General features: G+C 35.4%; 1 protein-coding gene across 4 annotated transcripts; it reads right to left on the bottom strand.

The window, feature by feature from the left end:
• Positions 1-158,344: 158,344 nt before the first annotated feature.
• Positions 158,345-961,721, bottom strand: ZMAT4 (zinc finger matrin-type 4). Of its 4 annotated transcripts, XM_051975571.1 has the most exons (11): positions 961,601-961,721; positions 920,502-920,590; positions 915,592-915,741; positions 842,451-842,556; positions 726,152-726,241; positions 628,069-628,225; positions 592,784-592,846; positions 581,469-581,702; positions 471,756-471,852; positions 159,820-159,910; positions 158,345-159,359 (listed from the first exon to the last, which is right to left on the bottom strand). In XM_051975571.1, the coding sequence occupies exons 3-10, from the start codon at positions 915,642-915,644 to the stop codon at positions 159,847-159,849; spliced, it is 864 nt and encodes a 287-aa protein (XP_051831531.1). In that variant the 5' UTR covers positions 915,645-915,741; positions 920,502-920,590; positions 961,601-961,721; the 3' UTR covers positions 158,345-159,359; positions 159,820-159,846. The 4 variants fall into 4 exon arrangements, with proteins under 4 accessions (XP_051831531.1, XP_051831530.1, XP_051831533.1 ...); XM_051975570.1 differs by lacking the exon at positions 920,502-920,590; XM_051975573.1 differs by lacking the exons at positions 915,592-915,741; positions 920,502-920,590.
• Positions 961,722-1,153,433: the final 191,712 nt, after the last annotated feature.

Raw genomic sequence — 1,153,433 nt, forward strand, 5'->3', positions numbered from 1 at the left:
TTCAGCTGAGCTAGCATGGCAGCTCTGCTTATAAGCGGTTAGTTGGACATGTCATGGCACCTCAGATGGTTCCTGAGCTGAGAAGCAGATCAATTGATTGTTAAGCCTCCCACTTAAAAGCCTTGTCTGCTATTAAGATGGACTAATCATAAAAACAAACAAAACAACAAAACAACAAAGACAGACAAATATTTATCACTCAAACCCAATTCAAGCAAAAGTGAAGACATCTATTGTGATATCATTGGTTTTCTTCCAAAATAAAGATATCATGAACATTAAAAAAAAAGATGAACTAATCATTTGCCCACTTTTCAATATCTCTAGACCTTGCAGTTCTCAAAAGGTCATTGCCTGGTTATTTTCTGACCCCTGGTTCCAGGGCTCTTTGTTTAGTGACTCCAGTTTCCATGTAGGTCTTTGGCTCTCCAAAAGTCACTAGATTGCTGATTGGACATATCTATTTTGGAATACATGTTGATCTTCTATAAGGAAAGAATATAGAGATCGAGGAGGTCATGTGTGCTTGCAGTCACAGCGATTGAGTACAAGATAGTTTTGAGGATCTTCTCCTACCTGATTCTCAGTACTAGCTTAAAGCAATCTTAACTTTACAAATTCTCACAAGAAAAAGAGTGTGAGAGATGAACGAGTTGTCTTTTTTTGTGTGTTTTCTCTAAGGTCTGGATCAGTGAATGACTATTTCTTCTGGCTTTGTAGCCAATTAAAAGACTTTTCATCATTACATGCTACCAGCCCCTGAATCACCCATGTTCAAAAAATGATTCCCCAAAGTTTCCATATGGTTTTATTGAAAACAGGCAGAGAATATCTATGTATGCTTCCAGGACTGGCCCTCACTGGCCATTCTATTATTATTAAAGTGATGAAAAAACAAAATGCAGTAAATAAAATATAATTATTTTTTTTAAAGTACAGGATTGGTGCACATACAGATATGCCACTAATTTTTTTCTAGCCAGTAACAGAAGTTAGCTCCTTGTACTTAGCCATCATTTATCTTAAATAGTACAACCTAATTTGTGGTCAAAATAACTGGATTGATTTTCTTTCCAAAATAAATACCTAAAAGATAATTTGTACAGGCTAGACTGGTGATCAGTGCCAATGATTCATTTGGAATGAGTTTTTGAAGAGTATGGACTTGAGGGACTAATGCTCTGTGGATACCCAAGTGGGTGTGTTGACATTTTTCTAAAATAATCATTAGATCTCATTAAACACTGGCATAGTATTAAACATCTAGCCTCAATCTATGAAAATATTTATCAAAACATTCACTTAATTATTTGACAATCTCTTTCTTTCCAGAGTAGAAAATCCTAACTCCTGCCTTATGGCATTTTTATATTCTTGATGGGTTTCTGTCCCAGGTCCTTGCACACAGTAGGTACGTAACAAATGTTTTCTAAAATTTTCATTTGGATCTTTGCTGAAAAATAATCTCTGTTACTTTTGTGTAATTAAAATAGAACTGAATTTGAAATCAAAAGGCTTTCTCTCAAACTTTGGTGTTACCACTTATCATCTAAGTGACCTTGCACAAAATCACTTTTTATGGCCTCAGTCTCGATGTCTAATAAAGTTCTAAATCTTATCGTCCTATTTTTCACAATTAAAAATAAGAATCTTTCTGTCTAATTTAAAAATTATATTTATCTTCCCTTCTCATCTAACATTAGATTCTGAAAATTCTCATTTAAATGATAGCTGTCATCTAAAATGGGGGAATGGGCAAAGGTAACAACAAAGAACCAGAATATTTATCTATAAGTCTTAACAACTGACCTAAAATAGTATCTATTTAGAATATAACCATTTAGATGTCCTTAAAGCTTAGTTGTGTAGAGACCTTAAAACATACAACAAACCTCTGTAGCTCTGGTGCCCTCTACTGGCTGCAAAACCAAAATGCCCAGTGGGGATCCCCAAGATTTATAAAGTCTGGGAGGGGAAGACCCTCAGGATTTCTGGTGGCTGGTTCCAGTCAATCTGAGTCAATCAGGACTCAAACAAGGACCAACTGGGGCGGGGCCTAGGACCTGTTGGTGTTCAACTAGAATCAGATTGGTGTTGTTTAAGACCTAGTCCTGAAGAAAGAAATCTAGCCTGAAACCCCCAAGATACCTTGGGAGGGTTCTGGGTGCAAAAGCGCGTTTATTTATTTAGAAGGTTTTTTGGGCCTAGGTGAAAGAGGAGATTTTTTGCCCCAGTGGTTACCTAGTCTTAATCACTGAATGGGTGCCCTCAGTCAGACTGAGATTTATTGAAGACTTTCACTGAAAAAGGCCGGGGTCTCCCACTGAATCCAGGCCATCTCCAAGTCGTCCTGATTTAGGTCTGAACTCAGGTGGCTCTGGAGGGGAAGTAAGGCAGGTGACCTTGTCCAGCCTCCCTTCCTTAAATCCAATTCCCCTGCATGTCACGGCATCTCAAGAACAAAGGACAAAAAAATAAGGTAAGGTGCTTAATCTAGTTTATGTAGATGAAGTAAAAACTTAAAATGAAGGTTTTGGGAGCGAGCCAGAGAAATGAGCAGAAGGGCCCCTCTTCATGCCATCTCCCCAAACAGTTGTGCTAAATTTCCAATTTTCATCCTGATAGCCATTAAGTAGCACAATGGATATATTTCCAGGCCTAGACTCAGGAAAACTTCCCTTTCTAGTTCAAATCTGGCTACAGACATTTACTTTTTAGCTGTATGATCCTGGGCAAGTCACTTAATCCATTTTGCCTTAGTTTTCTCATCTCTAAAATGAGTCGGAAAAGTAATTGACAAACCATTCCAGGATTTTTACCAAGAAAGCCATAAATGAAGTTATAAAGGGTCTGATCTGTCTGAAGAATAGTGATATAGCTATTTGGTAGGGTCGGGACAGAGCCTTCTCTGATCACCTATACTCTAGGACAGAATAAACCACACTTACTATGTATAAAGTCATCAACATTTAGTAAGAACCAATATTATGGGGTTCTTTTCTAGTCCCCATAGAGGTGCCCTCAAAAGAGCTCAATAATTCCTTTCTTGCAGAATTTTTAGTCTCCAAAATAGTAAAAAGAGCCATAGAAGCATTCCTCTGAGGTATCACTTGTATATACTATGTTGGACCCATCATCCATCTTGTAAGTTTGTTCTCCAATGACTATAGAGTGAAAGCAATTCACAACTTTTAGCCTATTTTTAATTTTTGTTTCAGCCTTTAAGATTACAGGACTAGATCTAAATTTAAGAGACCATTCAGGGATCCTCAAACTTTTTAAATAGGGGGCCAGTTTACTATCCCTCAGACTGTTGGAGTGCAGGACTATAGTAAAAACAAAAACTTTGTTTTGTGGGCCTTTAAATAAAAAAACTTCATAGCCCTGGGTGAGGGGGATAATCGTCCTCAGTTGCCGCATCTGGCCCGTGGGCTGTAGTTTGAGGACCCCTGATTGAACACTCTCACTTTATGATGAAAAAAGAATTGAAGCTCATGAAGGTTAAACATATTACCCAGCTTAAACTAGTATATGACCCCATGTGGAATCTTGTAACTGAATGTGGGGGATGAGAAATTGTGATTTGTTATCAGCAAATGTTTGATTTGCATACATATTTTATATACTTGTATACTTGAGGTCACATAAACATTTTTTGGGTAAAAAGGAGTAGGGAATGGGAAAAGTTTAAGTTCTGATATAGATAGTCAGATTAGAGGTAGGATTTGAACTGAGTAATTTGACTGCACTGCTTATGTCCTTTCCATTTTATCTTCTCATAGCAGTGAAATTTCCTTAGAACATAAATTAAATTTGCTTTTTTTTAAATTAAATTAATGTTTTGGTTAGATTGTTAGTTTTGAACTGCCTTCCCTTCTTCCTCCCCTATACTAAAGAAGGCCATGATTTGAATATGTATAGGTATTATATGTGTATACGATGTGTGAATATATGTACATATATCTATATCTATAATCATATAAGGTCTCCTTCAATTTATCAATCCTTTCTTGAGTCTGCTCATTTTACTTGTCAATATTTCATGCAAGTCTCTCGATGTTTCTTCCAAAATCAACTTGCTCATCATTTCTTACTGCACAGCAGTATTCCATCACAATCATATACCACAATTTGTTTAACCATTCCCCAATTGAATTATATCCTCTCACTTTCCAGTTCTTTGCCACCACAAAAAGAGCTCCTATCAATATTGAGAATATAGAGGTTCTTTTCCTTTTTTCCTGGTCAGCTTGGGAACCAGACCTAAAAGTGAATTTCTGGGGCAAAGGTTACCTGCAGTTTTATATTTATTTGGGCATAATTCCAGATTACTCCCCAAAATAGCTGGATCAATTCTACCAACAATCTATTAATGTACCAATTTTTCTACATCCCCTCCAACATTTTTTCATTTATCTTATCATTTTAGTCTATCTGATAAGTGAGATATCTCAAAGTTGTTTTAATTTGCACTTAATTTGCATCTAAATCAATAATGATTTAGTACTTTTTCATATGACTTTATATAGCTTTGATTTCATCAAAAAACACCTGTTTTTTTGTCATATTTTTTGACCATTTATCAATTGGTGATTAACTCACACTCTTATAAATTTGATCAAGTACTCTATATGTTTCAGATGAGACCTTTATCTGAGAAACTGTTTATAAAATTTTGCTCTCAACTTTCTGCTTTCCTTTTAACCTAGGCTATATTGTTTATTTGTACAAAACATTATAATTTAATGTAATAAAATTATCCATTTTACATCTTACAGTGCTGTCTCTTTTTTTTATTCATAAATTCTTTTCCTAGAAAGAGGATTCTGGGAAAATGGTATAGGAGGTCAGAAAATTCCAAGCCCTCCAGATTTCCCCCACAAGATAAAAGTTGCGCCTTAAGGAGAAGATAGAGTAGTAAAAATAAATGGGAGTTGGGGTAGGGACAATCAGAAAAGATCTGAAGAAAGACACCAAGATGAAGTTTTGGTCTCTGTGAAGTATAAATATTTCAAGTGAGTTCCACTGAAACAGCAAATGAGTGAGCCCTGAGGCTGGCTGGAGTAGGAGATAGCCTTTAGCCACAGGAACTTTCACTTCGCAGACATGAGATGTTGGGAGTCTGGGAAGATTGAAAGAAACTCTGCTGATAAAGAATAACCAGGCCCAGATGTGTTGTTGAGATGTAGCAATGGGAAAGAAGGAATCAGAACATGCCTGGTGGTTGCAGAAGTAGTAGGGATGCTGCTATATTTGTGGGGACTTAGCAGAGGGTGGAATTCTTGGTTTCAGGATTTGGAATAGAAGAAAGAACTGAAAGAGAACCTCAGGTTAGAGTTACCATTCCTATCACCCCAGGGGTGATTATATTAACAAATTCTTATTTTTAAAAAAATGAGCAGGCAAAGGAGAAAGAATCCAACCACAGAGAATTACAAATAATAGGCCAAGGTTCATATTCAGAGGAGGATATGGAATATAAAAATGCTTCTTATACTCCAAAGAGCAATATCAAATGGTCACTTGACCAAAAAGTTCATAAAATAACTTTTAATAGACTTTAAAAATCTAATCAGAAAGAATGAGGAAAAACTAGAAAAAAAAAACAAAACAATCCAAGAAAAACAAGATTATGAAAATAAAATCAACCAACTAGAAAAGGAAATCCAGAGTCCAAAGGAAGAAAATGACTTTTTGAAAACTAAAATTTTGCAAGGGGAAAGTAGCCCCATTATAAGAGATTAAGAAATAATAAAACAAAATGTAAAGGATTAAAAAAAATAGACGATGATGTGAGATAACCTCATAAGAAAAACATCAGATATGGAGAACAGATCAAGAAAAGAAAGCTTAAGAATAATTGAATAATTGAAAGATACAATAAAAAAGAATATTGATAAAATAAAACAAAAATAATTAAGAAAATAGTTCTGAAGAGTTAAAAAAAAAAAAAAGAGGGGAAATTTGAAGTAGAAAAAAATCCACTAATCACTACTTTAAAATTTTTCTCTGAGGAAAACCTACAAGGACATCATTGCCAAATTCTAAAACTCTCAGATCAAAGAGAAAATTTTACAAGCAACAAGAAAAAAAAAATCAATGAGCTACAATTAGAATTACATAAGACCTACTAGAGGCTACAGGTCACAGGACTTGGAATGCTATATATTGAAGAGTAAAAGAACTAGGGTTGTGGCCAATAATATCCTCCCTAGCGAAGTTGAGCATAATCCTGAATTAAAAAAAAAAAAAGTATATTCAATAAATTGCCAGACTTTTATGATTTTGTTACAAAAAGACCTGAACTTAAGAGATAATATAATAAAAAGATCCAAGACAAATATATGGTAAATATCAAAGACTAACTTTATATAAACCATATGTCTAAGATTGTCATTAATAATTGGGAAGTGGAAAAGAAAGATTGGGGTAGAGCTGAATATGATGTAATCCCAAAGAGCAAAACCATATAGGAAAAGGTAAAAGAGTAATTATGTTATATGAATGAGAGATGAGAGCAAGAACTGACACAGAGGAGTCAGATGAGGGAAGAGGGCTGGTAGTTGTGGAATCCTACTCACATCTGGACTGGGTTAAAGAGGGAACAATACATTCTAAATTTATAAAAAAGAACAAGAGGGGGAGGTAATAAGAGGGGTATAGATGGGTATGTAGATTAAAAGGAATGGGATAAAGTTTTACTTTAACTGGAATGGGATAAAAAGGTAAGGAAGGGTGAAAAGATGGAAGAAGATAAGAGAGGGATCTATTAAGGGTGTGTGTTTGATTACATGATAACAAGGCAAGGGAGAGAGAAGTAAAGCAGAGGAATCAGTAGGAAATAAGAGATAGGCACAAATATAGTAACAATGATCAAGGGTAGAAATTAGAAGGAAAAAATAGGACTGTTAATCAGTGATTTCAGACAAAGTTAAAGTTAAAATAGATTTAATCAAAAAAGAAAAAGAGGGAAACTATACTACATACCAGCCACATCAATCAATATGGTTTTAGACTATTTAAGAGAACTAGATAGTATAAGGTTGAAATATTGCTGAAGCATAGGAAGTGATGAGGTGATGGTTTTAGAAAAATATGGAAAGCCTTGCATTTATGAAGGATAATGTTACTTCAGAGAATCAGGACAAACAAGCACAATATGGTCCTACAAAAATGTCTATGAATGTTCATGTGTATATTATATATATATATATAATATATATTATAATTAATATATAATAATTAATATAAATTATAATATTTAATATATTTTTATTATATTATCATATAATAGATATATGTATGTGTGTGTATATATGTATCCATGTGCATGTGTATGTATATATGAATATATCTTTACTTAAAGGGAGAGATGGGGAGGGAAAAAGGGGTCGAGAGATTGAGCTTTGGATTTAGAAGGAGAAATCCCAGTCCTCCTGCAGACAACCTACATTGTCTTATAGAAGTCCTGAAGGAACAGTGTAAAGTTGTACTAATGCTTAAGGATTGATGTGACCTTGAATGCCATATAACCTGCTTGGGTTTCAGTTTCCTAACCTGTAAAAATAATGTAATGCCGGAGAAACTGAGGCAGGAGAGAGATTAGAGAGTTTTTAATATTTTATTAATGGGAGAGTAAGATTGACTGGACAGGACTCTCATCTCAGATTATCCAGTCAGACAGAGATAAGTATACTGGGACCAAGAAATCCATATTGGTCCCAGGGCTGGAGGACCCAAAGAATCCAGCGTCCAGCATACAGCTGCCAGATGCCATTCTCCAGCCATGAATGGAGGAAACCCAACTTCTTAAATACCTTTTTGGAGACAAAGAAGAGAAAGGGAGGGAAAGTTTTTATCAGGGAGGGGAAGCCATAAAACCTAAAAATTCCAGAGACAAAGAAGTAAAGATATCATGGGTTGATCTTGGAATATTCTAAAGGAATATTGCAAATCCCTAAAAGAGTCAGGAGATCTACTCTTTTATCTTGCTAATTTATAACCCGAGAGCGAATAATCCTTAGTTTTACTGGGTCAGAGACAGAACAGTTAAGGAAACTGAGACAGGGAAACTGAGTCAGGACAGTTAAAGAAAACTGTGGCATAACAATAAGGGGTTAAACTTGTTGCTTCCCAACCCTGTCCTATAGTTCTAGTAAATCTATGTCGTTTAAGAAATCAAGGAGACTCAGAGCTGCCTCTCAAATATGTCATCCTCCCAAGAGGCCAGGCATTTCTCAGAATCCCTTAATTTCATGCCATTTTCCTAAACCAAATATTAAATTTCCTCTCGAAGTGCAGATGATAAATCACCATGGAATGATCTGGCAGCTCTACAGGAAACACCTGAGGGAAAAAAATAAGATAAGTAGCTCCCTTTCCTCCTTTCATTTCAGCCCTGCATAGAGTTATAGTGCTCCAGCTCACAGCTGTCCTTGACATTGGCCTGTCCCTCAGAGTCTATGTTCACTGGGGGTGGTTTTTCTCTAGAACAGGTGTGGGGCGGTTCATCTATTTATTTGTTATTTTCCTCTTTCAGAATCTTTTTTGTCTAAGTCAGTAAAGAAAGCAACGTTTCCAAATGAGTAGCAAACAAATCTGTTTGATGGAAAACAAACAGGCATATATTTTAAGTCTATCATTCTGACAGAGTTTGTTTGTTTGTTTTCCCACACCAACTTCCCCCACCTGTCAGGGTCTGTTGTTATATATGATTGTTATAGATTATCCTCCATGATTTTCTACTATGGTTGAAAAGCCTGCTGTTTTATACAAAACTACCCCGGGTGAAATGTTCCAGCTGGCTGCTAATACAGCCTAGTGAAACTACCATGTGGTAGCCCCTGCCAACAATCGAATGAAATAAGATAAGATAACATAATATGTGAATATATGCAGATGAGAGCCAGCTGGGAGTTAGCAGAAAGAGCTTTATAATGGGGAATCAGGAGTTCATGGTTCAAATTCTCTGCTACTTCCTATGGAGGTGACTTTAAACAAATGTCACCTTGCTAAGCCCCCTTTTTCTCAACTGCAAAATTATAGGATTAAGCAAGCTGATCTCAAAGGCACCTCCTAATTCTATGAGTTCATGACATGGAGACTATAAACTCCACGAGGGGTGGGAACTATGTCTGCTCTAAACCTTTTGTTTCTTCTCATGTTTGACATTTTCTGTTTCTAGAATGATTCTGGATTGTCTTGTTATGCCACAGTTTTCTTTAACTGTCCTGACTCAGTTTCCCTGTCTCAGTTTCCTTAACTGTTCTGTCTCTGACCCAGTAAAACTAAGGATTATTTGCTCTCGGGTTGTAAATTAGCAAGATAAAAGAGTAGCTCTCCTGACTCTTTTATGGATTTACAATATTCCTTTAGAATATTCCAAGACCAACCCATGATATCTTTACTTCTTTGTCTCTGGAATTTTTAGGTTTTATGGCTTCCCCTCCCTGATAAAAAAAACTTTCCCTCCCTTTCTCTTCTTTGTCTCCAAAAAGGTATTTAAGAAGTTGTTGTTCTTCCATTCATGGCTGGAGAATGGCATCTGGCAGCTGTATGCTGGACGCTGGATTCTTTGGGTCCTCCAGCCCTGGGACCAATATGGATTCCTTGGTCCCAGTATACTTATCTCTGTCTGACTGGATAATCTGAGACGAGAGTCCTGTCCAGTCAATCTTACTCTCCCATTAATAAAAATATTAAAACTCTCTAATCTCTCTCCTGCCTCAGTTTCTCCGGCATTACAGTCTGATGTCAGCAATGTTCCCAAATTGTAGAAGTTTTAATAAAAATATAGGGAATGAGTAACTGATGAATGACTGATTCTGTGGCTTTTTCTGAATTTAGTGGTAAATGGAGGAATCACCAGTATCATTCGAGAAAGAAAAAGGAGAACCTGACCCTCTATTTACTTAGAGGATTCTGAGTAGAGCTGCCTTTTTCTGTAGTGTTTTGTTTTGTTTTGTTTACTAATACTTTAAAACTTGAATTCAATCATTCATTACCCCACCCTGGGGTAATTTGGGAAGAGATATGAAAACTATGTTTCTACAGTAGAATGAAGGTCAGGATATCTAGATTCTAGTTTCAGCTCTGCAGTTCACTTTTTGTGTGATTTGAGGCAAACCATCCCCTTCTGTAGGTCTTTTTCTCAATTTACAAAATGAGAGGATTGGATGATGATATTTTTCTTTGATTCCTTTGATCAGTAAAATGGAAACATAAAAATAAATCTTAAGTGAGGTAATTTATTTCCTTTCAGGTCTTATTTGTCTATATTTTTTGACTAAACTTATACTGGTTAGACAAAGGAAAACCATAGCATTAACTTCTAATTTCATACAGTTTTAATGACAAATACAATTTGTGCTATTGCTTTTAGTTAACCAGTTTTATATAAAGCCTCAATCTGAGCTCAGGAAAGAAGGGCCTTGTGCCTCAGCTAGTGGTCTCTGAGCTAGAACTGTGCAAAACCCTTAATTTTTAATCTATTCACAACTATAGGTAGAATGTAAAAGGAGAAATTCTATAACAAAAAATGCTTATTCAACTGAATTTGTTGTATTTGGGCTAGAAATGACAGAGTATGGATGCCAGAGACCATGTCCTTGAACACTCCCATGCCAGAGACCATGTCCTTGGACGCAGGAAACAAAGAGCTAAGAAGATTAGGTGTTTGCTAATCACCCTAAATTCCTGAAGATTAGATAATGTGTGTCCCAAGAAATCGGTCATCTCCGCCCAAGATCTAGATAACAGTATACTCTAGGATTTCCGCCACACCTATGGTCCGACATTCTTCTCATTGTAACCCCCCACTCAGAAATCCTATTTAATTAAACTCTCTTCATTCATTAAACAGAGACATTCACCATCTTAAATCTTGAGTTGCCTCTCTGTCTCTCCGATTCCGTTCCCAAGCCGTAGGCTTTACAGACCGCTGTCTTACAGAGCTTTTGCTCCTCCTCGGCCCTGGTTCCCTTCGATGACCCACTGTGGATGTCCTGCCGGACAGGACATATGGAGGTCAGCTAGTGAAAGGTTGCAATTCCCTAGAATGATATTTCCTGCTTTACCCATTATAAGAAGGGTTTCTGAGGAAAAAAATTTTCATGCTGGTGAGAATTTTGTGCTCTCAAGTATTAAATATAGAATTGTATGTAAAAAACCTATAGGTAGCATTTAGAATTAAAGTAAACTTGATTTTTTTCTACTTGGCTCCAAAAGTTCCCAATTTGTTTATTGGCTAGATCATACTTTCCCAGTACCCTCTATACATATTGATTTCATTAACATGTGTTAGACTCTGGATTCAAATTGTAGATTTATTACTTATTTCCTATGTAGTCTTAGACAATAATATAAATATAATATAAATGTCAAGAATTACTGTTTTAGGAATAGACTGAGGGAAAAGAATCTTTTTTTTTCTTCTTTTGATTTTCAAGAGGTTGAGAGGGAGAAGACAATTAGTCAAGGGCTATATAAGGATTTAGAGAATTAAAAAAAGAATAATACGACATTTCATTTATTTGCTTTTTATTTTTATACTTATTTATTTAAAATATATTAATGGATTTTGCTTTTGCACCATTCATTTGCTCTTTGATATTTCCATACCATTGAATTCTCCCTCCTTCCTTTCTTTCCTTCTTTCCTTTCTCTCTCCCTCCCTGCCTTTTTCTTACTTCTTCAAAATCTCCTTTCCGTCCTTCTTTCTTTTCCCTTCTTCCTTCCCTCTTTCTTTCCCCTTCATCCTTCCTTTCCTCTTTCCCTTTCCCTCTTCCTTTTTCCTCATTCCTTCCTCTCTCTACTTCCTTCCCTTCCTCCTTTTTTCCTTCTCTTTTCTACCCTCTCTCCCTCCCTTCCTTATTTCCTCTTGACCTAAGAAATCTTAAGAAAGACTGTATGGGAAACAATACTTCATAAAATATAGTTTATTTTAAACAGATTTGAGAATATATACACACATATAAGATAGATAGAAATATAGATAATAGATTTTTATCATAGGTTTTTATAATTGGAAGAGGACCTTGGAAATCATCAAGTCAGTTGCTTCTTTATAGTCAGACCATTGATGCTTTAGAGCAAAACTCAACTCATAGTAGGAGAGCCAATATTCTAGCCCTGATCTTCTGACTACAAAGTCACTTAAATTTCATATTATTCTGCTGTACTATCTTTTCTATATACCATATTACAAAATGTATATATTAACAGATGAAAGGATCTCTTGTTCAGAGGCTCTTAATCTGGAGTCCATCAACTTGTTTTTTGTTTGTTTTTGTTTTTGTTTGTTTTTAATTATATCTGGATTTTAAAACAATTGGTTTCTTTTTAATCCTATAAATCTAATGCATTTAAAACATTGTTCTGAGAGGGTTCACAGATTTTATCAGACTGACTGCCAGGGAGGTCCTGACATAAAAAGATTAAGAAGCTCCCCTTTGGATAGGGATTTCTTCCAATTCATTTTAAATGTGATTCATTTTTAATAAATTCTACACTTATACAATTTCACACACCTCATATGTAAAATGACATATATAACTGAAGAGACCATTGTTGGAAATACAATAATAAAAACAATAACTTTTATGAATATACTTTATTTTATGGACTACAAAATGCTTTGCTTCTACTAACCAATTTGAGACCTATCACAATCCTGTGAAATAGAGAATGCCAACATTATTCTGATCCCCATATCAAGAAATCTGATTAAAAAGTAGAATAACTAATATTTGAATCTAAATCTTTTGACTTTAACCCTAGTCACAGTACAGTTATCTCTCTCATGATCACAGGATTTATTACTGGAATTTTTATCTGGAAAGGCTTCTAGTCTTATTTCTTCATTTTATGAAAGAGGAAGTGGAAGCTCCAAGATGTTAAAGCCTTTGACTAAGCCCATAACGACAGTCATGAACAGAGTTATAACATGAAGCCAGGTCTTCTGACTTAAAATCAAATATTCTGGCAAAGCTCCAAGGCTGTTTGTTGTTGAGTTGATTTAAAGGAAAGAAACTGAGACCTAGATTTCCATTTTCCACTCAGTGGAACATTAGTAGATATTTAATAAATACATGTTGACTCTACTTGTTGAATCCAAAGAAATGATTCACAATGATGTGGTTATAAAAGAGAAGATTTGTTCTTTTTCCATGTCAGAAACCAACAAAATAGCTAGAGCTAACACTGCAAAGAAGGCAGCCTATCTTTATTTCAGTCAGATGACAATATTGAGCAATCCTGTATAGCCTGGAGACTCTTCGGAGAAACTACATATGTATGTTTGTGCTTGTGTGTGTGTGTAAGTGTACAGTATATTTTGTGTCAAGTTACTTGACAGATGATGGCAAGAGGCATATTAACATTTGTAAAACACTTTATATATGTTTTCTCATTGAGCCTAATAATAACCTTGCAAAGTAGATTTTATTATTATTATTATAATTATTATCCTAATTTTGCAGATGAGGAGACTGAGGCTGAGAGAGATTAAATCACTTGGCTAGGATCACATAACTATTCAGTATCTGAGATAGATCTGAATCTAGCTGCTCTGTGAAAGATATGTTAGAGACACCATAGAATATTAGATAGAGAGCTGGCTTTGGAATTAGGAGCCTATGGATTTAAGTTTCACTTCAGACACATAATGATTGTATGATTCTGGACAAGTCACTTAGTCTTTTAGAATTTCTCTCTAAGGAAAATTGCTAATTAGCATTGATAGAGCATCTTCCTCCCCAGGAGCATCTTTTACTGATGAAATCAGAAGTCTGATCCAAAAAGAAAATGGGAATAATCATGCATATGATACTTATCCCCCAGGGATATTGGGGGAATCAGATGAGATAATCTATGTAAAGAGCTTTGCAAACTTTAAAGTTTATTGTAAATGTCTCCTCTCATTATAACATAAAATGATGCATTCAAACTATTTCCCTTTCAAACCCTGATTTTGTATGATCTCTTCCTTTTCAGTGATTAGTAATGAAGGTCTCATTATCAGACCTCCTAAGAAATTTACCAGAAAAAAGTATTTTTTCAAGGTTTTTTTTTTTTTTTTTTTTTTTTCTGGCATCAAAAGAGCCTGCCAAGATATTACAACACTCAACAAACCATTGGCTATAACAAAACTGTTAAAGATAAGCATCAATATTGGCTGTGCTCCCCAAATCAGCATCATGAAGGGAAAGAGGAAAAATGGTTATGTGCTCTAATCTTGATATTCTTACTGGTTGTTCCTCTCACTAAAGTAATTCCCTGTGGACTTTCTTTTTCTGAGATAGGTGATGTGGTAGATAGACTTAGAGCAGAAAGAAATCAGAGTTAAAATATTACAGAAGATTCTAACTAGATATGTGACACTGAATAAGACCCTTTGCCTCTCTCTGCCTCAGTTCCCTCACCTGAAAATGGGGTTAATGATAGCTTCTACTTCATAGGATTGTTGTGAAGAACAAAGGCTTCTGAGGCACATGATCAACAAGATAGAAGTAGACATTTTCTTTTCTCACAGCCTGTGAAAACTCTGCAAAATAGAAATTATGTTAAAGAGATAGAATAATTCCAGCTATCTCCACAGTCTAGGGCACTGTAGAAAAGGCTAATTCCTGACCTCTAACAGGTTCACTAAAGCACCATTCCCCAGTCTCCAACAAGTGTGCTCTAGTCAACTTACAGACTTGCAACACAGATCAATTCTATCCTCCTGTCTCTTTTTCGTGGTATCTAGCACAGTGGGAAATGATGTGGCAGCAGTCTGTAATAAAATGGAATATATAGTCAGGGAGCAGAGGGAATAGGGAGGACATGTGTTTGGTCATGGAACACTCCATGGTAAAATAGACAGGAATTTGATGCCTAGAGAGATCATTCCCCCTGCTTCACAAAAATGGAAATTCTAGGGGCAAATAGCATCCAGAACAACAAGAGTCCATGGAATCAGGGAGGAGATTTAACTGCAATTAATAAAGAAAGGAGAGCCTACATCTGCCTCGTTCTTTCTCCTCAGCAGTCACTCATGGCAGAGACAGAAACTGGTGAAGTTTCAATTGCCCAGCATAGGAAGGGGCTTAGATGATTTTGAATTTTAGTCCTCAGAAGAACACTACTCAAAAGGGAGTGTCAAAAAATGAGGTAGGGGAATATAAGACTGACACTCAAGATTCCAAGAGAAAGAAAACTAATTTGAAGGCCATAAGCATGATCATATTAACCAAGAAGAAAGATATTCCAATGCCCAGTTAGCAACTAGTTGGCAGTGGGTACAGTACTGGGTTTAGTGTTAGAAAATTACCCCTTCCTGAGTCAAATCCAGACTAATATTTACCTGTTATGGGATCCTGGGCAAGTTACTTAACCCTGTTTGCCTCAGTTTCCTCATCTGGAAAATTATCTGGCAAACCACTTCAGTATCTTTGCCAAGAAGACCCTCAAAGGGACTACAAAGAATAAGACATAACTAGAAAATGACTAAATAATAGCAACAAAATTGACTACATGGCCACCAGATCAGGTAAACTAAACCAAACTTCCATGAATAAATATTGCAAATCCAAGAAAAATAAATCAACACTTGATGAGGTAGAGGAATCTGTGGATTTTCAAAAGAGCAGAGAACCCCAGCAGGATATTTCTAAATGATTTAAAAGAGAAGTAAGAATAGTGAAAGCAGATTTATGGCCTGAATAGCAGAAATAATTGACATAACTGGGGGAAAAACAACCATGAAGTCAGTCTTATCAATAAAACAAAGGTGCAGATAACTGATTGGGGATGCAAATCAGTATGTTCCCAGAAGGAAAAGGCAATCTGGAAGGAGAGAAACAAAAGGCAACAATAACATCACACACGTAAAAGCAAAACATATTTGATTGCAAAGATAGGCTGCATAGATACAACTTTAGACTTATATGCTTCCCAGATGAACAAAATTTTTTAAAAAGAACAAGAAAAAGCAAATATGAATATCATAATGTAAAAATTAACAAAGTACAATTGCTTAGAACTTCTAGGCACAGAAGATAAAATACTAATCAAAAGGATTCACAGATTACTTGTAAGGGAAAAATACTCAACAATTGCGCTATAAACTTTAATTCACATAGTGGTTAAAATGAACAATTTCTGTGACAAATAAATTCTGTTACTAAAAAGACCAGCAAATATAAAGGAGAGGAAAATAATAATTAAAAAAAAAAAACCAAACACAAGACTATTATGCACCCATCAGAAATCACGGGAAAAAAAATAGAATAATGTGTTCTGAAGATCAAAGAAGCTCAAGATAACCTACTCTGAAAACCTGAGTATAAAAATTAATGGAAAAGGATGAATGTTCAATGAAAACGAGGAAAATGAAATGTTCCTAAAAAATAAAAAAAGACTGGAACAAATTATTTCCTTTGCAAACATTGGAGGCAACATAACTACACAAAAGATAAATATTTACAGCAGCCAAAAATAACAAGAATGAAATAATAATAGACAAGTCAGTACCGGATTTCTTTCTAAAAGTACACAGAAGGACAAGCATGAAAGCAGAAAGTAATAGGAGAGATAGTAGAGAAACTGGCCTCATATATCATTCATTAATTCTCACCATATACATTAATCAATTTTTAGTAGGATTAAATAACAGAATGGGAAGACATATAAAAAGGAAGTTGAGAGAAAGAAGTTAGAGGGGAAATAAGTGATGTATCTTAATCATGACAAGAGTTAATAAAGAAGGGAAAATAACTCTTATACTCTTTCATCTAGAAGAGAACTTACAGAAGAATGCATAAAGAGATATATGGAGGGATTGAAGTGCAGGGAAAGAAAGGAGAAAAATCTTATTTCTTTAGTAGGAAGAAGTATTATTAATAAATGTTCCTATAGTAGGAGAGAATTATCCGATAAAGGGAAATGATGACCTTACCATGGTTAAATAGACAGGAATTTGATGCCTAGAGAGATCACTCCCCCTGCTTCACAAAAATGGAAATTCTAGGGGCAAATAGCATCCAGAACAACAAGAGTAAGGACAACAAGAGGAGATTTAACTGCAAATAAGAGGAAATCACCATGTGAAGGGCAAAATTTAATGAGTCCTGAACAATCAGGGACTTAGGAACATTCCTACCACAGAGCAATATCCTTTCTATAACTTACAAGAAATAATATTTCAAAGAGTGAGGCATAATGGAAAAAAGGGACTTGGGCAAGACTTACAAGTCAATAACATAGAAATCCTTATAAGAGCAACACAAAATAGGTCCCTTAGAGCCTTAATTTCATGAAGAATATAGAGGCCAAACAAGTACTAAATAACTGTAATTGTCATCAATCAAAGAATAAATTCACAATACAGAGCAAATAAAGACTGTAGAGTAAATAAACAGATGTCTAGAATGCAGAAAGGGAAGATAAAAGAATAAGAGAATGGGATTAAAAAATCTTTTTATTTTATTTATTTATTTTTAGAAAAAGTATAGAAAATAAAATTTAAAAAACTCCACACGTAACAAAATAAGTTAATTGGGGAAAGAAGGAAAGGAAATTTTACATCAATACCTTTTTAAGAAGGAAAAAACTGAAGATGAGTAAAATATCTAAATAAAAAAGAAAAGAAAAATTCTGAAACTAATGAAAAACAATGTTGCAGGTGGGATTTGAGGTTGAAAATAGAGGGAAGAGTGCCAATAAAAACAGAACTGACTTAAAGTAGATTAAGATAAAATAACTGAAAAGTCAAAGCACTGTGTTTATAGAGAAAGAGATCAATAAATCTCAATTTGGAAATAAAAACCTCCAATATTAAATGCAAATGCTGGAAAATATAAACCTAACTCTCATAACTTAAAATATGAATAGATAAAAAATCTAATAAAGCAAAATAAACTGACAGATAGAAGAAAATAAAAGCCCTATATTTATTGCTTATAAGAAACATATTTTAAAAAACCCCAAACAAAGACAATATATTCACTAACAGGGCCTGGAAAAAATTTACTGTGAATCAGATTAATTCAAAAAGTTAGAAGTTATGATCATGCTAAAAGATGAGAGAAAAACAAACATTTATAACATGAAAATAGATAAACAAGAAAACTATAATTGATCAATTCTATAAAGAGCTACAATGTTTTCTAGAAAAAAACACCAAAAAAATGATGTTGAATTCATCATAGAGGATTGAAATGAAAAGATAATTGTAACAGTAAAGAAGTTTGGCTTTGGAGTACAAAATGAAGTAGGGCAGAAAATAATAGAGTTTTGTCAAGATAACTCGTTGATCATAGCAAATACTCATTTTGAACAAACTAAAAGGTGACTCTACACATGGATTTCACTAGAAGATCAACATAAAAATCACATTTATTATATACTTTGCAGTTAAAGGTGAAGAAGCACTAAACAGTTAAATCAAATTCTAGACTGAATGTAGCTCAGATCATGAACTTCCTATGGCAAAATTCAGAGAAATTAAAGAAAGCTGGGAAAGCCATCAGATTATATACTCATGACCTAAATAAAATCTCTTATAAGTATGAAGTGGAAATGATAAATATGTTTTAGGGATTCAATCTAGTACATAAGAGTTTATAAAGAACTATGGATAGAGATTTGCAATATTGTACAAAAGACAGCAACAAAAAACCATTCCAAAGGGGGTGGGGGGAAGAGTAAGAAAGCAAAATAGCTATGGGATAGGGCTTTATAACAGCTAAGAAAAAAAGTATGTAATGTAATGTAAATGGTAAATGTAAAAGGTAAAGGACTGGTAGAATATACTCATGCAGAATCCAGAGAAAGAAGAAAATATTATTAAATGAGCAAGACAAGAAATAGAAGAAAATAAAAGAATGGGAAAGACAGGAGATTGTTTGAAGAAATTTAGAGACAATTTTTTGAGAACAATCTGTCTTGTCTTGGAACCATTTTTTACAAGTTTGAAAAAATTATTCTATGACTCTATAAAGGCATAGAGGGTCTTTTAATTTTATTTTACTAGTAAGTTTGAAGCTATTTTTTGCATGACATGTTTCCTTGATGTCTCTATTTTTTGTAAGAGATCTCTTGTCTTTTCCATTCTTTTGTTTTGTTTTAAAGTCTACAACTTTTGACCTTGGGAAGTCAAACTTTACAACAGAAATAATATCTTTGAAAATTCCCTGAGATTTTTAAAGTGAACCATCATATCATCAGGAAAAAGCAATATTTTTATATCTTCTTTACTTATCATTAAGCTTATAATTTCTTTGTCTTGTATAATTGCTATTGCTACCATTCCCAGAACTACATAAATTTTTAGAAAAATATTTATTTTGATTGATTTTCTAATGTTGAACCATCCTTGCATTTTTAAAATATAAATCCAACTTAGATTGATGAATATAATGAATTTTTTTGATGAATAACATAGTCTATTTGACAGGATTTTCCTGATAACTAAACAAAAGAAGGAAAAAGTAGAGAATTATAAGCCAGTATCATTAATAAATATAGTTTCAAAAATTTTAAATAAAATTTAGAGATAGCAAGGGAACATTTAATGCAAAAATAGACCCAATAAAAGACAAAATGGCAAGACTTGACAGAAGCAGAAGCAGAAGAGATTAACAAAAGGTGTCAAGAAAATACAGAAGAACTATACAAGAAAGATCTTAAATCACTGATAACCATGATAGTGTGGTTAGTTTTTTAGTATCAGACATCCTGGAGAATGAAATCAAATGGGTCTTAAGATGCATTGTTAACAGTAGGACTAGTGAAGGTGATGAAATTCTTACTAAGACTTTAAAATTCTAAAATATATTCTTGTTAAAATATGTACTTAGTATGCTAGCAAATTTGGAAAATTCCACAGTGACCACTGGATTGGAAAATGTCAGTTTATACTCCAATCCTAAAGAAGGACTATGCCAAAGAACATTCAAATTACTGAACAATTGCTCTCATTTCACATCCAGCAAGATTATGTTTAAGATTCTGAAAACTAGGCTTTAGGAATATGTGAACCCAGAATTACCCAATGAGCAGTTTGGTTTTCAAAGAGACAGAGAAACCAGAGATCAAGTTACCAATATTCACTGAATTATGGAAAAAGCAAGGGATTTCCAGGAAAAAAAAATCCAAGCCAACCAACAATAACAATAACAAAAACCTCATCTACTTCTGCTTCATTGATTGCACTAAAACCTTTGACTGTGTGTGAATCATAGCAAAATATGGCAAGTCCTCAAAGACATGGAAGTATGAGATCATCTTACTTATCTCCTGAGGAAAATGCACACAAGTCAAGAAGCAACAGTCAGAAATGAACCTGGAACAACTGATTGATTTAAGATTGGGAAAGGAATACAACAAGGCTATATATTGTCACCTTATTTACTTACATCATGGGTAAATGTCAGGATGGCCATTGTTGGAATTAAGGTTGCTAGGAGAAATACCAATTATCCCACATATGCCAATGATACTACTGTGATGGCAGAAAGTGAAGAAGAATTCAGATTATTTGTTGAAATACTGAAGCAGAAGTTTAAATAACTTTGGCCATATAATCAGAAGACAGGGCTCATTGGAAAATATCTTGATCCTGGAAAAGACTGAAAACAAAAGGAGAAGTTGACAGCAGAGAATGAGATGGATAGAAAGTGTTATGAAAACGATAATCATGGATTTGGGAGCACTTCAAGAGACAGTGGAGGTCGGAAGGGTCTGGCATACTATGATCCATGGGGTCATCAAGAGTAAGACATGATTGAATGAACAATAAAAATACCATTTGCTCAAACTATAGTCAGCAAACTAGTATTAATATTTAACTTATATCCTCCAAATACTTTAATGTCTAAATTCATAAGGGAAAAATGAATTAAACCACAGGAAGACATAGACAGTAATACAGCAGTGGCAGAATATTTGTTTGTTTCTCAATTTTTGCATAACTATTATAGAAAGATAACCAGGGGAAATATAGAAAGGATAAATTGTTGTAAAAAGTAGAGATAAAGGACTTATGGCAAACATTAAATAAGACTGCCAAAGAATATACATATTTCTCAGTTCCACCTACAACTCTTACAAAAATGGACTCAATATTAGGGCACAGAGATGTTGCAAAAAAGAAAAAGAAAGAAAATGTAAAAAGCAATAAATAGTAAACATGTCCTTTACAAGCCACAGCACAATAAAAATAGTAATCAATTCAGAGTACAAATAAAAAAATATAGACCCAAAGGAAGACTCAATAATAAAATACTAAATAACAATTGAGTAAAAGAACAAATCTTAGGAAAAATTAATAATTAAATTTTTAAAAAATGATATAAAGGAAAAAATATCACAATCCTTGAAGGAAAAATCATATCTATATAAATATACATTAATAAAATAGAAAAATGAAGGGATTAAAAAACTGATTATACAGTTAAAATTAGAATTCCAATAGATAATTGCAAAAAAGGAGATATGAAAATTAGAAGATTAAATATATAATGTGAAGACACATAATCCCATAGAAATGATAAATAATGGTAAAAAACTGGTACTGTAATACTTCAGTTTCCCTGAATTATACTACTTCAATTTCTTTGTATTAATTTCCCTGAATTATAATATCTCAGTTGCCCTGAGTTAGTATGCTATGTCCAAACCCCCCTTTTTGGTCATTAGGACTGAAGGAGAATTAGGGCCTCAGAGCTCTGTCCATTCTCACAATTTTAAAGAGTCATAAAACTCCAGAATCTGGATCAGGGGTCCTCAAACTTTTTAAATAGGGGGCCAGTTCACTGTCCCTCAGACTGTTGGAGGGCCAGACTATAGTAAAAACAAAAACTTTGTTTTGTGGGCCTTTAAATAAAGAAACTCCATAGCCCTGGGTGAGGGGGATAAATGTCCTCAGCTGCCGCATCTGGCCTGCAGGCTGTAGTTTGAGGACCCCTGCTCCAGATGGCTTATCTCAAATACCTGGATGGCATCCACTATCTTTTCTGGCTCAGACTTCCTGTCTCCTGCTCAACAAACTTCTTGACTCCCAACTTATCAGAATTTACGGTTCTTCCTGAAATTATAATATAGTAAATGTTTCTCCCCCCACCTTTGCCTTTGTTTCCCTGATAGTTGGATTCCTATCAAAGTCTCTGCAAGAGTCCCATCCAGCCAATTAATCCAAACTCTCCCCTATTAAAATATTAAAAATCTAATCTCTGTCTTGCCTTGGTTTCTCTGGCATTACAGTACTTTAAAAAGGCTAATAAACATGATAAACCAACAATTTATGATTAAAAAGAAGGCATAAAATCAAAATAATAAAATGGCAAATGAACAAGTTGAAATCACAATATGATCAGAAGGAATAAAAATAATTACCTACTATGCACACTTATATCCTAACCAAACTTAGAACACAAAAGAAAGAAAAAAATGCATAAAAATATAAAAAAAAAAACCATCTTAACCAACAGCAGATAAATAGGGATTTAAAATAATCCATTCCCAGAAAAGGAAATAAAATTAGATTTAAAAATACTACTAAAAGAGAAAGTGTCCTCATGTCTTGATGGATTCACTGGTAATTTAATCAAACTTTTAAAGAACTATTGCTATCAATACAACACAAATTATTCTCAAAAATTATAAAGGATGGCATTAAACTAGAGTTCTTTTTTTAGACAAATATTGTCCTAACACCTAGACAAGAAGAAGAAAAAGTATGGAATTCTATGTCAATGTCATTAATGAATGCAGTTTCAAATTTTAAAAATAAAATCCTGTTAAACAGACTATAGTAACTCATCAAAAATATTCATCAATCCACTTCAGATTTACACACAAAAATTGCAAGAATGGTCCAATAGGAAACCAATAAAAATAAATATTTAATTAAAAATTATTTCTACCATCACTTGATATAGCTCTGGAAGTTCTAGTAATTGCAATTATACAAGAGAAAGAAATTATAGGCTTGAAAATAGGTAAAGGAGCTATAAGAAAAATCACTTTTTTTCTGATATGATCATTTATTTAGAAAACCCAAGGAATTTGCAAAGATATTATTTGAGATAATAATTTCAGTAAAATTGGAGACTAAAACCAAACCAAACAAAACAAAACCCTGGGAATTAAATAGCATCTTTACATAACAATAACAAAATATAAGGGGGAATAATATAAAATTATATTCCAAATAAGTGTAAAATGCATAAAATATTTGGTGATTAATCTAACAAAGCACACAAAATATATAGATTCAATTGCAAAATGACCCATAAAGAACAACTTAAATAGATGATGGAATTTTCAGTGCTTTTGACTGGACCATTGTAATATAATAAAAGTGACAAGAGTATAAAAATTAATTTATAATTTAAATGTTTTGCCAAAGAAATTACTGGAGGGATATTTTATAGAACTCAATAAAATAGTTACAAGATTCATTTGGAAATATAAAAGATCTAATTTGTCAGGGGGTTTAATGAAAAGAGGTAGAGATAAAGAAGGAATAGAACTTTCAGATGTCAGTCCACATTGCAAGGCAGTAGACATCAAAGCTATCTGCTTTGGATTAAAAATAAAGATGGAATAGATGAGACAAAGCAGAATAAAAACAACAAAACTCAATAATCCAATGTTCAATGAATCAGAAAACAAATTACCTATTAAATAACTCTTTATTTGATAAAAACTTTTGGGAAAAGTAGAAAGCAGTCTGGTAGAAATTAGACTTAGACTACCATCTTACATCATATTCCACAATAAATTTTAAATGAACATATGACAATATTAAAGATTAGAAGAGAAGTAGATCATGTACTTTCACAAGTGAAAGTAAAAGAAGCATTTTTTGTTGTGTTCAAACCATGGATAGACATTTGAAGAAAATAAAATTAATAATTTTTTATTTCTTGTCATTTTCATTTATGTCCAACTGTTCATGATCTCATTTGTGGCTTTCTTGACAAGATTACTGGAGTGGTTTGTCATTTACTTCTCTAGCTCGTTTTATAGATGAGGAAACTGAGGCAAACAGGGTTAAGTGATGTACTTAGTCAGAAATCTGAGGCCATATTTGAACTTGGTGAGATGAGTTTTCCTGATTCCAGGCCCAGAACTCATATCTGTCCAAATTTTTATTACAATGAAATTAAAACAAACAAACAAACAAACAATCTTCTACAGAGATTGTGGGGAGATGGGTACATTCATGCATTTTTGGGTGGAATTGTGAATTTATATCAACATTTTGGACATTTGGAATAACGTAAATAAAGTGACAAATATTTATACCTATCTTGCTCAGGATCACAAAACAAGCAAGTGACTAGGGCAGGATTTGAATTCTGGTTTTCTTGATTTGATGTCAGGCACTCTACTCACTCTATCACCAAGCTACCTTTTGCAATGTATTTTAGAATAAGTGTAGCCCATGTTTGGGGGGGATTTACAAATCTACTTTTAACTAAAGTGATCCTCACAAAATGGCAAGTGATTTAAAAGTTTCTTACAAGTCAAAAACAGTAATGGCAGAACGGAAGCTACTCCCACTCCTTATATAAAAGCTTTATCAGCCAGATTTAATCTGATTTTCTGTCCTGTCCGGCAGGACATCCACAGTGGGTCATCGAAGGGAACCAGGGCCGAGGAGGAGCAAAAGCTCTGTAAGACAACCAGTCTGTAAAGCCTACGGCTTGGGAACGGAATCGGAGAGACAGAGAGGCAACTCAAGATTTAAGATGGTGAATGTCTCTGTTTAATGAATGAAGAGAGTTTAATTAAATAGGATTTCAGAGTGGGGGGTTACAATGAGAAGAATGTCGGACCATAGGTGTGGCGGAAATCCTAGAGTATACTGTTATCTAGATTTTGGGCGGAGATGACCGATTTCTTGGGACACACATTATCTAATCTTCAGGAATTTAGGGTGTATGCTAATCTTAGCTCTTTGTCTCCTGCGTCCAAGGACATGGCAATGTTCAAGGACATGGTCTCTTGGCATATCCTCAAGAGTGGTCTCTGGCAATTTTCCAAGAAGAAAATCTTCAAAGGGAAATTCTCAAGAAAATTATAAGAAAAATATATTTCTATCCTTTGTATTGATGATGCCCCTTACCTTTGGGCTGTCAGCTTATTATTCTATAAAACCATAAAAATTAGCAAGACTTAAAAATAAGCTTTCTGTTGCTCTCAAGATAGTATGTCATTATAAAAATTCTCATTTATGCACATTTGAAAAAATTGCAAAATATTGTTAAACTTTTAAATTTTTTCATCAAAGAGCTTCATTTGGTTTTGAACCCATTTGTTAAAAAATATAAAAAAAACATCCTAATATGTTTTGATTAATTTGTGAAGACTAATTAATATCGAGGAAGAGAAATTTATTACCCAAATTTCTACAGAAATTTTTTGCATAATTGGATGATGGGACTGAAAAATGAGTATTATAATTTGTAAAGTACAGTCATTGATGCTCTTCCTCCATTTAGGTCAATGCTTCTATGAGATGTATTTTTCATTTGTGACAGATATTTAAACTAAATATTAATATAAACCTAACTTTGAATCAGGCATTCAAATCTCTATTATAAAATGTTAAACGAAGATGTAGAAAAAACAAAAAGAAGGAACATATGCAATCATATTGCTCTCACTAAAATATTATTGGTATTTTATCTTATTTAATATTATCAATTATATTTAATGTGTTATATAATATTATTAATAGTATTTAGGGGGACTGATTTGATTGTAATAATAGTTTAATGAGAACACTGTGATTGAGTACTGAATGTAATTAGTAGCATAGCAAAAATCTTTTGTAGAACTAATTAATGAAATAAAACAATTTTAAATGTTTATTTTATCTTTATTATCTCTTTTAATTTTGATTTTTATACATATTGTTATATACAAATATTGCTATTTTAGTACAAGTACAAAATTTCTAAATATATTTACATATATTTGGAGTACATGCTCAGTTTTTTTTTTTTTTTTCTGATGGGAGTATGTAATCAAAAAATTACCACTCTGCAACATGCCAAACTACCTCTTATAAATATTAGAGACAGTTAATGTACTGGATGGAGCAGTGGTCCTGGAGTTTGGAAGACCATAGTTCAAATTCAGTAATAGACACTTAAGAATTGTGTTCCTCTGGGTAAGTCACTTAAGCCACTGTTTACTTCAGGTTCTTCTCTGTAAGATGAGACAGAGTAAGGAAATATCATATCAGTTCCAATACCTTTGCCAAAAATCAAGCCAAGACAAAATCCAAATGGGGGTCATATAGAGATGAACAAAACTGAAAATGACTGAAAAAAAAAAAAAGATGGATCATTGACAACCAGTCATTTCAAGAAAAGCTTTCTATAAGAGGTGTCACCTGAATTTAAGCAAGGAAAGGTTCCTAAAGGGTAGATCTGTGCACACACACAAACACATACATACATATACATGCTGCATATAACCAAGAGACAAAAACACATAGACACAGTCATACACAGACACAAATACAAACACACATACAGACACATATACATACACATATATGGTTTATAGATGGAATGTGAGTAAGGAAATGACATAGCTAGAGTTGTATTTTAGGAAAATTATTTTGGCAGCTGTATGTAAGATGGATTCAAGAGGAAGTCAGTAATGAAAATTACAGATAAGTGCTTTTGCTAGAGAAGACAGAGGTATGACAGAATCAACTCTCATATCTGGTGTCTGTAAAAGAAAGCAAAAAAAGCTACCAAATTATTATCAAGGTAAAGGGGCAAGCAGAAAAGAGCATGTGAAAAGCAGATTCCAGAGGCTGTACTGGGATGGAATTGTAGTCCGTTTCTCTTCTGGTCTAATTAGATGTTAATGTCTTTACACCTTGTCAGTTAGTGGAGGAAATAATATTCAGAAGCATCATGTGTCTCTCTCTTAAATAATTATCTTAATTTGTTTTGCTCACTCTGTGCAATAATGCAGCACAAGGTGGGAAGCCAACGGGCCAGCCAGGCAGCTGGCATTTCCTCCCCTGCTCTGTACACATTTGTAGATCATAAACATGCTTCATTAGTTTCCCAAAGACAAGCAAGTTTTCTTGCTGGGTACATTGCTGAAAGCAATAAAAAATTATGCAATCATTCTTGAAGAACGGATAACTTTTATGACCATAATAAATTGCCCATACACATGTGTCCCATCAACAATGCATAGATCGGAAGTTAAAAACTCGCTTTAACCACTTATGGCTGCATGTCAAAGCTTTTTTTAATTGTGATAAATTCTGCTCTCTCTTCTGAGAAGGTGACATTTCATGGCAAATAACCCTGAGAAATCGACCGAAACAAGAAAAGACTTCCTGTTTTGTAAGCTATTTCTGATAATGACCAGAAAACTGTGGGCAAATGGTTAGACTTGCTGGTCTGGTTGGTATGTGCTTTGTTACCTACAATCAGGAAAACCATAACTCTGTCTGAGCAGCTACTCAGGGACCCTGAAGTTCCTCATGGATATGGAACCATCTTAAGGAGAGGGAAAATTGGGGCAATTGTCATGAGCCCCCAACTGCTGCAGGGCTGGAGCTCCATAGTAACTCAAAGAAGCATAAGGAAAGAGAAAAAGGAATGGTATTTGCCAGCTGGCATTCACTTATATATCACTCCTCCCCTCCAGTCAGCCTAGATCACATCACCAAGGCAACATGGGCAGGACTAGGGTTGGTTGCCTGGCAACGATGCCCCTTCCTCCTCTCCTGCATCCTCTTGCCCTTTTGTGGCATCTCCTCCCCTTCTTTTCTCCTTTAAGGCTGCTCATGATATTCCTTTTATCCACAATTCACCTGTATAGAACTGTTTCAAGGAAAGAGTCAGCACTATGATTCAACTTGAGTCCTGATGTCTCTGTCTTTGTAGGAGAAGAAACAAATGGATTCCTTTTCTTCAGTAGATTTTTCTAGCAATGCAAAGGTGTTGTTCTTATCTTTAATATTGCCCTTTCTCCCTTCTCCATGTGCACACCAATGTACTTTATTTTCAGGAACTATATTGACTGGATTGAAACACTGTGTCTTCTAGTCACTCTGTTTCCAGCTCAGATTTGTGATTAGGGAGGTAATAGGCTTCAAAGCTAAGAGGGATCCATGAAATTATCTAATCTTGTTTTTATATCATAGATAAGGAAATGGAAATCCAGTGAGTTGGAATGAATTGCTCACTGAGTTTTAGAGGAGTGCATACTAATAGTAACAAAACTAGAGCTAGAACTCAAGTCCTCTAACTCCTAATCAAATGCTTTTTCACCAGTATCATCTAATAACAGGGTGCTGTCCAATGCTGAAGTTTATAGTTGAAAAAAAGGAGAGGGTTTTCCATTCAAATATAGTAGCTAAAAGAGTGACAACAGGTTTAATGAACCAAATAACTTTTGGATAAGTTCAATTCCAATTTCAGGAATCCAGTTTCCTCGACATTAGTCTGACACTCCATCGTGTCTTTGTGTTCTACCTCTTTGATTTCCTTATACCAGATTGGAAGCATGTATTTCTGAATTTTGGACATGTTTCCTTCCTTTCTCCTGGTGATATTTAGCCCTCTTCCTCTTGTGACTCTTTCTTGCTTTTGACTCTGCAAAAAAAGCTTGCTATTAACACCCTGTCCTCAACACTGTCATAGCCCCTAGATAGGGCCTGTTCCTGACTTACTCTTGCAGAACAGTACAGTCAAAATGAACAATTGCTGCTATACACGTAAATAAATAGCTTAGTCCTAAACCAAAATAGTCTTAAAACTTAGCCACTATAAACCAATACTCTGTTTGAGCAGATTTTAAAAATGATTTACTTTGCCCTACAACATTGATACAACAAACTAAAGTAGACTGTCCTTGTTAACATTTGGCTTTTGAAGCCTTTGTACAAACAGAACGAATGCAAACAAGATTAGTAGGGAAGCAACAAACTGGGAAAACATCTTTACAATTAAAGGTTCTGATAAAGGCCTCATTTCCAAAATATATAGAGAACTGACTCAAATTTATAAAAAATCAAGCCATTCTCCAATTGATAAATGATCAAAGGATATGAACAGACAATTTTCAGATGAAGAAATTGAAACTACTATCACTCACATGAAAGAGTGTTCCAAATCATTATTGATCAGAGAAATGCAAATTAAGACAACTCTGAGATATCACTACACACCTGTCAGATTGGCTAAGATGACAGGAAAAAATAATGATGAATGTTGGAGGGGATGCGGGAAAACGGGGACACTGATGCATTGTTGGTGGAGTTGTGAACGAATCCAGCCATTCTGGAGAGCAATCTGGAATTATGCCTAAAAAGTTATCAAACTGTGCATACCCTTTGAACCAGCAGTGTTACTTCTGGGCTTATATCCCAAGGAAATACTAAAGAAGGGAAAGGGACCTTTATGTGCCAAAATGTTTGTGGCAGCCCTGTTTATAGTGGCTAGAAACTGGAAATTGAATGGATGCCCATCAATTGGTGAATGGCTTGGTAAATTGTGGTATATGAATGTTATGGAATATTATTGTTCTGTAAGAAATGACCAGCAGGATGAATACAGAGAGGACTGGAGAGACTTACATGAATTGATGCTAAGTGAAATGAGCAGAACCAGGAGATCATTATATACTTCGACAACGATATTGTATGAGGTTGTATTCTGATGGAAGTGGATCTCTATGACAAAGAGACCTAACTGAGTTTCAATGGATAAATGAGGGACAGAAACAGCTACACCCAAAGAAGGAACACTGGGAAATGAATGTGAACTATTTGCATTTTTGATTTTCTTCCCAAGTTATTTTTACCTTCTGAATCCAATTCTCCCTGTGCAACAGGAGAACTGTTTGGTTCTGCAAATATGTATTGTATCTAGGATATACTGCAACATATTTAACATATATAGGACTGCTTGCATCTTGGGGGGGAGGTGGAGGGAGGGAGGGGAAAAAAACGAAACATAAGCGAGTGCAAGGGATAATGTTGTAAAAAAATTACCCTGGCATGGATTCTGTCAATACAAAGTTATTATTAAATAAAATAAAATTTAAATTAAAAAAAACCATTTGGCTTTTGAGAACTCTTTTATAGTGAAAAACTAGAGTTGTAACTTCAGGGCATAGTAGAAAGATTACTAGATTTGAAACCATGGGAGATTAGAGTTCTATTCTTGAATTTGATACCCATTAGAGATTTGATTGTGGTTAAGTCCTATTACTTCTCTGTATTTCAGATGCTTCTGTAAATGAGAATAGTAGTACACTAATTTCCTCACTGTAATTTGGAAAACACATTGCAGAGCACAATAGCCTTATATATAAATCTATGTTGTTATAATTCTCATGGTTGTATGTGCAGTGAATTAGTATACAAACAAAGAAGCATTATCATGGGGTGGTGAAAAAGGAACTGGAATGAGAACCAGAAAACCTATGCTATTGGCTGCAGCACTCACAAATCATGTTATCTTAAGCAAGTCACTACTTTGGGATCTGTTTCCTCACAGTTGTCCTTAGTGTTGATAAAATGAACAATGATTTCCGAGGTTTCCTTAAGTGGGAACATTCTGGGTTTCCTTATTTTCTTTTTTATGAGACATCAGGGAACCCTGAAATTCAATAAACATCAATTAATTGGCTTCTATGCCTAAGAGATAGAGCTAATCCTCATGGCCAAAACAGATAATCTGATACTCCACTTTACATAGTAAAATGAGGGAGTATAGCAGAATATATAAATAAAGTTGCAGAAGGCTATGTTCTGTAAAGAACAAATTAGAATGTGTTTCTGCTTTAGCAAATAAATAATAGAGAATTGCCTAGTAGTTTGCTTGGTTGAGAATTATTTCATGGTATAGCTAGTTACCACGTTGTATCTTATCAATGGTAAGCATTTGCAAAAAGGTAAAGGTGATATAATCATTGTTTATGAACTAACAAAAAATAAACAGATAAACTCAATGAATAATTTGATAAGACCTTCCAAATTAGATCCGAATTTATTCAGTTATTTTATAACTTCCATGCTTGGATAGAGCTGAGTGAGGAGAGAAATATATGGAAAAACCTGGTTCAAGGCAAAGAAAGAAGAGAGGTCAAAGACTACAAAAATCCCAGTATCTTTAAAGCATGAAGATTTTCTTTGAGGAAAAAAAAATTGTTGGAAACTGGATATAGTAAGAACTAAGTAATGTTACATAAATTAAACAGATTTACATTTTAACAAGCAGCATAAGACTAGTTATAAATATAGGAGTTATCTTTCATTCAGTTGTCTATGTACAGACAAATTATTGACATCAGGATAAAAATCAGATTTAGTGGTTATGTAAAAAAGACTAATAATCTGTGGCATAAAATAGAAACAATTTAATCTTGACCTATTGAAACAGTCAATATATTTTCAGAATTGAGGGAGACAGAAATATTTATAGGCAATAAGTAATGAGCACTAGAAAGAAATATATTGAAAATAAATAATAGAGTATGGATGACAGATGGGATAATCTGCTGGTAGAGATATGATGGAATGGGATTACTTGAGAAGGCAGCAGGGCTAACATGACTTTCTTCACTTTTATTTAGCAGCATATGTGTTGGATTGAAAATAGCTTCTGACTATTGGTGAGGGTGATCTTAGCCAAAGATTTGCCAAGGTTCAATCACTGAAATGATAAAAACACTAGGGATTCAAGAGAGAAGGTCAGAATACAATTTAATTGCTTCACCAAAGGTTCAATGTGGGCAAAAGCAATCAGCAATGAGAAATAGGAAATTGATATTAGAAGTGTTATTGTTAATAATTACATAAGCATTTAATTGCTATAATTCTCTTTGTAGAATAAGATATCTAAAAGAACCCAGGAAGCACCATAATCAGTCAGCAAACTTATTTGGTAACCAAAAAGAATTGGTGGTCAAAGGCAGTATCAATTGAGAATATTAACTTTTTTTTGGTGAAATTATGCAAAGAAATGTGATGGATGGTTATGAGTTTTGCTGCATAAAGCAGAAAGAATTAATGGAGGATAAACTAATTTAAAGAAATCATGTTTTTAAAAATCTATATAAATAAAATAATCCAAAAAACAATTAAGAAATAAGAAGTAGAAGAAAAGTGAAAAGATTTATTAAAATTACTGTATTAACTATTTTCACCATTAAGGACAGCAGAAGCATAATATGTGGATACTTACATCACTACTGTAATAACTATTTTCACCATTAAGGACAGCAGAAGCATAATATGTCGATACTTACATCACTACTCTGGAAATACTTTAAGAGGAGATAAAAAAATACTATAGAAAATAGGTAAGAGAAGCAGATAAAATGGGACAAATTTATATGGAGGAAATATATTCCAGATAAGACATAATTGGGAAAGCACTGAGAAACTGAATATGAAAGAGAAAAACTCCAAAGATATTGAAAAAATCCCAGAACAAATTAATAAAAAAATAATCAATTGCTACCTATCTATATATCTAGTCTCCTACCTTTATAAAAACTTTATACAAATTATACAAATTGAGTTTTCTGTAGGGAAATTGAGTGTATTTGTGACAAAGCTATTAGAATGAGCAGCTGTTATAGGCAGTATTCAATAATAAACCACTTCTTTACCATTTATGAGTTAACTGAAAGATGTACACAATGGAAAAATATTAAAATTCAACAGAGAAAGCTAACATCTTAAAGTTGTTTTTCCACCAAAGCATACTGTCTACACTGTCTACACATCTGTCTACACATCAAAGCCATCATGCAGATGACAAAATGATCCCCATTCTCCCATGTGTAATAACACTGTGCTGATCAAATCAAGTCTTGAAACATATTACAGTATTCTGGAAGAGATTTATAGTCACTCAAAAGTGTGGCTTTGCTATCCACAGAGAAAAGACCAAGTGGATGAAGAATTTCTATTGCTCAGATCAAAATCAAAATGCACTCAGATGGAAACTCTGTAGATCTTATCTCTCTCTCTTATGTATTTCTTATTTTAAAAATTTTTTAAAAATTTTATTTTTAATTTATAGAACAAAACAAGAATTTCCATAATATAGTACAATGACAAAATGATTCCATTGAAATTATTTTAAGCAAATTTACCATGTAAAATGATTGTTTTATTCAGTTTTGCCTGAATTTTTTGATATAAATAATCTTTATATCTTTCTGTAAATATACAGAATTGATGTGATTGTTTTTGCAAATTGTTAGCATAATTGAATGATTTTAGCAATCTAGATATTGATATTATGTAGTCATAACTATTATTTTAAAATTTGTTGTGTCAGTTAGTTTCCTAATATTTTATTTTATTATTCCATTGGTTTTATTTATTTTTTTAGACAATAGCTTTTTATTTTCAAACTAAATGCAAAGAGAATTTTGAACACTCACCCTTATAAAACCTTGTGTTCCAAATTCTTCTCCCTCCTTTCCCCCACTCTTTGCCCATAGACAGCAAGTAATCTAATATGTTAAACACATGCAATTTTTCTACATATATATCCACATTTATCATGCTGCACAGCTTTTATATATTTCTGGACAAACAGTAGAGACAGACAATGCATCAAGCATAGAGTTGAATAGGACAAAAGCATGCTAGGTTATCTTTGGGAAACTTCATAGTTCCTTTAGTTATGCAAAGCTTTTCATAGAAAGTTTGAGATGTGAATATGACATCTGGTTCATACTTGACTAAGTCAGGTCAGAACAGTGCTAGGAAACAGCAGTGTCATGGAAGCCAAAATAGGAAATAGTTTCAAAGAAAGAGGATATTAATTAGTCAAATTTTATAGAAATATCAAGAAGGATGAGGACTAATAAGAACCATTAGATTTTGGGTTTTAAAAGTCATTAATACCTTTTGAAGAATAGTTTTCTTGGTATATTGGGAATAGACAAAAATCATAATTTTTTCCTTCTAAAATATTTTTACATTTATCATGCTGCTTAAGAAAAATCAGATCAAAAGGGAAAAATGAGAAAAAACAAGCAAGTAAGCAATACTAACAATAAAAAGGTGAAAATATTTTATTATCCACATTCAGTCCCCATCATCCTCTCTCAGGATGCAGATGACTCTCTCTATCACAAGTCTATTAGAATTGGCCTGAATCACCTCATTGTTGAAAAGAGTAAACTTTGTCACAGTTGATCAGCACATAATTGTGTTGCTATGTACAATGCTCTTTTGATTCTATTCACTTCACTTAGCATCAGTTCATGTAAGTCTTTCCAGGCCTTTATGAAATCACTGTGCTGATTATTTCTTATAAAACAATTCCAAAAATAACGGTTTGGACTTGTATACTTATTTTGTATTTAATTTATACTTTAACATATTTAACATGTATTGGTCATCCTGCCATCTAGGGGAGGGAGTGGGGAGAAGGAGGGGAAAAATTGGAACAAAAGGTTTGGCAATTGTCAATGCTGTAAAATTACCCATGCATATAACTTGTAAATAAAAAGCTATTAAAAATAAAAAAAATAAAACAATTTCCATTGCATTCATATACCATACCTTATTCAGCCATTCCCAAACTGATGGGCATCACTCAGTTTCTAGTTCCTTGACACTACAAAAAGGGCTGCTACAAACATTTTTGCACATGTGGGTCCTTTTCCCTTTTTTATGATTTCTTTGGGATACAGACCCAGTAGAGACACTCCTGGCTCAAAGGGTAAGCAAAATTTGATAACTCTTTGGGCATAGTTTCAAATTACTCTCCAGAATATTTGGATTAGTTTACAACTCCACCAGCAATGTATTAGTGTTCCAGTTTTCCCACATCCCCTCCAACATTCATCATTATCTTCTCCTGTCATCTTAGCCAATCTGAGAGGAGTGTAATAGTGCCTCAAAGTTGTCTTAATTTGCATTTCTCTAATCAATGGTGATTTAGAGCACCTTTTCATATAACTAGAAATGGTTTCAATTTCTGCAATTGAAAATTGTCTGTTTATGTCCTTTGGCCATTTATCAGTTGGAGAATGGCTTGAATTCTTATAAATTTGAGTCAATTCTCCATGTTTTAGAAACAAGGTCTTTATCAGAACCCTTGAATATAAAAATTTCTCCCTGTTTAATTACTTCCATTTTAACTTTGTCTTCATTGGTTTTGTTTGTACAAAACCTCTTTTAACTTAATATAATCAAAATTATCCATTTTGCATTCAGTAATGTACTCCAGTTCTTCTTTGGTCACAAATTCCACAGATCTGAGAGGTCAATTAATTTTTTTTGTTCTTCTAATTTGTTTATAATATTACAATGTCTAAATCATGATCCCATTTCAACCTTATCTTGATATAAGGTGTTAGATGTAGGTCAATGTCTAGTTTCTGCCATACTGATTTCCAGTTTTCCCAGCAATTTTTGTCAAATAGTGAGTTCTTATCCCCAAAGCTGAAATCTTTGGTTTGTCAAACACTAGATTACTATAGTCATTGACTATTGTTTCTTGTGAAACTAATCTATTCTATTCATCAATTACTCTATTTCTTAGACAGTAACAAATGCTTTTGATGATCCCTGCTTTATAATATAGTTTTAGTTCTGGTACAGCTAGACAGCCTTCATTTGCATTTTTTTCCATTAATTTCCTTGAAATTCTTCTCCTTTTGTTCTTGCAGATGAACTTGGTTATTCTTTTTTCTAGCTCTGTAAAATAATTTCTGGACAGTTTGATGTGTATGGCACTGAATAAGTAAGATTAATTTACGTACTATTGTCATTTTTATTATATTTGCTCAGCCTACCCATGAGCACCTTATATTTTCCCAGTTGATTAGATCTGACTTTATTTGTGTGGAAAGTGTTTTATAATTGTGTTCATGTCATTCCTGACTTTGTCTTGGCAGGTAGACTACAAAATATTTTATATTATCTATAGTTATTTTAATTGGAATTTTTCTCTTTGTATCTCTTGCTGCTGGACTTTATATAATATATAAAAATGCTGGTGAGTGATGTGGATTTTTTTTAAATATCCTACAACTTTGCTAAAGTTGTGAATTATTTCTAGTAGTTTTTAGTTGATTCTCTAAGATTCTTTAAGTACACCATCATATCATCTGCAAAGAATGATAATTTGATTTCCTCATTATCTACTCTAATTCCTTTAATTTATTTTTCTTCTCTTATTACTAAAGCTAACATTTCTAAGACAATACTAAATAATAATGGTGATAATGGGCAAACTTGTTTCACCCCTAATTTTACTGAGAGTGATTTTAGTTTATCCCCATTACATATGATGCTTGCTGATGGTTTTAGATAGATGCTACTGATAATTTAAAGAAAGACTCCATTTATTTCTATACTTTCTAGTGTTTTTAATAGGAATGGTGTTGGATGTTGTCAAATGCTTTTTCTGCATCTGTTGAGAAATTATATGGTTTTTGGTGGTTTGGTTATTGATATAACAATTATGCCAATAGTTTTCCTAATATTGAACCAGCCCTGTATTCTTGGTGTATAATCCTACTTGGCCATGATATATTATCCTAAAAATAACTTGCTGTAATCTCTTTGCTAATATTTGACTTAAGATTTTTGCATCCATGTTCTTTAGGAAAATTGGAGTATAATTTTCTTTTTCTATTTTGGTCCTACCTTGTTTAGGTATCAGTATCACATCTGTGTCATAAAACTTTCTGTTTTTTTTAAGGAAAGAGGAGGCTGCAATTGGTTCCTAGGTAGGAAGAAGGAAGCAATAGAGTGTAAGAAACTAAAACCCCATAAAACAGACAGTGAAGAAATTCAGGGGGCAACAGAAAAGGGAAAAAATAGAAAAACCATTGTGGCTCATTGCTAAATTTTCTTCAGAGCACCAAAATCCAAGATATTGAGACACAAATGAAAGAATGATGGGAGAATTAGAGATATGGTCCATGAAATAAAAACTGGAACCAAAAGAATGCTGTATGCAGTAATAGCTATATTGTTTTAAGAACAATTTTGAGCAAATAAATCATTTGGACTATTATAAATACCCAAATTAACAACAAAGGACATATGAAGGAAAATGTTATCTGCATCCAAGGTAGGAGGAAGAAATATATTTAGGATGATTTTACACATACACATAGACAGATACACACACACACACACACACACACACACACCCTGAGAGTGAGAAGAAAAAAGAAATGTATATAACTTTATTATAAATTTAAAAGGAGCAGTAAAATATCCAAAATATATTTGCAGTTTCATATGCAATCTTTAAAAATTATATTATCAAAATGTTTATTTTGTCCCACAAATTAAACATGAAATAAAATTTAATAATAAAGGGAAAAAGAAATACACACTGGATCAAAATGTAAAATGTAGGGAATAAAGGAAAGCTGATTAATTACCTCAACTGATTTGCCACTCCAAAACTCGAGTCTCTTTTGGTAGCTGTAATTTAAGAGAGAAATTTCAAAGTTATGAAACTTGAGATATATTAAGTCTAGGGTTGTGTTGATTTCTAATGTATGCCTGTGGATAGCATGAGGTTAGAAGTCATAAGAAGCTGATGAACTGGGAGGTTGGGATATTTGAAGACATATTAACATGCATATTGAAATTGTATGGAGTGACAGAATGGTTGAGATAGACAGGAAGATTGTAATAAAGAAATTGGAGAAATTGAAAAAGAAAAAGCAGAGAAGGAGCTGCTCTGACTTCATAGGAATTTCCTTTCTCAAGATTTCTCTATTACAATGGACTAATGTATATAATCCTTATTTTATATCTTATATACTTTAAATTAGGAAAGGTTAATGAATAATGGAGATAGAACAAGAGTCTGAAAATATAAATAAGGAATAAATAGCATACTATTTTCTGCTTTTGGCTCTGTAAATTCAGGATCCCTGAGAGAAGGAGCCTCCAAAATTGTGGTGAGTAGAGAAGAATGGGTATCCTCAGAGGAAGGGTAGTTTCTAGTTTGTATTAGGAGGTAGAATTAAGAAAAAATTTAATTACAAGAAGTCTTTTAACAATAGAATAGAGATTATAAGGGACACTGAAAAAAGAGAGAAAAGAGAAAGATAAGGATAAGTATATGGAGAGAGATTACAGAAGAAATATTTTCAGGTAGACAGATAGTACTTCTGGATAATGGGAGTTAGGGAAGCAGGAATTTAGGATTTGCCAGTCATATGGAAAGGAAAGTAGCAAAACCTTATATAATAAATGAACTCTAAGTTTCTAATTGGAATTTTGGTATGCTGTAACCTTCATATACAGTACTTGCCCTGTGGGTTGCAATAAGGAAGAGTGAAAGTTTATGATGATGGGAGTGTATTGGCAGAGGAAATTTGGTAGATTATTGGTTTGATGTTAATGGATCATATATTCCCATCAAATCAGGTATTTATGTAGGAGAATTTGACAAACCCAGAGAGAGGGATGGATGTTTTTCATCTCTATCTTCTCCACTACCTTCTGAGAATAGCAGAATGTTATTAGAGAGGAATGGGATTTCATCAAGTTTCACAATGCCAATTTTCTGAAAATACTCATCAGACAGAGCTGTAAACAGTGAGATGTCAAATCTACTCAAAGCCAGTAAATCTTCCCCAGGAGCCTTTGGGATTTCTCTCATAGAAGTATTTTCATTCTAGCTAAAACTTCCCAGAATTGAAGTGCTTTCAAATGAGGGTTCTTGAATGGGATTCAGCGTATAGGAGGGACAGTGAGAGAAAGAGAAAAAAAATGAACTTTGTAGAGAATTGTGCCTCCCCAAAAAGGGAGCATAGCCAAAGACTGGCATGATCTCCAAACTAGTGACAGCCAGTACTTTGATGTTCTCAATGATGCTATTTTAAGAATAGGCTCCCTACTGTCCATGTCACTTTTCAGCACTCCAGGTGATCCTGAATTGTTAGCTAGTATGTGTCATGGGAGCATAGGAATCCCAGCATGCACTGGGCAATCAGCATCTGTTGGAATAACTTGCATTTAAAAGATGAAAGTGGAGTTCCTCATTGTAAAGTTTTTTTTCTTTTTCACTCTTTTCCTGAGTTATCTTTTGAAAGAAAGGGAAATTGTATATCATTTCCACTGTCAAAACCATTAATAGGTTTTGATATCAGAAAAGGCTAATCAAGACAGAGATGCACACACACAAACCCCTAGTAAATGAAGGTTACCTTGCTATTTAAAAACAAAAACATGGAATCAAGAGTCCACATACCCTAAAGATTCATGTACTTTAATATATTATTTGTTGCTACATTGTGATTAGTAAGGCATCTATTCAGTCATTAAAAAAGATTGAGTTTGAATTACAGTATTGATCAGGAATGATAGGAACCACTAAGTATCACTATGCTAAATCAACAGAAATTCATTGAGTATTAGGTACCAGATATTAAGGATACAATGAGAATATACCAAATGTGTACAAAAAGGTATATGGTGATTGAGGGAGGGAAGAAATTAGGAAGTAATTGTAATGGTCCACAGAGGAGGAGATGAGGGTCTGAATGATGATGGTGAGTATGTGAGAAGAGAGGATTTAGGTGAGCTGTTATGGATGGAGCAATGACAAATTTAGGTAAATTTGTGAAATGTGAGCAGTGATTAAAAGTAAAGAGTGTGGGATGGTACCAAGGTTGTAAATTTGGGAGAACAGTAGAATGGTAGCATCCTCAACAGAAATATGGAAGCTCAGATGAGGGATGAGTTTTAGGGAAAGATAAGTTTATTTTCAGAGATGTTAAATTTGAATTTGTCTATAAGACCACATAAAATGTCTAGTGAGTAGTTGATAATATAGGGCTGAAGATCAGGAAAGTGACTAAGACTAAAAGTAGATTTAGAAATCATCCACATACAGATGATAATTAAGCTTCTCAGAGCTTATGAGGCTTCTGATTTATGCATGAATGAAAAAGCACCAGTTAAGCTTTTAGTAAAGACAAAGCACTCTGCTAAGAGCAAGGGAAATAAGTAGAAAAGCAGAGCCAAAACCTGATCCCACTAAGGCAGAGGATGTAGAGAGAGAAGTAGGCAGAGACTTGGGGTATTTCCAGTTGTGTTGCTGTTGTTTGTTCTTCATTTTTGAAGAGGATCAGTGACAACATGGGAGAATATCTTGAGCTGATTGTGAATTAGGTTCGAGTCAGTCAGAATTGCACAGAGTTATCAGCCTCCCTTTCTTTTTCAGAGTCATCAAAGTTTAGTGGGAAGACAAAAGTCAGGGCAATTGGCAGTGACTCCTGATACAGTGGATGGCCTTGGTGTCTTTGATGTCTCTAAGTGCTCCACGGTGCCAGTGCGGTGGTAGATCTTTACCCAACAACTTTGGGGCAAGCTGTGAATGATGAATCAGCAAAGAAGACCAAGAAAGATCAGTGAGACAAATAGGACAACCAAAGGGAGAAAAGCTAATTAAAAACCCTAAATTAAAAAAAAAAAAGAGTAGAGAGTAGAGAGGAAAAAGATAGTTAAGAGTGTCTAATTCTATAGAGCTATCCAGAAAGGTGAAGATTTAGAAAGGGTCAGAAGATTTATGAATTAAGAACACAATAATAACTTTGTTAGGTACTGAGGCCAGAAGTCTTATAATAGAGGATTTAGGAGGGAATTGAGAAGAGAGGAAATAAAGGCAATGTGTACTGATAGCTTTTTTCAAGGAATTTGGCTGTGAAAAGGAGAAAGGTCATAGAATGATTTTTAGAGGTGGTTGAGTATAATGCAGGAACTTTTAACCATTTTTGTGTTGAGAATGTTTTTAAATACATAAAATAATACACATGAGAGTACAACAGAAAGCGTTTATATTGAAATATAGCTATCTGTATGTCTTTGTCTATATACTTATAGATGTATCTATAAACTCAAAGATTTATGTCTATCTTATATATCCAATGAATATCCATAAACATGTAGATTTATAAATTTGAGTTTATATCTCTGTAGATATCTCTAAGGTGTATGTAGAGATAAAGATATATAAATTCTTCTATCTATATCCATCCATCCATCCATCTATCTATCTATCCATTTGTCTGTTTGTCTGCCATGAATCCCAGATTAAGAATTTGTGTATGTGTATTTGTTTTAAGAATTAGGGAGATGGATGTGTTTTTATGCAGCTTAAAAAGATCTGATGCTCTGTCACTGTCTGTCTGTCTTTACACACAGAAACACACACACACCTCTTCATTGGCTCCCCATTGCCTATTAAAGCTTGAAGTCTTGATAATCATTATCAAGGCTTTCTACCATCTGGTGCCAACCTGCCTGTCAAGAATTATTTTATATCACTCCTTCAGAAATTTCTATCCTCAACCCAAATAGGAATACTCTTATTCCCTACCCCCTGTTTTCCTTCTGATTTTCTTCTTTCTTTCTTCCAAATCTGAATTTACTACTCCATGGAGGCTCACTTTAGATACTATCTCCTCCTTTGCTGAACCTGCAGGTGAAAATGATGTTTATCTCTTTCAGTTTCTCAGAACATTTTCCTTGGCTCTCCTCTATCCATATCACATTGTTGTTTGTGTGCTAACTAAATGTGTTGTAAGTTTCTGGAGAGAAGGATCTCCCTTACTTTTTATGTTTATCTCCCCAGTACCTAACACAGTATCTGGCATAAATGAACGTTTGACAAAAATTTTAAATTCATCATCTATTCTCATTGTTCTAATATTTAAACCATCTCATTTTGCCAAAGATTAATATGAAAAGTCTTAAATTTACATCAATGTAGATGAAATAGACAACTCCAAGTGACAGCTCTACTTATCCTCCTACCCTTCCCAGTTTTAAAAAAGGCAAATAGAAAAATTAATCAGCTTATTGTCTAAGGAAATTTGTCTTCTTAAAAGCTATTAAGAAGTTTTGTTTATAAAACTATCCCTGTTGCTTTTAATTAGATTCAGCAAGCCAGAGGGCGTTCCTCTCCAAGAATGATACAGAAGCATATTTTCACTGCAGACATGGGCATCCTGGTTTGTCAGATCCACTAGGACTTCAGAAAAGAGCAAACACGCTGCCCCAATTATGCTTTTGCACGTGGCTGACATTTTCATTATCCTTGACGCAGTGCCTATCGAATATTATCTTGTTGGAAACGCCACTGCTGTCAAATTAACTTAGAATTGGTGGAGGACAAAAAAGCTCCTCATCTACTTGTGCCACCTGGAAAAACCAGGCAAAGAAATGTAATTTTGTCATTTTTCAAATTAAATCAGATTTTTGTGCTTGCTGTTTCTGTGATAATCCTGTGTCAAATAAAAGGGTTTCATTCATCTTTGAATCCTTGGGAACATTCATGGAAAAGTAATTCCAATTCTAAGAGATAGGGCTTCTGATTATACTGCATCTGAATTTCTTTAATTTGAGAATAGCTATTGACTGTTACCGATTAGGAAACTATCACTAGGCGGGGGAGGATGTATGGCATTAAGTCAGAACAGCTAGACTTCAGTCCCAGTTTGACAATTATACTGGGCAAGAAGGGTGGGATTTGGAGACAGGGACCTTGGTTTTGAGCCCTGGCAATTTGTGGGTAACTTTAGACAACTAATTTAACCTCTGTAGGCCTTAGCTTAATCATCTATAAAATGAAGGATTGAATCAGGGGTTCATAAGCTGGAATCTATAAACTCAGTTTTTTTTTTAATGTGTTTCAATGTAGTTGATTTACTTTGTAATCCTATGTATTTAACACATTTAACAATGTTATGAGGCAGCTAGATGATAGTGTATAGAATATTGGACTTGGAAACAGGAAGAGTAGGGTTCAAATTCTACCTTAGATACCCACTAGCTATATGATTTTGGATATTACTTAATCTCTCTCAATTCTCAGTTTCCAAATCTGTAAAGTATTATAACAGTAACACTTATTGTGAGGCTCAAACATAACAAAATATACACAGTGCTTTGCAAATTTAACATTTTGGGGGTGTGATCTCTAATTGGGTATCATTTTTTCCTTTAGCTAGCAATGATCTAATGACATAATATTTAGAAAGCATTTAATGCTTTAAACTATCTATCTATATTTAACACAATGTCTGACACTTAGTAGGCACTGTGTAAATGCTTATTCTCTTTCCCTTTTCTTCCTTTGATATAGTGAAATAAGGTTTGCAAAGTGTTTTTCATGTTATCTCTTTTAATCCTTATAACCTTGTGAAATAGGTGCTATTTTACTTACTGAAGATCACACTTGCTTACTTTACTCATTTTACTTGCTGAAGATCACACAGTCAGCAAATGTCTGAGTGGGGCAAGACTCAAATCCAGTTTTTATTCTAGAAGATCAATATATTATCCACTATAGCACCTTACTATCCCAAGAAAAGGAAACTTTAATTTTTAATTACATTTTGGTTAATACGAAGAAACTTCTAGTTTCTTTGGGAATTGGCCAGGGGATTCAAGTATTTGCAACTACTTAAACTATGGTCTCTTCTTTTCTTCCCCCATTTTTCTCATACTACTTAAACTATGGTTTCCTTTTCCTCCCCCATTTTTTCTCATACTCCTTAAACTATGGTCTCCTCCTTTTCCTCTCCCATTTTTTCTCATAATCCTTAAACTATGTTCTCCTCCTTTTCCTCCCCCATTTTTTTCTCATAATCCTTAAACTATGGTCTTCTCCTTTTCCTCCCCCATTTTTCTCATACTCCTTAAACTATGGTCTCCTCCTTTTCCTCTCCCATTTTTTTCTCATAATCCTTAAACTATGTTCTCCTCCTTTTCCTCTCCCATTTTTTCTCATAATCCTTAAACTATGGTCTTCTCCTTTTCCTCCCCCATTTTTCTCATACTCCTTAAACTATGGTCTCCTCCTTTTCCTCTCCCATTTTTTCTCATAATCCTTAAACTATGTTCTCCTCCTTTTCCTCCCCCATTTTTCTCATACTCCTTAAACTATGTTCTCCTCCTTTTCCTCCCCCATTTTTCTCATACTCCTTAAACTATGGTCTTCTCCTTTTCTTCCCCCATTTTTTCTTCTACTTCTGTTTGATACATAGCCACAAAAGTTAATGAAAGATTTTATTGTAAAAGATCAGATGTTCAGGGAATTTCCGTGTCCAAAGACAAAGTAAAGCGTGAATTTACAGCAACCCCAAGCCAATCTGTAGGGATCTAATGGGAAACCAAGTTTTTAAAACCAGTCATTGGGTATTTATAGTCTGCAGGATTAATCCAAAAGGACCAGCAGAGGGCAGCAGAATCCCAGCCAATCTGGGGCAGCAATCTACCCATGGAAAGGGAATTCTGGTTTCCAGAAATGGTGAATAGGATTCTACATGGTGTGAGGGAAGAGCTGGATTCTAGAAGGTCAGGTAGGATATGAGGTTCGAAGATCAAATAAAAGAGGTCCAACAACTGAAGTTCACATAGTCAAGCCAGGCGCTTCAAATAACTTTTGAAAATAAGTTGGTATTTTGCCTACTGTAAGGTCAGAACCATCCCCTGTGCTGGTTCTATAAAAAGCTCATTTGCAAAGTTAAGCCCATTTCCCCTTAGGTTTTATATCCCAAACCCACAGGTGTCTGGGCACAAGTGAGGGATGCTCAGGAAGGAGAAGGCTGACTAGCAGAGTTCCAAACATTCAGCCAGAGATTTTTTGGGAGCTTAATTCTCCAGCATCCTGTAGTACTTCTTTGGAATAGTTTCTTGATTTACATTGGGTTGTCCCCTTCCCAGTTTCAAATCACTACTCTGGCCTTTGTTTCATGATTTTGGTTTTTCCTGGGTAAGATGTTCTTTATGCCCTTTCAGCTTAGTTCATAATCTTTCAACATCTCCTCAATTTCAAGCAGATTCTCGTCCTTATATAACACTAATTCCAGTTAATCAGCAGCAAAAGGCAACTGGGACTAGAGCAATAATAATTGCTCAAATGATTTAGTCTCTGCTGGACTTAATGACATTAGCTTTTAAAAAGCCAACATTTCCTGAACCTTGAATCTGGGAGACTTACTTTCTTGAAAGACTTCAGTTGAATCTACTAGATGTGAAAAGCAATTGAGTAAAAGAGAAAAGGCAAAATTAATGTTGAAAGTCCAAATAAGATAGAAAAGGTTTATGGGGGAGGTGGAAAATTTGATGGTAGAAATTAGAAATGACCTGAATTCCTACTAAAACCTCATATTTCAGCAATGCTATAAGTTTTACCAAGTGGATTTCTTCACAACAAATGTAAGGTGGGTAACACAGGTATTATTATTCTTATTTTACAGATGAGGAAACTGAGGTACAGAGATGTTAAGTGATCTGCCTACACAGACATACATATACATACACACGTACATGTATGTATATGTATATGTACGAATACCTAGACAAAATTTGAAATCATATATCATGCTTTTCACTATGCCAGAGAGACCCACAGCATTGTAGGGAATTAATCTAGGGAGTTCTCTGATCAACTTGATGATGTACAGAGTAGTGAGCCTCTATTTGAGACTTATTTCTTCCTATGTGCCTGTGGATATATCTGCTGACAATTTGAAAAGGGTGCTATCTGTTGGGACATTCCCAATATAGCTCATTAGAGATGATAACGTCTTCTTAGTATCCTTTTTTCAAGATAAATTGGTTACTTTGTTGGCTGTGAAGGTCAGAACCATCCCCTTGTTCTGTTTCTATAAAAAACTCATTTGCAATGTGAAGACCATTTTCTGTTTTTGAAGGAAGCAAAGTTAAAGGCAAACTTGCATGGGGATGAAAAGCCTGTGCATGAAAGTGTTTTTTCCTTTGTCTAAGGAAATTCCAGGGGCTACCCTGGGGCAGAGATATAGGACAGATGCCTATATTCTTAACCATATGATCCACAAAGAGAGTTTATGACTACTTAAGCTTCCCAGAGAGAGTTTGGAGAAATTTTATGGACATTTTTGAGTTTTTGAAAAGTTTGAGGATTGTTGTCATAAAGCATAAATGAAAAGTTAAATATTAATCAGACACAGAATTGCATCTCTAATACCCCTTTTATGTTCATTCCCCTACTGACACTGGCAGGTTGGTTCCCAGAGGGGCTACTATTTCTCTAAGGTGTCTGGGAGTTAATCCTATGGGTGGCTAGCCTCCCAATACTGTAACTCATGAGCCCCAACCAATGTGTTTCCCTTTACCAGTCATAGATAGGCTCAGTTAGTTCTTTAGTAAAGATGTTTGCTTAAATGGCATAGCCAAAACATCGGTTATATATCATCCTCCCCCCCAATTCTGAATTGCACTTTTCCATAAATAGACACAGAGTTAACTGGGGAAAGAATGAGTATAGAATGTAGTAGCACAGGTTAGTTAAGGCAGCTAACAACTCCAGAACTGTTAAGTCTTCAGTGTCCTTTCCTTCTCTGTTATGTCTTCACAAAGCATTCTACATGGTGTGGAGTTGGTTGCAGACAAATCATGTTATTGCTAAATGGAGCTGGCTCTTCACAGGTCATAGAATTGTCTCAGGAGAGACCAGGTCACTTGGCTTCTGAGTTTGCTCTTTATCAGGCTTTCCTATGATTGGAACGGACTGAGCAAGACACTTAACTTCAAGACTGTTGCTGGATTTGGCCAAGGAAGGCTCTCATCTTCTGGGATCCTGCTCCAAGATTGAGTCAAGCAGGTCACTCTGCCAAAGGGCAATTGTACTGGACTAGGCTAGTTGCTGTAATGTTTCATTGCTACTGCCAGGCTGGGTTGGGCTAAATGCTTGGCCTTTGAGCCCTTCTCAGAGCATTATATATCTGCTAGATGGTGCAAGCTACTTACCTGCCTAGGAAAGCTCTTCAATTCCAGAGGATGATTTTTGTTGAATAAAATCAGCATTGATAAAGGCTTCATTTCCAAAATATATAGAGAATTGACTCTAATTTATAAGAAATCAAGCCATTCTCCAATTGATAAATGGTCAAAGGATATGAATAGACAATTTTCAGATGATGAAATAGAAACTATTTTTACTCATATGAAAAGGTGCTACAAATCACTATTGATCAGAGAAATTTCAAAGAAACTCTGAGATCCCACTACACACCTGTCAGATTGGCTAGAGTGACAGGAAAAGATAATGAAGAATGTTGGAGGGGATGAGGGAAAACTGGGACACTGATGCATTGTTGGTGGAGTTGTGAACTGATCCAGCCATTCTGGAGAGCAATTTGGAACTATGCCCAAAAAGTTATCAAACTGTGCATACCCTTTGATCCAGCAGTATTACTTCTGGGCTTATGCCCCAAAGAGATATTAAAGAAAGGAAAGGGACCTGTATGGGCCAAAATGTTTGTGGCAGCCCTGTTTGTAGTGGCTAGAAACTGGAAAATGAATGGATGCCCATCAACTGGAGAATGGCTTAAAATAAGTTATGATACATGAATGTTACAGAATATTATTGTTCTGTAAGAAATGACCAGCAGGATGAATACAGAGAGGCTTGGAGCGACTTACATGAACTGATGCTAAGTGAAATGAGAGAGATCATTATACATGGCAACAACAATACTACATGAGGATGTATTCTGATGGAAGTGGATATCTTCGACAATGAGAAAATCCAATTCAGTTCTAATTGATCAATGATGGACAGAATCATCTATACCTAGAGAAAAAACAGTGGGAAAGGAATGTGGACTACTACTTGCATTTTTGTTTTTCTTCTCAGATTATTTTTACCTTCTGAATCCGATTTTTCTTGTGAAACAAGAGAACTGTACAGATCTGCACACATATATTGTATTTGAGATAAACTTTAACATGTTTAACATGTATGAGACTGCTTGCCATCTAAGGGAGGGGGTGAAGAGAGGGAAGGGAAAAGTTGGAACGGAAGTGAGTGCAAGGGACAATGTTGTAAAAATTACCCATACATATGTTCTGTTCAATAAAAAGCTATAATAAAAAAAAAAGAATACAAGCATCATTATAATGTCATATAGTGACTAATTAAATATTTTCTCAAATGTAGCAAAAAAATGACCAAATTCTTCTTCCATTTAAAAGCATTTTTCAATTTTTGTCTTTAGTATCCTTTAGCTGAACTTATTCACATATATGTGAATCTGGAAGGTCATGGACAAAATTGCAAAATAGGGAAAGCTGGTTTGTATAGTCTCCCATTTCTTTTTGTGCCATGTATCATAACTCCCATAACTTTCTTTATACTTCCTATCTCTGTCCATGCTACCCTCTTTCTATCTACAAAGAAAAAATGTTGTGGCATATTAGAAAAAGTAGAGTTAAGTTCTGAGGTTTTGAAGGTTTTCTTTTGGATTCTACATCTACCCAGCTGTATCAATTTGGACAGTCATTTCTCTTCATTGGGTTTTAATTTGTTCCTGTGGAAAATGAGAGGCATGATCATGTAATGGATAGAGAACAAAACTCAGAGTCAGAAAATCTTAGGTACAAGAACTGCCTCTGGCATATATTACCTTTGTGACCATAGAAAATTACTTACCTTCTTCAAGCCTCAGGCTTACTGCCTAAGGATAATTTTCAGACTCATTTTGCCTAGATATTTGTGGAGAAATCTTACATTGGAAATGTTCTATGTTAAAAAATTCATAGGTCTGAAAAAATGATGAAGATGATGATGATGAAGGTATGAGATTAAATGATATCTAAAGTCTGTTTTAATTTTAATAGATTATATTCTATGATCAATCCCACGAAGCACTGCCATTTGTTGTTCCCAGATCTGATGTTCCTTTCTAGCTCTAACAAGCTATTTCCCTTATTCTAAGTCATTTCTAGCCTCATCATCTTATTTTCCAAATGCTCACTCAGCTTTGGCATTTTACATTTTCTGATCCTTCTTTGGCACCCTATCTCCTTGTTCCAAAATTGTTCCTCTAATCCTTCCCCATAAATAATATACTTTTGGACAGAAGCTCTCGAGTATGCCTCCTTAAGTTAAGCTATATGGAAGTATGACTATTAATACTGAATTTTCCCTCCTAGAAGACTATGCATTTCAAAAGATGGACTATTAACTCAAGTTCATGAGTCCCTAATATTAGAATTTCACAGATATGCTTTAGGTGAATGGCAGATTGACAATTAATTCCACATATAGGCAATTATATACCATCAGATATAAATACACCATTTTAAGTAGAATTTTGACATTTCATGCTTAGACTCTTGTGTATCTCATTAGAAGTGGTTTAATTTAAGCAAAGATCACATAAAGGTACACCTATCTAAAATAAGGATTTTCAAAATTCACAATTAGAGAATGTGGTTTATGGGCTCAGGGGAGTCTTCATATACTTTTTAATCAAGGGATCTTGTTATGGTTTCTTACATTCAACATTCCATCTACCAATTTCATACTTTTCCCTTGACTATCTTCCATTCCTGGAATGCATTCAGAGGATCATAGATTTAGAGATAAAAGGAATTTTAACAAGTTCACATCATCATTTTAGAGATAGTAGTCTAAGAAACTGAAAGGGGAACTTACTGAAAGGGGAACTTGCCAAAAGTCACATATATAGTAACTAGGAAGAATGGGATTTGAATCCAATCTTCTAATTCCAAATGCAACACATTTTCCACTGGACCACATTGTTGCTTTCCTCCTTTACTTCTAACTCTTCAAAATTCTCAATTCCTGATGGTCAAGATGCTCTCAGAAAAAACTTGGAAAGTCCTCCAAGACCTCAAGCAAAGTTGAAATGTATTGTATACAAAGTAATAAAAATGTTGTGAGATGATCACATGTGAATGACTTTGCTTTTCTCAGCAATACAATGATCCAAGACTACTCTAAGGGACTTATGATGAAAAATCCTATTCGTACCCAGAGAAGAAACTGATTGTGTCTGAATACAGATTGAAGTGAGTCCACTTGATGGACTTAGGACTGTTTCATAGCTTTCATTGAATTGATGACCTTTATAACAAGTAACATAAAACAAAAGATGGAAGGAGAGTAGAAGATCACTCATGGCTTAATTCATGTGCCCGTGTTGCAGAGAGATGACAAATGAATGCAATGATGATTAATGGTGCTGAGAGAAGAAAAATTTTACACATTTCTAAACATACTATTAGTACACCAGCCTATTTTGTTTTAGAGCTCCAGAGAAGCTTTCTATCTGCTACTTGCTATTCTTAATCATCATGAATTCCCACTGACAAGATATGGGATCCATCATAGTCTCCAAGCAGGTTATTGTGAAAAGGTTGAATTTCACAAGACCCCATCTCAGATCAATCTCTCAGCGATGTTTCATTACTCACATTTAATACCAGTTGCAAATTACAAGGTATTTCATTGGGAGCTGTTTCACCTATGACTGTGTGGCTTCAGAGTTTTAATTTGTTTCTTCTAAAGAGACTGAGGAGTATTATAAAGGCACTTTCAATGATTCTGCAGAGATGGTAGCATTTGGGCTCTGCTTGGGGGCAATGTATATAAGTATTGGTTTGGAAGAAACCTGTAATCTAGTGATTCAGGGTGACTGAAAAGAGCAATTATGAGAAGGCCCAGAATCATTTTATGAAATAACCATTATTATTCACAGTCAGTTGTATAGACCCGTGGAAGGAAGCAGTTGATTGTAATTCTATGGACTTTATCAAAAAGACCCCACAAAGGGATGTGACACATTTATGAAGTTTGTTGTATCATGACTACAATCATGTCATACATTAATCTGATAAGACACTAGTTGCAGAAAGACTTATTTCTTAATGGTCTGAGTACTTTCTGTTATGCATATATTATGTACAGGAGAAAGGAAATATCATCTCAGAGAACTTCACAATAGAAAGAGCATTGAATTTGGAATTAGAGTCTTTGGGCTCAAATTATGGCATTCTGTGGCCTTGACCTCTACTGAAAGGGAACTAGATGATCTCTAAGATTTTTCCTAGCTCTATTGACTACCGTATGAATTGATGATTTTTGTCATCCATCAATGGTGATGACATGTGCTTATGACTGATTTGGTAGGTAAGTCCAGGAGGGTTGCATCTTGCCTAGGTCCACACAGTCATTAAACATCAGCAATAATATTTGACCTCAGTTCATCCTCACTCCAGGTTTAGCTTTCTCTCCATTTGCCACTGGCATTTGTGTTTCATGATGCCATTACAAGGGACATTACAGTTCCAAGTTCACAACGTGCTGAGATTCTGAAAGCTTATAATTTTTTCTAATGCATGGGGTGAGGATGGAGGGCTTAGAGAAAGAACTCTCCTGATTCTCTAGAACCATACATCATAGGATCATAGATATAGAAGTAGAAAGGACCACAGAGAAAAATCATTTTACAGATAACAACTGAGGTTCATTCAAGTAAGGTAAGTGATATGGCCAAGGTCACAGTAAATATCAGAGCTAGCATTTGACCACAGGACCTCTGTCTTCATAGCTAGTGCTCTTTCCACGAGAGAACACTGTCTACTATACACTTCTTGAAGTAAATGCTTTAAAAATGCCAATGCATATTTCTTGGTTTGATTAGACTCTGGGCTTTCCTCTAAAATTGCAAGATGGTCTAATTTAAAGGGAATTATAATTATAATACTATTTAAAATGAATTATAGATTTTTCTAACAATCTTCATAATATTCTCATTAGGTATAGGGTATCATTTTTTTTTTTTTTTACTAATGTCTTTTTTTTTTTTTGGTATCCCATCACAACAAGAGCCAGGATTTCTACAGCACTTTAGGGCTTGCAAAGTATTTTACATATATTATCTCAGTTGATCTTTCCTATAATGCTGTGAAGTGGGTACTATTATTCTTCCCACTTTACTGATGATGAAAATGAGACAGGAAAATTAAGTGATTTGCCCAGTGTCACATTGCTAGGATTAAAATTCTGGTCTTCCCATCCCAGATTTATCAGTCTCTCCACAATACCATGTATGGATTTTCCCAATTTGGTGTAGTGCATCCGGGATATGCTAGAACCAACCTGAACTAGCATGTGAGAGCCAGTTGTCAAATTTTCAGTATGAACTTTTTTACTTCAAAAAAATGATGAATAGTGTAAACCAGGGCTTGATTTATTGCTTTGTTGAATTCCAGACTTAAAGTGATGGAGAAATATTAATAATGAAAATTAAACTTAAAAATATATGTCACACATACATTCCCCCTCCCCTTCCCAGAGAGCTGGTTGTTAAACACATACTAGCATCATTCTGTGTATCATTCTTTTCAGCTAAAACCCTCCTTATACTGGATCATGAAAGAGAGACATTCTTTTTTTTTTATTAAGGTTGGGCTGATTAATGAAGAAGAAGCTCTGGTAAATTCCAATGAATGGGGAGCTTTTGAGTATAGATTTAGCAACCCAATTGGGAGTTATTGTCCAAAAACTAGCTCAGTTTATTCTTGTTTAACATAAAGAGATTGACCAATTTCAATGATGAAGAGAGTCATCTGAATATGGAGAGAGGTCTGTGGAGACTGAGTGTGGATCACAATATAGTATTTTCACTTTTTTTGTCACTGTTTGCTTGTATTTTATTTTCTTTCTCATTTTTTCCTTTTTGATCTGATTTTTCTTGTGTAGCATGATTATTGTAGAAATATATATAGAAAAGTTGCACATTTAATATATATTGGATTACTTGCCTTCTGGGATCGGGGTGGGAGGGAAGGAGAAAAAAATTGGAATACAAGATTTTGTTGAAAATTATTTATGCATATATTTTGAAAATGAAAAGCTTTAAAAAATTAAAAAAATTAAAAATTGGTCATCAAGTAACCTTTTTTTTTTCTATTGGAGAGAAACATAGCAACAAATGATTACCACTAATAAATCATGGAGACATCATAGCTTTAGAATTGGAATTATCTAGACCTCAGTTTCTTAAACTCTAGTTTGCGACCCCTCTATCTGATATGGTAACTTGAATGTGGGAGCTACAAACTTTTAATTTGTTATCAGTAAATGTTTGATGTGTATATTTATTTTATATATCTATATGCCCAGGGTCACCTAAAAATTTGTTGGGCAAAAAGGAGTTAGAATTGGAAAAAGTTTTAAGAAGCCCTGATCTAGACCACTCACAGGTAAATGACTTACCCAGAATGACATAGTATTAGTGGTCAGGCTTAAATCCAGGTTTTCTTGGTTCCAAGGCCATTTCTATAATCAGTACACAAAGCTGCTGCTTTCTCCCTATTTTATAGATAGAGGAACTGCAAGTCAGAGCTAAGGTGCCCAAGTTAGTCTGTGAATAATGGACGTCATATAGGAATTCAGGTTCTCTGAATCCTTATCCTAGTGCTTTTCTCCTTCCACCGAGGTCTGCCTCTGCAGAGAAAGTATATATGCTAATGCAACCAGGGCTCTTTGAAGTATGTTCAGCCCTCCTTTCAAATGTAACTTCTGTGCCTTTCTTCGCCGTTAATTTGCTCCTTTGATTTGCATAAACCACTTCACCAGTTTATAAGTAAAACCTCATCCTCTAAATTATTCTCTTTAAGAGCTGTTGCTGCCCCTATTTCTGGGGTTCTTCTGATTCTGTGAAGCTCTCTTTGCTCTAGCTTGACCCTAATCTTTTTTGTTCTCTGCACTCAAGACCATTTTATTTATCCATTGCAGGAGCTTTTCTGCTAGATTATCCCTTAAAAAATAATGAAGGTCAGACTTCTTTTTCCCTCTATAAGGCTCATTCTAAAGCTTCCAGAAAATTTTGACTAAGTGTATTTATGGCTTTGCTGCTAATTTGAGAAGGGTATGCAAGGAAGTGTCAAGAAAATTTTTCACAAAGATAGTTCTTTTTCATAAATCCAGCGAGCATTATTTTTTAAATAAGGCTGTCTCAGATTTGTGCCTTAGAATTGGATTTTCAGTTGATGTTTTTCTTCTATTCCTTATCCACTACAATTTCTCTGCCTCTAAAGGGGTCTACCAAACTCAAGATTTGCTTTGGGGCTTGTACCACTTACATATTACCGAACAAAGAATAGAGTCCTTTAAAAAATGATTTACAAAGAAGAACAATCAGGATAAAAACACAAAAATCTTTATATTAATATCACATTAGGAAAGCTCTTTTAAAAATTAATTCTTTTGTCTTTTTAATCATTTCCTTGTGGTTCCCTCCCCACTCCCCAACTTCTGCCTGAACAAAGTAAAATGGTTGTCAATAGATGAACTTAGTATATCAGCTGGCATTTGCAACATTCTATGTTTACAACTCTTAGCATCTCTGTCAAGGCAGCTAGGTGGCAGAATGGATAACATGTTGGACCTGAGTTCCAACCTGACTTCAAATATTAGCTGTGTGATCCTGGGAAGGTCACTTAACCTCTATCTGCCTCAGTTTCATCAATTCTAAAATGGGGATAATAATACCACTTTACTTACTTTACAGGGTTGTCATAAAGTGAAAATGAAATAATTGTAAAATCCTTACTATATTGCTTGTCAAATGGTAGGCACATAATAAATGCTTTATTTTTTTCTCCTATCATAAAGAGTAAGATGTTTCCTTAACAATTCTTCCATTATCATTATTATTAATAGGACTTTGTCTTTTAAGTGTTGGTTTTGTTTTTATTACTGAAGTCATATTCTTATTCTTATTCTGCTTAATTAGAAGTATCCATTCTCACTTAAAATGCAGTAATGGTATGAATCAAGAAAACAGGGGTTTAAATCCTGCTTATGATACTTAGTAGTTGTGTTACTTGGGAAAGTCACTGAACCATCCCTGCACCTTGGTTTCCTGATTTATAAAATGAAGGGAGAAAAAGAGAGACAGATGACACAGAAAGACACAAAGAAGAACAGAGACAAAAGGAAGAAAATATATAGAGAGAGAGAGCGAGAGAGAGAGAAATAGACAGAGAGAGAGAGAGACAGAGACAGAGACAGAGACAGAGACAGATGGGCGAAAGAAGGGAGAAAGAGACTTTTTTTTCTCGTCAAAATGTAGTTTCAAAATAACATCTGGGACTTGGCTGTTGACAAATATACACAATTAAGGCAGGACTATGTAATTGTTGAACAATGATTACCTTGCCTTCTAAGCTTTTTGCTCTTACTCAAATTTATTTGCATGCTAAGTTACAGAAGTTCTTGGGGGTGATTAGTCCTAAGAGAGATATTTTTCTGGAATAGAGCTGTGATAGGGCTTAATTTTTAAAGGACTCTGTTCTTTGTTTGGCAATATGTAAGTGGTACAAGCCCCAAAGCAAATCTTGAGTTTGGTAGACCCCTTTAGAGGAAGAGAAATTGTAGTGGATAAGGAATAGAAGAAAAACATCAACTGAAAATCCAATTCTAAGGCACAAATCTGAGACAGCCTTACTTAAAAAATAATGCTCTCTGGATTTATGAAAAAGAACTATCTTTGGGAAAAATTTTCTTGACACTTCCTTGCATACCCTTCTCACTCCATGTGATTTTGATACTTTGGTTGAAAACTATGACAGAAAGTCTGTGAGTTAATCATCCTCAGGGAAAGGTTGTAGTATGCAGGAGCTGATTTGGCAGAAAGGTATCACGAAAAGATGGAGCCTAAAAGCTGGTAGTAAGGAGCAATTCTGCAGTAGATACTATATATAAGAAGCTACCACAAAATCATTTGAGACCAACAGAAGAGAGTCCAGAGGAAATTACATGCAGGTAGTTGCTATCAGTCCATAGAGAGAAAGGAAAACATTAAGTATTTATAAAGTACCATACATATAAAGTATGTGCCAGGTACTGTGTTTTGTACTTTACAATTATTCTCTCATTTGGTTCTTACAACAACCTTGGAAGGTAGATGCTATTATTATTCCTATTTTATAGATGAGGAAACTGAGGCACACTATGATTTTTTTTAAGTGACTTTTCCAGAGTCACATAACTAGGAAATATACATCTAAATTTGAACTGAGGCTACTTAAGTACCTGAGTTACCAGAAGAGGAATCCACCGAGGGTAAATGCTACTTCTAGCAAGGAGGAAGCTCAGGAAGAGCAGTGTGATGATAACACAAGAAGACCAGTGTTAAAGACATGAGTTTTCTCTGTGCACATGTCTTGACCAAACATTTTCCTTAAATATGTGTCTCTAAGGCATAATCCTTATGTCTGTTCATACTTCACACTGATGGTGTATGCATTTGTGGTAGGTTATGTCTCAGATTTACAGAGATAATATTCTTATTATTGTGTTCACTAGATGACTAACTTTAAATGAATTTTGTTCTCTGACTAATTAGAGAATGAAGTAAATCCACTCAGAGGGAGTTTGGATTCAAGATGGATTTAGTTCTGAATATCATGGACTTAGAATCTACACTTCTGGTGACTCAGCTATGAGCAGGCTGGCCTCAGGTATGGGTGCTATCCTCCTTTCCTATTTTTTCACAATTGTCTTTTCGGTTATGATCATATACTACATTTTGTATAGTCATTCACCAAAATTTTAAAATAGCTAACATTTTATATTACATAAACTAGCTAATATTTTATATATTTATATAAATATATTTATATATATATATAATAATTTATATTTTATATACTATGTGCCATCACTGCATTACAATGACTACTATGATAATTTTCTGTTTCAGAATTTCTTTAATGGGATCTGAGTTTGGGGAGCAGTCCACTGTGTTTTTGAGGAGAGTAGAAATACCTAAAATGTTACCTAATTGTCTGTCTATATGTGAGTAGTAAAAAGGCACTAGAAAGTTAGTTTTTCTTTACAAGACTAAGTGAAGGAATTGTTGATGAAATGAGAATTGGCCCATACTAGACTAATTCTCACTTACCAGTTCTAAATCATGCTATCTCTACCACCAAACCATACTGCCATCATCTCTATCTTCTAACTACTTTTCACTTGGACTCAATCCTTGAAATTACTTAGTGCTGTGATAAATGAGCACTAGCAGAAGATGGTAAAGTCAGGGAGCTGCTCCAGGTCTCCTAATTTCCCTCATAATCCACATGACACCAAGCTTCTGAACAGAGTCTGACAGAATGAAACCCCTCTCCAGTTCAAGATAGACTGAAAAAACTCCAAGAGAGGTCAATTCATTGGGGAGAAAAGGGTGTTCAGCCCAGGTCAGATAAGACTTTGTCCTGACTCAGTGGAGGAGCTAATCAGGGGGGTAGTTTTCAGTGCTAGCCCAGCAGGCAAACCAGCAAACCAAGCTGTTACCTGTAAAGATCAGGCAAGGTTCTCCCTGAGAATACAAGGGACCCCTATTCTCAAAGCCAAGGCTCAGAGCTACACAGGAAGCTTGGGATAGCCCCACCTTTACCCCAGGAGCAGAGCTCCACATTAAAAGTAAAAAAGGAAATATAAAAAGAAAAGAAAATGAACAAGAAACAGAAAAGAACCTTTCCCATTGAAAACTACTATAGTGACAGGGCAGACTAAAACACAAATTCAGAGGACAGAATGTCCACAGAAAGAGGGAGATAAAGTGGTCTCAAGCCCAAAGAGACTTCTTGGAAATGTTCATAAGAGATTTCAAAAGGCAAATAAGGGAGATAGAAGAAAAAATGAGAAAAGAAATGAGAGGTATGCATGAGAGAGTCAAAGTTTGGAAAAGGAAGGAAAAAAATTGTCAGAAGAAAACAAATCCTTAAACAGTAGGATAAACCAAATGGAAAAAAGAGATACAAAAGATAACTGAATCAAATTACACATTAAAAACTAGAACAGGGCAAATGGAAGCTAATGGCTTTGTGAGAGAGCAAAAATAGTCAAACAAAATATAAAGAAAGAAAAAAATGGGAGAAAATTCTAAAGTACTTCATTGGCAAAACAGCCAACCTTGAAAATAGATCCCAAGGAGACAATTTAAAAATTATTGGCCTACCTGAAGGCCATGACCAAAAAAAGAACCTGGATAGCATCAGGTTCTTTAAGTAGTCATCGAGGAAAATTGCCCAATATTCTAGAAACGGATAAATATTCATTGAAAACATCCATTGATCACCTCTGGAAAGAGATCCCACAAGGAAAACCTCAAGGAACATTGTTGTGAAACTACAAAACTATAATCTCAAGGAAAAAAAATACTGCAAGTTGCCAGATAAAAACAATTCAAATATCAAGGAGCAACAGTCGGGATTACTCAGGATCTAGTAACTTCTACATAAAGGATTGGAGGGCCTAGAATACCATATTACAGAAGACAAAGGACTGGAATTACAAACAAGAATTAACTACCCAACCGGATTCAGCATCTTTTAGGGGAGAAGATGGAGCTTCAATGAAGTAAAAGACTTTAAATCACTCTATTGAAAAAACCAGAACTAAACAGAAAATTTGATCTATAAACACAGGGCTCAAAAGAACCATAGAAAGGTAAACAGGGGGAATATATGTATTTAAAGGTTAAACTGTTTACATTTCTAGATGGGAAAACAATATCTGTAACCCTAAAGAACTGTATCTGTCACTGGGGCAGACAAAGAGGGGTATGACATGGACTGAAGTGTGGTTATGAATGATTCTTGATGTGATAACATCAAAGAAAGTGACATTAAGGGGTGGGAAAGGTTTATACTGGAAAAAGACAAAAGGGGAGGTATAATGGTACAAATTAGTTCACACCAAGGGGCTCAAAAGACCTATTACAATTGTGGGGGGAAAGAGAAGGGGGATAAGCATCGTCTGAAGGTTGATCTCATCAGTTTGGGCTCTAAGAGGGAATAACTTAATCATTTAATTGGGAATAGAAATGTATCTAATCCAACAAAGAAGTAGAAAGAGAGAGAGGAAAAGAAAAGGGAGAGACAGAATAAAAGCAAGGGCAGAAACATTAGGGGAAAAAATTAATAACCAAAGAAGAACTAGAGAACATTATGAAAAGCAAATTGGACAACTTTGATTATATTAAGTTAAAAAGTTTTTGCACAAATAAAACCAAAAAATGGAAGTACAAAGCTGGGGAAAAAAATTATAGCCAGTATTTCTCATAAAGGTCTTATTTCTAAAATATATAAAGAACCATGTCAAATATATGGGAATATAAGTCATTCTCCAATTAATAAATGGTCAAAAGATATGAGCACTCAATTTTCAGATGATCTAAATTAAAGCAATTTATAATTATATGAAAAAATGCTCTAAATCACTGTTGATTAGAGAAATACAAATTAAAGCAACTCTTGAGTATTACCTCACATCTCTCATATTGGCTAAGATGACAGGAAAAGATAATGATAAATGTTGGAGGGGATGTGGGAAAACTGGGACACTAATGCATTGTTGGAGGAGTTGTGAAATGATCCAACCATTCTGGAGAGCACTATGGAAATATGCCCCAAGGGCCATAAAACTGTGCATTTCCTTTTATCCAACGGTGCCTTTACTGAGTTTATATTCCAAGGAAATCATAAAGGAGGGAAAAAAACCCACATGTGCAAAAATGCTTATTGCACTTTTTTTGTGATAGCAAAGAATTGGAAAAGAAGTGGATCCCCATCATTTGGGGAATGGCTGAACAGGTCGTGGTATGTGAAGGTAATGGAATATTATTTTTCTATGAAAAATGAGGAAGAAGCTGATTATAGAAAGGCCTGGAAACAAGCAGAACCAAGAATACATTGTACACAATAATAGCAAGAATGTTTAATGATCAACTATGAAAAGCTTGATTCTTCTCAGTGGCTCAGTGATCCAAAGTAATCCCAATAGACTTTGAACAGAAAATACCATCTGCAACCCAGAAAAAGAACTAAGGAGACTTATTGTAAATCAACGCTTGCTATCTTCACTTCTTTTTTTTTTATCTCTCCCATGATTTTTCCCTTTTGCTCTGATTTTTCTTTCCCAACACAATTCATAAAGCAATGTGTATTAAAATAAATAAACTTACTACAATAAAAAAAATTGATCAGTAGCATCCTGTTGCTCAGAACTGAGCCTTCACCTTACCTCTTGGTCATTAACTCCAAAGCACATTCTCTATCACTGGTAACCTCAACCTTTCACAGATAATCTTTATCTTTCCCTATTAGAATGTAAACTTCTTGATAGTAGACATGGCTTTACTTGCTTTTATCTGGGTTATGGAGACAGCTAGATGGTATAGTGGACTAAATGCTGGTCTTTGAAAAAGGAAGGCTTGAGTTCAAGTTCTGCCTCAGATATTTAATAGCTGTGTGATGCAGGGAAAATCACTTAACTTTTTGCCAAACTAACTGTTGTTCTTTGTCTCTCTTCCTATCTTTTCCTAATTTCTTTCCTTTCCTCCTCTGCTCACCTCTTATTTTTATTTCAGGTATCTTTATTCTTTCAATATCATACCCAGGGGGACATTAATACTCTCCTAAGAAGAAAGCAAATTTGAGGTCATAGCTATAAACATTCACCCTTTTCTATAACATATAACATTCCCTATTTTATAAGCCCAAAGAGTACTTACTATCTTTCCACAATCATGAATCCATAAATCAGCAAGTATTTCTAGATTTCCTTCTCCCATATTCCTTTGCATGTCATCTCCCCCATTAGAATGTGAGTTCTTTTTATTTTCAAAACATATGCATAGATAATTTTTCAACATTAACCCTTGCATAGCCTTGTGTTCCAAATTTTCCCCTCCTTCCCCCCCATTCATCTCTTAGATGGCTATCAATTCAATATATATTATTCATCTTAAAATATATGTTAAATCCAATATATATAAACATATTTATACAGTGATCTTGCTGCATAAGAAAAATCAGATCAAAAATGAAAGAAAATGAGTTAGAAAACAAAATGCAAGAGAACAACAAAAAGAATGAAAATTTGATGCTGGACCACAACAGTCCTCTCTCTGGGTGCAGATGGCTCTCTCATTTAGCATCAGTTCATGTAAGTCTCTTTAGACCTCTCTAAAATCATCCCGCTGATCGTTTCTTACAGAACAATAATATTCCATAATATTTATATACCATAATTTATTCAGCCATTCTCCAACTGTTGGGCATCCATTCAGTTTCCAGTTTCTTGCCATTACAAAAACGGCTGCCACAAACATTTTTGCACAGAATGTGAGTTCCTTGAGAGCAGGGACTCCCCTCCCCTACTTTCTTTGTATCTTAAGTTTAGCACAGTGCCAAGCACACAATAGGCATTTAACAAATACTCTTTGATTTAGCACAATGTCTAACCCTTAGAAAAACAAGTCAAGTCTTGGGAGGCAGTAGGTGGCTGTAATGGAGCAGCATACTACCCCCAGCACCTGCTGGCATAATGGATAGTGGACTTTAATAGTCAGACGCTTAATCAATATCTCTAAATCTCAGTTTCCATATCCACAAAATAAAAATAATAATAATAGTACTTTCCTCAAAGGAGATCATGTATGTAAAGTGCTTTACAAACATTAAAATGCCATACAAATGCTAGTTATTACTTAAAAAAAAACCTGGGAGTTCACAAGTATAGAGGTGTCTCTAGGGGAAATCTCCCACAATTAATTGGGAGTAGCACCTGCTTTGCAACTTCTAATCTTGGATCATTACCCAAGTTACTACGAGGTTAAATTATTTACCCAGGGTCACACAGCTCCTTTGTGTGACAGGCAGGACTAAATGGTCTCCTCCTTCTACTACAAGGCAACTGTTCAGAGGTATACTGGAGTCAGGCCATAGAGAATCCATTTTACAATTTTCTTAATAATATTTCATTTTTCCAATTACTTGTAATGATAGTGTTCAGCATTAACTTTTGTAAGATTTTGAGTTCCACATTTTTTTCCCTCCCTCCCTTAAATTTGCCTTCCCCAAGTCAGCAAGCAATCAATATAGGTTATACATGCACAATCATACTTTAAAATTTTCAAGGTGAGCCTTTATTCCTTAGAAATAGGCAAATGTTACATATCAGGGATTGATTTATTACTTTGTTGATCAGATAAACTTAAGAAAGTCATGGAGGAAATGTAATAATGGAGATATTAAACTTTAAAGTATATTTTTCATACATTTTCTTGGAGAAGTAGTTTTAAATATTTACATACCTCTGTTACCACTTTAGCTTTCTATTATGTTTCAAGCTTCCAAAAGTACTTTCTTTCAAACAACCCTATGAGGTATGTAGCTTTGGTATTATTATTATCCCCAGTTGACAGCAAAGGAATATGAGGTATGTTCTTCGTCCTCGTAGAGTTTAGAGTTTTGGGGGGAAGGAGGGATGGAGAAAGCCAAAACAAGGTAGGAATGGTGTTGAGAAGGTGTAAGATATTAGGAAGAGGGAAGAGTCATTTACGATCCTGAATGTTAGAGACAGTTCTATTTCTTTTAGGACATAGAACAAGACTGGACAGAGGGTCCTTTGATAGGAGGATAAAAAAGAAAAATTCACCTTCCTTTGTCCTGTTCTCCCTACCCCAAGTGATTTTTTTCTTGTAGAATTAGTAGGGCCCTTTTTAGACAGCGACAGATTATGGCTTAAGGGGAGGGCTAATAAAAGGGAGCTATCTTCAGAAATAGCCCCAACGAATGCAACTTTTCTAAGTTGACAATAGCTATGGGTTGATGCCACAGGGCCAAAAATAGCAGCTTAATAAGAAAGCCTCCCAGTGCTTTAGTTTCAGGTAGTAGGCTGATTGAAAGTTCAACCTAAACCCCAGTAGATAACTTTCCAATCTAAGTACTTGCAGTTCCCAATCCACAGAAGGTTAATAATAAAACACAGAGGAAACAAATGCACCTCTCTACCCAAACTTCTATATACAGAGCAAGGGGAAAACACACTCCAAACATCTATTCAAAATTTTGCCAGTTTTTAATCAGGAACCTGTCACTGTGCCTGGAAAAGAAGTTGCCCTGTGGTCTCCTGTCTCTCTAAACCATCACAAATCTGCCTGCCCATGTCATCTCCTTTATTTCCCTGATGACTCTGCCTTCCCTAAGCTCATCTGCAATAGAACTGAGTCATCTCTTAATGCAGGAATCCTAATTGCAAAGTGGTTTTTCCATATTGGTCATACTGTAGCAGGCAGATTTCCTCCCCTGGAAGGAATAATTCGTTCTGTATCTAGACACCAAGATGTGACCTTCAGCCAGGCACTCATTCACGCTTTCAGTAATATCAAACTCATCTGTCTTTGATTTCACACTCCTGTGTTTTAATGGCCTCTCTGACTTCTTGCTACTTCCATACCCAAAGAATTTCTTTGATGTCATCTGTTTTTAGTGCTGCCTTATTTCATTGGCTTCCTTAGCCTAATCATTTTTGAGAAACCCTTCCATTTGTGTTTCTATCTCTTTTCATCATTTCCCTTTCCTGATATTTTATTTTCCCAATAAACTAAGTAATTTAATGGCCCTAATCCCAAGGCTCCTGTTAAAAGCTCAGAGGTGGAGGTTGCTTTTTTTAAAAAAGAAGTAGGCTCAATTTAAAACTGTCAGTCAAACACAATTTAATCTACTTTTCCCTGCATGCTTGAAATAGTTTTATGAGGGACAAAGTTTCCCATTAGCAACCGAGTTAGGGTTTCTTACTTGAAAACAATCAGAAACCTTCTAGACCTTTCATGAGTGAACTTCCTCCACCAGATGCAGACTTTAACCTGACTACTTAGAGTCTGCTGGTCTGCATTCATAAGATTGTAAGATCTACATTATACACTTCGACAACGATATTGTATGAGGACATATTTTGATGGAAGTGGATTTCTTTGACAAAGAGACCTGAGTTTCAATTGATAAATGACGGACAAAAGCAGCTACACCCAAAGAAAGAACACTGGGAAACGAATGTGAACTATCTGCATTTTTGTTTTTCTTCCCGGATTATTTATACCTTCTGAATCCAATTCTCCCTACGCAACAAGAGAACTGTTCGGTTCTGCAAACATATATTGTATCTAGGATATACTGCAACATATCCAACATATAAAGGACTGCTTGCCATCTAGGGGAGGGGGTGGAGGGAGGGAGGGGAAAAAAAAATCGGAACAGAAATGAGTGTCAATATAATGTAATTATTAAAAGATTGTAAGATCTAAAATTAAAAAGGACCTTCAGAGCTCATTTCCCTCCGAACCAATATTTGATAGATGAAGCCTCAGAAACCCAGGGAGCTTAAGTAAATTGTCTAAGATCATACAGGTTTTATGTAATTAAGCCAGAATTTTAAGCAGGTTCCTATGGACTTCAAATATAATGTTCTTTCTGCAGTATCACATTCAAAGCAAATCAACAAATATTATAAGTCTCCAAAATGTGTCCAAAACTATATTCAGCACAGGGGATGGAGAACTAAAGAAGATGATTTTTTTTGCTCTTAAATAATGAACATTTACATGAAGCAACCAGAAGAAAATACAAGTAAAAAACTTGTTAATACTATGCAGTTGGCACTTAACTATCTCAGATCCCTATTTATAGTATCAATCAACCAAGAAATCATTGTTGTACCAGGTGAGGAATGCATAGAAGGAAGGTGCTCACATGGTGGTGGAAGAAGCATTACAAGGACACTCTCCATGTTTCTCTGAAGAATTTAAGAATCCTTGGCACACTGGAGACACTGGCACAGGACCATTTCAGCATGAGATATCAGCATCAAAGAAGATGTTGTAGTCTATGAACAAAGCAGAGTTGCAGTGGCCCAAAAGAAATGGGAGATTCACAAATTTAGAGACATCTCTATCCCAAATATTCATATGGACTATTTGGGCCCAACCTGTGGCAGAGGATCCTGAGCTCATATTACTTTGATCAGCAACAGTGGGACACACTATAACTTGACTCCAATATAGTCATGCCATTTTGTTCTTTTAGACAACATACGTTGCCTTCTCTTATTAGAACCTAAGTTCCTCCAGAGTAGGGATTGTCTTCCTTTTTGCTTATCTTTATATCTCCATCTTAACACAATGCCTGGAACATATAAGTGCTTAAAAATTGCTCATCATCTGTCAGTATTAAATTCTGGGGTTAGATAGAAAGACAAAAATGAAACAGACATTTGGAAGAAGAAAAGAACTTAATGATTACACAGAGTTGGCAGGGAGACTCAGAGGTCACTGGGTTTGATCCAAACAGAGGCATCCCTATCACAATGTGCTTGAAAAATTGTCCTTTATTAAGAATCTCCAGGGATAGGGAATTCACCACTTATTATTGCAGATCCAATGGTTAGGAAATTTTTTTATGGCCTCACATTCCTTCCAACTCAAAATCTGTCATTCTATGGAACTAGACTCTTTGTCTCTACAACTTCCATGCTATTTCTGATCTGTCTCTTGGATAAAATGGCTTTCTAGATACAGGAAGACAGTCCTCACTTCCCAGACAAACTTTCTCTTTTCCATGCTTGAACATCCAAATTCCTTAAACTGCTAAAGCCAACTGGAATTAGCTCATGAGAGACTAAATTGTTAATGTTTCAGAGTGAATATTAATGCCTCAGAAATCAACAAGCAGTACAAACTAGGACTTGATGTATTATTTTGTTGATTGTGTAGACTTGAGAAAGTGATGGGAAATAGGTTAATGATGAAGATTAATCTTAAAAGTGTGTTCTGTGTCCATTCTCCCCTATTCCCACCAGTGGTTTTCTAAACTAAAGCATCTATAACAGAATATCTAGAAAGGCCACAGAGGTCCACAGTGGGTAACATGGTAGACAGTACCTGGATTTAAATCCTCTCCCTTATATCATGGCTCTGATTCTCATTTTCTTCATCTACTAAAATAAGACAGTTGTTATTGTTCAGTTGTGTCTAATTCTTCATGACTCTATAAGAGGTTTTCTTGACAAAGAAAGTGGGAAGATTTGTCATTTCCTTCTGCAGCTTATTTTTCATATAAGGAACTGAGGCAAACAGGATTATAGGACTTGCCCAGGGTCTAACAACTAGTAACAGAGTCTGAGGAGAGATTTGAATTTAGAAAGATGGATCTTTTTGACTTTAGGTCAGGCACTCTATCTACTCTATTACCTAATTGCTCCAATTGAGACACAACCAGCTAGCCTTTATATAGGATTTTAAGGCTTACAAAAAGCACTAAAGGAATATGAAAACTCTATAAGGCAGGTGCTATTGTCATTCCTATTTTACAGATAGGAGAACTGAGGCTTAGAGGAAAAGTTGCTTGCTCAGAGCCCTATAGCCAGTGAGTATAGGTATGCCTTGGATATTCTGTGGGTTTGGCTCCAGATCACTGAAATAAAGTGAATATTGCAATAAAACTAGTCACATGAATTTTTTGGTTTCCCTGTATATATAAAAGTTATATTTACACTATACTGTAGTCTAAGTACACACTATTATTATGGCTAATTTCCCCCCTAATAATATTCTTAATTAAAAAACTCAACTTTTATTGATAAAAAATGCTAACCATAATCTGACCCCTCAATAAGTCATAATCTTTCTGCTTGCCTTGATGTTGATGGCTACTAACTGATCAGAGTGGTTGTTCGTGAAGGTTGGGGTATCTGTGGAAATTTCTTTTCTTTTTCTTTTTTTGCTGAGGCAATTGGGGTTAAGTGACTTGCCCAGAGTTACACAGCTAGGAAGTATTAGGTGTCTGGGGTCAGATTTGAACTTAGGTCCTCCTAATTTCAGGGCTGGTGTTCTATCCACTATGTAGCAATTTCTTAACTAAGATAACAAGGAAGTTTGCCACATTGATTGACTCTTTTTTTTTTATTTGAACATTTAGAAGCCATTGTAGAGTTATTAATTAGCTGTATTAGAAAATAGAAAGGCCAGAGGGGAGAGAGATATGGGGAATGGCTCATTGGTGGAACAATCAGAACATACATAATATTTAGTGATTAAGTTCACAGTCTTACATGGGCATTGTTCATGGGCTCCAAAATAATTAGAATTGTAAGCATCAAATATCACTGATAACAGATCACCATAATACATACAATACAAACAGAAGTTTTTTAGAATTACTAAAATGTGACAGAGAAATACGATATGAGCACATGCTGTTGGAAATCGATGCAGAGGTGCCATAAACCTTCAGCTTGTAGAAAAATACAACATTTATAAAATAAACTGCAATAAAACAAGGTCTGCATCTGGATCAGGATTGGAGGTAACCCAGCTGTCTCTGAAATTTACTGTCTATATATGTGACCTAGCCAGTCATGTCACTTCTCTGAGGCTCATTTTCATCATCTTTAATGTTGGGACAATAACACATGTAATATCTGCTTCACTGAGTTGTTGTAAAGTCCCAATTTTTTTTCCCCAAAAAACACTTTGTAAATGCCATATCCTATATAGGTATCAGTAATTATTAGTAATTAAAATATGAAAAGTATTAGAGAACTTGCAATTAGTTAGAAGCCATCTACTCCAATTCCCTCATTTTATGGAATTGTTCATGGGCTCCAAAATAATTAGAATTGTAAGCATCAAATATCACTGATAACAGATCACCATAATACATACAATACAAACAGAAGTTTTTTAGAATTACTAAAATGTGACAGAGAAACACGATATGAGCACATGCTGTTGGAAATGCAGCACTAATGCTCTCCCTCCCAATTCTATACCACAATTTTAGCATCAATATCCACTTTTCTCTCCTCTCTAATCAAAAAGTATGCATTTTCCTGTGAAGGTTAATCTCCCTATCTATACCTTAGATCAGATTCCATTCCCCACCTCAAGGTTCTTGTTCCAGAAATCATTATCTCCTTTCTCATGCATCTTTCCCTATTTCCAGCCTCCTTTCCAAAAAAAAAAAAATTAGGTTTCTATAACTCTAAAAAGTCTTTCCCTTGACCATTCTACTGCATCTAGCTACTGAGACTAGTGAAGAATAAGGCAAATGGGAGGACAGAAAGATTGTAGCCAGGAAACTGAGCAATTATCTGGATGTGAGAGGATGAGTGTCTGTCTTGATTGGGGGGGGGGGGGGAGGGATAGCAGTAGGAATGGACCAGAAGTTTCATTTTTAAGAAATAATGAAAGGAGATTTAAAAGAACTTGATAAGTAGAACAAAAGGAGACAAAGCAAAAATAAATCATGTTTTGCTTTAGACAACAGTCTGACATTGGGAAGATGGTAGAATCAGATGATTATGACATATTAGATATGAAACAGTGGTTTAAGTAACTATGGAGAGCTCAACTAAATTTAATCAAACTTAAGAATCACTTGAGTATTATATGCAAGACATTATGTTGAATTATGTGAATACAAAGACAATAGCAAACCAATTCCTACTTTCAAGGAGCTTACATTTTGCTAAAAGACTGTGGAAAAAAGAGAAGGGAAGAGGACTAAAGGAAGGTCTTTGGAAAACATCTACATTTTGAGATCAGGAACAAATGTGAACAATTCAGGGGGAACATTTCATATAAATTGCTGCAAAGTATAGTAAACTTAACCAAGAAAACAATATATAAAAAAAGCAAAATAAAGTAAAATAATTAAACATTAAAAGACAGTATAATTTTGAACCATGCAATGACCAATCATATCAGAAGATGGGTGGAGGAGCATTGATACATGGAGATTATAAATCCAGAATTAGGCATATTGTGTTAGACAAGGCCATATAGTAGTTTGTGTATTTATTGTTTCAAGAGAGGATTCTTTGGAAGGAAATGTAATGTAAAAGAAATCAATAAAATATTTATTTTTAAGGTATTAATAATATATCCACTTAAAAAAAAAAGATGTCATGAAAATTCAATGAGTGAAAGTTGTAAACAGAGATTTGCTGTTGTTTGTCCTTCATTCTTAAATCAGGACCAATGACATCAGGAGGGGAATGTCATCACTAATAAAGGAATTGGATTTAAGTGAGGCAGGCCTATACAAAAGCATCAGCTTCTCTTCCTCCTCGAGCTTTATTGGACTTTAGAGACAAGACATAGGTAAGGATAAATGAAGATGGTTCCAGATGTAGTGGAAGACCTTGGCCTTTTTAAGTTAAGGCCTTTCTCAGGTTTCAGTTTGTCTAAGGCCATTAGAGACAGGAAGAGACTTCAGGAAGTATGGTTGAAGTCAATGAATGAATGAATGAATCTATTACAAAAGCAGAATGTAGATCAATTAGGATAAAGATTAAGATTGAAGAAGCCATTGGATTTGGCAATGGATGATTTTCATCAACTGTTGACTTTTTGAGAGAGATTTTAGTAGAGCAGTGGCAATGAAAGCATGGGAAAAAATGGCTTTGGAGTTAGAAAAGTACTGTATTTGAATTCCCTTTTTGACATACAATAGTGTTGAGCTAACTCCTGTAAGCATCCCTAAGCCTAAGTTTTATCATATGTAAAATGGGAAAAATAAAAAAAAAAAGCTCTTCAATTTGAAACTATGCCCAAAGGGCTATAAAACTGTATATCCTTTGATCCAGCAATGTCTCTACTGGGTCTGTATCCCAAAGAGATCATAAAAGAGGGGAAAGTACCCACATGTGCAAAAATGTTTATGGCAGCCCTTTTTGTAGTGGCAAGGAACTAAGAGGATGTCCATTAAGTTGGAGAATGACTGAATTAGTTGTGGTATATGAATTTATGGAATATTATTGTTCTGTAAAAAATGATCAGCAGGATAATTTCAGAGAGGCCTGGAGAGGCTTACATGAACTGATGCTAAGTGAAGTGAGCAGAACCAGGAGATCATTATACACGGCAACATCAAGATTATGCTATGATCAACTGAGATGGATGTGGTTCTTTTCAACAATGAGGTGATTCAGACCAATCCAATAGACTTGTGATGGGGAGAGTCTTTTGCACTCAGAGAGAGGACTGTGGGAACTGAAAATAGATCACAAAATAGTATTTCCACCTTTTTTGTTGTTGTTCTTGCTTGCTTGCTTGCTTTTGTTTTCATCTCATTTTTTTCCTTTTTGATCTGATTTTTCTTGTGTAGCTGATAAATGTGGAAATATGTTTAGAAGAATTGCACATTTCACCTATATTGGATTTCTAGTGGCCTAGTGGAGGGGTGAGGTAGGGAGAAAAATGTGGAACACAAGATTTTGCAAGGTTGAATACTGAAAACCATCTTTGCATATATTTTAAAAAATAAAAAGCTATTATAAAAATAAAATAGCTCTTGTACTTAGCCTCTGTCACTGTAAGGATCAAGTGACACTATTTATATTGAGGCATGGATTTTAACTTTATTTATTTATTTTTAAATAGCTTTTTATTTACAAGTTATATGCATGGGTGATTTTACAGCATTGACAATTGCCAAAGCTTTTGTTCCAATTTTTCCCCTCCTTCCCCCCACCCTCTCACCTAGATGGCAGGATGACCAGTAGATGTTAAGTATATTAAAGTATAAATTAGATACACGATAAGTATACATGACCAAACCGTTATTTTGCTGTACAAAAAGAATTGGACTCTGAGATATTGTACAATTAGCCTGTGAAGGAAATCCAAAATGCAGGCAGGCAAAAATATAGGAACTGGGAAATCAATGTAATGGTTCTTAATCATCTTCCAGAGTTATTTCTCTGGGAGTAGCTGGTTCAGTTCATTACTGCTCCATTGGAACTGATTTGGTTCATCTCATTGCTGAAGATGGCTAGGTCCATCAGAATTGATCATCATATAGTATTGTTATTGAAGTATATAATGATCTCCTGGTCCTGCTCATTTCACTCAGCATCAGTTCGTGTAAGTCTCTCCAGGCCTTTCTGAAATCATCCTGTTGGTCATTTCTTACCAAACAATAATATTCCATAATATTCATACAACACAATTTATCCAGCCATTCTCCAATTGATGGGCAGCTACTCAGTTTCCAGTTTCTGGCCACTACAAACAGAACTGCCACAAACATTCTTGCACATAGAGGTCCCTTTCCCTCCTTTAAGATCTCTTTGGGATGTAAGCCCAGCAGTAACACTGCTGGATCAAAGGGTATGCACAGTTTGATTACTTTTTGAGCATAGTTTTAAATTGCTCTCCAGAGTGGCTGGATGTATTCACAATTCCACCAACAATGTATTAATGTCCCTGTTTTCCCACTGGATTTTAACTTTATTATTAATCACAGAAATCAGATTGACAAGAATTGGGGAGATAATATACATTGGAAAAGTGGGGAACATCAAATAATGCATCTTATTCAAAAAGTTTAGAAGGAGAAGGAGAAAGATAAGACAGTAGCTAGATGCAGTAGAATGGTCAAGGGAAAGACTTTTTAGAGTTATAGAAACCTAATTTTTTTTTTTTTTTTGGAAAGGAGGCTGGAAATAGGGAAAGATGCATGAGAAAGGAGATAATGATTTCTGGAACAAGAACCTTGAGGTGGGGAATGGAATCTGATCTAAGGTATAGATAGGGAGATTAACCTTCACAGGAAAATGCATACTTTTTGATTAGAGAGGAGAGAAAAGTGGGTATTGATGCTAAAATTATGGTATAGAATTGGGAGGGAGAGGCTTTCAATAGGAAGTCAGGCTATTATCATTGTGGGGTTGAAAGAATAGGATAGTGGGGAGAAAGGAGAGAAGAGATACTATTCAAGAGATCCATAATGAGATAGTAATTAAAGATAAAATAGAATAATTGACAATGAGAAAAACAAAAACACCAATCTATGTATTAAAAGAGAGCTCAGAAATCACCTATTTCAACACATCCCTAAATAGGAATGCCATCCACATTCCTAATGAAGATAAAGTCACTGACCTTCTGACCATCTACTTCTCAACAGAAAACTTTCCATTCTATTGAACCTAAATCTGTCCTCTAGGAAAACCTCCATATATTGTCCCTGTTCTCTTCCTTGGTACTAAGTAAAACAACTCACATTCCTCTGTCATATGAGAGTTCTCAAATACTTAAAAATGGCTATCATTCTCCCCCTAATTTTTACCTCCTCAAAGCACTCCAATTGCTTTAGCTTGTTCTTTTATTGTTTGCCAAAAGCACTGCCAATTGTTCATGCCCTTCCTGAAATGTAGTACCCTAAACTGAATATAGCATTTGATTGTCCTCTGATGAATTCCAGATAAAGTTGTTCTATCTTCTGCCTTTTTATAGATATTATTCGTGCATCTCTGAATGCAGCTTAAGATCAGGTCTTTCTGTCTCTATCTCTGTCTCTGTCTTTTTCTTTCTCTCTGTCTCTTTCTGTCTCTCTGTCTCTGTCTCCCTCTCTCCCTCCCTCCCCTCTTTCAAGGGCACAGATGAGGGTTATGTAACATAAATTTATAATGGGTGAAGTCAGATCAGTTTCATGATTTTCTCCATCAATGCTCAGCAGCCCTGGAGCAGGACTAGAGAAATTGCATGGTGAGTGTTTCCTAAGGATGAGAATTTGAAGGCTGGGGATAATGAAAACAGAAGGACTGGAGCTAATGGATGTAGGAGAGTGGACTTTGGGGGTAGGGAGCATAGCATTGTAGTCTTTTGATTTCATCTGTGTGAGGAACTCTTGGTACAGAAATATACCAGTACATATCAGCAACTTGTCCATAACGAACATATTTAAAGATTGCCTGTGATAAGGAGACTTATGAGATGACTTGTCTGTAGTGACACAACTAATATATGTTGGGGAGAGGACTGAACTTTGTCTTATTCCAAGGGCAGCCCTCTATCCTCCACACGATGTCTTACTTCCCTTGGACAATGCATAGCACACAGTAGTAGTTTAATATGATTATCAAGTGGCAAACCATATGGTAAAAGTTGGGTGTGGGGCAAGTAAAACGACTAAGAATGGCTCAACGGGTGAAATGTAAAGGTGTGTGTGTGTGTGTGTGTGTGTGTGTGTGTGTGTGGTGAGAGAGACACTGAGAGAGAGACAGAGAGACAAAGAGGGATGGAGGGAGAGAGACAGAGAGACAAAGAGGGATGGAGGGAGAGAGAAAGAGGAAAGGAAGGAGGGAGAGAGAGGAAAATAGAAAGTGGTGGCTAGAGAGGAAAAATTCAAAGCTCTAGATATATGGAGTTATTCCATTTCATAGGTTGGTGAAATATAATGTGTATTCATGCTGGAGTATACCTGAAACAGGGTGGACAATATAGTATGTGGAGTTAAGGAGAGTAAACATTGAGAAGTCACGTTATTGGATGTATTGTAAATATGAATATATCCTCCCAAGGTAATGTGATGTCACGAGTAGGGAAGAGTAAGAATGTTGAACAAAATACCTAAAGTACTGAGGAAGTGCAGAGACTGAATTATAGGTCAAGATCATATAAGGAGTAAGTGACAGAGTCAAAACTAGAGTTGTTTGACTATAGCTCCAATGCTCTGTCTACTATAATATGCAACAATTAAACTCAACAATTAAAATGTTCTAGGTAATAGTTATACAAAGACAAAAAAATTTCTTGCCCTTCAAGAACATATTTTACTGGGTTTCTTTTACTCTGCACTGATTTCACTTGAATAAAAGATTAATTGTAGCAAAATAAAGTGGGAAATATATATTCTTTTTTCTCAAGGAAAGTTGTCTTATCTAACTTACTGAATCAATGACCATGGACTTTATTTATTTTCAATTAAAGGCAATTTAAGAGGATTTTTTTTTCTGATTCAAAAATTTCTGAAAGCAACAAGGATAGACTATAGAATTATAAATCTTGAGCTTAAAATTATCTTGGAGACCACTTGATCCTCTTATTTTACAGATGAGAAAACTGAAGCCCAGGGAAGTTATTATTCTTTAAGATTACACTGGGAGTGTTAGAGAAGTGATTCATATCCACATTCTTGGATTCCAGAGTCAGGAAAAATTCTATAATATTATGTTTTCCCCTTATTCTGTACACATAATATTTTTCATGTAGTAGTTGCTCAATAAATGTTCAGTGCAATAGTAAAATGGCGAAAGTAATATGCATAGATTGAATGGTACTGAAGGTTGAAAAGTCATAAGACCATTGATTTAGAGATGAAATGGATCTTAGAGTTTACCTAAGTTCACCTCTTCATTCTTTAGATCAGGAAACAAGGCATGGACTTGCTCATGTACATATAACTAGTAAGGGTTTGAGGCAGTATTGGAAAACTGGCTTCCCCCTGCCCTCTATAGTGATAATAGGGTAAAAAGAGCATTGGTAAATAAGCTATTACTATTCCTGATACTCTAATTAGGGAGAGTGGGAAAAGTGGCTTCAAGTAGAAAGGGTTGAAAAAGATATGATGCCTTCAGGGAAGAGCCAGATTTTTATTAAAGCAAAGAAAGTAGAAAAATTATTGCTGAAGAAAATATTCAAGGACATTGTATATCCTTGTTGATTTTGTGAATCAAACAATATGAGTTCCAGAGGGCCTAGAAGAATGTTCTAGAACATTGAGAAGGATGGACAAACTGGATAAGTGTGGGCCCATTTTGGAAAAGTAAGGCTGATTTTAATAGGGATGCACATTCAAAATTAATGAACTTTTTATACCTAAGGTAGAGAGACTGGATGATAGGGATTAGGATACCTATACAAGAGAACAGGGCAGTTGGGGTAATATGTTTTATATGAAGAACTTAAACAATAGAACTCTGGCAAGTTAGTCTACTTCAGAATTCACCTTTTAATTTGTAGTGTTGGTGTTAATTAGAGTGTTTTTCTGGAATTATGATAACTAAAAGATTACACTGACTAGAAGGTCCAGACTTAGTAGATAAGTATGGATAAGAAATGGTTTAGGTGTAAATACTTGCTTGTTGATTGACCTGAGTTATTATCCTTAAGATAAATAAAATAAATAAATGAATAAACTTAAATAAGATTGAAGGAAGGAAAAATAGATCGGGCCACAGCAGGTCCCTGTACTACTCTAAAACAAAACAAAACAAAACAAAATGTCTTTGATATAAAGGTACCTAAAATATTTGCTCATTATGGTGGGGAAAGAGCATTCCCGCAGAAGGTTTGAAGTTTATATCCCACACTTTACTCAGGTTTTGCATATAATGCACAAAGGGCAGTTCTGGAATGTAGCAGAAAACAAATATGCTTTGTACTCTCTGTTAATGAGTCTCTCTTCTTAGAATGAAGCTGGGGGAGAGAAGTAAAATGTTTTATTAGAGTGTCCATTTTAGGGACTAGCTATGCCTTGCTTAAAATCACTTCTATATTCTCTTAAATAGCTTTATTCCTCCTCCATTAGTGTTTCTTAATAGTGAATTAGGAGGATATTATAGGTAGATTTCTTTGTATTGGAATTCTTCCTGGAAGCAGTAATAACATTCATGATGGTGAGATGACAAATGGCACAAGATATTAGAACTTGAAGGAACCTTAAAGAGTATTAAGTCTTAGCCTCTCATTTTAGGAAAGAAAGGTTTGGAAAAGAAAAATGACTTATCCCACTCACTATGCTAATGACTAGTGATTGGGAGAGACCCTCATGCAGGGCTATTCCAGGGATGGTATTAGGTTACAAAGATGGGGTGGGGTGAGGTGATACCTAGATTATTCATGTCAACACTGGTTCTTAAATCAATTCAAGGAAGAATAGTTAACTACTTAATAAAATTGCTTTTAGGCTTTTTAATCCAAACTTCATAAATCCCTTGTGATTATTGATGGGTCTGCCTCTTGATCAGATAAAAATTCCAACAGGATGATGACTCTGGCATAATTAAGAAAATCTATTCTAGGATGCAAAAAGTCAAAAGTAGCATCCACTGCCAAATCCTATGTATAAAAATAAACACAAAGCGATGGCTGCAAATGGACTTTGGTTATGCTGTTTTTCTCCTCCTTTCCTATTGCTTCTAATTTTTAAACCACAGAAAGAAAGGTAGTGAAAGTCACTATAATGTAACAGAGTGTTGGAGATCTAGGTTCAAGTTGAGACTTTGATGCTTATAACAGGAGTTATGTGGGAACATAGAAACCGGTCCTGAACTAGAGAGCCTCGTCCTACTTGAAAATGTACTCCTTACTGGAGTAAGATCAGAAGCAGAGATGACCTAACAGGGGATTGGAGGTTGAGTAATAATAACACTCACATTTCCATAACACTCCAAGATTTATTGTTTTTTACTTGATTTTCACCACAATCTATGAGGTAGATATTATTATTATTATTACTTCCATTTTGTAGATGAGAAAAATGAGGTTGAGAATTTCAATGATTTGCCCGCTAGTAAGTAACTGAGGTCACATTTGAATTCATTTCTTCTTGTCTCCAATCCAACACTATCCAAAAATAACATTAGCTCCTCAATAATAACCAATTCTTGCCTTGAACTTAAGGCAGGACTAGGGACTTGCCATCTGTCATGCAGCCCCTTCCCTTGACAATTTGTTGACTCATTTTTTCAGTTGTGTTCAATTCTTGACAACTCCATTTGGGATTTTCTTGACAAAGATACTGGAGTAGATTGACATTTCCTTCTCCAGTTCAGTTGAAAGAAGAGGAAACTGAGGCAAATAGAGTTAAATGACTTATCCAGGGACACACAAATAGTAAGTATATGAGACCAAATTTTTGACTTAGGAAGATGAATCTTCCTGCTTTTAGGTCCAGCACTCTATTCACTGTGCTATTAATCTACAATTTGATCCAGTATCAAATATCGTCTGAAATATTCCAGCACACATTATCTAAGTAACATTGGTAGGAAACCTGGAACAGAACTGACCAGATAATCTGATGGGACCCTTCCTGGAGGGCATTCTACATTCAAGGCAAACTGGTCAGTTTTATATTCCTTGGTACATAACATACCCTTTCCTTTTTCTGTTTGTTGGCACAATTTTTTCTTCCTATATGAAGCAGATTTCTTTCTATATCTCTGAGAATTCCCAGATTCCTTTGAAGCTCAGGATCATGTGCCATATCTTACAGGGAGCCCCTTCTGATTTTTTTTGGGCTAATTTCGGCCCTCCTAAAATTATTCCACATACAGTAGTTATATGTTTTGATGTACTATATAAATGTTATTTCTCCTATACCCCAGCAGAATGTAAGCTCCATGAAGTTAGAGAAAGTTTTATTTTATTTTATCTTTGGCTCCCCAACACCAAGCACAGCAACCAGTACTTGGTAGCCACTTCTTAAGTGTATGAATGCATGAAATCATTTCCTTGAGGTAATTGACAGTTTCACTTTTGTCTTGGTTTTTCAGCACTTTGGACAATTCCTGGCACTGGATAGGTGCTTTAAAAATGCTTGTTGATTAATTAGTCTCATCAGTACAATGAAGGAATTCATCTAGATGATCTCTATCATATTATGATTCTGCTAGCATATATAACTTCAGGTGATCAACAGGTAAGTTCATGAAATGACAAATTTGCAGCTGGAATACATTTAAATGTGATCTAGTTCAAACCTTTTATTTGAAGATCATAGGAATGGAAAGCCCAGAGAGGTGACCCCCAAGGTTACATAGGGAGTAAGGGGTTGTGTTTTGATTTGAACCCATCCTATTTGACTCCCAAACCAGCATTCTGTTGACTGATTATGTTTCAACTCAATTCAAGCTATATTTAGTATTGCAATTATAGTGTACAAAGTTATATCCTAGGCATTGAGGATAAGAACACAAAAAAATTTTCCTACTCTCAAAGAGCTTATTGGATTTATTTGGTTTTTCATTGATTTCATTTTACTATAAAAATTGGTTATTGTGAAATAAAATAAGGATTAATTTCTTTCTCAAGGTTATGTAACCTGTTGAAGACATAGCCATCTATTCAATTTATTTTCAATTGTAGGCAAATGGAGAGGTTTTTTTCCAATGATTCAAAAAATATGAGAGTTTCCAAGTAGCAGAAGTCAAGAAATTGCTATTAGAGAAGCAAAATGCCCAGCATGCATCTTCAGTCAGTTAAGTTGATAGCAGGGTGGGGATGTTCCTTTATATTATTAAAGGATGCATGAGGTGTGAAATTACTACAAATATTTAGTATTAATTATTGTGCCTGATCCAAGATATAAATGGTGTGAGTGATCTGTCTGTCACTCATACATAATTGAGTTACTTTTCATTAAAAATTTACAAAGAATTGAATAGAGGGGAAAAAAGGCTGGAACATCATCACCTTTAGTAATACTGGCATAAAGAAAAGAATGTTTATCACTGACACCAGAGACACCAAAGAAATCGACATCAAAAGGTCTTGATTCCTGAAGAAATTTTGGTAACCTACTATTTAGTATCCAATTCACCATACTTACTGCTTTTAGTCTTTTCACAATTGAGTGCTCAACATGCATTGTTGCTTTTTATGGATTTATTTATAGATACATTAAGCCTTGCTGTCATCTCAGTTAAGTAGTTTCTATAAAAACTAAGGTTGCTTTGAATTGCTTCAGTAAACCTCAGTTATCTTGGAATGTGAAGAACTTTTGAGCATCATTGGTTGGCCAAATTAGTTGCTTTCATAAAACTACTATTTAAAGATGCCTAATACCCCCAAATGTTCTATCTCCTAAATCATAATCTCTAGGATGGTGAGCTGAGAAAAACTGGAGTTAGATTAAGCAGTGATAGATAACAGTTAAAGTTTCATCAGGAAAGCACTTAATTTGGGTCAGTATATTTTCATTACCTTAAATATCACTAAAAAAGTATCACTTTTTAAGGTTTTATAAGTGAAGATTGAATACTTACTTATGCTTGTCACTTTAATAGTTTTTTTGACTGAATTATATGCTTAACTATGTTCTAAGTCAGCTAGACCTTACTGGACTTCAAAATCATGACCTGAGCTCCCCTTTTTTCCTTCCCCTATTTTCAGCTCCCTTTTGTATGTTGTCTTCCTTCATTAGAAGGTAAGGCAGAAACTATTTTTCTATTTATTTATATTGATTTTCCCAGAATTTAGTAGTAGACCTGTCACAAAGTAAATGCTTTATAAATGCCTGTTTTCTTCCTTCCTTTCTATTCCTGGGTAAAGCCTTACAAGATCATCCATGCAACCTCAAACTAAGGTATCACCATTAACCCTGTTACAACTGCATGAATAATAAATATGAAGCCTAAGGAAAAAAATAGTCTCTAAAATATTAGTTTTGCAAAAATCAAACCCAGTCACTTAATATTTCCAACTAACCCCCTAGAGGTAGTTCACTCAAGTTCAATTCTACTGAGTTAAAATTTTGTAAAATAAAAATTGCATACCAACTGCTATATGTGAGCCCATCTGAATGAACAAGTGAATGTTGGAAACTTTCTCGCCTCTGCATAATACTATCTCCCCCTTTCCAATTCTAATGTGACAGCTACCTCAAACATAACATAGGGTTTATTTTTATTTGTGTATAAGTTTTATGTGATAATCTTTTGTGTACATCTCCCTTACTAGATTTTAAGCTCTTGGAGATGGAGCTATGTCTTTGTCTTCTCTGCATACATAATAATTTGCCACAGAAGGTAAATATTTAATAAATATCTGTGGAATAGATGAGAAAGAATTTTTAGGAGATAATCAACTTCAAGTCACCTTGCATTAGAGGGTCAAATACAGCACTTAATGAAGTGTCTGCGGTAAAGCCAGGATAGCATCTACAAGATGTAGAAGAGGGCCTTGACCCACCAAAGTGTCTAACCTTGGCCAGCACAAAGCACATTTGGTTTAACGAAACCTCTCTTTGTCCAATAGCAATTGCTGCTTCAAAGTAGAAAACACAATATATGGGGAGAAGCATTCTATAGGAAAATATTTTCCTTCCAATTCTTACTTTTAATAGTAGATAAAATGGGAGGTCACATGAGTGCATATAGCATGCAATGAATTTCATATGAACTCCACATTTGACCTAAAGAAATGTTCTACAGAATATTTGTTTTTAGAGCTAAAAGGGGACTTAGGAATTATCTATTCTAAATGAATTTTATTAAAAGATGAAGTATCTGAGATCAAAAGGGATGAAATATTTTTTCTGAGATCATAACTGATTTTAACAAAATTTCAAAAAAAAATCCAGTCTTCTGACTCTAAGCTCAATAATTTCCCTAACACAGGAGGTCGGGGGAAAGGGTTCCAAGAAATTAAATGCTAATACTAAAAGTACCAAGCTTGGAGTGTTGCTTTTGGAGTGTAGCAACTTAGATGAGTTGGGACCTGAGTTTAAATCCCTAACATGAGTTCAAATCCCTACTCTGACATTTATTCTCTATGATATTCTGGGCAAATCATTTCTCCTGTTTAGATCTCAATTTCCCTTATCCATAGTCCAGGATAGTTGGATTAGTTGATTGTGTAAATTCCCTTCTACCTGTTGAACTAGAACTAGAACTGAGCAACCAGTATTCATTAAATCTTAAGACAAGAAAGGAAGGAATCAAACCTCCAAAACCCCATAACCATTATGACTTTCTCAAAAAGATATTAGTAACAACCATTACATAACTTTGCCAAATATCACAGAGAATCTACAGTGATTCTAAAAATGTGGTGCCAACTAAGAAGCAAGATAATATAGAGGAAAAAACACTGGATTTGTAATTCTAATACCTAGGTTCATAGCTTGTTCTAGCACCCATGGACACATGGCTTCACCTCTCCCAGCCTCATTTTCTTTATCAGATAAATAAAAACATGGGAGATTGGTCCACATGAACTCCAAGTTCATTTTTAATTCTAAAAACCTTTGGCCCAAGTTGTCCTGTGTTTAAGCAGAAGAATGACAAATCAATAGAACTAAGACTAGCTAGGTGGCACAGTGGATAGACTACTTGACCTGGATGCAGGAAAATTTGAGTAGAAATCTGGTCTCAGAAATTAACAAACTGTGTGATCTTGAGAAAAGCACATTTTTCCTTTTTCTGCTTTAATTTCTTCATTTGCAAAATGAGGACAATAATAGCACTTACTTCCTGGGAATATTGGGAGGGTAGAAAGAAATAACTTTGTAATACATTTTGCAAACGTTAAGGTTCTACATAAATGCTAGTTATTGTTGTTGTTATTATTGATATTATTACCAATGACATAGCAAGGACCAAAACATGGGTCTCCTGGCTTAAATTACTATATGTTTTTTTCAAGGTGCCATACCGTCTGTCTATGTTTCCCCTGGGTCAAGATCAATATTAGGGGTGAGCAATCAAATGTTACTGCTATACTGAGTCTAGAGTGCTACTAAAAATAAATTACCAAACATACTGCTTTTGGCTGCTGGAAGAATCAGAGTAAGGAGAATACAGCCTTTTTTCATTTGTGACCTTGAGTTATGATTAATTTTAGATAAGTAGTGGATAATCCATTTAAAGGAAATCACCTTTGCTCCACCTTGAAAGAAAAACATAAATTTAACTTGTGTTCCAGTTCCTTGTAAGAACAGTTTTCCCATAAAATGTCTCCTAAATAGCCCCACGCTAGGAAGGATGGCTAATAAAAACATTTTGTGTACTTATTAGAGAAGTGCAGAATGCCACAGTACTGAACAATCATCTGCAAATAATCTCCCCAGACTGGCTACAAGTAAAAAAAAAGGCCTCTTCCCCAGGCAAAAATCCATAACAGAGTGGGCAGTTGTAATCCCTTTCACTCATGATGTGCTTATGAGAGCTGTCAGGGAAATCAAAAGAGTAGATGTATCCAAGAGAGCATCCAAAAGTCAGAAGGTCAGTGGTGGATGAGAGCAGTCAATCATTTAAACTCATACAGGGGTGAAATATAGGAGAACTAGACTTCTCCTGGGCATCAGAGACATTTTAGAGAGGTGGAAAACAATAGCATTAGCTGAAATGAATTTGTGCCATTTGCATGGTATCTTTTTGAAAGAACTTATATTTCTAAAACATTTTTAGGTTTCCTAAACTTCTTGAAAATGATCCTGAGGGGAGGAGGAGGGTTCGGGGAAGATGTTGGAATAAGTAAACTTCAAGCCCTCCAGATTTCTCCCCACAAACAGAACAAATTTGTGCCTCGGGATGACATAGACTGGTGAAAAATCAAGAAGACTTGGGGCAGAACAGGGATCCTCCTGTACAACCCAAGAAGATCTGAAGAAAGCCCTCAGGCCTGGCATGAACACCAAGTGGGGAGTCCTGGGTGATCTGGGTTTGGCTGCAGCCTCAGCAGGAACCACAGAAACATTCCCTCCAGGACTGGGTGCGGAGTCAGGGTTCTGAGTCTGGGAAAACCAAGAGAACTTCAGCTGATAAGGAATGGCCATCCCAGCTGTGCTGCGGGCACTCAGTCCTGGGCGAGAAGGAACCAGCACCCCTGAGTGCAGAAGCAGTGGGGCAGGAATGCTGCTGGCTGAGGGGCCTTGCTGGAGAGGGGGGTTTTGGGTTTGGGGTTCCTGGTCAGAGGGAAGAACTGAAGGGAAGCCAGAAGCACCATCCCCTCACTGCATGATTAGAGATGTTTACACTAATACCTCTCATTAAAAAAAATAAATTGGCAAAGAAGAAAGAACCCAAATATAGAAACTTACTATGGGAACAGGGAAGTGTTCATCTTCAGAGGAGAACACTGAAATAAAAAAAGTCACTTCTGCCCCATAGAGTGACATTAAATGGCTCCCTGCCTAGAAAGAATTTATAGAACTCTAAAAGAATTTCAAAATCCAATGAGAGACAATGAGGAAAAACTAAACTAAAATAATAAAAATCATCCAAGAAAAACAAAATGATTGTAAGTTAACCAACTAGAAAGGGAAAGACAGTCTTAAAGATGAAAATAACTCTTTGAAAATTTAAATTGGGCAAGAGGAAGCCAATGAAGTTATAAGAAATCAAGAAATAACAAAACAAAATATAAAGAATGGAAAGATAGAATAGAATGTGAGACTTAAGAAAAACAACAGATCTGGAGAACAAATCATGAAGAGAAAATATAAAAACGAGTGCCTGAAAGCTGTGACCTCAAAAAGAACTTCAACACAATGATGCAAGAAATAATCCAATAAAATTCTCCTGGAGTAATAGAATATGAGAGGAAAATATAAATACAAAAAAGTACATGAATCATCTCTTCAAAGAGATCCTTTGGGAAAACACATAGGAATATTATTGACAATTCTGAAACCTCCAGAAAGTTTTGCAAGAAACAAGAAATATGAATTGTTTTTCAATTCAAATATGATGGAACTACAATTAGAATTGAACTTAATAGTAGCTACAATAAAAGATTGTAGATCCTAGAATCATATATACCAGTAATCAAAAGAACTAGACATATGGCTAAAAATATCATAGCCAGCAAAATTATCAATAATATTCAATGAAAAAAAGGATATTCAGTGAACTTGCAGAGTTTCAGGATTTTCCTTCAGCCAAACCTGAACTCAATAGGAAATTTAACATTTAAGAGCCAATAGCAAAGATCAGTTTAGAGGAACTTAACATGGACAAGTTGTTTTTGTTTTTGTTTTTTTAACATGGAAACATACATCTTATGTTTAAGATTGACATCAGCAATTGGGTATCTGAAAAGAAAGACTGAGGCAGAGGTGACTATGATCTGATTTCTGACTCTAAAAAGCAAAACCACCTAGGAAAAGGTAAAAATAGTAATTATGTTATACAAATGATGCATAGAGGAAGAATAGACAGACATTAGAGAGGGAAGAAAGCTCATAATTCTGAAAATTTACTCTTTTGGGGAATGTGTTAAATTGGAAGAATTTCATATATACCAGGAAGGGTATAGCACCCTCCAAAATCTATACAGAAATAAGGATGGAGGGATCAGTGGAGAGGGAAGCAAAGGACAGAGGAAGAAGACAAAGGAGGGATCTTTGGGTAGGGGAAGATCAAAAAAATAGCAAGGCAAGTTAAGGAGTGGAATTAAAGTAGAAGAGTTAGTAGGGATAGGAGAGAAGGGGTGTGTGTGTGGGGGGTGGCAAAGGTTTTTCTGTGTGTGTGTGTGTGTATACCTATGCATATGTATATTTGTATGCATATATAAATATATTTATGATTAACTATAACTTGTTTTGGGGAGGGCAAGTGAAAGGGGAGGAAGAATAAAGTCAGAAGTGTGCAACAGGGAACAAAAGAACAGCCTGCAAGGAAGCAAAGAATAAGTGAACACTCATGAATATAATTTCTTCTACTATTATTTAATACAAAGGATAATATATCTCCTTTCTTGAACTGCTGATTTATTGTTATATATTTTGAATACCCCCTGATATTCTGCTGACCACAAGACAACGTTCCATTTTGTTGTTTCATTTCATTTTCTTTTTCGGTTTTTCTTTTTTTTTAATTATTTTTTTTTAAAAAGAAAGTAATCCTGAAAGGAATTAACATGTCATAATTGGCATTTTAAAGATAAGTTAATGGAAATTGATAGAAATTAAATGATTGGACTACGGATAAATAGATGGTATCAGATTTAAGCTCAAGTCTTCTGATTCCAAATCAATTGTATTTTCAGCTTTTGGGGACAGAATCACAGGATTTGGGAACTGGCAGGGTCTGTAAGAGTGATATAGCTGAACTCTATTCTTCTACACAGGAGGAAACTGAGGCCCAGAGAGTCTTGCTCAAATTCACATGGTCAATTCACATCTTTGGAATCTTTTGATTCCCATTTCAGATTATCTCTTTATTATCTTGGGCTTGGAATCAGGAAAAAGTGGAATCAGATACAGCCTCTAACACTATGCAACCTGCTGGCAAGTTGTTTAACATCCCTTACTCTCAGTTTTCTCATCTGTAAAATGGATTAAGTAGCCATGGTATTTCTCTTTTAGGGTCGGTGTGGGGACCAAATGAGAAAATGTTACTAAAACATTTTATATATTAAGAGCACCATACAAATAAAGTTCTTCAAACTCCATCAGTCAGTTAATCAATAAATATATATTTAGTATCTTCTATGGGCTAAGCACTGGATTAGTTGGTTATTGTTCTTTTTGCTCAAAGAATAGCAAAATTATATCAACTATGTTGGGGTCTAGGTATGTTGTGTCCAATGTGGCTGAATGGATGAATATGAGCTTGGAAGGCTCTACCACAGGTGGGTTCACATGAACATTTGGAATGGAGATGGCTCTAAATGTGCACTTCCCATGTTTCTTTTGAGCTACTTCAATTCTCCTTTGCTCCGACAGCACAGTGCCTTCTTTAAGTCAGGTACAGCGTACGGAGCAGTCCTGTGTCTGTATCCCGCATGTCTCACAACTGATTCCAAAGTTCAGAGTGACCCTGAGCGTCCTGTATAGCTTCCACTGGCCTCCATGCGAGAGCTTGCCATTTTTGAGTTCTCAGTAAAATAGTCTTTTAGACAGACAGACACTTGACATTTAAGAGTTTGACCAGCCTGTTAGAGTTGTGTTCTCTGCACTAGTTTGAACGCTTAGCAGTTCAGCTTGTGAAAGGACCCCAGTGTCCAATGCCTCATCTTGCCTGGTAATCTTCAGAATCTTCCTAACTCAATCCACATGGAAGTGATTTAGCATCCTGTCGTAGAGCTGATGTATTATCCAGATTTCACAGGCATTTGAGAACAATCCGATGACTCTGGAGACTTCAGCCTTCTTTCTCTTATTTTTCTTTGGAGCCTCCAAAACCTTGAGGCAGCTTTGGCAATGCATGTGCTAACTTTGTGATCTGTGTAGACATCAGGGAAAGTATACTGTGAACTTATCCATGGCATCCAAAATCACTCCATTTACAGTAACTAATGGTTCCACATATGGATGGCGCGGTACTGGTTGGTGAAGCATCTGTATTTTCTTGGTGCTAATTGTTAGGCTAAAAGTAGCATAAGTGGGAGAGAATCATCCATCTTCTTGTACATCAGCCTCAGAAGCTTATTTGTGGGTGCAATTGTCTTTGAACAAGAAGTCACACACCAATTCTCCCTCCATTTTAACTTAGCTTGTAACTTTTTCGAATTAAATAATTTACCATCAGTATGGCAGCAGACCTTGATGCCATTTCACCTTCATTTTTGAAAGCATCATGATAGAAACCACGAGAATCAGCACACAGCCTTGCTTCCCTCCATTGGTGATGGGGAAATCACGAGAGCATCATCCATTATCCAGAATCTGTACAGGTGCTTTACAAGTTGTAGAACTGGCACATAATACTGATGAATTTCTTTGGGCAACCAATTTTGTCGTGGTCTTTTACAGGCCTTCATTACATCAAAGTTATCGGTCAGATCAATGAATAGTGGGTACAGACTTCTCTTCTGCTCCTGTCATTTCTTCTGTAGTTGTCAGACACTAAGTACCATGTTGACCATTTCTTTCTGAAGCTACACGGGCTCTCAGATAGATGGCCATCTCCCAGGGAAGACTCAGTCTATCAAGGAGAACTCTGGTAGGAATACTTCTGGCAATGACTAGGAGAGAGACCTCTCCTCCCCACCCAGCCCCCGGGATCACCACAAAGCAAACTAATTCCTTTTCTTTCATAGAGATAGACAATGGAGGCATCCTTGAACTCCTGGAAGGGGAAGAGGCAACTTCTTCTTGCCATATAATCCAAAAGATTTCAATCAGCATTTATATAAGCAGTGTCCCCCATCTGGTAAGTCTCAGCTGGAATAGAATCAACACTAGGCAGTAAAATCAGGAGCATATGGGACAGAGAGCAAAAATTCCCTCAAGTCAGGAGGTGGAGTGTATTTTTCCAGGAACATCAATGAAGTCAGTGTCCCTGAATCACAGCACATATGGTAGTAGGGAGGGAGGAAAAGTGTAAGGTATAGAAAGACTGGAAATATAGGGGTGAGGTCAGGGTCGGGAGGACTTTTAATATCAGAGAATTTTATATTTGATCCTGTAAGTGATAGGGAGCCACATTTCTATGGCACTTCTTTCATGGATTCTATCACCATTATCCACACATGATAGAAGTGATCTGTCCCTTAAGTAATACTTTGTATTCCTCTACTACATTTAGTATTTGAATCACATCCTTCTATATTTAGTATTTGTATCACATTTATCTGTGCACATATTCTATCATCCCTACTAAGCTGTTGAGATAAGTGGTTAAATCTTAGTTATTTCTGAATCTCTCCCAGGGTCTTGTACATACTTATTAGATGTTTGTTGAATGAATGAAAGAACAGATCTGTACCAAAGTAAATACTCTAGTTATTCATCATATTCTCTCACTGTGCTATGCCCTTTCCCTCTGTAATCACTCATTTTAACATTTTTTGTCTTACTTTGCTATTTGCATTCTCAGCTTTTACCATGGCGCTCTGAACATAGTGAAAACTTAACAAATTTTAATAATTCCTTCAGATATTCAGTTATTTACTTATTAAAATAGGGAAAGAGTGACCAAAGAAGGAACTTCCTGCTCAGTCATTAGTTGTAGTTAGCATGAAGTCTGGAATCAATAATGTCAAACTAAATCACCAAAGAAATAGGAACTTAGACTATTCTTGAATCTGAAGTAGATTGAGCACAGTGCTCTAATTCTTGCTATACAACTTCTACGGGAAATTCCCCAGACTCAGATATTGATTTATCCTCTTTGTCTCTGTGTTTATCTCTTTCTTTGTCTGTCTCTTTACCTCCTCTTCCTTTTTTCAATTATTAGATTCTTAATGACTTAATTGAATTGTACATGGGGGTTGGGAAACAAAAATATCTAGAAGTAGATTGATACCTGAATGTTTATTTGAATCTATTGTCTCATTGTACTTGGTTTTTTTTTTCCCTTGCTTGTTTGTTGTTATTTATTCATAACATACAGTCAGGATAAATGTGTGCCTGTATAAGAGAGAGAGGGAGAGAGAAAAAAGAGAGATACAGAGAGAGAGAAAGGGAGACAGAGAGAGAGAGACAGAAACAGAGAGAGAGAGACAGAGAGACAGAGAGAGAGAGAGAGACAGAGAGAGACAGAGAGAGAGAGAGACAGAGAAAGAGAGAGAAAGAGAGAGAGAGAGAGAGAGAGAGAGAAAGAGAGACAGAGACAGAGAGACAGAGAGAGAGAGAGAGAAAAGAGAGAGAGAGAGAGACAAAGAGAGACAGAGACAGAGAGACAGAGAGAGAGAGAGAAAAAGAGAGAGAGAGAGAACAAGAAGAGAGAAAAAGAAGGAGAAAAGAGGGAAATGGAGAGAAAGGGAGGAAACAAGAGAAAATAAAACACTAAAACATACGCTCAATTTCTTACCCTTCTGGGATTTTTGTCTTTGAAATGAGAATCACATTGAAGAGCAATACTTGATGCGAAGGCCTGAATCTTTAATGTTTTAAGCCCTAGTTGATTAGAGGAGATCAGAATCAAGTGGCTGGACTAAGGACAAGTACACACCAGACCTGAAATGCAGGATTTATTTCTACTCTAGGAGAAACACTTTTAGGAAGTGACAAGTCAGTAGTTACCTATCAGAAAGGTTTTTACAAACATATAAGGAAATAAAAGAGAAGATTGATTCTTTATGTAGTAGAAAGACCATTATACTTGGGACAGAAGATTTGAGTTTGAATCTTAGTACTCTAATAAAGTTATATAACGTCGGGGAACTAAATTAACTTGGCGAAGTCTGAGTCTCAGTTTCCTTGTCTAAAACTGAAGACTTCAAACATACCATCGACCTCACAAGTTGTTTTTATAAGAATAAAATGAGATAATACAAGTAAGACTGAGATGATAAATGTAACTTATTATTAAATCTGTGAATAATTTCAGGTAATTATGCTTAGTGTACCTTAGCTAAAAATTTAATAAAGCTTCACACTAAAATTAATAGAATCAGATTCAGAAAATACAAATTTGTTCTAATTAATGGATTTTGGTTTTGGAAAAAAATTAACACTCAGGGTGGGGTGACAGTGACCCTGAAGTTGGAAACCAGAGGTAAATTTGATAAGGCATACTGGACCTGGGTCAGTTTTAAAATTGAATTGTTACTATAGAGATCTTTTTTTTAAAAAGATGCAAGAACCAAAGTAGGATGGCCAATAAAGTCTTCTGGAGTCTGCAACTTGGAAGCATCAGAGCTATAAACATCAGAACTGGTCCTAGGGAAAGTAGTCTTTGAATTTCTATTGTGGGTGGTGGAAGAGAGAAGTTGTACAGGTCACCATGATGGAACACTGTATGTGGGGACTTGTGTAGCACTCCATCAAGCCTGAGAGAAGGGACCAGTTCTGACCACCAAAAAGTCATCTGGAGCAGAGACCTACCTGACAAACTGTGAATTGCTTATTGTGGGAACAAGTTGAGGTGCTTTGAGATCTAGAACCTAAGGAACCCACAATCAGAGAGAAGAAATATGCATTATGGAAAATAAGGGAGGGGAGAGAAAAAGACTAAGTAAAAGATTTCTCAAAAGAAATTTCAAAGACTTTGAATATAAATAGATAAATAATTATAGCCTCTGGATCAAATAAGTGAGTTTAGGGACCTATGAATGAATACTGCAAAATGAAGGAAAATGATACACCATTTGTTAAGATAAATGATCCTGTGGAATTTGAGAAAAGCATAAATCTACAACATGCTGGTCCTGAGTGGGTTAAAAAAACAAACAACCCAAGCAAATAAACCAGAAGGAGTTTCAAGCCAGACAGGGAGGAATCAGCAAATGGAAACAGGAGGCAGGAGAAACTTGGCCTGTGGAAATTGTTTACTTGCTTTGTTACTATTTTTGAGAACTGTTTTTATATGTATACTTTGACTATGTCTCTTGGACTTCTGGAAAAGTCTCATTGATCTGGTAATTTTAGGGCTTGTCCAATCCTACCTTGACCAGCCTCTTGGTCCTGAGTGTTAGGACTTTGGGGATTATCACATATGGATGGCAAGATCATTCTTGGTGGATATCTATCTACATGTGCTTATGTAGCCCACCATTTTTCCTAATCCATTAGGCACTGAATACTAGAGAGTAGATACTGATAGCCATAAATATAAGGCAATGAATGAAATATTTCACCGAACATACCTTCCTCCTGATCATCTCTCACAGTTGGAAGCAAAAATTAGACTAAATGATGGAATTTGGGTCCATACTGTTATTTTAAAACAACTGACCAATAGAAAATTACCTGGCCCTACATGGAATTGGGAACTTTAACTAGAAGTTTATAGGTCTCACAATTTATGTTATTGGAAATGAAAGAAGAAAAGAATAAGCACTTATTAAATGTCAACTATATATCAGGCATTCATTTGACCACTTTTGACTCATTTGATAACTTTGTGAAGTGCTGTTATTAATCCATTTCAAAATTGAGGAAACTGAGGCAGACAGAGGTTAAGTGACTTGTTCAGAGTCACACAGCCGACTCTAAGCCCCACATTTCATTTATTATACCACTTCACTGCCTCTAAAAAAGGTCTTTTTGTCTTCTAGTTTCCATCCATTAGTAGAAACTAGAAGACTGCTAGACTTGAGAAACCATTTCCCAATTGCCAATAGTGGATTAGTCTGTTATATCTACTGAAGTGCTAGGATGAGAAGTAGGGCAATGAAGAATCACAGACTTAGAGACAAGAGCTAAGTTAGAATCCTGCTTCAGATATCTATTAGCAACACTTCAGATACTTACTAATTATAGAACCCTATTGAGTTATTTAAAACATCTGGGCCTCAATTTCCACATCTGTAAAATGAGAGTTAATAATAAACCCTACCTCACAGGATTGGGGGATCAAATGAAATAACACATACAAGCCACTCTGTAAACTTTAAAGTGCTATGTAAATGCAAGCTATTATTTTTTAGTCTTGGTCTTATACTAGCACTGTTAACCGCCCCCCCCCCCAAATCACTATAGTTTTCCTTTTTTTTTTTTTAAAGAAATAATTAAAGAAATCATCAGAATATAAACCATTAGAAGAATCTTTTAACTCAGTAATGAACATGGTCATCTAGTATCAATTGAACTACCAATCTCATGATCCATAAATCATTAAGGGAATTCTTAATACTACAACATGAATATCTTTTCATGTAGTTCTAGCTTTTTAATTTTTTTATTTTTTATTAAAGCTTTTTATTTATAAAACATATGCATAGATAATTTTTTAATATTGACCCTTGCAAAACCTTGTGTTCCAAGCTTTCCCCTCCTTTCCCCCCTTTCCCCTGATGGCAGGTAATCTAATACATGCAAAATATGTTAAAATATATGTTAGATACAATATATATGTACATATTTATACAGTAATCTTGTACAAGAAAAATCAGATCAAGAAGGAAAAAAAAATGAGAAGGAAAACAAAATACAAGCAAACAACAGAGAGAGTGAGAATGCTATGTTGTGGTCCACACTCAGTTCTCACAGTCCTCTTTCTGGGTGTTGATGGCTTTCTTCACAAAATTATAGGAACTGATCTGAATCATTTCATTATTGGAAAGAGTCATGTCCATCAGACATGCAGTTCTATCTAAGAAAACAGGTGTGGTAATTCTAGCAATAGAAAACATTCAATTACTTCTATAAAGAAGATTACAGTGTCGCTAATGACAGAGGTCTCCCAACACAGGAAGGAAAAGGAGGAGAGACAGGGAGGCAAGGAAAGGAAAAGGAGCATAACTGGCCTCTCCCGCTTGACTAACCTTTATTAATTGGTTTTTGGAGCATCTAAGTGGCACAGTGGTTAGAATGCCAGGTCTGGAATCAGGAAGATCTGAGTTTAAATCTGGCCTCAGTCACATACTAGCTGTGTGACCCTGACCATGTCTCAATCCTATTTGCCTCAATTTCCTCATCTGTCAAATGATCCAGAGAAGGAAATGGCAAATGACTCCAGTGTCTTTGCCAAGTAAACCTTAAATAGGGTCATGAAGAGTCAGACATGACAGAAATGGCTAAACATTTGATGACCCTCCAATTAGAGCAGACTAAGCTAGCAAAACAGAAAACCAGGCTAGAAGGGAGATTGAGTATTTCTGGGCCATGAGAAGGAAAAAAGAAAAAAAAAAGTTGAAATGTAATTGTCAGGATCCTGTACCTCCCTGCCCATTCACCCACTCTTTTCCCAAAGGTTGACAGATAGGAAAATGACTGGACTTCTTATCAAACTAGATTATAGCTCCTTTCTCAGTTCTTCCTTCTTACAGGGGATGCATACAATATCTCTTCATATGGAAAGTTTTGTCAGGAGATGTCATTTAAAAAAGAGAACTCCCTTCCCACTCTGGTCCAAAGTATCAAATCTAGAAGCTTATTTGTAAAATCAACAATGTAATAGCAGAGATGATACCCGAGGTGACCTGAGGAGACCTTCCATGTCTCCAATAAGAAACTATCATGTCTATCCCTGATGCAATGGAGAATATTCTTATACTATCTAGAATAATGAAAGGCAGAGTCAGGGCCTACTATCTTCATCCCTATTCAACAGGCAGGAGATTTCATTTATTAACTCCAAACAATCAGAATGTATCGGATATTAATTATGAGATTATAGAGGATCTGAAATGGGAACATCTTGTTTTTGACCTAGTACATTAGGATGGGTGGATGGAAACCATGATCATGCTTGCCACATCTCCAAAAATAAGAGGAGCTAGGGCGATGATCATAAGGCAACAATAGCTATAATACTATCAAAGAAGGTAGGATGCTGAGAATACTTCATTCACAAAGGTTTACCTAGAACTGAGATTATAAGCACCCAGTCTTTGTTCTGAAGGGATGTGGTAGACATAAGTAACCAAATGTGCCTCATCTTAGCATAGAAATTTTCAGATCATTGCCAAATAGTATGAAAGCCTAAATGTAGGGTACAAAACTTTCTAATTAGAAATGCAGAGTAAGATTTTTTTTTTTTGGACATGGACATTGTGGGAATTTGTTTTGCATGACTATGCATGTTTGTTACAAGGGTATTGTTTGTCTTTTTCTTTTCCACTAGGGAGGAAGGAGAAGAAATAAGTACTTATTAATTTAAAAAAAGAAAAATAATTTTTAAAAGAAGGCTAGCCTTCCATTTCAATGTGGCAGCAATAATGTTGATGATTTGCTATTTCAGTCACAGTTTTTGCCTGGATCAGATCTCCCAAATTATTTCTGAGTTCTAAGATGAAATTGAATTGCGAAGTCACAGACCCAACCTTTACCTAGTAAAGTCATGGGGCTGGAGTTTGAGAAATGATTGCATCTGATTACTTCTCTCCCTTTTTCCCCAGATCTGGCAACTTGTCTACTCAGCTGAAAAATTTCTTTGGCAGGCTTCTCAAACTGGCTGGGGGCTAGAAAGCACATCCTAGCCACTATCTAAGTCAGTTCCTTTCATCTTTTATTGTGGATCACCTGGCCTTGGGGGCTAGAGTTGTGAATTTGGAGGCATTCCAGCTGGATCTGGAGAGCAGTGCCCACTTGTAGGGGTGCTCGTTCTATCTCCAGCATCATATTGGGGGACGGTGTCTTAAGTCTTGGCTAACAGCACAGTCTCTGGCACACATTGGGTGCATAAAATGTGCTTGCTTTCTGTTTGGCTTTTAAAACAACCAGAGTTGTTGGTATTATAGTGAGGAAGACATACAAGATGCTTTGTGCCAGCCACCTTAGGCAGGAGCCATAGCTAGGGTTCACAGGATGTACTGTCAGTTTCAAGATGAGAGCTAAGTGGTTGCCATGGAGATTTATCCAAGGGGTGCAAGGATGGAATTGGGGGCAGGTTAACAAGGGGAATTTTGTCACCAGAGAAGTCTAGCTAGGGTCCAAGCCATGGAGGACTTAGAGACAATTGGGGAAAGAACAGGAGGGGCTCTTATCAAGGTAGATATTGAGTCATTGTTTACTTTTTGGCTCACATGTTACCCACAGCTTGTAATTCTGGAAATGCCCCCTGTCTGTGGCAGTTGAAATACAAAGTATAGATACTTGTCTTTAAAATACTGCACACTGTAAGTCAGTGAGCACCCTCCTGAGTGACGCAGAGGATTTTAAAGATCATTTATTCTTCCTATTGAATTTGAAACTTATGTTCATTTTTATCCCTGACACTTCCATTTGAAATGGATTGTCGTGACACATTGCTAGATCTCACCAAAATGTTCTTCCCTGGTGCAAAGAAGCCTGGCCATGGATTATAAAAAGCAAGTCCAGGTGACAGTTATACATTCTTCTTTCCAAAATCAAATTTAGAAAATGCACTTATGGGTATGGGGGCAAAAACACAGACTAGTTCATTTTTTTTTTTTTTTGGCAGAGGCTAGCTGCAATATGTTGTGGTTTTTTTTTTTTTTTTCCAGGAAGTAAGGGATTAATGATCCTAGGATCTTAGCGATCTTAGATTTAGAGCTTGAGGAAACTTTAGAGATTCTGTAGTTCATTTGCCACCTCCACTACTTTTTTTCAAATTATATTTTTATCTGTATGAAGATCTTCCAGTGTGGAAGATTCCTCTACTGATATAGATTGGCAACTTCTCTCTTATAGGGACAGATGAAAAAGATTATAGAATTAGAACTTGAAGGGACCTTAAAAGCCATTTATCACCTTAGAGATAATTTGTCCAACCATCCATCTTTAAGATGAGGACACCAAAACCCAGAAAGGTTAAGAAATCTGTCCAAACTTACACAGGTAATGATAGAAATGAGATTTAAACCCAGGTCCTCAGATTCCAAAGCCAATGTTCTTTCCACTGCACTGCATATCTTTAGAGAATTGCTTGGGAAATTGAAAGATTAAGTGACTTCCCCAGAGTCACACAACTGACTCACTTCAGAAATAGGAGTTGAACCTAGTCTTCCATACACTGATACTATCTATCTATCTATATTATTCCTTGCTGCCTTTTCCCTTGCAGATTTTTCTTCCAAAAGAAGACCAAGGTATTTCATATAAATTGACTCTCAATGATCCATTGACTATTGCAAACTATTGTCTATTACTGAGATTAACCACTTTCCACTGGCCAAACAATTCTCAGTCAGACCATATATACTATATCAAAATCTGGAGGTCAGGATAATGTCCAAAAAGCATTGGGAAGAGAAAAGAATTTTGAACTTAAACACTGACTTTTCTGACTTTGACTGTTTCCCAAATTCTTAAAAATGGGGAGTGGGAGTGGTATAAATGATCTTTAAAGTCTCCTTCAATTCTATATCTATGATTTTACAGAAAGAAAGTGCATTTGTGAGAAATGATTCTCCAAGGACCTTTCCTTGAAGGTCCCCTGAAATTTATAAAATGATTTTGCTGATGATCTTTATTTTCTGCTATTCCCTTCAGCAGTCTCCTTGAGGAGGGAATGGGAATTCTGTTGATGCTAGAGAAACCAAAGTTCTGCACAGCGGTCAATAGAAAATAATGGATATCAATTACACAGCTGGGAACTGCTGACTTGATCAGATTTTATAACACTTTCCTCTAGGGGTCTTTTAAAAAAATCCATGGAGAAAAGTGTCATGCGTTTTATAGGAATGTTCCAAAGTGAACCAAGATAGAATCATGCCATAGAAAAGCAATAGATTTTCGAGTTAGAAAACTTGGTTTCAGTTCTTGGCAATAGCACTAAATATCTATGTGGACTTGTATCTCTTTCTTGGCTTCTCAACCTGTTTCCTTATCTATAAAATGTGGGTATTGTATTAGATGCTCTTTAAGGTCCTTTCCAGTTTTCCGAGTCTAAGCTAGTATCCTTCATTCCTGTCTTTGTACTTCTTTCTCCATATTGTCTTCTCACCAAAGAAGATCCCTCTGCCCCTGAGGCTCCTTTGATTGTTAATTCCTCCTAGCATTTTTTTTAAGGAAATGTACTCTACCATATGGGTTCATTCCCTGCTCTACTCGCTCATTCCCTAGCCCCCAGATTCCTTGTTATATATCGTATTTCCTTAGAATGTAACCTCCTTGAAACAGAGCCAAGATGCTGGAGTAGTAGGGAGAGATAATCAAGTTTCGCCCCACAACACCTCCAAACTATGTAAAGTACCAAACTGAGTGCTGATGAAGAAATCTAAGAAAAAAAATCATAGCCACTGTGCCTTCAGACCCCTTTATCTGTCTCCCTTTGTCAACTTAGGCTGGAAAAGTAGCTATGTTTTTTTTTTTTTTTTGGTTAGATTTCTTCATACATATTTCTTCAACACATAATAAGGAAGCTGGGGGCTAGGGAGTGAGGGAGTAGAACAGAGAATGAACCCATATGGTAGTGGGAGAAACTGCACTAGAGCAAGAAGAGGTTCCAATTTGGGCACAAAGGGAACTAAATTTGCACAAGATACAAGAATAGTGCCATCTGATAGCTCTGTTGCTCACTGTCTCCTCTGTTTTTCTGGATCACAGAGTCAGGGTTGAGTGAAGAGCCTATATACAAGAGACATATTCTAAGCTGAGGGGTGATCACAGGTCCTGGGTTATGTACTAATCAATGAACAAGCCCAAAGAAAAGCAACAGCTTTGTGACTTTGACCCCAGGATTAGAATAAAACCCAGTTTCAACTTCTAGCCCAGTCTAAAGCCTGTATATAATAGCCAGACCAGGAATATCAGATGAAAGGGAACCTATGTTTCTATTGCACTGAAACTGCAGGTAACTGATATTAACTCTCCAGCAATGGTCTACTGGTCTCCTAGCAGGTGCAAATCAACATTATGCTGCTCAGAACAAAACCCAGATAAGGGATTTGTAGTGACCCATAAGGGTTTTCTTCTCAAAGATACTGGCGGGGTTTGACATTTACGTCTTTCATTCTTACGGATGATAAATGGAGGCAAACTGGAATGAATGACTTGCCGAAGGTCACACAGCTATCAAATGTATAAGGCCAGTGTCTATGAGAGCAGATTCGAACTCAGAAAGATGAGTTCCTAACTCCAGGCTCCATGCACCGTGCCGCCTGTGTGCCCTGATCAACACTCTAATCAACTACAATTCTAGAGAGTCATGATGAAATATGGTACCACCTCCAGAGAGAAAGGTGATGGATTCGGTGCAGATTGAAGCATTTGTTTGAACGTGTTTGCCAACTCAAGAATATGGGTTTTTTTTTGGACTGCATATGTTTGTACCAGAGGATTTAATTTTCTTTCTTTCTTAATGGAATGGGATGGAAAGGAGGGAAAGAAGGCAATTTTTAGTTGCTTGAAAAGCAACAAAAACAACACCAAAAATAATATAAGTCCATCTAGGGACTGGCTTTCTTTTTAGCTTGTGACTTGTATTCCTTGAAATTGGCCCATTGAATGGCACATAATAAACACTTTAGACATGATTACTAACTTCACTTAACAATGTTCAGGATATAGTAAGGGGTGGTGGAAAAGAAAAGTGAATTGAGAGTCCCAAATCCTTCAGATCACCTCCTTTCTCTGCTACTACCTGAGTGACTTAGGGTAATGGTGACAGTGATGATGATGATGATGATGATGACTCACATTATTTAGCATTTTAAGTTTTGCAAAGTGCTTTACAAATATTTTCTCATTTTGATCCTCACAACAACCCTGGAGGTTAGGTGCTATTTTTATCCCATTTTGTAGATGAGGAAAGAAAGAAATTAAGTAATTTGCTCAGGGATAATAGCTAGTAAATGTCTAAGGCTATATTTGAAGTCAGAGCTTCCTGATTCCAGTCTAATGTCCTATTCACTGTGCTCCTTACAATTACCCAGTGACTTCCATTTTCCTGGCTTTAGTTTCTTCATCTATAAAGGAGGAGATTAAACTAGTTGATCTCCTAAGGTTACTTCAAGGACATTATATTATTCAAGTCTTATACAACTGCCAAAATGGGTGGGGAGATGACCCTGAACTATTGACTCGTATTATAGCAGTGTTGTTAGCCCCAAATGTAATAATGGATATCATTTTTTGCATTTTGCAAACCTTAAAATACTAAATATTAAATATTTATTATTATTTTTGTTATTATTAACCTATGAGCACTTTACCTGTATCTGTGATGATTTCATTTCCGGAGTCTTCTATTCACTTCTGCTGAGCTTAAGCAATATTTTGAGTTGGATGTTTAATGGGTGGTGTCCAGAGGAAAAATCATATGCACACTTCTAGGTTTAATCTGCATTATTAATACTTTCTGAGGTCTAAACAATCAACCAAACAATAAATCAAGGCTTGACACTGAAAATTTAACAATTGGCTCACAAACTGATTAGAGCTGGCTCCAGCAAACTCCTGTATATATGCCAAAGAAAAAAAGATTTCATTGTTTCAAGTGTTTTCATAGTGAAGTAAAAAACAAATTCCTCTTTTCTTGTAAATTTCCAGGGGGACTATCTTTGAGTCATTACACCAGGGGCAAGCCTTTAGCAAATTGTGGTTCATGACTCAAGCTCTCCTCATGGTGGGCTCCTTTTTATTTGTCTATGCATTTGCATTTGACTTCCCTTCCCTTTATGTTCTGCTGAGGATATAACATTTACATAATTAAATAAATATAATATTATTCAAGGAGAGTGACTAGCTAGCACAGTGTGTAAGGTGACAAGTCTGAAGTCAGAAAGACTCATCTTTTAACTCACCCTGAGTTAAAAAAACTGGTCTCAGACTCTTACTAGTTGTGTGACCCTGGGCAAGTCACTTAAACCTGTTTGTCTCAGTTTTCTCATCTATAAAATGAACTGGAGAAGGAAACATCAGAGCATTACACTGCCTTTGCCAAGAAAACCCCAAATGGGGTCACAAAAGAAGGACATAATTGAAAATGAATGAAAAGCAACAACAACAAATTATCTAAGGACCAAGAAATTACTATTACAGGGATCTGAAAAAATTTTCTATAGGCAATGGCAAATTAAGAGAACATTGACTAATGGTAGGGATTGTAAAGAAAAAAATCACAGATCCTGTGAAGGAAGGGACGTGGGTTATAAAATGCTGAGTCTGGTTTATGGAATTAGAGCACATGATGGAGACTAATTTGAATTTACCCTGGAAAGATAGGCTGGAGCAGGCTTGTGAACAATTTTAGTGACAAAGTGAGAAATGTGTAAGGCTATGCATGAAACAAAAGGGAAACAATAAAGGGTTCTTGAACTCTGAACTGTATTTTAGGAAGATTATTTTGTCAGCTGAGTGAAGGATAGAGAAAAGAGAATAGAAATTTGGAGTCCAGTTAGAAATCTATTTCAATAGTCTAGGCAAAACTAATGTCTTTAGTGGAGTGGTAGCCATGTTAACGAAAGAGTCATATGGTAAGGTATGACTCCTCTTGGGAGAACCCATTCAATTTAAAACATGTTCACTTTTATCCATTTCTATGAAAATGCAATCATTTGGGAGAACAATCTTACTAAGAGAAAACACTGTACCATATCCAAAAGTTAACTGTGATCTCCACGATTAAGTTCAAACTTTTCAAGTTATTACTTTATCCTAGCATAGTCTGTCTATATCATTGAGCTCCGTCAAAACTCCAAGGAGTCTATTTTATGTGTAGACAATAACAAATTCCCACAAGAACTCTATTTGAGGGAAAAAATTATATCCAGATCATTTGTATTCCTTAGAAATTGTTAGAAGGAATCAGCAACTCTGCTTTGAGTTCTGGTGGCAGATTTTTGTTAGCTTTTGGGATTTGGAGTATTGAGGGCAGTTCCACGTATGCATGATTATGTGGGGCATAGATTATAAAAGAGTAGCATCATAGGCATATTATGCTAACTAGTATTTATTAAGAATCTATTTATTAAATAAAAGTTCTGATTCCCGGTCCCCTGATCAATAGCTGAGTGATGTGAAAAATAAAATTTACATCCAATTGTTTTCATATGCTCTCTAATATTCGAAAGAAATGGACTCATTATGCAGAACAAGACACAAATTTTCAGACATGGACAGTGTAGGAATCTGTTTTGCTTGACTATACATATTTGTCATGAGGATGTTTTTTGTTTATTTTTCTTCTTTTTTTTTTCTTTTGAGGGAGAAGGAAGAGAGTGAAAGAAGAACAAAGGAAGGGAGAGAGACAGAAATATTGAGAGAGAGAGAGAGAGAGAGAGAGAGAGAGAGAGAGAGAGAGAGAGAGAGGAGGGAGTTGGGGGAGGGAAAGAGATGGAGTAGGAAGGGAGGGAGAGACAGAGAGAGAGAGGGAGAGAGAGACAGAGACAGAGAAACACAGAGAGAGAGAGACAGAGAGACAGAGAGACAGAGAGACACACAGAGAGAGACAGAGAGAGAGGGAGAGACAGAGAGAGAAAAAGAGAGAAGAAGAGAGAGAGAGAGAGGGAGAGAGGGAGAGAGAGAGAGAGAGAGAGAGAGAGAGAGAGAGAGAGAGAGGAGGGGGTTGGGGGAGAGAAAGAGAGGGAGTAGGAAGGGAGGGAGAGGGAGAGACAGAGAGAGAGAGACAGACAGAGAGACAGACAGAGAGACAGAGAGAGAGAGAGAGAAAGAAACACACAGAGAGACAGACACACGCACAAAGACACAGAGAGAGAGAGACAGAGAGAGAAAGAGAGAGGGAAAGAGAGAGAGGGAGAGAGAGAGAGAGAGACAGAGAGAGAGAGACAAAGACAGAGAAGGAGGGAGGAGAGGGAGAAAAGAGGAAGGGAAGATGTTATAAGGGATTTTCAAAGATAATTTTATGTGATTTTCCTTTTTCTCTGCTAATATTACAATTTAACACCAAGTGAAGTTTGGCTCTATTTCATTCTGGACATTTTCTTCACACTCTGCTCTGCATGGTTCTATACAAGTTTCCACAGAGTAACAGGAAATCATTTGGGTCTAGGTTACTACTAAAAGAGCTCCAGAAGACATTTCTTTCATGATATCTTTGAACTTCTAAGGCCTTTAGAATTTGTCTAATTCAACTCCTGGGGCAGCAAGGTGGCACAGTGAAAAGATCACCAAGTCTGGAATCAGGAGCACATGAGTTCAAGTTTGGCCTCAGACAATTACTTGCTGTGTGATCTTAAGCAAGCCATTTATTCTTGTTTGCCTCAGTTTTCTCATCTGTAAAATGAGCTGGAGAAGGAAATGGCAAACCACTTCAGTATCTCTGAAGAATAGAACATACCTGAATAATAAATCCATTCTGAAATAAATTGAATTGAAATAAATTCCAAAAGAATCTTTCTTTATTATTCCTGACCAGTGGTTTGTCAGCCTCTTATTTGAGATCCCCAATGACAAGGAACTTCCTCCCTTCTTCCTGAGACATCCCTTATCCAGAAAACTCTAATTATTACGAATATTCTTCTATCGGATTAAAATCTGCTACCTCGTAATGTCTACCCACTAGTCTTAGTTGTCTCCTGAAGAGCCAAGCACAAGCATAAGCCTAGCTCCAAATGACAATATATTTGAAAATAAATAAAATAAAATAAAATAAAGATTTCATTCCCCTCATGTCTTCTTATCATCAGATTAATTCCCCAGTTACTTCAAATTGCCACCATATGGTATATTTATAAATCTCTTCATTAAGCAGTATAATAATGATGATGATGATGATAGTTAAATATTTATATAGCTCTTACTATGTAAAAGGCACTTTGCTAAATGCTTTACAAAGATGATTTAATTTCATCTTTACAATAATCTTGGGAGATAGGTCCTATTATTCTTCCCATTTTACAGATGAGGAAACTGAGACAAATGGAGATTAAGTGACATGGTCAGGGTCACATAGTTAGGAAGTATCTGAAGGTGGATTTGAACTCAGCTCTTCTCTCCTCCAGGGCCAGCCCTCTATCCTCTATGCCACCTAGTAATAATAAAAAAGAATAATAATAACTAATACTTATGTAGTGCTTTAGGGTTTACAATGTACCTACCAAATATCTCATTTGATTCTCACAAAACTCTGGGAGGTAGGTGATATTATCTCAGTTTTGCAGATGAGGTAACTGAGACAGACAGAGATCAAGTGATTTGTCCAAAGTCTCACAGCTAGTAACCATCTGATGCCAAATTGAACTCAGGTTTCCTTACTCTAAGCGCAGTGTTCTTCCTCTGGGTCTCACTGATGCGATTCACAGAATGGGGGGGAAATCCTCAGGGTAGGATCTAATCCATGGGTTTATCACCTTCCTTGCTCTGTACCTTATTCCCCTGCCCTTGTTTTCAAATGTAACTTTTATTTCATTTTCCCCTGAATTCCTTTCCCTTATTTTGAAGGAATTTCTTATCTTTTCTTTTCCCCCCAAACCCAAAAATAGACACATCTGTATAGTTTTCTTAGTTTCAGAGGAGCATGGTATGGGATCAGAGTAGTAGACTTGGAGTCAAGGCTATGTTGTTTTTTAGTCATTTTTAGTCATTTAATCATATCTGACTTTTGGTGACTCCATCTGATTTTTTTTTTTTGACAAAAAACTAACGTGCTTTGCCATTTCCCTTTCCAGATGAGGAAACCGAGGTAAACAGGGTTAAGTGACTTGCCCAGGGTCATACAGCTAATAAGTGTCTGAGGCCAGATTTGAATTCAGGAAGATGAATCTTCCTGATTACAAGCCAGGTGCTCTATCCACTGTATCTCTGAGCTGGGATGACCTGAAGAATTCAAATCCCTTCTCAGACATTAATTATATGCCCTCGAGTAGGTGACTTAATTTTTCTGTATTTCAGTTTCTTCAACTATAAAATGGGACTAGTAACAGTACCTATCTCTGAGGAATGATGTGAAGCTCAAACTGGATAAGGGCTTTGCAAATCTTAAAGAGCTATTATACAAATTTCATCTTTGGCAATTGTTCTATCTTGACCCTGTTCCCAGCAGGGAAGCCCAAAATGTGGCAGCTTGAAGAACATTGTACTCTCATCTGTCTTAGCATGAATCTTTCCCTTTCTCTGTATTTCTGGGGAACTTTCTAAATTCCTTTTCCCCTCCAACAGAGACAAAGCTCCCTTTCTTTCCCATTTGACACACTAGAGGCAATTAAAAATGATTCTTAGAGATTCGCTGCCTACTCATAAAACATAAAATATGGCACATATAATCCTCCTCTCCATATGCACAATCGAGTCCCATAAGGACCCATGCACTTAGATGCTTACACCGCAGGAGAACAATGTTATATGTATTTAAACGGCAAGGAGGGGAGGAAAACAAATAGCCACTGGGGCTTCCACAGAGTGTTTGCAGTGTTTTATTTTGGGGCATTTTGATTTATTCATGTCATCATCCAGTTTTCTAAAAACAGACATGCAGTATCTGCGGCGTGACATCTCCCCCATGGTAAATCTAATTAAACTGCCATTAAAGTGTATGTTAGTGTAATTGTTGCAAGGTGACCGCAGCGGCTACTAAATGTTCACAACCATATCTTTCTTTTCTCACTGGCAGACAGTGAAGGGCACAAGACTCAGATTTTTATAGAAACTACTGGAATAGAAGGATGCTTACCCAGAGTTTAGAGTTTGATGGCCAGGCTAAATAAATTAATGCCTATTTTTTCCCCAAGCTCCCCTGCTCCAAACCTTTTCATTGTTCCCATAGTAAACAGAATAAGTCTCAAACTCCTTTATCTGACATGCAAGACCACTTGCAGTCTTGACCTCATTTTACTTTCCAGCCCTATTGTGAACCCTTCACTCCAACCTCCCTTGTCTACCCTTTCCCTCCCCTCCCCATCTCCCTGCCAAATACATCCAGTGCCCTCCCCATTTGCTTATATTCTTTCTTTTTATCCACATCTTTCCCATCCTCCTAGGTATAATTCAACTAGCACCTCATAAAAGAATGGGATTTCTAGTTGGAAGGCACTTTGAAAATAATTTAGTCAAACGCCTTCATTTTATGGGTTGAAAAACTGAGGCTGAGAGAGATTAAAAATGTCTTTCCCAAGGTCACACAGGTAGTAAATAGTACAATCAGTATTGAAACCCAGAACATGGTGATATCTAATGCTTCTTCTACTAGTATATGCTGTTGGGTCTAGCAAATTCAATTAAAAAACATTTTTTGAGTTTCTATTCTGTGTGAAACCTTGTGCTAGTTATAGCATGGGTGATGGGGAGGAGAGAGAAGCTTGTCTGGTATGAATATATATATATATATACACACACACACACACACACATTCACATATACATATATACACATACCTACATATGTATATATATATATATATATAATATATATGTGTATATATATATATACACACACACACATACATACCTACATACCCTTCCCCATACTAGAACTCTAAGAAAGAGAAGTTCAGAAGTGACTCCAAAAAGATATTGGAACAATTTCTACAGCTTTTTTCCATTGAACCTGTTATATATATATATATCTGTACATATGAATCTGTACATATATATATATGTAGGTATGTGTATATATGTATATATATATATGTAGGTATGTATATATATAGAAATAGCCTCTTTACTGGCATGAGAATGAAACTTCTGATTAGTTCCCAGTGACTAGGGGGGATTGTGTTAAATATGATTGGTAATTGTCAGGTAGGGGAGTTCTACTGTGGAGGAACTACTCCTGTTCCTCCTTCCTCTCACCAGGCATTTAGATCAAAATCTGGCCTGTGGAAGATGCTTAATATTGTTGTTGTTTGTTGTTCATCCTTGGTTCTGGAAGACCAATGAGTACTTGCTGTGAATTGAAGTGAGATGGAGTTGCACAAAGTTGACAGCCTCATTCTCACCTTCAGAGTCATTTTTATTGACTAAATGAAGACTTCTGAAGGGATGTCCTTGCCACCATTTTATCTAAATCTTTAACTTTTAGGAATTTTTGGCATGTTTTCTCCCTTGGATTTCTATCAAGGTGGAGAGTGGATTTTTCTCCCTCTTCCTTTAATATGAAAGGTGACTTGCAGAAGAAGCACATGGAAATAGCAACATGTATTTACCTAGTGATTCCTAAAATGGCCTCCATCTTCCACCTTTCTGTTTCACTTTTCAACTATAACTCAGCAACTAATCATTTCTTTGGAGAAATGGGAAGTTACAGAAATCTCCCTCTGGAAGATTGATGGGCAAATTTTTCACTTAAGAACCCTCTAACAACTAAATTGAAAAATCTATTTCTTATGATCACCAGATGTTGAACCATGAAGGCAGTAAAAAGTTTTGTTTTAGACTTGCCTGGGAAAACACAAGTTCCTTGCCCTTGTGGGCTTGCATGGTAATTCTCCATTGCCAATGGGGAGGAGGAAGAGAGTAATCCCCTCCCCACACTAGAACTCCAAGAGAGAGAAGTGCAGAAGTGACTCCAAAGAGATACTGGAATTATTTCCACAGCTTTTTTTCATTGAATCTATTAGCCCCATATTCAATCCAATAATCTAAAATCTTCAATTTGTCTTCTCAATCACTGAAAAATCAATAAAAAGTTGTTACTTTGGGGGCAGTTGGATGGAGCAGTGCAGAGAACACCAGCCATGGAATCAGAAGGACATGGAAATTTGCCCCTGCATTCAGAATAACATCTGCCACGTAGTAGGCACTTCAAAAATACCTAGAGGTTGATTAGCTAATGTAAATACAACATCAAGACTAGGAGCTCCTTGAAACTAAGGAACCATAGCTGATATTTCTTCTTCTCATAATTTCTAGTACAATGCATGTCCCACAGTAGGCATTGAAAAGATGCTTATGAATTGTTCTGATGTTTCTTCCAACTAGAAATCCCATTCTCCTATGAGGTTCTGATTGAGCTAGACCTGAGAGGATGGGAAAGATTTGGATAAAAAGAGAGAATACGTGCATTGAGAAAATAAGGAATGTAGTGGATAGAAAGGCTAAGGAACTTGGTATGCAACCAAAAATAACTTACCCAGCGAGAATGAGCATCTTTTTCCAGGGAAGAAGATGGACATTCAACGAAGTAAGCGAATTTCATCTATTTCTGATGAAAAAACCAGAACTTAACAAAAAGTTTGATCTACAAATATAGAACTCAAGAGAAATCTAAAAAGGTAAAGATTAATCTTGGGAACTATATTTTGACTATATAGATGTATAAAGAATACATGTATACCTTGTTCTAGAAATTGATGTGGAAAGGACATTGTACCAGAAAAAGGGTAAAGTGGGGGTAGTACATCTCATGAAGAGGCATAGGAAACCTATTATATCTGAGAGAAAGAATGGAGGGGGATGAATATAGTGGGTATCTTACTGCCTTCAGAATTGGCTTTAAGTGAAAAATCTTAAGACATATTCAATCTAAGGTGAAACTTCTCCCATCTCATTGAAAAGTGAGAAGGGAAAAGTGGAAAGGGAAGGAATAAGCTAAGCGGAAGGGAATACGGGAACTGGGAGGGAAAGGGGTAAGATAGGGGGAGGAACTCTAAGGCGGGGGGAGGGACACTAAAAAGGGAGGGCTGTGAGAAGCAAGGGGTGCTCACAAGCTTAATACTTGGAAGGGGGGGAAAGGGGAAAGAAGGGAGGAAAGCATAAACCGGGGTTAACAAGATGGCAAGTAATACAGAATTGGTCATTCTAACCATAAATGTGAACGGGGTAAACTCCCCCATAAAGAGGAAGCGGTTAGCAGAATGGATTAAAAGCCAGAATCCTACAATATGTTGTTTACAGGAAACACACCTGAAGCGGGGAGATACATGCAGGTTAAAGGTAAAAGGTTGGAGCAAAATCTACTATGCTTCAGGTGAAGTCAAAAAAGCAGGGGTAGCCATCCTGATCTCAGATCAAGCTAAAGCAAAAATTGACCTAATTAAAAGAGATAAGGAAGGACACTATATCTTGCTAAAGGGTAGCATGGATAATGAAGCACTATCTATATTAAACATATATGCACCAAGTGGGGTAGCATCTAAATTCTTAAAAGAGAAACTAAGAGAGCTGCAAGAAGAAATAGACAGTAAAACTATAATAGTGGGAGATCTTAACCTTGCACTCTCAGAATTAGATAAATCAAACCAGAAAATAAATAAGAAAGAAGTCAAAGAGGTAAACAGAATACTAGAAAAGCTAGATATGATAGATCTCTGGAGAAAATGTAATGGAGACAGAAAGGAATACACTTTCTTTTCAGCAGTTCATGGAACCTATACAAAAATTGACCATATATTAGGACATAAAAACCTCAAACTCAAATGTAGTAAGGCAGAAATAGTAAATGCATCCTTTTCAGACCACGATGCAATGAAAATTACATTCAACAAAAAAGCAGGGGGAAGTAGACCAAAAAATAATTGGAAACTAAATAATCTCATACTAAAGAATGATTGGGTAAAACAGCAAATCATAGACATAATTAATAACTTCACCCAAGAAAACGATAATAATGAGACATCATACCAAAATGTATGGGATGCAGCCAAAGCGGTAATAAGGGGAAATTTCATATCTCTAGAGGCCTATTTGTATAAAATAGAGAAAGAGAAGGTCAATGAATTGGGTTTGCAATTAAAAATGCTAGAAAAGGAACAAATTAAAAACCCCCAGTCAAACACTAAACTTGAAATTCTAAAAGTAAAAGGTGAGATCAATAAAATTGAAAGTAAAAAAACTATTGAATTGATTAATAAAACTAAGAGTTGGTTCTATGAAAAAACCAACAAAATAGACAAACCCTTAGTAAATCTGATTAAAAAAAGGAAAGAGGAAAATCAAATTGTTAGTCTTAAAAATGAAAAGGGAGAACTCACCACTAACGAAGAGGAAATTAGAGCAATAATTAGGAGTTACTTTGCCCAACTTTATGCCAATAAATTCGACAACTTAAATGAAATAGAAAAATACCTCCAAAAATACAGCTTGCCCAAACTAACAGAGGAAGAAGTAAATATCCTAAACAGTCCCATCTCAGAAAAAGAAATAGAACAAACTATCAATCAACTCCCTAAGAAAAAATCCCCAGGACCAGATGGATTTACATGTGAATTCTACCAAACATTTAAAGAACAATTAACTCCAATGTTATATAAACTATTTGAAAAAATAGGGATTGAAGGAGTCCTACCAAACTCCTTTTATGACACAGATATGGTACTGATACCTAAACCAGGTAGGCTGAAAACAGAGAAAGAAAATTATAGACCAATCTCCCTAATGAATATTGATGCTAAAATCTTAAATAAAATATTAGCAAAAAGATTACAGAAAATTGTCACCAGGATAATACACTATGACCAAGTAGGATTTATACCAGGAATGCAGGGCTGGTTCAATATTAGGAAAACTATTAGCATAATTGACTATATCAATAACCAAACAAACAAAAACCACATGATCATCTCAATAGATGCAGAAAAAGCATTTGATAAAATCCAACATCCATTCCTAATAAAAACACTTGAGAGCATAGGAATAAATGGACTTTTCCTTAAAATAGTCAGGAGCATATATTTAAAACCATCAGTAAGCATCATATGCAATGGGGAAAAACTGGAACCTTTCCCAGTAAGATCTGGAGTGAAGCAAGGTTGCCCACTATCACCATTATTATTTAATATCGTATTAGAAACACTAGCCTCGGCAATAAGAGTCGAGAAAGATATAAAAGGAATTAGAGTAGGCAATGAGGAAACCAAACTATCACTTTTTGCAGATGATATGATGGTATACCTAGAGAACCCCAGAGATTCTACCAAAAAGCTATTGGAAATAATTCATAATTTTAGCAAAGTAGCTGGCTACAAAATAAATCCCCATAAATCCTCAGCATTTTTATACATCACCAACAAAACCCAACAGCAAGAGATACAAAGAGAAATTCCATTCAGAATAACTGTTGATACCATAAAATATTTGGGAATCTATCTACCAAAGGAAAGTCAGGAATTATATGAGCAAAATTATAAAAAAGTCTCCACACAAATAAAGTCAGACTTAAATAATTGGAAAAATATTAAGTGCTCTTGGATCGGCCGAGCGAACATAATAAAGATGACAATACTCCCTAAACTAATCTATTTATTTAGTGCTATACCAATCAGACTTCCAAGAAAATATTTTATTGATCTAGAAAAAATAACAACAAAATTCATATGGAACAATAAAAAGTCGAGAATCTCAAGGGAATTAATGAAAAAAAAAATCAAATGAAGGTGGCCTAGCTGTACCTGATCTAAAATTATATTATAAAGCAGCAGTCACCAAAACCATTTGGTATTGGCTAAGAAATAGATTAGTGGATCAGTGGAAAAGGCTAGGCTCACAAGACAGAATAGTCAATTATAGCAATCTAGTGTTTGACAAACCCAAAGCCCCTAACTTCTGGGAAAAGAATTCATTATTTGATAAAAACTGCTGGGATAATTGGAAATTAGTATGGCAGAAATTAGGCATGGACCCACACTTAACACCATATACCAAGATAAGATCAAAATGGGTCTATGACCTAGGCATAAAGAACGAGATTATAAATAAATTAGAGGAACATAGAATAGTTTATCTCTCAGACTTGTGGAGGAGAAAGAAATTTGTGACCAAAGATGAACTAGAGACCATTACTGATCACAGAATAGAAAATTTCGATTACATCAAATTAAAAAGCCTTTGTACAAATAAAACTAATGCAAACAAGATTAGAAGGGAAGCAACAAACTGGGAAAACATTTTCACAGTTAAAGGTTCTGATAAAGGCCTCATTTCCAAAATATATAGAGAACTGACTCAAATTTATAAGAAATCAAGCCATTCTCCAATTGATAAATGGTCAAAGGATATGAACAGACAATTTTCAGAGGATGAGATTGAAACTATTACCACTCATATGAAAGAGTGTTCCAAATCATTATTGATCAGAGAAATGCAAATTAAGACAACTCTGAGATACCACTACACACCTGTCAGATTGGCTAAGATGACAGGAAAAAATAATGATGAATGTTGGAGGGGATGCGGGAAAACTGGGACACTAATGCATTGTTGGTGGAGTTGTGAACGAATCCAACCATTCTGGAGAGCAATCTGGAATTATGCCCAAAAAATTATCAAAATGTGCATATCCTTTGATCCAGCAGTGTTTCTATTGGGCTTATATCCCAAAGAAATACTAAAGAAGGGAAAGGGACCTGTATGTGCCAAAATGTTTGTAGCAGCCCTGTTTGTAGTGGCTAGAAACTGGAAAATGAATGGATGCCCATCAATTGGAGAATGGCTGGGTAAATTGTGGTATATGAATGTTATGGAATATTATTGTTCTGTAAGAAATGACCAGCAGGATGAATACAGAGAGGCTTGGAGAGACCTACATGAACTGATGCTAAGTGAAATGAGCAGAACCAGGAGATCATTATACACTTCGACAACGATATTGTATGAGGACATATTTTGATGGAAGTGGATTTCTTTGACAAAGAGACCTGAGTTTCAATTGATAAATGACGGACAAAAGCAGCTACACCCAAAGAAAGAACACTGGGAAACGAATGTGAACTATCTGCATTTTTGTTTTTCTTCCCGGATTATTTATACCTTCTGAATCCAATTCTCCCTACGCAACAAGAGAACTGTTCGGTTCTGCAAACATATATTGTATCTAGGATATACTGCAACATATCCAACATATAAAGGACTGCTTGCCATCTAGGGGAGGGGGTGGAGGGAGGGAGGGGAAAAAAAAATCGGAACAGAAATGAGTGTCAATATAATGTAATTATTAAATAAAAAAAAAAAAGATAAATGGTCAAAGGATATGAACAGACAATTTTCAGAGGATGAGATTGAAACTATTACCACTCATATGAAAGAGTGTTCCAAATCATTATTGATCAGAGAAATGCAAATTAAGACAACTCTGAGATACCACTACACACCTGTCAGATTGGCTAAGATGACAGGAAAAAATAATGATGAATGTTGGAGGGGATGCGGGAAAACTGGGACACTAATGCATTGTTGGTGGAGTTGTGAACGAATCCAACCATTCTGGAGAGCAATCTGGAATTATGCCCAAAAAATTATCAAAATGTGCATATCCTTTGATCCAGCAGTGTTTCTATTGGGCTTATATCCCAAAGAAATACTAAAGAAGGGAAAGGGACCTGTATGTGCCAAAATGTTTGTAGCAGCCCTGTTTGTAGTGGCTAGAAACTGGAAAATGAATGGATGCCCATCAATTGGAGAATGGCTGGGTAAATTGTGGTATATGAATGTTATGGAATATTATTGTTCTGTAAGAAATGACCAGCAGGATGAATACAGAGAGGCTTGGAGAGACCTACATGAACTGATGCTAAGTGAAATGAGCAGAACCAGGAGATCATTATACACTTCGACAACGATACTGTATGAGGACATATTTTGATGGAAGTGGATTTCTTTGACAAAGAGACCTGAGTTTCAATTGATAAATGACGGACAAAAGCAGCTACACCCAAAGAAAGAACACTGGGAAACGAATGTGAACTATCTGCATTTTTGTTTTTCTTCCGGATTATTTATACCTTCTGAATCCAATTCTCCCTATGCAACAAGAGAACTGTTCGGTTCTGCAAACATATATTGTATCTAGGATATACTGCAACATATCCAACATATAAAGGACTGCTTGCCATCTAGGGGAGGGGGTGGAGGGAGGGAGGGGAAAAAAAAATCGGAACAGAAATGAGTGTCAATATAATGTAATTATTAAATAAAAAATTTAAAAAAAAAAAAAAGGAATGTAGTGGATATTATTTAGGGGTGGAGAATAGTAGACTAGCAGTCTGGACTTTGTCTCAAAATCTTTGTTACCTCCTGACATCAATGAATACTGCAACCCTTGGGCCAAAAATATTTATGACCAAAGTTTACAATAGTATTCTCAACTCAATTTTAAAAATCATTAACTGCCTACTATGTGACATGCTGAGTAATGGGAATAGCAAAGTGAAAAACAGGACATTTTCTGACTCCACAGAGTTTATAGTTAATGGAAAAAAATAACAACAATAATTTACATATTATTTAAGGCTGGCAAAGTATTTTCCCTCCAATAACCCAGTGCAAAAATTATTAGTTTCATTTTGAAAAGAAAAAATTATTATTCCCACTTTACAGTTGGGAAATAGAGATAGATTACTTGCCATGGTAATGGACAAGTGCCCTGACTCTTTGCTGAGAAGTTTTGAGAAGTTTAGCAACTTGTTTATAATGACATGAGGGAAAAGTTTGGACAAATGCAAATCTAAGTTTCCTATCTTTGTATCCAGCATCTTTCTACTAAATTATATACACATATAGATGCTACACAAGGTAGAATATTGTAAGGACCAAGAAAAATTAGATGAAGTATTCTAGGAATATGAAGAATCTCTGTTAGAGTAGAAACACTGCTAGATTAAGGTCAGAGCACCTGGATATGTGCACACATACTTAGATATGTGTGTAAACAAATGAATAATTTCTGGAATGTATTTGATCCAATTTTAGCTCTGAAATTTACTGTCTGTGTAGCTTTGGACATATGTCTTTTCTATTGTGAATCTTAATTTCTTCTGTAAAATGAGGGGTTTGAATTAAAGAATGACTGAGTCTTTTCTAGTTCTAAACTATACTATTCTCCAAATTTCTCTCTCCTTTTGATTAGCCCAGTGGATGACACAGATTTCTCTCACATGTGTTTTAGGGAAAATGCTGGCCTGAAGTTACCTGTTTGTTTCTCTTGTTTCTCTTCTTTTTCTTCCTTTCTCTTCCTCTTCTTCATAATCTGAGAGGTTATTTCTTCTTACTTAGGTAGCACGAATGAATTAACTCATGAACCCAATTTCCTTTTCTGGTAATTTCAAGAAACCATGTGGAAAGTATAGGAAAACTTGTTTCTAATTGCCTCTGAGAATCAGGTGGGGGAGGCTTGAGTATTTGGTCTCTCTCACTTGACCATGATAGCTGTTAGTCCACAGATTTCTTTGTCTTTCTATGCTACATCTTTCCTGATGCTAAGAGATTGAATATTCTAAGACAGAGGTATCAAGGTGACCTTGTAAGGTTGAACAGTCTGGGGTCTCATCAGAAATCTCAAAGGGACTGAATGACAGCAGAAGCAATAGTCATAGGAGTAGTATTAGTTTGCAGCAATGAAAATTTGTTTTAAAAAAACATACTAAATGATTGCTGAATATAATGGTTATAGGATCATTAGTCTTTCTTATTTCTTTCTTTCTTTTCTTCACTGAGGCAATTGGGGTTAAGTAACTTACCCAGCGTCACACAGCTAAGAAGTGTTAAGTGTCTGAGAATCAAATTTGAACTCAGGTCCTCCTGACTTCAGGGTTGGTACTCTATCCACTGAGCCACCTAATTGCCCCTCATCATTACCTTTCAATGTGGCTATAATCTATTTATGAAAGATAGATTTCTTTTTTTTACTCTGTTGGGAAGGAGAAGGAGGGGGAGTTATATAAAAAAATTGAGTCACATCTTTGAGCTTGTAAATACAGCAGCCCCTCTGAATCTTCTACCTCAATTGGACATGGACTCTCATAGGCTGGAGTCTCCAAAGGACAACTTATTACTATTACTTACTACTAACAGGGACAGAAAGGAAAGACAATTTCAGGGACCTTTTACCAGAAAAAAAAAAAAAAAACTTGCTAAGGACTCATCAGAAGCATGGGCTTTTGAAGCCCAGCCAGATTTCTTCCCCAACAGGGAGGCATATCTAAAGGGAAGTTGTGTAAGGATTCAATGACTGAGAAATGGTCTCCCCATTATAGGAGCCATAGGGTAACCTACTCTGAAATGTTCTATGCACATATCCATCATTATCTTTGTACTTTAAGTGGACTCCATTCTTCAGTAACTTTGTTCATACAATGATAGTGTACCTTCAGTAATTTCCTACCACCATGAGAGTGATGGTATTACTGTTACTGAATGTTCATGCTGCACCTTCTCAGCAAGTCCTAACTGGTTTATTGTTAGTGGAGAACACATTCATAAGAGCTCAGAATTAAGAGTATTAGAAACCTGAGTCTTTCAGGTTACTCTTAGAAACCTGAAAATAATAGTAGTAAGTTGTCTTTTGGAGACTCCAGCCTAGGAGAATTAATGTCCAGTTGAAGTAGTAGATCCAGAGGCTGCTATATTTACAACCTCAAAGATTTGACTCAATCTTTTATAACTCTCCCTCTCCCCCTCCCAATAGAGTAAAAAAAAAGGTACCTATTTTTCATAAATAGATTGTATTCACATTGAAAGGTATTGATAGCAAAAGGCTGATGATCATGTAACAATTATATTCAGCAACCATTTAGTATTTTTTTTTAAACCAAACTTCCCTAAGAAGTATTAGGCTGTAATTATGTGCCAGAAAACTGGCAACATGTACTATATCAAAGTCAGGAAAATCTTCCTTCTTAGCAAGGATTTTTTGGCCCATTCTCTGTTTTTCTCTATTTGATTTTACAGGTTTCATAAATCATTTGGTAACTCTAATTGTTGCCAAATGCTTCCCATTTCAAATGTAAATATTTAGAACCATTGTCTTATTTGTTAAAGAAAAGATTAAGCTTTTTTTTCTTTTTTTGAGAAGAACCAATGAGTACCCAGGAAATCTTTGAACTTGGCCAGAGGTCAGAAGATGTAGAAAAGGGAACCACAGAACAATGGAGAGACCTTTATAAAATTGTCTCAAGAGCTTCCCAGCTCCATCCCCTTCCCAGAGTTCAGAGCCAGACCCTCACAAGGATTTATTTCTTCAAAAAATGTGTAGTGTCTTGCAGGCACAATGTCAGCTAAGCCAGTGGGGTCATCAAGCTCATCTGCTCAGTTTGGCAACAGGGATTTCTTACCTAGGGTAAAGCTAGGTCTAAAGGATTTTGTGTTGAATCAAGTCCAACTCAAAGTGAAAATTCAGCTCTTTTCAAGTCATTTGAGTTTTAAAGATTCTCAGAAGCCCCAAGGACATTTTATACACTCTAGGTTTTTTTTTTTAGAGAGCACATAATTCATCTGGGAAGGATATTTTCTTATAGCAAGGATTCCTCATATTTGATTCATCTGTCCCATTGTTCTTAATATTCTTCCCAAAAGAAGGATGATAGGGTTAGTTATGGAACCAAAAGGTGCTTTAGACATCATCTAGTCCAACCACTTGATTTTTGTATTTCTTCATGAAGAAACTGAGTTCTAGAGGCATCTCTAATTAGAGTGTGAACTTTTTTGACAGCAGGGACTGTTTTTTGTTTTTCTTTGTATTTCCAGGACTTATCATAATGTACAGTAGATGTTTAATAATGTTTATTGACTGACTGACTGACTTATATAGGAAGCAATAAATAGCAAAACTAGGATTTGAACCCAGTCTTTAATGATAAATCTTGCACTCTTTTCACTATATTATTCTATTTGTCCATAGGTCCCAGAAAATGTCCTTGTCAATTAGATACTGAAATAAGTTTTTTTTTTCATTTAAAGAGAGGGCTACAATGCAAATCAATGAAGAAAACAACAATCAGAGGACGAACAGTTTTTCTATTCAGCTAAGAAGCAACTTTTACTATTTCTGTAAAGGATTTTTCTTCCATGTAGTAGGATCTATTACATGAGGAGAACAGGACTAACTTTACAAATGTAATGCCTGAGAAACTGAGGCAAGATAGAGATAAGAGAATTTTTAATATTTTATTTGAAAGGGAGAGATTTACTGGGACCAAATGGAGCCATGGTTTGATCCCAGGGCAGAATGAGACTATCATCTCCAAGAATCCAGCATCCAGCAACCAATGTGAGTTCTCAATGACATATTTATACACAGTAGCTAAACAAAGATAGGGAGGTGGAATCCAAACTCTGGTGAGCAGAAATCTCCAGGCAGGAACCATCAATTCGGTTCTAACAGATTGGAAGGTAGGACCATAAATTCTTACTAACTGGGAAGTAAGAAAGTGTCTGGCTAGAGACAGAAAGTCTGGACTCCCCCTTTTTGAGTTTACACATTGACAATTTATAACCTCTGAGTTTTACCAGTCTTAATGAACCAGAGGGAGATTTTGCAACTAAGGGGATTGAGGCAGAACAATTAGGGAAACTGAGGCAGAACCAATTTAGGGAAACTGAGTCAGGACAATTAGGGAAACTGAGTCATGACAATAAACGAGAACTGTGGCACAACACAAGTAGGTGGAATAGGCAGATGAAATGATACTGCCCTCCCCCCTTTTTTACCTTCCTGTAATTTCTATCAATCTATTTTTTAAATGAAAAGTTTCTTCATTTATGAAGTATTGGAAAAAAAACCTAACTTAATATTAACTTATTTATTGTATTTATATAACATGTTTTAATGTTAGGAAACCGACTCAAGGCACTGACTTATCTAAACTGATGAAATAATAATGAAACTTTTCCTTTGCTGTTTGCCACCCTTGCATGAAGTTCTAAAATCCTTTGTCCAACTCCCAAGAAAAAGTAATTGTATAGATAACAGCCTTTTGTGCCAAGAGGTTGTCCCTTAACTTTAAAAATGTGCAGGTAAAAATGTCTTTTTGCCCACAGTCCAAGGTCTTGAGTAAGGTAACAGTCAATCATTCTAAAACTGAGGTCAGCATTTTAGCCAACCACTGCCTCAGGACCAAAGAGTTGTAGATTTAGAAATACAGGCAATAGATAACACCTAGTCTCCCCACAATTAAAATGCTGTAGGGTCCAAAGCGAACTATTAGAAAAATATAGCCTATGATAGGAGATGATGTTTCTCTTGTATATAAAGAATATTCAGAGCTTCCATTTTGGTGCTGCTACTTTTTCTTTTCCTGAGGCAATTGGGGTTAAATGACTTGGCCAGGGTCACACAGCTAGGAAGTGTTAAGTGTCTGAGGCCAAATTTGAACTCAAGTCCTCCTGACTTTAGGGCTAGTGCTCTATCCACTGCACCATCCAACTGTACCTGCTGCTTCTTTCTTTATGCATCTGCATACCAGCTGAAATCTGAATCAGAGACTTTAATGGCCTGATAGAACATACTCACGATTTATTTGGGCAGCCTTTTTTCTTAGATGTGGAATTTCCTAAACGTTCTTCCCTTTGTCAATTTAGGAGCCTTTATCTGAAACTTTATCCTTTACCTTATGTGTGTGGGGTAGGGTGGGGAATGTTCCCCTTCCCTTCCCCTTCCCCCTTCCCTTCCCCCTTCCCTTCCCCCCCTTCCCTCCCCCCTCCCTTCCCCTTCCCCCCCCTTCCCTTCCCTTCCCCCTTCCCTTCCCCCCCTTCCCCCCCCCCCCCCCCTTCCCCCTTCCCCCCCCCCTTCCCTTCCCTTCCCCTTCCCTTCCCTTCCCTCCCCTTCCCTTCCTTTCCCTTCTCCCTCCCTTCTCCCTTCCCTTCCCCTTCCCCCTTCCCTTCCCTCCTTCCCTTCCCCTTCCTTCCCCTTCCCTTCTCCCTTCCCTCCCCCCTCCCTTCCCTTCTCCTCTCCCTTCAAGGGAAGGATCCCTTCCCTTCCCTTCTCCCTTCCCTTCCCTCCCCCCTCCCTTCCCTTCCCTTCCCTCCCTCCCCTCCCTTCCCCCTTCCCCCCCCCCCCCCCCTTCCCTTCCCTTCCCTTCTCCCCCTTCCCTTCCCTTCCCTTCCCTTCCCTTCCCCTTCCTTCCCTTCCCCCCTTTCCCTTCCCTTCCCTTCCCTTCCCTTCCCTTCTCTTCCCTTCCCTTCCCTTCCCTCCTTCCCCTTCCCTTCCCTTCCTTCCCCCCTTCCCCCTTCCCTCCCTTCCCCTTCCTTCCCTTCCTCTTCCCTTCCCCTTCCCCCTTCCCTTCCCTCCCTTCCCTTCCCTCCCTTCCCCTTCCCTTCCCCTTCCCTTCCCTTCCCTTCCCTTCCTTCTCCCTTCCCTTCCCTTCCCTTCTCCTTCCCTTCCCTTCCCTTCCCTTCCCCTTCCCTTCCCCCTTCCCTTCCCTCCCTTCCCTTCCCTTCCCCCTTCCCTTCCTTCCCTTCCCTTTTCCTTCCCTTCCCTTCCCTTCCCTCCTCCCTTCCCTTCCTCTTCCTTCCTTCCTTTCTCTTCCCTTCCCTTCCCTCCCTCTTCCCTTCCTCTTCCCTTCTCTTCCCTTCCCTTCCCTCCCTTCCCTTCCCCTTCCCTTCCCTTCTCTTCCCTTCCCTTCCCTTCCCTTCCCTTCTCTTCCCTTCCTTCCCTTCCTCTTCCCTTCCCTTCCCTTCCCTTCCCTTCCCTTCCCTTCCCTTCTCTTCCCTTCCTTTCTCTTCCTTCCCTCTTCCTTCCCTCTTCCCTTCCTCTTCCTTTCCCTCTTCCCTTCCCTTCCCTTCCCTTTTCTCTTCCCTCCCTTCCCTTCCTCTTCCCTTCCCCTTCCTTCCCTTCCTTCCCTCTTCCCTTCCCTTCCCTTCCCTTCCCTTCCCTTCCCTTCCCTTCCCTTCCCTTCCTCTTCCCTTCCTCTTCCCTTCCCTCCCTCTTCCCTTCCCTTCCCTTCCCTTCCTCTTCCCTTCCTTCCCTCTTCCCTTCCCTTCCCTTCCCTCTCCCTTCCCTCCCTCTTCCCTTCCCTTCCCTTCCCTTTTCCCTTCCTTCCCTTCCCTTTTTCCTTCCCTTCCCTTCCTTGTTTTCTTTCTTTCTGTCTTTGTTTCTCTCTTTCTTTCTTTCTTTTTCTTTATTTTTCTCTCTCTCCCATTTTCCACTCTCCTCTCATCTTTCCTTCTTCACTCTCTTTCTCTCTCTCTTTCTACCTCCCTTCCTCCTTCCCTCCCCTCCCCTCCCCTCCCCTCCCCTCCCTTCCTTCCTTCCTTCCTTCCTTCCTTCCTTCCTTCCTTCCTTCCTTCCTTCCTTCCTTCCTTCCCTCTTTCCTCCCTTCTTCCTTCCTGTAGCAAGGAGAAATACCAGGAACTAAATGCCTGTCCACTAACACTTTTCAATGCATCAGATTTCCTGGTAAGGCTAAACATCCTATCATAGAATAGTGAGTTTTTAAAAATAGAACAAAAAAACCCAGACTCTTAGATGATCAGAACAGGAAGAGCCCTCAGAGGCCATCAGGTACTACCTATCCTGGAATAAGTATCTCCAGTTTAATCACTAGAGCAATCCCTAGAAAATGCCAAGTTTGGATACTTATTTCTAGCTTTGAACTCTGGGGGACTGAGGATGGTGGAAAATTTATTTCTAGACAATGGTACTGTCTCATGAGAAGGAGACTGCTTTGTCAACTAGTATCAAGAAAAACCAAAAACACAGATCAAGCAAACTGCCCAAGAAAAGCAAGGTTAATAGGTAACTATTTAAAGAAAATTCATAGGGTCATAGGCTTTGAGTTGAAAGGAGGCTTCAAGGATTGGGTATAAATCTCTCTTTATAACCTGACCGCATTCCATCTTTCCAGTTTCCTCACACTTTACTCCCGTCTATGCATCCTACCATCTGGCTATGTTGGCCTACTGGCTGTGATCTGATTGCCCAAAATATCTTCCTCCCTCACTTTCAGCCCTTAGAGTCTCTGTCATCCTTCAAGACTCATCTTAAATTCTACCTTCTATATGTATCTATTTTATATGTGTTGTTTACTGCTTTGGAAGTTAAGTCTTTGAGGTCAGAGATTAATTCTGTTTTCCTTGGTATCTTCAATATATAGCATAGTGCCTCGTACATAGGAAACACTTAAAGTAAATAAATGATTATTGATTGATTTAATTCAATTTTCTTGCTTTATTTTTAGATGCAGAAAACCAAAGATAAGAAGAATTGTTCAAAGTTATGAAGACAGTAAGTGGCAAAGAATAGAATTTTTTTTAGAATTGGAATCAGAGAATCTTTGAGTTTAAAAGGACCTCAGTCACCATCTAATCCAAAGCATGCATATAACAAAGAATCCTCTTTAAATATACTTAACCAACCTTCAAGAAATCTTCATGAACACAGGGAATTCTGAATAGTTAGATGGGGCAAGAAGGCCCTGAAACCTACATTTTAGAAGGGAGATAAATGACACAATGGAGGAGAGAGTTAAAAAAATGGAGCATTGTGAAAACAAATAAAAATCACTCTTTTAAGCACTTCAACTTTAATAAAGTAGCTCTTGGGGAGCCAAAATGGAAGATTAGAGCAAACCCATTTGAACTCTCCCCAAATTTTTCATTAAGATAATGCCTCAAATCAAATTTTGGAGCAGCAGAGAAAACAAAAGGTCAGGATGAGACAATTTTGTGGCCTAAAAATACTTAGAAGGTTGGCAGGAAAGGTCTATGACACTGAGATAGAGGTCTCTGGAGCACAAGTGACTATTGTAGACATAGCACTAGCAACAGCTCAGCTCAGAGATGGGAAGATGGTCTGGCAATTGAAAAAGATAATTCACAGGACCTGTTGCTGACACTGTGTACAACTTTCACTGATTGGAAACTCCATTGCTCATAAGCAGAGAGGAACATTTCTAGTCAGTCATTAGCAGCAAGGGCTGGTCCTAGTTTCAAGGTAGAGAGGAGCACTAGTAAGCCAGCTACAGGTAAAAAAGGACCTGATCACAATTTCAGGCCCAAGAGAAGTACAACTCTTGGTAGCTACAGGGGACTAGGAATCATTTCTGGATATACATCAGGAGAAAAGTGACTATACCTTTCCTCAAGTCACAGCACCTTGGAAATATAAAAAATTTGCAATCCCCCCAAACTAACTCTGAAAACAGCAGTATGAAAAAGCCTGATGCTTCCCCTCCCTGAGGTGAACAGAATCCAACTTTCATACAGAATTCAAAATCAAGAAATGGTCTAGAAAAATAGCAAAAAAAAAAAAGAACTTGACTATAAAAATCTGCTAGAGTGGCAGGGATGATCAAGACACAAACTCAGAAGACAATAATGCAAAAATTACCATGAAAAAAGCCTCAAAGAAAAATACTAATTGACCCTATATCCAAGAGAATTTCTTAAAGAATTAAAGAAAGAAATGACTAATATAAGAACAATTGGGAAAAGAAATGAGTGATGCAAAAATTATGAAAACAAAATTAAGTTTTGTGCAAGAGGCACAAAAATACTGAAGAAAAAAGACCTTTAAGACAGAATTGAACTAATGGTAAAAAGAGGCATAAAAATTCACTGAAGAAAACAACTCCTTAAGAAGGAAAATAGATCAAAAGGAAAGGACACAAAAATTCTTTGAAGAAAATAATTCTTTAAAAATTAGAATTGGGAGGAATAAAAGCTAAGACATTAAGAAATAGTAAAATAAAGTTAAAAGAATGAAAAAAATGAAAGAAAATGTGAAATCATTGGAAAAAGCAACTGACCCAGAAAACAGATCAAATAAAGGTAAATTAAAAAATTGGTGGACTTTTTGGAAGCTATGATCAAGAAAAGAGCATAAACATCATATTTCTTTTTTTCCTTGAAAAATTTTTATTAATTGTTTTATTTTTTCTGGTTATACATATATATTAGCTTTTAAAATACACATTTCTTCATGAATCATGTTTGAAGAGAAAAATCAGAATAAAAGGTAAAAACCACAAGAAAGACAAAATAAACAGAAAAAAAGTGAACATAGCTCAATTTCCATAGTTTTTTTTTTTTTTTTTTTGGATGCAGATAGAGTTTTCTTTCCCAAGCCTATTGGGATTGCCTTGGATCACTGAACTACTGAGAAGAACCAAGTCTTTCATAGTTGATCATCGCACAATCTTACTGTTGCTGTACATTTATGCCTGGTTCTGCTTGTTTTGCTCAGCATCAGTTCATGTAAATCTTTGTAGGTCTTTCCAAAATCAGCTTGTTCATCATTTTTTTTGGTAGAATAATAACATTCCATTAGTTTCATATACCATAACTTACTTAGCAATTGATGGGCATCTATATTCATTTTCCAATTCTTTGCTACCACAAAAAGCTGCTACAAACATTTTTGCACACTTGGGTCCTTTCTCTTCTTTTATGACTTCCTTGAGTTACAAGATAACTTGAGATACAAGTTATGGCACTACTGGCTCAAAGGATATGCAGTTTTATAGCCTTTGGGGAATAGTTCCAGAATGCTCCCCAGAATCATTGACTCATTTCAGAACTCCACCAACAATGCATTAGTGTCCCAGTTTTCCCACATCCCCTCCAACATTTTTCATTATCTTTTCTTGTCACTTTAGCCAATCTGAGAGGTATGAGGTGGTGCCTCAGAGTTGTTTTAATTTGCATTTTTCTAATAAATAGTGATTTAAAGCATTCTTCATATGCTTTAATTTCATTATCTGAAAATTGCCTTTTCATAGTTTTGCCCATTTATCAATTATGATAGGAATATAATATTCTTATATTCTTATAAATTTGACACAGTTCTTTATATATTTTTGACAAATAGACTTTTAGACCCATATGTGTACAAATATTAGTAGTAGTCCTTTTTGTAGTAGAAAGGAACTAGAAACTGAATTAATGCTCATCAGTTGGAGAATAACTGAATAAGTTGATATGTGAATGTTATAGAATATTATTGTTCTAAAAGAAACGATCAGCAGGATGATTTCAGAAAAGCCTGGAGAGACAAATATGAACTGTTACTAAGTGAAATGAGTAGAACCAAGAGAACATTGTATACAGCAACAAGAAGATTATATTATAATCAGATCTGATGGATGTGGCTCTTTTAAACAACGAGGTGATTCAGGCCAGTTCCAATGAACTTGTGATAGAGAGAGCCATCTGCACCCAGAAAGAGGATTGTAGGGACTGAGTGTAGATTACAATATAGTATCTCCACATTTTTGCTTTTGTTTGCTTGCTTTTTGTTTTCTTCCTCTTTTTTTCCCCTTTTGATCTGATTTTTCTTGTGCAGCATAATTGTGGAAATATATACAGAAGAATTACATGTTTTAACATATATTGGATTACTTCCTATCTAAAGGAGGGGGTGAAGAGAAGGGAGGGAGAAAAACATTTGGAACACAAGGTTTTGTAAGGGTGAATGCTGAAAACTACCAATGCATATATTTTGAAAATAAAAAGCTTTGAAGAAAAAAATAATAGCTGACCAAAAATACATAATCTCTTAAAAAAAAGAAATGAGACCTTTATCAGAAACACTGGCTGTAAAATATTTTCCTCAGCTTTGTACATCCATTTTAATTTTGTTTGTGTTGGTTTTGTGTGTGCAGAAATTGTTTAATTTAATGTAATCAAAGTTGTCCATTTTACATTCTATAATGTTCTCTAGTTCTTCTTTGGTTATAAATATCTCCCTTCTCCAAAAATCTGATATGCAAAATCTTACTCTCCTAATTTGCTTATAGTATCACCCTTTATGCCCAAATCATGTACTCATTTTGATCTAATTTTGATATGGGGAATGAAATGCAGGTGTATGCTGAGTTTCTGACATATTATTTTCTAGTATTCCTAGCAATTTTGGTGAATTAGTGAGAAGCTGAAATTTGTAGTCTGCACATCATTATTTCAAGTAATTATTAAGGAAAACCACCCCAATATTTTAGGTCTAGAGGATAAAATTTAAATTAAAAAAACTACCAATCAATTTTTTGAAAGAGATCTCAAAATTAAACCTCCTATAAATATTATACTCAAATTCCAGATTTCCTATGTCAAGAAGAAAATATGGCAAGCAACTAGGAAAAAAAAATCACAATTCAAATATTGTGGAGCTACAGTCCAGATCACACATGGTTTAGCAGCTTCTGCATTAAAAAAAATACAGGATTTAAAATATTTCTAAAGGCAAAAGAGCTAGGGTTACAACCAAGAATCACCTATCCAGCAAAACTAAGTATAATTCTTTAGGGGAAAAATGGATATTTAATGAAATTGAGGACTTTCAATCATTCCTGATGAAAAGACCAGAACTACATAGAAAATTTATATTCAGACATAAGGCTCAAGAGAACCATAAAAACATAAGCATGAAAGAGAAATTATAAGGCACTTAATAAGAAGAGACTTATTTATATTCCTATAAGGAAAGATGATACATATTAATCCCTAATAACATTAACATTTATTAAGGCAGTTAGAAGAAATTTACATAGACAGAAATCTGGGTATGAGTAAATTATGTTGGATGATGTAAAAAAAAAAATAAAGAGGAGTGAGAAAGAGGGATGAATTGACAAAATGGGGGAAAGGAGAGATAGAACAGAGAAAATTTAGAGGCTTGAAAGAAAAAGCTTTTACAGTGAAAGTGGAAATGGAGGAGAGTTCAAACTACTTTTTTGTGGTGACAAAGAATTGGAAATTGGGGGGAATCTCATTTGTGGAATGATTTAGGATGTGTGTATGATTGTGATGGAGTACTACTGTGCTATACAAAATGAAGATGTGGATTGTTTTAGAAATCCTGGGAAGACCCATACTGATGCAAAGCAAAGTGAGAAGAAACAGGAGATCATTGTGCAAATAACAAAGCTGTCATGATGATCAACTGACTACTCTGACCAATATGATAATCCAAGACAATTCCAAAGAACTCATGATGGAAAATGATATTCATTTCTACAGAGAGAACTGATGGATTTTGAGTGGAAACTGAAGTATAATTTTCTTACTTTTTTTTTGCTTTTTTATAATTTTGATAATATGGAAGTATGCTTTTCATGACTTCACAAATAAAATTGAAATCATATTACTTATTTTCATAATAGGTGGGTGAAGTGATGGAGAGGAGGGGAGAATTTGGAATTCAAAATTAAAAAAAGAAAAGAATGTTAAAAGTAAATAAATTTTAAAATAAAGAGAAAAAATAAAGCAGTCCACATTTCTGTAGAATTTTCCTTAAAATAGCACATGAGATATGATAGTGTTAATTCTTCCACACTATCATGACAACTACTATGGTGTCTGAAAAGCTTTAGTGCTGTTTTAAGCTATTAAAACTTAATAACATTTAATTTTTTTTCTAGGGTACTGATAGAACATGCATTCCATCAGATCATCATCATCATCATCATCATCATCATCATCATTTTTAATAGGTTAGATTTCCACAAAGATTTTTGCAGATACCCTGTATAATGTTTTGAACTTTCCAAAGCACATTATACAAGCTAGACCATTTAATCCTCCAAACAACCCTGTGGAGTATGTGTTATTATTATGTTCATTTTATAGATGAAGAAACTGAGGTTCAGAAGCATTAAATGAATTTACCAGCATCATCTAGCTATTACATGTCTGATTCTCTGATTCAAATCTAGTCATTTTAACTCTAAATTCAATGTTCTTTTTACTTTCTGTTGGAGACTTAAGTCATGAAGGTGGAGAATGTTAGACATGGATGGAAGAATTATCAATATACTTCTCTCTCTCTTTTGCTCACTTACTATTTCTTTGCAAAGCAACTGTGCTCTAGATCAGGGTTTCTTAAACTTTTTCCATTTGTGACCCCTCTTTTGCCTGAGAAATGTTTATGTATTAGATAGAAATATGCCATATATAGATATATGAGACATATATATGTATGTATATATATGTGTGTGTGTGTGTGTGTATGTATATATATCTATAGCTATATAGATATATATAGGTCTATAGCTATATAAGAGGTATGCAAATAAAGATTTACTGACAATATAGTGGTTTCTATATGACAGTACCATATAAGGGTCATAAATTTTGTGACCCCTACATTTAGATGAAACATCTTATATGGGGCTGTATGTATCATGTTTCCATATAAGAATATAAACAGCCACTTATTATTAAGTGTCTTATAATTTCTCTTTCATTTTTATGTTTTTATGATTCTCTTGAGTCTTATGCTTGAATATCAATTTTCTATTTAGTTTTGATCTTTTCATCAGGAATGCTTGAAAGTTCTCTATTTCATTAAATATCCATTCCCCCCCTGGAGTTGGGCTTTAGATAAAATATTTTTTAAAAATCCAAGCCAAGTGATTAAGGTTGCTCTCTTTGTAATGCTTTTTTAACCTGTTTCCCATTTTTTTTTTCTTTTACGAAATGGACTGGTAAATGCAGCCCTAATTTGAAATGTTTCCTATAACTTAATAGAGTTTTTTTTCATCTCTACCCCAAATCTCATTCTTTATAATCATAAAAAAGTCAGATTACTACAGAGAGAATTTCTTAGTTTTGTGAGGTGGAAGGGTAAATTCTATCAATTAAATGGACAAAAGAAAGTAGAGTGGTTTGTATATGACAATACCATATAGAACCCCCCCTACAAAGTTTTGGGGAGTTATTTTCCTCTTATGAATTTCAGTTTCCTGATTTTTAAAAACAGAATAATAAAATCACCATAGAATTCAAATCTGAAAGGTAAACTAGAGGAGCAGCTGGAAGTGTGGTGGATAAAACACTGGCTCTGGAATCAGAGAACTTGAGTTTAAATTTGGCCTTAGACATGGCACTTAGCTGTGTGACTCTGGGCTAGTCATTTGATCCCAACTACCTCAGAACCCCCCCACCCCCAAATCAAAAGCCAAAACAAAGTAACCCAGAGATCCTCTGGACATTGTCAGAATTTGAATTTAGCTGAAGTGATGTCAAATCTCCATCTCTGCTGTTTAGGGGTTATGTGACCTTGACTTTATTTGTCCAAGGCTCAATTCCTCCCTCCTCCATACAATGATAGGTTTGCCATCTGGATGATCTCTAAACTCTTCTTCCTCCTGCCTCCAAAAATCCCTATGGTGCTGTAATATATGTAATAAAGCACTCCATAACTATAATGTGTTATATAGCTCTATGCTACTGTTATTAATAAGAGAATACTGTTTCTTTGTTCACGCAGTTTTTCATTCCAAGCAACAAATAGCCTCTACCCAGGGTCGAACCTCTGAAGGAAGCACTTAAACCCTTAGATTAAATATTGCTTGGCAGAGGCAATAAAGGGGATTGTCTTTTTTTTTTTTTTTCTTACCGTTTCTATTTTAAAAGAGGGAAGAATTATTTGCATAATGAGGTCAACCATCATCCATGCTGACAGCTTCTGAGACAGGGAAATCAGTTAGAGTGTGGTGTGAAAACCACGGGAATCATGTTAATGAAAATGCCAGTTTGGAGACCTTACAGTGTTTAACTACAACACATATAAATGGAGAGAAGTGAAGCCCTAGGAGATGTCCAGTCTGCTTCCCTGTCCCTGTATTGATGGATAGGGTGGGGGAACTTTGCCGCAGGAAAATGAGGGACAATCTATGTTGGCCCTATGTGTTCTGGAGTGGTTTCTTGGAATAAGAACAACATTTCTAAGCTTTAAGTGACTTCCTGGCTGAGTTTATTTTTATTACCTTCTTTGCTTCCTCAGGAGGTATGCACTTTTCACTGATGTTTTATATCATAAGGAACTATTTAAAAAACAAGGTGGATTTTGTTCTGGCCAAGCCACCAGTGTCACTTTATTCTCTTCTCTTCATAACCTTGGCAGTTCCAGCTCCACAGAGGCCTTGGGCTGTTGGAAAAGTGAACTCTCTCCTGTTCTCTTCCCTTCATTTCTCCAGCCTGTCCTTTTTGTTTCCCTTTAATCCTCAACCTTGGCTCAGGAGATGAGTGGAAATATTCAAAATTCCAGAAATCTATGTAGGTCCAGACCATGCTTCTCCAGGATTAGTTATGTATTAAAAATTCCCCTTCTTTTTTTTTTTTTTCTTTTTTTTGTATCCTGGACAATTTTGTTAGTCTGCTAAAAACCTAAAAATCCTTCACATCATTCTTTGAGTAATATTTGTTAGCTACATTCATAATTGAATGAAATGATAAATTTCAGTTAGAGATTGATGAAAAAAATACATCTTTATATTTTAATCCAAGTTCACAAATTCACTGAAACCCATCCTTATACTCCTTGAAAGTCCATGGAGCACAGTCAAAGAATTTGAGCAGCACCTTTAAGTGTCTAGTAGTAGCTAACGTCAGGGCATGTTATTAACCCAAAATAAAAGAAAAATTGTTTTGGAAAGAATTTTGAAGGTTATCCTGTCTAACCTATACAGAAGAGGAGAATCTATGCTTCAATAATTCTGATAAGCCAAGAAACATGGAATGAATGCCTATCTCACCGGAGAAAAAGTCAACAACAATGGCTTTTTGAAATTCAGTCTTCCCCTTGGGCAGAGACATAAGGCAGGTCCAATCAGCAATGATTATTTTTCGGGGGGTGGGGGGTGGGCAGGATGGTTGGCACGGAAATTTCTTGGATGTTGAGGAAACTTGCACTTCAGCAATATAGAAAGAATTGATCTTAAGATCTTAGTTAACAAGGATAATTATTTAAAATAGGATCCAAGCATATGACTGTTTCTGTTCCTCAGAGGCTTTACCCCTCAGAAACTCTAGAGTTCTCTTCTCCTCTCCCTCCCCACTTCTTCCATTCTGTGACCTCCTTTGTAGAAGTGACACACAGTTTTGCATAGTCTCTATCACCACTCCTATTCAGGTATGTTCTGGTAAATATTTAACAACTAGCTTTCCCAGAGAACATTTAAATAGGTTCTACTATGTGGCAGGCACCGTGCTTTTTACAAAAATTATCAGATCCTTACAACAACCCTGCAAAGTAATTGCTAATATTACTGTCATCATTTTTCTGTTGAGAAAATTGAGGTAATCTGAAAATAAGGGACTCCCCCAAAATAGCTATTAAATCTCTGAAATCAGATTTGAATTCAGGTCTTCCTAATTCCATGCTCAGCACTCTATGCAGCATGCGATCATGTTTGCAGATAATCTGCATTGTAAAATACACACATTGTAAAACACTCATGCATCTCTTCTGAATTAATAGAACTGGCTCTAACCACCACCTCTGGGTCCCATCCCTAACAGACCATGTCCTGGGGGCTAACACAAGGGTATCTTCTATGTTTTTTTCCCTCAGCATCAAAATTGCTAATAATGGCTGACCATGATTATAACTGTGGAAGGATTGTGGATCCACCAGATTACAGAAGACTACTGGAACAAGTGTCAGTTTCCTTGTCTCAGAAGTCCTTCTTCAGTTCCAGTCTTAGTGCATGAAAATAGGGCTTAGCCATGTGATGACAATTTCCACTTGTACACCTTTCCTGAGAGGAATGCTGCAGCAGCTGCCTTCTCATCTCCATTCCAGACATGCCCCAGGACCAGAAGACCTGCTTTCTTCTCGCCTCCCATCCCTGGTTGGATGGTGATGGCATATGCACAGCTTCTAAGCCCCTTAATGAGGAGAGTGCTATTGCGGGGCTGCTGTTATTGTGAACATCTGTGAACTGTAGAGTTTAATTGAGCTGCAGCTAATGTTTATTGTGTGTGGAAAGAGTAGGGGATTAATGGTTGTTTGATTGTCATTAGATTGTTTTTGATTATCTTTCCCTTCTAGTTCTCATGCTTCCCAAGAGATAATAAAAAGAATACTGAAGGCCTTCATCAATTCAATTCAATTCAGTTCAGTTCAGCACAAAAAGAATGTTTATTAAAACTTTTGTTTGTAACAAGCTCTTAGCTCCTGAGTAGGAGGGCAAAGATGACTTATAGTATAAGCTTATCATCTAATATTTAAAAAAATGTGGACTAAGAATTCAAAAATCAGGGAGAGTCAAAATAAAAGATGTCACCAAAAATATGAGTGAAAAAGAAGATGGGCAGGCTCCATTCCTGGAGCAAAGATTTGGCTAGTTCATGGATAATGCATGTATCCCACAGCCATCCTTGTCACATTGGAAAAAAGGAAAGAAGCCCTTCTGCCCACTTTCTTACATCAGGTGAATTCCCCCTATTGTGAACTTATAGGAAAACATGAATTAGAGTCCACAAATTAGGAAGACATGGATGGATTGTGCACTACATCATTTGAGGGAACTCTTGAGCTGATGAAGACACTACCCTTACATTTATCTGACTTTGCTAGTTGGGGTATGGGATATGGCATAAGGGCAAATGAAAGATCTATGTAAAATACTAGGAGAAATTTGGGGAGGCAAATTTTACATTTACCCTTAGTAGGGAGTTACTATTGGATAAGGGAAGGCTACATTGGTCTTTGAACGAAAGAGGAAATGAAATGGATAGAAATGACTGGGGAGAGGGTGGGTGGAGAAAGAATAGAGAACAATGTGAGCAAATACATAGAAGAAAAACTAGAATAGGAATCATACACATGTATGTGTTGGGTCCTCCAATGGGATATAAATTCCTTCAGAAAAGAAACTTATTTTTCATATCTATCTCCAATACCCAAAAGGCAGCTAGATGGCTCAGTGGAGAGAGCACTGGGCTCAGATAAGGTACATTTGAGTTCAAATCTGGCCTCAGACAATCATTAGCTGTGTGACATCAGGTAAGTCACTTAATCACTATGCACCAAGGAGATAGATAAATGGCTCAGTGGAGAGAATGCTAGGTCTGAAGTCAGGAATACCAGTTTTCAAAATCATTCTTGGATACTTATTATCTGCAAAATCCTACACAAGTCATTTAACTACTGTTTGCCTTAATCCACTGAGAAAGAAATGGCAAACCATTCCACATCTTTTTCAAGAAAATTCTATGGACAATATGATCCATAAGGTCATGAAAAATCAGATATGTGAACCACTAAGCAACAACAAATCCTTAGCAAGTGCTTCAGCATTTAAAAAAAAAAAAGCTTGTTAATTGGCTGATTGATAGAATGGAGGTTCAATGCAAGATAATGAAAAGAACTGTTGGAATCAGATTGAATCCTGGGATCTTGGAATCTGGGAAATAGAATATATCTATCAGGCAATAAAATCCCTTGAAGCTTTTTAAGTAGAAGAAGATGAGAGTCAGCATGGTATAGCAGACAGAGCCCTGAACCTGAAATCAGATATACCTGGATTCTAATGAGGTCTCAGAAATTTTTCTTCTGTGTGACCATGCAACCTAATCTCTTAGAGCATCACAATATCTATGTTTTTCTCCTTTAAATAGTATTTTATTTTTTCCAATTACATGTAAAGACAATTTTTACCATTCACTTTTTAATGAAATTTTGAGTTCCAAATTTTCTTCCTCCCTCCTTTCCCTTCCCCAAAGATTGTAAGCAATTTGATACAGATTATATATATGGTTATATAATCATGCAAAACATATTTCCATATTAGTCATGTTGTGAAAGAAAAAACAGATAAAAGGGGAAAAAGCTGTGGGGAAAAAAGCAAATGAAAATAAAATGCTTCAATCTGCATTCAGCCCATCAGTTTTTTTCTTTGGAAGTGGTCATCATTTTCCATCATGAGTCCTTTGGTATTGTTTTGGAACTTTGTAGTGCTGAGAAGAGCTAAGTCAAACACAGTTGATCATCACGCCATTTTGCTGTTACATAGTTCTTATCTTACAGGGTTATTTGGAAGAAATACTTTGCTATTCTTAAGCCACTCCAGAAATGAGAATTGTTACTATCAATAGAGAAGGCATCAGATCAATTTACCAGGCAGAGATGTGTATACTGTAGCACTTTCTATTTTTATTTAAAAACCCTGTTGGGGGTAGAGGATGTAGGGAGAGATATAGAATTTAAAGGCAGGTGGTTTATAGGTGAATTAGCCAGGGAGAACACAGAGACCCATTAATTGAGGTAGAGTCTAGAGAAAATTCATTGTTATTTCCCAAGAAACATCACTTTACATTGTCATTTGGAAATTCATTTGCCAAAAATAAATGAGCAAGCAATTCAGCAAGGGAAATTCAGGCAAGTCAAACCTTCTTTGTACTGCATTGGAAGGGTTCAGTTCAGGAAGGAGTGCCAGAGAGTAGATTAAAGGAAAAAGAAATACCTGTTTCTTCTAACCTCTTTCTCCTTTTTTCTTTTCTAGGGTTTTGGCCTAGGCCCTCTGTTATCTTTCCTGCCTTGTCAGTCCTCTCAAGGTTAAATCAATAAGAAATTTTTTTCCAGTTTTAAACTAGTCTGTTGACTGATAACAATAATTTTGATGTTTCTATTCAATAAGAACAGTATATGTGTCTAGAATTATAACCTTATCTATAGTAATTTCAAAAGAACTTTGGGGTTTTGATGTAAGTGTGCCTTAGGTTTTAGAATTTCAACAGAAGTTATGAAAACACTAATGGAGTAGAATCTTAGGAATCATTGAATGTTAAAGCTGGAGAGGATCTTCAAGGTCATCATATCAGAAGAATTGTATTTGAGTTCAAGCTGAAATTAGCTGTGGGTCTTTAGGGAAGTCACTTTAAATCTCTCTAAGGTTCACTTTCATCATATGTAAAATGGGGGTACAGATATTTGCATAATCTACCTCATAGGAATATTATAAGGAAAAGTCCTCTGCAAAATATTACTAAAATGAGTTATTACTGTTTTGTGTTAGTTCTGAGAGTTATATATCTATGCATATTTCTTTCAATTCTAGAAAAAGATCACTTAAATGTTAGCTATCTGTAAGACTTTAAGTGCCTAGTTGTCCAGAATTCAAATCCAGTCTCACCATGCTTACTAGGGTGACCCTGGGAAAGTCATTGAATTTTTGTTTGCCTCAGTTTTTTCACCTGTAAAATAGAACTAATAGTTGCACTTGACTCTTAGGATTATTGTGAGGATCAAATGAGATAACATTTATAAAGCAGTTCAAATCTTATGTAAATGCTATAATAATGATGATGATGGCAGTGGTGGTGGTGGTGGTAGTGGTAATGATGATAATGGTAATGATGTGTATAAAGATACAGAACACATATTTTTATTTTTTATATGTGAGAACTGCCAAGAAATCTGCCAAAGCAAATAGATCCACAGAGTGTATGAACAGCTTAAGTAGCTTCAATTTCTAACTCTCATCAGTGGTCATGAGTCACATTTCCCCATCCACGTGTGACTCACAGCAGCTGGAACAGTACTTTCAAAGCCATAATTGGAAGTTCTTCCTCTACTGTTGCTGAATTAAATAAATGTACATGAATAGGCACTTGTCCTTTACTGATGAGGGTTATCTTATAGACCTGTCCCTGTCTTTAGTGCCCCTCTATATAGCCAACATGTTTAAGGCTTTAAGTTAAAGAGTCTTTTATTTGTGGATCATAGATGTGGATCATAGAACAACATGGAAGGTTAGAGGCAGAAGTGATCTTAAAATATAAAATGACAGAACAAAGAAATCTTGGCTTTACAAAAATGCATAGAAAATCAGACCTGGAAAAGGCTCATTAGAAAATAGAATATTATATATGGGAATGATCTTAGGCTGGAAGGGCACTTCAAAGGCAGAATGTCAAAAGTTGGAGACACTATATATAAAATCAGAGCTAGACATGACAATTGGACTTAGAAAGTCAGGGGTAAGAGATGTTAGGATACAAAATGTTGAAGTTCAGAGCTGGAAGGGATCTTAGAACATAGCATGTGACAACATAGAATATTAATGGAGAAAGGGACCATGGAAATTGTAAAGAACTTGAAACATAGTATCAAAGCATTCAGGGCTGGAAGGGATCTTAGAGACTGTATAGTTTAAACCAATCATTTTACATAGAAGGAACTCAAGGTTATGTAGTATGAGTGGTAGAAGCAAAATTAGAAGCCATATCTCCAGACTCTTGGTCAATTAATTTAGTGCCTAATATGAAACAAAGTACCAGGTGCTGGGGATTCAGTACCTATGTGGATGTTTATGCATATGCACAAAATACAAACATGCAAAGACATAAATGCATAATCTATACACAGGAAGGTATGTGGAAGCTTTTTTTCTAAGTAAATACATATTGCTGGTAAATTGTTTAACTTCCAGAAGGAAAAAAAAAAAAACAAACAAACAACTTTTTAACATAATGACTATTAGGATAGCTAAGTACCATTGGCTACTAGAAACTGAAGATCACAATAACCTTAGGGCACCCAAAACAGTGTTCTTGAGGAATCTAATAGGAAAAGTTGTCCAAAATAGCATATGTGATTGAAATTAACCATTACCTTCAGTATGCCACTGGATGTCACATGGGATAATGAATGAAATGAAGTAGAAACCATGGCACGGACTGGAAATGTGCTTTGTGCTTAATGTAATTAATCTCTATTGAATCTGCTAAGCCTTTTAATTTGTGCTGCTTGAGTGACAAAATGAAAAGTAGGCACGTATGAATTAACTTTTTAACCAGCTGAGAAGATGCAACCTCCAGGGCTTAAAATTGACTGGGCTTTTCCTCAGAACTCTTCTGGTCAACGTTTATTTAGCTTGTCTTGCTCTTCTCATTTTCTTTATATCTGGATTTTTCCTCCCAAAGTTATGCTAGTGGGATATAGTTTTCGATTTTATGGATAATGTGCATGTTCTTACACATATTAACATACAGATATACATATAGGGGGATACACACAGAAAAATACATAGGCTCCTTTCCATATATTCAGGGACTTCAAAGTGCATGATGGTGTAGCCTTCCAGGTCTTTAATTCCCTCACCTCCTACAATCTGTTCCTCCAGTCACATTTGTTACACAAGCATTTGATTACATCTGTACCAACAAGGGTTGAAATTCACGATCAAAAAGTCTGAAATCACCTGACATCATGATCTATCAACCCATTTTTTCCTATACCTCACTTTTACTAAATTTATTTTTGTTCTCCTTGTGATTTGCAATCTTTCTAATCCATTGGCTTCCCAAGATTGTAATCAGTGTTGAGCTTCAACATTTGCTTCCTCAATGAAAACCACTTCATGAACTCATTCTTGACTGATTTCATAACCAGTTCATCAGAATCTGCTCCAACTCTTAACTTTTTTCCTCACCTCAAACTTTATCTCTTCTCTTGGATTCTTTTATACTTTTCAATCCTACTGTCAGCTGAGAACTTAGACTCATACTTTATAGAGGAAAATACTTTTCAATCCTACTGTCAGCTGAGAACTTAGACTCATACTTTATAGAGGAAAATCTAGGTCATTTGCCATGAACTCCTTCTCCTCTTCTCATAACTCTTTGCCTTAATCACCACTATTTCCTCTGCTCCAGTTTCTGAAGAAGAGGTGACCCTTTTCCTTATTAGGGCTAACTCTTGTGCATGTAACCTTAATTCCTTCCTCTCAGATCTTTTCCATCATATTGCCAACCCTATCAGCTCTATCCTCTCTCTAATCTTTAATCTATCCTCTATTAAGTGGTTAATTCTCTGCTGACTATAAATATACCCAAAGACTTCTCCAGTTCTCTGAACTCTTAATCACTATCATCTCTAACTATACTCATATATTTTTTATTCTTAGCCAATCAATTAAAAAAAATCCATCTCTACTCTCTTCCCCTCTTTTCACTCTTTCATATTCTCTAAGGACTGGCTTTCAAAATCACTCATGTAACTAAAACTGCTCTCTCCAAAATAACCAGTGATCTCTTAATTACCAATTCCCATAGTTTTTTTTTTTTTCTTTATTTTTGATTTTTCTCCTAAGGGCTCAACCTTTATGACCTTTCTGGATTATCCAATCTTATTAATCTTTCTCTCTTCCTAGATACTTCCTCCTTCTCCTTCTTCTTCTCCTCCTTCTCCTCTTCCTTCTTTTCCTCCTCCTCTTCCTCCTCCTCCTTCTTTTCTTCTTCTTCCTCCTCCTCCTCCTCCTTCTGCTTTTCTTCCTTCTCTTCCTTCTCCCCCTTCTCCTAACAAACATTACTTGTTTTCCACACACTCTATAATTCAGCCACAATAGAGTTGTAGTTCTTTCTCACACATTGCACTCACGTCTCATCTTTATGAAGGCATAAATTCATACTATGTGTTATTTGTCTCTGAAATACTCTCCCTCTTCAACTCTTTCTCTTGGGAACCTGGATTTCCTTGAAGCCTCAGCTAAAGTGCTACATTCTGCATGCATTCTTTCCAAGGCTCCCATCCCACTTTGCCACCCTGCCAAGATTACCTTGTGCTCAGAATCAGATTAGTCTTTTCATATTTTATGTCCAATATTGTAATGAAATGAGATACCCAGAGGTTAATCAGCAATTTAACTAAAGGATATTTACTTACCCATAGCAGGAAAAAGAGTTTATAAGGATATGAATTAAGGATACTGTGAGGTGATTCAGCTGAAAAAACTTCTTTGCCTCCAAGTTGCCCATGACCATTTGCCAGCCACACATCAGAGAGCATTTGAAACTCTTGGCTGTGTTATATTCAGGTGATCGAAAAGTGATACTAACAATCTGATTCTTTAAACTTTTGAGCCAATCGAATCTCAAGAAAAAATTTTAATATGCTTTAAGGTAAAACAAACACAAAACTAAAATATATATATATATATATTATAAATTAGGCTAACTTGGAAGAGGAAGTGGAGGAAAAGTATGATGTTGCTTTTACCATCTTTGTATCTACTTGATATGTGTTTTGTATATTCCTAGTCAACTATTTAAGAATATATGTTGTTGAGAGGCTTCTAATCTCTACTGAGAGAGAAAAATCATTATCTGGGAATTCCCTATATCAACAAAATCATATATTATATCCTATCTCTATTCATTATGCACATTATGCATTATCTTCCCCCACCTCCATACCTGCACTCAGAAAATAAACTTCTTGTCTTTCCATCCTGCATACATAGCACAGTACTATATATGAGATGGTTAATACTATATATGAGATGGTTAATAAATATTGATATATTGATTTGAGAGGAAGGTGAGTAAAGAATACATTCAAGATATGTGGGTGAATGTGGTATGCAGTCACATAAAGAAGTAGAGGTAAGAAATGAGATGTCACATAAATAGAACATTTAAAATCACTTCATCTCATCAAATCATAAGATGTAATTCAAGATCTGGATCTGGAAGCAGAAGCAACTCTTGATATCACCTAGTCCAGTCTTCTCATTTCATAAAGAATAAAATGGAAGCCAGAGGAGGTGAAATAATTTGTTCAAAGTCAGAGAGGCAGTAAGAGGCAAAATCAGAATTTAAACCCTTTTTTTTTGAACTACAAATCCAGCAGTCTTTCCACTTTTCTGCCAGTTTACTTATCTATAAGATGATAGGACTAGAGTACATGATCTCTGAACTTTAAGCCTAGTATTTTAATTAAGGTGGAGATCACAGTCCAGTTTTCTGTGTAAAGAAGGTGGTTTTGTAAAAGAAATGTCATTTTCTCTACTGTAAAGACACTTTTGGCTTTTTCCCAGGTACCTTCTCTTTCATTATCTTTCTCTTCTCTTAGGTCTTCCTTCTCTCACCCCTATTTGCCTTGATCATTTCAGTAGGACTCTCTTTTTTTATAGTCTGCTAGTGGAGAAGGAAAGATGGGGCACAGAAAAAGGGCAGAGGCCAGACACATAAAAAAAAAAAAATAAAGACAGAGTTGGACAGGAGAAAGATAGAGGTTAAGGACTTTATAAATCCTAATAAAAGTGCTGTCAATTAGAGTTTAATAGTAGAAACCATAGAATAGAATTCATTAAATAGGAAAAAAACAGCTTTGAAGTTGGGGTAGTCACCATCTCAGTTAGGAATCTGCATTGCAGCCCAAGCAATGCCTCCAGGCTAACGGATGAGGAAATAGTTTATTTGAATGCAGCAGTCTCTCTGGACTAGAGTCAGAGAATCTTTGTAAAGCCCTCCTGTCTTCTTTGACCTGAATTCCATACGACAACCTCAACGTCAAAGGCTTATGATTTTTATAGTTCTTTAATGTGTTAAAAATATGATGCTCACAATAACTCTAGAAGGTAGGCAGGGTGAACATGATTGTGTCCATTGAACAGATGAAGTGAAGTGATCTGCCAAAGAACCTTGATCAGGGTTACAAAACAAACTTCCAGTTTCCAAGATCCCAGTTCTTACATTCCACTCTGGCTTTCTTTCTTGTTACCCACTGCCATCTCTCTACAAGGTCAGAAGCAACATTCACAGTGTGGTAAAATGGACAATTACTCCACTTTATTACTTTGCTTAGTTTCAACTCTGAGGAATAGGATGTCACCCCAGGTTAAGCTCATCACCTCTAATCTCATCATCATGCAGCTAACACAAACCTTAATTGATAAAAAATTTTTTAGCTTCCTCTCCCTTCTGAGTGGAGGTCTAGAGAATGAAGTTCTAAGCTCCTCCTAATGTTTTTCTTAAAGAAGGCAGAAACAGCATTTTTTTTTTTTTTTGGCTCATTCCATTCTGAATTTGCTGCTCTGCCTGATTTGAACTTCAAGAAACAAATACCCCCGGTTGTCCCTCTTCTCACTTTGTTGTAAACATAGTAAAGACTATGTTTCTTTTTTAAAATTATTATTATTAATTATATCCTCCGCACTTAACATAGTGCTTGGCATATACCAGGCACTTTAAGAAATGTTTGTTGGAAAATAATATAATATAGCCCAGAAAGTGCCCCTGGGTTCTCAGTGAACCACATTTAATCCTTTACCAAGTCCATCTTCCCATTCAGGTTACTTGTTTTATAATCAAATCTCATCTGATTGTTAATTTGAAAGGATGTGAATGAATTCAACTGATTATACTGGAAGACTAATTCAGTTGGAAAATTTACTGTTTTCAAAAATTCTGTGCTAGGTGGGTATTGGAGAAGATATGCAGTTTGGTTAAGAGATAGCTTCTACATTTTGGGAACTTACAGAATGTATTAATTGACATTAATTGATAACTGACACAAAAATATCGATATGATGAATGCAGTGAAGAGGTAAAGAAAAAGAACTAAAGGAAGTCTGAAGTAGAAGATGTAACCAATTAGGGAAAAGGAAAGACTACCAGTAAAAAGGGGTATCCTAGTTGGACTTTACAGGAATGATAGGGAATTCACCAGGTTTTTCTACTATGCCTACTAAATCATTTTAATGTTCATCTTTGAGATTAATGGATTTTATGTAGCAATTTAAATGCTAATGTATCTTGTATAAAATTATTCTACTGAAAACAGACTCAAGACAAAGAAAGGAATTCCAATTCAATCACAAGTCAGGCTAGACCTAGATATGTGAAACATTTGCATAGGAATGGAAATTGAAGCATGGTATTCTACAAGATTTCTGAGGCAGAGATTTTAGAGGAAAGAGAAGAAAGATAGGGACAGAATCTCCAGAATCACTTTTTTTGGAGTTGATAATAGGGCAAGGAACCACTGACAGAGAGAGAAGTAAAAAGGCACAGAGAATCAGGAGATGTGAAGTCTGTACAGCCATTGAAAGAGAGTATTTAATAGGAGATAATATAAAAATGGTTCAAACGTAGCAGAAATGTCAAAGTAGAGAACTAAAAATGCCATTGATTTGGCAGTATGAGGTCATTGACTTAGAAGAAAATTAAAGATACAGAGAAGTTTTTAAGGAAATGATATGAGAGGAGACAGTTAGATGGTCTCCAGCTTCTTGCTGGAGAAGGAATGTTACCTACTTAATGTTGGGGATTGGAGAAACAACCCAGGGTTTGATGTTAGAAGACATGGTTTGGATTGATTACTTTGGGGAATGAAATATAGATCTACTAAATAGAATAAAAGGATTGTTGAATAGTACAAAGACTCAACGAATTGAGTGAAAGCTTCTTACATCAGTTTCTCTAGGGAAGTTTGAAAGTCTGTGATAAAATCTGGGAAATGTGATTATGGAAATTACTTAGAGAGAGGAACATTTGTTCAAGAATGGCTAAAGACTGGATGGATATGGAAGAGTAGTTGCAATTTGAAATGATATATTTAGTGAAATCAAAGTGGTAGTTCATACATTTAAGGCTAGTTATAAAGGTGAATGAAGCTGGAATGTGAAAGATAGTTTGAGGAAATTAACATAGATCAAAGAATTGGAAGTCACATTGAGGATTAAGAGTATAATTATTGCTAGCAGGAGGGGGCAAAGATGGGAGATTATGGTCAGAGAATAATATTTCTGTGGTATAATTATAAGAATTTATTAGGTTGGACATGTGATCATACTTCTATGTAGTTGAAGGAGTATGGAGTAGGATATTACTGGGAAATATGAGGAATTTTAAATTCAAAGTCTCAACCAACATTATTTATATGTCTACTTTATAAAAGGCACTCTTATTGTGTTTAAGTGTCAGGCTATTTGGTTCTATCGATGTAAATTTATCTAGTGAATGATACAGTATCATTCAAGCTAAGATAGAATGGAAGATGATGACCTGGAGAATGAAGTAATTGAAGAAGTTGGGAGAAGGAATTGGAGGTCAGTGTATGACAGCAATAAGAATGAGAAGAGAGTGACATAATTAAATTGTATATACATCAGAAGAAGAAAGGTCTTTGAGGGATGATGTAAAAGAAGGGATTAAAAATGACAATGGATGTAACATGTCTCTCTTTTCTCTCCTATCCCTGTTACTTGAAGGTAGTGGGAAGAGTGGCTAATAATAGAAAGGATTAGCATGGATAGGTTGTCTACAGGGAAGAAACAGATTTTGCCAAAGAATAGAGACTCTTATCACTTGGCTTTCCATTGCTTCCAATGTGGCATTCTTCCTAAATCTGTTCTTCATTCTTATTATATTCTCTGTTCCTTTTTTTTTTTTTCCAACTCATCATATATACCCTGTTTGGACCTCTCTTTGCTGTTTACAATCTTAACTCTAGAGTTAGCCTGTGTAAGAAATCATTGTTTTCTCTCTTTAAATCATTGGCTCAATGATTTTCCACCCCATACTGTGTAAGCCTTAACCCTGGGTAACTTTTGTCATCTGTTTTCTTCACTTTTACTACAATCATCACTTCTGGAGGGAATCATGAAGCTACTTCTTGAGTCCATTACAAATTAGTATTATCTAATATGATCAAAGCAAGGTTTTACTGTTGAAAGGATGAGCACTTTGGAATGAGAGGACCTGAGAGTGTGGTCCAATCCCACTCTCTTCTTCCCCATGTGACATTTGACTTCTCAATCTTAATTTCCTTATATATAAAATGAAGAGTTTAAGATTAGACATCTAATCTGTCTTCCAACTCTTATTCTATGATTCTCCGATGAATGTTCAGTGTGACTCCATTTGCATAGCTGTCCTTTTAAAGTTTTCTTTTCTTTTCTTCTTTAAAAAAAAAAATCAACAGATTCTTCATCACATTTCCCATAGAGGCTCTTTGAAATCTTCAACTCAAGTGCCACTTGTACTTCCTCCTGATCACTTAGGTTTAAAACCTTGGAGTCACTTTTCACTTTTTCCTTTAACTTATTTCTTATTGCTCTCAAGCCTTGTTAATTCTGCCTCATTGACATCTTTCTCATATATCTCCTTCTCACCATTCACAATGCTATGACCTTAATTCAGATCTTTAGGTCTTCAGATCTTTGCTCACCTAAAACTGTATTGGCTTTACAACTGGGCTTCCTGCTTCCAATTGTTGTGTTCTCTTACTAGCGCTGTTTATCTCAGTTTCCTTAACTGTAAAATGAGAATAATAATAGCACTTACCTCACAGAGCTGTTGTGAAGATCAAAATGAGATATTTATAAAGTGTTTAGTGCAGATAGTAGGTATGCTTATCCCTATCACTCTCCTTTCTTCTTCCCATAATTCTTGCCTTGTATTATAGTTGTATAAATTGCATTATAATTGTATAAATCCCAATCAATTGGGAACATCTTGAATGTAGAGGAGTTATCATTTTTTTTTTAATTCCAGGACATTGCATAATGTCTAGTATAGTTTAGGCACCAAATAAATATTTATTAAATTAATGAATGCATGTTGGCTGAAATAATCACAGCTACAGAGGAATGTGTTGCTGATTCCAAAGGGCTCAGGGACATGTTGGATTTGGGTAAATTGGATTGAAATGAGCCTTGGGAAAGTAATACAGGTACTCAGCTATTATCTAGTATGATGATTCTGGGTGACCAGGAGTGGGAAGTAAGTTTGATAGAAGAAAAATTGGTGCAGGATTCTCTATCAGAATTTTAAAAAGAAAGGACTTTGAGATTACATCTACCCCAAAAAACTCAGGATTGAATTTGAAATTCTGCTTTTTGGCATGTTGCCTGCATGAGGTCTTCAGATCCATGATAATGTGCCACCCTTCCCAAAGGTAGATGGAGAGTGAGGATTTGACAAAGTGGAAAGAAAACTGTTCTTAAAATCAAAATACTTGGGAAATTCAGCTCTTGGTTCTGCCTCTTATTAGGCAAATAGTAATAGAAATTGTGTGAACCACATTGACTCCATCTTGTGACTTATCTGCCACATAATCTGTGACCTTAGACAAATCACATATATTTTATATATATTCATTTCCCTTATCTATAAAGTGGTATTCATAATAGTGACCACAATTTCTATGTGGCAGTATTTACCACCCCCAACATTGTTGTGATGACTAAGTAACATGGTGCATATAAAGTACTTTGTCAACCTTAAAATGTTATATGACTGTAAGTGATTAAAATGGATCTGTGATTAACTCAAATGGCTCTGGAATGATGAGATTTAAGACACTTAGACTGTCTAGTGGAGAAGATACTTTTATTTATTTTTATTTTCAAGTTATAAATTGTCTTTTATTTTTACATCATAATAATTTTTTGATATTCCTTCCTCTTAACCCATATGTGGGCATTGAATCATCATTTATAAAAAATAAAAAAATTAAGTAAAAGCTCTTCATAACTGCATAATCTTGTTGGTAAGAAAGAATGTAAACCCCAGTAGCCTCTCTATCCCACTAACAAAGAAGCCCTGGGAAAATTAAAAACCAATGAGAAACCAATAAACTTGGAGTAAAACTAGTGGTAATGGACCAAATCCCCCTGGCAGTTTGAATATCACTGGCTATCAGTTTCTTTTTATTCCTTTCCAACTCTGCTCCTGATGTTTTGGACTTCCAAAGCACATCTTAGGTATTGCCTCATCCTGGCATTTTCCTTAGCATCTGGAACCTCTTCAGCAGGGAACATCCAAGTATCCCTGTAGCCTTTTCATCCTGGAATATCCTCCCACTAGACAAGCCCCATCTTCCATTTGTGAGTTGTTTTGGGGTCCTTCATTTTCAAAGATGCCCAGACTGGCCAGCCTCTATCTCCCTCTCAGGTCTGTGTCTGATTTTCTATATTCCAAAACCATGCATTAGTTTGGATACATTCAACCCATGTTGTAAGCCATCACTCTAAAGCCACAGTTCAGGTTCCATATTAGGACAAAATGAGGCACTTGCAAATTACTGGAAAAAAAAAAGAAAAAGCTTACTTTGATCCATCACAAAAAGAATATATTATAAGAATATGGCAGATATAATGAATACAGTGTTGCCCTTAATCTCTATCCCTATCCACCATGGTTTCTGTCTCTAAACCATGTCTAGTCTGGTTAACAAGTCAAATCATCAGGGTAGAATGATTTGTAATCTCAGTCATCCACCAAGACTCTTATTACTCAAGCTGGGACTTTTTATGTTCCCAGACCAGGAAATTGAATCAAGGGACTGGGGATAATCAGGGTGAGTGTGGGGCAGAAGCTGTCACAGAAGTCAGAGAAGTTTCATCAGGAAACCCATGATATTATCACATCCCTACTTCCCCTCAGCAATCCAGCTTCCTTTTAGGTATTTTCTTCTCCTAGCTAGAATGTAAGCTTGTTGAATGCAGGAGTTATCTTTCTTTTTGCTTGAATTTGTATCCTCAAAGTACTTACTAGATGTTTCTTGCCTTGCCTTGTCTTGATGCATCCTTGCCACTGAGAAATTCAGATTGCCATTGGCTAACATTCACTCTAGAGCAGCTAGGTGGCACAATAGAGAAAGCATTGAACCTGAAGTGAGTTCATCTTCTTAAGTTCAAATCTGGCCTCAGACACTTACTAGCTGTGTGACCCTGAGCAAGTCACTTAACCCTATTTGCCTGTTTTCTCATCTGTAAAATGAGTTGGAAATGGCAAACCACTCCAATAGCTCTGCCAAGAAAATACTAAATGTGGTAACAAAGAGTTGGACACAACTAACATGATTGAATAAAACAACAATAATTCACTCTGAATTCTTGCCCCACCTATTTCTGACTCAGTTTGTTTTCTTGAATTGTGAATCTTGTCTGTAATTTTTGTCCAGACTTCTACTACATCCCCTAGGATACCAATGCACATATTGCTCTATATCAGGGCTTCTTAAACTCATTACCCCTTTTCTCCAGAGAATTTCTTAATATGACCCCATAATAAGTAATAATTTTGCCACCTCCACATTTAATTACAAGACCCCATATTGGGTCATGATCCACAGTTAAGAAGGATTCAGAAGTTCCAGTTCTTCCTTTTAGATATTGTTTCTCTGCCTGCTTACTTATCTGGCAGTGATCCCTGACTGTGGTTTATACCACATCATTTGGGCACATCATTGGGCACAATAATAACTCTAGAGAATTCCTAGGCGGTTAATCCTTGTCACCCCCTTCCAGGCTAAAGAGAGCAAAAAGATACCATATTGTATCTTAGAATAGAAAAGGACTTTAGAGATCATCTTATGTAGCTTCTCACATCTTATAGATGAGAAAAGAGTATCAAAGGGATCCTACATGTTTTAATTGGAAGTCCTGATGAAATCAGGTCTTTTGATTCTAAATTCAGTGTTCTTTTTATTTCAGTATACATTTTAAAGCTTCTTTTCTATTCCAAGCTCTAGGTGAGAGCAATCAAGAATGAGATCATAGATCTTTTGTTGTATTGCTCTAGAGTCAAAATAGTAATGGGAATCTGGGTGGTATAGTGGGTAAAGCACAGGGTTTGGAATTAGGGAGACTCCTCTTCCTGAGTTCAAATTCTGCCTCAGATACTTCCCAACGGGGTAAGTAGGTGCTCTGGGCAAGTTACTTAACCCAGTTTGTCTCAGTTTCCTCATCTATAAAATGAACTAGAGAAGGAAATGCCAAACCATTCCAGTATCTCTGCCAAGATTCAACAAAGAACAGTTAGATATGTTTTTATCATTGTTTTTTAATAATAACAGTAATTAATGGATTTTCCTCTTCATTCTTTTCAGGCTTTTATATCTCTAATCAATAGCTAGGAATCTTAGAGCTGAGAAAGTACATCAAGAGTTATCTAATCCTAGTGCTCACTTCTAAGTGTTGGCAAACTCCCAACATCACAAGACTTCCCATATCCCATGGGATAGTTTTAATGGTAGGAAGAGTATCCATATGTTAACTCAAAATCTCTTTTACTGGACAAAGTAGAACAAATATAAGCTTTTTTTACATTAAAATCTTTCAGACATTTAAAAATTAGTGACCATGTGCTTTTTGAGACTGACTATCCCAGGTACCTCAGTTAATCCTCAAATGGCATGGTTTTTCAACCTCCACATTGTCTTGCTCACTTCTTTTTATGATTAAATTCATCTTGTTAGCATCCCTTTTAAAAATCTCATGTCTGGCATAGACCACAATAATCCAGATGTGACAGGACCTGGACTGAGTACAAAAGTTACATCACTTTCCTTGTTCTGGACTACAGTTCTCTCTGTCCTGATATTTCTTGACTATTGTGACATGTTGTTTACTTATGGTGAGCTTGTAGTTGCTGTTTACCAAGGTGAGCATGTAAGGTTGCTGTAGTTGTTCAATCATTTTCAGTTGTGTCTTACTCTTTGTGACTCCATTTGGAATTTTCTTGGCAAAGGTATTGAAGTGGTTTGCCATTTCCTTCTCTAGTTCATTTTACAGATTAGGAAACTGAGGCAAACAATTTAAATGACTTGGTCAGGGTCATATAATAAGTATCTGAAGTTGATTTGAACTCAGGAAGATGAATCTTCCTGATTACAGTCTTGGCATTCTATCCATTGAGCTACCTAGCTGCCCTATAGAAGGGGCCTTAGGAACATCTAACCAACACTCTGGAAATTGAGGTCCAGAAAAATCAAGGTGACTTTAATTAGATCACATAGCTAACAAGTTCTTGATTAATACAATCAATGTGTTTCTGAAAAGTAAGGTGTGTGTAATTTATCTCAATATACATATCTATATAGAATTATCTATATCTATAATTTTGGTAAATTGAATCATCTTTAAAAATGTACTAGGGAATTGCTTATTTACAGGAATAGTACAAAAACTCTTTCTGTGAAAAAAAATGCTACCTTTCTAGGTCAATGAAAAAATCAAAAAAGGCTATCATTTTGTCTGTATCCTAAAGCTGCACATAACATCTAGCACATAACAGACATTTATTAAATACTTTTTAAATTCAGTTGAATCATAGATAAAAGGTTAGGTTTAGGGTTTGGAAGCCCTGGGTCCAAACCTTGCCTGTGGTATCTAATAGCTTCTGTGACCATGGACAAATCATTTACCTTTGTCAGAGCCTCTCTTTTCTTATTTAAAAATGGGGGTAATAATAACTCACATGGTTGTGGTGAGGCTCAAGTGACATAATAGATGTAAGATCATTTTGTAAAGTTTTAATTGGTATATAAATAACACTATCATTCTTATTAAATATTGTTATTATATCATTATCAAAGATAGAAGTGAAAAGGGAAGAAGCAAAGACTCAAAGACAAAAACAGCTTATTTCTTTTTTGGATCCATCCTCAGTATTTTCAAGGTTAACTTCCACATTATGTGACACCACTTCTGTTGTGTTAATGGGCCTCATTCATAATCTAATAATCACTTTTGTTGCCAATGGCATAAAGAGGTCTTTAAATTCATATAAAAGCTAGGTGCAAGTGATAATTTATTGTATTTTATCAGTCATAGAAGGCTATACCCTCCCTATAAATTTAATTATGACTACATTGCTTCTGCAGGTGATTAGAGACCACACTATTAGTCTTACATTGAGTACAATATGCATTCCATGTTCTGTCATCTTTATTTTAACTGTTTGGAAAGAGTAAATTAAATTTACAATAGGATCCTTATCAAGATATTCACTGACTGTGACAAGCTGAGACAGAATTCAATGAAGAACAGACAAGGGAGATTTAGAGTTCGTAGGGTTCATTAGATTCAAAGACTATAAGAATTGGAAAAGGACCTCAGAGGGCATTTAATCCAACCCTTTCATTTTATCGAGGAGAAGCCTGGAGGTTACAATAAGGAAGAAGTTTGCCAAAGATCCCATAGCCAGTTAGTAGTGAAGCTAGATCCAGAATGTTGTCTCCCAGGATGCCGCTTGAGTTTTTGTATTGATCTGCAGTACTTTAAAGATGAAAAGAAAATTATGAAATCAGTTTCTTCATCAGCTTTTCCCCTGTCTTATTTTCTTTATACATACATACATACATATATATATATATATATAATTTTAATTTTTATTCATCAATGTACACATTCAAATATATACATAAATATTTGTGGGCATGGGAAACAAATTCCTCTGATTTAATTGGTTAGAACAGGAAGTGTGTGTGTGTGTGTGTGTGTGTGTGTGTGTGTGTGAGAGAGAGAGAGACAGAGAGACAGAGAGACAAAGAGACAGAAAGAGAGGGAGGGAGGGAGGGAGGAAAGGACAAAGGGGGGACAGAAAGAGAGAGAGAGAGAGAGAGAGAGAGAGAGAGAGAGAGAGAGAGAGAGAGAGAGAGAAAGTCTAATGAAACCTATGAACCTTTCTCAAAATGACAGTCTCTCTGTTTATATTTGTATTCCCAGGTTTTGCATGGAGTCCATCACATGGTATGAGCTTAAAAAATCTTTATGTACTTGACTAATGTTTTTTTTAAATGCATAAAGTAAAATACATGATTATGGAGGAAACCAAATGCATTAAAATCATTACTTTTTAAAGTTCACAGATGCTAGATTAATTCCCCCCCTAGGAATTACTGGTATGGAAACTCTACTGAAAGAATTTTTTCCTGTAAAGTATGATCTTAGAGAGCTTCCTTGAAATAGGAAGTGCCTTCCCCATGAATATAAAATTAGTATGTGGCAGAAACAGGACCTAGGTTTTCCTGACTTCAAGCGTAGCCTTTTAGGCACTATAGCACTGGAAAAAGTCTGAAAAGCAAAGAAGAACCAACAAAATGATACCCAAATTGATTATTTAAGGACTTCTAATTTTATCTACTTATTGTTATTTCTTATTTCTTACTTTTCAGTCATGTGTAACTCTTGGCAAATATACTGAAGTGGTTTACCCTTTCTTTTTCCAGCTTATTTTATAGATAAAGCAATGGAGGCAAACAGGATTAAGTGGCTTGCCCAGGGTCACACAGATAGTTTTTATTTATTTAAGAAGGGATTTGAATTCAGATGTTCCTGATTCCTGACCCAGCACTCTGTCCACTTCAGCATCTAACAAGTTAGTGCTAACTTCAACTAAATATTGACATTAAAACAGTGGTATTCATATTGTTGTTTTTCTTCTTTCCTTTTCTCACTTTCTTTAATGTGTTCTGGACAAGATTATATCATTGTCTTTAACCTATGTCTAGTGTGCCTAGTCTAGTCTACATCTAGTGTGTCTAGTGTACATATATATATATATATTGTCTTTTGGTTCTATTTTATATTTCCTTCTATATTACTTCATGTGCCATTTGTTTTTCTCATATATCATTTCTTATGAAAAAAATATTCTTTAATTCCAGCATATCAGTGTGTCACAATTTGTTCAGCTATTCCTTAATTATTACATCAATCAGTTTGCTTCTTTTTCTATTACAAATTGTGCTACTACAGGACTTTTTTTTTCTCCTATCCCTAATATCTTCAGGATATTGAAATAAAAATAGAAAATGAGTCAAAGAATTTTCACTTTTTTCTAATTCTTTATTGGATTCTATACAGCTGTCAAAAAAACTTAGATCAATGTCAGTGTCCCCTAGGAACAATATGGTAAATAATAGCTTGACTTGGTAGAAAACTTTAAGGTTTGAAAAATGCTTTACAACTATTATCTCATTTCATTTTCACAAGAGCATCGAGAAGTAGTTACTATTATTGTTCCCACTTTACAGGAAAAAACAACTGGGAGAGAGAGAAGGTACGTGACTTGTCCAGGATCACATAGTTCAGATAGATTTGAACTCAGGTCTTCCTGACTCTAAGTCCTAAACTCTATCCACGCCATCTAAAAGAAATGTATATCTCCTTTATCTCAGCTGCATCACTGTTGAATTTTGTTATCTTTTTTTATTATATTTACTAATTTGATGATTTTCAGATGGAATCAAAAATTGTTTTATTTTTCTTTGATTATTAAAGGTTCTGAATCTGTGTGTGTGAGTGGGGAGACTTCTTTAGGAACTGCTAACTCACATCTTTTAATCTATTAGAGCATATTTTACTAAAAATTTTATATATAAAATTATGTATAAATTCTGTATGTTAGATTTTTATCAAAATATTCGATTCAAAATTATAAAGAATAAGCATGACTTTTTTTTTTTTAAAAAGAGATTTTAGGAATGCAGGGCTGGTTCAATATTAGGAAAACTATTAACATAATTGACTATATCAATAACCAACCAAACAAAAACCATATGATCATCTCAATAGATGCAGAAAAAGCATTTGATAAAATCCAACAGCCATTCCCAATAAAAACACTTGAGAGCATAGGAATAAAAGGACTTTTCCTTAAAATAGTCAGGAGCATATATTTAAAACCTTCAGTAAGCATCATATGCAATGGGGAAAAACTGGAACCTTTCCCAGTAAGATCTGGAGTGAAGCAAGGTTGACCACTATCACCATTATTATTCAATATTGTATTAGAAACACTAGCCTCGGCAATAAGAGTTGAGAAAGATATTAAAGGAATTAGAGTAGGCAATGAGGAAACCAAACTATCACTCTTTGCAGATGATATGATGGTATACCTAGAGAACCCCAGAGATTCTGCTAAAAAGCTATTAGAAATAATTCATAATTTTAGCAAAGTAGCTGGCTACAAAATAAATCCCCATAAATCCTCAGCATTTTTATACACCACCAACAAAACCCAACAGCAAGAGATACAAAGAGAAATTCCATTCAAAATAACTATTGATAGCATAAAATATTTGGGAATCTATCTACCAAAGGAAAGTCAGGAATTATTTGAGCAAAATTACAAAAAAGTTTCCACACAAATAAAGTCAGACTTAAATAATTGGAAAAATATTAAGTGCTCTTGGATAGGCCGAGCAAATATAATAAAGATGACAATACTCCCTAAACTAATCTATTTATTTAGTGCTATACCAATTAGACTTCCAAGAAAATATTTTAATGATTTAGAAAAAATAACAACAAAATTCATATGGAACAATAAAAAGTCGAGAATCTCAAGGGAATTAATGAAAAAAAAAATCAAATGAAGGTGGCCTAGCTGTACCTGATCTAAAATTATATTATAAAGCAGCAGTCACCAAAACCATTTGGTATTGGCTAAGAAATAGATTAGTTGATCAGTGGAAAAGGTTAGGTTCACAAGACAGAATAGTCAACTATAGCAATCTAGTGTTTGACAAACCCAAAGATTCTAACTTTTGGGATAAGATTTCATTATTTGATAAAAACTGCTGGGATAACTGGAAATTAGTATGGCAGAAATTAGACAAGGACCCACACTTACCACCATATACCAAGATAAGATCAAAATGGGTCCATGATCTAGGCATAAAGAACGAGATTATAAATAAATTAGAGGAACATAGGATAGTTTATCTCTCAGACTTGTGGAGGAGAAACAAATTTGTGACCAAAGATGAACTAGAGACCATTACTGATCACAAAATAGAAAATTTTGATTATATCAAATTAAAAAGCCTTTGTACAAACAGAACGAATGCAAACAAAGTAGGGAAGCAACAAACTGGGAAAACATCTTTACAATTAAAGGTTCTGATAAAGGCCTCATTTCCAAAATATACAGAGAACTGACTCAAATTTATAAAAAATCAAGCCATTCTCCAATTGATAAATGGTCAAAGGATATGAACAGACAATTTTCAGATGATGAAATTGAAACTATTACCACTCACATGAAAGAGTGTTCCAAATCACTATTGATCAGAGAAATGCAAATTAAGACAACTCTGAGATATCACTACACACCTGTCAGATTGGCTAAGATGACAGGAAAAAATAATGATGAATGTTGGAGGGGATGTGGGAAAAGGGGGACACTGATGCATTGTTGGTGGAGTTGTGAACGAATCCAACCATTCTGGAGAGCAATCTGGAATTATGCCCAAAAAGTTATCAAACTGTGCATATCCTTTGATCCAGCAGTGTTTCTATTGGGCTTATACCCCAAAGAGATACTAAAAAAAGGAAAGGGACCTGTATGTGCCAAAATGTTTGTAGCAGCCCTGTTTGTAGTGGCTAGAAACTGGAAAATGAATGGATGCCCATCAATGGGAGAATGGCTGGATAAATTGTGGTATATGAATGTTATGGAATATTATTGTTCTGTAAGAAATGACCAACAGGATGAATACAGAGAGGCTTGGAGAGACCTACATGGACTGATGCTAAGTGAGATGAGCAGAACCAGGAGATCATTATATACTTCGACAACAATATTGTATGAGGATGTATTCTGATGGAAGTGGATTTCTATGACAAAGAGACCTAACTGAGTTTCAATGGATAAATGATGGACAGAAACAGCTACACCCAAAGAAGGAACACTGGGAAACGAATGTGAACTATTTGCATTTTTGATTTTCTTCCTGAGTTATTTTTACCTTCTGAATCCAATTCTCCCTGTGCAACAGGAGAACTGTTTGGTTCTGCAAATATGTATTATATCTAGGATATACTGCATTATATTTAACATATATAGGACTGCTTGCCATCTTGGGGGGGTGGTGGAGGGAGAGAGGGGAAAAAAGGAAACATAAGCGAGTGCAAGGGATAATGTTGTAAAAAATTACCCTGGCATGGATTCTGTCAATACAAAGTTATTATTAAATAAAATAAAATTTAAAAAAAAGAGAGATTTTAGAGATATCCATTATCAGCTCTTGGCAGAAGTGAGAGGTCCATGACTTTTGTACATTGACGTAGTTTTACATTTTTTGATGTATTATGCTTTTTTACCTTCTCTTTATCTTTTTTGTCTTTAAAAAGATATCACTTGTGATATGGGATAGCTCTCTGGGAGAAGAAAATAGAGGGTTATTAGGGAAAATTGTGATGATTTTATAAAAAAAGGCTTCAATAAAAGTTTATAAAAATATTTGATATAATTCATCCAATCATTACAAAAAGCAATTTGGAATTATCATTACAACAACAACAAAGTAACCAAAATATTCATATTCTTTGACTCAGAGATCTATCCTACTGCTAGGATTATACTTCAAGGAAAGTAAAGAAACCAGATAGCTCCATATACATCAAATATTTACAGTAACACTTTTAGTGGTCTGATATTGGCTAAGATGACAGGAAAAGATAATGATAAATGTTGGAAAGGATGTGGAAAAAGTGGGACATTAATATATTGGTGGAGTTGTGAACTAATCCAATCATTCTGGAGAGCAATATGGAACTATGCCCAAAAGGCTATCAAACTCTGCAAATCCTTTTATCCAACAATATTTCTACTGGGCCTATACCTGAAAGAGATCATAAGAAAGGAAAAAAGAACCCACGTGCGCAAAAATATTTATAGCATTTTTTGTAGTGGCAAGAAACTGGAAACTGAGGTCAAGTTGTTTCTCCCTCAATTGGGCAGCCTGTTCACCTGAAAGTGCCCTGGCAGGCACAGCAAGGGGGAGAGACACCACTGCTCAGGAGCATCTGTCAAACCAGCTGTTTGGGGATCACAAACAACATGGGCAACGACCTCATTAGACAGAGCTTCCTGGGTATCACCATCATTTGCCTTCCTCTGTTCAACAAGACTATTATGTGCTGTTCTGCTCTACTTAACAGTTGCTTCAATTTCTCCTCAATAGCCACTATGTGCTTTGGTGGTAGGTACCTGTCTCTAAGTAAATGGCTGGGCAGCCTCCCGGTGGAGGCAAACTGTTTAGAGCTTGACTCTATCCCCTTAGCCAGGTGATTCTCTTCAGAGAGCTCTTCAGAATTCAGCAACATTCTTCACCCTCAGAGCTATGAGGAAGAGCCCTGGGATGGCAGAGGGAGGGATGCAGGGAGAAGCCAAAAAAGAAAGGGAAGGAAAGATGGAGGATAAAAAGGAAAATGGGAAAAGAGAGAAAGAAAAGAAAGAGGTACGGATATAGTGGGGAAAGCATCTGTATTCTTTGGTAGCATTAAAATAATAATAAATAATAATAACAACAAAAATAAATTTATATCTTTATAGCCCCTCAACAATGCTGGGAGATAGATAATGGAAAATTATTATCCCTTCTTTCAAAAGAGGCAGCATGTATACATTTGAAAGAACCTCACATTTGGATTTAAAAAATTCAAATTCACATCAGTTGTTTTGAATCTTTAGCTATTTGATAATTTCTAGCTATGTGATACTGGGCAAGTCACTCAACCATAATGAGCCTCGGTGCCCTCATCTATAAAATAAGAGCTATAGTACTTCAGAAAATCCTTTAGAAGAGCACCTTAATGTGCCTTAAAAATGCAACTTAATACCTTTGTGATTCTGGGCAAGTCATGTGTCTTTTCTGAGCCAAACACTTTTAATCTACATGTGAGGATGAATTGATTAGGAGTTTCTTTCTGATCAAATGAATCAGCATATTCTTCCTCCTATAGAATATGGATATGGGTGACAACTCTTCTCCTACTGAATGTGAGCATGTCCTGTGTCATCTTGTTAAAATCCTGGCTTTATGTTTTTCAGTTACTGGGATTATCTTCAAGATGACTGGCTGACTGGCATTCAAGAGGATGGAGTCTTGTTAGGAAAGGGTGGGGAAGGCTACCCTTTCTGATAGCATCTAAAGCAGAGCTTCTTAAACTTTTCCAGTGGTGATCCCTTTTCAATGAGGAATCTTTATGTGTCCCTTAAATCTTTCCCATAGATTCCTAAGGTAGGAATAGTGGGGAGGATTTTGGAGAGAGTTCTTCCTCTATCCCACCTAAAAACAATTGATGGTGACTTTCAGCTGAAGTACATGGAAAAGATAGATGAATGATTGCCTATACTGTCTAAAAGGAGAAGTCCTGAGTATCAACTTTCCCAGGCAAAGAATTGTCAGAAGTTAGAGTACTGGAAGAGCTCTTGCTGAAGCATGTATACATGTCTGCAGAAACATGGCAGGAGCAGACAAGGGTTTCCTTTCATAAGTAAGATACTAGAAAGAAAAAAACTCATGGTAAGTGTTCCTGACTTCAAACCCCTATGTTTTAGTAGAGGTAGGGATTTTATTCTTATGATTCCAGAATTTAGCTTTCTATCCAGAAAAGGGGGATTTCTTGGGCAATATTAGTCATGCAATAGACTTATAAATAATCCATAGTTTGAGAGTTCTGGGATTCAACATTCTTGGATGAAAGGAGATTAATTCCCCACCTTTTAGGCAAAGAAAAGGATTACAAGCACTGCTCCTTCAATCGGAGAACAAATCTCTATATACTAGGACCTTGCCACCTCCTGAATTATTCCTATAGGAAAGGGTATTGAGTAATCCCAAACATATTTGTCTTCTGATGTATAAACAATAGGGGGAAGATAGGTCAGTGTGCTTTGTTCTATTAGGCATCTTCTTGCCATTTAGAGTTGAGATGATGTTAAAATTCAACAGAAAAAGCATCATATTTAGGAGATCTATCTCATTTTTGTCAAAAGAGAATCTTACCTTTGACATATTCACTAAACAATTCTGAGCTTCAGTTTCCTTATGTATATAATAAATACATTGGTACTAAATAGAGACCTTGTTAGGAGGTTTATAAAAGCTTTTTAAACATTAATCTGCAATAGAAATGTGACAATCCCTGTGTGACCTTGGACAAGTAACTTCACTTATCTGGGTCTCATTTGACTCATCTGCAGTATAAGGGGTTAGATTGAATGACCTCCAATTTTAGAGTTATAATTCTGCAAAAAGACTGAGAATTCACATCATTATTTTTGTGCTGTGAACCAGACTCCCTTGACTCTTCTTCTCATCTGTCTGAGGGAGGCACATCTTGGTAGGCAGCAGGTGCATTCATAATTGAATTAGTCAGTGTGGTGTCAGTGTGCAAATGCAAAATAATGACAATAACTAGTATGGCACATCAATACTCAAAGGATGTGAACATTTTTGATATAAATATTCGTATTTACCTCGCCAGTTTGGATATTTGGCAAGGGGAAATGTACAAGGAAAATTAGGAAAGAGCTGTGGGGAGATTTAGGGGTTGGTGTAGCAGAGGTGCATGGGATGGGAAATGTTCCAATGGAAGGGATAGTTAGCCTGCTGGATGATAGGCCCAGAATTCCTTTTTTTGTGAGATTCCCATAGGAATGAAAACATGACTTGAAGCTATTATAGTTAAAAATTAAAAAGGACAAATAATCAAATTCAGTATTTGAGTTCATAAAATCAGTTGCACTAGTATAGAATGAGGGAGATATATTATTTACCCATATTAAAAAATATTCAAGGATTTTATACAAATTAGTAGCATGATATAACATCCCCTAAATGCTAAGGTAATTGCAGTCTGAATTAACTAAATTATTATGTCCAGAATAAGATAGGCTAAGGCCCCCTTGTCCTCTGCTCTTGTCAACCACATTTGGAATTTTGGGCATGGGTAAACCTTAGGGGAGGACACCATGAAAGTGATAGAACTTGAAAACAATTCAATTCAATTTAAAAATATATTAAGTATTTTTTATGCATAAGACAGAAATAATAGAATACCACTAGACTTATTACCTAATGGGGCAGATATAATGTACACCAAAGGTGTCAAATTCAAACAGAAAAAGGATCTATTAAATTACACATAAGGACCTCTGCAGCAACATATTAACTAGAAAACTATATATTAGCACTACTTGTGTTCTATATATCTTTACTTACTTTATTCAGTATTTACCAGTTACATTTTAATTTGGTTTGATCAAGGTAGTATATTGGATTGCATGCTGTGCATTTGGCATTTCTGATGTAACAAATAATATTTAAAAAGAATTATGATAAAAAAAGGAATGATTCAGTCAAAAATATTTTAGGAAAATTTGAGAAAGTAAAGATGAATTTTAACATTAATGGAATAAGTAAAAATTGCATTAATTAGATGACATCTATATTGAACCTTAAAATAAAAGGATTTTGATAGACATAGATGTAGAAAAATACTTTTTAGATGTGTGGGGGGTGTACTCAACAAAGTCAATATAGTATGAAATGAGGAAGATAAACAAGTGCAAGTGAGTGAATGGGAAGAATAGAATAGAATACATATAAAGGAATTAATCTGAAATAAGGCTGTAAATAAAAGTTGGTTAGCCAGCATGATGAGAGTTCTAGAGATAATAGAGAGCAATTGACAATTTTTGAATAGGGGACTATCATAGTCAGACCCATACAGTAGGAAGACTATAATTTAGAAACTATCTAAGGGATTAGAGGCAGGAAAAGTAGTGATTAGGAAGCTATTGTAATGGTGGCAAGGAATTGAACCAGGATTATGGTTGTTGAGAATGGAGGGAAGGAAAAAATGTCAAAAAATATAATGGAGGTAGAATTGATAGGTCTTGGTAATCAATTGTATAGGGAGAGACAGGCTGAAGGAACAGGAAGAATAAAACACTCAAAGCATATTCCATATATAACAGTGATAACATCCTTGTAATACTATGTGATACTGAATGACAGCATATGTGAATGACTTAAGAAAAGTGATTAACTGTCACTTCAATAAAAGAGTACATGGGGGCAGTACATTACAACATAATGCCTTTTGGATATAATCTAATTTAACCTTAATATTTAAAAGCTAAGAAACTGAGGCTCAGAGAAAATGACTTGTCCAATGTCATAACCAATGGTCACGATGGGCTGAGAACTTTCAGTGCTCTTTCTATGATACAAATTGTATTTTCCCCACATTTTCAGTATGCTCAGGAAGATGTTGCTGTAGCACATAACACAAGATCATTAGTCCTAGTACTTATTGAGTATCTCACCATCTCAAATTTGTGAAACTGGTAGCTTGTTTCATTAGGGAATTTCTGACCTCAAAATCCTTCAGTTAAAACAATTAAGACTCAAAGGAAATTTAAGGAAAACAATCCTACTAAAACAACAGGATGTTGAGGGGCCCAAAATGGCACGTTCAGCCACTGTTATCTCAAAGTTCTCCTGTGTGTTATTTTCACTAATGGTTTTAAGCAGCCAACCATCTCTGAAAGTCTATTTGAGAAAAAAAAATCTGTAAGAGGCCCCATGAGCTAGTTTTAGAAGGAAAGTGGCTTATTGTGTATGGGAGACTCTGATTGGTGACAGACCAGGTCTAGTTTAGAGGGACTAGGATAAGCCATATGGCAGAAGCAGTATTTTCAGTTAAGATATAAAGGTATAATGAGGTCAGCCGACTCAAAATCAATCAAGCCATCAACAAACATTTATTGAGCACTTATTATATACCAAGAACTATGCTAAGCACTGGGGATACAAAGAAAATGCAAACAGAAGTTCCTGCCCACATGGAGCTTATATTCTAATTGGAAAAACACATATAAATAAGTGCACACAAGTTACATACAGAATAGTCGGACCACAGGAACCCTTAGAAGGAAAAAACCTAAAAGCTAGAAGAGGGATAGAACCCGGACTGGTTTCCTGCAGCATTTGAGTAAAAGTCTAAGAACAGAGGCAAGAGGGGAGATCATCCCCAGCAAAGCAAACAGCCAGAGCAAAGGCACAGGAGATGTGGGAGGGACAGCAAGAAGGTCAGTTTACCTTCACTACAGGATGGATATAGGGAAACATCCTATAAGAAGAATGAAAAGGAAGGAAAGGTCCAAGGGTAATGACCTTCAAATGACAGTTTACATTTGACAATAAAAGAAATAGAGAATTGCTGGAGTTTTTGAATGGGGACATTAGATCAGAATTGTGTTTTAGGGAGTGAAATCACTTTGGCAGATATTTGGAGGATGGATAGGAGGGAAGGGGAAACTTGAAGCAGGGGGACCAATTAGGAGGTCATTGAGATAGTTTACAAGAAGAGAGGATCTGAATTAGAGCCAGGGCTATATGAGTAAAGAGAAGAGAATGCATTCAAGAGATGTGGAGGTAGAAAGGACATAATTTGGCATCTGACCGAAGATTTGAGGTTAGTGAGAATAAAGAACAGAGGATGACACTGAAGTTATAAATCTGCTTGATTGGAAGAAGTAATAGGAGAATTAAGAAGAGGGGTGGGTTTGGCAGGGGAATCCTAATGCATGGTAGACATGTTGAGTTAGAGATACCTGTAGGACATCCAATTTGAAATGTCCACTAGTCAACTTGGTGATATGGGACAAGAGTTTAAGAGACAGACGGCAGTTAGACATATAGATCTGAGAATCATCAGCTTGAGGGAGATCCAGCATTAGTGGGCATAATATTAATGAAGCTCCAATGAAAGAGACAGCCACGAGAACTAAGAGACAGCTGTGTCAGAAAATTGGAAATATTCTGAGAAGTAGAAGGTGACCAACAATTTCAAATATTTCAGAAGGGTAAAATAAATGAGTATTGAGATAAGGACATTAGATTTAACAATTAAAAGGGTACTGGTAAATTTAGGAATAGGAGACTTAGGTGAGTGATGATCCAAAAGCCAGATTGCAGAGAGTTTAGAAGAAAAATAATTGAAGGAAGCATTGAGGATAGATTTCTTTTTATTTCAAGAAGTTTAACTGAAAAGGGGAAGAGAAAAGGGGAAGAGTAGTGATGTTTTGAGAGTTTTCTTTAAGGGGAGAGTTCTGAGGCTGCTTATAGACAACTGAGAAATTATCAGTAGATCAAAGGAGACATTGGAGGAAGAAGAGAAAGAGATAAACACATAGAGAGACAGAGAGACAAAAGAGAAAGACAGAGAGAGAGAGAGAGAGAGAGAGAGAGAGAGAGAGAGAGAGAGAGAGAGAGAGAAAGAGAGAGAGAGAGAGAGAGAAAGGGAAGGGAGAGAGGTGGAGTACAATCTACTAGAGAAGACAAAAAATGAATAGGATTTAGTAGTGCATAAAGTGGCGATCATCTGGACGCTGGACCATTTGAGACTGAAGTGAAGCGGGAAATAATGGGGGCAGTGCCAGAGGGATTAGAGATAAAGAAAAGGAGAGGATAATGAATTCTCAGCAATTGAAAACTATTTAAAATTTGAAAATTTTGTTTCAAATTCTAACCTCATTTTTTTAGTATAAAGCACAAAGCAAAATCTTCAGCTGAGGAGAAGGAAGGAAGTGATCATGAAAGATTCAGGGGGAAAAAAAGGTTTGAAACAGGATCTCATAGGCTTTCTAATTATAAGAGACTTTAGAGAGGTCGAAACCTGGCTCAAACTACTCATTTTACAGATGAAGAAATTGACTACAAGATAGTAACACAGGTCCCAAACCTGAATTCAAACCTAGAATTTCTGATTCCAGATAACAGTGTTCTTCTCACTACACCTTTGGTTTCTAAACTATTGGAAGATGAGACCCCTTGTAATATAAAAAAATAATTCAGAGAACATATCTCAGATGATAGAAATTGTGCCATTACCATATCATTGAAAAAGCACATTACAAAAACCTGCTATGAATGTATTAATGATTTTAAATGACTTTGTTTTTATTTATCATAATAACATATACATATATTTGAAAAATAGCAACACATATGTTTGCAATACATTTAAAATTCAGTCTATACAATATACATTTGCTAGTTTATATTAGTGAACCTATTTTGTTGTAGCTAAATAAAGACCAATGTTAGGTGCATGTATGAATTCATGGACCCCTTGCTATAACTCTGTGTCTCGTCTCCTAAAAGGTTTGCAGCCAATGCATTTGGAACCATTGCACCAAACCATGCTAGAAGGATTTCAGAAGATTCCACAGGCTGGTCAGCAGGCAAAAGGACAAGCCCAGAGAAGTCATCCAGAAGAGGAAAGGTCAGGAATGTACTGTAGCTTTAGGCAGGCAAGCTCGCAAATCTAGGAGATCAGAGAGAGTGACAGGAGTGAGCAGGATAATACCAAGGCAAGATTAGATCTCTTCCTTTGATACTCCCATCTGGTCTCAGGTCATAATGTGAAGGTTAACCCAGTTCTGATTTGGACAAAGGCAGAAATGACATGAAACACAATACAGTCTCTCAAATTTTAGAAGGCACACATTTTACTTTAATTCTAAGTAGAGAATTTTCTATTCAGAACAGACTTTTTGAAGTGCATGGGATTACATCATGTCAATGCCCTAGAGTTTGTGAGTCTAAACCTTCCACAACCTATTAACTTTAGTATTGGAATTACAGGAAACTAATAAAGAAACCACTCAAACTTCTCAGCCCATGAAGAGTCAGGAATTAAGAAAACAAATTGTCCATTTATTCTTTCAATCTAAATTTTAGCCCCTAGATTTTCTGATGGAAATGAAGATGTCTTTTCTACTTACTTCTTACTTCAAGCACCGATAATTTCTTCAATGCAGGTCATCCCTCCAATGACGTCGATTGTATCCCCTCCATGACTTATGTAGTCTTCCACTAAATTTTGTAAAATTAAAAATTAGTAATGATATCCTTGATCATCAATCATTTTTTTCATAGTAATTCACTAGGTAAATCCAAATTGACAATGAACTGAAGAACAAATTTTTGTCTTTTGGTTCTAGATATGATAAGAAGGTGAAATTATTATGCTTCTCTGTGTGGAAGATTTTTTTTTAATATTTATTTAAAATAAGAAAAAACAAAATATAAAAATAAAAACAGAAAAGAAAAACAAACAAACAAAACAAAACATTGTCACATGCCTAGAAGAACATCAGGGAGGATTCAAAATATGTACAAATAAATTTCCATTTCAAAAAAGCATATATAATAATAGAAGAGATCATACTCATGATTTGTCCATCTTTTATCTGCTTCCTTGTAGGTTATTCTTTTGTTCTCTTTGTGTACTTTTTACTAGAAGAGGTTTTTTTTTTTTTTAAATAAACAGGGTGCCCCCAAAGATCCAAATCTGGCTGAAATTTTTCAATCCACCAGGTATCCATGCATTTCCAAGTAAAGTTAATACTATTTGGAATGAAGGCAGTTTATTTTTCATGGAATTAGTTCAATTAACAAGAATGTATCAATATTAAAATTGTGAAAACATCTAGGCATCTCCTTGGATACAACTCCTTTTCAGTCATATTTTGAGTAAGTTCAACAAATGCTATTCTTAAAAGGACCTGTCACTTCAGTCAGTCACATTGGGCCATTCAGTTTTATTTGAGTGAGGGGTGTACTAGAGCCAACTCTAAATGGCTTGAGAGAACCCATTATTAAATTTTCACAATCATTGATTACTACAAATCAGGGCTAGATTTTTTGTTTTGTTAATTGTTTAGATTTTTAAAAATATTACTAATACAGATTAAACCTAAAGGTGTATATGTTTCCCTCCCCCCCCCCCCCTTGGAAGGTCTGTTTGTTAAATATTTACTAGCATACCCTTTTACTGCGCCATAAAAATATTAGAGGCTCAGTAGAGGTACAGTAGAAGGCTCAGAAGATGAATTCATCATTAGTTATAGATTAATAAAAATAATGATAGATTAATATTATATGTTACTAACAACGATAATTTGCAATTATACAGAATGTTAAGGTTTGTGAAGTCCTTTATATCCTTTATCTCTTTTGAGCCACATGCTACCCTAAATTTGAGCAAACCTCACTAATTTTCATATTAATTCCTTCCTCTGCATGCAGAGGACTTCCCCTGAATTCAGTAAACATTTATCAAGTACCTAATATACTAGACATTACAAAGGAGAGAATTTAGATGGTGTCCTGTCCTTACTCTTATGTATATATAAATACATAACATATATACAGAGAATTATAATATTTAATATGACATGAAAAGTGCAATAGAGGTCCAACTAAAGTGCTTTGTGAGAGTTGCTGTTATAGTGGAGATCAGAGAAGGAGGAGGCATTTGTGTTGGTCTGGGTAATTGTTCATGTCATTCCCTCTGGTCACAAAGCTCTTCACTGTGATCTTTGTTTTCCTAACTCCCGTCCATCCTTCAAAGCCTAGCCGAAGTCACATTTATTCCATAATTCTTCCTTGAATGCTACAATCTACAAAGATCTGATCTTTCCCTTCTTTTATATTCTACAATATTTACCATCTTCATGATTTACTTGTTACTGATCTGGGAATATTATATTGCTAACATGATTATTAATTCAAATGGGATGCTACCTGAATTAGTGGATAGATTTCTAGATTTGGAATTTAGAAAAGGAGAAATTGAAACCTGTCCTGAAGTTTTAACTATATGACTTAGGTTAGTCATTTAACTCCTCTATTCTTCAAACAACTTTCTAAGACTTATGTGGTTGGTCACATACTTAGAGTTCATTATTTTAGTAGTTTTTTCATTCATATCTGATTCTTTGTAACCATTTTTGGGGTTTTCTTGACAAAAATACTGGAGTGTCTTGCCATTAACTTCTCCAGCTCATTTTACAGATGAGGAAACTGAGGCAAACAAATTAAGTTAAGTGACTTGTTCAGGGTTTCACACTTCAGGAAGAAGAGTCTTTTTGACTCCAGGTCCAGCACTCTATCCACTGAATCATCTGGCTGTCCCCGAGTTTCCTACACTGACCAAATGATAAATTAGTCTATGTTCCTGCACTGTAACTTTAATCTTATTTTGTTATTTAAGTGACATTACTGGCATATCTATTTTACTTATACTATTCCTAGTACTAGATTTTGTACACACTAGGCTGTTCTAATCTAATTCAAAAAGAATTTATTAGTCCTGATTGTATGCAAGACACTGTATTAGGTGTTAAGGATACATAGATAAAATGGAAAACTGTTCCTGCCATCAAAGAGCCTAGACTGTACTGGGAATTAACAATTTGTTAATAGATATATATTTCCATTTCTGTTGTCCTGCATCAAGCAATAATGAACTCTCTTAAGACTTTGTTTAAGGAAACATAACACTGTTCTGTATATAACTTGAAGTTTGGAATGCCCACACACAATAGCAAATTAAGCTTCTTAGAGGGTTTAACCATTACTCTATATATTTTACTGTGATAGATGGTTGATACTATGTGGGAGAATAAACTGGAGAAGAAAGATAAGGACTCCAACAATTCACACTTATGTAGAACTTTATGGCTGACAAAGCACTCTACATGTCTTATTTCATTTGATCCTCACAATAACCGTGTGGCAGATAGTGCAATAATATCATCCCCCATTTTCCAGTAAGGAAATTGTAACTCAAAAAGATGACTTGATTTGCCCACATGGTAAGTGGAAGGCTTTAACTTGAGTGCTAATTTTCTGAATCTAAGTTCAGGGGAAAAATCATAAATTCCAGAAATTATCCTTTGCAAATCTCTGAGTCCTTCATTAATTTTCTTTCCTAAGTTATTCATTTATGTTGTCATATCACCTGACTATCCTTAGAATACAAAAATGATATTGTCTTATGAGATCAAAGGAGATAACACTTATAAATTGCTTATTTAGCACATGTTTGTCACATAATAAGTATTTATTAAATGCTTGTTCTCTTTCTCTTTAGAAAATATTTTATGAGTTTCCTGTTAGTTCTCAGTTCCTATCAATCTACCTTATCCCTCATGTAATGTGTGTGGCCTGTACCAGGATTTGAGTTCAATTGATACTGATATATAGACTTACATATAGAAGGAATATAAATTATACCCACTTGGCCCCATGTTTTAAACCTCTTCTAGCTTCTGGTAACTGTTAATCAACCTCATAAATGTCTGACAACCAAATAAATAAAATATCATCACACTTTTATAGATAATATATTTCAAGCCCAGAAATGGCTTTGCAGAATTTATTCATGTCAGAAATTAAGACCATGAACATACTTTATGGCATATTTCTTTATTTGCTAAACTTATATTCCCTGAACAAATTTCCAAAGAACTAGAGTTGTCTGAGTAGAAGAATGAACAAACTCTTGGATTATGGGAAATGAGCAAATCAATTTTTTTTTCAGTATTCAACTAAGAAAAGAGGGACAGTAAATTTTAAAGTCATCTATGAGGTAAATTCAATTCTTTTCACCTTCTTTCATCCCCTAGTCAAGCAAATATTCAAAGACATCAAAGTGTAAGTCTTGAAGTGGAGACACTGCCTCCCCAACAATCTTTTCTCTAGGCTCTGTAGAAATTGAGGAACATTTATGAAGCACCACTGATACATGTCAGAGTTGATATCTATCATGTAATAAAGGGGAAAAAGGGAAACCACTTTTAGTGTTGTCATGCTCATAAACTTGATTTGGTAAGACAGATGCTTCCTAGATACCTAGTGGAGAGAGGACACCAGAATGACGCTGAAACACTTTCTTTCTCTGGAATCAGGGTAGTTTTTTTTGACTGTAATGAAAAGCTCTTGGTAAATCTCAATAAGATATCTAAGCAAATGAGTTGTCTTTTTCCTCTGTGATGGTGGTTGGCTTACCACAACAAAACTCATGTAGAGAGCATTTACTGATGAATGGGGGACAAGAGAGCTTGATCAATATGGAACCAAAAAATGAGTAAAAACAACAATGAATTCATTATGGGGGACCTGATCTCCAAAATTTATGTAAAACTGAGCTAAAAATAAATAGCAACTGTCCTAGGTTCAGTTTTCCAATGCTGTTCACCACATAGGCTCAATGATTGCTGACCAATGAGTTTCACCTACTGCTTTACTTTTACCTCATCCTTTTCAAGCACATACTTTGCTTGCCCATAATTCTGATGCTTATTAGATCCTCCTGGTCATGACCTTTTCTTAGCAGTTTAATTGTTTTCCATTCTCTTGGTATAATGTACCAAAGTTCTCCAAAGCAGTGACAAAATTCTCTAGGGAAAATTGCTGGTAGCTATAATATGGGCCACAGAAAATAATCCTTACATTTTTGTTAAAAAGTTTTTTAATAACACATTAGAGTGACTTTTAAATGTCTTCACCAGAAAGGACCTTAAACAAAGAATTGGAAAGATAAAAGGATCTTTCTAGATTTAGAAGTAAGAAAGATCTGGTAGTAGCTTTATGTTGGAGCTGACTTGGACCAGATCTTGAAAGCCAATTATTAAATTTTCAGTGTGAACATTTATACTTGGAAATCAGCAAATGCTATAAATCAGGGCTTGATTTATTATTTTGTTATTTGTATACATTTAATAAAATGGTAGAGAAAATGTTAGTAATGCAGATTAAACTTGAATGTGCTGTGCACATATTTTTCTCTCTTGATTGGATTTTTAAGTGTGACTTTGACTGAAATCAATGATTAATATCCCTACTTTTTTTTTCTAAATAAATTCTACTTCTGATCCTTGTTATTGTGTTGGTGTATATCTCTTATTTCATATTCCTGCTAATTCTTCTATTTTTTTCTACCTCTTCTACTTTTGTTGTACTGCATACTTGTTGTAATGGGCTGAAGCTTGAATTGATGTGCTGAGGTCCCAAGCATGTGAGGCTAAATAGTAATTGGACCATTCTCTATTAATATATATGCTTGGAGAAAGAATGGCCCCTGCCCAGTCTTTGTTCAAGTCCTGATGTGTTGTATAGGAAATGACGATTTTGGTGGATGGAGGCAGAGGGGCAGGAAGAGTCAGGGAGAGACTATTGGCTGGCTTCTTGTCGCAGCTACTCACATTGCTATCACAATCCCCCTTCACCTCTGATCCCACTTTATCTTCTATCCTTCTTCACCTCCACAAAGAATAAAGATCGAAGATTTTCCCCTAACCTGAATTCCTGATTCCGGCTGATTTTAAATACACGGTCACCACAACTTGTCTCACTAACATTTAACCTCCCCCACCTATGAATCTTATTATTCCTAATAATAATAATAATAATATATATAACTATATATAATATTCTAGGACCTGTATTTTTTTTTTATTGTTGCTGCTGATAAATCCTGTAAGCATTCTAATGGTAGCTCCACAGTAATTTAATTTTTTGTTTGTTTGTTTCTTGTAAATTTTCTCTTTGAGTTGGCGTTTTTCAAAATTTAACAATAACATTCCTATGTGTTTTCCTTGTAGCATCTCACTGAGGTAGCGATTTTTACTTTTCTCTCTTGTTCTATCACTTTAGGACAATTTTATTAGATTATTTCTTGTATCCTTATGCCAAGATTCTTTTTTTTTTGTCAGTCTTCTGGTAGTCCAATTATCCTTTTGTTTTCTCTTCTTGATCTGTTTTTAAAAATTTCTTGTTTTTCTAATTTTTTTCCTTTTTATATTTTGTATTTGTTATTTCTTGGTCTCTTATAGCTTCACTGGCTTCCCCTTGAGAAATTCTAATTTTTGAGGAATAATTATCTTTTTTAAGACTCTGGATCTCCTTTTCTAGTTGGTTGACTTTCTTTTCATTTCTTTTTACTTCTTATTTTTCTTGGATTTTCAAAAGTTTTTCCTCAGTTTCTCTCATTTGATTTTTAAAGTATTTTTGACTTCTTTTTGGACAGGTGGCCATTTAATGTTACTTTTGGGGGTAGGAGAGCCTTTTTTTTTTTTTTTTTTACTTCAGTGTCTTCCTCTTTAGATGAATCCTGGTATTCTCTATTCCCATAGTAACTTTTTATGGTTTTATTGTTACTCTCTGTTGTCTGCTTATTTATTTAGTTGTTTTTGTTAATGAGAACTTATTAGTGTAATCATTTTTAGTCCCAGGCTGAAGGGAATGGTGCCTCTTGCTTCACTTTAGTTCATCCCTCTGGCCTGGAACCCCCAAACCAAGAACTCTCCCCTCCTGCAAGTGCCAGTAGTCAGCAACTTCCCTGCCCCACAGTTTCTGCACTTACCTAATATGCTGATTCTCCACCTGATTCCTTATCAGCTGATACTCCCTCAGTCTTCCCAGAGTCAAACCCTTGAGCCATGCTTTCCAGAGAGTGAGAGCTCCTGTGGTTCAGGCTGACCTCAGCTAGCCCAAGGGTTCCCTGCTTGCTATTTCTGGGAGCTAGCCTGGAAATGTTAACATTTCACACAGGTTAAATCTAGTCCTAGAGTCTTTCTTACAGATCTTCTCCTTTTGTTCCAGAAGAACCAAGATTCTGCCTCAAGCTCAAGTCTTATTTGTTTTTCACAGGACTATGTTTCTCCTGAGGCAACATTTTGTTTTATTTCTGGGAGAAAGCTGGAGAGCTTGGAATTGTCTGCCATCTTCCAAACTTTCTTTATGTTGCATAATACAGGAAGATAGGTTCTTCCTGATTCTTAGTTCTAGAGACCAAGGGAATTCTCTACTATCTTTGTCAGTTGAGATTTTCATAGAATTTTCTGAGATTGATGGGAAAGTCACTGAAGTGATGAAATATTGATCCTTAATTTAACTGATCAATAAATTGATAATAGAAGAGAATACTGCTGGAAGGTAGCGACATCTACCAAAAGCAACAAATTTTCTGGTAGCTAATTTCTACTTAATCAGAAAGAATGAACTCTTCCTCCCAACTTCTATTTCTTTAATTCCAGGGACCTGTTGAACTATTGGGAAACTAGAGGTTGAAGGACTTTGGTTTACAGATGCTCTTTGTGTATGACTCTTTCAGATTTATAGCATATAAGCATATATTTATGGTTTATTAGAGTTGGAAAGGATTTTATGGATGCTCTAATCCAAATATCTCACTTTTCAGAGGATGAAACTGAGACCCTGATTTAGGAATAAAGAAGAAACATATCCGGAGATGGGTAAGAAGTTGAGATCTAAAAAGCCATAAAATGTAATTAAGAGATACTACACTGGAAGCCTGTTAATTGTTTGATTGAGTCAGGGGCCAAGATGTTAGTTTTAACTTTGACATTAACTTGCATTGTGACTTGAGACAATTCCTTCCCCTTATTTGCCATGGTATAATCACTTCCAAAATGAAAGCCTTCATTGAGTACTTCTGACTCTCCACTGTGGATATAAGGATACTTGTACTATGCATGATTTGATTAATGTAGTAGCCTCCTGGAGGGGGACTCCTTCCAACAATGTAGAGTAGTACCCTTTTGATTGCTGTAGTTTATCAGGATATATAATTTCTCCCTTAGGATTATTCAACATCCCCAGGGTTTATAAAATGTCATTTCATTCTTGGTGGTTTTCTCCCTTCACTCTGAAGCTTTCCAATGCAAAAGAAAATTCTGCCCAGCACTTTTGAGTGTGCGCGCGCGTGTGTGTGTGTGTGTATGTGTGTGTGTGTGTGTATAGATAAAAGCAAGAATTGATTTGTTACTATATTAGTCTATCAATAAAATTATTCTTCAAAATATCTTATCATTTCCCTATGGAGAAGCTTACAGATCACATTCTTGTTTGTCCCTGCAATTTTCCCTTCTCTCTAATCTTCACTCTATCCCCTGCCCTCTTAACAGCTCTCTACAAACATGCACAATTTTTCCTCACTTTTAAAAGCAACAGTTAACAAGCAAAAAAAATTCTCATTATTTCCTAACATCATCTCAAACTATATTTTTATATTTCTTCTTCTTTTCCTCTCAATACTCTCACTAGCTTTTCAATGCTTTGAAATCTGGCTTCCAACTTCATAATGGCTAAAACTGTTCCCCCAAGTTATAAATTAGCTCTTAATTGACACATATGATGACCTTTTCTCACTTCTAATCTTTCTTGATGGTTTTTTTAATATTTGATATTCTTGGATAGTCTCTTTTTTGTGAGTTTTAGTAACACTTCAGTTCCTTGACTCTCTTTTTACATGTTTGACCTTTCCCATTTTCTTTTTTGGATTATGTCATAGATCCTAATTTTGTGTGTACCTTGAGGCTCTGTCCTAAGCCTTCTTCTTTTCTCTCTCTACACTCTCTCAGCAACCTCAACTCTTATGAGTTTTTTGATCATCTCTATACAGATGACTCATTGATCTATATTATATATTTCTATAGCTTCTGATCTTCAGACCCACATCACTGACTGATAATTGGATATTTTCAATTCAATATCTTATAGGCATCTCAATCTTAATATGCACCAAAGAAAATTTGTTAACTTTTTCTCTAAATCTATTCCCTTCTATACTTTTCTAGTTTAATTGAAGTCTGTAATTTTTCTAGTATCCAAGTTTCAAAACCTCAGTTATCATCCTTGATTCTTTATTCTCTTTCACCCCACATATCCACTTGTCATGTCTTATTTAATTCTACTTCCACAGGATCTCTCCAATCCATCTTCTTCTCTCTACTCAAAAAACAATTGCCTAATTCACACTCTGGCACCTCTTATCTGGATTATTTTAGTTGTTTCCTCATTAGTCTGATAATCTGAAGTTTCTCCTCTCTGCAATTCAAATTTCATACAACTAATTTTTTTTTCCCTTAAATACTTTCTTTCTTTGTCAATAAACTCGGAAATATGACCTCAGACACTTATTGTGTGACCTCAGACAAATCAGTTATGCCTGTTTGTCTCAGTTTCCTTATGTGTAAAAAGAACTGGAGAGAGAAATGGCAAAGTATTCCAACAAAGCCCCAAGTGAGGTTATGAAGAGTTGGACATGACTGAAATAACTGGACAATATAGTCCCTTTATTGTTCCTTTAGCTCCCTTTAGCCTCAAAAATCAAATACGAACTCCTCTGTTTGATATTCGAAGCCCTCCACAATCTGGTACAAACTTATCTTTCTAGCTTTATTATATAATACCTCCATTCTCACACCATATAGTACAGCCAACATGCCTTTTTATCATTCCTTACAAAGGACACTTTAAGTCCATCTCTATATTTTTCGACAAGCTGTCCTCTATTCCTGGAATTGTTTCTTTTACTTGTATTTGTGTTTTGAATACAGAATACAGTCCCTGACACTGAGTAAGTGCTTAATGAAAGCTTGTTGATTGATTAGAATACACTTCCTCCTCAATTACTCCTCTTAGAATATTTAATTTCCTTTAAAGCTCAATTCAATCCCTGCCTCCTGAATGAAGTCTTCCATGATTCTGGCGCCTCCCTCAATTACTTTGCATTCGTTTTGTACATATTTTCTCCTTCCTTTCCCTCCCTCCAATTTCCTCCTTCTCTCCCTCCTTCTCTGTCTCTCTCTCTATGACTCTGTGTGTGTGTGTGTGTGTGTGTGTGTGTGTGTGTGTGTGTTTGTCTCTGTCTCTGTGTCTCTCTCTTTATCTTCCTCCTTTCCCTCTCCCCTTCCTCCCCTCTCTCTTTCAACTCACTGAATGCTCTCAATCCAAACTGACTTATTTACATTCATAATACTATTCTCTCTCATCATGTTAATTCTCTCAAACTATATTGATTCACATCTCTCAAGTATATAATACAAATCTTTTTTTTTTTTATTAATGCTACTCCTTTTATCACAACTCAATCATCTTTAGATCTCTACAAAATGACCAACATCAGCCCTGAGACCATTTCTTGGCATCCTTAAATAAATCTTAGTCATTCCTGGCAGTTATGTCTCCTTATAGCTTGAGGCTCACATCTGCTCTTTCTTTCCTAAATGACTTCATAGCATTTTGCTCCTCTGACACTTGGAATTCCCTGCTGAAGTTTCTGGCTCCCATTGCCTAAAGGCTGACCTCCTAATAAACTTTGAGAATCTTTAAAGTAATTGTGTAAAGGTCTCTGCAGTGGGTAAAATTATCTGTTTACAGATGCATTCCCACACAGAGAACAGAAGAGCACCTGGATGAAAGTGTAGCAAACACTTCATTCACATTCCAATAAAGTCAATCCAACCAGACAAACATTCATTAAGATGTAGGATTCTTTATTGGCTCCTACTATGTCTAGAACTCTGTGCTGAGAATTGTAGACATAAAGATGAAAAATAATATAGTCCTCGTCCTTATGGAGCTTACTATTACTGGAGGGAGGAAGGTATATTGCAAAAAAAAATAAGCACAAGTTTATGTTAGGTTATTACTAAATACACAAGATATGTTAAAGCAGCATGAAAAATTCTTGGAAAAATACATCACATTCAGCAGACAAAACCAAAAAAGGTTTCATGAAGGAGATGGCAAGTAACAAGAATAAAAACATCCAGCATTAATATAGTATCTACTATGTGCCCGGTACCATACTAAACAATTTACAAATAGTAATTCAACTGATCCTTGACATCAACCCAGGGAAATAGGTACTATTATTATTTTCCTTTTATAGATGAGGAAAATGATCTGGATCTTGAAATAAAAGGGATGATTTCAACAAGTTTTTTTTTTTCAGTCCCTAGACTCTATAATCTACTTTAAAATTGTTTTAATAATAGGTTTTATTTTCAAAATTCATGGAAAGAGTTTTCCAGCCTTGAAAAACTTTGTGTCCAGATTTTTTTCTCTTCTTTCCCTCCATTCCTGTCTTCTAGACAGCAAGTAATTCAATGTGCAATTCTTCTAAACATATTTGTACATTTTCTTTGAACTACTTTTAATGTTATAATGCTATAATCTAATCTTTAATGTTATAGACCACTACTACTTTCTGGGTGCCCTTTCTTCTCTTGTCTTCTGTGTCACCTAACAGTGATTGTTCTTTATAACTACTATATTTCTGTCTTTTTGGGAAAATTCTTATACTATTCCAAGAGACTGTCGTTGACTCTCAGTTCATGTCATAATTCATTCCAATTATTACCCCATGGATCCTCTATCTTTGTATCTCTCCATCTGGATAGTCCACCAACATGTCAAATGTTTTTGAAATTTCTTATAAAACCTTAACTTTATAATTTGCAGTTCTGCCTCCAAAGTCACTAAACTATGCACATCCTTTGACTCAGTGATATGACTGGTAGATCTTTACCTAAAGAGATCAAGGAAAGAAAGGAAAGAACCATATACAAAATAATATTGATGGTGGTACTTTTTGTTATAGCAATAAACTGGAAACAAGGACAGAGTGTCTATCAATTGGTCAATAATGGCTGGACAAATTATGGCATATGAATGTATTGCAATATTAACGAAATGGTCACATTAGAGGAAAACCTGGGAAGAACTTGTTTAAACCAATATGGAATGAAGGGAAAACTAAGAGAACAATTTATTCAGTGACCATAATAGCATAAAGAAATTATCTTTGAAAGATGATCAATATGATGTCCAGCCATGACTTTAGAGCAAAGTTTCTTAAACTGTGGTATTACAATCTGGTATGGGCTCATGTAACTGAATATGAGGGTCACAAAATCATGATATTATCAGTAAATGCTTGATTGTATATCTATTTTATATACTTATATAACCAGGTTTGTGTAAAAATTTCTCAGATGAAAAGGGATTGTGAATGGAAAAAAAAACTAAAAAGTCCTGCTCCCTAGAACTAAGGATGAAATGTGCTACCCACATTATGAAAAAGGGTTGATGGATTCAAGATACATAACAAAAGAGACTTTAGGACAAAGCAAAATGTATATATTATTTTTTCCTTGACCATGTTCATTTGTTTCAGGGATCATGTTTTTCTGATTTTAATTTCTATTTTGGGAGTATGTGTGTTGGAAGAGAGAGAAAAGAAAGCCAGCAACAGAGTTGGCCAAAAAAAGAGAAAAAATAGGGGCTTTAAAACATTTTAATGCATAGAAGAGAACAGAGGAAAGACAAGAAACAATCACAAACAAAACAATTTTGAGTTACATGTTGAATTTATATATCTATAAAGCACAGCAAGATGTAAATAATGCAGTTTCAATTTCATGTACAATCTTCTTTTTCTGTTCTATTATAGACAAAAGCTCATTTTATTTGGTGTTTATTATATTCAAAATAAACCATAATTCTAAAATATAATAATAAATTACCTGACTTTCCCCCTAACTTTTCTATGTCTGTTAACTATATTAAGATGTTCTTCATCATTTACATTCATGGTTTTGAAGATATTCTTTTTGACTTTTCCCTCTATTTTATCTTACAATTCAACCAGCTGACATATTCTTTTGATTTTGTCTCAAATATATTTTTCGTTTCTATGCCATCATTTCATTTCCTACTTCAACCACCACCCTAGTTCATTTACTTATCTTTTCATATCTAGGCTATAATAGCCGAGACAGTAATAGCCTGACAACCTAATCAATGGAATTCAAATCCCCAGTGCTTGCATTAAAGACCCCTAACAATCTGGATCCAGCTTATGTTTTGAACTTTATTTTGTTAACTTCAGCATTTCACTTCACTTACTTTACATTTTGGCCAAATAGGACTATTCTCCATACTTTGTACTACTTTTGTCTTTTTTAAAATACCAGCTCCAGTTCTTGAAATTAATTCCTTCCTAAACACCATCTCTGTCTGGGGATGTAACTCCTTCCACTAAGGGCTAAAACCAACTTGTGATGTTCTCCAAATTGCCTTCTCTGAATCTCCTTCCCCCAAAGAAAGAAATTTCTTTACTCCATTCAAACTTTTCTTGACATTATTACAAGTTTCATCCCAGAGCAGTCTTTCCTACACTAATTCACTAAAGCGATTTTTCTGAAAACACAGGTCTGATCATGCTGCTTTTAAAGTCAATAAATTCCAGTGCCTCTCCATTAGTTCCAAGATAAAATATAGAATTTCTAGTTGGGTATTCATGTCCTCTCCTCATTTGTCTCCAATTCCTTCCTTCCTTCCCTGGCTTCCTTCAAGTTCTAACTAAAATCCTACATTCTTTGAAAAACATTTAATTCTATTTTCTTCCCTCTGTTGATTATTTTTCATTTATCCTTATAGCTTATTTATACATAGTTGTTTGAATGTTTTCCCCCATCCTCTTAAACTGTGAACTTCTAGAGGGCAGGACCTGGGCCTAATATGTAGTACATACCTAGAAAATGTTTACTCACTGACTGTTATTATCTAAATCTTTTAGGAGGATAGGTAGGTTACTATAGACTAAAGTTCCAGAGAGAAAGTCAGTTTTGGGGAACAGAAAACTTTCAAGTTTTCTGGCGGCACCAAGGAAAAATAGCCTGATGATGAGGAGAAAAATAGTTATCTGAAAAGATTGATATAGACATATAGAAAACTCAGCAAGAAACTTAGTTTTTTAAAAGACACACGCAGAAGTCAGAAATAATGATGCATAATATAGGATGTATATAAAACCATTGTGTGAAACCATGAAAATCGTGTTAAAAATACAACATTTCAGATTGAGTTGAAATTGATAAGAAAAGCTTGTCAAAGGAAATAATTTTTACAAAAAAAAACAAAACTGGGGGAAAGAGAAGGATGAAAGGGTGAGATTGTTGCTCAAGGTAGATGAGATTATCAACAATAAGGAGAAGGTACAGAGGCTCACTTTTTACTTAGTTTCTATTTTTCTTGACAAGGAGCATTAAGGACCTTTGGACTGGAAAGAATACAACAAATGTGGCTGAGAGTTGGTACTCCAAATGAGTAAAAAACATACTGATGAGCACTGAGCTATTCTTAATGAGTTCAAGCCAGTTGGCTCAGGAAATTGATATCTTTGGGCTGTGAAAGAACCAGCAGATAGGATAGAACAAGGAGAAAATCATTGTATCAAAGAAGAGTAAATATAGTTTCAGTTTTGTAAATAAAATGACAAGAAAATGAAATTTGCAAACTATTGAATAGTGAGCTTGATTTCCATTTGTGCTATATTTCTAATCTGTATTATTAAAGAAGGCATAGAAAAGGAATGAGAGAGCACAAAGCATCAGCATGATTGTATGAAGGGAAGATCTTGCCAAACTAATTTCCTTCTCTAACAAAGTTCCTAGGCTGTTACATCAGGGAAATACTGTTAACATAATATACAAAGATCTTATCCAAAATTTGATCTAGTCACTCATGCTATTCCTTTAGGGAAAAATGGAGAGAGATGACAGATTAGAAGTACAGAATGTAAGATATATTTTCAGATACATCAATATGTGATTCCCCACATCCTTTTTTGGTTTGGCCAAATGGAGTTTTGCCAGAAAGAAACATTTTGGGGGAGTGTGAGTATGTGGTGAACATGATAAAAATAAGAAAAAGGGTATTAATGAAATATTTTAAAAATACATAACAGGGAGCAACTAGGTAGAAGCAGGACTGTTTGAATAGTCAAAGTCCAATATGTATATATTAATGGTTGTCATATTAAAAATGGAAGATCTTCTGAACAGTAGCTTAGGGGGCTGGGCTTGAAACTTTACTATGTTTAATGTGATAGAAAGCAAAATTTCAATTTTCCAATGACATAATGTAACTGGACAATAGCATTAATATTAAAAAAAATCTTGATAAGCTAAAATACAGGGCTGAATGTTAGAAGATGTATGGCAATAGGGATGTGATAAGACAAAGTTGTTTCCAGGACATAATAAGTTTCATCTTCCCTGTAATGGTTTCTAGGTCCTCTACGAATACAAAATTGGTCACAGCCAATCATGTGGAATGTCTGACTTGTTGAGTACCAAAGATCACAGAAGTTGCCAAACCTTGATGACTGACATATTGACTAGACATATTTCCACATGGAGATGAGGAGGGCTGTATTCAAAGAAGATAATTGCCACTATACCTTGTTTCATACTCCTGTATTAGAACAAAGTAACCCTCATTTATTAAAACAAAGTAACCCTCATTTATTAAATGTTCAATGACTCATGAGTTGTGAACAGATTCAATCATTCTGGAGAGCAATTTGGAACTATGCCCAAAGGACTATAAAACTGTGCATACTTTTGATCCAATAGTCTTACTATTAGATCTGTATCCCAAAGAAATTATAAAAAAGGGAAAAGGACTCATATGTGCAAAAATGTTTGTAGCAGCTATTTTTGTAGTGGCAAGGAACTGAAATGGCTGATTACGTTATAGTATATAAAGGTAATGGATTATTATTGTTCTATTAGAAATGATGAGAAGGCTTATTTCAGAAAAACCTGGAAAGACACAAACTGATGCTGAGTGAAGTGAGCAGAACCAGGAGAAAACTATACACAGTAACAAGATTATGTAATGATCAATTGTGATGGACATTATATATATATAAATTCTCTGCCTCCCTCTTTCTCTCTCTCCTTCTCTCCCTCCCTCCCCTCCTCTACGTGTGTGTGTATTTACATTTATTTAAGCCAAATTAAAAAGCTGATTGGTCTTTTTGCTTATTTGTTTTTACCCTTCAACATAGAACTTGGGTCAGGAAATAGAAGATGTAAAGAGGCAAATTTGGTTTTGATGCATGGAAACATCCTAACAATTAGAACTATGTAAATGTAAAAGATCTTTTCTTGGGAGGTGATGTTTTAAGCTTCATTGTAGGTCTTTAAGTCAAGGTTGAATAAATATATTTTGGACATATTGTACTCATTTTAGAGTGTTGATTAGATACAATTTTCTAGATTGGGATAGTTCCTTAGGCCTCCTAAAATTTTGTGGTTCTATGATTTAATGGCCTTTCTCTTTTTTTGTTCTTATCAAAGCAAATGAATGCCAAAGTGTATCCATCACTGGAGCTGCAATCAATAAGATCTGAATTCAAATTTGCCTCCAGATACTAACTAGTTGTGAAGCCTTGGGCAATCCACTTAACTTCTATTTTTAGTTTCCTCATCTGTAAAATGAGTCTAATAATAGCACTTACCTCCCAATGCTATTGTGAGGAAGCAATGAGAGAACATTTGTGAGGTGCTTTGCATTCTTCAAAGTGTTTGATAAATTCTAGCTATTAGTATTATTACTTACACATAAAAAATCTCTCTCTTTACTAGACTGTAAGATACTTTAGAGAAGAACTCATGCTTTTACTTTTCACTTAGCATAATATTTTTCACAGTAGGTACTTAATAAATGTAGCATTTACATAGAGATAATGATGCAAATGTGTATGCACATACACAGAAATATATTATGCAGATGAATTGGAAACAGCTATTGTCAGGTTGGAGAATAGAATGAAAAAAGGGAAGTACTATGAAACATGGATGGTATATTAGACCAAGGATAATGGAGAGAATCTTGAATGCCATTACAAGGAGGTAAAGAAACATTCTGAATAGAGTAGTGTGATCATAGTTCTCATATAAATAAGAGAAATTTCAGAGGCATTGATGGAAAGGACGGTTACAGGATTGAAGAGATTTGAGACAGGAAAAACATTTAGTAGGTTATTAAAACAGACTTGGAAGAAGGTAACAAGCTGAAGTAGTGTGATGGCAGTGGGATTTATGAGGAAGTAAAATGAACAACCCTTGAAAATAGTAAAGATCCTCTCATACCATACATATTTTATCACATATATATTTATCACATATATTTGTGAAACACTGGGTCAGGACTATGAATGAGATGCAAGAATTAAAGAAAGTTTTGAGTGTTGATATATGAGAGGAAAGTCCAGAACAGAAGAAAGAAAAAGAGAATTAGAGTAAGTTACACTTAAGGTAAAAAGTAATCCAAAAAATGACACCGTATTTTTCTTCTCCATTACAGTCTAATAGGTTCTCCTTAACTCTTAGGCACAATCTCTTTTATCTCTGCAAAAGGCTTCTAGTGCTCTTTAACCCAAATCAAATTCTCCTGAGCTCCTTGTATAGTCTTCTCACTTCAACTAAAGAATATGCCTTAAATAGGAAGAACAAAGTTAAGTAGATTTGTTGATGATTGAATAGAAAGAACTTTACAAGTAACAAGACTGATCCCATATCATCTGGTTTCTCATTAACTCACATCCATTCACTATCCAGACCCTGAAATATCACCTGAAGGTCTCCAGTGACCACTCAGCATCAAACAAAATGTACCTTTCTCAGTCTTTTCTCTTTCACCTCCCTGCGGCATTGGATTTTTAAGTTCTTTAATGTGTACTCTGTGAAATCCAAATCCCTCTGCCTGGCTTTCAAAGCTCCCTCTTAAGAATTCCATTGCATTCCCTCATAAGTACCTTTGTGATCTGAAACAAGTCATTTCAAATCTCTGGACCTTGGACTTTCTGCTCTTTATCCCTAAATTGGATTACAGCCCATTTTAATACTATCCTAGGAATTATTTTATAAATTGAAAAAACACACTTTATCTGTTCTGTCAAAGTGATTTTTTTTGTGTTTTTTTTTTTTTTTGTTGTTGTTGTTAAATGGAAGCACTATAGTTATTTTTTTCTGGAGTGTGGATAATGAACAGGATTTTATGTCACGAACATGATTTTTCCTCTTTTATATATATATATATTTTTTTTTTTTGGGGGGGGGGCATTTAGGATTAAGTGACTTTTCCAGAGTCACACAGCTAGTAAATATCTAAGATTTGAACTCAGGTCCCTTAACTCCAAGGCCAATGCCCTGCCACCTAGCTGCCCTTAAGATTTTTTTAAAGGATACATTTTACAGCTTTTCCTCTCTCCCTCTCCCTCCCACCTTTTGTTGTTTCTCCCTCTCCCTTCCTCTTCTTCTCTCTCTTTCTTCCAGTTTCTATCTCTCTCTGTCTCTCTCTGTGTCTTTCTCCCTTTCTCTGTCTTTGCCTCTGTCTCTCTCTTGCTCTCTTCCGTACCCTTTCTGTCTCCTCTCTTCTTCTCTTCTCTTCTCTTCTCTTCTCTTCTCTTCTCTTCTCTTCTCTTCTCTTCTCTTCTCTTCTCTTCTCTTCTCTTCTCTTCTCTTCTCTTCTCTTCTCTTCTCTTCTCTTCTCTCTCTCTCCCTATATTTCTGTTTCTATCTGTTTCTCTTTCTGTCTCTGTCTCTTTCTCTCACTGTCTATCTCTGTATTTCTGTCTCTCTCTGTCTCTGTTTTTGTTTCTCTCTCCTTTCATTCTAACCTTTGACTTGCTGTTTCTTTTGTTTTTTTTTTCCTTTCATTCTTTGCAATCCATGGGAAACAAATATTTCAGCAAGAAGGAAAAAGGATTTGAAACAATCTCTGATCAGCATTTGGTTGAGACATAAAGGAAAAAGTTTCCAGAGGATAACTGGAAACAGTTTCCTACCATTCAATACAGCAAGATCGATAAGCAATTACAAAACTGAACAAGTAAGACATAGGCAGACTAAGGTGGAAGGTATTTGAGAATACAAAACCAGGTTCCTGCCGGCTTATCCCTATTCAAAACAGTGATTACTTTCCATCTTATTCCCCAAAAGTTTAGTCCTCAGGATCCTTTGGTTTCCTAGGGTTAAAAAAAACACTCTCCATGGTCATGGAAATCTTCTACTCTCCATGGTCATGGAAATGTTCCCATCATCTTCTACTCTAAATGATACATGATTTCATCACATCCTGAGCTAACTTCTCTCTCCTCCTCCACATCTCAAGATTGCTCTCTACCTCTAGTCACAAAGTATGAGTTAATCCTTCTTGTCATGGATAACTGCTTCCCTTGAGCCCTTTTTTACATCCCCCTGTACTTTACTGCATCTTTCATTCCTGTTCTTTTCTTATACTTTGAATCTCTCTCTAATTCAGGGGTGAGAAACATCTGGTTCACAGGCCACATAAGGCTCAGGAAATCATTTGCTAAGGCAACCACAGGTGATGATGAACTGAAAGCTAGGTTCAGCAACCTCCCACTGCATGCATTCTATAAGTTGATAATTTTGTATCACCTGTGAATGCTGTTATAAATATCCAAATGGCCCTTGGCAGAAAAAGGTTCCCCAGTAAGCCTAATTATTTCTTACTTTTTAAAAAATGTTTTTTCCTGGTTATACATGTATATTAACTTTTAAAATATACATTGCTTTATGAATCATGTTATGAGAAAAAAATCAGACCAAAAGGGAAAACTACAACAGAGGGGAAAAAAAAACCCAGAAAAAAGAAATGAACATAGCATGTGTTGATTTACATTCAATCTCCATAATTCTTTCTCAGGATGCAGATGGAATTTTCTAGCCAAAGTACATTGGGATTGCTTGGGATCACTGAAGCACTGAGAAGAATCAAATTTTTCATAGTTGATAATTGCACATTTTTTTCTGTTATTATGTACACTGTATTCCTGGTTCTTCTAGTCATTTCATTCAGGATCAGGTTATATAAATCTTTCCAGCTTGTTCATCATTTTTTTGTAAAGCAATATTCCATTACCTTCATATGCTACAACTTATTCAGCCATTCCCCAACTGATGGCCATCTGCTCATTTTCCAGTTCTTTGCTACAACAAAAAGAGCTGCTGCAAACATTTTTGCACATATGGGTCCATTTCTCTTCTTTATATTTCCTTGGGATACATAGATCCAGTAGTGGCAATGCTAGGTCAAAAGGATGCCCAGTTTTATAGCTCTTTGGGCATAGTTCTATATTGCTCTCCAGAATGGTTGAATTATTTTACAACTCTACCAACAATGCATTAGTGTCCTGGTTTTCTTATACCCCTCCAACATTTATGATACTCTTTTCCTGTCATCTTAGTCAATCTGAGAGGTATGAGATGGTACTTCAGGTGGTATTTCTCTAATCAGTAGTGATTTTGAGCATTTTTTCATATGACTATAGATGGCTTTAATTTCATCATTTGAAAATTATCTGCTCATATCCTTCGACCATTTTCCAGTTATGGAATGACTTGTATTCTTATAAATTTTAGAAATGAGACATTTATCAGAAACGCTGGCTATAAATTTTTCCCCACCTATGTTACCATTATTTTAATCTTGTTTCTGTTGGTTTTGTGCACAAAAACTTTTTAATTTAATGTAATCAAAGCTGTCCATTTTGTATTTCATAATGTTTTCTAGTTCTTCTTTGGTCATAAATTCTTCCCTCCTTCAAAAATATGATAGGTAAACTATTCCTTGCTTTCCTAATTGGTCTAAAATATCACCCTTTATGACCAAATTATGCACCAATTTTGAACTTATTTTGCTATGGGGTGTGAGATGTAGGTCAATGCCCAGTTTCTGACATTTTATTTTCCATTTTTCCCAGCAATTTTTGTGAAATAGTGAGTTCTTTTCCCAAAAGCTGGAGTTTGGGGATTTATCAAATACTAACTAGATTACCATAATCATTGATGATTATGTCATGTGTATCTAACCTATTCCACTAATCTAATCTATTTTTAAGCCAGTACCAAATAGTTTTGATGGCTGCTGTTTTATAATATAGTTCTGATCTGATACTGCTAGGCCACCATCCTTTTTATTTTTTTGTCAAATGACACTTCTTACTTTCATGTTCAGATCTATCCTGTCCTTTAAAAATGACCCCCATCCTTTGAAAGAATAACCATTCCTCAGAATCTCAATTTATCATTATATATCTTCTTTTTCTGACAAACTTCTTCAAAAATACTTTTATTCTTACTATTTTTACTTATTTATTACATGTTTACACTTTAAATCCTTGCAATACAATTCAATTCCATTCAGTTCCAAGTAAAGAATATCATCAACTGGCTACTGGAAAGAAATCTGGTAAAGTTTGTCAGGTCGAGCAACTCTTTTTGGTTCTTTTCTTCTTTTCCTCAAGTTGATTTGCATAGATTCAAGGCATGATGACCTGGAAAGAGTCCTTTGTCATAATTCTACTAAGATCATTTGGAATTTCCATAAGTGGAATCCTTAGAATGATTTTAGGATACCCAAGCTTTGAAACCAAAGACAAAGTAAGAGTTAAAAAAATCATAATTCAGATTAGATTTGGATTGAGTACAAGTAGCTAAAGTAGGAAGAAAGATGATTTTTAAAAAGTTAGTGCCAAAGTGTATCACAAGCAAAGTGGTTGGTTATAGAAGCTAGAGTCTACATCACAAATGAGATAGCCACGTAGTCTATGATCAGAAAACACTGTCTTGATTTTTATCACTTTCTTCAGTTATCTTTTTTAGCTCCTTTTGGCCAATTTAATTGTTCTGTTCATTGTGGTTTTTTTTTTTTTCCATTTCACAAATTCTGTTTTTCAACAAATTGATATCTTTTTCATATCTTTTTTTGTAAGGAGTTACATGCCTTTCCCATTTCATCAAATCTGTTTTTAAAGGAGTTTTCTTCAGATAATTTCTGTTTTTCCTTTTCCATACCCTCTTACAAAGATCTCATTTCCTTTCCCTGTTTTTCTTCTCTCTTTTAAGATCCTTTTTGAAATCTTCCAAGAAAGCTTTGTGAAATGGAAACCAGCTCATATCATCTCCCTTTGGGGCTTCTTTTGGAGTTGATTTGCCTTTAGGAATTTCAGGATTTGAAGTCTGTTCTTCTCTCACTCCATAAAAGCTGTCTATGGTGAGATTCTTTTTGCTTTTTTGCTCATTTTAAAGGGTTGAGGTACAAAGGAGAGACAACTGCTTTAGTTTGCCTTGGAACAATTCTGCAGACTGACTTCTGGTACTAGTTAATCATGGCCAGGACCCACATTTTTCTGGGGCTCAGTGGCTTACAATTTGCCTTTTGTATTTACTTTTGGATTTTTTACAGCAATTTTGCTAAACCACCAACTTTGCAAGGTTCGAGTAGCCTAAGAGCCTCACAGAAGATTCCCTGGTGGGGACATACCTAATCTGGTTCCCTGCCCCAGCTCCTTGTCCCAGGATACCTGCATTGTTATCTGGGCTCAGCAGACTGTCCTCCTGCTCAATTGAAACAGACCTGCTCTGAAGTACTTCCAAAGTATCTTCTTCTGGAAATGTGTTGTACCCCAAATATCTGTGGGTTCTGTCACTTCAAAACCAGTTCAGCAGCTTGATCTGATATTGGTTTGAGAGAAGGTCAGGGGAGATCATAGGAAGTTGTGTCTGCTCTCTGCCATCTTGACTCTGCCCCCGCCTTTTTATCATTATAGGACAAGAAACAATAATAGTAAGTCCCAGCAGATGGCAAAATCAGGAACTCAGTAGAGATCCTCATTTCAGAGGAGAGAAGAGTTCATTAGAGGATCCTAGTTTAGAAAAGACTAATTCAAAGCCCAATGATGTTAGGAGAGACATCTGCTTGGAGTAGATAGCAACAGCAGAGACAGAGACAGATTCTAGTATAGATATTGCTCTGATACTTGTATCAAAAAATGTATCAAAAAAGAGCTTGCTCTTTCCTCTTGCCACAAGTATTCCCTGGACATACATGATCACTGCATAATTACCCCTTGAAATTTGTGTCCTGTACATACACATATATTTCTTGCATAATCCTCACCACTTGCTTGTGACAGAGCAGCCATAGCTTTTTTCCTTTTTTTTTTTTTTTTTTTTTGGTATGTTTCTAGGTATTGGCAGGAAGCTAATGTTTCTTGTCACTTATTTTGCTAGGCTTTTAATAAAAGAAATGCATTAGTAGAGGAACATGAGCTGAAGTTTTGAGTGGCTGACCCATAATGGGCCTCAAACTTTCTGGAGTTATTTTATATTTGAGACTCATTGTGAGTCAGCCACTTAAAACTTTGGATGCTATCTCAAGGAACATGTATTAAGCACTTATTGTGTACAAGCATATATACTAGATGCCAGTGACACATAAACAAAAAGGGTTTCTGCCCTTAAGGAATTTATAACATAGACAAACATAAATATAAGCAATTACATTTTTATTCCTGCCATTGTATTGAATCTGGTCCCTCCCAGGTCCAGGTGACCTATTTATGTTCACATACTATGAATTTTTTTCAGTTCTCATCCACCTTGTCCTTTCTATAGCTTTTAACATATTTAACCACATTGTCTACCTTGATAGACTTATTCAATTTCCTGATAATACTTTTAATTGTCCTCAATCTAATGCCTTCTCCCAATGTTCTTGGCTCATTTTCCCATCTTCTAAGTGTAGCTGTCCCTTGATTTTTTTTTTTCAGCAGACACCAATTCTTTTGGAAATCTCATCTACTCTGATAATTTCATTATTCCTTCTAATTTCATTATTCCTTCTATTCAGATAATGTTCATATTTTAACACTCTAAGTAAAGGATAATAGAATTTGAGAGTCAGAAAGGATTTCAGTATGGTGCCTGGAACATAGTAGGCACTTATTAAATATATATTAATTGACTAATGGGAGATTGCTCTCAATCAAGACTGACCCTGTCTTCGTCACTTACTAATAATCTTTTAATTGACAAATTTAATGTTTTTTCTCAATAATTATCCTTCTAAATTATCTGCAGCTTTAAAACTGTCCACCAGTCTTTTCTTCTTGATACTAACTTCTTTATAGGTTTTCATGACATTGTTCTTTTTTTGGTTCTTCTCCTATCTCTCTGACTAAACCTTCTCCATTTCCTTTGCTAGCTTTTCATAATATCTGCTTAACCATAGTGGAATCCCTCAAAGCTTTTTTCTTTCTTTCTAGGACTTCTTCTTCGTTCTTCTGTACTATTTCATTTTGTCATCTCATCAGCTTCCATGGTTTCAATTGTCATCTTTATGCAGATGACTCTCAGATCTATTTATTGAGTTCCTAACCTCTCTCCTAATTTCCAGCTAATGACTTATTAGGCATCTAAACCTAAAAGTCTTGTAGATATTTCAAATTCAAATTTTTGAATCCATTATCTTTTCCTACAAACTCTCTTTTCTTCCTTTCTTATTATTGTCAAAAGAATTACTAGTCTTCTAGTCATCCATGCTCACAATCCAGGTGTCATCCTTGACACCTCAGTCTCTTTTCCTGCCCAAATCCAACCAGTTTTTAAATCTTGACATTTTTATCTTTGAAGTATCTCATATATGTCTCATTCTCTTGTTCAACACTCCAATAGATCTCAGGATCAAATATAAAATCTGGTTTTATTTTTAAAACCTTTCAAAACTTTTGCACTTTCTACTGTTCCATCTTCTCAAACTTTACTGCCCTCCCTGTACTTTGGGATTTTATGACTGACTCCTTGCTGTTTTTCAAATATGTCATTTACTAACTCTTGAGTGTTTTTACTGTTTTTCCCCCATGCCTGGGATGCTGTTCTCCTTCATCTCTGCCTCTTAGATTTCCTGGCTTCTGTTAAGTCTCAACTAAAGTATAATCTCTGCATGAAGCCTTTCCCAGTTCTCTTTATAATCTTGTGTCTTTCATCTAAAACTATCTTTGATTTATATTTATACCTTTTGTATATAATTTGTTTGCATATAATTTGTTTATTCATAATTGTATATAATTATTTGTATATAATTGTTAGCATTTTCTCTCCCATTAAACTTAAAGTTCCTTGAAGAGAAAAATTTATAAACAAACAAAAGGTAGAGAATATGATGAAATGTAAAATGGATAATTTTGATTGCATAAAATTAAAAAGTTTTTGCATAAAATCAATGTAACTTTGATTAGAAGGAAAACAAAAATCTGGGGGGAAATTTCTGATAAAAGCTTCATTTTTCAAATATATAGAGAACTGAGTCAAATTTATAACAATTAAAATCATTTCCCAATTGATAGATGGTCAAAGGATAAGAACAGTTTTCAGAAGAATAAATCAAAGCTATTTATAGGAGCATGAAAAATGGTCTAATTCATTATTGATTGGAAAAATGAAAATTGAAACAACTCTGAGTTATCACCTTACAATTATTGGTTAATTGGTTAATATAACAGATAAGGAAAATGATAAATATTGGAGATGTGGTAAACTTGGAACACTAATGCATTGTTGATAGAGTTGTGAACTGATCCAATCATTCTAGAGAACAATTTGGAACTATGCCCAAAAAACTATAAAACTGTACACAACCTTTGATACAGCAATACCACTAGGTCTATATTCCAAAGAGAGCATTAAAAATGACCCACATATAAAAATATTCATAGCAGTTCTTTTTGTGATGGCAAAAAATTGGATATTGAGAGAATGGCCATCAGTCAGGGAATGGCTAAACAAATTGTGACATAAGAATGTAATAACATACTATTTGTACTATAAGAAATGATGAGCAGGCAGATTTCAGAAAAATCTGGACTTACATGAACTGATCCTGAGTGAAGTAAGCAGAACCAGGAAAACATTATACACAGTAATAGCCAATATTTTGTGATGATCAGTTTGAGGAATTTGGCTTTTTTTTTTTTTTTAGCAATACTATGATCTAAGATGATTCCAAAAGATATGTTATGGAAAATGATGAGGAAATGAGGAAGAACTATGGCGTCTGAATGCAGATTGAAGCATACTAATTTCACATTTTTGTTGTTTTTTTCTTTTTTGTAGTTTTTCTTTTTTTGTTCTGATTCTAATTTCACAATATGAATAATGTAAAAATATGTTTAGTATGACTGTACATGTATAACCTATTATCAGATTGCTTACTGTCTTAGGGAGGGAGAGGAGAGCGAGGGAGAAAAAAAATTGGAACTCAAAATAAGTGACTGTTGAAAACTCATTATGTGTAATTGGAAAAATAAAGTGGGAAAATAAAATACTAAATGGAACAAATCTTTACAATATTTTTTATTAAAGCTTTTTATTTTCAAAACACATGCATGGATAATTGTTCAACATTAACGCTTGCAAAACCTTGTGTTTTAATTCCCCCCCTTCCACCATTCCTCCCCTAGATGGCAAGTAATCTAACATATGTTAAACATGGTAAAAATATATGTTAAATTCAATACATGTTTATACAATTATCTGCTGCACAAAAATCAAATTAAAAATGAGAAAGAAAATAAAATGCAAGCAAACAACAACAAAAAGTGAAAATGCTATGTTGTGATCCACACTCAGTTCCCACAGTCCTTTCTCTGGGTGTAAATGGTTTTCTTCATCACAAGATCATTGGAACTGGCCTGAATCATCTCATTGTTGAGAAGAGCCACATCCATCAAAATTCATTATCATATAATCTTGTACTTGCCATATACAATGATCTCCTGGTTCTGCTCATTTCACTTAGCGTCAGTTCATGTAAGTCTATCCAGGCCTTTCTGAAATCAATCTGCTGATTGTTTCTTATAGAACAATAATATTCCATAACATTCATATACCATAACATTTAACCATTCTCCAAATGATGGGCATCCACTCAGTTTCCAGTTTCTTGCCACTACAAAAAGGTCTGCCACAAACATTTTTCTGCATGTGGGTCTCTTTCCCTCCTTTAAGATCTCTTTGGGATATATAGAAAAACTCTTGGATCAAAGGGTATACACATTTTGATTGCCCTTGGGCATAATTCCAAGTTAGAATGACTGGGTCACTTCACAACTCCACCAACAATATATTAGTGACCCACTTTTCCCCACAACCCCTCTAGCATTTCTCATTATCTTTTCCTGTCATTTTAGCTAATCTGAGAGGTGTGTAATTATACCTCAGAATTGTCTTAATTTGCATTTTCTGATCAATAGTGATTTAGAGCACCTTTTTATATGACTAGAAATGGTTTTAAATTCTTCATCTGAAAATTGTCTGTTCTTATTTTTTGACCATTTATCAAATAGAGAACGGTATGAATTCTTATAAATTTGAGTCAATTTTCTCTATATTTTAAAAATAAGATCTTTATCAGAACCCTTAATGTAAAAATATTTTCCCAGTTTATTGCTTTCTTTCTAATCTTGTCTGCATTCATTTGTTTGTATAAAATCTTTTTAATTTAATATAATCAAAATTATATATTTTGTATTCAATAATGAACTCCAGTTCTTCTTCAGGCATAAATTTTTTCTTCTCCATAGATCTGAGAGGTAAACTATCCTTTGTTTGCTTATGTCTTTATGTCTAAATCATGAACTCATTTTGCTTGGTATAGGGTGTTAGGTGTGGGTCAATGACTAGTTTCTAAATTTCCAAGCAGTTTTTGTTAAATAGTGAGTTTTTATCCCCAAAGCTGGGGTCTTTGGGTTTGTCAAACACTAGATTACTATAGTCATTGACTATTTTGTCCTATGAACCTAACCTCTTCCATCGATTAACTACTCTATTTCTTAGCTAGTGTCAAATAGTTTTGATGACTACTGCTTTATAATGTAGTTTTAGGTCTGGCACAGCTAGGCCACATAGGCTTTTTTCATCATTAATTCCCTTCAAATTCTTGACTTTTTGTTTTCTCAGAAAAATCTTTAAAATTCTTAAGAATGGAGGCCATGTTTTGTGATTCGTCTGGGTTTTGTTTTGTTTTTTTCTTTGTATTCCTAGCACTTACCACTGTGACTGGCATATAGCACGTACTTAATAAATGCTAGTTGACGCTAATGAGGTTGAACTCTATGATTCTATAGGCCTCCTGTTCCATTTTGGGTAAATCTAATTTTTATTACATTTTCCCTCTTGCATCAAACATAAATTTGCCTCTTTACAACATTTTTTCTAGTTCTGTCCTCTACAGAACAAAACTAATCCATCTTCCATATTATGATGCCCATTAGCCTTGTCTTCTCTAAGCTAAATATCCCCATATCTTTCAGGCAATACTCATATGACTTAACCTTGAGTCCTTTCACCATCCTAGCTGCTCTCCTTTGGATCTTTTCCATCTTATCAATATTCTTATGATATATGACATCCAGTTTGATCATAGTATTTCATCTCTCTACTGAGCTCTAGTAAAACATTTCTAAATGAATATTGGGCATTTTCATTTATATTCCCTTTAGAAACTGAAATTTAACTTATCCAATATTGAATTCCTCTTCTTGCAACAAACTTTACTCTCTTTCTGATTTTCCTATTTCTTTTCTTTCAATTACCATTCTATTTTGAGAGTTGAATCCTCAAGATCATCTTTAACTCTTTCCTCTGATTCATCTCTCATATTTAGTTAATTGCTAAGGCTTACCAATTGTACTGCCAAAAAATATATTTTAAATCTATCTTCTAGTTTCACAATTCAAATACTTGCCACCTCTCACCTGAGAGTTTTTATATTTATTTTAAATTTGTTTTTAATGTTTTCTTTTTTCTAATTACATATAAAATGTTTTACTTTTTTCTAATTATATATAAAATTTTACCTTCATTTTATTATTTTTATTCTTTTATTATATATATATGTGTGCGTGCGTGTGTGTGTGTGTGTGTGTGTGTGTGTGTGTATTTTGCTGAGTTAATTGGAGTTAAGTAACTTGCCTAGAGTCACATAGGTAAGAAGTATTGTGTCTGAGGACAGATTTGAACTTAGGTCCTAACTTCAGGGCTGGTGCACTATTCACTATGCCATCTAGTTGCTCCATTTATCTTCATTAAAAAAAAAAATTGAATTCCTTGTTCTTTCCCTTCTCCTCTCATTGAGAAGGTAAGCAATTTGAAACAAGTTATATATGCACAGTCATGCAATATTTCCATATTAGTAATGTTGTAAAAGAAAATACGGACAAAAACAAAGAAAAAAAGTTTAAGAAAGCATTTGAATTTAAACTTAATCAGTTCTTTCTCTGGAAGTTCACCTGAAAATTTTAATAACTTCATAGATGGCTTTAGAAATGTCATTAAAATTTTTTGTGTCTGATACAAATATAAAAAACCATGATTATGCCAAGTGCTGTGAAGTGACTCTTCAATTAAGATGGAACAAGAATACTGACCTGTTATAATGATTAGAGATAAAAGCCATTGCATTACTTGAAAGGTTATGGGGCTGAAGAGGGGAAAAGAGTGAAGGGTGATATTGGATCTCATCTTGGTACATTACCTCCTAGCACCCTATTATATCAAATTGTTTTAGCTAATTGTATGCTAGACCTTCTTGTTTTTATTTGCTGAGGCACTGAAAGTACCACACTCTAATTTTAGGTCATTTTTAATTTATTGCACTATTAAAGGTTAAGCCACCTGGAAATTTGGCATAGCTCTAATTGATCTTCTTGTTTCCTGCCTGTTTATTATGTCTGGAATATATATATATATATGTATGTATATATCATATAATATATATTATATTTATTATAATTTATAATAATATATAACTTTTTCACATATGCCAAATTTCAGGTGATCTATATTTATTGGAACATAAAATTTTCCTGAAAATTAAAAAAAAAAAACTTTCAGGGGCTCGCTATTGCTTAGAAGCAAAACTAAACTCCCTAGACTCAAAAATGATAGCATCCACAATTCAACAACAACATTTCTTTCTAGACTTTTTTCACTCTATTTTCCTTCACATACTACATTTCATTCAAAGTGAATTATCAGTTCTTTCACTTTTAAAAATTAATAATAACTTTTTATTTTCTAATAATTTTATTAATCCCCCTTTTATTTTCAGAATTTCAAATTTAATATTTAATTGACAAATTTTAATTTGTTCTTTTCTAGCTTTTTAAATTGTATGTCCAATTTATTGATCTTCTCTTTATTTTATTCAAGTAAGTATGTGGAAATGTAAAATTTCCCCTAAGAACTGCTTTGGTTTCATTTATGGTTACTCATATATTTTGGTATATTGTCTCATTATTGTCATTCTCTCAAATGATATTATTGATTGTTTCTTTCACTTGTAGTTTCACCTACTTGTTCTTTAAGATTAGATTATTTAATTTTCAATTAATTTTTGGCCCATTTTTCACTAGCCCTTTATTAACATGTAATTTTTATTGCATCATGATCTAAAAAAGATATGTTTACTATCTCTGCCTTTCTGCATTTGATTTTGAAGTTTTATGCCTTACTACACAGTCAATTTTTGTGTAGGTTCCATGTACTGCTAAGAAAAAAGTGCATTCCTAATAAACTGGGAAAACATTTTTACAGTTAAAGGTTCTGATAAAGGCCTCATTTCTAAAATATATAGAGAATTGACTCTAATTTATAAGAAATCAAGCCATACTCCAATTGATAAATGGTCAAAAGATACGAACAGACAATTCTCAGACGAAGAAATTGAAACTATTTCTAGCCATATGAAAAGATGCTCCACGTCATTATTAATCAGAGAAATGCAAATTAAGACAACTCTGAGATACCACTATACACCTTCCAGATTGGCTAGAATGATAGGGAAAGATAATGCAGAATGTTGGAAGGGATGTAGGAAAACAGGGAAACTAATACATTGTTGGTGGAATTGTGAATACATCCAACCATTCTGGAGAGCAATCTGGAACTATGCTCAAAAAGTTATCAAACTGTGCATACCCTTTGATCCAGTAGTGCTGTTACTGGGCTTATACTAAAGAAGGGAAAGGGACCTATATGTGCCAAAATATTTGTGGCAGCCCTGTTTGTAGTGGCTAGAAACTGGAAAATGAGTAGATGCCCATCAATTGATAATGATTGGGTAAACTGTGGTATATGAATGTTATGGAATATTATTGTTCTGTAAGAAATGACCAGCAGGATGAATACAGAGAGGCCTGGAAAGACTTACATGGACTGATGCTAAGTGAAATGAGCAGAACCAGATCATTATATATTTCAACAACTATACTATATGAGGATGTATTTTGATGGAAATGTATTTCTTTGACAAAGAAAAGATCTTTTTTTTTTTTGTGGATCATTTATTAATTTTATTTAATAATAACTTTATATTGACAGAATCCATGCCAGGGTAATTTTTTTTAACAACATTATCCCTTGCACTCTCTTCTGTTCTGATTTTTCCCCTTCCTCCCTCTGCCCCCTTCCCTAGATGGCAAGCAGTCCTATATTTGTTAGATATGTCGCAGTATATCCTAGATACAATATATGTTTGCAGAACCGAACAGTTCTCTTGTTGCACAGGGAGAATTGGATTCAGAAGGTAAAAATAACCCGGGAAGAAAAACAAAAATGCAAATAGTTCACATTCATTTCCCAGTGTTCCTTCTTTGGGTGTAACTGCTTCTGTACATCATTGATCAATTGAAACTGAGTTAGGTCTCTTTGTCAAAGAAATCCAAATGCACTGAGTTTCAATTCATCAATGATGGACAAAAGCAGCTACACCCAAAGAAAGAACACAAGGAAATGAATGTGAACTATTTGCATTTTTGTTTTCTTCCCGGGTTATTTTTACCTTCTGAATCCAATTCTCCCTGTGCAACAAGAAAACTGTTCGGTTCTGTACACATATATTGTATCTAGGATACAACTGTGACATATTTAACATGTATAGGACTGCTTGCCATCTGGGGGAGGAGGTGGAGGGAGGGAGGAGAAAAGTCGGAACAGAAGTGAGTGCAAGGGATAATGTAAAAAATTACCCAGGCATGGGTTCTGTCAATAAAAAGTTATAATTATGAAAAAAAAGTGCATTTCTTTCTGTCGCCCTTCAATTTTCTCCAAAGGTCTATCATAACTAACTTTTTACAAATTCTATTTATCTCCTTAACTTCTTTCTTGCTTGTTTTGTGGTTTGATTTATTTGGTTCTGATAGAGTAAGGTTTAGATCCCCCCACAAGTATAGTTTTGTTGTTTATTTCTTCTTGCAGCTCTCAACTTTTCCTCTAGAAACTTGGATGCTACACCACTTGGTGCAGATATGTTAAGTACTCATATTGCTTCATTATCTATGCTACCTTTTAGCAAGATATAGTTTTCTCCCTTGTTTCTTTTAATTACATCTATTTTTGTTTTTGCTTTACCCAAGATCAGGATCTTTGCCTCTGCATTTTTTCCCCTCACTTCACTTGAAGCATATTAGATTCTGTTCCGACCTTTTATCTTTACTCTATGTATCATTCTGCATTAAATGTATTTCTTGTGAACAACATATTATAATAGTCTAACTTTTAATCCAGTGTGTTATTCACTTCTGTTTTATGGAAGAGCTCATCCCATTCATATTCACAGTTAAAATTACTAATTCCATATTTCCAGCCATCTTATTTTTCCAAAGTTATGATCTTCCCTTTTCTTTTCCTCTTTTTCTCTTCACCAGTGTTTTGTTTCTGATCACCATCTCTCTCAATCTGCCCTCCCCTTTTGCAGCCCCTATCCCCTTTCTCATCCCTTTACCCAACTACTTCTGTTCTCCCTTCTATTATCTTGCCCTTCCTTTTCCTCTTTCTCCTTCTACTTCCCTTTAGGTTGAGACAAGTTTCAACAAAAAACTAAAGTCATCTGATATTCTCCTTTTAAGCCAAATCTAATGAGATTAAGATTCACATAATACTCATCCCTCTCCTTTCTTTCTCCCAACTGTAATAGGTCTCTTTGCCTTTTCAAGTGATATAATTTATCTCATTTTACTTTCTACTACCTCTTCTTCCACTACAATCCTTTTTCTACCCTTCTTTTTATCAAAATAAATTTAAATTATACCCACATACTCTAAATATACCCCTAACAAAGATAGAGTTCTCAAGAGTTAAACATATCATCTTCCCATGTAGGGATGTAAATCTTTTAACCTTTGAAAATATTTTTTATTCCCTTTTTACCTTTTTATGCTTCTCATGAGTTCTATATTTGAAAATCAAATTTTCTTGTTCTGCTCTGTCTTTTCATCAAAAATAAATGAAAATCCACTATTTCCTTGAGTGCCCATCTTTTTTTATCCTGGAAAGATAATGCTAAGTTTTTCTGGTTGTTGATTCTTGGCTGCAGTCCAAGCTCCTTTGCCCTACGGAATATTATATTCAGGGTCCTTTGATCCTTTAAAGTGGAATCTGCTAGGCCCTGGACAATCCTTCTTGATATTTGAATTGTTTCTTTATGGCTACTTGCAATATTTTCTTCTTGATTTGATAATGCTGCAATTTAGCTACAATATTCCTTGGAGTTTTTATTTTATTTCAAGAGGTGATCACTGGATTCTTTCTAACTATTTTACCCTCTGGTTCTAGGACATCAGGGCAGTTTTCCTTGATGATTTTTTAGAAAAACATTGTCTAGGCTCTTTTTTCATTGTGCTTTCTAGCCAGTCCAATAATTTTTAGATTGTTTCTCCTGGGTCTATTTTTCAGGTCAGTTGTTTTGCTGATAAAATATTTTACATTTTTTTCTATTGTTTTTTTTTTTTTTCAGTTTTGGAGTTTGATTGATTCTTGATGTCTTATTGAGTCATTTGCTTCCATTTTTTCAATTTTAATTTTTAGTGAATCATTTTCTTCATTTAGCTTTTTTTAAATCTCCTTTTGCATTTCCTAATTTTATGTTGCCTTCTTTTAGGCATTTGTGGAGGCTATCTTACATGCATGAACCACACTCACTTTATTTTTCCACTTGGTTAAACTTTTCCATTTTTCAAGATTCCTCTCAGATGCTATCTAGTCCACAAATCTTCTATGATGCCTTCTCATTTGAAAGTGATCATTTCTTCTTAAATTATTTTCTTATTTTACTTTGGACTCTTTCTTTTATCCATATCACTTTCCTCTTGTGCCACAATAATTGACGTACTTGTCATATGTCTCTTGTTGGGTAAGCATCGTGATGGAAAGAACTATGGCTTTTTTTCTCTTTGTATCTTCAATAAATAGCACAATAGAAAGATGATGGCCTAATATGTAAAATGTCACACATATTTTTGGACATGGCCAATTTAGCAATTGATTCTGCTTCATGACATATTTATTACAAGGATTTCTGCCTTTTCTTCAGGAGTGATAGGCAGAAGATAAAATAAATTCTTAATAGTTGGAAAAAAGAAAAGTAATTAAACACACATAATAGAGTGTCTTTCATAATATAAATATAAGTGTGTTGAATTAAACTGAAATTTCTTTAAAATCTCCTTACCATTTTCATGTTTTAATTGATCATAAAAATAGTCAACTTTTGTCAAGCTATTGATAATGAGACTTTGTGAACTAATCTGGACTGGTCCTTGGACAATAGAAATATGTCTCGTACTTGAAGCTTTAACCACTTGGAGATTCCTTGTTTTAACTTTTGTTCCTTGGTAGAGTCTTTGAGAAATTGGGCTTCAGATGAAAACTTTCCTGGGATTTTCTTAGCATGAAATTCCTAAAACTTCTTAGAATATTATAGGTTATAGATAAGAATCAAAGTGGTGAGGAGTGGTGATAAAATATACTACCCTTCCTTTTTTTTGTCAAATAGGCTATAGAGACCATTGCATTTAACATCAGATTTGGTTGACCCCCTCTTCCCCATTTAAATTCTTAGTTAAAAATGATAGCTGCAATGGTGGGAGCAAAAGAAGACTATGAAATAAAAGTGATGTAAAAGCAAAATCAATATTTTTTTAAACATCAAGGAACTAGAATGAACCTAAAAGGTGACTTTGTTTTGGAATTACTTGGGTAGAATAGAAGTATGAAGTGAGTTTTCACATATGAACTGGCAAGGATAGCCAGGGGTGTCCTTATAGGTTCACAAATTCGCAGAATCTCAGAACTGGAAAGGATCTCAGTGGCTACTTAGAATAATACATATTTTATCTATATTCCCCTCTACAGTACTCAGGACAAATTGTCATCCATCTTTTCTATAAAGGCTTATAATAAAGAGAAACCAACTACCTCTTAAGGCAACTGATTCTATTTTATATTGTCCTGATGAAAGTCAAAGTTTGCCTCTTTGCAACTCATTGCTCCTAATTCAAACTTATTAACTAAACCACATAGGTATTTTTTTTCTTCCCATGTGACACTTCAAGTACTTGAAGATAGCTATCATGATTACCACAAACTTGTCTACTTTTAATATTCCTGATTCTTTCAGAAGATCTTAAAGCATGGATTTAAAATCCTTCATCATCTCTATTTTTCATCCTGGACTCTCTAGGTTTAAGATTTCATTAGATTTTTTTTTTTGGCTACCATGTCACACTGTTGACTTCTATTAAGATTTTAGTCCACTAACTCCACATTAGATTTTTTTCCCCATAAAACCTTTTATATCATCATCCTTGTCATCCTCACTTCTGTCACCATTGTTTCCAAAACCACAATTGCCTGGCAGACCAGCTAGAATAACCAGTTAGAATAATTCTGTGTCAATGTGAGAAATTAATTTCTACTTCTTGGTCTTCATAGAAGTCACCTGGCAAATGCACAAGTGTCAAAACATTCCCTTGTGGTTCTCGAAGAAGTGGCCCCAGTGACATGATTTCAATGTAGGGTTCAACATGTTGCCAAGTTTGCTTTAAGAGCTGCCTTTGTAAAACCAAGTACAAACCAAAGTTCAGCTCAAAGACCTCCAATATAAATGTTTCAAATTAGGAAGTCATGATGTACTAAAACCACAGCTCTACATTTAATTAAATTAGGACAATGGGTCATTTGTCAATTTATTCCACTTTCTAAGTACTCAGGCAACCATGCTGGTAAATGCAATTAATGCAAATAAGTAGGGCTAAATAAAATATTTTGATATAAGGAATGCAATGTTATCAAAATTTTTCAATAATAGCATTGCACAGAACTTTTTTGAGAAGACAAAAATTATATTTGGGTTATAGCACTTAGACTATCTCAACATATCCCCTGAGAAGTTGAGAGCTGAACAGTTTATCCAGTTCATTGACGAAGAGATTTAGACTTGGAAGAGTCCACAATCCATTATGAATTTTGGAGATAAGGAAAAGATCCCACAGATTTTGAATAGTGGAGCCAGAATTTAAATACAATCTTTCTGGCTTCCAAACCTGCTCTTTTTCTATACTATCTCACATTTTGATTGTAGATGTAGCTATCAAATACATTTTCTAAACTCTCAGTCTCACAGGATTGTTGTGAAGAAAATAAATTCCAAACTTTAAAGTATTATAAAATACTTTGTAAGATTATAAACTATTAAAAGAGTTATAATATTATATGTTAATATAAGATAATTATAATATTATAGCAAGTATAGAACAACAATTATATGATTATAAGATTATATGTTTATTTCACTCTTGCCTGATAGAACCTCAGAGTTAAAAAAAAAAGAAAGAAAGAAAGGATCATATAATGTAAAATTAGGAAGGACCTTTAATACTATGGGCTTCAACAATTCATGGATAAAAAAATAAGCATAGAGTGATGAAAGTGCTTGCTCAAGGTCAAACCATTTGTTTGATCCCAAATCCTCTGACTGAAGATTATATCATACCTTTGCTTTAGTCCAATTTCTACTCTTTTACAACATTCTTAATAAATGATAATTCAAGTACTCCTTGAAGACTTTCTGAAGGGGAGTTCACTGCAAGATAGATTTTCCTACTTGTGATTTGGTCTAATTACCAGAGAGTTTTCCTCCTGTCAAACCAAAACTTACCTTTGTATAAGTTCTACTCTTTGCTTCTAATTTTGTTCTTTGCACAAAGGCAAAATAAACTGGACCGCTCTTCATATGAAGGTTGTTCAAGTACTTTAACTAAATTGCTGTGTAGATCCTAACTTTCTGTCCCAGATTAAGTATAACCAGTTTCTTTAATCGATACTTATATGGTACGATTTCTGTTCTTTTTTACTATCTCTGAATGTGTTCCAGCTTGTCAATGTCCTTTCTAAATATGTTGCCCTGGACTAAACACAAAAGTAAGAGCCTAGACTGATCAGGATAGAAGACAGTGGGTTGTCATCTCCTTCATTCTTGACATTGTACTTCTGTAACTGAATATGTGGTAGGATAGCTGTGATGACAACTAGGTGATGAAGTGGAGAGAGTGTACCTTCTGTAATCAGGAAGACATGTTCCTGAGTTCAAATCTGGCTTCAGACATTAGTTAGGTGATCATGGACAAATCACTTACTCCTATTTTCCTCAGTTTCCTCATGTGTAAAATGGGCTGGTGAAGGAAATGGCAAAGCACTTCAGTACCTTTTGCCACAAAAACCTAAAATGGGGTAATGACGAATTAGACACTATTGGAATGACTGACCAACAAGCAACAATTTCAACTTATATAGATTATAAGTAATCAGGACCATGGACAGAAGATGGCCACCCATTTTTAGTTGATATAATCTTCTTTAGGAGTATGAATCATTTAACTTGTCAATCTCTTGTCCTTAACCTCAACTTCTTGGTCATACCCCTTCTTTTTCCTCCCAGAATTCTCTGTCAATCAAACCTCACAGTTATTTAAATAATCTTTGAGCAAGAGTCTTTAGCATCTGGTTAATGGGACTAAAAGGAAAGATAATTAAATCTCAATAATAGATATTTGTATCAGAAATGGTGACCATTCCAATTCCACAGTACTCTCTTAACAAATCCTCTTCTTGTGAGGAAATTCACAATAACTGGATCCTTCTATAAGTTGATAAAATCTTTCTTAATTCAGATGGTCTAACTCCCATCTGGCATAGGAAAGGGTAGTGGAAACCTGCACCAGCTAGAAACAAATTTCTACTGCTAGCTAAAGTTACTATAAGAACCTCCATTGTTGTCTCATTTGACTTTCTATGCTACTCACTTTTGAGTTTGATTGGATAGGAACTTGTTTGACTCTCTGTGAATTTTTATTGATGTAGCATATTGTTGTAATAGTGTTTCTGGCCTTTATGTTAATTTTTTTTTACTTGTATTGAGTTTATAATTCATTAAAATCTCTATTTAAATTGCCATGTAACTACCACTACCTTCTCAAGTACTGGTATGATTTTAAAATTGTTTTTTGGTTCTACAATTTATTTTTACTTCAGATACACACACAACATCCATATATATTTAGGTACACATAATACATACAATAAAAGGTTTTTATATGTGCGTGTATCTATTTAGATATCAACAGTTCATAGTCTATAGAGAGCCAACCTCAGAGACTCTGGTTGATTTCCTACTTTTGATTTGTATTGACTGTTTCTGGGACTGGAATCCAGTTTTCCAGGCAAATCTCTAAGACAGTGAGTTTTCAGAGAAGGTACTGACCTATATTGGCAAAAGGAACTGGCTTTTCTGGTAATTTCTTATAAAAATGAAATCAATCAGAAACCCAGTCCCTAAGTAACTCAGTACTAATTCTATACATATGTTCATGCATAGGCATGTGTGTGTATAGTGTATATATATACATAAATAGTGTGTGTATGTATGTGTGTATACATATATGCATATATACATGTAATATATATACACATTTATGTGTATGTAGCTATAAAGTAAAATTACATACATTTATTTACAATGCCTTTTTTTTTACAATCTCCTTCTACTCATTCCTCAAGCTTTATGTCTTCTCTTTGTTCCTAGGTGAGAAGGAGAGTGTCTAGTTACAAAAGGCAGAAACCTTGGCTTGTCACCAGACTTATTGTAAGAGATAATAGAGAAATGGCAGAACAAATCAAGATGGAGAGGCATAGACTGCTGACATGTCTTTTCCTTCAGGTATTTTCAATAGCAGAACAAAGCTGTTGTTTCTTTTTCAGCAGTGATTTCATGTACACAAAAATCAGTATCATTTTTTTCTCTCCCCTAGAAATAGTGAGATTCAATCTTAGAAGAAAAACCCAGGGGAGAAACAGTCAAACCAATCATATAATCAATTCTGCTGCATTTCTCTTCATTGACTGAAATATTGACTTTGAAGATTCAACTGAGAAACTTGGAGGGGGGTGGGAGAGACTGCATACTTAAACTAAATTTAATTCTCTTTTCTAGGATAGATTCAACTTATTTGGGCTATGCATGTTGTTAAAGATTAATTACATAAGTCTTTCTTTCCAATAACCTCACTGTGCCTGCTTTTTCTGAACCAAGTGCTATGATGGGATCAACCATTGTTGTCAAGTAGAAATATTGTTTGTGTTCCTAGTAGGAGACCTAGATTTGAGTCCTAGATCTTATACCCTCAAGCTGGACTACCACAAATGAGTCACCTAATCTCTCTGAGTATCTCTTTTCTTAACTTCATAATTTTTAGGCCAGCTCTGTAATTTTGTTTTCATAGTGAATTGCAAATGAGGAAACTCCCTGGCACTGGTTCTGCAACATAACCTTAAAAAGTTGTCTGGATCTGGCAGCTGTATGCTGGACGCTGGATTCTTTGGGTCCTCCAGCCCTGGGACCAATATGGATTCCTTGGTCCAAGTATACTTATCTCTGTCTGACTGGATAATCTGAGACGAGAGTCCTGTCCAGTCAATCTTACTCTCCCATTAATAAAATATTAAAACTCTCAAAAAAAAAAAGTTGTCTGGAGTACTGAAAGGTGACATGACTTGCCTGGGATCACTCTATCCATAAATATGCAAAGTGAAATTTTAACCCAGATCTTCCTGACTTTGAGATCATATCTTTATCCACCATATAACCTCTCCATTTGTATAATTATGGGAATAATAATGCTCTCAAAAGCAGGATGAGGACTTCCGGTTAAGATGGCGGAGAGGAGGCTCACAGTTGCATAAGCTCCGCGCTTTCTCTCACTATCCACTTCATTACAAGCCTCTGAATCAATGCTTGACTGAAAAAAACCCACAAATAGTTACCAAGAGAAGCCATCCTTGAGATCCGCCAAGAAAGGTCTGTCTTTACTGGAGGGCTGGGGCGGTTTTAGATCGGGCGCAGGCTGAGGGCAGCGGCAGTGAGAGCACGGGAGCAGAGCTGAGAGGGGGTGGGGAGTGATCGTAGCCGTCTCTGCGGGGAGAGCTTCGCTACAGGTTTGGAACCTGCAGCAAGTCAACAGCCCAGCAGAGAAGCTAAAAACACCGGGGCTGAAGAATACAACCGCAAACAGCTGGAGTCTCTCAGGACCTGGCCGCCCCCCCCTTCCCCCCCCTCAGTGACTCAGCACGCTTTGGGATCTCAGAGCGCAGGCGCAGCACAGTCCTGCTAGTGCCTCACTGCTGCCCCCTGCAGTCTGTAGAGGAAGCTCGATAACACACCCAGCCCCCCCCCCAAAGAAAGACTCCAGTTTTTTCTGTTTTTCTTTGGTAGTTTGTCTCTGATTAATAGACAGAATGAGCAAGAAGCTGAAGAGAACTTTAACCCTTGACAGCTTCTACACAGATAGAGAGCAGACTCTAAATCCTGAGGAGACTAAAAACAGGCAGTCCCCAGGTGAATCCCCAAAGGAGGAAATCATCTGTTCCTCAGCACAGATGAACCTCATAGAAGTGATTAAAAAGGCTCTCACAAGGGAGCTAGAAGAAAAATGGGAAAAGAGCCTGGAGAAGTCAGTTAAAGAGAGAGTGGATAAAGAAGTAAAATCCTTGAAAAATAGGATTAGTGAACTGGAAACAGAAAACAGCTCTCTAAAAAACAAAATTGGCGAAATGGAAAAAAATTCCACAGAACAAAAGAACTCAATTGGACAATTAGAGAAAGATTTTAAAAAAGTGAGTGAAGAGAATACTTCACTGAAAATCAGAATTGAACAAGTGGAATTGAATGACTCCAGGAGACAAGAAGAATCAGTCAAGCAAATCCAAAAAAATCAAACAATGGAGAAAAATGTGAAATACCTTCTGGGGAAGACAACAGACCTGGAAAACAGATCCAGGAGAGACAATCTGAGAATCATTGGACTCCCAGAAAAACATGATGAAAAAAAGAGCCTGGACACTGTCTTCCAGGAAATTGTCAAAGAGAACTGCCCAGAAGTCATAGGAACAGAGGAAAAAATAAACATTGAAAGGATTCATCGATCACCCACTGAAAGGGATCCTAAAATCAAAACACCAAGGAATATAGTGGCCAAATGCCAGAACCCTCAGATGAAAGAAAAAATATTGCAAGCGGCTAGAAAAACCCAATTCAAGTATCAAGGAGCCACAATAAGGATCACCCAGGATCTGGCAGCATCCACATTAAAAGATCGAAGGGCCTGGAATATGATATTCCGAAAGGCTAAGGAACTTGGTATGCAACCAAAAATAACTTACCCAGCGAGAATGAGCATCTTTTTCCAGGGAAGAAGATGGACATTCAACGAAGTAAGCGAATTTCATCTATTTCTGATGAAAAAACCAGAACTTAACAAAAAGTTTGATCTACAAATATAGAACTCAAGAGAAATCTAAAAAGGTAAAGATTAATCTTGGGAACTATATTTTGACTATATAGATGTATAAAGAATACATGTATACCTTGTTCTAGAAATTGATGTGGAAAGGACATTGTACCAGAAAAAGGGTAAAGTGGGGGTAGTACATCTCATGAAGAGGCATAGGAAACCTATTATATCTGAGAGAAAGAATGGAGGGGGATGAATATAGTGGGTATCTTACTGCCTTCAGAATTGGCTTTAAGTGAAAAATCTTAAGACATATTCAATCTATGGTGAAACTTCTCCCATCTCATTGAAAAGTGAGAAGGGAAAAGTGGAAAGGGAAGGAATAAGCTAAGCGGAAGGGAATACGGGAACTGGGAGGGAAAGGGGTAAGATAGGGAGAGGAACTCTAAGGCGGGGGGAGGGACACTAAAAAGGGAGGGCTGTGAGAAGCAAGGGGTGCTCACAAGCTTAATACTTGGAAGGGGGGGAAAGGGGAAAGAAGGGAGGAAAGCATAAACCGGGGTTAACAAGATGGCAAGTAATACAGAATTGGTCATTCTAACCATAAACGTGAACGGGGTAAACTCCCCCATAAAGAGGAAGCGGTTAGCAGAATGGATTAAAAGCCAGAATCCTACAATATGTTGTTTACAGGAAACACACCTGAAGCGGGGAGATACATGCAGGTTAAAGGTAAAAGGTTGGAGCAAAATCTACTATGCTTCAGGTGAAGTCAAAAAAGCAGGGGTAGCCATCCTGATCTCAGATCAAGCTAAAGCAAAAATTGACCTAATTAAAAGAGATAAGGAAGGACACTATATCTTGCTAAAGGGTAGCATGGATAATGAAGCACTATCTATATTAAACATATATGCACCAAGTGGGGTAGCATCTAAATTCTTAAAAGAGAAACTAAGAGAGCTGCAAGAAGAAATAGACAGTAAAACTATAATAGTGGGAGATCTTAACCTTGCACTCTCAGAATTAGATAAATCAAACCAGAAAATAAATAAGAAAGAAGTCAAAGAGGTAAACAGAATACTAGAAAAGCTAGATATGATAGATCTCTGGAGAAAATGTAATGGAGACAGAAAGGAATACACTTTCTTTTCAGCAGTTCATGGAACCTATACAAAAATTGACCATATATTAGGACATAAAAACCTCAAACTCAAATGTAGTAAGGCAGAAATAGTAAATGCATCCTTTTCAGACCACGATGCAATGAAAATTACATTCAACAAAAAAGCAGGGGGAAGTAGACCAAAAAATAATTGGAAACTAAATAATCTCATACTAAAGAATGATTGGGTGAAACAGCAAATCATAGACATAATTAATAACTTCACCCAAGAAAACGATAATAAAGAGACATCATACCAAAATGTATGGGATGCAGCCAAAGCGGTAATAAGGGGAAATTTCATATCTCTAGAGGCCTATTTGTATAAAATAGAGAAAGAGAAGGTCAATGAATTGGGTTTGCAATTAAAAATGCTAGAAAAGGAACAAATTAAAAACCCCCAGTCAAACACTAAACTTGAAATTCTAAAAGTAAAAGGTGAGATCAATAAAATTGAAAGTAAAAAAACTATTGAATTGATTAATAAAACTAAGAGTTGGTTCTATGAAAAAACCAACAAAATAGACAAACCCTTAGTAAATCTGATTAAAAAAAGGAAAGAGGAAAATCAAATTGTTAGTCTTAAAAATGAAAAGGGAGAACTCACCACTAACGAAGAAGAAATTAGAGCAATAATTAGGAGTTACTTTGCCCAACTTTATGCCAATAAATTCGACAACTTAAATGAAATAGAAAAATACCTCCAAAAATATAGCTTGCCCAAACTAACAGAGGAAGAAGTAAATATCCTAAACAGTCCCATCTCAGAAAAAGAAATAGAACAAACTATCAATCAACTCCCTAAGAAAAAATCCCCAGGACCAGATGGATTTACATGTGAATTCTACCAAACATTTAAAGAACAATTAACTCCAATGTTATATAAACTATTTGAAAAAATAGGGATTGAAGGAGTCCTACCAAACTCCTTTTATGACACAGATATGGTACTGATACCTAAACCAGGTAGGCTGAAAACAGAGAAAGAAAATTATAGACCAATCTCCCTAATGAATATTGATGCTAAAATCTTAAATAAAATATTAGCAAAAAGATTACAGAAAATTGTCACCAGGATAATACACTATGACCAAGTAGGATTTATACCAGGAATGCAGGGCTGGTTCAATATTAGGAAAACTATTAGCATAATTGACTATATCAATAACCAAACAAACAAAAACCACATGATCATCTCAATAGATGCAGAAAAAGCATTTGATAAAATCCAACACCCATTCCTAATAAAAACACTTGAGAGCATAGGAATAAATGGACTTTTCCTTAAAATAGTCAGGAGCATATATTTAAAACCATCAGTAAGCATCATATGCAATGGGGAAAAACTGGAACCTTTCCCAGTAAGATCTGGAGTGAAGCAAGGTTGCCCACTATCACCATTATTATTTAATATCGTATTAGAAACACTAGCCTCGGCAATAAGAGTCGAGAAAGATATAAAAGGAATTAGAGTAGGCAATGAGGAAACCAAACTATCACTCTTTGCAGATGATATGATGGTATACCTAGAGAACCCCAGAGATTCTACCAAAAAGCTATTGGAAATAATTCATAATTTTAGCAAAGTAGCTGGCTACAAAATAAATCCCCATAAATCCTCAGCATTTTTATACATCACCAACAAAACCCAACAGCAAGAGATACAAAGAGAAATTCCATTCAGAATAACTGTTGATACCATAAAATATTTGGGAATCTATCTACCAAAGGAAAGTCAGGAATTATATGAGCAAAATTATAAAAAAGTCTCCACACAAATAAAGTCAGACTTAAATAATTGGAAAAATATTAAGTGCTCTTGGATCGGCCGAGCGAACATAATAAAGATGACAATACTCCCTAAACTAATCTATTTATTTAGTGCTATACCAATCAGACTTCCAAGAAAATATTTTATTGATCTAGAAAAAATAACAACAAAATTCATATGGAACAATAAAAAGTCGAGAATCTCAAGGGAATTAATGAAAAAAAAATCAAATGAAGGTGGCCTAGCTGTACCTGATCTAAAATTGTATTATAAAGCAGCAGTCACCAAAACCATTTGGTATTGGCTAAGAAATAGATTAGTGGATCAGTGGAAAAGGCTAGGCTCACAAGACAGAATAGTCAATTATAGCAATCTAGTGTTTGACAAACCCAAAGCCCCTAACTTCTGGGAAAAGAATTCATTATTTGATAAAAACTGCTGGGATAATTGGAAATTAGTATGGCAGAAATTAGGCATGGACCCACACTTAACACCATATACCAAGATAAGATCAAAATGGGTCTATGACCTAGGCATAAAGAACGAGTTTATAAATAAATTAGAGGAACATAGAATAGTTTATCTCTCAGACTTGTGGAGGAGAAAGAAATTTGTGACCAAAGATGAACTAGAGACCATTACTGATCACAGAATAGAAAATTTCGATTACATCAAATTAAAAAGCCTTTGTACAAATAAAACTAATGCAAACAAGATTAGAAGGGAAGCAACAAACTGGGAAAACATCTTTACAATTAAAGGTTCTGATAAAGGCCTCATTTCCAAAATATATAGAGAACTGACTCAAATTTATAAGAAATCAAGCCATTCTCCAATTGATAAATGGTCAAAGGATATGAACAGACAATTTTCAGAGGATGAGATTGAAACTATTACCACTCATATGAAAGAGTGTTCCAAATCATTATTGATCAGAGAAATGCAAATTAAGACAACTCTGAGATACCACTACACACCTGTCAGATTGGCTAAGATGACAGGAAAAAATAATGATGAATGTTGGAGGGGATGCGGGAAAACTGGGACACTAATGCATTGTTGGTGGAGTTGTGAACGAATCCAACCATTCTGGAGAGCAATCTGGAATTATGCCCAAAAAATTATCAAAATGTGCATATCCTTTGATCCAGCAGTGTTTCTATTGGGCTTATATCCCAAAGAAATACTAAAGAAGGGAAAGGGACCTGTATGTGCCAAAATGTTTGTAGCAGCCCTGTTTGTAGTGGCTAGAAACTGGAAAATGAATGGATGCCCATCAATTGGAGAATGGCTGGGTAAATTGTGGTATATGAATGTTATGGAATATTATTGTTCTGTAAGAAATGACCAGCAGGATGAATACAGAGAGGCTTGGAGAGACCTACATGAACTGATGCTAAGTGAAATGAGCAGAACCAGGAGATCATTATACACTTCGACAACGATATTGTATGAGGACATATTTTGATGGAAGTGGATTTCTTTGACAAAGAGACCTGAGTTTCAATTGATAAATGACGGACAAAAGCAGCTACACCCAAAGAAAGAACACTGGGAAACGAATGTGAACTATCTGCATTTTTGTTTTTCTTCCCGGATTATTTATACCTTCTGAATCCAATTCTCCCTACGCAACAAGAGAACTGTTCGGTTCTGCAAACATATATTGTATCTAGGATATACTGCAACATATCCAACATATAAAGGACTGCTTGCCATCTAGGGGAGGGGGTGGAGGGAGGGAGGGGAAAAAAATCGGAACAGAAATGAGTGTCAATATAATGTAATTATTAAATAAAAAATTAAAAAAAAAAAAAGCAGGATGAGAGAATGGATTCAATCTTAAGCTTGGAATTTAGAAGATATATTCAAGTGTCTATCCTGAGACATACAAACAATGTAATTATGAGACAAGTCACTTAAATTCTCAGTATTCAAGGCAAGTTGGAGGCCTGCAATGATGATTCTTATATTGGAAATTCACTTTCCAGATGAAACCACAGGTGCTTCATACATTTGCATAGTAATACTTAGATGACCAACCTCAGAATTTTTGTGAGAAACTATTTTTGAACCTTAAAGTATTATAGCAAAGTGAGCTACTTTAAAAAAAAAATTCAATACTTCATTCTTCAATACTTGTTCAGTACTTGATTCTGTCCCATGACATAGATTATATCCCTTCCAATATTTAACAATGGGTTCTTTAGATATTTCTTATACTGAAATAAAATTAGCCCCTGTGATCAAAACTCAGGTCATGTGTCTTTACAAAATTAGTTGGGCTGTCCTTAAAGGCAACCCAGACTGTCAAAGGGCTATATAAGTTCATCCAGCTTGTGCTATCCTACTAGGATTTGAAGATTTATGGGTCTTCTTACCATTCTGAGACATTTGAGGATGACTTTTGTCAGAATTGCTTTAAAATGAAAGCAAAATAAAATTAACAAAAGTTTACATCAATCTATTTCCTTCCCACAATAAAGATAAGGATAGGGAGGGCTGTTCCTAAAGATTCCTGTAAGGAAGATCCAAGGATCAAATTAATAGAAAGTGAAGAAGAACAAAGCAGTGTGGAAAAGTGAAAACTTTATGTTTGGCATTATATGTACTATGCATAGTTATGTATGTATACACACACATACACACATATATATGTACATATGTATGTCATATTTGTGTGTGTGTGTGCGAGTATGTAGTTGTACAATCCACTATATCAGACTCAACATCTTCATTACACAGGGAATAGAAAGGCAAGAAGTGATTCCTGCCATTTTTGGTCCAACTTTCCTAAACGTGGTATTTATGCAGTGACATGACATTAGTAAATCTGATGTACTAGTAGATATATAAAGGCAGATGAAAACAAATCCTTCTTTCCTTAGATGGTTCCCTGTGATAGAATGTTTTCTGATGTGTACAATCATTCATGAGCATGTATAACATATTCCAGAAAGAATCTGGTGAGAACTTAAACTATAGACTAATAAAATTGTTATCGATTTCTAGAAAAATCTTCAGGACTATAATTATGGATTCTTGTGCATGGAATAAGTTCATTTGAATAGTTTTACATGGGTATATGTAAAAAAGGATAAGTGTGGAAATATACAAGACAATCCAACCAGAGGTTCAACTGCACTCATATCTGTCTGAAAGTCCTTATTCCTTCTCAACTAAAGGATGGAGAAAGCAGGCCTTGGGACAGGAATTAATGATAACAGAACCGTGATAGTGACCTGGAGTCTAGCTTCATCACTGTAAAACATGTTATGTTAAAATCATGAGAATAATAGGTATTAAGGAGAGGAAGTACACCCTTGCAGACGGAAATGGTATACCATTGGTAGAAAGTAGGATGCCCTGTAGGATGCCAGCACCCTCTGGCAAAATCCCCTAATTCTCTATGGGAGTTATAAAACAGTCCATTCTAGAGAAGTTTATTAAAGAAAATATAAACATATAAGTAGAGATGAAATGAACACTTTGAAGTTACATGTGCTCATTACCAACAAATCATGCCAAGCTAACAATTTTTCCTTTTGTGGCAAGATGAAATATTTAAAATATAGTTTACCTGAAATTCAGCAAATTCTCAAGTTCTTCATGATCTCATTTTTCCACTTTATCTTCTATCACTTACTTCTCATCCCTTTGGATGGTGACTTCCAAACTCAACTGAAAGTACTTTCTCCAAATTAAATGGGCATTTTCTTATCCTTTTTTCTTGAACTTTTTGATTCCTCTCTCCTCTCTCCTTTCTAATATTCTCTTCTCTCAGGGTTTTGTGACACCATTATCTTTTGGTTCTCTTTTTCTCTATTTAACTGCTTCTTTACTGTTTCCTTTTCTGGATTCTTGTCCATGTTCTACCTCCTGTGTTTGTACTTCAGTGCTATGTCTTGAGCACTCTTTCCTTTCTATATATTCCCTCTCTTACTAACTACATTAACTATCATGAGTTTAATTATTATCCTTCTACAGTTTCCCCTCAGATCTATATATCTATCCAAACATGTCTTTCTCCTAAGTGCTAGATTTGCATTACTAATATCACTTTAGACATTTTGAACTATATGGCCCATAGTCATCTCAAATTCAGCAAAATTAACTTAATTCTCCACCAACTCACCCCTTCCAAACTTTTCTATTTCTTTCCTTCTAACCATCCAATCATTCAGGTTTGTGATTTTAGACCAGTCCTTGACTCCTCATCCCCCCTCATTTTGCATATTCAATCAGAGGATAAATCTTGTTTCTGTCTCCACAAGATAGCCCACATCCATTCTTGTTCTTTGTACTTATACATTCACCCTCCCTGCCCAGGTTAAACTCTCTTCACTTCTCTCCTGGATCATTATGATAGCATTCCAATTGTTTTCCTTGTCTTAAATCTTTCTCTTCTTGAATCAATATTCTACATATCTGCCAAAGTGATTTTCCTAATTTATAGATTGGTCATGTCATGTCCCTCTCCCCCCATGGAATAAACTCTAGTGATTTAGTCATAGTTAGAAAGATACTAAAGTAAGCACCTGGGAAGCATATCACCTAGTACCTTGTAAAAGGTTTGCTGCTAGCACAAACAATGCTATTACAATGGTTCAGGAGAGAGGTGATGAGAGCTTGACCCAGGGAGATGAATGTGTAAGTACAAAGAAAAAGAATGGGTGAGAGCACACAGGAAAAATGGGGGATTTAATGGAATAGAAGCTCAATATGAGTTAATATGGAAGTCAAAAGAGGCAATGTGATCTTAGTTCACTTCAATGGAATTGTAGTATAATGGCAAGAGAGATAATAGTTCCATTATACTTTGCCTAGTTAGATCATGTCTGAAAATTTATGTTTAGTTCTTAGAATCACATTTTGGAAAGGGACATTAACACTTTGGAGTTCATCTAGGTTGCTGATGGTACATAGAAACCAAAGCAATGGAGAAATTAGACAAGGATCATATATGTAGAGTTGGAAGGGGCTGTAGAGTACCTTTTCTTTTCTGATTATTCATTTCTTCAATGGCTTTAATTATACCAAAATATATGTCAAATTTTGTAGTGAAAGTGAGGAATAACAGATGAATGGTTCTCTATTAAGCATGAAATGTGAAAAGATATAAAGTTTGCCTTTACTGTGTTGGGTGGAGATTTATTGATGAACCTAGACAAAAAAAAATTAGATGACATGCACAGGTTGTACTCTATGCTGATATTATCACAGATTAAGTATCAAAATATAATCTGTGTTAGGGATAGGTCTGTATTTACCAGCATGTTGGATATGCAAGTGCTTTGAGAAGTTAAAATAAATGCTAGATAAACAGTGGTTATTATTCCTTATGCTTATATTAAAGTCTACAATGAATTCCTATTTAAATTCATCTTTATTTTTCTACCCACATCCGTCTCTCTGTATCCTTCTCCATATGATTCTATGACTCTTTGTATGTGTCTAAATGGGGATGCAGACTGATACAGGGATGTGGATGTGACTATAGATAGAAATTTATTTTTTAGCTCAGCTTTTTCTCTTTGGAGATTTTTTTTTTTACTGCTGCAATTCTGGGGCTTCTGAAAGAAGGTCTGAATTGAATCATCCAACTCCCATATAGGCATAAATACTGTTCACATACCCTGTGCTCAAAGACCTGAGTGTTAAGAGGGACTTCTCAACTAAAAATGAGAACTATGAACATTGTACTTTGGAGTCAAGACCAATACTATTATTTGTGGAGAATAGCACAGAATTTCACACTTGAGATCCTCTTGGCAATCTTATTAGGTAGAAATGACATGAATAATTATATTTTTTGATGAAAACAGAGGTAGTAATAATAATAATAATAATAATAATTATCCTTCATTTGGTGCTTTAAGGAGTGCTTTACAAATATTACTCCATTTGATACTCACAACAATCTTGGTAGATGTGTATTATTATTATTATCATCTCAATTCATAGAAGGGGAAACTGAGGTAGACAGAAGTTGAGTTGCCTAGGGTCACGGGGCTAGTAAATTTCTGGGGCAGGATTTGAACTCAGCTCATAGTGATTCTAGATTTAATGCTCTATTCACTATCTCACTGACCTACTAGCTATGAACCTAGGTAGAACCAGGACATGAACTCACATCCTCTGGTGCCATTCTCCCTCCCCTTTCCCTTTCACTATCTTTCTCTCATTACTTTTAGGTATATGTGTGCTTCTCTTATGGTGTTGACCAGAGTCAGATTTGTATTATATTTTTTGTACCCCTGTCTGAAATAAGAACATAGATTTTTGGAGCTGGAAAAAATCTTAGAGATCATCTAGTACAACCTTTTCATTTTACATAAAAGGAAACTGTCACTCAGATAATTCTTATTCTGTATCCCCTGTCCCTCCCTTCACTTTAATATAAACTTTTTGACAAGGGACCATTTTATATTCATCTTTGAGTGTACAACAGTACTTAGCACAGTGTTTTTTACATAGAGGTAAGGAAGGAAAGAAGGAAGAAAGGAAGGAAGGAAGGAAGGAAGGAAGGAAGGAAGGAAGGAAGGAAGGAAGGAAGGAAGGAAGAAAAAAGGAAGGAAAGAAAGAAGGACCTACTCATTGCAAATGGTAGGTCCTATGCTGAATGGATTCCTAAAAAGTTATCTATTTGCTTCTACTATAGAACAAGGCAGATGTCTAAGGGGAAGGGTCTAAGAGAATAGGTACGCATACATACTGAATTAGTTTAGAGCATATTTTTATGGTATATGATTAGTTTCTGTCAGCCAGCAAGTACATTTACAGCCATTGCCCTGAGCACATTTGAATAATGTCTCTGTCTCCCAGTATGATGAGGTTCAGAACAGCAACTTTGTTCTTTGCATTTTTATTGTTATGAAGACTTTTTTTTTTTTTTTTTAATGACAGTGTGGGTCTCAATAAGACATACAAACGATGAATTTCCAATTTACTCCACCAGAGGGAACAATGTCCTAAAACAATATCTAGCTTGGAAACTAAGAATCAAAGGCTGACTAATGTCTGAGGTAGCCAGTGACACTGGGCTAACCCTAGGTTAGATAAAACTGCTATTTGTGTTTTGTCCTAGGTGTAGGAATAGATAAAATGTTAACACAGATGACTATAGTATACATTAATTCATGAAAGGTACATCTGAGAGGAGTAGAACAAAATGCTATGTGAGATCTGAAAGGGAAGTTTGTTACTAACTAGGAGAATCAGGGAAAGCTTTCTAATTATACCCTATTCTAATGATATAAAAGTATTGTGTTAGGAACCAGCTTATTCCTAAAACAGATTTTACAATGATCACCAGCATATTTTTCAAGATGCTGTGTTGGAAATTACCTCTTTTCAGAAGGACCACCATTCATTATCATAGATATTTTTAGGGAGGAAAAATGTGTTTCCTGAAGATTTCAGGCAATGGAGAACTCATTTAGTAATGGGTTCAACATTTGCAATTAGCAGCTTCTTTCCTTCCTTCCTTCCTTCCTTCCTTCCTTCCTTCCTTCCTTCCTTCCTTCCTTCCTTCCTTCCTTCCTTCCTTCCTTCCTTCCTTCCTTCCTTCCTTCCTTCCTTCTTTTCTTCCTTCCTTCCTTCCTTTTCCTTTCCTTTTCTTTCTGTTTCACATACATTTAGATAAAATGTGCTCCTCCTGTTTTTATGGAGCCCATGTTCTAATATACAAATAAAATATCAACACATTTTTTAAAAAAAGGCTTTTGAAAGACTCAGAAAAAAATATTTTGTGAGATCAAGGAGGAAGCTTTTTATTAACTGAGAAAATGAAAGCTTCATGGAAAATGTGGCATTTGAATTGAATTTTAAAGGACAGAAAGAGCTTTAATATATGAAGAGGAAGAGGAAGAACATTCCACTCTAATAAAAGAATCACAGATTTAGACCTTGAAGGGAGTTTGGAACATTTGCTCCATTCTTCTCATTTTCCAGATGAGAAAACTAAAGACAACAGAAGTTAAATACATTATATTCTCTGGGTCATACAAATAATTATATTAATACTGTTGTTTTGAATGGATGAAGAAAGACCTGGGCTTAGATGTAGCCTTTTGTTTAGCAGTTTTAGCAAGAATCCTATAATAGGAGACATAAGGGACTGAGCAAGAGCAATCTAATGAAAGCTGAAAATCATATTTCAAAATAGAAATCACTAGGACTTCCAATCTCCTTGGATTTATAAGATTAGTGATATGGAAGAGTTAATAACTTTTTTTGTGGAGCTGGAATGATACTGGCTCCACCCTTACAAGTTGCTAGAATAGGCAATTAATTATAACCTATTCTAATGGTGTGAAAGTTTTGTATTATGAATCAACTTATTCCTAAGACATTTTATAATGATCACTCAGCAGATTTTTCAAAAAGCTATGCTGGAAATGACCCTTTCTTGGAACAGCTACCATTCATCATAATAAGGGTGCTAGGGTTGGTGGTTGTTCAGTCATTTTTCAATTGTGTCCAACTCTTTGTGACCCCATTTTTTTGGCAAAGACACTGGAGTGGTTTGCCATTTTCTTCTGCAGCTCATTTTATAGATGTAGAAACTAAGGTAAACAGGGTTAAGTGACTTGGACAGGTTCACACAATTAGTAAGTTTTGTGTTTGAAGAGTCTTTCTGCCTCCAGGCTCAACACTTTATCCACTATGCCATCTCCATACTAGATGATAGTGGGGGAGATGCATTTTTTGAAGATATCCAGAAATGGGGCATTCATAGTACTTGCTTAAGTAGATCACCTAAAAGGACGAGAATTTGATAATATCTTGAAGGACCAAGCTAGTGCATTTTAAAAAATTATTCAATAAGGCAAAGAAAATATATGGTAAAGATGATTATTTTAACATAAAAATAGTATTTTTGGTAGCAATGGACATATCTGCATTTCCTAGTGTTAATTTAATTTTGGGTAGTTCTCATTTCGGGGAATAACACCATTAATTCCTCTTTCCAAAGCCTCTCTTTTATATGGTTTACTGACTTTCTTAAGGACCATCTCATTGGTCATTATTTGGGTCCCAATCGACTCACATTGGAATGTAAATAGCAATCATTCCAGCTTTGGCCAGAAACCCTGAGGAGTTGCCCCTCCCAGTTTTATTTATTTAGATTCCTTTCCTCCCCCCTCCCCTCTCCCCTCCCCCCTCTCCCCCTCTCCTCCCCCTCCCCTCCCCCCCCTCCCCTCCCCTCCCCTCCCCCTCTCCCCTTCCCCTCCCCTCCCCTTCCTCCTCCCCCCCTCCTCTCCCCCCTCCCCTCCCCCTCCCCCCTCCCCTCCCCTCCCCCTCCCCTCCCCCCCCTCCCCCCTCCCCTCCCCCCTCCCCCCTCTCCCCTCCCCCCCCCTCCTCTCCCCTCCCCTCCCCCCTCCCCCTCCTCCCCCCCCCCTCCTCCTCCCCTCCCCTCCCCCCTCCCCTTCCCTCCCCCTCCCCCTCCCCTCTCCCCTCCTCCTCTCCTCTCCTCTCCTTTCCCTCTCTCTCTCTTTCTTTCTTTCTTTCTTGTTTTTGGAATAGGTAAAAGAGGAGATTATTTGTTTCAATTGCTTCCCAGCCTTAATTTTTGAATGGACGTGGCGTCAGTCAAACTGAGACCTCTTGAAGACTTTAGTTTAAAGAGGCTGTGGTCTCCCATGACATCCAGGACCATCTCCAGTCATCCTGACCTATATCTGACCACTGGACCCAGTGGCTCTGGAGGGGAAAGTGAGGCAGATGATCTTGCATAGCCCTTCCTCAGTGAAATCCAATTCACTTTTATGTCACAGCACCCCTCCCTAATGTCATGGTCCTCTTCGAGAACAAAGGACAAACAACAACAACAACTTTTATATATTTAAACCAGTGACCATATGTCCTCTAAATCTTTTTCTTCATTTCTTCAGATGAAATATTTCTGGACCTCTCAAGTGGCTTTAATGTGACTGGATTTCAATCACTTCACCATAATCCTCTTCTGTTTCTAGTATGGTAAAACAGATTATGTGTGTGTTTTTCAAGTGAATATACAGAGGGCAGAGGTCTTTTTGTACGTTTAATGGTCTCCATTTCTATATGAGTTTGATACCACTGATCTAAGACAAATAATCCCTCCATTCCTAAGCATACCACATCTGTTCTCTGTTCTACTGTATGCTTATTTATTTTGTTAAATATTTCTCAATTACATTTTAATCTGTTTCGGTGTACTGAGAGTATTGCATCCCAGAGTGCAGTCTAAGCTATGTGACACCTCTTTTCTAGACAGTTTCTATTAACACAATTTAGAATGATCTTGACTTTCTTTGCTGTCATGACCCACTGTTGACTCATATTAAACTTACTGTAAATTCAAAGGTAGGTGCTGCATTATATACTATGGAAATTTTGAGTCACAAATAAAGGGACTTGGAGGAAGCTAGGACTTAAAGGAGAACTCTAGAAATGATGTTTTCAATGTGTGTGTGTGTGTGTGTGTGTGTGTATGAGACCACTGGAAAGTGAACAAAATAAAATACATATAATTACAATTGGAACAAATTATATTGTAATATAGTCTATCATTTATCTTTTTATTTATGGCTATCTATTATCTGTCTATCAGCTATCTGTATCATTGATCCATTCTGTTCTCTCTCTCTGTCTTTGTCTGTCTGTCTTTCTGTGTGTGTGTGTGTGTCCTCTGTCTGTCTCTCCCTTTCTCTCCCCAGGTTTCTCTCTCTCCATGTCTCTCTCTCCCTGGGTTTCTTTCTCTCCATATCTCTGTCTCTGTCTCTGTCACTGTCTATCATTGTCAGTTTCTCTCTCTCTCTCTCTCTCTCTCTCTCTCTCTCTCTCTCTCTCTCTCTTTCTCTCTCTCTCTTTCTCTTTACCTCTCTCTCTCCCTCTTTCTCTTAAAGTTCAAGGGCCCTAGGTTAAGAACTCTTCATTAATTCATTCTAAAACACTCACATTCAATAAGTGGTAGAACTGGGAATAGAGCCAAGATTTTTTCCCCTCATATTAACTCCTAACATTGAGTACCCCATCTACAGGCAACAGGCAATGGGGAGTTAAATCAGCTAGGGAGTAACAGATTGGCCATTCTACACTGGCTCCGACTTTTGTTATTGCTTGTTCTGATTATTGTGTGCAGGGGTTCTGGAAGAGCACAAATCATAACTTTGGACTGACAGAATGATGCCAATTACCAACATGATTGCACAAGAGAAAAGGGCCAAGGTCCAAATATTACAGGTACTGCCTGGGTACCATTTACCAACCTCATCTTGTTTTTCCCCTGTATTCATTTTCTCCGCATATTCTCTCTCTACTCTGCACAGTATTGTTTAATATGATATTCTAGATTCCTTTCCATAATTTGACTCTTCTAAATATCCTGGCATAAGTGCCCATGAAATGACATGCCATTTCTATCAATTGTACCAATGTACAGTCACTCAGTTAATATGATAAGCACCTACTATGAGTCAGGCAATGTGCTAAGCCCTGGGGATGCTCTCCTGTTCAGGTTAGGAACTTGTCTATCTCCAGGTGCAGCACTGTCCTAGTTTCCCTAGGACACTGATGTTCTAGTTCACAGTCCAGTATACTTTCTAAAGTATCCTTTTCTAAGATCTGCACCACTAACATTTACCTGAAAAGCCCTTCCAGACTCCTGAGTCAGCTAAGTGGTCTAGTTAGTAGAGCTCTGGCCCTGGAGTCAGGAAAACCTAAGTTCAAATCAGGACTTAAGACATTTACTAGCCAGGTGACTGAGCAAGTTATTTCAGGAATAATAATAGCACCTCTCAGGGTTATTGTAAGAATTAAATAATAGCATCTTCTTCCTAGGAGTATTATAAGGATTTAATGATAGAAATTATAGTTCTTGATACATGTTGTTATGTCATTTCAGTCATGTCTGACTCTTTGGAGTTTTCTTGGCAAAAATACTGCAGCAGTTTGCCATTTCCTTCTCTAGCTCATTTTACAGCACCTACCAGATATTTAGTGAATGCTCCTTTCCTCCTCCAGAAGGGAGAAGGGAGGAAGAAGAAAGGAGAAATCCCTATGACTGTGGAACAAATTCTGCTTGAAAGTCAATTAAAGCTATACAAGAAGTGAGAAGGGACAGGAGCCCTGGCTTCCTGCTTCAGTGCTTATAATTATCCAGACAATTTATAAACAATTTCATGCATTTCACCTCATAGTTCAGATCAATGTCTATTTTCAAAGGCTTTCCCAGCAGTTGTTAATTTACCCATCAGCTCCCTACAGATCTGGGGGTCCCTTCTGACTATGCTGTTATAGGACCCATGGTACTCAAGAGTCTCCCCAGACCTTGCCTGGTACTGAAGTTAGAGCCCTGGACAGCGGCTATATCTGGGAGCCCTCTGTGCCCTGGATTGTTATGTTGACAGGATGATCTGGTTGGGATGGCATAAGGCACAATGGTAGTATTTAAGTTGGCACTGAGATTGAAACAAGAGGTTGGGAGGAAACAGTTTGACTAAGAATAATAAGAATAATAGCTGACATTTATGAAGTACTTTAAGCTTTGCAGAATGTTTTGCAACAATCCTATTAACAAAAGGAAAACAAAAGAAACAGAAGGCTCAGAGAGATTAAACCCAAGGTTTGACAGCAACCTAAGGCAAAGTTTGAACTCAGATCTTTCTAACTCCAAATCCAGAGTTCTATAATGATGCTTCTCCGGCTAACCTATGAGTTCAAACAAATTAAGGACAGAGATCAGTGGCTCACTTGGGTACAGAAGAACTGGCTGGCAATTCACTGGTCTCTATATAAGAGCAGCCAACTGACAAATGTGATCTGAAGTCAAGCAAATGTTTCAAAAGCAAAGAGTCCATAAGCAATTATAATCCAGGAGCATTTCTGTCCTTTTGGACTTTCTCTGCAGTATTAATTATATTCAGTACAAGCCTCACCTGTGGAGAGCTCCTGCCTGCCAGCAGCCTTTCCCACATGGGAAACAGTTAAATCTGAATGGTGGCAGACATGGAGAAAGTAACAGGCCCATAGAGATTACCAGTATGCTAGGAGAGCTCCACGCTGTCTGTCTGGCTATTTTAATGAATGTAGCTGGTGCTGTATTTGCCCATCCATGGGACATTTATTGTTGCATGTCCCTGCCTGCTCCCAGAGGCCCCTGATGAATGACAAAGGAGTCTGGCCACCTCGCAGGCTTTTAGCCTTCTATAAGTGAAAGACAGACCTTGCTTTATTAGGGAAACAGGTGCATCCCCTGTCCCTTGCTTGTCTCTCCCAGAGAGAGGGAATGAAGGAACAGTGTCAATTATCTTCATCGATTGTTTTCCCTTTTAGAAGAAACTCTTCTTTTTTACTTGTAGCTTTTTAATTTCTTCAAACCTGTTGTCACATTTAGGATCTGAAAATGTCATGGATGTCTTAAACACAACTGAATTTCTGGAAAAATTAAAAATAATATTAGTAAAATTATATGTAACTATTAATAAAATGGTATTATATGCATTGTTTGACCTGATCCTTATCTATACTATGAATTGGATTATGGGTAAATATCATCTTCATTTTAAAAATGAAAAAAGTGAGACTGATTCAATTGATATCAACATTTATTGAGCATCTATTACACACAGAGGGATATTCTTGAAGCTGGGGAGATAAAAACAAGGTAGTCCTTGCCAAGGGGCCCCCAATCTACTGAGAGATAAAATATGTACAGAAATAAGGAAATACAAAGTACATACACATACACACACACTCACATACATTATTGGGATTGAACGTAATTATCATCTCTTCACTCACTAAATCAACATATATCTTTCTTCAGAAGAAAGTAAAAATCATCATCTCTTCCACATAGTAAAACTTAAACTCCTTGTTGCTGTGGAAATTGTAGCAAATGCAATACTTGCCGTACAGTGCTCTTTATATTCTCAGAGAGTTCACATGTGTGGGAAGAGATTTTCTAGAAAAATGCATATTATTAGGTTGGCTAATTATCATCTGCCATCCAAACCATCTCCTTCTTTACTCTAGTAACAACTACATAAAATCTAGCAACAAACTAATGTTAAAATTTTATAGTATCTACAAGTGGTGGACTCATTGTTACTGAAAGTACATAGAAGTCACTCCTTGAAAATTACCTGTTTTAGGATGATTTCAGAAAGGCCTGGAGAGACTTACACAAACTGATGCTGAGTGAAACGAGCAGGGCCAGGAGATCATTATATACTTCAACAACAATACTATATAATGACCAATTCTGAGGGACCTGACCATCCTCAGCAATGAGATGAACCAAATCAGCTCCAATGGAGCAGTAATGAACTGAACCAGCTACATCCAGCAAAAGAACTCTGGGAGATGACTAAGAACCATTATATTGAATTCCCAATCCCTATATTTTTGCCTGCCTGCATTTTGGATTTCCTTCACAGGCTAATTGTACAATATTTCAGAGTCCGATTCTTTTTGTACAGCAAAATAACGGTTTGGTCATGTATACTTATTGTGTTTCTAATTTATACTTTAATATATTTAACATATATTGGTCATCCTGCCATCTAGGGGAGGGGGTGGGGGGAAGGAGGGGAAAAATTGGAACAAAAGGTTCGGCAATTGTCAATGTCGTAAAATTACCCATACATATAACTTGTACATAAAAAGTTATTTTAAAAAATAAAATAAAATACACAAAAAGAAAGAAAGAAAGAAAGAAAGAAAGAAAGAAAGAAAGAAAGAAAGAAAGAAAGAAAGAAAGAAAGAAGAAAATGACCTGTTTGGGGGGCAGAATCAAGAAGGTGAGAAAAGCCAGGAAGCTGTTTTGAGTTCTCCCTAGTTTCTTTTAGAAACAATGTTAAATCACACTTTTAAACAGACTCTAGAGGGATAAAATCTGTAAAAAATGTAGAGTGAAACAAGTTTCCAGATTCATATAACTTAGAAGGACTTCAGGAAGTGTTTATTTTTGTGGGTAAAAGGGAAGTGGAGCCTGGCTCAGACTGTGTCTGGGCAAACCTGTTGTCATAATTATTACTCAAGGTTATACACTATTGTTTTACTATTCAATATTGCATTAGCAATGTTAGCTTTTGTAATTAGAGAGGATTACTAAACTAAACTAAACTAAAGGAATTAGAATACACAACGAGTAAGCAAAACCATCACTTTTTGCAAATGATATGATGGTATACTTAGAGAATTGTAGAGATAAAACCAAAAAATTACTTGAAAAAATTAACTACTTTAGCAAAGTTGCTATATAAAAAAAAACTTCACAGAAATCATTACCATTTCTATATATTACCAACCAAGCTCAGGAAAAAGAGATAGAAAGTATTTCCATTTATAAAATAAATGCAAGCCATAAAAAATATTTCAGAGTCTACCTGCCAAGACAAACCCAATAACTACATGAACAGAATTATGAAATATCTTTCACACAAATATAGTCAGAACTAAAAATTGGAAAAATATCAGTTGGTCATGGGTATCTAATATAATGAAAAAGACACTTACTTCTACCTAAATTAATTTCCTTATTTTGAATCATACCAAACTGCTAAAAGTTACTTTATAGAATGAGAAAAAGTTATAACAGACGTTACCTGGAAGAACAAAAAAATCAAGAATATAAAGGGAATTAATAAAAAATGCAAAGGATGGTGGTATAGTAGTACCAAACCTAAAACTTCAATATAAAGTAGCAATCATCAAAACCATTTGGTACTAGCTAAGAAATAAAGTGATGAATCAGTGGAATAGATTAGATACATACAACATAATAATCAAGGCCTCTAGTAATTTAGTATTTGATAAACTTCCAAATTATAATTTCTGTAATAAGAACTCATTATTTGATAAAAATTGCTGGGAAAACTGGAAAATAATCTGTCAGAAATTCAGCATAGACCTATATCTCACACCCCATACCAAAATAAAATCAAAATGGATGTATGATTTGGCCATAAAGGATGATACTATAAACAAATTAGGAGAACAAAGGATAATTTACTTACTAGATATTTGGAGAAAAGAGGAATTTATGACAAAAGAAGAACTAGAGAACATTATGAAATGCAAAATGGATAACTTTGATTACATTATATTAAAGTTTTTGCACAAACAAAACCAACAAAAACAAGATTAAAATAGATGCACAAGGCTGGGAAAAATTTTTATAGTCAGTGGTTCTGATAAAAATCTTATTTCTAAAATATATAAAGAACTATGTCAAATTTATAAGTATGTCATTCCCCAATTGGTAAATGGCTAAAGGATATGAAAAGACAATTTTCAAATGATGAAATTAAAATCATCTATAGTCATATGAAAAAATGCTCTAAATCACTATTTAGATTAGATTTAGATTAGAGAAATGCAAGTAAAAATAATTCTGAGGTACCACCTCACACCTCTCAGATTGGCTAAGATGACAGGAAAAGATAGTGATAAACATTGGAAGGGATGTGGAAAAACTGGAACACTAATACATGGTTGGTGAAGTTGTGAATACAGCCATTCTGGAGAGCAATCTAGAACTATGCCCAAAGGGCTATCAAACTGTACACCTTTTGATCCAGCAGTGCCATCACTGGGTCTGTATCCCAAGGAAATCATAAACAAGGGGAAAGGATCTACATGTACAAAAGTATTTGAAGCAGTTCTTTTTGCAGTAGCAAAGAATTGGAAAATGAATAGATGCCCATCAATTGAGAATTGGCTGAATAAGTTGTGGTTTATGAAGATAATGGAATATAATTGTCCTATAAAAAATGAATAAGCTGATTTTAGAAAGTCCTGGAAAAATTTACATAAACTGATGCTGAGCAAAACAAGCAGAATTAGAACTACATTGTACACAAAAACAGTAAGAATGTGCCATGATGAGTATGAAAAATTTGGTTCAGTAATCCAAAGCAATCCCAACAAACTTTGGACAGAAAATGCCATCTGAATTCAGAAAAAGAACTATGGCGATTGAATGTAAGTTAACATATGCTATGTTTACTTCTTTTTTTCTGTTTTTTTTTCTCCCATGATTTTTCCCTTTTGCTCTGATTTTTTCTCTCCCAACATGATTCATAAAACAATGTGTATTAAAAATAAATAAACTAAGTAGAAGGAAAAAAATTCAAAGGAACACAGTCAAGCCATACCAGATCAAAATTATATTATAAAATGTTAATCATGAAAACTATTTGGTACTGCCTAAGAAATAGAATGTGGATCAGTGGTACATAAGACACAGTGGTAAATGATATAGCAATCTACTGTTTGATGAGTCCAAAGACTGTACTTTCTGGGTTAAAATGCACTTTTCTAACAAAAACTATTGGGAAATTTGAAAATAGTATGACAGATATAAGACATAAACCAATATCTTACATTATATAATCAAAATAAAACTAAAATGGTAACATGATTTGGACATAAAAGGTGATGCCATAAGCAAATTAGGAAACCAAGGAATAATTTACCTGTCAGATATATGGAAAAGATATGAATTTGTGACTAAGTAAAAAATAGAGAACATTATGAATTGCAAACCAGATAATTTTGATTCCATTTAATCAAAAAGTTTTTAAACAAACAAAGCTGGTGCAACAAAGATGAGAAGGAAAGTAGAAAGCTGGGAAATAATTTTTATAGTCTGTGTTTTTAAAGAAGCCTTATTTCTTAAATGTGTAAAAAACTGAGTCAACTGACTTATAAGAATACAAATCATTCCCCAATTGATAAATGGTCAAAAGATATTAAAGTCAGTTTTCAGGTATATAGTCATATGAAAAATATTCTCTAAATAACTCTTGATTAGAGCACTGTAAATTATAACCATTCTGGGGTACCACCTCATACCTATCATATTGACTAATATGACCAATAAGGAAAATAAATATTGGAGAAGATGTCAGAAAATTGGAATACTAATGAATGGTTGGTTGATTTGTAAACTGCCCCAACCATTCTGGAGAACAACTTGGAACCATACCCTTTGATCCAGCCATACTATTACTAGGGCTGTATTTTAGAGATCACTGTACAAAAATATGTACAAAATGTACATGTACAAAAATATTTATAGCAGGCTGAACTTCCTGGAGCCAAGAGGGCAGAAATAAATCCCTGTAACTTTCCCAGATTCACTTCCAAGTGACCATAAAATAGCACTCAAAAACAAATTCTGGAATGGCAGAACCAGCAAAAATATGGGGTAAAGCAATCTTTGAGCCCAAGAAACTTGGAATTTTTTCAATAAAGATTTGTCTCACTTGGGTAAAGGGGGAGGCCAGTCCAGGATAGGAAACATCCCAGTAAGCTAGCTTCAAGCCTCACCTCAGCAAACTAATAGGAGATCCTCAGCAGCAGTGTGGTAGAGCAGACAAACACCAATACAAGACCACCCCCCCCCCCCAGTCTCAGCATAGGCAATGGGTAGATTCCAGTTCTGAGAACTGCCACATGCTGCAGTGGAGCTCCAGGCAAGCAGGCAGTGTCCGTGGCCAGACCCCCACTTGTTTCAGTGTACAGACAGATGCCAATCCTAAGCAAACAAGCATGGGTGGGGGGAACGTCTGCCACTCACCTCAGCATATCTCTGGACCAATATGTTGTAGCCAGCAGCTAGGTTTCAGTATATTTCTCCATGTGTTTCAATATAATATTCAGAAAACACTGAAACATCCCCTCCCTGACTCGTCAGCAGGTAAGCATCCAGACCCCTATATCTTCTAGCAGTACTAGCCACCCCCTCATCCTAACCCCTCACCACAGCACCAGACATGAGGTTTCTCCATGGCATTATGGCCAGAAGCCCCTGACACAAAAAGCCTAAGATGGTGCCCTTTCTGCTCTAGGAGCAGAGTTCAAATTTAAAAGAAAGAAAAAAGGCCAAAAAGAATGAGTAAAAAAAAAAAAAGTCAAGAAGAATCAGTCCATAAAAAGTTATTTTGGTGACAGAGAAGATTGAGACACAAACTTAGAAGAGAACGATGATGTCAAAACATTTATAGGCAAAACTACAAATAATGGGAAATGGTCTCAAACCCAGAAAGAACTCATGAAATGTAATGGGCCGAAGCTCTTTAGTTGTTGCACTGAGGTCCTGAGCACTTGAGGCTAATTAGTAATTGGACAATACTCTATTAATATATGCTTGGAGAAAGAAAGGCCCCAACCACTCTCTGTGCAAGTTTGATGTGTTGTACAGGAGAATGTGTAGAGGGTTTGGTGGGTAGAGTGTGAGAGTCAGAGGCACGGCTGGTTAGATTCATGTCGGGATTGCTCTCATTTAGTATCGCCATTCTCCTTCATCTCCACAAAGAATAAAATCAAGGATTTTCCCTTATTCTGACTTCCTGACTCTGGCTGATTTTAAAATATGTGGTCATCACAATGAAAGAACTAAAAAAAAAAAAGAAGTTCAAATATCATATAAGAGCAGTAGAAAAAAATGGGAAAATAAATGAGAATGATGAAAGAGAATTATGAAAAAAGAGTCAACAGTTTGGAAAAATAAAACAACTGCTCAAAAAGTAGAATTGGCCAAATAGAAAAGGAAATACAAAAATTCACTGAAGAAAACAATTCCTTACAATGTTCAATTGCCCAAATAAAAAAAACAAAAACACAAAAGCTAATTAAGGAAAATGACTACTTAAAATTTAGAATTAGGAAGAAGATTGTAGCAAGATCATAGAGCAGATTACAAAACTTTTAGTTTTACAAATTTCCTCCAGAAAAAAGAACACTGTTTCAACTTAACAATATTTGGTTTCAGGAAACATTATAAAAATGTAAGATACATACTAAGATGACATAAAGGTCAGAAGTAGAATGTATTATATAAAAAAGCAGGGATAGTAATCATGACCTCAGACAAAGTCAAAGATAAAATAGATTCAATCAAAAGTGAAAAATATAGAAAGTATACTATCTGTTTGAAGTATTATTCAATTTGGAAGGTGGCCTAGCTGTACCTGATCTAAAATTATATTATAAAGCAGCAGTCACCAAAACCATTTGGTATTGGCTAAGAAATAGATTAGTGGATCAGTGGAAAAGGTTAGGTTCACAAGACAGAATAGTCAACTATAGCAATCTAGTGTTTGACAAACCCAAAGCCCCTAACTTCTGGGAAAAGAATTCATTATTTGATAAAAACTGCTGGGATAATTGGAAATTAGTATGGCAGAAATTAGGCATGGACCCACACTTAACACCATATACCAAGATAAGATCAAAATGGGTCCATGACCCAGGCATAAAGAACGAGATTATAAATAAATTAGAGGAACATAGGATAGTTTATCTCTCAGACTTGTGGAGGAGAAAGAAATTTGTGACCAAAGATGAACTAGAGACCATTACTGATCACAAAATAGAAAATTTTGATTACATCAAATTAAAAAGCCTTTGTACAAATAAAACTAATGCAAACAAGATTAGAAGGGAAGCAACAAACTGGGAAAACATCTTCACAGTTAAAAGTTCTGATAAAGGCCTCATTTCCAAAATATATAGAGAACTGACTCAAAGTTATAAGAAACCAAGCCATTCTCCAATTGATAAATGGTCAAAGGATATGAACAGACAATTTTCAGAGGATGAAATTGAAACTATTACCACTCATATGAAAGAGTGTTCCAAATCATTATTGATCAGAGAAATGCAAATTAAGACAACTCTGAGATACCACTACACACCTGTCAGATTGGCTAAGATGACAGGAAAAAATAATGATGAATGTTGGAGGGGATGCGGGAAAACTGGGACACTAATGCATTGTTGGTGGAGTTGTGAAAAAATCCAACCATTCTGGAGAACAATCTGGAATTATGCCCAAAAAGTTATCAAACTTCATACCCTTTGATCCAGCAGTGTTTCTATTGGGCTTATATCCCAAAGAAATACTAAAGAAGGGAAAGGGACCTGTATGTGCCAAAATGTTTGTAGCAGCCCTGTTTGTAGTGGCTAGAAACTGGAAAATGAATGGATGCCCATCAATTGGAGAATGGCTGGGTAAATTGTGGTATATGAATGTTATGGAATATTATTGTTCTGTAAGAAATGACCAGCAGGATGAATACAGAGAGGACTGGCGAGACTTACATGAACTGATGCTAAGTGAAATGAGCAGAACCAGGAGATCATTATGCACTTCGACAAATAGATGAGGACATATTCTGATGGAAGTGGATTTCTTTGACAAAGAGACCTAACTGAGTTTCAATTGATAAATGACAGATAGAAGCAGCTACACACAAAGAAAGAACACTGGGAAACGAATGTGAACTATCTGCATTTTTGTTTTTCTTCCCGGGTTATTTATACCTTCTGAATCCAATTCTCCCTGTGCAACAAGAGAACTGTTCGGTTCTGCGAACATATATTGTATCTAGGATATACTGCAACATATCTAACATATATAGGACTGCTTGCCATCTAGGGGAGGGGGTGGAGGGAAGGAGGGGAAAAATCGGAACAGAAACGAGTGCAAGGGATAATGTTGTAAAAAAATTACCCTGGCATGGATTCTGTATATATATATATAAATATATAAATATTTAATTAAAAAATAAATATATATATAAATATATAAAGTAATATTATATATAAAGTAATTATTAAATAAAATATAAATATAAAGTAATTATTAAATAAAAATAAAAAAGTATTATTCAATTTGGTTTTAGATGACTTAAAATTCCTAGACAGTATAAAATAACTGAGTGTATACATGCCAAAACAAGACACAGAAACTATGTGAACACTTTTTATACAAGAAAATCAGGTTTAAATAATTGAAAAATATTTGTTGTTCATCAGGAGGTAAGTCAATATAATTTTTAAATGACAATTTTATCTAATTAATCTATTTATTTAAAGTCAGCCCAATTTAATTACCATTTTTGATTGCTGAATTAGTAAAAAAAAAAAAAAAGAACAATAAAGTTCATTTGGAAGAAGAAATGATCAGTAACTTCAAAAAAACTGGGAGGAATATGATATAAAGAAAGTGAATTCATCAGTATCAGACAATAAGGTAGAGCATTGGTGGAGTGTAAAAAGGATAATTTTGATTACTTTAAATAAAAATTTTCTTATATAAATAAAATTTGTGTATCTAAGAACAGAAGGAATACAGAATATTGGGAGGGGGAACTTTCATAGACAATCTTTCAATAGGATTGTTGTGTAGGAAATGATAAGCTGATTAATTTAGAAAAACATGGAAAGATTTGGACTCATGAAGGAAAATGCTATCCACATTTAAAGAGATAAAGGATAGAGGGGAAGATTAAGTGATTTGCCCAAGGTCACACAGCTAGGAAGTGTTAAGTGTCTGAGGCCCAGATTGGAATTCAGGTCATCCTGACTTCAGGGCTGGTAGTCTATCCACTGTGCCACCTAGATGCCCCCTTGATTTTTACATGCTACACACACACACACACACACACACACACACACACACGAACACATACCATGTATACATACACACATATGAGAATATAGCATATATATGTATATATTTATTGAATGCATATGGGTATATCCATGTTTAATAGTAGCCTTCTTTAGGATAGTAGTGGAAGGAAGGAGAAATAAAGTAAAAAGTACAGAGCAGAGAAGAATAAAAAGGAAGCAAAGAAAAGTTGGACAAGTTTGAAAATAATATGCAATATTTATTATATAGTATTTGTTATATATAGTATATAGTATTTATTATATATATATTGTATATATATTCTTGAAATGGAAATTTATTGTTTTATATTGGGTTCTCTCTTATTGTATGCTTTGCACATGGCAATGCATTTTTCTTCTAATTTTGCATTTGATTTTAAAAATATATAAAACTAATTAAAATTGGGTTAGAGGAATCTAATTCTATCAAGAATCAATTAAAGAAATGAAAAGAATAAAAATAATAGAAAACAAATGTGAAATACTGCATGGGAATAACAAATGACCTGGAAAATAGATCCAGGAGAGAATGTCAGTATCTTTGGGCTACATGAAGGACATAATCAAAAGGAGGAGCTGGGCAGCATCTTTGAAGAAATTGTTAAGTGTTGGAGTTCTTGTTCTTCTTTAAAATATAAATAATGGTTTTCTCTGGGGGAGGAAGCAGGTTTCTCGGGGAGGTTTTGTGGAGGCAGCCTTAGTTTCAGTTGAAAGTAATAATCGCTCAAAATGCAGCCAGCTGGTAAAAATGCAAATGTTTATTTTCTCCTTCCAATATAGCCCGGTTAGTTTAGAGGTCTATCTCTCTGCTTGGTTCCAAGAGCTCTTGCAGCTTTGTCCTTTGCTTCTGCCTCTGCTTTCTTCAGCCTCCAGCCAACACCAAGTTGAATTTGTCTTGCCTTCGAGAGAGGGCTTCTGGCTCTCAATCTCCCAGAGTGCTCTGTGTCTGTCCCAGAGTGCTCCTCTCCAATCTAATTCAGCTGAACTCCCTGACTGGGCTCACTGAAGCTCTATTTATGCTCCTTCTTCACGAAAGGGATTGTGGGATGCGAGAGAGTGGGATTATGGATTTTCTCCCAGAGTGCTCTCTGGCCCTACGAGCTTCAAGGATTAACTTTGTGAATCTCCCATACTTGTGAACTCCAATGAGTACTTAAATACTTCTTGCTTATATGAGCTCTCTAAAGGTGTGAACACAAGCATTGTATCAATTAGTTCTACTTAGTACCTTGTTTCAGGTTCTGGCCCAAAACATCTCCTTGTAAGAGCAGATCAATGATACTGAACCATGCTAAATTACATAATTATTGTCTCTATCAACTCTAATGACTTAACACTTTGTAAAGATTCCAACAGTTAAGGAAGAGTGCCTATCCTGGAATCAGAGGGCAAAACAGGTGTTGAAAGAATCTATCAATCACTTGAAAAAGATCTCAAAATGAAAACACCAAGGAACACTATAGAGAAGTTACAGAATTATCAAGTCAAAGGAAAAATATTGCAAGTGTCCAGCAAGAAACTATTTTAATATTAGGGTGCCACAATGCAGCTGTAACATTAACAGATCGGAGGTTATAAAACATGGTATTCTGGAAGACAAAGGAACTAAGACTATAATCAACAATCACTTACCTGGTAAAATTAAGCAAATACATCAAGGGAAAATGGTTATTTAATGAATTAGAAGTATTTTAAATTTTCATAAGGAGAAAAACAGAATTAAACCAAAAATTTGATCTTTAATATCAAGACCCAAGAGAAGTATACACAGATAAAAAGAGGAAAGAAACCATAAAGGATTCAATAGAGTAAACTGTTTGCATCCCTACATGGGAAAATAATATTTGTAATTCTTAAACATAGTATCATTAATAGTACAGCTAGAAGGAGTACTCATACAGTATGAGTAAAAGATAAATTTGAGGGATTGACATAAAAATAATCAAAGGATCAAAAAGAGAAGTACAGACAGTGCAGAAGGAAGGGAGAGATAGAATGGGGTAAATGATTTACAGTGGAGAGGAAATATATGAGGGAATTCTATGGGCATCATTTGAACATTCGTCTCATCAATACTGACTCAGAGTCACAATCAGTTGAATATAGAAATCTATCATACCTAAGAGAAAAGTAGTCAGGGAGGAGATTAAATAAAGGTAAAGTCTAACAGAAAATAAGATATAAGGGAGGAGCTAGAGAAGAAGCAAAATATTGGTGAGGGATAACATAGTGAAAAGAGAGATAGGACAAACAGGAGGAAAATAGGATACAGGAAAATACATATTAGCAATAATAGCTGTCAATGTGAATGAGGTGAACTCTTCCATAAAACAGAAGAGAATAGCAGAGGGGATTAAAAACTGGAATCCTACAATATGTTGCTTATGAGAAACATTTAAAACAGAGAGAGATATACATAATAAAGGTAAGGGGTTAGAGCAGAATCTACTATTCTTCAGCTGAAATTTTAAAAAAGCAAGGGTAGAAATTCTGATCTCAAATAAATAAATAAAAGAACAATTAAAAGAGAGTAGAAAGGAAACTATATCTTGCTAAAATATATTAAACAATGAAATAATATCTATGTTTAACATATATGCACCAAATTCTTAGAGGAGAAGTTAGTGAGTTACAGAAATAAATAGTAAAATTATATTAATGGGGGATCTTAACTGTCCCTTTCCAGAATTTGATAAATCCAACCAAAAAATAATCAACAAAACTAGGAAAGTAAATAGAGTATTAGAAAACATTGATAGGAACAGAACAAGGAACATAACAGAAAGAAATATACCATTTTTTTCCTCAGTAGCTTCTAAACAAAAATTGACCACATATTAGGGCATAAAGTCTCAAAATCAAACATAGAAAGGCACAAATATTAAATTTATTCCTTTTACATCATAATGCAACAAAATTACATCCAACAAAAGGCAAAAGAAAGATTAAAATTAATTGGAAAGTAAATAATCTTATTTTAAAGAATAATTTGTTCAAAGAATAAATCATACAATCAGCAATTTCAGTAAAGAGAATGAAAACAATGAGACAATATACCAAAATTTATGGAATTCAGCCAAAATTGTACTTAGGGGATAAATTATTTATCTAAATTTTTATGTCAACAAAAGAAAAAAAAAGGTCAATGAATTGGACATGTATTAAAAAAAAACTTTAAAAAAGACAAATTAAAAAATCCCTAATTTAATACTAATTTGGAAATCCTGAAAATCAAAGGTGAGAATGAAAGCAAAACAAAAACTATTCAGCTAATAAATTAATCCAGAACCTAGTTTTATGAAAAAAGATAATAAATGAGACAGATTAGATTTTTGGTTAATTGTATTTAAAAAAAAAAAAAGAAAGAAGAAAACCAAATATCCAGTATCAAAAATTAAAAGGGTATAGCCACCATCAATGAAGGAAATAACTAAAACAATCATTAGGAAATATTTTGCCCAATTATATGTCCATAAATCGGTAATCGAGTGGGGGGGGAGGGTTGATAAATACATATGAAAATATAAATTACCCAGATTAAGAGATCAGGAAATAGAATTACTATATAACCCCATCTTAGAAAAAGAAATTGAACACACCATTATTAAAATCCATTAAGAAAAAGTCCCGATGGCCAGATGAGTTCACAATTGAATTTATATTGTACATTCAAAGAAAAATTTAAGTTCAATACTATAAAACTTATTTGGGAACATAGATGAGGGATGAGTCCTACAAAACTCCTTTTATGACACAAATATGATGTTGCTACCTAAAGCAGGAAGAGTTAAAATAGAGAAAGACAATTGTAGGTCAATTTCCCTAATGAATATTTATTCCCAAAATTTGAACAACATACTAGGAAGGTGATTACAATAATAAACCACAAGGATGAAACACTATGGCTTTATGGGATTTATGTCAGGAATAAAGGATTGATTCTCCATTAGGAAATGTCATATCAATAACAAAATGAACAGAAATCATAAGATTATTTCAATGGATGCAGAAAAAGCTTTTGACAAAATATAGCACCCCCTTCCTATTAAAAAAAAAAAGAGAGAGAGAGAGCAGAGGAATAAAAGCAGTAACCTTCAAATCATAAGCAGTATCTAGCTAAAATGATCTGCAAGCATTATCTGTAATGGATATAAACTGGGAGCCTTTCCAATAAGATTAGGGATGAAACAAGGATTCCCATTATCACTACTAATATTATTTAATATACAACTAGAAATATTAGCTATAGCAATAAGAGAAAAAAAAAAGAAATTGAAGGAATTGGAATAGGCGATGAGGAAACAAAACTAGAACTTCTTGCAGATGATATGAAGAAAAGAGAATCCTAAAGAATTATCAGCATTTCTTTATATGACCAACAAAGCCCAGCAGTAAGAGATAAATTCCATTTAAAATAACTAAATAAAATAAAATGCTTGGACATCAACCATCCAAGAGAAACTTGGTAATTATATGAACACAATCACAAAATGTTTTTCACACAAATAAAATCATCTCTAAACATTTATAAAAATATTAATTGCTCATTGATAGGTCAAACCAATTTAATAAAAAATAACAATTTTACCTATTAATTTATTTACTCAGTGCCATAATTATTTGATAGAGCTAGAAAAAATAATAACAAAATTCATCTGAAAGAACAAAAGCTCAAAAATATCAAGGAAATTAATTAAAAAAAAAAAAAAAAACAAAGGAAGGTGGCCTTGCAAGATCAGATCTCAAACTATATTATAAAGCAATAATCATCAAAACTATCTGATATTGGCAAGGAAATAGAATGGTGCATCAATGGAAAGATTAGGTAGGTAAGACATAGTGGTCAATGACTATAGTAACCTAGTGTTTGATAAACCCACCGACCTTAGCATTTAGGAGAAAAACTCATTATTTCACAAAAACTGCAATCATCCAGAAATACTAGAAAATAATAGGATACAAACTAGGTTTAGACCAACATCTCATACTGTACACCAAAATGAGTCTATGATTTAGAAATAAAGGATGATACCATAAACAAATTAGAAGCTCAAGAATAATCTGCCTGTCAGATATATGGGGAAGGGAAGAATTCATGACCAAACCATAGATAGAACATTTAGGAAAGTAAAATAGAAAATTTTGATTATATTAAATTGAAAAGCATTTACCACACACAAGAACAATGAAACCAAAACTAGAAGGAAATAGAAAGCTGAGAAACAATCTCTACATTTAGTATCTCCAATAAAGGCCTCATTTCTCAAATATATAAAAAAACTGAGTCATATTTACAAAAATATAAGCTATTTCACATTTGATAAATGGTTAAAGGACATGAATAGACAAGTTTTAGATGAAGAAATCTAAGCTACCTTGGGACATATAAAGAAGTACATTAATTAACTTTTGATTAGAGGACTGCAAATTAAAACTCCAAGATACCACCTCACACATATTATAATGATTAACATGACAAAAAAGGAAAGTGATAAATGTTGGGGAGGAGGCAGGAAAATTGGGACACTAAACCACTGTTGGTGGAATAGTTAACTGATTAACCACCTTGGAGAACGATTTGGAACATTGCCAAAAGGACTATAAAAATGTTGCATACACTTTGATCCAGCAATTACTAATTACTAAGCCTATATCCTAAGGAGATCATAAAAAAGGAAAGAGGACTTATATGTGCAAAAATATTTATACTAGCCTTTTGGGAGTGGAAATTGAAGGGATTCTCAGCAATTGAAGAATGGCTGAAAAACTGGCTTATGAATATAATTGAATATTATTGTTCAATAAGAAATAATGAATAGACAGGCTTCAGAAAAGCTAGAAAACTGATACAAACTGAAGCAAAATGAAATGAATAGAACCAGGAAAACATAGCACATAAAATCAACAATATTATATTATGATTAACTGTGAAAGACTCAGTCCTTTTCAGCAACACAATGGTCCATTTTAAGTACAAAGAATTCACAAATGGAAAATACTACCCACGTTCAGATAAAGAACTGATGGGAAGCAGAGCCAAGATGGTAGAATAAAGATAAGGACTCACCTGAGCTCTCCTCCCAAACCTCTTTAAATACCTTAAATAATGATTATAGACAAATTCTAAAGTGTCAGAATCCACAAAGAGATGGAGTGAAGCAATTTTTCAGCACAATGCATCTTAGAAGGACAGCTTGAAAAGTGAGAGAGGTAAGAGAAGCACAGTGTGGCACAGGCTGTTCCAGTATAAATTGGGTTCCAGTAAACCAAAAGCAGGTCTTGCTATGACTAAATGCAGATATGGCAATTTTTAGACATTTCAGATGTTAAGAGGACAATGAGTCAGAAGATTTACACAGGTCCCTTTTTTGGCAGCAAGAGAAAGACTCTATTGCATTGTCTATATTTGGATCTGGGTCAGTCCTGGGTCTTAATTCCAGTGTGAGAAGGAATATTGCCACAACAGAAATTGTGGCTGCAGGGGAGCAGGGACCCTTGTCATAATTCCAGGGTCAAAAAGACAACTTGTGGTAACTCAGAAACCAGTGTACAGTATATACTACATCACTTCATACCAATTTGGAAGGAGTCCAAAACTTTCCAGTTTTCATAATTACCTCTAAAAAACATTACATAAAAATTTGAAGCTTAAGACAGTAGCCTCTCCATTTGGAAAGCAGAGTCTTATTTTAACATAGTGTTAAAAGTCAAGTTATATACTGATAAATGAACAAACTGAAAAAAACTTCTAACCATAGAAAGTTAACTATGGTGATAAGGAAGATCAAAACACATACCCAGAAAAAGACAACAAAATGCATACTGGATCCAAATACTTCAAGAAAGATAGGAATTGTTTTCAAACTATGGAAGAGCTCAAACAAGATTTTCAAAATTACATAAGAGAGATAGAGAAAAAATTGGGAAGACAAATAAGAGTGATACAAAAAATGAAAAAAGAGTCAACAGTTTTCAAAAAAATACTGGAGGAAACAACACCTGAAAAAACATAATAGACAAATAGTAAAAGAGGCACAAAATTCCATTAAGAGAGAAGGCCTTGAAAAACAGAATTGGTTAAATGGAAAAAAGATAGGTAAAAATTCACAGAAGATAAGAATTCCTTAAAAAGTAGAATTGGCCAAAGGAGAAAAAAAAGTACAAAAGCTCACTGAAGAAAATAATTACATAAAGTTAGAATTGGGCAAATGGAAGCTAATGACTTTGTGAAAAATCAAGAAACAATCAAAATCAAAAGAAGGAAAATAGAAAAAAATATGAAATATCTCATTGAAAAAGCAATTGACTTGGAAAACAGATTCAGGACAGATAACAATGATTGGACTATTTGGAGTTCATGATAAAAAAAAAGTCTAAACATCATCTTTCATTTTCTTTTTTAGGAAAAATATCAAGGAAAACTGCCTTGATATTCTAGAACCAGAAGGTAAAATAGAAATTGAGAGAAGTTACCTTTTACTTCCTAAAAGAGATACCAAAATGAAAACTTCCAGGAATATTGTAGCCAAATTCCGAACATCCCAGATCAAAGAGAAAATACTCTAACAGTCAAAAAGAAACAATTCAAATATTATGGAACTACAGTCAGGATAACACAAGACTTAGCAGCTTCTACATTAAAGGATCTAAGGGCTTAGAATATGATATTCTGGAGGGCAAAAGTGCTAAGATTGCAACTGAGAATCACCTACACAGCAAAACCAAATATAATCCTTCTGAGAAAAATAGATAAAGAGAAGTTTCATGGATTACTGATAAAAAGACCAGAGTGGAATAGAAAATTTACTTTCAAATATAAAATGTAAAAGAACCATAAAAAAGTAAACAAGAAAGATAAATCAAACTGCTTATATTCCTACATGGGAAAAATAATATAACACCCCAAATTTTTCTCATTATATATAAACAGAAAGCAGAGGTATGAGTTAAATGTGTTGGTATGGTTATTTAAAAAAATAAAACCAAACAATGAGAAAGAAGAATACACCAAGAGAATGGGGAAAGGGAAAGGCAGAATGGAATCAATTATCTAACATAAAAGAGGCCTGAAAGAGATATTGCAGTGAAGGGGAAAATAGGAAAAGTGGGAAGGAAAGTACATGAACCTTATTTTCATTAGAAATGGCTCAAACAGAAAATAATATACACACTCACTTGAATGTAGAAATCTATCGCTTCATATAGGAAAGTAGGAAAGAGGAAAAGAGAAGTTGTGAGAGGGAGGTGGTAGAAGAGAAGGCAGTTTGAAGGAGATAAAAGTCAGGAATGGACAGGATAAAAGGAGAGAGAGAATGGGATGGACAGGTAAAAAATGGGATGGAGAAAATAAATAGTTGGTAATCATTATTGTGAAAAAAAAATTACACTAATTTTCTCCGATAAACACTTCATTTCTCATGCACATTAAATAACTCAGACTGGCTAAGTTGACAGGAAAAGATAATAATGAATGTTGGACGGGATTTGAAAAAACTGGGACACTAATATATTGTTGGTGGAATTCTGACTTGATCCAACTATTCTGAAGAGCAATTTGGAACTACCGTGTTTCCCCAATAATAAGACCTATCCCGAAAATAAGCCTGCCCCTTACTGTATAAGATTCCTCTAAAACCCCCTAATCCTAACCCCACCCCGCCAGGTGAAACGCACGCTGTGTTCTGAGCTGCATCCAATCCGAGCTGCAGCAGTGAGCGCGTCATCCTGTTCTTCCCCAATGATTTGCTTGCTGGCGCCATTGAGAGCAGCGCCCCAGGGGGAGAGCTGAGGCAGGACAACATAAAAACCTGGTATGTAAGCAGGAGTGAGGGGGCATGATGGAGGATAAAAGGGGCATGATGGAGGATAAAAGAAAAGAAGAACTCAGCCAGCGCGCTAAAGAAATGAAGAACTTTCTTGCAGAGAGAAGAATAGATCAAGTAATGATTCCTGCAGGAATGACTGCTTATCTCCAGATCCTTGATATTGCAATAAATAAGCCATTCAAGGACCATTTGCACATGGAAGTCAATGACTACACTGAAAATAGAATGGAAAGAAATCAGCGTGGAAACTTTGTGAAGCCCTGTCTGTAAGAAGTCGTGACTTGGGTGAAGAAGTCATGGGATAAAATTACTGACAGCTGTGTCGTCAAGGCACTACGAGCAGGCTACCTGGACAAGACATGTTCATTTAAAGAGAGCTATATTGCTGGACATGACAGATTGGGTCCACTTCTTCTGAAGGAAATAGAGGCACAAGACATCCAGGACAGAATTCAGGGTATGGACACTTATGACGATGTTGTTGAAGAAGATGACATAATCATTATTGAATAAAGGTACTTTTTTTTTGTTCACATTTACCTGTTTATTAAAATCGCTGTCAATGTTCATTAAAATAAGCCCTCCCCTGAAAATAAGCCCTCTGGTGTTTTTCTGTCCAAAAAAAATTAATAAGACAGTGTCTTATTATCGGGGAAACACGGTATGCTCAAAGAATTGTCAAACTGTGCATACCCTTTGATCCAGCAGTGTCTTTACTAGGCTTATATCCCAAAGAGATATTAAAGGAGAAAAAGGGACCTGTATGTGCGAGAATGTTTGTGGCAGCCATTTTTGTGGTGGCAAGAAGTAGAGACTGAGTGGATGCCCACCGGCTGAAGAATGGCTGAATAAGTTATGGTTTATAGATGTTATGGAATATTATTGAGGAGATATGGGTAAATTAAAATACTAAATTGAGTACTATTGAGGAAATTATATATTGATTAAGTCACTCTGGAAAGCAATTTAGAACTAAGCCCAAAGAGTTAAAAATGCATATCCCTTGACTAGGCAATACCCCTATTAGCTCTATATCTCAAAGAAATAAAAACACAAAAAAGAAAAGGACATATGCATACAAAATATTTACAGTGGCTTTTTTTTTTTTAGTAGTGCCAAGTAATCAGAAATTGAGGGGATGTTCATCTATTGGGTAATGGCTGAACAAGTGGTATGTCTGATTGTGACAGAACATTACTGAGCTTTAAGAAATAATGAGCAGGATATTCTCAGAAGAACATGAAAATACATGTACTGATGCAAAGTGAAATGAGCAGAACTATGAACATAGTGTACATGGTAAAAGCAATATTGTATGATGTTCTACTATAAATTATAGCTATTTTAACCAATACAATTATCCAAGACAATTTATGATGAAAGATGTTGTCCATCTCCACACCCACACACATACACACACACACACACACACACACACATACACACACACAAACTAATAAAGCTTGAATGCAGATCAAAGTAATTTTTCTTTCTTTTCTTTTTTTTTTTTTTTTTTTGGATTTTTTGGTCTGAGTTTGTTTCACAAAACAACTTACATGGAAATGTGTTTTGCATGATTAAATATATATAATCTATGTCAAGTTGCTTGCTTCCTCAGTAGGGAAGAAAGGAAGGGGAAGGAAAGAATTAGGAACTCAAAATTTGACCAAAAATGTTAAAATTGTTTCACATGTAATTGGGAAAATATTACATAATAAAGAACTGATAAATTCTGAATGAAGACTAAAGCACATTTTTTATTTTATTGGTTTTTTTTGTATTTTCCCCTTTTTGAGCCATTTCTTCTTTTACAACTGTGATTAATAAGGAAATATGTTTTGATAGTACATATATAACCTATATCAAATTGCCTACCATTTTCAAAAGCCAGAGAGCCTCTCAAAAGGAAAGCCAGGGAGAGAAAAAATATTGGAATTCAAAATCTTATAAAAATAAGTGCTAAAAATTGTCTTGCCATGGACTTGGGGAAAATACCATTTAAATAAAATTTAAAAAGTAAAAGGGTACTGACCCTGAGGCAAGAACCAATTAAGAATGCTTCCTATAAGTTGGCATATCAAAACCACAAAAAAAAAATTTTTAGCAACTCTTTTTGGTGAAAAAATATTAGAAATTGAGGGCATGCCCATTGTTTGGGGAAAGGCTGAACAAGATGTGATATATATCTGTAATGGAATGTTACTGTGCTCTCTAAGAAATGGTGAGCAGATTTGGAAAGACTTATTTGTACTGATGCTAAGTGAAATAAGCTGAACCAACACAACACTGTATATAGTAAAAGCAATATTGTGCAATACTCAACTATGATTGACTTAACTCTTTTCAGTAATACAACAACCCAAGACAATTACCAAAGAATTGTAATGGAAAATACTATCTGCAACTTGAGAAAGAACTATGGAGTCTGAATGTAGATTGAAACATACTATTCTCATTTTGTTGTTTGCTTTTTTCTTGTGGTTTTTCCCTTTTGCTCTAATTCTTTCACAACATGACTAATGTTTATGTTTAACATTATTGTATATGCAAAACCTAAATCAGATTGCTTGCTGTCTTGGTGAAGAGAGAGGAAAAGGATGGAGGGTGGAAAAAGTTGGAATGCAAAATCTTATAAAAATGAATGTTGAAAACTACCATTATATATAAATGGAAAAGATAAAATGATATTAAGTGGGGGAAAATGAAAATGACTTTTATTTTTGAAATTACATATTATTGAGTACAATATGTACTCAAATATCTCAAACCTGGCTTGCTTGAACCTACCATTTACCTTTCTTAAAATTTTTAGCAATAAAAATATCTAACTTATTAACACATAGGAATTAAGAGGCAAGTAAAGTCTGATTATTAAAATTTCTGGCTATATCTTTCATGAAAATGCTGTCATGGAAACTAAGAACCACTTACAGAATAAACTTAGGATCATATATATCCTGACAATATAACACAGAATTCTTCAGGCTGTTCAATTGCAGATTTTCAATTAATTTGGTCAAAATCACTAGTTATTTAAACTAGTCCTTTATGTATTTTTGTACTAATATTAATAAATTTTGTACTAATAAATTTTATTAGTTTCTAAGACTATTTTTATTTCATCACAGAGAAAATCCATATTTCTAAACAGTTAATGCAGATATTTCATCATCCTTATTTTAAAAAAAATTCATACAGCCCACAAACATATATTTCTGATTACATGATTCATTGTTCATTTCTTAAAAATGTCTATTTTATACTATTCTATATAGACCCAGGCACTCTATATAGACAATTCTCTTTGAAAATCAGGTTTTCCAATTCTAACCCCTTCACCAAATTTTTTCCTTTCCTTTCTTTTTCTTTTCCTCTCCTGTGTTTTCTTCTTTTTCCTTTCTTTCTTTCTTTCTTTCTTTCTTTCTTTCTTTCTTTCTTTCTTTCTTTCTTTTTCTTTCTTTCTTTCTTTCTTTCTTTCTTTCTTTCTTTCTTTCTTTCTTTCTTTCTTTCTTTCTTTCTTTCTTTCTTCCTTCCTTCCTTCCTTCCTTCCTTCCTTCCTTCCTTCCTTCCCTCCTTCCTTCCTTCCTTCCTTCCCTCTACTCTCCTATCTCTCTCTTCCTCCTTCCCTCCCTCTCCTACTTTCCTCCCTTCTTCCCTTCCTCTCTCAAATCCTCTCTCCCTCCCTTCCTTACTTCCTTTTTCATTTTGAGATTATGCAACTTTACTTCATTCACACCATGTTAAATGGGAATCCTTCATCTAAATGTCTGTAAGTCACTACAAGCCAAGGGAGTTGCCTTTTGTCTTTTGCTGAAGCTAGTGAAGCATGAAAACAAGATGCCTTCCAGGGCTTGGCAGTCACAGGAGGCCTGAGGAATAGTGCAAATCATCTATCCTCTCCTCTGGCATTATCAGGAGATCAGTTTGCTATACAGCTAGAAGTACAAGAGAGAGTGGGGACTGTCATCCACAGCACTGAGGATAAACTTTTCCAGCACTCTCTAATGGGGCAATATACAGTTGAACCGCCATTTATGCCAGGGCACCTAAGCATGACAGCATTATGAAGGAAGCTGGTGTATGAATCATTTGATAGAGGAAAATAATTGCTGATTTGAGAAGTGTGTGGAGGGAAGAGAAAAGTTGGAAAATTTGGTCCAGTAGCATTACTGGTCTTTGACTTCAGACCTTTTCTCCTTGTATAAAGAATGCAATTTCTCTCCCTCTCTCCCTCTCGCTTTCTCTCTCTCTCTGTAGTGCCATCTTCACAATTATTTGGGTCCATGATTCATTCTAATCCACCATAAATCACATTTAGGAAGGTAGACATACTGAGAGCTATTAGTTCCAGTTTGACATGGAATATTTGAAATATAACAGCTGAATTTGTTTTTGGTTTCCTTTTCAAGAGACAGAAAGTTGAGAGTCATTGGGCTTATGTAGAGGAGTATCAGGCTTTACAATTTAGGCAAAGATGCTTAAGATGAGCATTTTGTCTAGTGAAGAGTCTGATCAGATGGAATGGAGCATTGAATTCCAACAATTTATAGCATTATTTAATCATAGAATAGTCTAAATACAGAATATTTCTGAATGTAGTTCATATTTCTAAAATTAGATATTTTGAATGAAAAAAGTATACACACTAAAAATAATTAGACACAAATTGCCATCACATATTTATTGAGAAACTATTTTATGTTGTTTTCTTATCTTCTTTTTAATGAAGTGAGCACTATAGAATCACAAACTCTTATAATTGGAAGGGCATTCAAAAATTATCTAGTTCATTTCTAGAACAGAAATTTCTTTACCACATGCCTGATAAGCATTCATGCAGCCTTTCCTTGAAGACTTCCAGGAAGAGGGAATCTACCAGCAACCAATGCAGCCCATTTCACTTCTGGATGACTGATTGTTTGGAAGCTTATCCTTAGTTTAAGCTTTGATTTGGTGCCATGAGGAATAAAATATCGAATCCATCTGGAATCAGAAGACCTGGCTTCAAATCTCACTTCTAAAACTTCCTACTTATGTGACCTTGGGTAAATGACTTATTTTTCTTAAGTTTTCACTTTCCTAATCTGTCAGGTGAAAAGTTTGGATCAGGTAATTTATGAGGTCACTTCTGGCTCCAGAACTATGAACTATGGACAGCTCTCTAAATACTTGAAAATAGCTATCATGTCTCCCTTAAATCTTTTTCTTTTCTAGAATAAAAATTCTTGGTTTTGGTTTTCCTTTTCCTTTTCCCTTTTCTCCTATTTCTCCTCTTTCTCCTCTTCCTTTTTTTTTTTTTTTTTTTTTTGGTTCATTTTCAATTGATCAAAGACAGATCTGAATTACTTTCCTTTATATATTCTCCAGTTTATCAATGTCCTTTCTAATATGTGGCACACAAAACTAAATATAATAAACAGTGATGATAAAAATAAATGAAAATAAGAATGCAATTATGGAGTACATTTATTGTATTATATCAGCAGACTTAGGGGAAAAATGAGACCTTTATTGGACTAAACTGGTATATACAAAGCCCAGGCTTGATTAAAATCACATTGACAATATCACATGGGGTTTAGACTAATAAAGCATAATCATTATGTAATTTATAATTCAAGATGGAGGGCTCTTAATATGGGGACACCTGGGTAACCACTCTCTTTGGTCTAATGTTTATTTAATGAATTTATGGTCGGAATCTTTCAGAACAGCCATGATGTTAAGAAAATATTTTTTCTCCTTTTTTTCTTTTTTTAAGTATTTATTTAATATTTTCTCCCAGTTATATTTAAAACAATTTTTAAAACATTTGTTTTAAAAACTGTTATTTTCTTTTTAAAAAATAAAAGCTTTTTATTTTCAAAATTTATGCAAAGATAGTTTTTAACATTCATCCTTGCAATAAAACTACTATTTTCTAATAAGATTTTACAAAATGAATGTTTTATCAGAGCATATATCCTGACTTGTGATACAGAAAGTAAATCTACATAAGGATGTATAAAGTAAAGGACATTCGGCTATGGTCCACTTGAGACGAAATTGTGAAGGGAGTAAGAAATTAGGACATGGGAATGAATATCAGCAGCGTCCCTAATTAGCTATGTGATCTTACATATCTGTTTCTCCTCACTGAGCTCTGTTTTCTCATCTGTGAAATAAAGGGGATGTACCAAAAAGCACCTAAGGGCTCTTTCAACTCTGACTTTCTATGAATTTTGCCTTTGATAATACTTCAGTTCAACTTTTTCTGCCTTAGTTGGAAAATGGGGATAATAACAGCATCCACTTCCCAGGATTGTTGTAAAGATCAAATGAGATATTTGTAAAGCAATTAGCACAGTGCCTGGCACATAATAAATGACATATAAATGCTAGTTATTATTATCATTAATTTTGTAAATATTATTGTTGCCTATGTCTATCATGAATTTTTGGGCTTCCTGTGGCCCTAAAAAGTATTGACTCATTTATATCTGTCTCATATTCCTGACTTTTCTGACTGTTCCAGAAAATGGACTTCTTCTGCATCCAGTTGAACAGGACCTTGTTAAGTAACAAGCTAAATATGTTAAATTCATACACGAGAATATGTGAATGGATTCTAATAGCTTGAAATTTCCCCTAAGTACCTCCTTCTTTCAATTGTATCCCATCAATTGCAAGCAATAGTTTCTTTCTTTTCTTAAATATACAAATAATCATTGTTGATTCTTTGCTGAGGCAACCCTTAGGCTTTCAAATGAATTGATCTCTCCCCCTAAAAATTTTCTTTTTTTTTTTTTAATTAAATAGTATTTTATTTTTCCCAAATATATGGAAAGATAGTTTTCAACATTTGCCTTTGCAAAACCTTATGTTCCAATTTTTTCTTCCTCTTTCCATCCTCTCTCCCTCCCCAAGACAATAAGCAATTAGATATAGATTAAACATGTACAAGCAATGTTTTCTATGCCTTACGCCAAAGGAGTGAGCACCAGAGGGATTTCAGGTCCTGGGGCAAATCCAAGAGATGTTTGTATGTTAAAAGGATGGATTCCTCCTTTCCATCTCACTCATGATAAGGTTGGGCCCACCATTCTGGAATCACATCTATCCAATACTCAGATCAGTACAGATCCAAACTGAGCAGCATTATAGGAATAAAATGATAGCAAAATTTCCAATTTTGAGGGCTGGCTTGAGAAAATGGGGGGGGGGGGACTATGAAACATTGAGGTTGAAGTTCAACCTCACTCTGTAGTTGAAGACTCTGAGAGAAAGTGTGGCTATCCTTCTTTATGCCTTCATGCACATGGGAAAGCTGACCTGCTCCAGAAGTGAAACCCAGGACTCCTAAGGTAACACCTGGGTTGGGATGATCTGAATCCAAAGGTTTTGCAGGGCCGGAAGAGGGCAGAAAAGTTCCAAGCAATCTGGGGCTGTAGTCCAGTTGTGACTGGCTGAGTGACTGTCACCTAGATGGGGTCTTGAAGAAGGGCAAAAAAAAAAAATCCTAAAATCATTTTATAGTTGAGGAAAATGAGATCCAGAGAGGGAAAGTTACCTAAATAAAGCCTCACAGAGAGCAAGTGGCAGGGTCAGAGTTCAGACTCAGTAATACTTTGTCCTTTGAAAATCTCATTGATCTGGACCTCCTTTATCTGATGGGATGAGCCCAACTTTGTTGCTCAGGAACTATAAATAATGTTATCTCTCCAGAATACTTCCCCTTCACTCTCTGAGATAGTGCTGCCTTTTCTGGGGAACTACTTCATTGTCTTGGCAATGATGATTCAAAACAGAGTTTCCCTACTTTTAATTTTATTTTATAAGCCTCAGTTATTTTATTTTTAAGTTTTGTTAATGCAATTATAATTGCTTCAAGATATTATCTTTCCCTCCCCTACTACCAGCACTTCAGTGCGACCATACAGCCAACATCCAGAGAGATTTTGACTGACAGCCACACTCAACATTCCATGCCCATAGTCCCTTACCTCTTAAATGAAAGGAGGCAGCTACAGGTTCTCATTTATAGAGAAACAAGGCTGGCTATGATAATTATACAAAATTTGCCTTGATTGGATTATCCTTTTCATTTACATTTCTGTAATCAATGTGTACATTGTTTTGCATGCGTATCACTAGGGACTATGAACAAGTGGAGGAACATAGCTAAAATCTGAATTCCAGAAATGACCTTGGGATACTGGAATGGGAGTCATGATACTAGAAAGCTTAGCTAAGAACTGGGGCAAACAGAACTATGGAGGGTAGACCAGAACTGGGAAAATGAGTAGTCTGAGCCTTATTCTAAAAAGGGCTTTCAAAGAATGAAGGGTACTAGAACACAGTAGGTACTTAAAAATGTTTGTTGAATTCGATTGAAGCCGCTATTACTTATAAAGGGCTTAAAGATTTACAAAGTTCTTTAAATATGATATTTTATGGTTTTTTTAGTTTGTTTTCTTCATTATAAAATGGAGATCCTAATAGCACTTGCCTCAAAGGGTGATTAGGAGCATCAGCTGAGATATCTGTACAGCACTTAGCACAATGCCTGGTCCATAGTAGAAGTTTAAGAAATGCTTATCTTATTTGATTCTCAAAATAACCCTGGCAGATAAGTGTATTATAACATACTCATTTTAAAGATGAGAAGATTGAGAAGCAGAGAAATAAAGACCCAAGTTCACACAGCTAGTAAATGTATGGGGCAAAATTCTTGACTCCAAGTACAACATTTTATTCAGTATATTACTTAGCTACCTAATTGAACTGGGATAATTGGTTCTATAACACCAAATCAAAGGCAGCTATTAGCACAATGGACATAGTGCTGAACCTGGAATTAGGAAGACCCAAATTGAAACCTAATTTCAGCTGTATGATCATGGGCAAGTCATACCTTTGTTTACATCAATTGTAAGACTGGGATAATAATAGCATCTATCTATCTTGTAGGGTCATTGTGAGAATCAAATGAGATATTAAAAAGCTCTTAGCATAGTACTAATAGTAGGTGTTATATACATGCTTATTCCCTTCTCTTCCCATCTTAATGGGTCTTCTGAGGACATCCAGCCTTTTTGACCAAAGTGGGAAAATCCATCAACCATAATCCCTTCAGTTTCCTTTAGAAGTAGCATCTAATCAGGCTAGGGACAAGGAGGCAGGAGTCAGATAGTGGAAAATTTTGGGTGCTGGATTGAGGAATATATTCTTCTAAAAGCAGTAGGGACCCACTTTGGTGGCTTCTGATTATCTTTCCCCTAATCTTGTCATTTTCCCCATTCACTATATGTATGGTATGGAAAGTGACTTATTCTGTCACATTATATTCATCATAGCTCTTTCTTTTTCATTCCAAGGACACTAAGATGTGCAGTTCCAATCTGAGAAAAAAGTCATAATAAAAAGGGTTCCACCTTTGAAGAAGGCTCTGGGGCAAGGTAATGCTATCGATTCCCACATGATGAGAAAATGAAGAAGGATGTAGCACATTTCATTCTATTGATCCATCCTATTAACAACAGTGGCAGGTCACTTCATCCTCCCCAAATACTTCCTAAGTGCTACATGAAGAGGAAAGTGGGGTCTGTGGGAAGATGCCTCTGAGTAGACAACAGATAAAAAGGGAGTGATACAGAAAGAGGAGAAATAAATGAAAAGAGTTATATAAATTTAGGGATCAGGAAACTCCTTTTTTTCTTAGCTTTCTTTCTTATTTGCTAGAATGTCATCTTATATATGATGGAATTGGAACTGCTCCCTGGGACTTTGCTCTTTTAATCACTACTTATTAGATTATGCCCTTATTGCTTGAATTGTCTAACACAATAGCAAAAAGGAACAGAAGAGGGAGGTATGGGAGACAGATAGTTCCTTTGGTTCTATAAGAATGGAAAAAATTTCTTTGACCATCCCCAAGAATGGCATTATGTGATATTTGGGGCTAAAGGAACATATACTCCTCCACCCTTCCCAGATATTAAGACTAATGGACATTTTATTTTATTATGAAAAAATAAAAATCAGAGTGTTGAACCTGGAATCAAGAAGCGATGAGTTCAAATCCAACTTCAGACACTAGCTATATGACCATGGACAAGATTATCTTTGTATACTCAATATACATTAGGATAGTAATATCCTCAAATATAACATTAGGATAGTAATAGCATCTACCATGCAGGAGTATTGTGAGAATCAAATGAGATATAAAAAACCATCTCGTCTCAGAGTCTTATCTCCTATGCATCAAATTGGAGAACTGCTCTCCAAGGAAAGAGAGCAAATGTCATCTGCTACAGGAAAGCTGAATTATAGAGCGTCAAGTAGTTAAAAACACATGGGTGATGTATGCCCTCTGCTGGAGGAGAACTAAACTACTGAGAGCAGTAGTAAAGAGAGAATTGAATGGGCAGAAGCTGGGTTCACTAAGAATAGAATTAAAGGTGATGAAGACTTGTGGATGCAATGTTGCTGCTGAAAGCAGGAGACAGAAGTTGCTGGCAAACAATTTGTGGCAATGAAACCTGGCACCTAGGAAGTCCAGAGTGGGGTAAAACTTGTCTATTTCAAATGGGATCCCCTAACCAGGGTCTTTGGGGAAGAGATTCACTATGGAGTTTTGTTATTTTTTTTTTTTTTTAGGTGGGGAAGGGTTCTGATGAAAGTGCTCATTTTTTCTTATTAATTTTTAAATAAAACTCTATAGGGTTTGAATCTTGTGTACTTATAAGAGATAACTGATGAATATTCTTAGGGAGTGCCAGTTGTTGAAATACTAAAATCACCTGGTTGGGAACAATGAGTCAGAGAGAGGAGAGATATCCAAAGCATATCTAGATCCTATAGTCAGAGGGAAATCCTTAATACAAGGCTTACATATATAAGAACTTTGGAACATATGGTCTGTATTTAAGATAAACTACGGTGATTACAATGATTCTCTTATGATGAAAGTGATCTTGGGCACTTGAAGTATATGCCCAAGGAACTCAAATTCTAAACTAATTAGGAAGGATTAGTATGGGCCCAGTGATAGACTTCCTATATACTATCCCAGAACATCCTAGCTAAATTTGAAGAGGTTAACTTGCAAGGTAATGAACTTTGAGCATAGTTACTCCCCAAAACAATCTAACTGCTAAGTTATAGATCAATTATGACAATAGCAGAAGGAGTATTCATATCATGAAATTGTAACTCTTTGCTGAATTGAAGTATCAGGGGATAGACAGAAATTTCATTGATATAGAGATCTTTCAGGTTAGGAATTCCCTTTACAAGGGGTAGGCCTTGTCTGAATCTGAGAGGTTTAAGAATGCTAAAAGGTTAAGTGATTTGCCCAAGATCAGAGTTAGGAAGTGTGCTCATAATGGTAGGATTTCTCAAGCTTCCTGTTTCTAAGGCCCACTTTCTATCTAGTGTGCAATTTTGCCTCTGATATGTCATGGTCCAAATGGAAATTCTGTTGGATAATTTCTATTTTTACTTGGAAGATCACCCTTTCAACACACCAATTTCTTATCTTTCTACTTGGATTTTTAATTTAGAACTTCCGAAGCTGGACAAATGAAAAAAATGGACTGGAGCAGAGACAATCACCATCAGTTAGTGAACCCCACACAGAAACATTCTTATTAATCAGTAATTAAACATTTGATTGATACAATTAATAGGAAGGAAAGAACTTTGATCCAGAGAGAAGATTTTATAAGATTTTTAAAAATCCTAATAGAAATTCGTGACCTTATTTTGAAAACAAACCTTCCTGAAAGGGCTTAGAAATGAGTTAATAGTGATAAAAGGAGACTCAGGCAGCATTAGCCTCAGGCCATGGAGTGTTCACTGGATGAACCAGTATTTATGAAATACCGCTAACTCCTATCAATCTAGACACTGGTTAAAAGAATCGTAGTGAATTCCCTGTTGAAGAGCTTTGAAGTTCAGAGAAATCTCTTTATGTGGGAAGGAGGATATTCCTGCTTTGTTCTAGGGCATTTGAGATATGTGGGACTCCATACTTTACCCTCTCCTTATGGGAATTACCTAAATACTAAAGCAGCAGCTCTCTCCCAAGAAAACACTTTTCAGAAGCTCACTGCTTATAGGTTTAGAAATGACCTGTAAACCACTTACCAACCTCTGCAGCCTCTTCTTGACACTCTAATTTATTAAAGTCTTTCTAAAATATATTGTCCAGAAGAAAATTATAAAAATAATAGCTTATTTTTTATGTGGCTCTTAAAATTTACAAAGGACTTTATATATATTATCTCCTTTGAGCTTTGTAATAGCCTTATAAGATACCGTAAAGGGTATTATACCAAATTGTAGGTGAAATTTAATAGATAAAATTCTATACTTAGGTTTAAATCAATGGACTTTCTCAGTTCATGATAGAATTGGAAAAGCTAGTTTATGTGAAAAATATCTAAGGATTCTAATGAAGTATTAATTCAACTCGAGTCAACAATGTGACCTGACTATAGTCCCTCAACTCCCTGAAAAAGCTGTTGTAATCTTGGGATCCATTAAGAGAGGCATAGAGTCCAAAACCAAAGGATATGATAACCTTATTATATTATTTTCTCAGCATGTCCCCCATTCCTGGAATGTATCTCCTCGTATTTTCCTACTAGCTTCCTTGGCTTCCCTTAAGTCTCAATTAAAATCTTATCTTCAGGAAGCCTTTCCCAACCCCTTTGTTTTATTTTCCTTGTTCTTCCTGCTTATATTGCTACAATCATTATGTTTATTGTTTTTCTGGTTCTCATTTTTTCACTTGTTTGGTCATTTCAGTCATGTCTGACTGTTTATAACTAGAGTGGTTTGTCATTTCCTACTCCAGCTCATTTTACAAGGAAACTGAGGCAGATAGGGTTAAGTGATTTGTCTAGGTTCACCCAACTAGTAAGTTTCTGTGGCTGGATTTGAACTCATGAAAAGAGATATTCCTGACTCTAGGGCCTAACATTCTATCCAATATGCCATCTAGCTGCCCTTCTTCATTTTACATCAATTCCTAAAAATCTTCTCATGTTTCTTTCTCCTCACCTTATTCACTATTTCTTACATTAAAGTAATATTCTAATAACTTGAGGGACATCTATAAATCTTCTAACAAATCTGGAGCTTTCCTTATAATTAACTTCTTGGAAATATTAAGCCAGCAATGGGATCTCTATTTCAAAAGGGGGTAGGGCTGTATTGAAATCTAGAGAAGAAAAAAAGTGTCCCGGGTCACATAGTTAATAAGTAGTAGATGGGATTTGAATCTTGCTTTCTGATTACAGCACTATAGCTATATTTCATAGTGTGAGAGAAAAGGAGAGCCAAGTGAGAACTGCTTCTGGCTATGTGATTATGAAGGGTCTGGCTTCTTGAATGTCATTTCAGAGTGCTTATGTTTATGTTTGGGTTTTGTAAATTTCTGAAGAACTCTAGGGCTATGACATGAGATTCCCAAGGTTTAGGATATGAATGAATGAACAAATGAATTAAAAAGCATTTATTAGCACTTACAAAATAATTACTAGGGTCACAAAAAGAGTCCTTGATCTATAGAGCTTTAAAATTTAATTGGGAAGATAATGTAAGAGGGGTCAATTATATGACAGAAGAAGACCTGGAGTTACTGAGGGTACGCCTGACACTTACCACCACTGTGAAGAGGGAAGTGGGCTTTAGGAGCACAGTGGAGGAGAGGTTCTGGATTCTCTCCCACAAGTGTGGGGATGGGGATGGGGTTAGCATTCAGTTAGGATGGGAAAATGAGAAGGGAAGACAGGCAGAAAGGTTGGAACTGGATTCTGTGTTTTCTAGGAGAGGGATCAGTTCCCTAATAACCTTAAGAAGACTTGAGTCGGACTTCCGGCCAAGATGGCGGAGAGGAAATACACTTCTGTGTAATCTCCGTGTTTTTCTCTCACTATTCATTTCATTTCATGCCTCTGAATTAATGCTCGACTGAAAAAAAAAACCATACAATTACTTACCAAGAGAAACCATCCTTGAGACTCGTCAAGAAAGGTCTGTTTTTGCGCGAGGGCGGGGACGGTATTTGGAAGCAGTCTGCGGGTAGCAGCAGCTGCAACCAGAGCACAGATAGCAGCTCAGAACCGGGTGGAGCGGAGAGGGGGTAGGACCGCAGCCGTCTCTGCGGTGAGAGCTTTGCTATAGGAGCAAGTCAGCAGCCCAGCAGAGAAGCTAAAAACACCGGGGGTGAAGAATACAATCCCAAACAGCTGGAGTTTCTAGGGACCTGGCCACCCCTCCCCCACAGTGTCTTAGCCCACTCGGATCTCAGAGCGCTCGGATCTCAGTGCGCAGGCGCCATAGCACAGTAGGACCTGTGCCTCACGAATACCCTGCCCCTCCCCCAAAGAAAGCAGCCTCCATTCAAGGGGTTTTTTTTCCTTCTGTTTCTTTGATAGTTTGTCTTTGATAAATAGACAGAATGAGCAAGAAACTGAAAAAGAATTTAACCCTGGACAGCTTTTATACAGATAAAGAGCAGACTCCAAACCCTGAGGAGACTAAAAACAAACAGTCCCCAGGTGAATCCCCGAAGGAGGAGACCTTATATCCCTCAGCACAGATGAATCTCATGGAGGAAATTAAAAAGGCTCTCACAAGGGAGCTAGAAGAAAAATGGGAAAAGGAGAGGGAGGCTCTGCAAAAGGAGAGGGAGGCTTGGCAAAAGAGCCTGGAGAAGTCAGTTAAAGAGAGAGTGGATAAAGAAACCAAATCCTTGAAAAATAGGATTAGTGAACTGGAAACAGAAAACAGCTCTCTAAAAAACAAAATTGGCGAAATGGAAAAAAATTCCACAGAACAAAAGAACTCAATTGGACAATTAGAAAAAGATCTTAAAAAAGTGAGTGAAGAAAATACCTCACTGAAAATCAGGGTCGAACAATTGGAATTGAATGACTCGAGGAGACAAGAAGAATCAGTCAAGCAAATCCAAAAAAATCAAACAATGGAAAAGGATGTGAAATACCTTCTGGGGAAGACAACAGACCTGGAAAACAGATCCAGGAGAGACAACCTGAGAATCATCGGACTTCCAGAAAAGTATGATGAAAAAAAAAGCCTGAACACTATCTTCCAGGAAATTATCAAAGAGAACTGCCCAGAAGTCATAGAAACAGAAGGTAAAATAGACATTGAAAGAATTCATCGATCCCCTACTGAAAGGGATCCTAAAATCAAAACACCAAGGAATATAGTGGCCAAATGCCAGAACCCTCAGGCAAAGGAAAAAATACTGCAAGCGGCTAGAAAAACCCAATTCAAGTATCAAGGAGCCACAATAAGGATCACCCAGGATCTGGCAGCATCCACATTAAAGGATCGAAGGGCCTGGAATATGATATTCCGAAAGGCTAAGGAACTTGGTATGCAACCAAAAATAACTTACCCAGCGAGATTGAGCATCTTTTTCCAGGGAAGAAGATGGTCATTCAACGAAATAAGCGAATTTCATCTATTTCTGATGAAAAAGCCAGAACTTAACAAAAAATTTGATCTACAAGCACAGAACTCAAGAGAAATCTAAAAAGGTAAAGATTAATCTTGGGAACTATATTTCGGCTGTAAAGATGTATAAAAAATACATGTATACCTTGTTCTAGAAACTAGGTGAGGAAAGGACATTGTACTAGAAAAAAGGGAAAGTGGGGGTACTACATTTCATGAAGAGGCAAAGAAAACCTAGTATATCTGAGAGAAAGAATGGAGAGGAATGAAAATAGTGAGTATTTTACTGCTTTCAGAATTGGCAGTAAGAGAAGAATTTTAGACATATTCAATCTATGGTGAAACTTCTCCCACCTCATTGAAAAGTGAGAAGGGAAAAGTGAAAAAGGAAGGAATAAGCTAAGTGGAAGGAATACGGGAACTGGGAGGGAAAGGGGTAAGTTGGGGGGGGGGAACTCTAAGGGGAGGGGAGGGATACTGAAAAAGGGAGGGCTGTGAGAAGCAAGGGGAGCTCACAAGCTTAATACTGGGAAGGGGGGTAAGGGAGGGGGTAAGGGAGTAAGAAGGGAGAAAAGCATAAACCGGGGTCAACAAGATGGCAAGTAATACAGAATTGGTCATTTTAACCATAAATGTGAACGGGGTAAACTCCTCTATAAAGAGGAAGCGGTTAGCAGAATGGATTAAAAGCCAGAATCCTACAATATGTTGTATACAGGAAACACACCTGAAGCGGGGTGATACATGCAGGTTAAAGGTAAAAGGTTGGAGCAAAATCTACTATGCTTCAGGTGAAGCCAAAAAAGCAGGGGTAGCCATCCTGATCTCAGATCAAGCTAAAGCAAAAATTGATCTAATCAAAAGAGATAAGGAAGGGCACTATATCTTGCTAAAGGGTAGAATGAATAATGAAGAAGTATCTATATTAAATATATATGCACCAAGTAGTGTAGCATCTAAATTCCTAAAAGAGAAATTAAGAGAGCTGCAAGAAGAAATAGACAGTAAAACTATAATAGTGGGAGATCTCAACCTTGCACTCTCAGAATTAGATAAATCAAACCACAAAATAAATAAGAAAGAAGTCAAAGAGATAAATAGAATACTAGAAAAATTAGATATGATAGATCTCTGGAGAAAATGTAATGGGGACAGAAAGGAGTACACCTTCTTTTCAGCAGTTCATGGAACTTATACAAAAATTGATCATATATTAGGACATAAAAACCTCAAACTCAAATGCAGTAAGGCAGAAATAGTGAATGCATCCTTTTCAGACCATGATGCATTGAAAATTACATTCAATAAAAAGCCACAGGAAAGTAGACCAAAAAATAATTGGAAACTAAATAATCTCATACTAAAGAATGATTGGGTGAAACAGCAAATTATAGACATAATTAATAACTTCATCCAAGAAAATGATAATAATGAGACATCATACCAAAATGTATGGGATGCAGCCAAAGCGGTAATAAGGGGAAATCTCATATCTCTAGAGGCCTATTTGTATAAAATAGAGAAAGAGAAGGTCAATGAATTGGGCTTGCAACTAAAAATGCTAGAAAAGGAACAAATTAAAAACCCCCAATCAAACACTAAACTTGAAATTCAAAAAATAAAAGGAGAGATCAATAAAATTGAAAGTAAAAAAACTATTGAATTGATTAATAAAACTAAGAGTTGGTTCTATGAAAAAACCAACAAAATAGACAAACCCTTAGTAAATCTGATTAAAAAAAGGAAAGAGGAAAATCAAATTGTTAGTCTTAAAAATGAAAAGGGAGAACTCACCACTAACGAAGAGGAAATTAGAGCAATAATTAGGAGTTACTTTGCCCAACTTTACGCCAATAAATTCGACAACTTAAATGAAATAGAAGAATACCTCCAAAAATATAGCTTACCTAAACTAACAGAGGAAGAAGTAAATATCCTAAACACTCCTATCTCAGAAAAAGAAATAGAACAAACTATCAATCAACTCCCTAAGAAAAAAACCCCAGGACCAGATGGATTTACATCTGAATTCTATCAAACATTTAAAGATCAATTAACTCCAATGCTAAATAAACTATTTGAAGAAGTAGGGATTGAAGGAGTCCTACCAAACTCCTTTTATGACACAGATATGGTACTGATACCTAAACCAGGTAGGCTGAAAACAGAGAAAGAAAATTATAGACCAATCTCCCTAATGAATATTGATGCTAAAATCTTAAATAAAATATTAGCAAAAAGATTACAGAAAATCATCCCCAGGATAATACACTATGACCAAGTAGGATTTATACCAGGAATGCAGGGCTGGTTCAATATTAGGAAAACTATTAACATAATTGACTATATCAACAACCAACCAAACAAAAACCATATGATCATTTCAATAGATGCAGAAAAAGCATTTGATAAAATCCAACAGCCATTCCTAATAAAAACACTTGAGAGCATAGGAATAAAAGGACTTTTCCTTAAAATAGTTAGGAGCATATATTTTAAACCTTCAGTAAGCATCATATGCAATGGGGAAAAACTGGAACCTTTCCCGGTAAGATCTGGAGTGAAGCAAGGTTGCCCACTATCACCATTATTATTCAATATTGTATTAGAAACACTGGCCTCTGCAATAAGAGTCGAGAAAGAGATTAAAGGAATTAGAGTAGGCAATGAGGAAACCAAACTATCACTCTTTGCAGATGATATGATGGTATACCTAGAAAACCCCAGAGATTCTACTAAAAAGCTATTAGAAATAATTCATAATTTTAGCAAAGTAGCAGGATACAAAATAAATCCCCATAAATCCTCAGCATTCTTATACACCACCAACAAAATCCAAGAGCAAGAGATACAAAGAGAAATTCCATTCAAAATAACTGTTGATAGCATAAAATATTTGGGAATCTACCTACCAAAGGAAAGTCAGGAATTATATGAGCAAAATTACAAAAAAGTTTTCACACAAATAAAGTCAGACTTAAATAATTGGAAAAATATTAAGTGCTCTTGGATAGGCCGAGCAAATATAATAAAGATGACAATACTCCCTAAACTAATCTATTTATTTAGTGCTATACCAATCAGACTTCCAAGAAAATATTTTAATGATTTAGAAAAAATAACAACAAAATTCATATGGAACAATAAAAAGTCGAGAATCTCAAGGGAATTAATGAAAAAAAAATCAAATGAAGGTGGTCTAGCTGTACCTGATCTAAAATTATATTATAAAGCAGCAGTCACCAAAACCATCTGGTATTGGCTTAGAAATAGATTAGTTGATCAGTGGAAAAGGTTAGGTTCACAAGACAGAATAGTCAACTATAGCAATCTAGTGTTTGACAAACCCAAAGATTCTAAATTTTGGGATAAGATTTCATTATTTGATAAAAACTGCTGGGATAACTGGAAATTAGTATGGCAGAAATTAGGCAAGGACCCACACTTAACACCACATACCAAGATAAGATCAAAATGGGTCCATGACCTAGGCATAAAGAACGAGATTATAAATAAATTAGAAGAACATAGGATAGTTTATCTCTCAGACTTGTGGAGGAGAAAGAAATTTGTGACCAAAGATGAACTAGAGACCATTACCAATCACAAAATAGAAAATTTTGATTATATCAAATTAAAAAGCCTTTGTACAAACAGAACGAATGCAAACAAGATTAGTAGGGAAGTAACTAACTGGGAAAACATCTTTACAATTAAAGGTTCTGATAAAGGCCTCATTTCCAAAATATATAGAGAACTGACTCAAATTTATAAAAAATCAAGCCATTCTCCAATTGATAAATGGTCAAAGGATATGAACAGACAATTTTCAGATGAAGAAATTGAAACTATTACCACTCACATGAAAGAGTGTTCCAAATCACTATTGATCAGAGAAATGCAAATTAAGACAACTCTGAGATATCACTACACTCCTGTCAGATTGGCTAAGATGACAGGAAAAAACAATGATGAATGTTGGAGGGGATGCGGGAAAACGGGGACATTGATGCATTGTTGGTGGAGTTGTGAACGAATCCAGCCATTCTGGAGAGCGATCTGGAATTATGCCCAAAAAGTTATCAAACTGTGCATACCCTTTGATCCAACAGTGTTTCTATTGGGCTTATACCCCAAAGAGATACTAAAAAAGGGAAGGGGACCTGTATGTGCCAAAATGTTTGTAGCAGCCCTGTTTGTAGTGGCTAGAAACTGGAAAATGAATGGATGCCCATCAATTGGAGAATGGCTGGGTAAATTGTGGTATATGAACGTTATGGAATATTATTGCTCTGTAAGGAATGACCAGCAGGATGAATACAGAGAGGCTTGGAGAGACCTACATGGACTGATGCTAAGTGAGATGAGCAGAACCAGGAGATCATTATACACTTCGACAACGATATTGTATGAGGATGTATTCTGATGGAAGTGGATTTCTCTGACAAAGAGACTTAACTGAGTTTCATTGGAGAAATGATGGACAGAAACAGCTACACCCAAAGAAGGAATACTGGGAAATGAATGTGAACTATTTGCAATTTTGATTTTCTTCCCGAGTTATTTTTACCTTCTGAATCCAATTCTCCCTGTGCAACAAGAGAACTGTTTGGTTCTGCAAATATGTATTGTATCTAGGATATACTGCAACATGTTTAGCATATATAGGACTGCTTGCCATCCTGGGGGGGGGGGAGGAGGGAGGGAGGGGGAAAAACGAAACATAAGTGATTGCAAGGGATAATGTCGTGTAGAAATTATCCTGGCATGGATTCTGTCAATGCGAAGTTATTATTAAATAAAATAAAATTTATTATAAAAAAAAAAAAAAAAAAAAAAAAAAAAAAAAAAAAAAAAGAAGACTTGAGTCCCACCATTGAAGCAGCTAGGTGGCACAGTGGAAAAAATGCCAAGCCTGGAGCCTGGAGAACCTGAGTTCAAATCCAGCCTCACATACTGACTAGCTATGTGACCCTAGGCAAGTCACTTTACCCTGTTTGCCTTAGTTTCCTCATTTGTAGGTAGAATGAGCTGGAGAAGAAAAGTGGAAAACTACTTCAATATCTTTGCAAAGAAAATCACAAATGGAGTCAGCTGGCTAAAAACAATTGAACATACTAAAGATCTCTTTTGATGGGTAGTCAAGGGTTATGGCAGTGAAGTAGGATCAGAGCAGCCAACAGATCATCCTAAATTGGAAAGGCTGTGTTTATTAGCTTGCTGATAGGCCATGTCTTAGAGCCAAGGAACAATCTAGCTTCTGTACTGATGGGAGAGGTTCCTCAGTCAGCAATAAGACCATTTCCTAAGTCTTTATCAAGCATCTGCATGCTTTATGGTAAGGAGACTATTTACCAAAGGTCTATATATACTGTCAGTCAGGAGATTCAGCACACTCTGAGATGAAAGACCAGTGGGAATGTTCCCTCCGAGTGTGCTGGTAAGTTCAACACCGCTTTACATAGCCCTGTGGTAAAATAAATATTTTAAAAATACAATAAATAAGTAAAATAAGCTGGATAAAATCATACTCCTTGAAGTACTAGTGGAAGGACCAGCCAGTCTGAGGACATTGTATTCTGACAGAAAAACAAATATAAAGATATAAAGAGTTCTCAAAGACCATTTAGTCTAACCCCCATCATTTCACATATGAAGAAACATGCCAATAGACCTAATTTTTTTCCTTCATTGTACATGCTTAAGTTTTCAGTGTAGGAATTTAGAATGACAATAGAAATCAAATTTAAAATCAAGTAATTGGTCAACTGTGTAGTGAAATTACTTTTTTGTATTGCATTACAGTTCATGCACCACAATTTAATTGCATTTGCCCTAAAGCCTTCCAATTAAAAATAGTGCAGAAATAAGCATTTTTGAGGTAGACACAGCACTGTTACCAAATTCACACACAAAGGCAGAATTTAATAGCATTTTTCTAGCCAGAGTATGGCTTCAGAGAAGACATTTCTTTTTTATTGGATTTAAGACAGTCTGGTGCCCATGTTCTACCCACGAGAGCTACCTAATTCCAGCAAAGTTATCCTGGGGAGTACAAGCAACTCAGCTGAGAAATGATTGAGTTTCTGGCTGCAGATGAAAACTACCACCAATATGTTATGATCACATGGAACCAAGGCCCTAAACAGAGAGATAATTTGATTTTTATATTTATTGGATTTAGTTAGGTATTCATCATTACCATCCTTTTATAATTACACATTGAGGTATGAAGATGCATCTGGCTTCTTGAAAGCAATGCCAGGAGAATACAGGCTTCTACCAAGATAGAAAAGCTTTGAGTATGAACTCAATGATAGACTGTGTTATCCAATGATAGGCTTTACCTAAATTATATTGGGGAGAAGTGCTGCCAAACTTTGGAATCATTTTCCCTGGTATGCTCTGCCCAGTGGCCTTCAACATTTGGAATTTTCCTTTTTTGTCTGCATCAAGATTGTTCAAAATTAACTGGTCTTATTTATAACTAACAAATATCATTGATGCTTGAGTTTCATAGATCATGGATTTAGAATTGAAAATTGACCATAAGGGCTATTTTAGCCCAACTGTCTCATTTTAGTAAAAGAGAAAACAAAATCCCAAGAGCCTGGTCCAATGTGCTAAGTGTGCATTTTGTATCCAGGTAATTTGATTCCAGAGAGTGGGATGTCGCTAGTAAAAGTTTATGAATGGAAAGGTATGTAAAGTTTAGTTTGCATTATGAATATTTCCTCCATCACTTTTTTAACTCTACAAATCAATAAAATAAGGAACCAATCCCTAATTTATAACATTGAGCTCATATAAATGTTCATACTGAAAAGTTAACAATCGACTTTCTTCAGGTGGTACAAACTGGTTCCTGTTCAACTCTTCTCTAGGGAACAGCTCTCTTTCTACTCTACTATCTCACAAGAAGTTACAATGAATGAAAATACATGAGCACTGCTCTAAAGCCTATTAGATGAGCTGGTCACTTAAGGAAGACATGAAAATATAAGCAACAGGGTAAATGACAAGTACATGGTTCATTCTAAATGCATATCATTTACAAATGTTTGTTCTAATCATGACTTATTTTTCTACTGTTATTATTATTCAGTTGTTTTAGTTAAGTCCGATTCTTCACCACCCCATTTGGGGTTTTCTTGACATAGACACTGGAGTGGGTTGCCATTTTTTTCTCTAACTCACCTCATAAATGAGGAAACTCAAGCAAACAGGATTAAATAACTTGGCCAGGATCACACAGCCAGTTAATATCTGAGGACAGACTTGAACTCATGAAGAAGCCTTCAGACTCAGTGCTTCATCCACTGCCCCATTTAGCTTTGCCCTGGGCAGGCTATTTTTTAAAAAATATTTTCATTACTGAGTAAGGTTCAGCACTTTATTAAGTTGCTGGACATTAGAACTTTTCAGGGGAGCCTGGGTGACCAAAGGAGTATAATCTCAGCTTTGTGTGGAATTTAAGAAGTCATCAAATATAAGCCAAATTTGAGAAAGAATTGTCTCCATACTAAATAAATTAGAGGGTATCTAATTTATACTTTGTCATCCAGTAAAGAAGAATTTACTACATCCCAAGTCAGTTCATTCTATTTGGGGATAGTTCAGATGCATAGGTATGATTTCCTAGTTTCCCCACTTCTTTTCAAATCTTTGCTTATCCCTTCCTTTAGTTTTTCTTGACACTCCTCTCTTCTTACTTGACTGTCCATTTTTTCTCAGTCATTTTTTATTGTATCTAGTTTCTTAACCTACAATCTCACACCACAAGAGATTTACATGAACTGTTTATCTCACAGACACTTCAAACTCAACATGACCAAGACAAAATTCATCTTTCCATGACAATTTCTTCTTTGAAACTTCTCTATTACCTCAATGGCACTATTACCTTCCAAGTCATCTAGTTTCATATTCTCAGTGTCCTCTAATTCTTATACTCAGTCACCCTCTCTATATACAATCTGTTGCCCAATCTTGTTTTTACTACTTTGATATTATACATACATATGTATGATATATATATATATTATATACACACATGTATATGTTCACATATACACACACACAAGATACATACATATATAAATAAAACTCCTTATCCAGAGTTCAAACCCAGCCTCAGACACTTAACTAGCTGTATGCAAGTCACTCTGAGCAAGTCACTTAACTCTGTTTGCTTCAGTTCATCATATGTAAAAATGAACTGGAGAAGGAAATAGTCAACTATTCCATAATCTCTGCCAAGAAAACCTCTTCAGCAGTCAGGAGCTTGAATAGTCTTTCAATTTGAAAAATAAAAAAAAATAGCTGAGCAAGTTGGGGTCTATAGTTGTGATGGAATATGCCATGAGAGATGATGAACTCAGTGATTTTGCAGGGACATAGTTGGACTTGAATAACATGTTGGGGAGCAAAATGAGAGAACATTTTATATGGTAATAGCAATATTGTTTTAAGAACAACTTTGAGTGAATATGTTTGTTGGAATATTTTAAATACCTAATTCATTAATTATTAACAACATGTAAGAAAAGATGCTGTTGGTGTTCAAAGAAAAAACTGATAAACAGAAGTATGTATGGAATATTTTTATACACACACACACTTAATTGTCTTAATTGACAATTAATTGAGTCTTATAGTAACCAGCTCTAGGGTGAAGAGAGGGAAGAAAAAATGTACATGATAATTCTGTTGTATATTTGAAAGGAACAGCAAATTGTGCATAGTAGATTTATGCATTTTATTGTACTATGTTATAGAAATGATTGTTTTATTCCACAAATTAATTTTTAACTTAAAAGTTAAAAAAGAAAGAAAAAAATTGAACATATATATAGTTATATTTATCTGCAATTATCTCTATCATTTATTTATCTTATATCTTCTATCAATCACATATCTATATATTAAATATCTATCTGTCTGTCCATTTATTCTTCTATCTATTCACTCTATTTTAGGGAGTACTTCTTACTTGGACTATTATGGTAACCTTCTAACTCACCTCCTTGCCCCAAGTCTTTCTCAAATCTAATACAACCTATTACTCTTATTACCAAAATAATACTTAGGTCTGACCGTTGTACCTTCCTACAAAATAGACTCCAATGACCTTCTGTTATCTTTAGGAATAAATATAAAACCCTCTGTCTAGCATTTAAAACCCTCCATGACAATATTCCTTCTGATATTTCAAATCTAATACTTCATAATTGTAGTTTGTCTTCTCTGTATGTATTCTTCCTATTTGCTGTGGTTCCTCACACAGAAAACTCTAACATTGTTTTCTTTACCCTTATACTTGTCCACCATGCCAGAAATGTTCTTCTTTCTCACTTCTGCCTCTTAGTTTCCCTGGCTTCCATAAAAGACTTACTTTAACTTCAGTCTCCTCCAGATGGGTCTCTTCTGGTCCTCTCAATTGCTATTGGCTTCCTCAGTGCCATCCAACTGTCAGATGGGGAGTTGGACTCCAAAAGTATGTTGGAGTTTCAGTTGGGTATTATAAGATGTCTCAAAAGAATTTGCAGGCTTAGATTTTTAATCTTTTAATCAAGAAGCAAAGATTTTATTATGTTACTGATAATAGGCTAATTTCTATATAAAGTTTTTAGTCATTAGCAATGGGAAAGACACCATAAAAAGGGGAAGAAGTCATTAAGGGAGATGACAACATAAAGTATGGAAAGTTTCTAATGAACTAGCTGTAATAAGGGGAAAGATACCATAAGGCAGACAAAGGTCTTAGAGAGCTTGTTGCCATCAAGTGAGCAGTTCCTAGTGAATCTGTAGAGAAATGAGGTACAAGTAGGTTCTTTTATAGAAGAAATGACTTCAGGGGTTCACATCATAACTTGGCCTTCCAATTGGATACAGTAACTGTGGGGGTCATGATCATTCCATCAATGCAAGGAATTTGACTAGGAGTTACAAGATAATGTTGTCAGTGCTCCTCCATGTTTGTGTCAGGGAATAGCTGTGGGAATTTAAGTAGGTAAAGTCCACTGCAACAGAGATCTATTTAAATTCAACAAAAGCATTCTCCTATCAATGCCCCTCCCTATGGCCCACTTGGATACTGGGCTGCTTAGCAGGGCCATAATTTTTTTTTTTTTTTTTTGCTGGGGTCTTAATTTATCCTGAAACAATTATTTTGAATTTATCTTGTAGATGAAGAATGTAAATGTGAAGTCTTTTAGAATTGTTTTTGCTTTTCTCTATGTTCCTACTTTAATAAATACTTGACTTTTCCTATTTTCTTTTTGAGTCTAAGAAAAAGAAGTCATATCTTTCTTTCACATAACCCAATCAAATATTTGGAGACGGCTATCACAACTTGCCCTAAGTCTTTTCTTCTCCAAACAAAATGGTCCTAATAAAATAGTTTTTCTCAACCCTATTCCTTGCAATGGTTTGTACATACTATATACAAACCTTTTTGATATATTGATTTTCTTCTTTTGGATGCACTCATCTTTCTCCTGAGCTCCAATCTCATATCCATAATAATCTACTATACATTTATAGTGAGAGTTTGGATTGGCTCTTTGGGCTATTGCAGCTGCATTGGCCGCAGTCCATCTTTTCCATCTCTATTTGGCTTAACCCTACCCAGTGCTTGGAAAGCACAATTATTTGAATTATAAAAAAATTGGCCTGGGGTGAATTAGGGGATCAAAAATGCTTTCCAGAACTGTTTCTACTAGATCCTGACTACTGGAAGAAAGTTGTGTTTTATATCCTTCTTGATTCTCAGATCATGTGTTGTTAAATTTTCTACTTTAAAGTAATTTTAATTAGGTTTTTAAGGCTGACAAGAACTTTTGCATTTTTAACAAAAGAAAAGCAAAATATTCTTGAACCTGCTGGACCAACCTAAAAACTAGACTTATTTCTGAATATCTCTACATGGAACTCCCAGAGGCATCTCAATATCTAATACATATTTTCCCCTAAATCTCTCCATCCTCTTAATTTTGCTAGCTCTGTTGAAGACAGTAGCATTTTCTATTTTCCCAAGTTTATAACTCATACCATCCCTCATGTTTCCAAAGTTTTCAGCATTTCTTACATTTATTTCTGCTATTCAGATAAAAAAAATTCTAATTCAGGCTCCCATACCCATTTACCTAGACTAGTAAAGTAGCTTCTTGATAGTCTTCCTGCATCTAATTTTTTTCCTTCTCCAAACCATCTTCCAAATATTAGCCAAATCAGGGGAAGTCCTAAGTACATGTATGACCATATTACTCTTCTGTTCAAAAAGCTTCATTGTCTCTTTATTGTATCTAGAAAAAATTAAATAAAAGCTCTTTTATTTTGTATTTAAACTCCTTTGTTCATTTGCTACCTGCTTTCCAGCAATCTTTTTAGGCAGATTATTCGTGATTCTCCATATAGACATAGTTTATATCAAAGGTTCTTCATCTGTGGGTTTTGAGCCCATATGGGGTCATGTAATTGAATGTGGAGGTCACAAAATGATGATATTATTATGTTTTATTTGTATTCCATTTTGTATACCTTTATACCTGGGGTCATGTAAAACTCTCAGGCAAAAAAGGATCACAAGTGGAAAAAGTTTAAAAAGCCGTGGTTTACATCATAGTCAAAGTAGCCTAACTAACTGTACCTCCTAAATGACATTCTATCTCCTATTTTTGTATATTTATTGCCCCTCTTTTAGATAAGAACATCCTCCTTCCAAAGTTCTACATTCCCAAGTCATACTGCCCTCTCTCAATTTTCCTCCCATTTGGAAAGGGGTTATGTTTGAATCCTCCCATGTGACCTCTCCTTGTTATGGTAACCCATAAATATCCAAGACATTGTCTGTAGGGCAGGCTTCTAAGGTAGCCCCTTGCTATAAGGAATTCCCACATTCAAAAGCCTTATTTTGTAATAAATCAAATTACTACCTATATTTTGTGAAATAGTGACTTTTGCCTAATAGATCTATCTTGTTCTTATGTATCTAAGAAACATGTTGTATCTCCCCAGTAGACTGAAATCTTGACAGCAGAGGATTGTCTCAGTGTTGTATTTACTTCCCAGTATCTGATATATTTTTGTTGTTTGATTGGTGCAGTTGTTTCTGACTCTTTGTGATTATACTATAGTTAATAATCGCTTATTGATCGATTTATCATAAAATTTTAGAGGTATAGAGAATCTTAAATATCACCTTCTTCATTTTAGAGATAAGAAAACTGAGGTCAGATAATAAGATTGTTTTCCCAACGTTATGAAAGATAACAAACAGTAGACCTAGACTTTGAACTTAGATTCTCTGACTCTCAATCCTGTACCTTCTCAACTACACTGTGTCTCCTCAATAAAAATACTTCATTGTTTCCAAGATCTGTCCAGGGAGGATTCTGCCATCAGTTTAGGTCACCATCCCTCTTTAATTTAGTAGACCATTTTTAAGAATTGCCTTGGCTGAAAAAGTCATGGCCTTGTAGCTATATTGTTTATGAGCTCTCCCAAGTTAGCTCTAATGGTTCTTGAACCACAAATAAGACAATCCATCCTTGAGCTAGCCCTCAAAGTCTTTCTAGCTTGGTAGCATATATCAGACTTTAGTCCTGTTGGTATTATTTTCAAAAAATCCATAGGATACATCTATGCCACAATGAGGCTTTAGAGTGTGATTTTATTAGAGAGAACGAAGATGATAATTATGACAGATTGTCATTTTGCAGCACTTGTAGTTTTGCAAGTGTTTTACTTATAATCCTTTACTTCATAGTACAATTATTTGTATTTGCCTCAGACCTGTGATTTTACTGGCTTAAGGAATTTCCAGAGAACAAATGTTGTTGTTCATTCTTCATTTTTGAAGAGGACTAAGAACATCATGGGCTGCTCTTCTAAGACAGACTAGTAATTTCTTTATAATTAATAAAGTCTTATAAAGTCGCCTGTGGCTCCACCAAGTTAAATAACTAATCTAGCAACACATAGCCAAAAGCGGAAGGTGGAACTTGAACCCTGGCTATTCCTGACTCTTAGGTCTTTTGTTATTTACTATGTCAGACTTCTTCTCATTTTAAAAAAATCAATAGTATTTTAGTCCCCTCTCCCAATACATGTAAAGGTAGTTTTCACCATTCTTTTTTTTTTTTTTGGTATGACTTTGTATTGCAAATTTTTCTTTCTCCCTCAGCAATCTGGTCCTTTTAAACATATTTCCATATTTGGCAAGCTGTACAAGAAAAATTAGAACAAAAGGAAAAAGAATCCTTGAGAAGTAAAAAGCAAGCAAACAAAGGTGAAAATATTATTCTTCAGTCGACATTCAGTTTCCATTGTTCTTTCTCTGGATACAAATAGCATTTTTCCATCCTATATCTATTAGAATTATCTTGAATCACTGCATTGCTGAGAAGAGCCAAGTTCATCACAGTTGATCTTCACATAATCTTCCTGTTACTGTATACAAAGTTCTTTTGGTTTTGGCTCAGTTCACTCAGCAAAAATAAGTCTTTCCAGGCTTTTCTGAAGTCAACCTGCTCATCATTTGTTACAGAATAACAATATTCCATTACATCCATAGACAATAACTTATTCAGCCATTCCTTAACCGATGGGCATCCACTCATTTTCCAGTTTCTTGTCATTTTAAAAAGGGCTGTTACAAACATTTTTGCATATGTTTTTTTTTCCATCTTTTCCATCTTTTATGATCTTTGGGATATAGACTCAGTATTGATACCGCTGGATCAAAAGGTATGCACAGTTTAATAGCCCTTTGGTCATTGTTCTAAACTGCTCTCCAGAATGACTGAATCAATTCACAACTCCACCAATAATGCATTAATGTCCCAGTCTTCCAACATCACTCTCAACGTTTATTATTATCTTTTTCTGTTATCTTAGCCAATCTGATAGAAAAAAGAATGTAGTGGGATCTAGGTTTCAGTAAGATATGATAGATGAAAAGAGTATGGAAGAAGTTTAGGATAAAAGGAAGTTTGTTTAATATGAAAAAGGAATTCCAGAAGGCATAACACAAGGTATAGATAAGGTTAGATTAAAGAAGAAAGAAAATAAGTAGAGAACTAGGGAAAGTAGTCTCCTAAATACTTTATTATTATAGGTATAGGAAGAGAAAGAGAGGAAGTCAAAGGGGTAATAGTGAGTGGCACATGAAGAAAAAAGCTTACAGTCTTTGAGGGATGTTATACAGGGAGTCAGACATATTGGGTCTTTACCCGATAGTCTAATAAAAGGATGTAAGTGATCGAGGAATTGAACTAGATAATGTAACCTTGTTGACAGAGAGTTCTGGTGTCTATGACTAGGCTTAAGTATGGGTTCAACCTAGAAATTGAAAAAAATTTAATCAAATTTACAGAGTTAAGAAAAAAAATTCCAGAATAGGTTTCCCTGTTTAATGCATGATGGTATAATGAAGTGGTCCTCAAACTTTTGTTCTCAGTATTTTCATGTTGTTAAAAAAAAAAAAAACTATCGAGGATCTGTTCAAAGAGTTTTTATTCACATGGGCTATATTTATAGCTATTTACTATATTAGAAATAAAAAATAATTTTGAATTTTTAGACCCTCTGAAAGGGTTTCAGAGATCCCAACAATTCTTTGGACTACACTTTGAGGACAACTGGTATAATGGCTAGAGAGTCAATCCTGGAGTCAAGAAGACTTCAGAGTTCAAATCTGGCCTGAGATGCTTGCTGTGTGATTCTGTGCAAGTCATTTAATTCTTTTTGCCTCAGCTTTCTCATCTGTAAAATGAATTGGAAAAGGAAATGGGAAACTATATCTTTGCCAAAAATGGGACCACAAAGAGTTGTGTTCAGTCATAACTGAAACAATTGAATGGCAACAACAGAAAATCAGAGTATAGTCCTTGTCAGAGCCTCAGGCCTTTATCCAACTGAAGCTTTTTGCTGAAAATATGCACTCCTTTGGTGTGAAGAGCCATTTGTTTTCCCTGATATCCCTTTAATCTGGTCAATCTGTTTTTTAAAAATTCCTTTCTTTCAGGGAATTTTTGAATATTTTTTTCCACTTGGTCAATTTTTTTAAAAGAGTTTTTCTCTACAGTGAATTTTTGTGCCTCTTTTACTATTTGGCCTATTCTGATTTTTTGTTTTGTTTTTCTTTTGGTATGAGACAGACTTTATTTTACTCACTGTGGAAAGTTCATAAAATATAAAGAGCACCCAAGAGCCCATCCACAAATACAAAAGCAGAAAGTACTCAAATAAATATTAGGATCCCATGAAGGATAAAGACACTTTAAGGGACTACTAAAAATATATTCCCCATTCATTTTGGATCGTACTGTTTGAAAAATTCACAACAAAAGCAGGGGGATGATTTGCAAAATCCAGATACCTTCATGGCACTATTTTTAGTCCTTCAGCTGTCAGGAAATTCTCTTCCTATTTCTTTCTTCTTTTTTAAAATTGTGATTTTTAAATTTAATATTTTATTTTCTCCTTAGTTCCATGTAAAACAATTGACATTTGTTTTCATAATTTTGAATTCCAAATTCCCTCCCTTTCTTCCTCTCTATTTCTACCCCCTCACTGAGAATGCACAAATGAAGATATGCAAAACATTTCCATTAATATCATGTTGTTAAAAAAAACAAAAACCACTCTCCCTCCCCCTGCCAAAAAAAAATCTCAAGAAAAATAAAGTTAAAAAAAGAATGTTTCATTCTGCCTTCAGAAATCATTAGTAATTTCTCTGTGTATAGATAGAATTTTTCATCATAAGTCTTTCAAAGTGGATCATTGTATAGTTGAAAATAAGAAAATCATTCACAGATAATCATCTTGTACTGTTACTTTGTACATAGTACATTTCACTTTGCATAAGTTCATAGAATTCTTTCCAGGTTTTTCTGAGAGCATCCTACTCAATATTCCTTTTGACACAATAGTATGCCATCATAATTAATACTACAATTTATTCAACCATTCCTCAGTTTATGAACATTCCCTTAATTTTCAATTCTTTGTCTCTACCAAAGAACTGCTAAAATATTTTTATACATATAGGTCCTTTTTCTTTTTCTTTTTTTTTATTCTTTTGGGATAAATACCTAGTAAGTTTCTTGCTAGTCAAAGGGTATTCATGGTTTTTTAATCCTTTGAGCATTGTCTCAAATTGTTGTACCAAATGTTTGTGTGTGTGTGTGGGGGGGGCACAGAACCAAGATGGTAGAGTGCAGACACAACTTTCTGTGACCTCCTCTGACTGTCTCTCAAACCAACAATAGAATAAGTCTCTAAACTGGTTTTGAAGTAAAAGAACCCACAAATATTTGGAGTATAACACATTCTCAGAAGAAGATACCTTGGAAGAATTTCAGAACAGGTTTGTTTCAAACAGGCAGAAGAACCATCTGCCTAGCCCAGATCACACCAGGGGGAGACCACTGGGGCAAGGAGCTAGGATGGGAAGCTAGAGTGTTATGCATCTCACACTGGGGAATCTTCTGTGAGCCTCTTCGGCTACTCTGTTCTGATTGCAAGCAGGTGGTTTGGCCGATTTGCTACAAAAGGAAAATTGTGAATTGTTGAGACCCTGAAGAACCAGCACCAATAGTCAATCAGCAGAACTGCCTCATGACAAACTAAAACAGTTGTTGCTCCTTTGCATTAAGGGCAAACTTCAATGCTTTAAAAAAAAAAGAGAGAGAGAGAAAAGAATTCTCACCATAGATAGCTTTTATGGAGAGAGAGAAGATTATTTCAAATCTTGAGGCAAATCAACTCCAGATGAAACCCTAAAGGGAGACATGAACTGTTCTCTATTTCATAAGGCTTTCTTGAAAGACTTCAAAAAGGATCTTAAAAGAGAGAAGAAAAAGGGGAAAGGAAATGAGATCTTTGCAAGTGGGTATGGAAAAGGAAAAATGGAAATTATTTGAAGTACACCCCTTTAAAATAGATTTGATGAAATGGGAAAAGCATATAATTCCCTACAAAATAGATTTGATGAAATAGAAAAACTCCTTACAAAATAGATATGAAAAAGATAGCAATTTGTTGAAAAAACAGAATTTGTGAAATGGAAAAAAATGCAATGAACAAAATAATTAAATGGGCCAAATACAAAAGGAGCTAAAAAAAAGTAAAGAAAATAATACACTAAAAATTAGAACTGAACAAATGGAAGTGAATGACTTAATAAGACTTCAAGAATAAGTTAAACCAAACCCCCAAAATGAAAAAAAAAAGAAGAAACTGGAAAACAACTGACCAGGAAAATAGACCTAGGAGAGACAATCTTAGGATTATTGGACTTCCTGAAAGCCATGATCAAAAAAAAAAAAAAAACTTAGTTGTGAAACAATTCACAATTCCATCAATAATGCATTAATGTCTCATTTTCCTCACATGTCCTCCAATATTTAGCATTTTTCTTTGTCCTATTAACCAATCTAATAACTATGAGAGTACCTCAGTTGTTTTAATTTGCAGTTCTCTAATCAATAATGAGTTAAGAGTATTTTTCTTTACGTTGCTATAAATTGCTTGATTACTTCATCTGAAAACTGTTCATGTCTTTTGATTATTTATTAGTTGGGCTATAGCTCTTATTTTTTATAACTTTGACTCAGTTCATTATATGTTTGAGAAATGAAACCTTTCTTAGAGAAACTAGCTTGAAAATTATTTTCACAATTACTATTGCTAACTGTATTCCCTTCTCCAATTATTTTATTCTCTCTCTCCTTTCACTCTGTCCCTCCTCAAAAGTATTTTGCTTCTGATTATATCCTCCCCTAACATACCTTCTCTTCTATCACCCTCTCTTCCTACTTTCCTGCAGAATAGGTCCTCTTCTTTGCTCATTTTCCAGCCAATTATTTGTTTTTTGTAACTCTTTGTTAAAGTAGGATTCTGTTTCCATGGTGGAGGGTTCAGTGTCCCAAGCTTCAGGAATTTTGTGCAGTTATTTAAAGAAGTACTTCTAGATAAATGTAAGTTTTCAGGTCTTCCAAGGTTTTATGATCTAAGTTTACTATTCTCCTGATCTGTGCTCTGGGTCTGTGAGTAACCATAGACATTATTTTCTGCCCAGAAACTGTGAGGAACTTGCTCTCTGCTGTGACTGTAAATTCTAGTGTATAGAGTGCTCCTCCTTACTCTGAGAGTGAGCCAGGACTGCATCCTTCATCTGAGTAAGGGCAAAGCAACAGTTATGCCTCAGTGCTAGCAAAGAGCCCTCCTCTCCACCAGCTGTTCAATCCCCTTGCTGTCTATGGACTGAGACCTCTGGAAGACACTGCTATTGATTCAGTAGCTCTCCAGGCCTGCATCTCATTTGTCAGTTTCCCAGTACTCTCACCATAGTGGAACAATGTTTTCCTTCTGATTTCTTCCACATCCTCTTTGACGGCTATATGTGAGAGGTCTGGAAACTGCCGCAGCTGCTCCTGATTCAGAAGTACCTGAGGACTTTTCCTGGTTTGGTGAGCCTGCACCAATACTGTGTTCCCCTCTCATCCTGGTGCAACAGACAGTTCCTTTTAGTGTCTTCAGTTGGAAAAATTGTTTCACTCAGTCTTTTTGTGGGTTTTGATTATCTAAATTTTATTTAGTCATTATTTAAAGGTTTTTGTAGGGGGTTGGGAGAGAGCTTGGGTAAGTCTTCACCTTAACTATTCCATCTTGGCTTTGCTTTTCTATTTTTTAAGGAGTTATTTTCTTCATTATTTTTTGTGCTTCCTTTAGCAAGCTGTTGACTTTTTTTTTTCATGATTTTCTTGCATCGGTCTCATTTCTTTTCCCAATTTTTCTTCTATTTCCTTTATTTAATTTTTAAAATTCTTGTTGAGTTCTAGAAATTGTTTTTGGGCTTTTTATTTGAGGTTTTGTGTATAGAATTTTTGCCTTTTTTGTCTTCTGAGTTTGTGTTTTGATCTTTCCATTACTTTCTGTGGTCAGGATCTTTGTTATGTTTGTTCATTTTCCAGCTATTTTCTTGACTTTAATCTTTATATTAAAGTTGTTTTCTGCTCCTGAGGTTGAGGGAATACTGTTGTAGATTTGAGGTTTTTTTTATGTAGCTATTTTCAGAACTAGTTCTGGGGAGAGGGGGTGACTCTATAAGCTTTTAGTTCTTCCAAAATGTTATGATCTAAGATCATTTCTTTTTTTTTCTTTTTTTTTTTTTTTTTACTATTCTCCTGACCTATGCTTTGGTCTATAAATGATCACAGGCACTCTTTTCTATTCTGGAATTGTGATCAGAATGCTCCCCTTCTCTACAAGTTCTACTGTGCTCCAGCTCCTCTTCCTTCTGGGACTGCAACCCAGGATTGTTACCCAAATCTGAATATGGGTAATGCAATAGAGTCCTGAACCCACTGCCAGCAAAGGGAGCCCTGTAATCATCTGACTAATTGTCTGACTCTGGGCTGAAACATCAGCTGCTGATGCTGCTAATTCAGTCACCCCCAAGCCTGCCACAAATTTCCTGTGATATGGCTTATGCTGGCACAGTTTGTACTGGACTGAGCTCCATTCTCATGGCAATGACCTTGTAAGTTATCTTAGGCTGGAAAATTGTTTTGTCTTATTCTTTTTAGGGTTCTGTAGGTCCAGAATTTATAGGAGAAGTCAGGAAGTCCCTGCCTTTTCTTTATCATCTTGGCTTCACTCCCTTTTGAGTCAAGAATGAGAATTTAGTTTCCCAAACACTGCAATCATGTATCTGTCCATCAGACTAGACACAGATGCAAAGGCAGGAAGATAGTGGCTCTATCAATATCTTTCTTCAACATAATCCTCTCAGCCTTTCCCAAGAGTCTGTCTTTTCCCAGCATATCTAGATGAAAAAAGATAATTTGGCCACCAGTGATTAATGAGTCAGACCTCCACAGTGATTATTAATCAATTACTGTCAAAGTTAGGACCCGTTTCTGTCAATAGAACCAATCCCCTTCTGTACTTGCGGCTTCCTAATCCCTTTAATCAAGGAGCTGTTGTGAGCTAAATATTAGGTCTTGAGTGGGAACTTCAAAGAGAAAAAGTACAATATTATAAAATAGATCATAATGCTGGAATTAATTTTAATGAATTTAAAAGCCAGAAGGAAACTTAGAAAATTCCATCCAGAGAAGGAAACTGAGGTTTCAAAAGATTGGTGACTCACTGAAAATTGGGTCACATGATAAGGTAGAGATACAGTCTGTCCTTAAAAGTACATAAATATTATCAGATTTTACAATATACTGGAGATAATAATCACTATGGACAATTAAGAAGGTAATAAATAAGGGTAATGAAAGGCACTGGGAAAGACTGAAGGAGATGTGGGTTCGCTTCAGTTCTAAAAAAAAAAAAAAATGGGGCATATTTGAATGGCCAAAGAATTTTTCGTAGGTTTCAAAAGGTTTAATATATTCTTCTAGTGTCTCGTCATGGAATGGACATATCCCTGAGATCTTGAAGATGAGTCTTTTGGGAGACAGGCTCCGATAGGCCTCAGGAAAGTGAAATGGGATCAGGTAAAGAATTGGCAAAGAATTGTTTTTTTATTCAGGAAATAGTCTGGCTAAGGTCAACTTAGTTTACGAGACAGAAAACTGACCTCAAAATAATTACTATTTTTGGACAGAGCAATAGAGGAAGATAATTTATTAGTGCCCAGGAGGGTTTTGATCTTAAATGTGGAGAGAGAAGTCAGTTAACAAGAAATTAATTAAGTGCTTACTGCATGCTGGGCACTATACTAAGCAGTAGGAAATCAGTGGAAAGTCAAAATAATTCCTGTTCCCAAGGAACTCACATTCTAAAGAGGGAGATAATATGTAAATAAATGGGTTCATATTAGCTACATACAAAGTAAACAGCTACATACAAAGTAATCTCAAAAGGGAAGGTAGTAATCTCTGAGAGGATCAGGAAATGTTTCCTTGTACAAAGTAAGATTTGAGCCTGATCTATAAGGAAGCCAGGGAAAAGAAGAAGAGAATTCTTCTGCTGTTGTAGTAATAGATGATGAGAACAATATTCTAATTTGAAAACAACCTGTGAAAGGGTACAGAGATCAGATATTGTATAAGAAATGGAAAGTAGGTCAGTGAAAGAGTATGTGGAAAAATCTAAACCACAAGAAATCTCAAAGGTAAGAAGAGGCCAGATTGGGAGAAGCTTTAGAGAATAAACAAATAACTTTATATTTGATCCTAAAGGTAATTGAGAACCACTGGAATTTACTGAGTAATAGGATGACATGATTAGGTTTTAAGAAAACCACCTGCAGAACTGAATGGCAAAAAAATGAATTGGGGGGGGGGGCTTAAAGCAGGGAGACCAATTATGCGACTATGGTAACAGTCCAGGTGAAAGGTGACAAGGTTCTGAATTAGGATGTCTATTGTATAAGTAGGGAGGAGACATGAATAAGGTGAAGAAAGAAACAAAATTTAACAAAAAATTGGATATGTGAATGAGGGAAAATTAGTATCAAGGATAATCCTGAGGTTTTAATCTTAGGTAACTGGAAGGATTGTGATATCCTTGATAATAATAGGAGTTCAGAGAAGAGCAGTTTTTTAGGAGAAGAGATGAGTTCTTTTTAAGACATGTCAGATATCTATGCCTTAATTGGGTATGTCCAAAAAACAATTGGTAATATAAGACTGAAAATTGGTGGAAAGACTAAAGATGGATAAGTAGATCTGGGAATTATCAGCCTAGAGACCATAATTAAACCCATTCAAACTGATGAAATGAATGAGGTAATATTGGACAATGCTTTGCTGGGGATAGGGTAAGAAACACAGATCCACAGGGATAAAATTAAAGTTTTTCTATTGTCAAAAATATCAATAAGCACTATAGTATCATGGATGGGATGAATATTTGGAATTAGGAGACCCAAGTTCAAATTCTGCCTAAGACACATAGTCTCTTTGACCCAATAAAGTCATCCATTGAAGTCCAATTTTCTTACTTGTAAAATGTGGATAATGACACCGTTAGTACCTAGCTCACAGAATTGTTATAAAGCTTAAACGTTAATACAGGTATAAGATGCCAAATATACACCAGTTATTATTATTATTCAAAGACAAAGAAGGAACAAAATGACTTTATTCTCAAATTATCAGTAATACATTATTTATAAAAATAAAAAGTTTTCAGATGAAGAAATGATAGTTATAGCCATGTGAAAAAATGTTCTAACTTATTGATTGTAGTAATGCAAATTAAAACAATTCTGAAGTTCTACCATATGCCTATGGCTAATAGAACTTTGGCTAATAGAACAGAAAAGAAAAATGACAAATAGAGGGAATGTGAGAAAAATGAGGCATTAATGCATTGTTGGTGGATTTTGAACTGATTCATCCACTCAGTGGAGCAATTTGGAACTATGCCCAGAGGGCTATAAAATCATGCATACCCTTTGACCTAGCAAGAACCCTATTAGGTCTTTATACCAAAAAAAAAAAAAAAAAAAGATTTTAAAGGAATGAAAAAGACCTACATGTATGAAAATATTTCCAACAACTTTTTTTCTCACGGCAAAGAATTGGAAATTGAGGAGATGCCCATCAATTGGGGAATTACCAAACAAACTGTTATATGGGATTTTGATGGAATACTTTTGTGCTATGAAAAATGATGAGCAGGATGCTCTCAGAAAAACCTGGAAAGACTTTCATGAGCTGATGCAAGATGAAATGTACCTCGTATAAAATAATAACAATATTATAAAATAGCCAATTCTGAATGACATAACTATTCTCAGCAATACAATGATCCAAGACAACCCTGAAAAATATATAATGAAAAGTGCTATCCATACTCAAAGAAAGAACTGATGGTGTCTGAATACAGATTAAAGCATTTAAAAAAATCTTTATTTTCCTTGAGTGTTTTTGTTGTTGTTGTTGTTGTTGTTGTTGTTTTTGCTTTTGTTTTTTGGTCTATGTCTTATTTTACAACAAGACTTGTGGAAATATTTTACATGGCTACACATGCATAGTCTATATTGAATTCCTTGCATTCTCAATAGCAAGGGGTGCAGGGGGGAGAAATGGAAAGAATCAGAAACTTAAAGTTTAAAAATGAATGTTAAAATTGTTTTTACATGTAACAGGAAAATAACATACAAAATAAATCTTTAAAAATAAAATAAAATAATTGTCGATAATACAAAATACTTGGGAGTCTACCCATGAAGGACAAAAAAGTTATAAAAATGATAATTCTATCCCCCAAAAAAGGAAACGTGTTATCATCATAATTGTTAGAAATTAATGCTGTGAATGGAAACTTAATTTGACCCAGTGAAATGAATATGACTATTCTTAAGGGAGTTCAGTTGCTTCCACATTTTCCATGGGGAAAAAAAAAAAAGGTTGGACAAACATGTGGAAAATACCAATGTGTTACCCCTCTCCTTGCCCCTACCTCATCACCATGTTTTCTGTTGATTATTTTCTGGAACTGTATTTTGGTTTAATTATTCAAAGTCATACCAGTGTAGCATAATTATCTTCTCTAAACATGATAGTTGCTCAGGAAATCCATGTTGAATAATAAATGAATGAATGTGTCTGTGAGAAAGATACATTACAAATAATGGGTTTCTGGATTTAGTTATCTAGGAGTAAGGTAGTTTAGTGGAAGGGGTGATGGGAGTAGGAAGCAGAGTTTGGGAGGGAGGGATGAGTTATGTGGGGAGAGGATTAGTGATAATGATGTTAAAAAAAGATGAAAAATGTTTTAAAGTATCAATGAAATTTCTTAAAATATGTAGAAGAGAGCAGAAAGAAATTCAGAAGGTGATCCAAAGAAACAGATAATATGGGTACCACTAGGTTAACTATGTCTATGTCTATATCTATCTACCTAAATGATGGGGCTTATCTTTTATGTGGAAATGGTTACATTTGTTATATTTGCCAAGTTCATTTAAAAAATAAAATACACACTCACAAATCATCTTTCTTTCTGGAAGCAAATATTTTCCTTAGGGACTCATGATAGTCCAACTTCAAAATCTCCTTCTATACTCTACAACTTTTGAGGGGCAGCCATCTCCCTCCCCCTCCCCCCCAGATTCCAAAACACATCAGTACCTTGTGAGGTTAATCTTTTATCAATGCATTTCCAAGAGGCTTATGTCCCAATAAAATGAAGTGCATTTCTAGGCAATGGTGACATATCAGAATATTTCTGAACTCCCAAACTGACATATTTGCAAATGAATGTATACAACCAAATAATACCTACCATGTGCTCCTTCTTCCTACCCCAAATCAAGCTTGCACAAAATCTGAGAGAAGATTATACTCACACATTTCTTAAGTGGATAATAAAAACAAAATGAAGAAAATCCATGGTGATATAAATGAATAAAATACCTTTAATTGAATTGAAAGACAGGTCAAATACTATTTAATAATTTATTTGGCACAGTAATGACTTACAATTATTTTCACTGAATATCTGCATCTTTTTTTTTTCTATTTAAAAAACTATTTCCTGGAATGTACTTATTCCACTTTTATCCACCTAGTATTACTTACATGAAACCTTTCCATATCCCCTATTAATCCTCCCTCCCTTATGAGATTAATTCATATTATTTTCTGTGTGCCTTGTGTTTGTTTATCTGTGTTGTACACGTTCTCATAGTCAAACTAAGGAAGATATTGTTTTACTTTTATCTTGGTATTCCCATTCTTCAGTACACAGATACTTAATAAATATTGAATGGAAATGTATCTTATTTCAGAGATAAAACCTACATTTGGGCACAGCCCACATTCAAATTCAAATATTCTATTCTCAGTCTCATAAAGAAGAATCATTAGCAGACCTGAAGTGATTAGAGAGAATGACCCTGAGCATTTCATTTAAGAATGTCTCTTGTCAAGGGTTCTTTCCTATTTTTAACAAATTATGATCATAACCTCTGACTGAATTATGCCCATTTTATAAGTGATAGAATTAACCTATGGTTCAATAATGTGAGTGATGGAAATTTAAAAAAAAAACATACAAAATTAGCTTGAAATCACAAACAGACTTTTTCAGGAATGAAATAATATGAAACTTATATTCAACTAAATAAACATTTATAAAATATCTATTATCTACATACAAGGTACTGTGTTCACTACTGAAAATATAAAAATGAAAAACAACACACTGATTCCCTTCAAGAAGCTTACAATCCAACATGGATCTAGAGGAAATGATGATAGCAAAGGACAGGGAAAAAATTTGCTCAACTTTTATTTCCTTTTTTTTTTTCTCTACTAAGAAAAATAATCATTGAACTAGAAAATAAAGAATAAAAAATGACTGCTAAACTATTGTCTTGGATCTTTTACAGATTGTTAGAAGTAAAAGAGGTATTATAGGAAGAGAAAAGGATAAGTGTTAACTTGATATTCAAAAATGAGTAACAAAAGAAGTCTGTAAACTATAGAACAATAAGCTTAATTGGATTACAAGGTCTTCCCACATTGTTGGATGAAAATATTTTTCGAATTCATTTCACTATGCATAAATACAACATGAAGTACTTTTCCTGAAGGTACTTGATCATCTTGTCTTGCAGTGCTCATATTGAGCCTAAGCAAATCAAACCCATGGTGATAATAGTGCCTTAAGTTCCTTCATCTGTTATAGAAACTGAAGAAATTAAATAATCCTAAAATGAATCCAGGATCCTTTGACACTTGTAAAATACAATTAAAGAGCAAGACATCAAACAGGGCAAAAGTCAATATATTTCAGGGCAGCTAGGTGGAGCAGTGGTTAGAGCACCAGCCCTGAAATCAGGAGGACTTGAGTCCAAATTTGGCCTCAGACACTTAACACTTCCTAGCTGTGTAACCCTGGGCAAGTCACTTAACCCCAATTACCTCAGCAAAAAAAAAAAGTCAATATATTTTTCAAAAGCCTCATTTCTATCTTTCAGTTATCAAAAGGTCATAAATGTGGCACATTTCATAAAAATGAAATTGATCATATTTTTATGGACAAAATTATGTATTAGGAGTTATTATTGAATTAGTTATCTGTGTATAGTGAAACTATTGACTAACTAAAGAAAAGGCTGAATGTGCCCCAAATTAGAAAGCAGGATGAGAAGTCTTTGGCGGAGCCAAGATGGAGGAGAAAAAGCAGGGACTTTTTCAAGATCTCCCTCAAACCTTTCCAAACACTCTTAAATAATGATCCTAAAGAAATATTAGAATGTCGAAACACACCAAAAGACAGAATAAAACAATTTTTCAGCCCAGAACAATTTTGAAGGTTAGTAGAAAAGGTGTGATACACCTGGGTGAGGGTGGAACACAATGCTGCACAGGCCACACCAACACATCCCCAACAAATCAGGAACAAGTCTTGAAGGCACTGAATCAGCAGCAGTGACTATTTCCAGAGCTCTCATCCCACAGATGGTAAGGGGGTCAAACAACTAGTTGCAAGGAAATTACAGGGGTCTCTTTGCTACTATTGAGGCAGGACTTTTGCTTTACCCATTTTGGGATCTGGGTTGCAGCCCTGGGGAGAAGTCTCAAAGTGAGGAGAAGCATTAGTAAACCAGAGCTTATAGACTCAGTGGAACACATACCACCTTATAGTTCCAGGGCAGAAAAGAGTTCTTGTAGTTGTTCACAGATTAGAGCACAGGGCAAGAGAATAATAAACACACTTCACCTTAGATCATGCACTTTCAAAGAACTCAACATGTACCTGTGAAGCTTGAGATAATGGGCCTTCCATCCTGGAAGAATAGAGCAATAGGTTGGGAAAATGAGCAAACAACAGAAAAAGATTCTGACCATAAAAAGTTACTATGGTGACAAAGAAGAGCAAAACACACATTCAAAAGATAACAAAGTTAAAGTTCCTACATCCAAAACTTCCCAGAAAAAAATATGAAGTTGGAAATCATGGAAGAATTTATTAATGAACTCCCTAAGAAAAAATCTCCAGGGACAGATGCATTCACAAGTGAATTCTATCAAATATTTAAACAACAATCTTGCAATACTGTGTAAACTATTTGGAAAAATAGATAAAGGAATACTGCCAAATTCCTTCTATGACATAAATGTAGTAAAAATACCTAAACCAGGAAGAGCCAAAATAGAGAAAGAAAATTACAGACCAATCTCCCTAATGAATATTGATTCCAAAATTTTAATTAAAATATTAACTAAAAGAGTACAGCAATTTATCAGTCAGATAATACACTATGGTCAAGTGGGATATATATCAGGAATGCAAGGCTGGTTCAGTATCAAGAAACTATTACTATAATCGATCATATCAATAGCAAAATCAACAGAAATCATATGATAATCTCAATAGATGCAGAAAAAGCTTTTGACAATATACAGCATCCATTCCTATTAAAAACACTAGACAGAACAGGGATAAAGGGAGTTTTCCTTAGAATAATAAGAAGTATCTATATTTAAAGCCTACAGCAAGCATTATTTATAATGAAGAGAAGCTGGACACATTCCCAATAAGATCAGGGGTGAAACAAGGATGCCCATTTTCACTACTATTATTCCACATTCTATTATAAATGTTTCTTTAGCAATAAAAGAAAAAAGAATTAAAGGAATTAGAATAGGCAACAAGGAAATAAAACTATCACTCTTTTGCAGATATACTTAGAACATTCTAGAAAAGCATCCAAAAACCCATTGGATACAATCTACAGCTTTAGTAAAGTTGCAGGATATAAAATAAACCACACAAATTATCAGCATTTCTATATATTGTTGACAAATCCCATCAGCAAGAGATAGAAAGAGAAATTCCATTTAAAATTACCATAGACAAAATAAAATGCTTGGGTGTCTATCTGCCAAGACAACCAAAAATGACATGAATACAATTATAAAACACATCTCATACAAATAAAGTAATATGTAAACAATTGGAAAAATATCAATTGTTCATGACTAGGCTGAGCTAATGTAATAAAAATGACAATGCCTAAATTGGTCTACTTGTTCAGTGACATATCAACCAAACTGCCATTATTATTTTATATAACTAGAAAAATAATAACAAAATTTATTTAGGAAAACAAAAGGTCAAGAATATCAAGGGAATTAATAAAAAATACGAAGGATAGTGGCTCAGCAGTACCAAACCTAAATGTATATTATAAAGCAGCAATCATCAAAACCATTTGGTACTGGCTAAGAAATAGAGTGGTGAATCAGCGGAATAGATTAGATACACATGATAATCAAGGTCTTTAGTAGTCTAGTATTTGATATATCCCGAAATATTTTGTGTGTCTTCTTTACCAAGCTGTGGACTTGTTTTTCATAATTTTCTGGCTTCACTGTAATTTCTTTTCCCATTTTTTCCTCTACCTCTCTTCTTTAATTTTACTTAAAGAAAATAATACTTTAAAAATCCAGACTGGGCCAAATGATAAAGGAAGTACAAAAAACCAATGAGTAGAATAATGCCTTAAAAAGCTGAATTGACCAAATGGTTTAAAAAATTCCTTTGAAGGAAGCAACTCTTTTAAAAGTAGAATTGGATAAATGGAAAAGGAGATAAAAAACTTATTGAAGAAAATAATTCCTTACAAATTTGAACTGAGTAAAGGGAAGCTAATGGCTTTATTAAAAAAAAATTATAGCTTTTTATTTGCAAGATATATGTATGGGTAATTTTTCAACACTGACAATTGCAAAACCTTTTGTTTCAATTCCCCCCCCCCTTCTCCTCCTCCCTCCTTCAGATGGCAGTTAGACCAATATATGTTAAATATGTTAAACTATATGTTAAATACAACATATGTATACATATCCATATAGTTATTTTGCTGCACAAGAAGAATCAAACTTTGAAATAATGTACAATTAATCTGTGAAAGAAATAAAAAATGCAGGTGGACAAAAATAAAGGGATTTGGAATGTAGTGGTGCACACTCATTTCCCAGAGTTCTTTCACTGTTATTGAACAAATGGAACTGATTTGGTTCATCTCATTGTTAAAGAGAGCCATGCCCATCAGAATTGATCATCATATAGCATTGTTGTTGAAGTATATAATAATCTCCTGGTCCTGCTCATTTCGCTCAGCATCAGTTAATGCAAGTCTCTCCAGGCCTTTCTGAAATCATCCTGTTGGTCATTTCTTACAGAATAATCATATTCCATAACATTCATATATCACAATTTATTCCGCCATTCTCCAATTGATGGGCATCCACTCAGTTTCCAGTTTCTGCCACTACAAAAAGAGCTGCCACAAACATTTTTGTACATACAGGTCCCTTTCCCTTCTTTAAGATCTCTTTGGGATATAAGCCCAGTAGTAACACTGCTGAATCAAAAGGTATGCACAGTTTGATAACTTTTTGAGCATAGTTCCAAATCGCTCTCCAGAATGGCTTGTCCACCAATAATGCACCAGTGTCCCAGTTTTCTCATATCCCCTCCAACATTCAGCATTATCTTTTCCTGTCATCCTAGCCAATCTGACAGGTATATAGTGGTACCTCAGAGTTGTCTTTATTTGCATTTCTCTGATTAATAATGACTTGGAGCATCTTTTTTCATATGGCTAGAAATACTTTCAATTTCTTTGTCTGAAAATTTCTGTTCATATCCTTTGACCATTTATCAATTGGAGAATGGCTTGATTTCTTATAAATTAGAGTCAATTTTCTATATATTTTGGAAAAGAGGCCTTTATCAGAAACTTTGGCTGTAAAAATGTTTTGAAGCTAATGACTTTGTGAGAAATCAGGAAACAACAAAACAAAACCAAAAAAAAAAAAAAACTGGGGAAAAAGAAGAAGAGAAACATCTTATTTAAAAAAAAAATGGGTTGTAAAATAGATCAAAGATAAATAGTTTTAAAAATCACTGGACTACTTGAAAACCATGATAATGAAAAGTCTATCCTCATCTTTCAAGAAATTGTTAAGGAAAACTGTTTTGATAGCCTAGGACCAGATGGTAAAATAGAAACTGAAAAAAATCAATGTATCACCTCCTGAAAGCAATCCCAAAATGAAAATTCCTAAGAATATTCTAGCCAAATCCCAGAACTTCCAGGTCAAGGAGAAAATATTACAAGCACCCAGAAATAAACAATTCAAAGATCACGCAAGATTTTAGTAGCTTCTACATTAAAGGATCAGAGGGCTTAGAATATGATATTCAGGAGAGCAAAAATGACACAGTTACAACCAAGAATCATCTTTTCAGGAAAACAATATGATACTTTAAGGGAAAAAATGGACATTCAATGAAATAAAAAAAATTTAAAAGCATTCTTCATGAAAAATACCAAGCTGAATAGAAAATCTGACTTTCAAAAACTAAATTCTAGCAAAGCATAAAAAAGTAAGCAGGAAAGGGAAACCATACGGAACTTAAGATTAAACTGTTTGCATTCCTATATAGGAAGATATTTGTAATTCATAAGAACTTTCTTATTATTAGGACAGTTAGAAAGAGTATAAATGAAAGAGAGCACAGGTCCAAGTTGAATATGAAGGGATGACATCTAAAAAAATAAAATTAAAGGATAAGAGAGGAATGCATCTGAAGAAAAGGAAAGGGAGAGGTTGAATGGAAATAAAAGGGAGTGTGTACACCTTACTCTCATCAGAATTGGCTCAAAAAGAGAGCAGCATACATATTCAATTGGATATAGAAGCCTATTTTTATCCTATGGCTGGAATGGGGAGCTATTTTTTTCTGTCAAAGGCCATTTGAATATTTATAATATTTATGGGCTATACAAAATTATTCAACTTAGAGAACTCGAGCAGTGGGAGGTTGTTGCATCTAACTTTAGCTCTTTATCACCTGTGGTTGTCTTTGCAAATGATTTCATGGGCTTTATACAATCCCTGTTCTACAATATAGTAGGAGGGGAAGCAAATAGGGAGTCATCCTGATGGAAGGGAGGGCAAATTGAGGTAGGGAGTAGTCAGAAACAAAATACTTTTGAGATAGAACAGGTTAAAAGACCATCAGAATAGTCTAAATAGGGGAATATATTTAGGAAGATAAATTGTAAAAAATATTGAAACAACTTTCCTTGATAAAAGTCCCATTTCTCAAACATATAGAGAACTGAGTCAAATTTATAAAAATAATAGCCATTCTCCAACTGATAAATGATCAAAAGATAAGAATAGTTTTCATGTGAAGTAGTCATAGCTATTAATAACCATATTAAAAAGTGCTCTAATTTACCTTAATTTGAGAAATGCAAATTGAAACAATTCTAAAGTACTACCATATAGCTAGTAAATTGGCTAATAGGATAAAAAAGTAAAAATGACAAAAAAAAACCCTTTATTTTTCTTGAGAGTTTTTTTTTTTTTTTTTGAGGGTATTGTGTTTTCTTTTACAACATGACTTTATGGAAATGTTTTGCATCACTATCCATGTGTAATCTATATTGATTGATTGTATTCTCAATTAGGAGGCTTGGGGATAGAGAAAGGGAAAGAATCTGAAACTCAAAAGTTTTAAAAATTATTGTTAAAATTGTTTTTACATGTAACTTGAAAGAAAATAAAAAAAATAAGAAGTCACTGTCTAGTTATAAAAACCATCATCTGGACTATTTAAATAAGTTGTTGGTATTGAAAAAATGAGAGATGATGTTATCTGGAAAAAATCAAAGTCACTAACTCTGATTAACATCATTTCTTAGTTTAATCAGTATTAAAGAACTGCCACAACAAGAAAGTCAAAAGAATTCAGAAACTTCCTCAAAGTAAAAACACTTTCTCTCCTTGTCAAGCAATGAGACATGATAACTAAGTGCAGAATTGATGTAAAGTCATTGTTAAATCATTACAGAGGAGGAGGGGTACAATAGAGATCTGTTAAATAATTAAAATAATGGGGATCTAGTAAATGCTTTGCTTAAAACTCAACTAAGCCCACATCCTCTCCAGAGAATTTGCAGAAAAAAAATGAGAAGAAAGACCATAAAAATGCAAAATACAATAGATTTTTCCATTGTTTATAATAATGAAACCCAAAACATTATCGATGACAGTGAAAACACTCTAGTCCTACATCATCAATTGCCTATTACATACTTCCACTTGTCTGTCCTATGGAGAGTTCAAATTAAAATTGTCACAATTTGAATACTCATGATCTTTTCCCTTAAATCCACTTCATAATATAAATTCCTTCTTTCTGTCCAGAGTACAAATATCTAGTCTCCCACATCAAGAATTTTACAGTCATCTTCATCTTTTCCCTCCTCTCATCCCATATGTCTCCTCTCTACATTCATGGCTACCATGCTAGTTCAAACTTTATTTACTTCTCCCTTGGACTGAATTCTCAGATTCACTTACTGAAATAAGCTTCTACTTGTTTTTCTTTTTTTTCCCAATCTTTTCTGTCTCCCAACCATCCTCCACACAGATGACACATTGATATCACTAAAATCTGATTTGGTCACTGATGCTCAAGAAATTTCAGTGACAACAATTTCCTCTAGGATAACATAACAAGCTTCTTTGTTTGACATTTATATGCCTTAAAAATCTAATTCTAAACTCCTTGATTAATGAGTTGATCTAAACAGGTTGATTACACATCACTCTCCCTTATACTTTCTATGTTCCAGCCAAATTGGCCAGTCTCCTTGTGGTTTCCCATATATAGCATTCAATCTCCTGCCTTTGTATTTGTGCATTTGTTGTACTTTGAATATTCTCCCTGTTCAATTATACTTGTATAAATCCCTAACACCTTTCCAAATTCTGCTCTAGTGAAATGTCTTTTAAAAGTATTTCCTGCTTTCCTAACCTTTCAAATTAATTTATATTACCTTGGTTTTACCCTTACATGTACATTATTTTCTTCTAGATGATTATTAGTTCCATGAGAGAAAAGACAACTTTATTTTTGTTTTAGTATTTCCCTAGAACTTGGCACATAGAATGGTCCCAATGCTTGCTCAATGGAATGAATAAAAAAACATTTATTAAGCACCCCGTGCTTACTATTATGTGCCAAACACTTTGTTACATTTTGGAATATAAAGGCAAAAATAAACAGCACTTTCCTTCAAGTAGCTTATGTTCTAAAGTGAGAGAGAACACATTTAGAGAGTAAGAACTTTGGACTTTTGGAACCAAATTTTCAAAATTACAGAAATTGTGAGTGGAAATATAAAACAATCGGCTGTTATTCACTATTCTGACCAAAAAATGATGGACTGATTACTATTCTCAAATAGGAATTTGGAAGAAGTGGAGAAGGAGGGTAGGAGGAGTTACAGGTACTGCAGCAGATGGCCAGATTTCTGGCGTAAATAACTAAATGATATATGAAGCATAGTTTGAGGCTAGCTAGATATTGTGGTTTTGGTGAGTTTGTGATTTTTCATTTGTTAACCATCCAGTACAGCTTACTTCCAGAGTGAGAGGAATTAGCTCCCCCAGGGAGAATTGGAGCTTTCTGTGGAAATATAATATAAAAGATGCTATTCTAGGTGAGGAAAGTTTGGAGAGTAGTGGCAGTGTAAGTGTCAAGGGGGGATGTATTGATGGTTTCTCTATAAAGCAGACGTGGCAAGTGAAGTATGGGGAAATAATTTGACTATATACAGAAGGAACAAGATACTTTAAAAAGCACAGAGAAATGAATTTTTTGAGATATCTTAAAGAAAGGACAATGTTTAAAAAGTAGGAAAAAAATGTGTGATATTACTACCTCCATAGGGGGCCTAATAAGACTTCAGCACTACTGACTCAGATGCCTACTTTCTCATCTTTATAAAATCTTTATGAGAACAGTCTATACAAGTATCCAGGGAATCCTCAAAGAGAACAGGAGAATGAAATAGACAAGATGGTTTTCTACAAATCACATCTTCACAGTTACATGATTGACTGAAAGGTATGGAGAATGAAAAATCCAGCTGTGTTTATTATTTTTGATTACCATAAAAAAGATATTTGACTCAATAATTCAAAAAGCTGCCTTAAAGGCTCTCCTCTACAAGGTATCTCTTATGCATATGTTAAGATCATAGAAAACTTCTTAATGAATTCAATCACTTGGATGATTTTGTTCAATGAGCCTCTATCACTCTCAAGTGAGGCATAATAATGGTAGACCTATGCTCACCAAACATCATTGGCAGCATCATGCATTATATCCTTAGCAGAATCTGAATAGAAGAAGGATTGCTTAGAGATGGTAAGGTACTCCAGCTGCCTCTCTTTTTAGATAGCATTTGGCTTATCACAACAACTCCTAGAATGCTACAGGGAAATTCAATGAGATTCATGGTTACTCAAAAGAGATTGGCCCATCAATCTACATCGGGAGAAAAATAAGTGTATGAAGAATGGCTCATACACATTAGGTACTTAATAACTGGTTGTCAAATTGAATTGAATTGAATGCATACTGCCCAAATTATGACATACATTTATCCAGGCAGTGCATTGAGATACATCTTTTTTATATAAATATTACAGATAGACAAACAGGTAGAGCTCAAAATGAATAAGAGAACAAATAAGGACAGAATGTATTTGAGAAGCTATATTTTGCTTTCAATGATCCCAAATTGTTTGCTCCCTGACACACACACAAGTTTTAAACAATACTAATATTCTCCTGATCATCATGTATTGTATAAGAATTAAATTTATGAATAATTCTACACACAGTGGAAAGGCACATGGTAGGGGAGTAGTAAACTGCAGTATGATGGTTTACATATTAGAAATGGCATCAGTCAATCAATCTCACTTCAGCTATTTCCTAATTTAATGACCCTGGATGAGTTACTTAAATCTCTTCTTGCCTCAGTTTTCTTATCTGTAAAATGGAGATTATAAAAGTATCTATCTCCTAAGTTTGCTGTGAAGATAAAATGACAATAATTGTAAAGTTTTTTTGTGTAATTTAAAATACTGTATAAATGCTCTAGCTATTGTTATTATTATTAATCAACAAACATTTGTTAAGTATTATGTACTAGGCTTTGTGCTAAATATTAGGGATATAAGTACAAACAATCAAACAAACCCCTAATCACAAAGAACTTGTGATTGTGCTCAATAGGGGACACAATGAGTGTGTACATATATATATATATAAATATGTATACACATATATAGATGTATATACATATACATAAACAGACATACACAAAGTATATTCCATATAACCATAAGTTGAATAAAAAGAAAGTTGTTAATTATATATTAGTTTAGGAGACAGGACATAAAAGATTTAATTCAGAGAATACAAAATCAGAAAAGGTGGTAAGTCAGTCACTGAGGAAACATGAAAGATAACAAATGGATATGTTGGCTAAGAGCCACGTTGATATCCATCAAATGTTAAAAGACCTAGAGGAAGGACATTGAGCAGACAGATTCTATAGAAAGGATTTATGGGATAGCCAAGAATTACACAGGATGAAAATACGTGGATGGGATTGGTGCCATTGGTAGGAGGAGTACTTATGATGATGTGATCACAGATCCTTAAAAAGGAATGAAGCATATGTCAGTGGGCCACATGTTCTATCAGCACACTCTACCAAGTAGCAAAGGCTTTCAGACTTCTCTATTCAGTCAATGTTCAAGATAAATTGGATTATTCTTAGATAACACCACCATCAACAATAATAACTAGCACATATACAGTGCTTTAAGGTTTGCAAAGCACTTTACAAATATTATCTCATTTTATCTTTATAACAATCCTGGATGATATAGGCTATTATTATTCTTATCTTACAGATGAATTAACTAAAACTGAGAGGGCTTAAATGACATGCCCAGGGTCACAAAGCTATTATGTATTCAAGACCAGATTTGAAGTTGAGTTTTCCCGAGTCCAGATCCAGCCCTCAGTCTGCTGTGTCACCTAACTGCCTCCAAACCTCCAAACCAAACTTTACTCTTATACTTTAGTGTCTTCAATTGTTTCTCCCTGTGTCTGGTATCTCTTTCCCCTTTCACCTTTTGGATTCCCATCCAATCTTTAAAGTTCAAATATATTATCTCTTTCAGGAAATCTTTCTCTGTTCCCCATTAGAGCTCACCTAGTGATTTTTTGCAATCTTTCTAATGAATTTAATTTGGTTCTCTTTGAAAATGAAGGATTAATAATAACTATTTATAATTGTATTAACTTTGTAATTGGTCTGTCTGTCTCAAATTGGTGCTCTCTAATCCATTCTCCACATAGCTACCAAAGAGGTTTTCTAAGAATATTGCCTGACCGTGTCACTCCTTTGCCCAAGAAACTTGTCTATATTATCATTAGGATCAATGAACCAATTAGCATTTAAGTACTTACAATAAACCAGATAAAAATAGAAACAATTTTAGAAACTAGCTAGATATATGGGGTAAATAAAAGAGGAGTAAAGGATTAGACTAGAATTAGAAATTTTGGGGATTAGAAAGATGATTATAGCCAATAATAGAAAATTTGGAGGGGGCTCAGTTTTGGGGAAAATATAATAAGTTCCATTTTGGACATGCTAAGTGTGACATTACTTTAGAATATAAAGTTTGAAATTTCCAATAGGTAGGTAATAATATGGGACTGGGGCTCAGGAAAGATTCTAGGATTGGCTATCTATTACCTGAAAATTATATGAAATTGAAATGATAATCAAGATCAAGTGAGCTGATGAGGTTCCCAAAAAAGAAAGTACAGAGACAAAAGAGAATTCAGTTTAGGTCAGAACCTTGAGAAAAATTCATAATTTGAGAGTCAAAAATTCACAATGAACATCAAGGGAACAATCAATATTGTGGGAGGAAAACAGAATAGATTCTGAAGAGTGAGACATGGGGAGGTAAGGAATGATGGGAGATTGTGTTCTGATTACAGAAGCAGAACACTTGTGAGTGAAACCACTTGAAACCCTTTCCAGTCCTCCCAGTCTTATCAGACATTTCCCTCCTTTTTTACTCTTTGGAATATTCAAACTTGCTTTCCTGTTATTCCTCTTATACAGAACTCTGACTTCTATTTCACAGCAAACTGACTTTCTTTCATGCCTGGACTTTATTCCCTCCTCCATTTGCCTCTAGTTCTCTTTAAACCTCAGCTTAAGGGCCACTTACTACATGAAACCTTTTTCTGCTTCCTCCAGTGTCCAGTGCATTCCAGGAAAATCTGTGTGTATATGTGGGGGGAAGCGGGGTAGAAGGCATATAGGGAATAAGATGTGACAGCAAAGACTTTGCAAAGGACTCTAGGAATTTGGACTCTAGGAATCATCTAAGACTAATCGTATGAATAGTTGTACAACCCTTCTAGGAGCAAGAAAAATTAGGGAAACATAATAAGGGGACACATGAATGATTATCCACCTTGCATAGAGAATCTATTTTGTCCTGTGTATTCAGCTCTGAATTTGACATTCTTCTTTTGGATTTTTTTGGTTGGAAATTAGTGGGGATTGAGGAAAATCTTTATTCACCATTTGGTCCTGGTGGTATGCTCACAGTCAATAGTTAATGAATGCATAAAAATTTATGAAGAAACTACTGTCTTCAGAACTCAGTTCTGGATGCTGAAAAAGACACAGAATTGTTGTAATATAGATACTGAAGTAAATGAATGGATTAGCCTGGTAATATGTAGAGGATTTGTCATATGAAAACTGGGAATCAAGTGATGATTGGTTTGGGGGTGGGTAATTACAGGACCTCTTGGAAGTCTTGTGAAAAAAAAAAGGAGAATCTGAATCAGTGGAGGGAGTAACTAAACAGATGACTCATGGATCTTGTATATGAGAAACTCATTTCTGAGTTTTATGACTTGGAAGGTTTGACTCAATAACAGTTTTTCCATGGAGTCTTCCCTGATCACATTAGCCCATATTTATGTTTGAACTCTTTATTGCTCTCTTTTAAATCTTATAACAGTGAGCTATGTTATCTACTAAACCATGAGTTCCTAGAGCAAGAGAAAACAATGTAAATCCCTAACAAAGTGATAGGCATGTACATAGGCTCTTGTTTCCTCCCTATCTACTCAAAGAGGGCAGGAAATTATATGACATATTTTCTATACATCATAGCATCCAATTATATACATTGTAGGAACTCAACAAATATTTCTTGAGAATGAATGAATGAATGAATGCATGGATTGGTATTTGGATGGATGGATGGATGGATGGATTTTCTTTTTCTGTTCTTGGTTTCCTTTAGAAAAAATATAATGAAAAAACTACAAAATGTTCTTCATCCTGTGACCCATCCTGTGAACAAGTTTCAGCTTGTTTTATTTTAGGCATGCTTTTTTGGGTTCTGGCTTTCTATCACAAATTCAGGGTCCCTGAGAGAGATTATTGGAGAATCTGAATATATTAGAAAGTTTGAGCTGGAGATAGGGAAGATTACTTATTTTTCATATTCTCTGTCTCTCTTTTTCTCTGTGTTTCTGTGCCCTTCTCTTCTCTTCTCTTCTCTTCTCTTCTCTTCTCTTCTCTTCTCTTCTCTTCTCTTCTCTTCTCTTGTCTTGTCTTCTCTTCTCTTCTCTTCTCTTCTCTTCTCTTCTCTTGTCTTGTCTTGTCTCTCTTCTCTTCTCTCTCTTCTCTTCTCTTCTCTCTTCTCTTCTCTTCTCTTCTCTCTCTTCTCTTCTCTTGTCTTGTCTTCTCTTCTCTTCTCTTCTCTTCTCTTCTCTTGTCTTGTCTTGTCTCTCTTCTCTTCTCTTCTCTTCTCTTCTCTTCTCTTCTTTTCTCTTCTCTCTCTCTCTCTCTCTCTCTCTCTCTCTCTCTCTCTCTCTCTGTCTCTCTCTTTCTCTCTCTGTCTCTCTCTCTCTCTCTCACAAACACACACATTCATATACATATGCATATCCTGAGGAGGAAAATTCCTCATAGAAATATTTTTGCCATACTTTTTATATCATAAAAAGAGAAACTATTCTGTTTCACAAAAATCTGCTGTTCTTTCTATTAGAAGGTGATATTTCTCTTATGTATTTTGACCTATCTATAACATCCAGATGTATCAAATAGTTTGCTCAGCATTTTGCTGGATATTATGAGGGCTAACAAAAGCACAGTCCCTGACCTTAAGTTACTTATAAACTAATTAAAGGGCAATAAAAGACACAATCTTCATTCTTTCACAAACTGAGAATCTTTGTTCATAATATTTCCTTTATCTGGAATACAATCTTTATTCCTCTTTACCTTTTAAATTCCTACTCATCCTCTAGAGACCAAACAAAATGTCACCTTTTCTATAAAGGCTTTATTCAAAGGTAACTTTTTCTTCCTTGGAGAGCTTTTGTTTTATACTTCTCGATGAACTTAGTCCATACAATTATGCACTTTAGTCATTTGTAAATGTTTCAGGAATTTATGCCATTTAAACATTACATGTGCTGATCACAATGTTAGTATACAAATGCATTGAATCTAATGTTTATTGAATTGAATTGTTGTGGAATTAATCTATATTGTTGGCTCAATTCTGGAGAACCTTCAGTCAGTCAAAGAATTTTGACTGGATATGACAGGAAATTGGGAGCCACAGAAGGTTTTTGATTTGTTTCTTTTGTTTTGTTTTGTTTTTGCAGGAGAGGAACTTGATAAAAGTGCTGCTTAAGAATAATCTGTCAAATTTACGTGGAATGAACTAAAGAAGAAAGGGATAACTGGCTGTAATAATTGTTACAGTTACTGTGCTAACCAGAAAGTCTGTTCTAGTTGTCTAAAAGCATTGAAGTTAGTTTTCCTCCATAAATGTGAGTTTTCTGGAGTTTTCCTGAAATGTGCAGATCAGAAATCTCTTGTTGAGAGGATCCTAATCCTGCTACAAACTGAATGGTTGTTTTCCTTATCTTCTGGCAATGAGGCATATAGTGAAAAAGAAAGTTCACATTCTGGCTCTGATACTTACCAGGGAGATGTAACTCAGGGAAAATCACTTCATATCTTTGTGCCTCTGTTTCTTCATTTGAAAGAGGACTCAATAATACTTGTTCACTTTTCTAAGGCATTTTATCCATAGATGGCTGCTCCTTTTCTGAAACAAAGGGTCAGGAGCCAGCATTCTCTTTGTTCCCCAATATCACTGCTAGACCCTTCCTCTCGTACTAAATATCTCACTGTGATTTTGTGATGAAAGTATTATGTAAAACTTGTACTGTGAAGGCAACTACATGGTATAGTGGATAGATTACTGAACTTGTAGTCAAGAATTTATGAATTTGAATCCAACCTCAAAAACTTAGCTAAATGACTTTGGGCAAGTCATTTAACTTATGTCTCAATTTCTTCAAATATAAAATGGGAATAATAATTGTACCTATCTCATAGGATTTTTGTGAGACTTAAATGACATAATATTTGTAAAGTGTTTTGAATAACCTAAGTTGCTATATATAGACCAACTAGGTAGTACAGCAGATAGAACATAGTGGATAGATAGGAGCAGGTAGGACTGTAGTCAAGAAGACATGAATTCAAATCTAGCCATAGACACTTATTAGATATGTGACTTTGGGAAAGTCATTTAAACTTGTTTCCCTCGGTTTTCTCATCTATAAAATGAGCTAGATAAGGAAATGATATTTCCTTATTTTTTCACTATATCTTACCTTTTTCACTATATGACTCATTACCAGAAGATAAGGAAAAAAAAGTATTTTTTTTTAACCAAGAAAACTTCAAATGAGGCGACAGAATTGGACGTCACTGAATAACAACAATAACTATAAGGTACTTTATAAATACTAGCTAGCATTTTATAAAAATGATCTGGTATTATTATACTGCTAGTAATACTATTGCTTCTGTTCATGTTGCTGCCATTGTTGCTTTGAAGTTTGAAAGCCTGTTCAAGTCCCACTTCTAGCACACATCATTGGCTGTGTGATCCTGAACAAGTCACAGAACATCTCAATGGTCTAGGAAACTCTCCAAGACTGTAAGAAGAGATGATACTTATTACAATTGGTAGAAGTAGTTTTCTTATCTGAGACTTCCCTATAGCAAGGAAATCATAGGTCTAATCCCTGTTCCCTACCCCTATCTTGTTATTACAATAACTATGGACTATGATTCATGGAGACTATATTGAAAGATAGTCTTTGTCATTGCATGTAACATTTTTTTAAGGTAAAGGGTAGATGGACACTTGTTTAAGATGTTGGGGAAGAGATTTCTGCTTTAAGATGGGGATTTATTAAATATTATCCAAAGTCTGAGTTCCATGATCCCATAGCTTTTTTTCTTTTAATGTACATAACATTTTATGTTTTCTAATTACATTTTCAATGTTCATTTTTTATAAGATTTTAACTTCCAAAATTTTTCTCTCCCTCTGTTTTCTCCCTCCTCCTCACAATGCCAAGTAATCTGACATAAGTTATACATATGCAATCATGTTAAACGTATTTCCATAATAGACATGCTGTGAAAAAAGAAACAGAACAAGTAGGGAAAAAACTATGAAAAACAGACAAATAAAAAACCCAAAGAAACTGAAAATAGTATCCCATAATCTGCATTCAAACTCTATCAGTTCTTCCTCTGGATATAAATAGTATTTACCATCTTGAGTCTTTTGAAATGTCTTGTGATCCCATAGTTTTATGAGATTTTGTGAAATAGGTCGATAATAATATTAAAATAGACAAAAAGTAATATAATAGAAAAGACACAGGATTTGGAGTCCAAAGATGTGGGTTAAAAATCTGGCTCTGCCATTTACTTTCTTATATGATCTTGGACCAATTACTTAATTATTCTCCTCTTTGGTTTTCTAAAAAATGAGAAGTTTAGATTTGATGATCTCCAGGTTACTCCAATCTCCGAATTCTATAATGATATGAAAAGCATTGTTTTACTTTTATGATCTCCATCTTCTCTTTTCCCTTAGTTTAGGGCCCCTGAACAATTCTCCCTTGGTTCTTATTGAGGAGCTGTGGTCCAGTGAACTGAGGATGAGATGGGCACTAGGGTTAGGGCATGTGACCTGGTGCTTAGTGTAATGTGGCTCTCCTCATGAAATCTTGATGATTTGGTAAATGTAACTGTGCCCGTGTTGTACTCTTCTGTCTTCAAATTATACCACTTGTCCCCAAACAGGAATGAATCAGGGAGAAAAGAACAATAAATTTGGACACATCCATTCACCAGTAATCTTGGGGAGTACAATGGGCAGAAACCCTAATATTCTAAATTGATAGAATACTAGAGATATAAAATCAGTTTGGTGGGATGTAGTTCTGGTGAGTTCCTCTGTAACTCTTGAGATTGAAATAACATACTTGCTGAATGTATAAAGTGAGGCATAATAAAGTCCAGAATTCCACCTACTTTGCCACCAAGCTGCTTCTTTAGTGTCTTAGTTTCTAGGATGATCCATAGTCTTTTCCCAAGAACAGGTTCCAGATGGAAATTAAGGTTGATCACCAACATCATTACCATCTTTGCATCCCCAAATGAGTCACAAAACTCACATCTACCATGCATCCTCCTACCAGTTTTGGAACAACAACTTCAAGAATGACTGTGTCTTTAATTTTCCTAGTTCTAATAATACATGCTCTGCTCCCGTCTCAGTGGGTCTATCACCTGCACTCTAATTAAATCTGCTACAGGCCCCATCATGGTGGTGAAGTGCCCTCTTATTGCTTTCCTGAAGAGCTGGCTATCTATCAAAGTCTGGCTGCCATGCCTAAGGGGTTACCATTTTGCCACTTCCTTTTATTTCCTCTTCCATTTTTTCGTGGCCTTGCTATTCTTTCTTTATTTGGCTTCCAGGACCTGAACTCCTATTGTTGAGCTCTGCTTTATTCACAACTCTCTATTTTTCCATTGTCTCCTTTCCTTTTTTATTGTTCCTTTGTCAACTGCTCCTCTCTGTTTTCTCCCTTCAGGACTGGAGGTTTTGTTATTTTACATTCTATAGACTGGGCCCCGGCATTTGGAGCAGAAGTAAATTGCTTTCATAACATTCTTTGTGAGTTCATTGTGGTGGTTTAGGAGGAGGGAGGTGTTTCTGCAACTTATTGTGCATATAAATCCCTGGCATGTACTCTAGCCTATCAGGATTGTGTGTGGTATGGCTTGCAGGCTCAACAGTAATGTGCTCTTTCTTTTTGCTATCCCATGTGGCAAATGCATCCCCTGCTACATTTGTGAACAGGATAGCAACATCTTCAGCAAGTAGCTGACAGATGGATAGCCCTTTTCAAAAGTAAAAAATCTGTGAAGATAGCAGAGGAAATGCCTTCCTAACACATTTTGGGAAGCAGGAGTAATACAGGGCAGTGCTCTCCATAGAGTAAGTGATTAATAAATGTTTACTGACTAAATAAATGGATGAAAGGATGAGTCTTCACCTTATTGTCCAGAAGTCTGGGGCTTAAACGTTTAAATTTATTCTGATGTAGTTGTATAACCTTAGACAAATCATGCCATCTCTGATAGTCTGTTTTATCATCTATAAAATGAAGAGATTGCACTAAGTGATTTCTAATGCTTAGAAGATCTTGGAGTTCTTGCCTGTGCTTTGTAAATTTAATCATTATTTATCATTTAAGCAAATTTTAATCAGTGAATATTTTATTTTTTCTATCAATGAGTACTGAGAGTCTCCCAAAGCAAAAATTGGAATAAGCCACTTGTCTAGATAATCCCTCAGGTTCTTCCTAGCTTTAATATTCCACATTCTACATTCCAATATTCCAACTTAAATTTTAGTGTTTTAAGATCACATACATCTTTAACTACAATCTTCTGTATTTCAAGATCTTATTTAGCTTTGAGAGACTCATAGTATAGAAAGCTGGGATTTTTCTATGACTTCCACAAGAACATAAGTTCCAAGCTAATATCATGGAGAAGAGCCACCAGCTGTTGAGGAAAGCTATGAAAAGTCCCTAAAGACCAACATCCATCTATCTGCTACCAGAAAATGTCACCCAGTTCATTGCTTAAAAATAAATCAATGAGCAGTTAATTACTGAGTACCTAATGTTTAAAGGCAGATGGTGCACTGGATAGAATGTTGGGTCTGGAGTCAGGAAGACTTATCTTCATGAGTTCAAATCTGGCATCAGACTTACTTGTGTGACCCTGGGCAGCTCACTTAATTTAGCTTGCCTTAGTTTCCTCATCTATAAAATGAGCTAGAGAAGAAAATGACAAACTGCTCCAGGAGCTTTGCCAAGAAGACCTCAAAAGGGATCAGGATGCATCAGACATAGTAGAAATGGCTGAACAATAATCACAACACAAAATAGTGAAGGTATAATGGAGGATAAAAGAAAAGCATAAGACATGATATGCCTTCAAGTTGGAAGACAAGATTTCAACATAATGATAAACAGAATACAAGGCAGTACAAACAGGTGTTAAAATATGTGGTGCTAACTTTATGTGTTCTAAGAGCTCAGAAAAGGGAAGATTATGATCTAGAGCTGCAAAGAACTTTACAGGGTACCAGCTACTCTAACTCACAAGAGAAGTTAAATATAGTTAGCACAATATGGTAGAATGGAAAGAAACAGGGAATTTGGACATAGATTGGAATGCTGGCTCTGCTGCTAACATACTCTTGATCATCTGTGTGACTTAAAAAAAAAAGGTTTTTGTTTTCAAAATATATGCATAGTTTTAAACATTCATCCTTTCAAAACCTTTAGATTTTTTTCTCCCTCCCTTCCCCTTACCTCTTTTCCTAGAAGGCAAGTAATCCAATATATATATATTAAATATGTGCAGTTCTTCTTTACATATTTCTACAATTATCATGCTGTATGAGAAAAATCAGATCAAAAAGGGAAAAAAAATGAGAAAGAAGACAAAATACAGGCAAACAACACAACAATTAGGTTGTGATCCATATTCAGTCCCCACAATCTTCTCTCTGGATGCAGATGCCTCTCTCTATCACAATTGGAACTGGCCTGAATCATCTCACTGTTGAAAAAAGCCACATTCATCAATATCGATCATTGTATAAACTTGTGGCTGTTGTACAATGATCTCTTGGTTCTTCTCACTTTACTTAACATTACTTAACTGTGTGACTTCTTACAGCAAATAACGCAACATTTCCAGGCTTTGGTTTCTTCATATGTACTAGAGAACTAGACCATTAATTAGGCAATTGTTCTTCATGAAATTTAAAGGCCATTCGCCCTAGCTCTAAATCTCTGATTTAACTATTTAAAAAAAAAAGGACTTCTGTGATGTTCAGCAAAACTAACAATAAAATTTTTATTCCTGAAAGATTCTTTTGTTCTTACAAACTGAAAAAAGAGATGAAAAGATCTCCGATTTTTGTTTTTGTTATTATTGTGTCATTTTTGAAGAGGTCTAAGGACATCACTAGCGATGTCTTGATGTGCATATTCGATTTAAGTGAGATATATTTACACAAAGGTGTCAGCCTTACCCTCTCTTCTTGTGTCATTGAAGTCTAGTAACAAGTAGTATGACAACTAGATGATTAGTGATGGTTCAGGATAGTCAATGACTTTGGTATCTGATGTCTCACCAAGCTCTAATTCTCATCAGCACTCTGCTTCAACCACCTTAATGGCCTTTTGAACAAATTGGAAAATCTTCACATATTTGGGGTAGTCATCCTGCAGCAATAGATCAGTGACCTATTGGTTACCATTAATCTGTTTATCAAGATGGTACAGGTACAATTCTACAGCTTCTTGGAAATACAGATAAGAGTTGAGTACCAGATGTATACTAATAGTGGACGAATAGCACTGAAAAGGGCTCAGTAAGCCCTCACACTAGAGATTGTAGTCATTTTGAAGATTCCACAAACTTCCCCTTCTCCAGTTTTATATACTACAGTGGAAAAATACTGGCCTGGGCATCAGAAGTACTGAATTCTAGATAATTTCAGATGAAGAAATTAAAGTCATTTCTTGTCACATGAAAAATGCTCTAAATCACTATTGATTAAAGAAATGAAAATTAAGACAACTCTGAGGAACTACTTGATACCTCTTTGATTGGCTAAGATGACAGGAAAAGATAATGATAAATGTTGGAGGGAATGTGGGAAAACTAGGACATTAATACATTGTTTGTGGAACTGTGAACTGATCCAAGCATTCTGGAGAGCAATTTGGAACTGGGTCTGTATTCCAAAGAGATCATTAAAAAGGGAAAAGAACTCATATGTGCAAAAATGTTTGTAACAGCCCTTTTTGTAGTGGCAAGGAACTGGAAACTGAGTGGATGCCCATCAGTGAAGGGAATAGCTGAATAAATTAAGGTATCTAAATATAATGGAATATTATTGTTTTATAAGAAATGTACAGTGGGATGATTTCAGAAAGGCCTGCAGAGACTCATATGAACTGGTGCTATGTAAATTGAATAGAATCAAGAGAATATTGTACAACAAGATTTTGTGAAGATCAACTGTGATGGACTTGGCTCTTTTCAACAGTGAGATGGAATCAGGACAACTCCAATGGACTTATAATGGAGAAAGTCATCTGCATCCAGAGAGAGGAGTATGGGAACTGAACATAGATCACAACATAGTTTTTTTTCAACTTTATTGTTGTTATTGTTTGCTTGCTTGGTTTTTTTTTTCTTTCTCATTTTCCCCTTTTGATCTGATTTTTCTTGTGCAGTATGATAATTGTGCAAATATGTTTAGAAGAACTGCACATGTTTAACCTATATTGGATTACTTGCTGACAAGGGATAGAGAGGGAGAAAAATTTAGATTTTGTAAGGGTGAATGTTGAACATTATCTTTGCATGTGTTTTAAAAACATAAAAGGCTATTATTAAAAAAGAAGTTGAGTTCTAAACCTGGTTTTGATTGTATGATTTGGGGACAAAATTTATGTTTAGGTCTCAGTTTCTTCATCTGTTAAATGAATAGCTTTTCCTAAAAGTGCCTAAAGTCTTTTCCAGTTCTGAAAAGGTACAAGTGAAGGCAAGCAGGCTTCATTTTTTGGTAAATGAGATTTCTCAGAAATGTTTTCTTGAGTTCCATCAATGTGTACTTAAACCTTGGGGAACATCTCCAAACAAACTGACTGGCTTTCTCCTGGTGACAGGAAACATTAGTTAAGTGCACACATTTCCCTTACCCCCAGTTCGTTGCTCAGCAGGGGCAGCTGCACTATTAGCAGCCCAGATGGTGTTAGTTTCAGATCACTTATCTGTAAAGGATGCACCAGACCTGATGAGAGCCTGACAAAAGGTACCAGCTTTCCTCTCAGTGGGATTAGCCCATTTGGAAGCCAGAGCAGGGGGTCAGGATCCTTAGTGTTAATGGGCTCTAGGCAAATGTCACCTAACCCCAGCTGCATAAACAGTGTGTCTTGTGTGCGCAAAAAAGTTTTCTGGTATCTTGTCTTACTTTGGTTCTTAATAACCTCTAACCAGATTCTTTGCACTGAGCGTAACTTTGCTTCAAGCAAAATCATATAAGCAACATCCTCTGTCCTCTGCAGGGAAAGCCTCAGGGAATTGGTAAACAAATTCCATCAGTCAACAAGCCTTTATTAACTACTTATGTTCCAGAAATGTAATTGTTATACAAAGAAAAACAACAACCAAAACATTGTTTAATTGCAAGTCCTTCCTTGTAGGTACTGTCTTTTGCCTATTTTTGTATCTCTAGTGCTTAGCACTGTGCCTATCATATACTTGGTATTTAATAAATGTTTATTGATTGATTGTTCCTGCCTTCAAGAAACTCACATTCTATTGTAAAATAAAAGAGTTAAAGAAATATATACATGCATGATAATATACAGAACAGATAGAAGGTAATCTTAGAGGCAAGGCACTTGGTATATACATCAGGGTGGAACAGAGAGAAGGGGAGATAATATTCAGAAAAGTCCCTATGCAGAAGTTGGTATTTCATATGATTCATATATATATATATATATATGTACATATATATATGTACATATATATATATACATATATATATATATATATATATATATGGAGAGAGAGAAAGAGAGAGAGAGAGAGAGAGAGCTTTTTATTTACAGTATTGACAATTGCCAAACTTTTTGTTCCAATTTTTCCCCTCCTTATTTCGTATGATTCTTGAAGGAAGTCAGGGAAGCTAAAATTTAGATGTAAAGAAGAAGAGCATCCCACATTCTCAGCATGACCTCGTATTAAATGCATGCTCTGGGCAGAGAATTATATGAGACAAGGGCAGACACAATGCTTAACTCAAACATAGGCCTTCTCTTCAGTCCAGTAGAGGAATATAAGGTCACAGGAATCCTGGGAATCATTGATAGAATATTTACTCCAGTTTTCTGATTCCTGACTCAGTTATAATGTTCTCCTCTCTACATCATTCAACTTAATAAAGGTGGTAGAATGTGAATAGACCTTAAAAAGACCATCAAAATTCAACAAACAAAAAGAATATTTAGGCTTCAGAAAACAATGGAAGCATAGGTAGGAAGTGTCTTGATGGCTGTGAGTGGGCTATTCCATTTGACAAGAAAAATGAATGAAATGGAAGTGTACAATTTAAGATGGGAAATAGAGCTGTGATTAAGGTGAGGCAACTATAAGTTTTCCCTCAGGGTACCAAATTTTAAATGTGCTGAATTTTAAGAATTCTTGGCATTATCTTTTCCTGTGATAGAAACCAAAGAAGCACCTAGTTAGTGAGATTAATTCACTAGAATAAAAAAGAACCAGATGGAAAGCTGGGGTGAGAGTCCCCCACCTTACCCTCTGCCCCACCAACGTCATTTTGAGGTTTCTGTCCTCTCCTTTTTCTTGATTGAGCATATTTGTCCCCAGGTAATTTGTGATGGAAGGAAGGAAAGAAGAGAGGAAGAAAGGGAGGGAGGGAGGGAGGAAAAGAGGGAGAGAGGAAGGGAAGGAGGAAAGGAGAGAGGGAGGGAAGGAGGGAGGGAGGGAAGGAGGAAGAGAGGGAAGGAGGAAGGAATGAAAGAAGAAAGAAAGGAAATCTCTAATCATGCCTCTGACTACAAAGCTAAGGTGGCAGAGTCTATCTGATTCCTTAAAGGAAAGAAACCTTGTTTTCCTGATGCCTTGGAGTCTTTATTGGAAAAATAGCATGCATATTCATTAACCCACACATTCCTTAAACCCTCAACTCCTGTGGCAGCTGCTGAAATTCATTTAATACTTTTAGTTTTCTGAAGTACAAAGGAATGAAATATCAACATTTCAGGAAAAAAAATCCTCAAACTGAACTAAATTAAAAAAACAAAAACAAACCAAATAAATTCAGTTAAAACCAAAATAGTAAAACCCCCAGATGGCCAAGAATTGTCAGCCAATGATAGGCTAAATAAGGCTTCTTGATAAACATTGTGCTTTTCGAGGCGACATATATTAGGGATAGAGTTTATATTAGAGATGCCTGAGTAAAATTGTCCTTTGGATGGACAAAGGTTCAGTCAGAAAGAAAGCCAAAGAGAGAGAAACATATTTACTTACAAAAACTGGGAATCAAGAAGCATGGAACAAGTAGGAGGTGCTGTGACATTTCCTACCTTCATATTCTTGATCCACAGTTCTTTATATATTTCTTATAATTCAAAAAGCTTCTTAAATTGAATTGAGTTCATTTTCCACACTAGCAAAAAGGAGTGAAAGGGGACAGAGGATTTGGGAAGAAGTCAGGGCTGTTGTTTCATGGACATAATGTAGAACATTTCCCAGCTGTTGAAATCAGTTCACTCTAGTTACAATTTTATTTTAATCATCTGGACCATCATTCTGCAAATTTATAACAAAGTATATCAAGGATCTCAGGATCAATTGTACCAAGCTAGACATGAGATTTCTTAATAAATTTCTATAAATATATCTTCCATCCCTCTACCGTATCTACTCTTTGTCCTTCCCTATTCCCCATTCCCAAATTCCACCACTTCCTTTCCATCTGCTCATCAAAAAGTTGCTGGATAAATATTGACAACCACACTGAAAGCCTTTTGACTGAGTTCAGATAAATGTAGAAATATGGCAAAAACACCACTTCTTAATTTGTTCCAAATCATATCCAAGGGAGACAATACATTCTGGGGTTTTAGGAGAGGCATTTAAAAGGTGGTTCAGGAAGGGTAGAGAAGCTTTTCACTAAGGTTGCCCCTCCCAAATAATTGAAAATGGAGGTTTCTTCCATAACTAGAAAAAATGGGAAGAAAGGGAAGATGAGGCAAAGAAGAGAGTTGTTTTTCTTTCCTGCTCCATCCCTATGTATGACAATAAAATCAGATTTTAATTTAGTGTCTGGCAACATTTTGTCTTGCTTATGGTCCTGCTCTGATTATTTCATAGCTTGTAAACAATCTAAATAATTTGTGGGTTCTTCAAACTGATGTCACTCTACAAGTTGTAGTCTATTGTTGGAAAACTGGTCTATAGATTCACCTATTTGTGAAAGGTTTTTGTTCCCCTTTTTTCCCTTTTGAGTAGATGTGAACATATAATTTACTCAACTATTTTCATGACTTTGGACAAGTAGTTTTCCTAATCTGGATCACCTTAAAAATGAAGGCATTGGACAATATCAAGGTTCTTGATTTGATGCTCATGAACTTGAAAAAAATATTTATAACATACATATGCATCATGTATTATGTAATAATATATGACCACATTTCAATATGATGATTTCCTTTAAATCCTAGGCATTATTTTATATGCATTTAAAAACATTATTTTGATAAAGAATCTTTGCCAGGCTGCTAAAGGGGCACACAACCTATAGAAGACTTAAGTGCCCTTGGATTAGATATTTCTTAGGGAGGTCATGTAGTATAACAAATAACATAGATTTGGAGTTGAGACTTGCATTCAAATCTGCCTGTGCACTATCTTGCTGTGTGGAGTTAGCCAAGTAATATAATCTATTTGAGTCTCAGTTTTATTATCTGTAAAATGGCAGGAAAAATTACCAAATAGCAGTGAAGTTCAAATGACATACTGAGAGTGCAGTATCTTACTAATCTTAAAACATAAAAATATTAGCTATTATTATTCTGAAGTTCCTTCCTGCTCTGATAAATCATTAATTAAGAAAATGCAGAACCTTAGCAAGCCACTTAATTTTCCTGTGTCAGTTTCTTTAATTATACAAATGAAGCAATTGGACTTAGAATTAGGAAGATCTGAGTTCCAATCAGCCTTCAAACATTTCTTCTTTTGCATATATATCTTTCCAGTTACGTGTACATTTTTTAAAACTTTTTGTTTTTAAAACTTTGAGTTCTAGATCATCTCCCTACCTCCTTTCCCAATTCCTCCCACCCCCACTTGGAAGGCCTATATGAAGTTATGTAAAACATTTCTATAAAAGTCATGTTGCAAAAGAAAAGATAGATCTCTCCCTCAAAAAAAAAAGACAAAAAATATAATCTTAAGAAAAATAAAGGTTTTTTTAAAAGTATACTTCTGTTGTGAGACAGGAGCCACCTGCCAGTGGCTGCTGGAGACCTGTAGAATGGATCTCTTTAGCTGAAAAGAGGAGGAGGAGGAAAAAGAAAAGAAAGAGGAGAAGGAGGAGGAGAAGGAGGATAATACAAGGAGACTGAGGGACAATTGCATTCTCTGACCTTTCTCCTCTTCCCTCTTACCTCCAATTTATTTCATTCCAATCCACAAGCAACCCCTCTATCAGTAAAAGCTGCTTTGCCTTCAAATGTTATGATTCACAGTTATGGAGGCTCTTGAAGACTTGATCTGCCCTTTCACTTAGGCATGATCCTTAAATGTTTCAGTCTGTATTCAGACACAAAAAATTCTTCCCTGGGTGGACAGCATTTTTCATTATAGACAGAGGAGTCTTGGACCATTGCATTGATGAGAATAACAGTCATTTACATCTGATCACTCCCATAATATTGAAATGATTTGTACACAGTACATTTCACTTTGCATGAGCTCATGGAATTCTATTGCAGTTTTTCTGAGAGTCCCTGATCGTAATTTCTCAACGAACAATAGTATTCCATTATAATTATATGCCACAATGTATTCAGCCATTCTCCAAATAATGGGCATTTCCTCAATTTCCACTTTTTGCCTGGAGAAAAGAGCTGCTATAAATATTTTTGTACATTCCTTTTTTAAAAATTTCTTTCGACAGGAAAAGACAAGGATAAATGTTGGAGGGAATGTGAGAAAAGAATGCTAATACACTAATACATTGTTGGTGGAGTTGTGAACAGATCCAGCCATTCTGGAGAGCAATTTGGAACTATGCTCAAAAGGTTATAAAACTGGGCATACCCTTTGACCCAGCAGTGTTTCTATTGGGCTTATATCCCAAAGAGATCTTAAAAGAGGGAAAGGGAACCACATGTAGAAAAACATTTGTGGCAGCCCTTTTTGTAGTGGCAAGAAACTGGAAAATGAATGGATGCCCATCAACTGGAAAATGGCTGAATAAGTTGTATATGAATGTTATGGAATATTATTGTTCTATAAGAAATGATCAGGAGGATGATTTCAGAGAGACTTGGAGAGACTTACATGAACTGATGCTGAGTGAATTGAGCAGGAACAGAAGATCATTGTACATGGCAACAACAAGATTATATGATGATCAATTGTGATGAACATGATTCTTTCCAACAATGAGATGATTGATGTCAGTTCCAATGATCTTATGATGATGAGAATAAGCTATACCCAGGGAGAGGATTGTAGGAACTAAATGTGAATCACAACATTCTTTTTATTGTTCGCTTGCATTTTGTTTTCTTATTCATTTACTTTGGTTTTTTTTATCTGATTTCTTTTGTGCAGAAAGACAATTGTATAAATATGTTTATACATATTAGATTTAACATGTATTTTAACATGTTTAATATATATTGAATTGCTTGCCATTTAGAGGAGAGGATGAGGGGAAGGAGGAGAAAATCTAAAACACAAGACTATGCAAAAGTCAATGTTGTCAAATTATCTATGCATATGTTTCAAAAATAAAAAGCTTTATAAAAATTTATATTGATAATTCATGCCTATTCATTGTATTGATACATCAAAGATTATAAATGACTTTATAGCCCTTTCTTTAGGCATCGTTCATATCTTTTGATCATTTATCAATTGGGGAATAGTCCTTATTATTTTTTATAAATTTGACTCAGTCCCCTATACATTTGAGAAAAGAGGCCTTCATCAGAAAGTTGCTTTAAAATTCTTTCTACAAAAACTATTGCTACTGTATTTCCCCTCCCCTGTTTATTCTATTGTCTTCCTCCTTTCACACTATTCCCCCTTAAAAATATTTTGCTTTTGACTACTCCCTCTCCCAAATATGCTCACCTTTTCTATCCCCCTCCCCCAGCCCTTCTTAGATAACTTTTTCCACGTACTTTCCTGCAGGATAAGATAGGTGTTTATACCTATATTGCATGTGCGTATTATTTCCTCTTTGAGTCTATTCTGATGAGAGTAAAATTTATTCACTTCCCTTTTCTTCACCTTTTCCCCTCCATTATAAATCTTTTTCTTGCTTCTTTTAATGTGTGATAATTTATCCCATTCCATCTCTCCTTTACTCTTTCTCCCAATACATTCCTCTCTCACTCCTTGATTTTATTTTGTATTTTAGATATTATCCCTTCATACTCAACTTGTATGTCTGCCATCTGTCTATATGTACTCTTTCTAACTGCCATAATAATGAGAAAGCTATTGAGTTACAAGTATCATCTTCCCATGCAGGAATGTAAATAGATAAACTTTGTTAAGTCCTTAATGAGTTCCTTTTCTTGATTACCTCCTTATGCTTTTCCTGAGTCTTGTGTTTGAAAATCAAATTTTCTATTCAGCTCTGTTTTTTTTTTTATCACAAATGGTTGAAAAACCTCTCTTTTGTTGAATTATCACCTTTTTTTTTCCTCTGAAGAATTATACTGAGTTTTGCTGAATTATATTGAGTCTTGATTATAATCTTAGCTCTGTTGCTCTCCAAAATATCATATTCCAAGCCCTCATCTTTTATGGAGAAGCTGCTAAATCTTGTGTTGTTCTGACTGTGGTGCCATGATACTTGAATTGTTTCTTTCTGAATGCTTGCAATATTTTCCTTTTGACCTGGAAGTTCTGGAATTTGGCTATAACATTCCTGAGAGTTTTAATCTTGAAATCTCTTTTAGGAGGTGATGTATTCTTTCATTTTCTATTCTACCCTCTGGTTCTACAATAACAGGTCAGTTTTCCTTGATAGTTTTTTTGAAATTGATGTCCAGAATCTTTTTTTTTTTTTTTGATCAAAGCTTTCAAGTAGACCAGTAATTTTATCTCTCCTGGATCTATTTTCCAGGTCAATTGTTTTTCCAATGAGATACTTCACATTTTCCTCCCTATTTTTTTTTATTCTTTTGGTTTTGTTTTATTTTATCTTGATTTCTCATAAAGTAATTAGTTTCCATTTGCTCAGTTCTGATTTTTAAGGTATTTGTTTTTGTTTGTTTGTTTGTTTGTTTGTTTTTCAGTGAGCTTTTGTACTTCCTTTTCCATTTGGCCAATTTTGCTTATTAAGACATTCTTTTCCTCATTAGCTCTTTGTATTTCCTTTTCATCACTCTCATTTATCTTCCCAATTTTCCCTCTAATACTCTTATTTGATTTTCAAAAACTCTTTTAAGCTATTTCATTGCTTGAGACCAATTCTTATTTTTCTTGGAGGTTTTAGACATAAGAACGTTGACTTTGCTACCTTCTTCTAAGTATGTGTTTTGATCTTCTTTGTTATCATAGTAATTTTCTATGGTCGGAATATTTTTTGCTGTTTCTCATTTTCCAAGTCTATTACTTATCTTTTAACCCTTTTAAAGTAGAGCCTGTTTCCAGTGTGGAGGGTACACTGTCCCAAGCTTCAGTGGTTTTGTGCATCTGGTTTCAGAGATCCTTCTAGGGACATGACCACAAGCACTTCCTTTTGTTCTGAAACTTCTTTTGTTCTGAGGAGAGTCCCCTGCTCCACTGTGCCTATAAGTTCTAGTGTGCTAAAACAACAGTGTCTTTCTTCCATGCAGATAAAGAAATCTCCTGTGGGCTGAGGCCCCTGGAAACTACCCCCAACACCAATGCCTGCTCCTGGTTACTAGTTTTTCAAGGCCTGACAAACCTTTCCTGCTGATCTTCTAAATCTTCATTGGTGTCTCTGGGCTGAGAGGTCTGGAAATCACCAGTACTGTGGCTGATTCCTGTGGCTGGTGCCTGAGCTGTGGCCAGATCTATACTTGGTTGCACCCTGGTGCAACAAACTCTTCCACTGGCCTTCCAAGTTGTCTTTGACTGGGAAATTGTAACACCCCATTGTGACACTCTAAAATTTGTTTAGTGTTACCATATAAGGGAATTTGGAGGGGTTTAGTGGAGGGCTTGGGTGAGTTCCAGCCCTTGGCTCCACAACCTCAAATCTTGTAGTTTTTGTTATTTCAGTCATGTCCAACTCTTTATGACCCATTTGGGATTTTCTTGGCAGAAATTCTGGAGTAGTTTGTGATTTTGTTTTACAACTTATTTTTGCAGATGGGGAACTGAGGCAAACAGGGTTAAATGACTTGCATAGGGTCACATAACCAAGTACCGGAGGCCAGATTTGAACTCAAGAAGATGAGATTCCCTGACTCTAGATCCAGTAGTCTATTAATTGAATTATCTACCTGCCCTTATTATACCATAGCTGCCTCAGAAGAAGGTAACTTTTCTTCTCTACAGTCTATGGCTGATGCAAGGAAAATACATTCAGGGGTGAGTCTGTAAACCCAGCTCCTCTCAAGGGCTCTTGCACTGGAATGAGGGCTTCTAAGCCTTTTCAATTTATGTAGCTCCATAAACCATAGCGCATTATAACTAAGAAGCACCTTAAAGAATATCTAATTGAAGTCTGTACTCATTCTTGTTCTTTTATTTGGCATATAAAAATCCTAAGAACATTTATATACTTTTTCAGCATTTTAAAGCATTTAAAATATTATCTCATTTGATTTTTCTAACAGTCATATGTGGTAGGCTATTCCCCCTTTTACAGCTGGAGAAACTGAGGCTGATAAAGGTTAAATCATTTGCCCAGAGCCACACAGTAAGCATCTGAGTAAGCATTTGAATTGGATTTTTCTTGATTCCAGACTCAGTACACCTAGATAACTCTGGGATATTGTAGTGATATTGTAACTGCTTTGGCCCTGCCCTAAGTAGCTGTGAAGGAGGCAAAGATTTTTAAAATTTTCTACTTCTTCTTTCTGCTCTATTGTTACCCTCTCTATGGCATGGCCCTGAGTAACTGGGGACCAGTCATAATGAGGGAAGAAAGCTACCTGATTAGCTAATTCACATTTAATTGTTCATGGCTTAATGAAAAAAATAATAAAATACTATACAAAATACAAAAGGAGTTGTATAATCATTAATAACCATTGACATTTATAGAAGCCTTAAGGTTTGCAAAGCCCTTTATATGCAATAGTGCTGATGATTCTCACAACAATGCTGAGAAATAACAAGTGCAGGCATTTTCTCCTATTTTAACAGATGAAAAAAAATAGAGAGCAAAGCATAAATGGTATTGTACCCTTGAGGAATAATTCTCAGCAGGCAAATTTTCTGAGTGAGAAGGAGCAAGTTAGATTCTTCCTACTTCTTAGTTTTATCCAAGGCTATATAGACCCCTACTTTTCCATTTCATAGTTACCTATCATTCAATCATGAGACTTAGGGCTAGAAGAGTTCTCAGAGAATAACTAATTTAATCTTATCATCCTAAAGGGAAGGAAACTAAAATCAAGAGGGAACAAGTGGTTTGACCAGTCTTATTCAGATAGTAACACCCAAGGCTTTTGCTTCTAAACCCAATCTCACTTCTGCCATACTGCTTTGTTTTTCCTAATTTGCATTTCAGAAAAGCTCATGGAAACTGTAGCTAACATCAATATTGGACAAAGAATGGACACATGACAATAATATCGATATGATGATTTATATTATTATATTATTATTATTATCAGGAAAGTAGGAGGCCTAAGAATTCATTCAGAAGGATCAAAATATAATCAGCCTTTTCCTAAAGGAGATCAATAAAGAACTGAGTCCTGATGCAAAAGAGTACTTAAAACTTCATGACCTTATTAAATCAAAGGAATGTTGCCAAGCTGCTTTTCCTCAAAGAGAACTTCTCTAATATCCCTATTGCTATCACTGAAGATCATAGCTCCATTTGTTTTCCCCTCTCTTTAAATGACTAATTTATACAACTTTAAATATTCTAGTAGCATATCAATGGACAGAGATGTTCAATAATTCAATTCAATTAATTAATAAATATTTATTAAATGTGTATTATGCCATATACTATGCTAAACCCTGGAGTTTTAAAGCAAAGGAATAAATAGTCCCTTACCTCAAGAAATTTCATACATACACATGTGTATAAATACATATAGTATGCATGCTGTGTGTTCTATGTTTATATATGTGTGTATATAGATGCATATATAGAATAACTAGGTATTACACTGGATAGAGGGCTGGGCCTGGAGTGAAGAAGCCTAGTCTTTCTGGTCTCAGACACTTACTAGCTGTGTGACCCTGGGCAAGACATTTACCTCTGTTTGCCTCAGTTCCTCATCTGTAAAAAGGATCTGGAGAAGGAAATGATAAATACTTTTAGTAGTTTTGATAAGAAAATCTGAAATGGAGTCACAAAGAGTCAGACACAACTATCAATTTAAAAAGTAAATTAAGTGCAGTATAAAGAATCCTGACTTTGGAGTCAGGGGATGTGAATTCAAATCTCATTTTTTCTTATATGTGTGACTTTTGGCAAATCATTTAACCTTTTGCACCTCAGTTTCCCCATCTGTAAACTGTGGTGTGGGAAAAAGGATTGAGCTGGTGACCTCTGAGGCCCTTTCTAGTTCTAGATTTTGGATACAATGAGTTAGTAGAGCTGAGTTTGAATACTGACTCTCACACTTTATAGTTTTGTTAACTTTGGACAAATTGGTTCAAATTTCTTGAGTCCAAGTCACAACATTCATAATAAAGAACTCCCAGATTTATTGAGAGGAAAGGGCTTTGTAAAGCTAGAAGACCCAATTATTCTAGAAATGTGAATTATTATTACTTATGTTATAGCATTTTTAAGAGGAAGACACTTTAAAATGTCACACAAAGACACGTTATTTTGGCTTTTTATCAGGTTAAACTTGCGGATAGGACCAGGCTTCTCAGTGCATTGGAATAATCCCAGTGTACTGTGTTTCTAGTTGCTGCAGAGAGTAAACTCTCCTTTCTCTCTTCTAACCACTACCCAAAAATGTTTACTTTGTATCCCTAATCCCCTTTGAAATATTTTTAGTCTTTGATAGAAATTTAGTTTTTGTCAGGATAAATATACCCAAACCCACCTGGGAAGAAAAGATGGTGGCAGCAAATCTGGGTATGGGAAGCTTAGAAATGCAGGAAAACACATTTTTTTTAAACTAAATTTTAGGCTTAGTTTCAAAAGGAAAGCTTCTTCATGCATTTTGTTATTCATTTCGTCAAGGTCTCCTTTGGACATGTTGGGCCACTATTCACTTCAGAGGATAGAAAGTTTCAGAAGTCTTGGGAAGGCTTGGCAAGACTCTTGCCAGCAATGACCATAAGAAGCACCCTATAGTGGTTGTCACAGGATAACCTGATTCCTTCCCTTTATAGAGAAGTACAATGGAGGTATCCTTGATCTGCCAGGCCATAAACTTGTCTTGTCATACAACCCAGAAGATTCCATGAGTAATGGGTTACCTGCCTTGTAGATGTCTGTTGGTATGGAATCAAGCACTAGGCACTTTGATGTACAAGAAGAGCCTAATGACATTCAATATTTCTTCTTCATTTGGAAGTTTGGCTAGAGAAGGACTTCAGCCTGCCATATATGGTTAATGGTTTCAGCATTGGTTGGTGATGGTCTGTTTAGAACACTATGGAAGTGTTCAGTCCATCTTTCTAGGATCATGTATTTATCACTGATCAATGTAGTTCCATCAACATCAAATAAGTGAGATGCACCAGGGGGTTTTGGTCCAGAAATAGTCTTCTGGGCTTTGTAGAATCATTTTATGTTATTGATATTGACATAAAACTGATTATCATATGCCTTTTTATATCAAGGAACTTGCATCTTTTTAAGCTTCACTTGCACATAACTTTTGATGGAATCAAGTGCAACCTTTTTAGACACGGGCAAATTGTCCTCTGGTAAACCCTCTGGAGTTCTCATTTTTCTTTAGCAGTTTCTGAATTTCCCTACAATTTTTGTCAAACCAATCCTGATGTTTGCAAGTGTCCGGTCCATTAGAGCAAATGTGATACTATTTACATTCCTTGACAATATCCAGGGAGATCCACATAGAGGATGAGGTTGATGCATGCTCTGTCAGAGTTAGCTCAGTATTGGGGAGGCTACAAAAAAAAAAGTGTGGAAGAAAAGATGCATTAGATAGCTTAGCAAAGTGAAGGTCTACAAAGATGTTATGCTGATTTATTGTTATATGTCTGTAAAACCTGGACAATATACCAATCCCATGCCAGGAAACTGAATCACTTCTGTTTGAACTGTTTTATAAAGATTCTTAAGATCATTGGCAAGATAAGGACCAAAAAACTGAAAACCATTTGATTCAACAGTGTCTCTACAGGATCTGCTTCCCAAAAAGTTCATAAAAAAGGAAAAAGGACCCACATGGACAAACATGTTTGTAGCAGCATTTTTTGTAGTGGCAAGGAACTGGAAAATGAGGGATGACTATCAATTGGGGAATGGCTGAATAAGTTATAGTATATGAATATAATGGAATGTTATTGTTCTATAAGAAATGATGAACAGGCTGATCTCAGAAAAGCCTGAAAAGGCTTATGTGAACTCATGCTAAGTGAAGAGAGTTGCAACAAAATCAATGTGTTGGACTTGGTTTTTTTCAACAATGAGGGGATTTAAGCAATTCCAATTGACTTGTGATAGAAAGAGCCATCTGTATCCAGAGAGAGAACTATGGGGACTGAAAGTAGATCTAAGCATAGTATTTTCACTTTTTTGTTGTTATTGTTTGTTGGCTTGATTTTTTTTTTCTTTCTCAGGTCTTTTATTCTCTTTTGGGTTGATTTTCTTGTGTATCATGACAAATATAGAAATATGTTGCTGTACTATTTAGGGGAAGGGGTTGGGGGGAGGGTTTTGCAAAGGTGAATGTTGAAAACTATTTTTGCATGTATTTGGAAAAATAAAAAGCTATTTTAAAAAGAGGAGGTACCAGACTCTGAGATCCTTTCTTGAATTGAACTGCCAGGAATTCAAACTCTACTGCAAAAAGTACAACTCTGATGGACTGGCCAGTAGTCTAAATACCAAATGCATGTTTACCTAAAAGACTATTTCATGGAGAACTTACATAAGGCAAGCACTCACACAGAGGTCAGAAGAGACAGTAAAAGGACACTCTCAAAGTTTTCCTGAAAAACTCTAGTATTGATTGTGACACATGGGTGATGCTGGCACAGGACTACCCAGCATGGTGTGCCTGCATCAAAAAAAAAGGTGCTTTGTTCTATGAGCAAAGCAAAATCCCAGCAGCATAAAGGATATGTAAGATGCACAAATCTAGAGACAACCCTGTCTGAATATTCAAATGGATTATTTGTTCCCAAGCTACGGGAGAGCCTTCTGACACTCATATTAGACTGACCAACCACAATTGAACACACTATATGCTGACTCCAACATCATGATGTCAGCGGCCCTCTTTGAATATGAAGGACAACAGTCAGTTAATCAACAAGCATTTGGGAAAAGCTTATTTTGTGCCAACTGCTGTACAAAACTCTGAGGATACAAAGATAAAACAAAACTCTGCTTTCAACAAGCTTATGTTTTAATAGGAGAGACAACATGCAAACAGCTCTGTTTGTAGAGCAAAAGACATTTTTCCAAGTGATGGGCTAAAATGTATAGTTGATCAATAGTATTCTCCTGATCTATTAGGCCAGTAATCCTGTCTTAAGAGGAAATGAATTGACTTTGACTTGACCTGTTCATGATAAAACCATGTTGGTTCTGTGTGTTCATTTCTTTCTTATCAAGATACCAAACAATCAAGTGCCAAACATTTATCAGTTGCTGACTTTGTGCAATGTATTGTGCTGGAGGAGTTGAAAGTTCCAGGTTGAGAAAGGCTTTAAAAGTTAAATAAGGGCTCCAGAATTAACAAGGTCTTACTGGAGTTCATAGAATAGGGCTGGGGAATGAGATAGTCAGAAGTGAGAAAATTGGGAAACTTCTTTTGTCAGTTAAGTGGAGGATGGACTGGAGTTGGGGGAAGAGTGAGACAGAGAGATCAACAAGTAGCCATGAGGTGATGAGGGCCACCAGAGTAATGCAGTGTAATGAGAAAATTGGGACATATCAAAGAGTTTCTGCAAAGATAGAAACAATAGGATTTGGCAACAAATTGGATGGGAGTGATGAGTGAAAGTGAGGAATAAAGGATGTCACCCAATTTGTGACCGTGGGGGACTGAGAGGATGTTGATGCTCTCAAGAGTAATAGGGCTTTTCAGAAGAGAAGGGAGATTGAGAGCAGGGGTGGGAGTTCATGAGTTCAGATGTACAACAAGCCACAGGAGACATGAAAGAATAAAGGGAGAATAAAGATAAGTGACTTACCTAAGGCCACACAACTGTTTGTCTGCATCTCTGTCTTTCTTTATGTCTCTGTCTCTCGCGGTCTCCCTCCCTCCCAATCTCTCTATCTGTTCCCTCTCCCTCTAGTCCTCACTCCTCCCTCTCTCTCCAGGACTTAAATTCATTACTTATTTACTTCAAAATTCTCTCTCTGTCTCCTATTCAGTCTATCCCAATTGTTAATGATTGGATTGTAGGGGAGAGGAGAGAGTCAAGTTCCTTATGAAAGAATTCTTTCTGATAGAATAACAAGAGGTTGATGTTTTAAATAATTTCTCCTCTTTCTCTTAATATCTTTTGGGTAGTTTTTCCATTACTGTCATTTTCAAATTATCCCTACTCTTTCCCCTGTCCATCAAATTATCCCTTGAAACAAAAAAACAAAGAAGAAAGAAAAAAGAAAAGTCAGGTTTGCAAAACTAACCAAAATATAAGGCTGTACATGCAATGTTTCATCTCTTTAGTCCCCTTCTTCTCTAGTGATTTTCTTAAGTCATCTTTGAGTATGAGTTCAATTATTATAATTATGAAGAATTCAGTGTGCTTTGTCCACAACATTCACAAATCTTTTTTGGTCACAAGACCTAAAAAGACTCTTTCCAGTTCTGCAACTCTCTTCAGCTCTCTCCAGTTTGACTTCTTGTCATTTATTTTATAACTAGTATATATGAAGCATTTTAAGGCTTGCAAAATACTTCTCCATTTCATTTCATTAAATCTGCAACAACCTTGGGAGTAGGTCATATTGCTTCCATTTTATTAGTAGAGGAAACTGAGGCAAATAGATTAAGATTATAGCCAGTAAGTGTTGGGGACAAAAATTCCAACTCAGATCTTCTTGAATCCTAGACCAATGCAATTGACTTTATCTCCTGGCTGCCTCTAAATTATCTTGTCAGGGATAGTAGAAGTCTTGAAAAATTGTGTGACTTGTGTGTTTCCATGGCCAGGAGGATAGGGCTAACTTCCTAGGAAACTTTGGCAGCAGAAAGTTACTATACTTGAATCCTTCAGGAAAGACAGAAGAAATGGGCTCCCATCTGCTGGCTGTTTCAGATACAGCCTAGAAATTAAGTGATAAATAACAACAATAATAATAACTTTTAAATAGTTATTCAATCATTTCAGTTGTATATTATTCTTGCTGACCCTATTTTGGGATTTTCTTAGCAGAGATACTAGAGGGTCTTGTCATTTCCTTCTCCAGTTCATGTTATTAACTATAGCTAGCATTTATATAGAGTTTTTACATAGTTCTCAAGATTTGCAAAAAATTTAGCAAATATAATTTCATTTTATACTCAGCAAACCTCTGAAGGCAGGTACCATTATTGCCCTTACTTTACAGATAAGGAAACTGAGGCAGATAGCACTTAAGTGACTTGCCCAGGATCACCTAACTAATGGATAAATGAGATTTAATCTGTGTCTAATTCTTTCTGGCTCCAGGTCCATTGCTGAATGCCACAAGGAGGCAAATAAAGTCCAAGATGTGGCTGGAACCCTTGTCCTCAAATCCATCTTTTCCATCCCTTCCTAAGGCAAGTAAGGGCCTAAGAGAGAATGTTTCCAAGGAGACATTTCTGTATATGAATCATCCAAACTGGCCTTTGATTTGATACTCTTTTATAATTTGCTCTTGCTTTACTTAAGTATTAATGATAATTGACCAGACATGGAGTTCATTAAAGACCATGTCTGATACTTTTTGTTATCTCTCACATCACCTCATACACAAGATTTATGGGACCTTTCTGCCTGAGGGCTGGCCAGACAGTACATGCTCTCCAAACTTTGTCTTTCATTTTTTTTGAATTTTTTTGAATACCTATCTATTTTCTTTAGTTAGAAATTCATGAGACTGGAGCAAACCTAATCATAGGTCTAAGACACTGGAGGTCATGGAGGAGATTTGATTAGAGTCTCCCTCTAACACTCTCCTCTGGCTACTCTGAAGCTCACTTTCTCTCCAGTTCACTCAGGCCCAGAAGCATCTGCCTACCTCCCATTTCTCCAATTCAAAGCAGGACAGAAACAAAACTGTCAGAGAATGATTGGCATTCGACAGAGCTCATTATGGCTGTTTCCCCTCATCCTTGTTATCACATTCACATCAAAAATGTACTCTAATGAATGCCACAGGAAAAACTTGGCACCTCCTGTGATTACTATGTGAACTCTTGAAGGATTGCTCAAGTGTTAGCTGCCGGTCACGCCATGCTGATGTCTCCATTATCCTATTTTGGTCTGTCTTGTGGTTTGGGGTGGTGGTAAGAATAATGTCTCATCCTCAGAAGCTGTGTATGATTATGCAGCCTACAGTTTAATGGAAACCTCAGTGATGTTGCTTGGATAAAGAAACAAAACTCAAAGCCAACTGAATTCCTTCCCCACATTATTTCTTATAGTTCTATGCCCACTACACTGTGGGACAGATGCCCTAATGTCAGGTTTTTAAGATACTTGGAGACTTTCCTTGCCTAATAGCTTGTATTCATTTAAAGTGGTTAAAAATAAAGTGTCACTGAGATAAAATTAAAGACATTTTGCTAAGTGTTAATGATTGAAAATTTTTATTATTAGATTTCAAGTTCCATGAAGGCAGGAGGTATGTCCTTATTATCTTTGGAATGATCCTAGTACCTAGTGCAGCGCTCTACACATAGCAGATATTCAAGAAATGTTTGTTCAATAAATATACTGCTATATATACACATCTTGGTGCTAGGGGCATAGTATTAGAAGCATAAGATGTGGTCCCTGCTCTCAAGGAGCTTACAGTCTTAGAGCTAAGGGTAGAAATGGCTAGTTTAAAACTTTGATAGATCTGTGATCTCACTCATATGACTATCCCCTCCAACAGCACAAATCACAAGTCAAGTATTTTTTCAACCTCTGTGACTCCTGTCTAAATTCTCCATAGATCCAACATGTTGGGCACCTTTCTCTAGATATCCTGACATTATGCAGATACCAATTTAGAATCTGAGCTTCCTGTCCTGTTACTCTTTGCTCTCATTACTTTAATCAAACATGTATTAAGCAACTACTATGTTCCAATTCCTGTGACAATGATGACATTGAAAAGTGGCCAGAAGTCTCTTTAACATTGAGATGCTCCAGGCCAGTTCCAATGATCTTGGGAGGAAGAGAGCCATCTATACCCAGAGAAAGAGGACTGTGGGGACTGAGTGGGGATCACAACATAGCATTTTCACTCTTTGTGTTATTATTTGCTTATATTTTGCTTTCTTTCTCAGTTTTTCATTTTCTTCCTTCTTGATCTGATTTTTCTTGTGCAGCAAGATAACTGTATAAATATGTATCCATATATTGGATCTAACATATATTTCAACATATTTAACAAGTATTGGATTACTTGACAGCTAGGGGAAGGGATGAAGGGAAGGAGGGGAAAATTTGGAACAAAAGGTTATTCAAGGGTCAATGTTGGAAAAATTACCCATGCATATGCTTTGTAAATAAAAATCTTTAATAATAAAAAAAGAAAAAGAAAAGTGGTCAGAAGGAGACTACAGGGGTCTTTTTGCTAATGGCAATCTCAGGGCAAGAGGGACCCCTGCCCCAAAGAACTTGTAGCCGCAGGAAAACAGAACCATCATGGAACAAGGGCAGAAAAGAATACTTGTAGTTGTTCACTGACCAGAGCATAAAGAAGGAGAGTAGTAAATGTACATCTCCTTAGATCAATCTGCATTGGAAGAACTGAAAACTTTCAGGTCCCTAGAAGAAGTCCTGAATACAGTTTCACAAAACCTCTAAAGCTTGGGACAGTCACCCTCCAATCTGAAAGCAGATCCCCACTTTAGCAAAAAGTTAAAAGTCAAGAAGTAGATTGGAAAATAAACAAACACCAGAAAAAAAAAATGAACATGAAGTTACTATGTTGATGAGGAAGAAGAAAATGCTCATTGAGAATGAGATCAAAAATCAAAATTTGTACATGCAAAGCTTTCAATTTGAAAAATATGAATTAATCTCAAGCCATGAAAGAGATTAAAAAGAGATTTTGAAAATCAAGTAAGAGAGATAGAGAAAAAAAAATTGGAAAGATAAATGAGTGATGCAAGAAAATAGTGAAAAAAGAATCAATAGCTTGGTAAAGGAGACATAAAAAACAATCCTGAAGAAAATGACATGTTAAAAACAGACTATGTCAAATGATAAAAGAGTTACAAAAAGTCAACAAGGAAAAGAATGCCTTGAAAATCAGAATCGGCCAAATGGAAAAAGAGGCACAAAAATTCACTTTAAAAATTCTAATGTAGAACTGGTCAAATCAAAAAAGAGGTACAAAAGCTCACTGAAGAAAATAATTCCTTAAAATATAGAATTGAGCAAATAAAAACCAATGATTTCATAACAAATCAAAAAGCAATTACACAAAACCAAAAGAATGAAAATGTCACTGGAAAAAGAATTGACATAGAAAATAATTCCCAAGAAATAGAATTGTAAAGTTATTGAAAGTTACTTTGAAATTAAAGTTATTTGAAAGCCACAATCAAAAAAAGAACCTAGACATCCTATTTCAATAAATTAAAGAAAATCACCCATGTATTCTATAAACAAAGGGAAAAACAGAAATTGAAAAATTCTACCAATCACCACTTGAAAAAAATCCCCAAATGAAGGTTTTCAGGAATATTCTAGGCAAATTTCAGAGATCCCAGGTCAAGGAGAAAATATTGAAAGCATCCAGAAAGAAAGAACTCAAGTATTGTGAAGGCTTAGTCAGGATAACACAAGATTAAAGGATTGGAGGCCATGGAATATGATATTCTACAGATAGATTTACAACCAAAAATGATTTACCCAGCAGAACTGAGTATAATCCTTCAAGGGTAAAAATTGAATATTAAAGGAAAGAGAAGTCTTTTAAGGATTCTTGATAAAAAAGACCAGTCCTGAGCAGAAAATCTGACTTTCAAATATTAGACTCAAGAAAACTAAAAAGGCAAACAGGCAAAGGAAATCACAGACATAATATTCCAACACAGAAAGATGTGTTGTACCAGAAAAATGGTACTTGTAATTCATAAGAACTACCTCATTACCAGAATAGTTAAAAGAATGATTAACATTCATTAATTCAATTTGAGGCACAGGTGTAAATTCAATTTGAAAGGATGACATCTAAATTATGGAGTAAGAGAGAAATACATTAGGAGAAAAGGAAATGAAGAGATAAAATTGAGTAAATTATCTGATGTAAGAGAGGCAAGGAAAAGTTTTTACAGTGGTGGGGAAGATGGTAGAAGTAAGGTGAGTGAGTGAAGGAACTTTACTGTCATCAAAATTGGCTCAAAGAAAGAATAATATAAATACTCAATTTGGGTATAGAAATCTATCTTATCTTACAGGAGTGTAGGATGAGAAAGGGATAAGATAAAGGAGTAGGATGATAAAAAGAAGGGCAGATTGGAGGAGATGAGAGTAAAAAACAAAATATTTTTGAAGAGGGAAAGAGTGTAAGAGAGAAAAAAGAATAAAAGAAGCACAGGATAGAGAAAAATATAGTTAGCAATAGTAAATGTGAAAAAAAAAAGCATGAAAAGAACTAAGTCAAATTTTTAAAAATATCTCATTTCCTAATAATAAATTATCAAAATATATGAGCAGTTTTCAGATGAAATATCTATTTTATTGCTTTTTCCCATAAAACCAACACTTAGTTTTGTATATTAGTTCAATAGTTTTCTTAGTCTCTATTTTATTAATCCCTCCTTTGAGTTTAAAAATTTCTAATTTAGAGACATACAATTTCCTCTAAAGACTGCTTTGGTTGCATCCCACACATATTGGCACATTGTATCATTATTTGTCATTTTCTTGGATGAAATTATGGATTGTTTCTGTGATTTGTTGTTTGACCCACTCATTTTTAGAATTAGATTATTTAATTTCCAATTGGTTTTTAGTCTATCTTTCCCTGGCCCTTTACTGAATATATATTTTTATTACATTGTGCTCTGAAAAGAAATCATTTGCTATTTCTGCCTTTTTGCATTGGATTGTGAGGTTTTTATGTCCTAATACATGTTCAATTTTTGTATAAGTGCCATGTACTGCTAAGAAAAAAGAAGTATTCCTTTCTGTTCCTATTCAACTTTCTCCAGAGGTTTATCTAGGTTTGCTAGGATCCTATTAACCTCCCTAGTTTCTTGTTTATTTTATGGTTAGATTTGTCTGATTCTGAGAGGGAAGGTGGAGGTTCCCTATAGAATAGTTTTGCTGTCTATTTCTTCCTGTAACTGGCTTAAAATCATCTCTAGGATGCTCTACCACATAGTGCATCCACATTTAGTATCTTTACTACTTGATTATTTATGGTACCTTTATCAAGATCTACTTTCCCTTCTTATTTCTTTTAATAAAATCTATTTTTATTTTTGCTTTATCTGAGATCAGAATCGCTGCTTCTGTTATTTTTTTTTACTTCAGCTGAAGCATAATAAATTCTGTTCCACCCTTTCACCTTTACTCTGTATTTGTCTTTCTATGTCAAATGTGTTTCTTGTAAACAACATATTATGGGATTCTGTTTTTTAATCCATTCTGCTATTTATTTCTGTTTTATGGGAGAGTTTATCCTATTCATATTAACAGTTATTACCAGTTCTGTATTTCCCTCCATCCTATTTTCTCCCCTGTATATACTTACCCCCTGTCCTTAATCATGTGTGTTTTTTTACCCATCTCACCCACTACTTTATCTTCTATCCCTCCTCCCCCTTCTCTTAGAAATGCTTTAATCCACTCCACCTACTACTTTATCTTCTATCAACCCTTTCCCCCTTCTCTTACTCAATTCCCTAGTGTTTCTGCCCTTGCTTCTATCCTATCTCTCTCTTTTCGTTTCCTTTTTCTCTTCCTACTTCTTTAGAGAATTAAATAAATTTCTGTGGTCAATTGAATGATTAAATTATTCTCTCTTAGAGCCAAACCTGATGAGATTAAGCTTCAGACAATAGTCATCTAGGGATCTTTTATTTCCCTGGATTGTAATAGGTCTTTGAGCTTCTTGGTGTGAACTAATTGTCCCATTATACTTTCTCTTTCCTTTTTTTCAGTACAGTCAGTTTTCTGTACCTTAATGTCTTTTTCTTTCATGTCATCACATCAGAGTCCATTCGCAGCCACACCCTCAGTCTATGTGATACCCTCCTCTCTCTGCCCCAGTGTCAGATACAGTTCTCAAGAGTTACAGATATCCCCATCTAGAGATCTAGACAGTTTAACCTTTAAATATATATTTTTTCCCACTTAATTTTCTATGGTTATCTTGAGTCCTGTTGTTGTTGATTAAATTTTCTATTTAGTTCTGGCTTTTTCAATAGAAATGATTGACAGTCTCTTAATTCATTTAAGCTCCATCTTTTCCTCTGAAGGATGATGCTGAATCTGGTTGGGTAGTTAATTCTGGTTGTAATCTCAGGTCCTTTGGCTTCCATAATATGGTATTCCTGGCCTTCTTAACCTTTATCGTAGATAAATCCTGGGTACTCCTGAGTGTTGCTCCTTGATATTAGAATTGTTTTTGGTATTTCCTTTTACTTTTGATATTTCCACTTTTTTAAGGTGGAGCTTTGTTCCTGGTGCTTCTTGTGCAGCTTTGAGCCTTGGCTTTGAGCAAAGGACCTCATGTTTATAGGAATAGCTTTGCCTGCTCTTTTCAGCAGTCTGGTTTCCCAGAGTTTTCCTTCTGAGCTGAGACTGGAAACTGCCTCCCTCTTGTGCTTTTTTACTGAATCAGGACTGAGGGGTTAGTTGATGATTTGCTGTGATTAAGACCTCTCACTGGCTTTCTCAGAGTCTATCTGACCCGGGATAACACCATTTTCATCCCAATAAGATTGACCTATATTGAAGTTTTTTTAAGTCTATATTGAGCTGAAGAGAGGTTTCATTTCATTACTCTTTTCAGAGGATTGGTTTCATCTGGGTTAGAAGAGTAACTGGAAGAGCTCAAGCAAGTTCCTGACTTTACTACACCATCTTGGCTCCACCCTCCCTGATGAAATAATCAAAGGTATCTATAACCATGTGAAAAATTCTCTTATACTTGATTTTATTTATTTATTTTTTATTTTATAGCTTTTTATTTACAAGTCATATGTATGGATAATTTTACAACATTGACAATTGCCAAACCTTTTGTTCCAATTTTTCCCTTCCTTCCCCTCACCCCCTCCCCTAGATGGCAGGATGACCAGTAGATGTTAAATATATTAAAGTATAAATTAGATACATAATATATTTTATACTTTAACACATTTAACATGTATGAGACTGCCTGTCATGTAGGGGAAGGGATGGAAGGAAGGAAGAAAAAAGTTGGAACAGAAGTGTTTGTAAGGGTCAATGTTGAAAAATTACTGATGCATATGTATTGTCAATAAAAAGATATAACAAAAAAAAAAAAGAAAAAAAATCTCTATCTCCCTATTGTTTGGCGAAATATAAATTAAAAAAATTCTGAGGTGCTATCTCATCTCTATTAGATTGGCTGATAGAATAGAAAAGGAATATGACAAATGTTGGATGGGATGTGGGAAAAATAAGATATTAATACACCATTGGTGGAGATATGAAGTTATTCAACCATTCCATAGAGCAATTTGAAACTATGCCTAAAGGGCTATAAAACCATGGCCTACCAGAACTACTGGGCTAATAATCCAAGTACTAGTGGTCTATATAAACTAGGTCTATATCCCCAATTTTTTTTTAAAGAAAAGGATCTATATGTATGAAAATATTTGCAGCAGCTCTTTTCTTTTCTTGCAGAGGCAGTTGGGGTTAAGTGACTTGCCCAGGTTCACATAGCTAGGAAGTGTTAAATGTCTGAGGCCAGATTTGAACTCAGGTCCTTCTGACTTCAGGGCTGATGCTCTATCCATTGCACCACCTAGCTGCCCCGAAGTTCTTTTCTAGTGGCAATAATTAGAAATTGAGGGAATGCTCATCAATTGGGGAATGTCTGAATATATTGTAATAAGTGATTATAATGGAATGCCATCACACTATAAGAAATGATAAGCAGGATGTTCTCAGAAAAACTGACTCATGTGAGCTGATGCAAAGTGACATTGTGGGTACAGAGTAACAGCAATATTTTAAGGTGATCAGCTGTGAATACTGTAGCTATTTTTAGCAATACAATGGTCCAGGACAACTCTGAAGGACTTATAATGAAAAATGCTATCCTTCCCCAAAGAAAGACTACCTGATGGTGTTTGAATACAGATTGAATCATATTTGTTTAACTTTATTTTTTCTTGAGCTTTTTTTGAGGGGGAGGGTGGTTCAATGTTTTCTTTCATAATATGATTAATATGGAAATATGTTTTGCATGACTACACATGTGTAATCTATATTAAATTGCTTGCCTTCAATGAGGAGCCTGGGGAGAGAGGAGGAAAAAGAATTTGAAACTCAAAGTTTAAAATGAATATTAAAAATTGTTTAACATGCAATTGGGGAAAATGCATACTAGATTTAAATGCTAGATTTAAAAAATGTAGTCAATTCTTGAATATCATTTATGATTTTCATAGATATTTTGTAGAGATGATAAAATAAATAGTATACATTTTCATATTGCCTTTTCAGTTAGGCAAGATTTCATTTACAGAATGAATTCATTTCTAGCTCTTACCTCTTCATTATGAAGATTTATTTAATTTTTAAAAGAAATATTTTAGGAAATTTAGGAAAGTTTCAGGAGTTTCACATTGCCTTCTAAAAATAATAAACCTCTGAATTTTTTCCAAGCTATTTCTGCTCTCTCCTCTTTCAGATACTTGAGAACTGATCCCTCAGTACTCTCAAAACCGTATCACTTCACCTCTGTAACCACTTCTGTGTTAGCTTTTACCAGTTAAACTTTTTGTATCTTTGTTGTATTTATTCAGTCAAGAAACATTTAAATGCCTACCATGTGCCTTGTATGTACTATATTCAATGCCATTTTTATTAATTCATGCAATCTTCCTCATCTGAGACTGTTATATTATAGTCCAAATGTATTAGCCCTAATGCCAATGATGAAGAAAGGAAATTATTATAGATGTCTTGACAGGATTTTGTCATTTTTGTCTGTTGTCCTCTTTTCAGTTCCATTCTTAATTACTCTTAGTATGTCTTAGCATAGTTGGGTATTTCACCAAGATTTTGGTAAATTTAGGATTTTAGTGTTGTAAAGGCTCTGGTGGACATCTAGTCTAACTCTCCCTTATTATATGTGGAGAAATTGTTGTCCAGAGAGCTTGAGCTTTATCTAAGGTTACATGGATCACAAGCAGGAAATCCAGGATCTGAACTTTGGTCTTCTGAATCCAAATTTAGCACTTTATATTAGATACACTGCCTTCTTGCTTGTTTTCCCTCCATTGGTTTTAACATATATGTGTGTGTGTGTATGTATATATACACACATACATATGTAAATACATACATTTGATAATATCACTGACAGGTTTCTGTCATTGCCCTCAGTAAGACTTTACAACTGGATTTTATTAAAAAAATTTTTTTTTTGTCTTTGGTTGTCATATTTCCCATCTTGGAAAGAAGATGAATTATTTATAGAATAAATCAGTTTCTAACACTTTTTAGCCTCTTTACTATGAAGATTAATTTAACATTTTAAAGGAAATTTTAATAATTTCTATCAATGTCTGTTCACTTGCCAATTTTCCAGAGTGTCAATACATAATTTGATTTGATTTACAGCATTTCTGTGCCACTTCTAATTTTTACTTTTCTAATTTGGCATTGATTTTGACTTTTAATGATTATATAGATATAATCTGTTATATAGATAGTTAATTATGGAAATAAGCACTTTTCTCTATCTTAAAATGCAATAAATTTATTTTTATCATGTTACTTGATAACAATTATATTTAATCCATATCAACTATCTTCTTAAATATTCAATATGCCTAAGTGTTAAGTTTCTTGATAGTCTAACTCTTTGGCAATTCTCACTTCCTATTTCTGAAATATATTTCCCATTTTTCTAAGTTCTTACACACACACACATACACACACACACACACACACGTACACACACACACATATATATGTATGTATACCTTTGGGTTTATTACTGAGTATTAAAGAATATATTGATATAGGATATGTCTTTTGTCCAAATGCTATGCTTTGGTGTAGGTAAAAAGTACAAAATAAAGGCACATATTTGAAACTAAGAATTAAGATGGCAAATGGTATCAGAAATTACTCCACCTTTTTTCTCTCTGCCTTTTCCCTTCCCATTTATTTGCATGGGATCCCAAAAAGAATGATGAGGTTAAGAAAATTGGTGGTCCTGAGACCAGAACAGCCTTTAGAAATTTAATGGAAAGAGAACTGCTAAAATGATTTTGAATTGGTGCCACCTGGCAATAAGTCTTTAAATGGGGATTATAAGGAATTTCTAAACTTAAGTAGATAGGAACATATAGGAGAGAGACTATCCTGGATGAACAGGAAGTTGTGATTAAAAATAGACTTAATGTGATATTTTTCTGGGTAAATGCATGATGTTGAAAAAGAGCTTAGCCTAGGAAAAAAAGGAATCACTTTTCAGAGAGGAAAAGTCTATTGCAATCAAGGTTCTAAGAACTAATTCATCTCCTTTGGGTAGAAAAGAAGCAACTAAGGATTTTTTTTCTGGTTCTATGATACCCTAAATGAAGGCTTTCCCTTTCTAAAAGAGCTTAAACTTAAGTTTCTGGGATTTAAAATAAAAAAAGCATCAAACAGAAGCTACATGAGATTCTCTGAGGAACATTTCAGTTAATGACTATACACCATTTCCATAATCTTGCAGAGACTAAATGTCATTCAAGGCCTTCAGTGAGCAGGATCAGTAGAAGCAGCTCAAATTGTCCTAGGTGAGTTATCTCTCTGAATAGTGCTGTGATCACAATATATGTGCCTTTGACATTTTCACTCTTCCCAATGATATATGAAAGGTGTGTATGACCATGCAAAAACATATCTTATGTTTGAAAATATTACATTTCTAATTGTCTTATTATGTAATTTCTTTGTATATTTTTGTTTTGAATTGATTTTGTCCTCTGACTAGTTGAAACAAATATGTCAGTGGGGATTCATAAGCTATGTTTTATGAATGGATATAGGTCCATAGAGTATCTTGAAACAGAAGTATAGCATGAAAGGAAAGGTCCATGTGAAAGTTGGATTATGTCTCCAGGTACTTCACTAATTTAATTTGAATTTTACTAAGCTGACTGTAGAATTTACTCATTTCTCATTTTCTGCCACAAATATTGGCACATAGGCTTCAGTTATTTTCATGGTAGTCTTTTTGCAAATGCTATCCACAAGGACTGTGAGTATCCTAGGGGTTCAGGAATGTTCCCAGCAATATCTCTGCAGTTGCTGTTGAAGATGCCCCACTTGGGCATTGTGTTGATACAGAGGGGGTAAAATTGAGAGCTAGCACAGCCACAGGAATCCACAAGTGATAAATGGGCAGTGTTGGATAATACTAGATGAAGATGTAGTGTGATTATCCAAGATATTTCCAAGAGAAACAGAAGTGCAACCAATTATCTCATCCTCCATTTAGGTGGGAGGCCCCTACTTTGAGGACAATTAGGAAATAAGCTGTTGACAATTAATCAATAGCAAGGAAACCTTCTCCCATATACACAGAGTATAGAAAGAGCGGGAGTGTGGAGGATCTACCCTGAAAGCATGCTTCCTGATGATAATTTCAGTTGCTATATCTGAGGAAAGGGAACATGGGGTCCATATTTTTTTCCAGGTTATTCATTTCTATTGTAGACAAAGACAGGTCTGACTTTGAGTATTTTTACAGAGTGAATGGGAACTGGGCTATAATTGAAAAAAAAATTGATTCCTAGAGGACAGAGAATGATTAAATGGACAGAGGTGAGGTAAAGTTGAACAGATCATCCATTGTGGATCTCTGTAATGGATAATATCAGTTCTTAGAGCAATCAGAACAAAGAGGGATAGCTGGGCCAGGACAGTTGGAAGAAAGAGTGACTGGGACCTTGAAGCTTTTTCTCTGTGAATTTCCCTGTGCCCTTAGTAGTCCCAATTATTTTTGTGTCTATTATTGGCATTCCCATGGTTACTGCACCCCATTACCAATTCTTTCTCTTCTTCACTTCTTGAGCCTAAGAAGTCTTTTTACTCCATGAACCAGAACAGAATTTATCCTGGGATCGAGCAGGGACTCACAGATCCAATGGCCATGCTCAGGGAGGATATATTTCGATGTCTTCTGGAGCATCTCTGATGGGTGGCTGTTTATGTTGATAAAAGACATATATCCTTAGATAACTTGCAATATAACACAGCCATCTCAGGAGACCTCTGAGTCAAGCTGTTCATGTCTTCTACCTTGTATACCTTATTTAGATGCAGAGACTGATGCCATCAGTTCCGATGCCTCCCCCCACTTCTGGATCTCAGATTCTTGTCCCTCACAAGTATGCTGAACTGAACTTGGCTCTGAAAAGAGGTGAGGGGTAGGGGAAAGGGGCTTAAATTTACTAGCTGGGCAGGCTCGATTTCTTTTTTAGGGAAAAGACTTTTCTGTTTAAGAAGATTATTTGGCTTTGTTGGTTTCTATTTTAAGGGTTTCTTAGGATAAAATACAAATTTGACTGGTACTCAAAACCTTTTACAATCTGACTCCAAGCTATATTTCCAGATGCATGTCACATTTCTTCCCTTCTTAGACTCTACATTCAAGATAAACCAGACTATTTGGTATTCCCCCTACATAAGTGATATTTGATCTCCTTCCTTTGGCATTTTTCCCATGTTGTGCCCCATCCCTGGATTGTTCTTCTTTCACCTTTAAAGTCCCTAGCTCTAGTAAAAGCACAGCTCTACTGTCACCTTTAGAGAAAGCATTACCTAATCTCTCTAGGTTTTAGTTATCAAAAGTTTGTGTGTGCATACAAGCCTACAAGCAGAAGAGAAGTCTTTTTCTGGTCTATAAGAAATTGACTGTACTTTTTTTTTCCTTTCAGAAAATTACTTTCACATTGATATCAATTACTATGACCTGCTTTGTAGGGGAAAAAAAAAACATTCAGGGAGCTATCTTATATTAATGTTAGCTTTTCCAAAGGGTTTAAAGAAAAAAAAAAAAGGAAAACAGGAAAACACATATTTTGCAAAGAGAACAATTCCCTGAACATGCAGTGTTTTTTAAAGATAAATCACAAACACAAATTTATCCCAAGTATCTAGTACTGGAGGAGGAAAACTGCACTATTCACTGTCTATTTTCTAGCATTTATTACTTACCCAACATGAAAGGATAATACCCCAGTGATAGGAAAATGCTGCCTGAGGCCATTAAGTATGGTTGAATTAAGCATTGTAAATATCCTCAATAACATGTTTAATTAACTAGGATACTTGGTTGATATTAAATCTACATCAACTAATATTAAAAACATATATATTGAGTCTAAACAGCTTAAGAAGTTCTCAGTATCTGATTGTGGAAGTATTCATTTTCAAAGCACAGGTTCATTGAATCTTTCCAAATTGAGCATTGGGGACTGGAGCACTATAGTTGATTTGGAAAGAAAACTGGGGCAAATTATATTTTTATGATTCATTATAAACCCTGCTATAGTAAACATAGAATTCTCACCATAAGAATACACTAACAAGACATAAAAGAGAAGAAAAAAGGAAGAGAGGGAAAGAGAAAAAAGGAGAAGAAAGGAGATCTAGGGAGAAGAGAGAAGAGCAGGGAAGGGAGAAGAAAAACAGGAAGGGAGAAGAAAAATGGGAAAGAAATCTATTATGTCCCTAGTACTATGAAAAGTGCTGGGGTTACAAAAAGTGGCAAAAAATAGTCCGTATTCTCAAGAAGTTTGCAATCAAAAGGCAACAAACAAACCAATATACACAAACAAGCTATATATAGGATAAATGGAAAATAATTAACAAATGGAAGGCACTACAACTAAGAGGGGATGAAAAAGTCTTCCTATAAAAGATGGAAGTTTTCTATAGATTCTACAGAATTTGAATGGCATTGATCATTAGAAGTCATTTATCTTTCCTGACAATAAACACTACCTTAAATAGGTAGGGTATAAAACATCCCTGGCAAGGGGCCATCCATATCTTGTTTGATGACCTACAATGATGATGTCCTCACTGCTTCTTGAAACCCAGCATGCTTTGTGAGGAGGATTTGTTAGAAAATTAGCCTAGTAAAGAGAGATACAATTTTGTTTTCTTTAATTTACAAACTTTACTCCTACTTTTAACTTTGAAGTCAAATAGAACAAGTCTAATTCTCTTTATTTCCTCTTTATTGCTATGACATTATTGCTCTAGGAGTCCCAAGAGAGTTATTCTCTTTCCATAAGTAATAGGGATTGAAAAACTATCTTTTATCTTGGAATTTGTAGTTCAGTAGGCCTTGAGGCCTCTCAGCCTTGAGAATTAGTTTTGAGACAGAAAGTAGAATTGAATAATGCCTTGAAAATTTTAAAGAGATGCACACTCTATGAGAGACATAGTGTTGAAGAAGGGGGACTCCCAAAACTGACTGGGAATGAATCAGTGGTATAGAAGCAATCAGAAAAAGGAGAAAGAAAAATAGGATTGAAATATAGCAGAGAAAGGAGAGATTGAAAGGGCCAGTATCACCATTGTTGTTTTAGAGTAGATAGAATACTTGAAATAAAGCTGCTGAGAATATCCATCTTTAAAAAAAAATAGCTTTTTATTTTTTAAATATATGCAAAGATAGTTTTCAACATTCACCCTTGCAAAGTCTTGTGTTCCAAAAATTTTCTCCCTATCTTCCCTCACCCTCTTCTCCAGACAGCAAGAAATCCAATATAGGTTAAATATGTGCAATTCTTTTATACATATTTCCACATTTATCATGCTACTTTAGAAAAATCGGATGAAAAGGATGAAAAAATGAGAAAGAAAACAAAAAGCAAGCAAACAGCAAAAAGATGGAAATACTATGTTGTGAACTACACTCAGTCCCCATAGTCTTGCTCTAGGTACAGATGTCTCTCTAGTCTATTGAAATTGGTCTGAATCACCTCATTGTGGAAAAAAGCCACTTCCATCAGAGTTGATCATCACATAATCTTGTTGTGGCTGTTTGCAATATACTCTTGATTCTCCTCACTCTACTCAACATCAGGTCATGTTAGTCTCTCCAGATCTCTCTGAAATCTTCCTGGTAGTCATTTTTTATAGAACTATAATATCCCACAAAATTCATATACCATAACTTATTCAGCCATTCCCCAGTTGATGGACATCCACTCAGTTTCTAGTTCCTTGCCACTACAAAAAGGGCTGCCACAAACATTTTTGTACATGTGGGTCCTTTTCCCTTTTTATGAATTCTTTAGGATACGGGCTCAGTAGAGACACTGTTGGATCAAAGGATATGAAGTTTTATAGACTTTTGGGCATAGTTCCAAATTGCTTTCCAGAATGCTTGGATCATTTCACAACTTCACCAACAATGTAATATTCACCTCTTAAAGGACTAAGGGAACTACTAAGAAAAGTTCTGCTCTATTAATAATTGTCTATTAATAATTGCAACATGCTATAAGATTACACAGTGAAAGATGAGTCTTCCTGAGTTCAAATCTGACTTCAGACATTTACTAACTATGATTCTGGGCAAATCATTTAACCTTGTTTACTAAAATTTTCTTATCTGTAAAATGGGCTGGAGAAAGAAATAATAAACATTCGAAAAATGTAGCCAGCCCAGTTGAGTTGTACTCTCTGCAATAGAGTTGAAATACTTAGCAGTTTAGTTCTAGAAAGCACCTCATTATTTGGCATCTTATCCCATTTAGGTGTGATCTTCAGACTCTTCCTAAAACAATTCAAATGGAAGCAATTCAATCCTTCAATCCTTCAAACAAAGGAGAGTGAAAGCTGAGGGAGAGGTGCCATTGGTAGGTACCTTTAGCAAATGTCTTTTGAGCTATAGCTTTTTAAACCAAACTTTTAAGTTCTCTTTCTTGCAGAATCCCTCTCAACTTCAAGTAAACAACTAGTTTTCTACTATAGATCACCCAACATGGTGTGCTCTCATCAGAATATATATATATATATATATATGATTAGCCCAAAAGACATGTGAAAAGCACAGAATTAGAAAAGTTACCCCAGATGTTCATATGGACTATTTGTGACCAACCTGTCACAAAACATTCCCAGATCGAATTGGTCTGATCAGCCACAGTCACTCTAACTTGGTTCTAACATGATGATGTCATTTTGATCCTTGTCGAAAACAAAGGACAAAAAAGCAATCAATCAATTATGGAGGAGAGAAATTGGAATTTTGCTCACTTTGCTCTTCATTTGTAGCTCTGCTTGGTTTCAGCTCCCAAGGGGAAAAAAAAAAGACAATCTCTGCCTTTAAAAATCTTACAATTTGGGAGATGGGGAAAAATCAACATATAAAAAGAAGTCAAAGCATTGGGGAAGACCAGCATTATCCCCAACACTCAGCACAGTGCCTGGCATTATATAGTAGCCATTAACAAGATTTACTGGATTGGGAGGGAGGCAGAGAAGGTACTTAAAGGGAAGGGGGAAAAGCTTTATAGAGTATTGATTAAAGAGAATGCCCAAAGCCAAGAGATGGAGTCTCTTGTTTGTAGAACTTATGGAAGAGTACATGTTAGGGAGTAAGGGGTAAGAAAGCTGGAGAAGTAAGAGAGGGTTATATTATCAAGGGATTTGAATGTCAAACAGAAAACTTTTTTTATTTACTCCTAGATAGTTTTAGGAAATCCAACTTAGTGGATAAATGGTAAATGAATTGGAGTGCAGAAAGACTTGGAAGCAGGCAGACACACTAGCTTGTTGTTCAGTCTTTTCAGTTATATCTAAGTCCATGATCTCGTTTGTTTTTTGTTTTTTTGTTTTTTTTTGACAAGATACTTGAATGGTTTGCCATTTCTTTCTCTAGTTCATATTATAGGAAGAAAACTGAGGCAAACAGAGTTAAATGACTTGCCCAGGGTCAGATAGTTGGCAAGTGTCTAAAGCCAGATTTGAATTCAGGTCTTCCTAATTCCAGGCCTGGTGCTCTATCCACTGTGCCAGTTACCTGCCCTAGATCCACCAGTAGACTATTATAATGGTCCACAGGAGATCAGTTCCTAGTCAAGTAAGGAAAATGGTGGGATTTTATAATTAATTAAGGAGCAAAGGAGCAGAAGCATAATCTATGGGAAGAATTCAAGTGTCTAATATGTGTATAAGGAAAGTACAACTTTATGACACTATAAAAAAGCAAGCTATTAGCTTGTTATTTCAAGGTGAAAACTTTCTCCTAGAGTAGGACACTTTTAACTCTGCAAAAAAAAAAGAAAAAAAGAAAAAAAAGAAGAGGATCAACTTTATCTCTACTGCTTTATCCTCTTTTCTAAATTCTTTTTGGGGCTCCTTTAGAGCGCCACTATAAATCAGTTTTGTCAATTGGCTTTCCAGGTCTCTGGATTGTATATGGATATGCCTATTGTCTCAGCAAGAATGTTGATGATTGACTATGAAAGATTTGGTTCTTCTCAGTGATTCAATGATCCAAGGCAATTCCAATAAACTTTGGATAGAAAATGCCAATTGCAAACACAAAAAGTCCTATGGAAATTGAATGTAAATCAACACATGTTATGTTCACCTTTTTTCTGCCTTTTTTTTCTCTCCTGTGGTTTTTTCCATTTTGTTCTGATTTTTCTCTCTCAACATGGTTCATAAAAAATACATATTTTAAAAGTTAATATGCATGTGTAACCAGAAAATAAATAAATATAGTTTTTAAAAAGTCAATTACAAGGTGTTTGGTTCTTCTAACTAGGAATCTGCCTTACAGAATCAAGCATCCCAAGCAGTCCTCCCTGCTTTATTAAGGAAGATGAGGCTCAAGAACTTTCTGCATTTAATCCCACCTCTCCTCTCTCTATAGCTGCCATCTTTCAGGCCAAGGTTATTCTACTACTTCATCAAGGTTGAGGCTAACAACTTAGAGTCTCTTCTTGATCTATATGTGCCTTAGTGCTTATTGGATCTTCATGAATCTCTCCCTTGTGGGCATCATTAAGATGTTCCTATGGCCCTAGGATTACCTTAGTCCCAGGTCCATTTTTAATTCTGCTCTTTCAGACTGTCTCCTAAAGAAAAGCAAAAGGAAGAATCACAAAAGCATTTTCCAGATCCTTGTTAAAGGCCAGTGAAAAAGAGTAGCTTTTTTCACATAACCCCTCCCTCAAAAGTGGGAGCTAATCAGGTCATATTGGGTGCAGCCCAGATTATAAAGACTGAATCGGGCGAGAGTGATCCATGAAATGCCAAATGAATATATCCATACCATTTCTATGGAATTGCTCTCAAAAGTGCCGAATAAAAGTTCCCCTTCCTGTAACCCCTTTTAGTTAATCAAAGGATGCTCTTAACCAATTCTCTATAAGATGATCATAGAAATTATAATTAAGAGAGACTGGAGGGATCATATAATGGGTACCACCTAGTTTTCTAGGTTTTCAAGCTCTGTCTTATTCTTATTTCTCCCTTATACTTGAATCTTCTTTATTATTTATATCAAGTCAGTTGTCAAATTTTATTGATCTCACCTCCATAAGAATACTCATATCTTTCTTCTCTCATGAAGCATGACTACCACCTTAGTTCACAACTCTGACCACCTCTCACTTGGGCTATTATAATAGTCTCATCTCCCTGTTTTTAGTTTTTCTCCAATTCAATCTGTTATGTCATAAATTTGAATCATATTAGTCTTCCATGTAAAAATCTTCAATGGTTCCCTATGTCTTCTACTATAAGATTAAAAACTTTGTAGTTTGGCCTTTAAGGTTCTCTACAATCTTCCATCTTTCTAAACTTGGTTTGTATTATTTCCATCTATTCACTTTATGTTCCAGTTAAATTGACCTAGTTATTCCACAAACTTAACATTACATTTCTCATAACCATTTCTTTATCACATGCCAGACATGTTCCCTCCACAGTTTTAACTCTCAGCATCCCTAAGTTTTTTTTTTCAAGAACCTGATTTAATATCTTCTCTTACTTAAGCCTTTTTAATCCAATTGTTATTGCTCATTCTCACCTCAAAATTTCTTGTATTTACTTATCTTTGTATATCTTATATCCCTTAGAACAGGGGCAGATTTATTCTTTGTCTTCATATCCTTGGCACTCAGGGTAGTGCAATGCAGCTGGCAGGCACTTAGTAAATACTGGCAGAGATTGGGGTGGAAAGACTGGATAGAAAATCTCCTGGGTGAGAAAACTATTGATGTAAATAAGAACCTTCTCTGTAAATGATAATTTTAGAGACTGGCCTAGATCAATGAAAGATTAAGTGACTTCTGTTGGATTGCACAGTTAATATTTGTCAGAAGTGGGAGTTGCACCCTATTTTCCTGGTTCCTAAGTGAGTCCTCTATCTACTATCTCTTAATAAATGCTTAAGGAACTTAAAAATTATTTTAAAAATTGCTTCCTCCCCTCTGAGATTTTTAGTTCCTGTCTCTTAAAAGATATTATTATTTTTGATTTTAAAATTAAGAATGGCATCCATTCTGGAGAGCAATTTGGAACTATGCTCAAAAAGTTATCAAACTGTGCATACCCTTTCATCCAGCAGTGTTTCTACTGGGCTTATACCCCAAAGAGATACTAAAGAAGGGAAAGGGACTTGTATGTGCCAAAATGTTTGTAGCAGCCCTGTTTGTAGTGGCTAGAAACTGGAAAATGAATGGATGCCCATCAATTGGAGAATGGGTGAGTAAATTGTGGTATATGAACATTATGGAATATTATTGTTCTGTAAGGAATGACCAGCAGGATGGATATAGAGAGGCTTGGTGAGAGTTACATGAACTGATGCTGAGTGAAATGAGCAGAACCAGGAGATCATTATATACCTCAACAATGATACTGTTTGAGGATGTATTCTGATGGAAGTGGATCTCTTCAATAAAGAGAGCTAATTCAGTTTTAATTGATCAAGGATGGACAGAAGCAGCTACACCCAAAGAAAGAAAATGAATATAAACTGCTTGCATTTTTGTTTTTCTTCCCGGGTTATTTATACCTTCTGAATTCAATTCTCCCTGTGCAACAAGAAAACTGTTCGGTTCTGCACACATATATTGTATCTAGGACATACTGTAACCTATTCAACATGTAAAGGACTGCTTGCCATCTGAGGGAGGGGGTGGAGGGAGGGAGGGGAAAAATCGGAACAGAAGTGAGTGCAAGGGATAATGCTGTAAAAAATTACACAGGCATGGATTCTGTCAATAAAAAGTTACTAAAAAAAAATTAAAAAAAAAGAATGGCATCAAGAAACTAATGATTAAACCAACCTTCCTGCTTAAGTGGGCAAATAGTTGAGATCAAACATGCTCTGGAAGCCTTCAGTCCTGCATCATGTCTGATCCCCTATACTCTACTTTGACAATTTTAAACTCAGAAAATATCTTTTAAGTGTCCATAAAACACTAATTCTACAGAAAGTATAAAAAGCAGATACATATTTTAAAAAGATACATTTTGTATCTTTATAGAGTTTATAGTCTTCTTGGGAGATATGACACATGTACAGTTAGCTATAATATAAACTGACATAATTTAAGTACATAAAAGAGAGGTGTGGTGTGTTATTTAAGGTCCAAGGGAGAAGAGGTCTAGCCAAAGTGGGGAGCCAGGGACCATGTAGAAATTAGAGAAAACTTGACATTTAATCAGGGATTTAAAGACAAAGTAGAAATTCAAAAGACAGGGGGAAGGAAGGACCTTACGAACTTTGGAAATGGCATAACCAAGAGAATGGAAGAGGGGTTTCACAAGGAATGTTGAAATTAATTATTCAGGGCTGGCTGTAACATAATATTATGTACAATAATGCTAATAGCTAACACTTGTATAACACTTGGAGGCTTACAAAACACTTCACATACAGAATCTCATTTGGTAATCATAACTAATATTTCAATAGTGCTTTAAGGTTTATGAATTGTTTTACATACATTATCTCATTCAGTCTTCACAATATTCCTGAGTAATAGATATTATCTCCATTTTACAGATGAAGAACCCGAGGCGGTAAGAGGTTAAGTCATTTGTTTAGGAATACAGAGCTAGTAAGTGATTTAGGCAAGATTCAAAGTTGGGCCTTCCTGACTTCAACCTTAGCACTATGCACTATACCATGCTCAGGTAAGAGTGTAAGATAAATCATAAAAAGTCAGATGATGGTAACCTTGAAAGGTCACAAATGATAGAAAAAAGGCTTGAATTTCTTATGGAACCAATAGAGTATGAGTCTCATGATTATATCATGTCTCTGGGTCTCAGATTCTTCACCTGTAAAATTTGGGGGATTGGATTAGATGATATTGAAAGTTTCTTTTAATCCTAAATCTAATCCTTCTATGAACTGTGTGTAAAAAATAGAATAGTCTGTCACTTTGAATAGGATAGATTATCGGGAAGAAAATATAAAAATTCATTCACTCAATGAGCATTTTGGCAGTGACCATGCTCTCAGCTTGTGCCTGTATCTGCTTCAGGCTCTCTTGTTGAGAAATTAACTTAAATGCTAATAGCAAGATCCAGTTCCCTGTCCCTGAACTCAGAAGAAACAAATGCCATATATTGTACATTCTCTGCTCTGTAGGCTGCCCTGTATCTACCCAATTGCTTTTTGAACTGTATGATTTTTTTACATTTTGCACAAAGACCAGGCAGCCAGCATCATTGAGGTTCCCTGAGCTGGGATTTAGACTTGATAGATATTATTTCTTGAATTAAATCTCAGTGGAAAAGTTAAGTTTTTGGTCTTTTTTCCAGAATAAAAACCAACTCATTTTTTCATTGCTCTAGGAATATGTTGTTTAGCATAACAGGAGGCAGTATTTGAAGGGAATTCATGGCCTTTCTTCCCCCCAAAATGAGTTCTGGAAGTGAGAAGCTGGGGTCCCCCGCAATGGTTTTCATGAAGTGGTGGCTAGGTCAGGGGCTGCCTGACCTTCCCTTATTAGGGAACTTCTCCCCTTATTAAGCCTTCATCCGAAACTGATGAGTATTGCCATTTTCCTCAGGAGTGATCAAATCCTTCAAAATGAAATGTCTCTGGGGCAGTATGTCCTCTTCTGATAAGATTTAATATTGAAAGAGCAGCTGCTCACCAATTGGTTACTGAGGACCTGGCAAGAGGACTTCTCTCAAATTTTTCCCACAGGCCTCAATTGCTTCTCTCTGTGGAGTGACAAACAAGAAGCTGAGTTCTACCTGCAGAAAGAAGCTGTACCTGTGTCTCCCAGGTGTGAGGTGGAGAAATGGAGGTCATGAATAGTGACTAAGGCAGAGCCAGTCAAAGGCAGTTATATAACCAATTGAATACCATTGCCTTGAAAAGGGGAGAAAGGAGACACTTTTAAAAGTCAGAAAGGACAGAACCCAAAATGGCAGTGAAATCCCAGATAGTTCTTGCTGTCTTTTAGTCATTTTCAATCATGTTCAATTTCTTATAACCCCTTTTGGGGGTTTTCTTGGCAAAGATACTAGAGTGGTTTGCTATTTTCTTCTCCAATTCGTTTTAAGATAAAAAATACTGAGGCAAAAAGGATGAAGTGGCTTGATCAGGGTCACATAGATAGTGTCTGAGATTAGAGTTGAACTCAGGATTGTGAATCTTCCTGATTCTAGGCTCAGCATTTTAGGCACTTTAGCAGCTTAGCTGTCCAAGATTTCTTTCTTAGTCATTGCTGGCTAGATTCTTGCCAGAGTCTTCCTTAATAAAAACTGATCATACACCTGGAAGAAGGTCATCTACCTGAGAGCCAATGTTGCTTCAGATGGGACTAAAAAACAGTTGATATGGTGTTCACTATCTGATAACTCTAGAAAAAATGCTAGAAGAAGAACAGAGGACGGTATACATTTAAAGATCTGACCAAAGCCTTTGATTATGTTAGTAGTAAGGGTTTATGGAAAGTTGTGTCAAAATTTGGTTGCTCAGAGAAGTATTTCATGATGGCAGAAAAAGAAAAGATGGAATAAATAGCTATCATGTTGGCAACTATACTGGATTTGGTGTCAGAAGAACTTGATTGGAATCCTTGCTCTGAAATGTATGACTTTGCATGAGGTTGTCTGGGTCTTACTATGTCATCCCCTTCCAGTGGGAGATCACTGGGGGATTACCTCTGGGATCACGAATGAACTCCTCAATTTGTCCTTTAAAGCTTTTTATAACTTTGTTCCAATCTACATTTCTAGTTTTATTACCTATTCTACAGGCCCTCTGGCCTGTATTTTATTATATCATATAAGTATGTGTGTAAATATAATATATTATATGTTTCATTTCCTGTATATCCTTCATTATATCTCCTTCAGTCACTCTGCTATCCAATCACACTGTCTCTTTTGCTGGACCTCTTATATAATACTTCATCTCCAGCCTATGTACCATTGCATTTATCGGTCTACCATGTTTGGATGTGCATTTTCTTCCTTTTCTTTTCTTGGAATCCTTGGGTTTTTTTGTTTGTTTGTTTGTTTGTTTGTTTGTTTTCTGAGACTCAGTTGAAGCACTATTTTTTGCATGAGGTCTTTCCTTACCCTCAGTTGCTAATAACATTTTCTCCACAGCTATCTTATATTTGATTTCTCTGTGTTTTGTTTATAGTAATATCTGTCCATTTGCATGTTGTCTCCCCTTTTTGAATGTCTCTTCTTTGCTATATTCTTAGCCTAATACACCACCCACTGCATTCCTGACAAGTGGAGAGAATGCTGAAATTCAAGGTAGAAAAGCCTGAATTTAAATCTCACCTAAGATATATGCTAGTTTTGTAGGTTTGGGCAAGTCATTTATCTTCTCAGTCTCAGTTTCTTTATCTCTAAAATGGAGATAATAGAACCCACATCATAGCCGCATTGTGAGGAGTAAATGAATTAATATTTGTAAAGTGTTACATGCAAGCTAGGTAACTTTTAAAAATCATTGTATAGAACTTATTTTTCTGTAAGAGCCTAACCAGCTAGGGACCCCATGCCTTTTTGGGTATCTTCTGTGTTGATACCCAGTCTTGACATTGAATATAATCAGAAATAAAGAAGTCTCTCTCCTGTGCTCTGATTATCCAGAAAAGGGCTTGTTGGTCTCTAGCTGAAGCATTCTCCTTCCCTTGGGAAGGCAGAGTCCTCCATCTGGTAAAGCAGTGAGCCCTTTATTCCACCTGTGGGTTTAAATCTCATGGTTTCTGCAAAGTAATGAGACTAAGATGATCCTATGTGGAATGGTTAGCTTATTCCACCAGCGTGACCTAAATCCCTAACTTGGATCACGCATTTCATAAGTGTTGGTCCCCAGAGGAGAGACAAAGTGACATAAACCTAGTAGGTGGAGGAAGCCCAAATGTGGGAGTCCTAATGGCAGGTCAGGTGTGACCCACAGGGGATCAGAAGAAAGCCCGTTAAACGGCTATCTCTGCTGCCCACGCTAACATTTTCCCCAAATTTGGATGGGCCCCATCTTGGCAACTGTTGGTCGGAAATAACATCTGGCAGTTATGCCTGGAAGCAGGTGGGAAGTAGCAACAGCTACAACCACGGAGAAGATGATTGTTATAAGCACAGCCTGTTTTCCTCCTGCTTTGGGGGGCCAGGAAGGGAATGGGAGCAGGGTCCCAGCTGCAAGTTTAATAGTCTGGGTCAAGTCTTTCCCTTTAACTCTGTATAGAGATTTGGGTCTTCCCGGGACCATCCCCAACAGGCTTTGTGCAGAGCTGCATAGTAAGAGGCAGCTGGGGTAGTGATAAGGGGGAAAATGCTGAACTGGAAAACAAAAGACCTGGATTTGAGATCCAGCTCAGCAACTATTAGTTGTGTGATCAAGGACAAATCATTTTAATTCTAAGCCTCCAATTGTAATATGGGAGTCACAAGTTTATTCTGCCTGGCTCATACTCCGTACACCTTAAAGGATGATAGGACTAGAAGATATTATTAATGAGCAAGATGAAAATATAGATCAATTTTCCTGAAATCAACTAGTTTGTATAATCTAAATTATTTTTGCCTCTTACCTAAGAGTGAAAAGAAAAAATACAAATTTGTGTGAGTGATAAGTAGGATCATAGATTTAGAAATGGAAAAGACCTTAAAGTCATCTAGTGCAATTCTCTCATTTCCAGGGAGAGAAACTGAGACTGCAGGTCACACAAAGTCACACAAGTGATTTAATCAAGATTTGAATCCAGGTAACTGGATTCCAAGTCAAGTAATTTTCCCTGAATGATGCTACCTCCATGATCAGCTTTCATATTACATATTAGATTTCTGATTATTTCTGATGGGAAAATGGTGAGTAGCCAGAGCATTAATAGCCAATCAGCAAGCATTAATCAGTTGCTTACTATGTGCCTGTCACTGTGCCAAGGGCTGGTTGTACAAAGAATAGCAAAGGCAGAAGGAAAGTTACTAGGAAAAGAGTTTGTAGGTATAAAACATTTCTTAGCTAAGACTAGATCAAAACAGAGTTTAAAGGAGTTTAACTAGTCATCCACCATTCTTCTGGGGCTCTGGAAGGATGAATTACAAAATTATTGGGCAGTCAGTGGAAAGAGTTGAAAATCACACCTGAGGGACAGCTAGTTAGTGTAGTGGATAGAGCACCAGCTTTGAAGTCAGGAGGACCCCAGTTTAAATCTGATCTCAGACATTTAATACTTCCTAGCTGTGTGACCTTGGGCAAGTCACTTAACTCCAATTGCCTCAGCAAATATATATATCACCTGGACTAATATTTCAAAAGGCACACTCATCTCATTAGCCTCCTCTCCTTTGGTCTAAGAATATGGACTTCTCTCCTATAGTCACTTTGCACTCATTAAAAGATAAGGATAATATTTACACAAAAATATTTATTACATCTCTTTTTGTGGTGGTTAAGAATTGGAAATTGAGAAGATAACCATCAGTTTGGGAATGGCTAAACACAAACTGTGGCTTATGATTGTGATGAAATATTATTGTGCTGGAAGAAATAACAAGCAGGATGATTTTTTAAAAATCGAGAAAGACTTATACAAACTGATACAAAGTAAAGTGAGCAGTATTAGGAGAACATTGTATACAGTAATAATAATATTATATAAATGAAGAAGTGTGAATGATTTAACTATTCTCAGCAATACAGTAATCCAAAACAACCCCAAAAGACTCATAAAGAAGCATGCTTACCTACCTCAGTGAAATAATTGATAGTCTAAATCCAGACTGAAGCATGCTATTTTTCACTTTCTTTCTTTCATTCTTTATTTTTATGTTCTAGCCTTGCACAAAATGACTAATAAGGGACTTTTCTTCTATAATGGCACATGTATAGACAATATTGGATTGCTTACCATTTAAAGAGGAAGAGGAGGGATGGAAAAATAGGATATGCAAGTCAGAATTCTTTTACAAAATGTTTAACATTGTTTTAACATGAAGTTGGGGAAAAATAAAACATATTAAAAATGATTAGAATCAAGTATGAAAGGCTAGAATGATTTCTTCAGTAGAAGGGAATAGGAACAGGGAAAGAGGAATGATAATGACAGCACATCCTGGAAACCACTTCTGTGTAGTATAACAGATTTAATTAAATACAACCAATATTTATTAATCAGCTCCCATGCATAAGCAGAGCACTGTCCTAGATACTGGGAATACAAGATGAAAAGTGACACTATTACCCTCAAGGACATATGGAAGTGGAATGAAGGAGAAGGAAGACATAGGCACCAATATATATGATTAAAGTTCAAATGGAATAAGGATATAGGAAAGAACCAATCAAAATTCTATGAGCAATTTTGAGGAAGGAGAGAGAGATTTGAGCTGGGGAGTACAGTGTTAGCAATCAAGGAAAGAGAGAGTAGCACTTGAATTAGAACTTCAAGTGTGAGAGGAATGCCAATAGATGGAGATATAGAGGGATGGCAAGCAATAAGCAATACAAGAAACCCTAAATGCCTTCTCCATATGCAAGATACTATACCAGCAACTGAGGATATACAATTGAATAATCTCTATCTTCAAGAAATTTATATTCTACTAGATGCAAAGATCAGAGATGCATAAAGTTTCTAAATAAATGCAAAGGATTTCAAGGAAGGAGATCATACAAAAAATTGTGGAGAATCAGGGAAAACTTTGCATAAGACATGATAAGTATTTAAACTGAGCAATAAAGAAGGCAGGTATTCTGAAAGTAATTTTTATGAGAAGGGGTTCTAATGTAGGCAGGGTGGAAGAACTACATGATCCTAATGATGGAATAGAGTCATGGAGTAGTTTGAGGATCAGCTTCCATTCCAATTTTCCTAAAATATAGAATAAATTAAAAGAATATGAACTAAGATTTGAAGGGCAGATTAAAGGTCAATTGTAGAAGACCTAAATGACAAGCCAAGAAGTGTATTTTATTTTATATGGAAATTCCTGAAGGTTGTTAAACTGGGAAGTGAATTGGGATAAGTTTTATACCTATATCATCAGGAAAATTAGGTTTACATAAAAATATTTTAGTATTTGTATGAAGAATACATTGGGGAGGGAAAAGAGTAGAGATGAGGAGAGCAGTTAGAAAGATATATTAATAATTCAGGTTACAGGAAGGGAAGAACTGAACTATGGTGATAACATTTTTTGAATGAAGAAAAAGGGAGACTCAAGAGATAACCTGGAGGTAAGGACAACTAAGGAACAAGGAAAAATCAAAGATGATTCTAATGCTTTTAAGCCAGATAAGAGGGAGGACACATCAGTGTCCTCAACAGATATGAGAAAATTAGAAGATTGAGATGAGGGGTATTTTTGGAAGTAGGGTGACATGTAATTGAGGCTTATATTGAAAATACATTCTTTCTTTCCCCTATATGTACATGAATTGAGAAAAGAATATATCTGTAGGAAGGAAAGTTGAACTACTATATTTAGTCATTTTATTGCTAATGAAAAATTACAAAAAAGGATTCCTTACCCTTCCTTCATTTTTGACTCAGTGCATTGTAGCTGGAAGAAATCATAGAGAAAAGGCAAATATATTATTCTAGGGAGTAAGACTTTAAAATGTTATTAGGCTTAACCCTTAATAATTATTTGGCAAATTATGGTCTAGCCTCCTAATATATGAAAAGTGCTTAAATTTTTTTTTCTTTCATTCACCTAGAAAATCTCTTAGAGGACATAAGACAAATAGGTTTTTATAGGGTAAGAATGAGGGAAAGGAAAGATCTTACCAGCATGAAAACGACATTAGAAAAATCATGTAATCTGTGGAGATAGGAAGGGGAAAGATTAAGGATACCAGGAGAAGAGGAGAAAGGCAAAGACAAACTGAACCTAATGTAACACTTTCTCTTTGGACTATGCCTGCCTGCATCATCATTTATTCTCCTTGAAATCACTTGCAGGTATTGCCAGGTACAGTCTTTCCAAAAGAAAAAAGTTGCTTGTTTTTCTATCAGCAAAGGCAATCAACTTGAGGCAGAAAAAAATAACAGAAGGGATGGATTTTTTCTTTTTAATTTAAAGAATTCTATTGGCCCACGATAATCATACTGAGAATACATTCTGAGCAAATCCCAAGATGGTCTTAAAATCAAAATCAGCTGGGTGAAATGGTCTTATTCACTGGCATGAAGGGGGAGGGAGAGACCTATTTTCATTTACAAGATAAAACTTATAGAAAAACAATATTAAATTCCCAAATACTTTCCACCAAGATTTTCTTGTTTTGTGACTAACTTTTTGATTGGATTACAAACTCCTTGGGGGCAGGAACCATGTTTCATTTTTATATCTCTGCTTTGTATCTCTCCTATTACCTAGTAATCTTGTCTTGTACATAATGGTCATTCAATATGTGTTTATTGTATTGAACTTCACAAGTGGGATAACATAATAAAAGATCTAGGGACCAGAAGATCTGAGGTGGAAATCTAGTTCTGCTCTTTTCTGGTTGTCTGGAAAGTCTCTTGGACAAATTTTTTCTCTGGCCCTCAGTCTCGTCAACTTTTTGGGGGAGGGGGAGGAAGAGTCAATTGGGGTTAAATGACCTCCCCAGGATCACACAGCTAGTAAAATGTTAAGTATCTGAAAGCAGATTTGAACTCTTACCTCCAGGGCTAGTGCTCTACCCACTGAGCCATCTAGCTGCTCCTTCCTTAACTTTTAAAGGAGTAGATTACATAAGATGCTCTTTAATAGTCTTTCCATTTGTAAATCCTCAGAATTGGTAACCCAATTGTGATTAGTTATTGTAGCCACCCAGGGATTTCTAATTCTGGTGTCACTGCCCCTCTTTGCCTCTTTAGGATGAGAATGAAATTTGGTCATGCAGAAACACAAAGTGGGATTGACACATCTTCCCTCCCTCTTAGCAGCAGTCTGCATTTTCCTGATGGGTTGGGAGGTACAGTAACAGGAACTAAGCTGTATTACCAGGAAGGAGGTTGATACTGCACATTGGCAGGGAAACAGAAGGGCTCTAGTCTGCCAAATTCTGAGTGTTATTGAAAGGTGTAAAATACTCTATGACTTTGATGATGTGAAGAAATTGCTTGTTGGAAACTCATAGTGCTAGCCAAGCAGAGGGAGGGAAGGAGAGAAAAGGGGAGGGGTAGTTCTGTTAGGCATTCTCAGTTTCCAGACATGTGGATTCAGTTGGTCCCCTGTGGTTTATCCTCATTTTGGCCTAAAGTGCTAATTTGCAGTCTGTGAAGGGCTTTGTGAACTTTGATAAATGCAACTCAACTTATTTTTTTTTTCTTCAAATGCCCTGCTCCCTTATGGTTTAGGTTTTATTTTTTATTAAATGTGACAAATATGGTACATTTTTAAAGATCTCTGCAGTTACTTCCTCTAGCTACTCCTACAGCAACCTGGCATAATGAAAAACAATGTTGGATTTGTAACCAGCAGAGCTGGTACTGAATCCTGGATTTGTTGCTTATTAGCTGTACAGCTCTTAGCAAGTCTCTTCCTCTCTCTGTTATTCGGTTTCCCTATCTACAAAATGAGATGATTGGACTGAACAAATTTCTTAGCTTCTTAGGTAGTGCAATGGATAAAGTGCTGGGTCAAGAAGAATTGAGTTCAAATTGGACTTGAGACACTTTTCAACTGTGTGACTCAGGCAAGTGAGTTAATGTCTGTTTGCCTCAGTTTCCTCATCCATAAAATGGGGATAGTAAAAGCACCTACTTTTCAGGAGTGGTGATTATCATAAGGATCAAATGAGATAATAATTATGTTTTTATATATATACATATGCATATGTATATATATATATCAAGTTTATTATACATGTCTACATATATACATCATTTACCTCTAATGTCACTATCTAGCTGTTGCTTAGAATAACATTTGAAATATATCAACAGAACTATGGTGGGAGGTAAAGGATGAATTAATTTAGAATACATACTTCTAGTAAGTCCCAGAATACAACTTTAATTATCTTAGGAAGTTGTGAACATTTTAATACTAGAATCAATTCAAGCAGCATTTGGATGCTATAGAATGGTGAGACCGTACTTCAGAGTGGGGTTGGGTAATATGCCTAAAATTCCTATAATTCTATTATTCTACCTCACCTCTTTATTATTCTTATTATTTTACCTCACCTCTTTTTATAATCATACAAACCATCTGCTCCAGAGAGGAAGACTCTTTCTTTCTTTATTTAGATCATTCTTGCAGTCACTCATTTTGATCTTCATGCTTATCTTGGGCACTATGTCACCACCTCTCCTGTCCTAGTTTAGTGTCACAGATGAAAATTTTTGGAACTTTAGCCCCTTTTAAGGTTCTCCATTGTTTGGCCTATTTGGTTTGTGTTTGGGTGCTTATTTGACTTTCTACACTATCTTCCCTACCCTGGTTAAACTACATTATACTACAGTTTCAACATTGTGGTGGGTTTTTGTTGCTAAGGTAAGAGGAAAGGGAGAAAGGAAAAGAAATAAGCACATGAAACTAGGAAGAAGAGTAGACTCAGAGTCATATCTGACCTTTGGATCAGTCTCCTGGTCTCATGGAATTTCTTTCTTTCTCTCAGGATAAACTAGTGAGGCTAAAGGAACATAATTTATGAGATATGACTCTGATTCCTTCTGACTTCCTCCTCTACAGCCCTGGCTTGATGAGCAATCTTTACATTCTTAATAAATACTGGAAGATATCATAGGATTATTTCTCCCATCATACAATGAACCTATTGTGTTTTGTAAGAATAAGAGAAAACAATTACTATCTTCCCATTTAATATAAGACATATAATTAAGACAAATAAAAGGAAGGGTAATCCCTTAAATTATTAATACATGTATCTTGGACACGTATTACTAATAGACAATTTGATGTCCAGAACTGAATAGGAGGAGGAGATAGATTTGTACCAGAATCAGTGAAAAGCATAAAGGTTATGAACATCTCAAGTTGCCCATTGCCACAAAAAGATCATCTTTCTTCCACATTTCCTCATTTCTGTTGCTAGCACAAGCATCCTTGCAGATACTCAGGGCTTCAATCTTAGAGTCATTTTTGGCTTTTCCCATTTACTCAGTTCCCTTATTCAATCATTTGACAATTTCTATAATTTTAACTTCCTATAATCCTTCCATTTTCTCCACTCCCTACTTTAATTTAGGATCTCTAATTTTTCAGTGTGTAAAGGGTTTTGTTAGCTTTGATAAATGCAATTCAAGTTATTTTTTTCTTAAGTTGTCCTATTCCCTTATATTTTAGTTTGCTTCTTTAATTAAGTATAACTGATATGATATATTTCCTAAGAGTTCTGTACTCTCTTCCTCTAGCTACTCCTACAGCAACATGGCATAATGAGAAACAGTTTTGGATTTGGAACAAGCAGAGTTAGTACTGAATCCTGGAAATGCTGTTTTCTAGCTGTGTAACCATTTATAAAAATATTTATAGCATCTTTTGTGGTGATAAAGAAAAAAATAAAACTGGAAATTAAAGGTATACCAATCAGTTGAGGAATGACAATTAGTTTTGGTACATAAATGTAATGGAATATTGTTATTATTATTTAAGAAATGAGAGAAAATACAATACTTTTTTTTTTAGCTGAGGTAATTGGGGTTAAGTAACTTGCCCAGTATCACACAATCAGAAAGTGTTAAGTGTCTGAGGTCAGATTTGAACTCAGGTCCTCTGGACTTCAGGGCTGGTGCTCTACCCACCACATCACCTAGCTGTGTGAGGGGGAAAATGATTTCAAAAAGAAATGGAAAGATTTGTAGAAGGGATAAACAGTGAAATGAGCAGACATTTGGTCATATCTGACTATATGATTCCATGGATTTTGTTCATGGTATTTTATTGGCAAAGAAATTGTAGTGATTTGCCATTTCCTTTTCCAGTTTATCCCCAATTTACAAATGGGGAATTGAGACAAAGAGAAGTTAAATGACTTGTCCAGGATCATGCAGCTAGTAAGTGTGTAAGGCTGAATTTGAACTTAGATCTTCACTCTGAGTCCACTGCCATCCAGCTGCCCTGTACTAGCAGAAAGGGGCAGTATCACAGTAATTAACACTAAAGATAAATAACTTTGAAAGGTCTAGGAACCAGGATCAATACAATTATCACGGATACCAAAGAACTGATGATAGAGATGATAGAGGTCAGTCCTTCTGACCAAGTGGTGACAGATTAGGATACAGAATGGAACATTGAGCTGGCTAGCTATCTCTGTAAATATAGTCAAAGATAGAATTTGTTTTGCTTGACCATGTGTATATTTGTGACATGAAATTTTTTCCTAATGGAGTAAAAGATAATAGGAAGATTTGGTTAATTTAAAATAATAAAAGATAGAGGGATATAAATGGGAAATGCTGCATGTACCTTTGTTTGAAGCCATTATCATTTTAGTTTTACTTGTTATTTTATTAAAATAAATCTCTCAAAGAGTGGGAGTAATACATGTAAAATAAAAAACATTAATGCATTTTAAAAGTGCTCACTACCCAAAACAAAAATCAAATAATAAAAGAATCTCTCACCATGTCTGGATTAGCCTCCTAATTGGTTTCCTTGTCAATGCTCTTCCCTATAAAATGCTTACTCCATACATTTATACAATTATAACATAGATTACTATGTCATTACCTATACTTTCCTACAAAAGTCTACATTGGTTTCCTTTTGTTTCTAGGATAAGATAAGTACAAAATCCCCAGTCTAGCAATTTAACTTCCACTTTTCTTTCAACTGACCTCATATTTTTCTCCTTTATGCATTCTCTCTGCCCAAAGGCTACTCTCTGTATGGCACAATTCCTATCTCACCTTTTCACTTTTTTCACAAATTGCTGCCCATATATAGAGTGCAGTTTCTCCTTAATTCTGTATTTTAGAACTCAACTTTCTTCAGAGTAACCTATGACACTACTTCCTCTGCCACAAGACCCATCATGATTCCCCAAGTTATTGATATTCTCTCCCCTTTGAAATTTCTTTGTATTGGGCAGCGAAGTGGCGCAGTGGATAGAGCATCAGCCCTGAAGTAAGGAGGACCTGAGTTTTAATTCTACGTCAGACACTTAATACTTCCTAGCTGTGAAACCATGGGCAAGTCACTTAACCCCAATTGCCTCAGCAGAAAAAAAAATCTTTGTATTTAAATATCATATCTATATTGTATACACCCCTCTCACAGAATATGTTTCTAAAACGTTGGGATGATTTTATTTCCATTGTATATGTCCTTAGTTAGTATATGTTCTAGTATATGTCCATGTGGTAAGTACCTTATGCATGCTTGGTCATTGTGTTTTAATACTAATTTCCTATCATTCTTCTACTAGATAGGACCTATATCTACGATTTCATTCATATTCATAATTTTCTGATGAGGAAACTCCTACTATTGTAGTTCCTTTTCTTTGACTTATTTTTAATTTAGGAAGAAAGAAGTAAGCATTTTTTAAGTACCTGCAAGGCACTTTATTAAACATTCATTTGATCTTCACAATAAACGTGGAAGGCAGGTGCTATATTATCCATGTTTTATAATAGAAGAAACTGATGCACACAGAGATTAAGTGTTATCTTGTATCACACATTTGGTGAATTTTGGAGGCTGGATTTGAACTTAGGTCACACTATCTCCAGAGTCAGCTTTCTACCTCCTGTATGTCCTTAGGTGCCTCAATTTACTGAACTGATCAGGGCACTGAAAAGTTAAATGGATGTACATGCCCTGGGACATGATGAGCTCTAAAGAATCATCATTGTTGGTGGCCAAAAGGACAATGGAAAGATAGATGATTGCTGTCTGTGCATTACTGTTTAGTCATATTTCAGTCGTGTCTGACTCTTTGCTACTCCCATTTTGGATTTTCTTGGCAAAAATTCTGTAATGATTTATCATTTCCTTCTCCAATTCATTTTACAGATGTGAAAATGAAGGCAAACAGCATTAAGTGACTTGCCCAGGGTCACACAAATTTGTAAGTGTCTAAGAGTGGATTTGAAATCATGAAGATAAATCTTGTTAATTCCAAGCTCAGTACTCCATACACTATACCACCTAGCTATTGTCAGTAGCCTGCCATATATTACCAATGATGTCATGCCTTTGAGATATATTGACAGATAGTAATGACCAAAGAAAAAAAGTAATGTAACAAAAATAAAAGAATAAGGAATAATAGAAGCATATCCTGTGTATTGCAATGGTGCTCACAAATATTAACAGAAATGAAGAAAGTCTTTAATATGATTGATGTCTTTTCCTTGAAATATTTATGATATCACATATGCAAAAATGTTTGAAGTAGCTTTTTTGTGGTAATAAAAAATTAGAAAAGGACTAGATATCCATCAATTAGGAAATGACTGAACAAATTGTGGTACATGAAAGTAATGGAATAATATTGTTTTATAAAAATGATGAACAAGCTGATTAAAAGTCTGGAAAGATCTACATGAATTGAGACTGAGTGAAACAAGCAGAACCATCAATACATTGTACACAATAACAGCAAGAATGTGTGATGATCAACTATGAAAGTCTTGGTTCTTTTCAATAGTTCAGTGATCCAAAGCAAGCCCAATAGACTTTGGACAGAAAATGCTATTTACACCCAGATAAAGATCTAAGGATATTGAATTTAAATCAACACATGCTATATTTACTTCTTTTTTTCTGTTTTTTTTTAATCTCTCCCATGGTTTTTCCCTTTTGCTCTGATTTTTCTCTTCCAACATGAATCATAAAGCAATGTGTATTAAAAATAACTTATTACAATAAAAAAGATTTAAAAACTTAAAGAAGTATTCTTGAGATAATAGTAATAATGGCTAACATTTAACTAGTGCTTATTATGTGCAAGGCATTATCCTATGCATTTTACAATTATTATCTCAGTTTATCCTTAGAACAACACTACAAGGTAGGTGCTATTATCTCCATTTTACAAATGAGGCAACTAAAGTAAACAGTGGTTAAATGATTTGCCTTGAGTCAAACAGCTCGTAAGTATCTGAGGCTGGATTTGAATTCAGGTCTTCTTGACTCTACAGAGAATAGAGTACCAGGTCTGGAATTAGGAGGATTTAACTTCCTGAGTTCAAATCTAGTCTCAGACATTTACTATTTGTGTGAGCCTCAGCAAGTCACTTAACCCTATTTGCTTCACTTTCTCATCTCTAAAATTATCTAGAGAAAGAAATGGTAAACTACTTTTGTATCTCTGCCAAGAAAAGCCCAAATAGGGTCATGAAGAATAAGACACGGCTTTAACAACTGAACAACAACTTCCAGACTCCAGGCCACGCACTCTATCCACTACACAAATTAATTGCCATACATAACAACTGTGTAAGGTGAAAGAGAGTATGATTTGCAATCTCCCCTAGTAGAGGAAATAACCACATTAACCTCATGAATCAACTTAGAGGAAAGGTTTCTTTATGCCGCATTAACTTTTGATATGAATGCAACTGGTGTCACCAACAGATAGTGAAGTTTAGTAGCTCCAAAGTAACTCTAGAGCTACAAGTTCCTCTCTGGCTGAAACAATAAATTTCAATTTAAGAAGTGATACAGGAAAAAAGTAAAAATGTTGACAAGTTAAGTCAGAAGAAATGATGAAAGGGATAGTTTTAAAGTGACTTGGGAAACATGCATATGAATTGACACAGAAAAGTGAGTAGAATCAGGAAGGGAAAAATTTAAAAAAATTATAAACATAAACAATTTTGAAAAACTTAAGATCTTGGATCAATGAAAGGATCAGACATGATTTCAGAGGACCCCTGATGAAGCATGTTACTCACATCTTGACAGAACAGTGATGGATACATTTGGCAGAATGATATATGCATTTTCATTGCTGGGGAATTTATGCTTCACTGCATATTTTTTATTAAAGGTTTTGTTTTTTCTCAGGAGAGTGGAGGAATACTAGAATTTAGGGTTCCCATAAAAGAAAGAAAAAGTCTTTTTCTGAACTGTCTTAAAGAAGAAACATTTTAAAAAACAAAAGGAAAGCTAGAAGGAATCACAGATAATCAAGATAGCTTTGAAAGTCATATGTTGAACTGATTATATATTTAAAAGGAAAAACAAGTTCTACATAGTGATAGTTTTGTATATAATCCTCTCTGTTCTATTGTGTATTTGGTTCATTTAGTTGATGTTTGTTAAGGTTAGATTTTTTAAATGAAAAAACAATGAATAAAAATTATTTCAAAAACATTTAGATATACACATTATTGAAGTTTTTCTGTCTTCTGGGCTATTTAGGGAAATGAGGATGTTTGGAGCATATCAGTTTTTTGAGGTTGACATCTTAGAGGACAATCTATGACACCACCACCAACCCACTCTCACCCATTAATGTTTCTTGGTGTTTCAGAGATAGAATATAAGTTTACATGGATGGTGGGTCATTATGAGACTCTTTTTTTTATATTTTATTTTATTTTATTATAGCTTTATATTGACAGAATCCATGCCAGGATAATTTTTTTACAATATTATCCCTTGCACTCACTTCTGTTCCGATTTTTCCCCTCCCTCCCTCCACCCCCTCCCCTAGATGGCAAGCAGTCCTATATATGTTAGATATGTTGCAGTATATCCTAGATACAATATATGTTTGCAGAACCAAACAGTTCTCTTGTTGCACAGGGAGAATTGGATTCAGAAGGTAAAAATAACCCGGGAAGAAAAACAAAAATGCAAATAGTTCACATTGATTTCCCAGTATTCTTTCTTTGGATGTAGCTGCTTCTGTCCATCATTTATCAATTGAAACTGAGAGAAGTCTCTTTGTCAAAGAAATCCACTTCCATCAGAATACATCCTCATACAGTATTGTTGTTGAAGTGTATAATGATCTCCTGGTTCTGCTCATTTCACTTAGCATCAGTTCATGTAAGTCTCTCCAAGCCTCTCTGTATTCATCCTGCTCGTCATTTCTTACAGAACAATAATATTCCATAACATTCATATACCACAATTTACCAAGCCATTCACCAATTGATGGGCATCCATTCAATTTCCAGTTTCTAGCCACTACAAACAGGGCTGCCACAAATATTTTGGTACATACAGGTCCCTTTCCCTTCTTTAGTATTTCCTTGGGATATAAGCCCAGAAGTAACACTGCTGGTTCAAAGGGTATGCACAGTTTGATAACTTTTGGGCATAATTCCAGATTGCTCTCCAGAATGGTTGAATTTGTTCACAACTCTACCAACAATGCATCAGTGTCCCAGTTTTCCCGCATCCCCTCCAACATTCATCATTATTTTTTCCTGTCATCTTAGCCAATCTGACAGGTGTGTAGTGGTATCTCAGAGTTTTCTTAATTTGCATTTCTATGAGACTCTTTTTATTATATTCTAAAGCTTAAAAAATGGAGAGAAATCTATCTCAAAATTCTTACAGAAAATATAATTTATATATCCACTTTAGAATTCATTGACCTACTTGGGTTCCTTGCTCCTCCTGTAAGTGGGGATAAAATATGTATCTTATCCATATTCCAATGAAAGGGTACCATTGTGGGTTTTTTTTTAATTATATATTTTATTTTTACCTTAAAAAAACAAACATTTCCATAACATAGTAGAATTTTTAAAAAGATGATTACACACGAAACTATACTCTATTGTGTATAACTTGCTATTCCTTTGAAATATATAATAAAGTTATTATGTAACTTTCTTGTTTTGATATTTTTATTCTTCTTCCCCTTCTAGCCCTAGAGATGGCTACACACAAATTCAGAGATAGAGACAGAGATACAGAGACACAAACACACACATAGAGACAGAGACAAAGACAGAGAGAGACAGAGGGACAGAGAAAGAAGAGAGAGAGAGAGAGAGAGAGAGAGAGAGAGAGAGAGAGAGAGAGAGAGAGAGAGAGAGAGAGAGAGAGAGAGGGAAAATCATTCTATATATACTTATACTTACTAATTATTTTTCTGGATGCAGATAGTGTCTTCCTTTTTAGGTCCTTTGTAGTTAATTTGGATATTTATAATAATCAAATAACTGAGTTACTCAAAGTTTTTTTTAAAAACAATATTGCTATTATTGCATATAACTTTCTCTTAGTTCTCTTCATTTCACTATCATTTTGTTCAAGTTTATCCATTGTGGTTTTGATTTAGTACCTTGTCTGCCTCTCTAGAGTTTCTGGCTACTCTGTTGGACTATACCCCCTACTAGGGCTCATTTGACTGTGATTTTCTTGATTAATCTCTTAGTGTTTTATCCTTAGTATTGCATATCCAAAGTTTCTGGAGTGAAATACTTTTATGCTTGTCTTTTAGGATTCTAAATATGGAATTTAAAAGCCAATCAGAAAAGAAACTATCTCGAAATGATTCCATCCAAAGGCCCTGGGAAAAGTAAGCATGGGATTACTTAAGAAACATGTGAGTTGAGTCAATTTGCCTTTGATTTATCCACAAAGGGAAAACTAGGTTCATTATTCTGGGTGTCACAATACTCTCTGAGTTGTTTCCTCCACCTGTCTCATTTCCCTGGAGTACCATGCTCTGTCCAGGGAAGTTAGAATCATTTGCTCATTCAGTATGCTTACTTCTGTTCCTGACCAGTGCATGGCAATGATTGATGAAATTTTAATCCTTTCCCCATCTATTTTGACAAAATGGAAAGAAGGGGCAAAGGAAATGAGGACACAAAAATGTATATTAACCTGAGGAGGAGGGTAAAAATATGGGGAAATGAGGTTGGAGAGAGGAAGACATTTAGCGTCCACTTTTACTCAGAAAAAAAAACGAGGAAACTAACATAAGTAACTACTTGGTTCTTTATTTGGTCCCACTTAAATATTTCAAACTCCTTCCTAGTCTATTCTCTTACATGATTCAAAACAACTCTATGATATAACAAAAATTATTGTATCAAAGAACCTTAGATTGACAGAAATTATAATAATAATTACAATACTGTTATAGCTAGCATTATAGAATGCTTTGTGATTTGCAATTCACTTTATAGATATTATATATATATATATATATTTGTGCATATATATATATATAATTTATATTTGTATCTGCCTAGTGTTCAACAAACAGTATTGTTTGTTGAACAGTATATATTTAATTAATTTTTGTTGAATTGAATTGGATGGAGCCTTAGAGTCATTTAGTCCAACCCCCTACCTGATAGATGAATTCCCTCTACAATATCTTGTTATGAGTCTGCTTGCTCAGTCATCCTTGGCAATATTGTAGTTAACAACTGACAGCAAATTGCTTTCTAGCTGTTTGGAATGAAAGAAGAATGGGATAATATGCCACCCGACCCCCCCTTCTCCTTTCACTGAGTTTCAGTTAGGTAGCAGCTCTGAAGAATTTATGGTCTTCAAAAGGTCATGGACTGACCATTTGGAGGTAATTTGGAGGCAGGAACCCTTTCATTTAAATCAGTTATGTTGACTAGATTGAAGAGATCTTTTTCTGTTTATTAATGGGGAAGAATTCACTTGATTTGAAATGGACTCCTTCCTTGGAAAAAAAATGTCGTTTTTACTGATTTCCAGGAATGGTAGAGCTTAGAATGTAAAAAAGAAGATACAGTCTCATATTCAAGAAAGGAGCTGAGAATGCAGCCTGGATCCCAGAAAGCAGAAATATCAATAGCAGCATGTGAAATGACTTGAGCAATGACTGAAAATGACTTGAGCAAAGGACTGAAAGAGCAATAGGCAAGCCTTTGATACATGCTTCTTGTATTTTTGACTTTGTCCTCTTTTCCATCTTCTAGATGAGCAGGAAAGCAATGTGACATTATATATAATTCCTTAGGGGGTTTCTGTATTGAGGGTGTCTCTTTCTTTCCTGCTCTGTTTTGCTCTCTCTTTTTCTCTTTTCCTTCCTTCTTTCCTCCTTCCTCCTCCTCTTCCTCCTGCTCCTCTTCTTCATCCTGCTTCTCTTTTTCATCTTCATACTCCTCCCTTCTTATTCTTTTCTTCCTCCCCTTCCTCCTCTTCCTCCCTCTCCTCTTCTTCCTCCCCGTCCCCCTCTTTTTCTCCTCCTTCATTTTCTTCTATTCCTCTTCCTCCTCTTCATTATTCTCTTCCTTCTCATCCTCCTCCTTGTTATTCTCCTCCTTTTCTTCCTCATTCCCTCCTCTCTCTTTCTTCCTCTCTCTCTCTCTCTCTCATTTCCTCTTTCCATCCTTCTCTCTGTCTTCTGTCTTTGTTTTGCTCTCTGTGTTTGTCTTTCTCCTGTTCTTCCCTTTCTCCCATGTGCATTCTTCCTACTCTTTCCTCTGTCTTCATCTTCATGCTCTCTTCTTTTTTCTTTTCCAAGTGGGCCAACTGACATTACACTTGTATTTTTAATTATTCTCATACCATATCCTGCTAGGCACAGTACCAATATCAATTGGTGATGCACCTTCATTCGCTTTTCAAGAATAATCAATTGTGTGCCTTATATCTTAGGACTGATGTTAAGAATTCTGTTTTCATTATACAGGAGTCATTTTTGATAGATTTCTATGTTTGTTCTGAGCAGGGGATTTCCCCTGATAGTCCATGTGATGGATAAGTCTCAATTGCTACTGGATCTGCACACTCATTGTTGAAGCAAGAATTTCTCTTATTTTCTATCTGCCTGATAAATGGCATCAGCTCTTTTTCTCTGTCTCTGGAGCAACTGATAGCTTTAATTGGTGGAGTCAGATTTCAGGAACTTTAGTGATTATCCTTAAGGTACTGACCACCAACATATTTGGGGTAGATTTGCAGTAGACTTGATAGGAAATGGCATACAATATGGGTGTAGAGTTTAAGAAATAAAAACTCTGTAAATGTTAATATATCCCTCTTCTTTGACTAACATTTTCTGACAAATTTTCATCTAGGTTCTGTGGGAAGACCTGTAGTTACAAAAATTCATTTCCTCTTTGGGGACTCATTCCATTTTCAGACAACTAATTCAGAGAATTTCTGCAACATATTGAGTGAAAACCTATCCTCTTGCAACTAAAATCAATTTGTCATAGTTCTAAGTCTTCTGGGTCCAAGTAGAACAATCTCATTGCTCTTCTACAGACCACACTATCCTTTCAAATATTTGAATATAGATAGAGATCATGATCTTCTTACATGCTTTCCTTCCCCTTAGCGAAACATACACAATTACTGCAAACATTCCTCATAACACATGGTCCTACTTGGACTAAAAGAAAGTTAAAAACATGATCTGAATCACATTTTAGTGAACTGTTTTCTTCAGTTATCTTTTTAAAACCTTCTTTTGCATCTGGCCAATTAACTTTTAAATGAGTTGTTTTGTTCATTGGATTTTTTTTCCATTTTGCCAATTCTATTTTTTTAGATATTTATTGTCTTTTTCCATTTCACTGATTCTGTTTTTCAAGGAATTGTTTTCTTTTTCCATCTCACCAAATCTATTTTTAAAGAGTTTTTTCTTCAGACAATTTCTATGTTTTCTTTTCCAAATGCTCCTGCAAATCTTTCATTCCTTTTCCCTTTTTTTCTTCTAATTCTCTTTTAAGATCATTTTTGAATTCTTCTAAGAAGGCCTTTTGAGTTGAAGACCAACTCATATCACCCTTTGAGGCTTCATCTGGAGGCATTTTGCTTTTAGTGTTCTTGGGGTTTGAGGTCTCTTCTTCTCTGTCTTCATAATAGCTATCTCTGATCACAGCTTTTTTTTTTTTTTGGCTCATTTTTAAAGGTTGAGATCTGCTGCTAGGGCAAAGGGGAAATTGTTCTGAGCTTCCTTTACAGAGTGACAAAGGTTTTTATGCTGCCCTGTAGCTGGTGTTGCCAAGTTTCTTCCCATGTTGGGTAGGTATGGCCAAGTCCTGCTTTTTATGCTGGAGTTCAGGAGTTCATTATTTGCCTTCTTTAGTTGTGTTGGAGGTATCACAACTGGTCTGCTGATCCACTGGCTTCTGTCCCAGGACAAGGTAGCCAACACTGCTGTATTTTAGCTAAGAGCCTCTCACTAAATTCCCTGCCTGGGATTTCTCTCTCTCTCTCTCTCTCTCTCTCTCTCTCTCTCTCTCTCTCTCTCTCTCTTTCTCTCTCTCTTAGGGCCTCTCTGTACTGCACTTGCAGTGGGACCACATCACCCACTGTCTAATTGGAACAGAACTTTTCTGAAGTCCTTCCAAGATATCTTCTGCTAGAAATGTGTTACTCTCCAAATATTTGTGAATTCTGTCACTGCAAAATCCATTCAGAGGCCTGATCTAGTATTGATTCTGTGGGAAGCTAGAAAGAACTCAGGCAAAGTTCTAACCTCCACCATATGTTCAAATATACCAAAAATGCAGGACTGGTTCCATATTCTGAAGACTATAAGCATATCAATAACAAAAACAAAAGTGATCATAGATGCAGAAAAAAAGCTTTTGATTAACTACAATCACATTTCTCTTAAAAATACTAGTAAGCACAGAATAAATGGAGCCATTCTTAAAAAGGTAAGCAGTATCCATCGAAAAGCAAGAGCAAGAACTATCTGTAATTAAGCCAGAAATTTCTCCAATAAGACCAGAGGTGAAGCAAGGTTATCCATTATCACAACTATTTTGTTGGAAATGCTAGCTATAGCTAGAAGATAAGGAAAAAAATGAAGGAAAAATAGGCAATGAGAAAACAAAAATATCTCTCTCTTTGCAAATATAATGCAATAGTTAAAAAACCTTAGAGAATCAACAAAAAACTAGTTGAAACAATGAACAGTTTTAGCAAAAATGTAGAATATAAAATAAAACCACATAAATAATTATCATTTTTATATTTTGACAAGACTACTCAGCAAAAAGAGATTGAAACAGAAATTCTGCTGAAAGTAACTTCAGATAGTAAAAATCATTTGGAAGTCAATCTGGCAACACACATACAGGAATCACATGAACACAATTACAAAACACTTCACACAAATAAAGGTAGATAAAAATATCTGAAGAATTATTAATTATTCATGAATAAGCTGAGCCAACATAAAATAAATACTACTTTAATTTAATTATTCATTGCCATTTCAATCAAACTATCACAGAATTACTTTATAGACCTAGAAAAATTAATAACAAAATTAATCTGCAGGAAGAAAAAGTCAAGAAAATGACGAAAATCAAGAGGAAAGAAGGCCACCTAGCAGTATCAGATCTCAAAGTTACTACAAAGTGGCAATTATCAAAAAAATATTATTTGATACATTATACAGTAGCAATTAATTCTACTGTAGGTACATATTATACAGAAGCAAATGAGCATAGTAATCTAATGTTTGACAAACCCAAAGATCCCAGCTATTAGGGGAAAAACTTGCTAATTGGGAAAATGAAAAATGGCTTGGCAGAAAATATGCATTAACTAATATCTCATACTGAATGACAAAAAAAGCTCTAAATGGATACATTATTTATATGTAAAGAGTGATAGCAAAGGTAATTTTGGGGAATACAGAAAAAATTACATGACAAATCTATGGATAGGGTAAGAGTTCATGACCAAACAAGAGATAGAGAAGATCATAATAGATAAAATGTATAATTTTGAATAAATTAAATTAGTAGGGCTTTGAAAAAACAAAATTAATTAAGTCAAAATTAGAGAGAAATGAGGAAACTAGAAGAAGAAGAGGAAATTGATAGCAAGTTTCTCTGATAAAGGTTTTATTTCTCAAATGCATAGGTAACCAAGTCAAATTAGTTAAAAATAAGAGCCATTCTCCAACTGACAAATGATCAAAGAATATGAACAGGCAGCTTTCAGAAGAAGAGATCAAAGCTATCAGTAAACAGAAGGAAAAAAATGTTCTAAGTCAGTAATAATTAGAGAAATGAAAATTAAAACAACGCTTAGGGTACCAACTCATATCCAACAGATTGAAAATATGCCAGAAAAGAAAAATGATAAATACTAAAGGAAATAAGGAAAAACAGGTACATTGATGTACTATTGTTGAAGCTGTGAATAGTCTGACTATTCTGGAGAACAATTTGCAATTATGCCCAAAGACCTATAAAATTGCCTACCCTTTGAAACAGCGAAACTATTACAAGGTCTATAGTCTAAAGAGATGAGAAAAAAAGGGGAAAAGATTCATAAGCACAAAAATATTTATAGCAGCTCTTTTTGTGGTGGCAAAGAATAGGAAATTAAGGAAATGCCCATCAATTTGGAATTTGCTGAACAAATTATGGTATATGATCTTGATGGAATACTATTTGTTATAAGAAATGCCAAAGGGGATGGTTTCTGAAAAGCAAGACTTACATGAATTGATGCAAAGTGAAATCAGTGGGACCAGGGAAACAATATACACAGTAACAGACATATTTGAACAACAATCAATTATAAAAGACTTAGGTACTCTAATCAACACAATTATCCAAGTCAATTCTAAAGGCTCATGATGAAAATTGTTATCTACTTCTGTAGATAGAACTTATGAATTCTGAATTCAAAATAAAGCATAATTTGACATCTTTACTTTTTTTTGCCCTTTTTTGCAATATGGATATTGTGGAAATATGCCTTGCATGACTTCATATGTAATGACCATCATATTTCTTGATTTCTCAATAGGCAGCAAAAGGATTAATGAAAGGGGAAAAATTTGGAACTAAAAATAAAAATTAAAAAAATATTTTGAAAATTAATAAATGTTTGTTGAATAACTAAAAAAAAGAAGCATGGGGAGTACAAAGACTCCTGGACTGGGAGGCAAGAGTCTGGAATTATCCCAACTCTGCCCCTTACTTATTGTGAGACCTTGGGGAAGACAACTCATCTCTGTACTTAAATGCCTTCATTTTAATATCAACAATCTGTGAGAGGATGGTATGGGAGATCACTCCACCATCACAGATGATAACCTAATATGTAAATTTCAAGAGTTGCCTGAAGATCAAAGATGTTAAGAGAGAGAAGGTTCTGGAAAGATGGTGTAGTAGGTCAGAAAATTCCAGAGATTTCTTTAAATCCCTTCTCCTAACAAAACAAAATTGTGGTTCAAGTCCAATGAAAACCAGTGAATGACAAAAGGCAGAACAGTAGTCCTCCTAGGACAACCAGAAGAGATCAGAAAAAAAACACCTGGATGCAGATTTAGCTCTTGTGAAAAGTAAATACCTCCAGACTGCTGAAATAGACAGTGAAAGGCCCTGGGGCTAATTAGGTTTGTAGGTAATCTCAGTTTGAAGTTTGAATTTTCATTTCCTGGACAGTGTGAGTACTCTGGAGCCCCAATCTGGGAAGAGTGAGGGAATTTCTGATGAGGGAACACCAGGGCCCAGCTGTGCTTCCAAGACATGGCTTTGGACAAGAGGGCCTCAGTACATGTCTGGTGAGTGCTGTTGTCCAGCAGAAAAGCTGCAGGCTGCAGGTACTTACAGGAGGATAGAGTTCTAGGTTTGGGGATTAGGCCAGCGGGGATAACTAAAGGAAGACCCGAAACCAAAAGTATAATCCTCTCTATTCCAGGACTAGCAGTGATTATACTAATAAGATCTTATTTTTTAAAAAAATGAGTGGGCAAAGGAGAAAGAACTCAATTATAGAAAGTTACTATAGATATAGGAAAGACTCATTTAGGAAAGATTCATTTTCAGAGGAGGATACTGAAATTTTTTTTTTAAAAAAAGTTTCTCCTACTCCAAAGAATAATGTTAAATTGTTGCTTGTCCAAAAAGAATCATAGAAGAACTCAAAAAAGATGTTAAAAGTCAAATGAAACTGAAGAAAAACTAAAAAACAAGAACAATCCAAGAAAAACAAGAAAATTTTGAAAAGAAAGTCAACTAACTAGAAAAGGAGAACCAGAGTCTTAAGAAAGAAAAGGACCCTAAAACTTACAATTGGGCAAGGGAAAGCCAGTGGAGTTATAAGAGATCAAGGGAAAATAAAATAAAATATAAAGAATGAAAAAGTAGAAGAGAATATGAGGCATCTCATAAAAAACACACACAAAAAAATCTGGTCATAAGATCAAGAAGATAAAACAAAAGAATAATTGAACTACCTGAAAGATATGACCAAAAAAGAACCTTGATATAATAATACAAGAAATAATCAAAGAAAATTGTCCTGAAGTGATAGAACAAGAGAGGAAAGTAGAAATAAGTCCACCAATAGCACTTGAAGGAGATCCTACATCATTCTTAAATTTTGAAACCCCCAAATCAAAGAGAAACATTTACAAGCAACAACAACAACAATAAATGATTCAAATACACTGGAGCTACAATTAGTATCACACAAAACCTATCAGCAACTACAATAAAAGACCACAAGCTTCTGGAATACTACATATCAGCAAGAAAAAATAGTTTTGTGGTCAAAAATATTATATCCAGCAAAATTAAGCTTAATATGGAATGAAAAATAGATATTCAATGAACTGTTAGATTTTCAGCATTTTGTGGCAAACAAATCTGGACTCAATAAAAAATTTGGCATAAAAGAACCAATATCAAAGGCTAATTTCAAGGAACTCAAAAATGACAAACTGTTTTATACATGGAAATGTAAGCTATATGTCTAAAATTGTCATTAGTAATTGGATATTCCAAAAGAAAGATTAGGGCAGAGGTGAGTGTGATGTGATTCTAAAAAGCAAAGCCATATAGGAAAAGAACCATAATTATGCTATATAAGTGAAATGAAAGAGCAAGAACTGACACAAAACAGTTAAATGGGGGAGAGGGGAGAAGCTAGTAGTTAATCCTTCTCATATCAGAAATGGGTTGAAGAGAGAAGAATACATATACATGGCTAGAAGAGTATACTTTTCTTTCCAAAAAGTTTAAGGACATAAAAGATAGAAAGAACAGCATAGGCAAGATATACAATGTGTATAGATTAATAGTAATGAGATAAGGTGTGTAGATTAATGGGAAAGAAATTAAGAGAGAAAGGATAGAGGGAAGAGGATATATGGGAGGGGTTCTTGGTCAGTTAGAAGTTAAGTAATAGGAAGGAACGTTAGTGGGTACAAGCAAAGTAGGGATAGAAAACAGGAGATAATGCATATTGTGTACATGTATATATATATTTGTATGTGTGTATATACATGTGCATGTGTGTATGTACATAAATATATCTGTGCCTAATTGTAGCCTTCTTTGGAGAGCTGTAGAGGCTGGGGGAGGAGAAAGGGAGAAAAAAGAATGAAGCAAAAAGTGCTCAGCAGAGAACAAAAGAAAACCAACAAAGAAACAAAGATGGACAGTCTGAATACAATATATATTCTATTACTATATAGGCGTTCTTGAAATGGAAATTTGTTGTTATATATTTTGAATCCTCTTGTTCTGTTGTATACATGACAATATTTTTTTTCTGTTTTTCTTTTTCCTAGTATTTCCTATTTTATTTGTTTTAAATAAAACATTAAAAATTTTTTAAGATATTAAGTAACTCAATCTATCCCATCACCAATTAATGTCCAAGATAGAATTTGAACATGGGACTCCAACTCTACTCCTTGGTTGCTCCATTCTGTCTTCTTTATCTATAAAATTGAAATAATAGTATTTGTTCTAAACTATCTCACAGGATTGTTTCCAGGAAATTTTAAAGCACTATAGAATGGGTATATTTATTAGCTATTTTTTATAACCAACGAATATGAGAGAGAGAAGAGAGCAAACATTCATTCAATAACTTTATTGAACAACTAATGTGTATAAGCCACTTTAATAGAAGGTGCTATAGAAGGTGCAAAGAAGGATAGGACTTAGTCCTCATCCTTAAAATTACTGATTGACTTCAGTTTCATCTTCTATAAAATGAAGATGTTGTTCTATGTGACCCTAACGCTATTAATCATTTGAAGTTTGGTGGGGTGGAATTAACTTCAAATCATAGTTTGCTCCCCAAATATCTGTGGCTGTGATGGTTACTATTCCACTACCACCTTAGCTAACACATGTTAAGATATCTATTTGGCTAGATTGAAGGAGAACTAAGAGAGAATAAAGCCCTGAAAAGCTAAAAAAGATAGGCTATTCAGAATGAGAAGATGATTGGCAATGATAAAGCTACCAAGAGATCGAGAAAGATGAGAACTAAGGAAAAAAAATTCCAATAAAGTTAGCATTAAAAAAAAAAAACTAGTAACATTGGACAAAACAACTTAAATTGAATGATAAGGACAATAGCTTAATTACAGTGAAGAGAGAAGATGAGGAAGTACCAATTAAAGATTCTTTTTATTGTTGGTGTTTAGATGGGAAGAGGAAGAATGAGAAATCATTTGAAGATTGTTTTAACGATAAAGAAGAAATAGGCATACATGTAGGTAATGGGGAAGGAACTAGTGGTTAAAAAGACAGTGAAGTTAAATGACTTGGGTTGACACTGAAGATAAAAGTCTTCCTTGCTGTATCCACTTCCTCCCATTGGTCAGTTTAGAACTTCCCTTTTGCTTGGAATGGCTTGTTTCATTCTCCAGATTTTGCTTTCAATTGCCTTCACCCTCCTTCGTGTGGTCCTCTTTTCCCATTGGTACTTTTACTATTTAAAAAAGATAAAAATATGTTTTAATCTGTACTCAAGAGTTCATCATGAATTGAATTTTTCTAATTAAATAAAACATGCAGAAAACTTTTTTTAATTCAACCTTTGTGGAAATTTTTTAAAAAGAAAGTCAGTTTTTGTCTTGATAAATACAGTCTGAAAACAAAATAGAAACTCTCCTTGAAAGTTGGGGAGTTCAGATCTTCATTTTAAGCCTTGAAGAACTAGCAATTGATTGACAATTGGTTAGTGGAAAGAGATTAAATTAGGATTGATTTCTAATTCTATTAATTATTAACTACATTAGGTAACTTCATGTCTTTGTAAGTACTTCTTGCTTACCTCCTTCTGTTTTTTTTTTAAGCCTTTTATTCTCAAAATATATGCACGGATAGTTTTCAATATTCACCTTTGCAAAATCTTGTGTTCCAAATTTTTCTTCCTTGTTTTCCACCACATTCCTCCTCTAGATGCAAATAATCCAATATGTGTAAAATATGTGCAATTTTTCTATAAATATTTCTGCATTTATCATGCTACACAAGAAAAATCAGATCAAAAATGGAAGAAATGAGAAAGAAAATAAAACAAACAATAGCAAAGAAGGTGAGAATACTATGTTGTGATCCATATTCAGTTTCCATAGCCTTCTTTCTGGTTAGAGATGGTTTTCTCCATCAAAAGTCTTTTAGAATTAGCCTGAATCACCTCGTTGTTGAAAAGAGCTACATCCATCAGAATTGATCATCACATAATCTTGCTATGTACGATATTTTCTTGGTTATATTCACTTCACTTAGCATCAATTCATCTTTGTCTTTCCAAGCCTTGCTGAAATCATCCTGCTGGTTTAGAATCTTCATTTTGAGAAAGGATCCAAATCAGCCATCCTTCATTCTCTGGATTTTATGACAATGCCACCTTGCCTTTTAATGGGGATCTCTCTCCACTCCCTGAAGCTTCCCACACTTTTCAGCTCCCTCATGTGGTTTGTCTTCTTCTATTAGAATATAAGCTTCTTGAGGACAACAATTATGTTTATTTTTGCTTCTATTTGTATCTCTAATGTCACAATATCTGCTATTGTGTTTAAAAAATTTTTATTGACTTGATTTGACTTAAAAAAGGGGGGGAATAATAAGGGGGGATATACTGGATAAAGACATGAAGAAATGGGGCTATATGGTCATATGAAGAGAAGGTTTATCTCTTCATCTGAGACCAGAGTGAAAGAGAAGCTAGTTGGGGAGTATGTCTGAGTGGTGAGAAATCAAGATGAGAAGTAGAGGGGTAAAATCATCTAATGGCCTTAATTTTTCTGGTGAAGTATGAAATCGAATCCTTAGAAGAGAGATTGTACTTGAATAGAGATGTGAAAGTTTGGCAAAGTAATTTTGGATAATGGTTTAGGAAAAATTGGAATGATTGCTTTCCTGCAGAGAGGACAGTTGAGATTAGATAATATAAATTTATAGTGAAAGAAGAGAAGTCTTCAAAGAAAACATTAAATAAGTAGAAAAAATAATGCCATTTCATAGGTACAAAAAGTTAGATTTCAAGAAAAAGTGATAGTCAACAGAATCACATGTGTCAAAGGGGACAAGAATGGGGAAAATAAACTATCATCTTTTCTAATAAGAATGTTGGTTAATTCTAGGCTTGAGCAGGGCCAATTTGGGATTAAACAGAACTTTAAGACTCGTGGAAAGGAAATTTAAAATATTTCTCTCAACTCTGATTAGAATTCTTTTAACTTTTAAACACAGAAAACTGGTAGCAAAAGAATTCCCTTTTCTCCCTCTCTGATTTGCAAAGAACTGCAGTGCCAGGAAAGGGAAGAACTGCAGTGAGAAGGGGAAACAGTCCAGTCTGATAGGTTAAAAAAAATAGCAATTCAGTTGCTTTTGCATATTCATCCCCAAGTAGTGTATCTGAAGGAGAAGGCCATTTGGCAATGGTACACAAGGACATAAGTGAGTAGAGTAAGAGGGTGGTAACAGCCATTACTGAGTTCATCAAAATTTGGTTGCCTGTCTCCAAAGGACTTTATTTCATGAGGCAAAAATAGAGAATAAATGAAAACATACCCAATTTAATATCTAATGAAATACATCAGAGGCAAAAGCCAGCAGATATTCTGTATCTGGCTTGTGTTTTTTACTCCTTCCATATATAACCCCCTAAATTTAACCAATTGGAATTCTTTTTCAAGTGCCATCCTATTCAACCTCTGAGATGAAGGATTTGCCTTTTAATGAGAAAGCTGCTTTTTTATCATAACCCTGGAACAGCATGTCCTTAGCTCTGTTATTTTTCAGAGAAGCTGGTTCCTTTCTGATACCACAAAATGTTCTCCACAGAATTAAAATGACACAAAACTCAGAGGGTGATGGACCAACACCTAGTGAACATAAATAGGTCATAGCAGGTTACCAATGAAAATTTGAGTGCAAAAAACAGTGTGAAAGTCTTTATTGAGAATGTAATGACCAGAATAGGAGATGGGTCAGTCACATAATGAGCATGTACGAAAACAGTTTTTTATTTGTCTGGCCCATCCTTCATTCAACTGACAAGATAATCTTTCTAGAATACAGGTTTGGCCATGTTGTTTCCTTGCTCAAAAACCTTCTGAGGCTCTGTATTGCCTCTAGGATAAAATATAGGATATATATACACTCAGTGTAAACACTTCAGCCAGACATTTAAGTTCCTTCTGTCAGGCTTCTACCTAACTTTCTGGTTAATTACCCATTCTGCTCTTCACCTCTTTTACACTCAATCAAATTACACTCCAACTGTTCTCCCAATATCAGCATATTGTATTACTCCTTCATGCTTTGATGATAAAGGCTGTTCCCCATACCTAGAATTTTTCTCTCATCTTCATTTTTCTTTATACTTTCCTTCAAATTTTAGCTCAGGTACCAACTCTTCAAGTACCTTTTCCTGATCTCTGTCAACTAAAGTCATTTTCCTGTTCCCTTAATTTTCCAAGAGTATGATATAACATTCTGGAGAGCAATTTGGAATTATGCCCAAAGGGCTATAAAACTGTGTATATCCTTTGACCCAGCAGTACCATTACTGGGTCTGTATTCCAAGGAAATCATAAAGGTGGGAAAAGGACCCACATATACAAAAATATGCAGTATGATGCCCATCAATTGAGGAATGGCTGAATGAATGTGGTACATGAAAATAATGGAATATTATTATTCTATAAAAAACCATGAACAAGCTGATTTTAGAAAGACCTGAAAAGAGTTACATGAACTGATGCTGAGCAAAACAAGCAAAACCAGGAATACATTGTGTATAATAACAGCAAGAATATGCTATGATCAACTATTAAAGACTTAGTTTTTCTCAGTGATTAAGTGATCCAAGGCAATCCCAATAAAGTTTGGATAGAAAATGCCATCTGCATCCAGAAAAAGAAGTATGGAAATTGAATGTAAGTCAACCCATGATATTTTCACTTCTTTTTTTCTGTTTTTTTCCCCCCTATCCTGTGGTTTTTCCCTTTTGTTCTGATTTTTCTCTTCTGACATGATTCATAAAGAAATGTATATAAAGAAATCTAATTTAATTTAAAATGTTTTCAAGAGCATCTGAAACTGTCTTTTCTTTCGATCACACCCTATCTTCTAGTATCATCTCTCTCAAAAAAAATGGAGGAGGGGGGCTGAGTCATTTTTCCTTCCTTCCTTCTCTCCTTCTCTTCCTCCTTTCTTTCTTTCCTCCTTTCTTTTCTCTTTTCTTTCTTTTCTTTCTTTCTTTCTTTCTTTCTTTCTTTCTTTCTTCTTTCTTTCTTTCTTTCTTTCTTTTTTTCTTTCTTTCTTTCTTTCTTTCTTCCTTCCTTCCTTCCTTCTTCCTTCCTTCCTCCTTCCTTCCTTCCTTCCTTCCTTCCTTCTTTCTTTCTTTCTTTCTTTCTTTCTTTCTTTCTTTCTTTCTTTCTTTCTTTCTTTCTTTCTTTCTTTCTTTCTTCCTTCCTTCATTCCTTCTTTCCTTCCTTCTTTTTTTCCCTTCTTTCCTTTCTCTATTTTGCTCACACTCAAAGTAGAGAGGTCACTAATAGATTCAATTCTAATATTAAATAGGACAAGAGCTTTTATTGTTCTTGATTTCTCCTCTCCTTTAGCAATTTGGTGGGTGCTTGCTCCTTGGGAATTATTGCTTTGGTGCAAGACTTTGTAAGGCTCTTATTAAGCTTAGCCCATTGCAACTCAGAACTCCCATGTTTAAGCACCCAACTATAGTCAAATAAAAGATGCACAGTAAATGACTTTTGAAGCAAATTGAAAAGATGAATAGTACAAGTGATACATTGGGAGCTCAGGAAAACTGAAGTAACAATAAATGAGTCAGTAGATTATCTGCACAAAATTTGGAGGAAATTCTGGACAAAAGTCCTATAAGTATGAGATAGCATTGATTACTTGTGATTTTCTTTAATGATATGAGGAGGTACACTAATGAAATTGTGCCTTTACGAAAGCCTCAAAGTTTACACTGAATGGAACTATAAGAAGTAGCATTATTTTAATTTCTGATACCCAGGCCACTGAATATCATACAAGAATGCTCATTAGGGATGACATCAGGAATAGCTTGCTTCATGACTAGTTTGGATGTAGCTTTCCAAAAATAACACAATTCAAGGGCAAAATCTTAGAAAAAGACTTTTGCAATAATCAAAGGTCCAAATGTCTAGGAGAAAAAAAAATTGAAACCCTTAGCAGTACAGCTGTGACCTAGGTTATAGAGGGTGTTTCTGATCTGTTATGAGGTAGAAAAAAACTGACCTTTCAAGTCCATTCTAACTCTAGTATTCCATGCTTCTATTCCAGACAGAACTAGTACAGGCATACTGATGCACTGTCACAGATGCCAATAGCCTAGAATGGGTGTATATGCCTCCCAGGAATACACATTTAAGCCTTATTCTTTGGTGGCCTACTGTCCTCACACCCCCAAAGACCTATGGCTATCATACCTGAGATAATTCGTCCACTAGAATGGGGAAGAATGTACCAATGATAGTCAAGATGTCTACAATGAAATTTTAGCTAATAGCTAGGATGGGGAAGGGTGCACCTGGCAGCACTCCACACTGAGGGCTAGGAGCCCTAGAGATGTTAGCTAACACTTATCATATTCCCTACCCCATATTCAATTCTCTCCCTTCCTATTTCCTATTTATCTCTACCTCTACTTTCACTGAATCCTTTTCATGTGGTATAAAAGAAAGATAATTAGATTTAGAAGTAGTTCTGCTAATTTACATTTCTGTGTTTTAAAGTGAGTGACTTACCTTTCTAAACCTCAATGTCCTTATCTGGAAAATCAATAGGTATTTATGTACCAACCACTTTTTCCCCTTACAATCCCCAGCCATTATCTTCTTCTTATATTCCCACACCAAAAACCATGAACCATAATCAAATCAACTCTTCCAATTTTTATGAATGGATTGTTGTCAAATTTGGGCAAGGAATTTCTTCGGGTCAGGAACTTTTCTGATCAAAAATTCCTCCCTGGTCTCCCCTATTAGAATGCAAGCTCATTGAAGATAAGGACTATTATTATTCTCAGAACCTAGCATAGTGCTTGGTACATAATAAACACATATTCATTTTTTTTCTTTTTTTATTATAGATTTTTATTTTCAAAACATATGCATAAATAATTTTTCAATATTGACTCTTGAAAAACCTTGTGTTCCAATTTTTTCCCTTCCTTCCCCATCCTCTCCCCTAGATGGCAAGTAATCCAATATATGATAAACATGTTAAAATATATATGTGAAATCTAATGTGATATGTATACATATTTATACAATTGTCATGCTGCACAAGAAAAATCAGATCAAAAAGGAAAATAAATTAGAAAGAAAACAAAATGTAAGCAAGTAACAAAAAGAGGGAAAATGCTATGTTGTGATCCACACTTACTTCCCACAGTTCTCTCTCTGGGTGTAGATGGCTCTCATTATCACAAGATCATTGGAACTGACTTGAATAACTTCATTATTGAAAAGATTCACATCCATTAGAATTGATCTTCATATAATCTTGTTGCTGTGTATAATGATCTGCTGGTTCTGCTCATTTCACTTGGCAATAGTTCATGTAAGTCTCTCTGGATCTCTTTGAAATCATCCTGCTGATCATTTCTTATAGAACAATAATACTCCATAACATTCATGTACTATAACTTATTCAGCTGTTCCCCAATTGATAGGCATCTCCTCAGTTTCCAGTTTCTAGGGTTCCTTTCCCTCCTTTAAGATATCTTTGGAGGCACTGCTGGATCACAGTTTGATAGCCCTTTGGGCATAGTTCCAGACTGCTCTCTAAAATGGTTGGATCAGTTCACAACTCCACCAACAATGTATTAGTATCCTGCTTTTCCTTTGTCCCCTCCAATATTTGTCATTATTTTTCCTGTCATGTTAGCCAATCTGAGATGTGTGTAATGGTACCTCTATTTTTTCTATTACATTCTCATTTTTAAAAGTTCTTCATGTGGCTTGATTTTTTTTTTGCTTTCCACATTCTTAGCACTTTCTAATACCCTGGACTCCAATTTGCAACCTCCTCAATTATAGCTAGCATTTATAAGACATTCTAAAATTTACAAAGTACTATATACCTATATTAGGCATCTACCTATATTAATCCAGTAAAAAAAAATATTCTGAGTTCAAATCCAATCTCATTTACTAGTTGTGTGAACTTAATTGAGTGACATAAATTCAGTTTCCTCATCTGTATAATGAGGATAAAAATAACAACAGCCGCTATAGTAACAATAATAAAAATAACAATTCCAAGATTGTTGTGAGGATCAAATGAGATAACATTTCTGAAATGCTTTGCAAACATTCAAGTTCTGTATAAATGAAAGTTATTACCTCATTTAATCTTCACAATAACTCTGGGAAATAAGTGATATTTAGCTTCCATCTTATATGTAAGGAAACGGAGGCAGATAGAGGGTAAGTAGTATGCCCAAGATTACACAGGTATGTTCTGAGGCAAGGTTCAAAATAAGGTCTTCCTGACTCCAAGTCTGGAACTCTCACCACTTCACCACCTAGCTATCTACAACTCCTTAACTGAACTCTGAACCCTTCTTCCACATTGTTGGGTCAGTCAACCCAGAGTGACCACTGAGGGCATTTTATGGTATGGCTAGAGTAACAACCAAGGATTTAGATGTAAGCTCTTGGTTAAGTAAATAACAACCACAATAACAAAAAAGAACCAGAGGAAGAAGAACTCAACTCACTTTCATAGTTAAAACAACAGGGAGCTCTATTGTTGACTTTATTGTCAGGTTAATTAAGAACTCACTAAAGATGTTAAAAAAGCTGGCGTGTTTTTAATTCACATTGACATTACTCAGTATGTCTGCAGAACTGATATTTGCCCAATAGCTCTAAAGCACTTTATTCAATCAGAGGAGCAGGGGAAGAAACAAACAGCTGATCTCTAGGAAACAAAGTTAAGTTCAGGGAAACTCAATTAAGCTTAAAGCTGATTTTTCTGAAATATTATCTAGGATGCTCAATCTTAATAGTAAAACATTTCATATAAAGGATCAGCTCAATGGCTTTGTGACCTGGTCTACAGAAGAATCAGAAGCAATTTTTTTATTATATTAATACTCTAAACAACTGTGGGTGACATTGCCTAAGTCAAATGCATATACTAAAGTCAAAACAAAAGAATAACCAAAAAAATCTGCAAAAAATTTGATGAAAACTCATAGATAAGAGTTACCTATTGGCTGTTAGAAAGATAGGTTTCCATCCTATCATCTCTTTTTTAAAAAGTTAAATTATTTTCAATGAACAAATCTATATTCTCACACTCTCACTTCCATTGAAATAATAAAAAAGAAGAAAACCCTTTTAATGAATAGCATAATAATGCAAAACAAATTTCAGTCTTGAACCAACCATGATTTTTTTTCCCTTTACCCTTTACTTCATAGCATTTTCCCCCCATTACATGTAAAGGGAATTTTCACATTCATTTTTGAAAAACTTTGAGTTCCATTTTTTTTCTACTTCCCTCTCCTCAAGATAGCAAGCAAACTGATGTAAGTTATAGATGTAGAATCATTTTCTATTTTATTCTATCATTTCCTTATTAGTCATGTGGTGAAAAAAATCAGAACAAAATAGAAAAACCACAAGAAAGAAAAAACAAAAAAAGTGAAAATTGTATGCTTTAATCTGCATTCAGTCTCCATAGTTCTTTCTCTGTATATGGATTTTTTTTCCAACCCAAGTCTATTGGAATTGTCTCGAATCACTGTGTTGCTGAGAAGAACTAAGGTTATCACAGTTGATCACATAATTTTGCTGTTACTGTGTACAACGTTCTCCTGGTTCTATTCACTTCATTCAGCATTATTCCAGACTTTTCTGAAATCAGCCTGATCATTATTTCTTATAGAACAATAGTATTGCATTATATTCATTTACAACAACTTGTTCAGCCATTACCCAATTGATGAGTATCTCCTCAATTTCCAATTCCTTGCCACCACCAAAAGAAGAACTACAAACATTTTTGCACACATGGCTTATTTTCCTTTTTTATGATCTTTTTGGGACATAGATGCAGTAGTGCCAGGCATGTTTTTGAAACCTCAATTCTAAAAGACTCTAGGGAAGGATAGCTTGGGTCATTTGGGCTTTATAAAAACTAGTGAGACCGAGCTCAGATGCTAAGTTCTGTCTTATTGAATATTTTAATGGATAAATTGAGTGAATCCAAGTTTAGAAATTTATATATTCATCACAATTAATTTACTTATTAGATATTCCACATTCTGTCACTCATGATGTTAATTAGTCATCTCTTCCATCTTCCTATCATTTTCAAATTTCATAAGAGTGATAAAAATGCTAATAAATGTTTAAAAGTAGTCTGAGTTCTGTGGCATTTCACTGGAGATCTCCTTTCAGACTGAAATCAATCCATTAATCAGCTTTGGGCAGCCTGCATTATGGTGCCTGGGGAATGGAAGGTACAAGTTGGAAAGGAATAATGGGAGTTTTCTCTAGATAAAGTGAAAAACTTTGTGGACAAGAATAATAAGAGCTAGTATTTCTATCACATGAACTAGAGATCCTCACAACAATCCTGTGAGGTAGGTGCTATGATTATCATCATTTTTACAGTTGGGGAAAGGCAAACAGCTATTAAATGATTTTCCCAAGATCATATAGCAGTAAGCATCTAAGGCCAGATTTGAACTCAGATCTTCCTGACCTCTAATTTTTAACTAAAATCAAATCAGTAAAGCAGTATGTACATACAAAACAATTTTACATTTTAAACAGGAACTTCAGTGAACAGATATCTCTAATAACATATGTCACATCGATTGTGGCTTCATCTTCCTGTGTCCAAATTTGGCCTCGGATTCTTATTAGCTGTGTGACTGTGGGCAAGTCACCTAACCCTGTTTACCTCAGTTTTCCCATCTGTAAAATGATCTGGAGAAGGAAATGACAGTACTCTGTCAAGAAAACCCCAAATGTGGTTGCAAAGATTCAGACATGATTGAAAACGACTAAACATTAAGGCCTTGTCCAGATTGGACATTTTTTCTTCCATGTCATTTTCTGTCTATAAGGTCCTTCTCAGTTCTAAACTTTTATTATTCTATGATATAGAATGAATATTATTAAAATGAATATACTTAGGAGACAGAATCTCTCCAGAAAAAAGTGCCCCTTTCCTCTGATTCTTATTAAAGTTTAATTTGGCTGAGGAAGATGTCCAAGTCCCATTAATCCACATATACTATTAAGATGCTGGTAGTTCCCAGTTTTTATTATGTCCATTCCCCTGAATGATATATATGATCAATTTCTTTAAAAAAAAATCCTGAGCCAACCTTGGATGGAACTGGCTAACTTTTTTACCTAATTTTGATTTCTTACTAGAAATCTTACTGGCGTTCTTAAAATGGGATTTAATCATATCTATTCCACTGTCTTTTGTATGACTATCTATTGAATTGCTCTAACAGATACATAGAAAATCAAGGATTTATTGGATAGGGTTCACTGTGCCTTGAGAAAAAAAATAGATATTTCTTTCTGCTGACTTGATCAAAACTTTGGGCAAAAAGCAGAAGAAAGAGTAGATATTGTAATCAGAAGTAAGCATGAAGCTTTCCAGGTACAAGGTTTGAATTGGAATAACTTTGTCCTGTGGTGATAGATTGTTTCTAAAATTAAACCGCCCTCTAAAAATTACATAGGCTTAGAGAGATACGTGGTATGAAGTTAATGTTGATTGCTGGCTGGATATTAGTCCCAACATCAGAAAGGGGTCAGTGTTCACATGGTCTCTAAAAGCTTGCTGTGCATATACTTTGTGCAGGTTTGCCAGAAGAGTATTTAGACTGCTTCCCTCTTACTCACACATTATAGTAGCACAATGACCATGTTGTTGTTTAATTTATTTTTAGTCATGTCTGATTCAAAGACCCCATTTGGAGTTTTCTTGACAAAGATATTAAAGTGGTTTGCCATTTCCTTCTCCAATTCACTTGAAAGATGAGGAAACTGAGGCAAACAAGATTAAGTGACTTTCCTAGGGTCATATGACTACTGTCTGAGGTAAATTTTAATTTAGAAAAATAAGTCTTCTGAAGTCCAGGTCAGTATTATACGTACCTTGCCACCTAGCTGCCCAACAATTACCATAGATTTCCATAATTATAGAGTGACATTCCAATTATATGATTAGTAAAGGTACTTCTAATTACATAATGAGGTCTAAGTTTAGGACAGTCACAAATCTGGTTCTGTTTGGTTATGAACAAGCATAAAATAAGGATGGTTGCTGCTGCTCAAAAGCTGCATCACTTTCCTTAAAGCTCAACATAATCACCATCTTCAGGACTGCCACATTAAGCTGATGAGACTTGCCATCTATAAAATTCTTCATTGAAGAGGAAAAGAAACCCAAATCTGCCCAAGTTAAGTGATTTGTCACACAGGTGGTAAGTGTCAGGGACAAAATTTGAAACCAGATTCTCTGGCCTCCAAATCCTGTATTTTTTGAAATAAATTACCTGGCTCTCCAATTTTCCATTGGAGGATGGATAACCTTTTGTGGATAATTCTATAGTAATAATGATTTTGCTTAGGTAAGCAGAAGTTATAATCAACATAGCCTTTGACATCCTCTGAAAATTCAAAATTCTTTCTTCTCTATTAGCTGGTGCAGCAGAAAGTTCTAGATTTGGAGACAAAGATCTGCATTTGAATCCCATATCAGATACCATATCAGATACCAACTAACTATGTATGATTAGCTAAGACAATCACACATACACATGGATCAATGGAGAAAAGAGCAAACAAGTTTAGAATCCCATAGTTCCTCTCTAAGCCAAAAACGGGGATGTATTTTGCATGAGGAAAAATTGCTTATCTCTATTTCTTCCTCCCCTCATCAGAGGCAACTCTAAGTTAATGAGAGAAGGAGCTGAGGTCCCCAAAAAAGTCTCACTTGTGCCCAGAATAGGTAGTAAGGCCATTGAAGCCAGTAGAAATGGTTGTTGTAGTGCCTGAAGAAAGAAGAAATTCTTGGACACAGAAGCAGAAGGACATTTGTCCAAGGATTGTGATAGCTACAGAGATTGTGCCTGCTCATAACAGAGAGAAGTGCTGATTATGGACTCTAGAGAAGCACTTTCCTAGCCTGCCTCATGAGGACTCTATGAAGAGAAAAAAAGGATTTCTAATAAACAGAAGATTTTATCTCTTTTCTATGTATTTCCTACTTTTGCACCTCGCTACCATTTTTAATATAAATGTGAACTCTCTCTTTGGATCTTGAGCTCGTAAGGGAAGAATATGTCTTCATTTAGGGGAATGTTTTCTGCCAAATGATTTTATTATACTTTGTTAGTAATTGCCATTTGCTACTGGGTGATTGAGGCTGCTGCATGATTATCAGTTCAAGACACACCAGTGGGGACTCATGACCAAAAGTACTAAAATAACCAGACCCTCAGGCTGACTCTGAGTAAAAGTACCAATTAAGTAGAAGCTAGAGAAGTAGTCTCAGAGGGTGTGCTATATTATGATGATCAATAAAATTTTAAAGACCAAAAAATAAAAGTAAAAATGCAACAACCCCCAAAACAAAATAGGATTTCTTCTTTCAAAAGGTTTCCATTACAATTGAAGGCAAAGAGTTGAAGAAATATTTCACACAGTGAGTATAATACCAATTAGAATATGATTAACTGCGCAAAAAAATTCAGAGTCGTCAGAGATATTTAGAAGGGAGGGGCATCTTAAGGGAGGAAAATCAGGAAAGGTTTTGTAGCAGTGGCATGTAAGCTGGACTTTAAAGGAAGTGAAGTGAAAGAAAGATATGTAGGATGAGCACTGAGACATGGCATATAGCATGAACAAAATACAGAGATAGCAGAAGTCCTGATTAGATTTGGGAATGGTGACTATTATGGTTTGGCTGGAACAGAGAGGATGTTAAGGGGAACACAGTAATATAAGATTAGTAAACCAGATTGTGAAGGGTCCCCAAAGTCCTTCAGGTTGCTTCCTTTCAGGGTCAAAAGAAGGAAGATACAAATATATTTCTACTCTCTTTATCATTAATATTAGTTTTTCATCTATAGGAGATTCAAGTAGGTCTGTTTCCTTTGTCCAAGAATCAGGAAGCTTCTCACAGCTCAGCTGTCAAACGGGCAGTCACTGAAGGTTAGTTCTGATGTGCATCTTCCTCCCTCATCCTTAGAGAACAGAATGCAGCTCTGTTATTTCCCCTGGAACAGTTATGCTTTTAGATAAGCTAGTGCCGTCATGGGCAGTTTGCCAAAGTTGTCATTTTGGAGGAAAATTGGCTCAAGTAATCACCTAAAACATTATTGCCCCATGTTGTTTTCTTTTGAGGTGGGGTGGAGAGTTAGGTTTTTTTTCCCTTTTTTCCTTTTTAAAAAAATCTTTTGCCTAAGAGATGCATCTATTATTTCTTTCTATGAGGAAGAGAGAAAATGTTTCCCCACTACTTGGTTCAGAGAATCAAGTGGAAATGTTTTCTTATCTCCCAACAAAAGAAAGCTCCCACCCTTCTCCCCCTTTAAAAAAAAATTTTTTTTTAGCAAAAATTCAAGGCACACTTTCCAGGTTTCAGTGTTGTCAAATATTCAATTTAAACTCTCCCTGTTATTTACATTCCCAAACTGAATAGCTATTATTATATAAATGCATTTTACTCTTGGAGAGAGACATTCATCCTCTGTGGGGCTCTGTGTTCTTCCCTTCCCTGCTCCATCTCAATGCAGTACTGGGAGCCTTGCTTTGCCATTGTCCCCTTTGTCCTGTACAAGAGTGTGGGGGCGTTTTCCAGAACAACACACTGTGATTTCACATAGTCAATCGTCAGTCTGGGTCGAATCAGATTGATTCTATGGAATGAAAGGTTATAATCTGCTGGGGGTGCTGGGCTCATGCAGTTGTAATAAGTCACCCTCCTTTCCCTATTAATTGTCGTTTCTGCTATTTACACATATACAAAACCAATGGGATGCCTAGCTGCTCTGTGATGTTGCTTTCTTATTTTTCTTCTTTATTTTTCTTCTGAGCATCATTTTATTTTCATCCCGGGGAAACTCTGTGCAGAGACCTGCTCTGTGTTTTTTAAAAGGATGCTTAGTAAGTGCTGTTTATAACCCCTTTGGTGATGGGGTAGAGTGTGAAGTGGTAATTTGGTGATTTGTTTGGGCTAGAAATACAGCAATTTATGCATCATGGAGGGAGCCTTAGAAATAACTGATATCTTCTCTCATGCCATGTGTTTTTGTCTGGAGCCTATACACAAGTTAGGTCATGGGGTTGAATGTGGCCCTGGGAGATTGATCAGAATAAGGAGGTCAGAAAAGCTTTTGTTTAAATATGGATTAAATGCATGTTCAAAATCATCTCATTCTTATTGGAAGCATTTGGATTAGAGATTGAAAATATTGAGCTATTTTTTTCCTTTGACTTTATCTGACAGCATCAAAGACGCTGCCTCCTGATGTTTGAAACCTTGGGCTTATCTTTGATTTTTAACTTTCCGTCACTTCTCATATTCAATCAGTTACCAACAGTTACCAACCAATTACTGTGTATTCTACCACTGCGGCATCTCTCCCACACCCACACACACCCTTGCCCTCTTCTCAATGTTTGCTTCATCCATTCATTATCAAGTGTATGCTATATGAAGGACACCATGCTAGGGACAAAGACACAAAGAAAAAAAAAAGGAAAACAGTCCTTAGTCTAAGAGAACTTACATTACCTGACACTTCAAGTGTTTTCACTGGTTGTTACTATCCCTGGAATGCTCTGCCTTCTTATTTACATTTCCTGTCCTCTCTGGCTTAACTTAAATTTTAAATTTACCTTATATAAATCTTGTTTGATATGTTTAGAAGTTGTTTCCTCCATTAAGCTCTTTGAGGGCAGGAAGTGATTTTTATTTCATTTTTCTTTATCTTTATATGACCAGTGCTTACTACAATGCCCAGGTTACAATAGACCATGGGTCAAAATAGGTACAGTAAGGACTTAGTTCAGTGCCTAGTATATACTTTGGTAATAAATAATTATTAATTTGACCTTACAGCAAAATATAACAACATCTTGTGTATAATTATGTCAAAAGTGATTTTAGGAGGGAGCCAACACTATGTGTTAGGAATATCTTTCTGCCATTTGGTAGAAAGTAGCATCAGAAGGGAGCTAAGTCTCATCCTTGTACCATGAAGGAAGTCAAAGTCCTTAGAAGTGGGGAGAGGAGAGCAGGTAATCTCATTATATGAGCAAGTCTTTATAAAGACCTTGAAGTGAGGGATGGAATATGGAGTTCAATGAATAGCAAGTAAACTAGTTTTATCAGAAATATAGAGTGGGTGAAGGGGAATTAGGGAAAATAAATCTAGTGAAGAAAGCTAGAACTAGACTGTCAATGGTTTAAATATCAAGGTGAGAGATTTGTCTTCTATCTTAGAAACAACAGGGAACTACAAAAGATTCTTCTGCTGGGAAGTAGCATAGTTAGATCTGTGCTTTATGGTGATGATTTGTCAACTTGTGGAGAATAGATTCAAAACGGGAGAGAAAGGAAGCAGAAGGAACAATTAGGAGGTTAATAAAGTTATACCTGCAAAAATGATGATGATTGTGTATGTGGAAAATGATGGATGCAAAAGAAAGTATGAAGGGTAGAATTGTCAAGATCTGGCATTGAATATATGGGGTGGAGGCAGAGTTGAGGACATGATGATCGCACACCTGAGGAATTACCCTCAACACATGTAGGGAAATTAGGAAGAAGGGCTGAAATTGGATTGAGTTCTCTTTGAGATATTTTGAATTTGAGATTCAAGATATCTAGAGCTAAGGCCATTTTGAAAATTTCCTTTTAAAGCTGTGCTGAAAAATGGGTACATACTTTACCACAGCACTAGTACTGAGACTTCATTACCATCTACTTAAACTGCAGTATTGTAGTCACCTCTTATAGGATCCTAATCCTTCTCTATTCCCTGCCTTATCTACTTAGGAGGTAAGGGAAAGTTACTGAAAAATTTTCAATAAAGTTAAATTACTTTCACTGTGAAAAAGACCCCTCTCCATCCTAACCCACACAGACACACATACACACAATATAACACCATTCCACCTTATTATCCCTAACTCACATTATTCTTCTTCATTCCCACTATGTTCCTGCTGAACTAATCTTTCTTTTTCCTGAAAATACTCAGTATTTTTCTGACCTAGTGTTGTTTATGCTGTTTCCCTAAACTTGGTATGTTCTTCACTCCTCCCCTCCCATTTTTACTTGATGAACTCATGGCCAAATTTTAAAGCTTAAGTCAAATTCTTCTTTTATGAGGAAGCTTTCTCTTATTCCTAAGGCAATAATAGTCTTCCAGCCTTGATTTACCACAGAATTTTGTTTCAGTTTTTTTCTAATGCAATTTGTTTATATCTCTACATTATTTTAATCCAAATTAGTTGTCTTAAACAAGTACTAAACCTTAAACCTCATGAGGGTAGGAATTGTATATTTAGATTACATGTAACCCTTGCATAAAATTTAAATTTATCTTATATGAAGTCCTTTGCCATATTTTTCCACTCTTCTTTCCTTGAAGAAATGAATATAGAAAAAGCATTCATTTATTAAGTATGTATTATGTGCAAAAACTAGTGATACAAATAGAAAAATCAGAATTCCTTCTCTGAATGAATTCAAGTTCCAACTGGAAAAGACAAGATAGATAAGAAGCTCTAAGCTTCAAGTTAGATGGAAAGTTCTTAGGGTAATAAAGTTCTTATTGATTCTTAGAATATAAGAGCAAGGCAGACAGTAACTAGTCTTGTTTACCTGCTCATGTCCTTTTTTTCTGATGATTGAGCCTGTGGCCCCGACCATCATTTCACGAGGTGCCCAGGCCATAGTTACTTAACTCCTCTCTCCATTCATCAGCACTTGCATTTCTTTTCTTTCTTATGAGGAACATTTCCCCTATGGGGGTACCTCATCTTCCTTCTTCACTATTTTCTGCTCCCTTTTATGTGTTATCTTTCCCTGTTAGAATGTAAGCACTTGAAAGTAGGGGCTGCCTTGTTTGCTTATATTTGTGTCCCAGCACTTAGCACAGTGCATAGCAAACAGTGAGCTTTTGATAAATCCTCTGTCATCTATCCATCTCTCCTGACCATTTTCTGTGTTTTCTTTTAAAATGTTAACTTCTTGAGGGCTGGGGCTGCCTTCATGCTTACTTGTATCTCTAGCACTCAACAACTGAGCTTGTTTTAACTTGTCTTGACTGATAAAGTTGCATCTTTGAAAGACTTGCTTTCCTGCAGCAGCCTGGAAGCAAGGTTGGTGGTCTGGTAGTCTGGTGGCAGGGCCCTTTCTGTACTTTATTACCCTAGTTATACCAAGTTGCTCTTCATTTAGAATAGACATTCCCTTTCTTCAGCCCTATCTGGTAAACTCTTGCAGAATGTAGCTCCAGTTCTTCCTCCATCAAGTAGCCTCTCCTGATTCTATGATTATGTGGTTTCTTTCTTTTTTTGGACTACATGGAATTGTGTCCCCTTTCCTTCACTTTGGGTTATAACATAATAAACCTAGAGCTGATTTTGGAGGCTATCTAATCTATCCATTTTATTTAAAAATAAATGAACTCTTTAATTTTTCCAGCATATTCATTGCCAAATATATATTTTCTCCCTATCCACAGAGCTATTCCTTCTTGTAAAGAATGAAAATCAGAAAAGGGAAAAAAAAAACAGTTCAGCAAAACTTACTCATCAGCTGAATCTGACAGTAGATTCAATGTTAATCATTCATTCTCTACCACTTCAATAAAAAAGGGAAAGAGATTCCTATTTTTGTCTCTTCTTTAGGGACAAGCTTGCCAACTCCCTAATTATACAGATGAGGAAAATGAATCCCATGGAGATCGTGTCTTTCCCAAGATCACACAGATAATGAATGTCAGAGATAAATTTTGAATCTAAGCTTGATTCCAGAGAAAGTGACCATTGTTTATTTTTTTCAATTGTGCTATGTTGCCTATCATTTTCTCTTTTTCATTATTTTGTACATGTCTTATCTCTTTTAGCAGATGGTAAACGTATGAGGGCAAGAACTATACCTTGTTTTTCTTTGTATTTTCTATGGTTAAACAAATCCAATTTTCATAGACATCATTAAGAGAGCATGATACCCAAAAAGGAAGGAGTAAATAAGTCCATTGCACTCTCATTTGGTCAGGCCATATCTAGAATATTGTATTTAGTTTTGGACCACACATTTTAGGAGGGATATTTCCACAAGCCATCCAGAGAAAATCATTGAAGACAATAAGGATGTTTGATATCACACCATATGAGGATTTGTTGAAGGAAGCAATGGGATGTGTGGGGATGTGGGTGGGAAAAGAATGAAAAAGAGATAGGAAGGGGGGAAGAACATTATCTTCAAGTATTTGAAAGTCTATCATGTAAAAGAAATTTCATATCTCTTCTCCATGAATTTAAAAAGCAGAGATAAAGAGTGGACAACAAACTAGCAGAGATCAGAGGATCCCAGATTCAGAACTGGAATAGCATCTTTAGAGATAACCCAGGATTGGGCTGAGGCAATCTAGTTAAAGTTTGTGCTAGATTCGATGACATTTGATATTCTTTTCATCCCTGTGTTTCCTAATTGTGTAATTCCAGCACAGTACATAGCCTTTCACATAATACAAGTTTGTAAACTTTTGCTGAATTGAATTGAATTCAGAAAATGAAATGAGCCCAGATTATGAAATCGTCAGATCATAGATATTAAATATATGATGCTAGCAATATTTCTAATAGACTTTTCTTTTTTTTACTAGTTGATGATTTTAGGAAAGCCAAGAGCATCTGAATATCACTGTGTTTATTAGGGCTATATGTGGGGTGTGTGTGTGTGTGTGTGTGTGCCCATGCACATTTTAAAAGCAAATATACTTTTAACCCCCTATTTTTATGATATTTGGCATATTCTCTCAGAATCTGCACTTATTTGCTCTTCTCTGTGGCTCATCTATGTCTTCCCTAAATGCAAGAGGGAGCTACAAGTAGGGAGTAAGATCTTTGATGTACAAGAAAATGTAACAAGAAAAAAAACTATATACAAATTTTTAAATATTCCATCTTTTCTTATTTCATTAAATTACAGAATTTTAAAACCAGGAGGGAGATTTATGTTTATATTTGGAGCGACAACAATATATTTAAAAGAACACTGGATTTGGAGTCACTAAGAATCTTTTTCCACCTATTTGGCTATAGCATATAACCTTAGTTCACTACCATCTCTTTTAAGTCTCAATTTTCTCTTCTATAATATGGGGATATTCTCACTCTAACTTCCTCTGTGGCTAATGCATGTTTAAAAAGAGACTCCTTAAATGCTTAGAGTTTTAAATTTTTTTGTTGCTCAAACCTCAACTGTACTTTTAGTTGCCCCACTTATGTGATATCATTCAGCCTCTAACCTCATTGAGAATAATGAAGCTATCCAACTCTAAATCTATGATCTCATCATCTTATCCATAAACTCAAACTTCTATGTATCATTTTTCATTTTCTCCTCTATTTATCTGATCACAAAAAAAGAGCCATCCCTTATTCAAAGGCTAAATCCATTATGGGTACCTTTCATCTCATTCTTTCCCTTCTCATTCTGTATTATTTTAGGGCAGTTATCTCATCAGTCATCCCATCTCTCTATTCATCTTCAATATCCTCTTACCTTTTTCACTTTCCCCTCTGCCTACAAACATGCTCAATATGGCTCAATCCGTAACAACAATAAACTTTTATTGTTTTTATTGTTTAGCCAAATATTTATATCTGACTCTTTGTGATTCCTACAATCATTGGATTTCTTTGACAAAGATAACTAGAGTGATTTACTATTTGTTTCTTCAGTAAATTAAGAATAACACAAGTTGTGACTTGCTCAACAGAGTATAGTAAACTAGTCAGTATCTGAGATCAGATTAACAAAATCTTATATATATATATATATATATATATATATATATATATATATATAATATGTTACATACTGATAATCATAATTTCATGACTCCCACATTCAGTTAAGTGACCCCATATAAGTTTGCAGCCCAGTTTAAGAAGCTTTGGCTTAGAGGAAAGGATCTCAGGATTCTGTCTTCCAAGGTATCCCCTATTACTGGTCGATAGTAGTGGGAACAGGTGTAAGAGATAGTGAGGATGTAGTGTAGTAGTGCCTTAGATGTAAGGAGAAAAGAAGGAGAAAGAATTCAAACTATCAAAAAGTTTTTAGTCTGAGTGACTGGTAATATCATGGATATATATATATATATATATATATATATATATATAATATATATATATATATATATATATATATATATTTGGATTTAGTCCAACCAATATCTTTACATTGCTCTCTTTATCTCTAACTTTAAGGAAAAGAAAATTAATATCACTCAGCATCTTTACTTCTTGATTTCTTCTCTCTCCCTGATCCCATGTAATCTGTCTTTTGCTCCACCACTCTGCTGAAACTACCAATGACCTAATTTACAAATCAAAAAACTTTTTAACCAGACTTTTCTTCCTTGACTTCTCTACAATTTTTGACAGTGCTGAACATGTCCTCTTCACAAATACCCTTCTCTCTCATGGCTTCAGAGGTATTATATCTCACTTTACCTATCCCATCTCCCTTTTCTTATCCCCTCCTAACTGTGCTATTGACATTTTATATATTACCATTTTGCCATTTTGCCTTGGGACTTTCCCTAGTGTCTTTTGCCTTCTTACCCTTGAATTTCTTTCTAGGGAAGCCATTTTGGTAATGGGCCCCAGACTGCTATATTTTATTTTCTTCCCATCTATACATGTAACTTGGTCACTTTGCCCCCAAGCTTTTACCTTCTCTGCCTCAACCCAATTTTTAATCTTTTTTTTTTTTTTTGGTGACTTGTCTTTTTCCTAATATAATAGAAGCAACTCAAGGGTAGGAACTCTCTTTTTGCATATTATTCGTATTTCCTGCACTTTGCATAGTATCTTGAATATAATAAGTGCCTACAGAATTGTTCTTTCCGAATTGCTTCCCACACTGGTTCCTAATCTTCTCCCCAAACCTTAAAGTATGAGTTACTTTATATCCTACATTTGATAGGTTTTTTATCCTTTCTATATATTCTGCTTTGCAATCTCATTGACTACCATGGCGTCAAATAAACTTAACATCACCATGAGGATTATTCCCTGATTTTTCTTCAGTCATGACCTCTCTTTAGAAAGCCTGGTTCATGATTCTAATACCTAGATGTCTCAATTCCTCTTTGTTCATGGCTCTAATTCCTGATGATTCTTTTCAAATTCAATATATTCAAAGTCAAGCTTACATTTTATGATCTCTCAAAACCTGCTTCTACTTCTAACTCTACTATTTCTATCCATGATATTACCAGTCACTCAGACTAAAAACTTTTTGATAGTTTGAATTCTTTCTCCTTCTTTTCTCCTTACATCTAAGGCACTACTACACTACATCCTCACTATCTCTTACACCTGTTCCCACTACTATCGACCAGTAATAGGTGATACCTTGGAAGACAGAATCCTGAGATCCTTTCCTCTAAGCCAAAGCTTCTTAAACTGGGCTGCAAACTTATATGGGGTCACTTAACTGAATGTGGGAGTCATGAAATTATGATTGATTATCAGTATGTAACACTATATCAAATATTTGATTTGTATATCTATTTTATATACCTGTATACTCAGAATTGCAAAATAAAATTCAGCTAAAAAGGAATAGTAAGTGGAACGTGTCTAAGACCTGCTCTAAGCAACTCACATATAGTAAATGCCTAGCAAGCTGGTACATATAAGTGCTTTATACTTGATTAGTAATAACTGGACAATCCTGAATAAAGAGGGAATGAGAAGAAAACATCTATTCCCTCCTTCCTTCCTTCCTCCCTTTCTCCCTCCCTCTCTCCCTGTCTTTCTCTCTCCCTCCCTCTCTTCCTTCGTTCCTTCTTTCCTTCCTTCCTTGTAAAAAGCTGAAACTGAAAATGTATTCCTGAATTAGACAATTGAGTACTTAAAGCTAATTACCTGTTCCCTATAAGACAATGACTCTATTAGCATATGTTTGGATAAATGGCTCTTCTCACCTTTGGTTCTGACTCAATGTTTGGTATAAAGATAATGGGTAGACTAGGATTGGAGGATGGGGTGACAGAGGCCAGAGACTCACTTGGCAGCAGGACAAGGAGGAGAAAGGAGATTCTGGACTCCAGAATGGAGAAGAGATCTTTGGCTAAATTCCTGGCAGTTTGCCTGCTTCTCTCCCTAAAGACCAAGGACTTTTACTTATCCTGACTCTGGCTGATCCTGAGGCCTCCAGGGAGCTAGTTTGGACATTATACTTCCTTCCTTCCTCCTTCCCTCACTCCCTTTCTCCCTTTTTCCTTTCCTTCTCTCCATTCTTTCCTTCTGTCCATACAGGGAATCATACCCTTACCAGTAGATACCCAAAAGAGTATGAATTTTGATTACTGGAACCTAGCAAGGTATCTTGGAGTTTATGGGCTTAATTTCTTTTTTAAGGAGCATACTTTCAAACCAAATCATTCTAACTCTCATTGATTGGCCAAAATAGGTCCAAGCCTCACTTAATCATTGTTTGGATTCTGATGGGTCAGAGTAAGTGCAAATAGCAATTGCTTCTGTTTGGACCAGAAGCCTTGGGCGTCTTCCCCTCCCAATTGTTGACACTGGCATTGAATCAGCACTTGTCAAACTCTTGCTCAGAAAAAGTGGAATAACTGTCATAACCTGTATTGAGGTCTGCATGACACAGGAAAGTCCTAAACATTTCAACCAATTTACTATTGCATAAAAATAATAGAAATTAAAGCAGATTAAAGTAGTAAAGGCATCATGTTAATCTGAATAAAGTACTGGTCTTGATACCAAAGCTTTTTCTTGAAGACCACAGACAGAGTGAACACACTATTGCTTAGCAGGGGTCCTCAAACTAGGGCCCGTGGGCCAGATGCAACAGCTGAGGATATTTATCCCCCTCACCCAACTATGAAGTTTCTTTATTTAAAGGCCCACAAAACAAAGTTTTTGTTTTTGCTATAGTCCGGTCCTCCAACAGTCTGAGGGACAGTGAACTGGCCCCATATTTTAAAAGTTTGAGGACCCCAGTTAATGTAATCCCTTCCACTTTGATGATTCTAATGATTAGGCCACTTATTTTTCCTTTGATATTAAGACTAAGGATGTTTCCATGCAACTTGCATTACAGCTCCTAGTCCCTTTCTCCTCCCAGCATGGAAAGAAAATATATGACAGGAACATGGGGTCATCAAGCCTAATCATTATTTTCCAAATGACAGCCCTTCCAAAACATAAGGAGATACATAAGGCCTCTCCCCTACCTAAGTCTTTACTTTCTAGGATGAATATTCCTGGTTCATTCAACCAGTGTTTAGGGATATGGAATAGTTGGCACAGAGATTCTAGAAGCCAAATTTATTTCTTACAGTGAAGTGCAAATTCTAAATTATTGCTCAAAAGATGAGTGACCTGGAGTTAAAATATACCTCATAGTACGTCTAGTCCAACCCCTTTATTTTACAGATGTGAAAACTGAAGTCCAAGGTAGTTAAATAAATTTAATTTGTTCAAAGTCACACAGATAGGAAATGTCAGAAGTCAGATTCAAGTCCATATAGACAAAGATTATATTTCTTTAAAATAGCCCAGAGCAAAAGTAACTAATTTTCAGAAGTATGAAAGATATGACTTCAAAATCCTTGCAGAATTGCATAGTACTGAGGGGAGGCCTCTTTAGGAAGCATCAGAACCAGAAAGTTAAGAAGTATATTCTTCAAGCCGGAAAGATTCTTCTTGGATTCTATTACTGTATTAAAGAATTTTAATAGTTATCTTGTGGAAAGGGGTTATATTTGTTCTCCTTTGCTCCAGAGAGCAAAATTAAGAATTATAGGTAGGATTTGTAAAATGGCAAATGTTAGCACAACATAAAGAATGATTTACTAATAAATAGAGCTGTCCAGAAGCAAAATGAGATACTTCAGGGGATAATGAGTTTTTCATCACTATAAGACTTCAAGAAAAGGTTTTATGACCAGATGTCAGGGACTTTGCAGAAGATATTCATGCACAAATAAAAATTGGACAGAGTGACCCCAGAGATCTCTTCTAACCCTTCTATTCTATGAATTAGGGAAATAGTATAGTGTCATGGAAAGAGGAATGAGTTGAGAATTTTGAGACTTGAGTTTTAGTCCCTGCCCCACCACTAACCTGTATTATTGTCAATCTCTGGATTTTGTTTTCCTCTTATGGAAAATATCTAAGTTGGACTAAATAATAAATAAATCCTACAGAGGTAAGAATCTCTATGTTCACCTATGTCTATTTGTAGGTGAGACACTGAGATCAAGACCAACTATTGAATTCTACGGAACACATGATCTTCATGCCTATCAGAATACCAGACTATTTCTAGTGTCTTCCTTCCTATTATTCTCAGATTATCCTGCTTATAATCTGTAAATAGATATGTTTTTGCATGTTGTTTTTTCCATTAGAATGGGAGCTCCTTGAGAATGAGGATTATCTTTCACCTTTCTTTGTATTCCAGTGTTTTAAATGGAAATACTTAATGATAAATGTTTATTACTTTTCTTGACTTGGCTTAGTTATGAAACTTGTTGGAATCCTTACTAACTGCTAACTAATTAGAGTTGATCTAATCTTACAAGAAGATGTTTTGGGCAAAATCTGAAACAAGGTACTAAGTAGAACTAATTAATACAAAGCTTGTGTTCACACCTTTACTCATTGGAGATCAATGAGTTCACACCTCCCTTGAAGCTCTTTGGGAGCATAAATAGAGCTTCAATGGGCCAGTCAAGGAAGTTCTTCAGAGTGAAGAAGCTACAAGTCGAGATTTCAGCAGAGTTACGCCAGAAGCCCTCTCTCCGAGGCAAGGCAGAATATTTTCCACTTGGCTGGCTGGTGGCAGAAGAAGTTCTTCAGAGTGAAGAAGCTACAAGTCGAGATTTCACTGGAATGACATGAAGAGTGGTGCTGGCTCTGGAGGCTGAAGAAAGCAGAGGCAGAAAGCAAAGGACCAAGCGGCAAGAGCTCTTGGAACCAAGCAGAGAGATAGGCCTCTAAGCTAACCAGGCTATATTGGAGATAATAAAAGATCTGAACTTCCATCACCTGGCTGCATTTGGGAAGAAGCTCACCACAGAAACTGATCTAGCTTTGTACATGACAATGATTTCCTTTATAAAAAATCTTTAAAGAAAGCTGAATGGATGTCTTTTGTTCTTATATCAATCATTTATACATATCTTCTCCTCTACTCAGTGAGTCTTCTCTTGTTGCAAAGAAAATCAATAAGGAAAAACAACATATATATACATATTATCTATATGTATGTATGCATAAATAGATAATAGCAATACAGATATATGTATATATACATATATGTATATGTATATATATACATATACATATATACATAAATGTATATAGTTCTATATACAGGTATGTATATTTGCATGTGTGTATAACACACCAAGTTTCATACTGTAAGCAACATTGTATGCTCTTATTTCTAAGAAAAAGCAGTAGGTAGATTCTAAGATGACAGTTCTTTGGCCCACTCAACATTTTCTAGCCTTCTGTTATCTAAGCCATTGCCAGCATTAAAACCATTAATATTGAAGTCACATAGTCCTCTGATTAACACTTTCCTACCTTACAAATGATTTTGAGAAACAGGGGTCATATAATTTAAGATATATAGTCTTTACATTCAAAGAAAAATCAATTCTATTTAATGAGGCAATTAAATCAAAGTCCTGAAGTTTCGAAGACTCATCTTCCTATGTTCAAATTTAACATCAGACATTTACTAATTGTATGATACTGAGAATATCACTTAACTTTGTTTGCTTCGGTTTTCTCATCTGTAAAGTAGAAGGAAATGGCAAACTACTCTAATATCTTTGCCAAGAAATTGACAAATAATGTCAAAGAGTCAGAAACAACTGAAAATAACTGAAAAGTAACAAGATACATGTGTCAGCATAGATTAAGTATTCAAAACATCACATTATTTGAAAATAGGAGGAAAGGATTGACCTAAAAGTATTGAATTAAAATGGATTCATAATAAAGTAGATATGGTGCTAGTTTGGGAATTTAAAGGATTTTCTTCAAATACCAACTCTGTTACTTTCTATATTTATGACATTGAGTAAGCCACCATAACTCTATGGGTTTCAATTTTGTAATGTAGAAAACAGGAAAGAAGGGAGATATAGTACTAGAAAATCTTCAAAGTCCCGTTAAGTGTCTAAATGAATAATTATGGCTTCTTGAAAGTTAGTTTAGCTCTCCCTATGTTGGAAGGATTTTAGGATGTTTGACCATCCTATGGCCAGTTGATAGCCATTTTGATTCCTGTAACTTAAGAACCTATTTTCTAGTGAGAACACTCAAATTGAAGGAATAGCAGTTCTTTTTTTTTTTTTTTTAAATAATTTTTTATTGATAGAACGCATGCCAGGGTAATTTTTTACAGCATTATCCCTTGCATTCATTTCTGTTCTGATTTTTCCCCTCCCTCCCTCCACCCCTTCCCCCAGATGGCAAGAGTCCTTTACATGTTGAATGGGTTGCAGTATATCCTAGATACAATATATGTGTGCAGAACCAAACAGTTTTCTTGTTGCACAGGGAGAATTGAATTCAGAAGGTATAAATAACCCGGGAGGAAAAACATAAATGCAAGCAGTTTATATTCATTTCTTGTGTTCTTTCTCTGGGTGTAGCTGCTTCTGCCCATCTTTGATCAATTAAGGCTCTCTTTATCAAAGAGGTCCACTTCCATCAGAATACATCCTCAAACAGTATCATTGTTGAGGTATATAATGATCTCCTGGTTCTGCTCATTTCACTCAGCATCAGTTCATGTAAGTCTCGCCAGTCCTCTCTGTATTCATCCTGCTGGTCATTCCTTACAGAGCAATAATATTCCATAATGTTCATATACCACAATTTACTCAACCATTCTCCAATTGATGGACATCCTTTCATTTTCCAGCTTCTAGCCACTACAAACAGGGCTGCCACAAACATTTTGGCACATACAGGTCCCTTTCCTTTCTTTAGTATCTCTTTGGGGTATAAGCCCAGTAGAAACACTGCTGGATCAAAGGGTATGCACAACTTGATAACTTTTTGAGCATAGTTCCAAATTGCTCTCCAGAATGGCTGGATGTGTTCACAATTCCACCAACAATGTATCAGTGTCCCTGTTTTCCCACATCCCCTCCAACATTCCCCATTATCTTTCCCTATCATTGTAGCCAATCTGACAGGTGTGTAGTGGTATCTCAGAGTTGTCTTAATTTGCATTTCTCTGATTAATAATGATTTGGAGCATATTTTCATGTCTATAAATAGTTTCAATTTCTTTGTCTGAGAATTGTCTGTTCATATCCTTTGACCATTTATCAATTGGAGAATGGTTTGATTTCTTATAGATTAGGGCCAGTTCTCTATATATTTTGGAAATGAGGCCTTTATCAGAACCTTTGATTGTAAAAATGTTTTCCCAGTTTATTGTTTCCCTTCTAATCTTGTTTGCATTTGTTTTGTTTGTACAAAAACTTTTCAGTTTGATATAATCAAAATTTTCTATGCTGTGGTCAATAGTGATCTCTAGTTCTTCTTTGGTCATAAATTCCTCCCTCTTCCACAGGTCTGACAGGTAAACTATCCTATGCTCTTCCAATTTATTTATCATCTCATTCTTTATGCCTAGATCATGAACCCATTTTGACCTTATCTTGGTGTACGGTGTTAAGTGTGGGTCAATGCCTAGTTTCTGCCATACTGATTTCCAATTTTCCCAGCAATTTTTGTCAAATAATGCATTCTTATCCCAGAAACTGGTGTCTTTGGGTTTGTCAAACACTATATTATTAAAGTTATTGGCTGTTTTGTCCTTTGAACCTAACTTATTCCATTGATCAACTAGTCTATTTCTTAGCCAATACCAGATGGTTTTAGTAACTGCTGCTTTATAATATAATTTTAGATCTGGTACAGCTAGGCCACTTTCATTTGATTTTTTTTTTCATTAATTCCCTTGAAATTCTTGACCTTTTGTTTTTCCATATGAATTTTGTTGTTATTTTTTCTAATTCATCAAAGTAGTTTTTTGGGAGTCTGATTGGTATAGCGCTAAATAAGTAGATTAATTTAGGTAGTATTGTCATCTTTATTATATTTGCTTGCCCAATCCAAGAGCATTTAATATTTTTCCAGTTGGTTAGATCAGACTTAATTTGTGTGGAAAGTGGGAATAGCAGTTCTTCTGAAATATTTAAGTACAATGAAAAAGCAAGGTAATGTTTACCAAACAAGGAAGATATTTGGGATATTCCATTCTGCATATGAGAAAGGCCTTGCCAGTAATGATGACCTCCTGTTTAGCTATTCATTAGGGATATTAACAACTAGTGAGGAAGTTTGAATTGGCACATGGGAGCTGTTTAGGCTAAACCCTCAGAAACAATGAAAACTGCTGGCTGTAGCCAGAAGGAAGGGAAAAATTAGATTTGTTTTCTTCACATAATGTGAAGATTATAGAAATAGAAATTGCTAATTAAGCAGAGGCAATATGAAATCAGCAAATAAAAGTGCTTTGCAGAGGAATGACTAAAGAGCAATTAATCATAGGAAGGAATGGCAGCAAAAGAGAGCTAAAAGTAAAATTCCTTTTAATCCAGTTGTCTGGATTGTCTTAGAGGTGAGAAGTCAATTGTTAGAAACATTTTTTTTTGGTTTACTTTGTGCCATAAACTTGAAAATGTTGCTGGAAAAATGGGAGCATAGTATCATGAAAAGAACAATATATATAAAAAACTCTTCACCTCCCTGGTTTCTTCATCAGTAAAATGAGTGTTAAACTAGAAGAACTCTAACATTCCAGTTTTCAATGCTCAAAATTACTATTGATTAGAGAAATGCAAATTAAGACAATTCTGGGATACCACTCACAAATTGGCTAAGATTATAGGAAAAGATAATGATGAATATTGGGAGGGATGCAAGAAACCTACCTGGTAGAATTGTGAACTGATTCCATCATTCTGGAGAGCAATTTGGAACTATGCCCAAAAGGCTATAAAACTACCCTTTGATCCAGCAGTGTCTCTACTGAGTGGCTATCCCAAAGATACAGAGGAAAGGACCTATGTAAGCAAAATGTTTGTAGCAGCCGTTTTTGTAATGTCAAGGAAACTGAGTCAATGCCCATCAGTTGGCGAATGGCTGAGTAAGTTATGATATATGAATGTTATGGAATATTATTGTCCTATAAGAAACAATCAGAAGGATGACTTTAGAAAAGCCTGGACAGACTTACTGAAACTGATACTAAGTGAAATGAGTAGAACCAAAAGAACATTGAACACAGCAACAGCAAAATTATATGATGATCACTTCTGATGGACATGGCTCTTTTCAACAAAGAGGTGATTCAGGCCAATTTCAGTAGACTTGTGATGGAGAAAGCCATCTGCATCCAGAAATAGAATTGAATGTGGATCACAATATAGTATTTTCATCTTTTTTTGTTGTTTCCTTGCTTCTTGTTTGCTTTCTCATTTTTTTCCCGTTTTAACCTGATATTTCTTGTTCAGCATGATAATTTTGAAAATATATATAGAAGAATTGAATTTGTTTAACATATATTGGATTACTGGTTGTCTAGGGAAGGGGGCTGAGAAAAGGGGGAGAGAAAAAATTGGAACACAAGGTTATACAAGAATGAATATTGAAAACTATTTTTGAATATATTTTGAAAATAAAAAGCTATAGTGCTTCTACACATATATTCATAGAGGAAAATATAGAAAAGAATGGGTTTGGGGGAAAGTGCAGCTTTAGTGCTACTGTTTCTTGACAGTAAAGACAGAATATAAACATTTTTTGTGGCACTTGGGGTTAAGTGACTTGCCTAGGGTTATACAAATAGTAAATGTCTGAGGTAGAATTTGAAGTTAGGTCCTCCTTATTCCAAGGCTGCACTATCTACTGCACCACCTACATGCCCTGGAATATAATATTTTTTGTATGAATGATTATTATTTTTAAAAATTGTACACCTAGAAGTGAATAGAATCAAGAGAACATTGTAACAGCAACACTGTGCAATGATCTGCTATGACATCTGTATCTCTTTTTAGTATTACAGTTATCCACAGACTTGGGATGGCAAATGCCATTCACATCCAGAAAAAGAACTGTGGAGACTAAGTACAGATTGAAGCATCCTATTTTCACCTTTTTTGTGGTGAGTTTTTTTTCTTGTGGTTTTTCTCTTTTGTACTGATTTTTCCTCTAATGTGATTAACATGGAAATAAGTTAAAAATAATTGTACATCTATAATCTATATCAAATTGCTTGCTGTCTTGGGGAAAGGGAGGAAAAGGAGAAAAGGTAAAAAAAAAATGAAACTCAAAATTTTATAAAAATGAAGATAAAAACTATCTTTACATGTAATTAGAAAATAAAATATTAAAGTGCAAAAAAGAAAAAAAGGCTGTTATTTTAAAAATAAAATAAAAAGTTGCAATTTTATATTCTCTAATCACATTTTGTTAGATAAAGGGAAGGCGGAGTTATTGGGGATCAAACTAATTCAATATCATAATTTGCAGAGGTAATAGAGAGCAAATTACTTGTCCAAGGACAATTGTTATTGTTTAACCATTTTTCATTCATGCTCCAACTCTTCATGACAATTTTGGGATTTTTTTCTCAAAGAAACTGGAGTGGTTTCCTTCTTCAGCTCATTTTCCTGACGAGGAAACTGAGATAAACCAAGTTAAGTGATTTGCCTAGGGGCTAGGAAGTGTCTAAGATTGGATTTGAACTCAGGAAGAGGAGTCTTCTTGACCCCAGGCCCAATGCCCTATTCACAAGGTCAATTGGTTACCCCAATTACACATGGATACAGAGTCAAGATCTGAACACAGTTCTTCTGGTTCCAAATCTAGATCTTTCAATTGTACCATACTACTTCCAAGGACATTCCTTGACCTACAGCATTTCTAATTTCTCATTAAAGGTTAGTTGGTGGGGGCAGCTAGGTGGCACAGTGGGTATAGCACCAGTCCTGAAGTCAGGAGAACCTGAGTTCAAATCTGATCTCAGGCACTTAATACTTCCTAGCTGTGTGGCCCTGGGCAAGTCACTTAACCCTAATTGCCTCAGGGGGAAAAAAAGGTTAGTTGATGACATTCTACCACCTGCCCCTCTCTATATCTTTATTTTATTTTTTTATTTTATTCTGACCATAAGAAATTAAACAAGCATTCCTGTAATAATAGAATAGAGAAAAATCACTATACATAAAATTTCAAACTATTATGCACAAGAGTCCCATCACTCTTCTATTCACCTAGATCCTTAATCTTGGAGTCTTCACTCTGGTTCAGAAACGCATCAACTTTTCATCAGTCCTAATTTGAAGGGTTTCCTAACTGTTCTTCCCCACTTCCCTTCTCTAATACATCCTGGTACATAAGACTCTATATGATGACTTCAACATATCTTTTCAGCCTTATTTTGCAACATTTCCTTTTATTCTCTTTAGATTGGATAACTAATTATACCTGGAACATGACATCCTATCTCCAGTCTTTCTCACATTCACATAAGTCACTCCACATGCCTCTAATTCATTCATTCCTAATTTGTCCTCATCAAAATTAGTATTTTCCTTTAAGTCTCACCTTATGTGACACCTTTTCTTTAAAGCCTTCCCTAAGACATCTTCTTGTCTCTTCCCAAATTACTGTCTATTTGCCTCTCTGAATATTTCCCCCTCTTAATAGCATATAAGTTCCTCTTGGCAAAGACAACTTTATTTTGGTCATTGTGTCCCCAGGATCTGGCACAGTACTTTTCAGATAAATATTTATTGAATTTAAAATTATGATAAAGAATATGACAAAAATATACAAAGATTGTTGACTTATGCTGCAATCCCATTCTAGAAAGGAGACTAAAGGAATGCTCCAATGAAGCTCCATATTTTTGAAGCACTTGGCTTTTTTTAAATTAGCTTATCCATGCCACATTCCTGTGAGGGGGTTCTGTATGAATCTAGTAGGAACAACTAAGAAAAAGAAAGAATAACTGACTTTTTCACTAACATTATCGACACCAAAGCCAATAATTCATACCTAATGTCTTGACATGTTGTAGCCACTGAAGAACAAACATAAAACAAGATTTTTTCTTAAATAGTGATATATTAGATAGATACCACTTCACATCTATCAGATTAATTAAAATGACAGAAAATAAAAAGGATAAATTTTGGAGGTAATATGAGAAAAATGGGACAATAAACCATTGTTGGTGGAGTTATGCACGGATCCAACCATTTTGGAAAGCAATTTGAATGTATGCCCAAAGAGCAAATCAAACTGTGCACATCCTTTAATCCATGACCACTAGGTCTATATCCCAAAGAATTCATAAAGAAAGGGGAAAGTACCTATATGTACAAAAATATTTGAGGTAGCTCCTTTTGTTTTGACAAAAATTAGAAATTGAGGGGATGCCCATCAATTGGGGAATGTCTGAACGAGTGATATATTAATGTAGAATGGAATACTATCATGCTGTAAGAAATAACGGGCAGGCTGATTTGGGAAAAAGCTGGAGAGACTTGCATGAATTTATGTGAAGTAAAGTGAGCAGAACCAGGTGAACATTTTACATAGTAAGAGCAATATTGTGTCATGATCAACTATGACTTAGCTTTTCTCAGCAATACAATGATACAAAATGTTTCCAAAAAGACTCATGATGGAATATGCTATCCAAATCCAGAGAAAGAACTAATGAGTCTGAATGCAGAACAAAATATGTATGTTCAGTCTCTTTGCTTTTTCCTGTTGTTTTCCTTTTTGCAAACTGTAATTTTTTCAAACTATTCTTTACAACATTACTAAAATGAAAATGTTTACATAATTATAAATATATAATCTATATCTAACTGCTTACTTTCTTAAGGAGTGGGGAGGATAAAGACAGAGGGAGAAAATTTGGAATTCAAAATTTTATTTTAAAAAATGAATATCAAAAAATTTCCTTACATGTAATTGGAAAAAAAATAATGTTAACATCTAAAAAAATAAATTGAAATTTTTTATTAGATGCTGAGTTTGGCTGAAATCTAAGATTTCCTTGGTTATATGATTGTCTTATAATTCAGATAGGACTTTACTTATGTCTTCTTCTGATGCTTCATTATGGTATGGAGGGGGACATAATGGTAAATGTTCAACAACCAGCTTTCCACAGAGTAGGTCATACTTTACATTTAATCAGCATCATTAATGTTTTCTCTGTCACTTTCTTAAGTAACTCAGATGGAAAAGAGAAATAAGGATCACTGCAGCTACCTACTGACTTAAAAAAACTAAGCATTTACACCATCTACGTTCTATTGTTATTTTAAAGTATTTTGTTAAACATTTCCAATTGTATTTTAATCTAGTTTCCGTGCTTGACCAGACTAGTCAAGACAATCAACACAACCATTAACACCAGTGCTGATTAATGAGATATAAAATGTAACACTGAAGATTTAACATGGATTAATTTTAGAGATGAAAATACTAATATTGAAAATTTAACAATCAAATACACATAATATAAAATGACTAACTCATTCCTGCATGAAGGTGACCATGAGTTCTTCAAGCTTACATCAGCAAAGTACAAGCTAGAGAGGTTTGATGTAAGAGTATAGTGCTAGAATATATGCTATATATAATAATTCACTTGTATATAGTATTTAAACTTTATGATGTCACTTAGCTTCGAAGCAACCTTGTGGCAACTACAGATACCCCCAAACAAGGCTCAGAAATGTTAAGTAGCTGTTAATTGTCACACAACAGGTAGCAGCAGAAGTGAGATTTAGAAACTGGTCTTTCTGAACACAACTGGACCTTCTATCTCAATTTGATCACATTACCTCTCCAGCAGTTTGTGTATAGCCTGATACTTTGCTGATTAATTGATGAGCATGTTTTGTTAGTGAATTAAGCATCTAAGGCAGTATGTAGTAAAACAGCATTTTCTTCATTGTTACAGCCATTTGTCATTACTGGCGGGGTCTTTTAATAGGGGTCATTTTGGATTTACCAGATAGGACTTTAGATAACCTAATCTCAGCCTGGAGAGATTAAGTGATATACTAAAAGCATAAAGGTAAATTTATAAATTACTTGAGTCCATGCTCTCAGACTCTAAATCTAGGGTTCTTTCTTTATAACTTTATAATTATCAAAGAAAAGGGATCTGCTAAGGGAATAAATGCTATTTACAAGATTATAAGAGTTTATCCATTTAAGAAGCTTTCCCTATCTCTAAACATTTTAGAAGCACACATTTGCATACAGAGTGACTATGATGTAGACAGAAGTCACCATTGCTTAGAACAGGATTTGGATAAGTTGGTTGCAAATCATTCTTATTTACTCACTAAGGAATAGAAAAGGATGCAATATTTCCATCATCAATTGTGTGATTGGTTCATACATTTTCTGCTATTCATGACTTCTCTTTCCTTGGGCTCAGCGATGATTCTCAGGAGCTCAGGAGCTCAGGACCAGAACCAGAATCTATGACTGTAGGATAGAGCTGGCTTAGATGTTGAAGAGAGTAAGGTACATGGAGAAGGCAAAGAAAAGGAGGAGTCAGTAGAATAAAATTAAGTATGAGGCAGCTAGGTAGCACATTGGATAGAACACTGGCCCAGGTATTAGGAGGACCTGAGCTCAAATTCAGATTGAAATTTATTAGTTATGTGAACCTGAACAAATCACTTAACTCCAAAAAGTTTCTAAAAAATAAAAAAAGAGGATTATTATGATTCTAGTTTTCATCACTTCATGCTGAGATTATTTCAACAGCATCTTCATTGATTGCTTTCCCTTCTTTTGGAGTCTCCAAATTCTAGTTTATCATAAATTTAGGTGACAAATTGATTGTATTAAAGTATAAATAGATTTTGATCACCACCCCTAACCTCATTCAGTAAATTTCAATGGCTCTCTTTTATCTCTAGGTTCAAATATAAAATCTGTTTGGTTCTTAAAGCCTTTTGTAACTGGACCCTTCTACCTTTCCAGTCTTCCTCTATATATTTCTTCCCACAACATGCTCTGTAGTCTAATGATGTTGGTTTTTGCTTTTTCTTACCCAAAACATCCCATCTCCTTACTCATGGTTGTCATGCTTAGAAATTTCTTTCTCTTTAGCTTTATTTCCTGGCTTTCCTGGTTTCTTTTAAATTTTAGTTAAAATCCTGTATTTTGCAAGGAGCCTCCTCACTGCTTTAAGACTAGTATTTCTTTTCCATTGATTGTCTGACTATCAGTCTATCTCTTCTTTGTACATCATTGCTTGAGTGTTGTCTTTTTTATTACATCATGAATTATTTGAAGGCCATATTTTGTTTTTGTTTTTTGCCTTTATTTTTATGCCCAGGGCTTAGCATAGTAATCACTTAATGTATATTTACTGACTTCATTTGACTTTTAAAATAAGTTTTAAGAAGAGAAGTAAGGATCTTTGATAATTCAAGTTTTACATACCAGATAAAATTTTATTGTGGGCTCATGCTTGAGAAACAACATTTCTACTGTGTATTATTCAACTGAACTGATTATAGTTGCTGTAAGAATTTGAAAGTGATTACATTTCTTTTTAAATATTTCATAATTCAGACTTTTATGCTCATTAATATGAGATCTTTCCCCAACTAGTTCATAGTAAATGAGCTTTTCTATATATAAATGCTTCTCCCTCAGCTCCGTTCATTCTTTTACATATTGGTCTTTATTAGAATTGGGTAATAGTGTACAAGAACTGCTTCTGTTCTCTAAGGTAGATGTGTCAAACTCCTAGTGCAAAACTTCTGAGTGTAGCTAATCCAGATTAAATTGTAAAGGAGATATTTTGCAAAATAAGTAAAAATGCAATACAAAATATATAATGTTAACTTGGTGTTTTCTATGTCAATATTCAGCCTTCAGGGATATGTTTCTATTTGACTTTGTCATCACTGCTATAAGGCATTATTTCGAAAAGGATAATAATTAGTATCTTTCTAAAGGCCTTTGACTTGGTTCTTTCATATGTTTAAAGATTCCCAATTCACCTACAGCTTAATAGGCATCTCTCCTATTTTAATGTGTCCAGAACCTACCATGGGATTCAAATATTTTTATTTCATTTTTTTTCTTTTTTTCTTTTATGTGAGTGGAGGGGAGAAAGAATCCCAATCTGTGACTGGAATCTGTAAATGGTATTCCCAGGGTAGAGACTTCCTTTATTAAGGAAGATTTGTAACATCTTATAAAATTATCTGAGACCTCTGAGGGGTTAATCATTAGCCAGGATGACATAGTCAGTATTTGAGAAGCTTAATAAAAACTTATTGGATTGGATTGATGTATAAAATATCAAATGCAAATATGGGAAAGTTATTTTTTAAACCAAATGTGTTCTTGCTATAATTTTAAAGTAAATATCCCTTTGTAAAAGCTAATGGATGTTGAAGTGCTTAAATGATATTGGCAGTGCTAACCAATGGGGCCTCGAAGTGGGGGGAAAACAAAGCCAGTGGAGGTCCAAGTCATGGTGTTAGAGAAGAGCCCATCTCAAAGTACCAATGATGTAGATGGCCTGGAACATGTTCATTATAGAGATAAATATTAAAAAGCATACAATATCACCTCTCTACCCAATCCAAATACTCAGTTTGTCTATCCTAATTTCCTCTGATTGATGACCCATGAAATAATCATTTGAATGATAGGGGGGAAAAGGACAGATCCAGTTCTTGCCCTGACTCTGGTTTTCCTGATTCCATTGGAAAATAAATTGTCATTAACTGGTTCTTTCTCAGACAAAACTAAATATTTCATTCCATGTGCACATGTCTGTGAATGTTAAAGCTCACCTTCTCCGGAGTCCCCAAATTCTCTCTTTCTGTTAATAGACAGATGAAATGTGGTGTTATTCATAAGTAAATAAATATGACTACGTATAAATTGGGAGACTTATCAGCAAAAGATTTGGTAACGCCTCATCATAATGCCAGTGATGCTAGAGAATTTTGTGTTGATAGTAAATAAAATCATAATAGAGGTTGTTTGGGGAAAAAACCCAGAACAACAACAAAAAAAAAACCCAACCACTTCAGGATTCCAGTTTATCAACTGCACAGCTTACTCACTGCACACATAAAGAAACACACTATTTAATATATTTATATACATATACATATACAGATTTTGCTTACTTTATAGCAAAATTGACAAAATATATTGTACACAGCCAAAAGAAACCACCTATAATGGTATGGGAGACTGTCAGGTGTTCTGAAGCATTTATACCAGCCTTTTTACAGCTATATATTTACGAAATATAGTTCTCTTTGTTCATGTTGGAAAACTTTTACTTAGCTATTACTGTTTCCAAGCTTTGTGTCCCTGCCTCCCCTTGGGTTTTCCTTGATCAGTCTGTGGACGGAGAAGGCTTCTCTTCAAAAGATAGGTATCATGTTTAAGTCCAAAACTGTGTTATTAAGATGATTGTTTGCCTTCTTTTGAAATGCATTTCCTCTATTTCTCACTGAGTTTCAAGTACCTCCATTCTCTACAAAAATAGCAATCATGATCCAGAAAATCCAGATTCTTTTTTTGGAAGTCAGAAAAAAGACTCCCTGATCTTACCATGTCCTTTGTGAACTCTACCTGGGCACCATCTGTAGCACTGATGCACAATTAATGTGAGTTAAATGTTCATCTTTGTGGAAGCTTCCAGGAAACCCAAGACAGTGACATTAGAAAGAAATAATGAAACATACACAAAGATCTCTACCCCAGTGCTCTGGCCAAACTGACATCCCTCCTCTTACCTTCCATTTAAATTTACCTCTGTTGGCTTAAATACAATTCCTCCCAAATTAAAAGGTCATAACTCAAGTTCATGTCAAATGAACTTTCATTCAATTTAAAGGACTCTTTTTTTTATCTGATACCTGATAAACAAACTGGAGCCAACTATCATGGGGGTGGAAGAGTATTATTCCCATGGGCATGCTTTCCCCCTCCTGCTTTACATTTAACATTCTTTTGGTCTCTTAAGGGAAAATCCCTATTTCAACCTTGAGAAGCTGTATATGAACAACAGAGAAAAGAGTTGGTGATTTCATTCTTTGTCTCCAAGCTTTCCTTGTACAGTTGGCATAATACATCCACATTTCTAAAGGCAGCATGAATTCATCCATTATACATCTCCTATTGATTGAGCTTCAGTCTGATTCTTTGCCCGTTGTCACCAATCATGCTGAACATGGTGGAGGAATAATGTTTGTTTCTGGTGGAAGATGGTTTTACATCACAATCATCAATATTTTAACAGAATAATTATACTCCAAAGAAATCTAGAATAAATACCCCAAAAGTTGTATTTGTTTTGTGGGGTTTCTTTTGTTCTAAATCTCTGCTGTCTTTGAGGTTGAATAATTTTCTTCCTCAGCCATTTGCTACAGTATTATACTTGAGAATGTGTGTAGAATCTGTTTTCTGGGAGTTGTTTTTAATCCATCCAATGTCTTAACTTACCATAAATAATTTTTTTTTTAAAGAAAGAAAATCCAGTTGCTTCCCCACACTAAAATTACTATGTTAATTTGTGAATCCACTTAAGAAATGTTCATTGTCCAAGAAAGATTCCTCCTCCACTGGTTGGTAAGTGATTCTCCTTGGCAGAAGCAATTCTGATTTTTTTTCCTCATCCCTTGTTTTCTCATCCCAGATGTTTTCACTACTGATTCTTCAGGCTGTAATACAGAATGGGAAAAAAGGCTTACCTTCCTCACCAAAGTTATCTATTCCAATATTTCTCATGACATTCAACTATGATAAAAAAAAAGTTTCTCAGCTACTGTAAAAAGAACTCTAAACTGGGTATCATAGAACCTTGGTTCTAATTGGGTCTTACTATTTATTTCCTTTATAGTAAAAAACACTGCACTTAGAGGGGAAAAAAAAGCTTAGTTTGAATACGGACTCTGCCATTACCTGACTGCCTTACCTTAGGCAAATCACTCTTTACCTTTGAGCTTCAATACTCTAATCAGTAAAAAGAGAAGGTTGGGATGAATGTTTTCCAAAATCCCTTTTTATTTCTAAAATCTGTCTTCCTAATTCCAAACAACCCAAGTTTTGCAGGTGAATCAATAGAGAATAGAATTGTAGGACTCCAAAGAGGAATTTTGCCAACTTCATCTATGTGCATTATATAGAATTTCAGTTTGCTAAGCTATGAATACAAGCACCAAATTAATTTAAATGTCCTTAGAAGAAAACAAGAATAAATGAAATTGAATTTCTTTTGTCAGGGATGCAGAGTTAATAGCATGCCAGTGACATTGCTCAGAAAAATGAGCATATATAGTGTAAACACCCATCTTCTAAGAGGTGACCTTTATGACATACAATAAACATACCCTGTTGTTAGGATAAGAATGATCTTAGAAGATTTAAGCTGTAGTCGGTAATAAATCCATGCAATCAGGTTTTTCCAAGCTAGCCAAATGGGAAGAACTATTTTCACCTTACCTTTCAAAGGTATTAGTTCAAGTTTGTCTACCTAGTACCTAGAAAAATACCTACTTGTTCAAAATAATGACTCTTTCTCAAGCTATCATTTAATGTGATTTTTGGTGGGCAGATAGGGGGAGAAATTAAGCTCTGCCTTATTGGAGGCTTCTCATTTAATTTTAGAATGAGAAGCAAAACTCAGGGAGAGTTTTTAATAGGAAGATGATGAATACATTGGCTGCCCTGATTCTTCAGTGCTAAGCCTACTTATCAAGACTGGTGATAATTCATCACTGAGCAATCAGAATCATCAGTCTCCCGAATAAGCATACATCTTCATTTTACGTGATACCCGGTACTCTGGACAGAAATGTTTACTTTCATACAGTTATGAATTATTTTCAAATATTCTTAATATTCAATTTGAGAAATGGCTGAAATTAAGAAAGTTATCTTTTATTTAAATAAAAGTAAAAACTTTGCAATATTGGATAATTTTTTTTTACCTAAAACCCACCTTGTATCACTACATTAAAGAACAAAAATATAGATATAGTGTGTCATGGAAGATAGAACTGGGAAGGTTTAAGGTTCAAAATCTATCTCTTATATATACTGTATGATCATAAGGAAGTTACTTGAGGTCTAAGTGAGTCCCAAGCAATGATCCAAGACTACAAGTTGTAGGGGTTTACTGATTTGCATTAGGGAAGAGAGTTTCCATCCTGGGAGTTGCCTACACTGATGAAATCACATGTCCCAACCCTAAGAGAAGCAGATCATCATAATTGTAAATGGTAAATAATTTTAAAAACTCTCTTGCTTAAAAATAGGTTTCACTACTGTTTAAATACTCATAACTTTCAAGTATTTTGAGAATTTAGCCAATTCAATTCATCAGACATTTAATAAATATCTATGATACAGACCCAGTGCTGAGGGTTTAGAGATATGATGCTGACTTTGTGTCAGATTATGGCAAGTCATGTATATCCTCTTTCTTTAATCTTTTCTTTATTCTCTTGAGTTCTCTCTTTTACTCAGATGAAAAAAAAGTATTTGAACTTTGGGATATTTGGATAGTTTTACCTAGAATCCATGTTATATTATTGAATTAAGAAAGGAATTAAGATATTAGTGACATTAAAAGCACAGTTGAGATAGTGTGACACGATACAGTTGGAAAGACTTGGGGTTCAAATTCTGTCTCTTTTTCATATTCTGTCTCTAAATGAAAGGCTCTGAGAAATTTAAGGTAGGAGCTATCTCATCTATTTGGTAGGATCAAAGAAGTCTCATAAAGGATATGATGTCTGATCTGAGCTTTAAAGAAAGGAAAAGATTGAACAGATGAAGATTGAAAAGAAGGAATTATATAATTCAAGGTGGGTGGAATTAGAGGCATGAAATACCTATAGGAAAGAATAATATAAAATGAAACCTGCAAATACATTTAGAAACAGATTATGGAAGGCCTTCATTGCCAGGATAAGACATGTGGAACCACTAAAGGTTTTTAAGCAGCCGGATACCATTAGGGATGGGGAATGAGGGAGTGAATGTATGATCTTATGAAAATAACACTGGACTGGCAATCAGCTTAGGTTCTAGTGCCAGATCTATAACTATTTTAGGGCAAATTATAGACTCTGTGGTTCTCAATTTCTTCTTCTTGGTGTATTTGGAGTGTAAAATGAGAGACTTGAAGTAGATGATACTAATAATCTCTTCCAATCTGAATCTATAAATATAATAAAGTTCCATGGTGAAGACCTATTTCAGAAGGAACTAGAAAAGGTCAAGTTTTATGATGCTGCCCCCCAGCTCAGGGACTTTCTTTAATCCACTCCATGTGCAATATTCAGTGTCTCTTAGAATGATAGATCTATTGCCCTTTTACAAAATATCCCTGGAGGAGGGCAGACACTTAAATGTTTGAGTTGCAAAGGCCTTCTCTTTGCTGAGTGAATAGAAAGACTCCAGATGTCGACAAACTGTCAATTCAATCAATTATAGGACAGACTGCAAGGAAGGCTGAGCTCAGTTCTTCATTGATTTGAAGCAGAGGAGAATCCATTGAATTATGAGCATAATGACCCTATCCAAGGTCAGCATGAAAGCCAGAAGTAGTTAGGACTGCAGATCAGAAAGAAACCTGACTGCTGTAACAGCCAGAACCTCAGGCAATAACACTGTTGACAAATACTTATTAAGCACCTACTGATATCAGGTACTATACTAAGCACTGGGTATACAAAGAAAGGGAAAAAGAAAAATCTGGCCCTAACTTCAGGGAACTTGCAGTTTAATAGGGGAGACAACATGCATACTATAAACAAATAAGATACAGACAGTATAAAATAAAAAGAATGGTGGAAAGTGGGCACTATAATTGAGGGAGACCTGCTACTACTACCACTACTACTGCTACTACTACTACTACTGCTGCTGCTGCTGCTACTGCTTCTACTACTACTATTACTATTACTACCACTACCACTACTATTACTACTACTACTAGAACAACTACCACTATCACTACTACTAGACTAGTACTACTGCTACTACTATTACTACTACTACTACCACTGCTATTACTACTACTAGTACTAGTACTACTACCACTACTACTACTACCACTACCACTACCGCTAGTACTACTACTACTACCACTACCACTACTATTACTATTACTACTGCTACTGCTACTACTATTAGTACTACTGCTACTACAACTGCTGCTACTACTACTACCACTACTATTACTACTACTATTACTAATAGAACTACTACGATTACCACCACCACCACCATTACTACCACTACTATCACTACTACTACCACCATGACTTCTACCACTACTACTACTGCTACTATTACCACCATGACTTCTACTACTACTATCACTACAACAACTACTACTACCACCACTACTGCTGCTACTACTGCTACTGTTACTATTACTACCACTATTACTATTAGTATTTCTACTACTACTACTACTACCACTACCACTACTACTATTACCACCACTACTACTGCTACTACTACTGTTGCTATTACTACCACTATTACTATTAATACTACTACTACTACTACTACTGTTACTATTACTACCACTATCACTATTAGTACTTCTGCTACTACTACTACTACTACTACTACCATTACTACTATTACTACTACTACTATTACCACCACCACCACCACCACCACCACTACTACAATTACTACTAGTACTTCTACTTACTACTACTACTACTTCTACTACTACTACTACTACTACCACCACTATCACCCAGGTTCAAGTCCAGGAGTCAGTAAGAAATTTAGAAAAACTATCAGATTCCATTGCCCGATTCAAATGTTTTTTTTTTGTTTGTTTTTTTTTTGTCAGAAAGGACATAAGGATGATCATTTGTGCTTCCCATCTAAGAAGTATTCAGCCACCCACCTAAACATACTTATCTTTCCTCTAGAATTTTTGTCTTCTGAAAACAGCTGTTGGAAAACATTCTCTAGACCATATTTGAGTATGTAGTCATTGCAATATGGGGAAGACAGAAATAGAGAACATGTGCATAAATATTGGAGAGGAGAGCATGTCTCTATGTGCCCTTACATTCATACCACCTGTTTTCTTTTTAAGTTATCATGAAGTCTCATTTGAAAATTTTCTTGACATGCTTCACTGTTCAATCTATGAATTGATGACAATCTTACAGTTGTTCTTGGCTTTGAAAATTAATGCAGCAAAAAGGTTGAAAGTGCTCAACAAACAAACAAGTAAAATCACATCTGTATAAATTGCTGAGGCACACTAGCAAATGTTCACTTCCTTCAATTCAAACAAGCTTGCAATGCAGCATTCTCCATGTAAGTGAGAAGACTGAATTTGTCAGCAGCTGAACAGTTTTTAAGGCATGATTACATCATTAGAGGAAGTCAGAGAAATCTTTATTTTAACTTATAGTAAAAAGGGGTGCCTTGAGAATTTAATCTCATAATGAGGAAAAATATCACACACTCCCTTTTTTTAGAGTCAGCGTAATTATCTAGAGTCTTTCAGAACATAGAGAAGTAATGACAAATTAAAATGCCTTTCAATTCCATCTCACTTTTATAATTATTCATCTGCTGCTGTTATTATTGCCATAAAGGCATCTTCATACTTTAGTCAGCCTCCCCTTTGATACAAAAGCACATGGAAAATTTTACTGTTATTAATAAGCATTCAGCCTCTTGATCTATAAAAAGAATTCTTTTTATCTGAGATGGATAAGTCACGTAATTCATATATTTTAAGAACTTTCCTTAAATAGAAAATGAAAGGGAGGGAACAACAATCACATTTTCTCAGTTAAAGGAACAGTATGTGGTATAGGGCAGACAGTGCCCTCAGAGAGGATCAGTATGTATGGCAGGGAGAAGAAGAGGAAAGGATGTTTTCATTTATATTATACATACAACAGACTCACACGCAATTCTCCACCAAAAATTGTATTCATTTTTTGTCATATCAGATACAGACCAGAAAAATAGCAAAAAAGCACCAGGATCTCTATTTGACCTGAACTGAATTGATAAAGGCCTGGCCTGCTTGGCAAGGTGAAGTTGGCTGGAGAAAAGAAGAAGAAAAAGAAATCAGACACATATTTAGACACAACCCGAATGTGAATAGAGAGAAAATGGTGTTTGATCCAGCTCAGTCCTGATCATCAAGTAAAATAAGATAGTAAGATAGGTTTGATTCAGACCTGTGGCATGCAACAGGGAACTTTCTGAAATAACATTGGAAATAATTTCCAGTTCCCTACAAAACTCTTCCGCCTCATCAAACATAAAAAACATCATAAAGAGAAATATGCAATGTTAACAAATAATAACAACAAAAACTAGAACATATATTGCAATTAACATAGTAATAAGTGAGATCTAGGTAGCTAGAGGGTACAGTGGATAGAGTGTCAGGGCTGAAGTCTGAAAGACTCATCTTCCTGAATTCAACTGTGGCCTCAGGTACTTACTAGATGTGTACCGTGGGCAAGTCATTTTACCTTATGTGCCTCAGTTTTTTCATCTGCCAAATGAGCTGGAGAAGGAAATGCTAAACCACTCCAGTATCCTTGCCAAGAAAGCCCCAAATGGGGTCATGAAGAGTACAACAGAACAATAACTTGAGTACAGCAATTTAAAAAAATATATATTATTCTAGACTAAGAAAGGGTTTGTGTGTAATGAACATGTTGAGACATACAACCTCTAAGGTTAGTGGAGTACAGTAAAAAAAAGGCACTAACTGTTTGGTCGTTGGATAATCTAGATTTGAATTCTGGATATACTGCTTTATACTTGCATTAGCGTAGGTAATTTACTTAAGATCTCTGAATATCAGTTTCCTATCCATTAAATAAGGGATTGTGGGTTAGATTGCCTTTAAGGATGCTTTTAGCTCTAAATCAATATCCTGAAATACTGTAATTCTTTGGGATCAGTGGTCCATCTTACTGAAATACATGGTTCACAGTATCACCCACTACTGTCCCTGGGCAGTTATCCTGAGAAATCTCTTCATAGAACTACAAAGTCGGAGAGAAACTTGGCAACATTTGGTTTAATACTATCATTTTATATGGGAGGAAATTGAGACCTATAAAATGGAAGGGCCTGTTCAATATAACAGAAGCTTCTCAGGGACCATGTTATCCTGTTGTAATTTTGAACCCAAAGTCCAGAATATTTAAGCACTTCGAGAGAAGTTTTTGTTTTGCTCTATCCTGTGCTTAGCAAGTACCTCATGAACAATAGAAAATTGCTTATTCTATTAAATTGTTAAACTATGCTGAAATGCCCAGAGATTTTTCACATAAACTATTGTGTAGTTAAATCTCTCCCATCTTGCTATTATACAAATCAAATATTATTTCAGATATACAGAAAGAGGTGTTTGTTTAAAGGAACTTAGCAGTGAATATTTTAATAAAGTAAACATCTACTCTCTTCCCCCCTTCCCTTTAACTCATCCACACCTCTGATTTATCCTTTTTTAAGTTTGATTTTTTTTCGTAGTAGGTTTGCTTAAAATGAGGCATATTTATGGTTACAAAGAAAAATTCCAAGAATACTTCAGATGTGAAAGGCTCTCTGCTAGGCACAGAAGGGAACCAAGAAAATATAAGGTCAAGTCCTCAGAAACCCAAGCTATTTACTTTCTATTCATGGAGAAAAAAATTGACCTCACAATTCAGGATAGAAAACTGACTTGGTGATTGAAACCCAAGCCTACTAGCATCCTTGGCAAGCCCTAGAGCTATAATCCTCTTTGCTGACTTGGATAATACTGTAAAAAATAAAGTGAATGCATGACTTGGATTCCAGGGCTCCTCCAAGGAAAACATTTGATTTCTGCCAACCCATAATGATCCACTCCCAGACAATGACCTTCCCTACTTTGCAGCTGACCCAGAAGAAAGAAGGGCAAGGAGAGAATGCCCTCCACTGCTCCATATTCACAGCAAATGCCAGGGAATTGCTCAGCTCTCAATTTCTTGCTGCAGAAATGTAGGTTATGTATGACATAAAAATGTACCATGAGTTATTGCCATGCTCTGCAGTGACTGAACCTTCTGAGCACACACTCAGACAGGCACATTTCTTTACCAGGGACTCATCAGTGGACTATAATTCTTGAGTAGTTTGGGTTTTTTATTGTTTAAAATGATACTAAAAATTGAAAGAATACAGACACAAAATAACAGCAAACAGTTATATTAATCAAGGTATATTACTTGCAGAATTTGTATTTAGTCCAATTTCCATATAATTTAAATCAAATCTTTACTAGTACCAGATTCTGATTAGAAAATCAAATTTAAATAAGATCCTTAGCTCTTTTGTGTGTTATACATTCTTCAGCAATTTATAAAGTTACACTTTAGGGAGAGTGCTACTCATTTATGGTGAACATTTGGGACTTTAAACATAGAGAAGGACTTTTTGATTCCATGACATTCTGCACAATTTATATTATAAAACATGATTTTTTCTGACCTAAATATAAGACATGAAGTAAACTCATAGTGGTAACCCTTCATTTGTTTATATTGAAATTTTGGGTTGCTTTGGTGGCCACCATCTGACCACCATCCACAATTCCAGGAACTATACCTGAGAAAAACAAAGTCAGGGACAAATGTAAAGTCCTATACCTTTGTCATTTATTGTTTTGTAATCAAATATACGAGGGTGGCTGAGATGGAAATAAAAGAATAGTTTACATAAGAATATGAACTCTTTGAGAGCAGGATTAGTTTTTGTTTTTGGTGGGGTTTTTTTGGTTGTTCTTGGCGATGTTTTTTTTTTTTTCCTTTGTATCATTAGTGGTGTTTAACACATAGAAGGTGCTGTGTACTAATTCCAGGTGATAAATTGATTAACTAAAAAAATCTAGAAGTTTTACTGCAATATTACATAATTTGCACCTGAATTTTTATTGCAAGGAACTTTAAGTGAGGAAACTATTTCTATCAATGGAAGTCAACAGCTGTTTTCGAACTTCATGTTATAAAGTTATCAGGGCAATGAGACATTGAGTGACTTGTTCCCATTCACTGACCAGTGTGTATCAGAGGCAACATGAGAATTCTGGTTTTCCTGATTGTGAGGCTCTAGCTACTATACCATGTTCTCTTCTACATCGGGTTGTACTAGACAGAGGTATGTCATAGATAATATTGTAAAAATTAATTAACTATTGATATGTGAGATCTAAATGTGAGATCCTGGTCTAGCAGCAAAACAATGATAAAGATGATGATGAAAGTAATTCAAAATATATATCACTTTAAGTCTGTAAAATTTAACATTTGCTTTTACCCTGTGAAATAGGATCTAGAGGTATTATTGTCCCTGTTTTGTAAAGGAATAACCATAGTATCCTACGGTTAAGTGACTTGTTCAAGGTCATATAGTTAGTATCAGAGAAGGGATTTCACCCCATTTCACATGACTCCTCTTCCATCATTATTTCCATTATATTACGCTGCCCATCCTTATCACTGAATGGATACACTAATAGAGATAGGAGACATTATCGATACGAATATAGATGAAACAAGAAGACATAGAGAAGAATATCAGCTAAATGGATGGTATAGTGGACCAGCAATATTTAGGCTCTACCATTTTGGGGCAGCTGAGTTCAACTCTAGCTTTAGACATTTATTAGCTTGACCTCAATTCCCTCAGTTTCCTTCTCTAAAATGAGCTTTTGAAGGAAAGGGCAAACCACTCCAGCATCTTTGCCAAGAAAATCCTAAATGGGGTCACAGAGAATCAGAGAAAATGAAAACAACTGAAAAACACCACCTTGGAATCTGAAGTTCTATATGAGAAACTGCTAATGTACTCCAGGAGATAATTTAGGAAGAATGGCTAGATGAATATATGTTGAAGGTAGCACTATTTTGAAAGCACTTAGGGATCAATTTTCAAGTTATTTCAAAGAGAGGAAGATTCCAAAGGTATAGAAAAAGATTGACAGGAATTGAGAGGGCATTGGTGGCCCATAGTCTATACTAGAGATGGGAGTCCCCTCCAAGAATCAGAGATCGGTTGAAGTATTCAAATATGTATATCTAGATGAGCATAATAATGAACTATGTTACACTGATGTTCTACTATATTTGAATTGCCTGAGGTAGATTCACAACTTGGAATTTTGAAACGTGAAAGCTTTTACTGAATCCTCTTTTGCAAATACTTCTACTTTACACATTGACTGCAATCTGCCCCCATTCCCACTGTGTTTATACACACCTCACCCACCCTCCTAGCACTGTCACTAAATAGATCTGCTCCATCTCATATGTTTGACTGAATCAGCCAGAGATTTTCCCTATATTTTTTCCTGTTCTCTTCTGCCATTCATTCCAATACATGTTGGAATACAGCTTTTCAGAGGTCATGATCATTCATTCAGACTTCCAGGCTAGCCTTGGGCAACATTTTGAACAAAACAGTAGTTTGTTTTTTTCATTGCTCCCAATTTCTTCTTTTTTGTATCTTTTGGAATCATTTCCTGGGACTCTCATCTCCTCCCCACTACTTACTGAATCAAAAACTTCTCACCCTGTGGGTCTTTTTTGCTTGCTCCTTCTTTCTCCATCAGAAATAATCTGATCATAAGAAAACACCAATAGTTCACATTCATATATAATGCTTTCAAACTCATTCTCAGGGAACTACAACTCTCAGATAAGATTTGCTATGTTCGTCCTTAGCAAAATTTTCATTTAAATTAAAACAATGCCATCTTCTTAGGTTGAAGTAGTGCAAACATTTGTGGAAATTTAAGTGGAGCCCTGCAGGAGAAAAGGGAATAGAAAGTGGGATTTGAGTTGGGAGAAGAATATAATAAACCAAAAACTAATTCAAATGGCTACCAAAGTATCTGTAGGATGCTGAAACTCATAGAATTGAGATAAATACTAAATGGGAGCAAAGATTCAGATCCAGAGATCTGTAAAAGATGTAGGAGAGAAAGGAGAAAGGAATAAGCATGTATAAAGGACCTTCCATGTGTCAGGTATTATGTTAAATGCTTTACAAATATTATTTTATTTGATCCTCACAAGATCTATGAGAGGGGTGTTGTTATTATACTTATTGTATAGATGAAAAAACTCAGAGTCTAAGTGATCTGCCCAGTGAGTATCTGAAGCCAAATTTGAACTCAAGAAACTTGCTTGAGTTCCTGAAGCATTTGCAAGGAAAGTCAAAGAATTGACTGGTGTGTGTGTGTGTGTGTGTGTGTGTGTGTGTGTGTGTGTACGTACTATTCATGTTACTACATAGTACCATTAATCCCAGTGCGTATATGTAGGCAACTACAGGGACAAGGTTTGCCACTTTCTTTCCTAATTTAGTTATGAATCAAATAGGCAATAGATGAAATCAAAGAATAGAATCTTCAAGAGTAGAAATATGAGGCATCAATTTTCTGGGACATAATTTGTGGGATGGAATGACTTTTGGGATGTCAAACCATTCCACCATGTTGGCATCCATCCATCCATCTGCCTCTACTTAATTCTAGCCTTGCAGGATTCGATGCTATTTTGACATAAAAGCAAAGCTTGAACTTTATATTGGTGTGGTAATTTCAGGATTATTAAAAACTCCTGGCCTGTCTGATTATGGTATATGTGATCCTGGATTCTTTTGGGCATTAGCCAAAGTACATAAGCTCTGAAATGTCCTAGAAAGCTCTAAAGGCTTTGAGTAATGTTTGTTATGTAAGGAGGAATAATTTGGGAACAATATTGCACGAAGAACAATTGCAGCCAATAAGAGAAGGCTGTTCTACCTTTATTGAGCGAGGAAGGACCTTACTTAGATTATCAGGGTTTTTGATATGATGAAATGAGGTGGGAGTAGGGATGAAGACAGGAGAGGGTACTACTCTTTTCATGAAACAGAATTCAATAACCTTGCTTTGTCTTCCCAAGTTATTCTTGTATAGTCTTTCCGTACATCCTCAAAAGATGATTCATCCATGTAATAGAGACTTCCTTCTTATACTTTTAATATGTTAGTTGTATATTATCATAATACTTGGGTTGTCTTTTGGACTTTGCAACATGAGTGGTCCAACACTTTATTGTTCTAAATGTTTTTAATGTTAATTTTCTATTCCTTGTACACAAATTATTTTTGGTAATATGTTATGACCCATTTACCCCACCAGGTAGCTTTTTATTGATCTTTGGGTCCTTTGAAATGAGTTGTTATGAAAATATGTTGATTTCAGGGGCAGCTAGGTGGTGCAGTGGATAGAGCACCAGCCCTGAAGTTAGGAGGACCTGGGTTCAAATCTGATCTCAGATACTTAACATTTCCTAACTATGTGACCCTGGGCAAGTCATTTCACTCCAAATGCCTCAGCAAAAAAAAAAAAAAAAAAGTTGATTTCATCATATGTGTATAGGAAGATATGCATATATATATTATATGCATATGTGTTTATGTGGTATTCATGCTTGTATCTTTAATTTATACATGTATATATGTGTGTATATATATATATAGATAGATAGATAGATAGAAATGCATATAAAGATATTTATCTATATATAGAAAGAGAGAGAAAGATAGACAGAGATTAATCTCATAGGATAACCATCTACTTGCTCATGTTTATCTATACTTTTCATCTACTTAGTTTCTGCCAGTTCAGCATAGATTCTAACAGTTCTTATCAGTGTGGAAGGACTTTGAGTATGGGATAGGCACTAGCTATGTAGCTCTGTAATTGTTGGTTGGTATCCCTTTAATATTGATGGTCAGAGAGTCCTATGATCAGGCTGATCTCAAGAGAATGTTTTTTTCTTCTTGTGACAATCCAGAGATTGTCTATTAAGGTATGGAGGAATCACAATCTTTATGTCTGCATATCACCAACGCATGTCACTAAAATCATAGATACTTGAAATAAGAATTAACACATTATCATTCTAATTGAATTACCAAGGTAAGAAATATACAGGTTTGGGTTGGCTGGCTACTTTTTAAGCCATCATTCTTGGTTCTTAGAAATAGCAATAGATGATTTGGAGAAAAGGGGAATACTGTTTGTTAGATATAAATTTGCATACAGCTGACAGATCAGCTGATTTTTATCTTGACTGACTTCATTTCTCTCCATTTTTTTCAGGCACATCATATGAAAAATCTTTATCTTGAGGTCTATAGCGATTTCATATCATTACATCCTATGCCAATGGGGCACAATAAGCTGTAAACTAAGGTCTTCTTTATTCAAAGAGGAACATCTTGTTTGATTTGTATTTATTTTTATTTATGCTATCACCCATTTTCCTATTATTTCATGGATTCATTTTTAGTTTACATGAGAAATAGAAAACACCTCATAATAGGGACAGCTTAATGAATATGAATGGATCAAATAAGGATTACTCTTTTTTTTTTCTTTTGAGTTATTGTATTAAGCTCAGCAACAAAGCAAAAAAAGTCCTTTCTTTTGTTCTATTCAGATAATTGACCCAGGCTTCTAGACATTCTTTGCTGATCTTGCAGGAGTTCATTTAACCCCCCTACAAGTGACTGTGATAGTTTATCCTCTGAAAAAGCTTGTTCACATTTAAAGCAGCTTGAACAGAGAAGACTTTTTCTTTATTTTGTTTTATTTTTTTACTAGCTGCTTGTTAGAGTTTCTTGGAGATACAGATGAGAGTTGAGTGCCAGGTGGACCCTAAAAGTAGATGACTAGCCCTTTCTGGTAATCTACCCTGTAGGCAAAGCAGGACTCTTTCTTGTTCAAAATTGCCTCTGAATTTAGATGTTATTTGTTCAACTTGCTATGAAATCTAAGTTATTATTAGTGAGACTCCCTTCCACCCATTCTTCTATCCATGATGCTTAGCAGATTGAACTGCCACTCTGATTCAAAGTCTATGGTTTTTGTTTTGCCTCCTACAAAGTTTTCAGTTCTTTTCTGGGTAGAGGGTACCTCTAGTTCTTAGTTCAAAGACAGAATGAATGATCGAGACTCAAGTAACTTACTTCATGTACTTCACAGCTCATCTGTTGATGATTCATCCCTCAGATATCTTTTTTCTTCTCCCCCTTCTCAAACCACCCCCAACTCTAGAGAATTATTTTTTGAATCCCATTATAGACTAATGCCTTACACATCCAGTAATAACAACAGACACTTCCCACTACCAGGAAAAGAAGGGTCATTTTCTTTCCTGCCCACACTTAAAATCACAGTGCCTAATATCTCAGTATAATAGTAGGATAAAATGTTTTACCATGAAAGTGAAAAAAATTTCAAGGGCAAGGATAGTTCAAGTGAGGCTATCCTTATAAAGTAATACATGATTGAAGAAAGGCATAAATGAGTTGATGGTCTCAGACTCAGCTTGCTTAGACAAAGCAGAGATCTTAACTTTACAAGACAATTCGAAGTACGAAATGGGTAACCAACCATGAGGGACACTCACATTGAAATTGTTTGTAAGTTTACTTTTATGTGGAAAAAAGCTGGACCTAAAGCTTTTCATAAAGCTTTTGATAGAGAGGTATATCAAAGGAGATTTTAATAATTTACTAGAATCTTTTTTTAAAAGCAAACATTCATTAAGAACCTACTGTTACCTACCAGATCTTTAGAGAAGGGAGGAATTCATGACCAAAGAAGAACCAGAGAACATTATGAAAGGCAAAATGGGCAACTTTGACTACATTAAATTAAAAAGTTTTTGTACAAACAAAACCAAAAGAAACAAGATTAAAAGGGAAGTACAAAGTGGGAAAAAAATCTTTACATGTAGTGTTTGTGATAAAAGTCTCATTTCTAAAATATATAAAGAACTGTGTAAAATTTATAAGAATATGAGTTAATTCCCAATTGTTAAATGGTCAAAGGATATGAGCAGACAATTTTCAGATGATAAAATTAAAATTATCTATGGTCATATGAAAAAATTGCTCTAAATCACTGTCAATTAAAGAAATGCAAATTAAAACAATTCTCAGGTACCATCTCACATCTGTCAGATTGGCTATGATGACAGGAAAAGATAATGATAAACGTTGGAGGAAATGTGGGAAAACTGAGACACTGATGCATTGTTGGTAGGGTTGTGAACTGATCCAACCATTCTGGTGAACAATCTGAATTACATCAAATGGGCTATAAACTGTGCCTAGTCTTTGACCCAGCAGTACCACTACTGGGTCTGTATCCTAAGGAAATCATAAACACGGGGAAAGAACCTACATAGGCAAAAATGTTTGTAGTAGCTCTTTTTGTAGTAGCAAAGAATTGGAAAATGAGTAGATGCCCATAAATTGGGGAATGGATGAATAAGTTGAGGTATATAAAGGTAATGGAATATTCTTACTCTATAAAATTGATGAACAAGCTGATTTTAGAAAGGCCTGAAAAGATTTACACAAACTGATGCTGAATAAAACAAGCAGAACCAGGAATATATTATGCACAATATACAGCAAGAATATGTGATGATCAATTATGAACCAAAATAATCCCAATAGACCTTGGACAGAAATGCCATTCACATCCAGAAAAAAAAACACATTCTATATTTACTTCTTTTTTCTGTTTTTTTTTCTCTCCTATGGTTTTTCTTTCCCAATATGATTCATAAAGCAATATGTTTTAAATAAATAAATAAGACTTAAATAAAGAACATACTATGTGCCACACACTGTGCTAAATAATTGCTTTATAAAAAGTATTTCATTTTATCCTCACAAGAACCTGGGATGTAAGTATTATTCTTCCCATTTTACAGATAAAGTAACACAGATAGAAGTAAAGTGATTTTTCCTGAGTCACAAAATAGTTAATGTCTGAAATCAGATTTGAACTTGGGTAAGAATCCTTCTTATATCAACCTGTCATTAGGATCAATGAATTTTATTATCCATTAAACCATACTCCAAGTGCTTTCAAAGCTTAACCTACTGTCTAGTACTTACCAGCACTCTTTCTTTCAGTTTAAAAATGAAGTGAACATTGGCTGTGTTTAGAATCATTTTCCACAGGATGTTCAAGATGGAACAGATTATTAGGTTATCTGTCTTCCAAATTCATCACCCTCAGTCTCTATGGATAATTAAGACCTGATTGAAATTCCAGAGTCCCTTAAAAATGTCTTAAATACACATGGCCCACTCATTTGAGGTTTTAGCTATCCATTAAAAAGGTTCTAGAATATATGATGGCACTAGCAATTATCTCTTGAAATATTTGTCATAACTTCTTAAGGCTAAATAGAAGTTTATAAAATTAAAAAAGAAGCTTATAATGTGTTGGCTTGAGAAAATGTAAAACATACACAAAGTATAAGAATTAATGCCTTATTATTCCATTTTCAATCTCATCTGTTTAACAACCATATTTCTCAAATAATATGTCTCTCAGCCTAGTATTCTCCTGGGTGCTGGCATGTTGGGAGTCTTGTCACATTAGAGATGTGTGACATGATGACACTGTTACTCATCACCAAGGCTAATTCCTCTGCTGCTTGCTATAATTTTCTTCTAAATCTTCTAATAATAATAATAATGCTAATACAATTAATAGTAATATAGCACTATGTGTCAAGCACATAGCACTAAATACTTTTCAATAGTTATCTCATTTGATCCTTACACCAATCATCAAAGTCAATGCTATTATTATCACCATTTTAAATGTGAGAAAACTGAGGCAAATAGAGGACCTTTTTTAATGACCATGTAATTCCTCTGCTCAAAAATCTTCACTGGCTCCCTATGGCATCTAGAATTAAATAAAAACCCTTTCTAACAATTAATATCCTCCACAATCTGTCTCCAATCTATCTTTCAGATAAATTTTATTATATTCTTTTTCTCTAATTTCTAGACTAATTGGGCTACCTATTGTTCCCTGAACTAAATATTCCTTTATTTATCTCCGTACCATTTTCCTGGCTATGTCTATCTATGACTTTGGAATATGCTCCCTCCCAACTTCTATTTCTAAGAATGTGAACCTTCCTTCAAAGTTTAATCAAAGCATTGCTATTTAACTGAAACTTTTCTTAGTCCTCTGGTGATTAGTGCTTTCTCCCTTCTTAAATAATCTTAAGTTTAGTTATTAGTGTGCATGTTGTATCTTACTTTCCCAGTAGAATATAAGCACTTCAAGGGCAGGAACTGTAATATTTTGTCTTTCTTTTTCCAGAACACATAGCAAGTAATTAATAGCTATAGCCAGTAAATTGAACCTTTTCTTTTTAGAAGGACACTTTCAATTAATACCATTTCTTTGCACATGGATGACTATTAAGCTCTTCCATATTTCATATGTTCTAAATTAACAAGTCTATAGATACAGTATATGAGGCAAGATTATTGTACTGACTGTCAACCCATATGGATTAGAACTGCTGATCTCTGGTAGTATAAGTAGTTATATAGTAACTCATGAAAACAAGCAATGCTGAGGCCCCAGTGATAAATAGAAATAATTATTTTCCCCCTTTATCCCATAATGTTTTTAGACAACTAACCTTCTCAGGCATTACAGTCTATTTATAAGAACTTCCTTTTTATTCATTCCAATTAAAATACTTGCCAATTAAATAAACATTTATCAGGCACATACTGTAATCCATACTGATGAAAAGAAAAAAAGATGAAAAGAAACACATTCTCTGTCTTTGAGGAACTTACAATTCAATGGTGAGGGAAAATATGACATAGAAAAATAAACTTGAAAAACACTGGAAGACACTAGAATATTGAGAAAATTTAGAAAATGAATTCTCTGTGTCCAATACTTAACAATAACAACTCAAATCAATGACTAATTTGTCAATAGTATTTTGTTTTTGTACATACCCTTTGACCCAGCAGTACTACTGCTGGGCTTAAATCCTAAAAGAGATCTCAAAGAAGGGAAAGGGACTAATATGTGCAAAAATGTTTGTGGCAGCCCTTTTTGTAGTGGCAAGAAACTGGAAACTGAATGGATACCCATCAATTGGAGAATGGCTGAATAAGTTGTGATACATGAATGTTATGGAATGTTATTGTTCTGTAAGAAATGGCCACAGAGGGGCTTAGAGAGACATACATGAACTCATTCTGAGTTAAATGAGCAGAACCAGAAGATCATTATACACTTCAACAACAATACTATATGAGGATCAATTCTGATGGATGTGGCTCTCTTCAACAATGAGAAGATTCAAACCAGTTACAACTGTTCAGTAATAAAGAGAATCAGCTACACCCAGAGAGAGAACTATGGGAAATGAGTGTGGACCACAGCATAGCATTTCCACTCTTTCTGTTGTTGTTTGCTTACATTTATGTTTTCCCTCTCAGGTTTTTTTTTAACTTTCTTTATAGATCTGATTTTTTCTTGTGCAGCAAGATAACTGTATAAATATGTATACATATTTATATTTATTTAATATGTATTTAACATATTTAACATGTACTGGACTACCTGCCATCTAGGGAAGGGGGTGGGGGAAAGGAGGGGAAAAGTTGGAACAGAGGGTTTTGCAAGGGTGTTGAAAAATTATCCATGCATCTAACCATTTTGGAGAGCAATTTGTAACTATACTCAAGGTATACTGTGCATACCCTTTGATCCAGCAGTGTTACTACCGGGCTTATATCCCAAAGAGATATTAAAGGAGGGAAAAGGACTTGTATGTGCAAAAAATATTTGTGGCAGCCCTTTTCATAGTGGCTAGAAACTGGAAATTGAATGGATGTCTACCAATTGGAGAATGGCTGAATAAATTGTGGTATATAAATGTTATGGAATATTATTGTTCTGTAAGAAATGACCAGCAGGATGAATACAGAATAATAGAGAGACATATATGAACTGATGCTGAGTGAAATAAACAGAACCAGGAGATCATTATACACTTCAAAACCAATACTAAAGGAGGATCAATTCTGGCTCTCTTCAACAATGAGAGGATCCAAATCAGTTCCAATTGATCTGTAGAACCAGCTACACCCAGAGAAAGAACATTGGGAAATGAGTATGGACCACAACATAACATTTCCACTCTGTCTGTTATTGTTTTCTTGCATTTTTGTTTTTTCGTCTCAGGTTATTTTTACCTTCTTTCTAAATCTAATCTTCCCTTTGAAACAAGATAACTGTATAAATATATATACATATATTGTGTTTAACATATACTTTAACATATTTAACATGTATGGAACTACCTGCCATCTAGGGGAGGAGGTGGAGGGAAGGACAGGAAAAGTTGAAATAGAAGTTTTTGTAAGCGTCATCACCATACATATGTTTTGTATATAAAAAGCTATAATAAAAAAAGAAAAATTAGCCATGCATATGTTTTGTAAATAAACAGCTATAATAAAAATAATAATTTGTTTTATAAAGTCATTTTCCTCAATAGATTTTTTTTTTGCTAAGAAAAATTCTTTACCAACCATTCAGTGCCATGTAAATGTGAATGGCTGATATTGTTATTTTTGTTGTTGTTTCTGTTGTTATTATTCTTATTATAATAAGATTTTTCTCATCTTGGAGTCTGAAGAGAAATTATCCTGGAACAAGTCACTATCCTGTTATTATTCTGTTGCATTTATTATGCTCTGCAAAGCTGAATAACTATTTTGCGGTTTAATTTCTAGTATGTAAAGTCATTGCTTTAGCTTTACTGTACATTATTCAATTTCTGTCACTTTGACATCTAGCAACTGCCCTTTCTTTTATTTCTTGCATTCAGAGTTTTATCTCCAAGTTTGCACTTTCCATTTCCAATGTATGGAATACAGTCTCTCCTCATTTCTCCATCATAGAATTCCTCCTTCCTTTTAAAATGTAGCTCAAGCATTACCTTCTCTGTGAAGAATTTTATGATCCTTCCAACTGTTTGATTCCTCGATCCTATCCTAGGATAGATGTCATTGTTGTTATTTGTCTTTTGTTTTCAAAGAGGATCAGGAGTATCATGGGCCACATATTGACTTGTGTGTGATTTGAGTTGAAGTAAAGCAGAGTTGCACAGTCATAAGCCCCATTTTCCCTTCTAGAATTATAAAAGTCCCATGACAAAACAAAAATCAGGATGACTTATGAATTATGTGTGTGTATATATATATATATGGTCATCAATGTCCAACCAAGTTCTGCTCAAAAAGCCTCTTTCTGCCACCTTCATGGCCACTGGCTTCACTTGCTTGGGTTAGATAGATACCTAATTCACCAAAAGATTTGAATCCTGTTAGTTACCTTCAACCCAGTTTAGCCCATCTCTGTAGTATGGCAGTTGTGCATGTCACAGCTTCTTGGTGAGGATGGAGCAAATCAGATGGACACCAAAGATTGATAAACAGCCCTGAAAAAGTTTCAGCAAGCCCTTAATACAAGAAGTGAAAGTTCTCTCTTAATACCCCAAATAGGGTTAAGTGATTTGCCCAGACTCATGCAGTTACTATGTATCTAAGGCCACTTTGAATTAAGATCTTCCTTTCTCTAAGCCCAGTGTTCTATCTGCTACATCACCACATGAAAATATTCTGGCTAGGTATCTAAAACCTGACCACTGAAGATTAATTCCTTGGTTAAGCACTCTCTTTCATATGCAAGTTATTCAAGCATGATAAGTTCACTATTATGTCATTTTCCACTGGGTCAAGAATTCTGGGGAGGACACTGAACCAAAGAGAACTAATGCTAAAGTGATGGTCATTGGAGGAGAAAAGTGATAAAAAGGTTGTTTTGCAAATATACTTTGCCTGCCTCCTTATTTTATTAAAGACTATATCTGGGTAGTACTGATAAGGACATCTAAGAGACCAGCCACTATAGTTATTTGAATCCTCCAAAGTTTGACCACCACTGCTTTACATACATCTTTGTCTCTGGTGTGCTAAAAGATTTTTATCAGAAAGCAATACAAAATAAATTTTTATGTCATGTATCATCTCTAGGAGGTTGGATGTCAAAAGTCAAGCAATAGTGGTTGTAATTAGGTCCTAGAATGGCAGGGGGAGGGGGAGACCATGTTCGTTAGCCATGAATACATATAAACTTGCACTTAGTATTAACCTACTTCCTGGATCTTGAATGGAACACTTTATTTCCCAACTCCATGTCTTTGCACTGGCTGCATCCAATATCAAGAATGCTACACCCCTATCATCTTTGCTTTTTAGTTTCCCCTGGCTTCCTCAAATCCTCCCTTCTGCAGGACTTTTTCTAACCTCCCACTTATCTCCCAATAAATTTTCTATGTACATGAATGTATATGTGTGTGCATATTTACACACACACATACATATGTGTGTGTATATATATGTATAATATGTACCTGGGTTTATACATACATACATACATACATACATACATATGTGTATGTATGATATGTACCTAATTATTTACATGTCTCCACCATCAAAACATAAGCTATTTGAGAATATTTTTATTTTTCTTATTATCCCAGCACTTTGTATTCTGCTTGGCACACAGTAAATAAAAAGTCATTATTGCCTGAATAACTGTTTCCTTATCAACCACTGGAGAAATATATTATACTTAGAATATGAGAGCTAATTTAAGGTTATAGGTAGTCTAAAAATCTCAATGATTTTTAACATCCTCAGACCTCTTTTTTTTTTAAATAGCTTTTATTGACAAAACATATGCATGAGTAATTTTTTAACATTGACCCTTGGAAAAACTTCTGTTCCAACTTTTCCCCTCCTTCACTCCACCCTCACCCTAGATGGCAGGTAGTCCCATACATGTTAAATACAACATATGTATATATATTTATACAGTTATCTTGTTACACCAAAAAAAATGGATTTAGAAAGAAACTAAAAATAATCTGAGAAGGAAAACAAGAGTGCAAGCAGACAATAATAAAAAGAGTGTAAATGCTATGTATTGGTCCACATTCATTTCCCAGTGTTCTTTTGCTGACTGTAGCTGCTTCTGTTCATTATTGATCAATTAGAACTGATGTGGATCCTCTCATTGTTAAAGATAGCCATTTCCATTAGAATTGATCCTCATACAGTATTGTTGTTGAAGTATATAATGATCTCCCTGTCCTGCTCATTTCACTCAGTATCAGTTCATGTAAGTCTCTCCAAGCCTCTCTGTATTCATCCTGCTGGTCATTTCTTACAGAACAATAATATTCCATAACATTCATATGCCATAATTTACTCAGCCATTCTCCAATTGATGAACACCCATCCAATTTCCAGTTTCTAGCCACTACAAACAGGACTGCCACAAACATTTTCACACATATGAGTCCCTTTCCCTTCTTTAATCTCTTTAGGATATAAACTCAGTAATAATACTGCTGGATCAAAGGGTATGCACAGTTTTATAACTTTTGGGGCATAATTCCAGATTGCTCCCCAGAATGGCTGGATCCATTCACAACTTCACCAGCAATGCATTAGTGTCCCAGTTTTCCCGCATCCCCTCCAACATTCATCATTATTTTTTCCTGTCATCTTAGCCAATCTGACAGGTGTGTAGTGGTATCTCAGAGTTGTCTTAATTTGCATTTCTCTGATCAATAATGACTCGGAACACTCTTTCATATGAGTGGTAATAGTTTCAATTTCATCATCTGAAAATTGTTTGTTCATATCCTTTGACCATTTATCAATTGGAGAATGGCTTAATTTCTTATAAATTAGAGTCAATTCTCTATATATTTTGGAAATGAGGCCTCTGTCAGAACCTTTAACTGTAAAAAATGTTTTCCCAGTTTATTGTTTCCCTTCTAATCTTGTCTGCATTAGTTTTGTTTGTACAAAAGCTTTTTAACTTGATATAATCAAAATTTTCTATTTTGTGATCAATAATGATCTCTAGTTCTTCTTTGGTCACAAATTACTTCCTCTTCCACAGGTCTGAGAGGTAAACTATCCTATGTTCTTCTAATTTATTTATAATCTCATTCTTTATGCCTAACTCATGAACCCATTTTGATTTTATCGTACAGACGGTATTAAGTATGGGTCAATGCCTAGTTTATGACATACTAATTTCCAATTTTTCCAGCATTTTTGTCAAATAGTGAATTCTTATCCCAAAAATTGGGGTCTTTGGGTTTGTCAAACACTAGATTGCTATAGTTATTGACTATTTTGTCCTGTGAACCTAACCTATTCCATTGATCAACTAGTCTATTTCTTAGCCAATACCAAATGGTTTTAGTGACTGCTACTTTATAATGTAGTTTTAGATCTAGTACATCTAGGCCACCTTTATTTGATTTTTTTTTTATTAGTTCCCTTGAAATTCTTGACCTTTTATTCTTCCAGATGAATGTTTTTGTTATTTTTTCTAGGTAATTAAAATAGTTCTCAGACCTCTTCTCTATCATTCTGCCACTCTCATTGCAAAACCAGAATGGAGGTACACATAAGGGCCATAAATATTGGTGGGAAACTCAGAGATTCTGGGCTAATTTATTGAGCCCATCCATCTCAAAGGGAACTCAAAAGAAGTCACCCAAGATTTGTTTCAACTCTCTTGAAAATGTTACCTTCACAGACAACACAAAGACTGAAAGACCAGGTTTTTACGACTATTCTCTATGGCTTATCATCAGAATCTTAAAAATTCCAAACCCTGGAAGTTTTTGGGCAATTAGTCATATCCAAATGACAAAAAAGAGTCCTTAAGTCTGAATATGGGCCTAATTACCAACAAGTGGCAAGTACTCTGATCATATGTAGGAATGGCTCTGTGTCATATGATACTGTTTCTGAACAAGGAATCACAATGAATAAATAAAGCATTATTGGTGCCTACACAGATTGATTTTACAATCTTATGACAATCTCGCTACCCTTTGTTGCCTCCAAAGTTCTTTCCAACTGGAATCCTATAACTATATCTATCCACCAAGTATTTCATTCATCAACAAAAAAATGAAAACATCTGAGGGTAGAAATCTTGCCATTAGTATTCCCTAATTCTATTCAGTCAGGGATAGTTCTACCAAACTATTCCTATTTATTTCTGCAGCATTCTCTAATATAAATGGATTCAAGGCATAGTCTATACTATCTTTTATGTCCTCTCAAAAGAAAAAAAAAACACTTTGTTAAATGTCCTTTCCAGTCTATATCAGCTTCTCCTCCCCTACCAGCTCCAGGAGTGCTTTATAGTAGAGTCTGTGTGAAGAACGAACAAGTTTGAGGCATTGCCTTCCAAAAGCTGAGCACTGCTAAATCTTGTTTTATCTCATTGATAAGATGGTTAAGAACAATTTAAGTCTTTTCCAGGTATCTATTGATCTTTCAAGTAGCCTTTGATTCTACAAAAGGCTCCAAATTGAATATTCTCAAGGTAGATTCTGGAACTGGTGCTTTTTTTTCCCAAAGTCTGGTCCATAATTCTTGCTTTTAATGCATTAAAAAAAAAAAAGAATTTGCAAGGTTAAGTTGAAATGATATCCTTTTGTTCTCACAATAACATTGAAAAGTAGATACTATTATTCTCTCCATTTTACAAAAGAAGAAATTGAGGCAGATGGCAGTTAAATGATTTGCTCAAGGTCACATTGCTAGCAAGTATTTGAAACTGAATTTGAACTCAGATCTTTCTGCATCAAGATGCAATGTACTAGATACTGTACCAGCCTGCTGTCTCAAGATTCTGTGCTTTCCTTAATGAAGATATTACACACACTATCACAAAACACAACCCCTCTACACCTTAGCAGAAAGATTCGATACGTTGCTCTGACCAATAAAAAACTAAATAAAACTAACTGGGACCTCAAATCTATGGCAATAAAATATAAGGTCCAGCAGGTTTTACCAAGCTGCAAAGGATTAACATATAGTCCTAGAGTTTAATAGTGTATCTATGTGTGCTCGTGACCATCAAACATGGATTTATCTTCCCCATATCTTTCCCTTGACCCCCAGGACCTGAGTGTAGCTGTTCATTCTTGACCTTTATTTTCTGCCATTCAAAAGGATACAGGACATAAAGAAATAGCATCCACCTAGTCCTAAGTGGGTTGATTCCCCCTAAGAAAAATGGAAAATAAAAAAAGGGAGAGATTCTTTGACAATAATGATGTAGTGGCCAGAGGTCATATCATTAACATTCACAAACTCATTCACGGAACAAGTGTCAGAAAAAATGCTCTCAGTCTTCAAAGAAAATCTGCAAATTTGCCACAAAATAAATGGCAACTTTAGATGTATGTATTGACTCAACAAAGCTTCAGTGGAATAAAGAATGTTCAATATTGTATCCAAGTATACTTATCCAGGAAATACAATGAGGATGACGATTCACTAAAAAGCTGTCTATATTTGATACTGTGTACCTATCACCACTTTTCAAAAGTTTATAATAATATGTTTACAATAAATAATACAGTAAAAATACAGTAATTAAAGAGGAAAACGACGGGGATTTTTATTTAAATAAATTATAAAATGGATGATAAAAACAAGAAAAAACTAAAACTACAGGTATTATTTTCAGATTAAACTCTTCAACATACAAGAAACAAAGATGTTGTATGTTCAACAATGTTGGCTAAAGTTTGGGATCCTCAGATATCTCTGATGTCTATTATCATGATTATCCAGGAGTAGACTTTGGTAAAATCATGAGGTAAGCAAAGTTTGTCTGCAAAGCAATTTTTCTTTAATTTATCTTCCTTGAACAATCATCACCTTTCAACACTACTTTTTTCTTTCCTTGATTCAATGTCCTCAGTGGAGTTCTTTCTGACACAGTGGAAAATAATATTTAATACTCATTAACACAAAAGCTTTATGATATTCTTAACCTTGCCAGCAGAATTTCTCTTTGAAAGAGATTGCTTAGAAAAGAGCACTTCACTCAAAGGAATGACTATCTAATGGAGAGATTTCATATACCTTGACACCTGAATGGATTAGAGATTTTAGGGCAGAGGATTTTCCCAACAGAACTCCAATCACATCAGATGGGATGTGGGGCTTCAAAAACAGACTCCAAAATGTTGGGGTTGCAGACCAGTTTCATGAGGTGTCTCAAAAGAATTTCCAGGCTTGAACCCATCTCCAAGTCAAGGGGCAAATTTTATTATAATTGTAATGCCAGTTGAAGTGGGCCAAGTTACAAAAAAAAATAGCAAAAAAACAGGAGAAAGAAGATAAACCTAGAGGACAAAATTAGAGAGACCAGAGCTTCATGTTACTTATTAACTAATTTTATGGTAGGTTTGAGGGGTAATCTATTCACTATTGTCTCAGAAACTTGATTATCACTGACCAACAGATTATGTATCTGACAGTCAACAATGTTTGCAGGACTATTCTAAGGCCAGAAGACTTTAGAATATTGATAGATTGTTAGAACAATAGCACTCTAAAGTCAGAGGATCTCAAAACTACTATATCTTCCCTAAAGTCTAAGGGAATATGTAACTATATTATTATATTCCTAAGGCTATGAGACTTTAGGATTATTGACAGACATATTGTTAGAACAATAGCACTCTAAAGTCAAGGGACCTCAGGATCACTGCTATATTTCCCCTAGAACCTGTATCTTATCAAGTTGATACCTTTTCTTTAGAATAAGATCAGAACCTTTTCTTGAAATATTTTTAAAATATGAAATATAAATGCTAAAATTAAATTTATTTGTTATTTTTATTTAAGGATTTTATAGTATACTTTGGGATAAACTGAAACACACTGAAGTATCACAAAGTCCTAACTGTATATCACTGTTAAGCTGCTCTAGTGAGCAAGATGTCTGGAGACTGCTTATTTCAGCAACCATAGTGTCCAAGCCCTAGCAATTGATCAATTTTAGAATTGTTAGTGCTACTGAGCCAGTGATGTGCTCCCATAGCATTTTTTTAAATTGCTCTTATGCACTGATCATAGTCTATTTTAGCTTGTAGTATTTAGATTTGGAAGGGGACTTAAAGATTACCTAGTCCAATCCCATCATTTTTCAAACAGGAAAACTGAGGAAAGGGAGGAATTAACATTCAAGGTTATACAATTAAAAAGAGACATAAGCAGAATTAGAACCAGGGCTTCCAGACTTCAAACTCAGTGGGGTTTTTGTTTTGTTTTTACCCAGTAGTCTTATTTGGGCACACTAATGTCCTGACTAGAATGTGAATTGCCTGGGGAAAGAGATTGAGTTTTTTTTTTCTTTTGAAACCCAGAAATCTCCATCTCAAGTCCACCTTTTGTGCTTCTGTTATTTTCATTAGTATGGGTGTTACATGCACTGACACAGATCACAGAGCCTCTGCACTTTAGCAGAAGGCTTTTGTAAGTTGCTATGATCAAAAAAAATTAAATTAACTAGAATTTCAAAGGTTATGCCAATAGATTGCAAGGTCTTGTAGGTTGTAACTAACCTGCCTGGAGACTAATTTGTGTGACTATCTGGAGACTGTGTGTGCTTGTAACTACCAAACATGACCTCATCATCCTTTTTACTCTTCCTTCATCTCAGGACTTGCCTATATTTGCTCATTTTTGACAACTGAATTTCAACTACCCAAGGCTGATGAAAGACATAAAAAAACTAATACTTTATGAACTAGTTCCTTAATGGAATGGAAATGGTTCTTGAAGGCTATGCAACTAGAAATCAAGCTTGTGGGGTTTTATCAAGCTAGAGAACCTTTGGGTATGGGTTCTGTGATAGACTGTATTCCTTCTGTCTGATGACTGGACTATATAATTAGAGAATTCCTTAGGGTAGAAAGACTCATCAACCAGATTTACCACAGCATGATGAATGACTAGCTCACAGCAATTCATGAAGAATGTCCAATAAGGCATCAAGGGATGGCAATGTGCATTAGTAAGACTGAGACAAACTACAGATATTTAAAATGCTACAATAAGTAACCCTTCTCAGTAATGCAAAAACTAAGATCCCACCTCAAAGAGAGTAGGCTTTAGTCTACTTGAGAATGATGTTGATGATGCAACTAGCACTCAAGGGGGCTTTAAAGATTTACAAAGTGCTTTACAAATTTAATTCATTTTATTCTCATAACAAACTTGGTAGATTATCTCCATTTTGCAGATGAGAAAATTTAGGCAGACACAGGTTAAATAATTTGCCAAGAAAGAGCAAGATTATATGATGATTAATTCTGACTAATGTGGCTTTTCCCAACAATGAGATGATTCAGGTCAATTCCAATGATCTTGTGATAAAGAAAGCCATCTACAGGCAGAGAGAGGACTGTGGGGACTGAATGTGGATCCCAACATAGTATTTTCACTCTTTCGTGGTTATTTGCTTGTTTTTTGTTTTCTTTCTCATTTTTTTCCTTTTTTGATCTTATTTTTCTTGTGCAGCATAATTGTGAAAATAGGCATAGAAGAATTGTACATGTTTTACATATATTGGATTACTTGCAATATTGGGGAGAAGAAGAGGGGAAGGCAGGGGAAAATTTGGAACACAAGATTTTGCAAGGTGAAGGTTGAAAATTATGTTTTGAAAAATGCATGTCTTTTGAAGATAAAAATGCTTTAATAATATTTTTTAAATAATTTGCTAAGGTTCACATAGCTAGCAAATAATTGAGGTTGGATTTGAACTCAGTTTTCCTGTTTCTGAGTCTTGCATTGAATGCAATGCATTCCCTGAACGAATGAAAGAATGGTTAATATTTAGTACTCTGATAATTATCCTCACCCCGAACCATCAGCAAATCTGGAATATACCTAAGCCATTAATTCAGTAACTTTATTTTTTTTTAAAGTCTTCAGGCATTTATTAATCACTTTCCATATACCAGGCACTGTATTAAGTGCTGGAACCAGTAGAAAGATAAATACTGATAGTAGATATAGATAAATACAGAAATAATACAGAAGATAAATAAAGTAGAAGATAAATATTGAGTGGATGGAAAATGACTTTACTGAGGACAACTCTAGCACCCAGGAGAAGGGAAAACTTTGTTCTAAAGGCATGGAATGCCCTTCCCTTCTGACTTCTCTTCTCCCTAGGAATATCAGAAACTTGATTATCACTGGCCAACAGATTATGTATCTGACAGTCAGAAGATTTTAGCATATTGATAGATTGTTAGAACAATAGCACTCTAAGGTCAGAGGATCTCATATCCTTTATCTCCAAGACCAGTGAAGAACACTAGGTGGAATCTGCCTTTTCATAGGATGCCATGAATCTGGAGTAGGAGGAAGGATGGGAGCACAAAGAGGAGACACTAACATGGTTCAAGTGACCAGGGCCCAGTGAGTTTCCATATGGGAAGCGAGTTTTAAGCAGAATTTTGGCAATGACTTGGTTGATTGGAGAACATTAGGGGAGAGCATCTCACTGTGGGGAAGTAGTTCATGACATGATGTAGAAGCTGCAGTTCAGTAACTTTAGAGACATTGACTCTATCTTTATTAAATGGAGATTCACAACTCTTATTAGAAAAACAACTCCAGGAACCTGCCTTAATTGTAAAAATATTATTCTAATAGAGGGAATTAAGTAATGTTATTATTAAATTAAATTAATATATGGTTAATTTCAATAAATTACAGACATTTGTTAAGATCTTGCTATGTAAAAGGAACTAAACTAGGTACTGGGATACAAAGATAGATAAGGCATTATACCTGCCTTCAAGAAGCTTACATTGTATTTTATTTTGACATTTTGAAAAGAGATAGATATAAATAAAGACTCTCAAAATTGTGCCCTACAATGAAAAGAAAGTCAGGAGACTGAAAATAATTACAGTCCTTCAGCAGCACAAAACCACAATATTAACACTAATTCAGAACTAATGATAAGATATGATAGGTTATAATATACTTTCCTTCCTCGTGGACACACCATTGATGTCTTCCCTGATAACAATGTTCACCATTCATCAACAGTTCACCATTTCATTTCCTATCCAAGCTTTATCCATCTCCTTAGCAGAGATTGATAGCACATTTCCCATTACTTGCCTTGTGAAAACTTTATGCAACTTGCCTCAGGTGCAACAATTCCTAGCATTTTTTGGTTGATTGAGATTTTTATTATTCTGATTACAATCTCAGAAACACACATCCTAATGATTTGCCTTTCTTAGCTAGTCTTCTGGTAAGGTGTAGCTTCTCTCTTAGTTAATCTGGTCCTGGGATAGGAGACATAGTTCATTTCAGTGTTCTTTCTAAAATTTTCCAAGTTGGTTGAGCATACCAGAATTTCCATTCCACGGGCATGGCTTTTAAGTGGCCAGGGTCATCTCCACAATGTTATGAGACACTAAAGAAGGACTTTAATGGAGGAATTTTCTATATTGCTTTCTAAAAATAAAACCGAGTCAGCATAGGGACATGAGCTATCTCCTGAATCCATGCAAGGGGCTATGCACCTGCTGGGCCTAATTTTGGAAATTAATGTATTAACACAGCATAAAAATACTGCATCCAACAGAGAAAAATAATTGCTGGTTGATGTCCATTCAGCCTTATCCCATCTTCTAGTCTCATTGACAGGTTCTGGGAACAAGAGATTGCTATATTACTTATTTACATGTATACTTTTTTTTGTTATCATTTTGCATTTTATTTGTCATCCTGCCCCTTTTCAGGGATGTTGCCATGGAGATTTGGTAGAATGAGACATTGCCCAAAGGTCCTTAAGTTCCTGGTGCTTTTGACCTTGGGAGAACTTCTTTTGGCTCTAATGCTAGACAGAAAGAAGAAACAGAAGGGCGATCAAGAGTCTTGATTGTCCTCCACACTTTTCCTATCAAGCCAATGAGGAAGAGGGAAGCAACTAGGTGCTGCGACTATATAGAAACTAGGGAAAACAAGTGGAACTGAGGCCATGTGACATGATGATGTAAGCACTGTGGTAGGGAGAGACTTAAGTGGAAGCGAGAGAACTGGAGCAAAAAACAGCCCAAGCTGAACAAACAGTGTTTGATGAGAAACCTCTGCTTTTCTAGAGACAATGCTGGTGAATTCCTCAATCTATCTGACTAAATTAATTCAATTCTCTGACCAGTGGGAGGAGTACTCTCTTACCCACTGCCAGGCAGACCTCAACTGGACTTACTCCAAATTCATGTTTTTATGCTATTTCAAGTATATTCTACGGTTTTACAATCATTTTATCCAAATAAATAGATACCCATGATTTGGAAGCAAAGTATATTAGTTTGCAAATCAAGAAACATGGGTTTCAAATCCTGGATCTCCCACTAATTTGCAATGTGAATTTTGATAAGTTCCCCCTCTCTAGGTCTAAGTTTTCTCATTTGTAAAATGAGAGGGTTAGACTACATTATTTACAAGGTCTTTTCCAGCTCTAACAGTAGACATTTATTCTTTAAATCCCTTAAAATGAATTTCATTATGCAGATGAAACCATAGATTCTAAAAATGACCGGAAATTATCATTACATATATAGTTATATTCCTTCCTTGGAGAAGTTATTGGTTTGTTTGTTTTTGTTTGTTTATTTTGGTCACACTTAAATACTCCATCTATGGGAATATGTTCAAGGTGAAAGAAAGGATAGATCTCAATTTATTTGTATGTACATAAGTTAAAGAGGTTGGGAGTGTTATCTACTAATGAACTCCGTTTGTTGTTTTTGCATATGATGAAAGTTAAAAAAAATTCATGTCACAATGTATTTGTATCATTTCAACTATGATCTTTTTAGAAGATGAACTTTTGGAATATGAGGTATCATTGTGAAAGGTGTGACACTGAATCAGCATCATGGATAGAACTCTCACCAATTCAGTTATAGATGAGCTACTATCTGTAATGATTAATCATAGATCCTTGATGTATATCATTGCAATAATAATAACTAGCATTACATGTTTAACCTATATCATATCGCTTGCTATCTTGGGAAGAGGGGAAGAGAGGGAGAAAATTTGGAAAACAAGGTTTTGCAAGGGTGAATACTGAAAACTAACTTTGCATATATCTGGAAAATAAGCTTTACAAAGCAGTGTGTGTGTGTGTGTGTGTGTGTACACACACACACACACACACACACACACACACACACACACATTTATTTATTTATTTATTTATTTGTACACACATTTATTTATTTATTTCTGCTGATCCTCACAACAATCCTAGAAGTAAGTGCTTTCATTATCTCAGTTTTACAAAGGAGGGAAACCTTAGTTTCCTATCCAAAGATACACAATAAGAATCTCTGAGACAGTATTTGAACTCAGATCTTCCTAAGTTCAGAACTTATTGCCCACTTAGTCACCTTTCCTATCTGTCAATGTTATAGCTAGAAGAGACCTGATAAATCATCTAGTTCAATTTTTTTTTCATTTTAAAGGTGAGATAACTAAGACCTTGAGAGGGGAAACAATTTACCTAAAATATTTCAGTCCTTTCTACCTTCAATTAAAATTAAGCCAATGTGTGACTTCTCTTTGGGGTATTTATACTTTAACCTCTCTCTGATTGTAGAATTTCAATTAGCTGAAAGGGAACTCTCATTCTTAAGCCCCTGAGAACATTTTTCACTACTCCCTGTCAATTTAGCCTTAATATAAAGTTGGCCTTGACTCATACTATATCAAACTGCTTGTAGGTATAAAGAAATCTAAATCTAGTTAACCCTGAAAAGAAAAGAGGGTAGTTCTAATTTGCCTGGTATTAATGAGATAAATCCTATTCCCCTCCAAACTGGCACCAGCAAATTATTGTATGCTTTACTTCTTGAGAACTCTGAGGTACACAATGACAACATTATTTTCCTAATTTTATAAAAGATAATAATGAGTATTTTGGCATTTCTACCTCCACAATATCTTATATCTCTTTTCTCCTCTCTAATCCTATTACTACTACTATAGTTCAAGCCTTCATCCCCTCTGACATGACTCCTTCAATCCCAATTTGTCTTTCTGCCTCAGATCTCTCCACCATTCTAATCCATCTTTCAGATGCCTGTCAAAGTGATTTTTCTAAGTGGCTCCCAATGACATCTAGAGTAAAATATATACCCCCTCTATTTGGCATTGAAAGCACTTCATAATCTTTACAATATATCTTTATATCTCCAACTTCTATGGATTTTCACTGGCACCCCTCCCTCCCTGGAATGCACATTTTCTTCACATCTACTTCTTAGCACCCCTCATTTCATTCAAGATTCAATTCAGGTGCCACCTACTATGTGGAGTTATTTTTGATCCCTCCTACTATACAAGAGCAGGATCCAGTTTTGTATATACCGCAACATATGCTATCTCCCCTTGCTAGATTATAAGGTCCTTAAAAGCAGGGACTTTTTTCTTTAACTTTGTCTTTGTACTTCTAGATTTTTCATGATGTGTACATAGCACATAGATAATTTAAGATTCTTGTAGATTGATAGATCAAAGAGATATCTGTGGCTTTCTCCAAATCACAAAGCTCATAAATGAGCAAGAAAGGGATCAAACTGAAATCATTCCAAACCCAAGATATTTTAAAATTGCATTATAGCTATGAGGAAGAACACTGAACTTGAACTCAAAAGGCATGGTGTTTTAATTTCAGAACCACTGCTTTTCAGTCATGTAACTTGAGGCAAGTTATATAGGATCATAGTAAGAGAGAGAGTTAGAGCTGGAATAGACTTTTTGGGTCATCTAGGTCAGCTAACCCTGACACTAACTCAACTGAAGCCCAGAAGAGTGAAGCTATTTGCCTTAAAGGATCATAGAGTTACTTGCAGAGCTAAGATTTGATCCTAGGTTCTCTAATGCTTAATGTGAAATCTTTTCTACTGCACTATGATGATTTTCTCTGTGTATCTATCTCTGTATCTCTGTCTCTTTTATGATTCTGTCTCTGTGTATGTGTGTCTCTGTCTGTCTCTGTATATCTGTATGTGTCTCTTTGTCTCGGTCTCTGTCTTCTCTCTGTGTGTTTCTTTCCATCTCTGTATGAGTCTCTCTGCCTCTATCTCTTCTTGTATCTATGTCTTTCTGTCTCTCTATTTGTGTGTCTCTCTCTGTGTTTCTGACTGGTTCCAAGTATCTCTGGCTCTGTCTCCCCCTGTCTCTATGTCTTTCTGTCTTTCTCTTTCTGTCTCTTTTTCTCTCTCTCCTCTTTTCTCTCTATCTGTCTCTTGCTGATCTTTTTGTCTGTCTGTCTGTCTCTGTCTCTTTCCCTCTTTCTCTCTGTCTTTATCATTTACTATATACCCCATGGGGAAGTTGAAGAAGGATCACATGTATGTAAAGTATGTTGTAAATATTGCTGTTCAATACAAATGAGTACTATTATCAGAGTAGTGAGCAAAAAAAAAGTCTATTCATTGCTGAATATCCATTATGTACATGGGCAAGATATTTTAATCAAGAGATTAATCCTCTTTCAAAGGTACAATAAAAGTATTCACAAGGAAAATTGAAAAAGCTCCTCAGAACAATTAAGATGTTCATTTTGTAACAATCTGACCTGTTAATCTTAGTCTCTTTTGTCTGTGAGATATCCTGTAAAAGTTAATAATGCTTTATCAATCCACTGAATCACAGACTAAATGAAGGGCTTCAAGAAGAAGGGGGGGGGGGAAAGTAGAATAATTGAAATACTTTTCAACAGAAGTTGGTCAGAAGGTCTGTAGTCATATTTCTTTTATACCTGCCACAAAATTTGAGACTCATTTTTATACTAGTTTTCTGCCTCTACTTAATGTGTGTATTAAATATTAATATTTTGTAACTATTAATATATAATTAAGCTTAGTTAATATACATTGTATATACTATCCATTCTTCATATACTATATGATAAAAATTTATATTACCATGAATAACTAATGAAACTTTTATTTAGAAGACAACAGAGAAAACATCGTTTCACAGCAGATTCTAAAAGGAAGTATTTTTTACTTAAAGCCCAAGTAACCTTGGCATTCTCAATGACTGGGTCCTACAATGACTGATTGCTAGAGGGTTACAACTTATAATATAGGCATGATCAAGAAAATAAGGAAGGGAGTAGATAGGGTTGTGAAAGGTCTTGGAAAAGCAGACCCATAGCGTCTAACTTTATTTGTATTTTATGCCTCAGGAAACTTGAAACAGAAATTTTATCTTTATGTCTTAGCAACACATGATATGAAAGAATGAACCCAAAGACAACTGGGGGAATTGCCCAGGCAATGGATGGTTCCTGGAGAAACCCTAATTTTCATTATTACACAGAGTGAGAAATAAGGTATTCCTTAGTTTTCTTGCTGCCCACCCTTCTAACACAATTAGCTTCATAGCCCTGGAATAAGACCCAGCTAAGAAAAAACTAACAATCATCAACAAACATTTCAGTTTTCAGAAATCAATAATGAGATTGTACATGAAACTGTCCATTTCTATTATGACAAGTTTGTGCATATCCAAGATGAAGTGGATAAAAGTTGCGACACATCTGTTCCTAATCAGACTGTGTGAATTCTGACTGTCCTCAATAGTTTTCTGCATATTGAAATGTTTGTGTTTGTTAATGATTGAGCTCTCAATAAAGAATAAAGCAAAAGATTTAGGTTTAACCTGTTAGGTAGGTACACACACACACACACACACACACACACACACACACACACATACACACACATAGACATACAAAATCTATCCCAGAGAGTCTACCAGAAAGTTGGACCCTATTCTTTATACTCTCTTGACATGTTTATACTGAGAGAAGACAGACTGTTCATAAGTTATTCCTTCCTCTTGTAATATGATTAGCTTATTTTGTTCTAGTTAAACATATCTCTGATTATATCTCTGGTTCCATATGACCTGCACAATTTCTAATTAATTATACATTGTAGCTTACTTATATGCAAAATGTGTTGTTCCATGCTTCTGTGAATGGTTTATAACAAATATTTGTCTCTTTTATTGCTGTCTTTCTCTGTATACATATACACATATGTAATTAGATAAAGATAGAAACATATATATGTACATATATCAATATGTTTATGAACATATATGTGTGTAAACACACAATCATAGACCCTATTTACTTTGCTATACTATCTAAAAGTAGTTTGTGTGTCAGAGAGAAGTAGACACCTTAATTGAGATTAATTTCAGCAACTCTTATCTTTCTGCTTCAACTGTTCGTCTTTCTACTGGGTCCTTCTACACCTTCTTAAATACCAATATTCACATTCAGTGATTTCTGAAACATGAACAGTGGTATCTGTGGTGAAAGGTAGAAGGAGATGCACCAAGTACAAGTTTGAAGAGGTATGGGAGAAGAGTACTAAGATGTAGTATAAAACACAGATGAGGCAATCAAATCCTGCCCTATATTCCACTTTCTTTTCTTAAAACTGGTCCCCATTCCTTTCCAACACTTTGCTTATAAAAATGGGTATTAGTGATTCTATGATGTCACATGCATCAGCATTATTTTCTGTATTAAGGAAATAAGAAAAGTGTTAATTATTTAACTAATTAAGTATTAAGGAATTTCCATTTAAGTGAAGTAATGTGTGAAGCTCAAAGGCTCCAATAGATATCTTCTTTGGGCAGGACTTTTGCTGATATTTAGCATAGGTTTTCCCAAATCCCAACTAGACAAAACTTTTATATAGACTTTGTTCTTTCCAATTTTAATGCCTAAGAATAATGTTTGCCAATTTTTTAGCAGTCTTCAAAAGAAAATCATAAAGACTATTTATATTCTTCATTTTAGGAAAAAGTAGGAAACAGAGGTTGATGGCTGAATTAATAGATAATACTTATTCTACAATAAGTATTGTATACAAGTTATTGTATACAATAAGTTGTTAGTTGATACAGCAGGTGTACTTAGACCCTTACTAGCTGAGTGACCCTAACCAATTCAGTATACTCTGTATTCCTCAGTTTCCTCATTTAGAAAATGATCTGGAGAGAGAACTGGCAAACCATTACAATACTCTTGCCAAGAAAACCCCAAATGAGGTTATAAAAAGTTAGATGTTACTGAAAATGTTTATACTGCTATATGATTGGATAGTATTTTACTTACATCCATTGTCTAATTTTAACTTGACTGATTTTATCATTCATTACTATGAGAAAGGTGATTAATGGAAGTATTATTATAACCATTTTGTGGGCAAAAAAATGAGGTTCGAATAGTTAAAATACTTATTCAAGGTCACACAATTAAGAAGTAGCCAAGTTAGTACTTGAATTTAGATCTTCTAATTGTAATCAAGCATGTGATTTTTTTCCCCCTTCCACTTCCTAGGGGAAAAGAAAACTAGTCATTTGAATCTCTCCTATGCCTGATAGTATTACAAAATTCCTTTATTGGAACAGAAATGAATCCAGAGGAGATAGTTTTAGAAATCAAGTTAAAATAAATAGAACATGGGATTCTGCTGGTTGTCTTTGCAAGGAACAGCACTTAAAGGAGAGAAAAGACTGCTTTATATCCCTAGAGACTAAGTATAATAGCACTGGGGGCTACCAAAGGGACGTGGAGCTAATTTGGTCTTGAAGCTTAAAATATCGCCAACATTTATGTAAGATGACTCTCTAGATTTGGATTTGTACTTGACCACTCAGCATGAAATGGACTGAGATTTTTTTAAAATGTGTGAGCCCTAGGAAATCTTACATTTCCTTTGCTGTGAACTCCTATTTAGGGCAATTGATATATTTTGGTGCCCACTATTGATTCTAAAAAGTATGTTCTGGCTGATTTATTTAAATTTAAGTCTGGGGATGATTATAAAGTGAAAAGAACACAGGTATGGAGTCAGTGTTTAAAACTTGGCTTCAGCACCTTTTAGTTATATAATCACAGACAAATGACTGCACCTCTTTAAACCTTCATTTCTTTGCTATATGGGGACAGTAACCTCACAAAGTGATTTTGAGGAAATTACATATATTAAAATACTTTATAAATGAGTTATTCTTGATGTCTGAAAAGAAAAATATTTACAAAATGATTATCACTCAATTGGTAATCTAAAAGAATAGTAATCATTTAAATTCTGGAACTGATTATGAAAGAGTGAGATACCATGTAGCAAGGATCTTCTACCAACCTCATGATTGAACAAACTCTTTTTTTTTTTACTTTGTAAAGTATAAGATTAATTAATTATTTCCAGTTTAATGTTCTGTTTAACCAGCTAGTGCTAAAATTACGAAGAGTCCAGACTTCAGAAATAACAAAGAAAGGAGGGTTAAATGTCTGGAGAAATTCATAAACTACAATGGAGAAAATATAAATAAGTATCATATAATCAGAATGTAAAAAGAAATCCCACAAATTGTGCAATGTTGGGAGAAATAATTTTAAAAACTGAATTGGAGATGCTGCAGAATTTATCTTTCCAAGATTTTTTTTTTAAATCCCTGGTTTTCAGGGTACATGTAAATTCCTGCAGATGATTGACTAAATGCAATCACTCATCTCAGAGCCGAGGAAAGTGGGTATCTTGGGGGGGGAGCTAAAAACGTGAGGGTCATATATAATTGTTAGAGTGTCTTCTTCCTGATGTTGCAGAGATTACTGACTCCTTTCTTCAGGGTCCCCCTATGTGCTGCCCAATTTGTTTCAAATTACATCCATGAGGCTATTCCAGAGAGAAAATGATTTTCTTGTGCTATTAAAAAATAAATTAAGGGAAAAAATTAAGCCTGCTGAAAATAGAATCATTTTCTCCTTTCTTCAGCATTCTGGCATGAAATAGACCTGACATTTTGAGGAAAATCCCAAAGTTGACTTTCTGGGGACCCTTCACTATATTTTTTCCATTAGAGTTTTAGGCAGAATATACCAGTTGGCAGAGATACAGCTCCAGAGCAATGTCCCAAAGAATATATCCTTTCACCAAGGGCAAAGAGGAGGAATCAAACTCATTCCATGAGACAGGGCAGCCATTGTCAGCTTTCCCTCTTACCTGAGTTTTCTTCAAGTCCCAATTCAATTCTCCCTGAGGTTTTGGGGACCCCAACTCATAATATTGTTATTCCTTTTCTAATTTCTTTAGTCTACATCATTTAGTAAACTGCATAATTAATAACTAATTATTTACTATAAAATGGTAGTGTATTGATAAGCATGAAATGCTGTAAGAGTTAGGAGACTTGGGTTCCAGTTCTAACTCTCCTGTTAACTATGTTATTGTTCAATCATTTTGTTCAGTTCTGTCCAATTCTTCATGACCCCATTTGAAGTTTTCTTGGCAGAGATACTAAAGTAGTTTGCCATTTTCTTCTCCAGCTCATTTTGCAGATAAAGAAAAAATGGGATTAATTGATTTGTCACAGCTAAGAAGTATATGAGACTAGATTTGAACTCAGGAAGATGAGTGAATGAATGCTTATCCCCCATCTTGTAGTTCAAGAAACTGGGTCTGGAAAAAAAACAAACAAAACTATAAGACTTGCTCATAGCTATTATAGTATTCTTAATTGCAAATTCTCTATTCCCAGTCCTTCTGTCTTACTTCTTAGTAGTTGGTGATTTGGTTATGCCTGAAATTTCAACTCAACTTCCTTTGAAACATTGCTATTGCTTCAAATACATTCCACTATCCAGTGAGAAATTTCAGACATTGATTTGACTAAAATTCAGAACAAAAACCTTTCTATGTTTATATTAGGATTCTCTCCTCATTCTAACTCCAATCCTCCACTGGAATGGTTCAGCCATAACATTATCCCCTTTTCTGCAAGGTAAAAAGCCTTTGGTAAATACTATGGCAAATAGTATGTAAATATGTCTAGGTGGTACAGTGTCTAGAGTGTCCAGCCTAGACTCAGGAGATTGTGATTTTATACAACCTCAGACCCTTACTCACTGTGTGGCCCTAAGCAAAACCACTTAACCCTGTTTGCCTCAGTTGCCTCATCTTCAAAGTGAACTGGAAAAGGAAATGGCAAACCATGATATATATTTGCCAAGAAAACTCCAAATGGGATCACAAAATGTTGAACATGACTGAAAATAACTAAATAAAAACCACAACATTGAACTTATCCAGTGACAGACACTTCTAAGATTTAATTATGATTAAATAGATACCATGATTTCTACAGTGGAGTTATGGAAATAATACATAGATAATATTATATTTTCTCCATCTCTATTTTGATGCTGTGATTCAATTGAACAATTCATCAAACATTTATTTATTGCCGACTATGTTAAAGGCCTTATGCTAAAATTCAGGTTTATACATTAAAAACCCAGTATTTCTCTCAGAGAGGTAATGTCTACTGGCAGAACATAGCATGCAAACAAACAAACAAAAAAAGAATAATGCAAAGTAGAATGTAACAATTCTGCCAAGTTCAGGAAGCCTCAAGGACAATATTGGCCAATAAATTTAACTTTTTCCCCCCATCATAGCAACTTATATTGCTATTAAGGCCTGGGAGAATTGAGTTGTTCCTAATTGGAATGATCTTTGAAGAATATTTAAAGAAAAGAAAAAATGAATGCCATTTCTGGTAAGACTGGTTACAACATTCCTGGCTTGAGATGATAATAATTTAGTCATGAGAAGAGGGACCAAACCAAGAAAGTCCTTGGCATTGGGAAAGGGCACAACTACTATTGTGTGGGTGCCCTTTTCTTCCATAAGTGATCTGTGTGCTCTGCAGACCTGCAGACCTTCCCTAGATCGCACCCTTGTCGGAGATTGTAGGAAATATGAGAGAAACTACTAGACTTTGGGAGAGAGGAATTGAACAAATGAATCGCTAAACAGTAGAGTAAGAGAGAGATAATAATTTACTAAAAGCAGTGGTTGAAAGAGTCCCTTTTTTTAACTTCTGAAGTATCTGTGTAGATCTGAAGAAGGAAGAGAGGAAACTGTATGTTAAAACTTTGCAAATTAGAGGAACAAACTAAGATTTGCAATCCTAAAGGGAATGGGGGACTTTTTGTCACTGCAAAGTGTGGGAGCTGTCAGATGCCCTGGATCTTTGTGCTTCTCCTCCATGCTCATGTGATGATATCACTATGAAGGAGCCACAATGACAATCCTAACAGATTATCTCTAACATAGGGAATTTGAATGGCAAATTTCTGAGCTCTCTGCAATTTCAAAACATTCAGTTCAAGAAATATATATTAAGTGCCCATTAAATTCAAAGCATTGTGTTGGGAGTTGGGGACATAAAAATTAAAAAAAAACACATTTTTTTTTGCCTTCAAGGAATTCACATTATATTAGGATGACAGAATATGAAATAGTTAAGGAATCAATTAACATGGACTCATTAAGTACCTACTATGTGTCAGGCACTAGGCTAGGTGCTCGAAATATCAAGATAAAACAAATCAAATAATTCTTTCATTCAAAGACCTCACAGTCTATCAGCAGAGAAGACATACACATATTCAAAGTAAACATAGGCTGAATAAATATGAAATAAATACAAGGAACTTGTAAAGGAAGGCACTAGCAGTTTGGGTGTTAGGGAAAGTCACATAGAGAATAGAGATGGTTGAGCTGTGTCTTGAAGAAGAGAAGAATTTCTGTCATGGAGTAAGAGATGAGTTAAGATTTTTTAGGTCAGCAAAGGTTAAACTGAAGAGCTATAAGCAAATATGCTGAGGCTATAGGCAGGTTTACAAGTGAGATTCAGAGAGATTCAAGAATACAGGAAAGGAAATCAAAACACTTGGTCAACAGATTTTAAAACAAGTCTATTTTATTATAAGTGAATTACAAATACTCTTCTCTATGAATTTCCCTACCAGTCTCTAATTGAACAGTCTTCTTAAAAATGGAATAGCCAGGTGTTAAAATCTAAAAGTATTTATTGTCTCTTTCGCCTGGTGATCAGCTAACTTTCTCATGGCTTTCAGAGGGGACTTGGTTTCAGTGGTGAAAATGCAGGAAGACAGGCCACCCACCACAAGGCTGATGAAGATGGAATCTCTCTCTCTCTCTCTCTTTCTCTCTCTCTCTCTCTCTCTCTCTCTCTCTCTCTCTCTCTCTCTCTCTCTCTCTCTCCCCCCTTGGCTCTGAGAGCTTGGGAGGCAGGAGCCCACTTGTCTTCTCTAGCTCTCTGAATCTGGCTGAGGCTCCCAGCTTATATGCTCTACACTGAGTGTAAACCAATCATTATATTACTAGGAAACCATTATTTGTTGTAAGATTAAATCAATCATACTGAATTTAGAGGACTAGTAATCACCATGCTAAACTAGATAACCATTGTATCATCAAGTCCACTGAATTAACACTTTGTAAGAATTCTTGTTTCAAGTTCAGAGTTCTGGTCCACAACAACTCTATGGACAAACATTTAAAAGACTTAAGAACTTTGACTAATATCAGTCTTGATTCCAGAAAACAAATGATGAAGCATACTATCCACCACCTGACAGAAGTGATGGATTAAACATACAGAATGAGAGATTATTTTTGGACCTGGCCAACAAGGGGAAATCGGTTTGCTTGATTATTCATATTTTTGCAGGGTAATTGTTATCCTTATTTTTTTCCCAAAGGAGAGAAGTGGAAGAAAGAGAAAATTATTCCATGTTCATTAAAGAAAGGGAGGAAGGAAGGGAAGGAAGAAAAAGGAAAATGAGGAAAGGATAAAAGGGACAAAATGAAGGAAAGAATAAAAAAGAGAAAGGAAGGAAGGAAGGAAGGAAGGAAGGAAGGAAGGAAGGAAGGAAGGAAGGAAGGAAGGAAGGAAGGAAGAGAAGGAAGGAAGGAAACAATATCCTATAGGAACAAAAAGCATGGGAGAAAGTGAAAATTGAATGTCTACAGAGGTTGTCAAAATCTTTCTCTATGTAATACTAAATTTTGGCAATAATAAAAACAAATTAAGGATAGCTCACTTATGGTAAATATAAAGTAGACAGTGAGTTTGAAATGATGAAGGGGCAGAGTGGAGATGGTAGAATTTAGGAAATTACCTGGAAGGGAGTGTGTTTGGTTGAAGGAAAAAATAAATTATGAAACCATGGTGGAAAACATAGAAAACAATGGAAGAGTTGAAAGAGAAGGTATCTTTACCTTGGAAAAGAATCCTATAAATTTATTGAATGGAGAAAAAATTTTACTTGAGATAAAATCCTATTTGAATATCATAAAACACACCAAAAAACACTGTGAAGGATGGTCAACAGGGAAGGTTTTCTCTCTAAGGCTCTTAAGGTGGATTCCCACTTACCCATTCCCCACCCAAGAGAAATGGGGAAAGAAGAAGCTTAGAATAGGGAATTCTCTTACTGGTAGATCATAATAAAGCTGGAAAAAGAGGGTATATAGCTAGTTGCAGCTGCCACTGATACTCATGTTAGAGATATATTGGGAGAAACTATAATAATCCTTGAGAATCCTTGAGGGAAAGTCTATAAACAAGAGTGAAACTAAATGAAGTAAAATGAGAAATAGTGTCTAAAAGAATATAGGGAGCTTGGGGATGGAGCCAAGATGGCAGAGAAGACACCCATCTTTTTCTGAGTTCTTCCCACAAACCTCAGGCTAATTAGCAGATCTAGCCTCTAAATTAGCTCTGGACTGGCAGAACTGACAAATATAACAAATTATCACCAGAAGATAATTTCAAAGATCTCCAAAAATGTATGTTTCAATCAGTATGGAGGGAGGCAGGCCAAATGCAAGCAGGCTGAACACAGACTCTAGTGCAGGCAACACACAGTCCCAGGGTGGTTTGGGCTCCATGCCCCAGAAGATCTACAGGGATGAATCTACAGCAGTGTTGTTGACTCTGCCCTAGTTACAAGTCAGCAGATCAGCAGAGAAGTTATAAAACATCTAATACAAACACAAAAGGTAAATAGTGAACCCCCAAATGCTAGAATTTCACAGGACCTGGCCACACTCATCCAGCACCAGAAGTCTGTCAGCACTGACCCAGTTTAGCCATTGCCACTTATAAAGGAAGCTTAGACAATCTCTCTTGCCCCAAAAGCAAATCTCAACTTTTAAAAAAATGAGCAAAAAAGCAAACTGACCATACATAGTTTTTATGGTGAAAGAGAAGAACAGATTTCAAACTCTAAGATGATTAAAAGCAGATCATCTCCAGATGAAGCCCCAAAAGGTGATATAAAAGATTTCACAAGGCTCTCTTGGAAGAAATTAAAAAGGATCTTAAAAGAGAGGTAGAAGAAAAATGTGAAAAAGAAATGAGAACTTTGTAAGAGGGTTTGGAAAAGAAAATACAGAAATCATCTGAAGAAAAGTTCTTACAAAATAGATTAAGTGAAATGGGAAAAGCATATAACAGCTTACAAAATAGGTTTGACTATTGGAAAATGAAAATGGAAGATGAAAACAACTCCCTGAAAAACAGAATTTGTGAAATGGAAAAAAAATTCACAGAACAAAACAATTCATCTAATAATTCAATTGCCCGAAAACAAACATACAAAAAAACTAAAAAAGTAAATGAAAAAAAAAATTCACTAAAAATCAGAAATGAACAAATGGAAATGAATGAATTAAAGAGACATCAGAAATAAGTCAAGCAAAACAAACAAAAAAAGGAAGTAGAAGAAGAAAAAAATAGAAGAAAATGTAAAATACCTACTTGGGAAAACAACTGACCTGGAAAATAGATCTAGGAGAGATAATCTAAGGATTATTGGACTTCCTGAAAACCATGATGAAAAAAAGAAACTAGACATTCATTATCTTACAGGAAATCATCAAAGGGAACTGCCTCCATGTTTTAGAATCAGAAGGTAAAGTAGAGTAGCCATTAAAGGAATTCACCAATCACCTCCTTAGACTCCAAAATGAAAGCTCCAAGAAATACTGTGGCTAAATTTCAGAACTATTAGACCAAAGAAAAAATATTGCAAGCAGCCAAAAAGAAACAATTCAAATACTGAGGAGCCATAATAAGAATTATCCAGGACCTAGCAGCTTTCACTTTAAAGGATCAAAGGGCCTGGAATCTGATATTCTGAAAGGCAAAGGAAGGTGGAATGCAGCCAAGAATAAGCTACCCCATTAAAAAAAAAAAAAAGCAAAAAAAGCATTTTCTTTTAGGGAAGAAGATGGGCATTCAATGAAACAGGTGAATTTAATTTATTTCTAATGAAAAGACTGGAACTGAACAAGAAAACTTTATCTCCAAATACAGAACTCAAGAGAAGCATAAAAAGGTAAAAAGAAAAGAACTCTTGAAAACTATATCTCTGTTACAGGTATTCACAGAGAATGCATGAATAATTTGATTTTACTGTTATAATAATTAAAAAAAAACTAGTGGTGAAAAGGGGATTGTACTGGATAAAGGGGAAAGTGAAGGTAAAGTGAGGGAAACTACATTAAATAATCTAATCCTAAAGAATGAATGAAGAAAACCTAATATAATTGGTGGAAAGAAGGTATAGGGATGAACATTGTGTGAATCTTATTCTCATCAGATTTGGCTAAAAGAGAAAATACTAGATATATTTGGTTTCACAGAGAAATTTCTCTCATCTTATAGGGAATTGCAGGGGAAAAGGAAAAGGAAAGGGGATGGTTAATAGAAGGGAAAAGAGAAATAGTAGGGGAAAGACATAAGAAAGGGAGAGGGCCTATAAAAGTGAGAATTCCATGAGGCAAGTAGAGCTCATAATCAAAATACTGGGAAAAAGGGAAAGGGAAGAAAGGAAAGAGAAAAGCATAATTGAGGGTAAATTAGATGATGGGAAATACAGAATTAGTCATTTTAATTGTGAATGTGAATGGGATGAACTCTCCCATAAAACGAAAGCAGATACCAGACTGGATTAAAAGCCAGAATCCTATAATATGTTATTTACAAGAAACACATTTAAAGCAGAGTAATACATACAGAGTAAAGGTAAAAGGCTGGAGCAGAATCTATTATGTTTCAGGCAAAGTAAAAAAAAAAAAAAAAAAAAAGCAGGGGCAGCCATCATGATCTCAAATCAAGCAAAAGCAAAAATAAATCTAATTTAAAGAGATAAGGAAGTAAACTATATCTTGCTAAAGGGTAGCATAGACAATGAAGTAATAGCAATATTAAATATATATGCATCAAATGGTACAACATCTAAATTCCTAAAGGAGAAGTTAAAAGAACTGCAAGATGAAATGAATTGTAAAACAATAATAGTGGGGGATCTCAACTTCGATCTTTCCGAACTAGATAAACTAAACCCACAAAAAAATAAGAAAGAAGTTAAGGAGGCAAATAGAATACTAGAAAACTTAGATATAATAGATTTTTGGAGAAAATTGGAGACAGAAAGGTTTTTTTTTTTTTTTGGCTGTTCATGAAACCTATACAAAAATTATTAGGGCACAAAGACCTCAAAATCAAATGCAGAAAGGCAGAAATACTAAATTCATTTTTTTTCAGATCATGATGCAATAAAAATTACATTCAATAAAAAGCCAGAGGAAAATAAACCAAAAATCAATTGGAAATTAAATAATCTAATCCTAAAGAATGAATGAATTGAACAGCAAATAATAGCCACAATCAATAATTTCATCCAAGAGAATGATAATAATAAGACAACATAGCAGAATTTGTGGGATGCAACCAAAGTGGTAAAAAGAGAAAATTTAATATCTCTAGATGCTTACTTGCATAAAATAGAGAAAGATCAATGAATTAGACTTGCAACTAAAAAAGCTAGGGGAAAAAATTAAAAACTCCCAATAAAATACTAAACTTGAAATTCTAAAAATAAAAGAGGAGATAAATAAAATTGAAAATAAAAAAAAACTATTGAATTAACAAATAAAATTAAGAGTTGGTTCTATGAACAAAACAAATAAATCTTTAGTTAATTTGATTAGAAAAAGGAAACAGGAAAGTCAAATTGTTAGCTTCAAAAATAAAAAGGGAAAACTTTCCACCAATGAAGAGCAAATTAGAGCAATAATTAGGAGTTATTTTGCCCAACTTTATGCCAATAAATTTGATAATCTAAGTGAAATGGAAGAAAACCTACAAAAATATAGATTGCTCAGATTAACAGAAGAGGAAATAAATTACTTAAATAGTCCCATTTTAAAAAATAAATAGAAAAAGCTATTAATCAACTCCCTAAGAAAAAATCTCCAGGACCAGATGGATTTCATGCGAATTCTGCCAAACATTTAAAGAACAATTAACTATAACACAATACAAACTATTTTTTAAAAATAGGGAAAGAAGGATTTCTACCAAATTCCTTTTATGACACAGACATGGTACTGATACCTAAACCAGGTAGGATGAAAACAGAGAAAGAAAATTATAGACCAATTTCCCTAATTAATATAGATGCACAAATCTTAAATAAAATGTTAGCAAAAAGATTACAGAAAGTCAGTTCCAGGATAACACACCATGACCAAGAAGGATTTATATCAGGAATGCAGGGTTGGTTCAATATTAGGAAAACTATTAGCATAATTGGCTATATTAATAATCAAAGTTCCTTTCTTCTACAGATCATTATTCATCACAAAATACATAATTTTGATTATTTTAAGTTTAAAAGTTTTTGTACAAACAAAACTAATGCAGACAAGATTAGAGGGGAAGCAATAAACTGGGAAAACATTTTTACATTCAAAGGCTCTGATAAAGGCCTCATTTCTAAAACATAGAGAATTGACCCAAATTTATAAGAATTCAAGTCATTTTCCAAATGATAAATGATCAAAGGATATGAACAATTGAAGAAATTGAAGCCATCTCTAGTTATATGAAAAGGTGCTCTAAATCATTATTGATCAGAGACATGAAAATTAAGGCAACTCTGAGATACCCCTACACACCTCTCAGATTAGCTAAGATGATAGGAAGAGATAATGATGAAAGTTGGAGAGGATGTGGGAAAACTGGGACACTAAAACATTGTTGGTGGAATTGTGAATGGATTCAACCATTCTGGAGAGCAATTTGGCACTTTGCCCAAAGGGCTATCAAATTTTTCATACCCTTTGACCCAGCAGTGTTTCTACCCGGTTTATCTCCCAAAGAGATTTTAAAGGAAGGAAAGGGACCCACCATAATTCTATGGAATATTATTATTCTATAAGAAATGATAAGCAAGATGATTTCAGAGAACCCTGGAGCGACATGCATGAACTGATGCTAAGTGAAATGAGCAGAACCAGGAGATTACTGTACATGGCAACTGCAATATTATACGATGATCAATTCTGATGTAGGTGGCTCTTTTCAACAATGAGATGATTCAGACCAGTTCCAATGATCTTGTGGACAAAAGAGCCATCTATACCCAAAGAGAGGACTATGGGAATTGAGTGTGGTTCACAAAATACCATTCTCACTCTTTTTGCTGTTGTTTGTTTGCATTTTATTTTCTTCATCATTTTCTTTTCTGGTTTGATTTTATTTTTCTTGTACAGCAAGATGATAATTGTATAAATATGTGTGCATATGTTGGATTGAACATACATTTCTACCATATTTTAACATACACTTAACAAATGTACATATATATACATATATATGTATACATATATATATATAAAAAAACATGTACATAGCATAACATATACATAAAAACATATAGTTTAACATATATTGGACTACTTGCCATCTAGGGGAGGGGACTGGGAAGAAGGGGTGGGGGAACTGGAACACAAGGTTTTGCAAGGGCTAATGTTGCAGAATTATCTTTGGATATGTTTTGAAAAATATAAAACTTAAAAAAAAGAATATAGGGAACTTGAATCCCAGAGAAAAGTATGGTGTGTATATATGCATGTCCATGTGGATGTTTGTCTGTGGATGTATCTGAAATAAAACATGAGTGTATTTGTTAAAGTTAAAAGGATCAGTGTATATGTAACAATAGGTTATGCTGACCAAATAGGTATGTACAATTGGAGAGTTGGGAGAAAGAGCCTTCTTCTGTCTCCTAGCAGAAAAGGCAATAATTGGAGCCATGATAAGAGATTTGGTCTGTTTCACTCCCATACAGAATGTCTGAATGGCTAGTTTCTGTCCACATGACAAGAACAGGCCTAGGAAAGGGAAAGAGGCTCAAAGAGTACTTAAAACATGGGATTCTAAAAGAAAACTGTGACTATAAGTGAGGTGTCCCCATGGTTCCTCATCCTCAAAATGTCTTTTATCTCTATTTTAAATACATATATTTTAAATATTTAAATTCAAATAATTAATTTAAATATTTATTTTAAATGCATAAAATAATAAAATAAATATTAAATATTTTAATCCTTTTAGTTCCTCAGACTCAGAAAAAGTTTTTCACTTCCCTTAATCCTTAAAACTAATCAGTTCCCATGAATTGTCAATTCTGTCTGTATCTCACGAGTCATCCTCTTACTTTTAGTGACCCTTTCATTCTCCCATCTCCTTTAAGTATTTGTCACCTCCAGCCAGGAATAGTGTAACAGCCTTTTAAGTGGCTTTCTACCTCTAGTCTCTCCTTTTTTCAATCCATTCACATTATGTCGCAGCAATCTTCCCAGTGCTAAATTCTGAAAATCTTCCATGCCTCCCATCTGCTTATTGAAAGAAAACTACTTTTCTTTACCTGTGATTTAAGGTTCTCAAATACTTGCTTCCATCATTTCTTTCTACTCTTTCATATAACACCTCCTTTAACATATAAAAATCTAGTCTGACTTTTGTTGTTCTTGAATCTTTTCAGTCCTGTGTGCCTCTTCATAACTCCATTTGGGGTTTTCTTGGCAAAGATACTGGCGTGGTTTACCATTTCCTTCTCCAGTTCATTTTACAGATGAGGAAACAGAAGCAAAAAGGACTAAATCACTTGCCCAGGGTTACACAGCTAGTAAGTTTTCTAAGACTAGATTTGAACTCAGGAAAATGAGTCTTCCTGACTTCAGGACCAGATTTTTTTCCCCACTGTACCATATAGCTATCCAAAATATATCACATGCTTTCCTCCAAAAGGCACTTTACTATAAACATTCTCTATACATAGAACCCCCGATCCATCCCATTTTCCACTTAAAACAATATTCCCTTCAAAGTTCAGTTCAAATCCCATCTGCTCCATGATTAACCCCCCTTCTAATCAATGCTCTCTTTCTTCCTCTGTTCACAACACTTTGGCCTCTTATACCCACATGTTCTAATTTGTGTCACAGGGATTTGTATATATGCCACATGCTTCTTACTAAGTTATAAGCCCCATTAGTCAGCCAACTAGGATTTGGTGAGCACTTATATGCCAGGTGCTATTCTAAGTGCTGGGCAAGAATTATGCTTTTCTTTTTTTATTATTTTTAACTCCCAGAACAGTGTCTTGAAAAAACTCAACAAATGTTTGCTGAATTATTGAAATGAATGAAGCTTATAGCTTTACAGTTTTTCAAATGAAGGTGTTATGGAAATTTTGTACTAATTCTATGGACAGAAATGGGCCAAAAAATCAAGAGAATTTTTCCTAATTTTTTGCCTCTGAAATTTTGTTTTTTACTCTTTTTTTTTTAGAGCATAACAAACATTGTTCATTCTTTATTCTTCTTACACCTTGATCCCTGAAAATCACTCTGTGATTCAGGGACATGAACCTTCTGCCTATTCCAGGAACAAGAAAAAGTCCATTTCTCAGATCCAGGAATTTTTTCTGGCTGTCCCTAATGCACAGAATACTCTCCCTATTTCACTCTGAAAACTGACTTCCATAGCTGCCTCTAAGTTTCCACAAAATCCCATCATCTTCAATTCCAGGCTTCTCCAAATCCTCTTAGTAGTGCTGGCTAGGTATTCTGAGATACAGTGAAACTGGAAATTTTGCTGTTACATATACATAACATTTCACCTCTCAAATCTGGGTATTTCATTTTTTTAGTCTTATTTAATATTTTATTTTTTTCTCAATTACATGCAAAAACAATTTAACCTGAAAAACCTATGTTTTTCAAATTTTGAGTTATAATTTTTTTCTATTTCCCCCTGTTCACCTCTCATTAAGAAGGCAAGTACAGAATCCTGTATATTTAACATGTCATGTATGTATAGTCATGTAAAATATATTTCCATGAAAATTTTCTGTGAAAAAACACAGTTAATCTCCCCCAAAATATTTTTAAAAGTAAGGAAAAATACATTTGACCTGTATTTGGGTTGTACTAATTTCTTCTCTGGAGATGGACAGCACAGTTCATAGTAAGTCCTACAGCATTGTATTGGATCACTGTGTTGCTGAGAATAGCTAAATTATTCATAGCAAGTCATCACACAATATTGCTGTTACTGTGTACATTGTTCTTCTGCCAATAATAGTTCATTTTACTTTGCATCAGAATATGTGAAGAAGTTTTTCTGAGAACATCCTGTTCATCATTTCGTAACGCACAATAGCTTTCCATCACAATCATATACAATTTGTTCAGTCTTCCCCAATTCATGGACATCCTCTCAATTTCCAATTCTTTATCACCACTAAAAGAGCTACTTTAAATATTTGTGTACACATAGATCCTTTTTCTTTTTCTTTTCTTTTTTTTTTTTTTTTTATGTCTTTGAGATACAGGCCTAGAGAGTTGTATTGCTTAGTTAGAAGGTATGCTTATTTTTATAGCCTTTGGGCATAGTTTCCAATTGCTCTCCCGAATGGTTGAATCAAAATAAAACTTTACCCATAATACATTAGTGTATTGATTTATCTATATGCCCTCGATATTTGTTATTTTCCCTTTCTGTCATATTAACAAATCTGAGACATATGAGGTAGTGGCTCAGAGTTGTTTTAATTTATATTTTTCTCTTGCATGGTGATTGAGTATTTTTTATACCTTGATTACTTTGTCTAAAAACTGCCTGCTCATATTTTTAACTATTTACCATTTGAAGAATGGCTCTTATTTCTATATATTTGACTCTATTTTCTATATGCTTGAGAAGTGGTCTTTATCAGAAAAACTCACTGTAATTTTTTTTTGTTCAGTAATGACTGACAACTATGTATTTCCTCCATTCTCTTTTTCTCCTGTCCATCCTATATTTCCTCTCCTTTTATCCTGTACATTTCTTTTTTTGCTGAGGTAATTGGGTTTAAGTGACTTGCCCAGGGTCACATAGCTAGAATCCTGTACATTCTTAAAAATGTTTTGCTTCTTACTTTCACCTCCCCGAAACTTCCTTCTCTTCTATCACCCTCCCTATTTTCTCTTGTCCTTTTCCCTTCCTACTTCTCTGTATGATAAGACATAGCTCTATACCAAACTATGTATGAATATTATTTCCTCTTTGAGCCAATTCCAAAGAGAGTAAGGTTTATGTGCTCCCCCTCTTCATTTCCCCCTTCCTCCTCCAATGTAAAATCTCTTTCATATTAGCTTGCTCCCAGTACATTCTTCTTGCTCATTCCTTTAATTTATTTTTCAGATAATCATACTATTACATTCAACTCATACCTCTATTTTCTTTTTATTAAACTCCTTTTAAATGTCCTGACAATGAGAAAAAATTTTATAAGTTATAGATATTTTTTCATGTAGGGTTATAAAGTTTAACCTTGTCAAATATCTTATGATTTTTCTTTCTTGTTTACCATTCTATGCTTATTTTGCTTTTTGTATTTGAAAGTCAAATTTTCTATTCAGCTCTGGTGGTCATCAGGAATTCTTGAAAGTCCTCTATGTCACTGAATGTTTAGTTTTTTGCCCTGAAAGATTAAGCTGTCTTGCTCAGTTGGTGATGTTTTCATGTAATCCTAGCTCTTTTATCCTTTAGCATATCATAATTGTAAGTCCTTGGATCCTTTAATGCAGATGCTGCTAAATCTTGCTATCTTGACTGTGGGTTCACAATATTTGATTTTTTTTTTACTGTTGCAGTATTTTCTCCTTTATCTAGGAAGTCTGGAATTTGGCTAAAATATTCTTGAGAGTTTTTATTTTGGTGTTATTTTCAGGAAATAATTGGTGGATTCTTTCAATTTCTATTTTATCCTCAAGTCCTAGAATATCAGGGCAATTTTCCTTAATAATTTCTTGAAATATGATGCCTAACTTAATAGTATTTTTCTAATTACATATAAAGATAGTTTTTAATTTGTAAATTTTTTGTAAATTATTGTAAAATTTTAAGTTCCAAATTTTTTTCTCCCTCTTTCATTCTCTACCCTCCCCTGACAAGCAAGTGATCTGATATAGATTAGACATGTATAATCATTTTAAACATATTCCATATTATTCATGTTATAAAAGAAAAATCAAAATAAAAGGGAAAAACCACAAGAAAGAAATGATATCTATGTTTTTTTTTTAAATCATAACTTTCAGGTAACCAATACTTCTTAAATTAACTCTTCTAGAGCTATCTTCCAGGTCAATTGTTTTTCCATTGATGTATTTCACATTTTCCTCTATCATTACATTCTTATGATTTTTGTTTTATTATTTCTTGATGTCTCTAAAAATATTTGCTTTAATTTACTCAATTTTATCTATTAAGGAATTATTTTCTTCAGTGAGCTTTTAAACCTCCTTTTCCAATTGGCCAATTCTACTTTTTAAGTTTTTCTTTTCAGTAAATTTTTATGTTCCCTTTTCCATTTGGCCAATTCTGCTTTTCAAAGCATTCTTCTCTTCACTGAATTTTTGTGCCTCCTTTTGCCATTTGATTTAGTCTGTTTTATAAGGTGTTATTTTTTTTTCAGTATTTTTGATGCTTCCTGTTTCCTTTATCATCCTGTGGACTTATTGTTGTTATTATTTCTTTGCATCATTCTCATTTCTCTATTTTTCCCTCTACCTCTGATACTTGATTTTTGTAATACTTTTTGAGTTCTTTCATGACTTAAGACCAATTCACATTTTTCTTGGTGGCTTTGGATGCAAGAATTTTGATTTTGTTGTGTTCTTTTGAGTGTGTGTTTTGATTTTCCTTGTTACCATAGTAACTTTCTATGGTCAGAATTATTTTCTATTGTTTGCTCATTTTACAGCCTATTTCTTGACTGTTAACTCTATTCTAAAGCAGGGCTCTGACTTCTAAGTAAAGGAGGCACTATCCTAAGGTGGTATATCTAAGGAGAAGTGTGCTTATTACTCTCCTGTACTGTGCATTGGTCTGTGAGCTGCCACAAGCAGTCTTTTCAACCTGGAACTGTGACTAGGATTCCTGCTGTCTTGTAGCATAAGTTCTGTAGTGGTAGTGCTCTTCCTCATACAAGGAAGACTCAGGACTATGATCCAGATTCAAGTACAGGCCATACAATTGAATCTTCCCCTTTGTCCAATAAAGGGACCCTTGCAAATGTTTTTCTGATCCATTGTCTAATCCCCTTAATGTCTGTGGACTAAGAAATCTGAAAACCACTACTGTTGATTCTGATTTAGTCACCCTGACGCTTGTTTCTGATTTGCTGGGCCCAGTTTTCACTAGCCTGGTCTGTGCTGAGGTAGCCTATGCTGGACTGCCCTCTTTTGTCACTCTGGTGCAACAGCCTTTTCCTGCCAACTTTCTAATTTGTTTTGGATTGTAAAACTGTTATAATCTGTCCACTCTGTCTTTTTTAGGGAGTTCTGCTACTTTAAAATTTGTTTAGAGTCATTATTTAAAGATATTTGGAGAAGTCTGGGTCCATTTTTACTTTGTCATCTTGGCTTTGCTCCTCAACCTTTTGTTCTATACTTGCAAAAAAAATGGGGAGATGATATATTAATTCTGAACCCCTTCCTTTTTCTCCAACATTGTAATTTTGTAAGTGAAAACCTATCCAAAATGGAAGATTTTTAAAGGGTCCTTTGGTCCTTAGTTTCTGTAACAGGAAATTTTGACTCTGATGTGGACAATAATATTCTGAAATGGCTTCATTTGTCTGATCCATATTGTCTTTGGAGAGTGGTGTTTATTGGAATCAAGTCAGTGAAGATATTGAAAGACAAAGAAAAAGGTCTGGGGGTTAATGGAGCCAAGGATCCTGTGCTGAGGAACAAAAATAAATCTTATAATGACCATTTTGGGTTACATGATTATATTCTCAAGCATTTTCTTTTCTATCTCTTTCAAGGCTAGGTTGTAATGACAGTCACAAGGACAATAACATTTTTTGATCTGAGAATCAAAATAACTAAGACCCTGGAGGTGAAGTATATTATTGACCTGGTTGACTGAACAACTATAATCAAGAAAGGCATCTGGCTTCTATGCCATTGTTTAAACTAGTCATAATTTTGCCATGTGTATACAAGGTCAGTTTTACTAGGAATGAGAATATTTATTATCAAAGGTTGATTCATCAGGTGGATAGTGTCAGGGCTGAAGTTAGGAAGACTCATCTTCATAAGGATTAAATCTGACCTCAGAACTTACTAGCTGTGTGGGCAAGGGACTTAACTCTGTTTATCTCACTTTCTGCATTTTTAAAAATGGCCTGGAGAAAGGAATGGCAAATCACTCCAGTATCTTTGTCAAAAAACCAAACCAAACAAAATAAAACCCAAAGTGGGGCCACAGCAAATTGGATGTGACCGAATAACAAATCTTCTCTGACCTCAAAATCTTTGGGGAGACTACAGCTAAGGTTGGGGATTATGAATAAAACTTTAAACAGGTTTTGCCCAGCTTTAGAAATCGGATGGGGGAATTGAAACAATGTCTCACTTCCTTCTACATGTAGTAGAAGTACTACATGAGTATACTTATGTTTTTTTTATTATTTTTATTAAATTCTTTCATAAAATAATTAATACCTAGTAGATTGGGGCTAAAGCTAGAAATTTTATTAGTAGATTTATATACATGCATGTGCACGCACACACACACACACACACACACACACACACCTCTCAACAAAGATTTCAGAATCCATTACAATAATACTAGGAAAACAACTTAGGAAAAACTGTCATCCAGTTGCTCTGAGATCCTGAGGATAAAAATATGCAGCTTGTCTTTGGCTAATATTCTGCACCTTCTAATATTAATCAGTTACTCTGAAAGCTTCTACTCTGAGCAGTAGAATTTATACTTAACCAGAAAATGATCCATTTTCAAACTATCTAGCAACAATTTGTGAGAATGATTGATTGCTCTATCTTGGGCTATTTAATTAGCTTTTTGTCTCATGAAATGATGAGTAGGTCAAAGACTACTAGGCTACTTTGTAGAATAGAATAGCACTGAAATGAGTCTTGGGACCTAACTCTGCCAGTGACTAGGTTCATGATCTTGAGCAAGTCAGTTCATGTCCTTAGATCTTGGTCTTACCCTTTGTAAAACAATGATATTAATTTCTAATATCCTCATCCTTCTCTCTAGGTTTCTGTGACATTAATCAGTCCCATTTCTCTTACTAACTACCCAGCTACTCTTTCATAGTCTTCTTGTTGGATCTTCATTCAGTTCATATCCATTAAAGATAAAAATCATTCAGAGTACTTTACTGGGCCCTATTCTCTTCACCTTCTACACTGTTTCTCTTGGTGATCTCATTAGTTGCCACAGTTTCAATTATCATCTCTATGTGCATGATTCTCACATCTACTTATCCAGCCTTAAACTCTTTCCTAATGTCCAGACTTAACACATTTAACTTTAGGATATTAACATAGAGTAATATTTAAAGACAAAAGTACCATAGACATCTTAAATGTCATATGTCCAAAAATGATCCCATTATCTGTCCTCCCAAACACTTTCCACTCCTGAACTTTCCAACTGCTGTTAAGAGTACTATCACCATCTCATATGCAATCTGATGGTAAGTACTATCAATTCTACCTTTTTAAAATCTCTCATATAACCCTCTTCCTTCTTTAATATTCTAATACCTCACTTGTGCAAGCCTTTATCATCTCACATTTAGAATATTGCAATTAGTCTATTGGTTAATCTCTCTGCCTCAAGTCTCTTCCAACTTCAATCCATTTTCACCTCAGATGTCAAAGTAATCTTCTTAAAGAGAGATTTGATCAGGTACCCATCCTCATTTCCATATTCAATATGATGCAATGACTCCTTGAAACCTCCAGAATCAAATGTATAGTTCTGGTTGGCATTCAAAGCCCTTCACATTCTGCTCTCTTCCCATCATTCTAGTCTTCTTTCACCTTATTCTCCTCTACTTTGTTATCCAGTAATATTAATCACTGTGTTGTTCCTAGTACTAGAAAATATGGACATTTTTGCTGTTTCTTATGCCTTGAATGCTTTCCCTTCCCTTTGAATTACTTCAAATCCCAGATAAAACATCATCTTCTATGAGAAATTTTTCCAGATTCCCTTTAATGCTAATATCTTCCCTTTTTTGATTACCTCCAATTTTTCTTGTATATTCCTTGTTCGTACATCATTGTTTGCATCTTATCTCCTCTGTTTGACTTCCTGAAGTAAATTCCTGAAGAATAAGGACTGTTATTTGGATTTCTTTGTATCCCTAGAACTTAACACAATGCCTGACATAAAGAAGGTACTTAATAAATTCTGATTATCTGATTTAGTAAACCTTCTGGTGCAGAGCAGGCATTTAATAAATGTTTATGGGCCAACAGATGAGGAAGAATACTTTCTATGATTTTAAGTAAAATTATCACATAATTTTAAAGATCATTTATCTCATATTACATATCATTCTCTCATATTACAGAAGAGAAAAAATAGACAGAGAGGGGAAGGGACTTATCTAGATACCATAGAGAATTAGTTACAGGAAAAAAAAACTAGAAGTTGTACCCTTTCAACACAATCACACCTTGAGCATGATACTCAAAACAAAATAAAGAGCTTCTCAGTAGTACTCACAATTAAATATAACTTATTGGACTTAGAATTTCTTTAGAGACAAAACAGAATTCTCACACAAATTTCAAATCAGAAAATGTAATTATTATGGACTCAAATCTTCTTATTATAAAGAAAGAAACAAAGAATAAGAGATTATAAAAATAAAAAAGGCAGAAAGGCACCAAAGAACATCATATTTCATGTGTAACTCTACAATTAATAAAGAAAGAAAAGAAGCTCCCAATTTGGATCATCTCAAGACCACAAAGAATTTTGTTTACATGTACTAGTTACAATGTATCCCTAGATGTTCCATATACAATATAGTAGCAAGATACATGAAAAAGATAACAAAACTTTACCTCATATTAGTGAAAAAATATGCAAAACAAAATCTCATTTGTGTTTTTCCAATTTTAATTTCCTTTTCAGTCCTTTTCACCAGATAAGATATTTTTGGATCCTAGCATTTTCATCTGATATGTTAGTTCTTTGCCTCAGCCATATTGTTCCAGCAAATTAGAAAATCATACTCTCTATGACTTCATCCAAGTTATTGAAAAAAAATTATTATATAAGTGGATAAATGCATGAGAATCTAATTTTTTGAAAAAGTCTGCCATCTAATAAATACTTATTAAAGTGCCTAATATGAGCTGGGCACTGTGATAAGGATTGTGGATACAAAGATAAGTAAAAGACAGTGTCTGCCCTCAAGAAGCTCAGAATCTAATGGTTCCAATAGAATTAAAAGATCTGTGGTCAAGCCTTGAATCTTCCATTTACTGATAGCTGTGTTACCTTAGATTACTCATTTAGCCTCTGAAGAACTTGTTCCTCATCTGTTAAATGGGATTCATAATAATGATACTAAATGATGTCACAAAGTCTGTGAGGAACAAATAAAATCAATGAGATAAAAGCATTACATAAATGTAAACTATCATTGGTATCTTTTATTTTAATGTTCCTGTCATTTCAGTGGAATTCAGATAGAAGTAATACATGGATAAATAAATATCCCACTGTCAGTATTGTAAATTTAATGGGCCTTAGACTACTGCAAAGGTGAATAAAATAATGGCTTTTTGTAGTTGAAAATAAGTATGAAGATGTAAGCTCATCTTCTGTAGGCTCATTAAAAGTGTCCTCGGTACAACTCTAGCAGCAGGTAGGATGATGAGGATATATGCCTCTTTGTGTTCCCATATGTTTTTGATCTTCTCACCAAGCATTTATATTTTGAAAAGCTTTTTTTTTTTTTCATTCTTGCAAGTTTTGAGATTATGGGTATGTGGAATGATAAAGTCTATTGAAAACATCCTTAAGTCTGTATGGAACAGTATAATACTTGGGCAATAGTGTAAGCAACAGTTTAGTCTGCATTAATGATACAATTTATTTGCTGAATTCTCAAAGATATCTTCAGGTCTGTATATGTAGTATGAAAAGTTGTCTATCAGTGTATGAAAAATTGTGAGTTAATGATATGTAATTCTTGCTACCATATCCTGTCATACTCTGTATTCATTAGGGGCATTATTTTTATAGTCAGAAATGATATGTTGCACCAGTTCTGTTAATTATTTGCATAATGTATATTGATCCCTAAGTCCAGTCTCTTTAAGAATGATTGTCTATAATATGTAGTAGGATAATGAACTAGTCCCAAATTACCATGCTAAACATCGTTCCCCCCCTCCCCATTTCTACAGATAGAGCTTCATGATTTACTTATTCATTTGTTTGAAATCCTTTGTAGATATATTGTTGGCTGAGTTTGTGTAAATACTATCTTTTAATTCTGATCTTGGTTCTTAGTTGTTCTCCCCCCACCCCCACAGGTTTGCAATACTCTTTGAATTCAGCAAATCTAGAGCCTGTACCTCTTTGGAATCTTATTATTGTTTGATAAAGTGATACCTGTTTGTTCCAAAAATATTTTTATAGGTTTTTGATCTGTTACTCTTGTGATCTGAAAATGTCTATTAAATGCTTGTCTTCATTTTTCATAGGTAGGATTTCATTCTTTCTATATTCTTCCTTAATGTAAAGGGTCCTGTGATTTGCTGATATTTGCTGATATGGGTTTTGTTATGATGCTTTCCAAATCTGTAATGTTCCACTTTATAATTCTAAAGATTAAGATAGATAGTATATTGGTGTTAACTATATCAATTGTCAATTTTGATTCCAGGTTGTCTGTAATTTCCTTAATATTTTAACCACAGTCATTGCTTCAATATCTTTACTCTTAATGTGTTTTGAATAAAAAAATGTAAAGATTTGTAGATATTGCCTTCATCTAGTGATTTAATGTAACCTCAACACTTTGGCTCAAAATGTTCAAACTTTTTCTTTCTTTGGCTTATATTAAGATTTTTGCTCTTTGCTACTACTGGGTCTATATCCCAAGGAAGTCATAAAGGAGGGGAAAAGACTCACATGTATAAAAATGTTTGCATCAGCTCTTTTTTGTGGTGGCAAAGAATTGGAAAATTATAACATACTTTAACATATTTAACATGTATTGGTCTACCTGCCATCTGGGGAAGGGGGTGAAGGAAAGGAGGACAACAATTGGAACAAAAGGTTTTGCAATTGTCAATGCTGAAAGATTATCCAAGCATATATCTTGTAAATAAAAAGCTATAATAATAAAAAAAAAGAATTGGAAAATTAGTAGAAGCCCATCAATTGAGGAATGACTGAATAAGTTGTGGTATATGAGAGTAAAGGAATATTATTGTTCTATAAAAAAAATTATGAACAAGCTTTAGAAAGTCCTGAAATGATTTACACAAACTGATGCTGAGTGAAACAAGAAAACCAGGAATACAGTGTACACAGTAACAGCAAGATTGGGTGATGATCAACTATTAAAGATTTGCTTTTTCTCAGCAGTTCAGTGATCCAAGGCAATCCCAATTTGAACAGAAAATGCCATCTTCATGCAGAAAGAAAACTATGGAGAATTAATGTAAATCAACATATGCCATGTTCACTTTTTGTTTCCTTTTTTTCTTTTTTTTCTCTCTCCTGGTTTTTCTTTTTTGTTCTTATTTTTCTCTCACAACTTGATTTATAAAGAAATGTGTATTTAAAAAATTAATGTACATGTGTAATCAGAAAAAAAATAATTTTTAAAAAGTTAAAAAAAATGAGCAGCAGAATCAGGATTTAAACCCGTTTCCAATTCCAAAAGAAAAAAGAAAAGATTTTTACTCTTTTTGAGTCTGTACCATATCTTGATATCATGGGGAAAAGATTCAGTTTTGGTTTTAGTAGGTCCATAGAGCTCATTGACATCCACATATCCAAATTTACATATATGTTCTCATCCATATCACTGACATATATCCTTCTCATCTACTATGTTGAAATACATTACAAGTTAGTATTACATGTTTCTAAGGAACTTGCAACCAATTAAGTGGTTAATAGGATGCTTCAGTTGACTCTTTAATTCATAATCCATCCCTAATATTATTCAAGATAGATGATAATAGATTTTAAGATTAAGAGGAAATATAATAGGTTTTAAATTATTTCCTTGAAAAAAATTTTATATGGAACATTCTTGACATTATTGTGTTGGTGGCACATGTTACATAGAGAATAGTCTTCTTTAAAATTTATTCATTTATTTTAAACACTTTTTTAAAAATGAGTTCCAAATTCTTTCCCTCTCATCTCTTTTCTACCCATTGCGAAGGCAAGCAATATAATATCAATTATATGTTTATATAAAACATTTCTATATTAGCAATGTTGCAAAACAAACCAAAAAAGTCCAAGAAAAAGAAAGAAACAAAAAGAAATTGAAAAAAGTTTGCTTTAATATGTATTCTAAATTTACCAGTTTTCTCCCTGGAGGCAGATAACATTTCATCATTTTATTTTTGGAATTGTTTGAGATTATTTTCCTGATCAGTTACTAAGTCTTTCACAATTGATCATCATTACAATATTGCTGTTACTGTGCACAATATTCTCTTGCTTCCGCTCACTTCACTTTGTATTATTTCATACTATTTTGCTCATTTCCTATTGTGCAATAATATTTCATCATAATCATATTACAACTTGTTCAGCCATTCCTCAAATGATGGGCATCCCTTCACAATTTCCAATTCTTTGCCACCATAAAAAAAGCTGTTATAAATATTTCATGTTCATATACATTCTTTTTCTTTTTCTTTGAGTTTGAGGTCAAAAAATACACATTTTCTAATCTTTTGGACATAATTCCAAATTATTCTTGAAACATTGCTTTTTATACTCTGGAGACTTTTTAATCATTTTTTTCACTTTGGTTCTGATTTTTCTAGTACAACATGACAAATATGAAAATATGTTTTAAAAGATTGTACATCTTCAACTTAGATTACTTGATGTCTTTGGGAGGGTGGAGATAAGGGAGGGAGGGAGAAAAATTAGGAATACAAAGTCTTATAAAATCAAATGTTGAAATTTATCTTTGCATGTTTTGCAAAAATAAAATATTGCTGATAATTTTAAAAAATAAAGATGACTATTATTGACAAAGAACACTTTGAAATCCTTGTTTATACTTGGCACTTCCATTTTTTAAATTCCCTGACTTCTCTAAAATAAAAGTAAATTCTGAATGATTATCTTCCACTTTACATTTCCCCATTATAATTTTTACTCCCGAGGCAATTGGGGCTAAGTGACTTGTTTATAGCTAGAAAGTAGTAAATGTCTGAGACCAAATTTGAACTCAGGTCCTCCTAACTTTAGGAATGGTCTCAGCCCCATTATGATTTATTTTGGATCTCTGTGTAGGAGTACATCTTTCAATGTGATACCTAAGAATTCTTTCCCTTCTTAAATCATCATATGCTTTTAGCCTCTCTCCAACTATTTTTCAATAGCCTGTCCTGTTTTAAAGTTAATATTATCTCCTTTCTGGAGAGCCTTTCAGTCTGGTTCCAAGAGCTTGAGCTTCCACCTGCCTTCTCTGACTTCTGAATCTCTATGACTGAATCCTGGCTGAGGATCCTAGCTTATAGATGCTCTCTTATCAAAGGTATGAATCTTGAAGAACTATAGTAAGTACTAAGTACATGTACTGAACTAGAGAATTGTTAAGCCCCATGCTAAATAACCATTATCTCTATCAATTCGACTGACTTAGCACCTTGTTTCAAGTTCTGGCCCATAACACTGTTCCATAAACAAAATGGCAGAAAAATACCCCTCTGCACTAAGCTTTATCTGAGCAAAGAACTTGGATTCAATATTATCATACTGCCCCCATTAGAATGTAAGGTACTTGGGGAAAAGAATTGCTTTTATCTTTCATTATATCCTCCTATATAGCAGAGAATATGGCATATAGTAAATACTTAATAAATATTTATTAAATTGAGTGCCTATCATTTTAACAGCTACTTTACCCTTGGTACATCCTTCAGTACCTCAAAAATAGTTGTCAGAAGTTCAAGATGTCCTGACCCTAATCTTATTATTAATACCCTATTGCAGATATACTAGCCTTCAGTCAATTGGGTAAAACAGGTATAGTACAGCTCCAGAAACTCAAAGACACATGTCATGACTCACTGGAGACTTTTCCAAAAGGAAGGACACAGAATCAATCAATCAATAGACATATATTAAGTGTCTAGTAAATGCCAGGTACTGTGCTAAGTATTAAGGTTACAAAAAGAGGAAGAAGACATTCCCTGCCCTCAAGGAGCTCACAAACAAATATGTACAAAAAAGGTAAATGTAGGATAAATAGGAAATCATAAAGAGAAGACATTAGCATTAAAAGGAATTGGAAAAGGAATATGAAACACCATAAATAAAAGGAATAACAAAGTCTTCCAAATTCTGGGTCCCTCATGTGCACATGCCCACAAGCCCACAAACTCACCAGCCTCCTGACCTACCCATTTGCCCCATACTAAAAACATTAACCTTTGTCTTTATTGCTTCATTCTTGAATACATTGAGTAACAGGTAGCTCCAAGGAGTAGTGCAGATGTAATCATCCCATTCCTTGCTTCATTTGGGAGAGTCTACCAAAAAAAAATATCTAAATAACCATATAGGTTACTTTCCACATTTTCTCCTTGGTATATTTCCTTCTTTCTCACTATGCTGACTACATTGCAAGATTGTATTTGATTGCAAGGAACTGACAGTCAATTAGGATGACAATATCTTATACTTAGAACTGGAGAAAGGGTTGGGAATGATGTAGCAGAGAATGTATTTCACAGAGGGTGTAGTAGACAGTATTTTATAGAGGGTAAAGCTGAGTCCTAGAACATGGAGGTTTTCACTGTTGGCTCCCCGTCCTGGAATACTCTCCTTCCTCACCTTTACTTCCTGCCCTTCCTGACCATCTTCAAGACCCTTTACCTTCCACCTTCTACAATACTCCTTTCCCAGTTCTCCTTCATTAGAGCCTTTTCCTTGTTGATCACTCTATTTTATTCTTTATATATCTTATTTGACATAGTTGTTTGCACATTGTCTTCCCATTAAAATGTGAATTCCTTGAGAAGAATTGACATTTGTCTGTCTTTGTATCCCAATCACTTAGCATAGTGCCTGGAACATAATAGACACATATCCTCTATAGATACTGATATCCCCTTTTCAATAGGAAGCTTACTACTTCCAATACTTCATCATCTCAAGATAATCCACTGATAATGGATTCTTTCTGGATTAAAAAAAAGCTCATATATTAACAGCGGGGGAAAGGACAAAAGTGACAAACCTCTCTGGCTGTTAATATTCTTGGTCTGAAATCAAGAGGCATCATGGGGTTGTGAAAAAAATATTCAGTTTGGAATTAAAGGACCTGTGTGATCCTGCACTTTCCCTCTCTCGAATTCTGGGGGAAAATTTGGAATTGATGGTCTTGAAAGCCTCTTCCAGTCTCATGATTCTTCAAGTCTGAGGCATTTAGCCCATCTGGATGTCTGTTTACTCATCTGTAAAGTGGAGAGGGAGAAAAAAAGAAAACTCTTCTGCCCACCTCACAATGGTTAAGAGGATTAAATGAGATAAGAGATGTGTAACACACATTGTAAACTACAAAGTATTATATAAATGTAAAGGATTATTATTAAGTTAAAAGTTCAAAAAGAGGGATTTCTCTCCTTCAGCCTTCAGAATAGCATTTATCTCCTTTTGCGATACTATCATTTCTTGTGCCTTTTAAGTTGCTTTTGCCAGCCAAGAATTAGGAAGGCTCTTTTTCTCTCTGACTTATTGGCATGCCTTATGAAAGTGCCTTATTTAAGATTTTTCATCCCTTAGATAATTCATGACTATCTCCAAAGCCTGCATTGTGTTCCAAAGTATCTGGCACACATTGAAACGAAGCCTAAAACTCATTCTATCTGTGCAACCATTCAAGTACATAAGAAATAAATGAACACATTTAATGTGGGAATGAATAATATGAGACCTTTTCTGGAGGCTTGGGAAAATGACAAAAAAAAAAAAAAAGAGATGGATTCATTTAAGTTTTCAACTCAGGGGCAGAAGCAAATTTGAAAATGACTGCTGGTTGGGTTGTCAACTTGATTTATCCTCCTGGACACTTGTGAGTCATTTTCAACCACCTGAAGTATCAAAGTAACTAATGACAGTTTTTATATCCTCTCTTTCTAGATAATATAAAATACTTAGGCCTAGAAGGGTTCCCAAAGCTCAAATTTAAGTATATTAGGGAAGAATCATCCATTAATATATGGTATGGATTCAGGTCCCTTTAAATTTCATTTTAATCATTTGTACTAATTGACAGAGTAGATGGCCTGGAAGTCTCAGAAAATCTGCTAATAGGTAATTGCTTTCCACAGCAGTGTGAACATTTGCATTTGTAAACCTTTAATGTCATTAGATCTTTAATGTTTCTTCTACGGGTTAATGGTAGAGAGAAACTCAGGTGCCATTATGCTGTTGATGACATCTGCTAAAGAACTTAGCTGCAGCCAAAGTCTGTCATACTCCTGGCATGGTACTGAGAACAAAAAAGAACCTGGCCAGAAGGCAGGGACTTAAATTCTCGTCTCAATTCTGCACTACTGAGCAAGTGTGTGTGTGTGTGTGTGTGTGTGTGTGTGTGTGTGTGTGTGTGTATGTGACTTTGGGTAAGTCTTATGCCTGGGCTTCCTTTGTTAAGAAGAAAAAGAAAAGAAGGAAAAAAAAAGGAGGAAGAGAAGGAGGAGGAGGAGAAAAGAATGGAAGGAGGGTGGGAAAAAGGAAGGGAGGAAGGAAGGGAAAGAGGCAGAGAGGGATGAAAGGAGGGAGGGAGGACAGAGGAGGGGAGAGGCAAAAGAAGTAAAAAGGTCATGAGTTATACACTTAAAAAGACCTTCAAAGACTATATGGTCTAGCCCTCTCATTTTACAGATGAGGAGATTGAAATAAGTAAGATCTAGTCTCCTTGTTAAAATGTGATGGATAACCAAAGACTACCTCCCCCTTCCTCACTGACTCACTGGAATTCCCACTTTTACAGTAATTCACAGAAGCTGAGAGGGGAAGTGACTGCGTGTAGAGTTTTACATTCAGCTCTGAGGACCAGATTTCAGGTAGGACTCTAATAAATCAGAAACTATCTAGAGAAGGGTGATTATGTGAGACATGTTCATATTATACGAGAGCAAGGTGAAAGAAATAGGACTATTGAGTTTAGAGAAGAAAAGATATTGGTGGGAAGGTGGAGGGATAGAGAAGGGATATAGTCAGCTTCAAGTCATTGCAAGAGCTATCACCAGAGACAGATAAAATTTGTTATGTTCAACCATGGATTATAGAAGTTAAATTTAGTTAAGTACACTTACTTAACTGTGTGACTTAGGGTAAATCCCTTATGCTCAGTTTGCCTTGGGCTTTCCAACTTTAAAATGGGAATAATAATAATGCTCACTTCCTAGCTTTGTTAAAAGGATCAGATGAGATAATATTTGTAAAGTACTTAACATAATGCCTGGGACATAGTAAGTGCCATAAAAGTGCTAACTGTTATTATCACCATCATCATACTTAGCTTTAATTTAATAATTAGAGCTATCAAAAGTAAAAATGGACTGTTTGAAAAAGTACTGCCTCTCCTTTATGGGAACTCTTCAAATGACAGTTTGATAAAACAATTGCCAAATACAGTATAAAAGGGACCTTTTTTTAAAGTATGGGTTACACTGGGCAGCTAGATTGCATAGTGATAAAGTGCCTGACCTAAGTTCAAATCCAAACTCAGACACTTACTAGTTGTGTGATCTTGGGCAAACCCTGTTTGCCTCAGTTTCCTCATTTGCAAAATGAGACAAATCATTCTAATATTTTTGTCAAGAAAATCCCAAATGGGTTCACAAAGAGTAGGAATGACTGAAATGATTCCACAACAAATGGGTTATACTAGACAGACAATGTGATTCCTTCCAAATTTCAATTTGTGTGACTCACATATATCTAGCACAGGAGAGTTGAATAAGATATCAGTAACGTCCTTCTGATACATGAATAAAAGCAAAACAATTCTTGACTACACAAAATTATATTCTACAGAGGGGATTGGATATGTTTATAAATAAGTAAATACATACTATTTGCAAAATGATTGAGGGGAAAGGGTTGAACTAATAATTGAGGCAAAGGCTTAAAAGGACAGGGCTTATGGATAGAAAATGCCATCTGCATCCAGAAAAAGAACTAAGAAGACTGAATGTAAGTAAATCAATGCATGCTATGTTCACTTCTTTTTTTCTGTGTTTTTTTTAAATCTCTCCCATGTTTTTTTTCTTTTTTGCTCTGATTTTTCTCCCCCAATATGATTCATAAAGCAATGTGTGTTAAAAATATTTTTTGAAAAAAAAATTTAAAAAAAGGACAGGGCTTATATGCCTTTAAAAGAAGGTGAAGAGTGAGTGACTGAATAAACTACAAGCATTTATTCAGCTGTTATTATGTGTAAGGCACTGTGCTAAGTGCTGGGGATACAAAGCTCATATTTTAATGTAGAAAAAGAAAATTCTAGATATAGAGGACAGCATGTACAAAGCTGCAGAGGTAGAAAATAAAAGATTGGAAGATCAAGGAAACACTCATTTGGTTAAAGTGCAGTGTATTTAGGGCAGGACTTCTTAAGCATTTTCCTTGCAACTCATTTTCTTCTGAGAAATTTTTATATGGACAAATGGGATATATAACAATATCAAATAGGTATGCAAATTGAATTTTTCCTGATAATAAATCATAATTTCAAGACCCCAGCATTCAGTTATAGGACCCTATATGGGGTCACATCCCGCAGTTTAAGAATCTTTGAGCTAGGGAAACAGACTATAATGAGCATGTAAAGAAAGATTGGAATTAGATAATGAAGAGGTATAAATACCAAAAAGAAAAGTCAGGTCTATACTTTAGTAATATCAATTTTGTAACTATGGAGAGTAAATTGCAGGGTCAATGGATTAGATGCAGAGAAATGAGGTAAAAAGCTATTGAGATAATCCAAGCCAGAGGTGATAAAGGCCTAGGAGGATAGGACAGAACAGTAGCTCAGAAGAATGGCATGGATGGAATGGATCTGAGAGATTTTTAGGTAAAAGCAACAGTACTTAGCAACTGATTGGATATGGGGCCTGAGTGAAAAATGATGATGGTTCTAAGTTTGGAAACCCAGGTGAAAAGAAGAATGGTGGTGTTCTTGAAAGAAATAAAGTCATTAGGAAGAAGGATGATTTTAGGTGGAACATAATGATTTTTCTTTTAGACACATTGAGGTTCCAATGAGACACCAAGCTGAAGGAGATATCCAGCAGGAAGAAGTAAACAAAAAAAAGATGTAAGAGTGGAAAACTGTAGAGAGATAAGGGCTAGCTATATAGATTTGAAAGTCACCCGCTCAGAGATTACAGTTGAATCCATGGGAGCTGGTGGGGGGAGGTAGAAGGAGAAAGAAAAATAATTGCATCAAGAAATTGCTTCCAAGAAATGGAAGAGATCTCAGCATTCATATATTCAATCTCATATCTGAAATACAATTCCCTGATGCAGCAATGCCAGAAAATTTTCATTCAAATTCCCATTAAAAACCTCTAATATGAAGGAGCTCATCAAGGAGCTCACCCCCAAGATATATAATTAAAGTTTGGAACAAAATTTTAGAAAGTTTTTCCTTAAATCAATCCAGAATCTAGTTCTTTGCTTTTTCTATTTATTGCTCATAATGAGACTTTCTGGAACTAGGCAGTCATTGTAAACTCTTTTCCACATAAAAACCCTTTAAATACTTCTAACTGATAACCATGTCACCTCTAATTTTTCTGTTCCTTAGGCAAAGCAGCTACAGACATTTCAACAGATCTTCAGAGAGCATGCTTTTTCAGTCCCCTTCCTACCTTGCCTCCATGTGAATGTGCTGCATTTTTGTAATGTTCTTTCTAGTATTTGAATGCACAGAAATCAATCCAAAATTCTAGGATCATCTGACCAAAACAGCACAGCAACACTATCACCTTCTCCTTTCCAGACATTAAGCTTCTTTTCATACAATTTAAGCTCACACCAGCTTTTCTTAATTGCTGTGTCACACTACTGAAGAATATTGAACTAGCACTCCATTAAGACCCCAACCACTTTTTCAAATACTTGTCTAATTATGCTCTTCCCCCTCCCTAATTCTGAACAAATAATGTGCTTTAAGTTATTTTCTCTTCTTTGTCAGTATGAGTAACATGATTCTCCTTAAGATTCATCATATTTTCCCTGAGATTTCATCATCTCTTTGTTCAAAGGATCTTAGCTTTTCACTGCAGGACTATTAGGACATTTATTAATTCCTTAGATTCAGCTTTCTCTGAATTCCTTACTGGGTTATTCTTTCCTGCTATTAAGAGTCACCTCCCTCATTCCTTCCGCAAATTTCCTCATTCCCCTTTTATTGCTAATGCTCTATCATTCTCCTAGTCATCCAGGTAAAAAAAGTTTAGTGGCATCTTATACTCCTCCTTTTGCCATTATTTCACATTCAATTAGCTTCTAAGTCCTACTCTTCTTTGGAAATAGGGGTCATAAGAGTCTCCTCCGCTCCACTCACAAAGATGTCACATTTATTCAAGTCATCAGTACCTTGTGTCTGGGCTATTGCAATATGCTTCTAACTCACCTCCTTTCTTCAAACCCCTTTTGATTGAGTTGCCAAAGTAACATTTCCAGTACCTGAGTTTGACAATCAATCAATCAATCCAGAATAACTTATTAAGCACCAAACATATATGAGGCACAATGTTAGGAGGTGGGGCTGAAAAGTGACCACTTTAGTGCCAAAATCTTTAATGAATAGAATCCTTATGATTCTTAATTAGCTAATAGATTATGATCAAGTTCCTCAGCCTGTCATTCAAATGACAGCTAGAATCTGAATTCTAACTTTTCAGCCTTCTTCACACTATGCTTCTCCACATACCCTATTCCTCAACAACAGAGTGGACTACTCTCTGTTCCCTGAACTCATCAATAGTTTTCGATATTTGCTTAGGCCATATCTCCATATCTCCTTGTTAAAACTCTAATTGACCTTAAAGGCTCAGCTCCATGATCTTCTTTCATCCTATCAGGTAAGAATAAGTCCTCTCTCTTCTAAAAGCACATTATATCTTTTCCTTGAACTTATAATATTCTATTTTGTAGTATAGTTATTTGTGTACTTAACCTCTCTTACTAAAGCAGCTTGCAGTCTCATTTTTATCTGTGTATCTGTCTTCCCACAAAGTGTCTAGCAGAGTGTCACCCACACTCACATGCATAGTATATGTTGAAAAGTGGGTTTGAATATTGGTAAATGTTCATCAAGATCACTTAATTTAATTTTCAGTCTTATTTAAGCCTTAATCTACTCATCATGTATAATAGGAGTTCAATTTTCTTAAATGAATATCACTTCAACAGTTAAAGGATCTCTGATTTCATTGGTGTGGGTACTTTCTTTAACAAAATGGATTCCTTCACACCTCCAGCAGGCAATTTCATTAGTTGTGGATAAAGAAAAATCACCAACTGTCCAACTTCACTGTAATGGGCTCCACCTTCAAAGCCTACTCAAAGGGGTATGTAGAGCCCCAATTATGTTGTGATGAGGATTTGGATGAGACATAAAGGTAGGACTTTATTTTGAAGAAGAAGAAGAATAGAAATAATAGAAATCTTTTAAAAATTACACCTAAGCACAAGATAAGTCTCATCTTCTGGAACTACAGCTTATTCCAATACATGAACTTTGCAAAAATGGCTTCATTGGATGCATTTTACAACAATAATAAACAAGCACCTTTCCTCTGAGTCTTTTCTTGTCTTACTGCTAATTTTTCTTCCCATCTTTTCTATAAAAGGATACACATTTTAATAGAAATGAACGTTTGTATTTCAAGATGTGCACTTCCCCTGCTGTAAGAATACCAGCCAAATGAGATATTAACTCTAGCTTATGTTTTTATAGGCATCCAGATAAATGGAAATTCACAAGGAAACTGAAGAGGGGAAAGTACATACTTGGTCTGGTGTTTCGAGCCTTTCAGGTGGGCATGATACTGTTCTATTGAGTTGAGGGTGACATGACAGATGCTACACGTGTAACTGCGCCTCAGACCTGTGAACACAAAACCAGTAGTTAGGTTACCTTGGTCCCAGCCACCTATCCCCCACTTGTCTTCTGTTTACAACTCAAAAGAGGCATCTGTTTAGTTAACAGGCTCCTGGCAGAACTGGCAAATTCAGCAACTTCCCACACAATGTATCTGAGGGACAATAGGAAGCCTCCCAATCTGTTGTCCTTCCATCAAAATCTTTCCTTTTCCAAATATTATAAAGCATGCAATGTTATTATTAGTCATATATTAAAATCCACTACTATTCTGTTAAATAATTACATCAATATTATATACTGATGATAATTCATATTTATATGATATTTGATAGCTAATGGAATGAGGTAGGCTGCCAAGCAGCAACTCATGTAAAAGACCTTTCGGAGACTTTCCAGGTGCTAGTGTCTTTCCCTTTATAACTAATTCCCTCTAATATCTTTTTGAGATCAATTTATCTCTACATTGTCTCTTTCATTGGAATGTAAGCTCCTTGAGGACCGAGCCCATTTTTGCTTTTTCTTGACATGCCCAGAATTTTAAAAATTGTCAGGAACACAATAAATGCTTAATAAATGCTTACTGATTGACTGAGTTGATTAATGTATCATTATGCCCATTTGATAGAGGAAGAAATTTAAGGTTGTTCAGAAGGGTCACACTGATGGTAGAATGGTAAGAAACTCCAACCCATGTTTCCTGAATCCAAATTCAGGTTGTTCCCACTGTATTATGGTGCCTTAGTCTGGTCCTGCTCCTAAATTTCAGTGTGAATTGAACCCTTTTACATAGCTTTACCACAGTCCATGACATGAGATACATCATCCTGCTACACCAGGGTTGTTTCACATTCCTGAAGGCCAGAAGCAGTTATTTGTAGCCAGTTTACAATGTTTTAAAAATCAATGTTTTAATAATCATTTTTAAAAAATTTCCTGAATTATATGGGTAGAAGATACACAACAGAGTCTATAATATGAGGCAAATGAATGGCTTGTTGTCCATTTCAGTGGACTTTGACAGCCTGGGTTCAAATTCATTTGTTTGTTTTCCTATCTTCAAACTATTGAAAGTATCCCTAGTGATCCCTTTATAATACTTCCAACACTTATAAACCTGAATTATGATACAAAATTGACTGTCTAATATTCACATTTCATCAGCACCCTCTATTCTTCTGATTGGACTCCCTTACTGGAGGTCAAGGCCATAAACTCTTGAGAATCTACTTAAAGAGGGGCTCCCAATATAATTTCTCTCTACTCTTTCCACCACCTATACTGCTTTAAGATTCTTTGGAACTCTCCATTATTCCAGTGTCAGGTTTTTTCTTTCCTTCCCCATCAACTTCATTTTCCTTTTGTGTGTTGTTGCCCCCATTAGATTTTAAGCTCCTTGGGGAAAGGGCATAATATTCTTAAATGCATAAAATGAAAAAAAAAAAAGCATACGATTACAAAGGAAACCATTTATAATGAAATAGTTATCAACATATTTTTTTAAACAAATCCTCCATTAAGAACCCCTATCTAGCTTGGCCTTGGACCTTTTCACTATAAGTCTATTTTCTTTCTAAAATATCACAAGTAACCCAAGATAATGATGGATTTTAGCCCAAAATAATAATGAATATCAACTTTGGTTTATAATAGTAAACATGGATTCATATCTCTAAAGATATTCAAATAAGTAGAAATTCACACAGAAACTGAGGAGGGGAATATATATATATATATATATATATATATATATATATATATATATTCCTCTCCTCAAAACACTACCCAAGTATATATATATACTTGGGTAGTGTTTTGAGTCTTTCAGAGAGGTGATATTGTTATCTTCAGTTGCAGGTAATGTCTTGTAGTTTTCTGACTGCAAATCTAGTTCTCTTTCTATCATCTCACAAGCCTCTCAAAATAATAGTGAACGAGACAGCTAAGAAATGTTATTCCATGAGGATGAACCTTACTTGCACTCCCCCTTACCCTTTGGATTCTACATGAGAAATAATGGTGGAGATCAAATGTAGGTACCATAAGAAATCACAGCCACCACAGCTGGGACTCCTATAGATCTTCTTTCATGCTCAGAATCAGTATATGCCCAAAGTAGTTCTGGGCTCCCTTCCCTGTGAATTTCCTCAACAGTCTTATAATATTTAATGGCGTTTGCTAAGGATAGAGGGCCTCCCGGACAGACTGCAGGCTAAGCAAGGGCCTCTGCATAACCAGTGACAGCTGGGCAGGGTAAAAGACATAAATAGCAATGCTTAAAATGGGCACTTTAAAGAACAGCAACAAATCTAATGGTTTGTCGGCATAGTTACATTCCATTATATTGCTCCTGCTTCTGAAGCCAGAAAGAGGGCACAACAATAAATATTAGGCATTTTATCACAGAGCTACAGAATATGGGGGAATTACTATACAGTGCACCTGAGAAGCTACACAAGGGTTCAGGAGATGACCAACCACATTGGTGAGTGGACTTTCCTCCTACCTTCAACACATCTTATCTTGTATGACTTTGGGCAAGTTGCTTTACTTGTCAAAATCTAAAAAATGGGAACATTAAATATATAGCTGATCTATGTTATAGGACTGTTCTGAGGCTAGGACTTTCAAAGACCAAAAATGCTAAGGGAATGGTGGCTGCTGTTATAATTAACATTATTGGGGCATTGAGGTGGTGCAGTAGATAGAGCATCAGCCCTGAAATCAGGAGGACATGAGATCAAATCTAGCCTCAGACACTTAATACTTCCTAGCTGTGTGATCCTGGGCAAGTTACTTAACCCCAACTGCCTCAGGGGGAAAAAATCATTATTCCTACACTCAGACCTCTTCTGATACATCCCCATGTCTTAGTGCTGTCTTTGGATTCTCAAAGTAGTGAGGTAAGAGGTACAGTGTAATGGAGTAGTGGGGCAGGAGTCAGGAAGACCTAACTTCAATTTATCTTATAAGTTTTGTGACCGTGAGCAATCATTTAACCTTTCTGGGTCAGTTTCCATAGCTGCAAAATGGATATAATAATTGTACCTATTTGACACAGTTGTTGTGAAGATCATAAAATATTTGTAAAGGGCTTGTCACAAAGGGCTGACATATAATAGGTACTTAATAAATGCTTATTCCCTCCCATAAAGGCTATCCCAGTAAATTGTAAGACTTGGCAAATCTTATGAAACTAGAAAACCTTGATTGCAGATTGAGACCAATTGGATCTAATAATCAGAGTCCTCTCTAGCTAAGTAAAAAGACCATTGAGTACTTTTTCATGGCCAAAATGACCCCAAACACCAAGGTATATACAATTATGATGATTTATATTTGTGGAGAGAATTCCTACATCAATGAGACTATTAATCTGTCATTAAATTATGCTGAGAGTTTCCAATGCTAATTAAATAACAGAACCAGGCCCCACCTCTATCCAGTATTAGAAATATATTTATTACTTGAATATTTGTTTTAAAATTCTTCTGGAGATTCTCTATAAGGCTGCAAGTTATAGAACACCACAGTATCAAGAGAAGTGAAGTTAATCCTCCAAAAGACAAGAGAGAGATACTTGGTGAATGGGAACATAGTGAAGTCAATTATAAGTGAGAAATTATCTAGAAAAACATAAGACTGGGAGTGGGTGGGAAATAAGCCTCTTTTATAGCAAGAGATGTATGGTTCATATGCTCCATAGTATCCACACAATGGTAAGATAGTGAGAAGATCCAGCAGTGTCATTACTGTGTCTGTCTCCCAAGGAAATCATAAAGGAGGAAAATGACCCACATGTGCAAAAATATTTGTAAAAGTTCTTTTTATGGTAGCAAAGAATTGAAAAATGAGTAGATGCCCATCAATTGGGGAATGGCTGAACAAATCGAGATATATGAAGGCAATGGAATATTCTTGTTCTATAAAAAATGATGAACAAAATGATTTTAAAAAGGCCTGGAAAGATTTACATGAAGTGATGCTGAGCAAAACAAACAGAACCAGGAGTACATTGTACACAATAACAGCAAGAATGTGTGATGATCAACTATGAAAGACTTGGTTCTTCTCAGTGATTCAGTGATCCAAAGCAATCCTAACAGACTTTAGATAGTTATTTAACTATCTAAATAGTTAGATAGTTAATATCTATCATATATAGATATGTATGTAGATATGTATCTACATCCAGAGAAAGAAGTAAAGAGACTGAATGTAAATCAATCTATGCCATATTCACTTTTTTCCCCCTCTCCCTTGGTTTTTTTTCATTTTGCTGATTTTTCTCCCCTAACATGATTCATAAAGCAATGTGTGTTAAATATAAAGAGATAAATTTAAAAAGAGAGAGAGAGAATGAGAGGAAAGTCCTCAATACTTTAGATAAACCCTATTCCCCATTAGTAGAGGGCCATATGGGAAATAGACATGAGCCCTGCATGGGCTGCAATCTTCATTGATGCAGGGTGTACCCATGTCCATGAGTACCCATGTCATAGAAATATTGAAGTATTTTTTTGTTTGCTTTTTTGTTTTTTTTTTTCCCCTAAGGCAATTGGGATTAAGTGACTTGCCCAGGGTCACACAGCTAGGAAGTGTTACGTGTCTGAGGTCAAATTTGAACTCAGGTCCTCCTGACTTCAGGACTGGTGCTCTATCCATTGTGCCATCTAGCTGCCCTGATATATTGAAGTATTAAAGAAGTATAATTATGATTTTGGGTGATCAGTGCAACTAAATCATCTTGGATTTGAAAAGTTGCTTTCTTCTCAGAAGCTCAAAAGCATTTATTATTAGTAAAACTCAAAAGGACAAATTGTTTATTTGGTTTTATATAAGTACCATTCTCTCTTACCAAAGATCTTAAAGTCAAGTCTAGTCATTTGAGTCATTTGTAACAAAATAGTAGTGTCCATGATACCTCAGGGAAACTTTTAAAGACAAATGTTGTAATGCCTCATTAATCCTCTACAAAACTTTGCAGCAGATTTTTCTCAGATTGCTGATATCTCTACCACCAAATATGCATTTGCATTGCATAGGTATCTCTTTTCTTGAATATAGAGGTTCACTTTCAAAAGCAAGAAAGTGAAGCTTTGTTTCAAGAAATATTTTTGAAAACATGAGTGAAAAAGAAACATTTTCTGTCTGCTTTAACCTCCCGCAGAACTGAAAATTATCACTACCACCCCCTATTATTCATTCTCCAAGCAATATAGTTAACCCAGGTTGCATTGTAAACAGATTTGGGTACAAATCCTGCTATTCTTCTGGTGTTGATAAAGAATAAGACTTTATTGTCCAGGCCCCATAGCCAAGGAAACAAGTTGTCTCCCCTATCCAATCTAATGTGTGAAAATTCCATCAGTCTCCTTGCCCACTGTGACTTAATGAATGGCTCAGCTCTTAACACAAAGACATTCATTATTTTCTGGGTCTCATTTCCCCAGTGTAGCCAGTGAGCTGTAGAGGAACTCTGGGTTGCTCCAAGTTCCCACTGCACAACTCTGCCTCCAAGCACTGACCAGTAGGTACTCAATAGTCAGTTAAACACAAGTACATATGTTTTTAAAAATCACGCTTTTAACAACTTTTTAAAATAAAAAAAAAAAGAAATAGGAAGAAAACAAAATCACTGCAGCCTGAGGAGTCACTGCCAACCCAAGCAAAGCCTAAAGCAGAAGAAATGTTCTCTCTATAGTTAAATTGCTATTTAGATATGCTAGATGTCTGATCTAATAAATGATGAAGAGATGGTCTATATAGGGGGAAAAGTTGTAGTTCTCTCCTTTTTTAAATTACAAAATTGGAATAGGACTTTAAAGATAGTCAAATCCAACATCATTATTTTACAGAGGAGGGAAACTGAAAGGTTCAGAGGTAACAGAAAGGTAACAGAAAGAATAAGGGTAACAAAAGTGGCTTCTCATGCAAATAGCTAGAGGGTTAGTCTTAAAGTCAAACCATTGGGTTGAAATCATGCTTCTGACACATACTGGCTGTAGAAACACATATATAGTTCGTCACTTAATCTCTCAGTGTTTCATTGACTACAAGTTACAAAGAAGTTTCCTGTCTTCATTGGGGGAAGCATTCTCATAATGAGAATTCCACTTTCAGATGAAATCATGGATCTCAACCATAAAACAAGAATTCACCTATATAGGATAATTAAGTCTTTACAAAGCACTTTCCTCACAGCGACTCTGGGAGGAAGGTATTGTAAAATTTATTATTGGCACTTTACAGATGGGGAAATTAAGACTCAAAGAAGTGATGAGTTTTACCAAAAGTGTAAGACCTTATATTAGAACCCAGATTTTTCCTGAATAGTCCAATGTGCAACACACTATGCCTTGTTTTCCTTCATTGTACATATGAAAAATTAACTTTAAGTGCCTTTTATGTTTAAAAGAGAATGCTAAGTGGAAGGGACTCAAAAATGAAATACATTCTCATTTTTGATGTTGCTGAGACAGTGTGATATAGGGATTTGATTCGAATTGTGGTTCTGTCATGTGAGCTTTATAATTTGGAGCAATCAATTTCCCCTCTCTGGGTCTCATATAGATAAATGGAGTTGGAGGTGGTATGGGGTAGGGGAGTATTGTACTTGATTATTTCCAACTTCCTTTCCAGTTCCGTAGTCTATTGTGCTAAATGTAAAAACTGCCTGCAAATCACTCTGAACAATTTCTTTCTCTTTTTTATCACACATAAACATGTCAGTTCAGCAGGACCTAGAGAAAATAATAGATCACATTTACATATTGCTTTCAGTTTTATAAAGCATTTTCTTAATAAGAAGGAATTTTTCCTCAAACTCACTTTTCTTCCTTGCTTCCCTATTTTATTATGGACATCACCCTTCTATGTCTGCAAAATGGGAATCATCCTCATGCTTTGTTACTTCTACAGAATAAGCCAATTGTCTGGTCATACCCATCTCTTTTTCTCCTTTCACATAAATGCTGCCCTAATTCAAGCCCTCACCTCTCACTGTCATAAGTTTCCTAATACTCTTTTTGACTCATCTCTGCCAACTGTATCTTTTGTGCAATCCAAAGTCATTGTTTTTAAAGCTCATCATATTTGACCATTTCTTTACTTCAGTGACTCACTATTACCTGTAAGATCATATCAAATTCCCTTGTTTAACATTTAAAGCCTTTCAGAGTCTGGCTCCAATTTACTTTTAAGCCTTATTATAAATGTTTATAAAGAGCCAAACTAATCCTCTTGCCTTTTCTCGTACATGTCACAACATCTCCCAACTCTGTGCATTTGCACTGGCTGGCTTCTATCTCTGGAATACATTCCCTCAATGTCTCTACTTTTTAAAATCCCTAATGTTCTTCCATCATAAAAATCGATCTTACATTTATAGTGTGATTGTTGTTTGTCCTTCCTTCTTGAACATTGTAATTGTATTGTATTCCAGAGGAATTGAGGTAGAAGAGAGATTAGAGATTTTTTAATATTTTATTTGAAAGAGAGAGATTGTGCTGGGGGCATGCTGCTCCTGAGGCTGATGTCCAAAGTATCCAGCCGCTAATATGTGTTTTCCCATGAAGCATATATACACACATGACTCCAAGCTACCAGAGGGTAGACTGAGGCAAGGGCAGAGTCAGAGCACTGTGAGCAGTCTGGTTCCGACAGGGTGAGGGGAGGCACCGGATATTCTGACAAATTGGGATAAAGAAGAATAATGACAGATTAGGGGCAGGGGCTGGACATTCTGATAAGTAGAAAAGGGCTGGGGTCATGATATGTAAGACAGAAGGTCTTTCTCCTTATCTGGATCATCATGATTAGGAGGGAGGGGTGTTGTTGCAGGACTGAACAGAACAATTAGGAACTGAGGCAGAACAATTCAGGGAAACCGAGGCAGGACAATTTAGGGAAACTGAGTCAGGACAATAAAAGGGAACTGTGGCACAACATTATGAAATCAGGGATATGCTATTATGATATGCAAATGAATTGGATGAATTGTCCAAAGTCACCAGCTTCACTTTCTCCTCCAGTGGGAAGGTCTGGATACACACACACACACACACACACACATTGCTTCCTCCAATAAAATGTTACTTCTCAAGAGTAGGGACTCTTTCTTTTTTACCTTTCTATTCCCTATGCCAAGCACAGTGCCTGACACATAGCAAATTCCTAATGTAACCCCAGTCCCAAAGCCTATTGACCTGATACTATCTTCTTGGTGTAGAACAAGCTTGCATGGGATATGGGGTGGAGTTGTGAACAGGAGAGAAATTTAGTATCTCCAGTTTTTTTTTTTTTTTTTTTTTTTATATCTTCTTTGAGTTCAAGCATCTCTTGGGTTTTATAGTCACTCAAGTGATTTCCAGCTTCAAGAGATAAGGTAAATGAAGCCAGGTTCACTTTAAAAGCCTGAGTAGAAGACTCTGGGAAGACATGAGAGGAGCTAGCAGTCTTCATGATGTCTTTGTCCCCACTTGCTGCACTAAAAACTGTGGCATTTCTCTTTGGGTGAGATCCAGGACCTTATCTCTTGGGTGAGCTCCCAATGGTTGAGCTCCTTCTTTCCCAATGAAAGAGCTCCCTTAATCTCTATTGTATTCTCCTATATATATCTTCTCTGATTTCCATTTTGCTATCTGGATAAATGGCTTTTTTTGCTACTCAATATGTGTGTTCATCATAGAAGTGGTATTTGGTAGAAAGGGAGTTAAACCTTGTGTATGGGATGGTGGCAATGACTAAAACAATCAGAAGTACGAATATGAGTGCAAGAAAAAAATTCTTTCTTTCTCATGAGAAAAGTACACAATATCTAACACACAAAGCATGGCTTTAAACAGAGACACACCCACAAGCACGGGGAAGTCTTTTTTATTCCTTAATGCAAGGTCCCCTCCCCAGGCCCCCTAACTCCTTTCCCCATTGGCTAGGGTTTCTAAAGCAGTTGCTCAAAATGTGAGGTAAGAAAAACTGAGGCTCTCAAATGCTAAACAGAGCCAGGTATTTCCCAGTCAATCCAGTCCCTGCCCTCAAAGAGCTTACATGCCAGGAGCAAAAAGAAACATTTTCTCCCCCCTGATTACAAAACCCAGTCCCTGCCCCTAAGGAACTTATGTTGTGCCACAGGTCCCTTTTAATGTCCTGACCCAGTTTCTCTAATTGTCTTATTTAGTTACTCTGCCTCAGGTTATAACCTTTCCCTCTTAATGTTTGATGAGATAAAGGTTTTATATCTTTAGGCTAAAATCATTCCTTCTTAATGTTTGACAGGATAAAGGTCTATCCATTTTAGACATTATTAGAATATCAGTAACCTCTCTAGTACCTCCCTCCATTATGTCATTCTAGGTGCCTCCCCCCACTAGGTTATCCCCATCCAGGTACCTCCCCTATTATGTCATTGTTCTTGTTATCCTATAAAAGAGGCTTGCTGTCCAATTGTTCTCTAATTTCTATCCTGCTTCAGTTTTTCTGGCATTACATTTACATTCTTACATTTGCCCTCCAATGTCCCCTGTGGGCTTCACTTTTCTAATCTAAATTTCATTTCTACACTTTTATTTTTATAACTATGGAAACCAAATAAATGCCCATCTATTTCTCATGCTTGGATATAAAGTGTAAAGTATTGTTCCCTCAATAATGGACAGTAATCACAAGTTAGATTGAACTTGAAAATCATATCCCCTAGACAAACAATATTTAATAATATTTCTAGTCCAATGCTCCCCACCCTGTCTGAGGAAAATATTGTGGCCAAGAATCTTGCTCCAACCTGCTCCTTCTCCTCTTGGAAGGAATTAAAATATTGCTCGGACAAGAGTAAGTAAGAGCAGTAGCTAGGGATGTGTATTCTGCCTCTGCCATGTTACATATGGTGAATAGCTCTTGCTACATGTGGGCTATGTGACACTATTAAACATTTATTGATTGAATTTTTGATTAATTAAAAAGCATTTGAGATTCACAGAACAAGAATTATTATGCTCATTTTACAGATTGAGAAATTGAGGTCCTGAGAAATGTGATTTTATCCAATTATCATTCAGCATCATAGATGGCAAATGAAATCTTTTGGCTCCAACTTTCACAGAATGTCACAAATGGGGTAAAAAACATACTAGTGCTTTCCACTTCCCTGTAAATGTCCCTCCCTTTCCTTCTGTATCTAAACTCCATTTCTGCTCAGAGCTTTTTCATGCAATCAAAACCCCATCAACTATTTTCTTTGTTATCTGATAAAGGCCTAAGCTGTTACATCTCCTTAGGGTGTTTGCATTTTAATAGGGAATTCCAGAAGATTGAAAAGCCTTGTAGGACCAAAAGAATAAACTTCTTCATAGCTGGCACTTAGATGCTTTGGCAGGCCAGCAGGAGAGAAATTTCAGTCAAGGGAGTCTTCATGGTGCCCCTAAAATCATTCTACCTGGGTGGCTGCCTATTCTACCCCTTCATGAGCACTGACACACACACATTACCATTGTCACATAATAAATCTCCATTGCAATCTCTCTATTAATACAGTTCCACTCTAAGGGACATTCCCCTGTATTGAAACCCTCATTAATATGGAGTTGCTTCATAGCATAATAAGAATAATGGCATTTGCTGTTTACAGGTACCAGCTCAATCTTCTTTGATCAATAATGTAACTGAGGTTAAAAGAATTATATATTTTATAGATGGAAGAGAAAAAGAAGAAAAATCTAACCTGTCTACATTATGTAAGTAAATACAATGTGTGAAGTCTAGAAAATTATAGTCAGTCAATAAATTCTAAATAAATTAAGAACTGAGTATATAAGAAACAAAGAGAGGCACTGGGAAAGTATCCACCATTTTGAGAGGAATAAAAAACAGAGCTCAGAGATTACCAACTGATATTGAATCAAATCAATGAGATTCCTCTGGGATCAAGAAAAACAAGTCCAATCTCTCTTTTAAGTGAGAATTAATTAAGTGAGCAATTGCAAGAAGGCACCCATCACATCTTGCCTAAGTCTTCTTTTCTCCTTAAATGTGCCCTGTTTCTTCCTCACATCCTTCCATAGACTCATTTTCAGTATCTTTCCCATTCTAGTTATTTTCTGGACAAATTCTAATGTCATTGTCTTTTTTGAAATGTGGTATTCAGAACTAATTTTCAAGATTCCAATTCTGGATGCCATTTTTTCTATTTCTTTTAAAGACAGTGTGGTAGAGTGGCTAAAGGGAATTGATGACTTTTAGACAGCTCTAACATTCTAAAATCAGATACTATTTTTTTTAGGAAAGAAATTGTGGGGAAACTTTTTCAAACTGACTAGGAGACTTGAATAATACCCAGTGGAATTTTTTTTTTTAAAGAAACATAAAACTATTTCCTCTGACCATCAAGGGAGAAGGAATGAGAAAATTGGTAGTAATGGTTGAATTTCATGGAGATTTTAAACAATTTATCCCAAATTTATATGTTAAAATATAAAACATGCACCTTAAAAAAGAAAAAAAATCTGGGATGTTTGAAGAGGGCATAATGTTTTCATTTCAGGTGCTCTCTGAGGAAATACATTGTATAATGATTGAAAGAGCAGCAGTAGATTCCTATGGGAAGCATTGTGTGTTAAAGAAGTGAAAATTCCCTAGCTAGAAAAAACTTTGTTCATATGTACAACCAAACGTCATTCAAGACACTGTCAACTAACCAAGTGGATTTTCATCCTGTTATTTCTGTCATCCTAATAATAAAATTAGAGCCATTCTATGCTGATTTTCAGGCAGCATATGGACCACAAATATCAATAACATTTTATTAATGAATAAACTGAGAGCCAGAGAAACTAAATGATCTCCCCAAGGTCACTCCGTGGTAGAAATAGGATTCAAACAGTTTCTCAAATTCTAAATCCAACACCCTTTCCCCTCATCTCCCACTATGCCTACCTTTGATATGGTGATAAAGGAGAAGGAGACTAAAAAATCATTAATTAAATCAGAAATAATTAATGAGATTCATGATTTTTCTCAGCCTTGGCTCTCCAACTATGCACATTATAACTACTCTTCACCTTAGCAAACCCTCTTCCTGAGATAGTACAGACAAAACAAATTTTAAAAATCATCACCTGATGACCAATTGTAGGAATGATCCTGTCAGCACTTAACTAAGCAGTCCTAGGATGATTGGAAACACAGCCATGATGGAGAAGTAAAAAAATAGGAAAAAATAACTTGATTTACAATGAGAAAACTTAAGTTTGACTTGCAGCAAGCTACTTATCTTCTCATTCTTCTTTAAGCTGCACTCCAGACCTTCTTTATTATACCCTGATTCTTCATTCTGAAGTCTTACTCCAAATTTGGAAGTACTCTCTTTCCCCATCAGGCTCTCTCTCTCTCTCTCTCTCTCTCAAATGCTCCATTTAATAAGGATGTCCAGGCCAGTCATGCTTTATTCCTCTCCAGAGTGCACTCCACACTTCCTCTACATTGTTTTCTTGTAGGAGTATACCTTTGCTCTCAATACCACTTTTTAAAAATTCCCTTTTAAGTATTGTCTTCCCCTTAGAATCCAGAAGGCAAGGACTCTTATTTGTTTCTACTTTTATTTGTATTACTAGCATTTAGCACAGTGCTTGGCACATGGTGAACATTTAATAAATGCTTGTCAACTCTAAATCTACCTAGAGGAACTCTACTTAGTAAATTTCTCCCTCCATAAGAGGAAGAGAGCTGGACTGATTATTTTTTCCCCCAGCTCTAAATATTATGATATATTACTGTGTCTTTTCAGCTTGGTAGAAATCATCAGACCTTGTGTTCCTTTCACAGAATCTTTCCATAGTGCCCATAGTCAAATCTGATGAGGTTAAAGAGGCACTATGAGTGGTAAATATGAAATAGATGGAGAGCAATAGATTGTAAAAAGAATATTATATAAAATAGCATAATAGAGATTCAGTTTGCAACATAGAGCAACCGTGACAAGCCATCTATCACAAGATACAAAGGAGTGTTATTTATTATGTGAATTAACACACAGGAGTTAGTAAGGAAAGAGGTTTTAACAATTAACAAGGGGAAAGACAAGTTCCCTGGTGGAACTCACAATTAATCAAGAGGAAGAAGTCCTTAGAAGGACAATACTAAAAAGTGAGAGTACTCCAATAGGGGGCTAAATCCATAGAAAAGTTAAGCAGACTAATGCCAAACGGAGTTACAAGGAAATGAAATTACATCATTAACTGGTGGGCTACCCCTGAAAGAGATTTGGCAAAGATTTACACTAGGGGAAGATGTTTTTAGGGGAAATATTATAATAGCAGAGAAACTGAGGCAAGACAGAGATGGATTTTAATCTTTTAATGTGGAGAGTTTAGGCAAGCCGATCAAGATGGGACTCTTGTCCAAGGCATTTCAGCCCAGGAGGGAGGCAGGAAACTTATATAGAGTTTTAGCTAACTAGGATTTAACAAAGGCAGATAAGGGGAGGTAGAATACTGAGGGGATGGACAAGCCATAATTCCAGGAAAGGATCATAACTTAATTCTGACAGGATAGGGGTCAAAATTAGAAGGTCTCAGAAAGGAGACAGCGAGGTGAGAGCAATACCAAAAAAATTTAGTTTGGCTGTGCATACCCTTTGATGCAGGAGTATTTCTACTGAGCTTATATCCTAAAGAGATCTTAAAGGAGGGGAAGGGACCCACATGTGCAAAAGTGTTTGTGTCAGCCCTTTTTATAGTGGCCAGAAACTGGAAACTGAGTGGATGCCCATCAATTGGAGAATGGATGAATAAGTTATGTTAAGTGAATGTTATGGAATATTAATGTTTTGTAAGAAATGACCAGCAGGATGATTTCATAGGTCTTGGAGAGATTTGTTACATGAACAGATGCTGAGTGAAGTAAATGGAACCAGGAGATCATTGTACATGGCAACAACAAGGTTGTGCAGTGATCAATTCTGATGGATGTAGCTCTCGTCAACAACGAAATGAGGCCAGTTCCAATTGTTTAGTGATGAAAAGAGTCATCTAACCCAGAGAGAGGAACTGAGTGTGGACCACAACATAACATTCTCACTCTTATTGTTGTTGTTTGCTTGCATTTTGTTTTCTTTCTCATTTTTTTTCTTCTTTTTGATTTTTCTGTGCAGCCATATTTGTTGAAATATGTATAGGAGAATTGCACATATTTAACATATATTGGATCACTTGCCATGTCGGGAAGGGGGTAAGGGAAAGGGAGGGAAAAAAAAAATTAAAACATAAGGTTTTGTAAGAGTGAGTGTTGAAAATTATTCATTTGTATATATTTTGAAATTAAAAAGCTTTAATTAAAAATTTTTAGTTTGGGAATTTGCAAATTCTTATAGTCAGATGTTAGTCACTATTTTGGAATTTTTCTTCCTCTCCTTTGTAGTAGTTCTAGAGTAGTGTTCTGCAGAGTGAGGGTCTAAGCCATCAGTGGAATTTCTGCCTTACTATGACCATCCATTCCTACCCAGATCAAAAGGAATTTTCCTTGTAGGTCTTGGGGCCCAAAATTTCTTTAATTTAGTGAGAATGCATGGAGTGTAATAGGTGCTTAAGAAATGTTCATTTAAATTTCTTGAATGGAATTTAAACTTGGAGCAGTGGGCCAATTGCAGAGATATAGTTTTCATCTCAGAAGACTTCCAGATAATTAGTGCTGCATAAAAGTGGAATTCAAGTCATGGAACTTTTTATCAGGCCATTGTGAACACAAAACTAAAAGTGAAACCCTTTTGAAGATGTAATGATCTTCTAATCTAGAAAAAAAGAAACAATGTGTCTATTTAAAGCAAAAGTTCTTTTTTTTTTTTTAATTAGTTTTTTCTTTCTTTATTTTGATGAGGAAATTGGGGTTAAGTGACTTGCCCAGCGTCACATAGCTAGGAAGTATTAAGTGTGAGGCCAAATTTGAACTCAGATGTTCCTAATTTTAGGACTGGTGCTCTATCCACTACATCAACTAGCTGTCCCTAGAGCAGAAGCTCTTAATCTGTGTTTTCATTTGTCAGTTGAATTATGCTTATGAATCTCTTTCTCAGAATAATCTTTTTAAATGCATAAAACAGAAACTATACAAAAGATTACAAAAAGCTAATGAAAACAAAAGTGAATTTTCCCCTATCTAAATTCATCAGCCTCCTAAAATTTATCCATAGAATCTTAAGGAGATTCCAAGTTTAGAACCTCTAAAGGTTCTTAGAAGAATAACCAAGGATTAAAAATAGATATTAGCTAATTTTAGGGAGAAGGCACTTATAACAGGAGAATTTAGGAAGAGGATTTAGGAAACTTAAAGGAAACTAGAAATTCTGAAAAGTGGAAGTGAGGAGAAAGTAAAATATAAGCATTGAGGAGAGTCACTAAAAAAGAGAATGAAACAAGAGATAAGAAGCATTTAACAAGAAAGCAATATGGTTAGACCATAATATTCTTTTTTTTCCCCCTAAAGCAATTGGGGGGTTAAGTGACTTGCCCAGGGTCACATAGCTCTGAAGTGTTAAGTGACTGAGACCAGGTTTGAACTCAAGTCTTCCTGACTTCAGGGCTGGGGCTGGACCATAGTATTCTTAAAGTGATAAAATGAGGAATATGGTTACAAAAGTAGGAAAGGTGTGCTTGAAATCCCCATTCAAAACATTGTATTAGGCATTGGAAATTCAAAAGAAAAATGATAAGTCCTTTCACTTGAAGAGTTTATATCCTATTGTGGAGGACTGATATTACTCATGTACAAATAAGTTTAATAAAAAGTAGGAGATGATGGGACACCTATGGGTACTTAATCAAGAACTCATCTTACTAAGCTCAAATCTGGTCTCAAATACTTTCTAACTGTGTGCAAGTCACTTAACATTCTATGTGTCACCTTCCCCACTGGAAAAATGAGCTGGAGAACCACTCCAGTATCTTTACCAAGAAAATTCCAAATGGAATTATAAAGAGTCAGATATGACTAAAACTATCAAATAAAAGCAACAACAACAACAACAACAACAACAACAACAAACCTGATGGAGACAAGTAAGAGATTCTGACTATGTACTCCAGGAAAATGTACATAATCAAAGAATTTCAGAATCAGAAGAGGCCTCAGGGTCCATCTAGTAAATCTGATACTTAAAAGGGAAAGAAATATGTATAAAGTACCTATTTTATGTCAAGCACTGTGTATTATGCTTTATAGATATCTAGGTTGAGCCTTACAACAACTATGTGAAATGAATCCTATTATGCTTTTTAATAGTGCTATTTATTGAGGAAACCAAGGCAGACTGTAGTTAGGTGACTTGCCCAGAGTCACACAGGTAGCAAAAGTCAAAGATTAGATTTGAACTCAGTTTTAGCTATTACTCTATTTAGCTTCCAAGCAGCATCCAACAGATGATCAGTGATTTCTAAAATGGTTTCTTTCCAGATTTAGAACCAAGGAAGAGAAAGAAATCCTATCTTTCAAAGAAAAAAAAATTGAAAAATTCTGATCTGTTCTATGTACTTGAAGATATATTAATTATATTGTCATCAACACTGCTCTGATAGGGAGATCAGCTCCTTTTTCTACTCAAAGAGCTTCTTAATTCTTCTCGTTTAACTGTCCACTATGAAATAAGAATTCAGATGATATTTTTTTTTTCTGCAACCACACTTGGCAAAACAATTTATCTTTATCCTGGCAGGTGATTACATTCAGTCTTTGCTTTAGAATCTCTAGAAAGGAGGAGACCTTACTAGATGTAATATATCTTATTGCACTCAGAAGATATCCTAAGATCAAGTTTATATTTGAGGTATCTAGGTGATATAGACAATGCAGCACTGAACTGAACTTGGAATCAGGAATATTTGTAGTCAGTGTGATCCAGGGTCAGTCACTTAACTTCCCTTAAACTGTTTCTTCATCTGTAAAATGTGTATAATAATAGCATAAAGCTCACAAAGTTGTTTAGAGGACCAAATAATATATGAAAAGTATATTGTTAACATTAATATGTTGTGTTGGCTATTATGAACAATTGTATTATCAACGTTAATATTTGGTTCATGGAACTTTTGCTTGTTCCTACTTCTGGTTTCTGGGATCAAGCAGAACATACTTCATCCTCCTTCTACTTGAACAGTTCCTCAAATACCTCAAGGCAGTTGTCATTCACTGAGTCTTTGTCAATCTTTTACACTCTAGGTTTAACATTTGGAAGATCTTTCAGTTGATCCTCAAATATCAGGAACTTGACTTTTACCATCTATGTTGAGTTCCTCCTGATGAGCTCCTACTTATTTGTTATTCCTAAAAAAATGGTACCCAGGATTGAACACAAGAGGTTTTCCAAGACAGACTATAGCAAAAAATTATCTTCTTCTTTCAGCCAGTCCCATCAGTCAAAAAGTGAGGATTAAAAAGTTGTTACAAGACCTATGCTATGTGTTAGGGTTAAGAATAAATAAACAAATAAGTAAATAAAAAGGAAAAAAAGTATGGGTCCTGTCTAGGATTTGCACCCTAATTCAGAGAGAGAAAAGCAACTAACACCACATACAGTGTAACATTTAAAAAGTCTGAGAAGTAAAAGTTTCTGGGTAATAAATACTTTTATTAATCATGTTAACATAATTAGTAAATGGTATAATGACATTCTGAAATGCCAAAAACCACTCATGGAACCCACTCAGTGCTCATATGCCCAATGAAGAGCAGGTGGCAGTTAGTTCTGATTGCTTAACAAATAATGAAAGAGAATGAATATTATCATGAGTGGTGGATTCATGCTAATGAGGGACTGTGGATCTGACTTTGAGTTTGTCATTTGGGCAATCTGGATAAAGGATCTACATCTCCCTTCCATCCCCCAGCTAGTGGAACACAATGGGCCATATTTCACTTTAGATTGGGGCAACAATTCCCATCTAGAGAAAATAGTCTAGAGGGATACATTTTTGGGAAAGGTCAAAGATCTCCATAATAATTTATTTAATAAGCATTTCTTTCAACAGAATATAGAAAGAGTAGATAAAGATAACTTGAGAAGAGAAGGCTAGTCCTAGTAACTAAAAAGACTGGAAAAGGCCTTCTGCAGTAAGTAGAGTACAAGCAGAGTCTTAAAGGAATCAAGGATAATTAAGAAATATAGTTGAAGGCTCAGGGCCTTCTCTCTAAGCATGGGGGAAAGTTAGTGCAAAGGCATTAAAAGTAGGAGATGTGTCCTGTGGAAGATACAATAATAAATAGGTTAATATTGCTAAATCCATAAAATTTAGGGAGGGAATTAAAGTATAAGAAGGCTTGAAAAGTAAGAGAGGATTGTGAATTTTGGGCTATAAATACTAAAACATGGGGGTTTATATTTGGTCTTGAAGTAAGAAGGAACCACTGAAGCTTAGTGGGAGTGCTATTTTTAGGAAAATGACTTTGATAACTGAGAAATGGATGGATTAGGTTGAGGAGAAATGTGAGACAGGGAGGCAAATTAGAAAGTTATTGCAATAGTTCAGGTGTGAGGCAAACTGGGTGATGGCTTTGGGATTTAAAAGAAGATACATAAAGATAGAAGTGGCAAAATTTGACAATAGATTGGCTATATGGGTTAAAAGAGAGTGACAAGTTGACAGTAACACTAAAATTGCTATAAGGGTAACTGGAACCAATGAAGGTCACTATGATCCTCTTACTACTGCTCAGTTCAAAATATATATTTGCTTCTAACTAATACTATTGACTAATATTGTTTGCAGTCCCTCCAATCCACTAAAATTTTTTCAGAAAATAAAATACCACCCTTCATCCAATCTCATACACATGAAATCTTTTGTTAAAAAATATGATGTAAGATTTTATATTTATCTTTATTAAATTTCATTTAATTTAATTCCTAAAGATATTCTAGCCTGTCAAGTTCTTTTTAGACAAGATCTAGTATGTTAACTCTCCTTCCCAGCTTTGGGTCATCTGCAAATTTTATAAACATGTCATTTATGACTCTAACAGAGTCACTGATAAGCATTTTAAACTAGTCCCTGAGAAACTTCATTGGCAATCGCCTGCAAAGGTGACATTGAAGCATTAATCATTATTTACTTGGTCTGACCTTTCAAACTATTCTGATTCTATCTACAATTAAATTCTGAATAGTGCAAATAATGATTCCCTCCCCCTCTCCCCAAATTGCTTATTTCCATTGTGCTAGAATCAATTACCATAATTTCTATAATTATAACTTCAAATAGTACAAATTCAATATATGCAACCTCGTTAGGATCTGGCTGAAATTTGTATTTTGTCTTGCCCATGGATCAACTTTTCAACATACATGAGAGATTTGATTGTATGTTTTACTAAGGTTTAGACAAACTACATAAACAGCATTCCCTTGATACATAGTAGGCACTTACTAAAAGCTTTTGGTTTAGCTATCCCATAATTAATGAGAGAAAATAAAATTACTCTGTCATGAAATGTTTTTGATGAAAAACTGTTGGTCCTTTGTAATCATAACTTCCTTTTCTAGGTCTTTATAAACCATCCATTTAAAAATTCATTTTCCCCATTTACTAATTAAAGTCAGAATTAGTAACATATAGTTTGAAATTTTGAAAATCAGAAACATCTTTTGTCTTTCTCTAGTCATGCCTTATCTTTTCTGTTCTCCATAATCTTTTAAATAATATAGACAGTGGTTCAGTGACGACATAGTTTCAGTATCTGAGCACAAAGTTTATCTGGACTATATGATTTTAATTCATCAAGGTAAGCTAAGTTTTTTCTTACATCAACTCACTCATCATGAGAATCAAAATCCAAAGTTTTCAAATTCAGAGATCATATTCTGACTTCCGGCCAAGATGGCGGAGAGGAAATACACTTCTGTGTAATCTCCGTGTTTTTCTCTCACTATTCATTTCATTTCATGCCTCTGAATTAATGCTCGACTGAAAAAAAAAAACCATACAATTACTTACCAAGAGAAACCATCCTTGAGACTCGTCAAGAAAGGTCTGTTTTTGCGCGAGGGCGGGGACGGTATTTGGAAGCAGTCTGCGGGTAGCAGCAGCTGCAACCAGAGCACAGATAGCAGCTCAGAACCGGGTGGAGCGGAGAGGGGGTAGGACCGCAGCCGTCTCTGCGGTGAGAGCTTTGCTATAGGAGCAAGTCAGCAGCCCAGCAGAGAAGCTAAAAACACCGGGGGTGAAGAATACAATCCCAAACAGCTGGAGTTTCTAGGGACCTGGCCACCCCTCCCCCACAGTGTCTTAGCCCGCTCGGATCTCAGAGCGCTCGGATCTCAGTGCGCAGGCGCCATAGCACAGTAGGACCTGTGCCTCACGAATACCCTGCCCCTCCCCCAAAGAAAGCAGCCTCCATTCAAGGGGTTTTTTTTCCTTCTGTTTCTTTGATAGTTTGTCTTTGATAAATAGACAGAATGAGCAAGAAACTGAAAAAGAATTTAACCCTGGACAGCTTTTATACAGATAAAGAGCAGACTCCAAACCCTGAGGAGACTAAAAACAAACAGTCCCCAGGTGAATCCCCGAAGGAGGAGACCTTATATCCCTCAGCACAGATGAATCTCATGGAGGAAATTAAAAAGGCTCTCACAAGGGAGCTAGAAGAAAAATGGGAAAAGGAGAGGGAGGCTCTGCAAAAGGAGAGGGAGGCTTGGCAAAAGAGCCTGGAGAAGTCAGTTAAAGAGAGAGTGGATAAAGAAACCAAATCCTTGAAAAATAGGATTAGTGAACTGGAAACAGAAAACAGCTCTCTAAAAAACAAAATTGGCGAAATGGAAAAAAATTCCACAGAACAAAAGAACTCAATTGGACAATTAGAAAAAGATCTTAAAAAAGTGAGTGAAGAAAATACCTCACTGAAAATCAGGGTCGAACAATTGGAATTGAATGACTCGAGGAGACAAGAAGAATCAGTCAAGCAAATCCAAAAAAATCAAACAATGGAAAAGGATGTGAAATACCTTCTGGGGAAGACAACAGACCTGGAAAACAGATCCAGGAGAGACAACCTGAGAATCATCGGACTTCCAGAAAAGTATGATGAAAAAAAAAGCCTGAACACTATCTTCCAGGAAATTATCAAAGAGAACTGCCCAGAAGTCATAGAAACAGAAGGTAAAATAGACATTGAAAGAATTCATCGATCCCCTACTGAAAGGGATCCTAAAATCAAAACACCAAGGAATATAGTGGCCAAATGCCAGAACCCTCAGGCAAAGGAAAAAATACTGCAAGCGGCTAGAAAAACCCAATTCAAGTATCAAGGAGCCACAATAAGGATCACCCAGGATCTGGCAGCATCCACATTAAAGGATCGAAGGGCCTGGAATATGATATTCCGAAAGGCTAAGGAACTTGGTATGCAACCAAAAATAACTTACCCAGCGAGATTGAGCATCTTTTTCCAGGGAAGAAGATGGTCATTCAACGAAATAAGCGAATTTCATCTATTTCTGATGAAAAAGCCAGAACTTAACAAAAAATTTGATCTACAAGCACAGAACTCAAGAGAAATCTAAAAAGGTAAAGATTAATCTTGGGAACTATATTTCGGCTGTAAAGATGTATAAAAAATACATGTATACTTTGTTCTAGAAACTAGTTGAGGAAAGGACATTGTACTAGAAAAAAGGGAAAGTGGGGGTACTACATTTCATGAAGAGGCAAAGAAAACCTAGTATATCTGAGAGAAAGAATGGAGAGGAATGAAAATAGTGAGTATTTTACTGCTTTCAGAATTGGCAGTAAGAGAAGAATTTTAGACATATTCAATCTATGGTGAAACTTCTCCCACCTCATTGAAAAGTGAGAAGGGAAAAGTGAAAAAGGAAGGAATAAGCTAAGTGGAAGGGAATACGGGAACTGGGAGGGAAAGGGGTAAGTTGGGGGGGGGGACTCTAAGGGGAGGGGAGGGATACTGAAAAAGGGAGGGCTGTGAGAAGCAAGGGGAGCTCACAAGCTTAATACTGGGAAGGGGGGTAAGGGAGGGGGTAAGGGAGTAAGAAGGGAGAAAAGCATAAACCGGGGTCAACAAGATGGCAAGTAATACAGAATTGGTCATTTTAACCATAAATGTGAACGGGGTAAACTCCTCTATAAAGAGGAAGCGGTTAGCAGAATGGATTAAAAGCCAGAATCCTACAATATGTTGTATACAGGAAACACACCTGAAGCGGGGTGATACATGCAGGTTAAAGGTAAAAGGTTGGAGCAAAATCTACTATGCTTCAGGTGAAGCCAAAAAAGCAGGGGTAGCCATCCTGATCTCAGATCAAGCTAAAGCAAAAATTGATCTAATCAAAAGAGATAAGGAAGGGCACTATATCTTGCTAAAGGGTAGAATGAATAATGAAGAAGTATCTATATTAAATATATATGCACCAAGTAGTGTAGCATCTAAATTCCTAAAAGAGAAATTAAGAGAGCTGCAAGAAGAAATAGACAGTAAAACTATAATAGTGGGAGATCTCAACCTTGCACTCTCAGAATTAGATAAATCAAACCACAAAATAAATAAGAAAGAAGTCAAAGAGATAAATAGAATACTAGAAAAATTAGATATGATAGATCTCTGGAGAAAATGTAATGGGGACAGAAAGGAGTACACCTTCTTTTCAGCAGTTCATGGAACTTATACAAAAATTGATCATATATTAGGACATAAAAACCTCAAACTCAAATGCAGTAAGGCAGAAATAGTGAATGCATCCTTTTCAGACCATGATGCATTGAAAATTACATTCAATAAAAAGCCACAGGAAAGTAGACCAAAAAATAATTGGAAACTAAATAATCTCATACTAAAGAATGATTGGGTGAAACAGCAAATTATAGACATAATTAATAACTTCATCCAAGAAAATGATAATAATGAGACATCATACCAAAATGTATGGGATGCAGCCAAAGCGGTAATAAGGGGAAATCTCATATCTCTAGAGGCCTATTTGTATAAAATAGAGAAAGAGAAGGTCAATGAATTGGGCTTGCAACTAAAAATGCTAGAAAAGGAACAAATTAAAAACCCCCAATCAAACACTAAACTTGAAATTCAAAAAATAAAAGGAGAGATCAATAAAATTGAAAGTAAAAAAACTATTGAATTGATTAATAAAACTAAGAGTTGGTTCTATGAAAAAACCAACAAAATAGACAAACCCTTAGTAAATCTGATTAAAAAAAGGAAAGAGGAAAATCAAATTGTTAGTCTTAAAAATGAAAAGGGAGAACTCACCACTAACGAAGAGGAAATTAGAGCAATAATTAGGAGTTACTTTGCCCAACTTTACGCCAATAAATTCGACAACTTAAATGAAATAGAAGAATACCTCCAAAAATATAGCTTACCTAAACTAACAGAGGAAGAAGTAAATATCCTAAACACTCCTATCTCAGAAAAAGAAATAGAACAAACTATCAATCAACTCCCTAAGAAAAAAACCCCAGGACCAGATGGATTTACATCTGAATTCTATCAAACATTTAAAGATCAATTAACTCCAATGCTAAATAAACTATTTGAAGAAGTAGGGATTGAAGGAGTCCTACCAAACTCCTTTTATGACACAGATATGGTACTGATACCTAAACCAGGTAGGCTGAAAACAGAGAAAGAAAATTATAGACCAATCTCCCTAATGAATATTGATGCTAAAATCTTAAATAAAATATTAGCAAAAAGATTACAGAAAATCATCCCCAGGATAATACACTATGACCAAGTAGGATTTATACCAGGAATGCAGGGCTGGTTCAATATTAGGAAAACTATTAACATAATTGACTATATCAACAACCAACCAAACAAAAACCATATGATCATTTCAATAGATGCAGAAAAAGCATTTGATAAAATCCAACAGCCATTCCTAATAAAAACACTTGAGAGCATAGGAATAAAAGGACTTTTCCTTAAAATAGTTAGGAGCATATATTTTAAACCTTCAGTAAGCATCATATGCAATGGGGAAAAACTGGAACCTTTCCCGGTAAGATCTGGAGTGAAGCAAGGTTGCCCACTATCACCATTATTATTCAATATTGTATTAGAAACACTGGCCTCTGCAATAAGAGTCGAGAAAGAGATTAAAGGAATTAGAGTAGGCAATGAGGAAACCAAACTATCACTCTTTGCAGATGATATGATGGTATACCTAGAAAACCCCAGAGATTCTACTAAAAAGCTATTAGAAATAATTCATAATTTTAGCAAAGTAGCAGGATACAAAATAAATCCCCATAAATCCTCAGCATTCTTATACACCACCAACAAAATCCAAGAGCAAGAGATACAAAGAGAAATTCCATTCAAAATAACTGTTGATAGCATAAAATATTTGGGAATCTACCTACCAAAGGAAAGTCAGGAATTATATGAGCAAAATTACAAAAAAGTTTTCACACAAATAAAGTCAGACTTAAATAATTGGAAAAATATTAAGTGCTCTTGGATAGGCCGAGCAAATATAATAAAGATGACAATACTCCCTAAACTAATCTATTTATTTAGTGCTATACCAATCAGACTTCCAAGAAAATATTTTAATGATTTAGAAAAAATAACAACAAAATTCATATGGAACAATAAAAAGTCGAGAATCTCAAGGGAATTAATGAAAAAAAAATCAAATGAAGGTGGTCTAGCTGTACCTGATCTAAAATTATATTATAAAGCAGCAGTCACCAAAACCATCTGGTATTGGCTTAGAAATAGATTAGTTGATCAGTGGAAAAGGTTAGGTTCACAAGACAGAATAGTCAACTATAGCAATCTAGTGTTTGACAAACCCAAAGATTCTAAATTTTGGGATAAGATTTCATTATTTGATAAAAACTGCTGGGATAACTGGAAATTAGTATGGCAGAAATTAGGCAAGGACCCACACTTAACACCACATACCAAGATAAGATCAAAATGGGTCCATGACCTAGGCATAAAGAACGAGATTATAAATAAATTAGAAGAACATAGGATAGTTTATCTCTCAGACTTGTGGAGGAGAAAGAAATTTGTGACCAAAGATGAACTAGAGACCATTACCAATCACAAAATAGAAAATTTTGATTATATCAAATTAAAAAGCCTTTGTACAAACAGAACGAATGCAAACAAGATTAGTAGGGAAGTAACTAACTGGGAAAACATCTTTACAATTAAAGGTTCTGATAAAGGCCTCATTTCCAAAATATATAGAGAACTGACTCAAATTTATAAAAAATCAAGCCATTCTCCAATTGATAAATGGTCAAAGGATATGAACAGACAATTTTCAGATGAAGAAATTGAAACTATTACCACTCACATGAAAGAGTGTTCCAAATCACTATTGATCAGAGAAATGCAAATTAAGACAACTCTGAGATATCACTACACTCCTGTCAGATTGGCTAAGATGACAGGAAAAAACAATGATGAATGTTGGAGGGGATGCGGGAAAACGGGGACATTGATGCATTGTTGGTGGAGTTGTGAACGAATCCAGCCATTCTGGAGAGCGATCTGGAATTATGCCCAAAAAGTTATCAAACTGTGCATACCCTTTGATCCAACAGTGTTTCTATTGGGCTTATACCCCAAAGAGATACTAAAAAAGGGAAGGGGACCTGTATGTGCCAAAATGTTTGTAGCAGCCCTGTTTGTAGTGGCTAGAAACTGGAAAATGAATGGATGCCCATCAACTGGAGAATGGCTGGGTAAATTGTGGTATATGAACGTTATGGAATATTATTGCTCTGTAAGGAATGACCAGCAGGATGAATACAGAGAGGCTTGGAGAGACCTACATGGACTGATGCTAAGTGAGATGAGCAGAACCAGGAGATCATTATACACTTCGACAACGATATTGTATGAGGATGTATTCTGATGGAAGTGGATTTCTCTGACAAAGAGACTTAACTGAGTTTCATTGGAGAAATGATGGACAGAAACAGCTACACCCAAAGAAGGAATACTGGGAAATGAATGTGAACTATTTGCAATTTTGATTTTCTTCCCGAGTTATTTTTACCTTCTGAATCCAATTCTCCCTGTGCAACAAGAGAACTGTTTGGTTCTGCAAATATGTATTGTATCTAGGATATACTGCAACATGTTTAGCATATATAGGACTGCTTGCCATCCTGGGGGGGGGGGAGGAGGGAGGGAGGGGAAAAAACGAAACATAAGTGATTGCAAGGGATAATGTCGTGTAGAAATTATCCTGGCATGGATTCTGTCAATGCGAAGTTATTATTAAATAAAATAAAATTTATTATAAAAAAAATAAAAAAAAAATAAATAAAATAAAAAAAAAAAAAAAAAAAAAAAAAAAAAAAAAAAGAGATCATATTCTTTGCAGAGGAAAAGCAATAAAATAAAAATTGACCAGCTTTGTGGATCATCATCATTCTTTTTTTAGTCCCCTTTTAGCAAACCTATCCCTTCTTCAATGTTCCTTCCCCACCTCTCTGCAATAATAACTAAAACATTTGTTTTGTTGTCTATAGCATTCTTTTCTGGTCTTAGCCCTTCCTGAGCTTTACCAAGTCAGCCACTATTATTCCTAAAATATCATAATACACTATGAGGTTCATCTTGTTAACCTGTCTTTGATTTTTTTTTTCTTATGGATATCTCTTTAAAAAAAAATCTAATTTTTTGATTAAGTTTCCTGTGCTTTCACATTGCTCTCGTCAAATCTTTTCCCCTTTTCATCAGAATTGTGTCTACACAATTTCAAAATTAGCAATTTACCATGTCCCTCCTTACTCACTTTAATCCACTACCCTCTCTCTACAATCTTTGCAATCAGTACTCTCCAAATCTAGTTGCTAGTTTATATTAGACTATAACCTGTTTTTTATCTCCACCATTACAAACTCTAATAGGCGCTGGCTATTTTCTTTCCAAAGAATCCAGCAACCAGTCCGTAGAATTATAGTTTTTGAGCTGAAAAGGACATTAGAGAAATTGTGCAGAGTAATAACAGAAATCAAAGAATCGATAGTAGGTAGGAGCATTTAGGTCAAGATAAAAGAAAGTAGAAACAAAAATGATATTTTGCCACCAGAGTCATCATTTTGTCATATAGACCACTTGGTGAGGAGTCCAGGAAACATGACACAAATCAATGATATGATAAGATACTGAAAGGAGAATTGGAACACTCTCTGTGTGTGTATGCGTGTATGTGTGCACACACACTCATGCATGTGTGTCTGTCTTTGTCTCAACAGTGTCTTATTTCTTAAATTTCCTTCATGTTCATTTCTTCTTTCAAAAGTAGAGGATCCAACAAGGAGAAATTCAATTTTGGTATCTAATTATTCAATAGGGAATCAACATAGCCCAGATGATAAGAGTTGAGTTGTTCAGTTTACTCTGTTGTCATAGTGAAAATCTTCTAACCCATTATTGTTCTTTGATATTGGAAGTTATTTAGATTGGGTCCAATCTTGGGAATATTTTCCAAACCAAACTCTCTTTGGTTTAAATTGATCCTCACTCACAGTTGCCTCAGGCATTGCTCAAAAATGGTGAGAATATAGTTGTATCATGGTCTACACACATCTAGACATATGGATCTTTAAATCTCACATGAGGACTAAAGGCAAAATGCATATTGGGTAGAGGACAGCCTGAATTCTATCCCAAAGAAAATGCAAAATACACACAAAGAATTTACAGTGGCACATAAGTAGAGATAAAGATTGTGCTTTTGGCTCTATTAGTTCAGAGAACTCCCAGGTAAAAAGATTCCTTCTACCAAAGCAAGTTGGTATTTTCTCTGCAACATCAAATCTTAGAGTTCCCCCCAGATAGGTTTTCACAACTTATCCAGGATAACCACTCTGAGCCAGAGGCAAGACTTTAACCCAGGTCTTTCTGGATTTGAAGCCACTTCTCTATCTATTATGGCACATTTTCTCATAATGGAAGGGGAAACAGAAAAGGGAACATGCATTTACAGAGTACACTTATGTATCAGGTTTCATGACAAGCACATCCTAAATAAGCTTCATAAATAGTCAATATAATTTTTCTCTTTGGACCCCATTTTATCCTTAGGGCCTACAGATTTTTAGTTTCGTAGTAATATCCTATGTCTTGATTCGGAAGGTAAATAAACCTTTATGACATTGTTCTTATTGCTTACATTTCCTTGGAGGAAAACATCATTGAAATTGCTGAACAGGTGGCTCCAACATTTCATGGAATCCCACTTTCATCTAAGAGACCTATAAAGCTATTTATCTGTGTTGAGATTTGTACATCCAGCCCTCCTCCAGAATGTAAATTCACTTGTAAGAAAGGCAATCTGTTTTTTTTTTTCATCAGACCTGCACCACCTAAAAACTTATGGACAACAGCCCCAAGTAAAGCACAGGCATTTTGTTTTTCCCAAATTGTTTGGATTCCATATCCGCTCCTTTAGCTTCAGATGCCACATGAACTTCCTCTTCTCTATCCTTGAGACTCCCCACAATCAACTTGGAAGGTCGATATTATTATCCTCATATTACAGTCGAAGTAACACACTCAGTAACAGTTGAAGTAAATGAATCACCCAGATTCACACAGCTAGTGTCTCAGGCTGGATTTGAACTTGAATTTTCCAAACTCTAGACCAAAAGCTTTCCACACTGCACCATCTAACTGTTTCTAGTTCATTTTACTAGCTGTTTGATTGGGTTGAGAACTCTTTCCTCTGGAATGATCAGAGAAGGTTCTCCATGGTGAAAAGATGTACTAACTGAGCCTTGAAGGAGCAAAAATATAAGAGAGAGAGGAAGTCTATTTTAGATAATTGAAATGATTTTATGCAAATAAATGGTGATAGAGAACAGCATGGGGGTTTAGGGAGAAAGCTAAATTATTATTATTATATATATAATGTATACATACATATGTATGCATATATTATAATTAGGGGGAAATTTGACCAGAATATTGAGTGCATAAAAGTGAATAATATGAAATAAAGATGGAAAGGAAGATTGAATTCCATTTTGGTGAAGCCTCGAATGTTAAGGCTACAGAATTTATATTTTCTTGGATATTTTTTCTACTCTGTGTGTGTGTGTGATATATTGTTTTATCCTGATTCTTCTTTTATATGTCTGGCTGCCCTATCTCATAATCTGTCATACCCACTAATTATGGCTGTATCCACAAATTCTATCTTAGGCCTTCTCTTTTCTCTCTAGAACAGAGGTACTTAATGTTTTCTGTGTCATGAATTCATTTAGAAGATTGGTGAAACCTATGAACTTCATCTCAGAATAATATTTTTAAATAATTAAAAAAATAAAATATGTATTGAATAACTAGAATAGAAGTAGATATATATTGATTTTACATAAATGCACATATATAGATCTGTGTGTAATAGTAATCATCTCTAAAGCAAGGATGAGGGAAGAGAAGAAAAAAATGTACATAATAATTTTTATATATTTAAAAGAAATAGCAAGTTGCACATAATAGATTTGCTGTTTCCTGTATAAGCAACTTTTTATTTGCTAAACTATGCTATGGAAATGCTAGTTTTATTCTATAAATTAAAAATAAAAACTTGAAGAAAATGTTCATTTTTAGTTAGGGGTTAGTAAAATTAAGTTGCAATTCTTTTTCTATCCCAGTTTAAAGAGTCTCTTTAATCTATCCATGGACCTCCTGGACATTGCTCATGTAAAAAACTATTCTGAATTCTCACTTCATTAATTCTCATGAATTCAATGATCATATCTATGCAGATGACTCCCAGATTGAAAAATCAACCATTTCCTAAGGTCCAGATCCATATTAGCAACTGATTATTATGTATTTTAATCTGAATATCCCTCAGGTATATCAAATCAACATGTTCAAAACTGAATTTATCATCTCTCCTCTCTTTACTGAATTTCCCTTATTTCTTTCAAAGGTACTACTATCCTTTTTAAGAGTCCAGGATTTCAATCTCATCTTACTGAAAGACATACATTTTCAGGTACATCTATAACTCCATTTCCACTTCCCACTTCTTGAGTCATAATCCAGTTAATCTTCCATGGCTAGGGCTCTTGTGAATGGCCAGACAGTGGCAATTGCTTGAGACTATATGTTTTCAATAAAATTTGGGAACTAATTAGTCAGTCAGTCATTAAACTTTTTTTTTTTTTTTTTTTTTACTAACTATGCTAAATCCTAGGGATACAAAAAAAAAAAAAAAAAAAAAAGCACAGTCCTTACTCTCAAAGAACTCACATTCTGATAGGACACAAATAACTAAATATATACAAGAATCAAAATTTAAAATGCAAATAACTAAACATATATAAGATATATATATATATATATGTGTGTATAAATAAATGTTAGTAAAAATGTAGACATACAGAAACAGAGAGAGAAAGAGAGACATACAGAGAGATACACACAGGAAGATTAATCTTAAAAGGAAATGTTAGGAAAAGGTTTCTTAAAGAAGACAGAATTTGAACTATGTTAAATGAAGTCAGAGAAGCTATGAGGTAGAGATAAGGGAGGAGAACATTTTGGCACAGAAGACTTTCAGTCCAAAGGTATGAGTCTGAAGCTGGGAGAGGGAGGAGTCATGGGAGAATCATCAAAGTGGTCAAGTATAGTTGTATTATAAAGTGCATTGGAAGGGAGTAAATAATAGGGAGTCCTTAGAATTTATTGAACAGATGACTAATGTGGTCAGGTTTATGCTTTAGAAATATTTCTTTATAAACTTAGTGAAGTGGATTGTGGTAGGGAAAGTTTTAAGGAATGAAAACCAGTCAAAAATAGGTAGGAAAGAAGTGGGGAAAATCAAAAATGAATGAAGATTCATGAATAATCATGAAACCTGAGAGAATGGGGAAATGACAATGTTGTTTTCAGAAGAAGAGGAAACTTTAGAGAAGGAGGCAGAGTTTTAAGGAAGAAAGTAATTTAGTTGGGAATTGAAATGATGAAGATGCTAAAAAGGAAAGTGGAGTTGAGGGAGGAGATCTGCAATATAGATTTGTCATCAGCACTGATGGGGTGATCCCATAGTTAAAAGTTTATGTTTTGTATGCCTCTGTAGAATGTAGTGTCATAGAAATAGAGTCTCAGAGGACCTTAGAGGTCTTCTAAAACACACATATAAACACATACACATAAGAAATATAAAGTATAATTTTAGTTTAAGATAAATAAAACAAATACATGAAATACTTCATTTATCAATACAAATCCCCCCAAATGAAATAAAAAAAAATTCTATTATAAAACTGCAATGTTTATTAGCTTTTTAATTCTGCTGTTTCTTTGCTATATCTAGGAAAATTAGACATTCTGACCAAAGGTAAAAATGAATTAGTCAAAAATCTTTTTTTTTTTCCAAAAGGATAATATGGGATAATGAAACATGTATCAGATTTATCAGAAGGTAAGAATTTTAGTTTCATTTTATTATTTACTCTATGTTCCTGGACAATTCACTTTCTTTTTTCTGAAAGTTGCTGGACTAAACAATTTTTATAATTTCTTCCAGTTCTCATAGTGCATGAGTTTTTTCCTAGATCTTACCATGTTAACAGTAAATATCTGTTTATGCCTGCCTTTTATCGCAAATCCAAGTTTCCTAAACCCATCATTGCTCAAATAGGAAAAACAAAACAAAATAACCTTCCCCCCCAAAATGTGCTGAATTACCTAGTCATGTTGTATATTTCCATACTTAAATACAAGTTATTCAGAAATATTCTAATGAAGTAGAGGATCAGTAGAAATATAAATTGGTATTTACATAATGCTTTAAAGTTTACAAAACACATTCTGCATGCACTAATTCATTAGCACCTTAAAACAAATGCTAAATAAAATAAGGCATAGAGAAGTCACATGATTATTTAGATAGTAAATGTCTGAGATAATGGGATTGGAATCCAGGTCTTTTCACTCCTAATCTAGCTCTCTACTATGTATCATACACACATACACACAAACTCTCTCTCTCTCTCTCTCTCTCTCTCTCTCTCTCTCTCTCTCTCTCTCTCTCTCTCTCTCTCTGTCTCTCTCTCTGTCTCTGTCTCTCTGTCTCTCTCTCTCTCTGTCTCTCTCTCTGTCTCTGTCTCTGTCTCTCTCTTTCTCTCTCTCTATCTCTCTCAATAATGTCTGTCTAGGATGCTTGATTGCAATTGATCCACTTAAGGAAAAATGTGTTGTCTGCCTCTTTTGGATGAAAAAAGAAACAGCTTCTCTCATAAATGGCATGAATACACTTTAATTTGGTTATCCTTTCTGGCTGGGAAACGTGCCTAGATTTATATAGAAATCAAAGTAGTTGCTTGTACATTTCCCATGTTTTCCTTGAGACTGTAAATAAGAACTAGACTATATATTAATACTCATGTACCTTCAGGTGCCCTTGGAAGAAATTTCTCTTTTAAATCCTCATTCAAATTTGTAAGCATTAGTAACAACAGAGGAATAGCACTTTTGCTCGCTCTCTCTTTTTTCTTTTTTTAACTAACACTCCCTATTAGAAACAAATAGTGTGTGGGCTCTGCAGAAAAGCTGAGCACAGTTGTGAGAATGAGTCTAGGATACAAAGTGGAGCAGTATTAAGACCCCAAAGGAAAAATTGTAAGCTAGAGATATTGATAATTTGACTGTTACCAGGGTGTCTTATGGGAAATTTGTCATAGTTGCTTGCCAATGGAATGAGACATAAAGTTAAAGACACTTGATTCAACAAAGAGTGAGTGAAATAAGAATTTTGCAATGACTTGCATAGATTGCTTTATGTTCATTTTTCTGCCATGGTCAAATAATTTCTATATATACTCAAAATATAGATCATTATTTTTCATAAAAGAAGAGAAAAGAGGTTTACACTCTGAATTACTGTTTGAAAATTTCTAAGTAAAAACAAAAAATTGGATATGAAGAGACTGAAGGGTATTTTAACCTGCATTAGGAGATTGGAGGCTAGAAAAATGTAATGCAGAAAAGAAAAGGAAGAAAGACCATTGGGAAATAGTAATAAGAGAAATGCCTCTTCCTATAGACTCTCTAAAGAAGAAGCAACTGTTTACTATCTGTTTTCCATGGAATAAGGATGAAAACTCATCCAGGAAGAGTCAGAGGAAGAAGAAGTGAGTAGCATCACTTTATGGATTCCTCTTGGATGTGAGAAGGATATTAAAGCACTTATGTGTCCATTAGAAATCAGTAACAGAAATTTGTTGTCCCAGAGTATGGATTCAGAACATGATGAAGATCCTCTCAAGACTTGTGAAGTGAAATAATTTGCTTTTTGATGATTCAGAAAAAGTGTAAATTATGCTGACATAAGAAACCTAAACACCATTGCTAAGGATTATGAAATCTGGGAAAGAAACTGAATACCTTAGGGGTACAAAAAAGATTTTTTCCATATCTGTTGTTCCTTAAAGAGGAATTAAAGATAGGGAAAAGTCAATTTTGGAAATGAAGAAGTGGTATCTGATGGTACCTGATGGTATCTGAAGAGGGTATCCGATAATGGGAATTAGCTTTTGGTAAAACGGTAAAGAATGTAGCAATGACAAATTGGAGTGCACAGAACAGGGAAAATAAGAAAATATTTACCTGAAATCTTACATATTTAATCAAAAAGGCTTTAAAAATGGAAAAGAAGTGACCTAGAATCACTATGCAAAACTACCAATTAAGATAACATAGAAATTGCTTAATGTGTCAGAAGAATAGAAGCAAAGATAGGCAGTAATTCACTAGAGGCAACATTCAAGAAAAGAAAGCAAAAATAAAGCCATGACCTCAAATGTAGGTATGTAAATGTACAAAATATGGTTACTGAGCACAATATATTAGAATTCCAAATACAGGAGATAAATTTAACCTCATAGGTATCACTGATTTTCATGTAGATGGAGCCACATATTCAAATACACTCAAAAAGTATATACTTTATTGAAAAAAAGAAATAGAAGAGTAGGAGACAGAGACAGAGACAGAGACAGAGACAGAGAGAATGCAGAACATTTGACAGAAGCAGGAAAAATATGAGGAATTGAGGAATTTGGGAAATATTATTAACCCAGCATAGTAATATGATATAGTAATGACAGATTACAATCACTTTGACAGCTGCTGGATTCTCTTCTGGCAAAATCGAATCATCTAATAATTCCTTATCTTGAATTCCTTATCAGAATTCAAAAAGTTAAGGAATTAGTAAAAACTTTTAATCTAGACCTGATTCTGACTAACTAGGAGAAACTAGTTCCTCAAACAAAGATAAAAACATGAACGAAGATAGGTTAAGTTTAGGATGAATGGAGAACTTTAGTGGAATGCAATATAGATCTGTCCTTGACCCTGTACCATTTACCATTTTTTTTGTCAGTGATATGGTTAAAGGCATAGATGGGCTCATCAGATTTGTCAATGATGCAAAACTGGAGGATCTAGGGTGGGCAGGGGTAGGACTAACATATTAGACAATAGCATCAGAATCCAGAGAGAATAAAGCAGATTAGAATATTTAGTAAAATTTTATGATAGTTGACTAAATATGAAGTCTTACCCTTGAGTTCCCAAAATCAACTTAATAAATAGGATAAAGGAAGAAGTTGTGGCTAGATGGGGTATTCACAGGAGAAGGTAGTAGGAGTTTAGTGAACTGCAGGTTCAACATGAATTCACAGTATAATTAGACAGCCACTCAAAATCTGATGTAATCTTAATCTGTGTCTAGAGCATTTTTCACACAGAGTGATAACATTGGTAATCCAATTGTACTGTACTATTTACTATCATAGAGCTTCTAGATTATTCTTTTAAACTCTGGGCATAGTTTTTTGAAAATCTTGACAAGCTGGAAAGTGTCCAGAGCAGGATGAATAGCATGTTGAAGGACTTTGAGATTCTATTATCAGTTGAAAAAACTGGGGATTCTTATCCTGGAGAAAAGAAGGCTTAGGAGGAGCAAATACTTAAGTTCATATAATTGAAAGGCTATATGGAAGAAGAATTTTGCTTTTTAATCTTCATTCTTGAGGATAGAACCACTAGTTAGGAGAACAATTTGGAAAAAGGAAGATTGCAATTTCATCAGGAAAAAGAAAATATAAAACAAAATAAAAGCTAAATAAATGACCTATCCTAAGAGATAAGTTCCTCTGTAATACATCTATGTTAGCAAAGACAAAATGATTATTTGTTGAGGAAGTTCTAGATGGGCTAGTTGTTCATATACAGGTTAAAGTAGTTGACTACTGAGAACCTCTGAACTTCTGTTCGTTATTCTCATTACTGCTCTCTCAAATAACCATTCTCATTCTCATTAGTGCTACTCTAAATGCATTATGTGTGGAGTTGTGATATGATCCAACCATTGTGGAGAGCAATTTGGATGTCCTATGTCCTAGGGGCTATAAAATTGTGCACATCCTTTGACACAGCAGTGCCATTACTGGATCTGTATCTGAAGGAAATCATGAAGGAAGGAAAAGGACCCACGTGTGCAAAAATGTTTGTAGCAGCTCTTTTTATGGTGGCAAAGAATTGGAAAATGAGTAGATACCCATCAATTGGGGAATGGCTGAATAAGTTTTGGCACATGAAAGCTTATTATACTATTAGACTTTTAATAGCAATGCTTATCTTTGACCACCACTCCCTCTCCACTAGCAATATGCCCAACTTAAAATCAATTTCAAAGTTTCCTTTGTACCAATACCCTTGTACCAGACATCTATGCTCTCCTAGCAACACAAAGATCCATATCTTCTATACCTGAGATCCTTATCTCCAGTAGCTTAAAAAGACAACACAGAGGGAAATACACACACAGAGGTAGAGTTAGACCTTATAATAAAACATTAGAGGGTAAGATGTTCTCAGAGAATCGTAATAGTATAAGCTATTATAGAAATCTTGCTGGACTTGTGCTCAGGAAATACTTTGGTTAAAATCTCAATTTTGCCTGTCACAACCTCAAGTTTTGTGTTTGTTTTTAAGCTGCACAATGTAAAGTTTGGACCACAATACCTATTGGGGTCTTTTCATCTCTAAATATATCATTTTATGATACTGCCCAAGCTCCTTACTCCATTCATAAAATCATTGCTTTCCAATAACTCCCCCACAAAGCTAAGAGTAAAGAATATTCAGAATTATTAGCTAATCCCCATTTTGTATTAGATAGCATAAACTATCCAGCTTTGGACCAGAAGTGACAGCTGATTTAAAATGGTTGTTGGAGGTGTGGGAAGAGTTCAGATCTCTTTTCAGATTGTAGGAGCTGACAAAAGTCTAAAATGCAGTGGACTCATTTGTGTTTTTTGTTTGTTTTTGTTTTATTTCTTTTATTTTTTCTGGTTGCATATATTGTTATTAATTTTTCAAATATACATTTCTTTATGAATCATGTTGGGAAAGAAAAATCAGAACAAAAGGGAAAACCATGAGAAAAAAATAGAAGAAAAAGGGAAAAAAGTTAACATATATATGTTGATTTACATTTTCTCTCTCTGGATGTAGATAGGGTTTTCTATTTAGATGTTATTATAAGTGTATATGTATGCATATATTGTATTTAACATATGCTTTAACATGTTTAACATGTATGGGACTGCCTACCATCTAGAGGAGGGAGTGGAGGGAAGGAGGGGAAAAGTTGCAACAGAAATTTTTGCAGGGGTCAATGTTGAAAAATTACCTATGTATTAAAAAAAGAAGAGGTATCAAATGAGAACCTTAATGGAGACCTTGCATGAGCTAGGTGCTTAATTAAAAAGACAATTTTAAAAAGAAAAAAAAAAAAAAGAATTGTCTTGCATTACTGAATTGCTGAGCAGAACCAAGTCTTTCATAACTGAACATCACAATTTCTGGCTATTATTAGGTACAATGTATTCATGGTTCTGCTTCTTTTTGCTCAGCATCAGTTCACATAAGTCCAGGTTTTTCTAAAATCAGATTTCATTATGTAATGATATCTCATCTAAAATCATTACTTTCATATGCCATAACTTAGTCATTTTCCAATTGATGAGCATCTACTCATTTCCAATTCTAGGCCAGCACAAAAAGAGCTGCTACAAATATTTTTGTATATGTAGATCCTTTACCCTCCTTTATTATTTCCTTGGGATATAGACCCAGTAGCAGCACTGCTGAATCAAAAGGTATGCACAGTTTTAAAGCTCTTCAGGCATAGTTCCAAATTGCTCTCCAAAATTGTTGGATCATTTCACAGATCCACCAACAATGTATTAGTGTTCCAATTTTTCCACATCCCTCCAACATTTTATCATTATCTTTTCCAGTCATCTTAACTAATCTGAGAGGTACATAGTTGTCTCAGTTGACTCCATTGTCATAATTTGTATTTCTCTAATCAATAGTCATTTAGAGCATTGTTTCATATCACTATAGATAGCTTTAGATTCGTCATCTGGAAATTGTCTGGTCATATCCTTTGACCATTTATTAATTGGGAAATGACTTGATTTCATATAAATTTGATACAGTTCTTTATATATTTTATAAATGAGATATTAGAAACACTGGCTGTAAAATTTCCCCTAGCTTTTTATTTTCCTTTTAATCTTAATTGTGTTGATTTTGTTTGTGCAAAACTCTTTTTCCTTTAATGTAATTTGGAGCTAGAACCAAGATGGTAGAGTAAAGACAGGAACTTGTCCAACCTCTCCCCAAAACAGCTCCAAATTCCTTTAAAGAATGACTCTAAACAAATTTTAGAGCATTGGAACACCCCAAAAGACAAAGTAAACATTTTCCAGTTGCTAAAGGCAACTTAGAAGCTCAGCCATAAAGATCTATGACACGAGTGTGGGATTCCAGCATGCAATCTGGTATAGGATGTGCCAGTAACCCAGCCCCAGCCAGATCTTTGAATCAGTGGCAGTCCTGGTGGCTTCCAGATTCCTCAGCCCAGAGACACCAAAGAGGACTTAGAAGGTCAGCAGAAAAGGTCTGTGGAACTGGAGTGGGAATATAGTGAGCAGTATCCTACAAACCCTATCAGTGCAGTCTGGGCCACCCCAGCCCCAGCCCCAACTCAGACTCCAGTGTTAGCAAGATGAGACCTTTGAATTAGCAGCAGTGTTGGAGGCTTCTGGACCTCTCAGCCTGGGGACAACAGAGAGAACTTGGAAAGTCAGCAGAGAGGGTCTGTGGCAACAGGGGTGGGAGTCCAGTGAATGCTTCCAGCTCAGGAAGCACCACATAGACTTGGTCCCAACGCCAGAGGCCCCAGCTTCAGGAAAGCAAAATTAGTGCTTTAGCACACTAGATCTCACAGTTACAGTGGAGCTGGATCAATACTCATAGCTCCAGGCAGAAAAGAGTACTTGTTATCAGATTCCTAAAAGGATTTCTGAAAACAGCCGAAAACAGCTCTCCACCCTGGAAACAGAGTACTACTTTAACAAAGAGTTAAAATCTAAGTAATAGGCTATAAAAATGAGCAGGCAACACAAAAGTTTCTGATTATTGAAAGTTATTATGGTGACAAGGGAGATCAAAACAAGCAATCAGAAGATGATAACTAAGTCAAAGCATCTACTTCCAAAGCCTTCAAGAAAAATAAGAATTGGGTTCAGGCCATGGAAGAGCTCAAAAGGGATTTTGAAAATCAGGTAAGAGAGATAAGAGAAAAAATTGGGAAAAGAATGAAAAGCTAATGAGTAAAAGAATGCATTAAAAAGCAAAATTGGTCAATTGGAAAAGGAGGTACAAATGCTGACCGAGGAAAATAATTTCTTAAAAATTAGAATGGACTCAATTGGAGCTAATGGCTTTATGAGAAATTAAGGTACAATAAAACAAAAACAAAAAAAAAAAAAAGGAAAAATAAGAAAAATGTGATATATGGATATATGTCATTGGAAAGACAACTAACTGACCTGGAAAATAGATACAGGGGAGAGATAATTTAAAAATTATTGATCTATTTAAAAGTCATGATCCTGGAAATAATCTTTCAAGTAATTACTGGGGGCAGAGCCAAGATGGTGGAGAAGACACATGTGTCATTCTAAGCTCCCCTTCTACCTTCACTACTAATTACCAAATTCAGTCTCAGAAATAATGCTTGATTGGTAAAATCCACAAATATTAGAAGTATAACAAATTACCAGCCAAAGATAATCTGGAAGATCATCAGAAAAGGTTTGTCCTGATTGGTGGGAGCGGGCCAATGCAGGTAGGAAGGCAGAACACAGAGGCTAATACACTGAGAGAACCGGGGGCTGTCTCCACGGGTGGAGAATTTGCAGAAAGGACTCTACCACAGGTTGGCTGCTCTGCTTTGGTTGCAAAGCAATAGATCAGCAGAGAAGTTACACAAACACCAATAGTAGCATGTATTCCAAAAAATGCCAGAATTTAACAGAACCTGGCCACAACCACCCTAGTATCGGGAATGACTCAACACGAACCACAGCACAGCTGTGCAGCCACAGTCTACAGCACAGGGGCTTTTTCCCAGGGCAGCCACACTTCTGCACACTAGCAGGGCTCTGCCCGGGGCAGCCATACTTCTGTTGGGGAAGAAGGGGGAGGAGAAGAAGGGGAATCTGTCCCAAGGCAGTAGAACTTGCAGCAGGGCTTCCCAGGGCAAAAACACTTCCGCAGCTTGGTTCACTCTTTGCAGCCTGTTTGCAGGACAGCTACTGTCCATATATCTCTCCCTCTTCTGTAGACCCTCCTAGCCCTGAATGCAGACCATAAGGGCTTTTAAAAAATGAGTAAAAAGGCCAAACTAACTCTATTGATAGCTTCTATACAGAAAGAGAGCGGGTTTTCAACCCTGAAGAGACTAATAGCAGACTGTCTCCAGACAAAATCCCAAAGGGGGATGTAACCTGATCCCCATCACACAAGGCTCTCCTAGAAGAAATTATAAAAGATCTTAAAAGAGAGCTAGGAAAAAATGGGGAAAGGAAAGAGAAGTCCCACAAAGGAGTACTTAAAAGGCATATAATTCACTAAAAGAAAAATTTGATAAAGTAGAAAAAGAAAATAACTTCCTGAAATGTGAATTGGAAAAAGTAAAGAACTTCCAGGGAAACAGAATTTATGAATTGGAAAAGATAAAGAACTCCCAGAAAAGTAGGATTTGTGAATTGGAAAAAGAAAATAACTCAGTAAAAAAAAAAATAGTGAAATGGAAAAAAAAAAATTCCATAGAGCAAAACAACTCATTTAAAAACTCAATTGGGCATATACAAGAAGTAAAAAAAAAAAAGCTAACGAAGAAAATAACTCATTAAAAATCAGAACTGAACACATAGAAATGAATGATTCATCGAGACATTAAGAATTAATCAAGCAAAACCAAAAAATGAAAAAGCAGGAAAAATTATTAAATATCTACTTGGAAAAACAACAAACCTGGAAAATAGATCTAGGAGAGATAATCTGAGGATTATTGGATTTCCTGAAAATTATGATGAAAAAAAGAGCCTAGACACTATTTTACAGGAAATCATCAAAGAGAACTGCCCAGATGTGATAAAATCAGAAGGTAAAATAGGCCTTGAAATAATTCATTGAACACCTTCTGAAAGATACCCTAAAATAAAAACTCCAATGAATATTGTGGCTAAATTTCAGAACTATCAGACTAGGGAAAAAATATTACAAGCAGCCAGAAAAAAAACAATTCAAATATCAAGGAACCACAATAAGGATCATTCAGGATCTAGCTGCTTCCACATTAAAGGATCAAAGGGCCTGGAATCTGATATTTCAAAAGGTAAATAACTTGGAATGCAGCCAAGAATAAACTACCCAGCTAAGCTGAGCATTTCTTCTAGGGAAGAAGATGGACATTTAATGAAACATCTCAATTTCATTTGTTTTTAATGAAAAAAACAGAGCTAAACAAAAATTTGACCCTACAATATGTTGTTTACAGGAAACACATTTAAAGCAGAGTGATACCTACAGAGTAAAGGTAAAAGGCTGGAGCAAATCTCTTTTGGTTCAGGTGAAGTAAAAAAAAAAAGCAGAGATAGCCATCCTTATCTTAGATCAAGCAAAAACAAAAATTGATCTAATTAAAAGAGATAAGGAAGGAAACTATATCTTGCTAATGGGTAGCATACACAATGAAACAATATCAATACTAAAATATTTATGCACCAAGTGGTATAGCATCTAACTTCCTAAAGAAGAAGTTAAGAGAGTTGTAAGAAGAAATAGACAGCAAAACTATAATAGTGGGAGGTCTCAACCCTGCACTCTCAGATTTAGACAAATCAAACCAAAAAAACAAATAAGAAATTAAAGAGGTAAATAGAATATTAGAAAAAATAGGTATGATATATCTTTGGAGAAAACTGAATGGAGACAAAAAGGAATACATTTTCTTCTCAGCAGTTCATGGAACCTGTACAAAAATTGACCATATATTAGGACATAAAGACCTCAAAATTAAATGCAGAAAGTTAGAAATAATAAATGCATTCTTTTTAGGTCACGATGCAATAAAAACCACATTCAACAAAAAGCTAAGGATAAATAGACCAAAAAGTAATTTGTAATGGGCTGAAACTGAGTTGATGCACGGAGGTCTGAGCACTTAAGGCTAATTATCAATTGGACAATACTCTATTAGCATTTGCTTGGAAAATGGTCCACCCCACCATTCAACATTCTTATATATCACTAACTGCCGATATTATAAAATATTTGGGAATCTATCTGCCAAAGGAAAGTCAGAAACCATATGCGCAAAACTACAAAACACTTTCCACACAATAAAGTCAGATCTAACCAATTGGAAAAATATTAAGTGCTCTTGGATAGGTCTAGCAAATATAATAAAAATGACAATACTACCTAAACTAATTAATTTATTTAGTGCTATACCAATCAGACTCCCCTAAAAACTATTTTAGTGACCTAGAAAAATAACAACAAAATTCATCTGGAAGAACAAAAGGTCAAGAATTTCAAGGGAACTAATGAAAAAAAAAAAAAAAAGATCAAATGAAGGTGGCCTAACTGTATTATAAAGCAGCAGTCACTAAATCCATTTGGTATTGGCTAAGAAACAGACTAGTTGATCACTGGAATAAGTTAGGTTCACAGGACAAAATACTCAATAACTATAGCAATCTAGTGTTCTACAAACCCAAAGACCCAGCTTTTGGGATAAGAACTAGCTGTTTGGCAAAAACTGCTGGGAAAATTGGAAATTAGTATGGCAGAAACTAGGCATTGATCCACACTTAACACTGCACACCAAGATAAGTTCAAAATGGGTTCATGACCTAAGCATAAAGAATAAGATTATAAATAAATTAGAAGAACAGGATATTTTATCTCTCAAACCTGTGGAGGAGGAAGGAATTTGTGACCAGAGAAGAACTAGAGATCATTATTGATCACAAAATAAAAAGTTTTGATTATATCAAATTGAAAAGCTTTTGTACAAACAAAGCTGATGCAGACAAGATTAGAAGGGGAATAAATTGGGAAAACATTTTTAGCCAAAGGTTCTTATAAAGGCCTCATTTCCAAAACATATAGAGAATTGACTCTAATTTATAAGAAATCAAGCAATTCTCCAATTGATAAATGAGTCCAAGGATATGAACAGACAATTTTCAGATGAAGAAATTGAAACTATTTCTAGCCATATGAAAAGATGCTCCAAATCATTATTAATCAGAGAAAGGCAAATTAAAACAATTCTGAGATACTACTACACACCTGTCAGATTGGCTAGGATGACAGGAAAAGATAATGCTGAATGTTGGAAGGGATGTGGGAAAACTGGGACACTGATTTATTGTTGATGGAATTGTGCATATAGTCAGCCATTCTGGAGAGCAATTTGGAGCTATGCTCAAAAAGTTATCAAGATGTGCATACCTTTTGGTCCAGCAGTGTTACTACTGGGCTTATATCCCAAAGAGATCTTAAAGAAGGGAAAGGGACCTGTATGTGCAATAATGTTTGTGCCAACCTTCTTTGTTTTTTTTTTTTTAATAGCTTTTTATTTACAAGATATATGCATCTGTAATTTTATGTACATATGTCCATACAGTTATTTTGCTGCACAAGAAGAACTGAACTTTGAAATAGTGTACAATTAACCTGTGAAGGAAATAAAAAAATGCAGGCAGACAAAAATAGAGGGATTGGGAATATTATGTAGTGGTTCACACTCATTTCCCAGAGTTCTTTCCCTGGGTATAGCTTATTCAATTCATTACTGCTCTATTAGAATTGATTTGATTCATCTCATACATATTGTATATATACATATACATATATATATATATATATATATATACACATATACACATGTATGTATGTATATGTATATATACATATACATATATTGTATTTAACATATGCTTTAACATATTTAACATGTATTGGTCTACCTGCCTTCTGAGGGAAGGGATAGGGGGAAGGAGGGGGAAAATTGGAACCGAAGGTTTTACAAGGGTCAATGATGAAAAATTATCCATATACATATCTTGTAAATAAAAAGCTATAATAATAATAATAATAAATTATTAAGGAAAACTGTCCTGATATTCTAGAAACAGGGCATAAAATAGAAATCAAAAGAATCCACTGATTAGTGGATCTCTGAAAGAAACCCCCAAAGGAAAACTCCTAGAAATATTATAGTCAAATTCTGTAACTACCATGTCAAGGAGAAAATACTGCAAGCATCCAGATAGAAACAATTTAAGTATAATAGAGCCACAGTCAAGATAATACACGATTTAATAGCTTCTACATTAAAGAACTGGAGAGCTTGGAATGATATTTGGGAGACCAATGGAGCTAGAATTGTAACCAAGAATCACTTACCTAGAAAAACTGAGTATATTTCCTTCAGAGAAAAAGGTGGCCATTCAACGAAAAAGAGGATTTTCAAGCATTCATGATGAAATGACCAGAATAGAATGGAAAATTTGATTTTCAAATACAGGCCTCTGGAGAAGCATAAGGAGATAATCAGGAAAGTGTATCATAAGGGACTTAATAAGGATTATCTGTTTACATTCTATATGGAAGAATAATATTTGTAATTCATTAGAACTTTGTCATTATTATGGCAGTTAGAAGGAGTATATATAGACAGAGGGCACAGGTATGAGTTGAATATGAAGGGATAATATCTTTTTTTAAAATGATGAAATTAAAGGATGAGAGAGGAATGTATTGAGAAAAAGGGAAAGAGAAAAGTGGAATAGTGCAAATTATATGCCATTAAAAAGAGGCAAGAAAAAGCTTTTATAGTGGAGGGATGTAATGTTCTTCTCTAAAATGTGATGTTCTCTGGGAGCAAGTTTCTTGGAGGGCTTCTGGAGGCAGCATTAGTTTCGGTTCAAAGTAATAATCACCTAAAATTCAGCCCGGAGTTAAAATCCAAATCCTTTATTATTTCCTTGTAAGTCTTATCTCCTTCTTGGGCCTAGTTAGCTTTCTTAGAGGCCTATCTCTCTCTCCTTGGTTGCTGCTGCTAGTCCTTTGCCTCTGCCAGCTTCAGCCCTCCAAATCTCCAGCCAACACAAAGGTGTTGACTCCTCCTCCGAGAGTGGACTTGTGTCTTAGTGGGTTTGTCTTTAGTGGGCTCCTCCTTATATATGCTCTCTTAAAGGTGTGAATCTTGTGGAACTCTAATAAGTGCTAAGTACATTAGCGAACTAGAGAACTGTTAAGTACAATGCTAAATTAAATAATTATTGTCTCTATCAATTCCAGTGACTTAGCACTTTGCAAGAATCCTAACAGAGGGAGAGAAGGGGAGGAGAGAGAGAGTGAGTGAATTTTACTCTCACCAGAATTGGCTCAAAGAGAAAATGACATATATATTTAATAGAGGTATAGAAATCTATTTTACCATGCAGGAAAATAGGAGGGGAATGGGATATGAGAAAGGGAGGAGGGCAATAAAAGAGATGGCATACTGGAGGAGGGAGTGATACCAAAACACTTTTGAGCAGGGACAGGATAAAAGAAGAGGAAGAATAAATGGGGGGAAATACTTAGCAATAGTAATTACAAAAAAAAAAATGAAACAAATTTCTCTGATAAAGCCTCATCTCTCAAACACAAAGAGAACTGAGTCAAATTTATTAAAAAAAAAAAAAAGCTATAACCCAATTGATAAATCATAAAAAAAATGATCTGTATAGCTGAAGGGCTATAAATTTATGCATATCCTTTGACCTAACAACATCATTATTAGGCATGAATACCAAAATTTTTTTTTAATTTTAAAAAAGAAAAATGATCTATATGTACAAAAAATATCCATAGGAGTTCTCTTCTCAGAGCAAAAGAAAAAAGAAAATTGAGGGGATGCTCATGAACTGGGGAATGGCTCAACAACGTGTGCTATGTGTTTGTGATAGAGTATTATTGTTCTATGGGAAATGAGGAGCAAGATGCTCTGCAAAAAAAAAAAAAAAAAAAGTAGAGTCCTCTGTAATGTTCTGGTTGGTTTTCTGGAGGTCTCTGGACCAGCTTTTGTTTCAACAGAGTAATCACTATAAGAATAGCCAGGGATAAAGTCAAAATTCTTTATCATCCCCTAGTTTCCTTGCCTGGGGCCTGGGCTAGCTTTATGGAGGTCTTTCAGATAGACTTGGTTTCAGTGGAGTAATGAAGGAGAGCCACCAGGAGCCTGATCAAAGATGGAATGTCTCTCTGAGTCTGTTCTAGTCCCCCACAGCTGAGTTTGTCCCAGTTTATATGCAGTATACTGAGTATAAACCAATCATATCACTAGGGAAACATTATTTGTTATAAGATTAAATCAATCATACTGAACTAGAGAACTAGTAATCATCATGCTAAACTAGATAATCATTGTCTTATCAGTTCCACTGAGTTAGCACCTTGTAAGAATCCTTGTTTCAAGTACAGAGTTCTCGCCTTTACATCTCCTGCTTTCTTTTGTTTTAGAGCATAGGTGCTCATGCCCTCCCTGACTTCTCAGGGAGGTGAGAACCCCAAAAAGGAGCTGATCACACCCTCCCTGACATCTCAGGAAGGGAGATGAAAACACCAAAGGGAAATGGGGAATCAAACCAGATTAGCAGGTTTCTGAAGGGTCTCACTTGAAACAAGTATACATAAATCCATCAACATGGGAGGTACAGCAATATAACTCAGGCTAGTAGTGATTAACAAACAATATGAATCAACATGAGGAATTATACATAGAACTAGAAATAGTTCAAAACCAATCTATTGTCCTTTACTTCATGTGTCAGGGAATCCAATGATTCCTGCAAGTTTTGAAGTCCTGCAATAGTCTCATCATGTGTCAGGGAATCCAGTAATTCCTGCTGATTTTGATGTTCTGCAATAGTCTTATCAACAATTTTTCATCTCAGGGAATCCAATGATTCTTGCTGGTTTTGAAGTTCTGTAACAGTCTCATTATCAATCAAGCTCTTTCAGTGTCAGATATTTCTTAGTTCTTCACCTTTGTTTTGAGGTTTTTTCCCTCTTTTTTCTGTCTCTCAAGGTGCTCATTAGCACTCAACTGATTCCTTCTCCATCTGTAGAGATACAAGCAAACTCTCTCCCCCAAGCAGTTAACCTATCTGGTCCCTTCCATTCACCACTTTCTGGATCTCTCCTCATCACCTGGCAATTATATTGGAGCTGCTCACTATTCTTCTGTTGGGTTAAAAAGGCCTGTATTCTCCCCAATTGTAATCCCTTTCTCGCATCTGATTGCTTCTCTGCTGACTGGTCATATCAGAGTATTGAACTTCTAAAGACTCTGGGTGTAACCTTGGCTGCCATCATTCCCCACCTCTTTTTTGTTTGGGGTTTTGGGTCTTGTTCTCTCACCTTGCCTTTTCACTCGGTCTCTATGCCTGTAGTAAGCTTTCAGATGCCCTACTTTACCACACTGAGAGCATCGATGAGTCTCTCTGGAAGTCCCTTGCCAAGAGGGACCCTGTCTTCCCATGTTCTGCATCATAGCCTAGTATAAAAGGCCTTTGTGCCCACTATGGCTTCCAAGTTACAATCAAACCTTGTTTTTTTTTTTTTTTAATTAGTTTAACTAAGCACTCTATACATTTTCCTTGAGGTGGAGAAGGCTCCTTTCTAAACATGTGTCCCATTTCAGCTGAAACACTACTTTTACCCTTAACAAAGTTTCCTTCTTGTCTATTTTTGTACTCTCCCTAATTTCTGGGTCATGGAGACTTTTCCACTGAACTCAGGATCATGTCAGTCTGGATCTTTGAGTGTAAATCCTTAGTCCCATGTTTGGATGACAAAATTCCATCTCATCATCATGGTGGCGACTGGCCTGTCCTCTCCTCTGAGACTAAGGGCCTCTAAAGGCCACGAGAAAGTTAGCTGAGCACCAGGTGAAGGAGACAATAAAGACTTCTCATGTTAGTTATTCTGCTGAAAACAAGGCTGGTCCCGAAACCTCCAAAAAGCTAACCAGAACATTACAGTCCTCCATGAACTCAAGCAAAGTGAAATGTACTATATACAAAGTAACAGCAATGTTCTGGGATGACCAATTATAAATGATTTTGCTATTCTCAGTATTACAATCTTCCACAGCTACTCTGAAGGACTTATGATGAAAAATTCTATCCACAAATAAAGAAGTAACTGATTGTGTCTGAATACAAATTGAAACATTGTCTATCTTTTTTTTATGACATTTTGCATAACTTTACATATGATTTCTTAATTATGAGTAAAGATAAGGGAGAGAAGCTAGAAGTCAAAAAGTTTAAAAACAAATGCAAAAAAAAATTTGTTTTGAATATAACTGGGGAAAATATTAAATAAATAAAACAAAACAAAATTAGTTTAATGTAATCAAAGTTGTCCATTTTGTATTTCATAATGTTCTTTAGCTCTTCTTTGGTCATAAATTCCTCCCTTCTTCAAAGATCTGATAGGTAAACTATCCCTTGCTCTCCTAATTTAACTATGATATCACTCTTTATATCCAAATCATGTACTCATTTTGACCTTATTTTGGTATGGAGTATGAGATGTATATTTATACTGAGATACTGACATTATTTTTCACTTTCTCCAGCAATTTTTATGAAATTGTGAGTTCTTATCCCAGAAGCTGGAGTTTGGGGCTCTATCAAATAGTAGATTACTTTAGTCATTGATTATTATGTCATGGGTATCTAATCTATTCCACTGCTATTACACTCTATTTCTAAGTCAGTACCAAATGGTTTTGATGAATGCTGCTTTATAATATAGTTTTAGGTCTGGTAATGCTAGACCATTGTCCTTTGTACTTTTTTCAATAATTCCTTTGACAAGTGGATTCATTTATTGACCACACTTTGCTATATTTCTAAATTTTCATAAAAAATTCACCCCATCAGTTTCAACAGAATTATAAAGGAGTCATGTTGGCACTGGTCCATTCGACTGTCACTGTGACAATTTCTTCTATACTTCTTATGACACAAACACAATTATCATCTTCAGGAAACCTTTGCAGCAACATCTGCCTTTTTCTCAGAGGTCGGAGACAAGCGGCCTATACTTAATTGACAAGCTTCTTCTAGAAATGCTAAAACTGTGAAATCCTTTGCTACAGAGAGTCACTTAAAAGTCGTTTTAATGGACCATGTAATAGCTTGACTATGCTGTTTCATTTTAGCATAAATGCAAAAATATTCCATCCAAATGTTGAAAATCTATTTGAAGCAAAATGATGGGCACAGTATGTCAGTCACAGTGAAAGTCAGATTGCCTGGATTTCTGACCACAAAGGCATGATACACACATTTCCACCGCATTAATATGTTACCATTGATTATCTTTGTTAGGAATGTTACCTGTAAATGTGTCACATCTCTAGATCTATTGCATAGTAGGTTATTCCAGTCAAATATTAATTTACTTAAAAACACTGCTCTAACATATGCCCAAACAACAGATAAATTTATTCCAAATAATAATGATTATAACACTTAATATTTCTTTAAATCTTAAGAGCATTTTAATATATTATATCATTTAATCCTCATAGTAAATATCTGAGAGAGAGTAGATAGGTTTTACTATCTTGATTGTACAAATTAGGAAATGAAGGGTCAAAATATCTGATATATTCAAGGTCCCACAGAAAGTAAATGGGAAAATTAAGACTTGAAATAATTTCTTCTGGCTCCAACCCCAGAATACTTTTCATTACACCATAGCACATATATTTATAGAATGCTTATTGTTCTGAGTAATATCAAATTAGTTGTGTGTGTTACAAATCAGAGTAGCACTGATGGAAAGTAAATTGTTTCTGATGTTAAATGGAGCTGTGCCTTCTTTTTGATAGAATCTAAGAATATTAGAGCTAAAAGGGCAAAGCCTGCTCATACTATGAATATTTGAAGACAATGATCATGTCTTAGCCTAATTAGTTGTCTCTTTTCCAAACTCCAAAATCCCCAACAAAAGAGCATCCAGCCTATGTTTTCGTTATCTTTTTAGGCAGCCCATTCAGATTTTATTAGGACTTGTAGTTAGGAAATGTTTTCCTATTTTTTTTTTTTTGCTATTTTTGTTGCTATTAAATTGAGGTGTTTTGTCTTCCTGTAACTTTATCCCCATTTTCCCTCCCTGTACCTTCTGGGATTAAGGATAAGTCTAACCTCACTACCCCATGACTGCCTTTTTAAATATTTGAAGGTAATGATCATGTTTCCCCAGCATTCTCTTTGCACCAGTATTTTAAACATCTCTAGTTCCTCCAAATGATCCCTATATGACAATTGTTTACAGGCTTCTCATTTTCACAGTCACCTTCCTCAGAAGGCATTCCAGCTTGTTAAAAATGTAGTGCTTTTAGATGAACACAACAATTCAAATATCAGCTGCCCAAACTATAGGAGGGGCGGTTGCAAATCACATTTTTGAGTTTTCTATTATGGGTCTTCTGACAAGTGGCATTGAATCTGATACTGATTAATGTGGAAGAAGTGGAGTCTCTCTCTCTCCCTGGTGACCTCCTAGAAGTATACCTCAGAGACAGGCCTTTCTGCACTGTCATGGGAAACTTTCCAGGGACAGGCATTATGGCTCTATTATAGCCTTTTTAGGGAAGAAGTGTCACTTTAGGTTCCAGTACAGGGGACTGAGGAGGAAATATGATTCTTTACCAGCTTTGCTACTAGTGGTTTCTTTACATGTACAGCCTCTCGTTATTTCTGTAAATCTGGGGTTCTTAACCTTTTTTGAGTAGTGATCTCCTTTGGTGTTCTGAGGAAGCCTATGGATCTTTTTTCAGAATAATATTTTTAATTATATGAAATAAAATACATAAGATTGCAAAAGAAAAACATTAAACTACAGCTATAAAATATATTTTAAAAAGAAATTCATGAATATGAGGTTAAAGAAGTTAGGTAATAGAAGAACAATGCTGAAAATAAGAAAAGTGAAAGTACCATTGAATTTTGCCCTGATCATACCATATAAGAAGTAATTAATCTAGTTCTTTGAGACATATTTTAAGAAGGTTAATCCTAAACTAAAATGTATCCTGAGGAAGGCAACCAGGATGATGAGGAACCTTGCTATACAAAGAATGGTTGAAGTAATGCTTAGCCTGGAGAAAGAAGACTCAAGAGAAACATGACAGGTATTTTCAAATAATTGAACAAATATTATGTAATAAAATGATTCATCTTCTTCTTCTTGGTCCCAGAGGTCAGAGTAGGTGAAGTTTAAGAGAGGAAAATTTGGTGGAATGTGAGGGAAAAAAACTTTCCTAAAAATTGGAAATATCCAAAGTATAATGGACTTCCTTGAAGAAAGCAACATCCCTCCTCATTAGAGATAGAGGCTGGATGTTAAATTATCATGGATGGTGAAGTAGAGATTCTTGTTTACATATATATTAAACTAAATTCCCTCTGAAACATTTTTTCAGGCCTGAGACTCTGATTTTTGAGAAACAGAATGATGTAGCAGACAGAGCCCTGGACTTGGAATGAGGAAACCTAAGTTCAAAGGGTAAAACTAACACTTACCATCGGTATGTTGTTGTTCAATCATTTCAGTCCTGTCCAACTCTCCATGACCCCATTTAGGGTTTTCTTGGCAAAGATGCTAGAGTGGTTTGCCATTTCCTTCTCTGATACAGGTGAAAAAACTAAGGGAAATAGGGTAAAGTAACTTAGCCAAAGTCACAAAGCTAATAATTGTCTGAGGTCAGATTTGAATTCAGGAAGATGAGTCTTTGTGACTCCAGGCCTTGTGCTCTATCCTTACCTGTAAGCATATGCTCTCTGAAATTATTCCCTCATCTGTAAAATGGGGATGGCTACATCAGAAGTGTCTATGCTATAGAACTACAGAAAGAAAATGCTTTAGAAACTTTGGAATATTTTGGAGTACTACAAGAATATAAACTTTGTTCTTGGTTGTTTGTTTTTCATCAAAGAAAATGGCAGATGCTCCTAATAGATGACTCCATAAAAGATGAATCACTCAGTTTACAAAATGCCTTAATGATTTTTTTGAATCAGAGGAAGAAAGATATAAGTAGGAAAAAGTATCATTTGCAGGCCACAGTAGGCAGGAAGACCTACTAAAAGCTTCTGAAAATAGATAATAAATATAATGATAAGTTATTGGTACTGCTGCTGAGACCATAAACATATTTTAGGGAAAAAATAAAGTTGTGGGCATTTACTTTTAGTTTCTTTATCAAGAATCAGAAAATTTTGCCCAGAGTAGCTGAGCTTCACATTTAAGCAATCCTGGAGACTCATTATATTTTTACAATTTAGGTTTTCACTTCAACACTTCAACATTCATGATCTTCAGTGAAGGGGACACTATCTTCCAGTAAGCCCATTCTACTTTGGATAGCATCTACTTTGGATAGCTTTACTCATTAGGGGGGTTTTCCTTTTTGTATTAAACAAAACTTTTCTATTTAATTTAGCTTTAAATCAAATGATAACATCCTGTAAAGTCAAAATAATTTCTGGAACCTCAGCAGAAATACAAGTTAGTGTTATGGAGAAGAATGAGAGCTGGTTCTGAAATAAGAAGATCTGTGTTTTTAGTCCAGGTTCTTTTTAATACATATTAGCTGTGTGACCCTGGTCAGGTCATTTTTCATTTCTTTGATGCCTTGGTTTTTTTTTTTTTCTTTCAAATGAGTACTAGCCTCATAATGTTATTTAAAAGGAAATATTCTGAAAGCTTAAAGTTCTACAGAAATATGAGCTATTACTAATACATATCATCTTTTTGTTTATTTCAGAAAATGCAAGATGCAAATGTTATGGAAAAATATGGAGAGGTTTAGTTCAGCAAATTTTTAATGAATACTTACTTTTGTCAAGGCTTTAACCCTTGTACTTGTACCCTTGATCTTACTCCCTTAAGATCTTGGTCCAACAATCATTAATCTCTCTTCTCATTTATATCTTACAAATATGTTTTCTAACCTAAACAGAACAAGATTTTATTCTCTTCTTTCCCCCAAGGCATTACCCTATCTCTCCTCTTCACTCATTATTTTCTAAAAATCATCAAAATCTAAGTCCTCCATGTATTGGTCAACCTGCTATCTGGGGGAGGGGATGAGGAGAAGGAGGGGGAAAATTGTAACAAAAGATTTTATAATTGTCAATGCTGAAAAATTACCCATGCATATATCTTGTAAATAAAAAGCTATAAAAAAAAAAGTGATATATAAAATGTAAGTACTCTCTGTTCTTCAACAGCTGCATCACTCATCCTCACTTTCAATGACTTGGCTCCAATTTTGATATTTAAATTGTTCAAAGTTCACAATCTTCCTAGACTCCAAATCTAAAACCTTTTCTTGTTTTCTGAATAGCATTTGATAACACTGATCCTCAATGTTTCTTAATGTTCTTTCTTCCCCTGGCTTCTATTAAATTTTCTCCTCTTCCTCCAAGTTTTTCTTTTTCTTGGTCCTTTTTTATTTTTATTCTTCACACATATCAGTGTATCCCCCAGAAGTTTGTGTTTTGTATGGAAGACAATATTACTGGACTGTTTGAGTAGTAGAATGACAATGAGCTCTCTGAGTTAGGAAGATTATGCTTTGGCAGTAGTGGAGAGAGCAATGAACCTGGAGTCAGGAAGACTTGCATTAAAATACAGCTCTAGATACTTAATAACTGTGTGGTCTTGGGAAGTCACTTAATTTCTATTTGCCTCATATTTCTCAATTGTAAAACAGTAATAATAGTTTCTACCTACTTCCGAGTGTTGTTAGAATCAAGTAAGATAATATTTGTACTACAATGCTTAGTACAGTGAAGCTATATCTCATAGTAGATGTTATGTAAATGTTAGCTATTCTTATTTTAGTGGGTAAAATGGATTTGAGGAGAGACAGGGAACTAAAACTAGAAGACAAATTAGGATTTTTAAAATTACTTTGGAAGGTTTTCATTTCTATTCTAAACAAGACCACATGTCTTTCCTCTTGTGGAAACTTCCATTTCTGCCATGCTTTCATTCTCTATATTTCCAGGTCTCTCTGCCTTCCCCTGGCCAGTAGCTAATATCAGCTTGACTTACGCCATCAAGATAGAAAACCAATTAACTGCCCCTGAAAGTCTACTTTTCCTCTCTATATAATCCATGACCTTCACTACTTGGAGACTGACAGGAACTCACACATCAATCTAGTACTGATAGAAAGTCTGGTGAACCTGGGTATGTCAAGCTTGAAGGCAGTCTCTCTGAAACATCATTGCTGACCACTCCTGTAATTCCCAGCCATTTTACTCATTGTGTGACTTAACCCTAGAAGTGGCATATTTTCTCCTATATTCTGCTTCTCTCCTTTCTAATGCCCAAAGATATTTCATTTTAGGTTTTAAATCTTCCTTTGTATGAGGGTTTTCTTTTTTTTTTTGGGGGGGGGTTGTTGTTTATTTGTTTTTAATAGCCATGATAAAAGCCTATTATTTTATACAACCATCTCCAGCTCTCAAGCACTAAGATAGAGAATTTTTTGTTTGTATACATCTTTTGTCTGTTATTATATTATAACTTTCTTGAGAAAAGGGAACGCTATCTTAGTCAACTTTGTATTCTACAGAGCACCATTTAGGTGTTCGATTCATTTCAAACCAAATTTAATATTTATTAAAAACTTCCTGAATATGAAGTATTTTTCTTGATATTAAGAATACAAAGACAAAAACAAAATATTTTCTGTTTTCAAGAAACTTTGTAGTAAGTGCAATAGGAAACCCCAAAGAATTGGTAATATAGAGTCCCTAATTCTGTGGTGTTTGCATTCAAGTTAGGGAGACCAACCTTATTCAACTTCAAACAAAATGATAGTATAAGTAAGTCCAATGCAAGATAGAGTATGATAAAATCTAAACTTTAGTATTATGTATTACAAATAAATGATTCAAAGAGAGACCTATTTTTAAGTTTCCTTGATAAGGAAAAATTATTTCCCTGTTTGCTTACCTTAGAAAAATTATAAATAGACCAGACAATTTGATTTTTTATTCTGACTTCAAAAGTCAGGTTTTAGGGAAAACTGAATGCCAGAATTAAAGTTTACCACTAAGTTTGCCTTTTTTTCCTAATGGACATCTGCTTTGCATAGTCTTGTATTTATGGCTTCCAAACAGATCCATCTAAAGAGAATCTAATTTCCAAAGAGAACATTTTAGAGATATTTCTAAATACCAATTGGGTTGCAGTAGGATAAAAGGGGGGAAATGACTAAAAATCTTATAAAATCCAGTGCTTTTCCTTCCCTAATGGTTATCCTCATCCCCACTCCCACCCTCAATCCATCTCCATATGACATCTGTGTCTGGTACAAAAGAAAAAATGAGATGTTGATCTCCATCTGCATCAGAGCACTCCCCTCCGAGCTTTTAGTATTTATCTTCCACATCCCTGCTAGAAGAGGCTAAAAACCCGCAAAGAATTCTGTCCTAGGGACTGCCTGGGAAACAGGCAAGATTAAATACTTTGCCTTGACACCCAATATATCTCATAAAGTCTTCCAATGTTCCAGGCGTAAAAGATGAAGCTGTGTTTTAAATATCTTTCCAAAGGACTTTGGTTTGTGTTGACAGAACACCCTCTCATACTTTCCAAAAGGTTTCAATGATCTTTTGTTATTTTAAAATTTGGATACCTCATTTGGATAAGGTGAAATTTGAAACTGCGTTGGAGAGCCTTAGTTCACTGAAGCTTTTAGTTAATGTTGTTTGTTTTGTGGAAAATGCTTCTTTTAGTGACCATGTGAAATGGATAATCGAGATAATTGTCCAGGTACTTCAGAACAATCAAGATCTGTCTGAGAAAGATAAACATTTATCCATATTTCCTTCCTTCCTCCCTCCTTCCTTCCTTCTCTCTCCTTCCTTCCTTCCTTCCTTCCTTCCTTCCTTCCTTCCTTCCTTCCTTCCTTCCTTCCTTCCTTCCTTCCTTCCTTCTTTCCTTCCTTTCTTCCTTCCTTCCTTCTTTTCTTCCTTCCTTCCTTTCTTCCTTCCTTTCTTCTTTCCTTCCTTCCTTCCTTCTTTCCTTTCTTCCTTTCTTCTGCATTTATGAAAGTCCCACTATGTATATAGCCCTATACTAAGTTTTGGAAAAGATAATGTACTTATGTTCCCTGCCTTGATGGAACTTATTCTTTAGAATATATTGCTAGCATAGATTTTAAATAATATATTTATTCAAATTGTATATTTTCTCTTTTTACTTGATTTTGACTTCACTATGGGAAATGAAGAAAATAAAAAATAAGCAATTAATATCAATCAGCATAAAGAGTCTTGGATTTGGAAGGTCCTGAGTTCAAATTCTGCTGTAGTCACTGTTCTTTTAGAGATCTCTTTTTACGTATAAATTGAGTAATTTAGAGTAGATGATCACTTACAATTAATAAACAATTATTAAGCACTTTCTATTTACCAAACATTAGACTATACAAAGACAAAAACTAAACAGTTTCTGTCCTCATGAAACATAATGTGTATACACACACACACACACACACACACATATACATGTATATGTGCATATGTGCATGTACACACGTACATATTCCAATGAAGTGGGCTCCACATGAATAAGGAGATCCACATGGGCAAGAAGGATTGCTCAAAGGGAGACAGGATAAATTTCTTTAGCATATTATCTCTCACCTTTCTCCAAAGAAGACTATTATAACTGTCAGGAAATGAAGTAACAATTTGGGGCTAAAGTTCTTCTCAGAAACAGTGGATATTGGGCTAGAAGTTTATCAATCTATTCTTTTAAACATTGTTCATTCAGAGGATATGAATGGGTTTCACCTAACTTTTTGATTACTTGTCATTTTGGGGGAAAGGAGGATCCCAAGCTCTATTTCTAACCTTGACCCCTTGTCCACCTAATACTATTTCCACAATGAATACAATAGCAAAGAAACCCATTTGTTTGAATCACAGCAAAACAAAAATCGAAGTTTACATGGGAAAACACATAAAAAGATAATAGAAATTAAAGGAGCTTTCCCATTGGGAGCTAGATAACTCAGCTCAACCGGGAGAGAGTATTCTGGATCTCAAGAGAAAACTCTCCAAAGTCGCTAGAGAAGAAGCAAGCTAGGAATGGAAACTTGATGAAAAGTACCTGCTCCCCTTACGTCTTCCCAGAGTTTTGTTATTCAGTAAACTGAAATATAATTGGCCTCTTCCATCTTCTTTCTTGAAGGTAGAAGTCAACTTGATACTCAATTTATTTATTTATTTATTTTTTGATACTCGAACAAGACTCTTACCTGGAGTGCTCTGAAAATGACTCGAAAGCAACTCTCACTTAGAGAACCTCAAAGAGGGACTCATTGAGAACTAAAGCTCTTCTCCCTCTTGCAAACTCTGCCCTACTTCTCATTCAGTGCAGTCTTCATCTCCATTATTAAGGAGAGGATTCCATACTATTGGGTTTGAGAAAAGGAATTTATACACACACACACACACACACACACACACTCACACACATATATACACATACAGATATATGTATATATATATGCTTAAATTACATATATATTAATATTTAAGCTTAAATTATGTACATATATAAATTATATTTATATTACATATATAAATGGTATATATTATATGTATATACAAACTTCTTGAAGATAGAGGTTTTCATTATATATATATAATATATATATTATATATACTTTTCTCTACTCCAATATAAAGTCCCCAGGGGCTTCTCACAATGGACTTGAAATGCTTTTACACTAACAAACAATAGATAACCATGTAGACACGCCTGATTGTGATTGCAAAAGCTGAATGGGTAAGTTGCTTTTCCTGTATACACATTCAGTTCAGGGTTGAAACCACTTGAGTCATTGGTTTTTCCCACTCTGTAGCCAATTGGCACACTTGAACATTATGGTTAGAAATTGTCTCATCAAAGTTTTACATGATTTGACCCAAAACAAATGGAAAATATTTACACATGGTCTAAGTACTGGCCTTTAGTGACCAGTTTCTCTACCACTTTCCCCACTTTCCCCATTACATTTGCATGTTCCCAATCACAAGTGGCATTTTCAAAGCTAGCATAAGTTTTACGATAATCACTTTAAAACTTGAATTAATCTGGCAAAGTCAATCCAAATAATGAAGGAAAAGCCTCTCAGGTTTTTGTTTTCTGGTAGTCACTAAAACAATACTAAAATAGGCATTTGTTTGCTTGATTGTATAATTGTTTACCTAGGTATCTATCTATTCATTTAGTTATTTAATGATATATTTATTCACTTTATTCCTTCATTCATTCATTTTGGAAGGGGAAGTATTTCTTGATTCACTTCAGCTGATATTACTAACTCCTTCTTCAAAGAATCATGTACTTTTTCAACTATTTCCATGCTGTATTACCAATTCCTTGAGAGTAAGAATGATTTATCATTTATCTTTGTGTTCGTGAGGTCCAAAATAATAATATCTTGGCATAGATGATTAGGGACTAAACATTTTTATTGAATTAATTTGAATTAAATTCACCAACATGAGCATAGCATGGTGGCCAGAGAATTGGATCTGGACTCAGAAAGAACAACATCCAAACCTCAACTCAAATATTTACTACCTATGGAATCCTGAGCAACCTTTGAGTGTAACTTCTTAGGACTCAGTTTCCTAATGTTGAAGTTATGAAATTGTCCCCAAGAAACCTCCCTCCAAGGTCCTTTTTATCTTTAAATTGAAGATCCCATGATGATATGCTTTGATAGGGAGAAAGGAAGAAAATTCTATTTTTTCTATTGGCAAATGAAGAAAGACCAACAAAAGATTTGGACTGTTTGTTTTAAACAAGCCCACTGACTTTTGTTTTCTTAAGGCAGAAATGGAAAAGAACAAGAGGAAAATCATTTGAAGGGGAAACAAGGGATCCCACTACAGCATAGCATACCTATCTACTTTTACTTATTCTCCTCTTAGTTGTAGAGTGCAGCACCACAGGGCAATTTTCCCAAAGTCTTGGGAGAATTGATCTCTGCAGAATAAGTACCTTTCAGATATGTTTCTACTGGATTATTTTCATTCTTTAAGTCTAATCCTTGGGGCAAAGTAAGAACTCTGTTTTCAAATATTTTTGTTACGATTCCAAGAAGCTCTCAATTGCACATTGGCTACCAAAATACATAAATGGTACTATTAGTACCTTCCTCTTCTTCATCACTTATTTCAATTAGCTTTGTATTAAGTTTGGATCTGACCACTTTGCTTTCCCACAGTGGAAGTTGAAGTAAAAAGGGGCCTTGAAGACAATATGATTAAATCCAAGCCAAAACATTTTCCAAGTATTTGTTAGCTGACTAACTGATTAACTGACTAATTGATGGACAGGATGAAACTGAGGGCTCCATGAAATGAAATACCATGCTCAAATGGTTGGTGCTAAGTAGAGGCTGCAGAAATATGAAGACCTGGAATTAGACAATTTGAATTCTATTCTGTGATCAATTACTTACTATCTTAATTATCCTAGATGAGTCACAGTTTCCCTGAGTTTCAGTTTCTTTAACTGTAAAATGAGGAGGTTTGGATTGTGAAGTCTTTTCATCTTTAAGATCCTATGATTCTACTTTTCTGTTAGTCGGTGGCCAAGGAACATCAGAATTCTAGGAATATGAGATTAAACATAACCTCAATGAATAAAAATATAATGTCATCCATTAATATGGCAGCCTGCCAAGTACTTCCATTACAGCAGCTTTAAGAGGTAGGTAGTATAGGTATTATTATCCCCATTTTACAAATGAGGACAGTGGATACCAAGCTTCAGAAAATTGGTAGCTTATACAAATTCATACAGCTAATATTAAGTGATATAACAAGAGCTCAGATGACAGGGCTCTTATTTCACACCCAATGTTCTTTCCACTAGACTTCTTCCCACTGCACCAGGCATTTTCTGAGCTGGGCCAAAATAAAAACTTTGTTGTTTGATGCCCAAGCTTATTTTACTATCTTGGATATCTACTTATTTTAATGCTGAGGAGTCTGAGGACATGACCCATGCTTCTCAGTCATTTCCAGTGCATCTTGTACTTTGTTGGGGATTGGTTAAGACTTGTCTGGATTTGTACCTAAGTATTCAAGTGTTCCATTCTCCAAGGTTTAGGTCTATGTCATTTTAAGAAGGAAATTCCATGATTTTTTGTTATTTTTCTCTCAGATTATATGAGGTCCCTGAGAGATGAGAGATAGTCTGGTATGGTGAAAAGTATTGAGGGGTGTAAATCAGGAGGCTTTATTGTAGTTCTATAACTTACTGCCCTTGGGCAGGCTACTTAAAGTCAGACACAGAGTTTAAATATAGGAAAAATTGCTAGACTGAGGAAAATTGGGTCAGGAAATCAAGGAAGACATAGACCACCAGGCAAAGGTTAATACTTTTTAGATAAGGGATTCGAGCAAGTCACTTTACCACAATAAGACACAACTTTTTTATTTGTAAGATGGGAATAATAATGTTTATGTTAGCTATCTCATAGGATTATTAGGAGGAACATCTTTGTAAAGTTTTAAAAGCTATATTAATATGAATGAACAATGATGACGATGATGATGATGATGATGATGATGACTGATAATTATACTGATGATGATAAATGTTGTGTCATCTCTTAATAACCTTCTGTGTTTCTCTAATGTCTCCTCGGTACATTTTAAACACTTGACACTAGTATTCAAGGTTCAGCATGCAATACCCTTGCCTTTTAGTGTTATTTCATCTCACTTCTCTAAACATGCTTTATACTTTAACCAAACTGGATTGCTCTGTCAAACCCAGCTGAATTTCCTGGGTAATGTGCCTTGGATGACATTGTTTTCAATGGATAGACTGTATTCCTTCCTACTCTTCATTTGAGAAATTCCCACCTACCCAAAAAATTGCTTCCAGGAAATTTTTACCGGTTCTCTAAGTTGGTAACTCCCAATCTTCCTTGGCTCTTGCTGCATCTTGTAGCTTTCTAACACATTTATCATGTTGCATCAATCAATCAAGTAATTATTAGGTACTTATTATATGTTTGGTATGGTTTGAAGTGGTGGAATGACATAAATAAAAATCAAACTGTCCCTTCTCTCATGGAGCTTAAATGAGTGGTATAACACTGACAATCACCATAGTGGCTAAAGCAAACCTTTTTTTATACCTCTTTAACCCTCTCTGAATCTTCACTATTTTCCTCTTTCCCACATCCTCAGCAGAAGATCTTGCCTTACATTTTGCCCTCCCCACAAAAAATAAATGAAGCTTGTAGTTTGATTGCAGAATTATTAAAGGTGAGAAAAGATGAAGTAAAAGGGCCTTTGGTGGATAGTTCTCTCAAGGAGCATAGCTGGGAAGGAAAAGAGAAATATTGGACAATAGCTAATAAGGATGATTGTATTAAGTACATTTAAAAATTATTTTAAGGTTAATAATATGGATATATTTAGGAACAAGTTAATAGGCAAAGATCTAAGATTGAAGAGATAGATGGAGGATGATCGTAGGGACAATCTAGTAGAGAAGATGAGAGAGGATGAAATCAAGAATGAATATAAAAAGCTTGCTTTGACAAGTAGAAAGGTTACCTTTTCAGAGACATGAGTGAAGGAGGAGCTGGTAGGAAAAATGCCTGAATGGTGTAAGCAAAGAGAACATGCAGGACATTGGCAGATAACAGGTACCAGGATCTGAACTAGGTAAAAAAAATTGATAGAAAAAACCTCAGAAGAGAAAAAGTTGCAGACTGGTGGTGGGAGAGCAGAGTCTAGAAATATCCGTGAGGGCCAAAACAATATTCAGATTTATTCATTCCTGATATCTATAGTCTTCTCTTTCAACTACATTATAAAGTCCATGAGGGCAGTGACTGTGCTGTTTTATCGAAACTTTGTACTCTCTCAAGTGCCTAACACAGTATATGCTTAATAAACATTTGTTGGCTAGTTAAATGGATCAATGAATGGCTGCTTTCATTCACTAAGACTATAACAAATAAACTGCCTTATAGATTTTGGATATTAGTCACATTAATGCAAAAACTTGAATTGCTTTTTAGTAAGGAGATATCCCTTACCCACATTGACTGCCCTGAAAAAAACCTAGAATAGGCATTAGCAAACTGACAGAGTACATTAGGGCTAAAAGAGAGTTTTATATATTATCTCATTTGATTTGCATAAAATCGCTATGAGGCAGGTGCTATATTATTCTCATTTTACATATAAGGAAACTAAGACTTGGAGGGTTTTAAATGGCATACCCGTGATTACATGGCTAAAGAATGTTACAGATCCAATTTGAAGCCAAGTGCTTCCTGATTTCAAACCAAGGTTCTTTCCATGATATACATTGAAATATGCTCTCAAAATTATAGGCTTGGAAGTGATCAAAGAGATGATGCCGACAAGCTCAATCATTTTAAAGAGGAAGAACTGAGGGTCAAAGCAGAAGTGACTGATCCTAAATCCCTGTTAGGGAGGGGACAACACTTAGAGTTAGGTCAAGGTCTCCTGACTCTGAGGCAACCCTCTTGCTTATTTTATAGCCTTGCACATGGAAGCAATTTATAATTTTAAAATTGCAGAAAAGAAGCAGAAAAATCCTGCCAGAAAGTCTGAGGTATTTAGAATTGATAAATGATCTGGCAGTTTCTTTTCAAAAACCAATTGCTATGATTTGTAATTCAACATAAAAAAAATAGCTTAATCTAGAAGAACAGGGGTTAAACACTGTCTGTGTAGATGTGAAATGAATAAAGTTTCTAAGACTAGGCATAAAATTCCTAAGCCTTACAAGGTGGTAGAGTCTAATGGTCGGTCTGAAGACATGAAAAAAAAGGACCCCTGCTGAAAACAACTCCCCTTCAGAGGTAACAGCCCCTAAAAATTGGGGTTTAGTACTGAGCTGCCCCTTCAGTTCTCTCTGAGACTGTAAATACTCCTGAGATAGCAAATACATAATAGCACTAAAACAAAGTCCTTGACATCATGGTGCAGTGGAAGGGTCAATAGAACTAGAATCAGCAGGCTTGAATTCTGAAACTAACTCAGCTTACTACATTGGAGAAGACATTTTACCTTTTTGGAGTTCAGTTTTGTCATCTATAAAATGAAGAGATTGGGTTGGATGATATTTATTATTTCTTGCCCATCTAAATTGATGATCATTTAACCTCACCTTATTCCTATTTCTCCTCTGAGTCTCATTGCCTACCTAAACCAGATTCCTTGTTGCATTCTCTATTTTCCTTTAACTTTAACCCTTCACCTTTAAAGGGTAGTTTTTCTGCCTAAAATATCTCCATAACTGTTTAGCAATATCCTGCCCATCCTCCACAGTTTAAGTGTTCCTCTTTCCAAGAAGCCCTTCTTGATATATACAAATGCAGTAGTAGTAATAGTAGTAATGGGAATGATAATAATAATAAATTTGTATAATTTTTGAGAGGCAATATGGCATAATGATTGAATTATAATGTAATAGATTGCTGACCCTTTCACTTGACCATGCTGCCTCTACTAATGGTAATAGTGATATGATAATTTTTCAAAAACATGAATAAACCCTATTAAGTTCACATGTAGAGTATATAGTCTAATTCTGGATGCCACAGTTTATGAAGGATACAAACTAAAAGACACCCAGAAAAAGATAAAAGAGAAAGTGAGGGGGCCAATATAGCATTTTGTAATTCACAAAGGACGTTTATATGGTAGTCTTTGCTTTGATTCTTACAATAACTCCATGAAGTAAGTAAGTCAGAGATTCTATATATACTTTTTTCCCCTGAGGCAACTGGGGTTAAGTGACTTGCTCAAGGTCACACAGCTAGATGTATTAAATATCTGAGGCCAGATTTGAACTCAGGTCCTCCTGACTTCAGGCTCAGTGTTCTATCCACTGTGCCATCTAACTGACCCTATATACCTATTTTATCAGGGAGGAGACTGAGACTCTGTGAGATAGAGTCATTAGTGCAGCATCAGACAGCTAGTAAGCAGAATTTCTGATTCCAAATACCAGGCCTTTTATTTTATTTAATCACTTGTTATCCAATTCCTTTTAGTTAAGGAAGAGACATTTAAGTTCATTTCTAGCCAATGCTGGGGGGCACAAGATACATAGGATCAATTATCAGCTACCTTTGCTCAAGTTAAAAGAGAAAGACAAATGATTATGTAGTGATATCATCACAAACATTTAAGAGTGTTATAATTCAGATGAAAATCAAATGCTTTTCTGCCATCCTAAGACATTTCTATTGCTTCTAAGTAGAGGAAAAACCTTACACTTGTGAATTTTAAGCACTTTCCATGTTGTTGTTTTATGTCTGAACTGTTTTGACTTCCTTATTCACTTTAAGCACCTGGAAGGAAGATAGGGAATGGTGGGTGATATTTTTCCTTATATAGTACTAAATGCACTGTTGAAGTGCAACAAATAATAAATTATGATAGTAAGACAAGCTAATTTTATACAGCTGTTGCAGCATCTTTTTCCTTCTAAATGAAGAATCTAATTGAATCCAGTGAACAAAAAACAAGGGGAAGAAATGTTTATGAAGATTTATTGAAAATATCTCATAGAAAGAGTTTAGAAAATGTGCCTTCTTACATTTATTGTAGGATGGGGAAGGAGTGGACAAAATGAGTATGGGACATTGTATCATATTGTCAGGCATGGTCAATATGCCATTTTTTTTTTTTCTGAACTGCTTGCCTTCCCCCTCTCTCCTTTTTCTTTTAAAATCTTTATTATGAGAGAGGTCCAACTGGATAAGGAAAAGAGGGAAATATATTACTAGAGTATAATGTAAAAACAAAAGACGTTAATAAAAAGTGAGAGGAAGAAAAAAAAAAAGAAAACAGAATTCAGAGTTGGAAGTGAACATAGGGATCAGATATTTCATTACCCTAACTTTATCTGGCATCTAGATAGTATAGTAGATAAAATACTGGCCTTGGAATTAGGAAGACTTATCTTCATAAGTTCAATCTGACTTCAAACACTGAGCGTTGTGATCCAAGGCAGGTCACTTAACCCTATTTGTCTCAGATTCCTCATCTGTAAAATGAGAAGGAGATAGCAAACCACTCCAGTATCTTTGCCAAGAAAATTCGACAACTGGGTCACAGAGAGTAAGAAATGATTGAACAACTTTTCACTGATGAGGGAGTCACATATACAGGTTCATGCAGCTGTTGTATAATAAAGAATTCTTAATTTTAGGGTTTCTGACTCCATGATAAATGCCATCACTTATTTAATGATTAGGCTCAAAAGGTTCCATCTTAGATTCTTTTTCTGATATTTCAGTGATGTGCTGAGCAGGCAGGGATCAGTCATTTTGATTCCTCTCCAGTGTCCTGTCAGTATGACTTTCTCTCTACCCTAAGCACTCCATCTCTCCCTCCTTTCATTTTCTCTATCACCCATGCCATGTTCTGAATACTGACCTTTCTGGTGTTTATTATGTTCCAACTAAAATCTCATCTTTTATCAGAAACCTTCCTTCTAAATTCCTAATTCCTAAAGAAAAATTGTTATTTCCTATTTATCCAGCATATAGCTTGCATGTGTATTGTGGTTCCTTCCTCCCTTTCCCTTCTCTTCCCTTCCCTTTTCTTCTCTTCCCTTCTCTTTCCTTCCCTTCTTTCCTTTCCCTTCCCTTCCTCTCTTCCCCCTTCTCTCCCTCCCTCCCTTCCTCTCTCTCCACTCTCCTTTCTACTCTTCTCTCTCCTTACCAGCCCCTCTCTCTTTCTCTCTCACTTTTTTTCTAATTAGGCCTCAGTATCAGCCCATTTAGTCATGACTACTATATACTCTCTTGCCTAATGTATTCCTTCTCTAAGCCCCCATAAGAAATCATGTTCTGGACAAACACAGTCATTTAATAGTTATTTTTCTCCCCTCCCAGAAATTCCTCCCAGAATTCCTCTCAAGTGATAAAGTTCTTAACCAACTTCAGAAACTATGTGTGTTATTGTTGAATGCAGACTTGGGTTTTTTGGCTATTCCCTTGTGGCATCTGGTCCAGGGCCAGATTGTTTCAGGAGATCAATAATGTTCCTTTGACCAAATGACCATTATCATTTATGCTTTGAAATTAGTGCTCTCCATATTCTTCTGAACATAAAATATACATAGTTATTGCAAGGACCGGTATAAAGTCCAACAATGCAGATGGCAACCCCTTATTGCCTTTTTAGACATTTTCATGAGCTGCTGTTGCAAAAAATAAATAAACAAATAAATCCATTATCTGATGCCAAATCTTCTAGTAATGAGCTTCTCTGTACTCAGCTAGTATTGTCTTTATTGATCTAAACCCAGCCAGTCAACAAACATTTATTAAGCCTTTACTGGTCTTTGATATCAAGAATCTCATATTTTAATGAGGGAGACAATATGTAAATAACTATATACATGCAAGATAGAAACTATATTCATACATACATACATACACACACACACACATTATATGTGTGTATTCATTCATTTGTTCATTCATTTATTTGTGAAGTATATCTCAGAGGAATGATACTAGCAGTATGAGCAGAATGAGTGGAAAGAAAAACTTCAGCAGAAGATAGATATCTAACTGAGTTTTGAAAGAATCCTGCATAGCCAGGAAACAAGTGGAAGAGTGTTCCAAGCACAGGGGATGGCCAGTAGAGTAGGAGCTGAGATGAATTGTCGACTTCAAAGACCATTGCAGCTAGATTGTAGAATATACATGGAGGGAGTAAAATTAAGAAGACTGTATTTTCAGCTGACTGATAGTACGCCATTTGTGATACGTTCAGCATGCCCAAGAGAGTATTTTATATTTGATTCTGGATATAACAAATTCCTTGGGTTAGTTTTTAAATGCACTTCATCAACTGGTGCCAATTTCTCTTTCTGTTTACTCCAATTATTGCCACTGCCACACTCTGTCAATAAACATTTATTAAGTACCTACTATGTGCCAGACATTGTGCTAAGCTTGGCCTTCTTCCCATGCCTCATTAGACATCTCTCATCTCTGCATCTGAGTAGCCCCATGTCTAGAATGCACAGTGCTCCTCCTCAGTAATACTTCTCTTCTCTAAAAAGCAGCTCAAATATCCCATTTTACATGAAAAATGACTTGTACCCTGCAACTCTTAGTGTCCTTCCTCCCTAACTTCACATACACACACATAGAACATATGTAAATATGGGTATATATATTATCTCTAGTTTAGATAGAATAACTATATGTCTATGCATAAATATCTGTTATCTATCTATAAAATTTCTCTATAGTCTATTTGTAAATACACACACACATACATATATTCTCTCCCCTCCCCATTGGAGTGCAATTTTTTTGTGTATGAACAGTTGTTTCATTTACTGTACTTGTATATCCAGTATCAAAATCATTGCCTGACACACACTTAACAAAAGCTTACAGTTTGGTTGACTGATTGGTCCTCAAATAGTAAAAGCACACTTTTCAGTCTTACTAAAAGGCCTTCCATCTTAGGAGAACTTGCTAGGGTTTGTACTCCATGCCCCTTGTCTATGGGTGCAGAAGATCCTCTCAATAACATGCTGAAACATCAGAAGAGAGCTTTGATGAAGAGCTGGGGATAGACTGGAATTTCTGAATGGTCTGCTTAGCCATAGTTAGGAGTAGCTAGAATTTAGCTGTTGCAAAGTAGTATGGGAGATGATATTTAATGGCACCTGAACCATTACTACCAGGGTATTTTTCAAAACTGAAAAAAAGGTAATTTGCATTAGATTCTTGCCTTTTAATTAGCATTTCTTTCATTACCTCTGAGGATTCAAAGTCTCCCCTCCTCCACATTCACAGTGCCTTTTTCTACCTTTTTTGAAAATCCTTAACTGTCATAATTCATCTAAGGCCTTCTTTGCCTTCAAATCCCCTTCCTCCAAAGATCAATCAAACCTACCCCTTCCTTCAACTGAGTAACCTCACTTTAAGTTCTTTGTTGAGCTGATAATTGAGTAAATATCTGATTAAACATTAGTGTTAACTTTTATAATCTGCTATCTACTCAATTATCACCTACAAGAAGCCTTTTTCTGCCTTTTGCCTACTCCTCCCACTTTTCCTGTCTCCTACATGCCAGAATCAGAATACAAATCTTGTTTGAAAGGCTACAAATTTTTTCTTAGATTGTTTTGTTCCAGGGGAAAGTACTGCAAATTACACAGGACTAAAAGTCAGGACACCTGGGTCACTGCTTTAAAGTGAGACTTTCAACAAGTCTCCTAATCACTCTTGAGTTCCAGTTTCCCCAACTAGACAATAAAGGGCTTCTGTTAATTTAATTCTCAAATAAATTCCTCCTTCAATACTAACATCTCTTTGCATTCCTAAAGTTTATAAAGTGCTTTGATCATTTTGACCCTACTAGATAGGGAGTCAGAATAGTATCATTCCCATTTCATTGCTCTATAAACTGAAGCACAGAAGTTAGTACACTAACCCCAAAACTAGTAAGTAGCAAAACCAGGATTAAAACCCAGACTTCTCTCTGATGGGAATTCAAGCTAGCTTGTTCTCTTCCTAAGGTTGACATTACTTAATCAGATCATCTGAACTCCCCAACTCCTCCCTGATTCTATCAAGCATTCTTTATCTCTCCAACTTCTATCAAGTGTCTCTCCAACTCCTCCCTAATACTATCCATCAGTATCTCCCCAATTCCTGGATTCCTTCAAATATCCTTTTATCTCCCTAAGTCTTTCCAGATTTCTCTCCCCTTCCTTTTGTCTATAAAAACCACCCTTTTCCAAAGTATGTCACAGAATCACCTTTGGATTTTGTCCATGACCTTTTCTAATGGATAAAGGTGCTTTTTGGCAAAGGCCCATTGTACACCATTGTAAATTCCTTGCTATGTGCCTCACTTTTCGAATCTATAATTGCTTTCTTGAAATCTCATTATTTCCTCTACATCCATTTCTCTTTCTACTACACATCCTTTTACATTCAATACTTACTGAGTTGTGAAGTCAGTCAATCAACAAACTATTGAATACCTAAATCACTTTGGCTCTCACTGACTAGCCAATAGTAGGTCTTCTCCCAAGTCACTTGGTCATTGTTTAGGTGGCCCAAAGTGAATGTAAACAGCAATGGTTTCAGTTCTGGCCAGGGATTCTACGGGTCTTCCACTAAGAATGATTTTTTTTTCTTTAAGTATATAAACAAGGCCATCCTTTGCTAGATTTCTTACGGTCTAAATCACTGAATCACTGAATAGATGTTGCCTCAAACAAATTGAAACCTGGTAAAGATCTTAGGTTAAAAAGGTCAAGATCTCCCCATTGATTCTGGGACCATCTCTAGTTATCCTGAAATGTCTTGCCACTGGACACAAATGACAGTGGAGGAGAATGTGAGCTTATGACTTTATTCATCCATGCCTCTCTTTAAATCCAATTCACTTACAAGTTAAGACATCATCCTCCTGATAAAGGATAAACATTCACAACTGAAAGCTTACTATGTGTCAGGCACTGTGCTAAGTATTAATGATACACATTCACACACAGACACACACACACACACGCGTAAAAACAAAGTTCCTTTTCATCTTAATTTCTATAGTTGCTGCAGTGCATTTAGCATAGTTGTGTATTAATGAAGTCTTGTCGTGTGGAATTTTAATGGCCCCCAAGTTGTTTCAGACACCCATTGATACAGACATAGATGAGAAAGTTCACTGTCCATGTATTAGGGATCTCACAAAAAAAAAAAAAAACCCAACCCTGGTAAGGATAAACAAATGTCTTAGATCAATTTGAAGGATACAGAAACATCTCTCAGAAAACTAGAAATGCTCTTACTGCTCCCCCACTCCCATTTTACAAGAAAAAGCCTTGCAATGTAGTACCTGGTTATGGTGGAGAAAGTTATTCCATGATACAGAGGGTACTACAATGTACAACAAGTTGAGGTTTACTAAAAACCCAGTATCTGTGATTTTAATGTCAAATTTTTGTCTCCAAAGTACAACTAACTCTCATGTCTTATGCTGTTGCGCAATTGGCCTTGACAAACACAATCAGAAGGACCCCATAATTGATTTTTTGGGCAAACAGTGGGTCAGTTTTCATTGCCTTCACATTTTTTCAGCTGACTCCTATAACTCTGTAGGGGCAATAAAGCCCCAAAAGTTGGGAGATAGTTATGCTGTTTCCTAAAAATTTTAAAACCAATGAAAAAAAGGAAAGAATGGAAAAAAGAACCCAGAGAAAATGTAGTTAAATGGGACAGACCCATGGAAGGAGTTTTCAATTACTTCCTGAAGAATTAAGAAGACATTCAAATGTTAGTGTCTCATGCAATGGCATCCGTATTAACATAGGCATTTGGAATCTGGGGCTTAAGAAATCATTCAGAAAAGGCTGGCATATTTGGGTCAATTTTAATTTCATTGAGTTTATTGTAGTTTATGCTATGTGTTTTGTTCAGTTATTTTAATGGAAATCTTTCATGTTTTCTACAAATACTTCCAGTTAGAGGAAGACCTCTCCCTTCTTCTAATCTCAATGCTTTTGGATGCCAACCCTTGGTGAGACACAAGCATCTTCTCAAGAACTCCACTGACAGATAAATCTAGGAAAGACTTTATTTTATGTTCTTGCAAGAGTGGGTAACTAAATTAGCAGGCACATTCTTAAAGCACAAAATCATAACCTTTTATTCTCTGTTCCTACCCTATCCCAAATGCAAGTCACTGCCCTATTTCCCATATTGGCTGGGGTACTACAGATGTTTAGCCCATTCGAAGGGCTTAATTCCCTTACTGGAGCATAAATCCCTACCTCTGATTGTATCTCCCATTGGCAGGATTATTTGGATATGTATACATCTCTTCTGCATGTACCTGTAGCATGTTTCTTATTCTAATTTATGACTTCCCTCTATATGTTTTGTTTCCTTTGTTACATATCAACCTAACTTTTAGTTTTCATTTCTTGGATTTCAGCTTCATTTTTATGTGGAAACTGAGCCCTCATCCAATTCTTACATTTTGAAGTTCTGAATCTACGTTTGTGAATGTGATTTTTAGAAACCAAAGGAACAAAAGCGTAGGAAATAATTTGGAATTATGTTGACAAAGTGACAAAAATGCCATATACCCTTTGACCCAGAGCTAAGCACAAGTCCTAGGAATGTAGGGCAAAAAGAAAGGTAGGTTCCCAGTGCAAATTTTTACATTAGCATACTTTGTAGTAACAAGGAAACATAAACATGGCCGATGCTCTTCACTTGTGGAATGGGTAAAGGAGTTTCAGTGTATAAATGTAACAGTATATTTTTTGTGCTGTAAGAAACAATGAATATGATTAATAAGGAAAAGCTTGGGAAGACTTATATAAACTAATGTTAAGTCAAATGAACAGAATCATGAAAACAGTCACAGCAATGGAAATGGAAGGAACAATAACAATGTGGCAAACAAAATTGAATCCTGTGAAAACTTGGTCCCAAAGGAGAAACAGAAGTTGTCTCTTTCCTCTTTTTAGGGCTGACTCAACTCAAGGATCAGCATTCTAATCAATGCACCAATAAGTTGTGTCATCCTGAGCAAGTCACTTAACTTTAATTTCCTTAACTGTAAAATGAGGCTCTTTATATCCCCTAACTACTGGGATTTCTATAAAGATTGAATGAAAGTGTTCAGCATAATGCCTGGCATATTGTAAGTAATTAATAAATGTTTGTTCCCTTCCCTTTTACACAAATGGAAAACTATATGTATGATATTCTGCACGCACTTTTGGACTTGGCTGATGCTGTGAATTTAGTTTTACTGAACTTTTATTTTCTGTATATTATACTTGAAGTCTCTCTGGCTAGAAGACGAGGAAGAGATCTATTGGGAAATGAAGGTAATGCAAAAGCAAAAAAAAAAATCCATAAAAATTTTAAAAAAAGAAATCAAGTAGAAAAACTTTACAGTTCTCTTCAGCATAGGAAGAACTTGTGAAATACAGAACCTACATTTCCTTCACCCTTGCCTTGAGGCTATATTTGACAGCCAAAATCTTAAGTGTGAGTGTGTTTGGGAGGGGGGAAGGGAAAAAAGAAAGGGTGTGGATAGTAGATGGGGGTCACTACAGTGATATGACAAAGAGAAATAAAATTAGCTTCAGGTAATTTTCGAAATGGAACCAATTTTAAACAGACAATAAAGGGCAAGAGTCCTCATGGGGAAAAGCAGCCTACGGGATCAAAGTTAATGACATTCTGGCTGACTCAGACTTTTAAAGACTGCCAACCCTGCTAAATGGGCGATTTTATAAAATACAGGCCTTCTAATCTAGCTGAGGTCTGGACAAAGTGACTCAGAACAAAGCATTAATGTGTAATGCCTTATTATCATGCCAAAAGAAAAACACACACACACACACACACACACACACACACACACACAACTCAGAAGAATATTGAGAAAAAAGAAGGAAAATACTGCCCCAGGGCTACATGAAAAGAATACAAAGGCCCCAAGCTTGTTGGAGAATCAAAAAGGGAAACCAAAACTATAACTGACTCATTTTATCTCCATAAGTTTAACTTTGGTACCATCATCCTTCAAGGACAGCTATGTATGATCTTGTGCAGCAAGAGAGGTTCGTGTGGAGTTTTTTTCTGGTCCCTTTGACAGCTGGTCAATGTCTAGAGTCTGACACACCTTACTATAGAAGTGGGCTGTGACTTAAAATGATTAACATTTGAGGGTCTCAGGAAGGTTTTTCAAAATACTCACCAAACATTCACAATGTAAAGATACACTATTCTGATGACTGAAATTTCACATTTAGCAGGGGGTAAAAATCTTTCAGTCCATCATTAGAGATGAGACATTAAATACAAATCCTCATAGATGGGTTGTCATGTTGATTTAGATTCAGAACAGGGTGGTGAATGAGTGTCTAGAAATGCTGAGAGCACCCACAGAGAGATGGGGAGGTACAAAGGCATTGTATACCAGGAAGAAATAAGAATAGTGGGAAAAAGAAACCACAAAGGTACTAGAAGGAGAAAAATGGCAACTCTGAAAGCAAACTTCCCATATTTCAATTTGCCAAGGACAAACTCTAGGGAAAGCTTAAAAAAGATGCTAAGTCCTTAAAAAATGTCATTGATGCACTTGGGAAAATGCAGTATTAACAAGTGACCTAGCAATTTTTCTGTTTCATAGAGTTTCCACTAAGCATGGAGCTTCTGGTTCAACACACACTGCTGTGTTAGAAATAATACACATGGGAAATTATTTCAAGCAGAATATAAGCTCCTGATTTAAACTGATAGTGACGTCATTTTTGTCTTTGCATTCTTAGCCACTAGCATACTGCCCCTCAAATAGCAAAAACATAAAAAGCATTTATTGAATACAATTCATTTTTATAACTATTTAAGTGTTAGAAGAATGCATATAGTACTCATTGTAAAACACAATTCTAAATTGTAATCTCCAAGAACAATAATTATTGTAGATTACTAAATTTTTGCACAAAATAGTACTCTAATACTGGCAGAACAATATATCTTTAGTCTACTACTTTTCTATAGTGAATAAGTGCCATTAGTATCTAAGATAGTGTATGTACCACAATACATTTATATACATGATGCAAACTCTGCCGTCTCCAATAAAATCCTCATATATCTGCCAAAATGAACTTACTAAATCACAGATCTGATCATAGATATACTCTGCTCAATTAACTTCGAGGGGCTCCTCTTGCCCCTAAGATCCAGGGCTTGTTATATAAGGCTATCCTTTCTTATTTTTATTTCATATTACCTGACCCCATGAATCCCTATGTTCTGGTCAAACAGACCTAATAACTTTCCCTTAATATTCCAGTCTAATTTCACATAATCTTTTCTCCATATCTGGAATGCCCTTCCTCTTCACTTTGACTCTCAAGAATAGAGTGCTAGTCTTCCTTCCAAGGTTCAGCTCAGATGCATCACTTTTGTATGCCCAGGGTTTAGCACAGTGCCTTTGACAGAATAGATACTTAATATGCATTAATTGGTTTATTGATCAATTGTGAAAAGCTTTTTTTCCTAATGCTAACAGTTGTTAGAGCTCTCTCCTCAATTTATGAAAATCAATTTGTGTTCATGTTGGATCTAAAGAGTAGAATGCAAATTCCATAAAAGAAGGGATTATATTTATTTTTGTCGAATCCCCAGCACCTAGAATTGTTTCTTGTATACTTAGTCAATTAATGCCTGTTGAATTGAAAACTGAGCTCATCATCACTTTTCAATAGTTAGCCTTAATCTCTTATTTCTGCTTTGTTATTATGTTTGACTCTTCCCTTTTTTTTTCCTTGCAAGTTCCAATTAATTTTCATATCAAAATAGCTAGATAAAATCATGTGGCCATAGTAGTGAGTCTCTTGCTCCAATAAATATCTCTATAAATTTACAATCACTAAAAACTTTTGCTTAAGTTTGAGAAAGGTCCAGGTATGATGAATCAAATACCACCATGCTAATCTAACTTTGTTCTTGAATACTCATTCTGCTATGGATCTACTCTCATTGTTTTGGTTTGGAAGCTTCCCTATAAGAAGGGTTGGGCTGAATCAGCAGTATTATGCACCATATTGGCAAAGGAGCACAAATCAGGGAACACCAGTACCAATCATAAAAAGTCTAAAGCTATGGGAAACAGGGTTGAATCAGACAAATCCTCAGCATTTAAAAAAAGTTATTACTGTTCTAACATGGATTTCCCAAACAAAATTTCTGATCTCAAAATGATGGGATCTTCCTTTCATGTTAGCTTCTTAGATTAAACGATTACTTAAATACACTAGCACCAACTTGAATTGTGACTTTGTAATACATCTATCTATCTATCTACACACACATGTATATATGTATACACACAATATACATATGTGTGCATATATACACATGTGTGTCTGTGTATGTATATGTGTGTATATGAAAAATTTCATAGTAAACCATATTTGCTGGTCCTCTATCTTCCACATGAACTTCCTTTTCCACAAGAGGAAATTGAGAAAAATCAAGGCTTGATAGTATAAAAATAATACAAGGTTATTTATTTTTCTTATTTCCTTTCTATTTAGAAAATGTACTTTATTTCCAAACTCTAGGTTTGATTTTATGTCAGAGTCTTCTAAGTTAACATCAACTAATTTTCTAGCTAAATGATTTGTCATCTAGGAAGTTAAGTACTATTTTGGATAGAGATCCTCTGGAGTGAGGAGGGTCCCAATTCAAATCCAGCTTTCGCTGTGTGACTCTGGGCAAAACCAATTAAATTCTGTCTGTCAGTTTTTAGATTTAAAATAGAGTTAATAATAGCACCTGTCAGAATTGTTATGAGGATAAAATGAGCACTAGCTTATTGTAAAGTGATTTGCAAACCTTAAGGCATAATATAGAAAAAGGTTATCATCATCATAATCAACCTCCTTATAAAGTATATCAGGGAATCTGTGGGCATAATGTCTACCATGACACAATGAATAAGGGATAGTCGCTCAGCACTCTGTCCTGCTCAGATAGTATCTCTAAAAAAAAAAAAAAAAAACTATATTAAGTCCTGGATTTCATATTTTAGAATAAGAAATTGACAAGCTGAGTCCAGAGGATTATGACCTTATGGCAATGCCATGTGATGATCAGTTGAAGAGATTAGGAATGTTAATTTTTGAAAGTAGGAAACATTGGTTGGGATAAGAGCTGGCAGGCATGATAGCTGTAAATCAGGTTTTTGAAGAGTTGTCATGTGGAGGTGCTTGTTGGCTCAATGGTTAGAGCCATGGGTCTGAAGTCAGGAAGGCTTGAATTCAAATCCAACCTCAGAAACTGAGTGCTTATGTGACACTGGCCAAGTCACTTAGCCTCTGTTTGCCCTTATCCACTGGTGAAGTCCACTTCAGTAGCTTTACCAAGAAACAAACTTCAAAGAATTATAAAGTGTCAACACTATTGAAAATAACAACAATGCAAAGATGTTGTGTGGTTTCTTGCTGTTTTTCTTAAATTCCCTTTAAGTGGGTGGGGAGTGGGAAGGAAAGAAAATAAACTTTTGTTCACTAAAAATTAATTTTAAAAAGATTTTAAAGAAGTTTACATTTAATCATAAAGATAATGGAGAATGTGGCTCACAATCTGTGCACATTTGAAGAGAATAGAAGGGCTCATGGGAATGTGAGCTGAAATAGTACCTGCATACCCAGTTCATGCTCTTTGGCCACATATTTGTGAAAGGCCACCAATAATGTAGAACAAAGTGGATCAAACATTGGTGCATTCAATGTGCACTGTCCATCTTCACATCCCCATTATATAGGAAAAACCTGGAAGCTCCATATTTACACAATCAAGGTCGTGTCTGAGGAATTGAAGAAGCAAAAGTTTGGGGACATTTGGTAATGCTTTTAATTGATTAATGTGATGAATGGATCATGGGTTCAAGAACCATCTGTACCACAGAGGTTTTTTCTGTTCTAATGCTACAGATTGTATCTCAAATCCTGAACACTATACCACAGGTGTGTTGCTGTTACCATGGTACAGACTATGTGGATAAGATGAGACCCAACTATCAACATCAGAAATAAATAAACTTTAGCTACTGAAGATGGTAAAATCAGCATCTTCTCAGTTCACCTAGGCTATATTGGTCTAGCCTTATACTGGGTAAGGTGCTCTGAAGGGTCAAATAACCCCATTGCACAATAAGACTCACACTGGCATTTGTTTTAAGAATTGGAATAAGCACATACTGAAGAGAAATACATAATACCACAAATCTGAGCTTCTGAGCATCTCCATCTATAAAATGGTTAAGGGCCCTTATACTACCTGCTTCACAGCATTCTTATGGGTAGAGTGTTTGGAAAACCTCAAGCACTCTATACATGGAAGTTATTAGGATTTGTATTTTTCAGAAAATGATGCAATTTGTATGCATAATTTACACATATATGCAGCAACACATATGAGAGATGAGTAATTTTTTAAGAAATATGATTATTTAAGCTTCACACTTTGTCACAAAGTGGAAAGTACTGTCAGAAAGCAGGTAGCTTTTAATTTGAGCCATTGACAATGCCTGAGTTTTGTTTTTCTAAAATGATTGTCTGAATTAGACTATGAGGAGTGAGATTTAAAAGCTACAAAGCCTTTTCTGAATTACCTGTATTGTAATATTTGACTCTAATCCAGAAGATGCAGGTGTGCATTTTTATAGGCTTTAGGATGTCTTCTCATTTCTACAAGACAGATGTCCTAGGCTGTTTGACCATGCGCATACATATACATACACAATCCAATTAATATAAAGTGTAGAAGACATCTTCTCTCTTGTGTTTTCAGTCTAGAAGAAAATAGCGACACTGACTAAGGATCATCTTTTTGTACATTCAAAACTTGAAGCTAGGTAGGTACCATGTAAAGTCCCATGAAGGCTTTCTTGTCTCAGACCAATGACTGTCAATGAACCTTATACTCATACCTGAGTCTACTTCAGTTTAGTTTGGTTTCGAGATTTTGGGGGTAGAAGAAATTTTAAACTTCTATATTTTTTATCATAATCATAATCAGACAAGCAGGATAATTTATGTGTCAGTCAAGAAGGTAACAAATTGTGTCAATAATCATTGGGAAATGGTACTGTCTTTTTGCCTCTCTTTTCATCTTCAACACTTAATAGTACCAGGCACATAGTAAGCAATTAATAAATACTTATTATTGACTGACTGTCCGATATATCCATGTAATAGAGCAGTGTATCCAAGGAACCTGCTGTGTGGATGACTTTTTGTTAATGTACCTCTATGCCTTACTAGAGTAACTAATCTAGAGGTATGTTTATCATTTATCAAATAATAATATGAAGGAGTACAAATATAATAATTTACCTATAATCTACTTAGGCCATGAAAGTGTGGTCCACCTGATGTGTCAGTTTCCAGGTTATCCAAAATCCCAGAGGGCACTATTTTATGAAATAGAAAAAAGTAATCATCTTATATGACATGAATATCAATTCATCAATTCCCAAGAGCAATCCTCTGACATATTCATCCTCTTCTTTCTTCATGAAGATAAGTATGTATACTTCCAGGTTAGTTTCTCTATTAAGGCAAATCCTCCATGTGGTATCTAGTACATTGACCTGAATAGTTACAGATCATGCTGGGATCATAAAATAATGTTTTTTTTTTTTTTGTTGTTATCAAGAAAAGGGCTCCCTCTTGTAAATAAAATATGCCTTTGTCAGAGAGATAAGAAGGTAATTTGTGGGACTTGGAATTGTACAAAGCTAGCTGGCCCACACAGGAATAAGCCTATGATCGCTGACAAATACCTTCCACACATAACTACAAATGGAGAGGGATTAAGTCTGTTGTTCCTAAAATATTAAAGTAAGATGATTTACTTAAAAGCATGTAACACACTGTTAGCTGGCATCCCTGAAATGATTGTGCCACTGCATCATCCATCTGTTACCTACCTGAGTCTAACAGTTAGTACTCATCAGATTCTATAAAAAAAATAAAAAAAAAAAAACTTGCCAAACTCAAATTTTCCAATTTTCTTTCTTTCTTAAGGCAGGTCCAAAGTACAGCTATAAATTTCCAAAGTGAGATGCTATTTTCATAAATAAATTTTAGATAAAGAGGAACTGCACCAGTCCAAAGCTGTTTGGAGTTCTGTTGCTAGACATTTTTAAATGGAAATATTTCTTTCAAGTATTGTTAGGCAAATCTCAAGTTTGGGCATAGTTAGAACAGCAGCTTGAGCTGGTTGTGGTAGAGTGTTATGAGCACTATTAAGTCCCAGTTCTGTTGCCTACTGTTGCCATCAGTAACATGATAGGACAATTGATTTGTAAGGAGGGCAATAGTTGAGAAAAGTACCAATCAGCCTGTCCCCAGCTCTGAGGTCAATCAGAAACCAATCTATGACTACAGATAATCTGGTTTGTTTGACCCTAATAGAGAAGGATGAAAACTGGTGAAATTAAGGCAGGTATGGCTCCCTTTGTGATTTGTTGTTTTTCCCCCACATATCTTTGTGTTGTTTCCATAGAAAGACTCTCATGCGTTATGCGACAGTTCAATTCTCTGAGAGCCTCCACAGCAGTGAATCATAACATCTGAAGGAATTGCAGGGCAGCCTTTGCTGACACAGGTGTTGCGGACTGGGAATGAGATAAATTGGAGACAGAAGGAAGAGGAGAGAGGTCAGACAAGCAATGAGATTTTCTACAATTCTAGAGGTTTCAATGTTCAATTTTCCTAAAACAGTGATAACAATGTGACATAAGGTCAGCAAAAATTGAATTCTTGACAAAAGATTCTCAATCCTCTCTGATTTTCCTGATCATGTGTGTAGCTGAGGTGATTGGACACAAACCTAATTTTGAATAATTTATTTAATTTCTCTATTCTTCATTAATCCTTCAGACCTTCCACCCCCTCACAAGTAACTACTGATTACAAGATCTGGCCCCTACAAACATCATAAAGGAAAGTAAATGCTAGAGAGAAATGGCAAATCATCTCCACTATTGTTGTTGGTGTTTGTGCTTTGTTCTCAAGGTTGATGGTAACATCAGGGAGGGGAAACAATGACATACAAGTGAATTGGACCTAAGTGAGGGAAGGCTGTGCAAGGTCACCAACCTCACTTTCTCCTCTAGAACCTTCTGGGTCCATTGGCCAGATGAGAGTATCTGCTTCCTCTATTAACATCAACTGATAGAGCAGATAAACTGGTTTAGCTGAAAGAAGAGGATTAAGCAAGAGAAAGGAGCTCCTTTCTAGTTTGTACTAGGTGGGTCAGTGAGTCAAACCACTGTCACCAACTCCTCTTGAACCGGACACAAAGTAATGAGAATAGCCTCAGGAATAGCAGTGGATTCCAGATCACTGGTCCTATTTCCAATGCAAGTTTTGAAACTATTATGGAAGGAAGGACACAACACTTGTGGAGATACTTCCTGGTGCCTGCAGGGATTGAAACCCCTTTCTCAGTTTCCATAGTTACTAAAGATCCAAAAAATATTGTTCTCTTCCCCAAAGACTTTAATGGCATTGTCATGTGGACTAATCTCAGATATGGATGTAGTTTTAGAAATAGTTTTATTAACTGAAATAACATTAAGGAAGACCATTATCCTTTGCTTTGCCCCTACCTCATAAGGTCCCCTAAGCTTTTCCTTATGACCTTGAACTGATTCCTCCTTTATGTGTTGTTCCTTGCCCTTCTCTCTCTTCCATTTAGCAACTGCCTAGGAGCTACTTTGAAATGGGTTTATCTTCAGCACGTGTATGTTTTACATAGCTATCCTACACAGTAGATAAAGTTCTGGGACTCTAGTCAGAAAGACTAATTCCCCTAAGTTAAAATCTGACCTCAGAGTTTCCCAGCTGTATGACTCTGGGAAAATCAATTTAAAATTTTAAACCTTAGTTTCTTGATCTACAAAATGAGCTAGAGAATGAAATGGCAAACCATTCCAGTATCTTTGCCAAGAAAACTTTAACTAGGATCATGAAGAGTCAGGCGTGACTGAAAAACGACCACCACCAACAAAAGTCCTTAAATGCTTTTTAAAAAATCATTCCTTCATTCAAAATTATGTGATTAGATTAGATGATTTTCAGGTCTCTTCCATTTCTATATCCAATGAGATTATGAAATTCAAAGGCAGCCCTTCCTCTAAGTACTCAAAATTAGCAAGTAGACTGCCAGCTGCTTGTTTGGGCTTCAGAGGAAACAGTAAAACAACATGGCTGGAAACATTTTGATTCTTAGCCCCTACTTCAAACACACCATACTATCTGAAGGTATTTTTATTTTTTCTGTGGTGAATTCATCTTTTGAAAGTTTAGTTTCTACATAGTAGAAAACTTTTTTTTAAAGATAATAGGAATGGTTGAAATGTTCCAAATGCTTTGCAAATATTTTCCTTGCAGAAATGTGTGCAGTTAGATGTTGATGTTTAGACCTTCCCACAAAACTTCACTTGCCAGGACAATGCAAACTGTAAAACCCTGCCATATGCTGGCTCTAGAATCAGAGAGTGTGGATTCCAATACTCTAGTGGATGTTTACTATATTCTTGGGCAAATCACAACTTCCATGGGCCTCGGTTTCCTCATCTGTACAATGAGGGTTGTTTTTTTAAATAGATTCAAATTTTCTGTCTAATTCTAAATCCAAAGTTATGCATGAAAATCCTGAGATCATCAGTCATCAGCTTTTGAAACATTTTCCTCCCAGAAATTTCTTTTAAGATGTGTGCCTGAATTCATTATTTGATAAAAACTGCTGGGATAATTAGAAATTAGTATGGCAGAAATTAGGCATGGACCCACACTTAACACCATATACCAAGATAAGATCAAAATGAGTCCATGACCTAGGCATAAAGAACGAGATTATAAATAAATTAGAGGAACATAGAATAGTTTATCTCTCAGACTTGTGGAGGAGAAAGAAATTTGTGACTAAAGATGAACTAGAGACCATTACTGATCACAAAATAGAAAATTTTGATTACATCAAATTAAAAAGCCTTTGTACAAATAAAACTAATGCAAACAAGATTAGAAGGGAAGCAACAAACTGGGAAAACATTTTCACAGTTAAAGGTTCTGATAAAGGCCTCATTTCCAAAATATATAGAGAACTGACTCAAATTTATAAGAAATCAAGCCATTCTCCAATTGATAAATGGTCAAAGGATATGAACAGACAATTTTCAGAGGATGAAATTGAAACTATTACCACTCATATGAAAGAGTGTTCCAAATCATTATTGATCAGAGAAATGCAAATTAAGACAACTCTGAGATACCATTACACACCTGTCAGATTGGCTAAGATGACAGGAAAAAATAATGATGAATGTTGGAGGGGATGCGGGAAAACTGGGACAGTAATGCATTGTTGGTGGAGTTGTGAACGAATCCAACCATTCTGGAGAGCAATCTGGAATTATGCCCAAAAAATTATCAAATTGTGCATACCCTTTGATCCAGCAGTGTTTCTATTGGGCTTATATCCCAAAGAAATACTAAAGAAGGGAAAGGGACCTGTATGTGCCAAAATGTTTGTAGCAGCCCTGTTTGTAGTGGCTAGAAACTGGAAAATGAATGGATGCCCATCAATTGGAGAATGGCTGGGTAAATTGTGGTATATGAATGTTATGGAATATTATTGTTCTGTAAGAAATGACCAGCAGGATGAATACAGAGAGTACTGGCGAGACTTACATGAACTGATGCTAAGTGAAATGAGCAGAACCAGGAGATCATTATACACTTCGACAACGATATTGTATGAGGACATATTTTGATGGAAGTGGATTTCTTTGACAAAGAGACCTGAGTTTCAATTGATAAATGACGGACAAAAGCAGCTACACCCAAAGAAAGAACACTGGGAAACGAATGTGAACTATCTGCATTTTTGTTTTTCTTCCCGGGTTATTTCTATCTTCTGAATCCAATTCTCCCTATGCAACAAGAGAACTGTTCGGTTCTGCAAACATATATTGTACCTAGGATATACTGCAACATATCCAACATATAAAGGACTGCTTGCCATATAGGGGAGGGGGTGGAGGAGGGAGCGAAAAAAAAATCGGAAAGAAACGAGTGTCAATATAAAGTAATTATTAAATAAAAATTAAATTAAAAAAAAAAAAAAGATGTGTGCCTGTCAGGAACACATTTTGCTACAGATATAGTATAATAAAAATGAGTTTAATTCCCAAGTTAACCCATTAAAATAGGGGTTGGCAAACTACAGCCCAAAGGCCTGATTGGTCTGCTCCTGTTTTTGTATAACTAGGAGCCAAGAATGTTTTTTAAAAATATATATTTTAAATAGACCTTTAAATAGATAATAAATAGAACTTTAGATATGGCTTTAATGTACTTAAAAACATAAAAACATTCTTAGTTTACAGTCATGCATAATAGATAGCAGTAAAGTCATATTTACTAATATCTTTGAGAAATATCTCTTAAAACTGCCATCACCTTAATTCAGGCAATCATTTCCTCTCTCCTAGACTCTTGAAATAGCCTCCTAATTGGTTTCCCCTCCTCAATTTTTTCCCCATTCAAACCCATTCTTCAAAGCTCTTCCTAACCCTGACCCAGACTACTCTTTAGGCTTGTATTTTATTTTCTTTCTTTACGCTATTATCCAGTTAATCTGGGCTCCTTCATGTTCCTTATGTAAGAGAATCCATTCTTGGTTTCACATCTTTACTGTGGCTGGCAAGCAAACCTGGAAACACTTCCTCTTCACCACTTTTTTTTAGAATCTCCAGTTAAAATATCACTTTGAGGTGAAGCTTTTCCTGTTCTTTGCAACTGTTAGAATCCCCACACACTTCTCCCACAAAAATTACAAATATACATGTCTTTCCCCAATAAAATTTGAAATCCTTGAAGACAAGGGCCATTTCACATTCATATTTGTTTCCCCCAGAACCTAGTACAGTGCTTAGAATGTCGTATTTATTTAAATGCTTACTGATAAATTGACAAACATATAAGTATAATTAATAATAATAATTCTAATTTCTATTAATTCATTAAGACTTGAAAGACACCTGATGGATCCAGAGATTTTTGTGTATCTTTTGTTTATTTAAAGGTCTAAATGTGGAAAATTAAACTCAATTAGACCGTACTCTCCTTGAGGATGAAGTCCATGTCATTTTAAAATTTTGTATCCCAAGCTCCAAGCACAGACCTTTGAATACTAGGAACTTAATAAAATGTTAGCTGAATTAAATCAAATTTATCAAGCAGGTAATTACTGAGTGACAGATATCTGCACAAAAAGGATTTACTACAGAATTTTTTCCATAATGATATCTCCTCATATTATTTAATCTTTAAAAATGTAATTCATAGTCAACATTTCAGGATCACATCTACCTATAAAGTGATTTTGAACAATGGATATATTAAAAAAAAAAAAAGACCATGATTAATAGTAATACTGAGGGGAGAATGTAAGTTTTGGGAGAATAAACCATTTCAAAAATCCTCCCAACTATGAAAGGGCAGGTTTCTCTTGATTTTATAAATCTACTTTTCCATCTATGCATCCATCTATAGATATATAGAAAGATATGTGTGCATTTTCAGGAGGCTTCCTTATATTATAGAAGAGATGTTGGGTATTAAGAGAACATCATTTAGAAATAGCAAAATTGACGTATAGTCCTATAGAACCTTGTAACAAACACTGCTCTGCACTAAGGAAAAATGACTCAGGTGCTTCAGCTGAAATTGAACAATGAAGACCTTCAATCAATACTAACAATGAATCTCTGAGCTTGGAGGATGAAAATGAATTGTTCAATAACTTCCTATGACGTTGCTTTCCTTCTTGCAAACAAAAGTGGTGATCCATAAGGAGGAAGGATATGGGGGTGGAGAGGCGAGGTCTTTGCCCTTTATTGATAATAATGTAACTAAGATAGGTAATATGGTGCAGAGAAAAAATGCAGATCGAGGATGCCTGGGTTCTAGTTGTGGTTCTATTATTTAATTCCATTACCAGGGACTTAGCATTTATTGAATTATGGGTTAAGGACAGGAAAGGGGAAGGAGGAGAAGGGGGAAGAAAATGTAGAGCTTAAATAAAAGGAACCAGAGCCCTCTCACCTTTCAAGAAGGCTTTGTTGATCCTCTTAGTTACCTCTCACATTAACTTGTTTTTATTTTGTGTATATTTATATGAAAACCACATGGTATATATTTATGTATATATGACTGAGAAAAAATTTTACATCTAAGGAGTCTGATAAAGACCTCATTTCTGAAACATATACAGAATTGGCTCAAATGCATGAATGCAAGCCATTCTGAAATTGATAAATGGTCAAAGGATATGAGAAAATTTTCAAATGAAGAAATTAAAACCATTTCTAGTCATATGAAAAAAAATGCTCTAAACTACTATTGAGCAGAGAAATGTAAATTAAGACAATTCTGAGGTACCACTATATATCTCTCAGATTGAGTAAAATGACAGGAAAAGATAATGATAAATGTGGGAGGGGATGTGGAAAAACTGGGAAACTAATATTGTTGATGGAATTGTGAACTGATCCAACCATTATGGAGAGCAATATGGAACTATGCCCAAAAGGCTATTAAACTGTGTAAACCCTTTGATCAAACCGTATCTCTATGGGCCTATATCTCAAAGAGATAATAAAAAAAGGGGGAAGGGACCTACATGTGCAAAAATGTTTGTAGCAGCCATTTTTGTTGTGCAAGGAATTGGAGATTGAGAGGATGCCCACCAATTGGAGAATGGCTGAATAAATTATAGAATATAATTGTTCTATAAGAAATGATCATCAGCATGATTTCAGAGAAGCCTGGAGAAATTTGTAGGAACTGATGGTAAGTTAAGTGAGTAGAACCAAGAGATCATTGTACATGGCAGCATAATTATGTGATGATTAATTCTGATGGACTTGGTTCTTTTCAACCATGAGGTGATTCAGGCCAATTCCAATAGACTTGTGATGGAGAGAATCATTCACATTCAAAAACAGGATTGTGGGGACTAAACGTAGATCACAATATAGTATTTTCACTTTTTGTTGTTTGCTTGCTTTTTGGGTTTTTTTCCTTTTTTTTTTCCTTTTTGATATTTTTCTTGTGTAACACAATAATTGTGAAAATATGTATAAAAGAATTGCACATGTTTAACATGTATTGAATTACTGTTTAAGGGAGGGTATGGAGGAAGAAAAGGAGAAAAAATTTGGAACACAAGGTTTTGCACGGGTTAATGTTGAAATCTATGCATATGTTTTGAAAATAAAAAGCTAAAAAATTTTTAAAGGCTTTTTACTTAGAAGTTAAAACCAAATAGAAATGGGAAAACTCATTGGGCTTAGCAGATCTGAATTTGAATTCCAATTTCAGTACTGACTCAATGTTTAACCAGGGAAATCACTTCACTTTAAACCTCAATCTTCCTTCCTGCTAAAATTGGAAGATATTCCTGTCCTGGGGTTTTTAGGATCAAAGAAGGTAAAATCATATGCAAAAATACTTTGTAAACTTTAAAGCCCTATCTAAAGGAGTTGCTATTATGAATGATAACTGTATTACTTATATTTACTTGAAAATGTGTATCTTTACATTAGTGTTTACATGACTGAGTGTGGTATTATTGGATATTGTACTATAATCTTATTTCTCTGAATGGAAAATTTTTGTTTGTAAAGTACTATTCCTGGATGCTTTCCAAAGGCCATTCCTGCAGGCAAGCCAATTCCCAAAGAGGGCAGAGTTAAAGTGAAACTAAAATAACTATAGAGCTGAAATTTTGTTTTGTATTCCTGTTAGTCTGGCTGCTTCCTCTGAGGAGAGGCAGTCTTTGGAAATAAAGTATATGTGAACAATTATTTTTCATGGACTATCTCTTCATATGTGTTATGCTACCATCTTCTTCCCTACTCCACCCCCCACCTGTACCAGATGTGCCAGGCACATAAGTCACTTTAGCAATTTAATTATGCTACCCAAAATATAGGATATAAAGATCAGGATGAGAATACATGTACCAGCTGAGGTGTCAAAACACACTAAAAATAATAATATAAAAATAACCAGGTGTAAGCTAAATGGAATATTTGCTTCTGTCACCTCTTTTCCTACTATTCAATTTAGAATTATGTGTTATAATTACCATATCTGTTTAAAGGTCTTATTTTCTGCTGAAGCTCAACTATGGAAAGTACACACAGTACATTATTGCAAATCCATGGCACAGGGAAAAGAATACTACATTAGAGGTTTGAAGGTTTGTGTCCGAATTCTGGATTTGACATTTGTAACATGAATTTCACAAACATTATATGTAGATCTCATTTCATCCTGACCAAAAAAATGTGAAGGAAAAGTAGGTTTTATTGTTATCCATGTTTTACCACTGAGTAAACTGAGGCAAAGAGAAATTAAATGATTTCACATCTGGTGTCCAGGGCTGGATTTGAACTCAAAACTTACTGACTCTAGGAACCTCAGTTCTACTGTACGACCTAGGACTAGAAGTTCTTACCCTAAGATCTGTGATCTTGTCTTAATATTTTAATATTATTGGTTTTCTTTGTAATCCTAAATATCTTATTTTACACAATCAAAAACAATATTCTGAGAAGTCCATAAGTTTCCCCAGAATCTGATAAAAGGGTCCATGGCATACAGAAATGATTAAGAAGACTTGTCTACAGAGATCCTAGGGCACAGGCAAGATGATGGAATGAAGATGGAAAGCTGCTTGAACTCTCCTGGTTTCCCTCAAAAACCACATGAAACTGAGCTTTGAACAGAGTCTGACAGAATGAAACTACTCTCTAATTGATGATAGTTTGGAAGGACTTTAAGAAAGGTCAGTTTGACTGGGGAGAAAGGGGTGTTCAGCCCAGCTCAGACAGTGTCCAGGAAAGCCAGTGAGAGGGTCTTGATCATAGCAGATCAGCAAATGAGACCCTCAGTTATGGCTCAGTAGAGGATTAAAGCAGTGGAGCATGTTTCAATTTCCATGCAGAAGGCAAATTGCCAGCTTGGGAAACCAGGCTACTGCCTGGAGAGCAGGTAGGGTTACCCATGGCTTGAGCAAGTCACCAGCCACAAGGAGCCCTTGTTCTTAAAGCCAAGGCTCAAAACTCATAGGAAGCTTGAAACAAGATCCCATTTACTCCAGGAACAGAGCTTGACCTTAAAAGTCACAACATAGGAACAAAAGAGAAAAAGAAAGAAAATGAGTAAGAAAGAGAAGAACCATAACTGCAGAAAGGTACTATAGTGACAAGAAAGACAAACACACAAACTCAAAAGAGGACAAAATGTCACATGGGAAATCTCAAAGAGTGATATGAATTGTTATCAAGCTCAAAGAGGCTTTTTGGAAGAAGTAAAAAAGGATTTTAAATACAAATAAGAGAGGCAGAAAAAAAAATTGGGGAAAAAACCGAGAGATATGCAAGAGAGATATCTTGGAAGCAGAAGAGGAAGGACAAAAATTGACTGAAGAAAACAATTCTTTAAAAAAGACAATTGACCAAATGCAAGAAAAAACAAAACAAAATAAAGAAAAGAAATCCTGTCTAAAGTCTCTTGTAGTTAAATCAGATAAGGAAGGCAAAGATTTCATCTGTGGAACAGATATATGCAATAAACAAATATTTGAAGCAAATAACTAAAAATGTATTGTCAATGACCAAAATGAGGAATAGCTCTCTTATCCCTTGATGGTATCTATATTCATCCTACAACCTTCATTTTGAGAAAGGTATTAAACCAATTATACTTCACTTGTTGGATACCGTGCATCCTCAGATTTTTTTCTCCTTTCATCCTTGTAGATCTCTTCTTCCATGGGTGATTTCCTTCCAGAACTTCCATTTTGAGAGTCTACGAGTTGGTTGTACCTAAAAGTTCTAGATGTTCTAAAAATAGCACATAGTAAATAATTTGGTGGTGGTGGTGATAATTATGCTCTAAGATCAATGAAAGTGCCTTTTGCCCTCTTTTCTGTGTTCTTAGAGATGTAAGGACTCTGGCATTTGAAGGTCATGTGGACCTGATACCTTTTCAAATCCTAGGGTACTATTTGAAAAATTTTTTGAGCATGGCAATGAAATCTGGTAGCTGCTTTGAATAATGGCAAGCATATGTTTGGTTTAAAAATACTACCACCTCCACTTTCCATTGATGAACCCAACCACACTGAAAATAGAATTTCTGTAAAATATTTTGTCTGATTTTTTTCAGGTAATCCTCATGACTAGAATGCCTACCCTTCTCATCTCTGTCACTTAACATCTTTTTTCCCTTTAAGATGCACCTCAATTGAAATGTTTTCTATAAATCCTTCTCTAAAATTCCAGATGCTATTATTTACTTCTTCAATTTATCTTGTATTATACTTATCTGAGCAAATATTGCCCATTTAAAAAAATTAACAGTACTTTCCACATAAATTAGTAATTGCTTAATCACTATTTGTTGAATTAAATGAAATTTAATTTTATTAGGTAGATCTATGGAAAAAAATGAAATTAGGTTATTTCTTCTGGAATATATTTGCCATTAAATTGTAAGCTCCTGAAGATCAAGTATTGTCTCATTTTATTTGTTTTCTTTTTCATTGTCTCTCTAGCACTTACTTAGTATAGTATGTGGCACATAGGAGGTGGTTATATTATGTTCAAGTTTTGTTCTTTACTAAAGCAGGAAATATGAAGATACTAGTTAAATAATTATTATAAAACTGTTTTATTGTTCACATAGAACAGCTTACTATGGTTCAGATATGAAAATAAGCAACCAGCCGACAATTTCTAAATCTAATAGAAATCATATTAGGTCTATAGAAAATCATATTTTAGGGGGTGGAACCAAGATGGCAGAAAATGAACAGGTTTATGAGTTCTTTCTGGCTTCCCTCAGAATGAATAGCAGATCAAGTCTCTGAATGAATTTTGTAGTGACAAAACCCACAAATATTAGGAGTTTAACAAATTTCTAGCAGAAGATATTTTGGAAGAACTTCAGGAAAGGTTTGAGGTGTAAACATTTTAACCTTTTAAAAACAGTTTTGGGGGCAGCTAGATGGTACTAGCACCAGCCCTAAAGTCAGGAAGATGATAGATTTAATTCTTGAGAACTGTATCTTTCTTAAGGGTATACTTAGAGGGTACAGATATAATTTGATTTCATTGCAATGATATATATATAAAAAAGAAATTAAAGGTGAAAAAGGGCTTGTACTGGAAGAAGAGGAAAGTGAAAGTAAAACAGGGTAAAACACATAATATGGAGAGGCAAAAAAAAAGACCTATTATAGTTGAGGGAAAGAAGGGAGGGGGAAGAGTATTGTGTAACTTTAATTTCATCAAATTTTACTCAAAGAGAGAATATCAGACATATTTCGTTTAATATAGAAACTTGTTTCACTGTATAGGGCAGAAGGAAGGGAAAGGGGGAAAAAAGGGGAGGCTAATAGAAGGGAAAGCAGAAATAAAAGGGGAAAGGGATAAGAATTCAAGTAGGGACTGTAAAAGAGGAGGGCAGTTTGAGGGAGATGGTGGTCAGAAGCAAAACACTGGGGAAGAGGGAAAGGGGGAAAGGAAATTTAAAAAATATAACTTGGAGGAAATAAGATGGCAAGAAATACAGAGTTAGTAATTTTAACTGTGAATAAGAATGTGATGAACTCTCCTATAAAATGAAAGCAGATAGTAGACTGGATTAAAAGCCAGAATCCTATGATATGTTGTTTACAAGAAACACATTTAAAGCAGAGTGATACATACAGAGTAAAGATAAAAGGCTGGAACAGAATCCATTATGCTTTAGTTTAAAAAAAATAAAAAGGAGGGTTAGAGATCCTGCTATCTCAGATAAACAAAAATAAAAATAGATGTAATTAAAAGAGATATATAAATAATAAATATTATAAATAAATAAATAAAAGAGATAAGGAAGGAAACTACATTTTGCTAAAGGGTACCGTAGATAATGAAGTAATATCAATACTATACATATATGTATCAAGTGTCATAGCATCCAAATTCCTAAAGGAAAAGTTAAGAGAGTAGCAAGAAGAAATAGACAGCAAAACTAAACAAGTAGGGGAATCTCAACCTTACTCTATCAGAACTAGATAAATTGAACCACAAAATAAATAAGAAAAAGAAGAGGTGAATAGAATTTTAGAAAAGTTAGGTATGATAGACCTTTGGAAAAAATTGAATGGGGACAGAAAGGAATATACTTTTTTCCTCAGTAGTACATGAAACCTACAAAAAATTGACCATGTATGAAAACATAAAAATCTCAAAATCAAATGCAGAAAGGCAGAAATAGTAAATACATCTTTTTCAGATTATGATGCAATAAAAATTATGTGCAATAAAGAGCCAGGGAAAATAGATGAAAAAATTTTGGAAACTAAATAATCTAATCCTAAAGAATGAGTGGGTGAAACAACAAATTACAGATATAATCAATAATTTCATCCAAGAGAATGACAATAATGAGATTACATATGAAAATTTATCTGAAGCAGCCAAAGCACTTCTTAAGGTAAATTTTATATCTCTAGATGCTTACTTAAATAAAATAGAAAAAGAGGAGATCAATGATGTGGGCATGCAACAATAAAAGCTAGAAAAAGAACAACTTAAAAATGCCCAATTAAATACCAAATTTGAAATTCTGAAAATAAAAGGGGAGACTAATAAAAATGAAAGAAAACTACTATTGAACTAATAAATATAACTAAGAATTGCCTTTATGAAAAACAACAACAAAATAGATAAACCTTTAATTAATTTCATTAAAAAAAGGAAAAATAAAAATCAAATTGCTAGTCTCAAAAATCAAAAGAGAGAACTTTCCATCAGTGAAGAGGAAATCAAAGCAATAATTAGGAGTTATTTTGCCCACTGTGTGTCAACAAATCTGGTAATGTAAGTGAAATGGATGAATACTTACAAAATATAGATTGCCCCAGATTAATAGTAATAAATATATTACTTAAACAGTCCCATTTTCAAAAAAAGAAATTGAACAAGCTATTATTCAACTCCCTAAGAAAAAATCTCCTGGGCCAGAGAGATTTACAAATGGATTTTAGCACACATATAAAGAACAATAAATTCCAGTACAGTGCAAACTATTTGGAAAAATACAGAAAGGTTCCTTCCAAATTTCTTTTATGACATAGATATGGTGCTATTACCTAAACCAGGTAGGGTCAAAACAGTGAAGGAAAATTATAGATTAAGTTTCTTAATGGATATTGATGCAAAAATCTTTTAAAAATATTAGCAAAGTGATTACAGAAAGTTATCACCAGGAAAATGCATTATGACTAAGAAGGATTTATACTAAGAATGCAGGACTCATTCAATATTAGGAAAACTATTAGCATAATTGACTATATCAATAATCAAACCATCATATTTTTATCTCAATAGATGCAGAAAACGCATTTGACAAAATGTAACACCCATCCTAACACTAGAGAACACATAAATAAATAGAGTTTTCCTTAAAAAAAATGATCAGACACATCTATTTAAAACCATCAGCAAGCATCATATATAATGGGGATAAACTAGAAGCATTTCCAATAAGATCAGAAGTGACACGAGATTGCTCAATATGACCATTACTATTCAATATTGTATAAAATTGTTAACTTTAGCAATAAGAGAAGAAAAAAATAAAGTTTTAGAGTAGGTAATTGTGATGAACCATGTATTTAAAATCAGCCAGAGTCAGGAATTCAGGTTAAAGGAAAAGGTGAAGAAGGATTGCGATAGCAATATGGGCAGCTGCGACAAGAAGCTAGCTAGCAGAGGGAGATCGGAGCTGAAGGGCCTTCGCAATGGAAAAAGTCTTCCTCAAGACTGTTATTACAGAAAATCATCCCTAGGATAATACACTATGACCAAGTAGGATTTATACCAGGAATGCAGGGCTGGTTCTATATTAGGAAAAATATTAACATAATTGACTATATCAATAACCAACCAAACAAAAACCATATGATCATCTCAATAGATGCAGAAAAAGCATTTGATAAAATCCAACATCTATTCCTAATAAAAACACTTGAGAGCATAGGAATAAATGGACTTTTCCTTAAAATAATCAGGAGCATATATTTAAAACCGTCAGTAAGCATCATATGCAATGGGGGAAAACTGGAACCTTTCCCAGTAAGATATGGAGTGAAGCAAGGTTGCCCACTATGATTATTATTATTCAATAATGTGTTAAAAACACTAGCCTCTGCAATAAGCGTCAAGAAAGAGATTAAAGGAATTAGAGTAGGCAACGAGGAAACCAAACTATCACTCTTTGCAGATGATATGATAGTATACCTAGAGAACCGCAGAGATTCTACTAAAAAGCTTTTAGAAATAATTCATAATTTTAGCAAAATAGCAGGATACAAAATAAATTCCCATAAATCCTCAGCATTTTTATACATCACCAACAAAATCCAACAGCAAGAGATACAAAGAGAAACTCCATTCAGAATAACTGTTGATAGCATAAAATATATGGGAATCTATCTACCAAAGGAAAGTCAGGAATTATATGAGCAAAATTACAAAAAAAGTTTCCACACAAATAAAGTCAGACTTAAATAATTGGAAAAATATTAAGTGCTCTTGGATAGGCCAAGCGAATATAATAAAGATGACAATACTCCCTAAACTAACCTATTTATTTAGTGCTATACCAATCAGACTTCCAAGAAAATATTTTAATGATCTAGAAAAAATAACAACAAAATTCATATGGAACAATAAAAAGTCAAGAATCGCAAGGGAGTTAATGAAAAAAAAATCAAATGAAGGTGGCCTAGTGATACCTGATCTAAAATTATATTATAAAGCAGCAGTCACCAAAACCATTTGGTATTGGCTAAGAAATAGATTAGTTGATCAGTGGAAAAGGTTAGGTTCACAAGACAGAATAGTCAACTATAGCAATCTAGTGTTTGACAAACCCAAAGATCCTAACTTTTGGGATAAGAATTCATTATTTGATAAAAAGTGCTGGAATAACTGGAAATTAGTATGGCAGAAATTAGGCATGGATCCACACTTAACACCATATACCAATAAGATCAAAATGGGTCCATGACCTAGGCATAAAGAATGAGATTATAAATAAATTAGAGGAACATAGGATAGTTTATCTCTCAGACTTGTGAAGGAGAAAGAAATTTGTGACCAAAGATGAACTAGAGACCATTACTGATCACAAAATAGAAAATTTTGATTATATCAAATTAAAAAGCCTTTATACAAACAAAACTAATGCAAACAAGATTAGAAGGGAAGTGACAAACTGGAAAATATCTTCACAGTTAAAGGTTCTGATAAAGGCCTCATTTTCAAAATATATAGAGAACTGACTCAAATTTATAAGAAATCAAGCCATTCTCCAATTGATAAATGGTCAAAGGATATGAACAGACAATTTTCAGATGATAAAATTGAAACTATTACCACTCATATGAAAGAGTGTTCCAAATCATTATTGATCAGAGAAATGCAAATTAAGACAACTCTGAGATACCACTACACACCTGTCATATTGGCTAAGATAACAGGAAAAAATAATGATGAATGTTGGAGGGGATGCGGGAAAACTGGGACACTGATGCATTGTTGGTGGAATTGTGAACGAATCCAACCATTCTGGAGAGCAATCTGGAATTATGCCCAAAAAGTTATAAAACTGTGCATACCCTTTGATCTAGCAGTGTTACTTCTGGGCTTATATCCCAAAGAAATACTAAAGAAGGGAAAGGGACCTGTATGTGTCAAAATGTTTGTGGCAGCCCTGTTTGTAGTGGCTAGAAACTGGAAATTGAATGGATGCCCATCAATTGGAGAATGGCTGGGTAAATTGTGGTATATGAATGTTATGGAATATTATTGTTCTGTAAGAAATGACCAGCAGGATGAATACAGAGAGGCTTGGAAAGACTTACATGAACTGATGCTAAGTGAAATGAGCAGGACCAGGAGATCATTATACACAGCAACAACGATACTATATGAGGATGTATTCTGATGGGAAGTGGATTTCTTTGACAAAGAGACCTAACTGAGTTTCAATTGATAAATGATGGACAGAAGCAGCTACACCCAAAGAAAGAACACTGGGAAACGAATGTGAACTATTTGCATTTCTGTCTTTCTTCCTGGGTTATTTTTACCTTCTGAATCCAATTCTCCCTGTACAAAAAGAGAACTATTCGGTTCTGGAAACATGTACTGTATCTAGGATATACTGCAACATATCTAACATATATAGGACTGCTTGTCATCTAGGGGAGGGGGTGGGGAGAGGGAGGGGAAAAATCGGAACAGAAGCGTGTGCAAGGGATAATGATGTAAAAAAATTACCCTGGCATGGATTCTGTCAATATAAAGTTATTATAAAATAAAATAAAATTTAAAAAATATATTTGGTAGAGTTCACATGTAAATCCATCTGGTCCTGGGAGTTTTTTCTTAGGGAGTTGGTTAATAGCTTGTTCTATTTCTTTTCTGAGATGCGACTGTTTAGGATATTTACTTTTTCCTCTGTTAGTCTAGGCAAGCTATATTTTTTAAGGTATTCTTCCATTTCATTTAAGTTATCGAATTTATTGGTATAAAGTTGGGCAAAGTAACTCCTAATTATTGCTCTAATTTCCTCTTCGTTAGTGGCGAGTTCTTCCTTTTTATTTTTAAGACTAACCATTTGATTTTCCTCTTTCCTTTTTTTAATCAGATTTACTAAGGGTTTGTCTATTTTGTTGGTTTTTTCATAGAACCAACTCTTAGTTTTATTAATTCAATAGTTTTTTTTTTTTTTACTTTCAATTTTATTGATCTCTCCTTTTATTTTTAGAATTTCAAGTTTAGTGTTTGACTGGGGGTTTTTAATTTGTTCCTTTTCTAGCATTTTTAATTGCAAGCCCAATTCACTGACCTTCTCTTTCTCTATTTTATGCAAGTAGGCCTCTAGAGATATGAAATTTCCCCTTATTACCGCTTTGGCTGCATCCCATACATTTTTGTATGATGTCTCATTATTGTCGTTTTCTTGGGTGAAGTTATTAATTATGTCTATGATTTGCTGTTTCACCCAATCCTTCTTTAGTATGAGATTAGTTAGCTTCCAATTATTTTTTGGTCTATTTTCCCCTGGCTTTTTATTGAATGTAATTTTCATTGCATTGTGTCTGAAAAGGATGTATTTACTATTTCTGCCTTACTACATTTGAGTTTGAGGTTTTTATGTCCTAATATATGGTCAATTTTTGTATAAGTTCCATGAACTGCTGAAAAGAAAGTGTACTCCTTTTTATCTCCATTTCGTTTTCTCCAGAGATCTATCATATCTAATTTTTTTAGTATTCTATTTACCTCTTTGACTTCTTTCTTATTTATTTTGTGGTTTGATTTATCTAATTCTGAGAGTGAAAGGTTGAGATCTCCCACTATTATAGTTTTGCTATCTATTGCTTCTTGCAGCTCTCTTAATTTCTCTTTTAAGAATTTAGATGCTACCCCACTTGGTGCATATATGTTTAATATTAATACTGCTTCATTATCTATGCTATCCTTTAGCAAGATATAGTGCCCTTCCTTATCTCTTTTAATTAGATCAATTTTTGCTTTAGCTTGATCTGAGATCAGGATGGTTACCCCTGCTTTTTTGACTTCACTTGAAGCATAGTAGATTTTGCTCTAACCTTTTACCTTTACTCTGCATGTATCTCCCTGCTTCAGGTGTGTTTCCTGTAAACAACATATTGTAGGATTCTGGCTTTTAATCCATTCTGCTAACTGCTTCCTCTTTATGGGGGAGTTTACTCCATTCACATTTATGGTTAAAATCACGAATTCTGTATTACTTGCCATCTTTTTAACTCCTGTTTATGCTTTTCTCCCTTCTTTCCCCCTTCCCCCCTTCCCTATTAAGCTTATGAGCACCACTTGCTTCTCACAGTCTTCCCTTTTTAGTATTCCTCCCCCCACCTTAGAGTTCCTCACCCTATCTTATTCCTTTCCCTCACAGTTTCTGTATTCCCTTCCGCTTAGCTTATTCCTTCCCTTTTCAGTTTTCCTTTCTCATTTTTCAATGAGGTGGGAGAAGCTTCACCATAAATTGAATATGTCTAAATTTTTTCTCTTAAAGCCAATTCTGATGGCAGTAAGATACTCACTATATTCATCCCCCTCCATTCTTTCTTTCAGATATAATAGGTTTTCTTTGCCTCTTCCTGAGGCCTGAGATGTAGTACCCCCACTTTACCCTTTTTCTGGTACAATGTCCTTTCCACCTCTAATTTCTAGAACAAGGTATACATATATTCTTTATACATCTTTATAGCAAAAATATAATTCCCAAGATTTATTTTTATCTTTTTAGGTTTCTCTTGAGTTCTATATTTACAGATCAAACTTTTTGTTAAGTTCTGTTTTTTTCATCAAAAATAGGTGAAATTCGCTTATTTCACTGAATGACATCTTCTTCCCTGAAAAAAGATGCTTATTCTGTCTGGGTAAGTTATTTTTGGTTGCATACCGAGTTCCTTAGCCTTTCGGAATATCATATTCCAGGCTCTTCGATCTTTTAATGAGGATGTTGCTAGATCCTGGGTAATTCTTATTGTGGCTCTTCTATATTTGAATTGGGTTTTTCTAGCCTATTTTCCTTTGTCTGAAGGTTCTGGCATTTGGCCATTATATTTCTTGGTGTTTTGATTTTAGGATCCCTTTCAGTAGGTGATCAATGAATTCTTTCAATATCTATTTTACCCTCTGTTTCGATGACTTCTGGGCAGTTCTCTTTGATAAATTACTGGGAAATAGTGTCCAGGCTCTTTTTTTTCATATGTTTTTTTCTGGGAGTCCAATAATTAATTCTCAGATTTTCTCTCCTGGATCTATTTTCCAGGTCTGTTGTTTTCCCAAGAAGGTATTTCACATTTTTTTCCATTGTTCGATTTTTTTGGTTTTGCTTGACTGGTTCTTGTTATCTCATTGAGTCATTCAATTCCATTTGTTCAATTCTGATTTTCAATGAAGTATTTTCTTCCCTCACTTTTTTTTAATCTCTTTTTCTAATTGTCCAATTGAGTTGTTTTGTTCCATGGAATTTTTTTCCATTTCGCCAATTTTGTTTTTTAGAGAGTTATTTTCTGTTTCCAGTTCACTAATCCTATTTTTCAAGGATTTGATTTCTTTATCCACTCTGTCTTTAATTGAGTGGGATGACTTCTCCAGACTCTCTTGCCAAGCCTCTCTCTCCTTTTCCCATTTTTCTTCTAGCTCTCTTGTGAGAGCCTTTTTAATTTCTTCTATGAGATTCATCTGTGCTGAGGAACAGATGATCTCCTCCTTTGGGGATTCACCTGGAGACAGTCTGTTTTTAGTCTCCTCAGGATTTAGAGTCTGCTCTCTATCCATATAGAAGCTGTCAAGGGTTAAGGTCCTTTTCAATTTTTTGCTCATTTTGTCAGAGAAGAATCAAAGACAAACTAGCAAAGAAAAAAAAGGAAAAAAAAAACCCAAATGGAGTCTGCTTTAAAGACTCCATTTTGGGGGGAAGGGGCTGGGTGGTGTTGCTGACCTTCCTCTATAGACTGGGGGAGAGGGGCAGCAGTGAAGCTCCAGCAGGACTGTGCTGCACCTGCTCTCTGAGACTCTGAGAAGGTGTTGAGACATTGTGGGGGAGGGGTGGCCAGGTCCAAGAGACTCCAGCTGTTCCGGGTTGTATTCTTCATCCCAGGTGTTTTTTAGCTTCTCTGCTTGTCTTCTGGCTTGCTGCCAGGGCAAAGTGTCCAATCCTATAGCAAAGCTCTCCCTGTCAAGATAGCTGAGATCACACCCCACCTCCATCTGGTCTGCTCAGCTGTAAGCTGCCTCCCCCGCTCTTGATGCTGCTATCTGCCCTCAGCCTGTGCCCCATCTAAAACCATCCCTGCTCTCGAGCAAAAACAGACCTTTCCCGGTGAACTTCAAAAATGTCTTCTTTTGGTAACTATTTGTGGGGTTTTTTTCAGTCAAGCATTAATTCAGAGGCTTGTAATGAAATGAATTCTGAGAGAAAATGTGGAGCTTACACGGGTGTGTGCCTCCTCTCCGCCATCTTGCCCGGAAGTCCCCGATAATGATAAATATTGGATGGGATGTAGGAAAACTGGGACACTAATACATCATTGGTAGAGTTGTGAACAGATCCAACCATTCTGGAGAGCAATTTGGAATTATGCCTAAAGGGCTATCAAACTGCATATACCCTTTGATCCAGCAGTGTCTTTACTGGGCCTGTATTACAAAGAGATCATAAAAAAGAAAAAAGATCCCCATGTGCAAAAATGTTACTAACAGCCCTTTTTTGTACTAGCAAGGAAATAGAAACTGAGTGGATGCCCACAGCTGAATAAATTATGGTATATGAATGTTTTCAAATATTGTTGTATAAGAAATGATTAGCAGCATGATTTCAGAGATGCCTGGAGAGACTTACATGAACTGGTGTTAAGTGAAGTGAGTAGGACCAAGAGAACATTGTACATAGCAACAGCAAGATTATGTGATGATTTATTCTGATGAACCTGGATCTTTTTAACAATAAGATGGTGTAAGCCAGTTCCAATGGTCTTCTGTCATCTGCTCCCAGAGAAAGGGCTATGGGAATTGAGTATGGATAACAATACAGTATTTTCACCTTTTTTTTGTTGTTGTTTGCTTGCTTTTTCTTTTCTTTCTCATTTTTTTTTACTTTTTGATCTGATTTTTCTTAGACAGCATGATAATTGTGGAAACATGTACAAAAGAATTGCACATATTTAACATAGATTGGATTACTTCCTATTCAGGGGAGATGATGGGGAGAAGGAAGGGAGAAAAATTTGGAACACAAGGTTTGCGAGGGTAAATGATGAAAACTATCTTTGTATTTTGAAAATAAAAAGCTATTCTTTTTTTTAAAAAAAAGGAAAAGAAAATCACACTTTAGAAATGAAAGAAATGCAACCTAATGCTTCCATTATATTCCACTAACTTGATTTTCCTTAGAATATGCCAAAATATCTTTATCAAATTTACATCCTTGATTTTGTCCATATTTAATGAAGAAAGCACTGCATTACAAAAACATATGTTGCATATAGGTTCAGTACTGACACATAATGAAATAATTCAAAACTATTCATGTGTATGTATGTGTATGTATGTATTCAATTCTTCGTGTTTAAAGGAGCTATAGTTTCTTCAGTGTGCTGCAAATTGGAACCTTTCTCTGATACAGCAGATGGTTGCCTCCTCCAATTGCTGTGTCCAATAGATATATATATATTAAATAAGTAAATAGACAGACAGATAGATGGATAGAAAAATAGATGGATGCATAAAAACATGCTTGAAGCCCAACTATTTTGTGAGGAACCTCTTTAAACACAAATGGAGGAGAATAGGAATATGAAAAGAATTGGGAATTGGTGGAAGAGGAGGGAAAGCAAAAAAGAAGAACAGACAGAAGAAAAAAAGAGTCAGAGAGAGGAGGCAAAGGAAAGGACAATAATAATTTATCACCAGGTCTATATTGGAACCATGCTTTAGCCTGCGCCCTGATAAAATACTCTTCCAGAATACCATGACATGATCCTGGTCGAGGCTTTCAATTTTTAAGGGCTACAATTTTTTATATTATAAGGCATACTAATGAATTGGTACACTAAGCTACAATGGACTGATACCACCTCGTAGTTTTGCCTTAACAGGCAGCATTTAAAAAAGGATATGGATGAAGACAGAGCTGTAGCATTTTGTTCTCTGGTCATTAAGAATTATTGATTAAATTACTGCTTCTTTTAAAGAATAAAATGGGTGTATATAGTATGTCTGTTTCCAGAAAGACCAAACCTGCTAAATTAGGATCTTTTGAATACACATTCAAAAAAGAAACAGAGTTCTGGAGACTCAGAACAAAATATAAATTTCATTGATCTGCAAATAAATATTTCTATAGTATCTAGTACACACCAGGGTACTAAGTACTTTATGAATATAATCTCATTTGAGTATAGTATGTCTAAAAAAGCAAGGCTGAATCAAGGGATAGATGGTAACTAATGAGAGCATAAATACTTATTCAGTATTCTAATCCCCATGGAGCACAGTCACAGTACCCTGAAAGGGAGGGGTGGAATTGGGGAAGGGGGGTATCTCTCTCTACTGCCACCTGATGATTAAAATTAGAAGTATTTCTATAATAGGAAAAAAAAGGAGGATCAGCCTTACATGGGGATGTAGACCCAACTTTACTAATTTTACTTCCCTAACATATTATATGCATGTCAAGGGCTCCATTTCCAATATGAAATAAAGAGATTAGTTTGTTCCAATTCTGACATTTCACGTTGCTAGGATTAATTTTCAATTTAAAAGATTTTTTCCATTTTTCCAAGCACACAGCTGAGAGTTCATACGATTAAATGTTTTATTTGAAACAAAGAAATAAACAAAGATTGTCCAATATTTAAAGAGGGGAACATTTTCCCAAAGGAGCTCTAGCATATATCAAATTAACCCTCTGTCTCCTCCTAGATTGATTCTCCTAAGTTACACTTTAGATTTTACTTCCAATGTTTCTAAATAAGAAATTGCATTCTCTCTGGGTTTTATGTAGTAGGATAGATTTAAAGTGGATAGATGACCTGCAAGGTACTTTCTGGCCCAGGGAATTTTATGATTCCATAATTCAGTGCTTTCCTTTTTGTGTGTGTTATATTTCACATTTAGGAGGAGGTGATTATTTTCTCTTCCCCTCCCCCAACTTCAAACTAGTACTAGGAAAAGGAAAGGGCAATGGAGAATTTTGGTATTCATCAAGTACTTCCTACCACAAATTATGGTACAATTCAAGAGGAAACATATTATGCATATCTGTACATATTTTAGCCAACCTCATTTAGAATGTCAATAATCTATAAATTCAAAAAGTCCCAAGTTTTTTCTCATTAATATCATAGAGATCTTATTTTGTTTTACCAGTAGTTAACTCTCACTTGAAATAAGTTTTCATTTTTGTCATTATTACTACTACCATTACTTTAAGGTTTACAAAGCTTTGTACATATGATATCTCATTTAATCCTCACAATGATCCTGTAGAGATGTTACAGATGAAGAAACTGAGGCAAAGAGAGATTATTTAAATCTCTGCCTAGGATCACACAGCTGGTAAGTACCTAAAGCAGGATTTAAATTCAGGTCTTTTGTACTCTGTCTGGTGTTCTTATTCACTCCTATTATCTTATATTATGTTGCATATATTTTATATTTACTTATCTGTCTCTTTGTTATATCACCTCCCTTCACAACTTAACTCCCACTAGACCACAAACTCCAATATGTCTCCTATGCTTAACATTGGGCTTTGGATCTAGTAGATGCTTAATAAATCATTACTGGTTGAACTGAGTTTTCCAAAAAGATGTAATTTTCACATTTTAAGGGGAAGAAAAGCAAAGAGAAAGACAGGGAATAAGCATTTTTAACCACCTACTGTGCTAAGTGTTTTACAGTTATTTTATTTGATTCTCCTATTCCTACAAAATAGATGTTGTTATAATTTCCATTTTACAGATAAAGAAACTGAAGCAAAAGTTAAATTGCTTGCCTAAGGTCACACGACTAGTGTCTGAGGTCATCTTTTAACTCAAATTTTCCTTATTTCAGCCTCATAACTCTATTTACTGTGCTATCAGCTGCTTCTTTTTGAGGGAAGGGGAAGTATTTCTTGAGACCAAAGAATATGCATGTTAAAAAAAAAACAAACTTAAAATGAAAATTATTTATTATTATTTTTCTCTTTAAATCACAAAGTAACATCCCTGGATACATTCAGACAAATACTAGAGATCTATCTGCCAATGCTTTTGGTGCCTTTGGGGAATAATACAGATGCCTTAGCTGGGTACTAAATACAGACACATTAAGAGTCAATTACAAATCATTAAATCCCTAACCAAGCTGATATTATAACATAGGAGTATATAGAGGAAATAGTCATAAAATCATGGGGTTAGAGTTTTTCTGAAGGCAAGGAATTTAAACATGATTTAGTCCAATCCTCTCGTTTTACAGATAAGGAAACTGAGACTTTGAGAAATTAAGCTAGTTCCAAAGTTCAATTCACTTGAGACAAAGCAAAATGATTACATGTGTTGACTTACACAGTGGATACTAATAAAATTTATAACTTTAAGCATTTTAAATATGCAAAATAAGTCCCCCTTTTGCTGTAAGCACTTAAACACAATTTTGCATTGAACTTACAAGATTTTGACACATATTCCTTAATTCTTCTTTATGAAAACATATCTGGACATTAACAGCCCATTTAAAAAAATCTAGCCTTGAGTGTAGTCCATAAATTTTCAATGGGGTTTAAATTATGTGAGCTCCCTGGTCACTGAAGCAAATATTATCTACATCCTTTATAGATTCAACTAGATAAAGCACTCATTAAACACTTACCATGAACTTGGTACTGGGCAAAGCTCTGAAAATATGAGCAAAAACCCCCCAAAAAACAATAGCCCCTTTCCCTCAAGGAGGTTCCATTCTATAAGGGGAAGACAACAGGACAAAGGTGAAAAATGAAGTGCAAAGAGGGGAAAGATTGGGAAGGGAAATGGAATTGAGCTGGGTTAGAAGTGAATAGGGTTGTCATGGATACTTCTGCAAATGGAGGCTGTGGAGGAACACACCAAAGAGAGTAGGAGTCTGGTGAGTGAAGGAACTACTAGGGAAGAGGTGGGAAAGTCATGGGGGTGTTGAGCAGGTTAGCAGTTGTATAAATTTCTTAATTTCATAATGTATCACATGATAAAAAGTCATATTTTATTATTCTGCACTATATCCTAGGAAGCTCCTCATCATCCTATAAGATCTCATTAGCTTTATTAATCCACCTCATCAATGTTATTGTTATTAAATCATTTTCTAGTCATGTTCAATTCTCCATGATACCATCTGACATTTTATTAGCAAAGATACTAGATCAATTTGTCATTTTCTTCTCCAGGTCATTTTACAGATGAGGAAACTGAGGTAAACAGGATTAAGTGACTTGTTCAGCTAGGATGTGTTTGAGGCCAGATTGGAACTCAGGAAAATGAGTCTCCCTGACTCTAAGCCTGGCAGTCTATGCACTATGGCATTATGAAGCTGACCTTACCTCAATACCTTCTACCTTTCTGATAGGAAGATGGGATTATGGTGTCCAAACTTCAATTTAAAGACAGAGCTCAGCTCAGATATGTCATCATTTCTTAACTGGCTGTATTATTTTGGGACTTCTCTGAAGGACTTCTCTAACCATATGCCCTTGTCAAGTATCTTCTCCTCCCCATTCTCTTTTAACTTCTTTTTATGGCTTTTCTCCATTTAGATTATAAGAGCAGGATCTCTTTCTTTTTTCATATAGGTACCCCCAAAACTTAGCACAGTGCCTAGAACAATGTAGTTGCTTTGAAAATATTTATTGACTTCCTGATAATTCTATCGCCTTTTGACAAGTTCTAAAATTATAAAATATGATTATTTCTATAATTATATATGGGTTATAAAAGGTTAAGAAACTTATTCAACTGCTAATCTGCCTCAACACCCCCATGACTTTCCCACCTCTTCATCTACAGTAGCTCCTTCACACTGACAATGACTCCATTCACAAGCTTCCCACTCTTTTTGGTGAGTTCCTCTTCAACCTCCATTTGTGGAAGTACCCATGACAATAATGTTCACTTCTAACCCAGCTCAATCTTATTTCCCTTCCAGAGCTCTACCTGTCCCAACACTTTATATAGCTTTTCCACCTTGCCTTTGTTGCCTTCTCCTAATAGATTTTAACCTCATGAAGGGAAGAGATTATTGTTCTTTTTGCTTGTATTTTTACTGATTTGCATGGTGCCTGGCACATGGTAAATACACAATAAGCTTTAAATCTAGTCAGATCTAGAAAGGATACAGATAAACATGCTTCAATGATCTGAGAACTTGTATAATTTAAATCTTATCAAAAATTAGCTATATAACATATATGTAATTATTCTATAATTATACAGTTTTGATTATTATTTTTGTTTTGTTTTGTTTTTCAGCCATTTCAGTGTTTTGAGACTCTTTGTGACCCAATTTGGATTTTTCTTGGCAAAGAAACGGAAGTAGTTCACTATTTCCTTCTCAACCCAGACTTCCCAACTCAATTTACAGATGAGGCAACTAAAGCAAATAGGGGCAAAAAGCTAAGATCACATGATTCCTGGCTGCATTTGACTCGTGTCTTTCTGACTCTAGGTTCTGGGGTCTGTCCACTGTGCCCCCTAGCTAACCCTATGGTTTTAAGAAGACCTTATATTTATCAGAGTTCATTTTTCTGTCAATGAGGATGTCTTCCAGGCCAACTGGAAGTTAAAAAAAAATCCCCAAATATTTTTGAGTGGTATTTTATAGCTGATGAAGATATTCATATGTAAGGATTTAGTCAATTATTTTGACATATTGAAATGAATGAAAATATGAGATTCATTAGTAAAATCTATTTTGCAACTTATAGTACTTGTGCATTTTTATTATATTGCCCATGAGAATCCTTCTTTCCTCTTCATAACAGAGGTTAACAAATTTGTTGTTTATTTATTTGTTTTGTTTTTAAATACCCTTTTCACTGATTTTCTACCTTCAAGAAATCTTTGCTTCATTGCAAAGGTGTCATGAACAACATCTCCAACTGCTGGATCCTTCTAAAGGCTATTTCTTGTTTTCTGAGTATTAAGTGGGCTATTACACAGCAATAATCTTTCAGTTCTTGGTGTTGTTTGCCACATTTTCTTTTACTGTTTAGTGGTACTGATCTTGTTTCACTGTGTGTTTGAATGATTTTGACATGCTTGATTTGCTCGCATTATCACCACTGCAATATCTTTAGGAATCAATGAACTATGCTCTTTAAGAGCTACATTTCAGAATAATACCCATTTTTTAAAACCACCAATTAAAAATACAACAAAAGAACAATGAAACACATGTGTATGGCCTGAAATCCACCACTCAACTGATGGAGAGCTAATTAAAGTTGGAGAATCTAGCTCAGTTTAGTCTTTCATGATTAAGGACATTTGTTATGAATCAATCTGGTATCAGCAGACAGCAAAAATGACCAATTGTCACAAAATAAAATTTAACATTGTTATTTAATATATTATTACTTAATTTTAACATTTAATTAATAATCATTTGATAATATCAATCCCAGTAGATATATATTTTAATATAATATCTAAAGCAGTAACATTATTACTTTTCTCAAGTAATTCAAAAACTATTTATATGTATGAATATATATGTGTGCATATATATGTGTGTATACACATATGATACCAAAAATTAATCAAGAAGAAAAATAGAAATATAATATATATAAAAGACATATATAGCTCTGTATATGATAGTCATATATAATTTCTATTATACACGCCTATTTATGATATAAATACATACATATATACATACTCATATATGACTGCATATAATATACACATGTGTTTATGTTTTTCCTGTCAATTACTCTAGTAGAGTAAGAATGCAAGATTTGAAATTAGGGAATTTGTGTCTGAATCCCAAATCTGCAATTTATTAATTCTATGACCTAAGTCACAGAGGATGCAGTAGATAACTATTTCTCACTGTATTCTTGTGGATAAACTAAAGAAATAAAGACTAAACAGCAGTCCAAATAGGGGTTCAGGAATGGTGGAAAGGACAGTAATATTCCCTCTCACCTATTTATTCACCATCTCACTACAATCTGGTTTCTAGCTCCATTCTTTGAAAACCTTATGAAATTTCAGCTATCAAATTTAATGATCTTTTCTCAATTATCGTTCCTGCTGGCCTTTCTGCAGGAGGTATACCAGAGATTACCCAATTCTTTGTATTTTGGTATTTCTTCCCCAAATTCTCTTCTTTCTGCTATATCTCTTGGTTCATTTCCCAACTGCCCGATCCCTCCTTTCAAGACTAATTGTTCTCTTAAAATATTCTTACCTTTCCTCTCTCTCCAAAGGAGACCTCTTCTATACTCATGGCTTATTTCTCACCACTTATAAACCTCTCATATCTGTAGACTCTTTTTTATCTCTCCCTTGAGCTTTAGACCCATATTTTCAGCTGCCTCCTAAGCATTCTAACCTCGATGTTCCAGCCGAACATCAAATTCAACATGTCTGAAACTGAAATCCTCATCTTCACTCATACCCTACCATAAATTGCCTGTATCTACTGATAGCAGCAGAATCTTCCCAGGCACAAGAAAGATTTATAACCAAGAAAAACACAGAATATAAAGACCAAAAGTAAAGATGAAAAGAGAGATTATATTTGAGATTTCCCCAAAGCCAGCATAATTTTAAGGTTAAATACCTTAAAACTGAAATAAGACATTTGGGACACTGAGTGTATATGTGCATGTGTACATCTACATGCATCCATCTAAATGTTCATATGGATACAAAAACTTGTTGACGTATATTTGCACAGGTGTGCAAATATATACTTATGTATATACACGCATGTGGGCATCTATCTGTATCCTACACAATATAATCACATAACTATACATATAATCTTTTCTTTTACATATATACATACACACAAACATATTCACAGAAATAAGTATAGTGCTCTAAAAATACATTCACATGTCATCATATAATTATATATATGTGATATATATACACACACACACAACACATACATATACACATATATTTGAGAGGAAAGAATATTTTAGCACTTCTAGGGATCCATGAATCATTATATGAGAGTGAAATAGGAAAGCAGAAGTAGCTAAAGTGTGACTTGTAGCTTCTGCTCTGCTCCCACCCTTTCCACTGCCTCCTCCTGTAAGATATAACCCTAGTGTTGAATTCCAAATAAGTAAATTTTCAGATTTCTTTACCCTTCTCCACTACAGGAAAATTCATTGCTCATCTAAGATGAGAGAGCCAATCAATAAGCATTTATTAAGTGCCTATTATATGCCACGTGCAAAGCACTAAAAACACAAAGAAAGGCAAAAGACAATCCCTGTCTTAAAGGGAGTCATAGTCTAATGTGGGAGACAGCATGATAACAACCATGTACAAAAAAGCTATATGCAAGATAATTTAGAAATAATCAATAGAAGGATAGCACTACCATTGAGGGATCACAGCTAAGATTCCCTAGTCACATTATTCTTTTAGTAACTTTTAATGCCTTTCCAGGCTATGATTATGAATCCATTGGAAGTTTTCCAGCAATCATGACATAATCAATAGTTTTAAAAGAAGCCAGGCTACCCAAATGCTCAGCTTTCAGGGCTTGGCAGTGTACTATGATAAACCTTTAAGTAAGTGTATATAGCAAGTATTATCAGGATGTTTCATATAGCTGGCAAAAAGGTTAGTTTCAAGGACAGTTTGTTCGATGCTAATCACATTCCACGTGCGACTGAGTCAGAGTCACATTGAGTTATCAAGTCAAGGTGGATCCTTTTTGTCTTTTATATAAAAGACTGGCTGCTTAAATGCTAAAGAATTCAGATGCCCAAGTCATTAAGATATGTGTCTGTACATAAAAGATGCAGCACCAATCATTTAGAACTGGGAAGGAGAATTTCCTCGAGGAATAACTCTTCTTCAAGTCATAATATCTGGCAGAAAACATAAATAAAACCCTCTTTTTCTCCTTCAGTGCCCTGCCATGATGGAATCCCCTAACAAACAGTGCTCATTGCTAGCAAGAGGGAGGTGCAACGTGGCCTTCAGCTATGAGAGACTCTTACACTATTTTGGACAAGCTCTATGGTAAAGACAGTCCCCCCAAGAAAAAGCAATAAACACATTTCCCAAGGCACTTGCAGAGAGATCATTTGTTGTTCTAAAATATTGAACCTTGTGTTTTCTTTTAGCTAAGAGGGATACATAATGACATAAGATCTTAAAGTTGTTGTTTTGTTTTGTTTTTTTTATCACAAGATTCATAGAAGAAATTGCCTACAAGAAAACACCAATAAAAGTTTAAATGATTTGAAAGAATCCTATAACATAGAACTAGGAATCACCTAATCTGAATACCTCATTTTATAGAGTAGGAAGGAACCGGTAGTCCAGAAAGATTAAGCATCTTAATGAAGGTCACTCAGTGATTCAGTGACAGAATTAGGACTCAAGACTAGTGCTCCAAAATGAATGTCCTTCCACAACAACACTACATCTCCCTATGAAAATACACAGTGGGAGTAATTTTTAAACAGGAAAAAGAAAGACATTACTATTTATTTTATGATATAAAACTTAGTATCCTCTCTACTCCAGAGCATGGAATCTTAATCTTTCTTTCTTTTTTTTTTTTTTTTTTGTAATGTGGACTCGTTGGCAATCTGCTGAAACCTGTGGATCCTGCCTCAAAATACTGTTTTTTTAAATGCATAAAACAAAATGTACAGGATTACAAAGAAAAGAGTGTGTATGTGTATGTACATATGTGTGTATACCTAATAAGTGCCATCATACATACACACACATCCAATTATAACATATTGGTTACATGTATACACGCACATGCATACACAATAATTTTTCATGTGTCCATGTAGACATGCATGTATATATGATGACATAGCTAGATGATGCAGTAGAGTTCAAGACCTGAAAGTTCAAATGCAACCTTAAATACTTACTAGCTAAGTAAATCTATCCAAGTCATTTAACCTCTATTTACTTCAGTTTCCTCATCTGTTAAACTGTTATAAATTCTTGAGCTATCTAGGAGCTAGGGATAATAGTACTACCCTGCAGGATCCTAAGGAAGTATCAAATGAGATCATTTGATACAACGTACAATGTAAGCACTATATAAATGTTATTTGTAATTATTATACATGTATATCATAGACAGTTGTTTAATGTTAAAAAAACAAACAAAAACCCAAAATTATTGGTCCCAGGTTAATACCCCCTCTTCTCGGGGCAGTTTGGGATAACAAATGGATAAAGCCCTGGACTTGGATCAGGAATACTTTAGTGAATTCCAATTTTTGACACAATATACTCATCAACAAGTCACTGAATCTCTGTGAATCCTATTTATCTCATCTGTAAAATGGGGATCATATTACTTGCAGCAGCCCCCTCACTGGTGTTTGTAAGGTCACATGAGATAGCACAGGAATGAATGTTGATGATCATTCTATCCCAAAATATACCTGTTGGTTCTGACTTTAATATTTCTCATGCAGAGACCAAGGATGGAAATGACTCAAGACTGGAAGCATCAGGACTAGAGAGTCTCCATTGCCTTAGAGTTGGTACCTTTTGCTCCTAAGTAATTCATCCCCCTTACCTCTCAACTCCCCCAGATCCAGCGTCTTCCCTAGTTGTTCTAACAAATCCACCCGGGCGGCATTCTTTTTGTGTTTTTTGCCTTCATAATGCTGCTGGGCCATCAGAGGGTTATTGAACCAGGCTGCACAGAGCTGACAGTATCTGTCTGAATCTCTTCGCCGATGGGGTGAAGACACAGCCACCCCTGGGGTGCTGGCCGAGTGAGGTGCCTTGAGTGGACTCAAGGGGGTTTCTGTAAGAGGAAACATTCAGAAATAAAGGCTATAATTAAGCCATTATTGCCTACATTTTCTTTCCAACACCTGAAGTTGAAAGATACCCCCACATTAGTCACCGAGCTCAAGAATCAAATATAGCAACTTGAGAGCTGCATATTAAGCATAGCTACTTAATTAAAATAATGTCATGCACAATAATAATAGCTCATATTTATATAGCTCTTTATAGTCACTTCTGTACATGATCTCACTTGATCTCCAGTAAACTCAATGAGGTTGAGAGTGCATTCATATCTCTAGTTTATAACTAGGAAATTGAGACTCAGGATGCTGGATAGAGCTGCCCAAGAGTAAATTAAAGAGCTAAAAAAGGCCATAGGATTGTATCCTTATTTTTAAAAAGTTGATCCTTAGAGATCAACTAGTCCAGAGGTTCATAACCTCAAGTCCAAAAACCCTCCCTCAAGAGTCTGTTGGCCAATTTCAGGGGGCCATAAACTTGGAAGAGGGGGAAGATACATCTTTCCTTTTATGAAACTCTCAAAATGGGGTCCACAGGCTTCATCAGACTGCTGAAGGAATTTTTAATAGAAAAAAGATAAGTAAACCAAGTGCATCGTTTTATAGAAAAATAAACTGACTAGCTCAGACTGATTAAATTTTTTTTGACTAAGGGCAGATAATAAGAGTGAACTAGAACATCTGATTGTTTTTCAGTCTTTCCACTCCATAAGGCAACAAGGTGATACTATAAATAGTGTGAGACCTATATTCAGGAGGACTTGAGTTCAAATCCTGTTTCAGGGATCAGCTATGTGATCTTGGCAATGTGATCATTTAATCTCTGCTTGCCACAGGTGCCTGACCTTGTAAAATGGGGATAATAATAGCCTCTACCTCTCAGGGTTCTTATGAAGATGCAATGAGATAATAAGAAATAAGTGCTTAACACAACCCCTGACTCACAGTAGGCACTTAATAAGTGTTTGCTTGCTTGCTTGCTTTTTCCTATACAAGAAAGCTGCTAATATAACAACCTAAGATTGATCTTCAGACCTAACAAAATATTTTTTTAATTTGTGACAATATATTATGACTACAAAGGATTCACAAAAAGGTAGGAATAGACTAACCATAATCACTCTAGTTGTCTTTTCACCAAGTAAGGCAGAGACCACGGAAAGAGACTTCCATTGTAATTCTTTAGGACTAATCCATCAGATGTCTTTGCCAACCCACCTTTAATGAAGTTGAGCAGCTACCAAGTCCTCATAATTTATTGATAGCTGAGTTTTCATAGAGTTTTGCAAAAACCTGACAATCTAAGGAACGAGCCACCCCCAAGAGGAAAGATGCAAGTCTTTTGCTAAACTCTGAAAAAAGATTTATTTCAAAATCAACACTGAAGTGAAAATTCATTTTTATTTGAAATATACAGAACGAGAAAGTGAACCACTAGCGAATGAGCCCTGCTTTCTCATTTCAGACATCACTACTCTCTACAATCTGAATATATTAGAGATAAAACTTGAAGCTTCAATAAATCCTTTAAAAATGATGACAGATTTCTTAGTAGTGCTATAACTTGGGGCAATTACCTTCCCCAATCAGAGCCTCAGTTTTCTTCTCTGCAAAATGGATCTGAACGAGATGATCTATAAGGTCCATTTTCTCTATTGCAGGGCTTCTTAAACTTTTGCCACTCACAACCTCTTTTTGCTTAAGACATTTTTATACAACCCTGGATATATTGGTATATAAATTACAAATCCATTTACTGATAATCATAATTTCATGACCCTCACATTCAGTTACACAATCCCACATAGGGTTGCAATCCACAGTTTAAGAAGCTATGCATCTAATCAGTGCTTTTCTTTTCTAAGTCCCATTGCTGCTTTCAAAACTTTTGTTTTATATCATAAAATCCCCTCCAATTCTCGTTGTATATTCTATACTCTAAAGACCTGTCCTTTTTTTTAATAATAAGAAACAATAATAATAATGGTATTTATTTAGTGCTTTAAGATTTGCAAAGTGCTTCACAAACATTACCTCATTTTGTCCTCACAACAATCCTGGAAGCAGGTGCTTTTATTATCCCCATTTTACAGATGATAAAACCGAAGCAAATAAATATCTACCTAAGGTCAAATAGTTAGTGTCTGAGGCAGAATTCACACTCAGGTCTGCCTTCTTCCAAGCCTAAAGATCCATCCACTTAGCTCCATCAATGAGAATGATATGAATAGTAATGATAACATATATTGTCACACAAAATGATAATAATAGGCACCATTTGCTTTTAGGTCTGCACAGTGATCTACATGCATTATATCACTTGATCCTTACAAACACTCTGCAACATAGCTATGACAAGAACCCAACCAGAGTTTTGCCTCAGCAAGCTAACTTCAGGGGGGTGGGAGGTAGGGAAGGGTGCTGCACAAGGAAGTATCTTAGAACTGTCTTGCTACTGAAGTTTACACTAGACTATACCAGATGTATAGTGAGGGGAAAAGAACAACAGAGAAGCAACTTGCTGGCTGATATCTGAGTGACATTTGGGAAGAAGGGAAGAAAAAATGGTGCTTAAAATGATCCCAGGGATGAGAGAGTTATGGATATAGTTCTGAATATGAGGTCTTGTCTTCTTAGGAAAAGATGGATACATGTAATGACTTTTATGCAGCAAGCTTTGTTTTCGTGCCATTAGCTTGAGCTATGGGTGCCCAATCAAGTATTTAGATAAATCCAGGTTTCATCTACACTAATTAACAATCCTGGCACACTATGATAGAAAGATATTTGAGGAAAAATGGATATGAGGCATCTTTAGGAAGACATCAATATTTCCATTCTACAGAGAAGACAATTGAGGTTTAGAGAGATGAAGTGACTTGGCTCAATGGTCACCCCCAGTCAGAGATAGTATAATTCAATTCTCCCTTAAATCCAAATCCAATGTACTTTTCACCATAGCAAACTGCCTGGGTGCTATTATTTCTAAAACTCATTTTGTTTTATATTCTAAATTCCCTTTCAGCTTTAACACTTACTAACTATATAATTATTGAATCAGAATGAATTAATTTCTTTTTAATAGTATTTTATTTTTCTAAATATGTGCAAAGATAGTTTTTAACATTCACCTTTGCAAAAACTTGTGTCCCCAATTTTTCTCCCTCTCTCTCTCCCTTCCATCTCCCCAAGATAGCAAGCAATCTGATATAAGGTAAACATGGGCAATTGAATTAATTTCTATGTTCTATGAAAAGCAGCATGGCATCATGGGTTCAAATTCCACTTTTGAGACATATTGGCTATCTGAGCTTTAGCCAGTTATTCATTCTTGATTGTTTTAAGCAGCATTCTAAGACTGTAAAATGCAAGAGAAGTTGCTGACTTGCAATGGCAGAAGATGTTTCCTTACCTCTGAGTTCCCTATACCAAAGAGAAAACAAATGCAGTTGGTATCTGTATGTCTATTCTAAGGGAGGTTCTTAGTCTTTGTGTCATGGCTCCCTCTGTCAGTCTGGTGAAGCTTATGGACTTGTCAGAATTATGTCTTTAATTATATAAAACAAAATACATAGGATCGCAAAGGAAAGTGATTATGTTGAAATAAAAATATGTTTTTTTCTCACCCACGTTCATAGAATCCCTGAAATATATCCAAGAATACACAGATCTCAGGTAAGAATCTTTGTTCTAAAGTCATTTCAAGCTGTTTATGTGTGAGAGAGACAGAGAGATAGAATTAGAGAAAGAGATAGAGACAGAGAAAAAGACAAAGAAAGACAGTGAATGAGAGAAACAGAGATAGAGACAGAAAGAAGGAGGAGGAGGAAGAAGAAGAGAGGAGAAGCAAAAGAGAGGAGAGCAGAGCAAACGAGGGAAAAATGAGAAAAGAGAATTATTAGCTACTTTGAAAATGACTTTTCTAGTTGATGCTTTAAGTAAGACTTTTTTCCTTGGGGATTGAGGGTGGATAGGGAGCAGGAAGTTTTCAGGGATTGCCAGAATATGTAGAAATAGATGTTTCTTTTCTAAATTGATAAGGGAATTTATCACAAGCCACAGCATTTCAAGATATGGACAGTTCCTGTTATTGATCTAAAATATTCTCAGGCTGTGTGCTTACAATCTGGTCTAGGATCCAGAGAATGTGAATTTAAAGGGAAAGTCAAGAACAAAGACATTAGCTGCTTGTCAAGGCCATTACTCATGATACTTTTAAAAATCATGAAGTTACAGAATATATGAGCTCAAAGGAGCCTTTCAGGTCATTCACAAAAGCTCCTAGACTTTCCTAAGATCTAAAATAAGGGGAGGAGCTCAGGGTTGAACTTATGTCTCCTGCTCACAGTTTAGTGTTTGTTTCCCCTCGTTAAGCTGCCTCTCCAAAGGCTTTGGTCACACAAACTGGACCTTTGCTTCCCTTCCCCACTTCCTCAATATCTGTCATATTCTAAACAGGACTTGGTTTTCCTTTTGAAATTCAAAATGTCTTGAGGACAAAAAGCAAATTCTCACATGATCTATTAGTCATACTGCAACATAGCTGCTGCTTTTTACAGTGTGTTTGTGCAGTATGGAATGCAGCTGCCAAAACAATAAAATATGGGTTTGCTTAAAAGAGAGGCTGAGAACTGAGGTAATACTGTTATATTCCAGAACACAATTAACACTTAATCAGCACACCTAGCTTACAAATTGCTTTTAATTAGGTCTTTCTCTTTTAGATAAGATAACTGACACAGAAGTAATTACTTAGCAAATGACATTTTCTTAGAAGACATCTCTTGGTATGATGGGAGCAAACTAAGATTTTTTCCCCCTTCCTTCCAAGAGATTCCTTCTGATTAGAAGTTGGGGGATCAAAATAGCACTTTGTGAAGAGTCCCTGCAAAAACAACTTTATATTACTTGATTTTGTGTTAAGGTCTTTTTTTTTTTTTAAAGTAATCTCATCTTGGAATGCAGAAAACCACTGTTGAAATACTATGGCTCAAATTTGGAATTATAAGCAAAGGGCTATCAAACTGCAAACCTTTTGATCCAGCAGTGTTTTTACTAGGCTTATATCCCAAAGAGATCTTAAAGGAGGAAAGGGACCCATAGGTACAAAAATGTTTGTGGCAGCCCTTTTTGTAGGGGCAAGAAACTGGAAACTGAGTGGATGCCCATCAATTGGAGAATGTCTGAATAAATTATGGTATATAAATGCTATGGAATATTATTGTTCTGTAAGAAATGATCAGCAGGATGATTTCAGAGAGAACTGGAGAGACTTACATGAACTGATGCTAAATGAAATTAGCAAAACCAGGAGATCATTGTACACAGCAACTACAAGGATATATGGTGATCAATTCTGATGGACGTGGCTCTTCTCAACAATAAAATGATTCAAACCACTTCCAATGATCTTGTAATGAAGAGAGCCATCTACACCCAGAGAGAGGATTATGGGAACTAAGTCTGGATCACAGTAGAGCACTTTCACTTCTTTTGTTGCTTGAATTTTATTTTCTTTCTCACTTTTCTTTCTTTTTGATGAGATTTTTCTTGTGCAGCAAGATAATTGTATAAATATGTATGCCTATATTAGATTTACAAATATTTTTACCCTGATTAAAAAATCAAGGACCCAAGCCTGGTCCTTGAATACCAGATTACTAGGGTCTTGAAGATAAGACCAGCAAAATGCAACCTACCACTTATTTGTTCATTGATTCGTTCTACAAATACTTATGAAATACTTGCTGTTTGGAATAATTTATCTACTATATCAACATTTGCCCTCATAGAAAAAACATAATTTGGATTGTGGTTCTCAAACTTTTTGCTCTTAGTAACATACAATTTTTAAAACTATTGAGGACCTCCCCCAAGAGCTGTTTTTCTGTGGGGTTTTATTTACCAATATTTGCCCTATTGGAAATGAAAACAATTGATATTATTATGAAAATTTTTTTGACCTCATGACTTGGCTGAAAATATCTCAATGACCACAGAGGTATCCAGATCATACCATTACAACGTTTAATCTAGTAAATTAAAAATGAAAGGTGGAATCAGGAGACAGATCCTAAGTTTCAAATCCTGAATCTGTTACTGTTGGAATCCTTACAAACTGCTAACTAATTAGAGTTGATCTAATCTTACAAGAAGATTTTGGCCAGAACCTGAAACAAGGTACTAAGTAGAACTAATTAGTACAATGCTTGTGTTTACACCTTTGTGTTCACACCTCCCTTAAAGCTCTTTGGGCCAGAGAGCACTATGGGAGATGTGAACACAAAGGTGTAAACACAAGCATTGTACTAATTAGTTCTACTTAGTATCTTGTTTCAGGTTCTGGCCAAAACATCTTCTTGTAAGATTAGATCAATTCTAATTAGTTAGCAGTTTGTAAAGATTCCAACATGTTACTTACTAGCTATACAATTAATTAATCTTTGTCTCAGTTTCTTCATATGTAAATGGGCATAAGAATACCCAGAATCTCTACTTTACAAAGGTGTTGTAGGTTTTAAATAAAGATACAATGTGTCAATTGCTGTGTAAAACTAAAGGTTTTATAAACATGTGGGCTCTTATTACATAGTTTATAAGTCTCATGGAATGTAAAAGGTACATAGATACAAATGGACATAATAGATAACAATTAATGGAAAATGCATTAGAGAAGTGAAAAAAAGTTCTATGATGGGGAAAACAGATCCAAAGTTCACAACCTGAAGAACGGGTGGTTTTGAAGTGTAATTTCATTTTTCCCTAAGTTGATACACATAACACAAATATACAGACAAACAAAAACTTTGAAAGAGGATACACTGGAATTTAGAGGCAAGTCAGAAGGTATTACCTTCTAAAATTGAAGTTAATAAGAAGCAATATAAAATAGGACATTAGACAACCGTAGCCATAGGCCATACTAAGAGATGATATCCCTAGATTAGAGAAGGGAAATCCATCAGCTTTCATCAATTTGATTAAAATATCTCTTAAATACATTTTGTTCTAGTTTTCTGATCACCACACTCTTTTATAATTTGGTTTTCTGAGTGGACCTACTATCTACGATGGCGCAACCCCATGCAAAGGCTTGAGAAAGTCTAATTTTAAAGTAATAAATTGATATCCTAGTTTATAATTTATTATTTTTAAATTTAAAAGCATGGATTTGTTTCACAGAGCCTGGAGATTTCTGGGTGAATTATGAGTCTACTGAGCTGAGGATCAGACTTTTGATCTGAAGTCACTTCTTCAAAGTATTGCCAAACCATGGGTCATAGAGTGATCATTGACCACATCTCCTCCCCTAAACCTAGTCATCTTCTTGATTTTATTAACCATCTTTTAAATGAAATAAATTGATCTTATCAAGTGATACCTTTTATATCTAGGAAGCTTGCTGATGCCAAAGTACATACAGTGCAGGTCCTAAAGTAGAATGATTCTTGATCATCCTGAGTTAAAATCTTACTAGTTATGTGACCCTGGGCAAGTAACTTAACCTGTTTGCTTCAGTTTTCTCTTCTGTAAAATGAGCTGAATAAAGGATGGCAATCCACTCCAGTATCTTTGGTAAGTGGGGTCATGAAGACTCAAGCACAACTAAAACAACTGAACAACAATCTTCTACATCATATACCATCAGGAATGATATGAAATTCAACATTTATCAAATAAGGTTATAATACCTAATTCATTTTTTTAAAAAAAGTCTTGCCTTATATATTATAACAGAGGCAAGATGATGCAATGGAAGAGCATTTTATTTATACCAGAGAATATGTGTTCAAATCACTACTGACACTTGCTAGTTGTGTGACTTTGAGTAAATTATTTAATTTTACTTGACTTCAGTTTTCCCACCTATAAAATGAGAATAAAATATTTTTATAATATAAATCACAGAGCTCTCATGAAGAATCTGTAATCTTTGAAACACTTATAATTATTGTTATAACAATCTGAACTTCAGTCAAATAATTCTGCTCAGAATTTAATTTTTCTTCTGAGTATTTTGTGACTGTTTCCTCTCTCCCACCAAAATTCAGATTAAGATTTCCTTTATTATATGTTCTTACATGTAAACCCATCAGAAGCTGTTGAGATACTAAAAAAAGGGCAGGGAAGATAGTGTGGCCTGAAATAAAGAGAATTGGATAAATGTGAAAAATTCAGGGTTGTGAGGACAAGGTGAGTAACAGATGGTAATTTGTTCTTTATATATTCATCCAACCATATATCCATTTATGGGCTTATTCACTACATTTGGAGTCAGAAAACTTAGGTACAAGAAAGTCCTTTGTTCAAGAAGCTCTCGTAGCCACCTTTCTTGTCTTTGGGATGAATGAGTCCTTCTGTTTAACTTATAAAGTTCTTCAAAGTCTAAATCTGACCAACATTTCCAGAATTACTGCACATCCACTCTCCTTTATTCATTGTTCTGGCCAATCTGACCTGTGCCTTGTTCCCTTCCTATGACATTTCATTTCTATTCTCTAGGCCTTTGTAGTCTGCCTCTTCATCTCCACCTTGAAGGATTTCTAGGTTCTTTTCAAGCTTGCAATGGATGTCACTATCTAAACAAGGACTATTTTGAGCCGTTCAGTTACTACTCCCTTTGCTTCTAAAAGTTCATAAAACTTTATGTTTACTTTTCTGTATAATTGCTATCTTGATGCACTTACCTCCATCCTATCTACTAGTAGAATGAAAACTCTTGTGAACAGAAATTAATTTTTTTCTTCATATACTTAGCATCTTTTAAAGTGACTATCAGGAAGTGCTTAATGAATGCTGATTGAATGAACACATACAGAAGATGAGAGAAGTTATTGTATTCAGGAGAGGGAAACATTTGATTAATGTAGCTTTACTGTTAGAAATCACTTGTTGCATGTTTCTAATTTTCATTGTCTTTTCATTAAGTAACATATACTATAATTCTCCCCTATAAATATAATATATATTATATATAATATTATATAATATACTTATTATATTATATTATATATTATAGGTAATATATAATAATTATAATAAATATAATATAAATAAATAAATATAAAGACTATTTAAACATTGTTGTTTTGGTTCTTTCTTGAAAACTATCTTCTAGACAAGTCTGGGTTATATACTCTGATCGTAGATTGATTGAGTCTTTTTTGGCCCTTTTACAGTTTTTACCTAGGATTTCTTATTCAAATTGAGGATGAAGAATCTGTGTGATAAAGAACTAACCATAATGTTCCATGGGGGAACATTAAACACAAGATCTCTTATGAAAAGAACACAAACTAAGAGTCGGGTAACTGGGATTTAATTCTTGTCTCTACAACTATCTGGCCAAATGTGAGCAAATCTCTTCCCCTTAGCTAAAATAATGTTTGGGGCCAGAAAGTACAGATTTTAGAACTGGAAGAGGGCCCCAGAGGCATCTAACCCAACTCTCACATTTAACACATAAGAAATTGCAGTCCAAATTGTTTTAAAGATTTGTCCAATATCATACAGTCACTGAACCTACATTGGGATCTAGGGTCTTTTGCTTTCAAATCCAGCAATCTTTCCATATAATATTTTCATTTCTTACCAGCTCCAAAAATATCTGCTAAGTTAAAATTATTGTTCTTAGAATAATAATAAAAATACCCAGGCTTAAATCTCAACTCTGCCATTTACTGGTTGCATGAGTTTGGCCATGTCATTGAACTCTTTCGTCATCTGTAAAGTGGTGATAGCTTTTTTTGTGTGTGGCATGTTGTCACCTCCCTCCATTAGACTATGAACTCCTCAAGGTTGTTCACTCTTTGCATTCTCAGGGACTAGGCACAGTATCTGGCACGTGGTAAGTATTTCGTAAATTCTTGTTAACTTAATTTTATTTGATGCTAATAAAATTTGAACTACTCATATTCTGGAGCTAGAGTTAGGAAGATCTTAGTTCAAAACTTCTTGATTGGGTAACCTCTAGATAAGTTAGTGAATCACAATTTGCCTCAATTTCCTCATCTTTATTGGGATAATAATAGCACCTATTAGTCCCAAGAATTGTTGCAAAGATAAAATAAGATAATATTTGTAAAGCATATTATAAACCTCTGAGAGTGACATAAACCTTTTTATTTGCTATTATTATTATTAAAGTTCCTTCAAAAACTAAAGGTAAAAAAATGGGTTGCCATTTTTCACTATAATTTGGCATAAGAAATAAAGTTCTGGACTTTAAAAAGCAAAGTTGACATTTACACTCTGCCTCTAAAACTTACTAGTTGTATGAGATTGACCCAAAATCATGCTTTCTGTTCCTGATGTCCACTACTCAGAGAAACATTAGCAGGAAAATGGCAAGGTAACACGTTTGGAACTGACATCTCACCTAACCTTTTTTTGTTACTCTCATGGCAAAATACTGCCAGGTGATTCAGTAAGTGACTCATCAGTAGTTAGGTCAGCTGGCATGTTCCTTTCCATGATTCATGAGACTAAATCCAAGCACATCTTGGAATATGCTAGGAAAGTTCCTTCCCAACAAAGATAACCCTGACTGAGGTATCAGGACCTTCTGTGCCAACTAAAATTCTGTCTTCTATTGGAAGTTGTGCTGAGGCCCCTTAATTCTAGTGTCTCTCCTTTGTTGATTTTTTTTCCTGTGGATTGCTGTTGGTACATAGTTGATTTTTTCTTCTCTTCCCCATTAGATTGTAAGTACTTTGTGGGCAGGGACAATCTTTTGTCTTTCTTTGTATCCCCTGTGCTTAGCAAGGTGCCTCACATATAGTAGGTGCTTAATAAATCCTTATTGATTGACCTTCCTGAAGGGGACCACATTTTATTTAATAATTATATGACCAGATAAATTTACATTTTTGCCACATATTGTATAGCATTCCCCTCCCCAGCCACCACCCACTAAGATTAGCTCCTTGGTGATAAAATGTCCATCGCTTCATCACCTGACTAAACAGGAAGAAAGGGAAACATAACCATCAGAATTGGGGAATCATTGCTGGATAGTCTACAGTATAAGTTGCCAAGAAGTAAGGAAGCATCCACTGGGATCTTGAAGACTTACCCTGTAGTTCTTCGAGTTGAGTGCCTTCACTATGTTCCACTCTCTGCTCCTTTCCAGCATTCCCTGTAAAGAAGAGATGAAAAAAAAAATAGTAGGAATATGCTCCATTTCTTAGAATGTGCTTAAAGACTGGAATCAGTGTAGTATATTGAAAACGCTGGTAAATTTGGAGTCGAAGGACCTGGAGTTTGAATTTAGGTTCCACCAATTCCTACTTCACCTTAGTTTCCTCATCCATAAAAAGACAGGTTTGGACAAGATCGTCTGAGATCAATTCCAGCTCTAAATCCATAATCCTATGACTACTAAAAGCTCTGCAATGTCTTCCTTATACCCTTTTCTCTTAAAATGCCATGAACATGGACTTTGTAATAACTCTGCTATATCTTAGAACTTTCCTTCTTTGTAGGGGAACAGAAGTAATACAACAACTAGTCAATCAGAAGGATTTCTGAGGCTTAATGTTGCTGAGATCCAATAAAGCTTTGTGATTGAACGCTAGCTGAATTTAAAGATTCCTGTCACTGCCAGAAACCACAGAAAAACTTTGATTAGCTCAAGTGCAACCTTGAGCAGAAGCTACAGACTTGAGATCTTGTTTGAGATTTTCTAAACTTCATGACTTATTGTCTCTATAGATGTCCCCCTGCTCAAAAGACTCTAGAAATGGCTTTATCTCACCACCTTTCCACTCCCCTCTGAGAAGCTCTTTCTATACTCCCTGATAAGTCATCCCCCTTACAAGTTCTTCTCAGACAACAAATGTCTTTATTTGGTGTAGTGGACTCTGTTTCACATTAGGTTCCTTTATAGGCCTGGGGCTCTTTTGTTAACATCCCTTAGCTCAATGAAGATGCCATCTTCTACAGGAAGCCTTTACTCATTCTCTATTGGTAGCAGCTTAATAAAGTCTTAATGTATTTAATTGGGTCCTGGAAGGAACCTTAGAATGCTTGAAGTCCAATTGTTATTTTAGGAGGAATCCCATCAGGATTATGCTTGAAAACACACAATGAGAAGCAAGTTCCAAAAGCTGCCCATTTCACTTTTGGACAACACTGATTGGTTATAAACATTTCTTTATTTTGATCAGAATTATACCTCCTTTCAGTTTTCAGCACTTATTCTCAGGTTTCTCCTCCGAGGCTAAATGAAATGTTTTTTTTTTTTTTTAACGTTTTCCCACCTTTACTTATTTTACTTATTCATATTTACTTGTCCATTTTTATGTTCTCCTTCCTTATAATAAACCATAAAATCCTTATGCATAAGAGTAACTATTAAAAAATTTGGTTTTGTACCCCTATCCTTATTACAATGCCTTGAATATTTTGCAGATGTTAAGTAACTCCTTGATGAATTAAATTAGATAAATGTGGTAGAAAGAAAACTGGATTTGGAGCCAAAGAAGGAGTAGGCTTGAGTCCCAGCTCTGCTAATTACTATCTGCATGACCTCTGGAGACAAATCACTTAACCTCTCAGGAGCTCCTCTTTCTCCTTTGTAAAAACTCCAGCTCCTCTGGCTGGCCTCTAAGATCCCTTTAAGCTCTAACTCATAAAATCCTATTGTTATTTTTTTTTAAGATGACATTTCACAACAACAAAAATGAGAGGGAAAACAACAAATGCCATTTATAAGAGCAACATCACGTATCTGATATTTTAAAATGTGACATTGAACACATGGCAAAAGTAAACAGAGAGTGAGATCACCATGGCATCAGTCCTGTTCCATTTCTGTACCAACATTCTAAGTATATACTCAGCCTATTAATGGAAATTGCCTTTTCACCCATGCTATATCCATAGATTATCAATCTTAGTAAAGTAGAATTCATAGAACATTGCTTTTCATTAATAGAGAATAATTGTCCTTTGTTTCACTCACTGATTAGTGTCTAAATGTCTGAAATATGTTTAGCATCCACAAAAACATTATCTTTGAAGATCAGGTATTGAATAAAACTTTCCAAAAGAGAGAGAGAATGAAAGAGATATTCCTTTTCAAGTTTCCACTGTCATATGGAAAAAGAAGGAAAGAGAATTCTCTGACTTCTAGGACCTGAAGATATGAGGTAGTTAAGATTTAAATGCCCAAGGGATTATTGTGTGGGTAGAGAAACTAAGTCTTGACTGTCTCCTGTTTTATTTCCTTATTAGGTTATGTAATGCAATTAACTCATAAATGATAATCTTTGGGGGAGGGATAAGGATTATGTAACCATATGTGTCTACAAGAATAATCATCATCAAAACAATAGCTCCTGGGTTTAGAAAGCTTAGCAGTTTACATAGCATTTTACAGACATTTCATTGGATCCTCAGAGGAAGGAAGGATTAAAGGAATAAGCATTTATTAAGTGCCTAATGTGTGTCAGACACTGTGCTAAGTACTTTACAAATATTGTTCCTTTCATCCTCACATCTGTGAGGTAAGTTCTATAATTATCTCCATTATACAAATGAGAAAACTGAGAGAGACAAGTTAAGAGGGTCACATAGCTAGTAACTATCTGAGGGTAGATTGGAAATCAGGTCTTCTAGACTTCAGCGTGCTATTCACAGTATTATCTAGCTTCTAGTTGCCAAGATAACAGTATCCCTGTTATCTCTAATTTATTTTGTAGTGTATTGTTCATGTGTACAACATATATATGTGTATACACACATATATAAATATGTACATCTGCATATGTGTGTATATATGTATCTGTGTATATTTATAGAACTATCTTTTATGCATAGAGATGATTACATATTTTCATCCCTATTAAACTGCATGCTATTTGAGAGCAGAATTTGCTTTTTGCCTTTCTTTGTAGCTCCAATTCTTAAAACACAGTGCCTGTCATATAGTAAGTAGACTTTTAATAAATATGGATTAGTTGACCTTGATATAAAGAAAATATAGTTCTTTAATACAATCCCCACTTCACAGATAAGAAAATTGAGGCCCCAAAAGTGTTAAATGACTTTCCAGATAGCTCTGACTAAAAAAAAAAGTGCTACATATTTGGGCATTAACTGTGTTTCTACTCTTGAATAGGTCTTTTAAATTAATGTTTGGCAAGCCCTATATTTTCCTATATTGAGGTAATCTCCACTTTCTTAATCCCATCCCCCAGCATTTTTCTCAGACCTAATCTATACCTATTAGAGCATAATTTGTGTTTTTGTTATTCATTTGTGAAATGATATAAGAGAGAACACTAACTTTATATTCTATAAAACTGGGTTCAAATCTCAATTCTATCACTTACTACTGTAAAACCTCAGATAATTCACCTCTAGGACTTAGTTTTCTCATCTATAAAATGCAATTGTTCCTCAGCCATTTTTCATTTGCGTTTATTCTTCATGATCCTATTTTTTTTTTTTTTTGGCAAAGATACTGGTGTGGTTTGCCATTTCCTTCTCCAGCTCATTTTACAGATGAGGAAACTGAGACAAACAGTGTTAAGTGACTTGCCCAGAGTCACTCAGCTTGTAAGTGTTTGAGACTGGATCTGAACTCAGGAAGATAAGTTTTCCTGACTCTAGAACCAGCCCTTTATGCACTGAGTCATCTACCTGACCATAAAATGTGGAAGGTGGACTCTAAACTCTTCTTCACTTCTGTCTGATCTCAGAGTAATGATTCTAGTGGCTTGCAAGCATTTGAGTGAATGTCATAGTGAGGCTTCATGTATTTAATCTGTGCTTGCTTCACTGATTCTGGATCCTGCTCTAAACATTTCATCAAAAAATATAATATCCCATTATATGGAATGTTAAATTACAAGAGGATTTTGCCACCTCAAAAATATATAGAAATTCTTCCTGCTTAAAACAGAATAGAATCTCAAATCTAATAGAATGTTAAATTCTTTGAGGTCATATTTTATTTTTCTTTATGTCTTTTAAAAATACCAATAAAATGAAATAAAATATTTATAATAAGCACTCAATAAAAATAAAAATTTCAATTAGAAAATTAGGTTTTAATGTTAAGGAATGGCAACCTCTCTGCCTCAGTTTCATTGTTAGATTTTCTTTACATTTTTGTGGCTTCAGCACTTACTTAGCAGAGTAGGTGTTTAATAAATGCTTATTGAACAAAATTGATTAGAAAGCTGAAAGTAATCTTAGAATACTTCATATCCAACTGTTATTTCAGCAGGAATCCCTTGTATAATAGCCCATCTAGACTATGCTTGAAAACCTCCCAAGGTTGGTCAATTCATTTTTCATCCACTTTAATTGTTCAGACGCATTTCCTCATTTTAATTTGAAATATACCTTCTCACCTGTTACGGCTAGAATTACTTTCTGAGACAAATTAAAACATGTCAAGACTCTCTGAGTACCTTTCCATACTTATGTCAGTAATCATGGCACCAGACCTTCAGAATCACAGAGACCAAGGAAACATCAGAAGGCATTTAGTCCAAATTTTATATAAACAAGAACTCCTTCCACAATAAATGATCATGTAGCTTTCCTCAAAGACTTTCACTCACTATCACCAGCCAATTCAAGCTTGTTGCATTCTTAGATAGCTCCTGTTGTCTGGAAGTCATCTCTTCTCTCCAACCCACAAGTAAATCTAATATTGCTCTTTGCAACTTTCAGTCACTCGTACTAGTCACCTTTTGAAAATAAAAAGAATAAGGTTAATCCACCTTCTACATGCTAGACCTTCAAATAAAATTTTCTTTTCTCCAGGCTAGAAATTGCCATTTATTTCAGTCAATCCTCAACTGGCATGATTTATAAATTAGGCTGCTTGGCCTCTTTTGGATTTTCTCCAACTTATTATTGCCCTTCCTAAAGTGAGGTACCTAGAGCTTAATACTCAACATGTGGTCTGATGAAGGCAATATATAATGCCACTGTTATGCTTAGAAACTGTCCTTCCCTGAATATAGTCAAAGATTATAATAGCTCTCTTGATTGCTGTATCACAGTGTTGATTCATGTTTAGCCTGAAATCCATAAAATTCCTCAGATCCTTTTAGAATAAAATGCTGCCTAATCATATTTTCCCCATCTTAGACTTTACCTTTCTTCTCATTAAATTCCTTCCTTCTTTTCTTTCTTTCTTTTCTTTCTTTCTTTCTTTCTTTCCTTCTTTTCTTTCTTCTTTTCTTTCCTTCTTTTCTTTCTTTCCTTCTTTTCTTTCTTTCCTTCTTTTTTTTCCTTCTTTTCTTTCTTTCTTTCTTTTTCTTTCTTTCTTTCTTTCTTTCTTTCTTTCTTTCTTTCTTTCTTTCTTTCTTTTTTCTTTCTTTCTTTCTTCTTCTTTTCTTTCTTTCTTTCTTTCTTTCTTTCTTTCTTTCTTTCTTTCTTTTTTCTTTCTTTCTTTCTTTTTTCTTTCTTTCTTTCTTTCTTTCTTTCTTTCTTTCTTTCTTTCTTTCTTTCTTTCTTTCTTTCTTCCCTCCCTCATTCTCATTCATTCTCTCTCTCTCTCTCTCTCTCTCTCTCTCTCTCTCTCTCTCTCTCTCTCTCCCTCTCTCTCTCTCTCTCACTCTTTGTCACTCTCTCTTTGCAATCAAGTTAAGTGACTTGAGCAGGGTCATAGTAAGTGTTGGAAGCCAGCTTTGAATTCAGGTGCTCTTGACTCCAGGGTTAATATCCATTGTTCCACCTACCTGCACCCTTCCTATTAAATTTCATTTTATTTTATTTAAGCCAATATCCTACCTTGTCAAAAGCTTCAGAATTTTGATTTTTACAACTCATATGTCAATTCTACCTCCCTCCCTCCATGACTGGCCTGCTTGTCTGGAATGCCATGACTGGACTGTGATATTTAAAATTTTGATAAGCATGTCCTTTATGCCTTCAATGAACTCATCAATAATAATCTCAAACAGAACAAGACAAAAGATAGAGCCCAGAGTCACTCTACTAGAGACGTCCTTCCAGGCCAACATCAATCTTTTTTTTTTTTGTCATTTTCTTTGGGTCTAAATATTAAGTTCATCGACCTATACAATTTCCAGGCCATAGCTTTTCAACTCATCTGCAAGGACACCATAAGAGACCTCAGAAATTCAGGTATGCTATGCCTATGCCTATCATGATCCCCTGATCTATGAGCTTAGGAAACGTTCACGAAAGTGGTGGGGGGAAGGAAGTGAGATTAATGTGGCAATGAAAGAAGTAGAGTATTGAGTGCTGAATTTAAGAGACTGGAAGACCTCAACTCTGAATACTGCCTTTGATACTGAGTACACATAGGAAAATCATTTCATCACTCTGAGCCTCAATTTGTCCATCTATTAAATGAGTTTAATAATTTCTGTAACAGAGAATAGACTATATAGTAACATCAATATTATTTGAAGAATCTCTATGAATGATTGTTATTCTGAATATTATACCCAAATTAACTACAAAAAGCCTGTGAAGTAATGTACAGAGAAAGCAGCTTTTTAAAAAATTAGGGTTTTTTTTTTTTTTTTTTTGCTTTTTTTCCCACTGGAGCAATTGGGATTAAGTGACTTGCCCAGCGTCACACAGCTAGGAGGTGTTAAGTGTCTGAATCCAGGTTTGAACTCAGGTTCTCCTGACTTCAGGGCTGGTGCTCTATCTACTGCACCATCTAGCTACCCCAAAACACCAGTATTTTAAAGAAGTTGATAAGCATTGTATTCAAAGATCAATTATTTGGACCCACAATCATGTGAAATACTTATGAACTCTGAAGTTACAGACAGCATCATTTTATTATTTTCCATCAGCCTTCCAACCTCATTGATAGTGAAGAGTCTAAGAATAAAAAAAGAGAAAAGAAGGAGCCAAGAGGACTTAAGAGTTGAAGTAGTCCTTAAATCATCTCATCCAACTTTCTCAGGTCATAAATCAAGGAAAATGCTTCTCAAAGAGCTGCCAGCTCTCCTTCATCTGTTAGTTTCTCCTGTATGTTTATTATATATTATCCATCCATCTATCCATCTATCTATCTATCCATCTATCATTCTTTTATTATCTATCCATCTACCTATATCTATCTATCCAACCATCACTCTATCCATTTATCTTTCTATATCTATCTATCCATCCATCCATCTATCCATCTATCTATCCATCCATTTATGTCATCTATCTAATCTACCTACATATGTAGGCATGTATGTGTATATTTGTACATATCTGTTTTCATTAGTATCTTCTTTAATGCACTATGAACTCCTTGAGAACAGGAACTGTCTTTTCCCTTTCTCTGTATTACCTGCATTTAGCAAAGAATTTGATGTAAAGGAGGTGCTTAATAAAGTCTTAATGACTGGCCTATTTGTCTGGAATGCCATGACTGGAATCCACAACTCAAAATTCACTTTCCAAGTTGTTGATATAACACCATTCCAGTGTCCTAGGAACCTCCTGACCTGTTCATGGTCAATTAACTTCAGCAATAAGCATCTATTAAATATATGATAGACATAATTTCAGGCCCTAAGAAAAGAAAGACAGACAAAACAACAATAAATACCAAAAAAAAAAAAAAAAGCATATTGTCTTGCTCCTCAAAATCCTGAAATGGGAGCAAAGGAAAACAGAGTTTATATCTGTGTGACTATATAATTTTAGCAAATAATCTTACTACTCTGAACTTCAGTTAAAGGAGGCTAAGGAGAACGATGAACAGAGTTCCAGATCTGGAACCAGAAAGATCTAAGTTCAAATTCAGCTTTAAAACTTAAGTAACTTTGTGATCCTGAACAATTAACTTAACCTTATTTGTCTCAGTTTTCTCGTCTGTAAAATGAACAGGAGGAGGAAATGGCAAATCACCTCCATATCTTTACCAAGAAAACATAAATGGAGTCACAAAGAATTAAAAATGACTGAAATAACAACAACATAACTTCAGCTTCTTCATCCATAAAATAATGAGAACAAATATTTATGGTAGGGTTTTTGTGAGGAAAGTGTTTGGAAAACTCAAAATTACCACATACATGTGAGTTGTTAGTTGCTGTTGTTGTTGATCTTAGGAAAACCCTAAAAGAACAAGTCAGAGTAGTACACTTAATGTTAGAAATATATGCACATAACATATTTAACATATATAAGACTGCTTGCCATCTAGGGGAGGGGAGGGAGGGAGGGAGGGGAAAAATCGGAACAGAAGCGAATGCAAGGGATAATGTTGTAAAAAAAATTACCCTGGCATGGGTTCTGTCAATAAAAAGTCATTATTATAAAATTTTAAAAAAAGAAAGAAAGAAATATATGCATATATCTAATGGGAAGTTTCATTTAACTATAGCAACACAAAACTATTCTAAGGCTGTGTATCTGTTTTCAGGCTATTACTCTGGGAAACAATTGAGAGAGCAAAGAAGACTGTTGTGGAGACAGTTAAATAAAAAAAGGTTGTGAGTAAAGGTTAAAGGATTTGGAATTATGTAGCCAAGAGACATGAAGCAAAAGTGCAACTTCATAACATCTCAAGTACATAGAGGATTATGGTATTTGGAAGATGGCCAGTTGCTTTCTCTATCTATCTACTGGAGACAGAATAAGAGAAGCTAAAACTAGAAAAGAAGGCTTTAAATTGGATAAAGAAATGTTTTTATATAAATTTAGATGTTCTTTGGTGGGGGAAGGAGGAATGAAGTTTCATCAGTGAGGGGAACTCCCTCTACCAATATAAAGAGCTTAGAGTTGCCTGGGTCATTTCAAGGATAAGGGTGGCTGTGTGTGTATGATATATATATAATATATATGTATATATATGTATATATGCATATATAGTTGGGTATGTGTGTATATATCCTTCTATCCATCTGTCATCAATCTAATCTATCTACTTAGATGTATATATTTATTTGTACATATTTGTTGTCAGACAAAGAGACAGACACACAGAGACAGAGACAGAAACAGAGTTACAGAGAGACACAGTGACAGAGAGACAAAGACAGAAAAACAGAAACATAGACATACACAGAGACAGAGAGGGAGTGAGAGACATAGACAGACAGACAGACACACACACACAGATGTATATCTATAGCTATAAGATCATCAGATAGAATGCTAAGCCTGGAATCAGGGAAAGTTGAATTCAAATCTGGCCTCAGACACTAGCTTTTTATTTATTTTTTATTTTATTTTGATGCTGGGCAAGTCTTAATCTTGCTTCCCTCAGTTTCCCCAACTGTAAAATGGTCTGGAGAAGGAGATCATTTTAGTGTCTTAGCCAAGAAAACACCAAATGGAGTCATGGAAGGTCCTACATGACTGAACAAACAAATATAGATACATATTTGCATTTAGAATTAACATTCATATCCAATCTTGGGATCAGGAAAAACTGGATTTAAGTCCTATCTCTGACACATAGAAGCAATGTGAATATAGTCAAGTAATGCAGGTTCTCCAGGTTCCCCAGAGGCTTCCTAGGAGTATTAACTAAAAAAGCATCACCAATCTTCCTGAATGGAGGGGGATGCCACAGTAGGAGCTCCTAAATCCATACCACATGATGATTTAAAAACAAGAGATTTGGGAGGGAGGACTTACACTTTCATTGTGATGAGGAACTCCTGGTAAGGAAATTCCTTCTATGAATGTAGATCAATACCTCCTAATACTTTATAGTTAGGAAATTGCCTGGGGAACCAAGACATTAAGTAGTTTCCCAGGTTCACATAGTACTACGTATTAGAAGAACCTAGATTTTGCTGATTCTAAGACCAATGTACTCTATGCATTAAGCAGTAATGCTTTGTGTGTATATATCATTTACTAAAAGATTTCAATGTGATATGGAAATGGATATTGCTATTCAGAGATTCATTTAATCATTCACTCACTCATTCAACAGAATTTTAACTATTCTTCTCTATTGGGCAAAACATATCAAATTTAAAACTTATTCCTCATTATTGTTGGGATTCAGTTGTTTTCAGTCATGCTTGCCTGTTTGTGACCCCATTTGGGGTTTTCTTGGCAGAGATATTGCCATTTCCTTCTTTCTGGCTCATCTTGATGATGAGGAAACTGAGGCAAAGTTAAGTGATTTGTCCAAGATCACACAAGCAGTAAATTTCCGAGGCCATATTTGAACTCAGATCTTTCTCATTCTGGATCTGGCATTTTATCTATTGTCCCACCCAGTCCCATGGGAATGACTAAATTCTCTCAAAGATTATGCAAGACAGGCAGCTAGATGGCACAGTGGATAGAGCATTGTTCCTGGATTCAGAAAGACCTCAATTCAAATCCAGCCCTAGACATTTAATACTTACTAGCTGTGTGATCCTGGGCAAGACACTTAACCCCAAATGCCTCACACACACACACACACAAAAGGCTATGCAAGAAGAGCACAACCTTAAGTAAGTCAAAGAAACACTTGTTAATCAAATACTATTATTGTTAAATGATTAATTAAATACTAAGTGTCAGACACAATTCTAAAGATAAGGGATACAAAGAAAGGCAAAAATAGAGGTTGCCTTCCAGGAGCTCATGTTGTAATGGAACAACACATAAATCACTAGGAATCCTGTAGAGACAATATGGAGAGGGAAAAGAGCTGGAAGGCAATCTAAGAGAAAAGACACTTATAGTTGGAGAGATCGAGAAAGACCAGAAGAAGGTAGGACTTGAGTATCCTTGGCAGGGAAGACAGTCAGGGCAAAAAGTGCCACAAGGGGAGTTGGAATGCCCTAATTGAGAAATAACATGTGAGTCAGTTTAAAGTAAAAGAAGGAGTAAATGCAGGCTGACTGGAAAGGTAGGAGGACTGATATTTTGAAGAATTTTAAATGCCAGAGTATTTTAAACTTGATTTTTGAGGTAATAGGGAGACATTGGAATTTATTGGAAAGAGACAGCTAGATGGCAATGCCAATAGTCAGGACTTCAAATCCAGCTTCAGACACTTACCAGCTGTGTGACATTAGGCAAGTCACTTAACCTCAGTTTCCTCATCTGTAAAATGAGGATCATAATAGCACCTACTTCCCAAATGAGATAATAATTGTAAAGCACTATATGTCTATTAGAGATTAATAGACAATTAGGGAGGGAGGTCTTATGGTCACTTTTAGTGCCTCTGTGGAACATGGAACAGAGTGAGTATAATTTTAAGGCAGAGGAGATTATGTAAAAGGCTACATTAGCAGTTCAGGTAAGAGATAATACAGACCTGAATTATGGTGATTGCAAGCAGAGGAAAATGTACACATATACATATATATGTAAATGTGTGCTCTGTTATTCTGTTTTTGCCTGTTTCAGTTTCTCTCCCCACCTCTCTCTATCTCTGTCTCTGTCTCTTTCCCTTTCTCTTTTCCTCTCCCTCTATCTTTCACTCTCCTCTCCTTTTCTCTCTCTCCTTCTTTCCCTTCTTCCCTCTTCTTTCTTGTTTTGCTTCCAAATTTGAGAGTTCCAAAACTAGAAACTCAAATGTTCCTTGTGTACACAGGGAGGTGCTATTATTATGCCCATTTTACAGATTTGGAAACTGAAGCAGGTAGCAATTAAGTGACTTGCCCAGTGTCCAGTAAATACTTGAGGCCAGATTTTAATTTATATCTTTCTGATATTCTCTGTCAACTGTATCACCTAGATATATAGATGCCAAATTACCTGCACTACAGTAGTAGTTATGGAGAAGAAAGAAAGGAATAGAAGTTTAAAAGATGCTGGAGGATGAAATGGCAAGACTTGGCAACTGATTGGAAATTCATTCTCTCTCTCTCTCTCTCTCTCTCTCTCTCTCTCTCTCTCTTCTCTCTCTCTCTCTCTCTCTCCATCGATCCATCATCTATATCTATGTATCTATGTATCTATCATCTATCTTTTTAAACCCATGGATACCTATTATCTATCATCTGTCTATGTATCTGTTTAGCTATCACTTATCCATCCTTTTTTAACTTATGGATACCTATTATCTGTCATCTATCTGTCTATCTGTTTATCATATATCTATATTTTTACCTATGAATACATATTATCTATCATCTTCCTATCTATTATCTAACTATGCACTTTGCACAATGCTTAGACCATAATAAGCACTTAATAAATATTTACTGACTATTTCTCTATCCATCCATTAATTTATTCATGCATCTATCACTTTGAAGTTTAAATAACACTTGTAATAATCCCATGAGATAGGCAGCATAGGTTATTATCTCTATCGTACAATTCAGGAGACTGAGTCTCGGAATGTCTAGGTGATTTATTCATGGTCATATAACAACTAAATGATAGTGTTAGCTGTTGAATCCAGGATTTCTGACTCCAGGTCTGGCACTCTTCCTCCTACTCCCCCATTCCTCTGAGGCTTCCTGGCTCTAAGACAGGTGTGTAGAATGTGAAGGTTATTAATGAACTGAGTTGCACTTAAATAAAATGGATTTTCTTCTGTCTAGAATGGTTTAAGGGTAATCCTTCCTGGGGACAAAGAGATGGATAAGATGACTTCAATTCTACTCATCCTGTTCTTAGAATTTTTTTTCAATTTGGTCAGCACAACATTCTTGCACCCCTGTGTCCTCTTCTGTCACTGAGATGATTAAACATTCTTAAATGCTAGGGCAGCAATGACAACCAAATTTAAAGGATTCAGATGTGTTTTTTTTTCTTACCTGTGAATTAGTCTATTTCACTAGGGGAAAAATTGGAAATGACACATACATAAACAAACACATGCACATGGACAGACACATTCACATGCCACACATTTTTAATTTCTCTCTCTCTCTCTTCCTCCCCTCTCATTCTGTCTTTCTGTCTTTGTTTCAGTTTCTCTCCCCTCTTTCTCTGTCTCTCTCAGTCTGTCTCTCTCTTTCCCTCTCCCTCTATCTTTCACTCTTTTTCTCTCCCTTCTTCTTTTCCTACTTCCCTCTTCCTTCTCTGTTTTGCTTCCATTTTTGAGAGTTCCAAAACCAGAAACTAAAGTGTTCCCTCTGTATTATAGTAGCTGGTATCCCTAATCAATGACTTGGCCTATCAGATACAAAAAGGTCTGAGTATTATGGCTTCTCTATCACTTGACTAAGAGTGAAATTAAGAAAATCAGTGACTATCAGCTCATGCCAATCAAGACATAACAATCAAGACATAATTAACAGGGAGAATTCAGGAGTGGGCCTTTCACCCCAGTCTTGCTTTTTTGGTTAAGTGATCTCAGTAGTTGGCAGTGAAATAGCAATCATTTCTTTAGACTTTTAAGAATTCTTCTTCTGAAGACCCCCATCTTGCCAGTTCTGAGAGCTACATTTAGAAGTTCTTATTCCATGTGCTAGTGATATTAATGATGTTTGCTGCAACTCTGTGCAAAAGCAAAAAAAGTCTTCCTACGAAGAAGAATTACTTCATGGTGCTATGTATTCATTCGTGGCTAATTCCCCAGACTTGTTTTTTTTAAACTATATATTGTTTTTCCTAGGAGCTTTACAAACTATATTACTAGCTTTTTGAGAATTCAGTGTGCCTTCTTCCACTTCACACAGGCTGGCCAGATCCAGATTTTAGAGCACATATCCTATCTCAACTGATTGATATCTAGTTCAAGTCCCATGACCTCTATGAGAAGATTTTCTTGACTTTACTCAATTCAATATGATTCTCTTCTTTCCAGTTCTCTCATCCCTATCTCACATTTCCTCAATATATAACCATATTCTGATTTTTAAAATAATATTTTATTTCTCCCAATTACATGTAAAAACATTTTTTTTAACATTCATTGGGTTTTTTAAGTTTGTTTTTTTTTTTTATTTTGAGTTCCAAATTCTATCCTTCTTCCTTCTCTGAAGGAGTAAACAGTCTGGTATAGGCTACACAACCATATTCTAATTTGTAAAATACTTCTTTGTGTCTGGAAGTGCCTTGAAATGAAGCATAACATGCTAGAGAGTGATTGATTTGGAATTAGGAAAAACTGTGGTCAAATTTGACCTTAATCACTTACTATATGGTGATCTTAGGGTAAATAACTTAATTTTTCCAGAGTTTAGTCTCTTCATTGAGAAAGTAAGATTAGACTAGATAACTTCTGAAGTCCTTTCCAACTTTAAAATCTATGACTCTATGATCCCAATATCATTAATTAGGGAGGGGAGAGAGAGAGAGAGAGAGAGAGAGAGAGAGAGAGAGAGAGAGAGAGAGAGAGAGAGAGAGAGAGAGAGAGAGAGAGAGAGAGAGAGAGAGAGAGAGAGAGAGAGAGAGAAATGAGAGAAAGATGAGACAGAGAAACAGAGACAGAGACACAGAGAAACAGAGACAGAGAAAGACACAGACACAGACAAAGAGACACAGAGAGAAAGACAAAAACAGAAACAGAAACACACAGAGAGCAAGACAGAAACAGAGATGGACAGAGACACAGAGACATAAGCAGAGAGAAAGAGAGACAGAAAGTGTATTTGACAATTTTATTGGAATAGGAAAACATTTAGTGCACAAATACCTGTTAACAATTCACTTTCAGTTTATAGTTTTAGAGAATTATTTGAAGTCTTTGAGAAGTCAAATGACTTACTCACAATCTCCCAGTATATAATCAGTATTTGAATTTAGTTCTTTTTGACTTTTAGCTCATTCCTTTACTCACTGACCTCTATCCAATGCCCTGAATATATCAGACATGTAATAAATATTTATTCAATAAAGCAACCATTATGTACCCTAAATTGATTTGTTCTCAGCATGCAGCAAAGTTAGTACCTGACCTTCCCAATCAATGTTCTTAGATCTCCTGTTAAATTGAAAAAAGAAAGATCCTAGAATTATGGCTTCTATGGCTTCAGTTCCTATTCTGAAAGGAAAGCAGAATGAAGATGCCAGTGATTAGCAAGTCACACTAATCTCAGCATAATTAACCAGGAGAAATATAGCAAGAAGTCTTGTTGAATAGGAAGGAAAAAAACACTGCTGATTGACTTTCCTTTAGTCTTGTATTTCCTAAAGATTAGTACTAAAAGCTCTGGGGACCAGTAACCATTTTTTACTGATCAGTGCAAAAATCCTTATTCCTGAATCCCTCTAACTTTGAAAAATGGACTCTTTCTCCTCTTAAATCTCCCTCATTTTCTCTGATTTTTTTGGTCCCTGTCCCTTGGGTCACTGCTATCCTCATCAAGCTCAACAAGAGGCCTAGGATAAAATTCTAGAAGCTTTATTGATCTGCAGTCTAATTTTAGGTAATGCAGTGGATAGAGTACCAAGCCTTAAGTCAGGAAAACTCATCCTCTTGAGTTCAAATCTGACCTTAAATACTATTAGCTGTGTGATTCTGGGTAAGTCATTTAACTCTGTTTGCCTCAGTTCCTCATCTGTATAATGAGCAGGAGAAGGAAATGGTGAACTATTCCAGTATCTTTGCTAAGAAAACCCCAAATGGGGTCACAAAGAATCAAACATAACTGAAAGAACTGAACAACAGTAGTAGAATGATATTTCAGACTTCTAATCCAAGAAAAAACTGTAAGAAATGTTGTCTAATAAAGCATGGTGATTCAGAAGGAAGAACATTGCATGGTGATCTGATTTTAAGTCCTAGTATTTCCATAAACCAAACATGTACTTCTGGCCCACAACTGAAAATGGGATTATTTGAACAGATGATCTCTAAAATCTTTTCGAACTCTAAATCTTATAATCCCTGGATAAGAACTTATCTTTTAGAAATACTTTCTAGTTCCAAATGAAGACAAGTGTTTGTTCTCAAGTTATTAATAGACACAAGTGGCCCATCTAAATTTTGCTTTTTTTAGTACCTAGCTAGGGGCTGCAGGATATAAAGATTTATCTACTAATCCATCAATCAGCAAGCATTTATTAAGCATTTACTAATTTACTATATGCCATGAACTGGTAATACAAAGACAAAAACAAAACAGACCTGCCACATGGGAATTAACATTCTAAAGGGAAAACACCATATTAATAATGTCATTCATATAGCACTTTAAGGATTATAAAGCACTTTATATGCATTATCTCATTTGAAGCTTTAAATATATGAAGTAAATAAGCAACTTAAGTGGGAAGTAGTAATTTCTTGGGGGAATAGAAAATATTTCATGGGGGGAATAGCACTTAAATTAAGCTTTGAAAGCAGCAAGGTAACTTAAGAGGTGCAAGTGATTCTAAGGGCTAGTCTGTCTAAGGGGATGGAGATGGGAGATGTATTTGGTTTATGAGCAAGAAGGCCAATTTGATTGGATCATAAAAGGCATGGAGTAAAATGTGATAAATCATAAATAAAAGATTTAACTGCCTTACAGAAAAGTTTGTATTTTAACCTACAGGTAATAGGAGGCACTAAATATTTTTTAGCAAGAGAGATGTGTTCAGACTTGAGTATGAAGATTACTCCTTCACTAATGTGTAGCATAGATTGGAGAGGGTGAAGACTCAAGTCTGGAAGACCACTGATAGGACTATTATCATTGTCCATATATGAAAGGAAGAGAGCTTGACCTAGGTTATAGTGTGAATAGAGAGAGTGGGATGAATATGAGAGATGCTATGGAGACAAAATATTTGATTTTTGGCAACTAGTTGACTATTGGCAAGTGGAGTAGGATGAGAGAGAGTGAAAAGTTAAGAATAAATCTTAGGTTGTACCCTTGGTTACTGAAAAGTTACCCTCCACAGAATCAATTTAAGTCAATCAATCAACAATCCATTAGATCCTAGGCATTATGCTAACAGAAACAAGAAAGTTAGAAAGTAGTTGGATTAGGGAAAGAGAGCAGAGAAAATGATATCTGTCTTGGACATATTGAATTTGAGATATATGTACTACACTCACTTGGAAATGTCCAACAGGCAACAGATGATGTGGGTTTCAAGCATAGACTAGGGATTAGAGTTGAGTAATAAGATATGAGTATAATCTACATAGAAATGATAATGGAACCTATGAGAGTTCATGAAAGCACTAAGAGAATTATAAATTATTTCTGTATCAGTACCAAGTAAGACTTTAAAATTTGAAATGACATAAAACATTTAACCCCCAAATGATATTTGAATAAGTGGGTCTCTCATTTGTCAAACATTTTAAGTTTAGCATTGGGCAAAAGACTAAGGATAAATTGGTTTATGTCATATTAAATGAAGTAATATTTATTGGACAATTTTCCATAAATCGGTAGTATACAAAGACTGCATATCCTGGATATTTAGTGCAGTGTCACCTCAATTCATTTAATAAGTATTTATTGAATGATTGAAACAGTTGAATTATGGTAAGCATGCTGTTTTTAAAGAGCCAATTACAATTCTATGATGAGCACTAAATAGTCCTAGTAATCAAAGGAACCTAATAATTCTATCATTTTACACCTATCCCCACCAAAAGTATGATCAAGAGGAATTTCTGGATTTGAATATAACTACTACACGAAAACTGCTGAGATTTTTGTACAATTCAATCATCAAAAAAAAAATAAAGATAAGCATAAGGTCTTTGAAAATATTGTTTAAAATTGATTTTGCCAGTTGTCTCATTGATAAAATCTTGTTCCTGTCCTATTATTGTCCTTAAATTTAAAAAGAAAACATTGTTGCCTTGATCGAATCATCTGACTAGACCTCAAATGACTTAAAAATCTAAGAGATTCCATTTACTTCTAACTGCTTGGCCATTTGAACAGGTCCAGTGAATCATACACAAGATTGATTACACTGTAATACTTTGTAAGGCAAGTGATTGCTTTGGTGGTAGTTCTCCCTATACCACTGTGAACTGAAAACTCTTTTTTTCTTTGGTTTTGTGTGACAAATTCTTTAGCTGATGGCTGACTTTCCATGTTGAGTCCTTCCACACATGGACATAGTCTTCCTCATCAGATTGTGATTATTGAGAAAGGAGTCTGACTTCTGCCTTTCTTTATACTCCAGGGCTTAGCACAATGCCTGTGGGCGAAGTAATCACTTAATAAAAATTTATTGACTGCCTCAATGAGGAGGCATCAGAGGAGGACTTTTGTGTAGAGATTGTGCATTATTTTAAAGAATTTATTTGTAAAACTAAAATCCATTAGCATGTGATAACTAATAAGGCAATCTATGTGTTTACTGTTCACAAACATTTATTAGGAATCTAATTCACAAAGCTTGTGCTAGTTACTACTTGTAAACAGTTTAATTGCCAACTCTCATGGAGCTTAGTATAAGACAAAGTTTCTTAAGGACTATGAAATATTTGGCAATTATAAAAGTTATCAAATATTCCACCAAAATTTAATTTTTTATTTAAAAATAAATAAGTGTATCCTCATTAGTATGCAATTTTTTTCATCTTGAATAAATGATTATATATATATCTCAAATAATTTTTAAAATAATTTTCTTTCTGATTTATTATCAGGAAATGTTTGATTTGTGTACTTATTTTATACATCTATATGCCAGGAGTTATGTAAAAATTTCCCAGACAAAAAGGGGTTGCAAGCAGAAAAAATTAAAAAACCAACAGATTAATTATCAGGAGCAAATCAGTATCTTTGCTATAACCTCCATTAATCCTCCTCTTCCCATCATGGACCATACTCAGTCATTATTTCTCATTCCCAAAGAGCATATGTAGACTTTGGATTACCTACTTACGACTATGTGTGATTAATTGCTGAGGAGTTTATATTGTGACATGATAAGGAGTTCTCCCTTTTCCCCTTTCCAGGATTGTCTGTAAAGCCAGAAAAGAAGGATGAATAGTGAGATTTGATTGCTATACAAGAAGGCAAATGTTGCCCATCCACCTGTCTCAGCTGCAACTCTCTCTTCTGCTCTGACTGAAGGTGGGTAGGTGAACACAGCTCTTTTCCAAACCTTTCAGCCCTCAATCTAACCCAGTATAGATCATAGACTCAGCTTTGTCAAATGGAACCTTAGTCAACTTGGTCATTTTCACTTTTTTTTTCCTGATTAAGTGAGTGAAGACAGTTCTTGATGTGGATGTGTACAGGCTGAGGAGGATCCTATGAATTCAAGAAATCCTGGATTCAATAAGAGGAGGGGCTCATTGTGGAGGAATCGGAACATAGTGAAGTCAAGGAAAGCTTCTACATAAGCTGGGCTGAGCATGACTGCCCAGGCCTGGCCATTTTGCCGATGATAAGCCAAGAGAAAAGGTTTAGGCAGTGTGGATCCAAGGTGAAACGTGAAATGTCTAACTGTCCATGAATTGTTTTATGTGCTGGTGGGATTTAATTATAAAACTTCCTGAAAATTAACATAATAGTTCTAAGTTAAGTTATTAAATTCTATTTCTTCTATAACAGAACTTCCTGTCAGACTTCAACTTATTTTCTTTCTCTTTCTTACAGAAATAGTACCAAATTAAGTTGTTAAATGTTATTTAGTTAATAATAACAATAATAATAAGAAGAAAGATTTATTTGTTGTGTGATCCTGGGAATGTCACTTAACTTCTATTTACCTCTGTTTCTTCATCTATAAAATGAGGATAATAATATACTTACCTCCTAGAATTGTTGTAAGGGTAAGACAATATTTGTGAAGTACTTTTGTAACTAAAGAATATGTGTAAGTGTGTGTATGTGTGTTTTACATATACATACATACATATAATGCTGTCTAGGTAATAGGAGTAGTAACTGTAGTAGATAAGATAAGCATAAAGAATATTCTGTTGTAGAAGGTATAAGGTAATAGATTCTTATCAAACATGCTATTCACTAAAGGCATCCTAGAGAAGGTATTATTTGAAATGACATTTAAAGATCTAGTAGCTGATAACTGGAAGGGAAGGCCTTCCAAACAAAGGGAACTTCATGATTAAAGGTGCAGATACAGGTAGATTCATGTTCATTCACAAAGAGAGTACACTAATATGGCTACATTGTAGAGAGTAATAAAATGGCATAAGGCTAGAAAGGCAGGACTGTGGAAGAGTCTGATCAATTCATGTCCAGGTAAGCAATAGGAGACCACTGAAGCTCTATTTGTTTTGTTTGTGTTTTTATTTTGTTCTACTTTTTAGCAGAATGACATGACTAGGACTATGTCTAAGGAAAAAAAAATATTCTAGCAGGTGTGGGAATGATAGAGTAGACAAAGTAGGATCTGCAGGGGGCAAGACCAATTTTTGCAATAATCCAGGTAAGAGTAATAATAACATCTACAAAGGCAATGGCAGGAAGAATAGAAAGGAGAGAATGAATACAAGAGGTATTGCTCAAGTGGAATTGATAAAATCTTATAAATCGTTGGTCATCACAAGTAAGGCAGACATAAAAATCAGAGATAACCCCAAGGCTTTAAAAATGGGACTTGGGGTGTATTATAGGAACCAGACGGAAAGAATGAAGTTTAAAAGAGGAATGCTAATGATCTCAGACTTCAGAGCTCCTCTATGCCAGAAACAGCTAGTACTTTCTGTAACCATTAGAGTAGGCAAAAGATGTCATCAGAAAGTATGGATTTTTGTGTGGGGGAATACTGCAAGATGTATCTTTTCTTATAAAAAAAATCTTATTACCATGTAGATCTGCCTGTTTGACAAACAGGCCATTATTTACACCCATCAGAACAAGGATCTAGAGAGATTATCCTAGAAAAGCTCAAATAACTCTCATCTGGTGATAGAACCACTGTGGCATATAATACCTTATATGCAAATGAGCATCACTGTTTGAACTTTGAGTGTATGCATTATGCAAAATTTGGATTTATGTAACTTTCAAACAGATCCAGAGTACCCTGATCTTTATTAATTCAATATAGAACTCAAATAAGCAATTCTGTGCCTGGCATGAAAATTTATGGAGAAGCTCTGAAGCTCCCTCTGTTTCTCTCTATTTCATCAGGAAAGGAGAAAGAAAATAAGTTGAAATCTGACAGGAAACCAGAAGAAGAGGAATGTATATTAAACATATTTACACAGATGATAAGCAGTGCAAGACTCTATTTTTCCTTACATGGACATTTTCTCTCATTGTTCACTGCTCCTACCGACCTCAAAATATTGGTTTCACATTTATAAATTCCTGATTCAATCAAGCCACATCAAACATGGCCCCTAGCCATCTTAATGACAGCCATACAGTTCTAAGTGATTTGGTCCTCGAGTAAGCAATCATTCTTTGGATAATCCAACTTTGACATGTGCACAGATACAGGACAGCCTCAACCAAGCCAACCAATTCTGCAAACTTCAAGAAATTTTAGGATACTTTTAAATTCTGAAAAGAGCTCCCTGAATAAAAGTGAATTAAAATCACTTTTATTTTTCCTTAGTTAATTAATTTCCATGCATATGCAGTGAAAATCTTGTTCTTGTATGAAGACATAATCATAGATGGAAAGTTTTACATATTACAAATTTATATTTTACAGATGAAGAAACAGGCTCAGGGAATTTGAGTGACTTGGTCATGTCACCTAGATGTGTTTGTTTTTTGTTTGTTTGGGGTTTTTTTTGGTTTTTGTTTTTTTACTGTGCCATGTTGCCTTTTGGTGATCCTGAATTCCCTAAGGATCTGACAGAGATGAAGCTCTATTAAGTCCTCTCAAGATGAAAGCAATTAGAATAAATACCTGGTAATGAAGTACAAATCTGTCTTATGAAAGCCATCTAGCCAAGTTCAGAGAAGATCACTGTCAGAATGATTGGCCATAGAAACTCATAAAAACTCTCTACTCCAGTGTTGGATGGTTTTCATTATGTTTTTGTATCCTTAGTAAACCTAGCAGCACAATGTCTTGAAAATGAAAATGCCTTATATATGCAAATTTGGTAGAACTGCAAACACTGATATTTTACATGGGTGTAGAGGGTACCCATTCCAATGGACTCAGAAAGAACTTTGAAACACGAAATTAAATAGAAGATTTAGCCATGAAATAAAGTCGGATTCAACTATTTAGTAGCATAAATATAGGGGGAGTCAATGTACGATGTCTTGAAAGTTAGGAAGCTCTTTAAATGCTCAACTGAGTACCTTATATTTGATTTGGGGGATAATAGTCAGCCACTGGAGTTTATTGAACAGAGGCTACTAGTTGGCAAAGTAAATAAAGTAATGCACTTGAAGTAAGGAATACATGATTCCAAACCTTACCTGAGATATTTCCTAATTGTGTAAGTCACTTCATTTGTAAAATGGGGTCACTAATAACGTCTATCTTAGAGAGCTGTTGTGAAGATCAAAAAAAAAAACAATATAAGTAAAGCAATTTGTAAATTTTAATTTTTATAGGCTAGCATTTTTAATTAATAGTGATATTAACAAATTTTAAGAAATATTAACAAAATAATAAATACAGAATCATTCTTATAAGAGCTGCACCCAAGATAAGCCATAGAATACTTTTTTAAAATTACTGAAGAAGAAAGACATTTGCATAATAAAACAGAAGGTCAGATGTCACAAGGCTTCAAAAGTGAAATATCTTCACTGTCTCCTTGTATAGCCTAAAATTAAATAAACAATGAAGAAACTTCACTGAGAAATAAAATTTTATATATATAATTATATATAAAATTATAAACATTTCCTTTCTAAAGCCCTGCATGCATAAAACATCTTAGTCACTTTTCAATCCCCTGGTGTTCATAAGCCATAGTTATCATACAAAGGGGAATTTGACCATGATTACTGGTCATTTGACTGGGCATAAAAAAGAATTGGATGTTTGGCAGGGGGTGAGGGGGCTTCATGGCTATTAACACACTATTCTTTGACTCAAAATAATGCATCTATTTAAAGGAGCTCATACATGACTCATAGTAAATTGAAGAAGCATAGTTTTGCTAATCCTAAAAATAATGCCTAACCAGTCTATGTCTAATCTTAAAATTTTATTAATAATTAATGAGTGAGAAGTGGAGAATACCCACTGCTTCTCTGTGGCTGCAGTTTTTTAACTTAAATAATTCACAAACACATCTGCACCAAGAAATATTCTAATATGTTATTTTGAAAGATTCTGTATCTTTGATGTTCTCATGATAGCTTATATTGCTCTGCGGGGTTTTGAATGAGACTTCAGTCTCATTCTTATTCCTATTATCTTATTTGTAGGGGTTCACTAGATAGAAAAAAAGAGGAAAAAAAATCACCAGTCTGAAAGCAGGATATTTTGGTTTGTGACCTTTGTCAAATCTAATCAGGTAAACAAGACTGAGTTTAGATTTTAGCTCTCAAAGGAAGAATTTTAAAATAAAGAAAGAAAAACAAAACAAAACCTTAAGGCACAAGCTTAAATTCAGTGAATCATAAATAAATACTAAGAGGATTTCAACAAAGCATAGTTATTTTATCCTTTCCCTTTTCATAGACTCATTGGCTAAGGAATGACCTTAGAGATCCTGAAAATTGGGATAAATTCCTTCACTTTTCTAAGCTTCAGTCTTTTTGTTGATGAAATGAATGAGTTCCCTTTTAGCTCTGAAATTCTGATTCCACGTTTTTACTTAAACTAACTGGCTTATCTTACAAATAAGAAACCTGAGGCTCAGATATGGTAAGTGACTTATACCAAATCACACAGCTCATTAGTGGCAGGCCTGGGATTAGAACTCAAGTCAGCTGATTTCTAACTCCTAAATCACTGCTCTGTTACCATGACACCATGCTGCCCCACATTTTTATCATTATTAATATTCAAGAGGTGCTCGTGCCCATCAGCTTCATGAGAGATATGGATATGAGACACTGATTCTCTAAGACAGGAATAAGAAGCTAAATGAACATACCAGAGACCATTAGGTAACCACTGAAAGACCCTGGTAAGAGAAGACTGGGGTGGGACGGGGATGCAGGGATATGAGAGCCGTTTTCAGACATTTTAATATTTATTATGTGACTCCATCCATCCATCCATCAATCAACACAGTGGAAGCAGGATTTGATTTAATCTACTAATTTTACCCAGAGAGGAAATTAGGATCAATAAGTAAAAGTTACAGAGAGAATTGTGTGTGTGTGTGTGTGTGCGTGTGTGTGTGTGTGTGTGTGTGTGTGTGTGTGTGTGTGTGTTTAGGAATGTGATTTTACTAAGGAAGAAAATCTCCCTCCCCTCTTTCAGTATAAAATAAAGCTGGATGTTCAGGTCAAATAATATACCAAGACGGAGTACCTGGGCAGACCAATCCTGAGGAATATGGAAGCAGTTATGGGAAGTGACCATATAGACAGATTAGTTAATGAAGAGATACTCCAAGGCAGAGCGAGAATCTTAAGGACCTGAGTTCTGTGAGAACTGGAGGACTAGGGTGGGAGAAGTGCAGACCAAAAGAATATGCAGAAATAATATTGCAGATTTTGATACTGAGGTAAAAAAATGAGCAGAGCACTGAGCTATATAGAGGCAAGTTATGAAATGAAAAAATTGTCCCTTTACCAAGTGCCTTATTTCCAATATCTATTGCTGGAAATAATATACAATTTTTTTTTCGGAATTAAGTGCTAGACTGTGAGCTGTGAGGACTAGATCTGAATTTCTGAGGTTAAAAAAATGAAAGTCACCAAAATGAGGGGTATTGCTAAAAGGAGTTCAGCTATAAAATTTTCTTCATTGTCTTTGCTAAACCTATTCTATAGATGATTTTTATTAGCCATTATATTTGCAGAAGACTTCACTACTAAGAATCAGCTGCTTTCTCACCCTGGAACTTCCCTCAGCATCTGAGGCTTTCTTATTTGAAAATACCTCTCTATCATCCTAGCCCCCTTTTCTCATTGGTGAGTTCCTCCATTTTGGGAATAAGTCCAATCAGGTCATGTATTCCTCTCTCAGCTGTATTTTTGAAAGTCTTGGACTTCACCCCCATGTCTTCTAACCCCTATCCCAACTCCCACTTAGCCATTTTTTATGCATTATCTTTCCCAAAGTAATTCTTTAAAGGCAAAGATCTTTTTTTTATTTTTTTTATTTAATTCTCCAGTGCTTAGCAAACTGTCCAAAATAAACTAAACATTTAATAAGTGTTGTTGAGTGTCAGTGGAGAATCCTTTAAGAGACAAGAACCAGATTCTTATGTGCCCAGGAAAAATGGGTAGGTGCATAATGAGCCACCAAGATTAATGAGAGATTCTCAAGGAAGATTAAATCAGCCTGCTTTTCAGAGAATAGCTCTGATGTTTGATTTACAATCAGTATCATGAAATTACAGATTCTCAAATTTTGATAGGATTTCAGGGATCATCAGACACCCTCTGTTCCCTAAGATCTGCCAACCTTTCTAAGACCCTCATAACCATGTATCAATCTGAAGGAGAAAACACAATAGAAAGAAATACTGCAAGAAGATCCAATTGATCAAGTACAGCTTCAATGTGTAAGGGAAGGTGCTGATTCACATCTCCCAATTGCTCACCCTTGTCAAATGAAGAAACTCAGAAAAGCAGTGATCTGTGCTCAAACTATGCCTACCCCATGATTACTTCTGTTGAAGAGTCTGTTTTCTATGGAAAGCCAGTATGAGTAGTGTAGCTAAGAGAAAACACTTCTGTCTCAACAAACTTAATTCATCTGGTTAGGTTAGAATATTTTCTTTCCCTCCTCCTTCCCTTCCTTCCTTCCTTCCCTCCCTTCCTTCCTTCCTTCCTTCCTTCCTTCCTTCCTTCCTTCCTTCCTTCCTTCCTTCCTTCCTTCCTTCCTTCCTTCCTTCCTTCCTTCCTTCCTTCCTTCCTTCCTTCTTTCATTTCTTTCCTTCTTCTTTTCTCTTTTTTCCTCCTCCTCCTCTTTCTCCTTCCTCTCTTTTACCCTTCCTGTTTAATTCCATAAATAATGAGTAACAATTAGACAAATTAGGAGTCACCTCATCCAATTGACTTATTTTCCAAGTCACATTGATATACACTTATTTCTATAAGTGGTCTTTTACAATGGTCTTTGTAGTTGAGGTCTTTTAGAATCCCTGCAGCCAATCAAGGGATTCTCAGTAAAGGGTGAAATTCTTGAGGAGAAAAATGCCATGGGACCACTACCCATTATATTAAGAAAACTTCATCTGGACAGGAGAACCAATCTTTGCACAATTCTTGATTCTTTCATTGAACCTATGTGGCTTGTCCAGGTGAATGGTGGGTGGGCATTAGTCCATTAGAAAATGTACAGTCAGGGCAGACCAAAGAGGAAGTAAGAAATAGGGATGACCCCCTTACATGGGCCCCTTCCATTCTATATCTAAGTGAAATTTGTCTAAATTAATAGTAAGATCAACCATGGAGTAGAAATTAAGGGGAAGAGATATTAGGGGACAAAAAAGCCACATGACACCTCCGAAGAGTGTACATGAAAGAGAGAAAGCTTGCAGTCTGTCCCAATCCTTCCATCTCACCAGATAAACACTTCATGCTGGTTGAATGTGTTTTCAATTCAATAGATATTTATCGAGTGTCTAAGTGTTCCTTCTACTCACACCATCATCACTATTTTACAGGCCTTCATCACCTCATATGATATATTGCAATAGCTTTCTAATTGGGCTGCTTCAAGTTTCTCTCTACTGTAATATGTTCTCCACTTAGCTGCTGAAGTGATTTTCTTAAAGTTAAGAACTGAACATGTAAACCTATTTATACAAACTCTAGTGATCTTCTATTACTTCTAGGAACAAAATAAAATTTTTTTCAGTTCAGAATCTAAAGATTTTTTAACCCAGTTCCTTTTCTCATCTTTTATTTCCCTTAACACACTATAATCTAGCCACGATAGTCTTCAGACTCAGTTTAGATTCTACCTTCTCAAGAAACCTCAGCCTGATGCTAGTCTCTTCCTCCCAAGATAAATTTCCATTGACTATATCTATACACATAGTTATTTACTTTCCCCCATTAGAATCTTAGATCCCTATGATCTGGGCCTGTTTTTGCCTTTTTTTTTATCCTCAGCATTTAGCACAGGGCCTCTTATGTAGTAAGTAATTATAAATGTCTGTTGGTTGATCAACTCTATATAAGATAATATAGGGGATGAAAATGAATTAAGAAAAGGCCTGTCCTAAAAGTTCTCATAATCTAATAAAGAGGAGCAAAACAAATATTCAGTTAACAATAAGTCAGAAAATGGAAAATGCAATAAAAGCAGATATAAAGGAAGTTCCCAGAGTCAGACTAGATTGCATGCAGTCAAGAAAGATTTTATAGAGAAGCTGGTATTTTTGTTGGCCATTTAAATATACTTGGATTCTTTTCAAAAGGAGAGGAGGGAGGTAAAACACTTCAAGACAGAGAAATGGCTAAGGTGTGGGATCCAGGAAGGCAGGGATCTACTTTAGTTCTGTTTGTGTCAGCTAGATAGCACAGTAGATGGAGCACAAAGACCTGACAGCAAATCCAGGTAGTTAGTGGGTGGGCATAAGTCCATTAGGAAATGTGCAATCACTTCCTCACTTAGTTGTGTGATTCTGGGCAAGTCATTTAATCCCGGATTGCATGAATCCATTGGAGAATGAAATGGTAAACTAGACCAGCATTTTTGCCAAGAAAACACCATCTAAAGCATGGCTCATCTATTTCTATTTGTGTTTCCCTCCATGCTTAGCATGGTATTTTACACAGCAGTAAATAATTTTAATAAATAGTAATTTAAATAGTGTTTAATAGTAAATTTAATAGTGATTAAATAGTATCATTTAATAGAGAATGAAAAGATGAACGATAGTAAGACTCAGGGATAGAATAAAATGAAACACATTTTGGGAAACGTCCTGAGCCAAGTTTATGTTTTAGGAAATAAAACATGTCAAGGTAAAGTGGAATCAGGTTTTGGGGAAGCTTTGACTGCTAGGTCAGAGTATCTATTTTCTCTCTTTCTTTCTATCTTTCTTTTTTGAGGCAGAGTTAAGTGACTTTCTCAGGGCCAAACAGCTAGTAGGAGTTTGAGGCTAGATTTCAAAACAGGTTCTCCTGATTCCAGAGCTGGTGCCGTACCCAATGTTCCACCTAGATGCCCCTAAAGTATCTATTCTTAATGTAGAAGTCAACAAGGAACCTCTTAATTTTTATTGTTTTTTTTTTTAATTTTTGGATAGGAGAGTGAAAGGATCGGAGTTATTCTTTGGTTAAAAAAATAATGTCAATAATGTCTAAGATGGAGAAGCAGGGTGAAGGAGGGAGGAGGACAAGTTTGGAACCTGAAAAGATTAGTGAAAAGGCTATTGTAATAAGCCAGATGGGAAAAATGAGAGCTGAGTTACATTAGTGGTAGTAAAAATAAAGTCTCTTTAGAATTTCCATGAGACTGCATGCTCATCACTACCTCTGTTCCATTCCCCACTTTCACCTTGTCTCATTGCAGCAGTAACTCTATGGGTTTCAGAGCACTATAGAACCCCTTTCCTCCTCACACATGATTTCAGGGACCTCAGACTTCTGATTGCTATTTTCCTGTCACCTTTGCCCAAAAGAACGTGGCAAGACTCAGAAGATGTCAAGAACCAGCAATTGTTACTGTGCTTTTGGAATTACATCATTTCAGTCTAATCCTCTGGTTTATATTATGCCCCAAATCTCTGACAGCATGCAATACAATACAATTCAATGCCCAGAACTTTCCCCAGGGATATAAACAATACACAAAACAGGGATGCATAGGCAAACAGAATGCTGTCCAACTAACCATCCTCCCAAGAGCAATACTGCTGTCAATCTGAGAGGTCTCAATGAGCTCTCTTGAGCTTCCTTCTGACAACATAGTCAGTGCTGTAGTATCATGTCCAGTTTACAAATACCTTCTATGAAGTTAAGCCTAGCTTTGGCTCTATAGGTGGCCACAGGAAGCCTCAGAGGGTGAGAAAGGCTGGTACTCTCATCAAGTTAACCGGCAAAACTGCAGTCAACCTTTCTGTCTCATTGATGTAATCAGTCCTCTATCCAGCAGTCAAAATGATCTTCCTCAAGTGCAGGTCTGACCAGGTAACCCCTCAGTAAGTTCCAATGTTCCCTTATTATGTTCGCATTAAATATAAAATTCTCTGTTTAGCATTCAAAGCCATCCATAATGTGCTCTTCCCCCTCCTACCTGTTCAACTTTTTTATACCTTCTACTAGCAACAGTACAATGATACTGGCATCCTTGTCATTCCTTAAATAATACTCTCCAATTCTGGAATGAACTGGGATAAATCAGATTCCCATTCAAATCCCCACTAAAATTCTGCTGCTTAAACAAAATCTTTCCCAATCCCCCTTAATGATAGTGTCTTTTCTTTCTGAATTATCTCTAATTTATCCTGTATCTCGCTTATTTGTACATAGCTGATTCCATTTTGTCCACTTCCCTCTCCAGTAGACTGTGAACTCTTTGAGGACAGGGACTTTTTTGCGTTTCTTTGCAACCCTGGTGCTTAAAAACACATTATCTGGCACACAGTAGGGGTATAGTAAATATTTGTCGACTGATAGACCAAATGCTATCCAGATTAAGTCAATGCAAAGATAGAAAGATCCCCAAATTGGCCAAAATCTAAGGACAGTTCAACAGATGGGATGGCCAAGCCATGAGGCAGAGTGCTCCAACCAATTCTGTGATGATGAATATGTGTGGGCACTGTGAGCTTCAGTTACATTCAAATAAGACTTAATTTATTGACAGCAACTCCCACATTACCCTGGGAACATTTTCTAGCTCTGAGGGTGTTTGAATTCATGAAAACAAACTGGTATTTTGTTGTGTTGAGGTTGTATTTAAATTCACAGAGCACTATTTTTATCATGAAGTGAAATTTTAAAAAAATAATAACTTTAGCACTTGCTAATAGAGACTATAAACAAAACATTGTTCTTCTTATTCTCTCACTACTTCCAAAACCTAAGCTTAGCATAAATGTTGAGTTTAGCCATAGAAAACAAAAGGGCTGCTTAAACATACAAAGGAAATATTTGAGGTGACATTTGTTTTCCAGTGTCTATTTTATAGATCAAATGGAGTAGCTTCTTTGTGGATGCTAAGAATCTTTTGCTGAAGTAAAATATAGCCTTGATCAAATGGGTACATGTTCATCACAATGTCACTTAAATTTTCTGAACCTGTTTCCTCATCTATAAAATGGGGATACTAATAGTTGTATCAGTACTAGTATCTAACAGGATTGTTATGAACAAATCATTTTACAGTGATATAGAAATATAAACTATTAGTATTATCTTATGCTATTGTATGCTTATAAAACAAACATTTCATTTCCAATTTTCATATATATAAGACTTTATTATATCAACCTTTGAAAAAACTATAGTCTTTAACCAAATCATTATTATAAAATAGAATATCAAGAAATTATTTGTTGTATTTTTATTCTTGGGATTTTTTTTTTGATGAATCTTCATCCATGCAATACTAAGGAACACTTCATGCCCCTGCTGCAGGGGACCTAATATCAATCCTATCTCCAAATGCCAAAAAAAAAAAATCTCAAACCAAAACAAAAAACTAATGGATTCAGTATGTAGATTGAACAATATGCTTTTTATACATAACCAGTGTAGCAAAGGAATTTGTTTTGCTTGAATCTATCCATTTGTTACAAGAGTTTTTGTTGTTGTTGTTGTTGTTGTTTTTCTAATAGAGGAAATAAGAGGGAGAAAATGGATTTTATTGTTAATTTTTAAAATATCTGGGTGTCTAGGACTATCTCCTCTTTTCTCTCTTAGAATGAAGCACTGGCCATTGAGCCCAGTCTTTATGAACATACAAAGAATACCACTGTTTACAATTTTCACATAGAAAAATAAAATTCTTAAAAAATAGAAGGAAAAAAAGATGGAGAAATTGTGATTGCATATAATGAATGTTTTGGACTGGAAAGACTTTGTAGAACTCATAGATGTTTTTTAGACTACTGGTCTACTAACCACCTAACCAAGAACAGCTTTCTTGATTGTTTGGACGTATATACCAAAGGTACTAACTGGCTGAATAAAAGCCTATTTTTTCTCTTTGGTTACCTTCTTTTTGGTCAATGGTATCTTTGAAAGAGACAAACCTTGGGCCCTCTCCATCTGAGGACATGTAGCTTAGTGAATATGGGTCTTAGTTTTGGCATTTGTTCTTTTGTTTTAGGCAATATTAATCTAGAGAGAATAACCTTGTGAATTTTGAAAGGTCAGGAAATCAGGCTACTTGAAGTCTAAGAATCCTGGATTTCAGTAACAATTTTTTTTTAGTAACAAACTGATTTCAATGACAAATTTTGTAACCAGATCAACATTGGTACCAAATGAGCCAGAATCAAATTCTTTTGATTGGGTTTGATGGGGTTTGATGGGGTTTGATGGGGTTATTTTAGAACCTAGTCAATCAGTATTTAAAATGACTTATCCAGAAGCAATGCTATATTTGAATTTGAGCTTGGTGGGACCAATGCTATGTACAAACTGGGTCAAGTCTGAGCCTACTCTCCTCTGAGACTGAGATGATATCCCCTTGAGATGTTGGGGAAAATATAGTTCTATTTTTGTTATATCTTTAAGTAAATATATCAAGGCAAAGGATAATTGATATTAAATTGGTAAAATAAAACTGAGTCTTTAGTCATTTATTGTGACCATTTGAGGAAACACATCTGGAATGGAGGAATGAATTAATGGCAGTAAAGATGATATCCTGACCCCTCAAGGAGGAAAAGTAGCAGTCTGACTCAGAAAACATATGTTACATAGCTATACTTTCTCACATGGCGATCTCATCAGCTTCCATGGATTTGATTATCATCTTTATTCAGATACTTCTTAAATCTATTTATCAACCCTGATTTCAATCCTGCTCAATCCTATGTCACCAAAAAAAAAAAAAAAAAAAAAAGCCTGAGACTTGAATCTAGATGTCTTAAAAGCATCTTAAATACAACATATCCAAGAAAATTTCATCATTATCGGCCAGCAAACTCTACCCTCTTCTAAACTTCCTTATTAATATCATGAGCATCCCTACCCTTCCAGCTACTCAGGTTTGAAGCTTTAGAGTCATCTTAGCTTTCTCTTTCTCGTTCACTCCACAGATCTAATTGACAAATTTTATAATTTTTTTCTATATAATCTTTCTCATACATTTTTTTTTTTCCCTTTTCACTTATCTTCTGCCTGAGTTTGGAGCCTTCTCACTTGAATTACAGTAATAGGCTCCTAATTGGTCTCCCTACCTCAGTCTTCTACTACTTGTAATCAATCTTCCTTTCAGATTCTAGTTTTCTTAGAATGTAGTTCTAATCACATCACCTCTAGTCAATAAATTAGGTGATTTCCTATTACCAGCAGTACTAAATATAAAGTCCCCCCCCCCCTTTTTTTTTGGGCATTCAAAGCTCTTAACAACCTGTGGCCTTCTTACTTTTTCATTCTTCTGACATTCTACTCATTTTCACAAACCCAATATAATTCAGTCATTCTGGTCTGTTTTCTGTTGTTTGCATAAGAACCTCTATCCACCATCTTGATACCTCTATTTGGAATATTCTCTCACACAAACTGCTGGTACCACTGGTACAAACTGCTGGTGCTGAAATTTCTGACTTCTTTTAAGATTTAATTCAAATACCACTTCTCAAATTGCTTACTGTTTTTGTAAGAAGGCAGGAAGAGAGAAAAATTGTAACTCAAAATCTTGTAAAAATGAATACTAAAAATTGTTTTGACATGTAATTGGGAAAATAAAATAAAAAATAAAAATACTATTAAAAACAAAATACTATTAAAAATAAGACATAAAAATAAATTTTAAAAAGGCCAAGATTTCCTACTACTTTTGGGTCAATCTCCAGTCCTCCTTATCTTTATCTTGCCATTGGACCCAAATGGCTCCAATGAAGAAAATGAGGCTGGTGACCTTGCACACTCCTTCTTTACTTAAATCTAATTTGATTCCAAGTCATGATATCATCTTGATGTCCTTGTCTTCTTTGGGAATGAAAGATACACAACAAAAATACCATTTCTTCTAAGAGGCCCTCCCAATTTCTAGTTTCATTCTTTCTAATGTAACCTTCCATTTACTCTGTATATTGATCTTGTATATTTTGATTTATGTATGTTTCTTCTCCTATTAGAATGTAAGCTCCTTGAAGTCAGACATTACTTTTTTTCTTTTTCTTTGTGTCCCCAACGTTTATCATAATGTCTCATAATACCCCAAGGTAGGTGCTTAATAAATGCATATCGATTGATCAGATACAGGAAATAATAAATTAATAAACGCTTGAATGAATGGGTAGATAAATGAATGAATGGAAAGATAAAAATAATTAAAAATGATGAAACAAATAAAAAAAATCAGAGGCAGAAAAGTTTTAGGCATAGCCAGAGAACAACTATCTGTCATGTTTGGCCTAGCAGTGAGTCCGACTTTCTTAAAAGAGATACTAGCAAGGAAAAAAAAGTTAGCAGTATCTTAGACTCTAAAATCTATAATCTTTTTTCCCTTTTAAATGGCCATTTAATTATGCTGATAATTTATGCACAACTCATTAGATACTGAGGTAAAATGTGAAACTAAACTTTAATTCCTCTGTAAGGGTAACTAACCTGCCACTAGCAATAATTATGAAATATTTTCCACCTCTTTAGAGGATTACAAAGCAATTCCACATTGTTTTAACTTCACTATAGTCTCATTATTCTGCAACAGAAGCACTATTTCACAGAATCAGAGTTAGATTAGAGTATACCCAGGAATGTAGAATTTAGAGCTGGAAGGAACAACAGATAACAATCAACCCAAACTAAATTTTAAAGACAGGAACACTAAGGTCCAATCATGGATGGCTTGTCCAAGATTACTCAGGTAATGAAGCAGAATTTGCATCTGAACTCAGATTATCTGATTCTGGATCCATAGTTAGACAAATGGCAAAAATGTGAAGGATCTCTGCTTTTCTGTGTCCATAGGACTCCTACCATGGGAATTCCCTCTACATTAGACTGTAAGCTCCTTAAAGGCAGCTTGAATCTTCGGCACTCAATACAAAGCCTAATACACAGTAAGTGCTTAATAAATGTTGTTTGATTGGATCAACCCATATAATAAATGTTACAAATAATAATTCTAAGGCTTACTAGAAAAATACTAGGTAGTATTCCTGAGGCATTGAGAAATTAAATGAGTTGTGCAGATCTCAGATTGTGAACTCCTTGAAGGCAAAAACTCTCTTTTGTCTTCTTTTGTATCTTTAGCACAGTACCTGGAATGTGGTTTCAGTGCTAATAAATTTTTATTGATTGTTTGATTGATAATATGTGTCAACAGGATGATTTGTGCCTAGATCTCTCTGATTTCCTTTGAGACTCAGCTAATAAATCATCTATTATGAGAAACCTTTCTCAATGCCCCTAGTGGCTAGTGTTTTCCTCTTCCTTAAATTATCATGCATCTTGTCTGTTTACTTGATATACCTCCTCATGTAGAAAATAGTTTCTTGAGATCAGGGGGCCTTTTATTGTCGGCTGTTCATATCCATCACATAGCAAAGCCTTACAGAAATAAGAAGATATTTTATAAAGGTTCATTGGATTAAATTGAAATTCCAGAAGTTTGTCCATCATGTCAAAGCTAAATTAAGTTTCTCTAACATTTTATTTTTTAAATATGAAAATAAACTAATCTTATTATGACTGTCAAAATCGCAAATACAGCCATACAACTAAGAATTTACATTCTATGAAGAATTATAGTAACCCTTAAATTCAAAATAAAAAATGCTTCATTGTAATTTACAAATAGGAATTATTATATAATTATATTAATAATAATTAATTATATTAAGGCATAGGTGCCTATATGTGTACATATTTATAAATATATAGCTGATAAAGAACATCTAAAAATCAAAATTTCCCATTTATACATAAAGCATCATAGATTTAGAGCTGAAAGAAATCTGAGAAGACTATCTTTTCATTTTAGAAATGAGGAAACTGAGCCCCACAGTGATTTGTTCCAGATAATATAGATATCCATCAAGTGACTGAATCAGAGTTCAAATGTAGGTCTGCTAACTCCCAATTCAGAGTTCTTTCCAGTCTTCTGGAGACTGTCTTCTAAGACACAAGCCATTTCCTAGCATGGAAAAGAGAGCTGAGCTATGCTGCTAAGCCATGAATCAAAATAAAGCAAAATGATATAATGAACTTCTGCAACTTTTGAAGGTTGTTATGACAGCTAGAAGAAAGAACCGTGGTGATTATTTAACTTGGTTCCTTATCTAGCCATTTATTATTATTATTTTTAAAAAGGTACATCAATAATTGGTGCTCCAACCAATTGTACTTGCAAATGGTGGGTTTTAATTAAGGAGCTGTACACATTGTGCTATTTCCAGTCTCTCTTGATGGTTATTGTTCATAGACCTACCTGTGGCCTTTACCGGGGGTTGTTCTCCTAGCAACAATTTTAACCTTTTGGCATGGATTTTCCCTTGATAATGTGAGTCAGCCACCACTGCTGATGTAAAAGACATGTTACAGAGGGTACAACACTTGTTTTTATCCACCATGTCATCATCGCTTCCCTGCAAGGAAAGAAGAAAAGAAACAAAAATGTTAGAGGGAAAACAAAGAAGGCTCCGGGACCATGAGGCTGCAGAAGAAATCACTCAACTACAACCTATCAGCAAAACTAAGCTTTCCTCCTGCCCCCACCTTTCCTTTGCATCTGAAATGTAGCACAAGACTGGTTTAGCAAAAGCTTAACAGCTTTACTTCTCTCCTGCAATCTTTTTGAAAGACAGTGTGCAATACAAGACTAGTGGTTAGAAAACGTGGGCTTTTAATCCAGGCCTCGTATTTACTAACATTGTGCAAGCAAGCTGCTTAACCCCTCTGATGTTCAGTTTCCCAATGTGCCAAATGGAGATTATCATAGCTACCCTGCCCATATGCTATAGGGCTCAAAAGAGATGATATAGGTAAAATGCTTTGCAAACATCAAAGTGCCTTATAAATGTCAGGAATTATTACTGATTACTACCTTGTCTCACAACACATTCCAAGGATCAGGTGCTGAAAAGGATCTTGGGAATTATTTCATTAATCCCCTCATTTTATAGATGGAAAAAATAAGGTCCAGAAAAAGTCAGTGTTTGCCCAAAGTTATCCAGGTAAGGAAGTGGCAGAGTCAGGAACTGACCTGAGCCCTCTGACTCACAATCTGCTATTTCTTTTTTCAAATTTTCTTTTGTTTTTAATGACAATGGTCACATATTAGAAGAAAAATGGGACAGATGTTTATGGAAAATGCTGTATCTAGTACAATAAAGGAAAATAGTACTACAAACACCAATCCAGCATATTCAATTTTAGATTTTAACCATGGCTTGAGTTTTTTGCAGATATCTGCAAATTGGTGCATATTCAATATTTCACTCCCCTGCTAAGCCAACCAGTCTCACTTAGTGGGGTACTTGTCAGAACAATTCTACTTAGTTTGGCTTGCTTTATCCATTATTTCAATACTGGAAAAATACATTTTCCCTATGCTTTTCCATCCTGTGAAAGTCCCATAGATGTTATCTTACCCAATCTTCTATGAAGACCTTTATCACATTCTCTTGAAGTCATTAGTATACTAATGGAGCATGTTTGCAGTCTCTTGATTATCATGCACTCACTCTCATTTTTCGAGTATACATTTCTATGATGACAACCTTTTACATTATTTCTTCAAAGCAATTATTTCCTTGTAATGTTCTATGGCCTACTCATGCCCACTATGAGCTTCTCCATTGCACTTTGGTTGATTCTTAACTCTATTTTCTTCCAACATGTTAGCATTCTATTTCACACATTCCAATAATATTATCAGAAGAAAGACAGTGTTAAAAAAGATATGTTTTTGATTCAGAGAGAATTTGGGGTCATTAAAAGAAGCTTATGCTTTCCCAAAGCAAAATTTTCCTCTTCCTATTCACTCCTCAGGCTGATTCATGATCAATTTGCAGTATTGATTTTAGATATCAACTTTATAGGTTGTACATCTAAGTGCTTATCATAGTCTTAACAATAAGAATTTTTCATTCACTTAATTTTTTTTCCTGTGTAGTTAGGTCAATTTTTTTGAGAGATAAAAAACTTAATTTAAGAAATTCTTCATTACTTTTGGTGTCTGATAAAATTAAAACAATATTATGGACAAATAGTAACATCTGAAAGGTCTCTTATATTATAATTCTTAACTTTTTTGTGCCATGGATCTCTTTGGCAGTCTGGTGTAGACTACCAGATTTTATCAACTCATATGGAACTTTTCTGCAAATACTCTTTTAAAATTTATAAAATACACAGTATTACAAAGAAAATCAATTATATTAAAATAAATCTATTTTCTCCCATCCAAAGTCAGAGACCATCTGAACTCTATCCATGGGACCACCCCCTAATGTCTTAATGGCCCTTAGATTGAGAATTCATGATCTAAAGTAGCTGCCACATTTGACATATTTGGGATCCTGACTTACTGCATATTGTAAGTACTCAATAAGTGCTTGTTGACTAACTTACTAATACCATGCCTACTGACAAATAGAAACCAAAGACCAGCAGATGGCAGCTGAGACAAACAGCAAAGCCAACAGCAACTTTGGAGAGTTCTGGCAGAAAGTAGAAGAAACATTAGAGATATCCAGTAGAGAGCTGCACTCAGCTATTGAAACAAGAGACAATCTGTCTCTGAAACCTTTCTGTCTTGGTAGGATCTGGCAAACCATCTAAGATTGTAAGGTCTTGGAATGCTCAAGGTGAAAAGGACTTTAGAGTAAATATGGTATAATCCTTCACTTAACAGATAAGGGAACTGAAGCCCAGAGAGAGAAAATGACCTCCTTAGAATTGCACAGCTATAAATACCATTGAGAATTTACCTGGATAATTTGGGAAAACCCAAGATATTTCAAGTCACATTGTATATCTTGAGTATTTCTTTGACAAAGCAACAATTAATCAATTGACATTATAATTAATATAAGTGTATATACATTTTATAGCTAATCTATTCTCATGTGTTTTATGTATACATTATACATAAACTATAGAGATGAGTTTATATATGTAAATATGTATATATGTGTCTATCTATGTAAATACACACCTGAATACAATATATACATACATATATATATATATGAGTAAATTGTGTGTATACCTGTTAAATCAACATATTTCTTTTTTTTTTTTCACATCATACATAATGTCCAAGGTAGGAGTTTGGTCAAAAAGAAAAAACATTTTTAAAGGCTCTGGCTGAGACCTTATTTTAACTACTATCTTTTCCCTACTCACTATTCATTTCTTTCTCAACATTATGTCCAGATAGAACACAGGTAAGTGTTCTTATGTTCTCAATGCTGAAAGTGGTAGAAAATCACTATCTGAGGAATACAAAGAAAATGTCCTAACCATATGGGGTAGGGGTGGGGTAGCCGCACAAATCACTCTCTAGATCATTTTACCTAAAATTCCCCTTTATCTAATAAGCCAGCAGCCCAAGTGTGTCAAATGTAGCAACTACTTTTTCTCTGTAACTGAAATAAAGCTTTAGATCTCTCAGTTTCCTGAACTTTGTATCCCTACTGGGAGATGATTAGTCTAGAGAAGAAAAGACTTAAGGAATTTTTCTTCTCTCTCCCTCTCCCTCTCTTTTTTCCTTTCCCTCTCCCTATTTCTCTCCTTCTCCCTATCCTTTTCCTTCTTCCTCTCCCTCTCCTTTTCCTTCTTCCTCTCCCTCTCCCTCTCTCTTTTCCTGAGGCAACTAAGGTTAAGTGACTTGCCCAAGGTCACACAGTTAGGAAATGTTAAATGTTTGAGACCACATTTGAACTTAGGTCCTCCTGACTTCAGGGCTGGTGCTCTATCTCCTGCACCACCTAGCTGCCCCTGAGTTTTTCTTCTTTTAAGCCAAAATCTGTCTTTTTACACCTCTGTTTTTTGTGTCTTTTTACTCATTGCATTGTCCTTTGCTTTGTCATTTGGGACTCAAGAATATAAATTTAATCCCTCTCTTACAAGACAATCCTTCAAATATTTAACAAGAGCAAACATGTCGCCCCCACCCCCAACAATTAAATGACACAAAATGGAATGGGTTGTCCCATGAAATAATGCACATCACCATATAGAAGGTTTCAATTGGAAGCTGCATGACCAAATGGCTAATATGAAAATATTTTTTCATATATAATCTTCTCAAGGAGAGGGAGAGTAGGACAGATGGAATGAATTTGGGACTTAAAACTTTAAAAAATAAATGTTAAAGTATTCTGTTTACATGTAATTGAGAAAAATAAAAAAATGTGTAATCAGTAATATTTTCTTTATCACTTTTTAAAATCTAGACAATCAACAAAACAATAAATCAAGCCCTAATTTGTAGTATTTGATAATATCTGAAATGGTAATGTTCACAATGAAAAATTAATAATTGTTTTGCAAGAGTCAGCTCAGGATGGTTCCAGCACAACCTGACTGTTTTTTTATTTTCTATTGTAGATTTCAAGATGCATATTAATTGAATAACAAAGCTTCCTTCTGGGTGACCTATAATCCTGGACAGCAGCTCACCAAACACACCTGAAAGCAAGAGCAGTCTAACACCACCTGCTGAGGCTAGAAATAAGGGCACCCAGAGAACAAGGACAGCTGAAGAAGAAATACCCAATAAATGTGCTAATTCTGGCTTTATAGGCCTTATTGCTTCTTGCATTATTGCCTGTTTCAACAAGAACACAGTAATTGTTCTTTCATCACCAGAAAAACCTGCAACCAAGAACAATGGAATTCTTTTCTCCTTCACTTCGGCATTTTGGTTTGTTTTAAGTTTTTCTGGGGGAAGGGGTAGTACTGGAGAAGGGGAATCTGTAACTGCCTTTTATCTAGGAGTGGGAATCTTCCAGGGAGAAATTCCCTCTATCAATCCAGATTTGCCCCTCATCTATTTTTAGAGTTACCTGGGGTGCTCTATGTCACCTAGAGTCACACAGCTTATACCTGTCAAAGAAAGTATTTGAGCCCACATCTTCTTGACTCAAAGACCAACAGACTAGCCCTCTATCACTATGTCATATTTCTCTCTTCTTCATTTCTGGACCCTAGTGACCTTTCAGAAATTATTCTCTTAGATTCACTACCCTAAATGTTTATTGGAAGCATGCTAAATACAGAATGATGAGTTAGGTGTTAGAAAAATAATGTGCATTTTCATGGCTCTGCATAGTTTACAATGCTTTGATCAATCTGTGAGGTTGGTAATATCAGTATTTTCTCCGCCATTTTTTACATAAGAAAACAGTGAGAGGAAGGGTGTGACTTGTCCATAGCCTCAAGGATAGTAACTGGCAATGGCAGAATTCAAAACCTGGTCTCTTGATTTCAAACCAAGTGTTCTATCTCCTCATGATGTTCATCATATGGTTTCAGTGCAGGGACCAATATCCACTGTTACAACCCAGTACTTTCCTGTACAAGATCTCCTGCAGCAACCTCTCCCTGGGCTGCATTCCACACACACAATCCTTAGACCTTCATGTATTCAGTTTTTCCGCTCCTGCACTGTTCTCATTATACTTCTACCCATCTTTTCTCCACATATGTCAAAGACCTAGATAATCACCTCCACCATTTAGCTAGGGCTACTCATTTACTCCTACTTTATGAAATCATCCCTATTATTCGCTACTTGTAGCAACACATTTTCGTTGGCAACAGTGGCCAGTTGGACTATATTTCATAGTTGTTTCACATGTGTTGGTCTTATTTCCTTAGTATGAGTATAAAGTTCCTGAAAGGCAGGGAAAAGACATCATACAGTGTTTTGGTATCTACTTTAGTGCCTACTATAGGGCTGAGTCCATGCAGAAGTACAATAATCAAAGAAACATTTGAATTTTCTTTTACTGGGAACAAAATATCAACTCTGACACTAGTAGTTTAATGTCTCTGAGGCTCATTTTTCTTATCTGTAAAAGAGAGAGTTACATTCTTACTATTTCATAGGTTTATGTTGAGGAAAGAACTTCATAAATCTTAAAATTCTATGTAATGGACTAATTAAGAGAATCTTCCTATCAAGATGATAAGTCACATGACAATGAACTTTAATTTCAGATTTTTTTTATCTCCCTATAGATTTTGTGTGTGTGTCATGGACTCCTTTGATAGTCTGGTGAATCCTGTTTGACCTTTTCTCAGAATAATGATTTAAATGCATAAAATGCAATATATAAAATTAAGAAAAACAATTATGTTAAAATCAGTAATATTTTTCGAATACCCAGCCTAGTTAATAATAATAATGATAATAATAATATCTATATGGTGTTTTAAAGTTTTGAAAAAAAGCCCTGTTGATATGAGCATCACCATTTTACAGATGAGGAAATTAAAATAAAAAAGAGGGCTAAATGACTTAGTCAGAGTCACTTTGCTAGTAAATGTCTGAGGCTAGTAAATGTCAGCTCTTCCTGACTCCAGGTTCATTCTCCTCCCACTCCAATTTCTTTCTCTCTCTCTCTCTCTCTCTCTCCCCTCTTTGTCTCTCTTTTTCTGTTATTGTATATGTGTTCCTCTGTCTGTCTGTCTGTCTGTTTCTCTCTTTGTCTGTCTTCTCTGTGTGTTTCTCTGAATCTTTCTCTGTCTATTGTTCTCTGTTTCTCTCTAGCTCTGTCTCTCTCTTTCTCTGTGCTTATATATATTTTTGTATGTGTCTCTCTTCCAGCTTAAGAATCCTTGAAGAGAGTATGAATGTCTACTGTAAGCTTGCTAAGAGAATGAAACACATCTGTTGATTTAGTGTCAGTGGCTGGGCTTCAATATAAACAGGGGTTGTTCTCAAATAAAGTATGTGTTGAGTCCTCCATTAAATTATAAGCTCCTTCAAAGCAAGACTGGAGGATTGTTTTATTTTTTATTTTTGTTTTTGGCCTTTATTTGTATCCCCAGTGCTCAATCCAGTACCTGGCATATAATAAGCACTTCAAATACTTCTTGATTGACTGACAACCACTTACTAGCTGGAAAAGCTACTTAATTTCTCAGAAGCTTTATGTCTTTACTGTAAAATGAGGACAGTATTATTTGTATTATCTACTTCATAGGATGGTGGTGAAGATCAAACGAAGAAATGTATAATAAAGCACTTTGTGAAGCATCATAGAAATGCCAACTTTTATTATTGAGTCAAAGTATATGTCAAACTCAGATCATCTTCAACTTCATCATCATAAGATCATTATCATAGTTCACATTTATAAAACTGTAAGTCAGGGTGCCCAAACTATGAACTTGTATAAGTTTCTTTCTATAGCTGGACCTAATAGATCACTCCTCTTTGATTCATGTAGCTCTCATTCAAAGTTTACCTTCAGAGATCTCCAAATATAGTTTTTATTTAGTTCATTTCTAGATTTCTGAAAATAGTTATAGCAAGGTCTAAAGCTTCCATAGAAGCACCCAGGGTAACAAATGCAACAATGTGAACAAATTGTTCACAGGATGGTATTTATTTCACTCTGCAGAAAATGCAAAAGACTCTTAGGAGCCCATAAACTAATATGGAAAATACATAAAGAACTCATAGTGGGTCACTAGTAATCAATATCATTTGCATCTCTCTCTGGAGTGTATCCTTTCCCCACAATATCCAACTTAGCCTATCCTTTGACTCTGCTCCTGCTTTATAGTGCTACTCAGAATGGAAACATACTCAGTATTTGCTGTACAGGTCTCAAGCAAACATTCTGATGAGTCCTTATTATACCACATAGACACTGAGTACATGGAATCCCAGCTTGGAAAGACACTGTACTGAGATTCATAGACTCCTCCTTCATTATCATTGGACATATACTGTCTTAATAAATCATGGCAATAAGAGAGAGCAAAGTGTAAGTATTTTGCTCACTCACATTATAAGTTTAGTCCCTTGGTATATCTTCAATTGTATAGGAGAGGACATGGGAATTCGTTCTCTCTTCAGTGCAGAAAATTTTCTCTGGATAGGAAGTTAGATTGAAAGTTGAAACATTTTTCTTGTAAGTTAAGCATTGAAGTTATTGCTACCAAATAAATCTCCCTTCTAGGAATAGAAGGACAGATTCTAAATTTTGGGGTGATTCACAAGAATGGTGATCAAGACCATTGTAGTTGACCAAATGGTCAACCAATGGTTGACCAAAACCATATACAAAACCGTCTTTTAAAACCATGGTGATTCACTTTAAAACCATCATTGCTCATGAAATGTTGGCATGAACAAAAATATGCAACATATCATATACTTCCACTGAAAGTCAGAATTTAGTGGTTCCTGATTAGGATTTAGGAGTGTGAGGAGAGTCCCAGTAATTCCATGAAAGAAAGGCGAAAAGAAAAAAATTAAGAAACCAATCTCTTTTTAAACTAATGCAAATGGAATGATCTCATGACAAGACTCTGTCCTCCCAAGTCCAAGCCAAGAAATTTTTAGGAAGTTAACAAGTATTTATGAAATACTTCCTATATCACAGGCACTATTCCTGTGCTTGGTGCTTAGGACTAAGGATACAAAGAAAAAATAAGAAAAACAATCCCTATTCTTAAGCATCTCGTAGATTAATGGAAGAGATAAATATATACAAACAAAATACACAGAATAAATTTAGAATAGTCTCAGAGGAAAAACACTAAGGTTAAGTAGGATTGGGAATGACTTTTTTGCAGAAGGTAGGACTTTAATTGAGACTTGAAAAGGCCAGATAATCCCAGAGTCAGAGATGAGAAAGGAGAACATTCTTGAGATGGTGTCATATTTGAGGAACAGCAAAGAAATCATTGTCCCTGAATCACTGAGAACAAGAAAGGAAGAAAGGAAGAAAAGGAAGAAAGGAGGAAAAAGAAAGAAGGAAGGAAAGAAAGAAAGAAGGAAAGAAGGAAAAGAGGTATAATAAAATTGTAAAATTAAAAAGAGCTTTAAAGCCAAATAGTATTTTATATTGATCCTAGAAGTTATAGGGAGTCATTAGAATTTATTGAATAAAGGGCTGATAAGGTCAATTGACAGGAATTGGCAACAGATCGGATAAAGGGGGCAAAGTGAAAGAAAGTAAGAAGTTAAAAATAACAAGATTTTAATATTGGGTGGTGTCTAAATGTATCATCCTACTTCCACCAGTAATGGTAAAATTAGAAAAGGAGGAGGGTTTTATGGAAAAAATAATGAGTTCACAGCCGGCCATGTTGAGTTTAAGATATCTACAGGCTGATGAAGATGTGAGACTAGAATACAGAAAAAGGAGAAGGCCAGACAAATTGATCTGAGAATATTCATAGAGATGATAATTAAATTCATGTGAACTGATGAGATGGCCAAGTGAAATTGTTTAGAGGGAGAAAAAAAAAAGAGTGCCCAGGACACAGCCTTGAGAGACACCTACAATTAGTGTGCATGACATAGATGAAGAGCTAATAAAGAAGAATGAGGAGAATAAGAAAAACAGGAGTAAGATTGGGAGAGAACAACAATAACAAAAAACTATCGAGAAGAGATTATTAAGAAGAGGTAGTTGGTAAATATCAAATGCTTTCAGAGAGGTCAAGAAGGATAAGGGACAAAAAAAGGCAAGGCGAGTCCTTTCCCTACTATCTCATATTAATTTTGTTCTGTCTCACACCTTTTGTAACTATTATGTCAGCATTATATCTGATTTTGAGAAAACAGAGAACTCACATGAATTTAGTAGAGTTTACAGAAATGGATATGGAGGCAATGACAAGTTGTAGTATGTTTGTTCATTTACAATGTGTTTGCTCAGAAGGGTGTAATCATCCTTTATTCATTTACAAAGGGCATACCCTGGATGCTGGGAATATGTACAGTGTTCAGATATCCCATTGAGAAGCTGCCTGGTAAAATTCACCAATCCTAAGTTAGAATGCTTCTGTGCTGCTGAGTCATATACCTATCATTGGGACAGGGCTCAACTACGCAGTGTGTGAGAATGCTTGGTCTGCCAAGCATTAACAAAGAAAGGTCACTTTTTCTCTGGAATGGGAACAAAGACCTGTTACCATTCAGGAGGAATGAGGAGATTATTTATACACTTTATATATTGTGAATGTTAGTTTATTTTAGTGGTGACTTAAGAATTATAGTAGCTATAAGACTTCAAGAAAGAAAAAAAAAGCAAAAATTCATGAGGCTGGATATATATGTATATGTATGTAAATATACATATATATGTATATATATATATAAAACTATTAAGTAAGAAATGTTAAATAAATGGGCTATATATGAAAAATGCATACATAATAAATAGAAAACAGAAGCAAGGAAAAAGCAAGGTAGGGGAAGTAAGACTATTATAAAATTTCCAGAATAGTCTAAAATTCTCCCCCAAAATATTTGTTTTCTTATTAAAAGTCATGGAACCACAAACTCTATGAGTTTAAAGGAATTTCATAGGCCATCCAATGTGTACCTTGCCCAGAAATCCCTGAATAATATCCCTGGAAATTGATAATTCAATATTCATTGAGAGTCCTAATCTACTTTTGAACAATTCAAAATTTAAAATGTTTATTCCTTACATTGGTTTCAAATGTATACACCTAGGAGTTCCATCTACTGATCCTTGCTCTCTCTAAATTAAATAGAACAAATTTTTTCACTCTTTCTTCAAAGCAACATTTGTATATGAATGTTAACGGAATATTATTGTTCTGTAAGAAACTACCAGCAGGATGATTTCAGAGAGTCCTGGAGAGACTTACACAAACTGATGCTGAGTGAATTGAGCAGAACCAGGAGATCATTATACATGGCAACAATAAGCTCGTATGATGATCAATTCTGATAGACAAGGCTCTCTTCAATAGTGAGATGATTCAAACCAGTTCTAATTGTTTAATGATGAAGAGAGCCATCTACACTCAGAGAGAGGACTGTGGGAACTGAGTGTGGTTCATAGCATAGCATTTTCACTCTTTTTGTTGTTTACTTGCATTTCATTTTGCTTCCTTTTTTTACTGGTTTGATGTGATTTTCACACAATAATTTGTATAACAATAATTTCACACAATAATTGTATAACTATATATATATATATAAATATATATATATATATATGTATATATATATATATATATATATATATATATATATTGGATTTAACATATATTTCTACTATGTTTAACATATATTAGATTACTTGCCATCTAGGGGAAGGCATGGGGGAAAGGAGGGAAAATTGGAACACAAGGTTTGCAAAGGCTAATGTTGAAAAATTGTCCATGCATATGTTTTGAAAAATAAAAAGCTTTAATAAAAAAGTTAAACTAAAAAAAGAAAAAAAAGAAAAGAAAGCAGTGAGCATGTTCTCCCAAGTCTTCATTTCTCCAGCTGAAACATTCATCAACACCTTTAACGAATTCTCATATCTTTTCTAAAGGAGGTAAAAGATATTATTATAAGAAGTATTATTAATTATTGCCAAAAGTGGGAGGATAATTCGAAAATATTTCCTGATTTCATACTATTTGATTATTCCCTCACTATCCCTCAACTAAAAATATCCCAAACTATTATGAAGTACTTTCTCTTATAAGCAAATAAAGAAATATTTTTAGCTACAAATCACTATCATCCAATGAAGAATTTTAGACAATTTTGTGCATATAAAAAGAGAGTGATCAAAATACTCTATCTCTTGTTTTATAATCCAATCTTCATTTGTCCCAGTCACATCATTTTTTTCTCAGTAGGATGTAATCACCCTTTGGCTGTTAAACCTTGTACACTCAGCAGGGAACTTCAAGCCCTTTTTGGTGGCACCAGATGGAAGATCTGCTTAGATTCCCCTAGAAATACATTTTTATTCCCAGGTGCAAATTGTACAGTTATAGTAAATCAAATCTTCTCTCTTTTTTTGTTTTAAGTCAAGTTCTATACAAAAAAACCCACCTGTTAATGTGACCTATGAAAAACATAGAATACACATAGACAATTGATTATTAAGTGGGTAAAAATGTACATAGATATACAACTGTGTTTTTTTTAACCTTTTCTTTCTCTACTAGAAAAAAAATAAATTCTAGTTTCAGCTAGCTTTTGGTATCTAATACAAATTATAGATATTCTTGAGGACAGGATCTATTCTAATTAGAGAGAATTCACCATATCTAGTCCAAGTCCTGTCCACTACACTACTCTCAAGCTATTTTTACACTGTATCACTGCTTGTACATAGTCCTCCCCTACTATATACCCATATTATATTTCTAGTTGTGGAATAAATATAACCATTCTTAGAAAGGGCACAACAATCAGTTACTCAAGACTATACACACATCATCCCTGTTATATCTCTGACCAAAATAACTCCCTCTCATTCACCACTTCCCTATATATTTTGTCTTCCTTATTAAAATGTAAGCTCCCTGAGAGCAGATACCATTTTGTATTTTTTTCTTCTGTAGTACCAGGAAAATAACTGGCATATAATATATATATATATTTAAATGCCTCTTATAATCTCTTTTTTCCTTCCCTTGCATATGTAAGACCTAACAGGCAATTAGTAAGTACTTACTGATTCATGAATCATTATCTCCAATAATAATTTTAGTAACTTACATCTTATACTATTTTAAAATTCCTTTAATATTCAAAATATTATTCAGTCATCAAATATTAATTAATCACTTAGATGTACGGAGAACTGTTATAGATACTAAGTTAAAAGATGTAGATATATTTCAGAATCAATTATTTCATAAGATTCTTAATCTTTTTGAAAGGTAGGCAAATAACTAAGAAACTTAAATTTAAAAAGTGAATTAGAAAATTGAAAAATAAAGTCCTATACAAAGTCCAAGAAGGAATGTGGATTTCAGTCTAATGTGATCTCAAGTACAGAACTTTAATTGTCAGGTTCCTCATCTGTATAATCAAAGATAATAAGCTTTACACAGAGAAGTTTTTCTAGTACGGACTTATCCTTGGAGTCAGAAAGACTTGAACTCCAGCCTCCTTCACATTCGTAAGCCATAGAATCATCAGGAAGTAATTCAACTTCTCAATCTCCTAGGTAACTCTCTAAGCTATAAATTATAGATCTGAATCCATGAATGAATGAATGAAAAGGCATTTATTTAGAGTTATAATGTGACAGATATTGTACTAAGTGCCGAGGATAAAAATAAAAGTTAGCAATATATTCCTTGCATTCAAGGCACTTATATTCTAAGAAGGGAAGAACTCTTAAATCTAGAATTTGAAAGATGGGTGTGGTGGGTACAGCAGTAGGAGTCTGAGTTAGCAGCAGAGGAAGAGAAGGCTAGAGCTGCTGGTTGCTGAAAAGTATCATGCTGGATCTGAGACAATGATTAGATAATGTGAAAGCTTGTCCATCAGATTGCAAAGTCTAAAGAATAGGAGTGGGAACTGTAAGTAGAGGAAGGAAAAGCTAAGGCTACTTGTAACATGATATGGAGATAAGCAGCAGCTTGGTGGTGCAACGTATAGATCCTCGTCCTGAGCCAGGGGAACCTGACATCAAATTTAACCTCTGACACTCACTAGCTGTGTGACCCTGGGCAAGACACTTAATCCTGATTGCCTCCAAAAAATGATATGGAAATGATCTTAGAGTAGCCATCCATTGTATACTTTGAATTCATTGTATACTTCCCTTGTGGGGGAAGAAATTTTTATAGGAAGAATTCCCTTTTCCATTGAAATCATAGGTACAGGTACAAGGTGGGAGGGGAGAAAGGAGAATCTTCTTCTGTCTGCCTTGAAGGGTGGTTCTGAGAAAAGTACTTTGTAAAATTTTAGGTGCTCTAGAATTCTGAGATACAACTATTAACAAAGTCCTTGTCCACTGAGAATAGAGTATAAGTGTACAGATGGAGAAACACAAACATAACAACCAGCTAAAGAGCATCAAAACGAGAAAGCTATTTTTAAATCTTAAGGTTATATTGCCAAAACAGGTTTTGTGCATCACAGAGCTCTGCTTTGTTGCCAAGCCATGAAGCTACCTGTTAAAGCCATTAGTTAGAAGCATTGTGGAGTGGAGCATTTGTTTCTATTACTAGAAAACGTATGATTGGATCACAGGCATCTCCTCACCTTTTTCTTTTGTAAGCATCCACAAGCGTGATTTGTTGGTAAAATCTCTAACATTCCTTTATTTTTTTTTAAAGAGCCACATTTATATTCATCACCCAGTGTCATCAGTAGTGATAAATTTATATTCAAGGTATTTGTGAAGAATATAATAATAATAATAATCTGTTCTTTTATTTTTGCTCCACAAAGAGAAAACACATAAAGTTGTACCCAATGAGGCACAAAGGGTAAATGAGAGCAGGTGCAGAAAATTGACAAAAGTCCATTCTCTTCCCACTTTAAGTAATATCAGCTCTAGGGAGCTGAATTAAGCTGCCAGTATATGGTCTGATAATCAGTGAAGAAAAGTTCATAACATGAACAAAGGTAGAAAATCACACACAGGCACACCCTTGCATGTATGAAAGTAAAATAGTGTAATGGATAAAGCGCTAAACATTGAGTTCAGAACCCAATTAATTTCAGCTCAACAGACACTTGTCAAAATACCTATAAAATATCAGGTACTATGCTTGGCATTAAGGATCCATAGACAAAAATTAGAACTCTCTGCCCTCAAAAAGCTTACATTCTTCTGCTGGTAAGAGAAAAAACATGTATGCATGTAAATAAATACCAAGTTAATGAGAAAGTTTCTTTTGGGGGGAGAGGGAATGTGGTTGGTACTAAAAATTGCATATATCAAGGAAGAATACATATGAAAAATGGCCCTTAGGCTGAGCCTTAAATGAAGCTATAGCTGTAGCTTACCAGAGGTAGAAGTAAAAAGAGAGAATAATTCATATATATGGCACATGGTACCAGGATAATGGTGACAGGAGATGGAATGCTGTGAAGAAAGGTCAAGGCTCAAATCAAACTTCTGATTGCTTTCTATGATAATTGGCAAAATCAATAACCTCTCTGAAAATTGGGCAAACTTCTGAGGTACTAAGTCATTGACATGTTATATTCTGCATACTTGTGGTAGGAATTCTCATATTAACACACAGTTCCTTTTGATGTGTGTGACATATATGTAAAATAGATTTACATACACATCCATGTTGGTTGGTGTCCTTTGAGCTTGAAGGGAACCAAGACAATATCTCTGTGTTGGGGGCAAGTTATAGTGTATCCAGCTATGGCTGATCCAACCAATACAAGCTCATATGACTCTCTCACAGTTGAGCACAAATGATCCATATGTACATTAGGAGTGGAGGTGGCTCTAAATTTGTGCAATAGTTTGAAAGAACTACTTCAATTCTGCTTTGGTCATGGACCACTGCACCTTCTCTGATGTAGGCATACTACCCTGGGTGGTCCTGTGCTAATGTCTCTCATGACTCATAATGGATTACAAAGTTCTTCAGAGAGACCTTGAAAATGTCCTTGTATCATTTTTCAGACCACCCTGTGGAGTACCTGCCTTGCATAAGTTCTCCAAAAAATAGTCTTTTAGGCAAATATATGTGTCACACTCAAACAATGTGGCCAGTCCACTGCAATTGCTCTGCCTTCAGTAGAGTTTGAAAGCTTGTCAGTTCAGCTCAAGCAAACACCTCAAGAGAGTGAAGATACTCAGAAAGGGAATGGCTCTGCCAACAGGTGGTTTCAGGTGCAGACTGTTTCTTAAGGAGGCCAATAACATCAAGGTCTGCAGTTCAAAGCTGTGAATTGCCCTCCAAATACACAGGTTTTTCCTTCTCATATACCTCCCACCAGATTTCCACAAGTTTGTGCCCATTCTTCCCCAGGGAGACTGTTTACCAGATGATAGAATGTGATGAATTAATATGTTATGATTATACTTGTTTTTGCCTTCATGATGAAGAGGTAATCGTGGCAGTTAGGTGATGCAAAGGAAAAAACACCAAAATGAGTCAGTTCAAGTATGGCTTCATACTACTTATGTGACCCTGAGCTAGTCATTTAAACTTTGTCTCAATTTCCTCATCTTTAAAATGGGATAATATGAGGGTTGTTATGAGGATAAAATTAGGTAATAATTAAAAAATACTTAGCACACTGCTTGGCACATAGTAGGTGTTATATAAATGTTAGTTATTATTATCTTGACTGATTTGTTTAAATGATATGCAAGTGGGACCAAAAAGCTATAGTTGTGAGTAATAGATAGTTTCCCCAAACCAGGGTTATCCCCAAGACTCTGAAAATGAGTCATAGTAGAATAGGGTCACCAATTTGGAAAACCAGCTTGAATTGCCAATAAGCATGCAAATGAAATGAATGAATCAGACAGACTAGAGAGAGAAATATTTCTTAAACTTTACCCTGGCAAGGAAAGGATAGCGCATGGTAAAGATTACTTAGTGAGGGAATTGTATCAATTCAGTTAAGCAGAACTTTCCTGTGTCATTGTTGATCAGGATGCTACTCCTCTAGTCAAAAACCTGAGGAAAGAAATAGTAGGTTCCTCATGTCTTGGCTTTTGTACTAACACCACCAGCAGCTACATCAATGTCCTGAATCAATCAGGTTCCTACTACATGGCCAGAAGCCCTCAAGACACTTCAGTCTAGGTCCACTGAGCTAGTAATTCACTATATGGAGAATGGCTAGGCCATCTTGTAAGTCAAGTTTTTGTTTTAGCAGTGATTGTATTTCCTTGATAAAAGGTGCATTCAACTTGCCCTAGATCCTCACTCACATACTTGAATATATCTGAAGATGACTGATGGTCTGGTTAGCTTTATGATTGACCTATGCCATTAAATTGTCTTAGAACTGGTTTCACTTAGAATTAGGATGACTGGAAAGAAAAAAATGGAAAGTTATGTAAAGCATTAAGTTGATATGGCCAAAGAAAAACTGATAAGGCAGAGACTTCAGGTCAGTAGAAATAAACTCAACTTTGATCTCCACTACTATAGCACTTCAAGAAAATCATGTGCCATCAGAGACCCACAAGGCTCTAGGAGATCAAGGTCTGCTTCAGCTCATGGATTCCTCCTCTGGCTATAGTGGCAAAGTCAATCAATCATTTAACATTTATTAAACACTGATCATGGCAGGCTCTATGCTAAGTGCTAGGAATACAAAGAAAGTCTCTAGTCACAATGAGCTTATAGCTTAATAAGAGAGATAACATGTAAACAATTATGTACAAACAAGAAATAGACAGAATAAATTGGTGTAGTCTCCAAAGGAAGACACTAAGATTAAGAAGGACTGAGAAAGACTTTTTGCAGAAGGTGCAGCTTTAGTTCTGATTTGAAGAAACCAGGTAATCTAAGCAATGGAAATAAGGAGGGGATTATTAAATTATTAATCATTATTAAATTACATGCATGGGGGACAGACAGTAAAAAAGCTAGGAGTCTGGAGATAGACAGTCACATACAAGGAACAACAAGAAGTTCTGTGTCATTAGATCAGTCACAGAACTGAAGTAAAGAAAGGTATAAAAAATGTAAAGGTGGGGATGGACCAAGTTATGAAGTGATTTAAAAGCCAAGTAGAGTTTATTAAACAGATGATGTGAGGCTCACCAGGGCAAGGAAATTCTTCATGCAACAACTCTATTTTTCCTTTATCCAGATGTCTCAAACCTGATATAATATTAAAAAAGTGAATGACTTTAGATATCTCTGAAGGAGGTAGAGGTCTAATGGAGGTCATAAGAGAACTGTTGTGATTATTTATGGGCTAGATGTGTGTGATCTTCACTTTCTTTGGGGTGAAATAAAGCCTATTCTGTATTTGATGTATTGTTGCCCTGGTGCTTACATGGGAGCTAAGGATCCTTTTCCTCTTTTTATGGAGACAGTGTTAATAATCAGTCCTAACTTGGGAAAGAAATAAACAGCATAATTATTGAGAAGTCTAAAGATTGAACCTGGGACTAAGTTTCAGGGCCATATGTTAAAAAGTACATATATTTTCTGCAGATATTTACAGATGGGTAATGTACAGGTCTAGGAACAGATAGCCTATATTCCATTTGGGAAATGCACAATATTTCCACTAACTCCAAATTGCCACCTGATACAAAAACCAATCTCTATAACCCCAGTATTCTCCCAGAGATGCTTTATAACCCCAGATCATTGAACACTGTAATTTTTAAGGAGTTCAAATTGTAGGTGACCCAATGAATGAAGTAAAGGCACATGATGGGTGAAAGCAGGCCACAGGGCGTTTCATCTTCTTACGTGTGAGATACAGTGGTAAATACAGCACCCAGAGAATGTAAGACTGGAGGGAAAAAAAAGAGCTATTACCATCCTGTAATAAGATCAAAGACAGCTTTTCTACTCCCTAACACTAAGAGAATGTCAAAGACAAAGTAGCCATCCCTCTATGCTATGATCCCAAGTATGCTATTTAGAGAAGGATTTAGGAAAGTCTCAAAATGATGAAAATATATGGATGGATTGTGATTTACAGCATTAGAGTATGTGCATTGAGGAAATCAGAGATCATCAAGAGCAATAATAATAATAATAATCTCCACCTACAATTCAATTGGAGATCTTGGCCTGGGGCATTATTGATGAATAATTATTGATTATTGATCACTCTCTAGTCCTGGGCCATAGAAATCTAATATAATCAAAGGCTGTGTACCTAAACCTTTGCGAATTGCTATTTGGAACTAGCCCTCTGGGAAATTGTTTCTCAGTGTAATAAACTCATTTTTTTTTTTTTTGTCAAAAACCTCCCCTGATAGATCAGGACTGCAAATTCTTTTGTAAAACCCTTTGACACCAGCCTGGGGATCCCATCACTGTTAGCAGGTATCTCTCATCCTTCATTTCTCACATCTCAACAATATGACCCCAGGCAAGTCACTTAACCCCATTAGATCTCAGTTTCCTCATCTGTCAATTGGGGCTAGTAATAGCATTTGCCTCCTAGCCTTGTGAAGATCAAATGGAATAACACTGATAAAGTGTTTAGGAACAATTAACAAAATTATCACAACTTGGATACTTTAAAGAATCACAACACTCCCTCTGTAGAAGTATGATTGAGTACATTCCACCTGAAGAATACTCAGCATTTCTATCACCAGCAATTTTTCACAATAAAGGAAAGCAGCAATGTGCAAGAGGAAATTGGGAGATAAAGGACTGGGCTAGTTTTACATTCTTTCTCTGACTTTTACTCTCAATTTTACAGTCACTTGTCTGCAAAATGGAAATCATGTTAATAGCTCATCTTCCTATAATACTTTAGAGTTTCCAAAGAGCTTTATCCAAAGGCATCTCAAGCTCAACACATGTAAAACAGAAGTGATTATTTTTACCCCAGCTCTTCTATTCTTTCCTCTTCTTAGCTCCTTCATCATTGAGGGCACTGTAATCCTCCTATGGATTATTTCAATATCATTTTTTATTTCACTCTCCCTCATTCCACATATCCAATTTGTTACTAAATCTTGTCATTCTTACCTTTTCAACATTCCTTATATACATATTTTCTCTTTTCAGATAGCTTCCATTCTATTTCATAGTTTTATAATGAGAAAAAAGGAAAAGAAATAGGAGGAGGAGGAGCAGGATCAGGAGAAAAGAAAGAAGAAAAGGAAGAAGAGGAAGAGGAAGAAGAGAAAGAAGAAGAAGAAAAAGAAGAAGAAGAAGAAGAAGAAGAAGAGGAGAAGAGGAGGAGGAGGAGGAGGAGGAGGAGGAGGAGGAGGAGGAGGAGGAGGAGGAGGAGGAGGAGGAGGAGGAGGAGAAGGAGGAAGAGAAAACTGCTGATGCTAGATAATGATTAACATTAATAATAGCTAACATTTACATAGCATTTTAAGGTTTGCAAACTTCTTCTCTGCATTATAATGATAACTTCCAATTGGTCTTCTAACCTCAAGTCCATCCATTCCAATCCATCTTTCACTTAGCTGCCAAAGTGATGTTCATCAAACTAAGATCTGATGATATCCCTTCCAATTTCCAGGCACACAAAACACTTAACATGCACTAATAAATTTCCTATTAACTGTGGATTAAAAATGAAATATTTTGATTAGTATTTAAAGTCTTTAAAATCTGGTCTTTTCTTATCTTTCTGGCATTCTTATACTTTAAAAAAAATTTCCTCCATAAATTCTATAGCTATATGATTACTTGGCATTCCTCCCACTTACATTCTGTCTTTCATCTTAGCCTTGCATTGCCTGTCCACCATGCCTGGAATATCCTTCCTCTGAAATTCTACCCCTTACTTCCCCTGGCTTCCTTCAAATTCCATCATCTTCCTTTCTCAGTTCTCCTATTATTGCTGTTAGTACCTTCCTTCTGAGATTATGTTCCATGTATCCTATGTGGTTCGTTTCATATTTGTTATTAAAATGTGAACTCCTTGACAGCAGGGATTGTTTTTGAACTTTTTTTTTAAGCCCAGGGAATAGCAGAATATCTAGCATATAGTAAACACTTAGTAAGATTTCTCTTTTAAAATTTATTTAATTTATGGAATAAAATAAGCATTTTCATAATGTAGTATAATTTTTTTTTAAAAAAATGATTATATGTGAAACTGAAATTCCATTTTGAACAACTTGCTTATTACTTTTAAATATATACTAGAGTTATCATGTAAATTTCTCTTTATTTTTTCTTCCCTTCTCCATCCCCACTTTAGAGAAGGCTACCAGGAGACTTTTTAAAAATTAAATCTTTTAATCCACACAACAATCCTGTGATGTAGGGGTTATAATTACTGTGTTTCTACAAATTCAGAAAGTGAGGCTTAAAGAAATGAAGTGACTTGCTCAGGATTACATAGTAAGATATGAAGAAAGATTTGCTCACAGATCTTCCTGAGCTTATGGTCAACACTCTTTCTACCATACAATTCTTTCTAAAAGAACCTATATGTACAATATATACATATTATAATAAATAAGATAATGTGTATTAAACATTTTGCATGCATATTTTTGCTGTTAATGCTGCTATTACTCATTTTTTTTCTGATGAGTTTCAGATAGAAATGATCTGCAGACAAGCTTGCTACTATTCTGCTACTATTGTATATTTCATGTTATGGAAACTATTGTCAGATAGATACAATGACTTTCTGAAAATGAATAAAAAAATTAGGATTAAAGTCCTTATTATTTTTTCTTTCTCCCAGGATAGAAATGATACAGTCACTCATGGGACTGATTCCACTGCTAATCAGCACCGAAACTTTGGTTTGTCCTGTTTCCAACCTTGACGGGTTCACCATTCCTCCTAAAACCATCTAGTGTGCATCTTTCCTTTCCCCTTTATAATATATTAAAAACAAACAAATAAACAAAAACTTTCTTTAAAAAGAAAAGGAGAGGAACAACTGCAAGACCAGTACGTATATTAAATAAATCTAGTAATATATGCAATATTCTACACATATGCAATATAGCACTTCTACAAAGGAGAAGGGGCATTTTCTTATATCTTCTTTGACAACAATCTTGTGCTTTGTAATTTCACAACATTCATTTTCAAATGCTTTTTTAGTGATTATTCTTTGCAGGTGCATTATTGTAGTCATCATATATACTGTTTATTTGGTTTTGTCTTCTTCACTTTTCAGCAATTCAATGTAAATCTTTTCATGCTTTTCTGTAGCCATATTTGTTGTTTCTTATTGCATAGTCATATTCCATTATATTAATATGCCAAAATCTTTTTCACTCTTTCCCAAAACAGTTCTCTATTACTATGAAAAGTAATTTTAGAAATATTTTAATGTATTATGTATTTTTATGTATATATTGCCTTTAAAAAATAAATTACCTTTTTCAGTTATGACCAGTAGTAGAATATCTGGGTCAAATAATGTAACATTTTAATCACTTTTTTGCATAATTCCAAATTGTTTCCAGAATGCTAATACTCCATAACTGTACCAACAGTGTATTAGTGTGCATATTTTTCCATAAACCCTCCAACATGAACTTTTCTCATTTTTTTTTCATTTTTTCTGACTTGCTGGATATAAGGTAAAACTTCAGGTTTTTTTTTTCTTTTTTTATTGGTGATTTGAAGTATTCTTCCAGTTAGTGATTTTTTTTTGAGAATTGATTATTAATATGCTTGACTACTCAACTATTAGGAAATATAATAATCAACTTTGTATGTTAAATTTCAATATATCTTGGACACCAAATTAATAAATTTGATACAAAGATATATTCCCAGTAAACTGAGCATTATTTTTGTTTGTGCAAAAGCTCTTCAATTTCATGTATCCAAAATTATCCGTTTTATTTTCTGTAATCACCTTTATCCCTTACTTGGTTGTCTCTACATATTTATAAATAATATGTGATATTTCTCTTTTAATTTGTATAATGTGATCCTTAATGTCACTAGCATATCTATTTTGAATTTATTGTTGGTTGAGGCAACATTCCTGGTTTCTAGTTTCTCCAGTCATTTTGATCAAATAGTGATTATTTCCTTAAGTAAGTTATGTTTTTGGGTTTGTAAAACATGGAATAATTTTTTTTTATTATTTCTGATTCTTGTATAATCCTATATCTACTTAAAAAAATACCAATTGGCAGAAATGGAAACCAATAATTTAAACTTATGTGCATGTATCACATAATTAGTACAATTTTCTGATTTGGAAATGACAGTAAATTTAAAGTGTGTCCTAGGAAAACACCAGATTTAGTAGCAATTCTTCTTCACATTATTGTAATGGAGACATATATTAAAGGGAAAAAAGGAAAAGTTTTCCATGTTGACATAAATCCTTTAGCATTCTCACTCTGCTAAGATATATTTTAAATATCTGCAATGCTTAACTAACTAATGAGTTCAGAACTGAGTCAAAGGCTTAATGAAAATCAAAAACCTAATTTAATGTTTTGGTATTTTTATATATTTTATCCATAATTATTGACTACATAACAAGTTGTTCTTTATAATCCCAGGACTTTTTAGTACCCCCTTTATCCTCCTCAGAAAATACATGACTTTCTTCTAAATTGTTTTAGATATTTTGAGCAATAAAGCTGTGAATATTTTCTACATGGTGCATAAACATACAACTCGTCTGCATTTGGAAAGGTCACTGGTGCTGTCATCACTTGGTCATAAATATGTATTGCCTTCTGTTCAGAAAGCTGAAATCATGCTTTCAACAAAGAGAATGAAGCTGTTTTGATAGTAATTCATGTGCTACTGTAAGGTGTTTTAGTCAATCATTATGGCTCTTATCCATCCATACCTGCCACCTTCCACTATTATGGGGAATCTAGAGAGTGGTGTCCTGCTTTCTAGAGCCACCAAGTTAGGGTGAAAAAACATACTGAGCTTTCTAGAGCCCCCACACCAGGGTGATTAAAATGTACTGTCTTAGTGGAGGAGTGATGAGGTGAGACTCCCAAGGATAGTGGAAATGTGGAGTCCATTTATTCCCAGTTCTTCCCCTTTTTATACCCTAATACTCTTATGTAACCAAAACAACACTGGGCATGCACTAAGTATATATTGCACGTGGAACCACATAAACAACTTGATATTGTATGTAGATTGCTACCTGGTATCACTCTTTGCTGCCTGGTATCACTTTGCTTCAATTACAACACAGGTTGTCACTGCTTCCTGACTTCTCAGGAATGGGGAGCCAAATCAGACATTGTTAGTAGGTTCCCTCTGGGCTGAAGGGTCTTATACCTCATCCAGAGTTTCCCCATTATTTGTGGCCCTCTACTTCCCTCTCTTTCTTTTGTTTTTAATTGAAGCAGATATATACCAGTGGTTAAATCCATCAGCATGGGAGGAATCACATTAGTAAGTTGTAATATCATACAAGCAAGTAGTAACATAACAAACAATATGAATAAACAAAATACTATAAAGATTTCCATGAGTACCAGAAGAAAAGTGTAAAAAATAACTATCAATTTACAACCACACATACATCTCCTTTAGCAGCCAAGAGATAATCCAAAACCAATCTATTGTCCATTACTTAATGTGTTAGGGAATGCAATGTTTCCTTTAAGTTTTCAAGTTCTGAATCAGTCTCATTGACTGATATCCATGATATTCATGAGTTAATTGCCATACAAATAGGGTTAACTGCCAGGCTCTTTCAGTGGTGAACACAGACAGTGATGGAACCACCCAATGTTTCTTGAGTCTTCTCCTCCATTTCGAGGGTCTTCTCTTTTTCCATCTCTCTCCAATGGACAAGACAGATATCGCTCATTGGCACCCACTGGGTTCCTTCTCCATCTGTTGAAATACAAGCAAACCCTCTCCCTGAAGCAGTTAACCTATCTGGTCCCTTCCATTCACCACTTTCTGGATCTTTCCACATAACTTGGAGATTATCTAAAGATATTGGAGCTGCTTGCACTGGACACTGCCCTTCCAGTGGGTTATGAAATCTGTCTGCCAGAGGCAGTGCATCTCCATCAAAAATCAAAAAAATATATAGAATTAAGTTTAGAAGTTCTCTAGGGTTATCTGTGGCTTCCCCTTTCTTTTATTTTTAGAGGAGCATTTTGATGTCTCTTTCTCCTCTCTATTATTGCCTGTCCTTAAGGATTAAAAGCTAGGCCAATGGTGTGTAAAATCTGATACTTGCACAAAAGTGTGCAAAATGTTTAGAAGTATATGCAGATCTATTATCTGTTTTTATTACTTGTGGCACATCCACAATTGCAAATACTTGAATAAGGAATTCAGTGATCACTCAGGCTCATCTCTTTTGTGATGATATTGCAAAAGTAAATTCTGAAAAAGTATCCACTACAACATGGATTTTCCAGGTTTCTTTTTTACAGCAAATACAGGGGAATTCCAAGGACTTAAAGAAGGTTGTAGATATCCTTGGCCAAGTTGCTCCTCTACTATATCTAATAAGCCCTGATTTTTTTCACTGGTTAAGGGCCATTGTTCCACCCATACTGGTGTATCATTTTTTCCATTGAATGGGAACAGAATGCTGGCAGGCCTTCAACAGCAGTCCTGCCTAAAAAGATGAAGTACTCAACTGTAATCCTAACTGTAAAGATGTCTCTTTCCCATGGATTGATGGGAATTTTATATATATACACACACACACACAAAGAAGTAAAAACTCCTGTTTTATCTTCAAATATCCATCTCAAAGGGATAGCACTCAGTTCAACTGCTATTGATCCTCCTATGCCAGACATATGGATGTTTGTCTTAATCTTTGGCCAGTGACTGGGATATTAGCTACACATTCTCCAGTTTCCCAGATCAGTATATGGATGGACACTGTTTTGTAAGCATTCTCAGGAGGTGAAATGATCAAGCCTACTATGTGTGGAGGCAAGGCATCTATAGGCCAGACAGGGGATAGGTTTTGGCTCTCCAGGGGATATCTCAGTAGTCCCAGTGGCATATAGCTCTGTTCTCCCTAATTGCAATCCCAATTCCCCACCTTGCTTAAAGACTCTCTGGGTGTAACAGCAGTTGCCATCAGGCCCCAAGTGTTTTTTGCCTGGGGCCCTGGAGCTGAGCCCTGCCTCTTTTAATGAGGACATAGAGGGTGGGCAATACTGCTACATGGGTAGTGCTGTTGGTGTCATTGCACCTCCCATTCCTCTTCCTTCTCCTGCCCACAAAGGTGGAGTTTAGGGAGAAGGGTTAGAAGATGGGGAATACTCTAAGGATGCATGCTCAGATGTAGGTAGAATTGAAAATGAGCTTTGAAGGTGAAAAGCAAGCTCATCAGCAATGTACTTAAGGTACTTAATTCCTTTTCTGCCCAACAGGCAGTGGTACTTAAGATACTTAACTATTTTCTCACCCAACTGACTAGCCCTGTAGATCTCCTAGAGTGGTTAACAAGCTAAACAAAGCAGTAAAATGCTTAAAAAAAAAAAAAGAAAGACTACCTTGGCTCCATCCCACCTGCCGTACCCTCCTCAGCTACAGGTATCAACCCTCTGCTTGTTTTTCTCCTCATACTTCCTACTCTGATCATCCAAGTTAAAATCTTTCCTTGTTTTAAATCTTGTAGGATTCCTTAAAACCAATTTTACTCCATTGTATTTAGTAAGTTGCTCTCCCACTAACTTCCACATCTCTAGCTCTAAACTCTCCTTCTTACAGTGCATTCCAGAGTATGTGAGAAACCAGTGATCTGCTTCTGACTTACCAACAAACTTTGCTTCTCTGTTAACCTAACTAAGCCTGCTTCATATTTTCCTTAGGAGGGAGGCTCTTTTCTTAGTATTTGCCCCATTTCTGCTGAAAGTGACTAGGTTAGCCCTTATCCATTCTTCCCACTTGCCTATTTTTATACTTATCCTATTCCTGGGTCACAGGGACTTCTCCATTGAATTTGGCTGATAGGGTCAGTCAAGCTGACTTGTGCCCTGCTTTGCAAGGCCCTGAATTTCTAGAAGCCCATGCTTAGGCGCCAAATGTTGTGTCCTACTTTCTAGAGCCCCCTGAGTTGGGGCGACAAAACATACTGTGCTTTCTAGAGCTCCCATGCTGGGGTGATTAAAATATACCATCTTAGTGGAAAAGTGGTAAGGTGAGACTCCTGAGGATGGTGGAAATGGGAGTCCATTTATTCCCAATTCTTTCCCCCTTTTATCCTTAATACTCTTATATAACCAAAGCATACTGCACATGCACTAAATATATACTGTGCACATGTATAAACATAAACATAAACAATTTGCTATTGTATGTAGTTTGCCACCTGGTATCACTCTTTGCCACCTGATATCATTCTGCTTCAATTACAATACAGGTGGTCACTACCTCCTGACTTCTCAGGAAGACCGAGAGCCATTAAGGGAGATGGGAAATCAAGCCAGACATTGTTAGCAGGTTCCCTCTGGGCTGAAGTGTCTTATACCTCACTCAGAGGTCCCCCACTATCTGTGGCCCTCTACACTAGAATTTCAGTTATGTCATCTGACATAATTCTTTTGTTCTTCTTCATCTGAATGGTACATATTCTGTCTTGATTCAACTTGAGTTTTCAACATGTTGGAATTCTTTTGACCATATATATGACTAAAAATTTCCCTTTCTTCCTTCTTCCGTTCTCTCTCCCCTAATTTTCTGTTTTTCAAGTCTCTCTAGTGTTATTTTTCATTGATATGAAGTTGTTTATTTTGTTCCTTATATGACTTTGACTTACATCATTTTAACATTTTGGCTTATCCTTTACTTTTTTAAAGATGTCAAGAATTTCTGATAAACATATATTCCAGATTTTGTTGTACATTTTAATACTGTATTTAATAGGTAATATCATGTTTGATTTTTCTATTGAACAATATGAACTAAATGTTGATGTCAGAGGCTTCATTATGGACACATAAAAAAGATGATGTGCACTGTGATGCTTTGGGAAGTTGACTTGTATAAAAATAAGCAAATGCATAATCAGTAGCTCTTTATATCTGTGGTGCTTTAGAGCACACCCTTTTGTGCTCCTCAGAAATTATAATGTTCTTACATATGATAAAATTTTTGAGCAATAAAAGTTGAAACATTTTTTCTAATATATTTCCTCAAGTCTTTTATCATTTTTTTAGCCAATGTATGCCATGATGGCCTTTTATCCATGTTCCTTGGAGTATTTTTAGTTAATGCCACCTTTCCTCCTAGGATACTTAAAGTATTGAGTAGTTCTATCATTTCCAAACCATGATGCTTTGGTCATTATTATCATCCTCTTCAACTCTGTCCCACTATAATTTTGGGACTCTGTACCTGGAAATGCCCTGGGCTCCAATTTTTTGAGCTTTCATTTTTTTTTTTTGCCCCAGATCAAGCCTTCATTTTACTTCTGAGTCATCATTTCAAAATGATGTTACTATATGTGTACTTTCCCTCACCCTACCTCTGCTTTCCAATTCTTTTTCCTGTATCTTGCCTATCATTAGAATGTGAGCTCCTTAAGGACTATTTGCATTTGTATATCCACAATTAAGGCACCAAATGTGCCTAGCACACAGTAAGCACTTAAATGATTTATCTTCCATCCATTCATCCATCTTTTCATTTCATGAAAATCTTTAAATGATCATATCTGCCATCTATTACAGGAAAATATATACATGCACTGTGGTTATAGCAGATACTCCCTTTTTGATATTTATCTATTAGCTCAATTTATGCTATCAAGGTTTTAAAAAGCACTTCTTAATTCCAATCTAAGGATGCCCGTCTTTTCAAAATCTTTGGTGATTTCAACATTTGTTTCATTACTATATTAACATTTTTAAGTTTCTGTTAAATGTAGATTTTCCAGACCTTCTATTTCTGCTTTCATTAGATTTAAGTAACACTTCAATTTCTGTTATTTCATCTCATTTGGACATAGGAATATAGCTTTTATGATAACTGCCCAACATTGATCAGCAAAATTTTGTTATTTAATTTGGGTCTAAGAATATCATTTTTAGAGCAATATAAAATCTTCATCTTTCAGTTTCTAAATTTCATATAATTTGATATTGGCAAATAATAAAAAGAGGTGTGATGGATTCGACTTTGAAGGGGCTATTATTATGTTTTTCTCATTCTTTTTAGTGAGCTATGAATAGAAACAATTCTGAGTCAAGCCAAAAACCTGCCATTATTCTTTCCTATTTGAGCTATCACATAGATATATAAAAGAATTGATTTTTGCGGTTATATAAGTTATTAGGATATTACATATTGTTCTCCAGGATCACTGAAAACATTCTCATTCTCTCTAAAGCAGATGGGAAAGCAGGAATAATGAGTACCTGATCTTGTTGCCATGTGATTTTGGCATTTTATGCTGGTCTTTATGTCTTGAATATTATTAGTTCTATATAGCCTAGAGAATATATTGTATTTGGCATATAATCTTTAAGAAACTTAGATCTCCTTAGGATTTTAGTCCACAACAGTGAGATTTGGGATCTTCAGCATTAACCTCAGGAATAATCTGCTGCCAAACAGCTAGGATGTTCTATGAATGTGTTATAAATAAATAATACCTCATCTTCTCATAACATATCAATGAGTAATGCAATTGTAATAGCCTTACCAACACCAATATTTAGGAAAGCTTATTTTCTTCTTTGAATTTCATTCAGAATATATTATTTCATGAACTAGCCCTTCTAACAACCTTATAAGTGGACAATATTGGCCTTATTTTTAAAAATAAAGAACAGAAAGACTGTCTTGCCCAATCAAGTTTGTTTAATTAATCAGCATCAGAGTAATCAATAAAATCTTAACTTGCCCACTTCTCCCTTTTACAAATATTAATAACATATTTCTAAAGCAATGATGCTCTTTTGGAACTATGCCCCAAGGGTAATAAAACTCTGCATATCCTTTGACCCAGCAATACCCAAAGAGATCAAAAAAAGGTAAAAGGGCTATTTTACAAGAAAATATTTATAGTAGCTCTTTTTGTGGTGGCAAAGAATTGGAATTTGTTGGGACGTTCATCAGGTAAGTAATGACTGAATGTGTTGGGGTATATTAATGTAAAAAATTGTATTGTATTATAAGAAGTGACAAGCTAGCAGATTTCAAAAAAAAAAAAAACAAGCCAGGAATATTAACATGTACTGATGCAAAGTGATCTGAGCAGAACCTGGATAACATTGTACATAGTAACAGCAATATTATATGATGATCAACTATGAATGACTTAGCTGTTCTCAGAAATACAATAATCCAAATCAATTCCAAAGGTTTAAGAGAAAGACAAAATCTGAAACTCAAAATTTTTAAAAATGAATGTTTAAAATTGTGTTTATACAAAATTGGGGGAAAATAAAATACCACACTTAAAAAGTAAACATGTTCAATATATTCCACCTTTTGTAATTTACTCTGTGTGTGTGTGTGTGTGTGTGTGTGTGTGTGTGTGTGTGTAGCTGGGATTCAGCACTGGTGGGAGTGTGTTAGGGATCACTTACTCTAAATTTTTAATGAGACTAGGTAGCCAACTCTAACCCATAGAGATTAAATGACTGCCACAAAATTACTTAACTAATAAATAGGGGAGATAGCCAATGCATAATGACACATAGAAATAAATGGATTCTGAGTCTCTGCTCCAGATAAGTGCCAGGACCCCAAAATATGAAAATTTAAAGATAAATGACTAGATAACTTCCAGGTAGCATAAAGACTTTAAAAAATAATGTTTATTTTTAAATTACCAAATAAATCATTAATATTTAACAGTGATTGTCCTATTAAACTATACAGGAAAATCAAAAGAAATGAAAATTACTATCAGCTGGACCATATCATAATTAGGGAGCAAGTACATGAATACATATATCTAGGGAGAATGACAATGATCTGGGCTTCAAATTGAAGAGAAGGATAAAGCAGATTGGGTTGCATTTGAGAAACTGTTCAGTGATTCTAATGATATCAAACTACCTCTTCACATGGACACAAAAATATCTTTTTAAAGCCAATACTATCCCAAGAATGTGGTATGACTGAAAATCTCAAGCCAAAACAATTCTGAATAATCAGCAGTGGCAATGATTCAAAAGGTGATGAATAGAAATACAGTGAATAGAAGTAGCATATGTCCAACAGTAATCTACACATAAGAAGTAGAATAAGGGAAATTATATAAGGCAAATAACAGAAAACCTGAGTACTGCTATAGTAGCCACAAACTTTATAAAGATCTAGAAGAAAGCCTTGAATGGCTTGAGAAGATTCTCTGGGTATTCATATGACAAAAAAATTGAGAAGCATCATACAAGATGAGAAAGTGGGTTACAACCTTTACTTAAGGAAGAAATATTCTAAATGGGTAAAATCATGAATGCATTGAAATACATCTATACATTTAATAACAATAACAACTATATAAAGTTCATTACAATTGGCCAACTCCTTCATCCCTTATGATTTTCCTCTATGAATTTCATAACACCACTGAGATGGATAGCACAAGTAAATTATCCCCATTTCACAGATGAGAGAACTGAGTTTTAAGTGATTTACCCATGGTCATGTAGTAAATTAATGACAGTGCTGGATTAGAATTCAGATTCTCTAACTCTAGTCCAATGCCATTCTTACTACACAATGTATGTGTATGTGTGTGTTTGTGTTTGTATGTGTGTGTGTGTATCTATTTATGTATGTGTCTATGTGTGTAGTGGGAAAAGAGAGAAAAAGACAGAGAAATAAGGATATGGAAAGATTAGGACTAAAGATACAGATAGAGACAAGTAGAGAGAAAGGAAGAGGGAAATGAATGGAAAGGAGGGAAAAGCGGGAAGGAAAGTTTGATTCAGGTTCTTAAGAATTCTGAAACCATCATCAAGCATGTGAATGGGATTTGAAATCTTTTCTTATCATTCAGAATACTTGGGACTTAAAGTGACATCTCTAATTCAAGCAGTATATACAAGGTATGATTTTCTCCTCTTTAGATACAGAACAAAAATAAAAAAGTTATAGAGTTACTATCATTATTAAATTGATAAGTAACATCTCTTTGATTTCCCCCACTTCCAAGCAGTCTTCAATAATCATTTTCATTGCCACTGATGAGGAAGATATGTCCTTGAACAATGGTGGAATGTTGAATGAATTTCCCATAGAACCAGCTTTCAGAGAATTCAAAGACTCATAAAATCTGGAAGGGAATTCAGAGGCCATCCAGTTCAATCTATACCTGAAAATGAACTCCTACAATGTCCTAACAAATGGACAAATAATCTCTGCTTGAAGTCCTTTTTTGATGGTATGGGAAGAAGCCACTACCAACTGTTTTAGCCAATTCCATTTCTGTGTATCATTTGTGTATAATTTGGGGGAAATTTTTCTTAATCCTTACATTCACTCAGAATCTGCCTTTCTTGTAACATTTGGCCATTGTTTCTAGATCGGCCATCTGAGATCAAACAGAATAAGTGCAATTCTCTCAGACACATGACAAGTATTCCTACATAACTAATTTTCCCCCAGGCTTAAATCTGCCTAGTCCTCCTATTAATGACCTCATTGTTGATGGCTGAATTCTGTCACATACAAGCTCATAGCAAGAATAAATAAATTGCTCAGTTTGATGTACCAACTAAGGTAGACCAGGTTGCAACAAAGTCAACAAACTAGAGCATTCAAGGATTTTTTGACATTGAGATTAGTTGAAAGTTTCATACCCAAAAGTGAAGAGAGGCAGTGTGATATAGTAGGAAAAACCTTGTAACCAAATTTGGGTTTAAATGTAAATTGAAAAATTTACTATATAATCTTGATCAAATTCATATATTTCCCTGAATTTCAGCTTCCCCATTTGTGAAATAACAAGAATAATCTCTACTACTTATCTCACAGGATTGGTGATAGACAATGTTTTATAAATGTTAACATATTAAAGACTTCCAAATTATTATTACCACACTGTCTACAGCCTCTCAGTGAGCATACATTGATTGTTTCCTCTATTCCTTATTAATAAGTGCATTATTGTATAGCACTGAATAATACCTAAAGGTTCTTCTTGATCCCATCAATTGCTGACCCCTCCTTATTTACTCATAGAATTTTAAATCTTTGCTGTGTTGTGAAATAGCTTTGACAAATAAGCATCAGGATTCAAAAATGTTTCTCTTTCTTGAATAAAATTTTTCACTCATGAAGCTAAATAATTACAATTTTTACCTAGTTGTGACAACCTTTTTAAAGGAAACCCTTTTTGTTTGTAAGAATTTTAAATCACAAGGAGGACAACAGTTATAAAAAGATGCTTGAGAAAAAACAAAGCTTTTTAGTTCTGTTTCCTGAGAGAGTTATACCTGTGGTTTGGTACTGCTGAGTTATCTGGCATCAATTTAAAAAGATAGTATTTTCAATTAATTGTAAAGTGGCTAACAGAATCAGTGAGAACAGAGACAACAGAGTTGGTAAAATTCACAGCTCAATCAATAGCTAGTTTCATTTTAATCCTGAACCATGATATGATTCAAAATTAAATATAAGATAATTTCTTTCCTGATGTGGTTTTGGCATATTGCCAAGCAGTAATATTAGAGATGGTGGGGATGATTCTTAAGGAGGGGAAATAGAGAGAGAGTGTTTTGTGTTTGTTTTCATTTAAATCAACCAAAAATTCTGAGTACCCCCAAATTTTCAAATGTATTTATCTGCAGAAGTATGTCACACTTCTATTAAATTTGATAATTTTAACAAGAGTTTAAAAGCATAGTCACTTGAAAGGCAAGTTCAGAGTCAAAGGTTCCTATACCTCACTGATTTTAGATGGTTCCAGTAGATGGAGAAATCTCAAGGGAAACCTTGTTTCAAAAGCAGATATGCTAGGAAATTGGAGGAGTTGTATATTAATCCCCTTCTTCGATAACATGACTTTGTTTCATTTTGTTTTCATGGTGAGTTGTATAAAGGGCTGAAAGAACATTTTTAAACTAATCCACATGCATTTAATTTATCCTTGTGCATTCAAATGCCTTTGATAACTATCAATGCAGCATTTATCTCATGTATTTAAAGTAAGTTAAACTCAAAATGTTGCTTCTATTTTTTGTTTTCTTATGCCATAAGAACTTTTTTCCTTTTTTGCACTTAATATTTTATTTTTAATACCATTATTTTAATAAATAGTATTTAATTTTAAATTTAATAATAGATTCAATATTCATTTTTGTAAGATTTTGAGTTCCAAAGTTTTCTTCTTCCCTCCAAGCTTCCCATGACAGCAAACAATCTGATCTCGATTAACAATCATGTTAAACATATTTCCACATTCGTAATATTGTAGAAGAATAAGAACAAAATAGAAAAACCACGACAAAGAGAAAACAAAAAACAAAAAAGTGAAAACAGTATGCCTCGATCTGCATTCAAACTCCATAGTTCTTTCTTTGGATATGGATAACATTTTCCATCATGAATCTTTTGGAATTGTCTTGGATCTTTGCATTGCTGAGAAAAGCTAAGTCTTGTTGATGTCATATAATGTTGTTGTTATTTTATACAATATTTTCTTGGTGCTGTTTACTTTTCTCAGCATCAGTTCATATAATTCTTTCCAGGTTTTTCTGAAATCCACCTGCTCATCACTTCTTTTTTATCTCCATAATTATAACTTTTTATTGACAGAACCCGTGTCTGGGTAATTTTTTTACAACATTATTCCTTGCACTCACTTCTGTTCCAACTTTTCCCCTCTCTCCACCCCCTCCCCCAGATGGCAAGCAGTCTTATACATGTTAAATATGTTACAGTATATATTAGATAGAATATATGTGTGCAGAACTGAACAGTTCTCTTGTTGCACAGGAAGAATTGGATTCAGAAGGTAAAAATAACCTGAGAAGAAAAACAAAAATGCAAACAGTTTACATTCATTTCCCAGTCTTTGGGTGTAGCTGTTTCTGTCCATCATTGATCAACTGAAACTGAGTTAAATCTCTTTGTTGAAGAAATCCACTTCAATCAGAATACATCCTCCTAGAGTATCATTGTTGAAGTATATAATGATCTCCTGGTTCTGCTCATTTCACTTAGCATCAGTTCATTCATGTAAATCTCTCCAAGCTTCTCTGTATTCATCCTGCTGGTCACTTTTTACAGAATAATAATATTCCATAACATTCATATACCACAATTTGCCCACCCATTCTCCAATTGATGGTCATCCATTCATTTTCCAGCTTCTAGTCACTACAAATAGGGCTGCCACAAACATTTTGGCATATACAGGTCTCTTTCCCTTCTTTAATATCTCTTTGGGGTAAAAGCCCAGTAGTAGCACTGCTGGATCAAAGGGTAGCTACAGTTTGATAACTTTTTGCTGCTCATCACTTCTTATAGAATAGAATTTCATTACATTCATATACCATAACCTGTTCAACTATTCTCTAGTTGATGGGCATCCCAACAATTTCTAATCATTTGCCACCACAAAAAGAGTAACAATAAATATTTTTGTACATGTAGGTCCTTCTATCTTTTTTATGTTATCTTTGAGATATAGACCTAGCAGTGAGCATTTATGGATCAAAGACATTAATAGTTTTATAGCCCTTTATGCATTTCCAAATTGTTCTCCAGAATGATTGGATCAGTTCACAACTCTGCAACCAATACATTAGTGTTCCAGTTTTCCCAGATCATCTCCAACATTTATCAGTTTCCTTTTTTTTTTTTTTTTTTTTGATATACTAGCCTATCTCATATCTGTGAGGTGGTACTTCAGAATCATTTTAATTTGTATTTCTCTAATCAACAGTGATTTAGAGTATAGCTTTTATTTCTTCATCAAAAAATTTCATGTTCATATCGTTTGAACATTTATCAGTTGGGGAATGATTTGTGTTCTTATAAATTTGACTCAGTTCTCTATATATTTGAGAAATGATGCCTTTCTCAGAGACATTTACTGTAAAAGTTATTTCCCAGCTTTCTGTTTTCCTTCTAACCCCTGCTTTTGTTTGTGCAAAAAGCTTTTAATTTAATGCAATCAAAATTATCCACTTTGCATTACATGATGTTCTCTATGTCTTGTTTGACTTATTGATCATCATATGATGTTGCTGTTATTATATACAATATTTTCTTGGTTCTGCTTATTTTTCTCAGCATCAGTTCATATAATTCTTTCCAGATCTCTTCCCTTCTCCATAGATCTAAAAAGTAAATTATTCCTGTTAATTTTAAAAAATATTGTTTATCATTTTAAGGAAAACTCCCTTTATTCCTATGCTCTATGCTTTTAAGAGGAAAGAGTGCTTTATTGTCTCAAAATATATTTCTTGTATCTATTGAGATAAACATATGATTTCTATTCACTTTTTTCCTTGATATGATCAATTTTGCTGATAGTTTTCTGATATTGAGCCAGTCCTGCATTTCTGGTATAAATGCTATCTAGTCATAGTTTATTAACCTGGTGATAAGTTAGTATAATCTCTTTGCTAATATTTTATTAATTTTTTTTTGCATCGATACCTATTGTTTTGGCTCTTCCTGATTTTGGTATGAACACAATATTTCTGTCACAGAAAGAATTTGTTATGACTCCTTCTTCACCTATTTTTCCAAATAGTTTACATAGTAACTGGAACCAATTGCTTTTTGAATGTCTGGTAAATACATCTTTCCCTGGAGAATTTTTCTTAGGAGGTTCATTGATCTCTTGTTCAATTTACTTTTTTCTAAAATGACATTATTTAAACATTGTATGTACTTTTCTGTTAATCTGGGAAGTTTATATTTTTGTAAATATTCATCCATTTCACTTAGATTGTCAGATTTATTGGGATAAAACTGGATAAACTAACTACCAAGTATTGCTTAAATTTTCTATTCATTGGTGATAAATTCACCTTTTTTCATTTTTGATAGTGGTAATTTGGTTTTTGTCTTTATTTTTCTTAAATCAATTTAACAAAAGGTTTATTTATTTTATTGGGTTGGTTTTTTTCCTTATGATAACAGTTCTTAGCTTTTTACCCTATTCTGCCTCCCTTTTGCTTTTCTTCCAGTACAATCCTTTTTTCATGCCTTAATTTTTTATATCTTCATATCAAAGTTAACTTATCCTCAAATGCTTTTCTATGTATACTTCAACCAATTACCCTGGTGGAGATATAATTTTCAAAAATTCCAAGTATCATCTTCCTATTTAGGGATGTAAAGTCTAATCTTATTGAATAACATGTTTATTCCCCTTTCCTATTTTTTAAAAATACTTTTGTTGAGTCTTGTATTTGAAGATCAAATTTTCAGATTAGCTCTGGTCTTTTCATCAAGAAAGTTTGGAAATCTCCTATTTCACTAAATATCCATTTTTTACTCTGAAATATTATGCTTGATTTTTCTGGATAGTTGATTCTTGATTGTAACCCAAGTTCCTTTGCCTGCTGGAACATTATATTCCATGTCCTTCAATCCTTTCATGGAGAAGTTGCTAAATTCTATGTAATTCTGACTGTGGCTCCTTGATATTTGAATCGTTTCTTTCTGGCTGATTGCATTATTTTCTCCTTGGTCTGATAATTCTGGAATTTGGCTACAAACATTCATTGGAGTTTTTATTTTGGGGATTTCTTTAAGAAGGTGATTAGTGGACTCTTTCAATGACTACTTTATCTCTGGTTTTAGGATATTAGAGCTTTATCCCTTGATAATTTTTTGAGACATGCTGTCCAGGCTCTTTTTTGATCATGACTTTCATACAGTCCAATAATCGTTAAATTATCTCTCCTAGATCTATTTTCCAGATCAGTTTTTTTTTTAATCTTTGCCTGTCTTCCCTTTATAAAGTTTCAAGGTACACAAAGTATAGTGATATTAGAAGGGTAGCTTTCCAATTGCTGGCTAAAGATTAGCCATATACCTCTTATCCTTTAAAAATGTAGTCTACTAGGTCTGGGAACAAATTTACCAAATTTGTATGGCAGGAGAGTATATTTTCCATTCCACTAATGATTTATTATAATACAATGTGGTAGGAGGGAGGGAATGTTTCTTATATATCCACCTCAACAAAATCGTCTGCATCATTTTGAGTGCATTGAATATTTTTTTTTTTAGATTTGTTGTTTTTTTTTTTTTAATTTAAATTTTATTTTATTTAATAATAACTTTGTATTGACAGAATCCATGCCAGGGTAATTTTTTTACAACATTATCCCTTGCACTTGCTTATGTTTCGTTTTTTCCCCTCCCTCCCTTCGCCCCCCCCCCAAGATGGCAAGCAGTCCTATATATGTTAAATATGTTGCAGTATATCCTAGATACAATACATATTTGCAGAACCGAACAGTTCTCCTGTTGCACAGGGAGAATTGGATTCAGAAGGTAAAAATAACTCGGGAAGAAAATCAAAAATGCAAATAGTTCACATTCATTTCCCAGTGTTCCTTCTTTGGGTGTAGCTGTTTCTGTCCATCATTTATCCATTGAAACTCAGTTAGGTTTCTTTGTCATAGAAATCCACTTCCATCAGAATACATCCTCATACAATATCGTTGTCGAAGTGTATAATGATCTCCTGGTTCTGCTCCTCTCACTTAGCATCAGTTCATGTAGGTCTCTCCAAGCCTCTCTGTATTCATCCTGCTGGTCATTCCTTACAGAGCAATAATATTCCATAACATTCATATACCACAATTTACCCAGCCATTCTCCAATTGATGGGCATCCATTCATTTTCCAGTTTCTAGCCACTACAAACAGAGCTGCTACAAACATTTTGGCACATACAGGTCCTTTTCCATTTTTTAGTATCTCTTTGGGGTATAAGCCCAATAAAAACACTGCTGGATCAAAGGGTATGCACAGTTTGATAACTTTTTGGGCATAATTCCAGATTGCTCTCCAGATTGGCTGGATTCGTTCACAACTCCACCAACAATGCATCAGTGTCCCCGTTTTCCCGCATCCCCTCCAACATTCACCAGATCAGTTTTTATGATTAGTTTTTGTGCTTGTTTTTTTTTTGCTTTTGTTCTTTTTGTTTTGCCAATGAAGTATTTTACATTTTTTCCTATCTTTTCATTTTTTTTTTTATTTTGCTTAACTGATTCTTCCTTTCTCATAGAGTTATTGGCCTCCACTAGTTGAATTCAAATTTTTAAGGAATTATTTTCTTCAGTTGGCTTTTGTACCTCCTTGCCTATTTGGTCAACTCTACTTTTAAAGTTGTTTCCTTTGGTGGATTTTTTTTCCATTTGGTCAATTATGACCAATGAGTTTTTTCTTCTGTCAATTTTTGTGCTTTCTTTTACAAGCTATTGACTCTTTTTTCATAACCCTCTTGTATAATTTTCATTTCTTTTTTCAATTTTCTTTTACCTCTCTTACTTGATTTTTAAAATCTTTTTTGAGCTCTTCCAAGAGCATTTTTATGCTTGAGATTAAGTCATATTCCCCTTTGAAGCATCACATGCAGGTATTTTGACATTGTTGTACTCTTTTGACTTTGTATTTTGATTTTTTGTGCCACTACAGTAGCTCTCTATAGTCAGAGCTCTTTCTGTTGAGTTCTGCTCTGAGGGTGCTCTTGCACAGAGGACACTGTCTCTAGCTTCTCTGTGCCAAGGCTTCATGTGTTTGCAATTTGACCACTGTGCTAGGATGGCTTGAACCACTCACTGCTTTGCTGGGGTTCAAGGACTGGTAATTTGCCTTCTGTACTAAGACTGGAAGCATCACAGCTGGCTTGCTCTGTCATTAGTCTGCTGAAATAGGATCCAGAGGCCTCAGTTTCTGATCTGTGCTGTGACTAAGAGCCTCTTTGTGGCTTGCTTGGACATTATCTGCACTGGGTTGTGTTCCCCTTTTACTCAAGTGATTCAGACCTTTCCTGAAAGCTTTATAAGTTATCTTAAACTGAAATGCTGTTTAACTTCATCTTTGTGGCATTCTGCCACTCAAGAATCTGTTTAGAAGTTTGCTTTAACGTTGTTTCCAAGGAAAACTGGAAAGAACTCAGGCATTTTCCCAACTTCTCGCTGCCATCTTGGTTCCACCCCTCCCCCACCAATTTTTTTTCTCATGGAATTGATAAATTTTCTATGAATACTGTAGGAGATTCTATGTAAATTATCATCAGTATCCTGACCATCTATTTTGTTATTTTGAATATTTTGATCTCTATTTGAATTTTTCCATTTTGTAGAATGTATAGCTTTCACTCAGGGCATAATTAAGACTAGTATATATATATATATCCCATATATTATATTTAATATATACTTTAACATATATAACATCTATGGGACTACCTGCCATCTAGGGGAGAAAATGGAGGGAAGGAGGGGAAAAGTTGAAACAGAAGTTTTTGGAGGGGTCAATGCTGAAAAATTACCCATACATATGTTTTATATATAAAAAGCTATAATAATAATAATAATAATAAAAAGACTAGTATACATCCTTCCTGACATCTCTAGGGAAGAGATATAAGAGAACAAGGACAAGGAAGATATAAGATAAAAAGGCATAGAAGGGCTGATATCTGCCTCAGTGGAGGGAAAACCTAAACTGATAAAATCATAACTCCATCTAACTATCTTCTCTAATTTAGTAAATGCACATCTGTAACATTGTACTGGCAATATTACCTTATTTGCTCAATTAAAACAAATCCCCCACACAAAAAGGGTCCAGATGTTCAGTCTGAGGCTAACAGTAATGGATCATTGTGTGTGTGTGTGTTTTTTTGTTGTTGTTTTTTCAGAGAGATTTTATGTGTAAACAGGGAGCCTGTGGGGAACCTGCTCCATGTTTCTTGTTCTTAATCATGCAGTGGCTTTGAGTTGATAGAACTCTGTAGTTACATTTTTTTTTAAAACTCAACTAGGCATTCTTCTTGAATGTAATGGAATATTAATGTACTACAAGAAATTATAAACATCAAGAAATGTGAAAAAACTTATATGAATTGAGGCAGAGTATAGTAAGCAGAAAAAATATACAATGACTCTGCCAAGGTAAATGGAAAAAAAAAAACAACAAAACAATTAAAATTAAATGCTGTGAAATAATAATGATCCAATTTGTTCCCCCAAAAAGACATGTAAAAGCACTTTCTCTCCCTTTTTGTAGAGAAGAGGAACTATAAAGGTAGAAGATTATTGGATAATGTAAGATTTTTTTTTACATGTTGATTGGTTTTACTTAACTTTTTCTTTTTTTCCTTTTTTTATTTTTAATAAGGGTAACTCTCTGAGGAAGCAATAGGAAAGAAGGCACATTGAGAAATATAAAGGATATATAAACAAACTATGTCAATAAAAATTTATGTTGAACAAATAAAACACAATGGACCAGTCACCTATAGACTAATGACTATGGCTGCATTCCTTTTCCTTAATGACTGACTTCAGGACTATTGATATGTTTCTTGCTGATAACTGTGTCCTCACGACAAGGAAGTAAATAAAAAAAGAGAGAAAAATGTGAACCTTTTAAGTTAATTCTATTGACATAGCCAAAGGAAAATGCAGATTTTTTTTTGAAATTGTAGATATTTTCACAGTATTTTGAATAAGGTGGGTACTAAACAAATGCTCATTAAATGAATGAATGAATTTAGCCAAGATAGATTCAGAACTCAATCAATACTAATAATGAGGAGTTAATAATGAATGTGACAATTTATTTCTTCTAATAGTGCATAAAGATTTAGAACACTGAGATTTAAACGTGAGGTCAAAAAAAAAAAAAAAACTAACCCAATGCTATTCCATCACTGACTTCAGAGTTCTGGTAGCTTTACTAAGTCATAATGACTCTTCAAAACCTGTATCCCTACCCAAACATGAATAGACAAGCATAACTAAGCAAGGGAAACTGACTTTCTTGGAAACCTAATATATAATGTTCTCTTCTTTAAAATATAATAGTTCTCTCTGAGCAGGTTTCTTGGGGAGGTTTTCTGGAGGCAGTCTTAGTTTCAGTTCAGAGTAATAATCACTCCAAATGCAGCCACGTGTTAAAAGTTCAGATCTTATATTGCTTCCTCCAAAATAGCCCAATTAGTTTTCTTAGAGGCCTATCTCTCTTCTTGGTTCCAAGAGCGCTTGCCACTAATCTTTTGCCTCTGCCAGCTCTGGCTTCTCTTCTTCCAAAGATCTCCAGCCAGCACCAAGGTTAAAGTTGGAATGAATCGGACTTCACCTCAAAGAGTGGGCTTCTTCTGAACTGCTCTGACTGGCTCACTGAAGCTCTATTTATGCTGGGTGTAAAAGGTTGACTCCTCCTCTGAGGGAGGGATTAAGGGAGGTGTGAATTCACAAAGTTACAAAGTTAACTTTGTGAATCTCCCATACTTGTGAACTCCAATGAGTATTTAAATACATTAGTGAGTTAGAGAATTTGGTAAGTACCATGCTAAACTAGATAATTATTATCTCTATCAACTCTAATGAGTTAACACTTTGTAAGGATTCCAACAATTATCTTAACTAATTCTTATGGACTAGATATGAGGACATGGATACTCGTAATCCTGGGGCAAGAAGAGCTGGCCACTAGCCAATGGGAGGACAGAGTTTCTTTGAAAGACAGGTCTATCAATATCTCACTCACACAATATTCCATCTAGAGTTACTGATTTGATTTCATGCACAACTAACTCTAGAAGTAATGAGAGATAATAATAGTTTTCTATGAATAATTATAATAACTGATATTTTATAATGCTTTAAAGTCTATAAAATATATTAATGATAGTGGGATCATGGATAATGATAGTGATAGTGATGGTGATAGGAGATCATGGATAAAATATTGAGAAGGAAAACAAGTGCACTAAATATCATAAGTCAAACAGTTTATTACTCACATATGCAAATAAGTAGCTTCCCAAATCTTTAGTCCAGAAACAAGCAGGAGTATTACTGGTGCAATTATATAGTGTGATCCATATCCCAATAAAGTACACTGAGTTCTGGGTCTCTGACTGTCTGTCTGATTCTTAGTGCCAAGCAAATTCAAAGGAACTTAGTGTTTGGAGGATCTTAAGGGCAATCACAGGATAGCTCCACTACCCTAATTGATAACAATGATATTGTGATTAGAAAACTTTGCTAACATAGAAACAAAAATCACTATACATTATATAAGTACACAATATGCAGACTTTGAAAAACATTTATTAATTATTATTATGTCTGTTTTATTTGTGGGAGGGAGCAGCTAGATAGAGTAATAAGCAGAGTACTAGAAAGAATTTGGTTCAAATCTGGTCTCATATAGGCACATTCCCCAAAGTGTATACCTTGTATAACCACACTCCCACGGGATATAGCAGTGACTAACATTGAGCAATAAACAAGTTTGACTAAATCATAATAAAAAAGGGTTGGTAAATCTTGTGCCAGCTGTGTGGCTGTGTGACCTTAAGGAAGTCATTCAACTCTGCCTCAGTTTCCTCATCTGTAAAATGAGCTGAAGAAGTAAATGGTAAGCTATTCTAGGACATTTGCCCAAAAATCCTAAATGGGACCACAGCATTAGACCTTACTAAAATGACTAAACAGTAATAATATTGTATTTTTATTTATTTTGTTAACTATTTCCCAATTACATTTTAATCTGATTCAGGCCACACTTGGGAATGTTGAGGGTCAAATGTGGTTCACAGGCCATGTTTTTGACAACTCTACATTACATCATATTTCTTCTCAATAATTGCAAGATAGTTTAAGATATGATATAATTTGACTTTCACAACAACTCTATGAGGTAAGTGCTGTGGGTATTCCCATTTTACAAATAAATAAAATAAGATTTAGAGACGTTGATCTTGACCAGATTGGCAACGCTAGTATCAGAGATGAGAATTAACTCTATATTTTCTTGGTTTCAAATCCTACAGTTTATTAGCTATGTCACACTTTCTCAGAAAATTAGCAAGGTATTCTTGATGACTTTTATGGGCACAACTGTACCTCAGGACATTTCCTCAAATAGGTGAGAAGCTAATTTGGCAGAAGTGAGCAGTGGGCAAAACTTTGCCTACTAACTCTGCACCTGTAGATTATGCCATCTAGCAGCAAACTAACTGTATAGGCAGGTTCAGAATTACTAAGTTTCTCTGGTCATCAGTACACATTTTTATGCATTAGTCAGCTATTTCAGAGGATAAAACAAGGATCTATCCCAGGATAAGACACAAAAAGGTAAATTTCAATTCAATATAGAATCCCTTCCCACCTTCCCCATAATTAAAGCTATGGAAAAGTGGAATGGATTATCTCGGTAGAGAAAAAAAATTTTTAAAGTTCGTTGACATTAGGTGTGCTTTAAGTGAAAGCTGAATGAACAGTTGAAAAAATGATGAAGAAAGGATTCCTGTCCAAGTACAATTTGGCCTAAATGACCTCAAAGGTCCCTTCAAACTCTGAGATTCTGAAAAACTAAAGGAAAATCAAATTAAGTCCTTTGCTAAAAAAAAAATAATAAAATAAATAAATCAAATACTCTGAATAAATTGAATGCTATCATCTTTTTAACCATGAAACATTTTGTTACAAATGTGAGTCTTCATAGCAAAATTGGCTAATCCTAGGATCTTATTGCTATTAAGCTTGAGTGCCTAGGAAAACAAGAACCACCTTAGGACTTGTTGTCTCCTTTACTTGCATATGACTGAGTCATGAAATATGGCCTAAAATGATAAGCTGGTTAAACATTTGGTAAGTGAGAAATAGAAACACACACACACACACACACACACACACACACAAAAACCCACAACATTATAACTATATATCGACATTTCATGACTAAACATGAAATGACATGTTGATGGCCAAATAAGGGATGATAATTATATAAATTCATAGATTCTCATTCCTTTTATTCTTAGGATCAAAGGATTTGGAATTGAGAAAGATATTAAAGATCATCTTCTGTGACCATTAGGTTTTTACAAATGAAAAGATTTGGACCCTAAGAAGAAGAAAATGTGATAGTGTCGAGCAAGCAAAGACCCTAGAGCCAGAGGACTTGGGTTGAAATTCTACCTCTTATACTTATTACTTGGGTCATCTTAGGCAAGCCACATAAAATCTGTTTACATATTTATAAAAAGTCAGAGTTGGAATAAATGGCATCTGAAATTCATTCCAATTCTAATAGATCTAGATCCTGTGACTTCACATGTCAAATGGAAAACAAATTTTAAAAAAAATACAGTCTGAAAATTATGAAGATATTTGTCCCCCATCAAATCAATCTATTTGAATATTCATAAGTCTGTTTAAAATCAATACTCTTATATAGGCAAGTCAAATGCTGATATGTGGACAGCACCAGGTCTTACTTAAATTATCAAATTATTATCTTTCTAATAGAAGCATAAACAGAAATCAGATGTGTCAATGTATTAGCATATTCATGAATAATATGCAGTAAAATCTTGTTCTGACCACATGGACTGGGACTAGGACCAAGCCATAAAAATGGATTTTCTGGCAAAACAGGCATTGGCAATTTATCCTTAAACATTTATTGGAAAAAGAGGCTATGCTATTCCATTTGAATAATGATTAAAGATCACACAAGCAAGTGATCTTCCTTTTCTTTTTTTTAATGTATTAGGATACAAAACAATTTCAATAAAATAAATAAAAATAATGAACATCATTTAAATCTTGTATAAAATGGAAATTACTGATTTATGAGAATCAGACATTTCTACTGAAATAGTATTACCATATAAGTCCAAATATAAATTGTGTATTTTACATATGTGCACATACACACACACACACACACACACACACACACACACACACTCCTCTCTCTCCTTCTAAACATCTTAAAGAATGACTGCCCAAATACACAGGGTACAAATACTTTGTTAATGGATTCTGAATTTGAACCCATGGAAATATCACCATGCATCTTACAGCAGCATAGCTAGGTTCAGAACCATGGATAGGAACAGAATGTATGCAACTTGAGTTCAATAATTTTTCAAGGGAAGCAGAGAGAGAGACACAGAGAGACAGAGACAGAGCAACAGACAGAACCAGAGAGACAAAGACAGAGACATAGAGACAAACAGAGACAGAGAGGGACAGAGATAGAGAAACAGGCAGAACAAGACAGACAGAGAAAGGCAGAGAGAGTGAGACAGAGACAAACAGACATAGAGATAGACAAAGACAGACACAGAGACACACAAAGACAGAGAGACAGAGAGAGACAAAGGCAGATAGAGAGACAAAGAGAGAGAGACAGAACCAAAAAAAAAGAGAGAGAGAGGCAGAGGAAGGGAGGGAGGAAGAGATAGGAAAAATTCTCCATCTCTTATTTCTCCCTTTCAGAGAGAACCCATCTATTTTGGAGATTCATATATTCACAGGAAATGTGGCATAGTTTGATGTAATTGAAAAGTTAGTTGATTATCATTCATTACAGAGTAACTAAGTAGCACAGTGGATAGACCATTAGGAGTCAGGAAGTATTGCATTTAAAACCAGCTCTTGATACTGTTTGACCCTGGGTAAGTCACTTGACCTCTTTTTGCCTCAGTTTCCTCATTTTTAAAAATAGGTATAATAATAGCACCTATTTTCGAGGGTTGTTGTGAGAATCAATATGTAAAGCACTTAACACCATACCTTTTTATCTCTTGCTGGTGGACTTTGTTGGTCATATAAAGAAATGCTGATGATTTATATGGGTTTATCCTACATCCTGCAATTTTGCTAAAGTTGTTAATTATTTCAAGTAATTTTAAGTTAATGCTCTAGAGTTCTATAATTATTGATCATATACAGATTCTGCATTTCTGACACAATTGGGTCTCCACTTTCACATAACACAAGTTACCCTCTTCTTTCTTGAGAAATAAGGCTGTCTACAGAAGATATGCCAATGATCTCTAAGTCAATTTAAATTAGGCCAACTGTAGCACCACTTACTCTAATCCACAATGGAGCAATATAGAAAGGAATAGATCTATGCTTAAATATGTCTATATAAATGTATATTAAAATTTCATTCTTCCATATTTTATTAATAATATATATGTATAGAATTTCAAAGTTTGCCATGTTCTAAACAACTCTGTTGATTTAGTTTGTATAAGCACTATCTTTCCCATCTTAAAAATCAGATTGTAACCCAAGACTTTGAGATATGAAGTTCAGACCTATAATCACACAGTTAATAAAGTTCTGGAAAAACAAAAAGTCAATAATATTGAGAGAATTAATAAAAAAAATACAAAGGAAAGTGGCTTAATAACATCAGATCTCAAATTATATTATAAAACAGTAATCATCAAAACTATTTGCCACTGGTTAAAAAATAGAGGGGTGGATCATTTGAAAAGAATAGATATACAGTACACAGTAGTCAATGACAAAAGCAACTTTTGGGTAAATCCAAAGATCCCAGTTTTGGGGATAAGAATTCAGTATTTGAAAAAAAAAAAAAACTATGGCAAAAACTGGAAAACAATAGGTCACAAACTAGATATAGATCAACATCTTATACTTTCAGTCAAGGTATGATCAAAATGGGTGCATAATTTAGACATAAAAGATGGCACCATAAAGAAACAGAAAAGCAAGCAATAGTCCACCTATCTGACCTTTGGGAAGGGGGAAATTAATAATTAAACAAGAAATAGAGAACATTGCAAAATGCAAAATAGATAATTTTGATTATATTAAATTAAAAAAATATACAAGCAAAATCAATTCAACCTAGATTGGAAGGAAATTAGAAAGTTAGGAAACAATCTGTATAGTACATGTCTCTGATAAAGGCATCATTTTTCAAATATATAGAAAACTGTGTCAAATTTATAAGAATACAAACCATTCTTCAAGTCATAAATGGTCAAAGAAGGTGAAGAGGAAATTTTCAGATGAAGAAAACAAAGCTATCTCTAGGCACATAAAGAAGTGTTCTAAATCACTATTGATCAGAGAAATGCAAATTAAAACAACTTTTAAGATTATCACTTCATACCTATTGGATTGGCTAATATGCCAAAAAAAAAAAAAAAGAAAGTAATGAAAATTGAAGAGGTGGGAAAATTGGAGCACTAATGCAATATTAGTGGAGTTGTGAACTGATCCAATCATTCTGGAGAACAATTTGGAACTATGTCTAAAAGGCAAACAAATTATGCTTAACCTTTGATTCATCAATACCACTAATAGGTCTATATCCCAAAGAGATTGTAAAAGGGGGAAAGGATCTAAATGTTTAAAAAACATTTATAGCAATATTTTCACGGGAACAAAATATTGAAAATTGTTGAGATGCACATCAGTTGAAGAATGACTGAATGAATAAGCTGTGATATAAGAATATAATGGAACACTATTGTACTATAAGAAATGATGAACAGGCAGATTTCAGAAAAACCTGAAAAGACCTATATAAACTGACACAAAGTGAAATGAGAAGAAACAGGAAAACATTGTACATAGTATCAGCAGCATTGCAGGATGATCAACTGTAATTGATAGCTATTTTCAGCAACACAATGATCTAAGTACAAAGAACTCATGAAGAAAAAATTCATAACTAGATAAAAAAACTGATGGAAGCATATTTTCTTCACCTTATTTTTTCTCATTTTTTTCTTTTGATCTTTTTCTTCTTTCACAACTGTGACTAATATAGAAATATGTTTTACATGACAGTGCATGTATAAACTACATCAAACTGCCTACCATATTTGGAATAGGGAAAGGGAGAGAGAGAGAAAAGGAGAAAAATTTGGAACAAAAATCTTGAAAAAATGAATAAAAGTCTTCTTGACACTGAAGTGAGGAAAAATGAAATTCTATTTTAAAAAAATAATTAAAAATAAGACTGATCCCTTGGGGAAAACCTTATTACTCACACAGACAAACCTATCTTGTGAAGGGAGTAATCAAAACACTAAGGAGGGAGAATAAGTGTATAGATATTAATTGGGAAAGGAAAGGCAACTGTAATAATATGCCTTCAATGTGTGATTAATCAACTGTTTATCCCCTTCTTGTGGTCAGGAACCAAGAAAAGTGAAATTTAAGTTAGCTCTGATAATCTCAAAAAATGAAATGCTTGTAGGAAGAATGGCTATATAACTGAAAATTTTAGAAGCATAATAATAATAGTAATAATAAAAAAAATGCATCTCCTTCTAGCAGAAATTGGAGTCTCCCTTGATGAAATTAGAGGAAGGAGAATGTAGATTTTTTTGCCCCCCTTCAAAGTGCACTGAGATAGCCAAACTATAGAGAGGTTAATTGATTTTCCTGAGGTTATACTAGTGTAGTATATTGATAGTATACATCAAAATTATGACTCCATCTCAAACCATTTTACTCTCAATTCTGAATTCTTTCTATTGTACCATAATGCCTCACTCAAATTATCCCCCTCAGGGACTATTTGTGACTTATTCTTTACTGTTAAATAAATATGACTATCATCAAGACATTCAAGGCCTTCCTGTCTCTCTATTCTATCTTTCCAGCCTTATTTCATATTACTTTCTTCTGCTTTCTTTATATGCCAGTCATTTATTCAATTAACATTAAATGTCTACTACATGGCATGCACTCTGCTAAACACCAGAGATACAAATATGAAAAACACAGTCTTTATCTTCAAGAAGCTTACAATTTAATACAATATGCAAAAAAGAAGCTAACAATGAAGATGATAAAATATAGTTCAAAATATTACTGCCAGGTTGGAAATGAAAAGATGGCTTATATGGAAGTCTTCTAAGTGGAGGCTTTGGGAGGAGTTCTTTGTTCCTCCTTCCAACCATCCAATCAGAGAGATAGAGGGTACTAAGGGTACCAAGGCTGGTACAATCTGGAAGGATGATTCTGAATGATGAGTTTATCAGATGAAAAATAAGAGATAATAAGGTTCCTGGAGATGTGATATAGTATAGCCCAAAGGAATGTAGCCAAGTGGCACCATAAACCATTATCCAAGCTTATTCTACTTTTGTTTGCACAGACCATCTCCTTTTCTAGAACACATTTCTTTCAAATCACTGCTTATGAAAATCTTTTCCTTTTTAAAATCCTTTCGATCTTAGAGAATCTCCTACATTAATTACCCACATTAATAAACCCCTGATCCTTCCAGATAAAGTGATTAATCCTCAGATCTCATGGACTGTGATGTTCTCTTCTTTTGTATAATGTGATGGTTCTATGGGAGCAGGTTTCTTGGGGAGGTTTTCTGGAGATAATCTTCATTTTAGTTCAAAGTAATAATCACCTCAAATACAGCCAGGAGTTAAAATCCAATCTTTTATTGTCTCTTCCAAAATAGCCCGGTTAGTTTTCCTTGGTTCCAAGAGCTCTCGTTGCTAGTCTTTTGCCTCTGCTTCTGTCTCTAGCTCAATTCCGACTCCTGGCTTCTCCATCTCCCAACTGACTCCACTGATTCAACTTCTTTTTATGCTCTTTTAGAGGTGTAAACTCAAAGGTTGACTCCTCCTCCAAGAATGAGGTGTAAATCTCATTCTTGTGAATCTCATACTGAATTCTGACTTGTGAATCTCCCAAACTTGTGAACTAATGTGTCAACTCTCAAAGGTGCAAACCCAAGCACACAAGCATTGCTTCCATCAATTCCAGTGATTGTTTCAAGTTCTGGCCCATAACAATGGACTATCCTGTTTTATCTCTCAGACGAATAAACTCCCATTCTGCCTTGTATTATGATTTATTTGCATGTGTGTGTGTGTGTGTGTGTGTGTGTGTGTGTGTGTGTGTATGATCTCATCTAGCAGTGCCTCAAATGCAGTAGATGCTTACTTGATCTTTGTTAAATTGTTATACTGAAATTGGCTTAAATTTTTTTTCTTCCTAGCCTTATAGCTTATGTGAGCTTATAAAAAAGATCTTCCCTGATCTGAGCCCCAACTGCAGTTACCTCAATGAGAATGTCACTGCCATGAGGCTTATTGGCTGGGCTCCATTCATTTTCTGGCCTCTTAGAAGATTGTCTGTTGTCTTTGCATAAATTAAAAGTCTGATATATTTCATTTCTGACTCTAAATGGCTTGAAATTCCATTATGTTGCACTTAAAAAGAAAAAGAACGCTTCCCCAGAATGAGGGTAACTGCCTCTAATCTGCTATGCATGCTTGGTCATAATGTCAATTTGCAGGACTTGTGTTAATAATATTACAAACTTCAAAGCAAATCCTGTACATCCAACAGAATTGACTTCAGTAGCTCTGCAAGGTTGTTAACAAGGTGCTAAGATGCAGGAAACTTTGAAAATGTTGGGCAGTCACAGACTACATAGACTATTGCTGCTTCTGCCTGGTCCTTTGGGTAATGTGGGACTGGAGAAGGGCTGGGAAGACGTAGTTAGAACAGGTAAAATAGAATCTATTCAATATAGCCCTAGGCTCTACTTTCAGGTTTCATTACCACTAAAATCTGAGTTGGATACTTAAGGATGACAATAGAGAGACCCTGTTTTAAGAAACTAGAAAGATTAAAAATCCCAAATTATAGAAAGAATTAAGGGGAAGTTTTATCTTCACCAAAGGCTTCTCTAAATTACTAAAGGATTTATTTAAAGGTTCCTTTAAGCAATATTCTCCTTATTACATTAAAGTCGTGACTAGTCCTTTGCAAAATTGTGAAGCAAATAATGTTCATTTTCACACATGGTGAAAGAAGGGGCAATAAGGATGCTACTAAGAGGATAGAGAAAAACAACAACAACAACAACAACAACAACAACAACAAAATCTGTTCTCAGTTATCAACTAATTCCCTGAGAAAAATGTTAATGTCTGATAATAGCTTAAGGCATCAGCCCTCCAACGGAGATTTGCATTTTAATGGTATATTTTAGGAAGAACTCTGTCAAACTGGAGCATATCCAAAAGAGGGCAATCTGAACACAGAGAGAACAAGAAATTAGGCTGGCCCAAACTAGGATATTGATTGCTGGTCAACAACTACAGGGGTTCACCAGATGGCTGGACTTAAAACTAAGTTATTACTATCAGTGCCAGCTGAGTCTCACAAATCCTTCCAACTGAGGCAGTTTTGAAAAACTGATTACGCCCAGTACTCTTTGAAAATAATAATGCATTACTCAGTTGCCAGCATATTCATGGACTTTATCTTGTCCATTTTGAATTCCCCCATTTCCATTTGGCTAATTGGTAGATTTTCCTAATCTATTTTTTGCTTGGTACTCCATACTATCATTCCTCTTTTTTTTTTTTTTCTACAGAATAATTCTCTGTGAAAGAGGATGACTTGAACCTGTTAGATCTCCTACCCTGACCTTCCCTCTGTACCTCTCATATGCCATTTTAGATTTTCGTAAGCTTTTCAATCTTTTAATCTGTTAGCCAGAAGTAATGGTAGAGTTCAAAGAAGACGTAAGGTTGGGATGGCAAGGGTTCACTACAGATCCATTTAAAATGGAAGTAAAGAATCTTGGAAATTATAAAGCAAATGAAAGGAGAAATATGATTCTAGTTAGAAATACTAATTTAATATACCCATTTTTAGAAACAAATATACTAAAAATAGTAGATATTAAGTTTATAATGAATGGAAACTTTAAAATTAAAATCTTCAATCTAGATAATGATAAATGGAAATCAATAGATGTCACAATCCAGCATTCAATAGACTTTAGAACATGTTACTTGGACTAAAAACTTCTCATATAATAAGGAAGCTATTTGGCATAAATTATGTTGAGACTTCTATCACGTACCATATTAAGTTTCAAGTGAATATGTGATCTAAATATTAAAGACAAACACTATAAACAATTTTTAAAGAAGTAGATTCAAGACCTTTCATAGCTATGGAGAGAGAACAAAATTTCAATCAAAGGATAGAGGTGACTACAAAAGATAAAATGGTGTGAAATCAAAAATGTTTTGCAACTACAAAGATCTGTGCAAAGTGTAGAAATGGTAATACTTTCAATTGCATCAAATTATCTCTGATAAAGGTTTGGCTTTCAAGATTTACAGGAAAATCAAATATATAACACAAAAACCATTCTCAAATGGATAAACAATATGAGTAATAGTTCTCAAAAGAATTAGAAATTATTAACAGGAATATTCTAATCACTAATAAGAAAAATATAAATTAATACAATTTGCATTTTTAATATGTCACACAGAGCAAATTTGCAAAGCTGATAAAAGTGAAGCATAGCCAATGTTGGAGAGCTTGTATAAACTCAGTAATGTACTATTAAGAGATATATAACTTGGTCTAACTATTCATGACATCAATTTAAAATCATCCCAAGAGTCATGTATCCCAAGGAAATAGTAAAGGAGGGAAAAGGACTCGTGTGCAAAAATGTTTGTTGCAGCTCTTTTTGTGGTAGCAAAGAATTGAAAAAGGAATGGATGCTCATCAATTGGAGAATGGCTGAACAAGCTGTGGTACATGAAGGCAATGGAACAACAATAATAATGTTCTATAAAAAAGATGAACAAGCTGATTATAAAAAGGCCTGGAAGGATTTACATGAACTGGTGCTGAGCAAAACAGGCAGAACCAGGAATACATTGTATTCAATACGTACACAATAACATCAAGAATGTGCAATAATCAACTATGAAAGACTTGGTTTTTCACTGTGATTCAGTGATCCAAGGCAATCCCAACAGTCTTTGGACAGAAAATACCATCTGCATCCAGAAAAAGATCTAAGGAGACTGAATGTCAATCAACCTATGTTATGTTCACTTCTTTTTTTCTGGTTTTTTTAAAAAAAAATTTCCATTTTTTTTTCCTTTTGCTCTGATTTTTCTCTCCCAACATGATTCATAAAGCAATGTGTATTAAAAATAAAAACTTAGTCCAAAAATTAAAAAAAAATTATCCCAAGAAAATGAAATCCTTTGACTTAAAGAACATACCCCAAACCATGTGGTTCAAAAAGCTCAATGATAGAGAAATACAATATACATTAAATATTTATTACAGAATTTTTATCACAATAAAAACTTTGAAATTTAATAAAATATTACTGAACCATAAGATGAGAAACATGAAGAACACAGGGAGGCCAAAAAAAAAAAAAAAAGCTGTAAATGAATGCGAAGAGAAATAAGTAAAAGTAGAAAAATGACTACATCAATGTAAATGAAAACAACAAAAAAAATCAAAATTCAAAGTTGTACAACTGTGACCAAATTGGGATCTGAATTCTCCCTTTATTTGCAGAGACAGAGATTTATAGATGTGGAGTACTGCATATACTGTCAACCTTGAATTAGCTGTTTATTCATTCTGATGATTTTATGTTCCTTTCTTTTTTGTTATCAGTGAGGGTTCTCTGTATGGGGAAAGGAAAGGAATATATTGGGCAATAATGTGTAGTGATGGAAGATATTAATGAAGGTAATTGTAAGTTAAATTGTATATCTCTTCTGCAACACAAAATGTGGGGTTTCCATTTACTCTTCTTTGGTCAATATTTTTTATAAGTGTAAAAATACTCCATGTATGCTGACTCATGATGGTTTTGATTTGCCATTACAATGATTGGTACACTCTAGAATAACCCATTTTCAAAGCATATTATTAATGTATTTTTAGTCAGTGACTATAATTTTTGAAAAATAGCTACTTATCTCATCTTTAGGAACAACATTCTAATTTAGATAGTTGCTAAATTTTCCTTATTTCTAAAATAGTGATTTGTAATTCTGTTGTTGCCAGCTGATACACATTTGATTACCTCTCTTGTTGTCCCATTTGTGCTGTCATTACTAGAAATTCTTGTGCCTATGTTAAACTTAGTTTGTTGTTGGGTGATAGTCTATTCTGCTCAGATATAGTTGAACAGAGATGAGAGATGTCTATTAACCAAAAAGTTTGGGTTATCATGAATCATCAAGTCTTCAAGCTTTTAAGGATAAGTTAATGGGAAGAGGGAGTAGAAGTGGCAAACAAAAGAAAGATGTTAGAGGTGGCAGAAATTTCTGTGAGAAGAGTACATATGCTAATGTGCTAATGTGCTGAGAACCTAAGATTGGATTGGGGGAGGGGCATTTCATAGATTAATGTTCTTAGAACCAGAAGGGGCATTCTATTTAATCCAACTCCTTTCTTTTACAAATGAGGAATCTGAGTCCCTGAAAAGATATATGTTCACTCAGATTACACAAGTAGTAAGTAAAAGGAGCAGAATGAGAACTACAGCCATGTGTGGATCAATAACAATAATGGTCATCATCATTATTGGCAAATAACAGAAATATTTGAAGATAAGGATTTTTCTCATAATTGTATACTCATCTAAGTTCTATGTGCTCCTGAAAAGTGTGATATGATACTTAAAAAATGAGATTTGAGAATTACCTAATCTGGTCAGAATTTGAGATTGGGAATTAGGGTAATTGATATTCAATTAACACTAGGAATTGAGCCCTTAATAATTTTAGCTCTTACTGAGCAGATCCATAGAATTCTGAAAATCACTTAATTAGTACTACTACTATTAATAACATGCAGTAGTAGTAGTAATAGTAGGTAAAACTTGTAGCATGCTTACAGATTTGCAAAACATTTGAATCTCAGAACAATACAGTGAGTTAGGTGCTATGATTGTTCATATTTTGTTTACATATGATGAAACTGAGGCTGAGAAAGAGCTAGCAAATATCAGAGGAAGGATAAAAAAATAGTAATTCTGACTGAAAGCCTAGCACACTATCCATTGCATTTGACATATCAACTGTAAAATAAGAGCATTGGGAGAACCTCATCATTGATGGGAAATCCTTCATTTGTCTGAAATTTGTACAGAAAAGTCTACTTGACACTAATAAACTTTAACTGAGCATATCTGCCTGCTTAATGTCTTTCTTAATGACTCAAGATATTTTTGAACAAAGTAATTTCCATAATCATATCTATTAAAGACTGTCATAATAGCTTCATTGATGACACCTTATTTCAAGAGTCTTTAAAGCTATGTTATAATCTACTTTGTGGAATGCTATTTTTGGAAGTCACTCAATAGAAAATATACCATGGAGAATGAACAGTACTACTATATACCTCTCAAATCAGCTATGTAACTTTGAATGTATGAGCTGAGATACAAAAGTACCTGAAAAAGCCTGCTGTTATATTCTGATGTTTTCATCAAGGATACCTTTAGCATATACATAGACCATTCTTATAATAATATTATAGCGATTCATATGTTCACATATGGGTCAACAGTTAGTAATGTCTTCTTGATTATTCTTCTACATTTTTAAAGTAAAGTCATTTTCTGATAATTCAAAAGAGATGTTTAACAATATAACTTTTCAAATATACAAATGGATCATGATTTCTGTGATGTATATTATTCTTTCAATGCTGATTCATATCTGCCCATCCACTGTACTTCCTGTCCATGCCATCTTATAAGTTCACTATTGGTGGGTACGTCACAGAGGCAGATAGAATCTAGCTGATGGGTTGGGAGATTCCTTGCTTTTTTATATCACAAGGATGTCAGTGAATACACATGCTAGGTGCTGGTTACTATTGCTCACTTTTTTTCTTTAATAACTTTTTATTGATAGAACCCATGCCAGGGTAATTTTTTACATCATTATTCCTTGCATTCACTTCTGTTCTGATTTTTCCCCTCCCTCCCTCCAACCCCTCCCTCAGATGGCAAGCAGTCCTTTACATGTTGAATAGGTTACAGTATATCCTAGATACAATATATGTGTGCAGAACCGAACAGTTCTCTTGTTGCACAGGGAGAATTGGATTCAGAAGGTATAAATAACCCGGGAAGAAAAACAAAAATGCAAGCAGTTTATATTCATTTCCCAGTGTTCTTTCTTTGGGTGTAGCTGCTTCTGTCCATCTTTGATCAATTGAAACTGAATTAGCTCTCTTTATCGAAGAGAACCACTTCCATCAGAATACATCCTCAAACAGTATCGTTGTTGATATAATGATCTCCTGGTTCTGCTCATTTCACTTAGCATCAGTTCATGTAAGTCTCGCCAGTCCTCTCTGTATTCATCCCGCTGGTCATTCCTTACAGAACAGTAATATTCCATAACGTTTATATACCACAATTTACTCAACCATTCTCCAATTGATGGGCATACATTCATTTTCCAGCTTCTAGCCACTACGAACAGGGCTGCCACAAACATTTTGCCACATACAGGTCCCTTTCCCTTCTTTAGTATCTCTTTGGGGTATAAGCCCAGTAGAAACACTGCTGGATCAAAGAGTATGCACAGTTTGATAGCTTTTTGAGCATAGTTCCAAATTGCTCTCCAGAATGGCTGGATGTGTTCACAATTCCACCAACAATGTATCAGTGTCCCTGTTTTCCCACATCCCCTCCAACATTCCACATTATCTTTCCCTGTCACTCTAGCCAATCTGACAAGTGTGTAGTGGTATCTCAGAGTTGCCTTAATTTGCATTTCTCTGATTAATAATCATTTGGAGCATATTTTCATATGTCTATAAATAGTTTCAATTTCTTCGTCTGAGAATTGTCTGTTCATATCCGTTGACCATTTATCAATTGGAGAATGGTTTGATTTCTTATAAATTAGAGTCAATTCTCTATATATTTTGGAAATGAGGCCTTTATCAGAACCTTTGATTGTTTTTTTTTTTTTTTTTTTTTTTTTTTTTTTTTTTTAATAAATTTTATTTTATTTAATAATAACTTCGCATTGACAGAATCCATGCCAGGATAATTTCTACACGACATTATCCCTTGCAATCACTTATGTTTCGTTTTTTCCCCTCCCTCCCTCCTCCCCCCCCCCCCCCAGGATGGCAAGCAGTCCTATATATGCTAAAATGTTGCAGTATATCCTAGATACAATACATATTTGCAGAACCGAACAGTTCTCTTGTTGCACAGGGAGAATTGGATTCAGAAGGTAAAAATAACTCGGGAAGAAAATCAAAATTGCAAATAGTTCACATTCATTTCCCAGTATTCCTTCTTTGGGTGTAGCTGTTTCTGTCCATCATTTCTCCAATGAAACTCAGTTAAGTCTCTTTGTCAGAGAAATCCACTTCCATCAGAATACATCCTCATACAATATCGTTGTCGAAGTGTATAATGATCTCCTGGTTCTGCTCATCTCACTTAGCATCAGTCCATGTAGGTCTCTCCAAGCCTCTCTGTATTCATCCCGCTGGTCATTCCTTACAGAGCAATAATATTCCATAACGTTCATATACCACAATTTACCCAGCCATTCTCCAATTGATGGGCATCCACTCATTTTCCAGTTTCTAGCCACTACAAACAGGGCTGCTACAAACATTTTGGCACATACAGGTCCCTTCCCTTTTTTAGTATCTCTTTGGGGTATAAGCCCAATAGAAACACTGTTGGATCAAAGGGTATGCACAGTTTGATAACTTTTTGGGCATAATTCCAGATCGCTCTCCAGAATGGCTGGATTCGTTCACAACTCCACCAACAATGCATCAATGTCCCGTTTTCCGCATCCCCTCCAACATTCATCATTGTTTTTTCCTGTCATCTTAGCCAATCTGACAGGAGTGTAGTGATATCTCAGAGTTGTCTTAATTTGCATTTCTCTGATCAATAGTGATTTGGAACACTCTTTCATGTGAGTGGTAATAGTTTCAATTTCTTCATCTGAAAATTGTCTGTTCATATCCTTTGACCATTTATCAATTGGAGAATGGCTTGATTTTTTATAAATTTGAGTCAGTTCTCTATATATTTTGGAAATGAGGCCTTTATCAGAACCTTTGATTGTAAAAATGTTTTACCAGTTTATTGTTTCCCTTCTAATTTTGTCTACATTTGTTTTGTTTGTACAAAAACTTTTCAATTTGATATAATCAAAATTTTCTATTTTGTGGTCAATAGTGATCTTTAGTTCTTCTTTGGTCATAAATTCCTCCCTCTTCCACAGGTCTGAGAGGTAAACTATCCTATGCTCTTCCAATTTATTTATAATCTCATTCTTTATGCCTAGGTCATGAACACATTTTGACCTCATCTTGATGTACGGTGTTAAGTGTGGGTCAATGCCTAGTTTCTGCCATACTAATTTCCAATTTTCCCAGCAATTTTTGTCAAATATTGCTCACTTTTGATATAATATTACCTTGCCTCCTCCCTCCCCAGTTGTACATTCCTTTGATGGCCTCCTTTACTTTGTTTTTTTCAGTGGTTCCTTATTTATTATTTGTTACAACTTGCTCCCACCCAAATTCTATACTTCTCCATTAACTTCTATGTGATAACTCATTTTTAATCATTTGGGGACTCTGGATTTCCATGACATAAATATGCAATAATGGTAATAAAATATCTATTAAAAAGTTAGTCCATTGTTTCTGAAAGATCTTTGGTGTCACTAAAGAAGCATCACAGTTTCCTAAACACAATAAAGCCTGTTCTTCTCCTCTTGTTTTAACAGTGGAAATTGTGCTGCCCTGGGAATCATCAGTACTAAATCCCAATGCCAGCTTTGATTTTTACTAAGCTTCTAGCTAACCTCTCTGAGCTTCAATTTTTTCATCTTTAAAATTGAATTAACATCACTTGTATAATCTGCCTCATAGGACCATTGTAAGGAAAGTACTTTGTAAAACTTAAAGAGCTATGTGTATGAGTTATTATTATTATTTAGCTTCAATATAGTTCTTGCCTTGAATACATTGACAAAAAGCCAACTCCTTATGTTCTGCCTTCTTGATAGACAATTAATGTTCATAAGGGACAATGCAACAGAAGAAAAACATCCAAGAACTATTTTCCTTGATACATGGGAGAATATCCCATATGTTCCTGGTTCCATATTGAATCCCTTTTTTCTCAATTATAGCCCGTTATTTAGTAGATAATGAGAGATCAAACAAACTAATTTGTCCACAATACAATTTGACACCAAGGCTGTTAATTTCTGAAGGTTGTGAATTCAGCCAGTGACCTTTTCGGCACATGTTTCACTGAAATGTTAAGAGTAAATTTAAAAGAAAAAGGTCAACAATCACTCAATGTACCAAGGAAACAAGATTTTTTTCCCATACAATAAAATATTAATAATGCATTTTCCAAAACCATGCTACGTGCCTGGCATCTGAACCTCATGCTTTTATAAGAATGGCATTATGCCTGTTTAAGAGTCAGCTCCTGCTTAAATTAGCACTGTATCTCAGCAAATATTATGCTCCACCTAATCTAAAGGTCAGATGGGGAAAATGGTTTTGGTAAGACAGCAAGATAAATGTTGTTTGCTATCAGGAATGCATGATAAGAGACAATAATCCCCCTATTGAATTACTTATTTTCATTGTAAGTGGCCAAAAGACAAAGCACTGATCCAATGGAGAAACTTTGAACAATTATATCAGGATTTTTTAATGCCACACTATATAACAGGAAGATTAGGGACTTTTCCAAGTAGGCAAAGCCCATGCTAGTGGCTTTAGCTCTTATAGGAAGCTTCTGAGAGCTCTATAAATGTCATACTGAAGCAGTAGTGTTCTAAATAACCAACAAAATGACCATACCATGACTAAAATAATACTGCTGGACAAGTTGAATGAGTGGGATATTACTATACACTATTCAAAGGAATGATGCTTTCATGCTGTCACTGGAAACTAATTTCCATCTCTCACCTCTCCCCTGGCTAGACTTAAATGCTATGGTTGGATCTGATCCAAGGAATGACAGGGAGCACAGATGCCTAATTGCCCATACAACATTTCCGCAGTTTTCATTTATTTGTTCTCTTAAACACAAATGACATTGTGTAATTATAAGATATTGCTATTTTCCTCTATTTCCTTCATTACTCAGAAAATCTCTGGAGGTTTCATCTGAATATCCATATTGTTTTACAGTTATATATATAGAGTTCCATTCCCTTTACCCACATATATATACCTATATAGTACCTATATAGGGAATGGAACTCTATTCTTTAAGAGATTCAAAATGTCAAGAGGGTAGGTCACACGAATCTGGGAGTAAGAGCCCAGTTTTGAAGCAAGCCCAACATCAGTGCTTAGGGGAGCAAGAAGTGACTTTTAGCAATGACCTTTGGGCATGAGGCCAGTGGAAACTAATTGAGGATTCATTCAAAACAGTCAGGACATCAACTTAGTGGGACCAATGTTATGTATTAACTAAACTGAATGTCTCCTTGAGATGTTGAGGAGAAATGTTTGTACAATTGTTTTAGTTCTGGCTTTGAAATAAACATCCTTTTGATGATAAGTGCTTAAATGGAACTGAAGTGTTAGTCATTAATGTCTAATAATGGAAGGAGGAAGGAAGCACAGCATGTAGGTCTTTGAGGCAATTGTAGTAGAGAAAAGACCCACATAAAAAAAAAAAAAACTTTTTAAGATACCCTAGGACCCTGAGGGTCAGATGTAACTTATCTTGGTATACTTGTAAAGGGAGCTAGCCTTACAATACAGCATAAAAAGAATAGATTTCAGTCTCAGAGGATATGGGTTCAAATCTTTCCTCTGACATGACTTAAAAAACCTGGAGTGAAATATTTAACTTTGCCAAACTTCTTTTTCTTCAATACTGAAATGAAGATGCTATACTAGATGACTTCTAATGTACTTAAGAGTACACTTGTTTCTGACTAATTTTTTTCTCTCCAGATTAGGTGGCACATGAAGCTATTACATTACAATTTATGGTGAGTTTTAACCTTTTGAAATCACTCTCTGCTTATGGATTGAGAGACAGCTTGGTACAATGTATCTAGCCCTGAAAAAAAGACTTAAGAGACCTGAATTCCTATCCTGATTTTTAATATTTACTGGTTGTGCTCTCCCGGAAAACTACATCCTCTCTCTAGTCTTCCAACTTCCACATTTCTGATAACAAGAAGTTTAAAAAAAGATTTCCAAGATCCCCATCAGTTCTATAGATTTTTAAAATTTATTTACATGTTGGGATCTAGATCACAAATCTACATACAATAGAAATCTTAAAGTTGCTGAACTTCAAATCTTTCAGTATATTCCAATATTGCCTTTTGATGTGGCATCCTTAAAGAAACACTTCATGTTGTTAAAGATCTAAAAGACATGCTTATGGATAACAGTGGATAACATAAAGATGATGATGAGAATTAATACACTAAATGACAGAACTGAAACCTAAAGACATGGATGTTAGAATGAAGGGATGAAATAAACAATACAAATAGAGAATAAAGTGAGCAGAATCAGGAGAACAATCTTTATACTAATAACAATATTGTGAAAAAAATAAAATTAGGTCTTAAAAATTTAAGAACTCTGATAAATGCATTGACCAATCATGATACCAGAGGACTGATGATAAAGAATGCTATCTACCTCCTGACCAAAAGATAATAGACTAAATATGGAACTTCACTTTGCTTAACTAAGAATAGTTTAGTTTTCTTTTTTAAGTGGAGAGTGGAGGAAATGAGAGGGAAGTTTTTTTTTTTTTTTTTTTTTGTGTGTGTGTGTGTGTGAACTGAAAAAATAATAATTAAAAAAACTATTAAGTAGAACTAAATAGCAAGTCCTATACTTCAGTGGAGAAAATCATCTGCACAAATAAAAGATAAAGGTGACTGTATATGGAACAATTAATATAAAAAAAGATCTCCAGGATGCAGTCTAAAAACTTTTTATTTGGAATCAGAAATTTTGGATTTGAAATCTGACATTTATTCTAATCTAGTAACTCCTATGATGTTGAAAAAGTCTCTTCTTCCTTTCCATTCCTTTTGGAATGGAGATTCTTCACCTCTAAAATGAGGTTAGACAGGATGATCTTATTAGTCCCTTCTAGTGCTTAAACTGTTTTTTTTTAATTCATAAAAATTGATCTCCAATTGGGATAGCTGTATTGGAATAATAAGTATCATATCCCAGGTCCCCAAGATAACTACTCATTGAATATTGATAGTCTCTATGACAGTCTCACATACTAAGGAATTGGCAGATCTGGGTACTCAAAATCCATTTAGAGGACAAATTGTGTCACTATTGTCTTTTAGTTTCATCTGCTTTTTTTTTTTACTTTCATCTAAGCTTTGATTTTCACCACTTAACTTCCCTGAGGCTATTTTTTCTTACCATGCTCACTCAGGATTCTCAAATTGATTTCTAATATCCTATATTATTGCTTATTATTAGAATTGCCCATATTGGTCAAATTTCTCCCATGAGACAAGGATGTATGGTCTCTTACCCAAATTTCCTCAAGACCAAAATTCACTACATGCCAACAGTCATTAAGTCACTTCTACAACCAAGGCACATTTATAAAGCTTGACCATGATTTTTCTGGCCTCTACTCAACACTACAGATCATATGGATGAAGCTCAGTTTAATTCCATGAGTCCCATTTCAGGGCATAATGCATAGAGAATATAGGATTATAGAATGTTAAAGATAGATTATTTATAAAACAGTCTGCCAGAGTTCCTCCTGACACATAGTAGGTGCTTAATGTTTTTAATTGATCAAGTTTTCTTTTTCTTTAAGAGAAGTCATAGAGAGCTTCAGAAACTGATGAGACAATAAGAGCAGCAGCTGAACACCAAACTGATTTCAATTAAGTCCAACAAGCATTTAAATACCAACTATATTCAAAGCTTTATATTAGGAGCTAGGAACACAAAAACAATTCTTGCACCCAAATAAGAACATTCTATTGAGGAAGAACACATAATCAGAAAATTGAATATAAAATAGTTTGAAAAGGGGAAAATCACTTGGGGGGGGGGGGCGGTGTTAAAGAAAACTTCCTAGAGGAAGCTGAACTTTGAAATATGCTAAGAATTCTAAGAAAAAGTGAGACAAGAGTATAGTCCAGGCAGGGAAGCAAAAATAAAAAGCCAGAAAAAATTGAAGATGAACAAATAGATCTATATGTTTGGAATACAGAGTACATGAATAAAAGAGAAATCAGTCAGGCCAGGAAAGCTCGGTTTATATTGTGATAAATTTTAAAAGAATTTTACCCAGAGTTGTAAACAGGTGCCTCATCCTCCTACTACACACACACAGAGAGAAAGACAGAGAGAGAGAGAGAGAGAGAGAAAGAGAGAGAGAGAGAAAGAGAGAGAGAAAGAGAGAGAGAGAGAGAGAGAGAGAAGAGAGAGAGAGAGAGAGAGACAGAGAGAGAGAGAGACAGAGAGACAGAGAGAGAGAGAGAGAGAGAGAGAGAGAGAGAGAAGAGAGAGAGAGAGAGAGAGAGAGGGAGGCAGGCAGAGGCACACACTAGTCCACTTCATCTGTCTCTTGGTCTCTATTTCCTCCATAACTCCTGTGGATATTGATCTTTAAGAGCCCATTTAAAGGTGTTTCATGCTGCTTGCCACCTCTTCCATGGAAAAATCTCAGTCACCATTTGTGATTTACCAGTCACAATGTGGACATTCTTATCTAATTTGTTCAGGATAAGTATATTGCAAAGTGTTGGCCCAGATAATTTGTTTATCCTACTTTGTATATGAGGGGATTTCCCTCCTTTTGCCCTCCTGAAAATAAAAATGTCTAAACTCCCAAATTAAGAAGCACTTTAGGTCAATCTACAAGGCTAGAAGAGCTAACCAGCTCCTCTGTGTTATGGCTTATCCCAGATCAATACAAAATGGTCAATGTGTCATATTTTTTTTATGATGTCCTTTATTTTAATATCAATAAAGCAAACCTAAATAAGCTGCTTGTGAATATGAATAATCATATTCTCAGAGAAGGACAGTGAAACACTACCCAGGAAAAAGCTGCTTAGTTTCATATAGCAAATTAACAGGTGGGTAAAGTTTTGTTCCAATAACTCTGAAAAAATGCTATGTAGTAAAGATCTCCATTAAGGTTTTTCTTACATTTCTCCATTAAGTATGAAAACAAATTAGTAGCATGAAATTGCCTGTCCTTCCTATAAAAGCAACAACAAGAAGAACAAACTTTTCTCTAAAGACTTTTGGTATTTATCTAAGAATCAGCCATCCTTTACATAGCATTGCAAGAGCCCAATCCAGGTCTATTAAAAGTATGATTGTATCTTCCATTAGAATTCTGTTTTCACACTACCTCCTGCTAGTATAAAAACCAACAAACAAAATAAAAATCCTGAAAGGAAGATGAAAGAAAACAAGTCACTGTAGCAAAGTAGATACCAATTTGAGAATATGTTGCGGACCACATCATATTCTGTTTTTTTTTTTTTTTACAAATAATACCAAAGCATCGAGGATAGCCAGTAGTTAGTAATAAGAAATGGAACAATCAGGAAGATACCACCAAAGGGAAAGTAGGAACCAGGATGTATTGCACAGAGCTTGAGAAGTGAGTAAACATGCATTGATCAATTCCTTGGTGAAGGAAAAAGGGAGGCACAGCACAAAATAGTAGGAGAGTACTGAATATGGAGTCAAAGCATCTAGATTTACAATCACTATCTTCTACTCATTATCAGTGTGACCATAAGCAAAACAATGAATCTCTCTGGCCTGTTTCTTCATTTATAAAATAATCAGCTGGAACTAGCTGACCTGAGAAGTTTCTTACAGCTCTAAATTTACAAAATTTTAAAACTAAGGGACACATAGAAATACAAGAAAACACAGACTATGACACAGTAGCAGGAAGGATCAAATTATATTGCCTGGCAATCTAGTCCTCCATAAATCTGAACCTACTCTTCCCTGCCAACTTTATCTTATCATACTCCACTCTCTATATGCTATGCTTCAGCAAACAGAACTAGTTTTCACCCTAAATATTTCCTAGCCTTTCCACTTCTATCTCTTTTTAATTTTTTTAAATTTATGAAATAATATAAATATCTCCATAACATAGAATTTTATTTTTTATTTTAATTATTAAATTAACCATTTTATTATATGTAATTTAATTTTTAATTTCAATATAAATGTATTATATGCAACCCGCTGTTGCTTTAAAATATGTAATAAAATTATCATCTAACTTTTTTTACTTTTTTTCTTCCCTCCCCCGCCCCCTTACCTCAGATATAGCTACCATTGGACACAAATATGTGTGTGTGTATACATATGTGTAAAATCATTCAATACTTATTTCTATTTATCAAGTCTTTCTCTGAATGCAAATAGCACTTTCCTTCATATGTCCTTTGTTGTTAATTTAGGCATTTTTAATTTCCAGAATGACTTAAGTCACTCAAGGCAATTAATAAAATAATATTGCTGTTACTATTTACAATATTCTCTTGGTTCTGCTCATCTACTTCTATCTCTTCATTCATTCTATTTGATCCCTGTGTCCTGAAAGTCAGTCCTTTTTTCCCTTTTAATCTACTAGGTGACACAGTCTGGGACTAAAGTTAAAAAGATCTGAGTTCAAATCCACTCTCTGACACATACAAATTGTGTAGTACTAAGCAAGGCATTTAATCTCTATTTGCCCCAGTTTCCTTCTCTGTAAAATGGGGATAAATAACAACACCTACATTCCAGGATAATTGTGAAAACAAAAGATAATATTTATAAAAAGTACTTATCACAAGGCCTGATACATCATAGATTCTTAATAATGTTAATTCGTTTCCTCTTTATTTTGTTATATGGGATAGCTCTCTGGAAGGACTAATTAGCAGGATCTTGAAAGAAATTATAATGTGCTGAGGATGAAATGAGAAAATAATGTTTAATATAGTGCCTGACACATAGTGAACTATTAACATATATTAGCTCTCATTATTATTATTACCTATGAAGTCTTCTCTGCCACTTTCTCCTATCATGAAGGCTTCTTAAATTCTTCAGGTTTCTTTGTTATTGATACAATCTTACTTGAAATTACACAAAAGATTTTGTTTGGAAACTTTATAATATACTTATGAAACATTTTGTATTATGAGTCTCTGTATAAATGCCTTACCTGTCCACTAGAGAGTAACCTATAAGAAAGCAGAAATCTTGGCACTACAGAAGGAGCTACCATAAATACTTTGGAAAATATGGAAATTTGCCTACTATCTTTGACTTCCTTGGTATTTCTGTATATAAATTGAATCTCTGAGTCCAAATATCTGGGTATTTTATTCATTTTAAGCATAATTGTGTATTGTATTCCAGAATTGTTAGAGCAATTTGTAACTCCATGGACATTGTGTTGTCTTCTTGCATCTCTAGTAATACTACTTCCAGATTTTGTTAACTTCATCAATTTGTTAATTATAATATAAAATATCAGAATGACTGATTTGCATTACCCTTATTTTGTTTTGAGTATGGTTTTTAAGAGTATGCAGCTCTTCTTTTAAGAACTATTTTTTTTCATGTACTTCACTTATTCATTAGGAAGTTTCTATTTATATTATATATTTGTATTAATTCCCTATTTATCCTGGACATCAAAACTTTAGAAGATATACTTGATAGTTCTACATCAACAGTTTTCCCTCTTATCATGGTTGCATTTATTTTGTTCATGTAAAAAATTCTCAATTTCATGTATTCTGAACAATATGCTTTATCACTGGTGATATTTATTATTTGGTTAAGAATTTTTACCCTAGGAATGGCCATCAAATTATAATATATGGATTTAATGGAATATTATTATGAAATAAGAAATAATAAAAGGATTAGATTTGGGGAAATTTTGAATGAAATATAAATTGATACAGATTAAACAGCACAAAAATGTATATAACTGTAAGTCATAAAAGAAAAAGAAATCTTAGAAAGACTAAGGAATTCTAATCATTGTTATGATTCACTATGATTCAAGAAGATCAGTGAAGGATCTATACTTGTCACCTTGGCAAAGAGGTCATGGACTAGAAATAAAGAATTATACATATCTTTTCTGACATGTCCGAGTTGTAATTTTTTTTCTGCCCCTACTTATTTGTAATGAGAGAATAGTTAGTCTTTGTTTCTATTGTAATTTTGTTGTGAGTTTTTTGTATGTGTGTGGCGGGGGGAGGGGGCAGGAGAATTTAGAGAAGAAGGATTATTATAATTTTATCCAAAAAGAAGGAAAGAACATTAGGAAAATATCTGTAAAATACATAGAAGAAAGTTCAGAACCACAGATAAACAGAACAATCCAGGAATTACAGTGTTACATTTATGATTTACAAAAAATAATGCACAATGTTTATGGTTTCATATGCAATTCTCTTTTTTATCCTTCTTTGAACATAAAAAATCATATTTATTGGTGACTATACAGGTTCATAATATTTTTTGAAAGATAATTATTTTTCCCATAATCATAACATACAAAATCAAAACTGTTTTTTTTTTTTTTTTGGTTTGGCCATGTGAGGAAACTCCCTCTGCCAATGCAGACAAACAACTGTTCTGTAACTTAAGAGCATTTGAGAGTTGTTGGGTAAAATTATAGTCATTATTTATCAGAAGCAAGAATTGAAACTAGTTCTTTCTTTACTGATACAGTAGCTACTGTTGTGCTTTTCCCTAAAATTGTATTTTTACATTGTATTTATTTTGTTTATAGTCTTTACAAGGGTATCATTGGACAGAGTGCTGAACCAAAAATTAGGAAGACCTGAGTTCAAATCCATCCTCAAATATGTACTAGCTGTGTGAACATAAAGAAAACATTTAACCCTTTTTGCTTCAGTAGCCCATCTATAAAATAGGCCAAAGAAGGAAATGGCAAACTGTTCCAGTATTTTTGCCAAGAAAACCTCAAATGAGGTTGTGAAGAATCAGGCACTACTGAATAATAATAATAGTCTGTACTTATTCTCTATATACCCATATTATCTCCTCCCCTTTTTTACCCCAAGAAATATCAGCTCTATGAACAGAGATAGTGTTATCTTTGTCTTTATAGCCCAATGACTGGCTCATAAGAAATTCTTTTTCTTTAAATTTATTGACTTGTGATTCCTTGACTTGTTTTCCATGTGCTTCAGTAGTTTGCTTACTATATGATATGCTGCATCTCTTGTGAATAATAATTCAATCCACTTTGTTTCATTTTTTTTGTGTGAGATTGCCTTTCATAGTTTAAGTATTCATTTGGAATGCATTGTAGTGTATGGTGTAATGTGTTAGTCTAATTCTAAATTTGTTAAAATTTAGGAATTACAGTGTTATATTTATTATTTACAAAAATAATGCACAGACTTGATATTTATGGTTTCTTATGCAAGTCTCTTTTTTTCTTCTTTGCATATAAAAATCAATATATTTATTGGTTACTACAAGGTTCGTAATATTTTTTAAAAGATAATATTTTCCCCATAATCATAACTGTGAAAAAATTTGTTTTGTTTTGTTTGGCCACATGAGGAAATTCTTTCTGCCAATGCAGACAAACAACTGTTCTATAACTTAAGAGTATTTGAGAATTGGTCTTGTCACAAAAGGAGCTTTCCCAAGTATTTTATCTTCTTGTTTTTATTGAACATTGAATATGATTGTTTCTAATTCTTGATTTACTATATAGGTGTACTTATCTACTTTGCTATTTTTGTAAAGAAGTACCATCTATTTTGATGATGGTTGCTCTATAACTTGATATCAAAATTATTATTTTTCCTTTATTCCCACTTTACCCCCTCTATGATGTCCCTTGAAATTCTAGACCTTTTATTCCCCAAAATGAATTCCTCTTAATGTTATGAAATAATCAAATCCTTAGTAATTCAATTTCAATAAAATATTTTTTTATTATTTAGCAAGGTTCAGCCTTGAGCAATGAAAAGCCTTCCCATTATTTAATTCACTCTTTCTTTAAATAAGATTTTGCTATTGTAGAGACATCATTATGAGTAAAAATTAACTCCAAAATATCCTAGCGCCTTTAGAATTATTTTAAATGAGACTTTCCTTTTGATTTTGCTTATCAGCATATACATGCAGGTGAATTTTATAAATTTAAATTCACTCAGTTATTTTAATGAAGGTGTTATCTCAATTTGTTTATTTCTTTGGACTTTAAAAAGTAAACCGCTGTTTCATATGCCAATAGACACTTTTGTCTGCTTTGTCTCTATTCATATTTTAATATCCATATCTATTTTTATTAATGTTATTAGAATTGCTAAAATATGTCAAATAACAATGGGAAAGAAATATCCTTGCTTTACTCTTGTATTTATTGGTAAAAATTCTAACATTTTGTTGGGTTTTTTAAAAGACATATTCTTTTATCATATTTAAAAATGTTTCTATGTCTATGACTTATAAGATTTTCAACATAATTAAGCTATATTAAAGATTCTGCAACTTTTTACATAATTATGCAATTTTCAATGGTTATTTTAATATATGTGATTCATTATATTGTTTTTCTAATGTTGAACTGTCTTTTTTTAAAGATGCATTTATTTTTTTTAAATAACTTTTTATTGACAGAACCCATGCCAGGGTAATTTTTTACAACATTATCCCTTGCATTCTCTTCTGTTCCTATTTTTCCCTTCCCTCCCTCCACCCCCTCCCCAAGATGGCAAGCAGTCCTATACATGTTAATTAGGTTACAGTATATCCTAGATATAATATATGTGTGCAGAACCGAACAGTTCTCTTGTTGCACAGGAAGAATTGGATTCAGAAGCTATAAATAACCTGGGAAGAAAAACAAAAATGCAAGCAGTTTATATTCATTTCCCAGTGTCCTTTCTTTGGGTGTAGCTGCTTCTGTCCATCATTGATCAATTGAAACTGAGTTAGATCTCTTTGTCAAAGAAATCCACTTCCATCAGAACACATCTTCATGCAGTATCATTCTTGAAGTATATAATGATCTCCTGGTTCTGCTCATTTCACTTAGAATCAGTTCATGATATCAAAGAAAAAGACAGTAAGAGATGGGAAAAGGTTTTCACTGGAAGGAAAGGAAAGGGGAGGTATAATGGGACAAATTAGATCATATGAAGAGGCACAAAAGACTTATCACAATCAAGGAAAAAAAAGGAAGGGGGTGAACATTGTCTGAAACTGGTCTCATCAGTTTTGGTTCTAAGAGGGAAGAACTTAATAATTCAGCTAAGTGTAGTAATTTATCTAACCCTATAAAGAAGTAGGAGGAGAAAAAGGAAAGAAAAAAGAGGGGCTAGCTAGAAGGGAGGGCAGAAACACTTGGAATAAAGGTAAGAGAAGGTGGAAAGGTGATAAAAGATTAAAGTAGTAGGTGGGGATGTTACAAAAACTACTAAGAGAAAGGAGGAGGAGTGATAGAACATAAGGTCATGGCTGGAGTGAATCAAAAAACAAAACAAAATACTACTAAGAACACAATGAAAAAGAGAAAAAAGTATATACAGGGAACAAAATAGGAAGAAGGGAAATACAAGCTGGTAATCATAACTGTGAATGGGATTGGGATAACTCTCCCATAAAACAGAAGTGAATAGCAGAGAGGATTAAAAAACAGATTCCTATAATATGTTATTTATAGAAAACACATTTAACACAGAGAGACATACAGAGTAAAGGCAAAAGTCTGGAACAGAAATTATTATGCTTTAGGTGAAGTAAAAAAAAAAGCACAAGTAGCAATTCTGATCTCAGTTAAAACAAAAATAAATATAGATCAAATTAAAAGAGATAAATTTAAAATGTTAAAATTTTAAAGAGTTAAGGAAGAATAGTATATTGATGATGAACTAGGGTACAAAAACCTCACAATCAAATACAGAAAGGTAAAAATAATAAATGCTTCTTTTTCAGACTACAATGCAATAAAAAGTATATTCAATAAAGAGCCAGGGAAAGATAGACTAAAAACAAAATGGAAATTAAATAATCTAATGAGTGGGTCAATCAATGAACCACAGAAACAATACACAGTTTCATTCAAGAAAATGACAACAGTGAGACAACATACCCAAACCTATGGGATGAAGCCAAAGCAGTTCTTAGGGAAAATTTTATAACTCTAAATAGCTACATGAATAAAATAGAAACAGTGAAGTAAAAAAGCTAGGAAAAGAATGAATTAAAATCCCCAATTAAATACCAAATTATTAATTTTGAAACTCAAAGGAGAGATTAATCAAACTGAAGCCAAGAAAGCTATTGAATTACTAAGTAAAACTAAGAGTTGATTTTATGGGAAAAAAATAGATAAGCCTTTGGTTAATTTGATTAGAAAAAGGAAAGGAAAAAAAACCAAAACAAAATCACCAGAACTGAAAATAATAAGATTGAACTTATCACCCATGAAAAAGAAATTAAAGCAATAATTTATAAGTTTTTTTTTCCCAACTGTATGGCAGCAAATCTGGTGATCTAACAGGAATGAATAAATATTTACGAAAATATAAATTGCCTAGATTAACAGAAGAGGAAATAAATTACTTAAATAGTCCCATTTAAGAAAAAGAAATTGAACAAGCCATTAATGAACTCCCTAAGAAAAAATCCCAAGGGCAGATGGATTTACAAATAAATTCTACCAAACATTGAAAGAACAATTAATTCCAATACTATATAAACTATCTGGGAAAATATGTAAAGAAGAAGTTCTTCCTACTTAATACTGGTGCAAAAAAATTAAAATATTAGCAAAGAGATTACAATAACTAATTAGCAGGATAATACACTATAGGAGCATTCTGGGAAGATGACAGAGTAGATTGGTAAATTTCATGCTTTCCCAATTTCCCCACAAATAGAACAAATATGAGCCTCAGGGCAAACATAAACTGGTAAAAAAAAAAAATCAAGAAGACTTGTGGTAGAACAGGATCCTCCTCATACAACCCAAGAAGACTTGAAGAAGACCAAGGCTGAGGATTAATCTGTGTGACGTGAAAACAATTCCAGGCTAGCGCCACAGAAATATCAAGTGTGAATCCTTTGGGCTACCTAGATGTGGCTGAAATATCAGTAGTAATCACAGAGACCTTCACTTCCCACACTACTTGTCAAGCCAGATATGAGTTCCAGAAGATGAAGTGAACCTCAGCTCATTGGGAACACCAGGCTCAACTGTTCTGCAGAGACTCTGGGCAAGAAGGAACCAGCACCTGGTGAGTGCAGAAACAGCAGGACAATAACATTGATGGTGTGGGAATTTGCTGGCGGGTAGAACTCTTGGTTTGGGGTTCCTCTTCAGAGTGGAGAGTGAAAGGGAAGCTTGAAGCACCAACCCCCCAGCATGATTAGAGGTACTTACAATAATACTTCTTATTAAAAAGAATGAACCCAGAAAAGAAGAAAGAATCTCATTTTTGAAATACCTAATGGGAATAGAGAAGACCAGGGTTCATCTCCAGAGGACAACATTTTAGTAAAAAACAAAACCAAAAACAAACAAACAAACAAAAACTTTCTACCCGAAAGAGGAACCTGAAATGTCTCTGGGCCCAGAGAGAATTTATAGAACTCAAAAAAGAACTTAAAAATCAAATGAGAGACATTGAGAAAAAACTAAAATCTAAAAAAAGAAAATCAAAGAAAAAGAAGAAGATTTTTGGGAAAAAATGTTTATCAACTAGAAAAAAGAGGTATAGAGTCTCAAAGATGAAAATTATTTTTTTCAAAATTAGAATTGGTCAAGGGGAAGCCAGTGAAAGTAGGAGAGAACCAAAAAAAAAATAACATTATAAAGAAAAAGAAAATAGAATAAAATGTGAAACATCTTATAAGAAAAAAATGATAGATCTGGAGAACAGGTCAAGAAGAAATAAAATTAATTGGACTGACAGAAAATGGGGACCAAAAAGAGAACCTTGACACAATAATGCAGGAAATAATACAAGAAAATTGTCCTGGAGTGAGAGAAAAAAACCCAGAGATCACCATCTCACAGAGATTCTTTGTGGAAAACACATAGAAATATTATTGCCAAATTTTGAAACCTGGAAATCAAGGGAAAAGTTTTGCAAGAAACAAGAATAAAACAATTCAAATATGCTGGAGCTACAATTAGAAGTGTACAAAACTTGTCAATAACTACAATAAACAATTGCAGGTCCTAGAATCATATATACTGACAATCAAGAGAACTAGGCCTGTGGCCAACGATATCTATATCCAAATTTATCTATCCAAAATTATCTATAATTTGAGAAATAATGGGCCTTCAATGAACTTGTAGATTTTCCTATCAATCAAATTAAAATATAATGGAAAATTTAGCGTATAAAAACCAGTATCAATTTTAAGGAACTCAATATGGACAAACTATTTAAATATGAGCAAATTATTTTTTACATGGAAATGTATACCATATGTTTAAGATTCATATCAACAGTAGGGTAGTTCAAAAAAAAAAGATTGGCAGAGTTAAAGTAAAAATAGTAATCATGTTATATAAATGAGTTACAGAGGAAGAATAAAAACAGAGGCATTAGAGGAGGGAGGAGGGTTTATAGTTCTGCAAACCTACTCACATTGGGAATAGGTTAAATAGTCAAGACTACATATATATCACGAAGGGTATAATACCCTCCAAAATCTATTAAAAATGAAGGAGGAGGAATGGCAGGATAAGGAAGCAAAGAGTGAGGGAAGAAGACAAGGGAAGGATTCTAGGGTGGGGGGAGGCTAAGTAATAGCAGAACAAGGTATGGAGCAGAATTTAATTAAAGAATCAGAAGGGATAAAAAAACGTGTGTGTGTGTGTGTGGTGTGCCGTTATATCTACATATGTATATGTAAATATATCTTTATTGACATATCAATATGGATAATACTGTTTCTATTAATGAAGATTAAAGTTGTATTAGCTCCTTTGGTTTCTAAGCCACATTGATGTTTCATGTTACTTAGCCATGGGCAAGATGCCCACTCACTAGAGTTGGCCATTCAAATGGGAAGGAATCATAAACCTTGGATCCAGGAGAAAAGGTCTTTTCATTTCCAAATTCCAAAAGAAGTACCTAAGTCTCTATTTCCTAATCTAGAAGATGGAGTAAATGATCTCTAAAAGGCTCTCATTATTCTAAACCTTTTGAACTTTATGGTATATTACCCATAATTACTTCAAAGTTACACCTAGAACAGGAGAGATTTCCCATAAATTCTTCCACTGGCTTCAGTGAAGTTCACCTCTAAAGGAATAAATGGAATTTTCCTTAAAATGACCAGTAGCATTTATTTAAAACAATCAGCAAGCATCATATGGAATGGGAATAAATTAAAACAATTCCCAATAAGATCTCTATTTTATGTTCTTTTAATTTAGGTATTTTATGTTGTTGAAGGTAATCTATTGTTTTTAAAAATTATCTTTTCTTTCTCTCTCTGCTCTGTCTCTTTCTCATACACACATACATGTACACACACACATATATGTATATATAAACTTAATTCTGACCATATTTTTTTTCATTTTCTTTCTGAATTTTGAGGATATATTGTTGAGATTTTATTTTAGTAAGTTCATTTTGCTCTCTTTTTTAATCAAGTTAACTATAGGTATATTAATCTTGTTAATTTTTTCAAAAAAACATATTTTAGTTTTGTTGATTCGTTTGGTTTTCGACTTTATCTCCTTCAACTTTAAAGATTCCCTCCTTCCCGCTTATTATCCCCTGTTTTTTTAATTGCATATTCAGTTCATTAAGTCTCTGTTTTCCTATTTGGTTAATAGATGTTTTCATAGAGATAATTTTTCCTCTGAAAACTAATGTAGCTGCAACCCCCAAAGTTTGGTATGTTGCATCACTATTTGTTCTCTTTTACATAGTCATTAATTTTTCCATTATTTGCTTTTGACCTACTCATTATTCAAGATGTCATTTAGTTCTATATGTTTTGTTTGTGTTCTCTCTGTTAATAACTATTTTAATTGTATCATGATCTATGAAGCATGTATTTAGCATTTCTGCTTTTTTACATTTTTAATTGCTCAGTCATAGAAAACATTTCATTTTGGTAGAGATTTTGTAGTGCTGAGAAATATATGTGTGTATACACACACACATACACATACATATGTGTAATGTATATGTGTATATGTAAAAATTTGAGGTAGTGTGGGACAGTGAGATGAGCACTAGATTGGACTCTGGACTCTCCTCAGAGTTCATCAAAGATGCCAAGTTTGAATCCCAACTCTCACTGACAACCTTGTGCAAATCACTTTAATCTCTACCTCAGAATCCTCATTTCTAAAATAAAAAGATTGTAATGGATGACTATTAAGTTCCTCACCATTCTTAATATAGAATAATCAATGTTGCCATCCAGAATACACCATAAGACTTTCAGCTCTAATTTTTCTATTAGAGTTTGTTTTGCTCTCTATATTTCTTTTTATCATTGTTAGGTTTATTCAACTCTAAGAGAAGATTATTGGGACTTTCGCCCAAAATGGCGGAGAGGAGGCACACAGCTGTGTAAGCTCTGCATTTTTCTCTCACTATCCATTTCAGCATAAACCTCTGAATTAATGCTTGACTGAAAAAAAAAAAAAAACCCTACAAATAGTTACCAAGAGACACCATCCTTGAGACTCGTCAGGAAAGGTCTGTTTTTGCTCGAGGGCAGGGATGGTTTTTAGATCTGGCGCAGGCTGAGGGCAGCGGCAATGAGAGCAGGGGAGCAGAGTGGAGAGGGGGTAGGGTGTGATCGCAGCCGTCTCTGTGGGGAGAGCTTTGCAACAGGACTGGATACTTTGCTCCATCAGAAAGCCAGCAGCCCAACAGAGAAGCTAAAAACACCAGGGGGTGAAGAATACAACCCCAAACAGCTGGAGTCTCTCGGGACCTGGCCACCCCTCCCCCACAGTGTCTCAGCACTCTCTTGGATCTCAGAGCACAGGCACAGCACAGCCATTGCTGTCCTGTTAGGGCCTCACTGCTGCCCCCGAAGTCTGTAGAGGAAGCTTGGTAATACCACCCAGCCCCTCCCCCCTCCCAAAGAAAGCAGCCTCCATTCAAGGGTTTTTTTCTTTTTGTTTCTTTGCTAGTTTGTCTTTGATTATTAGACAGAATGAGCAAGAAATTGAAGAGGACTTTAACCTTGACAGCTTCTATACAGATAGAGAGCAGACTCTAAATCCTGAGGAGACTAAAAACAGACTGTCTCCAGGTGAATCCCCAAAGGAGGAGATCATCTGTTCCTCAGCACAGATGAATCTCACAGAAGAAATTAAAAAAGACTTTCACAAGGGAGCTAGAAGAAAAATGGGAAAAGGAGAGGGAGGCTTGGCAAAAGAATCTGGAGAAGTCATCCCACTCATTTAAAGAGAGAGTGGATAAAGAAATCAAATCCTTGAAAAATAGGATTAGTGAACTGGAAACAGAAAACAGCTTTCTAAAAAACAAAATTGGCGAAATGGAAAAAAATTCCATAGAACAAAAGAACTCAATTGGACAATTAGAAAAATATTTTTAAAAAGTGAGTGAAGAAAATACTTCACTGAAAATCAGGGTCGAACAAATGGAATTGAATGACTCAAGGAGACAAGAAAAATCAGTCAAGCAAATCCAAAAAAATCAAACAATGGAAAAGAATGTGAAATATCTTCTGGGGAAGACCTGGAATACGGATCCAGGAGAGACAATCTGAGAATCATTGGACTCCCAGAAAAGCATGATAAAAAAAAGAGCCTGGACACTATTTTCCAGAAAATTATCAAAGAGAACTGCCCAGAAGTCATAGAAATAGAGGATAAAATAGACATTGAAAGAATTCATTGATCACCTACTGAAAGGGATCCTAAAATCAAAACAGCAAGAAATATAATGGCCAAATGCCAGAACCCTCAGACGAAGGAAAAAATACTGCAAGCAGATAGAAAAACCCAATTCAAGTATCGAGGAGCCACAATAAGGATCACCCAGGATCTGGCAGCATCCACATTAAAAGATCGAAGGGCCTGGAATATGATATTCCGAAAGGCTAAGGAACTTGGGATGCAACCAAAAATAACTTACCCAGCTAAAATGAGCATCTTTTTCCAGGGAAGAAGAGGGCCATTCAACGAAGTAAGCGGATTTCACCTATTTTTGATGAAAAAGCCAGAACTTAACAAAAAGTTTGATCTACAAATACAGAACTCAAGAGAAATCTAAAAAGGTAAAGATTAATCTTGGGAACTATATTTCAGCTATAAAGATATATAAAGAATACATGTATACCTTGTTCTAGAAACTAGATGTGGAAAGGACATTGTATCAGAAAAAGGGTAAAGTGGGGGTACTACATCTCATGAAGAGGCAAAGGAAATCTATTATATCTGAGAGAAAGAATGGAGGGGGATGAATATGGTGGGTATTTTACTGCTTTAAGAATTGGCTTTAAAAGAAAAATTTTAGACATATTCAATCTATGGTGAAACTTCTCCCACCTCATTGAAAAGTGAGAAGGGAAAAGTGAAAAGGGAAGGAATAAGCTAAGTGGAAGGGAATACAGAAACTGGAAGGGAAAGGGGTAAGATAGGGGGAGGAACTATAAGGGGGGGAGGGATACTAAAAAGGAAGGGCTGTGAGAAGCAAGTGGTACTCACAAGCTTAATACTGGGAAGGGGGGAAGGGGGAAAGAAGGGAAAAAAGCATAAACCAGAGTTAACAAAATGGCAAGTGATACAGAATTGGTCATTTTAACCATAAATGTGAACGGGGTAAACTCCTCCATAAAGAGGAAGCAGTTAGCAGAATGGATTAAAAGCCAGAATCCTACAATATGTTGTTTACAGGAAACACACCTGAAGCGGGGAGATACATGCAGGATAAAGGTAAAAGGTTGGAGCAAAATCTACTATGCTTCAGGTGAAGTCAAAAAAGCAGGGGTAGCCATCCTGATCTCAGATCAAGCTAAAGCAAAAATTGATCTAATTAAAAGAGATAAGGAAGGGCACTATATCTTGCTAAAGGGTAGCATGGATAATGAAGCACTATCTATATTAAACATATATACACCAAGTGGTGTAGCATCTAAATTCTTAAAAGAAAAATTAAGAGAGCTGCAAGAAGAAATAGACAGCAAAACTATAATAGTGGGAGATCTCAACCTTTCACTCTCAGAATTAGATAAATCAAACCACAAAATAAATAAGAAAGAAGTCAAAGAGGTAAATAGAATACTAGAACAATTAGATATGATAGATCTCTGGAGAAAATGTAATGGGGACAGAAAGGAGTACACCTTCTTTTCAGCAGTTCATGGAACTTATACAAAAATTGACCATATATTAGGACATAAAACCTCAAACTCAAATGCAGTAAGGCAGAAATAGTAAATGCATCCTTTTCAGACCACGATGCAATGAAAATTACATTCAACAAAAAACCAGGGGAAAGTAGACCAAAAAATAATTGGAAACTAAATAATCTCATACTAAAGAATGATTGGGTGAAACAGCAAATCACAGATATAATTAATAACTTCACCCAAGAAAACGATAATAATGAGACATCATACCAAAATGTATGGGATGCAGCCAAAGCGGTAATAAGGGGAAATCTCATATCTCTAGAGGCCTATTTGTATAAAATAGAGAAAGAGAAGGTCAATGAATTGGGTTTGCAACTAAAAATGCTAGAAAAGGAACAAATTAACCCCCCCCAGTCAAACACTAAACTTGAAATTCTAAAAATAAAAGGAGAGATCAATAAAATTGAAAGTAAAAAAACTATTGAATTAATTAATAAAACTAAGAGTTGGTTCTATGAAAAAACCAACAAAATAGACAAACCCTTAGTAAATCTGATTTAAAAAAGGAAAGAGGAAAATCAAATTGTTAGTCTTAAAAATGAAAAGGGAGAACTCACCATTAACGAAGAGGAAATTAGAGCAATAATTAGGAGTTACTTTGCCCAACTTTATGCCAATAAATTTGACAACTTAAATGAAATAGAAGAATACCTCCAAAAATATAGCTTGCCTAAACTAACAGAGGAAGAAGTAAATATCCTAAACACTCCCATCTCAGAAAAAGAAAGAGAACAAACTATCAATCAATTCCCTAGGAAAAAATCCTCAGGACCAGATGGATTTACATGTGAATTCTATCAAACATTTAAAGAACAATTAACTCCAATGCTAAATAAACTATTTGAAAAAATAGGGATTGAAGGAGTCCTACCAAACTCCTTTTATGACACAGACATGGTACTGATACCTAAACCAGGTAGGCTGAAAACAGAGAAAGAAAATTATAGACCAATCTCCCTAATGAATATTGATGCTAAAATCTTAAATAAAATATTAGCAAAAAGATTACAGAAAATCATCCCCAGGATAATACACTATGACCAAGTAGGATTTATACCAGGGATGCAGGGTTGGTTCAATATTAGGAAAACTATTAGCATAATTGACTATATCAATAACCAAACAAACAAAAACCATATGATCATCTCAATAGATGCAGAAAAAGCATATGATAAAATTCCAACAGCCATTCCTAATAAAAACACTTGAGAGCATAGGAATAAAAGGACTTTTCCTTAAAATAGTCAGAAGCATATATTTAAAACCATCAGTAAGCATCATATGCAATGGGGAAAAACTGGAACCTTTTCCAGTAAGATCTGGAGTGAAGCAAGGTTGCCCACTATCACCATTATTATTCAATATTGTATTAGAAACACTAGCCTCTGCAATAAGAGTCGAGAAAGAGATTAAAGGAATTAGAGTAGGCAATGAGGAAACCAAACTATCACTCTTTGCAGATGATATGATGGTATACCTAGAGAACCCCAGAGATTCTACTAAAAAGCTACTAGAAATAATTCATAATTTTAGCAAAGTAGCAGGATACAAAATAAATCCCCATAAATCCTCAGCATTTTTATACACCACCAATAAAATCCAAGAGCAAGAGCTACAAAGAGAAATTCCATTCAAAATAACTGTTGATAGCATAAAATATTTGGGAATCTACCTACCAAAGGACAGTCAGGAATTATTTGAGCAAAATTACAAAAAAGTTTCCACATAAATAAAGTCAGACTTAAATAATTGGAAAAAATATTAAATGCTCTTGGATAGGCCGAGCAAATGTAATAAAGATGACAATATTCCCTAAACTAATCTATTTATTTAGTACTATACCAATCAGACTTCAAAGAAAATATTTTAATGATCTAGAAAAAATAACAACAAAATTCATATGGAACAATAAAAAGTCGAGAATCTCAAGGGAATTAATGAAAAAAAAATCAAATGAAGGTGGTATAGCTGTACCTGATCTAAAATTATATTATAAAGCAGCAGTCACCAAAACCATTTGGTATTGGCTAAGAAATAGATTAGTTGATCAGTGGAAAAGGTTAGGTTCACAAGACAGAATAGTCAACTATAGCAATCTAGTGTTTGACAAACCCAAAGATCCTAATTTTTGGGATAAGAATTCATTATTTGATAAAACCTGCTGGGATAACTGGAAATTAGTATGGCAGAAATTAGGCAAGGACCCACACTTAACACCATATACCAAGATAAGATCAAAATGGGTCCAAGACCTAGGCATAAAGAACAAAATTATAAATAAATTAGAGGAACATAGGATAGTTTTTCTCTCAGACTTGTGGAGGAGAAAGAAATTTGTGACCAAAGATGAACTAGAGACCATTACTGTTCACAAAATAGAAAATTTTGATTATATCAAATTAAAAAGCCTTTGTACAAACAGAACTAATGCAAACAAGATTAGAGGGGAAGCAACAAACTGGGAAAACATCTTTACAGTTAAAGGTTCTGATAAAGGCCTCATTTCCAAAATATATAGAGAACTGACCCTAATTTATAAGAAACCAAGCCATTCTCCAGTTGATAAATGGTCAAAGGATATGAACAGACAATTTTCAGAGGATGAAATTGAAACTATTATCACTCATATGAAAGTGTTCCAAATCACTATTGATCAGAGAAATGCAAATTAAGACAACTCTGAAATACCACTACACATCTGTCAGATTGGCTAAGATGACAGGAAAAAATAATGATGAATGTTGGAGGGGATGCGGGAAAACTGGGACACTGATGCATTGTTGGTGGTCTTGTGAACGAATCCAACCATTCTGGAGAGCAATCTGGAATTATGCCCAAAAAGTTATCAAAATGTGCATACCCTTTGATCCAGCAGTGCTACTACTGGGCTTATACCCCAAAGAGATACTAAAGAAGGGAAAGGGGCCTGTATGTGCCAAAATGTTTGTGGCAGCCCTGTTTGTAGTGGCTAGAAACTGGAAAATGAATGGATGCCCATCAATTGGAGAATGGCTGGGTAAATTGTGGTATATGAATGTTATGGAATATTATTGTTCTGTAAGGAATGACCAGCAGGATGAATACAGAGAGACTTGGAAAGACCTACATGAACTGATGCTAAGTGAAATGAGCAGAACCAAGAGATCATTATACACTTCGACAACGATATTGTATGAGGATCTATTCTGATGGAAGTGGATTTCTTTGACAAAGAGGCCTAACTGAGTTTCAATGGATAAATGATGGGCAGAAACAGCTACACCCAAAGAAAGAACACTGGAAACGAATATGAACTATTTGCATTTTTGATTTTCTTCCCGAGTAATTTTTACCTTCTGAATCCAATTCTCCCTGTGAACAAGAGGACTATTCGGTTCTGCAAACATATATTGTATCTAGGATATACTGCAACATATCTAACATATATAGGACTGCTTGCCATCTAGGGGAGGGGGTGGAGGGAGGGAGGGGAAAAATTGAAACATAAGCGAGTGCAAGGGATAATGTTGTAAAAATTTACCCTGGCATGGATTCTGTCAATATATAGTTATTATTAAATAAAATAAAATTTAAAAAAAGAGATTATTAAAATCTCGTATAACTATAGTGTTACTTCCTCTGTCTTTTTTTTTTGAAATTTAGTTAAATTGTCCTTTAGGAACTTATATATTATGCTATTTGGCTCACATGTATAATTAGCATCAATATAGTTTTATCCTCAAAATTAGTCTTAAGCATGATGCTGAATCTCTGTATCTCTTGAATTTGTGACTTTGGATTTTTACTTTAGTTGATGATCTGATTAAAATTCCTGCTTTCTGTGATTTATTTAATGCATATCATTTTAGTCCTTCCTCACATTTTCATTCTATACATAAGTTTTTTTTTTTTCCTAAAAGAGGAGGATTGGCACACATGAATATAATTTCTCCTACTGAGATCTCATTTTTGCTTCTTGATCTGTTCTCCAGATCTGTCATTTTTCTTATAAATGTCATATTCTGTAATATTTTTTTCATTCTTTATCATCTCTTTTGTTATTTCTTGGTCTCTAATAGCTTCACTAGTTTCCCCTTGTCCAATTCTAATTTTCAAAAAAATATTTTTATCTTTTCTGTATCTCCTTTTCTAATTAACTTTTAAAAAATAATCTTCTTGTTTTTCTTGAATGGTTTTTATTTTTATTTTTATTTTTCCTCAATGTCTCTCATTTGATTTTTAAATTCTTTTTTGAGTTTTATAAATTCTCTCTGGGCATGGAGCCATTTCACATTTCTCTTTGAGGTAAAAACTTCTTTTTTTTTTTACTTCAGTGTCCCCTCCTCTTAAGATGAACCCTGGTCTTCTCTGTTCCCATAGTAAGTTTCTATGGTGGGGTTCTTTCTTTTTAATTGATTCTTTTTTTTTCTAATAAGAGGTATTGGTGTAAGCTTCTCTAATCCTGGCGTGAGGAGGATGGTATCTCAAGCTTCCTTTCAGCTTTCCCCTTTGACCAGAAACCCCAAACCAAAAGGCTCTGTCCTTCAATAAGTGCCTACAGCCAGCAGCATCACTGTCCTACTGCTTCCTCACTCACCAAGAGCTTATTCCTTCTTTCTCAAAGATGTGCCCAACACAGTTGGGCCTGACATTCCTAATCATTCCAGGTTCACTTGGTTCTTCCAGCTCTCAAACCAGGACTCCACAAGCAGCCAAGTATTTAAAAGTCTCTGTGGTTTCTGTTGAGGCTGCAGCCACACCCAGGTTGTTCCAGGGGCCCCACTTGGTATTTCTGAGCCAGCAGGGAGGTGTTTGCACTTCACATGAGTTAATCCTGGACCAACTCTTTCTTTGGATCTTCTCCAATCTTCCTTCAGATCTTCTAGAATTGTATCAAGAGGACTCCTGCCCCAAGTCTTCTTGATTTTTCTGCAGTCTATGTTCAACCTGAGGTGCAAATCTGTTCTATGTGGGGGGGGGGGGGAATCAGAAGAGCTTGAAATTTACCAACCTACTCTGCTATCTTCCCAGAATCCTTCCCATTCTTTTTCCCCCCATTTAGAGGTAAGACCCATTCTCAATTTTTTTTCCATCCATTTCCCTCTAATAGACTGCTTTTACCTATTTTCTCATAATTTCTCCTTTTGTTGAGAAAATAAAGAAATTATTATTCCTTCTCTGCTTATCTATTAATTGGCTGAGTAAGCTTCCAACTTCCTTTTTCCTACTGTGCTATCTTTCCAAAATAATATATATTCACCTGAAGAGAAGCATGGGGTTTAATCTATAAGATATAATTCATCACTTTTTCTTTCCCTTTACCTGATTTTTAAAATATCTTTAAATATTTTACTCTTTGATTACATCTTTACTCTTTCTTTTATTAATCAATTCATTTTTAATTTTAAAAAGTATCTAATAATAAAAAGACTGATTTTTGTTCATAATTGTACTTCATTTGATTTTTATTCTATGTTTCTATGGTAGAGTGATTACAAATATGTCCCTTTGGTTGAAGGTCTAATTTTTTTCTTGGTGACTTAGCTTATGCAAGACATGTTATTTTAATTTGCTCTCTTGAATGCCAGAATCCTTTGTTTCCTCAGTTTTTTGTAGCTGTGGTATTATCCTAGATTATTAGAATTCATATTTTTTCATAGCTCAACATTCAGTCAATCAACAAGCAATTTTAGGATCAGATACTGTGCTAAGCCAAGAAAGGCAGAACACAATTCTTACCCTTAGCAGAAAGATTAATGATAGTTTTCTGGCTACTTCCAAAATTTGATGTTTATTACTGAATTTGAGAAATTTGCTATTTTCAATTTTTTAAGTCATATATGATTCTTCATGACTCCATTTGGGGTTTTCTAGGCAAAAATATTGCATTGTTTTGCCATTATCTTCTCCACCTCACTTTACAAATTAGGAAAGTGACTTGCTCAGAGTTATACAGCTAGTAAGGATGAATTTTAACTCAGGTCTTCCTGACTTGTGCTCTATTTACTTTACTATTTAGCTGATCCTGAAATTTATTATTTATCTTTAAAGTTTAAGTATTTTTTCTCTTTTACTTATTGGTTAATATTTCAGCTTTATTTTGGTTTAAATAAGCCTTAGTTGGATAATCTGGAAATTATCTCACTATATATGACAAGAAACTTTCATATTTACTTTGGAAATATAACCATTGTATTCACAGTGAGGAAGACAATATAGTATAAATACAAGAAGGAATCTGATCCAGCCATTTGTGCCACAAGATGGCATGGGCTCGAATTTCTAATGCAACTGGGCCATATGCAAATAGTACAGTCTATCAGGATAAATAATATGCATGAGGAGCAATGTAAACAGCTGGTTATTGTAAGTGACATGAGGAAGCAGGTGGAATCTTAGTGGGAGAGAAACAACAAGGTGGTAACTAGAGACCTCAGGGATAGTTTCCCCTGAGTGAATTTTTCTATCCTGCTGAGACTTTTCCACTATGGAAAAGGAAACTTTTCTTGTTCCATCTGTAGCCCTTCAGTTCACTAGGCATGTCTGCAGCTATATTTACAAGTTACTTATGAGTCTGGTGCACATTACACATATAGAGAACTTCTTGCTGCCTCTGCCTTGTTGATTGCCTGATAACAACACAGTTGGGACCTTTGTCCTTCCCTTAGAGAATGTTAAAGGGAATATTCCACGGGGAACTCTATCCACAATCCAAAGAAAAGTGTAAAGAAAACTGTGGGCTTTGAAATGACGATACTAATTCTCAAAGATGTCTTTGATTTCCCCAGCAGCATTCATTCTGAACTTTTTTTAACTTCTCTGTGCTCCAGTCCTTTTCATTATAAATTCATCATTGGGAAATCTCATCATATTAAGATCTAATCAATCTTTCTGGAGGAAAAGTAATGATATTTTTTGAAATATTTCATTTCTCATCTAACAGAGTTAATATTGAATTTTGCCTCAGTTTCCTCCATATAAAATGTGGCTACTTCCTAACGTTTTAGGGAGGATCAAGTGAAATAAAACTTTTACCATAGTGTTTGGCACATAGTCAGTACCATATAATTGCCTAATCCCTTCGTTGATCTTCCAAATCCAGATTCTACTCTTTATTAATTTTGTGACCCTGGCCAAATCCACTCCTCTGCTGTGGACATCATTTGCATTATTGCTTTCTCTCCACAATCTCTCTACTATTTTCCTTTCAACTTCCTTTTATGTATTACCTTCTTTGCTTAAAATATAAGCTCCTTGGGGCAAAGTCTTATCATTTTTTCTGCTTTTATTTGTAGTACTAAAAGTACTAAAATAGTAGTAGTCATACTAAGTAGTAGTATTAAAATGACTAAAGTAGTAGTAGCAGTGCTAAAGAAGTAGCAGTATTACTAAAAGTATTAAAGTACTAGTAGCAGTAGTACTAAAAGTACTAAAGTAGTTGTAGTACTAGCATTAAAGTAGTAATATTAGCAGTACTAAAAAGTACCAAAGTAGTAATACTGATACTGAAGGAGTAGCACTAAAAGTACTAATATAGTAGCAGTAGTAGTAGTAGTAGTAGTAGTAGTAGTAGTAGTAGTAGTAGCAGCAGCAGCAGCAGCAGCAGTAGCAGTAAAAGTATTAGAGTAATAGTAGTAGTACTAAAAGTATTAGTCGTGTAACAGTAGTAAGCAGCAGCAGCAATGGCAGAGGCAGCTATGGTAACAGTGGTAGTGATAGTAATAGGTGGAGGAGAGGAGATGGCACAGGGATAGAGCACTAGGTTTAGAACCAAAAAGACTCCTCTTCTTGAGTTCAAATCTGGACATTTACTAGCTGTGTGACTCTGAGCAAGTTACATTTTACTGATCAGGAATCAGAAGTAAAGAGGTTAAGTGAACAGGGTCATATAGATAATAAGTCTCTGAGTCTGGTTTTGAAGTCAGACCTTCCTTACTCCAGCTTTAGTATTATATCTGGTGCATCACCTAGCTACCAAGTAAAGTAGACAGGAAAGCAATCAGTGGACACTGAGCTTACTGTATGAGAACACAGTCAGCCTGCATCACGCAAGCCTAGTTATAAAGAACAGGGATTGGGGTGTGGCAATGTCTTTGTCCCTGAAAAATTTGCATGGAATCCTATTATGTCCCCTAGATGTACAACAGTTAAAAGAGCAGATATAATCTAACATAGTACTCTGTCGCTCTAAGGAGAAAAGTTATGACCTCTAATCCTACTTACTGCTTCTCCTGGCAGAAATGAAAGTCTGCCTTGGAGAAGGCTTGGGACAGAAGAGGTGACATTTCTATCCTATCTCACTTTGAGCTACACTCACAAGGACAATCCCTTTCCATATGTGTGGGCCTTTCTATATACAAGGGGCTCATAATTACTCACTAAAAAATATAATAAGTTAGTATTTTTGATAAATAGAAAGGACCAATCAATCATTCCAATTTGATTTCAACAGTGTAGGGAACCCACAATTAAGAAATTGTTTCCAGTAGCAATTCATGTGTAAATTAAAGTCTTAGAGTCCCCTGTAGCATTGAAAGATTAAAATATTTGTCCATGGTGCCCAGCTAGTCAGCTAATCAGAGAAAGACTTGTACCCAGATTTTCCTAATTCAAAAGACAGCTCTCTATCCACTATATCATGCTGCTTCTACATACTGTCAATATATTAAATAGTAATTAATATTCCTATTTCAAACTCTATTACTTGCTGCCAAATTCCCCTGACTCTCTGCCCACTGGCTGGGACCTCTGCCTGTTGTCTAGTCCCACACTTTCTTGTTGCCAACTACCCACTTGCCTGGACATTTTCCTATTGCCTATTGCTGGCATATCTCCTGATCACCTGCTTTCTTCCTGCAGAACTAACTGTCTGGCCTCCAGATCCAGGTCATTACCAACCTGACCTGCCCAAGAGCCAACTAAGCCCCAGTGATGATAATGATTATGTTTTAGGTAAGACTTTCTTTCTCCCAAGGTATTTTGTTCCATTAAAAATGACAATTTAAGAGAGGGATAGAAAGGCTTTTGAGTCTAATGTAAGTACAAAATGAAGACAGTCATACAGGATTCAATAATGCTATAGAGAGCACTTTCAACATTGGCTAATTAGAAAAGAAACACTAAAAGAGATTATAAGGATTCAAGAGGATGAAATAAGAAAGAATATGGGTGTTACCCTTGATGAAATCAAGGAATTTAAGTGATTCAACCTAATTCAGAATTGAAAAGAAAGGCCTTCTGGATAAGCAATATGTACAAGGGCCTCCATTACCATAATTGCCAATGTACTAACCCCAGAACCTTCTTGATCAATTTATCAAGTCTGAATTGTCAAGTCACTTCCTTTCTCCAGGACTTAGTTTCCTCATCTTCAAAACAAGAGAATAAGGTTTGCTTTTTTAATTTGACCATTTTATGATTTAATTTATGATGTCCTCTTTTTCAGTGATCTATAGTGATTCTCTATCACCAACCTCATTGAATTCAAAACCCTCTGCCTTGCCTCATCTTATTTGCCAAGATTATTGCCTCCTATTAATCTTTAATATGTGATCATTACTTCATTCAGGCCAGTGTAATTATTTCAGTACCATACTATGTTCAATTTTATCCAAATCTTTGTTCATAGTTTTCCCCAAGTTGAAATAATTTCTTTTCTTTCTTCTTTTCCTTTTTCTAAGTCCTACCAAATTTTCAAGGCTTAGCTTCTTCAGAAAATCTAATGGAGTGGATAAAACACCAGATTCAAATTTAAATGCACTTGCTTGAATTTCAGTTGTTATTATCTACACGTGTGCATTAAATAAGACTCTTCTCTTCTTTGGATCTCAGTTTCTAATCCATCTGTAAGATAAGAAAGACTGGGTGAAAAGATAGCTAAGGTCTAGTTTCTAATAAGATAATCCCTTTTCAGAAAGATCTCTCCCTTCTCTTACCTCCTAATGATTTTTTTTTAGTCATCATTAACTGTCTTATGTCCATTACAATGTTCTCTCCCCAGAAATATTGTGATTCAGTCATTTCAGTTGTGTCTGACTCACTATAATCCCATTTGTGGTTTTCTTGGTAAAAATATTATGCCATCTCCTTCTATAGCTCATTTTACAGATGAAGAAACTGAGACAAACTCAGTGACTTGCCTAGGTTTACAGAGCTTCTAATTGTCTGAGGTCAGATTTATTGTTAGATCATCATGACTTCAGGACTGGAGCTCTATCTATTGTACCACCTAGCTTCTCTCAGATATATTATAAGGTCCTAAGGATAAGACCTAAACCTATTCTAAAATTTGATAAAATACTAGTCTATTGGAGGATACTTGGTGATAGCCAATTAAATTGCTGTATTGATTAGTTACACAGAGAGCTAGACATCAGTAGAGGAACACTGTAAAAGTGAGATTGTTTACTTCTTGATGAAGTACTAAATTCCAGAATGATGGCCATGTTGATATCTCTAAGATATTGTATCTCACTGATTGATAGCATTACCAATTGCCTTATTTGACTGATGGAGAAAAAAGGAATGAAGGAATGAAGCACAGTTTAGTTTTCATGATACTAAAGAGACCTGAGAGATTTTGCAGATCAAAATTTCAATGCAATTTTTATAACAAGTCCTAGAATTAAAACAAAGAACTGACAAGCCCCATTTGGCATTTTCTTGGCAAAGATGCTAGAATGGAGAGAAAAACCTTTCTCTTGGTTCCTTAAGTAACAGCAATGGAGTCTTCCTCTTTGCTTCAAGCCTTTTTTACATATCCTTTTTTTTTAATTTTTATTTAATAATTACTTTATATTGACAGAATCCATGCCAGGGTAATTTTTTTACAACATTATCCCTTGCACTCATTTCTGTTCCAATTTTTCCCCTCCCTCCCTCCACCCCCTCCCCTAGATGGCAAGCAGTCCTATATATGTTGGATATGTTGCAGTATTACATATCCTTTTTAAGAAGTGAATTTCCCAGGAATTTTATAAAATTTAGCAATTGGCTGTGTCAACTTGGGCAACATATTTTCCTATTCTCATCTTCCAACTTCTTCACTGACCTGCTACCATTACATTAAACCAAAACAAAGAGAGAAAAGATTACAGGATGAGGATATAAATACACCTGTGTGTATATGTAAAATGGGGAGAATGGGTAGTTATTACCTTTAAGATGACCTTTAAGATATCGCCCAACTCTGAAAATGTCTGATTCTTTGTTTATCTCATCAACTCTTAAGATCTAATATTTCTGTCTGGAAATGGAATATAAAATATTTATGTCCCTTTTAGCTTTTCCTTATGGCCAGAGAAGAAAACAAGTCTCTCTAGAAATGCAGAGAATATAGTATATGAAGAAAAACATAGACAATAGTCTGATAAAGTATTCAGAAAATGGCGAGGAATAAGGCAAAAGGAGTAAAAAGCCAAAAGTGAGAGAAGAAAAACAAAGGAGGAAAATAAAATCAGGAAGATAAAATGCAAAGAGAGCGGCAGAAGATAAGGATACAGATGTGAATCAAGCAAAAGTCATAGGCCACACCACTAGAAACAACCATTCAGCATGGCTAATGACAATGGAATATCTTGGGTGCTAAGGATCACAAAAACTTGAGAAGAAATAAGCAAACCAACTTACAGTTAGCAGAAACTACATCTTCCTTACTCTATAATCAGATCTACAGACAGAGAATAAGGACAACAAATCTAGCTTTGGAGAAGACTTTTTTGTTCCATCATTTCAATCATGTTTGACTCTGTGACTTCCATTTGGGGGTTTTCTTGATAAAATACTAGAGTAATTTCCCATTTCTTTCTTCAGTTCATTTTACAAATGAGACAACTGAGTCAAACAGGGTTAAGTGACTTGCCCAAAGTCACATAGCTAGTAAGTGGCTAAGGCCAGATTTGAACATCTGAAGACTTCTTGAGTTTAGATCTGGTGCTCTATCTATTGCATCACCTGTCCAGGGGAGAGCCTTAGTGATCAGTTAATTCAATCTTCTTCTTTTTATGAATGGGGCAAAGGAAACATTATCTTTATGCTCCCTGTAGTTCAGAAATTCCTGACCAAAATAATTTATCCATCTATCCTGGTAAAAAAAATGAATAAAATAAGTAAAATGAGCTGTTCAGATGGTTAAGAGTAATAGATACTGATGAAAACTGTCCCCAGTCTACACTAATTAGGATTTTGTTATCAATTGCAGCTAAAAGGTTTTCCCTCTATATATTCTTTAGAGATGATGCCCAAGGAAAAGATATTACTCTTATCAAATACTAAACTATAAATGGCAGTAAATAAAGACTGTAATAAACTTGTTAGTTTTTATTGTTATAAGTTACCTTGCTTTTACAGAATTAAGGAATCTATGGAAGGGTTCAAATTATGCAAAACAATAAATTAGGATTAAAAACTGAATCTTATTTCTATTTCCCCCTACCCTAACAAAGCTAATAGCAGGTTAAACTATTGTTCTAGATTTCAGTTACAAGTTGGAAGATAGGGATGAAGATTCAAGAGTTTTCCAGAACAAGGTTTCTCTTTCCTCCTTAATGAATGGTACAGATATCCATTTTCCCCTGAAATATTAGAAAGCAAAGTTGGAAAATATTGCTATCAAATTCATCTGATAAGGTTTTGATATCTGAATTATTTAGACAACCAATAGCTAACTAGATAGAGATAGAGCTATATCTATATCCCCAAATCATTCTTCACTAGAGAAGTGATCAAAAGATACAAACAAATCTAACAATTACAAATTAATAAAAAAAAACATATTGAAGAATGCTTCAAAGCACTAGTAATGAGGAATTTCAATCAAACCAATTCTGAAAGTTGACGATACATTCAGTAAATTGGCATGGATGACTTAAGATAGAAATGTTGGTGTTGGTGAAAAGATAAGCACATTAATTCATTGCTTGAAGAACTGTGAATTGGTATATTCACACCACCATTCTGGAATGCAATGTAAAATTAGGCAAATAAAGTGATCAAAATGACCATGCCCTTTGATTGAAAGATTCTACTACTAGACATTGGAAAAAAGGAAAGGTTCTATGTAAATCAAAATATTTATAGCAGCATTTTTCATAAGAGCAAAGAACTGGAAGCAAAGTTGATGTCAATCAATTAGGGAATGACTAAACAAATGGCGATACATGAAGATAATGGAATATTACTATGCTCTAAGATATAAAGATTGTAATAAGAGGCATTAAAAGATTCACTTGAATTGATACAAAGTAAACACTGCTAGGAAAACAGAATAACAATGATAATAAAAGAATGTAAATTGAGAGAATAATGATTCAAAATAATTAAAATTGAATTTTTGAAAGCATAACAAAAATTTTTTGTTGTTCACTTGCTCAGTTGTGTTTGACTCTGTGAGCCCATGATCCATAGCATCCCTGGTCCTGCCACCTTCCACTATCTTTACAAGTCTGTCTAAGTTCATATTTATTGTTTTCGTGACACTATCTATCCACCTCATCCTCTACCATCCCTTTTTCCTTTTGTCATAATAAATAAGCTTGTACTAAAAAAGAGATAAAATTTTCCCTGTTCCTCTTTCTAAATCAGTTCCTAACTTCCTCTGACTTTCAAAACTATGACTCCTTGCTGGGTATCTTCATAATTTCATTCCTCCTCTATCCCATCTCTTTTTGTGTGTATGCTGTCTTACCCCCATTAAAATATAAGCTCCTTGAAGGCAAAGGATTAAGTGGGGGAAAACCTAAATGGATATAAAAATAAAAGGTATCAATAAAAACCTAGAGTTGAAATTTTGTTTATTTGTTTTGTCAAGAAAACAAGATGGGCTGAATGGAATGAGTATCATAGTTTTTAAGACCATAGACTTAGGCAGAATATCACACATTGGGCCCTTCCAATTGTTAGAACACTTTTTTCTTTTATCATATTTAAGAGTTGCTTTGCAATTTCTACTCCCTGATCTTAGCACTGCCCTTTGGAGCTAAGCAAACACTTCTAATCCCTCTTTCAGAAGACAACCCTTCAAATACTTAAAGACAGCTAAAATTTTGTATTCTCTAAACAATCCATATTTCTTGACATGTTCCTCTAATGGCCTTGCTTTCTATATTCTCACCACCCTGGTTACCTTTGTCCTCCCTGTGAAGCTTTTATGTCTCATATCTAGTCCTAGGCTTCAAATCCAAAAGCAATTTCCCTGATTTTAAAAGTGAATCACTGAAAGAGAATCCTTTTCCAAAAGCCCACTTGCTGAAAGGCCATGAACCCTATTATTTTTGACTTTCAAAATGATGAAACACTACAGGGGACTCTTGAAGGAGACTACAATTCCCCTGGAGATCTCCAGAACAAAACATGACAACTACTTAATAAGTAACTCAAAATTCAATACAGCTTTGAGAATTGTAAAGCAGTTTGTTCATGATAACTCTATCAGGTTAGGTAATCCAAATATTGTACTCAATCAATTAATAAACATTCATTAAGTGACTACTGTATTCCAGGCATTGGGGATATAACAACAAAAAGGGAATAATTTCTATTCTGAAGAATCTTACAATCTAATAGGGAGGACAACAAACATATAAAATAAGTACATAAAATAAGTATATACAGAATAAATATAAAGAATTTAAATATAGTTTGTGAAAGAATGAATTAATATCTGAAAGGTAGCAGGCAAGTTTCAAGTAGAAAGTAATACTTGAACTGCATCTTGATGAAAGAGAAGTATTCTACAAGATTAAAGAAGTAGCACATTATGTATTCAGATATAGCCAACTCAAAGAAATGACTATTGGAAATGAGAGATGGAGTACCACATGTGAGAAATAGAAGTTTGGAAGAATCACACAGTGAGGAAGAAGTAATACATTATGAGGATGGAAAGTTATGTTGAGGCCAGGTTTTTGAATGCTAAACAGGGCAGTTTATATTTTATACTGGAAGTTGGAGAGGGGCACTAGATTTTATTGCGCAAGAGAATGAAACAATCAGTTCTTTACTCAAGAAAAATTAAATTGGCAGTTGTGTGGAAAACAGATTATAAAGAGAGGAGACATTTGAGACAGAAAGATCAATGAGGAGTCTTGTACAATAATCTATGTGAACAGTGATGAAGGCCTACAGTAAGGGGGTATTAGAGTGAACAGAAAGAATGAGTCAGATGTGAGAGATGTTGAGGTAGACATGTATAGATTTGACAACTAGTTGGATATTTAGAATGAAGAGGTGAGAATGACAAGATTATGAGTGAGATCAATCCAAGAATAGTTGTGCTTTAGAAAGAAAAAGAGAAGTCTAGAAGAAAGGAGGGTTAGAGAAGAAAGATAATGATCTCGGTTTTAAACATATAAATTTTGAAATACCTATGGGACATCTAGTTTGAAATGTCTAATAGGAGAGGGCAGAACCAAGAGAGCATCATAGCAGGAAGAGCAGCTGAGCTCTCTAATACAACTCCTCCATAAAGATCTAGAAAGTGCACCACAGTTAGTTCTGATTGGGAATCTGAGGGAGGGAAATAACATTTCAACCTGAACATCAAAGGGAAATTGAGAAACCTGCAGACAGTGGGGATGAGGACTAGTCAGCAGTATATGTGCCACATTGAGCATTCCAATGTCAAAAACTGAAAGCAGACCAAGGTTTTTAACTAGGTTAAAAAGAAGTCCCAGACTTGTATAGATTTCAGAAAAAGAAATTGAACAAGCTATAAATCAATGCCCAAAGGAGGGAGGGGATGATGGCCAGATAGATTTACAAATAAATTTTATAAAACATAAAAAAATTCAATATCATATAAGCTGTTTGAAGTAATAGGAAAAAATAATGAGTTTCAACATATTCCTTCTATGATACATTTAATCTTAATACTTAAACTATGAAGGGTCATTTAGAGAAAACTATAGACCTTTATCCTTAATATTGATTTTTAAAATTTAATTGAAATTAGTAAGGATTCGGCAGCAATATGATCAGATCCTATGACAACAAATTTTATTAATGCTAGTAATACATGGCTTTATCAATATCTGGAAAGCTATAGCCATAATTGACAATATTAATAGCATGAATGACAAAATCATATTATTATATTAATAGATACCTAAAAAAAGTTTGACAAGATATTACAACACACATTTATTTTAAAAAATACCAATAACCAAAAAGCATAATAAAAGGATCTTTGTGATAAATAGTATATATCTGAAACCAAGAGCCAACATTATCAATAATGGGGAATTAACTAAAGGCCTAGAATTTCTAATAAGATCAGGCATAAAACAAAGATGTCCATTTTTATCATCACTATTTGATATTATTAGAAAAGCTAGTTTTAACTATAAGACACCCCCCAAAATTGAAGGAATAATCATAGTCAAAAAAAGAAACAAAATTATCTCTTTTTTAGATGACATGATAGTTAAGAGTAATCTGGAGAGTCATCTAAAAATTTAATTGAAATTATAATAATAGTTAATATTTATACAGTCATTACATGCATAATATGCACTTTTAAAAATAATTAATTCATTGAAACAATTTAAAACTTTAGTAAAATTGCAGGATATAAAATAAACCTACATAAATCACTAGAGCTTCTGTATATTATCCATAAGACTTACCAAAAAAGAAAGAAAGGGAAATTCCATTTAAGATAACTATGGAAAATATAAAATATTTGGGAGTCTGCATACTCTTAAATACAAATAAGAAATACAAAGGCTAATAATACTGTATATAGATATTTAACACACTGTAGCAAAATATCTAGCAACATAATGATAAACCCAAAGATCCAAAGATTACTGAGGCAAGAAGTCACTATTCAATGAAAATCATTGGGAAAACTGGAAAGCAGACTAACAGAAACTAGATATAGTTTAATGTCTCATACTAGGACTTCTTAAAATTTTTATACTCATAACCCTTTTTACCCAGGAAATTTTTATGTGATCCCAGGTATATAGGTATATAAAGTAGGTATACAAATAAAACATTTACTAATAATAAAATCATAATTTCATGACCCCCACATTCAGTTACAGGACCCCACATGGGTCACAACCCACAGTTTAAGAAGCTGGGATATATACTATACTAAGATAATTTCATAGTAGATACTTAGTTGAGAAACAAATACTAACATCATAAACAAATTAGAGAAGCAAGGAAGAAGTTACACATGAAATTTATGGATGGAGGGAAAATCCATGAATAAATGAAAGATAAAGTTGATCACAGTAAATAAAATGAACAATTTTGATTAAAAAAAGATTTTTTCATAAATAAAATAATTTTACCTAGAATTAGAAGAAAATCAAATAAATAGGAAGAACAATCTGTATCAAGTTTCTCTGATAGTCTCATTTATAATATATGCAGAGAATTATTCAAATTTATAATAATAAAATCCATTCTCCATTTGATAAATGGTAAAAGGATATTAACATGCAGTTTTTAGAGGAAGAAATCCAAGCTGATAGTAGCTAAATTAAAAAAAAAGTTTTAAATCACTAAAGTGATGGAGAAATACAAATTAAAACAATTCTTAAGTACCATCTCAAGCTCTTCAGATGAACAAACTTGGCAAAAAAAAAAGAAAATGATAAATGCTGATGTGGTTATGAAAACAGGTACATTAATTCTCTATTGGTAGAGCTGTGAACTTGTACAGTCATCCTTGAAACTATGTCCCAAAATACGCAACTTGAAAAGTACATACTCGTTCAGTGACACTACCACTATTAAGCTTATACTCCCCAAAACAACAAGGATGGAGGGGAATAATTTATACATGCAAAAACTATTTATAGCAGCTTTTTGTGGTAGCAAATAATTGGAAACTGAAGGGGTGTTTATAAACTGGAGAATGGCTGAAAGAATTATACCATGTAAATATGATAGAATATCAATATGCTATAAATCATTTGATGGGGATAGTTTCAGAAAAACCTATGAAGACTTACATGAATTGATAAAAAGTAATAGAAGCAGAATCAAGAGAACAATCTATAAAATAATAATAATATTATAAAGACAATTTTGAAAGATTTGGGAATATATATCAAATATACTTCCAGAGGACTCATTATAAAACATGCTCCTTACCTCCTAGTAGACAAGGGATAGACTCAGAATACAAAGACATTTTGTAGGTATGGTCAATATAAGAATTTGTTTTGCTTGACCATATATGTTTTTAATGGTGATTTTATTTTTTCTTACTTTCTCAGGGGTGTGAGAAGAAGGAATAGAGAAAAGATGGATTTTAATTTAAAAAATAATAATAATTAAAATTAAAAGAATTGCAGGATTGGTGTTCCAGAAAGATTCTGGGGCAGGACATATCAATTGAACTCTGAGTTATCAGCAGAGGACTGACAATTATACCCATGGCATTGTTAAGGTCATTGAGAATGTATAAAAAGAAAAAAAAAAAAAAAGATCCAAGACAGAGTTGATAATACATATAGGCCATGATATGAATGATCTTAGAGTGGGAGGAATTGAGGCACAGAAATATTAAGTGAATTATACAAAATTAAATATTAGAGTCAAGTCTAAACTCTGGCTAACTTCAAAACCAAGAATCTGTCCATGATATCAGATAATTTTACAGCATGTTTCTTTCTAAGCATGAAACACATTCTTTATATAACTATACCTGAGCAGTTCACTCACATTTTAAAGCAAAAGAGAATTCCAACAAATCAACACTTAGTTGAATCCTTTTATGCCATGTCAAAACATCATCATTTTTCTAAAAGTGGAAGAAAAATCCCTATACTCAAGCACTTGTACTAATGGCCCATATGCTTTGCCCTGCATCCTGGTTTCCCAAAATTATGTATGTCTAAAGAAGCCAGGAAACTAAAGTTTGGCCAGGATGATTTAGGGCCTCCCTAAATAGTTTTAGTTTCATTAATAATCGATGAGACCCAGAGACAAGAAATCTCAAATTCAAATCCTGCTTTAGAGACTTACTAGTTATATGAGGCTAGGCAAGTCACTTACTTGTCTCAGTCTCCATTTCCTCAACTATAAAATGAGGATAATAAAATCTATCTCCCAGGAGTGCTGTGAGACTCAAATGAGATCACACTTTTAAAGTGTTTTTTTTTTCAAAATTTAAAGTACTCTGTAAATGCTATTATTATTTATGCTGTTGTTATTGTTATAAATTAAATTGTTTCTTTAAGAGGCAGAGTGATATTAAGTTAGAAAATCTGAGTTCCTATCCTAATAACCTCAGCCTCTTCATTGGTAAAATGAGAATAATATTGCTGACTCTACTTACCTCACAGGACTGGCATGATAGAGATATTTTTTGAAATATGACTTTTGTCTCCAGTGAGCCTTGATCTTTCTCTTGTCTATCTCTTGCTTTGTATTCTGTCTGTATTTTAACACTTTCTAAATTTCTTTATGACATTATTCCCAAGACCAATTCATTACAAGATCCCAAGCACTACTCATATTTATTACTCTGTAAGTTCTACAAGAGTAAGGACTATATTTTAGCAAAATCTGCATTTTTCTGAGAAACCAGAATAATTCTCTGTATAAAACAGGCATTTCATGTATGCATCTTGGCATTATAATGATGATATGTTCTGATTGGCAAAGAAAAATAAATGGACCCAGGTATATATGAAATGTTCTGTATTATGTTTAATGAAAAGTATTCTTACTTACTTAACATTTTGACTAATCTGAATATGGCTTTCAGTTAAGATGATGACATAAAACATCAACACTTGTAAAAATGACTTTTAGAATGTTAGATCAAATTAGCAATAGAATCTTCTAGATGCATTGTCCACTCACATTTTCTGATCGCAGCTTCTTGGCTGGACACCCACCATCTATAGGGTGGAGCATGTAATAAAGTCGAACTTTGCTTGCATGTTTTCGACTCTGAAAAAAATTGAAAGCATAAATGGGTGAGAAAGAGTTTCATAAACATGACAATTCAAGAAGAAAAATAGCAGTAAATTGTATTTGTATTTGAGGGTCTATGTTTAAGTCCTGGGTCTGTTATTTGCTGCCTCTAATGACCTTGCTAACATCACTGAATCCCCTTTGGCTTCAGTTTTATTATCTGGAAAATGAAGGTATTGCACTAGAAATCATCTAAAGTTCCTTGTTGTTTGACATTGCAGATCCTTTTGTATTTTGTAGAGCACCTTTCTCCTACAGAGACTTTCTCACAAAAATGGTACAGTGGATAAAACACTGGACCCGCAGTCAAGAAGGACAGTTCAAATCCAGCCTCTGATGCCTATTAGTTTTACTACTCTGGGCAAAAGTCATTGACTCGATTTTTTTCATTATAAATGGGGGATATTACTAGCACATACTTCCAGAATTGCTGAAAGGATAAAAGGAAATGATATTTGTAAAGTATTTTGCAAACTCTAAGGACCTATATAAAAGTCAGCTATTAATAGTAGTAGTATTTAGCAAAATGTCTGGCTCAGAGAAGGCACTTAATAGCTTTTATTGATTTTATTGTTAACATGTTACCTTCATAAAAAGCCCATGAGGTAGATTGTATGGACAGTATTGTTCCAACTTTGCAAGAAAAAGCCATGAGTGGTTAAGTGATTTACAAAGAATCACACAAATGGTATAATTTCAGCTTTGGAAAACAGAAACAATGTGGAAATTTGAGAGTGATTGTGATTTTTCCCCTTAAAGAATAAAAAGCAAGGAATAGAGATGGAAATGTATTATTGTTTGATTTGAAACATATAAGGAATTACTGCATTAAAAATGGTAACCAATAGTGGCTAAATACCAGCCCCCACCTTATAAATTCCCCACTGGGAATGAGCTTCCCAGTCATTAATTTGGGAACTGTCATCTAGTCACTTTCTTATGCAAGATGCCCTTCTCGCCAGGGTCTTATGGTAGAAAGAACAGTGTATTTGGAATCTAGAGACAAGAGTGTGAAAACAAATTCTCACATAAGCTTCATGTTCTTAGGCAAGTCACTGCTCCTTTGAGCTTTAGTATTTTATTTGGAATCACAAAATAACTTTGTTTATACTAATTAGCTCATAGTTATTGGGAAGAAAATGCTTTGTGAATCATAAAACCTTATTCAAATATAATTTATTATTATTTTAACTTTTTCTCAGTAGCAAGATAATGAGAGGCAATGGAAGAATGAATTTTTTTAAAATAACTTTTTATTGCTAGAACTCATGCCAGGGTAATTTTTTACAACATTATCCCTTGCATTCACTTCTGTTCTGATTTTCCCCCTTCCTTCTTCCACCCCCTCCCCCAGATGGCAAGCAATCCTTTACATGTTGAATAGGTTACAGTATATCCTAGATACAATATATGTGTGCAGAACCGAACAGTTTTCTTGTTGCACAGGGAGAATTGAATTCAGAAGGTATAAATAATCCGGAAAGAAAAACAAAAATGCAAGCAGTTTATATTCATCTCCCAGTGTTTTTTCTTGGGGTGTAGCTGCTTCTGCCCATCTTTGATCAATTGAAACTGAATTAGCTCTCTTTATCGAAGAGATCCACTTCCATCAGAATACATCCTCAAACAGTATCATTGTTGAGGTATATAATGATCTCCTGGTTCTGCTCATTTCACTTAGCATCAGTTCATGTAAGTCTCGCCAGTCCTCTCTGTATTCATCCTGCTGGTCATTCCTTACAGAACAATAATATTCCATAATGTTCATATACCACAATTTACTCAACCATTCTCCAATTGATGGGCATCCATTCATTTTTCCAGCTTCTAGCCACTACAAACAGGGCTGCCACAAACATTTTGGCACATACAGGTCCCTTTCCCTTCTTTAGTATCTCTTTGGGGTATAAGCCCAGTAGAAACACTGCTGGATCAAAGGGTATGCACAGTTTGATAACTTTTTGAGCATAGTTCCAAATTGCTCTCCAGAATGGCTGGATGTGTTCACAATTCCACCAACAATGTATCAGTGTCCCTGTTTTCCCACATCCCCTCCAACATTCCACATTATCTTTCCTTGTCACTCTAGCCAATCTGAGTGTGTGTAATGGTGTCTCAGAGTTGTCTTAATTTGCATTTCGAAGAATGAATTTTCAAGCAGGTGGAGAAGATGCGGAGTCAAATTATGGCCATTTTAGGAAGATTTTTTTTTTGTACAACCTTTGAACGCAACTCTATCTCTGCCTAATTTATTAAGGGATTTTTGTGGCAATTTCCACTTTGCACAGTTCAATACAAACATAATCTCATTTAACCTTCACAAAACTATAGTAATTCTTATCCCCATTTTGCAGATGAGTAAGCAGAGGGTCCAAGATTATTTGATTTGAATATAGTCATATAACTAGTATCAGAGATAGGATTTGAACCTAGAGAATACTTGTTCTATGGTTTGGCTCATTAAGGAAGAAACTTGTTGGAATCTTTACAAACTGCTAACTCATTAGAGTTGATCTAATCTTACAAGAAGATGTTTTGGGCAGAACTTGAAACAAGGTACTAAGTAGAACTAATTAGTACAATGCTTGTGTTTGCACCTTTACTCATTGGAGTTCACAAGTATGCCAGCTTCACAAAGTAAATTTTGTAACTTGGTGAATTCACACCTCCCTTAAAACTCTTTGGGCCAGAGAGCACTATGGGAGAAAACCCATAATCCCTCTCTATCGTATCCCACAATTCCTCCCTCTTGTTTAAAAGAAACAGACAGAGGCTCTCGATCAGATTTCACCGGAATGACATGAAGAGTGGAGCTGGCTGGAGGCTGAAGAAAGCAGAAACAGGCTGAAGGACAAAACCTTTGGATTTGGAGATATTTGGAGGGCTCTAAGCTAAACCGGCTGTGTTTTGAGAAGAACAAGAACTCCAACATTTGAACTCACTACAGAAACTCCCTTTTTAAATTTTATTTTATTAATGTTTTTTTATTTATAAAACATATGCGTGGGTAATTTTTCAACATTGACCCTTGCAAAACTTTTTGTTCCAAATTTTCCCTTCCTTCCCTCCATCTCCTCCCCTAAATGGCAGGTAGTCCAATATGTGTTAAATATGTTAAAATATATGTCAAGTCCAATATGTATGTATATTTATACAGCTATCTTGCTGCATAAGAAAAATCGGATCAAGAAGGAAAAAAAACTGAGAAAGAAAACAAAATGCAAGCAAACATCAACAAAATCCTATGTTGTGATTCATATTCAGTTCCCACAGTCCTCTCCCTGGGTGTATATAGCTCTCTTCAACACTGAACAAGTGGAACTAGTTTGAACCATCTCATTGTTGAAGAGGGCTATGTCCATCAGAATTGAGCATCATATAGTCTTCTTGTTGCCGTGTATAATGATCTCTTGTTTTTGCACATTTCCCTTAGCATCAGTTCATATAAGTCTCTTCAGGCCTCTCTGAAATCATCCTATTGGTCGTTTCCTACAGAACAATAATATTCTGTAATATTTATATGTCATAATTTATTCAGCCCTTCTCCAATTGATGAGCATCCATTCTGTTTCCTGTTTCTTGACACTACAAAAAGGGCAGCCACGAACATTTTTGCTCATCTGGGGTCCTTTCCTTAGGATGAAACTTCCTAAAGAATTCACCTTGAGAAAGCTCTATACTCATTTTTCCTGAGAGCCAGTCATAAATCCAATCTAATCCCAAAGGTCAAATGAATCTACACCTTTTTCATCTGAAAAGTAGAAACTAAGGAAGATGTTTTTTTGATATGGATACATGTAGGGAAAAAAAAAAGGTAAATCAATCCATTCTTGGAAAGAACCCAACAGTGTGACCAACAGAGCAAACTAAAACAAAACCCAGTGGCTTTGGAGTCAGAGAAACAGGGATTAACTCCTGCCACTCTCATGTGCTACCTGTGTGACCATGGAATTAATTTGACTTCTTTGGATCTCAGCTTACTCATCTATTAAATGAGAGCTTTGAGTTAGATGGCCTCTAGGGTCCTTTCAAACGTTTAATCTATGATTCTATGATAAAGCCAACCAAATGTTTGGTGGTTAGAAAAGATGAATTAAATCAGCCCACGTATCACAGAGAGTTTCATTTGTGCAAACTGAGACTTCTGGGACTTACAGGAATTTTCCTCTCCAAAACATTCAAAGAATTTAAGTCTTGGAAGAGAGCACATCTACTTCAAAACTCATTTTTCAGATTAAAAGCAAGTCTCAGAGCTTTGCCTAAGATCAAAGAATTAGTCAATGCAGAAGTAGAGCTCCAATACAGGTCTCCTTTCCATTATGACATTTTTTACTCTATACTAAAATGCTATGTAAAATGAGCTACAGATCCTAAGTAATGCTTCTAGCTCAACTCAGAGACAACTTCAGCTTCTCATAAAGGAATTACATTGGTAATCATTTTAAGTGAGGTTGAAGACCTCTCCACTTTGCACTGGTGTCAACCGTGAAAAAGGATCCCTGTAATAGAAGAGGTGCTATTCAAGAAGGGATATTCACTCAATTTTAAAAAGCCAGGTTCTATCAAACGTATATCCTGAAAATCCTTGAGGATTTTTCATGACTTTACATATGTGTAGATGGAAAAGGTTTCAACAATCAGTAATTTCAACCTATAGTTGACCGAAAAGTCCCTCTTTAACAACTCCAATTTTTAAACTAATAGACCTTTATTTTTCATATATAAATGGCCAAAGGTTATGAACAGATAATTTTCAGATGAAGAAATTAAAACTATTTCTTTTTTTTTAATAATTATAACTTTTTATTGACAGAATCCATGCCTGGGTAATTTTTTACATTATACCTTGCACTCACTTCTGTTCCAACTTTTCTCCTCCCTCCCTCCACCCCGCCATCCAGATGGCAAGCAGTCCTATACATGTTAAATATGTCACAGTATATCCTAGGTACAATATATGTGAGCAGAACTGAACAGTTCTCTTGTTGCACAAGAAGAATTGGATTCAGAAAGTAAAAATAATCCAGGAAGAAAAACAAAAACACAAACGGTTTACATTCATTTCCCAGTGTTCTTTCTTTGGGTGTAGCTGATTCTGTTAATCATTGATCAGGTGGCACTGAATTGGATCTTCTCTTTGTCTAAGAAATCCATTTCCATTAGAATACATCCTTATACAGTATTGTTATTGAAATATATAATGATCTCCTGGTTCTGCTCATTTCACTTCGCATCAGTTCATGTAAGTCTCTTCAAGCCTCTCTGTATTCATCTTGCTGGTCATTTCTTACATAACAATAATATTCCATAACATTCATATACCATAATTTACCCAATCATTCTCCAATTGATGAGCATCCATTCATTTTCCAGTAAAACTATTTCTAATCATATGAAAAGGTGCTCTAAATCACTTTTAATCAGAGAAATACAAATTAAGACAACAATGAAATACTGCTACATGCCTCTCAGATTGACTAAGATGACAGGAAAAGACAAGGCCAAACGTTGGAGGGGATATGAGACACTAATACATTGTTGGTGGAATTGTGAACAGATCCAGCCATCCTGAAGAACAATTTGGAACTATGTTCAAAAAGTTATCAAACTGTCATACTCTTTGACCCAGCAGTATTTCTATTGGGCCTATATCCCAAAGGGATCTTAAAGAGGAAAAAGGGACTCACATATGGAAAAATGTTTGTGGCAGTCCTTTTCATAGTGGCAAGAAACTGGAAACTGAGTAGATGCCCATCAGTTCGAGAATAGCTGAATAAGGTAGGGTATAATATGTTATGGAATATTATTGTTTTATAAGAAATGACCAGGAGAATGATTTTAGAGAGGCTTGGAGAGTCTTAAATGAACTAGTGTTAAATGAAATGAGCAGAACCAGGAGACATCAATATCAATATCAACATCAATATCATATGACAATCATTTCTGATGAACGTGACTCTTTCCAACAATGAGATGATTGATGATAGCTTCAATGATCTTGTGATGAAGAGAGCCAAATACACCTAGAGAGAAGACTGTATGAACTGAATGTGGATCACAACATAATATTCTCATTCTTTTTGTTGTTGTTTGCTTGCATTTTGTTTTCTTACTCATTTACTTTCTTTTTTTGATCTGATTCCTCTTATGCAGCAAGAGAATTGTACAAATATGTTTATACATATTGGATTTAACATATATTTTAACATGTTTAACATATATTAAATTGCTTGCCATCTAGGGGAGAGGACGGAGGGAAGGAGGAGAAAATCCTAAATACAAGGCTATACAAGGGTCAATGTTACCAAATTATCCTGTTTTGAAAAGAAAGCTTTATAAAAAAAAAAAAGAATCATATTGAGAGAGAAAAATCAGAACAAAAGAGAAAAAACAGAGGAAAAAGAAAGAAAAAGTGAACCTAGTATGTTTAATTTATATCCAGTCTCCATAATTCTCTCCTTGGTTGTAGACGCTGTTTTCTATCCACAGTTTATTGGGATTGCCTTGAATCACTTAACTCCTGAAAAGAACCAATCTTTCATAGTTGAGTGTATAATCTTGCTGTCACTACAATGTATTTTGGTGCTGCTTATTTTGCTCAGCATCATTTCATGTAAATCCTTATAGGTCTTTCTAAAATCAGTTTGTTCACTTTTTACAAAACATGCATATTCCATTACTTTCATATACCATAACTTACCCAGCCATTCTCCAATTGATGGGCATCTATTCATTTTCTAATTCTTTGCCACCTCAAAATTAGCTGCTACAAACATTTTTGCACAAGTGAGTCCTTTTCCCTCCTTTATAATTTCCTTGGAATACAGATGCAGTAGTGGCAGTGCTGAGTCAAAAGGTATGCACAGTTTGCTCATGGTTTTATCAAATTAGACAAATTTAGCCACAAAATAAACACGAAAGAAACTAGGGAGATAAATATAATCCTAAAAAACTTAGATATACTAGACCTTTGAATAAAATTGAATAGAGACAGAAAGGAATATACCTTTTTATTGGCAGTATATGGCATCTACCAAAAAAAAAAAACTGACTATGTATTAGAGCATAAAAAATCAGAAATAGTAAATTCTTCCTTTAAAGACCATGATGCAGGATAGAAATTATATTCAATAAAAGGCCAGGGAAAGAAACACTAAAAACTAATTGGAAATTAAATAACCTAATTCTAAAAAATGCATAGGTCTCACATAAAATCATAGAAACAATCAATAATTTCATCTAAGAAAATGTCAATAATGAAACAACATACCAAAACCTATGAAGTACAGCCAAAGCAATTCTTAGGGGAATTGTTATTTCTAAATAGTTATATGAATAAAATAGAGAAAGAGGAAATCAATGAATCGGACATGCAACTAAAAAGTTAGAAAAAGAACAAATTTAAAAAACCCAAATAAATACCAAATGAGAAACTCTGAAACTCAAAGGAGAGATTAATAAAATTAAAACTACAAAAATGTTGAACTAATTAATAAAACTGAGTTGATTTTATGAAAAACGAATGAAACAGACAAACCTTTGGTTGATTTGATTAGAAAAGGAAAGAAAAAGAACAAAAAAAAAAAGAAAAAACAAATCACTAGCGTCAAAAATGAAAAGGCTGAAATTACCACCAACGAAAAAGAAATTAAAGCAATAATTTGAAGCTATTTTGTCCCACTGTACACTAACAAATCTCACAATCTAATTGAAATGGATGAATTTTTCCAAAAATATTAAAATTTCTAGATTAACAGAAGAGGAAATAAATTACTTAAATAGTATTATTTTAGAAAAAGAAATTGAACAAGTCATTAATGAGTTTCCTAAGAAAAAATCTCTAGGGTCAGATGGATTTACAAGTGAATTCTACCAAGCATTTAAAGACCAATTAATTCCAATACTATGTAAAGTATTTGGGAAAAATAGATAAAGAAGGAGACCTGCAAAAATCTTCCTATGATACAAATATGGTACTGATACCTAAAACAGAAAGAGCCAAAACATAGACAATTACAGGCCAATTTCTTTAATAAATATTGATGAAAAAATTAAAATAAAATATTAGCAAAGATCAGCAAGAGACTATGCTATAACCAAGCGGGATTTATACCAGGATAGGAATTTCAGGGCTGGTTAAATATCAGGAAAACTATTGCCACAATTGACCATATAATTAATAAAGCAAACAGAAATTATTTAATAATCTCAATAGATGCAAAAAGAGCTTTTGAAGAAATACAGCACTCATTCCTATTAAAAACACTAGAGAGTATAGGAATAAAGGGAGTTTTCCTTAAAATGATAAGCAGCATCTATTTAAAAGATTGAGGCCCCCACTAACTGGCTTACCTTTTTCTCTAAGAATTTGGATGTTCTACCATTTGGTACAAAATACAGTATCATTTTGATACCTTTTCATTGTCTGTGATACCTTTTAACAAGGTGTAGTTTTCTTTCTTATCTCTATTTTTACTTCTAATTTATCTGAGATCAGAATTGTTATCCCTGCTTTTTTGGCTTCAGCTGAAGCATAATAAATTCTGCTCCAGCCTTTTACCTTTCTCTGTATATAAATCTCTGCATCAAATGTGTTTTTTGTAAACAACACATTGGAGGATTCTGCTGATATTTGCTTCTGTTTTATGGGAGAGTTCATCCCATTCACATTCACAGTTATGATTACCAGCTCTGTATTTCCCTCTATTCTATTCTTTTCCCTGTATATACTTTTGTTCTCTCTTTCTGCCCTGTCCCTCCATAGTAGTGTTTTATTTCTAACTCACTCTGTCCTCAACCTTCCCGTATGGGGAATTGTATCACCCCTCTTCTCTTACTCCTTTCTAGTTTTTCTGCCCTCCCTTCTATTCAGCCCCTCCCTTTTCTTTCTCCTTTCGCCTCCTACTTCCTTATATGGTAAGATGAATTTATATACCCAATTGAGTGATTATGTTATTCCCTTTTTTGAGCAAAAACTGATGAGATTAAGCTTCAGACAATTATCATTCCCATCCCTTTTTATTCTCTATTGTAATTCCGCTAATATAATATTGGAATAGGTCTTTTATGCATCTTCATGTGATCTGATTTGTCCTATTTTTCCTCCCCTTTCCTCTTTGATATCATCACATTAGAATCCATTCATTTCCACATCTCCCATCCATGTTTGCCCCAATAGTAGATACAGTTCTGAAGAGTTACAGATATCACTTTCCCATCTAGGGATGTAAAAGGCTTAACATTTAAATAATATGTATTTTTTTCTTTTGATGCTTCACTTAAGATCTGTGTTTGAAGATCAATTTTTTCTGTTTAGTTCTGTTTTTTTTCAATAGAAATGATTGAAAATCTCTTACTTTATTGAAGATACATCTCCTCACTGACTGATGAAGCTTAGTCTTTCTGGATAGTTAATTATTGGTTGTAATCCCTGGTGCTTTGCTTTCCAGAATATGGTTTTCCAGGTCCTCTTGCTCCTACCTGTAGAAGCTGACAGATTTTAGGTAATCCTGACTATTGCTCCTTGATACTTGAATTGTTTTTGTCTGGCAGCTTTAAGTGTTTTTGCTTTGAGATTATAGTTCTGGAGCTTTGCAACAATTTTGCTTGTGGTTTTCCTTGTGGGATCTCTTTCCAGAGGTGATCAATAGATTCTTTCAATGACTCTTTTGCCTTCTTGTTCTATTATACTAAGGCAGTTTCCCTTGATGATCTCTTTTTTTAATAGTGTTTTATTTTTCAAAATACATGCAAAGATAGTTTTCAACATTCACCTTTGCAAAATCTAGCATTCCAATTTTTTTTCCTTTCATTTTTACCTCCCCCCCTCCCTAGAGTGCAAGTAATTCAATATAAGTTAAACATCTGCAGTTCTTCTAAACATATTTCCACATTTATCATGCTGCACAAGAAAAATCTGATCAAAAAGAGAAAAAAAGCAAGCAAACAATAACATAAAAATAACATAAAATACTATGTTGTGATCCACTTTCAGTCCCCATAGTTCTCTTCTCTCTCTGGATACAAATGGCTCTCTCCATCAGAAATCTAATGAAACTGGCTTGAATCACCTCTAAGTGCATCACAGTTGATCATCACATAATCTTGTTGTTGCTATGTACAGTGTTCTCTTGGTTCTACTCACTTCACTTAGCATAATTTTATGTAAGTCTCTCCAGTTTTTATGAAATCATCCTGCAGATCATTTCTTATAGAATAATAATATTCTGTTACATTAGAATATCATAACTTATTCAACCATTCCCCAACTGATGGGTATCTACTCAGTTTCTAATTCTTTACCACTACAAGAAGGGTTACTACAAACATTTTTGCACATGTGGATCTCTTTCCCTCTTTTATGATTTCTTTGGGATACAGATCTAGTAGAGACACTGCTGGATCAAAGGGTATCCACAGTTTGATAGTTCTTTGGGAATAGTACCAAATTGCTCTCCAAAATGGTAGGATCAATTCACAATTCCACCATTAGTGTCCTAGTTTTCCTACATCATCTCCAATATTTATCGTTATCTTTTCCTGTCATCTTAGTCAATATTAGATGTGTGAAGTGGTTCCTCATTTCTCTTAATCTTCATTTCTCTAATCAATAGTGCTTTAGATAATTTTTTCATATGATTAGAAATTGCTTTAATCTCTTTGTCTGAAAATTGTCTGGTTATATCATTGATGATCTCTTAAAGAATATTATCCAGGCTCTTTTTTTGGTCATAGCCTTCAGGTAGCCCAATAATTTTCAATTTGTTTTTCCTTGATCTATTTTCTAGGTCAACTGTTTTTCCCAATGAAGCATTTTACATTTTCTTCATTTTTTTCATGCTTTTCAGTTTGTTTGACTGATTCTTGATGTCTCAAGGAGCCATTAGTTTCCATATGCCCAATTATAATTTTTAATGTGTTTTTTCTTCCATTAGCTTTTGTTACCTCTTTTTCTATTTGATTAACTCTACTTTCCAAGTTGTTTTCTTCAGGGGATTTTTTTTTTGCATGTGACCAAGTCTATTTTTTAATCATTTTTTTTTTCTTCCTTTTCCAAGCTGTTGACTCTATCTCTTATTTCTGTTCTCTTTTTTTCTTCTACTTTTCTTATTTGTCTTTTAAAATCTTTTCTGAGCACTTCTAGAAAGCCTCTTAAGGCTTGAAAGCAATTCATCCTCCTGTGGGTATTTTATTCTTATTTGAGTTGGTGTTATGGTCTTGTCGCCATAATAGCTTTCTGTGATTAAGGTTCTTTGCTGTTTTTTGCTAATTTTCTTTACTTCTCTTCGCCCCCCCCCCTCACCTTTTGTGCATTTTATGGTTGAGCTCTGTTCCTGGGGTAAAGGGCATGCTGTCCCAAGCTTCTTGTGCAGCTCAGAATGTTGGCTTTGAGCACAGAGGTCCCTTGTGTTTGGTATCTTACACACAAAGAATGTAGCTTTACTTGCTCTCCCCAGGAACCAATTTCGTTTCCAGGGGCCCTTTGTGTTTGGTGTCTTGCTCAAAATATCAGATAGGTCTACCTGATCTCTCCAGGAAACAGCCTCATTTCCTTAGCTGGCAGTTTGCCTTCTGAATGCCCAACTGGTCTGTTTTGTTACTGAACTAGGACAGAGGATATCAGTGGCTGATCTCGTGTGATTAAGACCCTCTCACTGGCTTTCCCCACACACACAGTTTAAGCTCAGCTGAGTACCCCTTTCACCTCAGTGAGACTGACCTCTATTAAAGTCCCTGCAATCTCTCTTGAGATGGAGAGTGGTTTCATTCCATCAGGACTGTTCAGAACTTTGGTTTCATATGGTTTTGGAGGGAAACTAAAAGAGCTCAAGCAGCTTCCTGGCTTCACTTCACAATTGGCTCCACTACCAATAGAACTTCATTAATATGTTTTGCATTTGCATCATTTATATTTCCTTTTAATTTTTTCTCTTTTTCTCTCCTTTTCTTCCAAAAAACACATCCTTAATAAGAAACAGTTTTTTAAAGAAATAAATAATTCTAAGGAAGAAGAAAAGTAAAACAAATTCACAAGACTGATTTTCATTTTGAAAATATCTGATTTGACAACTCTAATAAGTAGTCACTTAGTCTTCATTTGAATATTTCCAATAAGGGAAAATTCACTACCCACTAACTGAGCTCATTCCACTAAAGAATGCTTATATCAATGAAAAAACTATTTGAAACAAATAACAACTTCAGCAAAGTTGAAGGATATAAAATAAACTCTCACAAATCATCATCATTTCTATGTACTACCAACAAAACCCAACAGCAAGAGACAGAAAGCAAAATTCATTTAAAATAACTATAGAAAATATAAAATATCCGGAGTCTACTTGTCAAGACAAGCTCAGAAATTATATCAACACAATTACAAAATGCAGACAATTCTAAACAACTGGACAAGATGGGGAAGGGAAAAGAGGGAGAAAAAGAATTAATAACTAAAAGATTTTTTAAATTGTTTTAAAAAAACATTTTATATGTATGTATTTGGGAAATCTTTAATGATTCTTTTAAAATGTGCTTTTGTTGTTTTGAAATTGTTTTTCCTTATACAAAGGCTAACTTTCAGAAACTGTACTTAGTCCTAACCTGTGACACCAAGACAAAAAAGTCTAATTTCCTTCTAGCCTATAACATATGTGAAGACTTGATCATGTCTCCCCTAAATCCTCTTCCCCAGGCTAAACATTCCCACTTCTTCCCCCAAATCTTTGTACAATCAATCATCCAGTCTCTTCATCATCTGAATCATTCTTTCTTTGAATGAACTCCAACTTCTAATATGTTGCAAAAGCATGAATAAAATATTGAACATGTGACCCAACCAACACAGAGCACAGCAGAACTATGAATTATGTCAATATGGATAATACTGTTTCTATTAATGAAGATTAAAGTTGTATTAGCTCCTTTGGTTTCTAAGCCACATTGATGTTTCATGTTACTTAGCCATGGGCAAGATGCCCACTCACTGGAGTTGGTCATTCAAATAGGAAGGAATCATAAACCTTGGATCTAGGAGAAAGGGTCTTTTCATTTCCAAATTCCAAAAGAAGTACCTAAGTCTCTATTTCCTAATCTAGAAGATGGAGTAAATGATCTCTAAAAGGCTCTTATTATTCTAAACCTTTTGAATTTTATGGTATATTACCCATAATTACTTCAAAGTTACACCTAGAACAGGAGAGATTTCCCATAAATTCTTCCACTGGCTTCGGTGAAGTTCACCTCTACTTGAACATGCAAAGAGTGTTGAGCAGAGAATTGAGAAGGACCTGGATTTGAATCCTGCAATTGACACTTATTAACTACATGACCATTAGCAATAAAGAGATTTCATCTCTCTGCCACTCTAGTCCCTTCTCTGTTAAATGTGGATAACAATTACTTTAGTATCTACCTCACAGATTTACTCTTGCAAATTTTAAAGTGAAATTTAATTGTAGACTACTATTACTATGTTTATTAATATGAAAATTCAGACTTAAAAAGCCACTATTTAAATAGTAGCAAAGACCTCTGGATCTCAAAGACAGGAAGCATGGTCAATGCTGGATTTTTACAATTTTTAAGACTTTAGTATGCACTTTGGATGGTCTTCCTTTACAGGACTCTTTTCCTCATATCAAAGTTGAAAGAACAACTTTGAAAGAATTATAGTAGATAATTATAATGCAATGCTTATAATGTTCCAGGACCTCTATAAAATGCTTTACAATTATTATCTCATTTGACAATAACCATGAGAGCTAGATGTTATTATTACCCCCATTTTACAGATGAGGAAACTGGAACATATAGAGGGTAAAAGACTTGCCTAGGCTCATAGAGTTGGGATATTTGAGATGAATTGGAACTCAGATCTTTTGGACTCCAGAACCTGTGTTCTATCTACTGTGCTGAAACAATATGATTGATGGATATAAATTGAAATATTTTAAACATAATTTGCTTTTTTGACATCTGGGTCCAACTTCTCTAGGTTTGAATTTAGAGGCTAAAAAGAAATCATCCAATCTCTATTCCAAATGATAGCCCTTAACATACATAAACAGCTTATCACATCCCTCCTTTCCTAAGTTTTTTTTTCTTTTCCAAGCTAAGTATCCTCAGTCCATTATCCAAGTAAATTCCCCTCATTAACCTGGTCTCATTTTTCTGAACATTCATCAATGGCCACAAAAAGTGGTTCTAGACTCCAGAAATAGTCTGGCCCCATCATAGTCACTCATTCTCACATAAAAATAAATATATACATAATTTGGCAGGAAGGGGAACAGTGAGGGGAGGAGAAGAAGGAATCATTAAGTAAACAAAAATCCTAGCATTAAATTACAAACATGCTTCAACTACCAACATCTTTAGTCACTAATGGATTCACAGCAGATTTGACAATTTCTTTCCCTGTACTTTTCAGTTAATGAGTTGTTGGCTTTGTCAAACATTGAATAAGTCATTTGGCAGTTTTTGCCTTTGATTGAAAGCACCCTTTTACCAAGGAACATAATTTGGTAAAAAGACAGAAACACAAAGACAAGACCTTTATTTGCCAAAGAAACCACATTAGGTGACTTCCATATCACACAGTTTTGTTCACCATGAAAGCACACTGGAGCAAATAGGTCATATAACTGGCATGACATCCAGTTTGAATCAGAAGACTTAGGGTAGTTCTGTTTTAGACTATATCCTAATTGTTCTGTCTCTGTAATGCTTTCTAGTTACCTTTGTAGGCTACCCACTTGTGTCATCCCGATCTGTGATTGGTTTCGGTTACTTTTATTGTTGTCATGAAATCTGATTTCTATAGAACTTTATGTCTTATTAAGAGCCTTCTTCATGATTGCTCTGAAAGATAGCTAACTCAGATATGAATTATCTGCAGTTCATAAAGGAAGAAACAAGCTAATGAATGGGTAATGACTTGCTCAGAATCACATTAATTAGTAAGTAGAAAAGCAAGGATTTGAATTGATACCTTGGGACTTTAACTCCCATGCTCCTTCCAATGCATCTACAGCTTCTTTGGTAATCTGTATTTTTACCATCTCTGACTATGAAAAATAAAATATCTGCAAAGAGCTATAATTAGTAATTTTGTTCTTGGAGTAAATATCATGGCATTCTCCCAAAGCAAATAGGAACAAGCATACCCTTTGTTGGGGATAGGCAGGGTGTCACTCTATTAATTTTGGTAGGAGCAGGGGGAAGGGGGGAAATAGGATCAATAGATACTTTAGAACATTATTAAAACACAAGGCTACTTGGAGGCCATAATTTGTGGGAGGTATCTGAGATCACTCCAATTTGCCATTTGATAGCTTTCTGCTGTAGATAATTATTCTTGCCAAGTAGATTCTAATCTCTGTTACTTCTATTCTCCTGAGGACTGAAAATGACTATTAGCTCCCTCTATATTTGGGACCCAGAAGCTAAGCTCCAGTCATCCTATCTTAGTTGTGGTCTTATATATAAAAACTCTAGGAATAGATGTTTCTATTTGTACTGAACTTAATGAAGCTTGCGTATATTATAGGATGTTTGCAAAAGGTACATAAAGCTAGAACACAGTGAGCATTGTATATTAGAGATGATGATGATGATACATTTTCTCATTTTATGCTCAAAATAATTTTATGAAATTGGGACTACCAATAACATTATTCTCATTTTACACATAGAAACTGAGGTCCAGGGAATCCTACCCCTCTTCATATAGCTACAAAGTCATTAGTAGGATTTGAACCCACATCTTTCCTACTGCAAATCAAGTACTTCAGTTTCTTCTTTACCTACTGCTTGGGCTACAGGCAAATGCTACTTGGGATCTGGAAGCAATGTTGTAGAACAGTAATGGTGTTCAGACATCAAACTTGCCTAATCTTTGGGATATTCACCATTTAGTATATGAGAAGAAACTGTCAGATAAGGCTCAAAAGAGGATTTCAGAGGCTTAGATGCAAAGATTGATATTTCTTGGTATAGTTCCCCTTCTGTTCTGTGTGGCCCAGGCTGCTCACTCTCAGGTTGAAAAAGGCAGGCTCTGCTACAGAGTGTCTATATTCCCTAGAGGGTCTATTGGTGGGTCCCTAACTAGGTCTTATACTTCTGTAAAGCCTGGGCATCAATAAAAAAGCAATGAAGATAAATGTGCTACAAATTCCATCTGGAACTGCCTTTTTGAACCTGGGTAACTGAGTTCAATCCTCATTCCCCTGGCAGCTGTCACCAGAACATTAAAAAAATGTGGTTTGGGGAAGCAAATGTTAAAAATATTTTATAACATTATTTTCTATAGTTTTTGAGACCTCACATGAGTATTGATAAACACATGTACATCTTTGTACATTTCTTGTAAATCCCAAACATCCCCCAGGTAAATTAACTTCCACACAACCTCTGCCTAAATTTAGAAGGTAACATTAATACGGTCATAAATTTGGATTCTTTCATTTCAATTTCCTGAATAATTTTGTCTCTGTTTATATTATAATCCTTCTCTCTAACCAATATTTAGACAATGTTTCCACGATCCTGCCCCATCACTTTATCTGTGATGGTGAAAGTATGACTTTAGAATTTCAAGTATCATCCAAGTCACAAGTCAGACTGAGCAATTCCCAGTTAGCAGTCACCAACTTCCCTAGATAATTTCATGAGTGACTGAGATAATTTCTATTCCTGTTTTATTTGGGAGGTGTGAGATTTACAAGAAGCCAACAAACACCCATAGTTTGATTTATGGATTGCACAATTCTTGAAACTTTGGGTCACATCTTCTTAATCAAGGGATTTTAGGAGTGCTTCCCAGCAACTCATAGTTACCATAAAAACACATATCTTTCCAGATGCTCTAAGTAAAACCCACTTCTGATCTAAAAGTTAAAGACAGAAAACAAAGAACAGGGGCAACCTTCAAAATCTTCCAACTGCAGCAAGAAGAGGTAGAAAACAGAAGGAAAAATTTGCTTTGTGATTATTATCTCTACTTTATTTTGTTCCTCTGTGTCCTTCTCTCCCTCACACATGATGCTCTTGAATTCTGAAATATCATAAATAAGCTGTCACAATTAGAGTTTTGTTTTTCATCATTCTCAAAGAGAACCATCGTGAAGGTGATATCTTGACTTTCAAGTGAATTGCATTTAAGTGAAGCAGAGCTGTGCAGAGAACTCAGGCTCACTCTCTCCTCCAGAGTCAACAAGATCTACTTGCAAGACATAGATCAGTGACTGGTGATGGCTTCAGATGTGATGGGCAACCTTGGCTTTTTTTGATGCAGTAGCCTTTTCAGATTTCTGTTTGCCTGGAGCTATACTCATTCTATAGTTAAACTCTGGGAAAGAGTCTAAGCTAAAGTTTTATGACTGTTAGCCATGTTATTCTCCTCCCAAATCCTCCAGCCCTTGCACTTGCAGCACCAAACATTCCAAGAAAAGAAAGAAGAGAGCTCAGTATCAGAAAATATCCCCCTCCCATGAGTACCGGTATAAGAAAGAGGATGTATGGACATCCATCATCCTTCACTCTCTCTGCAGGACCATCTCACCTCCTTATCTAGTCATACATCTATTTGTTAATGAATTTCAGATCATTTAATGTGTGCTATTTATCATTGTTAAAATCCTGCAACCTACTTAAATTAACTATAAATCACTCCATTGCCCATGTGATAACTACAAATTTGATTTCTTGGTGATTATTCTACTTCATGAGTTTTACCCACAGAAAATCACTAGAGCAATAATGATGTTTCTAAAAATGAGACTTTTTTTGTTTCAGGAAAAAGTTTGAAAACATCAAAGTGCTGTTAATTCCCCCAAAGAAGACTGTAAATTAAATATGGGTTATCAAAGTGATGAGGCAACCAAACTTTAAAAAAAAAAAAAGTTAATGTGATGTTGGGATGCATTAAGAAAGGCAAGGCTTCCAGGAAAAAAGGAGGAGACAATCTCATGATACTCTAATATGGTTAGATCAAAAATGGAGCATTATATTCAGTTCTGGGAAACACTTCTTAAAAAGGATATATAAGGTAAAGCTTGTCTAGATAAGAGCAAGAAAGATAGTGACTAGGACAAGCACTCCTGCCATATAAATATCAGCTGATGAATTGGGAATATTTAACCTGAAGGAGAGGAGTTGAGAAGGAAATGTTCTAAAATTTAAAAGGCTGAATCCCTATGAAAGAAATTAATACATACCTTCTGTTTGATCCAGAGTTATAAAGAGGTAAATTTAAACTTGGCATAAGGAAAAAAATTGCTAAAAGAAAAAGAAGGCAGAATGGGCTACTTGAAGAGATGATATATTTTTCCTCCCAGAAGGTCTCAAAGAAAAAGCTAAGAACCTTTTGGGGACATGTTAGACAGAGGGTACTTTGGGGCATTAGATGAAATGATCACTAAAGTCTCTTCCAACCATAAAATCCTAGAATGCTTAAAGATAAAATAAAATTGTTTTTACATATAATTGGAAAAAACAAAATATTTCCAAAAAAGATGAAATGGAGCTTCTTCTATTGCTCTGATTCATTTCTAAGCTCTGTTAATTTTCCAAAAGTGTAATTTATCCAAAACACATGAACTAAGGCATTTTCTTTGTAGGCTGTCCTTCAAAGCATATAGCATAAGCTGAATAATATACATTCTTTATTTGCATAATTTTTATTGTATGAATTGTGTGTGAATCACATAAGTGATTGTGGATTGTATAGGATAGGAGGAATCTAGATGACACAGAAGAGAGAGTTCTGGACATAATGTAAGGAAGACCTGAATTCAAATTAATCTTTTGTGTTTGAAGAAGCCATTTAGGCTGTTGGCTTCAGTTTCCTTAGTTGTAAAATGGGGCAATAGAAGTTACTCAGAGGACTGTCATGATGATCAAAAGAAATATATGTAAGAATTTTTTAGCATGGTGCCTGGCATATATTAGATTTTATATAATTGCAAGTTGTTATTATTGTTAAATATTTCTTCAGTGTTTCAGAGATTAATCAAATCATCAGAATTTCATAAGAAGATAGTAGCATCTAGAGAACTTATTCCTATATAGAGAATCCCTCTTCTACTGGGGCTGTATGTTGAAATTTTGCCATGAGACTGGCAAACACCTTTGGTGAGCAAAGAGGTTCCTATTTTATGTCTCATCATAAACAAAGAAACAGAGTGCCATTGTTGAATCTTTTAAGATGTCCTCTATTAACTAATGCATGGAAGAAACCTTGTTAGGGAAATATATAGGACAGGATTCTGCTGTACTAAATCAAATATACTTTTCTTTTTGACATAGTCAACGATCAAATGAAGTGAAATACTGTCATCTCTTTACTTTTCAGTTTCATAACTAAGATGTGGTAGAATATCAGAGGTGAAAGTATTGCTATTTCCTTTTGACATTTTTATCAAGGATAACCTCTCTCTCTCTCTCTCTCTCTCTCTCTCTCTCTCTCTCTCTCTCTATATATATATATATATATATATATATATATATATATATATAAGCTTTTTATTTACAAGATATATGCATGGATAATTTTTCAGCATTGACAATTGCAAAACCTTTTGTTCCAACTTTTCCCCTCCTTCCCCCCACCCCTTCTCCCAGATAGCAGATTGACCATACGTGTTAAATATGTTAAAGTATAAATTAAATAGAATATAAGTATACATGTCCAAAGAGTTATTTTGCTGTCCAAAGAGAATCGGACTTTGAAATAGTGTACAATTAGCCTGTGAAGCATAGAAGGCTGGAACTATTGAGTCAATGCACTGAGGTAAGGACTGCTGAGCACTTGAGGCTAACTTCTGATTAGATGATACTCTATGGGCATATGCTTGGAAAATGGTCCTTTCCACTGTCTGTACTGGCTCAATGATTGATGTATTACAGGGGATTGTAGGAGGAACTAGGGGGTGGAGTAAGACCAGCCAGAGACACTTTCCACGGTAGACGAGGGGAAAGGCGGTGCGGAGATTCTGCTTCCATCCTGTTCAATCCTGAGTCTAAGACCAAGAATAAAAATGGAGTTTTGCTTATCTTGACTCTGGCTGATTCTGGGGTGTCCTGGGTGCTAGTGTGGTCGTTACAGTGAAGGAAATCAAAAGTGCAGGCGGACAAAAATAAAGGGATTGGGAATTCTATGAAACAGTTCATAGTCATCTCCCAGAGTTCTTTCTCTGGGTGTAGCTGTGTTCAATTCATTACTGCCCTATTGGAAATGATTCGGTTCATCTCATTGCTGAAGAGGGCCATGTCTATCAGAATTGATTATCATACAGTATTGTTGCTGAAGTATATAATGATCTCCTGGTCCTGCTCATTTCACTCAGCATCAGTTCATGTAAGTCTCTCCAGGCTTTTCTGAAATGTGAAATTGGTCATTTCTTACCGAACAATAATATTCCATAATATTCATATACCACAATTTATTCAGCCATTCTCCAATTGATGGGCATCCACTCAGTTTCCAGTTTCTGGCCATTACAAAAAGGGCTGCCACAAATATTCTTGCACATACAGGTAATTTCCCCTTCTTTAAAATCGTTTTGGGATATAAGCCCAGTTGTAACCCTGATGAATCAAAGGGTATGCACAGTTTGATAACTTTTTGAACCTCAATATATATTAAGATGATTCTCATAAATATTTTGAGGGGTAAAAAAGTGAGCATATGGGTCAGTAGTTACTAATAATTCTCTTCATCACTATTTTCTGAAAATATAAAATATTAGAAAGAAATGACTAATGTTCCATTTGTATCAGATCAAAAAGAACTGTAGACTAAGATAGGATCTCACAAATTTTCTTTTTTATTTCAATAGTATTTCATTTTCCAGTTATATGTAAAGATAGTTGTCAACATTCATTTTTGTGTGATTTTGAATACTATTGAAATTTAAAAGATTTCTCTCTTCTCTCTTACTTCCCCCCTTCCCAAGACAGCAAGCAATCTCATATAGGTTATACATCACAACAAGTTTTCTGAAACTGCTATTTTCTTTCTAAAACTTTCTCAGTTTTACATGTAAGTATTCTTCATAATCACCTACCATATTATTCTATAAGATTTTATAAATCTATTTATACCCCAAGTCAATTCTGCTCTTGGCTGCCATGGGTCTATGATTCACAATCAAATTCTCACTGCCTGAAGCAGTGATTCTTTTGGCCTCCTCACTGTGGCCATTACTTTAAGTCAGTTAAAGGTCAGTTCTAATTAATACAAATAATGAATTCAATGAAGTGATCACATATAGTTTACTTAATTAAATATATTTGAATGTTTGCTTATGCAAAATATAATTGATTCCAACTTAATGGAACTATGTGGTGTAAATTCAAGTAATGCTACCACTTCACAGGATTCATTATTGTCACTAATAAGCACCTACCTATAAATAACTATGGAGATTTATGGTAGTCCTTAACAATGTCTATTCCTTTACCTATGTCTTATTTGAAATATAGCAGCATATTTAAATAGGTCCCTTTAGGGCTATTTCAATTTCATGAAATATCCACACCACAACTTATCTTCTTTATTCTTGTTTCTAAGTTGTTTTTATTTACCTTTTCCCTAAAAAAATGATGATAAAAAAGTATTGATATGGAAAGCATCCCACATCAGGAAGGCAAGAGCTTTGTTGTTTTCCTTACATTTTCCACATATTAGGTTCCTATATATGTTTATTGAATTTAATTGAAACTATGTGATAGGGTAGTCCCAAAAGGTAATGTGATCCTAAGACTTTGTATTAACATTGCTCACAGTATTCATAATAAGAAAAGTTTAGTCCAGCCCTTGTGAAACTATATCTGATCACTGTGATTAGATCTGGGTATATATTGATAAGTTCAACTTTGTCCACACAGGGATGATGAGGATGGCAAAATGACTAGAACCATGATATGAAAGGATTGCTTTAAGGGAGTAGTGATAATTTATTGTCACATGGATGGATGGGACTTGTCCTGATTGGCCTAAAGGGATAGAAGTGGTACTCATATGTAGAAGTTGCATATGATAACTTTTGGGTCAATATTGGAAAAAAAAAATTCCTAACAAATTAGTTCTGTCCAAAAGTGAAATGGCCTTCTTTATAAGATAGTCAGTTATTCATTACTGAAAGTCTTTTAGGCAGAAGTTCAGCTTTCAACCATAAGCAGTCTGCTTCTTGCCAGAAACTACCAGCACAGCCAAGGAAAACATGCTTTGCCAATACCCAGTTTTGACATCAGAGCAAAAGAAAGAACTGTCTGATATAGCTCACCAAATTATTGCTCCAGACAATGGAATCTGGTTGCATTGCAAAGCAGCTGCAGTACATTGAAATTGAGAAAGAAGAGGAAAATTGATGCTTCTATAGGCAGTTCCTTCTGATAATAGATGATCAAGTGAACTCCTATACTAGGGATGTTAGCCTTTTCTATAAGAATCTCTATCAAAAACCAGTGATGCTCATACTATCCCCAAAATCATAAAGGCAAAGAGTAATACTGTGGACTGCCAGGGACACTACACCTGGCAGAGACCAATGGAAAGACTACCACCAAGGTCAGGATAGGCTGAGTGAGAGCTGTGCCCAGTAAAAGAAGGATGAGGTTGACTTTGCCAAATAGCATTATGTACTGAAGATTGGGAAACCTTTCCCCATTTGCCATTATGGAGAATGTCAATATGCTAGTCTGTTATGCCAGCATTTGCCAACAGAATGGCATTGTCTCCATTGTGGAGCTAAAGGTCTTCCCTTATGTAGAACATGAGCTGAAGCATTATCAGTATGTCACTGAGAAGGTCCTGCTGCTGTCTACAAAGTTTTGAATAATCACCATGTCTATCTGGAAAGAACATTGCTGAAGCCTAACATGGTCATCTCTGGACACGCTTGTACCCAGAAATATTCACATGAGGAGATTGAAATAACATCTGTAACTGCCTTCACTGCACTGTGCCTCCTGCAATCACTAGTATTACTTTTCTATCTAGGTGTTAAAGAGGATACCTCCATTAACCTCAATGCCATCAACACCTTCCCCTTGCATAAGCCATGGACCCAGATCTTCTCTTCTGAATGAACCCTTTAGCCATCTATTCATAAGACCTGAGGTGAAAAGAAGGAATATATCCAAGGCTACCCAAGAGGAAATTATTAAGGAAGCCATCCCTCACAGTCCAAGAAGAGGCTAAGATTGCAGATATTTGTACTAAACTCTCCTATCACTCCTAAGTTATGTGTTGTTGTTATTCTCAAATGAATCTAGCAACTCCTTCTCAACCCACTTTTTCCAAAAAGCAATTATTTAATGAGAAAAACAAAGTTTTTTTGGAACAATGACTTGTCTCACTTGTCAGGGATGTTATACAGGGCATTCTAGCTCAGATATAGTTGACATAAGGTAGCCTCTGAGATTCTTTTCGATTTTAGAGTATGTAATACCACAACAACTATACTGAGAAATTCTAGGATAAAAAGGACAATTTCAGCATCATGTTGCTATTTCACTCAAATAAATATGGACCACAAAATCTCACCATTGTATCTTTCTCCTGAATTTGTGCAAATTAAAACTTTCTATGGAACAAATCTTTTTCCCCCTGACGCAATTGGGGTTAAGTTACTTGCCCAGGATCACAGCTAGAAAGTGTTAGGTATCAGAGGCCAGATTTGAACTCGGGTCCTCCTGACTTCAGGACTGGTGTTCTATCCACTGTGCCACCTAGCTGGAGCTGATTTCAAGGAAGACGCATTTACATATCTTTTCTATCTCATGCTAAGCATCAAGGGACTCTTTTTTCCTAACTTGCAACTAAAACCCTTCATATCTGTTTCTCTCCAATAGAATATAAGCTCCCTGCAAAGTATTGTCTGTATTTATATTCTCAGTATTTTGCAGAGCAAATGATTAATTTTATTTTTTCCTTCTTTTTCTCTCCCTTACCCTTCTTCTTCCTCTATTTCTTTTTGATTTTTTTCTTTCCTTTATTTCTTTGGCTTAAAAGAAGTGGGGCAAGAGGGAAGATAGTATTGCCAAGTTGAAAGCAAATTTATAAAATTCTAATATCTTAAAGGTTCTTTTCTGAGTTATGATTAAAGGTAGAAAGTACAATAAAAGGGATGGGAATCAGTAAAGTAATTCTATTAACATGGACATTTGCATTTTCAGTGATGTCACTCGAGCTAGCTTGGTTTTTAACAATGGTTTTGACAGTGGCCCATAAATTAGTAAATGTATCATTTTTAATAGTGCTTTTGTGTCTGAGGATTTTACATCATGCTGGGGTCAGGGCTTTCTGCAGGTTTGTTTTTACTATTGAAATATACTCTTACTACTCAAAGACAAAGAGCTAAAAGCAGAAACTTGGGGCAATTTTTTCATCAAGGGGAAAAGGAACAAAACAAGTTAGATCCAACCCTGGAAAAGGAAAGAGGGATTTTATATGGGAATGGTATGATTTTATACTTCTGCTCAATAACCATTCTTATAATCTTTTTATCTGCTCTTTTCAAAATCCCAAAGTTCTAGCATCAATGTGTATTTCTGGAATCAAGGTGAAAGTGCTCCCTGGCCTTGGTGCTGATCTTTCAACATTTTTAAAAGACTTTTTTTACATTGAAGATCATGGCAAATCTGAAAGATAGATTTAATCCCTCTGATTTGACAGATAAGTAGCTCAATTCAAAGAATATAAATTGCTTGCCTGATTTTATCCCCCAGATGGTAAATAGCAAAAGCAGAACTTGAACCTATAATTTTGCCACTCTTTGCAGTCATCAAAAAAAGTAATTATGGTCCAAAAGCCCACCACCAATCATATTTGAGTTTCTACTGATCACCTCTTAGAACTGGGATTGTAGATAGTGATTAATTCAATTTAAGAAGCAATTATTATGTTCTTACTGTATATGATGCAGTGTGATAGAAATTAGTGATACAAGAATAAAGCAACCTTTTCTCAAGAGATTACCATGTAGAAGAGGAAGTTGAAATAACTACAATATGTATACAAATAATTAGCTATGAAATGCGCTAACAAAACAACTCATAAGTCACATTGGTATAATGTAGTGCAATTTATAAAGTGATGTTTTTTTCAAATTGACCTTGTGAGTTAAATAAAGCAAATTTTCTAATCCCTATTTTATACATGGGTAAGCCAAGGCTCAGATGCTTCAAGTGATCTGTAAATAATCACAATCCCATTTAGTAACCTTTATTCAGATCTTCCAATTTCTAGCTAACTATTCATTTTTCTATAGACTATCACACTTTTCTACAATCATTTAATCATCATAAAGTAATGATACAAAAAGCCGAGGCCAAAAAAATATAGCAACTGTCTGAGCCAATATGGATGTCCTTGATAATAAGAGATCTTTGGCAATGGATATTGAAAAAAAAACGATTGTTTCTCTCTTATATTAATTACCAATTATAGAATTAGGACTAGGGTTGCTGCCCTTTTCTATTTTCTCATTCAGAAATCACCCCTTTACATTATTCAGGCAGTCTTTCAAGAACAAATCTAATAATGAAAGAGAAAATTCAAATCTTATCAAAAGGTAAAGACATTTTAGTGTAAGTTATTTGATGGATTCTGGCCCTGTTTTACTCAGAAGACTGGATAAAAGTGGATTCTCCCTTTTCCCAAGGTTATTTTACATAGAATGATATGGATATTCCCAAGTCTCCTTGACCAAGGCTGAGTGATCAGTTATATGTCTCAGATCCTCATTAGAATAATCCCACCTCTCATAATAGTAATTCTCTCATTTCTGTTAATTTATTAGAGTTGATTACCACCCTCAGAAATATCCACTTATCCAAAGACATTTAAGTGTTAAGTGTACTCCTTGAGAGATCTTTGGCATTCAAGAATGACACTGAATCCATTTTATTAATAAAATGCTAGGATCATTAATAAAATAATTAATTAAGAATAAACTATGTCTCTGGAACTTTGTATATATCACAATGTACACAGCTATATTGCATGCCTCATGAAAGCAAATTGCTCACTTTTATACTCTTCTTATCAAATCATTCTCCAATTGATAAATGGTCAAAGGATATGAACAGACAATTCTCAGATGAAGAAATTAAAACTATTTATAGACATATGAAAATATGCTTCAAATCATTATTAATCAGAGAAATGCAAATTAAGACAACTCTGAGAGACCACACACCTGTCAGATTGGCTAGAGTGACAGGGAAAGATAATGTGGAATATTGGAGGGGATGTGGGAAAACAGGGACACTGTTACATTGTTGGTGGAATTATGAACACATCCAGCCATTCTGGAGAGCAATTTGGAACTATGCTCAAAAAGTTATCAAACTGTGCATACCCTTTGATCCAGCAGTGTTTCTACTGGGTTTATACCCCAAAGAGATACTAAAGAAAGGAAAGGGACCTGTATGTGCCAAAATGTTTGTGGCAGCCCTGTTTGTAGTAGCTAGAAGCTGGAAAATGAATAGATGCCCATCAATTGGAGAATGGTTGAGTAAACTGTGGTATATGAACGTTATGGAATATTATTGTTCTGTAAGGAATGACCAGCAGGATAAATACAGAGAGGACTGGCGAGACTTACATGAACTGATGCTAAGTGAAATGAGCAGAATCAGGAAATCATTATATATCTCAACAACGATAATGTTTGAGGATGTATTCTGATGGAAGTGGATTTCTTTGACAAAGAGATCTAACTCAGTTTCAATTGATCAAGGATGGACAGAAGCAGCTACACTCAAAGAAAGAAGCAGCTACACCCAAAGAAAGAACACTGGGAAATGAATATAAACTGCTTGCATTTTTGTTTTTCTTCCTGGGTTATTTATACCTTCTGAATCCAATTCTCCCTGTGCAACAAGAAAACTGTTCAGTTCTGCACACATATATTGTATCTAGGATATACTGTAACCTATTCAACACGTAAAGGACTGCTTGCCATCTGGGGGAGGGGGTAGAGGGAGGGAGGGGAAAAATTGGAACAGAAGTGAGCACAAGGGATAATGCTGTAAAAAAAAAATTACCCTGGCATGGGTTCTATCAATAAAAAGTTATTAAAAAAAACTTTTATACTCTTCTTAAAATGTGACCTTCCATTTCCCAAGTCGTTTTTTAAGACTGACATTTTGTTTTATTTTTTTCCATTTCACTTTTAATTAATTTAGTTTATTTAATATTTTACCCACTTACATTTAAAACAATTTTTTTAACATTTGTTTTTGAAACTTTTGAATTCCAGGTTCTCTACCTTATCCGCACCTCCAGTTAAGAAACCACATGTGAAATTATGCAAAACATAAAAGTCATAATGTGAAAGAAAAAAGATTTTCCAATTAAGGGGAGAGAGAGAGAGAGAGAGAGAGAGAGAGAGAGAGAGAGAGAGAGAGAGAGAGAGAGAGAGGAAGGAGAGAGGGAAAGAGAGGGAGATGAGGAAGGGAGGGAGAGAGAATTTTTCAATCTGTATTTAGGCATAATCATTTCCTTCTTTGAGTATAGAGAGGATTTTTCATCCTAAGTACTTCAGAGAAGTCATGTATCACTACTTCTGAGAATGGCAAAGTCATTTACAAGTGGTTATCCCAGAACATTGTTATCACTTTGTATACAGTACATTTCGCTTTGCTTGAGTTCATGGAAGATTTTGCAGGTGTTTTTCTGGGAGCATCTTACTTATCATTTCCCATAGAACAATAACATTCAATCACAAGCACACATCATAGTTTATTGAGGCATTCCCCAATCAATTTCCTTTTTTTTTTTTTTTTTTTTTTTTTTTTTTTTTTTGCCCTGAGAAGAGAGCTGCCATAAATATGTTTGTACATATAGGTCATTTTCCTTTTTAAAAAATCTCTTTTGGTATTTATGCCTAGTAGTAATATTGTTAGGTCAAAGGATATGCATGAATTTATAGTCCTTTGGGCATAGATCATATTTTTTATCATTTATCAATTGGAGTATAGATCTTTTTTATTAAATTTGTCTCAGTTTCTTCTGCATTTGAAATTTGAAAAATGAGGCCTTATCAGAGAAACTTGCTCCCAAAATTCTTTTTACAATTACTATTGCTAACTATATTTCCCCCCCTTATTCCCTCTCTCCATTCACCCTCAAAAGTATTTTGCTACTGACCACTCTCTCCCCCAATATATCTTCTCTTTTATCACTCTCTCCCCCTTCTTGTACCCTATTCCCCTCCTATTTTCCTTCAGGGTGAGGTAGATTTCTATACCCATATTGAGTGTGTATATTATTTTCTTGAGTCAATTCTAATGAGAGTAAGGTTCACTTAGCCTTTCCTCCTCCTGTTCACCTCCATTGTAAAAAGATTTTTTCTTGTTTCTTTTTTATGGCAAATAATTTATACCCTTTTCCATTCTCCCAGTACTTTCCTCTCTCACCCCTTAATTTCGTCATTATTTTAGATATTATCTCTTTATATTCAACTCATACTTGTTCTCTCTCTTTCTCTCTCTCTCTCTTTCTCTGTATATATATATATAAACCTTGTTAAGTCCCTTATGACACTTTATGACACTTTCCTGATTATCTCCTTATGCTTCTCCAGAATCCAGTATTTAAAAATCAAATTTTCCATCGATATCTGGTCTTTTCATTGTGAATACTTGAAAATCCTCAATTTCATTGAAAATTGTTCCTCTGAAAGATTATACTCAAGTTTTGATGAGTAGGTGATTCTTAACTGTAATTCTATCCCCATTGCTCTCTGTAATAACATATGGCCTTTTAATGTAGAAGTTGTATTCTGTGTTATTCTGACTATAACTCCACTATACTTGGAATTGTTTCTTTCTGGATGCTTGCAATATTTTCTCCTTGAACTAGGAGTTCTGAAATTTGACTAAAATATTCCTCAGAGTTTTCATTTTGGGATTTCATTCAGGAGGTAGTTAGTGGATTCTTTCAATTTTTATTTTACCCTCTGATTTCATAATATTAGAACAGTTTTCCCCCTATAATTTCCTGAAAGATGAATGTCTGGGTTCCTTTTTTGATGATTTCAAGTAGACCAATATTTTTTAAAATTATCTCTCCTGAATCTATTTTCCAGCTCAGTTCCAGATCATTGTTTTTCTAATGAGATATTTTACTTTTTTTAAAATTGTTTCAATATTTTTGTTTTGCTTTATTATATTTTGATTTCTCATGAAATTATTAGCTTTTATTTGCTTAATTTTTAAGAAATTTTTTGAGTGAGCTTTTATACCTTTTTTCCCCATTTAGCTAATTTTGCTTTTTAAGGCATTCTTCTTCTCATTAGTTTTTGTAGTTTCTTTTTGTGCACCACTTTCAATTCTTTTCCTAATTTTCCCTCTGTCTTTCTTACTTGGTCAAAATCTCTTCTGAACTCTTCCATAGTTTGATACCAATTCTTATTTTTCTAAGAGGCTTTGGATGTAGGAATTTTGACTTTGTTATCTTCCTTATTTGTATTTTTATCTTCCTTGTCACCACAGTAACTTTTTGTGATGAGAAACTTTTTTGTTGTCTGTTCATTTTCCTAGCCTATTACTCAGTCTTTTAACTCTTTGTTAAAGTAGGGCTCTGTTTCCTGGGTGGAGGGTGCACTGGCCCAAACTGTTTCCAGAAATTATCCTAGGGACCTTACCATAAGCCTTCTTTTCTTCCCTGGAACTGGGACTAGCATCCTGGGCTTCACTAGCTGTAAGATCTAGTGTGCTAAAGCAAGGAAGTTGTGCTTTATTGGCACTGGGGCTAGGACCAGGGTCAGGGGTGAGGTTGGAACTGTGCTGAAGTATTGGACTCCCATCCTATTGTCACAGATCTTTTCTGCTGATGTTCCAAGTCTTCTTTGTTTTCTCTAGTTTAAGAGCTCTGGAAGCCATCAGTACTGCTGCTGATTCAGAGGTCCTGCTTTGCTGAAGCTAGGGTTAGGGTTGCTCTGGCCTAGCTTGCACTGGAATTGTATGCTGGGTTCCCACCCTAATTCCACAGACCTTTTCTGCTGACTTTCCAAGTTATTTTTTGTGTCTTTGGACTGAAAGGTCTAGAAACTGCCAGGACTGATGTGGATTCACAGTTCTCTAGACCTATTCCTACTTTACTGGAATGCGACTGAACTGGGGCTCTTCTGGTGTTTTTTGCACTGGGACAGTGTACTGGGCTCCCACCCTGGTTCCACAGACTGACCTTTTAAATTGTCTTCAGCTGGAAAATGTTCTACTTCATCTTTGGAGGTGTTCTGATGCTCTGAAATTTGTTTTGAATCATTATTTAAGGGAATGTGGAGTGATTTGGGGAAGAGGTTGGGCGAGTTCCTGCATTTACTTTACCATCTTGACTCGCCATCCTAAGTCCACATTTTTAAAATTGCTATGCATCATACTTTTAATGAATTCCTACCTCGACCCATCTGAACAAGATTTCTTTTATTGTGGTATGATCCCTTTGACAATATACTTATGGACTGTATAAGAAACAAGAAAATAATAAATACATAAAGTATTTTTAATATTTAAATTATATAATTTTAATTACTTTTAATTTAAAAAAATTTTGAAATACACAAAGTAAAATGCCTAGGATTACATAAAAGATATATTTCTATATAGGTTGATAGATACATGCATAGATAGATGTAATGGGCTGAAGCTCGAGTTGATGCTCTGAGGTCCCAAGCACGTGAGGCTAAATAGTAATTGGACCATACTCTATTAATATATATGTTTAGAGAACGAATGGCCCCCATTGACTCTTTGTGCAAGTCCTGATGTGTTGTATAGGAAATGATGATTTTGGTGGGTGGAGGCTGAGGGGCAGGAAGAGAGGCAGGGAGGGACTGCTGGCTGGCTTCTTGTCCCAGCTGCTCACATTGCTAACCCCCTTCACCTCAAAAAGAATAAAGATTGAAGACTTTCCCTTAATCTGAATATATAGATATAATCTGAATAGATAGATATTTAAAATGCAAATCAAGATTAGGAACTCCTGTTTAGAATCCCTTGTTTTTTTTCAAAACCCTACATCATCAGTACATTTTATATGATGCCTTTCCTGATATCTTGAGCTTCCAGTGCCCTCCTCCCCCCAAAATATTTATTTTGTATGAATTTGTATACACATATAAACATATTGTTTCCCTTATCAAATGTAAGCTCCTTGCGTGCAAAGTCTGCTTCAATTTGGTTTTGTATCTCCAGTGTCTGGCACACAGTAGGTGATTAATAATTATTTCTTGATTGAATTTTTCCCATAGTCTACCCCAGGCACTGGGTTAAATACATTTAAACAGTGTTTAGGGAATGAAAAGAACACTGCCTCAAGCCCAAATAAGCACTTTTTCAATGACCAGGAAAGAGTTGCATGATTACCTAAGGGAATTTCTAAGCCTCCTAGAATTCCTAAATGGAGTCATTAAAATATCAAACTAAAAAAGAACTTCATGATCATAGGATCAGAGATACAGAGCTAGAAATACTCACAGAGATCCTTTAGTCCCCTCCATTTTACAGATGAGCAAACTGAGATATAGGTAAGTTTTTACTAGTCCAGGTGACAAAATTCAAATTCAGAGCCGTATCTTTCAACATTTGATTCAGTGGATTCCATAATATCTTTAGATTGGGCATGCAATCTATGATCATGCAACTCTACCAAGTATTTTGAAAAAAAAAATGGCAGGCAGTTCAACCTTCCAAATTGCTTGAGATATGTCATACCAAAATATTTCTAAATGGTTTTTGTTTTTAAATGTTAATAAAAATACACCTGAAGTATTTGGTGGAGTGAACAAAATGCTATACTTGGAGCCAGAAAATCTGGGTTGGAATCCCAGCTCTTCATATTAGCTTCAGACCTTAGGTTGAAGGTGAAATGCAGACAAAATTAAAAGGGAAGTAGAAAACTAGGGGTGGAGGGGAGAGGAATGCTACATCTCTTAAAAGCCTCATATCTAAAATAAATAGAGAATTGACTCAAAATAAGAACTGGAACCATTTTTCAACTGATAATTGGTCAAAGTATATGAATAGACAATTGTCCAATGAAGAAATTGAAACTTTTTGTAGCCACATGAAAAGATGCTCCAAATCACTACTGATCAGAGAAATGTAAATTAAGACAACTCTGAGATACCCCTACATACCTGTCAGATTGGCTAAGATGACAGGAAAAGATAATGACAAATACTGAAGGGGATGTGGGAAAACTGGGATACTGACACATTGTTGGTGGAATTGTGAACGAATCTAGCTATTCTGGAGAGCAATTTGGAGCTATGCTCAAAAAGTTATCAAACTGTGCATACCCTTTGATCCAGCAGTGTTACTACTGGAATTATCCCCAAAAGATCTTAAAGGAGGGAAAGAGACCCACATATGCAAAAATGTTTGTAGCAGCCCTCTTTGTAGTAATAAGAAACTGGAAACTGAATGGATGCCCATCAATTGGAGAATGGCTAAATAAATTATGGTATCTGAATGCTATAGAATACTACTGTTCTATAAGAAATGACCAGCAGGATGATTTCAGAGAGGATTGGAGAGATTTACATGAACTCATGCAAAGTGAAATGAACAAAACCAGGGGATCATTATATATGGCAACAACAAGACTATATGATGATCAATCCTGATGGACGTGGCTCTCTTCAACATTAAGATGATTCAAACTAGTTCCACTTGTGCAGTGATGAAGAAAGTCATATATTCCCAGAGAGAGAACCATAAGAACAGAGTGTGGAACACAACATAGCATTCTCACTCTCTCTGTTGTTATTTGCTTATATTTCTTTTTGGTTTTTTCCCCTGTTTTTCTTTTTCTTCCTCCTTGATCTGATTTTTCTCATTCAACAAGATAACTATATAAATATGTATGCATATATTGGATCTAACATGTATTTCAACATATTTAACATGTATTGGATTACTTGACAGATAGGGGAGGAGGTGGGGGGAAGAAAGGGAAAATTTGCAACAAAAGGTTATGCAAGGAATAAAGTTGGAAAAATTACCCATACATACTTTGTAAATAAAAAGCTTTAATAAAAAAATAAAATAAAATATGTAAAGAACTGTGTCAAATTTATAAGAATACAAGTCATTCCCCAATTGATAAATAGTCAAAGGGTATGAACAAACTATTTTCAGATGAAAAAAATTAAAGCCATCTATAGTCATATGAAAAAATACTCTAACTCACTATTGATCAGAGAAATGCAAATTAAATCAACTCTGAGAAATCACCTCACACCCCTCAGATTGGCTAAGACGATGAGAAAAGATAATGATAAATTTTGATTGGGGATATGGGAAAATTGGGACACTGCATTGTTGCTAGAATTGTGAAATGAACAAACCATTCTGGAGAACAATTTGGAATTATGCTCAAAGGGCTTTCAAGTTGTGCAAACTCTTTGTCCCGGTACTGCCACTACTGGGTATATATTACAAGAAAATCATAAAGGAGGGAAAAGGACTCACATGTGCAAAATATTTGTAGCAGTTTTTTAGGGCTCACAAAAAAGTGGAAAATGAGTAGATGCCCATCAAATGGGGAATGGTTTAAAAAGTTGTGGCATATGAAGATAATGAAATATTATTGTTCTATAAAAAATGATCATCAAATCGTTTTTAGAAAGATTTCCATGAACTGATGCCAAGGGAAACAAGCAGAACCAGAAATATATTATATGCAATAGCAGCGAGAATGTGTGATGATCAACTATGAAAGACTGGTTTTTTCAGCAGTTCAGTGATTCAAAGCAATCCCAAGGCACCTAGAAAAAGAACTAAGGAGACTAAGGAATGTAAATCAACACATGCTATGTTCACTTCTGTTTTCTATTTGTTTTATCTCTCCCATGGGTTTTCCCTTTTGTTCTGATTTTTCTCTTCTGACATGATTTATAAAGAAATGTGTATTAAAATTAATTAATTAATTTAAAATTTTGAGTTCTGCCTCTGGGCACAGAGGTTATTCTCCCAAGCTTCTTGTGTAGGAAACCACAGACTTGATTACTAACTTTCTGATCTGATGGCTAGGGTTCTGGTGGTTTGCCCACTCAATTTGGGTGGTCTGGCATAATTCCATCTTTTATGGCCAGGGTCCTGCACTATGTCTGAAAGCCTCATAGTTGCCCTGCTGTTTTAGGATTACTGGTCTTGATTACTGATTTGTGCTGTAGCTAAGAGTCTCCTGAAAAGCTTGTCTAGACACTGTCTATGCTGGGCTACATTGCCCTTTTACCAGAGTGAGAGAGACCTTTCCTGAATTCCTTAAATTATCTTAACTTAGTAAATTATTTCACTTTGTCTTTTTGTAGATTCTGTCTATCCAGAATACTTTTAGAGGCCTGATTTGCCATTGTTTCCAAGGGAATGTGGGGAGGGCTCAGGCAATTTCCTGATTTCTCTCAATCACCTTGCTTCTACCCCTAAAGAAACCATTAAAGAAAAGAAAAATAATGACTTTGAAGCTATGAATTCATACATATCCTTTAACCTATCAAAACTACCACTTGACATGAGTACCAAAAAGATTTGAGTAAACCAAAGGAAAATGTCCTATATGTACAAAAAATATTCATAGCAACTCTTTTCTCAGAGCAACAAAAATGGGAATTGAGAGTGTTAGAATCCTTACAAAGTGTTAACTCACTGGAATTGATAGAAACAATGCTTTTGTACTTAAGTTTACATCTCTGAGAGTTCACACATTAGCTCACACATTAGAGTTCACAAGTCCAGGAGATTCCCAAGTTACACTTCCCACAATCCCACTCTCAGAGGAGGAGTCAACCTTTGGGTTCACACCTTTAAGAGATCATATATAAGAAGCTCTTAGAGCCTCAGTCAGGAGTAAGTCAGTTCGGGAGATTGTCAGAGCCAGAATTCAGTCAGGAGAAGATTCAGACCTGGAGATTCAGAGGGAGCTGGAGGCTGAAGCTGAAGCTGGAAGAGACAAAGGACAAGCAACAAAAACTCTTGGAACCAAGCAGAGAGATAGGCCTCTAAGAAAGCTAAACGGGCTATTTTAGAAGAGACAATAAAGGATTTGAACTTCTAACAGCTGCCTGTATTTGAGGTGATTATTATTTTGAACTGAAACTAAGGCTGCCTCCAGAAGCTCCCCAGGAAACCTGCTCCCAGAGAATGATCATATTAAAGAAGAGAGTATTACAGAGAGAATGCCCACGAATTGGGAAATGGCTCAATAAACTATGGTGTGTGTTGATGATGCAATATTATGCTCTCAGGGAAAAAAAAAAAAAACCTGGAATGTCATCCGTGAACTCAAGCAAAGTGAAATGTACTATATGCAAAGTAATAGCAATGTTCTGGGATGACCAGTTGTGAATGACTTTGCTATTTTCAGTAATTCAATCATCCACAACTATTCTGAAAGACTTATGATGAAAACTCCCATCTATACCCAGAGAAGGAACTGATTGTGTTTGAATACATATTGAAGAATTCTCTCTTTCTTTTGACTTAATTTTTCTTGAATATTTTTATTTTCATTAGGATGGAAGAGCTATATGTTTTGTTCTTTTTCACAACTTGACTTTTATGGAAATGTTTTGCATAATTTCACAAGTGATTTCTTAATTGTGGGTGGTGATATGGAAGAAAACCTAGAACTCAAAAATTAAAAGTAAATAACATTTTTAATGTAACTAGGAAAAATACTAAATAAATAAAAGAGAAGGGGAAAGAAGAATGACTTTGAATGAATAAGTTATTTTGACTTTTTTAAATGCCCAAATTAACTATAAAGAACATATGAAGAAAGATGCTATCTGAATCCGGGAAAAAAGAATTGATAAATCGATGTATAGAATAATTTTACATTCACACATATATGTATAATATATGTTACATATTTGTCACAAATTTGAAAGGAATAGCATGTGGTGCATGGTAGATTTCCAATTTCATATGTAATCATCTTTTTATTGTACTATGTTATAGAAATACTTGTTTTATTCCATAAATTAAAAAAATAAAATTTAAAAAGAACATACATAACTCTCCAGCCCATAAGGAAGCAAAATTGTCATTGCTGCCAACATAACTGAAGCAAACATATTTCTGACAAAATATATGAAAAACTTTGCATTACTTATCTTTTCAAAAACAAAGCCTTGCACGTTTCTCCCATTGCATTGATATCACCATGGCATGATAACCTATTCTTGGTTAGGACACACACAGGTTGACAACCATGATTTCTTATGTCTATACCTCAGGATAAGGGTCATATAAGGAAACCAAAGCATCTGACATGATGGATAATATCACTCATTCCAAGCTGATCTCTTGTATTGCTTGGGAAAAGTGTGCTATCTCCTAGCAGCCTGTTCAGACCTGCATATATAAATCAGATCAAATCAGAGGAAGCCAATCCCTATCCACTACAGCCAATATCTTCAGTAATTACAGCAGAGGGCAATGATGAGATGATTTTTTAAAATGACAGTCAACTATGACAACTCAAGCTATGGAAGCTAATCTATGGCTATTCTTTCCTGGATTCCCCCAAGAAAATCTAGAGCTGCACTAAGGAAGCTTCTCTCTCCACTTTAAAAGAAAACTTGGCAGTGTCACTTTCATGGATAAAACCCATTTCTCCTGGCAAAGATTTATTCAAATGAGTGAGGATTTCTTTAAAAAATACTATGTATCAGTCAACAAAAGAGGTCCTAGGGAAGCAATAATGAAAATGACACATCCTTGCTTTCAAGAAGCCTACAACATTTTTAGAGAGGGCAGCAGACAGTGTGGAAATTCCTTGTTATAAAGTAAACATAAAGCAGTTTTTGTTTTATTTTGGTTTTGACTTTTTGGGAGACTGAGTCTCCCCAGCTAACCTTGACTACTTTTAATCTTGATTACATTAATGATTTTCATGGATGCTTTGATTAGTTTCTTTTCTCCTCCATAGATATACCTGGTCCTCCTATCCCTGCCCTGCCCTGCCACCAGGGGTTCACTACATTGGCAGTAGACTAATTCCAGACACCTGATCAGCTTTAGCCCTACTGCAACCCAGAATTCTTCAGCTCAAGGGATCCACCTGACTCAGGTTTTCTTGTAACAATGTTGACAGGTGTGTATTATCACGTTTGGCTACAAAGTTGTTTCCAAAGAGAAAGGGAACAAAGGATGAATCTTTCTGACTTCAGGGCAGGTTCTCTATCCACCACTGTGCCACTTAGTTGCCTTGACCTCAACTAAATCTATCCAATTGGCAAAGAAATTTTATCTGAAGTCAGAGGTTCTGAGTTCAAATCCTAACTCTTCCTCTTACTACCTGTATAATCTTAGGCAAGTCTCTTGATCATTCTGTGCTCAGTTGCCTCCTCTGAAATATTTTTTTTCTAAAGTTCATTTTGGCTCCAAATTTATGATTCTGTGATCCCTACCAAGAGGTCATCATAAGCTTGAAGACTTTCAGTAATGGTGAACTCGCAACTTCTCAAAGCTACCCATTCTATCACAGGATAAGTTTAATTGATAGAAAACTTGTATTTCTACTTAGCCAAAATCTGCCTCTTCACGATTTCCTCCTTCTAGTACTAGTTATGTTTTCTAGAACAAAACAAATTAACCCTTCAGTATACATAAAAAAGTAATTATGTTCTCATTAAGTCTTCTTTTTGACAGGATAAGCATTCAAATTTCTTCTTCTGATTTTTTTATGGAAGAGTTTTGATTTTTCTCAAGATTCTTCTTTTGGGTATATTCCAATTCCTCAATTCTTTTCTAAATGATAGTGACAACATGATACATAAAGCAGACAGGATGTAGAGACAAGAGTGCTCAAATTCACATCTCAACTCTGCCACTTACTGCCTGTGAAATTTAGGTTATATCATCCCCCCCTTCCCAATTTGGCCTTCCAGCTTTCATTTATAAAGTATTATATTAGATGATTTCTAAGGTTCCAGTTCTAGATCTGTGATCTGATGATGTCATGGGGTACCCAGAATGGAACACAATTATTCCCAAAGGAATCTTATAAAGTCACAATACAAAAAATACTTTTACCTCCTTTCTTTGGACACTAACATTAACATAAAACCTAAAATCATATAGCCGATTCAACATAGTGAAATAGATAGAACACTGGAGTAAAAAAAATCTGGGCTCACATCTATGTCTTTCACATATATTGATTGTGTGGCTATGAGCAAATTATTCAACCTTTTAATGCCCCAGGAAACTTTCTTTGCCTGTCTGTCTCGGCCCTTCTCTGTCTCTCTGTCTCTCCTTAATGGATGTCTCATATATAGATTTGCATATGTGTATGTGTGTTATTATGAATAATTATCAAAGGCTAGAAACAATCACCTTTCCAAAAGTTGTGGAATGGCTAAACAAATGAGAACAGCAGTGTAATAGAATAAATCAATCAAGAAAGACAGATAGGAATATGAAGATGGAATAATGCAGTAAGAAAAACAGAAACAAATGATCATCATATATACAAATATAAGGGTGAATGGATGATCAGTGGAAGAAAGGAAGGAGTGAAGAGGAGTGAGAAAAACATGTACATGTTGGTCACAAGCAAAACTTGTTATTATTACTATTCCCATTTTATATATTTGAAAAAGGCAAGAAAATAAAATAATTTGTAATGAGTCATTCAGTTAATTTCAGAGCCAGAATTCAAACTTAAGATGACTCTAGATTTCTGACTGCATACCACAATGTCTCTCTCCCAGGCTGCATTGAACTACTCTCCTAATTAAATTTTAAACTTTTAAAATATTGTTTAAGTTAAATTAATAACAAACTAAGCATTTTAAAATATATAAAGTCAAGACTCAAGTAGAAGATTTTTCTTTTTTTAATTGGGGCACACAAATTAGCAAATATGACAAATGATACAACTAGGAATGGCTGGAGGAAGCAGTTTATACTTGAACCATACTTTTAATTGAATTGGTCAATTGGAGGAGAAAATAATTACACATGCACACAGAATTGGGTGCAGAAACACAATTCATTCAACAGGGAAATAGGATGGAAAGGAAAGAAAGGAGAGAGAGAGGAGTCAGAAGAAGGATATTGTAAACAATGGATTCATTCTAAGGAAAACGGAACAACAATCAAAAAAACTCTCTAAGGATATACAAAAATATTTATAGTAGCTATTTTGGGGGTGGCAGAGAATTGGAAAGTGAGGAGAGGCTGAACAAGTTTTGATATATAAACATGATGAAATGCTATTATATTGTAATAGATGATATAAAGATGGTTTCATCCTGGGAAGGTTTATGCAAACTGATAGGGAGTTATGTGAGCAGAACCAGAAGAATGATTTAACTTGTGATGACTATATTGAAAAGACAAGTAACTGGTATTTTAAAATGTTCAAGAGAGACATAATTTCTGAGTTATTTAATGATTTTATTAATAATGCCAGCATTTTAATTAAAAAATGATCACTTAGCTAAAGACAATCAAGGCAGATTTACCTTTTTGCAAAAGGGAGATTCTGAAGGGTGGCAATCAACTATGACTGGCTAATAAATGAAAGAATAAACACTACCATGAGGGACTGGACATGAACTTTGATCATGTCATTCACCTCTTAAATTAATCCCAGCCTTGGTCAATCTAGTCAAAGAATTTATCTCCATTCAATCCTGAGTAAAACACAATAGCCGCTTCAATCTGAACAAGAAAATTAATCCAATCTCATTATCAGCAGTTTTTCAATCAAGAGACAGAACTTTTAAAATCAGAACTTTAGAAAAAGGGAGAAATTCTGGATCTGACTAAATCATCGATTATTAATAATCATTTCTCTCACAGCATTGAAATACATGGGAATTTCGATCAATACAATAGCCAATCACAGTTTCAAAGGACTCATAATAAAACATGCTATCCACCTCCTGATAGAGAGGTGAGAGATTCAGAGTGCAGATTGAAACATAATTTTTGGATATAATAGGTTTGTCCTTTCTTTGGTTCCCTGGTAATTTGCATAGTCTGGCTCTAATTAGAAAGGAATACAGGGATGATAGGAGTTGGAAAATGAATGAAAAGTAAGTACAAATATACATTGATGCAAAGCTTCTCAGTATCATTTACAAATCTTCACCTTTTAAATTATTTTTTAAAAAAATATGTGTATGTCTATCTTAAATATGGACTTTTTCTGTGTCTCAATTCAAGTAAAATGTTTTATTAATTTTTTTTATTTTCTCTACCCTCTTTGTCATTTTCATTGTTGATCTTTTGCTAAGTTTACTAAGAAAATGACTAACGCTTATTCTCCTCTGTTGTTTTTTAATGAGTCATATGTAGGCAATGAGGTTTGATTTTGTTTTCAGACTTAAATGATACTTAATAATTGGTGAGCACCATTATATGGAAATAGTTTAATTTTTGTCATCTCTGGATTAAATTCAAAGTAAGGCAGACAAAAAGAACTGTTGGGAAGAGAATGTTTAGAGTCAACCAGGTGGTGCAGTGAGTAGAGTCCCAACACTGGAAGTAAAAGGACTTGAATTCTCAGACAGTTATTAACTGTGTGACTCTGGGCAAGTCACTTAACCTTGATTAAAGAAGGGAAGATAATGCTCATGATTCTCCTTCCTCAAAGCCTCAATCCTGATTCGTATTTTCCTTTAAAACGTAGCCCATTTATCAGAGTCAGTGAATCTAGAGAAGATGAATCTATCAACTGGGTAATTGCCCAGATGGCTTGACTGTTCCGCACTAGAAATATCATGCATAGAAAAGAAAGAATGTGGGGATGGAAACACTTTTTTGAGCACCTAATGTTTCTAGGGAAAATGCAGGTTATCTTCTCTCAAGGTGTTTTTAAATATGGTTAAATCAAGATGTATGTATATCCTGTTTTCACATCAAATATTTGATTTACTCATGTATAGGAAATTAGTTTGAATTTGAAAGTGATGAATAAAGGTGAAAATTAATATAATTTTATTAAGTTTTTATGAATGTTTTCTGTTTCTTAGATCATATTACAGTCATCCCTTCCTCCCCCCATCCTGAGAGCCATCCCATATGGTTAAAAGCACTTTGGAAAGAAGGGGAGGAAAAGTCAGTACAACCAATCAATATACTGAAAATGTCCAAAAACATGTATAATATACAACACCCATGGACTTTCCACATCCAAAAAAGAGTAGATTGGGGGGGGGGGGTAATCTTCTCATAGCTCTTTGAGTTCTATTTGCTCTTTATAATTTTGCTACATTTATTCTTGATTATATTTGGTATGTTGTTCTTCCCATTTATGTTGCTGTAGTTAGTGTGTGTATTGTTTTCTTGGTTCTGCTTACTTTATTCTTCATCAATTCATATAGCTCTTTCTTTGCTTCTATGAATTCATACTGGATCATTTCTTACAGCACAGTAATACTCTATCACATTCATGTGTATAATTTGTCCAAATGAAAATTATTACTCCCCCCCTCAATTTTTAGTACAATAAATGCTGTTACAAATATTCTAGATAATATGATATTGGTGAGGGGAGAGGGAAGGAAGTCAGTGGCTTCCTGCAGCATAAGCTCAGTAAAGGAATCCTTTGTTCAAAGGATATGGACATTCTAGTTGCTGTATTTGCATAATTCCAAATTGTTTCCCAAAATGGTTGTATTATTTCATAGTTCCACCAACAATGAATTAGTGTGCCTATCTTTCTACAATATCTCCATCATTAATGATTCCCCTTTTGTGTTATCTTTACTAATTTGCATATTCATATTCCTCTTACTCTTCATCATTTGAAGCATTTTTTCATATGTTATAAATACATTGAGGTTTTTCTTTTAAGAACTGTTTGTTCATTTCCTTTAACCATTAATCTACTAAGGAATAGTTGATAGTTATGTATGCGTGATTTCATTCCTTGGTTTCACATCTAAAGTTTGATTTTTATATACATGCATGTATACATATATGTTAATTGCTTACAGATCTTGGATACCAGACCCTTATCAGAGAAATCTGATACACTTTTTTCCCCATTTGACCACTTTACTTCTTATCCTAAGCACATTAATGTTATCCATACAGAAGCTTTTCAGTTTCAAGTTTTCTCTTCTGTTGTATTTTGATATTCTTTGGTATTCTACTTTACTCTTTTTTTAAAAAGGTAGTCCTGTTTCCTTTAACTTTCTTCCCCTCATCCCTGATCCCTTCTTCTTGTTTAATACCCCTTTCCTTTTAGAGTTTTAACTATTTGGGAGACTTGTGATAATTAGGCTATCCCTGCACATCCTATGTTTGAATTCAGTATGTTTTACTTGCATAGTAAGCATATTTTCTCTTTAAAACTATTGGCTTTTGCTTTGCTTTTCCTAAGCTATCCTTCACATTATGTGCATTTGCATTCCCAATCTAGTGTTCTCTCTTGTATCTTTGATGAGACTTGCCATGGCAAATTTAAGTTTTTTCTATTTTGTTCATGATTTTTGCTGTGCGGGACATATATTTTACCCTCTTAATTCTCATTTCTCTTTTAAACCACTCAGTAATAGCATGTTGTGATTCCATGTTCTTCTCAAATTCCATAGGGTCCTCTGTCTCATCAATTGTTGTATCATTTTCCTTTGCTTTGCAGTAATTATTCCTAAATGTTTGAACTTATTTACCAGATCTGGAGGCCTTATTTTCTTCTCTTATTACTATTTTTTCCTAATGAGTTGTTATTTTAAAGATTTTTAGATAATGATGAATGTTGGAGGGGATACGGGAAAACTGGGACACTGATGCATTGTTGGTGGAGTTGTGAATGAATCCAATAATTCTGGAGAGCAATCTGGAATTATGCCCAAAAAGTTATCAAACTGTGCATATCCTTTGATCCAGCAGTGCTACTACTGGGCTTATATCCCAAAGAGATACTAAAAAAGGGGAAAGGACCTGTATGTGTCAAAATGTTTGTGGCAGCTCTGTTTGTAGTGGCTAGAACTGGAAAATGAATGGATGCCCATCAATTGGAGAATGGTTGGGTAAATTACAGTATATGAATGTTATGAAATATTATTGTTCTGTAAGAAATGACCAGCAGGATGAATACAGAGAGACTTGGACAGACTTACATGAACTGATGCTAAGTGAAATGAGCCTTATATTATATACCTCATTATATACCTCAAGAACGATACTGTATGAGGATGTATTCTGATGGAAGTGGATTTCTTCAACAAAGATATCTAACTCAGTTCCAATTGATCAATGATGGACAGAAGCAGCTACATCCAAAGAAAGAACACTGGGAAATGAATATAAACTGTTTGCATTTTTGTTTTTCTTCCCGGGATTTTTATCTTCTGAATCCAATTCTTCCTGTGCAACAAGAGACTTGTTCGGTTCTAGGATATCTGCATCTAGGATATCTAGGATATACTGCAACATATTTACCATGTATAGGACTGCTTGCCATCTGGGGAAGGAGGTGGAGGGAGGGGAAAAGTCAGAATAGGAATGCAAGGGATAATGTAAAAAATTACCCAGGCATGGGTTCTGTCAATAAAAAGTTATAATTATTAAAAAATAAAAAATAAAAAGATTTTAAAATTTTTTTCTTACTGAAATTTTTGATATTTTCAGTCTCTTCCCCCACCACTCCATTTTCCTTATCATTCATTTCCTAATTCCCTTCTTTGTAGTTTCTGTGAAGGCATAGATCTGAAAATGTTTCATTGTTTATTTCCATCTGAGCAATTTACAGGTAACCAGCCTAAGTCTCTGCTCCAATTAAATTTTGGATGGTCAGAACTGACCTCAGCTGGTTCTGAGGAATGCTATTCAGTCCCTTATATGCACAGTAAACTGCCCTGATGACCTATCCTATTCCCTCTGTTCTTTAGTTGTTTGGCTTAAACACCAGTGGTTTACAAACAGCTTTCTCTGCACAGGACAATTCAGTCTGTTTTCCCCAGGACCAGCAGTTCAGAACTTTACAATGTTGGTATTGCCCTTGGCAGACTTCTATTCCTAAAGAGTTATAGCCCATCTGACTCTCAAGACCCACAGGCTGGAGCCAGGATCTGTATGGAACTGGAAAGTCAGAGGGAGACTAGGATTCAGAAGTGTTTTGCATCCTGGGGTTACTAATGTAGCCTTACTATCCACAGTAGGGTAAATGGGAGAGAGAGCTAAGGGTCAGTGATAGTTGGAGCCTATTTTTAACCTTCTTTTGGATTCTGAGTAATGGAAAGAGCTACCATTGTTCTATATTTGGTGCATAATTTCTATTTTGAAAATGTTTGAGAAATCCAGGTGAGTGGAGAAGATATCGTCTGCCATTTTATCATTCATAGAACCTAGAAGTCCCTTTATTATTTTTAAAGGGATTTAGTTTTCCCCACTTCTTTTCAAAATTCCACTGTCATTCATCCTGACTTATATGAAGCAATAGAGTTGCCATTCTTTCATTCTAAACAACAAAGCTGCAATCAGAAAAGTACAGGATTTGAGAATTAGAAGGAACTTCAGTAGCCATCCAATCCAACCCATATAGCAAAGAAATCTCTACTATACTGGATCTAAAAAGATCCTGAAGACCTTCAAGGAAGGGGGAAAGTTCAGTAACTCTTAAAAAAGCTCATTCTAATTATCAAAGCTCAAATTGTTAGGAAGTAAATAATTTCTGGGTATCAATCCTAAATTGGCCTCTTTACAATTTCCTCCATTGCCCCTTATCTTCTTTGTAGGGCCAAATGAAGGAATCTAATCCTTACTCCATTTGATAGTTTTTCAAATTCTTGAAGTTAGGGATGAAGTTTCACTGAGTCTTCTCTTCTCTACACTAAGCATGTTCAAATTCCTCAGATAGTTCTTATATCGGATGAACTCAAAGTCTTTTGCTATTCTGCTTGTTTTTATTGGACATTCTCCAGTTTATCAAAATCCTTCTTAAGCATAGAACTGAACACAGCAAAACAGATAAGGTCTTATAAGGACAGAATATCATGGAACTATTACTTCTCTATTCCAAGAAGTTGTACCTCTCTTTATTAGCCCAGGATTTCATTAGCTTTCTTTAATTATTTCATCCAACTACCAACTGATACTGAGCTTGAATCTTTTTCTTTTTCAGAATAGTTGCTATCTAACCTTGCTTCCCTCATGTGGTACTTGTAAGATTGTTTATCCTCAAATATAAGACTTCACATTTATGCCTATTGAATGTCTTATCAAATTCAATTCAATGTTTTCATTGATCACTGATGCTCAAGGATCCTTACTCTACCATTTAGCATATTGTCTAATTTTCTCAAGTTTTTATAAATGAACATTTGATTAGCATGTCATCTATGATGTTATCTAATTTATTGATCTGAAAAAAAAGTTAATTAGCACAGGGGTAAGCATAAGTTCCTAGAAATACTCCATTAAAGATCTCTTGCAAAGATGACTTGGTGATTAATAAACTCTTCTTTGAGTCAAACCATTTAACCAGTTCTAGATCCAATATATTGTGCTCTAGTTTAACTTTTATATCCATATCTTCTCTATAAGAATATCAGACATTTGAAATAACCTATATATATATGTATATATATATATATATATGTGTGTGTGTGTGTGTGTGTGTGTATATATATATATATATATATATATATATATATATATATGTATAAAACACATGTTCCTCATCTCAGAGTCTAATAATCATATAGTGAAAAATGACATTAGGCTATTAAGACCTATTCATGATAAACCATCATGGGATCTTCTTCCCTTTCCGGATGTTCTCCCCCAACAATCTCTTTAATAATCTATTCTATAATTTTCTAAAAAGTCAACAACAAATTCATTCATCCATAATTTGCAGGCTATGTTCTCTCTCTTTTTTAAATGGAACAATATTTACTCTTTTCCAATATTGTTGTACTTCCATTTTTCATGACTTTTTTGATATCACTGAGAACAACTAGAAATGATATCTCCAATTCTTTTGATATCAAAGAATATAGTTCATTTAGCTCAAGTAACTTGAATGCTTCAAGGGATCTTCTCATTATACTTTCTCTAATTTTGGTATGAACTCCATATAAGTTGAAGCAAGCTAAAAATTGAACAGCTCTGCTTTCTCTCTGTTGCCAGTTGCCATTATTCCATAGCTATCAAACTCCTTACTCTTTCTGTGATCTTCAGATTTTTCCCATTTAAACTAAAACAACAAAAAAAACCTTTCTGTTGTTCTGAATTTGCTTAGACAACCTCAATTAATTCTTTGTTTTAGCTTTCCTTTTTGTTTTAAAAATAGTTTTTATTTAATTTTAATATTCTTTTCTTTTTTAAATCTTGAGTTCCCAGTTCTCTCTTTACTCTCATGCCCTTGGCCACTCACTGATAAGGCAAGCAATATCCAAATTATATATGTGAAATCTTATAAAACATATTTCATATTAGCCATATTTCCAAAAAAGCAAGAAAAATAAAGTGAAAAAAACATACTTTAATTTGTACTCAAATCTTTTCATCATTTCTCTCTTTGGAGGTGAATAGCATTTTTCATCATGAACCATTTAAAACTGTCTTGGATCATTATATTACACAGATTACCCAAGTCTTTCACAGTTATTACATTAAAATACTACTGGTACTGTGCATAATTATTCAATTCTTCTCATTTCATTTTGCATTAGTTCGTTCAGGTCTTGTCATGTTTTTTGTATATTTTTTTTTCTGAAAACAACCCCCTCATTATTTCCCATAGCACAATAATACTCCATCATAATCATTTAATGGTTTGTTCACCCAATTGATGAACATGTCTTCAATTTTCACTTCTTTTCCACCACAAGAAGAACTGCTATAAATAATTTTGTACATATAGGCCTTTTTTTTTCTTTTTTATCTCTTTAAAATACAGACCTATTAGTGACATCATCTGTTGTGGTACAGGAACCACCTGTCAGTAGCTACTGGAGGTCTAACTCAGACCTGTAGAATGGATCTCTTCATGTGAAATGATGATGATGATGATGATGATGATGATGATGATGATGATGATGATGATGATGATGATGATGATAAGAGACAGTTGCTGTTCTCTGACTTCTCTACTGAGAGGCTGTCTCATTATCTGACCTCTCTTCTCTTCCCTCTACCTCCAATTTATTTCATTTCCAGTCCATAAGCAATACCTGTTGTCAGTAAAGGCTGCTTTGCAACTCCTTCAAATGTTATGATTCACAGCTGTGGAGGCTCTTGGAGAATTGACCTGCCCCTTCACCTAGGCATGGTTCTTAACAATCACTGGGTCAAAGGTACAGATTTATAGCCTTTAAGTGTGCTTCCAAATTGTCCTCCAGAATAGTTGGACCAGTACACTACTCCAGCAACAATTCCTTAATGTACCTATATTTTTTTCATACTCTTCAGCATTTTTAATAGGTATGAGGTGGTTTCTGAGTTGTTATAATTTGTCCTTTTCTAATCAATAAAGAATTAGAGTGTTTTTTTTCACATAACTAGAGATAAATTTGATTTCTTCTTTTGAAAACCTCTTGTTTATTATGTCCTTTGAACATTTATCATTTAGGGAAATGGTCTTATTTTATAAATTTGACTCAGTTTCATTCTCTGTATATATTTGAGAAAAATCACCTTTATTAAAGAAACTTATTAAAAAATTGATGTTATTTCATTATCTATGATACCTTTCAACAAAATGTAATTTTCATGATTATCCCTTTTAATATGGTCTATTTTTTGCTTTCACTCTATATGAGATCATATCGCTCCCCTTATCTCTTTTTGGTTCAGCTGAAGTATATTAGATTTTGTTCCAGACTTTTATTTTAATTCTGTGTATCTTTCAGTGTATGTCTCATGTAAACAACATATTCTGAGTTCCAATCCATTCTGTTATCCACTTTCTGGTGAGATTTTCCCATTCCCATTCATAATTATAATTATTGTTTATTTCCATCCATCTTATTTTCTTTTGTTTCTCCTTCTCTCTCTGTCTCTGTCTCTCTGTTTCGCTCTCTATCTCTGTCTTTCTGTTTCTTTTCTCCCTCTCTTCTCTCTCTCTCCCTCCCTCCCTCCCTTCCTCTCTTTCTCCCTCCCTCCCTCCCTCCCTTCCTTCCTCTCTCTCTCTCTCTCTCTCTCTCTCTCTCTCTCTCTCTCTCTCTCTCTCTCTCTCTCTCTCTCTCTCTCTCTCTCTCTTTCTCTCTCTCTCTTTTATTCTGTCCCTCTTCAAAAGGCTATTTTGCCACTAATACTGCCTCTCTTAATCTGCTCTCTCGTTTATCATTCCTTTCTTCTATTTCCTTATTGGATAAATTATACTTCTATATACAACTGACTCTGTATGTATGTATACATGTGTGTGCACAAACATACATACATACACACATTCTTCCCTCTGAAACAATTTTGATGAAAGTTAGGTTCAAGCATTACCTACAACTCCCCCCATTTCCTCTTTCACTATAAATTTTTTTTCCCTGTGCACACTTTTTATATGAGAAAGATTTTTCCCATTGTGCTGCTCCATTGCCCTCTTTCCCAGTGCATTTCTTTTTCTCATTTCATCATTTTTTGTAGTGATTGTTCCAATAGAATCAACTCACATCTATGATTTCTGTAGATATAAACTCATTTTAGCTGCCCTAATAACAAAATTCTTAAGAAATTATGTTTAATGTATGGATTGCTTGCCATCTGGGGTAGGGGGTGGAGGGAGGGAGGGGAAAAATCGAAACAGAAGTGAGTGCAAAGGATAATATTGTAAAAAAATTACCCTGGCATGGGTTCTGTCAATAAAAAGTTATTAAATTAAAAAAAATAAAAAGCAAAAAAAAAGAAAGAAATTATGTTTATCATTTTGTTTAATATATAAATAATTTAACTTCATTGAGACCCTATGATTACTCTTTCATATTTATCCTTTATGATTCCCCTGACTTGTTTTTGAATGTCAATTTTTTTTTAATGCAGCTCTAGTCTTTTTTATCAGGAATAGGTGAAAGTTCTCTATTTTTTAAAACATTCAATTTTTCTACTGAAGGACTTTTTGGTTGCAACCCTAGCTCTTAGGTCTCCCAGAATATAAGAATATAATATAATATAAGCCCTCTACTTCTTTAATGTGGCAGCTACTAAATATTTTATGATCCTGACTGTGGCTCCACAAAATTTGACTTATTCCTTTTTGGCTTCTTGAAGTATTTTTCCTTTGACCTGGGTGCTCTGGAAATTGACTAAAATAATCTTAGAAATTTTCATTTCTTTTAAGAGGTGATCAGTTAATTCCTTCAATTTCTATTTTATCCTACAGAATTAAGATATAGTAAAAGTCCTCTTAGATAATTTCTTGAAATATGATGAAATATGGCTTTAAGTATACCTATAATTATTAGATTATGTGTTCTATCTACAGGTCACTTGGATTTTTCTGATATTTCACTTTTACTTCCTTTTTTTTCATCTTCAATTTCTTTTAGTTTATGTCTTATTGCATCACTGACTTCCACTTACCCAATTCTAATTTTTAAAGCATTATTTACTTAAATGAGAGTTTTATGCCTCTTCTTCCGTTTGGCAAATTCTGTTTTTTAAGGATTTTTAAACTTTCCTTTGATGAATTTTATGCTTTTTTAGGCCACTTTTGTTTTTAAGATGTTATATTCTTCAATATTTTTGTGCCACTTTTATCAAGTTATTAATTTATTTTCATAATTTTCTAGCATTCTCCCATTTTTTCCTTTACCATTTATCTTTCTATAATTATTCCAGAAATTCTTGCTGCACCTTGATCTTGATCTTTTTTTCTTTGAGGCAATAAATTCTTTAATTTCTTGCTCAAGATTTTACAATTGTGGATGATATTTATAGACTCCTGATCATGTCATTTATAACCACATGAATCACTGAAAGAGAATGTTTGCTATCAAGTCTGTTAGGAGGTTCTAAATTATATCTTGTACAAAATACCCCGGAAAGACAACTGATATCTCCATTTTTATTTTTATTTTTTGTGTTTTTAAATCTTACTTATTTAATATTTTCCCCAGTTACATTTAAAATGAGTTTTTTTTTTAACATTTGGTTTTAAATATTTGGAGTTCCAGAGTCTTTCCCTGATCCCCACCCAGAACCCCCATTAAGAAACCATATGTGAAATTATATAAAATATTTGCATAAAAGTCATATGTGAAATAAAACATAGATCTCCTACCCTAACAAAAAAAATCCTCAAGAAAAATGGAGAGAGAGAGAGAGAGAGAGAGAGAGAGAGAGAGAGAGAGAGAGAGAGAGAGAGAGAGAGAGAGAGAGAGACAGAGAGAGAGACAGAGAGAGAGACAGAGAGAGACAGAGAGAAAGAGAGAGAGAGAGAGAGAGAGAGAGAGAGAGAGAGAGAGAGACAGAGACAGAGACAGAGACAGAGAGACAGAGAGAGAGAGAGAGACTTTTCCTTTTCTAAAAATCTCTTTGGGGATTCATGGCCAATAATAGCGATATTGTTAGATCAAAGGATATGCATGAATTTATAGCTGTTTGGGAATAAATCATATGAATTGATCATTTGTCAATTAGAACATGGCTTCTTATTTTTTTATAAATTTGTGATGTCTCCATTTTTTATCAGGTCAATAAATGACTATCTAAATACTCCTAGATAGGAAATCACTAACTACTATTTTTTTCTTAATTCCTCACTGGATGATCTACCATCTGATAACTTCTGTAGCTCTATGAAATTATTCTTTGAAGGATAAACAGCTTCTTCTTTTCATTTTTAATTGTATTTATGATATATAATATTACATATAAATAATGAATTATGTTAAAATGTTAACTCACATTTTATAATGCTTTAAGGTTTGCTCACCACAATCCAATGAATAATATTATTATTAATATTATATTATAATCTTTATCTCAGATTAGGGAATTTAGACTCAGAATTGATAATGATTTGAGGTGAGATTTGATTCAAATTCCTGATTTTCAGTCCATAGTTATTATTACTATAAAACAAAATCACTTAATCACAGAATTTTAAAATGGAAAAGGACTTCAAGTACTTATTAGACCAAACCATAACCATACTTATAAAGAAATCCTTATATATCCTGACAATGCTTATCTGACCTAGGCTTGATGATTTCCAATGATATAAAACAGTACCCAATTCTACTTTTGTTAGTCAGTGGATCAACTAGCATTTATTAAACACCCACTATATATCAGGCACTGTGCTGGGTGAAACAAAGAAAGGCAAAAGATGGTACCTGCTCTCAAAAAATTCAAGTCCAACAGGGAAACAATATGTAAGCAACTTTGTACAAACTGTGTGTGTGTGTGTGTGTGTGTGTGTGTGTGTGTGTGTGTGTGTGTACATATATATATGCTAAATTAAGGGTAATTTCAGAGGGGAGGCACTTAGATTAAAAAGTAGAAAAGGCTTCTTAACCAAGAAAAGACTTTATTTAAATTTAAAGGAAGCTAGTAAAGCTAGGAAGTAGAGGTGTGGAGGGAGACCTGGAGGAATATGGGACAAACAAGAGGGACAGACAATGGAAATTATTAGAATTGAGAAATGGAGTGTCATAAGCAAAGAACAGAATAGGGGCCAGTGTCACTGGATCTCAGACTACATACAGAGATATAAGGTGTAAGAAGAATGTAAAAGGAGGAAGGGGTTATATTATGAAGAGCTTTAAACACCAAACAATTTTACATTTGATCCTGAAGGTAACAGGTAGGAGGTAGATAGGAAGAGCTCCCAAAAAGGGTAGTGTTAAAAAAAAAAAACCCTAACGAGGAAAAAGTATAAAGGGGAAAGGGGGATCAATAATGTCAAAGGATGCATCATTCTTGAGAATGATGAAAATTGAGTAAAAGTTATTAGATTTGACAAGTAAGAGATTTTATATGACTTTAAGGAAAACAGTTTTGGTTGAATGATGAGATCACAAGCCAGACTGTAGAGAGCAAAAAAGGAATGAGAAGAAAGGGAGTGGGAACTCCTATTATAATCAGCCTTTTCAAGGAATTTTGTTACCAAAAAAGAGGAGCTAAGTAGGATAATAGCTAATGAGAATGGATAAATTAAGTGAGCTTGTTGTTGTTGCTGTTATCCCTGTTGCTGCTGCTGCTGTTGTTTTTAGAATGGAGAAGACATGGGCATATTTGTAGGCAGTAGGAAAGCAGCTAGTCCATGGGAGTAGATTGAAAGTCAATGAGAGAATAGAAATGATAGAAGAGGCAATCTGCTGCAGAAGGCAGGATGAAATGGGTTCACTTGAGCATGTAGAGGAATTTGCCTAGGCAAGGAGAATTGTCTTGTTATTTGAAAGAGGAGAGGAAGAGGAAATAATGGGGAAAGATGAGGTGAGGAACAGGGGAGAAGGAGCTTTTTGTGAATAGCCTCAATTTTTTCTAGTGAAATATGAAACAATGTTCCCAACTGAGAGGATCAGGAAAAAAGGAGCTGTGAAAGATTTAAGGAGTGAAAAAAAAGATTTGGAAAAGCCATTCTAGTGAGTGGAATAATGAGGTTGATATGATAGTGAGTTAATCAAGGAGGTACAAAAGGATTGCCCTGCAGCAGTGGAGGGTCAAATGAAATTATGGAACATAATGCTATAGTGGACCCAGTCAATGAAATTTTTTTTGGATGGTTCTCCTTTTTTTCTTTCCTGATAGAAAATCCAAATCTGCCTTTTCTATACCTTCTTCTCAAGGCTCCTGTTTCTGCCCTCTAAGGCACAGCAGAATAAGGCTAATCCTTTTCCACTAGGTAACTCTTCAAATACTTCAACAGAACTATGACGTGCCACTGCGCCTTCTCTTCTCTAGTAGTTGAATTAACTTAGATAAATGTAAGGCATTATTACTATTGTAGATGTATAGCACCTGAAGTTATTAAATGATATCAATTCACTTTTATATAAATGATAAGATGAAAATGCTCATAATATATATACCTACTATGATTAAAAAAAAAAAACTAATTTTCTTTAGAATGCCTATTGTCAAAACCTATTCCTTGCCACAGGAGAAAGTCACCAATAGTCGAGAATTCTGCAAGCCAGAGATTGGATATGGCAATGCTTGGCAGTTGCCAAGCATTGCCATATCCAATCTCTGGCTTATAGAATTCCTTTCATTCATACATTCATACATTCCCTTCCAACTCTCTACCCTTCTTGATTCCAAACATCATTCAGTTGTCAAATTTATCTTCCTAAATCAGTCTGACCATATCAAGTCCTTAATTCCAGTAGCTTCATTACTTTTAGGATAAAATATAAAATTCTCTATTTGGCTCTTAAAGCCTTTCTTGACATGGTCTATTCCTACTTTTCCACTATTTTTCCACCTTATCCCTCTTCTCATAATCTGTGATCCAATGACAGAGACTTCTTTGTTATTCCTTAAATATGACACACACACACACACTGGCTGTCCCCCAGGCCTGGAACACTTTTCCTCCTCATCTCTATATCCTAATTTTCAAGATTTCCTTAAAGTCTCTACTAACATCTTCTATAAAAAGCCTTCCCCAGACCTTTTTAATCTTAATTCCTAACCTCTGAGACTACTGAAATTTAATCTGTATATACCTTATTTGTACATAGTTATTTGCATATTACTACACACACACACATACACACACAATTAGACTATGAGGTCTTTGAATACAGGAAGCTGTTTTTTTGCCTTTCATTATATACCCAGTTCTTAATTTAGTCCTGGTACATAGTAGTGCTTAATAATTGCTAAAGATTCAGATACTAGCTGGGTGATCCTGAACAAGTCACTTAACACCATTTGCCTCAGTTTCCTCACCTGTCAAATGAGCTGGAGAGTAAAATGGCATTCCAATATCTTTACCAAGAAAACTCAAGTGGTGTCACAAGGAGTCAACACAAATGAAAGACAACTCAACAGTAATAATTATTAGTTGACAGTAAAAGAGACCAGAACAGAACAATGTCTGGATGAGATTTTGAATACAATAAAACAAGAAACATTTCCAAATGGTTTCAAAATAAGTTAAAGAGCAATATGACTATATTATGTTATTTTAGTCATAGTATTAAGATCAGATTAGCTCTGACTTTAAAAGCCACTAGTTCTAATGGAGAGATGCTAAAATTTCCATACCTCCAAGTGTTAGATGGTTAGTAGATTATTTAGCTACTGTGATTTTTTTTTCTAAAGTAAATACTAGCTAAGATAACTTCCTCCTCTCCAACCTAAAAAACTTCTGGCAAAATGCCAAATGCAAAAAAAGAGGACAAAAATAGAATATGGAAGGTGTTTTATCTTGAGATTTCACAACTACAAGATCACTGAATGAATATTTTTATCTGCCTTCCATTATGGCAGTAGGAAAACCAATTTTCCTAACGACTTAATGTGGCTTAGGACATAGGAAGAGCAATCAACAAATCATAAATTAGCAAGCATTTATAAAGCACGCATCATATTCCAGGCAGTGTGATAGGATCTTCGAAACATGTTAGGATTCTTACAAAGTGCCAAGTCAGTGGAATTGATGAGATAATGGTTCTCTAATTTACATGTATTTTGTACTTTCTATAATTCCACAAGATTCACACCTTTAAGAGAACATGTATAAGAAGGGGGTCTTAGGGCCAAAGGACAAGCCCACCTTTGGAGGAGGAGACAGATTGATTCCATCTTCCACGTTTGTGCTGGCTGGAGGCTGAAGCTGGCAGAGGCAAAGCACTAGCAGCAAGAGCTCTCGGAACCAAGGAGAGATAAGCCTGTAAGAAAGCTAACCGGCCCCAAGGAAGGAGACAAAACTTAAAAGGAAACAATAAAGGATTTGGACTTTAACCCCTGGCTACATTTGGGGTTATTACTAGAAACTGAAACTAAGGCTGTTCCCAGAAGTCCCGCAAGAAACCTGCTCCCAGAGAACAATATATTTTAGAGAAGAATATTACAGATACAAATATGTAAAAACAAAATCTAATCTCAAGGAGTTTACAGAGTAATGAAAGCCCAACTTTAGAGAATAATATTCAACTGTGATCACTTTTAATTAGTTTATATTTAGATACAACTTTGATTTTCCACTGGTACAGAAAGTAACCTTTCCATTCCTTTATAGAGTACACAATTCACATCCATGTCTCTCTGGATATCATTCACAGAGGATACACCTGACAAACTGGAATCATGGCATGATTCTTTTTAATATCTCAAGGTTACTAATATAGAAAGGAGAAGAGGGTAATGGAGAGAGGACTAGCATATGGGTCAAGAAGATCTGGACTGACGCCCTGCTTCCAACATTCACTAGCAGTGTGAGCCTTGCAAGTCACAGAATCCTAGTATCCTTATTGTAGAACTTGGAGGAACCTTAGATTGGATCTAGTCTAACCCTTTCATTTTACAGATATAGAAACTTGTATGAGGTTTCAAAAGAGTAAATGATCAAATCAGATTTTGAACTCAGGTTCTCTTACTCACAAACCAGTTCTGTTTTCACTATAACATATAATCTCAATTCATTTAGCTTTAAGATCTGCATGGGAATGGGGATTTCCCTAAAGGAGTTATCTGCATTGATGAAATTACAAATCTAGAAACCTCTTCCCCTCCCCCCCTAAAAAAAAAAGTTGTCATAGTACTCAGAATGGCCATCTGTCCTTTCTCATTTTTATCAGGTGACTTGAACATCTCTTTTCCCCATTATATAATCATGAATAGGTGTTGAACATGTGACCCACAATACCACCAAGTGTAACCCCAACCAGATTAAGGTATAATAGGGAAATATTTAGCAAAATAAATAAAAATATAATAAAATATAAGTAACAGTACATTTTCAAATCTGATCGATATGTAGCCCACAGGGATGTTATAAATGGTTTAGTGGATTTTTCTTTTTGAGTTTGATACCATTAATTTTGATGATGTTCTTGAAATGCAAGTCATCTCTGATTACATACTACATCTTTCTATTATCCTTTAGTTCACCTAATTTTAATTCCTTGGAGACCATGTTATTCTGTAGTGATAACTATGGAATAACCAGGAGAATTAAACTTGTGAAATCTATTTTTTGTACCACTTGTAAAAATGTGATTTTGACTATGTTGTCAGCCAATGGATACTGCTAACTATAAACATGCACATTCATTCAAAGATAGCCTTACATGAAAACAGAATCCATTATCTTATAAGGAAGCCCAAGGTCCTGATGTATAGAATAAAGGACATTTGTTTTTCTTTCAGGTCAAAGGATTGGAAAGAGTTCATATTTGAGATGAGGTCATTGTCTGAGGCTGAATGAAAAAATCAGGAAATCTGGGAAACTGTATAAGGGCAAAAGACACTGGAAAGTAAGGGAGAACTAGCCAGGGATATAAGAATTGGCAGAAAAAACTTCAGAATTCTGCCTAGAGATGAATTTTTGGTTCCCCATGAATATAGAATGACAGTAGTCCCAGTTCTGCTGATGAATGGAGAACAAAGTCTCCATTTGAGAACTGTTCAAAAGTTTTCATGATTTTTAACTCCATTCCCCAAATGGTCTGAATTCTGCAAGTATTTTAGAATAAAATTGGTAGTAGTGACCCCAGAGGTTCCTGAACCTATTGGTATGTGAGCAGTGAAAAGAATCTTCTGTATCTGTGTCACTTTCCAAAGTAAGGTGTTTTACAAGGGTGAGGGTCCCTGCCATTTCCATTTACCCCTGGGGACCTGACATCTTTAATTATAATCTGCTGGGTTCTTCTTTCAGTCCTCCTCTTTAGGGAATACAATGGCACGCTTGCCTTCTCCTTTGCCATTTAGGGCAATAGCTAGATTTCCATATATTTTCTGCCCCAGATTCATACTTTTCCTAATAAGCTCTGAAAATTTTAAACTTCCTTAAATGAAGCATGCTTACTTTTCCTTATTCTCCTGCTCTCATTTGTGGGAAATGACAGGAGTTTCATTTGAAATTAAGGTCCTCTAAAAGATGATTTAAGAGCAATCCAAGTATGGAAAGGCAGTCCAGTAAGATGCTAAACTCTCTACATTGGGAACTAAAGATCACAGCTTAAGAGCTGGAAGGAATGGCAATTGTCTTATTTTACAAAGCAATGTTTTGTACTAGCCTGTTGAGAACATTGGCTTTGAAATCAGAAAGAGCTGAATTCAAATCCAAACCTTCAACACTAAGTTTGGATGAATCACTTAATAGTTTCTGTCTCAGTTTCTCATCTGGAAATGGAGGATGGAAGATTATCCCTAAAATGGAAATTATAATAGCACCTGTCTCTCAGGGTATTATAAAGGAAAAAAGAGGTATCATTTGGAAAACATTTTGAAAACCTTAAAATAATATATGAATGCTAATGACTATTGTTGTTATTATTCTTTTCAGTGTCAAAAGAAATCAAGATTATTAGTTGCAAAAATGGAACTATCCCATCTTGACAGAAATAGGTCCCTCACCTGAGAGCTCTGTATTTCAATGAAATCACAAATGCAGTCTTTATACCCATTTAAAAGAAAAAGAATGGAGATTCCCAACAGGCAAAATGAAGAAACTTGTCCCAGATCGCACAGGTAATAAGTGAATGAGCTGGAATGTGAACATGAGTCTCCTGATGCCAAAGCCATTATAGAAAGAGGTCCATTATACCCTGCTGTACATCCTGGATCCAAAGAGGTGGTCTGCTCCTTATGTACAGCATAGCTTGGGTAAACCATTTTATTTCTCTCTTGCTTAGATTGGATGTTCTCAAAGGTTTTTTTCAGCTCCTGTGTGAGTTCTGATCTGATGTGTTCCACCCCAATAGAATTTCTTTTCCAAAGAGAGAAATGTCATTTTAAAAAGTCCTTTAGTGCAGGTGCAAAATTCCCTGTAATGATAATGAGATGATAATGCTAGTGAGGTTCATTAACAAGAGGACTGAATACATCAAGGAAGGAACAGCCCCAATTATTATAGATGGAAAAAGCATGTCAAGTCCAGTAGTATGGATAGATTCCATTAGTGTTAATGGAATACCAGGTTGGTATTGATGAAGATAATTTAGTGCCCACATAATCGTTGGATTTACACACCTGTATAATAAAGGGAGTATATACCATTAATGTTAGCTCAAGTCTGGTGACAGCCAAGGAAGGGAACAGACATTATTGTGTTTTATTATGTGTTTTTAATGTTCAAATGATCTAAGGCACTTTTTTTCTTTATTGGCCAAGGACTAAGAGAGCTTTTTTTTTTTTTTTTTTTTAACTTTTCTGTGGAAAGAAACAGTACTAGGAGTCTGGACACTAGGGTTCTACTACCAAGATTTCACCCAGTTAACTATGTGACTTCAAACAAATCACTTCCTCTCTCTGGGTCTTAATTTCCCTCAACTATAAAATGAAGAAGGTAGTATAAGTTAGGGAAGCACTATAGCATACTGAATAAGGAGCTGGCCTTAAGCTGAGTTGAAGTCGCGTTTCTGACACATTTCTGGCCATGAGACATTAGGCAAGTGACAAAAACTTTGGGCACTCCTGGGCAATGTATGACTCAGGAAAATGCCAATCTATACATTTCTTACCAATAGTGCCTGATTTATATCAATGAAATCTTAGTCCAGTTTAAAAAAATAAAAGTAACAATGTCTATGGTCCATTCAGTGACTCAGATTCCATCCAAGCTACTCATTCTACAATTGAAGTAATCTACTGATTGGTGTCCCTGCCTTAATCCTCTTTCCCTCTCAAATCCATCCTCCCCTGAGCTGTCAAACAATCTTCCTAAAGCACAGACATGGCCATGTCACCCTCCATTACCACTCTACAACTCCAGTGGCTTCCTTTCACTTCCAGCATCTATTACAAAATCCTCCAATTTAATCGGTGTATATCTTCTTTGCACATAGTTGCTAACACATTGTCTCCCCCATTAGCCTGAGAGCTCTTTGAGAGAGCAGATTATCTTTTATCTTTCTTTGTATCTCCAGAACTTAGCAGTGTACCTGGTACATAGTACCAGGTACCATGGTACCTGGGCCCTTAATAAATATTTAGTGACCGACTGGTTGACTTGAAATCTGCAAACCTGGGTTCCAATTCCAGCTCTGATAATTACTATGTGACACTGGACAAGATATTTAAATTCTCTGTGGCTTCAATTCCTCATCAGAACAGGGCGATTATAGTTAATGACTTTTGAAATCCCTTCCAGATCTAAATATATTATTCTATTGGATTTGACTAAGTGAGGGGGGCTGTGCAAGATCAAGTGCCTCACTTTTCCCTTGCATGTAATGGCAGCACCTCCCTGATGTCATGCTCCTCTTTGAGGACCAAGGATAAAAAAAGGAACATTCTCAATACCCTATTATTGGTTAGCTCTACAATCACAAGTAATTGAATGTGGGAATCACAGTGTAAAGCAAAGAGCAATATATCCCAATTTAGAATCTTAGCTTTTACATATCCTATCTTCAAGTTAATAGGTGACCAGACAGAGGCTAAGTGGCTTACCTAAGGTCACACAGTTAGTAACTGAGAAAAGAGATTGAATATGAACTCAGGTTTTCCTGACTTCAGGTCTAGTACTCTATCTACTATACCATCTAACTAAAACTGTAGATAGCCTCTGAGGTCCCATCTAAGTTGAAATCTTCTGAAGTCTGTTAAACTAAGGAATAGCCACTTAAACAGTGAGCACTGGTCCTATCCAGAAATGGGGACACCTTGGGCTGGTGTCCCCAATACCAGCAGGCTGTTCCCATAGGGTTTCTCTTCCTTCCCCAGTTGTCACTGCAGAGTACAGTGGTCTTAGTAATGACTCTAAGGAGAACAGGAGTTGGAGATAGGGAAAGCAGTGAAGCAGATTTAGCAAAAGCTGTCCAAACCCTCTCAGCCCAGAGAAGTCACATAAATGGGAATTAAATTCTCAGGATTCAGAGAGTCCAGTTTGGATCTGGCAGTCCTCATTCAAGGTAGAATTATCAGCATTAATAATGGAAGGGATTTCAGGATAGAACCCGACCAAGAAAAATATAAAATTCAGAGTATTCTTCTCTCTATTTCAATTCCTTCCTCTGAAAAATGGAATAGATTGAGTTATATAATCTTTAAGGCCTCTTCCAGATCTGACATTATCCACATTTATGATTCTGGTTTCCATTAAGACCCACATTCATCATACTCTTGGTTATATTCCTCTTCCCAACTCCTATTTAAACATCTATTCTCAGTCCTGTTTCTGAACCTTCTTTCCTCCTATTCTCTCCCTACCATGACTTTCTTACTCTACTCAGATGCAGTTCCTTTTATATTCCAAATGTCCAATGAATACATTTTTTCCTTTTATTCTAAGTAGGGGAAAGTCACTTAACTTCTTAGTATTCCAGTCAACTCTCTCAAGCTCTAAGATATGGCTGAGCTACTGCTTATCTATCACAAAAGAGGGGGTTTCTGTCTGAAATATGGTATCAAGCTCAAATAGGAACTTTAGGCAAAAAATTGATTAAGAAAACCACAGATTAACATTATTTATATTATACTGTGTTTTTATCTATTTTGTTAACTATTTCCCAATTACATTTTAGTCTGGTTTGAACCTAGAGTGTTTTAAGTCCCCTGAAGCCCAAATATCTGGAGTCTGACATCTCTGCTCTATATCAAAGAAAATGCAAATTCATGGGAAGGGAGAAGACATAGAAGAGGCTTCCACCATACAAAGTTTGTTTTCAAACTAAGTAATTATCTTATTTAGATAGATTTTTGGTAGTTACAAATAATGTTCACATATATGATAAGAATGGTTATGTGGGTTAACCATTATAGAGAAGGAACTGAGGCTTAATCACCCAAAGGGACAAGAGAAGCGAGGAGTTAGAAGATTTCTAACACCAAGACCTATATACTTTTCACAACACCAAGACTCTTTAATAAATTGCTCAGGTGAAAAGGAAAACTGACAATTTCAGAAATTGTTCTGAATACAAGTACGTCCTAAAGCAATCTACAGAAATATCTCCAGAGACAGAAAATTCTGAGTATGTTGTACCCCAAAGCTCATCTACGTTTCTGAGAACCTTTTCCCCAAGCCTATTTCCTCAAACTTGGCGAGGGTCCCCAAAAGATTTACAGAGTTGGAAGATGCTTTCCATTGAACAGCTAAGGATTCCTAATAAATCCCAACATACATTTCAAGAATTTCAGATAGCCCCAGAGATGACACAGCTTCTTCCCCTGATAGCAATCTACTATATACTTTAACCACAGCTCAGGAAGTCTCCCTTTTCCTTCCCTGCAAATCTTTCTCAAATGAAATGGAGCTCAGAATTCAGAACTCTCTCTAGCAGCAGTGATTCAGCCACGTCTGGAGGCTTGGGTCTGAGAAAGGCTTCACTATTCACTAGCCTCTGTTCAGAGAGGTGGTGATCACACCCTTAAGGAAGTCTTCAGTTTAGGGATGGGAGCAAGAATCCCCAATTTTAAGCTGGCTCATTTCCACACAGCCTTTCAAACTACCAGGAAAAAGCCTGGTAGAGCTGTTAAGTTGTATCCCCAATCATCTATGCCATAACTAATCATTTGGGTAATAGTACTGCTCTCTGGTCCCAGTTTGGCTAGGTCAGCTTTGCAAGCTGTATGCAGAAGTTCCAGTGCATCCAGTTGCCAAAGGTGCAAATTAAAAATCCATCAGGTTCCTGCCATGGGACAGTCAAGAGCTGAAGACAGAGGCTGCATGGAATTCATATGAATTCAGCCACCTTGTGACTTCTCACTGCAATGTCTGGCCAATGTGCTTAACACTAGAATTTACAGTTATAGGAATCCAATTCTGATCCTTGGCTGTCCTCACAGGCTTCTATGTCAAAGGAAGGATTTAGTAGCACATCTGTTTTCTCCTGGGGGCTCCTTTTATATCTTGAATATCTGCTCTAATATATCAATAGTGCAAAATGTTAGTATCAGTGGAGTAAAGTATTGATTTAAAAGGTCTCCAAGTCTGGGTTTCAGGGCATAAACTTTCTATCTGGATTTATTTTATATAATCTTCTCTGTTAATGTTGCATATAAAATTTTCCCCATACCCTATGATAAATATTTCCAACTCTGCAAATTGAAAACTGATGGCATTTTCTTGAGTAGAGGACGTGGGTGGCATTTTATAGTCCGATTACCACTGCCTTAGCACTGGGCGATAGAAGGGGGGAGGGAGGGAGAGAGAAGGGTTTATTGGGTAGAAAGATAGCGGTCCAAACAAGACTTTGTCCCTTTCTATTACAAAATGAAAGTGATCGGGGGAGGGGCAAAGAAAGGATTTAAAAATAGAGCCTATCTTTGGGCTTATCTTTGATTTCTTTTTTTCCTTCCTTTTCCTTCCGCTTAAGAGTCTCAAATAGCAACTGCAATTTGGAAAGAAACGGAGAGGTTTTTTAAGATACTTGTCCACCCAGGAAAACCTCAATCTCCCTCTATCCCCACCCTCGGCTGTCAGAGAGAGGAGCATCTCGAAAGCAGGACGTGTTTTACTCTCCATATTTAACACAGTCAGGAAACAAGTGTATCAGCAGACACTGCGCATCTGTACTGGTGTTAACATCTCACAGCAGCCTGAAAGTGAGCCAAAGAAGATTGATACATCAGTCTGCGCTAGTAAGCGAGCGTAGCAAAAAAAAAAAAAAAAAAAAAAAAACTTCCACAGCCTCAAATCGCCCCTCCCCCGTCTTTCGCTACAAGTAAAAGGCACTCTGATGATTTACTTGGGTTAGCAATAAGGGTGAAAAGGAAAATTGATTTTTTTTTTTTTAATTTCAGGATGTTTCCTCCTTACACTTTTTTAGCAAAGGCAGGGAAGTGGAGTCCGAGTGGGTAAGAGTTTGCTAAGAGTATGTGCTTAAGTCAGCAGTTTTTAACATTGTTGTCCGCCAACCAGAAGCCTCTTGAGTTGCACTCAGCCCTTTATCATTGTCTCCATGGCATTTAAGAAACCTTTCAAACCTGCAACCCTGCTGATCCACTTTTAACGCGTTAATTAGAATGGTACCTTTCCCCCTGCTTGCAAACCACCCCTCACAGCTGCTTTGGTAACCAGAGGAAAAACACAATCACATTTGCATGGCTGACACTTTGCTTTTTTCACCATATTTTCTCTGATTTCTTCATTAAAGTCAATCTGCTCATTGGACTAGCAGGGAAACACAAAGACAATGCCAGTGGGCTTCTTTCTTCCCATCCTCAAGATCTTCACAACAATCCTGGATAGTATGTGCTATTATTAGCTCCATTTTACAGCTGAGGAAACTGAGGCAGATGGCAGTTAAGTGACTTGCTCAAAGTCACATAGCTAATTAAGGTCTGAGATCATATGTGAACTGAGTTCTCCCTGATTCCAAGCCCAATGCTCTACATACACATTTACCTGTTTCTGGGAAGACCAAAATATACTACATTACAGAGGCAAGTCTCACAGCAATGACACAGTTAAAAAAAAAAAAAAAAAAAAAAAAACTTTTTCATCTACTACATTCCTAGCTTTTTTTATTTAAAAGTAGCTTACATTTCTATAGTATTTTGAGGTTTACAATATTGGGAGATAAATAATCAAAGTATAAAGCATGTCATTTTACAGAACAGAAAATTGATATTTAGAGAGGTTAATTGATTTGCCAGTATTCACACAGCTAAGTTTACCAGGTCTCAACTCCATGCTAAGTGTTCCTTACACTATACCATGCTACTGTTCTCTCCCCTCCCCTCCCCTCCCCTCCCCTCCCCTCCCCTCCCCTCCCCTCCCTTCCCCTCCCCTCCCCTCCCCTCCCCTCCCCTCCCTTCCCCTCCCCTCCCCTCCCCTCCCCTCCCCTCCTTTTCCCTCCCCTCCCCTCCCCTCTCCTCCTTTTCCCTCCTCTCCCCTCCCCTCCCCTCTCCTCTCCTCCCTTCTCCTCCCCTCCCTTCCCCTTCCCTCTCCTCCCCTCCTTTCCCATTCCCTCCCCTCCCCTCCCTTCCCCTCCCCTCTCCTCTCTTCTCCTCCCCTCCCCTCTTCTCTCTCTCTCTCTCTCTCTCTCCCCCATCCTCTCCTTTCTTCTCCCTTTATCTTTTTCTCTGTATCTCTCTGTGCCTCTCTGTCTCTCCCCCCCATCCTCTCCTTTCTTCTCCCTTTATCTTTTTCGCTGTATCTCTCAGTGCCTCTCTGTCTCTCCCCCCACCTTTCTCTTTATCCTCTCCTCTCTTTGTCAGTCTCTGTCTCTCTATCTCTCTTGCTCTCTCCTCTCTCTTTCTCTCTCTGAGTGTGTATCTCTTCTCTTGTCTCTCCTTGTCTCTCTGTCTCCATTTGTGTCTCTCTGTGTGTATCTCTGTTTCTCTCTTTGTCTGTCTCTGTCTCTCAATCTCACCCAGCAAGTATCCCAGATTACTTAAAACTGGAACTTCCCAAATCCAGTTCTTAAGAAATATTATTTTTATATTATATAAACCATGTAAAGTTGTGTCATGTTTACAATATTATTGTATGTATCAGGCAAGCCCAATCCAGCTTGTGGAATTGTTGACTACATTAAGTACTCATCTTTCTGTGGACTAAAGATAGTGAGTTCTTTCTTAATAAGTAGCACATTTCATTAACATTTTTATTTTAAATAATAGGGTTCTTAATTACATTTTCCTTCCAACAAATGCACATCCTAAATTGTTGAGATGATACAGTAGGGCTATTTGACATTTATTCTCCAACAGTGTAGAAAATTTGTAATCAGTACTAGGCTACCAAAAATGTTCTTCTTTGATAGCCTAGCAAGACAACCAGTTTTCTCCTCTGAATTATTCCTGCTCTCCCCTCCCTTACTTCAGACATGCACAGAAGAGGAAGTTGCTTGAGCAGCTCCACTGGATGTGTCCACCTTGAACTGATGCCCCCCACTTAAAACAGTGGCTTAGCCACACTGGCAGAGCAGGAAGCCCTTAAGGCATCTGTGAAGACTGAGTTAGCATCCTGGATGCCTTAGAATCAGCCTGAGTCAGGATAAGCAAAAGTCCTCGGTCTTTATTCTTGGTCTTTAGGGGAAGAAATGAAGGGAACAGACCCAAACTTCCACAACTTCTCTTCTCCTCATCCACTGCAAAAGTGACCCTGGTTTGTCTTACTCCACCCCCTAATCCCTCCTACAATTCTCTGTATACACCAAAAGATAGAGCCAGCACAGAAAAATGGGAAGGGCCATTTCCCAAGCATATGATAATAGAGTATTGTCCAATGGGTAATTAGCCTTAAGTGCCCCATTGTCTGATTCCAGTGGACCTACTCAGAGTTTCAGCTCTTTACAGGCACCAAAGAGACCAAAATCTTTCCATCTTTCCAATCACGAAGGCACAAATCCTAAGGTAGCTTTGATTTTTCTCTCTCACTCACTTTATACATCCAAATAGTTGCCATGTACTGTTTTAACACCGGTCCCTTCCTTTTTATTCTGTTCTTTCATCCTACTTTTTTCCATTCTCTTCTTTGCAACTTTCAGTTGCTCTGGTTCTCCTCCTTCTCAATCCAAACATGCAAAAAGTTTTATCTCCTCTCCTGATGCTTTTGGACTGACTACCCACTATGCTTCAAATGTACATGCTCCTAAACTCCATGAATCCATGATTTCCTTCAAGTCAAATATCACCTGCTACATAAAACCTTTTGTGATCCCCTCACACCCTGAACTAGTGCCCTTCCTCCCCTTAACTACCATATGTTCATTATTTATGTCTAGTCTGTATACACTTATGTTGGATAGGTATGTGACACAGAAGAAAGAGTGCCAGTTTGAAGTCCTTAGTTCCTCAGTCCTAGTAGTACTACTATCTGTATGATTCTGGGCAAGTCACTTAACCCTGATTGCTTCAATTTCCTCATCTTCAAATGAGCTGGAGAAGGAAATGATAAATGACTTCAGCATCTTTGCCAAGAAAACCCCAAATGGGGTTATAAAGAATCAGTCATGACTGAAATGACTGAACAACAGTATACTTAAATGGGCAGCTAAGAGGCAAATCCCACATGGAGTCATGAAAAATTGGACAAGACTGAATGACTGAACAGCAAAAAATTACTTCATATGCACATATTCTCTCCCTTATTAAGAATGCAAACCACTTTAGGGCAGAAATTTTTATATATATATTTTTAATTTTATAATAACTTTTTATTGACAGAACCCATGCCAGGGTAATTTTTTACAACATTATCCCTTGCACTCACTTCTGTTCCGATTTTTCCCCTCTCTCCCTCCACCCCCTCCCCCAGATGGCAAGCTGTCCTATACAAGTTAAATATGTCACAGTATAGCTACAATATATGTATGCAGAACCGAACAGTTCTCTTGTTGCACAGGGAGAATTGGATTTAGAAGATAGAAATAACCTAGGAAGAAAAACAAAAATGCAAACAGTTTACATTCATTTCTCAGTGTTCTTTCTTTGGGCGTAGCTGCTTCTGTCCATCATTGATCAGTTGGAACTGAGTTAGATCTTCTTTTTGTCAAAGAAATCCACTTCCATTAGAATACATCCTCATACAGTATCGTTGTTGAAGTATATAATAATCTCCTGGTTCTGCTCATTTTACTCAGCATCAATTCATGTAAGTCTCTCCATGCCTCTCTGTATTCATCCTGCTGGCCATTAATTACAGAACAATAATATTCCATAACAAGAATCTATTTTCTTTTTTTATTATTTTATAATAACTTTTTATTGACAGAATCCATACCAGGGTAATTTTTTTACAACATTATCCCTTGCACTCACTTCTGTTCTGATTTTTCCCCGCCTTCCCTCCACCTTCTCCCCTAGATGGCAAGCAGTCCTATATATGTTAGATATGTTGCAGTATATCCTAGATACAATACATGTGTGCAGAACTGAACAGTTCTCTTGTTGCACAGGGAGAATTGGATTCAGAAGGTATAAATAACCCGGGAAGAAAAACAAAAATGCAAATAGTTTACATTCATTTACCAGTGTTCTTTCTTTGGGTGTAGCTGCTTCTGCCCATCATTGATCAATTGAAACTGAGTTAGGTCTCTTAGTCAAAGTTAGGTCACTTCCATTAGAATACATCCTCAAACAGTATCATTGTTGAGGTATATAATGATCTCCTGGTTCTGCTCATTTCACTTAGCATCAGTTCATGTAAGTCTCTCCAAGCCTCTCTGTATTCATCCTGCTGGTCATTTCTTATAGAACAATAATATTCCATAACATTCATATACCACAATTTACCCAACCATTCTCCAATTGATGGGAATCCATTCCATTTCCAGTTTCTAGCCACTTCAAACAGGGCTGCCACTAACATGTTGGCACATACAGGTCCCTGTCCCTTCTTTAGTATTTCTTTGGGATATAAGCCCAGAAGTAACACTGCTAGATCAAAGGGTATGCACAGTTTTATAACTTTTTGAGCATAGTTCCAAATTGCTCTCCAGAATGGATGGATTTGTTCACAACTCCACAACAATGCATCAGTGTCCCAGTTTTCCCGCATCCCCTCCAACGTTCATCATTATTTTTTCCTGTCATCTTAGCCAATCTGACAGGTGTGTAGTGGTATCTCAGAGTTGTCTTAATTTGCATTTCTCTGATCAATAGTGATTTGGAACACTCTTTCATATGAGTGGTAATAGTTTCAATTCCATCATCTGAAAATTGTCTGTTCATATCCTTTGACCATTTATCAACTGGAGAATGGCTTGATTTCTCATAAATTTGAGTCAATTCTCTATATATTTTGGAAATGAGGCCTTTATCAGAACCTTTAACTGTGAAGATGTTTTCCCAGTTTGTTGCTTTCCTTCTAATCTTGCATTAGTTTTGTTTGTACAAAGGCTTTCTAATTTGATATAATCAAAATTTTCTATTTTGTGATCAGTAATGGTCTCTAGTTCATCTTTGCTCACAAATTTCTTTCTCCTCCACAAGTCTGAGAGATAAACTATCCTATGTTCCTATAATTTATTTATAATCTCATTCTTTATGCCTAGGTCATGGACCCATTTTGATCTTATCTTGGTATACAGTGTTAAGTGTGGGTCCATGCCTAATTTCTGCCATACTAATTTCCAGTTATCCCAGCAGTTTTTATCAAATAATGAATTCTTATCCCCAAAGTTAAGATCTTTAGGTTTGTCAAACATTAGATTGCTATAGTTGACTATTCTGTCTTGTGAACCTAACCTATTCCACTGATCAACTAATCTATTTCTTAGCCAATACCAAATGGTTTTGGTGACTGCTGCTTTATAATATAGTTTTAGATCAGGTACAGTTAGGGCACCTTCATTTAATTTTTTTTTCCCATTAATTCCCTTGAGATTCTTGACCTTTTATTGTTCCATATGAATTTTGTAGTTATTTTTTCTAGATCATTAAAATATTTTCTTGGAAGTCTGATTGGTATAGCACTAAATAAATAGATTAGTTTAGGGAGTATTGTCATCTTTATTATATTCACTCGGCCTATCCAAGAGCACTTAATATTTTTCCAATTATTTAAGTCTGACTTTATTTGTGGGGAAAGTTTTTTATAATTTTGCTCATATAATTCCTGTCTTTCCTTTGGTAGATAGATTCCTAAATATTTATGCTGTTGACAGTTATTTTGAATGGAATTTCTCTTTGTATCTCTTGCTGTTGGATTTTGTTAGTAATGTATAAAAATGCTGAGGAATTATGGGGATTTATTTTGTATCCTGCTACTTTGCTAAAATTATGAATTATTTCTAATAGCTTTTTAGTAGAATCTCTGGGGTTCTCTAGATATACCATCATATCATTTGCAAAGAGTGATAGTTTGGTTTCCTCATTGCCTACTCTAATTCCTTTAATCTCTTTTTCCACTCTTATTGCAGAGGCTAGTGTTTCTAATACAATATTGAATAATAATGGTGATAGTGGGCAACCTTGCTTCACTCCAGATCTTACTGGGAAAGGTTCCAGTTTTTCCCCATTGCATATGATGCTTACTGATGGTTTTAAATATATGCTCCTGATTATTTTCCTGATTATCCACGACTCTCTAAGCTCCTCTCATTACCCTCATAACCAAATATTTAATCCAGCCTCAAAAATAACTCTTCACTGCTTAAATTCATGAAGATAAGAAGCACTACAATTTACCAGCCGATCCGGAAGCTCGCCAGGAAAAGTTTGTCCTGAGGGGCCAGGAACAGACTAGCACAGGCAGCGAGAGGCTAGCATCCTGAGCAGACCAGGGGCGGGGGTGATCTCTGTGGCTAGAGAAGTTATAGGGACCACTCTGCTATAAGCTAACTGCTCTGCCTTGATTACAAAGCAGTAAACTGGCAGAGAAGTTAAAGCCTAAAACAGAGGGTCCTCTAAAAAACACCAGAACCTAACGAGATCTGGCTGTAACCCCTCAAACCCGGAAGTGACTCAGGCAGACTTTACCGCAGGCCTGTGGCCACATCCGGCAGTTCGGGGCTTTTGCGGGGGCAGTTACTAATCTGCACGACAGTGGGGCACAGCCTGGGCAGCCTCTAATCGGCAGTGTGGGGGGCTCGGCCTGGGGCAATAGAACCTCCCCAGCTGACTGCGCTTCCAGGGCAGACACTTCCCATCCCTGCAAATCCATTCACTGCTCAGCTACTAATACCCACAGCCCCAGGGCAGGGTTTGGCTTGGGAAGTGAAACTCTCACTGCTAAGTGTCTAGCCCCAGGGCAGTCATTATCTCACACAGCTGAGGTTCTTTGAAAGGCACTTTCCCAGCCCGGCCCTGCAGGCCTGAGTTACTTTCTGGTGGGGAACTCTTTCCCAGAGCACTCCAGTACCTCGCTGCTTTTTGTAGCCGGTCGGCAGGACAGCTACCCGTCCATATACCTTTCACTGCTCTGCAGAGGAAGTTGGTAACCTCCTGGCTCTGAAGGCAAACCTTACAGGCTTTAACAAAATGAATAAAAAAATCAAAAGAACGATTGATAGTTTCTACCCAGAAAGAGAACAGCTTTTCAACCCTGAAGAGACTAATAGCAGACAGTCTCCAGACGATTGTTGGTCTCCAATACAAAAGGCTCTTCTAGAAGAGACTATTCAAAACCTTAAAAGAAAGCTAGAAGAAAAATGGGGAAAGGAAAGAGAAGCTATGCAAAAGAGTACAGAAAAGGCACATAACTCATTAAAAGAAAAATTTGATAAAGTGGAAAAAGAAAACAACTTCCTGAAATGTGAAATTGGAAAAGGTAAAAAACAGAGTTTGCGAATTGGAAAAAGAATATGACTCACTAAAAAAAAAAAATTAGTGAAATGGAAAAAAATTCCATAGAGCAAAACAACTCAATTGGACATATACAAAAAGAAGTAAAAAAAGCTAATGAAGAAAATAACTCACTAAAAATTAGAACTGAACAAATAGAAATGACTGATTCATTGAGACATCAAGAATCAGTCAAGCAAAACCAAAAAAATGAAAGATTGGAAAAAAATGTCAAATATTTACTGGGAAAAACAACAGATCTGGAAAATAGATCTAGGAGAGATAACTTGAGGATCATCGGACTACCCGAAAATTATGATAAAAAAAGAGCCTAGATACTATTTTACAAGAAATCATCAAAGAGAACTGCCCAGAAGTAATAGAACCAGAAGGGAAAATAGGCATTGAAAGAATTCATCGAACACCTTCTGAAAAAGACCCTAAAATAAAGACTCCAAGGAATATTGTGGCCAAACTTCAGAATTTCCAGACTAAAGAAAAAAATTTTACAAGTAGCCAGGAAAAAACAGTTTAAATACCGAGATGCCACAATAAGGGTCACGCAAGATCTGGCTCCCTCAACATTAAAGGATCGAAGGGCCTGGAATCAGATATTCCGAAAGGCAAAAGAACTTGGAATGCAGCCAAGAATAAACTATCCAGCTAAGCTGAATATTTTTTTCCACGGAAGAAGATGGATATTTAATGAAATAGAGGAATTCCATCTGTTTCTAAGGAAAAAACCAGACTTAAACAAAAAATTTGATCTTCAACAACAGGAATCAAGAGAAGTAGAAAAAGGTAAAAGGAACTCTTGAGAACTGTATTTCTGTTGTGAATATACATAAAAACCATATGTATAATTTGATTTTACCGATATAACATAAAAAAGGGAAGTAGAAATGGAAAGGGGATAGTGCCAGAAAAAGGGAAGAAGGGAGATAAAAAGAGGGAAACTACATGCGACAATGAGGCAGAGGAAACCTATCATATATGAGGGAACTTAGAGAGGGGGAGGAACATTGTGTGAATCCTACTCTCATCAGAGTTGGCTCAAAGAGGAAACAATTGACATATTTGTTTTACACAGATTCTTCTCTCACTTCATTAAAAAGTGGGAGAGGAAAGGGGAGAAGGAAAAAGAGTAATAAGGGAAGGGTACAAGAAAGGGGAAGGCATTCCAAGGGAGGAGGGAGGGATACTAAAGAGGGAGAGCTGTGCGATGTTAGTGGGACCAATAGGGAAGAAGGGAAGGAGGGCAAGAAAAAGAAAAGTATAATCTGGGGATATTAGGATGGCAGGAAATGCAGAATTGGTTATTTTAACCGCAAATGTGAATGCGATGAACTCTCCCATAAAGAGGAGGCGGATAGCAGACTGGATCAAAAGCCAGAACCCTACAATCTGTTGTTTACAGGAAACACATTTAAAACAGGGAGATACATATAGACTAAAGGTAAAAGGCTGGAGCAGAATCTATTGTGCTAAGTCAAAAAAGCAGGGGTAGCCATCCTTATCTCAGATCAAGCAAAAGCAAAGATTGATCTAATTAAAAGAGATAAGGAAGGAAACTATATCTTGCTTAAGGGTACTATAGAGAATGAAGCAATATCAGTATTAAACATATATGCACCAAGTGGTATTGCATCTAACTTCCTTAATGAGAAGCTAAGAGAGTTGTGAGAAGAAATAGACAGCAAAACTATAATAGTGGGAGATCTCAATCTTGCACTCTCAGATTTAGATAAATCAAATCACAAAACAAATAAGAAAGAAATTAAAGAGGTAAATAGAATATTAGAAAAATTAGGTATGATAGATCTCTGGAGAAAACTGAATGGTGACAGAAAGGAGTATACTTTCTTCTCAGCAGTTCAAGGAACCTACACAAAAATTGACCATATATTAGGACATAAAGACCTCAAAATTAAATGCAGGAAGGCAGAAATAGTAAATGCTTTTTTTTTCAGATCACAACGCAATAAAAATTACATTTAACAAAAAGTTAGGTGTAAATAGACCAAAAAGTAATTGGAAACTAAATAATCTCATCTTAAAGAATGATTGGGTGAAACAGCAAATTATAGACACAATTAATAATTTCACTCAAGATAATGACAACAATGAGACATCATATCAAAATTTATGGGATGCAGCCAAAGCAGTAATAAGAGGAAATTTCATATCCTTAGAGGCTTACTTGAATAAAATAGAAAAAGAGAAGATCAATGAATTGGGCCTGGAACTTAAAAAGTTAGAAAAAGACCAAATTAAAAACCCCCAATCAATTACTAAACTTGAAATTCTAAAATTAAAAGGAGAAATTAATAATATAGAAAGTAAAAAAACTATTGAACTAATAAATAAAACTAAGAGTTGGTTTTATGAAAAAACCAATAAAATTGATAAACCTTTGGTAAATCTGATTAGAAAAAGGAGAGAGGGAAATCAAATTGGCAGTCTTAAAAATGAAAAAGGAGAACTTACCACTGATGAAGAGGAAATTAAAGAAATAATAAGGGGTTACTTTGCCCAACTTTATGCCAATAAATTTGATAACCTAAGTGAAATGGATGACTACTTCCAAAAATATAGGCTTCCCAGATTATCAGAGGAGGAAGTAAATTGCTTAAATAGCCCCATTTCAGAAAAAGAAATAGAACAAGCTATTAATCAACTCCCTAAAAAAAAATCCCCGGGGCCAGATGCATTTACATGTGAATTCTACCAAACATTCAAAGAACAATTAGCCCCAATGCTTTATAAACTATTAGAAAAAATAGGGAATGAAGGAGTCCTACCAAACTCCTTTTATGACACAGACATGGTACTGATACCTAAACCAGGTAGGTTGAAAACAGAGAAAGAAAATTATAGACCAATCTCCCTAATGAATATTGATGCTAAAATCTTAAATAAGATATTAGCAAAAAGACTACAGAAAATCATCCCCAGGATAATACATCATGATATAGTAGGATTTATACCAGGAATGCAGGGCTGGTTCAATATTAGGAAAACTATCAATATAATTGGCCATATTAATAATCAAATTAACAAAAACCATATGATCATCTCAATAGATGCAGAAAAAGCATTTGATAAAATCCAACATCCATTCCTATTAAAAACTCTTGAGAGTATAGGAATAAATGGACTTTTCCTTAAAATAATCAGTAGCATCTATTTAAAACCAACAGTAAGCATTATATGTAACAATTTATTACAACCATTCCCAATAAGATCAGGAGTAAAACAAGGTTGTCCACTATCACCATTACTATTTAATATTGTATTAGAAATGCTAGCTTTGGCAATAAGAGTTGAGAAAGAGATTAAAGGAATAAGAATAGGCAATGAGGAAACCAAATTATCACTCTTTGCTGATGATATGATGGTATACTTAGAAAACCCCAGAGATTCTACCAAAAAGTTATTAGAAACAATCTACACCTTCAGCAAAGTTGCAGGATATAAAATAAACCCACATAAGTCATCAGCATTCTTATATATCACTAACAAAACCCAACAGTTAGAGATACAAAAAGAAATTCCATTTAAAGTAACTACTGATTGTATAAAATATTTAGGAATCTATCTGCCAAGGGAAAATCAGAAACTTTATGAGCAAAACTACAAAACACTTTCCACACAAATTAAGTCTGATCTAACCAACTGGAAAAATATTAAATGCTCTTGGATTGGGTGAGCAAATATAATAAAGATGACAATACTACCTAAATTAATCTACTTATTTAGCGCTATACCAATCAGACTCCCAAAAAACTACTTTGATGAATTAGAAAAAATAACAACAAAATTCATATGGAAAAACCAAAGGTCAAGAATTTCAAGGGAATTAATGAAAAAAAAAAAAAATCAAATGAAGGTGGCCTAGCTGTACCAGATCTAAAATTATATTATAAAGCAGCAGTTACTAAAACCATCTGGTATTGGCTAAGAAATAGACTAGTTGATCAATGGAATAAGTTAGGTTCAAAGGACAAAACAGCCAATAACTTTAATAATATAGTATTTGACAAACCCAAAGACACCAGTTTCTGGGATAAGAATGCATTATTTGACAAAAATTGCTGGGAAAATTGGAAATCAGTATGGCAGAAACTAGGCATTGACCCACACTTAACACCGTACACCAAGATAAGGTCAAAATGGGTTCATGATCTAGGCATAAAAAATGAGATGATAAATAAATTGGAAGAGCATAGGATAGTTTACCTGTCAGACCTGTGGAAGAGGGGGGAATTTATGACCAAAGAAGAACTAGAGATCACTATTGACCACAACATAGAAAATTTTGATTACATCAAACTGAAAAGTTTTTGTACAAACAAAACAAATGCAAACTAGATTAGAAGGGAAACAATAAACTGGGAAAACATTTTTACAATCAAAAGTTCTGATAAAGGCCTCATTTCCAAAATATATAGAGAACTGACCCTAATCTATAAGAAATCAAACCATTCTCCAATTGATAAATGGTCAAAGGATATGAACAGACAATTCTCAGACAAAGAAATTGAAACTATTTATAGACATATGAAAATATGCTCCAAATCATTATTAATCAGAGAAATGCAAATTAAGACAACTCTGAGATACCACTACACACCAGTCAGATTGGCTAGAATGACAGGGAAAGATAATGGGGAATGTTGGAGGGGATGTGGGAAAACAGGGACACTGATACATTGTTGGTGAAATTGTGAACACATCCAGCCATTCTGGAGAGCAATTTGGAACTATGCTCAAAAAGTTATCAAGCTGTGCATACCCTTTGATCCAGCAGTGTTTCTACTGGGCTTATACCCCAAAGAGATACTAAAGAAGGGAAAGGGACCGTATGTGCCAAAATGTTTGTGGCAGCCCTGTTTGTAGTGGCTAAAAGCTGGAAAATGAAAGGATGTCCATCAATTGGAGAATGGTTGAGTAAATTGTGGTATATGAACGTTATGGAATATTATTGTTCTGTAAGGAACGACCAGCAGGATGAATACAGAGAGGACTGGCGAGACTTACATGAACTGATGCTGAGTGAAATGAGCAGAACCAGGAGATCATTATATACCTCAACAATGATACTGTTTGAGGATGTATTCTGATGGAAGTAGACCTCTTTGATAAAGAGAGCCTTAATTGATCAAAGATGGGCAGAAGCAGCTACACCCAGAGAAAGAACACTGGAAATGAATATAAACTGCTTGCACTTATGTTTTTCCTCCCGGGTTATTTATACCTTCTGAATTCAATTCTCCCTGTGCAACAAGAAAACTGTTTGGTTCTGCACACATATATTGTATCTAGGATATACTGCAACCCATTCAACATGTAAAGGACTCTTGCCATCTGGGGGAAGGGGTGGAGGGAGGGAGAGGAAAAATCGGAACAGAAATGAATGCAAGGGATAATGCTGTAAAAAATTATCCTGGCATGCGTTCTATCAATAAAAAATTATTAAAAAAAAAAAAAAGGAAAAGTCCATTTATTCTTATACTCTCAAGTGTTTTTATTAGGAATGGCTGTTGGATTTTATCAAATGCTTTTTCTGCATCTATTGAGATGATCATATGGTTTTTGTTTGTTTGGTTATTGATATAGTCAATTATGCAAATAGTTTTCCTAATATTGAACCAGCCCTGCATTCCTAGTATAAATCCTGCTTGGTCATAGTGTATTATTCTGGGGATAATTTTCTTTAATCTTTTTGCTAATATTTTATTTAAGATTTTAGCACCAATATTCATTAGGGAGATTGGTCTATAATTTTCTTTCTCTGTTTTCAACCTACCTGGTTTAGGTATCAGTACCATGTCTGTGTCATAAAAGGAGTTAGGTAGGACTCCTTCACTTCCTATTTTTTCAAATAGTTTATATAGCATTGGAGTTAATTGTTCTTTAAATGTTTGGTAGAATTCACATGTAAATCCATCTGGTCCTGGAGATTTTTTCTTAGGAAGCTGGTTAATAGCTTGTTCTATTGCTTTTTCTGAGATGGGATTTTTTAGGATATTTACTTCTTCCTCTGTTAGTTTGGGCAAGCTATGTTTTTGAAGGTATTATTCTATTTCATTTAAGTTGTTGAATTTATTAGCATAAAGTTGGGCAAAGTAACTCCTAATTATTGCTCTAATTTCCTCTTCATTAGTGGTGAGTTTTCCCTTTTCATTTTTAAGACTAACAATTTGATTTTCCTCTTTCCTTTTTTTAATCAGATTTACTAATGGTTCGTCTATTTTGTTGGTTTTTTTATAGAACCAACTCTTAGTTTTATTAATTAATTCAATAGTTTTTTTTACTTTCAATTTTATTGATCTCTCCTTTTATTTTTAGAATTTCAAGTTTAGTATTTGACTGGGGGGGGGTTAATTTGTTCCTTTTCTAGCATTTTTAGTTGCAAGCCCAATTCTTGACCTTCTCTTTCTCTATTTTATGCAAGTAGGCCTCTAGAGATATGAAATTTCCCCTTATTACCGCTTTGGCTGCATCCCATACATTTTGGTATGATGTCTCATTATTGTCATTTTCTTGGGTGAAGTTATTAATTATGTCTGTGATTTGCTGTTTCACCCAATCATTCTTTAGTATGAGATTATTTAGTTTCCAATTATTTTTTGGTCTACTTCCCCCTGGTTTTTTGTTGAATGTGATTTTCATTGCATCATGGTCTGAAAAGGATGTATTTACTATTTCTGCCTTACTGCATTTGAGTTTGAGGTTTTTATGTCCTAATATATGGTCAATTTTTGTATAGGTTCCATGAATTTCTGAAAAGAAAGTGTACTCCTTTCTGTCTCCATTTCATTTTCTCCAGAGATCTATCATATCTAACTTTTCTAGTATTCTATTTACCTCTTTGACTTCTTTCTTATTTATTTTGTGGTTTGATTTATCTAATTCTGAGAGTGCAAAGTTGAGATCTCCCACTATTATAGTTTTGCTGTCTATTTCTTCTTGCAGCTCTCTTAATTTCTCTTTTAAGAATTTAGATACTGCACCACGTGGTGCATATATGTTTAATATTGATATTGCTTCATTATTTATGCTACCCTTTAGCAAGATATAGTGCCCTTCCTTATCTCTTTAATTAGATCAATTTTTGCTTTAGCTTGATCTGAGATCAGGATGGCTATCCCTGCTTTTTTACTTCACCTGAAGCATAATAGATTTTGCTCCAACCTTTTACCTTTAAGCTGCATGTCTTTTCCCTCCTTTACCTTCTAACCTGCATGTTTCCTGTAAACAACATATTGTAGGATTCTGGCTTTTAATCCATTCTGCTAATCACTTCCTCTTTATGGGGGAGTTTACCCTGTTCACATTTATGGTTAAAATTATCAATTCTGTATTACTTGCCATCTTGTTAACCCCTGTTTATGTTTTTCTCCCTTCTTTCCCCTTTACCTCACTTCCCAATATTAAGCTTGTGAGCACCACTTGCTTCTCACAGCCCTCCCTTTTTAGTATCTTTCCCCCCTGCCTTAGAGTTCCTCCCCCTATCTTACCCCTTTCCCTCCCAGTTTCTGTATTCCCTTCCACTTAGCTTATTCCTTCCCTTTTCACTTTTCCCTTCTCACTTTTCAATGAGGTGGGACAAGTTTCACCATAAATTGAATATGTCTAAAATTTTTCTCTTAAAGCCAATTCTGATGGCAGTAAGATACCCACTATATTCATCCCCCTCCATTCTTTCTCTCAGATATAATAGGTTTTCTTTGCCTCTTCATGAGATGTAGTACCCCCACTTTACCCTTTTTCTGGTACAATATCCTTTCCACATCTAGTTTCTAGAACAAGGTATACATGTATTCTTTATACATCTTTATAGCCGAAATATAGTTCCCAAGATTTCTTTTTACCTTTTTAGGTTTCTCTTGAGTTCTATATTTGTAGATCAAACTTTTTGTTAAGTTCTGGTTTTTTCATCAAAAAGAGGTGAAATTTGCTTACTTCATTGTATGACCATCTTCTTCCCTGGAAAAAGATGCTCATTCTAGCTGGGTAAGTTATTTTTGGTTGCATATCAAGTTCCTTAGCCTTTTGGAATATCATATTCCAGGCCCTTCAATCCTTTAATGTGGACGCTGCTAGATCCTGGGTGATCCTTATTGTGGCTCCTCTACATTTGAACTGGGTCTTTCTAGCCGCTTGCAGTATTTTTTCCTTCGTCTCAGGGTTCTGGCATTTGGCCACTATATTTCTTGGTGTTTTGATTTTAGGATCCCTTTCAGTAGGTGATCAATGAATTCTTTCAATGTCTATTTTATCCTCTGTTTTGATGACTTCTGGGCAGTTCTCTTTGATAATTTCCTGGAAAATAGTGTCTAGGCTCTTTATTTCATCATACTTTTCTGGGAGCCCAGTAATTCTCAGATTGTCTCTCCTAGATGTATTTTCCAGGTCTTTCACATTCTTTTCCATTGTTTGATTTTTTTGGTTTTGCTTGACTGATTCTTCTTGTCTCCTTGAGTCATTCAATTCCATTTGTTCAATTCTGATTTTCAATTAAGTATTTTCTTCACTCACTTTTTAAAATCTCTTTTTCTAATTGTCCAATTGAGTTCTTTTGTTCTATGGAATTTCTTTCCATTTTTCCAATTTTGTTTTTTAGAGAGCTATTTTCTGTTTCCAGTTCACTAATCCTATTTTTCAAGGATTTGATTTCTTTATCCACTCTCTCTTTAAATAAGTGGTATGACTTCTCCAGACTCTCTTGCCAAGCCTCCCTCTCCTTTTCCCATTTTTCTTTTAGCTCTCTTGTGAGAGCCTTTCTAATTTCTTCTATGAGATTCATCTGTGCTGAGGAACAAATGATCTCCTCCTTTGGGGATTCACCTGGAAACAGTCTGTTTTCAGTCTCCTCAGGGTTTAGAGTCTGCTCTCTATCCATATAGAAACTGTCAAGGGTTAAGGTTCTTTTCAATTTTTTGCTCATTTTGTCAGAGAAGAATCAAAGACAAATTAGCAAAGAAAAAAAGAAAAAAAAAAACCAAACGGAATCTGCTTTTTGGGGGGAAGGGCTGGGTGGTGTTACCAAGCTTCCTCTACAGACTGTGGGGGCAGCAGCGAAGCACTAGTAGGACTATGCTGCCTCTGCACTCTGAGACTCTGAGAGCGTGTTGAGACACTGCGGGGGAAGGGTGGCCAGGTCCCCAGAGACTACAGCTGTTTGGAGTTGTATTCTTCACCCCCTGTATTTTCAGCTTCTCTGCTTGTCTGCTGGCTTGCTGCCAGGGCAAAGTCTCCAATCCTGTAGCAAAGCTCCCCCTGCAGAGACGGCTGAGATCACACCTCATCCCCTCTCTGGTCTGCTTGGGTGTGAGCTGCCTGCCCTCAGCCTGCAACTGATCTAAAACCATCCCTGCCCTCGAGCAAAAACAGACCTTTCCTGGCCAATTTCAAGGATGTCTTCTCTTGGTAACTATTTGTGGGTTTTTTTTTTTTCCAGTCAAGCATTAATTCACAGGCTTGTAATGAAATGGATTCTGAGAGAAAACAAGGAGCTTATGCAGCTGTGTGCCTCCTCTCCGCCATCTTGGCTGGAAGTCAGGGCAGGAATTTTTTTTTAATTTTTATCTTTTGTGTCCCCAGTGTTTAACCCAGTGCCTGGCATATAAAAACATTTGTATATTGATTTCTTATTCTCAAAGTTGCAAAACTTTTTTTTTTCTAAAACCTGGTGAAATGATTCACCTGCTCAAAAATCTTCAATATCTTCATATTGCCTCTGGACAAAACACAAATGTTTGATGCTAATCTTCAAGGCATCCACAATCTAGTTCCCATTTCACTTTCCAGCTTTATTTCATATTATTCCATTTGACAATTTCTACATTCCAGCTATAGTGATCTGCTAGCTTATCTCTTCTCAAATTCTGCATGTTCTTAACTATGTCTTTGTATATATAGTGATTCTTCATGACTGGGGTGATCTCCCTTTATCTGTTTGTAGCCATCTCTTCTTTCAAGTATCAGTTCATTTGTCATTTCCTTCTTCCCCCACCTAAAAATGATGCCTTACTCCTCGAGTTGTACTAGAGTTCTTTGTCTGGATTTCTGATTTGCTCTTATAATGTTGTATACTGTGATCTCAGTAGTTTAATCCAAATCATATCCAAGTCACATATCACACACACATACACACACAAAACATTCTCTGTTCTCAGGGATCTCACAGACTAATGGAGAAGACAATATGCAAATAGCTATGTACAAACAGACATACAGGATAAATTAGGGATAGTCTCAAAAGGAAGGGACTAAGATTAAGGGCTAGTGGTTGAAGGTTTATTTTTTCCATATTGTTTTGTTTTTTGTTTGTTTTGAAGAAGGTGTGTGAGCTTAGCTGAAATTTGAAAGAAGGCTGAAAACAAGAAAATGGAAATGAGGAGGCAGAGAATTCTAAGGATGGGGGAGAGCTAGTGCTAATGCTCAAAAGGTTAGATTCAAGAAACAATAAGCTCCATAAAACCGGAGGGGAATGAGGTATAAGATTGGAAAAGAAAGGACAGGTTAGAAGGGGGGTTAAAAGTCAAACAGGGAACAATATATTTGGTTCTAAAAGTAATAAGGAGTTACTATAATTTACTGAATTAAGGAAATGGTGGGAGGACAAATATGGGAGATATATTCTCTGTATTACAAAAATAAAATCCTACTGGAAGCTGAGTGGATGCCTATCACTAGGGGAATGGCTGACTAAGTTATGGTATAAGAATGCAATGGAATATTGTTGTTCTATAAGAAACAATCGGCAGGATGATTTCAGAGAGGCCTAGAGAGATTTACATGAACTGATGCTAAGTGAAGTGAGAAGAACCAAAAGAACATTGTATATAGCAACAAGAAGATTATGTGATGATCAACTCTGATGGACGTGGTTCTTTCCAAAAATGGGGTGATTCAGACCATTTCCAATAGATTCATGATGGAGAGAGCCATCTGCACACCCAGAGAGAGGACCATAGGGATTGAATGTGGATCACAACATCGTATTTTCACCTTTTTCATTGTTTTCTTGCTTCCCCCCCCCCATTTTTCCCTTTTTGATCTGATTGTTCTTCTGCAGCATGATAAAAGTGGAAAGATGTTTTAAAGAATTGCACATATTTAACCTATATTGGATTGCTGTCTAGGGGAAGGGAGTGGGGAGAAGAGAAGGAGAACAATTTGGAAGGTAAGGTTTTACAGGGGTAAATGTTGAAAATTAACTTTGCATGTATTTTGAAAATTTAAAAAAAAAACCTATTATTTTAAAAAAAAGAAAAAAAAGTCTTGGAAAGCAGGGGGTGAGTTTCTTTTTTTTTTTAATTTTTTGGTGGTGGTTGTTTTTCCATCTTTTTTTTTAATCTCCAGTACTTAGAACAGTGACTTGTACATGGTAAGTGCTAAGTGTTAGCTAAATTTTGAATTGATAATTATCATAGAGACAGAGCTGTTGAGTAGACAGCACCTGTCCATGTACACAGTATCAGGCATAGCAAAAATTAGAGGAAGAGTTTTGCCTATTGCTGATATAGTCTCTCTTATCTGCAGCTTCAGCTCATGAACACTTTCTATTTTTCCTTGTTATATGAATCTTATCTACTCTGCCCAAGATCAGGAACTTCAATCATAGGCTCCATAATAAGTCTGACTTATTTATACTCTCTGGGTAATAATGCATCATACATTATAGGTCCTTTAGAAATGTGTAATTGGCCTCTGATTTCTGGATTGGATTTAAGGGCCTTATTAGGAAGTCCCTCTAGTATACTTGAGTTATTAAAAATACAATCTTCAGGAACAGTGTTGTGTTCAGAGCAGGGTAACTGAGTATTCCAAGACACTGAATTTCAAGGATGCTGAGAGCATTTGTTCTACTTCAATATCAACTACACAATAGATCTTAGCATGTAGTTAGCAAGAAGAATTCATTAAAATAGCAAGTTACCAGCTAACTACTTTCCCCCTCCTGAAAGCTGCTTACCTGTCTACAGTAGTGAGCTCCCCAACAGTAGTATTGTGATAGCCTAGGACCTCTTCTAACTAGAATCTAGAGTATCTGCTTAGAAAAGTTTATTTGAGGGATCATTTTGTGTTACTTGCCCCTAGACATCATTTAAAAGTTACCCCAGTGATCTGTTCAATAGGATTCTACTTAGAGGTAGTCATGAGTGAAGAGCCACACCTCTAATTACAGAGGTTTGAAGGCTCATTGATTCTCGTATGAATCAGAGCAGTCTCAGACCATAAGCTAACTTAAAAAGTGTGAGGAAAACAAAAGAATCATAGGTCAAGAATTCTTTCCCCTGTGGGAAATTACAAGACCCACTAGAATTATGGGCATTTGAATGCAAAGAAAAATGGATTAGGATAGATGGTGTTAGAAAAAAAACAGTTATACTGCAGGTGCACCATAGTGCCTGAGGGATACTGCATACATTTTTTTTTTAAAGATTCAAGGACTATCCCTCTAAACCTTATGCCCAGAGCAGCGTATTATTTTTATTAAAAAGAGTATGTGCATTTCTGGCACATTAATATTTTAGTTACAGGATTGCTTTTCTGGGCAAGCACATTTTGGACTTTAAGGCACTAATATTGTAAGCCATTCTTAGTATTCCTTTACATAGAGAATAGTTCATAAAAATTCCATATCCTATAGTGCTCAACTGACAGCAGATTAACTTCAAAACTCCCCTTGACGGTCAACAGAATCAGAATATTGATTAGCTCATAAATACCATTCACTGAAATCATTTAGCTATGGCACTGCCAAGAATTCTAAAGGAAGCTCTGAAAGTCCTAATGCCATAGGGCAAGGTCTTTCATTAGTTCTCTGAGATTATGCAGCATTACACTATTAATTACCTCTTTAATTTTAGTTTACATTCCTTTCACATAGTCACCAGAAAGAGTACTTTAACATAAGATTTCATAAGAAATGAGGATCTCAGCCCATCTGATCAGCAGAAGCTTTTTCTCAATAGCTTATCAGATGGATTTTCATCTACTCTTCCACTGAAGGTACACTCCACTGCCTTTTCTTTAGATGGAAGAGATTCTAGGTTCTTGAAAACTATGCCAGCAAAACACAAATTGAGTGCCTATCATCACCACTGAGTACTCAGAGCGCCTTACTTTCCTTACCAGGAAAGCAAGCTCATTATTCTGGGAAATAGGAAGAGAAGAGGGGGAGTCCACAGACACTGGTCCAGATAATAACTGATTATAGAAAAGTTCTACTAAGATCAAAAGGCTTCATGTATAGACCCCTCTATGCCATCTGTGTCTAATCTATTTTAAATGTGCAAAGAGACTCATCAACAAAACATTAACTACTGGAAAATATTTTTGGGTCAACGTTACTCATGAAGACCATATACTAACGTGTCACTATGTTTTAATAAATCCAATTAACTTGCATGTCAGGGCATTACCACCCTGATGTCATGGTCCGTTTCAAGAATGAAGGACAAACAACAATCTCTAGGGGTGAAAGGAGGAAAAACCCACTAGTGAAATCATGGATCTTTGAAATATCTAAGCACATGGTATTTGAATTACTTGAAAAAAGCAATATTTTTGTGACATCACTGCTCATGTGTTTGCTAACATCAAGCTGACTCAGAACCTCTGTCTTTGACCTTCTAAATTTATATTGAGCTGATTTTTTGCATCTTTAATTAGCTCTTCAGTTGAGTTTTGAATTCTCTGCGATACACATTTTATTAATTAATTTTATGGTTTTTAAGAATGGGTATTCTGCCAAGGAAATGTGTAAAAGTTAAAGCTCTTAAGGAACATGCTTAAAATATGCTAACTATATTGGTTTCTTTATAGGAAAGTCTTCTTGAAGTTGGAAGATAGATGAGAAGACCAGTCAAAACAAAACATAGTATAATATGACAACAACACAACCACCAAAAAAAAAAAAAAAATACATAAATAAACCCAGCTGTTAACTTTCTCTAAAGAAGAATGAATACCAGGAAAAAGCAATACAAATCCTAGAGTACTGATAGTTAGGGTGGGAGGTTATTTACTAATAAAATTCCCATTTTCATTTAAGGCTATAACAAAAATGTTGTCAGAAGAATCCCAGGTGAGTTAAATATCCAACTAAAAAAATGGAGTGGGATTTTTTTTTTTTTTTTTTTTTTTTTGCTGAGGCAACTGAGGTTAAGTGAATTGCCCAGTGTTACTTAGGTAGGAAGTGTTAGTGTGTGAGGTTACAATTGCACTCAGGGCCTTCCGGACTTCAGGGCTGGTGTTCTATCCAGTAGGCCATCTAGCTGCCTTAAGTGGAGATTTAAAAAATGTCTAGGTGTCCTCAGAGGCTTGATTCCAATGAGGAAATAATGATCTCTGACTAATATTTTGAAAGAGATTTGAAAGAGAATTGTTACAGAAATACAAAAATTCCTAAATAGCAGAATGTTATAAAATGGCTTTGAACTACCCCACACCAAGTCACAAGAGGTTCTAAAATTTATCCAAGACATAAGGAATCATGATTCAGTAGCTTAGGAACTTTCTTGATTTTGTTTCCATTGAAAATTTAACAAAATTAAAGAGAAAAAAGAGATTTGATAAAAATAAATTATTTAATAATAATTTAGATGAATCTTTGAATATTTGCCAAAATAAAGTACCAAGAATAAGAAAACAATTGGATTTAAATACTCTCCTGATTTCATAAAAAATAATTTGAACAAGCCACAAATGAACCTCCATGAAAAAACATAAGGCCAGATGAATTCACAAATAAATCCTATCAAAGGATGATTTATTCCATTGTTATACAATCTATTTTCTTAAAAAATTAAGAATAGAATGGATTCTTCCTATACAAATTTATGTTATATAATCTCAGCTGGGTCTACACTGCAGCAAGGCAATCATTTTATGTCTCCTTAATTGATTTACTGTCCCATTCACCACAGTACCTTTTGCAAATCTTTTCGTCCTTTCTTAAATCTCTCAAAGCATCCCTTCCTCCCACCATCTTAGCTAAGAATCTTGCTTCAAATTTTATTAAAAACAAAAAAGAAGTTATTTGTTAAGAATTCCATCTTTTGTCTTTCTCATTTCACATCACTCAGCTATATTTTCCACTATCTCCTCCCTCACCTATCTCAAATAAAGAGATGACTCTTCTTTGCTAAGGTAAACCCCATTATATGCACAGGTAATCCTATTCCATCTTACCTTTTCCAGCACATTTCCCCTTCTATATCCTTAACCTCTCAGTAAATTTCAATTTCTCCATCTATCAACTTTTCTATTACATAGCAACTTAACCTATATTTCTCCTATTCTAAAAACAAAACAACAAAACTCTGACTTGATCCAGCTATCCCTACTAGCTATTTCCTCACATCCCTCCTTCCTTTTGTATTTAAATTCTTTGAGCAATCCATCTACATTAGATATCTCCACTTCTCTTCTAGATTCTCTGCAGATCTTCTGACATCACCCTTCGACTAAAACATCTTTTCCCAAAATTACCAACAATATTTTAATTACCAGATTCAATGGATCTTTTCTCAATCCTCTTCCTTCTTGATCTCTCAGCAGCCTTTGATATTACTGATCACCTACTTTTCCTTGATACTCTTTCATTTCCTAGATATTGTGACACTTCTCTCTTGCTATATATCTGACTGCGGTCTCTCAGTCTCTTTTTTGGATCTCTATCCAGGCCACACCCACTAACCACTGGTATCAGTGCTCTGTCTCGGGCTCTCTTTTACCTCTATATGATCTTGTTAAGCGATTTTATCAGCTCCTATAAATTAAATGATCTTTTCTATATGGGTAAGTCTCCTAACCTTTTTCCTGAATCACATACTCACATCTCCATTGTTTATTGGAAATCTCAAAAGATTTTCTTTGTAGATTGTAAACTCATTATGTGCAAAACCGAATTATCTTCTCTTCCCCCCCCCCAAAAAAAAAAAAACCTTCTCCTCTTTCCAGCTTCTCTAGTACTTTGAAGGGCACCACCATTCTGCCAGTCAGACCCACAAATTAGGCATCATCCTAACTCTTCACTCTCATTTATTCCTCATATGCTATCTTTTACAAAGTCCTGGCTATTCTACTTCATGTTTCCTAACTTAATAACTATCTTGGTGTAGCCTTCAGCTCCCTGACTCAAATTTCTATTCACTCCTGTCAATCCTCCACTCAGCAGCCAAAGTGAATCTTCCTAAAATGTAGGTTTAACCATGTCATCAACACCCCCTCCCCTTTCACTATACATCAGTAGCTCCAGGTCAAGCATAAAGTCCTCTACATGGTTTTTAAAACCCATCATGATTCCTTCCTATCTTTCAGAATTTTTACATTTTCCTTTCCTCCACTTATTCTATGATACACTGAAACTGGTCTTTCTAACATACAACTCAAGCTCACTGGTTATCCCCCAGGCCTGGAGGTTCTCCCTCCTGGTTTTTCATTGTTTCTCTTTGACTTCCCTGGCTTCCTTCAAGTTTTAGCTTAACTTCTACTTTCTGCAAAAGCTTTTCCTAGCCCCTTTCAATGTCCATGTCTTTCCACTGAGAATATATCTAATTTATCCAGTATATTTCTTAGTTACTATAGTTATTTGCATATTGTCAACCCTTTTAGAAAGTGAATTCTTTGAGGGTAGTTACTAGTTTGGCCTTTCTTTGTATCCCCAGTATAGTATCAGGATATCATATGGACCTAATAAATGCTTATTGATTTGACTTCACTCTCTGATGCAAATACAATCAAACACATATTCAAAATAAAAAATAAAAACTATAAATAAATATCCTTAATAATAATGTAAGCAAAACTATTAAATAAAATATTAGTAAAAAGGCTATAATATATTAAAAAGATTATGATCAAGTCAGATTTGTAGCAGGAATATGAGGTACATTCAATAAAAGAAAAACAATAAATATAGAAAATTGTATTAATGAAAAAATAATAAATATTATATTATTATATTAGCAGATGCTAAAAATCTTTCAACCAAATCCAATACCTATTTTCATTAAAAATAAAAAACTCAAAAGCATAGGAACAAATTGACTTTTTTAATAGCTAAGTATTATATATCTAAAGTCAAGTGCCAAAATAATATAATTGGAAAAGGCTCTAAGGTCTGTCTGGTAAAATCAGGACCTGTTATCAACACTGCTGTTTTATACGTTGATATGAATGTTATAAATATATACATATACAAACATATATCATATAAATATAAAAATAAGACAAATGAGGAAAAGCAAAAAGAGTCTTAGGAAAAAAGGAAGTAAAGCTATCACTTTCTGAAGATGTCATGATGATATATTTTTGCAAAGAATCCCTTTGGCAATTTAGTGAGGCCTACTGACTCTGAGAATAATGTTTTTAAATACATAAAATAAAATATACATGATAACAAAGGAAATAATTTATATTGAAACATAGTTTTCAAAATATTTGTAAAAACAATTCATGGACTCCAGGTTAAGAACTCCTGATCAAGAGAGTGCAAAAGAGTAAATTAAAATTTAATTTAAATAATTAATGATTTCAGGAAGGAATCAGAATATAAAATAAATCCAGATGAATCATCAGTTTCTCTAAAGCACCCACAAAATTCATCTAGAAGAAATAGAAAGAGAAAATCCTTTTTAAACAACTACATAGTATAAAAAATATTAGGAGTCAATCTGTGGGCACTTGTAGGAAAAATTCAAAAATATTGTACAAATAAAGACAATCCAAATAATTAGAGAAATATGAATTGCTTAAAGATAGATCATCTAAATTTAATTTTAAAATGGCAATACTACCTAAATTAATCTATTTGGTACTGTTACCATTCCAAGTTTGATTGTTATCATCAAACTACCCCACAGATTATTTTATAGAGCTGGGGAGGAGAAGGGAGAAATGAAATTTATTTGATGCAACAAAAAAAAAAATCAAGAATTTCGAAGGAAATAATGAAAAGTTAAAGAGAAGAAGAGTCTAGCAACATTTCAAATTATATTACAAAATAGTAACCACCAAAACCATTTGGTATCAATTTTAAAAGAGTAACCAATCAGCCGGTCACATTAGGTACATAAGATAAGAATCAAAATGTAAAGTTTGTCAAACCCAAATAGTCAATCTAAATGGCATAAGGGGTCATTATTTCATAAACACTACTGGAAAAACTAGAAAGCAGAAACTAGGTATAGCCCAACACCTCAGAATAAATGCTAAATAAGATCAGTTCCAAATGGATATACAATTTAGAGATAAAAAGATAATAATATGACCATATTAGAAAAGAAAAGAAGAAAATAACCTCAATGGTGGATAAGTAAAATGTTTATGACCAATCAAAGGATAGGGAGACAAATCACAGAAGATAAAATATAAATTTTGATTATATAAAATTTTAAAAGTTTTACATAACATTAATATAGTCAAAAATTACAAAGGCATCAGCTAACTTTAAAGGTAAATCTTTGCAGCAAGTTTCTCTGACAAAAGTTTCATATTCAGGTTATATATATATATATATATATATATACTAAATATGGACTAAAGGACAGAAATTACAAGGAAGAAAAATTGAGAATTCATATAAGCAAAAACTCCCTAATGACTCAAGCTTTCCAAAATGTAATAGAATTGCTTGAAGCATAATGATTTTTTTATCATTCAATAAGATAAAATCCTGACAAACGTATTATATATATGACTCTTCTGCAAGTCACTTTACTGAATTTGTCTCAATTTCCTCAAATGTACAATGGGGATAATAATAATGGTGACTCCTATGCTTGCTATGAAAATCAAATGAGATAAATTGTAAAAGAATTACAACGTCTAGCACATTTAATAAATACTTTTTTTCCTTATTTCTTTCTTTTCTTCCTAATTTTCTTTTATTCTTTTCTTCCTTCTTTCTTTCTTTCCTGTCTTCCATGTTACTTCTCAAGAATTAAATAGGATGAAAAGCTGAACAGACAACTAATGGTAAGGCAAAGGTAGACAACCAATGGTAAGCCTAGAAGACTAGAACAGTTACATAGCAACAACATTATAAAGAAGCTCCATTATAGTGCTATTCTCTTATGGGTTTTTTTTTTTCAGTTTTAAGAATTTTAGATCAAGAGGAGGATATTTTGTGAACACCTAAAACAATAAAGCTTTCAGAAAGAAAAGAGTTATAGCACTTTGCAAAGCAAATGTCTTAATGAAAATGCAGCTTAAGGGTAAATGCAAAGAAAAAATAAAGGCCTGTTTTGGCTTTTTTATTGCAGGGTTCTAAAAAAGCAGCTTGAAAATAAATGTTAACATCTTCCTAATGGTTATGATTGCAGTTGTATAGAACTAAAAGCCCACAGAAATACTAGATTCTCTGAAGTGATAGGGGCTCATGGGCTACTTATTCCAATGTGTGCCTAAGCAAGACCCAGAATCCTAATCTCAGAAAAAAAGTGGGACTCAAAGATCATCAAGAACTTGTTCCTAAACATTTAGTTCAAACTATAGCTAAAAGAAATTCTGCTTTGTCTTATCACCAATGTGACAAGTTGTCACCTGCTCTCACCTGGAAAGCCTCCGACAATGGAGGATTCACTACCTACCAAAGCAGCTCATTTCTTCTACTTCCAGAAAGCTCCAATTGAACTTCACAGTGTTTGGGGGTCAGGAGACCTCCTAGTTGAACTCTCTATTTCTGGTCTCTTCCCCTTTCCAATTAATTCTCAACATAGCTGCCAAATGTATGTTCCTAAATATATGTCTGAACATGTCACTTCTCTACTCAGAAGTTTTAAGTGTCTCTAAAGTAAAACAAATTCCATAAGTTGTATTTACAATCTGCCCTGACCTGATTCCTGCCTGCCTACCTTTGAAGCCTATTCCTGAATTCTGTGTTACAGCCAATTTGGTCTATTGTCTATTCCCAAATGGAATAATCCATCTTTTGTCTCCATATCTTTTAAAAGATAAATCCCACATCAAAAATACAAATCTACCTCCTTGACGCCTTAGTTTTATCCAAAGTTCAGCTAAGATACTAAGTCTTATGTGAAGTCTTTGCTAATCAATACCCAATCATGAGTTCTTTCTTCTTCCTCACATCGCTTTGCATTTAACTATTTTGTATTATACCCTTCCACCCAGCCATCCCCTAGAACGAAAGTATATTGAGGACAAGGAGTATTTCATCTTGTTGTGCCACAGTTCCCTTTTATTGTCCTGACTTAGTTTTCCTAATTGTCCTGCCTCAGTTTCCCTGAATTGTTCTGCCTCAGTTCCTAATTGTTGTGCTCAATCCTGCGACACTACCTCTCCCTCTTAATCATCAGGATGTTTGGTAAGGATAGAGATCTTCTATCTTAGACATCATCAGAATGTCTGTTGCCTCTCCCCATCCCAACTTATCAGAATGTCCGATGCCTCTCCTCACCTTGTCAGAACTGGATTGATAGTCCTTTCCTGCTCTCAGTGCTCTGTCTCTACCCCTGCCTCAGTCTACCCCTGTAGTTGACCCACGTGTGTATATATACTTCATGGGAAGCACACATTAGCAGCTGGATGTTTTGGACATCAGCCTGGGGGCAGCATACCCCCAGCAGAATCTCTACCTTTCAAATAAAATATTAAAAATGCTCTAATCTCTATCTTGCCTCAGTTTCTCTGGCATTACAATCTTTGTCTTTGTATCATTAATAATAATAATAACTGCTAAAATAATTATAATAGCATTGATGTAGCACTTAAAGTTTTGCAAAGCACTTTACAAATATTATTCATTTCACCCTCACAACAACTTTGGGATGTATTTTCTTTTATTTTTATTTTTTACAAATGAAGAAATCAAAGTGAGCAGATGTTGAGTGATGTGCCTAATGTCACAGCTAGGAAGTGACTGAGGCTGGATCTCAGACTTTTCCAACTCTTAGTCCAGAATCCTATCCTAAACACCATTTTATGATTAGAACCCTAGCACTTAGCATCAGGACTTGCACATAAAATTACAGCTCATGAGACAATAGGTTTAGAATTATAAGGGTCCTCAAAGGTCATCTAATCCAAACTTTCATTTTATAGATGAGGAATCAGAAAAAGAAAAAAAAACTGAGGTGATGTGCCAAAGTTTGTCACAGATAAAGACAATTATTATTCATACCTGGAACCACTATCTCCAGCACTCTTTCCAAAAGACCACCCTTCTCCATAGCAAGTTACTTAATAAATATTTGAGTTAAATTTGAATTTTACTGATGGGGAGTTGCTTCTAATGTTCCACAATCAAGAGCAATAAACTTCACCAGCCACATAACTAGATGATCTATGTCCTTTCTTATCCCTGACAAATCTATAGCCTTCAGAGAGTACAAAAATTATTCTAGATATGGATCATAGTAATCACATCATGAAACTCACAAAACTGAGTCAAACTTTTGGGACATGGGGGTGGAGACAGCACAATGTTCCCCCTCCAAAAAAGTCTAAATTTTAAGACCAGGTGACTAGAAAAATAACTAAATCATTGACTGAAATAGGAAAACTGGAGGGAAGTGTTGGTTTAAAGTATGAGGAAGAACAAATTGATTTAAACATGTTTAAACTGAAGCTTCTAGAAGGATCTCTAGATAATTATATCTACTAACCAGAGGGAAACTCAAGCCTAAGGGCAAGAGAGAGAGAGAGAGAGAGGTCAAAAAATAGAAATTTCTGAGTCTTTTACACAAATGTGATCATTGAAGCCATGAGGGTGAATGAGATTGCCAAGGAAAAGAGAGAAAAAAGAGAGAAACCTGGGAAGAGAATTTTGGGAAATGGCTGCATTTAAACAGCAGGAAGAAAAAAAAGAATCAGAGAGGAAGAGAATGGGACAAATTTCCTCCATTAAAAGGACCCACACATAAAAGCCTTTTTGTGGCTGGGATAGTTTCTTTTTTTTTTTTTTTTTAATGACACCATTGCCTAGTTCATAGTAATAATGATTTAATGGTTGTTGAATTGAATTGAATAAACCATGGAAACAGTGCATGTATTAAACTTAGAATGATACAGAGAAAATTAATAGCATGATCATTATGCAAGAAGACACATTTGTGAAGCATTCCATACCCTCAAGTTCTTCCCACCTCCCACACATTTACTTATTTCTTTCTTTGTTGTATCCCTCTAATAGAACATAAGCTCCTTGAAGACAAGCATTGGGTTTTGCTTATTTGTTTGTCTTCATATCCTCAGCTCCTGGGACAATGCCTTGAACATAGTAGATGCTTAACGGCACATTAGAATATTGCTATGAAGTTCAAAATGATAACATAATAGTTTTTCTGTCCCTTGTCTTGGTCAGACCATATGTGGACTATTCTATTGAGTGCTAAGTGCCAGCAAAGTACTAGGAAAAATAAACAATGGTAAAAGATCTAAAGACCATGTCATGTGTGGATCAGTTGAAAGAAGAGAACATAGCAGCAGATAATGGTTTTCTTCCAGTACCTGAAAGGTTGTCATACATAAGAAGAATTTGACTTATTCTTTTTGGCTACATAGGGAGAATTAGGGGAACTAGGTGGAAAATCATATGATGGTAGATGGAGGTGTAATATGGGAAAAAACAAACTTCTAAACAATTAGAATTTTCTCATTGTGAAATTATAATCAAATTTAATCATAAAGAAGAGGAGAAAGTATCCCTTCCTTCTCTATAAAAGAATGGAGTATGTATATGGAATGTTGCAAATATGATTAGTTATAATCAACATATTAATTGGTTTTACTGAATTTTTTTTTGCTTCATTATAAATAATGATTCTCTAGAAAGAGAGAGCAGGAGTATATTTGGAAATGAAATGATATAAAAAGTAAAAGAGAAGGGCATTTAGATGATACAGAGTTTAGAAAACTGGGCAGGAGTCAGAAAAATCAATTTTCCTGAGTTCAAATCTGACCTTAGACACTTATCAGCTGTGTGATCCCAGTCAAATCATTTATCCCTGTTTGCCTCAGTTTTCTCATCTGTAAAATGAGCTGGAGAAGGAATCAGCAAACTTACTCCAGTATCTTTGCCATGAAAACCCCAAATGGGAATGAAGAGTCAGACATGACATGACTGAAAAACAACTAAAAAACAACAAAAAGACAAAAGATAGATATACATGTGTAAAATATATTTAAATAATTGTTCCAAAAGTAAAAGCACTTCAAGTGATAATAGACTCTCTTTCAGTGAAGGCCATTTTAAAGAATATTGCAATAAAGGATTCCTGTTCAGGGACCCATTGCAATTTATGACCTCTGACATTCCTTCCAATTTTGTGATGCTATGATCATCTGCTTCAGTAGAAATGGTAGATATAAAATTAAGTTTGCAGTTTACCATGTGGTTGTAATTCCCACCATTCTACATAAAATATCTTGAACGGTTGGAAAAATACCATAAATACTAGCTGTGGAAAAAATCTTTGGATCAAGTATATTCATGGGCACTCACGACATTTTTCAGCACTGATTATCAAATGCCAGATTCTTTAGGCCAGACTTGTGACCAGAATGTCTCACTCCGTTCTCCCAAAATAAATGCTGTGCTCCCAAATGAACCAAAGAATATGTTTAAAAGGAGAAAGAAAATGTTTTAGATGGCCTCCAGATTCCGTTTTTAAAACTGTGAATCAGATATAGCATCTTAGGAGAATACAGTCTAAGAACACTCCATATGGAAGAGAAATGTAGGACAAAGAACTCAATATTTTGAAATTTTATGCTTGCCAAGGTATGGTGGGAGGTGGGGGGAGGGAAGTACTGGGCTGAGAACTAAGTGAAAATTCTCCGTGAAATCAATGGTTCCAGTTGCATCTGAACCTGATCAACCTAGAATGACCTTTTAACACACACATAGAGATTTTGGGCCAATCATCCTTTTTTTTTGTAAAGGATCACTGATGAAAGGGTTCTGCTGATTAAAACAATGACAGCAAAAGGAGCAGTAGCAACAACCAGGGAAACAGATTCTGAATACTCTGAACTGACCCCAAGGAAGTCCAATTTCTATTCATGTCAGGAAATGCTTGAGGAAAACAATAATATCAAGTACATAACTCCTTTCAAGAAGCAGAGATGCATGGTTACAATCTAATGAAATGAATTATGAAATTATATCATGAATGTTACAAGACCTCCTTAGTGAAATCCATAGCTGTTGTCTAAGAGTGCATAATAAAGTGCATGAAAAAACCATGCTGCTTATAATTTGTATCATATGTTCTCTTAGTTCTGATACATAAATACTTAATTGTATTCACACATGTATATGCATAATATAGAAATATTGATACATATATACACATATGTTTACATTTTAGACAGGCACTACATTCAGATAATGAGCAGAATCTAGAACTGAGACATGAGTAGGAAGACCTGAGCAGAGACTGCAATTGGAAAACTACAGTGGTTTTTCCCAAAGATTTCAAAATTCTTGCTTCTAAGAAAGCCAATCTCTTAACATACATATATATTATAGAATTCAAAAGCATAGAGCACCATATTCTCAAGAGAATTATTAATAACCTAGTTATTATAAATGGGTTATTCTGAATAACCCAAAGAACAAGGATCAGATGCACAGTTGGCATAAGCAGGTTGCAACACGTTATCACTGATGAATTCTATGCAAGAAGTGACATAAAAACATTTTCAGGAAAATACATGACTGGAAAAATGAGGTGGATCAATCATATGTCATGAAAGAGATACAACAGATGGGCACTCTGAAGTATGATGGTGCCTCTGAGATAAAAGGAAAGGAATCCAATGCATTGGAAAGATGTGCTATGAAGGTCATATGGGAGAAAAGGCTACACAGGAATTAAGGTGCCTCTGGGATGGAGACTCCAATGAAAACAACATGCACCAAAACATTACTCCTATCAACAATTAATTAGCATATCATTCTGATGGGAGAGATTACAAGAAATGGAAAGGAGGCTCATTTGCTGAGACAGATACCCTAACCAAGGCTAATTCATGTATATTGACCAAAATTTGCACCGATGTTTGACCAGTCAGTTTTAAAATGAAGTATCCTTTCACTCTTGAAGCTATGTTTAGATGGTATTCTCATACTTAGCCTCTAAAATAAATGTTTTAAATCTGTTTTTATTTGGTCTGAATTGCCTAAAATAACAACATCTGGACCGCATCTCCGCAGAAGGGATGGGTCATAAGTGGCACAAACTGAAATTAATTCAGTTTATTCCTGAGTATGTTCAAACAATCCCTCTACCAGTCAACAAGGTCTAGGTCTGTGTTAGAAAGCAGAGTCTTCAATTCTCTGTTAATTCAACTAGCCCTTATTGTGTTTTAGATACTATGATAAGTGCTGGAATTACAGGAAAAGAAAAAAAAATAATCGTTAGTATCGAAGAACCTACATTTACTAGGGGAAGAAATGTACAGCTTAATAAACCTAAAGTAATTGAAGGAGAGAGATGGCCTCTCCAATTGTAATGATTCAGGAAAGACTTCTATGTTACCTGAAGGTCGTAAAGGAAGCCAGGGATTCTAAGAGGTAAGTACTTCCCAGGCCTGGAGACAGCAAATGGAAAGTCATGTTTGGGGTCCATCAAAAAGGAAAATAATGTTTAAGGGAGTTATTGATGGCTTCTAACTAGGCTGAAGATGGAGAAATCACCCAATACAATTAATTTCTGTACAAAGACATGGGAACAAAGCACAATATATCCAGATAAAATCTTGGATGTTAGGAATGTGTGTGTGCATATGGATATTTCCAAGTTAGTCCTAAAAGTGCAGAATTTGAGAAATAGCTTTATATCCAGGGCCATAGCATTAATCTGACAAGCACTTAGTGAATGCTTACTATATCCCCAAAATTATGCCAGATTCTGGGAGTGTGGAAACTTAATAGACACAGTCTCTATCCATAAGGAGAGCTATTGGGGACAATAAAATACATGGATATAAGTAAATATCAAATAAATGCAAAGTAACAATGGAAACAGGAAGGGAAATGGCAACTCAAGAGTTAATAGGCACAGATTATTACACTTTCAGTTTATCTCAATTCTAGGCAGGTTTCAGCCTTTTATCATCCTGAGGAAGTCAAATAGTGTCAATGCCCACAGAACCTCAGTAGTGAACAATTTGTCTTTAACATTTGCTATTCTACCTATCTATCTGCTTTCAGTACATATTCTTAATTGGCTAATTCTCCCACCTTTTTCTGCTCCCAGATCCAGAGTAAGTTCAAGGACACAGCAGGGTGGCACAATGGATAGAATATAGGGCCTAGAATCAGGAAGACTATTATTCAAATCTGGTCTCAGACACTCACTAGTTATGTGATCTGGAGAAGTCCATTAATCTGTTTGCATTAATTTCCCCATCTGTAAAATGGGAATAATAATAGCACCTATTTCCTAGGATTGTTGTGAGAATTTAATGAAATAATATTTGTAGAGTGCTTGTCATCATGTCTGGCATGTAGCTTTAAAAATGTTTGTTTCAGGCCAATTCCAACTATTCTGTAATGAAGAAAGCCATCTACACCCAAAGAGAGGACTGTGGGAACTGAAGGTGGATCACAACAGAGCATTTTCACTCTTTTGTTATGGTTTGCTTGAATTTTATTTTCTTTCTCATTTTTGTAAACAAAAGTCATTTGATTTTTCATGTGCAGCAAAATAATTGTATAAATATGTAAGTCTACATTGGGTTTAACATATTATTTTTTTACTGTATTTAACATATATTGAATTACATGCCATGGAGGGGAGGACATAAGGGGAAGGGAGGGGAAGTGGAACACATGGTCTTTCAAGGATCAATGTTGGAGAATTATCTTTGCATATGTTTTGAAAATAAAAAACTTAAATAAAAAAGGTGATAACAGTGAAAAACAAGAAAGTCCTGAAAATATACAAAAATAAAATAAAATAAAAATGCTTGTTTCCTTCCCTCTTTCCTACAGAGCCAACTTGGCACAGAATGATAAAAGCAGTGTTCCTGGAACCAGATAAACTGAATTTAAATCCCATCTTTAATATTATTCTATTTGAGAACTCAAACAAATCAATTCACATTCTAAGGTTTTAGTTTCCTCATTGCAAAATGAGGGAGATGGACTAGAGTTCAGGGTTTATTAAATGTTTTCCACTAGTGACCCCTTTTTGACTGAGAAATTTTTATGTAACCTCGGGTATATAGGTATACAACATAGTTATAGGAATCAAACATTTACTGATAATAAATCCTAATTTTGTGACTCCCATAATCAGTTACAAGGCCCCATATGAGCTTATAAATCATAGCTTAAGAAACTAGGAACTAGAAAACTGAAGTTTTCTAGATCCCAGATCCTTTATCTTTCTGATCTATGTATACTTTTTGGCTATCTAAAACTATATAATAATAATATTTTAAATAATAGAAGAAAATACTAAATCTCAATTAGAAGTTAGTGAAAATCAAGATTTAATTTTTTATAGAACCCTTAAAAATCTAACCATGTACCTAGGGTTTATGGACTCCAGATTAAGAACCCCTGACCAAAATCTATGATCCTTTGGCAAATAACTTTGCTATCTAAACAATCAGAGCCATCAGAACCCCAATTTTCAATCAGTGTTCTTTTGACCCTACCCACAGAAATTAGGCACACTGTTATATTAAAAGCCCTCTCTTGATTCACACAGCTTTCCCTAATATTATTTTCCTTGAACAATTACCATGAATCAAAACCTATGTATTTTATTATATTGATCAACTTGGACTACCCATCAATCTAAGTGATCCTAGAGGAAAGACATTTGGCTACATGCACTAAGTTATGGCTTGCAGGAACACAGAAGCACAACCTAATACAATACCCTCAACTTTAATCCATTTATAAAAATCTCCCAGCTTGTACTTTCTCTCAGGAAATTAGAGATAGGAAAAGAAAAAAAGTAAGGAAAAAGGATTAAAAAGAGAGAAGGGGGCAATCTCTTGGGGAATAGACAAAAGAAATAACTCATGAGAGCAAGAAAATTACCAAATGTAAACCATCAAAGATTTGGGGAACTATTTTTCACATTTCTGTGTCTGCCTATTGAAAGCTAAGATTGGGTTCTCCTCACAGTCCAATAAAGGCTAAAATAGAGCCCCTGTCAATTGTTCCTTTATATTAAGCAAAAGCTTATAAGGTCAGTATTCCTTTCTAGGCCAGTCAAAATAGCTGAAGCAAGAAAATTGGGTTTTCAGAAGCCTCCCTGGACCAATGTGCCTATCACTAAATGAATGAAAGTATGATGATAGTTTTCACAGTCTCGGGGACTGAGTTATACTGATATTTTTTTTTCCATTCCCAAACTGTGGCCAATGAAGCTAGACTTATGGGTAATGTTGTTACTTCAAAATTTCATTCTCTAAGTTCTTTTCTCATATGAACCTCTTCACAGACATATGGACAGTTCTCTAACATTGTTAAGAACCTTCTTTATCTACTATCACAAAAATGCCACCTTCAATTTTAAGGCACTTTTTTTAATTGTTATCTTTGAGATCAAATGTATATTTACAGTAAGAGGATTCTTCATGCCATCTACTCTTCTATAAAGGATCAATATCTTAAAATCAATAAAACAAAAATCTCTTTATTCAGCAACATTCTGTAAGTCTATTGCTATACCAGAGACTATGGAGAGATATAAAGACTTATAAAATCATATTCCTAAGGTTAGTAGAGCAAAGTAAAATAATTCTATGTATATATATTTATGTATACGTATATGTGTCTATACATAAACATATGTAATACATAATATATAATACATATGAACCCATGCAATAACATATAATACATAAGGAAAGAAAGCTCAATGTGATTTAGGAAAATACTATTATGTTACAAGATAATGAATACGAGAAATTCCAAGAAACATATAAAGACATATAAGATGATATAGAGCAAAAAAAGCAGAACCAAGAAAATAATATATGTAATGTCCACAATAATGTAAATTGAAGTAACACTAAAAGACATTCAAATACAAATTAAATGCAATGACTGAATAAGGATCCACGAAAAACACATTTGCCTTCTCTCTGTAGAGAGATTGTCAACCACAAGTGTGAAATGCTCCATAAGCTGTCAGATGTTGTTGCAGTGGTGGTTTGTTTTGCTTAATTGTCTTTCTTTGTTCCTATGAAGAGTTCATAGGGAAGGCATGGTAGTTACTGGGAAGTGACAATGGTATAAAAAAACAAAAAGCATCAACAAAACAAAAGAAAGGGAAAATAAGAGAAGGAGGAGACAGGGAAAAGAAGGAGAGGGAAAGGAGAGAAGGAAAGAAAAAGAAAAAAAGGAAAAGAAAAGGGAAAGTACTTTATATCAGGTGATATGAGTTCAAATCCTGTAGAGGTCTGAAACTCTGAACCAGACAAAAGAGCACTTAAGGCTAATTATTTGATGTGAGACAATGGTTCTATTAGCATATAGTTGGATGATGGCTCTCCTTACCATTGGTGCTTGCTGAATGTTTTGATAGTAAGATAATCGTAGGCAAGGACTACAAGGGAGGAGGGTGGAGGGAGAGAAGTCAGAGCCACTTGGCTGCAGGATGAGGAGGAGAGAGTCTGGAGACTCCGGGACTCCAGAATCCAGAATACTTCTTTGGCAAGCCCCATGGCAGCTTGCCTGCCTTCTTCATTTCTCCTCCTAAAGACCAAGGACTTTGATTTATCCTTACTCTGGCTGACCCTGAGGCCCTCCAGGGAGCTAGCCTGTACTCTATATTTGGTGCTGAGTGTGGACCAAGGACCTAATTTCAGTGAAGAAGTCCCTGTGACCAGGAAATAGGGTGAGAATTGAAATATACAAAAAGGGAACTTACTTTGTTAAGGGCTAAACTAATAATTTACCTTTTCTATCTGAAATGGGTCAGATATTAGGAAAAGATTCTCCCTCACCCCATCCCCATCCCTCAGGAGTTCTATAGAAAGTATACTTTGACTAATAAAGAGGAAAGGTTTACTTGTAACTTGGGAGCAGATTGGTAGACTCTTGGAAACATTAGAATGCATGTCCCCTTGGTTCTTCAAGGAAGAAGAAATAGAGGCAGATAATTGGAAGCTAATAAATCAACCATGCAAATATTACAATGATAAAGATCCTGATTCAATTTCTAAGGAAACATCCTATATATACAACATAATATATTTGGCCTTAAATAATCCCACAAGTTCTAGAAAAAAGAAAAGCTCTAAGGAGAACAGTCAAACAACGAAGCCTGTGGAGAAAGAGGAAGAGAAGGGAGAGGGTAATGAAAATATCACTGAAAGGCTTGGGGAGTTAAGTGAACTTAAAGGGCATGATAATTCTCACTATCACAGCCCAGCTTCAACTCCACCTACATCCAAACAGGCTCTTGACCCTCCCTCATCAACTTCACCTTCCTGGGTGGAGGGAGGAGGAGGAGTGGGAGGGGCAGTGACATCACCAGCACCTCCCCACCAGCAACCATCCCCACTCCCCATGACTTAAATTGCAAAAGGCACTACATTAAGCCAAAGAGGAAGAGCAGAATACAACTGATTTGAGAATAGAAATTTATCCTGTGATTGAACAGCTTAACTCTTCAGGTCAAGAAAGGAGAAGATACAATCCTTTTAATCTAGAAATTATCAAAGACCTGAAAAAGGTTTGCACTCATTACAGGTCTACATCATCTTATGTTAAGATGTTATTATAGAATTTGGCTTATGAAATTTTAACCCCTAGTGACTGGAAATCTATATCAAGGACATGCTTAGAATCTGGACAAAACTTGTGGTTTCTGAATATAGTGTACTCTGTAGGATACAAGCCCAAAGAAATAGGCAAACTGGCGTTAATACACTAATCACCTGTGACCAACTAACAGGTGTAGGTCCTTAGGCAGACACTTCAGCACAGATTAATTACCCCATAGCAACATATGAGCAAATTGCTTCTGCTGCTATCAAAGCATGGGACTTCCTCTCAGGAAAACAAAACAGGGGAGAAGCCTTCACAGAAATAGCACAAGGGCCAAATGAACCCTTTACTGATTTTGTGGGATGTCTGCAGACAGCTGTCACGTAAACTGCTGGTGAAAATGCAGCAACAGAAATTATGGTAAGACAACTTGCTAAAGAAAATGCTAATGAGGTTTGTAGAAGAATTATACTGGGACTACACAAGGATGTTCCTTTAGAGGAGATCATAAGATGCTGTACCACAGTGGGCACAAATACCTTTAATACCAAGGCTATGATTCAGACTTCCCAAGATCCGAACATGGGAAGAAAGGGTCCCTTTTGGCAAGGGACTTCCAGAGAGACTCATCAATGCTTTCAATGTGATAAAGTAGGGCATTTGAAAACTCAATGTTGGCATAAAGACAGAGTGAGAAAACAGGGTGGAAGAACAAGACCCAAAACCCCATGTCCAAAATGCAACAGAGGCTTCCATTGGGCATCAGAATGTAGATTGATTCAGGGAAATGGAATGGGGGGCCCAAGGCAAAAAACACTTCGGGCATGATGGCAGTCGATGCTATACCCAGAGAGCCTTTAGAAGTTCAATATCCAGACATGACCAATCAGCCAGGAAGCAACCTGATGGGAGAAAGGGATTACAATTGGGGAGAATAGAGTTGTATGCAGCTGGGACTACTGAAATATCCCCTGGAGAGGTGAAATCTGTTCCTCTCCAGCCTATGGATCCCTTGCCTCCAAGCACACTAGGTTTGACCAGTTCACCTCCTGAGGGTACTTACAAAACAGTGTCCATCCACACTGATGTGGAAACTGGGGAATGTATAGATAATATCCCAGTCACTAATACAGGTAGACAATGTGTAACTTATCAACCTGGAGAAGTAGTAGCATCAGGTTTACTGATACAGATTCCTAATAAGCAATCTGGTGATAGTAGTCCAGATTCTGACTCCAAGCAACAAAATCCAGGAATATATTGGACAGCATCTGTGACAGCTGACCGACCTATGCTCACTGTCTATATAAATGGCATACCATAAGAAGGATTGGTAGACACAGGTGCAGATCATACAGTCATTAGAGGTGCCAACTGGCCCAGTCACTGGCCAAAGATTAAGGCAGACACCTACATGTCTGGTATAGGAGGATCAATAGCAGCTAAAGTTAGTGCTACTCCTTTGAGATGGATATTTGAAGGTGAAACAGGAGTTTTTACTCCTTTTATAATTGAAAAATCCCCACCAATCTGTGGGGAAGAGACATTTTACAACAATTAGGATTAAAAATGAGTACTTCAGTTTTTTTTAGGCAGGGCTGCTGTTGAAGACCTGACAGCACTTTCACCTGTTCCTATCTAATGGAAAACTTGTACACCAGTGTGAAGGATAGAACAGTGGCCCTTAGCTAATAATAAAATTCAGGCCTTTAGATATAGTACAGGAGCAACATGACCAAGGACATTTATAACCTTCTCTAAGTCCTTGGAATTCCCCTGTATTTGTTGTAAGAAAAAAATCTGGAAAATGGAGGCTGTCAACTGATTTAAGAAAGGTAAATGAACAGATGGAAACTATGGGAACTAGACTTCCATCTCCTACTCAGTTGCCTATATAATGGCCTCTTTGGGTTATAGACATTAAGGATTGTTTCTAGTCTATCACTCTAGAGAAGAAGGATATGAAAAGATTTGCCTTTTCAGTGCCCAGTGTTAACTTAGCTGAGCCTTACAAAAGATATGAATAGACAGTTTTGCCACAGGGAATGAAAAACAGTCCTACTATGTATCAAATGTATGTTGCCGCTGCTCTTACTCCAGTAAGAAAAGCATTTCCAAAAGTAATGTTATTACATTACATGAATGATATATTGGGATGTGCACCTGAGGAGCAAATGTTAGAAGTATGTTGACAAAAGACCATAGAAACACTAAGAAACAGCAAATTGCATATAGTTCCTGAAAAAAAAAAAAAAAACCTCAAAGACATGCTCCTTTTCGGTATTTAGGATGTGAAATATATCCTAAGGTGGTTACAATACAAAAACTTTCCTTAAGAACAGAGAAGCCAAGCATCTTAAATGACTTTCAGAAATTGATAGGACATATCCAATGGCTGCGACCAGTGTTAGGCTTGACTACCTATCAATTGCAACCATTATGTGACATTTTAAGGGGAGACATGCTTTAAACTCACCACGCCAGCTTACAAAAGAAGCTCAAGAAGATTTGAGAGAAGTTGAACGGGCTTTATCTAATGTAGTTGAAAGAGTCACTCAAAAACCCTTGGAAATATCAGTTTTTGCTACAAAAGAGGCACCCACAGCAGTCCTTCACTGAGGAGACCATGTGATAGAGTGGGTGAACCTCCCAGCACAACCATAACAAAGCCTTATTCCTTACCCAGTACTTGTGGCTAGAATTTTATTAAAGGCCATTAAGCAAGCAGTACAATTGTCTGGGATAAGACCTGACAAAATATACACCTTTTATACTAATGCACAAATTAATGTATGCTGTGAAACCATCCCAGAGTGGCAAATTTTATTAGTCATGGTTCCAAATTTTACACACGGGTCTCCATTAAAGATAACCAGACTATTACATAATTGGCAATGAATTTTTGAAGAGAAGGTTTCTAAAGTTCCTCTTAAAAGACCAACTATCTTTAGAGATGCATCCAAACATAATATTTGCACTGTATACTCTTGTGACTTAACTATAAAGAGAGTAATCAGAACTCCTTTTCAATCCACTCAACAGAATGAATTGTATGCAATCATTCTACCTCTTATTTATTATCCAGGAAATATAAATATAATATCTGATTCGACCTATTTAGTAGGTGTGGTACAAAGAATTGCTACAGCCCAAATAAAATTTGTAGCCTCTAATATATATCAGCTTTTCAAGGAACTTCAAGAGCAAGTGAGAAAGCATCCAGTTAAGATTTATATCTTGCATGTCCACTCTCATAGTGGACTTCCAGTTCTATTTTTGATGGTAATTCAAAGGCAGATAGCCTTCTAACTATGCTGGCCAATACTCCTTTATTTCAAGAAGCCCAGGAATCTCATTTTAAATATCATCAGGCTGCTCGAGCTTTACATTTGCAATTTGGAATAACAAGAGAGGAAGCAAGGAGCATAGTAAAAGCTTGTACAGCTTACCTTCCTTTCCATGCTCCTACACTGACTCCAGGGAAGAACCCTCATGGTTTGAGACCCAATGAAATTTGGCAAATGGATGTGACCCATTATAAATCTTTTGGTCATCTGTCTTTTATCCATGTTGTGGTAGACACCTTTTCGTATTCACTTTTGCAATACCAGCAGCACAAGAGACAGCTCAAGTAGTCACTGAATTCAAGCATTTGTAATTATGGGTGTGCCACAAGCAATAAAAACAGATAATGGACCTGCATATATTTCTGAACATTTGCACACTTTTGTGCACAGTATCAGATTTTACACACCACTGGCATACCTTTCAATCCTCAAGGACAGGTAATAGTAGAGAAGAAAAACAGAGACATTAAGACGCTCCTCCAAATAAAAAAAGAAAGGGGGGAGCCACAGATAACCCTAGAGAACTTCTAAATTTAGCTCTTTATACAATTAACTTCTTGATTTTTGACAAAGATGCACTGGCTCCTGCAGACAGGTTTTATAACTCACTGGAAGGGCAGTGTCCAGTGAGAGCAGCTCCACTATCTTTAGATAATCACCAGGTGATGTGGAGAGATCCAGAAAGTGGTGAGTGGAAGGGACCAGATAGGTTAACTGTTTGGGGGAGAGGGTTTGCTTGTATCTCCACAAATGGAGAAGGAATCAGATGGGTGTCAAGGAGCTATATTTGCCTTGTCCATTGGAGAGAGATGGAGCATACTTGAAATGAAGGAGAAGACCCAAGAAACATCATTTGGTTCCATTGCTGACTGTGCCCACCACTGAAAGAGCATGGTAGTTATGGCAATTGATTCATGGACATCAAAATTATTAATGAAACTGATGCAGAACTTCAAAACCATCAGGAATCATTGGCATCCCTGAGACATGATAAGACTGTTGCAGGACTTCAAAATCTGTAGGGATCATTGGATTCCCTTACACATATAAGACTGTTGCAGAACTTCAACAACTTGCAGGGATCATTGGATTCCTGAAGTGAAGTAATGGACAATAGATTGGTTTTGGACTATCTCTTGACTGCTGAAGAAGGTGTATGTATGATTGTTATTTATATATCCTCCTTCTAGAATTTCTGGAAATCTTTTACAATACCATGATGATTCATATTGTTTGTTATATCACTACTTTCATGTACAATGCATGTTTGTTTCACCACATTGAGCCTGTACCAGCTGTGGGAAGAGTCATCACTACTAGCCTGTGCTTTATTGCTATGTGCTTGTGTAATACCTCCCATGCTGATGAGTTTGCGTATATCTGTTTCTATTAAGACCCTTCAGCCCAGAAACCCACTAACAATATCTGGCTTGACTCCCCATTTCTCTTTGGTGTTTTTCATCTCTCTTCCTGAGAGGTCAGGGAGGGTGTAACCAACTGTGCTTTAAAACAAAAGAAAGTGAGAGATGTAGAGGTCTGAAACTCTGAATCAGACAAGAGAGCACTTAAGGCTACCTATTTGATGTGAGACAATGACTCTATTAGCACATATTTTGATGATGGCTCTCCTCACCATTGATGCTTGCTGAATGCTTGGTAGTAAGATAATCGTAGGAAAGGATTGGAGGGCAGAGAGAGAGAAGTCAGAGTCACTTGGCTGCAGGACGAGGAGGAAAGAGGCTGGAGACTCCGGACTCCAGAATCCAGGATACATTTTTGGCAAGCCACATGACAGCTTGCCTGCTTCCTTTACTTCTCCCCCTAAAGACCAAGGACTTTGATTTATCCTGACTCTGGCTGATCCTGAGGTGCTCCAGGGAGCTAGTCCATACTCTACAAAATCCAAACTTGAGCTTAGATGAACTTTGTGATCACAGGCAAGTTGCCTAACTTTTTTCAACCTCAATTTCTTCTTCATAAAATAGTAGTAATGATACCTACACTGCCTAGAAAAGTCACTGAAAAAAATTATTGGGAAAATCTGAACATAGTATATTAATGTAAGTCTTCTTTCTATTCATTCAGCCATAATCATGGTTGCTCAAGTCCTCATCACTTTTCTTGGACTACTACATCAGCTTTGAGTTGGTCTATCACATCTCACTTCTCACTCCAATTCATCCTCCATTCAGCTGAAAAGATGAATTTTCAAAATTTTAGGTCTTACTATATCTATCTCCTGCTTGAGAATCAAACACATACATTTTTGATTTCCTCTTAAAGTTCTTCCTAACCTATACCCTTCATTTTCTTCATTTAACCCAGGTACACTAGACTAATTTCTGTTCCTAGAATATGTCATTCCATCTCTCATCTCATGAATTTACAATAGCTGTCATCTCTGCTTGGAATTCTCTACACCCTTACTGCTGACTCTTAATTTCCCTGTCTTCCCTCAAGACTCAACTCAAATCTTACCTTCTGCAAAAGACCTTTCCCAGAACCCACCAGATGCTCGTGTTTTATTCAATGAATATTTTGCATGTCTAGCTTTTTTTCATATTATCTCTCCAACAATAATGTATTCTTCTTTTGGTTTTGATTTTGTTTTCCTTTGAATGGTACATTTCTTGCATATCCAGCACTTAGCACAGTGTCTGGAATATTGTTGTTCACTTGTGTCTGACTTTTTACAATCTCATGGACCACAATATTCATGTGATTTTCTTAGCAAAGATATTTGAGTGGTTTGCCATTTTCTTCCCTGGTGAATTAAGACAAAAGTTAAATGCCCAGCTACTGTTGTTGTTGTTTGTCCTTCATTCTTGAAGAGGACCAGGACATCAGAGAAATGTGAGATGTGAGTGAACTGTATTTAAGTGATAGAGGGCTGTGCAACATCACCAGTCTCACTTTGTCCTCCAGAGCCATTTGCTCTAATGATAAAGTACAGATCAAGATGACTAGAGATAGTCCTGGATGCAGTAGGTGACCTATGCCTTTTTAAGCTAAGTCTTTAACCTGTCTCAGTTTGATTGAGGCAACACCCATTCAGTGACCAGGTTTGAAATAAAGTTTTCTTGACTCCAGATGCAATGTTCTATTCACTTAGCCACCTAGCTGCCTCCATATAGTAAGTGCTTAATAAATGTTTGTTGACTGGCAAACTGAGTTATGACCATATAACTTTTAAAAGAGAAGTAGGGACAACATAGTAGATATCAGAGTATTGAGTTAGAATCCGTGTCTGATCTAAACAAGAATTAAAGTTTCTAACTGGCTTCATCACCTTGGACAAGTTCATCTCTCTAGTTCATCACTGGTAAATAAGGGAGTTGGAGTAGATAATATAAAGTCTCTTCCAACTCTAATAATCTATGAATCCATGATCTGTTATTCATAGGACAAAGACTCCATTGTGAGTTGATGTAACCAAAGAAGTGCAATGGATAGGTAAATTACACTGAGTCTTGAAACTTAAGTAGCATCTGAACACTGGGAAATTACTTATTTGGACTCAGAGGATGTTAGAGCTAGATGGAATTTTGTAAGAATTCTTGTTTCAGAATTCTGGCCTATAATATCTCCTGCTTTCTTTTGTTTTAGAACATAGGTCTTCATGCCCTCCCTGACTTCTCAGGGAGATGAGAACCCCAAAAAATGAGGTGATCACACCCTTCCTGATGTCTTAGGAAGGGAGATTAAAAACACCAAAGGAAATGGGGAATTAAACCAGATTAGCGGATTTCTGAAGGGTCTCATTTGAAATAGGTGTACATAAATTCATCAACATGGGAGGTATTATGTAATAAACAATATGAATCAACATGAGGAATTATATATGTCCTTAAGTCCTAGAAATAGTCCAAAACCAATCTATTGTCCATTTCTTCATGTGTCTGGGAATCCAAAATGTAATGTTCTTAGTCATTTTCTGGAGGTTTTGGAGCAGCCTTCTTTTCAGGAGAGTAATCACCACAAGAATAGCCAGATGTTAAAGTCCAAAGTCCAAATTCTTTATTGTCTCCTTCACAATCTAGTTTCCTTATCTGGGGCCCAAGCTAGCTTTCTTAGAGGCCTTTCCGAGTCTTGATTTCAGTGGAAAAGTACAGGAGGCCCGCCACCAGGAGCCTGACTAAAGATTGAATGAATCTCTTTCTTTGGCTCCAAGAGCTTGAGCTCCCACCTCCAGTCCTTTGTCTTCTCTGGCTCTGACTCTGGCTGAGTTTGTTCTAGCTTATATGCTCTCTTATAATTACATTATCATAGGTGTGAATCTTGTAGAACTATATTAAATAGAAAATACATGTACTGAACTAGAGAACTATTAAGCACCATGCTAAACTAGATAGCCATTGTATTTATCAATTCCATTGACTTAACACCTTGTAAGAATCCTTGTTTCAGAGTTCTGGCTCATAACAATTTAAAAAGTCTATATATACTTTTCCATTTTATACATGAAGAAAATGATGATCCTAAGAGAAATGTGCCTTGCCTAACTAGTCATTCACAGGGCCATGACTAGAACACAGAGTCCTTAAATTCTAATCAGCTCATCTTTATCCATTATCATCTCATACTACTTTTCCTAACTTGGGTCTTTGTTATCATTAGATTATAAGCTCCTCTATTAAACTGCAAACTCCTTAATAGCAGGCACTGTTTTTTGTCTCTTTTTGTACCCTCAATACTTAGCGCAGTGCCTAACATAAATATTTTTGATTGGTTGATTGTTTGTTTCATTATCTTTCCTGGAAGACTTTGCCTTCCCTTTCTTGGTCTTTCCAAATGCTATCTATTCTTTAAATTCCCATGAAACTTTATATGCACTAAGAAAGAGATACACAATACTTTTTTTGTTCAAGTGAACATGAGAAAGAAATATTTCCTTTTTTGTAAAAAAGAAATTTGCAATTGTGCAAAGAAAAAGATATGAGAAAATCCTTGTATGTAAAGATTACTCCATTAGACATATATTCCAAAGAGACTGATGATTAAAAAAACAAAGGCCACATATATAAGTAGGTACTAATTAGTGTAAATAACAAATCCTAAGAAATGGACATATTATTCAAATTCACATTGTCCATTTCTATTGAGGTAGACCAATTATGATATTTTATATAATTATAATTTTGAATATATTTGATTACTTCATGGAATTAATTATTTGCACTAAGCAGGACCTTGCTTCCATTAAAATACTATCAAAGTACTTTACATGACAGCCAAGAACTGGAAACAAAGTTGATGCCCATCAGTTAAGGAATTACTAAACAAATTTTGGCATGTAAATATAAGGGAATATTACTTTATTATAAAAAATGGTAAATATTAATAGAGAAGCATGGGAAGACTGATATGATCTATCTCAAGGTGAAATAAACTTAACAAGAAAATCAATACATAACAAATATAATAATATAAATAGCAAGAATTAAAAACAAACAATTGAAATTGAATGTTAGAAGACTGTAATGATCAAGTTTAGTTCTAAAAATCAAAAAACATTTTTCCTTTACTTCTTTGTAGAGGAAATATAACTATATTTCTCTTATTAGGTTGGATATTCCTTGAGGGAAAGATTGTTTTTTTTTCTTTTTATTTCCTCAGTGATTAGCACAGAGCTTAACACATAACTATATACAATGAATAAATATTCATTGTATCTAATATTAAAATGTTTCAATAGATTGATTAGTATTATTGAACTGATTCCCCAAAACCTTTTCATCTAGCTGAGTTGGCTCTTTGAGGGGGATATGGAAATGAATACATTGAAAGGTGAAGTAAAACAGAATATGGGCAAAATGTATTTGTTAGAAGTAAAAAAAGAAAAGAAAAAAGAAAAAGAAAAAAAAAGATTTATTCTTTCTACAGAGGCTTTTCAATCTATACCTATGTTTACATAGTACCAAAACAAACAAATACAAAACATCCTTGATTTTGTGGTTTGGAAACTCCCCATGTAAGAACTAGCACCACCAGTACAGATCAGAAGTTATTTTTGATTTGGGGCGGGCGGGGGTAGGAGGGGGTAGGTAGGGGAGGCAGAAGCAAAGGAAACTAATTGCTTGGGGCCCATCAATGTTAAAATATGCCTCAGATCACATAGCTAATAAAAATCAAAAGAAAGTTTAAAATTCAGATCTTCTTCACCCTGAGCCCATCATGTCAGAGCACCCTATAATGGCAAAATAAAAAATTGAAAAGTTAAGCAACCAGTTTCTGGATCCATACGGTGCCAAGTGCTAAAACCCCGATCTGACTGATTCACCCAATAAATAGAGTGGTTGTTTGGATGTCATGTAGACACAGCTTATATTCACAGGTCCATGAGGAGAAAGAGTGGTTTATTTGGTCTGGTTGAATTTTGAGGTGAGACAGAATGTTATATTGTCTCAGTGACAGAAGTATTTAAACTCTGCCTAGAGCTCCTTCATGGAATATCATTCAGTTATTCTTGTCCCTGTTTAATGGGAAATTATGTAATGTTTAGATGATTTGCAGCAGTGTTGATTGCAGAGCTTACATGCTTCTAATGATATAACTATTGTCATTATTTCTATTTCTTCTACCTTTTCTGTACTCCAATCCATTCAATAAACACTAATATATTTTCCATGCAATTCTCTCCTCAGAAAGGATGTAATGCTACGACTGTGTCAACTGGAGATCAAAGACAATCCAATCCGTTTAACATTTATTAAGAATCTAATATATCAATCAGTCAACAAGCCTTTAGTTACTATTCCTTTTATATGAGGTTGAGAAAATGAAGAAAAAAATCCTCTTCCTTCAAGGAGCTTAGTATCATAATAGGGGAGACAACACAAATATGTACAATCTGTGTGGCATTTATACAAAATGAATATAAAGCAATCTGAGGAAAAGGTCCCTTGGAAGACAGTTAAATGAGAGTTTGAGAAGGATAAAAAACTAGGTGATGTTTCATGAAGAAATTGGAAACTTGATCTGAGTTCTGGAGAAAAAAAAAGGGAGGGAGGGATTCTAGAAGGTGAAGATAAGGAAAGTGTATTTCTGGTATGGGAGATAGACAATACAAAGGTACAGAGATAGGTGATGGAACATTGTGTGTGCAAAACAACAAACAGGCCCAGATGATTGGAATACAGAGTTTGAGATAAAGAAGAAGGTCTAAGAAGACTAATTAGGAAAAAAGGAGCCAGATTATAAAGAATTTTATATAAAATAGAGGAAGACGTTTATATTTAATTATCAAGATTATGAAAAGCCACTGGAATTTGTTGATTGAGGGGACATGATCAAAGTGTCACTTTAGGAAAATTAACTTTGGCAGGATAGAAAATTATCATAATAATCTGGGTGAGAGGTGATAAGGATAGACTAATAATAGTGGCTTTATAAGAGAAGTGGAAGGACATATGCAAGAGCTATGTTGACTATATTGAAGGAGAGCAAGGTATAAGGATAACCTGTTAAGAATTAGAAATTGGAAATCTAAAAGTGATTAGTATCATAAGAAATTGGAAACTGCGCCTTAGGAAGATCAGTTGAAGGAACTAAATGATGCTTAACCTAAATAAGAGAAGACGTAGGGAATACATGGTAGCTGTCTTTGAAGTATCTAAAGGGCTGCTATGAAAAAGAGGGATTGGTCTTAATCTGCTTGGTTCTGCTGGGTTCAACCAGGAACAATGGGTAGTACTTGCAGGAAGAATAGAAAAATCTGCCTTAAAATTGGAGTTATCCAAAACTGGAATGGGCTTTCTTAGGATATAATGTGTTTCCCCTTTCCTGAAGGGTCTCAAATACATTCTGGACAATCACATGCCAAGGATGTTGCTGAGGGGATTTCTGCTCATATGTGATTTGGACTAGGTAACTTCTCAGACATTTCAAAAGCTGAGATTCTGCAATTCTGTAATTGCACAACTAACTAATTTGATTTCTTTAAACATCTTTTTTTTTCACCTAGTTGTCATCAAATCACAGATATTACTTGGCAAGTTCACATGGCAACAACAAAAGAAACAGTGGGAAGGGTCACAAAGATACCATTTAAATGTGGCATAGGCAAGATAGCACAATACACCCCACAATAAAACACTTCTTTATTTAAACCCTGCTGCTCTTCTCCTTTTAGAGTCTGCTTTTTTTGTTTTTGTTTCCTTTCCCTAACACTTGGTTGCCAAGTAACAACCAAAAAAAAAAAGTCTTCTGCCATCTTTTTTCTCCCTCACAAATGTTTGTCTTACAAGAAATTTGTGGAATCATCATTTGAAGAGTAAATTATTTTTGCCTTCATCAAAAATATTGGCTCTGCTAAGCCATGGCAAAGATTGTCACATCAGGCATTTGTCAGACTTAACAGACAACACAAAAGTTGCTGGCTCACTCGCCAATCAAAAATAACTCCCGAGCTGTTACACTTGGGATCTCATGTTTCCACTGATAGATTCTTTGGAAAACAAAAGGGATTCAGTCTGGACCAACCCTCATCAAAATGCAAAGCAAGTCATACCTCTTTCACAGGAGCTCCCTTCTCTTCCTATTTAGTGTCCTTTCTACCACTACTCATTACCTACAACATCTTTTTATTTTGGTAGCACCATTCCTAAGCCAAGAAATACCTTCATACTTTTTCCCACTATCCCATGTACATAATCAAATTTCTTAATTACAACATCATAGCTCAAGAACTTAAAAAAAATTTCAAGACCAATTTGTTCAACTTCCTCATTTGACTGATGAGGAAACTGAAATCCAAAGAGATTGAGTGACTTGCCCCAAAGTATGCAGTCAATAAGGATAAAGAGAAGATGTGAAGAAGTACCAAATTGCTTCCCTACTTAAGCCTGTTCCTCATAGGGCTTTAGATTGAATTTTAAAATGGGAAGTGACCTAAAAGAGTATTTATTCTAAAAATCCCTCCATGTGGAGAATTTGAGCCCCAAAGAAGAGGAAGGAGGGATTTATTAAAGGCAGACAATGAGCTATTTACAAATATTATCTCACTTGATCTTCACAGCAACTCTGAAAGGTATGTGCTTTACTGTTACCCTCATTTTAAAGTTGCAAAAATTCAAGCAAAGGGAGGTTAATGTCTTGCCTAGAGTCACACAGTTAGGAGGCTTCTGAAATTGGATTTGAACTCAGGCCTTCCTAATTACTTTGTGGGGAAAAAGTATCCTTCAAATGATTCTACAAATTTCTTGTAAGATGAACATTTGTGAGGGGAAAGGAAATATCAAAAGACTTTTTTGGTTACTTGGCAACCAAGTGTCCTAGCAGTGTATTTAGAAATTGAGTGATTGCCCATAATCAAACAACAGCTATTGGAAGTATCCTGAGGAAGAAGAGAAAGTAGAAGAAGAAAAAAGAAAGAAAAAATGCTGGTTCTCCCCCTATTTGTCTGACCATGTAATCTTAAGTACCTTCTCTGATTCTTCCACAGATGGTGAATTTTCTCCATGACTTTTTTTCTGTCTCTATCTCTTTGTTTCTTTTTATCTCTGTCTCTCGCACAAACGTATGCATACACACAGACCCCTCATTTGGTCATCTCATCAAAATCCATATGTTCAATGCTCATTTCTATGCAATGGACTTCCAGATGTAAAGATTCAGCCCTACTTTCTCCAGCCCTAGTTTCTCTGCTAGCTACCTATGTCATACACCTACAACTTCTTGAATATCTCAAACTGAATGTCCTGTAAGAATTTCAAACTCCAAAACAAAACTTGCTTTTATTTCTCCCCAGTCTCTCCCTTGTTTAAAGTTATCCTCTCACTGTCAAAGGTGCCATCCTCTCAAACAGATTCAGAAACTTTTTATCAACTTATATTTCTCACACTCAACCCCTTTTTTCCAATTATTATTAAATTTGTTTCTACTTCATCGGATCTTTCACATAACTGTTCATATTTTCCCACCACCCTAATCTAGGCTTCCACCAACTCTCTCCTAAATATTTGTGATGTTTTCTGGTTGGTTTCTTTCCTCCAAGTCTATCTCCACTACAATCCATTCTCCATCACTACAATCCATTCTCCATTCAACTGGTAATAGTTCTAAAGTATAGGCTTGACTATGTTATTTCACTTCTAAATGCATTCTTGTGATTCCAGAACAAGATATAGTCTCCTCTATTTGGCATTTAAAACCTTTCATGATCCCTCTCTAACTCTAATCCTAATCCTAACTTTTCTGCCTTCTTACACTAAATTTTTCATCATATCTATGCCCAGTAAGACTGGCATACTCAGAAATGTCACTGAAAATGATATTCTATCTCATCTATCCACATGCTTTTCCATTGGTTATCTCCAATGCCTGAAATGCTCTACGTCCTTATTGATCTCTGACTCCTGATTTCCTTACCATTCTTTAAGGCCCGAGTATTACCTTCTGCACAGAGTTTTTTCCAATACCCTCAACTGCTAATGTCCTGAGATTACCTTCCATCTACTTTGTACTTATTTTATGCATACCTAGTTATTTATATTTAATTTCCTCCATTAGAATATGAGCTCCTTAAAATGACTTGCTCATGGTGACAAAATTAGTATTGTAAGCAGGATTTGAACCCAATTTCCACAAACTCTAAGTTTAGTATTCTTCCCACTACACTATACCATGACTAGTACAAAAGAATCACAGAACCATATTTAGAACTAGGAGGAATCTCAGAATTACTTAGTTCAACTCAGTCATTTTAGAGATGAAGACATTGTTGTAGGTGGATATTTTAAATTTTTTTCTCCTGGCAAATAAACATAAAGCATGAGTGAAGAAGTGAGAAGAGAATGTTGTTAGGATAAGAGGCCTTTCCTATTTCTTCCAGATCACCTTTGCACTCAGTTTCTAGCTGGATATCCATCATGTGCCCTTGATGCTGGGTCCATGGTTGAGAAGGGAGCATTCTAAAGACTGTTGCACTTCCTCAGAGCCAAAGGAAATACTGTTCTTTCTTTTTTTTTTATTATAACTTTCTATTTAAAAAACATATGCAGGGGTAATTTTTCAACACTGACCCTTGCAAAACCTTCTGTTCCCAATTTTTATCTCCTTTCCCTCACCCCCTCCCTTAGATGGCAGGTAATGCAATATATGTTAAAAATGTTAAAAATATATATTAAATCCAATATCTCTATACATATTTCTTGCTGCACAAGAAAAATCGGATCTAAAAAAAAACAAAAAACTGATAAGGAAAACAAAAATGCAAGCAAACAATACAGAAAGAGTGGAAATGCTATGTTGTGGTCCACACTCTATTCCCATGGTTCTCTCTCTGAGTGTAGATGGCTCTCTTCAACACTGAACAAGTGAAACTGGTTTGAATCATCTCATTGTTGAAGAGGGCCATGTCCATCAGAATTGATCATTGTATAATCTTGTTGTTGCCATGTACTGTGATCTCCTGGTCCTGCTCATTTCACTCAGCATCAGTTCATGTAAATCTCTCCAAGCCTTTCTGAAATCATCCTGCTGGTCATTTCTTACAGAACAATAATATTCCATAACATTCATATACCACAACTTATTCAGCCATTCTCCAATAGCTAGGCATCCATTCAGTTTCCAGTTTCTTGCTACTACAAACAGGGCTGCCACAAACATTTTTGCACATTTGGGTTCCTTTCCCTCCTTTGAGATCTCTTTAGGATATAAGCCCAGTAGAAATACTGCTGGGTTAAAGGGTATGCACAGTCTTTAAATAACTCTTTAGGTACAGTTCTCAATTGCTCTCCAGAATGGCTGGATCGGTTCACAATTCCACCAACAATGTATTAGTTTCCCACTTTTCCCACATCCCCTCCAACATTTGTCATTATCTTTTCCTGTCATCTTAATATTGCTCTTTCTTAAAACTTTATGCTGTGAATGAAAAAGAAATACTGACCTCATAATGAGCCACACGCTGAGATTCAGAGATCAGCTGAGCACTGCACACCTTGCAGTAACTTTCTGTAAACAAATCCGGGTCCAAGTCAGGGGACTTCATCTGGCTAAAATGAGAGCAATAGAAAAAAACATTAGAAATGCATCTATTGTTCTGATATTGCTATAACTTTTGAGTAAGATTTCATAATCCTAGTTTATCAATTAACAAATATTTATTTAGCACCAACTAAGGTGTTAGGTGTAGGCTATACAAACACAAAAATAAAAGTTTTTGACCTCAGAGAATTTACATTGTAACAAGAGTAACAATTCATACCTGTAGTTCCTAGCCTGTGAATTTTATAGACTTTGAAAGGATCATGAAGACTTTTATAATACGAATTATATAAGTAATCAAGGATATAGATTAAAAATGCTTCCTTTATATATGTACTGCTATTTTCAAAAGTATGTAGATGCTACCATAACTAATAAAATATAAAATCATTTTGCATGACTTTATCCTATATAATTTAGCTAATATTTTATCATTATACATTTTCTCAATTGCTCAATATTGATATATATCAACATTTTATATATATGTATCTATGTAGTAAAAATTTACAAATTTTCCTTTTTTTACATGGAAACGATCTGGTATTAGAAAAGGTTAAAAACTACTTCCCTATAGCTTTAGGAAAATATGATCATAAGTTCATAGATTGGGAGATGGGAAGAACCTCAAAGGTCATACAATTCATTGTCATTTTATAGCAGAGGAAACGGGCTGAGAAAGGTTAAGTGGCTGTTGCAGGTAACACAGGTTCCAGAGAGAAAGTGAGAAATTTTTGACCATGGTTTCCTTCAATCTCATTACTATTGTTTGTGGGGGAGGTGAGAAAGGAGAAGGATACTTTTTTGTTTTGGGTGTAATCTAAGCTAACTTGACTTTTATGTCATACTCTTGAGAAATGTTGAGCTTGCAATCCACTAAAATTTTTCTTTAGAAGTTGAAGTTATGTTGATTGGCAGGGAAGGAGGGAGGGAAAAAGAAATGAAGGAGACAGAGATAAGGAAGAGAAAGAGAGAGACAAAAGAGAAAGGGGAGGGAAAGAAGAACAAAGTGGGGAGAGAGGAAAAAAAGAGGAGGGAAGAGAGAGAAGGTTAGAAGGCATTATATAGTATCTGTCAGGTTCCAGGCACTATGCTGAATGTCTTACAAATATTACATGATCTTCATAACAACTCTAGAAGATAGATATTATTATGATCCCCATTTTACAGTTGAGGAAACTGAGGCAAGACTCACACAAGAGGGTATCTAAGGCTCGATTTGAATTCAGGTTTTCCTGAACTCCAAGTCAGTGCTTCTTTGACTGTGTCATCTAGCTTCTTTGCTATGGTTCCAAACTAGGTCACAGGGAATCTTTTTTATTCTCATAAAAACACCTAACTGTGCGTTCTGTTCCCATAAGAAACAAGAAGTCTGGATAACTCTTCTACTCAAATAAATTGAACTGAAATCTACTGCCTCTAAGCAAAGTAAAATTAAGTCCCCGAGTTCAGTTGCTATACTGAGAGGTGGAAGGCTGAATTAGATCTGCCATTCTTCCTTAATATCATGTACCATAGTGTGCTAAGAATGAACATTGCAGTCATATGTTAACACTGAACTATAGCATCTCTCTCCCTGTTTCTCCTCTCTCTCTCTCTCTCTCTCTCTCTCTCTCTCTCTCTCTCTCTCTCTCCTTCTTTCTCTCTTTTTCTCTCTCTCTCTCTCTCTCTCTCTCTCTCTTTCTCTCTCTCTGCCTTCTAACCTTCTCTCTCTTCCCTCCTCTTTTTTTCTCTCTCCCCACTTTGTTCTCCTTTCCCTCCCCTCTCTCTTTTGTCTCTCTCTTTCTCTTCCTTATCTCTGTCTCCTTCATTTCTTTTCCCCTCCCTCCTTCCCTGCCAATCAACATAACTTCAACTTCTAAAGAAAAATTTTAGTGGATTGCAAGCTCAACATTTCTCAAGAGTATGACATGAAAGTCAAGTTAGCTTAGGTTACACCCAAAACAAAAAAGTATCTATATAAAAAGGAGATTTTTGCCCCACTGGCCTCTGCCTTGGTCAGAGTCTATTTGGAATGTTGTTCAGTTTTTGGTTCCTAATTTTAGAAAAGAAACTGAAAAGTCAGCATATGTTTAAAGGATGGGATGAGCAGGAACTTGAGGGTGATTCAAAACCACGTCATATTTGGAAACTGGGCATGTTTAATGTGCAGAAGAGAAGACTTTGGAAATTTAGGAAACCATAGAATTCCTAGAAGAGTTATTAGCAAATAATAATATCATGTGCTAATAATATATTAGCTTAATAAATAATATTATATATATATCATATATAAGATAACATTAATAAATATTGGCTTAATAAATTATTTTCATTCCCTCATTTAAATAATTAAAAGGTTATGATATGGACTAGAATAAATCTTTATGGCCCCAGAGAACAGGATTAGGAACAATAAGTAGTAGAAGTGACTAAGACCATGATCTGAGCTTCATAGAAGGAAACATTTTCTCACAATTCTATATACCCTAAGGCAGAATACATTGCTTCAGAAAGCACCAAATTCCCTTTCACTAAAGGTCTTAAAGCAGAGACTAGGTGAACAACTGTCGGTGATTTTTAGGAAACAATATCAGATTAGGATAGGAGGCAATATCTGTCCTGGTTAACTTCTAGGATTCAAATTCAGTTTCTGAGCCTTACACATAGGTGGCCTTAATTCCCCTGGGCCTTGATTTGCTTTTCTGCTAAATGAGAGGTTTGGACTCTTTGACCTCCAATTTTAGTCCATTTTACTTCTAATACTCCAAGCTTATGACAAATGTATACAAACACATGTGCATATTTGCAGAGCGCATATGCACCACATATATACACACCATAGATATAAGCACTTAGTCTTTAACTTTTAGAGGAGAAAAGAAATCAATAAAATGCTTCTGACTAAAGCTGCCAGAGTGTAATACAATTGAAATGGAAAATACATGAAGGGAAGAGATGTTGCTCCTTCCACACCTCCATTTCTCCTCTTGGACATCCTCATCCTGAGCCCCATCTCTTTCTCCTTAAGACTCTATTACAGCTTTGTGTTGTTAATCTGATCTGTCCTACCACTTGATGTAGTTTCTCCCTGACCACCTCCTTCCTATTGAATAACCAGCTGTTTTCCAATTTTTGAACCCCTAGAAATGGCTGCATGAACCACTGAAGTGGTGTTGTATGAGAGACAGAGGAATTGCAGAATTGTAGAGCAAAAAATTACCTATGATCACAGAATTTCAGAAAAGACCTTAGAGTATATGAACAACTTGCCACTCAATTCATAGATTTATCTCCCATTGTCTTTCACAATTTATCATCAAGCTGCTCCTTAAACTTCTCTGATAATGAGCACAGACTGCCTCAAAGACAGCATATTCCATATTGGACACTTCTAAGCCTTGGCAAATGCTGTCTTCCAGAGAAGTCGATTGAGGCTTAAAATAACTTACCCTTTATTCTGCCCTCAGGTAGGTCACAGAATAAATCTACCCTCCTACCTCCATAATAGTAAATTTTGTCAATCAATAAGTCAATTGGTCAACAAGCATTTACTATGTACTCATAGTACATTACTATGTACTAGTACTATGTACTAGGGCATTATGATATAGCACTAGAGATATAAAAGAGCAAAATTGTCCCTGACTTCAAGCAGCTCTCATTCTCATGGGGGACACAACATGTAAATTAACTAGGACATACAAAATAATACACAGAGAACATTAAAGGCAATCTCTGAGTGGAAATCAGTAGGGGAACAATAAAGAGTTCCTCAAAAATGGGAGGATTTGAGCATGACAATAAAGGGAGCCAGATAAGCTAAGAGCATTATAGGAGCAGTATACAGTCCATGCAAAGGCAGGAAGACAGGGGATAAAGTGTGATGTGTGAAGAATCATAAGTAGGCAGCATAGCTGGATTTGATGATGGATTTGGATATGTAGGATGAATGAGTTTGAAGACTCAAGAAAGACATGAACATGCTAGTCTGGATAATTGGGAGAATAAAAATGAACTAAATAATAATAGGGACGTCTAGAAAAGGGTTAAGTTTGTAGGGAAAGATTATGACCTCTCTATGACATGTTGATTTGAGATTCCCAAAGACTTTTCCATTCCTAACATTTCATATATCTTCATAGAAAAATAATTTGAGATTCTCTCACCATCTGGAGCAGCCCACTTTGGACATGTAAAACCTATTTCCTTTGACTGGAAAAGGAAATGGCAAACTATCCTAATATCTGTGCCAAGAAAATCGCCCCAAAAAGTCATGGATAACAGACATCACTGAAACTACTAAACAACAACCACCACTTTCAGGGTAATCACAACCACATTTGTCTAATATTTTATCACCTTTTCCATTTTCCTCAAAGATCATTATTTAGCATTCATTCACTATCATCTACCTATTGCTTCTGTGCCCTGGAGGATAATCTCCAACCTATTGAGGTCAAAAGAATTAAACAAACTTAAGAATTATTCCCTTACTATACCCAGTTTCAATTAATTTTCACCATGTTTATTCTATCCTTTCAATTCTAAAGATAGTGCTTGACAGAAAAGTGAAAAGTAAAAAAGAAATAGAATAGTTATTCTTTTCCTAGGACATCTGTTATTATTATCTTAACTATCCTAAGAAATAGGTCTTTTCTTTCTTTGTTCTTTTGCTTGCTCAGATATAATTAGACAAGTCCCTTTTATTATCCCTAAGACTCTTCAAAAGCCCTACTTTACTAAGAATGTTGGTCTTCTTGACATTCTTCTTATAGGTCTATGAAACTCTTTTGTATTCTTCAGTTATATTCTCCTGCTTATATCTTCTGCACATGTGTATTATGGATTTAAACTCAATACTTTTACACCATATTTGTCTCTTTAGGAATCTCCCATTTTCCTTGTCATCAGCACTGATCAGTCAATTAATTGACAGTGGACAGCCAGTATGACATTTATAAGCCTTTATAAATTAAGAATTGTTCAGAGCTCTTTAGCAAACTATGATTTCATAAAATTTCTGTTCAATGGAAATCCTCTGTAAGCTTATAAAATATTAACAATTGTAAAATATATTAGAAATCCTCTTGTCTAGACCCTTCATTTTGGAAATGAGGGAAACTGAGACCAGGAAAAATGAAGTCACTTTCCTTGTACTACTGTGGCTTTCTTTTACTGGCTTCAGAAATTTATTGCCCATTTCCTCCATAAGACCTGGTGTTCTAACCCCTTCCTATTTTACTTTATTTCTAAATAAGGCAATTGGAGCCAAGAAAGATTATGAAAATTATCTGATCAGTTACTGGAAAATTCAAAGCAAGAACCAAATTCCAGTACTTTTATTGCATTTTTTTTTTTTTTTTGCTGAGACAATTGGGACTTGCCCAAGGTCACACAGCTAGGGAAAATTAAGTGTCTGAAGCTGGATTTGAATTCGAGTCTCCTGACTTCAGGGTGTATTGCATCTTAACATTTAGATCAACTAAATGTTGACCTAGAAATCAAAGGAAAAAAACAAAGTTAAGCTAATATATCCAATGATTTTAAAATATCTCAATTGAGTCAAATAATTTCTATCTGCCTGAATTGGTAAAACTAGCAGTCATAATGGTTTCACATTCATTTTTCTCGTCTCATTTGGGCTTCGAGGGCCTATCTCAGGATATTTTCTTGTTCTTGAGCTAAATAATACAAATTCATCATATCTATTTCCTAAAAAACGTTTCAAGAGTCACTGAATATGTCCATAATTATATACATTGCCAAATTATCATACAGATTTATCTTAATTCAGACTACCATGACAAAAAGAACATAGGAGTTGAATTCCTGGGACCTGGGTCTGAATTCCATCTTGGAAACACCCTAGGTATATAGCCATTAGTAAATTACTAGCCTGCTGTGAAGAAAGGTCATGTGTAACTTAAAGCTAATTTGTACTACTGGATATCTGACTGGAGCCACAGATACAGAATCAGCATTGTTCTTACTGAAACACAGCATGGAATTAACATTAAACTTAAATAAAACAAACCTAAATTTAAAATGTTCCCAAAAAGTGCATTACTTATTCTCTAAGTTTTGTTTACTTGCCAACAAAATGGAAAGCACATTTACACTACCTACCTTGCTGGGCCATTTGCAAAGAAAGAACTTTAAAAACCTGGAAGCATTATATCACTACGAGTTATTGCTCATGTTACTAATGTTGTAATTATTAACATTCCCTAATCTCAACCTCCAAAACTCTTCTACAATATCTTAACCTGATGCTTATCCACATCTGTTTGCATACTTTCAAAAGACATTCATTTTGGGGTTAGATAAATCTTTCGTTGTTCAGTCATTTCAGTCAATCCTGACTTTGTGACCCATTTGAGGGTTTTTTTTTTTTTTTTTACAAAGATACTAGAGTAGTTTGACATTTCCTGCTGCAGCCCGTTTTACATATGGGGAAACTGAGGTAAATGGCTTAAGTAATTTGCTCATGATCACATGGTTCATAAATATCTGAGATCAGAGTTGAGTTCAGATCTTCCTGACTTCCTATGCCCTATCTACCACACCACCTCACTGCCCTTAGACATATCTAGATGACAGAAAGTTTTCTTATTTGGATTCAGACATCTTTTAAAATTTTCTTTTGCTTTCTGGAACACTTTCCTCCACTCTTCCTTCCCCCCAAAAAAATAGTCTAGTGTTCCTACCATAGGATAGTTTTTCAAATAACTAAACAGAGAAAAAAAATTTCCCTCTATCTTCCATACAAAAATTCTTTAATTTCTTCAACTATTACTTGTACGACATGATTCCCAAGATTCCTCCTCAAGTTGAATGTCCCCTTCTGGGCACACTCCAGCCTGTCAAAAGTCCCTCCTAAAATATGATGCATAGAATTAAATACAACATTCTAAATGGGGTTTGATCAGTTCTATATATTAAAATTTGGCTTTTAAATCAATTTTCATCCTTCTTGGCTTTCATTGATACCCTGGAATGTAAATGGAGTTAAGGTGCTTGGAAGTTGGCAAAATATAGTAGAACATGTTCAAATATCAAGTGTGAAGAAAACTCGCCAATATTTTTCCTTTTCTTTTCTTTTGCCAAGCTCTCGTAAATGGCTATGTTTAAATATCATTGTGTTCCCTGCTATTTCTAATAAGAAACCCACAAAAATAGATTCATGGATGACCTGGTTAATAGGAATCTCCAAACGTAGTGCACACTCCTTCCTCATTATACAACTGACTGCAGAAATCAAACCTTGTGAAAGGCTAACCAAGGTAGATGTCGGGACAAGCAGGGCCTGTAGGAAGAGTCTGAGCCTTCTTGGAAAAGCAGCTGTGCAGCAGAAATAGCTTTAAAGGCAGAATATAAAATGTGTATACTAAAAAAAAATACAAGGAAGAACAGAACATCCTGGCTTTTTCCACTATCTGCTTTATCTGGGATTATTGATCTAGGCAAGTGTACATGCACTAAAAGGTAATGAAGACCCCCCTGGATTCATCAAGAAAGGAAGGCTGCATCTGAATAAGTTAAATCCAGTGGGAGGTAATTACTGACAAGTGTCAGCCTGGTTTGCACAAGAAGCCTTTTCAAGGAAAGAGTAGCCAAACACAAGATACATTTTTCAATGCTGGTCATGCAGAGAACCTGGTAGGAGGGGGTGGGGGAGTCCAATTTAAATTGAAAAAATTGGCAAAACCTCCTGAGAAAGGTTGCCACCCATTTCTCTACTACCATACACACAATCTTTATAGTTAAACAGAGCTACAAAAGCCAAGAAGTTCACAAGTCTGAGAGAGCCAAAAAGGGGAAGTGGGGGTTAAAAAGGAAGGAGGTAAAACTCAGATCTTCTCTCCTGGTTTTTTGGATAAAAGTCTTCACCTCTGACTCATGACTAGTCGGGGGGGGGGGGAGACAGAGAATTCACTGCATTTATCACCTCATCTTTAAGTCCAACAATCCTTCTATCAACAACTAACAGCTTGTGAAAAGAAATAGGAAGGGAAGGTAAAGAATTTATTGCATTTATCAGTCAAAATCCAAGCCAACATCATAGCCAGGATTCATGTGAGGTGCTTTTCCATTCTGTGAATATCCTATGAGATATTGAATTAATCGGATATGGAATAGTAAATGATTATCCCATTCTGGCAGTAATGGAATTTGATGATGAATATAGGATTACAGATTTTAATTTGACAGAATGAAAAATCTACCCATAGAACTGTCTAAAGTTGTGATGGGAGACCTCAGGAATGAAGAAGGTTATCTGCAGATGGAGGCTAAATGGTCCACAATCCATTGAGGGGATTTCTGTGCAGATTAGGATGACCTTTGAGAAATCTTATAGCTCTGAGGTTCTATGTGCTCATATACTGCTGACTTCTGCATCAGAACAAATACATACATGTTGGTGACTTGCCATTCTTTGACAATGGTTTGGGACAAAAAAAGATCTGTCTTTTCTTTGGGTTTCCACTAAAATATGTCTCACTGCCAAAACCATCCATTCATTACACCTAGCTTTTATTTTTATCAGACCAAATATTAGTACAATACAGTGGAAAGGTCTTTTGCACTGGAATCATAGAGGAAATGGGTTTGATACATTACTCAATTGATTGCTTAACCAACATAGGTGAGGTGAAATTTAGAAGAATAAGAGTCAGATTCTGACTGTAGGGCCTTATGGAGGCAGATTTTTGGAAAACAAGATTTTTGGTTTTTAAAGTCATAATTATTTCTATAATTCACAACTCTGTAAGTAACTGTCATCAAATAGCTATGTTGTGGTGCATGAGGTGAAACCAATGAACAGAAAAAGGGGGACCTACTTCTCCTATTGGGGGCTACTACATGGCATAGTGGACAAAACCCCTGGCTTAAAATCAGAAAGAATCATCTTTGTGAGTTCAAATCTGGCCTCAGACACTTACCAGCTGTGTGACTGGGCAAGTCACTTAACTTGGTTTGTCTTAATTCACTGAAGAAAGAAATGGCAAAACACTTCAATATCTTTGCCAAGAAAAACCCCAAACAGGGTCACAAAGAGACAGATATGATGAACAAAATAACAACTTCCCCTTTTTAGAAGTCAGACTATTTAAGAATAATGAACCCAGGCAAATCATGATAGCTGATGAAGGACAGAGATTGAAGCTTGTTGCTAAGCCCTAGGACCTCAGCTGAGCAGTGTCTAACTAACCACTGTAGCCACTGATCTGTGATCCTAAGAACTAATATATGACAGGCTTTCACATATTTGAATGTATTTATTTAACCTTGTTTTGCTCCAAGTCTCTCCTTTTCTAAGATAAGGATATTCAATTCTTTTTCTGGATTCTAATATGGTATAGTTCCCAGGCCCTCACCATCCTGGGTCAAACTTCCTTGGACAGACTCCAGTTTGCCATTGTCCTTTCTAAAAGTAGCTCCCAGAATTGACCACAATTCTCCAGATGTATGTCTGCCCTGGTCAGGCCACAGAGGGACCATCACTTCCTTTACTTTTTGCATTATTATTCTCCTGATGCAGCCAAAAATGCATTAGCTTTTTTTTTTGGCTGCCCTGTCATTCTGATGATTCATTTTAAGCTCACAGTCTACTCAAACTCCTAGGTTTGTTCTCCAGCTTTTACACAATACTCACCTATGGGAGTACCAGCCCTGTGACCATTAGCACAACCAGGGTAATCAGCAAGGTAACCACAATGAAAGATGGTTTTGTGCCTTCATTCATTTAACAAATATTTAATAAATATGCCTACCTATTATATGAGAGAAATAGTTAATAAATTAGCTCTATGGAGGCAGGAATTGTTTGAGGAATTTCTGCTCCTCTGTTGCCTGGTATTAAACATTCTACCAAAAGCCCTGGAAGTTATAGCCTCCTTTGCTAATAATTGAAGGATAAGAAACATCCCAGCAGGGGCTCAGGGAACCACAGCCCTCTGCCCCCTCTGCAGCAGGAAAGGCTGGATCTGTAAGAAAGCTGAGCAGGCACAGAAGATGCTCATTACTAGTCTAAGGGCAGCTACTGCTGATTGCTTTATCTGGGGTGAGTGCTAAGGGTCAGTCAGTGCTGGTGAGTGTCAATATTGAGGCACAACAGTAGAAGGATGTATTCTGGCATTTACAGAAAAAGATTGGGAGCTGTGACTCGGATTGTTTATGCCCCAAATTTGTTGATCTGTTCTCCAAGTAATCTTTCCTGAGATTTCAATGAATTAAGATTTAGAACTGTAAGGAAGGGAATTTAAGTATCATCTACTTCAGAGGTCCTTAACTGAGGCCCAATAAATGCTCAAGGACTATGTGAGTAAATTTTAGAAGATCCATGAACTTGGGGGGGGGGAATCACATCTTTCTTTTTACTAACTTATATATGAAACTGATTGCTTCTTTCAATTATAGATATAATCAACACTATTTAAAGAAGAGTTCCATAGGTTTCTGCCAAAGGGGAATGCATAATAAAAATAAGTTTTGAAACTCCAATATAGTCCAACCACTTTATTTTACAGGTGAGGAAGCTAAGGTACAAAAAAAGGAAAATGTCTTGTTCAAAATTATGCCATTTATAGAATTCATAAATGCAGAGCTCAGAAGCCAGCTCCCTCATTTTACAATTGAAGAAACTAAGGCCCAGAAATATTTAATTGATTTTTCCAAGACTGCACAGATAGCAAATGTCACAGGAAAGAACTGAATCCAGGTCCCCTAACTCTAATGCCAGTGTTTTTGCCACTGGTTCTTTTCAAATAGAGATATTCTGATTCTAGTTTCCAATATACTATATGTGAGTTCCACAATAGCCAGAAGGTTGATACCACAGGGAGCTAAAATCATCTGCATGTCTCCTTGAGGAAATACCTATCTAGTATGTAAGTTAAGGAAAAGGCTTAGGTGGGAGGTCTGGGTCGATTTCAATCACTCTACAAACAGCAGCCTAGGATGCCAAAGCATCTTAGCACATGTACATGAGAAAGTTTTTATCTGTTTCCTTCTCATGGTGTCAGGAGATTTCACATTTTTGGTCTGGTTGACATAACATAATTATGGCACAAAGTATTGATATAAACAAAGTGCAACTGGATTTTTAATAGGAGAACAAGATCATACTGGCCATGAGTAACCAGGGAAAGCTCTTCACAGGGTAAGCATATCATCAGATTTGAAATATTAGTAAGATCTTGACAGGTAGAGATACCCCTCCCCCAATCCAAACCCTGATCTTTACTCTTATCTCAGAAAAAAAAAGTTTAACTGACTTTATAAGGTCTAGGTCAGGGGAAAATGTGAAGATTTGAGGGCAATTTGAGATTTCACCTAGGGTATTATAAAATAGAGTATTGATAGCAAATGGGAAGAAGGGTAGGTCACATCCATCAAAGTCCAGATTTTCCTAGAGGAATTATCAGAAGGGCATGAAAATTTGTGAAATCTTTCCTTTAATCGTGAAAAGTGCCTGAGTTAGAAGCTATAACTATAAGATAAAGAAAGTCCCCGTCCTGGTTCTGGGGACAGTTCATCCTAGATGAATTTATGAACTCCTTGTGAATTGTCCTAAAGGGAGAAATTTTTCCCTTATAATTTCTTCCAGTGTTAAAATGGCCTCTCAAGCACCTCTGTTTGTATAACACTAATCCCTATACATACTTTCAGGAAGAGGAACAGATGGAAACATGTTTAGAGATGAGGGGCAATATCCCACTTGAGGCTGTTATGGAAGCACCAAAAGCCATGATTTGTAGTGGCACATCAGGTGTCCTTCTTACTGCTGACAGCAGCATGTACAGAAGTGACTTTGCCACCGATATTCTGTTGGTTATTTGTTTCTCCTCGACAGGAGCTATGTAACTGGGGATCTCAGATAGCATCATATTTCACAAACCTTTACCAGCAGCAACACCAATGATCTTGTCCTAAGCACAATGACCCAGAAACACTGAGCAGGCTTTTGTGGCTACCTGCTTTGTTTTTGTCTCTTTTTCTGTCTGTTGGCTCTCTATCTCTGTCTGTGTGTCTCTGTGTGCCTCTTTGTCTGTCTCTGTCTCTGTCTGTCTTTGTCTCTCTCATTTCAATTAACATTCATTTTCTCTTCTTTCCACCTCCCCTGAAAAAATAAAAACAAAGAAAAAGAAAATCTTCAAGATATGTATAGTGAAGCAAAACAATTTCCATCTCTACATATATATGTGTTTTTTTTTTTCTGCATCTCGAGTCCATGATTACTCTGGCAGGAGGTGGGCAGCAAGCTTTGATATTAATCCTCTAAAATCATGGTTGATCATTTAAAATGATCAAAGTTCCCAAATCTTTCAAATTTGTTTTCTTTATAATGTTGTGGTTATTACTGAGTTTATTCTCCTGGTTTTGCTCACTTTATCTTATCTTATGATTATTTTGTGAATTCAAGCTGCTTTTCAGCAGACACAAGGAATCCAGATCAACGTTCTTTCATTCTGGCCTTTGACTGATTTGTTCTTCACCATCAAGCTCCCTACTGATAGGACCTAAAAAATACATATTTGTCCAAGATAGAAACCTCGTTGCCACCATCTGCAGTTATACCATAAGATAGCATGGAAGGAGGAACAAGTCAGTCAATAAACATGTATTAAGCATCTACTATGTGCCAGGCACTAAGCTAAGCACTGGAGATATAAATATAAAAAAGACAGTCTCTGCCCTCCTCAATCTTCTTTTCCCATATAGATGAGTAAGATAGAAGTTACTATCATGGTAAATATATTAGTCCTTTTTCTGGATAGTAAAGGGAAAGAGAGGGGAATAGAATGAGCTTGAATTTTAAAGACAAGCAAAAGTTCTTTATGAAGTCATACAAGGAGTGAGCTGAAGGAGATAGATACTTCCCCAGTGATGTACAAATGGACAGCAAATTGTACTCAGAATTAAAATGCAAGAAAAAAAATGGACTGCATTTTTTCTGTTTTTTTAATCTACATTTCAGTGTATATTTTTATTTACTTTGTTAAATATTTCCCAATTATGTTATTGTTTTTAAGCACATGCATTCTTTTTTTTTTTACCTAGTTCCTTATGAATTGTGTTGTGAGAGAAAAATCAGAACAAAAGGGAAAAACTTTGAGAGAAAAAATAAAACTTTGAGAGAAGGAAAAAAGTGAACATAGCATGAGTTGATTTATATTCAATCTCCATAATTCTGTCTCTTGATGTGGATGTCATTTTCCATCCAAAGTTTATTGGGATTACCCTGGATCATTGAACTGCTGAGAAGAACCAAGTCTGTCATAGTTGATCATTACACAACCTTGCTGTTACTGTGTACAATGTATTCTTGGTTTTGCATCTTGTTTCATTCAGCATCAGTTCATGTAAATCTTTCCAGGCCTTTCTAAAATCAGCTTGTTCATCATTTTTTATAGAACAATAATATTCTATTACCTTCAAATACCATAACTTATTCAGACATTCCCCAATTGATGAGCATCTACTCATTTTCCTATTTTTTGCCACTCCAAAAAGAGCTACTATAAACATTTTTGCACATGTGGGTCCTTTTCCCTCTTTTATGATTTCTTTGGGATACAGATCCAGTAGACACACTGCTGGGTCATAGGATATGCACAATTTTATAGCCCTTTGAGCATAGTTCCAAATTGCTTGGACTGAATTTCTGTTGGGAAATTGGAAACACTCTATTACTGCCCCAAAGCTTCCCATGAAAGCAAAGCAACTGATAGCAACCCCCCAAAATAGCAGCTATTATTATTAGCATTTATCAAGCACTTGAAGGTTACAAAGCACTTTATAAATATTATCTCATTTGCTGCTCACAGTAACCCTGGAAGATAGATTCTGTTATTTCCTACACTCTGCAGATGGGGAAACTGATGCAGGAAGAAGGTGAGTGACCTGCCACAGCTAATGTATATCTTAGGCTGTATTTGAACTCAGGTCTTCCTGAATCTAGACCCAAGAATGCTATCTATTTTCCTATTTAGCTGCTTTTTTTCTCTTATAGTATGGAGATGAAAATGCTTGTTTTATTTTTGTACTTGTTAAGTCTGTAATAAAAACACTTTTTTTAACAGAAGGCATAATGGCTTATGGTTTTCATATAATTGAGAAGTATAGGGGAAAGAGAACTAGGTTTAGAGTCGGAGTGCTGGATTCAGATCTTGGCTTTTTCTCTTATTACTTGTTTGACAATGAGTAAATCATGTTATCTTTACAGACTTTTGATCTTGTCTATAAAAATGTACAGTTGGATAAGTTGATGTTCAAGGTCCCTTCCAGCTCTGGATCTGCGGTCTGGTGCTCCTCTGTGTGATCTGTGGGAAGAAGGTAGAACAAAACCTCCTCGTGGCCCTCCATTTCCTACCATGTGTCTCAGAAGGGGGAAGCCACCTTTCCAGGTGCAGCATCTTCTTGAAGGCATTCAATGAGCAGAGGACAGTATCCCCCTGTGTGTTCTTTGTTGTGACCTGCCCCAGCGGGTCGCTGATGATCTGACAGCTCAGAGTAGGTTCAAGCTTTCTTTTCCAGCTAAAGGTTTGTGCTAAAAACAATAATAATAATCTAACATCCCCACATCACTCTTCATGCTCAGCTCAGCAGTACCAGAAGCTGCAGGGCTGACTCACACCACTTGAATAATTGTCTTTTAATGGCACTACTTTCCTCATTTGTAAAACAAGCCTCTGTGATTTCTGACTCAGAAGCATCTGCCATTGTGGGGCACACAGCCCCTCACTCCAATCCCTAGAAACCCTCTCACTCATCCTCAGCTACATCCTGCCCCTTTCCTTGGTGGTTAACTTTTCCTTCTTCCTTCAACGCTGCTCAGAGATGTTGCTCCTGAGGTGGACAAAGGCTTCCACAAGTGATTGCCTAACTTATTTGTTTCTGCTCCTCGAAGAAGGGTGTGTGTGTTTGTGTGTGCATGTGTTTGTATGTGTGTATATTCTCAAGTAGCACTTCTCATTCAGTCACAGGACCCAGTGGGCACCAGAAAGTGGGCACTCACCATCCTGACTACAGCCCCTTTCTGCCTCTCGACAGATTTGTCATGCCCTCCGCTTTCGCTTAGAAATACCACAGACCTCTATTAAACGTGCCCTTTATATATTACAGGCCTTAGATACTGGCAGCTTGCCTGCCTGATTGTATTTATAGTAATCTTACAAGAGAGGACAAATACCTTCTATGGCTTTTCTCACTCTCACACGGGTTACAGAACCAGCATTTACCATCATCCGAGTTCCCCAGAAATGATGCTTTAAATGGTGGACTCACAACTCCAAACTATTGATATTCTACATTTACTTCTCTGTATATATGGGGCACTTTCCCCATTATGCTCCATGAGAAAATATAAGTGATTAAAGACAGTAACTGTTTTGTTTTGTCTTAGCACTGGACCTTCCATATATGTTTTATAATTTTTTAAGTGACTTGGGCTGAAAGATTGCACTCGGCCAAGAAAAGTAACTGGGAGTTTCTGATATGCAAGCAGAATCTTTTTTTTCCCCATAAAATCAAAATGTTCTGAATTTCAGTCTCATCTTTTGGAAACAACTCAGTAGGATGTGAGCTTTTTGAGGGCAAGGGATGTTCCCTTTTTTGTTTTCTGTATCCATAGCACCCAGCCCTGAGTTTGGCTCAGCGAAGGAACTTAATAAGTGTTGAATTAGACAATAGAAGGCTTGAACCATTTGTTGCTGAGGCAAGAGAGGCCAAAGAGTGTCTTAGAAAGGATGGAATCTATTCTGTCTGGATTCTGAAAGGGCCCATCCTCCAGGCTATTTTAAAAGGCCACAATGTCTCTGGGCAGTAATGAGCAGCAGGGAAAGCTTGTTCACTAGTCTGATGAGTAGCGGATGTTGAGTGATGGAGGGCTCCTGTCAGGGAAAGTGCTGTTTGCTTTTGTATGACACTAATGAATAAACTCCAGCACCTTAGCAGATCACAATGGGCCAGGAGGTCGCTCGCTCTCATTCTGCTTTGCTCTCAGAGCCAGAATGTAGACAGGAACTAGGATTGGGGAGGAGGGTGGCAGGAAGTCACATGGAAAGCTTGAGTTTCTAATTATTTTGTTGCCTCATAACAAAAGTAAAAAATAAGATGCCTATCACAGGAGGGGAATCAGAGATGAAGTGAAATGAAAAAGATCAAGATTACCCCTCCCCAAGGCTGATAGGAGGCTAGGAGAAAATACAAGGGAGTATAATAGATTTTTATTTCTCACTGTTTAGCCTGTTAAAAGAAAGACCTATGTCCTTGTATTGAAGAGTAATAGAAAATGGAAGGCACACCTCTTTTTCCCTCCCACCCATTGAACTTCCAAATGAGGAAAGCAGTTATGGACAATCATTAGCTTGCATTTATTAAGTCCCTACTCCAAATGGTTTCCCCAATCCACCCCCCTTCCCAGTATGATAAATTTTCTTAACAAGCTGAAATTTAGCAGAGCCTTTTCTTTTTAATGGTAGGAGCAAGCCTCCTAAAATATGGTTTATAAATAAGAATTCCATTACTGTAACTTGTTTACATAATTCATCTTCACAAGACTACCACTTCCGATCCTGACATTTTGAGGACAGATTTAAATTCAGATATCCCATCCAAGACCCAGGGAGACAGAGTTCTGTACCTCCAAACAATACTGCAGAGGAGGTCACAAACGAGTTACATAGGCTGCTGCAAAAATACTATCACTATTATTTTCATCCTTACTCTAAGACAGCTGCAGAAGCTGTCATTTAGCCAGGAGTCCCTTTCAGAGAATCCCTGCTGCAGAGTATGGTCCAAACCTGAACAGGCTTCTTCTTAACACCAGTCAGGACCTGAATTCCTGCTCTGCTCTACTTTCTTCTTCAAATCTTATATTGTTTGTGTTATTAACATCTTATTTATTTAATGAACTGGGCATTTAAATGAATCACTCGCTATTTCTATTTCTGTTAGTGATATTCCTGACTAAATAGTACCATCAGAACCTACCACCATGGAGCATCCTGCCTTTTGTCAAGATTGAATCAGTTAAATCTGATCAGAACAACGTGAGGTAAGCCTTATTTCCAGTATCCCTCCCGCCCTCCCCCATGTCCTCCTTTCCCTCCACAATCCCAGCAAGGTGGACACCCATCTCATCACTGATGACCATTACTGATCCACACCTTTTCCTTCTGTGAAATATGTTCATGTTCTCCATTTTTTTTACGTCTGTGAGAACAAGAGAAGGATCGATGAAGGTACAGATTGCTCAGAGTGGATAGGAAGACAATAATGGATGAGAGACAGAAGGCTGTACTGTTCAACTTATTCTGGTTTGTTTGGGGTTTGTTTTTGTTTTTCACTTTCAAGAAAAACAACCCTTGAACTGAGAAGGAGAAAGAGAAGGGAAAAAAGAAAATTACAGGCTGTATAAAGCCACAATAGACTGTAAGGTCAATAGGAATGAACAGTGTGATATGACAACCAAGAAAGCTAATGTGATTTTAGGATGATTTAAGAGAGTCCCAGCTTCCAGGAATAAGAAGGAGATAGTCCCACTCTACTCAGCCCCAGACAGACTGCAGAAAGAATAAAACATACAATTCTAAATGACACATCTTAGGAAGAGCATTGGTAAGCTAGAAAGTTTCTGGCGAGTGTAATTAGGATAGTAACAAGCTTAAGATTCACACCATATAAGGATCAATTAAAAGAACTGAGAAATTTTAGCTTACAGAAAAAGATGCCAGAAAGTTAAGGTAGTAGTCACCAAATATTTGAAGGGCAGTCATGTGGAAACAGGATTATACTTGGGTTTTGTTTGTTTTGGGTTTTTTTTTTTTAGGGAAAACAGTATGGTACTGGGGACAGAACACCAAACTTGGAGGCATAATATCAGAGTTCAAATTTCAACTTTGGCATTTATTACACTGTAATCTTGAGCAATTATTTAAACCTCTTTTAGTCTCAGTTTTCTCTGAGTTGTCTCAGGATGGTTAGATTAGATGACTTCTAAGATCTTTTGCAGCTTTACATTTACAACCTATTATAATTATGTTAGAAGTAAGTAGCAATGGGTAGAAGTGGAGGAAAAGGAAATTTTAGACTGGATGCCAGTTTAAAAAATCTTCCTAACAATTGGAATTACCCCAAAATGAAAAGGGATGCCTCAGAAGGTAGTGAGTTCCACTTGTGGAGAATCTTAAAGCAAAAAACTATACTTATAGAATCTGCTCAGTGGTACAATAGATAGAATGACAGATCTGGAGTCAGGAAGACCTGATTTCATACACTGTGTGGATGTGTGACCTAGTAAAGTCACTTAACTCTGTTTCCCCAATTTTCTCATCTATAAAAATGAGTTGAAAAACAAAACCACTTTAGTATCTTTGCCAAGAAAACCTAAGTAGGATCCAAAGAATCAGACAAAACTAAACAACTACAACACTTACTGCATATATGAAGAAAGGATTTTTTTTAATAAACATCAGTTGGATTAGGTCATTTGTTAATAGGTTTAAAGGGAAGTGGTGATCATTAGAAGTGAGCATATAAGTTAGCAGAATCAAGAGAACATTGTACACAGCAATAACAAAATTATGTGATGATCAACTCTGATGGATTTAACTCTTTTCAACAATGAGATAAATCAGGCCAATTTCAACAGACTTGTGATAGAGCCATCCACATCCAGAAAGAGAACTATGGGGACTTAATGTAGATCACAAGATAGTGTTTCCAACTTTATTTATTTGCTTGCTTTTTTTTCTTTCTCATTTTTTTCCTTTTCTTGTGCAGCATGATAAATGTGAAAGTATGGTTAGAAGTATTGCACATGTTTAACCTATATTGAATTACTTACTATCTAGGGGAGGGATGAGGGGAAGGGAGAAAAATTTGGACCACAAGGTTTTACAAGGGTGAATGTTGAAAACTATCTTTGTATGCATTTTGAAAATAAAAAAGCTATTGGGGCAGCTAGATGGCTTAGTGGATAGAGAACTGGCCCTGAAGTCAGGAGGACCTCATTTCAAATCCAGCTTCAGGTATTTAATCGTTACTAGCTGTGTGACCCTGGGCAAGTCACTTAACCACAATTGCCTCAGCAAAAAAAAAAAAAAAAAAAAAAAAAAGAAAGAAAGAAAGAAAAAACAAAACAAAACAAAACAAAAAGCTATTATTAAAAAAATAAAGTGCAAAAAATGAAGTAAGTATAACTTTATCAAGAATATATTATGTCACAGAGACTTTATATCCTTTTTGACTCTATAACTAGACAAATAAATGAAGGGAATACAGTAAATATGGTCAACAGATTTCAGCAAAGGATTTGGAAAAATTTCTCATCCTATGCTATGTCTGAATTAAATGAAAAACAGTGGCTGGATCTGAAATTGAATATATGACTAACTATAACATAGTAACTATATGATTAAGTACATTTTTTATAAATAAACTTTTTCACCTCTTTAGGATTCTGTTCCTTCTGCTATAAGATGAAGATAATAATATATTACCTACTCCCCAGAGTTTTGTGGAGGAAGCATTTTCCAATCTTGAAGTATTATCAGAATATGAAATGACAACAACAGTGAAAATAACTGGAACAAGGAGGATGAAAGGTAATGGGGAGTAAGGGAAGAGAAGTAGGAAAAAAGAAAAATTAGATACGAAAAAAAACTATTTTAGTCATGAAACTGGCTAAAGTTCCTAACAAATTTTTCCTGTAATTAAAAAGTTTCTGTTTGGCTACTTTTTTCAGATGTGTATTTCATAATCTTATGGGACTGAATACTCATATGGGACATCCTCTTTCAGAATGAACCAGGGATATAATGAAAATCATGGTAAGTGAAGGAATTCAGGAAATTCTATCACTAACTTGAGCCAAACCAATATACAGAAATTGCAATTGATTTTATTTTAAATAAGGAGTTTTATTTTAATAAGAATAATTTTTTAATGTTTGTGACTCAGAAGCAACCCTGGATTTGGCTTTGGTTATTAAAGGAGAAAGAATGGTAAATGCCATAAGGACAATCAGAGTTAATTATCATCCATATCATGTTTCCAGTTATGGTTTATAACCATATATATATACATAACCAAGTATAACCAGAACTAAAATTCTGTCCTGATCACTCTTCTTTGCATTCTCAGTGACTTTACTGACTCCCTTGGGTTCAACTACCATCCTTACCTACTATCTCTCTCTCTCATCCTATATCACCAGTTTTTAATCAGACATTGTCAAATGGATGACACATGAGCATCTCAAACTCAACCTGTCTGAAATAAAATTAGTCATCTTTCCTCTAAAACCCACCACTCTTCCAAACATTTTGATTTCTTTTGACAATATCATCATACTTGTAGTTATCCCTTCTCACAAATCAAGATTCATCACTGATTCCTTATTCTCCCTCACCCCAAGTATTCAATTAGTTGGAATGTCTCATCATTTCTACCAAAGAAATTACCTTATATCTGTACCCTTTTCTCTATGCCTGTAGCTACTATCCTTATTTATATATATATATATCCTTAGCGCTTCTTACCTTGATTATTGAATGTTCTCCTAATTAGTCTTTCTTCATCCAGTTTTTGCCCTCTCTGATACATCTACTGCTAAACTGTCAAAGTGATAAATCTTAAACATGAGTCCAATCATATAATTCTCCTCAGTTTTCTCTAGTGTTTCCCTATTACCTTTAGGCTAAAATAAAAATTCCCCTTTTTGACACTTAAAGTCCTTTGCTATTTGACTCAAATTGACCTTTCTAGGCTTATTGTAATTCACAACAGTTCTTTTAGCTGTACTTCACATATGAAAATCAATCTTCCTCTCTCTAGGTCTTTATACAAGTTGCCCTCCAAGGTCTAGAATGTACTCCCCCTTCTAATTTTTGCCTCTAAGAATTCTGTTTCCTTTGAAGCTCAGTTCAAAAACATCTTCCACATGAGGGCCTTCCTAATTCCCATTATTTCTCTTTTTCTCTCTAAAAATTTATCTTATTTTGAACTTGTACATATTTTATATATGTACTTACAGCTATATATGTAGTTTTACACTATAACATGTAAGCTCTTCAAAGGTGCTTTATTTTTCTTTAAATTCCCATTCCCCAGCATGTTTAAAACATAATATCCACTTAACAAATGATTATTTGTTGACTAATTGATAGAAGCCCAACAATATGCTAGATATTTAAGGTTTGAGAATTAGACTAACTTAGTAAAGAACACCTCACCAGCAGAAGTTTGACCACCTACTGAAGACTTTTTAAAACCCCAATATTTCACACACACATATACATTTCAAATGCATGAGGAAGTTGCAATTTATACTCATAAGTATAATACTCACTCCAACAAATCCTTGGGATACCATTATTAATTAAGCCTAATTTAAAATCCTCAAATATTTGTTAAGCTCCCTCCTACAACTTACAAATCTTAAAGCTGAATGAAAGACAAAGAATACATTGTTCCTGCCTGGAAGAAGTTTAGTTTCTCATGAACACTAAATTCAATGTACACTCTTTGGAGATGAAGAAGATTTTCTTCAATGACTCCAGAGAATGATTATGGGAGCTATGCTTTACATGGGAAAAGAATGATACCAGATGTCCATCTTTCCACCCTCACTGGGAGAGCAGATGCTTCAAGTTGTTTTTCTCAAAAGTGGCAAAGGGTCTGGACTGCTTTTAGTGATACTAAACAGGGCAAAAACCATTGTCTTTAGGAAATGTTTAGTACAATCAATAAGAATACAATACACATAATTTTAACTTTTTTCAGTCAATATTGCTTGCAAGGATTTTTTTATACGAATTTGATGCTTTTATGTAGAAATCTAAAATGAAATATTTTCAGATGTTCCCTGCAGGTGAATTAGCCAAAGAGGATGGATGTCCCCAAGATTAAATTTTGTCTCTGTAAACCCAGAACCTCAGTTCTGTCACCATTAATATATGGTGTGTATACAAGTTACCCTCCAAGGTCTAGAATGTACTCTCCCTTCTAATTTTTGCCTTTTAGAATCCTTAGTTTTATTTGAAGTTCAGCTCAAACATCTTCTATATGAAGGCCTTCCTAATTCCAATTATTTGTATCTTATGCCTCTAAAAAATTATCTTATTATAATTTGTATATATTTTGTATCTGTACTTAAATGCATATATGTCATTCCACATTTTTAGGGCACTCCTTTAGAGCCCTACCTCTCAGTTGGGGTGAGGATTAGTGTTAGGGCTGCTGACTGAAATCATCTACCTATTACTTAAATTCTACTGCAGAAGCCACTCTAATGCTAAATTCTCATGATAAAGGCCATTAAGAATTAATGCATCAAGTGCCCTTTAACCAGAAGAAACCCAGTCAGCATGGCCAGTTTGTTTCTCTTTAATCCTGGGGAAAAAACTTCAAGAACAACAAAAACTTTTCATTCCAGTCTCTTGTGGGAAGACCTATGACAACTGGAATGCTGCTTCTAACCATTTAATCCCTACCCTTGATTTATTTAGCTTTTCATTTCAACCAACAAAGCTCACCAGTCATAACTTACAATAAAATTAATTTTAGAAAGCTAGAGAAAAAGATATTTGAATGGAAAAACTGATACCATCCCAAAACAAACAGTTCTCTGGAGATAAGAGGGGGGATCCCTTCATTGGTGTGATAGAAGAGAGGTTTCTGGGCCATTTTTAGTTACCAGTGCATTCTCAAAGGCGAATTCCCCTTGCTATTTTTTCCAGTAGTTTCATCCAACTCATCCCTTATCATGTTGATCTCTTGTGAAATCTTGGCCATCACGCAATGGGGCTCACTGAGTAAATGGTCAAGATGCATTTGGTTGGTTGGGATGCCAGGGAATAAGCATGTGCTTTACATCTGAGGGTCATGGTCTTGATTTCCCTCCAGAAAAGATAGTTTGGAAATATGGCAACAGTCCTGATATTTCAAAAGAGATAGATAGATGCATAGATACATAAATAGACAAATCATGAATATTCCACTTCTTAAAACAGGTCCACTTTGAAAATATTCACATTTAATCATTCCTTTTTATTATAGTATGACACCGAAGTGAGCCAGATGTTGAATTGTTTTCAGAAAACAGAAAACAAAGTTATTTAAATGGACTTAAAATTGGGTTATAGCATTTCCTACAGATAGTTAAAGTATGATCAGATACAAAAAGATGGGGAAAAAGCTGTGTTGAAGATTTGATCAGACATGAACTTGGTTTAAATAGTCATGATGTTTGTATTACAACACTACCTACCATCACTTCTCAAAGCTACTCTCCAGTTTTTAATTTCTCTGTATATTACTTCCACATTCTTATCTTAGCATATTCTACTACATCTCCTTATCTATCTGGCAAATAACATAAAACACAGAATTCAATGATTACAGAATAATGATATAAAAAAGACTGACAGGTTAAATGGTTATGTCAGATTTAATAGGACAACAAGGAAACATACTTGAATTCAAAAATCAATTGGACTGGTGTAGATTGGGGGAGTTAAGGCTTCAGTAATAATTTATTTGAAAACAGCTCTTGGGATTTTAGTGGACTACAAGTTCAATGAGTATAACATAGAAGCCATAAAATCTAATGTAAACTCAAGTTGTATTATTCTTGAGTAGGTCAGCCTAAATAGGGAATATTGTTTTCCATTCTGAGTTCTACATTTTCATGTAATCAGTAAAGAAGAACCAAAGTTCTAGGCTTACATAGACAAGATCTAATCTTGGGAATGTATCATCACTTTGGCTCATTCCCTTGCAGGGAACACCTGAATATATTTCATTTTAGATCTCTACAACAGTGGCATTGAACTCATAAAAAATCAGATTCTTGCAGGTAATTTATTGACTGAGAAAACCACAAATTAACATCTTTTATGCGGTATTGTATTTTTGTTGATTGTATCAAACATTTTCCGATTATAGACTAACTCTCTGTGGGACTTTTGCTGGCTATTTTTGCCAGCTGGCTTTGATATTTTTGAACTACAAGAGCTTTAAAAGAAAGGTTAAAAGAGCCTTTGGCTCCTACACAAACCCTTATGATAAAAACACATAGAATACAAGACAGACTTTATTTAGTTCAAAAAATGGAAAACACAAAGGAATCATAAATCAACCTGCAAGCAGCCAAGGCAAATCCCCTTTCTCCTCTCATGATCGCAATATTCCACAGAGACCTACAGAGCCTTCCAAAATAATGGTATTCCACGGGGGGCTAGTTACCTTGAAGGATAAAATAATTGGAACTAAAAGTTGACCCTTTTCCTTTTAATAAGCTTCCATTCCCCACTGGGACATATATAGACTTAAAATATGACCTTGTGGATGAGATTCTTGTGGAAAGGGAAAGCAGGAAGCAACACAAAACTTACATACTAATGAAAGATTATATTTGGATTTTCTCCTTCATATAATGGTTCTTACTTAGGATTGGAACCAAGACTTTTTCCTCTACACTCAGAACCTTTAGTCTAGGAATCCTCTTGTTTACCTGAGAACTTCCTGTTGTCTCACCATTGTCTCCAATAGTTGACATCTCTGGTTATCTGCTTCCTCCAATACTGGGGTTACATGAACTGAATGAAGGATGGACCAAAGTGGGGAGAGATTATGGTGTTCTCTTCTTTAAAATAAAATGGTTCTCTCTGGGAGCAGGTTTCTTGGGGAAGTTTTCTGGAGGCATCCTTGGTTTCAGTTAAGTAATAATCACCTCAAAATGCAGCCAGCTGATAAAATGCAAATGTTTTTCTCCTTCCAAAATAGCTCGGTTAGTTTTTCTTAGAGGCCTATCTTTCTGCTTGATTCTAAGAGCTCTTGCGGTTGTCCTTTGCCTCTGCTTTCTTCAGCCTCCAGCCAGCACCAAAGTGAACGTTGGAATGAATCTGACTCCATCTCCAAGAGTGGGCTTGTGGGCTTCCTCCCAGAGTGCTTCTCTCCGAACCCTGGCAATGTTCCGAAGTGAACTAACTTGAAGCTCTAAGAGCTTCTACATATATGATCTCCTAGAGGTTGACTCCTCCTTCGAGAGAGTGGGATTGTGGGATCCAAGAGTGGGATTATGGGTTTCTGGCTTGTGAATCTCATACTGAATACTGACTTGTGAATTTCCCAAAAGTGTGAACTCCAATGAGTACTTAAATACTTCTTGCTTATATGAGCTCTCTAAAGTTGTGAACACAAGCATTTTATCAATTCCATTGAGTTAATACTAGGATTCTAACATCTCCCTTGAGTTATCACCTTGTTTCAAGTTGAGTTAACACTAGGATACTAACTAGAGATGAGGCAGTGAATCTAAATCTCTATAGTCCTTCCTCTACCTGACTCTCTCATCTCTCTCTCCTTCTTCCTCTGCCCTTCTCCCTCTCTCTCTCTCTCTCCCTCTCTCTCTCCTTCTCTGTCTCTGTCTCTGTCTGTCTGTCTGTCTGTCTCTCTCTGTCTCTGTGTCTCTGTGTCTCTCTGTGTGTGTCTCTCTCTCTGTATGTCTCTTTCTCTGTCTCTCTGTGTGTGTCTCTCTGTCTCTGCCTCTGAGTCTCTGTGTGTGTGTCTCTCTGTCTTTCTCTGTGTGTCTCTGTCTCTCTCTGTGTTTGTCTCTCCCTCTACCTCTCTCTCTCTCTCTCTCTCTCTCTCTCTCTCTCTCTCTCTCTTTCTCTCTCTCTCCTTCTCTGCCTTCTAACTTATCTATCTTTTTAAAGGCCAACTCTACTCATTGACATACAATCAAGATTAGCAAAACCAGACCAAAGCCTCAATTGTTATTTTGAAGTAACTATTTTTACCACTAATCTCCATGTGCTTCCTGGAGAGTTTGAAGAACTAGACATTTTAAAAACTGGACATTATTTTTGTTTCAAAAACAAAAGCACCCCTCTTAAAAATGTTCATGTTACTCTTGAGGGAAACACTCTAACCTTCAATCAGGCTCGCAACCTAGTAGTCATCTTCAATATCTCATTCTCTCTCATTCTCCACATTCAATCCTATTAATTCTACTCTCACAATATCATTGGTGCAAGCCTCAGGCCTGGACTACTGTAATAATCTTCTGATTGGTTTGTCTTATCTCTTCCTACTCCAATCCATTCTCTGCTCAGCTATCAAAGTGATCTTCCTAAAGTTTAGGTCTGCTCTTGTCATTTTCACTCCCACTCAATAAACTTCATTGGTTCCATCTTATCTTTGCATCTTAGAATTTCTGGTACAAATATAAAATTCTTAGCTCATATATAAACTTGTGCTTTCATTTTTAAGTCTTCATATCCTAGACCCTTGCTATCTTTCTAGTTTTCTCACATTTTGCTCATCTTCATGTGTTCATTCACAGTCTTCCATCCCACCTAGAAAGTTCTCCCTCCTTACTTTCTACCTCCTGGTTTCTTTGGCTTCCTCCTATGTCCTGAAAAAAGTCTTTCTTGGCTCTCCTTATCTAGTGCCTTTCCTCCAATATTCCTTACATCTATCATACATATTTCTTGCATATTCATAGATATTCTCATATTGACTTCCCCATTAAAATTGGTGTCCCTTCCTGAATCCCAAAGAGATCATAAAAAAGAGAAAAGGATCCACATGTCCAAAAATGTTTGTAGTACTCCTTATTGTAATGACAAGAAACTGGAAACTGAATGGATGCCCATCAGTTGGAAAATGGCTGAATAAATTTTGGGATGTGAATGTTATGAAATATTATTGTTCTATAAGAAATGATCAACAGGTTGATTTTAGAAAGACCTCAAGAAACTTAAATGAATTGATGCTAAATGAAATGAGTAGAACCAAGAAAACATTGTATACAGCAACAATAAGATTACATGATGATCAGTTCTGATGGATTTGGCTCTTTTCAACAGTGAGGTCATTCAGGCCAGTTCCAATGGAATTGTGATGAAGAAAGCCATCTGCACCTGAGAGATAACTGTGGGGACTGAGTATGGATCACAACATAGTATTTTCATTTTTTGTTGTTTGTTCTTTTTATTTTCTTTCTCATTTTTTTCCTTTTTTATCTGATTTTTCTTGTGTAGCAAGATAAATGTGGAAATATGTTTAGAAGAATTGCGTATGTTTAACCTATATTGAATTACTTCCTGTCAAGGGAGAAGGGGTAAAGATGGAGGGAAAAAATTTGGGACATAAAGTTTTGCAAGGGTGAATGTAGAAAACTATTTTTGCATGTATTTTGAAAATAAAAAGGTTTTAAAAAAAACCAAAAAAATTGGTGTCCCTTGAAAGCAGAGATCTCTTTTTATATTCCCATGATTTAGCAATGTCCAATTCAAAGATTAATAAATGTTTGTTGATTGACTATGTCAGTCAGTTAGCACCAGAATAATAATGTCACTTTTTAACTTTGTTATCCTTGTCAAGACCATTCCTGATTACACACTCTATATCAGAAATGGCATAAATACACTATAGCTGAAACATTGTAGCTGATCCAAAGGAAGCAGCCCAATTGGTAAAGACTCTTAAAACAATGCCAAGTGAAGAATAGTTGAATGGACTTGAGGTAATTAGGCTTCAGACAATAAAATTTGAAATTTTAACTTAATCCAATTTTCAAGTACTTAGAGGGATATTATAGGATAAAAAAGATGACTTGTTTTATTTGATCCAAGAGGGAAGAACCATGAGCAATGAAGATAAATTGCATGTCAAAAAGATATGAGGAACAATATATCGGCAACTGAAGGCATTCAAAACCCCCCATTACTAGAACTCTTCAAGAAGTATGAATAAGAGAAGAAAAAGAAATTAAAGAAATTAGAATAGGTAACAAGGAAACCAAATTATTATTCTTTGCAGATGATATGATGATATACTTAGAGGATCCTAGAAAATAGTCTAAAAAGTTACCAGAAACAATTCACAAATTTAGCAAAGTTACAGGATACAAGATAAATTTTTAGAAATCATTGGCATTTCTATATATTATCAGCAAAGTCCAGCAGCAAGAGATACAAAGAAAATTTTCATTTAAAATTACTGTAGATAATATAAACTATTTGGGAATCCACCTGCCAAAAAATATCAGGAACTATATGAACACAATCATGAAAAAACTTTCCACATAAATAAAGTCAGATTAATCATTTGAAAGACTATCAAGTGCTCATTTGTAGGCAGAACTAATGTAATAAAAATGACAATTCCACCTAAATTGATCTACTTATTCAGTGCTATATCAATCAAACTCCCAAGAAATTATTTTACAGAGCTAGAAAAAAATAATGGTAAAATTTATCTGTAAGAACAAAATTTGGTCAAGAATTTTAAAGAAATTATTGAAAAATGCAAATGAAGGTGGCCTAACTATATCAGATCTAAACTATACTGTAAAGCAGCAGTCATCAAAACCATTTGTACTGGCTAAGAAATAGAGTAATAAATCAATGGAACAAGTTGGATTCACAAGACACAATAGTCACTGACTATAGTAATCTACTGTTTGATAAACCCAAAAACCCCAGCTTTTGGGATAAGAATTCATTATTTTGCAAAAATAGCAGGGAAAATTGGAAATCAATATGGCAGAAACTAGGCATTGACCTGTTCCTAACACCCAAGATAAGATCAAAATAGGTTTGTGATTTAGGCATAGTGATACTATAGCAACGAGAAAAACAAAGGACAGTTCATCTCTCAGATCTGTGGAGAAGAAAGAAATTTGTGGCGAAAGATGAACTAGGATACATTATGGAATACAAAATGGATAATTTTGATTATATTAAATTAAAAAGGTTTTGTACAAAGAAAACCAATAGACAAGATTAGAATGAAATCAGAATATTGAGGGAGAAATTTTAAATCCAAGGGTTCTGAAAAAAGCCTCATTTCTAAAATATATGGAGAACTGACTCAAATGCATAAGAATACAAGCCATTCTCCAAATGACAAATGATGAAAGGATATAAAAAGATAATTTTCAGATGAAGATATGAAAAACATTTCTAGTCATATGAAAAAAAATGCTCTAAATCATTATTGATTAAAAAGTGCAAATTAAGACACCTCTGAGGTTGCACTATACACTTCTCTCAGATTGACTAAGATGACAGGAAAAAATAATGACAAATGTTGGAGGAGATATGGGAAAACTGGGACACTAATATATTGTTGATAGAATTGTGAACTGATACAACCATTCTGGAGAGCAATATGGAACTATGACCAAAGGGCTATCAAACTGTACACACCCTTTAATCCAATAATGTCTCTACTGGACTTATATCCCAAAGATATCTTAAAAGAGAAAGAGACCTACATGTGCAAAAATAGGAGCCCTTCTTATAGTGCCAAGAAACTGAGTGGCTACCCATCAGTTGAAGAATGCATAAGTTATAGTATATGAATGTTATGAAATATTATTGTTCTATAAGAAATGATCAGCATGGTGATTTCAGAGAGGCCTGAAGAGACTTAATATGAACTGATGCTAAGTAAAATGAACACAATCAGGAGATCATCATACACGGCAACAGCAAGATCAATTCTGATGGACATGGTTTTCTTCAACAATGAAATGATTCAGTTATGGAATATTATTATTCTGTAAGAAATGACCAGCAGGATGAATACAGAGAAGCTTGGAGAGACTTACATGAACTGATGAAATGATCAGAACTAGGAGATCATTCCAGACTTCAATGACAATGCTATATGAGGATCAATTCTGATGCACGTGGCTCTCTTCAACAATGAGAGGATCCAAATGTTAAATTTGATCAGTTAAAATGATCAGTAATGAACAGAACTAGCTACACCCAGTGAAAGAACACTGGGAAATGAGTGTAGACTACAACATAGTATTTATACTCTGTAATTGTTTGCTTGCATTTTTGTTTTTCTTCCCAAGTTATTTTTACCTTCTTTCTAAATCTGATTTTTCTTGTGTAGCAAAACAACTGTATAAATAGGTATGCATATATTGTATTTAACATATACTTTAACATATTTAACATGTATGGGACTACCTGCCATCTAGGGGAATAAGTTGGGGGAAGGAGGGGAAAAGTTGGAACAGAAGTTTTTGCAAGGGTCATTGTTGAAAAGTTACCCATGCATATTTTTGTCAATAAAAAGCTATAATAAAAAAAATAAAAATAATTAAAAAAAAAAACAATGAGATGATTCAGAGTCGTTCCAATGATCTTGTGATGGAGACAGCCATCTGCATCCAGAGAGAGGACTGTGGAAACTGAGTGTGCATTGCAACATAGCATTTTCACCTTTTTATTGTCGTTTGTTTGCATTTTGTTTTCTTTCTCATTTTTTTCCTTTTTGATCTGATTTATTTTGTGCAGCATGATAATTGTTGAAATATGTTTAGAAGAATTGCACATGTTTAACATATACTTGTCATCTAGGGGAGGGGTGGGAAGGAAGTGAGGGAGAAAAAATCAAACACATCCTTTTACAAGGATGAATTCTGAAAATGATCTATGCAGATGCAGCCAAAGAGATTATTAGGGGAAATTTTATATCTCTAGATGCTTACTTGCATAAAATAGAGAAAGAAAAGATCAATGAATTGGGCCAACAATGAAAATTATCTATGCATATGTTTTGAAAATGAAAAGCTTTAATTTAAAAAAGAAAATATTTCATGTAAATATACATTGTTATTGTGGGAAAAAAATCAATAAAAATTATCAAGCATCTAAAAAAGAAGAAGAAATTACATGACCATTTGTCAGGGATCTTATAGAGAAAATCCATGCAGAACTGTGATTTGAGTAAATGACCTCTAAAGACCCTTCCCATGCTGAGTTTCTGTGATCCTTTGATTTTTATAGCCTGTTATACACATATTGATCTGCTTTGATAGTAGGAAAAGACAGGAGTCATGGAAATTCTAGCAGAAGTGTATTAGTAAATGTTTAACAACTGGCTCTTCTAGGGGGAAAACGCGTGCATAACACACTTTTTTTCCACCTGATATTTTTTTAATAATACACTTTTAAATACCCACACAACAGCATGATTGTGAGACCTGAAGATTGAAGGATAGCTTGTCTAGGCCTTTCCTCAAAGTAAAGGTTCTCAAAGGAGTTCACCAATGAGTTAAGAGGATCTCAGGGGTCCAAGAGGAGTACAGCTGAGTCATGGTGATGAAGTCTAAGGAATGAAAAATGGCTTTTTACTCAATGTTCCCTAGATTTTAGGAGTTGCTAGAATACAATCATTCCCTTGCTAGGAATTACTGCCTCAAGGGATTAGGTTTAAAGTAAGGATAGGAGCCAAAACCAATATTCATGACTCTAGTTTAAAAAAAAAAAAGCAAGAATTTCATCCTTTTCTTTCATTAAAGCCATGGTCTATAGAAATTTTAAAGAGCAACAGGTCTTTTGGGTTAAACCCTAGGTGAGAGTAGTAATGGAGGATGTGGGAAGCAGCAGCAGATGGTTATGTAGTATAAGATGCTAATGAAGCCAGTCCCTGTGACTGTGTTTTCAAACCTTCTATGAGAACAGACTGTTTGAAGTAATAAAACAGAGACCCGCAACACAATGAGACATAAGGGTCAGCTCAGGCAGTAAATTCAAGAATTGTTTCTACCTAAAACAGGATACAAGCAATGCCTCTGTAGCTACTGTTATTTCCTTCTAACTAAAAATAAAAGACCATCCTCAAGGGTTGATGGACTGTGACTTATTTCCTGACTGAACAGTCTGGATCGACATTAAAATAAGCCCTCTATTTTTTGTCTCATTTGCCTTCTTGTAAAGCAAGCCTATGTGCCCCCTGAAATATCTTGCCTAGTTAAAGGAAGGTGGGAAACAGAGTGATAGGTATTTTCTGGAAAACAGTGGAAAACTCAGATCTGTTCACCAACTCTAGGTCAGGGAAACATTTCAAGTGAAATAGCTGTCAAAGAAAAATCCAGCGTGATTTCATGGTAGGGAAAAAGAGATCAAAAAATCCACTTTGAATCGCAATCTCCATTCTTCTGATTTAGGGCTTTCTACGCAGCTACAGTGAAGATGTCACTGCCTACCTCAAACCAATGAGTCTAGGACCCAGAATGTCAACTAAGTCATATTTCACTCACACTTCCTACCCATTGCTAAAAATAAGTAATCCTCCCACACAACTCTGCCTGATGAGATATTTCAAGCCACCTGGCACCTGGGAGAGTTCCCCAACTGGTTTTCTGAGGAACTCCTGAAACTGAAAATGACTTCTATATCAGCACAGCAATGTTTAAGGGCTAAGAACAAGGCTGATATTATAGCCATTTTGTTATAGTCAACCAATTAGTTAATAAGCATTTATTGAGAAGTTAACTACATGCCAGGAACTATGCTAAACACAGGAGATACCAAAAAAAAGATATAAACACTTCCCTTCCTTCAAGAAGTTCACATGATAATGGTAAGGAGTGAGGGGTGACAACAACATATAAATGACTAGGTAAATACAAGATAAATAAAGAGTAGATGAAAGTAGAAGGCATCAGCATTTAGAAGGAACCAGAAAAGGCAATCACAATAAAAGAAACAGTATAAAGCTACAATACAAAGAATTGGATCCAAAGACCACTTGAACATTTGACCAAACACCAGTAAGTGTTTGGCCAAGTGCTTTCTATTTGGATTGGCCACAATACCCCCCCTCCCCAAGAGAATATTGTCAAAATCTTATAGTTTTCCCCAAAAGGTTCAGACAATTTTTAATAGCTGGGGATTATTTAGTCCAATTTTATTTTACAGATGAGGAAATTGGGATTAAGAGAGGTTATTTGTCCAAGATTTCACGGGAAGTAAATAACAGAGCTGAGATTTGAATTCATATCCTTTCAAGAGAACTGAACCAAAATAGGAACTTTTGCTAATTCTTATAATGTCCAGGACAACTAGGTGGGACAGTGGTCGGGAGTCACTGAAGATCTAGAGTTCAAATCCAGCCTCAAATATTTAACAGCTATGTGACACTGGGCAAGTCATTCTACCCTGGTTGCCTCAGTTTCCTCATCTATAAAGTAAGCTGGAGATGAAAATGACAAATCACTCCAGCATCTTTGCAGAGAAAAACCACAAATGGGATCAAGGAAAGTTAGACACAATTTAAATAACTGAATAAAAATGATAATCCCAAAAGAGATTTAAAATCTATTCTAGGATCAATACTGGGGAGGTAGTGACAATAGAAAAACTAACAAATTCTTCTGATTCCCTTTCCTTGGCATTTGATTTTTTCCCCTAAACTCCATGGTACTAAGCAACACAGGGCATGACCGAGAAATACTAACCTAAAAGCCTACATTTTTGCCCATCTGTTCATTTATACTAGGCATTTTGCTACATTGCCTGGAGAAACTTCTACCCTGAAGCCCTTCTTTCCTGAACAGTGACTTCCTATTTAGGATTATTTCCAAAAGGACTAGCCATATTTCATGCTTCTACTCTCTTGAAATTTTTTCTTCATTCCTAGCCTGTGTCCCCTTAACCCCACTCCTTTCCAGATCCCCTTTATAGGTTGTCCTTCATTAAAATATAAGCTCCTTGAAGAGAGGAAATGCCTTTCTTATTTAAATTGATAGCTATATCACTAATGCTTAGTGCAATGCCTGATATCTAGCATCTAGTATGTACTTAATAAATGTTCTATTTATGAAGGGAGTAAAGGAGATAAAAAGGGAGAGAGAAAAAAGAGAGATAGAGAAATGTACAGAGAGTGAGAGAAAACATGTACATACAAATCTATAAATATATTTATGAATATATTTTATAATTGTTGTTATTGTTGTTGTTCAATTATGTTCTACTCTTTGTGACCCCATTTAGGGTTTTCTTGGCAAAGAGACTGAGAAACACTACCCTAAGATTAAAAGATGCAGAGAGGTACCAATTTGAACTGGTAGAGTGCATTCTCTCATTTGGGAGTTCCCTATCCCAATGGTTTGCCATTTCCTCCAGCTCATTTTACAGATGACGAACTGAGGCAAGAAGGAGTTAAGTGAGTTGCTCAGGTAACCCAGCAAAGAAGTGTCTGGGACCAGAGTTATGCTCAGAAAAGTGAGTTTTCCTCACTCTAGGTCATGTAGTCCATCTACTGCACCACCTAGCTGCCCTTATTTCATAAACATGCATACTCATGAATTTTTTATTTTCCTCTATCTATGCTATATGGCTAGCTAAATAGACATAGCCCTTGACTTTGAGATTGAGTATTGTCTTCCTGATTCAATGCCTCAAGCTTCCACATCAGGAGCCACTATCACTCTCTACACACTCTCCACTCTCCTCTCACTCAAAGCTCTGAAACTCATCCTACCCCTAGGCAAGGTTCCCATAAGAGGTATTGAATCCATAGCTTGAACAGAAGCATCAGCCTCAATGCGTATCTAATATTCTGATTCTAGAAATGGGACTCCTTACAACCAATCTTTTGGCCCAGTCCCCATTCTCTAGGAACAGTGTAGCTGTCTTTTTATAATCATAGTACTCAACAGGACTTTAGAGATCATTTTTACGTTCCCTGTATCCTTTGATTGGAAAGGAAACTGAGACCAGACTCAGGTAAAAACTTGTTCAAAATTACACAGAAATACACAGCTTAGAAAGCAGGCCTCAGGGCCAGGAAGATGTAAGTTTTAAGTCTGCTTCTAACCTATACTAAATATGGTGCAGGAAAAGTCATTTAAGCTCTCAATATTCTAGACAATTCTCTAAGGGAGATGTTCTTGAACTTTTCGCAACAGCAGAACCCATCAGAAACAAAACTTTAAAGAAATGATTGTATTAAAAGCCTCTATAATTATTATTTATTTTAATGCATACCATTAACATATATATATACATACACACACATATATACACATATATATATATATACATATATATATAAAACAAATAATATAAATTTTAAACGGAGGGGTACATTTTCATTTTCCTGTGAAGAGACTGCCCTAAGATTGTCAGAGGAGGTACCAATCTACATTGGTAGAGTCATTCTCTCACCTGAGAGTTCTCTGTACTAATGAAATCACAGGTCCCTTAAACAACAAATCGGGGACATAGTTTGATTTCAAGTCCAATGCATCTTGCATTATAGCAATCTTATTTATCTGTGCATGACTCTTAGTCTTGTATTTCATTTCCTAACTGGTCTCTATCCCCAGGAAACTATATTCCTATTTCTTGAACTCTAGTCTCTCCTGATTGGATTGCTGCTGCTATCTGAGGGGAGATTATCCAGCAACATTGCTTCCTATTATTTGTTTTTAGCTTCCTCTTCTATGTAACTTTCTCTTCCATTTTTCAAGATGGGCACTTCTGTTTAAAGGTGCTGTCTGATTTTGACCTTCAACCTTTCTGGCCTCTCAGGTATTACCTGTGCTAAAACCTAGCCCAACCACTTCCAGTGGAATTTCTCTAGTTAATCTCAGTGTCAGCCAAGTGTCATTTCTGACAAGTATTACAAAGATAAGAGTATTGTTTCCTAAACTAGAATTCACCTTCTTTCTGGAACAGACCAGGCCAGGAGAGATCCATGAGCATGCCAGAGGCAAGTTTCTTACCTTTCTTACCTAAAGCTCTAGTAATAATAAGAAAAGGAGAGAAGGATAATTGAGACTAAAAGGGAAAAGAATAAGCATTTATATAATGCCTATTTTGTGTCAGGCACTGTGTGAAGTGCTTTACAAAACTGTGATACCTAAAGCAAGAAGAGCAAAAACAGAAAGAAATATATAACCAATTTCACTGATGAATGTGGATATAAAGATCCTAAATAAAATATTAACCAGAAGACAACAATATATTGTGACCAAATGGGATTTATATTAGGAATGGTTTAATATAAGGAATACTATTAATATAATTGACTATATTAATAACAAAAATCAGATGATTGTATCAATAGATGGAGAAATAAAAAGCTTTTGACAAAAATACAATACCAATATCTAGTTGAAAACAAAAACACTGAAAAACATAAGTATAAATGATCTTTTCTTTAAAACGACAAGAAGTATCTACCTACAATCATCAGCAAACATTATTTGTAATGGGAATAAGATCCAAATAAGATCAGAAATGAAACAAGGATGCTTATTATCACCAATATTATGCAATATTGTATTAGAAATACAATAACAGTAACAGTAGGTAATTTATGTTACCTACATAAATATCACCATTTCTATATATCATCAACAAACCCTTGCAAGAAGAGATAGTTAGAGAAATCCCATTTAAAATAACATAAAACACCTGGATATATATTTGCCAAAACAAACAAAGGTACTACATGAACATAATTATAAAACTTTTTTTATAAAGTCAGATTTAACGATTTGGATTAATGCTAATTGTTCATGGGTAGAAAGAGCCAATATAATAAAAATAACAATTCTATTTAATTTACTTATTCAAAATCATCCCAATTAAATTACCAAAAAAATTTCATTGAGCTAGGAGAAAAAAACAATAAAATTCATTTGGAAGAACAAAAAGCTGAGAATATCAAAGGAATTAATGGGGAAAAGGTAAAAAAAAAAAAAAAAGAAAGTTTAACAGATTTTTAACTGTGTAATAAGATGGCTACTTATTAAAATTAAATGGAACTAGCTAAAAAATAGAAAGGTGAATCTATTGAAGAGAATAGGCATATAATACATAGTAATAAGTGATTATTGTGACCTTATGTTTGACAAATGTTTTAGGACAAGCATTCTTATTTGGTAAAATTTGTTGGAAAAACTGGAAAGCAGTATGTAGCAATTGGGCATAGACCAATATCTGACATGATTTACTAAAGATAAGGTCAAAATGGATATATAACCAAATCAAAAAGGAGATAGCACAAGTAAATTAAAAGAACATGAACATATTACCTATCAGTCTTGTGAACAGAAGAATTTACGAATAAACAATAGCTACAGATAATTGTTAAGATATAAAATAGGTAATTTCAATACAATAAAATGTTTTGTACAAATAAAGCAAATGTATCCAAAATTAGAAGGAAAGTAAAAAATTAGAGAAAAAAACATAATTCCTCAGATAAAGGTCTCATATCTCAAATATATATAGAATTTTGTCAAATTTATAAGAATATGAGATTTCTCCAAATGATAAATTGTCAGACAATACAAACAGGCAGTTTTTGGATAAAAAAATCAAAACTACATGTAGTCATATAAAAATGTTCTAAATCATATTTGATTAGAGAAATGCAAACTAAAACAACTTTCAAACCTATCAGATTGGTTAAAATAATAGAAGAGGAAAAGGACAAATGTTGAAGGGGATATAGAAAAATTGGGACCTTAATTCATTATGAATCTATAAACTCATTCAACTATTTTGGAGAGCAATCTGGAATTATGTTCAAAGAGTTATTAACTGTGTATGTTTGATAAGGTGTGTTTTCCAAGCTGACCAGGAAAAAAGGGGGAAAAATTACATGTTCTAGAATATTTATAGCACCTCTCTTTGAGGTGACAAAGAATTGAAAATTGAGGGGATGTCCAGAAATTGGAGAATGGCTAAACAAACTGTGATGAAATACTACTGGGCTATAAGAAATGATGAGCAGATTAGTTTAAGAAAAACATGGAAAGACTTGAACAAAATAACGAGCAGTGAAACGAGCAGAAACAAGAGAATGTTGTATAGAATAACAGCAATATTGTTCAAAGAATAACTGTGAATGACTAAGCTATTCTGAGTATTATAAATATTCAAATAATCTACAGAAGCCCTATGAAGGAAAATGCTATCTACCTCTAGAGAAAAAAATGATAAAAAGAAGTATGCATGATATAGTTTTACATTTATTTACATACATACATACATATGTATATATTTATGTATATATATATACATACATATATGTGTGTATATATGTATGTGTATATATATACATATATGTGTGTATACATTTATACACACATACATATATACAAATGGTAATTTTCTCTAGTGTGGGATAGGGAGAAAGATAGTTCAGAACTTAGAATGTAACCCAAAAAAAATTAATTTTTAAAAAACTGTTAGATAGACATGTTAAGTGTTATGCTAGGTTCACACAATCAGTAAGTGTCTGAGGCTGAATTTGAATTCAATTCTTCCTATTTCCAGGCCTGCTCTATCAGCTGAGCTGTCGAGCTGTCTGCCCACAAATCTGAAGAATGTTGGCAGTAATGGCAGCAAGAAATGGGAAGGGAGATTCATTGACTGCATCCCTCCCTAATATTTTTCTAAGATGGCCTCCATGCTACACTCAGCACAGCCCTAATTTAGGTCTCAACTACAACTCAGTTTCCACTCATGCTATGGAAGTTTAGAAAAAGGACCATTAAATCTATAGTAAAGACATTTAAGTTAATAAAGTCAACAAAGAATCAATACTCAAAGGTCTTTTAAGGCACTGCAGTAGAAGTCACTATAATGGATCTGAAAAGCTTTTTATTAAGATCTACAATGCATTTACTAATTTTCTGACCTCAGTTTCTCCATCCACGAAATATGGATAAAATGCCGAGTTCTAAATCTGGTATCATACGGCACTACGGATGGTTCTAACTCTGGCATTCAACGAGTCTGGGATTCCAACGTTGAAGAGAGCCTTCCGATTGAGTTCCTCTCCTCCCACCTTCCAAAAGGAGGGAAAAATTACTGGGAGCTCTGACCCACTTCCAGATTCAATAGTCAAAAAAGAAAGCGCGAGCCCCAGCTGTCGCCTGCTGGGCTCTGTCACAGATTCCGCCTGGGCGGCTGCACTCCATGGAGGGGTCAGGCACAAGCGGTAATTTACAAGCTGCCTCCACCTGCAAGTGTCATAAAGGGATCCCATAAGCAATTAGACTCTTCTAATCACTTAATTCCACTTTAAATCTCTGCAAGAAGAACGTAATAATTATGTAGCCCTGAACTGGTTGGTCTTTGGCTCATCTTCAGCCAAGCAGAATCCTCCAGGATTTTATAAAATGAATTTTAAAAAGTCTCCTCCAATGTCTCTGATGCACTTTAATTCAGGCCCAGCAGGGTCCTTGCAAATAGGTGAGGACAGGAAACAATTTGGACTGCCTTCTTCTCTCTCCCCTCTGGACAAAACACACAGGTCTCAAAGGCCCCACTTGCCAGGATTTCGATTTTAAAATGGAAATGAGATCTTGTATTGTCCATCACTATACACAAAGAGCCCAAAGCTATCATCTGTTGAAAGGCCCTGGATCTGAGACCCTAAGTCATTCTTCAAAGCTTTAAGTCCTGTTCCCTGTGAGACGTCACTTAAAACATTTAAACTATGACAGAAATGTGAGAGGGAGTGAGAAGAAAATCAATGCAATCTCTATTTGGACTGGTTTTTCCCAAGAAGGGGGGAAAAGGAAGAAAGATTACTAAAGGACTAGTCCTCCTGCTTTTGATGGTCTTAGGGTCCTGTGGTCTCTAACTGACAGAATACCATGACTTCTGATATATGCAATACCAGGAGAGGGGGGAAAGGCTCAAAGTCTTTATCAAAGATGTAGTTATCACTGAAATTGTGACAATAGCCTCAAACTTCTGGGCCTTCTGTGTCCTCAAATAGTTCACTGTATGGTCTATATGCAAGAAAATACAAATTTAGTCACCAACAGAGCCCTGAACCATCAGCCACTCCCCCACCCCTTAGTTACTGTACTTCACTGTGAACATACCTCTCCTGGCTCTCTCTTTCTTTGAAGGGCAATCAGTTCTACAGGAAAGCTGTGAATCAGTGTATAAATATCAGCAAAGAAACCCCAATTTGACCAGTATTTAAATGTACTGGTTACATGCATCTTTAACATTAGAGAGAGGTGCCTTCCTCCTCAGGGCCATTGATGACAGCTGCTTCTGTTTCTCCCCCACAGCTCAGCTGTCCTGCCTTCCTGATGGTAGTAATAGCTAGACTGAAAGCTTTCCACTGAACTTTCCAAAGCAGTTATTCAATCATTTCAGTCGTGATTGATTCTTCCCGACCCCATTCAGGAATTTTTGGCAAAGACACTGGAATTTTTGCCATTTCCTTCTCCAGTTCATTTTACATATGAGCAACTAAAGCAAACAAGGTTATGTGACTTGCCCAGGATCACACAGCTAGGAAGTGATTGGGGCAGATTTGAATTCACATAAAGTCTTCCTGATCTTATTGCTGACACTCTACCCAGTGCACAACCTAACTGTCCAAAGCAGGAGCACATTCTAGATATTTCATACTTAAACCTCTTTCCTTAGAGCTGCTCTTTGGTCTTCACCATTAACAAAGATTATTTTATCTTCTGTTGATTCCTGAATCAATAATTCCTACTATGGACCAACCATACTTAAGATTACTTACAATCTGAATTCTGAGTATCAATTTTCTCATGTGTAAAAATAAAGACGTAAAACCAGATAATCCCAATGTAATCATTTTTTAGCTGGAAAGGGATCCAGAAGGGAGCTAGCCCAAATCTATCATAAGGAAACTAAGACCTAGAGAAGTTAAATGACTTGACTAATGACACAAGACTATTAGAGAGACAAGTTATAATGTTCTTTTACATTCCTCCTAGCTTCAACATTCTATAATGCTATTTCCTTCTATGTCATCTAGATAATACAGGATTCTATGTGACATATGGTCACTGCATCTCAAGAACTTCAAGAACTAGCATAGCTAAATGAAACCAATGGAATGGATTAAATTCACTTTTTTGGCATCAGATATCCTCTGAATTTCAGGAACCTACTCATGGAGAAATGAGAAAATAAGAAAAAAGAAAGGGGAAAAGAGTGTGGGAGGGAAGTAGCAAAGTTCTCTTCTTTAATCTACTGGGCTTTTTATTCATTTTTTTCATTTTTCATTTTCATTTTTTAATTAGTTACATTTTTTCTTTTTTTCCATTTTTTTTCCATTTTTTCATTTTTAAATTAGTTACATGTACATTAACACACTTATTTTCTTAAGAGATAAAATATATAGAACAGGTAACATTTTTCTCAGGTTACATTAGGTTTAACATATTTCCCTTATCGTTAGTGTAATAACTTTTTCTTTTTTAGTATTTTTCCTCCATTACATGCAAAAATATTTTTGTTTTGTTTTGTTTTTTTATTTTGAACTTCAGATTTTCTTTGATTCCCCTCCTTTTTCTTAAGCAATAAGAAATCTGACATAGGTTGTTTATGTGTAATAATATAAAACATTTTCATATTGTCATTTTGTGAAATAAAATAGAAAGAAAGGAAGGAAGGAAGGAGAGTATGCTTTGAGCTATATTTAGACTCCATCAGTTCTTTCTCTAGAATATTGCTATTACTATATACAATGTTCTACTGGTTCTGTTCACTCAGCATAAATTTATATTAAGTCTTTCCAGAATTTTCTGAAATCATCCTGCACATCATTTCTTATGGCACAATAATATTCCACTGTTATTATATATCAGAACTTGTTCAACTATGTTTCAATTGATGGGCATCTCCTCAATTTCCAATTCTTTGTCACCACAAAAAGAGCTACTATAAATACTCATGCAAATGGGTTCTTTTCCCTTTTTTATCTCTTTGGACCTTGTAGTGGTACTGCTGCATCAAAGGGTATGAACAGTTTTATAGCTCTTTTGGCATAAGAGAACAGGTGATATTCCTCCTGTGTTTTATAAGCCAGGAAACTGAAACCTCAAAATTTTAAGCGATTTGCTTGAAATCATATGCTAATTAGTAAACTGGGCAGGATTAAAATAGAGGAAATATAGTATAGTAGATTAAACACTACTATGCTTGGAAAAATTGGTCTTGAGTCTGCATTATCTAGTTACATGATCAAGATTAAGTCAGTATCTCCATGACACAAATTTTTCATTTACAAAATAGCTCTTGGACTTCCTTCCTAATAAAAAGTGATACTTTGTTAGCATAAAACTTCTTATTGTTCAGTCATTTCATTCATGGCCAACTTTTGGTGACTCTACGTGGACTTCTATTGGTAAAAATAACTGAAGTGGTTTATCATTCCTTCTCCAGCTCATTTTATAGGTAAAGCATTGAGGGAGCAAAGGTAAGTTAACATGATCAGAGTCACATACAGCTAGTAAATTCTGAAATTGCATTTCAACTTAGCTCTTCCTGACTCCAAACTTGGAGCTCTATCTATTATACCACCCAGCTGCCTCATTTTATAGATGAAGCAACTGAGGCAACAGAGGTAAGTTAACTTGATCAGAGTCACATATGGCTAGTAAATATCTGAAATTGCATTTGAAGTCAGTTTTTTCTGACTCCAAACCTGGAGCTCTATTTAATGTACCATCCAGCTGCCCCAAGCATAAATAGTAAATTGTTATTCTGCCATTAAAAGTTTTCAAAATATTTTGCCAGCAGAACATGTCAACATGTCAAAGATTTGTAGGTTCCAGCTAGTGCAATACTCCCAAGTGTAGTTCAAATCAGATTAAAATGTAATTGGGAAATATTTAACAAAATAAATAAAAGTACAATAAAATAGGTAACATATTTTAAAACACAGTCAATAAGTGACCCACAGGGATCCTTATGTACCAATTAATGGCCACATTTCTATTTGAGTTTGACAATTCTGCTATAAACATCCTTAATTCAAAATGTCCAGAACAAAATTCACTAGCTTTTTACCCAAACCTTGCTTCCTTCCAACATTCTCAGTGACTATTGAGAATTCTACCAGGCTTCCAACTCAGATCTTATCCATAAGTCCTTACTCTCTCTTACCCTCCTCTCTTCCTGTATCCAATCTGTGACCAAGACCTAAAATGGATTTTACCATTGCAATATCTCTCAGATATGACCCCCTTCTCTTCCATCTTTGTGAAGTTGCTCACTTCTTCATATCTGAACTATTGCATTAGTCTGTTGGTTGGCTAATTCACCACAAGTATCTCCTTACTTCAGTCCATTCTCCCTCCACTCAGCCACCAAAGTGATTTTCCTAAAACACAGGACAGACTATGTCACTGGTCTACTCCCATAGTATATGGGAGCTATAGCTAAAATTCTATCTTTTTCTTCAAGCGATAGCTAAAATTCTATCTTTTTAGAAAAATCCTCCTAATTTTAATGCCCTCCCTCTATTGGTTATTTCCTATTTATCTCATATCTCTATCTTGGTTATCCACAGCATCTCCTCCATTAGACCATGAGTTCCTTGAAGGAAAGCCAAAAGACAGTTCCTTCTTATCACAGAACCTAGAAGATAGTAGGTGCTTAGTAAATTCTAAGTGACTAACTGAGCTGTATGGCTCAAAAGCAGGTCAGTGTCTGACATTCAAGAGTGACTCTTACTAAATTCATTTTCCTCCACCTTTTCCCTTCTCCCTTTTCCATTTAAGTGTTAGGTCGTAGTTTCTTCCTACTCTTTCTCTAGGTAACATTATTATCAATAGCTACTCAGAATACAATCAGCATGTATGGAGGAAGTTCACATTCCAGTGACACCACAGGTCTTTTGATGTATGAATTATTGTCATTATCATTACTATATTATTATTTTTATCACTCTCATTATGAGTGTCTCCCATGGTGAAGGGTGGCTGGGCACTGCCAGAAGCTGCTTAGCAGCCACTTAGTGACACAAGAATGCCAGAGCCAAAATGGCACCTTAGAGACTATCTAGTCCAACCCCCTCATTTTATAGGAGGGAGGGAAATGTTTCTAATACATAGATTGTCTTTGTTTTATCTCCTCAGGCAGTATCCTAGAAGGCACCCATTGCTGTAAACCAGGAACTAGACTGTTTTCAATTCAGTCTCGGTTTATGTGACTGCAGGTGCTGAGTGCATCTCTGAGCAGAATATCAATCACCAATAAATATCTCATCTGCAGCTTCACCTTTCAATTAGCTCCGTTCCCCATTTCCCTGTGACTTGGACTATCTCCTTAAAGAACAGTGTATGTGAAGCACCCCTGGCGAGGCTCCCAGATCAATAATTCCAAGTGGTTCCAAAAAGAATTTTTAAGGCATGTCCATCGTTATTTTCAAAACCTTTATTTCTTCAGAGAAAGTGTTTTGTTTTCAAGACTTGACACTGCTGATTGCCAGCAGATGACAAAAAAGGAAGAAATTATTCGTTTGTACCCTCAGGGAAATTAAAATGCATTGCCCTGGGATTTCTAAGCCTCTTATGGAGCAAGGAATGCCTCTTCTCTTCAAGCATTTCATCAACTGCAGCAAACACAGTGCTGTCAGATGGGTCACTTTGTTCCTCTGATGTTTAACTGCTGTCGAGAGGGTTGTCCATGTTCAAGGGAGACCATCCCTACACAGTGAACATCCTCAGGGGACCACTAAAATAACACTGTGCAAACCTAAGTTTGATGGTCCCAAGCCAGAGCAAAAAGCCCATTGGGTTATGCTTCCAGCATATCAATTAAATGTCTGAGTGACCCCATGAAGTCATGGCTGGAAGGAACATTAGGAACTGAGCCAAGAGTGGAACTGATGTCCAGGAGCCAAGACCTTCACAACCCACACAGGTCAGCAGGAAATATGGAGAAGGGACCAATCAAATGCCAGATGGGCTCAGCTCAGTGAGAAACATAAGAAATCTTTTGATCTGTTCAATACTGAATTTGAAGGTTTGGGACTATAGTTTCTTATAAACAACAAACTTGTCTGGACCAGTGGGAGCTATAACAGCAGCATCAGTCAGCATTTCAACACATTCTCTATGGGCCAGTTGGCTAGGGCTGACACTTTGGTAGAAATGAGCCATTTCAAAGGTACTACACCTCTGAAGCAATTTCTGAAGAAATGAGCCATTTCAAAGGAATCCTAGAAGATTTCACCAGTAGGGGACTCTTCCTTCCAACAGAGCAGATTATAGTCCCCCTCACCAGTGTTTTTTGTGATGATTAACACACACACACACACACACACACACACACACACACACACACACAGTGTCTTATCCACTGATTATGAGCCTCTGCAAAACTCAGCTAGGCCAATTCTTAAATGTCACACAGCTTGGTGCTTGTCCTGGGCTTGACCTAAATAGAATCTGACATTACTTGCTTGTTTTTGGCAGGTCGCAGTCACCTCTGATATGAGAAGATATTGGAGTAGAAGGACCCTACATGTGAGGCACCAGTGGGTAATGGAAGGAGTACTGGATTTGAAACTGAGCGAATTGAGATTAAATCCCAGTTCTTACATACGTTGGCTGTGTGTCCTCATATTAGTCATTTTCATCTCTACAAGATTCAATTTTCTCATTTGCAAAAGGGAGGTAAGAATATTCACATTTACCTACCCTCTGGAGTTGTTATATAATTATTTACTATCCCCTAAAATAATTCCTCTTATTTTTTTCTTTACTGATAAACATATCTTCCCCATTCCATATTTTGACTCTTTCATATCTGTTTATTGATGAAAAAAAATCTTCCATCCTCCAAAATATCTTTTAACTTTATTTCACATGATTCTTTATCTCCTGCCAGAAAAACTAGACTATTAGCCATTCTTCCAAATTAGCCATTTTCTCTTTCTCCTCTATTCACTCACACCTGTCATCTTCTATGTCAGGGATGCTTTCATTCTATTTCTAAATCTTTACCTTCCTCCAAAGTTGAACTCAAGCACTACGTCCTCCACAGAGTTTTGCTTGATCCCATACTAATTTTCAACTATAAGTTTTCTCTTTATTCTTAAATTCAACCTAGGACACTTTATCTGGATGTTTTCTTTGTCCCCAAACCATTCTACCATGAATTATTCTTTTCTGTGTATTTACTGCATTGCCACTAATTGAATATAAACAACTTAAAGTGGGGGCTGGGTCCATTTTATCTTTGTTGTCCTAACACAGAACGTGCTTAGTCGATGTTAACTAAACATTGGCCAAATTAAATTTAATTGATCTTTCAATGGCCTTCCAACAATAGCAATAAGCCAAGGGAGTTCTAGGTCACTAGGCCACTGTATGATGGAAGCCCTTTCAGAAAGGGGTGTATTGGAATAAAGGCTGCCCATACTGACCTGCCTGAAAGCCTATGCTGAGCAGCCCAAATTTAGCTTTCATAGTTAAAGTCACTAGGCATTTGATCACTTCCTTGATGCAGAATAATTAAATCTGCCTCACTGTTTGTTTTACATTTCTTTTGATAAATGATGAAAAGCAACCACTAACAAGCTAAGGCATTGATATTTCAGCAATCCAAATCTCAGATTGCCTTTTCCTGATTCGTTTCCTTTTTTTTTCTCTCTCTTAAAAGGGTCCAAAGAAGTATTGACCAGGGCAGGGGTCCTGAAATAAGAATGAGGATCTGAAAAGCATCTGCCTAGGAAGAAAAGAAGAATAAGAAACAGGAGGAAGGGAATAAGGGAGGGGACAGTGAGAAACAGGCTGCTTTATAGTTCAGGACGAAATCCCAGAGAGGTACAATCTCCTGACAGTGATAAATAGGATCTGGTATTCCTTTGTTTCATCAGAGGAGCTGAAAGCAGAAGGTCACATCTTCTCTGCATAGAGTCTGAAATTCTTCAGGTTCTTAGAATGGAATGGGGACTCCTATGTCACAGAGACTATATGGTGAGAGGCTGTGTACATAGTGGAAATCAGCCAAAGCTTGGAATATGGAGATCTGGGTTCAGGTCCCAGATCTTCCACATATTAAGCAGATCACTTTATCTCTAGAAACGTCATCTTCATTATTCTGTGATGTTTAAAAACTTGGAGAGACATAGTTTCTCAATAATTAATCATTATATTAATAATGTGAGAATTTTATTAATAAAAAAGTCAGTGGCATTTCTAAATGCTAAAGATGCCTCATGGCAATGGGCTTATAGTTTATATGTCCTCAGAAGAATGGGCATCCCTGAAGGTGGCAATCAATTCTTATTAGTTAAAAATTAATGAGAAAATGAATGTTATAATAAGATGTAAGCTTATTCTAATAAGAGTCTTGGGGATATGGGATTTGGATCACCCAAGTCTTGATCAAAGAGAATTTTCTATTTCCATATCACCAGTTTGAGAAAAGGGAGAATCCCTATTTTCCCAGAACTGTCTGAGTAAATACAATAAGCAGGACTCTATTCATTTGCCTAAACTTAGAATTTCTTTACTATCTTTGATTAGATCTTAACCTGGGTAAATCTTTACTCAAGATTTCCCATACTGGTTGATTTCTGGATATGGAAGTAGAAATGGAAAAAACTTTGGGCCTAATTCAATAATTAATTATTAACATATGAATGAAATAATTATTTCTCAATTTTTTACCTATAATCTGAAAGTAAGATGCATGAGCTCAAGTTAGGTATGATGAATGCAAAAAAAATTTTTTAATTACTAGATTGGAGGAAGCACTATTTAAGAAACTTATAGACACTATGTCTTTTACTGCTTGCCTTCCTCTTTACTAATATAAAAGTAGGCAGACAGGAAGGCTGATATTTAATCTCCACCAACCACTCCACTAGACTTGTCCCTAAAAGCAGCTATTGCACATACAGCAACATGTACCTCACATAAACCTTGGTCCAGGATCCAAACATCACCTAGACTCCCAAGGTGGGGAAGACAGACACTGCTTCCCCAGGACAATTTTTTTAATAAAAATAAAATGATGTTTTGTGTCATCAAAAATCAAATCAAAAAATTATTTAAACATTGATTTTCCCTTATCTCATTCTTTTTTAATATTAATCTTTTGCATATATTTTATAATGCAAATGAAACATTAGCACATTTGTATAGGAATATAATTTATACAAATCAAAAATAAATATTTGGGGAGGGGTTCTCAGAATGCTTTTTACTGACGGGAAGATGATCACAACAGTTTTAATTCATCTACATAACGAAAATAACTATATTTGAAAAGAGAACTGGTTATAATGCTAGAACAACCACTTGTATTCTTCATTCTGTATGAATTTGGCAAGGTCATTCAACCTCACTTGATCTCATTTTCCTTAGCCGTAAAATAAGGGAGTGAGACAAGATGGCCATAGGGATCCTTTCCTATTCTAAAATTGCCATCCTATGCCATCACAGAACTCTCATGAGAAAATCACCTTGTAAACAGCAAAACATCACAAAAACTCAAGCTGTCCTTAGTTCCCATAGAAGTCTACCAATACTTCTTCCATCAAGTAGCCGGATAAGAAATACAAAAAATGGGAGGAGGCACTAAAAGGGGTAAAGGGAACAAGTATTCATTAAGCACATAATATTTAGCAGACATTGTGCTAAATGCTTTATAAATATTATCTTATTTGATCCTTACAACAACCCTGCAAGGTAGACACTATTATTATGACCATTTTACAGGTGAGGAAACTTGAGGTAGACAGCAGTTAAGTGACTTGTTTAGGTTCATTCAGCTAGTATGTGAGACTGGATTTGAACTCTGGTCTTCCTGACTTCAGGCCCCACACTCCATCCATTGTACCTAAGTGTGCATGTATATGTTGTTCAATAGGTGATAATTTTATTGATCCTTCCTCTAAAATAGGGTAGAAGTTCTCCATGATTCTTGTCTATATCCTGAAAGGCAACATTGCCCAGGGCTAATCTGGAGGCATAAAAGAACTGAGTACTAATCCATCTTCTGATAGATACTAGCTGTGTGATCCTGAGCAAGTCATTTAAATTCTCTGAGCCTCAGCTTCCCCATCTGTGAAATAACAAGGCTGGATTAGATAATCCCTTCTGGAGGAGCCAAAAACATGCTCAAGGTGTTCCTGGGTGCTTTTACTATCCCATGTTTACCACAAGGACTATTAAGTACTTCCAAAGTGTTAATCACTATTTTGACCTCTACTCCCCAATCTTTCATATCAATTTTTTATGTCACTTTTTGCTTTCTTATTTTTTTTCTTTCCCAATACATTTTTAGCATTATTTCTTGCTTTTCTTACTCCCAACAACCAACCTTAGGAAGCAGTTCTTGGATCCATCTACTTTTTTTCCTAAGAAATTTTGCTTATTTGGAACTATGCTCAAAAAGTTATCAAACTGTGCATACCCTTTGACCCAGCAGTGTTTCTACTGGGCTTATACCCCAAAGAGATACTAAAGAAAGGAAAGGGACCTGTATGTGCCAAAATGTTTGCGGCAGCCCTGTTTGTAGTGGCTAGAAGCTGGAAAATGAAAAGATGTCCATCAATTGGAGAATGGTTGAGTAAATTGTGGTATATGAATGTTATGGAATATTATTGTTCTGTAAGGAATGACCAGCAGGATGAATACAGAGAGGACTGGCGAGACTTACATGAACTGATGCTGAGTGAAATGAGCAGAACCAGGAGATCATTATATACCTCAACAACAATACTGTTTGAGGATGCATTCTGATGGAAGTGGATCTCTTCGATAAAGAGAGCCTTAATTGATCAAAGATGGACAAAAGCAGCTACACCCAGAGAAAGAACACTGGGAAATGAATATAACTGCTTGCATTTTTGTTTTTCTTCCCGGGTTATTTATACCTTCTGAATTCAATTCTCCCTGTGCAACAAGAAACTGTTCGGTTCTGCACACATATATTGTATCCAGGATATACTGTAACCTATTCAACATGTAAAGGACTGCTTGCCATCTGGAGGAAGGGGGGGAGGGAGGGAGGGGAAAAATCAGAACAGAAATGAATGCAAGGGATAATGCTGTAAAAATTACCCTGGCATGCGTTCTATCAATAAAAAGTTATTTAAAAAAAAGAAATTTTGCTTGTCCAGCCACCAACTAGAAATAGTACTAATAATGGAATGATTTCTGTAAGTACTCTATACTATTGCAAAATTACAAAATTCCTCTTGGTGTTATCACCTAATATATCCATTCAGGATATACCTAACATGCTTAAATCAAGCCTGGATCTAGACTATAAGTCCCCAGTCTACAACATATCCCTGTTCCTCCAGAGAATAATAGTCTATGTGAGGAATATGGGAAATCCTTTTTTTTTTCAGGAGACAAAGAGTAGTCTTTAAATTTTAAATTGAAGACTCCTTTCTGAGGGTGACCTAGGACTCATCTGCAAGCAGTTAGCAAGTTTTACAATGAGGAGAGGTTTATTTCCTGGGACCCTGTGCCACTATTTTTCTTCCCTTCATTTATCAACCTCTTCAAAAGTCCTATTCAGAATGACAAGTTGTTAACCATAATCTCAGGAGAATAGATTCCTATTAATTGAGAAATTAGAAGGAAAGATTCCAAATGACAGATATGATTGCTAAAGAGATGCCTTCTCTTCTAATGGAGAATGGGGGGGGGAAAGCAGTCAAAACGCTTATATGTCTTTTCTATATGATATTCTCATTTTTCACTCCTTAATCCCAATTTCAATATTTAAGCCATCTCATGATGGCTCACACTAATTTTTCAGTTTTGGGGGCAATCAGTTGAATAAGCAATAATAAAAAATTTGCATAGCACTCCAAGTTTTGCAAAGCATTTTTTCCACCACAATTTTATGAAACAAATAATCCAATTATCCCATTTTACAAATGAGAAAATGGGGCTCATAGAGGTTAAACGACTTTTGCAAGATCTCATATATAGTAACTATTGGGGCTAATATTTAAACCCAGGTTTCTTTTGAGGTCTTTCCAGACTCCACATCCAATATTCCATTATACTAAGCTGTCTTCAACAAACATTTATTTAGTTAACTAAATGGCTAAAAGTTCAAGGAAATGCTTAGATCCCATTCTTTTCACACCGGGATAAAAAGAATCCCTCATGAAAAATAGGTATATTAATGAACTGTTGGTAAAGCAGTGAACTGGTTCAACAATTCTGTAGAACAATTTGGAATTAGGTCCAAAGGGCTATCAGACTGTGCACATCCTTTGATGCCGCAATGCTACTGCTGGGTCTATGTCCTAAAGAGAGCAAAGAAAAAGCATCTTATGTATACAAAAATTATTTACAGCAGCTTTTTTTGTAGTGACAAAGAATTTGAAATTGAGAGAATTGGGCAATGGATGAACAAATAGTAGCATATGAATATGATAGAGCACTATTATACTGTGGGAAATGAGGAGGAAGGTGATTTCAGGAAAAACATGGCAAGATTTACATGAGATGATTCAAAGTAAAATTGGAAGAACCAGAAGATCATTGTGCCCAGTAATAGCAATGTTGAAATGATGATCAACAGTGAAAGACTTGGCTATTCTGATCAATACAGTGATCCAAGACAATTCCAAAGGGTTCATGATGAAAAAAATGCTAATCTCCTCCAGAAAGAAACTTGATGTATTCTAAGTGCAAATTGAAGTATAACTTTCTCTTTATTTTTCTTGCTTTTTAAAAAATATGGCTAATAAATAAATATATATTTGCATGATTTCACATGCATAATTGATATCATATTGCTTGTCTTCTCTGTGAATGGGAGAGAGAAGTCAGGGAGAAAGAAAATTTGGAATTTAAAATTTAAAAGGAAAATGTTAAAAATAATTAATAATTTTAAAACATATTTTAAAATAAAAATAAGCAGCTTTAAAAAAATTCCCTCACCGCTAGGGGATTTTCTCCCCAGGATTTTTGTTATGATCCTCAGGCAACTGATGTTTTTAAGACACAGTCAGAGATTTATATGGAGGATGGAAGGGTTGGGGATTTCCTCAAGCCCTTATTCTATGTTGTATCCACTGTATTCCCAAATTCGGAAGATTCTTGCCCACCCATATCTCCTGTGTCCAAACAAATCTACATTATGTTTGCCTAGAATCATTTGGTTTCTTCTTATTATCCCCAGAGAATCACCCTTGGAAAGTATTTTAGCCTTACTACTTACTGGAAATTGGAGTCCAACAGGTCACACGCTTTGTGTCTGACAGATGGCAAAACTGCCGGCAGGCCCAGGTGCTGCCAAGCTTACAGAGAGTCCTAAATATTGGCACCACACATCACTGGGCTTGGGGAGTACAGCTGCCTAGCTACCCAGAACCTCATCTAAAGACCCAGACCCAGATATATCATCAACCCAAGTCAAACAAACATTTACTAAGCACATACTATATGCAAGACCATAAACTCAATGTTGGAATAAAAAGTGGACCAGAAATCCTTCTCCAGCTAATCATGTTCTGGACCTCCAACAGATAGCAAGACCTTTCACATTTCTGTAATGCTTAACAAGTTACAGAGTGCTTTCCTCTTGTATCCTCCCTCCCTCCGTGTAAGACAGTGGTCCAAGTTTTAGGATCACTGGGTTTTATAAGTAGGAGGGTCCACAAAGGTTATAGTCCAATACCCTCACTTTAAAGATGAAGAAATCAGGCATGAGATCATCCAGGCAATCAGAAACAAAGCCATGACTCATTCCCACATTTCCAACTCTAAATGCAGTGTATAGTAACTGGGTGCATTGGTAGGGAAGGCATTTAACTTCTCTGTGAAACAGGTACAATAATGCCTATGAGAGCTATATTCACAGAGGTTCAAATGAATGTAAATATAGTGCTTTGCAAACCTTAAGAGACTACATAACTGATAGATATTATTATAATTATTTTTAGTATGAAACATTATCAATATTTATTCTACTGTGCAAAAAGTCAAGAAGAAAGTATAGCTTAGAAAGGAGAATTAACTTGCTTGAAGTTGAACATCTTGTAAACGGCAAACCCAGGGTTCTGACTCAAAGCCCAGGACTTTTCCCATGACCCTTAGTGCTTACCAGATAATGCTCTCAACAAGAATCAGGCTTCAAAATGAAGTGAGGGACAAAATGGAAGTAGCCAACCCTGAGAATCAACTAAATAGCAGTCCTTCCTTCTACTTTTTTGGAAGCACTACCATTATTTACCAATAACATATTTATTAAGACTGATATTTCTCCACTCACCTATCTCCCATGATGGTAGTGAAGATGAAGGAGATAAAATACCCTGTGCTCCTTAGGAGAAATAATACAGGATGTTCCATTTCCTAACTAGAGTGTTCATAAGGCTGTGGGTATTGAGAAAAATAATGATAGGCTTCATTTATAAATTGTTTCTACCTCTCTATCCCAATCCAAACATTTTCATCAGTTTCCTACTTATCTCATTCAGCCTCATAACATTCCTGAGATGTAGGAAGAGTATACAATTGTCCCTGTTGCACAGTCAATAAAACTGAGGCACAGGAAATTAAATTGATTTGTTTAAAGTTACATAAATATGTCAATCTTTGAGCTAGGATTAAAATCCAAAGCTATCTCCTAGGGTCAAGGTTTATTTTTTAACCCTCCTGGTTCAGATCCTTGCTGCTTATGATTTATAGATCACATTTTCTTTTCTGTACGAGCTAAAACCACTTCAAAGCCATTATCTCAGTCTCCATTCCTCCTACCTACACTATGAGGTTGGCAGTTTTCATATACCAATCTGCTTCTCTTACAGAAGGGCTCAATGGCTTGCCCAGAGGCTGAAAAACATGTGGATGTATTAGAAAAAATGAATGATATGCTTGACTCCTGCAGATTTTTGAAGAATGGAAAAGAGGAGAAAATTGAGATAAAAATGGATGAAAGATATAATTCCTTTCTATCTCTTACATGGATTATCTTAGTCACCTTCAGTAGGTTCCTTCTCCTCTCTGAGTCTCAGTTTCCTTAATCACAAGATGAATAGGTTAGATCTACCAAATCAAAGGATTTGGACCTGAAAAGGACCTTACCAATGGTCTACCCAATTCAGCTTCATCATTTTATAAATGAGAAAACTGGAGTCCAGAGAAGGAAATTGCTTTGCCTGAAGCCACATAGGCAGAAAATAACAGGGTCAGAATCCAGACCCAAATCCTGATTCCAAATCCAGCACTTGTATCACTACACCATATTGTGCAATGGCACATCTCCAAGGTCCCTTCCAGATCTAAGCCCCCTGATTGCTAACAAAGCCTGTCATATAGGAGGGAAAGCTTTGTGCGTGCACAAAGATCATAAAGCTACATCTGCAACACAAAGCAATACAGTATCTGGCACTCTACTACCTGTGCTGCAAGCTTAATGCCAGATGTGCACAGAGGTTTGCAGATGGAAAGACTTGGGGTATAGGGCTCTCTCTCTCTCTCTTTGTGTGTGTGTGTGTGTGTGTGTGTGTGTGTAAGACAGAAAGAGAAACTGAGAGAGTCAGAGAAAGAGACAGAGAGTCAGAAAGACAGAGAAAGAGATAGAGACAGAGACAGAAAGAGACAGAAACAAAGAGAGAGACAGAGAGAGAGAAAGAGAGAGAGAGAGAGAGAGAGAGAGAGAGAGAGACAGAGACAGAGAGAGAGAAGGAGGGAGGGAGAGAAGGGAAGATGAGAGAGACAGAGAGAGGCAAAGAAGCAGAGAGAAACTGGGACAAAGAAAAGGAGCAGGGAGACTAACAGAGAGAGAAAACAAAGAAAGATAAGAGAAAGGAGAATGAAGCAAAACATAAAAAGGGAATTGATGAGGAAAAATTTAGAAAATTCAAGGGAGAATACCTCTGAAAGAATGAGTAGAGATTAATTTTTAGATTTTGATGACTAGATCTTAGAATGTTAGAATGGAAGGGACCTTAAACTTCAGAAATCCTTATATATAATCATATAATCCATATTGGGGGAAAAAAAAACTGAGATGAGAAGGGATATAATGGCTTGCCCAAGGTCACAGAAGTATTAATTGGGAGAGTTGAAACTTCATACAAGTCATCTGTTTCTAAGATAATGCTCTCTTAGCTACACCACAGCTGCCTCTTAGAGATGCAGCTATTTTGAAAATTAACATGAATTTGATTGTGAGACAGGTAAGAACCCCAAGGGCAGGAAGGGCATTGCCAGGGTTCAGCCTGTGTTGTAGAGGAATACTGTATCCAGTGTTTCTAACTTCTGTGGCTAATTTGATCACTGTGATATTCACGGTTTTTGTTTGCTCCCTGCTGTTTGTGTTTGTTTCCAAATGACACTATACTTCAAGGGTTGGCCACCTGCCCACTTAACTTAGACTCTTTGACAAAAGTCTGTCAGGACCCAGGAGCTGTGTGTGCCTGAATTATTTTTCTGACAAGCTCTGGTGTTTTTCCCCCAGAGCCAGAATGTTCCAAATCCTCATGGAGCTCATTGGAGCAGAATGGAGGCGTTTACTGGTTTTTCCACTGGACTGCTTTGATGACCCTCAAAACTCACAGGCAAATGACTCAAAGCCCTGTGGGCTCTCCAGTGGCTATGCCTGAATGATTGCAAACAGGGGAGATCGTGGTGCCTTTGCCAGAAAGAATTGTTCTTACCACAGAGAACAGACAAGACATCAGGAAAAGATGCTGTTTAGGCCCTTCCACATTTCCATTGAGGATTAAACCAATTCCCACTGAAGCAGCAGAAAGCTACAGCTTTTTCCAAAGAGTCTCAGCCTTTAACAAAGTCACAAAATGAGGAAAGTATATATTGCAGAGCATTCTCCCTTCTTTCAAAATCAGTACCTAGTACATTGTAAGACCAGGATCAGTCCACACCTGAACTTAGTCAGCAGAACAGCGCAGAGCTCAAGACCAATTTGAAATATTGGTCCTAACTGTAGGCCAAAAACAAAAAGGAAAGTTAGACAATGGGTATGGTTATGGATGATTGACTGTTACATATAGGAGAACTAACTCTGTAGGATCTCCATTTTGTTTGGACATTCAGTTACTTGAATTCTCGTCTGACTTTACATCACATTATGCTGTTTTCCCTTTTAAATTCCACATAATAAAAGCCTGTACCTTTAAAACTTGGTCAGGCTTCTTGCTTTTGGTCCTTGCATGCTGGCTATCTCCCATTAACTTTTCTTATAGAAAAAAAAGTTAACTCAAACAACCGCTCCATTTCATTTTTCATGGCCCCTATCCAGGTAACCTACCCTGTTAAAATTAAGCTAGTCGATCAACATACCCCATCCTTAAACCATGGAGTGCTCTCAGAGGCAACCCAAGGCATGACTCTGAAACTGAGGCTAAAAATAACGCATACATTCTCTGATGCTCAGTGCCTTTACAAAGCCAAAACTTCCTAGTACTTTTTGATGTTCCAGCAAATCTCAGTCCAGCACCTCTTGTTTTCAACAATGAACCAATATAAAATTATTTACAATCAATGAGTGTTCACTGAGTATCTACTAGGTATTTTCAAATTGGGGAATAACAAAGTAGAGAATATTCTCCACCTTATAATGAAATTTAGGGTCTTGTTGGGAAACATATAAAGACTTAAGAAATAACTAGCAAAGCCATCTAAGTGTCAAATAAATGGTAAAGATGACTAGTAATAAAGTTCAGAGGGAGGAAATATCACTTAAAAGTCAGTGTATCATCATAGAGAGTTTAATGGAGTTAGAGTAAGAAAGGCTTAAATTCAAATCTTTCTTATGATACTTGTTAACAAAGGTCAAGTTATTTGGTACCCCAGAGACTCAATTTCCTCAAATGTAAGAGGGAGATGATATTTTTGTCTCATAGAGATATTTTGAGGTTTAAGTGAAATCACATCTGTAAAATACTCTGAAAACTCAAAATCACTAAATGGATATACATTACTGTCATTATTGTTGTAAGAGAAGGCTCTATGAAACAGATAGGACTTGAGTTGTGCCTGGAAAGAAAGCAGGGGTGGAGATGGCATGGAAACTAAATAGCAGAGAAAGAGGGTTGTAATACACAAAGACAGAGATCCAATAATGTATAAAACATTGTTGTATACGTCAAATGACTGGAGAATGGGGTTCAGTAGAGAAATAGAGCATGGGGGGAGGCTGCAGCCATAAGGGTGGTGAGTCTTACAGGCTAAAAATGGTGCTACTACAAAAATGATGTTACTGCAATTTGAAGTCATAGAAGGTCTGGGAAGAAGGCAGGGATGTGAAGTTATATTTTAGGAAATTTAATTTTTTGATGCCATATAAGATTGATTAGATTAGGGACAGATTAAAATGGAAGACATAAATTAGGAGTGTGTGATGACATTTCATAGTGAATCCTCTCTACTACATTCTGAATATGAGGTCTTGTAGCCCAGGGCTTCTTAAACCTTTTCCCCTTAAGATCCCTTTTTGCTCAAGAAATTTCTATGACTCCAGTTATATAGATATATAAAATAGGTATACAAATTAAACATTTACTGATAAGAAATCATAAACCCACATTCAGTTACATGACCCCATGTGAGGTCACAACCCACAATTTAAGACACTTTGTTCTAAAAAAAAAAAAAAGAAAAGAAAAGAAAAAAACTTTGTTCTAGCTTTTCCTCAAAAGGTTTCAGAGAGGGAAGAAATACCTCTTCCAAGGAAGTTCTTTATATTTTTTAGATAGTATATTGTTTGAGTCAATTCAAGTCAACAAACATGCATTAAGTGTCTATTATGTGGCAGATACTTTGTTAAGCACTGAGAATGCAGAGAAAAGCAAAAAATTGTTCCTACTCTCAAAGAGATAACAGTCTAATAGAGGAGAAAACATGTAAATAACTTCAAACTACATGTAAATATATATATATATATATATATATATATATATATATACTACACACATATATGTATATGTATTTATGTGTACGTATATATACATACACACATATGTAATAAATTGGAGATATTAAACAGGGCAGGCACTAGGCATTAAGGGGAATTAAATTAAGTTTCTTGCAAAAGATAGGATTTTAGCTGAGATTTGAAGGAAATCAAGGAAACCAAGAAATAGTGGGAAGGAAAGAGTTACAGGCATGGGAGAATATCTATACCAAAACTAAATGTAACTGTATGAGATCTTCCACATATTCTTAGTCTATATTTGAGCAAAAACAAAACAAAAAAAAACAAAACAAAACAAAACAAAACAACAACAACAACAAAAAAAAAAAACACCAGGTCTCCTCTGTCTCTTCCATGTGAAAGCCTTTCAAATACTTAAGGACAACTATTATTCCCCCCATACATATACCCCCATGTATTATCATGGAATTTTAAGGGCTGAAAGAGAATCATGAGGCCGTCTACTTCAATCTCCTTTATTTTTATAGACAAGAATTAAAAGCTATTGAGGTCAAGTGACTTACCCAACCCAACACTATCCAGATAGTAATATAAGCAATATTTGAACCCAGGTTCCTAAACTCCACACCCAGTGATCTTTTTACTGTTCTACCTCTTTTCCCTAGGCTAAAGGTGCCAACTTCCAAAACCATTTTCTGAATAGCATAGTCTTCAATTCACTCACTATCCTGCTTGTCATTTTCTGAATATGTGCCATTTTGTCAGTGCCCTTTCTGAAATATTATTCCCAGAAGTGAATACTACAGATGTTATCTGTTTAGGGTACAACACAGTGAGATTATTCCCTTGCTGGAGATGATGATTTCCCTCTCCTGGTGCTTCAGACTTGATTTCTGGTGCTAGTTTATCATATAGACTAAGAAAGGCTAATGATTTAATAGACTAATGTGCACCCTTCTTGTAACATATTTGCATTTGAATGGGACCAGGTGATGATTTCTCAAAAAGTCTGTGAGATGAAGTAGGTCAGACCCTAAGTCTAAGCTTCAGGAAGTTATGTGACCCACAGGAAGTAGATAGCCTTGCTGACCATTGGTCAATGATTACTTCCTTTTCAGTCCATCCAATGAACCCAATGAATTGCTATTTAACCAATTCATTATTTCTGGCTTGTTAGGCCAGGGACAGTGCTGGGAGATGGGAGCTGAGAGGCTCTGGGTCTGCTCAGCTAGAGTGCTTGGGCTTCTCCTTGCAAGAACCAAGTAAATGCTTTTTCTTTGTATCTGAATATGCCTCTGAGTAGTTAATTTGAGTAAGGGAGTCCGGCACCTTGTCCCACAGTTTATGAGGGCTCTTTCTGGGATCTATGACTTCCCAGAGAAATGACTGAGGTTCTGATGCAGGGCAGGCACCAGGTGGATTTTCCTTGACTGTCCTTGGGATCATACTCTCAGCCCCATGTCTGTGAAGTATGGACCAGAAGAGAGGCATCCAAATACAAAGAGCAGCAAGAGTCTCTGAAGAAGAAGCCCGAGGGCAAGTGGCCAGTCAGGTAACTTTCCTATGTGTAATCCAGAGGGAAGGAGAAGGAGGAGTCCAGATCAAAGCTGCTCTCCCCAGGGTACTGCCTCTGTCCTTGGGCTGCCCTTAGGCAGAAGGGGACTCTGGGATTATCAAGGCTTGGTGATCCAAGGTTAAGGGATGCTACCTACTAAGCATAGAGCAGGGCACTCTGGATGACTGTTGGATGGGGGTGACCCTCAGGTCTTGGGGATCCGAGCCAAAAGATCAGCTTTGTGTATTACAGGATCTTAAGCCATAAAATTGGAGCTGCTCTTCCCAAAAGGGAAAGGGAAAGGAGCAGTCCAGACCCAAATTTTGAGAGCAAAAAATCCAAAATACCACCAGAGTACACTTGATGAGATATTGCTGTCTTGTATAGGGAAGGGACTGTCCTTTTCCATGTAATTTTTGTCTGTGTTTGTGTTTGTGTGTTTGTGCAGAATATCTGTGTCATATCTGTTTTGTAAGCTAGATTTTTTTTTTTTAAAAGGCCTAACTTTTTCCTGTGGACTTCAGCTCTGACCAAGCTAAGGGTGACAGAAATAAAGTTAGCTAATTAAAACTAAAATAACATCTTAGCAGATTCTCAAAGTTTTGAGAGCAATGATTGGGGAGTTTGGCAATTGGTCATTTCAAGATTGCAAAAGTGCTTAGAATAAAACAAATGCTATATGAGTGTTAACTGCTTTATTGGATTTAATTGCTTCATATTTGGAAACTTTAGATGGGTTTTTAGATGTGAGCAACACGCAATACCAGTGTTGAGATAAATGAATTTTGTGTGTAAAGTCATTTGGAAACAAATTCAATCAAATTAAGGCCTCCACAGAGGAGGATAGTGCATAGGATAAAGGAACATGTGGGAGGAGGAGGAGTGAAAGAAAAAGAAAATATGCTCAATCAGTTCAGTGAAATTTGTTATTTGAGGTATGATAGTAAAAGCTTTTTTTGTATAAATTGTAATCTCTTTGCACTGACTATGCTAACAGAAGATTTAAGAGTTTGGGAATTTGGGGAAAACCAGAAAAGTGCTCAACTGCTCTTAAAACCTGGCAGCAAACAGTCCACAAGCCTTTCCTGATTCACAGAGGGGAAAAAAATAAGAGCAAAAAACCTTATCTGGATCAGGTTTGCATTTTAAAAGCCTGAAGACCTCAGAGTATGCAATTCTAAATGGGGGTGTGGGGAGGGGAGAGGGAGATAAAAGAGAACAAAGAAAGCTGATGTCAATCAAAGAAAGCAAATTGTAAATTTGTTAAACTTCTTAAAAATACGTTGTAAGTAAAGTTATAATTGCTGAAGAATAACTTGTTTGAATTAGTAGGTCCCAATGAAGGAATTAGTTCACTGATGTTCTACAACTTTGTTAACTGGGAACAACTTAGAATGATTGGCTTTCAAATCAGGAATGTTTGAGCTTAAGGCCACCTCTTTAGATGTCAAGATGAGTTGTAAATGTTATATGATGAATCTCTTAATTACAATTATGTGAGACAATGACTATTAAATGGCATGTGTTAGGGTTGTGAGTTTGTTTACTTTAAGCACAAGATTTTAGAAATTTGTGTGCAAATATTAAAACATTATACTGGAAATTTAAATCTGTATTTGATTTGATTTTAATCTTTAAAAATAGGTTGTTAAACAAAGTTCTGGTAGCTTACCTTAGGAGGTAACATATTTATATTCCCTAATTAGATGAAGTATCTTGCTTTCTAAAATGTATATCAGGTAATTTGTAAAAATTTATGAGCCATGTTTTAAAATTTTGTCAGCTCTACTGGACCTATGTATAAGTTTTATGAAATTTGGTCCAAAGTTATTTAGATATTAGCTATGTTGTAAATCTTAAAAGTTTAAAAATAAAAGATGTGATTTTAAAAACAGGGTACAACTGTGCATACCTTTTGATCCAGCAGTGTTACTACTGGGCTTATATCCCAAAGAGATCTTAAAGAAGGGAAAGGGAACTGCATGTTCAAGAATGTTTGTGGCAGCCCTCTTTGTAGAGGCCAGAAATTGGAAACATAGTGGATGCCCATCAGTTGGAGAATGGCTGAATAAATTGTGATATATGAATATTATGGAATATTATTGTTCGGTAAGAAATGACCAACAGGATCATTTCAGAAAGGCCTGGAGAGACTTACATGAACTAATGCTGAGTGAAATGAGCAGGACCAGAAGATCATTATATGCTTCAACAACAATACTATATGATGATCAGTTCTGATGGACAGGGCCCTCTTCAATCATGTGATGAACAAAATTAGTTCCAATAGAGCAGTAATGAATTGAACCAGCTACACCCAGCAAAAGAACTCTGGGAAATGAGTATGAGCCATTATGTAGAATTCCCAATCCCTCTGTTTTTGTCCACCTGCATTTTTGATTTCCTTCACAGGCTAATTGTACACTATTTCAAAGTCCGATTCTTTTTGTACAGCAAAATAACTGTATGGACATGTATACATAATATTGTATTTAATTTATACTTTAACATATTTTACATGTATTGGTTAACTTCCCATCTGGGGGAGGGGGTGGGGAAGAGGGGAAAAATTGAAACAAAAGATTTTGCAATTATCAATGCTGAAAAATTACCCGTGCATATATCTTGTAAATAAAAAGCTATAATAAAAAAAAAAGGACAATAAGGATTGATTTCCAAAAGCAATTGATAGTTTAGAATATCATAAGGTAAAATACTTATTTTTAAAATAACTTTTTAATTGGTATGTATGTTAAAATTGGAAATTACTATAAATTACATGAGATTCCTTTTCATTTTTTTGATAAACTGTGTTATGTTTATTTGACTATCAATAATGAAAATTGTGAAATTGCTAAAAAATTATTTGGGGTCAATGTTGTAATTGGCAGATACCAGCTAGGCATCAAAGTTGGGGTTTGATCACGTGAAAAATTCATGTTGACCATTGTCTTTGCCAAAAGGGCAAACTCCTAGTGGAACTCACCATTTGCCAGGAGAATGGAGACACCCCATGAGGTTGGGGCATGTCCTTGGTTAGCAGGCTGGGTCCTGAGAAAGAAGGAGAACATGGACCCCCAAAAGAGTTAGCTCTAAGGAGGAGAGGTGGGGTCGGGAAGCATGGTGGAGTTGGGAGAGATATTACGTGGAGGGAGGGGAAAGGGAAAGATCTGTCTGCTTGGGAAGGTGAAGATTTAGCTCACCCTTTCTCCACTGGGTGGGACTGCTTCTTAGAAGTGAGAACAAACCCTCTCACTGGAGCTCATCGTCCCCCAACTTCTGCCACCCTCCCCTTGTTAGTTAAATGAAATTACTTTAACGTTAATTGTTTAAATGAATAGCTAACATTCATATGGTGTTAACAACTGAATGTTTGCTTTTATTTTTCAAGTTTATGGCTGCTTTAAGTTAAGGTCATTTTTGATGCTGTATCAAAGATTCCACTGCTTAGCAATGCAAGAAACTTTTAAGAGGTGTATTAGAACTGCAAGTTCTCTGAAAATGATTATTTCTGCCAAGGTCTTCATCTGTCTTCAGCAAATTATTTAATATTTATTTAAGTGTATAATGATCTCCTTGTTTAATGAATATGATAACAAATATGATCTATAGCTTTCTTGAAGTACCTAGAGCAGAATTTTGAAGTCCCTTGCTATTGAGATGAAATTTCTTGGGGCTGTAACTAATATTGTTTTGAGTTTCAAATCTGGATATGATTGCCTGATAGATCATTAAGTCAGTATTCACCCACTATTTGGCAGGAATGACATAAGTTACTTAGAGGAATGCCTTCCTGAGCTGTTACAGGTAGATATCTTATCTGGGTAAGAGCTGAGAGGGCAACCCTAGCCTATGCTTAAGGTGGGATCCTTCTGATTCAGTTTCCCAGTTCTGTTTCTTTGCTTGCCACTTGATTATCCCTGAATGTGGCTAGGAGGTGGAATTATTACTGCATGATTGGTTGTTGGAGCTAAGGATGCTTCCTCCTGTCATATAAGTTCTCTCAGATTAGGCCCTGAAGAATCAGTTTTGACTGCTTATATTATAATCATGTCCCTGCTTTTTCCTCTTAGAGCAAATTTCTGTAGTCAGAGCAAGTGGTCAGTAGAAGAAGAAATGTGCCATGAGGCACATCAGGCCAAGGGAAACAGGCTTACCGATCCAGCTGCCCATGCTGTTTCTTGTTTGCCCCTGACCATGACACCTTTAATTCCCCAACTTCCATGTGCCCTAATGGAAAGACTCCTAGGATGGGAATTTAAGACCCCAGAGCAAGTCACTGGGATCATATTATGGTTTTTATGTTATTTCAGTGATACTATATCAAGGATATTAATTTTGCTTAATATGAAGGTCAATTCTGTTTTCAAAGTGCCAGTAATAGACTATCCCATTTGCATTAAAATGTACTTCCTTCTTACTTCTATCTTAGGGAGTTCCTCTCTTCCACTAAGATATAGCTCAGGTACAATCTTTTTCATTGAAGCCTTTCTGATCCATACTATCAAACAGCATCTGATGGCCTCCTCAAACTACCTTGTATTTAACTACTTTGTGTTTATTGACCTTATGTAATATACATTTATTCTGTAGAGATGGATGGATGGATGGATGGATAGATAGATAGATAGATGATAAATAGGTAGGTAGATAGATAGATGTGTGTATACTTATAATATATACTTGTTTTCTTCCCCATTTGGGATATAAGCTTCCTGCAAGTAGGGATTGTTTTATTTTTTGAACTTTTATCGCAGAATAGTCACTTAAATACTTTTTGACTGAGTGATCCATTGGAAATTTCCTCTTTCATCTTCTTTTGTTCTCATTCATATTCTGCCTCTTCTTCCTTTTCCTTCAAAACCATGTGATTAAAGATTTAAAAATGGATCAAGTCACCCCTATTTTGGAATTTTTTTTTTTTTTTTTGCCATTTCTTGAGCCAGTTCCAGAAACACATATTAGATCAGAAACCTCACTGGGAGAGCAGAAGAACCAAGGGGTTGGAAATATCATTACCATTACTGAATACCATTTTGTTGCCACACCTAAATAAACAGGGAAAATTTCTAAAGCCCAAAGAGCCTTTGTAATTGTCCTTGAAGGGAGAATAAACACTATGTAAATGCTATTTCCTCCCCAGCTGGGCCAGGACTGCCTATGCCTGTCTCACTGTGCCTGACCTCAACAACTTCAGAAGAATTCTGTTTTCCCCGGGAAATTAGATTTATGCAAAAGAGCTAGTGAAGTCATATGTCTGCCTTCAAGGCCTCCCTCCCACCTCAGATTCTAAGCTGCTAAAATAGTCAGTTCAAGCCCTCAAAAGCTTTCATGGGAAAAGGTAGAGATGCCTCATTTCCTTAGAGAAGGGAACGATCCCAGCTGCCAGAGCTTCCTAACTTGCCCTTGATGGTTTTTCCTCCTTCCTGAGGATAATAGAATGTTGATCAGAGGACCCAGATCTGCAGAAAATATCTCTTTTTCTTCTCCATGCACTACCATTCCAAAAATAATTTAAAGCTTTACAAGAAGGAAAGTCAAAATGTCTTTACCCTATCCATGGTAACCTCTCTGTCACTATCAGCAACTAGAATGAAAAAAAGTAATTTCTTTAGAATTATGTTAAGCTATACAAATCACATGTCAGACACAGTTATTGTTTTCAGTGGGTTTACAGTTAATATGCTCAATCCTGATGAGGGTTACATATTGAACATACAAAAGTATAAAATCATAGGATCATTGTGGCCAAGAGAGAAAAGTAACAATAGCTGAGAGGAGTTGGGAGAAAAGAGGAAGATTTGGGAGGTAAAGTGCAAAAGAAAAAGAAAAATCTGATACTTATGTAGCACTTTAAGGCTTACAAAGTATTGAATATACATTATCTTAATTGAGCCATCAAACCACCATGAGGTGATACTATAGATATTATTGTGTCCATTTTGCAGAAAAGGACATTGAGGCATAGAAAAGTGAAGTGACCTGCCCATGATGACACAAGTAGCAAAAGTCAGGGGGTAGGATTTGAATTCAGCTTTTGTTTTGCTTTTGTTTTTTTTTCTACTGCACCACACTGCCTCCTAATGTCTGGTAGAATGAAAGCAATAGGTTTCCACACCTGAAAGCACCAGAAGATTGTCCATATGATTAATTGTCAAAGATACAAAATTACCTGATGGAGGTAATATCTTTTCATTCATTTCCCACATTAGCTCTGAAGCTGGCCTATACAACTTGAAATGCAATCAAGAGAATTTGAGGTTAAGCTAAATGAAGAATTTTCCAATACAGAATGTTTCACATTCAGAGTTCTGTGTTCTGTGGAAGCTTCTTCCCTTGAGATCTTCAGTAATAAAATGGAAAATAATTATTCACTATCATCTAGGAACCAGCTTATTGTGAGATAGATGATGAATTAGAAAAAGGTTGGGGGTATGGTGGCACTCTCACCATGGAAAGGAGACAATTCACTACTGACATTGACAAAGGGTCATAATAACTTTTTTCTTCAAAATGTTAATACTTAATTCATTTGTTATATGGAATAGATCCAATATGTGCTTGTATTATTTATATGCCTCTACAGTGTAATTTGATTTTAGGTCTTTTAAAGGACATAAGATTTCTTGTCACTATTATAATTTATAATCACAATCTTTTTTTATTTGTTTGTTTCATTCTTGCTACAAGAGACAAAGAGAAGTTTTGAAGAGTGACAAAGAGTTTTTGAAGACATACCATCCTGGGACTCTAAGTTGACCACCCCTGGGTTTCATCAGTAATTCTTAAACATTTAAGTCTAACTTTTCATTAAACTAAAAACCAAAAAATAATCAATATTTAAAACCATAATCAATCAAAAATGGCTCAGGTCTTGATGTGAGACAAATATAAAAGCATTTAAGTATATCTATTGTCATGTTGACAACTTTGATGCTCCAAAAAGTCAGTCTGTGAACCATATAGAAAACCCTCATACAAATCCAAAATGACAGAATCACAAAGCAAGAGGAAACTTGGGAAAGGGATTTACCAACCAGTCCTGAACAAAAATTCCCCCTAAAACAGACTTGACAAATGGTGAGGCAACTAAAGGAAGGCCATTGCACTTTGGGATGATGCTAATTATAAGAAAGGTTCTATTACATCCAACATAAATATATCTTTTCTGTAATTTCTACCTGTTGCCCCTAGTTCTGACCTCTGACAACAAGAATGATAAGTTGCTTCTCCTTGAGAGTCCTTCAAGTGACTGAAGACACTAATTCTTGTCCCAGTTATATTTTCTCTTCTTTGAGCTAAACATCCCCAATTCTTTCAGTTGATCCTCATATGCAATACTCTCTTGGTGCTTACCATAATAGCTATTCTCTCTCAAGCTTATCAATGCCATTTTTAAAAATGAAGTACCAAGAATTGAACAAAGTAATCCAGATCTTTAACCAGGATAGAGTACAGATAAACCCTTATTTCTCAAGTTCTTGAAATTATGTCTCTCAATGCAGAATAAAATTACATTATCTTTCTTTTCTACCACATTATACGGCTAATTGTCATTGAGCTTGCAATCCATTAAAAACACCATAATTTTTTCAATCAAATTGCATATAGTAATAACCCTCCTACCTTGAATGTGTGAAATAAATTATTTTAACCCACATTATTTTTAACATAACTAACTCTGTTAAAGAAGAATTGAGGTGTGGAAACATAGGGACCTCATTACAACAGTTTCTAAAAGACACATTGAGAACAGAAGCAAGGGGCAGAGAATAAAGAATAAACATAAAATAATGGTATAATACCATAATATTACATTGTTAAAACAAAAAGCTGAAGCTGGTGAGGACTGCCAAGGAAACAAAAACAATAACAAATTTTTAAGTTGTGTCATGAACAAGAGGAAAATTAAAGGGAAAAAACCATTGTTGAAGTTGATGGGTATAGTGGAATTAAGTACATTAACTTAGCATGACCAATTCTATTCTGTTTTAACCCTAGATTGTGTGAGTAAGGAGTTGTCATATAAGTTGTTTCTCTGTAATAAGAAAAGCACTTGCATATATTTTAGCAATGATTTATGTACATCTCCCAAATCTAGTAAACAACTACTAAAATTATGTGCTCCCCAAGTCTGGCAAATAAATGATTAAACAGCTGCTAATGACATGTGTTATTTACTTCAAATCTGATAAACAACAGATAAACACTAATAACATTAGCTTTGATTGGTAGTTTCTTTTTACCATAATTTTAGGTAATTGAACATCAAACAAAATTTTTAAAAACCAGTGGCAGCCCCAGCCATCAATATGTTTCTGGTGACCACTAGAACTTCTTTCTTTTCCCTGTATTCAAGAGATTTGAGCACTCCCTATTCACTCAAGAGAAGTGCTGATCAATGGGGAGTCATGTGAACTCCATATTGTTAGAAAAATATATGTCTATCATGGATAAAAGAAAGAACATGAGTACCCAGTAAAAGATATGTTTACCAGGATCTGTACAAATCAGAATAATGATACATTACCTCTACAGGTACCTTTGATCCCATTTCTTCACATCTCTGCCAGATTTCTCTTTTTATCATCCTCTCCCTCCCTAATATTCATTCTTTCACTTCCTTTCTTTATTTGCTGACTACAAATATATCTGTATCTCACTTCCTTAAAAAAAAATTCATTTGATTCCTACAAGCTGCCATCTAATACTTCTCCTTTCCTATCCAAGAATTGTGAAAATACTGTCTATACTCAGTTTCTCTACTTCTTTTTCTTTCACTGATTTCCAAATACTCTACAATCTGTTTCTCAACTTCATCACAACAGAAACTGTTCTTTTCAAAGTCACCAGTGATCTAATGATTACTTAATATAATGGCTTTTCCTCAGTTCTTATCCTGCTTGAACTCTGCAGTATTTGATATTGATGATCTTGAATAATCTATCTTATGGATTTTATTCCTGCTTTTTTCTGTTAGCTCTGTTTTTACCTATCAGATCATGCCTTCTCAGTTCTCTTTACTGGGTCATCATGTATATCATAACTCCTAACTATGGATATGCTTTAAGGGTCACTTCTCTTTTGCTTTCATATCTCTCTTGGTGATCTCATCAGCTCTCATGGATTCAATTATTATCCCCATGGAATGATTCCTGGATCTATCTGTCAAATCCTAGTCACTTCCAAATTCTTTGTCCATGAAACAATTGCTTAGGACATTTTAAACTAGATGTTCCATAGATATTTTTAAACAACATGTTCAAAAACAAAATCTACCTTTCCAAAAAAACAGAAACAACTTAGTCCTTTCCCAAACTTATATATTAAGAGGACCTCACCTTTTCAGTTCCTCAGACTCATAATCTTAGTGGTATCTCTGTTGTCACTCACCCCACATATATAATCAGTTTCCAAACTTTAGCAAGACTACTTCCACTATATCTTTCTATTACATCCCTTTCTTTCCACTCCATCTCTATTGCCATATTCAGGCACTTATCACCTCTCAACTGAGCTACTGTAATAGTCTCCTAATTAATATTACCATATCTTAAGTCACTCCTTGCACCAGTCTTCCTAAAACACAGGGATGTCATCCTCCTACTCAATAAACTCCCTGTTACCTCTTGGTTCAAAGACAATCTCTTTGGCACCTGAAACTTTTTACTACCTGTCACCAAAGTTTTTCCAGCTTTATTATATATTAATCTCTTCCAACCCCAACCAGCCTTCATGCATGCTTTGGTCCAGCCAATAACCAGTCCCTACTATTCCTCAAACACATGATGAGACCTCATCAGATTTAACAATTAATTGTGTAGGTAGGATGACTGACAGCAAGGATGGCACTAAGTTTGTGAGCCTAGGTAATTAGGAAAATGCTGGTTTCCCTCACATTAAAGTTTGGAAGAATAATGAGTTTTTTTTAGGAAAGATAAAATTTTGTTTTGAACATAATTCTTACCTATGGGACATTCAGTTCAAAATCTTCTAGATAATTGTTGATTTGAACTTGGAACCTAAGAGAGGAAAACTAGGGTTTAACACTTAAACCTGTGTTATCTGAACAAAGATGATGATGGAATCCTTGGGATCTGTAAAGATTATTATAGAAGCAACAAAGAAGAGAGCCAAGAATAGAGTCATCTCTATGCTTTTGCTATAGGTAGCTCTCTCTCTGTTCTTTTCCTGCCAACTCCAGAATGCCTTCCCTCTTCACCGCTATCTCTCTGAATTCCTGTTTCTTCTAAAACTCAGTTTAAACACCAGTTTTTGCATGAGTCTTTTGCTTAACTCCCCAGTTTCCTGTACCTTCCCTCCTAAGATTACCTTTTAGGGTTATGGGATGTTTTGTGTATACCAGTATATGTATATTTTTCTCCCATTTTTAATATAAAATCTTTAAGCACAGGGACTGTTTCTCTTTTATCTTTCTATCCCCAAACACTAGCACAGTCCCTAGAACATAGTAAACATTTAATAAATGCTTGTTGTTTACTTAATACTAAGCTCCCTGTGTCCAGAACTGTTCAAGTCTTGAGCCATTTACTTGGGAACAGAAGAAAGAATTCCTGCTCAGGTTTCAGTAGAACTAGAAGGCCTCTGAAATTCCTTCCAATTCTGAGACTCTATGATCCATTGACTGTAGTTTATAGACTTTATTTTGCAAAGTACTGGATTAGATTGTTTTTTAAGATCACTACCTGTTTCTTAGAGTAATTCATCCCTTCAACCCCTTTTTTAAGTAATTACTGAGTACAATGCCTTATGATGGACACTAAAATTCTGCCAACTGATTTATACTCACATTGGAATAACCAATATTCATTGAATTTAGGCTATTCCATATCTGGGAAATCTGACCAAATTCTTTCAGGCTTTGAGAGAAAGGTGTTTGCCCTAGGAGCACAATCATCAGTGTCCTGAATTTCTAGCAAAGTTGTCTCTTAGCAAAATTATGCTATTGGTAGTGTTTTACTCAAAATATCTCATCTCTCCTTTTGGTTTCCTTTTCCTACTTTTTAGTCACTCCTGACAGTAAATTCTCACTATTTCTACTGATGGTGAAAAATCACAAACCACCTACAATGAGTATTGCCAATAGATTCCCATCTCTGGAACATTTATACTATTAAAATAAGAGTAAGGGGTAAAAACAAAAAAGAAATGGATTTCTAATAGCACTTCGGACAATGTGGCACATCAGCCTTGGTGCCTCTATGCAGCAGAGACCAAAGTAGATCCACATTCTGCCTCATCCTTTATCATCTGAAGATTCTCCAGTCTTTGGCATTTATCACCCAGTACAAACTTCTGAACCCCAATATAGGCCTGTAAATAAGAATGTCTTGTTCTCTTCTTTCAGGTCCAAATGCAAAGCAATGGTGATTCTTTCAAGTGACTGGTTTTTTTCTGATCTACAGTGACTATATTATTTGAATTTTGGGGAAAATATAGGTATCACCTCATAGCATTTTAGGTTATGATGACTGATAAAATCTACCAAATTATCCCTCTCAAATGTTGGACTATGATCACAACACATCAAGAATTGAAGAATGTATAAATGGTTTGATTTTTTTGGAATTCCAATATTTGTGAATTTCCAGGGTCCTAAAAATAAAGATTCTGAATGTCTTTTATCAAAAATTATTTAAATTCCCAGTTTTAGGAAGTCGGTTCTGTTAAGGGTAACAAAACATTCCACACAACACAGTGATTTTCTGGATGAAAACTAAATGATATAAATGAAATTGTACGCAAGATTGCTTTGGGGGAAAAAATGACATTTTATAATGTATATCTAGCAGTCAGAGCAGGGCCTGACAGAATCAGCCCTTTCCTGAAGTCCTAGGAAAGCAGCAACTGGTAACAGAAGTAGAAGTAGCAAATGCCATTTTACTCCCACTTCCAAGTTTTATACAACATTTTGCATAGTACAGTCTGAAGGGAGCTGAGTGCATGAATACAGTGCCAAATGTGCCAGTACCAACCAAGGCCAAGATTCCTCAGAAAACCTCTCTTTACAAGGAAAAGCTGCCCTGTGCCACATTACCAAACTGCCATTAGAAGATAGAAAAAGCCATGTGTATCTGAAGCATGGATAGGCTTGGAATTTCTAGCAGAACATATCCCTTATAGGTAGAATTCTAATGGAACACAAAATTCGCAAGAGCTTATAAACTGACTGAATGATTCCAATCTCTGAACTAGTAATAATGCCATCACTATAGCTCATTCATGGGAATCTCTTCATAATTGCATATACCCTCTCTTAAACAGAATGATATTTCATATTAATAAGATGATCGCATCTATAAGTACTTCTTATATTTTATATCTGGAGATTCTCCCCAAAATCCCATGAGCAAGTATCATCATTCCTATTTGATAGACAAAGAACCTCAGATTATCAGAAGCTGAATTATTTTCCAAAGTCACATTCAGCAAATGTTTGAGTCAGTATGTGAATGCAAAAAGTGGAACTGGGAGGCACCTGACCATAGATGATAAAGTGAACTAGAAAGCAGGTGGCCCTCAATTCAAGCCCAGTCTCAGATGCTTAACTGGCTGTGTGGTCCTGGTAATTAAGTTTCCAATCTGTAAAATGATAATAATATTACCTAACTTTCAGAATAGTTATAAAGATCAAATAAAATAACACACACAAAGCACTTTACAAATCTTTGCTATTATTCTTGTTATTTCAGGTACAGTTTTTTTCATGCATTGATCTGATACCTTAAGACGATTCTTCCTTCATCTCATTACCACAAGTTACCAAAATAAAAAAAAATTTTTTTCATTTATGTAAGGGCAAGAACATTCTATATCAATAAGAAACTACCAAGCCAGCTGATGATGCTAACACGCCAACCTCATTTCTTACCCCAACAGCCCTTTTGCTGGAGAAAGTTCATCTCATTTTTTCTCTAAATGTTTAGGATTTGAGAATGCCAAAGCAACTATTTATATTCCCAAAGGAAGGATTGGTCAAGCAACCTACTAATGAAAATAATGTTGACCTTCAACTCTTCTGCTTTCTCCCAAAACAGTTCAGCATTTCCAAGAATAACTTGGTTGTGACAGTGGCAAACCAAAGGAATACTGCTATGACTGGCAAGAAGCCTGAGGTCCTAGGTCTTTGTAGAAAGAGACATATTTCCAACCTTGCACTGTCTCTGTGTCTCTGTATCTCTTTTTATTTCTGTCTATCTCTGTCCCTATCTGTCTCTCTATATATCTGTCTCTGTCTTTCTCTGTCTATCTCTGTGTCTGTGGTTATGTGTGTGTGTGTGTGTGTGTGTGTGTGTGTGTGTGTGAGAGAGAGAGAGAGAGAGAGAGAGAGAGAGAGAGAGAGAGAGAGAGAGAGAGAAGAAGGAGGAGGAGAAGGAGGAGGAGGAAGAGGAGGAGAAGAAGAAAGAGGAGGAGGAGGAGGAGGAAGAGGAGGAGGAGGAAACCTTAGATTAAGAAGAATTCTATGACTATATGACCTGGTGCAAATCAATTCACAGAACTCAGGAACAATTTCTTCCTCCATAAAATAGTAATAATAGTTGTCATATCTACTTCACTGAGCTGCTATGAGGAAATTTTTGTATAAATAGTGAAGAAAGAGTATAAACATTTTTATAGTACCTACTATGTGCTAATCACTGTTTATGAACATTATCTTATTTGATTCTCACATCATATCCTGGGAGATAAGTGCTATTATTAGCCCTATTTTGTAGTTGAGGAGACATAGGCAACCAGAGATTAAGTCGTACATAGGATCACCCAGCTAGGTGAGAATCAAATGTGAATTCAGATCCTCCTGACATTAGGCTTGGCTCTCTACAACCAGCTAAAGCATTACATGTCATGAACTTCAAGGCTCTTATATTTATCCTGGATCACTACTCTCTACCAATGATAATATGAAGGAGATCCTGAAGCTATAGCTTGCTGTGTTCTAACTCTTCACCTTTGATTTCTCTGAGTTGAGTTTGCACATAAGCCATGGGAATCAAGACCCAGGGGCCCCATGAATAAGGTACCTGCGTCTCCAAGAGCTCGGAAGTCCCAAACGCCCCCTCCCAGGCAGCTCCATTCCTGTTAGCAGTTGTTAGATGCACATTCCTCGCTCAGTGGTACCCCAGGCACATTTCCAGCAAACGATGTGGCACACACAGGAATTCATCCGAGCCCTGCAAAAATCACTTAGCTTAATAACGCTGCCCTGATTTAATTTTAACTTTTCATAAAGCACAAGAGACTGGGAGGGTGTGCTTAGTGTTTTGTGTATTGCTGATGAGCCTGCGTTCACATCTGGCTTTTTCTCTCTCTTTCTCTTTTTAATACAAGTTAGAAAAAGGAAGGGAGGGGTGGAAAGGAAAATAAAGTTGGCATAAGATCAAGAGGAGGGCACACCTGCAAAATATGCAGCTTAACATTTTCTCTGTATGTCAAGAGGGGATTTGGGCAGCTGGTATTGAATGTATGTATGTGTGCATATGTGCATGTGTGTGTTTGACAGAGACAAAAAGGGGAGAAAAGAAAAAAGACAGAAGAAAAGGAAGGAGAGGAGAGAAGAAAGAACAGAAAAGAGAGGAGAGGAAAGGAGAAGGGAAGAAAAGGGAGAGTAGAGGAGAAGAGAGGAAAGGGAGAATGCTGAAATGTGTATTTAACAGACAAGGACCAGTGACCAAAGGAGATTTGGGATTAAGTTTGGGAGCCTTCATTAATGGATTCTAAATTGTAAATATGAGCCTTGTTCAGGAAATATGTTCACACAGAGAAACAAATAGAAAGGGAGAATAGGTCAGGGAATTATTATTTTTTTTCTTTTCTACATTCAGGTAGCTTCTATGTGCCCAATAAACATGCCTATAAATACCACTGTTTTCCATTAAAAAGAAAGTTAAAATCAAGGCAACTATGGACCTGCCATCTCTTCTACCTCCTATGCTACCTAGGTTCATTCCAAGGTTCAGGGCAAAAAAAAAAAAAAAATTGCCTTTGCTTAGAACCCTGGACCAAGAAAGTTATTTCTAAACTCTAAACTGGCTGTTATAGAGGGTCAATGCTGTCAGCCAAGATAAGAATGCACAAGAAGAGGAAATTTGGGTTAAAATATTAGAGCCTGAAGAGGTCTCCTAATCCATTATCTCTACCCTGTCTCTAGCCAAAGATGACCTCGAAAGACTCTAAGATAAGAATCTCTCCTATCCCTAAGGGCCACCAGAAAAATAGATTTCACAAGCTCCTTCAGGATCTCCTTCCATTGCTTAATAACCCTCTCTCTCTCTCTCTCTCTCTGAGGAAATTATTCTCTACAGTTCTGGTGAAAAGGGCCTGGATGTTTTAGTGGACGACAAGCTCAATATGAGTCAATAGTATGACACAGCAGCCAAAAAAGCCAATCTGAGTCTAGACTGCATTAACAGGAACACCAAGTTCTGAGCAAAGGAGACATTCCTGTCCCACTCAGACCCCATCTGGAAGATAAGTGTTCAATGCTGGAACTCACATTTCAGGAAGGACATTGATGAACTAACAGTTAGCATTTATATAGCACTTTTAGGTTTTCAAAGCACTTTATAGAAATTATCTCATTTGATCTTCACAGTAATCCTGGGAGGTAGATACTGCATTATCCCTATTTACAAATGAGAGAAGAAAAGTGATTTGCCTAGGGGGATATGGATAGTAAGTATACAAGGCAGGATTTGAACTTGGGTCTGCTTGACTCCAACTTCAATGTTCTATCTACCTAGCTGCCTGGAGAAGATACAAACAATGAAGAAACTAGAGATGTTGAGCTTGTAGGAAATGTGATATTTCGAGTGTTTAAAAGATTGTCATATGTGGACAAAGAAAGGGAAGAAAATAAGTATTCATGTAAGATCTACAATGCGCTGTTTTCCAATATTATCTCATTTGACTCACAACAGCTTTCTGAGGAAGGTTCGGTTATTATCTAAATTTTATGATTGAGGAAACTGAGGCACAGAGCAATAAGTAAGTCATAGAACTAATAAGTTTCTGAGGCTATATTTGACCTCAGGTCTTCCTGACTTCATGACCAGACTTCTACTGCATTAATCTGCTGTCTATAGTGTCTACATAAAAGAGGGATTTGATTTGTTGTTCTTGGACTCATAAGATAGAACTAGAAAAAAATGGGATTGTGCAAAATAAGTCACCAAAAGGCAGGTTTTACCTTGTTAATTTTTTTTTCCTGAGGCAATTGGGGTTAAGTGACTTGTCCAGGATCACATAGCCAGGAAGTGTTATGTATCTGAGATCACATTTGAACTCGGGTTCTACTGATTTCAGGGCTGGTACTGTGACACTTAGATGCCCCTACCTTGTTAACTTTTAAACATTACTAAGTCTAAGTAAGGACTATACAAAAGTAGAATGGGATGCCTTAGGATATAGTCAGTTCCTCATTGTTGGAGAACTTCTGCAGAAGAACAAGGGTAACTTGTCAGAGATGCTGTCAAGGAGATTCTTATTTAGGTTCTGGTTGGATCAGGTGATCTCTGAAATTTTACTATTTCCAACTGGGAGATCCCAAATTTCTTTTTCTCCAACTAATATACCCATACTCTTTACCTCTAATACCATTTACTATAAATATCTAGCTTCTCTCTGTTAACCCCTGGCTCTCCATTCTTCAATCCATTTCATATACCACTACTGGACTGATCTCATTATCAACTGGAACTAAGTAGTTGTGTCCTTAGTGGGGCAGCTTCTACTGCTCACAGATTGTTGTTCATCCTTCATTCTCAAAGAGTACCAATGACATCAGAAGGGTGATGTCTTGACTTGCAAGTGAATTGGATTTAAGTGAGGCAAGACTATGCAAAATCATAGGTCTCATTATAAAATGTCACCATCTTCCTACCATCCCTGTATTCTAACATACCACCATATAAAATCTGGCTTTTAGGGCTATCCATAGTCGACTGTAACTCCATCTATCCAACCTCATCTCCCACTGTTCTCCAAACATATCCTGCATTACAGTCAAACTATCTCCTTGCTATCCTAGATTCATACTATATTCACTATTTTTGTTCATGAGAGCTTTCAACCTTTACTTTATTTTCTCCTGTTCTCTACAGTGAAAGTGCCAAACATCAGACACAGGGCCAACTTCCAAGTTCAGCCAGAACCAGATTAAACTGTAACTGGAAAATATTTAACAAAATAAATAAAAATACAACAAAACATAGAAAATTTTATATTTTAAAAGTAAGTCAATATGTGCCTTTCAATGACCCTTACATATAGTTTAGTGGCCCCCCTTGAGTTAGAAACTATTGCCCTAGAATGATCCTCTTCTAATCCATGCTTCCTTTCCATTAGCTTTACTTCTTCACCTTTTAATTACCCAGATTGGTTTCCACTGACTGCTCCCTATGTTCTCTAGCCAGTTTTCCACATTGCATTTCATTTAAAAAACTAAAAACAAATTGGGCACTCTCATCTAAGAATTCACTTTATGTTCAAAGGAAAGATTAGCTTGCCTTTGGCAAGGTTTACCCTAAAGTTAAGGTCAGAATCAGGAACTTCATTAGACACTGAAGCCTTGGAAATAAACACCAAAGGTCTAACAGCCAACGAGAATAAGAAATCAGATGCCAAAGAAACATATACTCACACTTGAAGTAATAGCCTGGTACTAGAAGGAAGAAAAATTGACTCAGGTCCTAAAGTGTAGGTCAGACTATGTCACCTTCCTTCTTAATAAACTCAGTGGATCATATATAAAGGATCGTATATAAACTCTTTAATTTAGCAATTAAAGCTCTTTAACATTGCTGCTTGCTGCCTTTCCAATCTTTTTATACATTACTTTCCTCCATGTATTCTATGAATGGCTATCATGGATTGCTTGCTATTCCCCATACATAATACTCCATATTCCATTTATGTGTCTTTGCTGACCTCAGTGTTAACCCTCCTCCTCATTTCTGTCTCTTGAATTCCTGCCTTTCATCAAGATTCAACTCAAATGCCATTGTTAGCAGGAAGTTTTTCCATTCCCCCCAGTTTTTGCCCCCTAAAATTACTTGACATCCACTTTGCATGTATCCTGTATATACATGATGACCCCTCCATTAGAATGCAAGATCCTTTAGGGCAGGGATTTTTTTTTTTTTTTTTTTTTGCTTTGTCTTTGTATCCCATGCACTTAGCACAGTGCCTGACACTGAATAAAAATGAACTGATTGATTGTCTGAAAGTGCTAGGAAATCACCCTTTACAACCTTACCCCTTCTACTTTTCCAGTCTTCTTACACGTTCCTCCTTGTCCCATTCCTAATACCATATACAATCCAGTTATACTAAACTTCTTACTATACCTCAAAACACTACACCTTACTCAGGGAATTTTCCAAGTTCTCTCTTCTGCCTGCAATTATCTATCTTCTCATCTCCATCTCTTGACTTCCCTGGCTTCCTTCAAATTTCAATTGAAATTCCATCTATAAGAAGCTTTTTCTCAACCCTCCTTATTGTACTGCCTTCACTTTATAGATTATCTCCAATTAATCCTGTACATAATTTTTTGCATGATGACACTTGTAAATGCCTTGAGAAAAGAGGAGCCTTTTTGCCTTTCTTTGTATCTCTAGGGCTTAGCACAGATGTTGACACCTAAAAGATATTTAACAAATGTTTGTTGATTGACTTACAATAAAGATGAGGAAAATGTCATGGAGGGAAAAGAACACCATAAAGTCCAGAAAGTCTATTTTTTACCTAAGATACAGTGAAACAATTTTCAAGATTTAATTGAAAATTATGGTATATGAATGTAATGATATATTATTGTTCTATGAGAAATGATAAACAAGATGATTTCTGAAAAGCCTAGAATGATTTACATGAACATTGTACACAGTATACAGTAACTGCAAGATTATGTGATCAATGATGATGGACATACCTCTTCTCAGCAATGTGGTGATCCAAGACAATTCCAAGAAAGTTGGGAATGGAAAAGGTCATCTTCATCCAGAAAGAGAAGCATGGAAACTGAATGTGGATTAAAACACAGTATTTTCACCTTTTGTTCTTTATTTGTTTTTTTTTTTTCTTGTGATTTTTTCCTTATTGATCTGATTTTTCTTGCACAACACGACCATTATGGAGATACATTTAAAAAGACTGTATATATAATCTATATCAGATTGCTTGCTGTTTTGGGGAAGAGGAAGTTAAGAGAAGGAGGGAGAAAAATGGAACACAAAATCTTATAAAATAAATGTTGAAAACTGTCTTTACATATATTTGAACAATAAAATGCTATTGATTTTTTAAAAAAAAAAACTTAATTGTACAGAGGAACAAGGTTCAAATCTTATTTAAATAGTATATTGGTCATCTAAAATTTAAAAAGCTTAGCCCAGAAAGTATCTAGGTAACCCAGAATTGACAGATATCTTCTGTCATACGCTCAACCTCATGGGAATATATCCCACAGGAGTATGTCCCAGAGATAAGAAGTGATGCATCCAAATGAACCAATACTATATCTTTGCTGATATCCTTTTCCATGCTATTGCAAAGCAAGCTTCTTTTTATTAGATGAGTATGCACATCTCATTGCATTCCAATCTCCAACTTGAACCATGTGACTGACCCAAATCAGGTCTGTCACAGAACATTTGCTATAACTGACAAAATTGGATATGAATGACCATGGATAAGAAGTCTTGAGGGGAAAACTAGCCTAGTCTGTGTGGCTTAATAGATATTGTGACTACCAAAAATAAAGTGAGGGAGGATGAAGAAAAATCTCAGAAGCAGAGATAGTCTTATGATGAAATATTAAATTGCAAGGTTTCCCTTTAATAGACTTCCAGCTCTCTTTATAAACCTTTCATTTTTTTCTCAAGTGCTTTTTCCCATGTCGCAGGAATCACTCACACTTCCATAACAATACCTAGTTTCAAGAAAAGTTTTGATAAACTCATTAATACTAAAGTACAAATGAAATTACCTATGGTCTAAAACGTTACTCCTCTCAGGTGTACTTAGAATTTACCAGGAGACACAATATAAACCAAAGCAATACATTACTCACAGTGTAATTTCAACTATCAATAATAGTGAATGGTGAAGCTGTGCCTCAAATCACAGCAATCAATCAACCAATAAACATTTATTAAGCACAAACTCAATAAATTTATTAAGTACTTTACTTGCTTAATAAAATTTATTGAGCACTCCAGACACTGTGCTTATTGGTGGATACAAAAAGAGGAAAATGATAGTATCTGTCCTCAAGTAACTTATAATCCTAATAGAAGGCCCTAATATAGAGACGCATAAACAAAATGAGGTATATTTTGATAAACAGAAAATAATAAAAGAAAGGAAGCACCAGAAGTAAGAGGGTTTGGAAAAAGCTTCCTGCAGAAAGTGTGATTTTAATTGGAGTTTAAAGGAATCCAGAGAAGTCAGCTTTCAGAATTGAGGAAGCAGAAAGTTCCAAGTATAGAAAACAGTCAGAGAAGAAACTTAGAACTGAGATATGGAATGTCTTGTTTGTTGGACAACCAGAAGCACAGTGTCACTGAACTGTATTACAGGGGCATAAGATGTAAAAAGCCTAGAAAGGTAGGAGGAAGCTAAGTAATAAAGGGCTTCAAATGCCACATCATTTTGAATTTGCCCCTGAAGGAAATAGAAGATGACATAATTAAACCTCCTACTTTCCCTAAAATTAATCCTGATTAGAATGGAAGGAAACCTATGTTAAGAAAAAGACAGTAGTCTCATAACCCAATCTAGTCATGATCATGAATTCTTCTGGAAACCTCAGACATTCAGAGGATACCGACTTGGACAGAATCACCTGTACGTCTCTTCCCCCTCAGAAATTTGGTGTTTATGCCTTTCCACTCCAACACAGCACAAGGGCCATGTTATGTGATGTGGCTGTTGTCATGGTAACTGTAATTTTTCCCCCTATCCCATCACTAGTCTTGAAAAGCAGAATTAACAGTCTTATTTAAATGCCTCTAGCAAATTCTGAGGGTGCTGTTAGGGAGAGTTCAGTTCCCTACTTTCTCATAAAGATCAAGTAGTGCCATCATACTTTACTCTCCCTTTTTTGCTTGAATAGCTCCAAGATAGTGTAGTTTGACACCTTTTAGGAGGCTCCAGACACAGACAGGGCCAAGCTTCTCTGAAGCAAGATGATTCATGGAAAATAATTTCAGGAAAGATTTGGAACACAAGAAGTTTTAATTCAGTTGTCAGGGTCCCACCCCTTATGGCCCCCAGCAGGGCTGTTTGTTTTGTGAGTTGGTCTGGAATTCAAAATGGGGCTGAAGCATTCCATGCTGTTCCCTAACAACCAAGAGCCCTGCATGGAACAGTAGGAGGGGCTCTTTGGCAGAACTCTCTGCAGACCAGCCCGCAGAATTCTGAGCCTAATCAGGGGTTGTCAGACCCAATCAGCTTCAGCCCCTGGGAACCCAAGAGGGAAAAATGCAGCACAAGGTGATAACAAGATTTAGATGAAGTGGCTCTTGGAGGGACAAATGGGGAAGCTGGATGTTTGGAAGGAAGCTTTGAAGTCAATCCTTCCAAAATTGGGGGGAGGGGGAGAGGGACAGAAACCTCCTGTGTCTCACAGCTAAAGCCCAAGACCGAGCTCCCTTGAACATTCAGACACATATGCAAGGGAAAGATAATGTTAATGTCTCTCCTTATTTGTTTTTCTGTCTGCAAAAATGCCCACTTATCAGGACTTAATGGCTTTTAGAAATAAAGCTATTTTGGAACGTTATCCAGGATGCCAATTAGTCACCATAAGCTGCTGCTGTGACCTTTCCCTGTAGCTGGGTAGATGTTATTTCTAATCAACAAAAGCTTTCCCTGATGGCCTCACTTGGTATAGGAATTCCCTGACATAGTGTAAGAATGTGGGTAAAAAATCTGTTATTTAAGAACAAGACATAAAACATTACAACCAGAAGGGACCTTGGAGATAATCTAATCCAGCGCTGTCCAACCTGTGGGCCATAGAATGAATGCAAAGAGTCCACAAATCTGTGAATAAGCAACTGGAGTCAGCAATGGAAGCAGGCTTGAATTCACAGCCAAAGAAACTAAATTCAAATCCCAGCTCTCCTATTCATGGACATAAACATGGGCATAAGCAGGAAGATCTGGATTCAAATCCCACCTCAGACTTACTAATAGTGTGACCCTGGGCAAATCATTTAAATTCTCTGTACTTCAGTTTCCACATCTGTACCCCACATCCTCTGAGGAAATAAAGCTAGGAGACTGGACAATGAATCTGGGGGGTTTGACCATTCTTTGATCAAACACTTTGATTGTGTAGGGAAGCCTGTGTGTCCCTTCTCAGAACAATGCTTTTAAATGCAAAAAGTAAAAAAAAAATTATATTGAAATAACATTATCAAAATATATTTTTAAAGTCATAATCCCCAAGTCTCTTCCAGTTCAAAATCTTTGGTCCTGTGAGTCTATGATAGCTTATGTAGATTAAATAAAAATTAAATAAAAAGCATCTCATGTACTAGGTTTGGAGTTTGTTTTACTGTACCTGTGATTTCATTGTTATAAGCAGTTCTCTCTTAGACACTTCTGCCAACGGGAACAATAGTTGCTCTGAATTTTATAGTGTTGGAATATTGTCTGAACCACTATGAGGTTAAGTGACTTGCCCAAAATGACAAAAACCAAGACAGCAATCCAAGCCTTCCTTCCTTGGAAGTCAGCTCTGTCCCCAACACCATAATTGAGTTTTGCTTAGCAAAGAAGAAATTCATTTTAAACATTCTTAAATTCATAATACCTTTGTTATCAATCATATGATAATAGTATGACTATTATCATACAGAATGGCTAACAAATGTTTGAATGTTAAAAATTAGGTTGAAAGGTCCTTTTATTTGAAAAGATTGAGAACTGATCCATCCCAACCTATTTGCAGATAAGAAAATAGAACTACAGAGGGAAATGTCACCAAATAATCACCAAGATTAGCTGATCCTACTAGCAATTTATCTCCCCTCCCTAGAGTTCAGTTTACTCATTTGTTAAATAAGGGAGCTAGAGCAGATGATATCTAACGATCCCTTCCAACTCTAAATTCTATATAAACATAATGGAAAACTTTCTAGCATTCATTGCAGCTTGAGACATGGGAAAGAATGAATCTCAGAGAGTCTTTTTTCTAAGTCTTTCTGCTTAAAATGAAAAGATGGATACTGATTTATTTCCCACCCGCCCCTTTTCTTTCAGGAAGAGGAAGAACAACACAAAGCATCTGAAAATAAATGGTCCAATAAAAGATCTAGAGATGTATTGTATATTGGTTATCTGACTTCTCTGCCAAACAGTCAAACAACAAGAATCTTTACTTACTCTGTGCCAGGTACTATGCTAGGCCTGAGATACAAAGACAAAAAGGAAGCCCTCACTTCCCCCTTAGGAAGCTTACAATCCAGCCAGAAAAATCTCCCAATAGGTCTGCCCACCATTTGACCAAGTCCAAAGGCAGAAAGTGGTCTGTTAAAATTAATAGGGCCACCACATACTGGTTCCATTATCCAAAGATAATGTTGGATAGAAGTTGTATATTTAGGAAGCTCGAGGCATTTTTGTAGAGTAGAAGCCACCTAAATCACATAGTACTTTCCTTTTTTGTGAATGGCTTTGCTTTACTTTATTTTCCTTCTTAAATACTTTCAACTAGTACAACGTATTGAAAGGATTAAACAAAATATTTCCATTCCTCCAGAAGTTTACACTCATTACTGGGAAAACAATTGCATGTCTAAATGTATAAATACATAAAGAATAAATACAAAGCAACTTAAAAAATTGAAGGAAGAGAATGAAAAAGGGGAAGGTCAGAGAAGGCCTCCTATAGAAAGTGACACATGACCTGAATATTGGAGAAATCTAGATATTCTTTTTTAGCTGACATTTTACATTCTTTCTTTTAAAAAATATTAATTTTATTTTCCACCAATTACACATTTAAAATATTTTTATTTTTTTCAAAACATATGCATTGATAATTTTCAACATTCACCCTTACAAAACCTCATGTTCCAAATTTTATTCTCTCTCCCTTTCCCCCACTTCCTCTCCCTGATGTCAAGTAATCCATTATTTCTTAAGCATGTGCAATTCTTCTATAAATATTTCCACAATTATCTTGCCGTACAAAATAAATCATACCAAAAAGGAAAAAAATGAGAAAGAACACAAAAAGCAAGCAAACTACAACAAAAAAGTGAAAATACCATGTTGTGATCCACACTCAGTTCCCACTGTCCTCTCTCGGAGTATAGATGGCTCTCTCAATCACAAGATTATTAGAGCTGGCCTGAACCATCTCATTGTTGAGAAGAGCCACATCCATCAGAATTGATCATCACATAATCTTGTTGCTGCATACAATGTTCTTTTGGTTCTACTCACTTTACTTAGTATCAGTTTATGTAAGTCCCCCTAGGACTTTCTGAAATCATCCTGCTGGTCATTTCTTACAGAAAAATAATATTCCATAACATTCATATACCATAACTTATTCAGCAATTCCCCAACTAATGGACATCTACTCAGTTTCTTGCCACTACAAAAAGGGCTGCCATAAACATTTTGGCACATGTGGGTCCTTTTCCTTTTTTATGATTTTTATGATCTTTTTTTTTTTACAGACCCAATGGAGATACTGTTGGACTAAAGAGTGTGCATAATTTGATAGCCATTTGAACATAGTTCCAACTTGCTCTCCAGAATGGTTAGATTTATTCACAGTTCCACCAACAATGTATCAGTGTCCCAGTTTTCCCACCTCCCCTCCAACATTCATCATTATCTTTTCCTGGCATTTTAGCCAATCTGGCAGGTATGTAGAACCACCTGATAACTTTCAACTATGGATATAATGTTAAATGTGAATGTAGGATCCCAATCAAGGAGATTTTCACCTTTCTCTGACTGAGAGACCCTCTTCCTACAGCCATTGTTTTTGGTTGTTTAAACATTCCAGTTATGTCCAACTTTTTGTGACTCCATTTGGGTTTTTTTGATAAACATACTGGATTTGCCATTTATCTACTCCAGATCATTTTACAAGGGAGCAAAATGAGGCAGGAAGGGCCTATCCAGGGTCACACAGCTACTAAAGTGACTGAGGTCAGAGAGTCTCCCTGACTTTAGGCCTGGTACTCTCTCCACTATGCCATAATCCATAACGATTGTACAACTATAGATTCTCTGTAGGAAACTATTGCTCTTCTATTACTGTTGAAGTGCCATGAGGACATAGGTTAGAGAAAAATGGCCCTGCCTGTGTTTGGAGTCAAATGTCTGATAAACAACTTTGAGGGAGGTCTTAACAATCCTGACAAAACACAGATGTGTGCAGTTGTTAGCATATCTTGTGTAAGGATATTCATACACAATTTTTTTCCTTGAGGACATCTATCAGCAACATGAGGGATAATAATATTTTTGGCAGTATCTTCACCCTGTTGGTGTATGGTCTAATTAACACCAATTAATCATCTTGATTAGGTGTGATACTGATCTGGAAGAAAGCCAAAAAGATGTATTCTTCCCAGAATCTTATATTCTTCTCAGATCAGGCTCTTGGCAACTTGTAAGATTAACCAAAACATTAAACTATCCTGAGACAGTTGTAACTAGAGTGAGACAATCAGGGTTTTGTCCCAGGGCACTTAAATTTATAGAGAACTGTCAACACTTGCAGTCTTTCAGCATTACATAAACAAAGGAATTTGACATCGAGCTATTAAGAGCAATTCATTAAAATATAAATCAACCAGATGGAAGCTAAAGTTAGTTGCTTCCTTACCTTTTTCTTACTACCCACCCCAAATTATATGCTAGTTTTCTAAGAAATCTATCTCTTCCCCCACAGGGATTTTTGTTGTTTTTCAGTCATGTCCAGCTATTTGTGACTCCATGGACCATAGCATGCCAGCACCTTCTCCACTATCTCTCAAAATCTGTCCTAGTTTATGTTGCTTGTTTCCATGACACTATTCATTTTATCTTCTGTCATCCTCTTTTTCTTTTGCCCTCAATCTTTCCCAACATCCGGGTTTTTTTTTTTCCAATGAACCCTGTCTTCTCATTTTATGGCCAAAATATTTAAGTTTCATCTTTGATATTTGACCTTCCAATGAATAGCTTGAATTAATTTTGATTGGATTTGATTTTCTTATTGTCTAAAGGATCCCAAAAGTCTTCTCTAACATGATAATTAATTCTAAGGCATCAATTCTATAGTGCTCAGCTTTTTTTATATTTCAACTTTCACAGATATACATTACTATTGGAAAAACCACAGCTTTGACTCTATGGACCTTGTTGGCAAAGCAAAGTCTCTTTGCCTCAAGATGATGTCTCCCACAGGACATCTCATCCTGAGGGCACACTTATTTCTATGTATCATAGAAGCAAAAAGTTACACTTATGTTGGGAACTTGTCACTTGACCTAATCCTCCTTAGAAATGTTGGGATAACTGGAAAGTCACTTTTCTCTCACAGTCTGGGCTTACCCATTTGGAAAATGGAGATGTACTTTTCTTTTTCCTCACAAGATTGTTGTGAGGAAAGTTTTTTGGCAAATCTTAAATCCTTACAGCTCGGTCCTGATTAAAGCAAATTTGGTGAAGTGATCAGAATTTTCAAATTTTTGCTACATATTTCCAACAATGGAAAGGTAAAATATAAGGGAGACAACCTTCTCAACACAAAGTTAGAGACATCTCTCCCTCCATAGCATACTTTCTAGGATTTATACTGAATCTCAGATTGTTGGGGCCTGAAGGGACCTTTGAAAACATCTCATCTGAGTCTAACATTTTATAGTTGTGAAGACTGAGGGAAAGGACTAACTTTAGTTCACACAAGTAATAAGTGTCAAAGCTGGGACTCAAATCTAGGTTTAGGGCAGATTCTTCTGTCTCTATCATAAAGGATTGCAAACAACATGGTGGGGCAGAGTCTATATATTATACATTTTTTAATATCTTCTGGGCAGCGAGGTGTACAATTATCACACTCCTAGAGGAATTAGATTAGTCTCTTCACACCATTTACAAAGATTTTTCTTGTCCTCCCACCATAACTTTGATCATGTTACCTCTCCCACTAGAATTTCCTCCTCCCACCACCTTTTAAATGTTTCTCATCCTTCAAGGCCCTTTTTGAAGTCTTCTCTATGTACCAAAAAGCACATAATGACCTCTCTTTTCTCTAGACTCCAACATCTAGGGTTCATAAAGTGCTCTCATTCAAGTCAGTTCTACAAACACTTTTAGTGGCAACAAAGTGGTTTTATTGATTCATGAATGCTAGTCTCTCTAAGCATGGGTGTGCTAGAAGCAGTTGGACTGGCTCAGAACCTAACTGAAAATTTTTCCTGTTTAAGCATTTACATCTCAGAAAATGACAAATTACAAATCAGGTTTTGCTTTATTGTTTTGATAATTTCTAGACTTCAAAAAGTGGTGGGAAACATTGTTAATAATGCATATTAAACTTTAAACTGTTTCTGACTTCTTTTTCCCCCAGAAAGTTGAATGGTAAACATTTACCAGCATACTACAGGGTATTTGAGAATATGAGTAAGCACAATGGGTCATGGCATCATGCTGTTCTATCAACCCAATATTCAATTCCTTATAGTAGCACCAAAGAATGCATTAGGGAAGGACAGCTAGGTGGTGCCTAGGTGGCTAGGATAGAGCCCCAGCCCTGACGTCAGGAGGACCTGAGTTCAAATCTGGCCTCAGACACTTACTTAATACTTCCTAGCTGTGTGACCCTGGGCAAGTCACTTAACCCCAATTGCCTCAGCAAAAAGAAAAAAAAAAAAGAATGCATCAGGGTTGGATATATCTTTATATAATATACATATTTAGTATCAAGCAAAGTAAGATAGAAGATTTTGGTTACTATTGTCCTTCTGAAGAGGACCACAGATATTGGGGAACTCTGAGAAAAGTATACTTGAAGCAAAGATACTTATAGCAGGGTGTTAACTCAGTGTGATTAATGAGATGATGGTTCTCTAGTTCACATAGATACTTAGTATTTAGCATGGTGATGTAATGATTCTCTAGTTTGCACATACCTAGTGTGCTATAATGATGTAATCATACTGAGGTATTTGAGGGCTGAGAGGACTGGCAATAGAGACATTTCATCTTTGACCATCCTCCTGGAGGTTCTTCTGACTCCTGCCGGTTCTTCTGACTCCTGCCCTCCTCCACTAAGATCAAGACTGGTTCCAAGATCCTCCAGAGAACTAGACCAGACATTACATCCTTCTTCAGTCACTTTTCAGTCATGTCTTATTCTTTGTGTTCCCATTTGGGATTTTCTTGGCAAAAATACCGGTGTGGCTTGCATTTTCTTTTCCAGCTCATTTTACAGATGAGTAAACTGAGGCAGCATCACAGAGCTGATAAGCATCTGAGACAAGATTTGAACTTAGTTCTTCTTAACTTCATCTGTTGTACCACCTCGCTGCCCAGAAGATATAAAAAATGTATAATATATAGACTCTGCCCCACCATGTTATTTGCAATCCAGGTAGAGACAGAAGAATCTGCCCTAAGCCTAGATTTGAGTCCCAGCTTTGACACTTATTACTTGCATGACCTAAAGTTAGTCCCTTCCCTCAGTCTTTACAACTATAAAATGTTAGACTCAGACGAGATGTTTTCAAAGGTCCCTTTAGGCCCCAACATTCTGAGATTCAGTATAAATCCTAGAAAGTATGCTATAGAGGAGAAATGTTTCTAACTTTTTGTTGGGAAGGTTCAGTCTCCCTTATATTTTACCTTTCCATTGAAAGCTCTGCATCTTGCATCTCTTACATGCCCAAGAGTTAGTAATACAAACTAGCATTTCAAGTACTTTTTACAGATTTTTTTTTCATTTGATTCCCACAGTAACTCTGTGAGTAAATGCTACTATTATCCCCATTTTATGGCTAAAAAAAAAAAACTGAGGCAAAGAAAGGTGAAATGATTTGCCTATTTGTAAGTGAGAAATGCTAAATCTAAACTCAGACTTTCTGAATTTCAGATTCAGAGCTCTCTCCATTGTACCACCTACCTGCCTCTGATAATAATAAGAGCTTCCCTCTGACAAATAGTCATACATCTTCTTTTCTTTCCCTTACTTCTCACATCCCCAACTGTCTCTATTGAATTCAGAGTCCAGCCATCTTCCCACTGTTGATTTTTGCGCATTCTTTTCAATACATGACAAATTGAAATCTAGATTTTAATGCTTTCCATCACTATTTTCTATTATATGATATCAGATAAGTCATTTTAATCTGTGAACCCAAGTTTTTTTCATTTATAAAATGAGGGAATAGAATGTGTGTTGTTGTTGAGTCGTTTTCAGTCATGTCCAACTCTCTGACCCCATATGGAGTTTTCTTGGCAAAGATACTGAAGTTCTTTGCCATCTCCTTCTTTGGACCATTTTACAGGTGAGGAAACTGAGGCAAACAAGATTAAGTGACCTGCCCTGGTTCTTACAGCTAGTAAGTATCTGAAACCAGACTTGAATTCAAATAAATGAAATGAATCTTGGTGATTTCATATCCAGCATTTTATCCACTATGCCAGCAGATATAGTAAATAATTTCTAAGGTCTCTGCCATCTTTACAAGTCTGTGACTATGGCTTCACTATCAGTTTCTCAGCTGTTATTTTCCACTGAATCAAGGAGTGAGGTAACAAAATGGATAGAGCATTAGATTTGCTCTTCTTCATTAGATTTGAAGTCAAGAAGACCTGAGTTCTAATCAAGTAAGTCATTTGACCTTTGACTGACTTAGCTTCTTCATCTGTAAAATAAGGATAATAATAGTACCCAACTTCTGAAGTTGTTATGAAGATCAAATGACATAATATTAGCCAAACACCACTTTGAAAACTATAAAACACCATAAATATGCTAGTTATTATTGTAATTATTATTATATCTCAACTGAGAATAGGTGTATCACAGAGATCATATCCCTGACTGCCTCATCACAGTGATGACTCACATTGAATATAAAATCTCTAGATCAGGGGTTCTTAACCTTCTTTTGGAAGCATGGAATACTTTGGCAACTTAACAAAGAATATGGAACCTTTTTCAGAAGGACACTTTGAAAAGTATAAAATAGGGATGCCAGCTATACCAATTTTTAAATAGTAATAGACCCCCCCCAATAAGAACATTTTCCCTTTATCTTCTTCAGATGCACTGAGATTTAGCCATTACCAAGTGTCAGATTTTCTTTTCATCTCTATTAAATTTCATTTTAAGTTTGGTCCAATACACTTTTACATAAAGATCTTTTTGAATAGTGACACTAATGCATTGTTAGTGGAATTGTGAACTGATCCAATCATGACGGAGAATGCCCAAAGGACTATCAAACTGCATACCCTTTGATCCAGCAGTGTTTCTACTGGGTCTATATCCCAAAGAGATCATAAAAAAGGGAAAAGGACCTGTATGTACAAAAATGTTTGAAGCAGCCCATTTTACAGTGGCAAGAAACTGAAACTGAGTGGATGCCCATCAATTGGAGAATGGCTGAATAAGTTGTGGTATATGAATGTTATGGAATATTATTTTTCTATTAGAAATGATCAGCAGGATGATTTCAGAGAGGCTTAGAGAGACTTACATGAACTGATGCTAAGTGAAATGAGCAGAACCAGGAGATCATTGTACATGGCAACAAATTATGTTTATGTGATCATCAACACTGATGGATGTGGTTCTTTTCAACAGCAGAATAATTCAGACTAGTTCTAATAGTCTTGTGATGGAGAGAGCAATCTACCCCCAAAGAGAGGACTGTGGTACTAAGTGTGAATCACAACATAGTATTTTCACTTTTTTGTAGTTTTTGCTTGTTTTTTGTTTTCTTTCTCTTTTTTTTTCCTTTTTGATCTGATTTATCTTGGGTAACACAATAATTGTGAAACTATGTATAGAAGAATTGCACAGGTTTAACATAGATTACTTGTCTGGGGAGGGGGTGGAGGAAAGGGAGAGAGAAAAATGTGGAACACAAAGTTTTGCAAGGGTGAATGTTGAAAATTATCTTTGTATGTATTTTAAAAGATCTTTTTGAATCCTGACTCTCTCTTCCATTGTGTTAGCCATCTGTCTCATATTTGAGTCATCTGCAAATCTGATAATGATATCATCTTCATTTTCATTGGAATCACTGACAAAAAACACAGAGCCCAGCCTCACTCCTTGGGGTACTTCACCAGAGATCTTCCAGGTTGCCATTGATCCATCAACAACTACTCTTTGAGTTTGACCATTCAGGTTGTTTTAAATTCATCTAATTCTATTATTTTCCCCTTTTCATCTTTCCATATTTTCAACAACAACAACAAAATTCACATAATAGACTTTACCAAAATTTTCTAAAGCCTACGGATCAAATTATATTTGTATCTCCACAGGCATCCAGCACTCTGTCTTGCACATATGAGGGCCTTAATTAACATCTGTTGTAGTTGAACAGATAGAATCTATGAATTAAAGAGTAGGAAAGGACCTCAGAAGTCATCTAGTATTAATACCATAGGAGCAATTCTTGCTTCAGATAAGGTTAGATTCTGATCATCTCTTCAGGCTTCCCTTGGGACTCTGCATTTCTCAAACTCTTTCTGTCCTGGAACTGAACCCTGCTAGGTGCTGAAATGCTAATGTGCTATTTCTTCTTAAGCTTTCTTTTCTGCTTTTCTTAGCATCCAAGGCACATAAATGCCTCATAGGAAAAGAAACTTGGGGCAAAAAGTTGTAATACATCGACATTCCTAAGGGTCCTTGTAATGAAGAAATGACCTCAACCAAGAAGTTTCTCTGAGATGCTCAATGATGAAGGCTGCCTAGAGAGTAGACAAGAAAGAGTAGAGAAAACAAAACTGCAGGGTATAGAGGAAAGGAAGGAAAGTTAATTGGATATAAAAATCTAGCAGATATCTCTAAGGGCATGAAGGTTTATTTGATAAAGGGTCGTGACTAGCAGCTTTTAGTTTTCTGAAATAGAGGGAGAAATGGGTTTGCACTAAAGTAAAGAAGAATTTAGTTAGAAAAATTTTCTTCCAATGAAGACAGTTAAGCACTAGAACAGACAAATGAGGATTCATAGCTCATAGAATCATAGATTTAAAGGTAGAAGGAGCCTGATAGATCATCAAGGCCATTCTCCCTCCCATTTTGCAGATAAGGAAACTGAGATGCTCTTAATTTCCTCATCTGTAAAAGTGGGTCAACAATAATTCCATTACCTTTCTCACAGACTATTTATAGGAAGGTATTTTGTAAATCTTATAGCAACAGAACATTATTTGCTATTATTACTAATTGTTATTGAAAATCCTTCCTTAGAGAGGAAGTAGGGGAGATCTACTAGAGACCTAGCTATATAATTTCTTCCGCAAGTTATTTGCAACACTAAGTCTATTAAAAGAAATTTCTGCATTAGATCACTAGAGAATTTCAATTTATTATGCTCTTGCCTCTCTATTCCAACAATAAATAATATAAAACAACTTCAGTTTCTGAATATGTTCAAGATTTACAAAGAGGTACATAACAATAGTTAGCATTTATATAGACTTTAAAGTTTGCTAAACAGTTTTACCAATATATCACATTTTATCTTCACAATAACCTGGGGGAGGGATGAAAAGGGTAAGTGCTATTATTATCCCTGTTTTAGAGAAGACAAAACTGAGGCAGACAAAGGTGAATTATCCAGGGTCACACAACTAATGAATGTCTGTAGCAAAGTTTGAACTCAGATCCTCTTGACTCCAGGTTCAGGGCTCTATCCATTGCACCACGTGGCTACTATATGTGTATGTGTGTGTGTCTGTGTGTGTGTCTGTGTGTGTGTGTGTGTGTGTGTGTGTGTGTGCGCGCGCGCGCGCACAGAAAGAGGGAGGAGGGACAAAGACAGACAGAGAGAGATAGAGACAGAGACAGGGACAGAGAGATAGAGAGAAACAAAGAAAGAAGGAAAGAGAGAAAGACAGACAGAAGGAAAAAGGGAGACACAGAAAGAGGGAATACAGGAGGAGGAGGAGGAAGAAAGACAGAAAAAGAAAGAAAGAAAGAAGAAAGAAAGAAAGAAAGAAAAAGAAAGAAAGAAAGAAAAGAAAGAAAGAAAGAAAGAAAGAAAGAAAGAAAGAAAGAAGAAGGAAGGAAGGAAGGAAGGAAGGAAGAAAGAAGAAGGAAGGAAGGAAGGAAGAAGGAAAGAAGGAAAGAAAGAAGAAGAAAGGAAGGAAGGAAGGAAGGAGGAAGGAAGGAAGAAGGAAGGAAGGAAGGAAGGAAGGAAGGAAGAAAGAAGAAGGAAGGAAGGAAGGAAGGAAGGAAGGAAGAAAGAAAGAAAGAAAGAAAGAAAGAAAGAAAGAAAGAAAGAAAGAAAGAAGAAAGAAAGAAAGAAAGAAAGAAAGAAAATAAATAAATAGGAAATCCATAATGAGGAAACTCTCTTCTCAGTGCAGATTAACAATTTTTCTGTATTTTATTTTCTTCAAAAGTTATCTGTAACATTGAGGATTGAAGTTATTGGGCTGTGGCCATATAGCTAGTATATACATGGCAGGCACAATCCAATCAATTCAATGAACATTTATTCAACATCTACTATGTACCAAGCACTGTGCTAACCACTGGGGATATAATTAATAAAGAGACAGTCTTTGGCCCAATGGCAGAAGACAACACACACAAGGAGGAAGGGAGGAAAGGAGGCACCAATAGGGAGTATTCAGAGTGGGGGCTTCTTGTTCCATGGAAATAAAACCAGACAGAGCAGTAGATATGAACTAGAGTGGGCTGAGTCCAGCTTCTGTAACTTTCAACCCTCTATCAGAAGGGAGAGGAGGCTGAGGGAGATAGTGTCAATTAAGGCTTGATTTATAAGAAATTAGAAGTGATGAGTTTCTCCTGGGAGGGGCATCTCGTTCTAACACTTCCTCTGAGACCAGTTTTCTGTCTCCTATGCCATACTGCCTCTCATCATATGGAATAAAACAGAATAAGCATTTATGAAACACCCAGTATATTCCAGGCACTGTGCTTTACAAATATTACCTTGTATTGTGCACATGTGTGTATATACACATGCAGTTCTCTACTCTATATATGCATTGCACATATGTGTTGTGTTAAATAAATGTGTTTTAAAATATACTATATGTTCAATATGTTATGCATGTGTGTTTTCCCCAACACTTTTGGATGGAGATGAAAAAGCAGCATCATGACAATATTATTGCTGATTTTTAATACTATTTATAGCGCTGGCCATGGTCGTGTCAGACCTTTAAGAAAAACAAAACATCTGGGAGCATTCCAAAGAACAGAGAGAAATAACCCAAGCCACAGCATATTGTACAGAGGAAAGGCAGCAATCTTTACAAATGTTATATTTGTACTTGGTAGGCATAACTCTATGTCTATGAATCTGGTGCTGACTGTAATGAGAAGTGAACAAAATCATGGGGAAAAAAATCAAAGAAAAATATTACTGAAAAAAAATTGAAGAAATAAACAAAGATATAAATAGATGGTGGCAGAGAGCATGTAGCGCATCCTAAGCTAAGGGGCCTTTCCCTTCCTCCACAAGTCAATCTAAAGTCAGGAGCCAATTACAACATTCAGTCTGATGGATTGTGGCCCAAATGCTGCCAAATCACCTCTCTATCCATGGCCTGTGGGCATCCACAAAAGCTTCTGTACCCCTTCCCTTCCAAATAGAAGTCCAGTTTTAGTCTCCATTCATCACTGTCACTTCTTTCTCTTCCAATCCAGAGGTTTCAAAAGATCATGGAATTTTAAAAATATTTTTACAACTAATTTCCACATAATGACTTGCTATCCTAAGTGGTAGAAGTTTGATGCCTTAATTCATGAGGAGGAAGGATGGTGAGCCCATCAAACAATAGGAATAGCAACAGGAAAAAAAAACACCTGAAGAATATTTGTTTTGATATATCTATAAGCTCAGTTCTTAAGATTCTCTCCCTTCTTGATTTCCCTATTCCCATCCCATGGCCTCCTCTCTACGTTTTCTCTCAACCTATATTCTATCAGAATGCAGAGAAAAGAAAATGATCAAGTCAGAAGACTATCGTGCAAATTCTGACTACCACTTACTAGCTTTGTAGTCTTGGACAAAACACTTAATTTTCTGCATCTTACTTTCTCTGTCTATAAAATGATGGTTGAACTAGATAATCTCTAAGAATCATTTACACTCTAATACTCTGAAAAATATTTTCTTCTTCCTTGGATAAAGAGGAAGCAAGCTCTCCTAAGAATTGTTTGAAAATTGCTATTTTACCACAGTGATAGCCTCTAACCTTGTGGAAACAAATCATCCTAGTTGCTAGTCTTAGTCTCTCTAATTAAGGGGAGCAATTATTAATAATAACAATAGCAATAGCAGCAACCTCCATTCATATACTACTTTGAGGCTTGCAAAGCATTTTCCATATGTTTTCTCACTGACGTCTCACAGTAAGTCTGCGACTGAGGTGCTATTATTATCCTTGTTTTATTTAAGGGAATTTTAGAATTTAGGTGACTTGTCTTTGATGACACTGCTTGGATGTATCTGAGGCAGTTCCAAGCCTAAGTCTGTCTTCCCCCAAGTCTAATTTTCTATCCTCTATATTTTGATCTGGAAAAGGGAACTCCATAGTTTCATTTATTATGTTGACTGGGAAACAGTAGACTTCACTAGGACTTAAAACAGAAGCCATTATATTTTCCTATCCCTGACCTCAAAAGAGTGAGTTTACCAGGAGAATCATTTGGAATAGAAGGGAAAGGCACCAACTCCCATCTGGCTACTGTCAAAGTCTTTCAAGATTTCCTTTCTTGAACTCCTTAGTACTATCACAGATTTGTTTGGGGACATATATAGAAGCATCTTTTTCTCCTAATCCCAGTGTGACAATCTATAAATGGGGACAATGATACTAAGCTAGTGATGACCTCACTCGAAGATATAGGCTGAATCCAACTAATATACTTAAACACCATATATGTGTGTGTGAATACATATATAGATGTATAATACACATGTGTATATGTAGATGTAAGTTTAACTCCATATACATAGTTCTTTAGAATCCTGAACTAGAAAAAGTACTATTCTTACTATTATACTTAACCAATTAAAGTACTGTACATTATGGCATGATTTGAAAATATTCAAAGTATATTCCATATGAATTATCTCCTTTATTATTCCTGAGGACAGACTATCTTATTTTGAAATTGCATCTTCAGTATTTGGTGCAGAACTTCAGAAATACTAAGTACATAATACTTTTTTTTATTCAATCATTGGTTAATAAAATTGAGGAATTAGAGGGTAGTTATTTGCCTTACCAAAGTATTTATGCCAGCTAATGTATTAAATAACAGATTAATCATTCAAAAAGATCTCAACAGACTAAAACATTCAGAATATAATAGATAAAAATTATTAAAGCTAAATACCAAGTCCTATACTTGGTTTCAAAGAAATCAATTTCACAAATACCAGATGGTAGAAGCATGGCAAGACAACAGTTCTGAAAAGGATATAGGAGTTTAGTGGGCTGAAAACTCAATAAAACCAATATTGTGATATGGAAGTTAATAATAAGAAACTGGCATAATATTTAGGTTCCATTAAGAGAAGCTTTGTATTTAGAATAAGGAAGTTAATAGGCCTTCTGTGCTTTGCCCTGGTTGGGCTATTCCTGAAATAGTGCATTTAGTTCTGGGCTTCACATTTTAGGAAAGATATAGATAAGATGAAGAGTGCATAGAGAAGGGCTTCTGGAATGTTTTCTGGAATGTTTTCAAGCCACAAGAACAGAACATCTAAGCAATGGAAGGAAGGCTGGTAAATGTTTAACAATTGGATCTCTGAAAAAACATTCTTAAAATTTAATCTACGTTAACTTTCTCCATTACTTCCTTGGATCCACAATAAACAAAACAATAAATCAAATCCTAATTTATTATCCGTTGGCTCCACCACATTTCTGGTAGAAGATCCATTTTTAAAGTTTTTATTCATTTTGAACTTAAGTACAAAAAGACAGAAGAAAAACATTTTCATGTACACAGCACAGCATAAAAAGAAGATTCAATATGAAACCATGAATTTTCATTTTGCTTTGTTTGCTTCCGTTCTCAAAACTAAGTAATAAATACTACACACCATTTTCAAAGCTATTCTGCTTTTCTGTGCTTCCTTCTTAGTTTTCTTTTGTTCTCTGTCATGTACTTTTTTTTCCTCACAGAGTTTCCTATGAAGAAACTGGAGACATTTAGTCTGGAAATGAGAAGACTCAGTTTGGACACAATAGCTATCTCTAAAAGTAGTCAAAGGCAATCTTAACTGAGAGAACAGAACAAGAAATAGTGGGCTAAAGTAACATGTTCAGTTTTGATGTTAGGAAAAGATTCCTATCAACTAATGTTATTTAATAGTGATTTAATACTCCAGAGTAAAGGGGCACTCATTGCCTCCTTATTTGAGTTCTTCACTTTAAAGTGAGCTTTCTATTTGTTAGGAATGAAATGGTGAGGAGTTTCAGCCAAGTCAAAGTGGAACTGAGTTACCTCTTCTGAAGATCAGTGATTTTGTATCTTACTCACGTACATATCCACATTCCCAGTAAATAAGGAAATGGTAACACCTATTTTCAATGAGTTCAGGTTAACAAGACTAGTTGAATTACATTTTAGAACTCTCAAACAATTTAGAGATGGAGTTTTTATACCACTGTCAGTGGTCTTTCAAAGGTCACAGAGAAAATGAGAGTGTTATTGGACTTGAAAAGGAGAAAGATCTTATTTTCGAGAAAAGAGAAAGTGGAACCTGAAAATTATAGTTTCATTATTGGCAAAATTCCAAAACATATTATAAAATGGATATCTTGAAGGTATTCATAATTAGAAGTGACCATTAAAAGACAAGATGGAGAGGTAATGAAGGCTATGCTTGGTCAGGTGTAGTTTTGGTTACATGACTTCAGAAGTTCCTTTAAAATCATGTATGTTTTGTTTAAGATATGTTGGATTACTTGTATCTAGGGGACAGAATGGGGGAAGAGGAGAAATTGGAACACAAAGTTTTGCAAGATTTAATGTTGAAAAATTATCCATGCATATCTTTTGAGAATTAAAAAGCTTTAATAAACAAAGAAAAAAATCATATATGTTTAATTTTATGAAGAATGGTACAAATGTAATCTGTTCCATTTACATAAGGTTTTCCTAGGGGATTTCTTTGTTCCACTCATAGATACCTATAGCAACCAACCTTAGTGCCTTCCTGACTCTAGTCTCTACTGGCAATTTGTTGCCATGGCTATTATTTTTTATTTAATGATCCCTTATCTTACTTTCCAATGAAAATTCTGAAAGACAAGAAGAAATGGCACACTTTCAGTGGCCTGAATTTCCCTCTGTAATCATAACCTTTTATCTTTTCCACCACTATTATATTCTCTCTGGTCTCATCAGGACCTTCAGCCCCTTCTTGTTTCCCTACCCCCTAATTTGGCAGACCCTTTCCTCTTAAATCTATTTGCTTCCTTATACAACCTAGTTCAAACATAAAATTACTGAACATATTTGATAGGTATAGATGTAAGTATAGCCCAAGTCCATGGGCTATAAATGCAGGCCTCTATTCCACTGTGCAACACAGGTAATAGCCAAATCCTTGAGCCTTGCACAGCACCCACATTATCTATCCGCAATTCAAGGAAAACCCAGGTTGTTATGGAGCCAGCTTCTAATGTCACTCAATTAAATTTTCACTGTGAGAATTTACACCAAAGAAATTGACAAACACTACAAATTGGGACTTGGTTTACTGCTTTTTGGCTCATCTAGACTAAAGAAAGTGATGAAAAAATTGTGAACAATACAAATTAAACTTTAAATAGTGTCCTATATACATATATTTCCAAAGAACCAATTATTAACATTCATTAGCATACTCCTGTATAAACCACATCATCTGCCTTCTCTATTCCTGCTCCTGGGCTGCCATTCATTACTAAAGAAAGGCATACAACTTGGAATCAGGGAAAGTAGGCTTAAAATGTAACCCTCAATACTTTTTTTAGTTGTGTGACCCTGAATAAGTCACTTAACTGTTCTTGACCTCAGTTATCTTAGCTGTAAAATGAGGACCAGAAGAATCTTAATGACTTTTAAGATCCCTTCCAACTCTAAAACTGTGATCCCATTATCTGTTTCTTTTATGCACTCATGATGTTGAACTGTAGCTGTGATCTTTAGTCCTAATTTGAGCAAGACATTGTCCTGTAGCTAAATACTCTTGTATCTATCATCTTCTGCTATTGAAATATGAACTCCTTGAAAGCAGGGACTCTTCTGGTTTTTTATCTATATTCCCAGAACTTTGCCCCATGCTTGCTACATAGGAAGAATTTAATATTTTTAATTCATTCATTCATTGCAGAATAATCTTTCTAAAGAATAACTCTGGTCACATTATTTTGAGGACATGTGGAATCATTGAAAACTTTTGAGCAGGGACGTAGCTTCCACTCCTTGGATGAACTCTCCATCATCTGGCACCAGTTCAACTCAACAAGCATTTGTTTATTCAGGACTGTTTAGGTACAAGATCTTACTAGCTTCTGCATAGCTTTCTAGTCTTACCTCCTATTCTCCTTCACACACACCTTATTCTCTGGCCAAATAGGCAAATACTTTTGCTCAAACTTTTTTCTGGAATGCCCTCCCATCAAAATACCTTCCCACTCTACCAGTTGCCAATTCTTGTAGTCTCAAATGCTACTTCTTCCATAAAATAATGAAATAATCTCTTTCTCTTCTATGTTAACATAGTCTCATACTTGACTTTGTTTATAGAATTTGTCACATTACTTATTTCTAAATATGTTTTCTCTCTCAGACTAAGCTGTAAGCTCTTTCAGGACAAAAACCATGTCTTATTCATTTCTATATCTTCCCTCTCTCAATGCCTAATACTGTGCCTTGTGTGTTAATAAATGCTGGATGAATTGAATTAGCATGAGATAGTTGGTCACAAAATTTATCTTCCCAGTAATAGCAGTGGAAAAAGAAAGTATGCAAATCAAACTGATTCTCTAATAGGTGATCGTCTTCTTCCTCTCTTATTTTGAATTCAGTTTAACAAACTTAACTAAGTGCTTACTTAGTGTAAAGCATTTTACTAAGTATTGTAGATACAAAAGTGAAAAACAATAGTCCCTACCCTCCAAGAGTTTATGTTTTAATAGAGGGAATAAAATGTATGCATAAATAAGTATAATACAAGATAGGAGATTATAGAAGTAAAGAAGGCAAAAAAAGAAAGGATTTAAGAAAATTTCAGATGAAAGAGATGGTTTTCAGGATGGGAGAATTAGAGAAGTACTAATTGGTTGTCCAATAAAGGAAAAGAAAAAATTTCAACGAGAAGATATGAGGAAGGAATAACTTCTAAATATAGCTTAGCAAAAGGGAAAGGCCCCCCTCTGCTCTAGTGGAAAACAGGCTCACCAAACTCAATTGTCTGATTTAAACACATTGTCACAGCCTCAACCTCAACCAATAGCACCAACAGAATTATAACTTTTTATATAACTTTTTTATAACTTTTTTTTTTGGATCGGTGTGTGGTTTTCTGGTGTATTTGTAAGTTAATTTAAATTTATGTCATAGATTTGGAACCACAAAAGACAAACCTCAAAGTTTTACCCATGGGAAAACTGAGGCCAAGAGAAGTTGAATGATTTATTCAACTTAATACAGAATTTTGTTATAAAGTCTTTTCAGTAATGTCCAACTATCTGTTATGGCCATTTGGGGTTTTCTTGGTAAAGATACTGGAATGGTTTGCCAAAGAACTGAGGCAAATGGAGTTAAGTGATTTGCCTAAATGTTTAAGGCCAGATTTGAATTCAGGTCCTCCTGACTTCAAACCAAGTACTCTATCCAATATGCCATCTACCTGCCACAATATAGCTAGTAAATAATAAAGCTAGGATTTTATTCCAGGTGCTAACTCTAAAATCTAGCACTTATTCCAGTTCAGTAAGCTACTGAGGTAGTTACATGGCACCATGAGTGAAATGTGAAACATGAGACCAGAAGCCATGAGTTCAAATCTGTCTCAGACATGAGCCATAAGACCCTAGGCAAATCACATAACTTGTCAGCCTCCATTTTCTTACCTATAAGAGAGGGATAATAATTAGCACCTTCCTTCCATGGTTTTTGTAAGGACCAAAAGAGATAATAATTGTAAAGTATTTTGAAAATATTAAAGTAATACATACATGTATGTATACACTATACATAATATATGTATGTATGCTATTATTATGATTACTATTTTAAGATAATTAGAGTGTATTACTATATTAAACCAGCACTGAAAATCAGTGCAGAGTGAACTAAGCAACACTTAGGAGGTTTAAATGTATGAATTTAAATGTGGTCTATTGAAAATTCTGCCAATGGTTATAACCATTACTTTTCTTGTGGGAGAATAGAGAAAGCTACACTGTCAGGGGAAACTGTCTAATGAGTATTTCCTACAATAGTCATTCCCAAATGCTGTTCCATAGGGCCCTGATGTTCTATACAACTTAATGAGAGATTCCAAGAGCAAATATTAATGCTAATGATATTTCCCCTCTAAAATATCAAATATCAAATTATATATTATCAAAACTACCTATATGTTATAAGTTTCAGGGTCAAAATTGAATTAATCTCCTTTATTTCCAACATCTTTCCATTTCCCTTTATCTGGGAGTAGGGAGTATATTTCATACCTAGATCATATGCTGGAGCAAATATGGGTTCTATCAATGTACTTCAAATCTCAAAAAATTCTGGGGTCATATTTGTTTAGGAAACCGTATTCTAATATAACTATCCAGTTTGAATTACAGTTTGGCTACTGAATTCAGTCTTCTAACATTACTTTAGAAATTAGTACACTTCTGGAGGAGACAAAGGTTTGAAAAAAAAAGTACACAAAATCCTAAGTACAAATAGGTCATAGATTTAATACCAGAAAAGATCTTAAAAGTGACCAATACTCATAATCGCAGAAGAGGAAACTGAGGCACAGAGCAGCTACATGACTTACCCATATTAGCTACTTTTTATAAGTGCTGAAGGTAAGAATTTTACTCATATCTTTCTGACTCCAAATTCAATGCTTTAACCAATAAGAACTCAGGAATTTATCTTCTGACAAACTTGGATCTCTAAGGTCATAGGATTTTAGTACTAGAATGTCATCAAGTTCATCATCTTCATTTTACAGAGAAGGAAACAAAGGCTCCAATCAATCAATAAGTTGGTTAACAAGCATTTATTAAATTCTTGTTATATACAAGCCACTGCTAAATGTTAGGATTATAAAGGACTCATTTAAGATTTGTGAGTAAGAAATAGCAGAGCCATGACATGGAGTTTTCTTATTCCAAATCCAATCCTCAAGGCAACATGGTACAGTAGAAAACATAGACTTGGAATCATAAGACCTGAGTTCAAACTCTCTCTTCTACTTACTATCTATGTAACCTTGAATAACTAACTCATTTAAATTTCTTAGGCCATGTTTCCTCATCTCTGCAATGAAGGAGTTTGACTAAGTGACTTCTAAGTCCCTTTTAGCTCAAAATCTAAGATTCCATGATCTTTCCACTTCACCAGATTGGGCTTCCCTGAAATTGTTGGAAGATAAGTAGAGAGGGCATTGCCACTAGGTCATCTGCTTTTCCCAGGATTCTTGCCGCAGAAAAGTTCTGCAGGATCATAAAACAGCTTTGTGCCTATCTACCTCTCTGCTCATTCTGCCACATGCAGCAGTTACTTGCTCCATTCACCTCAGTTTCAGGGAGATGGATGAGATTTCCCTACAAAGCTCTATTAGTTAAAAAAAAAAAAAGATTTCTGTCTGTGCTGTTCTGAGTTTTGGTTTCTTTGACTATATTTTTGGTTGTCATTTTCTTTTAAGTTTTTCCAACTTTTTTAATTGTTACTTTTCCCCCAATTACTTTTTTTGGATCATTCATCTTCTTTTTAAAGTATTTCACACATTATGCTGCACCCCTTATCTATTCTTCTCTTCCAAATAATTGAAAGACCTTAATATTTACTCAAAGTGGCCTAATGCTTGGATTGAGGGTCATGGAAGAACAGTCCTCTATCCCCAGGTCATCTCTCAATAGCTTTAATTCAGCTCCCTCACTCTTGAGTTGGTTCATACAGCCCTAGAACACACCTCCATTTATCCTCTTCTTTCTGTTCCTATCCCTTCTTCTTTTACCCTCTTTTGCTCATTTCTCCCCTGCCTACTGAAAACGAAATTGTTCCATTGGTAGTAAGAGATATGGGCAGGACCTACAGAGATAAGCTGTGTTACTGCCTCTTTGTCTGATTAATGCAAATCCACTTATACAAGTGTCAAGAAAGAGAGATGGAAGAAGAAAAAAACCTTATTCTATAGGCATAGAATCTGAGGTCAAAGATTCATCATTTCAGAACTAAAAAGAACCTTAGAGATCAACTAGTCTCATCCTCTCATTTTACCGATAAGACAACTAAACTCTAGAAAGATTGAAGTGGAAGGCTCTTGCCTCCTATCTATCCAATAATCCTCCATTATAATCTGCAGAGCCACTTGGAATCCATAGTTCTTTGCCCTTCACATTCCACCATATTTATATGTTCTAGATAGAAATTAGTTTTTGCTTGATCATACAGCATTTTCCTCCTAACTGTTCCTTGGTCCCTAAGCACACAAAATGGCTCATCCCTTTATCATTTGATTCCAAAGGATTCATAACACAAAGAAAATAAATCCTATGATGGAAGCTAAATCAGAGTTACTTTGTTCTCTATACACTGCTAAATTCTCTATATACTTGCTCATAAATAGGATTCATATATTTATTATCATCACCATCATTGCCACCATCAGCGAATCACTGAATCAGCAATGTATCCAAATCTTTTCACCCCAGTGAGGTGATTTCTTTTTCTGGAAAAGTTTACAAATAACATAATCATCACTATATAGTGTTTGGCAATCCCTTTTGTATCAATCTTTTTTTACTTCCAAAGATTTATAATTTCTTCATGATGGGCACACTCTCAACAAATGCAAATTACAACCCTTCCATGACTTAGGAAGTAGCTTCATGTATGGCTAGAACTAAAAAAAAAAAATCTATTCAATGGCCAACCCTCCAATGGTAAATTATATAATAGAATCTTCAGATGATTTAGAAACATATAGTCAAAGCTATATTTACCATTACCTACCTGAAACTTAGCCCTCAGGAAACAAGCATCTTCTTCATACCAGGACAAAAGATGATTTTATGGGACACAGTCAATCAGTGAATAGCTATTAGTCTCAGCCAGGTCAAAATAAAGTCTCTTTCAGTCATGCTGATGTTCCCTTCACAGAAACCTTAAGTCCTAAAAGATCCCCTTTCTGAGTAACCCTCACATAACACTTTCTAACCCCACTCACTTAGTTTTATTAGGCAGAGCCTTTAGGCAAAATACACAAAACAACATTTTGGAGGAACAAGTTCTATGAAATGAATTTATCTGGAAAAGCCTTAGATTTAGTGTTCATGGGATAAAATTGCCCACTCCTCTATTTCTGTTTTCACACATATCTTTCTCTTCTGTGTAACCTGCCTCCTCTTCTCTAGTTTTTTTCAAGTTACTTTTTTGTTTTCTATTAACATAAGAGCAGAGTCAAGGTGACTTTGGCTTGATTCCATGCATGTGAAAAAATGAAAGTAGCACACGGCTTAACTTCTCAGTACCTTGGATAGCTCTCTAAGATTGTAAAATACAAAGACTCAATCTGAACTGGCAGAGAAACTTCTTCACTGGGAGATCCCTATGAAATCATAGGTCTGGTCAAAAAAAGAGAGGGAAGCATTGTGTTCAGAATTGAGATGGTCTTATCAATTGCTAAATCTACTTCTATTGTACCATTTGCATCTATCTTCTTCTCCCCACTCCCACAGTCCACAGCAGAGTTCAGATCAGTGTTATGCTGATGATATTTAGCAATGAATTTTCCAAATATGTGAGGATACATACACACATATGTATATACATGCATATACACACATACATATATATTTGCATATATGTATTTATATACACACTTTTGTTGTTTAATCATTTCAGTCATGTCTGATACTTCATGACTTCATTTGGGTTTTCTTGGCAGACATACAGGAATAGTTTGCCATTTCTTTTTCCAGCTCACTTTTACAGATGAGAAAATTCAGACAAAGAGGATTAAGTGATTTGCATAAGGTCACACAGCTAGAAAGTGTCTGAAGTCAGATCTGAATTCAGGTCTTCTTGATTCCAGACTCAGCCATCTATCCACTGTGCCACCCAACTTTTTGTTTATATATATACACAGCATACTCTATTATTATTCATATTTTCTCCATCGCTTTCTTAAGTCTAGACAATCTACAAAACAGTAAGTCGGATTTGATTTGTAGTATTTGTAATTACTAATGCTAGCGTATTACACTAAAAATTTAATATTCAGTTATGGGGAACCAGTTTGAAATGGCTCTCTCTTTACTATGATGATCAATAGAAGATACTGAGGATATTAAGACTGGAAGAGAAGAGAAGTTTTATGGGGTACATGACATGCTACAAGGAATATATGGAAAAAAGTGGAGATGTGTTTTGCTCAATACTATTAGGAAGAGATAGGAACAATGTGCTTAGAAGCCACAGATATATTTCCAAGCTTCCTAAATATGAAAGTAGGTAAAGTGTGTTGAAAGGAACAAGTACCCTATCAGTAGAAGTCTTAAAAAGTCTTGTTTCAAGGATGTTTTAAAAATTATTGCTCAGGCATTGATTGGAATAGTTGCCTTCTAATGTCCCTTCTAAATATGAGATCCTGTGATTCTATCCCCTGAATTTTTTCTTCTCATATCATTTTAAGTAAAAATCACTTCCCTATATATATGCCAATGGTCTTAACCAAAAAGAGAATGAATCTTTCTTTCTGTCCTTCCCCACTATTTTCCAAAAGGATTTCAAGAAGACAAATCAGCTTTTGCCTATAAGGTATTCTACTCTAGGAGAGGAGAGCATCCACTACTCTCCCTGAGCACTCCCTTTTGCCTCTAGGCTTCTGCCCCAGATGGATAACCTGCTGCCCTTGGCACTGCTTTATAGGAAAAAAGTCCAATCCCTGGGGGCCTCAGAAATCCTACTCAACTGACATCAGAGGTGCTGTAGATTTTTCTGACTCCAGGCAAGTTACATGTTGTTTTTTTTCTTTTTTAATAAAATCTCACAACTGCCTCCTCTGCACCAAAGAGGTGCTAACATGAAATCCAGGTTTGTGCACCCTGTTTTTTTTTCCTTAAGGAACTTCCATCCACCCCCTTGTCTTGGGGTTATTAACATAGTTATATTGCTTCAGAATTTACAAGGCCCCTTGTGCTTTGAGAAGTACAAGTGGTAGCAGCAAGCAGAAAGCTTTTCATTTTGATTTAGAGACTCAAAAATTTTTATCATGTCTCTCTCTATTTCTGTGTCTCTCTGTGTCTGTGTCTCTCTGTGTCTGTGTCTGTCTGTCTGTTTCTAGGTCTCTGTCTGCCTGTTTCTCTGTCTCTTTCTTTCTCTGGGTCTGGCTCTCCTGGTCTCTGTTTCTGTCTCTCTGTGTGTCTCTCTTACCCTTTCTCTCTCATTATTCCCTCTTATTCTGCATTATCAGGACCTGCATATCAAAAACATTTCACATTTGTTCATATTATGGAAACTAAAAGGAGAATCATGGAAAAGAAATCTTGACCCTTCATGCCCATTCTTAGATCTCAGAGCCATGTCTTTTTTTCCTGTAGAAATACGGCCTGAGGACTGTAACTAAAAAAAAGACATTTTGAAAAGGTATTGAATTTTCAAATGGCCTCAACACCTTGGGGCTGCTCTGAATATCTGACACCCCCCTTAGCGGGAAATAATACTTGTGGTCAGTAAAGGATGGAACAAATAAAAAAGCTGCTTCCTAGGACATAAGAGACAGCTTTCCTGCCTGTGTCCCTCCACCCTGATTTGCCTTCATCCTTTCCCTGGTCCCTCTAGATGAAGATGTTGGCCTCCCATCCAAAAAAAATAGCACTTGGCTAGACCCCTGCTGGGTTCAATCAAACAAAGTAAATGGTAAGATCTTATGCTCCGACACCAAAGGTCCAGCTGATGTTTGAAACGGGAAGTGTGCCTTTTTTACTGTCTTTAATCCTGTTACTCTACTTCTGAGTAACCCCTCCTACTTTCTACTCCTGCCCTATTTTGTTTCCCTCTTCTCTCCTGTTTCCCTTTCTCTGTTCCATCTTTCACCCTACTATCTGCTGCCAACACAGTCTCTCCAGTGCATTGGGCTGAGTATTTCACCTCCCACTGAATAAAGTCTTTTCCTTGGCATTCAAGGTCATTCATAATCTTCAACAGCCAAACAGTATTACTTACTTTCCCTTCATCTCTTCCATACCTTCTGCCTGCCATTCCTCATGCCTGAAACACATTTCCCCCACTTTTTATGTGTTATATCATTCTTTATTTTTCTCAAGAACAGAAGAAACTTAGATTTAAACCCAGGTGGGACCTTGGAACTCATCTAGTCCAAACAATTAATTTTACATATGAAAAAGTTGAGGCTCTACGAGCTGAAATGACTTGCTCAGGTAAGTGCAGGAATAAAGGAGTCAAGATTTGAATTTTAATGTTTAGATCCACTATTCTTCCCATTCTACCACACTACCTCCCAAGGCCCTATCACTACTAATCCCTCATTAATGTCTCATTTGATTCCTTCTCACCTTGATTCCCCAGACTACACTGCTTAGCCTCTATGAAATTAATCACTTTCTAATTTGTACTAAACTTTCCTGTGTGTCTGTGTCATCCCTCCATCAGAGTGTAAGCTCCTTGAGAGGAAGGTCTATTTTTTACCTATCTTAGAATCTCAGAACCACCTTGCACATAACAGGTGCTTTGTAAATAATGGTTAAGTTGAGTTGAATTCCCTAATTATTTTTCCCCTTATATAGTCTGTGACAGAGAACTCACAGCAACATGGGAGAGTGCAGAGGCTGTGGGAAGTGCTAATACTCCAATACCAACACTTGGAGCAAATCATTTAATTTCTCTTAACACAGTTTCCTCATTTGTCAAAGAGAAATAATATCACCTATAGTATTTTACCTCAGATGAGATACTATGTGCAACATTTTGCAAACTTGAAAGATATATAGATGGATAGATAACTACACACATATCTACATGCATACTGAGATACATATATATATGTATTCATATATGTGTGTCAGTGTTTGGGGGAAGGTTTTCATTAGGTTTATGATTTCTTTCATATACAGCACATGAGACAGTAAGGCAGCTTCTTCTAACAGTATTGATTAGCACTTGCTCTGCAACTTTAAGTCTTAGAGAGAATTGCTTGAAATACTGAGAAGTCAAATGACTTGTTTGCATGTTAGCAAAAGCAGGACTTAAGGCCAGGTTTCCTGATTGAGGGTAGCTTTCTCTCCATTATGTTACCAAATTATGCTGTTTTTCTGGATTATTACAATAAGAACAATGGACTTCCACTGCCTTCTTCTCCCTACGCCTCTCCCTTCACAGCTATCATTTCCCTTAATTCTTCCCATTGTCTTGAAAAAAGAAAAAAGAGGATGGAACATTCTGAGGGCAGGGTATCAGAGGCACTTATGTAAGATATTGTCATTTCCTGCCTCCTCTCTAAGCTGGACCCCAGCATGCAGAGAACACACACTATTCTTACCATGCTCCTTTCCTCCTTTCCACAGGCCTGTTTACCTGGCCCAAGTCAGTGAGAAAGCCAGCAGCAGATCCTCAAGGCTGATCATTGCCCATTGTCTGAGCCCACTATCTAGCTACGTCCTGTACAAATCGGCTCTGAGATTCCACCTTGAGCCTCTGGCTCAGACTAGCACTGTCAGATCTTATGCAACCCCAAAAATGCAGAGCTGGGAGCAGAAAAACAGCCACAAGGACGAGGTGCAGGGAAGACTAGGGCAGAACCAGGTGCATACTTCTAGGAACCTTCAGCACCCAAGGACTCTTTGAAGAACAATGTGCAATCTGTCAGTATGTCCATTGTGTCTTAATTAATGAGTATGTTCGGTCAACAGCTTCAGTCCTGGGGAGGGAGCTGGAAGGAGGGGAGGAGAAGGCAATGGGAGCAGGGGAGACCTCTGCACTCCTTCTTGGTGGCAATCTGCCAAGCTTGGTCAGTAATAAGAGGGCTCTGAGAAGCAGTCCGATATCTAGTATATCTTCCAGATGAAGAAAAATGCTGTCAGTGAGGAGTGAGGGACCACATCCCTGTAGCTCCAGAGTACATACAGCTTCCTTCACTCTGTAAAGATGATAGCCACAATGTCTCAATTAAATGTTGTCATTTAAGCTCCAGCTTCTCGGTGCCATTAGAAGGACTCCCAGGTCATCTGTTCCAACCTCTCCCTTGGAATGAGTTCGCCTCTACAACATCCCCACCAAGTGGCCATCTAGCATCAGATTGAACACTCTCAGGGATGAAGGACTCACTACCTCCCTCAGACAGCCCAATCACAGAATCTGAGGAGAAAGAGACCTCAGAGGCCATGTCTCTGTCCAAAGAATGAGTCCCTTCTCTAAGTTAAGTAGTCATGCATCCTCTGCTTGAGAGGTATGCAAAGGTAGAGAGTCCATTCCCAAGTGTTCAAAGGGACCATTTGTGTTGGACCTGTGTCTCTGATTGGTCCAATCAGTCACAACCAGACACACTAATTTGATTCTGATATAGTGAGTGGTGTTATTTTAGTCCTCTTCAAGAAAGAAGGACAACAACGAACTAGCATCAATTCAACCAGTGATGAGGGGAAACTCATTAGCAGTGTTTCAAAGCAGCCCACTAAATTTTGAGACATTTCCAATAAAGCAGGAAATATTTCCTGATATTGAGTCAAAAATCTGTCTCTTCCTACAGCTTCTACCCATTGATCCTAATCTTTGTTTGGTCTCTGAAGCCAAAACAAGCCTTATTTTTGTTCTATATGAGTCATTCAAATTATCAAAATAGAATTCATATTTTTAATTTATTATTTCCTCTCACCTAAAGGCCTATAGGTTAGAGGGTCTATTATGATAGCTAAGGAAAAAGATAGAATATAAAAAACATGAATCTTTCAAGGAGGGAGTACTTGTTCACTTTCCCAAGTTTTATTTAAACTTTATCCCCCCATAGTATGTTTAAGAAATGTCTATAGAGTAAAAGTATAATTAAGGCTCCACAGCCCATATAGAAGATCTTGTCAACGAGAGTGCAAAGATTTTCTTTTGGCAAGTCCCCATGACATTGTTGAAAAGAAAAAAAAAAGCAAATATTAGTACTTAATAGTTCAAGAAATCATTAGAAAGCTATTCTCCTATCTCCATGCACCTAAACCAAATCAAATAAGAAAATATGGCTCATATTTAGAATCAGAACCTTCAAAAACAGATTGAGCTACAGTGTCTTATACTATCCTTTACCTACTTCCTTTGTTCATATCCTGCCAAACCCCCCCCCAAAAAAATTGAATTTTGTCCTTTTCCTTCCTTAATCCTATTTTCCCATGTAGGCCCAGATCAAATCTTGTTTCCTCAGAATGACCGTAGCTTGTTTTATATGGAACATTTACTGTGCAATTATGATTTTGAACATCATTTTATATCTGCATATTCTGTCTCTCCCTACTACATTGTAAGTTTCTTGATATAGAGAGCATATCTTATTTTTTTTTTAAACATCTTGCAGCACCTAGACTAGAATAGGTGTTCTACAAAGATTTGCTGACTGATTTTTAAAGATTTCAGAAAGATTTTATATCCCCTCAGTTGTCCAATGCAAAGCTTAATGACTTACTCATTGAGGACAATATGTCTAATGTCTAATTTAATTCTTTCCTACTGTAGTTTAAACTAAAGAATCTAAGAGCTAAAGGAGCTAGAATCTGTTATGGGTCATTTACTCCAATTCTAAATAGGAATATTCCCTCTACAATATTTGTACACACACACACACACACACACACACACACACACACACACACCTAAATAGTCATTCAACCTTTTATTAGGATACCTTCAATGAAAAAGAAGTCCCTATTTCCCAAGAATCCCATTCTACTTTAGTGAAACTCACTATCTTCTAAAGTAGGCTATTGTACCTTTGAATGACTATTGCAAAATGCTTCCTGATAGCAAGCCAAAATCTGCTTCCCTGTAGTTTCCAACCATTAATCCCAGGCTTGACTTCTGGAACTGTGCTAAACAATAATTCTTCTACTACTTTTACTAATTTTTCTACCTTTAAATTATTTGGGGGAGGGTTGTAGGGGATGAGACAAGCAGGGTTCAGATATTTGCCCAGTCACACAATTAGTAAGTATCAAGTGTCTGAGACTGAATTTGAACTCAAGTTCTCCTGGCTCCTGACTCCAAGAACAATTATCCACTAGCTAGAAATCTAAAATTCTTGAAAAGTAGAGATATAAGATGCTTCCACTGCCTTCTCCTCTCCAGGCAAATGACCTATTGAGATCTAGACATTCTATGCCTAACATAAGAATTTTAATTGTTAGGATAATTGTCATTATGTCCTGTTTTTATATTCCCGACATTTTCCTGCCTCTTTACATCTGCTTGTAGTGTCCTGATTCCCTGAAATACCTTCCTACTAAACTGTCTTAATTTTCCTTTGAGGCCCCATTTAAAGTTTTCTCTGATCACTGCCCCCACTAACACTAGTTAAAAAGATTTTTCCTTCCTTCCTTTGGATTCCTCTAGTTGCTACCATTCAGCATTTCTCACAGACTGCCTTTAGTCATCTCTCCATGTGTGTCTACATTGTCTCCTCAACTAAGCTAAGACTGCCTGAAGGGTTGAAAATAGGTCTTCTCCATTCCTGAATTCCTCACACATATGGCACATAAAACCTAGGAGATGGGCACTGAGGAAGAGCTCCATACAGATTTGCTGATTGATTGTTGACTGAAGATGGGAAAACCCAAATAGTGCTCTATACCAGGAAGATTTAGCTCACTGCTGAGACTGAGGCTGACATCATCCTCCCAGACTCAGACTGTTCTTACACCCTCTTCTTTCAGTATAAACACATGTCCATGTGCATATGCAAACATACGCATACATACATGCACACACCCCTTAGATTTTTTTTTAATTTTAGTATTTCACGCCCCTAATTCCCCATAACTTCCTATGTGATTCAGATTCTCCCAGAACAGTCACTTTCCCCTGCCTAAAGCTAGGACCCTACCAAGTGTCCCTGCCTTGTTCTGTAAGAAACCTGGATAGCATTCTCCATTCTGTACTCTGCTCTCCAGAATGTCTCTTTTGGCTCAGCCTTTGTTTTCCACAATGGTCAGCCCCACTCATCTCTATTTAATTATTCATTCACCTATAGCCAGACCAGTCAGTGAGTCATTTTCCACTGTCCAGGCCTTCCCTTTATCCTTACCTCACTCCTGCTACACCTATGGCACTTGCATCCTGTGGTTTACTCCACAAGAAACTGTGTGACCTCACCAAATCCAATCAAAATTGCCTCTAAGGGGCCAAGAGATGCCCCAGAAGGCTTTCAATATCTCAGCTTGAGGGCAACTGTTTCAGAAAGGCAGGAACTGGTGCTAGGCATTCTAGTATAATTTTCTTAGGGGGTCTGATCCATCTTAGGTGGTCTAAAGTTTGCTTATGTCACAGGCAAAATAAGGGGATTAGGATACATGATTGATAAAGTCACTCCCAGCTCTGCTATTCTCGGACTCATTCAGTTTTCTTCTTTTCATACCTTCATCTCCTCTCTTCTCACTTTCCTCTCTCTTGCTCTCATATTCCATAGGACTTCTAATCAGTCAGTCAACAAGCATTTATTAAATGCTATTAGATATTGTGCCAGACAATGAAAGAACAGTATCAAAAATGAAACAATCTCTACTCAAAAGAGATTTACACACTAAGGAGAGAAATACATATAATATGTGTGTATAGAAAATACACCTAGAAAGCAAAGTGTAATTGGGGTGCCATTCTAGGCACTAATAAATTGGTGCTCAATATAAACTTCTTAATTCCCTAAACTCTCCTCTTTCCCATTAAATTCTTACTAAAACATTATTAAATCACAACCTCTTTCTCTGCCGCCAAATACTCAAATTGGGGAACTAAGTGAGTACACAGTGTAATGGAAAGAGCATTAGGTGTAGAAGCAAAGGGACTGTCAATACAGGAAATAGAACTCTGATCAACTAGTTTCAAATCCTGTCTCAGATGATTAATAGTTGTGTAACCTTGGTTGAATCATGTGTACTTCTTGGGCAGAAGTTTCCTCATTTGCACAATGAAGGAGTTGGACTAGATAATTGTTAATGGTCCTTCTAGATATAGATCTGTTGTTCTGTCTCCTGGATTCAATTCTAACCTTTCTTACTTTTTCTGTGACTTTGGGCATGGCATAGTTAGAGTGTTGGACTTAAACTCAGAAAGACTTAGATTCAAATGCCATCTCTTGATTTTTACTAGATGTTTCACTAGGGATAAGTGACTTAGCTTCTCTTTGTCTCAGGTTCTTCATCTTCATCTAACTAGTAGAACGCTTGTGACTTATTGAGTTGAAATGATATTTTAAAGAAATTTACAAATTTTTCTTTAAATGTTGGAGATGATAACGATGACAATGATAACAATGATGGAAGATGGTGGTGGTATAGTGTAAAGATGATCCAATTTGCTTACTGTCTCTCATTTTTGAGAGTTTTCTCATTTGCAAAATGAGAAAGTTACATTAGATGACCTCTGATGCTCAGGAAACTCAGTTGATTTGGTCAATTTACTGCAGAGACATATTGTCAAAATGGAAGTATTCTAGTTCCAGCTCACCTATTGACCAGATATATGACATCCTGCTGGTCTACAATCTCTTCGCTGGCTGAGGGGAGGACGTAAAACTAGATCCCAAAAGTAGATCTCAGGTACTTTCTACTGAGCATCCTGCATGGTTCCTTCCCTCTCTCAGTATTCCCAGCAAGGAAGTTAGTATAGCAATGCCCCACTTTCACCCTACTTAATACTTCTCTCCTCTCATATCCTCGTGCTCTCAAGATAGTGGGGGAAGGTGGCTCCTACTCAGAAATATTATGAAGCTCTACACTAGCTAATCACTAAGGTTCCCCCCAGCCCTAAAATTCTAAAATTATGAATTCCATTTCTCCCTGATTCTTACAGTAATCTTTTAACCAATCCTCCTGTACCCAAGAAGAAATAGAGCTAATATATTAAAGGAAAACATCTTTCTCCTGTTCTTAAAGATCTTTTTGGAGACTACACAACTTTTTTCAGTAATCATATTCAGTTCTTAACAACTCTTGCTGTTGAAAAAAAATTTCCTTATACCTAATCTAAGTCCATCTGTTGCAATTTCTGTCTATTTTCTCTTTTGCTGTCCTTAGTGAAGATGGAGAACATCTGGCCATCATTCTCCATACAGCATCTCTTCATAAACCTGGACCACTTATTACATCATCTTTCAGCCCGCTCTTCTCTCAGGGTTAGATAATCATTGTTTCTTTTTATCTCTTGTCCTAGATTCCATATCCCAATTCTTTAATCATGTTTGTGGCATTCCTCCAGATCCAAGACAAATTCTATGAATCTCCTCATTGTGAGGTTCACAACTGAGTAGCATGCTTCAAGAGCAAATCAAAGGTTAACAGGAACCTGAAAGATGACTTCTTGTCCAACTCCATCTTAAGAATGAGGATATTGTGATGCAGATAGGCATAACTTCCTTGAGGACAGGAACAATTTATTTATATTTGGATCTCCTTCAGTGCACAGAGTCAGGAAAATAATAGACAAAAAATGTTTCTTGAATTGAATTAAGTAGCTTATTCAAGATCAGATCTGGGAATTTCTAACCCAAATGCTATATTCCCAAGCATTTCTGCCACCACTATTCTGCATGGATTCTGCAGTCACAGAAGTGAAAAGGTACAAGTTAGCCTTATGCAGAATCACAACATTGTAATCTCTGAGATCCTCTACCCACTGAAATAATGATTAAAATTTTACTTAGGACTTCCCTCTAAAAATACAGATTCTTTTGGAAGGAATAACATTTTCCACTAATATCAGACATTTATGCCCTACTATGAGTGAATATGAATTATTTTCCTAAGTTATGATAAGTAGCTACAGATCAACAAACATTTATTAATTGGGAGAAAATTTGAAGACGAGAGAAGAAGAGGAAGGACATAAGTATTATGTAGTGCTTACTATGTTCCAGGCACTTTGCTAAGTCTTTTTTTTTTTTATACATATTACATCATTTGAATTTTTTCCTTCCTCCTTCCAGACTAATACTTTAAATACATAAAATAAAATGTATAGAATTGCAAAGGAAACCAATTATGCTGAGCTACATTTATCAGTTTTTTAAGATCATTGATCCCAGTTTAAGAACACTTGGACTAAAGCAGCTCATAGAGATGATCCTTTTGGTCTCTCATGATTCCCTGGGTCATAAATCGTGGTTGGTCACACAAAGCATCAGTAGCAATGAAGACATCACCATGTCCCCAATTAGAGTAGTTGTAGTGAGGGCTGAGCATCAGTACAACTGCATTCATTGTCCCAGGTTAGTTATACCTCTCCAAGTGCTTCAGTAAGGATATGAGCAAGGTTGAGCATAATGACAGCGTACGCCTATATATGTATCCCAAGAGAATTTCTGGCTTCTGTCACACAACTTAGCAGGTTCAGAAGTGAAGAAAACAAGGCATCTAAAATTAAGTCACAATCCCTAAGGTGCCCTGATAGGAGGAGGAAAGAAGCAAGAAGGGAAAGAGGAAGAAAATATAGGCAAATCCTACAAGCTTAGGTATGCCCTGCCAGCCTTCTGTTTGAGAGAACAGTCTCAGAGATAGGGGTTGTGAGGAAAGGAGGTAAATAAGGAATTCAAGAGGCAGCACTGGAACCTACTGTGAGCAAAGCAAAAATGTGTCATTTACACTGATGTTTAGTAACAATTTTGATTATTAAGCTTTTCTAAATGAAAGATCAGAAAAAGAACCCTTAGCACTAGACTTAACTCCAGAGCCTGGTAGCAACTACCTGCAAACACAACTTTGTCTCCCTTGTGTCAAAAGTTAACTGGAAGCACATTTGCTCCTCTGTGGATAGAACTTTCAAGGGAATCATGAGGCCAATTCAAACTGTCAAATGGCACCATCCCCTGGGATAACTTGGGAGTTAAGCATTTTGGCAAGTCAAAGAAAGGGAAGTGGGAAAGGCCTTGAAGAAAGAGAACAACAAATAGCAGTTATAACAACGCAGTGCACTTAAGAGGTGTTCAATACATGTTTTGATTTTATTTACCCTAAAGTGCAAAACTAAATGGAAAATAAGAGACCATGAGTCTCTTATCTGATGTGAATTTTTTAAAATAGCAACATTTACCATTTTCCAGGCCAGACAACATAGTTTTCTTTAATAGCCAGACCAGCACAGGATGACAAGTTCACACAATAGGGTACCAAAGAGATTAGTGTTTTGGAGGTGGAAGGGCTTGGCAGGAATGGAGAGACAGGAGGGGAAGAGAGGCACATTGTGCCAGGTAACTCAGTTGCAGGAGAAAGGAAGGACAAAAAATGTTAATGTCACAATGGTTAGATGATAGAAATCTTTACGAGTTAATCAGAGTGAAGGTTTAGGGAAGCCAGCTCTAAGGAGTAATGCTACCTCCAGGGTTTGGCTAGGGCAATTTGCTGCCATGTTATGAGGAATTACTAGTCACAAATTTAATTTCCTGCATATCAATCAGTTTCTTCATATGACAACAAGCAAAGGGCTAATCAGAAAAGAATGTGATTAAAGCCTCCAACAGTATTATATATGAGGGGTTGGATTTGCTATCCAACCAAGTTGATCCAGCCTTGTTTCATGGAAAGAACACTCGATTTGGAATCAGGAGACCGGAGTTTGGATCCCAGATGTGTTCCATATAATCTATATGACCTTAAGAAGTCCTTTCACTTCCCTGGGGTTCAGTTTGCTCTATTATAAAATGAGGGGGTTGAATCAAATCATCTTTAAGGTCCCTACCAACTTGAAATCCTATGATTATGGTGCTATGCACCTCTTGAATTGTTTCTCACTTTGTTATTCTTTTTTTAGTCTAAAGATGTTATTTTAAATAATCTGTTCCAATTGAGGAAATACTGAAAAGAGGAAGGGCTAAGGGAGGAAAAATAGAGAAATGGAAAAGGGAAAAAGAAGGGAGGGAAGGAAAGGAGAGAAAGAAATAGAGGGAGGAAAGAGAGAAAGAGAGAGATGAAGTATATCACTTGTACTTTCCAAAGCTTTTTTCTTCTTTCTCCCTCCTTCCCAGCCATTTCCTTCAAAATAATGAGTCACCATTTGGGAACTGTTTTGTGTTTTTAATCTTCACTTTGAATGTTCTCTATCAATCTATCAAATGAGAAATCAATGAACTCAGAGTCAATTCAACCCCCCACCCCCATCCCTTCAATCTCTTATTCCCTGTCTTAGGTACTATTGGAACTAAGGCTTTATCTTCTGGTTTTGTTCCAGGTCTTTCCTTAATACTGTAAGAAAAATCAAAATATTCTGTCAAAATACCAAGATCTTTTCCCTCCAGACCTGTTTCTCCTTTTTGTCCTTTTAGTCTCAAGGGCCAGGTGCAGATATGCAGTGAATAAAATATGGTAGGAAGGAGATAGAAGAGAGATGTTGTCCCAGCCATTGCCCAGCTCTTCATGACCATTGCAGTCCCCTTCTACACAAGTATTTGGATTTAAAGACTGGCAGGTTTTGTTTTGTTTACAGAATTTTGTTTACAGACAGATAACACGTGCAGAAGAGAGAACTGGTTGCATCTAGCAGAAGAATCAGGCAGCTGCCTTTTTTTTTTTTAACTAAACACTTAAGAGCTCCATTAAGAATTATTCATGCCCCATACAGCTTGTCTAGAGAGAGATGGGGAAAGACCTGTTGTTTGAGCTGAAGAAAACAGGGAGCACAAAGCTAGATGGCATTTGGCAGCAGAGGGGAAGAATGTTATCAAAACCTATGCAGCCTTAATGTTTTCTGATGGAGGTGGTCAGAAACTAAAAATTTCCATCTTCAGAGACAGTGAAGAAATAAAGAGCAAAGAACATTTATCTGCACCCTTTCAAGATTCTAAGGTCAGCTGTGGGGATGGAGAGGTCAGGGTATTCATGAGCTGATGAATTGGTGGCCTACTTATTACATACAATGTTGGCATGAAGGAAGAGAAGAAAAGAAGGAAGTTAAGGACTAAAACAAATCTATTTCTACTAAAAAGTTTGCCCTGAAGAGATCTAACTTCCTGGGAAGCAAACCTAATATTTTCATATAGTGTAACTGCAGAGAGAAGAACCATCAAGTTTTCCATAGGACAAAAGGTGACTCTCAAAGCAAGCCGGGCACTAAGCCACCCATACAATCCAGAAGGCCTGAGTGCATTGTTTTGATAATTTTGCTATGTGAAATTTCTAGTTTTTTCACCTAAAATATGGTCTAAGACAACATGGCTGGTTGGTTCCATCGAGAAACAATTCCCTTGAGCACATATACCTGAATAAGGCCACTCAAAAATCATTTCTCAGACATCAGCATTGTTTCTCAAGAGAAGTAATGTTCTCTGAACCAGGCATATCTTCTGCCTCTGACTGGGCTATGTCATCCCTATTTAGTCTTTAGTGATAATAATGGCTAGCATGCACATAATAATTCTTTTAAAGTTTGCAAAGCACTTTGCATGTTTCAACTCATTTGATCCTCATAATAAATCTATGAGGTAGGTGCTTTCATCATCTCCATTTTGCAAGATGAAACTGAGTCAGAGACAGCTAGATAGCTTCTTCAGGGCCATGCATCTAATAAATATTTGAGGCAGGATTTGAACTCAGGTTTTCTTCACTCTTAAGTACAATCCTAAAGGGATTGTTTTGCCCTCCCTTAGAGAGGTGACCAAGAATAAGTCTGGAAAGGGTTCCAAAACTTGTCAGGTGAAACTCGATTAAGCAATTTATTTTCCCTCCAAGAATATTTTGATTTTGTTGGTTTCCAATGGAGCTGAGTATCTCTCCAAGGTTCTAACACCCATCAGGTCATACAGGACAGCCTGACATCGGCTTTTCTCTGTACAAACCTCCCCAGACTCAGAAAGCCCTGTCCCTCCACTGACTAAAATACATTGAGACAATTTGACAGCGAGGTGCAAGAGAAGAGACAGAAGTTTGAGAGGTCTGACACAAGTTGAAGGTCACGATAGTACCGGGAAGTTGGGCCACCTGGCAAGTAGAGAAACAGATCGAGACAGAAAGAGAAAGACAGAGGAAAAAAGCATATAATGGAGAATTCGGGCAGATGGTTCAGAACCCGAAGTCCCAATGGTAACGTACAAAAGAAAGGACCACTTACAAAAGTCCCTCCTCCTTGTTCCACCCCTTACCCAATTAACCTGAATCTACAGTCCAATAGCAACCAGAAGCATTCCAACAGATCTCGGGGAAAGCTTATTTGGAAAGGTGTAAACAAAGGGCTTCCACAGAAGTTTCCCAGATCCTCACCTCGTTTTCTTCCCAACAAAAGGCTCGGATTTCAAACCTAGATCACCTATCTTCTCATAAAGTTTTCTCTTCTTCCTGCATTTCCCTTGGGGGATCTGAACTAAAACCCACCGAGATGCAAAAGCCACAAGTAAAATCCCCATAGTGGGGCAGGTTAGGTACCTTTTCCGTGAAGCTGAAGGGGCTGGTGCCCAGAGGTTCGACGAGCAGCCGTGAAGGATGCTGTCAGGATGGAAGCACGCCGACGATTACGGCTTTTCCTCTCCCTGCGACCAGATCTTTCAGCAGCTCAGACCAACTGTGCTAGAAATTCACTTAGCAATTATCTGCTGGCATCCAAGCCCCGCCCCACGCTCTTCTCATTGGCTCTCTGGTTCCGGGCAGGTCCGCATTGGCTTTAGCCGGTCTCACTCACTGCTTTGGCTCCTACTATTATCTAAGCCATCAAAGGATATAATTCCATGTTCCATTGACAACCTGTAAGGCTCTCCTCCTGGCTTGGTTGGGGAGGAGCAGCACTTGGGAGGCTGAGGGGGAGAGAATTGGATCTATCAGCTAATCAGGCTGTTGCCCCCCCCTCCCCAGCATTTTAACTTCTCCAAAAGAGAGTCCGTGGCAACAATCCCCTGGCCTTGTCAGTTTTTTCTTCCCCTAAATGGCAATTATTTCTTAGAGCAATATGAGCCTTCAGACCATAGGGAGCCTGGAGGGGCGAGCCAGAAGTAGAAAAGATTTTGGACGAAGGAATCTGGGGACGTCCTTTCTGAGTCCACACCCCGATGTGTGAAGGTCATTTAGGTTACTGTGAGAACAGCTTAAGCATCTTAATTGGGGTGTGGGCTCAACATTTTGCTTGCCCATCCCCCACAATACTGCACCAGATAGGCAACTGGGTATTGGGGAAAGAGTAATGGTTCTGGAGTCTGGAAATAATTGAGTTTAAATTCCAGCTCTAACGATTTACTAGCTGCGTGACTCATAAACAAACCATTCCAACCCAAACCTCAGTTTCCTCAGTATTAAGATGAGAGTAGCTGCACTTTCACGACCTACAGAAATTTGCGGAATGAGCAATTTAAGCGCCTTAGCTTTAAATACAAGGTGATCCCCACAATTTTAGGGTAATTGGGGGATCTAAAAACTTTAAAATGCCCTAAGACTTTAAGAACATTCTACAGATGAATTGCAACTCCTTCCAAGGGGTCAGGCTGGTTTATAAGATAAAAGAGTATCTTTCTCAAGGTCTTTTTACAAAGAGAAAACGTGAGAATTGCTCCTGCTCTACTTACTGTTCTCTCCCTGGTGATATTGGAAGGGTTCTGGATCTGGGCTCTATTTCTCCCAGGGTCCCCATTTGTGTGTATATCCGTGTGTTTATGTGTATGTGTGCTTTACTAACCTGATCTAACTATAAGATGGAACTTAGACATTGTACTTTCAGTAAGAAAAGGAAAAGAGAAAAACAAGTGAGAATATCAAGCCAAAAGGGATGGTGGAAAACACTGGAATAGAGGGTAAAACGAATTTAAATCTCACCTCTGCTACTTTCAGGTATCTGTTTGACCTTGGACAAGTGACTCTCTGAGTCTCTCCTTTATAAAATGAAGGCATCATACTAGAATTATGACTGCTAAAATCCCTTTCAGATTTTTTTGTGTTCGATAGTCACATGCTTTCTTCTGCTTTTCCAAACTTTGAATTTTATAAAACTAAAAATGCATTTGATACCAATTTTTATCCATGATATACTTAAGCTCACATTATAAGGACCATTAGCTTCTGACTTTTAAAAGATTTTCTTCATGAGTCATAGGGTTCTTTGGAAATGAAGAGAGGGCATTTTTTTCCCTGAGGCAATTGGGGTTAAGTGACTTGTCTAGGAGGTCACATTTGAACTCAAATCCTCCTGACTTCAGAGCTGGTGCTTTATTCACTGCAACAACTAGCTGCCCCAGAGGGCAAATTTTTAAAGTCCCTGTATAAGTGTATTAATTCATTCATGTAGCAAACATTTATGAAGCATTTGATTTATATATACCCTGTTTGGATAGAAAGAAATCCTTCTTGTAAAATAAAAGGTTTGTAAACCCTATTGTGTAAAAAAAAAAAAAAAAAAAAAAAAAAAAAGAGCTTTGCATTCCCTTTGCCCAGCTGAACCCTAACATTCTCTAAGATCCAGCTCAAGCTTCATATCCTGCCATTCTGCCCCACTTCTAACCTGTTTGTTCTCAACACCTATAGCAGACCTCTTATTTAGCACTTGGAATCTTTTATTGTTTTGTGAACTATCTTCTTATATGTATACATTTGTCTCCTCCAAAAATCCTACAAGTGCCTTCTAGCAGTGATTCTCGTTCTGAATGGATACGCCTACTGAAACAGCTACTAACAAGTAGTAAAACCTTCAAGTACAAAACAACACAGGACTGTTTATCATCCAAGGGTCAGCCGATCTAATGATAATAGCTGACATTTATATAGTGCCTTACACTCTTTACGAAGTGCTTCCCATTTGTCACCTACTTGATCTTCACAACAGAAGTAGTTAGAGCAGGCATCATCCCCATTTGCCAAATGAGGAGACTAGGGGCCAGAAATGTCAAATGTTTTGCCTAACATTACCTAGTTAATAAATAATAGTGCTGAGTTTCAAATCCAGTTCTGAATACAGTAGCAATGTTCTTCCTGTGTTCAAAGAGGCTCATTGATGGACTGTTAACTACTAAGCAATGATTTTATTCAAATATATTTTTGTCACAGTAACTCAATACACCATCTATCAAGTTGCAGAGAGGTTTTAGCCTATGTTGATGGAAGAATTTCCATTTTTAGGAATCATATATCTTTTGAACTTTTTTATATATTTCTTATTTTTTCAGATAGACTATAAAATTCCTGGGGATAGAGATTACAACTCACTTTTTGGGTCCCTTGTAAACTCAAAAAAAAAAAAATTAGTGATAGTAGAAGGAAGAGAAAGAGGAAGAGAAGGAAAGGCAAAGGTTACACCCTAATGAATTTTTATTAGATTACCAAAAGCAATGGTTGTATCTACATATACTACAGCATTGAATGTAGAGGAATAATGGTAGGATAGTCATTTGTGCCAGGACATTTTCTATCTTAACTCCCCAAAAAGATAAAAACAATAAGATCACAACCTGGAAACAATAATAATCATAATTTTAAAAGAAAGATTAAATGTAAAGAAAAGTTATCCTCAAAGATATAAGATTTGTTGAATGATGCAAACTAAGTAATAAAGTGGTAGAAATTCTGTGACATGATCACTGCAAGACAGAACAATTATCATCTTCTAGGGAACTAGAAAGACATATTTAGAAGTTTAGAATTATGTTCCAGAATTAACCTATCCTCTACAAACTAACAGATAACAATCCATCCCTTCCTAAAATATATATATATATATGTCTAGATAGATGGATAGATTAAAATTTTGAATAGCATTTAAACTATGCTGGAACTAAAGGCTCTTTACAGACAAAACTGCCATTCAGGATTGCCTAGATATGACATGAGTCAGTAAGAATTTTGAATAATAATTTGATATTGCCATACTAATTATTCATCATCTCCAAACTATATGAAATTAAAAAGTTTGTAAGATATAAAGATTCAATAGAGGAAATTACAATCATTTGAGAATAGGATGAGGTACATGTCATTCTTCACTTCCTTTTCTAATGGAACTGTACCAAAGATGTTTTTGGTGAGACTACAAAAGATGAGTTTATATAGCAATGTTCCTGTTCAGTTATAAAACACAGTGGTATCCACTGTGGTAATGAACAAATATAAATACAGCTTAAATATATTATGATATATTTAACATATATATTAAACTATATGATAAAATATATACTATAAATTAAATCAATTTAAATATAAAAGGATAATAAGCTATTAGCAGACCACTCTCCAAGACTGCAGATTGCTTAACAGATGTTAATGTGCATTGGTGAATGGTATTTCCTCACTGGGAATTCTCTATACTAGTAAAATTATAAATCCAGTCCAAAATAAAGAAAATAACTTGGTTTTGGACCATTTCTACTGAAATCCATTTAAAAAATGCTGTTGAGGAGGAGGAGGAGGATGACAATGATTTGTCCTGACTGAAGAAATTCTTAACTAGAAAAGTCCCTCTCTCAATGCAGATCTACAACTTATAAAGTTTAGGGAGTTTCTTGAGGGAAAAGGAGGTTAAGTAAGTTGCAGTGGATCTCACAGCCAGTACCTGTCAGAGATGACTCTTGAGCCCAAATTTTCCTAACTCTGAGGTCAGTCCTATGTCTATTATGCCTTGCTATCTCTAATAATGATTGGTATCTATCTGCCTCTTTAAAGTGTGTGCAATGTGTTATATTCATTATCTCATTTGAACCTTACAATAACTCTCTGAGTAAGGTACCCCAGGTATTTATTGTCATCATCATGATTAAGCAATTGAAGCTCAGAAAGTTAAAATGATTTGCCTATGGCCACATGGCTACTAAGTGTCAGAAGAGAGATTCTAGCCCAGATTCTCTTTTTCTCTAAATCTCTCCACTACACTGCACTACAAATTGCAATATGAAGTGTGACTTTGAGCCTGATAGAAACATCATTCAACTGGGGATCCTTGGAGCAGGGGTGGAGAAGGTGCCGTTAAAAGAATGCCAGTCTGAGAATTTGGGCTGGGGCATCATGAAGTCCCAATAGCCAGAAAAGGTCTCTTCATTATACTTGTAGCCTCCATTCCCTTTCTCGAAAGTGAGAAGCCCTGACATTTCATAAGTCCTATTTTCTTATAACACCAGGGGAGGGGGTGATGAATAAAATAGAATATGGGCTTTTAGTTCTTTTCAAATACATGCTGGACATACCAAACTTAACTAAATAGCGGTATAGATGTCTACAACGCTGTCTTTTTGACTTCTACTTCTAAGGGAAAGCAAATTTCCCAATATTCTGTTTTCAGTTTCCTCCCTCTGGCATCTCTCAAAAAGGAAAGAGAAAACAAAGTTAACCTGAATTCGTACCATAGACACAATTGTTCCCAAAAGAAAGGAAGTACTTCTCTAAATGAGGCAATTTTTGGATTGACTTTTTATCTTCTGAGATTAGAATAGGATAGAGAGCTGCAAACAGTTGTTTATACCAGTGTCTTTTAAATTGCCTGGTCATAAAGTATTCTCTTTGAGAGAAGGATCATCCTTTTGTGTCCCATAGATCAATTGCTTAATTCTGAGAGTTAGAGAATGCATATTAAGTACCTAGGTTCCACTGGCACTTGCATTTGTATTAAATATAAGCTCCATACAATTTAAATTCATTGAGGTATGAAATGCATTTCACCAAATTCCATTCTGTGGGCAGTGCTCTGGTAAAGTAGTTCATTTTGATTAAATGGTTTTGCTGCATTCTTCATCTGAGGAGTTTTGGGGGGTGGGCAGGAAGAGGAGAAGAGGGTCGTGTTCTGAGTAATGAAAGAAAAGCTGTGTTTCCTTATTAAAACACAAATTGAATATCACTAGCGTAAACCGTTGCCTTTTCCACAGGTAACCCCTTGTTCCCTATAGTAGATCATGCTGACATGTGGCAAGGAGGTGCAGAAGGCCAGACTGTCTGGTTTATAATGCTTTCTCAGCCATCACTTGCTCATGCCAAATTCTGCCTCTAAAAGAGAGGAGAGGAGAAAACCTCGAGGAAAATACCAAGAAAAGAGGAGTTTTCGAATATGTTTGGTGGATTAAGGGGATCAGGAAATGAAGTGAGAATTGAAGAAATATAGGATGATTTTTCAACACCACAACAGTACACTTCCCATATTGACTACAGGGAAAAGAGAATATTTTCAAGATTCCTGGAAACAAGTGTTGAATGACCAAAGAATGCTTTTAGAAACACCCACCAAAATGTGTCTGCTTACAACAATTCATTCTGACTGTGGAAATTCAAGGAAGGGAAACACTTCCTCTCTTTGCCCAGATTCCAAGAAAGGTGTTTTTGAATCTGTGGTCTCAAACATACCTGCATACATATACAGTGGCCAGAACAGCTGGGGATCCTGGGTGCTGGCAGACTTGCCAGTCACAGTGGGCCTTCATTAATTATTACATGGATTATTTATGGGCCTTTGGAGTTGTGTATTAAAATAGACATGGCTCCATGAGGCACAGAGACGGTAGAGATGCTTACTATTGTTTCATAACATCATAGGCTTTTAGTGCTGAGAGAAAAGACCTTGGAAATCATTTTCTGGTCCAACCCCCCTCATTTTATAAATAAAAGAAATTAGATCCAGAGAAGGAAAATAACATATACAAAGATATCAGCTCATTAGTGACAGAGACAAGCCTAAAACCTCATGTCTCCTCAGTCCTAGTCTGGTATCCTATCAACTACACCACCACCTCTACTAGGTAAAAAAAGGACATTTAATATCACTCATCATTATCTACTGTAGTGGCAAGGAAAAAGCAGATAACTGGAAAGGCATTCCTTTGCAGCTTACCCTCCTCAATTATGTTTTGCTGAGGTTAAGCTCTTTATTATAAATATAGAGCTGTAAGCTGTCACTGGATTTTGCTCCATGAGCAGCATAATGTCCAATGATGTACTGATTAACGAGGAGATAATAAATGGAATCGGGAAGACTAATATACCCTTGTTGAAGCTGGCAGACAGAGTGTGGCATCAAGCCCCAGACCAAAATAAATAGTCATGAAAAGACCAAACCTGCCTAAATCCTTCCCAGCTTGGAGACCTATACAGCTTTTATTTCACAGGACCTGATTTCATTTCCTCTAAATAGAGTGTAAACTCCCTGAGGGCAGGACTCATACCTCTTTCTTTTTCTTTGTACTCCTCTAGTGCCCCCCAAATATTCACAACTCACATATCTATAGCTCCCTACAGTTTACAAAGTGCGTTCTTCACAATGAACTATTAGACAGCTTCTGCATATAAATATTATTACCCCTCTGAGGAGTTTCTTAGATTTACTGTATTCCTACAAGGCTTTGGAATCAGGAGACTGTCTCTGAGGAGGAAATAATAATTTTACAATGTAAAGATATTCCTTGGGGGTTGGGTGGGAGAGAGAGAGAAACAAAGAGTAAGATCGAAAGTGAGAAAGACAGAGAGACAGACAGAGAGAAAGAGAGACAGACAGACAGGGACAGAGAGACAGACACACACAGACAGGGAGAGAGAGAGAGAGAGAGAGAAAGAGAGAGAGAGAGAGCAAGAAAGAGACAGACAGGGACAGAGAGAGAGAGAGAGAGAAGGGGTGGGGAATGGGGGAAAGGGGAGGGAGGGATGGAAAGAGAGAAACAGAGAGAGAGAGACAGAGAAAGATAAACAACAGGAAGGAGGGAGGGAGGTAAAAGAAGGAGGGAAGGAGGGAGGGAAGAGAGGGATGGGGAGAGGGGAAAGAGAGGGAGGGAGGGAGAGGGGCAGAAGAGAGAGAGAGAAGGATGGAAGGAGGGAGGGAAGAGAGAAAAAGAGAGGGAAAGAGAAAGGGGACAGAGACAGAAGGAGAGAGGGAGATAAAGAGAGGGAGGGAGGGAGGAGGGAGGGGAAAAGAGGGATGGGGAGAGAGGGAAAGAGAGGAAGGGGGAAAAGAGGGAGGGAGGGGATGAAAGGAAGAAGGGGAAGGAGGGAGGGAAGAGAGGGATGGGGAGAGGGGAAAGAGAGGGAGGGAGGGGAAAAGAGGGATGGGGAGAGGGGAAAAGAGGGAGGGAGGGGAAAAGAGGGATGGGGAGAGAGGGAAAGAGAGGGAGAGGGGAAAGAGGGAAAAGAAAAGATAGGGACAGGGAGAGAGATCATTCATTAAGTGTTTACTAATACCAGGCTATACTCAAGTCTGGAAATTCAAATGAAAGTAAGCAGAACAGTCCTTGCCCTCAAGGAGTTAACATTCTAATGTGGAGATAAAATATAAAAGAGAATTTGTTGGGAGAGGGTGATTCCAAGGGTGTTGTGGAGGTCTAAAAACAAGTCAGATAAGGACAAAGAAAGTTTATCAAAGCCCAAAATTCTTAGACAAACTGTATAGAGCAAAGTCAGGGCCTGGAGTCAGACCCAAGTTCAAGTATAATCTTAGGCATTTACTAACTGATACTGTTTAAGCCTCTGCCTCAGTTTTCTAAACTAAAAAATGGGTATAATAGTGGTCCATACTTCCCAGGGTTGCAAATGAAATAATATTTGTAAAGCACAATGCTTGGCACATATTTAAAAATTAATAAATACTTATGCTCTTCTCTTTACTTCCACTTTCCATGATCACAGAACAATTTTCTAGGGAGAAAAGACAGAAGGATAAATTTAGTAAAGGCACATCGGGGATGATGGTAAGAGAGAAGACAAAGGGTGGAGGTGTCATGTTGTCTTCTATCAGGCTTGCTTTGGATACAGAATGCTAATGCATCTCCAAGAGCTCCATCACTCCTAGTGACTTCGGACTCCGTGCAGATACACTTGATCAGACCCCAGAGACTGTACCCGTTGCTGACCAGAGCAATAGAAGCAGATTCCTAAACTCTCATCAATCCCCGAAATGAATTACAAGATAATCCAGATATCAAGAGATCATATCTTTCAGATCATTCAATGAACAAATTGTTGTGTTCTTCTCCCTTAGAACCCTGGGCTTAAAGGACCAGGAATGGGCTGGATTCACAAGTTTCTATTCTTTTGAAGAAGGGTAGGAAATAGCTTGGTGGCTTTGTCTGGCTCACAGGCATTTTAAGTGTTTACTATTAATGTGTTTTCCTGGGTTTTATCCTGCTTTTCTTTTTATAAGGAAATTATTCATTTTTATCACTGCCATGTCACATAATTTATAATAAAACAGTTTGATCTTTTGAGAAAGAAGTTCAAAGAATTGGGAGTCTGTGAGAATTAATTTGACTAGATTTAGTCAGAAACTGATTTTAGAGGTATAGAAGTAGCAGGTATAATAGTAGCAGGAGAATAGCATCGAGTCCCATTTTATAGATAAGGAACAAAGCTAGTTCTTCTGAGGCTTTTTCTCCTGACTTCCTTATAAAATATTGAGCACACAGTAGGCGCAAAGAAATTGTTGGCTTTTTACTTAAACAGTGGACAAGCAGGAAACTGCTGACAGATCAGCCTAGCATATACCTATAAACAACGAAAAAACATTTTTAAAATAAGCCTTTTAAACTGACATCACTGATAGCAACAGGAGCTCCAGATAATGGCGATAGATGCTAATCAAAGGGTAATCTGCATGTGTACACAGTGTAGAAAATACTATTGGTCCCACAAATTGGCCTTTTCAGCTACACCCACACATGCAAATCTTAATCACCATCAGAAGCATCATTTTCAGAAAACAAAGAACCATAATCTATGTGTATATGAAAATGAGTGAGCAGTCCCTGAACACCCACCCAGTAACAGCAGAGAAGTAGTATGATGTGCTAGAATGAGCCCTGGGGTAGAGAGGAGTGGAGGAGGAAGAGGGAGGCAGGACAAGGAGACAAGAATCCTAATCCTGGCTTTGCCACTGACTAAGTCACTAAGGACCTCAATTTCTTCCAACGATATCTGCTCTACTCTATGATCCTATGACAAGATCCAATTCCACTCCATGGCCATACATCCCTGCCTCACTGGATTTGCTGTATCACATAAATCAAAAGGTATTGTCATCCACATTCAGATAAATGATGTAAGAAATCCCCAAAATATCAAGTGGGAAAATTATCAAATATAGTGTCTCTTTCTTGCCTCTAAGATAAAAAACAAATGCCCCTATTTGATATTTGGAGCTTTTCATAATCTGACTCCAGCCACTGCTTACATATTATTCTCCCACCCCCCAATGCTTTATGACTCACCTGCTCAATGGTTCTTTAAAAAAAAAAATCATCTTTTTTTAATTGTCCTACATTATGGAAATGCTTGTTTTATTCCACAAATAAAATTATTTTTTTTAAATCACATCATTCCCATGCTTTTGCACAGGTTGTACACATTCCTGGAATATTTTCTACCACTATTCTTTAGAACGTCTCTCTATTCAAAGATCTGTTCATGTTCTGCCATCTGCATCAGACCTAATTTCCCCCAATTTTGGTAATTTCTCCCAATTGTTCAAGCCCTCCTTCCAAATTTCTTTCTCCCTCCCTCTCTCTCTCTCTGTATCTCTGTATTTGTATAGATGTGTGTACACATGTATTATGTATGTGCGTACATTTATATGTGTACATCTGCAGCATGTATCATATATGCAAACACGAGTGTCTATGTACATATGTTATATGTGCACACATATGTAGCATTGTATATGTATACATATATAGAATATATTGCTATATAGTACGAATATGTATGTGGGTACATATATGTACATAATATATGCCTATGTATATTATATACATGTAAATACATAGTATTGTGCATGCATGCATACATACCTATTTCTCATGTATTTTGTAGTTCTTTATTTGTGTGTATTTTTTTTTTCTTCCCAGTAGAATGTAAACCCTTTGAGGATATCATTGTTGCTGTTGTTACAGCAACAGTTTTTCCTCATTCGTCATGACCCCATTTAGGATTTTCTTGGCAAAGATACTAGAACAATTTGCCATTTCTTTCTCCAGCTCATTTTACAGACAAGAAATCTGAAACAAATAGGATTAAGTGACTTGTCCAGGGTCACACAGCTAGCACGGGACTGAGGCCAGATTTGAACTCAGGAAAGATGAGTCTGACTCCATACCCAGCACTTTATCTGCTGTGCTACTCAGCTGCCTTATTTGTCCCCAGTGGCTTAGCACACAACACCTGGCACATCATTGAAGCTTAATAAATGTTTGTTGAACTGAGCAAGATTTCTCTCTATTAAGACCATCCTTCATTTACTCTATAGCCCTCAGTCCTTCTATGTTCTTTTTGACACTTGTAATTCCAGTCTTCTCCTTAAAATGGAGGCCCATAAAATGTCTACATGTGGAGCTCACTCCAAACGGCATCATTTAGATGCCCTTCTTTCCCTGTGTGTTATATTACTATTTTACAACCCAGTTTCATAAAAGGACATGACCATTTTTCTTCTGAACAGGTTTTGACCAATGTTCTTAAACAAGGTTACTCAATTTTTGTCATACTATTTTAAAAGATGACTATTCTTACTGAGAATATAAGAACATGGATTTTTTGGTATAACTTGAGGAATATGGACAGGATATAATAATCTCCTGCCAGGGACACTGATATAGATTAATAGTTATTTCTCTTACATTGTAGATATTTGTATACATTATAAATTCTCTTCTTTTGCTGGTAGAAGTATGATTCTATCTAAAGGCAAAGGAACAAACTTATCAGTATACAAATTCATATAGCTATATTTTAAATTTATATCACCAACCTATCTGCTCTACTAAATTCTAAATTTTTGTTCTTTTTCACAAGGATTTACTAATCTGATTACATATTAATCTAGAGAAAGGAGTAAAAAGAAAGAGCTGCACAATATGAATTTTGGCACTGCAAATGAAAATTCCAGAGTTTTTACTTATATAGGTCTCCTGTAACCCTCAAATTCTAATTGCCTAATTTCTTTTTATGCTTTCCTTCCTTCCTTCCATTTTTCCTTTCTACCCACTGACTTTCATTTTCCATTCTTTGGTACTCATTACCCTCACTAGCTTTCAATTGTAAGATTTTATAAGTATTTATCATAAAAAACTCCTTCTCTTATACCAAAGGTAATTTATATTGAACAATTAACTCAATATAAAATACTCAAGAAAAGCACAATGGGAAAAAATTAACCAATTGAAAAAATAGATAAAATTCTGCCTCTCTTTGCCTTGCTCTTCCCCTCTGAAGAAAAAAATGAAGACAGTAAAGATTTTGTTTTCAAAAGGTTTTGAGCTCTTAGGCTGAAAGGTGTTATATAAGGGCAGAGTTAGCATAAGGTCATAGGATAATAGCTCTATCAAGCTTTTTTATTGATTTCCCTCTGCTGGGGGTGGTGTTCTCAGGTAACCTCAGCAAATAATGATTTCTCAGGGTTAAAATACATTTAAAGTCTATTCCACCCCTGAATAAACACTATGTATGTCCAGAAAAGGGGGGGGGGGGGGCGGGGAGGGAGGCAGGAAGACTAATGGTGGCAGAATGTGATGTCCTGCTTAAATCTCAGAATTACAGAGAATCTGACCTCTGGAGTTCGGGAATCCAAGTCTGCCTTTTAGCTTCTAAAGAACTATTAAGGGAGTTTTCAGCTTCAGGATGTAAGCTTTGTAAACTCCTTAAGGCAGCCTCTGAAACTCAAGGCATAAAAATGCTGCAAAGAGATGGATTCAACAGGATTTGATTGGAGGTGGGCTTTCATCTTTTTTCCCCCACTTTCAGAACCCTGTTGGACCTGCATGATTTACAGCTTCTCTGAGGACTACTCCTCCAAGGATTCCTCCTCTTGGTTCTCCTAATGGTCCTGTGTATGAAAGGGGATGCCATCATGCTACCCTTACAATGTAGCTCTCTAATGAAGGAGAATCTAATTTGAGAAGAGAATAAGCACAAGACTAGGTCCCCCTACAGAGCCATCAAGCCCTGTCTCCCAAGTTGGTGCCAGGAAATTGTCTCAGAGTGTCTGTCCCATCTACAGACACTATTTCTCTAAAACTGCTAGTGAACATGTCAACCAACCTTGTCAATGGGTGTGGGTATGTTTGTATACACACACATGCACACACACACACACACTGTCTGCATATGTGTACGTATATGTACACATATAACACGTGTGTGCACATATATGTGTGGGTGCTTGTCTATATGTACTGCAGTACATGTGTGTGTGTGTATATATATATATATATATATATATATATATATATATATGCTATTGTGTGTATGTTTGTGTGTAAATGTAAATATAGATATAAATTAAAGACAGTGATAGAGATATATAGTTGTAGCAGACAGGACTAAAACTGCCCCCATAGACATTGCCCCCAAAACTGACAACGCCATCATCTCCCTTCTTATTTGCTCATAAGCAGCAAAACCTGAACCTTCTCCATGTTCCAGGAACATAAAGAAGGAAGGAAACTTCAGACTTCACCTGTAAGTATCTGATCTGGTTATTTTTACACAGCAACTGGAAAATGATATGGCTCCGATACAATTTTTTTGAGTCTAGAAGTGGTACATGCTACACAGCATGTGATATTTGTTGTCAATGCTTTGTGTCTTTCAGTTCAGCAATCAGTCTCTTAGATACTTTGCCTGTAATGAATAGCACTATCAGGTAGACAGTCTCTCCTTGACTAGAGCTTTGGAATTCAAATAGCCCAGTGTCTCATAGATATATTTACCTGAGATACTGGAATGTATTATAGTCAATTTTTTTAAATAAATATTGTATACTTTTATTTTCAAATAATAAATACTAAATACTAAAATACAAAATAGTTCTAAAAAGCAAAGTATTAAAGAAAACAAAATTCAGGTAGGATTTGTCCATTCAACTATTATATCACTCTAAATGTTAAAGAGTTCTTTCTTTATCAAGTCTAAATTTGCCTCCTTATTACTTCTACTCATTGTTCCCACTTCTACCTTTTGGGTCCAATCAGAATACAGTTATCCTTTTCATATCATAATTTTGTCATCATATCACATCAAAGGTCAGCATAAGAAATTAAATGGGAATTTGTGGGGTTTGGTGAAAGGCACAGCAGAAAACAAAGAAAAGGTTTTGTTTTTTTTCCTGTGTCTCTGACCCCCATAATGTGGAAGGGATAATTGTAGATTTTATCTGTCTTTTACATAACATATCTTCAGAAAGCTGAAGATAACCATCATACTTCACCTAAAGTATAGTATCCCTAAGCCCTTGCTTAGATTATTTTCTTTAGCAGGAAATCCATCTTCTCACAACTAATCAAAGCACAAGTGTTTGCATAATTTAGAAAAAAAAAAAAACAAATTAACACGAAGAAAAAAATTTCCAGAGGAGCTTTTATCTCTCCATGAAGCTATGGAAAGAGATGACTTCCGTAATTATAAGAAAACAAATCTCATATTTTAGGAAAGATGAAAAGTTTGAGAGCTTTCAGGAGAGGACCAGAGAATAGTGAAGGACCATGAGGTTGCTCCATATGAAAAAAAATTGAGAATATTTTAGAAGCTGTAGGTGGAGCATGCTAGCTGTCCTCAAGTATGACATATTTTTTAAACTTGAGAGAGTTTCTCTATTATAAACTACTAACTTGCTTCAAGCATTTTCATCCTAAAAGGATTATGACCTGCTGGGCACTGCTTGAAATTGCATATTAATTTAAATGCAATGGTTTCCTTAGCAAACATTCTTTTACAACTTGCTTCCTAATACAGACTGTTTTCTTTTATAGATTCGTGATTTATAGAAAACTCAGGTTAGACTAGAAACAATTCTCAATGAAATATGATCCCACCTTTTAAAAGTAATTATTCAAGTAGAAACTCATGATTCTGAAACAAAGATATTTACATAAGATAAAAATTTAGGTAGGAAAATATAATCTACAAATAATTTTCTGCTTCACACATACCTCAAAATTCTTCAAAGTAAATTTTCTGTGCTATGCATTTAAATGAAATGTTGTGTTTTAAGTGCAAATTGAACATTGTCACCCCAGCACAGCACAGCCCACTGAGTAACTTTAGTTGCTCCTTATCACCTAGATGAATCATATATAAAATCTTATGTTTGGTATGGAAGTCCTCCATAGCCTACCTCTTGCTCCCTCCTTTCTAGCTTTCTTACTTACACCTTGCACCTCCCCACACATACTCTTCAATCCATTGATCTGACATTAATCTCTTTCCTATGCCTGGAACAAGACCCTCCATCTTCCAACTCCCAGCATTTTCACAGACTGTTACGCCTAGAATGCTCTCCCCTCTCATCTCTGCATTTTAGCTTCCTCTAAGTCCAAGCTAAAATTCTACCATTTACAGAAAGCATTTCCCAACCCTTCTTAATTTTAGGGTCTTCTTTCTTGTTGACTATTTCTTATTTATCCTGAAAATGGCTTATTTGTTCATAGTTATTTGCTAGATAGCACAGTAAAGTATTAGGTCTAGAATCAGAAAGATTCATTTTCTTAAGCTCAAAACTGGGCTCAGACCCTTACTAATTGTGTGAATCTGGACAGGTCATTTAACTCCTTTTGCCTCAGTTTCTTCATCTGTAAATGAGCTAGAGAAGAAAATGGCAAGCCACTTCAATATCTTGCCAAGAAAACTCCAAAATGAGATCACAGAGAATGGATACAACTGAAGTGATTGAACATCAACAACATTAACATGCCATCTCCCCCATTAGAGTGTGAGTTCCTTCAGGGCAGAGACTGGCTTTTTTGTATTCCCAGGCTTGGCACAATTCCTGGCATATAGTAGACACTTAATAAATGTTTATTGACTGACTGTCTTTCTGATTGAAGGCATTCTGAGGTCCTGGAAGAAGCAAACAACGCAAGGAAATACAGATGTAGAAATGCAGGAGAAACCACCCCAACACAATATCCCTCTCACTACTTAGCCCTGCCATGAGAAAATCATACCTGGCTTTCTTCAAACACAAGATTATGAACCAACATAAACCACCAGCTCAGAAGTCAATGCTCTTCCTAGTTTTAAATGCTAGACCAGAGCAAGAGAAAATCCGGTATCTTCATCACATTTAGAGAAGGCTTTTGTTTCTTCTTGCCTCCACATCTCAATAGCCCCTGCCTCCTTGGCTATAGTAACAAACTTTAGAGAGTCTAGAGGTTAGGTTTTAAGAGTTGGAAAAGTTGTAAGGTGCTCTTTTGTCTTTCTTCTTCTAAGCAGGTAGAGTGATATTTTTCTTCATCTCTTAGAACCTAGGAGAGGAAGGAGGGCAGAGAAAGAAAAAAAAAAGGAAAGATAGAGAAGGAGAGGAGAGACAGAAAAAGAGATTCAGACAGAGACAGATAGAGAGAGAGAGGAAGGGGGTGAGAGAGAGAAACAGAGACAGACAGAGAGGAAGAAACAGAGACACATACAGAGTGAGAGCAAGAGCAAGAGTGAAAGAGAGAAAGAAACAAACAGAAGGAAATAGAGAGATAGACAGAAAATGAAGGGGAAAGGGGAGAATGAAAGAGGGGAAAAAGAGAGAAGGAAAGAGAGGGGGGAAGCAATTAATTCAAACACTCAAACAGCTAGCCAATTCTGCAAAAAGTAGTTTAACTATTAGGAGAGTTTGTTTGTTAACAAATTATTTACCTGCAGAAACAGTCACTAAAGTTACCAGTTATTTTGACATTGCATAAGTAGAAACATATACCTATTTCTAAGCTTTGACTCTCTGTAGTATAAAAGAATCAAACATGGTACCATGGAAAGCTTACTGAAAAATAATTCTAATCATGTTCTTTGCCACTAAGTAGCTGAGTATTCTCCCTTGAGTCACCACTGTTTTCTGGGCCTCAGTTTCTTCATCTATAAAATGTCCCCTCTCTTATGCTCCTATCTTTGGATCCCTGTCTCTGGAACCAGAGCCTGTTTTCTCCCTCAAATTCTCCCAACTACAGTCTTGCCCTTGGACTCCATGTCCCATGACTGGCTCTTTTAGATCTCCTAGATCTCTGCTTACTAGTTTTTGCCAGACTAGAGTGTTATAAGAAATCTATTTATTGTCTCATATTTACTTCAATAACTGCCCTCACATCCCTTATGGGAGTTATGGAGTCTTATGGACTCCATCTCATTTTCCCTTGCAAATGTGTCTTGCCCTGCATCACCCTGGTATATCTATTTAGTGTCTAGGTCCTGGTCTTCTTCTGCCCCATCCCATCAAGAATGGAGCCTGGCTTCTGCAAATGGGGAAAGGGAAGCAAGAATTTCCTAATAGGTCTCCCTCCTTGACCCCAAGAACAGGAACCCTTTTTTTGTGGAAAATCTCCCCTGTCTTTTCAAAAACACAAAACCCTTTCAGGGAAACTATAAAGTATGGATTGTCAAACTAGTTTAACTGAAACAAGATTTCAAATCAAGCTCAGGATACTTATACAAAGAATCATAGAAGCTTTGTGGCTATGACATCAGCAGATTCAAATGACATTCGACAGTATTGATTCTTCAACAATACAGGAGGTTTTGTTAAAAATAAAAGTGTGTGTGTGTGTATGTGTGTGTGTGTGTGTGTGTATGTGTGTTTGCAGGTGTGTACCCCCAGACATGCCTTTCCTGAGTAAGCACAGGAAGCTACAGGAGAGGACCAAATACTTTTTTTGCAAGTATACAGTTCTAATACAGTCATAAGTTCTTAATTGTTTTAAGTTTGAGAGGGGGAAATAATTTTCAACTCAATTTGCATTTAAATAGTCTTGATGTTCAGGTTCTTGTGTATGGGTCTTAGAGTTAATATATAGGTCTTATATAAATGGATGGGTCTTAGAGTGCCAAGAGCAAGGGTAACCAGCAGAGTTTGAAATATCAATGTGCTTCACTGACATATCTTCTCCTGCCTGGGGGCCAGTAGTCTTGGTATTTTGTAACATTTCAGAAGTTGTAGAAATGCCAATGGGCTCCTCCAGTGGTGTGATCCCTCCCTTCTGTTCCCCCCTCCCTCAATCATCAAGTGAGAAAACACTTCTTCTTCCCTGTTTCTCCAATGGAATATCAGTTCGTTGCCCACTTAAAGACCCAAAGAATATAATTCTATTCTTATTAGGACATGTGTATGTGTGTGTACACAAGTGCATGTGTATAGTTATATGTGTCTGTGTGTACATATACATATATACATACTCACATATATATATATGTGTGTGTGTGTGTGTATATAGATTAGATGTAGGTATATATCTACAGATGAGTAGATATACATAGACACACAAATAGATATGTTTATATATATGTGGGTTCTCTGGAACTCATACCAGTATCAAGCGGCAAAAAATTTCTGGGCTCTAGCGCACCTGAGAGAGAATACAGTCCTTTCTACATAGAGTAGCTTTCTTTCATTCTGGATTCTGTTCAAATTCAAGAAGGCAAATGGGGTCATTATAGTCCTCATGACAGATAAGATTTGTCTTTCTTCAGTGGTGTTAAGAAAGACAGAATTGTATTCCAAGAAAAATACAGGGTATCTGCGGCACTATTAACTTTTTAAAGAGTTTATTACATACATTTGATCTCAAAAGGAACTAAAATTCCTCTGCAAAGATCTTGGAGGTTGGTGTTAAATAGCTTAAGGGAAGAAGAAAAGGTTTGGAAGAGTGGGGGAAAGAGGGAGGGGTAACATGTAATAAAGAGTCAATAGAGAAGATTAAAAATTTCAGGGAGAGGTTGGATTCAGGGAATCCCTTATCAAATCAAGGCGCTTCTCAATTAGTGGATGTGGGCCATTGTTTAAGATCTATATAAGCAAGGCAGATTTTGTTTTTCTCCAGAATTCCTTAGTCTTTGTACTCTGGGGAAGGAGAAGTATAGAGAAGTCAAAGTTGGAAATTGCTCTTTCCAGAAGCAATACTGCATATTAATAGCAAAAACTCGTGCATTACTTGAGAATGAAACCCAAAGACTTTGAACCCCAACCTTCCTTGTAAGAGGAAAAGGGATTCTGAATTCCCAAGATACCCTGATTCCATGATCCAGACTTCTACCTAGAGAAGTAAGATTTCCTTGGGAATTTCCTGCTGATTAACCCCAAGTTAAGTTCAAGTAGACAATTCTAGAAATAGTTCCTGATATAGAAGGAACTGAGAAAAAAAGCAGAGAGCAATCCATATGGTTCCTGTACAGTGTCCTACTTGGAAAGCAAAGCCAATGATTTAATAGAATAGCCTGTGCCTGATCAGAAGGTTCAATTAGTTCCAACGTATGTTTAATTTCTTGAGCAAGTCCAAACCACCGGGTGGTGCTATATGTCTTGAAAAGATAAATAGGACTAAATGGGGAGAGATGAATCCACCAGAATGACAGGGAGCTGTCCAAAGAGCAACTCCAAGTTCATTTCCTTTACAAAGAACATGATTAGGTATTTGAGAATGTTATGTTTGTGTATTTATTCATGGGTTTCTATGAGGTCCCAAAATCTTTTTCATTCTCTGTAGGGTGAAAGAAGTGTTGTCCCATCTTAGTTATATTGTACATTTGGTACCTATAAGAGAATTGAGACTCGTTACCTACAGTAAAACTAGAAAACAGGGAAAACTAGACAAGAGCTACATCTAAATTTAATTTGGAGATTTTCCTTAAATAACTCAGGATTTGAACCAAGGTCCTCTGACTTAAGATCCAGAGTTATTGACACTATGATATGGCATAGTTCTTCCTTTCCCACACAGAAGGGAAAGGCCTCTTGGGTCATGATGGAGAGGCAAGTCATTTTATAGCCTATTTTCCCTTTCTCATGTATTCCCCCTGGACCAGAGCCAAGACTACTTCTGCATCTTGGCACCAATAATTAGCCAGCATGTGTGATTGCTTCTTAGGAAGTATAACCTGGCAGAGGGAGAAATTTTTCTGGCCACACTTTTCATTCTTCTTCTGTCCCAATACCTATTTTCTGCATGTGTTGTATTGTAATGAAGGGGTAATGTTTCTCTTCCTTTTTTCACACAGAACAGTGTAGTCTAATCAGTCTGGTCTCACTGTCCCAAACACATTTACTCCTCTCACTTCCCCTTCCACCTACCTAATCAAATTCTTCACCACTTTATCCCTCATCAGTCTCCCTCACATCTGCCTTCCAATAGCATTTACAGATCACAGGATTTTAAAATGGAAAAAAAGATCTTTGCGACCAACTCTTTTATTTTGTTGAGAAGAAAATTCTGAGGTTCAGAGAGGGGAAATTTCTTGCCCAAGTCACACAGCTAATAAATAGCAGGACTAAATAGCACTATATATATGGCTTTGTATTATTTCAATTTACGTATTTATCAGCTGCATTTCCCCATCTAACATGTAAGTTCCTTGACAGCAGAGACCATAGTTGATACTGTATCTCCCCTTTTACCAAGAAAAGTATGTAGACACACAAAATATGCTTAATCAACTTTAATTGATTAAGCTCTCTGAGCCTTCATTTTCCTATAAGTAAATTATTATGACCATTTAGTAATCTTGGAAGGTTATTGTAAAATAGGACCAGACAACAACATAAAATATACTAAATAGTTTAAAAACCATGAAGCACTATTTGAATAAGTATTATTCTCTCTCGGACTTACACAAAAAATAATCTACAACAATCAATACCTTTAGAGTCACAGTTGACATATAGGTCCAGGGATTATAAAATCCCCATGCTTCTTATTTGTTGACTGGAGCCTCTGATTCAATGAGAGGAAGTTCCTTTAAAGGCTCTCCTCCAACAAATGCATACAATGATTTTTGAAAGGCACAACAGAAATAGCTTTTTTCAATATCTCTCAGATTAGTAATATCAAATGAAGCATAAAGCAAGGCAACAAGTGCTCACCAAGGATGTTTTCCTCTGCCATGAAGTATATTTAGTTCAGAGTTCAAGTTCAAAAGGCATTCCCTGTAAATGGTGAAACTCTCTAAATATCCTCTTTATATTTGCTATCATACTGATTCCATGGATTTCCAGAACACCCCAAAGCTTCTAATGATCCACATAAGAAACACCAAATGCATAAAAAATGTCTATCATACAGATAATAATTGGGTGGACAATCCACAGGACTTGTAAATAGAAAACAGATATAAATATATAAATTTATGATATAGATATGTCATAGAGATAGATACATACATAGATGTAGTAGTCATGTAACAGGGGAAAGGGAGGGTAAATAAAAAGCCTATGTACCCTACAATGTTAGGAGATCTAGAAGAAGACCTCTAATATATTGGATAGAACACACCTACTATATATCTTCCACCCACCCTTCATGAAAATTATGGAATGAAGTTGCATAGAATAAGAAGGCAGAAAAATTGTAACGTGCACTATTAAAGAGGCATACTTAAATCAATAAGATCATAGACCTATAATTAAAGAAACAGCATGTTTAGGAAAAATCCTAAACAATGAGTCCAAGAATCTGGATCCAAATCTTGACTCTATTCTTCATTAGAAGTAGGACACTGAAGAAGTGCCTTCACTTCTCTGAGGTCCTCATCCAAAAGGAAAGGATGAAAGCAATGACCCTTTCCAATTCTAAATCCATGATTATTTATTAACAATAACTATTGCCATTATTATAGGTGTGGACCAACATATAATAGTACTTTTTCTTGAACTTGATATGTTCTATTTCAGGGCTCTCATTGTGCCCAGATCTTTCTAGATTTGGGCTTTTAGCGTTTAAGGCTAAACCCTGGAGTTATGCAAAGGGCATCACTGCAATCTATGAAGGGTAAAATGTTCAGATGCCTGCCTCCTGACACCTTTCAGAGTGGAAAGAACAGCAGCTGTTACCCTAGCACCAGTCTGGACTGACTCAGCGGATGGGTCTGAGCATGACATTGGGTCAAGTTCACAGGGAAGCAAATACTGCAGAATCTTATAGAACTGGTACTTTAGTCTCCAAACCCTGAAATTTCCTAACTTCCTTACTGCCAATTCAGCATTATATAAATGTTAAATGTTTCCTCTGTTCCTGTCCCCACAAATCAGGGAAATGACAATAATTGATGAAATTTCTATAGAAATTTACATAGTACTTTTCTCACCATAATCCTGTAAGATGAACAACACAAGTATTATTAATGTCCCAGTGCAATGATTAAAACTAAGTGACAAATTATATAGAACACTGGATTTAGATTCAGGAAGACCTATGTTAAAATCTAGCCTCAGCTTCTTTTTTTTTTTTATAAAGCTTTTTATTTTCAAAACATCTGCATGGATAATTTGACAGCATTGATTCTTGCATAGTCTTGTATTTCAGTTTTTTTTTTCCTTCCCTCCACCTCCTCCCCTGGATTGCAATTCAATATATGCTAAACATGTTAAAATATATGTTAAATCCAATGTCTATAAACATATTTATACAATTCTCTTGCTGCACAAGAGAAATCAGATCAAAAAAAAGAAAGAAAGAAATTAAATGGGTAAAAAAACAAAATGTCAGTGAACAACAACAAAAAGAGTGAAAATGTTACGTTGTGATCCACATTCAGTTCCTATAGTCCTCTCTCCGGGTATAGATGGCTCTCTTCATCACAAGATCATTGGAACTGCATCAATCATCTCATTGTTGGAAAGAGTCATGTTCATCAGAATTGATCGTCATATAATATGTTGTCATGTACAATGATCTCCTGGTTCACTTAGCATCAGTACATGTAAATCTCTCCAGACCTTTCTGAAATCATCCTCCTGATCATTTCTTATAGAACAAGAATATTCCATAACAATCATATACCATAACATATTCAACCATCCTCCAATTGATGGGCATCCACTCAGTTTCCAGTTTCTTGACACCAAGCAAAGGGCTGTCACAAACAATTTTGCACATGTGGGTCCCTTTCCTTCCTTTAGGATATATTTAGGATATAGACCCAATAGAACTCTGCTGGGTCAAAGGATATATACAGTTTGATCACTTTTTGAACATAGTTCCAAATTGCTCTGCAAAATAGCTGCAACTGTTCACAACTCCACCAACAATGTATCAGTTTCCCAGTTTTCCCACATCCCCTCCAACACTTGCCCTTGTCTTTTCCTGTCATCTTAGCCAATCTGAGAGATGTGTAGTGGTATCTCAGAGTTGTTTCAATTTGCATTTCTCTGATCAATAGTGATTTAGAGCACCTTCTCATATGATTAGAAATAATTTTAATTTCTTCATCTGAAATTCAGTTCATATCTTTTGACCATTTATCAATTGGAACTGACTCAAATTTATGAGAATCCAAGCCAAATGGATTTTAGAAATTAGGCCTTTATCAGAACCCTTAAATGTAAAAATAACTTCCCAATTTATTGCTTCCCTTCTGATCTTGTCTACATTCGTTTTGTTTGTACAAAAACTTTTTAACTTTATATAATCAATGCTCATTTATGAGTTCTATTTCTTCTTTGGACACAAATTCCTTCCTTCTCCACAGATCTGAGAGTTAAAGTATCTTATGTTCCTCTAATTTGATTATAATATCAAAGTCTAAATCATGAACCCATTTAGATCTTGTCTTGGTATGTGGTGTTAGGTGTGGGTTGAGCCCTAATTTCTTCCATACCAGTTTCCAATTTTCCCAGCAGTTTTTGTCAAATAGTGAGTTCTCATCCCAAAAGCTAAGGTCTTTGGGTTTGTCAAATAATAGATTGCTATAGTTATTGCCTATTTTGTCTTATGATCCTAACCTATTCCACTGATTGACTACTTTGTTTCTTAGTCAGCACCGCATGGTTTTGATGACCGCTTTTTATAATATAGTTTTAGGTCTGGCACAGCTAGGCCACCTTCATTAGCATTTTTTTTCATTAATTCCCTTGAAATTCTTGATCTTTTGTTCTTCCAGATGAACTTTATTATTATTTTTTCTAGATCTGTAAAATAATTTTTGACTTTGATTGGTATGGCACTAAATAAGTAGATTAATTTAGGTAGCAGTATCATTTTTATTATATTCACTTGGCCTACCCATGAGCACTTGATTTTTTTCCAACTGATTAAGTCTGACTTTATTTGTGTGGAAAGTGTTTTGTAGTTGTGTTTGTATAGTTCCTGACTTTACCTTGGCATAGATTCCCAAATATTTTATACTATCTACAGTTATTTTGAATGGAATTACTTTTTGTATCTCTTGCTGCTGGGCTTTGTTGGTAATATATAAAAATGCTAATGATTTATGTGGATTTATTTTGTATCCTGCAATTTTGCTAAACTGTGAATTGTTTCTAGTATTTTTTAGTTGATTCTTTGGGGTTCTCTAAGCATACCATCATATCATCTGCAAAGAGTGATAATTTGGTTTCCTCATGACCTACTCTAATTCCTTTAATCTCTTTTTCTTCTCTTATTGCCAAAATTAACATTTCTAATACAATATTAAATAGTAATGGTGTTGGGGGCAGCCTTGTTTCACTCCTGATCTTATTGGGAATGGCTCTAGTTTGTCCCCATCTAGTTGTGATACTTGCTGATGGTTTTAAATAGATGCTACTGATAATTTTAAGGAAAAGTCCATTTATTCCTATACTCTCTAGTGTTTTTAATAGGAATGGGTGTTGGATTTTATCAAATGCTTTTTCTGCATTTGTTGAGATAATCCTATGATTTTTGTTAATTTGGTTATTGATACAGTTGATTATTCTGATAGTTTTCCTAATATTGAACCAGCCCTGCATTCCTGATTAATCCTACTTGGTAATAGTATATTATTCTGGGGATTACTTTCTGTAATCTTGTTGCTAATATTTTATTTAAGATTTTTGCATCAATATTCATTAGGGAAATTTGTCTATAATTTTCTTTCTCTGTTTTCACTCTATCTGGTATAGCTATCAGCACCATATCTGTGTCATAAAAGGAATTTTGTAGGACTCCTCTTTTCTCTTTTTTCAAATAATTTATATAGTATTGGAATTAATTGTTCTTTAAATATTTGGTGGTATTAACATTTAAATCCATCTGGCCCTGGAAATTTTTTTCTCAAAGAGTAATAGCTTGTTCTATTTCTTTTTCTAAAATGAAACTATTTAAATAATTTATTTCCTATTCTGTTAACCTGGGTAATCTATATTTTTGTAGATATTCCTCCATTTCATTTAGATTATCAAATTTATTGGCATATAGTTATAGCCTCAGCTTTTTAATTAGCTCATTGCCTCAGAGCAAGGCACTTAGCTGCTTGCCTCAGTTTTCTCATTCCTAAAGCTGTTGTGAGGATTAAATATTTGTGAAGTGCTTTGTGAAACTTAAAGTTATATAAATGCTAGTCATCATCATCATTATTATTGCTATTGCTATTATTCTTACTCCTGATTCTCATTCCATTTCCATGAACACTCCCAATATTAATCCATATTTATATAGTACATCAGAATTTACAAGATAATTCTTGATAACAATATTGAACAGTACAAATATTATTTATACTAGGGATTCTTAAACTTTTTCCATTCATGACCTCTTTTTGCCCAAGCAATTTTTTTTTGATCCCAGGTACATGGGTATATAAATTAATATACAAATAAAACATTTAATGGTAATAAATGTTAATTTGATGACCCCCACATTCAGTTACATACCCTCACATGGGGTCACAAACCACAGTTTAATTTGTTCCCATTTTATAGACAAGGAAACTGACGCTTGTCATCACATGCCCAAGGTCACTCTTCTGGAAAGTGGTAAAGCCAAAAATGGAGCACTAATTTCCTGACTCCAATTCCAGTGATTTTCTCATATACCAAAGTGTTCTTGACTCTGAACCATTGCCATTCTCTATTAGAACAGATTTCTTAGCTTCTTTAATAAACCAGATCCAATCCAATCTCATAAACACCTACTATGTGCAAAATACTGTGCCAGGTATTAAGTAGTTAGGCAGGTAGGCAGGTAAGAAACATTTAATCATTTCCTATGTCCTAAGCACTGTGCTAAGCATTAAGGACAGAAATACAAGTAAAAAATATATAGTTTTAACTCTCAAGGAACTTACATTCCAATTCTCTTCCCCATTAGAAGACTGGGGATACAAGAACAAAATGAAAAATGATTACAACCCTAGAGTGTATTCCATTAGAGAAATACAGCACATAAGTCAGTAAGTACAAACATAGCAATGTGGGGAGAAAAAAAGCAAGCACTAACAACTTGCTAGATAAGAAGAGGCTTCTAGTAAGAGGTAGCATGGAAGCTTATTTTTGAAGGAAGTTAAGGACTCTAAGAGATGGAAATAAAGAGGAAATACAATCCAGACATGAGCCTGGGCAAATGCCTGGAGGCAGGATATATTGTATCAAGTTTAAGGAATAGCAAGTTGAATGTTACCCAGAGTAAATGAAGGGCAGTATTGTATAATGAGCTTTAAAAGGGGGTCTGAAGTCAACTATGAAAGGTATCAAAATAAAGACATTTTATTCTACAGCCAACAGGGAACTACTGAGATTTCTTGAGCAGGGAATGACTTGTTCAGATTTCAACTTTAAAAAGATGATTTGGGCAATGGCATGGGGTTACCTTGGAGAGGAAAGAGACTAGAAGGTAGGAAGTCATACAAGAAGTGATAAAGGACCGAAAGACAGTGGTAAGTGTAGGAGCACAAAAGTAAACAGAAACATGAAAATCTTTTGGAGGAAAAGTCATCAAGAGTAGGCAATAGTTTAGGGGGAAGAAAGGATTAGAAAAAGCCAACCCCTTTTCATTGAGACTGCACTGTCGTAGAGACTCATTGACTTTGTTCTCCAAGTAGGAGGCTATTCAAGAATCAAGTAGATGATTTTCTTCTTACTCCAAGGAATACACTGCAAGAGGAAATCTCCTTCTCTCAATAAAAAAATCAAATCCCTAAACATTTTCTGATTTCATTTCCAAGCAATCCCCAAGGCTGGGACTCTTCTCTCAGGCTGAATAAACCTGTCCACATTTGCTTCTGTAAGACGTCTCAGTATCATAGTTGCTATCACCTCAGACTCAGAAAAATTCCCTCCCAAGATCTCTTTTCAAGCCTCATGCAAGAACTTACAATGCCCTAAAGCAGCCATTTCCTGACACTGGGAAGAGAAACTGTACATGAGCATAGCTTCATCTTCCCAGACTCAGAATGCATTCTCACTAGGCTGCTTGCAGGTCCATCTTCTGAACAGGGTAAAATGAAAATAACATCAGAGAAAGACTGAGCCGATCAACTCACTTTTATAGACCATGGAGAAGGACATTTTTCTGATAAGCATCAGTGTTGAGTCCCAGGCAACTGATTACTAGGCATCCCTTAAGTCTTCTTGCCAAGGCATCCAAGGCATCCATGATCCATACTCAAAAGGAATTGTCCAACAGAAGCCTCCAAACAATGGCTCTTAATCTCATTGTTTCATGGAGAACTCACCAAATTTATCAGGAACTCCCCAACTTAAGCTCTCACTTAAGGCAGAGGATCTTCTGTCAAAGATTCTTTTGGCAATCTGGGAAAGTCTATGTCCTCCTTCTCAGAATAATGCTTTACATAACTGAAGGAAAACTTCACTTGGAGGTTAGTGAAAATAAAAGTACAATTTTCTTCCCATTTAAATTCATGAACTCCCTGAAATTTTTATCCATGATCTCCTTGAGACCCCAGACTAAGATCCCCTGCACTAACATAGCAATACTGCAGAAAGGTATGCATGTTACCTTCTTCCCCCCATTCTTTACAGATACAGAAAAACCTCTGTGCTGTGGGTTGTTTTTTTTTTTTTTTTTTTTAAGTTTCATCCCACAGGAAACCTGTTAAAGGAAGAAGAGCCCAGAACCTTGGCTGTTCCAAGTTGTCACATGGGTTAGATGGAAAGGTTTTGCATTGTATTGTCTGGGCAGAAAAAGAGCGGCCAGAGTAATGCTATGTGACAGCTGGCCTCGAAGGACCCTCAGGGTAATGAGATGTCTGTCTCTACAGCCTATAGCTACAGACATCAATACTTCACAGGGAAAGAAAATAAGATGTGTGTGTGTGTGTGTGTGTGTGTGTGTGTGTGTGTGTGATGATAATCTATGCTAAAGCCAAAATCACCTTAAATTCAAGGAAACTTCCCAGTCCTATTTCTTTATGGTAACTGCAAGGAACATATGTGAAGAATAAACAACAAAACAAACAAATGCTTCCTGCATCTGCCTTAAATCAAACCCTAGACTGAATTAGATGCAAACATTATAAAGAGAAACCAGCTGAATTTTCATTACAAATGCCCATTATAGAATTCTAGAATCTCAGAGAAGGAAGAGACCCCAAAGGTCATCTCATCTTTCTTAAAGAAGAATCACTTCTACAACTTCTCAAATAAGTAATTAACTTCTACTTAAAGACTTTGAATGATAGGGAACTCATTACCTCCTAGGGAAACCCATTTCCCTTTTGAAAAGGTCTACTTGTTAGAATTCTTTGCTTACATCAAGCCAAAATTTGCTTCTTTGCACTTGGTTACTGATCCTGCCCTCCGGGGCCAGAGTTTATGTGTAAAAGATATAGACACTCATAAATATACATGCATACACATATGTATGTATACACATAAATACATGTGTGTGTGTATATACATGAATGCATACACACAAAACATCTATTCCCTTTTCTATAGAACAGTTTCACATAATTGGTGGCTGCTATCATATCTTTCATTCCCAGTTTCTCTAAATGATCCTCATTTGACATGGTCTACAATTAAAGACATATTAGTTAAAAGTTTGACAACAAGTTCTCCTTTCTTTCCAAAAATAAAATGTCTTATGACACACTTTAAAGTTTAATTTGCTTTATTAATATTTTCCTTATCACTTTTTTAAGTGTAGACCAAGAATGAACAAACTTTGGACCTTGGACCAAATCTGGCTACAGCCACTTTTTGTATGGTCAATGAACCTAGAATGGTTTTTATTTTTTTAAATATAATGAAATTTTATTTAAAATATAAAAATCATTATTAGCTCATGAAACATGCAAACCAGCTGCAAACAGATTTGGTCCCTTAGTGGTAATTCGTTGACCCCCTGGCCTAGACAATCAATAAAACCCTGTAATAATAGCATTTATTATGCTGTAAATGCTAAGGATGAAAATTTAACAATCAGCTTTCCCAAAGTTAGTTCAAACTGGGCCCAAGTAGTATATCCTTGAAATCCTCTTACTTTTTGGCTATCCTCCTCTGAACATTCTTCAGTTTGCCAACATTGCTTTTAAAATGTCACCTCCACAACTAAACACAGTGACTCCAATGTAGGCTTGACTATCATCTCTCTCTAGTTCTGGACATTATAATTCTCAATGAAATCCCACTTGATTTTCAGCTATGTAGTCATGTGTTTGACGTTGAATGAATTTGCAGTCACTGTCAATCATAATACCCCAGATTAATTACTCCATCAGGTACACATGATGGAGTCTCAAGATTATAAAGACTATACAAACTGTTTGTATACATACTACAAAATAGTAGAAGAGGTAGTCCTGCAACCCTGAAGCTAACAGACAGGAATACCTGACACCTCCCTGACTACTAGCCGTTGATTGCTCTTCTGATCAGGTACCAGAACAGGTAGTTTGCTCAGCACTCCCTGTTCCTTCCTGAGACCTCCAAGAGCTCCTGACCTATTGAATAATTGAATTTCCTATCCAAAAGAAGGTTAGTACTGCTCTCACAAAGGCATTAGTGCTTCTAAATATTTCAGATTCCTTCTGCCTTTGTGAAGTCACATCAGTTTGCCCTACAGATAATACAGTGTTACTGCATGACCCAGGGCTGGGAAAAATTGGAAATTAGGAGGGAAGTTGGCTTTGGTGACCTTCCATCTCTTCTATTAGGCCCCTTTACTTCCTATTTCACAATAATGTACACAATTAACTATCAAGCTTCTATCATGTGCCAGGCACTGTTCTAGGTGCTGAAGTTTAAAAAAAAAAAAATGAAAGAAAATTTTATGTCTCTCTAGAATCTTACAACTACATAGAGAAGAATATATGTATAAAAATAAATACAAAAGAAATTAAAACATGATTAAGTGAATGAAAGAGATTGGAGAAGCCAGAGAGAGTCAAGGAAGATATCATAGAGAAGGGACCATCTGAGTGGAGCCTTAAAGGAAAAGAATGATTTTGACAAACAGAAATGTGGGAGCTGTCTATTCTAAGTATACAAAAAGTTCAGAGGATAATGTGTGCAAGTGTGCAAAAGATAGAAGGCAAGCACTATGGAATATGTCAAAATGAATGGGACACAGTTCCTGCCTTCTGTTCTACCACCACCACAGACAACATTTTCATCTTGCTTTTGACTGTTAATGAATTGTTAGGCAACCAGGTGGGGCCCAATGCATAGAGTCCCAGGCCTGGAGTCAGGAAAATTCATCTTGCTGAGTTCAAATCTGGTCTCAGACATTTAGTAGCTGTGTGAACCTGAGCAAGTCACCTAACCCTGTTTGCCTTGGTTCCTTATCTGCATAATGAACTGGAGGAAAAAACAGCAAACCACTTCAGTATTTTGCCAAGAAAATGCCAAAATGGAGTCACGAAGAGTCAAACATGATGGGAAATTACTAAGCAATAATCAATCCTTACCAAGGTATCTTCTTAGACATCAAGCCCAAGACATCATCCACTATGCTATATGATATTGCCTCCATACATTGCTAACTTAAATAGAGCTTTGAGCTTAATAAAGTGGTTTACATATATAAATGGGCATTCTAGGGCAGGTGGCTCACATACAAACTTCCAGAGTTCAGCTAATGATAAAACATATCCAATACGGGCCTTGAAAAAGAGGCTCTCTGAATCTGAGGGGATATATATCTGAGTTTGGCACTTAGCTAAGAATGCCTGTGTTTCCTCTCTGGAAGCTGGAACAAGATTGAGAGACATAGGCTTTGGGCAAGGCCCCTCTCCTCTCACTTACTGTTATGAGGGATGATGGTCATCCACTCCTCAAGTTTACCTGTGTGAAAAGGAAAAGAGAATGAATATACACAGACCTCACAAATGGAAGCAGAGTTGGAGATAGAGTCCACTCAAATAGTGTTCATTGCCCTAGACAAGGAGACAGATACCAGCCAGGGTACCCCAATCTAAAGGCTGTATGGGACAGTGAAAATGATGCTGGTTACCATAAATAGGCCTCTGGGCCTGGATTCAAGAAGATCTGAGTTCAAATTTAGCCTTTGATATTTACTAGTTGTGCATCTGAGAAAGTCAATTAACTTCATTTGCCTCAATTTCTTCATTTGTAAAATGAGCTGAAGAAGGAAATGGAAAAGTTCTTCAATACCTCTGCCAAGAAAACTTCACATGGGGTTAGAAGAGTTGGACATAACTGAAAACAATTAAACATCTTTCTAGAGAATGTGTATTTAAATCTTAGATATGCTGTTTCCTATCCATGTGACCCTGGTCAAGTCATTTTACCTCAATGGACCTGTTTCCTGATCTATGTAATGTCTTTCCACTCTAACTCCATGATCCTACAATCTTAAATTTCTAAGAAATATCCACTAAATACTGACCTTTAAGAGATTTTGTCATGAATGAAAATGTGCAGGACAGATGCCTTTATGCTCCTCATGGGAATACCTACAGCAGACTGAGCTCAAAGGAGCTTTGCCTGTAAATAAGAGAAATATAGCTAATAATGGGGGCTGGTTTCAGAGCAGCCACCACACGTTTGCATATATATATATATATACTGTCTCTCCCCTAATTTTGAAAATTTAATATGAAAATATATTCCAAATCCCAGTTAAAGTAAAACCATTATGTACTAAGTTAATCACTTTGCAACACTGCCAGAGCATACCATCTCTACCTCCTATTTGCATTCTTTCAAATAAGCAAATAACAATCAAACAAAACTGTCCCAAGATGGCAAACCTACAAACCCATATTCCAGCCAAATTGGCCTTCTACTTCTTCTGCCCACTCCCCTAAAACATAACTTTGCTAGCTGCCTTGTCTTTGTGACTTTATTCAGCCTTTTTCCTATTTCTAGAATGCCTCCTCTTCCCAATCTATACCCGCCAGTTTTTTCTCTGCAATGTCACTGGAAAGTAGTCATCCTGCCCCTATTTAGAAACTTCTGGGGACAAAGAATGAACAGCAAATCATTCCATTTTGGACAGCTCTAACTGCTAGGCAGTTTTTCCTTCTCACAAGACTTATATATGCCTCTCTAGCTGTCACCCAGTATTCCTCATTCTGCCCTCATTCTTCTTCAAATATTTAAAATACATCTGTGAGATACTTCTATCTTTTCTTCTCCAGGCTAAATAACCCCAGTTGTTTCATCAGACCTTAATATATCCTAGTTTCCATTCCCCTCACTATTCTGATGTCCTCTCCTGGTCATATGCTACGAAATTTCATTTTTCTTAGGTTTGTCTATAATTCTAGTCTGTTGAAATCTTTTAAGAGTTTACCCTGCTGTTCTCTTTGTTAGCCTTCACTTCAAGGTTGATGTCATAAACAATCTATGTCTATGTCCAAGTAATCAATACAACTTTTAAACAAGAAGTAGTCAAGGAAAGATATTGGGACATGCCCTTAGAAATTTCCCAAAATGCCACTTTTGTCATCTAATTTGTTCCAACTCTACCAAAAAGTAAAATATTCTCTAATCAGGTTCTAAAGTTATTAGACTTTGAATAATGTAGAACTGCCATCACATCCCATGTTCCCCTTGCACTTGACTCTGGGTCGAGTCACTTATGGACTACATGACCTCTAAGATCTCTTGAATTTCTAAATATATAATCCCATGATCTCTTATTCTTATTCACAAGGATAACATTAATGACTTTGTCAATGCCTTGCTGAAATCCAAATCTATTACATTTATGGTTTTTAAATTCATTTGTAACATAACCCCTTCTTACTTTTCAAATCATCTTACACCTTACTCCCCACCAGCACCATGTATTTTGAGATCTAGTGACATTGGCTTCCTTGGTGTTCCTCAAATAAGACCATTTGTCTCTTGACTCTGGACACTTTCACTGACTATCCCCCATGTCTAGAATGTTCTTCCTTTTTCTCCTAGGTTTCCCTAGCTTCCTTCAAGTCTCAACTAACATCCCATTTTCTGTAAAAAGCTTTTTCTGTTCCTCCTTAATGTGAATGCCTTCCTTCCAAGATTTTCTCCATCTTTTCTTAAGTAAATCTTGTTTGTACAAAATTGTCTGTATATTGTTTCCCCAATTAGGATGTGAAACACTTCAGGGGAAGCACTATTTTTTGACCTTTCTTTCATTCTCCAAGGTTTAATGCAGTGCCTAGAACACAGTAAGAGCTTAATAGTGCTGTTGTGATTTTCACATTACACTTATCTTCAAATTTGGTACAATTCCTCTGATTCTCAGTAACTAGATGACCATGAGCCTCACAGAGCCTCAGCTTCCTCATCTGTAAAAAAGGGATAATATAACCTCCAGTAGCAGCCTCAGAGAGTCCAGACACTCAGAGAAGATAATGTACAAGAGCACTATATAAATGTCAGCTATTTTTAAAAAGGAAATGAGATTAGTCTGCCATGACTTGTTTTTAACTAAGCCATACTGACTTTGTTCTCATTACTTCCTTCTGTAAATATCCAAAATATTTAACATTAATAATATGCCCCAGAATTAGCTAAAAATTGACATCAAGTACATATATCTATAGTTTATGGCTCTTTCATGTAAATCCTAGTTCTTTTCTATCAGCCATTATCTTCATACCAAATACTTTAAGTGATCTAGGCTTTCTTTGGTCCTTCTTCTTGTCCTTAACAAAAATAAACAAACAATCAAAAATCTTCTTTTTTTCCTATTCATTGACAGGATTTACTCATTTTTAAATTGTTCCTAACATTCATTTTAAAATAGCATAGTCAGTGTGCATACCCTTTGATCCAGCAGTGTTTCTATTGGGCTTATACCCCAAAGAGATACTAAAAAAGGGAAAGGGACCGGTATGTGCCAAAATGTTTGTAGCAGCCCTGTTTGTAGTGGCTAGAAACTGGAAAATGAATGGATGCCCATCAATTGGAGAATGGCTGGGTAAATTGTGGTATATGAATGTTATGGAATATTATTGCTCTGTAAGGAATGACCAGCAGGATGAATACAGAGAGGCTTGGAGAGACCTACATGGACTGATGCTAAGTGAGATGAGCAGAACCAGGAGATCATTATACACTTCGACAACGATATTGTATGAGGATATATTCTGATGGAAGTGGATTTCTCTGACAAAGAGACTTAACTGAGTTTCATTGGATAAATGATGGACAGAAACAGCTACACCCAAAGAAGGAATACTGGGAAATGAATGTGAACTATTTGATTTTTGATTTTCTTCCCGAGTTATTTTTACCTTCTGAATTCAACTCTCCCTGTGCAGTGGGAGAACTGTTCAGTTCTGCAAATATGTATTGTATCTAGGATATACTGCTACATATTTAACATATATAGGACTGCTTGCCATCTTGGGGGGGGGGAGGAGGGAGGGAGGGGAAAAAACGAAACATAAGTGATTGCAAGGGATAATGCTGTGTAAAAATTATCCTGGCATGGATTCTGTCAATACAAAGTTATTATTAAATTTAAAAAAATAAATAAATAAAATTTGCAAATGTGAAAAAAAAAATAGCATAGTCAGTCCTGAAGTCAGGGGGACCTGAGTTCAAATGTGACCTCAGACACTTAACACTTCCTAGTTGTGACCTAGTGTGACTCTGGGCAAGTCACTTAACCCCAATTGCTTCAGGAAAAAAAAGTAGCATGGTGTCTTTGAATTCATCCTCCTTTTATAATATTTAGGTTATGATTTCATATGCTATTTAAAAAATATAAATTAGTTAGAGTTTTTGGTCCACTCACAATGATCCCTTTAAACAATTGTTCTGTTTCATCCTGATTGAGATTTTTTAAAATGTGTTTTAAGTATTTCTTCCTTGAAATATTTCTATTTCAAGGGGTGGAGGGAGGGAGGGGAAAAATCGGAACAGAAATGAATGCAGGGGATAATGCTGTAAAAAATTACCCTGGCATGCGTTCTATCAATAAAAAATTATTTAAAAAATAAATAAATAAAGGAAAGGAGAACAAAAAAAAAAAAAAAAGAAAGAAAGAAATAGTTCTATTTCACTTGCAGGCCAACTTCTCCTACAAAATCTTATGCTATAAAGTACTACTATTGTTCCTTTTCTGAACTATTTCAACTATGCTTCCCCCCCCCAAAAAAAAAATCTATGCTCCATGATAAACCTCCCAATTTACTTCTTTTCTGGCATAAATTCCAAGATGGAGTGATCACTTCCTCCCAAAGCTCCAATCATATCTTTTGAGTGACAAGTTCCTTTTTGTTGGATGGAATTAGATTCCTTTGTTTCTTCCTTTACATTTCAAAAATTAAAACAAATAATGAAAATATCAACCTATCTTCTTTTGGTAGACAGAAGATCTCTAAACTGGTAAAACTCTCAATATACCAAGTTCTCCACACCAGTTTTTGATCTTTACTAAATTTCTGGACTATTTCCTTCTATTCAAGTAGTTTATGGCATACTCCCATAATACCACTCCTTTTTGTTTTTTGTTTTGTTTTGTTTGCTTCATTGTTATTCTTCTAAATACTCTCCATTATGATTCCCTTCTCTGGTTCTGGATTTTGAATTTGAGAGTTTTGCTTCCTAACAATAGCTAGCCAAGCTACTAGAAAAATTGTTTATTGACTAATTGTTTATAAGTTTGGGGTCTCTCTTTTAATATCATTAAAATGTTGCCATTGCCCATGAAAACTATCACTTCTTAGGGCTAATATCACAGATCTGGAGAAAAATAGATTTTTAAAGCTAAAAGGGAGAAGAAATAGAAGAAAGAAATAGAGAGAGAAAGAGGAGGCAGGATGTGAAATAGGGCAATTATTGAATGTTTGCTATGCACTATCCTAAGTGTATGTTAAGGCATATGAGTTTATATTCTAATAGAGGAAGACAATACATAAAGTGATGTTATAAAGGAGGGGGAAATAGTGAGGGAATAAAGGTGTTAAACTCCTGGCCAGCTGGTCATAAACTGTCTCCAAAAGTCCAGAGTGCTGCTAAACCAGATTGAAATGCAATTAGGGAAACGCTTAACAAAAATAAAAATACAATGCAAGACAGATAATTTGTATTTTTTGCTAATTTGTAATTTTCTAAGACTCCAGGGATTCATTTCTGTTTGAATTTGACAACACTGAAATAAAACTATAACTGGACATGTCTGGGAAGTTCAGGGGGTGGCCTGGAATCAAATACAATAAAGCCAAAGTTGTTTTATCAAAACCAGAAAATAGCTTATCTACATTTCTTGCTTTATGAATAAGGAGTTTGAGGCCCAGAAGAAAACCTGACTTCCCAAAGTTACACGGTTCCAGAGGCTAGACTAGTAAGTCTCTTTAGTCTCATACCTATATCCTTTGCTTTGCATTAAACCACAAGACCTAAGTGAATTGAGTCACTTCTTCAGGTCCCTTCAAAATTAATTTTGTGAAAATTTAAAGAATATATATATATAGTATTTAACATATACTTTAACATGTTTAACATGCATTGGACTACCTGCCATCTAGGGGAGGGGGTAAGGGGAAGGAGGGGAAAAGTTGGAACAGGTTTTGCAAGGGTCAATGCTGAAAAATTATTCATGCATATATCTTGTAAATAAAAAGCTATAATAAAAAAGAATACATATCCAACATAGCAAAATTGCCATCAAGTGCTTTAATCTACTGATTTTCTAAGTCATGTGTACAAAAATTCAAGCACTATTGTGGGATATATATAAAAATTAGCTTTCTTATTAGGTAGGGTAAGCATGTCCCTACAATGAATATTGAGAGACACCAAACTTCTCCTGTGAGAAATGTTTCCCTCATTTACTTTCAAAATGCTTGAAATTCCATCATCAGAGAGTGCTTCCTATAAAACTTGAGGATTTCTCACAGAATCTTAGAATTGCAAGCAAACTTGGAACGCGGAATTCAAACCATATTCCAAATAGAAGATCTCTCTACAACATTCTGCTGTTTTTCCACATCAGTTCCTATATAGCCATACCTCCTGGATCCTCCACATGTGCAGATGAGTTCTGATTTAAGTGAGACAGGGCTGTGCAAAATTATCAGCCTCACTATCTCCTCCAAAATCATCAGTGGCAAGTACTTTACCAGGGCTGTGCAAGGTCATATGCCTCATTTTTCCCTCCAGAACATCTGGGTCCAGGGGCCAGATGTAGACATCCCTGGATATGGTAGGAAACCTTGACCTTTTCAAGCGAAGGTCAGTAACAGGTCTTAGTTTGACTGAGGCCATACCCATTCAGTGATTAAAGCTAAATAGCAATCAAACTTAGGACAATGAATTCATCCTCATTAAACTCAGTCCACATGAGATTCAATTCATATTTGCACCCTGCTATTATTCTCCTGGAACCTCATTCATTTTATAAGCCTTAGTCCAAAAAATTGATTTAAATGCTGACTAATAGAAGAGCAAAATGCACCAATCCTAAAATGCAAGAGCAGAGAAAATACTTGAGGTAAGGACACAGAAGATAACAGAAAGAGTGTGGAGTAGTTCAAAAATCATTGAATTTGCTATATGAGGAGACATGGGATGATATCTAAGGCCTGGAATTTACTAGGTGTGTGACCATAGATAGGTCACTTAACTTTTTTTTAGGAGAAGAGAAAGAACATCCAAATGAGGAACAGTGAGTGACTATTTACTGTTTGGTTGAAGGCAGAAATATATATAGGAGATAATGGAATTCGAATCAGGAAAGTTGCATAGAGAGCCCTGAATGCCAGGCTAAGTAGTTTGGACTTTTATTCAGTAGACAATGGAGAGTCATTGAAAGTTTTTAATTAAAGTAGCAGAAATCCTTCAGGTTATCCTGCATCAAACCTTAGCCTACACAAAAGAAAATGACAGATCCAATATTAAGGTCAAAATATATCCTCCCTCACCATACTATTTCTCTATCCCAGGAGCAATTATTAGCCTCCAGAAGGGATCAGAAATCTCTCTTCTAAACAGAAATAAAACCAACATTTCTTGAACACCTTACTATTGTGCTAGGTGCATAGGAAAATATAATACAAATGAATGACCTCTTCCCTCATAAAACTTCCAGTTTAGTAGGTTTCAATAGACTTCAATAGAGAATATAACCTGGTTTAGGTAGATTGCTAGCTCCCAGGACCACACACTAGAGCATATGATTGATGCAAGCAAAGTCATCATTCCCTTTTAAAAGTTTTTAAAATCCTAAACCACCGATTATATTAAAGTCAGCAAAGAAAATTAAATTGTAAATTATGTGAACTCCAAGCACACAGCCCTATGATTTTAAGCAAGACATGAATCAAATGCTTCTTCCCTTTTTCAGTGTTGACTTGCTGAAGTTATATGATGGAAATTTTTGATTAATGGCTTAGAACCCCAGATTGCAAGAACCCAGAAGGCTTTTTAGAAACTATCTAGACCAAGCTCTTCATGTGAAGAATATTGAGGTCTAAAGAAGAAAAGTTACCTCCCTCCCCCAAGGTCACTTAGCAAATTGAAAGGTACCCAGTGTACTCAGCTGACTAAGCAGATCTTAGATCGCAACCAACGTCTTCTTTCCTTACATAGTTTCTTTAAACTGTTACCTTTCAGACTAGAAACAAGTTGGGCAGGGATTTAATGGCCCTCCCCGGAATGAGAGGACCGTGAATCTAGAGCTTCGAAGAATATCAGAGACCATTTAGACAAACCCCTTCATTTCGCAGAGAAGGAAACTGAGACCCAAGGATGTTAATTCACTTGCCCGAGATCACAGAGATACTAAACTTCAGAGGTAGACTTTGAACCCAATTGTCTGATTTCAGAGCTGCTGTTTTTCCTTCGGGTTATGGAGTGGGGAAATAGCTATACTTTTCAGATTCCAAAGCCTACATTCTCCCCAGTATTTTGGGGGAACAAACGTCTGCCCCAAAGCCTCAGTTAAAGCGAGCCATGGAGAGACGCGAGCAGGTGCAGGGTGGGGGAGGAAAAGTCTCCCGTTATCTGGGCTTTTGTTTGCACCACTGCAACGTGCCTAGGCTGCCTCTTATAATTATTCTGCCTGTCATGCCTGCAGCCGAGCCACCAATTCCACGGCAACTCCAGAGAAAAACAGGGGAGTCCTTGGCACTCCAAGCCTCCTTCTAACCCCTAATTATGATCCCTGCCTGCTGGGCTGAGGCCCCTGAGTTCGATGCCCCCTGGGGCTGGCTCCCTGGCAACCCAGGCTGATGCATTCCTTTGTAGGGGACGGAAACAATTTCTTTCCCTTTCTTTCTTCTCCACCTGGTTCCCAGTGACATCAGAGAGCTCTTTTCGGATTTTCATCTGCAGCAGGACCCCCTCTGCCCGAGTATCGGGACCCTAGGGCTCCCTTCCCAAAAGCTCCACTCGAAATCGGAGCCGACAGCTGCACAGTGGGCAGAAAGTAGGCTGGGCTGGACACGGATTCTCCCTCGGAATGCGCAAGGCTTTTGCGCTGGGCCAGGGCTACCCAGGCAGGGGACAGGCTGGCAACCTGACAGAGCATGGTTACCTACCCTTTCCCTCCCACTCTACCCCCCTCGGAGCCGGAGGGAAGGCTGGGATGGGGAGGTCAGGAGCACAGCCGCCAGCCCACAGGAGAGTAAGCAGCAAGTCAGCGGGGCTCCCCGCGGGCCAGCCGCGGTATTTTCCCGAGCTCTCCCCGCCCCAGCAGCGCCGCTGCCTACATGCTCTGCATACTCAGAAGCAGGTAGCAGCCGCAGCGACCCCGAGTGCTTGCTGCTCCCAGCCTGCTCCCCCTGCCAGGCTCTCTCCTATGCCGCAGGGATCAGCCTGGAGCTCTGTGCTCGAACAGCCTTTCTGAACTCATCACCGAGTCCCCGGCCCGGGCTGGAGGCTGCCTCGCCCTCCAGCTGCCTGGGGCGGCTGTATTCTCAGGGGGCAGGCTTGTTTCCTAGACTCTTGTGACCTGAGACGTGCCGGGCTTTTGGGTACTTTTAGGAGAAGGCTGGGCTTTTCTCTTTTGTTTTGTTTTGTTTTGTTTTTTTTCTTTTCCCCAGTTACTTCGAGCTGATCAAGTTGGGCTGCTTAATGAAAAGTAAGCAAGAACTTGAGCTTTCAATCGTGACTTTGCTGCTTATTTTCAAGTCACTTCAGACTTCTGAGGCCTCAATTTCCTCATCTGTAAAATAAAAGGATTGGACTAGCTGGGATCTTAGATCTCTTCCAGTTTAAAATTCCGTGATCCCGAGTCATTTCATTTCTCTGTCTCCTCTTTTATAAAAATCAGGGAATGGAATAGAAGATCTCTTAGCAAACTTCCAACTCTAATAATAACTGATATTTATATAGTCTTTTAGATGTTTCCAAAGTGTTTTACATACATTATCACCTTTGAGATTCACAAAATCTCTGTGAGGCAAGAGCTATGATGCTCTTATTTGCCATTTTACAGATAAAGAAACTGGGGCTGAGATAGGTTTACTGATTGGCCATGGTTTACAGAGCAGGTGACTAATGTCTGTAGCAATTCACAGTGGGATTCCTGCTCCAAATTCATCTTATTTACTGTACCTCAATGTGATACTCTGTGGTTCCCTGAGACATTGTTAGAGGTAGAGTAAGGTCAGGAAGAATTAGAGAAGGAGAAGAGGCAAAGAGGACAGGGAGAAAAGAGAAAGGAGGCAAGAATGTGGTCTTTATGTCTTAGGAAGTCAAGAGATTCAGATTGTTAGAGATGGAAGCGACCTTGGAGGTCATCCCCCATCAACCTCCTCCTTGTACAGAGGAGGAAATTGAGGTACTAAAGGTTTAAATGACTTACCAGAACTCTGTGGCAATCAGAGGGAGATCCGATCTTCTTCCCTTTCACACATAGCTTAGATGCAGAGTTTGCAGACAGGTTAGCAGCCTGCTTCCCTGACACCACTGCTGTTGTTGTCATCGTGTTTCCTCGGTTTTCACATGCAGTCTCCATCCCTCCCACCTCCCCTCTAGCCCAACCGCCTACAGACTCTCCACAACTGCTTTACTCTCACCACTGGGGCTGGCTGAACCTGTAGGCAGCAGAGGCCGCCCACGCTGCAAAAATTGGGAAGGCTGGAGAACCCACTTTCAAAAAGGCAGGAAATACAGCCCTTTACCAGGGCTGTTCACATAAGTTGTGTGATTGGAATCAGAAGACAGAAATAGGATGATACAGACAAGGTCCAAATGCTAGGATGGACATCTGAACGTGAAAGGGGAGCACCATGGGGAGGGGTGAGATAGAAGGCCAAATAACCTGATAGGCTTGTGCTTGTTGCAAGATTAAATTCTCACCTCATACTCCCCCATCTCTTAGTCACTTTAAAGTATAGCAAAGGCTAGCCAGTTGAATAGATTGAGAGGCAGACACAAAGAGCTATTGCCTTGGCTTTAATATTTATAAACAGTCTGCACAGAGAACAACAAAGACTTAAGGGGAGCTCAGACACTGGCCCCTTCTTTCTTAGGGGACACCCAGTTATGGACTTATGCTCCATCAGTTCCCTAAAAAAAGAGGTCAAGCTCTTTCTCAATCTCTCTGCTCTTTTTTATCTATACTCTAAAACTTCAAGGAATATCTAAGTTTTAAGGATATTCAAGTCTAAGATCTTTCCAAAAAGAGAAATAGTATACTCAATGTACAGTGTATCCTAGATATTTCTTTCTCCCACACAAAAGACATGTGTAAAACACAAAAATCTCACAAGTACACATTGACAAAATTAAAACATGAGCAGTAACTTACAACTGCTATAATATACATCTAAGATGATACTTAAAGCATTAAATCCTTATTGGAACTATTGATTAGGCATTTTATTTTAACCCTGGGTCTTTATTATCAAAGCTATTCTCACAAAGGCTATGACTTTTGGAAAGTTAGGTCGGAGGTTGTAACCCTTGATGGTGTTTCTCTTCTGCAATAATGATGATGATGAAAAAAAAAGAGATTGATGATGATGATAACAATAACAGCTAGCATTTATATAGCACATTAAGATTTGCAAAGTACTAAACAAATATTATCTTGTTTTATCTTCCCACCTACCCTGAGAGACATGTACTATTATTATCCTCATTTTTCACATGAGGAAATTGAGGCAGAGAGCTTAAATGATTAGCCCATGATCATACTGCTAATATCTAAAGTTAAATTTTAATTAAGATCTTCCTATTTCCATGTCCAGCTCTCTTCTCCATTGTAACATGTCTTTATAAATTCTATAATAATTGTTAGGAGGATATCTCTAATAGTGAAGTCATCATCAATGACGGACCTATGGATCTTTACCTCTTAAAATTCACAAGATGCTCTCTAATGATAGAAATATCCATGATTTTTTTGACCACTTATACTCAATCAAAGAAACACAAAGCAGAAGAGGCCGAATGTTGAGATGTTGACTGAGGCTCATCTGGATATGTCCCTGTTCTAATGAGCAAGTTGTCAGCAACCCAGAGTCACCATTATCACTCACTACATGTTAAGGAAAATGTGAGAAAGAGGCAAAGATACAAGAGAGACATAAAAACAGAAATACAGAAAGTCTTTCCTTTTAAACTTACACAGTACCACTTTGTATCATGAAAAAGTACCAAGTCCTAAATACTTCAAAGCCAGAACACATTCCATGGTCCAGTGGAACTGCCTCCAGAATCCTACAGACTGCAGGGGCAGGACGGAGGCAATGGAAAGTCAGTTTATCTGTTGGACCCCAATGCACATACATTATTTCTTTTGATCCTCATCACAACCCTAATGGGAAATATTACAGCCCTTACTTCTCTACAGGTGAAAAAAGTGAAGCATCAGAGAGGCTTCATGATATATTCAAAACAACAAAACCAAGAAGTGGCAGGGACAAGATTCAGATTAAGATCTTCCCCTCTTCAGATCCAGTTTTTTTTTTTTCCTACCTTCCATAGTAGGCTAGTCTGAAGGCCACCCACCAGTTTTCAATGGACAGAAAAGGGGGAAGAAAAACAGAAGAAAAACACACCTGGAAATTTGGTAAGTATTCTGCATCATCTAATAGTAAATGTCAAAAAATGTATATAAACCTTGCTTAATCATTCAGTGAGCTATGTAAAAGTTTATGTGTGACTATAGTCAAATTATTTCCTTTTCTGTGATCCTCAGTCTCCTCATCTGGAAAATGAGATAGGTTGGATGATCTCCTAAGTAAGGTCTCTTACATTACTAGATCTTATGATCTAGGGATAAGGAGTTAAACTATTTCAATGAATATAACTCGATAATCAATGATCAAAATCTATGTACCACTGAAGCACATGATATCAAGACATAGTTTGGAGTGTCTTCCCTACCCTCAAAGGTAACTATGTACTTCTGTCTTACAGACCAAATGTGAGGAAAAATGAAATAGCACTTAAGTCTTTGATTTTCTCTTTCCATCTTCTGTATTGGTCTTTCCAAAAAAAAAAAAAAAGAAGCTGTTTCTGGAAGTTCTATCACCCTGGGAAAATGTGTGAATTAAATTAGTTTTTATCTTCAAATTCACTATTCTATATTGTCCCCTGGCTTTACCATCTTTACCACTCAAATCTTTCTCACTGGGGTTTAAGTGATTGATAATAGTTTCTGGTATTTTTTCGTTCCAAGACACTCACTGGCCACTAAACAATCAATTCTTTGCCTATAGTCTAGAATCCTAGCATTTATTGAAGGCCTTCCATATGTTAGCATTGTGCCAAGCACTGGAAAGTGGGGAAAATATAAAATAAGTACAATTTATTCTTCATTTTAAAAAAGATTATAATATATTTAAGTAATAAGGCTCATACTTCAACAATATGCTAAATATTGTGATAAATGATAAAATAAATTGTATTATAAGACACTATCATTTCGGTCATTTTCAGTTTTGTCTGACTCTTTGTGACCCCATTTGGAGTTTTCTTGGCAAAAAAAAATATAGGAATGGAATATCATTTTCTTCTTTAGCTTATTTTACAGATGAGGAAGTACATCAAAGGTATAAAGTTACTTGATCAGGGGTACGTAGCTAGAAAGTTCCTGAAGTCAGATTTGAACTCAGGAAACATGAGTTTTCCTGACTTTCTGACTCCAATCCTGACACTCTATCCACTGCACCACCTAGCAACCCACTTATATATGACAGGTATCTGAAAAAGGAAATGATCAGTGTGAGCTGAATAACATTTCATAGAGAAGCTGAGAATAGAATCAAAACTTAAAGAATGAGTAAAACTGAACTGATGAAGACTTCAGAGAGAGATTCCCAAACTTGAAGAGAGCATAAATAAAGACACAGAGACAGGAAAGAACAGGTATTGTTAGATTGGGATGTTTGTGGTGGCAAATAATAGGAGAAAAGATCTGTTACGTAATACAGTGCCAAATAATGGATCAACATGAAACTTTAGGCTATGACGAATTATTGCTAGAATAAGATACCATAGTTACTGTGACCTGATGAAGCCCTGCTGGCTGAGCTGTGCTTTAGGAATGGAGTTTATGGCTAGGATAACTTCAATAGTGTCCTATAAACCCTGAAACCTCTACCTGGTAAGTTGGTAAAATATACTTACTTGGCAGAGGAGAGGTTCTCAGCCCAGCTGGTTGAATACAGAAGGTGGAGACACCTTTTCTGTTTATGAATCAACCAAAAATCAATCAATCAATCAATAAAGATTTGTTACATATCCATTATGTGATAGGACTATGTTCTCTCATATCTACATTCAAGTGAAGCAAGAGGAGGGCTAGACTACACCACTCTGCGGGAGTCACCATGGTGCTGTTTAATACAACATACTATGTAGGGATGGTTTTTTGGGATTGGAAGCTAATCCAGACACAGCCCTGTGTGGCTTTATCTAGCTTTCCTCCCTATCTGTACACATGCCTTTTTGAAAGTAATATTATTCCTTTGCTCTGGTTCAATCAGTTGAGCTCTTGCTCAACAATGAACAAGATATCCACAAAATCCTCCATCCAACCTCCTTATGGAGATATGGAAGTTACAGCTATGGTATCTAGACTCAACTGACACCATTTTACTCTCCCCTTCTGTTAGTTTCCATATTACTTTTCCAGGCACTTACCTTTCTGATGCATAGCATCTGAATTTATTCTCCTTTTTGCCATCGGACATGCTACATTTTCCCATGTCTGTGGACGCACTAACTCTCCTTTGCAATTTCAAAGACATAGCCCTTACCTTTCCTGCTACTCAGCAGAGTGGAAATTAAAGCTGACACAAGCTATTTTTTTCATGGCACACCAAAAAGGCAGTTGAAAGTATGATACAATTCCACATTTAGATATCTGGGCATCCCTGCATCTTCAGCCCCTGAACGTAATCATTCAGAAGGGAAAGAATGTGAGCCAACTAGATATTTCTCTTATTTTCTTCAGGTTCTTTATTGGTACAGAAAGTTACTTAAGCACTGGGTGTTTGAGTTGAAATGGTTAGAGATGAGCTTGAGGCTGTTAGACTAGTGCCTTAGGATAAGGCTCAATGGAACTCTAGATTGAGGACTTCTAGGATACAAATCATGTCTTAGCTAGTAAATAATAGGAATATAAGTACGTTGCTCAATACTTATCTCATGGATTTAGGATCTCATGGATGAGCATGGAAAGGACATTCTGATGCTGATATCTTACCCATAGTGACTGACCCAATGATACCCTTGCCTGAGCCCTTCAAAATAAGGAGTCTGGGACTTTCCTCAAATTCTCTTAACATAATGAAGATATCAATGTAGCAAACAAGCTATCTATTAGTTATCTATCAGCGAATCCTCCTTTTGTTTTCTTTGAAGGTATTATACCTTTCAAAGCATAGCAACCTCAGGATATACATTAATGAGTGTTTTTGAAAAACTCCAGGGGCTGTGCATATATGTACATGAGTAGAATTCATTCACAGAGAGTTGAATGATTTGGGAAGAAGAACAGAAAGACAAAGAGACAGAAGAAAAAAGGGAATGGGGGGAAAGGGAGAGTGGAAATGAGAAGAGAGAGAGAGAAAGAGAGAAAAGAAGAGAATATGATAGAAAGAGGACAGAGACAAAGAGAAGTGGGAGGAAGAGAAAATGAATGCTTGTTAATTGAAAAAATAAGGAGCAAGGAGAGAAGAGACATGGAATTTGAGAGAATTCTCCATCTTGAGAGAAACATATAGAGCAGGGGTACTCAAACTTTTAAAATAGGGGGCCAGTTCACTATCCCTCAGACTGTTGGAGAGCTGGACTATAGTAAAAACAAAAACTTTGTTTTGTGGGCCTTTAAATAAAGAAACTTCATAGCCCTGAGTGAAGGTGCTAATCATCCTCAGCTGCTGCATCTGGCCCGAGGTCTGTAGTTTGAGGACCCCTGAATTGTAGAGCAACTTGTTTCCTTCCTAGCACCTCTGGTTAGAAAAAATTTGAAAATTGATAACTGCATTGTTAATGTGGTATTGTGAATATTTTGTTGAATAAGGTAACTCCTGCAAATATTATTCCATTTCCCCCTGATAGTTACACAAAGTGAGAGTGTACCAATTAATTACCCCTTTCCAGTATCCCAAGAAGGAAGTAGTTCTTGCTCCCTGCTGTCGAACAAATATCTGGCTGCTGCTATTTCACTGCTGGAATTAGTTTCTGTCTCCCATTGAGTGTTGCATTTGATCATCCCTCTTTTATGTTCTAATTCATCTTCCTTGATATAGTGAAAACCATTTTTAGCAAGCTGGCCTTGACTATGTGGTCATTTGGGGAATACAGGAGGTGGAAAGAGGTCAAGAATGAACATAGTTTATTCAGCTGCCAAGGGAAAGTTTCACATAATTAATCAGTAGGGGACAATCACAGAATATCTATTCATATTCAGAATTATGGGACAGTCACCTTTAGCATGCATCATCACACATTTCCAGGAGGCTCCCACGTATATGCAGCAGGAAGAGTATAGTACACATGTTCCTAAATGCTATGTCCTTATTGGCCAGCCCCATCTCCCAGTTTCCTCTTACTCTTTCCTTTGTTGACTTCCTTCATATAGCACTCTCTGCTTACTTTCTTGTTACTAATATGTTACAGCTGGCTCAGACCCACCATACATCACGCACAGATTCCTTTTGGGTGGTCTTCTATCTCACTTCCTAGTTTTTCATGATTTATAGTCATATATCACCAGGAGAATAATAGCATTGAAGATATGAGCCTTTCATTTAGAGAGAAGCTCAAGGTTCTTAAAAACAAATTTGTAATCCAGTCTACTTTCTTCCTATTAATTTTGACCCCAGTTCATTTTCTATTTGTAATATCTGTCAAAGATATATAATTTATATATACATATACATACAGAGAGCATAGATCTCATATCAGCAGATATATAAAACATTGTATAAATATATATCAGTATATATCAACAATGCGTCTGATGATAGTATTTACACAATATACAACATACGTACTATTAACTGATATATCTGCTGATATATGTGATGTATATGTTGTCTGTCCAGTCATATGTTATAGTGTTATTTACAGGTATTCTTATCCACTTTCTCCCCATTTATGACAGGCCAAATTCCAATAAATAATTGTGGTTTCCATTTAGGGAAATCTGTAATGTCATGCTCTAAAAATACAGGTGTACTTTCAGAGAAAAATACAAATGACATTAAAGAAAACAATAACGAAAAATGGACTTTGGATAGAACAAGTACTGAGAAACAGATCATAATGGAAAAGACACAATTTTGAAGACATTGAGGAATCAATTCTCAAAGAACTAAAAAAATGAAGGCCTAACTTCAAGCATTCACCCATTGACTGTACGACATGATATGGACAACACAAACTTGTTTCTTCCAATAAGAATAGCTAAGCCAAACTCTTAAGTGATGGTGTTTCCCCACTAAGGAGAATCTACAATATTCAAGGGCTTGGTGCAATTGAATTATCCTCTTGAACATCTGGAGGATCTCATCATCCATGACAATGGGAAACATTTTTAGTGAACATTCATCTCAGTCTTTCATGCCTCAATGAATATTAACAATCAGAGGGTTGTTTAACAAAGTTATCTATCTCACTGCATCTTTCCAGGACTCTGATATATGTCTAACATATGGAGACACCTAGTAGAAAAGTACCTATCCTCTTGCTCCATTGAATAAAATGATTTTTATGGTCTAGAAATCACAAGCAAAGGAAGATAGCATGTTCTCTGCAACTGAAAAGCAATTACATAAAAAATATTTTTCTTTACTTTAAACTTGGACATTTGATGACACTGGGATAGAGGATGCTGTGAGCAAAGACTGGAGCTTGCCTCAGAAAGTGAACAAGAAGGGCCACCCATACATGCAGGTGTATCTATAAGCAGACATCATTAATAAGTTCACAGATCAACATTAAAATAAAGGAAAATAAAAAGCTAAAATGTGCTATTTGAAAATTACTCACTGAATCCAGACTTCTTATTGTGGAAAGCAAGAAAGAAGAAAGAAGAAAAGAAGCAGCAGCATGGTTATAGGCATTGTGGTTTAGAAGAAAATGTTAGACTTAAAAATAAGAAAAACTGAGTTCAAATGTTGCCTCAGATACTTATTGGCTGTGTAATTCAGGACAAATTACTTAATTTTCCCAGGTCTTAGTTTCCTCCTCTGTAAAATAAGGGATGAAGTAGACTAATTCACCTCTAAGATACCCTCTGGTGATAAGCAACATATAAGTTTTACATAAGCCATATTTTAAAGAAAAGTGGGGTCTCTTCTCTCCAGATTATTTAAGGTTGTAGAACCCAGGGTCACCCTCTTTACATACTTGTTCTAGATAGAATCCCATTTTACAGATCAAGATAGTGAGTCAGAGTATTTAAATAATATATGAACAATATATACCCATGATGTGACAATTACCAACTTTTATGCTGCAAATTCATTAATTCTTCTGGTGGTGTCTTCCTACTGCTCTCCATAGGTTTTCTTCCCTTTCCAAGGGAAGACTTTTTAAGGCGCCTATATCCAGATGTTGCTCTCTATCCTGTTCTGTTTTGATGTTGCTACCTAATGAGTTTCAGCTGAAGACCTCAGCTGAGGCTAAGCTTCTAGTCTTTTAGAAAAGATAGCAAGCTGTTTGCAACTCAATCATCAAACTAGGGGGGAAATGGCTTTTCTCTCCATAAGGAGAAGGATCTGTCGCTTTTCATAATCTTAGCTTTCAACAGCAAAGCTCCTTCAGAAAACTGAACAGCTAATCAACTAATCAAAGCCCTCAGGCATTTAATCTGTCTTTTGAACTCCCTGCTAGGGACTGAACTACCCTCTATTCTCCCATAGGTGTCTCCCAGACACCTGACTTAAGGTTAGAAATTATTTATAATTTGTTTAACCACTTATGGGAACTCTATGCCCTCAAAGCTCCTCTTTTTATGGAGATGAAAGAGGGGGAATCTGCAGAAGAAACTACTCAAAAGAATTATATATGTCAAGGGGACCATGATTTTTCTTAAACCCAAAAGATTTTCTGGATTTTTCATGCACATGAATATGTATAAAAAAGCAAGCACAAAAAAGATAATTTTTCTTCAATACCCTATTGAGGTAGATGATAAAGTTGTTCTCATCATTTCACAGATCATGATAGTGAGGGCCAAAGAAGTTAAACATCTTGACTGAGATTATATAGCTAATATAATATTATATATTACATATAATATATGACCCAAATCATTGTTTTTTTTTAATTCAGAGCCAAGAACTCTTTCCATTACATCACATTGTGGCTCAAAGGAGGTTCTATTAACAGACACAATGAGAAAGGGGTGCCATTCTCTTAATTCTATGTAATGGAGGGAACAGGAAATATTGTAAGAAAAAGAACCTTTATAGTTCTATCAGTGCTAAAGTATTTTTAAATCAAACCTTAAGGGTTGGAGTTGTAGAAAGAAGCAAATGGGCAGAATCCTAAATCCTCATCCTTCCATCCAAGGGACCCTCCCTTTGGTTCATAAACATTCTCAGATAAAGTCCAAGAACAATGGCAGAAGTCTCTAATCAGAGATCCTTCAGGATCCATCACAATGATATCATAACACAAAATCTCCCACCCACACTATGTTGATATATTAACTATCTATCAAAGACTGCTCTACCTCCTGCATCCTCATTACTCCATTCTGAGGGGAGGGACTAGAAGGAGGAAAGGATGAAGTTTGGAGGAGTAAGCTATGGAGAAAGAATGAAAAGACAGAAGAGTCCTTTGTTGTTGCTACTGTCATTTTATATAGATATTAAGAAGTTAGAGCCCAGAAAAAAGCTGTAGCATCTAAGTGGTATAGCGGATAGAGCTTAGAGTTTGGAAGATTCGTCTTGCTGATTCAAATCTGGTCACAGACATTACTGGCTGTGTGATCCTGGGCAAGTCACTTAATCCTGTTTGCCTCAATTTCCTCATCTGTCAAATGAGCTGAAGAAAGGAATAAAGCCCTCCAGTATTTTTACCAAGAAAACCCCAAATGGGATCATGAAGAGTTAGAGCTAGTCATGATTAGAAAATGGCTAAACTGAACATTAGGAAATAAGGTCCTTTGGTGTCTTGATATAAAAGGAAGAACTTCCTAATGATTTAAGGTGCTTCGAAGTACAAATGGAATAACTAAGGAAAATAGTAAGTTTTTCCTTATTAGAGCCCTTCCAGCAAAAGCTGAAAAACTATTTGTCAGGAAGCTGTTCAGCGACAGGTTAAATAAGAAAGTCACTGAGGTTCCTTCTAACTCTGACATTCTATGATTCCATAGTAAACATTTTTTCCAGACTGGTTAAAATTCTGGGGTTGAAAAATATGGTGCTAGAGGCATATGAAAAGTGTTACATTCCTGTAAATTCATGAACATGGGTGACTGGTTTAGCTGACATCTCTTTGAGTAGAAGCAATGATTTTATTGAAGCCAAAGCTACGCTTCCATTTTCAGGGCACAATAAAATCCCCAGTGTGGCTGGCCTGAAGCAGAGTTAGAAACCGAGCATTGCCCATTGAGAGCTGTGTAGGCAATTTTAATCTTGTCACATCTGTGGTCAGCAGACGTATTTTGAAGGAGCCTGGAATCACCAAATGTTCCAACTTACAGACTCTAGCTACTGATCAGTGTTGGCCTCTCTCTCCCTCAGCTCCAGCTGCATTTCTCCTGCAACATTTGGTTTGTGCTCAAACTTCATCCTTAAGTGTCTTTGTTGGCTGTCTTCTTGCAATATGTATGACTCACATCAATTTTTTATTCCTCCCATCCCTGTTCTTCTTGGGCTACATTTAAAACTGCTCCTCTCCCAATTTTGAGCTCTGATTTTCATTTTCATTTGACCTAAAGTTGGGCTAATGGAAGAGAATCTACTGCAAGGATTATTCACTCAAACACCCAACATGACTCCCTATTATATACTGCATCGAGTCACATTAGCCCATTTGTTAGATATTTTACTATATGCCAAGAACTGCACTAAGTGCTGGGAATTCAAATGCAAACAAAAAAGAAAGACATCTCTTTTCCTCAAGGAGCTTACATTTTAATGACTAAAGACAGCACATAAAATGCAGCTAACAGGGAGGAAGTTTTTACACACACAGACACACACACACACAGAGCAAAATCAGAGTTGTATAGTTCTAGTTTGTATTCTGTGTGAAATATGTGTCCCTTACAGTACCCCATGTACAAAAACAGCTGGGTAGCAAGGCAAAGAGAGTGCCAAACCTGGCATCAGAAAAATCTGACCCAATTCCAGCCTTAAACATTCACTAGCTGTGTGACCCTGGGCAAGTTACTTAACCCTGTTTGCCTCAGTTACCTCTTCTGTAAAATGAACTGGAGAAGAAAATGGCAAATACTCCAGTATCTCTGCCTAGAAAACCCCAAATGGGGTCACAAAGAGTTACATAGGAGTGAAATAGTTGAACGACAACCTATGTACACTGTGTCCCAATAATGACAAAGACAAGAGACAAATCATTTTTTAAGTCAAGTTCACAACTAACATTGACAACAAACAATAGAAAACTAGAAAGAGGAATAGAGGGGGTTCAGGTGTTTATAAATAAACCAAATGGAAAAGGGAAGAGAAAATGAGACAGGGAGAGAATAATATGCCTGCTACTTGAACTCCATGACTGGAAAACATTCACCAAGCTGGAACTCACCTCCCAATCCAATCACTGTTCAGTTTCATATGGGGGGGGGGGGGGGGGTTAAAGCTTTTGGCCAGGCTTCACTGCCCCTCTGGAATCACACTCTCTGGACAGTTTCTCTCCCATGTCTTGCTCTTTTGCCCTTCCTTGCAAAATGAGGGTGCAGCACCTCTCTCATCCAGAACTCCAGGAGCTGTAAGTTCTCCTGTCACTGAGTCTCAAAGTTCATAGGATATTTTTTCCATCTTTTCACAAGATAAAAAAGGAAGAGGAAAGAAAGAATACATTTTCCATGAGATCTTTAGACACTGCAGATAAAAAGGGACAAATTTATATGTCTTTTTCCATTTAATTATAAGTGTTGATGTTGTATCTCCACCAAGACACAGAGTTGAATTGGGGGGGGAGGGGTTGAAGGAAAGAAGAAAAGAAGAAAGAAAGTGACAAAAAAGAAGGAAGAGGGTGAGGGAAAGAAAGGAAGGAAAAAAGGAAGGAAGGAAGGAAGGAAGGAAGGAAGGAAGGAAGGAAGGAAGGAAGGAAGGAAGGAAGGAAGGAAGGAAGGAAGGAAGGAAGGAAGGAAAGAAGAAGAAAGGAAGAAAGGAAAGAAGAGCTATTTGAAGAGCTAAGGCCAGAACAATAACTAAAAGCAATTATTTAGGGTACAATACTTTGAATCTGGCACCCTTACCACTGACTCTTGGATAATGATATAGGAAGTCAACTTGTGAGGAGAAAGAAAAGATTCTCCTTATAATGTTAAAAATATATACCTATAGCTCAGAATCATATAGCTAGTTTGCCAAAATATATCTATTATACTTCATATCTTCCACCCCATTTAAGACTTCGTCCACACTGAGAAGAATTGAGGATGACACTGAATTTATAAATCTGGATGATTGGAAAGATGCTAGTATCCAAAATAAAAATATGGAAGTTTATGAACAAGGTTGGGTTTTCATAGAAAGATAGTGTTTTCTATGTTTTGAACAGTTTGTTTTGCTTGAGATGCCTCTAGGATATCCATTTGAAAATGTTTAAGAGTAAGTTAATGATAAGGGATTGAAGCTGGGAAGACAAGCTGGGACTGGAAATGTGGAAAGTGAAGTTATCAAAAAAGAATTGATAATTAAATCTCTGTAAAGTGATAAGGTCTTCAAAAGAAAATCTAGGAATATATTCATAGTTAAGGGATATAACATGAATGATGATCCAACAAAGAGGGATGAGAGGAGCCATCATACAGGTAAAAGGGGAACCAAGAGACAACACTATCACCCTAGAGAGTCTTTAGAAGAAGATAGTCAATAATTTTATACTTACATTCTTTATCTAGTTGTTGTAAGGAAAGCACTTGGTAAACTTTATGTCAAAGTCATTGATAAAAATGTTATGTAGCACAGGAGTAAAGGTCAGATTCTTCCACTAGAGACTTTTCTCAAGTAAATATTTAACTATTAATCACTGCTCATTGGATCCAATCTCTTAGCAAATATGTTTTGAACCCCTAGAATGTGCCGATAATTGTCTTGGTACTAGAGACACATTAAAAAATAGATCTAATCCTTTTCCTCAAGAAGTATAGTCAAACTAGAAGAAAATGACGTAAACTCAAATAAGTGTGATACAAGGTAATAGGTGATAGAGTCAAAGAAGAGATACAAACAAACAGATTTTCTTCTCAAAGAATGTTTTCTCAAAAAAAATTGAGAAGGGAGTTAGATGCAACACGAAAAAGCTTCATGGATGAGGTGGTATCTCATCTGAAACATGTTGGAAGACAAGGAATTCAAAGGATAGTGATGAGGAAAAAGTATATTCCAAACAAAGGTAATATTCAAAAGATGTATAAAGAAAGATATACATAACAAACATAACTAATGCAAACAAAATTAGAAGGGAAACAACAAACTGAGAAAACATTTTTACAGTTAAAGGTTCTGATAAAGGCCTCCTTTCCAAAATATATAGAGAATTGACTCTAATCTATAGGAAATCAAGCCATTACATGTATACTCATATTGTATTTAATTTATACTTTAACATATTTAACATGTATTGGTCAACCTGCCATATAGGGGAGGGGGTGGGAGCAAGGAGGGGAAAAATTGGAACAAAAGGTTTGGCAATTGTCAGTGCTGTAAAATTACCTATGGATATAACTTGTAAATAAAAAGCTATAATAAAAAATTTAAAAATAAAGAAATCAAGCCATTCTCCAATTGATAAATGGCCAAAGGATATGAACAATTTTCAGATGATGAAATTGAAACTATTTCCACTCATATGAAAGAGTGTTCCAAATCACTATTGATCACAGAAATGCAAATTAAGACAACTCTGAGATTCCACTACACACTTGTCAGATTGGCTAAAATGACAGGAAAAAATAATGATGAATGTTGGAGGGGATGTGGGAAAACTGGGATACTGATGCATTGTTGGTGGAGTTGTGAATGAATCCAAACATTCTGGAATTATGCCCAAAAAGTTATCAAACTGTGCATACCCTTTGATCCAGCAGTGTTACTACTGGGCTTATATCCCAAATAAATACTAAAGAATGGAAAGGGACCTGTATGTGCCAAAATGTTTGGGGCAGCCCTGTTTATAGTGGCTAGAGACTGGAAAATGAATGGATGTCCATCAATTGAAGAATGGCTGGGTAAATTGTGGTATATGAATGTTATGGAATATTATTGTTCTGTAAGAAATGACCAGCAGGATGAATACAGAGAGGCTTGGAAAGACTTACATGAACTGATGCTGAGTGAAATGAGTAGAACCAGGAGATCATTATATACATCAACAATGATACTGTATGAGGATGTATTCTGACAGAAGTGGATTTCTTCAACAAAGAGAAGATCTAACAGTTCCAATTGATCAATGATGGACAAAAGCAGCTACACCCAGAGAAGGGACACTGGGAAATGAATGTAAAGTGCTTTCATTTTTGTTTTTCTTCCCAGGTTATTTTTACCTTCTGAATCCAATTCTCCCTGTTTGGTTCTACACACATATATTGTATCTAGGATATACTATAACATATTTAGCATGTATAAGACTACCTACCATCTAGGGGAGGGGGTAGAGGCAGGGAAGGGAAAAATCAGAACAGAAGTGGGTGCATGGGATAATTTTGTAAAAAATTACCCATGCATATGTTGTCAATAAAAAGTTATAATAAAAAAGAAAGATATACATATTTATATATGCATGTATAGTGAAGAAGGAAATAGCAAACCTTGCTCCTATCTTTGCCAAAAAAAAAAAACAACAACAAAAAAAAAACAGTACGGGCATGATATGGTTCATAGAGTCACAAGGGGCTGGACAAGATTAAAAAACTCAACAACTATATATGACACACACACACATATATATATATATATTTTATATATACACATGCACACATGTAGAATCTCATCTTATATGAAGGTTAAATAAAACACAAGGAATTAGTATATAAAATGAAAATTTCACATACCTATTAAAATTGTCCTTGAAAATTGCTTAAATTGGCTTTAACTTCTTTACCATCAGAGTCTTGCCTTCTTTAGCAAGTAGTAGCCATTAGTAGATATACATTTGAGAATAATGTCTTTTGGCCATAAGCTTAATGTCTTTTCTATCTTTGCTAATATCTTTATCATTTCAAATTAGCTAGAAAGTCCATTACTTTCTTATTTCTGTTACACAGACAACTCTAATCCTCACCACCTGAAAATCAGATATATTACATTTCACCCCTTCCCCAGGGTTCTCTATTATCATTAAGGAGACTTGGGGGTATCAAGGCTTTCTGCAGTTGACTCCAGCCCTATCCAATTTTATTCCCTCAGTTACAGGAGGTGGATCCCGACAATCCAGTTCCATTTAACCACTAACAGTAAGATGAGATTTTACACAGAAATATTTACTTCAAAGGTATAATTACAATTATACTAACAAAAAATCCCAACACATGGAAGTCATAGTCTGTTCCACAGACACCTTTTCATCAACTCAAGGGAATCAGGTTTATAGCTTAACTCAGTTCTTACAGAACAGAGATATCAAACTCCTGATCATTGGGATCCAACCAGCAAAATTCTGAATATAGCTTGAACCAGAATAAAATATAATTGGGAAATTATACAACAAGAAAATAAATTTAAAATGCAACAAAATATGGATAACGCAAATTTGTTCCCTGTGTTAATAGGCAGTTTGTAAGTAGCCTTTGAATTTGACACCACTGCTATAGAGCATAGTCTCAGTTGCAAGTCCCACACCACCACTACTACCATCACCCTGCCTCAAGCTTAAGTCCCAGGCACCCTAGTTTCCCAGTACTTATTTGAAGGACTGGCTGCACCACCCACCTGCAATCCTGAATCCAAATTCATCACCATGGCTTGAACTCCCCAAACCAGTAGGGATTGTTGCCAGCTCCTGAAACTGAAAAAAAAAGCAAGCATTCTTAGGCCTATTTTTTAGGATCCATAGCCTTCAGAGCAGATGAATTCAACAAGAAATAAATGGCAGGAAGAAAATTGAAGACAGCACCTCAGAGGAGGCTTATCCATAGGGAAGAAGAGAGATCACCACTGTGCTGACAGGTCAGTGGAGCTGTCACTCTAGGTCAATGTTATACTTGAATAACCTAAGTTAAATGTGTATATGAGGAGATGGCACTATAGAAAGGAGAGACATTAGGTCACATTTAAAGAAATATCTAGCAGTTCCAGTCTGGTTGGAATCTAGAATATGTGAAGGTGAATAATAATACAACATAAAACAAAAAATAAAGGTCAGACCCAGATTGTGGAAGCTTAAATGCCAGTCCGAGGAATCTATATTTTATCTGTAAACAATGAAAAGTTTTGAAGGTTCATGGGCAGGAAAGTCACATGAACTAATCTTTGAATCAGAAATATTATTTTGCCATCTATGTGAAAGATGCATGGTAAAGGGGAGAAACTGAAAGTGAGGAGGCCATTTAAGAATCTATTACCATAACCCAAGTGATAGTGATAGATGATGCGTCTGATCCTGCAGGTAGTAGTAGAAAGATAATTTTAAGATATTCTGGAGATAGAACATGTCTATTAATTAATTGTCCACAAGTAGGTTAAGGGAGAGGAAAGAATAAAAAATGAAACTGATGTTTTCAGCCTATGTGACCTGGAGGAGACTGGTAGTACCAAAAGGCACTTAGGAGAAAAGGTGAATTTGAGAAAAAGATGATGCAATTAGACATGTTGTACTTGAGCTTCCAGCAAGATATCTAGACAGAAACATCCATCAAGTCAGCTAGAGATACCAAAAAGGAGTTCAGAGACAACTGGAACAAAACCTAAATGTGGAAATCGTCTGCAAAGAAATGCTAATCTGAACCTTCAGAATAGACAAAGTCAACAAGGGATAAAGGATAGGGAAATAATTGAAAATGGCCCAAAACAGAGCATTAAAGGATACTTATCCCTATGAAGGAGGGGCAGAAAGAATGACTAGAAAATGAGACTAAGAAGAAATGGTCAGGAATGATCTCCCAAGGAGGAGCACCAGAAGGCAACATTGACATGTTCATCAATGGAGGACAAGAGCTAAAAGGTCAGGGTGATCAAGGAGTTCCCTTATTTGTTCCTTTGAATATCTCCCAATTATCTTCTCAGAAGTATTTGGATTTCTATAATAAGACTTTAAATCTTAAAACAATCTCTTCTTCTTCTGAGCTGACTTTCCCTACCAAAGTTTAATCCATGGGATTATGCTTTCTTTGAACTCTGAAATCTTTCCTCCCTAGGCTATGGATCCTATTTAGTCTACTAAATAACTCAATATCCATAGATTCTAATCTGAAGTGGTCACTTCCTTCAGGATTCCCATCGTATCTACTTTAACCACTACTTCTCCACTACTGCTCAGAAGCAAGTTCAGCCTAGAAGCTCTTGGTTCAAGTCCTATCTCTGACATCCTTAGTGGGCAAATTGCTTTCAGTACCTGCAGATAACATAATAAGATTAAAAATTGCAGAGGAGGTGCTAATTTGTATTGAAAGAGACCTATACCTATAAAAATCAAAGATCCCTTCAGGAAAAAATAAATTATTACCTCAATAAAAATGGATTTGTGTATCAAAATGGCATCAGGAAGCAAAGAATAGTGTGCTTTTCCCTGAACTTCAGCACCCAACCATTTACATTTTAACCACATCCACCATCTGAGCCCCAGTTTTTTCTGTAAACTCCCAGTTGAGGAGTTAAAAGGACTGATCTATATCATTGGCTACCACTGAATATAGCCATAGCTTCTTTCAACCTCATGAAATGTGAGTCCCCAGGCACAGGATAAAATTGAGGAGGCAGTTCCCACTATAAAATTGAGAAAGGCAATCCCCCAGGATCAAGTGATGTGCTATAGAGCTAAGTACTTCTTACTTTCAAAGATGAGGATTTGAAACAGAGTAAGAAGGTAATAGAATGCCTTCATTCAATTCAATTCAATAAACATTTATTAACTTCCCATTATGCACAATGCTCTGGGGATACAAGGAGGAAAATAGTCCTTGTCATCTCAGAATGTTTATCCCTATCAACTGTGAAACATACACATAAATGTGATACAAGGCAGCACAACTGCAGCCAAAGGAGAGATACAATATGTCATACAATCTTTGAGGAGGGACAAGACAGTAACATTTAGCAGGGTCAGGGCAGACTTCATAGCTGAAAGGGGTTTTGAAGTGGGGAAAAGATCTGAAAAGCAAAAGTGAGAAAAGAATGCATACTTGCCAAGTATGAGGGAAGTTTGTGTGGATATACAGAGCTTGGAAATGGAATATAGATTTGTAGAAACAATTTGAGATCTAGTCCAACAACATCATAGAGGACTATAAGGTTGAGGGGAGTGACTTGATCTGATCTATAGTCATTAGGATGGAGGCCAGGAAAATGGTCCATACCCTATCTTACAAAGGATATGAACAATTTTATTCTTCCCAGAAGAATTTGAATTTTTTTCAATTGTCTCCATCTTTTCGTGACTCTATTTGGGGTTTTCAAGAAAAAGATTCTAGTTTACCATTTCCTTCTCCAGCTCATTTTACAGATGAGGAAACTGAGACAAACAGGATTAAGTGACTTACTCAGTATCATATAGCTAGTAAGTGTCTGAGATTGGATTTTAACTCACAAAGTTGAGTCTTCCTGACTACAGGTTCAGCATTCTATCCACTGTGCCACCTACCTGTCCCCTTTGAGAAGAAAAAATATAAACAACTAACAACCACCTGAGAAAACATTCAGAATCAGTAGAAATCAATCTAGTAATCATAAAAATGAAAAAATTAAAACAATCCTGGGTATTGGCTTATACTCACCCAAATCATAACAGATGGCAAACCCTATGGAAAGGGCTATGAGGAGACAGGTATTGTTATTTACTGATGGTGGAACTTTGAATTAATCTTCTTTTCTAGAAAATAATTTAGAATTATGCAAGAGATATTAATAAATTTTTCATATTCTTTAACCTAGAAATTCTAATAATGGGACTATTTCCCAGGAAGGTTATTCAATATATGCAATAAAAAAACTACATATACAAAAAAAGTTCACAGACACATTCTTTTCAATGACAAAAGCTGGAAACAAAATATATGCTCAACTTATGTTGAATAAACACATATTGAACAAATTATCACATATAAATGTAATGAAATACTTTTGCATCATAAGAAATTGCACAATTCACAGAAGTGAAGGGAGACCTAGATAAATATAGTCAGAGTAAAGAAAACAAAGTCAATAATATTCACAAAAATTGTAATGTTAGAAAAAAGTCAGCTTAAAAGGAAAATATAATATGGTCAATTATAAAAGTCAGTGATGGTTGTGTTTAGTAGTAGTAGTAGTAGCAGCAGTTGTAGCAGTGATAGTAGTAGTAGTGGTGGTGGTGATAATAGTAGAGTAATGGTAGTAGTAGTGGTAGTAGTAGTAGTAGTAGTAGTAGTAGTAGTAGTAGTAGTAGTAGTAGTAATAGTAGTAGTAGTATGCACCATCAAAGTTAAAGGATATCATTCCCCTTATATAAGTAATAGATAAATTGTGTTCAAGGAAAGTACCTTATAAGGATGCTTATTTACATGTTTGTGAGGAAGTGTCTTATTTCAAAACAAAATTATCATTTTAAAAAAGATTATTATGAAAATCCAAGTGGGAGATAAGAAGAAGAAAAAATTCCTATTTGAATAGGAATGTGATGAGTAGCAATGAGTCTGTGGAGATGAAATCAAGAAAACTTTGTATTTAATTAGATATGAGAGGTGAGGGAGAGAAAGAGAGATATGATTCTGAATTCACAAATCTGTATATTGGAAGGATAAAAGTGCCCTCACCAAAAACAGGAACAATTAAAGAAGTTCAGATTGAAGGAGGAAGATGATGGGTTCATTCAGCTTTAAACATACTAACTTAGAGCTACAGGTTGATTATGCAGATGGAGCTGTCAAGAAGATGGTAATGATGCAGAAGTGGAGTTCAGTAGAGAAAGGACTAGAAATATAGGTTTGGTAGTCTTCTGCATAATTAAACCCAATGAGAATAGATGAGTTCACAAGGAGAGACAGTGGTGAGAAAAGGAAGAAGAAGATTGCCTCTGTGGTAAAGAAATGAAAAATAGATACTAATCCAGCAAAAAAGGAAGAAAAGGTGAGATAGATAGAAAAGAAAATTAAGTATACTGTCAAGAAGCAAAAGAAGAAAGATGATCCTGGAGAAAGAGGTGGTAAATAGTCTAAAAAGCTGCAGAGATATGAAAAAGATGATAGCTGAAAAAAAGCCATTGATATGTCATTTAATAGATCACTAGCAACTTTTAAGGTAGAGGACATTTCTAGTACATAGGTGGGGTCAGAAATCAGATTTCAAGGTAATGAAGAAATAGAAACCATGAGTATAAAGAGCTCTTACTAAGAATTTGATACTGAAAAAGGGTCAAAGAAACAAGACAATAATCTCTGTATATGTAAGGTGAAGGGAACTTTTTAAAGGATTATGGTAAGATCTGAGAATATTCACAAACACCAGGGGGAAAGCAGCACCTAATAGATAGGGGAGATTGAAGATGAGGAGGAAGAAAGAAACTCCATCGTGAATTTATAGGAATCAAGCAAATTCAGAAGAGCAAATAAGATGGGGGGAAATCACCAAGTTCAAAACTCTTTCCTAGTTTTGTTTTTCATGTTTAAGTCTCCTGATCTGCAAGATAGGTATCTTTTATTTTTTACTAGTCTAGTCTTTTACTAGTTTTACTAGTCAGCTGAAAACTGGCTGCATCAGATATGATATATGAATGGTAGGATACTATTGTGAGGCAAGAAATGATGAAGGAAATGGTTTTAGGATGGTTTCAGGGAAGACTTGTATGAACCCAATGTAGAGAGAAGTGAGCAGAACTAGGAGCAATTAATACAATAACAAAAATATGGTAAAGATAAACAATTCTGAAAGATATAAGAACTCTGATTAATGTAATGATTAACTACAAATCCAGAAGACTCAAAATGAAACATGATATTCACCTTCTAAGAGAGTGATGAACTGAGTTCAGACAGACTTTTTAATAACATGAACAATGTAAGAATTTATTTTGTTTGTATAGATGTTTATAACAAAAATTATGTTTTTCTTTCTCAATAGCGGAAGGGAAAAAGCAAATTCTTTTCAAATAAAAAAATAAAATTTAATATTTATAAAGATTCTATTAGCCTAGCAGGAGAAAGTATGATATAATGATAAATTAATATTATTATAGAACTTTTTGTAGTAATGGTATTTAATAGCTAGTATTGTAGAAACTAAATGGTGTAGTTGATGGTGTGCTGGGCCTGGAGTGAGGAAGATCTGACTTCAAATCTGGCCTCAGACATTAGCAAGTCTTTTAATCCTATTTGCCTCAGTTTCCATGTCTGTAAAAGAAGCCATAGAAAGAAATGTCAAACCACTCCAGTATCTTTGCTAAGAAAATCCCAACTGAGGTCATGAAAAGTTGGACACTACTAAATAACAACAAAATAGTTGTTTTCATTAATGTAAAGAGCACTAAGTTCTAGGAAACCCAAATTCTAGTCCTAACTTTGACACTACCTAGCTTTGTGACCTTGAACATGGTACATTCCCTTCTATTCTCTAGGTCTCAGTTTCCTCCTCAATAAAATGAGGGAATTAGACAAGATAGCTTTTTATATCCTTTCCATAGCTAATATTTTATGATATCAAATACCTCCAGAATCTGTAATTTTAACATTGTGTTAAACTCCTCAGTATAGATCACAATTCATCTATTAATTAGGAAAGTCATAGGGAGTCTTTTGAATCAAATAGAGGTCAAATAACTTAGCCAAGGGCACACAGCTAGTTAAAAAAAAAGTCTCCCTTGGCTCTTTGTCTTTTCTTTATACCTCTACAGAAGAGCATTCATACAACATACATTTCCTAACTACTCAGTTGATAAACATTTTTAATTGCCTATTATATGTCAGGCACTATACTAGGTGCTGAAGCAGAAATAATACTTTCTCCATCCATCACTTTCATAAATCTAGATAATCAACAAAACATTTTTAAGTCCTGATTTTTAGCATTTGTTGAATTAAGAAATATGAATGCTCAAATATTACAACTGCATCTTTCAAGTCAATGTAAGTTGGCTTTAGAATATCCTAGTTGTTTCCATCAACATTTAGTGTCACAAATTAAAACTGACAAATTTCATACTACTTATTTATTAATTTATTTTAAATAACAATAATAAACCCACTACATGTTAACATAAATAACATTTTTATGAACAAAATTATATTTTCCAAAGCAAAAAAAAAAAAATAATGAAAAGAATGGCATTGTTTTACTTTTTAAAAATCTCTTTATTGTCTGACAATAGAAGACAGCTGGATTTTCATTGCTGTTTCTGCATTTAATCTGTTGTAAAATGTTACTTTGGTTAAAGTATATGAAGAAAATCCAGCTTCACACAAATATATAGGAGGAAAAGAAAGGAGAAATTTACTAAACAAATAATGTATTAATTTCATTAAGAAAATGATTTTAAATTTCCAGGCCCTTAGAAATGGTCTAGGAAACCTATAGCAGTCATATACTATACTTGAAAACTACTGAGTCAGAGAGAGAATACATGAAATGAAGCAATGTGTAATAAGTGTGGAAAGGGCAATTGAGGCCAGTTTGTGGAGGGTTTTAAATGTCAAATAACAGAACTTGTGTTTGATCCTAGGAATAACAAGAAGAGAAGATATTCAACTGTTTTGTACATGGAAGTATCATGATCAGAACATTGCTTTGGGAATATCCAAATTAGCAATTATGTGGAAGATAAATTAGAGAAGAGAGAGACCAGAGACAGAAAGGTGCAGAGGGCCAGAATTCTGGAGAAGTATACTTGAAACAAAGATACTTACAACAAGGAGTTAAAACTCAGTGGAATTGATGAGATGATGGTTCTTTAGTATACATATACTTAGTATTTAGCATGATGATATAATGGTTCTCTATTTTACATATAATCAGTGTGCTGTAATGATGTAACCATACTGATGTATTTAAGGGCTGAGAGAACTGGAAATGAGACATTCCATCTTTGATCATTCTCCTGGTGGCTCTTCTGCCTCCTGTACTCCTCCACTAAGACCAAGACTAGGTCAGAGTCTAACAGCTGCAATCCAGAGAAAGGCCCATTAAGAGGCTATTGTTATAGTCCAGGCAAGAGGTGATGAAAATTTAATTAGTATAGAGGCTATGTAAGGAGAGAGTTGGGAATGAATGGAGAGATAATCTGGTGTTATAACTAAGACTTGATGCTGAGAGGATATATGGCATGAGAAGGAGTAAAGAATCAATACTAGGTTACAAATCTGATAATGTGCCAAAAGGATAATAGTGCCCTCAATAGAAATAGAGAAGTTGGGAAGACAGGTGGATTTTTTGGGGACACTAATGAGTTCTGTTCTGGACATGGTGAGTTTCAGATGCCTGTGAGATATCCATTTAGAAATGTCCAAGAGGAAGTTGATGAAGGGGGTCTGGAACTCAGATCAAAAAGTAAGATTTAATATACAGATCTGAAAATCATCTGCATAGAGATAATAGTTAAGCCTCTGGGAACTGATGAGATCAGCAAGGGAGCAGGTGTGACTAGAGAAAATAGGAAAGTGTAAGATAGAACTTTGGGAGATATCCACTGTTAAAGGGAAGGCCTTAAATAATTATCCAGAAAAAATTATGAGTCTTTGGGTATGTGTCCTTGCTGAAACTCTGAAAAAGTGTGCTTGAATCAGACAGCAGAGCACTTAAGGTTAATTATCTATTCCATGTGAGATAATGATTCTATAAGCATATACTTAGATGATATGGTAATGTGATGGCTCTCCTCACCATTGTTGCTTGCTGAATGTGTGGTGATGAGGTAATCATAGACAAGGATTGGAGGGCTGAGGGAGAGGGGTCAGGGTCACTTGGCTGCAGGACAAGGAAGAGAGAGGCTGGAGACTTCAGAATCCAGGATACATCTTTGGCAAGCCCACTGGAAGCTTGCCTGCCTCCTTTACTTCTCCCCCTAAAGAGGGGGACTTTCATTGATCCTGATTCTGACTGATCCTGAGGCCCTCTGGGGAGCTAGCACGAACATTATATCCTTGAAACTCTTTTGTTTAGGGTAGAAAGAGCTTCTTTAATCAAGATTTTTAACAGTGATAACAACAACAAATAATGATAAAATTTCTGAGGTGCTTTAATGTTTGTATAATACTTTATAAATATTAACCAATTTTATCCTCACAACCTACTTGGGCGGTAGACACGTAGGAAGTTGAGTGTGAGAGAAGTCAAATGATTTGTCCAGAGCTACTCAGCCCATAAAGGTCTGAGGCTGGCTTTGAACTCAGGTCAGCCTGATACCGTCCTCCCTGCTCTATTCCCCCTTCCATTGCATTTAGGTCAAGCATAAAGCATAATTGCAGACATTTTTGCTTGATTTGCAGAGAAGGCAATCTTGGGGATCTCCCATAATGTGTATCCTTTCAATTCATTCCTATGAACTCGGTCCTCCCCAAACTAGGTCTCTCTCTAATTATACTTATCAAGTAGTCTTGTTTCTTCTCCCAGTTTCAATTCTTCTGCTACTATTTCAAGCTTAACTGTATGCTTGTTTACTCTCTCTGTCCCTATCTTTGCCTAAATATCTCTGTCTCTTCCCTTTTGTCTGTCTTCCTTCCTCAATGTCTTTATCCCTCTCTACTTCCTCCCACTGTATTTTTTTTCATTTCTCCCTCTCCTTCTTCTTCTCCCTCCCTTATTCCCAGAAGAATCATAAATATCAGTTATGATTATTATTCATATGATCACAGGATTTTAAAAACTATATGATCTAATCTAATCCAACCCCTTCTTTCTCCAAATAAGGAAACCCAGAGAGGTTGTATGACTATCCTGAAGCCACAAAGGTACCAGATCCTTTGATTCCAAATCCACAGCACATTCCACAATATTATAATCATCTTCCAGTTACTTTTTAGCCATGATCCTACCAAGATTCTGAGCCCAACAACTCCCTTGGCTTCCTGTTCTCAGATCAATTTTCTTTTCAAGATTCTCCAGCTACCTGCTGACTCCTCCACTTTCTCAGTGAGTTGGCCTTGAGCAACTCAATTCTGATTCCTTTTTGCTTCCTAATTCATCCCTCCAACACTGCACACCTACTTGAGAACACCTTTCACTTTCATTCATTACTTTTTCTACCTCAACCTCTTATCCATTTATCAATATAGAATCATAGAGTTTGAAAAGACTCCAAAAATCACAATAGCAAGTAACTAATCCTAGCAAGAATCTCATCTACAATATCCCCAACAGAATCAGGAAACTTCACTTAACGATTTCCAGAGATGGGGTGCTTATTACCTATGTCAGCTTTTACTTTACATTAACAATGGACATAAATAATTATGCTGGCTACCAACTGCAACAAAAGGTAATAAATGTGACATATGACCTTTCATAGGTAGGGAGTCCTTCTTATAATTACATCCAAGATAAAGAAGAAACTCTCTACAAGATCAAAAGAAACTAGGAGGAAGCCACATTGTGTATCACTATTCTTAAGTCATCTGAGTGTCTAAAGGAATGTTATATAGATTTTTCTTATCTCTGATACATTCTGCCTTGGAAACACTATGTACCTGGCTTTTTGCATATTGGGATAAGGAAGTCAGCTTTACAGCATCATAAAATCCCAAGGCTGAAATAGACCCAAAGGAGTCATTCTTGTACCTCACCACAAAGCCAAAGATTCCACCATCTCCCTTGGTTACCTTGTCCCAGTTTCTTGTATGTTCTAAGACTTAACAACCAGAATCCCCTCTTGTATTACTGACAGTGGTGAGGCTGTTCCTGCCTGAATGCACCCAATAAAAATAATTAACAACAGAATCCAGACTGGTCAGAGCCACTTTCTTATCAATTGTGCTCTGCCATCTAGGGCCATTGCATCTGTCTGACAGCAGCAAGAATTCTATAGCCCCAAATTAAATTAAATTTATAGTAATGCTGATCAGGGATTAATGGCTTTGCTAATTGGGATACTATCTCTTGGTGTCAACCACCACACTGGTGGGCTCTGCCGGAGCCTTAACATCAACCAGATTGCTGATTGTTGAGTATTTTAACAGGTGTTCTCTTAGCAAGTCCAAGGATCTTGAAAATTGTAAGTAGATTAAGTCAGCACATCATACTGACACTTCCTGGAGCTCCATTTTATTTTACTTAAAATAAATCCAAGAGACACCTTCTTAAGTCTAACCAGTCCCTATGGGAGTCCTACTAGAAATTAAACCTCCAGCCATGAGTGATATTAACTCATGTTGGATCAGTGTTCAGCTGACCAAAGACCAATTAGGTCTTTCCCTATTATCTTAGAAATAATAAATTAGTTCACTGGGATATCCACCAGCCTTCATGAGTTGCTTTTTAGAGGTAGAAGAAAGCTGACAGACCATTCAGTCAAGTTCTCATTTTGCAGTAAAATGTAAGCTCTTTAAAGTCAGGAACTATCTCTCTTAAAAAATAAAAAATAAAAATAAAAACCAAAAACTTTGTATAACCAAAGCCTGGTATAGTACCTTGGAGTGTTTAATAAATACTTTTCAAATAAATCTGTGAGAAGAAAACTGAGGCCTGGAGAAGGAGAATAATTTGCCCAAGGGCACACTTGGAGCACTACTTGGGGCAGAGTTGAAATTAGTTAGAACCTAGATCCTAGAACCCAGACCCTATTTTCCTGATTTCTACTCCAGGGCTGAAACCAGCAATTTCAATTTGCCAAGACTTTCAATTTGGTTTGGTTTGTGGTGCATTGAGACTGATCTATGTATGACTCCCTTCCCCCATCCTACCACTCGCTTATCTTCCACCAGCTTGCTGGGATCCTTCCACTCACACGAGTTGTAAAAATCTAATTGTTCTTCGTCAAATGTCTATATTACTTTTCTATATGACTTGTTAATAGTGCACAGAAGAATTTCTGTGGCACAACTCTAATTTTTAAAATGCTATTAGCAGGGATGTAACACTGACAACACTTACTGCTGATAACTCTCTAGCTGCTGTTTGCATTTTAAGCTTTGCTATTTCTGACAGCCACCGATAAGATGCTGCTTCAGAGGGGAGTCAAGTACAGTTCTCCGGTTCCAGAATCATTCTCTGTCCCTTGAATGGCCCATGGCTATGATGGTAAATGTTTTGTATCAAGATTATGGCAACTGCATAATTTGCCAGAGAAACTCCGCTGTAAAATTTAATACAATAGAGAAGGGATATTTTAAGCTCATTGATGTTGAGTCACTGGCACAAGCTGAAGCCTAAAGCTCATGCAGGTGCCATTCAAAATATATGTGCCCTCGAGATGCCGACTTTATGACAGAGGCAGATGAACAAGTGCAATTCTAAGAACCAATAGAAGTGCTTTTGTATGGATTCTTAAATAAGGCTTTGCCTCAGAAATGGATTGAGAACAGTTTGGACCACAGAGTCAGGAAGATATCTTCATGAGTTCAATTTCTGCCTCAGATATTTACTAGCTATGTGATCCTGTACAAGTCACATAACCCTGTTTGCCTCAGTTTCTTCATTTGTAAAATGAATTGGAAAAAAATTACATCATTCCAATATCTTTGTCAAGAAAACTCGAAATGGGGTCATGAACAGTCAGACACAATTGAAAAATCACCACCCCCCCCAAAAAAAATAGAGACAGACAGACAGATACAGACAAAGAGATAGAGATGGAGTCTCAAAAGTCTTCATGCAGCTTTCACCTTATCAAAGCTTAAATCTTGTATATGGGAGACATGGCATGCACATAAAAAGTAAAAACACAAGGAAGTGTTTGATGAGGATAAAGAGAACTCCTAGGCAAAGCACTCCAAGAAAATATGAAGAGGGTGAGGATACCTTCAGTTAGGGTTGGATACCTACCTGAAGATGTGATGGAGAAAGTGGCACTTAGTATGCATGTAAGTGATGGAGGCAGATTTCAGATTAACATAAGGAAAAATATCTTTTTAGATAGAAAGATACAAAAAGTAAAACACATTACCTCAGGAGGTGGTGGGCTCCATGTCACTGGAAGTGTTTAAGTGTTAGCTGGATGACCTCTTCTTAAAGAAGTTGCAAATTTATGCTTATGAGAGGATTTAGACTAAGTCTATTCTGAGATCCCTTCCAATTCTAGAATTCTAAAATTGTATTAAAAGATATTAAATACATAGTGTCCCAAAAGTCTTAGTTCAGTTTGGGGTTTTTATGCCTTTTACAACCTCACAAAGACTTTTGGGACACCCTTTACTTGCAATATATATATGTCAGAGATGTAAAAAGAATAGTGGAAAGCACCCTAGCATTTGGTGTCAGAGTACCTAGGTTCAAATGCCAGCAATGTAGAATGTGTAGCTTGTAACTTGTAGAGAATGCATACACCTTAAGGGTAGGGATTTTTCTTTGTTTATATGATCGGTACATTGTATATAATATACACCAAACATCTGTTGTCACTTTAACCTTATATATTTTTCCCACTGAACCTAAATTGCTTCATTTCCATTATTCAAAAATCTTTAACCCTTTTTATGTCATAGTAACCTCTAGCAGTCTGGTGGAGTCAGTGGTCCCTTCTTAAAATCATGCTTTTTTAAATGCATAAAATACGTAGGATTACAAAGGAAATCAATTATATTGAAATAGTTACCAAAAGATTTTTTTTTAATTTGGGAGGTTCATGGAACCCAAATTGTGAACCCATATAAATGAAGTGGGAGGACTAGAAATTCTATAGGCTTCCTTCTAAAAATCCTATATTCCAAAGTGTCAATGAATAAATTAAGAACTAAGGGGACATGACTAAGAGTTAGGAATTTTATTAAAGTACCTCATTTAGTCAAATTACCCAGTTCTGGAGGGAGATTTCTGTATTTCTCCTTTCTTCCTCCCTCCCTCCCCTCTCTCCTCTGTCTCAATTTCTCTCTCTCTCTCTCTCTCTCTCTCTCTCTCTCTCTCTCTCTCTCTCTCTCTCTCTCTCTCTCTCCTCTCTCTCTCTCTCTCTCTCGCTTTTTTAGTCTTTCTTCCTATCTCCTCCCTTTTTCTCCCCCCCAACAATGCTCCCTTCTTCCCTCTCGGTCTTCCATACACATACCAATTTCAAGAAAGGCTTACTTAATAGTCAAAGGAAATTCATTACTTTCCCAAGATCACACCATTCCATCCACAATGAGGACTGGAGAGGCAGGCTGCTAATCTAAACCACCATTAAGCTGTGCTGCAGGGGCTTAAAGTTAACTTAATGAATATGAGTGTGATAACCTGTTCTTCACAAAGGGAGGAATTAAGAACTCATTTATATCAGTGACAGGTTTGAAAGAAAACAGCAATCCTACCTCACCCTGATAATAGAGATACCAGCGCAAACAGAGACCTTGTATTATGGAGACTTAATTAGATCTACTCAATCCTGTCATTTTTAGGTCATGTTTGGCAGAGAATGGGGTGGGTCAGAGAAGGAGAAGACTCCCATCATGTCTGGTGAGTGTGTCTTATGACAGAAAAGACAAATTATTGAAGTTCTGCATAGCCTCTTCAGTCATATGGGGTAGAAGGTGTTCAATTCATCTGGAGGGGAAGTGAATAAAAAGAAAATTCTATCATGCCTGAGGTTGAAGCTACAGAAATAAAATGGCTTCAGCAACTAACTGGCTGACTATGGTCAAACCACTTAATTTCCCTGAACCTTAGTTTTGTCAATGATTAAATGAGTCTCTGATGTTCCTTCCAGCTTTAGTTCTATGATATTGTAGTAATACAGTTAAGCCATACAAGAAGAGTGCTGTTTTCTTTTCTTTTCTTTTTTTTTAACCATGGTTGTGTGGAAAGAACTTTGGATTTGGAACCAGGGAAAGCTGGCATTCAAATCCCACCTCTGACATTTGCGAGCTGTGTGACCTTAGGTATGTCATTCAAAGGAACCTAGATATGTCAGTTAAGCTCTTATAAGACCCTATGTATAGCACCTAACTAATCAGAGGACCCTAAATATGTCACAGTCTCTCAGGAGCCTTTCACTATCACATAGCCTATCACTTATCACTAACAGGAGTTTATCACTTCAAAATAATAATTATAGCTTAACATTTATATAGTATTTTAAGGTTGCAAAGTGCTTTACACATATTATCTCATTTGAGATCTTCACAACAACTATGAAAGGTAGGTGCTATTATTATTTCCATTTTACAGATGAGGAAACTGAGACAAAGGGTAAATGACTTGGCCAGGATCCCCTAGATAGTTAAGAAACTGAGGGCAAGATTCACATTCTCATCTTCCTAACTTCAGGACTATCCTTCTAACTACTGTGCTACCTAATTGCTTCTAGGAGATACTTAAACTCTCAGAATCTCAATTTCTGCATCTGGAAAATAAAAGTGATGATGATAATATCTGTAGTACTTACTTCATGGGGTCATTGTGAGGATCAGCTGCCATAATGATATTAAGGTGCTTTGTAAAGTTTAAAGTGCTTTATAATTGCTAGGCTTCCTAATTTCAGGCTAAAGTAACTGGGAGAGTGGGAGATAAGTCTGGGAGCCCAAGAACCATAAGCAGTAAGTATTTTTAGGTCTATTCCTTTCATCTGTGTGTTATTTCCTTACATATGGTGGTGTGGTGACTAATAAGCAGAATGTAGAACAGGGGATCTTAACATATTTTGTGCCATGGACTCCTTTGACAAGGTAGTGAAGACTGTGCACCCCTTTTCAAAATGTTTCCAAAAGCTTACATAAAATGTATGATTCCAATGAAAACCAATTATATTTAAATATAATTATAAACAAAATGTTAAGCTAATGAGCCTGTAGGTTAAGAAGCCTTGTTCTACAGAGAGGGACAAAGAGATATCCAGATCAAACCAGAGTGAGAAAGATTCAAGAAATGAGGGAGTATGGTGACTACAAATGACTACAAATGAGGAACTATAGATAGAGAACAGCACATATTAAAAAAAATAGAGAAATTCGGGAAGGGAACTGTCAAGCCTTATAAGGATAAGGGGATGAGCTATTTTCTTTAAAAAAAAAGTAAATGTTATTGTTCCCTCTTATTTTTTATCATCTAAATTTCTTTCTGTATCTTTCTCTTTTCCTCCTCCCAAGAAGCCATGTTATATAACGAAAAACATTTCAATGAAAAAGAAAAAGAGGAACAAGAGAAAAGAGAATACATTCAATGCTCCACATCTCTGGAACTCCATCTTTATAGTAATGGAGAGAAGTGTCTTTGGGATGAGAGGCTTTTCATTTCTCCTCTAGCCTTTAAGGTTGTGAGAGCAAGGATAGAATTCTTAGGGGTACACCATAAAGAATGCGGAAGAATGTGGGTCTTACCAATAGAAAGAAATCAAGATCCCTGATGAATCCCAAAGAGAATGGAGAAGCTTGAGAAAAGGATCTAACAACCATTTCTGCTAGGGGAAGATAGGTATGAGACTGAAAGATATGAGTTTCACTAAGTGTGTGGTATTCAGAACTAAACAGGTGGGAAGAAGTGATTAGCATAGGGATCTTACTTGGAAAGAACAGAATGGAGAGTCATAGATGCAAGGAGCAGGGCATGGAATCAAAAAAACAAAACAAGAGTGACAAGGCAAAGAAGAAGATTGACTTATGAGATTAAGGTTATAGAGCACTTCTAATATTCCTTGCTGTCTTCATTGAGAAATAACATCCTACAACATGACAAATATGGAAATATGTTTAAAAGATTCACACGTATGTAAGCAATATCAGATTGTTTGATGTCTTGAAGAGGGAGGAAATAAGAGAGGAAAGAAGAGAAAATTTGAAACAAAGTTTTACAAAAATGAATGTTGAAAACTATTTTACATGTATTTGGAAAAATAAAATACTATTGAAAAGAAAAAAAAAATTGAACAAGAGACAGACAGACAGAGACAGGGGTAGAGACAGAGAGAGACAAAGACAATGAGACAGAAAACAGAGACAGAGAGAATTAACATTCCTATTTTAGAATGTCCTAAAAAGGGAAAGGAATAATAAAAGTGATGCAATGAAAACATTTCTTGAGAAGGGATGTGACATACTGATGTCACACAGAATAATTAATGATGTGGAGGGGAAAGTTAGATGCTAAGACTCTTAAAGGAAATAGAAGGATAAAGCAAACACAAGAGAGTAATACTGATGATGATAATAATGATAGCTAACTTTAATCTACCATCTTTAGATTTGCAAATTATTTTATACATAGAGCTTCTTTGAACCTTAAAATAATCCTGGAAGATAAAGTACTATGATTATCACTATTCTGTTTTATAAGTGTGGAAATTGAGATAGAAAAAGATTAAGTGACTTGCCCAAGGTGACACAGCTAGTATCTAAAATGGAATTTGAATTGAGGTCTTCCCCTTTTCAAGCCCAGTGCTCTATCTCCTGTACCACATAACAATAAATATAAACTCAAAATACATAGAGATTAGTCAAAGTAAGGAGAGCTGAGTTGGTTGAGATCTGATTAGAATAAACAAAAACTATTTCAGAGAATAAATTCTGACTTTAGAGAGGGGGAAAAAAGCAAATAAAGAACAGAGAACAAACCTTGGATTTCACTGGTATAGGTAATGTCTAAATGGGGAATTTTCCTTTACCTATAAAGATCAAACCATTTATGCAATTTACAGTTATAAAGAATTGACTAGAATATGACAGTTAAATGATATGCTCATTTATTATGTGTTAAAAGACAGGACTTAACTGTCTGATTAGAGTCCAGCTCATTATCCACTATTCCACATAGCAATTATAAGTGATGGTGATACATAACCATATAATACCAATAAAAGTAAAATTCTTGAACTAGCATAAGACAGATTGTTTTCATTAATCAAGAAAAACAATTAAAGATTGGAAAATAATTATAAACTTAAACTTCCTCATATGCTTGTATTTAACAAAAGAAAACAAAAATTTAATAATCATAATGGGAATGGGTTAAATTTCCTAATAAACAGAACAATAATGGAGTAATGATTTTAGAACTCCCAACAATTTTCTGCATACAAAAAACATACATAAAACAAATCCTTAACTTGGGATTAATAAATGTGTTTGTGTTGAAAGTATTTGGATAACTGTATTTCAACATAATTAGTTTCCTTTATAATGCCATGTAATTTTATTTTCTGCATAAAAAAAAATTATTATGGTTGGAAGGTATCTATAGGCTTCATTAGACTGCCAAACAGCTTGTAATACACAAAAGAAGATAAAAAAAAACCCTGAATAGGTGCACATTGTTTAAAAATGAAGAAAATTAATAAAATTCATTGTGCATAAAGTGACTAGAAACATTAAGAATTGTAATCATAATTTATAGTCAAGCAATAATAAAACTTTCTAATGCTGAGACAGATAAATGAAGAAACTTTGTTGTGTCTAAAAACAACAGAACAGGTGAAAATATATTCTTATATAAGAAAAAGTGACAGCATCAAGGTTCACAAAAGAACAACAAGGTGATATTCAAGAAAATATCTAAATAAATAATGATGGGAGATTTTAATATTCTACATTGGGAGCCAGAGATATTCTCTGGACAAATAAATAAGAAGAAAAATATATGCTTGAATAGATTATTGAAAAAAATTAGATTTGACCAACTTATAAATGGGAACAGTAAAACATGCACAAATTCTCAGTGTTCCACAGTACATTTATAATGGCATATACTAAGGAACAAAGAAATTAATACATTTTTAAAAAGCTAAAAGGAAGAAATAATAAACATTTTTATATGCCATGATAAAATAAAAAATGGTAATGAATAAAAAAGAAAAAAAATCATAGACCCAAATGGATAGTAAATGAGGATATTCTGAATAATGAGTGAATCAATGAATAAATCAAAGAAACAGTATATTGATGATGGTGGTGGTGGTGGTGGTGGTGAGACAAAATGTGAAAATATGGGAAACATGATTAAAGCAATTCTTGGAGGAAAATTTATATCTCTGAAAACTTATAAAAACTGAAAAAGACAGGATAAATTAAATATGCAATTAGAGACTAGAAAATAAAAGCATTATCTCTAAAATGGGTTTAAATGAAGACTTTAAAACCCTAAGAAATAAAGAGACTTGAAAAGAAAAACAATAGTCATCCTAACAAAATTGATAAACCATTAGAAAACTAGATAAAAAAGAAACAAAATCAAATCACCAAAATAAAAAATGAATAAATTCAAAACAGAGAAAATAAATAGAACTAACAGAAATTCTTGTACATAATTTAGTCCAGAAAGACTTAGAAGTTGAAGAAAGAATATGAATAAATAAAAATTATATAATATGCAATTTACAAAAAAAGAATATCATATCTATAAAGAATATTTGCAAATTAAGATTATCTTAAACCTTTCCTAAGAAAAGAAAGTAGATCAGCAATAAATGAATGGCCAAAGAAGAAAAATAATAAAATTCTGCTGGATGAATACCTGAGCAGGTGGATGGTACAAAACAGAATGCCAGGCCTGGAGTTGGAAAGACTCATCTTCCTGAGTTCAAATCTAGCTTCAGATACTTACTAGCTGTATGACTCTGGGCAAATCACTTTATTGCCTCAATTTTCTTATGTGTAAAAATGACATGAAGAAAGACAAGGCAAACTACTCCAATATTTTTGCCAAGATAACCTCACAGAGTCATGAAGAGTCAGACATTACTGAAATAACCCAGCAACAATAACAGATGGATTTATATCATTGTATACAACATTTAAAACATAATTAATGTTAGTTTTACAGAATTTTTTTATAAAAATAAGACATAAAGTCATTTATCAAACTCAAGCAAATATATGAAGCAAATATATCTTTAATAACTAAATCAGGTAGATGTAGAGAAAGGCATCTATTGACCCATCTTACTCATGAATATTAATACAAATTTTTATACAAAAGCATAGAAAATAATTCACTGAGATCAAGTTAAAATCATTACGGAGACACAAGGATGGTTCAAGATTAGGAAAACAATTTAAAAAATCATGTCAACAAAAGAGATAATTAAAAGCACCTTATTATTTCAATAGATTCAGAAGTATCCATTGTCAAAATACAGCACTGATTTATGGGGAAAACCTAACAATTGTAGACATGGTAAAAAGCACGTATCAAAAAAAAAAAAAAAAAAAAAAAAAAAGCACATATCTTGGAGGCAAATGGGTTCTATTATTTATAATATAAACAAGAACTGCATTATTTATAATAATGATGACACATTAGAAAATTTCCTGATAACTGATGCAGTAAAATAAGGATCCTCTTTCTCTCCAATGTTATTTTATATAGTTCTAGACAGATAAGCTCTAGCAGTAAAATAAGATAATAAAATTAAATATAAAGATGAGAAAAAATTATTCCCATTTGCAAATAACATGATTTGGTTCTTAAAAACTCAGAGAATCAGTATAGGAAATAATTGAGATGATTAATAGCATATCAAAAATATAAAAAAAACCCACAAAATTCATCAGCATTTATATATAGTATTAATAATTAACAGAAAGAAACAATAATAAAAAAAATTTTCATTCAAAATAAATACAAAGTTCCCAAAATGCCTATCAGGTGATTAAGATACATGAAAGATTTGTATAGATACAACTACAAAATATGTTTACTAAAAATGAAGAAAGATTAATAATTGGAGAAGTATTTATTGCTCCCAATTGAATTGTGTCAATGTAAAATTTGGATATTATCCAAATTAATTTACATATTTAGTAGCAAACAAAATAAATTACCAAGTAAATACTTCATAAAACTAAAAGAGTTGAGAGAATTCTGGAAAGATGACAGAATAGGTCAGAAATCCCGAGCTCTCCAGATTTCTCCCATAAACAAGACAAAATAGCACTTCAGGGCAACATCAAGCAATAAAAATAAACAAGACCTGGTGCAGAACAGTGATCCTCCTAGGAACACCAAAAATGACTCCAAGAAGGATACTTGGACTTCACCTGTGTGAAGCAAGCTCTGAGTCCTAGGACTATCTGGTTTGGGAGGTAGTCTCTGCCCTAGTCACAGGAGTTTTCACCTCTCAGACCATGTGGGGAGTCAAGTGTCTAAATAGGAGAGATTGAAGGATGTGCAGCCAAGACATGATCCATGAAAAGAAACCAATACACACCCTGTGAGTGCAGAAGCAGTGGGATAAGGACACTTCTGGCTGTGGGCACTTACAGGACCCTTCAGTTACAGACCAGGGAGAAAACTGAAGGAGGCCCTGAAGCCGGAGGCACTAACCCCCATATCCTAGGACTAGAGAGGATTACATTAACAAGCTGCTGAAAATAAAATTAAAAAAAATAATAATAATAAGTAGGCAAAGGAGAAAGAACCTAACCATAGAAAGTTACCATGGGAAGATAGACGATAAGGATTCACTTTCAAGGTGAACACTGACTGAAGCCGTAAAAACTTCAACTACCCCAAAGGATAATGTCAAAAGGTCACCTGCCCCATAAGAATTCATAGAAGAAATCAGAAAGATTTTAAAATCAAGTGAGAGAGACTGAGGAATTATTTTTAAATAAACTATTTTAAAATAAATAATAACAAATAAAATTGACCAACCAGAAAAGGAAATCCAGAATTTTAAAGAAGTTATTTCTTGAAAATTAGAATTCAACAAGGTGAATTCAGCAAAGTTATAAGAGATCAATAAATAATAAAATAAAATATAAAGAATGAGAAATAGAAGAGAATGTGAGACATCTTCTAAGAAAAATAATTGATCTGGAGAACAGATCAAGAAGAGAAAATATAAGAATAATCAGACTACCTGAAAGCTATGATTTAAAAAAAAATCTTGACACAATGAAACAAAAAATAATTAAAGAAAACTGTCTTTAAAAATTAGAACAAAAGAAGAAGAAATAGAAAAATTCACTGATCACTGATTTAGAGGGAACTCTACTTACATCAGATCAAAGTTAAAGAGAGAAGACCACATCCATTTGGAGGGGAATACAAGTCTTCTAAATTTATAAATAAATAAAAAGATGAGGAAATAGGATGAGGGAGATGTAGAAGTGTGTATGGATTAATGGCAATGATATGTAGGTTAAAAGGAATGGGATAAACAGAGAACAATATGTATTTGGAGAGCTATAAAAGTCTTCTCAATTCAGATAGAAACAAGAGGGCAAAGGGGAAGGGTGGATAAGAGAGGATAAGAGAGAGATCCTTGGAGATGGGGTAGGTTAATTAATAGAAGGAAAAGGTGGCAAGTAGAAATAAACCAGAGAAGTCAAAGGGGATAGGAAATAAGAGATATAAACAAACCTAACATAAGAATCAGAAATAGAATTTATTGTGTAAAAAAACAGGGATATTTAACATGATCTCAGCCAAAGTTAAACCTAAAATAGATTTAATCAAGAGAAACAATAAGGAAACTACACCATATGTCAGCCATGTTAATCAATATTGTTTTAGACTATTAAAAATAACTAGATAATACAAGGTTGGAATATTGCTATGGTATAGAAAATAAGTTGTTGGAGTTTGAAAAATGTGGAAAGATTTGAACTTATGAAGAAAGATGTTATCTGCCTTCAGAAAAATAAAGGACAAACAAGGATAGTATGGTCTTACAAAAATGAATATGAATGTATATAAATGTATATACATATACCATACCTATGTATATTTATGTGCATGTATTGTAGGATCCTGATTGATAAAAGTCACATTATTGGGGTAAAACCCATATTATAGGGGTGAAATCTACACTATTGGGGTAAAAGCCATTCCAAGAAAGTGAAAGAAATTTTCAGACACTGCACCTAGTGTATAACCTTTTGTGTATATAGGAATTTACTCAAACTGACCAACACATACCCTGTAAGGCCCCTATTCAGTTGAAAACCATAATAAGAATATGGTAACCAAATGCAAGTATAGCCAGACATAACAAAGCACAGCAACCAGACTATAACTTTCACTATGTCTCCTACATAATCTTGGGTGTCTAGATACTCATCAAACAATGCAGGCAACCCGAGCCCTGGGACCCAGGCCCCAAATTAGAATTTCTTGCTATGACATATGTAATGATGCTTTGCAGCTCCTCCTCCTTTTGTTCCATTTCTATAATTATCATGGGACTTTGGGGGATCTTTGCAGAGATCCACTAAATTATCTGGCAGCTAACCCAGATTGCATGGCAGGGATCTAAGATTTAATGAATTGTCTGACAGTCACCCCTAGATAGCCCCTCTGTAAGTGACTCAATATGATTATTAAACTACTCAACCATAACAATTTTCTTTGGAGCAATTAGATTGCCCCTTGATGGGGTGGGGGGAACAGGAGGCTCGGCCTTGTCTTGGATGGGGAATTCCAGAACCTACGATATCTATATGTGTGTATGTATATTTGTGTATATGTATATGTGTGTTTGTGTGTATATCTCTATGTGTGAATGTGTGTGTATGTAGGTACGTATATATGTGTATGTATCTTCATGTTTAATTGTAGCCTTCTTGGGGAAGGGGAAAGTGAAAAGAGAACAAAAGGAATAAAGTGAAAAGTGCATGGGAGCAAAAGAAATACTACAAGAAAGCAAAGATGGACAGTTCTAAACATAATGTTATAGGCTTTCTTGAAAGGAAAATTTGTTTTATATTTTGAGTACTCTCATGTTCTTCTATGCACATGGTAATTTTTTTCTTTTCTTATTTTGTATTCAAGTTTAAAATAAATAAAAGAACTTTTTATTCCAAGAAAAATAACAATAATAAAAAATTAGACAAAACAATAACAAAATTCACCTGGCACAATAAACGTTGAAAACCTCAAGGGAAATAATAAAGCAAAATCCAAATTAGAAGTACCTAGCTTACCAGAGCTCAAACTATAAAGTATTAGTTATCAAAATGATTTGGTATTCAGTTTGAAACCACAAAAAAGTAGAAAAATTAAACAAACTTGATGTGCAAAACACAGAAACAGAAAAAACCAGTAGCTTCATGTTTGATAAATAGGACCATGAGCTACTAAAAGATTTGCTTTTTTGACAATCATTACTAGAAGAGACCAAAATTAGACTTAAACCAACTTCTTAAACATATCACAGTAAGATAAAATGTTTATATATTTTGAATGTCAAAGGCTATTAATACAAAAATATCAAAGTATAAAAGAAGATAATTTTTATTATTTCTAAGGGAGAGATGCTTAACTAATGTTGATGACAAAAAACAAAACATATCAATTATATGAAATTTAATCATTTTCATACAAATAAGATAAATGAAAATAGAATAAGAAAAATGTTCATTGGGAAAAGTATTTGCATTAAATATTGCTATTGAATAGCCAACATTAAGGGAACTGAGAGAATTATATAACACCAAAAAAATTGTCCCATATGAATGATCCAAGGATACAATTAGTTTTCAAATGAATTGAATATCATAAATGCTTATTTGAAAACATTCTCTAAATTACTAATAGTAAGATAAAGTCATTTGAGGTTTCATCTAATATCCTGTTAATTTGCCAAAATGGTCACCCCAAAAAAGAATAAGAAACCTAAGAATTGGTCAAAATGTTCTGAATATATATTTGGAATTATGGAAGCAAAGTGACTAATTGTCCATATCTTTTGATTCAATAATTCCAATACTGGAATCAAATGAAGTCAAAGACAGAACAAAGTTCTAAAATATATACCCCAATATCCTTATCATCATTTTATCATCCTTAGTATAGTATAACAATAAATAATTGGAAATAAAGTGAGTGCTTATGAATTGGGTCCATTCTTCCCAATGTTCCCATGATTTCTACTTTGGCCAGCAGTTCCTCCTTACTACTTACATACAGAATGTTCCTGATACTCATCAGTCCAAAACTATATACTCTCTTGAGATTAATGATTCAAAGATAAAAGGAATTAGAGTAATATGGTCTAATACCACTCCATTTTATGATGAGGAAACCAAAGCCCAAGGAAGTTAATTTGCTTTCCCAGTGTCACACTAATAGGGTATGGGATATGGAAGATTCAGGATTCAAGTCCAGAATCTCTAACTCCCAATTTACCATTCTTCTAATCACTTATTGTGAGCTCTCATTTCTTTCAATGAGAGAGAGAGAGAGAGAGAGAGAGAGAGAGAGAGAGAGAGAGAATGAGAATCAGAAATTCTCTGATTTCTGAAGTTGCAATAAATTTCTGGATTTGTTCTTCATTTTTCTATTATCCATTTCTTTTTTTTAGGCAGGACACAGGACTATCATTTGTCCCTCAAATGATTCTGTGTTTCTTGCTCACTCACTGCCCTCAGTCTCACCCCAATGTTATTCTCCAAACTTCCACACTCTGATTCATGAATTTTCTCATGATCATATCTTCTTGATATAAAATGACATTTTATCACCTCTTTCATCTAATCTTTTCCTCTCAAATTACACAAGCACTTCTATAGTCATAAAATCATAGAATAAATTCTGTTTGATATGTTTTTGCCTGACATTTAGCATAATAAGATTTTGGGGGAAATTCTGACCTGTCATCCAATATATTTGCTATACCTTCTATTATCTTCCATCTGTAAATTTGATAAACATGCTATCTATAACTTTATCCAAATCATTAATAAACAACCCAATTTAATAAGATGAATTTAAATAAAGATAAATGTAAAAGGCTACATTTTAATTTTTTAGAAAAACTTTGCAATTATAACTTTGGAGATACAGAGGTAGAGTACAATAGTTAGACAAGTTCTTCTGAAAACAATTTGGTGATTTATTATTGTTCCAGTATAAATAGACAGAATAGCAAAGAAAAGCTGTAGTAAAAATTATATTAAGGGATGCTTAGAATCGAGAGTAAGAAATTGAGAGCCTCACTATAGTCGTATCACATCTAAAATATTATGTTTAATCCACGTGCCACCTTTAGGAAGGACATTGAAAAGCAGAATAGCATCCAAAGGAGAGAAACCAGTATTGTAAAGGCATTCAAGTTCATGCCACATGAAGATCATTTGAAGGAATCAGTTTATAGAAGAAAAAACTTAGATGGAACATAACAGTTGTCTTTAAATCAAGCCAACATATCAACAAGCATATATTAAGCTCTTATTATGTCCTAAGCCTAATGCTAAGTATTGAGAATACAAATGCAAGCAGAAAACATTCCCTACCTTCAAAAAGCTTACATTTTAATGGTGGAAGATAACACTGTACAAGGGAGCTGAAAATCTTAGGGTGGATGAATAAGAGATGAAGTTATCAACCATAGTACAAAAAATAAGAAGAGTCACGAATATATTCTGGAGAAAAATGAAGACATAGTTGACCAGGGTATCTTCCTTAAAATGTAGTTTTTTGGAGAAACCAGACAAACAGAGGGAGAGTGCAAAAACAGAGGGTACTTACAATATGAAGAGTTCAGTGGTGAAAACTACTTCTAAGGTGAAGAGTTTCTTGGGGCATGATTGAGAAAATCCAGTTAAGAGAGCAATCTGGAGAGAAATGAAGTTTTTATAAGGATTTGAAGGGTTGTCACATGGAGGAATAATATAAGTTGGCTTTAGAGGACAGAATCAGAATCTATGGGCAAAAGTTATAAGGGAAAAAATTATTGATTTGATCAAAGGAAAAATGTCAATAGCTTTTGTTGGTGACTCAACTTGAAAATATACAAAAAGAGGCTATCTCAGGTGAAACTCACTGAGTTTCAACATCACTGGAGAACTTCAAAAAAGACTAGATAATCACTAGATGCTTTTTAAATTCTCCTTTTCCTAAGAAATGCAGTCTTCCTCTTTCCAAATCACTGATCTTATTCTTGAAAATTCTAATAAAATCTATCTTTCAATATATAACTGTCTTATCAAATATCTTGTCCAGTTTCACTAGCCTTTTCATTTCCCATCATCTACAACTTTATTCTGCCTTAGACATGCATAGAGATGATCATACCCTTTATCCTATCTTCCCTGCTCTCTCAGGCCTCTGTTCTGGATTTATTTGTTTCCTTTTACCATCTAAATAATATAATAAGCCAGTTCAGCTATATGTTCATTCTGCACTTTCCTTAAATCCCTTGCTCTCTTTTCCTTCCACTGAATATGCCTTGCAAAACCCTGAACTTGGCTTATCTCCTCTGATGTTGTTTAATCATGTCTGACTCTTCATGACCCCATTTGGGGTTTTCTTGGCAAAGATACTGGAGTAGTTTGTCATTTCCTTTTCTTGCTCATCTGACAGATGAGAAATAGCAGAGGCAAATAGGGTTAAGGGATTTGCCCAGTAACACACAGTTAGTAAGTATCTGAGGTCAAATTTGAACTCAGGAAAATGAATCTTCCTGACTCCAAACCTTGCATTCTATCCACTTGATACCTAGTTGCCCTTTGCTCCTATTCAAAAGTATTAGAATTCTGTAGACAAAGGTCACACATTTATGCAAACTGATGCCACTACAAAATAATTTTATCTAACTTCAGCTGGTCTCTTCCTCTTATATTACCCTTTCATCAATCCTTTTTAATCAACCAATCAATTAACAATTTATTTAATAAGTGCTTACTTTGTGCTAGGTAATGGGCCAAGCACTAGGTATGCAAAGAAAAGTAAAAACCTAGTTCTCAACCTCGAGGTTTTCACATTATCCTAAGAGAGAGGTTTTTTTTTTTTTTGCATTTTTTTCTTTTTTCTTTTTTTTCTTTTTTTCTTTTTGATCTGATTTTTTTTTTGTGTGTGTTGCATGATAATGGTAGAAATATGTATAGAAGAATTGTACATGTTTTATATATTAGATGAAGGGATGGAGAGAAGGGAGGGAGAAAAATTTGGAACAGAAGGTTTTGCAAGGATGAATGTTGAAAACTATGCATATATTTTAAAAATAAAAAAGTTTAAAAAAATTAAATGGATATATGTGTGTGTGTGTGTGTGTGTGTGATATGTACAGAGTAACTGGAAGGTAATGGTAGAAATAAAGGATCTAGCATCTGAGGGGACCAGAAAAATTTGAGATTCCTTCTTTCCAGTATCCTATATCTCAAAATCCATTTTTTATCACCTTCTATTCTGTTTTGAGCCAGGGTCTTTTGAAATAGATCTATTCATTGCCAAGGCAAATCCCATCTTGCTAGGTGCTTGCCCCAACCATTGTCTCTGCTGTATCACTCATTTTCAGTCTTTATGAACGAACTCCTTCCCAGCCAGTTATTTAAAAACAAACTAGGGTCTCCATAATTCTTATAGAATGAAAACAAAAAAATCATTTTATCTAAATAAAACTATCTGTGACCTCAGGTCTCCTTTTCAGTCAGACTCTAAGGGAACATGTAATTTCATTGCTACTTGTACTTCTTCACTCCAATACAAAATTCCTTTCCATTTAACTCCTGATTCCACCACTTACCTGAAACTGCTCTCCCCAAAAGTTAACATTCAACTTTTCTTTGCCTAAGTCAAGAACCTTTTTTCATTCTTCATTCTTCTTCACCTCTCTTCAGTTTATGATGGAATTGGCCACTTTTTAATGATTTCTTCTCCCCACTCCCCTTGACTTTTGTGGTACTGCTTTCTCTTGGTTCTCCTTCTGCCCATCATATTTCTTCTTTTCAGTCTTCTTTACTGGATTATCATCTCTATTCTGTCCTTTAACCATAGCTCTCTCCATGGTTCTGTCATTGACCCTGCTCTTTCCTCTCCCTTCCTTCTCTCTTGGGGAGTTCTTTTTAATTTTTAACATCTCTATTCACATGCCTCTCAGACCTATAGATCTAGCCCAGACCTCTCTCCTTTGTGCCTATTGACCATTTAAACTGAGAAAACAGTCAGTGGCAAGCCAAGCTAGCACTAACAGTTGTGTTAAATGTCTCTTACTAAAGGTCTTATTTATTCTAAATGCACTATTTGTTTCGTGATTTTCTTTGTAATTGTTTCCATAAGGAAACATATCTGCCATTGAAATCCTTTTCTGTTGCTTCATTCTGATGAAGAGATAAACTGACCTTGGGAATCTTGAGAATCTGCTTGGGCAGGTTCAACCATGCTGGAAAATCTTCAAGGACAGATCTGGGATTGGACCATTGTTACACAACATATTTCTCAGGGGGCTCATTGCTAACTTGGCCATTGGAATAATGAAATTTTCAGCCACAGCAATCTACTAAAATACAGAAAAGCCTTATAACCTGCATTAGTTTACAGAGCAAAATCACAGATAATGATAATTTTATTTTTGTAGTTACTTACAGTTTGAAAAATGTTCTCCTCACCACAACTCTATGATGTATTCACCACATGTGTTATTACCCTTCCTTTTTTTTCCAATAAGGAAATTAAATCTGTGAAGGGTTATATATAATTAGTAAACAGCAAAGCCAGTATTCAAACCCATATCTTTCCAACATGAATCTTGTTCTAATTCCAACATGCCAGCTGTTCTCCAGACCTTTTAAGTAGAGAAATATAAGTTTATGTCTACAAGTGTCTGTAAAGATCAATTTTGCACTTAAAAGACCAAAATTTGGGGCACCTTTGGATTGATCTCCCATTTATAATGTTGTTCCTATGGAGCTAAGTGCCCCTGGAACATTTCACTGAACATTATGCTTTTGCAGAACTAATTAATTAAATTATAATTACAATCACTGACATTTGTGTAATGCTGCAAAGTTTGCCAAATACTCATCATACATTACATCCTCAGAGGTTCAAAGAAGCCTCATCAGATATGTAATGCAGCTACTATTATCTCCATTTTACAAACAGAGAAACTGAGGCTCAGAGAATGACTTGCCTGACTTAGCTTCAAATTTCTAAGGAGTATTAGGTAAAAAGATAAAAGGAGTATTAGAGACTTGCCTTTAATGAGGGCCTCTTTAAGACTTCAAAGCCAACATTTTTACCATTCACCACCTCACTGACATCTGGAGAGTTGTATCTCAGAAGGGGGAAATGTTATTCTCTGCTTAGCAAAAGGTTTCTCCTATGTGTTAAGGAAAAAAATCTCTCCTCCTCCTTTTCCTTTAACATGCCAGTTATTTCTCAGTGCTTACAGTGGACTTGCTCCTCTCTTAAGAGCAAGGTGAGAATAAAAGAATATGTTGAAATTATTATATTTCCCATGTTTTGTGGTGGGGATAGGGAAGAATCTTTATGGGAATCTGCCCAAAGGTGGAGAGCAGGAGAGGCTAAGACTGAGTTATCCAATAGGAAACTAAAGTCACTGGAACTAATAACTGTGAGCAGAAAAGGTGTCCAGTATTTATTGGTGCTATAGTATGACTATTCGCTCAGTCTGGCCAATGAGAGAAGAAATACTAGAGACAGGCCATGTGGAGACAAAGTCTTCAGAACTAGAACAGTAATGGGTACAGGAGGAAGTCCCAGGTATTATTCTCTCTGTATTGTAGATGAACAAGCAAAATGAGACTTATAAAGGTTAAGTGGTTTACTTGAAAACCACTTAGCTAGTTAAGTACCAAGGGAAGATTTTTGTAACCACTTCTTGCTGACTTCAAATCTAGCACTCTATCCACTATGGCAATTAGAAACAAGGAATTCTTGTTTCAAAATATATTTTTTGAAATTATTTGAATTTTTATTTCAATTTCTAATTGAATTGAAATTATTTGAAATTTGAAAAATAAAATACAATTCAAAATATAATTTTTGTTTCAAAATAGAAATAGATAGAAAACAAGACTATCTGTTTTATCAAGGAAATCTTGAAACATTCAAAGATATGAGACACTTTTTTGCCTCATGTATACACACATCCATCCATCAATTAATTGTTAAGTTTTTATTAAGTCCTTGGAATGTTTCAGGGTCTGTGTTAGGTCATGGGGATACAAAAACAGATACAAGGACAGCTCCTTATCCTTATGTGTGAGTATATGTATAATATATAAATTATTTATAAATATAATATACATATGCATATGCGTGTATGTATATATGCATATATTTTGTTATTGTTTAGTTGGTAAGTCATGTCTGACTCTGAGTAACCCCATTTGAGGTTTTCTTAGCAAAGATACTGAAGTAGTTTTCCATTTCCTTTCCCAGCTCATTTTACAGATGAGGAAACAGAGATCAACAGCTTTTAGTGACTTTTCCAGGATCAAACAGCTAATTTGTGTCTGAGGGCATATTTGACTTTTCAAGTTCTTCTGACTCTAGTGCCAGTGCTCTATCCACTGAATCTTCTAACTGTTCCTACAAGTGGATCCTAGATAATAAATCATTTGCCTGAAATGCTGTAGTAGTATTAGCCATATTTCTATTGCACCATAAGTTTTACAAAGCATTCTATCAATAACCTTTGTTAAAGTCAGCACAGGACTCTTTAAAAGTGATCACCATGTATATTTAAAAAAAAAAAAAACCTTAGATTTTATTATTATTATTATTATTATTATTATTATGTGTCAGTTACTATTATAAATAATTAGTGATCAGCCAGTCAAACTACTTCATTTCACAGATGAGAAATCTAAGACAAACAGAGAGAAAGTGATTTGCCTAAAATCACAGATGTTTACTGTCAGATCCAAGACTAGAACAAGGTCTCTTATTCCCCATTGCAGTGCTTTCTTCACTCAGCTGCTTTTGTTTGTGGGTGTAATTAATTTGAGCATCTAAACTCATTTCTACCTCAGGACTTTGGTCAGAGCTAATCTTGGTCATGTTACTAAACAGATACCCAGAGGCTGAAACAGATGGTGGCTGTTGCTGCTCACATGTTTAAATGGAGCCAGCTCCATACAAAATGAGCCATTTAACCATAATGTTATTGAAGTCCCTCCAAGAGTTTCTCAACCAAAGAATCACAGAATCTTAGAGCTGGAAGGGATCTCAAAAACCATATATAATCCAATCCACACTGAAAAAACAAACCACTACAATAGCCAGTGTCAGTCAACAGTTAACAAGTATTTATTAAATGCCTTCTATGTGTAAGGCATTTTGCCAAGCACTGAGAATACAAATAATGGAAAAACAAACAAATAAAAAACCTATTCCTTCTGTCAAGGAACTTACCACCAAAAGGAAGAGATTCAAGGTAAACAACTACATATAAACAAGGTATATCCAGGATAGATTAGAGTTAATCTCAGAGAAAAAGTACTCAAAAGGAACATTGGACTTCAATGGAGTGTCTTAGTTCAATCTCTGCCTCTGCTGCTTAATAGTTGTGTGACCATGGAAAAGTCACTTAATCACTATGTGCCTCACTCTGTAAAATAATATTGTTGGATTAGTGGGTCTCTGAGTTCTCTTGTAGTTGTGTACTTACACTCTCGATTGATCATCTAGCTTTTGCTTGAAGACTTCCAATGAAGGTAGTATCATTCTCTCCTAAGGTAAACCATTTCATTTTTGGATACCTCAAATTGGAAGATTTCCCTTATTTGGAACCTATTTCACTTCTACACACATTGTTGCTCGTTTTGCCATGAGAATTAAATAGAAAAAGTCAATGCCTTTGCCCATGTCACAGCCTTTCAATTACTTATTATCAGATTTTGTGGTCTAAGTCTTCTACATTCTAAACATATCTAGTTCCTCCTATGAGTTTTCATATGGAGTAGACTCAAGACACATTACCACTTTAGAAGGACATGTCCAGATGATCTCTAAGGTCCATTGTTATATTAGTCTATAAGATATTTGTTTTAGTAGGGTTTATTGACAAGGCAGAGAAAGATAACTTCATCTATAATGTTAGAAAAATCATCTCTTTAACTATTATACAACTTATTATCTTTTTAAAATCCTAAGTTCCAATGAAATGGAGTATGTTTTGATATTTGCATGGAAATTAATATGAAAGTACAATCTCCATCATGAATTTGGCAAATATCTCCAAGCTCCTACCTCAGTTCATTAGATATTAAATAAACCACACAAACTTCTTTGACAATAAACTTTGTTCATATTTTTCTCTATGTATGAAGAAAGATATTAACAGACAAAGAAAGTTATCAAACTACCTCCTGTCATAGATTTAAATAAACACCATTTTGACTACATATTTTATTAACAATGAAATAATATACATTTAAATCTTTAAACAATGTATCAATTAGTGTGAGAAATATAACAAAGTAACTTATAAATTTTGATTCCTCTACACTTTGTAGTTGAACAATTTGGCTCTCTCAGATTTTTTAAAGATTTTTTTCTCAAGAAATCTCTTCATAAATTTTCTTTATAATTTTCTTTTAATAATATATAACTCAGGCTCTCAGGAAAGAAATTCCTTTCATCCTTTTTTGTGCTTAAACAAATGTTCTTTATTTACAATAATTAATAGTGCCCCCATAATGACAGTGAAATTACAGGTCTCTCAATATTCCATTCCAATTTAAAGATAAAGTCATGATATCATTAGTTTGTGTGTGGAAGAAGATATTTATGCTAATGTTGCATTAGCAAAGCGCTATAAGTCCACCATTGCCTACTATCATAACTGATCAAGATGAACAAAAAAGCATGGCTATTCCCAGACCCAAAAAGCCAAATGATCAACTCAGGCAGTCAGGGCTTGCAGCAATATATAGTTGAATGAGGATTAGACACAGAATCAAAAAGTCTTAGTTAAAATCCTCTCTTCTGCATACAACCCACGTGTTTGGATAAATAAATCCTGCCTTCAGAGAATAGTTAACTCCTTAATAAAGCGAAGAGGGATCCAAGAAGATACCTGAGATTCTTTTATACTCTGCATCTTGTAGATAAAGCAAAGATCAAGCTAATAGATTCATCAATTAAGATCTTTTGTTTTATATATCTTCCTGTTGCTGACTTGTAACTTTATAACTAGATTGTATCAAACTTTCCTCAGTGAGAATAAGAGAAAAACTTCCCTGTAATGTCCAGGCTAGCTTCTCGAGGATCTCTGTGTCTGTATCTGAGATCAAGCTCTAGCACACTCTCACTCAAATCTCTCTTGAGTTTGCTTATTTCAAGTCCTCCCAGCCCTTATATACCTTAATATAATTATATTTTTGCCACATACTGAACATGTGCCAACTGTAGAACCATTACATCACCATAATAAGTACTAAGTATAAATGAACTAGAGAACCATTATCTCATCAATCATACCGCGTTAATACCTTGTTTCAAGTATACTTCTCCAGAGTTCTGGCCCTCTACACTTCCCTAACAATTTTAAAGCATTAATTTATCTGTGATCAAGTTTGCCGTATGGCTGCCTATTGATAAATTTTGTGTGTTCAGAAACCAGAACTGCCAACAAACTCCTGATTTTCATTGATACTGACCCTCAGAATGGATGCTGGCAAGATTAACCCTTTGATTACCCCCAGCCTTTAGCTTCAGCATAAAATTGGAAAGAAGAGAACATTCAAGAAAATATTTTTATAAAGATGTACTCCATGTCTATTCTAAACTATTGCAACTACAAATTGCTAGGTATAAGATTGATGCACATCAAGTTTTAAGTGTGTGATTAAGAAGGTTTGTGTGCTGTGATGTTATTATAAGGTGTAAACTCTTCTTTAATTGAGTCAAGAAGGGAGTGGTGTGATTAGCTAATCAAACTGACAGCTACAGCCTTATTGGCTTAAGAGAGTAAAGGAATTGCAGCAACTGACTTAATCCAACAGCAGAGGAGTAAAGCTACAGAGAATACTAGGCTACAGAGTCCACACCAGTAGTAGCAAGGTAGAGGAGTGTTTATGAACCCAGAGAGAATGTAATACTGCCCTTCACTTTTGACCATTTTAAAGAAATTGGAACACAATGCATTCAGAATCAGATGAAAGACAAATATTAGCAAAGAGGGACATAGATACAGAAGGATATCTACCTAAGGAGATAGTATAGCTTTAAGAATTATGACCTCCTTTTAAGAGAACAATGCCAGCTGGGACTGAAGAATTTCCTGTAACCAGGTGTTATGAATTTACTCTATAACCTCAAATATTTGATACAGTAGGACCTCATTACTATTATATTACATTTAAGTTCAACCTTTCTCTGGACCCTATATATATATTTGTAGAAGAACATGACCCTGGATTTGGGAAAGGGGAATGATTTGTATCACCCCCTCTTACTATACTACTTTAATAAATACTTTTATTTTAAAAAAACTAATTTACATTACTAGATGATAATCAAAGGAAAACAATAATGGGGGCTCATGAGCAACAGTACTAAACACTAATGCCAACTCATCAATTTGAATGGTAGTTGTAAAATTATCTCTGCAGGAATGCTGAAGTAGGATAAATAAATCATGAAGGAGGAAGAGATATCAAGAAAGAATTTGAAGCATGGGGCACTACCAAGAGAGAGCTAATCATTATGGTTTGCCATAGCAGAGGACTCTGTATAGCTAGAAGGCAGCATATACCCTAGTATTCCAAGCCTTCAGACTAGTAGTCTTCTCTGGGGAATCTTTATGGTCCAGCAATACGTGGGCAGAGGTGAAGAGGAAAAACTTCTTTTCCAATATAGACATATAAAAATAGAATAGCATGACCTAAGGTGGATACTAATAGCTTGGGTTCTTCTTAGGCTATGAGGTGATTTTCTTTTTCAGTAATTTAATTAGCTTCCACTACTTCATCCTGCACTGAATATGACCCCAAAGTTTTGAAATCTATGCCAACAGAGACTAAGTTCTGTGGATTTTATGGGTTGTCAACTTAAGAACTAGCCCTATTAAACTTGGAAAGACTCGTCACCAGCATGTCTGCATGATGATTAATCTCAGTCATAAAAAACCAGGAATAACATCTGAGATCATAGGATCATAGATTTAGAACTGAGAAGCCATCTAGACCAACCTAACTATTTTATAAAAGATCACATTGACTCATTAAACTTAGGTCACTGCAGAGACAACAATAGATAGAGTGCTGGGCCTGAAGTCAGGAACACCTGAGTTCAAATTCACTTTCAGAAATTTAAAGATGTGTAACACTTGACCAGTCACATAATCTCTATTTGCCTCAGTTTCCTCATCTGAAAATGGTAATAATAATAATAGTACCTACCTCCCAAGATTGTTATGAGGAACAACTGAGATAACAATTGTAAAGCTCTTGTCACAGTATTTTACATTTTACACAATATTTACATGTAAATATTAGTTTTATCATTATTAACATTATTAGTATTGCCCAAGATCATTCAGATATTAAGTGATAGAGCTGAGTTTTGAACCCAAGCCTTCTAACACAAGACCCAATATGGTTTTCTTCCTATTTCCCAATGGGTGTTTTATCCGTATTAGTAGAGTACCAACTATGATGAAAATAGACTCTTGATATAGTTAAGTACTGCTGTATCAGTCAGTTAATTAATGATATTTTGTTATTCTTATGATGGATGAGGTTTTTTAAATTGTGTCTAGAGAATAAAGGGAAATTTTCCATCTGAGAAGGATATATGGAATGGAATTTTCTTAGAAACCCATAAGAAGGGGGAAATGGCCTGTTTAACAAGAGTGATCTGAGTAAAATATACTGTCTTAAAGCAGAAGACTGGGCAAAAGCAATTCTGAAAGATTTTTCCAGCTCTCTGAGTTGCCTAACCAGGCAGACTGTGCAGTTGAAGCTAGTGGGCTAAGAGGCACTGAGGAAGGCAACCAGGAGACCTAGGTCTTACCTTCCAATCCATTCTGTCTCTGTCTGGTAAGCTTAGTTAATATCTAGGGTTAAGGAACTGGGATTCAGAGGGATCTTGATTCTGTAGAAGGAGCTCAATGAAACTTTATAAGGATAGACATAACCAAAAATAACTACGTGGAGGAACCCTGAATGAGATTCAGTTCATTTGAAAAAGAATTGGAATGTTGTATGAAGTTTTTTAAAAGCAAAATTTTGTTGCTATCTTTTTTTGCATCAACTACAATTTCCTTTTTAGTCTACCCTGTCCAATTAAAAGGGTTTAATAGAATGAATGCTTGACAGAAACTAAAGCTACAGGAATATAAATACATCGTCTAAGGGAAGAAGTAATAGCTTCCTGATTCATTAACATTATTAGACCACATCTAAAGTATTGTGTTCAGTTCTAGGCACCCATTTTAGGAAGCACATTGACAAATTGGCAGTATCTCCAAAGGAAGGTGACCAGAATCACAAAGAGACTGGGAACCATGTCCTAATAAGATCTTAGATTTACCTAAAAATAATGATAATAGCTATAGCTTATACAATGATTTTATTATTATAATTATATAGTGCATTAAGTTTTGGAAAACACTTTATATGTGTTATTTAATACTCCTAGCAATTCTAAGAGGTAGATGCTATTATCATCTTCGGGATGATAATATGATGAGAAAATTGCAGCCAAAAGAAGGGACCCTTGACCAGGATCATACAGCTTAAAAGTATATGAGTTAAGTCAGACACAAGGCAGCTTGGTGGTGCAGTGGTTACAGCACCAGTTCTGAAGTCAGGAGGACCTGAGTTCAAATTTGGTCTCAGTCACTTCCTAGCTGTGTGACCTTAGGCAAATTACTTAACCCCAATTGCCTCAGCAAAAAAAGTTAGACTCAGGTCTTCTTGACTACAAATCCAGCTTTCTATCTGTAGAGCCATTTACCTGCCATAAGGACTAGCAGTACAAAACATCTCTCCCTTGATGCTCATGATGACCTGGAGACCAATCACAAGCTTCAGAGAACTGAAGTGTCTTGTTTACAGTTCCATAACTTGCAAGTAAAAGAGATGAGTTTTGAACTACATCTACTCCTGAGACCAACCCCACTCTTTCCCCCATTCCATGCTATCATACTATAATGGCTGAAGGAAATGGGTCTGTTTAGCTAAGTAAGGACTAGGTGGATATGATCTCTGTCTTCAAGTAGCACAAGTATTTTCATGAGAAAAGGATTTCATTTTGTTTGGTCTCCAAAGGCAGAACTAGTATAAGTGGGAGCAAGTTCCATGGAGGTAGATAAAAAGTTTACAAAGTACTTTTCTCACAAAAATTCCATGAGGTAGAGACTGCAATTGTTATTTTCCCTTTCCCTTTTTTACACTTAATTTCCATTTTATTTTATCTCAATTACCTATAAGCAAAAATTTTAACATGAGGTTTTTAAAATTAATTTGAGTTTCTATCCTCTCCCTCAACCCTCCTTGAAAAGGCAAGAAATTTGATTAAAATTATACATGTGTAATCATGAAAAATATTTTCATGTTAGCCATGTTGCAAAAGAAAATACAGACAAAAGTAACTAAGAATAATAAAGAAAATTTGAAAAAGTTTGCTCTGGAAATGGATAGGATTTTTCATCATAAGTCCTTTGGAATTCTCTTGAATCACTGTGTTGATAAGAACAGCTCAGTCTTTAACTGTTAATCACTGTACAATATTTCTGTTACTGGGTGCAATGTTCTGGTTCTGCTCATTTCACTTTGCATCAATTCATGTAAGTCTTCTCAAGTTTTTTTCTGAAGGCATCTTGCTTTGTCATTTCTATAGCATAATTGTATTCCATCACAATCATATCCTACAACTTGTTCAACCATTCTCTAATTGATGGACATCCTCTCATTTTCAGTTCTTTGCCACCACACACACACACACACACACACACACACACACACACACAGAAGCTGCTATAAATCAAAAAGGCCCATTTCCCCTTTTTTATTTCTTTGGGATACAAACCCAATAATAGTATTGCTGGTTCAAAAAGTATCTGTATATAATTTTATTGCCCTTTGGACATAGCTCCAAATTGCTCTCCAGAATGGTTGGATCAGTTCAAAATTCCACCAACAATACATAAGTGTCTCAGTTTTCTCCACAACCCTTCCAACATTTGCCATTTTCCTTTTCTGTCATATTAGTTGATCTGATTTGGTTTTTTTTTGACTAGATAAAGAAGGATATTCTTTGCTTCACTTCTTACCCAGCTTTAATCATTGGATGGATGTTGCCTCAGCCAAACTTAGTCCTGTTTAAGACCTTAGGTCTTCCACTGCATCCAGCCATCTCCAGTTATCCTGATCTATATCTCACCACAAGACTCAAGTGGCTCTGAAGGAGAAAATTAAGTTAGGAGCTTTGTACAGCCCACCCTCACTAAAATCCAATCCACTTACATGCCATAGCTTCCCCATGTCATGGTCCTCTTTCAGAATGAAGGACAAACAATAGCTAATGTGATAAGTATGAGGTGGTACCTCAGAATTATTTTTAATTTGCATTCCCTAATCAAATGTAATTTAAAGCATTTTTTTCTTATGATTCTAGATAGATTTTGACTTCTTCTGAAAACCATCTGTTCTTATTTTTTGATTATTTGTCAACTGGGGACTGAATTATATTTTTATAATTATGAGTCAGTTTCCTATACATTTAAGAAATGAGGCCTTTATCAAAGAATATCCCCTCCTTTTACAAATGAGGAAACTGAGGTTCAAAACAAATTTATGAGATAGGTATTAAATGTATTCATTATTATCCCTGTTACTTACTTCACTTGACTAACTGTTGGGGATAAGATTTTACCCCATTTCTCTTGTCAATATGTCTCAGGTACTCAGCAATAGGTCATACTGAGTTGCTCAAGTCCACTGCTTCATTCATAGTCCTGTTGACACTATCTATTCAGGGTCCAAAATGCTATAAAAAAAATCCTCCTCTTCCAACCCACCTATCTCCAAACTTTAATGTTTCTTTTCCTTTCTCCTGGTGGAAGAAAGGCTAAGGAAGCCAGGTATGGGGGCACAAGCTTATAATTCCTGCTTGAAGAAGGCCAGGACTAGTGGATTGCTTGAATTAGGAAGTTTGGAGCTTATTAGAGTATCAATTGGCTATCCACACTAATTTTTAATGAATATGGCCAGCCCTTGGAGCCAATAACCCTAGACAAATAAGGAAGTGCAAACTAGCTTTCTTAGAAGTAAGAGGATTAAATTTGCTGTGATGATTAGCAATGAGATCAGGCCAAGGACTGGCCACTCTACTTCCAGAAAGAGCAAGATAGAAAGACTCAGTGTAAAAAAAAAGTAAAAATTAAAAACTAGATACAGTTGAAATATTGTGGACAAAACAAATGATTATCTAAGGAACATTTTATACCTTGTCCCTGTTTCCCTGACCCTTGAAGTTAATTATATTAAAGCAATGACTTCTAATATTTCAACAATTCAAAATATCTCATATTATAATAAAATAGAAGCCTTGTGGTATGATGCAGAAATCTTTAATATTGTGTGCTCATAGACTTCTCTGGCAGTCTGAGGAATCCTATGGACTTCTTCTCAGAATAATGTCTTAAATGCATAAAATAAAATATATGGGATAAAAAAATAGTTTGAACTAGTTATCAAAATTTATTTTTCTAAAAATTCCTGGATTCTAGATTAAAATAACCTGATATAGTGAATAGAGAGTTAACTTTGCAGTCAAAAAGATCTTTGAATCCTGCCAATACTTACAAGTTCTGAAAAATGGATGATGGGAAAATATTGAGACATATCTTCTGCAGGTATACCCCTGTGACCAAGAGCAAGTCATTTAATTCTCTGTGTCTAACTCAATGACACTAAAATTGCAGATCTCACTCAATCGAAGGAATTTCCACACTAGCAAAACATAAACATCTCATACTGCTGAAATCATAGGTCCAGACCAAAAATGTATAAATAATAATTCATAACTCTATACCATTTAAGGTTTCTATGGCACATTTCCCATAACAAACTTGTGAGACAGGAAGTACACCATTTATGATCTCAATTTTATAAGCAACATATGCAAAGAGGTCGTGATTTTCCTAAGGTCATCCATCCAGAGAATGTCAGAGCCTAGATTAAAACATAGTTCTCTTAACTAGATGTTCTTTGCTTTAGCATTAACACATTTTACTCTTTCTTCCATTTAACTTGATGCTAAGGTTATATTCCATGGACTAGAAAATTCCACAGAGGGCAACAGTTTTTTTTTCTTAGTAGTAGTAATAATAATCATTTGTGTTTATATCACAATTCAGAGTTTATAAAATACTTTGTATACATTCACTCATTTGAAAACGTGAAAGATATAGAGTTTTCTGTAAATAAAAGCTCAAATTATCTTTTCCAACTCAAAACATTGTATATTACACCAAGTCCTGTTAACTTCCACATGTGATAATCATAACTTGCATTTCTATATTTATATTTATATTCACAAAGCATTATATACATATGTATTATTATCTAAGTTAAGCCTTACAACAATCCTATGAGGTAGGTACTATGCATATTATTATCCCCATTTTGTAGGAAACTAAGATTCAGGAAGGTTGTAATTTCTTCACATTCACACAGTTAGTAAGTATCAGATGTAAAATTGAGAGACTTCCCTGAAGATTTTCCCCCACGATACTGTTACTGTGTATATCCACCTGGAAAGGTGGTATCAGGATTCATGTAAGTATTCCAGCCACCAACTCTGAGCCAAGCCTCTTGTAGGTTATGGCTACACTTGGTACTGTCTGCAAGAGCTGGGATCAGGCTTTCACTATTGGAAAAAGTTCATAAGGAATTATGAAGTCTTTCTGACACAGAAAAGATCTATGTCCCTAGTAGAGTACTATTCTGCAAGCCAAAATGGAATGAAATAACTGAATAGATGGAATCATTCTTTGCAACATAAGCAGACACATCCTTGCTAAAAGGGGAATAAAGGAGGGAGGCAAGAAGTTTGAGAATAACCTCATCAAAGAGACTGTCTCATATCTTGGTTCTATCTATTCTACTTGCAGGTACAATCCACATATGTGGGTCCATCTGTAATCCCTCTGGCCCTACCATAAATCTTAGGAAAGATAAGGACATATGGTGAAATTCACACTCCTATCATAAAGCCTATGGGCTAATGGTTACTGACATAGTATTGGTACATGCTGTACATATTCTGCAGGTTTCTCGGAGATCAGAATTCCATTCATGCAAGCAACAAATTTCTGATCTAGAGATTCTGCCAAGATCTTATTAACAAAATGTTGGAAAGTGTCAGTATATGGAACTTTGAATGACCATACCAGACAAGGGACATGGTTTTTCCATTTGTCATTTTGAGGAATTTGTGACAGATTATACTATTCCTGCCTTCCCAAATTGGTGTAGTTTTATAAAAGTTTAAGCATCATATATGATTCCCAGAATATCAAAATAGAATAGCAAGGTTATCCATTTCAGAGTATAATTATTTTAAATCTCTATGATGAGTGCAAGATCTTTCATCCTCATCCTTCTTATATACACACCAAAATAAAAGAGATGGTCAGTTAGGCTTTCTTTATGACACTACGCTAAATAATAGATTTAGAGCTGAAAGGGACCTTATAACTCATCAAGTTCAACCTCTTCTCTCTACTTTAAAAGAAGGAAAATCAATCTCAGAGAGGTTGTGACTTATCCAAGTTCACACTAGTGTTGTTACTCTAAGTGTTGCAGCTGACAATTGAATCTAGACCTCTGGATTCCATATCTAACATTCTTTCTTTTGTCAGCAGTGGCTGGGTAAAAGAGCTCCCTTCTCCCACAAAGGGTGCCAGATCTTGACTCAAGTATACCCAGATTCAATTCTTGGAGAACATAACTTCTAAAAGAGTAAATTAGATTTTTTTTCTTGCATACCATGGCTAATCACCTCCTATTCTCAGGAAAAAATCTGATGCAAGGAGTTTAGATATAGTTCCTGTATAGGGATATAACCCAATGGGATTCCATATAGAAAAGTATAATGTACAAAATACATATCAAATAGAGAAAGCAATTTATTTTTCTACCATGAAAGAAATATTTAAAATGCAAAATTTATAAACAACATAGTTACATATAGTACAAAAATATGAATTGTAACATATTTTAAACATGAAGGATTGTTATAGGAATGCTAAGCAAGTACTTCACTCTTAACTCTGATTACATTTCCTATGAACCTCACAAAGTCATTTCTTCTGCCAATCCAGGGTAGAGTTTGAGTTTTAGTTCTTTGGCTCCAGAATTCTGCAAGTGGTAATGTTCTTCTCCAAAAAACACTGCATCTCCTGATAGCAAACAACACCTGGAACTCATGAATTCTAGAGCTTACAAAGTAGCTTACAAAGGTAAAAATATTCATTTCAAGATCACTATTTGATGGATAAAGAAATACAAAGTGAAAGAGATAGTCAGAGACTTACCAAGTCTCAGGGTCACTTAGGCTAATTACATGAGTCTGTGCGGCAGCTAGGTAGAACAGCACCACACGTATTGGGTCTGGGGTCAGGAAAAGTCAAATTCCTGAGTTCAAAACTGATCTCTGATATTTACCAGCTGTGTGACCCTGAGCAAGTCTCTTAACTCTTTTGGCCTCTGTTTTTCCACAGTAAATGAAAAGACAAAACACTTTGCCAAGGAAATCTCAAATGGGATTACAAAGTATTGGACATGACTGAAAAAGATTCAACAACAATAAAAATGAATCTGTGATCATAGTCACATGCTTTTAGCTACCATACAAGTTACTGGGGAGGTAAAAAGGAAAGAAATCTCCTTCTCTTGCTGTTGAGCTAAGCTGCAAGTAATACTCTCAGAAGAAAGAAAGAGAGAAAAGTAAAGACTTTGTCTTCTTTTTCAGAAATCTTCCTGTCTCAGTAGCCAATTCTTTGACCGTCTTCCCTATGTTATTCTATCTCCATCACAGGGATGAGGGGTACCAACCACGAACCACTAGTTACATGTATTCTTTAGTAAGGAGCCAGAACAAAGATGATTCCCAAAAAGGCTCCATCCCCACATATATTCCACAGAGTGGTCTCCATTACACTATGATACCATGCTGCCTCTAATCTCACATTCCTTGTCATTAAAAGCATACACGTATACATAAGGAAGCATTGCTTCCGAAAGCAAACACATAAAGCAGCTATACTGCTGATTTTGTGGAATCCATTATCTCTCTCTCTCATATATACTATCTCTAGCTTCACTTCTCTTCCTTGCTTCTTTACTTCCTATACTCAACCATTTTACCCTGTTCAAGTTCACCACTATACATGTACTCTAATTTCATCATTGGAAGGTACCTGAGAAACCACCTAATTCCATCCATCCCTGAATGGCAGGAGAAGGGGAGTGGAATGAGCATTGACTTCAAGTCCCAGCTTGTCTAATGTATGGTACTTATGTGACATTGGGAACATTACTTTCCCTCTTTCTCTTGGAATCAATTTTTTCCATCTTTAATGTGAGGGGAGGGACAGAGATAGATTGCATAATCTATCATGTCCCTACCACCTCAAACTAATATGGTTCTTTCACTATGTGATGTCCTCCTAAATATTTCATAAAGGATCTTCCTCCTACCCAAAGGTACAATATAACATGGTTCATTTCACCATATCTTGTTATCTATTAGGATACCTACACATGCCCACAAGCTCTGCCTTAAAGTCAGACATGACAAACACAGAAGCAAGTTGTTTTGTTCTTTCTTTAGAAGAAATGACCGATTTAAACACAAATTCCCCCTAGGAGGAAAATGCCACTTTTTCACCATCCATTATAATCACCAGAAGTAGTGAGACAAAGACCATTTCCCCTAAGGATGCTTTTTCTTAATCTCTTGGAAAAAATATCTGAGAGAATGATGATTTCCTCATGGATTGTCTGTGCTAAGTCTGAATTTCCAAGACATCCTCAGATTTATAAAATTTGCAATCCAAAAGGGAAGATATGACATACACAGATATCATTAGTACAAAATGGAGCAAGACAAATATTCAGAAAAAGTCTAGATGAGTGCAATAAAAGCAAGGAATGCTTTTTTTCTATTTAGGACATCATGGAAGGATTCCTGAATAAAGCAGTATGTGAGCTGGTGATGTAAGACTGAGGTATCAAATAGATGCTCCCAAAACACTCCCCAGTGCAGCTTAAAGGTAGTTTAAATGTAAAAGTGCAGATTAAATGTAATTGGAAAATGGGTAAAAAAATAAAAATACAAAAGAAGAAAGATAATTTTAATGTGGTTTTTCTAAGTCAATGCGAAGTCAAAAGCAAGAGATCCTTATTATGATTGCAATGGTCCCTGTTTCAGTCTATGGGCACTGTAAAAACCTGAGTTAAAGTCTCAACTGAAACTCACTACCACTGTCTTTTCCTTTGCCTGGACTCTTGACAGAATGGTGATGGATTCAGGGTATGAAATGAGACATATATTTGGAGAGAGAGAGTGCATGGTCAATTTGGGGATTTATTTTGCTCTACTATGTGAATTTGCGGCAAGAAATTTATTTTTCTTTTTTTTTAATTTCTAATGTAGGAGAAAGTGGGAGGGAGAGAAAAAAGACTTATTAATTGAAAGTAAATGAAATTAAACAAAAAAAGGAAAAGAAAAGTTCCTCTAGAGCTACAAAGACCCTGATTCAGCAGTCTCATCACAACATGACTCTGACAAAACAGTTCAAATGTAGGTTTCCCACAGGCTAAATTCCAGTGAACTGAGTTAGCAGAAATAATAAGCAGTGTGGGATTGGCCCACCACCACATGAATGGACTGGGGCCCTTTTTCTGCACCTGCTGCTAGGCAGGGCCGTGCTTGGGAGGGCAGGAGAGGGCAGGCCAACCCAGTCAGCAGGCATATTCACACCTGTCAGCACAACCATTGACAGATGCTGCTCCATAGGCAATGGTCCAGCACAAAGCAGCCTGCAGATCAGTGGCACCCCAAGGGCAGGGATGAGGTCATCAATCCATATTTGTGATCCACCCCCTGCCAATCCAGAGCCTGGAGCATTGGTTCTCTGTGACCTTACACCAGTAAGTCACCTATATCAGAAACCTGAGGCTCTTAAACTACAGGATATTGTGAATGGAAGAGAAATGAGAAAGTGACAGACTGGAAGGGAATAAGAGAGTAAACATATGAATAGACACTAGGAAAGATGGAGGCAAAGAAGAATTCAATGGGCCCAAACAGCTAAGTGAGCAGTAGGCAAGTATTGAACTTGCAATCAGGAATATTTCTGTCCACATCCTTCCTGAGACATTGGCCATATGTATGACTTTGGGCAAGTCAAAACTGGCTGAGCTTCATTATCAATATCTATAAAATGGAAACAATAATAGCACCTATCTCACAGCATTGTTGTGAGGCTCAAATGAAATAACATACAGAAAGCAGTATGTAAATGCTAGTTTTATTATTAGATTTAAGCTTTGCTATTACCAGAGGAACTAGAAATCCTGGATGCAAATTTCAAAGGCAATTTCAGCTGGATACAAGAAAAACCTCCTTGCAATAAGAATTGTTCCAAACCTCGCAATAAGAATTGCCCCCAAATGGAAGAGTTTCTTTGGGAGGCCATAAGTTCTTGTGATTCTGTGCCCTTCTAATGCTATATTCACAAGGAGAAGCCCCTGAGGAAAAAAGAAGAACAGGACTTGCAGAATGTAAGTGTTGCAACAATTCACAGTCCTAGCCTTTTCACTTTCACAGGGGAATTAACACTAAACCTTCAGTCTTCCTATCTAGAAAGTGGCATTTACTGGCCTTAGCATGCCATCATGATTACAAGTTAAAACAAGAAAATGTGAGTGGGAGAGTGTTTAAAGAATGAGAGTTGGTCAACCAGTCTACATTTATTAGGCACTTTTTTATGTGTCAGATATTATGTCAAGCATTGAGGACATACAGAAATACAAAAACAGTCCTTTTCTCAAAGAGCTCACATTCTATTAGGAGAGAAACAGATAAATCGGTTCGTTACAAAATAAATTTGCAGAGAGGCAGTCACTTGAAAGGGAGGGCACTAACTGTATGGAGACCTTGAATGGCCTCCTACAGAAAGAGACTCTTTATCTGAGTATTAAAGAAAGTCAAGAATTCTATGAGACAGATGAGGCATGGGGGCAGAGCATCCCAGGTATGGAAGACAAACAGCAGAAAGTCAGAATGATGGGCAATAGAGTCTTGTATGTGAGGAATAACAAGTGGGCTGGAATGGCTAGATTAAGTAGAAAGGATAATGTGCTAAAAATCCTAAAATCATGGGAGAAGATTTTGAAAAACTAAATATCAGACAAAGTTTATATTTTCTATTAAAGGAAATAGGGAGTGACTGAAATTTTTTGAGGTAAGTGGAAGGAGGAAAAATCAATGTGTCAGAACTATGCTTGAGGAAAATTACTACTATGGCAGCTTTGTAGAGGATGGGGTAAAATGGAGAGATATATAAACTCAGAATCCAATTACAAGATTATTGTAATAACCAAGGAAAGAGTGGAGATGGATGTGATAGATGTTACAGACTAGAGAAAGAAATTTCAAGATATGACAGTTAATTGGATATATGGGGCAAATGACAAAGATATTCAGGATAACACTGAGGTCATGAACTGGATAATTGGAAGGATAGTGGCATCCTCAACAGCAACTGGAAAGTTTGGAAAGAGAATACATTTAAGAAGAAAGATAATGAACTCAGTTTGGATTATGTTGATTTTGAAATACCTATGGAGTATCCAGCTAGAAATGTCTAAGAGGCAAGGCAAGGCTGGAGCTGGGGCAATTGACTAGGGGGGGTATCAATTCACTTGGGGGTCAACTACATAAAGATGATGATCTCTACATTCCTTTCTATCTCAGAAGTCTATAATCCCAAAGTTCTGAGATCCAGGAAAGTCAAAGCTGGAGGAAATGGAAGGAGAGAAAGACAGAAGTTGCATTCTTGTAACATTCTCTGACTAAATGTGATGCCTTCTTCAGAGTTTCTCTGAAAATCTTTGGCTGAGATCATTGATTTATAAGTCAACCTCAGTCTCCTGGAATAGACACTGTTAGGAGTCCCAATCACCAGCTAACTTGGATTCTGAATTTTCTCATTACTATCCCTCAGAGCTTTCCACATGAACAATTCCCTCTCAAAATCACCTCTTTCTCTACTTGGGTAATTGACCCCAAGTCATTTAGTTGATGTTTTTCTCACATTTTTAAGATCTTCCAGAGTCTCTGCCATTCAAAGAATAACTTCCACTGGGATTCCTACTTAAAGATAAGAGTAAGTTGAGCCCCTCCCCACAGAAATCTTCAAGTGTTCTCTCAGTGTTTTTATTTTCCTCCATGAAAAACTCTGGCTGTACTGACTTTGCTGTAAGATTTCAGACCAAGATGAAGGTTAAGAGAGAAGGCAGAGGAATGAAGTACCATCATGAACTACAATATTAATCCAAACCCTGAAAATGTATTTCATTTAGTAGGTTTTTTTCCCTCTGATTGATCAGAAATTGGAGAGTTGGTAGGATAAGCTGGTGGGGAGAAGGGGAGAAGAGGAATGATAAATCTCTGTATATATGTATGTCTCTGTGTCTCTGTTTTTCTGCCTGTCTCTGCCTCTGTCTCTCTGTTTCTGACTCTAACTCTATCTCTCTGTCTCTATCTGAATCTTTCTCTATTTCTCTGTCTCTCTTTGTCTCTATCTCTGTGTTTCTCTCTCTCTCCTTCCCTGTCTCTGCCTCTCCCTCTTCCCCCTTCCTCTTTCCCATTCTTCTCCCTTTTCCCCTCCTCCCCCTCTCTGTTCCTTCCTCCCTCCCTTCATCTCTCTCTCTCTCTCTCTCTCTCTCTCTCTCTCTCTCTCTCTCCAAAATACAATTGATAAAAGGTAAATGAAAGTTTCCTCAAAGAGAGGAGTTTTCTCTCCCTTTTCAGAATATGACATTTTTGCCTTTTGTGTTTTTTATTCTTTTCCTAAAAAAAAAAAATCAGTCCCCAAACATCCAAAGCACAATTTCCCAAATGGTTAATAAAAATGTAAATGTCTACCTGTCTGAACTTAGATCCCTTATTTGTGTATTTGTGATGTGTAGGGGGTGGGGAGAGAACTAGGGGTAATGAGTGTTTAGTATTCTATGACCTCTAAGGTTCCTTCTAGCTCTAAATTTTTGAAAGAAGAAAACCAACATTGCACCCTAGATGAGTAACAACATGAAGAGCTGGGTCTGAGACTGGAATGGAAAAAAGCTTATAATCAGCATCATTGAATCACACTAGGGAAGAAAAGTGGAACTGGGGAAATAGAGGTTAACATCAAATCAAGCAGTGTTCCATAGGTTACCTAAGCAGGAAGTACCACTTACTGTCCCAGCAGAACAAAGCACAACTCCCAGCTTTCTAATTCACTTCATACAATATTAAAAGGCAAACAAGACATATTCTACAAAAGAAATAATAGGGTGAAAAGCTCCCTGTTTGATAGCTGTCTGCATTCTAAATGCTTCAACTTCTGTTTCCCTCAAGGGCACTCCCTTCCTCACCAATCCTTTCTTCCTCCTCACCCTTAGACTAACCTCAATTTTGCCTTCCCAACATTATTATGACCCATAGGTAGGGTAACAGTCTTGTTTATTTCTTTTCTGGCTAGAAAAAGCAATAAACATCCCCAAGAATGAAGCCAGTTCAAATGTCTTCTCTGATGCATTAACAAAAACAATCAATATAAATTACATTTGTCAAGGAACATTATTTTGTGAAAACATCCTCTCTAAGGTAGTGAAGGGCCAATGACAAGTTGAAGTTATTTTCCAGGCAAAACCTGCCACCTCGTGGAACTCTAAAGAATTACAGCTGCATTTTTTGGAATTAAAAAAACGGGGAGTCTGTGGGTCTGTGTCTATATGTTTTTAAATATAAAAGCATCCTACAGTTACAACTAGAAAGTATATCATTGGTATCACATTCAACTCCTCGCTTCATATATGAAAAAAATAAGCTTAATTGGCATTGTAAAATCACAGACCTAGAGCTTAGATACTTTAGAGTTCAGCCTCTTTATTCTACGGATAAGGAAATAGAGGTTTAAAGTGCCCAAAATAATGGAGGTGGTAAATATAACAGACAAGATGTAGATCATCATGTTCTCTGACTCTGGAATGAACACACTTTTAACTCTACCAAAAGGTCACTGGCAATGATGACAGAACTGTAGTTTTCTGACTTCTAATCCATTGTTCTTCCTGTTACACAGCCAGCTCAGTTCACCAACAGAATGACTATGTGGAACAAAAATATAGTTGATAAAAGGTAAGTGAAAGTTTCCCTCAAAGATAATTTTTGCCAAGAAATACATCGGAAGTCACCTTGGACTGATTTCTGAAGCAGGAATCTATTATTGAGAGCGTATATATTTTGATTTTAAAGTCACTTCCCAGACAATTCCATAGCTTATCAATTACTCTCCAGTTTCCATCTCCAATCCAAGATCTGCCTCCCATCATTATGACCCTAAGAGAAGATTATTGGGTATTAATATTCTCTTACTCCATCTCAGATCCAATGAATTTCTTGGATTCCTCATGCCATCTCATTACTCATACCCTTCCCACCAATATATGAGTTGAAGAAAAGCAATCTAATCAATGCTACTATTCCTAGAAAGAATGTCTCAAATGAAATAATATTTGTAGAGCATTTAGCACAGTGCCTGGCACATAGGAAGGTGCTTAATAAATATTTGTTCCCTCCTTGTTCTTTCTGCTAGGAAGAGAAAACAAAATATGTACATAGGTAAATATAAGAGTAACTAAGTTGCTAGACCTAGATTCAGGAAGATTCATCTTCCTGAGTCCAAATCCCACCTCAAATACTTACTAGTTGTGTAACCTTAGGCAAGTCACTTAATACTATTTGCCTCAGTTTCCTTATCTGCAAAATTAGTTAAAGAAGGAAATGGCAAACCTATTTCAATATCTCTGCTAAGAAAATCCCAAACGAGGTCATGGAGAATTGTATAAGACTGAAAAACTGCTAAGTGACAAAAATACCAAGTATAATAAAAGATAGAATTTGACAGGACAAAGAAAAGTATCAGACAAGTTGCTCTAGAAAAATTGAAGGAGGAGAAGAAAAGTGGAATTGATAAGGGAATGAAAAAGTCACTTTGAACCTGAAAGGAAAACCCCATCAAAAAGGAAAAATAAGAGAGAGTGCATGGTTTCCTCAGGTTTCCCATTGGTGGCTTCTTTCCCCCTTGTAAGGCTGCCTGTGGGGTCTATTTTAACCTCATTTCACTTAAATGAAAATGTGTGTGAACAGGATTAGCTACAGATAGTAGTTTGCCCCTGGGCCCCACATGGCCCAGAATTGTCCCTCTATGTATATATAGCAGCGTATTAATTCTCAAATTTTTTTCTAGTCTCTAACTGCTTCAGAAAGGTCAAAAAATTCCCTAGGGTCCTTGTATACCTACTTTCCTAGGCTCAGCAAGACCTAAGAAACAGTCGGAGAGAAAAAAAGAGATCTCACAGGGATGCTTTAGGGGACTGGCTCTCTTCTTCATCAAAGAGAATCATGGTGCAGGACTTATCACAATCTGTTCGACCTGAGGCAAATCAATTAAACTCAATTGGCCTCAGTTTCTCCACTTGTAAAATTAGGAGTTGAACTTAGTGACTTCTAAAATCTTCTCCGTATCTAGTTCTATTTCTACTCATTGATAGTCTCTGGATTCCCACATGACATCTCTTCAAATATTTGAAGAGAGCTGTCATGTTGCCTCTAAATTTTCTCTTCTCCGGCTAAAAGTCTCCCAATCCTTCCAACTAATCTTCAATTTGTATGATAATGTAATTCAAACTAGATGAATCAAATGCTACTCAGTCTTTTGTAATTCATTTCAATGAGTTTTTTTTTTTTATCCCACCAATGTGGTTAGTTACAAAATAAGAGTCTTGGAGTTGGAAGAAACTCAAAGGTTAGGCGGTTCAACCCATCACTGGAAAAGAATCTTTTCTACAACATGTCTGATAGCTACACCCTCCAAACTCCCTTTGAAACCCTCCACCAAGAAGCAACTGTCTGCTTCCCAAGGCAGTGAATTCTCCCCTTTAGTAGCTCTGTTAGGGAGTCTCTCCTTATATTAAGCTTCAATTTGTCTCTTCAGTTTTGATCCATTATTCCTAGTTTTTCTTCCTGAGACCAAGCTGAACAGACTGAATTTCTTATCCATTTGAAACTTTTCCAATACATAAGAAAAATACCACAAAATATCTCAGTATTCTCTTATCCAAACTAACATCTCACTATTTTACTTGATCTTCTAGTAACAGGATTCTGATGTGCTGTTTCCCATTCTAGTCTTCATTTGGAATCTGAACCCTAACCTTAATCTTAAAAGTGCACACCCTAAACCTAATTCTAACCTTAACTCAACCCAAATCCTTATCCTCAAAATGTACATCCTAAACTTAATCCTCACTCTAACCTTAACCCTCACCCTAACAATAACCTAAAAATGAGAACCCTAACCCAAACTCTAATCTTAACCCTATAATTTAATAATGTGTAACCTAGATTCAATACAATACTCCCTACTTTTTTATGGTTTGACTAAGGCAAAGTCTTATGGAAATAAGACTGTTTTAGTCTTTGACACCATGCCTCAAATGTAACTTAAGATGTAATCATGTATTACCATATTGTTGAATTATATTTCACCAAAATCCCCAGCTAGATGGCACAACAGATAGATTTCTGAACATGGAGTTTAAAAGACTTGAGTTCAAATCTGATCTCAGACATTTACAAACTTATTGATCTGTGCAGATTGCTAAACCTTCCTGTCTGTTTCCTCATCTGTAAAGTGGAGATAATAATAGCACCTATCTCCCAAAGTTATTATCAGATAAGAATGAGATGATATTTGTAAAAAGCTTTACAAGCATCAAAACACTGTACAAATGCAAGATATTGTGTATGTGTATTTTTTTCAGATGAATTAATGTTTACCTATGCTTTTCTCATCTTTTAAGGTTAGGTTTTTTTTTAATCTTTTTTTGAAGCCAGATAGAAGACTTTATATTAATTCCTTTTAAATTTTATCTTGATAGTGACTTACTATCTCCTTATTTAATAATCAATTCCTTGTTAATTATTTTTCTTCTCTTCTTTGCAATCCAAAAATCATTCTTCAGAATAGAGAAAACAGAAGCAAAATAGAGTTAAACAAGTCTCACATTTTTTAGAGTCATAAATTTTCATAGACCTATCCATTCTGAGTATCAATCCACCCTTCTTTGATCCTCCTCTTACCTTTAGTTGCCAAATTATAAGATTTTTTTGCCAAAAGGTAGTTTTATTTAAGGGAAGAGGTGACAGACAACAATAAGGGGTAAAATAGGCACCAGGAGGGGTAAATATGAAATAGGGTTGGAAGAACATATGGTTAGAAAGGAAAGGAGTTTGGAAGAATCCATTAAAGGAATATGCCACGAGACCTGGATATTTCATTGCCTGGCAGGTTAGATCCATACAGGAGTTTAACAGACTAACCAGAGTTAGTTGGAATAAGAAGAAAGGTTCCATTGGAGGGAAGGTACTATGAGGAAGAGAGAGTACAGTCAGACTTCTGTCCACATAGAAAATATTTGTTAATCTTCTAAATCGGTATTGCCCTTGGCTTCTATAACTCCCTGCTTGGCAGAGATATCCCTGCTTGGCTTTCTGATTCAGTGGATTCTAGGTCTTTTTGGTCTCTTAGTTGTGAGATGATCTACACTGGTTAAATTTTATTAGGAAATAAAATAGTCATAGCCTCTGCCAATATCTATTCTTTGAGAAAAGCAGTAGCATAGTGGATAGCATGATGGACCCCACATCACTATAACCTACTATCAAACCCTGTCTCTGATACTTAATCAGCAGTGTGACCTTGGGCTAAACATTAAACTTCTCTGAACCTTAGTTTTGTCATCTGTAAAATGAGTATTTATGATCTGTGAGCATGATTCTACAATTTTCTTATCCATTATTTTCTATATTATCAATTAACCTATGATAATTCTTATTTCTTATTTTGGAACTATAATTCTGACATTTTAAAAATACTTCCCATGATGATTTTTACACTCAAGCGCCAAGTATTAGAATATGTGTTTATCTAATTTGGAAGATTATAACAAGGTCTTCACAGAATTTCTCTATCTCAACCTCTGCAACATATGTTAGCATATAAGCTACATTTGACTTCACGGGAGTCTTTTTTGAAAATGTTTATTTATGTGATAAATAAAAGATGAAATGACTGAGGAAACAAAGGTTCAAGTTTCTGAGCATATTAATTTATTAAGCAATGCATGCCAACGGCATAACAAATTGGAACCAGGCTTCTTCAGCTTTGGTACTGAACTCCAAGTACAGAGGAAGACTATTTTATGCATTAAAACAATCAAATAGGAATAAATAATTAAAAGAAAACAATTAATGGGGTATAGACCAAGATGCAAAAATCATGTAATCTCATTTCTAATTAAAGGAAAGATTAAGGATTTTCTAAATTGGGAGGAAGATAAGTGAGTTTTGAGAATTGGGAGTGAGGAGAGAAAGCAGGTACTTGATATCAGAAAGAGAGGTGTCCCACTCCCCCAAATGTCTGTATCTAATCAAAGGAACAAAAAAGTAATGACTAATTAACTAAATTCAGTTTTCAGAGAAGATATATGGTTTGTGTGAGATTTGTAATTGTGACAAAAATCCTTGCATCAATCCTTGGATCTAACTAGTTTTCTGGTCAACATAAGCTAGGTCCTTAGTTAAGGTTCTTTAAGCAACAGAGAAGTGGTCCAGCTTACCAGTCATACAAGGCTAACTTCAAACAATGCAATAAAGTTTTCTTATAATTTCCATAAGTGAACCAAGTTTTCTCTCACATAATAAGTATTAGACTAGATCTATAATCAAAAAGAACGGGAACTGAGCTAGATCCAGACTTGAGTAACAAGATGGAGTCAGTGTGGCTCTCTTTCTTCTCACAATCCCCTTACTTATCATGATCACTATAAGAAGTGACTATGTATTTCATGTTATGTTGCTTTTTGGATGTGCAATATAAGCCATTTCTGCCAACTCATCTTTTTGCCTCTATAAAAAAGTTAGTCCCCATCAGCTTCAATTTCCTTTTGTCTTATGGTTTCATTTATATTCAGACTGTCAAGATTTATATGATTCATTTCCTCCAGTAATATGTCCATTCATTGGTCACTGGACCATCTCACACTGAGAGTACCAACAGCTAAAGTAATGTTTATAGACAAGCTAAAAAAAACCCTTCATACACCTGGGAAAGTTGCAATAGATATCATTGGTTTAAGCTGTCTTTTCTCCCTTTGAAAAATAGTATGTCAGTTTCAAAGAAAGGATGACTATGTCTTTGACATATTCTGTTATCTATTAAGTTAGTATTAAATAAAAAAGATGGTAACCACCTCTTGTTGTTGTCATAATTATGAAACCAGATTTATTGATCTGTGGAGTAAGAAACTAACTATGGAGCTGTTGTACCAGCCTTTCTCCCTTTCTATAAAGTGCCTGTAATCAAGTAATTTAAAAAATACAGGGTTAGCCCACATTACTGTTTAATGTTCCTAAATTCACCTTTATATTGAAGAGCTGGTTATTAATGAGTGGGAGAGCACAGTAGTCAGAGGTAAACTTTTTTATAATGGAATATAGCAACTCTAAAGAGTCCAGTCACCTGGGCTATTTGCCTTGTAAGTTCTTCCATGCTATATGAGACCCTGAGGGGGGTCTTGTCCAATGGCCTATTAAGATACAGGCAGAAGACTTCAAAATTTTACGTTGTATCATTCACCAATAAATCAGGTAATGATTATGTTGGAGTATAAGATCAGAGAGAAAAACTAGGAACTATTGTTGAGTTATTCAGTCATATCTGACTGTTTATGAGCACATTTGGGATTTTCTTGGTAAAGATACTCGAGTGGTTTGTCATTTCCTTCTCCGGTTTATTTTATAGTTGTGGAAACTGAGGCAAACAGAATTAAGTGATTTTCCCAGGGTCACACAGCTAGTAAGTGTCTGAGGCCAGATTTAAACTCAGATCTTCCTAGTTTCAGCCCCAGGACTCTATCCTGCTACCCCCTAGCAGCAGTGTGTGGAAATTATAGTGAGTTAGATAAAGGTTAGATATAAGACAAACTTTTCCAATGGTAGAGCCATCCAAAAGTGGAAAGGCTTTCCTCGGAAGGTATCACATTCCCCATACCCAGCGATCCAAAAGTGGAGTCCAGATTACTGTACCAGGGAGGGCATAAAGGGAACTCCTATTTGGGCACAATTGGACCAGATGACCTCTGAGGTCCCTTCTATCTGTGAAGTTTTACAATTATATGATCCTTGACCTTCAAGGAATACCCGGTATAGTTGGAGAGATAAAACAAAGCCATAAGAAATAACAGCAAATAATAGAAGACAGTACCTAATTAAGTGTGAAACTAAGATCCAGACCATTAGCTCCATAGGCATTTAAGAAAAAATAAATAAGGGCTGAAGCCCAGGGAAAATTTCATGGAGTAAATAAGGATTCAAGTTAGACATTAAAGTATCGACAAGAGAGGTCATTCCAGGAGAGGGGATAAGCATTATCCAAGGGAAAGAGAGCAAGGAAAGGAAGAAATTGGAGATTATGGGGAAGATACACATGGTATACAGTGAAGATAGTGAGGGGATTAACTTAGCTTGGTTAAAGGGTACAAGTGGGGAAATCCTGGGAGGTAAGAAGTTTGCAGCAGCATGGGGCCTGATAATAAATGATCAAAAGGTAAGCAAGAGAGAACTCAAAAGCAGAATGCCCACACCAGTCAATAGTTTATTTAAGAGGCTCCATGCTAAGTATTGCCAAGGAGTTTCTGACCCAAGAAAAAACCAGCTCCTGTGGAGAATGCTTAGAATTGCCTTCAATCCTGAGACTGACAGCAGGTTTCCTGTTTTATATCTAACCTTCCTGGTAGAAAGTGTGTGTGAAAGGTGTGAACAGCCAAGAGATGTGTGTGGAAGCAAACCTCAGTAGCGTAAGCGCTTTTCCTATAAGCCTGACTGTCAAACCACATGTGAACCACTAAGAGCTAGTGGCAGACCTCCCCACTCCCTCAGTTCTTAGCTCCCTCCCTCCCTGGTCCCTTAAATACTCCTCTTTGAAACAGAAGTTATTTTGGGAGAGGGATACAGGCAGGAAGGCAGGAAGGCTTAAGAAGAGTTTTAAGATCTCTTGCAGGCAGGCCCTGGGAGATTTACAGTAGTCTACCTGTGGGAAACCTCACATTGCTCCAACTCATACATCCCTGGTATGAGAGCCTTCTGGCCTCTCACATTCCAACGTCCTACCCTTCCTGCCTCTTCACTGGTGCTGGCTGGGCCCTGAGCACTCTGAAGACTGCGGTGAAGGAGAGGAAACAGTGAGAAAAGAATCCAGGGCTTTCCCTAGGAGCAATCAGGCCCACCCTTGGAGGGGAGATAGGGATGGGTAAAGGACTCACACTCTGGCTCCTTCAAACTTGGATCTTTGTGAAGTCAGGTTTAAGCTCATTCAACTAATTTTTATGAAGTACTAGGTATTGTAGCACAAGGTTAATTAATAAGAAGCTGAAAATACAATGGCAAAAGACCCCAACACAGAGGACTCTAATACGAGCTAGATAAGTATAAAGGAGGCATTTAGGTCAAGTGCTATGAGAAATATGAAGAGATTACTTTCAGCTCAATTGGAGGAGGAAGGAATTGAGGAAGGCTTAATAGAAGAAGAGATTTCAAGGCTAGACCTTGAAAGGAGAGATTGTAATACATGAGACAGTACACAGGATGTCACCAGGAAAGGCACCAAGATAAGAATAAGATTCACTCAGGAGAGCCTTGAGAAATCCCAGGAGGTCAACTTGAGATACCTGATTTGCCTTGGTGATGAAGTGACTACTTCATGTACTATATTTATTGCAGCCTCTGATCTTTTTAGCACCATCAGAGCCTGCCTTCTTTCCCCCATACAATTAACTCATTGAATCACTGACCAACCTCAGTCACTGAAACAGTCAGCTCAAACTTCCCTGATTTTCAGTTCCCTAAAAAAAGGAATTAGATGTTGGCAGCTCAGTTCTTCAGCCCCAAGAGGACATGTTTCCTCCGAACTCTGCAGGTCCCTTGGGCTCTTTCTGCATGTCCAGAACTGAGTGACTTACTTGAACTCAACAACTCATTGAATGTTGGATGTTGAGTAATTAACTGTAAAGGAATAAAGAATCAAGAGACTGGTTTGCTCAGCAAACTCATGGAAGATTAAAACTTATGGACAAATCAAAAAAGGGCATTCAATCGTTCACCTAAAGCAGAAGCAAGAGCAAGCAATCAGCCAGTTGACAAGCATTTATTAAGCACCTATTATGTGCTAGATACTAAGCTAGGCATTAAAGATACACAGAAAATAAAAACCTTGCTCTCAAAGTTTTTATATTATAAATATTATAATGGAGAAAGCAAATGTGAAAATGCATAAGGATATACAAAATAAATAAATAAATAATCATTAAAGAAAAGAAGAGACTAGCATTTAGGAAAATCAAAAAAAGAAGGAAATAACCATTTATTAACTTTCTACTCATACCAGGTACTGTGCTAACTATTTTACAAATATTACCTCATTTGATCTTCATAATATCTCTTGGAGGTAAACACAATTATGATCCCCATTTTATAAATAAGGAAACTTAGAGGTTGTGACTTGCCAGCTTATAAGTAACTAAAGACAGATTTAAACTCAGGTCTTTCTGACCTCAGGCCTTTCATTCTATCTACTATACTCCTCGAGGTCATTAGATGCTATTGTATAGTAAATGATGTCTAAGTTTTCCAGGAAGGATGAGAGGGATATTATGAGGTGAAGGTGAGAAGGATAAGCATTGAAGACTAGTGGATAGCCAATTCAAAAGAACAGAAATAAGAGCTAGAACTCCATATGTGAAAAACATAAAAAGTCAGTTTGACTGGACCATGGAGTACAAGAAATGGAGTAAAGGATAATGAGATTCTCCATTCCTCTCTTAATATTGTACCCTTCCTCTACCTTCATTATACACCTCTTGTCCTGAAGCAGGTGATGAGTACATATACATTGGCCAGCTGAGGAGAGAGACAAGCCTTACACAACTCTAATCATTTCCCTCCAGTGTAGCAGCTTGCACATGGCTTTGATGCTTTCCAAGACAGCTGTGTATATTCACAAAGACAAGGAAAGGATATATAGAAAATTAGTCTTGGGTCACATCCCGGAGTTTAAAAAAAGATTACAATTTTAAGCAATCCTGGAATAGGTGGAAGTTACAGGGAATCCAATTTTGGCTCAGAGTGAATAAGAACTTTCTAACAACAAGGAATGTTGGATACTGTTCCAGTCAAATTGGATAATCAATCTCCACTGCCCTCCTTGCTGGCCCCCTCTCCCACCAATTTCCCTGAATTCCCCTCTTCATGTCTTTGCATTCACTGTTCTCTAAAACTAGAACGGGATCTATCTGTTGAAATAATCTTCCTTTGAGACCCAGTTTTCTTCCATAAAGTTTTCCCAGAGTCCTGGAACTCCCTTCCCAGTCTCTAATTCTTCCAGACTGGCCTATACAGCTCCCACTGAAAGGAGAAATCCCTGTGAAGCATTCCTGACACAATAGACAGTTAACCATCACCTATGCAGAAAGGCCCCAAAGCGCTGGGATTAGTAGTGCCCCATCCCACCACCAACCCTGCTACACTCGTGTCCCCAACAACCATCTTCCAAAAGCACAACCTTGGTGGAGAAGCTAATCAGAAATCTGCTTCTGCAAGTGAGGCAGCCTTGTCTCCTCAGTCACCATAGCTACTGAAAACCCAGAAAAGAAAGTTCCTACCACCAAAGCCCTCAATATTGTTGAATATTCCAATAGCAGAAACAGATACGGTTTTATCAATTGAAATCATATAAAAATATGCATGTCCATCTTCTTTGCTGAGGACAATAGAGTCTTCTCACATGACATATGCTGAAACCTTCTATCTGTATGTAGCATGTAAGAATTAGAATTTAAGCTTGATCTTTCCATTAGTGCTCATATTCTAATATTCCCATATGCTGAGTTTTGCTAAAGTATTTTTACTAAAGTATAGTATATATATATATATATATATGTATATATGTATATATATGTATATATGTATATATATGCGTGTGTATATATATATAGTATAAATATATTTACTTTACTAAAGTATTTAATAAATGCTATTTCAGTCATTTCTTCATTCTCTGCTAGAACAATCCTGTACACTTACCACATTCTAACTTGCATCTAGCTATATTTGAACGTGTTTCTCTATTCTTGTCTCTGTTTCTTTATCTCTGTCTCTACTTCTCCCTTTCCTCCACTCCCCTCTGTCTCTCTCTCTCTCTCTCTCTCCCTCTTTCTCTCTCTCTCTCTCTTTCTTCCTCTCTCTTTCTCTCTCTCTCTCCTTTCTTCCCCTTCTTGCCCTCTTTTCAGATTACCATGAATACATTTATCTGTATATATCATTTTTCTCCTCACTAGAATCCAAGTCACTTGAGATCAGAAATTTTTGTTTTAATTTTGTCTTTGTATTTCTGGCTCCCAACAGGGTTCCAGGGGCATACTATCTACTTAATGGATGCTTGTTCAATTGTATAATATTGAAATGGATTTAATCTTCATATCTCTATTGTCAAGAACTACAGTAGGTACTTGATAGAACATGTAATTGAACAACAGAGAAGATTTACTTGTGAGTCTATCGGTTCTCTGTCACTGAAGGTATTCAATCAGAGAGTGGATGATTCTGTGTCAAGGATACCGTAGAAGGAAATTCTATATTGGGGGAGATTTTGGACTGGAATATCCCTTTCAGTTCTGCTATTCTATTATTTGATGCTAAAGTACAACAGTACTCTGAGACTGCCTAGGAGAAACTTCAGACATTCAATGGTTCTTGTTCATAACTCCTCTGCCATTTCTGTTAAATCTGTGCCTTGTTCTTCATTAAAGTGTTGAAATAGGAGAAGATATGTCTGGACTGCTATTTAAAGATTAACCTAAAGATCCTATCAGTAGATGGGGTAACCTTTGTAGGATAATAACATGCTTTATTAGAGGCTAATCAGTTAAATGAAGGGTATCTTAAGGTGTCAATGTGAAGTGGTTCCATGGGAGCAGAGAGGACTCATTCAATCTGAAGAATGTTAAGTCTTATAGAGATATTGAAAACTTCAATTTCACTTTTACTGGAATGTACATCTCACCTTAAGGAATTCCCATGAAAAAGGTTCATCAACTACCAGATGTAATTGAACCCCAAACATGAAGATTATTTCCTAAATCTGATGTTGGCTCCTCTAGCTTGTTCCCTTCTTCAAAGACTAACACGAAACTGGAAAAAATCCCTCAGCAATAAAAAAAGCCACTGTCAAATCCCCCCAAGATTTTATCTTTTCGTTTAATCTCACCTTTTGGTTGGGGTAGATGAAATGTTAAATAATAGAGAAGGCAAAAAAAGGCAAAAAAGCTCAGCACTTACTTTATTTCTAGTTTTTGCTAAAGAGAATGACTTTTACACTAGAAATAAAAATGACTAAAAGGGAGTTGATACCCAAGGGGAAAAAAAGGAAATAGTAAGAAAGTACCTAGCTGATCTTGATAAATTTAAGTTACCTGACCAGATAAACTACATCCTTGGTTTCTGAAGAAACTAACAGTTTTGATTCCTGAGTCACTGTCAGTGATAAGGATGATAGAAAACAGAAGAAGGATATGTTGAAATTGTAAAATTGAATTGAAAAAGAGATACATTGGCCTGATATTCAAAAAAGAAAAGGGAATAGTATCTGCAAACTATAGATCAGTGAGCTTGACTTCATTACAGGGAAAATTCTAGAATATATCATTAAACAAGTAGTCATCAAATGTCTAGAAAAGGAAATGGGATTTCATGGTTTCATCAAAAAAAGATCATGCCAGACTAACTTCATTTCCTTTTTTGACAGGATTATTAAACAAGTAGATGAGGGGAATGTCATGGATACAGTTTATCTCAATTGTAGCAAAGCTTTTGATGAAATATCTCAAATTATTCCTGTGAAGAAGAGAACGGTATGAGTTAGATAATAATTTAATCAGATAGATTCAAAACTTGTTAGATGGCCAGACACAAAGTGTGATTGTTGATGATTCCATGTCAACATGGGAAAAGATAAAGTACCTCAGGGACCTATATTTTTTTTTACCTGTAATTAATTTACCTGTAATATTTTTATCAGTGACTTACATAAAGACCTCATCAGATGGTACCCTAATCAAACTTGCAGATGATACAAAGTTGGCAACTAACAGTGAATGACAGAAATAAAATCCAAAGGGATTTTTGACAGACTATAAAAATTGACTGAATTTAAAAGTTAAACCTCAGTAGGATTATGTAAAATCTTGTACTTTGACACACAAAAAAATCAATCTCACAAGCATAGTTCAACTACAATTGTTTGCTGGTTTGCATAAAAGTTGTATTTGTCTTTTTTTCATTTTATAGTTTGATTGTCAATTAGTTTCTGAATCAGTTTCTCTATACAAAAATACACAGCTTCTTCCTGATCAATGTTCTCTGTCTCAATATAATTATTCAAATTCACATATTAAATATTAAGTTTGGTATCACTTACAAGACTTGTTAAAAACCTGGCTGATGGATGCTATTTTTCTCCCCTCAAAGTAACTAGGAGTTACTGAATCCTAGCCAGTAACAAAAGATAAGGGGATTTTAATGAAATTGAAAGTCCAATGTGAATCAACTACATGATGTAATGCTAAAAATTTAATGCAACTTTAGGTTGAATAAAGAGAACATGCTAGGAATAGGGAGGGATAGACCCGCTGTACACGACTTTCACCAAAACTCGTCTGGAATATTTTGTATGGGGGAGAATCCTAATAATAAACCTGAGAGTATTCAAATGAGCCCAACCAAAATGATAAGAGTTTTGAGTTATATGAGGGTGAACCTGCGGAAGAGAAGGTTTGATGGGAACAGGCTAGCTATCTTTGAGTACTCAAAGGACTGTTGTATGAAGCAGGACTTTGGGACATAAACAGTAGCAATGGATGAAAGTTAAAAAGAACCATCCTGGTGTCAAGAAAATTACCTTCTCAATTCCAGAAGAGAGAGTTGCCTTTCATTACCATAGAACCAATCAATATACTTTGAATTCTGCAGGTACTTCCTATTTCACTGATGAGCATCTAATAAGGCATTTAATCCTATCAGGGCGTATAAGTGAAGTGGAAGAAACACCAAATAGAGGACTCAGGATACTTGGGCTTTATCCCTGGCTCTAACCATCTGATTCCATTATCTGGGTAACTTAATCTCTTTGAGCCTCAGATTACACATTGAAAAATGGGGATACTGCTATGACAAAGGATCGATGTGAATTCATCAAGAATGTGTGAAAAGCATTGAGCAAATTTTGAAATATCATACAAGTGAGAGTTGTCATTATTATGAGAAAAGCATCTTTCAAGGAGGGTGAGTCATCTGTTTGTATGAACATGGCTAATGAAGGTGGTATGGGTCTGGGACTCAAACACAGTCACCCTGAATGCAAGTCTGGTGTTCTTTTTAAGTAACATATTGCTTCTAATATAGACGAGGATCCAGTAACTCCTAATCACGTAGAGGGGAGAAAAATAGCCAGGTTTTAACAAGTCTCATAAGCAATACCATATTTAATATTTAATAGCTGTAACTAAATAGAGATCAATGATCAGATAGAAGCTGTGTATTTTTGTGTTGGGACACTGATTGAAAAACTAATTGATAATCATACTATAAAATGGAAAGACAAATATAACTTTTATGCAAATTAGCAACAAGAGGCAGTAAGGAGCAAGGGAATTCAAGAAAATATTCAGACTGCTAATTAAGAGTGTTAAGAATGGAATTTAACACCTTTTATGTGATGGAGTTGGCAGTAGTCAAGTTTTTCTCTCAATGTAGAGAAGATTAAAGATTAACTCCGAAGGAGAAACTGAGGAATGAGCCTTTGCTACAAAGGTGCCTTAAAACATTGACGTTCCAGGACTGGAGTCATGTTTTTGCTTAAAAAGATGATTAATAAAAGGTTTAGAGAAAATTAGATGTTCCAATCGAGTCAGAAGGAATACCAGGATGAGATGAACAGATGTTTCAGAATGGCTTTCAGTTGTTTTGCTTTTGTGGGGAGGTTAAAGTTAATTGTACCAAAAGTATTATCTTTCACAAAAATCTCAGAATTGCAAGTAACCATCTAGCTTTGACTTGACATCCAGGGAGGGAGAACCCACCACGGCCAAAGACAGCCCATTCACCTTTTTGTAGCCTTATTGGTGTAAAGGATGGGACTCAGCTTTACCTTGGTGAGATAGCCAGGTACTCAGAGTGCAACATCTGCAAAAGCCACCAGGTGGTGATCCAACCTCAAGCTGCACCACCTCCTACTATAGAAAAGACATGGGCTAAATCTGGAAACTCCTGATCCCTTTTTAAATCCTTTCACACATGTATCAACAGGACTGCCTTTTCCCTTTCAGTTCCTTAGCCCAAGTTTCTTACCAATCTAAAAATATTATTTAATCCCACAAGAAATCTGCAATTTGCTTGGATCACATTCCAGTTTCCACATAATTTCAATCTTTCTCCCAACTTCAAATGTCCTAAAAAGATTATGATTTATATATAGATTAATTAGGGGTATATTAGAGCAAATATTGTCAAATTAAATTGTCATGTTTAATTGTTAAATTAAATATTGTTAAATTTTCAGTGTGAGCATTTACTTCTCAGAAAATGGCAAATGCTACAAATAGGAACTTCTTTTATTATTTTGTTGATTGTCTACACAAGAAAGAAAAAAACGGAGAAAATGTTACAGATTAAATGTAAAAGTGAATATTTGGGGGAATTTTGTGTATTTGGGGGAGGAGGAGAGCTTTTAATAAATATTTATTATTATACCTACCCCCCATGAAATCAAAACCAAAAAGTATAGCTTTAAAAACTCTCTGTGACTTTAGTAAGTTATAGCCATATATGAAACTTTCTAACTCCTAACATTCTCAATCTGTCCTCTGTCTTTTAATATTATAACTAAGATTAGAGGATTTCAAAGGTCTTTCTACCAAGTATGCTTAGTCCAAGAGTCACAAATGTGAGGTGTCTAAGGAAGAAAAAATAGGGCCATGGTGTGGTCTTGCAATTATCTTTTTTGGTCCATCTCACTAGGTAGCTAGCAATGATCATCTACTTTAATCCCTAAGGAATTACAAAAAGAGAAACATATTAAAGATGTTATCAAAGAAATACATGACTGAAGGCTCATATGATTAGAATGGGGATAAATGAGTCACATATTCCATTGATAACTTCATGGCATCAAAACTCAAGGAAGGTTCCTATAATATTAGGTTATTGTGAACAATGGAAAGATATGGCAGAATTATGCAGAATGGGAAGGGAAAGATAGTATTCAATCTACACTATTAAAATATATATATATATATATATATATATATATATATATATGTTGGAATCCTTACAAAGTGTTAAGTCATTAGAATTGATAGAGACAATAATTATCTAATTTAGCATGGTTCAGTATGATTGATCTGATCCTACAAGATGTTAGGGGCCAGAACTTGAAACAAGGTACTAAGTGGAATTGAGGAGACAATGGTTAAATCTAGTTTAGCATTGATTTAATCCTACAACAAATAATGTTTTCCCAGTGATATAATGATTGGTGTGTACTCAGTGTGCAGCATATAAGCAAGAAGCTCTCAGAGCCAAGGAGCACTCTGGGAGTGCCCTCTCTCGGAGGTGGAGACAGATTCATTCCATATTCCACCTTTGTGCTGGCTGAAGACATTCGGAGGGAGCTAGGGGCTGAAGCTCAAGACTTTGAAGGACACAATAAAGGACTGGATTTTAACTCCTGGCTGTATTTGAGGTGATTATTACTTGGAACCGAAACTAAGGCTGCCTCCAGAAAACCTCCCCAAAAATCTGCTCCCAGAGAGAACGATTATATTATGAAAAGAAGAGAACAACACACACACACACACACACACACACACACACACACACACACACATATATATATATATATGTATCAGTGTGATCATAGATGCATTAAATTAAGATCACATTATCTCTCTTGTCAGCCATATTGTCCTGGTGACTAATATTAATGGCCTTCACTAAAATTCCCAAATCTTTTTCAGATGAATTTCTATCAAGCCATGCCTCTATCATCTTCCACTTTCAAACACAAGTATAAAACTTTATTTTGTTCCTATCATGGCAGGTAAAAAGTGAAATTGTTGAGGAAACAAAGGTTCAAGCTTCTGAGCATATCACTTTATTAAACACCTGCCAATTGCATAACAAATAAGGACTAAATTTCCTCAGCTTTGGTTCCTGCACATAGGAAGAGACAGATTTTTTATAAATTAAAAATAATATAATCAAATAAAATCAATTAATTAAAAGGAAACAATTAACTAGGACACAACAATGGATGATTTGATTTCTAATTAGAAGAAAGATTAGGGACTTTCCAAGTTGGGTTGTTGTTGTAGTTCTTTGTCTTTCATTCTCGAAAAGAACCATGACATCAGGGAAGTAATGCTACAATAAGCAAGTAAATTAGATTTAAGTGAGGGAGGGCCATGCAAAGTTGGGAGGAGGAAAGTGAACAGATGCAATTCCCTGAGTTCAGAAAAAGAGGTGTCCTCTCCCCCTCTCCAAAAACAATCAAAAGTCCAGTTTTCAGATGAGATATACTGATTGTTAAGGGTTGAAATGTATAATTGTGAGAAAACTCCTTGCATAAATCTTTGGGTCTCACAGGGTTTCTGATCAGTTAATATCCATACAAGGCTAAGGTCAAACAAAACAAGATCTTCTCCCAGTTCCCACAACTGAATAAAGTTTTTTCATAAGACAGAAGCTGAACTAGATTCACATTTGAATTGAAAGGAACTGGGCTAAATCCAGAATTAAGTCATAAGATCGAGTCAGTGTAGTTTAGTCAATCCCCAATACCACTTGTGGCTCCACTCCCCCTCAGTTCCCCCTCACTGTTAAATCTCATCTTCTTGATGAGATAACTCCCAATGATTTAATCTATAAAGATTTTTATGTATCCTGATTATCAAAGTTGCAGATGACACAAAGCTGGGAGATGTAGCAAACACTGTAGATTACAAATGGCATTTATTGTTTTATCTAATACATTGATCAAAATGTTAAACAGTGCAGAACCAAGTACAGATGTGTTTCTCTGGAGGTTCTTTTCCATCTCACATGTGTCCTTTGATAAGTTTTATTTGGGTCTAGCCATTTAACCATTTCCAAATTCATTTAATTATTATCTAGACCAAAAGTCCATTATTTTTCACAAGAATAGGAGGAATATCATTAGTATAGGAAAATAATTTTTAACTTCAAGCTGAGCTACTGATTGCTGTGCTTTAGTAAAGGAATGCCTCAAGCTAAATAACTAAGCTTGACTCCCTTTTTGCCAAATGACATTTCCACAATGAACACATAAGTAAATAAACCCATCAAATTGATAGCAAGCAGAAACAAAAGAAAATTATACTCATGACAATACATGCCAGTTAATACTTAGAGTGAATGAGTTCTGTCATTGGGCATAAAAAATATCTCAGCTCAATCAGGAAAAAGAGAAAGATCTCACCAGATCTCACCAAAAGGGAAACTTCCTAGTCTCTCTCTCTCTGTCTCTCTCTCTCTGTCTCTCTCTCTCTCTCTCTCTCTCTCTCTCTCTCTCTCTCTCTTTTTTTTTTTGCTTTTCTCTCTCAAACTTTCAACAAATATGCCTCTCCCATAGGCAAGGAGCATTAAATAATCAATCTCTACCAAAAAGGAGAATCTCATGTAAATGGACTTTTAAGCTTGGGTTACAAGAGCAATCTGTATTTATATCTAATACTCAAATGGAAATATCATCAGCATGAGTATTCAGTCCACTGATATAGATAGCAATCTATTGATGTTTACTCATTCACTGGGCTCTAGTTAGTAACTCTCCTCCATTAGCTCATCCCATGAATATCACTCAATTTGCTAGGGCCAGTCTTCACTTTTAACATGACAAACTTATCAATGGTACATGTGACTATTAATTGTCTTTTGATTTCACCATCTGATCATATTTTTGTTGACCTTTTCAACCCCATTCTTTAATAATTGTTTGTAATAAATATATTGTAGTCATTCATACCCACTCTGTGACTCTATTACCCTTTAGGTAGTCCTCTACTTTAATTTTTTAGATAATTTAAAGTGTTACCTGATTTTTAGATATACAATATGATTGCCAGCATATAATGAAGTTATCCTAGAAACTCCAACAACAAAAAGGAAATTAAATTAATTTCTTCTTGATGAAACATCACTTATTCTTCAAAAACACCTCTAATTAATATATTCTTATTGTGAACTGATCCAACCATTCTGGAGAGTAATTTGGAATTATCCTCAATGGGCTATCAAACTGTACACATACACCCTTTGATCCAGTAGTGTTTCTACTAGACTTCTATGCCAAAGAAATCTTAAAGAAGGGAAACGGAGCCACATGGGCAAAAATCTTTGTGGCAACCCTTTTTGTAGTGAAAGCAACTGGAAACTGAGTGGAAAATCAGTTGGAGAATGGCTGAATAAGTTATGGCATATGAATGTCATGGAGTATTCTTGTTCTGTAAGAAATAATCAAGAGGGTGATTTTGGGAGAGACTTGCATGAACTGATGCTAAATGAAATGAGCAGAACCAGGAGATCATTGTATATGGCAACAATAAGACTATATGATGATCAATTCTGATGGATGTGGCTCTCTTCAACAAAGAGATGATTCAGGCCAGTTCCAATTGTCCTGTGATGAAGAGAGCCATCTATACCCAGAGAGAGAACTGTGGGAACTGAGTGTGGATCACAACATAGCATTTTCATTTCTTTTGTTGTTTGTTTAAATTTTATTTTTTTCTTATTTTTCTTCTTTTTTGATCAGATTTTTCTTTTGCACCAAAATAATTGTATAAATATGTATGCCTATATTTGACTTACATATATATTTACCATGTTAACATATATTGGATTACTTGACATTTAGGGGAAGGGCTAGGGGAAAGGGAGGAAATTGGAACACAAGGTCATAAAAGGGTCAATATTAAAAAATTATCCTTGCATATGTTTTGAAAATAAAAAGCTTTGATGAAAAAAATAATACATTCTTGATTTCTATAGGAACAAAAGAAAAATAATTGACCTTAATTTTGAAATCTTCATTCTGATTCCTTTTTGTAAATGGTCCTATATGGGCCCTTCTCCAGGCTTTCAGTGTTTATTACATTCTTTATTACTTTTCAAATATCACATATAATTGCTACTAAATCCCACGTGCCAATTCTTTAAGTTCTCTGGAATATAGTTGGTTCATTCATTTATTAAACAAGCATTTTTCTCAAGTACTATGCAAGATGTAGGATATTCCATCCCACAAATATAAAAAGCCCATGCTGTCAAGGAGTTAACATACTACGGGGAAGGTGGGACAGTGTGCAAAAAACATATATACAAAATAAATGTAGAATCATCTATGGAGGGATTAAATCTGTGATTGGATGGAGGTAAGAAACAAAGTAGATGAAGAACAAGAACAAGGAGAAAGGAACAAGTAGATTAAAATAGGCTTCCTTTAGTAGTTGATACTTGAGCTGAGTTTTGAAGGAAGCTAGGGATTTAAGGCACCTGGGTGGTGCAGTAGAGTGCCACGAATCTTTTTGAGTTCAAACATGGTCTCAGACATTTATTAGCAGTATTATCCTAGACAATTCATAAGATATGGAGTTAGACACTACTGAAAAATAATTGATCAAAAACAACAAAAGGGTTCAATATCTGCTGGTAAGAAAGGATTAGTTTTGCATACATGGAGAGATATCTTGCTCAAAGATATAGAGATGGTAAACAAAATGTCTTATACAAGTGAGAACAAGGCTAGTTTGGCTGATCTGGATCTAGTGTCTTAAACTCAACAACAGCCAGATGCTCATATATTTACTATCTTTCAACTTATCTTGAATCAACTCAGTATTATCAATTTTTGTTCTGACACTTCCCTAAATGTTGCCCTAAACATTTTTAATAGTTATTAGTAAATTATGCTTTTACCATTTGAAGAGTTACATTTTTGTAGAAAAAATCATAACAGAATGGAAAAATATTCTATGGTCTTTAACTCAATTAACCAAAGCTACTGGAGACCTAGTAATTTGGACCACAAAAATCATAGCCCAAATATCATTAAGGCATAGCTGCTAAATCGCAGTTAAACTAAGAGGAGAGAAGTAAAAGAAACGGGTCTCTGGAGTATTAGTCTTTGCAAATCCAAACTTAGAAAAGAATAAATAGCAAACTAAAGCAAAATTGGTAATTGGCTGTTGTGCAATACATTAATTTATGTGCAAGAGATTCGTGATTCTCCAGCTGCCTTTCTGGATTTTTCTTCTTTTACTGACTCCTCACCATCTTTCAGCCCTTTAATATGGATGTAATCCAAGGATCCATTATTGAACAAATTGCCAAGTGCTGTTGAGTTTGCCTTTGAAACATCTCTTGTACCCAGCAAAAGAAACAGATGCAAGACAAGACATAGAGACAGAATCAATAAGACTTAGCAACTGAATGAGTGAAGGGGAAATGCTGGAACAAGCATTTCCCTTGCCATTGGACCTGCAGTGTTTCTATAAACAAAGTTCTAATCCCGTATTTCTAATCACTTAATGACTGCCTCTGACTGAATGGCTCACCTAAACCTCAAACTCAATATGTTTAAAACTGAATTCACCTTCCTGCCTGGATCTAACTTTTCTCCCCATTTCTTACCAGCTACATTGTTTTTGGATTTCTGTAAAACTTTCCATCATGCCTTTCTTCATCAGGAAACTCATTGCTGGGAAATTTCATAATGCTACAAAATTCGTCTCTCTCACACACACACACACACACATACACACACACACACACTTTTTCACCTTGCTTTTCTATGCTGTCTTCCAATTAGATTGTAAATTCTTTAAGTCTAAGAAGTATCTTTGTTTATCATGTGTTATGTTACATTAGCCTCCAGAAGGTAGCATAGACCCTTGCATAAATTCAATCAATAAGCATTTATTAAGGACCTACTTCTACAGACTCAAAAGGAAAAAAACATGGTCTCTATTCTTAAGGAACTCATGATCTAGTGACAGAGCACTTAATAAATCTTTGACAAATTGAATAGGGCGACAACAAGATACTCTCAAGATATCAATTCTTATACAAACAATCCTATGAAGGAAAAGTCCTTCTATGATCATCCATGAACCTCCTTTCCAACATATCCTTGCATTGGGAGAAGGCAAGAGCTTGAAGACATGTAACAATTCCAAGCCTGAACTATGGCAGTGGAAAAGGTGGGGGAAAGAGGGAATTCTTCTATGGATTTCAAATTGGAAAGGCTCTTAATGACCACCTAGTCTAACCTCTCTCATTTTACAGATTAGGAAAAGAAGTCCAGAAGGCAGAAATTATTGCTCCGAAAAGTCACACAGGTTTCAAAGAGTAAAGCTAGGATTTGACCCCACGTCCTCTGATTCCAAATACAGTATGCTTCCTGTATCATCAGAGAAAGAACCTTAGCTCCCCGCCTCTAGCTTGTATTTCTCCTCTTACTTGATTTTGTATTGCCACATTTTATCTCAGCAACAGCTCTATAAAATGGATTTTGTTTAGTTGTTTCAGTCTTGTCTGACTCTTCATGACCCCATTTGGGTTTTTCTTTGTGAAAATATTGCAGTGGTCTGTCATTTTCTTCTCCAAGTCATTTTATAGAAGAAGAAACTGAGGCAAACAGGATGAAGTGACTTGCTCAGGGTCACTCAGCTAGTAAGTATCTGAGGTTAGATTTGAACTCGGGAAGATGAGTCTTCCTGATTCCAGATCTAGCATTCTATGAACTATGCACCACCCAGCTGTCCATGAGATGAATGAAGTATTATTTGTCTTTTTGCAGATGTGGAAACAGAAACAAAAGCGACTAAACTAACATCCCTACAGTTACATAATTAATTGACTAATGGCAGACCTCGGCCTGGAATCTAAATCTTTTTTGTTTTGTCTCCTCCTTTAGATCAATGCTTTTCAAAGTATACCTGGAACTCCTAGGGTTCCTGAGATCTTTTCAGGGGATCCACAATGTCACAACTATTTTTATAACAATACAAAGATACTATTTACTTACTAAAATATTCTTTCCTTTCTCTACTATATATCTGTATGAAGTCAAATTATCTTCATATACCTCAAATAAAAAAAGCGTATCACAATAGATTGCACATAAAAGCAAATTTGAGAATTTGACTCTTTTCTATTAAGCCAGACATTTAAAGACATTTACAAAGTTGCCTACCATATTGATGATAAATTCTTCAACTTAAAAAATCTACAAGCCAAAATTAAAGTGGAGAGAGTATTTATTCATGCATGATTTTTTATTTGCAGATGATTGTGCGCTCAGTATAGTCTCCAAATCTGAGACCCAAACTATAGCTCAATTCTCTGCTGCTTGTGCTAATTTTGGTCTAATAATTAATACTAAGAAAACACAGGTTCTCCATCAACCAGCACCTCACCATTCATATGTGCAACCATCAGTTACAGTAAATGGTGAAGTTTGAATGCTGAGAATAACTTTTCTTACCTTTGCAGTAAATTTTCCAAGGATGTCCTCATTAACAATGAGATTGACATAAGCATTGCCTGAGCTAGTTCACTGTTTGGGAGGCTCTGAAGGAAAGTGTGGGAGAAGAAAAGTTTTAGACTGACTACTAAACTAAAGGTCTACAGAGCTATTGTAGGCCTCATTGTTATGTGCTTGTGAAACCTGGACATATATATTAGCGCCATGCCAGGAAACTGAATCTCTTCCACCTGATTTGCCTTAGGAAGATTCTGAAGATCACCTGAGGGATAAGATACAGTCTAATAAAATTAACTAAAGCTTTACCTATTTTGTTGTTTTTTTCATAAAACCATCTCTTAGTTTTATTTATTAATTTAATAGTTTTCTTATTTTCAATTTTATTAATCTCCCCTTTTGTTTTCAGAATTTCTTTAGGATTAGATTATTTAATTTCCAATTAATTTTTGGTCTATTTTCTCCTGGCCTTATGTTGCATGTGATTTTTATTGCATCATGATCTGAAAAAATGCATTTATTATTTCTGCCTTTCTAGCTACCTCTATCATACCTAACTTTTCTAACATTTTGTTTACCTGCTTAACTTCTTTCTTATTTATTTTGTGGTTTGATTTATCTAGTTCTAAGAGAGCAAGGAGAGATCCCCCACTAGTATAGTTTTGCTGTCTATTTCGTATGACTACCTCCCTCAATTAGCCTTCCTCCTTTACAGCTTCTCTTCCCCTTTTTACACCTTTCCCCTAATACTTCTATTTTCCCTTCTATTAGTCTTCTATTAGTCTTTCTCTTTCTTTTCCCCTTTCTCCTCCCATTTCCCTATAAGGTGAGACAAGTTTCTCTATCAAACCAAATTATGTCTGATATTCTCTCCTTGAGCCAAATCTGATGAGAGTAAGATTCACACAATCCTCATCTCCCTCCTTTCTTTCCTTCAATTATAATAGGTCTTCTTTGCCTCTTTGTGAGATATAAGTTCCCTTATTTTACCTTCTTTTTACAAGAAGAAGTAGAAAATGTTGAGGAAGGGAAATGTTGAAGATGATATATGAGCTGATACAGAAGGAAAAAAGCCAATCCCAATTAAAATGGTACAGTGGAAAGAACACTGACCCTGGGACCAGAGGATCAAGGTACAATTCCATATATGATGCTTATTACTTAAGTAAAAGGAAAAATCATGTAATAGCTTTGTACCTCAGTTTCCTCATCTGTAAAATGGATGGCATCTGAGGTTACTTTCAGCTCTAGATCTATGATTCTATGAATTTATGTGAAGTCCATATCACCTTGTTAGGAAGGTAGCAAACTAAACCATTTGATCCTAACACAATTCAAGATAGAGGGAAAAAAAAAGTCTATGCAAGTTCGAGATGGCTGTTACAATGCACCTTCTTTCCTTTATGTTATAATATGGTGAACTATAAGAGTAGAATATTAAGTGATTTATCAGTTGCAGTTGCTATGTCTGAAACTCCTATACAACTATTTAAATATTAGGAATTTAGGAGAGTTTACTCTTAAGGTTGTTCAATGAGGAGCTTATTCATTACTTGTTATTAAAAGTATCATCTAGATGGAAGAATGGATAGAGTGTCAGGCCTGGAATCAGGAAGACTTCAAGCTAAAAAAACCTCAAATGGGGTCATGAAGAGTCAGACATGACTAAAAAAACAACTGAAAAATAATGATTATTAAAAATACTTTTTAGTAAAGTAATTCTTGAATCAAAGTGCAGGAAGAATTGTTTAAATACATGATTATAAATAAATAAAATCCATTGAATTTCATATTTCCAATGAAAGGCAGAGCTGTATAATAAAAACACATGGGAATTAAGATAAAATTATTTTGTTCATTCATGTCTGACTCTTCATGACCCCTTTTGGGGTTTTCTTGGCAAAGACACTGAAGTGATTTGCCATTTCCTTCTCCAGTTTATTTTACAGATGAGAAACTGAGGCAAATAGAGTTAAGTCTCAGGAACACATTGCAAGTATCTAAGGTCATATTTGAACTCAGGTTTTTCTGACTGCAGGCCTAACACTCTATTCACTGTGCTACCTAGATGCCCTAAGACAAAATATCTAGTCTCCATTCTTAACTATATTATCTACCAATTGCCACTTTGAGCATTCATATCCTTGAAACTCAGTTTCCTCATTTATAAAATGAGGAGGTTGAACTCTACTTTCAAGACCCTTACAACTCTTAGATTCTGTTAATTCTATAAACTAGTGTGGCCTCTGGGTGTTCCTTTAGAGCCCAATTTTCTATGTCCTCATCATTCCTTCCCAACCAGAAAAGATCCAAGTCAAAAAGAAGGAAAGGAAGGAAGGAAGGAAGGAAGGAAGGAAAAAAAAAGAAAATACCATCCTGTCTTTTTCCCTTGAAACTGTGCTAATGGAATTTTCACTCCTCCAGTCTCTTCTCTTTCCTTCCTTCCTCATTCCTTCCCTTGTTTTTCCTTCCTGTCCCCTCCTCCTTTCTGTTTCTCTATCATCTTCTTCCTTCTTCTTCTTTCTTTTTTTTCTTTCTTCTTCTTTTTCTTCCTCCTTCTTCCTCATCCTTCGTCTTCCTTCTTCCTTCCTCACTTCCTCCTACTTCCTCATTCCTCCATCTTCTTTCTTCTTTTTTCTTCTTCTCCTCTTCCTCCTTTTCTCTTCTTTTTCTTCTTCTTCTCTCTCTGTCTCTCCTGTCCCCCTCCAACACACTCTATCTCTTCCAAGGAATGGAACAATAAAAATGAAAGATAGGCTCATAGTTTAAGGATAAGAGAGAAAAACAAATTTCAAATTTTAACTCAGTTCTATCCTTGGGAATTTATCTATCATATATATAGTCTCATAAAACATGTCTCCAAATAATCTTCATTCTCATATCAAAAATTGGGTCTTATTCTATATTCTATGAAATATGAAAACCTCCTCAGAACTACTCCACCTTAAGAAATTCAAGTGGGATTTACAATCATAATCAGCAAAACAATGGAAAATAAATCTTTTACCTAAATTCAGACTTAGTGAAAAAACATCATTGTACAAAGAAAGATCTTTATAAAGGTCATAGGTAGGAAGGTGAGGAGTATGGGGATGGTGTGAAAGAAGGGAGGGGACAATCTTCATCTCAACATGGAGGAAAGGTAAGAAAATAAGCAAGACAACACCTCAGCTGCTTGCCTTCATAGGCAATGAAGAACAATTTTTCTCTTTTTTGTGCTTTCCTCTAGATGCTACTGTCTGGTTTCTATGCCCTACCTGTCTTCCCCTGGCATCTGTACTATTCAAACAGCATCTCTGTTTCCTTCTCCCTTTCTCATTTTAAAGCTGCAAAATTTCATATTCTTATCAAAGCTCATGATATATTATTCCTTCCTTACTCCATCTGATTAGTCCCTAGATATTTGTGGGAGGGTCTAAACTACTAGCTGTAGTAGGGAAATATTTAAATAGAGAATTTAGCATTATTTCTCAGGCAAATTTTTTAAAATCCAAAACTTAAATTGTAAAAACAAAAAACAAAAAACAATAAGGATATAGCTGGTCTTAAATAAGAAAAAAAAATCTCCAAAATTGGAGAAAAGAAACTGAATAACTAGTATTTCTTTTAAATTTCCAAATGCTCCAATTTGAATTTGGTTTTAGTCCACCTACATCCAGGGAAACTAGCTTGGGGGAAACCAGGAGGAGGGGAGAGCTGTCCCAAGAAAGGATTTTTTTCTCCTGAATGGCCTGTGGCTAATAAGAATGTAAAATTTCCCAAAGGTCATAACACATACTAAACATTGCTGACATTTCCTGTCCCATCAGGAATAGCTGGGGTGGAGAAGCACTTCCTTCCAAACAGTAAACTCTTCAACAAATTGGAGGCTTGGCGCCCAGCAAGAAAAAGCTACAGGGACAGAGGCCAATCTCCCAGCAGGCTCTGCTGTCTGCCCAAGCTCATAATACTGAGAGTTCTGGAGAATAGGAATGGTTGAGGGGCAAAGGGGAAGGGGTATGAAGAGAGGTTGAATTTGGGCAGAATCCAAAGTGGTCTTTGGCTGCTGAAAACTTAGGAAAACATCACTGTCCCTAAAACCTACACTTGGATTTTTCAGGCATTTCCCGAAATTCAGTGAAAGAAAATAAAGCTTGGGCAGATTCTTCCTAAGAAAAACAACACATGTCCTGTAATCAACCCTGATCCCCTCGAGCACCAAAGAAACCAACTGTCCATCCCGACAGAAAAAGCAGATTCTTTTTCTATTTCCCAGTGAGATGGCAAAATGTATATCTAAACTTTAGAAATTATTTAAATAGGAAGAATCAATTTCAAAACATGTACAGCTAAAGCTCATCAATTCAAACTGGTCAAATAGACCTTTAAAAAAGGAGAGGGAGCAATGGAAAGCAAGCAACAAAATGGGAGAAAAAGAGGGGAAAGAAAGAATTTGGAATTTAAAATTTTTAGAAATGATTGTTGAAAACTGTCTTTACACATAATTGAGGGGAAATAAAATATTATTAAAAAAAGAAAAACAAGAAGTTATTTTTCAATTTTTTTATGCAGTAGAACAATCAAAGGAATCAAAGGACTTTGCTTTCAAAGATCTTCTTTTTGGGATCATCAGTAGCTATGGCTGTTGCATCTGATGGAACAGATGCCAGGCTGGATTTTCATAAGGATTTCTTCTTAAGATGATGGCTTGGAGCTCTGAGCTAGAAATATTGCTACTCCCAAGGTTCTTATGTTCATGGCCCTATACTATCTCTATCAGAATCTGAGAGGAGATGATAGATATAATGGTAGTTAAATGAAGCAAGTTAGATCTTCCTGACACATGCTGCCTTCTGTCTCCGTCTCTGTCTCTGTGTCTCTGTGTCTCTGTGTGTCTCTGTCTCTCTCTCTGTCTCTCTCTCTCTCTCTCTCTCTCTCTCTCTCTCTCTCTCTCTGTGTGTGTGTGTGTGTGTCTGTTTCTGTCTCTCTCTGTCTCTCTCTCTGTCTGTCTCTGTCTCTCTGTCTCTGTGTGTGTGTTTCTCTCTCTCTCTCTTCTCTCTCTCTCTCTCTCTCCTCTCTCTCTCTCTCTCTGTGTGTGTGTGTGTGTGTGTGTGTGTCTGTCTGTCTGTCTCTGTCTCTCTCTGTGTGTGTGTGTGTGTGTGTGTGTGTGTGTGTGTATCTCTGTGTTTCTCTCTTGTTTCAACTAGGTTGACCTGCCATATGTGATAATTAGTTGGCAGTTGATGCATATGGTGATGGATTACTTTTCCACAGTAATTGCTTTCCCAGGTGATATCTGCTAGGTGAATAGGTGGATAGAAAGTTGGGTTGTAACCCAACTAGTTTACAAAGTTCTGAGTTCAAATCCAGCCTTGGGTACTTATAAGTTATATGATTCTAGCAAGTCACTTACCTTCTATTTGCCTCAGTCTTCCCATCTGTAAAGTGGAAATAATAATAGCATCTACCTCACAAGGTTGTTATGAGGATCAAATGAAATAATAATTATAAAGTGCCCAGCTCTATGTAAAAATTAATTGCTGTGATGATGATGATGAGGAGGAGGAGGAGGAGGATGATAAAAACAGCTTTCAGGGCTGGCCTGGAAAAGCTGGTGATCTGGGAGGTTCTGCTACTATCAGGGTTTCTATGTGACTAGTTAGTGGCAGTTGGTCAACAACTGTCACTGTTAGTGGTAAGGAAGGTGGGCTCCACTACCTTATCATGTCTCCCCTCAATGATGGGCCCCTCATGGGGGCTGGGCTAGAAGCCATGTTTCTAAGTCTAAATCTTCAGTTGCTACTTATTAATCCTGACTCTCCACATAGGAATCAAACAAAAGTATATACTCTCTTCCACATGATGATCTTTCAAGTACTTGAATATGGTGGCAGTTATGTTAACTCTCCCCAACTAGGCTAAATGGAAGAGCGCTGGACATGAGAGCAGATGATCTGAATTCAAAACTAACCTTAGACACTTACTAGCTGTGTGAACCTAGGCAAGTCATTTAACTTCTTTATCTCAGTTTCCTCATTTGTAAAATGAAGAGAATAATAGCACCTAAGTCCCAGGGCTGTTATGAGAAAAAAGTGAGATGATGTTAATAAAGTGCTTTGTAAACCTTAATGCTAACAATTATTATATGGTATGAACTCAAATCCCTTCACAATTTTGATTTTCCTCTACTACATAATTTCAAATTTATCAATGACCATCCTCAACTTCTATACTCATAGCTCAATGCAATAAAAACTTCAGATATGGTCGTTCCAGAGTAAACTACAAGAAAAATATCTCTTTTCTTTTTCCAAGAAGCTTTACTTTGCTAAGCCCAAAATCACATTAAGTTTTTTGATTTCCACACAAATTACTGAATCTTATTGAACTTCAAATTCATGAAAACATTTTCAGACAAACTGATTTGTAAACATACTCATATTGAGTACTTGGAAATTGACTTATATTTAGAAATAAAGAAAGCATTTGACAAATTCTCCCTTATCCTTTTGGAAAAGATATGAGATATAAGCTATACACAATTAGGTGGATTCATCCTAGTTAAATGACTGAAATCAAAGACTAATCATTAGTGCTCCATATTAGGTCAAAAAGTAAGAATGGACCAGGGGGGATGTGGACTTATTTCTGAGCTGTTTAACGTTTTTATCAATAAATTATATAAATATATAGGGTTCATGTTTATCAAATTAGCAGGTAAAGAAAGCTGGGAGGTCTAGATAATGGTTCAATGACACATTCCAAATCCAAAGAAATTTTAAAAGCTAAATCAACTGCAAATCACTGATATTAAAAATGAAAAGGATGATTATACCACCAACTAAGATGAAATTAAAATCATTAGAAGGAGTTATTTTGCCTAAATCCATGCCAATAAATTTAACTAAATAATAGGGAAGAATATTTTCAAAAAATATAAATTGCCTAGATTAACAGAAGATAACATATCTAATTTATTATTTAAAAGGAATAGCAAGTTGTACATAATAGATTTGTAGTTTCATGTGCAATCATTTATATATATATATATATATATATATATATATATATATTATGTTATGGGGATGCTTGATTTATTTAATTTAAGAATCAAATAAATAAAACCTTTAAAAATCAACTTCAATATAAGAAAAAAAGAGGTTTGGATAGAAAATGGTTTATCTGAAAAAAAGATATGGAAGTTTTAATGAACTGCAAGTTAATATGATCTTAGGCTGCCTTAAGAACAGAATAGTGCCTAAGGCAAAGGCACTGATAGTTTTACTGTACTCTGTCTGCCCTTGTGAGACTACATTTTTAAAATAATATTTTTTCCTGGGTTCTATATGGTTAGGAACAGAATTTTAAAGCTGGACAATGTTCACAGGAGGAAACTAGAATAATGAATGACCACAAAGATAAAAGAATGGGGAATAGCCATGAGATCCTGTCATCTGAGGATTAATTGAAGGAACTAAAGTTTTCCAATTAGAGTTCACTTTTTCAAAGTGTAGACATAAGAGAAATATGATGGTTGCCTTCAAATGAATAAAAATGCTGTCACAAAACAGAAAGATTTAACTTGTTCTTTTTGCTCTAGATGGTAGAAAAAAAAATGGCAGAAGTTGCCAAGTGGCTAACTTAGACTTAATATATAAGGAATGGTGTGCTGACAATTAAGATTATATCAAATTTTACTGCACTGTCTTGGTTGGGAGAGGGTTTCCATTCCATTGGAAATCTTCTAGTTAAGGTCAGAAGATTATTTATATGATAGGCTATTCTGACAATAGGATTAAATGAGTCATGGAGTTCTTGACAACTCTTAAAAAAAAAAAGAAAGAAAGAAAGAAAGAAAAAGAAAAAGATAAGAAAACATGGGTAAGATACCCCATGCATAATCAGAAAGATGAGGACAGAGGAAAAGTAAAACCTCTTTAAGAACAAGCCAGTCATACTACAATTTTATTAAAAACAAGAACTAGGCTCTTTGGCTTCGAAAGGAACAATTATATGTTATTTGAACATATATGTTTAGTATTTTGCCCACTCAGTTCAGTAGCCTTTAGTCCCAAGAATACTCAATTGAATTGAGTCAAACAAAAATGTTCAAACCAAATAATCTGGGTGAGAGGCAAGAAAGGAAATGCATAACGGATATTCTAAAAAATGTATGTCACTATAAGTCAATTTAGGAATGTCAAAGTAGTGACAAAGTAATATTATAAATATGGAGTAGGGAAGAGGAGAGAAAAGGAAACAGGAATAAGCCAAAAGAGAGTGAAAGAAGCTAGAGAAAGCAGTAGCTCTGCATAGAAGAAAAGAGCACTGGACATGAATTTTAGTCCTTGACTAGATCTGTTTCTAAACTCTCTGTATGAATTAATGTAAATAAATACTTCCCTTCTCTGTAATTCAATTCCTTCACATTCAAATTAAGATCATTGGGTTTAGGGAACTCTGTGATCTCTTCTTTAAGTATATTCTTTCTCTTTCCTAATTCACCTCATGAAATTGCTTCAACTATTCTGCCTTCCATATATTAATAAAGGTCCTGTAAAGTTGGAGAAGGGTGGCTATCTGTCCTTCAAATTGTACTCATAATAAATGGCAATATAAGGAAAGAACTTTTTATAAGAGACAGGGAAAGAAAGGAGAGAACCTACAGAAATGGACTGCCCCACCAAAACAATCTGAAACAAATAATATGGAGAATAGCAGTAGAATTTCAGTCCCAAAAGACATGTCTGAAATTAGCTAATATAGAATTCTCTCATTTTGCAGATAAAACTACAAACAAGGCCTAGAGAAAGAGAGAAGGATCTATTCAACAAGAAATAGCAAATTAGCATCAAAGGCAGAGCTTGAATCCTCAACTTCCTTTTCAATGAATACTCAGAATGACGCGAATAAGATTCATAATTGCTGATATGGTAGCCGTCTTGATGTCTCTCATATAATTCAGCTTAGCATGGGTACTTGGAGTATCCTAAATACTTAATAAATGTTTGTTGAATTGACTTAGAAATGAGTCAATTCCCTTTGCCATTGATTATCTTTCAATATCATGGTCTGGTCAAAATCTTCTCTCAAATCATGGCAACTTCAGATCAAGGTTTACAAAGAAGCTCCTGAAGCTCTAAAAAGACAGAATGCAAGTAATTTACTTTAACAGAATAATTATATTCTGGTAGAACACCAGATGATATCCTTCTTAATTCCTTTATGATAGCACATATTAGCTTTATCAACTAGAAGAAGGGAAATTCAGAATCCATTCATAAGATTAGAGATTGTAAAGTTAGAAGAATCCTTAGAAATTATCTAATTCAAGCCATTCATTTTATAGATGAAGAAATTGAGGCAAATATACAATTAAAATGTCTTTATTTTCTTTTATTCTATTATAATTTTAAGAAGTTTGACATTTCAGTCAGTCAGTCAAGTAGCACTTATTAGCTTCCAGGTACCAATCACTGTGCTGAGCACTGGAAAAACAAAGGCAAAAGGTTAAAGAGGGAAGTTCCTGCTTTCGTTTTAAAATTTTCATTCATTTTATTTTTAATTTGTGGGATAAAACAAGCATCATAGTATATATTTTTAAAAGATTGTATATGAAGCTGCACATCTATTATGTACAACTTGTTATTCTCGAATATTCTTTTGCCTTCTTCTGCCACAATTTGTTCAGCCAACTCTTAGTTGCTGAACACACGAATTGTTTCTAGTCTCTACAACTATATGTAATAATATGGTAAATGATTGTGTCCTTTTTACCCCCTTCAATTCAATTATCATTACTTTATTAAGTACCCACTATTGTATCCTCTTCTGATGTCTGGTGACCTTGATCTCTTGAAAGCCTTGCCTACGAAAGCAAGCTCACATCTGGAAAATTCTACCAAGCTATAGAGGTTTTGTGTAAGGGCCTGGCAAATTGACTATGAATCTATTGCTGGAGAATCAGCCCCTTGAAAAGCAAAAAGACTCGTTGCCTAAAGGTCAGTCAACAGGGACTCAGAATTACTAGGAAAAAATAACTCACAAAACCTGCCTATGGAGAGTTTATGGACTTAGTTGGTGAAGGGAGTAACTGTTGCATTAAGGAAGTGGGTGGAGATAAGACATGATCCCAAATAAGTATAGTACAAAGTATAATATATCAAATGCAAAAGAGAGTTTCAGGGAAAATACTATGAGAAATTTAATACAGGAGAGATCACTACTAACTATAGGGAGGAAAGAGGTAGGGTAAGATTAAGGAATAGCTAGCTAATTCAGGTAAACTGGAAAGGAAAATGTATAGGAAGGGGAGTAGTAGTCAGGTAAAGTGATCCTAATCCAAAGAGCTTCCTTTGCCCGTGCTACCTTCCATTCAGTTAGAACTTCAGCTCAACTGAATTTCAGTGGGAATTAAAATGAACACTGGCATAATATCACTCCTTTTGAAACCAAAGAACAAAGCTGGAACCAGAACAGGGAAATAAGGGTTTTTACCCAGGGTTCTGAAGTTGAGAAAACCACCATTACTCATACTGCCTTAGCAGGTAGAAATAACTGAGCACAGCATCTGGTTGAAAAGAAAAACAGTTAAAATAATAAGCTTTTGGATGTGAACTTGTTCCTCCTGGCAGCAAAATTGTAGGCAAACTCCTCCCTACTCTGGCTCTATCCCTCCCTTTTTGTTTGGTATTTCTTTTGTTTGTGAAAATAAATTATTTGATTCTTGCTGTGTATTGTATTGTTTTACTTCCTCTTTGGGGTGGGGTGGGGGGATGGTTTAGGCATAACCTAAATCATAAATAGGTCACTAGGTATAATACAAATAAATTTTAGTACCTTAATCAGATAATAGGAATGATTTTCAATTTAACATAACTGATTTCATTTTGTTTTAACCCCCATTTTGAGATTGAGGTGTTTTGAGTAAGATGTTTTTTTCTATAAATTGTCTTTCAAATAATAAGATAAGCACCTGCAAGGTATGACATAGCAAACAGTATGTCTATTCTTAAATAATTGATAAAACAGATCACCAGTGAAAAAATATTTTAAATAATTTTATCAATAATTCATAAAATAATACTAATCAAATTATATGTTAAGTAACTTAGGAGAACCCATAATTCAAAGTATAAAAACCAAAAAAACTCACTTGCCATCCTAAGAAACCTACTATCACCACCCCAAGTTATCAATCCATTTGATGGATTGGCTCTTTCATTCCCTATATTTGAGGTGCAAGAAACCCATTTTTGTCTGAGGACAATGCTAATGGACAGAGAATAGAAAGAGAACCAAACTCAGAGGGAGAAATAAAGCCTCTAAGCTGAGCAGAGAAAACTGTCTGGAATCCAGTATGGAAGGTTTTTAGAACTTCTAAGATAAAAGTTGGTAGTTTTGTTAACGTTAAGAAGGGGGAAGAGCCCAAAAGTTTGGGGTCCCAGACCAATGTTGCAAGGTATCTCAGAAGAATTTGCAGGCTTGAACCCATCTAGCCAAGGGGCAAAGCTTTATTGCAATAGTAATGGCATTTCAAAGCAGGCAGAATTGTAAGGGAATTCAGTAGAGAAACAGAGGCAAGGAGATTCAATTATCTGCTTTCAATCATAGTATCTATGGATAGTATCTATGTATGCCCTGGTTCGTAGCCATATATGGTTCTATGTCTAATAGAGAGGAAGGAGTGGTCTCCAGAATTTGGTTCTCTTGACTAGATTATTACTAACAAGATTACCAATCAGCAATGAATTGAAGAGTGGTCTTATTCACTACTATCTCAGGAGTTTCAGGAGGAAACCTGTGGGAGTTTCCTGAAGCCAGAAACTATCTAACTAAGGAGTAGTCAGACAGATTGGGTGTGGGGTTTCTTCAGGCAGTTTCCGAAGCTAGATTTAAGACTACTGATTTATTGTTAGAACAGAAGCCCCCCAAGGTCAGGGGACCCCAAAAGCACTACTATATTTCCCTAGAAACTATACCATATTAGTTTCAAATATGAGTCTAATTTTCTCCCTGAATACCATACCTCTCATTGTTGATTCTGTACCTCTCATCCTTTTATTCTGTTTCTCCAATATTAAAAAAAAAAAAGAAAGAAAGAAAGAAAAAAAAAAGAAATACTCACTGGCTAATGAGAGATTTTAGCTATATTGACCAGATTTGGTTAATATAAGTAACAGATAATGTATTATATAACATGTATTACAAAAGAGTTGGAGTTTATTTAGCTAAAGAGCTTGATAACATGAAGTCAAATTGATTTCCTTAGAGCCAAGGTTCCCCAGGACTGAACCCAGTTCAATCTACATGCCTGAGTACAGAACAGGGAGTGGCACAGTACATTCCGACTAAGATACAAATAATTGATATCATTTCTGTTCCCAACAGCAGGATTTGACATGAGAGCTCTGAACTTAAAAAGGTAGGGGTTGGAGTCTTGGAAAGGGAATTATAAAAACAAGAGATGGTAGTAAAAGAGAACAAGCTTCATCTTCACAGTTTTGCTGAAGAGAAGTCCAACTTGGTGCCAACCAATCCCTAGGCTTTCTCATTCTGCCGCTCTAAACTCCATTCTATCCATACAAGAAGCACAGAGAGCAATGATGGGCTGTGGGAAACCCATGCAAATGAAGCTACGCCTACTAATTGGTGCTGTATTTTTCAAACATCATAACTGTTGAAGGAATCAGACATGTTTGCAAAAGAAATACATGCACCTAGTGATTATAGAATTTTAATTGCATGGATGAAGTTTTGTGCTCACACAGAATTTAAAAGGAACAGAATGGGAAAGCAAATAGAATAGATTACATGTGCCTGGGGCCTTGAACATTATTCTAATACATTTCACTAGACATCTCTCCTCCTCCCCTCCCCTTCAATACCCACTGCATAAAGCACAGAGATACACTTTTCACACATGTAGGCTAATGTGGAGCAAAATTCATCCAGTGACTGTGTCCAGGTGGAAAATTGATAGAGACTTCAACACCCAAGCCCTTTGTGTTAAGTAGATATTCAGTTGCTAATTTATTCTTCCCAGCCTGAGAGCCAGGTATTCATGTGCTAATCAAACTCACCAAAGATAATGGAGTTCATCTGTAGCTCAAATCAGTACAAATTGTTAATGGTCAGGAACTTAAAGAAATTAAAATAAAAGGGAACTTTCTTCCTAATGAAGCAAGGCCCCTTCTGGATTACAGTAGAAAATGTAAATTGCATCCTGTCTCCTCCAGCACATTTTAAAAATACTATGCATTAGCTTATCAAAGGAATGGGGCATATGGCAAAAGTGTCTCTTTGCTTTATTCTGGGCACAACTTCTGGCCTCTAACAGCCTCCGGTGCCATCTTGTGCTGCAAACAGGGTCTCTACTCATAAAACAGATACATTTTCCCAAAGGAAATCTTGAAGTAAAAGCAGCCCATAACTTGGGTCATAATTTTGGTACTCCAGACATTAGGCACTCTGAATAACAAAAAGGAAGATTTGGGGGCTTTTTCCCCCCTTTGAGATATTTACTGGTTAATTTGTATGAAATCTAAGAGGTCAAAACTTAAAATACTTTAACTCTAAGAACATGACAGGGAAATCTATGTTCACACGTAGAGTTCACATTTATAAAGTCAGTTCAGTGAAGGGGAAGAAAGAGAGCAATTCCACAAACATTTATTAAGTACTTACAATGTGCAAAATATGTGCTAAGCTCTAAGGACACAAGAACCAGAAAAATAAAATCCCTCCTTTTGGAAACAAAGAGCTTGCATTTTTCTTGGGTCAACCATGTGGACATAAACAGGTAAAGAAAAACATACAAAGAAATGTTAAATTTTTGAATTGATCAATCCCTTTTGTTCCTATGTCCCCTTTATTTCTGAATAAATCACCACCTCCAGTCCCGCCTTCGAAGTTATCCTTTAAAACAATAATAAAAGAGAAAGGGAGAATGTTAGCTGCCTCCTCTCCTGCTGTGTCTCCTATTCCACCCCCCTTCCCTTCTTTTTGGTAAAGCACAACCCACAAAATGCTGAGCCTGCTGCTGTGCCACTTCCGAAGAAACAAGTGGTTCATCATAGAAGCACTTGTTATTTTGGGATATTGTCTCAACATTGACAGGGAGAGAGGGGGTGAAAGTGCTTCTAAACTGCCTCAGAGACGATTGGTTATTAAGGCAGGAAGGGCCTCTCACTCAATGAACTTTAAAAGGAGTGACTATCTTCTGACACTTTGCACCAAGTGTGTAAAAGCTCTTTAAAATACTCTTTAGCTACCTTATCAGCATGGCAGATATAAAAGCACAAGAGCTAGATTAGACAAAACTGAGATCAGATTCCCAAAACTTTGGCTGTCTCTTCTAATTTGAGTTCTTTTCTTAAATTCCTCAGCCATGTTGAGATGGCTGTTTCCAGCCTTGGAAACAGCATTGTAAGTTCCAGAGCTAAGAGTCTATTACTCTTCATGAAGGCCCTTGGTTACCATCCAATACTGTTTCAATTAGATGTGTACTAACAGAAGTATAAAACCAACCTCTGGCTTATCATAAGATATAAATTTGTTTGCACAGTGCAGAGCCAGGGTGAAGATAAAATGTCAGTCTAAGAGTCCCACAAATATTTCAAATTTTGAAAGTTAACACATCAATCTCACAAGAAAGTATATTAGTAATCTTAAATAATTGATTATTCCTGCTTATTTAAGCTTCCTTAATGCAGAGTCTCTAGTATTGAGTATTTATTTTGCTTGGAAAAAATAAATAGTATGCCTGATTTACATTGCAAACGGGTAACTTTCTCTAACCCCCCTGCCTTTTAGGAGACAACCTAAACATAAACCAAACCTAAGCTTTAAATAATTTTCCAAAGATCAGTATTCAGTCACCTGTACTCAAAAAAGTTATGAGTGAGAGGAAAGGGAACAAGCATTTATTAATCATCTATATATAAGTAATATATCTCCATCATTATGGATATAAAGAGTCAGATTTCTGAAAAGAGTCTGATCGTGAACTTTAGAATCCAGGTTCTCCCAAACACAAACTCTATCTTATGTAGTTACAGAGCTGAGAGGGACTCTTCAATGAAATAGAAGGCAAGCACCCCAAGGTCAATGAATCCTGCAGCATTTTTTATAATTAGATCCCCATTAGTGTGAATAATAAATCCCCTGAAGAGTTGGCATAAATTTGAATTTGTATTATTCAAAGTTATAATTATATAAAATGTGGTCATTGGTTACAGTCCAATGGAAGTATACAGTATGAATTCAAATAATTCTGCCATGGTAGGGGAATTCATCATGCCAGCTAATTAGAGCTATCTATATTATTATATTTGGTGAGCTTGTAATGGATAGGAGGAGCTGATTTTAACAAACCCACACATGCTTGAGGATCACCTGAGCTTGTCTATTTTCTTTTTGAGACAAGTTTGCTTTTTCCTATCATTAAGCTCACTTTTCCATTTAGCAAACCCTATAAGATTCCAGGATACTTAAGGAAATTTTGGCTAGATTTCCATGAGGATGGTGCTAATAATGTGGTTTCACCATCAAAATGACATGGATGACATAGATAACCAGATGATGGTAGGCACTAAAAGTTGGGGTTCAGTCATGTAAAGATTTCACAATAGTCATTCTCTTTGGCAAAAGGTAGATTTATTTAGGGAAGAGGTTACAGACAAAATGAAGGGATACAATAGACACTAGGAATGGCAAATATAAAAATATGGCTTATGCAAATCTAAGACTGAATCTCAAAGTCCTCACACATTTACTGGCTTGTGTGATCTTAGGCAAGTCGCTTAACCTGCTTGCTTTAGAGTTATTGCAAGAGTCAAATGTAATATTTATAAATACCCGGTACATAGTAGATGAGTAATAAATGCTTGTTTCCTTTCCTGTCACCACTACCTTTTCTGAGTACAGATAGCTAAGTGTGAGGAGACATTTGAAATTTAGTCTTCCTGACTCCAGGTTAGATATTCTAATCTACTTCTGCCTACTTCCTATTCAAAAAAATCAAAGTAAAGGAGGAAGCTAGGACTTTGAGATTCAGTCTTAGATTTGCTTAAGTCAATTCATGTTTTAGTTGTTATGTGATCACAGTTACCATGCTGCTAGGCTAGAGAAAAGGCAACTTATCTCCCACTCTCAAGTGGGAGCAAGTAAAGCAGTAACAGTTAATCTCTTTAGAATGCACTGAGATGGCTCAATAACCAAAGCTCTCAGTTGTAGCTTAGATACATCCTTCACCTACCATGATGCAGGATTGATCCATCCAGGGTTTGCTGCAGCATTCCAAATCAAAAACCCTTCAGAACTGAAGCAAACGGTTTCCTAGAAATGGCCAGGTCACAATCTCGGTAATCAAGGGCATGTGTCCCAGTTAGCACATATTTGGGGAAGGAGAGTGCCTCCCATTTACTCACCATTAAATAGCAAAGAATTTTTTAAAAAGCAGTTTAGCAAAACTAATTCATATGTCATGATATTTTAGTTTTTGTTGTTCTTTTTATTTACATTTTTGTAATCATTATGTGTATCACTTTCCTGATTTTGCTTTCTTTATTCTGCATTAGTTCATATATCTTCCCATGCTTCTCTAAACTCTTCTTACACAGTAATATTTCATTACATTCATGTATCACAATCTATCTAACTGTGCTTTAGAGTTCTACTTTGTTTCTAATCTTTGCTACTTTTTAGTGCGATTTTGAATACTTTGATGTATCTGCAACTTTTATTTTGGTCTTAGACTTTCTTAGACTATTTCTAAGCCTAGCCTAGCAGTGAAATCTCCTATTCCATTTTTGTAACTTTTTTTAGCTAAAATTATTCTTTCTGAAATTATTAGAATAATTCATAATTCACTCCACCTATATTAATGTGCCTCTTTTTTGCATAGCACTAAACATACATACATATATATATATACACACACACATACCAATTTTGACTCTTTTTCACATTTTTGCTAATTTCCTGAGTAAAATCTTAAATTTTCTTTGACTTGCATTTTTATTAATATTATTATGATTATTAATAACTTGATATAGGCATTCATGCATCCATTTTTTGGTGTGTCATTTTTAAAACAACTTTCTCTTAATTATCCCTTGGCTATGTTGGGGTACATTGCTTTTTCTTATATATTTGTGTTATTTCTCCATGTATATTAGCCATCAGACCCTTATTAGAGATAGTTAATGCAAATATTCTTCCCTTACATAGCTTTCCTTTTAATCTGTAAAAATGAAATGTTGGGGTCTCAAGTTTGCAAATAAATTAAAATTAAGTAATACATAAAACTTAAATAGAAATTTGTTGTTGGTGTACAGCCACATCAAACATTTCATGATCTCATTTGGCATTGTCTTGGCAAAGATAAATTCTTCAGTTCATTTTACAGATGACGACACTGAATTAAAACAGGGTTAAATGACTTGCCTGGTGTCACACAGCTAGTAAACATCTGAAGTCAGATTTGACTTCAGGAAAATGAATCTTCCTAGCTCAAGACTGGCACTCTATCCACTATATTACCTAGCTGCCTCAAATAGAAACATACCAGACCTCTAAATTTAAGGTAATTTTAATTTGGTAATTAAAACCAACAACAACAAAAAGCTAAATATAAATACTAGCACAAAAAAGTTAGAAGACAGTAATACTTATATGTGATGAAATAAAACTTAGTTTATCTCATAAAAAGAGTATTAATAATTTTGATTTGGAATAACTTTAAATTACTGAACTATAGGAAACTGACTTTTGAGTTAATATCACAAAAATATGTCCATTAAACAATTTGTTCCCAAATAGTAACTTTAATGTAAAATCAGTAGGAGATAATGAAGATTTTTTCCCTTACAATTCTCTACATGTTTTTCTTTTTCAAAATGTTTTTCCTACATGTTTAACTTTCTTTTTCTTTAGATTTAAAGGAATTTCCTCCTGGGTAAGATCCAGGACTCTCTTTCTCAATTTTCTCTTGGTTGATCTGAGATTACACTCCTAATGAGAAGGTTCATTCATCCTGAGTATTGTCCAGTATAAATGATCCACATGAACACATTCTTTGATTTCTGTTTTTTATCTGTTTAGATAAATTGGTTTATTTGCTATACATATTCATTGTGAAACTATTATTTGGTAGGAAGGGAGTCAACCCTGGGATATATAGCTTGGGGCATTCTTTCCCCATTAATGGATAGTGATCACCTTGATACTAAATAATTTCTCTTAGATTAACAATATTTAAGAGAGAAGATAAATATAATTTTGGCCTAGTACCCCTTTCTCTAAGGAGAGTGAAATGCCCCAATCTATTGCTCCTCTCCTAGAAAGAATTAGTCTCCCTTGGAGAATGTTTGGCAGAGGAGACTCAATAGAGAGTCCCTGGACCCTAGAAGGAGACTATTCTTATTGTTCTTATTGTTCAGTTGTATCTGACTCTTCATGGTCATGTATCAGTTTTTTTGTTTGGCTTTTTTGGTGAGGCAATTGGCGTTAAGTGACTTGTCCAGGATCACACAGTTAGGAAGTGTTAGGTGTCTGAAGCTGGATTGGAATTCATTAGGGTATCCTGATTCTAGAGCCGGTGTTCTATCCACTACACCATCTAACTGCCTGGGTTTTTTTGTTTGTTTGTTTGTTTTGTTTTAGCAAAGGGAATCTTTTGCAATTTCCTCCTCCAATGAATTAAGGCAGAGAGAAATTAAGTGATTTGTCCAAGATTACAAAGCTAGTATGTGTCTAAGACTGGATTTGAACTCAGAAAGATGAGTCTTCCTGACTCTAGATCTAGCACTCTATCCTGAGCATATAGCTTCCTCTAGCTGCCATCTGATGGTTCTGCCATTTTTAAAAGAAAAAGGATAAGCAAACAGGGTGGTGCTGCACTGTATATGATCATATGAGAGAATCCAAGCTCCAAAGAAAGGAAACAGGGAGTATTTGGATAAAGATCAAAGCAAGTGGAAATATTTGAGATTTTGTCAATGGACTGTGTTACAAATGCCTTGGAAATAAAGAAGAAATAAATGTGAAATTTGTGAAACACATTATAAGCCTTTCATGATATGCAAAAAGTATGATATAATAGTGATGAGGGACTTTATTAATCCAGCCTTTTGTTAGAGGTCTCTCCTGCCAAAAAATAGAGTGGCTAATAATCTCTCAAGTTGCCTTAGTGATAATTTCATCCTTTAAAAAAGTCAGAAAAAGTCACAAGGGGACATTTTATACTGGATCTGATTCTCCATAACAGAAAGGAACTAGTTGCTAAGGAAGAAATTATGAAAACCCTAGGGGGGAATTATCACTCCATCTTAGAGAATGTGATAGAAAAAGAGAAGTAATTTTGGCATAGTCAGTTTGTCAAGAATCCCAAATTTGGGGAAAGAAGATTTCAAGGGATTGAGAGAAAAATAAGTAGGAACACATGAAGTAAAATGCTACCGCAAAAAGCAGCCTATAACTGAGGATGAGAGGTAAAGTGATTTGCTTATGCTCATAAAGCTAGTAAATGTCTAAGGTTGGATTTGAACCTATTTTCCTGACACAAGATCCATTACTTTACTTACTATACCACCTAGCTGTCCCATCAATAGAGATAAATATCATCTAATATTTTGGTACAAACATCAGCTTCCTTAGGATAAGATGAGAGGGAGCAATCAGGAATTATTCTGGAAAAGATCTGCAGGTTTTAGTGAATTGCAAGCTCAATATGAGTCAATAGTATGACAAGCTTCCAAAGAAAAATCACTGCAATCTTGCCTAAGAGGATCATAGTTTCTAGGAATATAGAGAAAATAATCTCACTGAACTCTGTCTTCATCAGAACCCATCTGGAGACTGATGTTCAGTTCTGGGCACAACAGTTTAAGAAGGATTTTATGTTTTAGAGTCTCTTAACCAGAAAGGAAAAACTGAGTTTATAGGTTGAAGGACTTCAAAATATTTGACCAAGAGAAGAAAAAAAATCAGCCCCAAGGATGGAGGTGAAGAACTACAAAAGTCATCACATATTTGAAGGATTGTCAGAGAAGAGAGATTAAGCTTTTTCTATTTTGCCCCAGAAGAAAGAATGAGAGACTATGGACAGAAGTTGTAAAAAGATTCATTTAGTTTGGATAACAAAACAAAATTCCAGACAATTAAAGCATTCTACAAATGGAATGGGCTTCCTCTAGAGATGGTAAATTCCTGCTTTTTGGAGTTTTTAAACAGTGCTATTGGATATGTTATAGTGGGAATTTTTTCACTTTCAACTCTGATTCTAAGATCAATAAATATAATGCTGAATAACTCAGTTTATGTTCTTCAACATATTCTAATTGCATTAATTTTTTAGCTTAAATGCATTAGAATTTCATATAATTGAAATGATCCATTTTATGTTTTGTGATTATTTCTTTCTTGTGACTAAGAATCTTCCACTTAACCATAGTTTTACATGGTACCTCCTCTGGTTCTCTTCCAATTTTTTAATGGTGTGGTATTTAACATTCATGTTATATTTCTATTTTGAATTTAGTGTACTATTTAATATAACACATTGGTCTGAATATAATTTCTGCCAAACAACTTTCCAGTTTTTCTAAGAGTTCCTATAAAATAAGGAATTCTTCCCCAAGTGATTTATATTCTCAAGTATATAGGAAACTGGGTTGTTAAACTCAAATGAGAAAAATTATTATTAATAACCAATGAATTGGAGCTATTCAGAGTTTCTGTCTCAAGTTCTTATGTCAAGTTTCAGCATCTTAAGAATAGGATTAACATTCTCCTCAATCTAGGTACTATTAGTACCTAGGTATTAAGATTGGGTACACCCAATCTTTAAATAATTTCATCTAAGGTAAAATTCCTGGCCCATTGTGTTCTATTTAGGCTTGAGTGAGAGATATAGACCATTTGTCTAAATTTCCTAAAGCAGAATTTGGAAATAAAGATGCATCTCTTAGTTCTTCATTAGATTAGGTCCTCTCATTATAATATTCATTCTCTTATTAATTATTAATCAATCATAGTTGATTGCCATCCTCAGGGATACTGACTTTTCCAAGGGCTGTGAGTCCACCATTATGAGGAGTCTTTGGTCCAAGACGGATGGTCAAATGAACATTCTTTTTATTAATAAAATGTTAGCATTATTAACCAAAAAGTAAATAATAATCCAGAAATTAAGTATCTCAACCTTTTAAAATATCACACAATTCTGTCTCATTCTTCAAAAGCTAGAGAGTCATTTCTAAAATATATAATTGACTCAAATCTATAAGAATTCAAGCCAATTGATAAATGGTCAAAGCATATGAACAGACAATTTTCAGATGAAGAAATTAAAACCATTTCAAGTCATATGAAAAGGTGCTCTAAATCACTATTGAACAAAGAAATGCAAATTAAGACAACTCTGAGATACCACTACACACCTCTCAGATTGGCTAAGATAACAGGAAAAGATGATGAATCCGGGAGGGAATGTGGGAAAACTGGGACACTAATATATTGTTGATGAAATTGTGAACAGATCCAGCCATTATGGAAAGTAATTTGGAACTATGCTCAAAAGTTATCGAACTGTGCATACTCTTTGATCCAGCAGTGTTTTTACTGAGCCTGTATCCCAAAGAGATCATAAAAAAGGGAAAAGGACCCATATGTGCAAAAATGTTTGTGGCAGCTTTTTTTGTAGACAAGAAACTGGAAACTGAGTGGATGCCCATGAGTTGGAGAATGGCTGAATAAGTTATGTTATATGAATGTTATGGAATAGTATTGTTCTATAAGAAATGATCAGCAGGATGATTTTAGAGAGGCCTGGAGAGACTTACATGAACTGATGCTACGTGAAATGAGCAGAACCAGGAGATTATTATTCTCAACAACAAGAAGATTACACAATGATCAATTCTGATGAACATGACTCTCTCCAACAATGACTGAGGCCAGTTTCAATGATCTTATGACAAAGAGAACTATCTACACCCAGAGAGAAGACTGTGGGAACTGAGTGTGAATCACAGCACAGTATTTTTCACTCTTTTTGTTGTTGTTTGCTTGCATTTTGTTTTCTTTCTCATTTTTTCCCTTTTTGATCTGATTTTTCTTGTACAGTAAGATAATTGTTTGTTTGCATACATATATTGGATTTAACATATATTTTAACATGCTTAACATATATTAGATTATCTGTCATCAAGAGGAAGGGGAAGGAAGGAGGGGAAAATTGCAAAGGTCAAGGCTGAAAAATTATCCATGCATATATTTTGAAAATAAAAAGCTTTATTGAAAAAAGTTAGAGTACTAACTACTGAAGGTAAAAAAAATTCTTATGAATAAGATAATATATGGGCTGGGATTTCAAGTAAGCTAAGGATTTTAATAGGTAGAAGTGAAATGAAAATGCCTTTGAAAAGGCACAGAAGTGAGAAAGAGACTGTCATTCATAGAAAATGGATAGTCATTTTAAGGCCAAATTGACCAGTGTGGAGAATGTATAAAGAAGAATAATATTAAATAAATTGAAAAAAATAAATGGACATGAGACTGTGAAGGGTTTTGCTAAGCTGAAAATGTGGTGTGTGTTTTTTTTTATTCTGAAGGAAAAAGAAGCCAATGGGGAGTTTTGATTAGGAGTTTGGCATTGTCAGATTTTTCTTTTAAGAATATCAGTTTGGCAGCTGAGTGGAAAATGGATTAAAGAATAGAAATTAGAAGCAAAGACACCAATGAAGAGGTTATTTCAATAGTACAAGGATCTGATTAGGGCTTGAACTAGGTTCATTCCTATATCAATGGAGAGAAGCAAACATATTCAATAGGTATTATAGGATTAGACTTACAAGGTTTGCAACTTATTAGGTGGTAAGAAGAGAATAATTTAGAAAGACTCTAAGTTTCCAAAACTGAATGATTGGAAATATAAATGAGTCATCAACAGAAATGGGGATATTTGGAATATAGAGATTCATTTTTGGAATGAACAATGAGTTCTGTTTTGGATATGTTGCTACCATGATATACTATAGTATATGTATAAATATATACTATAGTATATTTCATCGTACAGATGAAAATGTCCAGAATACAACTGGTAGTAATACAGGGCTGAGATTCATTCCAAAGTGAAAATGTCTAGATTTATACATTTGGGAATCAATTGCATAAAGATGACAATTTAATCCAAGACATCTAATGAGTTCATTAACATAGAAAATGTACAGAGAGAAAAAGAACAAAGATCTTAAAGAAGGGATTGAAAAAACATATAAACTCCCTACAAAATAGATTTGATGAAATACAAAAAGCATATAATACCTTACAAAATAGATATGAAAAAGATACGGATTGATTGAAAAACAAAATTTGTGAAATGGAAAAAAATGCAATGAACAAAACAATTCAATTGGCTAAATACAAAAGGATCTAAAAAAGGTAACTGAAGAAAATAATGTACTAAAAATTAGGATTGAACAAATGGAGGTGAATGACTCAATAAAATTTCAAGAATCAGTCAAACAAAAACAAAAAATGAAAAAAATAGAAGAAAATATGAAATATCTCCTATGAAAAACAATTTACCTAGACATTTACCTAGATCTAATAGAGACAGTTTAAAAATTATTGGACTTCCTGAACGTCATGATGAAGAAAAAAACCTAGACATTATTTTACAGGAAATCATAAAGGAAAACTGCCCTGATGTCTTAGAATCAAAAGGTAAAAATAGCCATCAAAGGAATTCACTGATCACCTCCTGAAAGAGACCCCAAAATTAAAACCTCAAGGAATATCGCAGCTAAATTTCAGAACTATTGCACCAAGGAAAAGACACTGAAAGGCAGCCAACATGAAACAATTTAAATGCCGAGGGGTCACAATTAGAATTACCCAGGACCTAACAACTTCCGCTTTAAAGGATTGTAGGGCCTGGAATCTGACATTCCAAAAGGCAAAGGACTTTGGATTGTAGCCAAGAATAAACTATCCAGCTAAAATGAACATTATCTTTCAGGGAAGAAGATGGACATTCAATGAATTTTTTTGAATTTCACCTATTTCTAATGAAAAGATCAGAACTGGACAAAAAATTTGATCTCCAAACACAGTACTCACGAGAAGCATAAAAAGGTAAAAAGGAAAGAACTCTTGAGAACTATATTTCTGTTATGGATATACTTAGAAAGTGTGGGTATAATGTGATTTTATTATGATAATATGAAAAAGAAACTAGAGGAAAGGGGATCATATTGGAAGAATAGGAAAAAAGAAGGTAAAATAAGGGAAATTATATCTCACAAAGAGACAAAGAAGACCTATTATAATTGAAGGAAAGAAGGGAGGGAGATGAGCATTGTGTGAATCTTACTCTCATCAGATTTAGCTCAAGGAGAGAATATCAGACATAATTTGGTTTGTTAGAGAAACTTGTCTCACCTTATAGGGAAATGGGAGGGGAAAGGGGAAAAGAAAGGGAAAGACTAATAGAAGACTAATAGAAGGGAAAATAGAAGTATTAGGGGAAAGGTGTAAAAAGGGGAAGAGAGGCTGTAAAGGAGGAGGGCTAATTGAGGGAGGTAGTCATAAGAAATAGACAGCAAAACTATGCTAGTGGGGGATCTCTCCTTGCTCTCTTAGAACTAGATAAATCAAACCGCAAAATAAATGAGAAAGAAGTTAAGCAGGTAAACATAATGTTAGAAAAGTTAGGTATGATAGAGGTAGCTAGAAAGGCAGAAATAATAAATGCATTTTTTTCAGATCATGATCCAATAAAAATCACATGCAACATAAGCCCAGGAGGAAATAGACCAAAAATTAATTGGAAATTAAATACTCTAATCCTAAAGAATGAATGGGTGAAATAACAAATCATAGACACAATCAACCACAAGAGAATTACAATAATGAGACAACAAACCAAAATTTGTGGGATGCAGCCAAAGCAGTAATAAGGAGAAAGTTTATATCTCTAGATGCTTACTTGCATAAAATAGAGAAAGAGAAGATCAATAAGTTGGACTTACAACTAAAAAAGCTAGAAAAAGAACAAATTAAAAACCCTCGATTAAATACCAAATTTGAAATTCTGAAAACAAAAGGGGAGATTAATAAAATTGAAAATAAGAAAACTATTAAATTAATAAATAAAACTAATAGTTGGTTTTATGAAAAAAAATAGGTAAAGCTTTAGTTAATTTTATTAGAAAAAGGAAAGAAGAAAACCAAATTGTTAGTCTCAAAAAATGAAAAGGTAGAACTTTCCACCAATGAAGAGAAAATTAGAGCAATAATTAGGAGTTATTTTACCCACCTATGTGGCAATAAATTTGATAATCTAAATGAAATAGAGAAATAGCTGCAAAAATATAGATTGCCTAGGTTAACAGATAAATAAATAAATAAAGTATTTAAATAGTCCCATTTTAGAAAAAGAAATAGAACAAGCTATTAATCAACTCCCTAAGAAACAATCTCCAGGTCCAGATGGATTTACATGTGAATTCTATCAAACATTTAAAGAACAATTAATTCCAATACTAGATAAACTATTTGAAAAAATAGGGAAAGAAAGAGTCCTACCAAATTCCTTTTATGGCACAGATATGGTGCTGATAGCTAAAACAGGTAGGGTGAAAACAGAGAAAGAAAATTATAGATTAATTTCCCTAATGAAAGTTGATGCAATAATTTTAAATAAAACATTAGTGATGAGATTACAGAAAGTCATCCCCAGAATAATACACTATGACAAACTAAGATTTATATGAGGAATGCAGGGTTAATTCAATATTAGGAAAACTATTAGCATAATTGAGTATATCAATAACCAAACTAACAAAAATCATATGATTATCTCAAGAGAGGCAGAAAAAAACACCCATTCCTATTAAAAATACTAGAAAGAATAGGAATAATGGACTTTTCCTTAAAATGATCAGTAGCATCTATTTAAAACCATCAGCAAGTATTATATATAATGGGACAAACTAGAACCATTACCAATAAGATAAGGAGTGAAACAAGGTTGCCCACTATCACCATTACTATCCAAAATTGTATTAGAAATGTTAGCTTTGGCAATAAGAGAAGAAAAAGAGATTAAAAGAATTAGAGTAGATAATGAGGAAACCAAATTATCACTATTTGCAGATGATGTGATGGTATACTTAGAGAAACCTAGAGAATCAACTAAAAAACTACTAGAGAAGAAAATGGTAAACCACTCTGGTGTCTTTCCTAAGAAACCCCCAAATGAATTCACAAAGAGTTGAATGTATGACAGAAACAATTTAACAACAACCATATTTAAAAAAAAAAAAAGTTCTACTGCAATCTAGGTAAGAAATATGTATATTATTCAAAGACCAACAAAGTTAGATTAAAATCTCATCTCCAGATGGCTTTCATAAGATAACATTTTTTAGCCACAGAATTCAATCAGCAAGCATTTATTAAGTGCCTTCCATATGCCCAGCACTAGACTGGCATGACTAGGATGACTCTCAGTTTCCATACTGAATGGCTGAAAGGATAAATGAGACATCAACAGAAATGGAGATATTTGGAATTCAGGGATTCATTTTTTGGGGAAATACAATGAGTTCTGTTTTAGATATGTTGATACCATGATCTACATGGGACACTGTAACAGATGAAAATGTCCAGAATGCAGTTGGTAATAATACCAATTCCAAAAGAGAATTGGTCTCATTCCAAAGAAAAAGAGTCTCAATTTATACAAAATACAAAAGATGAAATCATTCCTATTACCACAAGGCTGACATGCTAAGTCAAAAACTGTCCACAAAAGTAGCTAATTAAAATCACCAATCTTTTGAACTTGTATTCTCAAAAATAGTATTCCCCTAGTGGAAAGAACAGAAATACATGAGGGATGAGTCAAAGTTATCAAAAAAAAAAAAGATGTAGCTGGCTATCAAACCTATGAGCATTGATTGTAAGATCATTGATTAGGAGCTAGAAGGGGGCTTTAAAAATCATCTAGTCTAGCTCCCTTATTTCATAAATGAGAAAACTGAGGCACAGAAAATTTAAGCGATCTGGAAAGTTTGAAATTTTGCTCCAGTTTGTATCCTATCTATATAATTGGGTCATCTGGACTTTTTGAACTTATTTCCATATTTGTAAAATGGGAATAATATATAACCTGCCTGGTTCATAGCATTGTTATAAGTGAATCATTTGAAAAAATTAAAGTTCTATGTAAACTATTATGATCATTATGATAGATGAGAACTATGGGATTTCCAAGCTAGATTTCTAGAAAAAAATGAAGAAATAAACTTTAGGGGAATAGATTGAAAAGTTCCTCTTTCACAAAAGGGATCCCATTCCTAGGGCTGAGTGATAACAAGTTTTTGACTAATATAAATATAATTGATATTTGTTTAATATTTCAATATTACAATTACCACATGGTCTTGTGATTTGCATTCAGGGCTTGAAATCAAGAGGACATGGATTCAAATTCAACTTTAAATCCTAGCTATACAAACATGGACAAGTTACATATTAAAATTATGTAAACCTCAATTTCCTTATCTCTAGAGCTGAGGGATGTAAACTATAAAATCATATGTAATTATCAGTTATTTCTAAAATAATTTTAAAGTACTTTATATATATTATTTCACTTGAGCCCAGTAGATTGCACAGATATATCATTCCCATATCAAATTGAAGGATTTGGTCATGTAGGCAAGCTGTCTTTGCACAACAAGAGTTCTTATTAAATACATTATCTCATTTGATCTTTAAAACTACTCCAGAAAAGTAGTTGAGTTATTAAAAATCAGTACTGGAAGGGAAATAAGAGTTCATGTACCTGAGGTCTCATGATTTAACCAAGATCACAGAGCTGGTGCCAAAGACTGGTCTCAAAGTTAGGTCTTTTGACATAAAGTACGATGTGATTAGAGAATTTTTCTTTAACTGTATTACAGCATAAAATGTAGTATGCTTCTTTGCAGAAACTAAGTGTTTCTCGGCTAGGAGCCAGATAGGATTAGAGAAAGCTGATTACAGGGGGAAACTATACAAGAAAAAGGTGGTCAGTCAATAGAGGGGAACTAAGAGAGCTCTAGGCCCGTTTTTTTCCAAACTAATTTGAGGGCTGAACAAGTAAGGCTTGAATTACATTGATGTAACCTGTAAATTCTAGTCAAAGGGCTGGAATACCCCTGAGATGAAGGAGAGAAGAAAGATCTTAGAGCAAAATAGAGAAAATTGGGCCTATTTTCATACCAAAAAATTGCCTCATATAATAACTTTTTGGATATATCCATACATCATAAATATCACTAGTTTCAAAATTCTCTTACAAAATCTGTCCGTGTACACTCAATACCACAAAGCTTAGATGAATTAGCACGAAAGCTTTGATGAGTACTAAGACCCACATCTGTATCAGAATAACACTTGTGTTAGCCATCTGTTATGATTTGCTATCATCACATGTCCAACTCACCTCTTTTTTCTAAACATACATTTTTTTTGGTTATGCCTCTTGTATCCAAGTCATGATTTGGAATTAACAGGGCATTGTGGATAGAGTTTAGATTCAGGAAGACCTGAGTTCAAATTCTAGCTCAGATACTTACTAGCTCTATGACCCTGAGTAACATTTTATCTGACTCAGTTTCCTCATATGTAAAATGATCAGCTTTGTTCATATGATCTTTTAATATTTCTCCTAGCTTCCATAACATATAACTAAAATGGGATTAACAAAAGCAACTCCCTCAAAGAGTTGTTGAGGGTAAAAGCTAATTTTTATATAACATTTTAAAGTTTATAAATCAGTTTACATATGTTATCTAATGAGATCTTCAAAACAATTCTGTGAGATATGTGCTATTATCATCTCCATTTTACACATGAGGAAATTGAGGTAGGTAGATAGGTTAAATGACTTGACCAGGGATATATGGGTAATAAGTATATGGAACAGGATTTGAATTCTGGTTTTCTTGATTTCAGCCCCAAAATTGTATTCACTGTACCACTAAGTTGCCTAGCAAGTAAGAGAATCAAGTAAGATAATGCTTGTCAAAGCACTTTGTGAAACTATTATTTTAAAATAGAGTTATTAATATCCTACAGCTGACACCCCTTAGTCTCTCCTCATTGTCCTTGGGATTACTCCCTATTGTTCTTGGCATCACCACAATTTTGAGACTTTGGAAATTGAGGAGATTCTATGGAGATTTGTATATGTTATTCTGTAATTTTCCCATATGCTATTATTATGAAGGAGGAAGAAGAAAAAGGAGGAGGAGAGGAGAAAAAGGAAAAGAGAATGAAGAGGGAGGAGAAGGGAGAGGAAGAGGAAGAGGAGAAGTAAAAGAAGGAAGTAAAAGAAAGAGAGGGAAAAAGAAAAAAAGGAAGAAGTATAAGAAGTAGCAGAAGGGAAAAAATAATTAAAAGAAGAAGAAAAAGAAAAAGAAGTAGAAAGAGGAAGGAAAAAGAGGGAGAAGAAGAAAAAGAAGAACAACAACAACAACAATAACAACAAACAACAACACTGAATCTGAGTTCAAATCCCAAGTCACCCTCTTAGGAATTATTTCATTTTGAGCAAAATCATATCATCTCTCTGGGCTTTAGTTTACCCATCTGTAAAATGGAGATAATGCATATGCATTGCACTATCCAAAACACATTTTCTACCTCAGAGAATTGTATTTATTCATGTCCAGCACTTTGTAACCCCTGAGTGGTTATTTTAATGTCTGCTGTTATGCAACTCCAGGGTTCTTTGGAAGAGTTTTGGAAACACTGATCTTGGCTGAGCTCCTTTCTTTCATTTCCATGAAAGACCAAGGAAAGCTCTGGAGGTTTCTCTTCACTCTGCAATTTTTCCCTTTGTTTGTTATTTTAAACCCCTGTGTATTTCCTGTAGTTACTATCAGTTTTAAAAAATGCTACAAATTTAAAAGAATTATTGCTTTTGCAAAGAAGGGAGACATTGGAAAGCTAGAGTCCTTTCTATAATACAGACCTGGGTAAATGGAGCTTTGAACTAGGAATTTGATAGTAACCACCAAAATCCCATTGGGGGAGCCAGCAAGCCAACTTCTAGGGTTCCCAGGAGATTTTAAGTGGGGGTCACACAAAGTCCTGCTTTAAAAACAGAGAACTGGGCCCCTAATACCGAAATAGGTATTCAGCCTGTATAGTTCGGATTAATAACCAAAGTTTCTCTCTTAAGTCAAATGATTAAATTTGCAGTTTCTCCATTTATCATCTCACTCTCAAATTGCTCCAGACTTCGACCCCACCTAGTCCAATTTTCCACAGGACATGTGACTCGTTTCCAAAGCATCTCCATCATGAGGAGGCTGAAGAATTACAGAACGCCCCTGTGCAACCCCATCTGCAGATAAATACACTTTAGGGATTCATTAAACACATTTTCTTTGTCTAGTTTTGAGTATAAACTATCACAACTTCTCCGTGGTGGGGCCGATATAATCTTCCTTGGCTTGATCCAAGGCAGATGCTCAGTTGCGCAGTGGAATTAAGTGTCTTGAAGGTTAATAACTCTTTCTATCATTTTTCACTAAAGTGCTTGGAGTGGGCAGTTCCTGAAGGAATAATTCCTTGGACTTTGGCGAACCCCTGCTGCTTACTCCAATTGGGCTAACCTTAAGATTCTCTACGCCAAGGCTTCTACTACTTGACAGGTTCTTGTTCAAATTTCACCTCACACCTTGGGACAACTGAAACTTCTTAGACAAATCACATGACCATGGAGAAGATTCCCATGTCTGGTGCACGAACATGAAATTCTGTTCACCACCCGTGTGGGTGGGGCCAGCTTTGACAGATGGAGAGCAGAATGGCTAAAAGGTGAGGGTGGGGAGGAGCTGGGGAAGTAAGGGGTATGGGGGTGAGGGAAGATGGGGGAGGGGGAGAACTATTATGTGTGTGTCATGAAACGGTCTTGGTTCAAACCTTGATTTGCTCCAGATTCAGAGAAAGTCCAGCGAAGTTATTGTTATGGTAAATTCCAGGCTCTGTTGACATGATCCATGTCCTTAGTTCAGTTCAACTCCAAACCTTCAAACCTGAGGGACTCATCTTTCCCATCAGCCCAGCTGGAATGCCTGGCCCAAAGCTAAAGGTCAAAGTCAAAAGTATTAAAAGATAAAAGGTAGATGGGGGAGAAGGGGAGAATGTTAGGAGAGGGGTAGTTCAGAAAAATGGAAATGAAGAAAATGTTCCCCTTTGTGAGTAACTACAGAACCACAGAGCTTTCTAGCCTTTAGAAATTACCCAATTCAATTACAGATTAGGAAACCGAGGCTTGCAAGAAAGAGAAATCACATTGCTATTAGTAACTGATAGAATCAGAAGTAGAGCCCGAATCTTCTGAATTCAAATCCATCATTCTTTCTGATATGCTAAATTGCATCTCCAAGTTGCAATGAAATGGCATGATGTTATATATAAGCATTCAGATATGCTCTAAATAAAGGCTTACTAGCTGTGTGACAATGGGCAAGCTATTTATTTTCTCTGCAACTCAATTTTCTCATCTGTAAAATGGGAATAATAATAACAGCATCTATCTCCCAGACTGGTAGTGAGAATTAAATGAGATTAAATTAATTAAATTAAATTAAATTTTCTTAAAATGATTTACAAATTTCATTTAAATGCTAGCTATTATCATTAACACTGTTGAAAAACAATAGGATCAAATATTTTGAAATCTTGGAAGCCTCATTACAGATGAGTAGCTGAGATACAGAGAGATTAAGTGATTTGCCAAGAAATGAAGCTAGCAAATAACTAATAGAAAACATCAAGCTTCTATCACATAGTTGTGAAGAAAGTGCTTTAGAAATGTGAGTAGTCATTAGGTTGAATTATGCCCTTTGGAGCATAAAAACTTGACCCTTCAAAGCCTTTAAACAGAAAGTGATTCTGTTTTTCAATATTAGGAATGAAAACAGAAGATACTAATGATTTCTATTTCTCTAATCCTCACTTCTCCCTAAAGCTTGAATTTTGCATCATCCAATTGTCTCCTGGACATTTCTACCAAGATTTCCCATAAACATCTCAAACTCAATATGTCTATCCATGTTTTTCTAAAATCATCAAGCTCATCATTTATTATAGCACAGTAATATTCCATCATTATCATACAGCATTACTTGTTTAGGCATTCCCCAAATGATCAGCCTCCCCGAAATTTCCAGTTCTTTGAATGGTAGCCATCTCTAGGATGGGAAAGAAAAAGGAAGAAAAAAATAAATTTACATGGTATTTTATTATATATTTAAAAGGAAAAATAAGTTATATGTAATAGATGTGCAATTTCCTGCACATAAAAAGGTGCAATTGTATTTTTTGTTCTGTTATACAAATGCTTGTTTTATTTCATAAATTGAAAATAAAATATTTTTTTAAATATAAAATACCTTTTATATATGACAAAATCCATTTCCTGCCCTGGTAATTTCCGCCCCCCCCAAAAAAAAACCCATCCTTCTTCCTAACTTTTCTATTTCTGTCAAGGAAATTACAATAGTTTTAATCATCCAGCTTTATCAACTTGTATTACCCTTGATTTTTTTATCCTTTCTCACTTCCCATAGCTAATTCACTGATAATCCTCAGCATATTTGCTCCCACATCATCTCGTGCAGTGTCATTTTCCCTTCATTTAAACTGTTCACCATCCTTAAGTTTTTTTTTTTTCTTTGGGGCCCCATTATCTCCTCTCTATTATATTATAATAGCTTTCTAACTCCTCATCTCCAGTCTCTTCCTTTCTCTAACACAATGTCCACAGGGCTGCTAAATTGATATCTCCAGAACATTTTTCTCAAGATGCTTCAGTGGTTCTGTATTGCTTCTAGATCAAATTTGAACTCCTCTGCTTGGCATTTAAAGTCCTACACAGACTCAATCTAATTTAACTTCCCAACTGATGTCATGTTGTTCCTCATCACATTCTCCCTCTTCCTGCCAAATTGTCCTACTTGCTTTTCCTTGTATGAGATATTCCATTTCCTATTTCTCTGCCTTTGCAAAAGCTGTCAACCACACCCAATATGTTTTATTCCTTAGGCTCTTCCTCTCTCTACTTAAAGACACATGAGGTCTTTCTGATTTCTCCTGCCTTTGACCCACAAAAATGTTTTATTTGATTACCTATGTTATATTGTACTTCTTACTGCTAATACATAGGTTGTAAGTTCCTTAAAGGCAGGAATTCTTTCATTTCAGTGCTTAGAACAGTGCCTGAACATAAAAGGAACTTGATAAAAGCTGAATGAATGGCTGAGGTGGTGGTGATGAATGGCAGTATAGTTTTGTGTAAAGACCATTAAATTTGAAGTCATTTACAGACACAAGTTCAAATTTGGCTTCTGTGGATTACCCATTTGATTTTAGGCAAATCATGTAATTCCTTTAAGCTCAGTGTCTTCATTTACAAAAAGAAAGCGTTAGCAAAGATATCCTCTGAGGTAGCTTCCAGGTCTAAATTTTATAATCCCATGACCTATCCTTTTGGTGTATGCCCTTAGTGAAATTTAGTTCCTATTCTTGGTCAAAGTGACCACATTTTGTCTAGGAATAGGCAGCTACCTTCCCCACCATTCATCAAAGGGAACAAACAGATTGGGGTCTTGGGAGCTATTCAGTGGTAAAATAATTTCTAATGAAGCAAATCTGAGAGTTCAAATTTGCTCTCCCTCCTCAGAGCTTCTCCTCTTGCCTTGACCCCACCCTTACTTAAACTCAAAATCTCCCCAAAACTGCATTGTCTCAAGGCAGCTGCACATGAAGAAAAAAATAATACATTGAACCTTCAGTTTGATAAATGACATTTTCCAAAATCTCATATGTACATCTAGTACCTAAAAATATGTACTTTAGCAGGATAATCCCTGGAGTTTCTGGTTTTTATGGTCAGTTCTATTGGCAAAGGATATTCTCCATTAATCTATCTCCACTAATCCATCCTTCAATAAAAATAAAACCCTTATTCCATTAGCTAAAGAGTGTTGGTTTTTTTCCTCTTTTATTCAGCTCTCCACACTCCACTGCCTCTAGGAGGTGAGGTTAAGGGGAGGGGCCCAGGATAGACAGAGGAATAGCCTGAGCACTCCAGGCCCAAGCACACTTCAATTGATTCCAACAAACCCACAATGCCAAGTTAGAGAAAATTGCAACCAGGTCATAGGGTCAGGTCCAAGGGTCTTCTCTTGATTCATTTTTGTCAATAATTGGTCCAGACAAGAAAAAGGCAGGAGGTCTTACATTTGAGGGATTATTGTCATTCAAAACTGTCTTGAGGAGAGGGATTACCTAGTGTCCTAGTTCAGAGGCTGGAAACTAGACTAAATGGATCAGAAAAGTTATAATTTCAAAAAGACTTGCATAGAGCACCCTGCCTAAGTTCCTTGAGGCCCACTATAAATGATGGAGTGTTCAATATCACTCACTTGGATGAGTCTAGATTAAAAATAGAACAATCTTTGAATAGTTTTACTTTAAAAAATAAATTATGCCATTTAAACAATAAAACCAAGGAAAATGCATATATTGCTATTTATACTTGAAGATGGATTTCCCTAGAAGAAGGATTTCATCCTCTATGAGCCTATGTGACCTGAGTAAGGTGGGGCTCTTCGGGGTGTAATCTGATTGGATAGAAGTATTGTGAGATACCCAGCATAAGGCTAGGACACAGTTTGGGGAGGAAAAAAAATGCACAGGAAGACTAGAACAAGAGAAGGAAGGAAGGAGGAGAAGTGGCTGTAAAATCAGGTGTTATTACTGGGTTGTATCTTCTATCAGGACTGGAATCTTTTTCTCCTACAACCTCTCTCCAGTCATATTGATGTGATACTGACAGGCAGTGAAGTATTTCCAATCACCTTTGATTATGACAGGAAGCAAGAACGACAGAATTCTGAATCACTGATTGTAGGGTTATATTGTGAACCAGAGACCTAGTTGTTAAATTTTCAGTGTAAAAATTCATACCTCAGGAAATCAACAAATACTACAAAGCAGGGTTTGAGTTGTTTTACTGTCTGGACTTAAGAAAAGTGGGAGAGAAAAATTTTAATGATGCAAATTAAATTTATAAGTATATCTAGTAACATTTATTTTTTTCCAGAGGGCTGGTTGTTAAACATTTACCAACGTATTCCTGAATAAGAGACAGTGAGGCCTCAAATGCTATAAGTTCATCTAATGAGCAAATCACTAATTCACCTTTTCGTGCTTCCCAAGATGGAACTTTTTACTGACTTTTCAGCAGAAGCAATATGAACTCAATATTTTGTTCTTGGAGGTTGGTAGGATGAAGTCAGGAAAAGACAGTGTTTGCGGTTCATTATAATTTCACTTCTATTTTAAGTGTAAGAATGAAGACTAATAGTGTCAAGCTTAAGACCCTCAAGCACAGAAAAATTCCTGGAGAACCAGATGAAAATGTAGTGGGAAGTATTCAATAAAATAAATAATACAGTACAACAGATAATGTTGATATGTGGTTCTCTAAGTCAATTCAGCTCACAAGGACCACTTTTTATTTGAGTTTGACATCATAAATGTCAAATCAATAAAATTACTTATACTCCACCAAAAGTGATACAAATTCTATGATTTGGTACTTTAACCAGGTTAGAATAATCAATGCATCTTATTTTTAGACTAAAAGTTTTTAAAAGTCCATAACAAACTAGAATAATATTCTAGGAATACAATGTTCAGATTGGTTGAGTAAATTTAATAATGCCCCCACCAGGCTGATATCTTTTTAAAAATAGCCAGTGGGAATTAGAGTAGAACCCAAGAGATTTCAAGTGCCTAGCAAAGAGGTTATTCCAGCTAAGCCTCTGAGAAGGAGTCAACTTGGAAAGAACAAAGTCCCTAGTCTCTACCTTAGTCTAAGTTTCCCTTTATCCCTGAAGCAGAGAAAGAGCTCATGAACTTTGAAAGTCTGGAAGATTTATTTTTTCATCCCCATCTTCATAGCATTCCCAAATCTTCGGGTAGTGTCTATATCAAAAGCCAAAGACAGGCTCAACACATATTGCCAAAAGACAAGCTGCACAATATCTAAGGTGAACATCCTGACTGCACAAAAATGGATTTCCAAGAGCCTTGAGTTAACCCTTTGGCCACATGTACTCCCTAAGCTTGAACCCTCTTTCCCATGAAAATTCAAAGAAGTAAGGGAATATGTCATAGGCTTTTCTGGAGGCGAGGTAATGTTTTCTACCAACTGTTCTTACTATACAACTTGATTAAATACCCCTTTCTAAAAGCTAATTAAGTCTATCAGGTAATATCAATTCATAGCATGAAACAAACTAGTGGGGGCTCATAAGCTATAGCATTAAGGGGAAACACCTACTTTCCTTCAGAGATATCCTCAGATTCTGAGCCGGTAAGTAAAAGTTTTGTGCAGAGAATCCAATCTGCCATAAAATTGTGATTAAGGGACCAGCTCCAAAACAAGTGCTTTATAAGTTAATGTCCTTTGCATTCATGTGTGTGTGTGTGTATGTATGTGTGTGTCAGAAAAACTAGCTGATCAAGATTCAGAAGGATATGCTGGGCTTGGAATCAGGATGAGGTAAGTTCAAATCTTGTATAATATACTTATTAGCTGTATGGCCCTGAGTAAACTACTTACCACTGTCGATTTCAGTTTCCTTAAATGTAAAATGAGCACTTAATTCCCAGGATCCTTAATGAGATAATAATTTGTAAAGTGTTCAGCACTGTGTGGCGATTAGTAGGTGCTTAATAAATTCTTGTTCTCTTCCCTTTTCCTAAAACATTCATACAAAAAATGCACTAAAAGAAATTCAGAATTAGTGTTATATTTCTAGTGGCTCATATTAGAATATGTATTTTAAAATTTTTAGATTTTCATTTTGAAATGTAACACTTTTACCACAGATGTTTTCATAGTCCCCTGAAGGATACCTCTGTGCAATTGCACTATATGGCAAATACATATGAGACAGGTTTCCTGACTGGCTAAGAAAAGTTCTGAGACTATAGCACTTTGTTCATTGTACTATGTACATGAGGGAGATGTGACTCCTGGTTGACAAGATTTAAGGGGGGGGGGGAAGAGATAGAGAAAGAAGGGGGAGGGGGAACAGAGAGACAGAAACAGAGACACCGAGACAGACAGACAGACAGACAGAGACAGACAGAGAGAGAAAGAGAGAGACAGAGACACAGACAGACAAAAAAAAGAGAGAAACAGATAAAGAAATAAAAACAGAGAGATAGAAAGACAGAGACAGAGAGACACAGAAAAGCAAAGAGACAGAGACAGAGACAGGCAGACACACAGAGACATACAAACAGACAGATCAGAGAAATGAAATTTGAAAGAGAGATAGTAAGAGGGAAGGAAGGCTTGAATGGTTTACAAGAGTCTTCAGATCTACAAGCAAGGAATTCTAGCTACCGCAACATTCCTGGTTTTTCAGGGCCTGTACCACCAGAGAATGCTGAGTGGACTTCTCTGATTAGATTATTCTCTTTCATTGAGCTTGGATTTTATCCCATTCTCAAATCAAAGAACCCATTTACTCTTGTATATACAATACTATAGGGCTGCTAGGTAGCATAGTGGATAGAGTCTGGTTTTAAACAAAAACACAGCTTTCACCATTGTTTGAATTGTCACTCGCTGCCTGGGATAGCTGAATGCTAAAGGAAAAGGAGTCATTCTCTCTGTGTCTTTCTGTCTCTGTCACTCCTGTCTCTGTCCCCACTCCCTCTCTTCTTTCTGTGCCTCCCTCCTTCCCCTCCCCTCTCTTTGTCCCTGTCTATCTCTATATGTCTGTCTCTCTGTGTCTCTCTGTGTCTCTCTGTCTCTCTCTCTGTCGCTAACTCTCTGTGTATATGTTACTGTATGTGTCTCTGTGTATGTCTCCTTCCCTCCTGTTCCCATTATGTGTGTTTCTGTTTGTCTTTTCTTTCTCTCTGTTTTTACCTCTCTCCTTTTCCTCTCACTCCCTTCCTCTCCCTTTCCTTCTCCTTCTCCTTCCTTCCCTCCTTCTCTCTCTTTTTCTGTCTCTGTTTCTCTGTCTCTGTCTCTCTCTTTGTCTGTCTCTGTCTCTTTCGCTTTCTCTCTCTCTCTCCCTCCCTCTCTCCCTCCCCTTTCCTTTTTCTCTCACCAGCTGCCTGAAATGAGGAAACCCTTCAAGAGGGAGCAGAATTAGATAAGCACTACAAATCCCAAACTAAGGGACTTTTTTCTTTCTAAAAGAAAGATCTATGCCTTGCCTTGGTAGCAAAAGGAGAGCTTGGCCCATCAGAGTGGAACAGCTTAACATAGCAGAATAACAACCCAACTTATCAGTTAAGCGTTTAACCATGAAACAATCAGCATTTATACAATACCTATCAGTGAAACTTTGTGCAAATTAATAAATAAAACAAATGACTGACTGAATGAATGAATGAACGAATAAATAAAAAAAGACATGAAAGCCCTCACCGAGGTATGAGGATACCCTGGACACATGTTCATTATGTTCATCACTCCCATGGTGCTTCATACTATTCGTCCTTAGCAACACATTGTGTGTGTTGATAGTGCCATGGGTTTGAGGGTGGAATTTCTTTTTATAATCATTCTTGTTTTGCCTACTTTTTAGGAAATGTTTAATTTAGAGTTCACCTATTTAGCTGGCTGCATAATAGAAATGTAGTCACTTACAAAGAGTAGCCCTTACAACCATGAAAGATTTTATTTTAGCAGTTGCCTATCTCTTTGGAAAACCCCTGATTTACTTGCTCCCATGAACGCAAATTAGAGGAAGAGGAAGAGAGAGAAAAAAAGACTGACTGAGACTTTGAGACAAAGACAGAGACAGAGATCACTTTCAAAGAAATAAGGCAACCTACTATATCAGTATTTGCTAAGAAATATCTTGATAAGTCTGTGTGAAAACTGGATATTAAACCATTTACTTTGGAATAAAAGATGGTGAGGAAATTTAAATTCAGTTCAGGTGAAAGGATGGATTGAGAACAAATGGAAGAATATGCTAGCTCATGAGCTTTAGACAGTGAGATCACTCTCTTCAACAGTTCATGATACAATGATATCATCACCTTCTGCAGCTCAAGGTGTTGCTGTAGTGGTTGTAAGTGACAGAGTACAGACTGTCAGCCAGTCTGTGCACATGGAAACTATAGCTCTTTTCAATGAAACCCACCTGTCTTCTAAACCAAAGATGCTGAACACACAACCTTAAGTCCTATACTGCTCACAGTATGCCCAGCTATGGACTGAACCAGATTAACATATAATTGGGAAATTTTAACAAAATAAATATATAATCAGACTGATAATATTAATATATGGACAATAAGCATCTGACAAGGTTCCTTCTGTATAGCTTAGCAGTGTATTTTATTTTTATGTAAGTTTGACAATATTTTTGTAAATGATAAGAGCATAGAGTTGAAAGTGACCCTAGAAGTCATTTATTCCAAATTTCTCATTTTACAAAAGAGGAAATGCAGATACAAAAAGGTTTAATGACTTACCCAATATAAGATGGCTCTAAAAAAACAACTAAGTGATGAAGTACTTAGGGCATTAGACCTGGAGTCAGGAAAATCTGAGTTCAACTTCAGTCCTAGAAACTTACTAAGTGACCTTAAAAGCACTTACCCTCTTTGTTTCCTCATCCATAAAATGAGTATAATAATAACGCTTAGCTCCCTGGGTTGTTGTGAGGATCAAAAGAAGGGACATTTGTAGAATGCTTAGCATATCTGGCAAATATTAAGTGCTTGATAAATGCTGGTTCCTCTCACTTCTGCCTGGTTGTGGCAGGGTTTTTGTGGTGTGGTTTCTGAGGGAAACAAGAGTAAACTATAGACCTAAATAAGTTATAGGAATATGAATGTTGAGAAACTATATACAAGCAACAGTTATCCATCAGCCATATCCCTGTTTTTTCTCTAATATTTATGTTTATATTGGGATATATAATTTTTTTTCTTTTATAGACTGAACCATCGTACAGCATAGAGTCAGCGCATATGGCCTTTTTATAGTCCTCCTTGTTTCACTTTTAATTATTTCACATAAATGCTTCTAAATTTCTTTGTATTCTCCCACAGACTTCCTTTTTGACAGCACTGTAGTGTTTCATTGCATTGGTATACCACATTTATCTTCTAGCCAACTGTTACACATTAGTTCTTAATAATTAAAAATTATATTGTTATGAGTATTTTCACAGTTTTTTTTTTCTTTGTTATAAAACTTACCAGGTGATAAGGTAAGATTACATTCATGCCCTTTGTACTGCTTCTTTACCCTGGGAAAAAAGTCCATTTGTTTGCAGTTGTACTGATAATGTATAAGTATATCCCTTTTCCCAGAGGCCCAATTAAATTAAGGATTTTTTAATAATGTTTATCTATCTTTTTCCAATTAAATAAGTGTGAAATAGCATCTCAAAGGTTCATAACTTCTATTCATCTATTTATTAGTGAGGATGAATTTTTTTCTAATGGTTGTTCATAGTACATGAGTCCTTATTGTTTGTTCATAAACGTTAATTATTTATTCAATGGGAAGTAAGTTCCACATTCATATTGCAACAATTTTCCCAGAGTCACTTTCCAAGGTTCCTCTCACTAGTACTCATGTGGAATTCCCAAAGAATCGGTTGACTATAACTCATTGATTATCACCCTCAAAGTTGTAGGATTAATACAGAGGAGTTGGATTTCCAGTATTAACCCTTATAAGTCTTCTTGCCTGCCAGTGTGTTTGTTGTTTGATAATCAGCCATATTAATTGGTGTGTTTCCCCCCAAAAAAAGCATTTCCATGCCAGGGGCTCACTCTTCACCTGTATATACAAAATCCTGAGGGAGCTTAGGATCAAATTTAAAATACAAAGTCAGTGAAGCAAATATGTAAGTAACACATATGATGAAAGGGATCCTAGCAAATTCTAACACTGGGAGCTCTTTTCGCCTTTTGTGGAGTCTCCGTGAAGCTTTGAGGCACAAAAAAATGAAGAGGAATTAAGATGATTGCTCTCTTTATGAGAGTGAAAGAAGAGAGGGCAAAACCTGGCTTGAAATTTAACATTAAAAAAAAACTATGATCATGGCGACTGGCTTTGGAGAAAGAAGTTTCAGGTGAATGATGGGGTTGGAAGCTGGATTATAAAAGGTTTGGAAGATATTGAGAAGAGAAAATCGAAGGCATTGACCATAGATGCCTTTTTCAAGGTGCTTCGCTGAAAAGGGGAAGAGAGATACAGAATAATAGCTAGTTTCAGAGTCAGAGGATCTGGATTCAAATCCTATACTACTTGGGCAACACCTTAGCTATGGACCTTAGAATAAGAATCCTTGGGATAGAGGTAGAACTTGTTTGAGAACGATAGAAAAATTGACATTCTCCCCAAATGACCCTGGATCATGCAACCTTCCATCCAGATGAGCAGAGGATCATCAATACCTGAGTCACTATATGGAAGATAATCAGGGTTTTTAAAAAGAACCTTTAAATCCTTACAAGGGGCATATTTGTTGTTTCACTGAACAAATGTTTGCTAAATTGAAAGACATATGCGTTTCAGCAAAGTGTGTAATTCTATCCCTAGAATTTTCTGGCTTCCTGCCTTCCTTCAAGTGCTAGCTAAAATCTCACCTTCTATAGGAAATCTTTCCAATCTCCCTTAATTCATTTGCCTCCCACTGCTGATTATCTCTAATTCATCCATTTATATACTTTGTGTGTACATAATTGTTTGCATGTTGTATCTCCATTAGACCAGGAGCTCCTTGAAAGCAGAAACTAACTTGTACCTTTTTTGTATTCCTAGTGCTCAATACAAAGTTTAGCATATAGTAGGTGCTTAACAAATGTTTATTGACTGAGTGACCTACCTTCAGTGTGTGAGATCCTTAGATTAGATCATCTCAAAAGTCATTTTGAGTGCTAACGTGAAAGTGGAAGGTATCATAGTGTAATGCAGGAGAAACTGAGACAAGATAGAAATTAAAGAGTATTTAATAATTTATTTAATGGGAGAGATTTACTGGGACCATGGGATCCATGGTTTGGTCCCAGGACTGAATGAGACTATCATCTCCAATAATCCAAGAAACAATGTGAGTTCTCAATGACATGTGGCTCAAACTCAAGGGATAGACTGAGGCAGGGGTGGACTCAGGGTATTGAGAGCAGGATGGGATTCAGACAGGGTAGCGCAAGCCACCAAAGCGGGGTATGAAATAATAGGGGGAGGCACCCCGGATATGGGGGGAGGCATCTTGGTAAGATATTATCTGATATTCTGATAGCTTGGGATGGGGAGAGGCATTTTGATGTTCTAAAACATTCTGATTAAGAGGGAGGGCTAGTTTTGCAGGACTGAGCAGAACAATTATAAACTGAGGCATAACAATTAGAGAAACCAAGGCAGAATTGGGTCAGGATAATTAGGGAAACTGAGTTAGGACAATAAAAGAGAACTGTGACATAACAATAGAAAGGACCCTGAATGAGATTTAATAAGAATTAAGTTTTTATCTGGAATCTGTCACTTATTATTTATGAGAAGACAATTCACTTAACTTCATTGTTTCTCAGTTTCTTTAATTTTAAATTGAGAAAATTGGACTAAGTGACTTCTTGAAGGGCTTTCCAGCTTTAGATCTTATGATTTCTTTATGTAATTAGCTCAGCCTCATGGGTCACTGTTAAACTAAGGGGGATTTAAATCTGGGTTTTTTAGGTTTTGTTTTTTTTGGATTTTTTTGCTCTGCTCTTTGTCTCATTTATTAAAGAAAGTCTTTATAGTTGGTAATTTTCTCCTAAGTACTATTTTGGATGCATCCTCCAAGTTTTGGTACATTGTCTTGTTGTTATCTTTAATTAAGATATTAATGTTATTACCTTTAATAACAATTACTTAATTTATTTGTTGTTTCTATTATTTGTTCTTTAGGATTAAGTTATTATTTTCAATATTTTTTTTGCTTCAAAAGCCTCTTATTGGATATAATTTATATTGTATTATTTGTCTTTCTGTCTCTAGTCTCACTCCACTTTAATCCATGATACACACAGCTCCCAAAATGATTTCCCTACAGTTCAAGTTTGACTATATCACCATATTAAATAAAGATTCCCTAAAATTTCAGTGGTTCCCTATTGCTTGTAGAATGAAACAAACTCCTTTGTTTAGTATTCCCAACTTGACCCTAATCTATATTTCCACCTTTAATGCCATACATTATTCCCCTTTTAGTACTTAATTGTCCAACCAGTTTGGCCTTCCTACTGTTTGTCACTCTCACACAAAAACACATCTAAAATACTTAGATATAAACAGGATACTATCCATTAAATATAACCATTAAAAAAACAAAAACAAAAAGAATAGATTTTTATTTAAAACATTTATTTATTTATTTAAAACATTCTAAGTTGAAATAAAAGAGAATTTTGTTTTCTTTTTTACATTGTATATGATATATACTTACATAAAAAGAGAAATATGGCACCTGCCAAAAAGCACCTGTTATCACAATCATCAACAAGCATTTATTAAGATTTTACTATGTGCCACATATTGTGCTAAGCCCAGGAGATGAAGTCCCTCTCTTCACATAGCTCATAGTCTAATGAAGGAGACAATCCCAACAACTAATAAGGGTATGGGCAATGGGGCAGACAAAATATATTTTGTAGGTGGATGGGGGAAAAGGAAAGACAAAATTCATGGGTCCATGTGATTTATCAATAACAATGGAGAATGATTAATTTATAACATTTCCCTTTTCATAAGAAATATCATGATTTAAAGCCCTGAACTAATAATTATATATATTTGGATTAATATTATAGTCCAAGTTACCTGGGATTTCATTGACATAGAGAATTTCAAGATGAGGAAATTCACTCTATCCATGCAGGTCTGCATCTTTTCTGCAATTTATAGACAAAGAGTTACCTAGAACAAAACCACAGAGAGGTTTTGATTCACCAGGATTCCACATCCTATATATGACAGAGGCAGTATTCAAAACTCAAAGCTTCCTAGTTCCAAAGCCAACTCTCTATTTACTATGTCTTAATGCCTCGCAAAGATTTTTTACTACTTTTCATCTGGCTTTTTTGATGAATTTATTTCATTCCATACTTTATTTAAAATTGTATATTGTTGTTGCTATATTTTGTTTGCATAACTAGCTCCATGCAATTATATTCCATATAGATAGGCCTAAGGGCTATTCTCCAAATGCTATTTGAAATCTGCCTCTGTGCATCTGTGTGCTTTGTCTCCAAAGCCCGGAATGGACTCCCTCTTCATTTGAAGTCCATCAGAAACCTCCTTCTCCCTTCAGATTCAACTGAAGTGCCATCTCTTTCCTGGTCCTTCTAACTGTAAGTTCTCTCCCACCAACATTTTTCTTGAGCATTTTGTACCTACAGTATAGGTGCAAAACTAAGTCACTTTTACTTATGCTAACTAGAATAATGAAAACACTACTCAATTACATACAAATATTAGTTGATATACTCTTTTAGACAACACAAGCATTAATCCAAACGGGCAAACTAGTGATCTGATTTCCAAGGACCTCCCAGAAAGAATTTATTATGTTGATATTCAATGACAAGATTTCCTCTCTGACTGGTCAAAGGTCATATGTCTCTCTCCAAGATGCGATCCTGACAAATCAGACAAGTATCAGTCAATCTGTACTGCCCTCAAACAAACATGTGGGATGCTTAAGTCTCAAGTCTCAATAGATACCCAAGGTCAGAATGAAGGCTGTGGGTCTCCAGTAAATTTCTTATAGTTTTAGTTATGGACATTGAAAGCTTACATTATTTGTTTATGATCTCACAGCTAACCTAGGTCGGGGCCCCTCTGAACCAAGCCCACCTACATCTCAGTAACTCCTTACATTGAACTGAAATCTGTCTTATTACAGATGCCCCCTACTTTAATCACTCCCAATGAAACAACAGGGAACTAAAAAAGGTGTTTCAAACTTAATGCTTCAAAAATTTCAAACAAAAATTTCAAAACAAAACAGTGATGGAAGGAGAGGTGGACATCAAGTCTGGAAAACTTAAATTCATAACCTTGCCTCAATCACTTGCTAGAGTGTGACCATGGATAAATTACTTATCCTGTTTCCTTACCTGTTAAAGAAGGAAAATAGCCCCTATCTCCTTGAGGGGAGACACAAAGGGGACTAAGTCCAGTCTTGAGATTGAGAATTTCCTCTTTCACCCTAACTTCCAACCTAACTATTCTTGAGCCAATGATAAGCAGGGTCCTCTAAAGCTTGAGGTCCCCTGAAGGAAAGATTTAAGGGTAGTATGCATAAAACATATGTAATATATGTAGTATATTTATGTAGTACAAACAGGTGATAATGTTATAGAAAAAGGCATCTTCAGAATGGTGGGGTAAGGGAAGGCAGGGAAAGAGAAGATGGATTGAGAATGAACTTTATAGTCATGAAGCCTGTTATTGAAAATGCTATACTATTTTGACTTTGTTGGATTGTTATATAGTATGTCTTTCAATAAAGAAGTATCCCTTTAAGAAAAAAAAATTCACCTGTGGCTAGTTACACTGATCAAATTAGCTGCATAATTATTAACAATTATTATTTATGTATGACTTATCCCTCAAGATGTACAGACTCGTTTTTCTGAAATAATGAGATATAGCCAACCATATTGCACTCACTAGAAATGTTATTGATAATATTTGTTGGAACAAAAAAAGGATTGTTTTGATTTTTTTTTTAGTAGACACTAGAAAGACTGAAATTTAAAAACAGCTTTGAAGGATCAAGCTGTATCAGTTGATACAGAGTATTTTTGTAATCTATAAAACAAAGAAAATAAAGAGGGTGAAAATTTTAGTCAAAGTGAAACTAAAGTTAAAATTTATATTATTTTGATTTAAGCTTGGTCCTTCTAACATTAATAAAATAAACAAAATTAAAACATTCCAAATGTTTTCCCCAAATTGGGAATACTGCACTGCTGATGGAACAATTAAGAGTTGAGCGGATTTAAATGCTTAGAAACATTTTTTATGTGTGAGCAGAATCCTGTGTTCCTTAGCACTCAACAATGAATATATTAACATCATCCCTGTCCTTAAGGAACTCATCTACCAGGAGAAAGACAAGTCATACATATTATCATGGCAACAAACCCCACTTTATTACAATTTAAAATGCAAGCGAGAGAGAAGATGGCTATAGAGTCCTGAATTCGAAGTCAGAAAGACCTGGATTTGAATCCTACCCCCAATATTTACCACCTGCTTCACCCTAGGTAAGTTATTCAACCTTTCTGAAATCAATTATCTCAATTATAAAATGAAATGGTTAGCATTGATGACTTCTAAGATCCCTCCCAGCTTTTATTATAGAGAGGAATATATTTATATAGGACAATTGGACTTCAGAGAAAAAGCCATTTCCCACAGATAGCTAGCTATACTATAAAGAAAACATATAATCACGTCTCAACCAATCAGCCACTGGTCTAGAAGTTAATTTATTGTGTTTAATCTGTGAGTCTGTCATTGGCTTTGAGAATCCAAGATAGTGTAGCCTCTGTTTTTCTTGCTTTACACAAGAACTGGGGTTAAAAAAGAGCTTAGATGAGTTAAGTTCATTTAATGTTGAAATAGAAGCTTCCCTTAAAATGGAATCACCCATGGCCAGGAAAGAAAAACAATGTTTCATTCTTTCTGTCACCCAACATATGGCTATAACATATGACAGGCAGAGTTAATTGCATAAGATAGAGAGAGAGAGAGAGAGAGAGAGAGAGAGAGAGAGAGAGAGAGAGAGGAGGGACTGCAGGAGGGAGCAAACTCTTATAACTGGGCATCCATTGGAAGAGAGGAAGGTCTCACAGAAGACTTCCCAAGGAAGATGGCACGTGTGCTGGACCCTAAAGGAAGGAAAACATTTCAATAGATAGAGCTGTAAAGAAAATGTGTTCCAAGCATGGTTAAAAGTCAGCTTAAAGGAATAAAGGGAAATCTTGAGAAACTGGGAGGAGAGTGAACAATGTAGTTTGGCTGAAACAGAGAATTCATAAAGAAAAGAGTAGTATAAGTTAAGGCTGGAAATATAGACTGGAGCCAGATAATTTGGCATTCAAGGACAATCAAAAAGTAATGTGTATTTTTATCTTATAGGCAACCTTTCTGAGTAAAGCAGATACCGAGGAAGATGACTTTGGCAGCTTGTAAAAGCTGGATGGAAAGGGAATAGTTGAGAGGTAGAGAGAGCATTTAGGAAGGTATTACAGTTGTCCAGGAAGCCCATAAAAATAAATCAAAATAAATCTCCCTGTTAGCCTAGAGTTAAGGAGAAGGCAGCCAGCAAACTACCTGGTGTTCAAGAAACTACCAGTGATATCTGGTAAATAGTGCAGAGCAAAGAAAGAAAAGCCCCGTTCTCCCTGAAGTATTCAGTGTTGAAGAGCCTACGCAGGCCCCTGGGTGTATCCTGAAAAGTGACAGTCTCCCCCGAAAGTCCAAGCCCACACCCCCTCCCTTCACTCTCCTGCTGTGATTTTTCCATGTGGCTCCATCAGCTTAAAGGGAAAACACGATTAACATCTGGGAAGTCACAGCTCTCCTCCTGTTCTTCCAACCCCAAATTCTTTTCTGTCCCAAGGGACTGAACTACATCAGGGCTAACACATTCTCTATCCGGTTCCTCTTCCTCCTCAATCACATACCTCACCTCAGGGTCCTGAGAGTCACACAAACCTCAGAGTCAGACAAAAGGAAGGAAAATATACTGAGGTCAAGCAATAATGTATTTTGCTTCTTTCCAAGCTGAAGGTAGGTGGTATGCAACTTCACTGGAGTCCAGGGCTTGGTTAAGGGTAGTAATGTGCATGAGTTAATAGGATAAATCCTTATTTCTCCTTCCAGTCCATACTCATCACAAAAGAGTTTACGTCTTCAGAATAATTGGGAAAGGTACCATTCTTAGTCAAAAGGCAGGACCACCTTCTCTCTGAGCCACAGCTGAGAAAGGAGACTCAACATGTGATGTAAATATAATTAAGCATTGACTTACTGGAAATGTAGGGCAATAGTCAACAATGGCTTTGGGGAAGTATTGGAGATATGTGAGATACTTAACTGGGTCCCCTATTTTACACTACTCAATATTAATCAGTTAATAATTTTATAGGGATGGTGACTGGTAGCAATTATCAATATACCGATATGCTAAACATACAACAAATATACAGTTTGTCAATCAAATTAGCCAATTAATATGCATTTAGATTTAATCCATATAGTATATCTCAGTGGTTCTGAAAGTGTAGTCCAAAGAATTGTTGGGGTCTCTGAAACCCTTTCAGAGGGTCTACAAATTTAAAATTATTTTTTATTTCTAATATAGTAAATAGCTATAAATATAACCCATGTGAACAGATCCTTGATAGTTTTTTTTAACAACATTCTGAAGATACTGAGAACAAAAGTTTGAGAACCACTGGTATACCTGTATCAACATGTAATTAATCACTTAATATGCTTGCCAGTTTATATTTAATCAAATAAAATATTTTTCCTCTAAAAGGACCCCAAATTCTTATAAAAAGTCTCAAACCTTTTATGAAGGGGCTAAAACTACATATTGCATAATCAGAAAGTCACTATCTAAGAAGTCTGCTTGCCTGATTATAGGAAACCAACTAAAATATTTCTACCTTTCTTCTTGCTGAGCAGAAGATCAAGCCTGGAATAGCAGATGTGACTCAATTACATGGAAATGTAATTTTCCCAGCCATTTCTTTCCCATTCCATCCTTCATTATCTCCTTATTGCCCATATGGCTGTGATCATTTAGTCAATGAGTGACCCCATTTGCTGGGCTATGGCCTGCCTTTCTACCAGCCTGTAGGTTTATGTAGATATTTTGACATCTACTCATTATCCCAACCCCATGAGCCAGCTCCTCCATTTTGACAGGGCCTCCTGGAAAGTTAAGAGAGGTCTGTTAAAGTCTGCTTGCAAGTCTGTCAACCAAGGGGATTCTGTATTTTGTGCTCTCGTGAGGGTCAAGGCCAAAGTTTATCCACCAATCTGACTCTGTATTTTTGGTCTGTTCCACCTGTATTGTCTAGGTACCAAGCTCTATAAAACCCATGGAAAAATCACAGCAGGAGAGTGAAGGGAGGAGGTGTGGGCTTGGACCTTCAGGGGAGACTGTCACTTTTCAGGAGACAGGGGGCCTGGGTAAACTCTTCAGCACTGAGTACTTCAGGAAGAACTGGGCTCCTTTTTCTCTGCTCTACACCATCTATTTACCAGTGGTATCCTTCTTGGTTTTATGGGCATTTTTTATTTAACCAAGGACATTTTTTAGCCTACAGATTTTGGAAGTGACCTCCTGTTATTGCTAGCCTTGTGCTTGACATGATGGCTATAGCTCACCTTGCAATTCAAAGTTCCACTGGCATGAATTTCTGATAGTAGAATCATATGAGATAATGCATGTCAAGGACCTTGTAAACATTAAGGCTCTATATAATTATTAGCCATTAACTATTAGAAGTAAGTATTTTAGTTATTACTACAGTTAACTCTTCTACATTGAGATTTTCCTCATTCCAGTTTCAACATATTGTGAATTGGCATTAGAAATTAAATGGCATTTTGGTGGGGAAGAGGGTTTGTGGAAGCCACACACAAAAGGCCAGCAAATGATACAGAAATAGTTTAGAAACACAGATATACATAAAATATATGTACTGTATTGTATGATCTCAATGTTTTATCTTTTAATACCATAATAATTCAGACTTCTTTGGTATGAAAGGAGGGCCAAGAAATTTTACATGGATTTTCCATATCAAGGAGGTACCATGCCCCTAATCCTCTCAATATAGAAGAGATAATAAGCTCTTAGAAACCAGAAATGAGGGACTAAACATGAATTTGGAATTGATCCACTTATAGCTTATTATATATTGAAACCAGACATACAATATATATTTGGGGGAATTTTCCTTCTGCTATAGAAGAATCATTTGAATTAGTCCTTTTTGCTTGCATGTTGAAAGTTACTAGCTTTCATTAAAGTGTATCATCTCTTTCATAATTTTTTTTGAGAAGCCTTTTTGAGAAGCTACTGACCTATTCCGACATATACTCTAAAATGAGGGTAGCTTATTCCAAGGTCATTCTCAGAATACTTATAAGCACTCCCCTCTGCCTAAAGTAACCATTGTCTTCTAGAGTTACTAAAATATGTGTCCTGAAGTTAATTGTTTGAAATTGCAAAATATAGGACATTCATCCAGGTAATAGTCATCTGTATTTGAGGCCCCAATGACCTCAAATGTGGGCCAAGGCTTAAGTACCCAAAGTTTCATTCTAAGTTTCTAAGATTTGGGATCAGCAACATGTAAATAAACCACTGACCAATTAGTAAGGCCCCAAACCTTCAAGACCAAATTTTTAAAAATGACACTTCTCTGAGTAGCTGAGTAGCTGAGTCAGCCTATTTTCTTACTTGTAAGAAAGAACAATTCTTTTGTTGCCTGTCTTCTTCATATATAGGAACTGATGACTTATCAAGAACTGAAGAGAACTTGCAGAGACAGCCACATTTCTCCATTAGGGACCTGGCCAATTGTGTTATATATCCTTCAGTAAATTCTATTTAAATACAGAAGTTATGAATTGAACTCATCTTTCACTTCATAGTGGTGCAGTGGTAACATTTGTTATATAGCCATCCATCTTAGAAAGCCTTTGCTGATAAATATTAGGGAAAGAGAGATTCATCAATGGTTATTGTCTGGCAAAGTTTGTTCTTTGAGAGAGTGTGATATCATGGCTAGAATCCTGCATATGGATTCAAGAAAATCTGGGTTCAAATGCTTTCTCAGATATCAATTAACAGTGCAACATAGGCAAGTCAGCTGACTTTTCTGGACCTCTTCTGTCCCTCCTCCTGTAAAACAAGGGATATGGCTTGTGATCGATCTTCCAGATCTAAACTATGACCTCCCCAGTGCCCGTCGGTCACAAGAATCCTGCCCATTGAAACCCTAAAATGCAGTTGTGATGATGTTTACAATTTTTCATCAGCTTTTTGGTCTTCTATAATGGAAAGACCATTAGTTTGGGATTCAGAAAACTCATGATCTGAATATATTCATTGCCCAGTGAAACATGTTCTCTCTCTCTCCAAACCTCAGTTTCCTTACCAATATGAGGATAAGAAATTCATACTATTTCACAGGGACTTTGCGAGAAAAGTGTTTTGTCAACATTAAAAACTCTATGAAAATTAGAACTATAATGACTATTACTACCTAATGATTTAAAGATGATTCCTAAGTCTTCAGCTATCTTGGAGAAAATCTTTAAACAGATACTGAGATCAAAATAGTCTTTGCCTACTTAACAACTTTGCTTGGAATCTAAAGGATATTTTCAACTTCAGGGTGCTGTCTGTGTCCATTACCTATAATCACTGATTTAGTTGCTTAAAAAAAACATTTTATTGCTGTCTCTTGGAGTATGATTTAGCTAAATGGCTATGCCCTAGGCCTTCTCATCTCCACATACTGATTTCTTAGTTTCTTTTAAGTATCAACCCACATCTCATTTTTATAGAAGCCTTTATAGCCCCATTTAATTGTAGAGCTTTCTCTCTTTTAATTATTTCCTATTTATACTGTATGTAGTGTGTGTATATATATATATATATAGTTTGTTGTCTTCTTTATGAGCAAGGGACCATCTTTTGCCCTTTTTTGTATCTTTTATATCTCTAATGACAATTGCTATTATTTCTATTACTATGACAACTATTGCTGCTGCTTCTGCTACTATGAGAACTGTTGTTGCTGCTACTACTATGAAAATTGCTGCTGCTATTGCTACTACTACTACTTCTATGACAACAGCTGCTGATGCTATTACTACTGCTACTGCTACTACTACTATTACTACTACTAATAATAATAATAATAACAGCTAGCATTTATATAGTGCTTTAAGCTTTACAAAGTCCTTTACAATGTCATGTCATTTTTTCTTCTGAAGAACCCTGGGAATTAAGTGCTATTATTATACACACTTTACAGATGAGGAAACTAAGGCTAAGAGAGGTGAAGTGATTTGCCCACTGTTACATAGCTAATAAATATGTCATGTTGGATTTTAATTCAGGTCTTCCTGACTCCAAGTCGAGCCTTCTGCCCCATTTTCCATCTAGCTGCCTTTGTATAAGAGAAATGGAGATGAGTCTTTTGATTAGAAAAGGGATAAGAAGGTATGGATAAGTTGCAATTTGCTCATTTACCCTAGACTAAAAATTCAGAATTAAAATTTCTCCTTTACAGATGAAGGAACTAAGGCTTCCCCAATGATATAATGAAAAATCATCCACTCACAGAACTGAGGTTAGAATGATTTGGTGTGATATAAATAGGTAGAGCACAGGACTTCCTCCATTCCAGTCCTACCTACCTCAGACACTTATTAGCTATGTGACATTGGTCAGATCACTCAATCTGTATCTTAGCCTGTTTCCTTTTCTATAAAATGAGGATAAAAAGGAATAATAACAGCACCTACCTCACAGGACTTTTATGAGAATCTAATAAAATAAAATATGCTGCAAATCTTATAGTGCTATATATACTTGCCCATTCTTCTTATTATTAAAGTTTCTAACTTTAAGCCTCTGTCATAGTTTGTCTACCAAGTCCTTTTCTAGGATACTAGAGGAAACTCTAACTTGAATTGGATTCTGATTCTGAAAACAATTGTCTCTTAAGGAATCTTTAAGAAAAGAGTGATATAATTTTGGTGCATTCCTGTTTTCTGAATATAGCAAAAAGTTTCACGAGAGAGACATGAATTCTCCTGAGAAAAGCACCTAAGAACATAGAAAGTGTTCTAAAATGGAATGTGAGCTGCCAAAGTGGTTCCTAAAGTACAGATATAAATATGATACTTCCCTGCTCAATAAACTCCACTAGCTTTCTTGTCCCTCTGGGATCAAATGCAGATTTCCCTGCACTTAAAGTTCCATGCTTGGCATTTAAAGTCCTTTACAACCTGGCTCAAATCTACTTTTCCAGATATTCTTCACCTCACTAATTTTATAGTTCAGTCAAATTCATCCTACTTCTCATACTCAATACTGCACTGACCACCTCTAAGCCTTTGTCCTGGCTGTTCCTCCTGGCTGCTATATATTGTCACCTCCCCCTCCCCCATAATAAGGATTCTACCCTTATTTTTCTTCAAAGCTCAATTAAAGCCCCACTCTTCCTACTAGCCTCTTCTCACTCCCACACAAACACACACACACACACACACACACAAACACACACACACACACACTCTTCTCATCTCAATTTTTAGTCTTCTTTTGAATATAACCTTGGGTTTATGAACTCTAGATCTAAATATTATAATAATAATAAATATGTAAGTGTGTTGTCTTTTCGCCCCAAGAACTAAGCTCTCTGAGAGCAAAGACTGTTTTACCTTTTCTCTTTGTATTCTTGACACCTAAAATAGAGAGTAGAACATGAGTTTAATTATTGTTATTGTTGTTGTTATTTTTCTTTGTTTAGTTGTTTTTTAGTCATGTCCTAATCTGTGACCCTATTTGGATTTTCTTGACAAACATAATGGAGTGGCTTATCATTTCTTTCTTTTCTTTTCTTTCTTTCTTTTTCTTTTTTCTTTTTTTTTTTAATAGATGAGAAACTGAGAGGAATAAATAGCTTGCTCAAGATCATATAGCTAGTAAGTTTCTAAGGTTAAATTTGAACTTAAGAAGAGTTTTTCTGACTCCAAACCTATGTACCTGCTACCTAGCTGACTGACTGGTACATAGTAGGTGCTTAATAAATGCTTACTGATTAATTAATTGATAAAATGTCAGAGCTAGGAGGATCTTAGAATCTAGAATGTTAGAACTAGGAAAAATCTGAGGATAAAGAACATAGATTATCGGAGGTGGGAAGACCCTCAGAAAATCAAAGATTTGGGGAGAGGGAGCTTCTTATCAAGTTCTTTATCTTTATAGATGAAAAGAGACTTGCTTTGAACAGTCCATATAGCAAATCAGAGCAGGGAAAACAGCCAAGTTCTTTTGAATACCAGATGCTTGCTACTATATGAAGTGATAAGACCTTGAGAATTCCAAGATGATGAGAAAAAAGTTTGTAAGCCCAAGAGAAATAAAAATAAGGAGTTTGGGCAACTAGTTGTCCCACTGAATGAGTTCTGACCTTGAAAACAGGAAGCATTGAGTTCAAATTCTTCCTCAATACTTACTAGCCATGTGACTCTGGGTATGTTACCTAAACCTTCTCTAGGCTCAGTTTCCTTCTCCATAAAATGGGGATTTTTGTTGTAACAATTAAATGAGATAATATATGTAAAAAGCTACATACATGACCACAAACCATTATTATTAATATTTTAAACGTTCAAGAATAAAAAGGCCAGGGGCAGCTATGGATTATCATCAACTAGTGACTCAACAACACTGATACAGACAGCATTAGGGAATTATGACACACATCAGAAGTAATAATTACTTCTTTAACTTGGGAATATATTAATAAAAAGACTAAAAAGGAAGAAAATATGAATAAATATATAAACATCTGTGTACATATTCACATATGCATTTATATATCATTAATGTATAAATGCATACATATATGCATACATATACCCAAGAACATATATGTGCATTTATATATTCATGAATGTATAAATGTGTATATATGCATACATTTATACACATCCATATATACATATATTTATATATCACTAATCTATAAATATGCACACATAAACATAAATATAAAATTCATATATACATATACAAACATGTATTTACATATTTGTTAATGTATAAATGAACTGCATATATACATACATATACACGTTAATATACACACATAGACATTTATATCTTCATTAATCTATCACTATATAAATATGTGTATATGCATGCATAAACATTAACATACATATACATATTTATGTGTTAATGTATACATGTGTGCATACAAATATACGTACACAATTATTTATTCAAATATAAATATATACTTGCATAAATGTATGTGTACATCTATGCATATATATTATATACAAATGCACAGTACATTTATATATTCTTTAATGCCTAAATATAGGAATATATATTCAAAAACATATAAATTTATATATTCATTAATGCATAAACATATAAATATGCATATAAATGCATTGTGTGAGTGTATATATAAACATGAATGCACACATACATACACATATATATATATATATCTCTACCTATCTATCTGTGGAAATTCAGTGGGAACATGAGATAAAGGCCAACTCTGTTGTACAAAACTCCAAAAGTCATCCAGGAAAAACACTCCCTGTAGCTCTCTAGTTTTAATAAGTCCTGGAAAGGTATCTGATCTTAACAAGCTGTTGTGACCCTTTCTGCCTCTTTCCACGATTCTCTTCTCTCTTTCCCACTGCCCCAGTCTTACCTCCCTCTGTTCTAAATGTGTGTTTTTAAGGGGAATTTTAATGGTGAGTTTACAAGAACCTTCTTTACTGCGAAAGTCTTCTCCATCACATTTAAATCATCTGGTTTTAAATGTAAGCAAGAAATGATAGGCTAAGCACATTTAAAGTACATAATTTATACTCAGAGCCTCGGTATTACCCAGGGAAATGAGGAGGGAGCACGCTTTCCATCATGTGGAGCAAGTATTGGCTATGGGGCAGCAAACAGTCCCCTGTTTGGGAAGAGGCCAGCCTGGCTGGGTCGGGTTTCAGGGCCAGTGTCTCCAGAGTGTCATTTCCTGTCTGTGATATTGGTTTTAAGCTCTCGGTGTGTTTTTTCCACTCCAAAACAAACAGGAAACCTGGATTTAATCAGCCAAGTATTGTAACAGATTTTCAATGGATGGTTCAGCCTTCCCCACTAGCTTTCCTTAAGGGGTTAAGAAGAAAAGATTGGTCGTTATCCATCTTCTGATTCCTTCACCGTTGGGTTTCAGTTTGGACCCATTATTAATGAGTCTTTTAGAAAAGGCAATTACCCAGGGGTCACCTTTGTCTCTGTAGACTACAGACGGGGGGGGGCAAGAGCTGGGTCAGAACTAACTTTCTCCGAATCTATGATAGATAATAATTCATACCCGCTTGGTTCAGACTAACTCATTCCTCTCTCTCCTGGTTTGATTCCTCTACTATGGTTTGAGTTGGCCTGGTTCAACTCAGTCCTATCCCGCCTGGTCTGTCTGACTTGGTTCAGCCCAGCTCAGCCCTGCCCAGACGGGCCAAAGTTCTTTTCAGTTTAGCTTGACCGCCTATGGCCTTGCACAGTTTGGCCCAATTCACTTCTTCCTGAATTTTGATCAGTTCAACTTGGCTCAGCCTAGCCCAGGTTAGCTTAGGTAGGACGCAGGAATCGATCACCTTCATTTACAGATGGAATTGGCTGAGTTCCTATGGTCAATAAATTTATATCTAATCCTGGCTTCAGTAGTTACTAGCTGTAGGACTGTGACTTCTCTATGAACCTCAATTTCCTCATCTGAGAATGGGGATAATTGTACTTTCACACCTAAGTTACTCAGGTTTTGTGGGTTAAATGTTTAGCAAACACTGAAGTTTTGTATAAAGGTGATTTTTCACTATGAGTACTATAATAAAAGTATGGCTTGGGAAAACCAGAAAATGATCCTATTTTGCCTTTCTTTGTAGTCCCCACTTATTTCAGTGCCTGGTATATAGAAGATACCTAATAAATGCTTGTTAATTAATTATTGATTTCTAAAATTCTACCATTAGTACATTTTATCTTGCTTCACCAGTGTCCCCCATCCAATATCCTGTTTTAAGATCCAAATATCCTCAAAAGCTGTAAAAAAAAAGTGGAATAGGCTTTCTCAGTAGAGATATCAAGAGGAAAAAATGAAATAATGGGGATATAGCCTGTCATAAACCACAAAGCATCATATGAATATCAACTATTATCAGAACTGGAAGGACTGAAGAGGGATGGTAGATGTAGGGCTAGAAATCAGAGAGCATTCAGTTCAACTCTCTCATTTTACAGTTGAAGAAACTCTGAGGTTAAAAGACTTGAGAAAGGCCACATATGGGTTTAAAAATGGAAGAACTTCCAGTGTGTGTCAGAGGGCCAAAACATTGTCCTTATTCCATTCTCTATTAAGAAGTTGCTCTTCTCCATATCTATACATGTAGAATGGACCAGATTTAGTCCTGGGGAAGTCTGGCCTCAGTACAAATGAGTGTAAGTTTCCTTTTTCACTCCAGTTTTTAAACCCTACATTCTGGGGGCAAATTATTTAAAACTTAGATTTGAACTCACGTCATTTTACCCCAAAAGAGGGGAAGGAGTAAAAAAATATAAGTGCTCAATGATCAATCTAAATCAAACAGAGGGTGAATTTGCTTTTACATTAAAAAAAGCAAAAAGACAAAAAACTTAAAATATTCATTGATAAAAAGCATAAACAGGATTCAATAATTTAATTTATAACTATAGTTAAAATCTCTCAAATTGTTGTTGAGTCAGTTTTTTTCTTTTCTTCATGATCCTATTTGGGACTTTCTTGGCCAACATACTGAAGGGATTTTCCATATCCTTCTCCAACTCATCTTGCAAATAAGAAACTGGAGGCTAACAGGGTTAATTTAAGTCACTTGCCCAGGATCACAGAGCTAGGAAATGTCTGAGGTCAGTTTTGAACTCAGATCTTCTCAGCTCTAAGTCTGGCATCCTACACACTGCACCACTCACCTGCTGATCTTTCTGAAGACTGATACTTAAGCCCTATCAGGACATAAAATAATTGATAGATTTGTACAATAATCACGGCCATATTTCACGTTGCTTGTGTACTGTCCAAAGAACTCCAAGTCATCTTCATGGCAATGTTTACATTTTTTGATAAAGAAACTCTTCTGGGTGATACTCATGCTCTATGTTCTAGAACATCTCAAACTCCCAGGGCCAACTCCAAGTCTGGATATGTCTCTCTCAGAGCTGATTTTCCATCATTTACCCAGGAAAGGAAAGACAAAATGGAAAAGACATCCTAGAAACAGATATGAGCTTCCCTAGTTAAGAACACCTGGAAATTGGGAGGAAAAACAGCAAATCGTGGCCAGTCTCTCTCTCTTTTTTTTTTTAAAAATAACAAACCCTCCCCTTCCTAATTCCACTAATGAGGCAAAGACAGCTAGTGACACAGTGTATAGAGTGATGAGCCTGGAGAAAAAAATAGCTAAATTAAAAATTCATCCTCATTACTACATGTGTGATCTTGTGCAAATCATTTAACCTCTGCCTGCCTCAGTTTCCTCAACTGAAACAATGGGTATCATAGCACCTATGTATGCTGCAGGGTTACTGTGTGGATCAAATGAGATTATATCTGCAAGGGGTGGAGGGAAATGGTTAGCACAGTGTCTGGCACATAGTAGGTACTATATAAATGTTTATAACTTTCTGTTATTCCAAAATAACAAGTCCTTTTGGCACTGAGCCACTATGTGATTAGAAGCAGCCAGGAAGTTTTCCATTCCCAAACGGCCCAAGTGCTAAGTCTTACATGAGGTTAACTGAAGCAGGCAGAGACTATTTGAGTGGGCTCTATACAATGTAAAATTAAGCTTCAAACAATTTGACTCCAGAACCAGTGCTCTTTCTACTGTCCCAAACTAGTTTTTCCCTAGCTACCCACATGGGGAAAGGCCATCCCATGAGGTCTCCCAATTCCTCTACAGCTGGGAAACAGTTCTCACCCTCCAAGAGTGGACCTGTCTTCTCTTCTACCCAGCCTTTTCTTCTGCATCTGATTATTCTCCCAACAGTCCTAGAGCTTCTACCAAAGAACTTACTCCTCATAGCTCTGGTTATGAGTATTCTTTACACCAGGTATTCTTGCTTCTTCCCTTTAGATAGCAAGAATAACTAGCAGCTAGGTGGTATAAAAGAATCTTAGACTTAGAGTCAGATGTGAGTTCACTTACAAGTTGTATGACCCTGGGCAAGTGAGTTAACCTCTTTCAGCTTCAGTTTCTTCATCTATAAAACTGGGATAATAATTGCACTTCCTCTAGTGTTGTTGTAAAAATAAAATTCCATAAAAGGATAATGTTTTCACTTTGCATTAAGTATTATTTAATGCTGATTTATCATAGAAAACTTACCTTCCAATCATACATCAAGGTTTACAAGGGAAAACATTATCCTTTTACAGAGGAGGAAACTGAGACTCAGAAAGTTTAGAGTGACTTGGCCAAAAAGGCCACAGACAATAAGCATCAATGCTAAGACTCCAAGCCAGGTCTTCTGACTCCCAAGTCTCGAGCTCTTTCCCTGAGGGCAGGGAGGATGTATAAAATAGATCTCTTTCCTACTTTTCATGATGCTCAGTATATAGTAAGTGTTTAACACATGACTATTGACAGACTGATTGGAAATGAGTTAATCATTCACTGCTCTGTGATTCTTCTAGAGTCCAAGATTTAATTCTTTCATTGTTTGGTGTTGTACGTTCTATTCGGAGTCTGATCAACTGCCTAAAAAAGAATTAGACTGTAAGTTCTATGAGAACAGACTGTAACTTATCTAATGGTATCAAGCTGAGCCCAACAGAATGCACTGCACATAGAGGGGCTCCATACGTGGATTGTTATTGCCAGCTGTCTCTGATAGCTCATTCCCTTCCCTGACCATAAGATGGCATCAGGCTTCCACCAGTACCCAGCAGAACTGGTCACAGTCACCCCTCATTGCCTTCCATCACAAAGAGCCTAGTGACCCGTTCAGGAAATGAGATACCCAGAGCTTTGGATTTCCCTTATGCTGAGTGCTAGGTGGAATTATTGCCCCTAAATTAAAATAGCACCTGTCTCAGATCTGTTTTGCTTGAGAACAGTGGCAGGGTCTGATTAGCCCGTTCAGCATTACACTCAGTACATCAAAATATACTAAATAAACATCTAAAGAGCTGAGGGTCCAAGACCTTCATAACACATCTATCAGTGGCTCCAATCTGAGGTAGTCTGGAAATCTAAATGTAAGCTGTGCTGCCCTTTCACTTTATTCCTCTGCTTTCACAAACTGGAAAGTTTGTGCCCTGTGTGTTCCAGCCCTTATTTACACTGGTCCATGTGCCCCCAGTGCCATCTCTTATGTCCTTCTTTTCACTGAAATCCTGCCTTGAAAGTCCATCTCCAATGTCCCCTATTCCAGGAAGACTTCCTACTTACTCTCAGTAGGAATGATCTTCTCCCCATTGGACTTTACAGATGTTACAGATATTAAGAACTTTCCATGTAATATCTGTCACTTCCACCCACTTGTTATTGTCAATTTACTGAGGATAGGCAGCTTAGACTTATCTGGTTGGAAAAAATCTCAGAAGGCACCAGGTCCCTTTCCTCTCCTTTACTTGGCAATGAAAGAAACTACAAGATTAAATTGCTTGCCAAGATCACACAGATAGTAAACATTCTGGGAGGTAGGTGATGTTATTTTACAGATGAAGAAACCGAGGCAGATAAAAGTCAAATGATTTATCCAAGTTTATGTGGCTAGGAAGTGTCTGAGGCTATTTGAACTCAGAAATTCCTGGTTCCAGGTCCATCACTCTACTGAGTTACCTAACTACTTGTTTGCTTAATTGTTTACTAACTAGCCTCCAGAAAGTAAAATGCTGGGGAGTCAGAATTCATTCCAGACAGATAAAATCATTTCAAAGAAATGAAGACAATTAGCCTAGAGAAGATAAAACTTAGGGTAGAGAAAAGGAAAGATAATCTGTCTTCAAGTTTGTAAAGTTTGTCATAGGGCTTCTAAGTGGCCCAGTGGGTAGAATGCTTAGCCTAGAGTCAGGAACACTCATTTCCTGAGTTAAAATCTGGCCTTTGATCTTACTAGTTGTGGCAAATTACTTAACCTTGTTTGCCTCAGTTTCCTCATTTGTAAAATCTATAAAATGAGTTAGAATTAGAGAAAGGAATAGCCATTCATTCTAGTATCTTTACCAAGAAAAAAAATAAGGTCATGAAGAACTAGATATGGCAGAAAGATTGCTCAATAACAAATAAGGGAGAATAAGTATTAGACTTGGTATTCTTTGCCCAAAAAAACATAACTAGTCACAAGTGAGTGAATGAATAACATTTCAATGCATCAAACTTAGACTTGACATAAGGTAAATTTTTTAAAGAATTGGAGCTTTTTAGAAAAAGAATCAACTACCTTGGGACTTAGATCTCACTAAACATCTTCCTTCAAAATCAGCTGACCACTTGTCATCACTGTTGTACAGGGTTGGTTCCAATGCCAAGATTCCTAGTGAAAAGGCTAGGGGAAAATCTCTTTCCACAAAAAGACTGTGACTTGTTTGCCAACTTCCATCCTCAGGAGGATCCTACGTCTTGACTGTATAGGATCTGGTTTCGAATGCTAGCTGCTACTCTGAGTGACAGCTCTTTGACCATAGCAAAATCATTATTTTTCTTTCAGAGATTCAATCTGTTTATCTGAAACATAGTATGGAATAAATGTTTGCTGACTGTCTATAAGATGAAGAGTTTGGACTGAATGAGCTCTAAGATCCCTTCTAGTTCTTTTTCTTATAAGACTATATGTTAGTTATTTTTTGGAATAACTAGGCAATTATACAAAATTGGGAGATCATCCTAGAATCCTAGTTTGTTATTTTTTTTAGAAACCATGTGACATTTTAATCTTAAAATCACACATTAAAAGACCTATGAATGAAATCATTATTGTTGTTGCTGTTATTGATCCGTTGTCTAAGCCATGTCTAATTCTCCCAAAACTCTTTTTGGGGTTTTCTTAGCAAAGATGCTGGAGTAGTTTGAGGTTAAGTGATTTGCCCAGGGTCATAAAGCTAATAAATGAATGAGGCCATATTTGAATTCAGGCCTTTCTGACTCCAGGTTCCAGTGCTCTTGAACGACCTATCTATTATTATTACTAACATTGATATAATGCTTTAAGGTTTATTTAACACTTTATATATATTATCTCATTTGATGCTTAAACGAAATCTCTTGGATTTTTTTTCCGTATGAAATTTTTAATGTATAACAGTCAATGCCAAACTGATCTCTTAATTCACTTATGGGGTAGTCTTTTCACCAATGAAGATTATAAACTGCCTACATCTTAGTAGAGGGTGGTCAAAGGTTTCTGTGATTTAAAAATATATTACCCTCCAGTCAATCTTGTATAAATTTTCTGAGAAACTTAGTTAAGGTTCTACTCTTCAGATTATAGGGGTCCTCAAACTACAGCCCGTGGGCCAGATGCAGCAGCTGAGGATGATTATCCCCCTCACCCAGGGCTATGAAGTTTCTTTATTTAAAGGCCCACAAAACAAAGTTTTTGTTTTTACTATAGTCCGGCCCTCCAACAGTCTGAGGGACAGTGAACTGGCCCCCTACTTTAAAAGTTTGAGGACCCCTGATACCTTCCACCTGGTCCATAATGTTTTGTTTTGTTTTTCTCCCTTTGGTATGCTTTAGTGTCTCTATTAATTACTCACCAAATTAATTTTATCAACTCTGCTTCACTAAGAAAGGGTATGTACATAGAACTATAGATAGAACACTAATCAATAATGAGATTTCAGATCCATTAGGCTCATTAAGAAACTTGTGATCCTTTAAAAGGGGTTGGTAAATTTTCATTATTCTGGTTTGCTCTTCCTTATATTTACTCTGGTTCTGTTGAGTCCCTCTTCAGTGTCTGTGAATGTGTATATGCATGTGCTCTGCCCACACCATTGTCCACTATCGGCAGAGGACAACCGACAAATAGCTGCGTGTAAATTTTTAAAAACGGAGGAAAAAATACTGAATTTTGATGGCAGCAATACTAGGATGTGAAAAGTGCCAGAAGATGAATTAATGTAGCAAGCAAGCTGTTCATTAAGAACTTTCTATGCTCCAGGCATTGTGCTAGACCCTGGGGAATATAATGGGGAAAAAAAAGAAAAGAAAAGAAACAGGAGCCTTCTCTCAAGGAGCTCCCATTCAATCAGTGAAGATCCTCTTGGGGAGGGGAGGGTTGCTAATCGACGCTGGTCAATCACACACCAATGCCTTAAAAGCACATCTGGAGGTAGTTCCGACGCCATGGTTAGATTTGCACATGGACAGAGCCAGCTGGGAGTTCCATGGATCTATAAACATGCATAGAAGTACATGCAAATACAAATACATCCTTAAAGGTCTTCTGTACTTCTCCTTTACTTGAATATACATTTCAGCAAAACTCTAAGGATGGTCACTGTTTTGCAAGCAGAGCTTTCCGCAGAGCTCCTCTGCTCTCCCCCTCTCCCTTTGGAACTGGCTTTTTCCAAACAGAAGGTACTATGACACAGACAGTCTTGACTGCCGGACTTCTTTGAAGACATCGCCAATGGTTCAGGTTGCTAGCCGAGGAAGATAAAAACAGCACACAACATATTTCTGTTTCTCCTGCCTAAAAAGTCAACACTAAACCGCTTTTCTCTCCAGTGCCAAGAACTTTCTGCCTCTGAAAGCTCCTAAGATCTACACCCATTCTTGTTGCCTCCCAGCCCTGGGAAGGGCTGAAAAGGAAATTGCTGAGCTTGTCAGGCAGT

Source organism: Antechinus flavipes, chromosome 2 (assembly GCF_016432865.1).
Source record: "Antechinus flavipes isolate AdamAnt ecotype Samford, QLD, Australia chromosome 2, AdamAnt_v2, whole genome shotgun sequence".
Classification (NCBI taxonomy): domain Eukaryota; kingdom Metazoa; phylum Chordata; class Mammalia; order Dasyuromorphia; family Dasyuridae; genus Antechinus; species Antechinus flavipes.

Bases quoted from the DNA above. Each gene is read 5' to 3' on its own strand.
- ZMAT4 (XM_051975570.1), bottom strand. From the start codon at position 915,644: ATGGAGCTGCCTGGGAGGGGGCGTTTGGGACTTCCGAGCTCTTGGAGA. The intron at 592,847-628,068 runs GTAGGTCTATGA...TCTTCTTTACAG, and splicing joins ACCCCCGGTAAAGGCCACAG to GGAATGCTGGAAAGGAGCAG. The intron at 581,703-592,783 runs GTAAGTCTTCAA...TTCCTCTTACAG, and splicing joins TCAACTCGAAGAACTACAGG to AAACCCCCTTGAGTCCACTC.